The 1153433-nt window shown below is 45.2% G+C and overlaps 2 protein-coding genes and 1 pseudogene across 4 annotated transcripts; all 3 read right to left on the bottom strand.

Moving 5' to 3' along the window:
* Window positions 1-46806: 46806 nt before the first annotated feature.
* Window positions 46807-211828, bottom strand: LOC146856880 (carotenoid-cleaving dioxygenase, mitochondrial-like). The gene is made up of 12 exons (XM_085647337.1): window positions 211572-211828; window positions 174294-174495; window positions 173892-174103; window positions 171185-171300; window positions 154273-154375; window positions 145394-145522; window positions 107930-108090; window positions 103011-103178; window positions 96648-96785; window positions 77535-77717; window positions 64106-64216; window positions 46807-48883 (listed from the first exon to the last, which is right to left on the bottom strand). The coding sequence occupies exons 1-12, from the start codon at window positions 211603-211605 to the stop codon at window positions 48770-48772; spliced, it is 1671 nt and encodes a 556-aa protein (XP_085503463.1). The 5' UTR covers window positions 211606-211828; the 3' UTR covers window positions 46807-48769.
* Window positions 211829-387602: 175774 nt separating this feature from the next.
* Window positions 387603-916806, bottom strand: LOC146856881 (carotenoid-cleaving dioxygenase, mitochondrial-like). Of its 3 annotated transcripts, none has more exons than XM_085647341.1 (12): window positions 916680-916806; window positions 698850-699051; window positions 612557-612765; window positions 594933-595048; window positions 594125-594227; window positions 538206-538334; window positions 491110-491270; window positions 485334-485501; window positions 425941-426078; window positions 399498-399680; window positions 396522-396632; window positions 387603-393144 (listed from the first exon to the last, which is right to left on the bottom strand). In XM_085647341.1, exons 1-12 carry the CDS (start codon window positions 916765-916767, stop codon window positions 393019-393021), a joined length of 1734 nt encoding a protein of 577 aa, XP_085503467.1. In that variant the 5' UTR covers window positions 916768-916806; the 3' UTR covers window positions 387603-393018. The 3 variants fall into 3 exon arrangements, with proteins under 3 accessions (XP_085503467.1, XP_085503466.1, XP_085503464.1); XM_085647340.1 differs by lacking the exon at window positions 916680-916806 and adding an exon at window positions 890468-890595; XM_085647338.1 differs by lacking the exon at window positions 916680-916806 and adding an exon at window positions 865147-865307.
* Window positions 916807-1091586: 174780 nt separating this feature from the next.
* On the bottom strand, window positions 1091587-1130430 carry LOC146856882 (E3 SUMO-protein ligase KIAA1586-like; annotated as a pseudogene).
* Window positions 1130431-1153433: the final 23003 nt, after the last annotated feature.

Genomic DNA, 1153433 nt, shown 5'->3' on the forward strand with positions numbered 1-1153433 from the left:
TCACCCAATCATGGATTTCCCTGGGTGTCTTGTTTTGAAAAATGTATAGGATTGCTAGGCTTCTTTAGGTGCCGGCAGAGCTAGGGACCAAAAACTACAGCTAGGCACTTTGCAAAAAAAGGGTAATTTTTCATTGTGAAAATGTGGTGTGTTCACGTTGGGTTCTGAGCCATTTCCTGTCGTGGGCACTATGCCTACCCACACAAGTGAGGTACCATTTTTATCGGGAGACTTAGGGTAATTCAGATTTGTAAAGCAACTTTTATTACCTATTGACTTTCGATGCATTTCTGCCTTTCAAACGAAAGACATTGTGTAAAAAGGAAGTCATTTTGTAAAATGACCAATAATATTCAAGCTAGTATGAGTATTTCCAATTTCGAAAATGTGCAAATATCTACTGTTTCTAAACTCTATAATTTGTTCCCATTTCAGAAATACATAGGTGTCTTTCATACCGATTTTTCCATGTGTACATTTTCCCACAATAATTGCTATATACCCGGAACATAATAAAAAGCCATTGCAAATTGTTGCTCAGTTTTTGACTCTGAGTTCGTCGGGTTCTTGGTGAACCTACAAGTCCTATATATCCCCACAACCAGAAATGTCCAGCGGATGTAACGGTATATTGCTTTCAAAGAGCTGTCATATTTAGAAGAAGTTACAGGGGAAAACGTTGACACAAAAGGCTGTTTTTTTCAACTAAATTTAAATTTTTCTTATATTTAACTGTTAGTTTCTATAAAGAAACCTTGAAGGATCTACACAAATGACCCCTTGCTCAATTCAGAATTTTGTCTACTTTTCTAAAATGTATAGCTTTCCAGGATCCATTTTTGCTTTCATTCCCATTTCTACCATTAACTGGAAGGAGGTTGAAAGCACAAAAAATAGCAGAAATAGGCTATGTCCCAGAAAAATGCCAAAACTGTGTAAAACATATTGGTTTTCTGACAAAAGTCTGTCATTACCTAAAAGTTGGGAAACTGGTGATTTCAGCCCCACAAACCCTTTTTTGATACATTTTGCAGGGGAAAACCCAGACACTTTCATTTGCAGCCCTTTTTTCCAATGTTTCCCCCCAAAAACAAAATTTAGCTGTATTATGGCTAATTTCTGGAACCCCTCCACGGGAATTCACAAACCCTGGTTACCTTTAGGATCCCCATGATGTTGGAAGAAAAGGACGCATATTTGGCGTGGATACCTTATGTGGTCAAAAAGTTATAGGGGCCTAAGCGCACACTACCCCAAATAGCCAAACAGAGGCTTAGCACAGGGGGGAAAAGGCCTAGCAGCGAAGGGGTTAAGGAACTGCTCCCTCATAATCAAATTGTACAATCCTAAAAAGTAATGCACCTTGCTGCCATATATCCAACCTTCCAGAGCCTTAGTAGCACAATATACAAAGTCAACCCAGTCTTGAGTCTGTGCCTTTTGGGTATCTCTGAACTTAATCCTGTATTGTTCAGTGGTTAAGCCAAACCCATCAATCAGAGCACTCTTCAAGACTTTGTATTTATCAGCATCCTCTTCTCTAACAGTGAGGAGCTTGTATCTACCTTTGTCTGCTAAGGAGAGCCACAAGATTGCTGCCCACTGCTCCTGAGGGCCCCTCTGTACTTTACAGGCCCTCTCCAGTGCAGTTATCCATTTGTGTATGTCATCCCCACTCTGTTAGGGAGGGACAATCTTGTTCAGGTTCCTATGGTCATGAGTATGTTCTCTACCTCTAGGGACACTGTTGCTGCCACTATGGGGCTCTAGCCCCAAATTTTAGAAGCTCCCTGAAGCTCAAGGTATTCCCTATCTAAGGCCAATTGCTCTCTCTTGATCCTGAGCTTAGCTCTCTCAAACTCAAGCAGTTGACACTTCCTTTTATGAGAAGCAGAGGACCTATGAGAAACAGAGGTCCCTACAGAATTACCAGAATGATTAGATTCCTGAGAAGGAGATCTTGATCTTCTTGGTAATCTGTTAACCCTTCCAGGTGGGGTAAAGAAAGGGCCACTGAGGCCTTCTCCCTCACCTTCAGGAAGAATTGGATTGTCCAGGTTAGAATTATCTTGATCTTCCTGGCCAGCATCAGAGTCCAGGTCATAGGGGTTTTCACCTCCTGGACTTTCCTCTTCTGCTGTCCCACCCAACTTGCCTGCCTCATCAGATCCTGGGGTCTTTCTGAGGTCATCTAAAAGCAAAGCCTCTATGAGGCGTTTAGTGTTTGGGTTTTTCCCTGTCTTCAGCTTTCTAGATGCACTTATATTTCTCAATTCTTGAAATGAGAGATGGTCATACTTAGCTAGCAAGGAGCCACTGGCTTCTGGCCTAGAAGACATACTAGTGTTATGTGGTGTGGCACCTACCTAACCTAGTGGGAAAAACTAAAATCTCTTGAGTTGGAGAAAGGTTGTGCTAGACCCTTGACTTACCCAACTCTAAGTTCAGTAGAGCTTACTTTATTCTAGTCTTGTTTTATATGTACCGAAGCACCTTTAGTGGTTTTCAGTTAGTCACTCAATGAGATTATCTGGTAAAGCAATAGCAAGCTTGAATCCCAACTGCTGCACACCAATGTGAGAAGCTGGCCTGGTATATGCTGTTCACAAGTTATAGTGGGCATCTTGCACCAGTCCAAACAACACTTATTTATGATTAGGTTAAAGACAACCTTTATTGAAAGCTATCCTGGTGGTAGCTATGGAGAGCAGCCTTCAGGCTAAGTCTCGAGGAATGTAAAGCAGCTTGGTTTACCAGATTATAACCTCCTGAATGACCAAATGAAAGGAGAACCACACAAGGTTCATATAAAATATATGTATTTATTACTAAACACTCTCTACTAACCTCTTTATGAGATTAGAGAACAAGGTACACAATATTAAAACACTAGAACGACAGTAAATAGCACAATACACAGTGGGCTCCAGGGGGAGACCAAACCATATACTTAGAAAGTGGTATAACAACCACGACTTGACTAGACACACCTTCTTCGCATCATGCCATTGAAATCAACGATTGTTTCCGATACCACTTGACCCTTATTCACCCGGCTCTCCAGGGATAGGTAATATGGGTACCTCGGTAATCTCAAGGGTGCTGGCCTTAGAACCTTCTATGTTCCAAAGGGTTTGCTTAAAGTCCTCTCCTAAGTGTCCTTAATCTTTAAAATTCAAACCGCGACTTTCCCATAGAGTTATACAGAGCTCGCGCCTGTGTTCTCACACTGCACGCGTCCCCCGTGGGTCTCCTGTGTCACTACCTTGGGTGGTTCCTTGGGGTCCCAGCGATTCTACGTGCTCTAGGCACTGTGTCTATTTAAGTCGTGGTTCTTATACCACTTTCTTAATATATGGTTTGGTCCGCCCCTAGGGCCCATTGTATATTGTGCTATTTACTGTCGTTTTAGAACTGTATTAGTGTGTGCCTTGCTCTCTAACTTCATGAAGAGGTTAGTAGAGAGTGTTTAGAAAAAAATACATATATTTTATATATATACCTTGTGTGGTTCTCCTTTCATTTAGTAATTCAAGAGGTTATCATCTGGTAAACCAAGCTGCTTTACACTCCTTCAAGACTTAGCCTGAAGGCTGTGCTCCATAGCTACCACTAGGATAGCTTTCAATAAAGGTTGTCTTTCAACCTATCATCAATAAGGGTTGCTTAGACTGTTACAAGGTGCCCACTATAACTAGTGGACAGCATATGCCAGGCCAACTTCTCACATGTGGTATTGGTGGTGGTGATGGTAGTGGTATTGGTGGTGGTGGTATTGGTGGTGATATTGGGGGTGGGGGTATTGGTGGTGGTAATATTGGTGGTGGTATTGGTGGTGGTGGTATTGGTTATGATATTGGTCGTGGTGGTATTGGTTGTGGTGCTGTATTGGTGGTGGTGGTATTGGTGGTGGTGTTAGTGATGGTGGTTGTGGTAATGGTGGTGGTATTGGTGGTGATATTGGTGGTATTGGTGGTGGTAGTATTAGTGGTAGTGGTGGTATTGGTGGTGCTGGTATTGGTGGTGGTGGTATCACTGGTGGTATTGGTACTGGTGATGGTATTGGTGGTGATGGTGGTTTTGGTGGTGGTATTGTTGGTGATGGTATTGGTGGTGGTATTGGGGGTGATATTGTTGGTGGTGGTGGTATTGATGGTGGTATTAGTGGTGGTGGTTCTATTGGTGGTGCTGGTATTGGTATTGGTGGTGAAATTGGTACTGGTGGTGGTATGGGTGGTGGTGGTATTGCCTGTGTGGTATTGATGGCTGTATCAGTGGTGGAGGTATTGGTGGTGGTATTGGTGGTACTGTTGATGGTGATGGTTTTGTCTATGTTGGTTTGTGGTGGTATTGGTGGTGGCATTAGTGGTGATGGTGGTATTGGTGGTGGTATTGGTGATATTGGTGGTGGTGGTATTGGTGGTGGTATTGGCTGTGTGGTACTGGTGATGGCTGTATCGTTGGTGGTGGTGGTATTGGTGGTGGTGGTACTGTTGATTGTGATGGTATTGTCTGTGGTGGTATTGGTGGTCGTGGTACTAGTGGTGGTGGTAGTATTGGTGGTGGTGGTATTAGTATTGGTAATGGTGGTGGTGGTATAAGTGGTGGTGGTATTAGAGGTATTGTCATTGGCAGTGGTATTGGCAGTGGTGGTGGTATTGGTGGTAGTATTGGTGGTGGTGGTATTGGTGGTGGCAGTATTGGTGGTGGTGATGGTATTGGTGGTAGTATTGGTGATAGTGGTATTGGTGGTGGTGGTGGTATTGGTGGTTGTGGTATTGGTGATAGTGGTATTGGTGGTGGTGTTGGAGGTGGTGGTATTGGTGGTTGTGGTATTGGTGGTGGTGGTATTGGTGGTTGTGGTGGTATTGGTGGTGGTGGTAGTGGTTGTGATGGTACTAGTAATTGTGGTGTATTGGTGGTGGTGGTATTGGTGGTAGTTTTGGTGGTGGTGGTGGTAATAGCGGTGGAATTGATGGTGGTGGGGGTACTGGTGGTGGTGGTATTGGTGGTGGTGTTGGTGGTGGTGGTATTGGTGGCTGTGGTATTGGTGGCTGTAGTATTGGTGACTGTGATAGTGGTGGTGGTATTGGTGGTGGCATTGGTGGTGGTGGTATGGGTGATGGTGGTAGTGGTGGTATTGGTGGTGGTATTGGTGGTGGTATTGATGGTGGTATTGGTCGTGGTGGTATTGGTGGTGCTGGTATTTGTGTTGGTGGTATTGGTTGTGGTGGTATTGGTTGTGGTGGTATTGGTGGTGGTATTGGTCATGGTGGTATTGGTTGGGCTGGTGGTGGTGGTATTGGTGGTGCTTGTATTGGTGGTGGTGGTATTGGGGGTGGTGGTATTGGTGGTTGTGGTATTGGTGGTGGTGTTATTTGTGGTGGTATTGTTGGTGGTGGTATTGGTGGTGGTAATAGTGGTGGTATTGGTTGTGGTGGTGGTATTGGTGGTGGAGGTAGGGGTTGTGATGGTACTAGTAATTGTGGTGGTATTGGTGGTAGTTTTGGTGGTGGTGGTGGTAATAGTGGTGGAATTGATGGTGGTGGTGGTATTGGTGGTGGGGTACTGGTGGTATTGGTGTTGGTGGTATTGGTGGTGGTGGTGGTGGTGGTATTGGTGGTGGCGGTATTGGTGGTGATGGTATTGGTGTCTGTGGTATTGGTGACTGTGATATTGGTGGTGGCATTGGTGGTGGTGGTATGGGTGATGGTGGTAGTGGTGTTATTAGTGGTGGTATTGATGGTATTGGTGGTAGTGGTGTTGGTATTGATGGTGGTATTGGTGGTATTGGTAGTGGTATTGCTGGTGTTGGTGGTAGTATTGGTGGGGGTGGTTTTATTGGTGGTAGTGGTATTGGTTGTGGTGGTATTGGTGGTAGTATTGGTGGTGGTATTGGTGGTGGTGTTAGTGGTGGTAGAATTGGTGTTGGTGGTATTGGTGGTGGTGGTTTTGGTGGTGGTATTGGTGGTGCTGGTATTGGTGGTGGTGATCTATTGGTGGTGGGGGTGGTATTGGCGGTGGTGCTATTGCTGGTGGTGGTATTGGTGGTGGTGATATTGGTGGTTTTGGTGGTGGTGTTATTGGTGGTTGTGGTATTGGTGGTGGTGGTATTGGTGGTGGTAGTGGTATTGGTGGTAGTGGTATTTGTGGTAGTAGTATTGCTGGTGGTGGTATTGGTGGTGGTATTGTTGGTGGTATTTGTGGTGTTGTTGATGGTGGTGGTGGTATTGGTGGTGGTATTGTTGGTGATAGTGGTAGTATTGGGGTGGTGGTGGTATTGGTAGTTTTTGTATTGATGTTATTGTTGGTGGTGGTGGTGGTGTTATTGGTGATGGTAGTAGTGATGGTGGTGGTGGTGGTATTGGAGGTGGTATTGGTAGTGGTGTTCGGGTGGTATTGGTGGTCGTGTTCTTGGTGGTAGTTTTATTGGTGGTGGTGGTGGTATTGGTGGTTGTGGTGGTATTGGAAAATGGTGGTATTGGTGTTGGTGATCTTGGTGGTGGTATTGGTAGTGTGGTGGTATTGATGGTGGTGGCATTGGTGGTGGTGGTATTGGTGTTGTTGGTATTAGCGATGGTTCTATTGGTGGTGGCGGTATTGTTGATGGTTGTGGTATTGGTGGTGGGGATATTGGTGGTGTGGGTATAAGCAGTGGTATTGGTGGTAGTGGTACTGGTGGCAGTGGTACTGGTGGTGGTGTTGGTGGTGATGGTGGTATTGGTGGTGGTATTATTGGTGGTGGTGGTATTGGTGGTGGTGGTACTGGTGATGGTGGTGGTATTGGTGGTGGTGGTATTGGTGGTGGTGGTACTGGTGGTGGTAGAAGTGGTGGTGGTGGTATTGATATTGGTGGTGGTGGTAATGGTGGTGGTATTGGTGGTGGTATTGGTAGTGGTGATTGTTATGGTGGTAGTGGTATTGGTGATGATGGTATTAGTGGTGGTGGTATTGGTGGTGGTGATGTATTGGTGGTGGTGGTATTAGTTGTGGTATTGGTAGTGTATTGGTGGTGGTGGTAGTGGTTGTGGTATTGGTGGTGGTGGTATTGGTGGTGGTATTGATGCTGGTGATATTGGTGGTGGTGGTATTGGTGGTGTTGATGGTATTGGTGGTGGTGGAATTGTTATAGGAGGTGGTATTGCTGGTGGTGATATTGGTGGTGGTATTGCTTGTATTAGCGGTGTTGGTGGTGGTGGTGGTATTGGTGGTGGTATTGGTGGTTTTGGTGGGGTGGTTTTGGTGGTGGTGATCTGTTATTGGTAGTGGTGTTATTGGTGATAGTGGTATTGGTGGTGGTGGTATTGGTGGTGGAGGAGGTGGTGTTAGTGGTATTGGTGGTAGTGGTATTGGTGGTGGTGGTATTTGTGGTAGTAGTATTGGTGGTGGTGGTATTGCTGGTGGTATTTGTGGTGTTGATGGTGGTGGTGGTATTGGTGGTCGTATTGATGGTGGTGATAGTGGTAGTATTGGGGGGTGGTGGTATTGGTGGTGGTTGTATTGGTGTTACTGTTGGTGGTATTGTTGGTGTTGGTGTTGGTGGTGGTATTGGTGGTGGTGGTATTGGTGATGGTAGTAGTGATGGTGGTGGTGGTGGTATTGGAGGTGGTATTGGTAGTGGTGTTGGGGTGGTATTGGTGGTCGTGTTATTAGTAATGGTGTTATTGGTGGTAGTTTTATTGGTGGTCAGAGTGGTATTGGTGGTTGTGGTGGTATTGGCAAGTGGTTGTATTGGTGTTGGTGATATTGGTGGTGGTATTGGTGGTGGTGGTATTGGTGTTGTTGGTATTAGTGATGGTTCTATTGGTGGTGGCGGTATTGTTGGTGGTGGCATTGGTGGTGGGATATTAGCAGTGGTATTGGTGGTAGTGGTACTGGTGGCAGTGGTACTGGTGATGGTATTGGTGGTGTTGGTGGTGATGGTGGTGGTGGTGGTGGTACTGGTGATGGTGGTGGTACTGGTGATGGTGGTGGTATTGGTGGTGGTGGTATTGGTGGTGGTGGTACTGGTGGTGGTAGAAGTGGTGGTGGTGGTATTGATATTGGTGGTGGTATTGGTAGTGGTGATTGTATTGGTGGTAATGGTATTGGTGATGATGGTATTGGGGTGGTGGTATTGGTGGTGGTGGTATTGGTGGTGGTATTGGAGGTGGTGGTATTGGTTGTGGTGATGGTATTGGTGGTGGTCGTATTAGTTGTGGTATTGGTAGTGTATTGGTGGTGGTGGTATTTGTGGTGGTGGTATTGGTGGTGGTATTGATGCTGGTGATGGTGGTGGTGGTATTGGTGGTTTTGGTGGTATTGGTGGTGGTGGTATTGTTATTGGTGGTGGTATTGCTGGTGTTAGCGGTGTTGGTGGTATTGGTGGTGGTGATATTGCTAGTGGTGGTGGTGGTATTGGTGGTGGTATTGGTACTGATGGTGGTATTGGTGGTTTTGGTGGTGGTGTTATTGGTGGTTGGGGTATTGGTGGTGGTGATATTGCTGGTGGTGGTAGTATTGCTGGAGGTATTGGTGGTGTTGATGGTGGTGGTAGTATTGCTGGAGGTATTGGTGGTGTTGATGGTGGTGGTGGTATTGGTGGTGGCATTGATGGTGGTGATGGTGGTAGTTATTGTTTTATTTAATTTATTTAAGGAGTTTTATATAGCGCTGGCTAGACCTGGAGGTATCAGAGCACTTTACAAAGTTACATCAGTTACAAGTTACATCTGTTGCTAGAAAACATTTAAAGAGCATAAAAGACAAGATGAAAGGAGCGTAGAAGGGTAAGGTAACAGGGCAGGAGTGAGATACGGCGGTGATACGAAGGAAAGTCTGCCCAAAGGCCGGCTGGGTAGGTGACGGCCGAGGGGAAGTCCACAGCCCATCTCCTCTATAGCTATCAAGGTAGCTCCACCGGGCATCGGCCAAAATGCTAGGTCTCAACGGTCAGTGGTAGGTTCACAGATTCTATGTTTTGATGGGTGAGCCTGATGGGCGATATGCTCGAGGTCTGGTCGAGGTCCAATTTTTGTCCAAGAGTAGTAGCTCATCGAGGAAAAGGAGACCTGTAGCGGCCATCTTGGGGTCAGGCAAGAGATTCTGTCCCAGGGGTTCCATTTGGCCAATCCCCATTTTTTACTTTTCCCTTTGTATTCTCAGGGGCCCCTTAGGGTATTCGCGTTGCTTCATCAGGTGTTTCCTGGATTGCCTCACTCAGAGATTCCTCCTTAAAGCCTATTCAGCTGCTAATTTAGGGTCAGTGGTACAATTATGGTCTAGGGAAAGGGGAAGTGTCTTGTTGCCTATGTGGAAGAGTTACCTGAAGTGAATGCCCAGAGTTACCAAGAGGAAGTGCGTGCTCCGCAGGTGCCATTTTAAGGTCAGGCACCGCCGGATTCCTCAATCTCGTCAGGGTCTAGTGTTGAAGTTTAATAACATTTATCTGGCAGGTTTCGGGCATTGCTGCAGCTACATCAGCCTCGAGGCAGCCTTAACACGACTCTCCTAAAGAGGTTTGCTCCGTGTTGGATTCTCTCCTGGCTGGCCCCGCTAAATGTGCTTGCCGTCTCCCATACTCCTCCAGCATCAGGGCATGTCGAGATGCACATGGCACAGCCGGTGTCCTCGGGCAGCTATTGATGAACAAGGGAAGCCTGCGGTGAGAGACGGCCCGGTCCCAAAGAGCCCAGCCGCAGCCTCTGACCCGGAGTGACAGCAGATCGATAACGGAGCCCCAGACGCTCCTACCTGAAACTGGCTCGGCAAACAAGTTGGGGTCCCAGGCGAGATCAGGTACAGCTTGCCAAAGAAGCAACTGAGGATCAGGCAGATGAAGAGGTAGGTCACCTCAGAAGCCCCGCAACCACCTCCAAAAGTAGATCAGTTGCGGGCAGGCGAAGCCGGGCTGATGCAGGAATATTCCCAAAAATGTGATCCCGAGCCCCGGAGCTTGCGAGAAGCAGCTCCTACTTTGGTGGCCATTTAACAGTGGTAGTATTGGTGGTGGTGGTATTGGTGGTGGTGGTAGTTATGGTGGTGGTGGTATTGGTGGTGGTATAAGTGGTGGTATAATTGGTGTTGGTGGTATTAGTGGTATTGGTGGTGGTGGTATTGGTGGTGATATTGACATTGACAGTTGTAGTGGTGGTGGTGGTGGTATTGGTGGTAGTATTGTTGGTGGTGGTATTGGTGGTGATATTGGCATTGGCAGTTGTATTGGTGGTGGTATTGGAAGTGGTGATTGTATTGGTAATAGTGGTATTGGTGATGATGGTATTAGTGGTGATGGTATTGATGGTGGTATTGGTGGTGGTGATGGTATTGGTGGTGGTATTAGTGGTGGTATTGGTGGTGGTGGTTATGGTATTGGTGGTGGTATTTGTGGTGGTATTGATGCTGGTGATATTGGTGGTGGTGGTATTGGTGGTGGTGGTATTGCTGGTGGTGGTATTGTTGGTATTAGTGGGGTTGGTGGTATTGGTGCTGGTGGTATTGTTAGTGGTATTGGTGGTGGTATTGGTGGTGGTGGTATTGGTGGTGGTTTTAGTGGTGGTTTTAGTGGTGGTATTGGTGGTGGTGGTGGTATTGGTGGTGGTATTGGTACTGATGGTGGTATTGGTGGTGGAGGTGGTGATGGTATTGGTGGTGGTGGTATTGCTGGTGGTGGTAGTATTGCTGGAGGTATTGGTGGTATTGGTGGTGGTATTGATGGTGGTATTGATGGTGGTAGGTATTTTTTTATTTAATTTATTTAATGAGTTTTATATAGCGCTGGCTAGACCTGAATGTATCAGAGCGCTTTACATGAGGTTCCATATTGTTACAAAGTTACATCAGTTACAAGATACATCTGTTGCTAGAAAACATTTAAAGAGCATAGTAGACAAGATGAAAGGAGCGTAGAAGGATAAGGTAACAGAGCAGGAGGGAGATACGACAGTGAGACGAAGGAAAGTCTGCCCAAAGTTCGGCTGGGTAGGTGACAGCCGAGGGGGAAGTCCACAGCTCATCTCCTCTATAGCTATCAAGGTAGCTACACCGGGCATCGGCCAAAATGCTAGGTCTCATCGGTCGGTGGTAGGTTCACAGATTCTATGTTTTGATGGGTGAGCCGGATGGGGGATATGCTCGAGGTCTGGTCGAGGTCCATTTTTTGTCCAAGAGTAGTAGCTCATCGAGGAAAAGGAGCACTGTGGCGGCCATCTTGGGGTCAGGCAAGAGATTCTGCCCCAGAGGTTCCATTCGGCCAATCCCCATTTTTAACTTTTCTCTTTGTATTCTCAGGGGCCCCTAAGGTATTCGCATTGCTTCATCAGGTGTCTCCTGGATTGCCTCAGTCAGGGATTCCTCCTTAAAGGCTAATCAGCCACCAATTTAGGGTCAGTGGTACAATGGTGGTCTAGGGAAAGGGGAAGTGTCTCGTCGCTAATGTGGAAGAGTTACCTGAAGTGAAGGCCCAGAGTTACCACGAGGAAGTGCGTCCTCCGCAGGTGCTATTTTAAGGTCAGGTATCGCCGGATTCCTCAACCTCGTCAGGGTCTAGTGTTGGAGTTTAATAACATTTATCTGGCAGGTTTTGGGCATTGCTGCAGCTACATCAGCCACGAGGCAGCCTTAACACGACTCTCCTGAAGAGGTTTGCTCCGTGTTGGATTCTCTCCTGGTTGGCCCCGCTAAATGTGCTTGCCGTCTCCCATACTCCTCCAGCATCAGGGCATGTCGAGATGCACACGGCACAGCGGGTGTCCTCGGGCAGCTATTGATGAACAAGGGAAGCCTGCGGTGAGAGACGGCCCGGTCGCAAAGAGCCCAGCCGCAGCCTCTGACCCGGAGTGACAGCAGATCGATAACGGAGCCTCAGACGCTCCTACCTGACACTGGCTCGAGAAACAAGTTGGGGTCACAGGCGAGATCAGGTACAGCTCGCCAAAGAAGCATCTGAGGATCAGGCAGATGAAGAGGTAAGTCACAGCAGAAGCCCCACAACCACCTCCAAGAGTAGATCAGTTGCAGGCACGCGAAGCAGGGCTGATGCAGGAATATTCCAAAAAATGGGATCCCGAGCCCCAGAGTTTGCGAGAAGCACCTACTTCCTTTACGGCCATTTTACAGTGGTAGTATTGGTGGTGGTGGTCGTATTGGTGGTGGTGGTATTAGTGGTGGTATTGGTGGTGGTGGTGGTATTGGTGGTAGTATTGGTGGTAGTGGTGGTGGTATTGGTGGTGGTATAATTGGTGTTGGTGGTATTGGTGGTTGTGGTACTGGTGAGGATATTGGCAGTTGTATTGGTACTGGTGGTACTGGTGGTAGTATTGGTGGTAGTGGTATTGGTGGTGGTGATGGTATTAGAGATGGTGGTATTGGTGGTAGTATTGGTGGTGGTGGTATTGGTGGTGATATTGGCATTGGCAGTTGTATTGGTGGTGGTATTGGAAGTGGTGATTATATTGGTGGTAGTGGTATTGGTGATGATGGTATTAGTGGTGATGGTATTGATGGTGGTATTGGTGGTGGTGATGGTATTGGTGGTGGTATTAGTGGTGGTATTGGTGGTGGTGGTTATGGTATTGGTGGTGGTATTTGTGGTGGTATTGATGCTGGTGATATTGGTGGTGGTGGTATTGGTGGTGGTGGTATTGCTGGTGGTGGTATTGTTGGTATTAGTGGGGTTGGTGGTATTGGTGGTGGTGGTATTGGTGGTGGTATTGGTGGTGGTTTTAGTGGTGGTTTTAGTGGTGGTATTGGTGGTGGTGGTGGTATTGGTGGTGGTATTGGTACTGATGGTGGTATTGGGGGCGGTGGTGGTATTGGTGGCGGAGGCGGTGATGGTATTGGTGGTGGTGGTATTGCTGGTGGTGGTAGTATTGCTGGAGGTATTGGTGGTATTGGTGGTGGTATTGATGGTGGTATTGATGGTGGTAGGTATTTTTTTATTTAATTTATTTAATGAGTTTTATATAGCGCTGGCTAGACCTGAATGTATCAGAGCGCTTTACATGAGGTTCCATATTGTTACAAAGTTACATCAGTTACAAGATACATCTGTTGCTAGAAAACATTTAAAGAGCATAGTAGACAAGGTGAAAGGAGCGTAGAAGGATAAGGTAACAGAGCAGGAGGGAGATACGGCAGTGAGACGAAGGAAAGTCTGCCCAAAGTTCGGCTGGGTAGGTGACGGCCGAGGGGGAAGTCCACAGCTCATCTCCCCTATAGCTATCAAGGTAGCTACACCGGGCATCGGCCAAAATGCTAGGTCTCATCAGTCGGTGGTAGGTTCACAGATTCTATGTTTTGATGGGTGAGCCGGATGGGGGATATGCTCGAGGTCTGGTCGAGGTCCATTTTTTGTCCAAGAGTAGTAGCTCATCGAGGAAAAGGAGCACTGTGGCGGCCATCTTGGGGTCAGGCAAGAGATTCTGCCCCAGAGGTTCCATTCGGCCAATCCCCATTTTTAACTTTTCTCTTTGTATTCTCAGGGGCCCCTAAGGTATTCGCATTGCTTCGTCAGGTGTCTCCTGGATTGCCTCAGTCAGGGATTCCTCCTTAAAGGCTAATCAGCCACCAATTTAGGGTCAGTGGTACAATGGTGGTCTAGGGAAAGGGGAAGTGTCTCGTCGCTAATGTGGAAGAGTTACCTGAAGTGAAGGCCCAGAGTTACCACGAGGAAGTGCGTCCTCCGCAGGTGCCATTTTAAGGTCAGGTATCGCCGGATTCCTCAATCTCGTCAGGGTCTAGTGTTGGAGTTTAATAACATTTATCTGGCAGGTTTTGGGCATTGCTGCAGCTACATTAGCCACGAGGCAGCCATAACACGACTCTCCTGAAGAGGTTTGCTCCGTGTTGGATTCTCTCCTGGCTGGCCCTGCTAAATGTGCTTGCCGTCTCCCATACTCCTCCAGCATCAGGGCATGTCGAGATGCACACGGCACAGAGGGTGTCCTCGGGCAGCTATTGATGAACAAGGGAAGCCTGCGGTGAGAGACGGCCCGGTCGCAAAGAGCCCAGCCGCAGCCTCTGACCCGGAGTGACAGCAGATCGATAACGGAGCCTCAGACGCTCCTACCTGACACTGGCTCGAGAAACAAGTTGGGGTCTGTTCTGCTCGATTTTCCCGGCCTTCTTGTGAGGAAAAGATGATTAAATGTGACTTCAGTCTCTTACCATTCAAGTCTAAGGGTTAGAGTAGTGAATGGAGCCTATTTACTAGGCACTTCAACATGATCCTGTGCTCTTCCCCATAGATCAGGGCTTGCACACATAGCCTAGGGGATAGATTCGTTAGTATTAGCATGGAGCTGTGCTGAATTCAGGCCTGGTAGGCCTCAAACGGGAGAGACTCCATCTTTCTTTCTGCTCCGGCAGCTTGGGATGCTTCTGGGTCAAATGTAATGTTTTAGTTATGAGGTGTTATTCGCTTGGAGAGAACCGGTTCAGGCCGGCCCTTATCGAAGGATTGTATTTTTCTTCATGCCGAAGACACTACATCAGGCCGGCCGGCTGGGAACGTGTCCTTGGTACGGGGAGGTACAAGAATTTGGTGGGCGGCAGGTTACAGGCCGGAATTTTCCATGAGAAAACGCACCTCTATATTAGTGAAAGTCTGAGGCAGTTACATGTTCAGTCCGTAGGCGGCATCTAGCCGTTAGCAGTAAAGCTACTACTTATTCCAGGGAAGACAGACGCCATCTTGAAGGCGGAGAAGAACCGAGAGACAGATGCTTTCCTAGCAGAATAGCCAGAGAGGAGAGAGTAGCCGATAAGGAGGAGGTCCCAGTGACTCGGAGAAGGGTGATTCCAGGCGAGCCGAGACACAGACGAGAAGGGAACCTAGATGACCACTGAGTGCAGGCTACATACTACTAAGGTGATGTCGACCCTTTCTTATTAGAGTGTACAACTTAATCTTTCACTTTTCTTTGCAGGTTATGTGTTATATCGTAATGTTATGTGATTGTGTATGTAATGAGTAATAAAGTATCCAGTTTGTAGTGAACCAACATGTGCTGCGTGTTCTTGTATAAGAGGGTAGCCTATTCTTCTAGTCAGCTGCGGCTACATGAACAGATGTTAACCCTGATCAGGTAAGTGGTAACTGAATAAGGGAAAGAGGAGCCCCTCGAACCTGAGAACAGACTATGCTCGAACTGGCAATCCTTGTGTGATCTGATGAATAGTGAGACTGATTCCCTTTTTGTATGTTATGGTGATCATAGGATGAACTGTCGTATGAGACTGCCGTCTGGGTAGAGAGGTCTGGGTTCGTATGGGACCGCGAGGCCGCCACTTGTGATACTGTCGTATGGGCAGAGAGGTCTGGATCCGTATGGGATCGCGAGGCCGCCGATTGTGCTGAGACTGCCGTCTGGGTAGAGAGGTCTGGATTCGGATGGGATCGCGAGGCCGCCACTTGTGATACTGTCGTATGGGCAGAGAGGTCTGGATCTGTATGGGATCGCGAGGCCGCCGATTGTGCTGAGACTGCCGTCTGGGTAGAGAGGTCTGGATTCGGATGGGATCGCGAGGCCGCCACTTGTGATACTGTCGTATGGGCAGAGAGGTCTGGATCCGTATGGGATCGCGAGGCCGCCGATTGTGCTGAGACTGCCGTCTGGGTAGAGAGGTCTGGGTTCGTATGGGACCGCGAGGCCGCCACTTGTGATCTGAGACTGCCGTCTGGGTAGAGAGGTCTGGGTTCGTATGGGACCGCGAGGCCGCCACTTGTGATACTGTCGTATGGGCAGAGAGGTCTGGATCCGTATGGGATCGCGAGGCCGCCGATTGTGCTGAGACTGCCGTCTGGGTAGAGAGGTCTGGGTTCGTATGGGACCGCGAGGCCGCCACTTGTGATACTGTCGTATGGGCAGAGAGGTCTGGATCCGTATGGGATCGCGAGGCCGCCGATTGTGCTGAGACTGCCGTCTGGGTAGAGAGGTCTGGGTTCGTATGGAACCGCGAGGCCGCCACTTGTGATACTGTCGTATGGGCAGAGAGGTCTGGATTCATAGGGGATCGCGAGGCCGCCACTTGTGATACTGTCGCATGGGCAGAGAGGTCTGGATCCGTATGGGATCACGAGGCCGCCGATTATAAGAGGTCTTGGTATGCATAGTAGGAATCCCCTGTCCTTAGGTGGTAGATATATGTGGTTGCAGGATTGTAAATAGGCTCTAGGGAGGGGGTAACGTTCTGGCTGGGTTAGTGAGGCTCTGATGAGCGGGTTCTATCTGATCCGAAAACCCAAGCAGAACAGGGTCACAGGCGAGATCAGGTACAGCTCGCCAAAGAAGCATCTGAGGATCAGGCAGATGAAGAGGTAAGTCACCGCAGAAGCCCCACAACCACCTCCAAGAGTAGATCAGTTGCAGGCACGCGAAGCAGGGCTGATGCAGGAATATTCCAAAAAATGGGATCCCGAGCCCCAGAGTTTGCGAGAAGCACCTACTTCCTTTACGGCCATTTTACAGTGGTAGTATTGGTGGTGGTGGTCGTATTGGTGGTGGTGGTATTAGTGGTGGTATTGGTGGTGGTGGTGGTATTGGTGGTAGTATTGGTGGTAGTGGTGGTGGTATTGGTGGTGGTATAATTGGTGTTGGTGGTATTGGTGGTTGTGGTACTGGTGAGGATATTGGCAGTTGTATTGGCGGTGGTGGTACTGGTGGTAGTATTGGTGGTAGTGGTATTGGTGGTGGTGATGGTATTAGAGATGGTGGTATTGGTGGTAGTATTGGTGGTGGTGGTATTGGTGGTGATATTGGCATTGGCAGTTGTATTGGTGGTGGTATTGGAAGTGGTGATTGTATTGGTGGTAGTGGTATTGGTGATGATGGTATTAGTGGTGATGGTATTGATGGTGGTATTGGTGGTGGTGATGGTATTGGTGGTGGTATTAGTGGTGGTATTGGTGGTGGTGGTTATGGTATTGGTGGTGGTATTTGTGGTGGTATTGATGCTGGTGATATTGGTGGTGGTGGTATTGGTGGTGGTGGTATTGCTGGTGGTGGTATTGTTGGTATTAGTGGGGTTGGTGGTATTGGTGGTGGTGGTATTGGTGGTGGTATTGGTGGTGGTTTTAGTGGTGGTTTTAGTGGTGGTATTGGTGGTGGTATTGGTACTAATGGTGGTATTGGGGGCGGTGGTGGTATTGGTGGCGGAGGCGGTGATGGTATTGGTGGTGGTGGTATTGCTGGTGGTGGTAGTATTGCTGGAGGTATTGGTGGTATTGGTGGTGGTATTGATGGTGGTATTGATGGTGGTAGGTATTTTTTTATTTAATTTATTTAATGAGTTTTATATAGCGCTGGCTAGACCTGAATGTATCAGAGCGCTTTACATGAGGTTCCATATTGTTACAAAGTTACATCAGTTACAAGATACATCTGTTGCTAGAAAACATTTAAAGAGCATAGTAGACAAGGTGAAAGGAGCGTAGAAGGATAAGGTAACAGAGCAGGAGGGAGATACGGCAGTGAGACAAAGGAAAGTCTGCCCAAAGTTCGGCTGGGTAGGTGACGGCCGAGGGGGAAGTCCACAGCTCATCTCCCCTATAGCTATCAAGGTAGCTACACCGGGCATCGGCCAAAATGCTAGGTCTCATCGGTCGGTGGTAGGTTCACAGATTCTATGTTTTGATGGGTGAGCCGGATGGGGGATATGCTCGAGGTCTGGTCGAGGTCCATTTTTTGTCCAAGAGTAGTAGCTCATCGAGGAAAAGGAGCACTGTGGCGGCCATCTTGGGGTCAGGCAAGAGATTCTGCCCCAGAGGTTCCATTCGGCCAATCCCCATTTTTAACTTTTCTTTTTGTATTCTCAGGGGCCCCTAAGGTATTCGCATTGCTTCGTCAGGTGTCTCCTGGATTGCCTCAGTCAGGGATTGCTCCTTAAAGGCTAATCAGCCACCAATTTAGGGTCAGTGGTACAATGGTGGTCTAGGGAAAGGGGAAGTGTCTCGTCGCTAATGTGGAAGAGTTACCTGAAGTGAAGGCCCAGAGTTACCACGAGGAAGTGCGTCCTCCGCAGGTGCCATTTTAAGGTCAGGTATCGCCGGATTCCTCAATCTCGTCAGGGTCTAGTGTTGGAGTTTAATAACATTTATCTGGCAGGTTTTGGGCATTGCTGCAGCTACATTAGCCACGAGGCAGCCTTAACACGACTCTCCTGAAGAGGTTTGCTCCGTGTTGGATTCTCTCCTGGCTGGCCCTGCTAAATGTGCTTGCCGTCTCCCATACTCCTCCAGCATCAGGGCATGTCGAGATGCACACGGCACAGAGGGTGTCCTCGGGCAGCTATTGATGAACAAGGGAAGCCTGCGGTGAGAGACGGCCCGGTCGCAAAGAGCCCAGCCGCAGCCTCTGACCCGGAGTGACAGCAGATCGATAACGGAGCCTCAGACGCTGCTACCTGACACTGGCTCGAGAAACAAGTTGGGGTCACAGGCGAGATCAGGTACAGCTCGCCAAAGAAGTATCTGAGGATCAGGCAGATGAAGAGGTAAGTCACCGCAGAAGCCTCACAACCACCTCCAAGAGTAGATCAGTTGCAGCCACGCGAAGCAGGGCTGATGCAGGAATATTCCAAAAAATGGGATCCCGAGCCCCAGAGTTTGCGAGAAGCACCTCCTTCCTTTACGGCCATTTTACAGTGGTAGTATTGGTGGTGGTGGTGGTATTGGTGGTGGTGGTATTAGTGGTGGTATTGGTGGTGGTGGTAGTATTGGTGGTGGTATAATTGGTGTTGGTGGTATTGGTGGTTGTGGTACTGGTGGGGATATTGGCAGTTGTATTGGTGGTGGTGGTGGTACTGGTGGTAGTATTGGTGGTAGCGGTATTGGTGGTGGTGATGGTATTAGAGATGGTGGTATTGTTGGTGGTGTTGGTGGTTGTTGTATTGGTGGTGGTGAAAATGGTTGTATTGATGGTGGTGGTATTGGTTATGGTGGTATTGGTGGTGGTGGTAGTGGTATTGGTGGTTGTGGTATTGGGGTTATTGATGGTGGTGGTATTGGCGGTGGTATTTGCATTTGCAGTGGTATTGGTGGTGGTGGTATTAGTGGTGGTATTGGTGGTGGTATTAGTGGTGGTGGTATAAGTGGTGGTGCTATTAGTAGTGGTATTGGTGGTGGTGGTAGTGGTATTTCTGTTCATGGTGGTACTGGTGGTGGTGGTATTGGTGTTGTTGGTATTGGTGATGGTTTTATTGGTTGTGGTGGTATAGGTGGTGTTGGCGGTGGTGGAAGTACTGGTGGTGGTAGTAGTATTGGTGGTGGTATTGGTGGTGCTATTGGTTGCGTGGTATTGGTGATGGCTGTATTAGTGGTGGTGGTATTGGTGGTGATATTGGTGGTGGTACTGTGAATGGTGATGGTATTGGTGGTGGTGTTGGTGGTTGTTGTATTGGTGGTGAAAATGGTTGTATTGATGGTGGTGGTGGTATTGGTTGTGGTGGTAGTGGTATTGGTGGTTGTGGTATTGGTGGACACGACGTTTTGGAGAGGCACATATCCATTGCCCAATAGATGGGGCACGTCGACAGTAAAACACTGGTTGCACGCAAGTAAAGTAGGCAAAGCAAAAAGTTAATCCATAACTGACGCCAAGCGTGGCTAACGGCAAGCATCCAAAAACTTGTTGCATGTGATCACGGTACAGCTGCAACTTGTTGGTCTGTGCTTTACCACAAGATGAGCAGCCATTGCTCAGCAGGGACAGAAGAAGCAGGATTCCAGCACCTAACGCCAATACTAAGGGGAACCCTCCGAAGACGCTGCAAAAAATAGAATGAATAAAAGCCGGTATAACTCCAAATTTCATCTGAAAAGAAGTCACAAGGCCAGATCCCACACCTTTAAAAAAATGTGCAAGGCCTTTGGTGTCGAACGCATTAAATATTTGGTGTACGAGAAGTGTCTGGGTCTATGTCGTTCAAGGAAGAGCATGCAAATGCCCCAGGGCTATTCTTGTACCCCATAGGTAATCTTGTACATTTTTACTGATTCCCGACAGCAGTGAATGCTGCCAAGTCACGACTCTCAGGAGAAAGATTGTGACCGTAGAAACCATTAGAAATATTAAGTGTAGTTTTGTATTTTTTGCGAACAAGATTGTTCACCAGCGCAGAGCTGTGTGTGTTTTGCACTGCAAAAGTGCAACGATGACTATTCAAATTTTGGTAATCCAATACAATCAGATATGAACCATCAGGTTTTGATACCGTAAAGAGGGGATTATTCATCGGTGATATACATGATTCAATCACTTCTTGATACTCCAACTGTGATAGGATATCACAAATGGAAGCCTTTGCTTCACGTCTGATTGGATATTGCGGTTGTGGCATAGAGCATAAAGGTATTTCATGAGTTGGTGAATCAACATCCCAACCCACCTGATTACGATACACCGCCGGGGCAAGGGCCAAAGCCCACTCAGCTACGAAAGCCTTTGCATGCTCCTCAGGGACACAACGCGAAAAACTCGGAAGTATCACGTCTTCCCCTCTAGAAGCGGCTAACACAAAGGGTGGAGGCCAATCCGCCTCCGCTAACAAAATGTCATACGAGGAGGTTAGATTCTCTCAGAACACCACCTTGATTGGATGAGATATATCACCTTCAATTTGGAAAATAATGTCATTGAGCCTACCCGGGGGGGGGGGGCAACCCGGGTATCTGCAGTCTCTACTGTAATGAATGTTTCAATTGCTGTCGCCTCCAGACAGAGACGCAGAGCCTCCCGCACTATGGTAACCTCCGCTGCGCTGTCAAGGAGAGCCACTGCCCATGTCCAATCAAGGAGTATCGTTCTCACCGTCTGAGGCATATCTCGCTGTTAAAGCAGCAACTTTTTTCTACTGAAACGGGGGTCGAAAACGATGTAGATCCACTTGTTTTCCTTTGACTTCAAACTGTCGAGGCTGATCTCGTCCCTGTGGTGCAGGTTGACTTTTGCCACGATTTTGGCATTCCCCTCCACTAACTTGAGAGCCTGATGTGTCCTGTGAAGAACGAGGAGAGTGCTGATCAGGGACTTGAAATCTATCATGAGACTTAATTTTCATGCGGTCGCGCAAGTCATAAGTACGCTCAGAAGACTCGGGTGCCGTGAACCAGCACGCAAACCTTGCTTCTGCTGTTGCTGCCCCTGTTTTTTATTCTTCCAGTTCTTTTTTAGGAAAGAACGGATGCCCATCTTTATCAGTCTGGGCTTTTTGTTGAGGTTGAGATTGAGTTTGCGTTTGAGTAAAAGGCTTAACTCCCAGACTATTGCGGCCTATGGTCTTATAAGCTTTTGCAATAATCTTTGGTAATTTGTGTGGCTTGTCTGCATCTGGGACAGCCTCCAAGTGGTTTGCCACGTGAAAGCTTACCACATCCCCCTTAACGTTAGCAAGGATCATATCCGCAACCACGTCAAACACCCCCCACCAGTCTCATCCCCAACTCTACAGCCGTCTCGGCCCATGTTCATCTTGAACACGTTTTATAACGGAGGGGAGCACGGTCATGGAGGGAGTGCTGAAACATTTTGAATATACTGCTGCAAACACATTACTCCAGGTGTTACAATCAGCTAGCCCAGGAAGCAAGTCTTTAGGCAAACTAATAGTCAATATCCTGTGTTTCTTCACATGAGAACTATTTGGAAAAACATCCTCCAGCTGTCCAAATTTTTCAGCAAGCCAATAAGGTAACTCATCCTTATTGTGTGGATGCTTGCCCATCACTGAATTAACCATAACAGGACTGATAGTTACACCACCAGGTCCAGCAGGTTGCGCAGCACTACTAGGTGGTCCCACCTGGAAGCTTCGCGTGACGTACTGCATAACAGCTATATGTATGCGTATCAAAGACGTATGTAATATGCAATGGTCTGCTACTACAACAGTTAAATAACGTGGGTGTGGGGTGTACCCAGCCAAAATGGGCCACATGGCCCCATCTATCGATAAAGGGCCTAAGCGGACCGTTGATACTGGGTGAGGAAGGGCACCATTAAACCAGATTTGGTGTTGCCAAGCTGTGAGCGGAACCTCAAGGGCCCTATAAGGCTGATAAGCGTGAGGAAGGGCCGTGGCAGTGTATTCATGAAACAAATCATCTGTTCCATCCACCGCCAGAAAGGTGACCCAAGAATAAAACACATCGAAGTGGTAAGCCGGATTTGGTTCCACTAAAAAGATGAGCTCGACACCCACATCAGGCACTCCATATTGAGTCAAATATGCCTTGAGTGTGGCACGGCTATGAGGCAGAATACCAACCGCCATCCCTAAAAACAAAGAACAACAACCTAGAGCGCGGTAGCGCAATAACGTGCCAAGAACAAAGAGAAAAAACCTTTTAAAACTTCAAGCTTGAAAGAACCTATAAAACATCAATATAGGAGGTTACACCATCACAGCTGTCTCCAGAAACAGAAGTGAGGGTTTTGTGGACAAGCACTACTTAAGCGTCTCGCAGATAAGAACCAGACCAAACATTGGCGGCGCCATGTTGCAGGGATTCTGCACATACACAGAACTATGCGCAGGAAAACAGGACCTCAGTGTATAGCGGTGTACCAACCTACCACATTAGTACCCAAAATGACTAGTAATATTGTCTCATTCGTTCTCCTCCAAATATCACAAAGCTACAAATGATTAGACAATCCAGAACACAACACGCCCGACTCTCTCAGGAATCGCGGGAGCAAGACATACTCTTTCGCTCACTCACTCGTACTCGTCCACAATAAGAATTGTCAGAGTCACTGAAATAGTTCAAAATGTTTATTTTAACTACTGTGCTCTACAATACAGTATACTAGCCACTACCAGCAGCAAAATGCATAAACTCAGCACAGTTAGCATTGTTACAATTCCATAGAATACAAAGGGAGAAGTCATTATATAAAGACTGTGGAAAAAAATGAGCCCTCAGGCCTAACCACCCTCCCCTTGACTAGAAGTTTATTTTATATAAAGGAAGATCTCTGGGCTTTGACAGCAGACCCCATACCTTAAAGCCTGGATGTACGGTTTACATCATAGGAACAGCGAAGCTCTTCTCCATGGAACGGCTTTCTCCAAGTGTGTTAAAACAACATGCAACAACGTAATATCAAAGCACGAGTCTTCAGTACTGCATCTGTGTGTTGCATGTTATGTCTAGGTGCTAGGGACTGACCAGAACAGAATAACAAGGGGCATTGTTTATTGACCTTACACATCGTGTTCAGACTAAACTCCAGGAAAGGAAGAGAATGCGAAAAGCAGCCCGTTCTCATGTGAAAGGCACAAACAGATTCTTGCAAAAACAAAGTCATGTAGTAACGTGCGCAAAAGAAGCATCTTGGCAGCAAAGCTCATGCTAACTTAGCAATGTCGACAATGTTCCTAAGGGCCATATAACAGTTCCAATGTTGTTTAATCACTTTTTTGATGGGGTTACTTGAATTACAAAATGTAGTTATACAAACTATACAGTCCACTAGTTGGGTTGTGGTAAATAAAATATCACGCTCTCAGACTTTTAAATATTAACAATAGGATCATGCATAAAGCAAGAGGCTGAGTCTGTGGTATCAGATTCATAAAGGGCTTTATTCCAATAACTCGAGTCAAAGGGAGAATATCTCCATCACCAAAAAGGATCTGGACGGGGCTGAAAAGTATTCTCGATATTCTCAAAACATTATTCACAGAGTACAGTATATATACATTTCTCAATTGTACGTAAGCAAGAGAGCAAGAGAGAATGAGATAAGAGCATGTGGGCGTGTAAGTAGGCGTGAAGGTGGGCGTCCATGTGGGCGTCCACTTGATGATAAGGGGTAAATTGTCATGTGTGGGTGGATACCTGGAGATGATTTCGCAATGTCAGCAGAAATACTTGGCAGAGATGCGCGCTCAGCAGCATGACGTGTAATTGACGTGCAACTAGGGGGTGAAGGGGACTTGACATTTAGCTCTACATGTGGAGACAAAAGTCTGGGGTTATGTCAACCTAATCCCAAATCATATCTAATATCCTATGTTTAAAGAACTGTGTTATCCACAAGGGAAGGGCTCTCGGACAGAATCTATTCTATACTGACTGTGTGTGTGTGTACAAGCGTCTAAGTGTCTACACTGAATGCGAGGGGATGGGAATATTCCATGATGACAGGGCTATGAATTACTTGCATGAGGGCAGAGAAACCGGGCCTTTTGCTTGGTAACTGGAGGAATGTTTACTTAAGCTACTAGGCAGGAATGCATCGGCTGAGGGGGAAGCAGATAATTCGAAGGTGAAATACAGCTCTTGGCAGAGAATAGGCTGATGTCAGGCTTCGTGGGCCGCACAGAGAATGAGACAAAGTTCATGGTCACAGATGCAGGCTCAAGCTGAAGCTGTCAGAGGCAGAGAGCAGGGAAAGGCTTTGAGGACAGAATCGGGCCTACTTGCCTGAACTGTAAAAATGGAGTAACTTAGCCATATAAAGTCGGTGGCCTTTCATACTTAGGAATCGAATATCCAGCCCATTCATGGCGGATCTGACAGAGGACATGTTAACGGTGGACGCACATGTGTTTGCGTCTTCGAAACTGGAACTGGAGGGAACATACATGTACTTGTAACATGCACATAGAACCGTTGGGGTCCAAGATAGGGGACATAACTGATCAGGGAAATCCACATTTCCACAGGGTCCTAACTCTTGGGCTTAGCAGAGTCTCCCAGGGCAGACTCATGCTCTTTTTCTCGACTGTTTTACCAGTCCCTTAGGATATTCTCTTTCTAAAAATGTAATTATTGGTATCTGACTCCCTGAAGTAATCTGCTTTTTTAGCACCGTTTCTACATAACTTTAGGAAGTGCCCGAAAGGGAGATTATCTCTCAGGCTCCTGGGGTGGTGGCTGATACATAAGTAATGTGTTTCTTTCTGTTGGTTTTCTAAACAGAATAATTTGGAGTCTGCTGTCATAATGCTTAATAGTAACATCCAGGAATATGATTTAATTCTCAATGTATGTGATGTTGAATTGTAGATCTTGAGATGTATCGCTCAGGCACCTCAAAAAAAGACCCACTGTCATGACTTGTCCCTTACAAGATCATTATGACATCATCTATGTAATGCCTCCACATGGTGATGTTCAGTTAAAAAGGATTACTGGTCTTTAATTAATACTTGTGTTTATAGCGATTCATAAACAAATTTGTGACATTTGGTGCAAAGCCTGCTCCCCTGGATACACCATTGATTTGGTAAGAGAATGTGTCATCACAAGCTCCAAAAGTGAGAGAAACTCGGTAAGTATCATTACTGGAAGTTCCGACATATGGCATCTTGCATCCAGAACACAAGCAACCTAGGACCGTATTTACCCTGAAACGGGCTCATGAGCCATGTATAACTTGATTCCAGTGGTACAGTGAGCACAGGAACCACGTCAAGGCATACCCGTCATACTTATGGCCTCAAATGCAACAACAAGGTTATGGATGGAATGCTTTGAATTAATCTCAGCCACTGGCAATCCCTGAACACCATATCCCCGAACGAGGTGGCATAGTGAGCGATAGATTATGGATTGTGGAGCATTGTCAAGACTGATTTGCATATAGCTGTGTCCAAAGTGAGTTGGCATGGTGGACGAAAAATGATGGATTGGGATGCGACCCAAATTACTGCCAGTGCCTCTGATTAATTCAAGCATTCCATCCATCACCTTTTTGTAGTTGTAGTTGATGTCCTAAGTGAGAGTGGTATACCCAGACGTAGCTACCGTGCTCACTGTGCCACTGGAATCAAGCTATACCAGGCTGAGCCCTTATCATGGCAAAACTGGTCCTAGAATGCATGTATTCTGGTTCAGGGAGGACTTGGCTTGGCAGTTTGTGCTGGACTGTTCCGATGAGGAGCTGGGTCATGGTTGATTTGCATATGGCTAGATCCAAACTGAGGTCGCATGGTGGGTAAAAAAAAAAAAGGATTGGGATGCGGCCTAAGTAGCTGAGATTAATTCAAGTATTCCATCCATCAACTGGTTTATGTTGCATTCGATATTGGCAAGGCGAGTTGAACTCCACTCTTATCAGTGTGTCAAAGGTTAGACTGTCTAACGAATAGTAATTAAAAGAATCAAATGTGGAAAGTCCTGTTCAAAATTATTACACTTTATTATATATTAGTTCTCTTCAAGTACTATATCCAGGCCTTTGCAGAATCTTTAAATGTGACCAAATTGCTGATATTTGTCCCGAAGAAAGAAAGCAGCCTAGTTCCCAAATTTGTTTTCATGCGCTTGAACCTGTTATAGAGGAAATGAAACATGAGGAAATTACGCTACAGCAGACAGCAGTAGAAATAGATATAAAAGTATACATGGTGAAAGCGGAGTACAGGACCAAATCTCTTGCTGATGCAAGAGAGGTGAAGAGTTTACTAGAAAACAGAGTACATGAACGGCAAGGCACTAGTTAAAGGAAAATCTGCGTTTGTAAGCTTGTACAGAGACAGAACATCGAGTACAAATATTGAGTTGCACAAATATCGAGTAATTTATATCGTGGGTCAGAAATATAGACAGAAAGAATATAGTGATCAAGAACATCGATTTAAGGTAAGTAATAACGATTTTAAAAATATCTAAGTATTTAATATCGTTTGCAAGAAATTAGTTGTTAAAAATATCGTTTTTTATTATTGTTATGTATGTTAGTACACATTTTGGGGCCGAATCCGATCCTGTATTTTTTTTGTCCCGTACGACTCGTATCCGTATTTTTTTGCGTACGAATCGTACAAGTACCGTACAAACGGTGAAGTATGATTCGTACGGGAAAAATACATACAACTCGCCTTGGGAAAAGTCTACGAGACGTCCCCGGACAGTTTTACGTACGAGTCGTATAACTGAAGTCTGAGCGCACAAGTCCGATCCGTACCCGCGTTCTGAATACACAAGCGTATGGAAAACGTCCCGTACGGAGCGAACTGTGTACAACCCCTACCCCGGGTACACTTGTGCCCGGGGTATAAGTCGTACGGCCCTCCCACCCCAGCCCCGTAGGTACGCGCCGTACCCCCAGCACCGTATGTACGTACTGTACCCCCAGCCCTGTATGTACGTGCCGTACCCCCAGCCCCGTATGTATGTGCCGTACCCCCAGCCCCGTATGTATGTGCCGTACCCCCAGCCCCGTATGTACGTGCCGTACCCCCAGCCCCATATGTACATGCCGTACCCCCAGCCCCGTATGTACACACCATACCCCCAGCCCCGTATGTACACGCCGTACCCACAGCGCGTACGGCGTGTACATACGGGGCTGGGGGTACGGCGCGTACATACGTGGCTGGGGTGGGGGTACGGCACGTACATATGGGGCTGGGGGTACGGCGCGTACATACGGGGCTGGGGTGGGGGTACAGCGCGTACATACGGGGCTGGGGGTACAGCGAGTACATACTGGGCTGGGGGTACAGCGCGTACATACGGGGCTGGGGTGGGGGTACGGCGCATACAGACAGAGCTGGGGTACGGCGCGTACAGACGGGAGGGGTAGGGGGTAGGGTCCGTACATATGCAATGTTGGGGTACGCACCGTACATTATGACACGTATGATGTGGGTGATGGCATGTACATCGCGTAGCGGGCCCCCTTTTCCTCGTGCATCGCGGCGTACTTAGCTTTTCTGGCACTTTTTGGCTCCCGTAAAAATATAGCCGCGCGGAGTGCTGTGGGTACGAATCGTACTTGCTGGTCCGTAAAACGCTACCTGACTCCGTGCGGATGTCGCATACGCACTGTCCAGGATCGGAATTGTATGTATATTTTAGCCGTACAGTGTTTTTTACGTTTCGTACGGAAATGGTCTTTCTGTCCGAATCGTACTTGCTGGTTTGTACGGTGGAATTCCCGGGTACGAGTCGTATGGAGAAAACGCTCCGTACGAGCATTTGTACCCGGGTTTTACAGGATCGGAATCGCCACCCTAATGTATGTGATGTATGTTGTTTTTATAAGAATTGGTTGTATTTTGAATATATGTGTTACATTTTTAGTAGATTTTTTTTTCATTTGAATTTTGAGCTTTTAGTTCTGTAGCGGGTTGTGGGTTTATAGGGGAATTGGGTGGGAAGTAATTTAATTATATTACATTTATTAAATATTTTATTTGAATTTGGTGTTTTTAGTTCTGTAGCGGGTTGTGGGTTTATAGGGGAATAGGGTGGGAAGCAATTTAATTATATTAAATGTATTGATTTATTTTTGTTGATTAATATTTGTTTAATTGATATGTTATAGTGTTAAAAGTGTAAAGTAACTTATTAATAATTAATAATTGGATATTAATTAATTTTAATTAATTGGTGATTAACTATGGCAATTGTGTAATTAATTTTAGTTGTGTGTTGTGGTGTTTATAGGTGTAAAGGGTGGAAAGTAATTTATTTTTAATGTATGAATTAATAATTAGGTAATTTTAATTAATTAATTGGTTATTAATTTTGGTAAATTTGCAATTAAGTTTAAGTGTGTGTTGTGGTTCTTATAGGCGTAAAGGGTGGGAAGTAATGTCTGCTTAATTAATTATACTTAGTTGTTAATGTTAATTATGTGATATTTATTTTGGGTAATTGTTTATTTTTTTGTGTTTTTTTTACTTTTAAAGGGGTAAAGGGTGGGTATTAAATGAATTGTAATTATTTAATTATTAGTTGTTGATAATAATTTTTCTTTTCACAATAATATTTAATTGTGTTTTATTATTTTATAGTTTAATTTAAGTGTGTGTTGTGGATATTATAGTGTTAAAGCATGTGTACTCAATGAATGGAGATAAATGTAATTTAAAATGTTGAAGTGTTTTGTTATCGGTGTGGTGTTATAGGGTCGGAAATAAAATAAATACATTTATGTTTTAAATAATTTGTTTGTTAATATTTGCTACTTTTAAATAATTATTGTTTATAAATGATTTTATTCATTTATTTTATATTTTTATCTGTAGGTTTTTGTTATATCTAATTATTATATGTGTTGTATTTACATGTTAATATATGTAATTTTATATTATTGAAATATTGTTTATTTTTATGATTTATAAATGTTTGTAATATTTTTTGTTGTTTTTTATTTGTTTAAGCATTATTAGTAATTTTTGTTTCTCTACTATCCAACACTTTCCCTACTGTTGCACTCACTGGAGTGGGAATAGTAATTTTTACCCCTCCGCTATCCAACATTTTCCCTACTGTTGCATTCACTGGAGTTGGAATGGTACATTTAATTACTCCGCTATCCAACACTTACCCTAGTTTTGCACTCACTGCAGTGGGAATAGAAATTTGTGTCCCTCCGCTATCCAACACTTCCCCTACTGATGCACTCACTGGAGTGGGAATAGTAATTTTTACCCCTCCGCTATCCAACACTTTCCCTACTATTGCACTCTTTGGAGTGGGAATAGTAGTTTTTACCCTTTAGCTATCCAACACTTTCCCTAATGTTGCACTCTTTGGAGTGGCAATAGTAATTTTTCCCTTCTGCTATCCAACACTTTCTTACTGTTGCTATCACTGGAGTGAGAATAGTAATTTTTACCCCCTGGTATCCAACACTTTCCCTACTGTTGCACTCACTAGATTTGGAATAGTAAATTTAAATATTCCGCTATCCAACACTTTGCCTAGTGTTGCACTTATTGTATTGGTAAAGGTAAGTTTACATTTTTTATGTTTTAATTTATTATAGAATGTTTTATTTTTATTTTAAATTATTGATATATACATTTTTTTAATATAATTTTAAAGTTTAAAAATTAAATAAAGATAATAGTTAATACATTATTTTTAAGTAAATATATGTATATGTATAAATTATTCTGTTTGTGTGTTTATATTTTTTTAATTAATTTTATTTGTTATATTTAGTTAAATATGCATATTAAATTACATATATTTTGTTAAAAATAATATTAATATTTAATATATTTACTGTATATATTATTTTATATATTTTTTTTAAACGATATTTTTTACATCTATATTTTTCACCTCGATATTTTTGATTTGATATTTTTGTACTTACCTGTTATGGTATTGGAGTCGATATTTTGCAGTCATTTTTTTTCTTGTTATTTAAAACATCGATGTTTGTTACACCGATATTCTATCAGATAACCTACAAATTTATGGTCTCAGTACAAGCACATTTTCTGTTGGCCCAATACATTAAAAACATGATTGAAGAATAGGAGCAGAAGATTGACTTGGCCTACAGCACAAGGAATCTGATAAGAAGCCTTGGAAGCAGAATGATAAAGCACACATGCAAATACACATACATTCAAAAGAAGAAGAAAAATGAATATGAAGGAAATAAGTTAAGGGGTTAGGGACACAGGTGACGTGATGTTTTCTGTAGCCAATATATAATTTCTAAGTAATTCAATATTTGACCTTTTGTAACAAGCATAGTCTGACTAGGTACCTGTGAAGCAGCAAATTGAGACCTGCTATTTACCTGTGTGGAGACAGCTACTCTCACTGTCGCAACAGTAAAGAGCTGTATTTTGCCTTGCCAAGAAGTCTTGTCTTTTTTATTTATTTTAAGTTACCCCGCAACATTTGGCAAGCCTGCATAGGAGGCCCTTTTGCCCTCGAACGACTGCTACCGGAATACCACCTACCCCCACTCCATAGATCATTGCTTATCTTTGAAGAGGTAAGCAGACACTGAGTTGCCTGAAAGTCTGCCTATCCATGGGAGCGGGTAGGACCCGGCGATTTCGACAATGCATACTTTGTTCCATGTTTTATATATAATATGTTGATGTTGAATGCATGTGTGTGCACATGAATGGAAATGTGGTCACCGAATGATGTTGTATAATGCTGCATAATGTTAGTGTGCTCTATAATAAAAATATGACTGAAAAGACAAATTGACAGATTTCTTATTTACGAGGACTATTGTAAACATTTTAAAAGAAGTAATATTGAGAAGGAGGATAAGTTAAATTTCAAAAGATGGAATAAATAAATAAAGAATATAGAGATTCCCTTAGAGCACTTGCAAAAGAGCTTTGCAGGTGACCAGAAAGGTTATACAAATATTGCAAGGAGTGTTTTAAGGCTGCTCAGAAACACACATATCCCTGGCCAAAGGAGGGGACATTTGGTGACACAATATTAGAGCACATTGATACACAGCTAAAGAGTATATATACAAGAATTAAATTGCAGAATCAGAAATCCAACTTAGCTTTGTGGCACGTTTTTTGTGAAAAGTCTAAGGGCTCCTCAAATGTTGATACCCCTAGTACCCGTCCACTCTCCCACATCCCTGTGACTCAAAAAGTACTTACACTAAGGTACCGGGTATTTATCCACTGACACAGCTACAAGAAGCCACAGTGGGTTTTGAGAATCCTGAATTTGAGACCTCTTCACAATCCCCAAATAGATCCCCTAATATTGCCCCACAGATGTCAAAGCCAAGACACACGAGTACTCCCAGACAGCAAGTAAGGGTGGTAACTCTCAGTTTTCAGAACAAATAGATACACAGTTTACAATGCATTTAGATCCAGCCTAGGCACAGGAGGGTCGAGGTGAAGAGTAGTGTCTAGGAGACAGTGACAATCAGTCACATGTTTCATCAGAACCATCACATCTATTACAGAATAGAGATCTAAAGGAAGGGTAGTTAGGGAGCGAATGCCTACCCCACAATGGAGAGATGCAGATGACGGTAGGTGGAATGACTATGTAGACAGAGCTGTTAGTATGGTACGATGGCCTGTACCCCATGGAAGAGATGAGGATTTTAGAAGGACTGGAGATAATCTACCACCTTGGCAGAAGGAGAAGGGGAGTGTAATAGTTTCACCAGAAAGCTTTCAGAAATGGGTATTATGAAATGAGGACAGAATAAATGCGAGGAGAGAAGGATATCATGATAATATTTCAGGAGTGATTCAGGGAAGTTTTGGGAGGATGCCAAATAGAGTAGAGCCAATACATACCTGTGTAGATAACATGGGTGAAATACTTCGATCTCCAGAGGCTAGACGCACTGCTTATGACATTAACATTAAAAAAAAGCCCCCTAGTTTATCTTGGCCATACAAGGGAAGCACTGGGTTTGCCTAATTGCACCAACACTAGAGGAGAACAGGACATGTTCTCTAGAACTAGGAAGCCTAGAGTGACTGAGCATGACCGGTTATGGTTTCAGGGAACACATGGCCAGCCAGACCCCAGGATAGGATCTTGTGAAGCTATGGGAGGACTGACACTACATGATAGACGAATGCAGCAAATCAGAGTTAAATCAGTCGTTTGCAGCACTGATCTCACTCCTAGCGAGCTAGCCACTGAAGGAGAAAATAGTTGCTACAGTGTTGTAACTTATGTGGATGATTTGGCATGATGGATTGAAGGTTTAGCCCCATAGATGAGCCCAAGTCTACTGGGAAGGGTCATTTGATCCACGTGACATGGCAAATGCTGAGCATTGTATTCTTTATGGTGAGGGAGATCCAGACTGGGATTATCCCTACATGTGGAAATGTTTGTGCAAGTGGCAAAAATATGCCCGGCAGCACAAACCCCAACATTCTGTCACTCCCATATATCAGATGCCCCTGAAACGCAAGATTCTAAGTCAGCTGCCACATTTTATATTTGTGAGGTGATTCCTCGTAGGGGAGTTCCAGATGGGATAAGATCTGACATCGGCACATACAGTGGAGAAGTGTGGCTCAATGATTAGAGCGGCAGACCCTGATGCAGAGGTCTAGCCCGGGACCAGGGTTCAATTACTCGCCTCGGCGGGTCTTGGGCTCAAAATTCCATGGACCTGATAATTCTCGTCTCGGTGCCATTCCAATCATGGAGTCCCACTCTGCAACTCTGGGCAATAGCTTGCTTAATCTCCACAACGGCCCCCACAACGCTAAGGATGCCTGGCCTCCATCTTGGGGGTGCCCAGGAGTGAACGCCTCACAGGGAAAGCCAGGATGGGTACCACTGCGTCATTCGTACAAGCGCCTTGAGACCCTTGCGGGTGAGTAGTGCGCTATACAAGTATCAATTTTTTATACAAGTATCAGTTTACTTTGTTAATGTACTTTTCACATATCCTACAACAATGTTATATATAAAATATAAACTGTCTACTGTTTATCCCTTGACCCTGTCCACTGGCAGGTCGCTCCCCCACGCCGCACAGCACCACCTGTGTGCACGTGTCCCCTGCTCGCTGCCGCTCCTGTAACTCGAGGCCCCTCTGCCTCGTTCGCCAGGGAATTTTCCTTGTGCCTTGATTATTGTGCCCTTTGTGTTGTGATTTGCCATTTTTGCCTTCTGTGCCCTGTACTTTGCCCCTCTTGCCTTTTGTGTCCTTGTGCCTTGCCCCGTTTTCTGACTTTTGTGCCCCTTGTGCTTGCCCCTCTGCCTGCTCTCCGCCCGTTTTTCTTGCCGTTTCCCTGCCGCTGCATCCCCGCCCCCCTGCTCATCCATTCGCTGCCCGCTCCCGTCTCCCAGCTGCTCCTCCCTCCCACCTTCCCTTATATGGCGGCCACTGTGCGGCCACGCGCAGCGGGAATGCCGCTGGCGTGCCAAAGGTGCACCTAAGGCAAGCCCCTCTGTGACCGTCCACGTCTGGACCACGCCCAGCACCAGAACCCCTGGCCCCCGCGGACGCCACAACACCCGTCTCTGCTACGATGCCAGCACCCTCCACACACTCAACACCGGACGATCACACACCTGCTTTCTGGCTGCCCCAAAGTGCACCCACTGACCCTTCTGCTGCCGGAACTGCAGCTTCACCAGCATCCAATCCACCAACCCACACACTGTGAAAGAACACAACCACCTCAGATGTATCCTTCTCAACACCCGCTCCGCCTGCAAACACGCCGTTGAACTCTGAGACCTGCTCGACTCAACCGCCCCAGACGTCGCCTTCCTAATGGAGACCTGGATGAACGACTCCTCTGCATCCGACATCGCCATAGCCATCCCGGACGGCTACAAGATCACCAGCAAAGACCGCACCAACGGAGTAGGAGGTGGAATCGCCATCATCCACAAGAACGCACTCAAGGTCTCGACCAACTCCGACGACACACTCAGCAGCGCCGAACACCTACACTTCCGGATCTACACCGACCCCAACATCACCCTCAGAGAAACTCTCATCTACAGACCCTCCCGGACCCCGGCCTCAGTTCAGCGACTCCATCGCAGACTTCTTCAGCGCGCATGTCCTCACCTCCACGGACTACATCCTCCTCGAAGACCTGAACTTCCACCTTGAGAACAACAACAACACCAACTCCACCATCCTGATTGACAACTTTGCCAACCTCGGACATCTCGTCACAACGCCCACCCACTCCGCCAGCCACACGCTCGACCCCATCTTCTCCTCAAAGGTCCCACGTCTCCTTCAGCCACACTACCGAACTCCACTGGACCGACCATCGCTGCATGCACTTCACCTTCTGGAAACCCACCACGCACCACCGCACTCAACAGATCCCCCACCGCAGCTGGAACAAAATCACCGAAGACCAGCTAAACGCCGCCCTCGCCCGAAGCCCACCCACCGTCCCCACCGACCTCGACACCGCCGCCAGCGACCGACACTGGATCGACGACTGCACCAACACTCTCGCCCCGTTCAAGAAACCCTTCAAAAGACACACCAACAAGAATGCCAGCTGGTTCACCGCAGACCTCTAGACCTCCAAGCAAACCTGCCGAAAACTAGAGAAAAAATGGCAACGTGAATAGACGCTGGAGAACCACGCAGCCCACAAGAACGCCATCCGCCAACACCATCACCTCATCAGATCCGCCAAAAGGACCTCCTTCAAGGACCGCCTCGACAACAACACACACAACAGCAAACATCGTGAAGGAACTCTCCAACCCCAGCTACAACACCAACGACATCCCACCATCGCAAGACCTGTGCAACGCCCTGGCCACCTTCTTTTATCACAAGATCACTGACATCCAGGACAGCTTCGACAACCCCACCACCCCAACAGCCAACGGCACCTCAGACTCCACGGCCACCACCCACAATGACCCCCTGCTCACCTGCACCAACATCAACGACGAGGACACCATCAAAATCATGACCACCATCCACTCTGACTCCCCGTCAGACCCATGCCCTCACCACATCTTCAACAAAGCCAGCCACCACCATCGCACCCCATCTCCGAAAAGCCATCAACATCTCCTTCGAGACCGCGACCTTCCCGGAGAGCTGGAAGCACGCCGAGATCAACGCCCTGCTCAAGAAACCCAAGGCGGATCCAAGGGACCTCAAGAACTTCCGGCCCATCTCACTGCTCCCGTTCCCAGCGAAGGTCATAGAGAAAACCGTCAACAAACAGCTGACCCGCTACCTCGAGGAGAACAACATCCTGGACCCGTCCCAGTTCGGGTTCCGCAGCAACCACAGCACCTCCACAACGCAGGGATCTGAGACAAGGCTCTGGATTGGACCACCTCCTTCCTCTCCGGCAGAACCCAGAGCGTCCGCCTTCCCCCTTCCACTCCGAAGGCACCGAGATCATCTGCAGCATACCCCAAGGATCATCCCTCAGCCAGACACTGTTCAACATCTACATGGCCCCGCTCGCCCACGTCGCCAGACTGCACGACCTCAACATAATCTCCTATGCTGATGACACACAGCTGATCCTCTCCCTCACCAAGGACCCCCTCACCACCAAAACTAACTTACACGAAGGGATGAAAGCCATCGCCGAATGGATGAAGAGCAGCTGTCTGAAGCTGAACTCAGACAAGACGGAGGTCCTCATCCTCGGCTCCACCCCCTCAGCCTGGGACGACTCCTGGTGGCCGACCGCCCTGGGAACAGTACCGACACCCACCGACCACGCTCGCAATCTGGGGTTCATCCTCGACTCAACGCTCTCCATGACCAAGCAAGTCAATGCAGTCTCCTCTTCCTGCTTCAACACCCTCTGCATGCTCCGCAAGATTTACAGGTGTATCCCCACCAACACAAGAAGAACGGTCACCCAGGCCCTCGTCAGCAGCAGGCTGGACTATGGAAACACCCTCTACGCGGGAGCACCGGCCAAACTGCTGAAACGACTACAACGCATACAGAACGCCTCTGCCCGCCTGATCCTCGACACAGCCACATCACACCCCACCTGAGTGACCTGCACTGGCTCCCCATCAACAAGAGGATCACCTTCATGCTCCTCACCCACACGCACAAGGCACTCCACGACACAGGACCAGCATACTTCAACAGTTGACTCACCTTCTACACCCCGAACTGCCAGCTCCGTTCCGCCGATCTCGCTCTCGCCACCGTCCCCCGCATCCGAAGAACGACCTCCGGTGGCAGATCATTCTCCCACCTCACCGCCAAGACCTGGAACACCCTTCCCACCCTCCTATGGCAGACTCCGGACCTTCTAACCTTCAGGAGGCTACTCAAGGCCTGGCTATACCAGCAGTAGCAGCACCCCCCTTCTCCCCCCCCAGCGCCTTGAGACCCTCACGGGTGAGTAGTGCGCTTTATAAGTGCCATGAATGATTGATTGATTATCATGCCCAAAGCAATGCCATCGTTGAGCGTCTTAATGGCCTGCTGAAGAATAGGATCAGCAAGCTATGTGCCATGTTGCATAAAAAGTGGTTGTATTGCTTACCTTTGGCGCTCTTTTGCCTTAGGAACACACCAAGTTCTGATCATCATTTGACACCCCATCCAATAGTGACAGGAAGACCAATGAATGTGCAAATACCTGCCACTATAAGTAATGTACAAGGAGAAAGTAGAGCGGAAATATTGAATGATGAAATGCATACTTATCTTTTTGAATTAACCAAAGCTGCAAAGTTCACTTTTAAACAGGTAACAACATGGAAGGAGAAGCGTGCCACAGCTGAGGGCGATCTACCGAGTTGAGACAGTTTTTGTTTGAAATTTTGCCCAGAAATGGAGAAAGGCAAGTTCAACAAGCCTTTCACTGTGACAATGGTAACCCCCACCGCGCACACGAGACATTCAATTATACCCAGCATCACATCAAAAACCACCAGTGGAACAAGAAGGGGGTGGGGGGGAAAAGATTGTGACTGTAAAAATACCCCACTCCACCTCTGGGCAATTTTCTGCTTTTGGTCAATTTTCTGAAACAGCGAGCAGAAAGATATGTATTATTTTTTCTTTTTTGTCTCTTAACACTATCACTTCTACTTTTGTCCTTTTATAGGAATGTATATTCTAGCTCTACTACATTACATATCTGCGAAGAGAACTCTCAACTCATGTTAATGTATCTCATAGAATTTGTACCAGATTATTAGATAATATGTAGTATCAGCAGGTCAGACATAGGTTCGGAAAATACCAATGAATCATGTTTCATTTGCTGTTTAATTCCTCATGCCACAGGATCAGATAGACTACATTCAACTAAAGAAGTACCCCCAAACATAGCTCTGTGTCTTTTGCATCTTTACCTGTGTAGGATTAGGGCTGAATGTAGCCAACACATATTAGGGTAGTACAGTTTCTAGTTAATGCAGCAAAATATGACTCTTCAGCAGAACTTTTATATATTATTTCAGATACGCAGAACTTAAAAGATGGAACAGCACGAATGAAGAAAACTGATCGCCGTACAAGTGTACAATAGATACAAATGGTTATTGATTGAGGGATTTTAGGAGTAACACGGGCGCCTACGGAGTGTAGTAATTATTTAGTAAATACTTTACCCCCAGATTGTATTCGTAGACCAGAATTTAGAGCTACTGGATCAGTTTATGCCCAATGACATTCAGATATTTTTTTTTTTCTGTAGGGTCATGTCTTTATGGAAGGGTACTAATATGAGTCAGGATGCAGTAAAGAAGTGTTGCGTGTTACACTTGGATAGATAGTACAGAAAGTCCTCAGACAGATATGAGGTTAACATCTGTTTCTTTATGTTTCAGAGGAAATTGCACCGTTAATGTAGGCAGGAATATCAACTGCAGTGCCACAATAGATTACTCTGACATGCAGGGGGCCACCTCCAGCCTCATGGACTATTATTGGCAGTGTGAAGAACTACTGTAGGCTCAGTTGCCACTAAACTATGGAGGCCTCTACACATTGGTCACTTTGCATGCCCCTGTTTTAGTAATTCCTGGAGTTAATCTATCAATACGTCATGAACACCCCATGAGCCGTCCAACAACCTTGTTACATTACCATTGAAGGAGAATAACTGCAAAATATTAGGGCACTACCACTTGGAACGATTTTACCCAAGAGTGCTGGTTGTGTAATGATGCACAGTTCTTTGGAAGCAATCGGTCATTTGTTCAGGCTAAGGCAACTGCTCGATGGCTACAGATAACTCGATGGGAGTTGCTGAAGTGCATCAATAGTCTGAAGGATGGATTTAATGCCATAAAGGAAGAGTGATGCGCCATGAGAATGATGATAATGCAGCACTGTTATATACCTGACCTTATGACGGCCATGAAAAGAGGGGTAAGTGCCTAGATTGGGAGTGATGTATTGTCCCAGCAAATGATGCGGTAATGGAACTTTATCAGAGACTATACAAACTTTGCATAATCTACAAAAGCAAATGGTACATGATGGAGGTACCCCAGCTAAACGGCTTAGTGGCTGGTTTTTTTAACTACCATCCTGGATGTTGGGTCTGTTGGGACCCTTTTTGCCAGCTCTTGTGGGCTTGTTTTTGATATATTTAGGTATTCAATTAATTTTAACATGTTGTAGAAGGATTAGTACAAAGGCAGGAGGGTTGTTTCCAGTTAGGACACCAACACCATTAGTAGCTGCTCAGGGCAATACATATCAACGAGTGCAAAGTGCAGACCAAGGTTTAAAACCAGTAGCTGAAATATCAACTGGAGTGGGGAATGTTATAGAGGAAATGAAACAAATAAATTAGGCTACAGCAGACAGCAGTACAAAAAGATATAAAATTATACGTGGTGAAAGAGCAGTACAGAATCTCGTGCTGATGCAAGAGAGATGGAAGAGTTCACTAGAAAATAGAGTGCATGACCTGCAAGGCCCTAGTTAAAGGAAAACCTTTTTATAATCTTGAAGGAAATTATAGTCTCAGTACAAGCATGTATTCTGTTGTCCCAGTAAATTAAAAACGTGAATGAGGAATAGGAGCAGGAGATTGAATTAGCCAAGAGAATACAGAATCTGATAAGTCGTCTTGGGAGCAGAACGATAAAGCACACACGCAAATACACATGCATTCAAAAGAAGCTACTGAATGGGTTGTTAAGCATTGTTGGAATTACAATAAAGAATTTGTAGGAAATTGTTTAAGAGGTTAGGGACACAGGTGATGTGATGTTTTCTGTAACCAATATGTAAATTCTAAGTAACTCTTTATTTTACCTTTTGTAACAGGCATTGTCTGACTAAGTATAAAAGTGGCTCTCTGTGAAGCAGAAAATTGAGAACTGCTGCTTACCTGTGTGGAAATAGCTACTCTCCCTGTCGCGACAGAAAAGAGCTGTGTTTTGCCTTCCAAAGAATAGTCTTGTCTTTTATATTTTTATTTTAAGTTACCCTGCAACAAACCCCTGCTATATCACTTCTTTAAGTCAATTGAATGCAGGGTGTAGCTTCCATTGGCACAGCAGGCACATTTTTACTGGGTATTAGAGGCCGTAGTTGCAACTGAACCCTTATTATTGTTGTATTATATAATTCTAATGGCAGTCAGGAGGTCCATTTCCTTCTTTGTTCTATGCCAATGACACACTGGCTACAATATTCATTGAACACAGATTTAAGTTAATACTTGTATATTTTCCACACAAAAGCGATAAGCACAAGTATAATAAAGCTGAACTGCACAATCTTTGGCTGCATGTCATTAATCCGATGAGTACATGATGTATGCCCCTATGACTACATTGTTTCAATACAAAAATAATGTAAATTAATGTAGAAGCCTATTGAAAATTGTGTTCTGATATTTGATTTGACGAGAATCAAGTACTAATCTAGCATCAATAAGGTACACTTGTGGATTGGTGAGAGGAAGGATATATCATACTTAAGCAAGAGAAGGGAGTGGTTTATTGTGCATAAATTATGAAGTTCATGACAGCAAGACTTCTTTGTGATGTAAGGGCAGATAAGCACTTAGAATGCTAGCAATTTAATGGTTTCATGGACAGACAAGAAACTTTGTTTTTCAGCTCATCTAATGGGGGAATTGACTTTTTTTCGCAAAAAAATAAAACATTGTTATCTACTTTTGCTGGAATTTTCTTTCAAAAACTCCCATTCCCTTACTGTTATCTGTTTTGCAAGGGGCTTCCATTTTGTGACCTATTAAATGGAAATCAGAATTACAGAGCAGGTCTGCAGGGGGGAAATAAAGCTCAGGAGTAAAGTAATAGGCTGTCTAATTTAGCCATGTGATAAAGCAGGGGAGGAAGTGCATAAAACAAGTAGGGGAACTGTGCCTGATCTTGAGTGCAAGGAGTATGCAGTCAGTGAGTTTGGGGGAAGGGTCAAAGCCCAAAACAATATTCTGTAGCTGTTTTGTTGTTCTTTCGTCTTCAGATAATTGCATGTAAAATAATGCACACAACTTACATGAAAATTAAATGCAATTCAAACTAATCAGTGGAAAAGGCACTCTTACATTATGAAACCTGGTTGGCGCAGAGGGGAACAGTGACTTTTGTATTTATGAACTCCTGAGTCCTAACCTAAGACAGAAAGCACTGTGAATATGCGAAGCATCATTTAAAAATTGCATTACAAACAGCATAAGATAGCCTGATGCCAAATGTTTTTAAAAAATCCGTATATAAGAAAAAATAAGTACTTTCAAAATGTATATTTTAGTAATATACAATTAGACTGTAAGAAGCAAAAATGGTTTTGATGAACCCATAAAAAGGGCACACTCACAGAATAATTCTTTTACACCATGATGCTTCAAGTCACATCATAAATGAAAGCCTATACTGGCTCCCAAGCATTTCTTCAGGTAGCAGGACCCCTGGCGAGAAGGCTTGCGTTTTTTCTTAAGCTCTCTGTCCCGCCCTTGGCTTAACAGGACACCCTCCACCTTTACCTTTCAGGTCGCATTTGAAGGTCAACATCAACTGTCCTAAGGAAATTAGTTATTTATCATGAACATACAAGAATGTATTTTACAAAATGAACACAGTAGTACATGTTAATAATTAAATAAACAAGATGTATATATAGTTTATATAAGTGCAGGTTCAAAAATAAAACAGTTTAATTTGACTGATGGTATCTTAGTATTTATTCCCTATGCATTTTTAATTCCATTAATTTGGTATTTCAGCGTACCCTTTATATACTTTAAATTTATACTGTACATCTTTATACATCAACAAAACAAATAACTCAAAACTGATGAACTCACCAAAGAACCACAATATATTTCCACTACAGCGTTTCAGCTCTGCCATACTCCGGTAGTATAAGATTGTTTGTCAAGTTTCTTAATAATTAGTGCTGATTTTTGATTACTGAAAATGGTTAATTTGTCAGTTGAGGCTACAGTTTTAAACTGCATCGGTCAGGCTACAGTGGTACAATTCCATATGAAAACCGTATTAAGTTTAGCTTATAACTTAGGAGCTGTTCAACAATTCTACACAAAACTTTCCAAGCAAAGAGTTCATCTACCTCTGCTTCTTCCAGAAAGAGCTTTCACTAATCCATCTAGTAGGGACCAAGAAAAGGGGTGCCCCAAAACGTTGATTTCCCACGTTAATTCCCATAGGAAACTTAGCTCTCCGATACAGAAACACCAAATGAACTGTATTATTCCAAACTTGGCAAAAAGATTAAAATTTTCTGAGAAAGCATGCTTTTTGTGCCTTGGTGTAAATCACATTTGGTTTTTGTTTTAAAGTTTTGTGGGTACCACAGTACTTCAGCATTACCAATACTCAAGTCTCTCCTCCATGCAAGTCGAGTGCCATGCAAGCTTCCCTTAGGATGTTTGCATGGTACCACAGTACCATGGGGGTGATGCTTGATAGGCGGTACCCACAGGATACCTCAGTATCCCATGGAAGGGTGGGCTATATCCAGAAGGAGTACCGTGGTACCTGTGCATAAACTTTTTTTGGGACATTTTGTTCCCTTGGGGAGGCTGTGGGACACCCAACCCCCAATAAATTCAAGGCAGTCATGGTGTCCCTACCCAGCTTCTTCATCAAATTTTTACATCTGGAGGACACAAGGTCCAACTCCACGCAGCCTGCAATGGCCGCTCAACACTTTTCTTTTGGATGACGTCAGCCAGTGAGATTGCTCAGTTTAGCAAGACTGGTCTAACGGCACCAACATAGCTGACGGGAAAAAAGCTCCCTCAGCCAAACTGGGGGCCCAATTATTTAATTTTCAGTGCTTGGGTTTCTGACAGAATCCTGCCGGGACAACCATCCAGATATACCTATGGACAAATTTACATCAAATGGGCATGCTGAGTTAAATTGTAACTTTTGATCAAATTTGGTGTAATTCCATTCAAACATTTTTTCCAGCATCAGAAAACAAACTTTCCTCTGGGAATTGGGAAATTAATGTTTTGGACCCCCCCTTCTTTTTTTTGGTCCCCTCTTTTGGATACTTCGCAAAACTTTCTAGGAAGGAGCGGAGTTGGACACTTTTATTTTTGGGAAAGTTTCGTGCAGATTTCTAAAACAGTGTCAAAGTTAAGTTATTAAAAAAACAAAAAACTGTTTTCCTATGAAAACTCTGACCTAACTACAACTGGAGAGTGGCAAACTACAAGCGTCGGCTAAGAAGGGTTCCCCAATATTGATTTCCCATGTTAATACCCATAGGAAATTTTGCTTTCTGATACAGAAAAAAACGGATAAATGGAATAAAAACCAAATTTGGCAGAATGCCAGAAAGCCTGCTTTTTGGTCATGAAAGGGTGAAAAAGTTCAAAATATCAGGATGGTTAGTAACAAAGGAGTGCTGTAGTTGGGTAGGGTGGCTGTGGCGGTTGGGGGTAAGGTGTGTGAGCAACCCTATGCTGCACATTGCCCAAGGATGAAGGCCATACACTATGGGGATGTTGGGCAAATATGATTAAAAAACAAAAAGAAATTCACTGAAGAAAAGGTTAAAGTTGCATTATAATTAGGTATGACACTAACATTTTAGCTTACATTAAAAAACACAGAACTTTGCTGAAAACAACTGAGGTTAAAGTGGCATTATAGTTTAGGTATGGTAATAAGAGATCAGCTAACGTGTGTGCAAACATTTAGGAAATTCAATATAGAGTGGACCTTCAAAATTTCAATAACAATATGTCAACTCCCAGATGCTGTTCATTATCAAAAATGTTTATTAATACAATATATTTTTTTCTTTTTTGTTAAAAATTGATATAAATTAATTGTATTTATACACAGAAGCTCTTATTCAATTCATTCTATGCCACATGATTGATCTATTTCTGTATTGGTCCCCAATAAATATGAAGCGGTACAAAAGGGGGTGGTGATGGACGGAGCATCAGAAGAACCAATCAAACACTCACACAAAGTTTTTTGCATTTGTCACCCCGAGTGGGACGGGTATGCTCAGACGCGAGTACCGTGCTCTCCATGCCACTGGAATCAAGCTATCCTGGCTGAAGAGGGGTGAAACCCCGAAACCGGTCCTAGGTTGCTTGTTTCCAGTCCAGGGAGGACCTGGCTTGGCAGTTTGGGCTGGACTGTTCCCATGAGGCACAGGGTCAAGACTGATTTGCATATGGCTGGGTTCAAACTGGAATGGCATGGTGAGCAAAAAAACGATGGATTTAGGCCCAGATCTCTGTACTGGGGTGAATGTATGACATTGTTCTGCATTCTGTCCATCAACTGTTTTTTGCCCCAATAAATATATTCAGGCATACTCCCCCATTCATCCAATGCCTATCTCTTCATCGATATTGTGAGGATATAGTACAGAGATTATGTACAGATTTTAATTAGGGCAAAACATTAGTTGTCCATTAATTGTTCTTCCTTTCGCATTTATTGTAAATAGCCTCTAATCTTTATTATTTTATTTGAATATTTTTAGGCTTTCTTCATGTAAAATGTCTTATAATTCATTAGAAATATAATATCACAAATTGAGGTGTGACTACTGTTTCAGTAGAAAAGAGCATTAATATTTGCCATGGCTGGAGAAAAGTGTCCTACGCGCATTTCGGCGTTACGCCTTCATCAGGAAGCCATGTGTAATATAAGACCTAGGAAAATATGAAAAAATATCTGGGTTACCAATTAGTGGTCCTACTTAAACTAATATATACCTATAGAATGAGGACATTTAATTTATATGGTGTGTTACGGGAGAAGAGGAATATAGTATAGATTCCTCTACTAGAATTGACAAAGAAAATAGGATCCAATTATAGCCCAAGTTGTGCTCACCAAAAAGTTAAAAAAGATGTGTGGGTGAAAAAAGTATTTAAGTGCCGAAATCATGCAAAGACTATGCGTGCAATAAAATTTGTATAGGGATTTTTTTTTTTTTTTTTTAAAAAGAGTTCCGGAATAAAAAAAAACAGTGCTCCTAAAGTGTGTATAGCACATGCTACATAGTTCTTGCATGCTATTACCTTATCAATGTAGGTTGATCATATAGCCAGTTGGAAGATATTGGACTGGTTGATTTTCTTAAAGTTTATTTACAGCCTAACAAGAAAGAGATTTCTTTAGAAGGACTCCACAATAAACATCCTAGGGCAGTCAATTTGCAGCACTTCCATGAACCATGTGACAGCCTCAATGGCCCCTATTTGGGGGATGTTACTGTAGAGGGCTTCTATGTCCATGGTTACCATGGAATGTGTCACAGCATTGAAGGGTAGATGTTCCACTTTGTTGGTTATGTCACATCTATCCTGGATGTATGACTGCGTTTTAGGTACATGGGGTCTAAGCATGGCATCCACATATTTTGATAGGGGCTCTGTAACAGACCCAATGGTGGTAACTATGGGTCTGTAAGGTGGATCCGTACTGTGTTTATAAATCTTCAGGACGCCATAGAATGCTGCCATTTTAGGTTTGTCAACGTTAAGATATTCCGATTCCTTCTCACAGATATAGTTCTGTCTTAGCGCCTGTGTAGTTATATCCAGAACTGATTTTTGGACACGCTTGGTGGGATCGATTTTGATGGGTGTGTAGTGTTCTCTAATGTCTAACATATCCTTCATTTTAAGGACATATTGGTCAGTGTCCAGCAAGACTATCCAACACAGCTTTGGATAGTTAAGTTTTTGTTTTGGATTAACTCCTGTAGCACTGTATGTTCCTCACAGGATATATTATACACAGGTGCAGGTATTTCATTGCTGCTTTCATTTTTTGGAAAACTACATGTTCAAAGATTGCTATCTCTGGACCTATTTGCTCTAATGTAGGCCGAAAAGTCGATATCAGTGTAATCCCGACTTGTTGTTGGTAGTCAGTGTTAGGTCATTTTGGCCTTCGAAGAAAACTCAAAGCCTAATTTTCCTAAAGAAAGTCATTAGGTCTTGGAAGATTTCAAATTTGTTAGCTCTGGTATGAGGGACAAAGAATAAACCTTTGGTAAGAAGGGATTCGGTGAACAGATCTGTTGTTTGATTGCTGGGATTAAAGATGGGTATTTGGTTTAATCTCGCCAGTACTGGCCATGTCTGGTCACCAGATACTGGTTGTCGTTCTGGTACTGGTTCTGTCCTTGCTGGTATTGGTTCTGAGGTTGTTGGTAGTTCCCTCGGAACCTTGGCTGGCATCTCATTCGCCATCGGTTCCTTTGGTTCCCTCGCCTGGCTAAAAAAGAGGGGCGATCTCCCCTAGATCCTCCAGACATATTCCTACCTGGACCTTGATCATAATTATTGGTGTAACCTTCTCCTTCCGAGTCTGAGGTATCGGAGAAGGTAGTGATCTTTCTAGATGGTCTATTATATGTTGGCTTATGTTGTTCCTTGAAACTTTGCTCTTGTTGGTAATAATTATCTGCCAAATACGGATATATTTTCTCTTGGCTGGCAAATCTAACATCTTTTTCAAGTTTTTCTGTTTTCCTCTTCAGTAGGTAGTCATTATAGGAGGCCATGTCCTTCTCCACCTCCTCTAATTTCTTTTTGGCTTCATCAAGAGCCTGGCTATTTTTTATCTTTGTCTCAAGTTCTTGTACTTCCTCTAAGAGGGTATGAACTAGTTCCTTAGCTGTTTCGACGATTAAGATCATGAGATCTCGGGAACATCTGTTCGCAATCAGAGACCTGTGTTAGAGAAATTTCCGTATTTGTACAAACAGCCCCGGTATGTTTGTCACTTGGAGCCCTTGTGGGATTACTCCTGCTTTTAAGTATTTGAGCATAAAATGCCTGTGCAGCTCTATCCGCTTGATTTTTTTCCTAAGGGCTGTCAATTTTTGTATGTCTTCATTACCTATCATGGTGGTATTGGTTAAGTTTCCCCCTCCTACCAGGGAAGCAAAATCTTCGTCCAAAAATCCAAAGGTTTGTAGTTTGTCCATATTATTTTATTTATTCTAATAAGAGCTTAGCGAACAGTAAAACAAAAATCAGAAATTCACAGAAAAAACAAAAGTTAAAGTGACGTTATAGCTAAGTGTAGAAATGAGATAAAACTTATGTTCTAAACCAAAAGAACAATGAAATTCACCAGTTATAGTTTACTGGGCTAACAACAATTTGCATCTTTACCATGCTCTGCTTATGACCTCACATATTTCATCACTCATGACGTGTGACTTAAATATTTTTTTATTATCCTTTGCACTTTCCGCTTTCAAAGCATTACATCTTGATCTCTTAATAACAGATTTATACAAAGCAGTTAGATTACTTTCATGAACATTTTATCTGTACAATTGTAGTGCATTGAAATATAAAACTAACCTTAAACAATTTAAACCTGTACTGCTCACTCATGACATTTTTGCATTATTGATTATGTCATTTATGACATTTCAAATGACATTGTTAATGACTTTTTTTCAGACATGCAGAATCAACTGTATTGTTGGTTACCAATGAATGTCATTTAGCTTTTTCTGTAGCTACTCTATCTGCATGCTGGACATCATGTAGTGTTCTGCAAATATTTGGACCACCTCTCACATTCTGCTGGCAAGGTAAGCATAAAAACCGCAATAAATACAAATGATACCATACTGAGAATGTCTGCCATGAGCGAAAAGTTAAAATAAGTTTGAATCAGTTAATTTAAAAAATGTGAAAAAACCTAAATACAGGACAGGTTTTGTTTAGATGTATTACATACCATTTTATGGAATAACATCAGAACAATTTGGAATTATTTAATTACTGCGCACGTACAGTAAACTGAAACTTTTATTTGACAGGCCCTCTTACCTCTGCCCTATTTAAGCAAAGTTCTCAATCACATAAACTTTATAATAAAATGTTGGCACTGTCTTCTAGATAACATGAAACGAGATCATAAGAGAACATACAGGAAGAGGCAGAGAGCATACAATGACAGTGAGCTATAAAAGTGAAAGGATTAATTGTAGAATTTATGTGTTCTGTCAATCAAAAGTTTAGGTTTTATCAAACGATTACAATACAAAATTAACAGTACATACAATTATTTTAAACCAATATATGACTAGACTAAAAAACATACATAATGCCTCAATTAAAGAATTACATTTCAAATTGGCATGACAAATAATATATACACATTAATAGTAAAGTGACAGGTCGTATAGTCAGCTTGTATTATTTTTTTCAATTGTTGTGATAAATGAAGTGTTTTGGACATTTATTACCAGAATGTCTGTCTGATTTTTATGGGTCTGCTGTGATATTCAGAGTTTTAAACTCATTATTTAGCATCTGACAACATATAGGTCATATGAATTTATTTGACCAGTTATTGCTCAAGTTCATCAATTTAGGTGGGACTTTTTCACATCCAGCATTTAAAAATTTAAGTTGTCAATATTATTATACTGCATGTGCAAGAGTGGTACTTGTAAGAGAACTTTCAACTCTCTATAATGGTGGACCTGGTTTATAGTTTGGCTGATGGGTTAATTCACAAATATGACAGATATTCCATCCTCCTTAGTTCAATTGCAATTATATTCTATGAAAATTGTAATAAGACAGATGGGCTATCCATCATGTTTGTGACAAAGTAACCCATTTGCCAAACACTGAATTAGGCCCGTAGTCTTCAAATTTGGCAAGGTATTAACCAATGCTATTGGTCTAATGTACCACAAGTTCATGCTTTTTCACAACCTTACTATCCAAGTTCTCCTGTTCGCAGTCGCCAAGAACCCAACCTATCTTCAACCTACAGAACACCAGGAATTTCTGAATAGATGACACCCAACAACCCTGACCCCATTCTGGGCCTGCTGGCTACTCCCTTGGTTTTGTATGCCTATTGGTGGCCTGTATGAGTATGCTGTGTCTCCTCTGGTGACAGTAAGTCAGCGAGTTTAAGGATCCCTCTCTAAATTCTGCTAGGTGACCCCTGAAACCTGTCAGTCATAAGGCACAAATGTCAGCCAACAAAGGTCAGTGATATGATAAGAAGAATTTATTCCTCCAAGTCTGATAGCAAGAGCATCCTCTTCTCTACCAAACGCCATTGAAAGTGCATTTTTATGAAATAGCAGTATAAAAAATAGTGTTAAATGAATCCATATATCCACAGTAGCCAAAAAATCATTCAATTCGACACAAATACCCCATGGAAGCCACTTGGTATTTGCACTGGCACTTCAGCTCTTCCAATTTCAGTAAATGTCTTGGCATCCAGTAAGAGAAGAAATGTGTTTTTATCCTGTAGAAAAACATGATTTGAAATAATCAAAGTAAAATCAATTAAAAAAAATAAAACATGAAATAAAGAAACCATTGTAAATGTATATTTAAGCAATCTGTCGTAGTGAGCCTTTAGTAACAAAAACATTTTAAAAAACACTGAACCTCGCCCATGGATATTTATTAATGCACTACTAAAAAAAATGATATTAATAATTTTCTCTAACAAAACAGTGCGTTAGAACGAACAAATAATTTTTTGGGTAACATTATAGCCAGTCAGATTTTTTATTTTCAGTTGAAAGGTTAAAAATAGACAGAGGCTATAATTACTCAGTATGTCACATTTTATTCACTCTTAGACAAAAGGTGCCAATGTCAAATCAAACTATTTTATTACCGTCCCAGAAGACTTACAAATATATATTTGGGGCTAACATGAATAGAATGTACAGGTATCTTTTTTCCTATCACGGTAGTTGTCAACGAACAAGTGTTTTAAGGTTTTGAAATGCTTTTAAGTATTTTCCACTATAGATTTCTATTAAACTTGGTAATCTTTTCGGCATGCTTCTAAGTTTCTGGAATGTCCAGTGTGAGATTTTAATGAGCCAAGACCCTCATCTAATGAACAGTAACTACAAACCTGTTAGTTCTGATCAAGAGACTTCTGTTTTTATGTTCATGGACAAACAACGGTTATTCGTTAATTATAGACAAGGCCACTCCAATTTTGGTCAGCCTCCTTAAATTCGATCACACACTAGCTTGGGTTTAAAACTGGCCAGGCAGGGGAAGCTCAAGCTTCTATTCTAAGGTGCTCATAGAATAATGGTATCTTGGTTTGAACTACAGACAGCATTAGCTGACCAAATGATGCTTTAGCCTGCACTCCCCCCAGTACACAAACACCAAATACGGAAGTCAAACTAATTGGCATTCTCAAGGCTTTTGTAATCTATTCCTATTTCTGAGAAATGTCTTTATTTTTCTTACTTTATCTTACAGTACTATAACATTTATTGTTAGTTTAATTTGCTGCGCCTTGAAGCTGCGTTTTGATATTAATATGTTAAGAGGTAGGGCTAAAAGGTCATGTTAGCAGTCTGTGTCAACTGGGACAATCAAAGTAATAATTCTGGAAATAACACTAGGAATACAATTTCCGTGTTTGAAAAGAGCACGATGGACCAGGCCTGCAAGTAGGGAGTGAAAAAGAGGTGTGTGCTGTGGAGTCACCATGGAGTGGGCAGTAGTGATGGCCATAAAAGGGGATTTCATCTTTTTAAGTACGATGCTGTAGTATTCCGTATACTTTTCATGATCTCATATGTTGGAAAGCCCAGCTAGTTGCTAGGATGTATTTGTGTAAATGGAAATTCCATCTCAGTTGGCTGTTGAAGGTTACTGTGGCTGGCTGGGGTCTCGGTTCCCTGTATTCCCTGTATCCTATTAAAGAAGATAAACATTTCTCTACAAGTCTCTTCCGCTTTCTTCTGCAAAAGGGAACTTAGCATTGGCGACATGCTTTTGATGTGCAGAAAGCAAGGTGTTTCCCAGAACAGAAGGATTACTTATGGCCGATTTGCTTGAGACCTCACTGTAGGAGAGTAGGGTCTGCTATCCTATGGTCACCCCACATTTTTGCTTTTGCTTCACTGGTTTTATGACTTAGTGTGGCTGTGGGCTTGCTAATCAGACCCACAGCCCTGCTGTTCTCTCCCTAAAGTAATGCCAATGCACACTAGGTGCATTACCAATGAGAACTGGTTCACCTTATTAGACCCTGTAACAGTGCACCCCAGGTACCCAGGGCATAGGTGTATCCAAGGCCTACCAGGGGCTGCAGCATGTATTATGCCACCCCTGGCCTGGCCTCACTATTTGACACAACTGGCTGATCACTCAGCTGGGGTAAGTTGGTGTAATCACCTCTTACTTAGATATAGTATATCTATATCTAACATATATGGACACATGGTAACCTATAAGTCACTCCTATGGCAGGCCTTAACAATCCTGGAGGTAGAGTGCTTGGTTTCATGTGAGTTGGTGCTCTGGCATGAGCTGAGTCTGTCTGCAGCTTTCGGAACAACGTCCTTTAGTTGTTTTCATGATATTGCCATACCACATACTCTTAAGTGCATTATGAACCTCGCGGTCAAATGCTAACTCTGGTTTGGCTTTATCAAAACATGTCGAGTAAGGTGTCATACGATTTGGGATACTACCCCCTCGCCAATTCTGGCGACGGGGGTAGCATTCCACCCTTCTAGAGGGACACGACATGTACCTAAACTGAAACCCAGGTAAAGTTAGAAAGAGCCTCAGCATCACAAAATGGATGCTGCCACCACAGACCCAAGTCTGCCCTCCTGCTGCTGGGAGTCCTTCCAGCTTGGGAGGTTTGGACAAAGGGTTTCCTGTCAGGGGAGGTGCTTGCACCACCCCAGACAGGATTTTGTGTAGTGGGTTAGGTAGGGCTGAATAGATTGAGACATGCCTGGGGCACACAAGGTGTCCCTGTGCATATGCCAGTTCAAACCGGAGCTGGGGCTCTCCAGCCCCAGCCCTGGCGCAAAACTGAACAAAAGAGAGGGGGTGTAACCACCCCCCTTTCTGGTCCCACCCAGAGGAGGGACCTAGCAGGTGATCCAGCCCCTAGATTTGGAATAAGAGTAGGAGCTGTGTCCCAGGACTTTAGATCATCCTGAAACTCGACTTAGAGAAGAAGAATCACTGGACTTCGACGTTCTGCTGCACAGAAGACTGAAGAGAATCTCCCTTGTGGTCAAGGAGTGACCACCCTGTGAACACAGGCACCATCCAGCAACTCGACGACTGCTTTGCCGCCGCCTCCAGAGGGAGACCGAGCCCAGAGCCCGACAAGACCCAGACTCCCAGACATCTCAGAGCCCGATCCACAGTCCCTGCAAAGAAGAGACCCGTGGAGGCACCGAGAGACGTGGGACCGGCCATCTTGAAACGTCCACGACAAGCTGACTGCGCAGCACCCGAAGCATCCTCCTCGCTGTGCATAGGGCCCTGAGAAGCCCCAACACCGAGCAGCATTTGCACCAAAGTCCAGCCCTCCAGCATCCACGAGATCTGCGTGGGGCCCTTTTGCTTTTTGCCACTCGACGCGTCATCCCGGTTACTGGCCCGTTGGCTAGTGGCCATCTTGGCAACGAAATCTACAAACAACACTGCTGGTCTGGGTGCTCCAGACTGGCCCTTGCTCCTGTGAAAAGGAGCAGCCCCTCTGACCTTGCTGGTTAGAGCACCAAGCTTCCATCTACTCCTGCGTGGCTTGCATTAGCCAAGGCCTGTTTGCTCCAATCGAGAAGCCAACACCGCCATCAGCTAGAGCCTTCGTGGGACAGCTCGTGAGTGACTCCTGGACATCGTCGACATCTTCACTTCCACGTGGCTGCAGAGACAAGCTTCACTTTTTCACCTGTTGACACCCGACATCGCCTGGTTACTTCCTGGTTCCACGCCGGTCACTGGCTAGTGACTCTGAACATTGTCCCCTCTGCTTTCAGGTCTTCTACTCTTCAGATCCACCCTTGGATCCACCGGAACTCTTCTCGCCTGGCCGCCTGCAGCATCTTCATCTTCAGGCTCCATAGACTGCACGACGAAACCCGACGCACTTTGACACCTATGCACCCGCTTCCTGTGGGTGAGGTAAAGCTGGCACTCCGGTGCTCCTGTGTAGAGAAACATCTCTAGTGTCTAGGTTTCCAATTGTTAGGTTCTGGTCCATCCGGAAGACTCCCTTTGCTTTAACTTTGTGACTTTTACGCACCCATTGAATCCAATAGGTGCACGCGTGTAACTTTCAACACTGCACACGCATCCTGTGGGCCTCCTGGTCACTAACTACTGTTAGCTCCTTGTAGTCCCAGCAATTCTCAAGGCCCTAGGCCTTCTTACTTTTCTATACGTGGTTCTTATACCACTATTTTAGTATATGGTTTAGCGGGCCACCTGGGCCATCCATAATTGTGCAACTTTTGTATATTTAAACATTGCCTTGTTTTAACAAATGTGCTTCTGTGCTCATAAAGAGTATAGGGGATACTTTTAGTATATAAATACATATATATTTTGAATATATATTTGTGTGGTGTCCTTTCATTTGGTATTCAAGGAGGTTACATATGGTAAAACAGCTGGCTTCACATGCCCTCAAGAGTTTAGCCTGAAGACTGCACTGTCCACGCTACCACCTAGGATAGCTGGTCTATCTAGGTTGACTTCAACCACCACCATAAGGGTTGCTTGGCATGGTACAGGGTGATCACTAGAAATAGTGAGCAACATATACCAGGCCAACTTCTCACACTCACCACTACAGTTAATACAGTTAAACATTTTTGCAAGCAGATTCAAGCCAGCAAGAAGGCATTGAAAGCTCATGTTTTAGAAGTTCACCTACTGGGCTGGAGGTAATTTTGACTTTATTTGTGCTTGAAGACTGCACGCGAATAAACTTCTAATGAACGTCTATTTGTAGATGATGCTTCACGTGATCACGTTACTTGCCAACCACTGTAATTAAAAGTGTGTATTGAAGATGCTCCTCAGCACATGTGGTGTGTGCTCCTACGTGGTCACCTTGCAACAATAAAGCGCATCAAGCGACATGTGGTTGCATTCCTATGTAGTTACCAGGCAACAATGCGCTAGACTAAACAAAGGCCCGCCGCGTAACGTGACTGTCTGTGCTGTCTGGCAAACAATTCCAGATTTATCCAACGTAAGGATAAGCTTTCATATGTTGTTACTAGGAAACACCAGCATGTCTTCAAGAAGCTTGGAGCCTTGTGGTGGAGCGTCGGAGTCACGGAGTGAAGAGAGTGCGGTGTTCACAGAGTGCAATAAAAAAATGGCATGGAAGCGTTTCTCAGTTAATGCTTGATCTCTTGGGAATCTTTTCATCTAAGGTTTTTTCTTTCTTTTTTTTCCGAGAGTTTTGAATTTTGGATAACTCTAACTGCATTTATCAGACCTGGTGCTCAAAGGAAGGTGAGTGCTGTAAGACTTACAGACTTTGGAGTGCACTTACTCAGCAGCAGATCGATTTTCATTTACTGTTTTCATCTTTTTGCTTTACTACAAAGAGCATGGGAAACTGTTTTTCTGTTTAAAATATGGTAGTATGTGCTTCTTTATGATTTTTGCAGGTATCAACATCTCGGGTATTGGGGTCGAATGCCAGTATTTAATATCTATAGTCTCTGAGATGAAGTGCTCATAGTCCTAGACGTTCATAGACTTTGTATTTAAATAAGTAAGGTCAACATGCAAAATGTTATGGCATTGTCATTTCTTTTCAGGTCACCTGGTGATCTTCCCATGCAATGGCAAAAATGGTGCAAAGTTTTAAACCATTATGCTACAGTATGTGATACTTTTCTTAGTGTGGAACACAAAATGTCTTTATTGATGCACTGTCTTGGGCCTGAAGGTATTTGAACATCTACCTGACATATCTGACAATGATGCAGTCAATCTAAATGTGTTTAAAGAAACTTGAACTGCATTATCTTCCTCAGGTGAGCACGGTGTTGGAACGTTACCACTTTGGGAGGAAAATACAATGCCAAGGCGAATCTGTGGAACAATACATCACGGAATTACGTAGATTAGCTGCTTGTAGTGACTTAGTCCAGACGTGTAGAGGATCTTTAGATGTTTATTAGTAGTAAGTTACAGGTAATCCAGTTCAATCCAGTACAAGACAGTACAAGACAGTACAAGACAGTACAAGACCAACCATAGACCCCACCAGGAGCAGCCAGTGTGGTGCTCAGCCCTTTTTAACTGACATCTCTGACTCCCAACATTCTGTACTACATCATAGGATGAACATTCCACTGGCAAAACAAGAGATGCAATGCATAACAACAAAGCCAGGATATTACATATCCCCTTTTCTTCCATATAAAACAATGAAGAAAGAAAAGAGAACAAAAAGATAGAAGAAACACAAAGAGTAAATCGGAAACATCGCAAACCATTGAGAAAACAGAACACCCAAAAGGAGAAACGAAAACGTAAGTGAAGAAAACAGAGAAGAATGACAAAAGGTGACAATACCATCCCCTTTTCCTCACAACAACAATAACAAAAAGAGAAATTACAAAGCGACTACCTCAAGATATACCTACTGGCCAGGCATGCATAATAAGAGACAAGTCAAAGCACAACACAATGACCAACAAACAAAAGCAGACAGTAAAAAGAAACGGAGAAGAGAACCTCCAAAGAACAAAAGAACACCACAGTGAGAAAAAAAACAGAGAAGAACAAAGGAAAATAGAATCCAGAATTCACAGATGAAATCAATAAGAGATACCAAAAGGAACACTGGGCAGTAACAGGAAATAGTGAGAAAATAGAAATAAATCACTCACACTTCCCATTAGATTAAAATTTCAATATAAAGATGATGACGTTAAATACCAATTGAAAGCTGTAAACGAAACACATTAAATTTGAGGAAATCACCAATTGGTATTCAGACTAAGTACCATGTAAAGGTAATATAGAAATAAACAGGTTGTGAACAAGTGCACACTGTGCATTGAACTGATGAGATAAAACTCAATAAACACACCACATTATAATATTGTGCACTGCTGTGAAAGGTCTACACCCTAACAACACACCCTAAGTAGGGTAAAAATATAAAATTGTTGTGAACCATAGAGAAGGAAATACCCTGGAGGTCATTTCCTGTGCACTAAACAGATGGGACTGTCACCAATGTGACACCCATGTGGAGGCAGAAATGTTGTGCACCGTAGAAATGGGAATGAAACCCATGTGAGACACCACATATAGAGGCAAATAAGTTGTGCACCGTAGAGATGGGAATGTAACCCATGTGAGACACCCCATGTAGAGGCAAACATGTTGTGCACCGTAGAGATGGGAATATAACCCATGTGAGACACCTCATGTAGAGGTAAACACTTTGTGCACTGTAGAGATGGGAATGTAACCCATATGAGACACCTCAAGTAGAGGCAAATGTGTTGTGCAACGTAGAAGATGGGACTGTGACCCATGACACACCTTGAGTATAAGCAAAAAATGTAGTGCATCATAAAGGTGGAACCGAAACCCAAAAACCTGGAGACTGGAGTTGTGCACAAAATGGGAGAAAACCCCAAAGACACCCTATGTAAGGTAAAAACATACCCTTTGGACAGACACCCCTAAGGTCAAGTAATGTACAGTGCGCGAAAAAGCTAACAACCATCAAAAACATCGCAAGCACAAGATAATGTACTATAGGCTACACGCTGCAAAGAATAAAAGCAATAAATTAAAATAAATAAAGTAGTCACCGTAGTCTTTTGAATGAAGGGAGACACATGGAGTCTGCGTGCGTGTAGTTCTACGTCCAAAAGATGCATGAAACCACACAAACAGTACCTGTAATGCTTAGTTGACGAGGATGTGGAGGAAAACGCAGAAATAGTTCCACATGATGCATAATAGTAGCTTGTAGTAATAGAAATTTTGGGTAGACAATGTGGACAAACATGAAATTCTTCCGTTCTCATCATCATCTCTTATCACTTGTGAGCAATGACTCACCCGGATAGTAGATCCGAAGAAACTAAGAAAGTCATGGTGACTGCAGAGCAGTGTTCAAAGCCAGGATGCGAAATGTAGGGGAAAAAAAATGAAATGAATATTGAGTTTGAAGACAGAAAATGGAGAAAGTACCATTAATTCCTTGTTGCTGCTCCTCTTAGCAAAACGTTCCAGTAATGCTTCAAATTACAGGCAAGTTCGTTAAGAAAGTCTTGAATCACAAACAGAAACGTGGTTGACAAATGGAAGCGCAGAGAAGATCAAGGCATATTACATCGGCAGTGCAACCGCAAGATGGCGGCACGCACGGTGATGTTGTGCTGGGTGGCTCCCAGCACGTCTTGGCATGTAGCGGTGCAGGAGCAGCCATAGGCATCGGAGAGAAAAGAACATGCAGGAAACAATGGTGACATCGGAGAAGACTACGATGAAGGTAAGGCTGCGCGCCCTCTGTATGCCAGCTCGAGCCAGGTTTAAAAAGAGAGAAAGCGGTTTAACTGCCACAGGGAAGACACACAAAGGGGCAATGGGCAAAAGTAAAAAAAAAATGGAAAGTTCTCACACGAATGCCCAAAACGCTGGCAACAGTCTTCCGATCGCAGGCATATGTTCACCCGGTAAACGAAGCGCAAACAAAGGGGTGACCGTCAAAATCCTAGAGTGAGCGCTCTATTTCCTTTGTATATTTGAAGACAGTGTAAAAGCTGGTAATTGAGTACCACACGACACTAAGAAGGTGCAGAAATAATAGTCCTGTCCACATACGTCGGTAGAAAAATTATGACACGAAGGCACAAATAACACAAAGAAACACAGCAGGGTGATCAAGCCAGCTGCATCTCTGTGAGAATTGTAGCTGAAAAGACTGTAATCAGTGGATGCAGTAACTGGTAGACAGGATTGAAGAACAGTTCATACTGGCACACGCATGAGAAAACACCTTCTTCACCAGACAGCGTGTAGACGTAGGCTTACCCTGACAGAAGGCTCAGCACCACTAGAAGAAAGCTTTGTCTGAAACTTAGAGAAGCAGTCAGGAAAGTAGACAGCCTTTAGAAGATGATCAGCCCTTTAAGTTGAACAGACTGCTGCGTAGACTGGAACTGGCACTCTGTGTTGAGGGCGACCAATGGGAGGTCACTGGTGGGGTCAAGGATGCGAGTTGAGATAGGTGCCAGCTTGAGTTACTGATAAGTCTGTGGTAGAAGTTGATTGAAGTTTGAAGAGGTGGAAGTAGCAGGTTCTTTAAAAAATCGTCGCCAAAAATTGTAGTGACTTAGTCCAGACGTGTAGAGGATCTTTAGATGTTTATTAGTAGTAAGTTACAGGTAATCCAGTTCAATCCAGTACAAGACCAATCATAGACCCCACCAGGAGCAGCCAGTGTGGTGCTCAGCCCTTTTCAACTGACATCTCTGGCTCCCAACATTCTGTACTACATCATAGGATGAACATTCCACTGGCAAAGCAAGAGATGCAATGCATAACAACAAAGCCAGGATATTACACTGCTACCTGTGGTTTTAGCGCCTCTAATGAGGAATGTTTGAGGGATCAGTTCATGTTGGGGTGTGCGTTGAATAAGGTCAGAGAAAGCATGTGGCAAAAGGACAATCCATCCTTACAGGAGGTACTAACAATAGTCAAGACTCATGAGCATTCTAAGGCTTGTATAAATGTTATTCGCTTCTCTATCTGATAAAGGTGAAACTACAATAGTTAAGGTGGTTCAAGAGAATTCAGTCCATGAGAAGTCTTCCCTGAATTCAAAACATTTTAGCAACACAAAAACTTTTCTGGACAAATATTTTCATTGTGGTAATTTGTGGCACATGGCAAATAGCAAAGACTGTCCTGGCCAGAATATTAAATGCAAGAAATGTGGTCACAAGGTGTCACTTTGCCAAGTGTTGTAAATCAACCAAATATTTGAAGAAGAAAAGCTAGGTAGACTGTGATGATGAGGATGATGATGTTGAAGAGGTTAATAGTCTCCAGGTGAAAGAACGTACCTCAGAAGGTCCTTTGGAGGTAGTTCGGGCCAATGATGAACCTGTAAACATTTTGTTTTACTCTGGTGCCAAGGTAACACTAATAACAAAATATATTTATTATCAATATTTGAAAGGGAGGGTGAAATTGTGGTGATTTGACATAAAACCTAAGGGTTATGGAGGAGAACCTATAAAGTTACTTGGTTATTTTGGGGGCATCATTGAGTTCACTGATAGGATCATACCAGGGAAAATGTATGTCTCCATAAAAGGTGATTCTCTCATCAGTTAGTTCCACCATTGCGATTTAGATGTCTACTTGGACTTATATGTTTTATATGTCTCCATAAAAGGTAATTCTCTCGTCAGTTAGTTCCACCAATGAGACATATGTCTACTTGGACCCTAATGAGAATCCCTCTGTATCAGTTAAAGAAATGTCCTCAGTTAGGACTGTCTCAGGAGGTGGTTGTGAGTGGATGAAGGAATTCCCCAGGGTTTGGTAAACAAATTTGGGTGTCTTAAGGATTATCTACATTTAATAAGACTAAAGTCAGATGCGCAACCAAATGTAGCTTGGGTATGGAATGTTCCTTTACTGGTAAAGAATAATATGAAAATCTAACTAGATAAACTGATCTAGTGTGGCATAATAGAGGAAGTGGAGGCTACGGAGTGGCTTGCTCCGGTACTTGTGGCCAGGAAAGCCAACGGTGAAATTAGACTTTTTGTTGATTTAGGAGAACTCAACAAAGTTGTGGTGGTTGATCACTATCCCCTACCAAACATTAGTGAAATGCTGTGTTCGCTCAATAGGGCCAAACACTTCTCCCCTCTTGACCTGACATCAGATTACCATCAGGTAAAACCCCTCATCCTAAGAGCTGACGACTTTCATTACTCCCTTTGGCACTTTCAAGTTTGTGAGGATGCCCTTTTGGTTAATCTCTGCTACCTCCATTTGGGCATTTGGGCAATGGGCAATGGAGAGGATCCTGGAGGGCATGGATGGTGTCAAATTATACCAGGATGACGTGTTGGTATATGGGTCTAATCTGGATGAACAAAATAGCAGGTTACGTGAGGTGTTGTTAAGGTTGCAAAATAGTGGACTCAGTTTAAAGGTAGAAAAATGCAAATTCAATGTCACTGAAATTGAATATCTGGGTCACATGGTAACAACATCTGGCATTACACCAAAAGAGGATTGGTAAAGGCAGTCAAGAACCTGCATTCATATAAGAATAAGAAAGAACTGGTAAAGATTCTGGGGATGGCTGAATTATATAATAAATTTGTGCCCCAATTTGCTGAGAAGACTGCATGTATGAGAAGTTTGCTAAGAAAAGGGAACGAGTTCATAGGGTGCAAATTGTGTGAGGAAGAGTTTGAAAATGTTAAGGCTAATCTTGAAAAGGCAGAGGTTGGGAAGTGTTGAGACAATGTGGTGAGACTTGTTTGATGACTGATGCAAGTTCAAAAGGTCTTGGAGCTGTTTTGATGCAGAAATTCAAAGGAGATTTATATCAAGGGGATTGAGAGGAGCAGAACTTAATACTCTGAAATCGAGAAAGAAGCTTTAGCAGTTTTTTGACCTGTAAGAAAGTTTAAAAAATGTCTTTGGGGGGGCACATGTTTGTGATAAAAGCAGATCACAAACCCCTTATGGTGGTATTTTCCAAGAAACTTGTGGATTTGTATCTCACAGAATTCGCAAATGGGTGATTGCCCTCCAGGAGTTTGAATTTGACATGTCTATGTGCTGGGTACCAGTAATTTACTAGCGGATTGCTTCTCAAGGTTGGTGACACTGAAGGAAATCAAGAAAAAAATGATTTCTTTGGAGGGGAGGGATTTGAAGAAGAGGTGAAAGTTTATCATATCACTGATACTATTACACAGGAAGAAGGGTGGAGAAAGGAGTTAGTGGATGATCCAGTTCTTCAGAAAGTCATCAAGATTACTTCTGATGGTTGGGGAGACAAGAACAACTGTGAGGAAAGTATTAGAGGGTTTTGGCAGGTGTAGGATGAATTAAATATTGTAAATAGTTTTTTTGTTGAGAAGCAAACTCATACCTCCTCACAAGTTGAGAAAGAGGTTGGTGGAAAATGCCCATGCCAGTCATATGGAGATAGCCAAATCCAATGATTCTGGTGACCAGCAATGGACGTAATAATTGAAAGGCAGGTGAGGATCTGTGTAGAATTTGTATGCAGTGATAAGTTGTTGAAGTGAAGGACACAACCCATGGTCGTGAGACAATTGGCTTTGAGTCCTTGGGCAGACATAGCGGTGGACATTTTGGGTCCTGTAATGAAGATGTGACAGATATGTCATTGCATGTATTGATATGTATTCTCGTTGGCAGGATATAAAAGTAGTGAACTAAGCAGAGTCTGGCGTAATATTACCATTTTTGGAGGAATTATTTTGGGGGGAATATTCTCCTTCAACCCTTCTGACAGACAATGGGGTGCAATTCACATCTGGCGTGGTGGAGGAGTTTCTAAATGCAAGTGGCATAAAGCATAAAGAAGCCGAACGTTATTATCCTGAAAGTAACGGTGTGGTGGAATGGTTTATAAAAGTGCTAAAGGAGAGTTTGCAACAAGCAGTTGTGAGTGGAATGAACTGGGAGTGTGAGCTCAGGAAGAAGGTGCATGAATATTGTTTAGCTCAACACTCATCAACGGGAGTCACACTGTTTCAACTGTCTAAGGGCAGGCTTCCTAATAGTGAGGTGATCCCAGCTTGAGTGAATGATGAAAGAATGATGGTAGATGATCAATTAGGCAATGTGGAAGGGTGGAGAGAGAGAGAGAAGGTGAAGATGATGAGGAGGAATGGTTTGTATGATGTGCGGAAAGAAGTAAAGAGAACAATAGTGCTGGTTGGCAAACGGATTAAAATAAAATCTCCTTGGAAGGGGAAAAAGTGTCTAAGTTCAGTCATCCTGTGAAAGTTATCAAGGTGTTTAAAAATGCAGTGAAAGCAAGTGATCTTAAAATATGGAATCTGAAGAGGGTGGCTAAATTTCAATCAGCGAAGGGTGAGTCTGAGTCTCCGGCTTTAGTGTCTGGGTCTCCAGGTGCAAATGGTGCTGTGTTGGGTAATGCTCAATTAAAGGAGCATTCTGGGTTGAGATCACAATGGACCAAGAGGGCTTCTCTGCATCTGAAAGACTAGGTTTAAAACTCAAGGTTTGGGTATGTTATGCTATTATACGATATATGTTCCATTTGGTGTACATATATTTTATTGCGTTTGTATTTATAGTATTAGGAAACTCCCTTCCTTATATTTGACAATATTGGGAAGGGAGATGTGTGGTATTCTGTATACTTTTTATGATCTCTTATGTTGGAATGTCCACCTGGTTTCTAAGCTGTATTTGTTTGAGATTGCATCTCAGTTGACTGTTGAAGGTTGCTGTGGCAGGCTGGGATCTTTGTTCCTTTTATCTTATTAAAGATGATAAGCCAATCTCTATAAATCTCTGCCGTTTTCTTCTGGATTATGGCACACATTGGCCGGAGGTGCCGTTTGTGAAGTCAGCCAACATGGAAGAGGTGTTGACGTTTTTGCAGTCTTTGTTCAGCAGAGAAGAGGCCCTGGTTGAGTTTGTTATGGACAATGGGGTAAAATTTACGTCCAAGGAGTTTCAGAGGTCATGTGTCATTTGGGGGATAAAGCACATAACAGCTTCTCTTGATCATCCCTGCAGTAATGGCTTTGTGGAGCACTGCAACGGGGTCATCAAGGATAGCATTTAGTTATCTGTGGCTAATGGTTTGAATTAGGAGAAAGAACTTACTCTGAGAGCCACTACCAATGTTTCACCTAATGCCCTATTGAAAGGTAGGATGGCAACCACAAAACTAGTTAGACCCTGGGTGAATGATTTGAAAGTGTCAGGTGTCAAACTTTAGCAGGTGAAGGACAGTTGTGGGAAGGCTGAAGGAAAATATATAAGTAAGGAAGCTAAGAAGGAGGGACGTCAAACTATTTTAATAAAGGAGGTTGGGTAAAAGTCAGGTTACCAGGGATTGTGGCTTAGGGTCACTCGAAATTGTCTCAGCCAATGGAAATTGTGATGGTTAAGGGCAGAGTGATGAAACTAAGTGACGGGAAATGGTGGAACAAAGAGAAAACGTCCAAACCGAGAGGGGAAGGGAATGCTGCGAGTGAATAAAACGCAGATGGCCTGGGAGATTTCTTGGACCAGGAAGGTTGAGGTACAGTAAGATCTGTAAGATCGAAGAGAGTGCTTGCACGATTCAACAATTATTTGGGTCTTCATTTTTAACTGCGGGGGTTTTCTTCACTGTTTTTCTTGAGTGTTCTTACAGGTGCGGTGTTGTGTTCTTAAAAAATGCTTTTGTACAAGTTTAGTCTTAAAAGGGTATGACTTATTTATATCCAATATTAGTTTTTTGTACACCAGTGTGCCTATATATGTATGTAAACATTGGGCATGTGACATTCTTAGTTTGACAATGTATATGCAATATAGTGTTTAATAAGTGTTAGTCGTTTGATTATAAGGGTAAGGTGTGTTAGGTTCTGGGTTCAGAACCAGGGGCATGAACCACTTTGATAACCTGTCATGGTGGAATGTAGAGTGTTGGTAAGCTGACAGTTGCTCACTTGGCGTTTGCTGTGCTGGTCGCACCAGTACTTGCTCTAAATACATCTTGTAGACTTGTTAAATGTCTTTATTTTTCTTACTGCATCTTACAGTGTTATAGTAATTATTGTTAGTTTTATTTGTTGCGCCTTGAAGCTGCGTTTGGATGTTAATATGTTAAGATGTAGGGCTAATAGGTTATGGTGGAAAACCGTGCCAACTGGGTCAATCAAAGCAATAATTCTGGGAAATAAAGCCGGGAATACAACTTCTGTGATTAAACAACAGAATGAGGGAGCAGGCCAGCAAGTAGGGAGTCAAAAATAGGCGTTTGCTGTGGAGTCACTACTGAGCGAGCAGTAGGGATGGCCATAAAAGGGGATTTCATTATTCTGAGTAGGATGTCTTGAGAAGGTAAAAGGGGAAGACGCAATTAAAGCGGGTTGCTCTGGTTTTACTGGGCAGGTGGTTTGGGCGCTATTCTTGAGTTCATAACCCCTCCCGCGAGTCACCCGCCCACTTGATAACCGGGCTCCACAATGTTAGTCAATCCCTAACTCAAACACAGACATCAAATGGCACTGTAGAAGAAGGGGTTTCAACTGTATGTAGTTAGAAAAATTAACTATAATATCTATTCCGAGCGTCAGGCATAACAAGACAATATTATGAATGGCCGCTAGATGTCACTATCTGCCTTATTGTCTCCTAAACGCATGGAAGACTGAAACAAATATCATTGAGAACCCACAGAAGCATAATACATGAAAGGACTTAAAACACGTAAATAACCAACCTTCAGTCACATTATTGTGTGCATATATTTATGTCCTTAAGCCTGCCATACGGATTTACAGTTTGAAATCTACATGAGTTCATAATGCGGTGAACTCGACCAGTTGAACAAAGGCTAGCTTTTGTAGTTTCACCTTCAAAAGACTCCACTGAAGTATCCGGTGGCGAGAAAAAGACAAAAAGAGTTTTAGCTTAAAATGATTACCTTATTTGGAGAGACAACCACAGATAAAATAACTCCTTCATCCTCCACTTTGGATTCTGGCAGTGAGACGAAAACAGGCTCTGAAGGGTAGAGCCCCTCCTCCTTCCACACCTATAAGCGTTGCATCACAGTGTTAATAGCCCAGCAATGATCAAATGTACACCTTATCCACATTCACGTTTAAACTAGATAGAAGACTCCACCCAGACTCCAGCTGGATGCTGTTTATCCAGGAGTACATAATTAGTTTTAGATTTGTTTATGTAAGGATTTTTTTTTTACATTATCAAATTATTTACTTGACTTAATAAAAGTTCTACAAGAAATGGTAAATCTACTCTTGCTACAAAACATGTCTCACATACATTATACTCTTATGTAGAAACATATGTTTACAACATGCAAACAGAGTTAAATTATTCTGTCAGAGACGAATTACAATGTAATAGATAAACAAATTCTTGCCACTGAATGTCTACTAACAGCTATGAAGTAGCTACACTTATCATACAGATCATGGAAAATACTAGGCCTGGGCGAAGCACTACGCTACGCTCGCGTAGTTTGCGAAGTTCGCGCTACTTCGCGCTACGCGAACTGCACGTAGCACAGTGCGAACACGCGTAGCGTAGTGTTGCGTAGTGCTGCGGTCATTTTTTGCTTGCTCGCGGTCCTCAACGTCAAGTTGGCGACCGCGAGCAAGCAAAATGACATCCTGGCGAGACTTTTTCCTTGTTCGCGAGCATGGAAAATAAACCTCCCGGCGAGATTCCCAACGCGAGAAGGTCAGGTTTCTCATTGCGAGGGGTCGCGTATGCTCGCGACCGCTCGCGATGAGAAACTACCAGTTCGCGTTGAGAAAGCTGCAGCTCGAGTAAAAATCTACTCGAGCAGCAGAAAACTACAGCTCGCACTGTGCAAGATGCCATTTTCAATGATTGCACAGTGCCGGTTGCTTGTCCGCACTGTGCAATCATTGAAAACAACATCTTGCACAGTGCGAACATGTTACTTCGCAGTTCGCGAAGTGCTACGCGTAGCTCGCGTAGTGCGAACTTCACTTTGCGTAGCTTCGCGAAGTGCTACTTCGCGAACTACGCCCACCCTTAGAAAATACTTCCATGCGCTGGAAAAATTTGTCTTTCATTGTTCCTTTTATGTAAGTTATGGTCAATGAGGGCCAGCTGTGACATGTTGGGTAATCCAGCATCCTAATGTCAAATAGTAGGATGATTTCAATTTTTAAAATTTTCTGTGGACCCCCACTGAATCCTCACTTGAATCGGGGGCTCCAGGCCAACTGAGTCATTATTGGAAGTCTGGGAACCCTCGCCCCAAGCAATTTCTCTGATTTGAACTTCAAAACAATACACAAAAATATGTGTGCACTAAACAAATGCTCTAATATCTGAATATTTATTTCACAATCAAATATAGAACAAGTTTCCAAATTTCCAATTTAGATTTTTTATTTGTATACTTTATTTTTTGTATTATATTAATTTTCATATCATTTAATTTTGTAAAACAGTCACAGACCCCCCCCTGAATAAGCCTCTCAGACCCACAGGGTTTATCGTACCACAGATAAAGAACCAATGTTTACATGTTGAAAGTGCATTTTTCAATCAGCATGTCACAATGTTTTAATGAAATATAAGAGTAAGATATTTGAGAACTCACTTAAAACGTGTCATTTTTTTTTCTACAGCACTTACCATACATTCTATGAGAAGATGAACCCCCTCGTTTGGTTCCTTTCTAAATAATTATTTTTAAAGTTTTACCAGTTTGATTCAATCAAGATGGCTTCAGATGTGCCATACATTTGTCATAAGTAACACTGTTAGCGCTCTAGTTGTTCTTTAGAACACTCTGGGAGGCTGCAGTAGAACACAAGGGAATCAACTGACAGGCTGCTTCTGTTGGAAGTACATGTTTTACTGAGAATGTCAGACTTCATTCTCATATGGCTGACAAAAATAGTGTGAATTTACAGAAAATATGCTCTCATTTTAGCTTCTGGAGCACCTTCCATAACCTCCATAGGAAAATCATGAGAGAACAGTTTTCTCTCAAACATGATTTATGAACTCCCAGCTGAAGGCTTTTTCACAGGGTAAGATAACCTTAGAACACACCACAACTGCTAACAAAATTAGAATGGTACCATCAACAAATGATTTCTCTTATTTGTGATTCTCAAAACCTGTCATTCACTACGATGCAATTCAGTGGGGTGCTATCATGTATATTGGCCCCAAGATGGCTGCCAGCACGTCCTGGGTGAAGTGCTAACAGTTACCATGAGATCTGTGCTTAGGCTCCGCCCAGATATACAAATTTCTTTTTTCTTTAATTACTTAAAAACTACTGAACGGAATTACACCTACCTTTCTGCCAAATTTGGTGTGATTCTGTCCAGGGGTTCAAGCTCCAGGAGTGCCTAAAGACTCTAAGGAAATTAGCATGGGAAAACATTATTTTTATTCCTCACCCTTTTTTTTTGCAAATCCCGCTTGACAGATCACCCTGAAACTTTCCATGCACAACAATGTGCTGCTAATAACTTTGGCCCGGTTCAATGAATCTCCATGAAACCGTCCACAAAAGTGCTACTTTTTTGCTAGTTTGCGCATGGGAAGTTTCAGGGTGATCCTTCAAGTGTGGGGTTAGAAAAAGGGGGTCCAAAAAACACGTTTTCCTCATTTATTTTTCACCTAGGGAACGTTAAACACTGTTACAGCCCAAACCGCTGAATGGATGTACACCAAATTTGACAGAAAGCTAAATCTTAGTCCAGAAAGAGTGCTTTTTAGGTCTCACCTGAGACAGCGCTTTAGCGCTGCTCTGGCGAGACTTATAGTAAGCGAGTTTTGGAAGTGCAAACGAGTGCTTTCAGGCCTCCAAATACAGTGCATGTGTGCCGGGCGCGCGCACCATTTGGAGGCCTGAAAGCACTCGTTTTCTTTCACTTTCGCCTGTCACACAGCCGTGCTTTGAAGTGTGATCGCGATTGCGATCACTTACATTTCGCGGGCGCTTTGATGTTTTCAGTGAGCCGCGCGGCCACTGAGGACATCAAAGCGCCCGTGAACACCATTTGCCACCCCCTTCCTGCTTGTTTTAAAGTTTACAGACTCTCAATTTACTGCAAAAAACGAGAGCTGGGTGCACATGCCCACGTAAAGAATTCAAAGACAAATTTATCGCTCACTATTATCACTGGGTGCCAAATCCTCCTTCCACCCCAATAGCAGGCGGCAGCAGTACACCCTGGTCTGTCCAACCAAAAGGCACATGCAGACTCTACAGCCTATCAGCTTTACAGGACTGTGATGCGCTAATAGTGGCTGAATGTCTCCAATGCTCCAATCCCGAGCCACTTTACACATTAGCAGTACCGCCCCCTCCAGATTACCCTCAGAATCCGTTAAATCGTGAGATTGGTTGTTAAACGACCGGAAGTACCTACGTTACGAACCAATAGCATGCGTTAACGATCAGCTACGGACATGAGGCTTGATTCACGGATGGTCCCTGTAAGTAGCTGTATTGCTGCTAATTTTTATTTGCTTATGTGTGCCAATTTGCTCGGTTTTAATTTTTTATGAGTGACATTTCAGTACCGTGTATGAGAAAAGAACAAAGCAGTAATATAGAAACTGCCCCATACACGTCAGAAATGATTCCTTTTTGTGCACGGTAATAATCTAGAAACTTCCTTAAACAACCACAGCGTTCTGTAACTTCTTACAGAAGGTCGCAATTTTCCTTTTCCTTGTTATACAAACATCTGTGGTGCCATAATAAACAACATGCACTGCAATTTGGTATCTGGCTTTCAACAGAAGGCACGACAGCACGCATATAATGTCATTTGGTAAACATGTAGGTGAAGTTCTAAAAAACTACTTTAAAAAGAAACACACCCTGCTGACTTTTAAGGTTGAATTAAATCAAAACATCTATCCAAAGTGGAACAGTCGTTCCTTGCCATAACTATCCTTAACAAGCATTTGCAATGCATTAGGTCTCGCATTTACGCGAGTTTGAGCTATTGGCATTGTAAATGACAATGCCAATAGGCATTGTTATTTGCAATGTCAATAGCTCAAACTCGCGTAAATGCGAGACCTAATGCATTGCAAATGCTTGTTATATTTTGGTGTACATCCGTTCAGTAGTTTTGGAGAAATTAAGGCTAAAAAATGTGAATATTTAACTCTGAGGATGATCCGTGGAATCAACAGATCTCAAAGCGAGATCTGACTGGCTGGCTGCCACCACCTCAACCAGGAAGTGGTGGCAGGCATCTTAGGACTTGGGACTCAGTCCCGATGCCTAAAAAAGGTAGAAGACACAAGGGGGCAGGGTAGGAATACCCTGACCCCGTAGACCTGATAGTGGGTCCCAGAAAGACCCCGCCTGTAGGCAAAAAACATTTTTTCTAAATTTTACCCCAGATTTGCAAAGGGTATGTGACTCCATGGCAAAAAAAGAAAGAAATAAAGAAGCATGGTCTACCACACTTCACTTTTAACCCCCCAGGGTTAGGGTAGATGCTGCATGTTATTTTTTTTGGGGGGGGGGGATTCGCATGTGCCCACCACCAGTCCGTTTTCTGCCCCAATAACCCCATCCCCTTACGCCTTAAGAATGTTTAGGGGGGCACATGGACCCCTCTCACGGCCATTTTCGGCCCCGGGGAACCCATCCCCTGGGGATAGTAATATGTTTATGGGGAGGGGTGTACGCAGACCCCTTCCCTAAGCCAACTTTGGCCCCAGGGACCCTATCCCCCATGGCCCAAAATATTTCAATGGGGAGGAGGGCATGCAAGCCCCTAGGCTGTTTTTGGACCCGGGGACACCATCCCATGGGACCCACTGTATTTTTTTAAAGGGACAAGGGCCGCATGGAACACTTCCCTGAGCCTCTAAAGGCCCTGGGGACCCCATCCCCTGGGACCACTAAACTAATCAGAGATGCCATCAGGGATGTCATAGTACATGTCATGAGTAATGTCATATGGGAGGTTACAAGCAGTGACCGGTGGTGGTGCAAGTTATAGTTAGCTCTGCAACTATGACTGACGAATTTCTGTGTATTTATAGTACAAAATGTTAATGAGATCTTTTTATCACACCTAACTATAATGATACTTTAACTTTTTTTTTTTCCAGTGAATTTATAGTGTCTCTTTTATGTAAACGAATATTTAATTACAATAGGTAAATCCAACGCCCCACTATCCACAGCCATTGGTCCATGCACGATGGAGGGTAGGCTACAGGGCCTGACCTGAGGCCAATTCCCACATGCTGCCAACCTCTGTAAAGGCAGCTATAACCACACATTATGCAGGGACTTCGGTCATGCATGAAGGGGGGTTGGCTAAAAGGCCTGGCCTGTGGTCTGGCCCTGCGGGTAACCCCTCAGCTTGCAGTCACTCCCACCCTGCGCATGGTCTATGGCCTGCGGCCTGGCCAGGCCCTGTGACCAACCCCCCAAAGGCAGTCAACCCCACACTGCACATGGCCTTCTGCCGTGCACGGCGGGGGTCTGTCACAGGGCCTGGCCCTGGAGACCCAATCCTCCAGGGACTTTTTTTTAAGGGGGAGGTGTGAGAAAAAGGCATTCTGTTGCAGCACCCCTACACTTTTTGCCTGGTTTTTGATGCAACTTTGACTGTAGAGCACTGGATCCCTGCTGTCCAGGTTCCCAGTACCAGTGTTCTTTACCTAAAACTGTTCCACAATTGGGCCTTCAGGCACCCTGTAAGTCCCTACTAAATGGTACCTGGGTACCTAGGGCATTGTGACTAAAGAGGGTCCCCTAGGGATACTCACCTAGGCTAGGTAGACTGCCACTGCAGCATGCTTGGCCTGGTGCAGACAAAATGCCAGTGTGCCATACCAACTTGCGCTGCCTAAGTAAGGTAAGTAACCCGTCCAGCAGGCCTTACAGCGCTAAATCAGGGTGCACTATACCACAGGTGTGGGCATATCTTCACAAGCAGATGTGCCCCTACAATATCCATTCTTAGATATTGTAAATGCCAGAAAAGCCATAGAGAGTACAAGGATTGGAAACTCGTGCTCTCCAGCACCAGGATGACTTTTTTTAACCCAGGAGTGTTTGGTACCAAATTACTCCTCTCAATAAACTCAAACTCACGCTGATGCCAGTGTGGGATTTATTATACCATGTACTCTGAGGGCACCTCAGAGGTGCCCCTAGAAAACTACCAACCCTAGTGTGGTCACAGATTGGCTGTAGGCAGCCTGCCACCACCAGACATGTTTCTGGACCTATGGGTCGAGAGCCTCTGCTCTGTGGGACCAGAAACAATGCACATGCTGGGAGGAGGTGTCACACTTCCTCCCCCTGGATGGACAAAGTTCTTGAGAGGAATACTTCTAAAGCCATCTGCCTTTGTAATGCGACTGTGTTGGACTTCATCCCGGAACTTTTTGCCTTCTCCCTAGCCTTTTTTCTGACTTGGTGATGGTGGTTTTAGGACTCTGGGCACTTCAGCACTGCTGTTCAGTGTAAAGTGCATGTGCTCTCTGTGTTAAATAAGGTAAGATTAGTCTACAACTATTTGGCCTACATGATTTACCTGTCAGTCCCCAGTAATGTGATATCTAATGTACCTGGGGCCAGTAAATTAAATGCTACTGGTGGGCTGGCAGCGCTGATTACCCCAGCCACCAAAGTAGCCTCTCAAACCTATCTCAGGCCTCTGCCATTGCAGGGCCTGTGCGCGCAGTGCGACTGCTGCTGTGATGTGGCACTTAAAGTGTGTGTCATGTCCGTGACCCCCCTTTCACTGCATGTCAGTCACCCCTATGGGAGGCTCTAGCTAGCCCTATGGGCAGGGTGCATTGTAGGTGCATTGTAGGTGAAAGGTAGGACATGTACCTTAAGTGTGTGACATGTCCGGATAGTGACAAACAGCCATTTTGGTTTCTCACTACTGTGAGGCTGCCTTCCCATAGGAATGCATTGGGGATCTCCTGATAGGTGTTTCAGTGGTAATTCCTGATATGAGAGGAGCAGCCTGCTCAAGTTTGGTATATTTGGAATAGTGATAATAAATGCTACGCAATGGTGTGCGCAGATTTATTAAAACTATTTTAGAAATGCCACTTTTAGAAGTTGGCATTTCTGTGTGCTATGTGTCTGCCTGCCTGATGTGAATTGCATGTCTGGCCTTTGAGTGACAGGGGCTGGTGAGGTGTGTGTGGCTCCAGTGTGGGCAGGGTGGGTCAGCACTAGGCTGAATGGGGCATCTGCATTTGGAGTAGTGGGAGGAGAAGTGCCTGGTCTCTGAATAGGTCTGAGCCTAACCCGTACAATGCTATCTCCGCCCCCTGTGGTGTGTCTGATCACCGAGCCCCCACTTGACAAAGGGGAAGAGGAGTCTTGCAAACAAAGTGCTCCAATTCCCCCCGAACCAGTTGGGACTGGTTCCCCCAAAGCCCTGTACTGCAGACAAAGAAGAATATGTGTATAAGTACTGGGGCTGTGACCCCATGTTTGGTGGTGTTGTTCCTGTGCTTGAGGGGCTTGCTGTTGCTGGGCCTCAGGAGGAACCGCCACAAGGGACTGCCTCCCTGCTGGAGGGCCCTGTGTGCTGGCCTGCCTGGGCCCAGCTTTGCCTCCTTCCCCTCTAAGTACTTTGGGACTTTAGTGCCTTGAGAGCGCTCTGCTTTTCTTCTGCGGAGAAGAGCGTGGGCTTCGCAATGCAGAGCTGCCGCCTATTTGGAGGGAATCCCGACGTGGGGATTCCCCCGCATTCCTGCCAAGCGGAGCAGGAGCCCACCCCACTTTTTGCATATTTTTGATAGCGGGTGCCCACCCGCATTGCCGCTGTATTGGCGGGTGCCCTCCCGCTTATGGCTTTATTTTAAGGCGGGTGCCCACCCCGCATTGTGGCGCTGCAGAGGAAGTCACCGCCGCCGTCCGATCCAAAAAGCGGAAGCCAGGTACGTCCGCCTGACGGTGGGCGGGGCCGGCGACGTGTGCCGGAGCCTCGCGGGCTCCATTTCCGCCTCCCCCGTAGCTGAAGGAAGGAGGAGGCAACCCAGAAGCTGACTCCCGGCCATTCGGCCGATCGTGTTTACTGAAGAACGGGGCCCCCTTGTACTATTGGGAGCCCCGCGGGATGTCAATAGGCAGAAGAGCGCAGTCCCTGGCAGAGCCCTGGTGAGTGGGGGCTCTTCTGGTGCCTGCCGCCCGGGACCGGAGGAGTCCTGCCCAGAGCCCAGTGAGTGGGGCTCATGTGGGCACAGTGTTGGTGCCAAACAAAGGCACAGAGAAGAGCCCGGTGAACGGGGCTCCAGAGGCGCTGCCAGTGCCTCTTTGTTATACTCACAGCTGCGCTGCCGTAGTGGGCAGCTGCAACGTTTTGTCATATTTGTTTAGGTAGAGCCCCAGTGGGGGCCCAGAGGGCAATGTGAGTGCCAGTGTCTACCTTTATTCCCCAGCTGCACCGCACCAGCGCGGGCGGCTGCAACGTTGCAACGTTGGCCACATTTATTTTGCCAAGTCCCAGTGGGGACCAAGAGGGTACAGTGAGTGCCAGTGCCTACAGTTACTTTCACAGCTGCACCGCAATTAGGCCAGTTCATTTTTGGGAGTCCCAGTTGCGCACTTTGATTCTGCTGCATTGGCAGCCCAGCCCTGACATTTTGGACATAGGGCATTTTAGCCCCTAGAGAAGGCCAGTTGGCCTGGGGTCGGTGGTAGGTTGGTAGGGCGCAAGGCCCTAATGTGATTTATGTGATGATATGCCAAATGTGATTTATGCACCCTGATCTGCGCCGAATGTGTTTATGCTTGTGAGGATCATTGCATAATGTGTTTAGGCTTATGATGCTTATTGCATAGTGTGATTTATGTTGCAGGATATAATGCGGATTACAGTATATTGCATGTAGTTACTAGTTGTGTTCTACATGTACTATTTGTGCTTTGTGATGGTTCTGACAATGGCCCAATTGGCCCTGTCATGTGTATATAATCCACTGTGAATATTGCCTAGTGCCAGTTGGCACAGTGTAAATGTGTGATTAGGTTTCTAATGTGTTTATGATAATACAAAGGCTATGCTTTATATAACTTTGTGTGGAGTTTCTTTTGTAGTGTGCCTATTGTTTTGCTTCTGTGTGAGTGTGTTGCGCAAACGCATTACACATTGCCTCTGGGATAAGCCTGATTCCTCGTGCAAAGCTACCAAGGGGGTGAGCAGCGGTTATCTTTAGCGTGTAACTCCCTTGCCCTTACTAGAGTGGTGGTTTCTGCCTGGCTGCTGCTAGTAGCAGATGGCAGCCCCCAATTTACACCCCCACTTTGGGCGGGAATACCTAAGAGGAATAGGCGGTGTGCCCACCTCTGCCAACTCCACCCCTAAGGCGGGGGAGGCGAGGTGAAGCATGTCTTTCAGTCTCCAATCAAGGCTAGGACTATGCCCCCTCCCACAGGAGTGACGGTGCTCCTTTTCTGCCAACACGCCCACCCAATTGAAATGCGAGCAGAGCATCGTTTGGCCATGATGGTGACTGCTACATATTAGTTCGTCCAATTTGGACATATAGCCATATTTTTCTAGCCGTCACCGCCTGGCAAATCGTGGCAGTAAGGAACGGTATAAAACTGTAAAAAACACAAAATACCCCCTTCACCATGGGAGATGACGTCCATGGTGAGGGGGCATTGTCTTTTTTATTTTAAAAAGAAAATCCGGCTTCAGTATTTTCTTTTTGAAAATACAAAAAAAAAAAACTGTTTGGTGCAAGGCTCCATCATGTTGACGGAGACCTGCACCAAACTGCAACAAGCATTTGCACTGCAAGAGGTCTCGCATTTGTCAGAGTTAGAGCTATTGGCGTTGTAAATGACACTGTCTTTTATCTATGTGTTTTGGTTTGGACTGTAGTGGATGTATAAAAAGATACACAGCTGCAGCACTACCTAGAGGACTTAGAATGAGGAACTACCAATGGGACCAGAGAAGCAGCTGCAGCACTGTCTAGAGGAGTAAGAACGAGGAATTACCACTGGGAACAGAGAACTAGCTAGCAGCACTGGCCAGAGGACTAAGAATGAAGAATTATCAGTGGCGACAGAGATGCAGCTGCAGCACTGCCTAGGGGACGGAGAATGGGGAATTACCACTGGGAACAGAAACACAGCTTCAGCACTGCCTATAGGACTTAGAATGAAGGAGTTACCGACGCGCAAGTGGAGACAGCGTGCCAGACAAGTCGTCTCTCCGACACTAGACACTGATTGCAGTAGGCACAGCTTGTTCAAGTTACTCTGTTGCTTGCTTCTTCCGTTTTCTCCTTCACTGTCACCTTCTGTCAAAACCCTGTGCCCTTAATAGCTTAGTGGGCTAAGGCACTACTTGCAGAACTTGTATCACAGTAGTGTTTCTGCAACATAGGCTGTAACCCTCCAAGCTACCTGCATAAAATGCACATCTGTTTAGCACCTGGTTACAAGCTGTGCTTCACAGCAGGTACAATAGCCTTCTATTTGGTTTTGGGATCAGTCAAAGCTGTGATTAGGCAACTTACAGATCTCTCTTGAAAGAGATTGAAGCCCAGAGTTATCTCCTCTCTCTTATGCCACAGAACGCACTGATCTCAGTGATACTGCCTGCTCGTGCCCAGCCAATAACGAACGAGAGCCCTGCCTGGTTTTCAGGCTTGGCTGACTGAGGGCCTATAACGAGGCATAGGGCCGCTCCAGCCCTCCTCAGTAAAAGGAAATAAACATCTTACCATCAGTATCACGCGCCCTACCATCCCATTCCACTTCTTGCTATCTCTTTAGTATTCAAATAACCATTACGTGACTGCCTGTCATGGCGCCAGGTGAAGTTAAATACTCAGTGAGCCTGTAAATAATTCGCCATTGCCTTTTCTTTCTCCCGAGGTAAGCACTGCACTGAAGTCAGACTTCTACGGTTTTGACTTGCTTGACTCGACAGGTCACAAAGCTTAAAACAGTCTGACAAACAAACCGATTTCTGTGGTTTATTTTGAGGCTATTAAAGTGTGTGTGGTGACGCACTGGTCGTTCACATAGCTGGGTGAGTGAACGTTCACTGCTGATATCTCTCTTTTTCTCTCTCGTTTTCTCTGCCTGTGTTCCTGGTGTGTATGCTGGTAGGAAGTGGCAAGGAGCTGCATGATCGTCCGCTGCCGCTTTTCATCCTTCTCATACCGATAAGTTGGTTAATGCATATACCATACGGGAGACCTAAGTATGCACTCTGACGCTTAGGGGCTGGAACACTGTGTGGGCTGCCTGGAATTGAATTCCTTTTGAAGCTAGGCGACAATCAGAGGATGAGCGGAGGAGTCTGCGACCCGAGGGTGATGGAGACACTGCTAAACATAGTGTATATGGGCCCATGGGGTTATACGCAGACAAATTACCAGGCCGAGGAGCTGCTGGGAGGGGGGGCAAGCTGGGGCAGTGGCACACATTGTAGAGTCCTGTACCAATATTCAACATTTTTATAGGGAGCGTGTTTCAGTTACTGAGATCATAGGGTCACTTAAGGAAGATGCTAAGGGGGGGAGCAATCAATATGTTTTATTCTGTAATTGTTCACCGGAAAGCCAATTAAGATCATTGAAAGATAGCAGTATATGATAACCTTATAACCTAAAATGGTTATACTAAGAGAGAAAATCGCAAAGCTAAAACACGAGTGTTATCACCAAAAACTAGTAACCTAAGAGATATCTGGAGCTGTATATTCTAAAATGGAGCAAAACTTAAGTATGTGACCACCAAAAATGTAACACTCAAAGAAAATTCAGGATACCGAGATGAAAAGACTAAAAGGACACTTGGCACTATGCTAGTGATAACCAAAGTGAATAACGGACAAACTAAAATAAAATAAAAGAAGCAATGTGGTCCGTCGAGAAGGAGACAGGATGAAATGCTGAGCCTTGGCAGCGCTGCGCAGGAGCTCTCACCTTTACTGGACACGGAGGCCGAGCCCGCGCTGAGCTCCACCGGGGACCCTTGCAGAAGGAACACCAGGAGCAGCGTCATTCTGGACATCTTGGAACAGAGAGGGTGAGGTAACGGCTTGTAAGATGCAGTCTGCGATGGGACTCTCTTCTGGGAGCAACTTTCACCTGCGGTATCTGACTGTTCAGTTCCCTCAGTCACGTGCGAATTTGGCCCCAGTACAGTTTGACACTTTTGAATCCCGCTCCAGTACTGCCCTTTGAAACTGGCAGCTGCCAGTCGTAATTCAGACTCCCGTACCGACGAGAAGGAACTTGGTACCACAAACCATTGGCAACCGGAGATCCAGCACTGTGCGCTCCAGTACCGTATGCAGCCTGCCATGTGTGCCGTGTCAGGATGATGGATGTGCCAGGAGAGCGGTGTGCAGTGTGGCAGCGCCGCAGCTGTCCGGCGGAGGCCTGCTTTAATCACCAGAACTCCCCATAAACGAAGATTGGCACGCATGCCGGCCACAGGCGAAGGGTAACATGCAGCGATTTGGATGTAAAAGCTGCGTTATCAGAAGTGAGTGAGCGCGTTCATTAAAGAAAACAAAGCGTAGTGCTGTCCAGATTGGCCGGCAGGAAAGTGAAAGCGCGCGTTGTGCTGAAACGCTGCCGCGAGTCGTACACGTGCACATCGCCTGTCCGGACGCGTGCACAGCTCCTGTCCCCCTTCGGAAGCAAAATCGACAACAATGGTCTTGCCAAAACGAGCAGCGCATGCGCTGCGTCACTAGGCGAGGCCTGAAAAAGGATTGACAGGAACCACAGTGACAAAGGTTCCTAGCGATGCTTTAAGAAATTACTGCCTCAGCAGTTATCGGTAGTCATTTCTAAATCGAATGTGTTGAATTTCCATCTGGGCGAAAGAGCAATTTACTTCGTCACCCTGGCGGAGAAACGCGGGCCAATCCGTCAGAATATACATCTAGCCCTAAATCTAAATATGCATACTTCTCGCTGACATACTCATTCACAATCAATAGCGTAGGCTTAATTTCCTTTTTATCTCCGTCTTCAAGAGACTGGTCTTTAAGAGAGAGATGTCTGTATTGTCTAAAGAAGTCTTCAACTGCATCAATGTTTGGTTGGAATGATTTATTGCTGAGTCTATCCACATGTTCACTTTACCGTATATGCCTCTACATCAGCTATTGACATTTATGTAACTAGAAACATGATCTCTTGAAGACTAGAATAAAAACACATTTTGATCTATAGTATTGATTGTGGACTGTTGTCAACATACCTATACCACTGTTTTGGATCCTTACCTTTTCGGTGTGCTCCAGGCAAGATGTACTACCATGAATTCTGAAAATAGTGCCTAGAGTTATTCATTTTCATTTATGTGTTATTGATTCTATGATTGCTCTTACCTTCATCGCTTTGGTTTTCAAATCCATCTTTATTAAAGAATCTGCCACAATATGCCCAAAGCCACAGCCATAGAAGTAGTCATACTTTTTTGCGTTGTACTTGGAGTAGTTAATATGGGGAAACTCCACGCCACCCATTTTTTCCACTGTATCATCATGTAGGCTTTCATAAGTGCACCAAACCTGCAAGAGCAGTATGAAAACATAATAGCATACAGCAAATCTTGTTGTCTCACATGCTTTTCAATGGAGCATGACTGAGCTAGAATCTACAAATTTTGAGATTTCAAGTTGCTCCCTTCCAAATTGAACTGCTTATTGTTGCAAAAAGTTTGGCTCAGGTCGCAACTCAGAATAATTTCCACTTCTTTGTGTAAGTAGGATCTACACATCAATATTGGCTACATAAAGATCTCTAAACAGTAAAGTTTTTGAAATTACAATATGGTATCCTTTATTGGTAAATAAATTCTACTAGCATTAACGGTCAAAAACTTACACTAGTTATCTTATTTTTATATTTTTAGTGAAATGTCTTCAATCTATGAACCAGGAGATTACATCAGCATGAGACAAGAATAGTGGCGTTTACATATGCTATTGCAACAATGGTGAAAAAATAACATGTTGCATTAGGACGAGCTGATAATGTAGCCTTTACATCTTTAGACTGGCAATAGAATGACAGACTATTTCCTCCCCTGAAATGATTTCACGCCACGTTTCAGAGGTTGGCAAGTGATCATTAAATGGAGGAAAGCTCATGTAGAAATGCTTTAAAAAACTATAAGTCAGATAGATGGAAAATATGTGATTTCAAAATCCAACAAAAGATAAATTGTAAAAAGCGTACATACAGAAAAAAACAAATAGTATAAAGAATGGGAGAAACAGTGGATGCAGTGTCACAAACTCGTGTCCATGTCATGTGCAACAAAAAAAAAAATCAAGAATATCAAGATAATATTTACTGAATAAAATACTTCATCGCCACGCTCAACATTACTATCAAACAATGACGACATTAAGTCACTTCAGAGATTAACAGCAGATGTTACTGTACCAAGCTATATCAAAACATAATGTAAAAAAAGAAAAACTATTAAACTTGTTACCACCTTGCTAGTGTGCCTATTCTATAAATAAAATGAGTATATACCCGCTTAATGTGCCGCCTATGCGGAATGCTAGCTTTCAGGATCCTGCTGTAATAGGTGCTACTGTGGGAGCAAAGTAGGGAAAAGGTTATGGAGCACAGATGTTGCGTTATGTGTGGGTGCGATCAGCCCGGGCCGGAGGTGTGGGACAGTTATATCTGAATGTCGCACCCGCGTGTGTGTGGCCCCGCTCTCCAACCACTGGCGTGGCCTAGCGTGGGTGCTCAAGTTGTCCCAGTTACGTTGGTCAGGAGCAGCGACAGTGTTAGTGACATATCACCCATGGCCATTTGTGTCCCGAAGTCTTGTTTCTATAGTAGTTACATAGTGTTGCCAGTCCACAGCTTGCGTCCGAGCCGTTGGACGTGGGGGTTGAGCTGTCAATATGTCGTGTTCGGCCACTAGAGCACATCGGAGAGCAGGCAGCCAGTGGATGGGCCCATCGGGGACTTCCAGGCCATGGACAGAGAGCGTTTGGCCAGCGACAGTGCCAAGTCGATAAATTTGTTAAGGTTCTTACGTCGCGTGTTTCTTTTGGTAATGCCTAGCAGGTAATGCGCCCGTGAATTGGAATTATGGTTCCCGTTGCCACGGACAGTATGTCAGAGACCTTACCCCAGTATGTTATGATATGGGAACACGCTCAGACCAAATGTAAGAAATCAGCGCCCGTGTCATGGCAAGTGGGGCAAATATCTATGGAGGTCGGGTACATTCGCACTAGCCTGTGCGGGGATAAGTATGTGTGATACAGATAATTGAATTGTGGGACTTTCAGATGGGCATTCATTGAGATGGTTTTGGGGTTTCTGACGCATGGTTGCCATTGCTTATCTGTGATTTCTGTGGAGAGCGCTGCTGTCCAGTATTCGCGCAGTGGGGACAATGAGGGGGCTGTTTCCGTTCTAAGTGAATTATAGAGGGCCGTAATGGCTTTCCTCCCTGACCCGTGCATCAGTAGTGTCTGCAAGGCTTCAGAAGTTGGTGGTACCGTGCCTATGTCCCCCCAGATACATGTTGCCTGTTGTGTCAGTGTCGCATAGAAAATGAATGTTTCGAGTGCCACCCCATAGTCGTCCCTCAGAGTTTCAAAAACACACAAGGCAGAGTCTACGAATAAATCTCCCCATGTTGTCAGTCCAACTGCTTGCCATTCGACCAATTCCGTTCGCTTTAGGCGGGTGTATAATCCAGGTGACATCTCGATGGGGACGTCTGGGGCATATGACAGAGGGTGGCGTTTGGATATCACGTAATGTGACCAGGCGCTACCTCCATCCTCTGAAGCGGAGTTCTAGTACCTGATAGCAATTCAAGCAGGTCTGGTTGCGTTAACATCATTGCCCAGGTATCTAGTTCAGCTAGGTTCTTCTTTGCAAGCCAGTGCATGGGCCAGTGGAGCTGGGCGGCTGCATAGTATAGCTCGTAACTGGGCGCCCCCAATTCTCCCTCAGAAATAGGGAGATGCAGCTTTGAGAGTGCTACCCTCACCCTGGAGTTGTCCCATATCAGAGATACTAAGAGTGAACGTAAGTCATGGATCAATTTCTGAGGTGGTCTGTAGGGGAGAACAGCGAAATAGTATAGAAGCCTAGGGAGGAGGAGCATTTTGGATATGGTAATCCAGCCCATGGGGGATAAAGGGAGGGTAGTCCAAAACGGGAGACTCGCCCTGGCACTGGCGATCGCCTTTCCCAGGTTGCCGTCTATCAAATCAGACGGTGAGTGGTAGACCTGGACTCCAAGGCATTTAAATGAGTCATACCTGGACTCCAAGGCATTTAAATGAGTCATATGCTCTGGTAAGTGGGGCATGGGGCTGCCGCTGCCTTTGCTCGACTTGAATGGGTGACATTGGGAATAAGACAGATTTATCCCAATTAACTTTCAGACCCGACTGCTGCGCATGGGTGTCTAGGAGTTCAACTAGACCTCAGAGCGCCTCTCCCTGGTTAAGGAGATAGATCAGTGCATCTTCCCCATAGAGGGGCACCATGTGCCACTGCGTGTGCACCCGAATGGCCCAATCAATAACATGGCTGCTGAGCGCACAGGCCAGGGTCTCCATGGCCAAGGCAAACAGCATGGGGGGAGTGGGCAACCCTGCCTGGTACCGCGCTCAATATCAAAGGCTGGCGAGATAACGCTGCCTGTTTTCACCCGGGCACGTGGGTTGGTGTATAATATTTTCACCCAGCGTAGGAACTTAGGGCCTATACCAAATCGAGCCAGCACCGCCTGTAGGTAATACCACCCCAGGGTATCGAAGGCCTTTCTATGTCTAGGGCTGCTATCTAGTGTTGCTCGGGAGCCGTTTAGGCCCACTCTAGGAGTTTGAACAGGCGACGAAGCTTCAGCCCTGTGCTTCTGCCCGGGACAAACCTGTTTTAGGGGAGAACCTCCAGCAATCTGTTGGCCAGCAACTTACCCAGAATTTTGTAGTCCGATGTAAGTGAAGACAACGGTCGGTATGAGCTCATGAGAAGGGGCTCCCACCCAGGTTTTGGGAGGACTACGAACACAGCCTCGCAGAGAGAAGGGGGCAATGTGCCTCTATCAAAGGATTCTTGGAATATGGTGAGCAGGCGGGGAGCCAGCTGGGTAGAATAGGTAGCATAGAATTCCGTGGGCCAGCCATCCATACCGGGGGTTTTGCCTCTCGCTAGCTGCTTGATAGTGTCCGAGAGTTCAGTTACCGTGAGCGGAGCCTCTAGTTTCAGAGTATTGGTCCTGCGTTACTTGTGTGAGGGCATTGTTCTTGTGTATTAACTAGGGTACCATCCAAGGTGTATATTGCAGTGATAGGTGGTTGCGCAAGATTGCTCCTCAACAGCCACGCAAGCATCTTGCATGCTTTGTCACCCTCCGTGTGTCTTATAGCCAAGTACTGCTTATAATCTAAAGCACACAATGTATCTAGTGCTTCCTTATGTGCTAATCTGGTTTTGGAGAGTATTGGTAACATGTGAGAGTCTGTGGGGACTGTGTGTTCCTGGTGTAGTATGTCGGATTCTAGTTCTTGGATTTCTCTTGTTAGTGTCATGTGGGAACCGTACACTGCCTGTATGAGCTGCCCTCGTAGGACGACCTACAGGGCTTCCTATTCAATACTGGCATGTGTGGCTGTTCCTTCATTAGTCTCGAAGTATGTGGTAATGGGCTGCGAGATGGTGGCATTCAAAGCCGGGTCGCTAAGTGCTTCCAGAGGGAGTCGCCAAGTCGGTATGCTGGGTCTGGATGCACTCCAAGTCAGTTGGACCTGCAGGGGGCTATGGTCCGAGCTAAGTACTCAGCGTGAGCTACATGTGTTATCACCATTTCCGTACAGTAAATGGTGTCAATACGAGTGTACAGGTCATGGAGAGTGGAGTAGTGTGAGTATACCCGACCTGTAGGATGTTTTGCGCACCAACCATCGAACAATCGCATCTGCGTGGCCCAAGCCGTCATAGTGTATTAAAGCCCAACAGACTGTGTTCCGGGGAGGGCGGGAGCGGTCGAGAGTAAAGTCGGGTATGCCATTATAGTCGGCCCCCCCCAATAAGTGCGAACCGATGGATCCCTGAGGAGTGCCGGGGTTAGTGTCTGAAGGAATATGGATTGTCTTGAGTTGGGCGCATAGAGAGACCACAGACAGCGGGCAACCGTCTAGAGAGCCTTCCTGTACTGCATAACGGCCTTGAGGGTCAACGCGCATATACATTATCTGTATTGGAATACCTGCTGCCACGCAGATCAGGGCCCCCCTGGCGTAGCCTGTGTAAGTCGTGCCTATTACCGCGCCCATCCATCTTTTACTAAGTGACTGCAATGTTTGTTGCATTAAATGAGTCTCTTGAAGTAGAGCTATGGCAATCTTATGCCTACGTAAATACTGGTACACTTTATGTCTCTTAACACAACTAGCCAGGCCGCGCCCATTCCAAGTCAACAATAAGGTATTTATTCCCATGCATTTACATCAGTAAGAGCTAAGGCCCAGATGTACGACCATGGAAATAGCGCCTCGCAAATTGAGAGTTTTTTGCGACTCGCAATTAGCGAGGCGCTATTTCCAATGTACAAGAGTGTATTTCACACTGTTAGCGATTCCCAATGGGGTTGCAAATTGAGAGGCTCGTGAATATTAATGAGCCTCTCGCAATTTGCGACCCCATTAGGAATGGCAGGCCTTCCCAGGTATGGTGGCCTGCTGGGCTCAGCAGACCACCGTGTCTGGGACTGCTTTTAAATAAGGCAATTTTTTTTTTTTAAATGCAGCCCGTTTTCCTTAAGGAAAACGGGGTGCATTTAAAAAAAAATAATAATAAAATTGAAACGTTTTCGTTTCATTTTTTAAGGGCAGCCAGTGGTCCCTAGGACCACTGCCTACCCTTAAAAAATATTTCCCCCTGCATTTGCAAATGGGGAGGGTGGTAATTTGCGAGTATGTTGCACCCGCAATTGCGGACGCAAAACATTCTTACATAGGGTTGCGCTCGCTATTAGGAAGGGAATGCCCCTTCCTAATAGCGAGTCGCAAAACCCTATTTTGCGAGTCGCAAAAAATTAAGACTCGCAAAATAGGGTTTGTACATTCCCCATGCTGTTTTTGCATGCTCAAACGGGTTCGCAAACCTGTTTGCGCATGCAAAAATGGTCGTACATCTGGCCCTAAGTAAGGTAGATGTGCATTCCCCACATGCAACAGAGAGTTAAATAACCCGCATAAGGCAATTCTGCATTTTAGCATGGCACACAGATATATACTGTTAACTGGCATCTTGTGGTATACTGTAAACCAACCCCCCCCCCCCCCACCCCTGGCCGAATTGCCAATGGGCAAGAATCCATATGTACTTATATACAAACATAGAAAATTAGAAAAGTAAAGAAAAACAGTAAATTACACAACTCAAGATAGGTCTGTAACAGTCACTTATCGTGTGTGGGACCTGTGGATACTCGCTTGGTCTCGCCGTCGTCTTCTGACCACCATGGTAGAATGTTCATGAGCCAGCCACTCAATGAATGACAAAGACTTACAATCAGCAGTCGCCCCCTGCTTGTGTAGAATGTTACATTAGTCTGTTTTACACAGTTCCGGTGAGTCATAAAGTAGCTAAACCAGTTCATCGGAAGTCTGAGGTGTCACGTTGGGGCTGGCGCCCAGCATCAACTGTTGCTGTGAGTCTGATAAGGAGTATTCCTGTTCCCGGGAGGCCTCCATTTCCGAGTCTGGACAGAGAGGTGAAGTGGCGGCTCCATGCTTTTCGGCGTATTTGAGAGCTTGTTCCCTTTCTTGCGCTGCTTGGGCCTTGGTGGGGAGTGGCCCGCTAAGCTGCCCGCGGCGTCCGCGGTGTTTAACCTTCTTCCATTGTTGGGGTGGGCCTCCCTGTGGATTTTGGGGCTGCCGCCACTCCGTTCTGTTCCGCCCAGTTCGAGGCATCTTCAGGGCATTGACAGAAGACCGGGGTGCCTTTATGTTTTATCCTCGACGTGGCTGGGTATTGTAGGGTGTATTTTATCTTGTGCTCGCGGAGGTAGCGTTTAACGTCCATAAAGGATGCCCTGCGATGCTGTACAGCTAACGTGTAGTCCGGGTATATGTGCACTTCCGCGTTCTTGATTACCCACGGGCCCTTGTGACCTGTAGGATGTGGTCCCTTTCGCGGTAGTTGGAAGAGGCGTGGGAATACCGGCCTGGGAGGAGTGCCTGGTCGATGAGGGCCTCCCAGGCTCTATGTGCTCGCTCCATGGAGAAGAACTTGGAGTGCGTGCCCTGAAGAATGGTGACCGAGAACCAGGTTTCCAGGTATAGCTCCATGCTCTGTACCTCGACACGTTCCAGCAAGCCCACCAGGCGCACATTGTTCCGGCGCGATCTACCTTCCTGGTCGTCGACACGATCTCTGAGGTAGATCACCTCCTTTTGTAGTGTCTTGATTTGGGCTACCATGGAGGACACGAAGGGCTTCATGGTTGAAATTGTGGATTCCACAACTGCCACCCTGTCTTTCTGCTTTTTATGGTCATCGTGCAGGAAGCTGAACTCTGTGCATAGCGTGTCAATTTTAGGGACCAGGGTGGATTTGATGTCCCTCACCGCCGTCATGAGTTCATCGAGGCAGTGCGAGAGATCAGCCTGTGGCATTAGTTGAGTCGCTGATGACTGATCAGCCCCCACGGCACCGGACGATGGTCTCTGTAAATCAGTGGCCAGTGGTTGCTGCTTCTCCGGTTTTGTCTTGCCCATCCTGGTGGCGATGGTGCTCCATAAATTCCAGGGGGAGAGGGGGTAGAGGCGTGTTAGAGCCAATGCATGTGCCTTACTACTGGATTAGCCCGGGGCGAGGGGGGTAGTCGGCGATCCTCACCCCCCAATCTCGCAGGCACAGCACCCAGACCGGTACGTTGAGTAATGATGGTAATTGTGTTGTGCAGCCGGGCAAGAAGTTATCAGGCCCCACGTTCCGGCTAGCCAGGGGGTGCCAGCACCAGAGCAGTGTGTAGGTGCGTAGCCTGCATCGTGGATCTTGGTGAGCCAGGAAGATGCAGGGGCCGTTGCCGATCAAAGCAGGGCTAGAGTGCGCCCAGGTATGGTCCGGCCTTGTGGACCTCACTGCGCCTGCAGGGTGCACGATATCAAGAAGGAGGCCCCAGGCTACTGTAGCGCTAACAGGTGAGTACGTGCATGTGGGGGAGGGGAAAGCCCACTGGTAAATGTCAGGCCCCCAAACGTCACTGCCAGAGTGTACCACGAGGAACAGGGTATGCCCACGTAGAGCACGGGTGGCCTACCTGTGTCTCTGGCAGAGCCCGGCTCCGGTGTGTTGCAGTAGCACTCCCTCAGCGACAGAGGTTATGTAGGGCGATTGGCTGAGCAACGTTCTGTCGTGTCAGGCGACCACAGTAAGCAAATCTCAGGCCTCCCTATTGCCGTTTAATAGGTCCGTGAATATGGAGTGGGTCCAGCCCAGGGAGGAATACTGGGCGCGGGGCGACCCCGTTGGAGCGAACCACAAGGTTCGAGGCAGGCCCAGGGAGGATAGAGCACGGGCGGCCTAACTGCTTCCTTGGCCGAGCCCATCTCCAAGTGGCGCATTGGTGTTCCCCCGGCATGGGCTGCCACGCAGGGGGGCTCGATTGAGCTGCCCTCTGTCCCGACGAGCCTCTGCCTCAGCGGTGGGGTTCGCGGGTGCTGCGCACTGTTGAGGGGAAGTCCCCCGCGGGGGGACTAGGCTTTCACGTGCAGGCGTGCCTCCAGCGAGGGTCCGATGGGGAAAGGGCCGTGAGCGTGAATCCAAGTCTTCGCTTTGGTGCATGGCTTCCCCACGGTCCAAGTAACTGCAAACGGGCTTTAATGAAGTCGCATGACGCCCACGGTGCGCCCCGCAGTAGGTCCGAGGGACTTTGGGTCATTGGCGGTCAGAGTCAGGATAATTGGTGGTTGTGACGGAGCGAGCTGAAAACTCGTCCGCTCACGCCGCCATCTTGGACACGCCCCACGTAAGGTATTTGCAACTTGCGGCAGCCACAGATATGAGTTACAGTTGTCACTTAATAACATCATCGTTGAGGCCACATCTGTCAGTCTCTAAGCGGTATAGCCATCTTTGTTCATGACAGAGTAATGTTTTGCCTAGATTAACTGGGTTCCCCTTGATTTTGTACAACACTACCCATTTTAAATCATTTTTGGAATGGCCTACATATTGAAAGTGCCTTATAAGTTTTGAACTCTTTTTTTTTTTTTTTTTAATAAGAGCTTTTTATTTGTATTATTGCTATAAAGAAAGCGGTGTACAATCTTCAGACAGACAGCATAGCACCTGTATTACATTATGAGGAACTTCTAACAATAGCAACGCAGTGGAATCATCATACACTTATAGGATAGCCAGAATAGAGATGTTTCAGTTTTATGAGTAACCCACGAGCCCTCCCATCTCTTATGCTTTTGAGTGTTCCCTTGTGCCTGTTACACCATCTATTCAACTTTTGCACATAATTCAATACTACTCGCCCTTTCCAAGATTACAGGTACCTAAGCGTCTCTATGGAGCTGAGCTTGTTGCAGAGGTCCTGGGAGGGGATGATGTTCATGGTTTCGCTGGGGGGGTTTGGTGAATTCCTGGATAATGCTGAAGAGTTCCTTGGAGTTGCTGGAGTTGGCAAGCATCTTGTTCTGGATGAAGGTCCTTTTTGTGGATCTGATGCGTTGGTGGTATTCCGTCATGGCGTTCTTGTAGGTGGTGCGATTTTTCAGGGTTTCGCTGTTTCTCCAGTTCTTTTAGAGACATCTGCAGATGCGTCTGGATTCTTGGAGGTTGTCGGTGAACCAGGCGGCCTTCCTGGGGCGTTGTCTATCGAGTTGCGCAGGGGTGCGAGCTCGTCTACGCAGTTGGTGATCCTTCTGTGGAGTTCTTTGGCTGCAAGGTTGGTGTCTGTTGAGGTGGTCGGGGCATCGCGGTTGAGGGTGGAGTTGAGCTGCTCCTCTGTGATTTTGTTCCAGTTTCTTTGTGGAGGGCGGGCAGCAGGTTTGGGCGGTGTGGGTTTGTGGACAAGGAAGTGTCTGAAGTGGTGCTCTGTCCATGGGGGTTGCGTGGTTTGGCTGAAGCTGATGTTGTTCCCACTTGCAAAGATGGGGTTGAGGGCGTGTCCTGCCGTAGGGGTGGTGACGAGCTGTTTCAGTCTGATGTTGGTGAGATTGTCCAGGAGGGTGGCAGAGTTGGGGTTGCTGGGGTTGTCGAGGTGGAAGTTCAGGTCTCAGATTAGTATGTAGTCCATGGAGGCGATGGCGTAGGGTGCGATGAGGTCAGCAATGGTAGTGGCGAACGGGGCACGAAGGTGCCATGAAGTGTGTTACTAGGGCTGGTATGGATCTGGAAGTGAAGGTGTTCAGTGGTGGAAAAGGAGTCGGTGGAGGTGGAGAGTCAGAGGGAGCTCTAGCGTGCGGTGGCAAGTCCTCCTCCTGGGCGGTTGGGGCTGTCCATCCTCTGGATCTTGTATCCGTCAGGAATGGCGGTGGTGATGTCGGGGGCGGAGGAGGCATTGGTCCAGGTTTCTGTGAAGAAGGCAATGTCTGGAGAGAGGGTGTTGATGAGGTCCCAGATCTCTATGGAGTGTCTGTGCAGGGAGCACACGTTGAGGAGGATGCACTTCAGGGCTTCGGTGGTGTTGGCGTCTGACTTGGGGGAAGAGACCATGGGGGTGCGGAGGGTGGTGAAGGTCTGGTGGCAGTGACAGCAGGAGAACTGGCTGTGGATGGTTTTCGGCGTGGACAGCTGGCATCTATTGTTCCTTTCGGGGTTGAGTGCGAGGAGGGCAGTTGGGTCGTAGCGGTGGATGGTCGGAGATCCAGGGTCCCTGGCGCTGGTCGCGGCCCATACAGGCTTGCCTTTGTAGCGCCCGCGGCGCACCCACTGCACGCATCTGCTGTGCAGCCAGCATTAAATAGGGAAGGGGAGGGAAGCACAGCTGGGAGGTGGGAGCAGGAACCGGCAGAGGGGAGGGTCCGTGGAGGCAGCAGTGGTGGGCACGGGCACGGCACAAGAGAATAAGAAAAGGAAAATAGGCTGAAATACAACAGAAAAAGGCAAATTACAGGCACAAAAACGAAAAAAACGAAAGACAGACAGCAGAAAGAAAAATGGGCACAGACACAGGACAAACAGCATTGGACCAGCAGAAGAACAAGGCTCTCCCACTTGACCACCTGGGATGAGGCGCAGGCAGTAGCCTGCGGGTCGTGGAGGGCCTTGAACACCTACCAGCTATGGTGAACAGGGTCCAGCGGCGGCAGACACAACAGCGGAGCTACTGGGGGAGAGAACAGGTCTCTGACCAGGAGGTCACAGTTGTCACGGTCAATTTATGACATTCAATAGCTGGTATAAGTATGTAATCTATTCAGTAGGGTGTTGTGCATGCAGGAGAGTAGTGTCTGACGTGTAATGGTAGCACCAAGTATCCCTGACGCCCATTTAAGATATTCACTGTTTGAAGCGGGGTGTGCAATTTAATAGTGAGGGGGTTTGCTGGTGTACATTGCAGGATCGGCAACTGAATTACAATGCCCCCCCTATAATTGTCAGTTCGGTGGTCACCTGAGCAATGAGTTGTGTCAGCATATTTAGCGTGGTTTTGATCAGGTAGGAAGGGACATATACACTTGCAATAAACCGTGGGTAACCGTGAAACTGTCCTGCTATCCATAACGTTGCGACCTAGGTCATTTGTATAAACCAAACCTACAGCACTGTCAGAGAGAATGCCTTGCATAGCATAGATGTGCCTTTTGTGAAACCAGAATGGTAGACATGCGTGTACCCGTGTCTGTCTAAAAAAAACGCTGTGAGTGCCTAGCAAATAGGTCTCTTGTAGAAGATTAACTTCTGGTGTATGATGCTTTATATGACAAGATCCCCATTTAATTTTATTATTCAACCCATTGACATTCCAGGACATTACATGAATCCCTGTTACGCTAACTCCCCTGTGCTTGTCCACCATAATCGATAGTGACATGTGTCGAAGTCTGTGGTGCCACTGTCTAGTGTACAGTAACAAGAAAATCAACACAACTCAAACAAACCCAAAATACCAGCCACCCCAATAACCCCTCACCCTATACTTACGTCTCTGAACCACCTGTCTCCCTTATATAACCAGAACATTTCTATCCATTACCAAAACTAGATTAGGGTGAAAGGCATGGTGAGCTTTCATTCGTCGGAGACGACCCCTAACTGCTGGCATCCCTAGCATGATGAAGGCTAGAATAAAATAAACATATAAAGTGCTTGATAATCTTGAGCAGGGGAGGAGGGTTCTGTGTGTTGCTCCAGGGCCCACCATACCCTCGTGGTAAAGCACCGCGTGTCCTCCCCTCCTGCCTCCATCCACAAAGTCTTACATTCATCTGCAGGTGATCTCCTATTATTTCACTTTACCCCAGCCCCCATCTCGACTTTTGCGTTCTTCTCCAAATCATGATGTGCCACTGCAGAAGCCATGGCCCTCTGTCCCCTCCATGAGCTGTTCAGTCTTCCTAAACCTCTGCACCTGTGACCAGCATCTCATCTGTCTGATGTGTTCAATCGAGGGCGATGCAGGTCCTAAAAACCCAGTTCCTTAGATCGAGCCCCTAGGAAGTTCGGTGCGCTCCTCCATCCTGCCACACCTGCTCTGGTGACTTGAAGAAAAGGGTCTTGTCTTGGAACAAGACCTTCAATTTCACTGTGAAGAACAACGTGTATCACAGCTCCATCGCCCTTACCTTCTGTTTCACCTGATCACAGGATTGTTGTTGCCGCTACACAATTTGAGTGTAGTCAGGAAGATTAGGATACATTGGGCTTCGTGTCCAAGAGCGCCTGCTTTCCACGCTGACGCAGTACAGTGTCTCAGTCTCGTTAGTTGAGGAAATGGGCAATGATCATGCATGGCGACGCCCTGGGTGGGGGGCGCTTGGACCACAGTGCCTGATGCTCTTTCAATTAGGAAAAATGTAGAGACGTGCGCATTTGGGAGGTGTTGTTTCAGCCATCGTTCTAGGAAATGAGGTGGGTTGCCCCCCCCTCAGGGAAGCCCATAAAGTGCAAGTTATTGTGGCAAGAGCACCACTCCGCATCTTCCACTCACTCACCCAATTCCAAATGTCCAAATTTGTCTTTTTGAACTTCTGTACCATTGATTGCATTTTTATGTTCATACTCCAGAGTGGTGATGCGCTACTCTGCCTCTGCGACACAGTCTGTTGCTTCCCAGGGATCTTGCCATAACAGGGTTACGTTGCATCCCACCACACCTATCTGCGGTTCCAAGGCCTGTCTGGTGTCATCTTCGGCGGTGGTCCCTGTAGTAGTTATGTAGGTTTCAAATGCACTCACTGCTACCTTGATGAATATGTGACTACAGGAGCGTGCCTCCCTCCTGGCTTGCATGATTCCTGAATCAAACATACTTAGGGTTTTCTCCAAGAGGAGTTTTAACAGAAGGTGAGAGCCTTAGGCCTCATTTCTACACATGGAATGATTGAGTAGATAGGCAGGAATGCTAACAGCCCTGACAAAGGCCCCAGGCCCATAAGGGATTTAAATGTTGGCCAAAACATTTTGGCTTATATTGGGGCAATTGAGTCACTGATACTCAAATAGTCCCCTCAACAAGTTTTTAATCATATCTAGAGTACTCAAAGAATAAAGGAGATTCCTTTGGGTATATACCCTGAGACATTTTCATTGCTTTTTCTCTGGATCCCTGCTCCACATCCAGTAGCGATGTATAGAAGAATTCCCAACTTCCGATGAGTCCACCATGCTAGTATTATTCTAACAGGATGTGGATAGGTGCCGATGATGAAGCATGTCACTATACATAGTGGGTGAGGCATCTACCATAAAATCTTTGCATTTTCTCCAGGACCTCTCTGAGAAATCTAACCTGGTTGCCCATAGGTGTTTGATGATGGTGTCATCAAGTGCTTTTATGATCACAGCTGTGGATGCGTCAACCCCCGAGACCACTTTAATAGTAGAATGGTCTGTTATCTCCATATGCCCATTGGTGTTGCTGCCAGTGTATGGATCATTGCTTTAGCAAATTTGTCTAGTTTATTTTGTTTTGGTGGGGCATTATCTCTTGTTACTGCCAATGCCAGGCTGAAGGGAGATGCACTGTGTTGAGGGCTTCCACACATCTGCGCAGAGGGATTCACTCAGACATACCACCCAGCCCCAGCACCAGGTGGTACGTGCATCTGGCCATCTCCCCCTGTGCAGCGCTAGGAGTAAGCCCCAAAGGTCGGCAGGCAGTGTGGCTCAGGTCCAGGGGGCTGCCCCGGTCTCCAATTCTTCGGGCCAGTCTTAAAGTCTTCTGCCCTACGGTCCATCTTGCACACCAGCCTGGAGCGGCACGTGCAGCCCGGGAGCTGTTGTGTGGAGTAGAGCCGCACCCACACTGGGACCACTGGGGGACTGCCCTCCCAGGGTCGCCGGTGCTGGATTTTGGTCTCCGGGCGAGCCTCCCAGACTAAGTTTTCCCTCTCACCCGGCCCAACTTGCCCCCCGCCCCCCAGGTGCCCTGGTGGAGTTTGAGCCTGCCACCAATACAGAATCTTGAGGACGCCCCACTGGCAGTTGGGAGCGGCGGGCATGATTTGCGCCTTCGGGAGCAACTGTGCCAGCTCCCAATCATGACTACGGTGTTGACTCCATGAGGCGACGGCGCTCTAATGTACAAGTCCTGGCTGGCATGGGTGCAATTTTATTAAAACTCAAATTCAAGAGTGAAGCTAGATTTTTAATAAATATTTTGGAAAAGTGACTATTAGAAAGTTACTTTTTCCCTGCCTGAAGCTCCTGGAGGTAAATTTACATTAGCCTGTCAGCAACCTCGTCAATGCTTGATTTTAATGAGGTATGCAAACCTCTCCCAGAGCAGGACAAAGGTTTATTATAAGTGACAGGCGGGATAGGTGTGAGGCAAGTGATTCCTACCAGCTTAGGAAAGGCAACTGGGAAGGTACCAGTAACTCTATTAACTTGAAAGGGACAGAGGCAATGCCTGCCCATTCATGGTTTAGTTCAAAGGGAAGACTGAGGAAATGAAGCTTTTCACCGTTAGGCCCTCTGCAGCTGACTTGTCTCCAGCCTACTGGGAGGAGGAGCTGCTTCTAGAAGCAGTTTGGTATAGCTTAGGAGGAGGGGACTACTCATTTCCCTAAGCACTCCTTTTTTCCAGAAGTGCCCACTTGACCCAGTGCAATTAAATCTAGACTGAACCCAGCTGGTGACCTCTGCTGTATTAAGTTCTGACTCTTAAGTACTATCCCTGACATCTTCGGACCCTTGGCTGTGTCCAGATAGGCTTCTCCAACAGCCTCTGAAAAACTGGGACTTAGAAAAGTTTTGGACTTATAGACCTCCAAAGGATCAGGACCAACCATCCAAGTCAATCCGTCAATCAATCCAAGTCATGTAGGTGTGACATTGCAGGGCAACAAAATCAAGTTGGCCCAGTTTTGAGCTTTTTACTTCTTGAAAAACCAGTTCAGCAGACTCTCACAGAAAGGATATTTGACTTCAGTGCAACCTTCCTAGATACAACCCACAGTCTTGCTCCGCTGGAGGGCTTTGAACTCTGAAAAAGACCAAATGAAGAAATCTTGACGAGACAGAGGAGCAAAAAGCATCCGTCTGACAAGAGGACCTCTATGGGCATGAAATTTGAACTTTTTGCACTCTGAGGTTTTATCATCAAAACGAACTGCATCAGTTGGACTTTGCAATCTGCTATTGAGCTTTGAGGGGACTTCCTTGGATACATTGTGCAACCTTGGCCCACTGGAGGATTTCAACTTCCATCTCCTCTACGGTCAACCAATGTTAATCTAGCCACTATCTCAAATGTTAAGAGAGTAAGAGCGGGAGGCCACTCTTTTTGTGCCGCAACCCCTCCTCCTTGGAGCTAGCTCCCCCTTTCTATCAGGAACACCCTGAACCATTTTCAGTTCAGGAAACACTGAAGACCTGGATTTTCTCCAGTTAGGGTCCCCCTATTCACACCTCTGTTTTAAGCAGTTATTGCAGTCTGTTTCTTGCAGTGGCCTAGCACTGGGAAGCCCCGTTACTTGGGCAGCTATGTGCTTAACTCATTTTATAACACAACATGTCAGAGATGGACTAAGGGCCGAATTATGACATTGGAGGTGTGGGAGCAGGCCACCGCCCCGCTCCCACACTCCCAAATGACCACCGACTGCTGCCAGATTATGAGTTTTTTCCTGGTCTGGCAGGCGGTCCTTGGGCAGTCCTGCGGCATGGCTGTTGTAAGTGAGCCTTAGAAAGGCAGCACCAAGGGACTGCCAAAGCCCGTTCCTGCATGGCATAGACTGTGAAGTCCATGCCGTGCAGGAACAGGGGGTGCATGCACACCGGGGGGGCACACCACGTGCCCCCTGCATGCAACTCCAGTCCTTGAGGCAACAGGGGGGCCCTAGTGTTTCCTAACTGCCACACTTTTTATGGCGGGCTCATCGCCATGAAAACTGTGAGGGTGAGGAAACTCGTAATATGCTTGGCTGTGCTGCAGCGGCACCGCCAGCATATTGCGAGCAGACGCAGTGGCCAATGGACCGCCAGACTAGTAATCAGGCCCTAAGTCAGAAGGTAAAATCTTTGGCTGGGACAAGCCTGTTTAGTGTATTTGACCGGAGATCCAACTCTGTTGGCCTTAAATTGTGCCTAGGACTCATTTACACGCTAGCAATACCTTCTATTGGCGTTTTACTTTTTCTTGGTGCTTTTTTCCTTAGCTCATTTAAAATTCATAACTCTGGTAACCCTTATTGGATTTTAGCGTTTAGATATCATTTTAGTAACTGTGTTTCTTTTATAAACTGAAGTGGCATTTTCATTGTTTTGAGTCTTTGGCTTTTTAACTGGTTTGGTACTTCTAAACTCTTTGCACATTTTCACTAAGTTAAGCACGTCTGCTCTAAGCCCAGCTACCAGGGGGTGGGCATGGTTTATATTATTGAAGGTGTGCTCCATATTGACCTTTTATTATCAAGAGGCGCTAATGTATTGGCAGTTAACACCGCCCAGTTATTGAAAAAGTCCACCTAATTGGGAAGGTTGATTATTCGAAGCTGCACTGAAATTTTGGCTAATTATTTTTACACCATTATTGTACTTGAGTTGTGCAAGTTGGACTAAAATTTATTTGTCCATTATTCTAATCTTAATGCAAATGGGCAACATGGTCTGTCCATGTAAGGGGAAAGGTTGCTTTGCTTCGAATGAATTATGACTAACAAAAACTGCATCTAGAATGTGCCCTGCCCTATGTGTCGGATCCTTCATTATTTGTGTAAGGCCCAATGCTGACATGTTCAACAAAGAAGTTAATACATGATATGTTGTCACTTGGCGGCTATAATAGACATTACTAAAATTCACAGAGAACAGACTGCAGTTTGACATGTGATTTTTGGTGATCTATAATTTGAAATAATGTGGTATCTATTGAGCAAGGCCAGTTCATGTCTTAATTCACATTTAGGGCCACATGTGTAATGCCGATCGGGCCATTTGCAGCTGTAAAAATGCATTTTGTTATGTTTGAATTACAACTTCTAATTCGGTAAAATGTTACTGAATCGCAATTTGGAATTGCGAATACATACAGATTCGGTATCAGGAAGGGGTGTCACTTGTTTTGTGACCGAAATGCGACTGCAAAACATTCACATTTTACCACCTACAGTAATCCATTTACAAATCAGAAGGGGTCCCCAGGGGACCCCTCCCCTTTGTGAATGTATGCGAAAATGTTTATTCAGAGCAGCCGTGGTCCCTTGGTCTACTGTCTACTCTTTAGAAAAGAAAAGAATAATTTCCTTTAAGGAAAACGGGAAACATTTTTAAAAAACTGCTTTATTTAAAAGAAATCACAGACATGGTGGTCTGCTGACCCCAGCAGGCCACCATCGATCTGTTTTTGGCATTCCCTAATGGGTCGCAAATTGCCGCCTACCTCATGAATATTATTAAGGTAGGTTTATTTGCGACCCATTAGGAAACACTAAATGAAACTCATGGGAGTTTCATACATTCAAATAGGGATTCCCTAATTGCGATTCACAGAGAATCTCAATTAGGTAATAGCTATGTCTGATAATGATACATAGGGCCCTTAGATCGTAATTTCAGATTCAGAGGGTAGAATATTAGCATAATTAGTGGTCGTCATAATGCACAAGTGGCTGATGATAATGTTTAGTTTAGGTTTTTTGTTGTTTTCACAACCACATGTAGAAAACAAGTGAATTTCAAAACACATACACAGATAGCATTCTTGTTAATGAGCACGAACTATGACTCCATTGTACTAAAGCATTTTACAATCGCAAGTCCTCTGAGTCACAATTTTTAAGGGTTTGCAACAGCAAAATCATATTTTAAAATTTAGTAAACACTTTTTATGATACAGGAAAGGCTTTAAAAATCACAAATATGCTTTGTGATTCATTTTTTATCTCAATTAGGAAGGGGCATGAAAGGGGTGTACCATCCTAACTGCGATTCTTAACAAGATATATCACAGTTTGCTACTGCATTTGTGGTTGCAAACCACTGAATTGTTAAACACTTCTCAAAGAAGGTGGTGATCGGGAATCGTGCTGAATGTTTTGTGATGCAACATATTAGTACATTGCTTGCATCACAAAATTAAAGACTGGTTGTGCGAGGTTAGTGAGAAACTAGCAATCACTTTTTGTGACTAGATGTTAGTAAACCTGGTCCTTCGCTCACTAACACCAAAGCACTTCAGAACCTTGTTTCACACTCTGGTGCAGGTTTCAACCAAGTTCATATTTTATAAAGGAGTTCAATATCAAGTTGAATCTTCTGGGCAAACTGAAATTCATATTTGGTGGAATGAAGTGTGTGGCACAATTGTACCAAGGGGTTTGAAGCATGTTGGCTCTAAGGTAATTTATGCTGTTGAAATAGTTATCATTCATCCACACTCACCTCAATTAGCATGCAATGTATGCCCCAATTTTAAAGTTATTGAGCATGGAAAACAAGAAATATGACAAGGTGTGTAATTCTGGATAATTCATCTCATCTTCCAGTAATGCAGCACTTTCATCTCTATAATTTTAGAGTTCCTCCAAAATCAGTCGAAACGATAATAAAAATGTGCATTTTAATTTACCACCTTGGTAACTATGTGTAGAAAACAAATTTTCCAAACCAATTACCTAGACTCGACTTTCAATAAAGTCGAGAAAGACCATTTTAACGCTCACCAATATCTAAATTAACTATGCCTAAAATACCAAATTTCAACCTTAGATACTGGAGTTAAAGGAAATGTAATTAATAATATGATGTTGCATCATAAGGACATGTTAACCTCTTTGTATCCATATGCATAGGAGCAGCAAGGTGATAGTTCTTACCTTGCCATCAGTTGTTTTCACAGCAGTTGCAGAGGTGTAAGGCAAGTTGTTGAGATCTTTCTCAACAGGAGTCTTTGAATCAATGGCCATGGGAAAAATAAATCTACGAGGATAATTTTTTGACAGCATATTGTAGCTCTGCAAAAAATACATCTAATAAATGTTTGCACCATCCACAGGTACACAACTCGTTCACATGTAATACATTGTACATAAAACATTAGCTAACATGTATGATGAAGTTACATACCCCTAAGATATTTTTTAAAAATACATCAGCTATGAGGATGCGAAAATTCAAATGAAACATTTTTATATTGACAAAATATGTGTACTTACAAAAACTTTTATTGTGATAGGTCATGAACTAACATGATATGTTAAATATGACCTCACAAATGCAGTCACTCTTGACGTTACAGAACAATACATTTCACACATAGTAAGCATGGAATGTTGATGGATTGCATTTACATGTAAGACACTGTATTGGTCACTCAAAGACATTCAAGTGGGCCAAGAGTCTATATTAGTGAGCTGAAGGTAATTGACCGGTTCATAAAGGAGTAACATGGGAATCAGATGTTGTGTACAAAAATAATACTGACAGAGAAGTGATCAGAAAATCTGTGCTGAGAATTTGACAATGAACGCAGATGACAGCATGGCATGCATTCACCCAGAAATAAAGGCCCCAATTCAGAATGTGTCCACTTAACATGGCAGTAATGGCTTAGATGAGAAAACTGTGGAATAACTGCTAGTTATTTCAGCATCTCTCTTCCAATTTCTAACGGTAACCAGAGACATTCTTGAAAACTGCAGGTATTTGTGTGGTAATAGTGTGGTATGACTGCCACACCTCTATGTAATTTAAACATTTTTTATAAAGCTGGAGAGTGGATCAAATGGCCTGGTTACTGTATTCTGCAGCATAACTGGGAGTTCCAAAGGATCCCCTTAAGTGTGTCAGCAGTGCCTTAAGTGCAACAGCAGTGACTTTGTAAAGGTTTAATTCGGCGTTTCAGGGTAACTACATAATCTCCTATATAGCAACAGATAAAAGTGTAAAAACTAATGAGCTTGACAGAGATATAGTAGAGCATCCATGGATTGAGCAAGCAGGTAAGATCAATGGTCCATACGACTGAGCTTATTCACATTTGCTGAGCTTGGGATTTGCCCACTCAGAATCTGTGTATCCAAGTATGTAGTAGGAAGATGTTCTGAATATGCAGTTGGCTAGAGACAGCTCCAGTGACAAAGGAGAAGAACTAGGTCAGTAACTATGTACTGAATGTGGAGAACAGGATTACATAACATAAAATAAGTATTTGTAAAGCACACGTTCACCCCCAAAGGGGCATCTTGGCACTGAATAACAGATGTTTATTGTTACCCAATAGGAATCATTTTATTGACCTCAGAAAGAATGAGTGGACCTGCCAGGATTTGAACCTGTGGCAGTGAGTTTGAACACAGGCTCCTGAAGTGGATGCATTAGTCCACTAAGCCACCAGACCCGGCTTAATCGGAGCTTTGTAGATTTACTTGCCAGGGAGACTATAGATTGCTGTATCGGTGACCCTCTACAGTGTCTAAGTCTTCTTGTTTACACATTTTTTACCTTTTTCTAAATTGTTTTTGAAATGTTATCGTTTTGTGTTTTTCACTTCAATATTGTTTAGAAATGCTTGAACATAAGAAATATTTCTATGGGTAAATGCTTGCTGGCTGTGCAATAGCTATTTGGGTCTAAGTGGAGATTCTCCTTGAACTGCGTTGTTAGGTAACCAGATTGTGTTTACTAAATTGATGGTGGTACCCCTTCCCATACTGATTTTTTTTTTTTTTTAAACAGACTTTTATTGAATTGTGTAATGAAGAATCCGTTCTCACAGGAAGCTTAGTGTCAAAGGTTTATTTGACAGAACAGCCAGTTACACAGCACAGCACCAACGTTACTCCGTTGCTCTCTCTCCCACTGGAATGAGTGATCATCATCAAATATCTCACTCCATTCCATTACATGGAGAGCATTCCAATGTTCCAAACACAGATCACAACACATCCCCCTCCCAATAAACAACCACCAATACATTAGTAATAACATTCAAAATAAGAAAACAACAATAAAATAATTGCAGAAGATAACACTATGTAACAACATAATTAAAACAGTAAAAGTAAAAGTGAGCACAGGACAGCATAATAACTACATTAGGGCAGCTACACAAGGATGAAGACAACCTTAATGCAACACATAATCCCTCAATTTGACGGGCACTTTTCTGCACCTAGCAGAAGGAGTTCTGAATTCCCTACCACCAGAAACACTACTGTCATCAGAACATCTTGCCCCCGTCAACGCAGGTCTGGAAACTTCCGCATCATGGAACCCACCAGAATACCTGACCAACCTAGACATGCTCCACCAGCAATCTGTGTCAACTCTGACCACATTCTTCTTGATGGCCACAATGGTAAAAGGACCTAGAAAACCAGATCTATCTTTAAAAGTGTGTCTAGGATTCTTCACCAGCACTTGATCGCCAACACACCACTTCTTGTATTTTACATTCATCCTAGAATCATAACTTGATTTATATCTCGTCTGATAATCAGTAACCCTGGTGCGTCTCATGTCTGCAGACATACCACTGCCAACACTAGCAGGTAGCCAACTAGGATTCAACTTGGAAGAAGCTTTCCTCCCCCTCAAATCTTCAAAAGGAGACTTAAGTGTGATAACATTAGGTGTGGTGCGGTGAGCCCTCCAGGTGTCCCTCAAAACAGTATCAAAGGGTAACCTCAACTCCAGAGCCCGCTGAGCACAACTCTTAACCACCCTGTTCATCCTTTCAGCTAACCCATTAGCCTGGGGAGAGTACAAAGCTGTCTTCTGGTGAACAATGTTGAAATCTTTCAGAAAATTGCACATCTCATGGGAAACAAATTGTACCCCATTGTCTGTAACCAAAAACCTTGGAACTCCTTCTGACGCAAAAACATCCTTAAGGAAGTTTAACACCGTTTTAGTGCTAGCCACAGACACACACTTGGTGACTACCCACTTTGAAGTATAATCCACCAGTAAAATAACAAATCTTTCAAAAGAAGGTAACAGCTCAAATGGGCCCACTATATCTAAGCCCAACTTCGTCCAAACCTTCTCAGGAACCTCAACAGGAGACAAAGGAGCTTTGCTAGGGGTATGCGACTTATCATTAGCAGCACAAGACAAACAGTCCTTAACCACAGCCTCGATCATGTGATCCATACTAGGCCACCAATACTTCTCCCTCACCCGAGCTTTGGTTAAACTCCTGCCCAATTGACCTTCATAAGCAAGGTTAATTACTCTGTCCCTAAAAGCACTCGGAGGAATCACTCTGTCACCTCTCATAAGGTTGTCGTAACAAAAAGACAACTCCTCTCTCACACCCCAAAAAGGTCTCATTTCCAAATCCAAAGTCTTGTAATCAGGCCAACCATGACTTATCCACTCTTTAACCCCTTCGATGCTGCGCAGATTCCGCCGCTGTGCTGACGGAATCTTGCGCGGGCGTGGTCATGACGGAATGGTTCCGTCATGAGCACAGCTCAACCGTGGGTCATGACGGAACCGTTCCGTCATGAGCACCGAAGGGGTTAAAGAGAACAAAATCTCTGTCATTATTTACACCCTCCGCCCACTCCTTAGATGAAAAGGCAGATTCCGCCACCCACAGCACACCTTCCTCCACACTACAGTCTGAAACCTGTCCAACCGGTAAACGTGAAAGACAATCCGCAGATTTGTGACACAAACCCGGAATGTACCGAACCACAAAATTGAATTCCTGGAGTCCTTCACTCCAACGATTGAGTCTAGGTGTAACATTCTCATTAGGACGGCACGAGAAGACTTGAACCAAAGGCCGATGATCCGTCCGGACCAAAAAGGGAATTCCCCAGAGATAAAACTTAAAGTGTTGAATTGCCCAGAAGACACTCAACGCTTCTCTTTCAATACAAGAGTAATTAACCTCTGCATCTTTGAGGGCCCTAGAAGCAAACGCTATTGCTCTGTCTTCACCATCCACTACTTGGGAGAGCACCGCCCCCAAACCTTTCAGACTGGCATCCGTCGTCAAGACAGTCTTGCAATTCACATCAAAATGACCTAAAGTGGGCATCTTACCAATCTCAGCTTTTATGCACGCAAAGGCCTCCTGGCACTCCCCAGACCATGCAAACTGTGTCCTTTTTTTGAGTAGAGTCCTGATCGGTTCAGCTACACTAGCAAAACCTGGAATAAACTTGGAGTAAAACTCGGCGAGCCCTAAAAATGATCTCACCTGATCTTTATCCTGAGGGACAGGAGCTTTCACCACAGCTTCGGCTAGCTCCAACTTGGGTTGTATACCCTCCCCCGAGATTACATGCCCTAAGTATGTTACAGAATTCAATCCCACACGACATTTTTGTTTTTTAACTGTGAGTCCCGCATCCCTCAGTTTCTCCAACACAGTATAGAGAGTCGAACGATGTTCCTCTTCGTTTCCCCCATAGATCAAAATATCATCTTGGAAAAACATCACATTGGGTATTTTTCCAAGAACCATCTTCATGACCCTTTGAAAACAGGCCGCCGCCGACGACAACCCAAAAGGCATTCGTAGAAAGCGATAAGCTCCCAAAGGCATCCCGAAAGACGTAAGATGTCTTGAGTCTTTATGCAGCATGACTTGGTGGTAGGCCGAAGATAAATCTAGCACACTGAAAACCTTGGCCCCTCTTAACATACTAAGCGACTCAGAAATGTTGGGTAACGGTTGACGGTCAACCCAAATCCACTCATTCAGCCCTCTTAAGTCCACACACATCCTAACACTTGCTCCTCCATCCTTAGGAGCAAGAACAATGGGTGCAAGCCATTCTGAGGCTTCAATCTCTTCAATAATTCTCAATTCAAGCAACCTCTGCAGCTCAGCTCTTAGTGGCTCAACCATCATGTTCGGCACCCTTCTTACTTTGTGCACACATGGTACTGCTCTTTCTTTTAAAACAATGCGATGTTCAAACCCCTTAAGACAACCTAAAGCATCTGAAAAGACCTCCGGGAATTTGTCATAACATTCATCACTTACACTCAAAGAGTTCACCAACATGACTTGATCCCTGGGATCTTTTGCACAAGGGTTAAGCATTATACCCAGATCTCGCTGATGCCTCCATCCAAGCAAATTGTCCCCTCTTACAGCCATATAAACTTTCCCTACGGTATGCCTATCTTTAAATCTGATACTAGCTTGGACATAGCCGAGGACATCAATTTTGGCACCACCATAACTAACAGGGTTGATATCTGGTGCCAACAAGGTCATATTTTCAAGACCCACACGCTCATCCTATTGCTTATTACCAATCATGGTAAAAGGCGAACCAGAATCCGCTAGTACAGTAAAATCATACCCATCCACCATGATCTTACATTCCGGCATAATCACCCTGTCAGCATCTACCCCCCGCCATCAGCCTTCACATTCAAGAGAATGGTGCGTACAACTTCAGCATTTTTCTGCAAGTTGCGGTTCTTATCAAACCCCTTACACACCCTAGCGTACCCCATCCCACCCTCGTCGCCAGTGTAATGAAGAATCCGTTCTCACAGGAAGCTTAGTGTCAAAGGTTTATTTGACAGAACAGCCAGTTACACAGCACAGCACCAACGTTACTCCGTTGCTCTCTCTCCCACTGGAATGAGTGATCATCATCAAATACATCACTCCATTCCATTACATGGAGAGCATTCCAATGTTCCAAACACAGATCACAACAAATTGCAAACGATAATACATTCAATCCCCTTGCCCGCTACCCAGCCACCCAACTAAGCCAGGCTGTAGGATAACGACCAGCCCGCCAAACTGAGTACAACTACACACCTCTCTGCACAGAAGACATCTATGCTGTAATATAGTCCGCCCACAAAGGTGAGCCATTGCCACGGTGTGACGCAATCAAGAACCCCCCCATCCCTCTCCCCATCAACCTCCCCCACCAGAACCCCCCTCCCCAACCACCCTCCCAAGCATGTCGCCAGTAGCTTAGACAGTCAAGCGGGCAACTAAGATTCCCGTACCACCTGTCGGAGTCCCCTCCCACGGGGCACAGCAGAGAATGCATCAAGAGCACAGGAGGGAGCAGTTTAGGGTCTCAAGGGTCCCGGGTCACATCCCCTCCCCAGGATCCCCCTCGTCGTCTACAGCTGGTTGTTTGAACAATTCCAGGAGTGCCACCCATGCTACCCCTTCCCATACTGATAATCCAATTTATGACAAGACATTTCATGTTTAGAAAATTAAAGTACGAATTTACCTTCTCTAAATCTGTGCCCTCTTTGCGCAAATTCTGCAATTGGTAGGCTCCAAATGCTCCACCTTCATCTTGGCAACAAAGGTCAAGAATTATGCTCCCTTGGTCTTCAAAAGCATTGATTTGATGGAAAGTAACAAACGGCTTGCTGTAATACTTCACAGGGTATAGCTACGTGTGTAAAAAAAATTATATTTTTGTTTTCCAAAAAACACAAATGTTATGACAAAAATGTATATTCAAAAATTTAACAAGATAAGATAATGGCATCCTAATATTCTTGTTTCTCTGAAAGTCACTCTATAGACTATGTAGCCCAATTCAATACGGCCTTAGATTTAAATGGTAAACTGTGTAAGACAGAAGAGTTATTCCATGGACCAAATCATCGAAACATAAAACATAACACTCACATAGGTAACAAATGTTACCAGGCCAAGGAGCCATCCAACTTATTATGGGAAATTTGACAACTTCCAGTTACTGCATTGTGGCTCCTCATCTGAGCTGCAAAGATGACTAATGTTGTAATGATTAGAAAACACAAAATTCATAAGATATTTTTGTCTCAAAGACATTTTACCATGCAAAATAAAAGTACAATATGTTTTCAACAAAATCACGTACGTGGGTTAGGGCCTCTGGAATTCTAACTTTGTATACACAGTTCTTCTTGAATTTGAGAGTCAATTCCTGGGCTTAAATAAGTGGGTGGAATAACAATACGTCTTTGGTCCAACAACATTCTACATGCCGAGCTGAGTTTCTTCTATTTGGAGATGGAATACTGCCAGAAAGATGAACCTAACATCCATTTATTGATCGACTCGTGCCTTGGTCTTCCTAGAATCCGCTACATCTGTGTCTTCCTCACCTATGAGCTGCTCTGTGGAATTTTGAATAATGCACAGCTGAGGTGTGTTCTTTGGCTTGGTTTCAGCAGTATCACTTTTCAGACCACCTGCCTCTGGGCATCTTTGGTTTCTTACTTTTACTCCTTTAGGGTTAGTGCTGAATACCAGGTGCTAGGGTTTCACTGAGCCCTGATAATTCAGTGTACGCAAATAGGAATCCTTACACCATTAAGGTACATCAGAGGTGAGAGCATTCTCCTGAAAAAGTGCTTTACTTTTTTGGCACAAATATTGTGTTCGAAAGGATACTAACCTATCTACGTGCCTGTGCGGGCACTGAGGCCCTTGACGGTTGCTTGGCGGCCCTCTCTTCCACCCCTAACTATTTTCTCTACTGAGGAGGGAAGTTAACCCGAAACCCGAGCCATGTCTCGGGCGATATTTTAAAACCCGGGACATGTATCGGCTCTAGAGATTATCCGTTTAACAAGTACTTACTTGCACCCACTGGGGTGAACCACTCAAGAACTTCATGTACCAGCTTCCCATGGGGCAACCCGGAGGAGGAGCTAGCGGTGTGCGCTCCATTGCGGTTGTTTATATAAATGGCTCCCTTGAGCTTTGAGCTGACGAGCTCCTGGACGACGCACCTGCGTGCCTGTGCGGGCACTGAGGCCCTTGACGGTTGCTTGGCGGCCCTCTCTTCCACCCCTAACTATTTTCTCTACTGAGGAGGGAAGTTAACCCGAAACCCGAGCCATGTCTCGGGCGATATTTTAAAACCCGGGACATGTATCGGCTCTAGAGATTATCCGTTTAACAAGTACTTACTTGCACCCACTGGGGTGAACCACTCAAGAACTTCATGTACCAGCTTCCCATGGGGCAACCCGGAGGAGGAGCTAGCGGTGTGCGCTCCATTGCGGTTGTTTATATAAATGGCTCCCTTGAGCTTTGAGCTGACGAGCTCCTGGACGACGCACCTGCGTGCCTGTGCGGGCACTGAGGACCTTGACGGTTGCTTGGCGGCCCTCTCTTCCACCCCTAACTATTTTCTCTACTGAGGAGGGAAGTTAACCCGAAACCCGAGCCATGTCTCGGGCGATATTTTAAAACCCGGGACATGTATCGGCTCTAGAGATTATCCGTTTAACAAGTACTTACTTGCACCCACTGGGGTGAACCACTCAAGAACTTCATGTACCAGCTTCCCATGGGGCAACCCGGAGGAGGAGCTAGCGGTGTGCGCTCCATTGCGGTTGTTTATATAAATGGCTCCCTTGAGCTTTGAGCTGACGAGCTCCTGGACGACGCACCTGCGTGCCTGTGCGGGCACTGAGGCCCTTGACGGTTGCTTGGCGGCCCTCTCTTCCACCCCTAACTATTTTCTCTACTGAGGAGGGAAGTTAACCCGAAACCCGAGCCATGTCTCGGGCGATATTTTAAAACCCGGGACATGTATCGGCTCTAGAGATTATCCGTTTAACAAGTACTTACTTGCACCCACTGGGGTGAACCACTCAAGAACTTCATGTACCAGCTTCCCATGGGGCAACCCGGAGGAGGAGCTAGCGGTGTGCGCTCCATTGCGGTTGTTTATATAAATGGCTCCCTTGAGCTTTGAGCTGACGAGCTCCTGGACGACGCACCTGCGTGCCTGTGCGGGCACTGAGGACCTTGACGGTTGCTTGGCGGCCCTCTCTTCCACCCCTAACTATTTTCTCTACTGAGGAGGGAAGTTATCCCGAAACCCGAGCCATGTCTCGGGCGATATTTTAAAACCCGGGACATGTATCGGGTCTAGAGATTATCCGTTTAACAAGTACTTACTTGCACCCACTGGGGTGAACCACTCAAGAACTTCATGTACCAGCTTCCCATGGGGCAACCCGGAGGAGGAGCTAGCGGTGTGCGCTCCATTGCGGTTGTTTATATAAATGGCTCCCTTGAGCTTTGAGCTGACGAGCTCCTGGACGACGCACTTGCGTGCCTGTGCGGGCACTGAGGCCCTTGACGGTTGCTTGGCGGCCCTCTCTTCCACCCCTAACTATTTTCTCTACTGAGGAGGGAAGTTATCCCGAAACCCGAGCCATGTCTCGGGCGATATTTTAAAACCCGGGACATGTATCGGGTCTAGAGATTATCCGTTTAACAAGTACTTACTTGCACCCACTGGGGTGAACCACTCAAGAACTTCATGTACCAGCTTCCCATGGGGCAACCCGGAGGAGGAGCTAGCGGTGTGCGCTCCATTGCGGTTGTTTATATAAATGGCTCCCTTGAGCTTTGAGCTGACGAGCTCCTGGACAACGCACCTGCGTGCCTGTGCGGGCACTGAGGCCCTTGACGGTTGCTTGGCGGCCCTCTCTTCCACCCCTAACTATTTTCTCTACCGAGGAGGGAAGTTATCCCGAAACCCGAGCCATGTCTCGGGCGATATTTTAAAACCCGGGACATGTATCGGGTCTAGAGATTATCCGTTTAACAAGTACTTACTTGCACCCACTGGGGTGAACCACTCAAGAACTTCATGTACCAGCTTCCCATGGGGCAACCCGGAGGAGGAGCTAGCGGTGTGCGCTCCATTGCGGTTGTTTAACTAAATTTAAACCTGCCAATAGTTGTTCCCACATATCACAACCTGAAAACGTAGCTGTCCTGAGCTGAAAAGGGTTCCAACCCGAGAAACCATGAACTTGCAATCCAGTCCATTGACAAACCATGAATTAAATCTGGCCATGTAATATACCATTTTTTAGGAGAAAATAGCAACATAGGAGGCAGGAATTATAGAGGAAAACAGACATGACTAAGGGGGTCAATCAGAGTTTGGTGGAGCAATTTACAGGTGAAAGAACTACACAAGTTGTACCATCCTTCACCTGGGTTCCTGAATGGCAATGGGCCGTGAGGCATAGTGACAGTCTCCAGTTAACTATTTAAGACAGGGCAAATTTCACTCTAATATACTTGCCCTTGACCGCTATGCAAGGCATGAAAATCAATCAATGGTCCAGTGCACAAGGACATAAATCAAGCACACCAGGTCCATTTATTTTTTGGTTTTCAAAAAAGAATCCTGCATTGGGAGCTTTTTTTTAAAAAACAAACAGAAACTAGGTGCTACGCCAAAACAACATTACACCCACACAACATTTCCCTCAGCCTACAGGCAATGCGCAGCTCTACTGTAGGCTCAGCGACACCTACAATGTTAAACATATTTATCTTCTGGGATGTTTTAGTGCTACTGGGGGCTATTGTACTGTACTCCTGTTCTGCATTTAATTCTGGCCTTTAATAATTTGTTTAATAGTCAGTTAATGCACATTTAATTTATTTAGCATTTTCTATTTGTACTGTCCTGTTGCGGTATCCCTTCAAGGGTACATTGTTGGTCAGTAAGCAATTTACAAATAATAAAATGAACACAACTAATCTTGAAGCTGATGTTTCATCACTCATCCATCACAGATTGTTAAAAAGAACATTCCAAAACATTTCCTTTGGCAGGTCTTAACTAGAACACAGATCTGAAAATAAGACAAATTTCTCATTTAAAGATCACATTATGCTTTATCAACGCATTCCAATACATCACACTATTTAAATTCTTATATCAAGATTTTGCCTATGGGAGCCACAGATAATTTGAGAAGATTAAATCTTATATTTTTTCTTAATCAATTTAAATGAAGATCTAACAAATGTTATGTTATCAAGAGAGGGCACAGCATGCTTTGCCGGTCACCAAAGAGGTGTAGAATGAATGGAAAGAGTTTGATAGCTTTTTTATCTATGCAAATCTAAATATTTGTCCTCCTTCATTTTATTCCCAATTGTTTGATCTATTTTTCACTGTTACAGACTGCTTGACACAATCTTTAAAGGAGTTTGAAATAAAGGAGGTCTGTGTGAATAATTGTTATTTCCCTTTTTTTAAAAATAAAATCGAAGTTTTTTTTAATCCTGTCAAGGTATACAATTTAAAAAGACAGATATTACATAACATTCCTTTAAAAGAATTACCCATAGAAGCAATAGTGTAGGATGCTGCGTCAATCATACCTCTCCAGTATGTTTATTTACAATGTGGAAAACTGTATTTTCTTCTGGTGTCCACTTGATGGCCCCAGAAAACCCCTTTCCTCTGAGTTGTGCAGTAATGAGTCTCATCAAATCAATCTTCACTGGTTGCTCAATGAACACAACATAGTTCTCTGTCATTCCTGAAAGAGATAAAGGGAGAAAAAATAGCCAATGTTATGTATTTTTTAAATAATTACTCTTTTTGATTTCCACAGAGCCTTTGTGTACACCTCACTGAGCAATATAGTTCTCTGTCAATACTATTTTTTCTGTTGTGATATTACCTTGTATGTGATATTCAGTATATCCTGTTTAATCACCAAAAATCCCACTTCCCTGTATGCTGACTCACATGCTTTGTCTCTGGGCATTTTCTTACTCACATGTATCATCTGGTTTAATCTGAATACATCTATCCATTTCTCTCAAGTCAAAGTGTTTTACTTGAGGAGACAAATGCCTCCTCCAAACTGATCTCATGCTACCTGCAAGCAAGCATCACTTTACAGAAAATGCACACTTTTTGCGGTTGAGCTGCACTGAAATACCACCACTTACCTTCTGGTCCTCATTTTCATCTCCACCCTGAAAGCACAGGACCTGGAGATGCATATATTTCATGGATCCTCATTCCACCTAATGACATGGCAATAACCTTCACCAAGTAGTATTAGTAATACTAACAGTTAGAAGCTTGAAAATGATAAGCCAGTGTCCTATTTTCAGAAATGTTAAAAGGTGACCACATCTCGCTAAACAGGAGGCAAATCTGACAAACTACTGGTAAGGCTACACGTTAGGGTTACCATAAAACTAGGTATCGCCTTAACATACTTGTGAAAAAGCTCAAACAGAACAACAAAACAAACAAATGGTTTGCTCAAACTGTGCTACCAAAAATATAATCCTTATAACCTGTAGCAGCAATGGTATGAATCCAACTCTCTAAATTATAAATGTGCATCCCAAGAATAAATCAGCAAACCTCAAAAACTACAGGAAAAAGGAGAAGAGAAATAACTGAGAGCATATACAAACACTAAAAAAAAAAAAAAAATTATTACTAACTCTATAGTTAATTTGTAATTCAAGAGAAAGACATTCTTGTCTCAAACCAGACCCCTTAGCAATTACATACAAAAACAATTTATACAGACAAACAATGTATAAAGACTTCAGATAAGTTCACAAAGGGTGAAACTACATTACGTAGGCAAGGAAAACAGGTACAAACCTTTAATTACTTTTGGGAGAAAGCCCAATCAATTGTAAATCACACTTCATCAGCCCCTCTATGGTGCTATATCTCAACGTTGTTGTTCCCTTTATTCGTTTCTATAGACCCTCAGGAATAGGTGAGAGTTACAAATTATTAAACCAAGGAAATGGTAAAAAACTAAAACATATTATTTTCACAAAATATGTGTGTTCTCTGGTAGTCTTTTCACAATCTCCTATTGCTAATTACATTTAAAATATCTCAGTTTCAATATTGTATTTACTTTATATTTCAGGTACAGGTAAACTGCATTACTACATGTCAGTATTATCCTAGGTGCTCCTATATGCAAGTTGTGACCTTTCAAGTAGACAATATGGATCAATAGTTCTCAACAGTAATCTAATAAAATTCTTTCATCTTTTACAAACTCTGACAATTTATGTCTCCAAACTAAATATTATACATAACTCAAGACTTACAGCTAATCAACTTAACTTTTGAAATTAATATCTGCCAATATTCAACATTAACTAAATTCATTCTTATGTTGTTCAAACGTTCAAATTATACAAAGCATTATACCTCATTCAATGTCTGTTCAAACCCCCTATAATTGCCATGAAAAATGCACATCATGACAAAATTGTGCGTAATCATTTAATAACTGCAGCGTGTATAATGGGCCAATAGATGGTCTATAAGGGAAAAGCCCTTGTTATTGATATGGAGTATACTCAAATAAAGAAGCTAACATTTAAGGCAATAATTAAAAATGTCTGCATTATGTGACAAAGAAACATACTTTATAGAAACAAGCAGACATATATCCCTTCAGGATTAGTCATTCTAGGTCTGTTTATGCAGCAAGAATTCAGCCATTTATGTCTTACACAAGACGTACCTGTTATTACACTAGCGAATCCACACATCCTTAAACAAAAGTCTGCTCTGTTTTCTATCAATAGCAAGAATTCCAAGAAGCAATCAATGGATATTCAGTCTGAAACAAATGCAGCTTGTATTTCATATGAAACAGATGTAGCGAAACGGGGGACTATGTATCTCATCACAATCAATCATTGGACAACAATTTAAAGAGATGAATATTCAGACATTCAGGTCGCACTCAAGAAGTACCTGCTACTCCACTCAAAAATCCGAACATCTTTAAACAAACAGGACAATCCACAAATATCAATAAATATTCAATCTAAAACAAAGAAAGGGCAATCGTAATTCATATAGTTTACCAGTTCACAACATCCTTAAATCTAATGAAGCCACATAGGACCTAATATTTAAAACCTACAAAATACCTGCTTGCAATTAATATCCATAAAGGACAAGTCTATTGCTTTTAACCTCTGTCATCTGATCTCTGGGAGATTCCGGCATGTGTTGGCTCCAAATCTATAAACAATCAAAAAAGGACGACATAGAAAATTCAAAGAAAACCACAAAGGACCTCAATATGATGTCGACCGGAAAGCCATCTGACAGCTCATCGGAGGCTTTTTCGCCCGGCATCAGAGGTTTCCGTCCGACCGGCATATTACGGTACTGGCAGTTGGAGGGGAGCCCGCGGGGGAATTGCACTCTGCTTCCACCAGGCTCACGGAGCCCATCAGGGCGGCGGTCGGAAAAGTAATCCCCAAATAATAGTGGAGCCAGTCTTGGCTCCACAGTCGGGATTGCAATGTTGCTTTCCGCCTGCCTTCTTATGGCAGTCCAACCCCCATAAAAAGGCAGGCGGAAAGTGACTTTGGGGGTCCCTAGTAGGGCCCCCTCCCCCCTTTGGGCCTAGCGGGGCACCTGTGGTGTCCCTACAAACATCCATGCACCGTGCCACAGGCACCACATGGCACAAGGTGCATGGATGTTTGAAAACATAAATTTTTCTATTGCAACTTGTGCTGCGGCCCTTTTCCCGCCACCGCACAAGCTGCAATGGAAAATTGATGTTTCCGATCGCCCATCGGGCGGTTGCATCCTAATTCGGCAGGTGGAACTGCAGGACAAATAGTCGGGCGGATTCCATCCTGCTATGGTGTCGGGCAGACACTCGTCCGACCAACATCGTAACAGGCCCCAAAGTGCCTACCAAACAAAATCAGGAAGCGCCATCACTAAATCGCCAGATATCATTATTCTTATTTCTAAACATCTGCATACAATACAATTGCTGGCCTGTCCCACGCCGTGACAAATACCAAATCAAGGTAAAAGAGAGTACCCATGCACAAACAAGGATTTTAAAGGCCTGAGGGGCAAATTACACACAGCAGAGTGCAGTCCCACGAGAACGCTTGACTTCACATATCGTTACCTCGAAATCTAAAGCCTATCCAAACTAGCAGTGAAACAAATTCCCATACCTCTAACCCAAAACATTTCAGCCATAAACATTGCTGAAAAGCTGCAAAACAAATAATACAACTGTAACAACGATGACTTACACAAAAAGTGTTTACTCAAAAATGCAACTGGAAATTGAGTCTCTCAACTTACAGCATTCTGCATGGTTCCAAAGCTGGAATCACCTTAAATAACACAGACCAACAGCTGCCCTATTTAGAAAGATGAAAACAGCAACCTCAAGAAAAACGTTCTAATGTTGGTACATAAAATTTGTAAGGCTATACCATAAATAGACATTCAAGCACTGAATGAATCCATGTAAACATCAGAATCAAAATAAGCACCCCTACCCTCATCTACTCAATTATAACAGAATGTTGTATCTTTAAGTGCTCCATAAAAAAATAAAGTGTGGGAAACAGTTCCAGTTGTCAACTGAAAAAAGAAAGGTTGACTATTTCGGATGTATGACGATACATCGCGGACGATCCCATCGCGTGCGTTAACCACGCTGCCATTGCATCGCGCAATCCAACACATCAGCATGTTAAACTTCGTGCGCCGTTGCAACGCGAATGCCTATAGGCAAGTATGAAACATCGCCAACGGTAACATCGGACGTCGTACCATCGGACGTCATAACATCGCGTCATTGGTGACACTTAATTCATCTTACGAATCAATAGCCAATATGAGGGCGCCCGAATAAAGCACCGAGCTGCCTGCTGGTTATTAAGCAGCGCGGGCCCTCGCTGTGCATACCTATGCACCTGTTAGTGCGGTTTGGCACAAAATTTATAACTGCCAGCCAGCTCTGCGGCGCTAAGCACTTCGGCGGGGAGTGAAAGGAAGCGCGCTTCCCAAGCCCCGGGACTCTCGGCTTTGTAAAACAGGCCGAAGCGTGGGAGGAAGGCCAGCAAGAAAGAATCCCCGACTCCGCACATTCCTGCCTTTTCAGAGCCCGCGGGCCCGGTTGATTTAAAGTGCCGCGGAGCGCGCCCACCACTAGTTGCTTGCTTCTGTGGCTCGCCCGGGAAACGCGTGTGAAATGTGGATGGTTTGGGGGTATGGCTTCCCGACAGGATGATACTGCAGCACAGGGCTGGGGCTCCCGACCACGAGGGACGGATGCAATCTTCTGGGCTCCCTGCTAGCGCTCGGTTCGTTGTTATTCTTTCCGGGATCGGCCTGACTGGTTGCATTTGTTAGGGCCCGATTATGTGGCTAAAAGGAGTTTCGGCTTCTGCCGGGCGTTGCTGCTGATCCACAAGAGACCTCTGGGAGCTAGTAGTTGCGGCGTTTGGGCGGTTGTAGTTCGGAGCCCTCACAGAGGCCTAGGGAACGAACTTTCCGCCTGAGTGTTTCGGATGTTAGTTTGCGAACATTTTGAAACGACTACGAGAAATCATTGCTAAAAACAATACACAAACATACAAGATAAGTTTTAGGAAAATATCGGAGCATCCACAGAGTTATCGCACTGAAACTTTAGCAACTGACATCGAATACTGTTGTGATATGTAAACACTAACGTGTGACTAGACTACTACACGCTAGCAAGTCCTGTTTCAGGAAATTTCGCTGAATTTGTAATAAACGGAGCAGGCCCCTCGGCCTCAATGTGCATTAACCCCTGTGGTACCGTGCTGCTAGGGTCAATCTGTTGTGTGAACGCAAGTGCGTGAAGTCTGCGGCAGTGTGAAACCAGGAGTCGTCATCGGTGACAGTACATGTAAAATAAACTCACCGTGAAAGTAACTGCGTTTGTTGAGATTTGGGAAAACGTGTCTTATGAATTATTAATAAACAACAAAGTGTGTAAAAGTTTCTAACCCGAAGACACGCTGTTCGTAATGTAAAAACGAACGAACACTACAGGGGGAGCGTTTTCTCACGACTGCAACAGCCTTGTATGAAAAACATCCATGTGACAAGCGCCTCGGTGGGAAATGTGAGTTGAGGGGCCGTCGAGGCGCACTAGGCTCTCCTTCTGTTATACTGCGTGCGTTTATAGGGACATATGTAAACTTGTTAGGGTGATCCTGTGCGCGATGTGTCACACAGATGAGGGAAAGCTAGGAGTTTGGAAAACTTGCAGTTCTTGCACTAATCCCAGGACTGCAATCCTCCGCGCCCCCCCCCCCCTCACCTCAGTGCTTCATTCATGAAACTGTTGACTAAGTACTTTTTGAAAAGTTTAAACAGTGACGGCAAATGGCAAAAAAATGGGTCGCACTGAGAGACACTATCTATCGAGGCGACCTTTGGCTCGCAGGGCTATAACTCAGGGCTTAATGGACAATGGAGGGAGAGCCTTCCGGGGCCACAACCCTGCGTTTCCCGTTGCACTTGCGTGTTTTTTTTGGGGGGGGGGTCGTAAAAGCCTCCCCCTACTTTTGCCGATGTGCATGCGATCTACAAACATGCGGTGAGCACGAGTTTAAGCGTTTCCCGTTGCACTTGCTTGCGTTGTAAACGTTAGCGAAGTAAATGTGCAAGCGATCTAAAAACATGCGGTGTCAAGCCTCCTGCGATGTAAAAGCCGCGTTGCGATGGCAGCGCGTGAAAACAGAGTCGTTGTAATGGGTGTTTCCCACTATTTCTAACATAAGAGGCGAGGGCTTGCATCTGCAACAATCCTTAATGACAATTATTGGGTGGCACAATCCAGAACATATCCTAGACGTTATGTTCTTTTTCCAAAAACTCATCAACCAAAGGAGCTAACATAACCTTAGAAATGATCCTAGAATGATATTGGAGGATATGGGTTTTCACAAGTTGCCCAGTTTTTCCAACAAAGCGGAGGCCACAGGGGGATTGTATGCATATATTACATTTTTGTCTGACAAGTAGAAAAACCTTTTAATTCTCATACAAACTATTGATGTTGCCAGTTGATGGTGCACGCCACACAATGTGCGCATTTAAAGTGACCACACTTTTTTCATCCCCAGATTTCCAGCTACATCTAGTGGTCTAGGCAGTTTAACAAACACTTTCACTAATTTATCCCTCAGATTGGGAGGTGTCAAAGGTAAAGAGTGAAGGGGAAAGCTTGAAATTTCCACGTGAAAAGGTGTCAATTTTATTTAACAACGTGTTGTACATCTTTGCTTCGGTTACCAAATGTTGACACACATACAATTTCTGGTTGACTATTCCTATCTTTCATAGTAAGAAGACACTCCCTGTTATACCATTCATGTTTGATAGTCCTATGGACCATGCTTTGGGGGGTAGCCATGTCAGATTAATCGACCAGAGAGTTTCTCAGCTTCTCTGAAATAATCAGTTTCCTTTGAACAGTTCCTTCTAATATGAAGAAACTATCCAAAGAGGAGGTTATCCCGGAAGGTCCTAGGATGTGCACTCGTGTAGTGTAGGAGTGTATTCCTATCAGTTCTCTTCTTATAGAGGCTGCTGTATAGTGTGTGAGATTCTACTCTGATTTTTAGAACTAAAAAGTGAATCTCATCTTGGAAACAAGTCATGCTAAATTGAAGATCATTGCATAATGCGTTCAACCATTCATAAAATGATGTTAATGACTCATGGCTTCCTCCAAACCATCAGGATGTCATATATATATCGCAACCACTTTAGGATTTTTCGAGCATATGGACTGTTACTGTTATAAATATGAGCCTCTTCAAAATATGCCCCATAGATGATTGATGTATCGGGGGCACAAGTAGCCCCCATTGCAGTCACCTTAATCTGCTGCTAGAAAGTATTTTCTACCAGAAATAATTGACTGTAAGTGATATTTCTGCGCATTTTACAACAAATGATGTGGGGACATAATGTTTGTGTGACCTATTTTCCAAAAGAGTACCAATAGTCTCAAGAGCTTACAACTGCAGAATATTTCTGTAGAAACTCACGATATCCAAAGCTACCAAAAAATCTGTATCCGTATTGAAATCAAGACCTTCAATGGTTTGAAGGGCCATCATGCTGTCTCTTACATATAATTTTGTTGATTGTGAAAGAGATTTTAAGAAAACATCTACTTATCTTGATAATGGTTGAAGAATCAATCAGTCGCCCGCTACAGTCCCTGAATCTTGATTAATTGTATAGCTTTACAGATTTTATTTACCACCATTAGACTTTTTCCTTTTCTTCTTTTTTATATTTAACTAATAAGGTGGAGGGTTACTGTTTTCATCTTTCCAAATGGGTCAGTCATTGGCCTGTTTCTTTATGGCGTTTCAATCTTTTGACATTAGAACCATGCAAAATGTTGTAAATTGATAGACGTGATTTTCAGTTGTATTTCTGAGGAAACACTTTTTGTGTAAGCAATCATTGTTACGGTTGCCTTATTTGTTTCACAGCGTTTCAGCAATACTTAAGGCTGAATACTTTTGGGTTACTGGTTTAGGAATTTGTTCCAATGCTTGTTTGGCTAGGCGCTAGACTTTGAGTTTACGCCATATGAAGTCAAGCGTAATCATGGGATTACACTTACCAGTGTGTAATCTGCCACTCAAGCTCCTCTTTTCCTTCATTTAGCACTGCACGGGACGCACTAGTGGTTGAATTGTATGCACTCAATTTGAAGTAAGGATTATGATATTTGGCGATTTAATGACAGCTCTTCTTGTTTGTAGATTCTGTTAGGTAGAAACATTATGGTTGACCGGAGCTGCCGGAAACCCACCTGCCCCCAGCGTCTTATGACCCATACGGGTGAGTAGTACGCTCTACAAATCCCTGATTGATTGATTAATTGAATGATTGATTGATGGTTTTCTTAGAATTGAGTGTATCTTTCTTTTTTGATTGCAAGAGAATAAAAGCCAACATTTGTGGGAATCTCCTCGAGATCAGTAGACTAGGTTCAAAAACAATCGATTAGTCGTTTCCGGAAATTAATTTCAAGCATGTATTTTTTAGGTTTTAAATATTAGTTCCTTATAGCTTCATTAGATTTAGGATGTTTGGAGCTGCTTAACTCTATATATTACAAACGACCTTCCTTTGTTTTTATACTGAATACTTATTGATCGTTCTGTGCATTGCCCCTGACCTCTAGGAATGGGGCACACGGTTTGTTTAAAAATGGCTGGATTTTCGAGTGGAATAACACATACGCCTTCTGTACGATTTGAGTAGCTGATTATGTGTCTGTTTAAACTTTTTCCAATGATTGATCTTGATGGGACATATGGTCTCCCATTTCTACACATCCTTTTATATGGTTTGCAAACGACCTTTCTTTCTGACTGAATATCCATTGAAGGCTGATTTCAATGCTTGCAATTGCTAGAAAATGGGGTAGACTGGATAAGGATGTGCGGAATCACTATTGGAATAACTGGTTTGATTGGTGTACTACCACAATGACTGAACTCTGGGCTCACTTAACTGCAGTATAATTGGCAATCCTGAAGGGATATGTATTCTTGTTTCTATTAACTGTTTTTCTTTATCACACAATGCAGAAATTATAGGGGTGTTTGAAATGAAATTTATTGAGGTATGATGCTTTATATATTTTGATCGTTTAAATAACATGAAATAATTAATTTTGTTAATGTTGAATATGAGCTGAACGTCTATTAGTCTTGAGATATGTATACTATTTTGTTTGTAGATATAAAATGCCCGAGTTTGAAAGAATGAAACGGAATTTTATGAAATTACTGCGAAGAACAAATTATTCTTGTTCTTGTTGTTTAAAGAACACAATTTGCATATAGGAGATCTTAGGGTAATACTGATATAATAATGCAGTTTACCATTAAGTGAAATATATAGTAAATAAAATATTGGAACAGAGAATTGTCTTTGTAATTACTAATAGGAGATTGTGAAAAGACTACTTCAGAGCACGAATACTTAGTAAAAATAATTGAAAAATTGCATTTTGTTTTCAATAGTAGCCTTGTTTTGAATAATTTGTAACTGTCACTTGGTCTTGATGATCCCAATAAACTAATTGACGGGGAACGAAATCTACCACCATAGGGGCTGATCCAGTGTGATGAACAACTGTTTGGGCCTTCTCCCAAAAGCAGTTGGAGGATTGTGCTTGTTTTTTCTTGTCTACTCAATGCTGTTTCTTCCCTTTTTAGGTCTTGCCTGAGATAGTGCATGTACTGTCGCTTGCAGAAATCCTTTGTTATCTCATCTAAAAAAAAAAAAAATACTTAAAAAGTACATTAAGCTCACTTATTACTTACCATTTGTTGGCTTAATGGTCAACCTTATTTATTTATTTATTTATTTATTTATTTATGTTAAACTCTTTTTATTGAAAAATAGGCATGTAGACAATTAGGACACAGCATTCTTCAGGTAATCAGTAACACACATCACAATAAGATATCAAAAGCTCATTGTCACAGTACAATATGAATGTAATCAGGAGTTCCATACTATCAAACTTCAGCAACAGTATACTCTCGGCTCCCTGGTGGTTCACATATATCAACCGGAAATGTGTTCTAAGGCCCCCATATGTGCGACCACTTCTTCGGGCATCCCCTGGAGACATAAATGGGTAAGTCTGTCACCATACACCAGTCCATATCCCTGGCCCAATCAGCAATTCGAGGTGGGTTCGGAGCCCTCCACAGTAGTGCGATATTCCGCTTGGCCACCATGAAACCCAAAGTAACCCAAATTCTCTCCTTAGCATTGAGGTCAGTGGGGTCCCATACGATCAACAAAATCAATTTGATGTTGCATGTATCTGCTGTCCCAATACCTCCTCCATCATGAGCGCATTCCCAGAGTGTATGGATAAAGGTGCCCTCTTTCCCACAATGTTGTGTACAGCCACTATCTTGGGAATAGCCCATATGGACCAATATGGGTCCTGACAAGTACGCTCTATGGAGGATTTTTAGTTGGACCAATCGGAGTCTGGAGGAGATGGCAAACTCACGGGGAGAAGCCACTGCAGCCCGCCACTCCTCATCCTCTAAACCAGCTACATCGTGGTCCCAATTACCTCTCATGCGGATCAGAGGATCGGTCATGTTATTAATAAGCTTCTTATATATGAGAGATACAGCTTTTTCGGGCAAGTCGCCATCTAGGATCCTGCCCTCCAGAGGAGAGGAATCAGGGAGGACAGTACCTTTTGGGAGAACTGCGAGCAAGGCGTGCCTAATTTGGAGATACCGGAACTGTTCAGATTTGGCCATTTCGTAGTCTTGCTGTAATCGGGAAAAGGATATGACATCGCCCGATTTCCAAAGGTCCTTAATTCTGGAAATACCAAATATGTCCCATTTATCGAAACCCAAGGATCGCGACTGTCGATCCAGCTGGTCACAATGCCGGAGCGGCGTAGCTTGAGTGATCTTGCCCTGCCAACCGAGGCTTCTGGTAGCGTCCTTCCACACTTGCACGGCATGTTTGCTCGGGCCAGACAGGACAGGTTTCAGAGATTTCGTGCACAACGCACCCTCAAAACTACCCCCCGGGAGGTGCCAACGGTCAATCTGGAAAGCCGGGTCATCTTGCCGTCTATAACTGCATTGGTTAATGGCAGCGAGCTGTGAGGCCCAATAATATCTCTTCATGTCTGGGAGCCCAATGCCCCCATCAATCTACCCCAGTGTAAGTTTATGTGTAGCGATGCGGGGTGGTTTGCCCTCCCATAGCAGATCTCGCACGGTACTCTCAAGTTCCCGGAAGTACGCCGCCGCAAACAGAAGAGGTGTATTCTGTAGCGCATACAAAAGTCGAGGGAGGGACATCATCTTAAATAGGGCCGCACGTCCCAGGAGAGTTAAGGGGAGCGATTTCCAGTGCTGGACATCAGATTTGAGACGTGCTAGTGGTGGCCGAAGGTTAGTGTCATAGAATCGAGATAGGTCTTTGGATACCCAGATTCTCAGATACTTAAAGCCTTCCACGGCCTCAGTCAGCTGGCAACCCCGGGGAAGCCGAGGCAACGCCCACTAAGAACGTAGAGCACCGATTTGGACCAGTTGATCACATAGCCTGCGCACCTGCCAAAAATCTGGAATATGTCCATTACCACATTAAGAGACGCTGCCGGGGAGGCCAAATAAAGCAAGATGTCATCCGCATACAGTGAAATGCGGTCCTCCCATCCTTACGTCCATTTAAGGCCCTTAATGGCGGGGTCCTGACGGATCCATGCCACCAGAGGTTCCAAGGCTAAGGCGAAAAGGAGCGTTGCAGGGGGCAGCCTTGCCTGGTGCCCCTACCAAGAGAAAAGACAGGGGATTTCCAGTTATTGACGACCACCTGTGCCAATGGTTGACAATATAGGAGGCGCACCCATTTAATAAATTCCGGGCCAAATCCTAGTTTGTGAAGCACAGCAAACATGTATGGCCATTCAATATTGTCGAAAGCAGAAGCCGCGTCTAGGGATACCACCACGGCATCCTCTCTGATCGTATCCGTCCTGCAAAGTACTCCGTGTAGTCGACGAAGGTTAAGAGAAGTGTTTCTTGCCGGCATAAACCCGGACTGGTCTGGGTGTATAATAAGGTGGGTGAGAACTTGTAACAGACGAGTGGCAAGGACTTTCGCAAGGATCTTGGCTTCGCAATTAAGCAACGAGATTGGCCTATATGAAGAACACAGGTTAGTTGGCTTACCCGCTTTGTGGATGACAATGATGTTAGCCAGTCTATTATCCTAGGGAAGGATCCCTATCTCTTTACTTTCTTGATACATGTCTGTGAGAAAAGAGGCGGTCATGTTCGCTGTTAACTTAAATAATTCTATGGGGATCCCATTAGGGCCCGACGCTTCCCTCCCACGCAACTCATGGATGGCTTTCTCTACTTTAGTTACTGTGATGTCTCGATCCAGGTCGGAGCTCTCCTCCACGGTAAGAGCCGGCATCCGAATATCACGTAGGAGAGATGAAGCCTTCTCCTCTGAGTAGGTAGTGCGGGAGGTATACAGGAAGTGGTAGTATCTACCGAATGCATCCTCGATGTCTTGCAGAGCGGTAATATGGGAATGTGGGTCAGTAGCAATTTCAACCACGCGCCGTGCCCCATCTCTGCAATCTAGCCACGCCAGCAACTTGCCTGCTTTATCGCCAACGTCATAGATCCTACTAAGTGTGGCCCTATATTGTGCCTTAGCCGAGTCTGTGGCTAGGTCCGATAACCCTTTGGTCTTAATGCAGAGCCTTTGACGCACTTCCTCCGAGTCCTGCAATCGGACTGCACGTTCCAGATCTAGGATCTCGCACTCTAAACGTACCATATCAGCAATCCTCTCTTTGCGCTGTCCAGCAATTTGTCCCAACACAACCCCCCAAATAACAGTCTTATAGGCTTCCCAGAGTGAAACGGAGGAGCTGACCGATCCCAAGTTTTCTTGAAAATATAGGTCAGATTCACTTGGAACCTTCTCCCTGACGAAGAGGGTCATGATATACCATGAGTTAATTGGCGCCACACGGCTGATCGTGGGTTCCCCTACTTCCAACCGGCACTGAAAAGAAGAGTGATCCGAAATCTCCCTGGCCTAGTGTTGTATATCTTTGACAGTGTGGAGATGGTGTGTGAGTGTGAGCACATAGTCTATACGTGACATGCTACGATGGGGACCCGAAAGATGTGTGTATTGAAACTGCCTGGGGTGCAGACACCTCCAAACATCCACAAGGCCCATAGCACCCAGAAAACTATGGATTAATTTGCGAGAGAGCGGCAGGTCCTTCTGGGGCCAGCGGTCCAGGGAGTCAGAGACGATGGAGTTAAAATTGCCCCCGGTCAATAATCTCCCATCCGGCAGGCCCAGGAGAAGATCGCCGAGATCAATAAAGGCCTGTGTATGTAGGCCTGGAGGAATGTACACTGAGACCAAATTAAGGGTGGATACCTCCCAAATCCCAGACAGAGCCACAAATTTACCCAGTGGGTCCATACAGACCACGTTAACAGTCAAGGGGAAGGGCTTACTGACTAGGATGCCTACCCCCCGGGACCCAGAACCAAAAGCGGAGTCAGCCGCCAACTGGAATCCCCACCGTGACAGGGCCTTACAACCATTACCCAACAAGTGGGTCTCCTGTAGGAGAACGACATCTGGCGAGGGTCTTTTCAGGAATTGGAGAACCACCCTTCTCTTGATTTTGTCCCCCATTTACGTTCCAGGAGAGCAAATTGAGTTTCTGTCTATATGTAGTGCCCATCACTTGGTTTTAAAGATGTGTGGTGATCCAGAGAGAAGCATGTCAGGGGGCAGATGATGAGACACTCTGGTACATCCCCTAGCACTGCGATCAATGAGAACATCACGAACACCGAACCTGCTGTAACACGCATCTGAGACCAATCAAATATGTCATGCCTAAAAAAGAACAATGCCATAACACAAACACAATCCCCCCACCCACCCCACAGACCCGAAAAACATTCCCCCGACCCCCCTCCCTGCTCGGCGGTGACAAAACCTCCCGCCCCCAAACTAGCAGAGCGCCTATCGCCCACCCTCCCAAAGACTTACGGGTTCGTGAAGTCTAACCGAGCGCCCGTACCTGAATGGATATGCTAAGAGCAACAGCAAGGACTTAATATTCACCTAATACCGCACACATAAGTGGCAGGGGAACAAGCAAGTTACAAAAGAACCAATTCGACAAAGTTATCTATAAAAGTCTGACTCAAGACGAAAAAAGTCTGATGCATTTGAAGGGGTCGACACTATGCTCACAGCCCTCCGTCTATGAGGAATCCCTCTACACCCCGAAAGGGAAAACATACAGACCAGTTATCCGATGCCACCCGCCGCTTCATTCAAGTCTTGTGAGGGTGTGCCGCTAGCAGAGACCCGGGCGTCTCCATCCATCCTCACGCCCCGGGTATGGATGTTGCGGCGGCATGCCGTACGCCAACAGTCCAGCCAGTCCCAGGCATCCTCGGGGGTGGTAAAGAACCAAGATTTCCCCTCCGATTCCACCCTCAGTTTGGCCAGAAACATCATAGCATATTTCAATTCCCTGTCATAAAGCGCTTTTTTCACTTCTAGGAAACTGCGTTGTTGTCGCTGTACCTTGAGGGTGAAGTCCGGGAAGAAGGTGATGAGACTGCTCTGATATTCCCCCGGGCGGGGGCTTAGCGGGCACAGTGCAGGATAACATCCCTGTCACGGAAATTGAAGATCCTGGCATGAAGTGGTCGCGGGGGAGCTCCAGGTCTTGGTCGGCCTCCCGGCACCCGGTGCACTCGTTCCACTGAAAGGAAATTGGAGAGCCCCTTTGGTTTGAGGTAAGTGGTGATCAGATCTTCCACGAATAGGTCCGCCGATGGCCCTTCCGCTCGTTCCGGTACCCCAATTATTCGAACGTTATTGCGTCTGGAGCGCCCCTCGTAGTCATCCAACTGCGCTTCTAGTTTCGCGGCGTGTGTCTTCCATCTTCCTCTGTAGTGCGGACGTGTCCTCAACCAGAGAGGTCACCTTGATTTCGATGTCTTTCAATCGCGAATTCATCGAACGCCTATCTTCTCGAATAAGGGATACTTCTGTGGATACCGTGTCAATGCGCAAATCCAATGACGTGTGGACGGTAGTGATTGGCGCCAAGGATATCCTGCAGAGTCAGCTCCTGTTTCATGTGGCCAATCGTTCCTTGGGGCTCGTTCCGGGGCCCCACTCCCATGCGTATTTCGTCAATTTGGCCTGAAGGGCTGCTTTCGAGCTGCGCCCCCCTGCCATGAGGTATACGGGTCCCGCCGGTTAGGCTAGAAGGTTGGGCCCGAAGGGAGCCAGGTGGCAGCGTGTGTATCTCTCGTATTGGGGCCCGATATGAAGAGGTCACGCTGAAGCGCTGCCAGCCCAGCGCCAGCGGCAAGGTGTGGCCCCCACAGGCAGAAATAAAGGGCCTTAAAAGCCAGGCCACCGCCAAAGTACACAAACCACCCGGGCAGCGGGGCTAGCCTCACCCCAGCAGTGCAAGGTTGATATCTGCCTTGGTCGCAATATGGCCGCCAGGCGCCTCATGCACCACTCCCAGTCACCAGCAGGCCATGCTCAATCTGCACCGTAGGCCGCAGCCCACAGGCCCAGCTATGCGATCTCACAGTGGGCCCTTCGCAGCGGGCACAGTGTCACAATTGGTCTAGAGCTGTGGTGCAAAGCGGGCGCTGTGCTGGGGTTCAATACAGGCAGTGTAGGGCGGGGTTCCGGTCCCCCCTTCAGGCGCGGTATTCCACTCACAACAGGCCGCCTCCCTCGGTTCCAGGCCCCGTCTCTGCTGAGTCTCCTCACCTGCAGCCCAGATTGAAAAGGTGGAATGCAGGGCAAGCCTTTAGTCCCGCGCCTCGAAAGGTACATAATGCTGTTCCAAACGGCAAGTTCCCCTGATGGTGGGCCGGGCCGCGGGCGCCGGCCGCGATGCATGGAGGCCCAGGCTCCGGCGCGAGCAGGTGTCTCCGGCGTTAGGCATCGGCAGTCCGATCATCGGAACCGCCAGTCGGATCAGGCCGAAATCGGGCTCCCCCGCTCCCTGGGGATTGCGCTGTGCTCCGGCATGTATTTATGCCATCTTGCGGATAGTGGAGCGGCGGATGATTGCAGGAACGGAGCCGCCTCAAGAAGCGGCCATTACACTCGGCGCTTGGCCACGCCCCGCATTTATTTTATTTTCATTGTTCAGAGGCAGCTGGTTTCGTTTTGCCAGTCTCGCTCCAGAAGGCATAGGAGGATTTAGGAGACACACACACACGCATGTACACACACGCATGTACACACACACACACACACACACACACACACAATCAGCTGCATGTGTTTTACAAATCTCCAGGCCTCCTGCGTCTTTGCTTGCCCCTGCCCACCTCCAATATCTGTTGTGGCAGAGACATCGATTCGGATCGTTCCTGTTTTTTATGCCATCCTGGCCCTTGCAGTCCAGCAAATGGGATACTTAAACTTCAAGTAAGAAACCTGCACTGGTTTTTTGTGCACTCATTGAGTGCCTCTCCCGGAACAGTATGATGGGTTGTACATACAATTTGCTGTGCTAGTTTCATATTGGTTATCTGTTCCCAGTGCGCAGGCCTGTGTAATTAAGATTTGTTCTTAAAAAATAACTTTCTTTCAACTCCCCTTTTTTTAAGAACAGGTCTCCATTCACCACGAGGCAGCTTTCTTTCTTCCATTGAAGCGATCTAGTTTCATTTTTAGGTTTTGCCTAGAGAGCGCATGAGCTGTCAGCGAAATCTGCTGTACAAAAAAAAAAAGAAAATTCAAAGATGTCTTCGAGCCCACCCATTACTTACTTTTACTTACCATTGGCTGACTCCCACGTCACTGTTGTTAACTTCCTACCCGTTGGACAGCTGCTCCTCCTGGTGTCCAGCTTCCTCCTGAACTTCAGTCTTCGTCTCTGCTGTGGAGCATGGACCAAGTACAGCTTTCCGTGGCCAGTGTACTTCCACTGATTACAGGCTCCTGCAGGACATTTCTGCAGTCTCTCTCCTTCACCCCAATATCATCCCATTCTCCCCTTGCCTTGTCTTTCATTCTCATACCTTTTTTTCCTCTCTCTTTCTTTTTTCCACCTCTTTTCTTCCTTTCTGTGTCCTCTCTCTTTCCACGCTGCCTTTTACACCCCTGCCGTACACCCCCACCTTTCAGTCCTACTTTCCTCCATTGATTCCCCCTTCATTCTTTCCTGTATTTGTGAAAACTGGGGTCTTAATTAGGCATGAGTCTGGAGACAGATGGTGAATGTGTCATGCCCACTCTCGTGTTTTATTAGAGCGCTGATAATTATTTTTTAAGGAAAGTGAGGCTCAGAGGTCATGAGAGTAAACTGCTGATGCTCTTTGCAAGCAGAAGGGAAACTTGAAGTTACCTTGGGATAATGCCCTTTGTATGATGATGTGTGTATCCCATTGTGTGGCTTGCGAGTGTTTTTGTACAAGTATTGTATGTGTTGCCAGTGTATGAGCATATTTGTTTATAGGTGTATTCGCTGCATGTTTGTATTCTGTTGCAGAGTGTACGCATTTTGTTCTTTTTCATCTGAACGTCTCGAGGTTGGCTGTTCCTGTACTTGCCGTGCATGTGGCAGACACCCAAAGAATGGGTGCTATCCATAGTGGGGAACCGCTCTGGTTTATGTCGTAAAAAAAAAAAATGCATACAGATAACGAGAACTCAAAAGGTACACTATGCACATTACAGAAGAAATTGCTCACAGATACCATTCCATCTCAAGGAGCATTTCTGCCAAAACACCTCCTTTACTATCAAAACAAAACTTCTGAGTTTGTAATTTTATTTCAAATTGCACCTCATTTCCAATTTACATGTAAAAACGGGATTGCACACAGTGTTTAATTTGTAAAAAAAAATAAGTGTCATGGCCCTCGTCTGGAGGTCACTGCAACTTGTACCACACATTGCCCCTGCCAGTGCTGCCAATAAAAGTACCAACACAACTACTATCACACTCCTCCGAGAGTGACAGTTCAGACTAATCCAGCCCCCGAAAGCTATAAGAATGGCTTGGATGGCTGGTATAAGAAATGTTTATGTATATTGAATATAAACAACTGATGTTGTACTCATCTATAAATTAGACAAACAGCACTACCATGTGGCAGACGGTCATACGTGCCGGTGCCGAAAATGTAGTGCTGTGTCGAGTACCGGAAACCACCGACACAAATTAAGCCCTGATTGCACAGATCTCCCCTTTCAGTCCTCTGTACCCTCCTGGCTGCTGCAGCATCCAGTTCAGTAAGGCTGTAAATACCCTCTGCGGCTGTCTACCAGCCTACAGTGAAATTCTGTCTTTGTTGGATATTTCTCTTCTAAGCACTTTCCAACCCTCATGACTCACTTTAAAACACACTCTATTTTACCAAAGAAACCTCCATCCCAAGCTTTTCAGCTAGAACTGTTTCAACTGCAGCTCTTATTATGCAAACACTATACATAGTTTCAGTCGTTTCAAAAAGATTCTGGTGCCAGTACTTCTTGTTTTGAATGAGCAAACTCGTATTTTCTTTGTCTTGGACAATAAACAATATACAGTTCGGAGTGCCATTTTGTTTGAAGTGTTTGTCGATTGTTACACAGCAATAACAGTGTTTGGGTGGAATCGAGCCAGTATTTTGTTTTTTTGCAGTTTTATATAGCGCAAACTTTACCCGAGGGTATTGGAGCGCTTTACTTGAGCAGCAGTTACATTACACAAGCACACATTCATTTTTGCTAGGCACGTGGAGATTAATTCATGTGTCAAGGATCACAAGATGTTGAGTAGATGAGTTGAGTAGATGCCAGGACTCGAACCTGGTTCCTCAGTCAGCAGCTCTGGCCACAGTGCCACATCCTCCATCTCCTACCAGAAAGGGTCATGTTAGATATGTGCCTGTCATTTGCGTATGTTCACTACTCTAGTTACAAGAGCTTGTTTGATATTTAGGAAAAGGAGCAGGCTTGTTCAGAGAGCACTCAGGGACTGTGAAAATGGAGGCAGGCGCAGTGTGTTAAAGAGGCTCTTGTTAACAATTATTGGCAAAGCCAATAGGTTTCGCCTATGTAAGATCTATAAGTTTTGTCAATATGTTTTTAAAGATGTTGCAAAGCAACGTTAATCACGTCATGACACTTTTTTTGTTGACTTTAAGCCAATTTGCACAGCAGCCTGTGCCGCTTTGCAACATCTTCAAAAAACACTGACAACGCCAATAGGTCTCGCAAAACTATGCTTGTTTATTTCTTCTTGCGCCCATGTACCAACCAACACTTCACTAAAAGGGCTTCTTCAAGCAGTCTTATTTTTAATTTTAATACAGTTAACAGGTCAAAATACCAAACACGCTTTGCTTCTTGGAAACTCAGTCCATTTCAATCATCTTCTCTTGCAATATTCTTCACGTTTACAACCAGAGTGGGAAATTATTGATTTTAAGTACTCTTGTATACTCAGCTAACAAAGTAGTATTTTCCTACACAAGTTCCGTCTTGATCTGTGTACTGTACTTGACTTTAGCTGCATGATGTAGATTTATTTATACATTTGGGCAGGGGTGTTATGACTGTGCAGCCTTACTGTGCAATACACTAGTAACTGTCTTGTATCCAGTCAGGCTCATTTGTTATGTTAAACAAGCATTTGCAATGCAATAGGTCTCGCATTTGCGAGAGTTTGAGCAATTGGCATTGTAAATGACAATGCCTTTTATTTATGTGTTGTTTTTCAAAACTGATGAATGAGATGCATTGTCATTTACAATGCCAATTGCTTAAAGTCTTGCAAATGCGAAACCTATTGAATTGGAAATGCTTGATAATATATGGTAGCTTTTTTACAACCATCTACGCAGCCCTTTATAAATACATTTCTGAGGACGCTGTCAATCCTGCATAATGGCATTTAACTGCGCTACACCCATGCTCTTCAAGTGGTACACTGTAGAACCAGGGAACACAAGTACAAGCGCACCCTGGGGTCCCACCTTTAGGTTTTGAAGTTTTACTCAATTCATCAAACACGCACTGTGATTTACCACATACTTAATAAACGCCGGCACCCTCCTCTTTCCCCCCTGTGCATGCCTGCTCTCTTTAATGCAAGCCTTGTATCTGTCTGTATTGCAATTGGTGTCGACGTAAAGCGATCTGATACCTTCGGATAAAGTTTGCGCTATATAAAAGTGTAAACAAATAAATAAAGCCTACTTGTAGAACATCCGTTTTTATTCTGCAATGCCACTTGCCTTCGGGTCCCTGTACTGCAGAACTGCACCAGTCTGTGGGTGACCTCCGTGGCAGGAACAATGGGTTGTGGGTCAGATGTGGGGAAGGTAGCGATTGTCCTGTGGCCGCACCACAGGGTAACAGTGCGAGGGCAGCAAGGCAGGCAGTCAGTAGTGCTGTTCCATGGCAGTGTAGTCCTCCGTCCAGGCTGGGCATGGGGGTTGCTGTTGGCCGACGGGAAGTGATGAGGAGGTGCCGGTTCATTGTGCAAGCTTCCTGATACACTGATCTTAAGCAGGCCAAGGTAATTAACAAAAACACACAAAAAAGGGTGCCTGGCTAAAACATGCCTATTAAAGTAAAAAAAAAATAAAAGAGGGCACTGTGCTAAAACAAACAATGCGGCGCCCTAAAACACTGATCTTGGGCAGGCGTGGTTTGGCAAAGCGCTGGGGCCCTGTGGACCATATTGATGAAGTGCAGTACCGTCAGCAGGCAGAATGTGGCAGGGGGAGTCCAGTGTCACGCTGCAAAAGGGTCTGGATTCGTGCACGAAGATGAAGCAACTGCCATCACTGAGGGAGCTGCTAGATGACAGGCTGGCAGCACTGGCAGCGGCAGGGAGATAGCAATGGCAGGCCACACAAATAAAAAAAAACATACACAAAAGGGTGCCGGGCTAAAAGAAGAGGCGCGGCGCACATTCACAGTAAAGTTTTTAAAAAAAAAAATCACATATTAGGGCATCGTGCTAAAACATGAAGCGTGGCGCCCTTGCATATTAAAGTTTAAAAAAAACTTACAAAATAGGGCGCCGTGCTAAAACATATAGTGCGGTGCCCTAGAACAACAAGCATTAGCCGTGGGGCCAAAGCGAAAGTGATCGCGGGGGAAGCACGCGAGTGGTGCGCACGCAGCAGTAATCACGCCATATGGCGCATCTGCTCAAGCGAGCGCCCGCGCACATGCACTGCAAGCTGTGGCCGGCTGTAACATTTTTTGAAGCCCTTACTTAAAGTCTCGCCAGACCATCGCAAGCGCTGGGTCAGGCGAGACCTAAAAATGTATAAAGCGCCCGTCAATCCTAGGGTGTTTAGGCACTGCAAAACCTTAAGCTCAACCCTTCATAAGACATAAAGTCATACACACAACACAATTAAAGTTGACTCCAATTTATAAAATTAGATTATATTTTTATGGATTTTTGGAGACCAAGATGAGCAAAATCCATTACAGGGTCGTGGAAATACAGATTTTTAAAGAAAACTTAAACTAAAGATTAACTGAAAACAAGCACTGGTAACAGTAACGTTTGTACATTTTTTAAAAAGTTTGTACGAGTTGTTTGTGTTCGACTATTCTGGCCCAACTTGGGACAATAAATCCAATAGGATGGAGGTCTGGGAGGCAATTAGAAGTATATAGACAGTTACCTGGACACCAAATAGTTCCAATCTCTACAGCACAACCGCCAAACACTTCAATGGAGTGGTCTGATGCTGCGGATGCAAGAGATAAAAGATGGTCAAGAATGCTGTATGGTCGACAATGGTGCCTTCGTAGCTACTCCTTGGTCTATGGGTCAGGTGGGGCGACTTTGGCCGCAGAGGTCGGGTCCCGCTACTCTTTGGTCTATGGGTCAGGTGGGGCGACTTTGGCCGCAGAGGTCGGGTCCCCTCTAAGTCCTTTTTGAGACAACAGAAAGCCAGCTACGGCTGGGCTACTGGTCTCCGCCCACAGCGGTCCTAGCAATATCCCATGGTGGAGGCTGTTGTCCCTCTTGGGTGACCAATCTGGACTCAAATGATGCTCCAGGGCCCAGCTGACTCGGTGTAACTTTTGGCTGTCAAGGATGAGTCTCTTGGCGCACCCAGCGTCAGTCAGCTACAATTATTTTGGAGTGGCTACTGACTCGCTGGAGTGGGCTACTTTAACCTCGATGGCCCTATGGCTAGTTCAGGGGATCAGCTGACTGACCTTTGGAAACAATTCAGTGGTCTGGGGCTTGGAAGCAACTTTTCCCAAAGCCAGGAGCTACAGGCACAGTCCTCTATTTGCAGGCCCGAGGTGCGGCAGGTGCAGTCTATAAGATGGTACAGCCTCTCTTTGCCAGTCCAAGGGTCAGCAGGGCAGTCCTTCTTCTGTCCTCTTTCCAGGTCCAGCGTGATCTCAAGTTTAGGGTGCCAGGGGTGCCAAATCTATCCATAGAAAGTGCCCTGGGGGGATGATGCGGTTACTAGCCAATGAGCTACCAGGTTCTCTCCCTCTTGGTAATAACTACCCTGCTATGTGTGGCATCTAGCAATCCCAGAGTGCACTATTCTGCTCACTCTCAGGATGTCTGAACCCTTCCTTGGACGTTAGGAGCTTGGTAGCCCACTCTAGATGTGTGGGTACCTGTGGGCTACATGCCCATGGGAAAACTAGTTTGAGCACTGATCTCCCCTCTATGTTCCTGACACCAGCCTGTCTTCCTGAACAAAGGGCACCACTTCAGGAGTGTGATTGCCATTTGCCCTCCAAAGGTGGCTTCTCCTTTGAAGCTCGCCTTTTGAGCTAACCTCAAGTGGCTTCTTGTGAAGGGGATGTGACACCGCACCCAGTAGCAGGCGGCTATTGTTCCTAAGCCTGGAAGTTAGTCACACTACTCCCCAGGAGGGTGGAAAGCTGTCTGGTGGCAGAGACGGTGTGAGGCCACTGGCCAAACTGGGTCATAGAGTGGTAACTTTCTAAAAGTTAACTTTCTTTAACAGTGACTTTAAATTTGACTTTGACATCAAGTTCAGTTTAATGCCACCATAAATTTGCTAGCTTACAGTTCTCATCTAAGTAGTCTCATTCAGAAGTGAGCCCCAAATAGGTAGGGTCTCAGCTTCTTCAGGGACCAAATCATACCAAAGGCTTCCCTCCTAATGACACTCCAACGCTGCTCTCTGGGGAGGAGTCATCCGCTGGTAAAGGCAACTAGTTGGTCCTGACCCTGGTCATTCAGCTGTGACAGTACTGCCTCAATCCCATGTGCTGAAGCATCACATTGGACAACAAACTTCTTGCTAAAGTCAGCTGCCTTCAAGACAGGTGTGAAGCACACAGCTCAAGAGTATCAAAACCTTTTGACTTTCCATGGCTGCTTTTTGGAGGTTAACTCTGTCAAAGGTGCCACTATGGTACCATATCCTTTGACACATCTTCTGTCAAAGGATATGAGATCCAGCCAAGTAGTACTCTGACCTGAGTTTGTGTCTTAGGAGCTTCCCAGGCCAGACTAGTCTAGCTTCGGGCTGAAGAAGTTGTACATGGCTTCCACACACCTGGTGGACCATTAAGCAACAGACTTTTGCTCCCTCTGGCACTTACTTACCTTGATAGTCAGCCCTGCCTGCTTGAAGCAGTTCCCTTAGTGGACCAGTGGTTCTCCCAGGTGGGACTAAAGACCGCAATATCATCCAGATATACTGTGCCCAAGTCATCCAAACCTGAAAGTACTTCACCAACCTCTGGAAGGTGGCAGGTGCATTTTTCAATCCAGAGGGCATCACCTTAAATTCAAAGTGGCCTTCAGGAGTTGAAAAAGCAGACCTCTCCTTGACTTCTGGTGTGAGGGCTCTCTGCCAATAATCTATAGGTCAAAGGTGCTCAGATATTTTGCACCTCTAACTTGTCTATGAGCACATCTGCTCCTGGACTGGGGTGAGCAGCAGTCTATGTGACTGCATTCAAGCCTCCATAGTTCAGATAAATTATCATTTCTGTTTTTCATCCCTTGCAACTTGGCTTAGGCAACAGGGCTACTGGGCTAGCCCATGTACTACAAGATGGCCCAATCACCCTAACTCTAGCATCTTTGCAACCCCTGCTTTGATGCTAGCTTTGACCTGGTCTGACAATCTACATATCTTGCTATTGACAGGTAAACTGTCACCAGTGTCCACATCATGGGTAAACCATGTTGTCAAACCTGGAGTCAAGGAAAATAGATCAATAAATTGAATGAACAGGTTTTAACAGTCCTTTTGCTGCTGTTCTGTCAAAATGGAAGAGAGAACTACTCCCTCTACTGATCCATCCTGGAAATTAGTAGACAGTAGGTCAGGGAGAGGAGGTTCACTCTACTCTTCCTCCCATCTATCTGTTACTATGAGGATAGGGATGTTTGCTCTGTCGTGACAGAACTTGAGCCTATTCACATTCATCACCTTATGGGGATGTCTGGGGCTTCCAAATCTACCAGATATGTGACTTTACCCTTGTTATCTATGATAGGTTAAGGCCCAGTCCACGTATCTTGGAGGGCTCTCAACCATAGAGGACCTCTGGTCATAACAGTGCTTGACTAGCTCTTGGCTGGCCTCTAAGTTTTTGTTTGCCTTCTTTAGCGATTATGGAGTGAAGACCTGGTATTTAGTCCAGAATGTCTTGTTTGGGCTCCTTGAGAGTTCTCTCCCAATCCTTCTCTCACCAGTCTCAAAGGACCTTTTACAGGGTGTCTAAAGTTCAAATGTATTTGTATGGGAATTTATATAGCGCGTATATACCAGCAGGTCTCTTAGCGCTGACAGAAGGCGATTTACGTTCGACCCAGTATGGACAGTCCTGGTGACGGAGGAGTTAAAATGTGTCTCTGAACAACAGAGTTTTCAGCAACTTCCGAAAAGGGAGCAAACCTGGTTCTTTTCGTAAGGCATCCGGCAATTGGTTCCAAAGTCGGGGCAGAATGACAGAAATAGCTCGTCCACCCTTGGTAGCCAAATTGCTCCGAGGGCAGACTAGCTGAGAGGCATCTGTAGACCGGAGTGAGCGTCCTGGAACGTACTTGACCAGGCGTTCCCTAATATAGCTGGGGGCATGACCATAAAGAGTTTTATGAGCAATACATAGGCCGTGAATTTTACACGCTGTCTGACAGTGTAGCTTAAGCAGCAGGGGTGAGGCGTGGGTCCTCCTAGGAAGGCTAAAAATCAGCCTAGCGGCGTCGTTCTGTACCACTTGAAGTCGATTTGTGGGTTTCAGAGGAAGTCCTAGGTAGAGTGCATTCCCATAGTCAAGGCGTGATAAAATAGTAGCCGAGACTATGGATTTCATGGAGGAAACTGATAGGAGGAGAACCAATTTCCTCAGTTGTCTCAGGACGCCGGTGCAGGTGCCCACCACTGAGGAGACTTGATGACTCAAAGAGAGTTCTGCATCAATCTTGATTCCCAGGCTTTTCACAACTGGTGATGGACAAGGAGGGGCCCCAAGTTCTTTGGGCCAAAACAAGCCGTTCCAAGAGTTATTAATGGTTGGAATGACGAGAACCTCCGTTTTGTCAGGGTTAATTTGTAAGGAATTAACCGTCATCCAGTTAGTGTTGAATCATAAAATACTTTGAACCATCTCTTGAGCATGGGCCGAGTTGTCAATCCTCAAAATAAGCGGAGTATCATCAGCATAGTTAAAGACTCGGCAGTCCAATTTGGACAATGCAGTCACTAAGGGTTGTAAATATATATTAAAAAGTAAAGGGGACAGTGCAGAGCCCTGGGGCACGCCACATGGGATGTCACCTCTATTGGAAACACAATCGCCGAGCTGAACCCTTTGCGAGCATCCAGATAAAAAGGATTTTAACCAGTCATAGACCGAGCCCCTGAGTCCCAAGTCCATCAGTCGAGTCAGTAAGATAGAATGACTGACCGTGTCGAATGCTGCGGAGAGGTCTAAGAGCACTAATGCGCTCGGCTCTCTATTATCAGCATTTAGTCTTAGATCATCAAGGACAGACAACATAACAAGCGCCGTGCTATGATGGGCTCTAAAGCCAGCCTGACGTGGATGAAGGAGCTTGGATTTGTCAAGGAAGTCGGATAAAGTTTTCAAAACATGCTGCTCCATAACTTTGGCCAAGAAAGGGAGTTGCGAGATAGGCCTGTAGTTTTTCAGTTCAGCCTTGTCAGCCCCTGGCTTTTTCAACAGGGGGATAACTCTAGCCTCCTTCAGATTAGATGGCACCTGGCCAGTGGCCAGGGAGTTATTGAGCAGCATGAGAATCTGACAGTCCAAGACTGGGCAAGCCAGCTGAAAAATCCTGGGTGGGCAAGGATCAGCCGGTGACCCAGATTTGGTTTTATTTATCAGGGAGGCCAGAGCTTCTGCGTCCAGAAGGGGAAAATGTGTAAGAAGTTGAGCTGGTGAGGTGGAAAACAACGCAAGTCCCTGAGGGAGATCTATCGATCTCACAGAGAATATCCATCACTTTCTGCAGGAAAAAGGACTGCAAAGTGTTGACGTCAAAAGGTATTAAGGTTGAGTTGACATCGACCTTTCTGCTAAGTTCCTTTAAGATTTTGAAGGTTTCTTTGGACTGAAACCTACTCCTTTCTCAGGGACTTCCCTGTATGCAAACAGCAGACATGATAGGAGAGCATCCCATACCCTTCTGCGTTTCTCAAGTAAACTCATAATCATGCCTTTCATGGTCTTGCGGAACCTTTCTACGAGACCATTTCCTTAGGAATGGTAAGGGGTACCTGAACTTATAGGTCACTCCACACTCATCCCACATTGCTTTCAGATATGCAGACATAAAATGTGTGCCCCTATCTAAGATGACCTCCTTAGGGAACCCAACTCAGGGGAAGCTGCCAAGTAGGGCTCAAGGTACTTCAGGAGCAAGGAGCAGTGACTGTCCTAAGAATAGCCTCACAGTATGTGGTAGCATGTTTTTAGGTCTCGCCTACACAGTGCGCAAGCGCTGCTTAGGAGTGACCTCTTGGAATCACTCTGGACTTTTTCGGAAACTCGTGCATGTACTGCACTGTTTCCAATGAGCACTCGTGCACGTACAGCGTTTACCTTGCGGGAGCGAGCAGCGGCGCCATCTGTTTGTAATTATCGTGCCCGCGCTTTGGAAACAGATGGTGCTGCTGCTCGCTCCCGCTAGGTAAATGCTGTACATGGACTGAGCCTCGAAGCCACGCTCCCATTCCCCACCCTGCTGTCATTAGCTGCGAAGGTGCAGTTTCAGCGGGGCACAGTTTTGCCAGGAGCTCGCTGCCCTTAGTTTTACATCTCAACCAAGGCTTGCCGGGGAGGATTGTAGGGGGTCCCCTCTTCATTGCTCACTTTGAAGTCCATGGCGTCTTTGATGCACCACTGCTGGGAGCTTTAGTCTAACAAAGGCTACTCTATCCAACTGCATCGTGATCCAGTACATTTTGCCGGTGTGTGCCACTGACACGCTACTCTGGTGGGCCGGCTCTCACTACTACTGCCGCTCTGCACAAGGCTTATCTAAGGTCTACTTTCCACACACTGACGAGTGTGCATAGCAAAGGCTCTGTGCTGGCACCAGCGCCTACCGAGAGCGCCAGGAACCCAGGGATCCTGGAGGAGGACAAAGAACACAGGAGGTCAAGTGTTCAGTAATATATCTGCTGAGTCAGCACATGCCGCGGGTTCAGTTACCCTGGAAACCCGAGCACTCACGGTCACCCGAGGACTACAGGATGTCACGTACCCCATCATGGCCATGAAAAACAATACCGGGTGGAAAGGAACGGAATGCGTATTCATTACTAAAGGCCCGCTTTTCAAGCTCACGTATTTGTGCTCCAGATAAACAACAGTGAATGCATGCTATTGTTGAGTTGGATACTATACTCAGTATCACTTCACACACAGTTTGTACTTCACTAAGTTTCAAATGTCTTTTGCTTTACAAAGTGTAAATTCTGCAAAGCCCCTTAACTTCCATAGAACCTCCAGTTTCAACCGAACTCCCCTCTATCCAGGGGTACTTAACTTATTTCTAAGATGATCCCCATGCCCACAAAAAACCTACAATACTTTTTGAAACTCTCCTCTCATTGGTTGCCCTAGCGGGGGAGCATGTGCTGCACCTGTTCAAGGCAGGGCATCACCGGGGCACTGCTGGCGCTTCAACTAAGTCACAACAAACTTCTCCTGGAAGAGGGGTGGGCAGTGGACTGTTTTTTTCCCTTTCGCAGTTTCCCTTAATACATGCCCAGCTGATGCTACTCCCATTGTTCTAGCAAAGAACATGATTTTTTAGCCTGCCGGTTTTCTGAGGTGTGTTAATGTTAGCCAATTAACAGCAATTTGCGTTTGAATTGCTATTTCTGCCCTCACGCCCACTGGGGTGTTTAACTGTGATTACCCCCAAGAAAAAAAAGAAACTACATTTCATTTTGCATTTCACAACTTGCTCTAATTAAATCATGTGAAGAGATAAGGGAGGCTCTTGACTGTGGTGGGAAGGCTGTCTTGATAATGTTGGATTTGTCGGCAGCCTTTGACACGGTCCATCATAGTGTGCTGATGGATCAGCTGTCTGGGATTGGGGTTTGTGGGGTTGCTTGGAAACTCCTTCAATCCTTCCTAACCGATAGAATCCAGACTGTCGACCTGGATAACCATAAATCAAGGCTGTTTAGCCTCCCTTGTGGGGTCCTTCAGGGGTCCTCGCTGAGCCCCACCCTTTTTAATATTTATGTGATATCGTTAGCTGCACTGATTAGAGCTTTTGGTTTTCAGTTAACCTCATATGCTGACGATACACAGATCGTATTATCCATCCAAAACGGTCATGAAAACTAGGCTGGAGCTCGCTTCCATGACTGTATGGAAGCCATAGTAGGTTGGATGGCTTTAAATTGTCTAAAGCTGAATTCAAGTAAGACTGAGGTGATTGTATTCGGTAACAACCTTCATATTTGGACCCCGGATTGGTGGTCCTCAGAGTTGAGAAATCAGCCTACTCCAACTCTGAAAGTAAAAAACCTAGGGGTCATTGTGGACAATAGATTGACTTTCAATGATCATATAAATTGAGTATTTTCCTCCTGCTTTCTTATTTTGCGAATTCTGAGGAAAATTAAACCCTTTCTTTCTCAAATGGACCTTAGGACAGTAGTCACTGTTCTTGTTATGTCACGCCTCGACTACTGTAATGGCATTTATCTGAATACCCAAAACCAACATCATAATAGGCTTCAGATAGCCCAGAATGCAGCCGCCAGGCTTCTGACAGGCATACCGAAATTTGTTTCAGTAAAAAGAGAGTTAACTCGGCTACATTGGCTCCCGATGAAGCAAAGGGTTCGTTTTAAGGCCTCAAGCATAGCATTTAAGGCTCTCAACTGTATTGGCCCTAACCATTTGAGGCAAAAATTCAAATGGTATGTCCCTACCAGGACCCTGCGGTCTAAAGGAGCAAAAAATGTCCAGATCCCCACTGTTAGGAAAACCAGCTGGGGAGACAGAAGTTTTATCACCTGCGCGTCTTAAGGCTTGGAACGAGCTTCCGTTCTTTCTGAGAAATGCCGGAGACCTTCTCTACTTTAGAAAGGGTCTGAAAACCTGGCTCTTTACTCATTGAAGCCCCTCCGACTACCGCTTAAGCAGAACTCATCGCCAGGACACCCTAGGGTAATCGTGCACTTTTATAAATTGAATTAACATAACATAACAAGTATGCCAACTGGCACTATGACATATGACCAGGGCCACAGTAATTATGCGGCAAGGGATGGCCAAATAATTTGAGTAGAATGTGTGACAACAAAAGGCAGATTATGCGGCATAATGCAGCACATATTGAGATCAGATTATTTCATTTTTTTTTATTTTGCACATGGTAACAAAGTTTAGGAAACAATTTCACCGTATTAATACCCATTTAACACCCAAATGCACCAATACGCATCGCTGATTTATTCATCAGTTGGCTCATTTATTAAGCCTCAAGGATTTCATCACTCATGTCAGACTGCCTTGACATTACCCCGTCTCTCTCCCCATCACAAAGCAAAGGATGTTGAACAAGCTCATAAGCTGCTCATTCTTTGCGTGCCACATAAACCGAATGAGAAATGAAACAAGCATTGGCATAGCCAATAGGTCTCGCCGTAGGGACCTTATAAGTGTTTAGTTATCTAGCACAATATCCTTGGTGCAACAACATCAACTGTTGTATGGCTAAATGCTTATAAGGTCCCAAAGGCGAGACCTATTGGCTATGCCAATGCTTGTTTTTTTGGGGGGTGTTTTATATAGCGCAAACTCAACCCGAAGGTATAACAGTGCTTTACATGAGCACCAGTTGCGTTACAGAAGATGCATTCTTTTTGATAAGCACAGGGAGATTAAGTGATTAGCCCAGAATCAAAGGATATTGAGTGCCCCTGCTGAAACTCGAACCTGGCTCCCCAGGTTCCAGGTCAACGGCTCTAGCCGTTAGGCCACTACCACCAAGATGAATCTATTGCCAGAGGCAGGTTGGGGGGGGGGGGGTCTAGGGGACCAACAATGTTGATCCCTACCCTATCATAGGGAATCCCCACCACAGACAGTGGTATGAGGTGAGCCTTTGGCTACCTAACTGCCTTGCCACTGGCTTGACAGGTGACACAGGAGTAACAAAACTCCTTCACCTTTTCTGACTTCTGGGGCCAGGAGAAATAATTGATCAACCTTTCCCAGGTCTTAGTCTAAACCATGTGTTTAGCTAAGGGGATCTCATGGGCCAGGTTAAGGAGGAATTCTTTCAGGCTAAAGCAGATTTCCAATTTATCACAGATTAACGGAGGCGTATACCCCGTGTCGTACTTTTTGCTGGAAACAGATCTTGTTCTGGGCCTGCCTCCCGTTTACATGCTGTCTGACTTTATGGACTGGATAGTATAGACTGGAGTGAACGATATTCGAAGATTACGAAATCTCCATACTGTCCAGGGGATTAAGTCTCTAGATGGCGCGGGTTGGAAACAACAAGAACCCATTGGCGAAGAGGACATTGTATCTAATTTTCGTTTTTACATGATCCTTTGGAGGTATTGGCATTTCCAGCACCTGTATTATCTGGCTGTGTTTTTTCCTGGAGGCTGCTTACGCCCAGTTCCTACAGATTTTAATATTGTTATTGGGAATTATATTTGTTTTTCCTGAAGAAGGTGATGGCCATATATTAGTGCCCACAGAAACGCGTCGATGCACTAAGAAGAGAAGTCTACACTAAATCTGTGTGGGCAATTCTATCAGATATATAAAATAATGTTCTTAATGATGATAATTGATCTGCTTTTGATTTAGTAGTACTTCTCTGTGAATTGGAATTCTTTTTCCCTTTTGTGTTCCCAATTCTCTGTATTAATGTGACAAAGATCATTTGTGTTTTTATTGTTTCATGCAGTCCAGATAGGGATTGTCTAAATTTTATGAAAAAAAATATTTTTTTACATTATGTGATGATTGTGATTGTTAGATACTTGCAATTTTGTTATTGAATACATTTGTATCTTTTTAATTTTGGTATATATTTTTTGATTGCATTTTCCCTTTGTCCATTGTTGTCCTACTGGTGTTTAGAGGTTCCATGTTTAAGAGTGGTGTGTCTAGTGTGAATTAACCCAAAGGGGGTTTCCTTTTTGACTGAGGTCTTTGCTGGTACCCTTCTCCTTTGGTTTGTTGGGCCCCTCTCTCTTTTTTTTAGATAAAGCAGATTTCCTACATGCAGTGAGGCACTTTTCAATTATTATGCCTTCAGGGATGTTACACCCAGGACATATATGTATGGGATCAAGGGAAACAAGTTTTTATGTGTATTTTGTCCTTGGGACAAGTAGGCCCAACCCCCTACAGAACAAACCCTTTGGCTGCCAGTTTGCCATACCACATTATAGATCAGGGAAGGGCACTGTCAGCAGTTAAGGTAATATTTTTGTCCATATGTTAATGCTGTTCAAACTTGTATTTATGGTTCATTAATTGAAAGCCTTTATTATAAGGTAGAATGCGCTAAGTAAACGTAAACGTTGTAAGCTCTGACTACACTACTTACAGTGGTTTCAGTATAAAAATGTGTACACACGTTTTCAAAGTTTAGCAATATGCGGCTATCTATAATGCTCCCACAATGCTCTCCGATTTCATGCACATGTTTGCAGAAGCTTGAAAGCAAGAAAGATGATTCCTGGCTTTCAAAATAAAATGTTCATAAACAAAATTAATGCAAAAAGAACAATTGATGGACTGAATGCAGAACAATGTCTTACATTCACCCCAGTACAGAGATCTGGGCCTAAATCCATCCTTTTTTGCTCACCATGCCATTCCAGTTTGAACCCAGCCATGTGCAGGGTTTCCCCAGATCTCTTGACTGGGGGAGAATGTTTCAATCATTCAGCATTCCGTCCATCATTTGTTGCAGTTACACATAAAACAAATGAAAGCAGGAAAAATACATTTTGCTATACTACTGTAAAAGTTCAGGTACCATTTCTTTGCAGCATCATTTAGTAACATGTGTTGATGCATGCTAGTATTTCCCAAAAATATTCATAATGGAAAAACAGTGCAACCAGTTTTCAAAAAATTATGGGGGGGGGGGGGGGGGGATGAACAAGCATTGGCAAAGCCAGTAGGTCTAAAATTGGTGGTCAGCTTTTTAGTTTTGTCAATGTTTGACTTGTTTTGGCATGGTTTTTGTAAAAACCTATTGGAGTGGGAGCTGCCAGGCCCTCACCATTATAACAAGCATTGGCAAAAGCAAAAATTGTTTTTGGTCTCAAAAAGCACACACTGCCACAGTAGTTACTGGCACTAAGCAAAACTACTTTGTGTGCGGATATGCTCCTTGTGAAAGAGCAGAATGCTGTCACTCACAGTGAAGCCAGCCTATACAGAGAGAGAGAGAGACAGAATTTTAATAAACACAAAAGATCATTGTCAACACCAGACCAAATTAGGGGCCCAATTATTAAATAAAGTCTCAAAAGTGCACCCATGGTATATGTCCTTGCTTTAAGTGCAGCTATACGGCTTTCATGAATTCCCAAGAATTTACAGAAGTAGGACAAGAACCCTAGAAAATATTTGTGAACTGCATTTAGCATGAGCAAATATGCATGTGTCGATTTGCTCATGCAAACATCTGAGTATTTGCAAGTTCACTTTCCCTCCAACCACTTTTTTCTCAACTCTGGAAGAAACTTTACGTCTGCCATGTTAGGAGTAAATTTCTAACATTTCTCAGTATGGGAAAAGATTAGAGAAGAGTTAGTAAAAACCCTTAAAAGATGGAAGTTAGTAGGTTTGCACAGACTCAAAAGGGCATTCTAACCCTGGAACTATTGCTTACCACTACCTTCAGCCCCAGTATGTAGATCTGCAGAAACGTGGCAACATAAGGGGACCGCAAGTATTCAAACACTACTATGGTATGAGCGCTGGCATAATCAGGGAGGTTATTTCAGAGCTCTTATATGTCATTGCTGCCATAATTTGTCACTGCACTACATGGCACCAAAGGCACAAGTGGATTTTGTTACAGGACAAGTAGATTTATGAAGCAACCTGCCCCATGAAAAAGTAGATATTTTATTAAATTCCACCCCCCTGTGCCTTATTGAGTAGACGTACTGGCCCACATCAAGAGAACAGGGTGGGAGGTCTCCTGCACGATTATACAATGTCTACTCCCCGATAGAGCCAAGAAAAAGCTGAATAGACGGCTCATGGTATTGGGTCTTATAGTGACTAAGCGGCGTATTGTTAAGTGCTAGAACCCACTTGCTCAGAGATTGGAGGAAAGATCTGCTGGAATGGGCTGGAGCAGAGGAGGCACACATGCCGGGTCTGGTAGCTCAGTGGACTAATGCATTTACTGCAAGGGCCTGTGTTCGACCCTCATGGTCATCGGTTCAAATCCCGGCGGGACCACTCAGCCTTTCATCCATTTGAGGTCAATAAAATGAGTACCATTGAGTTGGGTAGCAATAAACATCTGTTATTCTGCGGCAAGATACATATGGGTGGACGTGCGCTTTACAAATGCACATGTTATATTATGCCTTTAACGGGTCGAGATAAGAGGGTAGTAGATCATTTACTTTCCAGGGATGTTATGATGCAGGCACTGACAGAACCTTTAAAAGAAAGTATGCCTGGTTGACTGCACTATGTCCCGTGCTGTGCGGACTGGAGCTTCAAATATGGTGTACTCAAGGACTGGGGAGGGTCTGCGGGTGTGGTTGTGATGCTTGACACCCAAAACTGGTACACTTGTGAATGACCTGTAGAAGTGCTAGGATATTCTCCTGCATGTATTGATCAGTTACTGAATGCAAGTTTGGGAGAAGAAACGGTTGAGGACGTATTTGAATTGCTAAATAGCTTATTATGTTACTGGTATGTACTATTTACTACTCCAATCCTCTGCCTGGTGTGTTGTAACTTATTGCCACTGCTTTGATTAGTTCTGGAGCCAGATGTTTTGAACTTGCATTCATTTTTGTCATACTGTACATGCTGCCAGGTTTGTTGAAATGACAATAAAAAAAATTACAAAAGAAAAACGAGGAATTCTCTGTACTGTTGGGGGACCACCACTCTCCTGGTTGCCCCTGGTTTGCCTCACTGTACAGGATTTCCTCCTCCCAATACACTTTATCGGGACCAGTGAGGCCCTCCATCTGTTTGACAGCCAGCTGTCTCAGGTCTTCAAGAGTGGGACATGCTTTTTCTCCAGGCTCAAGTCCTCTCTGGAAGGTCTACCTGTTCCTTGAAGCTCTGCCAGGCCAGATACATCTCCCAAGAAAGCAGCCTCCTGTTCAGACATCAGGCCCTTCCCCTGAGGGTTAGGCTCCTTCTGGGTCTGTGGACTTTGAGAGTTCTTCTTGGAACTAGAGCATTTTATGCCCACTAAGGGAGACCCAGCACTGCTGCAGGAGTCCTTCCCCCACCTCTACCCAGGCACACGTTTCAAGGTTGTTGCCCCGCAGACACTCAACTGGGATGGCAGGGGACACAGCTACTTTCTCTGGGCCAGTAACTCCTCCCCATTCAAAGTCTACCAAAGCTATGGGATGTGACTTTGTAACATTGCCAGAGTGTACTATCTGGTGCACCTCATCAGGAATGATCTGATCTGGGAAAACCAACTTGGCAATAAACATAGTGATACTGGCACCTGTCTCCCTCAAGGCCTGGACCTCAGTACCATTGATACTTGCCCACTGCCTGTACTTGACCATGCTGGCAGGCCCGAGTGACAAGGGTTCAACATCCTTCCCACCCATGGAGACTTAAGTGGCTTCAGTGTACCCTTTGCAATTCCCAGGGGCACCTTTCACCCCCATCCCAACACTGGTGGGTGACTTCTTGGTGCACGTAGGATCCCACCCATTGTCCTCTAGTTGTTTACAGTCATAGCACATCCCAGCCTTTGAAGGGTCAAAATTATTTTCCAGATAACTCCTCTACTTTAACCTGGATGTGGCCCTAGGTTCCACCCCTTCGGCAGGATTTGGGGAATCTTTAGGATTCACTTAATTTTTATGCTTGGCTTCATCTTTCCCCTTAAGTGGGGTCTGTCCTTTTTTGTGTTCACTACTTTGGGACTTTTTAAGGACCCTACTGCATAACCACTCAACTTCTCTGAGGTTCAATTTGTATGTATTGATGCTTTAGCACCAAATAGTAGAGCCAGTCATTGCAATCTATTTTATTACCCATTATCTAGCCTTCCAGTGACTTTACAGAGGCATCTACAAAGTCCACCCATGTCTGAGTTGAGCCCTTGGGTGTGTTCCTGAATTTTTGTCTTTACTCCTATGGGGTTAGATCAAATAGCTTGATGAGTGTCTGCTTCATGTAAGTGTATGACTCTGCCACCTCAACCTCCTGAGTCAGCAGCCTATCTCTCCCTACTGTTGGAATCAGCTCCCACAATAGCACCCCCAATGTTTGGTACCCACCCATCTCATCCTGAGAGCTCTCTAATAGGATGACAGCCATTTATCTATGTCACTCCCCTCAAATACTTTGGAACAATACCCTTGGGCAACCTGGGATCACAGGCACCCCCTGCATTCACCTCTGTTTTTTGTTGTTGCCACTATGTCCTTGGGGTTTCAAACTCAGCATTACCCTCTTCTCGTCTAGGGCCAATTTTCACTCTTCCAGAGTCAGCCTCCTCTTCTGGATCTCTAAGAGGCTGAGCTGAGCTACCAGGTTCTTTGGGTCTTCTTACAGAATTTGAACTCTTTTAACTTCCAGATGTGGTGTCATGCCTTGATCGAACTTTGGAAGTCATACTCTCATTGCCCTCATCTATGTCAAAAAGATCTCCACCACCTTCTTCATTCCAACTGTCAGGGGTGATCTCCTCTGCTATATAGGCTTAGGCTGTCGTTGTGTCCTCCCAGGCTTTGACAGCGTTCTTGAGGTTTTCTTTTCCAGCAGTGATCCCTGGGCTGATTTTTCTATACTTGCACTGCACCCTTAAATCATCGATCCTCAGTGTGGCCAAGTCATTACTTTTGCCGTGCCCCGCGGTTAACATCCATTGCCAGTAGTAAAACATCTATCACCCCACACAAAAGTGTGTCAAGCATAGGCGCAGCAAAGCATATGAAAGTAAAGTTTATAAGTCTTACCTAATCTCTATTAAGATCAGGTCCCTCAGGATTTGCAGGATCTTTGAAAATCACTAATTTATCGGTTCCTAAACAAGGTGATAATGATATCAGCAAATCAAAAAGCATACATAATCTGTAGCGATTCCATACCTGAATGCGATTGATGAGTACTAACGAATACGCCTGTGGACACTTCCAGGAACCTGTCGCATCTCCGTGATCCTGGAGATGCATATCACAAAAGGTACTCCTATCTCTACACAAATTTGGTGGTCACCAAATATGGCCACACTTTAATAATTGGATCATAGTCCTATTTTTTGCTTAAAACTTTTCATATTTCCACAGATGTTTAGTTCACTTGGGTACACTAGTGTTATTTATCTGGAGTGTAAACAGGAACAGAGTATTCTGTATCTTTTTGATAGTGTTAGGAAGTGTGTATGCTGTATGTTATTACTACTTGTCCCTTTATTTGTTGATAACTAATCATAACATTGCCAATTTTATGGATAGACCTCCAAGACGCACTCCAAATCTACAAAAAGGTAAGTAATCTGGAAGCTCTCTTAATTTCTGACCACTCCATCTCCCTCAAATCAGGGTGGTTAAGGGTGCAAAATACATACTGAACAAAACCCTGCCACTGCTTCAAACACTGCTTCACTGACTCGCCCAAAAGCCCTCAGATTCCATTGGCAAAAAATGAAAACCAGTACCTAGTCAAAAATTATTTCATATATTTATGGTGTGCAGGATTTTTCTTACCAAAACTGTGATAATATGAAGGCTTCTTTTTGTTCACTGGCGAAATAGAACAAATCACTTGAGCCCCTTGAAGCATCTCACTGCCTTTAGACTTCTGTGGAGGGACACGTATAATATTGTAGCTTGAACCTAGACAAGAGAAGAAATTTGGCTAAATGTCATATTATTTAAGAGTAATGCATTTTCAGTCCGCTCTACCTGGTTAATAGTAAATATTAGCCACAAATATTGACTAAGCAGAAAGCTAGCATGCAATTTTCAAAAATATGTTTAGAAATTCTTTAGACCTGCCTTCAGAACAGAAAAAAAGGTGGCATTGTGCTCTTACTGAGGTAGTGTCTGGTAGCCAAAGTGATCCCGCAGAGTAAACTAATAACCTGAAACTGAATATAATATTGGGCAGAGTAAACTTACCTTTAAACACAAAAAGATGATAGGATCCCTTCACCTGTGGACACGTGTGATCAAGATGAAACTGACATGTTGGATATGAACATTAAAACAATCCTTCTGGGTACGAAATCCAGCCAGCATGCACTAAACTGTAAGACTGATCATCTCACTGTATGAATGGACATAATGAACCCAGACTGAATTACCATGGCGATCAATCCGTTTAAAGTGGTGAACTGGTTATCCACACTGGAGCTTGATGCTCCAACATCACACGGCCCTTGCTGCATTTGGAACAAGAAATGGTCAAATTGGCAGTGAAGAATGAAGAACTTTAATCCAGATCAAGCAGGAACAATATTTGTATAATGGACCTTCCGGATACTTCCAAAATTGATAGGCAAGAGTCATTCGTTGAAAAGCTCCTCCCAGACCTCCTGGGTATGTTGAATTTCTCTAATTTACTGATTGTGAAATAACAATTATATCATTGGGATCCAGCCAGTCACCTGGAGCCCTACTCAGATCCGTTATCACTAGTTTATTGAACAATCACCACAGTGATGTAGTGCTAAGACTTGTCAGAAAAAAGGGCCCCTGTGCTTTGAGGGAATGGAGATCTCTCTACTTCTTGATTTCACAGTGGCAGTGCAGGAGGCCAGGACAGTGTTTGTTGATGTAAAGAAACCGCTACATGCCAAGGGCTTTAAATGCGCCCTCCCTTAAAATGCCAGATTACATATGCAATAAAAGGATTATTCGCACATATATCCTAATCCAAAGGAGGTTCTGAGGTTTGCCAAACCTGCTGCCACAGATAGAAGAGATGCTAACCCCGAGCCGGAGCTGCTGAAGGCCACTCTCTAGATAGGGACAATACATGAGGGTTGTGGGGCTATTCTGCTGGTTGGTGAGAATGACACCAGATATGCTTGCTGCTGTTGGAGCTGAGTTGTGAGTAGTAATTGATGTGCTACTGATTATGTTCATTGAGAAGCATTTCTCCGGTTAACCAACGGTTGCTGCGTCAGCCATGCTTGCGTCTTGTTTCATTTATAAGCTACCCTGTATTAAATGGTCATGAGATTGAGGACTGCCCTTACTATAAAAACTAAACTGGTTAAGGTTTCCACTGAGGTTTATGCATGAATATATATGCTTGGAGCATGGGCATGACCGTTGAATATTCTACCTCAAGCAAAGAGCATGTAAGATGTGTGTGTGGGATGTAATGTTGGATTATGCAGATTTGTAGCGGGCACTATCCCCTGCGAGGGTATTCTGGTGCTGAGCAGGTGAGAGTCTAGCCAATTTTAGGGCATAGGGGACTATTCGAAAAGTCAATTCTTCAGCTTATTAAGAAATTCAAGAAGTGAGGAGGATGCTTTCATGGATAGAGGCAGGTCATTCCACGCTTTAGGAGAAATGTAGGAAAAGGTTTGGCCCCGAATCTGGTTTTCTGTATATATTGTAGATGTAGAACTAGGAGCCCAGACAGGCAGAGGCATCTGGAAGGTTTGTGAAAGCAGATACGATCATTGAGCTACGCTGGGCCAGTGTTATGTAGTACCTTGAAAGTGTGTGTGCAGAGTTTGAATTGTGCTTGTTTGTTTATGAGTAGCCAGTTGAGTTCCTTGAGGTCTGATGTGATGGGAGTGCGGTATAGCACGTTGAGAGTGATTCTGGCTGCCAATGTCTGAATGATGAGCGGTCATCTGGCGTTTTTGTTGGTTGATCCTGGCACAGAGGGTGTTCCTGTTGTCCAGCTTGCTTGTGACCAGGAGCTATTTGAAAATATTCCTCAGCATATTCAAGGTATGGAAGCAGGAGGCGGTGATGGCGATGACCTGGGCGGTCATGTCGAGTTTACTGTTGATGACAATCCAGAGGTTCTTGGCGTTATTGCTCCTAGCTCTGTTGACCTCCACGTGGAGTTCCACAATGAAGTGCTCATCCTGAAGATAATGATTTTGTTATTGTCGGTGTTCAGTTTTAGACAATTAGTCTTCATCCAGTGGGAGATTTCAGTCATGCAAGCATTGAACTTGAATCAGGTACTGGGAGTCTTGTCCGTTAGGGAGAGAATAAGTTGCCTTTCACTGGCATACAAGAGGATTTTTATGTTGTGAGAATATATGATGATGGCTAGAAGGATTGTGCATGTGTTGAAGAGGGTCGGGCTCGGGGACAATGCTTGCATATGAGGTTGCAGGTGTCCGAGGTGTACGGTGCCAGGCTGACTGAATGGGTCTTACCATTCAGGAAGGAGCAGATCCATTGGTGTGTGTCCTTGGATTCCATTGTCATGTTCCCACTGGATGAGGATGGGGTGGGAGACCATGTCAAATGCTGTGAAGAGCTCCAGAAGGGTGAGGGCTGCCATGTCTTCTCTGTCCAGAGTCATGGGGATGTCATCCGCGGCAGCATTGAGGGCAGTCTTCATGCTGTGGTTGGGTGTGAATCCAGACTGAGTGGTGTAGAGGAGTTGATAGTTGTTGAGGTATGTGGTGAAGAATTGGTTCATGATTTTCTCAAAGATCTTGGTTGGGAATGGTAGCAGGGGGATTGGTCTGTAGTTAGCAAGCATTGAAGGGTCCGCAGAGATATTCTTCAGCAATGGGAGGACAATTGCGAATTTCCAAGTATCTGGGAGTGTCGCGGAAGAGGTGGAGGCATTCAGAATTGCTGAGAGTATGGTGCTGATTGGTTGCAGTCCTCTAGAGTAGGTGTGGTGGAGGCAGGGATCTGAAGGGACCCCTGAGTAGATGGACTTGATGGTGCCTTTGGTTTCTTCTAGGATGATGAGCAAAGCAACTGATTAAAGCCAGGACATGGAATGTGCGGGGTCTAAGCAACCTTAAGAAATGACGACTGATACTGTTGTCTATGAACAGACATGATATAGACATAGCAGCGTTACAGGAGACACATCTGAGAGGAGAGTATCCCTACTCTTTTGTCCATGCATGGGGACAGAATAATTACTTTGCATTGTATAACAATTATAATCATGCGTGGTCATGTTGATCACAAAATCTTTGTGTTTCAATCTATTATGCTAATACAGTGACCCTGAGGACAGGTATGATATGGTGGGAGGCGTATTGCATGACACTCCAGTTTAAAAAAATATATATCTGCCCCCAAAACTGATGGCCCCCCAATTCTTCAAAGAACTTATGGTGAGATGTTGGCAATAGAAAGAGAGCAACGTTGAATGCGTGTAGGGGATTTCAACCTGACCATGCAGCCAGATTTATACACTAGGAACCACTGTAGAACTGATCAGCCTCAAGCTGTGAAGGTCCTGAAGAAAATGCTGGATATGGATGAACTTCGAAATGTGTGGAGGTAGATTAAGAGGAGGAGAGAGCCTACTGCTCATCTGTTCATAACACACACTCCTGAATTGATTTTTTGCTCGTCTCCTTTGAAGTATTACAATGGGTAATGGACATCGTATATCTCCCAAGACCACTGCCTAACCATTCCTCAGTGGTCCTTTCACTTGAGCTCCCTATTGTGGGTCTGGTGCAGCAACCCTGGAGCTTCCTGGCAGGTACTCTTAGGGTTAGGGTTTTTAGGACTGATCTGCAAGCTGCTAATACCACATCTAGTTCAGTTACAAGATTCACTACAGTTTGGGGGGCGTTTAACCTATACATTAGAGGCTTTGAACTGGGGAAGCACTTAGGGGTACTCGGATCAATAGTACACAATTAGAAAATGTGACTGGCTAAACTAGAAAATAAATATAACTTGGACCACAATCTCCCAATGCTTTTAGGCATATATACAGCTCTGCAAGGTTACCGAGAACTAGCAGATTGGCAAAGCAGTTACTTATTCACAGATGCTCTAGCTAGTAGCTATGGTGAAGGTGAGAGGCCTGGCAGAACAATCTACTGGCTATTAGAGAAAGCGCACCAGTATAACACTCCATTTTTCCAACTTGCCACATATAAAGTGACAGAAAGGACGCAGCTATAGTTCAGAAATTCCAGACCTACTACACCAATCTATATTCCAGCAACACTGATACCTTAAGACCAGCAAAAAAAAATACTTAGAGGAATTACCTTCTCTTGAATTGAAGGAGCCCCCCGCACATATGTGCAGGATCCAACAGACACACAAGAGATTATCTTGTCTATCGAAGGATTGCCTGGGAGTATTGCCACTGGGATAGATGGACTAATTGCTGAGTTTTACAAGGCCTCTAAGACAACATTGATGCCAAGGCTAGCAGACCTTTACCAGGAAGCGGCAGACAGTGGAGAACTACCCCCTACCAATAGGGAAGCCTTCGCCACTGATTTTAAAATCGAGTAAGGATGTGCAGGAATATCAACCATACAGACCCCTATCCCAAGTGAATTATGATAAGAAAATTCTTGCCCGTATTATTGCGAATAGGCTCAACCCACGATGAATGCACTGGTGCTACACGAGCAATCCAGATTTATACTCCAGGTAGGGCCACATTTAACATTTTGCTAACCCTCTTGGCAGTAAAGCACCAAATGACTCCTGAAATAGAAACAATCTCGGTCACTTTGGATGCGGAGAAGGGATTCAAATCTCTTGAATTACCCATCTCGTTTCCAGTTCTGTGCAGACTTGTAATCCCCCAATATAATAGGTATTATACATTAACCCGATGACCAGGGTCAGATTCAATGGTTATCTTTCCACACCATTTCCAATATAGAGGGGCATCCGACAAGGATGTCCTCTTTCACCCCTTGTCTTTGCTGTTGCCATGGAGCTGTTGGCTTCTTGGGTACGAGTAAGACACCTGCACTGAGGTTTTGCATTCACAAACAAGTGCAGTCTTTTGTCATTATAACCTGACGGCATTATGTTATTTGTCAAGAATCTGGACTCAAATCTTCAACTAGCTATAGACGAAATTATGCGATTTGGGGAAATGTCAAGTATCAATAATATCTGGTCAACATGAGGGATGTTCCACCTGACAGATGCAGCCCAGAGACCAACAGTTAGATTTCTACTACAATGGGATAAGACCACGGTCAGGTACGTGGGAGTGCTGCTGAATAGGGACAAGCCATCAATGATACGGGGTAGTTATAACCTCATTCTGGACAAACTGAGGGTGTCTCTATCAATTTTTAGTATCGCCCTTGCGACACTAAAGGTTGCGCAATGCCGATGCAAAACCTAGAATAATATTTACCAAGCCACGAAAGGCCACCTTGCATGGCCCTGCATGGCTTGGTAAATCGGGATTAGCGAAAGGCAGTTCCATGGGTGGAGAGTGGGTGTTCCTACGCATTCACCAATGGCTATTGGCGCATGCCCAGATTTACCAAGACTAGTACAAATGGGAATGTGTCAAAATGCTACACCTTCCCTGAGGAGGCACAACGAGGAGAAATATCTTTATTTCTCCTAGTTTCTGCCTCTTCCTGCAGCACAGGTAGAAAGAGGAAAAAGCTTAAAATTATTGTTTTGTGCAGGAAGGTGTCCCTTCCTCCAAAATAAACAATCATGTCTGCAACACAGGCACCCTTGCACCTTGGTGCAAGGGTGCCTCCATAGGCACTAGGTAGCAGTTTGTGCGCTAGCGCAGGCAGAGAGCAGGAATGTGCCATATCTTGATGGATACAGTGTATTCCTGCCCTCTTCCTTTCATGCAGCGCAGGAAGGTGTCTTACTGTGTTGCGTGAAATAATGATAACTATGGCCCTAAGTGATCAAACTGAGAGCTGGATAGCACTGCCTTTGCCCATGGCCGGCACAATAGTGCTCCTTAACATGCTATTGCCTCCTATACTTCTCTATTTGTTCCATAATATCCCCATTCTGTTGAGTACAACTCACCTCCTTAAGCTGAGTGTCCAGAATGATGCAGGGAGAATATAATCTGTGGTTAAACTGCGAGACAATAACATTGAGGTGATTTGCTGTGCCCAGCCTAGAAAGATATTACCACGGTGCACAATCTCACTACACAGCATTGTGGTATCAGACAAGTGGCCATGTACCGCATCTCCCCATCGAGGTTGACCAGGTGGAGACGGGGCACTGAAGACCCGAACTGCGACTAAACTCTCTAAACTGATGCAGCGTATTCAAACGGCGCAATACACTAACCAGCCCTGGGGGTCGATTGCTCCCCGGTACTCCCTCCCTTGGGTAATCCTTGCTAACCTCTGACGCTGGGTATGGGGTATGAGCTGTAGACCGAGTGGGCTGGTTACACCAGGACAGACCAGCTGTTTGCTGGTGGCATGCTTATCTCATCAAACCGGTCTAAAGGGACCAGGGACCGCCTGTAGACATATTCCATTACCTCAGATTGTGCCATGCTTCCTCAACGGGTTTGCCCTACTTCCCTGATTAGCCGGAAGAGTTTGCCGCGCTAACCCTGTTAAGCATCAACCCTAATGCACAATAATGGGTTTCTAGACTCTAACCTTTATACCGAACGCTGCACCTCACCCACCCACAAAGCTTTAGAAAAATGGAAAACCAACTCGGAGCTGGACATTGGCCCAGAGAAATGGAAGCAATGCTGCAAACAGACCAAATTCATTTTCATTAACTACAAGCATCAATTGCTACATTTTAAATTCTTAAATAGGCTGTATTGCTCCACCAGCTACCTACACAATATTAACACATATGGTCCCACCGATCACAACACATGTATGTATGTACCAACAGGTGTTCTCTATTAAGCTTGGCAGTGCCAACCTGACTGGGCAGAGGTTGTACAATTATTGGGAGACCGTGGAGGGGGAATGTGTCCCAGTGGTTGTACTTATTTCTAAAGCTATTCGTAATGCAGAAGTCTATGCAGAACTAATAGTCACAAAAGCCCGTCCCCGGGATATATTTGCGCCTTTTAGGACCTTTTTGGCCCTGCATGATGACAATGTAGACATCTGGAAGAACACACCCTCCCAGAATAAACCTAATTTGAATGCCTTTACTTTTTTTTTGTTCTGTCCTGCGTAATACCCCCTTGGAGCGGATTTGCATACTGTATGCATCGTTGTAAAATGTAGCAATCTGCGCTGCCACAGATGACTGTGATGGCGTTCATCCACTCCTGTGGCACTATCAATACCACTAATGCGTTTATTTTATATGGAAGTTGTACTCTGTGAAAAAAACTGAAAAACACATACAATTGTACACAACCACAGAACAGAGCACAGGGTACCCCCAATTTCCGTTTTATGTCACCTGGTTTAATAAGTCTGGAATAATTTGTTTTGTGCTGTTTAGTAGGTACACGCCGAGGAATCCTTGCCATGAACTGTACTGCACGGTGATACCCAACACCGCCATGAATGTATTGGGACTTTTATGGTGAAAACAGCATCCATTTCTGTTCTCTGAAGCATAATCACATGTGACACGAACACAAAGCAAAGCTTTAACCTGTGGCGCTGGTTAATGGCATGGAAACAGGCCTGTATGAAAACCTTACAGGAGCTATACGCCGTGAATAAATAACACCGGTGCCCGCGTGGCGAAGCTACAATACAGGGTCGGACTGGCCTATAGGGCAGTCAGGGTGTGCCCGGCGGGCTAAACTGACAGGAGAGTGTGTGGGCCGATTTAAGGGCTGTGTGTACACCTTTTAATAGTCTCGTGGACGGTTTTTATTTTTACTGTTGATTATCCTGATATTAAAAACAAACATTGCCTTCAGCAAGCACACACGCATGCAGTTTCCCATACCTTGCAAAACACATATATAACGAGTCTTTACAAGATATAATATGCCCCAATTTGTAAACATGGGCCACGTTTTTAGCTAATTCACTAATGACTCAAATCAAGGAACGTCAACACAGCTGTCTAGCCTCAAGATGTCATCTCTGTCCAATTGACTTGAGAAACAGCGGTAGTTATCATGGAAATTGCTACAAAGGGGAAAAGCTAAGTCAAAAAATGCTGTTATGATTTTTATAATCATGGACATCATTTCCACTCACCTGCCACAAACAATCTTTGCCCGTTTTTACAGAACTGGCCTCAGACTACTGATTTCTGTTTCACTTCAGGGAGTTATGTCACTTTTCTAATACCATGATTCTCTATTTTTTTGCTACATTACAAAGGTTTCTGTTACTACTATACGGTTTTGTAATTTACTCCCAAATTTGACAGGGGTAAATTCAGGCCCTCTCTCAGCTTTCTCCATTTTTTGCATAATTTTCCACTCAGCCCATGTAGTACAACTTGAGTTCGCATTAAATGAAGCTTGGCAATCGCAAGTAACAATGTAGTTGAAAAATCTGCCCAATCAAAGCAGTGAGCAAATTGCTTTGACATTATCTGTGGAAAAAACGACTTATCGATACATTTATTGTGAATGTCCATAATGAATATGTTTTTCTGAGCACAAGAAAAAGACAAGCTTTGCATTTCGGGTGTGACAAAAAACATGTTTTAAATGCTGAAATGAGAGCATAATAGAAAGATATTAACTCATTAAATCCTACCGTGTTTCCCGTACGAATTTCCCATATTGTACGCTGTCCCATCTGGGTCATAGTGGGGATGTGCTGTTGCTCCATTAACTGCAACAAACTTGCTCCAGTCTACCTGTTTGTAAAGTCAAAAGCACTGATGTTATAATTGTTTATAATTAAGATTACCTCAGACAATTAATCAAAATCCACATGCTCTAGTGGGGTGTTACCTTCTTTTGAATCTAGAGTTACATTTGAATTTATGCAGTTAAATTTCAAGCTAATTTAAATTTTTGGCAGATCCAATAAACATTAAGGGCCCGATTACGATGCGGCTCAAAAAGGTCAGAGCCTTTACGGCTGCATCGTAATGGGACATTCAGTTTCCTTTCCAACCGCCTCAGGAAACCGACCGGTCATTCCGGCTGGCTTCCGATGTGCTCGGAGGGCCCGTCCACCAGTCAGAAGTCGGGTAGTATTCTCAAGGGCAGGCCATTACGCCCTTGAGATTACTATGACGGTTTCCGGCATAGTTTACATGGCGGCTTGTTCGACATGGGAACCATGTCGGAAAGCGTCTTTGGAGGCCCCCAGCAGGGCCGTGCTTGGGAGCACAGCCTATGGTTGTTGCCTTGTGACAGGCATCTTGAGATGCCTGCCACGGGGTGTAGGGATGAACCGTACCTCCCATTTCACTATAGGAGCATGCATTATGGCCGGTTTACGGCCATACTGCATGCTTCCATAGTGACATATAAGAATGCGACCGAACAGTGTTCGGTCGTATCCTAATGAGGCGGTTGGGACTGCCAACCGGGTGTAGGTTGGTCCCATGAACGAGTCTGTGTCGGGCGAAAGTGATTCCACCTGACATCGTAATGACCCCTTTATTCTGAAAATTAGTTCCACGTGGCTAATTTATAAAAGGGTGGCAAATTGATAGATGCTAAATACGTGATTCAATTCTAGAAACAACGCCCCATGAACAAAAAATGAAATACAGTTGTTCTGAATACAAAAATCAGTTCCATAAACAGATTCAATGATCAGAGTTTTCAATTTTATTACTACAATTCGAACAAAAATTTGAATTCCCCCGATGGAATAATTTCAAAAACCAAAGATCAAGAGAGCAAAAAAACAATGAACTGAAACAAACAATGAGCAGAAATACAATAATGCACAGAAAACTAGGTGTTAAAAACTGACAACAAAAACATATGGACATATTCAAGCAAGCAAACAGTGACCAACATTAAAATAACACTGTTCGGTCACTTCTTATTAAAAGCAAAACACTACTGCAACCAAAATAAAAATACTACAAAGCACAGTGTAATGGGCCAGAGTGTATGTCGACGACGTTTCGATCCCATAAAAATATGGGATCATCATCAGGACTGTCAATTTGGGATGGCAATCCAATAATTTTCCTTATACTGTTCAAATCAATCAGGTTGCTGCAACCTGCTTTTTTATAATCTGGTTTCTTCATAAAACCCTTAGAGTCCCACCTTCTCCCATCAAACTGTAATGCAAGCCCTTATATCTTTAGTCTTGTCTGCTGAAATCCGCTATATTTAATAATGTATATGTGCTTTATTATTACGTTTGTATTCACTTGGCCTTCTTCCTTTCGTCTAACTTAACAGCTTCTTCCTCTCCATCATTTCTATTTGATGTAGGCTCATGCATTCTTTGTTTGAGGTGCAAGCCCAAGCCGTGCCTCAACAGTGGCATCGTTTCTTTTGAAACCTGCAGTCTCACTGAACTTCTCTTCTCCAACTGTATTCAATGTAACAGTTATTTGACAGCTGATTGAAGATGTCATTGTCCGTCTGTACTTTTTGGCTTCTGCAAGATTGGGCTTCTACCATGGCAACCAATCAGTACCCCTGACTGCTGACCTTCCGAAACTGGGGCACTGATTATTATTATGTGATGACCATGTCAGCTGTAAGCCACCCTGCGCTCTCGTAAAAAAAAAGGCCACCATTTTAGTTTCATTGTGCATTTGTGGTCTTGATTGATCACTGTTAGCTGTGCTTGTTTTAAAACCTCATTTGACTGCTATAATTTTACTTTTCTTTAAAAAAAACCTGACTTTATTTATCATTTAACAACAGTAGAGTACACCTGTCATGACTGCAAGTACTTCATCCAACCTTATCTGCTGTTTCAGATTGCCCATCCTTGGACAGTTTTAAGAGCTTGTGTGTTTTTCCATTATTCAGCAATATGCTAATCCCCCAAATCCCTTATTATAAAATGTGGAGAGCAAAGTATACAAATGATGTTAATGGTCTGGGTTATATACCAAATTATAATAGCAATTAATGTCAACTTATTTATAGCTGTCAGCAAAACAGATTTTCACTCAATCTTATTGGAACAGAAGTACAATTATTTTTCAACCACTTGCCACTACTTAATCCACCCTTGTGGGGTGATGGGCAACATTGTGATGTATTTGTTGAAGATTTAGAAATATTAAATAGGCATTGAAAGGATGAATCAAGTGTTATTAGGGAGCATTTCAAATGTTATTCTTGCAACTAAATGGTTAATGAGCCCATTGAAATCTATATAGCAGTTTTGCATGTTTTGTCGCAAATTGTGAGTTTGGTTTTATTCCTGAGCAGTACATTAGAGATACGATCATACTGCATTGTTTCAATTAACAGATTCAGGAGCCTTTATTCAGACATAAGAAGTAAAAACCTAAAATCAATATGTTAATTACACTTAAAGAGTCTGTATTAAAGCAAGGTGTCCCAAGGAAAGTGTAACAGATGTGGAGAAAAGCATGCAACCAATCGAAACCGCCGCCCAGATTTGAACAAAGATGTCTTCAACCATTGAAAATATGGTCACCGTTTAGCTACATGCAAGTCTCATTGCAGTATTTATTCTGTCACTGAAATATCTGAAGACAGCAATGGGTCCAACCAAAACAAGGACAATTTTATTTTGGTTGGATACAGTAATAGTCCTGAAGTAGTGAAGGAAGAAAGGCTTCAGAACTCCATTGATCTTATTAACACTGTTGATATTGGCAATGTTGATAAGAATCCTTGCAGGTCAAATTATACAGGGTTGTTAGTGATAAATGTTGATGCTTGTTGATTCAAGATCTCCTTTCTCGTACATATCTCTTATTTTACAGGAAGCTTAGGAACAACAGACCATTAGAGACAGTTGATTTGTCTGTGTTTGAGTATAGAAAAAAATATCTATATCATTATGTTTTTCTGTGTGGCTATCCTCACGTTTGAAGTGTATTAATATTAGGAGAGGTATATGTGGCTCAAGATGGTCGATGCCAAGCCGCCTTTATGCACTTAAACGTGTCTTTTTATAATAGTTCGGTTCTAGCTGTCTAAGGAATAGCCCCTCTGCCTATTTACCGATAGCTAAATGATAGACAGTGGGTGGATCTAGGTCACCAGTTCTCAAACTATCTGTTACGAGCAGAGTACCCATCTGTTGTAGTGCAGCTGGCCAATAATAAAACAGCAGATTCGGGACAGCCCAGCCCGCCCCCCCTGTCTTGAGGGAGCGTCATAGTTTTCAAAGCCCGTCGGGTTTTTTGGTAGTTCCAAATAAAATTGGAGAACATTGTATTCATTTTTAGCATAGTTATATCCGCTAGTTCAAGGGGGATGAAACGAAACAAATACAGCACTTTAGGGAAGATTTTCATTATTAATACATTGGCCCTCCCTATTGTTGTCAGATGCAGCTTATCTAAGCGCTTAAATTCCGATCCTATACCATCGAGCACCGGATCTAAATCAATGGGCCATATTGCATCCATATTGGAGCTTACCCTAACCCCCAGGTACATGGCAGACTCTATCATACGTTGGTCTTGAATACTGCATTGCTGTGAGCACACTAATTGTGTCTTTGCTTTATTCAAGAGATTTACTACCAAATTCCGCGATACTTTCAACTTCCTTAATTTTTTCTCTGGGTCTGTTGTAATGACAGTTATATCGTCCGTATAAACCAAAATCATGGTCTCGTATCCAGTAGTTGTTACAGGTTTAATTGCAGGAATTTGTAGAATCTGATCAATAAAGGAGTCAATGTACATGGCGAAAAGAACTGGGGAGCAGGGACATCCCTATCTGGTCCCTCTGGTTACCTTGATTTTCTCTGATGTATTACCCCTCACCTGCAGCCGGGCATAGGGTTTATAATACATTGCCTGGATAGCAGTAATAAGTCGTGAGCCAAACCCTGTCTCCGATAAAACTCCCCAAAGATATTGCAATGCCACTGTGTCAAAAGCCTTTTCAGAGTCTAGGAGGACCACAGCCATATCGCCCCCTGTTACCTCAGGTATATTCAATAGAGAGATAACCCGCCTGACATGGTCAGTGGTCCCCCTACCTGGTACAAAGCCACGCTGCTACGGTGAGACAAGTTTTGCTATGATCCTCTGTAGCTGATTGGCTAAGACCTTTGAATACACATTGGCATCAGTTTATCAGAGAGATAGGGTGGTACGAGGCAGGTAGTTCCGGTGGGTTTCCCTTCTTGACAAAAGATCACCATATCTCTTCCCTATCTAGAGGAGGGTGGGATTCCCCAATGCTGCACATCTAGGAAGAGATCATGCATCATCGGGCCAGCTCATGTTGAAGCAACTTATATACCTCCAAAGGGATTTTATCTGGACCCACGGCCTTTCCAGAATACAAGGAGCCTAAAGCATCCACTACCTCTTCAAGTGCAAACTCTTCTTCCATCTCCAGATTTGCAGCCTCATTGATTCTTTTAAATGCCGGCTGTCTACCTTCTGCTCCCATTAGGCTGGATCTAGGAGGGTCTGCTTGATATAGTTCCTTATAGTATTGTTCAAAGACACACACGATCTCCGCGGGCCTCATTTCACACTGCCCTACACTGTTCTTGGTTTTGATTATGTTGTTTCTAACAGTTTTCTGCCTTGTGCGTAGGGCCAACAGCATTCCTTCTGATTCCCCATACTCATACATCTCTCTTATGTGTTTGATAAATTTGGGCCACTCTTACCTGAAAATAGCTATTGATTTCTGTCTTTGTTATAGCCAGTTTTGCTGTATACTCCCTCAATTACTCCTCTTGCCCCCCTTCACTAATCTATTTCAAGTGTTCCAACACCAATTGTTTCGACCGCACTATTAATGTATTGACCTCTACCCTCTTCTGCTTACGGCACTGACCCACATAACTAATGGCCTCTCCCCTCAGCTCATCTTTAAAGGAGTCCCACACTGCCCTGCGTGAGGCACTATATCTGTTCATATCTAAGAACTCCCTTACCCAATGTTTTATATAAGCGGAAAATTCTTCGTTAGCTAATAATTTCCTATCGAATGACCAGCTATGCTGTCTCACCTCTGCTCCTTGCCCTGATACTTCCCAAAGTACCGGATTATGGTCTGAAAAAAGTTGGGGAAGTTTTGTAATCTCTACCTCGTCAAGCATATTGGTCGGAGCCAAAAAATAGTTCAACCAAAAATACTTTTTGTGGGGGTGAGAGAAATGGGTATACCCGGGATCGGTGGAATACTTATATGCCCAGACATCAGTCAAACTATGATTATCCTTATAAGTAGTTAATGCTCTATATACTTGGGGGTTCCGCCCATTGTATTTTAGCAAGCCATCCTTAGTGATCCCAAGATGTATATTCAAGTCACTGCATATTATCAAAGGGGTCGGCCAGGAGGCTAACTCCACTTCCAAATCCTCCCAGATTTTGGGATCATTCTGATTCGACCCATATACTATCCCTACAGTCAACCCAGTGGTTAGTGATACTATTGCCCACCGCCCCACTTATCAGCTACTGTACGTTTTACTACCCCGGCTTTATGTTTAATAAATATGACTACCCCTCTTTTCACAGAAATTTGGGTAGAGCATACAGCCTGCTCATATCCCCTTATCTGAAGGGCATCCTTATTACACCATAGGATGTGTGTCTCTTGTAGACAAATTACTTCTGGGCTAATACATTTTAATATCTCGTATACTTTGGATCTTTTATTTTTGTTGATCAGCCCCCCCCCCACATTCACTAAACAGATCCTCAATTTAGCCATAATCATGTATGCCCACCTTCCATCTAAACCACACTACTCTAGTATTCTTTCCTCGATCACCATCTTTTGCTTTTCCCTTCTGTTTTTTCCCCCTTTTATTCTACTCCTTACCCTAACCCACTTCCCTCTGGCCTTCCCCTCCCTGCCCTTGGAAGCTTCCAGACCACTGGTCTGTTAGTGATGAAGCAGCACCACACCAAGACCCATGAGGCCCCCCATTCATTGGACCCATTTAATTTTAACCAAAAAAACCAAAGGCCAGATGCTCCCCCCCCCCCCCCCATGAAATAGTAGCATCATATTCCCTTTACCGTACTGCAAAGGGAATACAGATATAGAAGGAGAAAAAAACATGTGACCTCCTTACTGATCCCTTCTTCAACTATCCACTTCAATGCTAGTCTAATCTAATCTACATCCTAGCCATCCCGACAGTTGAGCAAATGTTTGCTCATGCTTTCGTGACTCCTATCCCCTGAGTTCCTCCAAAAGTTCCTTTGCTTTGATCTCGGATGTAAAGATGTGAGCCTTGTCGCCAACTACCACTTTTAGCTTTGTTGGGTTCATAAGATAGGCCTGAGCCCCCTTTGCCTGAATGGACTCATCATCTGCTGTAGCCACAAGCGCCTACCGACAGTTACGAAAGGGTCGGGCAAAGAACACAATATCATCCACCTTGCGCTTACTTTCCGGTTTGGCATTCTCATAAATATTCTGCCTAGGGAGATAATTCCCGTAGTAAACTAGAACAGACCTGGGCTTTGCATCAGGTCCAGCTGGCTGTTTCGAGGTTAGGCGAACCCGGTGGGCACGTTGGATCTCCTGAGCCCATTTCCCCCCCACCAAATCGGGAAATGCCCTTCTTATCAGATCTACCATATAGAGATGCATGTCCGTGCCTTCCTTGTTCTCAGGAATACCCAAAATCCACAGGTTGCTCCGGCGCTGACGGTTTTCCTGATCTTCCAATTTCCAGTGGATATCAACTAGTCTGGGCTCATGCAATTCAGTCTGGCTCTGGGCTGCTGGAACATCTGTCTCAAGGGTTCTGGTTCTGGGCTCCAGCTCTGTTAAACATTTGCAGATATTGCTACATACTTTGGCAACTTTCCGTACTGTTCCTGGCACCTTGCGGATAGCTGTCTGAGAGCGTCAGCTATCCTGCCTTGTTTATTCATGATGTGCCATAATAGAATGCACAATTGTATCTAATATCTTGGTACCGCTGCCCTCAGAGTCAGGTACTTTATCCCCAACATCCCCCATTAGTTAGTTAGTCAGAGAGTAATCCCAGTTCAGATCTTTTCCTTTTTTTTGGCTTGTCCCAGTTCAGATCTTTTCCTTTTTTTTGGCTTGTCCCAAGAGCCCTGATTTCCTTTTAACCTTGCGCATAGTTGAGGTGGTGTCCACCTCGCTGGTGTTCGCTCTCACTCATGTCCAATAGTGACACAGAGTTATCAACAGTGCTAGTGTTATCCGACAAAGAGTAAAAGTAATCCGTTGCCTCTACATCAGTGTCCTTCACACTTCCCCTGCCTTCCCTATCACATTTTGACATCTGTCGTCGTGATTTCCACAAAGTCCAATCAGGGATTTTCCTACTCTGTTGAGGGTTTCCAGAGGGCTCTTCAGAGGAATCTTCCTGCAACTCCCCTTCTCCTCCACTTGTAGCACTATTTATTACGCTTTCAGTTTGCTACTGAAGTGATTACAGGTATCCCGATTTTGTTCATCTTTCCCCTTATTTCCTCCCTCACCCCATCTGAGGCGTCTGCTTGAAGTGCTCAAAGTGTCTTAGCCCCCTCTCCCCTATTGCCAAGAATCTGTGCACTGCCAGGCTCTACCTGGCTGAGCATTATCTGTAAGTCATTTACCTGCAAGCTGGTCATTGTCTCTGATGTTACCTTGAGGGTACCTTTGGCCAGGCCCTCTCCCTCAAACATGGGTTTACTGCCTCTGCTCCCGTCTTGGGCTTCCAAAATCCTCGCTGCCCAAGGTCTAGATACAGGTCGAGGTCTGGAGCCTCCGAGTAGCTTTCTGGAGCATCATCCTTCCGGGTTGGGGTCTGTATACGGCGCCCTGGTTGCAGAGCCGCTGCCTCTGCTCCTGCACTTGTCTCAGTCGTGGATCGGGCAGATGCAGGAACTGTATCTACATTTACTATGTTTATTTATGAGTGTGTATAAGTGTTTTAAAGCTTTTCTACTACTAAAACACCCCCAATTGCATTATAATACAAATAAATGCACAAAGGGTTGAGTACAAGGATATATGGCATTTGCAAGTAAATTTGATTTATTTAGTTTGACACAATTTATTTTTGTGACTGGTACACAAATAATAGTTGTTTTGCATATATAAACTAATCGTTTATATTGGTTCCTGCGATCCCCATTTTCTCATGGTCAGTACATTAGCCCCAGAGCAGCCGAGATGAAAGGGCACCCCCCCCCCCCCCCTCTTTGAACAGTTCCACCTAGCATCAGCATTTTCTGTTTTCCAAAAACTGATGCTTATATTGTTTGGAAAACAAGAGGGGATTACAGCATTTCAAGACGATGGATTAGTTTATCCTGACACTATTGAAACACATAACTGTATAGTCAAAATGGTTCTCAACATTTCGCAACAGAGGAGAATGGCTTTGCAAATGCAAAACGTAAATTGATATCTCAAGAGGTTGACTATCCTTGTCATGTCATTAATGAAAATGATATTCAACCAAAAGTTTACTTATGACCAAAGAAAATTTGAAAACACCAAGCAATAAGGGTCAATTATTTGGGGTGTATTGGTAAGTACCACAAGTAATAAAGTCACTATCCTTATAGGTACAGTCAAAGGTTTCAATGATTTAAACCTGAGCTCAAGCCCTGGTAGCTGTGACATACAGCAGACAGGCTTAAGTTAGAGAAAATGTGCAAAGCATTAAGAAGTACCAAAACAGTTAAAAAGTCAAAAACACACTGCACTAAAAATCCCACACCAATTCATAAAAATAGAGAAATATTTAATAAGAAAAATGACAAGAATCCAATAATGGGGGACCAGAGATTTGAATTTTTAAATATTTAAGTGTAAGTAGAGGCAAAAACTGCAAAACTGCAATAGTAGCTAATGATTGTGGTAGACCAGAAACCAGGTGTAATTTGGACCATCTGAGATGGAATGTGGGTTGAATACCCCAAGTAGATCGGTCCTGCTAGAGCCTGGGAAGGAAGTTCAGAAACGTTTAGAAGTCCCACTCCGAAAAGGGACTTTGTTGTTTTCCTGAGTAAACATTCTTCTGCATATGGGACAAACTAGAAATTCAATCCAAAGCTATGGAAATGCCAGTTGTATACTTTTCACAGTTGGCACACTTGAAGCTCTGGAGCAAAAGTTTTGAAAATGTTACTAACTGTCGTTGACACTTCCAAGGCCACCAGGACCTTAGAATGAATACCTACAGACTTTCAGGGTGACAGGCAAAAGGCAACAACAAAGTCTAGTTGAGGTTCAGTTGCCACTGGGCAACTGTGAATCATCACAGTAAAGTCTTCTTCAGCTTTTTTTAATATTCCTTGAGCCACCCAAGGAACCATCTTCCTCAGGCCTTTCTAATAGGTCATAGACACCAAGAGCAGCAGGTTCAGTCCGCCTGGCTTCCTTTCTCAAGTTCAGCAGTGTTTTGAGTAACGCCTGTGAGGGTCTACCTTTGTAGGGATCACCAGCCTGTGTGTGGGGTATACCATAAGGCACTCCTAGTTCCTCTCTCACCAATGGGGTAATGTTCCCAGGCCCTAAATGCAATGTGTCAGGACAAACCCAAGAAAGCAAAGGTTTTTGCTCTGAGGCTGGGGTGTGAGTGGGGAGCATACTATGGTTATCCAAGTGTCTCACACATGGAACACAAAAATTCCAGTTTGAAGTAGACACTTTACCCACAACAAACTCAGAGACAGACGTCTGATAGTACAAAAGCATGACCCATCAGCAACCAGACGGGTGATATACCAGATTGGTCTTGACATCCTGTTTGCTCTCTTTGCAGGGTGCTATAATTTAAACATGCTTCAGACAGACCACTCATGCAGAATTTGACACCTGGGTATCAACAGGAAGGGCATTGCTCCCACCCTGAATATTTTATTGAACTAAGATGAGCCATCCCTGCCCATTCAGGTCAGCCTAATATATACACCTGGAAGGAATTTCACACCTCATGCAAAGTGGAGTACTGGATGGGAGTAGCTGGAAAGCAGGGCGTACTTTTGGTATGGGCGAGCTGCCCATGGTGCCACTGTTCAACAGGGCGTAAAAAAACTGTCTAAAGGTCTTGCAAAGAGCAGCGCTGCTCTACCCTGGCTCCAGTGGATTCCATTGAAGTGCTCTTAATCATGCTAAATCTACTGTTTTTAGCACTCCATCAGATCCCTGCATTATCCTCCAATCTATCTCGAACACCCTGCCAAAACGCATCAACACTCTCTCCCCAACCCAATACACCACTTGGAACCAGCCTGGCAGAGCTACGTTGTGGGAGAATCAGCAAAACTGAGGGAGATGAGGAGATGTGTATTCAGAGGCAAGTCGCTGCTCTGATATGGCCAGATAGGGATTGACCTGTGAAAAGGGGGTGCTGCCTCCTTTTATTTATCAGCACTAGCGAGGGCAGCACATTTATTTCCACCCAGGACACTATTGGAGCAATGCCTGGCTCTGCTGGAATGCTAATGCCAATCTGGCCCCAAGACATTTATGCATGGAAAGGGTAATTTTTTTAAAGTTGCTGTTCCTTAATATTTATCAAAAATACAACTTCACGAATGAATTGGACTTTTAACACCAATTAGAAATAGTTGTTTATTTATTTTTTTTTGCTGTTCCCATCCTCAAGATACAGTATTAGTATTTTAATATGTACTCTGATTTTCTTCCACACTGAAAATAGCATTTAGGACCTTGTCATTGTAGGGACATGTTAAAATTAATTTTTTACATGTCTCACTGTTAAATACCATGCTGTCCACGTTGAGGTTACAAGGCGTATATAGAGGTGACTTACTAATATTCAAAAGGGAGGTTTTTACCTGTCACAGGTAACACTGCAGGTTTAACCAGCAGCAGTCAGGCTACAATTGTAGGCCTGAAGTCATGATTTCCTCATCACACTAGTGAAAGGCACAATAAGTGCTGCATTCCACAGTTTTCATTTAAATTTACATGCTATGGGTAAAGTCTCTATACCATATATTATGGTCTTATATAAGGGTTAACAAAGTCAATCAGTTATTAGCTAATTTCTTCATGCTTTAGAGGTTAGGGCATATATACACTGGGCACTGGAAAACAGTGCCCCTCTGTGTAGATTTATAAAACCAGCAATTAAATTTAGCAAAAAATGGGGATGACCATGCAAAAAGGGAAGTGTTCTCACAGCTCATTTTTTGGGACTTGATGAATTTTGTTCGAGTTGTGTCCAACACTTTGCATAACAGGCTACATCTCTCGGATGTCTGTTAAAGAAAGGTGTACAATTTGTGTGGGTTGATGTTCATAAACTGGCACTTGACAAATTTTAAAAACTTTATTTTCTGTGCACCTCCTTTATTTCCATATTCAAATACAGGACACTGTATCTTAGCTGTAGGGGCCAATGGGGCAGATAAAGAGTCAGAGAACAGTTTTATATGGATTCAGATCAGTGTTGATGACAGAAAGGAATTATTTGGCCATTGAAAGGGAGGGTGTATCATGCATTTAGCCAGATGAATATTTTCCAAGTAATTTTTACTGGATTTTGCAAAATTTGTAGAAACAAAAATACAGTTCGGAATATCAAATACAATTGAAGATAGTGTTTGACGTTTGAATCTCACTTTTAGGTACGTCATTCATAAAGCACACTAGGAGTGGGTAGAGAAGGCAAGAACAGGGGAATAGTGTGTGCATACATTGAGAGTAATCATTGTACATATAGTAGGCATCCAATATACTAAGATTAGAATATCATATGAGGATTTATGGCAAACAATTAAGTAAGTAAACAATACATAAAATCCACAGTTGTCGTTTCGGAAATATCTTCATATTATTTTTATGCACAACCGAATAAACAGCCAATACTAGGACTGGTATTTGAGGCAGTGTTGCATGAGGAACAGAAGTAAATCAAGGGATGAGAAGCATGAGGAACAGATGTAAATCAAAAGGTGAGAAGCTATGGTTTTGATTTGTTACTGAGGTTCATGATTAGGAGACTTATGAAAGGGCTAACTTGAGGAAAAATAAGTTTGTCACATGTTGAAGGTGTACTTTTATGGAGAGTCAGAGTGACTAGTAGCGACATCTTGCGAGTTCCATATTGGTCTGTAAAATGGGCGGTCTGTCAAATAGACGCCATGGGGAGCACTGTAAAGAGATGTCTGCACCTCTTTAGGAATACAACCCATTCTTGCCACATGTAGAATGAGATATTTATGCCAAAGTTCTTACAGTTGGTGAGGATGAGCTTATAGGCAAGGATAAGCATTAGGTCTAGTAAGTCTACATCAGCTTCATTTTTCGGTCGAGCCTAGCATTGCAGCACATGCGTTGCTCGCTTTGCGAGGCATGCAGTATTCAGTATAGCATGGAAGCTTCGTGTAAGCTCCGCTCACTCTCCGCCCATCATTTTCATTGGCCTGTGTCTTAAATGCTACCTTCCGATTGGTTGTAAGCTTGTTTATTTGGGGGTCCAAAGGGCCCAGAAGGATTTAAGTAAATTCAGGTGTTGGGGAAATATGTAGAACATTTTTTATAAATGTAAAAATAGCTTTCCAGTAATTGTGGAGATGGGGCAATCAAAGAGCATATGTGCTAGGTCGCCCGTATGTTCATTACAGTGACAGCATATGGAATCTCATGTGAGATTACGTTTCTGGAGCTTTTCTGGAGTCCAATAGCGTCTATAGATAATCATGTATTTACTTTGAGAGAGAGATATGGGAAATCATGTTTGAGAAAGTGGATTTATAAATAAGGTATCAGTCAAATATTATATTGCTTTTTGAGGGATGTGCTTCCCATTTCTGTTCATTGTGAGTTTTGGATCTGTGTGATTTGGGCGAGAGAAGCTTTTACACTTTAGATACGATGTGCCCTGTTTTGTATAGAGCACTGATGAGGTTCGGGAGTGAGGGGCTATTTTTAAATGAAAGGCATTTTGATATCTGCACTCTTGGTCTCAAAAATGTATAAAAGTTCAAGTTATTCAATCTAAAGCGGGATTGTAGTACAGAGAAGGGAAGAGGGAGTTTGTTGTCAAAAATGTCTTTGACCGGGTTCATACCTTTTTTCCGACCAGTCGGGCCATAGTATCGTCTGACCATCGATCTTAATTTTGGGATTTATGCACATGCATGACAGGTGAGATTATGGATCATTTTTGAGAGGAAGTCCATCCTAAGGATGGCTCTCTTGGTGTTATTCATTATGTATCTGTAATGGGGCAGGTTGAGATTATGCTTTTTTTTGTAAGCACTAATGGGTCTGTTGTTTAGAACAGATTTTTCTAGGTTTACCCAAACAGGAGTGTAGTCTGCATCCTCAATAAACCAACTGGTAATATGTTTAAAAATAAATGCAGTCTGGGAGTTCTTAAAGTTAGGCAGGCCTATTCCACTGTGAATTTTACTGAGTATGTTTTTTAAGGGATATTCTTGGATATTACCTCGCCATAAGAATTTTTTGAAAATGTTGTCTATTTTGGCTAAAAAATCTACTGAGAGGGACATGGGGAGTATACTGATTAGGTCATTAACGAGATGGGTGATCATCAGCTTATGGGTTTCAGCCCTACCCCACAAGGAAAGAAATTTAGGTGACCATCAATATAGAAGGGTATTTATCTTAATTAGTGAGTATTCATAACATTTTAATGTAGTGATGAGGTCACTAGAGAACTCCACTCCCAGGTATTTGATGCATCTCAGTTGCCATGCGACTCCTGAATCACCTTAGATACCTTTATCACTTATGGTGTTAAGGAGTTTAACCTCTGATTTATACCTATTTAGGGTGTAGCCTGATATGTCCGCAAATTCTTGCATTGATGTCATCAGTGTGTTAATTGAGGAGGAGGAATCCTCAGAGGCAATTAAGACGTCGTCTGTGTATGCAGCCAATTTTATTGTTTGGTTACTGAATGAAACCTCAGATATACCTTTATTTTCACGGAGATGATGTAGAAAGGGTTCTAGAGCCAAGAGAGAGAGAGAGGAGGTGATAGAGGGCAGTCTTGTCCCTTGCTCTAGGGGAAATACAATTAACACAAAGCCTCCCCCTCTTACTCTAGTGGGATCGATCGTTGTCGACAGACGTGGCACCACCAATGGCGTGAGAGGTACCAGCTGCAGAAGGCCAGCAAGGGACGGAAGACCCAACGGAGCTGAGGACCTCCAGGAGAAAGGAGGGTGGCGTCTGCGAGATCCTGGGAAAGATGTTCTGGACAAGGTCGCAGTGGCTCTGGCTAAGAGCTGCAGTATCAGGCAAGTGACTTGCAGGGGTGTTTTGAGCGCTGTCTGGTGGGCGGGGGCATGGGGAAACTTGGTGGGGTGGTAGGGGCTAGGGTGGGGAGTACTGCGCACTACCTACCTAATATTCATACGGCTGCTAAAAGGCACTGAAGAGAGCACCACCCTGATTGAACTTATTGGTGCACAGGAAACAAGAGTGTTTTCTGAACCTGTGGTCGCGTACACATACATAGGTTGTGGAGACCCTACACCAGCAAGGAGTGAGTGCCTAGGGGTGTTAAAGAAGGGTTTTCACCCCTGGGTCTGACGTACAATACCCACGGTCCTACTTTGTATACACTGGTCCTTTTTCTGTGTTTCACTGAGGTGTTGGTGGCAGGATCCAAACTAAAGTCATTGATGGGTTACTAAGACCTCCTATTTTATTTTCCCCGAGGGTACCAAAAAGACACTCATGAAGGCATCTGAGAGAACCAAGAGGGATCAGGATTAGCCTAGATGACTCAAAGGGATACATTCGGATGAAACCGTATGCAGCGAGTTACTTATCTTGCTAATTCATATTAAACACCTATATACCAATCCAAGCTGGTCAGAGTCATACTTCACACCTCTTTACACCCTGTTTGCGCATGGGTGGGAATCTAAAGCCGGGAGTTATTCATCGCATCTGAGAATTATCAGGGGAGTTAAATAACTCAACCTTCATTAAATATGAGCAGGTCATACCTGCCGTAATTTAACATGGGAAATGTGTATGGTATTTACAGTACCATGCTGGTTTTGGTGTGTTAACACCAAAATCTGCCTGTTATTCCCTAATAAAACGTAATAGGCGTTATTTATCACACAGGCGAAGTAAGGTATACTGCGTTATTATTTATGAGGTGCAATAAATAGCACCTTCTTTTAACACAAACTCGTAATCCGGCCTTAGTGTATTCCAGTCAGCTGACATGTCAGTTGCTCTTTGGCTTCTCACAGAGGCACTGCATTTCTGGTGCTGAGGCGATTATGGCAAATGATCGAAGTTGTTAACATTTCTAGCATGAGGGCTATACTTTATTATACTTAGATGTCCCACAGCATCTCACAGAAAACTGTCAACTGATTCAGAGTGCAGCCACTCGCCTAGATTATTAATATCCCCATTAGCACCCCCCTTAAATGTCCTCACTGGATTCCAGTGCATTGCAGATTATGCTCTATCCCTTAGGCGAACAGTGCTGGCCCACTGTATATTCCTGTTATCAGATATACCTCTCCCACCTGTCTACTAAATTGGGGGACTCCCTTCCTTTGGAGCTAAAAAGCAATGCTAGGGACTTGCCCTTCAGAAAAATAAGAGTGGATCTTTCAACTAGTATAACTACTAGCACCCAGATACATTTTAAGGCATGGGCAAAGTGGGCTCTGGCCCAGGGCCCCAGCCTTTCAGGGGGGGTCCCTGATAGAGCCAGCTCTGTTCTGCTGAGAGTCGTGATGTTGTGGCCTTATTATTTCTTAAATAGATTCTTTTAAATGCCATTTTCCTTTCATTTATTTTTAATGTGCGTGGCGTGTGACAGTCGAATACTGATATTTTGCAGAAAAGTGTGTTTATGTTTCATGCAACATCCATAAAAATACAGGACCTCACATATTAGAAATGGGAGGGTGTCACAGAGATTATTTGCAGTAATATTAGGGCGCCCCTGTCGTCTTACAATATTGAAAACACAAGTCACTATCCATGAATAGTAGATGGAAATACATTTAGAATTTGGACAAGTGTACCTGTGCACGGTCAGTGACCTGGCCGAAGAGGGCATGAAAGATTTGAAACTGGATCCTAAAATCAAAGCTGTTCCAAACAGGGGACACCAAAAAACGTTTGTCCCAGGGCCCCCAAAATTCTTAAGATGTCCCTGCTATCAGCTAGATTCCCTTAGGAGTAGCGGCGGCACTTTATAAATCATACTTCATTCATTAATTCATTCGTTCGTTCCAGACTAGCAGGTGCTACCCGTGGCTTGCCCTGTGGTACACTTGGCACTGCTCTGCTCTGCTGGTCTCAGGAGCCACAAAAACAGCAGCAGGAACAGAAAGTGAAAACTGGCAATGGAAGCCATTATCACTATGTAGTCTGACACATTGACATCTCACTTGACACTCAACCGCAAATGGGAGCCATCACTATCTCATGGATGATCGAAGATTAAGTGACGTCAAGTCTGCTACCCCTTGTCCTTCTGGACAATCGTCCTTCATGCAACAAAGCAAACAATCATTTTATCACCATAAATTGTAAATGTACTCTCCACTGACACATGCATTCTCATTTCACAGTCAAAGAACGAGCTTTACCTTTTCTAACGTTTTAAGGTTGTTGGGGTCGATCCGACGCATGAAGTTGGTCTCTGTGCTGACGTAGTAGTCCCCTCTGTAGAAGACAAAGTTAACACTTGCATTGTCTGTAGATGCTGAAAGAGAAAAAAGGAGAAGTGTTCGTTTCCAAAAGAACTGTGTACATTTTAGGAAACACCTGATCAACTTATGTATTTCACTGGCTCCAGAGAGCCTCAAGCCAGGAAGGATGGGCTGATGTATGAAGGCTACTGTGATCAATACAATTGACTTTGTTTTATTTCAGGAAACAGAAAGAGGAACCCATCTAGCTTACCCTGTCTTAATCCACAAGCTGACTATGAGATCCTGGACCCACAACAGATTCATATGGATTGGATGAATCTCTTAGTCTAAACAAAGCGAGCAGCAGAGAAGTATGTGGAGCAACCCATACAGTGCTCTGCACCCACATGCGGCACTGGAGACACAACAACGTTTTTTTATTCAAAAACTCCAGACTAAGGGGAGCCTATATGGGTTGCATATACACAGGCTAAGCTCCTAACACAAAGCAGAGAAGACGGTGGATTGATATTACTCAATATTACCTTGCACTGCGTGGTGTCCCAATGGAGAGTAGCAGTGACGTGGTCCACGGCGAAATCTGAGAAGAATGGATGCACTCCATTGTCTGAAGGCCCCTGTCTCGCCTGGTCTCTCTGGATAAGGAACTCAGGCCACCAAATACATATATAACTCTCCACTCACTAGAACACTGTGGATCTGGGCACCTCTATAGAAGCTCGAGCCTTGTGTCTTATCCCTCACCCTATATTCCTATTCACTTTAGCAATGATTTCTCTTGAGCAGCAGAAGGACCCGCATTTCTGGGATGGAGAGAGGCAGGTGTAGGATGCTTTCGAGAATGTTCAAAGCCTCTGTACCCAAGAAATTCTTGCAATGTGAAAGAGAGCTTCACCTCTCCTATGGGGGAACGAATATGCGACGTGTTGCAAAAGAAACTGGTTCGCCAACACCACAATCCGACTTGCTGCACCCAAGGACAAAACTACATAGGAATCCCTATTTCCCAAGTTGGTGGGCACTAGAGGTACTAAATCTGACTTGGCACTTGAGGCTTCCTGTGCCTGGCTCCACAACAGGAAGTGGAAGCGGGCATTAAGGCAACAAATAACACAGAAATAGTGGGAATGTCTGGGGAGAGACATACATTCCACCTCAAAGTCAGTCTTAGTGAGGGAGATTCACTATAAAGAAAGGTATGGGTGGAACTACACTCCCTCCGGCTTGCATTGCATGTTTCAGAATGTTAATCTCAATTGATAGAGTGGATCCATGGCCAGAAGTTGACAGAATGCGCATTTGGTGGCAGTGCCCACAGGTCTGTGCTTTCTGAGAAGGTAGTTGCGGCTCTACCAAAGGAACTATCGGGGTATCCGAGACCCTTCGTCCCAGAAGACATGTTGCATGGTTTGAGACCCACTGACCTTGAAATTATGTCTAAAAATTATTGGCATTTGGTGCTGCAGTGTCTGGGAGCTGCAAAACGAACTATAGCCTTCCACTGTATGACAAAAGATACTCCACCACTTTGCCAATGGTACCACAAGCTGTGGACAATATTAGCCCTTGAACAATTGGCCAACAATACGAATGGTACCCTACTTCGCTTTGAAACCAAATGGAAGCCTGTGTATACGGTTGTGTGTAAGGACCTCCTGAGCATCATTATGACTCCCAGATGTCAGAGTACTGTAGCGGCCCTTCCACAGGAGGGAGAACGAACACCCAGGCGGATTTGGTTGGGCTGAGTAGAGATGGTCAGATCGATATTTTTTTATTCTTTCGCAAATTATACAACAGGTGGTAGAGTTACCTCACTTCCAGGGGCCTTAGCGGGAGAGGGTAGGAAGGAGAGGGTAAATGGTTTCTGTAGTAGTTGGGAAGGGGAGTTTACTCTCCTAGGTTTTCCTTTAACATCTGTTCTCTTTACTATCAAGCATTGAGCAACAGATGGAATACTGCCAGCATTGCTTTGTTTATGATATTGTGGAGACTCCCTTGTTATTCTGCTACAGTCCGGACAAGATGCAATGTTCTTTACTAATGAAAATTCTGAACAAAAATTGGTATACAAAAAAAGGAAGCATGAGGCATACTGGTGACCCCAGCAGGCAAATGAATAAGAAAATTAATTAAAGTGTTTGAAAGACTTACATTAACATGAATAGTACCATCAATGTGCTTATAAGTAGGTTTTCTGGAATTATACCGGTCGATACAAAGTTGTGGCCCGCCACCCACTCAGCAACACTTTCAGAACTGTCATCAGAGTTATACAACAACACACTTGGATTAGAAGCCTGCAGTTTCACTATTTTTAAGCCGGAGGGGGGCATAGACTAGCACATGACAAAGAGACACTGGAAGTTTAAGCAATCAGACCATTCGACTATCATAGTTTTTGTGATATTAGCAGACCCCTTCCAGCCAGCCAATACCAGTGCATGAAATAAGTTAAATATACCAGTGTAAAAAACAGAGCAATTCAGATTAGGTTACCTTTGCCCTTCAGATTTCGTGTTTTCCAGAATATGAGTAATTTTATATCAACATTTGTGCAATCAGGATAGGCACTCAATCTTGTGGAAATACTATCTCAAATATATACAATTTAGTGAGCTACTTAGATAACAGGACATACTTGGCATTTCAAATCTGGACATGAAACGTTCAAAAAGACTCTTGCAAGGATCTGGCATCGCTAATGTTCCAAATTCCGAGACCACAATTCTGTTCTTTTCCTTGTTAGACAAGTAGGAGTCGCTTTGCAGAAACTTGCTCATGTATGTCACAGTGCCATTTTCTATTTTAAACTGGTGCATTAGTGCCATGCCGTCAAACCAATGGTTAAACCTAGAAAAAAAGAGAAGAAAATTATGTAAAAAATATAAGAAGAGTTCAGTGATTGGACAACAAGCGCAGAATATTTACTGGTTCTCATAAATACCTTATGGAAGAGCTGGCGGGTCTTCTACTTGTATTCAAAATGGAAGAAAATCATGCTTGATCAAACAAAGATTGCAATAAAGAAGAATTTACTTACTTGTCGTTCCCGAACTCAAACTTCCCGGGTCCATTTCGGAGGAAACTTCCACAGATCCATTTTGGGATATTGCCCACGATCTTGGTTGGGATGGTTTCAGGGGTTTCATCCCCTGTACTGAACAAGGGCGCCAGGCTTTGTAGATGCCTCCTGTTCCGGCTGAACTCTTTTTTTGGAGATGTTCTCAGTATATGCTTCAGGACTGACAAGAACATGGAAAAATGGTAAGGAACTGTGTCTAACCAAATAAACTATTAAACACTAATCAGTTTTAATAGAGGCAAAAAAACCACCTACTTCATTATTCATTTTGCTAAAAATGGAGGATTTACAAATGAAGTGGTTTCAATAGTCATTCTAATCCTTCATACCAACCAAAGAGATTTGCTGTCTTGTAAATGCATCACCTATAGCCTTGCACTAGTGCAATATAGCTAACATCACTAATTCTAACACAGATTGTACTGGTCCTCTTTCGGTGCCAATTCTAACTCCATCACACATTCCGTAGAATTCAATTACCCTTTTCTATTTCGATTAGATTGTTTCCTTTTATCCAAAACTCCACGTTTGTAGGCCCGGGTGAAATCTGTGTCAGATGGGTATAAGCTCGTCTAATTTTAGGAATGTGATGTTGCGCTTGGAATGTAAAAATCCCCAAATTACGCCAACACACCATGTGGCATAATTAGGGTATGTTAGCTGCAAACATTTAGTGTTGGAGCTTGGAAATAACACGAATGATCAAAGACGAGTGGGTGTTGGTCGTAGTACTTGTGTTTCCTGTGCTAGTTTTTCTAACACTTATGGACGAATTACAATGTCAGGCGGACTCAAGTTCGCCTGACACCGTCTCAGTCACGGGACTGACTGACCTCTGGTCGGTGATCATGACCACCTCATTAGGATGAGGCCTAACACTGTTCGGTCGCATTTCTACATTTCCCTAGGGGAGCATGCATTGCGGCCGTAAATTGGCCGCAATACATGCTCCCATAGGGAAATGGGAGGTGCGGTTCATCCCTGCACCCTGTGGTGGACACCTATGGTGCCCTCTCAACCCCTAACCGTAGGCTGCGCACCAAAGGGGGTCCTGCTTGGGGCCCCCAAACACGTATTGCAGCATGGTTTCCATGTCGGACAGGCCAGTATGGAAACCATGCCAGAAACCGTGCATCGTAATTCCCTCTTCTATCCTTCTGCTATCCTTCCGAATCCAAATAACTGACGAACCTATCCACCACTTAAAATTGACTTGCATGTTTCACTATACTAATTCAACACTAATCCTCTATGGGTCCCGGAGTAGCGTGCTACTTGCCGAAAAAGCGCTTTGATGCCTAGTCAGGGGTAGTAAGCGCTATATAAATGCAATTACAATACAATACAATATAATACAGTACAACTGTAATATGTGTATTTATTCACGTTGAGGTTATGAGTTTCAGTAATGTTTTTTTTTTACGTAGTATCTTTCATGTGCTTTTCAGGACGTAGAAAGGCACATTTTATTTTATGTGTATTTATATGTGGTTAAAAGTACTGAGCTGGTATCGGGAATGTTGATATGTTTTTAGTTTAATTTATTTATTTATGTCTGAAGGCATATTTTTTTCCCGGACGGACTATGTTGGTATATTTTTTTTACATATATACTTGTACATTAGCTCTATTGTAATCATTTTGTTGCATTTGTGGGTGTATAATGTTTTGCAGTTTTCCTTTAGTGGAACATAGTTGTCTCCTTTTAAACGAACAGCAGAGTATTGAGCTGTTTTATGGCACGGTAGACGTAAACGGACTACAAAGATTTCAACTGACTTAGCCACTGTACATTTGTTGATTTGGTAAGTAAAATGTTCCTTTTGGTGGCTTGAAAAGGTTGAAAGCATATTTCTACGCCTTTAGGTTATGTTTGGTGCATAAGCATATTGTAATGGGATTACTTTTGACCTTTTTTTTTAAAAAAAATAATACGTCAAGGATGCGACCACGAGTCTGCAATCCTGTGAGAATGTTGAATAGATTTGTTCTTCTGGTGTGAAAGGAGATAGCTTCGCTATAAAAAAAAGTCCATTAGCATAACAGTTTAGACCGCAATCGGTGTTAACACAGGCATATGTGATTTCTTGGCACGTAAACATTGTGTGATCTTTGTGTCAACTGCCTGAAATCCCCCACTGTGATGCTTCCCACCAGGGCCGGACTGGGAACCAAAACCGGCCCTGGCAAAGTGCTCGGCCGCCCCCCCTCCCTCCGCTTGGATGGGCGCCGAGCCCAAAACCGGCCTTCACCCGTGCGGCCCACCGGGGATTGCCCGGTGCCCGCTACGGCCAGTCCGGCCCTGCTTCCCACAGAAACTGGAGTCTAGTTTCCAAGATGACTTGTTATTTGTTTAAGCTCTCAAGCATCATTGCAGTTTTTGTGGGATTAATAAAAGTTTATAAAGGCCTTATTCCTAATTACTTATTTTTGTTTTAGAAAGTGCTTAATTTAATTCATTTGAGGTGTTCTTATTTATGTTAAAAAAATGTCGCGTATTTGTATATTGCTTGTGGAATTAGCTCTTTACCGCTACATTGTAGCAGTTTTTTTTCTCCAAATTGCGTTGTTCCGTTCTACAAATGTATTTGGTTTCCTTAAAACTAGGTTCTTTGGTTTTTTTCCCTCCTGAATGGCTAGTGTTGGTATTTTTTTTAGATATATACTTGTTCGTTTGCTCTATTGTAATAATTTTGTTGCGTTTATCTGTTTATAATATGTTGCTGTTTGTGACAAAATGAAACATATTCAGCCAGAAAAAAAGAATTCTATCGAAAGCTACGCAACCTCCCTATGACAATTTGCTACATTCTATTATTTTTGCACTAATATATGATTTATTGTTTATGGTGCAAGATTGCACTAATGCCCATGGTTATTGTAATTATGCAGCGTAAACAGTATTAAAATGATGCAATGTTGAAAATCTTTGTGCTTACCGTGTCCTATAAGACAGACTAGAGTCAGCTACAAGTGGGAACCAGGTATCACTTACAGAAACAAGGTTCATTAATAGGAATTATTTTGTTCAGGCTTTGTGACCCCTCACACAGCTCACCTCAATGCGGTGACTTACCTTCCACCAGTTCCGCTGAAAGACTGGCATAGGACTGACTTTTCCCCATCCCCTGCAGGAGAGGGCATTTTCCTGTAAACTAGCCGCATCTATATATAGTTTTGCTGGTAAACAGCAATTCTTGCTTTCCCTCTCCCTAGCAGGAGAGGGCATGAACACATTTTCCTGTAAACTAGCTGCATCTATATATAGTTTTGCTGGTAAACAACAATTCTTGCTTTTCCCCATCCCCTGCAGGAGAGGGCATGAACCCATTTTCCTGTAAACTAGCCGCATCTATATATAGTTTTGCTGGTAAACAACAATTCTTGCTTTCCCCATCCCCTGCAGGAGAGGGCATGAACACATTTTCCTGTAAACTAGCCGCATCTATATATAGTTTTGCTGGTAAACAACAATTCTTGCTTTCCCCATCCCTTGCAGGAGAGGGCATGAACACATTTTCCTGTAAACTAGCCGCATCTATATATAGTTTTGCTGGTAAACAACAATTCTTGCTTTCCCCATCCCCTGCAGGAGAGGGCATGAACCCATTTTCCTGTAAACTAGCCGCATTAATATATAGTTTTGCTGGTAAACAACAATTCTTGCTTTCCCCATCCCTTGCAGGAGAGGGCATGAACACATTTTCCTGTAAACTAGCCGCATCTATATATAGTTTTGCTGGTAAACAACAATTCTTGCTTTTCCCCATCCCCTGCAGGAGAGGGCATGAACACATTTTCCTGTAAACTAGCCACATCTATATATAGTTTTGCTGGTAAACAACAATTCTTGCTTTTGCTTATCCAGTGTTTTGTTTAGACGTCTTGCATGTTGAGCCAATTACACTTGTATTGGTCCCCTGACTTTATTCACCTTCATTGAACAAAGAAAAATATTTCAGTATAGTTCAGAAAATAGACTTTGATGAAAGCTGTATGCTTCTGAAAGGAGGCGGCTTTCTAGTGCTACCATGTCTCCAGGAAACAATCCCAACGTGCACTGGGGCAAATTCCACTAACCGGGTGCATAAGAATGTAGGCAGTTTTTTCACCAGTGCACACTACGTTGTATAATCGCCCCCTGGTTGCATGTTTGCACTATAAAGTGCTCGGGCAGCCTCGCCTGCTTTTCCAACTGACCTACACTGCTCTGTTCGCCTTTCACCAACAAAGCGTCTGTAGGCGCTGCATTACAAATAGATAACTTATCAGAAATGTACCATATGTGCCCATTAAACACCCACTTCATTTTTTTTTAGACTTTTATAACATTATCTCTAGGCCAGAAGTTTGATGAAACATTTAACATTTCAGGCAACCTACAACACCTACAGTTCCTGGCAGAGCCACTATTTGTAAGGCGCTATCTTTAAACTGATACGCAGAGATTTAATGAACGAACATGCAGCTTTGACAAAGTTACCCTGCACTACATTAATCAAACTCGCAAGGTTTTCTGCACTCTTTCCATAGAATCCTTGTCCATCTCACTCGGACTCCTTTCTGTATCGTTCACTCACCAAGTTTTATACTCTGCCTTCTTTTCTCCCTTCTCTAACACTGCCTTTATCACCTTCTCTCCTTCACACTTTCACTTCCTCCTGTCTTTTCCCTCTCTAGTACGTTTTCAGGTAATTTTTCCAGCATTAACTTTACCACTCTGTCTTCCCTTGTTTCACTATTCTTTTTTTCATTTTCTCTCTTTTTCGGACACGCGCTAGCTCTCTGAATTCCCAGGTTTTCTCGGAAGAGCTCTGCTCCTGTTTGCACAACAGCTGCTTTTAGGGAATGCTGCACATATACAGGAAACGTTCAACTTTGCTTGATTTAGGGACTAAAAACATAAAACTTCTTTCAGCTCTTCCATGACGCCCTCACCATCAGGGTCCGACTGGTGCAGACTGGGGTACCTACTTCCTCAGCAGGAACTTAGTTACCCTATCAGTTATTATCACTCATCCAAATTTGTATCCAATTGTGATACATTATATACATAGCCATGCAACAAAAAGTATTGTTTTTAGGCACAAAATTTATTTTTTGGGTCATTGTTTAGCCAGTTGTGGCATTTTCAGTTGACCTCAGTGTTTACATAATTCATTAGAACAAAAGGAAGCAATACAAAGCAGCCAAGGTGACACATTTTGGGTACAAACCAAGGACAGTACACCTCTATAACCCATGGGAACAATGTACCAATATGGTCCATTTGGGATATTAAAAAACAGTACTAAACTGTAAAAAAAATAATTTATATAGAAAGCCCTGCTATGTTACCGTTACATTTTTCTAATTTTAAAGGAATATTTTCCCGTTGCTAAACGGTTTCATGTATGGAGGACTATATGAATCCAGTGCTGAGCTTTTCTTTGACGATTGTGCACTCTGGGACAGTGGTTAATTTGTAAAAAACATTAAGTGTAGGCCACTCATCAGGAGGCAGCTTCCATCAGCCCATTTCTCCTGTTGGCGCCGCCTGAAACAGAAACTACTGATAACCATGAATGTGGGGAGAGGATGTGCCAAGGTCGGAGCTAAGAGATCCAGGTTCGAGTCTCTGCGCCGGCTCAACATCCTGTGATTCTGGCCCAATCACTTACAGGCACATGCATCAAAAGAAAAACTGGTCGCAAACGGGCAGATTCTCAGAATCTGCCCCTTTGCGACTGGTATTTTTGCATATGTGATGCATCATCCCAAATGCAAAAATCGCAATTTAAGTAATCTCTAAATTGCGATTACATAAATTGCGATTGCATTTAAGGAATCGCAAATTGAGATTCCCTAAATGCAATGCATTAAAGTAAAAAAAATAGCAATTTTGCTAATAGGGGCGCAAATTACCATGAAGTTGAACTCCATGGTAATTTGCAAAACGTTTGAAAAGTGCAGTTTTGTGCATTTTTTAAAGATTCATGTTGCGCACACACATGCCCTTAGGGCATGTGTGTGCGCAACATATGTGCACAGATCAATTTCAGGGGTGCAACAGGGTGTCCTTTTGACACCCTTGCACTCGGAAATTGCATGCGCAATTTGCAAGGACCTATTGTTACTCGCAAATTGCGCATGCAATTTCCCATTCATTCTTATGGGCCTGTAGGAATGAATGGGAAGCCATTCCTTATTTGCGACTCGCAATTTGCGATTCGCAAATAAGGAATGTGTAGTAATCGCTATTTTTACAGCGATTCCTACATGCATAGGCTTTTGCGAGTCCTTAATTGCGATTCCTTAATTATCGCAATTAAGGACTCGCAAACTCCTACCTTGATGCATGTGCCTGTTAATCTCCCCGTGCCTACCAAAAAAGAATGTGTCCTTAACTGCTGCTTAAGAGCCAGTTTTGATGATTAAATGCCGATGAGCACCGAAAACTACCACCTCAAATTAAGCACAGATGTAGTCTTAGGCTACTTCAAGCACACTGGACAAACGCGTCCTCCCTCTAACAACGTCTTTTTGGCGAAAAAGCTAGGGTTTGAAAATAAGGAATCATGCAGCAATAAATGATGTTAGCATAAATGTCTGCTGCATCACATTTTGTGTGACAAGTATATGAGAGACTTCTTTTATATGCGTATTTCTAATGTCTTGCTGTGTTCTAAACGTTACTGGATTTTAGCAGGTTTATTTTACCATCTCAATTATTTTTTTAACATGCCAGAGGCATTATTAGTTTTTAACCTTCGCAATGGCAATGAAAAAGGTCTTGCATTTGCAAGAGTTTGAGCTATTGGCATTGAAAATAATAATGCCTTTAATTTATGTGCTTTGAAAACCTGCTAGCGGTATGTAAACACACACTTTGTACTTTGAAGGTTTCCTTAACACATAAATAAAAGGCATTGTTATTTACAATGCCAATAGCTCAAACTCTGGAAAATGCGAGACCTATTTCATTGCAAATGCTTGTTACCTTTGTTAGCAGATCCAAAAGATATAAAAGAGAGGATGACAAATGAAAATCCTTGGTACGGGCCAGATAAATCGTTAATGCCCGCTTCACATCAAGAGATGATGGAATACCTGAATCTGATTCAGAAAAGACTGAAGCACAAACTCCTGAGATAAATGAAAACAAGATTGTATTTTAGGACCAAATTTATGGTCCAGTCTAAAAACCACCCAAACAGAAAAAAATCGCAAATAAGTAAAAGGGATTACCAGAGCCCCTAGTTCTCCTATTCTCATAGCAGACGTGACTACCGCCAAAAATGCAGTCTTAGCAGACAGAAAAGTCAAATCTGACTGCTCCATAGGTTCAAAAGGTGAGAGTTGGAGACCCTCAAGGACAACAGATAGATCCCAAGTCGGTAGAGGACTCTTTATAACAGGTTGTTGCAAACAAAAACTCTTCAAAAGCCTGATCATCATTGAAGAAACCTTAGAACAATCTTCTCTTATTCTAAGAGCCTTAATAGCAGCCCATTGAGTTGCTAAAGTAGCAGGAACAAGACCTCTCATAAAACCCTCCTTTAAAACTTCTAAAATCATAAAGGGATCTATAGAAGATGCAACAAACCCCTTAGAAACATACCATTTATGAAAAGAGGACCAATGCTTCTTATAGGAGCGTAACATGGAAGGCTTCCTAGAAGCTTGGATGTCCAAAGCCAAAGCATCACCCACAGATCTATCTGATCAAGCACCAAGCCGTCAATCTCAGGCACATGGCTCGCAAACCTGGAAGCTGTGGCGACTGAAGAGGAGATGGGTGAGATAACAGCTGTAGAATTCGCCCCTTGGCCATGTTCAAGAAAAGGGCAAACCACGGCCTTCAAGGCCAAAATGGGACAATCAAAATCACTGTGCTCCTCTCCTCCCGAAACTTCTGAAGCACCCTCGGGAGGAGGGAAACAGGACAGAATGCATACAGGACCCTTGAGGCCAGGGAATTGAAAGAGCATCCACCACCCATGCAGGGGGCATGGGAGCTCTGAGCAGATCCTTGGCAGTATGGCATTGAGAGGGGACGCAAACATGTCTATCCAAGGGTTCCCAGAGACAGCACATATGCGATTGAACTCCAGAACTGACAGATGGTAAGACACTGATTAGGGAAGGTTTATTTATGTTATTTATTTATAGGTTTAATATAGCGCCTGAATCCCCCCCTAAGGGGTATCTCTGCGCTTCGGACTGTGCTGCTGGACAGGCTAATGGGCATTATTAAAATAGAGCAGTCTTAAGAAGCTTTCTGAATCGAAGATAGTCGGGACATTGTCTCAGATGAATGGGGAGCTGGTTGCAATAGAGGGGGGCGAGGTAGGAAAAAGTGTTCCCACCCAACCTTGATTTCCTGACCCGTGGGACCAAGAGAAGCGATTTGGTTTCCGACCGAAGGGTCCTTGATGGTTCCAACTCAATCTGTCTTCCTGAAAGTTTAATTGATCCTGAATGTACACTGCTCCCAGAGCTAGGAGGTGGGATTCTGCCCATGCAAAAATCAACTCCACCACCTGAGTGCGTTTCTGATTCTTGTGCCACGCTGCCAATTCAGATGGGAAACGGCCTGAACAACGAATTTTCAACAACGAGTGTCCTTAACAACGACTCCTAAACAACGACCTGGAACTGAACCACGACCTACTCAACAACTACTTTGTTAAACAACGAGTGGCCTTAACTATGACTCTGACCTATAAACAGTAAGAAAAATGCAATTAATGTAACCCCTTCGCTGCGGCGCGAATTCCGCCGCAGCGCTGGGGGGATTTGGGGGGTTTGCGGCGCCGCCATGCTCATGACGGAACCACGCCGTCATGAGTCACGGGCGAGTTGTGCTCATGACGGCGTGGTTCCGTCATGACTCCACCCACTTGCGCTAATCGCCCGCACAGGCGGGGAATCAGCGCCGCGTAGGAGGAGCGGCCGCCAACAGCCGCAGCATGACGTAACCACTCCATCATGAGCACACGGCGCCCGTGGCACATGACGGAGTGGTTCCGTCAGAAGCATGCAAGGGGTTAAAGATCACTTTGAAAACTAATTTTAATAAACGATCTTGGACAGAGAGACAGTTTTAATTTACCTTGTGAGGCCAATAGATGGCACTATAGGATTGTTTTCAACTGATGTTTTAATGCGGACGTGTTTTTTAAAATCGCTTTAAATAGTGCATTTGGATTTAATTTAGCGAATAATGTGCGTCCAAATAAGTAAGCATTCTAGTTAGGAACACTTTCACATCCCAGCTTCAAAGTGATATTCTGTATGATCTCTGGCATTTTGCAATTGTTTATTCAGATTAAATAACTCACTAATCAGAAATAGAGTAAGTTGATGTGGCCTGCTGCATCACGTAGCTATTGGAATATATATGATTTTAGGGACAGACCACCCGGCACTCTTTATTTAAATAATTCGAGCAGGTTCTTTTTCATCACAAGGATCACCCTTTTAGCGGGATTCCTTAATTACATTTCATCCATTCTTCTCTCTTTTCTGCCATTATTTCTGCAGCTCTAGGAAAATATTTCCGTAATCAAACGACAACACCAGGAAAAGTTTTATTTAATTAAAATCTGGAGATTAACGGTTAGTAGCATTGTAGAAAATGTCATTACAATCTGAGGTAAGCGTCTACGTGTAAATATCAGTAATGTTAAAAAAGAAAAACTATGTAAAGAGTGGCATTTTAAAAGATGTGAGGTTTTCATTTCCAAAAGTTTAAAAGTATGGTTTAATGAAAGCGAGCATACATAAATGGCATACTAAACAATAACAAGATTTCTCACATTTAGATTCGGTTTTTATGTCAATAGAATTTTTTTCGTAGTTAAGTAAATCGTGGTTCAAAACTTAGTGGTTAAGATTTGGTCGTTGTTTAGCCTTCGTGGTTTAGGCACTCGTGATTCAAGAGGTAGTTGTTTAATCATACAACCGTTCAAGATTGCGGCTTAGAGTCCATATTTCAATTCTAGGGAGGACACCCACAACGGTAGTCAGGGTTCCCAACAGAAGCAAGAGGTGAGAGATAAATTTAAGAATAAGGAATTCTCACAAAGCCCCCAAAAGAATTCCAGAGAGGATAGTGCTAATTAGTCCCAGCCTGATCCAAACAAAAGGAAATGTTTCTTTGACCATAAAACAGAGAGGTTTGTACCCCAATGTAGTGAGTACTACAAATATGGGCACAATAGGGGTGACTCTAAATGTTCCATGAGGGGCAAACACCAGGGATGGTGAGTATAGCGCTTGACAAGGAGTTAGTCCCAGTTAGTTTGGGGGAATAGACAGAGATGACATTAGTTTCCCTAGGTGATAGAGAAATGGTTCCCAGAGGCCAAAGCCCTTCCAATACTTCAAAGTATAAGCAGTGGGTCACCATTAACAGGCAACGGATAGAGGCTCAGCGTGACACAGGAGCCAGCAGGACAACTTTCAAGTGTCATCAGTTGTCAGTAGAGCAGGTACTTCCAAACACATTCTACAAAGTCATAGTAGCTGACAATTGTGAAAGTCATCTAACCAAGGTTCTGGTTCCCTTTAAGTGTGTGGGGGCGGGAGGAGTCTCCGGTTCTCTGAAAGTAGCTGTGAGTCCTGCCATGCCTGTAGATTGTCTGTTAGGCAATGAACTGGAGCATATTACTTGGAGGAAGGTGGAGCTCAGGTCTCTCTTGGAAATAATGGCCTTGTCCGAGTGGGTCTGATCGACCACCCGAGACATGGCTGCCCTAAAAGGGAGTACGGGTAGTCCGGAGCCTGGAACAATGGCCCAGACAACTGTTAAGGCGAGGAGCAAAGGATGCAGGAAACCTGTCCTTGAAGTTACCATTGGGGAGGTTGACGGGGTTCCAGGGGAGGAGGCCCCGAGTCAACTGGAGAGGACATTGCCACCCTAGGTAAACTACCTGAGCTTGCCAGCTGGCTGGTTGAGGGTGGGCCCACCAGGGAGATATTCTGGTAAGCGCGGAAAGTGTCCGACTCTTGGAGGCCTGAGGCGAGAAGCCTCAGCACATGCAGTAGGTGAGGCCTCTGGGAATCACCTGATCTACTGGCAGAACAATCAACTTTAAAGTGAACCTAAGGTTCCTGGAGCTGGAGCAGCAGGGGTGCTGGTGGTTCCCCAGTGTTACTGGGCCTTCCTATTGGGATTGGCTCACGACATACCCCTGGCAGCTCATTTGTGGCAAGACAAGACATTCATGAGGCTTGTCTCCCACTATTATTAGGTCTGGATGAAGACAATCTCAGATACATTCTGTAGGTCCTGTCCCACCTGCCAAGCCAGTGGGAAAGCAGGGTGAAAGCTCAAGGCTCACCTGATCCCACTCCTCATCACTCGCACCCTCTTTGAGAAGGTAGGCAACACTGTCATTTGATCTCTGGAATCCAAAACCGCCCTGGTCAACAGGTTTATCCTGGTCTTGGTGGACCTTGTCACCGCTACCTAGAGGCTATCCCTCTGAGGATGGTGACTGCAACCATGGTGGCCAGAGCTCTGATGGGGGTCTTTACCCATGTGGGGTTCCCTAAGGAGGTTGTGTCTGACAGAGGCACAAACTTCAGTTCATGTACATGAAGAACCTGTGGGAGGAGTGGGGAATGACTTACAAGTTCGCCACCAAACCAATGGTCTATTTGAGAGATTCTACAAGACTTTGAAAGACATGATTATGGGTATGCCTGAGTCCATGAGCTAAGTGGGACGTCCTCTTGCCATGCCTTCTCTTTCCCTACAGGGAGGTGCCACAGAAAAGAGTAGGGTTCAATTCTTTGAGCTCCTCTATGGATACCCTGTGAGAGACCTCTAAACCTTGTCAAGGAGGGGTGGGAGCAAGTTTCCAGGAAGCCCCCCAGGATGTGGTCAGCTACATGCTGGCCCTCCAGATCCAGATGCGCTTCTGGAAGCAAGTTAAAAGTAACCTCAAGGCTAGCCAAGAGGTAATGAAACTCTGGTACGACCAGAAGGCCACACTGGTGGAATTTCAACCTGCCTAAACAATATGGATAATGGAGTCCCTGGCCCATATGAAACCAAAGAGTGGAAGGGGGAGGCCACCTACCTGGTGAACCACAGGACCCCTAGCACCCCCCTTGAGGGTGCTCCATGTGAACATGCTGAAGCCTCATTTTGAGACTTCCAAGTGACAGATGAGAAAATGAAAGAGAGTCCACCACTCCCTGACCTCCTCTCTGCACATGAATATGATGGGTCAGTGGAGGGTGTCACTCTCTCTGCCTCTCTGACCAATGAGCTCATTGACCATTTGGGAGCTGCCAGGTTTCTCAGTAGTTTTGATTTGACGGCAGGGTACTGGCAGATCACCTTGGCTGAGTGGGCCACAGACAGGTCCGCATTCTCAAACTCAGAGGAATATTGCAAATTTTGGGTGATGCCCTTAGGATTGAATAATGCCCCTGCTACCTTCCAGCAGCTGGTTATCAGGGTGCTGGCTGGCAAGGAGGCATTCTGTGCCACCTACTTAGGCAACATCACCATTTACAGTTCCAGCTGAGAGGAACACCTGCACCACTGTCAGGCACTGCAATAGGCGGGCAATTAAGGCCAGTAAGTGCCGGAAGGGTCAGAGTTCCGAGGTATATTTGGGACACCTGGTGGGGGTCATGCCAAGATTGAAACCATCATGGCCTACAAATCACCTAAACCCGAAATGGAAGTGAGAGCCTTCCTGGGCCTCACTGGCTATTACCGCTGATCTATTAAACAATATGGCACCATTGTGGCCCCCTTTACTGAGCTGACTGCTAATACGCAGCCCAGGTTGGTGAACTGGACAGAGGCTTGTTAGAGAGCCTTTGATTCCCTCAAGGAAGCCATGTGCACAGTATCGATGCTCAGGGCCCCTGAAATCTCCAAGGAGTTCATCGTGCAGATGAACGCTTCAGAGCATGCCATGGGGACAGTCTTAGCACAGCTAAATGAGGAGGGCCTAGACAAATCAGTAGCCTTCCTTAGCAGAAGGCTACTTCCACTGGAACAGAGGTGGAGTGCCATTGAAAGAGAAGCTTTTGCTGTGGTCTGAACCCTGAACAAGTTGAGACCATACCTCTTTGGGACTCATTTCCTAGTTCAGACCAACCACATTACCCTAAGATGGCTCATGCAGATGAGGGGGGAGAATCCTAAACTCTTGAGGCGGTTTATCTACCTACAGGGAAATTACTTTATGGTGGAGCATCGCCTGGGGGCAGACCACGCCAATGCTGATGGTCTCTCCGGGTTCTTCTGCCTTAGAGAAGAGCACTCCCAATGGGTTGGGTAACTCACCCCACTTTCAGCTGGGGCGGACACATGTAAGACCCGACAGGCCCCCCCCCGCCTTTAATTGCCTGCCTCCCTCCAATTTCTATACCCATTTTCTGGCTCCAGAACTCTGCACAATTTAGAGCTGCAAATCAGTGTTATAGTGCTTGTGCTCTCCCCCCTAAAACATGGTAACATTGGATCGTACCAAATTGGCTTATTTAATTTACTCATAAGTCCCTAGTAATGTGCACTACAGGTGCCCAGGGCCTGTAAATTAAATGCTACTAGTGGGCTCTCAGCACTGATGTTATCGCCCACGTAAGTAGCCTAACAATGTCTCAGGACTGCCATGGCAGGGCCTGCACGTGCAGTTCACGGTCCTTGTGACGTGGCAAAAACTACTCGCCAAGCTCTGCGCGCTTCCTTTTATTACATATAAATCACCTCTAAGGACAGTCCTTGGCAACTGAGAGGGCGGGATGATATTTACACAAAGGGAAGGACATGTGCTTGTATGCTTTACATGGCCTGGTGGTGAAAAACAGCTTATTTTGTTTTTCACCACAGTGAGGTCTACTCCCCTCTTAGACTAGCATTGGGAATTCCCTTCGGTTCTTCTAAGTGGTAATTCCTGATTCTAGAGGAGTAGCTTTATCTTGTTTGGTATGGGTGGAATAGTAATAATGAATATACTTTGATGGTAAGTTTGGATTTTAAACTACTAGAGCAGAAATGCCACTTTCAGACAGTGGGCATTTTTCTACTCTTAACTTTGCACTATGTGACCTCCAGCCTGTCTAAAATACCGATCTAGATGGGGTGACAGATCCCATTTGTGCATTCCTGTCCCACAGCCATAAATCTAGGAAGGCCAGAGCTGGCTACACATCCCTCTTCATCAATCTGCATTCCGATGGCTGGCCTGTTCAGACGGGAGGAAAGGGGGCTCACACCAGGACATCAAGAAGTAATGACCTGACCCCTCACAAATTGCTGGGGATCCCCATAGACGACCTGGTAGACAGGGCTGGCTTGAAAGGGCTTCTCGTGCACTTCAAACCCTCTCTTTGAAGTTTCCTGCACTTCAAAGGCACATTTGGGTACAAGTCTGGGACCCTCCCAAATCAGACACTTCTGGACCTACACCGATTCTCTGTCAGAAGAACTGCTGTGCTGCTCAAAAGACTCAACTTGACTGCTTCTCTGGAAAGGCTGCTTTTCTGTTTGTTATCCTGCTGCCTGTTGCTATCTGACTTTGCTGGGAAGGAGAGCTGGACTCTGCCTTCCCACCGAAGTGATCTCCATGGGCTTGTTAGCTTGCCTCCTGTTTCTGAAGTCTCAGGCCACCAGCAAAAGTGTATCTTAGGCTCAGTCAGGCCCCCTCATGGGCACCCCACTCTGGCGGCTTTGATGGGGCTCTGACACTTTCCAGGCCTGGCCTCTATCTGCAGGGACACAAAAGGCTTCCTGCAGTTCTGCTGGTGCTCCTTGACTCTGCCTTCTGTGAGTCCTACCCTTGACTGAGGTGCCCACTCCAAGGTCTGGGCCTCAGGTGTGGGCCTCAGAAGTGGGTCTCTGAGTGTGTGTGGACACGTGCATGTGTGTTCACCAACAAGCAGGCACCTTAGGACTTCTTATACCTTTCGTCTTCCTTTTGCTACTGATGGTTGCTGAATGCTCAGCTTTACTGTAGACCAAAAACACAAAAAAAGAAATGAGTTGCCTAGAAACACAGTGAACACAAGGGGCTGTGAAGACTAAGCTGCATTGCTGTATGTTATTAAAAGACAGCAGCGTACTGACGCATGGTCAGCTGCACTACTGCATTCTCAGGTGAAAGTATCACACCTGTATATTCTGTTGCAGTCTGCGCTGCACGAGCGAAGTGCACATGAGTCTTGGATACACGTGGTGGTGCATTTGCTGCTTGTAAGTGGTTATGTGCTGCCTACTATTTTATCCTGAACTGCTACATGATGTTAATATTTCAGGTGAACCACTGTTGCAAGGTAATGCTTATGCTACACTGCTGCAATTAGCGTATGCTGCACCACACTTCATTTGTGTAAGTATGCTTTCGTTTTCAAAACTTTATTCGATTCAAAGCAAAGGAATCATAAAAGTCAAACAGTTTCATTTACAAACATTATTTCAGAATCAATTTTAAAGAGCATTCTTACAATTATAACACTAAACTGTTAGAGTTCATTAGCTAAAAAATAATCACAAATAAAACCCCAAAGCTATTACTTCCAATCAATTAAATGATTTCATTGGTTCTTCATGCCAGGGCATACATTAAAATGCCGATTAAAACAGATTAAAAAAAAAATCAGAAAATCACGATGCAATAATATACAATATAGTTAATCAAAAGTCGGCTTCATGGTGCCAGATTTAGCCGTAACGTTTCCTAATCAGAAGTGACACCCGTATAAAATTTAGCATTGCGCAGCAAACACCAGGTGAAGATAGAGATAGTAAATAATCATAGCCCTCTTCATAATGGCATGGTTGCTTTTCTTTAAGGATCGGCTTAATGAACCTGATTCTCGGGTCCTTATATAGAGGACAGAAAAGAACAATATGCATCGTGCTTTGGGTATCTTTGTCATTACAAGGACAGGGGGGCAGTCTCTCACACCAACCCCCCTGTTTAGGGAACGCAAAGAGAAAATGCAGGGTGTGTAACCTAAACCTTGTCAGGTAGAATCGCCATTGCACATGGTTTGTAAAGGATAAATAAAACTGGTGCAACAAAGTAGCCTTAGGAGCATAAGGGCTAACCAGGGAGTTTACAAACGGTGATTTCCAATAGGTTGTTTTAATTACAGCTTTGATATTTCCCTGTATGTTTTCGGGGTTGTCAAAAATATCACCCAGGCCTAACTTATGAAACATTTCATTAACATATGATAGCCAGGGGATCTGTTTCATGTTTGCCAATCTTAAACAATCCCGGAGGATATCTCTGGTAAGCTGTAAGTCCTCTGATTGCCATATTTTGCCCCATAACAATAAAGGAGAAAGGCGAATGGTGTCACTCACATAACTTAGACCTATTTCATTGTGAACAAATCTGTTTGAGGAGCCTGATGGAGTAGCCAATACACGCTTTAAAAATTTATTCTCCATAATCTGTAGTGAGTCAGGGCTTTCGATCCCCCAAACTCCTGCCCCATAAGTAGCCACCGACAAGCATTTAGCTTTATACAAAGTTTTTAAATGTATGACAGGTTTTTGTCCTAGTTTGCCACAGAAACGGAACAAACTCTCTATAGAGCGACTAGCACTTTGGACTCGGGTCTGCATTAGAGGGGCCCAACTTAGTTTGTTGTTAAAAAGGTTACCCAAATAATTAAAGTTTTCAACCTTTTCAATAGTAGAGTTGTTAACTACAAACTTTCTAGTTTTTGTGCCCTTTGGCCCACAGACCATGGCAAAAGATTTGGCAAAGTTTACCTTAAGGTCTAGGTCCAACATGAATTTGTGGAAGGCATCAAGACAGTGCGGCATACTGTTTCCTGTGAGTGTCATAAGTACCGTGTCGTCGGCGTAAGAGAGCATTGGAATGCTCCTGCCGTTGACCTTTGGAAAGTCATGACAGTTATCCAACAGGTATTTTTCCAGGCCATTGGTGTACACAAGAAATAGAAAAGGGGCTAAGATGCATCCTTGTCGAACGCCCTCAGTTGAGAGGATAGACTTAGTTTTCTCTCCCCCTGGCCCAAACCTTATGGCTACGGTGGTTGATTCATGAAGTCTACGGAGCAAGGTGACCAAGGGTTCCTCGAAACCCATGACCTCCATCATTTGCCACAACTTGCTCCGACACACAGTGTCAAATGCACTTGAAAGGTCCATGAAGGCAAGGTGGATGGAGGATTTCCTTGCCTTCATGTATTTGCCTATGATGAGGGCCAGGTTCAGGCACTGTTCTACAGTACCTTTACCTTTCCTGAACCCATATTGGGTGTCCACAATGAGGCCCACCGAATCTGCCCAAGTTTCCAATCTAGCTAAAATGACCCTACCCAGTATCTTACACGATGCATCAATTAGTGAGATCGGGCGATAGCATCGGGGATCTGATCTATCGCCCTTCTTAAAAATTGGCACCACTACTGCCTCCTTCCATGATGCCGGAATACGGCTAATAACGACTGCTCTAAAAACATTTAATAACAAGGGGGCCCAAACCTTAATATTATGTTTAAAAAAGTCCAAAGGCACTAGATCAGGGCCAGGTGCTTTTAATGGTGTGCCTTTCGACAGAGCATCTTCCACTTCCTGTAAAGTGAACGATGCACTCAGGGACAAGGAAGACTGAGAGACCACCAAATCCCTAATGTCTCCTAGTGATGGTTCATTGGGTAAAGTGCCATGTGGATTAAAAATCTTCCCAAAGTGTGATTCCCATGTTTCACATGCAATCTGCATCACAATGTTATCCTTGCCATTACCTGTAAAAAGGGGGCGATTAACAACTTCCCAAAAGAGCCTGCTGTCCTTCAATTCCGAGGCCTTCTCTAAATCTTCCCAAGCTTGGTTTTTTAAGTCCAGCTTCCTTGTTCTTATGGCATCTTTATATGCCAGTCTAGATGCTCTAACCGCTTCTATGTCCCTGGGTTTTTGTTTTAATGCTGCTTTCAGAGATCTGTGTGTTGCCGAGCATGCAGCATCAAACCATCTAGGACCAAGCATTTTGCTTTTACCATTCGGTTTTGTGAGACGTTCGGCTACATACCCACATAAAGATTCAAAATTCCCTATAACCTTTTCAGGTGTGGTTGTTGTTGTTAAGCATGCCTCGTACTCAGAGCTAAATCTATTTAGGATCTCAGCCTCAAGACCTACCGCGTCTATTTTACCCCATTTAAGTGTAATACCTTTGTTCCTACTATACTTTACAGGTTGCTCCCAAACAGAATATTTAGGTTTGACGGGACAAAGCAAGGATAAGTTTAGGGGATTGTGGTCACTAGCAGCATTAGCAATTACTTCCAACTTGTCAACATGATGGAGGTGTCCACTAGAGACAATTACAAAATCAATAAAACTCATCATACCTCTACTGCCCTGAAACGTCGGTATTGGAGCAGAATTTGGACCAACCCAGGGTTCCACTATACATAGATCATTTAAAATAATGATGTTGTTTAGAGCGTCCCCCTGGTGTGTATGTTTGAAGTGTAACAAGGGTTGGTCGTAGGAGTCACTTAAACCACACGCCTTCGAGTCCCCATGGGTGCATAATGAGCAGTTAAAATCTCCCACCCAGATGACAAATAATAGGGGTTGCTCGAGGCGTGCCCTGGCTATAACCTCCTCCAAATTCAACATTACGCTTGTCTCTTTATTGTCAAAAATATTGTAGTACCAATTAATCAGCAGCAATGGTTCAGGAAACAAATTGACCAACATTAACACTTGAAACCATGGGGAGTCAACTATCTTAGAAATTACAAGTTTGCATAATTTTAAAGATGTTGCCATCATTAGGCCCCCTTTTGCCCTACCCGCTTGTGAGGGTATCGCAAGGGTATTGAAGGCTTGGAAGCCCTCAATATTCTGAGCGGATCGGCTCCAAGTTTCCTGAAAGCACAGGATGTCATAGTTTCCCACAGAATCTAGCCAAGCCTCGTCCTCCAATCTTGAGGCGAGCCCAGCAATATTCCAGGAAATAAGGCGCATCCTTACCGCACTTTGGTTTTGTCTACCTAATTCAGTTAGTACTTCCGGATTGTGCCTTAAGATGATTGGACTTGATTCGCTTTCTTTAGTATGGCCAGCCTCAGGGACTTGGGGGTTGAATGTACAATCGTCATCAACAGAAACAATTTCCCGTGGGTTATCATCACAGCTTTCACCCTTCTCTCTCTGGCTCGGCTCTCCTGATATCAGGGCATTAGTGTCGCCGGGAGAATTCAATGGTAGTCAGTCTATCTCTTCCATCCCTGCAAGTGCATCAAAACGGTTTCTTAGCGGGATATTACTAGGAAACCGTCCTAGATAGTCTTCCCCTTGGAATTGTGGTCTTAAGTCATTATGCCGGGTTTGCAAGGAGTTGTTATTGTTATGAATTGATCCCCTAAAGAAACCGTCACACTGTTGCCGAGGGCCCCAGTAGTTTTGGATTGGCCAATCGGCTCTATTTCTCCGGGCCCACCCTGGGTGTGTTTCACTGTTTGATGTCTGCCCAGTGTTTTTATAAAGCAAAGTCGCGGGAGGAAAATACAAGTTTGGATAAAAATATTCTAGGCCTATACATTGAATATCCCCGGCTCTAGCAAATCTTGGTTTGCCACAGATGATGTCTTTTACCCAAGTATCACTGAAGTTGATCAGGATACAGTCCCCCTATAGGTCCTTATCACTTGGGCCCACCCAGGGGACTCTGCGTACGCTGAGTATTTTGGTTTTAGATTCAGGAGGAAGTGGTCTGTTATTATTGAGCCAGTATATTACTTTGTTCTTTAATTCCTGGTTCGATTCCATTTTATTAAACAAAACTGGGGGTACTCCTGTGAGTATTGCCATAAAAGGAGCTGAATCTGGGGGCAAATTTATAGGTGGTGGTTTCCTTTTATGTACTCTCTCGTTATCATTATATCCTGTAGGCCCCTGCAAAGGTGTTTGTTTTAACCCTTGGGAAGTTCCCTGTTTGGAAGTAAGAGCTTCTGATGTTAATACTGTGCTGCCCATATTTTGGTTAGGGGGCCCCACAATGCCCGCCACTGCAGGTTTGGTACGAGCTAAAAGAACAGGTTTTGTTCGTACTAAGGGGACCGATGCAGCCTTAGGGTCGACAGGTATAAGTGTTTCGGATGGTTTGCTGGCATTTTTATTCTCTCCCCCTTTCTTTGGATTACTATTATTGGCGATACTGTTTTTATTATAGTTATTAGTACCCCCCGCCTCAGGTGATTTATTTTTAGTTACTAGAGTTTCAAGGGAGTTAGCGTTAAGAGAGATAAGATGTTCCAATTGGTCTAATTTTAGTTTAACAGTTTGAATTTTCTCTAAAACAGGCAGCAAAAGCATCTGAACCGATTTCTCAATTACCCCCAAGAGACGATCATTATTATTGGTGTTAAATGAGAAAATTTTCTGTCCCGCGTCAACTGGGTGGGTGCCCTTTTGTTTGGTTAGATTTGTCGGGACTTTAGATGGTGCTGGCTTCGCTAACTTATTTCTAGTTCCTTTTCTATGGTTTCCCCCTCTTTTACGTTTGTTCAGATTGTTTGCTTCCCGCTCACAATCTACTACGTGATCTTGTATATGGATGGGCCTATTACTGCTCAAGTTGCCGTCTAAGGCGTTATCCCCCATAGTACCTGATGAAATAGGTATAAGAGTGGGTATAGATGCTTCAATTTGGGAATCCCCTGGGTCTACCGTCATAATTATCTGGGAGTCAAAAAGTGCCACTAGATTTGGACTGGCCTCTAGGTTGCTGTCTGCAGTCTCTGGATTTTTCTCGGGAGTGGGTGCCTTATTGGGTGTGATTTTAAAGGCAATATCTCCCAGGGAAGAGCGTTTGCCTGTTATTAGATCTAAGGACAGGCGCTTTTCGGTAAGGGTTATTTCTTTTTCCAAGATAACAGTAGCCCGAGTTATAAAATCGTCTAAAGTTCCAGTAGCTTTCCCATTGTTCGTTTTTACAGTAACCTGTCTACCCTTCCCTGAACGCAAAGACATCATGTGGATTCTAGGAAACAGCTAAATGAACAATAATACTATAACTTACAATCAAACAGTTTAAAATAGTTTAAAATGGTTTAAAATAAGAGATCTGGGATGAAGAGGGAGAACAGCCCAGATGGAACGGGCACGGGTACCTGGGACTCCTAAAGAATGAAGTCACAGCCCACTTGCTCGCAGCCCTCAGCCCCTGTTTTAACCCAAGAGCAGCTTTAGGCCAATGAGGAAGGTGCCCCTCTACTCAGCGGAATCCGAACTGCGGGTTCCGCGAGACGTGGGCGAAATTGCGTTAAACGACCTCAAGGAATCCAAGGTGGCAATAACAGGTTTGCTCGAGGGTCCCACAGAGTACGAGGTAAGCCAGTGTTTGCTCACCCGGTCTTGGGGACGGGGGTGGGGAAAGAGGGAGAGCAGCCCAGATGGAGCGGGCACGGGTTCCTGGGGCTCTTTAAAAAATGAGTCCCAGCCCTCTTGCTCGCAGCCCTCAGCCCTCAACCCCTGTTTTATCCCAGCAGAGATTTCGACCGAAGAAGAAAAGCGCCCCTCTATGAGGCGATGCCCACACAGCGTGAAGAAAGTTGGAAATAATGTCAGCAAACAAAAGAAGAAGGGAACAAAGGAGTGTAAAATGCTCCCACAATGAGAGGCAACAGAAAATAACAGAGTACCTTAGTCAACAGTCCTAGTGGAAGGGCAGAGTCCAAGAACATACAAATTAAGGGGGGTGGCCCTGCCCTGGCTCCAACTGGCGATGACGGGCAAGGACGGGCCCGCCCTTGGCCCGGGCTTCGCCCGGGCGCTGCCCGGGCGCGTCCCGCGCTGCGGTCTGCTCCCGCCCTTATGAGGGATTCCCCTCAGCTGTTCGTGATGTGCTGATGGCGCTAGGCCTTCTGGGGGTTGTAGTTTGTGGCTGCCAGCAGGCAGGTGCCGTTCCCCTCACGGCCGTTAAGACTCAGCTACAGGCGAGGCAGGGAAAAGATCAAGGGCACTACGAAGCAACCGTTCCCCTCACGGTAGGCAGAGTGATTTTCAAAGCGCGTCCCGCGCTGCGGTCTGCGTCCCGCCCTTATGAGGGATTCCCCTCAGCTGTTCGTGATGTGCTGATGGCGCTAGGCCTTCTGGGGGTTGTAGTTTGTGGCTGCCAGCAGGCAGGTGCCGTTCCCCTCACGGCCGTTAAGACTCAGCTACAGGCGAGGCAGGGAAAAGATCAAGGGCACTACGAAGCAACCGTTCCCCTCACGGTAGGCAGAGTGATTTTCAAAGCGCGTCCCGCGCTGCGGTCTGCGTCCCGCCCTTATGAGGGATTCCCCTCAGCTGTTCGTGATGTGCTGATGGCGCTAGGCCTTCTGGGGGTTGTAGTTCGTGGCTGCCAGCAGGCAGGTGCCGTTCCCCTCACGGCCGTTAAGACTCAGCTACAGGCGAGGCAGGGAAAAGATCAAGGGCACTACGAAGCAACCGTTCCCCTCACGGTAGGCAGAGTGATTTTCAAAGCGCGCCTTCAATGCGCATATGAGACATCATTGTGTCAAAGTTCATCCTGATACACAATGCTGTGCACTGGGAGTGCTACATAACTTTACATTGGTGCAAAATGCACTGCTGTGCAAAGGGCATGCACAGGTGACCTTCTAGAAAGTATGAATTTGGTGACTCGTGTTGAAATCCAACCTGATGTATACATGCCAAATAATTGCATGTTCGTCAACGGTCTGTAGTTCAATAGAGAAGAGTCTTGTGTAGTACTATACATTGTCCATGTAATATTTCATTAGTGCATGGCGGGTGCTAGGCAGTAGTCACTGCTGACTGCTGCACTGCTACGTAGTATGTTTATTTAGTGGCTGCTCTCTTAAAAAAATGCATTCTTTGTTCACTGAAGCACTATCTATGGGAACATGGTGTTATAATAATTGTGTTGATCAAGTTTCAATACTATACATTACTCACTGGTGCATACTGCATTGCTGGTCACTAATGTTTTCAGAGACTGTACTATTTTTTTTTTTCTTTCTTGAAACCTTTATTACAGAATGCAATAGATATACAAGTATGGGCCTACAACCTTCAGGCCGGCCGCTAGCAAACAGTGGGATCATAAAACACAGTTCTAAAACACAAGCGGCAAGTGGTAAAGGTCCCAGAAGTCGAAGGAAGCGTTTGCGGCCACACCGTCCAGACCCCCCAAATGGCGGTTCCATTTTTTAATGAAAAACTACAAACAAACCCACAAGGCAGCAAAAGTCTAAGCAGCATTATGTGCTCCCCTCGGGAGGACCCTACCGATCCACAGGAATAGGGGGGGGGGACGGGCCGGGACAGAAACAAAGTGGGCATGATGACACAGAATCAAGGTAACAAGCAGACTAGGGAGACTGGGCCGCTGCCAAGTCAGGCGTCAGTGGCGGGGTACAAATCCCGCCACAATAGGAGTTCCAGGGGCCCCACACTTTCACCCATTTCCCAGGCTTACCTCTCGCCACATACACTACCTTCTCCCGAAACATACACCAATCCATGTTGTCCTTACATACCGAAACCGTTGGTGACCTCTGGGAGCCCCACAATTGTGCTATGTCACGCTTGGCCACCATATATCCCAGTGTCACCCACCACGTTTGCGGCACCGTGTAATCAGTCGGTTCCCACACATTCAACAGACATCTCCTAGCCTCGGGAAACAGCGTCACATGCGTGACCGCTTGCAACACCGCATGTACACCACGTCAGAATCGCGCCACCTCCGGGCATTCCCACAAAGTATGGAAGAAGGTCCCTAACAAACCACACCCACGCTTACACATCCCATCCACGGCATATCCCATACGCATCAGACCCGGCCCCGTAACGTATACCCTGTGAAGTATTTTGAGCTGGACGAAACGAAGGCGGGCCGGTATGGCCACCTCTTTCCGGGAGGCCACCGCAGATACCCAGTCCTCGTCATCCAGCTCCAATCCATCGGCAACCCATGCCTCACGAAGGCCAGTCAGCAGTCCCGAGCGATTGTTGATGAGCTTTTTATAAATCAATGAGATAGAGTGCTAGACGGGCATGTACCGGATGGCACTATCTTCCAGAGGGGAGCACTCCGGGATGGACGCCACATCCGGGAATACAGAACACAGCGCGTGACGAACCTGTATATACCGGAAGTACTCCCTGTCCTGCAACTGGAATTCTGTCTGCAGCACATCAAACGTTTTAAATCCCCCCCTCGTCCAGAGATCGCCCACCCTGCTGATGCCAATCGTGTCCCACTTATCAAAGCCTTTCGTGGTCCACAAGCAGCCCAATCGCTCAGATGCATACAATGGCGTCGCCCGGGTCAACCGATCCTTCCACCCCATCGCCAAGTTTGCCGCGTGCCACACCCGTACCGCGACCCGTGTAGGACCCGTCAAACGTGCGTCGAGCGATCTAGAGTAGAGCGCACGATTGTAGTCGCCACCCGGCAACAACAATTTGTCCATTTCAAAAGCCGGGTTAAGGGCGGGCCCATAAAGCCCGTGGTTTATCGCAGCCAGCTGGGAGGCCCAGTAATACCGTTTGATGTCTGGGAGGGCGACCCCCCCGTCATACCACGGGAGCGTCAGCTTCGCGAGGGCGATACGCGGCCTCCCATCCCAAAACAGTTGGCGCTGCAGACCCTCCACCTCCCGAAAGTAGCGAGCCGGTACGACGTCCATTGTGTTTTGTAGAGCGTATAAGAAACATGGCAACAACATCATCTTAAACAGCGCCGCACGGCCGTGTGGCGAGAGCGGCAAGCGCCTCCAACGCGCCACATCCTCCTTCAGGAGCTGAAGGGGGGGAGTAGGTTCTGTTTATATCGGGCCGCAGAGTCCAGGGTAATAAAGATACCCAGATACTTAAATCCCTGCGGAGCAACCTGGATAGGACAACCCCGCGGAAGGATAGGAGCCTCCCCTGAGAGGACATATACACAGGATTTAGCCCAGTTGATGACTAGGCCGGAGTTGCGGCCAAATGAACACAATACATCCACTAACACAATCAACGATTCACGCGGGGAAGCAAGATACAAAAGAATATCGTCCGCGTAAAGGGAGACGCGATCCTCATACTCAGGAGTCCATCGGAGGCCACAAATCGAAGGGTGCCACCGCAGCCACTCCGCCAGGGGCTCCAAGGCGAGCGTAAAGAGGAGCGGCGACAGCGGGCAGCCCTGCCGCGTGCCCCTGCCCAATTCAAAAGGAGCCGATACTCTACCATTCACCACCACCTGCGCCAGCGGTCCGGAATACAACAATTTCACCCAGCCAATGAATCCCGGGCCAAACCCAAACTTCGCCACCGTCGCCCAGATATACGGCCACTCGAGCGTGTCGAACGCCATAGTGGCGTCCAAGGACGCCAAAATGGCTGGCTCACGTATGAACGGGACCCTCGCGAGCACCCCATGCAGACGCCGCAGGTTAAGCGCGGTGTTGCGATGAGGGATAAAGCCGGACTGGTCCTGATGGATCAGATCGCACACCACGCTGACGAGCCGATTAGCCAGCACCTTGGCCAGAATTTTCGGCTCCGCATTCAACAACGAAATGGGCCTGTAAGACGTGACCCGATCCCGCGGCCTCCCCTCCTTGTGAATAACCACAATAGTGGCAAGACGCTGGTCCAGCGGGAGGGAACCCGCCGAACGGGCCGCAAGGAACATATCACGGAGATGCGGAGCCAGTGTATCCGGCCGCAATTTGTACAATTCGATGGGAAGGCCATTAGGACCCATGGCCCTGCCAGAGGCGACCGAACGTATGGCGAGGGCAATCTCCTCAGATGTCGGAGCCGCGTCCATCAACAATTTATCCTCCTCCGAAAGGGAAGGCAGCGCAATATCTTTAAGCAGGTCGTGGGAATCCTCTTCCGAGCGGGAAGATACCGGGGAATACACCCCGCGAAAATACTCAGCGAAGCAATCAACAATTTCCTCCGGCTCAGTGACACACACACCATCCAGTCTCTCAACCGACGGGACAACTCGACTCGCTCTCTCCTTTTTATCCAGCCACGCAATCAGTTTACTAGCCTTATCACCCACATCATACAGTCGCCCCTGTTGCTCTCTACTCAGGCCCCTGGCCGCCTCTGTGACTAGGGCCTTGTAGTCCGCTTGTTTGAGTCTGAGAGCATGCAGTTTGTCGTCTGTGACACCACAATCCAGATCACCCTCCAACTCAGTTATCTCAGATTCGATACGGGTCACCTCCTCCCGCTCGCGCCTCCTGGAATGGGAAATGAGGGATAGGGCCTCCCCCCGGATTACCGTCTTGAACGCCTCCCACAGAGAAACAGCAGACGACACAGATCCCACATTATCTCCAAAATATTGCTCAAGGGATTTAACCAAATCTGCGCGAATTGTGGGGTTACGCAGGTACCAGGGGTTGATCGGGACCACCCTCCCCTCCCCCCTCGGGACAATATCGAAGTGCAACAAGAGCGGGGAGTGGTCGGAAATACCCCGAGCTAGATGCCGCACCTCCCCAACCCTCCCCGCCTGTGCTGCTGGCATCAGAACATAGTCAAGCCTCGAAAGACTACCATGAGCCCCGGAATGAAAGGTGTATTGTACCTGCGTAGGGTGTTTCAGCCGCCAACAATCCACCAGTCCCAGGGTATCCAAGAGGCCAGACAACCAAGCTTGGGCGCGGGGGAGATCCCTGGGTGGGTGACGATCCTCAGTTCCGGAAATTACAGCGTTAAAATCCCCCCCAACCACTAGAGTCCCCTCCGGCAGTCCAAGAAGAAGGCGCCCCAAATCAGCGAAAGTAGTCGTCTGGAAGCCCGGCGGGACATAAACAGAAACCAAAACAATCACTTTACCCTCCAATCTACCCACTAGAGCAGTATACCGTCCCCTATCATCATGGAGCACCTCATCAACCTCCAACGGGAGCGAGGTTTTAACCATAATGCCCACACCCCTCGAACCAGAGGTGAAGCCCGAATGGGCTACAAGGCGATAGCCCCGCCTGTTCATGGCACGAAAGGAATTGCCAATAAGGTGTGTTTCCTGCAGAAATACAATATCAGGTGAAATCCGTTTTAAGAACTGCAGGACCACCCCCCGTTTTATCCTGTCCCCCAGTCCATTAACATTCCAGGACAGAAGTCTCAGTCCCCTACCCCCCATCACAGCCAAAACCGATCAGTCTCCCCCCAGAGAGCACTTTAGATATAGCACAACAATACTTCTGCCTTGTGGTACAAATAAACAATACCCAACCCCAACCCAACATCCCAAACAAAAGTCCCCCCTCCCTGTACCCCTGCATGAGCCCAGACAGCCCCCCCAACTTGCAGTGTGCCTGTCGCCCCTGTGTGAACTAAACTACAAAGACCCCCTAGAGGAGGAAAGAGAACCCCCTCGAGACACAGCACAACCTCCAATGGAGGGGGAACGAGATACAACAGTCAAGAAACCCTGAGCTTGGCCGAAAAGTGGCATCATCAGGAATGAGCCCCAGTGTCAATACCTCATACCCGGTCCGGTGGGCACTCTCCTCCCGCTGCCCCCATCCCATCCCGATCATGTCCCCCAGACAAAGTGTCCAACCACTCCCCGGCCGTCTCAGGACGGTCAAAAAAGTGAGTGCGGCCATCAGACTCCACACGCAGCCTGGCCGGGAAAAGCATTGCGTATTTTAAGTTCATATCTCGAAGCCGCCGCTTGACGCCCATGAAACTCAGTCTCTGCTTCTGGACCGCCTGCGTGAAATCAGGATAAAAGTTCACCTCCATGTTCTCCAGCTTAAGCAGCCCCCGCAGTCTGGAAGCTTGTAAAATCGCATCCCTGTCCCGAAAGTTGAAGATACGGGCAATAAGAGGCCGCGGAGGAGCTCCGACCTTCGGCTTGCCGCCAGGAACTCTATGGGCCCTTTCCACCGCAAAGAATTTACTCAGTCCTCGAGGCTGGAGATGAGTAGAAATCAGATCCTCCACAAAGAGATCCGCCGCCGAATCCTCCAGTCCCTCAGGCACTCCGATAATGCGAACGTTATTCCTCCGGGCCCTGCTCTCGGAATCCTCCAGTCGCCGATCCGTGAGCGCACTGGCCTGCCGGAGCCGGCGCACCTCCGTCTGGAGGGCCGCCACCTCAGTCGTGAGGCCCGACGCGGTATGGGCCAAAGGGTCAACCCGGTCATTTGTCTTGGATAGATCTGCTCTAACAAGGTTGACATCGATGAGGACCGCGTCGAGTTTGTGCGCCAGGGTGTCGAATTGTTGACGCACCGAGGTCTTCATCTCAGCTATGGCGCCCATGACGTCCTGCAAAGTCAGATCCGTCTGCAAATCCGGGGCATCCGGAGGGCACTCGGAAGACTTATGCGACCCGCCGGGAGAAGCTTTTGGTAGGGTGTAGCGATCCATAATGTTGACTTGAAGTGCGGCGCCACGCCGGGTCGATTTGGCCTTCAGCCGATCTCCATCCTGCTTCGTGGCCATCGTCTTGTATCTCGCACCCCCACGAGTCATGCAGCGGAGAACAAGCAATCGAGGCCGAGGACCCCGGAGGTCACCTCAGGAAGGCGGAGCAGGTCCCCGCAGGCAGGCAGGATCCCCCAGCGAGGCAACCACCACACAAAGAAGCGCCGTGATCCCTCTCGCGATGACGGCAAGGGGACTCAAAAGCGAAAGTGAAAGTGTGGGGTACGCGGCTCGCCAGGCTCGTCCCGCCGTTGTTATTCACTTCTCCACTGGATCACCCCCAAACTCAAGTCCGGGGTCAGGAGAGGAGCAGGCCGCAGACTTCAGTCGATGCTCATCACGGCACCCGGGGTCCGATTCAAAAACGGAAAACGGGTACCACCTCGGCTCAGGTTCACCGACACAGTCCCCTCAACCGATTCAGGATGAAGACAGGATAAACGTAGGAGGTTGCGGAGGTCCTCGGGAGCCTCGCACCTACGCGGCCATCTTGGTTGCGCGCTAGGCTCCTCCTCCCGAGACTGTACTATTATGGTGCTGAGCACTTGTGTCATGTTTACTGTGCAGCATGATACTCTACTGTCTAGAGTGTGCTTGATTGTGAGTTGCACAGCAGTGTATTGGTCATTCTCCACTACTAGCCACAGATGCATGCGGCACCCCGTGATCTGATCACAAGTCCAAGCTGCACTTCTTTGTCCTGAGCACTAGTGAATTTTGTACTTCTGATGATCAGCCATTAATAAATGAAATACTGCTGTGCTCTGATGGATGTACGACATTACAACACATGTAATTTCCACGCATACCTCTATCAAACCTTTTTACAATGCATGCCTTTACCATGCATATCCCTTTACCACGCATATGCCTTTACCACGCAGGGAAGTATAAACAAGGAAAACAAAAAGTATATATACATACATGTATATATTAATCGCCAGTAGGTAGTTATTGTGAGGACCTAGTTTCCGTAGGAAAAGCATTTTTTGACTTGCCTATAACTTTGGCATTGTTTGACCAATATTCATAAATATTTCCCAAAAATGTGTCAAAGTAAGTTCTGTGTGTCATGGAAAGTTTGGGGGTGATCCGTGTAGTGGGGACCAAGACATAGGGGCACAAAATAAGGGTGCGTTTGTAATGATAATTCCCATGGGAACACGTTGTGGAACCTACAGCCGAACCACTGGACAGAATGACAGCAAATTTGGCAGGAAGGTAGATGTTGTTATGTAGATTGTGCTTTTTGCTATTTGGTGCAAATCCATTCAGTAGTTTTTGTGAAATTAAATCTGAACAATATAGTGATGTCTCTGGCCTTGGATATTTAGCTGCGGTTTCGGGGTTAAATCGCGCCGATTCCACTGTATATCATGAATGCGAGCACCAGGGGGAATACTGTGATTGACTGGACGCAACCTGAACAGAAAGTTATGGCTGCCATTTTATTGATCAGGAACGGTTCCCGGGGCTGAACATTTCTGTCAAAGCTAACATAAGGGGTCAGGGTGGAGGTACTTTGACCCCATGTTTGAGAAATTCGGGTGTTAGTGACACAAGTTATGTGTCCAAAACTGATTTATTTTATCACGTGCGATATTCGCGACTGCGATGCGACCGCCACCCCTGTGTACTGTCGCGAGGACTATGCAATGATCGCAGAGGCATCACAAATATTGGGGGAAATATAAAAAAATATATATCTTTGAACACACTCGCCGGTCACTGTCACAGACTCATGCAAGCACTCACAAACTCACTCAGACAGTTATACACCCATTCACATAACTACTCACACACGTATACATCCAGTCACATACCCACGCAGATACTCTTGCACACACTCACATTCCCCTTCAGATAATCATGCACCTACTTACAGATTCACTTGGAGAGTGACACACCCATGCACGTCCTACTCAGACTCACACACCTAGTTAGAGACCTACTCATAGATTTATCCACACAGTCTCGTACCCACTTAGAGACTCATACCCTCTCAGAGACCCACCTGGGCACTCATGCACCCACTCACGTATGTACTCACAGACCCACTAAGACACTCATACACCCATTGAAAAACCCACTGAGACACTCACTCATAGATCCACTCACACACCCATAGAGTCACTTACACACTCAATCACAGACCCTTTTAGAGACTTATGCACTCAGTTACTCACTCATACACACAGACTCACATACCCACTCAGACTCACTCAGATACACACACACACACTCACTCAAAGACTCATGCAACCACCCTCAGACCCACCTAGTCACCCTCCCAGTCCGAGACCCACCCAGATACTCATGCATGTACCCATTAACTCACCCACTCGCAGACCCATTGAAACACTCATACACCCATTTACAAATCCACTGAGACACTCATACACCCATACAGTCACTCACACACGCACTCACAGATCCACTGACTTATGCACCCAGTCACTGATGCACTCAGAGACTCACACATCCACTCACAGCCCCACTCAGAGACCCACACATCCACTCACAGAACCACTCAGACACTCCAGCTCCCACTCACTGACCCACTTATGCACTCACTCACAGACCCACTTAGACAGTCATGCACTTACTCATTAGACACTACTGTATCCACTCATAAATTCATTCAGACAGTCATATACTGACATACAAATGAACAAAAGCACTTATGCATCTACTCACGGATCGACTGAGAGACTCATGCAGCCATTACAGATCCATTGAGACACTGATGCACCCAGTCATAGATGCACTGAGACAGTTACGCAGTTTGTTACAGAACCATTGACAGACATATGCACCATCTCACAGATCCACAGAAATACTTATACAGTAAATGAGTGACTTATTGATACAGTGATGTATGCAGTCACAGGTTGCAGTGAAAGAGTTATAGACTGTGTTATAGAGATATTAAGGGAGTTATACATTTTATTATAGTTTCTTTTAGATAGTAATGTGTTTAGTGTATTGGCTATAATCCATTTTGTCGTTATAAGTTTTGTATGTGGTGGCTGTTGAATGTCTGCTTTAGTTTTGTCATTTTGCAATGTGTTTGCGGTGATCGCAGCAACCGATATCATTGCGGAGCCCCGGCATCATCGGGAAAACAGAAAATCGTTTTAAAGATGGTTTTTATACAAACTCCCTAGCAATATATGATTTAAATCAGTGAACTTATAAACCCCTAGTGTCTGAAATACTGTAAAATGTGTGCATATATGTGTTTTACACTTTTTAAAACGGCGCGTTCGTCGTGGTTACCCAAGTCATCGTGATTATCAGCGTCATCATGAAGATGGAAAATCGGTTTAAAACATTATTTTTATACAAACTCTTTATAAAAATATGACTTTGAATGGTGCAATAGTCAACCCCTAGTGTCTAAAATACTGTCAAATGTGTGCATATATGTGTTTTACACCTCTTAAAAAAGGCGCAATCATTGCGGTTACCAAAGTTATCATGACCCTCGGTGGAAAGTAGGATTCAAACAGTTTTTTGAAAAAATTACTAGAAAAATATGTGTACAAACGTTGTTAAGCAGTGATGTAGTTAGTAATGTGTTTATTGTAATACTTGGAATTTATTTTTTAGGTTAATATTTTTGCATGTGGTGCTTTTGTTTTGCGATTTTGGGACGTGATCATCACGACGTTGTCACGAATTTCTAAAATTCTAGATTTTTTTTTTTTTTAATATGAAAATGAACAACATTTTGGGCACTTGGGTGGCTCTAACAAGAGCCTTTGTGTTGAAAGTGTGTATAAGACAGCAACAGAGAAGACTGTATGCAGAGTTTCAGGTTGCTTAGAAGCACCCTGTTCCCTTTGTCTGTAAAGTGACCTTCCATGCATGTTAAAACACAGGTTGCTGTTGTAAATAGAGCCCATGTTATAATCGTTGAGGAAAGCAGAAACTGTTTTATTAACATGTTTCCTGGCTTTGTCAATCAGTGGACAGAATTGATTAGACCACTTCCATTTCTGCCTTTTTCATATGTTAGAGTACACCATGATGGTGTGAGGGAAAAGCATAATCAATTCAGCAAAGGTATCTTTCATTAGCATTTCTAGTCCTACTCCAGTTAATGTGCCTAAGTCATGGCCACCACAGTGCACAATCATGAGGTAAGGGGCTGGTGAACCCAAAATGCTTTTAAGCAAAGGCACTAATTGATGAAACTTCAACCCTCTCTGCCCAAACCAAGTAATGTCCACATTAGCCAAACCCACGTCCCTGTTAATACTTTTCTTTCTTGCAGTCTCAGCAGCCCAGTAGACATAGCTGTGAACCACAATCCATATTCTAAGCATTTTGTGGGAAGGTGGAGTAGCACACAAGACAGGTCTGCCGCTGAATATCACAGTTAGTACTATGAAAGACCGTGAAAATGCATGTGTGCTGGTGGTTTGAAAAAAACTAAAAATTAGATTGGATGGAGGGAATATACAAATATATGTATACAAAGGGGAAAGTTAAATCAATATCTTACTAAACACCTAGACTTAAACTTTAAATAAAACACATCTGTTTATGTGTTTTACACATTGTCAGAAGCATGCGGTATTCGTGACCACCGACGTCATCACAACTGTCCGGTATTGTCGCGAACAAGGAAAATGCATTTTAGATGTACTTTTTTCAACACACTGATGCAAATGGGAAAGTTGAATCAATATCTTACAAAACAGCTAGACTCAAACTTTATGCAAAATATGTATATACAGGTATTCGCTGTGTCATCGGCAATCGCAACGTCATCGCGAAAACCAAAAATATCTTGAAATAATGTTTAATGTACTTTTTAAATACCTAGATCACAAATACAATAATAAGTGGTGCACATGCATATGTAATGTTCAATATCTAATGATAGAAAAAAATACAAGGACTTTATAGTTATAAAACAGAATTTAAAAAACATAGAAATTAACGGAAAAAAACAAAAGTTAGAGGGACGTTATAGTTAGGAAATAGATTTTGAAAAACCATAGAAATTCACTGAACAAAACAAAAGGTTACAGGGATGTTATATTTAGGAAATAGAATTTTAAAAACCTTTGAAATTTACTGGGGGGGGAAAAAAAAAAGGTTACAGGGACGTTATAGTTAGGCTGACATTTCACTCGTACAAAACCAGGGAAATTCAGCAGTTATAGTTAGCTGAGCTAACTATGACTCGTGGCCCCGCAATGCACTGCTTATGACCTCACATATTACATCACTAATTACATGGTTAATGACATCACTCAGAGGTTGTCGGAGGCCACGTCCCCTTCTCCATCACTCTGCAAATTCGCCTCCTGGCACACTACTAGTAGGGCTATTGAGGGTCCTTGGGGGCTAACTACCCCTCCTGCTACCTCCACTAAGTCCCACACAGTGGTATGCTGAGAGGTTTTCAGTGGCCACGCGCCTTTTCTCCACCACTCTGCAAGCATGCCTCCTAGCCCACTATTGGTTGGGGGAAGAAGTCCACTTTAGTCCTGAGGCCCTCAAGAGCCATTTGCAGAGTGGTATAGAAAGGGGGCATCGCATCTGACAACCTCTTAGCAATATTGCTGTGAGGGACTTACTGTAGATAACAGGAGGGGTTAATCGCCTCCAAGGACCCTCTGGAGGCAAGGGGACTTCATCCCCCAACCAGCAGAGCGCCCGGAGGTTTGTTTGCAAAGTGGTGGAGAAAGGGGGGGGGGGGGGGCCTTTGGCGAGTTGCTGGGCTTTTTTTTGTTATGCGAGAAGGGCTACGTAGTTCTCCTTTCCTGGGCCGATTTTGGCCCCGGGACCCCATCCCCCGAGGTCAGGCATTTTTAGAATGGCTAATTTCAGCCCTGGGGACTCCAAACCCCGGGGCCAGGCCTCTACTGTGGGTGCCCTGGTCCCACCCAGGGCACCCACTCATCTGTTGAGGTCTACGAGGGGAACCTCAAGGCCCGTGCGGTCCCTGCTGGCTCCCCCCCATCCTGCGAGAGCCAGCATTGCTTTTGGACAGAGGGAGTTGCTAAACATGCAGCTCCCTCTATCCAAAAGAAATTCTGCTCTGCTTCGAGTAGGCGAGAGCATTTTACATGCTCTCGCTTACCCGAAGCGGAGCAGTGTTTGCTATGCCTTGGCAGGAACGGTGAAGCTCCTGCCAAGCCATCCAAACTGCAATGTCCCGGGTGTGGGCACCCCAGGACACTGCAGTTGCCGGACCTGGGGGATGGCGGTCCCCGGTGCCATTATTGGCTCCAGGAGAGGGGCTACACGGCACCCCTCCAATGTTAATTTAGCCTCGGGGAGGTGAGGTCCCTGGGGCTGCGTGGCGCCCCGTTTTTAATTTTAAAGAGTTGCCCCGGGCAGGTGGCGGTCCCTGGGCCTGCGGGGGAAAGCCGCGCTGGCTCCCCTGCATTAAGTTAAGATGTTGCACTGGGAGGTGGTAGTCCCCAGGGCATGGGGGGTTGTCAAACTAGCAACCCCCACCTTTCAAATAAAATAAGCCCCGAGGTGGTGGTGGTCCCTGGGGCATAAGCCCCAGGAGGAGGGGTTTGTGCATCCCTCCTTTATTTGTACACTGCCCCTGGACCTAGCCCACCCGCCTTTATCTAAACCAAAAAAGACTAAAACAACAAAAATCGACCATACATATGTCAAGATATCATACAAAAATAGGTTATTCACAAATATAAGGCTCGTAGCAACAAATAACTCTCCCTGGGGCTATTACGATGTTGTGACAGATGAAAATCTCAAAGCACGGCGCTGACCGCCCCGTGCGTAGGCCGGGCACGGAGTCGCACGGGCACTCAAGAACAGTACCTTGGCAACACGATGAAAACAAAGATGGCATCGGGGAGGTGATGTCTCATTGGTGCCTGGCGTCAGAGGGAGCTATTTGTTGCTACAAGCCTTATTTTTGTACATAACCTCCTTTTTATGATATCTTGACACGTTTGGTGGATTTTTTTTGTTTTGGTCTTGTTTGGTTTAGATAAAGATTTCCTATTTTTCTAAACTGGTGTGGTGTCCATTTGTAGTGTTTTCACTGTTACTGTATGTGTGCACAAATGCTTTACACACTGCCTCGGACATAAGCATGCCTGCTTGTGCCAAGCTACAAAGGGGGTGCGCAGTGGTTGTCTAAGGGCGTAACTCCCTTACCCTGACAAGAAGCAAGGGTCCCTACGTGGACAAAGGTGCAAACCATTGCCAACTAAAGACCCCAATCTCTAACAGCAAGCAATTAAAATGCTTCCCATTATCCTTAAATAACTTCCCCCAGAATATTGTATAGGTTACTGTGGTATCTCCATGTCTTTGCCATGCATTCTCCCCTTAGTTTTATGTCCCCTGCTGCTCAGCCAGAGTGAGTATGATGTAACAGAATGCTGATGTGCGCCTGGTTGAGTGAATGTCTGTTGGAGTGCGTAGACTGAGCAGCAAGGATGTTGTAGCCGGTGTGGCTTCCTTACTACCATCTTTACCTGTAACCTGAGACTCCTACCTTGAGAATAAACCTTATCCTATTTCACCTATACTACTGGCTACCCTGCATCTTCATTTACCACAGTTACCATGTGTGTACCAAACACTCTCCATGAACCGCTGGGCACTGCAGCTGGTGCCAATTAGTTGACATAATAATAATGGGGACAGACTGACTTCCCAACTATACAGCAGTTGAGAGTGTATGCAGTCGGCTGAGCCAATGAGTGTGACAGACATAGACTCACAGAGACACTTCTCAAGGACATCAGCAGATTTATTATTTTTCCCACCTAGGTGCAGCAGTGTAGTGTTGTGACTTTACTAGAGACAAGGTAAGTCATTATTCAATTAACGCTACTGCAGTGATTTCGCACAGGGGAGGGTTCAAACACCCCTGTTGAAAGAACTTGACTATACCAATGATGCATATTCCTAAAACTATCAGTTTACAATGGCACTAGATTAGTTCCCTAAAGCAAACACAAGATGATGGACGGAGCACTGAAACTTTTCAGACACTTACCCTCAGTCACAGATCTGGGTTGAATCCATTGTTGTACTTTAGCTCACTTCGCCACCCCAGTTCAGACCCAGCCATATGCAATTCAGTCTTGACCCTATTCCTCATGGGAATAGTCCAACCTGAACTGCAAATCCAGGTCTTCCCTGGACCGGAAACCAGCATCCTGGGACCGGTTTTGGGGTAATACCCCATATCAGCCAGGCTAGCTTGAATCCAATAGCAAAGTGAGCAAGGGACCCACGTCTGGGCATACCCTGCAAACTTAGGGCGAACAAAGCAAACACAAGGAGAAGATGGACAGAGCACTGAAACTTTTCAGACAGTCACCCCCAGTCACATATCTCGGTTGAATCCATCATGGTTCTTTAGCTCACTTCGTCACCCCAGTTCATACCCAGCTATATCGCACTAGGTTAGTGCCCTTCATTGTCTGGTGATTTGCAGCTGTTTTAAGATTTTCTTAGAGTTTCGTGTTGCTCAAATGGGTGTAACTTCTGATATTTATATATGTTTCTCTCGCCGTCACTGCTTGATTTTGCTCACGGGAGTGTCACTCATAGTGGTTGAAGTGTCACTAATAATTACACTGAATTATGATGAGGATGTCAGACATAGCAATCTGAACCCTTGGCAGTTATGCAGTTGCTGTTTCGCAACCTTCCAAAGTTGTATAACACCTGCTGTTCCACACCCCCTTCAGTAAGTGGGCAATGGGTGAGACCAGAACCGTTCTTCTCCCCCCCCCCCCCCCCCCAAGATCCTGCTTCCTTCCTCCCCCTGCGGCTCGTGCTCCTCTCACCTGCCTCCGCTCGCGCTGCTGTCAGAGCCCCCATCACAACGTACTACACGCAAACCCCTCTGCCTCGCGTCTTCGGAGCAATCCTCGTCTGACACTCTTTTCGCTCCACGGGTTGACTATCTCAGCATCCGTACCTTGTTAGGAGACCTGCCTACTCACACTGTGTCACATGTTATGAGTCTGTAACATGCATAATGTCTGCACCAATGGCCACCTCTCCTCCGAAATACTATCGAGGCTGGAGGGGAAATGGGCTCAAGGCTCCGCCCTCTCCCCAGACCCTCCCCTTTCCTTTTTGTCACATTGTGAGTTTTTCTTGGGAGGCTTTCGCCAGACAAAGAGAACTTTGCTCCTTCTGAAATAAAATAGATCGTTGTACACCTCAGATTAAGCTGATGCCAGAGGCAGCCGATACTCCCCTCGGTTTTTGATTGGCGGAGGCGGCGAAGGGGGTCCCTAGATCGAGGTAGATACTAGATATGGCATTATTCACTTTAGCTGATCTTTTTGGCCGATGCAGGTATTGAAGGACTGGGCAGTGCAAAACCTCAAGAAACTTTCCTGGAGCTGCGTTTGGTGTAGAAGGCGGGCCAGCGGGCGCAGGTTCCAGATAATCACTGATCGAGTTAGTGGCATTAATCAGCCGAGTCTGAGGAGGAATAGCAGATGACAGAAGTGTCCGTTTCCATATGTCGCTAATTTGATACAAAAAAATGAGAGCAGAGAAACGCCAGCGAGGGGGTTTGAATGACCGAACCTTAACATCGAAGATGACACCGGGAGACCGTGATTGGTCCAGCTTCGGGCTCCAAGGTTGGCAGGTTTAGAGGCTCTCGTGGCTGAGTCATGGGACAAGTCAAAAGCAGAAGGGTTCTCTCTCAAATATTTACTCAATCTTTTCCGCAGTTCTACTAAATCTAAATAGTACATTGTTTTTTATAACGCATAGCTGCATTTTATAATCCTTGGAATTGCACAATATAATTTACTTAATTGCAGATCTCAAAAGCATGGAAGAATAACATTGGCCCTTGATATTCTAACCCATAACCTACAAAACACCGCATCTTACTGCCATGCATTTAACTCACTGAGCCATTGGGCCAGAAATTAGTTTGTAATCTTTTATAAATGTGTATTTCCGCTAAAATCTCTGACAAAGGGAAACGATTTAATACTGAAACATAGGAATTATGGCAGGTACAATACAATAGCACAAGAAATCTGTAGTAGTGACAGACCGATCCGGGGCGGGTTACCAGCGGAAGTGTAGCCTCCAGTAACAGCCACGCCCACTGGTTACTGTGGTCTGGGAACTGCCTCGAGCGGCTAGCTCTCTTTTGTTTCTACCTTTGGCCGCTCCGGCCTCGTGCGCATGCGACACACGTCACTAGTGCAAATAGTGAACTGCCGATTTCAGGAACAGAACCGAAACCCAATGGTGCTGGAATTATTTTCAGTGTTGGTGCTGCCATCGCTGTTTCAGCTCTGAAGTTGTAGGGATTGTGAAAAACAAAGTGTCACACAACGAACAATTATATAATTGCATATTTATATAGCGCGAACTCGACCCGAAGGTATTGGAGCGTTTTACATAGCACTGTATTTACATTACACATTCAGATTAAGTGATTTGCCCAGAATGACAGGATGAGGACGCGACCTCGAGGCTCGAACCCTGGTTTCCTGCACCAGAGGTGGCAGCGCAGCCGACGGCCCACATCCTCTCCCCTTTCCCCTACACATCCTCTTTCCTACAATTGTAGCAAAGGTGTTCAGCCGGAGATATGCAAGGGTATAGTATGAAGCGCATAGTGCTTTTTGGAATACACAGTCGCAAACATATTTCTAAAGTATTATGTGGCAGGGCACTCGCATTTATATACAGCACATTTCCACTGATACGGTGGCTAAATTTGCGCAGGCATAGAGTTTTCCTAATAAAACTATATAGCGCTAGAGCACAAGTGATAATTTGTGAAAATTAGGTGAAAAGTAATGTGTCTTGATTGGTTTTGATCCTATTAACATCTTTGTTTTCATTAAACTTAGTTACGAAAAAACGTGAATAATTGGTGCTCTCTAACTCCTAATACATTCTGAAATATTTGTACAGTTCACCTGCATAAATTAAAATTGTATTGTGTTAGAAAAAAAGGCACCCTACAGCCTTTCCTTTACGCTCCATGTTCCCTGCAAGATTTTCATAGTTCACTTTACACAACTCTCTCACTTTCAGTCAGAGAAAGAAAAGTAAACAAAAATCTCCATGTGAATTAAGCAGCAATTTGTCAAAAGACATAGCTTTACATTTAACCTCTGTCTTTAAGCACAGTAAATGCCTCGAAGTTAACAAAATGTAAAGGCATCCTTATTGCTCACCTCATGAGACCCAGCATGGTTACTTTGTGGGTGCTGCACTTCCCCCTCCTCTACCCCTACCCCCCCCCCCGCCCCCCCCCCCGACCCTTACTTCCAGCTCCTATGCGAGAGATTGAGGCACCTAGACGAGAACACTGACTTCAAACCATTCAATGGGAGGTAGACTGTCAACAATCTACAGGGACTTGCACCGTAGACATGAACATATTGGCATAAAACAGTGCTAGGAAGTTATAATAAAAATTGCAGTTTTCTCAGTGCATAAATGTTTTTTTATTTTTTTAAGAGTTATTATTTTGGTGTCCACCAATCGTTTTCCTGGGGTGTTTTTAAAGCACAAAGCTCTAAGATATCAGTCTCATTAAGTAATGAAAGGTTAAGTGGTGGGCAATTGCCTAGCAGCTCTGTATTCCAAAGGTAACTAACTCCCTTGTCAGAATCAGTCTTTGAGACACGCAGGTACAGGGGATACTAAGTACCCCAGCAATCGAGAATGCCAGGCAGCACAGCAACCAGTGGTGCTCCTGGTAATGGAGCGCTGGAGTAAAGTTGCCCTGAAGAAGCCGTCCTGTGCATAACTGTGGCTGTGCAGTCAAGGCCTACCTCAAGGGAGATGCGTCATACAACGCAATTCTCACAGCAGTGAGATATGACTGTCCACTCAAAGCTGAGTGTTAGCACAACACTTGAGCAATATCTTTTTTTCATTATTGTCGTTTTTATTTCAAGTTTTCATGATAAAGACATATATAGTAATATCACGTCAACAGTATAACATTTCATTTCCCTACATATGCAATGCACGGTTCCTACTTTAGCAATATCTTAATATTTAAAACATAAAAATACTATAATTAGTACCTCAGAAAATTAGAAACAAAACGCAATACACAGTGAGCAATACTCAATTAATAGAGTTATGTAGCAGTGTATGTGTAAAATTAGGCCCCCTGGCTATACACCTATCTATAAAGGCGTAGCTCTAATGTTTGCCAACACCAAAACACACCCAGAATGGAAATTACAAAATGCCAATATCAATGAAGTATGACATGGTTAACTGGTGCTCACAAGAGGAAACATTCACATAAATCATGCCCACTCAGGACTTTGTAACGAGGAGAGCATACTGTATTCCAGTCACGGTGGTTGCTTTGTGGAAAGTCAGTATTGTTTACCGTTTTTGACCCTAGAGATTTGCAAACAGCCACAACAGCACAAAAAGTAAAAGCACTGGCACACAAGTTTCAACGTACATGGGGCGTGCAAAGGAAGAGTACACGCTCTCAGAATTGTATTGGGGCCAGAAAGATAGAACCAACTACTGGTTTAAGGCTAATGGAGTCTTCTCACCTAGAGCATCTGTAACTTGCTACCTTGGACATCCCATAGACTTCGGGACAGTAGCTGCAACAGCAAAAGCTGAGTGGCATGAGGGGCAGAGGAAGTGTAACCAGTGCTTAATCTGTCAAAAATAAGAGCCAGTGCCCAAAGTTTTGCTCAGAAGCCCGTAGCCAGTGTTATTGAATGTCAGGGCTGACAAATACCAAGGCTGTGTAGTCTTGATTCTATGTCAGGACCGGAGGCTCCGATTATGCTTCTCAATCTTTACTAGAAGCTCACAGCAGCCAATGAAAACACAGAAATAAACCATGTGACAACCATAGAGTCTCTGCTATATAAGGTCCCTGCCAGCCCATAGAGTCCTCTTTCTTTGCTGCTCCGCAGCCAGTTAAGTGCATTTTACCTTTTCTCTTCATGACTGTTGATCGCAAGTTGCCTTTATTGCTAAGCGTTGTTGTTAGCATTGTGCTGTCTTTACGCGCTATTGCGATCTGGACGTTCTCCTTTAGTGGGACTGTCATTCGTTTTCTGCGTGTCGCGCTGTACGCGCCTACCGGCTTCCCCTCTTCTCACTTTACATTGCCTTCGCGCGCGTGTGTGTCAGCGAGGTTTTTTCCCTCGCATCGCCGGTTATAGTGGAGCGGGAGGTTGAGGAGCGGGGATGCGCATCGGTTTGACGCGCAGTCCCCTTTCAGCTTCCTACGAGCCTCGGCCAGCGCGCATGCGCGGCGGCCATATTTGTCCGCATTGGGACTTCAATGAACGCCGGAGCAGCGTTTTTCCATGCTTCTGACCCGGGATTGTAGCGTTTTGGATCCTAAACGGCTCGTTTTTGCTCCTCTGACGCCCTTGATGTGTATTCTTCTCAGGGGCTGTAAAATTGTGCATAGGCTTTGCCTAGAGTGGGGTTTTGTTGCAAGCCCTCCCTCCCTCCCTCCACATTCTAAACTTATCCAGAAGTCACCTGTGGGTGTCTGATTAGGGCTTGCCTGGGGTTACCACTCCCCCTGACCTCATATTGGAATATCTAATAATTGGTGGTGAATAAAGCCACTCATTTCCTCCAGGGTCATTTACTGCACTCGTGCTGAAATCATGTCTGAGTACTATGAGGAGGAATACTATTACTATGATGAGGAACCCTCTGGGTCGATGGAATATGACCTCGTTGAGGCATTGGACGCGGGTGTCCAGCAGTCAGTAAACTCGGCTTTGGTGAGGGCGATTGCGCCCCTAAAACGCCACCTTTGCTCTTATGCACAGCAACAAGGTTGGCTGCCAGCGTCTGGCTCCCGCATTAAATCTGGGGGTAAAGGAAGGGCGAACCCACACGCCGCGGATTTCGCTAAATTGGCCAAGTCAATGGCGGAGCAAGAACGCTCAGCTTCTAGGGAAGCTACGATTACTGAAATTTCCCAGGAGGATGATGGCCACGATACTTCCCCGGACCCTACTTCTGACGAAGAAGAATTCCCTCGACCAACCAAAAAGGCACGGAAGGAAAAGCATGCCGGTCCGTCCACGTCACCCAAGGTTCTCACCTTTGAGCCGGCGGATATTATCCACCCTAATTCTACTTCCTGGTTGCCGTCACAGGAAGTGGCGGACTATGTCCAGTCTCATTTGCGCCAAGCATTTGATACCGATGTGCGAACTCGGCTGAGGTCGGAATGCCCTAGGCCAGACCTGGCGGACAAAGTGGCGGCTACCCCGGAAGTGGACCCGTCAATGTTGACATATTTGAAAAAATATTCCAAAGATCCCAAGAAAGGCCTAGATAGGTCCTGGAGGTCCTGCCAGGATAAACTGCTGGACGTCATTGGTCCCCTGACGAAGATTTTAGAGATGGGTTTTCGGGCCAAAGAGTCGGCCCTCTTGATTAATCCGGATGAGCTGATTGGCTGGGCACAGCGGGCAGTGTGCCAACTAGGCAAAGCTAATTGTGCGCTATCGACGGAGCGGCGCCGGTCCATCCTCCTGAAATTAGATCCCAGGTTAGCTGAATTGGCCACGTCCGAATCAGGTCCGCTGGCCCAAGGTCTTTTGTTTGGCCAACCTTTTTTAAAGGAACTCACAAAGTTTGTGGCCACCTTCAGTGGGCTGGACAAGGCCCAAGGTTCTTTGAAGCGGGCTTTCCGCCCGGTTTTCGGCAGGGCCGGACGCTTTCGTGGGCGCTCGTTCGGCCGGGGCTACAATCAAGGCGCCCAGCGAGGTCAGCAAAGAGGAGGTTACCAAGACAATTCTGCCAATACCTCCAATTTCTACCCTTCCCGCCGTTCAAGGAACAGATTCCGCAAAGGTGGCAGATTTGGAGGGAACTCCAACAACCAGCATGATGCCGCAAACTCAGGTGAGCCTGATTCCTTTTTCGGAGGTGCTTTTGGGGGGCAGAGTGGCATTTTTTCTAGACAAATGGCGCGAAATTTCGCAAGATGCATGGGTGTTGCAGACTGTACAGGGTTACAGGTTAGAGATGTACAACTCCCCTTCGCAAAAGTTCCGCCCGCCCCCGCTGTCTTTTTCCCAACAAGATCGCGCTTTCATCACGGAAGAAGTCAACTGCTTGTTACGGAAAGGCACGATTGCGCCTTCCGTGGTGCACCCGCATGGTTTCCTGAGCACAGTCTTTCTGGTAGACAAGAAAGGAGGCGGATCCAGGTTAGTGCTGAACCTCAAAGAGTTCAACTCCTGGATTGTTTACAGGCATTTCAAGATGGAAGGCATCCATCTATTACGCGATCTCCTTCAGGAAGGAGATTGGATGGTCCGGTTGGACCTCAAGGACGCGTATCTATCCATTCCCATTTCCCCCCCCCCCACAGGAGGTTTCTTCAGTTTATCTGGGAGACAGTTTGTTACGAGTACAAAGTCCTTCCATTCGGCCTCTCGTCAGCACCGTGGTGCTTCACGAAGCTTCTGAGACCGGTGGTGGAGTCTCTCAGGGCTCGAGGAGTCCGCCTCATAATATATCTGGACGACATAATAATTTTGGCGTCCTCCCCTCAGACGGTCCAAACACACCTCTACTGGGCGATACATCTGCTGCAGAGTTTGGGGTTCATCGTCAACCCACAAAAGTCGATGTTGGTTCCCTCGCAATCCATCGAGTTTCTAGGGTTCTTGATAAATTCTCTATCATGCCAGCTCTTGCTGCCAAAGACAAAGATAAAGTCAATCAAGAGGGAACTGCGAATTGTCCTTCGCAAGCAAACAACTTCCCTGAGATCGTTGGCCCGCGTGGTGGGCCTACTGTCTTCCTCCATCCAGGCGATCTTCCCGGGCCCCCTTCACTACCGGGCCCTCCAGCGGCTCAAGATCCGACATCTCCGAAAAGGTCTCAGCTACTCAGAACAGATCCCTCTCTCCGAAGAGGCGAGGCTGGAGATGGAATGGTGGTTAAATCACATGGAGGCCTGGAACGGCCGAGCGCTTTTTGGAGCGGCACCGGATGTGATAATCGAATCGGATGCCAGCCGATGGGGTTGGGGAGCCCGTTGCGACACATTGACCACGGGTGGTCGCTGGTCTTCGGAGGAATTGCGCTTACATATCAATTGCCTAGAACTATTAGCCGGTTCCTTTGCGATCAGATGCCTGTCGCCGCAGAAGGCAGATTGTTGTATCCTCCTCCGGATGGACAATATATCGGCGGTACGCTACGTCAACAAGTTGGGTGGTACCAAGTCGAAGATGTTGGCGGAGATCGCCAAGGATTTCTGGCATTTCTGTCTACAGAACAGAATTTCGGTGGTTGCAGAATACCTTCCCGGCTCCAGCAACCAGGTAGCAGATTGGAATTCCCGCCATCTGCAGGATTCCAGCGATTGGAGGTTGTTACCCACGGTGTTTCGACGCCTGACACAACTTTGGGGTCCTTGCCTGATAGACTTATTTGCATCTCGACTGAACAAGCAAGTTCCCCAATTCTTCAGTTGGAGGCCGGATCCAGAGGCGATAGCCACGGATGCCTTCCTACAGGAATGGCCGACAACTCTCTGCTATTCATTCCCTCCGTTTCTCATGATCCCCAGGGTCCTAGCGCGAGTCAGGACTTTTCGCGCGGAACTCATATTGATCACCCCTTTGTGGAGGGCTCAGGCATGGTTTCCGGTATTGTTAGCCATGAGTTGTGCGATTCCGATTCTTCTTCCACGGGTGCACAACCTATTGCTGGACCCTCTTCAGAATCCTCATCCCTTGGTGGCATCGGGCCAGCTCCCACTCGTTGCTTGGCGGGTTTCAGGGACAGATGGAGTGTCCCGGGCCTTTCACGCGAAGCTAGCAACTTCATCAAAGAGGCCTGGTCGGCCAACACCCATAAGAGATACTCCTCATCTTGGAGGAGATGGTGTGATTGGTGCGCTCAACGGGACGTGGATCCCGCTACGGCACATGTCTCTTTAGTGGTCAACTTCCTAGCCTCCTTGGCTTCCTCCGGTTTAGCGTACAGGACGGTCAACAACTTCCGGTCCGCGATATCGGCGGGACATCTACCTTTAGACGGTAAACCCATAGGGGAACATCCTCTGGTATGTAAATTGCTTAGAGGGGTCAGGATGGTGAAACCTCCTTGCCCAAAGTATTCTCATCTCTGGGATGTCTCGGTGGTCCTTAGATTTCTTGAAGCCTGGCCTTCCAACAGATTCTTATCTCGGAAGCAACTTTCGGCCAAGTTAACTATGCTCCTATGTTTGGTTTCTTGCAAACGGGTGTCTGATGTACGGGCACTGGATTTGGCGGGGCGTAGATTTACCCCGGACGGTGTGCATTTCATTCTATCCAGGAGAACCAAGTGCAACACCGCTTCAGTCACGTATCCAAGTTTTCCTACTAATCCTAAATTGTGCGTGGTGCAGTGTATTAAGGATTACGAGGTAAGTACTGAGGAATTTCGTACTAATATGCAAGGACAGTTGCTTATTGCTCTGCAGAAACCATTTCGCCCAGTGACTCCAGCTACTTTATCTAGATGGATGCGTTGGCTCATGGGCGAAGCGGGAATTGACATCTCCAAATTTGGAGCGCATTCTGCACGCGGAGCCATGGCTTCGAAAGCATATTCGTCAGGTGTCAGCCTGGTAGATATCATGAATACAGCTGACTGGTCTAATGAGAGTACCTTCAAAACATTTTACTATAAACCCATTGTGAATATTGCGTCAATGGTGGTGGATCAGCTTTGAACAAGCATAATCGGAGCCTCCGGTCCTGACATAGAATTAAAAATTTGCGAACATTCGTGACAAGAATTTTCAATTCTATTAAGGACTACGGAGGCGAGGATTATCCCACCCAGAGATATACATTGTTTGATGTAATGATTTTTTATTCATCATGCTTTGCACATGGTATGTTATGATGCTTATATTTCATCATGTGATGTTGTTGCTTATGCTATGGATTTGCATTTCTCTGTGTACTGTTTCCCCCCCCTTTTTCTCATACTGTGATGTGGCTTTACTGAGCACTCTGGAACAGCTTTTATGGGGTGTTTCCTTTCCCTTCTTTCAGGAACAGACAGCAAGTAAGCTGGACTATGGTTTATCGGTGACTGGATGACTACCGTTCGGTACTCCGCTCCCGTGCAAGTTTGTCTGGATCGGGATCCAGGAAGAAGTTCGGCCCCGTTGGGCTTACAGTTCCTTGGTTGGAGAAGGCCCTGGCTATCGGTGAACCTCGAGAGCAGGTCGTGCATGGACTTAACTACCGTTCCAAAGAAAGAGGACTCTATGGGCTGGCAGGGACCTTATATAGCAGAGACTCTATGGTTGTCACATGGTTTATTTCTGTGTTTTCATTGGCTGCTGTGAGCTTCTAGTAAAGATTGAGAAGCATAATCCTCGCCTCCGTAGTCCTTAATAGAATTGAAAATTCTTGTCACGAATGTTCGCAAATTTTGAATTCCTCCTCATACTTCTTTCATCCACCACCTGACACACTGCCCATTTATCCTACTCTTCCAGGTTCTTTTTTCTCAGTGCTTTCTTGTTCTTTCATTGTTTTTCCGTCTTTTTGTTCTCCTCCTTTCCCCTTTTGTTTTTTTTTCTCTCTCTTGCTCAGGATCAAAGCTTGATGATGAAAATGAGAACAGGTCCACAAAAATGAATGCTGATTGCACCATCTGCTGCCACTGGCTCAAATTAAGCTCTGAGTGTAAACCACAACGAGAGAGTACAAGACCATAAAATGTGCACTGTTCTAGAATGGCATACAGACATAAGGCCCATGCAGGGGTATTCAGTCGAGTTGGAAATGTCGACATACACTAATATCGAGTTTAAAATCTCGTGACACAGAAATATCGACAGCAAGAATATCGTGGAGAAGAATATTGACTTTAAGATAAGAAATATTGATTGAAAAAATATAGAAGTCAGTAATATCGTTTGAAAAAATATAGTTGTTTAAAATATCGATTTTTTAATTTGTGTTATGTATTTTAGTATTTATTTTAAATGTATGTTATGTATTGTTTGTATAAGTATTGTTTATGTTTTTAATATATGAGTTAAAGTTTTATTAGTTATTAATTTTATTTTAATAAAAGTTTTCATTTTTTAGTTTCGTAGCGGGTTTTGGGTTTATAGAGGAATAGGATGGGAATTCATTTAATTATAATAAATTAATGAATATTTCTTATTTAATAATATTTAATTGAAATGTTATAATGTTAATTGTGTTTTAATTTTTTTGGTACATTTTAGGTGAGGGTTGTGGGGGTTATAGGGGTAAAGGGTGGGAAGTAATTTATTTTTAATTAATAATTAGTTGTTAATTAATATTAATTAATTAATTATGATAATTGTGTATTTAATTTTAAGTGCAGGTTGTGGAGTTTATAGGGGTAAAGGATGGGATGTAATTTATTTTTAATTAATTAATAATTAGTTGTTATTAATTGACAAATATGGAAATTGTGTAATTAATTTTAGTTGTGAGTTGTGGGTTTTTTAGGGGTAAAGGGTGGGAAGTAATTTAATTTGAATCAATAAATATTTAGTTGATAATTAATATAAATTAATTGATGATTAGGGTAATTGTTTCATTTTTTGGTGTGTGGGTTTGGGTTTATAGGGGTGGGGAGTAAATTAATGTTACTTACGTTATAATTAGTTGTTAAATACTATTAGTTATTTAATTGATTTGATTTAATTGTGTTATTAATTCTTTTACAGTTTAATTTTAGATGTGGGTTGTGGGGATTATAGGTGCAAAGGCTGGAAAGTTAATTAAATTGTATGCGTTTTAATTTGTTTTCTAATTAATAATGTTTGTTTAATTGAAAATTAATTATATTAATTATGCAAATACATTACTTATATTTTCGATGTGAGTTGTGTGGTGTTATAGGGTAGAAAGTAAATAGTCTAAATCAATGTAATAACTAATATTTTTGTTAAATAATTCCAAAATAAAATTATATGTATTTGTTTGAAAATTATTTTTTAGTTTTATTTAATAAAATATTTGTAGGTATTTGTGATATGTATTTAACATTATATTATGTTTTATTTATTTATTTATTTTTTAAAATTGTTTTTATTGATTTCAGTGACAGTCATACATATATCAGTACATAGCAAATTTCCAAGTTATATATACCATTACTCATAATACAGGGGTCAGCATCACATATACGTTAATCAATCGCTTCTCTCTCCGTATTCGTATGCATTTCTAACTCCACCATCGGGGATATACATAGGTCTCCACGATATACATTCCATTTGGACCATTTCCTATCCCATTTTTTGGGGCATCCCCGGGCTATAAAGACTTCCGTCTCCGCAATCATGCACCTATCCAATTCTTTTATCCATGCAGAGGTAGTGGGTGGAGTCGCCCTCCCCATCCTCTCGCCAATTCCCGTTTGGCCAGTGTGTATCCCAGTGTCACTAACTGCTGTTCGATGTCAGTGAGGTCGGTTGCGGCCCAGATGTTCAGTAACCCCTGCTGCGGTGTCAGGACCACCTCCTTTCCCAGTGCTGTCTGTATGTGGTGTGTGGCTTCTTCCCATAGAGGACGAATAGCTGGGCACTCCCAGATAGTGTGATAAAAGGTGGCTTGTTGTCGGCAACCTCTCAAGCATAGGTCATCAGGTCTGGTGCCTATTTTAGCCAAGGTTTTCCCTGTCATATACGATCGGTGGAGGATTCTGAGCTGTATCAGTCTAAATCTGAGTGTGATGGCTTCCTCTCTTGGGGACATAAGGGCCAATCACTAGTCTTCATCATCGATCGAACCCAAGTCTCCTTGCCACTGCTCCAGTGACGGCCCGTGTAGGGCGTTTTACCGGGGCGGTGACGTGGCGCAGAGGAGGGGCAGGGTGGGGGGTTGCAAAATGCGGCAAACGGCCGATTTCAGGTAAGTTACGAAAAAAATTAATAAAACGAATTTCGTTGCGCGCGCTGCATCGCATTTGGCGATGCAGCGCGCGCCCCCCACCCAGCCCCTCCTCTACGCCACGTCACCGCCCCGGTAAAACGCCCTACACGGGCCGTCACTGCACTGCTCCCTAAGTTTACCAAAGGTATGAGGCAGATTATTGCTAAGTTTTTTATAAGTTAGAGATATAGCTTTGGAGTGTAGCGGCCCATCTAACAAGCGGTCCTCTAATGATGATGAGTCTGGTATATCTGTAAAGTTTGGAAAGGCCGCCTGCATTGCATGCCGTATTTGCAGGTATCTGAATATCTCCCCTTGAGTCATTTGGTGCTGTTTCTGGAGTTCCCCAAACGTAAGTATCAAGCCCTTCTTAACCAGATCCTTTACTTCTGAGATTCCTATCATATCCCATATATCGAACCCAGGTTGGTAACACAGCATGCCCAGTCTCTGGGAGTACCACAGTGGCGTCACCCCGGTGAGAGTGTCTGCCCAACCCATGCGAAAGTTTGCTTTGTACCAGATTCCCAGTGTGTGCAAGGTTATTTTTTATTTTTGATATTAAATATATTTATATATTTTTTATATACTTTAAAAAAAAGATTTTTATTTTGTTGATGATATTTTGTTTGTTTTTAATTTTGAACTGACTGGAGTGCGAATAGTAAATTTTACCCCTCCACAATCCAACACTTTCCCCATTGATGCATTTACTGGAGAGGTAATAGTAATTTTTACCCCTCCGCTATCCAACACTTCGCTACTGTTGCACTCATTTGAGTAGAAATAGTAATTTTTACCCCTCCACTATCCAACACTTTTCCTACTGTTGCACTGACTGGAGTGGGAATAGTACATTTTATCCATCCGCTATCCAACACTTTCCCTACTGTTGCACTCATTGGAGTGGAAATAGTAATTTTCCCCCCTCCGCTATCCAAGACTTTACCTACTGTTGCATTTACTGTAGTGGAAATAGTCATTTTTACCTATCCGCTATCCAACACTTTCCCTACTGTTGCACTCATTGGGGTGGGAAATTTAAGTTTAAAGATTTTTAAATAGTTTAATGTTTTAATTTATAATGGACTTTAAAAAAAATAGATTTTATGTTATTGATATATGTATATATATATTTATTTGTTAAATTACATGAATCTCAGGGCGGCGGTAGCCGCCCTGGATATTGAAAAAGCCTTTGATACCCTTAGGTGGGATTACCTCTCGGAAGTACTGCGGAGAATGGGGTTTGGAGATGAATACATAGCCTGGGTGAAACTCTTGTACCAGGTACCGATGGCCAGGGTGCAGACTGGGAGACACATGTCGGAAGCCATTAAGATCGGGAGGGGCACACGGCAGTGGTGCCCACTGTCTCCGTTGCTTTTCGCCCTGGCCATGGAGCCCTTGGCGATACGCTTGCGTAGAGACATGGAGCCATGGAGTGTGGACGTAAATAGTCGTACGCATGTGGTTTCCTTGTATGCTGATGAATCTGTTAGCCGGAAAGAGCGATTCCCGCGGTTCGGGAAATATTGAATTTATTTGGGACGTCTTCGGGCCTCCATATTAACGGCCAGAACACCATCCTGCTCCCTCGTGGCGTTGGCGCAAGGGGAAGGCATGGATTGGAAGTGCGATCGCTTCTGGTATCTTGGAATACAGATTGCACATAGGCCAGATGCCCAATATGACTTGAATATGGGACGGATCCTGGATGGCCTGCAGGTGTGAATAGCGTTCTGGAATAGGTTACCTCTGTCGTTATGGGGAGAGTAGCGGTAGGAAAAATGGTGCTGTTGCCTCATTGTCTCTGTGCTCCAGAACTCCTTTTGCAAGATCCCAAAGTCAACATTCGACACACTGAATAGCCTCCTGACATCCCTGGTCTGGGCTGAAAAACAAGGTTAAGCCAAATTGGATATACTAAAACTTGACGTGGATGGGGGCGGCCTAGGGTTGCCGGACCTACGACTATACTATATGGCTGGCCTGCTGCAATGCACAGCTCAGTGGTGCATGGGGGAGTGCACGGTTAAGACAGACTTACTGGGGAGCTGGAGTGAGGGGATGCAACTGCAGAATTACCTAATGATGGGCTCTAGGGTCCCACAAACGTGCCTGCATATAATCCGCCGGGGATTTTGAGGTCAGGGAGCAGGCAGTGACTTGGGTGGTCAGAAAGGCCCCGTATGCTAGTGCACTACTGCTACAATGGTTGCAGGGTTTCCAGAGGGTACAGGGTGTCATGGATCTCTCTAAATGATACGAGGGAGGTTATGAGACAACCGGGGATTTATACCTGAACGGCACGATCATGACTTTTCAGAATGCGCAGACCTGGTTTCAGGTGCCACCAGGACACCCCAAGATATCGCGTACTGTCCGGGAGATGTGGATAAAATTTACCGATGAACCGGAAGAGACCAGTACACTGGTAACTCTGCTGGACCCGGGTTCCAGTCGAGGGCTTATCTCTCACATTTATAAGGCGTTAAAGGCGGACCAGGGGTCAAACCCAGACAGGGTTAGGGTGAGCTGGGATGACGACCTCCCCACCCCTTTGAGGAGAGCACTGACACAGGTAGCCAAATCTACAAATAATACACGGTTCCAGCTAATCCAATTTTATTATCTTCACTGCACATACCTGACCCCACAGCGATGAGCTCGGTTCATTCCGGGATTGTCATCCGTGTGCCCGAGATGTGGCACAGATCCAGCCACATTTCTGCACATGGTCTGGAACTTTCCAGGTCTGCAGCGGTACTGGCATCAAGTAGTGCTGTCTCTTAGCACAGTGGCCGCGGTGCAAATAGATGTCTCCATATAGCACGGCCTTCTGGGAGTACTCCGATACCCAAGAAAGGAACAAAGATTTGCTATAGGTTTGCACTACTGGGACTGGTCCTGGCAAAATGACGGATAGCAATTCACTGGGTACAGTCAAATCCACCTGCATGGAAAAAATGGAGGGATGACTTACAGAATGGGGGGTAGCCGAGGAATGTCACCTTAGGATAGTGTGGACAGATGACAATGCGGAGAGCGATCTCCTGGTATGGGGGCAAATGTAAACCGAAATGACCACTACAACAAATGAGAATGAGACGGAGAGTGCGCATAGCAAGCAGACCACCAGGCCCACTCCAATACGTCCTGAAGCGCCACTGTTCCATACGCCCTCCCACACCATGAACGCACAATTCACGTACAAGCTGTGAGTGCACCGCCAGTTCTCTACTTAGGTTAACCATGTTTTGCCACCAGTCTGTCATGAGGGTGGGGGTAGGGGGTAGGGGTTGGATTGGGGGAGGGAATCAGATCTCTGGTTGTGATGATTATTGTTGTTCCTTTGTTACTTAGGATATTGGTCCTTTAATATAAAAATATAAACGGAACTTGCACTGTTATAATGGATGAGTAGTACCGCTCACAAAATAGTGAGCCTGTATGTGACCATGATACGTTATGTAGGCATCACTGACTGTATATTGCTGATAAGATCCTAAACTGTATATGTATGCCCTTTGTCCCTGATGCAGTGGACGCGGTTTTAATAAAAACAAGTTAAAAAAAAATATTTATTTGTTCGATTTTTATTTAATTTTAAAATTATAAAATGCATTAAAATTATTAGTTTCATAATTGTTTTTAAGTACATATACATATTAATTATTATATATGTGTGTTTAACTTTTTTAACTAAGTTTATTTGTATATATTTGTTAAACTGTATATTAAATCTAATTTATTTGTTTAAAATTAATTTGAGTCTGTAATATATTTGATGTTTACTAATTTATTTTATGTATATATACATACATATATATATATATATATATATATATCAAGCCGCAAAGAGTTCCCCTACGGAAGAGCCTGTCACACTGGTAAGTTGTGCTGATGGAATAGTTTAATGGAGGCTGCAAATGACGAACTTGATACACCACACAGCATGCTTCTAATCAAAAGCCTGACACGTTTCGTGCTTCGCACTTCTTCAAAGGCTGTCTCGTGAAAGGTGAATGCCACAACAGTCAGTGTACTTCATTTAAAACAGGAAATCCGTCCCCAGTGGGCGTGGCCGCTTTGCAGGGCATTCTGGACTCCGTAGTTGTAGTGTTGCTCGAGTGAGCCTGTTGTGCACTTTCCCAAAATAAAAGTTCAAATAAAACCAACAGTGGGTTTCTGTGCTGTGCTCAAAATTCACCTCTGCACCTCAGTGCCCCAATTTCCAGCTCCAGTCCCGACTTCTGCACACGCCGGTTGGCGTTGCCTCAGGTCCGCGTAAAGCAGCGGTGCTCCTCCACGGCTGGGTAAGCCGTAAACATCAAGCCGCAAAGAGTTCCCCTACGGAAGAGCCTGTCACACTGGTAAGTTGTGCTGATGGAATAGTTTAATGGAGGCTGCAAATGACGAACTTGATACACCACACAGCATGCTTCTAATCACAAGCCTGACGCGTTTCGTGCTTCGCACTTCTTCAAAGGCTGTCTCGTGAAAGGTGAATGCCACAACAGTCAGTGTACTTCATTTAAAACAGGAAATCCATCCCCAGTGGGCATTCTGCACTCCGTAGTTGGAAATGGGGGCACTGAGGTGCAGAGGTGAATTTTGAGCACAGCACAGAAACCCACTGTTGGTTTTATTTGAACTTTTATTTTGGGAAAGTGCACAACAGGCTCACTCGAGCAACACTACAACTACGGAGTCCAGAATGCCCTGCAAAGCGGCCACGCCCACTGGGGACGGATTTCCTGTTTTAAATGAAGTACACTGACTGTTGTGGCATTCACCTTTCACGAGACAGCCTTTGAAGAAGTGCGAAGCACGAAACGCAACAGGCTTGTGATTAGAAGCATGCTGTGTGGTGTATCAAGTTCGTCATTTGCAGCCTCCATTAAACTATTCCATCAGCACAACTTACCAGTGTGACAGGCTCTTCCGTAGGGGAACTCTTTGCGGCTTGATGTTTACGGCTTACCCAGCCGTGGAGGAGCACCGCTGCTTTACGCGGACCTGAGGCAACGCCAACCGGCGTGTGCAGAAGTCGAGACTGGAGCTGGAAATAGGGGCACTGAGGTGCAGAGGTGAATTTTGAGCACAGCACAGAAACCCACTGTTGGTTTTATTTTAACTTTTTTTTTGGGAAAGTGCACAACAGGCTCACTCGAGCAACACTACAACTACGGAGTCCAGAATGCCCTGCAAAGCGGCCACGCCCACTGGGGACGGATTTCCTGTTTTAAATGAAGTACACTGACTGTTGTGGCATTCACCTTTCACGAGACAGCCTTTGAAGAAGTGCGAAGCACGAAACGCGTCAGGCTTGTGATTAGAAGCATGCTGTGTGGTGTATCAAGTTCGTCATTTGCAGCCTCCATTAAACTATTCCATCAGCACAACTTACCAGTGTGACAGGCTCTTCCGTAGGGGAACTCTTTGCGGCTTGATGTTTACGGCTTACCCAGCCGTGGAGGAGCACCGCTGCTTTACGCGGACCTGAGGCAACGCCAACCGGCGTGTGCAGAAGTCGGGACTGGAGCTGGAAATGGGGGCACTGAGGTGCAGAGGTGAATTTTGAGCACAGCACAGAAACCCACTGTTGGTTTTATTTGAACTTTTATTTTGGGAAAGTGCACAACAGGCTCACTCGAGCAACACTACAACTACGTATTCCAGAATGCCCTGCAAAGTGGCCACGCCCACTGGGGACGGATTTCCTGTTTTAAATGAAGTACACTGACTGTTGTGGCATTCACCTTTTACGAGACAGCCTTTGAAGAAGTGCGAAGCACGAAACGCGTCAGGCTTGTGATTAGAAGCATGCTGTGTGGTGTATCAAGTTCGTCATTTGCAGCCTCCATTAAACTATTCCATCAGCACAACTTACCAGTGTGACAGGCTCTTCCGTAGGGGAACTCTTTGCGGCTTGATGTTTACGGCTTACCCAGCCGTGGAGGAGCACCGCTGCTTTACGCGGACCTGAGGCAACGCCAACCGGCGTGTGCAGAAGTCGGGACTGGAGCTGGAAATGGGGGCACTGAGGTGCAGAGGTGAATTTTGAGCACAGCACAGAAACCCACTGTTGGTTTTATTTGAACTTTTATTTTGGGAAAGTGCACAACAGGCTCACTCGAGCAACACTACAACTACGGAGTCCAGAATGCCCTGCAAAGCGGCCACGCTCACTGGGGACGGATTTCCTGTTTTAAATGAAGTACACTGACTGTTGTGGCATTCACCTTTCACAAGACAGCCTTTGAAGAAGTGCGAAGCACGAAACGCGTCAGGCTTGTGATTAGAAGCATGCTGTGTGGTGTATCAAGTTCGTCATTTGCAGCCTCCATTAAACTATTCCAGCAGCACAACTTACCAGTGTGACAGGCTCTTCCGTAGGGGAACTCTTTGCGGCTTGATGTTTACGGCTTACCCAGCCGTGGAGGAGCACCGCTGCTTTACGCGGACCTGAGGCAACGCCAACCGGCGTGTGCAGAAGTCGGGACTGGAGCTGGAAATGGGGGCACTGAGGTGCAGAGGTGAATTTTGAGCACAGCACAGAAACCCACTGTTGGTTTTATTTGAACTTTTATTTTGGGAAAGTGCACAACAGGCTCACTCGAGCAACACTACAACTACGGAGTCCAGAATGCCCTGCAAAGCGGCCACGCCCACTGGGGACGGATTTCCTGTTTTAAATGAAGTACACTGACTGTTGTGGCATTCACCTTTCACGAGACAGCCTTTGAAGAAGTGAGAAGCACGAAACGCGTCAGGCTTGTGATTCGAAGCATGCTGTGTGGTGTATCAAGTTCGTCATTTGCAGCCTCCATGAAACTATTCCATCAGCACAACTTACCAGTGTGACAGGCTCTTCCGTAGGGGAACTCTTTGCGGCTTGATATATATATATATATATATATATATATATATATATATATATATATATATATATATATATATATATACAGTTCCACAAGTTACCCACTGGGCAGGGCGCACTCACTGATCGACGCTTCATATGGGTGAGGAAGAGTCAGGCACATCCAGCGTCTGCAGTGACCTGACGCGTTTCGAGTAATCCACTCTTAATCATAGGTTTCTCTGCTGCACAAACAACTGCCAACAAAATGGTTTCCAGCGATCTCCCTTTATAAAACTCAGGTGAGTACAGCTTTGCATACTGGGACTGGAAGTCCATACAATAAAACCCAAGTGGGCTGAAGGCAGTTCTTGTGTAAATAAAAGTTCAATCATGGTTGCGCCAACACGAACACTTCCCAATCAAGCCATACCTCTGTATGTTCCGCTCCGCTGAAAACAAGTCCAGCAGCAGAGCCGCCTGCTTAGCGGCGGTGCGCCCCTCGACCGGGTCGGCCGAATTATATACAGTTCCACAAGTTACCCACTGGGCAGGGCGCACTCACTGATCGACGCTTCATATGGGCGAGGAAGAGTCAGGCACATCCAGCGTCTGCAGTGACCTGACGCGTTTCGAGTATTCCACTCTTAATCATAGGTTTCTCTGCTGCACAAACAACTGCCAACAAAATGGTTTCCAGCGATCTACCTTTATAAAACTCAGGTGAGTACAGCTTTGCATACTGGGACTGGAAGTCCATACAATAAAACCCAAGTGGGCTGAAGGCAGTTCTTGTGTAAATAAAAGTTCAATCATGGTTGCGCCAACACGAACACTTCCCAATCAAGCCATACGTCTGTATGTTCTGCTCCGCTGAAAACAAGTCCAGCAGCAGAGCCGCCTGCTTCGCGGCGGTGCGCCCCTCGACCGGGTCGGCCGAATTATATACAGTTCCACAAGTTACCCACTGGGCAGGGCGCACTCACTGATCGACGCTTCATATGGGTGAGGAAGAGTCAGGCACATCCAGCGTCTGCAGTGACCTGACGCGTTTCGAGTAATCCACTCTTAATCATAGGTTTCTCTGCTGCACAAACAACTGCCAACAAAATGGTTTCCAGCGATCTCCCTTTATAAAACTCAGGTGAGTACAGCTTTGCATACTGGGACTGGAAGTCCATACAATAAAACCCAAGTGGGCTGAAGGCAGTTCTTGTGTAAATAAAAGTTCAATCATGGTTGCGCCAACACGAACACTTCCCAATCAAGCCATACCTCTGTATGTTCCGCTCCGCTGAAAACAAGTCCAGCAGCAGAGCCGCCTGCTTAGCGGCGGTGCGCCCCTCGACCGGGTCGGCCGAATTATATACAGTTCCACAAGTTACCCACTGGGCAGGGCGCACTCACTGATCGACGCTTCATATGGGCGAGGAAGAGTCAGGCACATCCAGCGTCTGCAGTGACCTGACGCGTTTCGAGTATTCCACTCTTAATCATAGGTTTCTCTGCTGCACAAACAACTGCCAACAAAATGGTTTCCAGCGATCTCCCTTTATAAAACTCAGGTGAGTACAGCTTTGCATACTGGGACTGGAAGTCCATACAATAAAACCCAAGTGGGCTGAAGGCAGTTCTTGTGTAAATAAAAGTTCAATCATGGTTGCGCCAACACGAACACTTCCCAATCAAGCCATACGTCTGTATGTTCTGCTCCGCTGAAAACAAGTCCAGCAGCAGAGCCGCCTGCTTCGCGGCGGTGCGCCCCTCGACCGGGTCGGCCGAATTATATACAGTTCCACAAGTTACCCACTGGGCAGGGCGCACTCACTGATCGACGCTTCATATGGGCGAGGAAGAGTCAGGCACATCCAGCGTCTGCAGTGACCTGACGCGTTTCGAGTATTCCACTCTTAATCATAGGTTTCTCTGCTGCACAAACAACTGCCAACAAAATGGTTTCCAGCGATCTCCCTTTATAAAACTCAGGTGAGTACAGCTTTGCATACTGGGACTGGAAGTCCATACAATAAAACCCAAGTGGGCTGAAGGCAGTTCTTGTGTAAATAAAAGTTCAATCATGGTTGCGCCAACACGAACACTTCCCAATCAAGCCATACGTCTGTATGTTCCGCTCCGCTGAAAACAAGTCCAGCAGCAGAGCCGCCTGCTTCGCGGCGGTGCGCCCCTCGACCGGGTCGGCCGAAGTATATACAGTTCCACAAGTTACCCACTGGGCAGGGCGCACTCACTGATCGACGCTTCATATGGGCGAGGAAGAGTCAGGCACATCCAGCGTCTGCAGTGACCTGACGCGTTTCGAGTATTCCACTCTTAATCATAGGTTTCTCTGCTGCACAAACAACTGCCAACAAAATGGTTTCCAGCGATCTCCCTTTATAAAACTCAGGTGAGTACAGCTTTGCATACTGGGACTGGAAGTCCATACAATAAAACCCAAGTGGGCTGAAGGCAGTTCTTGTGTAAATAAAAGTTCAATCATGGTTGCGCCAACACGAACACTTCCCAATCAAGCCATACGTCTGTATGTTCCGCTCCGCTGAAAACAAGTCCAGCAGCAGAGCCGCCTGCTTCGCGGCGGTGCGCCCCTCGACCGGGTTGGCCGAATTATATACAGTTCCACAAGTTACCCACTGGGCAGGGCGCACTCACTGATCGACGCTTCATATGGGCGAGGAAGAGTCAGGCACAGCCAGCGTCTGCAGTGACCTGACGCGTTTCGAGTATTCCACTCTTAATCATAGGTTTCTCTGCTGCACAAACAACTGCCAACAAAATGGTTTCCAGCGATCTCCCTTTATAGATTTGGAGACATGAAACTGTAAATTCCAAATGTTAAGGTTTTAAGTACTGTTATTGGTTACCACTACAAGATGGATGCCAAAAAAACTGAGGTGGAAGTGGGTGCTCGTAATTAAGTGCCTTTTCTATGTTCTTTGTTGCTAAATACATGCCATGTAGCACTGTTAGAATCGTGTGATCAAGACACTCTTGGTGTCGAAACGCGTAGCGGTTTACTGAAATAAACCCCTGTGGTTGCAAATGGACTCCTGAGTGTGCGTCGTTACTCGAAGAAACTGAAATTATTATTGTACCGGCTTGGGCTTCTGCCGGCTGACGCATCACCTGGCAACGGGACTGATCCCGGAAGGACCCGTATCTTTTCTGATATATATATATTATCTACTGGCGGTCGCCAGTAGATAGTTATAGTTAGGACCGTGTTTCCATAGGAAATCCGCAACATTCTATTTGGAATAACTTTGGCGCCGGTTGACGAATCCTCGCACAATTTTCAAAATAAGTGGGGCACTCCGCTCCGCTCCTACCCTGAAAGTCTCGGGGGGATTCGTCAAGCGGGGGCTGAGAAAAAAGGGGGGTCCCAAAACACGTTTTTCCCATGCAATTTTCCATAGGGACCTTTAGTCCAAGGTACAGCCCGAACGGCTGAACAGAATTACTTGAAATTTGGCAGAGAGGTAGTCCTCAGGTCAAGGAAGTGCCTTTTGCAGGTCTGGTGTCAATCTGTTTAGTAGTTCCTGAGAAAATCAAAAGTAAAATCATATATATATGTGGGCGGAGCCTAACCACACATCTCATCCTGAGATCTGATTGGCTGTCAGCACATCATCCAAGAAGTGTTGGCAGCCATCTTGGGACCAATATACATGATAGCACCTAATTAAAAAGCATTGCAGTTAATAGAAGGTTTTAAGACTTTAGTTACATTATAAATCATTTGTTGATGGTACCATACTCATTTTAGGAATTGTGGTATGTTCTAAGGTGATTTCACCATGTGAAAAAGCCTTCTGCTGGGATATCATGATTGAGAGAAAAATATTTTCTCATGCCTCTCACTAAGTGATTTGACCAGAATCACAGAATGTCGAGCTGAAGCAGAAACTCCAACCTGGTTCCCCAGTTGCAAAGTCTGCAGTTCTGGAAGTAACACCACATCCTCTCCCCTAAGTGCAACATTTAATCAAGTGGTCAACTGGATAAAAAAACATAAAGATAACAAATAATTTAAAAGTGCTTTGTCGCTATTTGAAAACTCAGAAAATATGTCCTTATTTTAGTCTTTTAGAGCACTAACCATAATTTTGATGCCAATCTAGTTGTTCATTAGGATACTGTTGAGAGGCAGAGGCCAGGGGCACGGACTCTGAAAATTGAAGGCAGGTAGGAGGGTGCAAAGGCAACAATTTAACCACACTGAGCAGGCAGGAAGGGCCGTGGCAGCACAACAGACTATGGAGGGCAGTGGAAAGGGGGGCAGGGGCAACAAACCAACAATACAGGACTTGCAAGAGAGGCTGTGGCAATGTAATAGACCATTGTGGGCAGAAGGAAGAGGCAATGGAAGTACAACCATACATGCCAACAGACCTGATTCAGCCAGGAAACGTCCAATGTTTTTAAGCTCAAATGGGCTTTATTTGATCTGTCTCCTGTCTACAATCTCCTCTTTTTCAATATAACTCAAAGGGGAAAATCAATACCCCAGTTTTTTTCAAAATCTCCCTCTTACCAAGTTAAAAATGTTCGCAAGTATGGTACATTGGATCATGGAAGGAAATGGGGTAGGGACATGGACTTGGATAACAGAGGACAGGAGGGACATGGAGAGGTGCACCAAACTGACCCTGCAGGGCAGGCATCAGGGTTTGCAGCAGCACAATACACCACACAGGGCATGCGGGACGGGAGTGCAGCACAACAATCCATAGAAAGCAAGAGGGAGGGGACAGGACCATGCACAACAGAGAACAGAGGGGCAGTAGGCAATGATAGCTAGCTGACCATAATGGACAGACAGGCGAGAAAGCTGCAGCATAACAGACCAAAAAGGGCAGGAGGGACGGATCAGGGGCATTACAATGGAACAGACAAGCCAGGAGGGAGGGAGTAGGGGTCTGCACATGTAAACAGAGGGCTGGGGGCAAGGGGGCAGGGCAGGAGCAGCAACATAGCCATGGAGGTCAGGCAGGATGGGCACTAGTTAAGTGTATCATAGTGAATACCTGGCTTAGTGAGTAATGTTTAAATATGTAAATATCTGTATCAGTCTCTCACCTTGTGTATAAGTGGCTGCATGGGTTGGTGAGTAGCTACATGGGTGTCTATATAGGTTATTAGTTGGTTTTTTGAGTATCAGTATGAGTGTCTGTATGGTTCGGTGGGGGGTATTACGTAGTGCATAGGTGCATGAATGAGTGACTCACTGTTTGTATGTGTTGAAGACAGCATGTGTGCAGGACTGTATGGGTGGATGAGTGTGTGTATGGGTGTGTTAGTGAGTGAATTACTGTCTCAATAGTGTCTTTATGAGTAACTACATATGTTTTAAACTAGTATATGTGACTATTGGTGTATATAAGTGAGTATATGTGAGAGTGAGAGATTGAAAGAGTTCCTATATGAATAAGTATGTGTTTCTATAAGTGATTGTTTAAAAGACTAAGTATGTGTAAGTTTCCGTAGAAGTAAGTGTGGTGGTGTGTGTATAACTGTATATGCAAGTAAATGTATGTTTGATTCTTTATTAGCATGAGTGACTATGTGTGTGAGTAACTCTATGGATGAGTGGCATTGTGTAACAGGATGTATAGGTGTATGAGTACATATGATGAGTGAGTACATGTATGAGTGACTGTATAGGACTGTTGGTGAATGAGTGGATGTGTATGTGGATCTTAGAATTACTGAAGAGGTTGTTGTAACTGGTATTGGTATGTCCATTGTTTTGAAAAGTTTAGACTCTATTTTTGAATGTATGTATCAAAGGTTATATTAGGGTGAGAGGAGGTCTGCCACTCTATCACAAGGATGATGTCATCAGTGATGTCATCAGTGATGTCATTTGAGATGTCATCAGTGATGTCATGAGTGATGTCACTGACCATGTCATGAGGGATGTAATATGTGACGTCATCAGCAGTGCATTGCGGGCGCGCGAGTTATAGTTAGCTGAACTAACTATAACGGGGGAATTTCAATGGTTTTGTACAAGTGAAAAGTCCAGCTAACTATAACACCCCTGAAACCTATGGTTTTTTCAGTGAATTTCTGAGGTTTTTTAAATGCTAATTCCTAACTATAACGTGCCTGAAACCTATGGTTTTTTCTGTGAATTTCAAAGGTTTTTTAAATGCTAATTTCTAACTATGCCTACAGAGATAGGACATGTGAAGAAAGAAAAAAAAATGCACAGAAAGAAAAAAAAGAAGTGCAGAAAGAAGCCTTGTTGCAAAATTATCCTGTACCCTCAACTTTTTCAGACGGATACTGGTGGTAACTGAGTCTGACTAACCAGTCCTAGAGCCAGTGCTATGTTAAAAGACACTTAGAATACAGTGAAAACACCTACATACAACATTATGCGTTGGGGTCCCCCTGTGATTAGCATGACCTCCTCTGTAAGCCCCTAGTATATAATAGGGCAGGGGGATTAAAACTACCTCTTAAAACAGGCCACAGGGCGTTTTTGCACACGTTAACTCAGGCCCCGTCCCCTCCCTTCACCACTGTGTAAACACGCCCTGTGTCCGTTTTTTAGCTGGGAGATTAAGTTCATTTGAATCCTGAGGGTCCCTAGGGTCCAACTAGCCCACTAGGTACCTCCAGTAAGTGCCACAGAGCTGCGTTGCAGAGAGGTGTAAAAAGTGGCACGGCCTGGACCACCTCTCTGCAATGCAGCTCAGTGGCGCTTTGCTGGAAGCACTTGGTGGGCTAGTTAGCCCCCAGGGGCCCTCAGTATTGAAGGGAAATTATATCCCCAATTTAAAACGTGCCATAGTGCGTGTTTGCACACGTCACCTCAGGCCCCATCCCCTCCCTTCACCACTGTGTAAACGCGCCCTGTGGCTGTTCTAAGTTGAGAGATTAAGTCCCCTTGAATCCTAAGGGTCCCTAGGGTCAAACTAGACCACTAGGTACCTCCAGTAAGCGCCACAGAGCTGCGTTGCAGAGAGGTGTAAAAAGGGGCATGGCCTCAGAACACCTGTCTGCAGTGCAGCTCCCTGGCGCCTACTGGAGATGCCTGTTGGGCTAGTTGGCCCTCAGGGACCCTCAGTATTGAAGAGGAATTAATTCCCCAACTTACAAATCGCCAGGGGGCGCGTTTGCAGAGTGCTGCAAGGAGGGGGCGTGGCCTCCGGCACGATGCCAGTCTTTTATTTATTTTAATTTTTTAAGAAGGGGGGCTGTGTGGTTCCCCTTCTTATTCTAATTTATTGGCCCTGATGACCCCATCCCCCAGGGCCTGTCTCCTGATTATATTTTTTTGACCCCAATCCCCAGGGCCGGCCACTGTTTTTTATTATTTTTAAAAAATATCTATTTATAGACACACCTAGGACATGCTGGACAAACCGTACGTACCTATCACCATGACGATTTGCGTGATATTCATTAAAAGGCGACTATGCATACAATGAATCCACGTGGAATGTATTTACACCACTAGTGAAGCTCTGACATGTCTGATGCCCTACCGTGCCTAATCCCGGTAGACACCCTTGTCGTTTATTTATACAAACATGGGTAGCTATTGACGGGCACATTTAATACACATGCACACCAAGCCATTCAAAGGGGATTCGACAAAAATTTGACCAAAACTATGCAAGAAACCCCCCTCATGGTTAATAAAACACACATCCACTGCCGGATGTGTAATACTTTTTATTTTACTCTCTGGAAAGGGGACGAACATCACTTGAGAGTCACAGCGCGCTCCTGCAGAGCCCAATGCTGTGTTACACCCACCATTGCCTGTTGAGTGCCACACACCTCTGTGTTGTATTCCACTAGCTAGTGCGTATGCTATGACACTCTCTAGCCCATGTGCACTGTAACACCACCCCGTGAATATGTCATGCCACACTTGTCTTCGCACGGGTTATATTGCCCCATCTAACGTGCCTTCCTCGATGCCTATGTTATAACGCACAGTTCTATGCCATACATATTACAATCTGGGATCCATATCTTTGTCACAGTGCATATGCAACGTTACACTCCCCTGCACATATTTTATATTTCAACTTTAGAGGCTAGTTAGGTTACACAACACTGCCCTGTGCATATTACACTCCAAGGCGCATATCGCATAGCACGCGCTAGTGCCTGTGCTATCTCGCGCTCTCCAATGAATCTGTCATTGCGCACAATGTATTGCATATTATATTTCACGCCCGGTTCATCTTATATCACACTTTTTGGTGCATAGTTTATACCATACACTATATCTAGTTTTCATTTTCAATCGTGCTCTCAGGACTATGTTCTATATACCACTGTGTTCACCTACCCTTTTCACGGGCATTACATTTTGCGATAGGGGGTGGAGGGTCAGGGGGTGTTTCTGCCAAGTGAGCCCGGAGTCACAGTCACAAACGTCCTCTTCTTCCTGAATAAAAGTGAGATTATGCTGCATACTTGTTCATATTTTAAGTAGTTCGCACAGACACACGTTTTAAAAACAATAAAGTTCCTAATACCCGCCTTCTCTGAACAGTTAGTCTGCTGCCCCATCCCCCTCCTCCCTATCCTCTGTTGTGTGAATCCATGGACTAGCCTCCTCCCTCCTGCCATGCATGGTCTGATGTGCTGCCACTGCCCTCAATTTAGTATGATGTACCAGTCCACTCCTCCTGCCTTCCATTGCCCAATTCTATGCCCCATCATTGACCTCCTGCTTAAACTCTGTGCTTAGCTTGCTGCCCCTATTCTCCTTCCCCCTGCCCTCCGATGTCTTTGTGCATGCCCCTGCTCCATCCTTTTTGCCCACCATGTTCCATGGACCTGCCACTCCTATCTACTCTGAGTGTTCTGTTGAGCTGCCACTCCCCTCCCACCTGCCTAGCATTGTCAGATGACTGTAACCTGTCCCTGCCACCTCCACCCTGCCTGTCCACATGCCATGCCCCTATCCTCTTCCTCCTGTCCTACATGGTCCATTGTTCTGCCACACCCTTCTGCCCTCCCTGGTCTGTTGTGCCGCAACTGCTCCTCCTGCCTGTCCCGTGCGGTCTGTTGTGAGGCCCCTTCCCCTGAAATTTCTTGTCTGTGCACAGGTCCCGACCCTCCCTTCTATCCTCCATCGTCCTTTGTGCATGCCCCTGCACCCTCCTTCTTGCCCATTATAGCCATTGTGCTGCCACTAACCCTCCCACTTGCCATGCATGGTCTTCTGTGCTGCCATGGCCCCTCCCACCTTCCCTGTGTGGTCAGTTAGCTGCCCCTGACCCCCTCCCACCTTCCCTCCATGGTCTGTGTGTATGCCATCACAGTCTCACTGTTGCTCTTCATGGTGTGTCTTGCTTCTAGTGCCCATCCTGCCTGACCTCCATGGCTATCTTGCGGGCCCATGACATGCCCCCTTGCCCCCAGCCCTCTGTTTACATGTGCAGACCCCTACTCCCTCCCTCCTGGCTTGTCTGTTCCATTGTAATGCCCCTGATCCGTCCCTCCTGCCCTTTATGGTCTGTTATGCTGCAGCTTTCTCTCCTGTCTGTCCATTATGGTCAGATAGCTACCATTGCCTCTTGCCCCTCTGTTCTCTGTTGTCCATGTGCATGGTCCTGTCCCCTCCCTCTTGCTTTCTATGGATTGTTGTGCTGCACTCCCGTCCCGCATGCCCTGTGTGGTGTATTGTGCTGCTGCAAACCCTGATGCCTGCCCTGCAGGGTCAGTTTGGTGCACCTCTCCATGTCCCTCCTGTCCTCTGTTATCCAAATCCATGTCCCTACCCCATTTCCTTCCATGATCCAATGTACCATACTTGCGAACATTTTGATCTTGGTAAGAGGGAGATTTTGAAAAAGAACTGGGGTATTGATTTTCCCCTTTGAGTTACATTGAAAAAGAGGAGATTGTAGACAGGAGACAGATCAAATAAAGCTCATTTGAGCTTAAAAACATTGGACGCTTCCTGGCTGAATCAGGTCTGTTGGCATGTATGGTTGTACTACCATTGCCTCCTCCTTCTGCCCACAATGGTCTATTACATTGCCACAGCCTCTCTTGCAAGTCCTGTATTGTTGGTTTGTTGCCCCTGCCCCCCTTTCCACTGCCCTCCATAGTCTGTTGTGCTGCCACGGCCCTTCCTGCCTGCTCAGTGTGGTTAAATTGTTGCCTTTGCACCCTCCTACCTGCCTTCAATTTTCAGAGTCCGTGCCCCTGGCTTCTGCCTCTCAACAGTATCCTAATGAACAACTAGATTGCTAACATTCTATATTTATTACAAAAGTGTGGAACGCCTGACGTCATCTTGATGTAATCAAAACTGTAATACCTAGAGCATTTCCTTTAGAAATTACATATATGAGAGGGTCTTATTGGCATCAAAATTATGGTTAGTGCTCTAAAAGACTAAAATAAGGACATATTTCCTGAGTTTTCAAATAGCGACAAAGCACTTTTAAATTATTTGTTATCTTTATGTTTTTTTATCCAGTTTACCACTTGATTAAATGTTGCACTTAGGGGAGAGGATGTGGTGTTACTTCCAGAACTGCAGACTTTGCAACTGGGGAACCAGGTTGGAGTTTCTGCTTCAGCTCGACATTCTGTGATTCTGGTCAAATCACTTAGTCTCCCCATGTCTACAACCAAAATGAATTTGTTCTTGTGTGATGTAACCAATGCTCATGTAAAGCACTCCAATACCTGACAAGTCTGCACTATATAACACTGCAAAAACACAAAATAATAAGTGTTTTGCACACTTCTGTCATTGGGCTATATTTGGGCTACATCTGGGTGATTTTGGGCTACATTTGGGCTCTTTTGTCTCCGGTGGCCATCTTGGGAGATTTATTTGTTATGAAGTTTCCTAATTTCCTCATATACTGCAGTCTCCTCAGTAGGAAATGCTTTCAGTTTTTTACTTTGATTCCATCATGAAGGTATTCAGATATGTCACACATTTGCTGTAAATTCTGAATGTTAGCACTCTAGTTGCTCATTAGATCACTGTAGTAAAACTACTGTTCACCATGGAAGTCTGCTGCTGGTATTGAAAGTGCATGTTTCAGTCTGCATGTCAGAATTGTTTAATGAAATAGAAGAGGATTTGAGAAGTCACTCAAAATGTGCCCTCATTTTATTTCTTCAGCATTAATCATAATTTCTATGGCAAAATGAACCCCCTCATTGTGTTCCTTTTTAAATTAAATGTTTTAAGTGTTACCAGTTTATTCCAATCAAGATGGCTTCAGGTGTGCCATACTTTTGTCATAATGAAGACAGTAAGCGCTCTAGTTTTTTTTAAGAACACTCTGGGACATTCTGTCATTGGGCTATACTTGGGCTACATCTGGGTGATATTTGGGGTACATTTGGGCTCTTTTGTCTCTGGTGGCCATCTTGGGAGACTTATTTGTTATGAAGTTTCCTAATTTCCTCATTTACTGCAGTCTCCTCAGTAGGAAATACTTTCAGTTTTTTACTTTGATTCCATCAAGAAGGCATTCAGATGTGTCACACATTTGCCATAAATTCAGAATATTAGCACTCTTTTTGCTCATTAGATCACTGTAGTAAAGCTACTGCTCACCAGGGAAAACTGCTGCTGGTATTGAAAGTGCATGTTTCAGTCTGCATGTCAGAATTTTTTAATGAAATAGAAGAGGATTTGAGAAGTCACTCAAAATGTGCCCTCATTTTTCTGCAGCACTAATCATACTTTTTATGGAAAAATGAACCCCCTCATGTTGTTCCTTTTTAAATTAAATGTTTTAAGAGTTACCACTTTAATCCAAGCAAGATGGCTTCAGGTGTGCCATACGTTTATCATAAGTAGGACTGTTAGCGCTCTAGTTGTTCTTTGGAACACTCTGGGACGCTGCAGTAGAACACAAAGGAATCAACTGACAGTCTCTGCCCTTGTTGGATGTACATGTTTTACTGAGAATGTCCGACTTCATTCTCACATGACTGAGAAAGATAATGTGAATTTACAGAAAATAAGCTCTCAGTTTAGCTTATAGATCACCTTTCAAACCTCTGTGGGAAAAGCATGAGAAAATATTTTTCTCTCAATCATGATATCCCAGCAGAAGGCTTTTTCACATGGTGAAATCACCTTAGAACATACCACAATTCCTAAAATGAGTATGGTACCATCAACAAATGATTTATAATGTAACTAAAGTATTAAAACCTTCTATTAACTGCAATGCTTTTTAATGAGGTGCTATCATGTATATTGGTCCCAAGATGGCTGCCAATACTTCTTGGATGAAGTGCTGACAGCCAATCAGATCTCAGGATGAGATGTGTGGTTAGGCTCCGCCCAGATATATATATGATTTTACTTTTGATTTTCTCAGGAACTACTGAACAGATTGACACCAGACCTGCAAAAGGCACTTCACTGACCTGAGGACTACCTCTCTGCCAAATTTCAAGTAATTCTGTTCAGCCGTTCGGGCTGTACCTTGGACTAAAGGTCCCTATAGAAAATTGCATGGGGAAAACGCGTTTTGGGACCCCCCTTTTATCTCAGCCCCCGCTTGACGAATCCCCCCGAGACTTTCAGGGTAGGAGCGGAGCGCCCCACCTATTTTGAAAATTTCGCGAGGATTCGTCAACCGGCGCCAAAGTTATTCCAAACAGAATGTTGCGGATTTCCTATGGAAACACGGTCCTAACTATAACTATCTACTGGCGACCGCCAGTAGATAATATATATATATATATATATATATATATATATATATATATATATATATATATATATATATATATATATATATATACGATATTTTGTACAACTATATCTATGACATCTGTATTTTTTCGATATTTCTGTACTTAACATTATAAATATAGGATGTCAATATTTTTGACTCGATATTGTGGTATGGGGATATTTCAGTTGTCGATATTCTGTCAGTGAACCCCATGCAGGTTCAGGTAAAAAGAATGTTCAGTGAGTTTGAACTCCAGTTAGTGTTGAAATTTAAGGGTGGTGCGTAGCAGCCAGTCTGTACTTGCGATGTAAATACCCAGATAACGTTGCTGATGCATTGTTTACTTTCTCCAAGACGTATTTGGGAAGGTCCTGTTACCAGAATTAGGATAGCAGTGGTCTCTACTGAAGGGTAGCTGCCCTGTTCAGGGCAGAAAACTATGTGGATTTGAGCCAGATAAGCCCTAAAGCAAGGTCAGGAAAATAAGGTATGGGGGTGAGGTTGTCCTCATTCATTATCCTTTTCACAAATATCATTCTTACATAAAAGTAAATGTTCACAAATACTGCCGCAATCTATATCAAAAGGTGTACCGGTTATGGTAGCAAAGCTTTTGCTGTAAGCATTTGATCTATTGTTTGCCAAAGATCCTGCCACCCTCCTGCATATAATCTTTAGGAACATTAAATTTGACAAAAAAAAATAACAATAAATGGGGCCCCATCTGCTCCAAGCCTGTAGACGTAATTTAGATGTAGAAAGGCCCCCTGGGTGCAATTATACACCACAAGAACAGACTACGCTACCGCCCGTCAGCTGGTCTGCAGTTTCTAAAAGGTGCCCCCCCTTGAGACTACAATGTCACCAAAAGGGTGACATTGTGGAGCATCAATTTGCAGGTGAAGGTGTCCCTCAGTATCAGAGACCCCAAGGGACTGTCAAAAAGAAAAATGCAGTTAAAACCTCAGGGTCAGAGAAAGAAGTTGTGTGGGCGATACAGTTACACACATTCATCTCCCCGGGGGCCATTCTCAAAGATACATTGGAAGTTGCAGAGGGAGTGGATTTAAAAACTCCCTGAGACCACCTTATGAGACTATGTGACAGCCTTCCCTTTTTTTCTCCTAAAATAGTCTCAACAGGGGGACAGGAGATGGTGGCACAAACTCCTCCCGTCCTCCCTTAGCTCAGGGCAAGGGAAACGGGCATCACCTTTGTAAAATATGTTGGGGGTGAATCTGGCCTCTTGTAGCTACCCTCGACTTGCACCTTGATACAGGCCCTATGCCAAACATTGGATTATAGGCACATCACTCACCAAGACACAGCATCCATCCCCTCCCCCCAGCTAACCTCCCTGAGGGGCCATGCACATTTCATACACTGCACTTTACAGACACTACCAGACAAAACCAACAAAGAAAATTCCACATTTCTGTAAAATAATCTTAAAATCCTTAAGCATTCTTTACAAACGTAACACCTATTCGTCTGCAGAATGCGTTAGACGTCATCAATAAACAAAAAGAATATGAAAAACCACCGACTTCCGAGTAAATCTATGAAGTTACAATATTTGTAGTGAAATGATTTACTGCTTTCTGCAATAGCGTCTGCTTTATCTTGCTAGGAAAGATTATTTTCTGAGGCAGAGAACTATTAAGACGAATCATCTGGGAATAACGGACCCATCACCAGATCCTTGGTCTCAGGGATGTTAATTCTACATCTCCTGATTTGGCATTAATGACACATTGATCTATACAGAGATGGTTAAATAATTTATGGAACATGTATGTTATAATTGCTATCTCCACTCGCCCTGCCAAAAGTAATATAATTAAAGACTCTGGTGGCTGCACTGAAAGAAAATGAAACACAAAATGTGCATTGGCAGGCCAGTATTGTGGTCAATCACAGTACTTAATTTGTAAAAAAAATATGTGCCAGGCCCCTAATCAGAAGGTTACTTCTGCCTGCACTGCCCATTGCCCCTGTCTGCGCTGCCAAATTCAGTCACAACACAATGTAAGAAACTGGCTCTGTATATACTGCACCAAAGTGAGGTACAGTGTGCACAGAGTCCACGAGTCTCCAGAGTTGTTCTGTAGTCCCGCCACCCACCTTCTTGCCTAAGGAGCTCAGTTTACTTTTCATATACGTGAGTGCCTATGTTTTCCTTCTTTTAACTATTCGGTCATTAGTGCCTATTTTTTAGTGTGATTACACTGGTTTGGTAGCTTTATTTAATTTTGTAATGACTCGTTGGTCGAATGGTCCGATTGAGTATTTCCTAAACTAAGGTCTAAATCAACATTTACAATGCAAATGTCAGTCGTAGATTTTTCAAGCTAACTATGGAGTGACAGTACATTCTATTATGGTTATAGAATTATATGGACCTCCTAGCTCTGAGCCATATACTGCATTAAATCTGTTCCTGGTATGAAATAACACCCAAATGACAGTCATATGCTGATACAACACATGTGTGTTATTTATTTCCTTACAGATATCCTTTCGGAGTTGTGGAAGGCATCTAACGAAACCGTGAGTGTATCGGTTAACTGCACCTGAGGTCAGGATAAGCTTTAGTAAGCTTATACCGCCAAGGTGGATTTTTTGGTTAGGTCCTGAAGAAAGCTTTGTGAGTCACACATAACAAGCTGAAACATGTCGACCAATATGATTTCAATAGGATGTATCTGACCCACTTATAGTCAGTATTACACATCTTTCACTGTTTTTAAAGCGTTCAGGCTTCATCACAATTAAATTTATCTGTGGATGAATCTTGACTTTTTAACTTTTTCACTTTTCACTAGGAATCACTATACTCCTTTAGTCTAACTCTGCTGATCCGCCTTAACATAGCGTTGAAGCACACTGGAGGTACACAAGGTACCCCCAGGGGAACCCCATGATGAAGCAAGTCACTAACTATGTTGGTGAGTGAGGGTTCCATAGGAACATCAGATTGATTTGCAGTTTCATAATTCATTTATTTTAGGAACCACCTGTTTGGTTTACGCTATTTTCACACTCTTTTGTTGGTATTTTTGATAAATTCAGGGGGACTAAGAGTGTGGCTTAACCCTCTCTCTCTTGTTGTTCGAAATAATTTCCAGGCAGCGCACAGCTGTGAGAGTTTGATCAATCCAAGTGTTGAAAATCACTTTTTGGCACGACCATGGAAAACACAGGCCTTTCATATACAGATGCAGAGGTTGACGCTTTGCTCGCGGATTCCTCTCTTTTTGCTGACTCGTCGATAGCACAGACTATATCACAGACAAGCGAATGGGACAAATTAACTGAACAAAAGCGCAGTCGCATCCGTACAATTTTACATGGAACCATACTTACAGAGTATCTACGTAATAATGTGGCTCCTAAGGGCTTATTGGTCACCAATGCCCCTCGCATTTTTCTGGAGGATCCCACCTTCAGAAGAGATTGGGCCCAAATCGCGTGGCATTGCACGCGCGATTGGCTTGTTCTAATCATTAAAACAGCTTTGCGACTTTCTGAGGCACTTAGGGTGGAAATTCAACTGACGGAAACACATTTTCGTACTACCTTGACCGGTTATAAAAAGAAACTAGATGAGCTCAATAAGGAGATCAATGAGTATAAAGATACACTGACACAGTCTAAAGCTCAGAAGTTTCAGAAGGACCTCAAACGCTTCTCTTATGCCAAAATCTATCCATATGCTAGCCCTGATTATACACCTCCAGCCTTTAACAATGACCAAGCTGAGACTACAGATGATAACGATTCTTTCTCAAGCGGGTCAAGTACTGACAGTGCGAAGTCTAGACAGCGGGGCAGGGGTAGAAATAGACCTTACCAGTATCAACCATTTTGGCAACAACCCCCCTCCAATCAAGGGAATTTAGGTTATCATAACCACTTTCAACCACCTCAATTCCCAATGATGGGCTGGAACCCGGGCTTTGTCCCGCTACCTCCTTTTTCTCAGCCCTCATTCCGCCGTCCTTTTTTGGACAGAGGCCGACGTGGACGAGGGAGAAGAAGAGGGAACAATCAGGTCCATTGGGAACAAGAGGAGGGGATGGGGAACAACACACGCAGCAAGGGTGCAGTCAACAACCAAAGAGTTTAATTACTAACTTATCCTCAGTGATCCTTACTCAAAACGAGAGTGATGTTCTTGAAAGAGGATTAGGTTTTGTCCCTACTGCACGGTTTGACCGTTTTAAACTGCATTGTGAACTGTCTGAATTTTTCAGAAAATTAAAACTGAAGTCCTTCTTTGAGAAGAATCAATCTGATGTCCTTGTAGATCATCCAAGTGATACTGGTTTACGTTTGAAATCAACATTTACACCCCCACCACATTCGATACCAGCAGAGATAACTGCGTTTGAACAAGCAGTTTTTAATGATGTGGAATCCTTTCAAGATCGAGGGAGCTTTAAAAACATGAGTTCCGCAAACTTTCAGGCACTCCAATCATTACTATCGAATGCCCTTATCGTGATTAAAACAGCAGATAAGGGGGGTGGTATTGTTATTCAGAATAGCACTGATTATGACTTTGAATGTAAACGCCTTCTTGACAACCCTAACAATTACATCTCTCTGACCACAGACCCTTCTCCATCTTTGAGGGCAACCATATGCAATCTTGTGGAACATGCTGAGACTAGTGGGTATATTACTAAGCACGAAGCAGATTTCTTGACTAAGGGCAAAGGTATAGTACCGTACTTCTACACCTTACCTAAAACCCACAAAAACAAGTCACCCCTTCCAGGTCGCCCAATAGTATCGGGTATTGGCTCTCTTTTAGAGCCCTTGTCCATCTACTGTGATTATTTTTTTAAACCTATAATCCAGAATACCGCCACCTATTTGAGGGACACAAAGAGTTTTTTGGCATCCTTACAGGACTTAAAAGTTGATAATGACAATACCATTCTTGTATCATTAGATATTGAGAGTCTTTACACTAGTGTTCCCCAGGACGATACCATCAAGGTCATTGGGGAAGCTTTAGACTCGATAAACTGGATGTTTCAAACTCCTAAAAGCTTTGTCATTGATTGCGCTACTCTAGCACTTAAAAATAACTTTTTTGAATATCAGGGTACATTGTACCTTCAATGTACGGGTACTTCTATGGGCAGCACCTTTGCGCCGAGTGTGGCAGGACTGTATGTGTACGATTTTGAGCGCAAACACATTTTGGACCCTTCTAATCCTTTCTCTTCTTACCTTTCTTTTTGGAAGAGATACATAGATGATATTTTTATCATCTGGCAGGGTCCCGAGAGCATTCTATTAAATTTCCTGTCTTGGATTAACACACGTGACCCAAATTTGCTGTTTACTCATACGTTTGACAGCAATGAGATGGTTTTCCTGGATGTGGTTGTTTCTAAGGTGGATGGGTCTTTACTGACAAAAACATATTATAAACCCACAGCCAAAAATAACCTTCTGACTTTTTCAAGCTTTCACCCACGTCCATTACGGGAAAACTTACCGTATTGTCAATTTTTGCGGATTAGACGCAATTGCAGAAATCTGACTGATTTTCGCACGCAGTCTAAGGAACTTACAGAAAAACTGCGACAAAGGGGGTATCCTGAAAGGATTCTGACAATGAGCTGTAAGAGGGCTAGAAATCAACCCCGAGAAAGTCTATTACAAGACTATCCTAAACCACCCACAGAGATCCCACTTACATGCGTGACAACTTACAATGCTGCCTCCAACACCATTTCAAAATCCATCAGAAAGCACTGGCGGATCTTGGAGAGCAGTAACATCAAATGGGAAAAACCTCTATTTTCATACAGGAAGGCCACAAGCTTGAAGGACTCTCTTGTTCATACTAGACCACGCAACCTAAACACTCCCACTGAAAGATCTATCCTCAATGCGTGGGGTCTACCACCTGTTCTTGGTCATTATCCCTGTGGGTCATGTAGTGTTTGCTATCTCACTTCCACCACAAGAACTCTGGCTTTGGAAACAGGGAAAATCTGGACGCAACGGAGCCACACCAATTGTAACACTGCTGATGTAGTATACCTAATCACATGTCCTTGCGATCTGAGATATGTGGGGATGACCGCACGTAAGGTGAAGTTACGTATTGGTGAACATCGGAGTAATATCCGATGTAAGAAAAGCATGACTAAATTAACGGAACATTTTCTGCGTTTTAACCACACGGTGGATGATCTACATTGGACCATCATTGAACAGGTAAACCCAGCGTTTTTGTTCGAAAAGGAACAACGCTGGATTTACCGTCTATCCATATAAGGGAAAAGGTGAACACCGGGCACAGTGTCGGGTAAATACTAATTGCAAATTGACTCCCAATTAGACAAGGATGTCTCACATTCCACTAACAGTTAGCAAAATATGCCTAACACACATAAATCTTAAAATGGATAAACAAACAGGCTAATAAGTGTATGATATATCTCTTTAATTAATACAAAATATAAATATATATTTTTTTTGTTTTTCGTTTTTCAATATCTTTTTTTACAATGAATTATTTTCTTCGTCAACATATATATTTTTGGACAACAATGTATCAATACGTCATCATATTACTAATATATATACAAATTGATTCCTATATACAAAATGTAGGTTCTGATTAAACTGTGATTAGTTTTTCATAATAAGTGTCCATAGCCTGCTGATGTTATCATATTAATTTCTCATTTCTTTTACTATGATTGTTTTTCCTCACACATTCAATATACAGAAACAATATTCAAAAATCAGTGAAAACTTATTTTTATCAGATTTATACTCAATTGTTGTGAAATGAGCACATAGGCGGTCGATTGACACTCCAACATATATTGGCCATGTAGTTCGATACGTTTGATCTTTTTCCTAAGTGCTAAGAGTGATGTGACATCATCAGTTTTATCTGTACCTGTAAGAGTTTGGTGTCCAAAATTACTTGAACTGCCTACCATATTGGCAAACTGTTCATCTGTAAATCCAAATGTTTGGAGATTGGCCATATTTAGTTAGTTTTGTGTACTTTACGTAATGATCAATATCAAGGTGTATTAATCAGTCTAAGCCAAGAGACTAATGGATTAGGATCCTAAATTCAATATTATAAGTAATCTAAAAACTTCAAGTGATGACCGTCTATCCACACATCTGACCGGTCTGAATGATAATATTCCGTGGGGCACAGTCCTGAGGCGGAAATAACCATTATTATCAATTAATTGTGCCAATTCTTTTCTGGCGTACCAATTCAGACCATGCTGTTTATGAACTCAGTACTTTTGTGCCCTATGACAACATGATTATGAGATCGAGATCGTTTACATACCCTGTGTGTTTTCGACTCATACTTTTATTTGGCATTTTTAATCACACGCTATTGTGATTCACAATGGGAATGATGACGTTTTTCCCTGCATAACCTTTCATGTTATTAACATTAATGGTGTTTCACCTTGGGGAACCTGTCCTCTTTCTCCGAATTCCCCTTGATTATCAACCGTCCCAGTTCTGTGATATTGTCTGTCTACTCGACTATCGAGTAAAGCTTTAAATTACGTTTTGTGATTCAACGGTCTAGTCTTTCTCTAAACAACAAACAAAGCAGTCCTTTGTCTTTGTCTGTCATTGCCGGAACCTGGTTTCCGGTTAGTATGGAGGCTTCCCCTACTTTAACCAGCATGACTGACATGGCGCTGACTCCGGGCTCGGTGGTATCCGTAGGTCTAAGAACCAGGCAGTGGACTTGGAAGATGTGAGTACCGCATGTGGTTCTATTCCTATTTCTTCTTTTTACTGAATGCTGACATGGCGGAGCAACCGAGGGACTGATGGGTTAAAATGCGATCTTCCCGTTTTTTGTCCCCTCTGTAGTTTTTCTGTAGTCCCGCCACCCACCTTCTTGCCTAAGGAGCTCAGTTTACTTTTCATATACGTGAGTGCCTATGTTTTCCTTCTTTTAACTATTCGGTCATTAGTGCCTATTTTTTAGTGTGATTACACTGGTTTGGTAGCTTTATTTATTTTTGTTATGACTCTTTGGTCGAATGGTCCGATTGAGTATTTCCTAAACTAAGGTCTAAATCAACATTTACAATGCAAATGTCAGTCGTAGATTTTTCAAGCTAACTATGGAGTGACAGTACATTCTATTATGGTTATAGAATTATATGGACCTCCTAGCTCTGAGCCATATACTGCATTAAATCTGTTCCTGGTATGAAATAACACCCAAATGACAGTCATATGCTGATACAACACATGTGTGTTATTTATTTCCTTACAGATATCCTTTCGGAGTTGTGGAAGGCATCTAACGAAACCGTGAGTGTATCGGTTAACTGCACCTGAGGTCAGGATAAGCTTTAGTAAGCTTATACCGCCAAGGTGGATTTTTTGGTTAGGTCCTGAAGAAAGTTTTGTGAGTCACACATAACAAGCTGAAACATGTCGACCAATATGATTTCAATAGGATGTATCTGACCCACTTATAGTCAGTATTACACATCTTTCACTGTTTTTAAAGCGTTCAGGCTTCATCACAATTAAATTTATCTGTGGATGAATCTTGACTTTTTAACTTTTTCACTTTTCACTAGGAATCACTATACTCCTTTAGTCTAACTCTGCTGATCCGCCTTAACATAGCGTTGAAGCACACTGGAGGTACACAAGGTACCCCCAGGGGAACCCCATGATGAAGCAAGTCACTAACTATGTTGGTGAGTGAGGGTTCCATAGGAACATCAGATTGATTTGCAGTTTCATAATTCATTTATTTTAGGAACCACCTGTTTGGTTTACGCTATTTTCACACTCTTTTGTTGGTATTTTTGATAAATTCAGGGGGACTAAGAGTGTGGCTTAACCCTCTCTCTCTTGTTGTTCGAAATAATTTCCAGGCAGCGCACAGCTGTGAGAGTTTGATCAATCCAAGTGTTGAAAATCACTTTTTGGCACGACCATGGAAAACACAGGCCTTTCATATACAGATGCAGAGGTTGACGCTTTGCTCGCGGATTCCTCTCTTTTTGCTGACTCGTCGAAGCAAGTCACTAACTATGTTGGTGAGTGAGGGTTCCATAGGAACATCAGATTGATTTGCAGTTTCATAATTCATTTATTTTAGGAACCACCTGTTTGGTTTACACTATTTTCACACTCTTTTGTTGGTATTTTTGATAAAGTTGGATAGAACCTTACTCTCTAAAGTGGTAGCTTGGTCGAGCAGTAAGGCAGTATCAGAGGACAGTGTAAAGCATTTGTTGTACATACTCAGTCAGCAAATGGTCTCACACACTCAAGAACTGAACTCTAGGCCAATTGTTTTTGTATAAAAAATATACTGTTGTTTTATTTCTAGAACTAAGCAAGCCTGGTACAGGTAAGCATATACATACTTTGCAGTAGTAATTGACTTGTTTGAACACAGTTCAGAATTGCAGTATAACTTGTACTGGTTTTGGTTACAGTTTTAAGAAAGCAGTTTGCAACACATTGCAGGTATAGTACATCCAATTGAATGGGCTTTTTAAGTAAAATGCAGTTAATTACTTTTCAGATTACTTTTCTAACCACAGGACTGGATCCTAGATTCAGCCCTGGGACATTTCCTGAAAACAGGTGAGTAAATGCGTTTTGGTTAAAGGTATGATTTTTAAGGAATATTATTGTATTTCAAAAGTTGACACTAAGAAACTTTTTCACATAGAATCACCAATGTTATCCTATGGGAGGAAATTCACTTAGCAGGTAAGTTACTTTTGCGTTACTTTTGTAATCCAGTGCTGGACTCCTAGATTCAGCACTGGGACATCTACTTTAAACAGGTAAGTAATTAAGTTTTTGCAGTTTGTATGATTTTGAAAGAATTTTCTTGTATTTCAAAAGCTGACACACAAACTTTTTCACAAAGAACCCCCAACGTTATCCTACGGAAGGAAATTCAATTCACAGGTAAGTTACTTTTTAGTTACTTTTCTTACTCAGTGCTGGACACCTGGGTTCAGCACTGGGACCTTTCCTGCAAACAGTTGAGAAAATTCGTTTAGGTTATTTGTGCGATTTTTAAGGAATATTCGTAGTTTTCAAAAGTCGACACTTAGATACTTTTTGGGAGAAAAAGTGTCCATGTTATCCTATGAGGAAAAGTGAGTTATCGGTCTCAAGGTAAGTAATCGGTCTTTTGAGTTAGGGTTCTGGGGTTAGACTCAGGGGTCTCCCAGGGTCAGTGATGCACTGTTGTTGCACCTTCAGCGGCACTCGGGCGGCCAGGTGCAGAGTGTTGAGGCCCAATGTTATCCTTTGGGGTATAGGGGGACTCCGGCTGGTGGCTGCTGGCAAGCAGGCCACAGGGACCAAGTTAGCACCAAAGGGCCACCCTCAGCGGCGCTAAGGCAGCCGGGTGCAGGGTGCAGTTTTAAGGTCGGGTGCCCTGTTGAATTCAATGGAGATTCTCCAGAACAAAGAAACACTGCAGGCTCGGGGACGAAGATCTTCCCGGAGTGAACACCACTTCGAGGGGTAAGTTAGGATGTAGAGGGATGGTTAGGCACCACTGGGTTGGACACACAAGGCTGTGGGGCGTCGGGTGGAGGGGTGCCTTTGGACGTCGGATTTTCTTACCCGCTCTGGTTGCGGTAGGGGGGTCCTCTGGATTGAGGCTGCAGGTGTCGTCTGGAGACTTGAGGCAGGTCAGGGGTCGCCGGATCTCAGGTCAGGATCGTCAGGGGGACCTCCTCGTGGTGTTTGTTCACTCAAACACAGGCCGGGCTCGGCGGGTGCAGAGTGGGCTGGATTCGCGGTTTCTGGCTGGCACCAGAAGCTGCAGTTCAAACAAGTCTGGTGTTCACGGGAGAAACAGCTTGGAAGGTGAATGCAGGCAGGTCCTCCGGGGTTTTTGAGGTTGCTGGCCACTGGACACGCCGGGATTTCGCAAGAGCAGGTTCGAGGGGAGACAGGCCTATAGGGCTGGGGCCAAGTAAGTGGGCGTCGTCCTCTTGTTAGCTCTGCACGTCCTTCTCCTTCTTCTTTTCTTGTGGTTGCTGGATCTGAGGAAGGAAGGTTCAGGGTGCCCCTAAATACTAAATTTAGGGGCGTTTCAGGTAGGTAAAGGGCAGGGACCAAACACCCACTATTTTGCCACTCTCCAGTGGGAGGGTGGCAGGAGCCTGTCCCTGGTTGGCTGGGTCCCCCCATCTTCAAGATGGCGGGGACTCGAGGTTGTGCTTCACCTCGCCTCCCCCACCTTAGGGGCGGAGTTGGCAGAGGTGGGCACACCTCTCTTCCTCACTTGTTTTTCCCGCTGGTTCTTCCGCCCAAAGTGGGGGGTAGAACCAGTGGGGACGAGTTGCTGAAAGCAGCAAATGGTCTGCAGAGGCTCACAAAGGTGGCATGACTTTAAAGCTTCTCCTTCGTGAACCCTGCCCATCCTGGGGGAGGAGGCTTGGCACCTCGTCCCAGGATGTGCATTGTTTCAGGCCCCAGAGAGCAGCAGGCTCTCGATCCAGGGGTCCAGAAACATGTCTGGTGGTGGCAGCTTGCGCAGCCACTCAGTCAGGTCACTGGTAATTGGTCGGTTTTCAGGGGGCATCTCCAAGATGCCCTCTGTGGTGCATTTTACATTAAATCCCACACTGGCATCAGTGTGGGTTTAATGTGCTGAGAAGTTTGATACCAAACTTCCTAGCCTTCAGTGTAGCCATTATAGTGCTGTGGAGTTCGTAATGACAACCTACCAGCACCATATACTCTTAATGACAGCACTGCACTTACAGGGCCCAGGAATGGACCTGGGTACTGTAGGGGTACAGGGCTCATGCACCTCTACCCTCACCACTGGCATAGGGCACCCAGCTAGAGGGGTGACTGATGTATGCCAGGGCAGTGGTTTGTGGGCATGGCACACAGGGATGTGTGCCATGTCGACTCTTCGTTTGGTTCTGCACCTAGACACCCAGCCTGCAAAGGCAGTGTGTGTGTGTCAGGGTACAGGGCCTCTAAGGGTGGCACAATAAGTGCTGCAGTCCTTAGGGGCCTTCTCTGGTCACAGCGCCCTGGGTACCTATGGTACCATTTACCAGGGGCTGACATGTGGCCAGATATGCCAATTGGGTTTTGTTTTGGGGAAAGAACACAGGCCCTGGGGTCCTGATTGGCAGGGCCCCAGAGCACATCAAGTCAAAGAGCATCAGTAGTCTGGCAACTAAAAAAAGAGGGGGGGTTTACTGCAACAGAAACCCACTTTCTCACACACAACTACTAACCATCACGCTCCTACAGTTGTGACAATTCTGTATTCCGTGCCCCCAAACCTATTAGAACGATTTTGGCAGCAGGTATTAATCATTTTTAATAGATATTGAATTAATAAACAACTGTTTTTGGGCTCGTCTCTAAGTTAGACAATAAGTGCCACCATGTGGCAGACTCTTATAAGTGGCGGTGTTGACGATTAAGAGCTGGTGCCAAGCACTGGAAACCACTTGCTCAAATTAAGCACTGGTCAAACACATTCTCATCGCTTAGGGCCTGATTGACAAAGGGCATCCACACTCGTGGCTGAGGCCCCGCAGTTGCGGCAGCTATTATTTTAATATTGTAAAAAGGTTATTCAATGCAGATAATGACATGTCTCCACAACTCACTAGTCATGAAATATCAGCCACAGCAGTAAAAGTACTTTGGGGGCAAGTAACAAAAATCACCAATAAGGCTTCAGATATCATTATGAATTACTCCTCAAAGAGCAATTTTAAAAATACCCCATGAATACAATAACGTTGCCTGAAATAACTTCTTCCCGATTTCGGTTTCTAAAAATACAGATATTTCATCACAAATGCAATATTTTCATTTTGTATAATTTAGCTCGATTACCCCAAACAAGAGCTGGTCATTTTCATGGATAAAAATGCATTTATGACCCAGAATAACAACTTTCCATTTTGTTAAATAAATATATGTTTGGTTCTCAACCCCCATCTTTCAGTTTCCATATCCACCCATATGTACAACTGTCAGGCATTGATAGATTGCCCTTGCAAAGGAGACGATGGAGCAGAATGTGCATAGCATGTCCTTGCAAAGCAGACAATGGAGCTGATTGTGCATAGCATGCCTTTGCAAAGGAGATGATGGAGCAGATTGTGCATAGCATGCCCTTGCAAAGGAGACAATGGAGCATATTATGCATAGCATGCCCTTGGAAAGGAGACGATGGAGCAGATTCTGCATAGGATGTCCTTGCAAAGGAGACGATGGAGCAGATTGAGTATAGCATGCCCTTGCAAAGAAGGCAATGGAGCAGATTGTGCATAGCATGTATTTACAAAGGAGGCGATGGAGCAAATTGTGCATAGCATGCCCTTGCAAAGGAAAGGATGGAGCAGATTGTGCATGGCATACCCTTGCAAAGGTGACGATGGAGCATATTATGCATAGCATGCCCTTGGAAAGGAGACGATGGAGCAGATTCTGCATAGGATGTCCTTGCAAAGGAGACGATGGAGCAGATTGAGTATAGCATGCCCTTGCAAAGAAGGCAATGGAGCAGATTGTGCATAGCATGTATTTACAAAGGAGACAATGGAGCAGATTGTGCATATCATGCCCTTGCAAAGGAGACGATGGAGCAGATTGTGCATAGCATATCCTTGCAAAGGAAACAATAGAGCAGATTGTGCATGGCATGCCCTTGCAAAGGAGACGATGGAGCAGATTGTGCATAGCATGTCCTTGCAAACGAGACGATGGAGCAGATTGTGCATAGCATACCCTTGCAAAGGGGATGATGGAGCAGATTGTGCATAGCATGTCCTTGCAAAGGAGACGATGGAGCAGATTGTGAATCGCATGTCCTTGCAAAGGATACAATGGAGCAGATTGTGCATAGCATGTCCTTGGAAAATGGAAGACATTATTGGCCACGTAGGAAAAATTTACCAATTCCTCATTGTGTGAATATGCATCCCACATAGAGGTGAACTGCCCACGTTATCAAAACACCACATACACTAGAATATATACTGTAGGTGCACATGTGGAAATGTACCTTTTTAGAGGTACACTGGTGCAGGGTCACCATTTTGTCCATGGGTTCAAAGACCAACAAAATAGAGATCAGCACTGGAGTTGGGAAGAAATTATAAGTTTATTAATCACTCATGAGTGGGACCAAATCCACACAGCACTCTCAAGTGCAGTCACCCTTTTGTCCACAGGTTCAAATGTGGTGTCACCACTTCGCCACGGGTTCTTTTTTTTTTTTTTTTTTTTTTTTTTTAATTTTTATTTAACAATAAATCAGTTACAAGCATGGGCCTACAACCACCAGGGCCGGCCGCTAGATTCAGAAAGGATCGTACATTAGTTAAGGCCGTAGGCGACACCTGGGGCCCAGCCCCGTAAATGGCTCAGGATAGCTCGAAAGAAACAGGAGACATACATTTAACATAAATAACAACAAAAAACAAAAGGCGAGGCATAAGGGCAAAAAGCGTGGGTCAGGCTACATCCGGGGGACCTTACTCCAAACCTTCAATTAGCTATCAACAGGAGGGAGTACTGAAAGATCGGGGGGGGGGTAACGGGAGAGGAACATCTATATTCGATTATTACAATCAGTTGCAAGGAACCATCAAGGGTCAGGGGGACAAGGCAATATCGGTGTCCACTAGGGGGGGCGTACAGATACCCCCACGATACACGTTCCATTGCCCCCAAATTCTACCCCATGCCCCGGGTTTACCGCGGGCCACATATACAGTCTTCTCCCTGAACATACACCAGTCCATGTTCTCCTTCCATACTGACACGGTGGGCGGCCGCTGGGAGCCCCAGAGCTGCGCTATATCCCTCTTGGCTATCATGTAGCCCAGGGCCGCCCACCGCGTCTGCGCCGCGTTATAGTCATTGGGCTCCCACACATTCAAGACACATCGACGCACCTCCGGCAGCAGCGCCACCCCGGTGACTTGTCCCATGACCCCATGAACCCGACGCCAGTATTCCGCCACCTCCCGGCACTCCCAAAGGATATGGAGAAAGGTGGCACTAAGCCCACACCCCCGCTTGCAGAGCCCATCTTCCGAGAATCCCATCGCGACCAAACGGGGGCCCGTCACATACACCCGGTGGAGAATCTTTAGCTGGACCAGACGGAGACGGGCTGGAATGGCAACTTCCTTGGGGGACGATAGTGCGGACTGCCAGTCCTCGTCGTCTAATTCCACCCCGTCCCCCGTCCACGCCTCCCGAAGGCGCACCAATAGGTCCGCCCGATTATTAATGAGTTTTTTATAAATTAAGGAGATAGTACTGTCGGGGACATGACCATCAAGTATGCGGTCCTCGAGGGGCGAAGAGGCAGGGATCTTGGTCCCCTCCCCAAAGACAGAGAGCAGGGCGTGCCGAACCTGGGCGTATCGGAAGAACTCCTTTTCCGTGAGTTCGTATTCGCTCTGGAGCGCCGCGAAGGTCTTAACCGCGCCCTTCATCCATAAGTCTCCCACTCTACTGATGCCAATCGTGTCCCAACGGTCAAACCCCTTCGTTGTCCAGAGGCTTCCCAGTCGGTCGGAGGCAAATAAAGGAGTAGCGCATGTTAGTCGCTCACTCCAGCCCATGGCTACATTGGCCGCCTTCCAAATCCGTACCGCGATCTTAGTGGGGCCCGTCAGGGTCCGTCCAGCCGAGCGGGAGTAAAGCGCCCTGTTATAGTTACCGCCGGGAAGCAGGAATTTATCCATCTCGTACGCCGGGTTCAAGCCAGGCGCATACGTGGCATGGTTAATGGCTGATAGCTGTGAGGCCCAATAATACCTGCGAATGTCGGGAAGCGCGATGCCCCCGTCGTACCAGGGGAGAGTGAGTTTGGCCAGGGCGATACGTGCCCGTCCGTCCCACACCAGTCTCCTCTGCAGGCTCTCCACTTCCCGAAAGTAGGCCACTGGAATGGTGTCGAAGGAGTTCTGAAGTGCATATAGGAACCTGGGAAGGGACATCATTTTAAACAATGCGGCCCGACCCAGTGGGGACAGGGGCAGCCTACACCACCGAGCCGTGTCTTCCCTCAAACGCCGAAGTGGAAGCAGGAGATTATGCTCATAGCGAGCCACCGGGTCCAGCGAGATGTGTATCCCCAGGTATTTAAAGCCGGACAGAGATATTTGGATCGGAAGCCGAGGCGGCAGGAGAGGGGGGCCACCGGAGATAGGATAGACACAGGATTTAGACCAATTAATCGTGAGACCCGAATTTCTCCCGTAGGAAGTCAGAACATCGAAGAGAACGGTAAGCGACTGCCGCGGCGAGGTAAGATACAGGAGGATATCGTCAGCGTATAACGAGACCCGATCCTCAAAGCCCGGGGCCCACCGGATCCCCCTGATCGAGGGCTCCCAGCGGAGCCAGGCGGCGAGTGGCTCCAGGGCAAGAGCAAAGAGCAGAGGGGACAACGGGCACCCCTGCCTCGTACCCCTACCGAGAACGAAGGGCCGAGAGACCCGCCCATTAACCACCACCTGAGCCATGGGTCCCGTGTAGAGAAGCTTCACCCAGCCAAGAAATCCCTCCCCAAAGCCGAATTTGGTCAAGACAGCCCAGAGGAATGGCCACTCGATGGTGTCAAAGGCCATCGTGGCATCTAAAGAAACCAGCACGGCCGGTTCGGAGAGGTACTCTGCCCTGGCGAGGGCGCCATGGAGACGCCGCAAGTTGAGGGCGGTGTTGCGATGTGGGATGAAGCCGCATTGATCAGGATGAATCAGATCGCAGATGACGCTCAACAAACGATTGGCAAGGACTTTAGCCAGGATTTTAGGCTCTGCATTTAGCAGTGAGATAGGCCTGTAAGAGGCACAGCGGTCCCGTGGCTTACCTTCCTTGGGGATCACGACTATCGTGGCCAGTCGCTGGTCGACCGGAAGGGAACCGGCCTCAAGGGACTCCTGAAACATACGACGGAGGAAGGGCGCTAGTTTATCAGGGCGCAACTTATATAATTCGATAGGTAGACCGTTGGGGCCCATGGCCTTGCCCGAGCGAAGGGACCGAATCGCAGTCGCGATTTCATCTACCGACAAGGGAGCGTCCAGCTGCTCACGGTCCTCGGCAGAAAGGCCAGGCAAAGCAATGTCCCTCAGTAGAAGGCGAGAATCTTCCTCATCCCTATCAGTCACCGGGGAGTACACGGTCCGGAGGTGGTCGGCAAAACATTCCACTATCTCACCAGGCTCAGTCACACACACTCCATCCGAGACACGCAACTCCGGGACCACACGATTCACTCTCTCCTTCTTGTCCAACCACGCAATCAGCTTTCCCGCCTTGTCCCCGGCATCATACAACCGACCCTGCTGCTCCCTATACATAGTTTTGGCAGCGTCAGTGACAAGAGATCTGTATTCAAACTGTTTCAGGTTGAGGGCATGGAGCCCGTCCGGAGTGACACCCACCTCCAAGGCCGACTCCAGCCCCGAGATGTCAGTCTCCAGCTTCACCACCGCCTCACTCCTAAGCTTCTTAGCCACCACTATCTGGGAGAGGGCGTGTCCGCGGATTACGGTTTTAAAGGCTTCCCACAGGGACATTGCAGACAACACCGACCCCTCGTTTTCAAGAAAGTATTGGTCCATAGCCTTAACCAGACTCTCGCGAGTCGTAGGGTCTCGCAGGTACCACGGGTTAATGGGAGCGATCCGCCCGGCAGACCGCGACTCGGTGTCAAAGAGAAGCCACAGCGGGGAATGATCGGAGATACCCCTCGCCAGGTGCCTGACCTCTCGAATTCGACCCGTCTGCGCCGCGGGCATAAGGAAATAATCTAACCTAGAAAGACTCCCATGTGCCCCAGAGTGAAAGGTGTATTGACATTGGGTCGGATGCATTAATCGCCAACTATCCACCAGGCCGAAGGTCTCCAACAGACCACCTAGCCACGCCTGGGCAGCGGGGAGGGCCCTGGGTGGGTGACGATCCAGGTCACCCGAAACCACCGAATTAAAATCCCCGCCCATAAGCAGAAGGCCATCCGGAAGTTCAAGCAGCATTCGACCCAAGTCCGCGAAGGTGGAGTTCTGGAGGCCCGGGGGGACGTAAATTGAGACCAAGGCAAGGGGATGCCCCTCCCACCTCCCAGTCAGACAAACATAACGCCCTCTGTCATCTGAGACTACCCTCGTGATCTCCAACGGAAGTGAGGATCGCAGGAGAATGCCCACCCCCCTGGAGCCAGTTGTGAAACCAGAGTGAGCCACGAGGCGGTATCCCCCCCTGTTCATTGCATGGCAGACATTACCAACCAGATGCGTCTCCTGGATGAACACCACATCAGGAGTCAGACGACGCAAATACTGCAGAACTACACCCCGTTTGATACGGTCCCCCAACCCATTGACGTTCCATGACATCAGCTTCAACCCATCCCCCCCCATCCCCTCCAATAGATCAAAGGTCCCCCCGCAAGTAGCACAAGTCCCAAAGGTGGAAGAAAATCAATACCTCGCCCTGCAAACAAAAACCACACTACAAAACAACCCCTCCTTCCCCCCCACCCCCCCCAACACCCAACTCCCCCCACCCTGCACCCCTGCGGGCCAAAAAACCCCCCCAAATTGCAGTGTGCCTGTCGCCCAACTAACCCCAGTCTACAAAAAGACCCCGGAGGAGGAAAGGGACCCGTCCCCGCCCGCCCCCCATACTGGTCCTGGCAAAACACACTGAACCAAAGAAGTACAACCCAGCTGAGCAGTGCAAATTAGCAAAACCAAGGACCAAGAGTCACTCCAAAGGGGACCCGTCACCGTTGGCACCCGCAGAGGGCCCGGGACGGCCACCTCTGTCCGGCAACGAGTCCAACCAGTCACTCACGGCCACAGGAGAGTCAAAGAAGGCAGTCCGATCCTCATGTTCCACTCGAAGTTTGGCAGGGTAGAGCATAGAATACTTTAGGCCCAGCTCACGAAGACGGCGTTTCACCCCCTGGAATCCCATCCGCTGTTTCTGGACAAGTTGAGTAAAGTCCGGATAAAAGTTAATGGATGAGTTCTCATGTCGAACCGGGCCATGGGCCCGTGAGGCCTGCAGAATCGCATCCCGGTCTCTGTAGTAAAACAGTTTGGCCACGATAGGCCTCGGGGGGGCCCCCGGCCGTGGCCGCCCGCCCGGAACTCGATGAGCCCGTTCAACAGCAAAAAATTTACTCAAGCCCGCAGGGGTCAGCTGTTGGAGGATGAGTTCCTCGACCAGGAGGTCAACCGGGCGGTCGTCGGAGGACTCCGGTACGCCGATGACACGGATGTTGTTGCGTCGGGCCCGTCCCTCGAAGTCCTCCAGCCGCCGGGCCATCTGATCATTGACCACCTTGATGTCGCCAAGCGCGGCCTGCAGGTCCGACACATCCGCACCCAGGGTGGAGGTCCGCGCATTGAGAGTTTGAACCCTCTCATTTGTTTTGGAGAGGTCCGCCCGTATTAAGGTGACATCAATCGCCAAAGTATCGATCTTGCGGGCCAGGGCCTCGTATTGCGTGGCGATAGTCTCCCTGATGCCATCAATGGCGCCCATGATGTCCTGTAGGGAAAGTTCCGAAGAGACGGATGTGCCGCCACCGGCGGCGTCTGAGGGGGGACCGGCCGGTCCAGGAGAGCCTCTGCCCTGAGTGTAGCGGTCCATGTTGTTGGTCTGGACCGATCCTCCACGGAGGGAGGCCTTAGTTTTACGCCCCTCAGGGCCCCCCTTGCCCCCCATGCGGCCACGGACTCCGAGGGGGACCGCCGACCAAAAGTAGCCGGGATACCGGCCCTGGAAACCAGCGCCTCACCCGAAGCCACAATATGGCGGTGCGGGGGGACCCAAGGCGATAGGCACTCTAGTGGCAGGTGGGGACAAAGCCTTGTGCAGAGGTCCAGGAAACCCCCCGCCACCTCAATCGCTCCACCGGCCAGCCCCCTGAGGTCTGAAAGTGAAACCGAAAGTGGCCGAGCGGCCCCTGGCACCGCGCCGCAGCCGTTGTTGTTCAACTGCGACACGGCCCCACGGCTCACCTTCGCCCCGGGCACCTCCGTCGGGCGGGTCCCAAAAGTTCAAACAACGATAACTCAGGATTCCCGGGTCCAATTAAATTTCTGAAAAGAGATACGTGCTCAGCCGGTCGTCATCTCCCAGATTCCAGAAACCAAATCAGGATATTGTCAGGATAAATTCCGAGGAGCAGCGAGGGTCCGGGGAGCCCTGTGCTCACGCGACCATCTTGGATGCGCGCTAGGCTCCTCCTTCTCGCCACGGGTTCTTAACAAAGTGAGGAGGACTCAACACTGGAGCGAATTTCAAACCATAGGTCATTTATTAAGCATTTATGAATGGGTCTCCATCTGGCAAGTACCATAGAGATACTCAAGGAGAGAGCACACTGAACGATGGTTACATGGGTTTTTATAGCAAGAGATCACAAACAAGGGACGCCCAGAGGTAAAAAGAGCTTTGCGAAAAACACAAATGAGGTAACGGCAAGAATCGACAGCCTCGGATTCTTGTGCAATTTGTACATCATAAGGCTGAACAACAAGATATGCTATCTGAGTAGACTTTACATGAGGATTAACCATTGCCTGAAAAACCTTGAGCAGATTGCCAGTCTGTTTTTTTGCGCTGACTCTGCATGTTTACACAGCCTACAATGCCCCAACCTAGATTCTTTCCCAATGTTTATACAGATGCGGTGTCAAGGATAGAACCAGGCTGAAAGAAGGGCAGGGGTTAAAATGGATGAGGCACAGCTTAATTAAAAAACAAAAGAATCAGACTTTACATTTCCACAGTACTTCCTTTTCAGCTGTGCTGAATCTATTTTAGAAGATACATGTATTAATGTATACATTAATTTTCATTAGTTCATCAATTTCAAATTGTAACATCATTTCTCGATTCAGTTCATGAACATTGACTGGGGAAGGTTTAATACTATTGCACGTATTTATACAAGTGGTGCATATCATAGGGGCACATTGAATGCAGCAGCAGCAAGTGAGAAAGATGACTCCTATAATTACTATTCCCATTAATAAATTCCGGCCCCATGTAGGAAACATACCCCAAAACCTTTCTGACCAAGTCATGTTCCTTTTTCCTGGTGTATTTCTGCAGCTCTTTGGTGAAGACAAATACCTATTTCAGAAGAACACCTAACACTATTCCCTATATTGATCTTTTGTATTCAACCTGTATGTTTCTTAACCTTCCTTCCTCTTACTGTAGTATTTGTTGCTTGATTGCCAAGGTAACAAAGAGTAGCGTAACGATCAGCCAGAAACACAGCAATGTAATCTAAATTCTCTCAAAATTCCCTCACTACACTATCAGGGAGCATTAAGTCCCAAGTGTCTTTTGCTTCAAAGCCTCACTGGCAATCTTATGTACCAGTCCAGACGTTGGCAGTCTTGACCACTGGCATGGGTTGCTACCTCTCCAGAGATAGTTTCTTCAATCAAACTCTATAGTTCTTTTCGGCCCTTCGCCGCATTTTGTATCAGGGCTGAACAGTGTCAGGATGTTCAAACAGAATCTGTCCATCTGGGTCAGCCATGATGGCAGCAAGTTATTGTTCATATGACACCACTTCACCATGTTTCAAAAAGATCACCATCCTCAAAAGGCACTTACTGAGAGATCAGATCATATTAAAAATCAGGTATTCCTCCTGTATCCACTGATCATATGGCAAAGGGAGTGGCGCTTGCTTTCTCCACATCACTAGCATGGATCCAGTGTTTGTGCCCTGTGCACTTAACAGCAGTCTGAGTGGTGAAGAGAACTTGCAATGGACCCTTCTAGCATGGCTCAAGGCTGGACTTCCTCTGAAACTGTTGGGTAAAGACACAGTCTCTAGGCCTTAGCTTGTAACCTGGACCTTTAAGACTGGGAGAGAGACTGGCCTTCACCTGTGAATGGATCAAATGCAAATCTTTAGTCAACACAGTAATCAACAAGAAAGGTAAATTCAATGTCAGATTGTCCTTGATCTTGGCACACCCTATACATTTGCTGGCCTCCCCATAACCACCTCAACTGGTTGCAAGACCTTGAAGGGCAATCTGGGGGTGCAAAATATCCTGTTGAAACGGGGTACCTTTTCCTGTGCTATAAGTAAGGCACATCATGCACCTCTTGACATAGAACTCTGCCACCCTGGGAATCAGATTATTGAACCATACATGATCTGACGTGGCCACTATTCCTTTAGCACTCATGTGTGCTGAACTGTGGGCCATGGTAACAACAGCATTCACATAACAATTTGGAAGCATTCATCTTTGCTTTCCTGACAGATCTATCCAACATCCTGTCGCATCCTGACACCCATATCTTTTACACTGTTCCTTCTCTTCCTCCGTAGCTTCTTCCCGTCCTTCACTAATGCAATCTAGAGTCTGATTAAACATAGTCACTTCTGGTGTCCATCTAGTTGTCCCTACAATATACATTAAACCTTACTTTAAATAGCCGGGAATGGATTGCTCTCCCCTCGAGTATTAAACCACCTTTTCGGGCCAACTGACCCCGCGGCTTCTGTCCATGTATGAAGACGCGTTACAAAGAGGTGAACTTCCTGGCTCACTCAGGGAATCTACCCTGATAACATTCCTCAAACCACATAGAGATCCCACACTCCCATCCTCATACCGGCCCATGACCCTGCTTAACGCGGACTGTAAAATTTTGGGGAAAATTTTGGCGGATCGGTACATCCAAGTCCTCCCGCAATTGATCCACCCAAACCAAAGCGTTTTTCTCCCCAGGCGCAGCGTGTCACAGAATATACGTAGGCACTTCCATATACCGGATAGAGCGAAAGATCACTTCCCACAAGCCGCATGCCTAATTCTAGACCTCGAAAAGGCCTTCGATACACTGCTATGGCCATACCTATTCACAGTCCTCCTTAAGTACGCGTAGGCCCGACCCTGCTAGCATACACACGACTCCTCCATAGGGGCCTCACGGCTAGGGTGAGAGTGGGTAAGTACATTTCAACTCCATTCCCGGTGGAACGGGGGATGAGACAAGGATGCCCTTTGTCTCCCCTCCTATTCACCTTGGCAGTGGAACCCCTGGCCATTCGTCTGTGTCAGGGGGGCGAGGTCTGGGGCATTCCCATCACAGACACAGTACATTGCGTATCGTTATACGCCGATGATGTCCTGATCTATGTACGGGAAATCATAAGCGACCTTACACCGATATGGACAATATTACAAGGTTTCGCAGAGGTCTCCGGACTCAGTCAATTGGGAAAAATCAACGATCTTTCCACTGAGCCCCCACCTTTCTCCCACAGAAATAACAATTGGACCCCAAACACTAGGTTGGAATGCTGCAGCACCCCGGTACCTAGGAGTGAGACTGTATCACTCACCTGAGAGCCTCTATGAGGGGAACCACCGCAAGACATTGGCTGGGCTGTGCACGGCGGTTGCCTTCTGGAAGACCCTGCCCTTGGCCCCCATAGGGCGGGTAGGCCTAGCTAAGATGATTATGGTACCCAGACTGCTCTACTCCTTCGCTAATCTCCCAGTGACACCGCCTTGCTCCTTTTTTCAGGAACTAGACACACTACTCACAACATTGGTATGGGGAGGGGGCAGACATAGGGTGGCCTTACAGACCCTTTACTTACCAACAACACAGGGAGGTCTGAGAGCACCCTCCTTTGAAGCATATTTCCTAGCAGCTCAACTTCAATGGCTGTCCTATTGGACAGCAGTGTGCCACATAGAGGAGACATTCTCCAACGACGGCCGGATACCTCTCCCGGCCCTCCGAGACTACTGATGTCAGGTACCAAGCCTACGCGTACACACACCCTACAGGTATCGATAGCCCGCAAATGCATGATGCGTATACACCGTATGTCAAGGGGTCTGCCCCTCTACTCCCCATTGCTCCCATTGGTAGGATTTCCCCAACGGGAGAAATATTACACCTCAGGCGCCCTCCGGATATGGACTGAACACGAGGTGACAGAGGTTGAGTCCCTGTTCGAAGATGGGCAACTGAAAACATATGCTCAATTTAGGGAAGGCTACGTGCTCCCCCCGGGACAATTCCTGGTACATAGACAATTAGTAGATAGCGCCCGACACTACTGGGATCTCACTGAGGGGGAACCACCGACACATCCGGTGCTACACACAATTCTGCGTATGGGTGCGGGGAGACACTTAGGGCCTCATGTAGGTAGCCAAATACCGGTCGGTAACGGCCGATTTTCGGTAATTATACCGTTACCGACCGGTATTTTGGCTTTTGAGATGTAGGGGGAGAATTTCTGTATTCGGAATTTACCGAATCGGTAAAATTACCGAATCGGTAAAATTACCGATTCGGTAATTTTACCGATTCGGTAAATTCCGAATACAGAAATCAGATGTAGGGGGACTGTGTGGTGTGTGTGGGGATTCGTTATTTACCACCAACTAATAGTTGGTGGTAAATGACGAATATGTGTGTAAATGCATTATTTTGCCCGTAGATGTGTGCAATGTGGCAGACACACATGCCCTCAGGGCATGTATGTGTGCCACATGTGCACACATGGCCGAATCAGGGGCGCAACAGGGTGTCAATGTGACACCCTGCCACCCTCAATGGGAAGGTATGCCTCATTACCGATTCGGTAAATACCGATTCGGTAATTACCGAATTATTCCGAATCGGTAATATTTACCGACCAATTACCTACATAGCATTTACCACTTCATAAATACCGAATCGGTATGATTCGGTATTTATGAAGTGGTAAATGCCAGCCCACCTACATAAGGCCCTTAGTCACTTGGCACTACAAAGCGATCCGGGAAATTATCACAGTTCCTTTACAAGCCCTACGCCAGAAATGGAAGGACGAGATAGGACGAGTGCTCCATGATAAAGAAAGGGAAAAGGCACTAGAATACCCCAAAAAGGTTTCAGGAACGCACGTTTAAAAAACATTCAATTCAATATTTTACATCGTGCATACTTAACACCTCACCGGCTTCACCGTTTTTACTCTGATACACATTTCGCATACCCCAGATGCCAGGCACCCGAGGCGAACTTTAAACACATGTTCTGGGACTGTCCCACAATCCAACAGTACTGGGACAGAGTACATCAGACCCTAAGGGCAACAGTCAACCTCATGAACATTTCTACATGGGAGGCGTGCGCCCTCGGTGTCTTCCGCAGGCGGAGGACAGAAAAAGCGCAATGCAGGTTTGCATCCCTGGCTATGCTCTTAGCGAAACGTGGAATAGCCATGCATTGGAGGGCCCCAGCAGGACCCCCAGAAGCAGCTTGGATAGGCGCCGTAAAAAGTGGGGGACAGCAGAGGAAGAAACACTGAGAGATGAGGAGATGAAAGGGATACGTAAACATCCCATCTCCATGGAATGGGCGCAACTCCTGTTCCAATTTGTTCAAGAGGTAACACCAGAGGAATCACCTACGACCACAAAATCCCATTCCCAAACTCCGCCCCTGTCTCCCATAGTGCAAACAAACACCACCACATAGCAGCCATGCGATACGTAGGGTCGACTGAATACTAGGGCCTCACCAGACTTACACCCAGGTCCCCTGATGGGAGACGCAAACCACCCCCGGGTTCCTATTTCCTCCCGCTACTAACACCACAGCTCATTGATGCGCAAACCAGAATCAGCCACAAACTGGGCAATCCCCACGATCCAATCCGTAGGCTCCCCTCCCCCTCCCACCTCCCCCCATAGTTAACTGTTCTACGTTTTCCCCCAGACACCCATGTAGTCAGTTCATCCGTATTGGGAACATAATCAGGGACAATAGAGAAGGAGGTGTACAGGGATAGAGCTGGGGACTGAACATCAACCCACGCCTCGGGGAAACCCGCATACGCAGGCATCCAGCACCAGGTAACCTACCATTGCACGTAATAGCCCACCTGAAGTGTAATTTCCATTTCATTTCGCAATTTCTTATACGTGATTTAAAATGTAAGATGGGATGGTTGTCCCAGGATGCAATGATACCATTCAACTGCCTGCACACTCCTGTCATCATGTGGTAATAATGATGTGCAACTATGTACCATGAAATGTAAAACTCCCAATAAAGAAATTTAAACAAAAAAAAAAAACCTTACTTTAAATAGGCTGTTCGTTTAGCAGTTTCATTGGCAAAAGTATTTCCCTGTATTACCTCATTTATCATTTTCTTGTGGACAAAACATTTAACAATAGCAACTCTTTTTGGTAACATCAAGGTATCCAGTAACTTTACTATTCATTCCCCATACTGTATCTTATCACCATGCAAAGTCAAAAAGCCCCTTTGTTTCCAGAGTCATCCGAATGAGTGGGCAACTCCAAAGGTATATATATTGATATTTTTTTTTTTTGTTTTTTGTTTTTTTTGTTTGAAAAACCTTTATTGAACCATTGAAAGTGTACACTGCTGTTTAGCCAACAACCCGGAGGCAGGCAGCTTGTATTCGCGGCATCGCGCCGCAAGCTCGGATCAAAGTCATACACTTGAGCAAAATCTCGACAGCAGCGGTGTCTCGGCTTTCCACATTTTACCATACAAAAATAGAAACTGTATAAACTACAACAGCGGCTGCAATCTGAAAACGGAGGAGAGCCCCCTAGCACCTGCCCAAAATTTCCTTGCAGTGAACACCCAGCGATAATGCGGCCATATTCATACGCTGCTACATGAGACCCTGCACAGACTACCCCTCGTCGCAGTTTCACACCAATCCCGCAACAATGCCACACATCCAGCAGTCTCTTTCAGTCATCGTCAGTTGCCCCAGTCGCTGCCAGCCAGTCCACAAGCGGCTGCCAAATGTCCGCGGGTCTGGACCGCAGCGGCATCTGATCCCAGTAGGCGGTCAATTGCTCCTTGCAGTAAGTTGCTGACGCCACCCATCCCGAGACCCCCGGCGGTGACTTTTTCTTCCAATACAACGCTATTTGGCGCTTAGCAAGCAGTAGGAGAAGGGCAACCAGCTTGCGCGAGGCACATGGCACGCTCAGCACAAAACCCAGAAGGGCCACAAGAGGGTCCGGCGCGATAGTCAGACCCACCATCTTCCCTATGGCGGCAAAAACTGCCTCCCAAAACCCATAAATCGGACCGCACACCCAAACTAAGTGGTAGAATGTGGCCTCCCGTTCGCCACATCGCCAGCAATTCGCATCCACCTGTAATCCCATTTTAAAGAGTTGCACGGGTGTTCGATACGTCCTGTGAAGGAAGTTAAAGTGAATAAGTCTCAATCTATAGTTAGGCGACAAGTTTTCAAGCTGGGTGCAGCAGAACTCCCACTGCTTCTCTGTAATCTGAATACTCGCCTCCAACTCCCACAGGGACCGTGAGTCTGCATGGGCCACAGGCGAAGCACTTTGCGTAGCTCTATATATACGCGTTATCAGCTTGCGCGGGGATCTATTTGATAGTATGTCTTCTAGCGCTGCCACCGACGGTGGAGCCTTCGGAAACGTAGGATACCTATGCCTACACGCCGCCCTCAGCTGATAATATAGGAGAAGTTCAGAAGCCGACGGGTCCGGTGCCACGGCCATGTCCTGCACATTGAGGAACGTGTCGTCAGGGTAGAGGTCGCCCGCTAGTTTCAGGCCACAGCTACTAGCCCGCCGTGCCACCGCTGCATCAGTGAGCGGTCCTAGCAATGGGTTGCCCTCCAACGGCATACTCGGGGCATAGAGCTCAGTGACGCCCGCACGCTTCGCAATGTTCGACCAGGCCCAACGCACCATCTCCACTGTATTAATGTCGTCCTGGGACCGTCGATATCGCTGGTATGCCGCCGTCCTGAGGGGGCATGGCGCCGCCACATCCGTTTCTATGGCGACGTGGGGTTGATAGGGAATCGGATGATGCCAGAAATGTAAATATTGAGCTTGAGCGCTGTATGCATACAGCTCTATGTCCGGGGCAGCCAGGCCCCCCTGGCGGAAAGGGAGGGTGAGGAGGTTCCATGCCACTCTGGGCTGCCTGCCAACCCAAACCAGCTCTATCATAGCAGAACGCAGCCGGCTGAAGAACGCCTTAGTCATCGGAAGGGGGATGTTGACAAACAGATAGAGGAATTTGGGCACTACAACCATTTTGAGTATCGCGATGCGGCCCGTCAATGACAATGGCAGCGTTTTCCACCTCTTCACTTTACCCTCGAACCACTCCATAGCCACACCAAAGTTCGCCAGCCACAGTTCTTGGATAGAGCGGCTTATGTGTATACCCAAGTACTTGACCTCGTCTGTGACCCAGTCTATTGGGAATTCAGTGTGGCACGCGGTTGTGCCGTCCGTCAGTGGCAACATTACCGATTTAGACCAGTTAATATCTATGCCAGTGAGGCCGCTATAGCGCACCATTTCCCGCATCAGCGGGTCAAAGTTTTGGGATGGGTCTACCATGTAGATGGTGATGTCATCAGCGTACATGGAAATGAGCAGCCCGCGCGTCGTGAATCCAACGCCTCGCTGTGCATGGTGCTGTCGCATGCGGGCTGCCAGTGGTTCCGTCGCGATGGCAAATAGCAACGGTGACAGTGGACACCCCTGCCGTGTCCCTCTGGTTATGGGGATTGGTTCTGACATATGCCCATTTACCCTCACCCGGGCCGACGGCCCGTTGTAGAGTACGCCAATGCTCCTGGCAAAAAGCGGGCTGAATCCCATGCGGGTAAAGAGCCTGCGCAAGAATTTCCACTCCAGCGAGTCGAATGCCTTGGTCGCATCCAGCAGGGCAGCCGTGGCCTGCACCTTGGGGTCTAAGTAGTGGAGGAGCCCAAACAGCACTCGCAAATTATGTGACGTAGATCTACCCATCACAAATCCCGACTGGTCCGAGAGTGCTATCTGTGGCATCATGTACTTTAGTCGGTCTGCCAGCAACTTGGCATATATTTTGGCGTCGAGATTGATTAATGAAAGCGGGCGGTAGGAGTCGGGGTGAGCAGGGTCCTTCCCTGGTTTGAGCAGTGTAATTATCATAGCTTCCCGCAACGACGGAGGGAGGACACCCGTCTCAACGGCCTCCTCGTACACCCTGTGAAGGACGGGGACCAGGATGTCCGTGTATTCCTTATAGAAAGCCGCCGTCAGCCCATCGGGGCCCGGCGCCTTGCTAAGGGGCATACTCGCTATTACAGCACGTATGTCATCTTTCGTGAACGGTAAGTCCATGTACTGACGGGCTCTATCGTTAAACCAGGCTAAGGCTATGGTGTCCAGGTAGTCAGTTAACACCTGATCATCCGGCGTCACTCTAGTGGTGTAAAGGTCACGATAATAGTCAGTCATGGTTTGCAGTATGTCTTGCGGCTCCCTGGCCACCCCACCCTCTGAAGTTCTAAGTTCCAGAATATACTCTGCCCCTCTGGGTGCTCTCAGCATGGCCGCCAGCGTGCGACCGGCGCGGTCCCCCTCTCCGTAACGTCTGGCCTGACTGTCTTTAGATAGGTATGCCACTTCTCTGTCCGCCTCCTGTTGATATATATATATTGATATTTACTGTCAAATCTTTACTTAATTCACAAGCTCTAGTCAAAGCTGTCAGCTCCATAGATTGCTCTGACATTTGTTGTATTTTACACATCTCAACCATAGATTTCAAGGGAGTAACTGTATAGGCCGCTGTACTAGAGCTATCAGGTAGTTTGTAACATGAACCATCAACGGAACAGTTCCCCTAGTGGGTCAGATATAGGGGTATCTGTCAGGTCTACCCGTCCCTTAGTCTCCTTTTCAATAATAAATATGCAATCATGCTTCTATTCTTGTTGGGACTCAGAAAGGGGCAGTACAGTGGCTGGATTCAAAATGTTACAGTATTCAGAGTGATGTTTGGAGCAAAAAGTGTCAACTCATACATGTTAATATCGCACTGGTCAGGTGCTGGGACTGAATTTTTTTTTTTTTTAGATATCCACTAAATGTGGTACCATAACTGTCAAATTGTGACCTTAAATATACATTTATTTTTTCTTTATTGCAGTGGGTTCCAATGTGGAGGAGAAATATGCACATGACCTATTCCTTCCTACATGTGACCATGCCAATCTGCAACCATCTTTTGCATGCACAAATTTGTAATAATCAGGTTTTACCTAAAGCAGAAGTATTACATAAAGCATTTTTCAATTGCAAAAAGACAGCTTCACACTGATTAGTCCAAGGAAGCGGCATGCATACATGCTTTAATATTAGATCAAGCAGGGGTTTTGCAATTAGTTAAACATTTAGTAATAAATGCAGAGATATTAAATTGAGTCAGTGGTTTCTGCAAGTTCTGCGCCAATTATATCCTATGTTGGTGTAGCGTCTTACTCCCCTTCGACAGGAGGAGACCTAAATAGGCAACCTTCTGTTGATAATACTGTATTTAGAAAAGAGATACTTTGTCCCAAGGAGGCTAAGCGATGCAATAATTTCACTGTAGTCTGTTTGCAACATTCTGCTGCATTGCTATGTCTCCAATGAGTGACTCGTGAGCTACCAGTAGATCACCAGGTACCTGTGAGTAGCTCTCCTGTGTGCAGTCCAACCTGTATTTTAAAAATAAAACTCATGCATTCCATACAAAATTTCTTTTGTATTTTCACAACCCATAAACTAATGTCTACAGAAAAATAGTTGACATTTTGAAAATGTACTTACAGCTATTATTTCAGTTGTAGATATTTATTACTCATAATTATATCTTGGCGCAAGAGAGTATTGCAGCTATTGTTTGTATCTAGTACCCATGTAATATTTCAGTTCAAATTGTCAAAGCCTTTTTTCTCATTACTGCTGAAAACCCTGGCTAATGCACCAATATGATCACTACTGACACTCTTTGGATGGGGTGGTCACTTTTTCATCACTAGTGACTTTTGTTACAGACAATGTTGGAGATCCTTGTACTAACATTCAGTTGTTGTGAAATAGGGATTTGAATGTGGATGCCAGAAAATCCCACAGGTTTATTAACTTTACTTGAGCAACAACAGGATATTTAGGGACTACTATCTTGTTACTTTCTCCCAACTCTCAAAGTTTCCTCACAGTAAAGTAATAAGTTGCCATCTAACAAAATGTTCTAATTGTTTTTTTACCAGGCTTCCAATCAGCTTCAGCTGCTATTATTGCTGTCCGATCTCCTCCTAACTCAACAACATGATCCTGTTTCCGGGTGAGTCGCCACATATCCGGCAGTAAGATCATGCCGAAAAACATATCAATGTCAGCTAGCGTCATAACACAAGAATCTATAGCTGCCTGTACTTCATCATAATATCCTCTAGGATTTTTCAGTAAGTCTGGTAAGGAGGCTTTTAAAGTGAGTACATCCGTCCTTTTCCAGGGCGTATATATCCAATTATACAAAAAATGGGCTCTAGCATCAGGACTATTTGGGTCATCATTGTCTACATTCCCTCTTCCAGGAATGAACTGTGGCGCAGCTTCCCTCATAGGTCTTATTCGGGGAGAGGAAGAGAGTTCATTACGGTATCCAATTATCGTTGTTACAACAGTATTAACTCTACTCACAGGGAAGGCCTCTATCTGACACTGTTGATTAATAGCTCTAACATCATCTGGGCCATTCTGTCCTGTAGTCATCTCCCATTGAACCATAAGTTGATGAGAAAGCTTATTTATGAGACAAAGAAGCTCGCCCTCAGAAAAATCCTGTATCTGATCTATCATTTCTCCTACCTTCATTTCTAGATCACTCAACCAATTTAATACCATTAACCTTATCGCGTCCTGACGAAACTGAGGTACAGTAGAACGAAGAATTCGAGGGGTGGAGACAGATACTGGAAATACGGGATCATCAGTCATTTCAGGTGCAGTGGCCTGAGGTGGAGGTGCAGAGGCCTGGGTTGGGGGAGCAGTGGCCTGGGTTAGAGGGGGTAAGGAATGTACCGGTACTGGTGGAAAAATAGGGAGCTGGACAACCGAGGGCAAAGGAGGGGGAACCGGGGGTACAGGGGGAACAACCTTTGGTGGTGCATGGGGAAGGGGTGTTAAGGGTACATATGGGGGCGGGGGTCATTCGATCAGTAATCCATCAATATCTGAATCCACTTCTTCTTGGTGGAGCTGAACTGCTACTGTTGGTCTAACTATATATTCCTTAGATGTTAATAATCTATGCTCTCTATCTAAACATTCCTTTTTCTCCTGAACTTCCTTAACCTTCAATTCCTTATACTTCTGATACTCTGTCTTCCTTTCCTGTTTCCTTTGTACTTTCTCTGCCTTGAGCTGCCGCTCCTTCACTTCTTACCTCCACATACACAAACTATCAAACATAGCTGGCCTAACTGTCTTTAAAAATAATTGTTTCTCTAAATACTCGAGTTTGTGAGGGTCCATTGTTCCCTCTAATGGCCATTGCAACTGGGGATCCCCTTTTGTATATTTGTTCCACAATGCATTATACATAATGGAACAAATACCATATTTGATGTACATCTCAAAATTCGGCGTACTTTCTGGTGGCGCCGGCTAACTTGCTTCCAAAATGCTCTGCTTATCGCAGCAGCAACAACAAAACTTCCAAAGGGTGCTAATTACAGGCATGTTATATAAGATATAAAAAACTTATAAAAAGAGAGAATTAAAAAATATTCTCACATTACCTGTCAGACAAAATGTTAGCCAAATCAAATAGCAAGTTCCAAAACAGATTTCAAGCAGATACCAGACAAATACCAAACCAAGCAAATACTAAGCAAATCCTAACCAAATGGACCAGTTCAATACAGATTTACCTTGTGTGTAGTCTTCGACTCCCACCTGTCGATCCTCCCTGATCCAAAAATGACTGTCCAAAGGCCCCAGTCAAGGCAAGCAGCCGCCAGGAAGATCAGAGTTGTAAAGCTGAAAAATCACCTTGGACCATGAGCAACACTAGTCTCTTCAGGTGGGGCGCTCCTCAGCGAAGTTCGTCTTACCGACCCCATCTCCTCCCCCGGTCCAACTGCAAGCTCTTGATGGGCCCCACGTTGAGCGCAAATTTGCGGAGCAAATAATTAATAATCTGCTGGTGCAGGTTCACCACTTCGCCACGGGTTCTTAACAAAGTGAGGAGGACTCGACACTGGAGCGAATTTCAAACCATAGGTAATTTATTAAGCATTCATGAATGGGTCTCCATCCGACAAGTACCATAGAGATACTCAAGGAGAGAGCACACTGAATGATGGTTACATGGGTTTTTATAGCAAGAGATCACAAACAAGGGACACCCAGAGGTAAATAGAGCTTTGGAAAAAACACACAAATGAGGTAACGGCAAGAATCGATTGCCTCGGTGTCTTGTGCAATTGCTACATCCTAAGGCTAAACAACAAGATATGCCATCTGAGTAGACTTTACTTGAGGATTGACCATTGGCTGAAAACCATCAAGCAGATTGCCAGTCTGTTGTTTTGCGCTGACTCTGCATGTTTAAACAGCCTACAATGGCACAACCTAGATTCTTTACCAATGTTTATACAGATGCGGTGTCAAGGATAGAACCAGGCTGAAAGAAGGGCAGGGGTTAAAATGGATGTGGCACAGCTTAATTAAAAAACAAAAGAATGCGATTTTACATTTCCACACAAAGAGCAACAAAATAGAGATCAGCACAGGAGTTGGGAATAAAAAATAAGTTTATTATTCACTCATGAGTGGGACCACATCCACACAGCACCTTCAAGTGCTGCCTGAGGTAGTACACTGAATTCACAGAACACACATCTTATATACAGGTTTTGTGCATTGTAAGCATGTGAACAGAAATAGGAAGAACAAGTTTTAGAAATAGTTTTCAGCAAACATGGACAGATGAAAAACCACATGGTCAGCAAAGTTGGAGGGGGAGCAGGAGTGCTTATGGCAGCAGTAAATGATTGATAGTTAACATCTGAGACCAGGTGTTCTAGCAGCTACAAATCTCAGCACGTACATTGCTTTTAGCTGAGTCAAGAAGTCAACTGAAATAGTTACACACAGGCAGAAAAAGACGAGCAGCAGAGGACGGGAGAATTACGAAGGAAACAAAATGAACATCACAGCCAAAATGGCTGTTGCTTATGCCAAGTAAAATATTACACGTTTTCCACACGCAGCGAGTTTAACAACTGCATTGGCACATTGTCTTCAATTACCTCGAAAATAGTGTTTATTTTGTGACTACACTATTAATTTTAAAAAAATCGGTCAACACCATGCTTTAAACTTTGTATTCGGCTTGTAATTTTGCCCTAATCGTTTGAAGGTATCATAGAACGTCTCTATAAATGCTCGCATGATATGATAATGTTCAAACCTATACGTCTCGTTATAGAAAATACACTGGAAAACAGCAAGTAGTTCCTGTTCTATTAAATCAAAATAATAGTGATGGACAGATGTTAAAAATGCACTCCTTTATGAATTGCACACACCTTAAACTACTGCTTATCAGATACACACATGTAGATAAACAAACAGCACACATTACTCTGTACAGACATGCTTAAATATTTTTAGGGGTAATGTACATTATATAATCGTTACCTCCCTCTTCACTTCACCAAAAGTATTGTTATCATTAAAACTTACTGTAAAATTTCTGGTCAGTGCACTGAAAGAAAATGAAACACAAAATAGGCAGCGCCAGGCCGGTATTACAGGCACCCACATGTGCCTCGCTATTCTTCATGCCTTTGCAAATCACTGGGATTTCCTTCGCTCGACCTCGAAAATTATACTTAACTACAGATGATGCATATTAAAATATGTAAATTTGCACACACATAGATGTGAAAACAAGTTTGGACAAATATTCGCACTTTGCAGGATCCTCCGAGACTTTTTTTGATGAGTACTAGGAAGGTTTTTGTAAGAAATTGGAGTATTAGTTGAGGAGGGTGGTTCCCCATCTGAAGTAATAGCCAAAAACCTTGTATGGGGGAACCCTTCAGGTCACTAAATTAACCTGAGCTCAACCCCCTGGAAACTGAGGCACAGAGCAGACAGGCTTAACTTAGAAGACGTGTAAATTATGAATGCAGTACCAAATCAGTAGTAAAGTCAAACCAAAACACAAGAAAAATTAGAAACTAATTTTGAAAAAAAGTATAACATTTTGAATGACACCAAAGCGACAAAAATCCGATAAGGGAAACTGGAGTTATGAATTTTCAAAGTGTATATGTAAAAAATAGAGCAAAAAAGCAGTATGCACCAACCGTTCTCATCAGGTTGCGCTTGACCAATCCCTACACGCAAATCAAGGCCAACTGCGATTGTGCACGAGGCAGATACAGAAACCAGGTTCAACCAAGTCAGAAGTTTGACCTTTGGACTTAGTCTCTGAAATGGAAGTAAAAAATCCTCAGTGGGGCAAGATAGCAGCCTGTGTGGAATGATTTACATATGACTGGGTCCAAACTGAGGTGAAATGGTGTGCAAAATAACAATGGCTTGTTTTGCGGCCCTGAGTAATTACCAGTCGCTGAGATTAATTCAAGCATTCCATCCATCACTTTTTGTATGCTTTAGTGTATCACCCTAAGTGGGATAGGTATGCCCAGACATGGGTCCCATGCACATTACTAGTGACTGAGATTAATTCAAGCAATCCATCTATCACTTTTTGTATGTGTTTAAGCATGTCGCTCAAAGTGGGATCGGAATGCTTAGACCTATGTTCTCTGCACACCGTGTCACTGAAATCAAGCTATACCTGGCTGACGAGCCCTAACTAGGGCGAAACCAGTACTGGGTTGCTTCAGCGGCCCTTGCAGGTAAGAGCGGTGGGGCCGGGTGGGGGGGGGGGTGGATTTCGACAGTCGACAAGGGAAAATCATTTATTTATTTAATATTCCCTCGTAGTTGTCTGTCGAATCCCCCCTCCAACCTGGGCCCACTGCCCTACTGCTCTTACCTGCACGGGCCGCGGTTGGGTTGCTTGGGGTCTAGTTCAGGGAAGACCTGGCCTGACAGTTCGGTCTGGGCTGTTCCCATTGGAGCAGGGTCTAGACTGATTTGCATATGGCTGGGACCAAACTGAGGTAGCATGGTGTGCAAAATAATGATGAATTGGGATGCCGCCCAAGTAATTATTAGTGGCTGAGATTAATTCAATTATTCCATCATCACTTTTTGTAAACTTTCTAAAAAAAGCATTTAAACAATAGTAATGTAAAATCCACCTTCATCACTAAGTTGGATTTTACATTGCTATTAAAATGAATCCTTAAACCATTTAGTTATATAAAGTGACCCATTGCTTTTCTATGAGACAGTCAAGCTCACCACAGTGAAAAACGACTTTACATTTTTTTTTACTACCAGGGCATATAAAACATAAGTACACATGCCCTACCTTCTAAATATCATGTACATGCAGGGCCTACTTTATGGGTAACCTATAAGTATAAAAAAGAAGGTTTAGGCTTGGCAAAAGGTTTATTTTGTCAGGTGGAATTTTCAGCTTAAAAACTGCCTACCCAGGCTGCAGGGGCACGCCTGGAGACATGCTGTGCACTGCCACTAGGTGCACAGTATGTGATGCAGCCCACTAGTGCCATTTAACTTAGAGGCACTGGGTACACTTTTCTACCATATACTTAGTTCTTAAGTTGAGCTGGTGGCTGCAGGTGGAACCCGCCTGCACTCATTTTTGGGTAGCAGCACTTATTTTTCACCAATAGTCTTTGACCCAGAGCAAGAGAGAGAGAAAAAAATATAAGGAAGAAAAAGGAGGACAAGAAAAACAGAACAATAGTGATAAAAAGAGAATTAATGGATGACAATGTACCTTCAAGATTGAAATAAAGAGGCGGGTAGTGTCCAGTGATGAATTAAAGAGGCATGACTTGGAATCAGAACTACACAGCCTTGGTATTAGGCACTATGACCTTTGGGAGCCCTGGCCACAGGCTTGGGAGCAAAACCTAGAGACCCTTCACTCATTCTTTTACAAAAATAGCACTGCATATACTAGGGGCTCATAGGCAAGTCAAATATGCCGATCAGGAGTGTATCCAATTTTGACATATTTTAGGGGTCAGAGCACATGCACTAAAGTGTGGTTAGCAGTTCCCCAGTACAGGGAGTAAAAAACAAACAGCAGCATCAGTCCTGAAAAAATGGGGGTGACCAAACAAAATGAGGCATTTTCCTACAACATCTATTTCTTGTGTTTCCATTTTATTGAGTTATTTGAGGTGTTTCCCATATCCCCTTGTGGTCTCTTCCAAACAGTTTGCTGCATAAATTATCATGCATCATTATGTTGCTACATCTATCATACTACACGGTATCAGGTGGGGCTGCTACAAAATGTAACACCTCTTTCGTATATTACGTGTTCACTAATAATCTGGTCTCTTAGCGCTTTGGTGAGGAGCTTGTCTGTGGTTGTGGGTTTGCCTATGGACCAATGGGCTCCATGGGTATGCTTGTAGAAAGGGTATGTGTTTCCAGGAATGAGTAAATGTTTTGTGTGCGGATGGGGTCTGTTGGGTAAGTAGGTCTTGTGACCTGCTGGCCAAATCTGTTTGTAGTCGATGTATGCTTTGATTGTCTCTGTGAAGCGTGTAATAATAAGACGTGAGTCTGTTGGCTCTTTACCTAACCCAAGTCAGCTATGGAGTAAAGGCAGTCAACTCTACCCCTAAATGTACAATATTTCTGAGGCCTCACCATTATTAAATACTCTCATCACACAAAGACTAGCCTGTTTTTCTAGGAAGTTATTGTTGGTGAGCCAGGCGAATATTCATTGAGCTCCTAATATCGGTGTTGCAGAGAAATACTGTAAATTGATTAAACTAGTATACAATATGGGTTCAACTTGAAGAGCAGACTATCTGATTATTTTTGATTGGTCTGGGAATTTTATTAAATGGGAAAATTTGAGAAGAGTAGCCCTGCCACTTGGTTTTATGATCAACATTCTGTCAGTTGAATTGTTTCTTAGAGATGTTGGAAAGTGGGGATCCACCTACAAATTTTACACTTTGCGGTTTGGTTAAGATGTAAAATCCTCGTATCCGTTTGAACCATTGGTTTAAGAGTAGGACTCAGGCAGAACTGAGAATCAGTGATGTGCAGATTACTCCTGAATCCTGTACAGCCAGAGACTAGGTTATCCTTGAACTTTAACTATACATTAATTCCATAGTATGAGAACCCCCTACTCTCTAAATCTCATTCACTCCTCACCTGGCAGGATTCATGGTCCACTTCCCTCATCTTACAGTTGTTCTCTTTCTTTGATCCCAGCAACTGTTAGTACCCTCCATTTGGCCCCTCCACCCAAAGGATCTTGACATTCACACAAATGCCCCACTGCTTTGCCCAAGAGGATAATGCCTGGAATTGGGGGATGGGGGTGGACTTGGAGGAGCCTGGATGGCTTGGAATAGGGAGGACCAGGAGCAGCATAGCTCAGACCACCAAGAGCACTTCGCTGTCTAGAGCACCTTAGAGAAAGGGCAACGAGTGCTAAAGTCATTTAAAGACAACAGTAGACTTGGGTATTTGGAAGGCATTGGAAAGATCTAGGGAGAGAAACAAGAAAGCGCAAGAGGGAAGAGATAAAAATGGTTGCTAGAAATAACCAAGAACCATTTCATGGGTATCCGCCCTTGGACCCAAAAACGTGCAGTCCCTGTAGCCTCATCACCCCATTTTCCATCCTTCAACATATTCTTATTATGTCTAAATAAAGACAGGCTCACAAAAAGAAGGTGAAAATGTAAGTCATTTATCCGATGAGTACTGAAATCCTTCTTATAATTCTACTCTGATTTATCACTATGGTCAGTTTCCCTTGTATTCCGAGCTACCACTGATTTTCTCATACAAACAGCATAATGAGAAGTTGTCTCAGATTAGCTTTTAAGGGGAAAAATCATTACATCACATGCTATACATCACATTGCAACGACTTGCTGTAGGGGGCAGAAGGTGTTGGATTTAAAATCCAACACCTTCCCTACTGTTGCACAGACTGGAGTTGGAATAGTAAATTATACTATTCCAAAATCTAGCGCGTCCCCTACAGCAAGTCGTTGCAACGACGTGCGTTGTAATGGTATGCGATGTAACAACTCTGTCATTGTAACAACCACGTTGTAATGGCATGCGCTGTATCGCATGCGTTGTAACGTGGCGTATTCGCTTTTAAAGCCATAAAAATGAAATTTACAGTTTTGTGATAGCACTAAAAAAATGATTATGTTTAGAGTTATCATTGACAAGTTACGAGAATGAAAAGAAAAGAAATGTGAAGAGTATTCTATAGAGATATGGCCACTTCAATTTTTCACTATTGTACTGCAGGTTCACACGCCTTGCCTGTTAAATCACTGCACTCTGATTTCTTGATCTGTGTGAAATAAGCTGCAGCACAATTCCCAGTGAACTAAACAAAAGCAAAATCTTGTTAATCACCCTTAAGAACCATTAATAACACTTACTTACTAATGCCCACTACCCCTCCTGGGGTATAGGCCATCAACCAGGACACTCCGTTCATCTCTATCCTCTGCTTTTATCGGCTTTGTGGCTTCCAGGGTCACCACAAGGCATCATAGCTCTCCCTGAAGGAGATTTTCCCCTCCCCAAAGCTGAAATGTGTTTTGGTTGATGTATCTATAGCTAAGAATTTTTTGTTTATATAGTGGGGTAGCTAGCCCCATGCATAATCCTCCTATTTTCGCAGCTGGGCTTTGGACCGGCCATGGCGTAGTTCATTAATTACCATCTCAGGAGAATATCCATGGAACTAAATGAGTAAGGGGTCTACAATTTTGCACAAACCCAAAAGTGTACCTAGAAACATGAGAAAACACGTATGGATGTAGAGGGCTTCACAAGCCTAATTAGTAACTTGCTGGACACGAAATCAAAAACTTTGGTGAGTCACAAGTCTCATTGTACAAACCCCTGATCAAATGCAATATATTTTCTTTCCATTTCATTTGCTTTGGTATTTCATTACCGGAAAATGGAAATACAGAAACATAAGCTCTTTGTAAATGACAAGACCATAATGTAATGCATGTCTTCAATTTCCTTTGGCACTTGGCAGTTTTATGTTCTGCCATTGTGGATTTGTTCATGTAGGGTGTCGTTGGACGGACTGTGCTCAGTATACGGAGAGTGGCGTTGTGTTGGATGTTGGATACTCTTTGTGATTTTGTTCCTATTGGTACTGGGGTGTCATTTCTACATGCTACAAAACCACTGTGGGGGAGGCGTGCTTTTCGAGGGTGTATCTCTTCGGGTGTATCCAAGTGGGCTTGCGGGTTGCTGGACCGTCTGCTTAACAAATGTCAGTGGTGTCAGTGATTCTACCTATATGGGGTCCTGGTAGACACTGTAGACTTCATTGCAGTTCAATCTTTTCCTTAGTGCTTGTGGAGTGCTGGTATGAGTGGGTGTGTGGGGTTCAAGTGGTTGAATGAATTGGTCAAAGAATTCAAGTTGATTTTATTGCCTGGTTGCTTCTTTGAATATCTGTGTGATCCTAAAGTTTAGTTTTTTATTATAGCATTTAAAAAGCACTTTATATCGCTGATGTAGCCACAGCGGCTCCAATGTAAGGATAAAAGACCAGGAGATATATATGTCTGCATAGAGGACTGCGAAACTCGCTGGCAGCCCAATAGTGGATCCTCTTAAGCTTCCGTAGTGAAAACTGGTGTGTACAAAGGTATAGTTCACTGGCATAGTCACAATGGAAGAGTATTAAAGCAATGGGAGCTGAAACTTTTTGTGGGAGGCTGGGGCATGGGAAAATTCATCAGAGGAATCTCATCACATAGAAGCATCATTTTGCCGTTTGAGTTACTTGTGGTATAAGGGTTAGGATGGGGTTCATAATCCCCCAAGTGCCTCAGTTGAGTGTGAAGATGGGGGCCCTAGTTTCTAACTTCTAGGCTTCACTATGATTTGCACGTCATCACAGTAGTTACAGCAGTTTCGATTAAATGAGGAGAGAAAGCCAAGTAGTGTGCAGAGAGAGACGTTGAACAGTAGGGGAGCAATGGTTGAACCTTGTGGTAATCCAGATATGAAGATGAACAATTCGGAAGAGGTGGGGTAAGTGAGATGATAAAGAGTCTTTCATTATCCTAGATTATGAACTAGATAAGAGTTATCATTTTTTTCTATAGGTCAAAAGAAGTAGGGAGATCATTCTGTACATTCTATTTGCTCAGGGCTTCACATTTCTACCTATGTACCTTACCCTGTGCCCAATGCTCCCTTGTCTCCCTTTGCCTGTGTCTGTTTCTTGTTATTTAGGGTTGTATACCACAATATCGAAGGATAAAATATCATCCTGCAAAACTATTGACTTCATAATATCGGCTACCACTTTATAGTCAAGGTAAGTCTATAAAACTACACATTGATTTACTATTTATAAGTCCACATCTATTTCTTTTAAAGATATACACCATCAAGGTATGTAGATGTGGCTTTAAGAACATAAATCTATGTTTGCCTACATATATTTACCATGACGATATAGTGATAGTTAATTTTATGGAGTCAATATTTCTGAAGAGAGTTATTATAAAAACTATAGGATTTCCCAAACTTATTAATTCAATGTTGGTTTGGACGTTGCTCTTCCTAGTCAGTTGACTTCACATATAGACAAGGATTTTATGGCACAACACGGAGGCCAACATTATGCAATAAATCTTTTATTGCTACCACTCAGCAGCAACAAGATAGAAACCATGTTCTTAGAATAAAGAATACAGAACCTCTAGGAACGTTCCAAATATAACAAAACTCCTCTACATCATCTGTTCTCCCTTCTTTTATTGCTGCTGCTCAATGAGATAAGTATAATTTAAAGATTTGGAAAATTAATTATAGTGGTAATATTTAGAAGACTTGTGAAATGAATGAGGTTAGAATGAAAAATGAATGATGAGTAGTGAAACAGATATGAAAAATATGGAGAATAATAATATAATATAAGTTAGAAGGCATAAGATGAGTTATATTTTAGAATTAAAATGATAAAATATTAGAAGGAAGGGTTTTGCTAAAAATGTAAAATGTGTATAGATTGGGAACAGAAACATGACTTTATCGACATGTCTTTATCGTTGTCTATTACAATGAGGTACAGAGTGTGAGCATCGGTTAATGAGAAGTGAAAGAAGATCAGGCTGGGAAGTTTTTACATTAGGAAATATTTGATGATTTGGAGTTAAAATTGTATTTAAAAATCGGGCGAGCGATGTGCGCTGAATGCGACAGTTTTAAAATGGGCGTTGAGAGTTTTGAAATGCACAATATGCGCGAGGGAAAACAAAGTTGAAATAATCTCGAGCGGAGCTCGCGTGCTTACCGAGTGACGCAGGAGGAAGGGAATGTTGGAGACAGCGAGGTGTTCCCGTACAATACGTGTGACGAAGCACGTCTAGAATGAAGAGGGACTTTACGCTTTGAAATCTTTACGCGCAAGCTATTTTGAGACTAATTGTCTCTTTGGTGTCGCCGTATGAACGTTGGTTGCTAAGCAACTACGTTTGAGAGTCGGAATCGGCAAGATTGTATTTTTTTTAGTCAGCGTTGTGTGAGGAGATTAGAGAGGAGTGTTTAGGAGTGTTTTAGTAAGTTGAGGAAGAATAGTTTAAGGAAAAGAAGTTTGAATGGTATGTTATTAGATTAATTAGAGGATAAGATATCAAGAATAGTTTGAGATTATTTTGGTTGAAGAGGAATTGTTATTTAAATTAAAGTGAATATAAAGAGTTTGTTGGTATGGAGCAAGGTGAGGGGACAATAGAAGAAAGAATAATCATGGCAATAGATAAGATAACGACAGAAGTTACTATAAGAATGGAAAAGAAATTGGAATTGTTAGCAGCTTCAAAGTCTAGTAGACAGGAGGAGGAAAGATTTTGGTCAGCTCAAGAAAATGAAAATGTGCATTCAAGTAATAAAAAGGCTTCAAGGAAAAGGAAACATGTTTCCGCAAGTGAAAAACATGGAAAGAAGTCAAGATCTACGGTGGTAGAGCATATTTTCTGTCATGACAGGCAAGTAGAGGAGGCCACGGGCAATAAGGAAGGGCAAGTAAGAGGCCCAAGTGAAGAAGCCAGTAAGGGAATGCGCAAACATAAATACGTGGTATGTGATGATTCCTCTGAGAGTGCAGAGATAGAAATAAGTTGTAGTTCAGATTTTGAATCTGAAGAGGACATGATTGTGAAAAGAGGGAAAAAGGATGAAAATACAGGATCAGAAATAAAAAATATTAAAGATCCAATGGGTAATGATATGTTTGACCCATTACTTATAAAACATCCTTTTAGTCCAGAATGGACTCCATCTGATCATGTTGCTCAGTATTTAGAATACTGGATCAGAAGGGAAATTCCTAAGGAAGTTTGGGTTCATCTTAGATCAGAGTGCCCTCGACCTATAGTTGAAAATAAGGTGTTGATGACACCAGAGCTGGACTCTAAAATGATAGCTTTTATTGCTAAAGGAGGTCGTGACCTGAGGAATTAGATCGTGGGCTGAAATCATGCCAAGATAGATTATTAGATGTTGTTGGCCCAGTTTCAAAAATCTTTGACATGGCAGAGGAGGCCTATGTTAATAAGCAAAATATTGATGTACAAGAACTTAGAGAATGGGTTCAAAGGGTGATATGTTTATTGGGCAACGCAAATACGGCAATATCAATTGAGAGAAGAAAGAGTTTGTTATTAAAAATTGACCCAAAGTTGGTAGACCTCGCGAGTAAAGAAGAAGGACCTTTAGCTGAAGGCCTACTTTTCGGGGATGATTTTATTAAAGATTTATCAAGATATTCAGCAGCCTACAAAAGTCTCAAAGAGAGATAAAAAAAGTGTTTAGTGAGAGTGTTTTTGGTTCGGCCGGGAGAACACGGAGTCGGTTCCCCGGCCGAGGACAAGGAATCACAAGAGGCTCCTTTTCACGTGGATTCGGGTCCAGAGGCTACCAGGGTCAACAGTTTTATAGAGGAGGCGGATTTTTTCCGCAGCGTCAACGTGCAAGAGGAAGATATAATAGAGGAGAGAGACGAGGAAGAGGCTCAAGTGGTAAGTCAAGACCATACTGTTATCCAGTTAAAATTGGGCGGCAGACTTGCCCAATTCGCAGAGGTTTGGAGGTCAATAACAAAGGACAGTTGGGTGTTGGAAACGGTACAGGGTTACAAAATAGAATTATAGCAAACCCAATACAAAGTGTTGTTCCAAAACGTATGGTTTTCAGAAAAGATCAGATGAAGTGATAGACTTAGAGGTAGAAGATTTATTAAGGAAAGGTGCAATAGAAAGAGAGAGAGAGTTTGTAGAAGGATTTATAAGCAATATTTTTCTGGTGGAGAAGAAGGACAAAGGGGGCATGCGTCCCGTAATAAATTTTCGTCAGTTGAACTATTGGGTGATATATCATCATTTCAAAATGGAGGGGATACATCTATTGAAAGATGTGTTATTGAAAGGAGATTGGATGACAAGATTGGATTTGAAAGATGCTTATCTTACAATTCCAATATGGAGAGATCATCAGAGATATTTGAGGCTTGTGTGGAGAGACAGGATTTGGAAGTTTGTGTGTCTTCCTTTCGGCCTGTCATCCGCTCCGTGGTGTTTCACGAAGGTGCTTCGGGCGGTGGCGGCATTCATGAGAGAGAGGGGTATTCGTTTGATAATTTATTTGGACGATATATTACTAATAGATCAGGACAGGAATACGCTTTTTTCTCATACAAAGATAGCAATAGATTTGCTGGAGTCTCTGGGTTTTGTTGTGAACAGGAAAAAATCTCAATGTGTACCCAGTCAGGAAATACAGTTTTTAGGTTTTCTTGTAAACACGATGGAAGCTGTTCTGAAACTTCCAAAAGAAAAACTGAAGAGAATTCAGAAAGAACTGAGGCATGTATTAAAAATGAACAGCATCTCTTTAAGAATAATAAATTACACGGTAGTAATGTTAAGAAGGCGCACCTCAAAGAGGATTAATGTAATCAGATTATGTATTCAATAAAATTTATCAAAAAATGTGATTCAAAACAGCAGGAACAATTTACGGTGCTACTCGGGATAAGAAAGCACCCTACTACCTAGGTGCTAAGATACACAGCTCATGCAAAGCAATCCCCGTGATGAACAGAGTTTAGACAGAAATATCCCAGCACTCCAAAGTTACAATTATTATTCGTATTGGCTATTAGCCAGAAAGACAGAGAACAATGTATTATCAATGATACACTGGCTGCAGAACAAATTGAGATTCTCACAGTAATATATAATAAAGTATAATTTAATTAAACATATTTCCTGTGAAGGAAGATCGCAATTGTGAGAGAAAATCAGAGTTCCCTAACACATATGGTTCTAGTCAACAGTTCATAAAATAAAGACTCATAGTCTCAGAATCTTGATCCAAATGGATGACAGCCGACACGTGTTTTGTCACATTGAGTGACTTCCCCAGGGCTGTAAAGAGAATGTCATAAACTCTTTTAACTGAACAGGATGTACATAGTATTTGTATACTCTAATTTCTAAGATTTTTACAGTGATTAAAAGATTTGAGAATGACAAATACCTGATGAAAAAATGGAAAAAAGAGAGAAGATGCCATGTGGAAAGCAAGAGAAAGTCGTGCTAATTGATCAGACCAAAGAGGAGAAAGCAATGAAGAGGAATTTTGCATGTTTTGTACTCGATACTATTAATAATAGTATCCCATCACCATACCATGTGCCATAGAATAGATCATTGAACAAAAATGATCTAGAGATAGTCCAAAACCCAGAGTAGAGCAATAACACTGACCTTTTCTTTAAGTTGTATCACGATTTAGATATCCTTCGTGTGTTGGTATTTATGCCGATGATGTTTCGACTGTTTAATTTTCCAAAAGCGCACTCACAGATTCAAAGAATGCTGCGAGAAGATGTGAAAGAAAACAGAATTGTAGTGAACAATGATCAAGGATATTGAATTTACAAAAATCAGAGTAGTTTTGGGCGTTTGTAAATAGAGTATGTACCAGTATTCGTTATCCATGTAATTGTAGAAACGTGCTCTTTGTGCCATAAGAGATGGTCGTAGTATTAGCTCGGCTTGTGTTGAACAAAAATGTCTCCAGCAAGAAGTCTAATCACGTAAAAAACAGCAAAACACAGAAAAGACTCAATATCATTTGAGAAACACCTTCATTAGTTTGGAGGCATATAGAAAGGTCAATTACTATACCTAAGATTTGGACAGAAGTTGGCCGTATTACAAAATGTAAGTGGCCCAGGGTACTCGACTATAGTATCTCTAATAGTTGATCGTTGTGGTGATCTTCGTATTGTCTTCTAAATAGTAGTCACTAGACAGAGAGACAAATAATCATGTGGCCTTATGTTAGTTGATTACCTGGTTAAAGCAATAGTACTATATTGTTGAATATCATTGGGAGAAAGAGAAGAGGACGGAGCCCCCAAAACACATAATTTTGAATTAAATCAGATTTTAAGTCCTACTTACTGATTGTAGTCATTGGCTCCACCATGATAAGTGAAGTTAAAAGACCGGCTCTGTCATGCCCTAGAAAGTATTCCAAAGAGACATATGTTTTAAAGTTCGAAGAAAGGTAGTTGATCTTAAAGAGCCATATAGAAACAAAAGTAATTACATAACAGTTGTAAATAATCCTTCATTAGTTAGAAGGCAAGCGTAAAGGTCAATTATTATAGCCAAAGTTTAGACAAAAGATAGCCGTAATTTCAAAATGTCAGCGGCCCAGAGTATTTAGCGGTATTGTCACAGAAACGCATGTTATAGAGACCTGAAAAGAGTAGTAGGTCTTAAGAAAACAATCTTATTGCACTATGTCTATATGCGAGGGGAGAGAGCAAGTAACGATGTAGCCTCGTGAAGCGTAATATGAGGGGTAGATGTTAATCCTAAATTAGTTGATTCCCCTTAACTTAATTACTACACGAAGACATTTTAATCTATTTTGACTTCGTATGACAACATGAAGTTTTTCTAAAAGAGATTGACTAGCATGACAATATGCATTATATATCGCAACGTGTTCGTTTCACTGCAGAGACGATACTTTAGACTTGAAGAGGGAAACGGAAACGGCCGTTAATAAGCACTTACCGCATAGTATGGTTGAAAGTGCCCGAAATGTAAATCCCGTATTTTCTCCACAACGAAAGACAGTAACCGAAGGTGTGGTTGTCTATTTATGCTCACGAACATTGCGTAAAAAAATCCGGAAATGATTGGAGCCATTAGGCGATAGTCACCTTCTTTGTGTTTGGCCATTCTTAGTCAGAATACTGACGTTTAGCAAAACTGGCGAAAGCGAGGTAGCCATCTTTGAAGAGTAAAAGTGCCCTAGTATTCCAGATATGAGCAAGGACCTAGCCATAATACACTAGGTCAATGTGTTGGTGTTGTAGAGAATTGTCTTATACCGTATTTCCTCCACAACAAAAGACAGTAACTGAAGGTGTGGTTGTCAATTCATGCTCACGAACGTTGCGTGAGAAACCCAAAAATGATTGAGAATATTAGGCGATGGTCGCCTTCTTTGTGTTTGGCCAATCACATTCAGAATACTAACGTTTAGCTAAGCCGGAGAAATTAGACAGCCATCTTTGAAGAGTAAAGGTGCCCTAGTATCCCAGATGTGAGCAAGGAACTAGCCATACTACATTGTGTCAATGTGTTGGTGTTATAGAAAATTGTTTTTTAAGACTTTTGTCCTCTACAATTCAGGCGATTTTTCCAGGTCTGTTACATTACAGGGCTTTGCAGAGGCTAAAAACGTTGCATTTAAGGAATGGTTTGAAATACTCGGAGAGCATTTGTCTTTCACAGGAAGCAAGGAAGGAGATGATTTGGTGGCTAAGGCATATGGAAGCGTGGAATGGAAGAGCAATTTTTGGAGAGAATGCGGATCTAATTGTGGAGTCAGATGCAAGCTTGGATGGTTTGGGGTGCAAGATGTGGATTGTTAAGTACTGGCGGACGTTGGACGAATCAGGAAAGAGAATTGCATATAAATTGTTTAGAATAATCGGCAGGATCTTTTGCAATAAAATGTTTTGGGAAAGAGACGGCAAGATGTTCTGTGATTTTGAGGATGGACAATGTTTCTGCGGTAAAGTATGTCAACAGGATGGGAGGACCACGATCAAAAGGTTTGGCAGATTTAGCGAGAATTTTTTGGGAGTATTGTTTGGAGAGGAATATTTTTGTTTAAGCGGAGCATATTCCCGGGAATTCAAATTCTATGGCAGATTGGTATTCAAGGAACTTTTACGACTACAGCGACTGGATGTTAGACAAGTTGGTTTTTATGAGATTGAACCAATTTTGGGGTCCATTTCAGGTAGATCTATTTGCGAACAGAATAAACACTCAACTAGAGAGGTTTTTCAGTTGGCATCCGGATCCGGAAGCAATAGGGATAGATGCTTTTCTGCAGGATTGGAGAGGTCTACGTCCTTATGCTTTTCCTCCTTTTTCAATGATTAGCAGAGTGACTGGAATGATTCGGAAGTGGAAAGAAACAATAGTGATGAGCACTCCGTTTGGAGCTCACAAGCTTGGTACCCTATGTTGTTGGAGTTGAGTGTAGATCTGCCAATTCTTCTGCCTATGTTTCAAGGGATATTGCGGGGACCTCTGGGGGAGGTTCACACTCTGGTGGATTCAGGTCAACTTCATCTGCTGGCTTGGAGACTTTCAGGAGAGTCTGGTGTAAGCCAGGACTTTCATCAGAAGCTTCAAAGCTCATTGAGGAATCTTGGTCACATGGAACAAGGAAGGTATATAAGTCGGCATGGAATAAGTGGAATGGTTGGTGTGTGGAAAGGAATATGGATCCCGTATCAGCAGATGTAGTTCATGTTTTGAATTATTTAACTGATTTGCATAAAAGAGGTTTGGCATATAGGTCAGTGAATTTGCATAGGTCTGCAATCTCAGCAGGGCATATTTTGGTGAATGGAATTACAGTAGGACAAGATGTTATGGTGAAAAGATTGTTAAGAAGCAGCAGGTTGGCTAATCCACCGGGTCCCAGGTATTCTTCCCTATGGGATGTGTCTTTGGTCTTACATTTTCTTGAATCTTGGGACGATAATAGATTTTTGGACTTAAAAGATTTGTCCTATAAACTTACAATGTTGTTGTGTCTTTTGTCTTTTAGGAGAGTTTCTGATGTACGTGCATTAGAGATTTCAAGCAGGTGCTTTACTCCTGAGGGAATTTGTTTTTATATCAAACAAAGAACGAAAACTAATTCTACTTTGGTTTTTTATCCATACATGTTAGAGAAGGAAAAGCTTTGTGTGGCGCGTTGTATAAAGGAATATGAATGTAGAACAAGGCCTTTGAGGCCTGATGGAGTGGATCAATTACTCATTTCTTTCAGGCACCCATATAAAGCTGTTTCATCTACCACTTTGGCTAGATGGGTGAAATGTATAATGGAGAAAGCAGGTATTGATATAAGTAAGTTTGGTGCACACTCTGTGAGAGGTGCAGCTGCATCAAAAGCACATATTTTAGGAGGAAGTTTGCAAGATATTTTAAAATGTGCAGATTGGTCATCTGATTGTGTGTTTAGAAGATTTTATTTTAAACCTATTGAGAGTGCAGCTCAATGTATTGTTGATAAGCTTTAAACTTACATAATGTTGGCCTCCGTGTCGTGCCATAAAATGTAGATTTTCCACAACCTTGGTGGGCTGAAAATCTGGATTTTATTAAGGACACGGAGGCAAATATTATCCCTCCTCATCCCATCCCTGTTGTTGATTGTATTATATTTTTTGCAGGACAAAACTAAGATGAATAAATTTGGAATTTGGACGATTTCGGAAATATCGCATCTCTACGTTTGGGAAAGAAAGAAAGAAGAACTTGTTGTGTTGGATTTGGTTTTCAAGTTTTAAGACTGAAAATATGTAAAATGTTTTAAGTTTTATTATTATTTTGAATGAATGAATGAATTGAGTTTTATAGAGCGCACGTAGCTGCCCTGAGGCGTCCAAGCGCTAAGATTACCAACTGAGGCTTAGGTTGCTTGAGGGAAGGATATCTAACCCAACTACTTATTGATGAACAGAAGCGTTTTCAGCTGTTTGCGGAAGGAACTGAGGTCGGGGTTGGACCTTAGATGCTGGGGAAGAGCATTCCACAGCTTGGCCACATTAAAGGAAAAGGAGCGGCCTCCCAATCTTGATTTCTTTATTTTCGGCACAATGGCCAGATTGGCAGAGGTTGAGCGCAGCTGTCTGGCAGGATGCTAAGGTGTAGTAAGGGGGAGACCAGAAGGCCTGATGTGCAATGCAAAGTGATTTGAAATTGACTCTTTCCCTAACGGGAAGCCAGTGCAGTCTCCTTAGGCCGGACTTTACTGATGATCTGCGGGGGATTTGTAGAAGAGTCCGTGCGGCGCAATTCTGTATCAACTGCAGTTTGCGTTGAGTGAAGTCAGGAGCTCCCAGATATAAAGCATTCCCGAAATCGAACCGTGATTGGATCAGGCCCAGAACCACGGTCTTTCTTGCTTCGAAGGGGAGCAGAGGGAGGATCTTTCTGATGACTCTAAGGATGCCGAAACAGATGGCAGATAATCTTATTGCCTGCTGGTCAAATGACAGGGACCTATCCAGCCAGACACCAAGGCTCTTAATGGTATCTTTAGGTGCAGGGGCATGTCCTAAGCTGGGTGGCCAAAGAGTATCGATGGAAGATGGTGCGAGACGACCTAGGAGCATGAGCTCAGTCTTGTCTCCGTTGAGTTTGAGACAAGACTTGGTCATCCAGCTCTTAACCATCTCCAGGCAGCCTGCAAGATCCACACACGCTAAGGATCCCCCTTCCTGTGCCAGAGAGACCACCAGCTGAGTATCGTCCGCGTAGGTAATGATCTTAATACCATACGGATGGACGATCTCAGCTAGTGGCCTCATGTAGACGTTAAATAACGTCGGGCTCAACGATGATCCCTGCGGGACTCCACATCCCAGAGGCTTACTGGTGGAGGTAACATTGCCCTCATATACCTGGAAGGATCTATCATTCAGGTAGGACCTGAACCACTCCAGGGCCCTGTCAGATATTCCGGTGTCCAGGAGACGCTGCAAGAGGATATCGTGGTTAACGGTATCAAATGCAGCGCTCAGATCGAGGAGGATGACTGCCACCGGTCCTCCCCGATCTAAGATCCTCCTGGACTCCTCTGTCACAGCCAATAGTGCAGTCTCGGTCCCATGCTTGGGGTGAAAGCCTGTCTGGGAGGGATCGAGCAGCTGGTTTTGTTCGAGAAAAGTTGTTAATAGGCCGTTTATGTATTTCTCCAAGATTTTAGCTGCCCAAGGCAGCAAGGAGATCGGGCGAAAGTTGTTAAGATTCTTGGTGTCCAAATTGTTTTTTTTAACAAGGGCCCTCGCCATGGCCTGTTTCCAGGCCACTGGGACTGTGCTGGTGGAGATCGAGGTGTTAAGTACCGCTAACAGTGTAGGGAGAATGGTCTGAGTAGCAGAGACTAGAATATGTGGAGGTGCTGGGTCCCTAGGGGAGCCTGATTTCACCTGATGCATGAGGGAGGTGAGATGGTCCGCATCCATCTGGGGAAATTCCGCCAACACTGGAGGGCAGTTGGATATGTTTTCTTGTGGGGGACATAAAGGTGTCTCCTTCAAAGTAGTCTGCTCTGAGGATGGAAAGGAAGAGTAGATGAGATTAATTTTCTGGAAGAAGAAATTTTCACAGGCAATATAAGAAGGGAGAACAGATGATGTAGAGGAGTTTTGTTATATTTGGAATGTTTTTAGAGGTTCTGTATTCTTTGTTCTAAGAACATGGTTTCTATCTTGTTGCTGCTGAGTGGTAGCAATAAAGGATTTATTGCATAATATTTGCCTCCGTGTCCTTAATAAAATCCCGATTTTCAGCCCACCAAGGCTGTGGAAAATCTACATTTCATCTGCTTCCAAGGAAAAGCAGTCGTGAGAAATTGTGCTGTGTATGGTACATGAACATAGTGGACCATACCATCTGGAGTCCTCTGTCATGCCATGCAACAGTTTCGGTTCTCATTTGGTTGCCTGCATCAAAGGTTTGTTTTTCAGGCTATGTTCTCAACAATCCCACAGTATTTCCTGGGATGTCCCTAGCCAGAGATTTCCACTCATCTAAGCCCTTATGCAGAAATTCCTTACTCAAGGTGCATTACATGTAAACTTGATCCAGCCTTCAGTGGGAGCCAATGGTGTTCATTAAAGCAGGTTTCTTGCTATTAGGTTTCTTTAGTTTAATTTGTCAGGCCACAATGAGAGCAGAATTGCATGGGTCTGCATTCGTTGTACTCTGATATGAGTATCTTGCACAGGGCTATCTGTGCCAAGATAATAACTGTGTAACTTCTAATTTGTAGTTTATTTGGAACTTTCTGAAGAATAATATAGCTGAACGTTTGTCCCTTTAACTAGAATACCAAATATTGCCTGCAATGTATGTTGAAATGTGTGCTGTGGCAAAAAAAGAGAGGGAGTGAAATGGTACTGCTCAGCCACTTTTAGGGATCAGCTGCATTACAACATTGTAGAGAAACTATGAGACCTCACTCAATGTAAGTGGTAACCGCATTACTTCTGGTCAACCTTCATCTTCATTGCTAAAACCCTAACCATGATAGTAATGACTCATGGAAAAAATAGTAGTGATGACAGTTACTGATATATTTGTGTGGTGAAATGAAGTACTGGTCGAGACGGTAATTCGTGATGAAAGTACATCGAAGTTTATTCTCAAACATCCTGGCGTCAGTCCTTCCCGAGGTCACAGCAGCAACTGGCCTCAAAGGAATTCCCATCACCTCACAATCTAAAAAAGAACCTAGAAAAAGAACACATGCAAATACAGGAATGCAGTTGCATCATAAGGTTATGCAACTGCATCATAACAATTTGCCAATCAGGATTGGATTAGGGCCACAATTAAGCCCGGGCAGCCCCAAAAAAATGCCCCACATTGCAGATCGCAACTGTTAGAAATGAGGGTCTCTAGTTGGCAGAGGTAGGTACCTTAGTCCAAATAGGGAACCTTGCTACTAGTCAGGGTCAGGGGTATACACTTCTAAAATAACCCCTGCTCACCCCCTTGGTAGCTTGGCACAAGCAGACAGGTTTACCTCAGAGGCAGTGTGTAAAGCATTTGTCAACACATACAGTAATACAGTGAAAACACTACAAATGGACAACACACCAGTTTAGAAAAATAAGTAATCTTTATCTCAACCAAAACAAGAGCATACGACAAACAAATATACAATACAATAATAAAAATATGACTCTTAAAAGGTAGAAACAGTTCAGTTCCAAGAAAATGTGAGATGCAACACTTTTACACAAAGTAACTTGGATGTGTCGAAAAATTTAGGCAAAAAGGATCGCAGTGAAGGTAATGCATTGGTTCCTTACACTCAGGGAAGGTGATGCGTTGGTTCCTTGCTCCGGGGGAGTTGATGCGTCAGTTCCTTACTGCTGCACAGAGGAGTTGGTCCGTCAGTTCCTGCCCGGAGAGGAGGTGATGTGTCGGTTTCTTAATGTGTGGGGAGGTGATGCGTCGGTTACTTACTACGTCCCCCCAACAATGCAATAGATTTGGCGCTTTGATGCGTTGCGTGACGATCCTGTGTGATGTGCCGGTTCTTCTCCAACGGGGCCTGCGTCAGAATCGGTGCGGTAATCTCGGACGTCGGAGATTGGTGCACAGGATTCCTCGCACGGCAGACACTTCAGCAGCGGGCAGGCACTGCTTCAATTCTTTGGCTGCGGCGATGCAGCTGAAATCTTTCGCACCGCTGCGATGCGTTGGAAACAGGCGATGCATCGATTTTCAAAGTTGTTGCAGTTTCCAGTCCTAAAACAACCTCCAGAGGCCCAGAACATGCCTCTCAGCAGGTCAGAACTCCAAGCAAAGGAGTTTAGGGGGGACTGAGGGTGAAGTCTTTCTGTCCCTGAGACTTTAAAACAGGAAGCAAGTTCAATTTCAAGCCCTTGGCGATCTTCCTCAAGCAGGGGACACAGCAAACAGCAAAATCCTTCTCCTTTCCTTGGCAGCATATAGCCACTGCAGGCCAAACCCAGACAGCAAACAGCACAGGGGCAGTATTCCTCCTCAGCTTCTCCGGCTCTTCTCCTTGGCAAAGCTTCCTCTTGATTCCCAGAAGTGATCTAAAAGTCTGGAGTCTGGGCCCCTCTTTTCATAATACAAAATCCTTTGTTCTCTGTGGCAGAGAAGCTCTTTGCCCAGCCAAAACCAGTAATGTCCTCTCTGGTGCAGCTTCCTGGCAGGAGGTGGAGACAGCATTGTCCTTGGCAGACCAGGCCCATTCAGGTTTGAAAGAAATCTCCTCATCCTACTCTGAATGCAGCCCAGGTCTATTCAGCCCAGCCCTTACTCGCCCTGGAATGGCAGGACACACCTCAACCGCCCAAGTGGCTGTCTGCACAGAATGCACATCCCCAGACCCTGTCACTCCACAGCCAGACAGTGAATACACAACGTAGCAGAGGCACACTGGATGGTTAGTCAAGAAAATACCTACTTTCTAAAAGTGGTACTTTCAAACCCAGAATATTAAAATCACCCTCACTAAAAGAAGCATCTTAAAATTCTGAGTTTAGGCGTATCAAACTTTATTTTCAAATCTTGTTCCTATGGGCAGTTATGCTTATAAGATGTTATAAGCAAACTCCCCATTCTATCCTATGGGTACAGATAGCCTTACTATAGTGACAAACAACATTGGCAGTGTTTCACTATCAGGACATGCCATACACATCAGGGCATGTCCTACCTTTCAAAGACACTGTGCCCTGCCCACTGGGGTTCCTTGGGCCTACCTTAGGGGTGACTAACATGTAAGAAAAGGGAAGGTTAGGGCCTGGCAAGTGGGTGTACTTGCCAAGTCAACATGGCAGTACTAAACTGCACACAGACACTGCAGTGGCAGATCTGAGTTACATTTACAGGCTGCTTATGTGGGTGGCACAACCAGTGCTGCAGGCCCACTAGTAGCATTTGATTTACAGGCCCGGGCACGCACAGTGCACTGTACTAGGGACTGACTAGAAAACCAGATTTACCAATCATGGAAACACCAATCCATAGCAACAATTTACAAAGAGAGCACTTGCACTTTGGCACTGAACAGCAGTGGCAAAATGGCCAAAGCATCTAGACCAGCAAAATGAAGTCCAACACACAGCAAAAACACAGGAGGCAAAGGCAAAAATACTGGGGAAACCCACGTCAAGGCTGGCAGGTCTAACAGCAACCATTCCCATTCAGGGCTTGGGTAGGATCATGGAACTAAGTGTAGGCAAACATGTGAGGTAATAAAAGTATTCTAAGGCTTATAGGGTCAGTACTTATTGGAAAGTAACATTCCAATGGAAAAATATACGTTGGAAGTTCAGAATTATATAAAATACTAGAAACTCATGTTTAATTGTTTTTTTATACATAAGTTTGCTGTGGATGGTTTGATTAATGTCTCCTAGGAAACAGGAAATGGCACAGACCTAGATTGCCATTCACGCACCCTGGGCTATTTCGTTATTCAGACAGGTCCTCCAAGGCTCAGAGTTTGGTGAAAGGTACATCTGTTTTTTGTCTTACTTATTGCTACCATCACATGTAAGTTCCAAAAACAGGGAACGATGGAAATGTTTAAATGCAAAAAAAATGTAAAAAGCGTCACTTTCCTCAAAATACTTGCAGTTTAACATAGCACAGTATTGGCCCAGAGGCATTAGAGTGCTTTAAATGAGCACCAGATAACATTACAGACGGTCAGATTCATTTGTTGGCTGACGCAGGGACTCAAACCTATTTGTCCTTATATTTCACACATTGTATATGTGCTGAACTGTACCGCACAGATCTTATACGTGGAATATTTTTTTTAAAGTCTAGTTAGAGTATTATGTACTGGAAAGGTATCTTTCAAGTAGAAAACCTATGCTATACATCACATATACACCTCTGGAGCATAGGGCCAAGGTTTGTGTGAGGCACTATGCAGCCATTTTGTGCACCAGCACAGGGGAAAAGACCAGCAGCAAGCCATATTTAGTAAATAAGACTCTTAACGGGGCGTGGCTTAGCAAGCCAACATGGCGGACGTCTTCTAAGTAGGCTCCGTCCAGCCCTTCATTAATCCTTCCTTGATCCTGCTCCTCTGGGCACGATACCCCCCGCCTGCTGTGCCTGGAGGTGGGGAGACGCGGCAACACTTGTTGGCGGTGTTTGGGGGCCGGAGCTGCATCCTGCAGCGGCGGCGTGATAAGATCGAAGCTGAGGCCTGTGGGCGGTGCTGAGACCGCGGCCTCGAGTGCGGCCCAGCTGATGGATCCTGTAGCGGCGGAGCGGTTGCGGATGGGGTGGCCCCCCGCTGATGGCGCGGAGTGAGTCACCCTGCTGGCGGGGTTCCCTGTGTGGCGGAGCGCCCCCCCATTGATCGGCGGTTGGTCGGACCGAGGGGGAGAGTGTAGGAGACCAGGGAGGTGTTTTCTGCTGTGGCCGCCATTTTGGCCCCTGGCTGTGGAGCTCCCGGGACCCGTGCCTAGCCTGGTGGTGTTGGCGGTCGGCGGAGGCTCACCCTGCCTGGGGCTTTGCTTGTTTGGACATTGTGGAGCCGGGGCCTGGTGCATGGCCCCCGGGCTGCGGAGGTTGGCCCGTCCTTCGTGGTTCGTGGGTGGGCTCCCGCCCATCCGTTCTGGGCCTCCGGCGATTCCCGGCTTTCACAGAAGATCGCTCCTATTTGTTCGGCAGCCAGATCGGGCTGTGGGGAGGACCCGGGCGACATGGGGTGAGTGGTCGTATCCCCCGTTGGGCCCAGGGGTGTGCTGCGGTGGACCGGTGGTAGTGGCCTGCTCTCTACGGGTGGGCTTGGGTCCCTACCCTCCCCCTGTCTTCTCCAGGTCTGTGTGGGGGCTCGGCGGTGCTGTCAGATTGCGTGGGGGTGCAGGGTGGCAACCGCGGCCTGCAGAATTTACTGGGTGTCTTGGATGGCCCAGAGGCGCATCTGTCCGTTCCCGGGGGCCTTTCTGTGGCTCTGTGGGGGTACCATTGAGGACCCAGGCTCGGGGGCATACTGTGATATTGGGGCCCATGCTGTGATTTCTGTGACACCCTGGCGGAATCCACATCGCCCGCAGGGTCACTGTGGGACACTGACATTAACCCGCCGGGCGGCGTGGAGCGGTGCCACTTGGCGCAAAGGGATTAGGGACAATCGGCGAGGGCACCCTGACGGCCGCATCGGCAGTTGGATCGAGCTGCGTGGACCGCTGCCGGACAGTAGTGTCGCCCCTGTTCTACCTACGCTATCCTACTGGGGTGCACAGTGATAGCCCCTGCCTGTAGGGAAGGGGGATCACAAAGGTATACCCGGCCCACCATGGCGAGAGATCAAATCAGTAGAGGGTCCTCCAGGTAAAGTACGCTGGACAAATTTGCTGGCCCTGGGGGCTCCGTGGTGGTGGCGGGTGGGGCCCAGGGTAATGTTCAAGACAATGCCACCCACCTGGCGGCAATTACCCAATCCAGGGACGCCCTGGATGCCAAAATAGGGGCGGTGGGCTCAGACGTTATGTTGATGCGCCAGGACCTGCGAAATGCGGTGGCAGGCATCACTGAGACTGAGACGCGGATCTCTGGAGTGGAGGATGTGGTGACGACCCTGCAACAACGAGTGGCATCTCTGGAGACTGCTCAGCGGGGTTTGGCGTCCAGCGTGGAGGATGCGAAGGGCAGGGCGCGACGCAACATCCTCCGCTTTGTTGGTTTTCCGGAGGGGTGTGAGTCTGGAAACATGGAGAGGTTTATCACCCAGTGGCTGGAGAGCTGGCTACCCCCGACTCCTTATCTAAATGCTTTGTGATGGAGCGTGCACATAGAGCCCTGATGCAGAAGCCTCCCACGGGGGCTCGGCCGAGGCCAGTGATTGCGAAACTACTTATTTATCACGATCGGGATGTGATCCTGAAGCAAGCCAGGGCCCAAGAATCTTTGCAGTATAACAATGCCCGTATCCTGATATTCCCGGACTATACTAAACAGACCCAACAACAGTGGCAATCATTCCTCGCAGCTAAGGCCCGCCTGCGAGAACTCAAACTTCCATATGCATTGCTCTACCCGGCCCGGCTGCGGGTTGTCTATCGCTCCCACACGTTTTTTTTTTACTCTCTGGTGGAGGTATTCCGTTGGACGGATGAGACGGTGCGGCTGCGCCCTCACTCTCCGCCTGGGAGAGAATCTGACTCATCCTCGAGTGGAGTGGTCCGGAACGAGGGGGGGGGTCTCGCCGCTCCAGGTCCAGGAGGCGGTTCAAATCCGTCAATGTTCCGTCGCGTGTAGGATCTGCTTTGGATCAAGCGGCACCAGCTGACTGATTAATTTCTGTGCATGTGCATCTACGATTCTTAAAAATGTTAGTAGTGGTCAGAGGAGCCCGATGAGGGCCGGGATCTCTGTTGGTTATTCCAGACGGGGATAGGGGCTAGGGGACGATGGGCTGTAGTTTGGGGATCCATTGGCAAGTGAGGGATGGTACCCCCTGTTGGGGTCTGCCTGCTCTGCCTGCTGCGACAGGTACTTCACTGTTTTCGAGGTATAGGGTGGGGGTAGGGGGTTGGTTGGGTTGTTCAGGGGAATTGTTGTTGTTCTTTCATCGCACTGTCCAATTGCAGTTCGGGGTCGCGCTGTGTGACATGTCATGGGCCACCAGGGCTCTTCATGTTTCTGATGTTTTGGCATGGCCGCCATTGCGGGTAGATCGTTAGATTCCTTGGGGTCCCTGCGCATTTTGAGCTGAAATGTCAGAGGGGCGCTAGATAAGATTAAGCGTGGCGCTATCCTTAAGCAGGCTAAACGCGCCAGCGCTGATATCTTGATGCTACAAGAGACACAACTTATGGGGACTAAAGCACTCTGTTTTCAGCGCTTCGGATATATCCAAGTGTTTCATGCGGGCTTTGTGCGGGGTTCAAGGGGAGTGGCAGTCTTGATTCACAGACGAGTCCCTTATATTCACATTAGAACGTGGGGTGATGCGCAGGGCAGATATCTTTTCCTACAGGGTACGTTGAGGGGTGAGTCCATGATTTTCGGTAGCGTCTATGCCCCACCGCCGCTGTCCTGGGGTTTTGTAGAGAAACTTGTGACCGTGTGGACAGATATCCCAGAGGGACTGGCAGTGGTTGGTGGGGACTGGAACGATGTGCTAGATATGGCTCTTGACAGGTGGAGGCCCGACGGGGCCCGATGGTTCGCAATCCCACCAAGCTTCATTCCCTCGTAGTGGGCCAAGATTGGGATGACCCATGGCGTCGGTTGCATGGCGGGACTCCGGGGTCCACCTATCTCTCGGCGGTCCACGACTACTTCTCTCGTATTGATTATATCTTCGTGTCTCGGGGGGATGCTGGCAGGGTGGTGGAGGCCGACATTCTCCCTCGAGGGCTATCTGATCACTCGCCTGTGGCCATTACACTGCGTGCTGGCCTTGCACGAGGACCTTTCCGGTGGCGCCTCTCCACATGGAATCTCCAAAAAGCAGAGTATAGGGAACACATGGGAACGCCATAGACCACTATTTGTCGCACAATGTGGGAACGGTGTCGGCGGCGGCATCTCTGTGGGAGGCGATGAAGCCCACACTTCGTGGGGTGGACATCTCCTTCTGCGTGGCGGCCCGCAGGGAATCTCTTTTTCGGGCAGAGGCGAAGCTCTTGGACCTAGAAGCGCGCAGTGGAGACGAGGGGGGGCAGCTGGTCTGCCGCCAGTTGTCGCTAGCGCAACAGGATTACTCGTCCCTTTTGCTAGACGAAGCCTGCCAGGCATGGTTGGCAACCCGCAGCAGGATATATCAGTGGGGGGACAAGTCGAGCAAACTCTTACATAGATTGTGCCAAGGGGCGACGGGCTCCCTGGTCCTCCCGGGTATAGTTGGTTCCGTCGGCCATCGCAGAAAGTTCTCGCGGTCTACTATGCGGACCTCTATGCTCTCCGAGAATGCCTGTCGGCAGAGGTTATTGCCCGATTTTTGGATGATCTTCCACCCAGAACTCTGACCGACGAGGTAAGCACGGACCTTGACCGCCCATTCTCGGCAGATGAACTGAATTCTGCTCTCCAGGAGCTGCAGCCTGGTAAGGCGCCAGGTCCTAATGGTTTCCCGAATGAATTTTTTAAACAGTACTTCCAGCAGCTTGGTCCCCATTATTGCAGGGTCGTGGAAGAGGCTAGGGAGGTTGGTCGTTTGCCCAGAGACTGGCGGCATGCTGAGGTGGTGGTTTTCCACAAACTCAGCAGGCCTCTCGAACACCATGCATCTTACCGTCCCATCTCTCTTCTCAATGTCGAGGCTAAGGTTCTGGCCAAGGCGCTTGCTAATCGCCTCCGTCCCCATGTCTCATATTGTTCATCTGGACCAGGCCGGGTTTATGCCTCAGCGGGCGACCCGTCATAATATTCGTAGAGCTCATACAGCAATCGCGGCAGCCGAGAGCTTGGGGGTACGCGCGGCCTTATTGCTTGCTGATATGGATCGAGCTTTTGATTCGTTGAGCTGGGAGTATTTATTCGCCCTTCTACGCAGTTTGAATCTAGGACCTCGCTTTCTCTCCTATCTGACTTTACTTTACACGGACATAACAGCGTCTGTGCGTGTGGCGGGTTCTGTCTCGTCGGTCTTTCCCATTGGTCGAGGAACCAGGCAGGGGTGCCCCCTGTCACCCTATCTGTTCGCCCTGGCAATGGAGCCCCTGGCTGCATGGGTGCGTATTGATGCGCAGGTGTCAGGGCTTGAATGAGCCAACGGACTGTCGGATCGTATAGCCTTATATGCGGACGATGTGCTATTCTTTCTTACTCAGCTGGATAAGACTGGCCCGCGGTTGCTGCGTATCATGTAGGTGTTTGGGGAGACTACTGGCCTTTATATGAATGAGCGTAAGTCTACCCTGTGGGTCTTGGGTGGAGGGGCTGACCCTGGTGCCTGGGCCTCTGCGGTGCAGGTGGTGCGTGGGGGGCTGAAATATTTGGGTGTGTTCCTCTCGGACGCGCGGTCGATTTCCTGGGAAAGGAACTTGGTGCCAGTGTGGAACAGGGTGCGTGAAGATCTTAGAGTCTAGTCCCACATGCCCCTATCTATATATGGCCGCTCAGCCATTTTCAAGATGGTCTCTCTTCCTCGCTTGCTGTACCAGTTGCAAAACCATCCATATCCTATTTCCTCGGATTGGTTCCGCCAGGTCAATGCGACCTTGGGCCAGTTTCTCTGGGGCGGGGGTGTTGTTAGGGTGGCTCTCCGTACTTGCTTTAAATCCACGTACTGTGGGGGACTCGCTATTTCCGACATTCTTTCGTACTATATGGCCTCACACCTGTTGGTTCTTAACGAATGGTGGTATGGCGACAGGTTGGATCCGGCGTATACCCTAGAGCGCCGTTTGATGGGAGATCACTCACTACATACGCTCCTCTATTCTGCGCCCTTGCGGCGTTCTTTGCCGAGTGTGACACAGCTGGTGTTTCAGGTTTGGCGACAGGCGTTGCGGAGGATGGGCTGGTGGATCGCCTAACTCGAGAGACGCCGCTTTGGCAAAATGGATGTCTGCCGCAGTTGGCGGCCTTGCCCGGCTTCCAAGACTGGGATGCGATTGGGATCTCCACCCTGGGGGATGTCATGAGGGGACCCGTCCTGAAATCATTTCAGGACTTGCAGGAGGACTTTCAAATGTCGCGCACACAATTTTTTAAATATTTGCAATTCCGGCATGCTCTCTCTCCTAACTTGGTGGGCCTGGAGGAGCTGGCAGACTTCAGTCCGGTAGAGGCGAAAGTTTTCATGGGGGACCTGCGGGACCATAAGATATCAAAAATGTACCAGTCCCTGGTTACACACTGCTCCCCATCTCTGCAGCGTCTCCGCGAGGCATGGGAGGAGGATGTGGGCTTACTTGAGGAGGAGGACTGGACGGAGGCCCTGGCCTCCCCACGCGGGGGGGCTATTGCTATGAGCCTTCGACTCATCCAGTTTAAATACCTCCCTAGAGTATATTTTACTAGAGTCAGACTGTACAGGGCTGGTCTGGTGGCATCCCCGAAATGCCTTCGCTGCTTGCATGAAGAAGGTACTCTGCAGAATACTATATGGGATTGTTCTGCGCTAAATAGGTTTTGGCGGGGTATACTGGCATGCCTCTCAGAGGTTCTGGGCTGGGATCTCCCTCGGTCTCCTAAATTAGTGCTCCAGCATGTTATGGATGATATAGGGGGCAATGTCTACAAGCGCCACCTGATGCTCCTGGGCTTTACCCTTGCCAAGCGCGACATTGCGAGGGCTTGGAAGGCGTCGGCCGCACCCTCCGTCTCAGTGTGGAAGGCAGTGCTGGATTTCTGTATGGGCCTTGAGGCCCCCATTTTTATAGCACGGGGCTGCCCGCGTAAACATTATAAAATCTGGAAGCGCTGGGCGGATTACAGGGGATTGGAATTGGAGCCCATTCCAGTGTAGGGATGGTGTGGGTTGTAGTCTTTTCCTCCCTTGTCTTGGGGGGGCATCTAACATACGCATATTGGGCGGCATGGTGTCTTTTGGACATGTTTCATAGCGAGGGTAGAACTGTAGCTCCGATCATACTTGCTGATTTAGCTGGGTTGGCTGTGCGATGGGGTGTGGGGTGGGGGGTGTAATTTGTTTTTTTGTTTAATTTTGTTGTATTTTATATGCATGTCCCTTCTTTATTCCTCTTTTGTTATTACATGAGAAAATTGTCAAAGTCAGGATTTTGTTCATTGATGCTACGGAAGCCTCTGGGTTACAGAGCTCCGCTGAATGTGCATTTGACAAATAAAATTTGTTTACAACAAAAAAATAAGACTCTTAACTGCTTTCTTCCTTTTGCTGGTTGCTGTACTATGTTGTACTATAATTTAATAACTCTGCCCCAAGGTGTTGTAATCCAGCTTAAAGAGCAAACAGGGAAGGGACTGTTGAGCACCAGCAGCTGTGAGTGACAAAGTGCACACAGTTATACAATGATGAAGGGCACATTTGCTAATAATTTACACAATGCAGTCCAGCAATCAAAGTTTCTTCTTTGCGTGAGCGCGAGAGAGCAGGACAGCACCCTATCGTCCAAGGGATGGTGCTGTTGCTCTCTTTGAAAGTGCTGGTGCACTGTTTGACTGCCTAGCAGCACACACACACCTTTCAACACAGTTCATAGTTGTGTGCATGATATCTAGCATACAATTTGTACTTGAGGCATTGCTTTCCACACAAAATAGCATGCCCAGACATACTTTAAATCCTTTTCCACTTTGAAGTCTGACAGTGTACAGTGTACAGTGTATAGTGCAGCACACTTGCAAAGTTTCAAACATTTGGAAAAAAATCCTACTATAACACCTGCCTCAAGGAGGAGTAATTTTTTAGTGCAAAGTCCTACTCTTCCATTGCTAGTAGCATGGACGTCATTTAAGGGTTGGCAGGGGTTGAAGTTGCGAACCTGGCTTACCCATACCCCTCGCTTATTTGCATAGGCTCTGGGCACAAACACTCTATTTTTGCATGTTCACATTTAAAGTTGACATCTTTTAAACAGTGACCTTTGCAGCGCATTATGTTTACACATCAGCGTACTCCGAAAATAATTACTTACATGTACATTTCTTTGTAGTCACATTATCGTCTCTTAGAGCACTCTGTACAGGGTCCCCGGTAATCTGTGCAATCTGTGTTATGGATTGGTGTCTGTTAGGTGACAGCCATGGGTGGGTAGAATAAACAAGATACGGAAGGACCAGAGCTCAGGCACTGAATGCGCGGGTTTGTCTTGATATATAAACCGCATGTGCCTTTGCTTAGGATTGTAGTGGTCACTCTGTGCCTGAATTCTAGCCCAGCTGGATTCTATCCCTATCTTGAGAAGGACAGTGGCCTGCTCGACATCAGACCTAGCTGCTGGATGATACACACACACAGGTAAATGGGGAGTTAGAGCACTCAGGGGTATCTGGCAGATTAGCACACCTATGCTCATTAGGTTACGCAAAGTTAGGTAGGAGTGCAATTGTATGTATTCATATAACTGAATACACTTGTACAATGGTTGAATTATTCATCCTGTTTACTATTCTTGTCATGCTGGTGACAATGGTTTGCTTCATTCTATTAATAATTGCAGCACATCTTTACACAAGACTCCAGTTGCCTCAATAAATAATTGAAACGCCACTTGTGTATTTCTTGTGTACCTCTTTGAGCATGCCTGAGTTACAAATGAAACGGCAAGATTTGTTTCCACGATTTCCTTGGGGAAATTTGGGCTGTCATGTTCTGAGGTTGCATACACCATTGGGTGCACTGTCAATTTAGCGGTCGAGATGGCACACTGTGTGCTAACCAGGAATCAGGTCAACATTTTCTGATGGTATATGCAGACTCAGCCCCACATAGATTTGACGCTTATGTTGCCCAAACGCACAGTCTTACTGAGAAAGTAGGAACTGTACTACACAGTCACTGCCTTTGTGACCTCTGGCCTCAGAGGTGTCAAAACCAGTCCCAAGAACACAGGGGTGGCTCACGTTATCAGCGTCAGACTCCATCCTCTTTGTTTTTTTACTCATTTGGTATTACAATAATTACAATAATAGTGAATAATAGTCTATCAGTCACTATTAGTGTAATACAAATGGAGCAGCAGATTCTGGAAGAGGACCTTCACTGGCGACACAATTTGTGTGAGTGTATGTGTCCGCATGTATGTTTGTATGTGAGATTGTATGAGCGAGAAAATAAATGAATGAGAAAGTATAATTGAGTTAGAGTAAGAGTGAGCATGACAATGTGACTAAGCGAGTCACGGTAAGACTGAGTGAAAATGAGAGACTGCAGATGAGTGCGAAAGAGTGAGCGAGAGTGAGTGTAAGTGAGCATGAGAGAGAATGTATTGTTAGTCTGCAAGTCTTCTGTTGAACCTGCCATGCTTCTTGGTTTATAGAGGCACTGATTAAATAATCACAGCAAACTGTTGATCCTGGCATACTGGATGTAGCTCTTGGAGGCATGGGGCACCTGTGGAAAAAATGCTGGCACTGCCATATTGAAGGAAATTCTTGGCATAGGTGGCACCTGTGGCAAAATGCCGGCGCTAGCACATTGGATGAAATTCTTGGCATAAGGGATGACAACCGTGGCATATGTCACGGTAGGATTCATGACAAAAGGCTGTGCCTGACATACTAGATGTAACTTTTGACATAAAGGTTCGCAAATTGTACATGGACGGCAGTATTGGGAAAATTCTGACACTGGCATATCGTATGTAATGTACGAATCAACTAAATGTTCCCTTGGCATATCATGTTGGGGATGTTATTTATTGTGCTGTCATCGGGGTTAAGGTCATGTGACATCCCTTCCTGGGAAGAGTCAGGGTCGGAGGTCATATAATGTTACTTCCTGTGACAACATTATGGTCAAAGGGTGTATGTATGATGTCACTTTCACTACACCTAGTATTCTGGAGAAACAACGCCCATGATTAGTAGACAGGACTTGCCACACAACCCATGGATGGTAAGGTGGCAATGCCCTTGTATTGCTATTGGAGGATCCTGTGATGAAAAGTGCCATAAAGGAGCACAAAGGGCTACTTTGCTTTATTTAAGGGAACTTTCAAGTGCAAATTAAGTAATTGTGTTGGAAACTATGATCTAAATTATCACTTTGCACCATTTTGCATCACGTTTAGTGACTTTGCGTCACTGTAAAATCTTAGTAACTCGGCTCTGAAGTGCTTACAACATCTGCAGCACACCCAAAAAACAGGAATGTTGCAATCTGCTGCCCTACCTTTGAATGGAATCCCTGCTTGTCAGGAGGAGTTCTGAAAAGCTTCTTGGTGGACAAGTTTAGAGGCTGTCTGTGTTATGTATATTGTCATAACTGGAGATGTAGCTCGGTGAGAGATATGTATGTCACCGGGTTCAAATACTGGCAGTTCTTACTGAGTTTGGTCAGTGGCTACAATGTTGTTTTCAGCGAAATAAGATGCTCTGAATCCTGGTTCTCACTTTCTGTGGTCCTTGGCAAGTCATCTTATTTACCTGAGCCTCAGTACTGTAATTTGACAACAGTTGAGACACTGGCACCAAGGATAAAGGTAAGAATTGTGGTAAATAAAATATCACGCTGTCATAATTTTTCAGATATCAATAAGATCATGCATAAAGCAAGAGGCTGAGTCTGTGGTATCAGATTCATAAAGGGCTTTATTCCAATAACTCGAGTCAAAGGGAGAATATCTCCATCACCAAAAAGGATCTGGACGGGGCTGAAAAGTATTCTCAATATTCTCAAAACATTATTCACAGAGTACAGTATATATACATTTCTCAATTGTACGTAAGCAAGAGAGCAAGAGAGAATGAGATAAGAGCATGTGGGCGTGTAAGTAGGCGTGAAGGTGGGCGTCCATGTGGGCGTCCACTTGATGATAAGGGGTAAATTGTCATGTGTGGGTGGATACCTGGAGATGATTTCGCAATGTCAGCAGAAATACTTGGCAGAGATGCGCGCGCAGCAGCATGACGTGTGATTGACGCGCAACTAGAGGGTGAAGGGGACTTGACATTTAGCTCTACATGTGGAGACAAAAAGTCTGGGGTTATGTCAACCTAATCCCAAATCATATCTAATATCCTATGTTTAAAGAACTATGTTATCCACAAGGGAAGGGCTCTCGGACAGAATCTATTCTATACTGACTGTGTGTGCGTGTACAAGCGTCTAAGTGTCTACACTGAATGCGAGGGGATGGGAATATTCCATGGTGACAGGGCTATGAATTACTTGCATGAGGGCAGAGAAACCGGGCCTTTTGCTTGGTAGCTGGAAGAATGTTTACTTAAACTACTAGACAGGAATGCATCGGCTGAGGAGCAAAATAGATAATTCGAAGGTGAAATACAGCTTCTTGGCAGGCAGGCGAAAACTGGCCGAGGCAGGCACCGTTAGCTGCACAGGGAGTAGGACAAAGTTCATGGATACAGATGCGAGCTCAAACTGATGCTGTCAGAGGCAGAGAGCAGGGAAAGGCTTTGAGGACAGAATCGGGCCTACTCTGCCTGAACTGCAAAAATGGAGTAACTTAGCCATAAAAAGTCGGTGGCCTTTCATACTTAGGAATCGAATATCCAGCCCATTCATGGCGGATCTGACAGAGGACATGTTAACGGTGGACGCACATGTGTTTGCGTCTTCGAAACTGGAACTGGAGGGAACATACATGTACTTGTAACATGCATATAGAACCGTTGGGGTCCAAGATAGGGGACATAACTGGTCAGGAGAATCCACATTTCCACATTCCCTCCTTGTCCCCTACTTGCCCTTCAAGAGATATCAATCTTCATCAATCCATTGATCTGTTCATATAGCATCATTTGTTCTTCTTTCTTCTTCCGTGATCTTGAATGAAATCTTGGTGGTGGAATACACGATGTGGCACACAGACCACAGATCGCTGGTCCACATTGTAGACATAGACAGCAACTGAATAGTATGAGAAGGCCAATACCTAGGAAGGATAGGACCCTCCATCCAAAGGTAGATAATACACTCCAAAACCAACCGGACCAAGTCCAGGTGCCTGGATTCTGGTGTATCTGGCTTACAATCTTATGAAGGCGAGTTATGGCTTTATATACAGATGGCGAATTTTCTGGTATGAAAAATGCAATAGCTTGATCCGATGACCCTACAAGCTCCGCCCCTATCGGCCAGGATAACGTCAAGGACAAGAATATTTTGAAGCACAACAATCCGCATAGCAGACTGCTCTTCTGTTAAATTGCCTAAGGCGGGAATAGTTTCGTTCACTACTGCTTCAAGGGTTCTGGTTAATCTACGTATCAGCTTACTATTGGTAACTGTACCTATATAGGGAAAGAAACCTTTATTGAAATCTGTGTATTTTTCCCATGCTGTTTCAGTGTAATTGACAATTGGGAGATCTCTCTGCTGTCTATTGTGTACTAAATGAGTATTTCTATGAGAATCAGGAGGAGCTAGGAAAACAGGTGGTAGGAGGAATGCTATGTAACAGGTACCATCCCAATCTAGAGGTAAGCGTATATATGCGGTCTGGCCACATATAAAGTAGGAATGACGAGAAGCTCTAAATGTAGACTTGCCTTGATCACTGAATTTTATTACAGTGGTGCATTTACTATGGCCCATGTGTATGGAGCCATTCTTTCTTATACATAATTCCCCTTTTACTGGGAATACGGACATGGCGGGCAATATTGGTGTAGCTTCAGATTCAACGTTCAGGATCATGAGGTTAAGTGTAAAATTACCTAATCCATATACTTCATTTCTTAGATCAGTTCCTGTTCTTTTGGGAAGTCCCTCCTTGTTAGGGTAGCAGACTTTAAGCAAAACTAAGTTCAGGTTTCCCCATACCCAGTTGTCTTGATAAACTGCGGAATTCGAATCTAGGGAATTAATCAAACTAAACCATGCTCCACAGGAGCCATTGTGTGTGAACGGATAGAGAATAAAGGGGCAAAACTCCCTTATAGTTCTGATAGGGGGGGAGTCGGCCACAGACCCAGCAGTCTGTAGCATTGCTAGTCTGATGTGAATGGTGCAGCATCTGAATAAAGGTATTGTTGCGTAAGGCAAGTCGATATGATAGCTCATAGGATGGCAGATCACTAAATGTGTGCTTTATGGTGTGCTTTATGGTATCATTAGTGGAGGAGTATAAGAGTGAGGCAATAGGAGGAAAAATAGCATGTAGTATTAAGCTGATACATATTATCGTGATGCTCTTAAGATATTGAAAAATTACAGTCACTATACATCTATTTGCTTCTTATCTAGCTCTCTTATTTTTTTTGCTTTATGTTATTGTCCAAGATCTTATGCGAGCCAGAATACATGTTCAACCGCTTCACCACCTAGTGGACTTAATTGATCAAACGGGTTCTGACTTTTTGAATCAAGGTTTAGCTTTGTGGAAACTTCTGGGCATTCTCCTCTAGAAAATGTTGTTCAAAATCCAAGTTCAAAGTTTTTTTTTTTCCTTTGTAAAAGAGTGGTGAAGGTGCACTTTGACTTTAACGGCCGTCCCCGTGGTCCAGAGCACTGACTTTGGCGCCTGTCATCCAGGAGCGATGGAGTATTCTTTGACCTGGGTGTTGTCAGGGAAGGCGGCAGCAACCTGCGAACAACAAGAGAGTAGTGCAGACATCAAGGAAGCCAGGTAATCTGTCAGCATGTTACTGTCAACATAAGTAATCTTTTAGGCATTGTAGTGCCCACATATTTTGGTGGTCTACCAAAGACCACTTCATAGGGAGATAAGCCTGTTCTAGAATGAGCTACCATTCGCATGTAAAAGAGGGCAACCGGCAGGGCTACCATCCAGTCTATACCTTTGTCTGCGCAAAATTTTAATGTCTGATTATGTCTTTCTACAAGGCCTGCTGCTTCAGGATGTCGCACACAATGGAATTTCCAGGTATACCCTAACAGAAGGGACACCTGCTTCATTAGTACCAGGACATATTTGTAACCTCTACATCTGTTTATTTGGATATAATCCATTTGGAGCACTTCAAAAGGGTGGTCAGGTGGATGGAATCCACCTTGTTCCATCGGAATGCCTTTACCTGCATTGAATTGGCAACAGATCATACATGTTCTGACCTTTTGTTTCGCTGCTGCACGCAGGTGCTTGTTGAACCATATATTCTGTAAGCTATCTATCATTGCTTTCTCTCCTAAGTGTGCAGGACTATGTGCGGTATTTATAATCACTTGTACCATGGTATCAGGAAGAAACCATGTGGATTTGCCCTTATTCATCCAACCTTGATCAGTCAGTACCCCTCCTTGTTCCGATCATTTCTTTAATTCGTCTACAGTAGCATGTGTCTGTATGTCTTGTACATCCTTGGAAGGATCCCTAACTGTCATGGCTTTGGACACTTATTAAACCTGTAACTTTGTCATGTCTAGTGGGGTCTGGGCTGTCTGTTTAGCAGTTCGGTCTGCCAGATCATTGCCTTGGGAAATGGTATCTGTGGCTCTAGTATGTGCTTTACATTTTAGGATAGCTATGGCTGTTGGTAAATGTATTGCTTCCAGTAGGGCTTGAATAAGGGGGCCATGCTGTATCTTGGCCCCATGAGAGGTCAAGAAACCTCTTTCTCTCCACAAAATCGGTGTAAATGTTTACTCTCAGGTGCTTAGCTCTTATGCACGCTTGTGTCAGGGCGATGAGCTCTGCTGCTTGTGCTGACAATATGTCTATTCTTTTAGTCTCTATTATTACAGTATCAGCAGTCACTGCATATGCTGCCACTAATTCTCCCGCCCCTGTCCTCATGCATGAGCCGTCAACATATAGTGTTAGCTCGGGGTCTGGGAGTGCAACATCTGTCAAGTCTTGTCTTGGTTTAGTCACGGTATGTATTACTTCAACACAGTTGTGTGGTGAAACGCTTTCTGTACTGGAGGGCAAAAGGGTAGCGGGATTCAGTATGTTGCATCGTCTGATCTCTATGTGTGGTTGAAATAACGTCAGCTCATAATCCGTCAGTCTAGCTACAGTCAGGTGTTGTGTTTGTGTCCGGTTCAAGAGAACCTCTACTGCGTGTGGTACTTGTACTGTCAGAGGGTGGCCCAGCACTATCGAGTCACTTTGTCTTATGGCTAAGGCCGTTACTGCAACTGATTTAGGCACGCAGGCAAAGCCTGGGCTACTGGGTCTAATGTACTAGAAAAATAAGCACAGGGCTCGTGTTTTCCTGCATGATCTTGTGTTAGGACAGATAGTGCTGTTCCATCCCGCTCTGTCACAAAAAACATAAACGATTTGTTGTAATCAGGGTTTGCTAAAACTGGTGCTTGACATAAAGCTCTCTTTAATTCTTCAAATGCCACAGTGTGTTCTTGAGGACTTTAGTCTTTTTGTGTCTTGGGCTGTGAAAAACCAGAAATCAATTGAATACGTTCCGGTGCCCACAACTAATTCCCCTGAAAGATCACAATAAAACATGAGAAAAAGGGGAAAGCACCATACCTATTTCCTCGGCTTAATTTCTAAGGGGGCTAATTTCTAAGGGGCTTAATTTCTTAAGGGGCTAGCGGGAAGCGAACCTCCTCAGGGGCCAGCAGAAAGCCAATATTCTCCTCCTTCCCCCCCCTTTTTGACAGGAGGAAATCTGAAACAGATTTCACTGCTGTCAAACACTATCAAACCCTGTGTCTTGACAATACTATTAATCCCTGTGTGTAGCTACTGGGCGTAAGCAAAATTATAGGAGATACACAGCGTATGTGAAACGGCGAGAAATCCTTCAAATTAATGTACAAACCTCATTGTGTTAGCTCATAAGCTGGCCAAATGACATCTCATATGCAAATGTCCCTATTACATGAACCTACACCAACCTGAAGTCAATATTAATGCTAGGAGGCCCTAATAGGAATGCTAAATTACCTAAATATTCGGAAAACCAAGTTTAAGAACAGTTGTTAATGTTGATAATTAATAATTTATCTGCTAAAGAAATCAGTCAATGTGCAATAATTTCCACCTATACAATAAATAGCCTAATTCAAAAACAAGTCAACTTTTGGGGCCACCACTCACAAGAATGAGCTTACTAAAGCAAACTTTAAAAAGGAAATCCTGTCAGATATTTTCTCATTACCCTAAATACCGAGCCTTATTTGTCACTCTGTGGTGGCAGTCCTTATTTAAAACAGGCCTTTCAAGAGTTAAAATGCGAGTGCACAGATCATAATTGTTCCTTAATGTCCAATCTGGAAACATATGACCGAGGCTGCCTGTCTATAAGAGAAAGGCAGTTATGTGAAAAATATTTTAGTCTTGCATAGCCTTTTTCTTTTGTTTCATTCATCTCCAACACCAATTAGACATACACTGATAACGTGTTGTCTGCTATTTTGACAGCATGATAATGGTAATATCATGTCTGTGAAATTTAGTAATTGTGCCAAGCCATCAGTATACCGGGCACAGAAAGCATAGATAATTACACTAACATATATAAATGAGCAGCGATGCGTAATTACAGTACCTACAGCTCAGATGCGAACATTCTGGCCTGCTTAATTTGTCAGGCTTATAATCAATAACTTATTTACCTGCCCTATACAACCCCATCTGGCAGTGGGTCATCCCAATGATGACCGCGTCAAGTCTGACACACAGGATCAGCAACAATAATCAAAAAATGACGAACACACGAACCTGTCTCTTTTTTTTTTTTTTTTTTTTTTTTTATAAAAATGTGCTATGCTTCTTTGTACACAATGTACCCTCATGTCCTAGTCGAAGATGCATCTCACATCTTTCCTCACAGACCCGTAACCACTGGATCATTTATCCAATGCAACTGGTGGCAGCTTGTGGCCACAATTCAAAAATGTCTGAATTTGAAAATCGTTTTTATATAGGCACATAGCCCTTAAAATTCCAAGCAAGAGCAACATTTTACTTTCTGACCAGAAGCAATATAACAATTGCTAAAAAATAAAACAAATCTTCTCCATAGACATTTCCTCGGGGCACTTGTTTTGCACAGAATAGAACAAGGGAATCTTTCTCGACTTACATTTCTCAGCTGCCCTGTCTTATCAGAGAAGTTAAAAATAGCCCCTCAGCGCGGCCTGAGCCTGGGCTGCCAGCCATCATTTTTTTGTTTTTCCTACTCCTGGCCCCAAGGCTCTCCAGCTGCAGGCATTACACAGATGCGATGTCAGAGAAGCCTTCTAAGCAGTGCCCTGTTCTGCTCCTCTCATCGGCCCCCACCTACACTGGCTACAAGGTCAGAATCTGTCTCCGATTTCTGTATCACATTCTGCTCTACACGGCCCCCACCTTCTCCTCACTCTGAAGCTGTCAAAGACAAAAAGACTACTCAATTCCATAAAAACTGCAATAATTCGCTCAATTTGAAAAATTATTTTTACATACAATTTGCACTCAGGGGGTCATAATCTTACCGACTTGACCCAGCACATTGGCTCACTGGACCATCAAGAACACAAACCTGTATTCATGAAAAATTTGCAAATTCGAAATACCCACAATTCTTTTTCCAAGCTAAACTTGTCACTAATTATTTTTCGTTAACACTTTGTACATTAGGGGTGTCATCAAATCACAGGAGTTGCTCCTTCTCTAGCTGCACCCCTCTCAATTTCCTATTGACAATGTAGTCAAATGTTGGACCATGTAAACACCAGCTATGCGCTGTTCATTTGGTGGGGGGCTCAAGAACCTTTGGGCTACTATGTAATTAATATATGTATTATAACTGGTCTTTTTACTGGGGCCACTCTTGCTGGGTCCTCTGAAAGGACGGGATAAATACCAGCAACGTCAGTATTTCTTTTTCTGTCAGCCTGCGCTCATTTTACCAGCTCAAATTCCTCCTGTAACATCTCATCCTTGGCTTTTCCAGACTCCAGTCCACTCCTCTCTGCTTCGTGAAACACTTACTCTGTCCTTCTATGTCACTCCGTGCGCCAAAAACTCAATGGCATCCTTCCAAGCTGGTCTACATTTCCTCTTTCATAAGAGTGTTTCGTTGTCTGTCTACTTGTTCTGCTTTTACTCAGATACCTTCCTCAACTAACACGTTTTCTCGGGCTTTGTCTGAATCCTCCATACTTTTCTCTTCTTTTCTGAGCGCTTACTCTGTGCGTCTATGCTATTCTTTACGCCATAATTCAACAGCGTCTTTCTGTGACTGTCTAGCTTTCCTCTTCCACAACTCTTCTTCGACTTTCATGATACATTCGGCATCCCAGGTCCCAGCTACGGGCCATCTCTGACTTTCTGGTAACTCTTTGGTGTAGTCCACCCATAGATCAAGGAATAATATGGCGTCTAAGCCATGCTTGTGATAAATAAAATGTCCTGGAGTGTCCCTAGGAGGAATAGGAACTGCTTCTTCAAGCACCCCTTTTCTGGTAGTAAATCTGTCTTAACTTCGAGAAGAGCGGCATATTGACAACTGATCTGATACTTACTCTTGAACTCACTTAATACGAAAAAAACACAATAATGAACAGTGAACAATGAACAATCATTCATACCACAATATTTGAACACTTTAAACATTAAACATTAAACATTTTAACAACGACCGACAATGATGACAGTCTGCCTAACTAATCACCACGCTGAATTCTTGACAATAACTGAATACTTCGGAATACTTGATATACTGCTAAACAGTACATATACACTGCTAAACAGTGCAGACCGGATTTGTGTACCCAAATCCGTCTTGACCGGCACAACCTATGTGCGCGTCAACACGCCTCCCCGGCGATGGTACTCACCGAGTAGCTCCTTGAAACGGAAGGCCTCAGAGAATGGACTGGACTCGACGACTGCGGACATCGGACCCTCTGGACATCGGGACTTTGAAAACCTGGTGGGCCTCTATACCTCGGACGCAGCTCTCTCGCAGGTGGGCTCTGGGTAGACAATCTGCGTTCCTCACCGCCTCGTATGGATGCCTGGTCGCAGTCTGTCCCCTTCGGTGGCCTGAGGGAGTTGGCGGGAAAACCCGCGACGTGCACGCTTGAAGTCCATCACGGCTATGGAAGGGGGCAAAACAGGACCTTCATCTCCGGCGTGTGGGGAAAGAGATTAAACTGTTCGGGCGCCATTCTGTGGTAAATAAAATATCACGCTGTCATAATTTTTCAGATATCAATAAGATCATGCATAAAGCAAGAGGCTGAGTCTGTGGTATCAGATTCATAAAGGGCTTTATTCCAATAACTCGAGTCAAAGGGAGAATATCTCCATCACCAAAAAGGATCTGGACGGGGCTGAAAAGTATTCTCAATATTCTCAAAACATTATTCACAGAGTACAGTATATATACATTTCTCAATTGTACGTAAGCAAGAGAGCAAGAGAGAATGAGATAAGAGCATGTGGGCGTGTAAGTAGGCGTGAAGGTGGGCGTCCATGTGGGCGTCCACTTGATGATAAGGGGTAAATTGTCATGTGTGGGTGGATACCTGGAGATGATTTCGCAATGTCAGCAGAAATACTTGGCAGAGATGCGCGCGCAGCAGCATGACGTGTGATTGACGCGCAACTAGAGGGTGAAGGGGACTTGACATTTAGCTCTACATGTGGAGACAAAAAGTCTGGGGTTATGTCAACCTAATCCCAAATCATATCTAATATCCTATGTTTAAAGAACTATGTTATCCACAAGGGAAGGGCTCTCGGACAGAATCTATTCTATACTGACTGTGTGTGCGTGTACAAGCGTCTAAGTGTCTACACTGAATGCGAGGGGATGGGAATATTCCATGGTGACAGGGCTATGAATTACTTGCATGAGGGCAGAGAAACCGGGCCTTTTGCTTGGTAGCTGGAAGAATGTTTACTTAAACTACTAGACAGGAATGCATCGGCTGAGGAGCAAAATAGATAATTCGAAGGTGAAATACAGCTTCTTGGCAGGCAGGCGAAAACTGGCCGAGGCAGGCACCGTTAGCTGCACAGGGAGTAGGACAAAGTTCATGGATACAGATGCGAGCTCAAACTGATGCTGTCAGAGGCAGAGAGCAGGGAAAGGCTTTGAGGACAGAATCGGGCCTACTCTGCCTGAACTGCAAAAATGGAGTAACTTAGCCATAAAAAGTCGGTGGCCTTTCATACTTAGGAATCGAATATCCAGCCCATTCATGGCGGATCTGACAGAGGACATGTTAACGGTGGACGCACATGTGTTTGCGTCTTCGAAACTGGAACTGGAGGGAACATACATGTACTTGTAACATGCATATAGAACCGTTGGGGTCCAAGATAGGGGACATAACTGGTCAGGAGAATCCACATTTCCACATTGACCCCATATACATCATCCCCTTAATTAGCAGGGAATTTATGGATTCCCATTACACAGGAACTGACGGTAAAACGCACCCTAAAAAAATTCGAACTGGAAACATTTGGGGATCTTTTTCCCAATAACCATATTTACTCCCGTAGCGAAGACACCAGATTTAAAGAGGCAACATTCATGGAACAGTTCATATTATACCGATTGCAATGGGCATTGCAATTGCAAATGCCAAGCTATCCTATTGAGCTATCAGATTTCCTACCGCTGAACCGCTGACACTCCTCATTAAGGATATTAGTGGAGAACACCTAATGTCCAAAATGTATAGAGCTGCGATAGCGCTGCTTCCACCCTGGATGAGAAGGTACGACAAGCTTGGGAACAGGATCTGGGTCAGCCCCTCACGGACACAGAATGGCATTACTATTGCGAACAAACACACTGAATCTCCTTTAATCACAAGCATAAGATACTACATTTCAAGTTCTTGCGACGGGCATATCTTACCCTGGCCAGGGTCCACTGCATGGATCCAGCCCGACCACACACATACCCACGGTGTGGAATCTAGATGGCAGATTTCGCACATTTGGAAGCGGGTATTTGCGGAACTCTCACAAATGATTGACCAACTCACCCCCCATCCCCTGATGGCATTACTGGGATATGTCAAAGATCTCCCCAAATCCTCCAGACGCTTTTGCACAATAGCACTTCTACTCACCAAGAGGGATGTCGCAATACACTGGGGGAGTAAGCGCCCACAGACAATAAAGGGATGGATGTTTAGCTTGTCATATTGCAACACCAACAGCAAACTATATGCCCAACTCCAACCCCTAACATCTAGACTACTTGACATATGGCACCCTTTTAAATCCTACGTATTAGCACAGACTTCGGTGAGTTCACAAACCGAGCAAGAGCCTTTGCCAGAACATTGAAAGAGACAGGCAAAGGGGTATTCACATTCAATCTGTAATGGACACAGGGAAAGTGTTTGTATAATAAATATGTTTTTTGGCTACTATGTATATTGTGGGCCTAATTTGTTCTGTATGTTATTAAAGGAACAAAGGATATAAATAAAACATTAAGAAAAAAATTACTAGGGACTGATAGGTAGTTTGAATCCCCCTGCCCTATTATATACTAGGGCCTTATAGGGTAGGTCATGCCATTCACAAGGGTACTCCAACCCATAGTGTACCCTAGTATATATAGGTGTTTTCACTGTGTTCTAAATGTGTCTCTTTCAGCATAACAGTGGCCCTGGGCCTGGTTAGGCAGAGCCCAGGGTCAGTCAGAGTCAGTTACCACCAGTACCAGTCGGCAAAAGGTTGGGGGGTGTCCAGGGCACAGGATGACTTTTCAACAACTACGTTTACCCACAGTTTGATGTCACCAACAACCAGCATCCACCCTTCACCCCTTCTCCATCGTCCAACTACATTGTAATATGTCATTTTCATTTTGCAAAAGGTTGTCATCTCTCTTTATGTTGTTTCAGGATACTGTTGCCACTTTAAGCTTTTGCAGTCTTAGTCCATTTCCAGTGAACCCATTTGACCTTAATACCTGATAACAATGATTTGAAGGTGAAGACCCAGGATTGAGAATGGCATCCATAAGGGTGCATGAGATGGTTAACCTTAGAAGCCACTCTCTGATCAGCTGCCTTTACGTCATATCATTCCCTCTAATGTTCCTGCTATACTCACACCAGAGAACTTCACACCACATCTTATCTCTCACATACATTCTTTGACAACAAAACTTTCATGTAGCCCCAAAATATGTTTGACACATATAGTCAGATCTGTCTTTTTCTTTAGCAGTACCTTTACAAACTGAGATTTTGCTGAAAACGGACTACAAGTTCCAGAATACAAACTAATATCACCAAAAGCCGGGACTGGCTGAAGAAGGACCTCTTATTAGGAATGTAATTGGCCTAACTAACTACACAGCTTGCACTACCCTTTTCGAGATGTATGGTTGGTAGGGTTAGGGTGTGCATTGAAGTTTGGGCATATGCAGGTGTTGGGTGAGATGTGTGAGGGTCTTCCAGACAACAATTGTCTCCCAACTCCTCCAGTTCTCATTTTCCCCTCTCAAACTTAACTGGTTACATTTCAAGAAAGTGAGTCACTTAATTAATTAGCTTGTAGAGACAACATTGCTGATGAGCTGCTTGTGAAAGGCTAAAAGAACTAAAGCGAAGTACCGCAGTCCCAGCGTTTCAGAAGGAAGCAATGACTGTCTACAGCTACCGCCATTTAACACGAGATAAGCACACAAGAAGATATGACTCAGGAGGGCCAATGTATATGTTTGATAGGTAAGTAATTACACTGTTTATGTGCTGCACTTGGAAGAACTAGAACATAACTACCTTACTGTTTGTATGTGATGTGTTTTTTACTCATCAGCACAGGACAGCCGCAGCCCGTGCAGGTAAAAGTGGTGGAGCGGGTCGGTCGGGTGGGGGGTGATTTGACAGACGACGACAAGGGAACATGTATTATTTATTTAATTTTCCCTTGTGGTCCTCTGTCAATTCCGTGCCCCTCCCCCAACATGGCCCACCGCTCTTACCTGCACAGGCCGCTCCCGGCAATGGATTATTGAGTTGTATGAACAATTGCCAAGCCTTCCTAATGAGGAGGGTAACTGGCAATTTTTTCAACAAACTGATATTTCTTTCTTTTGCTTTTCACTCTTTGACTCTGGAAAACAATAGCAATGTTAAATTTAGTAGCAAATTTGGGAAATAAGCGCATAAAAATGTAAGAAGTATTAAAGGTGTAACTCTCCAGATTAGCCCTTTACAGCAAGCGGTCTCTTTATAGAATCCAGCTCTGACATAAAAGGAAAGTAAGCACATTCTCTGCCACAGATGGTGCTCTGATGGGCTTACAAAGGCTCCTGAGTCATATCTTCTTGTGTGCTTATCTCGTGTTAAATGGCGGTAGCTGTAGACAGTCATTGCTTCCTTCTGAAACGCTGGGACTGCGGTACTTCGCTTTAGTTCTTTTAGCCTTTCACAAGCAGCTCATCAGCAATGTTGTCTCTACAAGCTAATTAATTAAGTGACTCACTTTCTTGAAATGTAACCAGTTAAGTTTGAGAGGGGAAAATGAGAACTGGAGGAGTTGGGAGACAATTGTTGTCTGGAAGACCCTCACACATCTCACCCAACACCTGCATATGCCCAAACTTCAATGCACACCCTAACCCTACCAACCATACATCTCGAAAAGGGTAGTGCAAGCTGTGTAGTTAGTTAGGCCAATTACATTCCTAATAAGAGGTCCTTCTTCAGCCAGTCCCGGCTTTTGGTGATATTAGTTTGTATTCTGGAACTTGTAGTCCGTTTTCAGCAAAATCTCAGTTTGTAAAGGTACTGCTAAAGAAAAAGACAGATCTGACTATATGTGTCAAACATATTTTGGGGCTACATGAAAGTTTTGTTGTCAAAGAATGTATGTGAGAGATAAGATGTGGTGTGAAGTTCTCTGGTGTGAGTATAGCAGGAACATTAGAGGGAATGATATGACGTAAAGGCAGCTGATCAGAGAGTGGCTTCTAAGGTTAACCATCTCATGCACCCTTATGGATGCCATTCTCAATCCTGGGTCTTCACCTTCAAATCATTGTTATCAGGTATTAAGGTCAAATGGGTTCACTGGAAATGGACTAAGACTGCAAAAGCTTAAAGTGGCAACAGTATCCTGAAACAACATAAAGAGAGATGACAACCTTTTGCAAAATGAAAATGACATATTACAATGTAGTTGGACGATGGAGAAGGGGTGAAGGGTGGATGCTGGTTGTTGGTGACATCAAACTGTGGGTAAACGTAGTTGTTGAAAAGTCATCCTGTGCCCTGGACACCCCCCAACCTTTTGCCGACTGGTACTGGTGGTAACTGACTCTGACTGACCCTGGGCTCTGCCTAACCAGGCCCAGGGCCACTGTTATGCTGAAAGAGACACATTTAGAACACAGTGAAAACACCTATATATACTAGGGTACACTATGGGTTGGAGTACCCTTGTGAATGGCATGACCTACCCTATAAGGCCCTAGTATATAATAGGGCAGGGGGATTCAAACTACCTATCAGTCCCTAGTAATTTTTTTCTTAATGTTTTATTTATATCCTTTGTTCCTTTAATAACATACAGAACAAATTAGGCCCACAATATACATAGTAGCCAAAAAACATATTTATTATACAAACACTTTCCCTGTGTCCATTACAGATTGAATGTGAATACCCCTTTGCCTGTCTCTTTCAATGTTCTGGCAAAGGCTCTTGCTCGGTTTGTGAACTCACCGAAGTCTGTGCTAATACGTAGGATTTAAAAGGGTGCCATATGTCAAGTAGTCTAGATGTTAGGGGTTGGAGTTGGGCATATAGTTTGCTGTTGGTGTTGCAATATGACAAGCTAAACATCCATCCCTTTATTGTCTGTGGGCGCTTACTCCCCCAGTGTATTGCGACATCCCTCTTGGTGAGTAGAAGTGCTATTGTGCAAAAGCGTCTGGAGGATTTGGGGAGATCTTTGACATATCCCAGTAATGCCATCAGGGGATGGGGGGTGAGTTGGTCAATCATTTGTGAGAGTTCCGCAAATACCCGCTTCCAAATGTGCGAAATCTGCCATCTAGATTCCACACCGTGGGTATGTGTGTGGTCGGGCTGGATCCATGCAGTGGACCCTGGCCAGGGTAAGATATGCCCGTCGCAAGAACTTGAAATGTAGTATCTTATGCTTGTGATTAAAGGAGATTCAGTGTGTTTGTTCGCAATAGTAATGCCATTCTGTGTCCGTGAGGGGCTGACCCAGATCCTGTTCCCAAGCTTGTCGTACCTTCTCATCCAGGGTGGAAGCAGCGCTATCGCAGCTCTATACATTTTGGACATTAGGTGTTCTCCACTAATATCCTTAATGAGGAGTGTCAGCGGTTCAGCGGTAGGAAATCTGATAGCTCAATAGGATAGCTTGGCATTTGCAATTGCAATGCCCATTGCAATCGGTATAATATGAACTGTTCCATGAATGTTGCCTCTTTAAATCTGGTGTCTTCGCTACGGGAGTAAATATGGTTATTGGGAAAAAGATCCCCAAATGTTTCCAGTTCGAATTTTTTTAGGGTGCGTTTTACCGTCAGTTCCTGTGTAATGGGAATCCATAAATTCCCTGCTAATTAAGGGGATGATGAGTACAGTAGTTGAGCCCCGGTTGCCCGAGTCAGTTGTTTCCAGGCCCAACTGGTCGTGGATAGTGTTTGCAGGTCCTGCGGGTTGTGAACCATGCCCACCGGCAATAGAGCTGATAGCGGGGTGGGGTGTGCAAGATCAGCTTCGGGCCAGAGATTAGGAATGCGGGTGTCAAAGTGAAACCAGTTTTGTGAAAAACTACAATTGTGCTATTAAATAATAGAGTCAAAAATTGGGGATCCCGAACCCCCCTCTTTCAAAGGGTAATGTCAAGACGTCCCAGCTGACTCTGGGCTGTCCCCATACCAGTCGTATCAGCTGGGAGTGAAGAGTGGCAAAAAAGCTCCTATACAGTCGGATTGGGGTGTTCTGGAAAAGATATAGAAATCGCGGGAGAACGACCATTTTAATTAGGGCAATTCTCCCGGACATCGACACTGGTAGTTTCAGCCAACGGTCTATTTTATCGTTTAATTCTTTCATTGCTGGGCCATAATTAAGTTGAAGGATCTGTGACAGGTCTTTGTGAATGTGAATGCCTAAGTATTTGACGCAATCTTCACACCATTTAAGTGGGTTTTCCGTGCTACCTGTGGAGTGAGCCTCGGTCAGGGGAAAAATCTCAGACTTACTCCAATTTATGTGTAGTTCCGATAGGGCACTGTAGCGTGTGATCAATCCCTAGTATATAATAGGGCATGGCAGTTTAGAGACCAGTAGCCCTATCTACACTTTAATGTGTGCACTGCTGAAGCCTGAGGTCAGTTTAAAAGTAGCTCTGTGCTGCAGGACTGCTTTTAAAAAGTAAATTGTGCCCAAACTCGACTTTGGTATTTGGGGATCTTATAAATGGATAACTTACAATGTTTGGGCATATTAGGTACCCCCAGGGTCTCCTCTAGGTGTGCCAGGGGTGGGAATCAGGTATTTATCAGGAGGACCCTTATAAAATGAGTTCTATATGCCCTGGGTTAAGTGAAATTGCACATTTCACTCCCCACATTGTGATAAAGTGCTGCCCAAAATCGACTCTGGTGGTAGGAGCACTGTGGATGGGGGATCTGCAATATATTTACATATTCAGAACCCCTAAAGTCTCCCCTGAGTATTCCTGGGGTGGGGGTCCTGTAGATATATGTAGAGTACTTATAAAATATGTTTTTTATAAGCCTTGGTGATGGAAAAATGGCCCAAGACATTTTTCACATTGCAAATGCCCTGCCATGTAGGTTAACATGGCGGGAAGTTATTAACTAATAACTCTTGATATGAGAAGGCTAAAAGTACCATTCAAAGACTTCCCAGAATTAAGTTATTAACTAATAACTCTTGATAGCAGAAGGCTAAAAGTACCATTCATAGACTTCCCAGAATGGTATTTGTCGAATTTCTCCTAAAATGTACATACAAGAAGTTATAAGACTTTCTTGTTTGTAAGCCCAGATTCAGCCTTCCTGTGGTCTGTCCTGATTGGTCAGAGTTAAGTGGATTAGCCAGGCTGCTTTGAAGAGGTGATAAAGAGCCCCTGGGCTTGACCAGCTCTGCTGGGAGGCCAGTGTTCTGTTACACAGGAATGCCAGAGCAGGGGGAGGAGTCGTGAACAATGGACTTCAAAGGTAGGGGAAGACCCCAGTGTCATTTACAACTCTACTCTTTTGAACCCAGCCAGATACTAGGATTAAGTAAGGAATTAGTAGATGCAAGGTGGGGAGACAATGGAGATAAACTGACCTAGAGGTGTGTTTAGCCAGCTCTTCTCTCCCTGCTGGAAAATCAGCCATTATGAATTTGGAAGAATTGGTGCACTCTGGGACAAAATAGTGCCACACTCTGCAGGAAGTGGTCAGACCTTTGGGTAGTACGCCGCAGCCCATTGGACAGGAGTGACCTCCTGCTTGACCCAGAGAACTTGGTATAAGTATCTGAGAGTGGCAGAGGCTATAAGATCTGTTGCTTGAAAACTAAGAAAGCAAGACATGCCATGCTGAGAAGTTTGATGCGCATTTCTTACGGCCTGCACTCTGAGGATTGCACTTTCTGCACCATCTGAAACTGCAGCCTGTGGATTACCTTGCTGCAAAAGGACTAAAGAGTGGACTCCCTGAACGCTACAGGTTAACAGAGCTCACTTGGAACATCACCACCAAGGATCCTCAACCTGGAGAACTACCAGTGGATTTGTAAGGGTTTTGTCCAAGTGGATTGTGGGAACTGAAGTCCTCAACTCTCAAGGACCATCTTGAAGATTCCAGACCCTTGGAGCGAGTTTGGGACACTTTGGGACCCATTGGGGAACTTCAGGAAGAAGTTCCAGGAGTTTGGAGAACTTTGATGCAACTTTGGAAAAAAGCTCCATAAGGGGATCGACTCAACCTGGCCTTCAATTGTGAGCCGGCCTACCGTCCAGGTTCGTCCCGCTGAAAAGCTCCGTAGGTCCTACTTCTAGAGTTTGACCGGGAGTTGGCAAAATCCGAGGCCGGTGAACCCTCACTGAATCCGGCCTGGTGAAGAGCATCGAGGGACCCCGCGAAGAAAAGCTCCAGAAATGTTTCTAAGTCCAAAGGTAAAAACTGTGACCGAGACCTACAGCGAGGGGTAGCCGAGCAGGGCTCCATCGCAGTCGGCCTGAAACTTTGACTTTGACCCGGTCCATCGCTACCAGATGTCCTTATAAGGCGCTATAGGTTTCTATGTGCTAGTAATTGCTATATCTTTGAAAATTCATGTCTCCGGTTCACTACATTGGATTTTTGTTTTTTAGTGTAATTTCAAAGATAAAAATATTTCCTATTTTTATAACTTGCTGTTGGATATTTATTGTGCATTGTGTCTTAATTATTTACTGAAATGGTGTTTTTAAATGCTTTACATACCTGTCTTTGAAGTTAAGCCTGCCTGCTCGCAGCCAAGCTACCAAGGGTTGAGCATAGGAAAAAAAATGTAAGACCTATTCTGAGCACTATACTGTGTTAGTGGCCTTATTGCCAGTGGCAGATCTACATTTGCCCCAACCAATAATCCACTTTACAACAGTAGTTATGTGCCTGAAGTGTGGTTTTGATAAGGCGCCAACCGGGACTCGGGCAGGCTGCACTTATGGCAGTTGTGCCGGTCCTCAAAAACAACGAAGGGGCGGGTGGAGGGTAATGCGCATAAGTGACGCACCAACATCGCCCCGCCTCTCGCCCTGATTGGGCATCACGGGTTTAGCCCCCGGGAGCACTCATGTGCTCCCGGGGCACGAGGGGGTAAGTCCTGAAAGCCAGATACGGCCGATTTTCCTCCGGGAGGGGGGGGGTTAAAAGGGACTGTGGAGCGGCGGGATGGTCTTTTCTGTCACCGCTCTACAGCTGTTTTGTCCTGCACACAAGGCCGTCTACGCGACAGAGTTTTCCATCTTTTTTCCCCCCACCCACCATCCCTTGAAGCAGCAGAATTTGATGTGTGGCATGTTTTCTTGTGTTTTGTTTTCCATTGCAGGTTTTCCGAATTCTTTCTCTGCAAGTATGCTTTAGGTATGTTGGTAAATAATCTTTTCCTTACAGGGCGGCGTTATTGTCATATTTTATATGAAGTATCTTTGGTCTGCGGTAAGGTTATGATTAGTGGCCATTGTGTACGGTTCTTAGTAGGCATCACCATTGTCAATGGGAATGCCTGGGGGGACAGTGGTCTCTCCTGAACTTCAAGGAGAGGTTACAGCCGGTAGGCTGGAGGGTGCGGGGGGAGGGGAGGTTCCACTTCCGGTAGGCCGTTGGGCCAACCCCTGCCCAAGCACATGGGCACAAAGGTTGGCATAACAGCACAGCCCCTTGGAGATAAATATGGAGGGCGTAGGGAGTGCCCAGGGGATATAACCTTCTGGGGAATTGGGCCTCCTGCGCAAGGTCACTCAAGTAGGAGGGTGGGACCTAGCACGTTGTTGGACCAGTCATTTAAATAAATCTTTTTATTATTCCAACATAAAAGTCACATACAGTTTCAAGTTGACAGTTCCAGTGATTATACAGTGCTGCTGCGTCATAAGCGGGTAGAAAACAGTTACAAACATCATATCACATCATCACATTCATCCCTTCTTTGCATTTCTAGCTCCACCGTTGGGGATATATATAGGTTGCCCCGATAAGCATTCCATTTGCCCCATTTCCTATCCCACTTCTTCGGACACCCTCGCGATTTGAATACTACTGTTCCAGCAATCATGCATTTATCTAGTTCTTTCACCCACAGTCTAGAAGTAGGTGCAACCACCACCCCCCATCCCTTCGCAATCTCACGCTTAACAAGGGTGTAACCCAGTTTAGTTAGTTATTGTTCCACTTCCGTGAGGTCAGTCGGCTCCCATATAATAATAATACTTTATTGCTTAGTTAAAATAACCTTTGCAATCCACTTCATTATACAATAACATAAGCCCAAATAGATTGGCAACGTTTTTTGTGTAAAAAATTTTTTAAAAAAATGATTTCATTAAATACTTTAAGAGGTTGCGATATTATCGTAAGACTGTACTGATTCTTAAAATGACATTCTGTGCAATCAATAAAGTGCATTAAGTAACTAAAAGTGCAGCCTTTCAGGTTCGGAGTCCATTCTCCTTTCGCTCTTGCTAAAACATTTTCAAAATTCTATAAAAAATTATTTTTACAAAGTTTTAGTGTGGGGTGCTTTCAAGTTCATTTAACCTCGCCCCTCAAGGACAGCCACCCAGCTAAGTCCATGATGATGATTTCAATTTTTTGACCCTTTCGTTATTCTTTTGTCGGCCTGCTCCATGAACCTGACTAAGGCGTAATTTAGCTCCGGGTTATGTGAGTTGAAACTTGCTAAAACTGCGGCTCTGCAGGATCTGATTTCCATTTTGTTCCAAATTTTCCTTAGGAGGGACCTTCTATCCTGCATCAGGCATGTGCATAAACAGAGAATATGGATTATATCTTCTCTGTGTTTCCCACAAAGGCGACATAACTGCTGTGTTTGGTCTCTTTTCCACTTCGGCAGGTGACAAAGCAGGTTGAGTACTCCCAGTCTTAGTTTTAAGAAACGAAGTTTAGTATGTGCAGATAATGGTAAAGTTAGATACCCCTGAGAAGACAATTTGGAGTACGTGTTGAGGGTTAGCCATCCATGTGACCTTTTTGCGAGGCATGATTTGTCCTCTACTACAGAAAGTTTTTTCATGCTTATTTTTGCCAATCTTTTGAATTCGCCTTGGCTGATTTGCAAATCCCATGCTTCTGTTAGGTTCAAAGTTGCCAGGCCTTTGGGCCAGTATGCATGCCCCGACTGCCATTGGTTTGTATATATATTGGGCCAAAGATATTGTGCCAGACTCCCGGCTTTTGATAACCTTAGTTTATGGCAGTTTATTAAAAAACTCATTAGTCTCGCCAGAGTTTGATTGCTGATGCCAAATTCTAGCCTGATCTGTGCTGATGAGGTGTTTTTTGGAAGCTTAAACACTGTTCTAAAAATTTTTGCAATGATTGTGTTCAAGTTGCCACTGTCCCGCCCCTTTAAAACCTCGCTTCCATATGATAGGGTGGGGATGACTTTTGCCTGAGCTGCTGTAAAATTGGGGTGAATGTTGGTCCAAACAATTTCTTAAAGATGGAGCTGAGAGCAAAAGAAAGTGCTACTCCCTTTTTTTTCTGCTCTTCTAGCTGAGTTTTGTAGCCACCGCTGTTGTTAAAAAAGACACCTAAATATTTTTGACAAGGTGCTTCTTCAATTCTCACCATATTTAAGAACCAAGCTGTCTTCCGGGGCTTGCCAGGACGCACCGCCAAGATTTTTGTTTTTTTGTTATTTATCTGGAGCTCATTCCATATTGAATACTCAGCAGCTGCATCCATTAATCTTTGCAGACCTACTTTTGTGTTGCTTAAAAGGACCAAATCGTCTGCATATAAGAGGCTTGACAGGCGAAAGCTGGCAAGTTTAGGAGCATGGGAGTTTATTTTATTTAGTGCCTCAGGAAGGTCTGATAGAAAAAGATTAAAAAGGGTGGGGGCCAAGATACATCCTTGTTTTAGGCCTCTAGATGTTGTTATTTGACGAGACAGTCTTGATCCGTCCCCAATTTTGATCCTGACCCAGGTGTCATGGTGCAACATCTGTATGGCTCTTAATAGATCATTTGGTATGCCCAGACTGTAGAGTTTCTGCCAGAGCTTTGCCCTGTTGACATTGTCGAATGCGGCTTTATAATCAATAAATCCCATATAAAGAGATCCTTTGCTAGATTCTGCCTGATCTATCAAACAGGACAGTGACAAGAGGTTGACTGCTGTTCCTGTATCTTTCCTAAAGCCTGTTTGGTTTGGCGGAATTACTTGATTTTCCTACGCCCAAACCCGTAGTGAATTCAACAGTATCCCAGCGAAATACTTTGTTTCTTTGTCAATGAGTGCGACCAGTCTGTAGTTCGCAGGGGCTTGCTTGTTTCCTCCTTTAAAGATTGGCACTAGAATCGAGCCATGCCAAAGGGGTGGAATAATGTTCTTTTGTAAAAAAAAAGAGAACAAAGGAGCTAGCTTTGATGCCCAAAAAGCTGGATCCTCTTTATACAAAGCCGGGGGAATGCCTCCTGGGCCGGGGGCACCGTCTTGCCTGCCCTTTTTGATCAGTTTTACTATGTCCTCCTCCTGAATTGTTAGTATTTCAGTGCTGATTAAATGGGAGAGTCTTGGTGTTGTCCTGTTTGTTGGATGAGCGGGATCTGGATCGGTAAGAGGAGGGACTGTGATGTTGTTGTTGGCCAGCCCAATGGACGAGTGAACTTCATTTCTTATTGCGTCCACCATATTTTCTCGTCCCTGTTCATTGGGTACTACTGAATGGGCACAAAAATGGCAATGCAGAAAAGAGCTCCACTCCAACTCCAAGATGTTTGAAGCTGCCACTTTTGTGGTTTTCCCGCCAATGCCATTAATGGTACGCCAGAACCTGGCCGAGTTGTTCGCTTTGATATCTTGGTATAATTTGGCCCAGAACGAATTCCAGTTTTCCCTTTGAAGTTCTCTTTTGATTTTCTTGAGATGGTTGCGTGCTGTTCTCAGCTTTATTAATGTTTGTGAGTCCGATGGCCTTTTTTTGAGTTTCCTCCATAGTTGATTCACAGTTTTCTTTGCTGGTCGGAGTACTGTGCTTGAAATTGTTAAATTTTCCTTATCATGTGGTTTTCTTTGCCTGGTTTGTTTAGCAAACTTGGCTGTCAGTGCTGTTACAAACGTCGTCCAGTATGCTATTATATCCTTTGGGTCCCTACATCCTTGTTCGTAGGCTTGTTTGGCTGCGGTGGAGACCTCCTGTAAGTTTAGAGCCGTGCACTTTATACGTTTTAAATTCACTGTGTGGCTCTCGTAAATTTGTGCCCTTACTTCTTCATGTTGTTGTGAGCTGATGTTAATCAGAATTTCTTGGGGTCTATGATCGCTCCCCACGATGTTACTAAATCCAAAAATTGAAATGTGTTGTAAAAGACCGAGGTTAACAAAGGTATAATCAATCAAAGATGCCCCGGTTTTTGATAAGTATGAAGGGCTTGGAGGTTTGTCGGGATAGAATCGTCCATTTAGAGCCCTTAGCCCAAGATTTTCCAAGTTAATTTGTAAGGAACGACCCTTTAGATCTTCTTTTTGCCATGTGGGAGGGACTTGTGCTGGGATGGACCACCCATTTTCTTGAGCAAGGGTTACCTCATTAGCATGTGAATCTGACATAAGCCACATGTTAAAGTCGCCTGATAGGATAAAATCCGTGTTCTCCAGGCTTGACTTCATTCTCACTAAGGTCTCAATTAGTTCATCTGAAAAGGCTTGTCTAGCCGCCGAGTTTGGTCTAACATAGACATTTATTAAAGTTAATGCCCTAGGCTGCCCTTTGTTTGTTCTAAATGTAATTCCAACCATCTGCAGAGAAAGAGAATCATTTGCCAGGTCCCATGATATAATAGCATTCTTGATTGATATGAATATTGCTAAGCCACCGCTGCCTCTTCCAGTAGATTTCGTTTTCTGGGCTGGGATATGGTGGCTTTTGTAACCTTCAATTTCCTGCGGATCCGGTAGCCATGTTTCCTGTAGGAGTATGATATCAAACGTTTGTAAGTAGGCAATTATAGCTGAGTCCTCCATTTTCCTTGCTAGCCCGTTTATATTCCACGAGCAGATCCTTAACGGGCTGGTGTCATATCCCCGCTGGCGATGGTCTTGTCAGCGTAGTAGCCTGGTGGAGTTCAGAGCACCCGCAAGCCAGGACCATGAATCTGCATTGCTTACATCCCCTTTGAGTTCGATCTCTTCTCCTTGGTTTTTTGCGTTGTTTGCATCAGGCGGAGGAGTTTGGTTGCGGGCGCCCCTCAAGACGGAATATACCGCACTTTTTCCTATATTTGGGATTCCAAGGCCGTGTTGCTCCCACAAGGGATGTGGGTAGCCTGGATCTCTACCAGGTTGAATGAGAATACCCCATGAATTAAAGGCATCCGCTTGTTGCAGGATTTTGTCCGCTAACTCCTGCGGTCTCCAAATGACCTTTGTACTTTCGTTCGATTGTCCCGTGCTAGGAGCAATAAATTCTATAGAGATTATGTCCTGCGAAGTAATTGGATTTGATGGATCCAAGCCTTTCAGCAGTCGAATTATATTCCCTCGATTTAGTATGTCCCAGCTACCTTTTGATTTGTACTCCGGATAAAGGAGCGTGGCTGTGTTGTCACTGTAAGCCGAACCTGCTTGACTTTCTACTAGTCTCCCCTGACCAACAGCCGCGTAATGCAGGGCGTCTCCTATTGTTTTTAGTAGTGGGCAGCCCAATTTTGCTTTCTGGGCTGGCAGAGGAAATAGACTGGTTTGTACGCTGGGGCTACTTGAGTTTTTTCCCCTGGTTTTTGTCAGCTCTTCATTCTTGCACGGCTCCTCCAACTGGTAAGGGCCTGTACGGCCTTTACTTGAAGTGAATTGAGGAGCCTGGCTGTCTGAAGACTTTGAGCAGGGTAAGTCCTGAGGGACACTAGGACTTAAGGCTATTGTCCTTTTTTTTTCCTTTGAATTTAAAGAAAGCGTGCCTTTCAAGATGGTTAAGTCCTTTTGCTTGTTTCCCTCTATTGGGCCTGTGTTGACTTCATCGATCGTGGCTAGCTCCTTATTTTCAGCTCCATCCCATAAATCCGATTTGTTTTTTTGATCTCTTTCTGAGGTAGATAATTGAACCTCTGGTTTGTCACCGGGATCGTCGATACCCAGTTGATTATCAAGGACTGTGCTTGCTGGCCTTCTACAATTATTGAACAAGGGATAAAGACTCAGGCCCTTTCTCGCCCTGCTGATCTTGTTTCGACCCTTCCTTTTCCTTTGTCTTTTCCCATTGCCAGATTGATCTGCCATGGCCTGTTGTTGATGGGAAGGAGATGTGTTAGGAACTATAGAAACTTTGTCCTCCACTAGACTTTGTTGTTGTTTATTCTCTGGGCTCGCAATCGTGGCCTGTTGTGGATAGGAGGGAGAAGTATTGGAAGCTATAGAAACTTTGTCCTCCCCTAGACGTTGTTGTTGTTGTTTATTCTTTGGGCTCGCAATCGCTAAAGTAACCTTGGGTGGGAGAGAACTGTTTAGCGCGTCCCTGCTCCCTCCTTGGCTATTTGTTGCCATATCATTATTTACTTGTGTCAGGTCTTGTCTTTTGCAGCTCGGGGATGATACCTTAAGGTATGCAAATCCTTTTAAGTCTGCCAGTAAGTTCCCCATCGTTTCAGGAAGGGATCCTAATTTCTCTATTATTGGTGAGCAGCCACAGCCTTTTTGTTGGTACTCCCCATCTTCCTGTGCCCGTTTAATCAAGTTGTTCAAGTTCAGGATTCTCTCATCAATTTTGATTATATATGTAGCAAGTGTATCCAGAAGGCTGATCTGAATATCCATTTTATCAGCTTGGAAATTCATTGCATCCGCTGATCTTTGCAAGATTTCCAAAGCTGTTGTCCATGCTTTCTCTAGCCCAGGAGTTTCTTTTGGATCCTCTTTTGGGGGTAGCGGTGGTTGAGAATAAATAGGGAATTCCCTTGTGTGCGGAAACATTAGGTTGTCCCATTCATTGGTGTTGAAAAGAGAGAGATTGCGCTCCACCGCGCTAGCACTCTCCAAAGCTTGGCTGCTATGCAAGAAGGTTTGCCCACTCACATTTTGAGGAGAGCTATTTTCTGAAACTGTTTTTCCTTCCATCTCCAAAGCAGATTATGCTTGTAATGCTGGTAATATTGGAGTAAATATGTTTGTGTGTTTGCTCCCCTCCAAGCTAACACCTGATGTAGGGCTTAGGACAGATTCTGATGTTAGTTCAGGATAGTTGCAACCCAGAGAAGACTTGGAGTGAATAGGAGTTTTAATTAGTATATTGGTTCTTGAGGAGGAGCATTTTGTGCTTCCGACGAGTTCATCTGTATACTTCTTCGTAGGCTCTGACTGAGCTGATTGTGCTGATTCTACTGCTAATAAACCTGTGGGTTTAAAAAGGACTTTTCCCTGGGTAGGTCCAACAGGTGTCTCCAAATTTATCGACTCGGGATGGATAAGGCCTCCCTCTTCTGACGGGGCAGTGCTAGGGTGTTAGTGCATGATCCTTGGGTTAGATTTTCGCCACCGTTATTACATCCTCCAGTAGATCTCTTTATGATAGACACTATCGGGCTTAACGGAGCAGGGAGCCCCTTTAGTTTTATATTGCTTGAAAAAACAGCTGAGCCAGCGTCTTTCAAAAAGGCAAATTTGGACGTTATTTTCGGTTGTGAGTTTTTTGGAAAAGCTGCATCTAATCCTTCATCGCCCAAGGCCGCCATGCCTGAGTTACCGCCAGGAGTACTTGGCAGTGAAATTAGAGACCTTATTGGTTCTTGGCTCGCAAACTCTAGGCTTTCTCTCTGTTTCCTTTTCTTTTGCGGGACTAAAGATCTCTGTTTGCCTGATCTCATCCTTTGCCACTGACCAGTGGACCAACGGCCAGTTGCCTCGTTCTTCGTTCTGTTATTGTGAACTGGAGCCTACAGTCCGGACCTCAATCAGAGTGAAGAGTATAACTCTGAAAAATCCATAACTGAGTATCAAAAGCTGTTTGAACTCCAACTCCAACCTCCGACCTCTCCGTTTCCTTGGCTCCCTGCCGTTGCACGGAGGTCTTTTGCTTCTGGTGAAGGTGAGGGTCAGGGTAGGATTAAGGCTGTGATGGTAAGAGCGATGCCGGTGGTGGAGATAGCAGCAGTGGCAGCGTAGGGGTATTTATCGCTCTCTGCCGTTACCCAGAGGTCTTTACACAGAGATCTTCTGCTTCTGCTTCTAGTGCAGGTGAAGGTGAGGGTAAAGACGATGATGATAAAGGCGATGACTGTGGTGAAAATGACATCAATGGCAGCGTAGGTGTATTTGTCTGGGGGGAGTTACAGAGCAGTTTAACCCCCACTCCGGCTCAGGCAATGGCTCCTGCTCCACTGCTCTGCTCCTCAGCTCATGCGCGCGCTCGTGCTGCCAGTCATAAGATATCTTCGTGCTGTTGTCAAAAATGGGTATTGACTATGTTGGCTATTATCCAAATTGATGGTACTAATAGTGCTAATTTTTTATTTTGCTAATTTTACCAGCCTTAAAAATAATTGTTGTGACTCCAGCGAGAATTAAGCGTGACTCGGAGGTTGTACAGATCCCAGCAACAGGCGCAGCTCCAACCTAGTTGCCCTGTGAGCGCAGAGCAAGAAATATCGCCACAGCTCCGGCTCCAACCCCAACTCAGCCCGCACTCACAGTTTTTATCTCATCGGTAGAATCAGTAGAATCTCGTTGTTGGCAGGTATTTGGTGGGAGCGGAGCCGCATCGATCGAAGCACCCGCAGAAATCTGCAGCAATCCGGGAAACCAGCCGGGAAACCGGCCGCCAGCCGCTCCCGCTCCTCTCGCTGCTTGCTACTCCGCTCCGCTCAATCGGCGTGCACTCTGATCCGGAACCGGAACCGGAAAGAAGGAGCCACGTAAAAGAGAAAGCACCTAAAGAGTGCATTTATTAAGAAGACCCAGGCGCGGTGTGAGGGTAACTTCCTTACCTAATGCGTTCTGAATATGGGTCGTGGCTCCCTCCCATAAGCTCTGCACCTCTGGGCATTCCCAGATTGTGCGGCTGGCTGGAAGCGAGAGTAGGGGGGTTGCAGGAGGGGCTTTACAAAATGCAACCAAAAAAACCCCCACTACCATCCTTGCCACATTTTTCTTCTCAGTCGTCTCTCCGGCCGGAACCAGGCAGCACACAGCCTCCCTCCCCTAAACCAATCGCAATGCTGCAATGCACCGTTGTGATTGGTCTAAGCACCGAGGCTCGACACTCAAACGAGAAACTTTGAGTGTTACACGGTACCTGTTATTTAGACTGTGAGCACTATTTTCTTTAATGAGGTTCTGCTGCTGCCTTCTTTACTATCCCTCCCATCCACTGTCTGTGCCTTCTCTCCCCACTCCCTCCCTCCCGTTGTCTGTGATGACTACCATTCGCAATGCAATAGTTCTCGCCAGCCGCGGTCGGTAGTGGGAGTAGCTGCCGGGCGGTGACGTGGGGAGGGAGAGGGGCAGGGTGGGGGGTAGTAAACTATGGATTACGGAGGTTTACAGGTAAGTAAACATATAAATTAATAAAATGAATTTCGTTGCGTGCACTGCATCCCTAAATGCGAAGCAGTGCACGCAATGAAATTTGTTTTATGAATTTATATGTTAATTTACCTGTAAACCTCCGTAATCCATAGTTTACTACCCCCCACCCTGCCCCTCCCCCTCCCCACGTCACGGCCCGGCAGCTACTCCTACTACCGACCACGGCTGGTTCTCGCGTTAAAGCGAGACCTACTGCATTGCAAATGCTTGTTTTCTTTCGCTCTTCCCCAAGAGTAATGTCTCTGAGGGATTGGCAGAGTTGGCCCCCGCCAGGCCATGTATACTCAGAGGCGCAACTAGAGCCAAATTTGGGAGGGGGTGGGCTAAGAAACAATTTCGTGGAGTTGCAGGGGCTCTAAGAAAGGGTGAAAAAACAACAAAGCCTCATTAACAAACAAACGGTCTTTTAAAGACCTGTGAAGTACGGCGGCTGTGTGAGTGCCAGTGAAGCTGTCTCGACCCGGGCTGACACACAAGAGGGGGGGGGGGGGGGTTGTGGCTGTAGAAGCCCTTTCAGCCCAATGGGCGTTGCGTGCCTGTGTAGACCTCAACCATTACAAATGCCAACAATGGTGCACCCTGCATTTTCCAAACTCCACCTTTTAGCATTCTAAAATTGCGCACTTTTCTCCTTCCCCTGGAAAGACTGAATGTATACTTTTCCAGCCTCTCTATAACTCTATTTGTTTAGCTGTTGCATAAAGAGAGCCGTGCCGGACCCTCCCTCTCTGGCCTGCATTCAATTAAAATCAGGAATTCGGCCTTTTTCTGTCTCGGCGGAGTCGAAGAGCAGTCTCAAGCCACCAGGCCTGAGGCGGGCATCTGCTTTCAATCATGCCCCTTCCGCCCCCTCCGTTTTGTGACTCCGGCATCTTCGTGTATATCATCACCTGGCAGCAACTGTAACTTTCCTTTTCGTGTTGTAACTGAATAAGCCATGCTTGACTAACAAAGTTGCTATTCATTGAATTGCCCACAACAAGGAACAATGCGGATTTAGGAAGAGTCAATTAACGTTTCCAGAAATATTTTAGGCCTCTGCCAACTGGGATATTGGTTATCTTTTTATTTTCAAATCCACCACTTTTAATTGGCGCATGGGAAAAAACCTGAAGTTTTATTTTCAAGAGTTTTACTAAATCAATCTAATTTCCTTTTTTGCCACGGGGATGCTCCTGCTGTAAATCATGCATGATGATCTGGCCATTGTATGCAGTGGTGGCTTATGCTTTCACTTTATGCAAATGAAGGCTTCACCATTTGCCACAGGAACGATCACCTAACAGAAGCGATGCCAGGAATCAGTCCAGAGCTGTACAGTCTATAAACATGGTTGAATCGGGCCTGGCAGGCCTTGACAGGCTATAATAGTACTAGTGCTGGTTTCATTTGCATCTTTCCTCTCCTGACCGCCCCCTTCTCTATATTTCGCCTGATCTTGCCAGCCCATTTTTCTGCCCCCCTCACATTCTTTGCAATTCTGGGGCAGATTTACAAGCCCCTTGCGACACTTTTACGCCGCCGTTGCGTCACTTTTGTGATGCAGTGGCGGCATAAACCATGCACCACGTTGCGACTTATTTACAACGTGATGCATCTAGGCAGATGCGTCACGTTGTAAAGCCCTGCGCCACATGAAACCTGCGTCAGGTTTCATGTGGGTGTTCTGTCGCAGGGTGGGCATTCCTTCGCAGGAAAGCCCCTTAAAACTGACGCAGTGAAATCTACAAGATTTCACTGAGTCAGTTTTACGACGCTGCTGGGTCAAATCCTTACACCTGAAGCAGGCGTAAGGAGTGACGCACCACGTTAGGTATGGGCGGCCCCTGTGCATTGCAAGAGTTGCGTCGTGCTTGCAATGCGTCTCCAGCAATGCGCCACCCGTACGCCACAAGATGCGTCACGCATCTTCCCCTCCTTGCACCATGGTGCGCCGCATTGTAAATGCGAGGCATCCGTGGTGGCGCAAGAGGGGATTACGTGACGCATCTGTTCTGGCGCATCCCTGCTGACTTGCAGAGATGCGCCAGAAGTTGTAAATCTGCCCCTCAGTTCCTGCCACTGTTTGCTCCTTACCCTCCCCCTCTCTGTCGGTATTTGCTTTTTATGGCGGGTTTGAAGATTTTGCCCCCCCCGCACCCCTCACTGTGACACCAGTTCTCAGCTCCTCTGTCCTCTTCCCTCCTACTGTTCAACACTCTTCCCCTCCTCCCTCCACAGCCCCTCATCACCTCTGCCTACATGTTCTGAGCCAGGAGTAACACCGGGGAGCTGATGGCCTGCACTGCACACATGGCGCTAACTGCTCACCATTGCATATACTTGCAAAGTGGCATCTCACTGGGCTCTCAACCCACCAGACAGCATCCTCCCTATCCTTAAGAGTGGCCCTGGAGAGGGCATCTGTGGAGGTCTTAAATCCAAAGAGAAGTGGTCACTGTTGACCCATTTCATTGCTTAAATATGTGAGAACCTCAGACTTCTTTGCCTTGATAATAGTTATCATGGTGAGCAAGTTGACGCTACAAGCTCACGCACACTACAGTTGTGATTGATTGAGTGCCAGGATAATGTGCTGTGCTTCCAAGTTTTCTGGCCTGCCTACAACATAAATAGTAATGGATAACAAGCATTTACCATGCAATGGTCTCGGCATTGTTAAAGTTAGAGCTATTGACATTGCTCATGACATTATTTTTGTTTGTTTTTGTTTTTAAAACATTGAAAGAAACGGCATTGTTATTTACAATGTCAAAGGTCTCTCAAATGTGAGACCTATTGCATTTGCACCCCCACAGAGCCACCCACAAACACAGAGCCACCCACAAACACAGAGCCACCTACACAGAGCCACCTACACAGGGCTATTCACATAGAGCAACCCACACACAAATAGAGCCACCCACACAGAGCCACCTACACACAGTTACCCACACACAGACACAGCCACCCACACACAAACAGAGCCACCTACAAAAAAAGCTACCCACACAGAGGCACACACACAGAGGCACACACACAGAGGCACACACACAGAGGCACACACACACAGAGGCACACACACAGAGGCACACACACACAGAGACCTCTGCAGCAAACACATTAACACACTGAGCCGACGAACCAGGATTTGATTCTGTACCCTGTAGAATACACAGGGAACAACGCAGCAGGCTCACTATACTGTTTTAGAAGGAAAGGAAGCTGTGTATACACATTCGACTCTGCAGCAAAACGCCACTCATATGGGCCACACTAATTCTAAAACTCAGAGGACAGCAGCCAATTATGGTACATGCAGGCTGCATAACTCTACTAACCCCATTGACCGCCTCACACTGACATGCAACGTCTATGGTTCTTCTCCATGATACAGTACTGTACACAGCCAACGGACCTGGCATAAAATAACTGGAAAGATGCACCACATATTGCTGGCTAATCACCGGAAACTAATCTAGTCCACAACTGCAGGTCCCAACCAGCTAAATACTTGACATCTACTTAACATTCTACCAGACCCACCCCCCTTACAATATAGCTCTAAACATGCCTGCTCAGACCCATAAACCTTTTAACAACGTCTCAAATTGGACAACGCAGGGAGGGCAGCAACAGGCAAAGAAGGGGACCTGCAGTGCTGTTCAAAGTAGTCAGCTTACTGTAAGTAATCAACTGCGCTCTTACGTTTCACAATTCATCTCCCACACTAAGTGATGCATTCCTTAATCCAATAACCGCAAGTAGGTGGTCACCACGCACATGGGGACACTTCCCACAGAGGAACACCGAATACAAAACACCCTTACAAATTCATACCCAATACAGCAGTGAATCATGCAGCCAAGCGTTTCCGTGGCCCACACGGCGGTGGTAAGCGCTATATAAATGTTTCAATACAGTTAAAGCAGGAAACAATACTGCAACCCTTGCTGGAGGGTGGGAACTAGGCGAACAGTTGTAAGGTGCTGGCAATTGTCTGGCATGGGGCGAGCGTTTTCACAGGACCTATTCACAAAGCTGTGGGTTACACCTAAACATACAGATTCAGTTAATTAAGCACTATCTGTGGGTAGTTTTTTTAGGCATAAGACGCGAGTATGTTCTACGCCCAAAGATTCAAGATGACGTTATTTAAACCTGGAGTATGAGGACCTATCCCAAAAGGTTTAGTGAATCTTACCCAATAAATTGGTCAACTCACAAAACTTTAAACCCTAAGAATTAAGGCTGCGGTCTGGACAATATGGTCTAATTGACGGTTCACAAATATACTTCCCATCGAGAGGACGGCTTTCACCAGGGCCTGGTAGAAACCATATGATCTACATGGGATAGTACTAGCGATAACACGGTTGGTCTAAAATCTTGTGGGATAGTCGACGCCCGCCCCCCTTCCCCACACAACCTTCCTACAGTAGTCAAGTTTGGCACATGGAGTTTATAATTTGACAGAGCACGTACTTTTGATTTAACGACATTAATGTACGGCATCTCAGTCCCCAGAGCGTAATTGACAATCCGAGAAACAGCTTTAAATACACGATTTCTAAATTGTTTTCGTGAGACTGGATGTCTGGGCCATGGGGAAAGGCGACCCTGACAAGCGGGAAGGTGTGAGGACATGAGATCGTGAGAAGAGGCATTCTGTCCTTTTCTGGACCGCACTCATGGTCGCCTCATGTTAAGGAGGATCGTTACCCCTGCACGAGTCACCAGGGGGTCCCGGCTCTTAGCCTCGTATCTACTTAAGAAGTCACGAGTGGTTAGAATTGCTAGTTTACAACGATGCCCTTTATATCCCCCCTCTTCTCTCCAAGATCAGAACACTATACTACAAATGCAAGACCCTCTCGTCTCTTACCACCCTGCCCCCCCAAACAGGGATTGGGGAGTCTCTCCTCATCGTACTATTAACAGTTGTGAACCTCCCACAAAGATAATCCCACGGACCCATCCTACTAACTTCTAGTCCGCTATAAAACACGAAATCCCCTAGCCCAGTGAGCTCCTATGTAACACACCCGCCGCACTCGCCACTTTGGCGTTGCCGAGTAGTCACATGCTTCTCTTTCTGCTCCCTGCAGCCATTTCGGTACTCACTACTGCGAGCAGGAAATGGCTGCAGTTCCCCATGTGGTTAGGCTGCGAGCACTCGGTGAGACTCTTGAACCCTCCCCCCCCCTGCTGAAAGCGTGGGGGCGCTCACACGCATTCATCTGCTATCGCCGACCCCCCACTGACCACTGGACGTGCAAACCTGACATGCTTTCCTGTACCTGATACATCACACCATCACACGCACCCACTTTTGGTTCAACGGTCGGAGCTGAAGAAAAAAAAATGTTTTTTTCCTCTCCGTGGGTCTTTCGTTGTTTTCAGGGCCGTGTACATTCCCTTCGGTTACGATTTCTCTTCTGCCGTTTTCGCCAATGTTTAAGACAGCAGTTCTGTAGGATTTGGGCGTTTTTCCCTCGTTTTCTTAGAGCTTCTTTGTCCCCGTGGCTGCGAAGGGCCTTGCTGTTCTGTTGCAGCCGAGGTTACACAATGTTGCAAAGGCCCTGAAATGGCAGAGAGGAGGTAGGCACCACACCTTAAGTGCCTGACGAAGGAAGGAAGGGGCCCAGCTCAGCCCTACAGGATCCCAGCTCAGCAGATTGCAAAAGAGAAAGAGAGAGAATAAAATAGGAGTTTTTTTTTTACTCTTTAACTGGGCAAAGAAAAAGAACATGTGACAACTTTAAATAGAAGCCTCTCCCTGCCTGGTAAATGTGGCCGGTTTTTCAAGGGAAGCAGATTGCACACAGGAAAAAACAAGCACACCACTGCCTTTCTCTGAGGTGAAGCAGAAATGCATCGGAGAAAGGCAGCGGCGTTTTCGGATTCGGGGGCGTGTTTTCGGATTCGGGGGCGTTTAAACACGCCCAGCGAAAGTAATGAAAAAACACGCCCCCGAATCCGAAAAGGACGGGGCTTGTTTTGCGAGACAAGCCTCTTCTCAAACTTTTTCGGCTTCGAGGGCGTGTTCCTGCTGTTCTAAAAAGGGCGTGGCTAAAAAGTGGAAAGAACAGCACGGAACACGCCCCCGAATCTGAAAAAGACGGAGCCTATTTGGAGGGACGGCTCTCTCCTCCAATGGCTGGCCTCCGTTTAGGAAGCCAGCCATTGGAGGAGAGGCAAAAAGAGAGGCGGGCTAAATAGCCACTCTAAGCATCATAAGATCTCCGGACTTCTGGTTCTGCCTTCGGCAGACCGGACGGTACCTCGACCTAAAAAGAGTTGGCAGTAAGCAAGGTAAGAAGTGACACTGGCATGAAGATAAGGGGGTTGAATTAGTGACATCTTAAGGCTTTTTGGTGCCCCAGGTGAGACAAATTTTGGTGTCTCTTGTTTGGACCAACCTTTGAATTTGTTACCCATTTTATTTAAGTCAGCCCTTCAGCATGGCACACAATATTGAATTATACATTAAGGGGCTTATTTAGGAGCCCTTGCGTCACTTTTGCGCCGCCAGTGCGTAACTTTTTGTGATGCACCAGCTGCATAAAAAGTGAGCCTTGTTGCACCATATTTACAAAGTGACGTATCTAGGTAGATGCGTCACTTTGTAAACCCCTGTGCCACATTATACCTGCGCCAGGTATAATGTATGCAGGGTGGGCGTTCCGATGCAAGAAAGGGTCGTAGAAGTGACACAGTGTAATCTATAAGATTTCACTGCGCCACTTCTAAGACGCAAATATCTTACGCCTGCCTTATGGCAGGCGTAAGACTGATGCAGGCACAGTTCACATGGGACTTGCCCATGTGTAATAACCCATTGCTGGAGTTGTGTCACTTTTGTGACACACTCCTGCAATGCGTCATTTTTGCGCCTACAGATACGTCAGAAATACTGACGTATCTGTAACTCCTTGCAACATGATGCGTCATACTGTAAATATGACGCATCATTGATGTCGCAAGGAGGGCGCAATGAAAAGTGACGCATCGCTGTTTTCTCGCAGCGATGCGTCACTTTTCATAAATGAGGCCCTAAACTTTCAGAAACAGGGAGCAGAAAAATCAGCCACCAGCTAAAGCTGCCCATCCTCCACTAGCCAGGTAATACTGATCAATACCTGATAAAGCCATTTCTTTTCCTCCTCAGCTTCTATTTTTACCTCTGGACTTGTCACCTGTTGCTAACGCCATCATCCCCTTTGGTATCGCATTATCAAATATCTCAGTGTCTATTGACTTGTTGCTGAGCCCACCCATCAATGTCTCAGTGGACTGTGTGTGTTTATCTAAGTCACTGCAAAGCGTAGACCACATTTTGTCATACATCTTGTCCTTATTGGAAAAATCCATGGATAGCTCCGATCACATTCTAGATATTTTAACTGTAATACTTAAAGAATTACCCTTAAAACCAGCCAACAAGTGTAATGTGATCAGTGCAAAACACACGGTATCTAGTTTTAGGGAGGCCAGTGTTCAAGTGGGGGGTCCCAGGTTTAAGACTCAAGTGTTGGTAAAAAGACGTGACCTGTCAGTAGTGTTATCTCACCTGGAAGATCTTTTCAAAGAAGAAGATCTTGTAGTCGCAGAGGTGATAAACAATGGGACGGAATTCCCCTGTCATGCTCCCAAACCAGGAAAAAGTAGTGAAGTGTTTCCATTCTTTAAAAACCATAAAATAGAAAAAAAGGCCGCCACTTATCAGGAATCTGAATCTAAGCCTTGCAAAAGAAAGGGAAGAAGAAAGGTTACAAGGGAATAAGAAGGATAAACAAGAACAGTTTAAGACGGGTTAAATTCCCTGGGACAGTTCTGCATCCTGAGGTGCCTGCTGCCCAATTTACAATAACCACTGGTCAGTGGTATTGGTGCATTTTATTCCAGGATTGTAGCAAACATGAATTCTCTGGATGAGTTACGGCGGTCTGGCTTTGACATATACGATACATTTACTCAACAGCCTATATATACTAGCAAGTTACCACTTAATGATATAGCTCTTGAGGAGCGTAGAGGGCCACAACTTACCCAGTACAACTTCGATCCCCCAGCAGGGGTTAATGGGGGGTCACGAGGTGGATGGGTCTGAAAGGACCTTCATTGTTAAACAGAGAAGGGGGGGAAATCTTTACTAACCAGGAAGAACTATTAGATAAGAATGATAACACCTGGAATTGGAGTGTTGGAACAATGAATTTAAAAAAGATGATGTCAAAACCACAATCTTGTAGATCCTGATGAAGTCGGGGTTAACTTTCTGTCCTGGGGGGCGCTAGCGAGCCCGCAGCAAGATGGCCGCACACTAGTGCAGCTCTGCTGGTCAGGGCAGAAATCCAATAAATATCCTGTATCTCTCGGTGGAATCCAGTACTGAAATGCAGCGCAATCCTGGACAGCTGCTTGCTGTGTGGAAAACGACTGTCTGATCGCCCTTCAAGCTGTTTACTGGAGGGATCGTGCCCGGGTCTCTGGGCAGGAATGGCGTCGCACGCCTTGTGATCGCAGCGGGAATGCGGACGGTGGAGTAGTGCTTCTCCGATTGGCAGCGCAAAGGACTTTGATGAACGTGAGGATCAGTGGTGCGCGGCCGCGAAGCACGGAGCGGTTGACGGCACTAGCTCTACCGACGTGGCCTGCATTGCCCGGGTGAGTGCGCGGCGGCGCGGCTCTAGTGCCGGAGAACCCTGCTGCTGCTGCCAGTGCTGGATGTTGTGTTGCCGCGAGGCCCCGGCTGTGGTGAGGTGGCGCCTTTCATCGGCGCTGCTTGTCGGAGGTGCTCCTTTGTGGATCGCCATAGAACTCTTGCCCTGTGCGTTGTGGGGAGGCACAGACCTGTGCTGAGATGCGGAATGGGCCTCCTGCATATGATGAACACTGCACTGTTTAGAGCCCACCATTTTAAAGCACCGGGCCGCGAGTGGAGCCTGCTGTCTGGCTTTCAGGCTGTACTCCTGTACAACTGCTGTGAGGTGAGCACTGCTCTGCAGTCCTGTTTGTGGGATGCGTGCTGTCTGCTGGGGGTGCTCTGCTTGAGGCCTGACCTGGGCTATTGATACACTGGCCACCATCTTGATTCCAGGGGCATTTCTGTGCAGAGTGGAAGCCACCCGCGGTCGACTACCAGTATGGAGGTGGACTCAGGAGCTATAGTGGAAAGGGGCTCAGTCTTCCTTTGACCGTTGGGGACCACGACACCTTGGATATCTACTGTATGTGAGTCAGCCTGACTTGCTCAGTTCCCAATACAAGCAGCGCCTCCACATATGCCATCTCCTTCATGCTGCTCTGCGTAACAGGTCAGAGGCTCTGATATCACACATAGACGCGGACACCAATCGTCACCAACTACCTGTACTGCATCCACTAGCACAATGGGCAAGCTAGATAAGCAGGTGCAATCCAAGTTGTCATTTGACTCGAAACGTCTTAAAAAGTCAACCGCACAGGCCACGTCGGACACAGAGACTGATGTTGAGGCCAATGGCATCAGTAAACTCGAACGGATTATGTTTGCAATGCAGCAAAGTTTTCATACCATTGATAGTAAAATAGATACGCTCAACTTCGCATGGACAACATTGCATCCAAACTGGATAAGCATGGGGCGTGCCTAACTGAAGCGGAACAGCACATTTCAAACACCGAGGACAAGGTTGAAGACATTACCTAATCCTGTGCGCAGATGGAGAAGCTAATTTCGGTGATTAATGTGAAGAATGAGGACTTGGAAGCCAGGTCCAGACGCAACAATCTGCGTATTATTGGGGTATCTGAGTCCACGAACATAGTGAAAATGGAGCTGTACATTGAGGACATGCTTAAGACGCTGTTTGGTGCGGGGAGCTTCTTCAACATGCTGGTGGTTGAGAGGGCACACCGATCCCTTGCGCCGCGCCCAGTACCGGGGGCTCCCCCACGTCCGATAATCGCTAAACTCCTAAATTATAGAGATCACGATGTGGCACTCAGGATGGCAAGGGAAATAGGCACTACAAAATATCACGGTACAGAGGTTCAGCTATTTCCGGATTTCACGACAGCGGCACAGCAAGCCAGGCGTGAGTTCCAGCCAGTAAAAAAGAGACTGCAAGCGCTGAAAGTTCAGTATGCGATGCTCTACCCAGCCCGGCTAAAGATTCAGCATTGCAGCAAACATAGAATCTTTACGACTCCAAAGGACGCTATGCTCTTCGTCAAACAACTAGAGCGCAAAGCCACAGTGATGGCAGAGGGTGGCGACGCGGACAATGAGGATTGAAGCGGCTATAAGTGGTTTGTGGACTGCCTCTGTTGCTGTTGTCTACAGTATTCTGGAGTAAGAGTTGGCGAATGCATTATACACAATGTCATGATATTATGTGTTTTTTGACGTATGGCAGGGGTTTGGGCCTGCACTATGTAGTGACCACTGTCTTAAGGGTTTGTGCCATGTTTTTTTGAGACCTTTATTGACCCAGCATCACTGGCTGCTCGTGCACTAGCCCTGTTGGGGACCCCTATGTATGCAAGGGGATGAACGTAAGGTTCGAGAGCAAGTATTTACTGGAATTGTGTTGCGATATAAATTGTGCAGTCGGTAACTTGATGCACGAGCTTATATTACCCTCACGTTGCTGCATCTGATATATGACTTGATGGTTCTCCCTAATAGACGTTTGGAGGCTGACGCACCCAGGGCAGAGGGAGGGCACATGTCATTCTTACACGCATCAGTCCTGGTCGCGACTCGACATTTACCCAGAACACTCTCCGATCACTCCCCGTCCTTGTTTCAAATGATTATTCCTACATACATGCCGCCCCAATTCCAATCGAGGCTGCAGGCCACAGCCCTGCAGGATCAGGTGTTCCGGGAGGGGGTAAGGGATGCCATTGTAAATTACTTTGATGAAAACACTGGCTCAGTCGACAAATTGAGTATCCTATGGGAAGCATTCAAAGTTACAATCCGAGGTGTGTGTATAGGATTGCAAGCAGGGGTACTGAAATCGCTACGGGGATCTATGAAGCGACTAGAACAAGACCTGACAGAACTAGAAAGTCAGTATGAAGAGACATTTGATAACCAGATCTTGGCGTCAATTAGAGCTAAAGTAACTGAATATAATGACTTAGCGGACTCGGAGGTCAAACATTTGTTACGCTGCTGGGAGGCCAGATACTATGGTGAAGGCGGAAGGTCGGGTAAGGCTCTAGCAAGCAAACTCAAAGGGCCTTGGGCAAAAAACAGTATGGTACACGCTATTGAGGACGGGGATAATAGGCATTGCAACAGTGCGAGCATCCTTACAACCTTTGTACAGTATTACACAGATATATATAAAGCTAGGTAGACGGCGGATGAAGACGAAATAGCACAGTATCTGGAGGATATTGCCCTGGTGTGGTTGTCAAAAAGGCAGCAAGATTTTTTTATACACCCTATAACGCCTGGCGAACTCCGTGATGCGATCCTTGCTTTACCCAATGGCAAAGCTACAGGCAAGGATGGGCTCCCCGCAGAGTTTTATAAGGAATATGTTGATATACTGGTGCCGCAACTGCATGCTATGTTTGAGGATGCCTATGAACAGCAGACTCTACCAGACACACTGCGTGAGGCACTGATTATAACCTTATTGAAACCTGGGAAGGAATCTGACAAATGTGAGTCCTATTGTCCACTGTCCTTAATGACTACGGACGTTAAAATACTCGGAAAGGTTCTAGCCACGAGGTTGTAGTTATTATTGCCTGTCATGGTGCTGCCGGACCAGTTGGGTTTTGACCCTGTGCGATCCACAGCCCACAACTCGCGAACGCTCTTTGCAGTCTTACATCTTCTGGAACCCACATTGCCTGCTGCGGCGGTCCTATTAGACACCGCAAAGGCATTTGATTCCATCTCCTGGAGGTATATGATAGCGGTGTTGCATCGTATGGGGGTACCCTACATTTACACTAACTGGAATAAGTTGTTGTATGACAATTCTGCGGCCCGAGTGAGAGTGAATGGTAGGACATCCAAACCGTTTCCAATTCGGCGTGGAACGAGGCAGGGCTCTCCACTGTCACCTATACTTTTTGCGATAGTGCTGGAACCTTTGGCTTGTATACTGCTACAGCGTCACGCCAAGGCGGCATTGCGCTTTCATCAGAGGCCATTGGCAGTTTCCATGTACGCCGAATGACATGGTTTTATATGTGCGAGAACCGGCAGTGTACCTAGAACAACTCATTAGGGAATATATAAGGTTTGAATGGCAAGCCGGTTTGGGGATAAATTAGAATACATCGGTGGTGTTCTCTCTGACGACATCCACACAGCGATTTGAGCTAGGATTCCCTTTGATGTGGAGGGAGGACCCCGTTAAATATTTATGAGTGTGGGTTCACAGGGACCCGCAATGCGTTCTTAGCGAAAACTATGGCACTGCAATTACCCGGCTTGAGGAACAGGTCACTCGATGGATACGTCTACCATTGATGTTCGCGGACCGCGTGGCCCTGATTGAAATGATAGTTGTACCTAAATTTGTATACCTATTCGCCACCATACCCATAATATTGAAGTCACATTTTTTTAACACACTCCGCGGCTTATTGACTACGCTGGTTTGGGGAGGGAAAAAACCGCGCGTTAGATGGGAGGTTCTGACAAGACCTTATGAAATGGGAGGCATTAGAGTGCCTGATATGCATTTATATTACCTATGTGCCCAAGCGCAATGTACAACGCATGCTTGGAAAGAACTTGGGAAATGTGCTGCGAGATTGCTATTGTATGCACCGTCCATGCCACTTTTGCACCATGAGGAGATATCAGTGTCTAGTGAGCCGGGCTCACTCACAGTTTTGCACAGAGCAGGAATATACACTATGGGTGATGTTTACCTTGCTGGCAAATTTCTTGACCTTCAGACATTTGTGGGGGAAGAATCTAGGCCTGCTATGGCGACATTTGTATATAGTCGATTGAGAGCTGCGGCTCGGGCATTGTACCCTGGGTTTCCAGATGAGCCCCCTACTCTGACAGCGTTACAGATACTGTACACCTCGCAACTTAGAACTAAATTAATCACCAGGTTGTACAACGCCTCGCAGGCTGATGAGACGACTGTTGCTATGGGGCCAATGGGACGATGGAATGATGTATTAACACAGCCACTGACAGAAGAGGAATGGGAGTTATGTTGTAGGCTAACGGGTCAATATGCATCCACTGGACACTTGCGGTTAATTCATTATAGATATCTCCATCAAATGTATTATAAAACCAGTGCAGCTCCATAAATAGGGGCTCAGGGACTCGCCCTGCTGTCGGCGTTGTGGGGCGGATAATGCTGACTTCTGTCACCTAGCCTGGAGCTGTCCGAAGGTGTCAGACTTCTGGGATAAGGTTACGAGGTTCTCTGGGGGAAATGATTGGTGAGCCTGTGGCCTGTGATATGACATTATGCCTCCTGGGAAACGTGCTAAAGCTTAAATCCTGTAATCGTAAGCTGGCTGCAATGGGGCTGCTGTTGGCAAGACGTAGGGTTTCAATTCACTGGAATGGTAGACCTGCACTGCAGATGACACAATGGCTTAAAGATGTCGCATATTGTTGTGATCAATTGGTATGCTATGGGGAGGAGTTGCCACAAGCCTCCAGACCTTGAGACATTTGGGGTCCTTTTACTGCTTATGTATTAACGCACCCACCTGCTAAATAATGTTTCTAAATGCCCTCCTGATATTGATGTATGATTTGCTATTCCACTGTGAGTTGCTGGACTATAACTGAATTTGATACTGTTGTCATGCATTGCTGCTATGTATTCTGTACTATGTACCAAAGGATGAATATGTGTTCTTGCTGTTCTTAATTGAAAATTTCTATAAATAAAAAAAAAACCCAAAAAAACCTTTCTGTCCTGGAATATTGTCGATCTGAAAAGGAATCTTGAATCTCTTTTGTCTGATAAGAATGTTAGGATTATGGCTTTGCAAGAAACATGGGAATTGGAGTATGTGCTTTTGAGCGATTATAGGGGCATATCAGCAAGCAGGCGTTAAAAAATTATCGCCGCCTTTGCGTCCGTTTTCAGACGAAAAGCAGCGTTAATTTTATAGCCTTATCTGCAAGGTCACGCTATCGCGTGAAACATTGCCTTATCTCCATTTCCCTTAACGCCCATCTTTGCATCTCTAATGGGATGCAAAGTGGGCGTTCCTCCCCAGGATAACGGGAGAAATGTCGCTAAGCGACATTTCTCCTATTATCAAGCCTCACGCAAAGCAGCATAGCGACAGGAAAAGTAGCGATAACCTCTGTTATCGCTACTTTCCTTACGCCTGCTTTCAAATTGACTTAGCCAGGATATCCTATGGAAGGTGGATATCATGGCTCAGTCTGTGAGGCCCTATCAGCAAGCTATCGCCAAACTTTGTGGGAATATCGCTGGGTTTCCAGCGATAATCATACGTTTGGCAGTTAGCGCTAGGATTTTTATCGCTTTTGAGATAAGCGTTGCTAATAGCACGCTATCTCAGCGATTAAAATCCACGCTAGCTGGCGATAATTATCCTAGCGCTAAGTGAGTTTAGCGATAATTATCGCCGGTTGTTGCTGATATGCCCCATAGAGTTTTTTTTGTGAAAGCTGCCAAAGGCCAATTGTGTTGCCCTGTGGGGAGCCTAGTGGTCCTGGTGTCTGTAAAATATGAAATAGTGGGGATCATTTTGTTCAAGGAGTTTACTAACTTTTTGACTGTGTCAGTTTCCGGTCCACCATTAAAACATGAGAATAAAATGAGAGAAAATGGTTGCCCAGATTTAACATTAATGAATACGTACCTTCCACCGAAAAGCCAGGAACATCGATTAAAAGAGCTTGCAGTTTTAATGGAAAAGGTTCACCTGTACTCCCCTAATGTGCCACTCTTATTGGTTGGTGACATTAATGCAACAATACCACTTAACTCCTCAAATGATGAGTTGCAAATAAAGAAAGAAAATGCTTTGGGGGTTCCATGTCAGGTTTTGGTGAGTGGGGTAAGGGGGAATGGTCGACAACTAGTCACACTGTTAGACAATCTAAATATGTCTATTATTGATGGCAGATGTGTATGGGATCAGCTGGCTCAGTTGACTTTTGAGAATGGGAGGGGGGCCACATTGATCGACCATGTAATAATCTCATCCTAAAATGTTGGTATAGTAAAGTAAAGGATCTAGTACTAGGTGATTTAGCAGGCAGCGATCACACACCTCTGGTGCTCTTGCTGTATAGTGGTGCTTACTTAAGAGACCATTGGCAGAATAGTCAGCCAATCTACTGCTGGGATGAACGTAGATTAGTATGGTCAGGAAAACTAAAACTTCATACTATAAATGGAATGATGGAGCTGTTGAAAGTTCAGACTAGTTTATCACCTCAGCACAAAGTGCAGGATTTTGAGAACTTAATTGCCTCCTTGAGAGACGTGGCTATTTTGGGCTCAAATAGTGTCCGGGCAGGAAGGGCACATCTGGCTCTGTTAAGGTGTGGGTTAAAGTTACATTAAATAAGAAGTAAGGGAGGCCTATAAAACAGGGGGAGCTAATAGGGAGTGCCTAATTAAACTACAAAGGAAAACCAGTAGGAAAGAGATAAGATGAATAGTGTAGGAAGAAAAAGAGAATGTTTGGAAGAAAGCAATTGTCTCCCTTCGAATCGAAAGCCATAAGGGCTTCTGGAACATAGTTAACAGTGTGTTTAGGTTGTCTAAAAAAACTGTTGCAGTACCAGTTCCCGAAGAAGTATGGGTGAGGTATATAGCAGAGTTGTACAAATTGAAAGAAGCAAATACAGGAGTAGTGGGGAGCATGCATGCTGGTCTCTCAGAAACAGGGCTGGGGGACAGCTACTTGGTTCCCTCAGTACGTAGCATCAAAGCGATAATAAAATGTTTGAAAAGCTCTAGGGCTCAAGGCCCTGATGACCTATCTTCTGATATATTCAAACTTAACCCTAGTTTGTGGGCTCAAGTGCTTGCTACGGTGTTTGGAGCGAAAATTAGTGAACTTGACTTACCAAAAGCCTGGAAAGGAATTATTAGGGTACCACTGTCCAAAAAAGGTGAACAGGACCTGCCCTCGAATTACTATATGACTACCCTGTTGGACATCCCTAGCAAGATTTATGCAACACTTCTGCTGGGGTTATTGGAGGATTGTATAAGTGATGCAAAAATGTTACCTGAGGTCCAAATGGGTTTTCCTCAAAGGGTATTCAACAACGGATGGCTGCTTAATGCAAAATCTTTTAGCTGAAGAATATGCCCTCAAAAAGTAACAGCCCTTCCATGTTTCATACATTGATTTGTTAACAGCATTTGATACTATAAATAGGGCATTACTCTGGGAAAAGATGCGTAAATTGAAGTTTCCAGCGTGCCTATTACAGCTGATAATTCAATTACATGAAGACTCATGGACAAGGGTTGAATTAGGGGGCAACAGAGATCTGTCCAGAAAAATAGCCACTCCTAATGGACTTAGACAGGAATGCATATCGGCTCCACTCCTGTTTTCTATATAAATTGCGGATGTTATTGTAGTATTAAATCAGGTTCGGTCTTTTCCACCAAAATTAGGACCTGAGGCCATTTCAGTACTGTTTATGCAGATGATACTGTGTTATTGGACCTTAAAGCAAAAGGATGTCTTCGCTAAATATTGTAAATCCAATGGTCTGAAAATAAATACGGCTAAAACAAAAGTTATGGTCTTTTCAAAATGAAGAGTGCAGACCATTAGGTTCAAGTGATGGTTAAGTGGCGTTCAAGTGGAGGTGGTTAAAGAATATAGGGGCATATTATCAAGACACAGCGTTAAAATTATCGCCGCTTTAGCGGTAGAAAACTGCTGCTAAAGCGGCGATAATGGGCTTGATAATATGCCCTTGAGATTTCCCATAGAAGCCCATGTTCTGTTGTCAACATGGGCTTCTATTGGAATTCTCTGCGGCATATTATCAAGCCCATTTTCGCCGCTTTGGCGGCAGTTTTCTGCCGCTAAAGCAGCGATAATTTGAACGCCGTGCTTGATAATATGCCCCATAGATATTTAGGGATTCTCTTAACATATAACCTAAACTTTAAACCTCATAAAGATCTTCAGGAAGCTCGCTCTAAAGCTATTGTAGGTGCTTTACGTAGGTTGGACAGACATATAATTTAAAAATTATAAATTTTATATTGTGCAGCTGTGAGTTTATGCCAGTAAAGTATATGAAGAGTTTGCAGACTATCGAAACTAATACCTGGAAAAAATGGCTTGGTCTGCCCAGAGAATCTGTGAACAGTGCCCTGAGATTAGAACTGGGACTTATTAACATATTATTAAATTACAAACAGCGGATCCTTAATTAATTGGGCTTGTCTCCTGAATTTGGAGGAGAGCTCCTTAAGGCAAATAATAAAATCTTGCCTGCAGGAGAAGTATGTAGGCCTGGGGATTGTTAATCCCCAAGATATCAAGGCCTCGCTAGATATTCCAGTTGGGTACGAATTGCTAAATATGTCTGTAGTCCAGCAGAAACCAATTTTAAAACACCTGATAAATGAGTGCTCCAGGAAAGGCAACATAGTTTAAGTGTACAATAGAAATAACCTGCATCATTTAATGGAGTCATAATACGGTGGGCATACACAGCCTTACCTGCGGGACATAAAAAGTTGCTATATTAGGAAGTGGGCCTTGAAGGTCAGACTGGGGCAGGTCCCAGCCTTCATTATATGGAAGTCGGTCAGAAAGGCTGGGGTGGTAAGTGGTGAAAGAAGTGACCCAATGTTGGCCACCTGGGTCACTCGCGAACACCTCTCAGCCTTCCACACAAATGAAGAGTCGATCAGACAGCAGAGAATACAAACCAGGTATATTTTATTCAGGTACCCTCAAGCGGAGTCCAGTCTGATCAGCCTCCAAGGGTTGCTGCAGAAGGACTAACTTCAGCAAGCATGGTGATACATTATGTACAACTCAGAACCCCTAACGACACACTCAGATGGGAAATTTTCAGTCGGGGCCATCTAGACAAAGAAGGTACAGAAGATGAGTTTTTCGATCCTAAGACCGGGCACATACTATATAATTGCAAAGGTCAGTCTGTCTGTCCCTGCCGCTCTAAGGGTGGGAGCAGACCTATCTAGTGAGAAAGGTATGCGCTAACAAGACAGAGTATTTATTAGTACAACATGGTCCAACCTTACAATACACTATCGCAGCTGCTTTCAGCATGGGCAGAGAGAAATTAGTTTCAATCATGGCACAAAATGGCGGCCACACATGAAAATGGTGCCGCAAATGCTAACTTAACATAGAGCGATACATGCAAAACATTTTATTCCAACAAACCCCCCTTTTAGCATTTGCTAAATCATATTGCAGCGATGAGAAACAACACCATAAGCGAATGTACACAGTCAACATTAGAAAATACCTTCGTCAATTTTCATTATGTTGTCTACTTGTTGCTGAAGCATTATTGCAGTATTGGAGTCATGAACGGATAGCTTTTGTTTGGGAGCCAGAGCACGTATACAGCAAATACAAGAAGCCGGAAGGCAATGTATGCAGAGGCAACATGTAAAGATAATACCAGCAATTGCAATAAAAAAGATAAGGATCTTCCAACCCCATTTGTTGAGCATGTTCCAGAACAACCCTCATAATGTCCAAGTACCCGTCTCTTGGCATATGTCAGACGAAAGTCTATGCAATATTTGTATAGCTGTATACACACTGGGGGCATGGTCAGGTACGTAAACACAGCAGCTGCTGCCAATGATGCGACAAGCCCCTCCCTGATCAGCAAGGATGACATCTAACAACATCCTGTTCTGTAAGGTAACAAATCTCGAAGCCTGGAGCTCAGCAGGTATGTTAGTCAATACCCCAGCTGTTGTATTAATAACCCCTTCCACAACTCTTGTTAGCTGTCAAAACTGGAGGCTATTAGCCATGGGGCCCCTGAAGGGTAAAATACCCCTTGCAGCATCGTCAAACTGCTGCCAGGCAGTATCTGTCTGATCTATATCCTCTGTGTTAACAACCCTTCTGACACAGGGCAAATGCACACTTCTTCATTGCAACCAATGATCCTAATGGTAATTGGACGGGGTAATATATACAGGGGGAAGAAAAAAAGAGCGATAACATCTGCCAGACCACCCCCTGGGAAGCAAGACATAAGCTTGGGATCCACAGACAAAATAGACATTAGGGGGTGGAATTAAGGACGGACTATCTGCCGTTCTCAATCTGTATGTTGTGAGTTGCATCTACTCTCTTGCATCTACTCTCCCCCACCGGTACCTTCCCTGTCCTCTGGACACAGAAACTAGCTGTTGTGTTGACCACTGACACTGGTATTGGCTCGTCCTCAGTAACATTTTCTTTACCCTTTTGTATGCGGCCATACAGGTCTTTAAAAACAATTTACCGAACATCTCTTGCCCTGTCTGTCCTTCGGGAGGAACCCTGTGATGGAGATGGACATTCTGTACCATAGTGCGAGAATTAACAGGTGTCCTATCCAGAGTAGAGGATTGGGGATTGTGATGCACCATACTGAGCAACTCAAACCAACCCTCGCAACTACTTATATATGACAGTGGCATAGGCAACAAATTATCACTTTTATGAGTCACTGAGGGAAGCAATCCACAAACCCAGCAATCCGTTGTGTTGGACACATTATGGGATTGATGTAGCATTTGTATAAAAACATTTTCAGGATAGGACAACCTATGCGTTGCCTTGTGTGGAGCCGAAGGGACAAAAACATGCTCAGGCGGAGAGGACGTTGTGCCAACCAAAGAATGTACAGGATACTTCTCATCTAAAAATCATGTTATTCCAAGGGCTGTTATTATCATAATCACAACAATCAATGGGAAAACTATTTTGCTTTTTGCCCCATTCGCATCCCCTGCTCTAGCCGCGGGGATGCGAATGGCTGCTCCTCCTCCTCACTCGGCAGACCAAACGGATACATTATGAAACAAGGAAAAGGGGGAATGCAATGAAACTGGTGGCAAGGGCAAATGTTCCCATTGTCCGTCAGAGCATCACAGGTAGACTCCTATAGTTCATCAACATTGGCGCTCTTGAGCACCAGCGGTGGAGCTGCTCAGTCCTAGCTTGCAATGAATCCCACATTGTCCAGGATAATGCACCCCCCAAAGCAAGAGCGCATTCAAACTATCCTGTCTAATGTCAGAACAGTGCTCCAATCTTGCCTCACCCTTAACTAACACCATTGGTACTACAGCAAAGTACACCCTAACTTGCACAGTCCATCCCTGACTAGTCTGACTTCTCCTTTTGTGCACTATTCTTCAACTGAGGGCGCAAATTTTACCTGGTGGCTCCAGGTTCAAAGGGGTCAACGAAGAGGGGCTCAGGCACAGAGGGTTCATTTGAAAGGGGCTCCTAAATGTCTCGGATCTCCGGGGGAACTGCCGCATTTAGCACTGCATTATTTTCTGCATCAGTTTGGGTCCACGTTTAGAATCGCTTCGCTGAAAAGGATGAAATGCAGCACCTTTTCCTGCTCAGAGTCCCCAATGCTCTCCTTTACCCACTGATCATAGGGCAAGGGCAGGGGTACTCTACGACAATGACTGGAATGGATCCAATGCTATCAGCCGGCGATCGTCACGGCTGTGCGAGTAGCAATGAGGAACTGGCCAGGTCCCTCCCAGCGGGGCTCCAGACTCTTTTCACGCTGAAAGTTCTTCACCAGAACATAGTCTCCGGGCGGAATATCATGTCGGCCACTCAGGTACAGGTGGAAGGGACTCGTATATCTGTTGGTGAGTAGAATGCAAATCTTTAGTTACCTGGTACAGGCAATCAGTCAGTATAGGATACTCAATCTCAGAAAATTTACGAGGCCACGGGATGCCCCAGACGTTCGCCAGGTGTCCGAACATGACCTCGTAAAGTGACAACCCTGTCCTAGAATGTGCTGATGTTCTTGTGGACAAAAGAGCTTATCGCAAAGCATCTGGACACTGTAACCCTGTTGTCTCTTGAATCTTTGCTAATTTCAGTTTGAGAGTACCATTGCACTTCTCAACCAAACCTGCTGACTGGGGGTGATTCGCAGCATGAAACCTCTGTCAATGTGTAGTCCTTCGCAAACTAGCTGGAGAACCTTGGCATTGAAATCCCTCCAGATCAAACGGGGCAAGCCGAAGCGAGGAAAGAACTCCTTCAGGACTATCTTTGCAGTCGCAATGGCTGTATTTTCCTTAGTGGTGTAGGTCTCAACCCATTTACTGAATGCACAGACAACCACCGTCACATACTTCAAATGTTGACCCTGTCCATTTCAAAAAAGTCTATTTGGAGGACCTCAAAAGGTAAAGTGGGAGGTGCTAAATTACCGGGTGGTTAAGGGGTACCTTTGCCAGGATTGTGCATCATGCACACCATGCAATATTTCACTAGCCGTGTAGCTGTGTTGGAGATGTTGTCATTTTGCCATACGGGGTCTAACCATACAGGGTCTAACAGCTTGCAAATACCCTTAGCACTGATATGGGCTGGGCCGTGGGCCATTGTCACTACAGGAAGAACATATGCATCTGGCAACATCCATGTATGCTTCCCTGACTTGTCAATCCAAAATCCCTCGTTATTCAAGCTTGCTGTACGTTCTTGCCACACTGCTAACTCCTCCATCGTGGCCTCACTCCTTCACATTTTCTAGAGTGTCCTCAAACATAGTGACCTCGGACACCCACCTAGCGGGACCTGCTACGAACATTCTTTTCATCTTAGTTCGGGCTCTCCTTAGCTGTCTGCCCACATTGTCAGTAATCTTTCTATGAGCACTGCACTTCATAATGGCCAATTTCTTAGGAAGTGTCAAAGCGGACAAAAGCCTATATAAAAGAGGACCATGCTAAATGCGTGTTCCATGGGAAGTAAGAAACCCTCTCTCTGCCCAGAGCTGCCCAAAATGATGGACGACCCCGAAGGCATATTGGCTGTCATTATAAATATTAACAACCCGTCCTTCGCTCAATTCACAAGCTCGAATAAGGGCAACTAACTCAGCTGCCTGGGCGGACTGATAAGGAACTTGTGATGTGTCAACTACTATGCGCAGCGTAGTAATTGCATATGCTGCAGTGGTGGTGCCATCTGGTAATTTGAAACAAGAGCCATCGACATATAGTTCCCCTTGGGGGTCAGATAAGGGAACATTATTCAGGTCTACCCGTCCTTTTGTCTCTTCTTCCGTTTGGAAGATACAATCAGGTACATCAATCTCTTCATCCTCAGAAGGGAGTGGTAGTAATGTGGCTGGATTCAGACTGGCACAGCGTTTGATCGTAACGTGCTTTTGAAAGAACGTTAGATCGGAACCGGTCAGACGTGCACTGGTAAGGTGCTGCGTCTTCGTCTTATTCAAAAGTGTATCCACAGCATGGGGTACAATAACTGTGAGGTCAGTATCGAGTACGAGTCCCGACAATTGTCTTATTGAGACAGCCACAGCCACAACCGCTCTTAGACAACTCAGGAGGGCTTGAGCGACTGGGTCAAGTACAGCAGAGAAATATGCACACCGCTGTTGCTTATCCCTGAATTTTTATGTTAAAACAGAACACGCACAACCACCCATCTCATGGACATGCAATACAAAGCCTTTGCAATAATTAGGGGTACCAAGCACCGGAGCCGAGCAATGCCAGGTTTTCAATTGCTCAAAAGACTGCTGACACTCAGGCGTCTAAGGCAGGGGTTCATGCTCATCTTTTAGTGTAAGCGCAAGTAGGGGCTTAACAAGCAGCGAGTAGCCAGGTATCCACTGCCTGCAATGGAAAGTGATACGTATAAAAACGCGCTCATCTTTTTGAGTTTGCAGATTAGGCATTTTAACAACTGTACTGATGCTCTCAGGTGTTAATCTCCTACCTTTCTTTGACAGTAGGTGACCTAAATAGGTGACCTACTGTCAACAATACTGAAATTTGGAAAGGGATACCTTATGACCATGGTCAGCTAAGTGGAGCAACAATTTAACCGTACTGTCTCTGAAACCCTGTTCTGTGTCCTAGGCAATAAGCAGGTCATCAACATATTGGGGCAATACATTACCTGAGGGGAGCGATAAGGAATCCAGCAGACCTTTCAATGCTTGACTATAAATACTCGGACTTTCTGTATAGCCTTGAGGAACGCAACAGAATCTAAAACTTCTGCTAGCTAGGGTGAACCCGAACAGATACCTGCTGTCAGGATGAATTGGGATACTAAATAATGCATTTTTCAAGTCAATGGCAGAAAAGAATTTAGCAGAAGAAGGAATCATTGTCAAGAGTATTGTGATGTCAGGGACCACCGGAAACTCGGAAATCACTATCTTGTTAACTTCACGCAGGTCAATCACCACACAATAAACATCTTGTTGGTCACCGGAGGAACCCGAAAGTGTCCTTTTGAGGATGAGAAGAATAGGGATATTACTAATATTAGCAGTCGTCTCCTCAACCACTCCGTTCTCAATCAAATTCTGCACAATTTGCATCAAAGCACGCTCACCTGCCTGTGGTATTTTATACTGGGGAATACGGGGTTAAATAGCACCTTCTTTGACACGTATCAAAAATGCAATATCTGCAACAGACCCACGCCCGTGTCGTCCGCCGCCCACAGTGTGTGTGGCACATACGTAAACTCAGCAGGAAGGGGGGCATCTTTACACAGACACTGTGTAGCGCGCACACCATTAGGACCCTTTGTCATGTAGACACACTCCGGGGAGCAGTATATTGTAGCGTGCAATTTCTTCAATAAATCCAAATCCATCAAATTTTCTTCACAATTAGATGTCAACAAAAATGGCAAATCTACAGTAAAAGGACCAATCATCAGTGCAAAGGGTTTGTAAATGCGGCATACAACCGGTACACCAGAAAAGCCTACCGAAACATTATTATGGCCAGACAGAGCCGCCCCAGGGACCTAAGAACGAGAAATAGAACTATTTGTTGGACCTGTATCCACCAAAAACTCTTTAGCCGAACCATGCATGTCCGCACTAACATACAGACCACGCTGATCTACAGGTATCTGGACTGGTACCTCACTCTGTCCCTGGCTGTCCTAGCTGTAAGATATTCCTGTCACCTCATCCGTGTCATAGTCATCAGGGTAATACTGCCCACCCCGAGTGTCACCAGAATGTTTCTGATCAGAACGACCGTGCAATGTCACAGCATTCTGAGCCCTGTCCTGCCCACCTGTTCCACGACCCTGTCCATGAGAACCTCGTCCTCTAGGTGCCGCCACCTTTTGCAAAAGTACCAGACACTCGCTACGCCAGTGTCTCTCCTCTTTACAGTATGTGCACTGATTCGCCCCCAAGGGCTCTGCATTGCCGGACCTGCCAGTGTGTGGTAGCTGTCTGGCCAAACCGCCACGTCCCCTATCATTCCCTCTAGAAGCCTGCTGTAACAACACTTTTGTCTTCAAATCTTTATGCTTCTTTTCCGTCTTTTCTTTCTCTTCATTGTCCCTGTGCTCATAATACTGTGCCATATTCAAGATAACGGAAGGGGAAGAGGTGGTCCAAGTGCTCTCAGAAGCCTGCAATCAAGTCGAAATCTCAGGAAGCAAATTGGAAACAAATCTATTGACTAACAGCCGTGCACCATCTTCAATCGACAAATCCTGTCCACTATAGTCCAAGAACACACCATCAAATTGAGTGAAAAAGTCTGACACACTCTCATTCTTCTTCTGGTGGCAAGCCGACAGCTTGTCTCAATCAACCTTCCTCGGAGGGATAATAGAATGCATATACGTGATTATGCGGCCAGGCAAAGCAAGTATCTCCCCCTAGGCTTATCACCTGGTTCCCGCTCCTAATCCCAAGCTTTAATTTGATCCCAGGTACTACCCAACTCTGCAACATGGTCTTGTGTGTGTACTTGTCTCCACATATCAACCAGAACTAGTAAATCAAAAATATCAATATCAGCAAGTGTCATCACTGATGAAGAGGCAGCTTGAGTCATCTCCTTATAATAAGCGGTTTGATTTTTCCTAGGGTCAAGCAACTGAGTCTTAAGAGGCAAGACTTCACTCCTTTTGCAGGAAGTATCAACCCATTGTTCTTGGAAACAGGCCTTTGCTCTGTGCTGAATAACATTGTTTTGCTGATCCCTTCAGCACTTTACTCTCAGTGGTAGTGATAGCGAGCAGTCACAGGCTTTTTAGGGCAGTAGCGTACCTGCACTCAAGCTCAAAGCTCAGTCATCACACACCAAAACAATACATTTCTGGTCAACCCAGTGCTAATCTTTTCAAGACAAAGAAGTATTTTAATGAGCTTAGAGTGGAATACCACACACTATAAAAAGATGCAATTTACTGTCCTTGCAGTTATCAGGCAGTGCTGTGCCTCAATCCGCTATTCCCCCTCAATGTTCCCACTTGACGCAGAGTATATTTTTCTTGGGTCTAGGTGGCTCCCAGAAATATGGGGTACAAGGAAGTAGTGTGATGTTGGCTCAACAGCAGCTATGATGCAGGACAAAGGTGGTGAGATGAACTCCAGTGTAATCCAATTTTATTTTTCGTTTTTCATGTTTCTATTTCTTTATTTCGCCTTGTGAAGGCGTGCATACTTGTTAGCGCCCCACCCAATTGCGCTGCAATTATAAAGCCGAACATAAAGGAGCCACATGGTTCCATTCCAAGCTGCGCTGTCTAACGAATCCAATGAATCAAATGTATATTTCACTCCTTAGTTAATCCACGTTTCACATCCTTTTTATTCTTCTTTTTCACCCTTAATTTATTCAATCCATTTTACTCATTTTCTTCACCATTCACGATTTTTTACAAAATACACAGGAGCATCGGATGTTCCACATGCCACGATTTATTAAAAATACCCAATGCATTTCGGGACAACCCTTCATCGTAACCCTGTATTCAACAGCAGCTATATCACTCCGGAAATCAATACACTCAGTTTTCCGTTCTCAACCTTATAATACATGCATATGCCTGGCTTGCAGTGTGCTAATACCCTCTCTTCTGAGAGGTTGTGTGCTAGCTGGCTTTATTGTTCATGAGTTCCCCTTCATCTGCTGGGCCTGCACTCATGTTGTTCACCTGGCAGAAGCAGATGCAGCAGTCCTGTGTCGTCTCAGTCTCGTTTGACTACTATGCATGTCAGAGCAGTTGGGATCTTCTCGACAGGTGCAGCATATTGTGGCTAGTCATGATGACAGCGGATGCAGCCATGCATGGCTCAGCACTTGCCACCACGCACAGGCTGATCACTCTGGGCCGTTGCAGCTACACACAGGCCTATCACTCTGGGGAGTTGTAGCCACACAAAGAGTGATCACTGTGGGCAATTGTGGTCACAAACAGCTGATTGGTTTTGGACTTTTCTGACATGTAAAGGCAGTTCATTCTGGGCAGTTGTGGCCACCCACAGACTTGTCACTGCAACACACAATCACTGCCCAACCTGGGCTCAGCAATCACGGTCACAATGTTCGTGGCTCCTGTCAGGAACCAGCATGGAAAGACTGCAGGCCCAAACACAGCGGGTCTTCAAATCACTCTCTTTAGTTTCTGTCTTCTGGATGGACATGTGGGACACACTGCACCTCGTTCCTCCCGGACAGAACAGACATTTCTTCTGCATGTTCCTTCTCCCTCTTTCTGCAGGCAGACAGGATTTTAGGCATTTCAAGGCAGTTATGCAGCTTTTCCTGCAAGAGACTCAGACTCAGGTGACATCCCCTCACCTCTGGGAAGATGGCTGTCTGGCAAACATTGGCTCAGGGTGTACAGAGGTCTCCAGAGTACTCTACATAGCACTCACTTTAATGGTCATAGAGGGCTTGGGATTGAAACTACAAGTGGAATAGTGAGGTCCCCACTTTATACACCAAACAAGAAGTCCAATTTGTTATAAAAAAAAAAGCACTGAAATATGGCGCTCCCAGGCTTAATGTAGTAGCTCAGGCCATATATAAGCAAAACTCTCCATCTTGGGGTGGGTGGGCTTAGCAAACCGCAGATGGAGGAGGCAGCTCTGTGCTCCTGCGGGACATAATCCCGATGCGGCTCCATCCTGCTTAAAATGCTGACCTAAACGTCAACATTGAGAAGGGACAGAGGTGAGCACTGCTGGGTGCCCTGAAATCACCTCCCTGGACCCGAGATCAGCCCTGAATGTGCGGCGAGGCAGACTCCACAAAATGGCGGCTAGAGTCTTGCGGAGCAAGTAAGGTGAAAGCCTGGGGGTAGCACGGACCTGATGACCCCTGAGAGTGGGGAAAATAGCTGGCTGGAGTGATGGAACCCCACCTCTGAGCTGTGCTGCTATCCCCAGTGCCTGCGGAGACCCGTGTGGGCTGACATACCGGCGACCGTGAAGAGGGCAGCTGATGAAAGTGGTGAGGACCCCCCTGGCTGCGGTGTGCTGTCATTCCTGATGTGCGTGAGCGCCATGCTATCATCCCCTTGAGCGCAGTGGTGACAAGCTGCTGCACCGAGACTTGCAGTGAACACAATGACGAGATAAGCCTTATGTAATGGCAGCCGCGACTGTGGAACTGGGCCGTCTTGAGCAACATTAGTAAGCAGTACGCCAAACTGCTACACTGACCTGGCAGCCTCTACGAGAGTGGAGAGTGGTTGGCTGGAGTGGGGGTGATCCCCGACTGCACTGTGTTGAAGCGCCCAGAAGCTGTTGAGACCCAAGAAGACATCGCAGGAGGTGAGGAGTGGCCTTGAAGTGGAGGTACCTGGAGGCGAGCACCGGAACTGACTTCAGTGACTGGACGCCTGACAGCTGTAGAAGAAAGAGTCAAACTACTAGAGGCCATGTAGAAGATGCTGAAAATAGATCAAGCCGCAACAATATACGAATTGTAGGGCTCCCAGAAAGAACAGAGGGCAAAACCATGATGGAATACCTGGAGAGGTGGCTTCGGGAAGAGGTTGCGCCAGAAGGTTTGTCCCAGTTCTTTGCCTTAAAAAGAGCACACAGAGTCCTGGCACGCCTCCCACTCCCAGGGCTCCGCATCACCCGGTGGTGGCCAGACTACATGACAATTTACAGGCGGAAATTAGTGCAGTCTGAATTTTCCCAGACTTCGCTAGAGAGGTGCTGAGATGCCGGTCCAGGTCTGGGAAGCCAATGCCAGACTCCGCCAGATTAAAGTACCATACGCACTGGTGTCACTACTGTATTACCGTTAATACCCCCACTTTGAAATAAAAACTCTAATTAGACACAAAGCAAGTGACTCGACCCCTCCTTAGAAGAGCTCCCCCATTTCTTTAATCCAAGTATTTATCTATTCATCCTCACCTGTCTATCCACCTATTCAATCACTCATTCATCCATCTACCCAAAAATTAATCCACCCACCCATTGATCCAACCACTAATTCATCCTCTTATCTCATTCAACCACACACTCATTCATAAATCCTTCCCTCATTCCTTCCACTCAGTATTGATTCCTTCTTTCTCTTTTCTGTTTACTCATCTTTCGTTCTTCCTTGCTCCTTCTTGCTCTTCTTTTGATGCTGTATTCCTTCATAGTCTTAATTATGAGATTTTGTCTGCCCAACCCATAAAGAGCCCCACACCCGCTGTAGCTGCCATAGCCGTGGGTACACGACTCCCCTGCAGATCACCACTACCATGTTCCATGCAGGCTAAGTAGGCAAACATGCACAACATACACTCAGTATTTCAGTGGTAGAAACTGGACAGAACACAGAAGTGGAATTTTACCCGAGTGGGTCAGTAGACAACCTTTACAATTACATTGAAAAAAAATGTCTAGTTACATCTGTGGATTGACAAAACATATCAGGATGTCACCACTGCCATATGTGCTAACTCCACAGCAGGGACAGTAGTCCTCTTTCAGAGAATGAGGGTGTATTTGGTGCACACCTCCACGTTACAGGACGAGTTCAGGTACTTACTCACCTAAAGGGAAATGACACCAGAGCCTAAATCAAACACCAATACCAGATACACTCAGTCAGGCACTCAGGACAGGGAAACACAACTGTGCACCATGAGGGAAACGTGTCCATCCCAACAGTTCAGTATAGTGTTTTTAGCTGGCTTTGCTATTTTTTCTGCACATCAGGAAGGAGCGAACGATGAAACATAAAGGCCAAACTCAAACAGTTGAGAAGCAAGTACCATCGGGCTGCTCTGCTGCAGTAATCTCTGTGACCTGAGCATTGTTTATAAAGGCATAGACAAGCATTGGCAGAGTCAAGAGGTCTGGCTTTGGCAGGCTGCTGCAATGGTTATTATCATGTTTTTTTAATTGCAAGAACAAGCCACCAAAATACCAAGGGAAAAAAAACATGACACCACCTAAACATGGCTTCCATATTCTTGCAATAAAAACTTCGCAAATAAAATTGAGTGATGTAACTCATTTAATAGTGATATCTTTTAAATACCAGCTTCCAGGTGCTCCATGCATTTTGTTAGTAGTATTGTTTGTGAACGAGAGGAAAATGAATCACAACCTGACCAAGGATCCAAGTCGCAGGCAACTACAGGGTTGCATTGTAACTTAAACACTTTGGGCCACATTTACAATATTTTGATGCACTGCAGCACTGCAGCCTTCCTTCCAAACAACTCCGCCACTATTGCACTCTGCACCCCTCCACTGTACTTAAAACCAATTGACTGTATGCCACTGCACTCTATGTCAATCTACTCTGCACCACTGCACTGTACGCCACTATATTCTACTCATTGCCACTGCACTCTATGCCACTGTTCTTTACACAATTGCATGCAACATCACTTTACTCTGCACCACTGTACACCACTGCACTCTACATCACTCTACTCTAAACAACTGCATCTGACACTACTCTGCAGCACTGCACTCTCTTCCACTGAACTGTCTGCCACTGGACTCTGCACCTCTCTACTCTGCACCACTTTACTCTATGTCGCTGCATTCTACTCTGCACCACTCTACACCACTCGTCTGCACTCTGCGCCAATACACTCGACGCCACTTTAACCTACTGTGCACCACTGCACTCTACGCCAATTCACTCTACGCCTCTCTACTCTGCACCACTCTACTCTATGCCAGTTAATTCTACCCCACTCTACAATGCACTACTGCACTCTTCACCACTGCGGTCTACACCACACCACTCCACAACACTGCCTTCTATGCCGCTACTACCCTATACCACTCCACTCTACCATGAACCACTCCACTCTATTCTGAAACAATTTACTCTACGCCACTGCACTTTATACCACTCTACTCCACTCTACTCTATGCCACTGCAATCAATGCTGTGCCACTCTTCTCTACGCCACTGCGCTCTACACCACTACTATATGCCACTGCCCTGTACCCTACACCACTCCCCTCCACTTTACTCTGAAACAATCTACTCTATGCCACTGCACTGTATGCCACTGCACTCTACGCCACTCTGCGCCATTCCACTCTATGCCACTGCACTTGACGCTGTGCAACTTTATGCCACTGCACTCTACGCTACGCCACTCTACTCTAAACCACTGCACTCTACGCCAATTCACTCTTTACCACTTTACTCAAAACCAGTGCATCCTACGCCACTGCACCCATGCTAAGTACTGTACACCACTGCACTACCACACTACGTCACACAATTTTATGCTGCTGCACTCTATGCCATTGCTATACTAATACTTTCTACATCATTTTGCTCAAAATCAATACACTCTATGCCACTGCACTCTATACCAATATACGCTGCACCACTGCACAGTACGCCGCTATACTCTACTGTGACACTGCACTCTACTCATTGCACTCTGTCACTATACTCTGCAGCACTCAACACCACTGCACTCTACACCAATGCACTCTACGGGACTCTACACCACTGCACTCTATGACAACCTTCTGTGCAGCACTGCACTCTCTGCCACTGCACTCTATGCTACTATACTCTCACCTCTTTATGCCACTGCACTCTACTCTGTGCCACTCTACTGCACTCTACACCAATGCACTCTGCACCACTCTAATCTACTGTGCACCACTGCACGCTATGCCACTGCACTCTACACGACTCCAGTCTAGGCCACTCCATTCTGCACCACAACCCTCCACTCTACAACACTGCACTCTGCGTCACTACTCTGTACCACTCCACTCTATCCTGCACCACTCCACTCTACACCACTTCACTCTACTCTGAAACAATCTACTCTATATCGCTCTACTCCACTTTGGGCCACTCCACTCTATGCCACTGCAATCAATGCTGTGCCACTCTACACCACTCTACTCTATGCCACTACGTTCTACCCTGCACCACTATACTCTACCCCGCACCACTCCAGTCTACTCTGAAACAATCTACTCTATGCCACTGCACTCTATGTCACTCTATGCCACTGCGGTCTGCTCTATGCCACTGTACTCTAGACCACTGCACTCTACGCCAATGCACTCTACATCACTTTACTCAAAACCAACGCACTCTATGCCACTTCATCTATGCCAACTACTTTGCACCACTGCACTTTATGCCACCGTACTCTACAACAGTCTACTTTATGCCCCCACTGCATGCTACGACAATCTACACCACTGCACTCTATGCCACTCTAGTTTGCTCTGCACCACTATTCTCTAAGTCACTGCTCTCTGCACCACTCTATTCTGCACCACTCTACGACCCTGCACTCTGACACTATACTTTGCCTGACTGCAGTCTTTTCCACTGCACTACTCTGCACCACTCACCTCTATGCCACTATACACCACTACACTCTGCGCCACTGCACTCTATGCCACTCTACTCTATACCTCAGCACCACTACCACTGCAATCTACTCTGCACTGCTCTACTCTGTGCCACTGTACTCTACGTCACTGCAGTCTACACCACTTTACTCAAAACCAAGGCACTCTACGCCAATCTACTCTGCACCATTGTACTTTACACTACTTCACACTACAACACTCCACAACACTCCACTCTGCTCTATAGCACACTACTTCATTCTACAACACTACTCCACTATACAACGCTCTGCGCAACTCCCTCTATGCTACTCCATGCCACTTTAATCCACTCTATTCTTTGACACACTACTCCACTCTACTGCACTACACTCTATACCACTCTATTGTGGCAATCTACTCAACTCTAACAGTGTGCTTCACTCTAAGTCAATCAACTCTCCACCCTTCCACTCTGTGACACTCTACTCCCTCCACGTCACTCCACAACACTGACGCGACTTCATGACACTCCACTTCACTTGGTGTACAACATTGCTAAAACATATTGGCAAAGCCAATAGCTTTTGCAGAGGCGAGACTTATTGGCTTTGCCAATGCTTGTCTATTTAACTCTGACTGGTCTGCTGCTCATTCATTTAAGATAAGCGAGGTGCTGGTCCTATATTGAAGCGCAGCGCTGGTTCGGTACAGAGCCGAGCGCCTGTTTCTTTACCTTTGTGGTATCTAAAGTTCATGGAAGCCATGCCCAAAAGCAGCAAATTATAATGAAAACTAATTACTGTGGAAACCGCTGCCAGAGTCTGACGTCAGTGCTTCTGCCGCAGTTTAACCCGGAATACGAGAAACACTCGCAAAGATTGCTTGACTGATGCGTCCCCCTTTCAGCACACTCCAGGGCGTTTATTTCCAGTTCTTCGTCATATAATAGCAAAGTTCCTCTGAGTTTATGTATGGAATGCAGACAGCACAAGTGGGAAACAGTAAGCAGATGTCCTCTCTGTTTCCGACTTGTTTTGTCTAAAGTTCATAGGAATAAATGACTTAATATTTTTATTTAGCTCCTACCGAAGAGGGAAGCCATTGTCGGTGCTGCCTCATCAGAGTTACAGCCTAATTTACAGAATGTTTTCTACCTTCCCTCAATAACAGGTCAACATCGGGGCAGTACTCGTGTTAGCAGAGACAGCATGGAGCATTTGTGACAAAGTCATGTCATGTCGGGGTGAGATGCTGCACTGTGAGAAACTGACGTGTAGCCCGCTCCCGGCATCCGGCTGGTTCCTGTGTAAGGTACAGGAAAAACCGCACCGTCGGTTTATCAGCGTGCAGCTGGGCTGACCAGGCTGATAATGGGGTCGGAGCTGTGAAAGCGCTCTCGGGCAGCGTGCGACGACCAGACCTCGATAGAGTAGTCTCAGCAGACGTGTACACCTTTGAGGTTACAAAACAACCTAAGGGCTCTTTAGAGATAGATAAGATATGCGACACAGAGAAAGAGTGCGTGATTTGCCCAAGATCACACAATTCAGTCAAACGGAGACACCGGGACTCCAAAGTATGTTACCTGTTGCTTAGAAACAGACAACGTTACCGCTGCTCAATCTCTTCAAGATAGTGGCTATCATTAGCGCAGCAGAGCAGTGGCACCAAGGCCCAGGGGGTTATGGCTATCTTTTAATAACCAACCTGGAGGCTGATAAGGTTCCACTAAATTCCTCTCCCTGAGAAGACACCACACGTGGTAAAGGATTAAGACTAGAGATGCCGATAACTCTTTGACCTTCAATTTTTGTCTGAAAAGTTGACAGGTATGAGAGCAGCACAGTGGTATGGAAAAACACACGGGCAGATTTACTGAGATTTTGTGTCGAGATTGTGTCACTTTTGTGGCACCGCCCTAATGCAAAATCAGTTTTGGTATTTGTTAAGCCCTGCAAAGCCACTTTGCGTAGTTTACTAAATACAAAGTAATCATAGCGCTGCCTTGCTTTACCTTGCGTTGGGAAGGCGTTCCATGGGTGGAGCATGGGCATTCCCACGCATCCCCCCAGAGTTTTGGCACATACCCAGATTTAAAAAAGCTAGTAAACCTGGGAAAGGTCAAAATGCTACGCCTCCCAAGTGAGGCGTTACAAGGAGAAATATATTTATTTCTCCTCGTTATTTCCTCTTTCCAGGTGTGCTGCAAGGTATCCTTTCGTGCACAAAAACAACTCTGTCAGTAACACAGGCAGCCTTGCACCATGTTGGAAGGGGGCCTGCGTTGGCGCAAGGATGTCTCAAATACACCAGGGCAGGAAGAGTGCTGAAGAGGGCCGTATCTTAGATATGGGACTCTCTCTCAATCACGCAACAGCGCAGCAACTTGCCTTGCTGCACTCAGATGCGTGAATTCCAAGTAAGTCTGCAACATTGTTTCTCTGGGTTCGATGCCAAAGCCAGCACTGTCGAAGCCTGATACTCACAGTAGTTAGTTGGCGGGTCTGCAACGTCTGTTTAAAGAAAGAGGAAGACATCATGAAAGCAACGGTGGGGGGGAGGGGGGTTCACGTAGGAATGCCGTTTAGAAGCAACACGTTTTTTATCCTGCATAGACCAGTTTTCCAAGCATTTTCCGTTAATGTTTCTTCGACAAATGCAGTCCTCTTTTTGTAAGAAGCTTTCTGAGGAGATTACTTTGCAAGTATGAGTTGGATACCTAAGTAAGTGCTTTGCCACCTGAAAACTTGACCCTTTGTGGTGCACGAGAATTACCACTGTGTGTTCTATAGCTTTCTGCAAATATAAATAGCTGAACTTCAGTCTTTAAGTCAGTGGCGGCTGCCTCAGAACGGGGGTGGTAAGGCAGTGAAGGGGGATGAAATAAAAAATGTTTAAAAAAAGAAACATACCTTCTCTGCTGCGTCACCGCACTCCTCTCCCGCCCCCGTACGCCTCTCCTCCCTCCTCAGTCTGCTGGGAGCACCCAGGCTTCCAGACTCTTCCAGCCAATCCCGAAGCTGCAGGAGAAAAGTTGTGATTGGTCTGAGCGTCCTGTTTGGACGCTCAGGCAGTGCCTGGGCATGTTCTCCAGGGGGCTGTGCAGTCCCTAAAGGGCCGGCCAAATCATCATGTGCACTTAGAGGAGTGCAAACCACTCCTCCCCGTCTCTGGCGTCACAGAGTCCAGCCCGCCCCAAATCCCGCATAGAAAAATGAAACAATAATGTCCTGTTATTATCATTTTCTTTTTCGCACTGTTGAAATAGAGGAAACATCCATTACAATGCAGTCATTACAACGACCTACCTTTACAACGCAACTCTTACAACGCAACTGCCTTTACATCGCATGCCATTACAATGCACGCCATTACAACGCATGTCACTACAACACATGCCATTACAACACATACCATTGCAGCACATGCCATTACAACGCATTATAAGGTAAGTAATGGAGATTTTTTGGGGTACTTGGAAATAGTAATTTTTACCTCTACACTATCTAACACTTTCTCTACTGTTGCATTGACTGGAGTGGGAATAGTAATTTTTACCCCTACACTTTCCACACTTACCCTACTGTTGCACTCACTGGAGTGGGAATAGTAATTTTTACCCCTTCACTATCCAACACGTACCGTACTGTTGCCCTAAAAGTATTATGCGTTGTAATGGTATGTGTTGTAATGGAATGCGTTGTAATGGTAATATTTAGAATGCGTTGTAATGGCATGCATTGTAAAATCATGCAATGTAATGGTAGTTGCGATGTAAAGACTGTGTTGTAAAAGCATGCATTGTAATTGCATGCGTTGTAATGTCATATATTCTTGAAATAGCAGTGGGGCGAGACTCCTCTGCCATAGCAGAGGAGCTGCCACTGCTTTAAGTGCTGCAGTAAGTTCATACGGAAAACCTGGAATTAGTAAAATCGAACCTCATGAACGTATCGCTAAGAAATGATATTCTGGTCAAAGTGTTTTATGGTGTGAAGTACGGCACAAGTACTGCCTATATAAGACTGGTCAAACAGAACTTTAACTATTGCTGAGGGTGTGGGAGTGCTAATAGGCAGCTAGAAAGACGTTTTAGTTTAGCTAGGTAAAGCACAAATGCATGTGAACTGCACGAGAACCGTGACCAGTGGCACAGACAATATTGTCCCCATGAGCAAGCAGTGGCGTTTGGTGACATATAAAAATGGCGGGATGAGCGAAGTGAATATTTTGACAGGCACTGTGAGACACCAGCAGTGTCTTTAGGATAACATCAAAGCTCACAATCGTGGATTGTTAAATGGTTTGTTTATAATGGATCCAACTCAGAGCTCTGGAGTTAAGGCTGGAGGCAGTGCAGGTTTCTCACAGTGCGCAAGTCAAAAATGAAAACACTGTGCGTTCAAAGTATGCACTATACAAGCAGATTATTTTTAATACTGCGCGCTGTACAAACTCATCCCAAAGGTATCAGAGCACTTAAATAGAGCACCAGTTACACTACACAGGTTCACCTTAATTTTTATAGGCACAGGGAATTTAAGTGATTTGCTCAGAATCAAAGGATGTTGATCTGGCACCAAGACTCGAACCACCTGATTCCCCAGCTCCAAAGTCGGCCAGGGGCGGTTCCTCCGCAATGGTGGAGGAGCGTTGCCCCATTGGCTCAGAGAGACCAGATGAAAAATAAAACAATATATATATTTATTTTTTTGTAGCTGCTGACTGAGCCAGCGTGTGAAGGGAGGGGATGGGCCGGGCCATGAGTGGGAGGAGGAACGAAGTGCTATGTGCACCTCTAAGCGCACATGTCTGTTTAGCCGGCTGTTTCAAGCTTCAAACAGACATGTGCATTTAGGTTTCTCCACCCAGCTGTATTCTACAGCCAGGTGAAAAAATGGCCCAGACTCCCTGTGCCTCATCAGAGCATCAAACCAGTCCGCCCAGGCCAACCCCGGCGCTGCGCTCATAGCATGAGAGCAGCATCTGGATTAGATGGGGAGTCTGTCCCAGGGACTGCCGGGAGAAGTGGAAGAAAAAAGAGGAGCGCCCGAACGCAAGACGGCTGCAGGATCAGGTACGTTTTAAAAATGTTTTCTTTTTTTAATTCAACTCTACCTTCCCCCACTGCCGCTGCCCTGCCGCCTTCCCATGCAATTGTATACTGGTAGGAGCTGCAACTGAAGTCGGCAGTCTAGCTGTTACGCCACACCATCTTACCTATAAGGGAATTAATAACCCTCGCCAGAACAACATGCTGAAAATACCTAACCCCTCGACAGAACAACATGCTGAAAATACCTAACAGCCAAGATGAATTAAAAGGCACAAAATAAATTAACTAAATCGCTGACATGGCGTGCATTACATTAACGTCGTATCATAATAAAAACAAGCATTTGCAATGCAATAGGTCTCGCATTTACGTGAGTTTAAACTGTTGGCATTGTTAATGACAATGCCTTTTATTTATGTTTTAAAGACGAAAACAAAAATAAAAGGCATTGTTATTTGCAATGTCAATAACTGAAACTTGCGTAAGTGCAAGACCTATTGCATTGCAAATGCTTGTAGCTCAGTGGGCTATGGCGCCTGCTGTAGAAATCCGCACTTAACCTCAAGGCCACACCTCTTGAAGTCATTTAAATGAGTTCCATTGTTAACGTCAGAAAACTCAGACCTCTCTCTTGCACCTGAAAAGTACCACACTGCCAGGGTTGCCACCTTCACAAGGGAAACATACAAGTCAGGTGTTGTTGTGTTAAGAGTCTGTGAAAGGCCCGGGCATGATACTAAATGTGACTTTAAACAAAATCGTATATATTCATTAATAGCATCACTTTACTGTCTCTGTTTTCTTTAATTATTAGCCCGGGACCGTTAGCGGCTCCCTCGAACACATCAAAAAAAGTGCTTTCTACTCATGTTTGCTGTTTGAAGTATGTACAGGCAATGGGGAAAATACCGGCTTTCGGTTATTTTATTATTTTTGTACCTTCCAAGGCGTTAAACTACTGTCGGTGCCAATAGAAAACTGAACATGGGCAGCCCTACACGCTGCCCGCTTTGATCAGGTGAGGGCGGCTCCATAGTCCGTGTCAGAACCACTCTGTATGTCTTAGGCTGTCCTCGAAGCTATCGCCGCTGGAATAAGTAATATCAAACCCTGGCTTAATATGTGGGAAAAGGGCAGCATTGAGGTTCGGGAGGACAATTTCTTACTGCGAGTGAAACGGCGGGCCCCCAAATATAGAATCACAATTAACGGCTAAAACTTCGAAGATGAAAACAAGTAAACCGCGTGTATGGTTTTTTAATTTTTACTTTTGAGTTTGTTCGCGTTTCACTTTTCTAGTTATTTTTTATTTTTACAGATTATTATAGAATTCTTTTAATGTTCCTCTGGTCTATCTCGAACACGCGACATCGAGAGGTAAGGAGGGGGTGAGGGCAGGAAAGCAAGGGAGTGAGTGGAAAGGGACTGTTTAGGGTGGGAGAGCAATCGAGACGAGAGTGAGTAGGTTAATGAGAGCGGTGCGGGAGAGACAGAGAGAGGTGAAGAGACAATGTGGGTGACAACGGAAGGGAGAAAGAGTAATAGACAGAGAGGCACAGAAAGGACCCAGGAGAGGATGCGAGGATCACAGGAATAAGAAAGATCATTATGGTGTGTGTGCGAGAGAGTTGAGACCGAAAGATGCAGGAAGAGAGAGAGCGGAACACACAGATGTTGAGAGACTGAGGGGTGACAACGAAAGAGTGCGTGAGAGACCGAAAGAGGAAACGTGAGGATGAGAGAGAGTCTAGAGAAAGAGAATGGGAGAAAGAATCAAGGGGGTAAGAATCCAATGAGATAGAGAAAAAGAGAAGCGAATCAAGCAGAGAGGCGACTGAGGGAGAATGAGCGATAGACAGATAGAGAGAAGACAGTGAGGGGGGAGGAGAGAGAGGAGGGAGAAGTGGGCAGAAAAAGAAAGGGAAACAAGCGGCCGTGCGACCGTGAAAGGGAGGCGCGCGTGCCCGCGCACATGCACTGTAGCTCTAGGCTGACCTGGTAGCACTTTTTGGAGCCCTCTCAAAATGTCTCGCCAGATCAGCGCATGCGCTGGGTCAGGCGAGACCTAAAAATAATTGTTTACTTACCTATTTGCTTCAGCATGCCCTCGATGTTCTCAAGCCTATGGCTCCGAGCGAGGTCCAATCCCACAGCCTACTCCCTTAAACAATCCAGAAGCTGCTCTCATGCTGCTAATAATGTTAAGTTGCATGAGAGAAGTGTCAGGATGGGTTAGAGCAGGTTGGCTCGATGCAGCCTCGGGCACTGTGAGCCTGTGCCTGTTCTCCACCCAGCTGTCTAAGATAGCTCTGGTTGGAGAGGTTTGTATTGCGAATGTCGGGCTGGCCATCACAAGACAGTAAGCCACACCAACATGCACAATTCAAACTGAAGTTGCCACTACACCTCCCTGCCAATCATCAGCAATGGTCTATTGGCCTGCCCCACCCTCACACTCGGCTCGGGCTACAGAGTAAAAAATAAAATGGTATTAAAAACATTCTATTACCATTTGATTTTTCACTCTTTGGAGGCAGGGGGGCCACGCTCCTCTAACTTTATGGAGGAACCGCAAGCAGACATGACTTTCCAAATTCAACTTTATTTTCTTTTGAATTATTTACTGAATATGAACAGCTATGACATGAAGGAAAACCCGTAAAAGTTGAAAGAAAAGTCCAATCAAAGTATAATATTTCAAAGTGTGCTCGACAACAGGAAATCCTCTGCAATAGTTAGAAATGAAATATACAGTCTTAGGATTATAGTCATACATTTGTAAGAGATATTTCTAATTAATAAGCAATATTTGTTTAATGTCTTTAATGTTCACACTAAATGATTACACCACACTTCATATAATCATGTTTCCTAAAGTTGGCCAGACGAGGCTAAATTAGGCCAGACCCCATTTTGATTTTCAAAAATGACTGCAGCAAAATGTGCACAAAGGAAATGCATTTGAAATGATTTGTTGTTCCAGGAGACCTCAGAGGAAGCCTTCCATCAAAATATAACTGCCTGTATTTCAGAGGGCCTATTATTTCCATGAGTTTGTTATTGTTACGTGTTTAACCAGATTTGTACTCTCACATCTGATGAGATTATACTTAAAAGGGGACTTATTAATATTCACTTAGGGTGTGGTGCTAGGATGGTGTTAGATTATGTCCTGCATTATGATTTGCTGAACCTATGCAACATTTTATTCACCTCATGCTGACTGTAATTTTTACTATGTATTTTCTTATAAAAAGAGCTTCATTCTGGAGGTGGTCAAGACTTAGACTTTCTTGTCCAGACTTAGGGAGCTTGTATTGTTGGGCTAGAATTACTTGCCTAATTCTTTAAGAGAAGACCTATGTCAGCCTGTCTCATGCTTAGGACTTAAAAAAATTGTCAGACATTAAGCTTCATTTGACTGAGCTTTATGGTAATTCCCTATATTGATAAACTAACTGTATTGTTGCCAGTACTTAATTTGTAAAATATGAATTGCAGGTGCTCAAATGTTTGTCGGAGGCCACACCTACTTTTCCCCAGCTCCACCCACTTTCTCCACTCGCTTACTCTATTGACTCCACCCACATCCTCAACTGGCACTAGTAAAATTCAGATGTAATACCAAATCTGAATTTCAGCAAGTGAGCCTTCCTCATAGTAAGGTTTTGATTGGAAGTTCCAAACATACACATTTGAAAAAGAAACTTCAATGTAATGAATTTAGGGTTTAAGAATCGGAGGCCTAAAGTATTATAGATATTTTGGACTCAGGGTTTGTTGCAAGTCACACTAGAGAAGTATTTTTGCTCCGGAGCAAAATAGAGTACATTTTAAGCATAACCTTGTCCTAAAAATTACAAACATCGCTCAAAGGTGTTGAACAATCATGGACGTGCAACGCCCTGTTTGGGTTCATAATGCAGCGGATGCTTTAACCCCTTCTGTGCCCATGACGAGCTGGACTCGTCATGGGCCGCGGTTGCGCTGTGCCCATGACGAGTCCAGCTCGTCATGAACCCCGCCCGCTAATGCAACGGCCGGCACAGGGCGGGGAAAGGGCGTGGCACACAAGGGGTTAATAAAGGGTGATGATTCAGCTCAAAACGTATGAGTCAGACAATCTCAATGCACAAATGGGTGCAATGTCTGATATTTTTATATCATCTTCATTGCTTGATTTTGCTCCCCAGAAAGTGTTCAAGTCGTTGAAATGTCATTCATAATTACACTGAAATAACTGAAATTATGAAAATGGCACTCATAGGAATCTGCAACCTTGGCAGGTATGCGGTAGGTGTCAGTGTCACTGGGCGAAGGGTGCACTGCAAGGAGAGCAGAAGGACATCACTACCTGGCAAATGAAACTCTCCACTGTGAACCCTGCTGCCAAGAGAAGAGCACTTCCTTCCAGGCCTGGCTGTTCCATAAGAAAAGACATTAGGAGAGGGGCTTTTGTGTTCGGAACGCACAGAGATCAATGTTGAAAAAAAATGGGGCACTGTGGGGTTTTGGCAAAAACTGCCAATGGAAGGGGGCACAGTGAAGGGATTGCCATGGGCTGCCAATGAAAAAGAGGGCAGTCTGTGGCTTTCATACAGACTGCCAATTGAATGGAGGCTCCTGATGTTAAATAGTCTGAGAATGAGATACGGCACAGAGGGCTGGGCAGAAAGTGGTTAATCAGAACAGAAGGTGTTCTCTGCAACCATCAGGCCCTCGCTAGCCACAGAGAAGGCATCGCTCCCAGAAACCCCCGCATTTCACATACACTGACCAGCGTGCCTTCAGCTGGCCACTTTATATCCACCTGGGGGCACAAAATGGTCCCACCCCCCTCACCGTGCCACCCCTTCGATCTGCCACCAGTATTTTAAACTACCCTGCTGCCCTCGACCCTCACTGGCTGGCAGGCAGTCCTCGCTCCTGCATTTATTCCCCACTACACCCAAGCCCCTGTAATCTAGCGCCAGTACCACCCAGTGCTTTGCAGCCCTTTCTCTCGGAAGTGCCCACGTCCGTTTCCCTTTTTCTTTACCAGTACTGCCCACTGCCCTTCAGCCCTCTACTACCAGTGCAGTGCCAGACATTCATTTCCGCCTGCATTCCCCATTGCTAGGGCCCCTTCTTACCTGTTAGCATTTCCAAATATCAACCATTGACTTCCAGGGCTTTACCTCGGAACTGCCCACACCCCTGTTCTCCCCACTCCTTCTGATGTCATGCCATGCTCACAGACAGGGGTTAAAATAAATTAAGCAAAAGCAGGGCAAGGCTATGACCGTCTGGCAACCGTAGAGCATTGCACTACACACGCTGCCCCGCCCGACGCCAGTGGCATGATTGCTGGGGCCTCTGAGGCTCTGACTGAGTTCTGGTGACCGTCAACACGCGCCAGTAAAAGCAGCATTTTCTTTTATTACTCACTGCTTGGTGGCACTGCCAGGACTGCCTTAATAAGAGGCCTACTGCTGCGTCACGTCATGCTAACTGGTGCTGCCGTGCTGGTGACTCGTGCGCAAGTGCGTGTGTGCTGAGGACGGGTGTGGTCCACCGTCCCTGGAATAAAAAAAGGTTACTCACAGCACGCTGCCACAGCCCCCGCTCTCCATAGTAGAACCAATTACAGCCCAATTTTCGGCCCGCCCACCAGCAACACTGCGAGTCTGCGAGCAAATTGATTCACAACCTCATCATTGAGATAGATTTATTATCGGGCTGATGGGCTCTCTCTCTCAACACTGCACAGAACACTCTTCTTCACCGACGGACTCACTCCGGAGACTGACTGTCAGAGTGTGAAGTGAACACTGCAGTAAGGCAAATATATATAATTTATTCTTTGACACATGACGTATAGAGTGCAGTGCAGTTGTAGACCCGGCCCTGATAAAAAGGTGCCGATGCTAAGCACCGGAAAGCACCGGCACAAATTAAGCACTGATTGTTGCATCTGTAATAAATGTTGAATCTTTGAATAAATATGAATTGTTTCTAACCATTCTGTCTCAAAAAGGCTTATTTAATTGACTATGCTGATTAATAGAGGGCAGCAAGCAGCAGGCCAGTACAGCAGGCAGCAGTCATTCAGGGCAGCAGTCCAGCAGAGTGGCAATCCTCTCAGCAGCACAACAGTCCTTCTTCCTGGTGGAGTCTTCCACAGGTGCAGAAGTGTGCTGAAGAGTTGGTGTTTGAGGTCCAATATTTATGCCAGGTTTCTCCTTTGAAGCGGGATAAACTTCTAGAGGTTTTCCTTTGAAGTGCACAGGTTTCATGCCTTCTCCTGCCCTAGCTCCAGACTAACTACATGGGGTGTGGAACCATTTGTGAGGAGGCAGGACCCAGACTATTCAAGTGCAAATTAGGTCTGTGTCCAGCTCTGCCCTCCCATCCTGCCAGTAATGACCCATCCAGCCACACCTAAGCTTTCTATTGTGTGTGACTGTCTAGTGGGAATACACAAAGCCAATCTTCCAGCTACATCCAGTCATGTGACCCAGAGTAAGGCTGCAGGTACTAAATAGCTAAGGCAGGAAATGCAAACTTTCTAAAAGTGGCATTTTTAAACTTGTAATTGAAAATTACTTTATCATACGAGAGGATTTTTCATTATAATTCCAAAGACACCAAGCATAAACTGGTTACCTGTTCCCACTTGGAACTTACAGCTTATTACATGTAACAAAGCAACTCCAATGTTATTGTATAGTAGTGGAAAAAAATGTAAGAGTTCTTCACTAACAGGACAGGTAAAACTTAAAAAGTACATGTCCAACCTTTTAAATACACTGCACCCTGTCCTCTGAGCTGTGCAGGGCCTAACCTAGGAGTGATTTATATGTATTAGAAAGGAAGGTTTGACCCTGGCAGAAGGTTTATTTTGCCAGGTTAAATTGGCAGCTTAAAACTTCTACACACACGGGCTGCAATGGCAGGCCTGCAACATGTTTAAAGGGCTACTTAAGTGAGTGGCACAATACAGAGCTGCAGGCCCTCTAATAAGATTTAATTTTCAGGACCTGGGTACATGTAGTACCATTACTAAGTAAATTATAAATGCCAATTGGAGACAAGCCTATGTTACCATAATTTAGGGAATAAGCACACAAACCTTAGCACTGGTTAGCAGTGGTAAAATTCACAGAGTCCTAAGAGACCAGCAAAAACGGAGGAGGAAGGCAAAACGTTGTGGGAAAGATCACACTAAGACTGACAGGTCTAACATGTAGCCTTTGCAAACAATTTGGAGCAACAACTATCCAATGTGATTGCTTCTCAACCGGGATAGGATTAGTGGATTCTACCTCCCACCAGGTCGCGGTGACCCTATAAGGGTACACTAAAGATGTTTGGAAGGTGTGGCTGCGGTGAGGTGGACAGGGGGGCACGCTAACCTTGGCTGTGGGCACCACGGCCTCTCCTGAAAAACTGCTGGGTTACCTGTTGGGGAGATAGGCTTGAGATAGAGAATGCTTTGGCCGAAGCCATGATAGTAATGTTGAAAGTGTTGCTGGCGAGGTTGGATGAAAAGGCCCAAAGAGCGATTGGTGGACCCACTCTCTTTAAAACATTAATTGGCAGAATCATCATTGTCTCTGAATATTGGAGTTCTATCGAATGGCATGTCCTTAAGGGAGGACTGGACATTGCCCAAGAAGAACCCAGTGGAATAGAGCAATGCAAAGTGAAGAATGGCAACACTGGTGTCGATAGCTCGTCCAATGGAGTTGGTGGTGTCCAAGCCACAACAAATTGTGAATTTGACAGCATCGCGACCATCCTGAATTGACTGTGACAGAACAGGGTGAAGATCTTCAGGAACACCTGGGAGGACTTGTGCCATTGAGGCCCAAAGGGAATGAGTGAAAGGGCCTAGTAAGCAAGATGCATCATGGACTGTAGGGTTAAACCAGCAGAGAGCATCTCCACATGCATCAACCCTCTGTCACGGACAGTGGTAGAAACATTTTTTTGGGGTTGGTCCAGCTGATGGAGACCTGCATTATGAGGCTCTCAGGAAACGTGTGCTGTGATAAAAAGGCTGGGACGCCATGAGCAGAGCAACTGCATCTCACAATCTGCTGGTACACCGGAGGGGCAGTCCAAGGCTTAGATTAAGCTGCTAGTAGAGTATCTAAAAGTAAGAAGAAAAAAATGTCAAGGAGGAAAAGATATATTTATATTTACTTACATAGGGAACTTCATATTACCCTATTAACAGTACATAGTCCTGTCATTCATTTATATTCCTTATTCCAAACAACAAATCACATACCAAAGACACATTTTTACATAGTTTTAATTTATCGCAGTATTGATTTTGATCATCTTAATTTTTGAAATTATCTTATCAAACATACAAACATATATATACACAACAAATATATCCAAATCACAAAACAACACAATTCATGGATTCCTTCAACCCACTTGATAGAAAAAACAGTGTTCACCTATTCAATAAAGGGAGTTCACTCAGACGGAAGTCCTCATCCTTGGACCTTCTCCCTCTGCCCGGGACGACTCCTGGTGGCCCCCTGCCCTGGGCAGCGCACCCAAACCAACGGACCACGCTCACAACCTGGGCTTCATCCTGGACTCCTCCCTCTCGATGACCAGACAAGTCAACGCCGTCTCATCATCATGCTTCAACATCCTACGCATGCTCCGAAAGATCTTCCGATGGATCCCCACCGAAACCAGGAAGAAGGTCACCCAGGCACTCGTCACCAGCCGTATGGACTACGGTAACACCCTCTACACCGGAACCACAGCCAAACTACAGAAAAGACTCCAACACATCCAGAACGCCTCCGCACGACTCATCCTGGACATCCCCCGACACAGCCACATCTCCGGACACCTGAAAGACCTGCACTGGCTCCCCGTCAGCAAGAGAATCACGTTCCGACTCCTCACCCACGCACACAAAGCCCTCCACGACCTGGGCCCCAGGCACCTCAACAACCGCCTGACCTTCTACACTCCCACCCGCCAGCTACGATCGTTCAGCCACGCCCTTGCCGCCGTTCCACGCATTCGAAGAGCCACCATGGGAGGAAGATCCTTCTCCTACCTGGCAGCCAAGACATGGAACGCCCTCCCCATCCACCTCCATCTTACCCAAGACCACCTCTCCTTCAGGAAGCATCTCAAGACCTGGCTGTTCGAGCAGTAGCGGACCCCCCTTCCCCTAGCGCCTTGAGACCCCCGGGTGAGTAGCGCGCTTTACAAATATCCTGATTGATTGATTGATTGAGGTCGTCTTATATGCACACAAGTTCATTACTCCTCTAAAGACCTTAATTTCACAAATGTGCATACAGTCGCAGAAGTAATTAATTATAGTTGGACTCCTCTTGTTAAAACCTGTTGACGCAGACGCGTTTCGGCCTTCATATACGTCTTGGCCTCCTCAGGACAAGGGTAAGGAAACAAACTTGATTGAAAAAATCCAGATGCTTTATGGTCAGAACCCAATATGAGTCCTGCGTCAATATTCAAGGTGTATCACTTTAACCGATTTGCAGCGCCCAGTGCCGATAGTACGGAAGGAAATTCATGCCTACAGACGTATTGAAGTAGTGAGAGCGGGGAACTTTGTAGAGGCCCCGGAGAGGGTATCAAGAACAGAAATTGGCATCCCATCAGTGAAGTTTTGACACAACAGCAAGTATTAAAGTGATACACCTTGAATATTGACGCAGGACTCATATTGGGTTCTGACCGTAAGGCATCTGGATTTTGTCCATCAAGTTTGTTTCCTTACCCTTGTCCTGAGGAGGCCAAAACGTATATGAAGGCCGAAACGCGTCTGCGTCGACATTGTTTTGACAAGAGGAGTCCAACTATAATTAATTAACTCTGTGACGACTGTATGCACATTTGTGAAATTAAGGTCTTTAGAGGAGTAATAACCTCGTGTGCATATAAGACGACCTCTAAGTGTATTCCCTTTATTGAATGGGTGAACGCTGTTTTTTCTATCAAGTTGCTAGAAGGAATCCATGAATTGTGTTGTTTTGTGATTTGTATATATTTGTTATGTTATGTTATGTTAAAAGAAATTTGTAACGCGCACTATCACCATAGGTTTCTTGGCGCTCAAATGACCAGTAGCGTGATTCAGGAGAGAGGGTTAATCATATGCAGAACGAAAAAGCAGAGTTTTTAAAAGTCTGCGAAAGGAATCATACTGAGGACAGAGGCGGAGTGAAAGTGGCAGGGAGTTCCAGGTAGAGGAAGCCTGGACTGAGAAACTCAAGCCACCGTGCTTCTTCCTTTTAAATTTGGGGACCTCAAGGAGATTGAGAGAAGCTGAGCGAAGGGCCCTAGAGGGAGTATAGCGAGTCAGGCATGAGGAGATGAACGCAGGGGCTGCATTCGAGAGGGCCTTGAAGGTGGAACATGCCAGTTTGTAGATGCAGCGCTTAGAGATGGGGAGCCAATGCAGACTAAAGAGGAGGGGAGTAACATGCTGATATTTGGGCTGGTGGAAGATCAGGCGGGCAGCTTGATTCTGGACCAGCTGAAGTCGATGAAGGAGACCGGCTGGGATACCCGCATACAGCGTATTGGCATAGTCAAGCCTTGAGGTGATAAGTGCAATAACAACTTGGGTCAAAGCATCTTTGGTAAGAAACCTGCTGATCTTACGGATCCGCCTGAGATGGAAAAAACAGGCTGAGGTGACCGAGTTGATTTGCGGTTTCATTGAAAGATCTTCTGAAATGATCACCCCGAGGCTTTTGACTGAGCGCACGGGAGTCGGTGCGGCCCCCAGGGATGTTGGCCAGTAGGTGGAATTCCATGGGTAGTTAGGGCCACCTACCAAGACAAGCTCGGTCTTGGTAGGGTTCAGTTTTAAGTGGCTGTGATACATCCACTCTGCAATAGTCAGCATAGTAGTCTGAAAATTAACACGGGAGGAGGGAAGAGGGTCAATAGGAAAAATTAACTGGAGGTCGTCCGCATAATTAAAGATTGTGGCTGGGGAGTTTCGGAGGGAGGCTAATAAGGGTTGGAGATACAAGTTAAAAAGAAGCGGGGATAGTGCCGAGCCCTGTGGGACTCCGCAAGGGAGGGAAGCAAAAGGCGCAGACAAAGTGGAGAGATGGACGGACTGTGATCGCTGATGGAGAAAAGATCTGAGCCAGTCGAGGACCACTCCCTGGATGCCGGCATTGTGGACACGGTCGATCAGGATGGTATGATCGACCGTGTCGAACGCCGCTGAGAGATCTAGTAGGACAAGGGCCTGAGATATATTATTGTCAGCGCCCTTCCTGAGGGTGTCCAGGACTGCTACTGTGACCGCCTCGGTGGAATGGAGGGGTCTGAATCCCGCTTGTTGAGGATCCAAATAAGAGGAATTCTCTATAAAAGAGCTCAAACAGCGGGTAACATAGGTCTCCAGAATTTTTCCTAAGTAAGGGAGGAGAGAGATCGGTCTATAATTGCTAAGTATAGTGGGGTCAGCGTTAGACTTCTTCAAGATGGGTAGGATGGCGGCTTGCTTGAAAGAGAGAGGGACCTCCCCCTTTGCAAGAGAGTTGTTTAATAAAGCAAGAGGGGGGCCCGGACAAGCAAGAAAGGCCTCTCTCAAAATCTGCGGGGGGCAGCAATCGTTAGGGGAACCTGACTTAACTTTGAGAAGGAGTGAGGTGAATTCCTGAAGGGAGATAGGTGGAAATTCCGACAAGATACTGATGTTTCTGGGAGGAAGAGGGGGGGGACAGGAGATGCCGGGTTAGGGATATTGTTCCTAATGGTTGTTATTTTCTCTATGAAGTAAGAGTTTAGTGCGTTACAAAGGGTTTGGGTCGGCTGGGGCTGAGGGGTAACCCTGTCCGGCAAGGAAAGCTCATTTACTATCGAGAAGATGTCTTTCGATTTGTTGTTAGAGTCCAAGATTAATTGGGAGAAGTATGCCGTCTTGGCTGTTAAGATCGCTTGTTTATAGGTTTTTAGAGCCCCAATATAGACAAGTTTTAACTGTGGGTCATAGTGGTGACGCCAACGGCGTTCAGCTTGCCGCAAGGCAAGTTTATCTGCTTTGAGTTGGTCCGTAAACCATCGTTGCGCGTCATGGGGGCGCTTAGTTTTGATCTTGTTTAGAGCGGCTACTTTGTCACTAGCCTGACGTATCCATTCTTCAAGATTAGCTGCCTGAGCCTCAAGAGAGGTCAGAGATATGGGAGCAGAAGAAGCGAGAATGTCATGGAATTCGGACAGGTTAGCTCTTTTCCAGTTACGGGCCATGAGATTCTTGATGCGGGGGGGAGGACACGGGATGTGCAGATGAAGATAGAAAGAGATAAAATAGTGGTCCGACCAGGGGCAAGGGAAGACTAAAGGGGATGAGATATCAAGATCCGATGTCCAGACTTGGTCAAGGATATGACCCTTTAAATGAGTGGGGGTGTGGATGTGCTGAGAAAGATTCATGCCTTTCAAAAGGTCAGAAAACTCGACCGATAATTGACTTTCATGGGCATCTGAAGGCCAGTAATTAAAGTCGCCAATCACCACAAGGTTAGCGTGGTCTATTGCTAGTTGGGCAATGGAGTCGCTGAAGAGTTTGGGGAAAAGAGGCATATAGTCAGGGGGTCGATATACAAGAACACAAATGAAAGATGATTTAGGGGAAATGAATTTCAGTGCCAGGAGATCTGATTTGGGGATAGAAGTTGCCGTAACCTCGGAGAAGGTGTGTGTCGAGCGGATGATGGCCGCCACTCCACCACCAGTCTTCCCCGCAGGCCGGTTAGTGTGTATAATATAGTATCCCGAAGGGATTGCTGCAAGAATATCCGGAGCTGAATCTTCAGTGATCCAGGTTTCTGCTAAAAGAAGGATATCTATGGTGCTTTGATGCAGTAGTTGGAAAATCTCAAGCTGATGGCAAATGAGGGAGCGGGTATTGAGATAGTAGATCAGCAAAGAGGCAGAGATCTGCGGTGGCACAGGGGAAGGGTCATACACAGAGTCCGGTGCCGAGAGGTCAGAGGGAATGTGTATGCCACATGCTTGGGCCGCTCTGACAGCACGGGCAGGAATGGGACCTGAGGATTTAAGTCTCATAAGCTCGGTGGAGGAATAAGAATAGAATTGGGCATTACGGCAGGGCCCTGGGCCAGGTCGGCCGCGGACGGGCGCAGACGGGCTTGACTTGTGCGCGACTTCGGCGCGAAGTCGGCGCTCCCGCTGCGCTCGTCCGCTGCGCTTCCTCCAGATGGCCATTAAGTTTGTATGTTTGATAAGATAATTTCAAAAATTAAGATGATCAAAATCAATACTACGATAAATTAAAATGACGTAAAAATGTGTCTTTGGTATGTGATTTTTTGTTTGGAATAAGGAATATAAACAAATGACAGGCCTGTGTACTGTTAATAGGGTAATATGAAGTTCCCTATGTAAGTAAATATAAATATATCTTTTCCTCCTTGCCATTTTTTTCTTCTTACTTTTGTATTGTATTTTTGCCCAGGTATAGGAATGCAATTTGGGTAAACCCCTACATATTTTTTGAGCTAGTAGAGTATCTGTCAAGGCCTCATTAAAAGTGATAAGAGTCTCAGAAGCAGCATGGCTAGCATGCAGGCTTCGTCAGGATTTTGCTTTTTACCTCCGTAGTGGGAAGCTGGAAGTCAAGAACCATAACCATGGCGCAGGATGCAGATTCTTCCATGGCTGGGCCAGGAGGCGAAAAAAGAGCTGACTTCAGGGAGGTGTATAGCTCACTGGAATCTTGCAAGTCCTCATACCAATTTTCATTGGTATAGGGTTGATCAAACTCATCACCCCGATCAGGATCGTTGTCGGAGTCTGTGGCAAAAAGAGAATGAAAAGAGTAATGCCTGTCTGGTGGCACAGCTGGAGCAGAAACTTTGGTCGGATTAAGTTGGGAAGTCAGTAGAATTCGGACCGATGTCTAGTCACCATCAGAAAGGACAATCTGGCCCATCTCTTCAGGGGGCGATTTCAGCAGTGGCATCAACGTGACTGGGCCAGTATTGGCTAAGGGCACTGAGGGAGGCGGCCATACTAGAGCTGAGATCAGAAGCAGCACAAAGGGTCCAGCTTGCTCCAAGCTAAAGCCTGCATGCAGTAATCCAGGTGGTAGGCTCCTCAGCTCCGTGGGGCCTGAAGGTGCACCAGGGGAAGTCGGTAGGGAACCGTAGAGCAGGAGCATTGTTGAGCAAAACGCTTTGATTTGGCATGGCATGGCTGATGACCCTGGAACGCGAAGTGTGTTGGAACCACCAGCGGAGAAGGCTCTAAATCTGGTTACTTCAGGAATGGGACCGTTGGAGCCACCCACATGCTTCATCAGGGGAGTGGGAATGGGGTAAAGGAGTGGAACTCTGCCTCGAGTTCTTATTTTTCCTATGCTTACCAAAGGATTTGGAGAGCGACAAAGATTGGCCATGAGAGAAACTGTTGACTACGGGAAAAATAGCGGGATCAGGAAAGTGTTTTCGACTTGGAGCGGGACTTGGAGTGGTCCCCTTGTTTCGTCTTCTTTTGCTTGTTGACGTAAAGTTTTGCCTCGCGCTCCCTAATGGCCTTTAGTTTCATCGATGTGCAGTCCACACATGTCTTGGAATTGAGGCCCAAGCACCACAGGCAAACCAGGTGGGGATCTGTCACAGACATCTGTTTCTGAAAGGCTTAAAACCCGTTGTCTTAGGGGTTGACACCCCTTACTCACTTTGAACATTTGGAGAAATAGTGACAAAAAGCAGTCTCTGAGAGATGAGAGAAGTTTCAAATCCGCATCTATAAGCGCAGAAAGAATGGAACTGACATCAGGATGGGGAAGTAGCACTTTTATAGGCCCTGCATGTCATTTAAGGAGCAGAACGGCGTCAGTGTGGAGCTGCATGGTGCCACCTTCTGGCACACAGAGGTACAATAAAAAAGTGTTCAGATCTAGCTCCAAAAGGCGAGGCGTCTGCGGCCAGAAGCCGCTATCAGAAATATTCAAGCATAGCATAACGATTCGAGATCTGGAAGGGTCATCTGAAAACGCCCCATCCAGATACCTTTCACAACATTTTCTGACTTTTAAAATAGGATTAGTACATTTGAAAAAGCATTTTTGCAGTTGCAACCATAACAAGCATTTACAATGCAATAGGTCTCGCACTGACATTATTTTGAGCTATTGACATTGTAAATGGCATTTTTGTTTATTTTGTAAAATATAAATAAAATGCATTATAATTTATTATGGCAATTGCTAAAAAAAGTTTAAATACGAATCTATTGCATTTACACTAGTGTACTCACAGTGCTTTGTCTGCCATAACCCCGGTGCATATCTTTTCTTGGGAGGTGAAATAGCTCAGCGGGTTACTGCGCCTGCTGCAGCAGCCTAGCTGTCCGCAGTTGTAAATCTAGGCTTTGGATGACCCGCTTTCAGGGACAGGTTGGCGGAAGTGACTGGGTTAAATATGATGTATCCGAAATGATCAGCAAAATGCTCTGCAGGTTGCCAAGGCAGTTCACAAAAGAATGGTGTTTGAAAACGTGTAGGAGAGAAGGACACAGTATTCCAGTGAATTATGGACCCGGTGCTGGCCTAAATGCATACCGGGTGGTGGGCTTCCTGATCACGGCGCTTTGTATGATTCCTCTGAAAGGAGGGGGCGTGGGAGGGGCCGGTATGCGGGTGGGAAAGCGTTTTCCTGGAAAGCGTATCCTGCTCCTGAGGACTTTGCGCTGCGATTTTCAGGAACAGCCAAATCTAAACACAGCTGTGATTCCTAGAGCAAGGCATCCCTAGGGACGGGGAGGGCGCCGGAACGAGGCTGGCAGGGGAGGGGGCGAGAGGCAAGAAGGATGGATGAAAGGAGGGAGTGGTTAAGGGAGAGTGATTCGAGAACAAAGAACGAGAAGGGGATCGTCGGGTGGGGAGAGGGGAGCGGTGACAGAGGCCAGTCGGGTAATGGAGGGTGAGGAGGCTTGAAGGGATGGGGGGTGGGGTGTGGGTGGAGAGAGGAGGCTGTGAGAGGAAAAGAGAATGGAGCTGGTGAAAGAGGTGAATTTGGAGACAGAGGGGAGGGTACAAAGGAGGGGCATAACCGAAGCCCCTTCAGTGCAGGTCCTTCAGGGGACCCCCAACCCTTAAGGGTGGGCATTAAACTGTGAGATATAGTGGACTCAGCAGCCCTTCTTCACATGCTGCGGGGGAAGGGTGGTGGATTTCATTTTCTTGTTGCGCCAATGGGCCAAAGGCAATGGATTTAGAGGAATTAGGGGTACGTGGGTGCTGTAGCATCCCCAAATGTTCTGATGGTGAACAGCATTAAAGATGATTGTACATTTTGTCTTTACAATGTCGCGTTTGCTGTGCATCAACGACAGAGATCAAATGTCAGTCTAGGCTTCTGACAAACTATTCTTTTGACATCAAGACTGATGTTTGCTTTTTAGGTCTTGTTTCTTTGCACTGACTGTCCTGGAGCTGCAGAACTACGCATGAGATTTAGTGAACTCCGGGCTTTGGCATGGAATGCGCTGAGGTTTTGGGTAAAAATATGCAACACAATCTAATTATTCCGTGGTTTTAAAACAGTTAGCACCCTTCGCCTATTAGTAATGGGACCCCCAGACCCACAAAGCTTCCTTTGAATGTTGTTGGTGCGAGGGTCGGTGGTCGCTCCTTTGTGCACCCAAGCAAAACACTGACCAGTTTTAATGCGGAATGGGTGCTCTGGGGTATCTGGAGGGAGAGCGCGTTTTAAAGGCGGAATTGCACGTACTTTTGAAGCTGCATCTCTGAGGGAGGCAGGAAGGACTCCTCCGAGGAGCGAAAGAGGGTGTCAGACTTCTGACCCCTTTCTATCGAGTTCTGGAGTTTACAGACTGGGGTCACTAGCCACTCCAGTCAGCAGAGGCATCAGCTAGGAGTCAACGTAGCTGTCACATTCCTGTAAATAGAAGCAAACTGGTTTTGTATAGCGCCTAGAGAGCGTTTTCGTAGTTTTATGTGAAGTAAAAAACAATTAACGTATCTCCTCTGATACCGCAGGTGAAATAACACAACCCCCAAAGTGCATTTCAAACCCCCAGATAAGGTGCTTAGCTCAGTGCCCTGCTGGGCTTTTCAGTATGGAACATTTAGGCCGGTGGTTTAGGGGGCGGGGCCTGTTCAGATCAAGTACAAAAAAAGGAATGGGAGGTTGGGCGCCCGAATAAAATACAGCTACCCCAACAACAAAAAATAACAAGAAAACACCAGTGGAAAGAGGTCCCCAGTAACCACTAGGTCTGCGATTAGCTAAGACAACACATCTGCTTTCCCGGTGTTGGCATAGTTGGGTGTTGAAACAAAGGAGGAGGTTAATGTGCGGGGTGGTATTGTTATTAAACCTGGGTCGGTGCTCGTCACATGCACAGCTGACCGTGAACATACATGGGAGAAAGAGGTGCATGGTCTTTTAAGCCAAAGACGCCAGCCTCCACCCCACCCCCCCTCCTCAGCACTATTTTTCCACCGAATCGTCTCCCCCTGGTGGAGAGGGGGAGGGGGCATCGCAGGGCGAGTTAGCAGCAATCTGAATCAAGTTTGCGCCGTGCTAATTTCAGTTGACAGAGCGTGTGTTGAGACTGAACTATATAATGTGCACTTCACTCTGTTTATTAGGGTTGGACAGCTAACTAATGAGCTCTGCCCTCGCACAGTGGCTTCATACATTCTCTGTAGTGATCTCTGCGTAACATGCACATGACAGCGTGTGTTGCCGAACAGCTCAGGCGGTTAACGTACCTGCAGCAAAGATTGGTTTATAAGCAGCAAAGCCCTCACAGAAAAAGTGCTCATGGGGAGAATGAGCTTGCTGCAGAAATCTGTATATGCTGGAGTATATACATTCTAACACAGGGAAAATAGTTCGGGGGCACATGTGCCTGCTATGAAGATCGGGAGCAAAGAAAAAACGCCAGTCAAAGGAGCAATTGAAAACCCTACTTTCCATCCAACCCCTCTCTCTCATTTTCTCCTTTTGCGCACGCAGACTCGGACTGCTCTTCCGAAGAAAAGCAACACTGTCTGTGGTTCGGGCACGCAAGTGCCGAGGAGTGATAAATAATAAGCTGCCGCACTGCCTACCCAAAACAAGCGTTACACGGACGCGAAAAAATAGATGGCCCCTGCTCGCGCAGACTCAGACGCGAAACGAAACCCAGACAAGTTACCTGATACTGCTAATTAGAAACAGATGACTCCCCTAAAGATAAGAAGTTGTTTCGCGACAGCCGCAAAGCAGATAATCCTGTCCGGATGGGCCAGACGAAAAGGGGAAAGGGCGGCAACAAAAAAACTTAATTTCCAATGGCAGCCAGCCAATGAAAAAGAGGGACGGGGCTTCAAGTCCCCTTCTGAAATCTCCTCACTAACAATATGTCTCGCCGAGCGTTCAACGCAAGCGTGCTGCAATGCTAGGCGAGACCTAAAAATGATTATATCAGGGCAAACTACTGGTCAACAGTAGAGAAAGACATGAGATTTCTCAAAACAGTTGGTGCATTGGTGGTAGTGGATTGATGGTGTCTCTAGTTGTTTTTGACACACAACTGGATCAGTACACTTGCCCCAAATCCTAATGTTTCAATGATTCTTTTCCTAATTTTTACATTATACTGATGATTTGTATAGTGCTTTATGTCACTAAAAGCACAGGAGTGTACAGATATCTTCCAGCCAGTACTAACTTTCTTAGCAAATAAATAAAACATGATATTCATAAAGGAGAGGAAAGTAGGCACTTATTTTTCTTTAAAAAAAATATTCTCTACTTTTAGGTTTCCATATAATAAATATTGCATATGATATGTATATAATACATATTTCAACCACTTTTCAAGATATTCTGTCAAATGCTGCAAAAACTCCATGGAAGCCACAGGGTATCTGCACTGCCACTTCTGCTCGGCCTATTTCAGAGAAGGTCTTGGCATCCAGCAAGAGAAGAAAGGTGCGATTAGTCTGAAATAAAAAAAAGAAAACATAAATAGTATCTGAGTACTCATAAGCTACTTGCTGGTGGAGTTTAAGTTCATCTCTGAAACACCCATATGTAGATTAATAAATGGTAAATCGTGCCTTTGTACAAGGAAGGCGCTCTAATATTTAAGCACCCAGGATAGAATTGGGCCAGTTGCCCCAACGAGCACTCTGAAAGCAGGGAACTGCAAATACAGGCAATACTTAATTGAAGACAGGACAAAGAGGTTTTGGAGTTTAAAGCGACTAAAATAAATATTCCAGTGACACAGAAGGCTATATGGATCAGGCATATGGTCTTTAAGATATCTCTATGCCAGGGCCCCAAGAAATGCCCCTACATCCATCAACGAAGGAATGCTCATAAGTTATGAAGCCCTCAGAACAGGATGCCATTTTCCTGCAGACTGTGAGCCTCATTTACAATAAAACTGTGCCGCGGGAGAGCCCTACTTTTGCAATGCTCTGGTGGCATAGCGGCCTGCTCCATATTTACCAGATCATCACTAAGCAACTTTGCGTGGTAAATATCCTTCCCTTTAACACAGTTTTCTGCGTTAAAGGGGGTGCAATGGGTGTTGCTGTGGGCTTTCCCAGCAACACCCATGTCTTTTTGACACTGCACCAGATTTACTAGGAAGCGTAACTCTGAGGCAGTGCAAAACACGTACGCCTCCCCAAGGGGAGGCGCAATAAGGAGAAATACCTTTATTTGCCCTTGTTTTTCCTTTTTCTATGTGGGCTATAGAGCACACAGAAAGAGGAAAAAGCCTCTTGGGACGCAGGCACCCTTGCACCATGGCGCAAAGGTGCCTGCATTGGGGCATGGCAGCCCATTGTGCGTCAGTGCATGGGAAAAGGACAGAAATGCACCGTATCTGATAGATACAGTGCATTCCTGCTATTTTCTTTTGCTGTAGTTCTGTGCAGCAGGAAGGCCTGCAGCGCTGCCCTATGGCAAAATCTTCTAAATAAGGCTCTGCACATGCTCTGACTATCATTGGCTGCTGACAGAGCATGCACTAGGCCATAAGCATGTGCAGGAATTAGAAGAACTAATAACGAGGTTACTCCCTATTCTCAAGTCACTACTGTGATCATCAGAATCTGGAAAGCTATTGCTGTTAATGCATGGAGATCCTTCACTTCTGAAATTAATGTTTCTTGTTGTCTCGTCTCCTTCCTAGTCTTGCCTTTCATTGATCTTCCTGGGAGCCTAAATTTTCTTTTCCTGACTTATTTCTGTTTTCTTTGTATATTGGGAATGCCTGACATCATTGGCGGCACCTCCGTAATGGCAGAGGAGCATCGCGCCACTGCCAGAAGATGATAAATAAAACGATAATAACACGTTATTATCGTTGTATTTATCTCTGTCGGAGTTATGTACATTTGACAGGAGGGGCGGGACTGGGCCAGGTCAGGGAGGAGTATTCTGCACTTTTAAGTGCACATATGTGTTTGGCCTGCCATCTCAGGCCAGCCAAACACACCTGCTTATATTTTTCCAACCCAGCTGTATTGTACAACCGAGTTGGAGAAACCCCACAGCCTCCCAGGCACCGCCTGAGCAGCATACAAGACTGCTCAAACTAATCCTGGAGCTGCTCCCGTGCTAGAGAGCAGCATCTGGATTGGGTGGGGAGCCTGTGCCCTTAGGCCCATGCACTGCGGGGGGGGGGGGCAGCAGCGGAAGCAGAGCGGAGCGGCAGATAAGTGTTTTTTTTATTTTCCAACTTCTCCTCTCCAAACACCCTCCCCCTTGCCCCCTCCCACCCCCCCCACACTGCCCTCCCGGTTTTAATTGGCGGCAACCGCAACTGCCTGTGTTTACCACAGAAAGCTGCTCCTCGTGAAACGTGACCCTACTACAGTTATAAAACCATTGTGAGTGAGGGCATCTCACAAAAAGTGACGGACTGGTCTCACACACCACCTGGTGTCATGCTTCATCATCGGCCAGTCCTCGCCCTCTAAAACCTTCGTTTGATAGAGGTTGGGCATACACCTGGAGGCAGGGATGCACTTCTAAACTAAAGAGTGGGGGCCCGTGAAAAGGAATGTGGGGTTAAAAATCATTATAGTTACCAGAAATTCAGTTTTAATGTGGCTAATAACTATATGAAACTAAAAACATAGGGCGGTGAGTGGGGTGTTTAGTGTCCCCTAACCGTCTCGTGAATGGTCAACATGTTTCTGCCATGTAGGCCCAAGTGGGTCCAGGGCATTCATCAGGACCTAAGTGTAAACAGGGGGGCTCCGTTCTTACCAACTGGTGGCAAGAAAGTACCACTGTGCGGGTGTGGCAAAGGCCGCACTCCGCTTCCTAAATGGCTTCCAAACGTCAAGCCCTAGTTGAGAAAACTACTTGCCACATGGGGGGAGGGGAGGGGAAACTCCTGTTCATTTGTCTCAGGAAAGAATCCCTCGCCGTCACCGTCCTATGTTTTTAGTATCATATAGTTATTAGCCACATTAAAACTGAATTTCTGGTAACTATAATGATTTTTAACCCCACATTCCTTTTCACGGGCCCCCACTCTTTAGTTTAGAAGTGCATCCCTGCCTCCAGGTGTATGCCCGCCCTCTATCAAACGAAGGTTTTAGAGGGCGAGGACTGGCTGATGATGAAGCATGACACCAGGTGGTGTGTGAGACCAGTCCGTCACTTTTTGTGAGATGCCCTCACTCACAATGGTTTTATAACTGTAGTAGGGTCACGTTTCACTAGGAGCAGCTTTCTGTGGTAAACATTTAGCAATTGAAGGCCGCTAGCTCCAAGAACCCCACACCTCTTGTTCCCTCCTCCACACACTGTGGAGCCCCTTTGTGATTACAACCGCAACTGCCTGCCATAAAACCATATACCTTCTGCTAGCCAGCCAATCATCCATACTACTGAGCTTCACTATCAACAATGCTTCAAGTCCTCTAAGCTCAACTTATCTTTATTATATCACCTCTCTGCCGACAACACAGTAATGTGTTGCATCCTGATTCTTCTGTGCACTGGCAGTACTTGCCCGAGTTCTCAGAAATGCTATCAGTTTACCTTTACACAGACATTATCTTATAGCAATTTTCATGGATACTACCGCTGACTAAAGTTAACGACAGCTGCAAGAAGCTAATCCATGATAAAAAAGAAAAGAAATAAAATCATTGTAATTTTGTATGGATTATTTCATAGATAAATAACTTTCATTTTGGGTAGATGTGCAGAACGAACTCTAATTCTGATTAAAAAAATTAAATTCAGGTATTATTAAAACATAATTATATATGTGAAGCACATTTATATTATTTTTTTAATTGTACAATATGCAGCACTAGGTGAAAATAAAAAATATTCTTGTCACCTGGTTCGGTGTAATAACGACAGACAGAATAACTCCTTCATCCTCTTCTGTAGCATCTGGTAGTGGCACGAAAACAGGCTCTGATGGGTAGAATCCAGTCTGTCGCCAGACCTAACAAATAAAATATTTGTCAAAGCACAAAGCATCACCAAAAGCACAGAAACTCTGAATTATAAAGTATTCTGAAGAAGTTATTCAGATCTCAATGTATCCAATGCACAAGGTTTTGTGTGACCAAGTTTCAATTAGGTGCATTAAAAAGTACCATATAGGAACAGACATGGAGTCTCTGATTCACAAAATGAGTTTATGTGAACATTAAGAACTGCAAGTTATCTGAACTTTCAGATAGTCCCATTTCACAGGTACACTAATTTTTAATAACAGCATAGGTTTCAGCATACACTGTTGCAATTATGATATATTTGGATAATTGACACGTTGGAAAGATAAACACCTCTAAAGGTCATCTCCTGTTATCAGATGCCAATTCAAGGAGAGTGACATAGAATGCCTTACTGACTAATTCTATTCAAAGGGACTCTTGCCACTTGTTAAAGTGCAATACCTAGTCAAGCAGGATGGACTTTGGACTGTGCACTTCTGCAGCGATGCAGCGAATCTTATTTGCAGGGAGTGTGTTACAGATACTTGGAGTCTTGACACAGAAGGCATGTCCAACCTTAGGACTTAGGGTGTAACACAGGATGTCCTCTTAGCAATACCAAAACTCCAGCTGTGAGTATAGTTAGACATTTTGGGGATAAGGTGTGAATTTGATAAGTACTAAAGGCACTTAAAAGTCAAAAGTGTTGAACTAAATATGTTATCCTACTTATAGGTGGTAAAGAGAACTTCATTAGGATGGGACAGGGTCTTGTCTCCTTGGGCCCGAAATTGCTCAAGAGCAGCAATTTAAGCCATCTAAGGTCTTTAAAGGTATTTGTTTGGTGGTCCGCAATAGAGAGCATTGTAGAAGTCCAAACGCAATTAACACTGTGCTCCAAACATGGTGCAATGGGCTTTAGATAAGAAAAATACAATAGGATCTGAGCTTGCGTATCTGGAAAACGCAGGTGACAACCTCTGCCTCGGACTTAAGTGACAACGTTGTCTTAGAGTCAAAATCACTCCTTTATATTTCACTATGGCTGCCTCAGCAGAATGAAGATCAATAAAGTCCAGTAGGTTTAAAAACTTTTTATTTAGGTGTGCCTTTACTTTCTAGGCTCCCTAAAATGAAGACCTCAGTTTTTGAGCCATTGAGCCTTGGGGAGTTACCAGTCAGCTATGGCTCGAATTTAGTCAGGGCAGATTCTATATCTTTATATGAGGATAAGTCGTCTGACAATTAAAGATACACTAGCAGGGCATCCACGTAAGATTGTGGCGATATTTAGGTCACTCTTAAACACACTGAAGAGATGAGCAAGGTAAATGTTATAATAAGGTGAGGCGATTGAAACGCCATAGGGACTCCATGGGAAGAGGCACTTATATTATGATAAAGAGGCCCATCTCCATATGGGGTCCTTCCCTCCACAAAGGAAGCGACACCTACATTCGCAAACAAGGCCAACTAGAGATTATTGTCATTTCGAGTAACAGCACATTTTTAAAGGGAGTTAGTAAGGTGAAATATACAGATATTTGGCACCAATTTCTGACTTTGATTGGATTCACAAATTATCTCAATTGTATGTAACAAAAATTACGAGAGTTATACATTTTTGAGTACTATCAAGCAAAATATTCTCGGATCCTAAATGTTCACCTGGTGAAAAATGATGCATAGATAAATCTGATACAAATAAACATTTGCCGATTCAACTCATTTTAATTCTCCTGGGAGAAGATATGTTTTTCCTTTGCAGAAACCCCCTCCCCTAAATCCCAATTTAATATGGGGGCAATCTCTCTCCATTCCCACCTAGTAAACAGTAGCAGCCGGAAATAAAAAATAAAACAATTAAAACCTACCTTTCAGCCAGCCCGGTTCCCACGTCTTCACTGCTCCTGCTCTCCTGCCTCCGACAGGAACAGGAAGCAGGCAGCCTCTCTCCCCTACCCTAAGCCAATCACAATGCTCCTGTGGAGCGTTGTGATTGGTCGGGACGCTGCCCAGCCATGGGCTAGTAGGGGATGGCATGTTCTCCATGTAGGCTGCAATGCAGCCTTGCTGGAGAAGTGCAGAGTACGCATGACTGGTTTGGGTGGCCCGAGAAGCCCGACCAAAGAGTCTTTGCACACTCAGGAGTGGGCAAACCACTGTTGCCCTGCCCAGGCAGCTCCATCCACCCGCCCGCAATGCGCAAAGAAACATAAGATGGTAATAACCAAAAGTTATTACCATTATGTTCTGGCTTTCTCACACTGCGAGAAAGCAGTGGCGTAACGGTCCTCTGCACTAGTGGAGCAGCCGCCCCTGCTAGTAAAGACACGTTTTCCTACCTTTAAATGGAATACATTTCAGAGAGTTTTTAGGGTGGGCAGCTACGCACTAGAGGTACATGAATAACTAGAAAGGTACATGTATGTGGGTCTTTACCTACCTTGGGTGTTGGGCACACCCAGAAATGCCTACAAAGACTATCTGCAACCTTGGAAATTTCACAACAATGGTAACATTTCTGCATTAAGAAATGTAATCTGGGCATGTAAAATGCCAGCAATCTTAATTCTGTGACTCAAGATTGGGAATCAAAAAGTGGTCCTTATAAATATTTAAGTTCAAGTTTGGGGCACAAATATTTTATGAATCAGGCCGATAGTAGATAAGAACACTCTCTGGGAAATACTTCAAGTGGATGAAAGCAATTAAATACAACAGAATTTAGACAATCACCGGGGAATTTACTAACCAACACCACCACAAAGATAAAAATCCAGTCATCAGTCTTCGCAAAGAATGCGGTCACTAAGAATGCCCATTTGTCTCAGATCTGCTACTTTGAAGATGACGGAGAGGTTTTGTACCTTGGTCACCTTTGTCTCGACGTCCATCTTTATAAGTGAATCTCCTACAAGGTGTCCAGTACCAAAGCCGTAGAAGAAACGGTATTTCTTTGTGTTGTATCTGGCATAGTTAATGCATGGGAAGTCAAAGCCGCCCAATTCTTCCAGCGACTCGTCATGAAGATCTTCATGAGTGCACCACACCTAGCAGAATGGTAACAAGTAAGGTATTAGAGAACAATGACATCAGTAACTCACTTTCACTGTAGTAGTCAGAATGGAGAGCCCACCTATGCTATGGCTGTGAAGTGCTTCAAAGGATGGGAACAACGACCGTCGACATATAAGTTACAAAAATATTGAGGGCCTCATTTATAGTAACATTCCATGGCGCAGGAGCCTGCTCCATATTTACGAGGCAGCACCAAGCCACTTTTTTTGGGCTTAATTCTGCCTCATCAATATGGTTCCCTTTAACGCAGGTTTCTGCATCAATGGGGCGTGCAATGGGTGTTACTGGGGGCGTTCCCAGCAATATCCATGGCTTTTTGACATTGCCGCAGATTTGCGAGAAATCGTAAATCTGAGGCAGCACCAAAAACGTACACCTCCCCAGGGGAGGCGTAAGAGGCATAAGGGAGGCACAACAAGGAGTAATATATTTATTTCTCCTAGTTTTCCTTTTTCTATGTGTGCTGCATTCTGCAGCACTCATAGAAAGGGGAAAAAGCCTTTTGTGATTGTTTTTGTGCAGGAAGGTTTCCCTCTCTGCACAAAAATAATCATCCCCGCAACGCATCCCCCCTTGCACCATGGTGCAAAGGTGCGTGTGTTGGTGCACGGCAGCTCATTGTGCCCCGGCGCACGGGGGAAAGTAAAAGAATGCGCCGTATTTAATAGATGCTGCACATTCCTGCCCTTTTCTTTTGCGGTAGGGCAGCGCCGCAGGAAAAGCTCTACAGCAAAACCTCATAAATGAGGCCCTGAACATTTTATTCCATGTCCCAAGATTTGCCTCACTGGCCCAAGTCAGTCTGGAGCTTGTGATTATCAAGCAAACCACAGCAAGACAAGGAGCGTTCTTAAAATATTGTTTTAAACTTAGAGCCACGCAAGATCAGTCTATAAATAAACTTCCATGGGCCGAATTCAGTAGCGGTGACGTAAAATTTCCAGCACAACAATATATGGATGAAGGCCCTGACAAATCTTCAAGTAAAAGAACCTTGGAAAGCACCAGCCGCTTTTCAGGTTTCTAAAAAAACTCTTCAATAAAAGCATGCGTAAATTGTAGAGTTGCAAGGATAGGCAGGTACTGTCAAAACGATCGCATGCCTGGATGGTTTTAAACAGTTGCATTTCTTTGCACTCTCAATGTTATTTTTTCGTGAGATACCAAAGCTTCTTACAGTACAAATATTATGTTTTATCGCTTTGGCCTCCTGCCATCTCATGATCGTGCACCGACACGGGGCAGGGCAAGAGGAAGTAACATGTGCAGACTTTGTAATCAAGTGGCAGCAACCTTAATACACGTGGTCTGCATATGTCCGGCCCTAGTGGTCGAACGAAAGAAACATCTTTAAAATGTGTTCAACTTCAGACATATAAAAGTTTGTTGCCAGGCTGCCAATAGCTGCTTAAATCCTAACGATCCAACTTGATACATAAACTTTGTAAAATTTCTCTCCTAATTAGAAAGGAAGTCAAGGTAATTAGGGGCAAATTTACAAGGGTATTGTGACACCAGAAAAACACTTTTTCTGACGTTCCGGTGGCACAATGCCTTGCACTATATTTACAAAGGGCGTTAATTCACTTTTTGTGGCTTAATGCCACTTTATAAATATGGCACCCTACACACAGTTTTGTGAGTTAAAGAGGCTTTCAATGGGTGTTGCTGTGGGTGTTCCACCGCCACACCCATTGCTTTTTGACGCTGCCCCAAATTTACAAAGATCTGTAAATCTGTACCAAAAACTTGTGCAAAGCAAAAGCAGGCATTAGATTGGTGCAACGAGCAGAAATACTTTTATTCCTCCATGTTTTTGCAGAATGCAGCACACATAGAATGAGCAAAAAGCAATTAATGGTTGTTTTTGTGCAGGAAGGTGTCCCTTCCTGCATGGAAAAAATCATTAGATGATGGTGATTTGCTACTTCTGTGTGTGCTGCAAAATCACCATTATTTATTGTTTATGTGTAGGAAGGGACACCTTCCTGCACATGCACATAAACAATCATTGCTGCAATGCAAGTACCCTTGCACTATGGCGCAAGGGTGTCTGTGTTAGCAGGTATTTTTTGCGCCAGCGCAAGGTAAAACAAAGAGGTGCATCGTATTCATGTAAATACGCTGCATCAATGCATTTTTTAAATGGGGCGGTGCTGAAAAATATGCTGCATCGCTGCGCCATTTCCTCGTAAATATGCTGCTTAGTGACAAGCCTGTTGAAAGGGAGTAATTCCCTTTTTTACTTATTTTGTGCTATTATTTTTCTCACTATTATTTTAATTCAATAGTATTTAGTTCCTCACACGGGAGCCTGTGAGGGTCTGATGCGTTGCTGGACCCTGGTTTCTGCACAGTTTTTAGCCCCCCCCCCCAATTTTGGTGACCGCGCTACACAGAATTGGCATTTCAACATGCCCCCCTCACATTGAGGAATATTTAAATCCTGCCACAGCGCGTGCGCACCGACAGATAGCACCAAATGCCAGGACCCCTGCACAATCTGTCTCCCACCCTGTTACTAGAATCACCTACAAATGCCAGGACCCCTGCACAATCTGACTCCCACCCTGTTGCTAGAATAAGCTACACTGGTAAGGAAATTCAAGCACTTAATTCCTCAGTCTCCCCCACTGGCTGTGCATGCTTCAATTGTGCCTTGCTCTCCCTATGACAATCTGTGACTGCCATAAGTGCAACTTCCACATAGCAGCCCCTGTCTTGCTCACTCCTGCCACGTCACTTAGTAATCAGCTAACTCTTCCTTCATCCTGCGTGAATGAGCTGACCTCCGAAATTGCGCTGTGCGCTTATACATGCGCGCTACCTCTCTATGCGTAAATCAGAACTGGCTGACTTTATAGACAGTCCTTACTAAAACATGGGTAGGCGCTGAATCCAGCCCTGACTTCACTGTAATATTACCCATAGGATTCTCAATACACAGGCTGGGCAAACCTCTTAAAAGCGGTGGTGGACATGCACTGATTTACTGAGATTCCTTTACAGCCATATTTAAAACAGTCCCATAATACACTTTTGCAGATCAAAGCGGGAAGTGGGTACTTAACAAACTATCAAAAGCTGGCAAAGAGTTTTACATGTTGAACATTTATGCTCCCAATGTAAATGGCATGAGTTTCTGTAAACTCATCGATGAACTGATCGCAGGACTCCCTAATGACACTCGACTTATCATAGGGGGCGACTGTAAACTCCCACTGGATGCCACCGTTGATCGTAGCTTGAGATCGAAATTTAGACCATTTTCATCCCATAAATTACCTCACAAAATATGCTCTAAATATTTCCTTTCTGACTCCTGGTGCCTTCAACACCCAGACACCAGGGACTACACTTTTTACTCCTCCCCCCACTAATCATTCTTCAGAATGACTAAATTGTGTTTTACAGCTATGGGGCCAGAACAATCTCTGACTCTCCCATTGATCCCAGATTGATCTTGGATCACTCTGCCATATCGGTTTTACAGGACTGGTCCACCTCTACCTCACTGACGAATCCTACAGACTCAACCCAGACATATTACAAGATCCTACCCATATAGAGACAATCTGTTTAGCCTAAACCATTTCTTTCAAGACAACTGACCGGGCGACTGTTCCCCCAAGTATTTTAGGATTCCTTTAAGGCCACTTTTAGAGCCAAACAATTAGAAATTAGGCATCACTCTGAGGAGGGTACTCTCTTGTTGGACACCCTAAATAGAAAAAAATATGAATTTTACAAAATTCTGAGTTCCAGGGCTGGTCAATGGGTAACTAAATTCAATTCAATAAAATTAAGTACTGGCAAAACCGTCGGGAAAGTCATAGCTCATTACCTAAAATACAAACAAAATTGTCTCCAAATGGCCCCTGCCAGAGATAAGGAGGAGCAACTCCACCTAGACCCTCACAAAATCTCCCGAGTTTGTTTAGACTTCTACAAAAATTCATGATGAAAGCCTCAATGTTAACTCCACTGACTAGCATATTTAAGAAAACACAACCTGCTTGAACTAGATGCCCAATGCCAACTTCGCCTAAACCAGGTTATCACTGCCTCAGAACTTCAAACAGCCATCAAATCCCTCAAAGTGTCGAAAGCTCCCAGTCCGGACGGACTCATTGCCCACTTCTACAAACTATTCACAGAGGAATTATGCTGACCCCTTCTTGATCTATTTTACAACAATGCAGAGTCTGGGGGTATCCGGGATACTACAGCTGAAAAAATAATAGCACTCAACCCCAGGGAAGGGAAGGACCATACTTATACTAAAAACTACAGGATGATATTGCTCATCAATTTATACACCATAATCCTAGCTAAATGCCCTCGCTGACCGGCCCTTACCAAGCTGACTTTCTCAAAGCGATACTTTCCTATGACAATATTAGACTACTGGGGCACACCTTCAATTAGCAAAGACCAAAACCTCCCCTGTGGCAGAGATAAAACTCGATGCTGAAATAGCATTCAATAAAGTCACCTGTCCATTCCTGAAAACTGCCATGTTATGCTTCAATCTTGTTGAGCCCTTTATAAAGATGACTATAGCCCTATCCGACTCGTTTCCACTTAAACAAGGCACCAGACAGGGATGTCCTGTGTCCCCATCTTTTTTCCTCCTAGCAATAGAACTACTTTTATTGTATCTCAACAAGAGCAGTAATGCAATCGGTATAAGCGTAGATAGCTAATATTTCAAAATGGCAGCCTATGCACACGACATTTAGATAGTGACAATCACGACGATATAGTCATACCTGAAATTATGACCAAAACTGAAGACTATTCATTAATATTGGGTTAACAGGGTTAATTGGGTTATTGGACTCAACAAATTCATTTGGAACCTCAAAAAAACCCACATCTCCCGGAAAAAACGCAGTTTGGCTACAACCTAACTGACCTTAAGAAATACCAATTTGCCTTCTTGGCAGCCCATGATGCGAAATGATTTGATAATGCTGTAGAATATATACCCCCATGGCTATGCCAACAAGGTCGCTCATCTATTCCTGCCATCTCTTTAAACTATATCTAAGGATCACTATATACTTAACAACCCTATTTTGAATCATACTAGTATGTCCTCTTACATCTGGACTCCTACTTCTCTGAGGTGAAATTTAGGCACTCCTTAGGGGCTTTCATTTGGTATAATAAGGACATTAACATAAAATGTAATCTTCGCATAGGACACCCTCGGTGAGCAGAGGTCATCTCCGCTGTTGGTGACCTTGGCTCTAAACGACGCACACTCATTCTCCGACATCAAACAAAAATATGACATCAGCCCCATCGACTTTTACGATCTTCTTAAACTAAAAGCAGCCATTGCCAAGCACAAGGATACCCCATTTGAAGATGTCTTACTGCCTAAGCTCCTCACAGTGATTAAGAAAGGTGGTCATGTTGCTTCCAAAATATATGCTAAACCTAGAGCCCTCTGCCCATCAGAGGTGAAGTTCAGATTGGACTGAAGACGGACACCCAACTTGCCATCTTCAACTGGGAAGATTGTTGACATCCCCATTTCTTAAGAAGATAACACCCAATCTTACTTAAACGTATTTGCATATCCTGCACAGAACATTCTGGATCCCACACCATTTGGCCTCCCTGGGTCTTATGGAAAAAAGTAACTGTTCGAGTTGTAACTACGAAAATGCTGACCTAAGCCATATGCTATATGAATGCACCTCACTTTGTACATTCTGGACTAACATGCATGACGTTATTGACATCTTTCACGCTAAACCTGCTAGGAACTTCTTGTTCTCCATTTTGGCCCCTTTAGTCCCCTACATACAAAAGGCATTCAGAGAGATGAATGTATGTGTCCGGACCTAATGTTTACTCTGGCCCATAAAACGATCTGATTATCCTGGAAATAACTAGGCAATGCCTGGAGTAATGCCTGGTGGGAATGGCTGCGATATATCAGGGGTGCTCATTCAATTTTGCCAACCCAATACCCCTTGATCTCGGACAACGAAGCTCCGTGGAATAACCTGGACCGCTACTTAGAGTTAGTCAACCCCCCATAGTGCCATCACACCTATGGTGTCTTCCAATAAAATCCAAGATAATCTGGACTGTGTGGCATCTACCAAGACTATAACTGATACCCCATCTGTCAATGGATACTTGCTATTCTACTTTGTTTTGGCTTACATATGCCTTAATTGTTCACTACGATAACCCCTCTCTCTCTCCCCTACCCCCTCTCTCTTTCCTTTTGTTTCACACCTTAGCGGTTTGGTCAATGCAAGACGTATTTGCCTCATTGGGCACTTTGTTGCCTGTCTACTTTTGCCTTTATAATTGCATTGAAATGCTTGTTTAAGAGTTACCACTGGTAACACTCTTACCTCATGCATGTTTGCCAACTGCTTGTTTTGGTATTCAAATTACAATAAAAACTTTTGGGGAAAAAAAACTGCTTTTAGCATGAGTGCACATGTTTTACAGGCTAATTAAATAATTAAAGAAGCCAACCTAAACAACAGCGCTGTCATACATTTTTGTCCTAGATTTCCGTTCACCACTGGACCGGAAGGTGACAGTGGCAGTTGCGCTGCCCTATTTAGGTCAAGGTGACCATCAGTGATGGATCAGCCATACGATGCATGGTGAGGTTGGGCACAGGAAACAAACTAGTTTCCAAAACCAAGGAGAACCCCCTTCCCGCATTACAGGGTCATTGTTTAAACTAGATAAACTCCCAACTTGGTAGTTGCAATCAACCAAATAAGCATTGACAAAGCCAGAATGTCTCGAATTGCTAATGTCATTTAGCCATTTTGCACAGCAGCGTGGCTGTTGTGTAGCAAGGCTAAAAGCAGGCGAGGCCGGTACAGGTAAGACCGGTGGGGTGGGGGGGGGGGGGGCAGAGTTGATATACTACAGGATAGGAAAAATAAAATCAATAAATAAAACCACCTACCTCTCACTCGCCTTATCTCCGGGCAAGCGCAAGGTAAGTAGTTTTATTTCTTAATTTATTTTTTTCCCTATCCTGGTGTATGTTGACTTCCCCCCCACCTCACCGCTCTTACCTGTACCGGCTGCGCCTGGCTAAAAGTTAGTGGTTGGCATAGAGTAGAGTGGCATTGAGGAGAGTGACATAAAGGAGAGTGGGGTAGACCAGCGTAGACTGGAGTGGTGTAGAGTAGCGTGGGGTAGAGTAGCATAGAGTAGAGTGGCGTAGGGTGGAGTGGCGTAGAATAAGTGGAGTAGTTTACAGTAGAGTACATAGAGTGGAGTAGAGTACAGTGTCTTAGAGTAGAGTGGTGTAGAGTGAAGCAGCGTAGAGGAGAGTGGTGTAAAGTAGAGTAGAATGCAGTAGAGTGGCGCAGATTAGAGTAGTGTAGAGTAGAGTGGAATAGAGTAGAGCGGAATGGAGTGGAGTGGCATAGAGTGGAATTGTGTGGAGTAGCGTACAGTAGAGTTGTGTGTAGTGGAGTGGCATAGAGTGGAGTTGCGTAGCATACTTTTGCATGGCATAGACTGGCGTACAGTGGCATAGAGTAGATAGTATAGAGTTGAATGACAGAGTGGAGTGGCGTACAGTAGAGTGGCATAAAGTGGTGTTGAGTGAAGTAGAGTGGCGTGGACTAGAGGGGTGTGCAGTGGTGTAGAGTGGCATAGAGTGGAGTGGCTTAGAGTAGAGTGATGAATATTAGAGTGCCATATAGTAGAGTTAAGAAGAGTGAAGTGGAGTGTCAAAGAAGGGAGTGGCGCAGAGTGGAGTGGGGTAGAAAAGTGTAGCATACAGTGGCACAGAGTGGGATGCAGTAGAGTGGCGTGCAGTAGAGTGGCATAGAGTGGAGTAGCATAGAGCAGAGTGGCTGAGTGGGATAGAGCAGAGTGGAGTGGAGTGGCATAGATTGAGTGGCATGTAGTAGAGTGGCGTAGAGTGGCATTGTGTGGGATGGAGTGGCATAATGTAGAGTGGAGTGGTGTAGAGTCAATGGTGTGGAGTGGAGTGGCATAGAGTAGAGTGGAGCGGCATAGAATGGAGTGGAGCGGCATAGAATATAGTGGAGCGGCGTATAATAGGGTAGAGTAGAGCAGCATAGAGTAGTGTGATGAAGAGTAATACAGTTATGGGTGTAAGTTACTAAAGTGTCAATAGAGACGGCAGATAGGGTGAGAACAACACAAATAAGAAGCTGTACACCTGTATTCAAAGCAGGCAAGCAACCTGCATATCCAGTATTAATACTGGCATGCTTATAAAATAAAAAAAACACTTCATTTAAAAATAGTGCTTTGCAAAAAGACGAGGAAGAACAAAGATGTGGAGCACACATGTACTTGGTCCATGATACAGGGAGGAGCTAGCACAAGAAATGACGGAAAGCGTTCGGGAGTTAAGCAATCGAAAGATGGTAAATAGGAATGACAACGAAAACAGCTAATGGGATGCTGTGGGTGGGTTGTAAGCCCACTGAATTCTAAACAAAACATCTTGCAGCACAGCGCATGCGCTGTGTATGTGAGGCATACAAATGAATGCTGTGTGGGCAAAAACAAAAATAGAACCGTCTCGGCATTCAGCTCTGGTTTCACTGCACCTGCTGAATCGGGCAGACGGGGATTTCTAAATGAAGCCAGATGCCTGTTCTGCTTAGGTTTTCGGATCAGATAGAACCCGCTCATCAGAGCCTCACTAACCCAGCCAGAACGTTACCCCCTCCCTCTCCCTAGGGCCTATCTACAATAGGTAACCACATATATCTTACCACCTAAGGACAGGGAATTCCTACTCATATATATACCAAGACCTCTTACAATCGGCGGCCTCGCGATCCCATACGGATCCAGACCTCTCTGCCCATACGACAGTATCACAAGTGGCGGCCTCGCGATCCCATACGAATCCAGACCTCTCTGCCCATACGACAGTATCACAAGTGGCGGCCTCGCGATCCCATACGAATCCAGACCTCTCTGCCCATACGACAGTATCACAAGTGGCGGCCTCGCGATCCCATACGAATCCAGACCTCTCTACCCAGACGGCAGTATCACAAGTGGCGGCCTCGCGATCCCATACGAATCCAGACCTCTCTACCCAGACGGCAGTCTCAGCACAATCGGCGGCCTCGCGATCCCATACGAATCCAGACCTCTCTGCCCATACGACAGTATCACAAGTGGCGGCCTCGCGATCCCATACGAATCCAGACCTCTCTACCCAGACGGCAGTATCACAAGTGGCGGCCTCGCGATCCTATACGAATCCAGACCTCTCTGCCCATACGACAGTTCATCCTATGATCACCATAACATACAAAAAGGGAATCAGTCTCACTATTCATCAGATCACACAAAAACTGCCAGTTCGAGCATAGCCTGTTCTCCGGTTCGAGGGGCTCCTCTTTCCCTTATTCAGTTACCACTTACCTGATCAGGGTTAACATCTGTTCATGTAGCCGCAGCTGACTAGAAGAATAGGCTACCCTCTCATACAAGAACACGCAGCACATGTTGGTTCACTACAAACTGGGTACTTTATTACTCATTACATACGCAATCACATAACATTACAATATAACACATAACCTGCAAAGAAAAGTGAAAGATTAAGTTGTACACTCTAATAAGAAAGGGTCGACATCACCTTAGTAGTATGTAGCCTGCACTCAGTGGTCATCTAGGTTCCCTTCTCGTCTGTGCCTCGGCTCGCCTGGAAGTCACACCTCCGCAGTCACGGATCACCCTTCTCCGAGTCACTGGGACCTCTTCCTTATCGGCTACTCTCTCCTCTCTGGCTATTCTGCTAGGAGAGTATCTGTCTCTCGGTTCTTCTCCGCCTTCAAGATGGCGTCTGTCTTCCCTGGAATAAGTAGTAGCTTTACTGCTAACGGCTAGATGCCGCCTACGGACTGAACATGTAACTGCCTCAGACTTTCACTAATATAGAGGTGCGTTTCCTCATGGAAAATTCCGGCCTGTAACCTGCCGCCCACCAAATTCTTGTACCTCCCCGTACCAAGGACACGTTCCCAGCCGGCCGGCCTGATGTAGTGTCTTCGGCATGAAGAAAAATACAATCCTTCGATAAGGGCCGGCCTGAACCGGTTCTCTCCAAGCGAATAACACCTCATAACTAAAACATTACATTTGACCTAGAAGCATCCCAAGCTGCCGGAGCAGAAAGAAAGATGGAGTCTCTCCCGTTTGAGGCCTACCAGGCCTGAATTCAGCACGGCTCCATGAAATACCCTCACTACAGGACGGGTTATCCCTAATACTAACGAATCTATCCCCTAGGCTATGTGTGCAAGCCCTGATCTATGGGGAAGAGCACAGAATCATGTCGAAGTGCCTAGTAAATAGGCTCCATTCACTACTCTAACCCTTAGACTTGAATGATAAGAGACTGAAGTCACATTCAATCATTGTTCCTCACAAGAAGGCCGGGAAAATCGAGCAGAACATTTCACCCTTGACTTCAGTCTATTATACATTCATTAAACAGAACTAATATCTGTGGAAGAATAATATGAAACAAGACTAACTGATCTATGTCTAGTACCAGGTGTGCAGAATTGAAGTAGTGAAGGAATACACTGAATAAAGCAACAGATAGAAATCAAAATGCCGATAGTAATCAGAATACCTCCTAATATCTGACGTAACATATGCAAATCAGGTAACCAATTAAAGAGCCAGTCAAACCAGCCCTGGTCAATGTGTTTTCTAACTTCTTCTGTCAAGTCATGTAGTTTATCAATGTGAGCTTGAATGGATTTTGTATGATCCGACAAGTTAAAACAACAAAGACCCTCAAAATCAGAACAATCGTGTCCATGTTTAAGCAAAAGATAATCAATGGCCGCTCGATTTTGCAAGATAGCCCTACGTTCACCCTGGGCGTCTAATAGCATGTCAGACAGGACTGTAGAAGTATGATTGATGGATTTTACCATCCAGCAGGCCATTTTCCCAATAGATTTGGCATTATAAACTGCCAGAGCAGGAACACCAACAATTGAAATAGCCAGGCTAAGGTATTCAGACTTGGAATATAAATGCAAAGATGAGTCACAATCCTCCTGTAACCTCACTGTATCTCAAATCACACGAGAGTTGGCATTCGGATGTGATGAAAACATTAACAAGCTCAGTCTAGTAATGGCACAAGGGCCTCCAGAAATATTTGCGGGAATATATGGCCAGGAAGTATTACCACATGAGAAAAGCCATCCGGCAGGTAGTAACATCGTGCGATAATGACTGGGGGTAACTACCAAACTCTTGCAAGTCATGTTATTCTGAACAGAAGTACATGTTTTTGGTGTCCTTCGAAGGCACAAAGTTCGTTCATGAGCGGTGAATGAAGTGGCACCTTTCAATCTTAAACGCATACATTCAGAAATCGCACTAGGATCACAAGTAAGGAAAAAACACAAATCACCCTGTGTGATATTATAGGTAACTATTTGGGACTGGATGGGGGGTATCGGGTCTGACAGTACAGTACACAAGGGGCAATACTCATGGGTGGCAAAATCGCCCAGAAGAACATTGGGGCGAGCATTCGATATATTAAAAATATGAGTCGGGGGGAGGAGCCTAGCGCGCAACAAAGATGGCCGCGTAGGTGCGAGGCTCCCGAGGACCTCCGTGACCTCCTACATAAATCCTGAAAATATCCTGTCCTAGATGAGGGGACTGTGTTGGTGAGCCCGAGCTGAGGTGTCACCCGTTTTCTGTTTCCAAATTGGACCTCGGACACCGGCGGGAGCACCGATTGAGGTTTGCGGCCTTCTCCACGCCGGCCCCCCGGATTGGAGTTGCGGGGCGATCCGGAGACAAAGTGATCAACAGCGGCGGGCAGGGCTGGGCGACTCGCGTACCCCGCACTTTCACTTTCGCTTTTGCACCCTCCTTGCTGCTCGGGCGAGGTTGGGTTGCGGGGCGGTGTGCGGTGGTGTGGCCTTGTTGGGGTGCCCTGCTGGCCCGCCGGCTGTGATCCGTCCTGCGGACCTGTGGTGGCCCCCCCCCCGGAGCCCGTGAACTGGTTTGTTGGCCTTTTCCGAGGTGATTGGCACGATTTGGGGACTGAAACCATGTCCACAAAGCAAGATGGCGACCAGGCAAAGGTGAAATCGACCCGCCGTGGCGCGGCCCATCAGTCCAACAACATGGACCGCTACACCCTCCAGAAGGGATCTCCCGAGGTGCCGCATAGGTCCCCTGGGGGCCCGACTGATGCTCCTACGCTGCCCGCGGATCTGACCCTGCGAGATGTTATGGGCGCTATCGCCGAGATGAAGGCCTCGGTGGACCAGCGCTTTGACACACTGGCGCAAAAGATTGACTCGGTCCACGTGGATGTTGGCCTGGTGAGGGCCGACTTATCCAAGACCAATGACCGGGTCGATTCTTTGGCCCACACCACTTCGGGCCTTACGGCGGACGTGGCGGCCCTCCAAAAGGAATTCGCCGGCTCGGCCAGGCGAGCGCCCTGATGGATCGTCGACTGGAGGATTCCGAGGGTCGGGCCCGGAGGAACAATGTCCGCATTGTCGGGGTGCCGGAGGGACGTGAGGAGGCGGCGGCGGACCTGTTTGTGGAGGACCTGATTCTCACCCATCTCCAGCCCCGGGGGCTGAGTAAATTCTTTGCGGTGGAACGTGCCCACAGGGTTCCCGGAGGAAGACCTAAGGCCGGAGCCCCTCCGAGGCCTCTCATTGCCTGGATTTTCAACTTTCGGGACAGAGACGCTATCCTTCAGACTTCTAGGCAACAAGGACCGGTCAGACTTGACAATATGGATGTGAACTTCTATCCTGATTTCACCCCAGCGGTCCAGAAGCAGAGACTGAGCTTTCTCGGAGTCAAACGTCGTCTACGGGACCTGAACCTCAAGTATGCGATGCTTTTTCCAGCTAAGTTGCGGGTGGAGGTGGATGGCCGCACGCACTTTTTTGATCGTCCCAAGGCAGCCGGGGACTGGTTGGACTGCTTGCCCGGGGATCGGGGCCGGGGGGGTGGGGGGGCGCGGTTGGAGGGGAGGGCTCGCCGGATCAGGACTGAGGGACTAATAGTAGGCCTTGCTCTGGACAACATTGTCGTCATTTTTGACTGTTCGTTAAGTCTCCCTCCTGTGGAGGTGGTACGGGGTCTCTTGGGGGCTCTCCCTCCTCCTCTGGGGGACTAGTTAGTTTAATCATTCATGGGGCGACAGGCACACTGCACTTTGGGGGGGCTGTTTGGGCTCATGCAGGGGTGCAGGGAGGGGGGAGTTCTGTTGGGATGGGTGGGTTGGGTGGGTTGGGGTGGGGTGTTGTTTGTTTTTACCGCAAGGCAAACCCTTTATTGTATTTGTGTTTTTAAGGTGCTCTCCGGGGGACGAATGATGGCTTCTGTATGTGATGGGGGGTAGGGACCTGACTTTATTGTCCTGGAACGTTAACGGACTGGGGGATAGGATTAAGCGAGGTGTGGTCCTGCAGTATTTGAAACGACTTTCGCCAGATGTGGTCTTTCTGCAGGAGACACACCTTATTGGTAATTCCTTTTGTGCCATGAATCGGCGTGGCTATCGTTTGGTGGCCCACTCGGGCTTCACGTCGGGCTCACGGGGGGTGGGCATCATGGTGAAGAACTCACTCCCGTTGGAAATAGACGAGGTGCGCCATGATGAGAGGGGACGCTACACTGTCTTAGTGGGGAGAATGGAGGGTAAAGTAGTTGTCTTCGTATCAGTGTACGTCCCACCGTTACAGTCCACAACTTTTGCAGACCTAGGGCGCCTCCTCCTTGACCTTCCGGGGGGGCTTCTGGTGGTTGGGGGGGACTTCAATGCGGTGGTTTCTGGGACCGTGGATCGTCACCCCCCTAGGGACCTCCCCCGGGCGCAGGCGTGGCTGTCCGGCTTCTTAGATACACTGGGATTGGTGGACTGCTGGCGCTTAAAACATCCCACGCAGCTGCAGTACACTTTCCACTCGGGTGCCCATGGTAGCCTCTCACGGCTTGATTATGTCCTTGTCCCTGCGGCCTATGTTGGGAGGGTAGGAGAGGTGCGCCATTTGGCGCGGGGTATTTCAGATCACTCCCCGCTCCTGTTGCACGTTGATGTCTTCCCGAGGGGGGAGGGCAGAGTAGCTCCAATCAATGCCTGGTACCTGCGCGACCCCACCATTCGCGCTGATTTGATTAAATCCTTGCAGCGGTATTTCGATGAGAATGTGGGGTCCGTCCCTTCGGCTATCTCCCTGTGGGAAGCTTTCAAAACAGTTCTTAGAGGGGAGGCCCTCTCCTTTATTTCCCATGCCCGGAGGCGCGAGCAGGAGGAGGTGACCCGGGTGGAGGCCGAAATCGCTGAACTGGAGGGTGATCTAGAGGGTGGGGTGACGGATGCTGCACTACACGTCCTACAACTTAAGCAGGCGGCCTACAGGGCCCTCGTCACGGAGGCGGCCAGGGGCCTCTATAGAGAGCAACAGGGGCGACTGTATGATGTGGGTGATAAGGCTGGTAAACTGCTTGCATGGTTGGATAAAAAGGAGAGAGCGAGTCGTGTGGTCCCGCTGATTGAAAGGATGGATGGTGTGCGTGTCACCGAGCCAGAAGACATTGTCTCTTGTTTCGCGGATTATTTTCGCGAGGTGTATTCCCCGGTTTCTCCCTGCTCGGAGGAGGATTCCCATGCCCTGCTTCGGGATATCGCGCTGCCTTCCCTTTCGGTGGCGGATAGGGTGTCGTTAGATGCCGCTCCTACCGCCGACGAAATTGCCCTCGCCATACGCTCGGTCGCATCCGGCAAGGCCATGGGCCCGAACGGCATTCCTATCGAGTTGTATAAGCTGCGACCGGATGTACTGGCACCCCACCTCCGTGCGATGTTCCTGGCGGCCCACTCGCTGGGCTCCCTCCCGCTGGACCAACGTCTGGCTACAATCGTGGTGATCCACAAGGAGGGGAGACCTCGAGACCGGGTTACATCCTACCGGCCTATCTCGCTCTTGAATGCGGAGCCCAAAATCCTCGCCAAGGTGCTAGCCAACCGGCTGGTCGGCGTGGTGGGCGACCTGGTCCACCAAGACCAGTCCGGCTTTATTCCCCATCGCAACACGGCCCTTAATCTGCGGCGCTTGCACGGGGTGCTCGCGCGTGTCCCGTTTGTGCGGGAGCCGGCCATATTGGCGTCCTTAGACACCACCATGGCGTTTGACACGCTCGAGTGGCCATACATCTGGGCCATGCTGGCGAAGTTTGGATTTGGCCCGGGGTTCATCAGCTGGGTCAAATTGTTGTATTCGGGCCCATTGGCGCAGGTGGTGGTGAATGGAAGAGTATCGGTCCCATTCGAACTGGGACGGGGCACACGACAGGGCTGTCCCTTGTCGCCGCTCCTGTTCGCGCTGGCCTTGGAACCCCTGGCGGAGTGGCTGCGGTGGCACCCTTCCATCCGTGGTCTCCGTTGGACCCCCGAATATGAGGACCGCGTGTCCCTATACGCTGACGATATCCTTTTGTACCTAGCCTCCCCGCGTAAATCACTGATTGTCCTGGTTGATGTTTTGCGCTCATTCGGCCGCAACTCAGGCCTTGTCATCAACTGGGCTAAATCATGTGTGTATGTGCTTTCCGGGGAGGCTCCCGTCCTCCCGCGGGGCTGTCCGATCCAGATTGCCTCGCAGGGGTTTCGGTACCTGGGGGTTTACATTACTCTGGACCCGGAGGCCCGCTACGAGCGGAATTTGCTTCCCCCCCTCCAGCGCTTGAAGGAGGACGTCGCGCGCTGGCGGCGCCTGCCGCTTTCGCCGCTCGGCCGGGCGGCATTGTTTAAGATGATGTTGTTGCCACGCTTCCTGTACGCTCTCCAGAATACTATGGATTTAGTCCCGGCGCGCTACTTCCGTGAGGTGGAGAGTCTACAGCGCCGCCTGTTCTGGGACGGGAGGCCGCGTATTGCCCTGGCGAAGTTGACGCTCCCATGGTACGACGGGGGGATTGCCCTCCCGGATATTAAACGGTATTACTGGGCCTCCCAGCTAGCTGCAATTAATCATGGCCTTTACGGGCTCGCCTTAAACCCGGCATTTGAAATGGACAAGATGCTCCTGCCTGGTGGCGACTATAATCGAGCGCTCTACTCTGGCGCGCCCGGACCCCGCCTGACGGGACCTACGCGTGTCATGGTACGAGTATGGCACGCGGCTAACGCAGCTATGGGGTGGAAGGACCGTCTGACCCGGGCATCACCGTTGTACGCGTCTGAGAGATTGGGCTCCCTGTGGACCTCGAAGGGCTTCGAGAAGTGGGACACGATCGGCATCAGTAAAGTGGGGGACCTCTGGACGAGGGGGGGATTTAAAACATTCGAGACGCTGCAGACGGAGTTTCAGCTGCAGGGCAGTGAATACTTTCGGTACTTGCAGGTCCGTCACGCGCTGGGCTCAGTCTTCCCAGACGTCGCCTCCATCCCGGAGTCTTCCCCCCTGGAGGATAGAGTGCTGGATGGCCATGTTCCGGACAGCACGATCTCCCTCATCTACAAAAAATTGATTAATGATCGCTCGGGCTTGCTGACTGGCCTCCGCGAGGCTTGGGTTGCCAACGGGCTGGAGTTGGACGACGAAGACTGGATTTCCGCGGTGGCCTCTCCGAAGGAGGTGGCCATACCGGCTCGCCTTCGCTTCGTCCAGCTTAAGATACTCCATCGGGTTTACATGACGGGGCCAAGGCTTCTGCGTATGGGCTATGCTGAGGATGGGTTGTGTAAGCGTGGGTGTGGTGCTTTGGCGACTTTTTTGCATATTTTGTGGGAATGCCCGAAGGTGGAGCGATTCTGGCGTGGTGTGCATGAGGTCCTGCGAGTGGTTACGCATGTCGCGCTGCTGCCTGAAGCGAGGAGATGCCTGCTGAATGTGTGGGAACCAACTGACTACTCGGTTCCGCAGACGCGATGGGTGACTCTGGGATATATGATAGCTAAGCATGACATTGCCCAACTGTGGGGATCCCAGAGGCCCCCGGCGGTGTCGGCCTGGAAAGAACACATGGATTGGTGCATGTTCCGAGAAAAGGTGGTGTATGTGGCGAGGGGTAAGCCTGGGGCATGGGTGAAAGTATGGGGCCCATGGAACGCCTACCGCGGGGGTATCTGCGCGCCACCACTGCTGCCTGCGGTCTCACCAGCCCCGTCCCCTTAGCTGACTCCTTTCCTAGCCCCGAGCATGGAATTCCCCCAGTCCTCGATCTGTTCCCCTTCCCCTCTTTAGACTCCTGTGGATGGCTGGGGTCCCCCATTTGGGGAGCATGTGCTGCTACTGTCGATTGCAGGTTGCCTTGCGGGTGTGGTTTTTGTGTTGTTTGTGTAAAATGAAACCGTATTGTGGGGTCGGAGTGATGTGGCCCACGACGCTGATACCTCCTGATTTTGCTCCTCTGCAACGCCAAGTGTTATTGTATGTATGTCATATGCTCCTGTCATTCTAGCGGCCGGCCGGAAGGTTGTGGGCCCATACCTGTATATTCTTGAGATTGTAATAAACGGTTTCAAAAAAAAAATAAATAAATAAAAAAAAAAAAATATGAGTCAAAGTCTCCAATGAAGCAGGAACAGCAACTAAACAAGTCGCTAGAATATCAGTCACCGATCTCATCGGTGTCAAGCAAAAATGAGGGGCTTTAGTCACCCGTTTTGCTAACGTAGTCCAAAAGTTCGACGACGAATCCCACGCAGCGAAGGAACGCGACACTCGGGTTCTCAACTCAGCCCGGGTTGATGGGATCCCTCCTCTCTCGTCGTACCAGCCCAAAAGGAGTCCAACGCCGACACATCCTGCAGCAACAGTCCAAAGAATGATCTGAAAGAGAATCAAATACAAGCATTATTCATTCTCGTAAGTAACATTTGTCAGCCGGGACTGCTTCCCAGCTATCTTTCCCTGGTCTCATAACTAAAATGGTGTTGTCTTGACCGGTTGCAATGACTTCTGCTTGTTCAGGGGGATTCTTAGGCGACTGCACCCAAACTCTGGCCCCAGGATTATCTGTGGAGCCAAAACCTTTCTGGCCTCGTACAGTTAGCAACGTTGGGGCAGTGCCTTTTGTGATCTCACCACTGAAAACAGGCATTATTAGCAATTGAGCCACTCGGTCAGTTTGATGTATCAGTAAGTCAACCTCACTGCTATTCAGCAGGAGCACCTTAATCTCTCCCTGATAATCACTATCAATGATTCCTCCAAGCACCTGAATGCCTTTTACAGCCAGCCCCGATCTAGGGGCGATTAATCCGAAATTTCCAGTTGGTATATGAACACCAACACCAGTTTCAATGATGACTCGATCCTTACTTTTTATAACGGTGTCATCCATGGCATGCAAGTCTAAACCTGCCGACCCTGGGGTCGCTCTACATGGAGCCAAAGCTCCAGGAGTAATTTCCCAGTACATCACAGTCTCTCTGATTTCATTGGGCTTAGCATCAACATTCGGAGGAAACAAACGCATAAGTGGGGATTCAGCATTTAGAAAAGGACGGTTATTCAAAATCAATAACGCTTGAGGCAAAAAGTCTCGCCAATTCTTATACTTGTCATCTGTTAATTTACGTAATTGATCTTTCAGCAGGCCATTCAACCTCTCCACAAGACCCGAGGCCTGTGGATAATATGGTATATGAAACACCCATTCAATATTGTTTTCCACACAGAATTCCTGTACCAATCTTCCACGAAAATGGGATGCATTATCAGATTGAATTTGGAATGGCACACCATAATACATCATAATCAATTCCAATGTTTTAATAGTATTCAATTGGGTAGCTTGCTTACAGGGAAGGGCCACCAACAGGCCACTGTATGTATCAACAATAGTGCAAACATATTGACAATTCCTACTCATAGGAAGTGGACCGATGTAATCAATCTGCCAAATTTGAGCGGGCAATTTCCCGCGATGTAAATGACCTTTAACAGTTTGGGGCACTTTGCGCTGCCTGATATGCTGACAAATGGGACAATGTAGAATAACATTTTTGATTAAATCTAGGGAAATATAAATTCCTCGATCAGCAGCCCACCTGCTAGTGGCTTTCTCTCCAAAGTGTCCTGCTTTCTGGTGGGCCCATTTCGCCAATCCCGCAATATCAGAATCTTGCCTGTCCACCACTGCCTCAGCAATTTTAGATTTCTCATCTGCAATGTTATGAAAGAATTTGTCAAGAGAGTCTATCGGGGTATGAGCATCCACATGGAAGATTGTAACAGTACTCTGTGGGAGCATTTCCCAAATCTCCTGCCATAATTCTTTTCCCCACAGTTCTTTTGAATGGATTCTCCAACTATGGGAATGCCAAGTCGGTAACCAAACTGCCAGCCCATTGGCAGTAGACCAAGAATTGGTGAAAATATGACATGTGCCAGGTAACTCTTGTTTCAGAACTTGATAAACAGCATAGAGTTCAGCAAATTGACTGCTCTTACCCTCACCAGTTGTACTCAGCAATTTTTGTGTGATCGGATTATAGGACACCGCCTTCCAATGCCGTTTCGTCCCTATGAACCTTGCTGAACCATCCGTAAACCAGACATGGTTTCTGTCCTCTGCGGACAAATCATCAAAAGGTCTACCCCACTTAACAGGAGACTCCTGTACTAAAGGTACGGAACATTCACTCTCAGTCTCAGTTGATGGCGCCCGTGCCACCTGCTCATGCAAAGATGCAACTCCTTTTTGTCCCACACGTGCCCTGTCTTGTATATACCATTTCCATTTAATCACACTCACCTCTTGAGCGTGTCCAATTCGGTGAGTTTTCGGCGAACTCATAACCCACTGCATGATAGGAATTTCAGGTCGCAAAACCATATCATGTCCCAAAGTCAATTGCTCGGTATCCACCAGAGCCCAATAACATGCAAGTAACTGTTTCTCAAAAGGTGTATAACGCTCACCAGCATCAGGTAACTTTTTAGTCCAGAAACCTAACGGTACTCTACTCTTGCCTTGTTTCTGCCACAAACTCCAATTCGCATAAAGGCCTTGTACAGACACATTCAAATCCACATCACCATCACATACAGGCCATAAATCCAGAGCATGCTGAATTGCTTCTTTTGCCAGACTGAACGCATCTTGCTGTGGTTTATCCCATTCAAATGCATTCTTTTTACGAGTGACCTGGTACAAAGGGGCCAATATTTGACTCAAATGAGGAATATGCTGGCGCCAAAAACCAAACAAACCAATGAAGCTTTGGGCTTCTTTCCTATTCCTCGGAACTGCAAAATCAAGAATTTTCTGTTTAACCTGAGGGATCACTTCTCGGTGCCCCTCATGCCAATTAATACCCAAAAATTTCACAGCCTGGGACGGACCTTGTAACTTATCCGGGTTTATTTCCCAACCTTTCTCACGCAGGCACTCAATGACTCTGTCCAATTGGGTCTGAACTTCCTCTTGTGTTTCGCCTTGGATCAAAATATCATCAATATAGTGACATATCTGAATTTGCGGATGAACCGGTACCTCAGCCAAATGCTCTGCCACCAGCCGGTGACATATCGTAGGACTATGCACATAGCCCTGGGGAAGACTTCTAAACGTCATCTGACGCCCGTTCCACGTAAAACTGAATTGTTCCTGACACTCAGGGGCAATAGGAATCGAAAAGAAAGCATTAGCAATATCAAAGGACGCATACCATGTACCTGGATGTTTTTGTATTCTTTCAATTAGGGTAATAACATCCGGTACTGCAACAGTCAAAGAGGGTGTGTGTCTATTCAATTCTCGATAATCAACAGTCATGCGCCAAGAATTATCACTCTTACGTACAGGCCAAACAGGATTATTCCAAGCAGAAGTAACTGGGGTTATAACTCCTGCATCCACCAACTCCTGAATAGTGGTACTAATCTCTTCATGACCACCTGGAATACGATACTGCTTCTGACGAACCACTTTTGTCGCCTGGGGAACTTTTATGGGGGGCATTCTTAAACGACCAACCCGTACAGGCCTGGACGATATATAATGTTTAGTTCCAAATTGGTAACATCCATCATCTAAGTGCAAAGTCATTCCTTTCAAAATATCAATTCCAATTATGAATTAGAGTGGTACCACTAATACAGAGTATTCTTTTCTAGGAATTCTACCTATTCTCATTTCAAGTAAAGTTTGAACTGCGGGAGTTTCCTTTCCACCTAATCCGGTAATTGTAAAAGGCTGACCTTTAAACTTCTTTGATTTTCCATGAATAAGAGTGGCCTCCGCTCCTGTATCTACCAATGCTCGGGCCCTTTGGACATTACGATGTCTCCAATAAATATCAATATCTACATAGGGTCTATTATCTCTGTGAGCCCATCTGTGTACTGGAGCTTGACCTATTTCCTAGTCATTTTTACTGCGTTCTGTGTACCAGGATAAATCAGGATAAAGACTCTCACGTTTCCCAGGTATCGATACCTCCTGTTCATATCCATCTCCATTACGAAATGGATTCCTGTTCTCTGCATTGTACTGCGGGTTTCGATCGGCCAGTCTGTGTCGATCCTCTCTCCTTCTCAACTCAGGGGATTGATCCCTATCATCTCTACGTCTGCTGTTAACATAATCATCTCTCCCCCTCTCTCTTTCCCCCTCTCTCTCCCTGTCTCTCTCACGACAGGGGGACAAATCACGTACATAACGTCGATCATCACGACGATCAGAGCGCCCACGGCGGTCGTCATCACCGCTACCGTCAGAAAAACCACGATCACACTCAGTCGTCCGAACACGCCGGGCACCCTCCTTTCGATCCAAGCCACGTTTGCGAAACATTTCCCACAAACGAGAAGTAGTCTCACCGTCAATGTCCTCCTTCCGCACACCATCGGCCATAAGACCAAAAAACATATCACGTCTAGTAAGTTTATTGTCACCAGGAGTACGAGTGTCAGGCCGGGATTGCCGTTCAGGTTTAAACCACTCACCCAACTCACCGAGTTGGCGTACCGATTCCAGCACCATAGACAATACGTTACCAGTCTGATTAATCAATAAAGTCATCATGACCTGCTTATAAGCAACAGGGGAAGAACGAATAATACGATTCCGCACAGAAGATGTCAACAAACCATCAAGCAACCTGTCAGCAGTATTCAGAAAAATTGCCGTTTTCATCACCTCCTCTTTGAGACGTTGTGCAGCATCGCGCAAAGTATACCACGGTTTGTCATTCACAGGCCAGTCAGACTCAGTAGGATATTTCTGATTACAACCCTCAGTCGCCAATTGAAGCAAAGAAATTTGACCACCAACATTAAAGTTACGAAAATGATCCTGTACAGTAGAATCCGAACTCAAGGAACAAAACTTCAAACAATCGCCAGCATCCAACATAATGCCAGCAGCGCCCAGTTCATAAAGGCGCCCCATCCATGTGAGTAAGCTCTCACCAGCTCGCTGCCGAAATCGCTGCAAAATATCACTAATTTCTTGTTGAGTAAAATCCTCCAAAGAGTCTAAAGCAATACCATTCGGAGCACCGGGAGCCTGCTGCAACTTCCGCCGAAAAACTGGATGCACCGAGACCGCGGGACGAGCATCACAAGGAGCTCGACCAGTACACGTAGAGGAACAATCAGTGTAAGAAGCATCGACCCCACTCGAAGGACGAGCGCAATCACGGGGTGCACCATCAGAGGCGCAAGAAGCAGACTTACAATCACGGCCGGAGCGAGAGGACTCACGCTTGGCAGACTCCTCACCCGAGGAAGGAGAATCACTCGAGTTCCAGATATTACCATCCCATTCATCAGGATTCCAATCCAGTCCGGCTTTCGCCACGACCAGACGCACCTTTCGCGTCGAAACCCGACCACGCCGATTCTTGTATTTATAACGAGCAATTCGCACAGCCGCCCTCTCGGCAATAGTTTGGTACGTGTCAAGTTTGTCAGCAAGCAACTTATTTTGACACCGTAACAAAGTATGAGCATTCTGAATCTCGACAAAGTTCGCTTCCACATCCTTATGCGATTTCTGTAACTTCAACAACCTCTCATGCAGAATCCTGTACGCCGACAGAACAATCCAACCTCTGCGCCCCAAAACGGGAAGCTCATCACCCTTAGATACCGGCGCCTTCTGTAAACAAGTAATCACATTAGCCGGCTCCGCCAGCTCCAAAAAAGAATTCCAATTCTCACTCAAACCAGTAGAGAATCAGCCCACTCACGGGCTAAGGCTTCATAAGGCGTTGAATCCCAGCCGGGAATATCAACGGGCAATTTAAAAGTAGATTTCGACTTTCTAGAAAACATCTCGGAAAAGAAAGAAAAAGAGAAAGAAGAAAAAAAAGGAAAAAAAAACTACACACACAATTATATACAAATAATATACAAACGAAACCACGCACGCGCCGAAAGCAAACACGATACAACCACAACGCACACAGGTTTCGTAAACGGTTCGTGACGCCAAATGTTCTGCTTGGGTTTTCGGATCAGATAGAACCCGCTCATCAGAGCCTCACTAACCCAGCCAGAACGTTACCCCCTCCCTCTCCCTAGGGCCTATCTACAATAGGTAACCACATATATCTTACCACCTAAGGACAGGGAATTCCTACTCATATATATACCAAGACCTCTTACAATCGGCGGCCTCGCGATCCCATACGGATCCAGACCTCTCTGCCCATACGACAGTATCACAAGTGGCGGCCTCGCGATCCCATACGAATCCAGACCTCTCTGCCCATACGACAGTATCACAAGTGGCGGCCTCGCGATCCCATACGAATCCAGACCTCTCTGCCCATACGACAGTATCACAAGTGGCGGCCTCGCGATCCCATACGAATCCAGACCTCTCTACCCAGATGGCAGTATCACAAGTGGCGGCCTCGCGATCCCATACGAATCCAGACCTCTCTACCCAGACGGCAGTCTCAGCACAATCGGCGGCCTCGCGATCCCATACGAATCCAGACCTCTCTGCCGATACGACAGTATCACAAGTGGCGGCCTCGCGATCCCATACGAATCCAGACCTCTCTACCCAGACGGCAGTATCACAAGTGGCGGCCTCGCGATCCCATACGAATCCAGACCTCTCTACCCAGACGGCAGTCTCAGCACAATCGGCGGCCTCGCGATCCCATACGAATCCAGACCTCTCTGCCCATACGACAGTATCACAAGTGGCGGCCTCGCGATCCCATACGAATCCAGACCTCTCTACCCAGACGGCAGTATCACAAGTGGCGGCCTCGCGATCCTATACGAATCCAGACCTCTCTGCCCATACGACAGTTCATCCTATGATCACCATAACATACAAAAAGGGAATCAGTCTCACTATTCATCAGATCACACAAAAACTGCCAGTTCGAGCATAGCCTGTTCTCCGGTTCGAGGGGCTCCTCTTTCCCTTATTCAGTTACCACTTACCTGATCAGGGTTAACATCTGTTCATGTAGCCGCAGCTGACTAGAAGAATAGGCTACCCTCTCATACAAGAACACGCAGCACATGTTGGTTCACTACAAACTGGGTACTTTATTACTCATTACATACGCAATCACATAACATTACAATATAACACATAACCTGCAAAGAAAAGTGAAAGATTAAGTTGTACACTCTAATAAGAAAGGGTCGACATCACCTTAGTAGTATGTAGCCTGCACTCAGTGGTCATCTAGGTTCCCTTCTCGTCTGTGCCTCGGCTCGCCTGGAAGTCACACCTCCGCAGTCACGGATCACCCTTCTCCGAGTCACTGGGACCTCTTCCTTATCGGCTACTCTCTCCTCTCTGGCTATTCTGCTAGGAGAGTATCTGTCTCTCGGTTCTTCTCCGCCTTCAAGATGGCGTCTGTCTTCCCTGGAATAAGTAGTAGCTTTACTGCTAGCGGCTAGATGCCGCCTACGGACTGAACATGTAACTGCCTCAGACTTTCACTAATATAGAGGTGCGTTTCCTCATGGAAAATTCCGGCCTGTAACCTGCCGCCCACCAAATTCTTGTACCTCCCCGTACCAAGGACACGTTCCCAGCCGGCCGGCCTGATGTAGTGTCTTCGGCATGAAGAAAAATACAATCCTTCGATAAGGGCCGGCCTGAACCGGTTCTCTCCAAGCGAATAACACCTCATAACTAAAACATTACATTTGACCTAGAAGCATCCCAAGCTGCCGGAGCAGAAAGAAAGATGGAGTCTCTCCCGTTTGAGGCCTACCAGGTCTGAATTCAGCACGGCTCCATGAAATACCCTCACTACAGGACGGGTTATCCCTAATACTAACGAATCTATCCCCTAGGCTATGTGTGCAAGCCCTGATCTATGGGGAAGAGCACAGAATCATGTCGAAGTGCCTAGTAAATAGGCTCCATTCACTACTCTAACCCTTAGACTTGAATGATAAGAGACTGAAGTCACATTCAATCATTGTTCCTCACAAGAAGGCCGGGAAAATCGAGCAGAACAATGCCCAACTCTCGAAAGAGCTGGCACGCCTCCAGCCACATGTTAAATGGGCTACTAATCTACTTACATGTACCTACTGATCTCCAGTGACGGCACCTGTCAACTAGTAACACAATTGAATCATATGTGATACCTACAATCTGCGTACATTAACTCATCTTTTGCGAGTCACAAAAACGCAGATATCACTGCAAATGTATGCATTCTCTTTTTTTCTTCATGTGCAAAATGTTCACCAGTTTTAAAACAAAAAAATTACATGAAAGCTGGGATTGCTTAGAGCACTTTAGCACACGCCTTACATCTCTATAGACTGAAAAGTGCAAAACGTTTAGGACAAAAGCATTGCAAATGTTTGTGATTACCCAAAAAGTCACAATTTTGTGGGTGGTCACCACAGTGGAAATCCTACCACCCATAGGGAACAGCAACATCTCGCTCCACCCACCCTCTATGATGCTGGTAGAAATCTGGCTGACCTTTTCACGTGTAAACTGTCATATATGAACAGAGAATCTGCAATTACTGGTTATGTAAACCAGGGTCTGTGAGTTGTTTAAGTTAGGCTTGTCTGATGTGGGCCCTCGCTGGATGGACAGTTTCACAGCCTCTGTTTTTTCATTGATACCATGAGGCGTTCTGTAACTTAAGTTGCCTGTAAACAGCTGCAGGTAAGTCACCTGTCAATACGGAATGCATTAGAAATACATCATTGGACATTTTCAATAAAATAAATACGCAGTAAGGTACGCTCTTACCGTGCCATCTTCTTTTCTCACAGCCGTCGCCGTAGTGTAGGGCAAGGGATTGAGATCTGTTCCTGCTGGAGTGGTCACATCCACGGCCAGTGGCAGGACAAACCGGCGAGGAAAGCTTTTAGCCAGCACGTTATAAGTCTGAAAAACCAATAAAGATTGAGAGACATGGTGTATCATCCCACTTCATGACCATTGCTAAGTCCTAAACGCCACAGACAAGCTGAAACTTAAAGAGGTCTCACATTTTCGGGAGTTTAAGCTATAGGCATTGTAAATGACAATGCCTTTTATTTATCTGTTTTTAAAAGCAACACATATGTAAAAGGCATTGTCATTTCTAATGCCAATAGCTCAAACTCTCGCAAATGTGAGACCACTTTAAGTGTGGCCGCGCCACTTTCTTTAGACTCTGCACGCCGTGTTCAGGTTACAGTGAGCAGCGTCTCAAGAAAGGACCGCGGTCAACATTAATTGAAGCAAAAGACACACAATTGATGGAAGAAATGCAGAACTGATCAAAACATTCACCCCCAGTCAAGAGATCTGGGTTTAATCCATCATCATTCTTTAGCTCACTCCGCCACTCCAGTTTAGACCTGGCCATATGCAAATCAGTCTTGACCCTGTGCCTCATGGGAACAGTCCAGCCCGAACTGCCAAGCCAGGTCCTCACTGGACCGGAAACAAGCATCCTAGGATTGGTTCGGGGTTTCACCCCTCTTCAGCCAGGATAGCTTGATTCCAGTGGCACAGTGAGCCCAGGACCCACGTCTGGGCATACCTGGTGCACTTAGGGCAAGAAAGCAAACATTAATTGGGGTGCTTTCACTCAAAAATAAATTAATCGAGAAAGGTTCTGTAGCGCGGCCGCTAAAGTGAAAGCGGACTGCGCTGTAAATTAAATAAATAAATAAGCGCGGCCACTAAAGTGAAAGCGGACCACGCTATTAAATTAAATAAACGCAGCCTCTAAAGTGAAAGCGGACCGCGCCGTAAATTAAATAAATAAATAAGCGCGGCTGCTATAGTTAAAGCAGGCCGCACTGTAAATTAAATAAATACATTACTACAATATAAAAGCGGGTGGCATACTGCGACGTCATGGGTGGAATATGGGAAGATCATTAAAGAAAATAGTGCTCACCGACTACATAAAGCAGACCGTGTAACAACACAAGTAAAAAGTCCAGTCCTTATGGGAGGTTACAAATGCAGACTAGGCGTTACCAAGGAGGGACTACTAATCCTATTCATGAATGAAAAGCAACAATTTTGAAAGGACAGTAACAGGAGCCAATTGAAAAGATGGGCAAGAAATGGGCGGAGCTTCTAATCCATAACTCAATACAGCATGCCTCGAAAAGCAGCGTATGCGCTGCCCAGGCTCGACCTAAAAACACATCTGTGGATTGGAATGTGGCCTGGATAATTACTGGTGGCTGAAATTAATGATAGCATTCAATTCTTCACTTTTTGTGCTTGTTGAAGTCACTTTAACTAAGAGGGCTGGCCCGAGGTGTTGGCACTGACCTTGCTGCAAACTTGAAATCAAGTAGGCCAGGAAAGTATTATATGATCAAGGGCACCAGAGACATATGCAGGGCAGATTGGAACCCGTGCAGACCTGCAGCTAATTGTGGGCGCATTGTTTGAATTTTCACAGGCTTCCCACAGGATGCAATCATTGGTTGCCTGTGGGCCAGAGGGTGGTCACCTGGGTGGTCGTCAGGAGCTGCAGGTCAGGTTAAAAACACAAGTTGCAAACTTTTGGTAATGCGTTTTTTGGTAGAGACTCTATCTAGCTGCAGACTCCTCACCTTTTTAATATTCTTCACACATCAGACTGGATTCGGAAACTTTTCAGCATATCTCTGTGTGCCAGGCTGTGCAGCTCCGCACTGACTTTGTTAAAGTCCGTACAAGACATTTGGAGTATATATAGGCACCACTCTTGTGCGTGTAGGTCACTTACTTTCCACAGTGTCCATGGCCCTAGATGCAGAGCCCTAAAACAAACTGGTGTGACCAATGTGCAGATCTAGAGTGTAGACCTCGAATCTTATTAATGGATAAGAGTCCAACCACAGAATGTGGAGGATCAGTTAGGACTCTGCGGTTTAATAGAGTCTCTACCAGAAAGAGCGTTTCCGAAGGTAAGTAACTTTGTCTTCTGATAGAGACTTCTAGCCACAGATTCCTCACCTTCTGAATAGATACCAAAGCAATACCTGTTTGTAGGTGAGTCTGTGGATGGATGCAAAGTAGAAAGTCCTACAGGACAGAGTGGGCAAAATGGCCTACGTGTGCTAAAGCGGTGGTAGCAGCTTTTGCTCTGGTAGAATGAGCACATAGTCCTACTGGATGCTGCTCTGTAGCCAATATGTAGCAGATTTTAATTTAGAGCATGATCCAGCTGGAGATGGTTGTCTTCTGCGCAAAGTTTCCATTTTTCACTTCACAGAACCCCACAAAGAACTGATAGCCCACCTGGTGTTCTTTGGTACAATATATGTAAAGCCTAAGCACTCTCTAAGGGTCCAAGTGATTGAGTCTCACCTCCTCCTTAGAAGGGTGAGGCAAAGCAGAGAACACCAGCAAGGTGATGCTTTGACCAATATGGGATGGAGTCACAGCTTTAAGCTGGAAGGATGCCCGTCCCTGCAATACCAACTTGTCAGGGAAGAAGGTGGTATACTGTGGTTTGTCATTCAGGGCTGATCCGGCAATCGCAAAAAGCTGAAAGAGCCGAAAGGTACCCTTTAACTGTGCACTGAGCAAAGCCTTGCTGGGCAAGGGACAAAATAAATAACAAAATGTCAGATAACTTTGCCTGGAGGGGTTCTATTGGCTGTGCACTGTACCAAGACAAAATATGTCCCAATGACGTGTATATAGATTTTTTTCAAGGGATGCCTGGCTGCCAAGATGACAGCAATAACCTCCAGAGAAAGGTCGAAGGTGTTTAGTTGCTGCCGGTCAATCTCCAAGCATGAAGGTGGAGACTGTGAAGGCCCAGGAGCAGAATGCTGCCCACTTGCTGCAACAGCAGAATGGCCTGGAAGGGCAGCCTGATGGGAAGACAGATGCTCAAGCCCAGGAGTTCTGATACCATACTCTCTCTGCTCAATCCGGAGGCACTAAGATGACTTTGGCCTGGTCGGTCTTGATTGTCATGCGAACTTGAGGCAGGAGTGGTATCAGTGGAAAGGCATGAGTCCTGAGGTCCACTTGAGGCAGAACACATCTCTAAGCGAGAGACACCTTGGAAACTCCAATGTGCAAAAGTGCTGACATTGCACATTTTCAGCACTGGCAAACAGATCGAGCCAAGATTCTCCACAGTTGTGGAAGAGAACTTGTGTCATCTTTTGTAACTGACAGCTGATCTTGTCTGCCTGGCATTCAGCTATCCCTCCTCGCACAGGGTACGTGACCCACCATCCTGTTTGCTGCAGTACCACATAGCAGTGTTCTTATTCTTGAGCACCTGTACCAGCCACCCTTGACGGATCGGTGGAAAACTTACAATGCCATGAGGATGGCCTTCAGCTGCAGGAGTTTGATATGGAGCCAGGATTCTGCTGGAGCTCCGAGGCCGCTGATCTCCACCTTCCCAGATGGCCCCCCAACCCAAAAGTGATGCATTGGTCACCACTGTCAGCGCTGAATGGTGAAAGGAGATGAGTTTGCCACTGATCTAATCACAGTCTAGTAACAACCACTGCCGATCCTTTATTGTCTACTCCGAAATCTGAACGTGGTCAGAAAGGTACTCGCGTAATTGGAGCCCCTGAGACTTCAGATCCCTCTGTGGAGCCCGCATATGCCACCTGGAGTGCTTCACCAACAGGATGCAGGTAGCTATCAGTTCCATCAACCTCAGAGTCGACCTCTCTAAAATTCAGACCTAAGGCTAAAGGATAAGGATCACAGGCAGAAAGTCCTGGACTCTCTCTCCCGATAAAAGGCAGCAACCTGAATGGCCCCGATTAAAAGGAGCATCTGGGAAGGAGTCAGGTGTGACTTTGGCATGCTGATAGTGAACTCCAAAGATTGCAGGAGGTCCTCCATAGTCTGGCAAAGGTTGACGGTTGGTTGGGTTGAGCCCATCTTCAATAGCTATTCATTAAGATAGGAGAAGTTTGGCACCCCAAACTCTGAAGGCGTGTCATCACACCCGAGGGGTAATGGTGAGACCAGAGGGAAGCACAGCAAACTGAAAGTGCTTCTGTCCCACCACGAAGTACAGGTAGTGCCATTGGGCTGCAGGAAGGATATATGCAAATAGAGATCCTGCAAGTACAGCACCACAATCCAGTTTCCAGAGTTGAGTGCAGAATTTTTCCTTATGGAGGAAGGCATTGAGAGGGCACAGGTCTAAGATAGGATGAAGGTGTGAGAAGTTGGCCTGATGTATGATGTCACTAGTTCTAGTGTACACCTTATAGCAGTCCAAACAACCCTTATGGTGATTGGTTGTAAAGTCAACCTTATAGACCAGCTATCCTAGTGGTAGCATGGACAAGAGCAGTCTTAGGCTAAACTCTGAATGGCATGTGAAGCCAGCTGTGATACCATATATAATCCCTTGAATACCAAATGAAAGGACACCACAACAGATATATATATAAAATAAAGTGTATTTATTCTAGTCAAACCCTCAGCACTCTTTATGAGATTAGAGGTAAGTACAACACAGTCTTATTCAAGCATACATTAAGTCACACAGGTAAGTAATACAGTTAGGCCCTAGGGGCCACGCAAACCATATACTAAGTAAGTGGTATAAGGACCACTGTCACGGAAATAGGATAGGCCTAGGCCTAGGGAATCGCTGGGGCTACACTACACTAGCAACAGTTAGGAAGTGGGAGGCCCACGGGATTCAGGTGCAGAGTGGAAACACTCACGCGTAATGCGTAAAAGTCGATAGAAATAGTAGTTATTAGCAATTAACAGTTTAAGGACACTTCTGAAGCAGCTAGAGAGTCGAGACTCGGAAACTAGACCCTAGGATAGTCACTACCCTTGTGAGCACCGAAGTACCCAAGTTACCTAGCCCACGGACTGCGGGTGCATAGGTGTGAACTTGCGTCGGGTTTCGTCGTGGACTTCTATGGATGCCTGAAGGAAAGTTGCTAACAGGCAGTCAGTGAAGAGTGTCCGGTGGATCCCAAAGCTGGAATCAAGAAGAGAGGAGACCTGCAAGCAGAAGGGACAGAGTCAAGGTCACTAGCCAGTGACCACGTGGAACCAGGAAGGAACCAGGCGATGTCGTGAAGATTGCAGGTGAAGGTGAAGCTTGTCGCTGCAGCCACGAGGACCAGGGAATGTCGATGTAACGCCCTGAACGTCTCAGGATCGTTTAACAGACACGACAATGAGGACGCAACCACTTGTGAAGGGTTAGTTCTTTTAATGAAGGCAAATAAAATACAAAGAACAAACAAAAGTTATAGTCACTGGAATCCTCCAGGCTAAGTACGTTACCAGCCCACAGCACGGATGGTCCTAACCGTCCTCTGCATATACGCCGATCCCGGCGTATGCCAACAGAGGGCAGAAATGAAATGGCCGACAATGCCAATCGGTAGGCTGTGAGGGGCACGAAGAGTGTTGGGGAGAATCGAGGAGTCAGGGAAACACCCAGCCGGGGTCTCTACCTGAAGGGAGCAGCCGCTCAACCTCTTCCTCAGACTGCACCGGGACGCGGAGTCACCTCCTGGTGATGCGTCACCGATACCCCAATCACAAGCAAGAAGACTGAACCGAGAGCAGCCGCTCGATCGATCCTGTGGACTTCCGAGTCTGTAACGCGGCAAACACCTCCTGGTGTGCGTTACAGCTGGCAGTCCCTGTGTCTCTGGTCGGGCTGGGAGTTACGACTCCAACCAGCAAAAGCGCCACTGCGCTTGGACTCAGCCGAGTCAAAAAGCGAAGCTCAATGGTTGACCGGTAGAGCTTCCGGGTCCTTCACAGGTGACGATGGGGCAAGACACGGCCCAGGGAGTAACGACTCGACCTACCTCCGTTCTTGCCTTACTGGAGCACCACTCCGGAACACTGCTCTTCACGAAGCAGGTACGTCGGTGTAAACACAATATCCGACAGCCTTGTACCTCCCGGTTCCTCCCTTTATAGGGCGTGTTTTCCTTGAGTTATGTAACAGCTCTCCTGTTTACATAAGGGCGTGTTTCCCTTGAGTTATGTAACAGCTCTCCTGTTTACATAAGGGCGTGTTTCCCTTGAGTTATGTAACAGCTCTCCTGTTTACATAAGGGCGTGTTTCCCTTGAGTTATGTAACAGCTCTCCTGTTTACATAACCTCTCAACCGCTAAGCATCCTGGGAGATGTAGTCCGTTTTCGCTGGTTACCGTTTTCCTCCCCTCGTATGACAGGAATTCTTGACAGTCGAGGACGACCAGGACCAGTTGGCAAACTGTCCCACGAAGGCTCTTGCTGTCGGCGGCGTCGAAGTTGGACTAGGACTCACCAAGCCTTGGCAAGCGGAACCCACGAAGAACGGAGGACTTGCTTCTGGTGCAGACCAGGAAGGTCTGGGGTGCTTCTCTTTTGCAAGGAAGCGGGAGCCAGTCTGGAGGAGCCAAACCAGCAGTGAAGATTTCTGGATGCGTCGTCACAAAGGCCACTAGCCAACGGGCAAGCAACCGGACAGGCGAGGCAAGCAGGAAAATGCAGAAGGGCCCCACGCAGGACTCGTGGAGTGTGGGGGGCTGATCTTCGGTGCAGATGGTGCTTGGGGTTGGGGCTTCTCAATCCCCGGTGCACAACTTCGAGGGTACCTCAGAAGCTGCGCTGGAAGATACTCACCACTTTTCCCAGGTAGCCGGTCCCACGTCTCTCGTCGCCTCCATGGATCTCAGCTCGGCTGTGGATGTGGATCAGGGTCGGAGAAGTCTGGAAGTCAAGGCTCTGGTCGGGCTCTGCAGTCGGTCCCTCGTAGAACTTTAGCAAAGCAAAGGGTAGTCTCTTGATGGTGCCTGTTTGCACAGGGTAGCCACTCCTTGGCCACAAGGGAGATTCTTCAGTCTTCTTCTTTCGTCGAATGTCGAAGGTCCAGAGTTTCTGTTCAAGTTGCAGGTTCAGGATAATCTAATCTCCTGGGGCCCAGCTTCCACTCTTATCCAAATCTGGGGGGCTGGGTTACCTGCTAGGTCACGCCTTATGGGTGGGACCTGGGAGGGGGTGGTTACACCCCCTTCCCTTTGTCCAGTTTTGCGCCAGGACTGGGGCTGGAGAGCCCCAGCACCGGTTTGAACTGGACTATGCACGGGACACCTTGTGTGCCCCAGGCATGTCTCATTCTTTTCATCCCTCCCTGCACCAAAACACTAAGGCCTGTCTGGGGTGGTGCTCGCACCTCCCAACGCAGGAAACCTATTGTCCAAGCCTCCCTTGCCGGGATCACTCCCAGCAGCAGGAGGTCAGACTCGTGTCTGTGGCAGCAGCATCCATTTTGTGATGCTGGGGCTCTGGTTAACTTTAACCGGGTAAGTAGGTTACAACATGTCTTCTCCCTCTAGAAGGGAGGGATAATATCCTCATCCCCAGAAATGGGATGGGGGTATTATTCCAAAGTGTTAGACACCTTACACGACATGTTTTGATAAAGCCAAACCATAGTTACCATAACCGTTTAAGATTATAAGGCACTTTAAGAGTATATGGTAGGCTATATCATAGAACAGCTATAAGGACATGGTTCCGAAAGCTGCAGACAGGCTCAGCTCATGCTAGAGCACCATCTCACATGTTACCAAGCACTCTGCCTCCAGGATTGTTAAGGCCTGCCATAGGAGTGACTGATAGGTACACATGTGTCTATATGTAAGTTAGGTATAGGAATACTACACCTAAGCAAGGGGTGATTACACGACCTTGCCCCAGCTGAGTGATCAGCCAGTTGTGTCATAATGGAAGGCCAGGCCAGGGGTGGCATAATACATGCTGCAGCCCCTGGTAGGCCTAGGGTACACCTATGCCCTGGGTACCTAAGGTACACTGTACAGGGGCCAATAAGGTGATCCTATCCAAATGGGTTATGCACCTAAAGTACATAGTATTAATTTAGAGAGAAAACAGCAGGGCTGTGGGTCTGATTAGCAGGCCCACAGCCACATCTAAGTCGAAAACCAGTAAAGCAAAAGCAAAAAGTGGGGGTGAACATAGGAAGCAGACCCTACTCTCCTACACAACCCCCCCCCCAAACTTAGGGACATTAAACTAACCTTGACCAGTTGAGTCTTCATGTTCTAAGTGGAAATATCTGGAGAGTCCATCTGCATTGGCATGGTCAGTCCCAGTTCTATGTTCCACTGTGAAGTCCATCCCCTGTAGGGAAATGGACCACCTAAGAAGTTTGGGATTTTCACCCTTCATCTGATTTAGCCACAAGAGGGGCTTATGGTCTGTCTGAATCTTGAAGTGAGTGCCAAACAAGTATGGCCTCAGCTTCTTCAGGGCCCAAACCACAGCAAAGGCCTCCCTCTCAATAGCTGACCAACGTTTCTCTCTAGGGGTCAGCCTTCTACTTATAAAAGCAATGGGCTGGTCTTGACCATCTACATTCAGTTGTGAAAGAACAGCTCCCACACCTAACTCAGAAGCATCTGTCTGGACAATGAACTCTTTGGAGTAGTCTGGACTTTTCAGAATAGGTGCACTGCACATGGCCTGCTTCAGGTCATCAAATGCTTTTTGACAGCTTACTGTCCACTGAACTTTCTTTGGCATTTTCTTGGAGGTCAAGTCATTAAGTGGTGTCACAATGGACCCATAGTTCTTAACAAACTTTCTGTAGTACCCAGTCAGGCCCAAGAAAGCTCTGACCTGAGTCTGGGTAGTTGGAGGAGTCCAGTCCTTTATGGTCTGGATCGTGCTCTCCAGTGGTTGAACCTGACCCCCACCAACTAGGTGGCCCAGGTATACAACCTTGCTCTGCCCTATCTGGCACTTAGTGGCCTTGATAGTGAGGCCTGCCTTTTGCAGGGCCTCCAAAACATTCCTCAGGTGGACCAGGTGATCCTCCCAGGTGGAGCTAAAGACAGCAATATCATCAAGATAAGCTGCACAATAATCATCCAACCCAGTAAGGACTTGATTCACCAACCTTTGGAAAGTGGCAGGTGCATTCTTCAAACCAAAGGGCATTACCACAAATTGATAATGTCCTCCTGGGGTCGAGAAAGTAGTTTTGGCCTTTGCATTCTCAGCTAGTCTTATCTGCCAGTAGCCTGCTGTCAGGTCAAATGTGCTCAAAAACTTAGCAGCTGCCAGTCTGTCAATGAGCTCATCTGCCCTAGGTATTGGGTGGGCATCTGTCCTAGTGACAGCATTGAGACCTCTGTAGTCCACGCAAAACCTCATCTCTCTCTTACCATCTTGGGTGTGAGGTTTTGGCACAAGAACTACAGGACTAGCCCAAGGGCTCTCTGAAGGTTCAATGACTCCCAGCTCCAACATCTTTTGTACCTCAACTTTTATGCAGTCCCTGACATGGTCAGGTTGCCTGTAGATTTTACTCTTCACAGGCAGACTGTCACCAGTGTCCACCTCATGGGTGCACCAGTTTGTCTGACTTGGGGTCAGAGAGAACATATGTCTGTAGGATTGCAGAACCTGTCTGCAGTCCTGTTGCTGATGGACAGTGAGGCTGTCAGAAAAGACCACACCATCAACTGAGCCATCATCAGGGTTCTGAGTCAACAGGTCTGGGAGAGGGTCACTCTCTTCCTCCTGCCCCTCATCTGCAGCCATGAGTAAGCCCATGTCTGCCCTGTCAACATATGCCTTCAATCTGTTGACATGAAGCACCCTGTGGGGGCTTCTGGGAGTCCCAAGGTCCACCAAGTAGGTGACTTCTCCCTTTTTCTCAACAATAGTGTGGGGTCCAGACCATTTGTCTTGGAGTGCTGCTGGGGCCACTGGCTCCAACACCCACACGTTCTGCCCTGGCTGGTAAACAGTCAGCACAGCCTTTTGGTCATGCCAAGCTTTTTGGAGTTCTTGGCTTACCTCAAGGTTTTTAGAAGCCTTCTTCATATACTCTGCCATCCTGGAGCGGAGACCAAGTACATAATCCACTATATCAAGTTTGGGTTGTCTGAGAGGTCTCTCCCATCCTTCCCTTACTAAACATAGGGGTCCTCTTACAGGATGCCCAAACAAAAGCTCAAAAGGGCTGTAGCCAACCCCCTTTTGTGGGACCTCTCTGTAAGCAAACAGAAGGCAGGGTAAAAGGATGTCCCATCTTCGCCTAAGCTTGTCTGGTAAACATTTTATCATTCCCTTTAGGGTCTTGTTGAATCTCTCCACAAGCCCATTGCACTGTGGGTGATAGGGTGTGGTGAACTTGTAGTTCACACCACACTCCTTCCACATTGCAGTCAAGTATCCTGACATGAAGTTGGCACCTCTGTCAGAAATGACCTCCTTTGGAAAGCCCACTCTGGAGAATACTCCAAGCAGGGCCCTTGCCACAACAGGAGCTGTTGTGGTCCTCAGGGGAATAGCTTCTGGATACCTGGTGGCATGGTCCACTATCACCAGTATAAATCTGTGCCCAGATGCTGTTTGTGGGTCCATTGGTCCTACAATATCTATGCCCACTCTTTCAAAGGGAACCCCCACCACAGGTAGTGGTATGAGGGGGGCCTTTGTGGTGCCACCTGATTTGCCACTGGCTTGGCAGGTGACACAGGAGCGACAAAACTCCTTGGTATCTTATGACATATGGGGCCAGTGAAAGTGAGGGACAAGCCTGCCCCAAGTCTTGTTCTGGCCTAAATGTCCTGCAAGGGGAATATCATGGGCCAAGGTAAGAAGGAAGCCTCTGAACTTCAGTGGTATGACCAACCTCCTGGATGCACCAGGCTTGGGGTCTCTAGCCTCTGAGTACAGTAGCCCTTCATCCCAATACACTCTATGGTGAGGTATTCAAGGCACTACGATATGATTAGCGCAGTATATCTAATGATAGTTTGACTAGTTATGGTGTATTAAACGGTTCGAAATCCCCGATTATGTTTAGCACGACAAAAAGGGCCGAGAACCGAACCGCCTCCATCTTGGATTGCGGCTCTCTCTCACTTGGGAATCACGTGGTCTTTTCCGCACACCCTCTGTTTCCCCCTTTCCTTGCATTTAATTAGGAGACAGGCTGAGTTGCTGAGAAGCAAGGTCACATCTGCTAAAAGGGAGTATCAGGCAAATTCCTCTAGACCTGGGACGAGAAGGGAGTCACCCTTTCGACCTTCTCTGTAAAGATAGTAACCCTTTGTATGTGTAACCGAAACTAGAAATAGGCATGAGCTCATTAGGGGCGCCAGGACTAACTGGTACTTTTCCACATATAAGGTTTTGTATGCTGTACTGATAATGTATAAAAGTGTGTTACTGTCAAGGAGCCAGCAGTCTTCCTCGGCGCACCTGATGGGTGAGGATCGACGAGGCTCCTCTATATAGAGTTCTGTGGTAGCTAATAAACGTTTGAACCTTCCACGTTGCCAACTGCTCCTTATTTTGCATAATATTGCGGGCCAGTGGTAAGTGTGGCCCTTGGAATAATTATTTGGACACAACAGTTGGCAACCACGAAGGGACCCCGTGAAAGGGTCTTCCCCCCCGTATTCGGGTGGTGGGATTGGGGGCATCCTGACCGGTTGGCGGGAGAGGAGCCTGAGGATTTCTCCCACCCTGCGCGACTTTTCGGTACGTCCCCTGCTGCTAGTTACCCTTCGCCGGGGTCCTACGGGCTTAACCCAGAAACTGGACTGATTTGGTCGGGAGGAGTTGGCAGCGGAGAATGAACATTCATATCTGGGTGCACCCGGTGAGTATTGATTTGATTTGACGCACGCGTTATAAACGGTGCATTATTGGTTAAGGCACGCATTGAAGACGGTGTGCTATTTGATTGATTTGAGAGCATTCGTTGAGAACGATGCATTTTTGATTTTGAACACGGATTGCATTTGTTTGAAGCTCGCGCTGGACAGCGGTGCATTGATTTGAAGGCACGCACCGGAGGGTGGTGTCCTGCTTGATCGGGTTAGCATTACCGTGGTTTGGCTCGAAGTACGTACAGGTTGTATTTGATTTGAGTAAAAACGGCGCGCCGAAGGATTATAAACGGATTGCACGTGGAAGGACCCGCGACCTAGACTGGGTAGCCACAGGGCATACTCCTGACGAGGCAAGTCCTCGTTGGGGGCTGGTCTTAGTGGTGAGCCAGGAGGGTGGCCGGAATCCCGCATGCAGTTTGGTGTTTGGACTGTGAACCAGAGTCGACGGGCTTGGTTCTCTGATACCGATTGTATGTTGTGTATGATTCGTGTTGATTGTTGTTTGTGTATATCTGTCTGAAAACTAACCAAAATGTCCTGTTTTAGTAAATTGAATTGTTTTGGCTGCTGCTGTCGAACAAGTGACTCCAGACTAGCTGAGAGCCAACCCGCCCCGCCGGAGGGCAGTCCTAGCCATTTTATGTATGTCAAACATGGGATCTCTCCGTTGTTGTTCTGCACTCTGTGGCATAAGTATACCAAGGGAAATGAGGAGTTATGATGGCCCAAAACGGGTTCGTTTGATGAGAAGAAAATTGCGTTCCTACAGGAACAGCTGTTTTCTAGGCGAAGTAGGCAGGCCATGTTTGATGCTCTAATTGCATGGCAGAAGGAGGCCAAGCAACGGCGAATAAGGGAAGAGAAAGTAGCCAGAGCCAAGGCAGGACAGAATGTTACTCAGAAAGCTATGGCCTATGACCGAGAAAGAGTAGAAAAGGGATTGGATTGCATGAATCGCGAATTTAGATTAAAGGTTGATAAGAGCTATGTGACCCGCCCGAATGCAGAAGATGAAATAGAGGATTTATTGGACACCAGGCCACCACCCCCTTATGTACCGCAGAGGATATATCCGGAGGTATCAGGAGCCTCGGCCCCGGCCCCAAATATGTCCCTGGGGGCCTCGGCTTCGGCTCCCCCGGCCACTTCTACCCCTCCCTCCCTGCCGAACCTCTCCCGGTTACCGACATCTGTGTCTGAAGTTATGGCCATGCTGCCTAATTTATTGACGGCAGCTGCAGCCGGGACCCCTCAGCTGCTGCCGGGGTCAATGCCTTCCCCTTCTGTTCTGCCCTCCTCCTCCGCCAGTACCACGCCGGTAACAGCAGTGACTACTCCAATACGTCCGGGCAGTCTAACGGAGTGTAGGAAGTTGTTCACTCGTTCGGCCTTGGGAACGGAAGAAAGGGAAACTATTGCTACACAAGCATCCCAGTGGATGCAACATCCCATTTATACTCTTGCTGATATTTGGAGTACCATGAGAGACTATGAACCGGTGATGCAACAGCATGCCCTGGAGCATATGGCCAATCGTCTTATTTCGGTGTGGGAACAGGTACACCAGGAAGGGAAGGCTCCGGCTATATTATATGATATTCTTGATCAGGTCCACAAATCTCAGTTGACACCGGAAGAAGTGTATGGGAAGGTGCAGACTTTGGTCTCTTATAGAACTCGTTTGCAGTCTGCCACTCCCGCCGGATTCTCCCAGTTCCCTATGCGAGAAGTGCACCCTATCTTCCATCCAGAAGTTGCCGCAGTAGTGGATGCCCACGGTGTCGTTACCCGCCCGGGAATAGACGCCCGGTTCCAGGAACAATGGGTCTATACCCCCTGGAAGCGGAGTGAGGTACTATCCCTAAAAAGCCAGTTGCCAGATCCTAGAAAAAACCCCACCCCATATTACAAGGAACTGACTGAGGCCGCCTCGTCAGCAGTAATGACGTTGGCAGATATTGAATTATTCTTTGCCTTATTAGTACCGGTGGACATTTGGCGCCAGGTACATGACCAGGACCATGTTACGGAATTTGGTGGGACATGGGATCAACTGAGAAACTGGGATAGAGATCGTAAACCAGGGAACAAGCCCCGACCTGAGATACTGACCTTGCCTGAGAAAATAATAACTTATATGCATTCGTTGATCCCACCCAGGAAAGTAGATTGGGACAAGCTGACGGCCTGTAAGCAAAAGAAGGACGAGAGTGTATCTGATTTTTTCACGAGGTTTGAGGGAGTGTTCATTGACTTCAGCGGACAGGACTTGGCAACAGAGGGGGGTGTACGTTTATTTGTTAATAGATTTGTAACCAATTTGCTACCTGAGGTATCGGCCCGGTTACAGGCAGCTGAGAGTACCTGGACGACCACCACGCCCTCCACGATACTAAGCATGGCTCAGTATTATGAGCATCGGGAGAATGAGAGCAAGGATAAGACAGAAAGAAAGTCGAAAGAGTTGAAAACACGAGTGTTACTGCAGCAAGTGGAGAGGGGTAGAGGAAGAGGACGAGGGTTGCAGAATTTCGCTCCAAGAGGGGCGGGACCGACGCAAACAGCTGGGCGAACAGATCTAGGCATAAATAAATGTGCTTTTTGTAAAGAGGAGGGGCATTGGAGAGCACAGTGCCCGTTGCTGTATGAACAGAATACTGCTTCAAGGGGTCGTGGACGAGGAAGGATGAGTGGGCATCGAGGTGGATACACGAGACAAGAACAGGCAGCCCGAGGTGAGAACAGTCAGAATTATTTCGACCAAAGCCAAGGTAGACAGTACTACAATGACGGACGTGTAACGGACGAAGACACCGGGTATACTCAAGCATAGGACAGCCAAGGGCAGAGTAAGGGGCATGTGTCAATCCCGATAGATCAAGCTGGACCTTATGTCCAAGCACGATTGTTGGATGCATCAGGTAAGTTTTTGGTTGACACAGAGGCTATGAACAGTTCTGTTTCACGTGCCCTGGTCCCGGGGGCCGCTGTGTCTGGCCAGACTAATGTGTCCGTGGGGTTCTCTGGAACTCCGGTGGTGAGCCCCATTTCTAAGCCACTTTCCCTTACTCTGGGACCGGTTACGATAGAATCGCCTTTCCTCCTCACCTCCCAGTGTGGGGAAAATCTCCTGGGTATGGATATATTAAAAAGATTGCATGCCCGCATCTATTGCTCCCCCGATGGAGTTTATCTGACCATTCGGAATACCTCTATCCCCTCCATCCAATGTTTTTCAAAAATGGACTCCCTACCCCCTGAGCTTGCAAAACTCCCGAGGGATCTTTGGGCCCTGGGGGACACTGACGTAGGGTTCCTACAAATTCCCCCGGTGTCCATCACCCTGAAACAGAATGCCAAATTGCCGAGGATCCCACAGTACAAAATAGCCCCTGCGGGAGAGCGCGCTTTACTGGCCATTATTTCTGATTTGATTAGAACAGGGGTGGTGGAGGAAACAACTTCCAATGTCTGCAACAGCCCAATTCTTCCGATTCTTAAACGAGCCCCCGTACCCCAGTCCCCTGATTATGCTGATACCTACCGATTTGTGATTGATTTGCGAGAGATTAACAAGATTGTGGTACCCCAATATCCGGTGGTACCAGACATTAATTCCATTCTGACCATGATTCCTCCCACTGCAACATTTTTCTCGGTGATTGATTTGAAGAATGCCTTCTTTAGTATTCCCATACATCCAGATAGCAGACATTTGTTTGGTTTCTCATTGGGGGGCCGCAGCTTTAGATTCTGTCGCGCCCCCCAGGGGTATACCGAAAGCCCTAGTATCTACAGCCAAGCCCTAAAAAGAGTATTGGATTCTTTACAATTGCCGCCAGGTAATGTCCTATTGCAGTATGTTGACGACCTCCTTGTGGCCTCTGATACAGAACATGGTTGCCACAATGCCACGGTTACCCTGCTACGGCATTTGGCCACTCATGGTAACAAGGTGTCGCTCTCTAAATTTCAATATTGTCGACCGGAGGTGACCTATCTCGGTCATCTCCTGTCGAAGGAGGGAAGACGGTTGACTTCTGAGCGCATCGCAACCATAACTAACATGCCTGTTCCTCGCACGCAACTTGATGTCCGCGCTTTGCTTGGTATAACCTCCTACTGTCGCCAATGGATTGCTAACTATTCTCTCTTGACTAAACCTTTCCTGTACCTGATTACGAAGGATGTGCATGAGCCTTTACCTTGGACCGATGAAGGCCAGACTGCCTTTTCCGCTCTGAAAACTGCTCTTTGCTCTGCTCCTGTGCTTGGCACCCCTGACTACCGGAAACCTTTTGTGCTCTACGTGCATGAGGTGGACGGTTGTTCTCTTTCAGTATTGACACAAGACTTTGGCGGTAAGCAAAGGCCTTGTGCATATTTCTCGGCGGTTTTGGACAATGTCGCCAGAGCACTTCCCAGTTGTCTGAGGGCTGCAGCGGCAGTGGCTGTAGCAATCAGACAATCGGAAGGGCTAGTCCTGAATACGGATCTGACAGTAATGGTGCCTCATGCTGTGGACGTATTATTAAACAGGACGCAGACGCAGCACTTAACTAGTGCGCGTCTTACAGGGTACGAATTGACCCTGTTTGCACCTCATATAACGATCAAACGATGTGTTAATTTGAACCCTGCCACGTTGTTACCCCTCCCTTCGGGAGATGGTGGACAAGACATGCATGATTGTATCTTTCGAACTGAAGAAGAGACCAAGGGCCGGATAGATCTAACTGACACCCCACTATCTGATGCCCAAGGAGAATTGTATGTTGACGGGTCTTGTTTTAGATTACCGGATGGCACGACAGCTGCGGCTTATGCGATCACTACCCTGCAAACGGTAGTCGAGGCAGCAAAGATACCATACCGGTCGGCCCAGGCGGCCGAATTGATTGCATTATTCAGGGCCTGCGAGTTGGGGAAAGGTTTAAGGCTAAATGTCTACACCGATAGCCAGTATGCGTTCGGTGTAGCACATAGCTTCGGGAGGTTATGGGCGGAAAGAGGATTCTTGACATCTCATGGCGAAAAGATAAAGAATGGACCATTAGTGGACCGACTACTGGCTGCATTAACATTGCCTAAAACCTTGGCCATAGTCAAATGCAGTGCACACAAGGTTATAGTTGATTATGTAGGGAGGGGAAATTTCTTTGCGGATAGAATCGCCAAAGAAACAGCCCAGTCTGACACCACTTCCATGTTTGTAGTGACAAGAATGATAGAAGCAGGGGTTTTTAACAACACCATAGACAGTGTGAGAGAGCTACAAAAGGAGGTGACCCCGGAAGAATTGACATACTGGCAAGAACAGGTGGGGAGGCTTGATGAGAATGGATGTTGGACTGACTTGTCAGAGAGGTGTAGATGGTTACTGCCGAACGCATTTGTAAATGCGGTAGTAACTATGGCACACGGACCTTCGCATGTAGGGGTTCAGGGCATATGTGTCACATTGGATCCTGTCTGGTATAATGTTAATATCCATAAGACAGCTAGGAACTTGGTTCAGCATTGCATGATTTGTCTCCAGCATAATCCGGGGGTTAGCATTCCTGTCTTGGCGGGTAATTTTGCGCCTCCCACCCTGCCTTTTGAAGTACTCCAAATGGATTACATACAGCTAGAGCGAGTTAACAATCTGAAATACGTGCTGGTGGTGATTTGTACTTTTAGTAAATGGGTGGAGGCGTATCCCACAAAAGAAAATACTGCCCTGGCAACCGCGAAAGCTCTGGTAAAAGAGTTTTTCCCTCGATATGGGTTGCCACGGGTGATTTGGAGTGACAACGGGACACATTTTAATGCTGACTTAGTTAAGTATGTATGCAAGGGTCTGTCCATCCAGCAGAAGTTTCACGCAGCCCGACATCCTCAGTCAGCGGGTCTGGTTGAGAAATATAATGGGATTCTGAAATTGAAACTGGCAAAACTTCAGGACACGACGGGATTAAAATGGCCCGATCTCCTGCCCCTGGCCCTGTTGTCCGCGAGAACTACTCCCCATTCCCGGAGCGGTATCTCCCCTTATGAAGTAATTTTTGGCAGACCTGCCAACGTGTGGGGAGTACCCCGGCCCAAATCCTTCAGGGACATCGACCATCCTATGTTGACTGATTATTTGTATGCTTTGACTAAAGATCTCCATTCCATTCATCAACAGATATCTGCCGTACTGCAGCCCCTGCCGGAGGGTCCTGGACACAGCGTGGAACCTGGACAGTGGGTCTTGGTTCGAAACTACCAACGGAAATCGAGTTTGGATCCGCGCTGGTCCCGACCGTACCAGGTGCTCCTGGCTACGCGAACGGCGGTGAAAGTCGAGGGGAAGCAGCACTGGATCCATATCTCCCATCTTAAGCGAGTTCCCCTCCCGTTGCCCAGGGAGCAGCTTGACCAGGAGGAAGGCCTGCCAACTCAGGGCGAACCCAGCACTAGAGAACCACTTTCCCTGGACACCCGCAGAGAGGTTGACGGGCGAGGGGAGAGTGCTGTGAGCCTGGAAACACCTTTTTGTGGCCGCCCAACTGCTAAAAGCGAGGCATCTGGTCGGGGGCCCAGCTCCTCGTCTGACCCCACTGTGCCCGTTTTGTTTGTGAATCCTGAAACCCCTGGTCGGGATCGATATCACCTGCGGCCCCGAAAATAGGGAATCCCAGGTCTAGCCTTGGCGAGTGAAGTCGGAGGCCTCGGCAAAAGACCTGAGGATTGGTAGAACACCGGACTGAACTCGTTGAGAGCATGGAACTTTCAGTAAAGCTCTGTTCAGAACGAAGATAGAGACATTGGTCGGTTGGTGGGGGCCCAGGTGGAGTTTCCTTTCAACAAGGGTTGCGTCAAGTGCGACCCCAACGCGAGAAGTTTTTATCTTTTACCTTTTTTTTGGTCTCTCTGAACAATAGGAGTCTGCCTGTGAGGCTCTATACGGACACAGGAAAGAAGCACCCTCCGGCAGGTCGGACTGCTAGTAGCCTTTTTCTCCCAAGATTATATTGGACTTTTAGTGAGAAAATGTACCCTTTTGGTCGTTTTGTCCCTGAAGAAGGGCGCCCCATAGTACCCCGTACCACTCCCCCGCACTTGCCAATGTTCTCCTCATGGAGCTTGCGTGTTAAAATTGTTTTTATTTCTATATTGATTGTATCATTTGTACTATGCTCAGGTTTGTTTATATACCTAGAGTTCCGCCATCCTGTACACACCTTGATAGTGTCTACCCCTGCCCCTAAGGAACATCATTTCCAGACTTTTGCCCCTCATAAGGAACGACACCGACAGACATATGTACATAATGCCTTCATTGAGATGCTACATCAGACTCATAGTTCCACAAATGTTACCGATTGTTGGGTCTGTGGTCTTCTCCCGTCAGTGATGCATAAGCAAGATTTGTTCATATCAATGCCCTTGTCTTATCTAGGTAGTTGCGAAGCATGGTTCAAAATGTTATCCATGCTATATGAACACTACACTATAGATGAACGTCGATTCTCAGAGAAGGATTATGCTTTGATTCTAGCCTATATAGAGAAACACCAAGGTTTTACTCCTAATGCTGAGGGGACGGATGGTACCCTTGATCCTACCGCCTGTATGAACGTATACACTGATCACGAAAATGATACCTGGTTGAGGGATGAAGTATTGGATTTCATGACTTTTAACTTTACTGAGTATTTCAAGTATTTCCAGGAGCGAAATGTCTCAGATGAGAAAATCATTCCGGTCCCGGTATTGAATACGTCCTCCTCCTTCTGCGTGCAGGGTACTGGACATTTATCCGTCGGTTATAGTAGATGTAATTACACTTATAAACTGCAGACTTTCAGTAGTCCCCCAACACTCACCCCTCCCAATGTTTATTTTGTGTGCGGTGAAAACGCATACACTTGGTTACCCAGAGGATGGGCAGGTCGATGTTACTTATCCTTTCTTTACCCACCGGTCTACATAGCTCCTTCTGATTATCACAAATCTCATTCCTTAAATCGGCGGAGCCTAAAGGCTGAAGCCACCAGTAATGATGCCACTGACCAGACTGACACTCCAGCCCAACACTTCGTTGATATCATAAAAGGGGCGTTGCCCATATGGGGACCCATCCTCAATAGTAAAGAAGTTAGGAGGCTATCTAGAGTGGTGGAAGGGGTGGTTAATACTACTGCAGGAATATTAACTAATATTACAGTGGAGCTCCAGGCGACCCGGCTTGTGACCCTTCAAAACCGTCTTGTTTTAGACGTTATCCTAGCTGATCGCGGAGGAGCTTGTAGAGTCATCGGCAGTTCCTGTTGTGTATATATACCTGACTCCGCCCCTTCTGTCCATTTAGCCATTCAGAAACTGCATCGGCTAGCCTCTGAAATTCACACCGAGACTGGTACTTGGTCTTTGTCCGGGTGGTTTTGGGATTTGGTGACCACCTGGGGATGGAAGTTATTTATGATTCTTCTGGGAATAGTGGGGTTCATTTTCACCTGCTGTCTTTGTCTACAGTGCGGGCCTGCTTGCTGTGCATATTGTGCTACTCAAGTTCGCCGATCCATCCCTAGGCCCAAGCCCGTCCAAACCAGAATAGATACCCAGCGGGCTCAGAAGGAGACGCATGACTTAATGCAGATCGATGAGGGTATTTTCGAAGACTGACCCCGTTATTAGCTATGCTGCGCTAAAAGGGCCGTTCTGAGGTATTCAAGGCACTACGATATGATTAGCGCAGTATATCTAATGATAGTTTGACTAGTTATGGTGTATTAAACGGTTCGAAATCCCCTATTATGTTTAGCACGACAAAAAGGGCCGAGAACCGAACCGCCTGCATCTTGGATTGCGGCTCTCTCTCACTTGGGAATCACGTGGTCTTTTCCGCACACCCTCTGTTTCCCCCTTTCCTTGCATTTAATTAGGAGACAGGCTGAGTTGCTGAGAAGCAAGGTCACATCTGCTAAAAGGGAGTATCAGGCAAATTCCTCTAGACCTGGGACGAGAAGGGAGTCACCCTTTCGACCTTCTCTGTAAAGATAGTAACCCTTTGTATGTGTAACCGAAACTAGAAATAGGCATGAGCTCATTAGGGGCGCCAGGACTAACTGGTACTTTTCCACATATAAGGTTTTGTATGCTGTACTGATAATGTATAAAAGTGTGTTACTGTCAAGGAGCCAGCAGTCTTCCTCGGCGCACCTGATGGGTGAGGATCGACGAGGCTCCTCTATATAGAGTTCTGTGGTAGCTAATAAACGTTTGAACCTTCCACGTTGCCAACTGCTCCTTATTTTGCATAATATTGCGGGCCAGTGGTAAGTGTGGCCCTTGGAATAATTATTTGGACACAACAGTGGGTACCTTGAGCATTCCCTGCAGCCTCAGCAGCAGCCAGCTGTCTGAGGGGTTCAAGAGAGGGGCAGTCTAATTGAGCCTGCCTCAGATCTGCCCTTGAAGGTCCCCCTGTCCCAAGAAACTCAACCTGATCAGGTTCAAGTTCTTCTAGGACAGTTCCTTCAGGGCTCTCAGAATCATCCTCCTGGGAGGGCTAATCCACCACCTGAGGCAGGGGGGAAGGCACAGCCTTAACCCTACTGCTCTTTCTCTTGGGTTGTGACTGGTCCATAGTTTCAGGATCCAGCACTTGTTCAGTGGTGCACTTTTTGGCCTGTGACCTGGTCACAGCAAGGACATGTGCATCTATCCCCAGCATTTCTGCATGGGTCCTATACTCCACTTCAGACCAAACTGAAGTTTCAAGATCATTGCCCAGTAAACACTCTACAGGAAGGTCTGACCTAACAACAACTTTCTTGAGGCCAGTTACCCCTCCCCAGGAGAAGTTAACAATAGCCACACTATGGGAGGTAGTGGCATTGCTAGCGTTGGTCACTAGGTAATTCTCACCTAGTATGATCTGTCCAGGGTCCACAAAGGCAGGTGTCACCATTGTGACACTAGCCCCAGTGTCCCTGTAGGCCTGAGCCATTCTTTGGTTGATAAAAGGAGTCTGTCTGTACTTGCCCAGGTTACTGGGGCCTACAGTAGAGGACAAAGCTAAGTCCCCATCACAAATCAGAACAGCCTGAGTAGGTATTCTGACTAGGCCAGAATCCTCCTCAGTTCCCAGGGTTAACCCTACTACACCCTTTTGCTGGGAACCACCACTTACAGCTGGACTAGGGGGTACAGTTGCCTTAGGGGCAATGGTGGCTGGGGGCTTATCCTTTTTGGTGCACTCACTAAACCAATGTGAGTTGGACTTACAATAGTTGCACCATGGTTTCTTTTGGCCATCTTTCTTTTTATCCTTTTTGGGACCACCCTCCCCCTGAGCCTTTTGGGGGCTGGTGAAGACTTCTGGTCTTTTTGTTTCTGATCATTACCCTTCCGGTCTGCCTTTTTCTGATCACCGCCCTGGTTCTGGTTTTTCTGCTTAACTCTAGTCCTGAGCCATCTATCTGCCTTCTTTCCCAATTCTTGGGGAGAAGTCAGATCAGAATCAATCAGGTGTTGATGCAGTAGCTGGTTTTGACAGTTGTTAAGGATTTGTTCTCTCATGATCAAATTATACAATCCTGTATAGTCCTTAACCTTACTTCCCACTAGCCAGCCTTCCAGAGCCTTAGTGGCACAATCTACAAAGTCAGTCCAGTCCTGAGTCTGTGTCTTCTGGGTATCCCTGAACAACAACCTGTATTGTTCAGTGGTTAGGCCAAACCCATCAATCAGAGCACTCTTCAGGGCAGTGTAATTGTCTGCATCCTCATCACTAACTGTGAGGAGCTTGTCTCTACCTTTCTCAGAGAAGGAGAGCCACAAGATAGCTGCCCACTGACTTTGGGGTACCTGCTGTACTTTGCAAGCTCTCTCCAAAGCAGTTATCCATGTGTGGATGTCATCCCCACACTTGTAGGGAGGAACAATCTTGCCCAGGTTTCTATTATCATTGTGCCTGTCTCTATCCTTAGGGATATTGCTGCCACCAGTGGGTTCTGACGCACTTAACTTTTGCTCTCTAGCCAGAGCAAGCTTCTCCTTGGCAAGGGCAAATTCTTCCCTCTGAATCCTCAGATTAGCTTCCCTCATTCTGGCTTCATGCTCCTTTCTCTCAGGGGAAGCCATTCCCCTGTGAGAGGAAGCATTAGAGATGCTAGAGACATGGGAGTGGATGGATTCCCTTGAAGGGGATCTGTCCCTCCTGCTTCTCTGTGTAAGCCCACTTGGGGGTCTGTATGGGGGGACCCCATGCAAACTCCCATGTAAGCTTAGGTTAGCCTGGCTAAGTCTTCCTATTTGGCCCTGGCTGTCTACCTCTTCATCTGAAGTCCCATCTGACTCATCTGTGGTGGGTAGACCCTCCTTTGTACCTAGGGTACTGGCCTGTGAGGCTCTAAGAGCATCATACTCCTCTAGGAGTTGTACTAGCTGAAGGAGGGTAGGGTTTGCACCCTGTTTTAACTTTCTGGAGGTACACAATTGTCTCATCTCCTGAAAAGTTAGGGTATCATATCTAGAGGGGGTCTTCTGCAGACCTGCCCCTCCTGAGAGAGCATCTTCTTGATCTCTTCCCAGAGACATGATCTAGTGAGGGTGTGGTGTGTGCACCTACCTACACTAGTTGTTTCTACTACACCTCTCTGGTAGTTGTAGTCAGGGTGTGTTACTCCCTTCAACCTACAACCACTAAGTCCAGTAGGACTTAAGTATTATAATCTATGTTATATGTACCTAGACAATATCTGTGTGATCTTTCAATTTAGTATCTCAAGATTACAATGGTACTACAACAGCAAGCTCAGATCCCAACCGCTGCTCACCAATGTGAGAAGTTGGCCTGATGTATGATGTCACTAGTTCTAGTGTACACCTTATATCAGTCCAAACAACCCTTATGGTGATTGGTTGTAAAGTCAACCTTATAGACCAGCTATCCTAGTGGTAGCATGGACAAGAGCAGTCTTAGGCTAAACTCTGAATGGCATGTGAAGCCAGCTGTGATACCATATATAATCCCTTGAATACCAAATGAAAGGACACCACAACAGATATATATATAAAATAAAGTGTATTTATTCTAGTCAAACCCTCAGCACTCTTTATGAGATTAGAGGTAAGTACAACACAGTCTTATTCAAGCATACATTGAGTCACACAGGTAAGTAATACAGTTAGGCCCTAGGGGCCACGCAAACCATATACTAAGTAAGTGGTATAAGGACCACTGTCACGGAAATAGGATAGGCCTAGGCCTAGGGAATCGCTGGGGCTACACTACACTAGCAACAGTTAGGAAGTGGGAGGCCCACGGGATTCAGGTGCAGAGTGGAAACACTCATGCGTAATGCGTAAAAGTCGATAGAAATAGTAGTTGTTAGCAATTAACAGTTTAAGGACACTTCTGAAGCAGCTAGAGAGTCGAGACTCGGAAACTAGACCCTAGGATAGTCACTACCCTCGTGAGCACCGAAGTACCCAAGTTACCTAGCCCACAGACTGCGGGTGCATAGGTGTGAACTTGCGTCGGGTTTCGTCGTGGACTTCTATGGATGCCTGAAGGAAAGTTGCTGACAGGCAGTCAGTGAAGAGTGTCCGGTGGATCCCAAGGCTGGGATCAAGAAGAGAGGAGACCTGCAAGCAGAAGGGACAGAGTCAAGGTCACTAGCCAGTGACCACGTGGAACCAGGAAGGAACCAGGCGATGTTGTGAAGATTGCAGGTGAAGGTGAAGCTTGTCGCTGCAGCCACGAGGACCAGGGAACGTCAAGGACGACCAGGACCAGGAGGCGAGCTGTCCCACGAAGGCTCTTGCTGTCGGCGGTGTCGAAGTTGGACTAGGACTCACCAAGCCTTGGCAAGCGGAACCCACGAAGAACGAAGGACTTGCTTCTGGTGCAGACCAGGAAGGTCTGGGGTGCTTCTCTTTTGCAAGGAAGCGGGAGCCAGTCTGGAGGAGCCAAACCAGCAGTGAAGATTTCTGGATGCGTCGTCACAAAGGCCACTAGCCAACGGGCAAGCAACCGGACAGGCGCGGCAAGCAGGAAAATGCAGAAGGGCCCCACGCAGGACTCGTGGAGTGTGGGGGGCTGATCTTCGGTGCAGATGGTGCTTGGGGTTGGGGCTTCTCAATCCCCGGTGCACAACTTCGAGGGTACCTCAGAAGCTGCGCTGGAAGATACTAGCCACTTTTTCCAGGTAGCCGGTCCCATGTCTCTCGTCGCCTCCACGGATCTCAGCTCGGCTGTGGATGTGGATCAGGGTCGGAGAAGTCTGGAAGTCAAGGCTCTGGTCGGGCTCTGCAGTCGGTCCCTCATAGAACTTTAGCAAAGCAAAGGGTAGTCTCTTGATGGTGCCTGTTTGCACAGGGTAGCCACTCCTTGGCCACAAGGGAGATTCTTCAGTCTTCTTCTTTCGTCGAATGTCGAAGGTCCAGAGTTTCTGTTCAAGTTGCAGGTTCAGGATAATCTAATCTCCTGGGGCCCAGCTTCCACTCTTATCCAAATCTGGGGGGCTGGGTTACCTGCTAGGTCACGCCTTATGGGTGGGACCTGGAAGGGGGTGGTTACACCCCCTTCCCTTTGTCCAGTTTCGCGCCAGGACTGGGGCTGGAGAGCCCCAGCATCGGTTTGAACTGGACTATGCACGGGACACCTTGTGTGCCCCAGGCATGTCTCATTCTTTTCATCCCTCCCTGCCCCAATACACTAAGGCCTGTCTGGGGTGGTGCTCGCACCTCCCAAGGCAGGAAACCTATTGTCCAAGCCTCCCTTGCCGGGATCACTCCCAGCAGCAGGAGGTCAGACTCGTGTCTGGGCAGCAGCATCCATTTTGTGATGCGGGGCTCTGGTTAACTTTAACCGGGTAAGTAGGTTACAACATGTCTTCTCCCTCTAGAAGGGAGGGATAATATCCTCATCCCCAGAAATGGGATGGGGGTATTATTCCAAAGTGTTAGACACCTTACACGACATGTTTTGATAAAGCCAAACCATAGTTACCATAACTTTAAGAGTATATGGTAGGCTATATCATAGAACAGCTATAAGGACATGGTTCCGAAAGCTGCAGACAGGCTCAGCTCATGCTAGAGCACCATCTCACATGTTACCAAGCACTCTGCCTCCAGGATTGTTAAGGCCTGCCATAGGAGTGGCTGATAGGTACACATGTGTCTATATGTAAGTTAGGTATAGGAATACTACACCTAAGCAAGGGGTGATTACACGACCTTGCCCCAGCTGAGTGATCAGCCAGTTGTGTCATAATGGAAGGCCAGGCCAGGGGTGGCATAATACATGCTGCGGCCCCTGGTAGGCCTAGGGTACACCTATGCCCTGGGTACCTAAGGTACACTGTACAGGGGCCAATAAGGTGATCCTATCCAAATGGGTTATGCACCTAAAGTACATAGTATTAATTTAGAGAGAGAACAGCAGGGCTGTGGGTCTGATTAGCAGGCCCACAGCCACATCTAAGTCGAAAACCAGTAAAGCAAAAGCAAAAAGTGGGCGTGAACATAGAAAGCAGACCCTACTCTCCTACAGAAGGCCACCGTCCTTCTTGGACACTAGAAAGTAGCAGGGATCACAACCATGACCTAATTCTGGCATGGGCACCCTCACGATAGCTCCTTTGGCCAAAAAGGCTTGTACTTCCTGACTCAAAATGGAAAGAGAGTCCTACAATAGCCACTGGGTGGACAGTGACTGGCGGCGTTAGAATGAAAGGCAGGGCATACCCTAGCTGAACAATTTGCCTGACTCACCTGTCTGATGTTATGGCATGCCAACTAGACAAGAATCATTGGATCCTATCTCCCCCGGGTGGCTGTGCTCCAATAAGGGCGTTCTAAAGAAGCTAGCAGGTAGGGCTGCGGGGAAGGGCAGTGTACTGGGCGCCTGTTGACCTTGATAGTGGGGTTGGTGAGCACCACTGCCTCAACCGTGAAACTGCTTGGTGCCTTGTGGAGGCTATATTGGCTGGTGGCATGGGGTACCTCTGCTGAAGCCACAAAAGTCAGGGAAGACAAGCCCTGGGAGCATGCCTTGGCCCTGGTCTCATTGAACCACTCAAGAGCAGAATCCACTTTTCCCCCAAACAGGTGAGTTTTTCCAAATGGCATGTCTATGATGGATGATTAAATATCACCCCCAAAAAAGGTGGACTGCAGAAAAACATGGCATTGAATGGCAACACTGGGGCCAATGGCTGATCCAAAGGAATCAGTGGTGTCCAAACCACAGCGAATTGTGAATTTGGCCGAGTCATGACCGTCCTGTATGGCATTGGCACAGACAGGTTGGAGATCTTCAGGGACCCCTGGTAGGACTAGAGCCACTAAATCCCAAAAGATGTGGGAAGAGCACCCTAGATGGAAAACTGGAATTCTCAGATTGAAGCGCCAAGCTGGTGGATGAGAAGACTTGTTTCCCACACATTTCCACCCTTTTCGACTCTAGATGAGAGAGAGTAGTCGGGAATGTGTTAGGGTTAGTTCTACTGGCAGATGCCTGCACCACTAAGCGTTCAGGGGAGGGGTGCTGAGATACAATCGCAGGGTGGGCCGGACAGTGGAGTTGTGCAATCTGACGGTTGACCAGGCATGGGTGGGGGGCAGAGCAAGATTTGGCCCATGCCCCCAATAAAGTATCCGCAAGGGCCTCGTTAAAAGGCAAAAAGGTTCAGAGGATCTTTGCCCCGGCTGAATGACTTCGGTGAGAACAATGGTATTGACCTCCAAGGTAGGGAGCTAGAGGCAGAGTTGAGACTGGAGTCGGAGGCAACCCTGTAGGGGGCTCCGTGGATCCAGCTGGTGCTGTGGGCGAACCTGCCATCAGTAATCCAGGTGGAGAAATACTCAGCTCTGTGTGGACCACTGGTGTGCCAGAAGGAGTATGCAAGGATCGTGTGAATCTGAAAATAGCCTCGCAGAACGCTTTGATCTGTTTCGGAGTATCGGATGGATCCCTGGGGACCTGGGGTAGTAGCATAACAAGTTGCAGGATCGGCTCCAAAGTCGAACAATTTCGAGATGTGTGGCATCGCCCATGTGACTTCTCAGTGGAGTGTGAGTGGAGGTATGGTCCCAATTGGGTTTCTTGTGTTTTAACTTTGACTTATTCGAAGACGTAGATTGAGATGAAGACCAACCCCTGAAACGACTCCTGCGACTTCTGGATCTCAAACAGGATTAGGACCGTACTTTCAACTTGGACCGATCTCACCACAGAGTATTCCAGTACTTGGCGATGTAGAATTTCACCTTGAGGTCTCAGACGGCCTTCGACTTTATTTACACTGAGTCACTTTAGGCTCTAGAGTCATGGATTGACCCCAGGCACCACAAGCAAATCTGATGAATATCTATCACAGACATTTGTTTACAACAGTCCTTGCAGGACTTAAAACCTATTGTTTTGGTAAGTGACTTGTCCCTTGTACACTGTAAAACAACTTTTTGATCGAGCTATGGGTCTCAAAGAAATGAGTGGCAGCTCTGGCTCCACATATGGTGGCACTGATGTCAGTGTGCTGGAAAGGTGCCTATATAGGCCATGCATGTCATTTCCAAAGCAGAACCGTGTCAGAGGGGAGTCACATGACACCAACTACCGGAGTGCGGAGGCACTGCTGAAAGGTTTCTGGATCCGGTCTAACACCTGAGAATTTTCAAAAGGTGAGGAATCTGCGACTAAAAGTCTCTACCAGAAAAGGGCAACCTTACCATAAAAACCACCTTGCCACCTGGCTGCCCCCAATGAACGCTGACGAGCCGTGTTTAGATTCTAGTCAAGGGTTACTTTTCCTAGAAGCCCTTGTTGCTTGGTCTGCCACCTTCTCTGCCCTGGGATCACTCTTGCCCTCTAGAGTGTCCTCCCATCAACTTGCAGGAGGACTACCTCACCTGGTGCTCCAGTGGCAGTGGTGGTAGCCCCCATAGTTTTTAAGTTGAGCCTACGCAGCACGCATACGCTGTCTTCAATACATGGTGTATTAAATCTATGGGCTTTTAACATGCCCAGCGCTTTTGGTTGGTTGTTTGGTCTGCCTTTTGAAATTCCTTTGCTTTGGTTGGTGAATAGTGTACATCTGTCCTGCCTTTTGGCTGCTTTGTTCCCGCCCTGGAGACTGCCCCTGCTATATGGATCCTTTTACTATCTGCCATATGTTACGTTTCGGCGCACTACTTTTTCTTTTTGCTCTCTTCTCACCGCTCGCATAATGCATATTTGCACTTGTAGTTTTCTCTTAATTAGCGCAGCATGCTGTGCTTTATCCCTTTATCAGCGCGGACCAGAGACTACTGGGAGCAAAAGTCCAGGGTATGAAAAGCACATTTCTAAGCAATCTAGCTGTGTACGAATCCCAGACATCAAGGGGCATATCAAGAACAACCGGCGATAATTATCTCTAAGCGCACTTAGCGCTAGGATAATTATCGCTGGCTAGCGTGACTTTTTATCGCTGAGATAGCGTGCTATTAGCAACGCTTATCTCAATAGCGATAAAAATCCTCACGCTAACAGGCTAACGTGAGATTATCGCTGGAAACCCAGCGATCATCTCACGTTACCTTGTTGATAGGGACAGGCAAACTTAGCCATGATATCCTCCTTCCATAGGATATCATGGCTAAGTCAGAAAAATACCAGACGTAAAAAAGCAGCGTTAACCACGGTTAGCGCTGCTTTTTTTGTCTCTAACAGGGTTAGCGACATTCTTGATAATAGGAGAAATGTCGCTTAGCGACGTTTCTCCTATTATTTTACTCTGGAACGCCCCCTTTGCATCTCATTAGAGATGCAAGGGGAAGCGTAGAGTAAAAGGGTGCTAACATGCAAATTTGCATGTTAGCACCCTGTTGTTGATAGGGCGCTAGTTTTATCTCTCCTTTTTTGGCGTTTAAAGCCAAAAAAGCAGAGATAAAGCCCTTGTTGATATGCCCCCAAATTCCTATCTCAGCTGGACCCCAGTCTCTGTAGTCATGGGTCACTGCTGGCCATGCACCAAGGCTTGAAAACACAAAAACTCTGCTCTCGTACTCTTCAGACATCCCTGACTGCCACCGGACTGAGCACCGTTTACTATAAACTGTGGCACTCAGCCCTCGAGACACCATGTGATTTGTGCGTAGCTTCACAATGAAAAGAGAGATGAGAGGGCTGCCATTAAGCCTCCCCTGTAATCTCGACTTTTCTTGTTTTACAGCCCAGGACCCTTTTCCCAGATGCCTTCTGGTTACCTACTCCCACCTGCGACTGGCGTTGTTGTTGGCGCCATGTTATTACTGGCGCCATGTTATTACTGGCGCCACGGCACAGGATCACATAGGAGGCGACTGCGGTGCAGGAGCAGCAGCAGGCACCAGAGTAACACGGGCTCGGCTGACCCTCGCACACCCCGCACACCAGCACTGAATCCACATTGAGTTATGCAGGGAGAGTACCTCCCTCTCTGTACTCATCCAACCCTGATTTTTTAGATCACATCTTTCTGAGTTATTTCACGTGAACCGGCACGAAGTGTTAAAAGCATTCCATTTAACTTATAAAAGGTGCCTCTCGTTCCGACATCTTCGGTTGACGATACAGGAAGACGTCTTCATCGCAAATTTAACAAGCAAAAAACACATGGTAATGCTCGCTGTCTCTCCCCGCTTCACCTCTTTGTCACTATGTCTCCTTTAAATACATCTCTTTGCACTAAACTTTACCAATGCTTCTTTACACAATCCCCCAATGTCCGAACTCTTGTCTTTCCCCGTTCAGAGAGCCTACAATCTTGCTCCCACTGCCCTTCACACTCTCTGTGTCCCTCCCGACCCTTCTGCCCGCTGCCACCTCTCTCCTTGCTCTGTGTCTGCTACCTGCCTGTTCCCATCTTACCCTTGTTTAATAGGTATGTGCATAGAGGACAACCAGTAGTTTCTTCTATGCACAATTGCTTCAGGATATGCGGGTCCTTGCTTTGCATGCATTTGGTATTTGAGATCGCACGTGTAATTTGAGTGTATCTGGGGGTGCTTGTGTTTGTATGTGCATGTGTGTGATTTGAGACTGTATATCTGTGGTGCTTATGTTTGTATGTGCACACGTGTGATTTGAGAATATATCTATGGTGCTCGTGATTGCATGTGCACACGTGTGATTTGAGAGTGTGTATATCTGCGGTGCTTGTGTCTGTATGAGCACAAGTGTGATACCGTGTGTATATGTGGGGTGTTTGTATACGCACAAGTGTGATTTTTTAGTGTGTATTTCTCTGGTGTTTGTGTGTGTATGTGCACAAGAGTGATTTGTTAGTGTTTTTTATCTGTGGAACTTGTCTTCTTTCTACCAATGTCTGGTCATCTCGGACAGGGCCCCATCTTCATAAACCATCTTTGCCCCCCACATCTTGGCCCCTCCCTATTTGTGTCTACTTCTGCTCGAGCACTTCCAAGCCCCCCCCCCCCTCAACTCAAAGACGTACAGAGCATTTGTTGTGCACTCGCAGAAAATATCTTCTGATAGCACAAACTCCCCTTTGGAAATACCCAGCAACCTTAAGGGATCAGGCCTGGTGCAGAGTCGCTTTTCTCTGTTCTTCAACCCCAGATGCCACGACTTCCCCTTCGAGTGAATAAAAGTGGTCCCCTGCACCTGCAGCCAATTCGGGGGGAACAGTGGCACTTGGCAGACACTTGGTGATTCCTCAGGAGGAGAAACAGAGTGTTTCACTCGAAGGACACAGATTTCAGGCATGGAGCAGGAAGCAGGAAGCTGGGCTCGCCCTGCTGCTGGACTGTGCTGGTGAGTCCGCCATGCACTGGTGTTCTTGTGTGGTGCTACCTGATGGCTGTATAGTGCACGTCTGCAACGTGATAGCAGCCTATCATAGCGCTTAAAATGCTCATAGTCCTATTCGAGGTGCTGAGGGGGGTAGAGAAGGGATGAAACTATACTGTTTGTTATGGTATTTCGTTTTTGCATAACGGACTCCGGCCACTGGGGTGATCTCACATTTTATCCTGACTTGATATCATTGTTATTATGTTTGTGTAGCACTTAGAATGCTGATAGTACTAAGGGAGTAGAGCAGGGGTGAACGTGCACTGCTTGCTACGTTACTCAGTTTGTGCATAACATTAAATTAATTAAGAAATTAATGCAATCCTGAACTAAAGTGAAGTCACTGAGAATCCAGTCCGGACTTTCCAGTCTTCTGAACGCCGACGCTGACACTGAGCGAGCTGAAGCGCGAGCGTGAGTGAGTGAGCGGGCGGGTGCTGTTCCGCTGTCCCGCTACTGCTGCCGCTCTCACCCGCTCTCGCCCTGTTCTAACCATTGGGGTGGGGGCCCATCTCGGGTCCTTCTCGGGTCCTTCTCGGCTGTTTGTTAGCTCGGCTCGCTTGGAGACGCGAGGACGCGAGGACGCCGGTTGCTCCCGGCGAAGGGGAGCGAGGCAACAAGGCAGCAGGGGAGCAGGCGCAGAGGTAGAACTGGCAGAGCGGAGCAGAGGCTGCATGACGGACACAGAGTTTTGGAATACAGCGGCGACCGTGAGTTGGTGAGTTGCTGTCGCATCGCATTTCGCTGTGACCTCTGTGCCTCTCGCCCCCTTTGCCCTCCTTGTCCCCCTTTCGCTCCCTTATTGAGATTGCAACTACCTACTAAAAACTTTGCTGTTTGGAGCACCCTCTCGCTGTGAAGCTACCTGTGGCCAAAGAACCCTGCTATTCTCCGCTGACACTGCTAACCCCGCTGGTCGAGTCCCTCCCGCCGCCGCAGTTTACAGCTCCTCGCGGCCGCAGTGGGGAGGGACGCTGGAACTACAACTCCCAGCATTCCCAGGGGCGGAAGTGACATCGTCGAGCAGTGCGTCTGGAGGCGCATAAATTAAAGCATAGCCCCAGCTCTGCGGGACGCGAGCGGGACGCCGGGCGAAGCCCGGGCAAAGGGCGGGCCCTCTGTGACCGAGGTAGGCCGGGCTGGGCCCGGTCCCTTATTTCTCATTTGCATACATTGGAATTACTTGTCTGCATTCGTGCCCACTTGAGTAGAAGGGTAACTTGATGCAAGTACTGTGATAGCTATACTGCACCCTGGTCCTACCTGCTTTGCCAGGGACTGACTTAATTCCAGACTTTTATACGTTTTATATTGCTACATTTCTTTTTATTACTGTGGAAAATGTCTAAAACTTTACGATCAGGAAGGGTAGTGGGAGAAAAACCTGCCCGGAAATTAACTACCATCCGCACAAGAAACAAGTCAGTAAACAACCCACCTTTGAAAGGACAATGTCAGTTATCTGAACTCTGGGATCTATCTGGTATAAAAAAAACTAAATGTGCGACTCTACATAATCCAGATACTAAAGCCCTGGAAGTACACGTACCAACTACCTCTGTGCCCCGATTTCCCCAGGTCCAGCAGGGGGCCCCCCAAACTATGGTAGGAGGGTCTCCCTTTCGGGACCCTACAGACGGGAAGCTGACGATTATAAGTGAGCCAGTGCACATACCATCGATCCCTCAGTTACCCATGAATGACAGGCCGGGGGATGACCTGTCTGTACTATCCATTGATTTGGAATTATGGGGACGCTACGTAAGCCCTGCTAAAGTGGAATCTCTGGAGCAATTTAAAGTTCAGAGGGGAGCCACCCCATCAGGGTTAATGCTGTATAGTAGCACCCCGTCGCTAAATAGACATGAAATATCTGACTTGCTAAACTCCTCCAAGAGCCCCGACCTCAATCTCCTTGATAATATTTGCACTGCGGAAGCACGAGAAAAGCCGATCTCTGAGTCCATGATCGCGCTGGAACAACTCCTTGCTTCAATTTTGCTGCTTCTAGGGAAATTTGTAGGCAGCTCGGACTGTATCCTTGAATCAGTTACCCAGATCCTAAAGTTATTGCTGCAGAAAGTGCCGGATGCGAGTAAGGCCTCTCCCCCTAAGTCTGAACAATTTGTATCTGAGGGGAAATCCAAAGCCATTAGAAGCGAACTAGTTAGGAAAAATGAAGAGTCTTCTATGGTCCCTCATAAGGAGATGCCTTATACTGCAGCCTCTAACTGTATCAAGAATATAGTCCTGGAGATAGAGGAGGAGGATAAAGTCTTGCCAGGCCCCAAAACTGTTCAGGAATTATTTCCTATCTTTGTCCCGGATGGTGGAAAAGACCTCCTGGCCGACAAATCTGAGGTCAATGAAGAAAAGAGAAAATATGTTAAACAAAAAAGTACCAAAGCCAGTAAGAGGAAACCAATTCGAAAGTATAGAAAGAAGAAGCAACGGAGGATCATTTTCCAAAAATGCACAGAGACAAGGGAGAATGAAATAAGGAATGGGGAATCCTTATCCACTTCCTTAAAAGTGGACATGGATGTGAACTTAACCACTTCAACCTCAGTGGAGGAGGAAAATGAACAAGGCAGCCTGCCTTCCCAGGAAGATTTTCCACAAATTGGGGGCTCTCTCCCAGACTCTCCTTCTCGGAGTGCACTTGGAGGACCAACTTCTTATCCATCCGGGTTTTTAAACCCTTTGGCCCCCCCCTTTGTGGTAACAATTGACTCTGAAAATTCTCGTCCTCCGGCCCGGCCTGTAAGTACGTCAAAGGCCCCTGTGGATGTGCGTGTACTAGATTTTGTTCCATTATTTGATACTGACCTCTTATTAAATAGAGCCTGGCTTCTCAAGCGTTTCAGTGAGGTTGAATGTCTCTACCACATTCAGTCCAGAGACATTGAACTGGTGACTCTGTTGGGTGGAAGTCGGGTTTTGAGTATTCGGGTGAAATTTTATTCCCCTATCATAACAAATTTGATACTAGAACAGGCTGAAAATTTTCAACGCTTAGGTATTGATATTCTACCTATCTCTACCCCAGGCAAGCCAAACTCTTTCGATAAGCAGGGGTTGAGGGGTGGTGAGCAAAACGGGGTAACCTCTCCTCTGAGAGACCTGAAAATTTGGGTTTCCAGGGGAAAACGCTCAGTATCGCACGTGAAGCCTCTCCCACTAGTTGAGAATTCCACACTCAATGATGACAATAACCGGTGGAATTGGCTCCATAGTGCATTATCAACAAAAAATAAGGATAACCCCAAATTGTTCCACCATCTTTAACCCAGCCTTAAACATAATCTCTTGGAACGCGGCCGGATTCCATAGCAGCCCGGAGAAAATGACCTTTTTATCCACTCTGGAGGCTGATATATTGTGCATCCAGGAAACATGGTGCATAGATAGGTTAACGCCTTTAAAAGATTTTTATGTTTTGGAAGTTCCGGCTGCGCCCTCTAAGAAAGGGCATGCTAGGGGGGGGCTCGCCTGTTTACTGTCAAATAAGTTTCAATGGAGATTTTCCCATTATATTGACTCCAGTAGACTTTTCCACGCAATAACATTAGAAAATATGTTCCATGACAATGTAAAATACCCCATGGTAATTTTCAATGTGTATATTCCGCCTGAGGAATGTTTTAATGATAAAGTGCAGCGGGTTCTCCAGTATATGGATAAAATAAAAAATTCACCTCCTTTTCCTGTAATTTTGCTTATCGGTGATTTGAATTGTAAAGTTTCAAATGCTAGTCTAAAACTCTTCAGGGATAAAGCTAAGGAGGAAGCACATTGCATCCCCCAGACGCTCTTCCCTGAAAACTTAAGGACAAATAAAAGGGGGAAGATCTTGTTAAAAGAACTAGCGATCGGGGATGGTATTATCTTAAATGGAAGATTTCCATCTGACGTCCCCGCAAATTATACCCACAAATCCCCCTTTGGGTCATCAATTTTGGACTATGCTATCGCCAGCTACAGTCTGTTTCCCCAGATTCTTGACTTAAAGATCACACCCACGACTCTGAGCGACCACAGTATATTGTTACTATCAATTTCCCTAAATTCTATGAATACAGCATCCTGGTCGCTAAATGGCAGGGAGGCTACCTTCCACTCGACATCTGGAAGATGCTTCTGGAATAATGCTGCCATTAATGGGGTGCAGGAGCTACTGACCGATACCCTTAGGGAAATAGAAGAGTGGAACGGAAATGAAATAGTTTGTTTTGAGGAATTCATGGTAAAGATTCTATTGAATGCTAAAAAAACTGTCCCCCCTAGGAAAAAAGGAGAGGTAGTTCCTCTGACTCTCCGTAATCTGAATAGGGAATTAAACAAACTAATCCGTGCACAGTACGTTGAAAGGGTACCGGAACGTGGGAAAGATATCGCTAGGTTAAAAAGAAAGAGAAGCAGACTCAAGCTAAAAATTAAAAGGGACAGGGAGGATGAAGTATGGATTAAATTAAGGGAATCTGCTGCGTATGGCAACATTAAAGATTTTTGGGCAATAATCGGGAAAGGATGTGGTACACGCCACTCCCCTACTCCCATAGCTATACCAGAAGATCTATGGTCCTCTCATATCCGAGAACTATATGCAGGGAACGGGACCACAGGTGTGGATAACTTCATGTACGCTGCCCCTGATGACTCGGTCTTCTTTCCCTCTGAGAAGGAAATCGAGTTGGCTATAAAAAATATGCGATCCTCTGGGGCCATGGGACCGGATGAGCTTCCGATGACGGTCCTAAAACAAGACCCTTTAACCTGGAGTAAAATTTTGTACCCCCTGTTTAGGGCATGCCATCTTTCCAAACGTGTCCCTGCATCGTGGAGAGGAAGCATTCTGGTCCCTATCTTCAAAAAGGGAGCAAGGGACAGCCCCAGTAACTATCGCATGATTGCGCTCCTCGACTCCATCGGAAAAGTCTTTGCGAAATGCCTCCTGAGATCTCTTTCTGATTGGGTCGAGGAGCGCAACATCTTGCCGTTGGAACAGACTGGCTTCCGAAGGGAACATGGCACTCTGGACAACCTGACTGCCCTTCAGGTTATTACTGATAAATATGTCCAGGTGAGAGGGGGTGTTGTATACGCCGCCTTCATTGATTTCTCCACAGCGTTCGATAAAGTAGATCGGGGAACGCTGTGGAGAAAATTGGCGACGCTGGCTGTCCCTACTCCCCTGCTGGAATTGGTGCGGGCTCTGCACACTGAGACCTGGTGCAGGGTCTTAATGGGGGGCGAAAGGGGGCTGTCGGCCAAAATACCATCTCAGAATGGCCTTAAACAGGGCTGCTTATTGGCGCCCTTGTTGTTTTCCTTATACACAACTGACCTCCCTGCTGCTGTGTCCCATAGTGAGGGGATCGCACCGTTGATAGGAGGGGTGCCAATAGCCTGTCTGATGTATGCCGATGACGTGTTATTGCTTGACTTAACTCCCGTGGGTCTGGCAAATCGGCTTCAGGCTCTTCAGGACTTTGCAGGGGAGCATCATATGAAGATCAATATTAATAAAAGTAAAGTGATGTGTATTGCTGGTAGGAAGAAATGCCGCTCGACAAATTTTGGTTGGGCTATTGGAGGGCTTAGATTGGAGGTCGTAACTTGTTATACCTTCTTAGGGAAAATATTCTCGGCCAATATGAGCGAGAATCTTCATATAGAGCATTGCTCTCGCAAAGCTCTTGCCCATGGCAATGGGTTAAAGTCCCTATACCTGGCAACGGGGAAAAGACATTTTTCTAGCCTTCTAGAAGTATTTAGAGCTAAAATCCCCGCAACCATCTTGTATGGTATAGGAATAATAGAGATAAAATATTGGGACTTTTGCCACAAGACTGAGGGAAAACTCCTAAGATCCCTCTCGACTCTTAACAAAGCCTGTCCACTGGCTGCCTGCAGGCTGGATTTCGGACTCAGGAGTGCCTGGGTTCAGGGGCTGTGCGCCTTAATAAGGTGGGTAGCCAGCTTAGCCAGAGCGAGAGAAGGAACCCTGCGAGTTTTACTCAAAAATGAACTTTTGGGCAATTTTAAGGAGTTCTCTAAACTTGTTAGTAATTTTAGAGGGGCTGTGAAAATCCTTAGACTGAATGAAAGCGCTCTTTTCTCCTACTCTCCCACGCAGTTAAAGCAGGTCCTTAAGGAGGCTTCGTGGGAGTATTGTTTTCTATCCGACAAAAAAACAGTTGGAGATAAAAGGAATGTGGAGCCGCTGATCTCCTCCTATAGGTTGAAACAGCCCCAACCGTATGCCCTGTGGAACTTGCCACATGGGATACGTAGGTTTTGGTTTTTATTACGTTATGACTTAATCCCTCTTAACGTGTTGCTGTCTAAATGGCATGGCACTTCACCGTTGTGCAATCTATGTAAATTAAATAACCAGGACTGTATGCATGTACTTTTGATTTGTCCATTGTTGCGTAGCTTGCGCAAGCGATGGCTTAAAGTAATCTGTCTACGCCTCAGCATTGTCACTTTACAAGATTTTCTTCATGCACTTTATTGCCCACCAAATGAAATGTTCTGTGCTTACGTTTTTAACTTTTTTAAAGGATTTTTAGCTATTTATTAAATTCTCTGGAAGATTGTGCCGGCCCGGCCTTGTGGGACTGATGGCTTGCAGTGTACCTATCACGGTTCGAATACTATGTTTTTATAATTCTTGTACTTTTGATGACTGTGTTGCTTTGTCTGTACATGTTTATGTGGCCCTCTTTGAGAGCCAAAACATAATAAATAAATTTGAAAAAAAAAATTGAAATTTGAAAATTTGTGCATAACACACTTCTGTGACTGTTATGGCCTTGTAGCGCTAGTAACTACTGGCACTTGTTTTATACTGATGTTATTATCTCATATTGGTAGGATAGTGCTTGGATAACTCATGTGCCTTTTGAAAATACCAGGGGGGAGACAAGGGTCCTTAAGAGTTATGTTATTTGCCTGTACCCTACTGCAGCCATTTCTATAGCTCCAAAGTACCCTCAAAATCTGGCATTTGTTCATTGTCCCCTAATATCCGTCCGCTACTCCTATATAATGCACATACTATTTCCCAACCTCTACCCTCCCATTGCTTATATCTACCATCCACCCAAAACAGCAACAACTTAAAAAATGTAACAACCAACCAATAGAGCAGACAGGAGAAAGTTGCCAACATTCCCCCCCCCCCCAAAAAAAAATACGAACTAAACCTTTTTTATATTCTATTTTAAGTAAGGTCTTTCATACATACTATCATCTTAAGTATAGATAAAGTAACACAAATGCTTATAATATTTTTTTATTAGAACTTTGCAACATGCTGCACACAAGCCACACTACTCTACTACATAGCTTAAACACCTTAGCAAAGCCAATAGCTCTGGCTAAACACTTAGATAGTCCCAAAGGGAGACCTGTTTGCTATGCCAATGCTTGTTTCATTGGACCCGTATGCACTGTCATTCCTGTTGTTCGATTACTCGGGATAGGAGAAGCCCATGCGGGGAGACCAGGTAAGGGGAGCGCCGTCTGGAGGCGCAGATCTCTCGGGTTTGATGGGCGGAAAGTTCCCAGAGGTGGCATGTCAAAGGTGCCGTTTCATTGGTTTTTATCCGCAACGCGCGGCCGAGTTCAAAATAATTGCCAGGATTACCGTTGTTACTGTTCGCTGAAGTTTACGCATTAGGGCAGCAGGTGGCACCCTACTTCAATCATACTGAGTACATTGCATATTTTTTTATTGTTGTTGCAGTTTTATATAGCGCAAACCCGATCCGAAGATAATGGAGCGCTTTGAATGAGCGTCAGTTACATTACACAAGGACACATTCGTTTCTTTTGTAGGCACGGGAAGATTAAGGGGCATATTATCGCCGGTCCGCTAAAGCGTCGATAATGGGCTTGATAATATGCCCTTGTGAATTCCCATAGAAGCCCATGTTCTGGTGTGAACATGGGCTTCCATTGGAATTCTCAAAGCCCATTATCGCTGCTTTAGCGTCAGTTTTCTGCGCTAAACCGGCCATAATTGTACCACCGTCCTTGCTAATATGCCCCTAGTGATTTTCCCAGAATCACAGGCTGTTGAGCCGAGCCTGGAATCTTATAATTTTTCAGTGCTTGTGTTGATTTGCGGGCTTATAAATTAGGACATTGCTCATTTGGGTATTTGCTGTTTTTGTCATTTTAAGACTGTGGGGGACTCCTTCGAATGCAGACTGACCTTGGTCACTTGAGTTGTGTCATTAGTGGTACAGCATATGATTTGCCTCTGTAGTAGAAGGAGCGCTATACCTAGAGCAACAGTCATTGGTTGGGCGGCCAAGAAAAGGAACAGCAAAAGGGGCAGGGGTAAGTGTTGCAGTGCGAGCATCTTTAGTAGTGTCACCCACACCTGGTTAATGTCAAACAACTTTGGCAGCGGAAAAAAACAAGTGGGAGAACCACACCTGAACAGCAACAATAGTGCACTTCACTCCTGCCCAGCCACTAGTGGCAGTGGTTGCGCCAACCAGGACAACCACATAAGCCTCCCCAACCGCAGCTTTGGCAGGGGCATCCACTGCAGCTGATGCAGCTGCAACAGAAAATAAAGGTGGGAAGATAGCAAAAACTAGTGGGGGTGGGTCAGATGCTTTCTGCCAGGGACCAGTTAGACCTTCATCCATCAGCAAAATAAAGAAAGATGCACACGTTGAAGTGTTTGAGCTATACACATACATTTTAGAAACTAAAAGCTGAGGAAACAATAATGAATTGGATTCAATGTTTTACTATTTATACTATATGAACAAAATAGTGGGTGCCTAAGAAAAGTTTGGCAGCTCTTGTTGGAAAAAGTACGATATGACATATAGGTTAAACAAAGCCATGAATCCAGGGTTTCTAGGATAAAAAGGACATCAATGCATGATTACGTTTTGTGATGTTGAAGAAGCCTGAGCGGAAAGGGCAGTTGCCCTATCACTCAGCACAATTGTTCCTTTTGCAGAACCACAGGGCACCCAGAGTTTAAATGCTTTAAGAAAAAGTGGGCAGAAATGAGGGCGTTCCATTACTAGTGTTCGATAATCCATCACCAGTATCATTACTTGTCTTTAACCTTTGGCTAAATATCTACCCTTAGAACAAAGCAGCTGGTCGATTGTGCTATGGTTTCCGCTATGTTGTCAGGATACCTGCATTAGGTGTTCTGGGACCCACATTTTGCAAAAATCAACAATCTTTAGAGCTAGATCTGAAGGAGACTAAAAAAAGATCAAAAAAGAACAGAAACTGGGAAGGGTAGAGGGACAATTTGAGAGTCCTACAGTAGCTGATTGCATCTGCTCTACCCTAGGACTGGTTCCCATGAAAGACCCAGAGAATTTAGGCTATTTCACAATCTATTAGCTCCTCGAGTGGCTTCTGTTAATGATTCTATCAACCCATTACATTGATCGATAAAATATGCGTCCTTGGATGGAGCCCTTGAATGTGTTGTTTTCCGTTAATTAAACGAATTACTCAAATTACAATCAACAATAAAACTATGAAAAAAGGATAGGTCTTTCCAGGGGCAGGTGGGAAAAGTCCTCTTCCTCAGAGGTTTGAAAAGAATGTCTGAATGTGAAAGCATCCATGGAGTCCTTTGAAGAGGCAAGGCTGGTTGTGTTCACCATTTGCCCAATATTGAGACAAGTTTCTACACTGATTGCGGACTTGGGGAACTCTTCACAGGGTTCAACAATTGGTGCCATCTGAAGGTATAAGGCAGCGCTTGGAACATCCTGGATGCAGTCCAAATTGGGGCTCTCCTCTGAACTGTAGGCAAAGTCAGTGATGTGCTGTACTGTTCCCATGGGGAGCAGGGTCAAGACTCATTTGTATATGACTGAGTCTAAACTTGAATGGCGTGGCGTGCAAAAAAAAAACATGGATTTAACCCAGATCTGTGACTGGGGGTGAATGTTTGATTGGCTCAGTATTTCGTCCATCATCCGTTCTTTTTGCATGGATCCTTTGGCAGACACAGCTTTCAGTTCACTCACATCTTCGGTTCATTCTCTCATTGAACATCCCACTGGAGGGCCTGGGTGTACACCTTCCACCTAGCAGCTTGCGCAGCTTTTTGCCTGCTTCATGCTCACGCAGTTTGGCCTTGACTGCCTGAGAGTGCCACACCGCTGTCTGAAGGCAGCCGCATGACCTCAGCGTGTGAAGCTCCCTTCTCAGCTGTATTCGGGGGGCTGCTACGTCTCTCAGCTCTCAGAGCCCTGTGAGTACTCCGGAACCCCACAATTAGACTGGTATATGGGGCCTTGACAAAGACAATTCGTAACAATTTTTGCATTCAGTAGCTGGATCAAAGCGCAAACCCTATCCACCACTACATTTAGGGTTGTTCTTTCATTGACTGTCCTCCCCACAGGCCATGAATCCACCACGTACTGGGGTCTGACCCTCAGGATATTCAACAACACAGTGGCCTCCAGCATGACCACTGTCCTGTGTCACCTCTTCTACTTGGACCGTGTAGGCTGATTGAGCCACACTTTGAAGCTACCCTTCTGGCCTCGCCTCTGCATCATTGGACTGCGGACCCATGGAGTGACTGAGGCTGGGCTCACGAGTCCACGACAGCCCCATCGGCCACAACAGTCTCCTTGAGGGCTGTATAACTTTATCTATTTAGTCCCCACTGCATCATTCCAAGGGGCCCTCTCTGGAACTTTCTGGACCCGGGATCTTCAACGCTCGGCCTCCCTCACCTTCTTTGCCCTTGTCGCCAGGGTGCTGCCTGTGGTGGGGGTGACCCTCTTACCTTGAAGCACATATGGACGGATCTGGGGCACGCCCCCTCACTTGAGCAACAACGCCTCAGCGACTAACCAATTGATAGACCACATTTTGAGGCATCCTACAGGGTGTCCAAATGTTTTCTCTTCTATGCTACCCTTCTGGGTGATGCTCTCTGGCAAACCCTTTCGTCAGTGGCTTATCATGAGGCAGTCTCTCACTATAGCCGCTCCTCTGGAAAGGTCTACTGCCTCACCCTCTGCGGCCTCACCCCCCTGTTCGCAGCCAGACACCACGATGGATCACATCTTGCAGCGGGTCACTGCAGTCGGTCGCCTCATGGAAGACATGGACTCCAAAATATCAGACCTCACTACCAAGACAAAATCCATCCGAGCCGACATTGCAGGCTTTCAGGACAGGGTGGAGGGGATGGAAGTTCATCTCACAGTTGTGAAGATTGTTTCTACTGTATACCGGATAGGGACCAGGAACTCTTACACCCACGGATCAAACTCACAGACCTGGAAGATAGAAGCCGGAGGGACAATGGCCGATTTTTCGACCTGGAACGTGTTGAGGGCACAGTTGTTAGGGGCTTTCACAAGGACATTCTTTCCAGACTCAAGGGGCTACCCTTCTCTCCCCTCTGGAGATACAACAAGCTCACTGTGATGGCCCCCCCTCTAGATACATCGGAAAGGGCGTGTTCCCTCATTGCCTGTTTCCTTCACCATGAGCAGGTGTGGCAAATCCTGCTGCTGCCTACTCTCAAGGCCTGTATGTCTTTGAGGGGAATGAGATCCACATATGCGCCGACTTCTCCCTGGAGACCAGAGACAGACAAAAGGCCTTCCTGGCTCTCTGACCCCAGTTGTGGAAACTGGGCATTAAGTGCGGACTGTTCGAACCTGCCAGCATGTGGATTACAACGGATAGCCAGTCCAAAGACTTCTTCGACCCGGAGTCCCTACGCTCCTTTCTGGGTGGACTCACCGACCATGAATGAACCTTGTACCCCCGGACTCACCTGCTGTACTTTGCCCATCGTCTACCACCTCTGGCAGCCACTGGAACTCCGGTTGGGGGTCGCAGTCGGCGCAGAGAATTGGACTGACTCATCTCAGGATGGCAAGGACATGTCCCTCAAAGCATTTGTAGCCCTTACTCAGGATCAGGGCCCGACAAATCCCGCTCCCCCACTGAAACCTACCCAGCCTGAGAGCTGAGACTACCCTCTTCTTGCCATGACTGCTACTCACCTGCCCCAGCAGCAGCACGACGAGGCCCATGGCATCCTCCAGGCATATGGATGAGTATAATACTCCTGACAGCATGTCTCTCTTCTGCTCTGTTTAATTGCCATGTCAAATGATGTTTACTTCTGTCCAGGTGTATCTTTATTTTATTTCACAGTGCTCTGGTCTGCATTGTTATGCTTCATGGTGTTATACAATATTCCTTCTTGCCGTACAGTTTGTTGATGTTGAGATCATCACTGTCTTGCTCTTTACAGCTATTATGCCACTGTTTTGTCCTTGGTGTAGCCCCCTGGTTTATGGTCTATGACTGAAGGGTCCAGCATAAGAACACCCCCCTCTCTGAACCCCCAGCTCACCGGAGCCACCACTCTCCCCCACACCTCCCTCTTCAATATCACAGATATTGCTGCTGCCTACCCTCGCCTTACCCAAGGGGAGGACCTTTGGGTCAGCTGACCCTCGTTGCCCACCCTTCATCTTACCACCCCCATGGCTATATTATTGACCTGGTTCATAACCCCATGCTGTTTCCTGCCCCTTCCTGTGGGACCCCCGGTGCGCCGGACTCGCAGGCTTAGTCACTGGCTCCCTCTGAGGGGTCCAGCCTTGATTCAATGCCGGATTGTTTTTCCCCTTTTCTTTTCTTCCACTCTTCTTTTTCATCGTTCTTGTTTCGGGCTACCTACTGCCGTCCCATGTCCGAAGAGTCTCTCCACTTACTTCTCTTTTTTTTTTTTCTAATCCTCTCCTTTTCTTTTCCTCTTTTTTCTCCCTCTTTCGTTCTTTCCTCTTATATTTCACTCCGCACTCTCTCCTCCTCCTTCCCAGTGCATCAGCATATCTCTGCCGCCACCACTTCCTGCTGTGATGGGCGCTAATGCCTGCCCACTCTCCACCCGCTTGCGAGCAGTCTCATGGAATGTTAATGGCCTAATACACTTAATCAAAGGCAAGAAGGTGGTGTCCTAACTGCAGTCTAAACATGGATGTGGCCCTACTACAGAAAACCCACCTCTCTCATCCGGAGTCTGAAAAATTGAGTTGCGACTGGGTTGGGTGGGTGATCTACAGCAGTTGTCTGAGGACACCGGCAGCCGGCCTCGGGCCCCCAGGAAGTGTGGTGTTGCAATTCTTTTACATATGTCCCTGCCTTTCACTACCCTTAAGACATGGACAGATCCTGATGTCGTTATGCCTTTGCTTTGTGTCAACTTGGTCTATGCACCTACGGGCTCCAAGCGCAACTTCTTTTTCCAGCTCAACCGTCTCCCTGCAAAAATCGGGGCCTCCCACTACCTCATTGAAGGGGACTGGAACCTGGCACGGGATGTGGTACCGGGCCCCTCTAGACATTTGGATGTGGGCAATAATACAGACCGGGCCCTTCTAGGGTATGTAATTTCTGACCATGGCTTCTAGATTATTGGTGACTTTCGCACCCAAAGGACCGGGAACGTACTTTTATCTGGCCGGTACATGGTAACCAATCCAGACTGGATTACTTCCTGGTTTCCCAGTCAGTAGTCGCCCTCTCACGGGAATCCCAGATCCTGGAGGGCACGCTCTCCGACTGCTTTCCGATCCTACTATCCCTAAACTTAGGTTTTCCTTCCGTAAACCGTGGCGTTTGAACATATTGCACTCTGTACTTCCCAGGGAAATCCCAGCTCTGAACCCACGTCTCTACTTACTTTGAACATATTAGGGGTCTGTCTCGTAGAACCGAGTCTTGTGGGTAGCCACTTAAGCAGCTATCACAGCCAGCTCATGCAAGACGCCTCTGTTGCCAATGCTCATAAGGCCTGCCAGCAGAGGGTCTGGAGGACAAGATTGCGTCTCTCACGTGCCTCTACCCTGCCAATCTTTAATCCCCTCTACGCCGCAGCTTGGAAAAGGCCTGCATGGACCTCAACACCCTGTTCACCTCTAAGGCCGAATATGCACTACAGTGGCTTAAGGGTTGCCACTATGAGCAAGGCGAGAAGGTGGGGCGGCTACTGGCGGCCCAATTGCACCAACTGGAGGCAGCGCTTGCAATCCCGGCCATTCAATCTGCGGGTGGTACTATTCTCACACGCCCACAGGACATTGTCAATAAATTCTAAGAATTCTACCAAGATCTGTACACCCCGGCAGTGACGAGCGACTCTGCCCACTTAGAGACCTTATTTGATGGTGTGCTCTTCCCAAGTCTCAATAAGTCCGGCAGGGACCTGATCAAGGGGTAAATTAGCAAGGCGAGATGGCTTAGGCCATCTCCAAGCTTCCCTACCACAAGGACCCCAGGGAAGACTGTTTCCCTGCGAAGTTCTATAAGTGGGTGGGCGAGAACGTGGTGGACTCCGTCTATGAAGCCTTCCGTGAGGCAGATCAAACAGGCTGCCTTGGCTCCATCTCTAATTGGGCATTAATAGTGGTCCTTCCCAAGCCAGGGAAAGATCCCCTACTCTGTGGAAACTGTAGACACATTTCTCTCCTCGATGAGGACATGTAGAGACTTGCTGGTGTCCTTGCAGCTCGTTTCCGAAAGGTGATCCCGTCCTTTATCCACCATACGCAGGTGGGGTTCGTTACTGGTGGTTCCTCCAGGAATTACCTCAGTACCCTCGCCCATGCCCTATGGTCGGCCAAGGACCTACAGGACGAGGCCCTCATCCTCTCACTTGATGCTGAATAGCCGTTCAATAGAATTGAGGGGGTACCATTCTGCGGCCCTCTAACGGATTGGCCTGGGGGAGGGATTTATAACCAAAGTCTGCTGGCTTAATGACTCACTTACTGCCCAAGTTAATTGTGAAGGGTTTCTCTTGCACCCATCCCCAATCCAGAGGGGGACCCGGCAGGGCTGCCCACTCTGGCCCCGTTGCTCCTTCTTGCCATGGAACCCCTTGCAGCCTCTCTTTGTCAATCCCCGCACCATATCGGCATCCCATCCCAGGTGGGACGTCCGCCGTCTATCTTTACTCAGATTATGTATTGCTTACCTTCTTGGATCTCCCTCACTCCCTCCAGGCCCTCATGGACATATTCTCTGGCTCTGCAGCGCTCTTGGGCTGACGGTTCAACTGGGACAAAAGTAAGGCGCTGCCCATGTCATGGGGGACCACCAGTGTGGCAGGGTCCGCCTACGACCTTCAATAGAAGTCCTCGCACCTTAAGTATCTGTAGGTCTATGTAAACAGAGGCTTGGACCAAATAGTGGCAGACAACCTCGATCAGTAGTAAACAACAAAAGGAGGGACTAGGAGCTCATAAAGTCCAGCATACACGCTCCTGTGACTTAACTATTACAACAGGTATGCAGTTTCTATCAAGAAACATATTGATCCTAATCTAGTTCAAATAATTGCCAATTACTGTTAAAAAAGATCACAGCAATTCGTCAGGACCGGGACCTAATTTAGAGGGCATCCGGATGCATTAGATCAATGAGTATATATAAAAAATTATCCAGACGCAATCACAAAGTTGTGTACTGATACTTTATTCAAGGAAGCCGACCTGAAATACGAAGAGACATATAAACTTGACTCCAGCATTCAATATTCCCTGCCAAAAGCATCGAGGCACACAGAATTTGTGCCCAGCTAGTGCAACCCATTATGTATGTAGGTTAAGTGCCATCTTAAGAATAGTCGACACCCAAAACATGCGTGGGGTTCAACTTGAATACTATAATCCCTGCTGAAATATCACTGCGCATAATAGTTATGCTGGATTAAAATCAAATCAGAAGACAAGACACACATAAATATGTAAAACCACTCCGTGCAGTATGCCCACATGGCACAACAACAGGGAACAAAATTATCACAGACAAGTAACTTACCCTACTTCGGTAAGCTACATATTAGATCAGGTATGGCAGAGACCATGCCTATTAGCACTTTTTGAGCCTGTAGGAAAAAAAGTAAATTTTTTCCGTTACCGAAGGAATCCCAATCAAAAATTGAAGGGGACCCTCTAAACATAGCTGTACTCATGGATACTGAGGCCCACTCACTATCCACGACCTACCCTGCCACCGAGGGAGTGGGTGGCTAGATCAGGTGTGATCTATTTAAGTAGTAAGTGCCTCTTTGTTCAGGTACTCTCTAAAAGTCTCAACAACTTTGCAAAGGTCCGGCACTTTCTTTTCAAGATTAAACAAATACGTGAAAACATTCAGACTGAAATAATACCTACACCCAACAACCTTTCTTTAAGATCTTTCCACCTGTACCTCCTTTGCACCTGTTCAGGCAACCAACCTTGATACCGTACCTCCTGTGCACCTGTTGATGCAACCAACCTTAATATCGTACCACCTTTGCACCTGTTGATGCAACCAACCTTGATACCGTACCTCCTGTGCACCTGTTGATGCAACCAACCTTAATATCGTACCACCTTTGCACCTGTTGATGCAACCAACCTTGATATCGTACCTCCTGTGCACCTGTTGATGCAACCAACCTTGATGCTGCCCTTGCAGGCTGCGCCCACAGGACTAGCTTCAGATTCTGCCTGGAGAAGCTAAAGGAGCTCTGTTTCTGCTTCTCAAGACACCCTTGTTGGAATTGTTGAGTCTTCCTTTAGGACAAGGCTCCTTCCTCACTGCCTGGAAAAATGCCGTTGTGAAACCCCTCCTAAAAAAGGTTTGCTGCACCCTCGGGATATTGATAACTTCAGTCCAATCTCTCTCACCATTCTGGGTCAGTTAATAGAAACATTACTTTTCCAAGATCTTCAAACATTCGCGGGAGAAAACAATATTTATACCTTTCTCAACTGGATTTGCAGTTTTGCTGGAAATACTTGAGAGTTCCTGGAAAGCTCCACAGCCCCCTGCAAAGCATGGCCCAGAAGTTAGATCTATCACTAGAGGCAGACGGCAGGACCCAGATCTCAGCCCTGCGGCCTGTGTGAAGCCCTTGGCTGGATTACTGTCTCCTGTGTGGAACAAGCTGCGCCTGCCTGCCCCTGCCTATCCCTGTCAGATTCTGACTGCACCTGTCTGCCCCTGCCCACACCTGCCTGCTCCTGTGAGTTCCTGACTGCTCCTGTGTGCTCCTGCCTGCCCCGCCTGCTCCTGTCAGACCCTACCTGTGCCGCCTGCTGCTGTCTGCCCCTGCCTGCCCTGCCTGCTCCTGTCAGACCCTGCCTGTCCTGCCTGCTCCTGTCTGCCCCTGCCTGCTCTTGTTAGGCCCTGCCTGCTACTGTCTGCCCCTGCCTGCTCCTGTCAGACCCTGCTAGCCCATGCCTGCTCCTGTCAGATCCTGACTGCTCCTGTCTGCCCCTGCCTACTCCTATCTGGCCCTTCCTGCTCATGTCAGACCCTGCCTTCCCCGCCTGCTCCTGTCTGCCCTTGCCTGCTCTTGTTAGGCCCCGCATGCTACTATCTGCCCCTGCCTGCTCCTGTCTGCCCCTGCTCCTGTCAGGTCCTGCCTGCTCCTGTCAGGCCCTGCCTGCTCCTGTCAGGCCCTGCCTACTCCTGTCAGACCTGGCCTGCTCCTGTCAGATCATGACTGCTCCTGTCTGCCCCTGCCTGCTCTTGTCAGGTCCTGAATGCTCCCATCTGTCCCTGCCTCTGTCTGCCTGTCCGTGTCTGACCTTGTCAGACCATGCCTGCTCTGCTCATGTCTGCCCCTGCCTGCTTCAAACAGACCTTGCCTGCCCCAGCCTGCTCCTGTCTGCCCCTGCATCCTCCTGTCAGGTCCTGCCTGCTCCCGTCTGTCCCTGCCTGCCTGGCCATGTCTGACCTTGTCAGACCATGCCTGTGCCTACCTGCTCCTGTCAGACCCTGCCTGCCCCTGCCTGTTCCTGACTGCCCCTGCCTGCTCCTGTCTGCCCCTGCCAGCATCTGTGAAGCCCTGCCTGCGCCTGTCTGCCCCTGCCTGCACCTGCCTGCTACTGTCTTCCCCTGCCTTCTCCTGACAGTCCCTGCCTGCTCCTGTCTACCTCTGCCTGCTCCTGCCAGGTCCTGAAAGTGCTCCTGCTCCAGTCAGATCCTGAAACTGCCCCTCGACTTTTTGGCCTCAGCTTTGTATCAAGTGGAATCTGGGCCAGTCCTGCAATCGTGTGAATCTTTACCTCTGACCTCAGGAGGAACTGAACATTTATTCCTTCTCATGTTGTGAACCCCAGGCCTCCTTTGATCAGTTCCTTTCACTTGCATTATGCTTCTTTCTCTAAGGCCTTTGCTCCTTTACTGTTGGATACTTCTCCCCTCCCAGCTCCACTTCTCTCTACATCATTCTTGAGAGCTCTTCTTGGACGTCTTCGGTGCGAGCACAACCCACCCTGCTACCTTCCCAGGTTCTTAACTAAGCAAAGCTGCTCTGCTACTAAACCCTGCTACCTTCCCAGGTTCTTAACTAAGCGAAGCTGCTTTGCTACTAAACGAAACGCTGCTAAAAGCCCCTTTTTCAGTCACTCATTTCCAACCAGGCTAGTAATCGGCATGGATTGTTCTCATCAATGAATCTTTTCCTTCTTCCTCCACTTCTTGAAGCTTAGATTTATTTACCATTTAGAGCTCATGATTTCCGCTCTCTTTTGCTACTAAAATGAACAACAGATCAATTCTTTCTCTTCTCAATAAACTCTTATATTCTTATCCTGTAAGAGCTTTCTGCAGTGCTTGGCCCATGGGTCGCCCACTAAAATACCTCACTACTATCGATCACCATAACATTATCATTCACCAGCAAATACAGTACTACCTCTCAGAATATCACATTTACTCCAGCACATCTTCACCCGCAAAGCATTGCACTACCATCACATACAACTGAAATGTCACTACTCACACTGACACTGTCAAACACACAATGTCAATATTACCATGCAACCACTGTACAGCGCCCAAACAATACCACACATCCAGGCACCACATTCTCCTGCTAGCACCATACGACAAGAAATAGCAGCATGCTATAAACCCCACCATGGGATTGCCATCCTTCAAACACATATCCCAGTACCATGAGTTCACCCATCACCTTTACACTACCACACTCCATAGTTGTACTATGAACCCAATAATCTATTACCACTTAACAGAACCACTGTACTTCTCACCATCGCCAACCTAACAAACCCCACTACCATGCTACCACTTCCCTCAATTGCCCTCCCACCCACCATGAAGGTACTTTCACCTAAGCCATTTTATCAACTCCCTTAAACTAACCGCACCCACAACCACTACACTACCAATGCAGTAAACAGTCATAGTACCACACAATCGCCACCATTGCTCTACTACCTCTAAAAGTCACACTGTAACCCCACAATGTACTTCTTACCCACACTGCAGATGGATCACAGTGGAGGCACAGCAATGACTACATTCAACAACAATATCACATTATAGACCACAAGATTATAATAACACAGTAGAACAACATATCGTCATAAACAAAAAATATTAACAACACATTCATTACAACATTAGAACAACACTACTTAGAAACCAAAGGTAACACAGAAAAAACCACAACAACCATAGCACAAAAACACACAAGTAACACACAACAATAGCACACAGACACTAAACCAACAAAATACCAAAAACACTAAATAGTGCTATAACAGCAACACAGTATATCAAAAAACTTGATATAGCAACTCAGCACAGTACTACAAAACTAAAACAAAAGCTAAACAATAACATAAGAGTCATACAACAAAGTAAAAGTCATCAGTAATTTGTATTGTTATTCTGTTATGTTTGTGATGTTTTGGTATATTGACCTTGTGGTGTGCTGTTGTTTTGCTGTGCTGTTTTATTGCAGTGGTGTTGTATTATGTTGTGGCATCAGCTGAGATTATGTAACCATTCTAAAAGGCATACTAAATCATGGTCTCTGTGTTGTATCAAATCACCATGAGCCTCTAAGTTTGCTATGAAAAAAGGGCATTGGCAAATGAGTGTGCATTTGCTCCTTATAGAAAATTCACTTTGTAGTTTATATTTTTGATAAGGTAAACATCATTCTTTGCCTGTATGTGTAGCTGAAAGTGATGGGCAAAAGGACTATAGGCTATGTACTATAGGTGTAATGTTGGCATTCAAAGCATGATGGAAGCCACCCGTAGCATAATGCAGGCCGTAGCTTTATAGTAACAGTTCTTTGTATATACTGTGGTCACAATGACATGATGGTATCCACTTTAGTATATTTCTGTCTCTGGCATTATGGTGGCAATTCTTGTCATAATGATGGCAATTTTGACAGAATGTGGAAATCACTGATATGTTCATACCCACCTCAAACACAATGGGCCCAATTCACAAAGGCAAAGTTAGACTTTTGGTCTAAGTTTAGACCAAAAGTCCAACTTTACTACTTTTCTGTGTGCAAAAAGGTAAGTTGCGAGTAAAATCTTTATGATTGCAGAGACTCTGCACTCCTAGCAGAGTCACTGCACTGGGAGTGGAATCTCCGCACTTGGGGCAAAGGTCCACCCGAGTGCGGAAACTCCTCAGTCATAAAGATACTACTCGTAAATTATCTTTGTAAATACCAAAAAGTAGTAAAGTTAGACTTTTGTTCTAAACTTAGACCAAAAGCCTAACTTTACCTTTGCCCAATGCTGGCTATAGCCTTAGGGCTGCAATTCTTTGGAACAGCTTTGACTCCCATGGCATGATACTGCTCACTCCTATGAGATGACTGAAAGGGCATATTGCAGGTTATTCTTTATATATTGTGGACATTGTTGGTATAATGGTGCCCATACTTGGCGTAATGCTTGCACTGGCATAATATTGGCAATCTTTAGCATTTTAATAACATTATCACTTCTGCCATTGATTGGTTTAACCTCTCTGCACCCATCCTTGCCATCACACATTTAGCCATATTCTATTTTTTGACTGTTCTTTCAAGCAATTATCCATTCAAATATCCATACATGCATTCATTCACTTACCCATCAATTATCCATTCATTGAAACATTCATTTATCCATTCATGTACACACCCATTCAACGTTTTGCACATTCTCAGATTCACCAATGAAGCCACTAAAACACAGCACAAACTCGGCAATAAAGAAGCACTGCCAGTGAAGCATATATCCAGACATATTTTGTTTTGCTGTGGCAAATACCATTCTATTGATTTAGTTTGATCCTGAGAGCTAGCTTCCAAGTGTGAATATTTTAACACTCATTTACCATAGTTTCGGTGATGGGGGAATGCTAGGTAGAACGGCAGATAGGAAATGCTAGTTGCATGAGCATGGCATTTGCGTTTTTCTTACCCAATAAATGGGAGTATTTTCTTAAAAACTTGGACACATGCATATTGTGCTCGCTGTAGTTTTCTTTTCGGTTCGATTACATCAACAATAGGTTGTGAGGGCGCCCCCACTCCGGATTTCAGCCAGAGCTCTCGGGCCTCAGTTAGTACTGTGCTGAGGGGGGCCCCTGCAGCTCGGGGGCCCCCCTGCAGCTTGGGGGCCCCCCTGGAGCTCGGGGGCACCCCACACCGCAGGGGTGCGGGGGCCTGTGTTACGCCCCTGCCTCGTCACATTGTGGGAAAGAACGTATAAGCGTGCTGGAGTTTGCCGGCACTGAGCACAAAAACATTACTGTCTAGTGTATAAGTCCTATCGTGGCACCATCTTGAAATAGGGCCAGTCCATATCGGAATGAAGTAAACTGCCTTCTCAGTGAGGGAGTACAATTAATGCCTCTGTGTCTAATGAAACGGGAAGAACAGAGAGAGAAATTTCAACCACCAAATAATAAAAACCAGGGGCGGTGATGAAAAACCAGCAACGATGTTGAAACAGGGTGCTGCACCATCAACAAAGGTTTGGCTGCCATTTGTAACCAGGCGTTGAGCCAACTTACTCTCCAAACCCTGAAAAACACTACCCCTGAATTATAATGACAGGGAGGGCGATGAAAACCAGCACTTGTTGCACCGTCAAAAAAAGTTGCGACTGCCATTTTTAAATGTGTCATGAGCCAACATACTCTCTGGCCCCTGAAATGCACCACGTGGGCAAGACATAAAACAAATAGTGAGAGGTCAATAAATATACAATATGTGGCCCAAGGTGGAATTTATTTACAGATGATCTTCTTTTCCACAGTAACTAAGGGGGAATCCCTAAACTTGATCTCTTTGTATGAATTCTGTGGTGTGTTAATAGCTTAATCTCCCAACTTGACTGAACACAGCCCTCTGTAAGTCAAGTGAAAGTACAGACTGGTTAAGTTATCAACACATTCCACAGGATATCGTCATTAAGACCTATCCTATGTGTTGCCAAATGAAAAATCTAGTACTTTTCTCTTTTAAACCGGGAGTCCTTGTTATTCTGAGATGTGCCTCTAGGACTGTCCAATGTACGTCATTGGCAGTGTGGTGCACATTCAGATAGCGGGTACTCAATATTGTGGTCAGTTTGTTTACACCGTATGCCACTCCGATGTTGCATGTTCCTTGTTTTTACCACCTGAGTGGTCATTCCAATGTATCTTCTTTTACATGGGCAGGTGATCATGTATATTTGCAACTTTTGGAGTTGCAATCAGAGTGGGACTTCTATGTCCAAGTGAATGAAGGATCAAACTCACTTTTTCTTTTAATTTCAAGAAACGTACACACCCCACATGATCCACACAGAAAATGAACAGGTGGTAGGTCCCATAGAGAATGTTGTATCTGGTGGTTGTCACATGTGGCCTAGTATACACTATTATATTTTTTATGTTACTTGTGCGTTTATAGGCAAAGCGTGGGGTGGGAAAGGTCAAGGAACCTGTCTGTAGCAAAGACCAATGTTTTCTTATGCCCTTTTGTATTTTGTTGGATTTTGGTGTAAAAGTAGTGGCACGTGTCAGGATGTCTTCCTCTGTGCGGGTATGTGGTTCTAAGAGGGCAGTCCTATTATCGTTTTGTGCCCTTTTAATTGCCATTTTGATGCAATAGGAAGGGTAGTGTCGGGCTTCCAGATTGGATGCAAGGTTATGAGCTTTCAGTTCAGCTGTCCCTCAGGGCCTTCGGATGATGACTATCATATTGGAGCAGACTGGTACAATCTGTTTTCTTTTTTAATAGATTGTCATATGCAGCTGTCCCTCTCTAAGGGAAATCACAAGGTCGAGAAAAAGGAGGGCCTCAGCTGAGACATTCTTGGTAAACTTCAGGAATGGGTTCAAGGTATTAATCCATTCACAAAAAGTAGTAAAGGAGTCCTCATTCCCCAGCCAGAAAATCAGTATATCATAGATATAGCGACGACACACTAGGATATGTCTGGAAAAGGGGTTATCGCTGCAGAGAATGTTCTCTTTTTCAAAATCAGCCCTGTATAAACAGGCCATACTCAGTGCAAATGTACTGCTCATAGTTGTTCCTTGGTTCTGGTGATAGATACAACTGGTCCCTGTGCTTAAAGAAATTTTCCTTGAGTGCTATTGTGGCATTTCCTCGATGCCCTGCTGGCATGTATGAAGCTGGATTTTGAGAAGTGGGCCCACCTCGGACTCATGTTTTGGGGGAGGGTACAATGGGTGAGAAGGGTGATGCTGCCAAGCTATACCTACATCATCGGTATGCTGCCTTTATTGGTAGGGCACGAGTCGGAGGTACATGCGGGTGGACGGCGTCCACCCACTTTTTTCACAGCATGAACGCCGTCCACCCCGCCAAGAATTTGGGCCCCGCTGAATAATGTGCTGAACTCGTCTCGGTGTAATTTCCAAACACCGGGACACTTTCAGCAGCACCTGCACATTGTCTGCTTTCCATCAGCAACAAGCAACAACATGCAGGCGGGGACAGGTCTTTCTTATTTAAGACTTCCGCTGGACCCATAACAAAGGCCAAATTTGAGGGTTTATCAGGCCTCCTTTTGTTCGAGTCTCTTGGCTGGGAGCAGTCAGGAGCCTCACACCTGCAAATAAAGTGTAGGGGAAACAAAGGCTCGCACCTTGGTAGCACTTCACACATACTTAAGAGAGGCAGCTTTTCACTTTGTTCAGTCCCTGTTTAGGAGATATGCATGCACGGTAAGAATATCAGATGTGTTGGTCTTTCCCTGTATTTACAAATTGCAAATTGCATTTATATAGAGCTTACTTCCCCTGAAAAGGCGTTGAAATAATTTAAGTACCACTATTTTTTCTTGTATTGCCCTACTCAGTCCAATGCAGGGTGTCAAGTGCTTTACATAAACATGTGCATATTACATGTATAATACATTATATAAGTTTGTAAATTAATGTACAGGATGTGTTACATTAAACTGGGGGATTTCAAGGTGTAGAAGTCACATATCATCTTCCATAGCTCACTGTGCTGTTATCCTTGCAATGCGCTCAAACAGATACATGATAGACCTGCTAAACATATATGTGAGGGCTTTAGATCTGATGTCACTTCTTGTGATGCCGCTTCCTGTAAAGTCGTTGCTTGTGATACCACTTTCTATGATGTCAATTCCTGTGATGCCATGTGTGAAGTTGTGTGCTGTGATGTCGCGCGCCATGATGTCACTTGCATACTGCCTAACTAAGCTAGTCCCCCCACTTCTTTTTTTAGGACTTGTGCCCTGCTTATTGGTCCCTCACTCCTTACTGCGCTGCCTGGATCGGAGTATACGGTCTTTCGTCTGGGGGGCCTCCCACCCCTGCTTAGCCAGCACCAAACTCCTCGCTCACCGCTCATGTGGGGGTTGGGTTTCATTCGGTTGAGCAGTACTCCTTAGCCCTTCACTTACCACAACTTGCTTACATGCTACCCGGGACTCTGGACCCGATGCAGTGGGTGTTAGAGGAGCCCGCACTGCAGAATAGTCTGCAGGGATTGCACGCACTCTACAACGGTGGCTTGCGCATGTCGGGCTCCACCAACCCGATGTTGCAAGCCACAGTAAAATCATGGCGACGGGACCACCGCATCTTTGGGGTGGAGCCCCTTCTTCATGACCACGCACCACTGTGGGGCAACTCTAGCCTACGCATAGGTGGTGAGATTTTGAACTGGAAGACTTGGCACTCAGCGGGCATCAGCAGTCCCCATTAGATCCTCGACCAGGGTCCCCTCAAATTCTTTGTGAAGCTCCAAGAGGAATTTTGCCTTTCACCCCATCACTCCTGGTGATACCTGCAGCTACGGCTTTGCCTCAATCGCTGCCTGGGTACGTGACCCTCGGCCCTCCAATCCTCTCCTTTGGTCTCATATCTTAGGACGAGGGGACACTTTCGCGGGGTGATGTCCGGCTTCTATAGCCTCTTAAGCCACCATCTTTTCTGGCTGCCCCTCCTCAATAGGCTCTGCACCAGATGGCAAACCAGACGGAATATGAACCGGAGGATTGGGCTGAACCCCAAAAAGGCACTCTATCGCGGGACACGAGAACATGATTAAAGTTTTGCCTTTTTAAATCACTGCATGACAGGCACTGGACTCCCGTAAAGTTACGAGCAGCAGGCCTGTTACCTCATGCAAATTGCTAGTCCAGACTTTATGGCCTCTGTGATCTGCTACACATCCTCTGTGACTGATGTTTAATACGTTCTTTTTGGGAGTCGGTTGGCATTACACTGAGTGAGACTCTTCCGGTCGTGACTCTTCTGTCTTGCCCCCTTATCCTTCTACATGACCTCGCGGACTCCCCAGACCTCTCCAATGTACAGGACTATCTCTTGCATAAGGCACTCACCATGGCTAGGTGTTCCCCTAGCCCCATTCTCCTGATGAATGGCTCTCATCAACGTACCAGACGGCCTCCTATGAGTGGGTCATCTACAACCTCCAGGACAGGACGAAGGCCTTTCTTCACACCGGGGCGCCCTTCCTCCAGGACACTACCCACCAGTACTTAACTGCATGTAGGTGTGGATGCGAGTAAGAACTTCCTGCTTGTTTTTTCTTCTCCCCTTTGTTCCCCTCTGTCATGTTTTCATCTTCCTTATGGTCCCCATCCCACTGATTATTTTGTATGCAATTGTGGATAAACAAGCCCTCATTGGTGTTGCCATTCCTTGCCCTTCTAGGGTCCTTGTTCCGTGGGAAATCTGCATGTCATATGGTCAGTATTTTGTTTCATTTTGTATTATATTCTTTCCTGCTTTGTTATTGTCTCACAATTGGCATCTCATGTTTCCTGTCCCCTCCCCTTTTTTTATTGTTTGCTCTGATTTCCCAATAAAAAATTGAGAACAAAAAGAACTACATCACAATCCCATCTCATATCTTAGGTGTGTCCTTCTTCTTCCTCAATGCAAAAGTGAAGTTTGCATTCCGTCTCTCTCTTTCTCTTTTCCTCTCCATTCCTTGACATGGAACCACTCATCACTGGACGAAATGAAGCTAACTCTCTACCCAAACCAGCATATGACCCTTTGAGCCCTCTGTTGTGTGCCACCACCTGGCCCGATATGGCAGATTTATGCTACACCTGGGTATATACCTGCAAATGCCTCAGGAAAATTCACTTTGCAGTGTGTTCTTTACAAGTTCGATACATTTTATTTAAAAAAAAATGCAATTTTAAATGATGCATCAACAGGTAATACTTAGCAAAAATCTAGACTTCAAATGAGTGTAAAGGTTTCAGTTCAAAAGTAAACCATATAGCATTCAATATTAGGAACAGATGTCCTAAAAGACTTGGTTACGTTATGAGTAATAATATCACATACAAATGTATTTTTAAAATACTGCTGAGATCACTGATAAGATCCTAACATCTGACAATACAGTTATTTAAAGGCCAAAGGGAGGTTTAAATCAAAATCGAAGATCATTTGTACGTTGCATGACGCTATCAAATATTCTAGTGTGTTGCTTTTAAGCCCTCTGATTGGAGAATCATCTCTTTCCCTCTGGGCCTGTGTTCCAATAAGGCCACTGCAGGCACCTGTCTTAACGTGCCACCACAGCTGACCACAAAAGGGTTGGATTCAGACTGCAACAAATGGCTACAAATGGTCTGGTAAGCAAGGAAAAAGGGACACCAAACAACAACACGCAATTATGCCTTGTGGTCATAAAATCCTTGCACCAGAAATGTTACCCCTTTATGACAATTTTAAGGTGAGAAAGGAGGGCAACACTAATTTTCAACATAGGGGTTTGTTTAAGTCCGTTTCAAGATCAGAAAGTGCCACATTTGGTTACCAAGGGTTTTCAGAGTTTTTATAAACTGTGCCAGACCATTGGGTATTAACATGAATGCAACTTGATTTACATTTAGCATGAAGGTTATAGACATTTCTAAATGGAAGCGCCATGATGCCATATAGGCCCATTATTGCAGAGCAAAACATAAGGTGGAAGAAATGACTTCTAAATCCATTTCTGTTCTACAATTGCTAAGGTACAAAGACGCCAGACCATGAGTAAAACAGAATACCTGTTTTACACAGGAGATCAATTCACTGGAAAATCCATAAACATCTACCCCAATTTGATATTTTTCAATTCCACAGAAAATAATTATTATTCCATTGTCCGAAATTACTATCAGTCCATTTGGTGGCATGGAGTAATCCATCATTGTTATTTTGCCAAAAGACAACTGGTTTTTTTTGGCATAATATAATTTCCACGCCAAAATATAAATCAATGCCTGAGACAAGTTTGCCTTTTGCCAACAATGGCTATGCTGCAAAAGACTTGATGGTATAGATGAAGACATACAGAACAGCTTACCTCATCTAAGCCTTCTCCTTGTTTCCTCAGGTTTTGCAGTGTGTAGATCTTAACATTGTCACCGCTATCTTGGCAGCAGAGGTCGAAAACGATGCATCCCTGATCCTCGAAGGCATTGATCTGGTGAAAGGTTGCAAATGCCTTTGCCAAGTACTTGACAGGAAGAAGCTGAAAAAGCCAGACAAACGCCATGTTGTTTTCTGATTGTATGATCATGCATGCAGTGGTCAATGAAGAATTTTTGCAGACCTCCCATCTCCATGGAGGACGAGGTGGTAGGAATGCCAATCTTAAGGACATAGGCAGTTAGCTCGGTTTCTGTACTGCTGACACTGTGGGGCATATTTACTAGTAAAGTGGCAAAGCGTGTCGTTAAGCCAAGAATGCTAACGCAATGCTCCGTCAGTTCAGAAACGCATTGCTGCACCATATTTACAAGAATGTGGTGCAGTGCTGTGTTTCCCCCTGCGCTGGTGCTAAATTTAGCTGCCTAGCGCCAATGCAGGCCCCCTTGCACCAAGGTGCCTTCCTTCCTGAACATCAACAATCTTTAAATGGTGTTTTGTAGCTTCTATGTGCTCAATGCAGCACACATAGAAGTTGCAAAACGTCATTTTTATTAAAAAAGATTGTTTATGTGCAGGAAGGGACCTTCCTGCACATAAACAATTATTGGCGTTTATGCTTATTCCATGTGTGCTGCACAACCAGCACAAATGGAAACAGCAAAAACGAAGAGAAATTAAACATTTCTCCTTGTTTCGCCTGTTTAAGACCAGGTTTTCCCTGGTCTTAATTTTGGCGCTGCCCCATATTTACACTACCCTTGCAATTATATGGGGCAGCGTCAAAATCAATCGGTGCTGTGATGGAACGCCCACACCAACACCCATTGCCCTCCACTTTAACGCCAATTATAGCGTGAAAGGGTGCCTTATTCACAAGGCAGCATTAAGGCTTAACGCTGCCTTGTAAATAAGGCGAAACCCCTATCGCCACCACAACGTCCTGAAAAGTGACGTTGTTGTGGTGATAGGGGCTTGTAAATATCCCCCCTGAGTTAAACTCCTTTTAAATGTACATTTATGGTTTGTTTTATGTTTTCATGCTATGCACGGTCTTTAGAGTGCTGGAAAGTGTTGCCTTCTCCGGCACTTCTAGTTTCCTAACATTGCTCACTGCTGCATCAAACCCGCCTAGATGGGGAAAAGATACCTTGGAACCCATGCTCATTCAATAATTGGCCTCTCTACCGATCATGCAAATAAAAGTCAGTTTTATTTAATGTAAATGAAGACTTTGTGTTGCAGGCCAGGGGGCATCTACCAACTGCGATAGTGACCCCCGCCACCAGATGACTTCCCATAAGATGCCCTGGACATGCAACACGGGGAAAACCTCAATACTACTGCCCAAAAACAGATGCAAATTTTACTTAAATGTGAATGTTTCTGTAACACAGGGCATAGCCAACGAGCCACCCTATGCACTGGAAAGAAATCCCCTAGTTCCTTCGAAATTTACCATTTTGGGAGATGTAAATTATTCTACATGAATTTTATGGCGGAGGAAGGCATCTCTGGGTGTTCATTCATCGTATCTTTGCCAGTCCCTTGACTCCGTGTGGCAACCTCCCAAGGCTGGCAGCACACTCGGACACCATTAGTAATGTAACAGTAAAAGCGATAAATAATACTATGACTAGTGGCAGTAATAGTAAGAACTAACATTGCTATTACTATAATCAACCATTATTGTTAGTGTTGCAATTGTTGTTATTAATATGTTTCTGTATTTTTATAATTTCGCTATTATTACTATTAACCCCTTCCCCACTCATGACGGAACCACTCCGTCATGAGCCACGGTCGCCGTGTGGTCATGACGGAGTGGTTCCGTCATGCTGCGGCCGTTGGCGGCCGCGCCGCCCACGCGGCGCTAATTCCCCGCCTGTGCGGGCGATTAGCGCAGTGGGCGGAGTCATGACGGAACCACTCCGTCATGAGCACAGCTCAACCGCGGCTCATGACGGAGTGGTTCCGTCATGAGCACCGCGCCAACGCGCTGCCCCCAAACCCCCCCCAGCGCTGCGGCGGAATTCCCGCCGCAGCGAAAGGGTTAATAACAACAACAATAATGATAATATTGTAATTTGTTGTTTTTTGACAATAATAATAATAATCACCATCGTATAAATATGTTAGTGTACAGTTGTATCATTACTGTATATATTATGAATAATATTTAATATAATTATTTTATACATATTAGTTATATATAATTGATTTTATTTTTTCTTACAATGGTAATTTAATCAGCATTTGGGACTCGCTTATAAGTTGCACAACTGCAGGGGTGTTGTGTTCGAATGTTCTGTTCCAGTGTGAATTGAACCCCTGCCCCGTGCATTTAGAAGTTGTCCACAGAAGATGCAGACCCCGAATTACGGGGTTCTTTTTTTGCATCGATATACCCCATTCCAAAGACAATTTGGCAGGGAAACTATTCAGGCTGTTGGGTGGAGCAGAGGGTAGGGAAGCCGAAGTATAGAGAGGCGGGGCAGGCTGTGGGCGGGGAGACGCCCTGCTTCCTCGGGCCATAGGAAGAGGTTGGGAAGGGTCTGTTCACACTTGTGTCGGCAGCCCCTGGCAGTGGTGTAACGGAACATGAGGGGGCCTCTCTGCAAAGTACATGAAGGGGCCCCCCTCCGGACTCACTCAGGAGCTCTCAGGCTAGGGTACTGTGCTGAGGTGGCCCCCTGGAGCTCGTGCCCCCCCACCCCCCCGCAATGCGGGGGCATTTGTTAAGCCACTGGCCCCCGGCAAATCCACACTCGATTTTACAGGCTGGCTTTTCCTGCCCATTCATTTGTGCTTGGTGGTTTTGAACGTAGTGCATCTGGGTGATCACGCAGAGCAGTATTGCTCCCAAGGATACTGCGCGGCACTCCCTGTAATCGGGCCCTAAGAATTCTTGCCCTCGCACAGGGTGTTAACTTAAAACAAGTTTTTTTTTTAAGGATTTTAATGCGGCTGCTTGCATGCAACACAATTGTGGGCAAAAGCCAAAGGAAGGGATGCATAATAAGGGGAAAGGGCAATTAATAGCTGTTAACACCAAACCATAAGTGGGTACTAATGTTGTTGGCACCTGTCTCACTTTTCTCACCTAATCCAGGAGGATGCGCGGTCACTATCCACTTGTTCCTTTCTAAAGATCTCACTGATTTGAGTATGTAGGCGAACTACACAAATTCAACACACAAAGTAGGTGCATTCCATCAAACAATCCTTAATAACTGTCTGCTCTATTTCGTAGCTTTTCTGCCTTTTCTGGTAATCCACGGCATTTTCGAGCTATTCTAATCTGCCCTTTCATAGTCTCACACAGCGCTTGGTTTAATAGTCCGTTTACTGCAGGCTCAATGCATTATCATGTGTAATCGTCATATGGTCACACATTCCCTCAAACTTTGCTTCACTGCAACGTCTTACTGCCAGTGGGATATCTCCTCACATGCTTAAATGCAACTCCTGATGTGTATTTCGCTCTTTTGTACATCTTCAGAAGAGTGTGGCAATTTAAACGTAGTTCGTTTTCACCACATAATGCCTCGGTTCTGTCCAGTAATCATCTTTTCTGCAAGAGAACGTTTCCCCTAGTTAAGCACCTGCCTCTACGAAGATCAGTTGAAATCCAAATCCCACAGGGGCGCATTTATGAAACTTTCACGTAGCCGAATGCAGCAAGCCACCTTGCTGCTCTGTTCTGCGTTAGAGGGAAAGGGCAGGAATGCACTGTATTTAATATTATACAGCAAGTTGCTGTCCTTTTCTTGCACTGGCGCAAAATGTGCTGCCTAGCGCCAACTCAGGCACCCTTGCACTATAGTGCAAGGGTGCCTGCATTTGTAAGCAGGTTTGTTTTTGTGGAGGACACCTTCCTGCACTGAAAAAAAAAACCCGAGGCATTTTCCTCTTTTAATGTGTGTTGCAGAATGCAGCAAACAAAGAAAGAGGAAAAGATGAGGAGAAATAAAAATATTTGTACTTGTTAGGCCTCACCTGGGGAGGCATAGCATTTGGATACTTTCCTAGGTCTACCACTAATGGTAAATCTGGGAATCCACCAACATCCACAGGTGGATGCGTGGCAACACCCAAGCTCCACCCATGGAACGCCTTCCTGGGGCAAAGTAACACAATGCAGAGATTTGCTCTGCGTTACTCTAGATTTATCAAGTCATGCAGGGCCACGCATGGTGGCCTTGCATGGCTTGATAAATCTGACTTAGTTGTTGCATTGTCCTTGGGTGGCGCAAGGGCGATGCAACTCAATGATAACTATGCCCCATATTGTGGGGGCACTAAATTGCCTCTGTCTGTTTTTTTTGTGTGTGTTTTAAATTATAATGGGGTGTTTCGAAGACTAAGGACATTTTGGCTTGGTGCAGTCTCAGTAAGTTCCTTTTCTGTAAGCATAAATTCACTGCATTGCGTTGTTGTTGCACATTTGAGATTGTAAAATTATATCACGAGAAGTATGGGGTAGCATCATTCCTTAATTATGAGCCGGTGGTTGCAGATCGGGCTCTCTAGCACTCTTGCTGGGGACCGGGATTTATTTTTCGGCAACAGAGCAAGAGAGATAGAAAAACATAAAAGAAAGAAAGAAGGAAGAAGAGAATAATGGAAAAACAGCAACAAAGGGAGAAAGCATTGATGAAAAAGAAACTCCAAAGAGTGAGTTGAAGAGGCAGGGAGTGTCTGGTGATGGATTAAAGAGGCATGGGGTGGAATGGAAGCTATGCAGCCAAGGTACCCCGCACCCACGTGATTTAGTAATGATTTTGCTATTGTCAAAATATGAATAAGTGCATCAACATTAATGGTACAGTGACAATTCTGGAGGAGAATTTAAACATTAAGGGAAATATTCACATGAAAATGTCAGAGCAGGGGCCTGCACCAAATTTGGCAGCGCCACACTCCCACATTTTCAAAATGCAGAGATGCTCCATATTCATAAGAATATGGCGTGCCAGCACTAAATTTAGCTGCCTTGCGCCAACGCAAGCACCCTTGCACTATACTGCATGTCCCTTCCTGCACATAAACAATCACTAATGGCGATTTGTTACTTCTGTGTTGCAGATTCAGCACACATAAAAGTAACAAATCGTCATTATTTAATGATTATTTATGTGTGGGAAGGGATACCTTCCTGCACATAAACAATAATTAATGGTATTTTGCTCTCTCTATGTGTGTGCAGAATGCAGCACACATACAAAAAGCAAAAACGAGGAGAAATAAAAGTATTTCTCCTCGTTTTGCCATTGTAACGTCTGTTCTTGCATGGAGTTAGTTTTCGGTGCTGTCTCAGATTTACAGATACTCGTAAATCTGGGGCAGCGTCAAAAACAATGGGCGTTGTGGTGGAACGCCCACAGCAGCACCCATTGCATGCCCCTTTCACGCTAAGTGATGTGTGTAAAGGGGCCATATTTACAAGGTGGTGTTTAGCCACAAAAGGTGGCTTAACTCTGCTTTGTAAATATGGAGAAGGGCATATTGCCAACTGAACATCGTGAAAAGTGATGTTCTGGTGGTGATATCCCCTTGTAAATATGCCCCACAATTGTAAGGGTTTACCTTTAATATATGACTACAATTTGGAGCTGTGCTAAAAGTGTGCCCTGACCTCTTACATTGCCCACATACTGATATTAAGTCCTATAAATATATCGAGTACAAGTTTAAGTTTAACATAATACCTCCCCAGACACTTTATTGGCAATGTGGAAGCGCGTGTGCTCATCCGGTTCCCATTTCATGGCGTCCGCCACAGACTTTCCGGACATTTTATTGGTGATGATTTTCATTAAATCCGTCTTAATCGGCTGTTCAACAAAGATAACATAGTTTTCTGTCATGCCTGAAATTAAAGAAGAGCAAAAATAACCCAGTGCACAACACTAACCTTGAAGTGGCTTAAGTAGGTCACATAAATTGAATTATACATTTAGTAGGAATGTGATTTAAATTAAATTTCCAAGGAAACTCAAAACTTGTAACAACTGTTTAATTTGTTTTTTCTAAAGCATCTAGTGGCAGCTGGTGAACTTTGAAAGTGCTGGAGAGGGATACCTTTCTTCAATTGGACTGAAGTGAGTGAGCGTAGCAGTTTGGAGGGGGTACACCACAGTGAAAATTTGAAAAAAATAAGGATCAAATAGTGCATTGTACAACACAATTTTGACATACCTCAGATAAAATCCAAATGTTCTGAAAGGGCACTATTAAAACATCCCAATACCTTTGAGGTGTGCAAGGCAAACCCTAATCTGGTAGCCTATTCATTGCCAATCAGGGCCTTGAGCTTCTAGACGAGTTAAACAGCTTAAGGGAAGAAAGTCTCTCTGTGACTCGCTTTTACAATAAAGAAAAGAAGGACTCCACGTTTCAGAGCCTCTAATGAGGTGGCATATTGTAATGGCTTTGGGCTGATGCTTCAGTACTTCTGCTTGGATTAATACAGGTAGCTTTCTTCACTGCCCTCTTTGTCGACACCTGGTCTACATAGCCACTACACCCTCGCTGAAAGCACTCTCGCATATGCGACAACTCCTTTTGTATCTGACACTTGTCTGAAGACTCTCAGTAGGATTATCTATTCATTTAAAATCAGGGTACCTTTGTTATTATGGAGCCAAACAACCTAAGGCCTAGTGATAGTTTGATGGCACTGATGGGCTGTAATGCGTTCAAGATTAATTACGCCCACAATCTATCTAAGAACGCTGCCAATTGTTTAAAAAATAATCTTCTCAAACGGAGCTCTAAAACGCTCATATCTGATTATCTGATGCCTACTACTGTGCTAATAAAGGAGTGGTGGTTCCTGATTTCAACACCTATCTGATGCTGACATCCCCTACCTTCTGCTATCATATACCAATACACATAAGGACACCTCACCCTCATCGGTCACTATCCAGACTATTTCCCCCAACCCTCTCAAAAGAACTATCTCAACTACAGATCCATGAACAAGAACAGTCTTCTTCAAGTCCCCCTTACACGCCATGAAACATTAGTTACCAAATTGCATCTCAGGTCTATGCTCCTTGACTGCAGGTTGGCTGTAAGACACGCTGCTGACATCACTGATCTCATGCTTGCACACGACCTTGACCTCCTTTTCTTAACTTAAACATGGCTCAGTGATTCCTCTCCACCCATTCTGGACATTCTAGTACCACCCAACTATGACATCATCAGACTGGATAGATCCGGAGGAGCTGGAGGTGGCATAGCATGCATTTATCGCTCCACGCTCACCTTAAAACACTCACAAACTGTTCCAATGCTCTCTTGTGAATATCTAGATATTGAAATATGGAGCAAATACAAGCTTGTGTGCAAACTACACATAATATACCACCCCGGGTAATAATCTACCTCTCATCGAACAAATAATGGGGACCATTTCCTCTAACTTAGACTAATACACAAACCAGATCTTCCTTGAGGATTTCAACTACCATCAGAATGGCTTCAATGACCCCATTCTGAATACCTTCAAGACCTTTCATATGGACTTCAACCTCACCCAGTCCTGCAATGGCCCAACACACAACAGAGGATCCACTCAAGATCTAATCATTGCAAAAGATAATGCTATACAACTTGAATCCATAACCCCCTGCGGCTGGTCAGACCACTATCTAATCTCTTTCCTTATCCTGGAAAGGGTGCTTTCCAGAAAAGGCCAACTTCTTAAACCCTGACAATGGTCTAGAGACCTAAGAAATATTAATCCCACCGATCTAACCTCTATCAGTAACAACATCCTCCCTCCTCCTACAAACATGATGACTGTGAACGATCTTACTGATCATTACTTGCAATCCACTTGAGACATACTGGACATGATTGTTTCAAAGGAGCTTAAGAGAATAACCAGTAGACAGTCCAAACCCTGGTTCAAGGGCAACCTAAATGATGAAGGGTGCAATTTAAGGCTTATTGAGAGATCATGGAGAATCTCTCCATCGAGCTCCCACCTCAAGCAATTGAAATTTGCTAAGAAGCGACTACAACAAACATATCCGTAGATCAAAAGCAGAATACTTTAGGGCACAACTAGACAATGCCAAAAACAGACCCAAAAAACGATTAAAATTTACATATCCGTAGATCAAAAGCAGAATACTTTAGGGCACAACTAGACAATGCCAAAAACAGACCCAAAAAACGATTAAAATGTATCAAGCAACTTGCCATTCTAACCACCACTTGGAAGACACTGGAATTTTACCAAACGGCGATGAGTTCTCCACCCATTTCATTGATAAGACAAAGAGGATAAAATCAGATCTGCAACTTTCCTCTCAGCTTCTGCTCAGTCAAGACCAACTCAGTCTCCTTCCAGTGCGGCTCCTGGACAGTTCCAATCGTACTGGATATTCTACAAAAATATAAGGCTACCCGGTCTTCCTTCAAAGTCCCAGATGAAATCAAGATACTCATAATAATGACATCAATAAAACACTCTAATCACTTTAATGATCCTCTGCCCACTAAGACCGTAAAACAGCTTAGGTCTTCCTTACTCCTACGATAGACAAAGATTGTTAATGCATCTCTCTCTCAGGGCATGGTTTCCGATTGCCTAAAGACAGGACGGGTCACCCAAAAAAAAAAAAAAGAAATGCAGGCCAGTCAGACCTCAACAATTTCAGTCCAATATCTAACATCCTGACTCTAAGAATGTTACTTGCGAAATGTGTATACCTGCAACCACATTGAACAATTCCAACTCCTAGACCACTGCTCATCTGGATTCAAAAATTGACATAGCACTGAAATGGCTCTGACACACATTGTTGAATATACCCTGACATTGCTTGAGCAGAAATAACCCTGTCTACTTATATTTCTTGATCTCTCCTCTGCGTTTGATATGGTCAAACATGAGAGCCTGATTGACCTCGTCGAAAATCGGATAGGGCTATCTGGTCCCGTTTTAAACTGGTCTGCTTCGTTTCTTCATAACAGAACTTAGAGAATCAAAGTTGATCTAGCCCTATCTGATATTACAATGGTCACAATGGAGTACCTCAAGGCTCCATGCTCTAACCCATGCTATTCAACTTGTTCATGAAACCCCTTACCGAAATTCTAAAGCTCTCAAACATTCCTTACCACATGTATGCCGATCACACACAATTGTATTTGAAAATCTCCTCACCTGAAGATATCTAATCGCTCAACTGCACCCTACTGAAAACCTCATGCTTAACACCCTCAAAACACAGCTTCAGCCGCTGCAGGTAAGAGCGGTGGGGCCGGCTAGGGGGATTTCGAGAAAGGACCACGATGGAAAATTAATTATTAATTTAATTGTCCCTCGTGGCCGTTTCTCGAAATCCCCCTAGCCGCCCCCACCGCTCCACCGCTTTTACCTGCAGTGGCAATGGCTGTCAAAGCAGAATTCCTTTTGATCGTCACTCACAATCACTCTGTCTCTATAGAACACTGGCTCAAACAACTCACAGCTCTCAACTGCTCTGCTAACATTATTTACCCTATTGGATCGTTAGGTATGACGTCGGGCAAATGGCGAAATATGCACAATCATATCAGTGCAACCATCAAGGGACCCGCCTACCAAATGAACATGCTGAGGAAAATCCACCTCTTTCCGCCCGTGAGGATTTTCAGTGCTACTCTTGCTGGCCTACCAAAGTAAAGCTCGCTGCGTTAAAGGACACACTGAACTCAGCTGTTAGGCTCATAACTGGATCCAGAAAAATCAACCATATTACTCCAGACCTAAAACATCTAAAATGACTCCCGTTTGAAGCACAAACCCAATTGAAGATTGCCTGCATGACGCACTTCACCATAACACTCCTGTCTACCTGGCCAAAAAACTCAAACTATCCGGGGGTAGTCGTTCCTTAAGAAGCGCTAACTCCCTATTGTTGCAACCACAGAAGTTCAACAAATAGAAAACTTACAACCGCTGGAACGCATTTGGAATGCATTACCTTCTGAAACCAGGACAAACCTCATCTACCTCCTTCAAAAAAGAAGAAAAAAAGCTTCTGATGCACAAATCCCTTCACCAGGAGTCCAGAACCTTTTCAGCTGTCTATTTTGTGGCAGATCTGGGATCTGCAATGCTGAATGATATACTGTATTAGCTTTGCTTCCTGCTTATGCCTTCTTTGATTGTTATTTGCTTTTTTCTTCATCCAGTATGCATGTATTGATTTCTATGTGTACAGCGCTCTGATACCCATGCCAGATAAATCAAAACTGGACTGAGAAGTTCCGCTACTCAATGGGTCGACATCAAAGGTTCATACAAAAGACTTTCGTATGAACCTTCGATGTCGACCTACTGGCATGTTTTGAAATATTGTGATATACGCAACTCTGTATTGCGGACACTTTGTGCCATCTCTTAATCGGAAATATCGTTTCAAGCCTCATCTCAACATGTAGACTGAATATCACTAAAGTTGCTGTTTTTATCCTCCTTTACATATCTCACCTTGGGCTCCAACCTGGATTATAGCTTGACCGGTTCTAGAGCCTCCCCACTAAAACAACAAGCTAATTGACAGCATTCCATTTGTCCAGTACATGTATGATATACATTTCTTGACCACCATCTTTGTGGTCCTGGCATATGATTTATCGTGGCTTTCCTGATAAAGATCCATTATTAATTCAAAAAGCCACTCAATTGCACCTTCAAATTTATTGTATCTTTGAGTTTTCATTTGTCTAATATTATCTTTACAAAACTGTATATAGTTCACTTTATGATTGATTTTATAATTTTCCTTATATGGACCATATGTATAGGACATACCGCTTTGTCTGTTGTATGCGGTATATGGCCAACATTTATCATTGTCATTATTCTTGTTTATGATATGATGTTATTGTCCCATATATATTTTCCCAAGGAGTAATACAGAACTTACAATAGTCTTTTAAAAATAATTTGTATGAATAAAAAGATTATTTACTGATAATTGTTGTACACTGAGTCTTTACACATCATGTGGTAATAATAGTCTTGTATACTTAGTAGACCAATAGTTGCTTAGGGAATTTTTCTTCAATAATCCTTAATCCACCTCACCCGCACTTCGCATTTTCTTCACGTCTCTCTCTCCCTCTCCTTGTTCTTCTGTCAGTTGCACTCTTTTACTCTCTTTGCAGTTAATTTAAATTTCCTGTTTTTTTCTTTCCCTTTTTTTACTTGTTCTTTGTTTCAATGTACTTATGAGTGACATTCAATGACCAAATGTGTGACACGTAGAGTGACATTTTCTAGTGAGCACAACCAAGCAATGAAGTATATGGAAAAAGGTAAATACCAGAACTTACACCTCTTTATGCAATGAGAAACTCTAAAACAATCTTAAAACTGTTGCAAAGCACCTGAGATTGTAAGTACCTAATGTACTGCCCCTAAACGAGGACTGACACAGGTTATGCTATCTTCCTTCTTCCCAGGGCAGCCTAATATGCAGTGACGTGTGATGTATTACAAGGACAACCCTTTACGCTAGGCCTGGGCAGTGAACTCAGCTCAGTTTGTGGAATTTTTAGCACTCCGCGCTGAGTAGAGCACATGGAGTTCCAAAAAACTAGATGCTGGAACTTTCCAGTGAGATTTCTCAATGCAGGCGGATGCAGATGGAAGTGACCGCTTGCGTTGAGAAACCATCTGTTTGTGTTGAGGAAGCTGCTGCTCAAGTAGAAAATCTACTTAAGCGTCAGAAAGAAGCAGTGCCCGCTTGCACTGCACATGGTGCCATATGCGCTGATTTTCCAGTGCGGGACAAACAGCCGGCGCTAAACATCAGTGCAAATGGCGTGACCTAAAGCACTCCACCTATTGCCGAACTCCACGTACCACGGCGGAATATTTTTGTCATTTCGTGGAGAACCGCCCAGCGGAACTATTCAAAGTCTGCACAGGCTTACTGTACACCCTCAGGGACCAGGGTACATCTTTATACATGTATACAAAGTGCCGTGGGCATCATTTGGTAGGTGGGAATCACACTATAAGTTAGTGAGTCCAGCAATAAATGTAATAACTACGACACTATAGAGAAATTTCTCAGTTCAAAACAAACAAACAGATAGTCTGACAAGGGTTTCATTGATGATGTGTATTATCGAAATCCTCTGCAATCATCAGTATAACATTATATACAATGTGCAAACGACACAGTGCTCTGGTGAATGTGTAAGTATATAAAACATAAACATAAGACACTCTATGCCACTGGTCCAACAAGTAATTTCAACAGATAGCATATCATCGCATATCCATAATAATCACACTGGATATATATACCATAGGGAAGATGTTGATATTTCGACACAAACTGAATGAACAGGTCTCCTCAGGACTACGTCATTTGGCTTAGAACCTGCAAGCCATGGATATAGAAACCCAAAAACCATGTGTCAGCACTGGAGATTCCCCACCTGGGAATTACATAGGCAACAAGCCTCAACATATTACACTACTCACCATTGAGATTGTAAACTGCCTAGTGCGTGCATCACTTTGTGCTCATATCAAGAAACCTGGCCAAGGACTGGTCCAGGTAGGGCCTGCAGAAGTCCACCCTGCGACGGGATCGTCGCACAATCCTGCTTCAATGTATCAACTTATGTGACCCAAAGGATGTCACAACCTATTGAAGAGGCAAACAAGGTCCCTAAGTAAGTATAAAACACTCAGATGTGCTTTGGTGGTTTATAATATCCATCTGGGTCTACATTTGCCAAGGGTAGATGCCAGATCAAGCAGCGGCGGTTGGTGACAAATCACAATGGAGAGGCGCAAAAAATATACACATAACAAAAACACATAATAATATACACATAAATATAAATATATACATCAAAAAAATTAGTTAGCTCGATGTTCGGCAATACGTCCTCGTTGTTCTGCAGCACGTCCTCCGAGCTCGAAGCCCACAGCCAACTCTCTCATCCAATCAAGAAGCTGTTCTCATGCTGTAAGCAGCATGAATAAAGAATCTTGATCGGCTAAACCAGGCTGGCTCCACGCTCCAAAAGGCACTGTAGGGCCTGTGGGAGCTCTCCAACCCAGCTGTCTTGGAGAGGTTTGAACTACGCATGTCAGTTTGACTGTAGAAAGGTAGCCAGCCAAACCAACATGCGCACTTCAAACTTAAGTGGCCACTCCTCACAGCTGCAAATCACTGGCAGCGGTGACTCTCGGGCCTCACCCTGGCCTCGTACTCTGTTCGCTGGCAGAAAGCGTCAAAAATACAATGGTAATAACATCATTTTATTACCATTTTATTTTTGACGCTTTCTGCCCAGCAGTTTGAAGGGCCCTCCTAACACTCCCATGGGGGAAAAGCCGATGAGATCAGTGTGCCAAATGTGATAAAATACTTCTTCGCATCCCAGACCATTTAAAAGTGTGAAATAATTTTAAACTCGGTCATAGTGAGCAATAAAAAACCTGAAGTGGTGTGCATGGGATGCAAAAACCTACCCCATCAGTACTGATGTCATACTTCTGTCACAATTACAGTAATCACTAAACATTGTGCACGAATACAGACAAGAACAGAAGTGAATTGCGTAAGTCGCAATCACCAGACCAAATAAAAAAAAAACAAAAGTTAGCGTAGATGACAACCATATGTTACATCTATAAGAAAAACAACATTTAACAGAGTGCAAACAGAAAGATGGAAAGCAGCAAAGAAAATTAAACAAGAATATTTAGAAGGGCAGAAAGGTATACACATGAAATGAAAAAGGTGTGAACAAAACGAAAGGAAGATAAAAAGAAGTAATGATGAGAATAGAAATGGAGTAAAGAAAGAAATAGAAGGTAGGAGAGAAAGATACAGAGAAACAAAGAATGAATGAAAGAAATCAATATTGGTAAGTGTGCATTTTGCCATATGTTTTTAAAATCATGCTGGAAATGCATAATTGTAAAGCATTGTACTAAGGGGAACAAATCCCACGGGCTCTTTAATAGAAAGAGTCGGCATCTCTCACTTTGGTAGGATATTTTGTTCCATGTCGCTCAAAGTGGGAGGTATTTCTATTTTCCTGGCTACCTCCTTGCGCAGAAGGCCTCCGCTCGCTCCAAGCAGTGGCTGGCACCAATAATAGATAGCCCTTTAAGGTTAAATCAACAGTACAGCCGAGCTGCTGCACTGTTTACTTAACGCTAATAAACTATTAAAAAAGTGGCAGATCCAAACACCCATATGGAGAAATTACCACTTAATTCAAAATATTTACTTTCAACGAGAAACGATTTCTTAATAATTTAAGTTGCTTACGATGCTTTTAATGTACAGAATTTAAAATTGAATCAGGTTTACTTCGAAAGAGCGCAGAGAGCAATCTGAATTGAAAAAAGACAAATGGGTCGGTGGCCTCATTAGTGCAAGGGTTGTTAACAACTTGGTCAATCAAATTCATGTTTAACACACAAGTTATTTGGCATATAGTACACAAACCACAAAGAAAAGTCATACATTTACACCTTTTGATGTACTCCTATAATAGGTGTAAAAGTACAATGTTTAGGAATTCAGAAACATTCCCAATAATACACCTGAAAGATTCACCAGCCTCAGTTTTCTAGACTTACCACTGGTAATTCTATGTGACTTCTAGTATTTCCCCAACCTCGCACTGAGGAAATTTAACCCAAGGTGCAAAAGTGTCTCTTTTGATTCGATTTTTAAAATCTCTACTTGAAAAACACCATGTGGAGAAACCGCTTCACCTACAATACAAGAAAATGTGGGGGAGATCTCCTTACAAGCCTGGAAGCTAGTTGCTCCAGTCCTTCTGATGGAGTAAACCTCCACTATGTCCAAGGTGGGAAGGGTGAGCGAGTTTGTGGACATTCACAAACTGCCGCCCAGTCCTTGTGTGGGGTTGAGTGGAGTGCAGTATGGTGTAGCAAAACCATTTATGCCTGCCAAGCAACATTTTTGGGATTCCAGACGAGCGTAAATGTAGCCATTTTTAGCAGTGATCAAAAAATTGCACACGTAAATGGCATTGTGAATTAGGCCCTAAATATATATCTACAACAAACAAATGATGGACGGAATGCTGACAATGCATACATTCTCCCCCAGTCAAGAGATCTGGGTTAAATCCATCGTTCTTTTGCCCACTACACCACCCCAGTTCAGACATGGCCATATGCAAATCAGTCTTGACCCTGTGCCTCATGGGAACAGTCCAGCCCGAACTGCCAAGCCATGTCTTCCCTGGACCGGAATCAAGCATCCTAGGACCGGTTTCTGGCTATCAGCCGTCATCAGCCAGGATAGCTTGACTCCAGTGGCGTAGTGAGCACGGGTCCCACGTCTGGGAATACCCATCCCACTTAGGGCGAAAAGCGTTACAACAAACAAATGATGGACGGAATGCTGACAATGCATACATTCTCCCCCAGTCAAGAGATCTGGGTTAAATCCATCGTTCTTTTGCCCACTACACCACCCCAGTTCAGACATGGCCATATGCAAATCAGTCTTGACCTGTGCCTCATGGGAACAGTCCAGCCCGAACTGCCAAGCCATGTCTTCCCTGGACCGGAATCAAGCATCCTAGGACCGGTTTCTGGCTATCAGCCGTCATCAGCCAGGATAGCTTGACTCCAGTGGCGTAGTGAGCACGGGTCCCACGTCTGGGAATACCCATCCCACTTAGGGCGAAAAGCGTTACAACAAACAAATGATGGACGGAATGCTGACAATGCATACCTTCTCCCCCAGTCAAGAGATCTGGGTTAAATCCATCGTTCTTTTGCCCACTACACCACCCCAGTTCAGACATGGCCATATGCAAATCAGTCTTGACCCTGTGCCTCATGGGAACAGTCCAGCCCGAACTGCCAAGCCATGTCTTCCCTGGACCGGAATCAAGCATCCTAGGACCGGTTTCTGGCTATCAGCCGTCATCAGCCAGGATAGCTTGACTCCAGTGGCGTAGTGAGCACGGGTCCCACGTCTGGGAATACCCATCCCACTTAGGGCGAAAAGCGTTACAACAAACAAATGATGGACGGAATGCTGACAATGCATACATTCTCCCCCAGTCAAGAGATCTGGGTTAAATCCATCGTTCTTTTGCCCACTACACCACCCCAGTGGGATCCCTAAGTGGCATGGGTATTCCCAGACGTGGGACCCGTGCTCACTACGCCACTGGAGTCAAGCTATCCTGGCTGATGACGGCTGATAGCCAGAAACCGGTCCTAGGATGCTTGATTCCGGTCCAGGGAAGACATGGCTTGGCAGTTCGGGCTGGACTGTTCCCATGAGGCACAGGGTCAAGACTGATTTGCATATGGCCATGTCTAAACTGGGGTGGTGTAGTGGGCAAAAGAACGATGGATTTAACCCAGATCTCTTGACTGGGGGAGAATGTTTGCATTGTCAGCATTCCGTCCATCAATTGTTTGTTGTAACGCTTTTCGCCCTAAGTGGGATGGGTATTCCCAGACGTGGGACCCGTGCTCACTACGCCACTGGAGTCAAGCTATCCTGGCTGATGACGGCTGATAGCCAGAAACCGGTCCTAGGATGCTTGATTCCGGTCCAGGGAAGACATGGCTTGGCAGTTCGGGCTGGACTGTTCCCATGAGGCACAGGGTCAAGACTGATTGGCATATGGCCATGTCTAAACTGGGGTGGTGTAGTGGGCAAAAGAACGATGGATTTAACCCAGATCTCTTGACTGGGGGAGAATGTTTGCATTGTCAGCATTCCGACCATCAATTGTTTGTTGTAACGCTTTTCGCCCTAAGTGGGATGGGTATTCCCAGACGTGGGACCCGTGCTCACTACGCCACTGGAGTCAAGCTATCCTGGCTGATGACGGCTGATAGCCAGAAACCGGTCCTAGGATGCTTGATTCCGGTCCAGGGAAGACATGGCTTGGCAGTTCAGGCTGGACTGTTCCCATGAGGCACAGGGTCAAGACTGATTTGCATATGGCCATGTCTAAACTGGGGTGGTGTAGTGGGCAAAAGAACGATGGATTTAACCCAGATCTCTTGACTGGGGGAGAATGTTTGCATTGTCAGCATTCCGTCCATCAATTGTTTGTTGTAACGCTTTTCGCCCTAAGTGGGATGGGTATTCCCAGACGTGGGACCCGTGCTCACTACGCCACTGGAGTCAAGCTATCCTGGCTGATGACGGCTGATAGCCAGAAACCGGTCCTAGGATGCTTGATTCCGGTCCAGGGAAGACATGGCTTGGCAGTTCGGGCTGGACTGTTCCCATGAGGCACAGGGTCAAGACTGATTTGCATATGGCCATGTCTAAACTGGGGTGGTGTAGTGGGCAAAAGAACGATGGATTTAACCCAGATCTCTTGACTGGGGGAGAATGTTTGCATTGTCAGCATTCCGTCCATCAATTGTTTGTTGTAACGCTTTTCGCCCTAAGTGGGATGGGTATTCCCAGACGTGGGACCCGTGCTCACTACGCCACTGGAGTCAAGCTATCCTGGCTGATGACGGCTAATAGCCAGAAACCGGTCCTAGGATGCTTGATTCCGGTCCAGGGAAGACATGGCTTGGCAGTTCGGGCTGGACTGTTCCCATGAGGCACAGGGTCAAGACTGATTTGCATATGGCCATGTCTAAACTGGGGTGGTGTAGTGGGCAAAAGAACGATGGATTTAACCCAGATCTCTTGACTGGGGGAGAATGTTTGCATTGTCAGCATTCCGTCCATCAATTGTTTGTTGTAACGCTTTTCGCCCTAAGTGGGATGGGTATTCCCAGACGTGGGACCCGTGCTCACTACGCCACTGGAGTCAAGCTATCCTGGCTGATGACGGCTGATAGCCAGAAACCGGTCCTAGGATGCTTGATTCCGGTCCAGGGAAGACATGGCTTGGCAGTTCGGGCTGGACTGTTCCCATGAGGCACAGGGTCAAGACTGATTTGCATATGGCCATGTCTAAACTGGGGTGGTGTAGTGGGCAAAAGAACGATGGATTTAACCCAGATCTCTTGACTGGGGGAGAATGTTTGCATTGTCAGCATTCCGTCCATCAATTGTTTGTTGTAACGCTTTTCGCCCTAAGTGGGATGGGTATTCCCAGACGTGGGACCCGTGCTCACTACTCCACTGGAGTCAAGCTATCCTGGCTGATGACGGCTGATAGCCAGAAACCGGTCCTAGGATGCTTGATTCCGGTCCAGGGAAGACATGGCTTGGCAGTTTGGGCTGGACTGTTCCCCTGAGGCACAGGGTCAAGACTGATTTGCATATGGCCATGTCTAAACTGGGGTGGTGTAGTGGGCAAAAGAACGATGGATTTAACCCAGATCTCTTGACTGGGGGAGAATGTTTGCATTGTCAGCATTCCGTCCATCAATTGTTTGTTGTAACGCTTTTCGCCCTAAGTGGGATGGGTATTCCCAGACGTGGGACCCGTGCTCACTACGCCACTGGAGTCAAGCTATCCTGGCTGATGACGGCTGATAGCCAGAAACCGGTCCTAGGATGCTTGATTCCGGTCCAGGGAAGACATGGCTTGGCAGTTCGGGCTGGACTGTTCCCATGAGGCACAGGGTCAAGACTGATTTGCATATGGCCATGTCTAAACTGGGGTGGTGTAGTGGGCAAAAGAACGATGGATTTAACCCAGATCTCTTGACTGGGGGAGAATGTTTGCATTGTCAGCATTCCGTCCATCAATTGTTTGTTGTAACGCTTTTCGCCCTAAGTGGGATGGGTATTCCCAGACGTGGGACCCGTGCTCACTACGCCACTGGAGTCAAGCTATCCTGGCTGATGACGGCTGATAGCCAGAAACCGGTCCTAGGATGCTTGATTCCGGTCCAGGGAAGACATGGCTTGGCAGTTCGGGCTGGACTGTTCCCATGAGGCACAGGGTCAAGACTGATTTGCATATGGCCATGTCTAAACTTGGGTGGTGTAGTGGGCAAAAGAACGATGGATTTAACCCAGATCTCTTGACTGGGGGAGAATGTTTGCATTGTCAGCATTCCGTCCATCAATTGTTTGTTGTAACGCTAAATATATATCTAAACGTAAGCATATTGACGGGAGGAGTGGGGGGGATGTGGAGTTGCCCAAAATGGCTGCATCTCTAGGGAGCTCTTGAAATCCTCTTCCTACTCCTGCCTACTAGGCTGATAGAGGACTACCAGGAACCAGTTGGAGCATGGCAAAGGGCAGTCGTTACGTGATGTCCACCCAGGGTCAAATTTGGGGGGCAGCCTACCCAGAATACAGTCAGTTACCTCTTCCCTCTGCCCATACCCAGTACCCGGAGGAAGTGTGACCATTGCCACTGACAAGTGCTAGTCAGAAAGGTGGTGCGCAAGGCGGTGCGCAATCTGGCGCCCAATGAGAGGCTGCAACGGTTGTCAGCTCAGCTGTATGAACAACAAGCCTGTATATTGGGTAGCCTAATGACCTCGGACTGTGCTTTATGTTTTTCTCTTCGAACCTTGACCCACTCAGTAGCCATGCAGAACTGCAGGAAGTGTAAAGAGAATTTATTTCGAGCAAAGTGGGAGCAGCACGACGAAAGACCTCTGTAATCATTTCTTGGATGGATCATATTTAACAGAATTGCTCTCAAACCTGGCTGAAATAGCAAACTCTGAAGTCAAGTTTCACGGAGTTAGCGGTTCAACCAAGTTTGTGTGTTTGTCCTCTTTCATACAGTAAATTGTAAATCCAAGTATTAGTGGTGCAATATTGCATATAGTTTGATTGAAACAAAAGGTAGTGGTTCCAAACATTGAACCAAGTAGTGTAGAGAGTAACAGCCAACTCGTGTTTCGCCCTCGTCTCGGGACGCAGGCCTGGGGCTTACTCAAGGAGGCGAGTATGTCTGTCCTAATCAAATTGTAGTGGAATCTGTATATATGTCGTAAGGAATTCTATGCTGTCTCAAATGTTGACACGCCTATTGTGGTCCTGATCTGCGAAGTCCATTATAAGGGGGAGATAAAGGCCTCACTCTCATTTAAGGGAGGCAAGTAGAGAAGGAAAAGGGCCAATTGTAGATGAACCCTCAGGGGCAGAAGTCCTATTAAAGAATGACCAACTTCACAAAGAACTAGTGCACTTTAAGAATATGGCAATGGAGAAGTATTAAGGTGTGCCTTCACAGCGCCTAAAGACTTTGGAGATGCTTTCTTACTGAGGTTTGGCAAGCTGGTTTATCCTGTGACACCGCAGCCACAGACAGTGCTCGAACTGGCAAACAGAATCCCCACAGTTTAAGCCCTCACTGAAATATCTAAAAGAGCTTCATCATACAGCAACACTTTTACATAGCCAATGATCATTCCAATACACCACACACCTTCCTCCTCAACAACCGTCAAACATCAACACACAAAACAATGACAAAAGTTGAACCTTCAAATACCCAAACTAAAATCGCTTAAAAATGAAAGGAACAATGAGGGAAAATACCTTAAAAATGTTTGTCTTCTAAGCAACCCTTTAAAAAGTATAATGTATTAAAAATAAGCAATAAATAATCTGGATCTTTCCTGAATACTCATTTCGGAGTTACTCTGAAGGGAGCACTGAAGTTTAATGTCCTGTAATCTGCACTGCCTACCCTTTTTGACGAGTATCCTTCTTCACAGTTTTTCTCGCCATCTGCGTCTTTCTCACCAATATTCCTCCTCCAGACCACTACCCAATCAAGATTGCAGATGTTTCCATTGCAAGTCTTAACTGCATTGTAACAAGCATTTACAATGCAATGGTCTCGGCATTGTTAAAGTTAGAGCTGTTGGCATTGCTCATGACATTATTCTTGTTTATGTTTTTGTTTTTAAAACATTTAAAGAAACGGCATTGTTATTTACAATGTCAATAGCTTAATCACTCTCCAATGCGAGACCTATTGCATTTGCACCCACACACAGAGCCAAACACACAAAGCCACCCACACACAGAGCCACCCACACATACAGAGCCACTCACATAGAGCAACCCACACACAAATAGAGCCTCCCACAGAGCCACCTACACACACACACACAGAGTTACCCACACACACACAGAGCCACCACGCATAGAGCCACACACGCACAGCCACACACACAGAGCCACCCACACACACATAGAGCCTCCCACACACACACAGAGCCTCCCACACACACACAGAGCCTCCCACACACACACAGAGCCTCCCACACACACACACAGCCTCCCACCCACACACAGAGCCACACACACACAGAGAGCCACACACACACAGCCACACACACACAGCCACACACACATACACAGAGCCACATACACACACAGTGGCTTCCACAAACCTTCCAGCACCTGTGACGAGATTAGCAATAAATCATCATTTAACAGTGTTTAAGGCACGAGAAACGAAGGAGTTAAATGCCAACATCAGAAAGAAATAAAAAGAGACTGGGCCGACAACCAAGACAAATCACCCACACTGCGAGCATTCACATAATTACAAAACAAATGCTGTCAGAAGCAACCGAGCTGTCAGAGCCTATGACCATTAGGATGAGTTCTCTGATGAGCACCCGGCCCCGCTGGAGCAGCCGCTGAGCTGCTTGCTTCTCATGGCGTGCTGTCTGGTGGGCCTCGGGACCTAAGAGGGGAAGTGAAGGCATTGAACACAGCGCACTCTGGCAGCAGATGCCAGGGAGCACCTCCCGTCAAGACTCCAGGCCATTAGAGAGGCAGAGTTAAACGGAGGGCAGAGGGCTGAGAGCTGCAGACAGAGGGAGTGAGGCAACAGCTGGACTTGGTAACCATGTTTCTCCGAGGTCAAGCAGAAATGCCTCGGAGAAACGCAGCAAATTTTCAGATTCAGGGGCGTGTTTTTCTTTCTCTCCTCTTGCCATTGGCTGGAATGTTTACATTCCAGAGGAGAGAAAGAAAGTAAAAAACACGCCCCCGAATCCGAAAAAGACGGGGCTTAAATGGACAGACGCCCCTCTACTTTGTGGTACAACAAGTTGTCTTTTACTGAGCACTTATCCCAATGCGCCATTTCTGTATATGATCGGAGGCTTGAGGGGGTGGATGATGATGGAATTGGGGTGGTGGTGTTTCTGTTACATTAAGAGTTTTGCAGATCAGCAGTTGCATGGGGGACTGCTAACAACGGCGAGAACACCATTCAACACAGAGCAGGGAACTAAAGTGTTTGTAGTACTTCCTTGTTTGGCACTTTTATCCTCCATAGTCAACCTTTCTTGATGCAATGCCTTTATTGACTACTGTATTGAATGTCGCCTTGTCATTGACACTTTTAAAATAAACACATTTAAAAAAAAAAAGTGATAGAGGGTCCGCTGTTGTCTTCATAGCACAAACGTTCACTTATATTTCTGTAATTGGTGCAGCAATGTTCCAAGGTTGAGGGTCATCTCATCAACAACATTTCAGCCTGTCAGTCAGGATGCTTCCCAGGAAGCAAACAACTGTGCCTCAACAGATGAAGAAACACAAGGGCCTGTAGAAGAGGGAAGAGACTCCCAGTTGTTGAATTAAGTCCTGGGTAAGAGCGTGTCCAGCTGGCGGTGGAAACAAATGTTCAATTTTGCTTCCATCATGTAACTTAGATTCATCGTAGCATGGTAGATGGGAATGTCTTTCTCTCTGTTTGTTTCTAGCAACTAGTACGTCAAGCATGAGTCCTGTGAGGAAGATATAGATTACCATTGATGAATATCCTTTGAAAAATCAACACAGTGGTCTCTCTTCCTACCTTATGATGTAATTTGTGCTAGCGGGAGCATCATAAGCAGGTGTCAGTCATTATACCCATCAGTGCCTTTGTAAATTGCTGTGCGTGCTATATTGCTATCGGTACACAATGTTATCAGTCCCCATGCTGTGATGTAAATGCACACCATACGTACCTGTTTTCCTGTATGTAATATCAACACCACTGGATACTGCAATGACGTATAATATAATTAACGCCACGGGCTGTGCTTGGCTTATCCATTTTGCGATCATTTTCGTGGGTGTGACTTCCAGGCTACAGACACATTGCAATGTGGTCCGTCGGCTGCGCTGCCGACTTTGGTGCAGGAAACCAGGGTTCGAGCCTCGAGGTCGCATCCACATCCTGTGATTCTGGGCAAATCACTTAATCTCCCCGTGCCTGAATATGTAATGTAAATACGGTGCTCATGTACAGTGCTCCAATACCTTCGGGTCGAGTTCGCGCTATATAAAAGATGCAAAAAAATAAATAAAAATGTGTTAGTCAGAGGAGCACAGTCCGTGAAGTAGTGTACTCGAGGCTCCCTCTGCTGGACTCACGGCAGCCCAACCTAAACAGGACTCTTCTGCAGAGAGATTGCAGCGCTGGCGCCAACTTGTAGGCTAAATACAAACCTAAACTGGTACAACGCATATTGCACAGAACAAGTGGGGCAGAAATGTTATACTTCCGTGTTTGTAGGGTTCAAGGTACACTGCTCCGTGAAACAAGCAGCCAACCTTCTTAAATATTCGTCTTCCAGTTTCTTCTCCTGTGGTTTTGTGCTACCATGTGTTTACAATGATAAACTTTTACAAATGTAAAGAACATACAGACAAGTGTGTTTTTAGGGCATCTAGTGGGCCACATCAATACTGTCAATATTTCCTTAGGTGGCGTTTTTGTTGCGTATGATTTAATGGGGTGTTTACTTGATGGCAGGCGATCTGTTAGCTTGCTCGGCGCTTGTTTAGTGGAATTTGGGACATGCGGTACTGAAAGCTCGCCGAATACCGTGCCTTCATCTGCAAACCGTGCTGGACAAAAGCGCGTGCTATTGGCTTGACTCGGAGCCGACTGCCAGAGCATGCATTCCACCCTCCCGGCACGGGCTTTTGCTTTCATAACACTGACTCAAGTGCCCAACGGCTGTAGGGTCGAGTTGCGTAATTGTGTGTCCTTAACAAGCCTAGAAACAGCCTGGTTACTGAGTTCAACTGCTGCGGAATTTGTTTGCAGCGATTAAGATAGTGAACTTAACCCTGAGCCACAGCAAATCATTTACCGTTTACTGCGCTTGAAAAACAAATCGTGCCCCACAGACAGCAGCATGGCTGACACCGACCCCAGGACCCCGAAGGAGCTCGCCGACTTGGTAACCATGTCTCTCCGAGGTCAAGCAGAAATGCCTCGGGGAAACGCAGCAAATTTTCGGATTCGGGGGCGTGTTTTTCTTTCTCTCCTCTTGCCATTAGCTGGAATGTTTACATTCCAGAGGAGAGAAAGAAAGTAAAAAACACTCCCCCGAATCCAAAAAAGACGGGGCTTAAATGGACAGACGCCCCTCTCCTCCAATGTCTGGCCTCCGTTTAGGAAGCCAGCCAATGGAGGAGAGGGGCGGGTTCAAGCCCCGTACTAAAAAACGTTAAATCTCGCTGAGCGAGACTGCGCAAGCGTAGCCTTCGCTAGCCGAGACCTAAAAAGGGGAAAAAACGTAATGGATTTAAAATATATTTTGTGTATTTAGACCACTCTCCAGTTCCAGTGGCCATCCTGATCTTCACTGGATCTCCCACTGTCACCTTTACACCCCACACACACCTCCTTTTATATTACTCACACTTTCTGGCAAATAGGACATTTCTTTTTTCAACAACCCATAAACAATGGTTAGAAGATATGTACAAAACTGCAGGCTTTGAAAGAGTAATTTATCGACTTAATGATAATTTACAAAACTTTGAAGAGATTTTGGGGCACCTTCTTGTCTTACTGATCTGTTCAAGAGGAGGAGGGCATGCGGACTGGGGTGAAGAATGCGTGGGGGACAATACATTCACATTCAACTGGGTGGGAAGGGCGCAGGAGGTGTGATGGACACCGGCGATTTGTGGGATGGCCGATTCCTAGGTTATGATACTAGACAGGACTAATGTGTAAGCTCTATATGTTACGTACAATATCTTAAGATGTACTGTAATGAGACTGTTTTTGAAACTCAATAAACAAGTTTTATAAAAAAAAAAAAAAAAGGAACGTTCCAGTAATCATCACACCATCTTTTGCAGCTCATCCAGCCAGGAACCCATTTGCTATCAGGCCTTTTTGTCCCCTAGATAGTTCAAAAGGGATTTTACCCGTGGTCTGATGAACTGGAAACTTTGGCTTTAATAATTCTATTGAACTTCTCTACTACACGGTTTGTTTACAGATGGTTTAAACATGCACGTCCTTTGGGAGTAGTCAGTGGTCACAGCTGTGACTTCTAGGTTGCTCCCTGCTACTCCGTGCACTTCGTTTGCAACCCCTGGCCTCAGAGGAGGCAAATGTTTTGCCCCCTCTGAGGCAAGGGGTCGAAAAGGAAGTGCCAGGAGTAGCATGGAGCAAGCTAGAGGTCACAGCTGCGACTGCTGACTACCCCCAAATTATGTCCATGGGTTTAAGGCCTATTTCTTATGTTTTGGTCCACATATTTTCAAAACCTCTTCCATTTCTGGAGAACACAGCTACGTACCATTGTTGGTCAGCAATTTTCAAGGAAAACCTTAACTGTTAAAAGTGACCTTCCAAACCGTCATGATGCTACTAGAGGTAATGTCACTCACCCTTTGAATATAAGCCACTGTGAATACAAATCAACCATAACCAGCAAATATGGAGTGAGCTGTTCACGTTTTAAAGGATCTTCTATTTTTAAAGCTACTTCTTGCTAGGGTTGCTCCACTGACGTTTGTAAACACATGGGAGGCACTCCTCTCCGAAGCACCTTACAACACTTAAAACACTCTCTGACAGACCTTTCCACTACCAAATCAAGAGTAGGGCACAAAATATCTGCACAGATTCTTTCTTTCATCTTGAAAACACCAAGATCACCTTCATGTGTCAACTCAAACACACTCCTGAATAAATTGCTACTCATCTGTTGCTCTTAACAACAAATCCTCTTGCAAAGAAAGCTCATCTAATAACAAACCATGTAGTCTTAAATCATCTTTAAAAAGTCTCTTCTGTTCTTGACCCAGGCTAACCTTCTGATAACTTCAGAGAGTACTGGGTCATCAAGCTTCAGCAGCTCGCCACTTCCTTTCCTAAATGGTGTCATAGGTAATTGCACAAACACATACCCAGATGTCATCTTCCCCCTCCTCTGACTAGGTTAAAACAGTTCCTCCAGGCACCAATCTGGATAAACAATAACCACAGAGTTTGATACATCCAGCAAATATTCAATATCAAAAGTGAATTCCTGTAAACTTATCACCCATTTTCCAATGCTAGCCGATACTATCTACAGACCCATTGTTTTGAAAATTCCACACGGAGGGTTGTGATCTGTTATAACTTTAAAAGGTTCACCCAACACAAACAGCTTAAATCTTTCTATCGCCTCCTTGTCAATAACTGACTAATTTATTTCTGCCCCTCTTAAGCTATGCAAGGCAAAAGCAATGGTTCTTTCCTCTCTGTCCACAATTTGAAACATAATGACACTAAGTCCCATCCAGCAAGCAAAAATGACCAATACACAGTCTCCTTCTAGCATGAAAGCTTTCAAACAGGTGCCCCATCCATATCATCCTGCATGCTATAAAATTCTCGAGCACACTCCATGTTTCATAGGAAAGCCCTTAGTGGCCAAAGATTTGGATAAAAACTTTTTACAAAATGTAAATCTGCTTAGTAATTCACCATACCTTGGAAGGGGAGAAGTTTCTCTGTATACTGTGGTTGCTCAAGACACTTAATCATATCCACCAATTGCTTCTTAGATACATCCTATCACTGTTGATTTCATGACTCTAATAAGACAACTCTTCAAGGCCACAATAACATTTACTTGCACTTAACATGAGAGCATGTTCTTCAGAAAACACTGAACATCGCTTCTACCCATTCATTGTGCTCTTCCCAAAATGCGCCAAACATCAAAACATTATATTGATTAAATAACACCCCTTGGAGTTTACCTAAGGGAGAAGACATCACCCTTTGAAATACTATGACTGCAGTGACCAATCCAAAAGGCATGTGTCTGAACTTGTATACCCCCACAGGAAGGCAGAGAGCTCTTGTGAACCTTCATGCAACTTTATCTGGTGCTAGGTTGAGACCAAGTCAAGTGCGGTTCAAAGCTTCTCCCCACCCGACAACATGAACCTCTCAGTGATGGTTAGTAAAGGAAATTGATCAAATACCGGAAAAATAATTTACCACACAGTCTGAACCACGCAGTGCCTTTACAACGCGGGCATGACAACAACTGCGACGGTACCACGCGTTCCTTCAGCACGCTAGTTGTTACAAAGACTTGCTTTAGGGAACGCAGTGTTCGACTGGTGTTGGATTTTAAGTCCAGGACCTTCCCTACTGATATACAAATTGTAGTTGGAATAGTAAATAGTACATTATACTATTCCAGAGTCCAACGCTTCCCTGTAATGACTTGCGTGCTAAAAGGACGCGAGGTAACGACATTAAGGCACATGTTGTTCAGGCATGTGCGGTTCTGCCATACAACCTCAAATATCACCTTCTAAAGGTATGTCTCCATTGGCATGTTTTGCCACAACAGCAGCCACCAACCACTCATTCGCTTCTACTGGCTCAGTCACCACTGATTTACACAATATTTCAAATTTCACCTTAACCTCATCATGTACTGAGATAGGTAGTCATCTGACTTTAGGTGAATAAAAACGTAATCTGTCACTGAAGACATTAGAAAGCACGAGACTGAAATTCATCCCAACACCTATCCATTATTTTGATTTGAGCCTGTAGACTACTGTTTGAATCCAAACAAACACCAACATCATTTGATTGGTGATTTCAAAATCACCTGACATTTTATAGGCTGTCTTCTTCAATCTTTTTCAACACACAAGAACTGGCACCAAGTAGCAAAAATGTATGTAATCTGGAATGAGTGGAAGAAAGAATGCTTTATCAAAAACCTCCAGTACTCATTGAATCATATAGTATAACCCCATCCAGTGTGCTACAAGTATTTAAAAAATTTTGTAAAAACAACAGACAAGGGAAAAGCAAGAAGGTGTAAAGTCAGTCCACAGGTTACTTAAACAACTTAATTCGCTCTACACACACCCTCAGTAATGGAAAAAAGTAGGTGAAAAAATGTGTAAAGACAGAGAAAGTACCTCACGTGCGCACCACCAGAGGAGCTACTGGTTGGTTCTCACCAGCTTGCCCACGTCTATTTCATCATTGGTAACTTTCTCTTAGGAAAAATGTGCAGTGTCCAGTGCAAAGAAAAACACACACATAACAAAAAAATATGTATTGTGAAGACAAGAACACAAAAGATGTGCCAACAAAGACAGAGAAGGGGGTAGACTCTCAAATGTACTTTTTATTCTTGTTAGGAGTCTATCCCGCTGTTTAAAAACACAGCATGTTGAATACCTTGTTAATGACGGCCAACATGTTTCATTGCCAATTATTTTGTGGCAAATTCATCAGGACGAAAAGAGGTCAAAGATCACCTCCCTGGACACATACCAATAAAAAGGACTGACAAACACAAAGAAACAACATACAGCATAGTTAGTTCAACAGGAGGTATATTCACAGTTAATCACGGAAAAAATTCCACGATTATGAACTCAGGTCTATTACCTAGTTGGAGCTATGGGCCCACATACCAGCCACCAACCAGTCACAGGGGCGTTTAACCTGTTTGCTTTCGCCTCCCTGTTCAACAAAGCACGACCGTTGCTAGTGCCTGCATCTGTGAAAAGAGTATGAAATTCATATAAAACTGACGGGGATCAGTCCCTGATATTTACGTCATCACACTCCATCTTATGAAGCAGAGATGTTCCACCTGTGTCACAACCGAAATCAACACAGGGTTGCGCAGAAAACGAGCACGTCAACAGCCCTTATGAATAGCCACTGATCTTCACATAGTCACTGCTGGTTTTCCTCAGATCTCGGCCACCATGCAGCAGCCCAAGTGAATGCCTGCACATTCGAGCCCTGTCAACGTTGTTATCACATTATTCCAAAGCTAAGGCTCCTATGCATTTCAAATATGCTCACCCACAGGAATGTAGACTAAACGGAAAACAAGTTATAATCGCCATGGTAACGAGTCACACAACGGTCCTCTGACTGCAAAAGACCTGCAGGTCTGCTGATGCTCTTATGCCCTAAAACAGCCTCAAACCACTGAACACAGCTCGTGCCACGCTCACGATAACCTAAGATTCTGCACACTGTAACAGCCGTGCAGCGCTCGATATGCGAGCAAGAGCCTCACAGCGTCTCTTGGGCCCCCTGCTTACCGTATATCTTTACACACGGGCGGTAACTCAACACTGGAACGAGTTGCCGCCCACACACGTATGCTTACAAACACTCAAAACTCGCGTCTCGCGAGACTCCAAAGTATTCAATCTCGAGTCTGAGCAGTGTGGGGAGTGCGGCGGCCATCTTAGCACTGTGTCTAGTCCTATTAAATAATACATATGGACCCCGTTTTAGGGTTTTAAAAGTCCATAGAACCGACAGTCTTTGCCATTCTAAATCAAAATCAACACCTAGATTAAAAACTCTAGCGATCTAGGTGTGTTTTTTAAGACAATGCGCTACCTCACTGTGGGGGGATGTGGCGGCCATCTTAGCACTGTGTTTAGTCCCAATGACGAATACAGATGGATCCAATTTCGGACATTCAAAGTCCATAAATCCGCCAATCATATCACTCTAAATCAAACTCAACAACTTGGCACAGGCTAAGACGATATCTAGGCGAGTTAAAAGACAATGAGCTGCCTCAAGATAGACATCACCGCCTCCATAGTAACCAAGGGAAGGGGAAGACCCCTGATATGATAGGTAATGATCCCCAAGCTAATCTCGTCGGCTGATTAGGTTAAACCTGCTCCATTTAATTCAAGTCTAGGGCACGTTGTGTGTTATGCAGAAAACGGTCCACCCCACGTAGACAGACGGGGTCAACACAGGCAGTTTGATCATGTTCACTTGGTATTATAATGGAATTACAGTGGGCCACCTATCTACTCACTTTATTCCACTCAATTTGGTCATTCAGACCAACAGTGTCCCCCTTCTCTGAGTAGATCCAGCGAGCTTCCTTCACTGCCAATCTCTTGTCTATGTCACCGGCATCACCAAAAACCTTTTCCAGAATAACCCACTTTAATGATTTAAAGTGGTGTTGATGATCATGGTAATGTTGTACCAGGCGTGTAGTGAGTTATCTGCCCTAATCGTGCTTAGATGCTCTTGTATGCGTACCTTGACCTTTCTAGATGTTAGACCAATATAGTGTAACCCACAAGGGCATGTAAGTCTGTATATTACATGACACGTGTTACAATTAGTGAACTGACGAAGGAACCAGGTTCTCCCACTACCTAGTGTAATTTCAGTTGTTTTCTCCGTCAGCCCACACACCGAACATCCGCCACAGGGATGGTGTCCTGGGGGAAGGCTCACACTCTTTTTGTCATGAACAGGTCTCGTGTGCACTAGTCTGTCCTTCAAGTTCTGCGTCCTTTTAAACGCAAATCTGGGCTGTGGCATCTGGAAGTTGCTGGTTGACAGCAGTGACCAGTGTTTCTTTATTATCTGTCTGATCTTGCTGACTGGGGGTCAAACGTCAAGACTATGGGCAGACTCTCTTTTGATTCCTTTTGACTTCTCTCAAGCAGAGCTTCCCTAGGTGTATTGTGGGCCCTCTTACGTGCTCTGGTGATAACTTTCTTAGGATAAGCGCGTTGAGCCAATTTCTCACTCAAAACTTCCGATTGCCGCAGGTAGTCAGATGTGGAAGAACAATTCCTGCGGTATCTCAGAAATTGGCCCACCGGAAGGTTATCCCTTAGAGCTCTAGGATGGAACGACTGATAGTGCAACAAGGAATTTTTGTCAGTAGGCTTATGATGGACACTAGTGCTGAGTTTATCATTAACCACAGTGATGTCAAGATCAAGGTACGTAGCCGTCTCCCTGCTTATCTGCCAGGTAAAATTTAGACAGGTGTCTAGCGAGTTCAACCAATCCAAAAATTCACAAAGGCGTTGCTGAGTGCCCGACCAGATACATAGCACATCATCTATATATCTCCTCCAGAGGCAAATATGCCCCTGGAAGGGATTGGAGGGTTGGTCCAAATGATGTTCCTCAAATTGGCCGACATAGATACATGCCAGGCCCGGCGCAAAGGTCGCTCCCATAGATGTCCCCGAAGTTTGTAAATACAGGTCATCTTTGTAGCGGAAATAGTTGCCGGTGAGGGCCAACTCCACACATTGCATGACAAAAGACTGGGGGTATCGTAGAACCACTCCTGGGCCCCAAGAGCGCGAGCTGCTGCCACCAGCGTCGCGTCCTGGGGTATGCTAGTGTACAAGGACTCGATGTCAATAGTCACGAGCAACTGCTGAGAAGGGTCGAAGTCCATATCATTTATAATGTTCAGGACATCAGTCATATCCTGAACATATGACCGCTGGTTGATTACAGATTCCCTAAGGAAGAAATCAGCGAATTGTGAAAGGGGCTCGAGTACCAAAGAGATCCCGGATACTATTGGACGTCCAGGGGGAGGACGCTGGGCCTTATGAATCTTCGGCAGAATATAGAATGCCGGTATCCTGGGGTTGACATTAACAAGGAAATCAGCCTCTTTAACAGTGATCCACTTCTTCTCACGCGCCTGTGCCACAATGGTAGTAATCATTTGTAGCAATTCGGCCGTGGGATCACGTACAAGAGGACGATAATTCCTCCTGTCACTCAGCAACCTCAGAACCTCAGCCTCATAGTCGCTGGTATTCATAAGGACCACAGCGCCCCCCTTGTCAGCAGATTTAATAGTCAACGCAGTGTTATCCTGTAAAGATTTCACTGCATCCCAATCCAATTTGCTCATGTTATTAAAGGCATTGGTATGCTGGGATTCCTCGAGCAACCTGATCTCATTCAATACCTTGTTTTCAAAAACTGCGACCTCAGGGCCCACCGTGGATAGTGGTGGACAAAAATGGGAAGGGCGGTGTAGATCCGTTGAAAAAACCGAAGGCAAAATCGGTTCTTTGTTTGCGAAGAATTTTTTGATCTTGATCTTCCTCATCACTTCATGGACTTCAGTCCGGCATTTAAAAGAATCATGATTGGGGGTAGGAACATAACCAAACCCACGATTCAGGACCTTCAACTGGCCTGTTGTTAACTCATAAACAGAGAGGTTTACAACGATGTTATTTACATCGGGGTTCTGCCTCGACTGCGAGTTTGGCGTGGAGAAAACATTTGCCAGTTCTGGGATTGGTTCTGTCTGGCTCTGCCACGTCCCCTGTGACCTCCCCCTCTGTTGCCTTGTTGGGCCTGGCCCAAAAAAGAACGGATCAAGGATCCAAGTTCTTGATTGGACTGTGGTTCAAGATTAAACCTGACCTTCCCCTGGGCTGTAGGTAGAGAGGCCTCGTCATCCTCACTGGAGGTGTTATCAAAAGTCCAGTTACCAGGTGTTCTCCTAGGCTGTTGACGCCCCCCTCACTGATATCTTACTGGAGGAATATGCTCACTGCTAGCTTGGTAATACTTGTCGTCAACATAAGGGAATGCCCATTCATGTGTGTATCTCTCCAAGTTCCTTTTGAGTCCCTTAATTTTTTGATTGACCATATAGTTTTTATATTCAGTCAAATCGTCTTGTATTCTCTGTAGATGATCTTTAGTGTCAGTGAGAGTTGTATCATTTTTTATCACTTCTTCTAAGTCAACAATTTCCTTCAGTAAGGCATCACTCAGCCTTTTAGCCGTCTGAACAATTAAGATAAGCCAATCCCGGGTGCATTTATTTGAGATGAAACTCCAATCAACCCGGAATTGCTTATCTTCTAGGAAGATTCTCGGTTCAATCCTGACCAATAAACTCGCAGGAGCAGCCCCTGCCCGGTAGTATTCGGTCATGAGAGCCCCGTGTAGTGCCACCCTCACCTGCCGCTTCTTTAAGCCACTTAACTTCTCCCATTCTTCTCTAGCAGAGAGTGTACTAGACAGAGATGAATCAGGAAAGAGTGATGGACCTGACAGAATGGCCGCAATCTGATCATCTGTAAATGCTAGGCAATTTCTGTCCATTTTTCCAATCACTCCTCTACCACAAGTAACAGTCTAGAAAGAGTGGGGCAGTCTGGAGAAGAAAACAGTTTTTCACAGATGTAAGCACCACCTAAGACAATCAGTGAATATACATTAAGGTCTAAAAAGACAAATGCCCACAAAAGGTGGGACACTCCCAAAAACAAATAAGCTGTTGTTGCAGAAAATATTTAAAAACCACATAGAGTGTAAGCTCTCACGGCTGAGCCGCCGTTCTACGTATTGAATCAAAAAAAGGGAGCTACAGAGGGAAGACGTGCCAGAACACCCTCCAATCAACTACAGTTTCAACACACAAGAACTGGCACCAAGTAGCAAAAATTTATGTAATCTGGAATGAGTGGAAGAAAGAATGCTTTATCAAAAACCTCCAGAACTCATTGAATCATATAGTATAACCCCATCCAGTGTGCTACAAGTATTTAAAAAAAATTGTAAAAACAACAGACAAGGGAAAAGCAAGAAGGTGTAAAGTTAGTCCACAGGTTACTTAAACAACTTAATTCGCTCTACACACACCCTCAGTAATGGAAAAAAGTAGGTGAAAAAATGTGTAAAGACAGAGAAAGTACCTCACGTGCGCACCACCAGAGGAGCTGCTGGTTGGTTCTCACCAGCTTGCCCACGTCTATTTCATCATTGGTAACTTTCTCTTAGGAAAAATGTGCAGAGTCCAGTGCAAAGAAAAACACACACATAACAAAAAAATGTGTATTGTGAAGACAAGAACACAAAAGATGTGCCAACAAAGACAGAGAAGGGGGTAGACTCTCAAATGTACTTTTTATTCTTGTTAGGAGTCTATCCCGCTGTTTAAAAACACAGCATGTTGAATACCTTGTTAATGACGGCCAACATGTTTCATTGCCAATTATTTTGTGGCAAATTCATCAGGACGAAAAGAGGTCAAAGATCACCTCCCTGGACACATACCAATAAAAAGGACTGACAAACACAAAGAAACAACATACAGCATAGTTAGTTCAACAGGAGGTATATTCACAGTTAATCACGGAAAAAATTCCACGATTATGAACTCAGGTCTATTACCCAGTTGGAGCTATGGGCCCACATACCAGCCACCAACCAGTCACAGGGGCGTTTAACCTGTTTGCTTTCGCCTCCCTGTTCAACAAAGCACGACCGTTGCTAGTGCCTGCATCTGTGAAAAGAGTATGAAATTCATATAAAACTGACGGGGATCAGTCCCTGATATTTACGTCATCACACTCCATCTTATGAAGCAGAGATGTTCCACCTGTGTCACAACCGAAATCCCCAGGTGTCACATCCACGAGCTTGAAGGTCACAGACTTAAATATATTCTCCAAAATAATCAATAACGTTGAACAATTACTTGAGTTAAACATCATAGACGCCTTCTTGTCATTAAAGATGATTCAATCCTCGTGATATCACATGCTTTTCTTTTACTCTCCATCTGTAGTATGCCCTCCTCACACACTTCTTTGACCTCATGAGTTTTTTTCCTTGGACTCCATCCCCCTTTGCAACATTTAGTAAAATGCCCCTTCTTTGAACATTTGTTGCATATGACTGCAAGATAGTCTTTGCTACTGGACACGTGACCTGTCATGCCACACCCTGAAACATGACCTTTGAACTTACTATAATGTCCCTTCTTTCTTTCCTCTTTCAGAACTGTGACTCCACTACTAATCTCAAGTGTGTTCTCTTTCTTCTTGAACTCACTCATATACTTCACCATATGCTCAACCTTCATGAGTGGAAGCTCATCCTTGAGCTGACATACTCCTCTGCCGTTTCATGGTCTGCTTACTTGTGCCTCCCAAAATTGTATCTTTGCACAATGGCCCACTGAGTAGCTGTGTGGCTGGGAAGAGCTGGCACTTCAGCTGTGGTGAAGAGAGGGAGCAAAACGGAAGGTGCTAGGAGCGCTGAGAAGGACGAGACGCTGTAGCAGCACCAATAGGTCAGCCTCTGAATCCTCCTGTGTGTCGGTGGTTGTAGGTTCGGCAGAGAGCAGACAGCCAACAGGCGTGTTCCAAGCAGCAAGAGGAAGGCAGTTTTTCCAGTGACAAAGGTGGAGGAAGAAGGGGTAATCCAAGTCTGCAGAGTTCAAGGTAGGAAGGCGGCTGGGGTCTGGCAGATGAGGGGGCAATCCTAGAAGCCAAACAGATACCCGCTGAGAAGTATAGTAGGTGTAGGTAGGGAGCCTGACAAACTCTGGGATCAAGCCTCCTTGGCAAGGTCAAGCCAGTGGTTGATCCTATAAAAGTGCAAGTAAAAAATAGCACAGAACCGGCTAAGGAAGTACGGTTGGCTCCCTTAAGTCAAAAAGGCTCACCTGACCAAGATCCACAGTGGAAGTCTTCTAAGGTAATTTAGATCTCCCGTAATAAACCATTTAAGATTACTGCATTCCTTAGATCTTATTTCAGAGTCGGGAGAGGTACATCTAGCTCCTGATTCTCTCCTGGAACTGTCTGAGAGGAATCCTGCTTTGAGGTCAGGGTCCATAACTCCCATAATTGATAAGAGGACCAATGTTGAATCAAAAGGGCAATATCAAGAGAGCAGTGAGGCTGAAGTGGTAAAGTTCCAAATACCTTTGGGGCCAAACCGGTATCAGTGTTTAGCTGAAGTGCGAGAACTAGCAGCAGGCGTAGGATCAAGGAAGGATGGGGGTACTGAGGTCCATACACCACCAGCTCCAGTGACTTCTTATGTGTTGGTTGGCCCAGGCAACGGGTACGGCGGCAGTGATGAAAACCCGGGCTAGCTTTATGGCCGCTGTATAGGGGGGAGTGGTCCCTCACAACGGGCAGCTAATTCCGAAAACTTCTCACCACAGACAAACTCGCTGGAGCAGTTATTGAAGTCTCTTTCAGAAGAGGTCATAAGTGGTTTTCTGATATCCCAAGCAAACCAAAAGGACAGACGGGGGTTGTGAGAGGTTTGCTGAGAAATTGGAATCTCTGTCTTAAAGAACGTAAGCTCTGAAGAACTCAGTGGCAGAGTTAAAAGAAAACATCGCCCGCGATAGACAAGTGATTGATAAGTTGAAAATAAATGCCAGGATAAACTAGAATAACTGTAAATTAATGATGCAAGGAGAAATATTATCAGGTTGATGAATGAGCCAGAAGGGAGTGAGGGAGAGGATATCAAGGCCCTCATAGTAGAATTATTGGTGGGCAGTGGTGCATGGGATGGCCCAGACGAGAACTTGGCTAAGGACATTTAAAGGGTTCATCAGGACACTTTTCAGAAAACTGCGAATAAAGTCAGACCACGCAGAATCCTGGTGAACTTTTTTACATACTCCATCTGAGCATGTCTTTAAAAACAAGTTCCCTAACCATGAAAGGCTTTTTCTTTGAAATCAGATCGAATATTTCTCATGCTACTCTGAATAGGCAGTGGGAACTAAGAAAAAGGACGGATGAGTTCAAGACATTGGGAGGGGTCAGCTCAGCAGAGATTTCCCACTACCTTAAGGTGATATTCAAAAATAAAATGTACAACTTGAAGGATCACGAAGAAGCGGAAGGGGTGCTCGAAAAGTTTAGTTACAATCAAGTTTGTTAGTGGAGCCGAAGGAAGAGATCATTTGGGCCCAGGGACATATTCAACCTTAGTTTATCCGCAAACAATTTATTTTTATTTTTAGTTACATTAGGTACACATATTGCCTCCACTAGTTTTTTCGGTGTTCTTTCTTTAGAAGTAGGTAGTGCCCCTCTGTACTCCTGGTTGTGTTTTCAAAATATGGCTATCATAGCCAAGCAGAGTCAGAAGAAGGTTCTCCGGGCAGGGTGCTGTGTAGAGAAGCACAGGGTGGGGGAGCATAGAGGGAGAAAATGAAATAAAAATCTGTCCTCCAACTCCACGGGATCTCCAAGAAAGGGTTATGTTTAGTTCTAAGCCCAGAGGTAGAATTGGAGATGTGGGTAGACAGTAAAGGAATACAAATTCTATCTTGGAATGTCAATGGACTGTGAGTTAGCAGCAGAAGAGAAAATAATCTTTCATTACTTGAGAGACACTCCAGCCCAAATAATTGTTTTACAAGAATCCCATCTGACCAAATCTAAGTGTCTAGATATTTTCAAGACTCAGAGATGGGTTAAACAGATTGTGTGCATGGACCAAAGAAGTCATACTAAAGGAGTGATTATTCTGATTAAAAAACAGTCAAGGGCCTCTATACTGGATTATAAGGTTGATAAAAAGGGTAGATGGGTCATCACAAGTGTAAAAATATACAATAAAATATACAGGCTAGTGGGATACTAAGGTCTAAATGTAAACGATGCAGAACTCCTGCAAAATGTATGCTTAGAGCTGGTAGATATTCCCCACCCAATAATAATGTCAGGGGATTTCAACGTTGTGATGGATAACTTCTTGGATAGGTCAAGCAGTAATAGATCACAAATTTGCTCTAAGACACAAGTATATATTAAATCCCTGATGAAACAGCTTGGTGTATGTGACATTTGGAGAGAGAGGAGAGGTGTAGATAGGGGAAATACGCATCACAATAAGAAGTACAAATACTGGTTTAGGATAGATTATTTCTCTGTAGATCAGTCAACCAAGGCAGATATTCAAAATGTGCAACATTTGGCTGCTCATTTATCTGGCCACGTGGCAGTGGTTTTAGATCTGAATATAGTCTAGTAAAGGTACAAGAAGGTGGCCTTTAGACCGCTTGCTATTAAAAGATCAGGAAATTATAAAGATTTTAAGAGCAAGGGCAGTAGAATGTTTTGAGACAAATATCATTTCCACCCCTCTACACGTAGTATAGGACTCCTTTAAGACTTTTATAAGGGGCTTTCTGATTTGCCTTTCTGCTCAGAAGATTAAAGAACGCAGGAAAGTGGTTGTGGAGTTAGAGCAGGAGATTGTCTTCCTTGAAAGAAAACTTTGGGATCAGCAGGACCCAGAGGCGTCAAATGAGATCTTGGTGAAGGAGATTCAGAATCGGAAGGCCAGCTTGTCTGCTGCCATAGAAGCTAGGGTAAGGGCTTGTTGGGAGGCTAGTAACTTAGCGCATTTTGAATATAGTGAAAATGCAGGGAAACTCTTGGCCTGGAAAATCAAGGCAGAGTCAGTGAGAAATGAGGCGAGGGAGGTCAAATGCAGGACCACGGGGAAAAGGTTAGTGAATACTGAGGAGGTGGAGCACGTCTGCTTGGATTTCTTTGGTGCCCTGTACACAGAGGATTTAAATACATCAGAGACTCAAGTTAAAGACTGGCTAGCGGGTCTGGCAGTTGCAGAGCTCTCTGAGGAGAATGAGTGCCCAGTATTACCAAGTTGGTCACATCTGCCTCTAACGTTGTTTGGGAGAACAAATCTGATAAAAATGTCTATTCTCCTGAAATTTACCTTCCTTTTTAATACGATCTCCTTGCACTTTAAGATCACCTGGTTACAAAAGCTACATGGAAGAGTAGACTTGTTTAAATGGACCTCAGAGGGTGCTAGAACTGCAAGAAGGAAATACAACAAAGAGGGTATCGCACTGACAGATTTCCAGTTATACGCCTGGGCCTTTCAACTAAAAATCGTCAGGTCCTTGTTATCTGACAGGGAGTGAGTCAGGGGCGATCAATTAAGGGAAGCCTTGCTAAACAAGGTGGAAGGTGCAGGGTCTACATTTATGTGCAAATTTGGTGACTTGAGATACTTCAAAAAGGCGAGGCTTAAAGTCCTGCAGGCGGCAGCCCGATTGTGGATTCAGATCAGGTGAGTAACAAAACTCTCATATTACAGTAAATATGCACCTGTTTAGGACTCTCAGAAGCACCCCGATTGCCTGAAAGATAGGAGAGCTGTAGACATAAGAGAAGTAGGTATTACAGAGTGGAGTGAGATCCTTAAAGGTAGGAAACTCTGCTTGTGGGAGGAGTTTCAGATATGACAATGGAGGTGGTATCAAAGTTCAAATTTTACCAATCACAAAGTTGGGCCCCGGCCCTGGGAGAGGAGAAGAATGACACCAATGTGTTGGAGGAGCTTTTAATTAATGGGGCCTATCGGAACAAGGAGGTGGCGGCTTGGTATGTGCTAATTTTGGACATCTCAGATGGAGACTTGGGTCTGGACACTTCCTTGTGGGAAGACATTCTGCCTAATACAAGGATAAACCAGCTATGGCAAGTATCTTTTCGTTTTCAAGGTTAAGCCTGCATATCTTAGAAGAAATCATCTATTTTCCCTCCACAGAGCTTTCTGGTCACCAAAAACTGAGGGGGTCAGAAGAGGCGTGCTGCAAGAAGTGCAATCTACGGAACGCTGATTACTTTCATATGTCCATGCACTGCCCTAGTATTCAGGAGTTTTGAGGAGAGGACAGTAAGGTTCTAAATGCCATATTTCATACCCACCTGGAGGTAAGCGTGGAACTAATTATTTTTGGGCAGTCGCCGGAAGTGGGAGGCCCCCAGGGCTACGGCAGCAAACTGTAGTACTATTTAATTCTACTCGGGAGAAGAGAAATTTGTAAGCAGTGGATATCCCATGTGGGTCCCTCCAAAGCCGAATAGATGAACTCAGCAATATATGTCTGTGAGATGGACTTGAGTCGCTCCTAATCTGAAAAAGTAGGTAACATGTGGTCCCCCGTGACAACGTGGCTGGACGGAGAAGACAGAGACTAACCCCAAGGGCACAGAGGAGGCACCCCAAATGTGTTGGGCTCTTGAGTTGGTCCAATGATTACAGCCGTTTGGAGACATGACATGACGGCAGGTACTTTTAACCTGTAAAAGTCAGAACCCTCTTCCCTAGCTGAGAATCCTAGTATTCCTCAAGGGCGGATCACTTTGGTAGAGGAAGTGCTTGGGGGTCAGTTGGGAGAAAGTAAGGCAAATGAGGAAAAAAATCAAACAAAACGCACAGCTCCTACTGAGAGGTAGAAGCTGTATGCCAGTAACTAAATGCAAATCCTCCATTTGATCTCTTGGTCAACAGAATGAGTACAAGATAATGACTTCAAATCAAAATGTGTCCTAATGACTAAACATGTAAATGTGTCTAATTAAATACCTCTAGCAAAAGTTCTGCAGACTTCAAAATTCTGATCAACTCTAAAATTGACTGCTTCAAATTAAATATTGACAGACAAAAAATCTGAAGTTTTCCCCTTTTTACAAATCTGCCACACCCACATCGCCAAATATCCTTTGTCAAGCATGCTCATCACTAACAGGCTAGTTAATCTGACATCAGTAGCCCTTTTAAAGATTCAAAGCTTACTGCTTCAACACCGTTGACCCTCAGAAAGCTTCCACCCAAACTCAGCAGTAATTAAAAATCTCCCTACAGGAGGAAAACAAAGTCCTATTTTTTCATAGTGGTACTCAATAGCTTAGAATGAGGCAGGCTTCGAAAACGGAGAAAACAGAGCCCAATGTCCGTTTCTAAAAGGGTCTTGGACATTCTAAAAATCTAGTTACTGAAAATGTAATCCCTTTTTCACCTCTGGGATTGCCTGGGCTAAACACCTTCTTCGTTTTCTGCTGCAACGTAACACTTACTCCATGCATTCCTCCTTCTTAAACATGTTATGTTATGTTATGTTATGTTAAAATATTTATACCGCGCACTTTCACCATCGGTTTCTTGGCGCTGAATGACAGGTAACAATGAGCCAGGATGAGAGAGTTAGTCGTATGCAGATTGGAAAAGCAGGGTCTTTAGAAGTCTGCGAAAGCAGTCGTACTTAGGGCAAATACGAAGTGAGGATGGCAGAGAGTTCCAGGTGGGGGGAGCCAGGACAGAGAAGGATAGGCCACCGTGTTTTTTCCTTTTATACTTAGGGGTCTCAAGGAGATTGAGAGAAGCAGATCGGAGAGCTCTAGGAGGAATGTAACGGGACAGGCTTGAGGAAATAAAGACCGGGGCTGCGTCTGAAAGGGCCTTGAAGGTAGAGCATGCCAATTTGAAAATGCAACGTTTGGAGATGGGAAGCCAATGCAGACTGTGAAGAAGGGGAGTGACGTGCCGATATTTGGGCTGGTGGAAGATCAGGCGGGCAGCCTGATTCTGCACCAGCTGTAATCGGTGAAGGTGACAAGCAGGGATGCCCGCGTACAGCATGTTGGCGTAGTCGAGCCTGGAGGTGATGAGTGCCATAACAACAAGGGTCAGGGCTTCTTTAGTGAGAAGCCTACTGATCTTACGAATCCGCCTGAGATGGAAAAAACAGGCTGAGGTGACCGAGTTGATATGAGGCTTCATCGAAAGGTCATCCGAAATGATCACCCCCAGGCTTTTGACTGAGCGCACAGGAGCGGGTGCAGTCCCCAAAGATGAAGGCCAGAATGAGGAGTTCCATGGGTGATTGGAGCCACCTACCAAGACAAGCTCAGTCTTGGTAGGGTTCAACTTCAAGTGACCATGATACATCCATTCCGCGATGGACATCATAGTAGACTGGAAATTAAGACGGGAAGAAGGGGAAGAATCTATAGAAAAGATTAACTGAAGGTCGTCAGCATAGTTAAAAATTGTGACTGGGGAGTTGCGGAGGGAGGCTAGGAGGGGTTGGAGGTACAAGTTAAAAAGAAGAGGGGATAATGCAGAGCCCTGTGGGACGCCGCAAGGGAGGGAAGTATAAGGTGCAGAAAAAGAAGAGAGATGGACGGACTGTGATCGCATGTGAAGGAAGGATCTGAGCCAGTCAAGGGCCACTCCCTGGATTCCGGCATTATGGACACGGTCGATCAAGATGGTATGATCGACCGTGTCGAAAGCCGCCGAGAGATCCAGAAGGACAAGGGCCTGAGAGGTGTTATTGTCGGCACCCCTCCTAAGGGTGTCCATCACTGCTACTACACTGGAGTGGAGGGGTCTGAAACCCGCCTGCTGAGAGTCCAAGAAGGAAGATTCCTCTATGAATGTGCTCAGGCAGCGGGTGACATAGGTCTCTAGGATTTTTCCCAGGTAAGGGAGGAGGGAAATAGGTCTGTAGTTACTAAGTGTTAAAGGATCGGTGTTAGGTTTTTTTAAGATAGGAACGATGGCTGCTTGCTTAAAGGAGAGAGGGACCTCCCCCGTGGCAAGAGAGTTGTTGAGAAGAGCAAGGGGGGGGGCCTGGACATGTAAGAAAGGCTTCTCTCAGGATCTGCGGGGGGCAGCAGTCATTAGGGGAACCCGATTTAACTTTAAGGAGGAGTGAGGCGAATTCTTGTGGCGAAATGGGGGGAAACTTTGACAAGGTACTGGTGTTTTTAGGGGGAAGGGGAGGGGGAATGGGAGATGCCGGGGTCGGGATATTGTCCTTTATTGTAACAATTTTCTCAGTGAAATAAGAGTTAAGTGAATCACAGAGGGATTGAGTCGGCAGGGGCTGGGGGGTAACCCTATCCGGCAGGGATAACTCATTTACGATAGAAAAGATGGTTTTCGAATTGTTGTTAGAGTCCAAAATTAATTTAGAAAAATATGCCGTTTTGGCTGCCAGGATCGATAGTTTGTAGGATTTCAGAGCCTCAGTATAGACTAGTTTAAGCTGAGGGTCGTAGCGGCAGCGCCAGCGGCGTTCAGTTTGCCGCAGGGCGAGTTTGTCCCCTTTAAGTTGGTCCGTGAACCAGCGTTGAGCGTCATGAGGGCGCTTAGCTTTGATCTTCTTAAAAGGGGCTACTTTGTCACTAGCCTGGCGTAACCAGTTATCGAGATTATTGGCCTGAACCTGAAGTGTGGTCGAAGAGGTGGGTACGGTAGAGGCTAGTGAGACGTGAAATTCAGACAAATTCGCTCTTTTCCAGTTTCGGGCCATGAGATTCTTAATACGGGGGGGGGGACACAGGGTGTGCAGGTGAAGGAAAAAGGAGATAAAGTAATGGTCAGACCAAGAGCAAGGAGAGACTGACGGAGGTGAGATGTGAAGGTCGGACGTCCAGACCTGGTCAAGAATGTGACCTTTCTGGTGGGTGGGAGTGTGAATGTGTTGGGAAAGGTTGATGCCTTTTAAGAGGTCTGTGAATTCCAGCGATAGTTGGCTTTCATGGATATCCGAAGGCCAATAGTTGAAATCGCCAATTACCATGATGTTAGCATGGCTGATTGCTAATTGGGCGATAGAGTCGCTGAAAAGTTTAGGAAATAGGGGCATATGGTCGGGAGGTCTATAAACAAGAATGCAAATAAAAGACGACTTAGGGGAAGAAAATTTTAGAACTAAATAGTCCGTTTTGGGGATCAGGGTTGCCGAAATCTCGGTGAAGATGTGAACCGAACGGATAATCGCCGCCACTCCACCACCGGTCTTCCCTGCAGGCCGGTTGGCGTGTATGATATAGTATCCCGTAGGGATTGCTGCAAGAATATCAGGGGCCGAAGTTTCTGAGATCCAGGTTTCTGCTAGGAGTAGGATATCAATAGAGCTCTGATGCAGTAGCTGGAAGATCTCAAGCTGGTTACGAATGAGTGACCGGGTATTAAGGTAGTAAATCAGTAAAGAGGTGGAGGTTTGCTGTGTAGGGGGTGAGGGGTTGAGGGGAGGATCAAGTGTCGGACAGCTGGAGGGAACAAAAATGTCACATGCCTGGGCCGCTCTAGCCGCGCGTGCAGGAATGGGTCCTAAGGTTTTGAGTCTCAGGAGATCAGAGGACGAATATGAATAAAAATGGGCATTAGGGCAGGGCCCTGGGCCTGGTCGGCCGCGGACGGGCGCAGACGGGCTTGACTTGTGCGCGACTTCGGCGCGAAGTCGGCGCTCCCGCTGCGCTCGTCCGCTGCGCTTCCTCCATACTGCCATTTTATGCTAAGAGCGAGGGAGCACTAGACCGCTAACCTGCGAAGGTTTCGTGCAGGGCGGAAGTGGTGTCGCGAACAGGAAGTGACGCTCCTCGAGCTGACCCTCCGCACAAACGGCACAAGCCGGGGCGGAACGGGGTCACGAGGGGGCGGAAATACAGGTCAGTGCAATTTGTAGTTTAAAAATGCTTTTTAGCGTGCTCATTAAAAACAGCAGCAAAAGGCAATGAAATGAAATACAGCATCCACACAACACACGAACACGCAGCCTAGCTCGCCGCGTTTGTCAATGGGTCTGGGAGCTGGAATCGCACTCTATATAGTCCGAGGGCTCAGCAACACTAGACCGCTAACCTGCGAAGGTTTCGTGCAGGGCGGAAGTGGTGTCGCGAACAGGAAGTGACGCTCCTCGAGCTGACCCTCCGCACAAACGGCACAAGCCGGGGCGGAACGGGGTCACGAGGGGGCGGAAATACAGGTCAGTGCAATTTGTAGTTTAAAAATGCTTTTTAGCGTGCTCATTAAATACAGCATCCACACAACACACGAACACGCAGCCTAGCTCGCCGCGTTTGTCAATGGGTCTGGGAGCTGGAATCGCACTCTATATAGTCCGAGGGCTCAGCAACACTAGACCGCTAACCTGCGAAGGTTTCGTGCAGGGCGGAAGTGGTGTCGCGAACAGGAAGTGACGCTCCTCGAGCTGACCCTCCGCACAAACGGCACAAGCCGGGGCGGAACGGGGTCACGAGGGGGCGGAAATACAGGTCAGTGCAATTTGTAGTTTAAAAAATGCTTTTTAGCGTGCTCATTAAAAACAGCAGCAAAAGGCAATGAAATGAAATACAGCATCCACACAACACACGAACACGCAGCCTAGCTCGCCGCGTTTGTCAATGGGTCTGGGAGCTGGAATCGCACTCTATATAGTCCGAGGGCTCAGCAACACTAGACCGCTAACCTGCGAAGGTTTCGTGCAGGGCGGAAGTGGTGTCGCGAACAGGAAGTGACGCTCCTCGAGCTGACCCTCCGCACAAACGGCACAAGCCGGGGCGGAACGGGGTCACGAGGGGGCGGAAATACAGGTCAGTGCAATTTGTAGTTTAAAAATGCTTTTTAGCGTGCTCATTAAAAACAGCAGCAAAAGGCAATGAAATGAAATACAGCATCCACACAACACACGAACACGCAGCCTAGCTCGCCGCGTTTGTCAATGGGTCTGGGAGCTGGAATCGCACTCTATATAGTCCGAGGGCTCAGCAACACTAGACCGCTAACCTGCGAAGGTTTCGTGCAGGGCGGAAGTGGTGTCGCGAACAGGAAGTGACGCTCCTCGAGCTGACCCTCCGCACAAACGGCACAAGCCGGGGCGGAACGGGGTCACGAGGGGGCGGAAATACAGGTCAGTGCAATTTGTAGTTTAAAAATGCTTTTTAGCGTGCTCATTAAAAACAGCAGCAAAAGGCAATGAAATGAAATACAGCATCCACACAGCACACGAACACGCAGCCTAGCTCGCCGCGTTTGTCATGGAATCTAGGACCACAACGTTAGAGGTGTCTCCCTCATTAGAAATCCTATTGTTAGAATGCAAATTACATAACCTGTGTTTCATTCATGAAATTTTGGATCAAAAAATAACTTTTAATAATAAGAGGCTGTAAAATGCAGCATCTTTGACATGATTGCCAATCCTGACCTTCTGGCAAGAAACATCATCTTGTTCTACAGCCCAGCGACATTACAGTCTCTTGATTACTTATTTGCTTACTCTACTGATTTCAAACACCAAATCCTTACATTGAGTGTCTTCAAAGCCACAGGGAACATTCGCCATCAGTGTGAAGGCGTTCCCTCGTTGTACCTAAAGACATCTTGACGAGGCTTGGCAAACTGGTTTATTCTAAGACACCCCATCCACAGCCAGTGCTCCAACTGGCAAGCAGAATCCTCCAGTCAAACCCATCCATCAACGATCTATAAGAGAATCGTCACACAGCGATATTCCTTTATAGCTAAGTGTCATTCCATTACACGACATAACTTCCTCCTCAGCAAATAACACACATCAACAAGCAAAACAAATGACAAAATTTGAACCTTTAAACAAACTCACTAAAATCACTTAACAGTGAAGGGAACAGTAAAGGTAAATCTTTTAAACCCTATAGACTTCTAAGCAACCTAATAAAAAGTACTGCCACAAGGGGATCTATAAACTTGCAGTTGATATCATACAGTAGCAATTCGTTCTCATAGTTCAGTAGGTTCCTGCAAGTATTCCAGCTGCAGCATTGTCAGAGGAAATGTGTGAAGTGCAGAGGGAGCTATTACACGCTGTGAAAGATATTGGTCACTTTTGACAGTGAAGGTTTTCTGGGATAAATGCTGACTGACAATGGTACACAGCTGTGTTCTCCAAGAAAGGAAGAGGTTTTAATATCAGCAGGGCAGTGCTTCTTCAGTCGCCTCTTCAATAGAGACGTGATCTGAGGTCTGGGTGCTGAGGGGATCACTTTTATGCCCAGTTTGTGCTCTCGAAGCATGCAGTGACTACTAGCCAAAGGGGCACCAGGTCCCCTCCTGCCTAGTGATGGTTTCCTGTAAAGTGTGGAATCCAGCTAGCCCAGAATGCACTATTCTGCCCACTCTAAACATGGCAGAACCCTTCTATTTGTGTGTGGAGCGCTCTAGTCCATCTGAGGGGTGTGGCTACCTAGTGACTAAAGACAGAAAAACAGTTTGGTCACGGCTTCGCCCTCTCTGTCCCCGATGCCAGCCTGTCTGAAAGAACAAAAGGGCAGCTCCTCTCGTGTGTATTCGCTGTTTGCCCTTCAAAGGCTGCTTCCCCATTGAAGCTTACCTTTTTGGCACTCACCATGTTTAGTCTTCCTGCCATGCAGAGGTCACACCTCTTCCAACAACAGACCCTTTTGTCTTCCTTTCTGCGAGTCATTCACACCGTTCTCCAGGAGGGTAGAAGACTGTCTCGTGGCCAGTAATCGTAAAAGATCACTGGAAGATGTTGGGTAACAAAGTTGCTACTTACTAAAGTTGCTTTTGTACAACATTCATATTAATTCAATTTGAGCATTAAGTCAAGATAATGCAACACTTCTTTTGAAACCATGAAATATCATATTTAGTGGTCCCATTCATAAGTTAGAACTGCTGAGTTGTCAGCATGTACCCCTGTACACATCAATGGGGTTTCTGGCCTTTCCACAGTAAAAATGACAATAAAGAGTTTTTGCTGTTTGGACATGTAAAGTTAGGAACCACATGTTCTACTTTTTAAATATAATCAAACCTGCCTTTTGGGCTTAGTAGGCCTTACGACTACTTTAAATGGCAAAGTCAAGTTAGCAGTCAAAAAGTGCTCTGCTGCCCGGCAATGGCGGGCTGGGACAAGCACAGTGCTTTGTCACACTTGGGACAAATAAGTGCTGCAATCCAAGAGGGACACTTTAACTCACAGGCCCATAGGTACCCCTGGTACCATATACTTGAGACTAGTTAACTTATGCCAATTGTGGGTGAACCATTCAGACATATATTTATTAAGGGTCAGACCAATGGCACTGAGGTCTGTTTAGCAGGTCTCAGTTCACCTTTGCAGTCGAAAAACTAGCAGCATCAGTCCAAAACATGGGTTGATAATGCAAAAAGAGGCCTTTCTTTACAGCGTTACTTTATCTGATGCTTTTTACTTCCTTTCCTTCCTTTCCCCTTCACTGGTAAGTTAGCATATACGGGGGGACACTTAGAGAATGTTTAATGTTTTCTGTAAAATATTTGTCTCCAGGCGGTGCTTATGAACAGTGGCGTAGCAAGGGGGTGGGCGGTCCGTCCTGGGCAGCACGAGTTTTGGGGGCGGCGATATCCTGCCCACAGTGGTTAATGCATTCAATTTTTTTTTTTTTTTTTAACATGTTTTTTATTGCAACATTTTCAGCAACATAACCATCGGGGCAACCGGCACCCCCTACAATCTCCGGTCATATTCCTCGGTTTAGCAACGCACACAGCCATTCAGCCCACATCCCGGAGGCCGGGCGGCATAGATGGATAGTTAAGCAATGGAACACAACTATCGCCTCACAGCGGTGCCTGGTGCATGCCCCATGGGAGCCTCTGCTTTTCTGTCCCACCAGCTACATTCTTCACCCAACTCAGTGTAGCATTACCCTCCCACCGCAGGAACTCCCCCCCCTCCCATCCCGCCCCCCCCAACTGCTGGTGGTTAATGCATTCAATGTCTTAGTCTGCGATTAACAAGTCTGTGATTAACAAGTCTGTAAATAAATCCAACTAGTAGGAGAATTTGGCCATAAATTCTTCACCTCTGTCAACGAAGAGCATTCAAACAAGATGTTAAGTTGTTTGCTATGTGTTTTATCTCCATGTAATTTGAATTAGAAACTAATATTGTCTTATAAGTAAATGGTCTATAAAAGAGGGTACATCATGGAGACCCACAGGAATGATCTTCGCTACAGACTTGTTAATCCAAATCCTTTAACTGCCTACTACTAATTATTGACACAAATGTATTATGTGAATATCCCAATTTCTGTAACACCCCCACACTGAGTCTGGTTTAAATATTTCCATGCCGTTCAGTTGACCACTATGGTTTCTAATTAACCCCAATCACTTTTATGTATGGATCCTTCATATTCTATACAGTTTTATGATAAAGAGATTAGCCTTATTTTTCATCTCCATCATAAATGGTTCCAAGTGGAGAAATCTTTACCCCCTCAAAATATGTGAGGTGTTTGGTTTTTTGCACCAATAGGTCATTCTTGCTACATCTTTATTTGGCACTGAAAATTGGGTTTTAAATCCCTTTCAACGGCTTGCTATGCCTCATAAAGCTCTAAATTTGTGGATGTTTACCAACTTCCCAAATGCCAACCCGTCCTTCTCCCAGAAACACGAATCTTGGGAAGTGTAAGTCTACAGGCATAACCGCAGAACCTGCATACTGTCCAAATCTGTAATTTATAGAAATCTGCAGATTATGGATGAGAATTTGTCATTTATGTTCACTTACAACATTATCTGCACACACGTTAAACAGAGGTTCACTAAAGGTTTTGCACCAGCCTCTAAAACGTTAAACTTTGTCTATGCAGTAACCAGCAAGTGAACACCGCATAAGGGTGTGGTTCACAAAGTGAACGGAGGAAAAGATGGCAACCCACCGCACCACCCATGAAACACCTCCCGGGCGCAGAATAAGGCGATGCAGCGATAAGCGCTGCACCACCTTACTCATGATTGATGAGGCCACTCATAACCCTATTGTTCTAGTATTACTACTTTCCTCTCAGGAACATGTACAAAAAAGGCCATGGTCATTTCAAAGAAATCTATTGTTAGATCAGGACTATTTAGCTCATATGGCTCTGATAATTAAGGATTTTTTTTTTAACAATAATAATACGGCCTCGATTCAAATTGTCTGGGACACTTTTAAATCGACTATAAGGGGTGAGACCTTGAGTTATTCGAATTATCGTTTAAAAAAAAAACAAGTTGCATTTAAGGCTACTTTAGACCAAATAATTCAGGCAGAATTGAAACTAGCTTCTTGTGTCAGACTGGGTTCCGGTGTACAGGAAGCTCAAAAAGCCTTGGCTTCTGAGCGGTCGGTTGTTTATTCTTTTTTGGCTGAGCAGGTAGCTGCGAAGTATAAATTATTTAAAAAAGAATGCTATGAATTAAGCGAGCAAACTGGCAGAGTACTAGCCCAAAAATTGAGGCAGAAAGCTGCCGCTACGGAAATAGTTAAAATTACTGATTTAGATGGTATATGCCAAGAATCTAGGTCAGGTGTATTAAAGGCATTTCGAGATTTTTATCAGTCATTGTACAATCAATCAAATGATGGTACTAGTCAGAGAAACGATGCGTCCAATTATCTCTTAAATTTAGATCGTTCTGCTTCTCTTATTGAAGATCAAAAAGCAATGTTATCTGTCCCCATCACTTGGGAGGAGATAGAAGGTGCTATTCTTGGTTTGGCTTCTGGTAAAGCAGTCGGGCCTGATAATATCCCTTTGGAATTTTATCGAATGTTCCGCAAAATCTTGAAACCAGAGCTGTTAAAAAAATTTCAAGAAGTATTTCATGGTCGGCCCCCTCCCTCATGGTCATTAGCTACTATTGTTGTATTTAAAAAAAAAAGGAAAAGAATCTATGGATCTTGGGTCATATCGACCAATTTCTTTAATAACTTCTGACAGTAAGATCTTTTCTAAAATTTTAGCAAATAGGCTAAATGATTTGATGCCTAAATTAGTAGCTAAAGTTCAACATGGTTTTATTTAAAAGAGAAATACAACGGATCATGTCAGAAGAATTATCGCTCTTTTAGATTGGGCGCAGGCCTCGGGATCCCCAGTCGGAGTAGCCCTACTGGACGCCGAGAAGGCGTTCGATAGGGTCGACTGGGGGTTCCTTTGGCAAGTTTTGGCCTGGAAAAAATTTCCCGTAGAATTCATAACTGCTTTAAAAGCTTTATATAATAAGCCTCAGGCTGTAATACGAATAGCTTCTGATATTTCTACTATATTATCAATAACGAGGGGGACCAGGCAAGGATGTCCTTGCTCCCCCCTATTATTTGTGCTCTATATAGAACCATATTTGCAAAAACTTATAAATCAGGAAAGTATTCCCCCGGTTATAATCTATCAAACAGAATATAAAATTTTTGTTTACGCTGATGACGTTGCGATTGTTACCTCGATATCAATTTAGCTTTCTCTAAGATTATAGAGGCAGCTCGGGAATTTGACTTATACTCTGGATATAAATTAAATATAGCCAAAACACAGATAATTCATTCTGCTGTCGGCTCACCAACTGATTTGACATATTCCACTACAGCCTCTTATTTAGGTGTGAAATTGTCTGCTAAGGTTGAAGATATAGTAGGGATTAATCTCGATCCATTACTTGCTTCTACTAATAGATCTCTCGAAAGGTTAAATAATCTCCATCTCTCTCTTTATGGTCGCACTAATGTTATTAAGATGCTTTTTTTCCCCAAATTTCTTTACTTTTTTCGTACCATACCTTTACTGTTTCCCTCTAGTCTATTTACTAAAATAGATAGAATAATTTCAAGATTTTTATGGGGATATAAAAGAGTTAGGCGGTCTCTCAATTGGTGTTCTTTACCTATACGCAGAGGAGGCTGGGGACTGCCGAATTTTCGTCTATATTATCTGGCGGTATCGCTTAAGTTTATGAATGTCCTAATTTTCCAAGAAACATCATTGGAGGATTCTACATATCCATCAATTTATGTAATGATTCTTGGTGCTCAGGCACGACAATGTCTCGTACGTTTTTCAGAGCCAAGTTACTATAAAAAAACAAGATTCAAAATTATATTGACAGCTTACCAAATATGGAAACAATTTAAGAAAAGATTTTGTTTAAATAGTAATTTTAGCTTTTACACACCATTATTCGACAATCTGATGCTGCCATTAATATTTACAGATCAAACTATGCAGCACTGGCAAAGGTTTAATATATCTCGGTTAGGTGATTTTTATCAAGAAGAACAATTTGTTTCATTTTTGTATTTACAGGAACAATATAATTTACCTAAAGCAGACTTTTTTAAATATTTGCAAATACGCAGTTTTCTAATCACAAAAAATTTATTAAATACTAATAAAATCAAGAAAATTGATATACTTGAAAGCTGTTGGAAACAAAATAGAATTGGTGTGATTTATCAGACCATGTTAACCCGATTAGAAGATAATCTTGAGTCATTTAATATAAAATGGCAAAGTGATTTGGGTATAGAGAATGTTAATGTATCTGATGCTTTAGTTTTGTCCGATTTAGTTTTATTTAATGGATCTTTAAAAAGTCAATTTTTCATGAGTATATTTGATTTATATTATACCCCTGCTAAATTATTGAAATGGAAAGTTAACAGAGGAGATACATGCAGTCGATGTAATCTTTCTGGTGCAAATTCTGCTCATATGTTTTATTTTTGTCCTAGTTTAATCCAATTTATTTCTGAAGTTCAAAAGTTCCTAAATAATATCATGAATTCACCTGTAACACTCTCTGCTGAACTTGTTATTCTTGGTGCTCAATCAAATCCTGATAGGCTGCGGACATTTGCTGAAGACGGCTTTCTATTCATATCTATGTCTATCTTTAGATATTGTATAACTTCTCATTGGCTTGATGTTGATCCTCCTTCTTTTTTTCAATGGCAATCGAAATTGCTAAACATTTATCAACTAGAGCAATCGGTGTATTGTTTAAAGGGGAGGAAAAAGAAAGCTTTCGGTTTAAATATCTGGGCCTCTATTCGTAATTGGATTCAATCTTAAAAGGTCAAATTGTTTATTTACTTAAATGTTATTGAAGTGAAGTTTAGTTTGATCTAATTACTTATCTCAACTTTCTGTATGATTTGTAATGCTCGATCAATTATTTTTCTGCTGCTATAAAACTCAATAAAGATATTTAAAAAAAAAAAAAGATGAGGCCACTCAAATCCACGCAGGGTGGCTTTGCGTGGCTTCACCAATCTTTACGAGAGCCCTGCATCAAGCAAGTATCACTTTACGTGGCGCAAAAGTGACACAGAGCTCTCATAAATAAACCCCTAAGAGTTCAATCTATTATGTTTCTGCTTAAACACTGTGTTATTAATGATAAATAGCAACTGAGTTCAAGATATTATTAATCTTGTGTGCTCAAAATGACAATAAAGTAAAAAAAAACAACAAAAAAAACATTATGTTATTTAAGAGTTATCGATATTTCTGCAAAACAACCTTGCTGTTTAAGTCCAGTATGATAGCAGACACTCTAGCAAAAATAATGTAAGAATATTTTTTTTTACCAAAGCTGTGATAGTAGGAAGGTCTCATCTTTTCTTTTGGTGCAATGGAGCAAACTACTTGTGCCCCTTCTAGGGTATCACTGGTGTCCAACTTCCGTGGGGGAACTCGGATAATGTTGTAACTTGTACCTAAGGAAAGAAATTGTTTTAGATTAGCAAAAAGAGCACAGATAGGTTGCAGGATGGCATAGCAAGTATGATATCTACAATCACATAAAAAACTGCAAGCACTCATCTCCAACGCAAGGCTGTTCAGAGCTCCAGACAAAATGGCTGCCAGGCGTGGTTCACTGGGTTAGTAATGAGACGGACTACGGGGCTGTTTTAAATAGGATCTCTAACAAACAAGGTACTCCCTCCACAACAGTATTTAGGTGTCCTTGACTCTCTGGTAGAAATGAGTGAGCAGTCCAAGACGTGATGCAAAAGACAGAGGTTTGGCAGGTCTAGGTAGCGCATCACTATTACCGCATTCTCAAGAAAGTGTAAGTATTCGTGTACATGGTTGTGTGTTGTGTGGATCACAAAGGAGATAGTTTAAAAAAAATACCACAATAAGCTAAAAAAAGATCTCGATGAACTTATTGCATGCATGTTTTAGTTACCTACACGTTCTGTTAAGCTGCAATGACAGGTAGGAGAACCTTATGCCTCCTTGTTCGTGACACTCTTTTAGTGTAAGGGGTAGGTAGGCAGGGAGTCATTGGCCCCTGAAGAAAGCCAAGTGACCCGTATGGGCAGTCAGTCTTCGGCTGAAACATGTAGGCGATAGAACTTTTTGGGTCCAGAAACCATTATTATTACTTTTAATTATGAAATGTGTACCCGTTAAATAAAGAGATATCTGGGGATTACCGATTGTCATTTTTAACTGGAACCCTGCACTTGTCCAGAGAAATATTTGATCTCAAGCTCCCAGAAATTCCAGTTTGGTTGAGCCCACTCGGGTGGTATTCACCTACAAGAGTGTGAGGAGGCACCCAAGATGACGCATTCTGGCAGGTGAGCTGTCTCCTCTAATATCTAACAGATATTGCTGTAGGATGTTGTGTGAGGTCCTAAATTGAGGGCCCGCCAATTTTCAGTCCTTCAAACGTTTTGAGGTGTGCGTTTGATTTTGTCCGGGAGAGCGTGTGAAGGTCAATTCTCTCATTCTTTCCTTGTGTGAAAGTGTGTGCTGCACAACACCTTTAATGATATATCATATATACATCAAATCCATGGAAAGCACAATATAAAACAGAATAGACCAATTTAACACGGAAGCAGGACAATGATTTGTCAATCTCGCAATGAGAATCACAATCTCATTTCGTCACTGGGCTTCAGTTAAGGAGATTCTGAAACACCACACAGAAGGCAAACCCGGTCCTCTGACTAGCACCACCTGATGTCTGTGAACATCAAATGGATCATTTATGAACATTACGCACACGTGCTTGCGTTGTACAAAGGGAAGCAAAATATTGCATACATTCATTTACCATTAAGAAATCCTGACGGCAAAGACCAAAGGAGCTTATTTACGAACCTGGAGCCGCTGGTACATCACTTTTAATGTGGGAAAAAGTGACATGCCGGTGGCGCAAGAGGTTTGTAAATACGACCCAAAATGTGCAGCGCCACAGGAGCGCCTCTGGAACAGTTAGTAAACTCTGGTCGCAGAGTTAGCGTTACTCGGAAGCCATGCAGAGAGGTTAAACATGAAACCTGTTCAATGCCGTCTGATGCAGGTAATCACAGCACGTAATATTCACAAACATTAAAGAGAAACCATATCAATAAAGAAGGATCATTGGCCAAAGAAAAGGGATCTTTTTAGCAATATATAATTATTAAGGTTCTCAATCCTAGAGGTTTACAAACATCTGTATAACGCAAAAGAAAGAAACCACATAGGCTATGCATAATGCAACGTCTGAGGTATCTTGGTAGAAAGGGGCATTATCTCAAAGCTTGTGTGTTCGGAGAAAGGCACCAAGAAGGTACACCAGTTTTAGGGTGTCCGTGAACTAAATGCCTTACAAGCTCTAAAGCACACAGGATTCACAATTGAGGACGAAGGTCAATTGATGAAGATGAGGTGCTGACCCACTGCACATAACAAGGTCAAAAAGGGAGCAAGTTCAAAAAAGATTTAAAAAAATAATAATTTTTATAGAGAGTGGCGTACTCTCAAGACTTTGTCACTATTGTCTCAACAGTGCTTGCTGTTGGATCTGGCAGGCAGGCGATCATTGTCACTGATGCAGAGTGTGCAGGGTCAGCCGATGCTCGTGAACGTCTAGTGCCATTGGGTTGAATCTTTAGCAGCCTACCTCCTCCTCCTTCTGAAGGGTCGAACAGGCTCTTTTGGCCAATACAGGTCTTCTCACTTTGGCCGTGGGCCTCCACAAAGGGCAGTGTCAGCAGGAGGATGGACAAGCAAAGATTTCGCTGGGCTCCAAGCTTAGTGCTAGCCCAGCAGAACTAGGCAGCATTCTGCCTCAACATTTTGGAATTTACCTTCAGCAAGTGGTCTATAAAGGTTCTCAGTCCAAACAATTTTCAGTGAGCAGATGGGCAGCACTAGCTATTCACACAGCAGGAGCGTGGCAGAAGCCCACAGCGAATTAGAGTCCATGTTTCCTTACCAATTTAAAGGTCCAACCAATCATGCTGAATGACAGTTTCCTCCTCAGAGTGGATTCCTTGATAGTGAGTCTCTGACCAAAGGCAGGGGCTTAGGTAAATGCTATAATAGCTTCTCTAATAAGTGAGCATTTGGATTTTAACAGATCAATATTAAGAGATTATTTGAATTTGAATTTTAGCTTGCGTATACCATGGTTGAGCTATATAAAAACTACCCTGTCAAATCTGGGCTATTACATATTTTTAATTCGCCAGAGAAAATAACCAATTCAGTCATTGCAGGAATCAAGAAAGCATTTTATGAGTATACCCAAGAAGTTAGAATGCAAGACTCACAGCGTAAATGCTGCTGCATACATTCTGTTATGGTAAAATCTATTGATCAAATAGAATTTTATCTAACAAAGGATTTGCTGGTGAACCATAGAAGATTTTTCATATATTTTCGACTGAATATGTTACTGCAGCTTGTAGCAGGATGGCGTAGGCCACAAGACCCTCCTGCATGTTCTTGTGATGAGTTCTTTGCACAGGACACTTTACACATCATACTAATTTGCCCTAAATGGGCTTATCTGCGTCCAAAGTATTTTCGCCCATTATTTGCACATCTGAATTTCAAGCGAGACCCGCCCTTTTATAGCTACAAATTTTAGATAATTTTACTATGTGTTCATATGTATCGAGATTTTTAATAGCTGTGTATTATGCTTATGCTTGAGACTGAATCGTATAAAACATGATATTAACTGATATTTTTAATATTTTTGTTCAATCATTTTTATTGCTGGAGGAAAACATGGCGGCCGGCTAGAGGGCGGGTCACGGGGGAGCTCGAGTGCGTCTCGGAAATTCAAATTACCAGACTATAGAAAGTGAATAATGAAAACCTGATAAACTACACTGGACTACAGTAATCCAGCCATTTGCGAGTGAACCGGTGCCCCTGAGCTATCGCCATCGCTGTGGAGCTCGACAACACGGCAGAACAGCTGTGGGGGAGGGTGGCGCTGGAGCTGCAGGGGGGCCGGCGTGCTGATGTGAGGTTTCTCTTCCGGGGCAGAGGAGGAGGAACCAGGGACAGTGCTGTCGGGTTTGGAGCCGGAATCGAAGAGCGTCACGAGGGAGCCATCAGCAAAGAAGCAGGTGGAATGCAGACAGGAGAGCAGGGATGGCGCTGAGTTTTGAGCTACAGGTGAAGAGCGTCAGGAAGGAGACCCTGAGAGAGACGGCAAGAGAGGGGAGGCGAGTACAAACAAAAGTGGAAAAAAAGAGAAAGCCCTGCAGGGGGTGCAGGCATAACAGGATCGAGGAGAGTATCAAGATATACTCTTAGGAGCACAAGGAAAGGCAGAGGTGGGGGAGTCTTTGAGCTGTTGAAAACTGTGTTGGAAACTGGGGATGGTGAAGCAACAAGGAAAAAGGAGGTTAAGGTCAAAGAAGTAAGCAGGACTGGATCGTTCAAAGAGATATCAGGTAGAGAGACTATATCTCACAAAAAGATTTTAAAGAAGTCCATCCCTGACCAGAAGATTAAGGTTACTCCCTCCTCCAAGACGTATTTTAAGGTCTTGCCAAAAACTCCTATTTTAGGCAAAGCTAAGGGGGGTTTGGAAGAAGTGAGCAAGAGTCTAGAAGAAGTAAGTGGAAGGATAGAGCAGTCAAATATGGGTGATTGGTCTAGACACTTAAGTCCAAATCGCTATCAGGTTTTGGCGCCTGGACAGATGTTATGACAGAAATGACAGATTTGGTAGTCTCAGGCACTAGTGAGAAAGTAGTTGGGGGAGAAGCTGAAGGGGGCCCTGGTAATGTGGAGAGGGGGATCTTCCTGACCTGTCTGTCAGCGTACTTCTTACTACTCTCACGCTTGAAATAAAGAGTAGATTCGAAACCTCAGAGGCCAATCAGAAAGAGATCAGAGCTGCTTGTGAGATTCTGGAAAAGAAAATTGACGATTTAAGCAACAGAACATTAACATTAGAAGGTGAGGTTAAAGGCCTCAAAGAGACAGGAAAGGTTAATATGGTTGAAATTGAGAGTCTCAAAACAAGGGAGAAAGAACAGCAGGTGAGGGTTGAAAGGTTAGAGAATTTCCAAAGGAGGAATAATTTAAAGATCTTAAAAATTCCAGAGGGCAAAGAAGGAGAAGACATTAAAACCTTTACAGTGCAGTTGATTAAAAGGGAATTGCAGCTCGAGGAAACTGAGGAAGAGATTGCAAGAGACATTCAAAGGATTCACAGGGACCCTTACAGACTTAATGCGAATCGGACTAAGCCAAGGAGAATTTTAGTTCATTTTCGAACTTATACTCTTAAGGAGAAGATCTTGGCCAAGGCGCTGAGAAAAAAAACGATGGATGTGGACGGGGCCAGGTTTGAAATCAGATCTGACCTGTCTAGCGTCACCTCCAACAGACAGTGGGAATAAGGGAAAAGAATTGAGCCTGTAAAAAAGTTGGGGGCATCGGTGCAGCTGATGTTCCCTGCTTTTCTGAAAGTGATGTATAGCAATAAAATGTACACCTTTCGTTTTGTTGAGGAGGTGGACAAGTTCATTGAAACACTTCAGCCTGGGGGCTAGCAGGATGATATGAAATATGGGGTTACTATAGTGTTAAGATTAAGATATAAGATAAAGGATAATTGAGTTCTATTAAGTATAAGTATTTTTTTTTTCTGAGGCGCACTTAGGGGGACACCCACAGGGCTTTGGCCATAAAGAGTTGGGTAGGGTTTTTCAATGGGGGTGGGAGGGGGTATAGGGTGCACAGGGTGGGAAGCATAAGGGAATTTTTTTTTAAAAAGTTCTCGGAAGTCTCGTTGATATTGTACCAATGTTTGAAGTTTGATTTTAGAGATCATGGTCGAGAAAGGAACAAAGGAGCTAAATGTTCTTTCATGAAATGTGAATAGGCTTCGGGTGAAAGGCAGGTGGGAGAGGATACTACAATATTTAAGGGATTGCCCCGCACAAATAGTTTTTTTACAAGAGATGCACCTAACGGAGGAAGAATGCAGAGAGATATTTAAAACCAGGAGATGGGGTGCACAGGTTCTCCACACAAAACAGACTGCAGTTACAAAAGGGGTGGCTATTTTGGTTAACCAAGGGATGAACATCTTCCGTGGAGGGTAGCATCTCAAATATAGCAGGTAGATGGTTGGTGGTTAAAGTAAACATTTTTGGACAGAAATATACACTAGTAGGGTATTATGGTCCGAATCAGGATGATACTGGCCCATTAGAAGAACTATTTACTGAGCTTTTAAATTTTCCAGATCCAATCATTATGGCAGAAGATTTTAATGCGGTACTAGACCATAAAACAGACAGGTCTTCAAATAGTAGAGCAGTAGCTAACCCCAAGATGTCCAATTTGATACGATTAATTATGGTCCAAATGGGGCATTGTGATATTTGGCGTCTTAGGGCAGGAACCCAAGAAGGCTTCACATTCTATAACAAGAAATATAGACACCAATCACATATTGACTATTTTTTAGTAGATGATAAATTAAAGGATCAGGTTCTAGATGTGAAACATGTAGCTGTGCGCCTGTCCGACCACTCAGCAATACCATTACATATGAAGGTAGCTGAGGGGGTTGTTCAGTCAAGGTGGGCATTAGATCGAACAATATTACTAGAAGAAGGGGTTTTAGAAATCCTAAAAGAAGAAACAAATGAGTTTTTCTATAATAATCAGGGTTCATCTGCGATAGGGGTAGTATGGGACACATATAAGGCCTTTCTAAGAGGTAGACTGGGTTCTCTTGCCGCAGCAAAAAGTCGGGCATACCATAAAAAGGTGTTAGAGCTAGAGGAGCAAGTTTGGATTTTAGAAAAGAACTTGATTTCTTCAAGAACTCAGGTAGATCAGCAACAGATCCTACGTGAGATAACGAATATAAAAATAATTTGACCAGAATTTAGCAGGATAGGGTTAGGAAGAAATGGGAGTCCAGTCGATTAGCTCATTTTGAGTATGGCGAAGGCTGTGGTAAGCTGCTAGCTTGGAAGGCTAAGAATGACCAATTTAGGAATACGATTAAAGGAATTAGATGTGAGCAATCGGGAAACCTTATTGAAGACAGTCAAGGTATTGGATCGGCTTTCTTTAGGTATTTTAAGAAAGTGTATCAGGAAGATCTGAATGTGACGGAGGCAGAAGTACTGACTTGGTTAGGTCAAGAGCATTTTGACCCCCTACCAGATGAGAAGAGGGAACTGTTGAATGATGCGATACGTTGTAGAGAGTTGGAAGAGGCAATTGGGGGAGGCAAGAAAGGGAGAGCCCCAGGACCAGATGGGCTTCCTCATGAAGTGTATAAAGCCTTGGCCAGTGTATTGAGTCCTATACTAGGTGATCTTTTTAACGCAATATTTCTGACGGATGCGGTAATGCCGGAATCCTGGAAAGAGGTCATTATAACTTTCATCCAAAATTGTATGGTCTACTGGATCAAAAGCACTGCTCAGGTCAGCAAAGCAGAGATATAATCTTCCACCTTTGGCACGTGTATACTTCCCTATAAGTAGATCCAGATTCAAACATTGCTCAAGGGTCCCCACACCTTTCCTGAAGCTAAACTGTGCCGTGAAAGTATTGAGCACTCCCAGGCCCATTCTTTTAGTCTCTTGAGCATGACTTTGCTCATCACTTTTGCCGAAGAATTTAACAATGAGATTGGTCGATAGTTCTTAGGGTCTAATTTATTACCCTTCATGAAAATGGAGACTATAATAGACGTACCCCATGAATGCAGGAACGATGTCTTCGCAGCCATGTTAAAAACTCTAGCTAGGATTGGGGTCCATAGGTCAATGGCTATCTTGAAAACAACAACAGGGTCCCCATTTGGGCCTGGGACCTTGCCCCCTTTACTTCCCTTCAGGGCCCATGGCACTTCTTGGCTCGTAATATCCATAGGTAAAGGGGGCCAAATCAGCTGTTCCTTGGTTGAAACGGTAGCTGTTTCAGCCATTGGGGAGTTAAATATTCCCAAAAAATGAGCAACCCAAGCATCACAGGTGACATGGGACAACTATTCCGGGAAGGAATCATCCTTTAGAAAAGGGGAATTAACAGTGTCCCAAAATAATTTGCTATCTCATAAGTAAGCAGCGCATGACAGTTTAGACCGTGCCACATCTTGTAGTTCCTTTATTCTAGCTGAGAGCACCTCTTTGTATTTAAATCTAAGTGATTTAATCAGTGAATTATCTCTGGGTCGTTCACAAAGGGCCAATTTCAGGTCCCTGGAGGCAGTAGTACATGCATGGTTAAACCAACCTCTCAGTTTAACGGGGCCTGTCGTAAATGGGCGAGTCAGAAGGTCGTTTATTAACTTGGTGATACCAATAAAGTAACTGGTTAGGAGTAACCACATCATCTAAGCAGAGAATAATATCATTAGAATCCTTAGAGCAAATATCGTGTAAAACTTCAGTCGGGTCCATCCCATCCCATATAATGCAAACCCATTAGGTCTTATTGGGGCAATGTCGGTACCGTGACTGGAAGTTGTGCCACTGACGTTGCCCCAGAAAAAACTGACAATATAATACAGTTATGGTCGCTCAGGCCTGAACAGGCAACCCATGGTATGGTACACCACTTACATGCATTAGCGGGTATTAGGATATGGTCAATAACGGAAGCAGAACTCCTCCCTATTAAGGTTGGAATAGGGTCCCCATTACTATCGCATTTACATTGTAATAAATGTAAGTCGAACTTGGTAATTAAGGAATTCAATTGGTCGCCATAGTGTGAATAACCAATCCCAGTCTCATCAGTGACCTTGCATACCCGTGTAGCAGAGAGTCTGCATAGAAGTGTGTTAAAATATCCGGCCTAAACTATTATGAAGTTATTGGTAATCAACTGTAGTAGAGACTCCAGTCCCCCTTCAAGGGCTAAAACCACCTTACCCCAGGTGTTGTTAAAAACATTGCTATAAAAGTTGACCAAAACTGCATCCCAGCCTCCCCTAAAAGTCATCCATAAGATTAATGAATGTGGGCCTACTTTTATTTTCCTCTTTATGATTACCGGGAGCCTATTCGATATAAGGACCATAAGCCCCCCTTTTGCCCTCCCTGCTGTTGATCGCTCGGCCTCCAGCCAGTGTGTTGAGAAACCCTCAAAATAGACAGGCTCAGTGCACCAGATTTCTTGGATGCATATTACATCCAGATCACTTATAAACTCCATCCACCGTGGTGTGCCCTGTTTTTTTGCTAACCCTCCTACATTCCAGGTGGCAATTTTGTAACCGCTGTCCATCCCTAAGCCACTACTGTTTGAAGGTCTCAGGATAGGTAAAGCGGCTGCTGGGAGTGTATGATCTGCTATATCATCAGAAATTGATGATGGAGCGGCTGCTGGAGGTGTATGGACCGCTGTGTCATCAGAAAGTGACAGTGGAGCAACAAATAAAGTGACAATATTATCATGATTGCCCTTGAGAGAAATGTTTATATCCTCTTCTCTCCTTTCATAGAATGGAGGTTAATCCCCCATGTGTTGCCCTATCTCATGTCAGTCAATATCCTGGAGGTCACTCAGTAGCCAATATCTGTTAGTAACCGCCAGTGGTTGGTATGAGGGGAATACTGGGGCAGTGTAGTTGGCTGTTGATCCTATTCTACTCAATTGAGGCATGGAATGCCGGAAGTGCCTATAGAAAAAACCCAAGGGCTGTAGTGACATAGTCTGTTCTGGATGGAAATTACATGCCCCCCTCCTTATAACTCCCTTTGCCTACCTTGGTTCCCTTAAATTAATTATAATGCAATCCCCCATACAGTGTTTTCTCAGGGGGCCAATCCAGTTCACTCTCCTTGTAAACAGAATTTGGTGGGCTTCCTCAACTGGGTAACGGCAGTTTATATTGAGCCAATGAACCACTCTGTTCTTTAGTGAGTCATGGGATTCTGTTTGGCCCGGGAGCAAGGGGGAGCATTAACTTTAACTGCCACATAAGGGCAGCATTCTAGAGGTAAGTTGATGGTGACCTGGGCTTCTATTTCACTGGCATCTATTACATCAGCATTACATTCCCCTGTGAGTTTAGGAATTTGTGGTATTATCTCTAAATGTTAAATGCGTATTGTTTGCATTAGGTAGCTTGGGCTGGCACTGTACTAGGGGTATAGAGGCAAGCGGTAGTTCATGCTCCCTGGGAATGGCTTCAGTCGTGGTACCCACGGCCTGTGACTTTTCAATGTTAAAGCTTGATGTCACTATACTAGCCCTCGATAAATTGGTAATTGAAGTTTTGCTGGAGCTGGTGCCCTATCAGACACCTCCTTAAATTGCCCCATAGATGATGTGAACCTATGAAATTTTTAATTTACTTCTCCTTTTGGGAATAGGGAGGTGGTCGGGTGTTGTACTACGAGTGGATAGTGTAGCCTCCTCATTAATTTGAAATTACTAAGGCCATAGGTTGCCCTAGTCAGGCTCTCAGTTACTGATGGTGTAATTGTGCCATCAAAAGGGGAAACCAGTAGTCCCCCACCCATTACCTCCCCCGGTTAACAGCGGTGTTCTACTACATCGATCTCTTGGGAAATCACGTTAACCGCCCGCACTAGAAACAAATCAATAGTTGATCTAGTATCACCAGGTGCTGGCCTGATGTTTGTTTCTTTACATTTTAACCATAATCACCTGTACACCCACTTGGAAAGGTAGGAAAAAGAAAGAAAAAGAGAGGAATAGCATACAAAAATGGAGCACTTTGGTAAGTGTGTCACCAGCACAGAGAATAAAATGTACGCATGAGCTAACCAATTGTTAGTATAAGTGGGCAATATGGCATAGGGAATTGCTGCTCAACAGCAGATACATCACTCAGAGTTCTGTTGTGACGTTGGCAGCTCTATCAATTTCCTATAGAAAGCCTGGGACGGGCCAACAAACCACATAAGAAGTAATCAAAGTCAGTACATTTCAGTAGATTTAAGCCTCAAATGTCAGAGGCAGGGGCCCAGCCTGGCCTTCTCCGGTCAGTGACGCGCTGCGAGAGTGTGAAGCGCTTAAGATGCATTGAAAGCGGCTCCACCTGCGCTGGCTGTTAGGGATTATGGGATTTGAAGTCCCCACCGGTGGCGGTCTCACCCGTGACAGCTCTCCCTGCGCTGGTAGAGTCCAGAGAGCACCTCCTCACAGGTTTAGGGCAAGATGGACCGGATACTTCACCCTGCGTTAATGGCAAGCTTCCCAGAAATCAGCAGTTACTCTCTCGATGGTCAATCAGACAATCAGTAGCCCTCATCAGAATCAACAAATCAGTATCAGCAAGAGAAGAAAAGACGCAGCAACAGCACAACAGTAGCAACCACAACTAACCACTTACCTCCTTCCCCTGGTCTTGCTGTAGCCACCGCCTTCCACCCACACAAGGCTGTCGCAGAATGATAGTAATGGTAATAATAGCTGCAAGATGAAATGCTCAAGGCAGCGAATAAGCTGTGCATCGTCGACGTATGAGACAATGCTGATGTTGTGTGATCTGAGAATGTCTGAGAGGGTTTAGGATTGGGTAAGGTTATAGGGTGGTAAAGGTAATTTTAAGGTTTAGGGGTGGGGGAGTTTAGGGGTCAGGGATTGATAACTGAATAGGTTAGTAAAGTAAAAAATAATTGGAGTGTTTGGAGAAGTCTCCCCCAATTAAGAGAATATTAAAATGTATAATTTAAAAAAATGGGGGTGGGTGTGTGGGCAGTGTCCCACCAATTAAAGTAGAAACCTCTACTAAAAAAAACTAACACTAACCCACAAGAGTTCCAGAACTACCGGCCCATCTCCCTGTGCCCGTTCCCAGCTAAAGTCCTGGAGAAAGCAATAAACAGCCAACTCTCCAACCACCTAGAGATCAACAACCACCTGGATCCATCCCAATCGGGATTCCGTGCTAATCACAGCATAGAAATTTCTCTAATCGCAGACACAGATAACATCAGATCCCTCCTTGAATAGGGAGATACCGCAGCCCTGATCCTCCTCGACCTCTCCGCAGGCTTTGACACTGTGTCAAACTACACCCTCCTACACAGATTCCATCAGATGGGAATCCAAGGAAATGCCCTAAAATGGATCGCTTCCTTCTTCACCGAAAGAACACAGAGTGTCCGCCTCCTGCCTTACACCTCCGGCCCAAAGAACATCATCTGTGGAGTTCCCCAAGGGTCCTCACTGAGTCCAAACCTGTTCAATACATACATGGCACCCCTGGCCACACTGGTTAAATCTTACGTTATGAAAATCATATTGTATGCTGATGACACTCATCGTCTCCCTATTCTCAAACCCCACCAACAACAAAACCAAATTCCACAGGTGCCTGAACAGTATAGCCAGCTGGACGAAAAACAAGTGCCTATAACTCAAGACCGATAAAACAGAGGTACTCATCTTTGGGAGCAAAACCTCCCTATGGGATGACTCGTGGTGGCCAGCGGAACTGGGCCCCTCGCCCACTCCCACAGACCACGCAAGAAACCTTGGCATCATACTCTACAACAAGCTCACCATGACGTAACAGATAAATGCTGTCTCCTCGGCCTGCTTACTCACCCTTCGCATGCTTCGAAAAATATTCGAATGGCTCTTCATCAACAAAAGACGCACTGTCATCACCCAAGCCCTCATCACCAGTTGCCTGGACTACTGAAATTCCCTCTACGTGGACAAAACTACTGAGCATACTTTAAACCATCAAAAATGTTGCAACCATGCTCATCCTCAACCTCCTGAGAAGAGCCCACATAACCCCCCACCTCAGAGTGCTCCACTGGCTCCCCTTCAAAAATTGTGCCAGTTCAAACTGCTGACCCACGCCTATAAGGCCCTGCACAACAAAGGAATAGCCTACTTCAACCACAGACTGAACTTCCATTAACTTGGCAGACAACTACACTCCCCCTGCCTCTCCCTCGCCCACATGCCCCGCTTGCTCAAAAGCAGAAGTGGTGGCCACACCTTCTCCTACCTGGCCACCAAGAACTGGAATGGCCTCCCACTCCACCTTCAAACTGCACCCACCCTACGGAAGTTCAGAGATTGCATAAAAACCTGGATGTTCGACTGACAACTCCCAGCAGCAGCTTCCCCCCAGCACTTGGATACCCTCACGGGTTGTAAGCAGCACTCTACAAATCGGTGATTGATTAATATAAAAATAGGGGTTACACTTACCTGATTATACTTACCATTATTTTGTAAAGGCATGCATGTTAAAGGCATATGCATTCTAATGGCACTGCGTGGTAAATGCATCACGTGGCAAAGGATGCGTGATAAAGGTATGAGTGGTAAAGGCATTCATTGTAATATCATGCAACCATGCCACACATGTTTGAGTTAACAGGGGTATCTGAGTACTTCTTGTAGCAGGAGATCTTGTGCACCAGCCTGTGCAGTCAGGGCAAAAGTATATTCACTTTAGATCGAGTTGCATTAGGGTCTATAGAGGAAGAAATATTTTAAGGATCTTCACAATTAACGGTTACCCATTCAAGACCAGAAATGTGGGAGCATATTTGTGAGTGGGGATGCGAGACAACCTCCTGTACCAGACAGACCAGATTGTTGCTACTTCCAAGGCCTTGCAGCTGTGTGCTTCTTTGTTTGGTGATGGGTACCTGGGCAATTTACCTGCTCCCAGAAGATGCTGTACCCTGATTGGTCAAACCAGATGTAGTTGATGGGACGGTGCTATACCCTGATTGGTCAAACCAGAGGTAGTTGATGGGACGAAGCCTCCAGAAACTTCTACTGTGTATTAATGTGTGTCTGTTAGTATAGTTGAGCAGATCCTGACCTAACTCTGCTGACTGTCCCTACTTGCGGTGTTGAGCTTCATGCTGGAACACCTGTGCCTAGTTCCTCTGAACCTTAATTTGGTTCAACAGATGCTGACACCTTCTTCTTTAAATGCCTTATTTACATTAGGGAAGTTCCTATATTGAACTAATTAATTTTCTATTTTATATATATATGATGAATTGATTTACCGATTAACTTATACTACTGACTAAAGTTGTTAATAAACATTCATGGTTTGGACAAAACCTCTCTGCCGTTTTTTTCAGAGCCAAATTGGTTTCGCTGAAATGGAAAGATTGTGTTGATGCTACCCCCTTTCATATTTTTTTAATCGACAATGAGTGGTCCACATGACCAGTGCGCAATCTGATAGCTGACTATGCAAGAGTATTGAGGGCCAAAACACAAAGGCAAGCTGTCTTCCATCCCTTGCAGAACACGTGTACAGCATGTCTTTACCAGTTCAAAACTGGCCCAATTTGCAAAACATAGGCCTCTGGGTAAGCTATCTATTTCACTCATGGGTGCCACTTTTATTTTGGTGTCTGAAACTATTTTCTGTCCCAGTTCAACCCTGATAGTCTTGATTCAAAACAATGAATTTCTTTGGTAGAAGAGAGACATGTTAAAAGGCAAACACAATGCAGACTTCCAAGTAATACAGGCATGTCTTACTATGTTTTACATACCACATTTTATTTTCTTGTGGGTACAGTGTTCAGCTCGGAAAAGCGGTAAGGAAGTATAATTTGTCAGGAGCATTCACTACCCACCTAATGAAACTTTTTCGTGGGAAGTCAGTCACAAACAGAAATTGAGACTATAAATATTTATGGTCAAATGTGTCCACTTTTTTATTTCGTTCGATACCAGCAACATTGGTGAATGAAAATACAGCTGGGAAAACGTATATTTGAAATGGAGTGAATTGAAGGCACGTGTACAGCAGATATACTTTCGCAGCCATTTACTCACTACAGGGAATATGTATTCAATTTTTAGAACAGAAGTGGAGATGCCACAGAACTAGGAACAGGTTGACAAAAATGGTAGAAGCCATGACGAAGAGGTGTGGCGCCGCGGCCAGGGCGACTGACTCCGGAATCTGGGGATCACGGTTCAATCCCCGGCGCCGGCAGCAGATTCGCCCAGCACCATGTGACTCTGGGCAATAGCTTGCTTAATCTTCCCGACGGCACCCAGCGCCTAGAGACCCTTACGGGTGATTGTTCGCGCTTAATAAATGTGGATTATTATGACAACAAAGATGTAGTGTCCTGAGAGATAGGGCACTAGGACCTCGGAGAGGGCAGAGGGCAGAGGGCAGGACAGGTCACCGGACACCAGTTCCGGTCAGGGGAAGCGAGGGGAGAACACAGGAAGCAGGGAACGATATAGGACGTGCAGCGTGCTGGCTGCAGATGATGTACAATAAAGAAATACCGACTAACCTGGTGTTGTGGTGATCCTTGCACCAGAAGTGACGCGACAACTGGCGACGAAGGTGGGATCGAAATCCACGCATCGCGGCGACTGTCGGAGCCCACCCGGTTGCGGAAATAAAGTCGGAGCCAGGAGCCCACCCTGGTCCGAAGTGCCCAGCAGAAAAGAACATCGTTGCGGGAGCCCACCCCGGCGCTGCTAACGCAAGTAAGAGCAGCGCGAAACTAAAATTGACGAGGCAGCCGAGAAAAAGATTAAAATCCCTCCCGCGCGTGAGTTTCAACGAACTCTCGCGAGAGGAGGCGGCCATTTTAAAGTCAGGCAAATTGGTCCAAGATAGACGGCGGCCATTTTGAAGGGTCAGGCAAAGTCCCGAACAACGCGAAATCGCGCGAGAGTGCGGCAGCCATCTTGGAGTCAGGCAAATTGGGCCAATAGCAGCACAGGAAAGCCGGGAGGCCATTTTAAAGTCAGGCAAAAAGGGAAAATAGACTAAAAGGGTCTAAATTAAAGGAGAAACAAAAGGAAAAGGTGCCAAAGAAAGAAAATAGCACCAGAGGAACAAGGAAGAAGAGGAAAATAAATAAATAAATAAATAAATAAAACAAAATAAAGGAAGAATGGGTGACGAAGAGACAAGGAGCACACAAGCTGTGTTCCGCAGGCCACTGCCATTTAATATATCGGAACCGCAAGCAGGCATCAGATGGGAGAGATGGCTACGACAATTTGAACGCTACATGCGCGCAACGGACTTCGTAGAGAGCAAACAACTAGATCTGCTGGATTACCTTGCGGGAGATGAGATAGAAGACTTAATGATGACACTCCCGAGTGAAAAAACGGCGGATTACAAAGGCGCGAAAGCGTGCCTCACGGAGAAATTCGACCCCCAACGCAACATCGATTTTGAAAGGTACACGTTCCACACAGCATGCCAACAACCAGAAGAGAGCATGGATGACTTCGCGACAAGATTACGGAAGCTGGTGACATACTGCGAATTCAATAAATTTGACAATGAAGAAGCAATACGAACGCATCTCATCGTAGGGTGTCTGTCAGTAGAGTTCAGAGCACGCATCCTAAAAGAACCAACAACACTTGAAAAAATACTGACGATGGCCCGCACAGAAGCACGGGCCACGGAACATGCCAAACAAATACAAATAGGCAAAGAAAAAGGAACAGCAATGGCACATCGGATGACGGAAAATTTCAAAAGGAACGACAACAGGGAGCAACAACATCCCAGGAAACAAGCGGTCACATGCTACAGATGCGGCCTTGATTTCCCACACATTGGCACCTGCCCAGCAATGGGCCAGAAATGCAGAAAATGCAACAGGGACAACCATTTCGCAAGCACCTGCATGAGCCGGCAATTCAGGAACGAGAGGGGACGAACAGCCAGACCAAGGACGACAGGCACAAGACACGCCCGACACATGGAGACAGCAGAGAGAGGCTCGTCTGAAGAGTCGGATGAACAGACGACGGCTGGGAGAGAAGCACAACTATACCTCATGTCCGACACACCAAAAGAAGGAAGACAGCAGGAACTCATCCAGCTGGTGGAGAAACAGCAAATAAAAAAAACGGCCACAGTAGACAAGTAGACAAGGCCACAGTAGACAAGGCCAGACATTTGTCTGGTCTCAACAATGCAGTGAATCGTTCGAAGAGATCAGGAAGGCCGTGATGACTGTAGAACACCTCGCATACTTCGACCCTCTGCTCTGCACCGAGCTGACGGTCGATGCCAGCCCAGTGGGACTAGGTGCGATATTAGCACAACACTTGCCAGGAAAGGAGTCACCAAGGAAGATTGTCTCATACGCCAGCAAAAGCCTGACAGACATTGAGAAGGCGTACTCCCAGCCGGAGAAAGAAAGTTTGGCGGTGGTATGGGCATGCGAGCATTATCACATGTTTGTGTACGGGAAGCCGTTCACCATCATCACAGACCACCAAGCACTAGTAACAATCTACGGCAACCCAGCAGCAAAGATGCCGCCCCGCATTGAGCGCTGGGGCATCAGACTAATGGATTACGATTTCAAAATTGTCCACAAACCAGGGAAAGAACATAATCCAGCAGACTACATGTCACGGCATCCACTACCGCATGCTGAAACAAAGGCCTCAATGGCAGAAGAATACTTAAACTTCGTGTTAAAGCAAAGCACGCCTGCACCAGTAACTCTAACAGAAATAGAGAGAGAAACGGGAAAAGATGACACTCTCCGATCGGCCAGAGAAACGATGAGACAGCAAAGGTGGAGACATATAAACAACAACTGCACATGGAAGGGAGGAGTAAACAAGGAGGAGATGCTGGCTCTACAGAAAATAAGCGAGGAGCTCTCGGAGACAAATAGTGGAATTGTAATGCGGGGCACCAGGATAGTCATTCCAAGCTCACTACGACGCCAAGTGGTCAGCATTGCACACGAGTCACACAGGGGCATTGTGGCGACAAAGAAGCTGCTGAGAAAAAAGGTGTGGTTCCCCGGGTTAGACCGTCTAGTCGAAGATACGATTGCGGCCTGTCACCTCTGTCAAACGACAGGTCCACCTGCAAGACAAGAACCACTACACATGTCGGAACTGCCAAGGGCTGTATGGACAACAATGGCTGCCGATTTCTTTGGACCTCTAGACGCGGGAACTTACCTGCTGGTCATAATAGATGAATACTCCAGATTCCCCATTGTGAGATCAGCCTCCTCAACGTCAGCAGCCGCGACATTACCTGTTCTGGACGACATATTCGCAGCCTGGGGCTCGCCAGAGACATTGAAAACTGATAATGGTCCTCCGTTCTCAGGAGAGGAATTCCGAAGGTTCATGGCCTACCTCGGAATACAGCACGGAAAGATAACACCACTATGGCCGCAAGCAAACGGCATGGTCGAAAGGTTCATGGGAAACATCAAGAAGGCAGTTCAGAGGGCGAAGCTGTCACAAATTTCCCTGGGCCAAGCACTATGCCAAATACTGAGAGACTACAGAAACACGCCTCATGGGTCTACAGGGAAATGCCCGGCGGAGCTAGTACTAGGGAGGACAAGCAGAACGAGGCTGCCGCAGGTAGAAGGAATGACCGCACGAGAGCGTGGCAGCCAAAGATGAGGCGGCTAAGAGAAAAATGAAAGAATATGCTGACGGAAGACGACATGCCATCAAATCACACCTCCATGAAGGAGATACTGTAGTAGTACGACAGAGACAACAACGGAAGTCGGACAGTCCATTCGCCCAAGACCCGTTGACGATAACACAAGTAAAAGGAACAAGGATAACAGCAGAATCAGACAGCCGACGAATAACAAGGAACAGCTCACATTTCAAAGGCCTAAAAGAAGAAAAGGACGAAGAGCAAGTGACAGGCATCGAAGAGACAACAAAAAGGGAGTGCAACGGAGCAGGTGCAGCAGAAGCCACCAGGCCAAAGGAGGGCCAAGGACTTGTGACGAGGCCGAGAAGAGACATTGTGAAACCAAAGAGACTAATAGAAGAAATGTGAGATGCCGCTCTAGGCAGCATCTCACGGGTCACATCCATCGACACTTTCACATCTTGCAATAGACTATACAAAAGAAACTGTTCCATTTGAGTACTAACTAATGCTACTGTCGTAACGTCTTTGTGACAAAGGGGGGAGATGTAGTGTCCTGAGAGATAGGGCACTAGGACCTCGGAGAGGGCAGAGGGCAGGACAGGTCACCGGACACCAGTTCCGGTCAGGGGAAGCGAGGGGAGAACACAGGAAGCAGGGAACGAGATAGGACGTGCAGCGTGCTGGCTGCAGATTATGTACAATAAAGAAATACCGACTAACCTGGTGTTGTGGTGATCCTTGCAGCAGAAGCGACGCAACAAAAAGTGACCTTTATTACATTCCTTAAGTTACCATACATTTGAAAGGTCAGTTTTTGTGAGTCTTTTACTGAAAGTTCTTATATTTTTTTTTCAATGGGTGGGGAACTAGAATTTCCGGTATATCCCCTTATATTTAGCATGAATTGCATCGCTGTGTCGTTTCTTTATTATTTTTGAAGCAATATTTGTTTCGATTTTCAATACTACTTTCGCTACAACTATGTAGTGGAAAACGCAATGGCATACAGGAATTTCAAAATATATCTATAATAAGAGAAAGATTACATATGGCCTTCTGGGTCAGCTCAAGGTCAGAAAGATAGAAATCAAATAGAGAAAGCAAACATTACATTGTGAAAACAGTACAATACGGCAAACCGGTTATTACACAGGCCACAGCCAGCTCACACAAAAGGCTATCTCCTGTGAACAGAAATAAGCATGCCAGACGCATCCACTAAGGAAATTGAAATCGAGCAAGAACCAAAGCAATGAAAAACCCCATATGTGCATTGAATAAACACACTTAGATTCCCCCTGCCTGAAAAATGAAGAATGCCCTAAAGCAGTTTCAACAAATGCACCTAAAACACAAACATCAATAGAGCTTGTTCACAATGAAAAATCGGAGAAAAGCCAAAAAAGCAAATGAAAAGAAAGCATTTATTAATAGTAAAGTACATACGAAAAGCAAGCAAAGATAAATAAACACTGCTAAGAAGTGACCACAAGAATCAAGGAAGTATCATTTCTCTAAATGAACCCCATCACAACCATTACCATTGCTAATTAAGTGAAACAATGTTTGACACCTGCGACTCCAAAAAGTAAAAACACATGAGTACTAGTTGCGACATAAACATTTATGTTACGGAAAATGCTACACTACATTCACCCTGACGATCTACAAGTAAAGCTCAACTTCCTGTTATGCAATTCCAGCTGCCTCAAATGCTTGTTGCATTGTATTGTTAAATAGCCGGTACTACCCTTAAGTGGGCACTGCAGCGCTTGCCTACATTGGCAACACGCTACACTATGTAAGGTGTATGGTTGGAAGGATGTCATATTTTTTTTGATCCTATGTAGGAATTGTTTAAATGTGATGCTGGGATTTACTTTGTTAATATCATCCAATATCGGATTGTCATTGTGAGATGTCAAGAACTGGTTGTAGTATGTAGCTAGTTAGGATCTGTAGTGGTGGATTAAATTAGAATCCTCCAGTGGCCTGCAGCATGTGGCAGATTTCTTCAGTTAGTCAATACATTTCAGTTAGTGAAGGGTGGTTTATTTACTGTGGGATGGGTGATGAACATGCCTGTTAGCAGTTTTGCGTAATATGAATGTAGGAGGATCAAGCAAAAAAGGGAACTTTTAAGCAGCCTGTATCAACTACAATCAAATGTCCAATCGCTGAGGGTTACGATATTACTATTAGTGTGAGTTATATATTGTACTTGCATTGTAATATAGTCTTCAAGCCTGCTGCCGAGGGCTATACCGGTTGTTAAAGAGCCTGAACCCACAACAATAAGGAAGGAAAGGGACTTATTACAATCAGAATACATGTGGCAGAAGGGCTATGAGGCCATTAGAACATAACACCCGCTAAGGGTAGAAAATTCTAAATTAAAAAGGGAAAACCATCAAATCAAGCATTGGAATGCTGGAGCAGAAGGCTTATGCCTGTCATTATACACCCAGAGCTCCTCCATTGCCTTCAAAACAGTTCCCACCATTCCAATGTGCTAATTGCACTTATGTACTACTCACTACCGCATAGGAGAAGGGCCGTAGCTTGGGGGGAGGGGGTTAGGGTGTTACACCCCCCTAAAAAATGTATTCTGTAGTAAACAGTTGAGTTTAACTGATTTCAGTTGGGTTTGATAAAGTGTCTGTCGGATTTCACCTGTGATTTTTACATGCCCACACTGACAAAAACCCACACACGCACTCTCTCTCTCTCGCATCTCTGTTTTGAAGTCCATGAAAATGTTGATTACTTTGAAATACTTCGTTTTAAGTGCCCCTAACAAACCAACCTCTTCTCTCTTTCCACTGCCCCTTTCGCCCCCCCCCCCCCCTTATTGTCATGCTTCTCATTTAATGTGTTTTATGAAGATATCCCAGGGTGATTGTTGGGAAATCTGAAGCTCACATCCACCCAATCTTATTGACCAAGTACGCCCCTGCCTACGAGGGGTTATAGCAATTTATGCCGGGCAGTGCGTTGCTTTGGATCCCAGGGTTAAAAGGTTTTTAGTTATTTCTGGGTATTGCGATTAGTATTGCTCTCTTAATAAAAGCATGCCATGCTTTCACTCCAGATTCTATATGGTATGTTAAATGAATAGGAGTTAGGTGTGATCTTTAGTGAGGGGGTGGGGCATCTGATCTTTTGTGAGGGGGTGGGGTATGTGAATTCACGCATTGGTTGGCGGTGTTATGAGATGAGCCACAGAAAATTAGGTATTGCTAGAATGCTTTTAAAGCAGAGTTTGGGAGCTTTGAAATGAGGTGTGGGTAATATACACACATACTATTATAGGCAAAAGGCACAACAAATATGCGGCTTAGAGTAGACATGCTCAGACGCAGAAGGCATGCAGAGGATGGACAGGAAAGGAAGATTTGTTTGAAATAAAGGTGAGTCCACAATCAGAAATTTTAAATCAAGGTCAGATTTCATGCAGGGTTTTTAGGAATATTGCGGAGATGAGATAGCACGCCAAACTGTAGAAGGTAACAACATTATTTGCATGCGTTACAATACCATCGTTCACCATAGGAACTGAAGCATGCACGCTCACTTGTCACCACCCACGGGTAAATACAGTTTGACTATGGTTTCATTTTCCCATAAAATCTGCTGGAGGACACCATTGAAACAGGAATGTTGTATTTTAGATGTCAGTGCTAAAGATGCGCCTCCCCTTTTCCTCGGATGATCAGGCAGGATGAAGAAGAACTGAGTCGATTTAAATAAGTTAAGTAATGCTCCCAGGGCAGGTAGCACAGGGCCCGCTTCAAACCTGGAGCACCCCTAACTCGAGCGCAACATAGAGCAAGATGTTGCATATAGCTGCCATTTAGCATCCCTGTGGCCGCTATCAGGCACAGAAAGGGAAGTCTCACCCTCACATGTCCCATCCACCTCACCTCAAGAAACACAATAAATCAGCAGCCCCTTCCTAACAGACTCTCATTGCATGTCTAATGGAGATTTGTCTCCATGGTCCCTTACTTCACACTGGTCTCCGCCCTCAAGCCACAGAATGCAGGTGATACACCTCCACTGCCTGGGGGGACATCACCGCCCCATCCCATGCTGAGCGCTGTCAAAGTTTACTTACGTTACTGAAAACATCACAATGTGAAAGCAAACAACCATAAATGGGGCTGCCTGGGAATTTGAGAAGAAGCAAGCTAATTTAAATTAGAACACACTGACAATTAGTTTGGTTAAACTGGGCAGCTCTCACACACTGGGCACATCTACACATTTTAAAAGAGCTATTTCTAAGGCTTGTCCTAGGGAACAGATTTTCGAAACAGCCCTTGGTGAATAATGATTCCCCTCTTTTCTTTGTTTGCTTGACAAAAGCCGTAATGTAATCACAGACAGTCAAGATGTTTACTCTAAGATTACAAAACTGTCAGCTAAATAGAGTACACAAGCACAGAACAAGGAAGCACCAAAGGATATGCAAAATTCTCTTCAAACATAATAAAAGTAGCTTACTTTTCCCTTCTCTGCCCTTATATATTTGCTATTTTTTCCTTTTAAAAGCGTTAACATAAAATAAAAAAACACTTTGGGTAATTAATGCAGTTGCGGTCTTGGTAGATCCAAACCCCTCCAAAAATAAATCTGAAACATCTGCACTTGATTTCAATCATATCTGAGCCTTCACAGTATAACTTTGATGTCCTTTGTGTGATGGTGTGGGGTTGGTATTTCCCATAAATGGGTGTGCCAATCACAGTAACGTTTAAATATTTTCTTTTATGATTAGTAAGAAAATATACAAAACCAATGTTTTCTTTCTTTCTGGTGAATGGTGGAGGGGTCCCAGCCCCGTAACAAATAAGAGGGAACGCTGGTTCTTGCAAGGCATTATGGGGGCCTGACAGCGACCGCATTTAGAATGCCATTAGGAGACAAGGGTGAAGATACTTGACACAGTCACTATGGGGAAGAAGGCCAAATATTGTAGAAAAGGCGCTACAATGTGAGGACGTTTTTGATGAAAAATGAGAGCAAAGGAAGGATTAGAACACACACACACACACCACTCATATATATCAGAAACACTCAAAGCACAAAATACACACGGGCCGATTCACAGAACTAATCTGAGACAAAATCCTAAACTTACTATTTTTGGTATTCACAGAAGGCATTTAGTAGTAGTAAAGTTAGTATTTTGTCTTAAATTAGTAGTTTGTCTTAAGTTAGGATTTTGTCTTAAATTAGGATTTTGTCTCAAAATAGTATTTTGTCTTAAATTAGTATTTTGTCTTAAGTTAGTATTTTGTCTCAAGTAAGTATTTTGTCTTAAGTTAGTATTTTTTCTTAAGTTTTGGTCTTATGACAAAATCCTAATTTAAGACAAAATCCTACCTTAAGACAAAATCCTAATTTAAGACAAAATAGTAATTTAAGACAAAATACTAACTTTACTACTAATAAATGCCTTCTGTGAATACCAAAAGTAGTACATTTCGGATTTTGTCCAACCTATGCAGCCACACACAGCTTGGAGACATACCACCTTCCAGAAGACACACAACAAAATGATGTCAAAAGTCTCACTGAATTCTCAGAAAACATGCCTCTGCATTTAAAAAAAATTGTTTTTGTTTTTTTCCAACCTGTGTACACTGATATTACAGCATTTCATCTCTATGCAACAAGTAAAAGTGGTAATACCCTAAGGGCAATTGACGGCGACAAACAGTATCTTGCACATTGTGTACTAGAGATTTCCACAGTCAGGCTGTGTCTGCTTGATGGTCAGCAAATCGCTGTGTAGCTGACTAGAAAATGATGATGATGAGCAAGGATTTATAAAGCGCGACAGATGCTCCGAAGAGTGTCCCGGCACTGAGAATAAACATTTTGAGCTAATAAAAAAATTTAAAAAACATTCATATGAACAGAGTAACTGCTACATTAACAGCAGGTCACATAGTGAATTACTTTGTGGTCTAAGTTCCGGTACAAACGCAAGTCTGTGTTGTTGGAAATAAACTGTAGCATTTCACATGTTAGACATTTGCAGTCACATAACGCGTCAGCTTAAGCACTAATTAACGATCGCTGGGACCTAAGCAGAAGGTGGGAAAGAAAAACAAGCATCGGCAAAGCCAATATGTTTCCACATTCCGAGAGTTATGGATGCTGTCAATGTCTTTTAGCCATGTTGTATAGCAGCACGGCTGCTGATCAGCGGGGCTATGCCGTGGCCAGCAAAAATGATGAAAAAAGTACAGCGTGAGGAATTCTAGCAAAGCTATGTAAACAGGAGCAAACAAAACAGAATTGGTTGTACGTGGTGTGTCCGGTTGAGTAAGTGATAAACACATTAATATTAATTGGCGGTAGGATAGTGTACGCCAAACAATGGTCGAGTGACTGAAGAGAAAGGCAGCAAGCAGAGTCACGTAAAAGATTGTGAAGATGGTATCTGCTGCTGAGCAGGGATCGGAGCAAAACAGCAGCCCATAATAATCTAAAAAAGCCAACGTGTTTAATGTGGTGATAAGACCATATGCAAATATTGAAACGTTCTGTCTTGCAGCGGATGCAGAGAGGTACTTACTCGGAACTGCAAGCAGACGCTATACGGTACGGCTATAAGATAGGGCTATCTGCTGACCCCGAGCGAGCCCTCTAAAACCAGACGTGCGCCTCGGTGTGTGTAGGCTGTTGTAGTAGCAGAGCTTACGCAGGTGTGTGTTTAGCAGCTAACGATCAACTCACTGAGCCCTCCTGCCAGGTATAAAAAAGCCAATGGACTGAACACAGCTTTTTCGTGGGAAGGAAGGAGCTCTAGTGTTATCACACAAAGAAATGGAAAATACGACTGTATGAAATCCGTATTTCCTTTCATAAGGTGCATGTGTTATAGGACCTGAAGTTTGGCACTAAAGCGGTGACTTAGGCACTACAGTGTTAATTTCTGCTTCCCAACTGGGCAAAATTGTGTGATACTCAGGAAATCACTTTATCAACCCGAGCTTCAACGCCATGTTTTGCGAACAATGGGAATGCTAGGGCAACACGTGGAACAGAGTAATGCCCTATATTTAAAAAAAGGCAAATTATTATGATATAGATGTTCAGTCTATATCAGGTGGGACGACACATAAAAGAACGACTGACTACTTTTAAAGTGTGCAAGAGGCTGCTTTAATATAACAGGTGTACAAAAAACACAAAGCTTGGCTCTACAGCCTTAAATACTTAGGGGCAGATTTATAACGGACTTGCGCCACTTTTACGCCGCCGTTGCATCACTTTTGTGACGCAGCGGCGGCGTAAACCCTGCGCCATGTTGCGCCCCATTTACAACTTGACGCATCTAGGGAGATGCGTCACGTTGTAAAGCCTGCGCCACATGTGGGCGTACCTGCACAGGGGGGGGGCGTTCCGGTGCAGGAACGCCTCCGAAAAGTGGCTGAGTGAAATCTACAAGATTTCACTCAGTCACTTTTCCGGCCATGCTGCGTCAAAACCCTGCGCCTGCTTGAAGCAGGCATAAGGATTGACGCAGCATTGTAACGATAGGGCACCCCGAGCCTTGCTGGAGCTGCGTCGTGCTTGCGACGCAACTCCAGCAATGCGCCAACCTTCCGCCATCAGATGCGTCACGCATCTGTTTATGCTTGCGCCACGATGCGCTGCATTGTAAATGCGGCGCATCTATTGTGGCGCAAGGGTAAACTTTCGTGATGCATCTTCCCTGGCGCATCCATGCTGATTTGCAGGGATGCGCCAGGGAACATAAATCTGCCCCTAAGCATTCTGGCCGGACTATACATGTTGTAGCTATCCTAAAACCCTACCTCCCTCCTCCCCTAAACAACCCTTCACAAAGCAGACCAACCAAATACAATCACAACTCTCGTTATTCAACTCTCTGCATTCCAACCGCATGCCTACCCCCCTGTTGTCATCTTGTCCCATTCTTGCAAATTCCCTTCCCACTGCTCCCTCCCCGAAATCTGAACTAGGTTCGAACGTGACCAACATTTTGTTGCCAGAAATTAAAAACTTATCTAAACCTTCCACCAGAAAAAACACTGAGTTCTTCTGTCCTCCCCAGTAGGGCTTACATTACTGTTGGTAAGTGTAGCAGCCCTGCCAACATGCTCTGCAACTGCATAAGGTATAGTTCCACATCATAAATGGACAGATGCACCCCATCCTCAGGAAAGAATTCCACTGCTTTGTGCCGTATGTCAGAGAGTTCCATGAAATTGCGCAAAATTTACGCAACTCCCTATTCCCCTTCCGCCAAGCTCTGTCAATAGCACCTGGGTTTATAGCCCTCGCCAAAATCTCCTGGACATGAATTCGTTGAGAATCACAGCAGTACCTGCCCAATAGGCTTTGATCTCTAACAAATCATTTCTTACATTTTTTATCAAAGCCAAACATTTCAATTGGACCAAGTCATTTTTTCCCAGATCAATATATCCGAGCAAGGGAGACCACGCACCAGAACATTTTATTTGGGCAGCAGTTTGTACAACTTCAAGCTACATTTGCCAAACCGTTTTATTCGAACAATGGTGTCAATCTCAGTTGCTGTTGTCTGCAGCCTCACTGCCCACTGCACGAACGAGTGCCCACGAATCCAAACCTCAATATTACCCCTTGCTAGACCCGTAATGCAACCTAGGAGAGAAGACTTCTCTTACTGGACATAATTGAAAACCCAACCCAAACACAGATAGCGCTGATAGCAGTCGGATTTCCAAAGTCCCACTCTCCCATACACAGTCGCCGTCCAACGAATGTGTCCCAAAATCCAGCACTTCATAGCCAAAAACACAGAGGGTCTTCCACAAAACCCCCAAGACCTGCGACACAGAAAAACGCCCAGTCTGCGTGTAAACAAATCTCTCCAAACCTCTCCCCCTGCTGATCCAGTTATTACCACCATTACCAAGGACAAACCCTGGGTAGGACTAATTTTCACACGTGCCCAACCGGACTGGTCCGTTTTGAAACTAGGAAGCCACACTTGAATCATCCAAGGCCCTGGCCGTCAATAGGTATGACCTGCTAGCCTCTTGTAGTATCAGCAGCGTCTGGAGGACCTCTTCATTAATGACCTACACTGGTTATTCAGATTAACAAAAAAACAAAAAACCTCATAAACTGTCCCTTTCAGCGGAGGTGCCCCTAAATATAATATGGCACCTGGCAACCGTTATGTCAATCCCTAACTAAACCCTGCCCACGCGCAGCCAATCAACCGGGGGTGCCCCTCATCCCTGAACCCTGCAGGCGGACCGAAGGTCCCAGGGGAGTAGGGCGTTCTGCTCACACCCTCAAAACCCCCACTGCCACTTTAATCTTATTTTGATGTTAGTCACTATTCAGAGAATAATTTCATCAGCTTTGTTTGTTCTTTTACAGTAGATTGCTATCAGTGTTTACTAAGCTGGAACCCAAGAGCAGCTCTTCCCCAGTCCCATTGTTCTTACGTCCCAAAGGGGGTTGTGTGCGAATGGACACGTCCAATCATGGGTCAGTGAGAGATGCTAATCTCGTCAGAAAGCATCATGGCAGGCATTCCATCCTATGACGCAACACCCACATGACAGCCCTGCGATGTAATAATAGAAGCAGCCCATGCTGACAGTGAATTTAAGTATTGATCCTTGTGTGTGCTAGGAATTAATATCTATGGCGGTTTAAAAAGTTGATTTCTGGATAAATCGATGAACCAACATCCTTTTCACTTCCAAAAGAAAAAGAACTGTTAATAAGATGCACAGAACAGTAAATGGAATGACGCCCGATTTGAATGACATTGTTGCATTGTTTAAAGTGAAATGAAATGAAATACCAGCATTTGCAAAGCGCAGAGCTACCTACGGAGAGGCGTCCCGGCGTTGGGCGCCGTCGGGAAGATTACGCGAGCTATTATCCAGAGTCACATGGTGCTGGGCTAACCTGCCGCCGGCGATTGAACGGTGAACCTCGTGGTCCGGAGTCAGGCACCCTGGCTGCTGCGCCACACCTCTTTAAATGCTCAGCAAATGTGAGGAGCACCCTGAGCGTCAATTTCATGTTTTGTAAACAATGGGACTGTTAGGGCAACATGAGGAACAGATTAATGCTCTACATATAAAACAAGCTCAGAGTGAATGAAAACAGTAGTGCTTCGAGGAGGGCTCGTAGATTAATAAAATGCGGGAAGAAGTGATAAGGCGCTTGGAGCAAATGAAAAGTGGGATGAGATAAGACATACAAAAACCTCGTTATAAAAATAGTTATTGACTTGTCAGGTGTAGTAAGCACTATGCAAATAAGATTTACAATTACATCACATTGCTATATTTCAAATCCCATCCAGTACTGCCATGATGTGAAGTACAGAGTTTCTGATATAAATGCTTGATTCTTTATTAAATAAGAATGTGCTACCTAAAGATGGTATTGACTGCTTTCACTTTCGTCTGCCTGACTTGAAATTGTCATTGTTTGGACACAGGTTCATTCATGATCCTGTCCATGTACAAGCCTTGTGCGGTGAAAAAGCTCCAGTTAGTGCAGAACATGGCAGATGAAGTGTTTTAGCCATGTTGTGTAATATAATCCCTTCACACTCCGGCTCTACAACCAGTAGTGGCTCCCTGGGAGTCTGTGGTCACTGAGAAGACAGCCCTGGTGACATAACACAGGTTACTTGGGTGCAAAGGTAAACTCTAAAACAGCATTTGCCGATCCGCAGAGACTAACAGTAAAGCACATCGGGAGCTCAGAAATGGGAGTGGGAAAAATACAAGCCTCAGCATCACATGCAACCGAAAATAAAGGCAGGCACGTTGATGGGTTCAAACATGTATACGCACATGCAAACACACTCTGCACAGACATACATTCATGCAAACATATTTTAGTGGAGCTGACTGTAGAAACAAGAGTATTCTTTAGGACGTTATCGTAGAAAAGCACATGGCAAGCAGCCACAGGGGCGCGGGTTGGGATAAGAAAAATAAAACGACAATCAGAGTGAATGGAAACACCAGCACTTCTGAGGAGGGTTCGTAAACCAAGGTAAAATAAGTCCCTATAATGGTCATAAAAGGAGAGCAGTGGAGGTATAGTATACTTGGTCCCTGGTCTCGAGAAGGGGTAAACACAGGAAGAGGCATGACAAATGCATGCCATGGACAAATGGGGAGAAAGAATAGGATAGCGACGATGGAGCCAGAAAATGGGAAGCCTATAGGTGGGCTGAAGCCCACAAAGTACATACAGCATGTCTCTTCAAGACAGCACACGCACTTTCTGCAGCCGAGACCTAAAAAGAGAAGAGGAGGGCGAATGCCTTGCTATTTGCGAACGTCACTCCTATGGGTCAGTTTGCAATATATGGGGGAGGATGCAAAGGGGAAGCGGAAGTGTGTTGTCTTCACCAGTTAGTGCAACGTGTGGAATAGTGATACTGCAGGTTGGGGCCAGATGTCAGAAGTGTCCACCAGCACCAGTGGCGGTGTAGACCATCGAGGAAAGGAGAGAGATATTCCTGCGACCTGCCTGAAATGCGAAGCAATAGCATGTCTCTTTGCATAGATATAAGGTGCTTCCGAAGGCCTCTACTGTCCACAGTTTGCAGGTACATACCCTCCGCTGTTGCCCGTGCGATTAGCAACTACTGCCATGCTTCTATTGCTGGAGGGAGGGGAACCCTGCACCATGATTCATGTTGAGGAACCAAACTGTGGTCTTGTTTTGCTTAGTGCACAGGGACATTCCTAGAGTGCAGACCTCCCAGCTAGGTGCAATGATCATTTCCACAGAGTGCACTAGTAGGGCAATGATCTCAAACCTATAATGGGACAACAAAGGATATGACCATATAATGGTGCACATATAAGTACCAACGAGGGAGAAGCATGGGAAGGAAGCGTGTGCCTGGGGGAAACTCATTAACTTTAGCCAGGGACATGTAATCCCTGTGAAGCACAAAATACTGTTTTGGTTTAAACCTCACATTTTGAGCGAGCATAACTGAATACGCCAGTATTCTTTACCTATTTTTGTCAGTGAGGATCTGGCCTAGCTCCGTCTCCAATTTATTGCCAAGGTGAGTAAGAGAGTCTGTGTATGTTCTCCAATTGCCTTCGCAAGCCAGTATATTAAGTGTCAACACATGCCTATCTCAAGTAGGTACTGCATCACAGTGTGTTGGCAGCACAGTTACAGCAGCGTGCCATCAGGTATTCAAGGCATGAGTCAGCATGAGGTATGTTAAAAACTGTCCTCGGTCAATGTTATGTTTGTCTACTAAATGTCAAAGGGTATTAATACACTGTCTTGGTAAAAGCCACCCAGGGTAGTGAATACTGCCTCATGCCTGTGTTGCAACATGGGCCAGCTTAGAGATCCTCTATTGTATGGTGAACCTATGAGAGGGATAGCGGGGGAATATATGACGTTACAACACATGCAATTACAATGCATGCTTTTACAACACAGTCTTTACTTCGCAACTGCCATTGCATTGCATGATTTTACAACGCATGCCATTACAACACATTTTTTAAAACTACCATTACAACACAATCCATTACAACGAATACCATTACAACGCATAATACTTTTAGGGCAAACAGTAGGGTAAGTGTTGAATAGTGTAGGGGTAAAAATTACTATTCCTACTCCAGTGAGTGCAACAGTAGGGAAAGTGTTGGATAGTGTAGGGGGAAAAATTACTATTCCCATGTACCCCAACACCCATACCCACCCTAATACAAAAATATTCTCCATTACTTACCTTATAATATGTTGTAATGGTATGCATTGTAATGGTATGCGTTGTAGTGACATGCGTTGCAGTGACATGCGTTGTAATGGCATGCATTGTAATAGCATGCAATGTAAAGGCATTTGCGTTGTAACAGTTGCATTGTAATGACTGCGTTGTAATGGATGTTTCCCATAGTGGGGGCATATATGGTGGTTAAGGCAATAATACACAGACTGCGTCTTAAGCAGTAGTGGGCCATCTGAAGTAGGTGTCGTGGTGGTAAGGTACTGACACGTACTGGGAGAAAAAGCTGAAGGAGGTGCTCCAAGTTCAAGTGAGGTCGTAGAGAGGCTGAATCATCAAGGTGGCACACAGTGAACCAGTGGCTGACCTACAAATAGTAGTGCTCAAAGTTAGGAATGCCTGGCCCGCCCCTGTCTACAAGCAAATACAAGTTAGACAGTGCCACCCTACGGCGCCCATTGCTCCAGATTAAACGTCCCAACAGTGCATCTAATTTGTGGAAGAAGTAGAAAACGTGAACCTATATAGAGAAAAACACCACTCAATCAATAAACCTTACCTTATCTAAGTGTTTCACTAAATCACCAATACCCCCCCCCCCCCAGGTTGAACATACCAATCACTGAAAACACTGCTCATAAAGTTAAAAAAACTAACACCACATAACATGCCACATTCTGATACATCAGGCATATTCACACACTGAAACAGGTAACACAACTATGCCCCCTCACTTATGCTTTAATGCTCACAAACTATAGATACTCCAGTTACCTGGACCTCACTATATACAGAAACTCCATGTACAACACACCCGTGAATAAAGCACTCCATAGAATGCAAACCTCACAAATACTTCATAAGTCACTAGAACACAAAACAACATAAGAACACATCAGAAAACACTCTAACTATACAGCAACACCCTCTAAAAACCGGTACACCTAGTACACCACATAGTCACCAATGCCAGACAAACACCACTTCACATAACACCTCTACATATAGCTTTCACAAGGCACTCAGACAAACATTTAACCTATCCCACATCACTCCCCTGAAAAGAATGCCAAAAAGTGCCTTCGATCTGTAACTCAAAGAGATTACTCCCTTCGCACACCACCTCACATGCTGGCATAGTTCTACAATGTCTACTTTCCTCCCACGGGTGACACAGGTGAACTTTGTTCAGTGCACGAGCGCTGAATGTGAAAGACATGTTATTGTAGTCCCATAGGGCCCCACTCAATACTTAGTTGAAGTGAAGCTTTTGCTTTAGGGTTACTAACAATTCCTGGAAAGGGATCAGGGACACCATGGTAACCGTAAGCCTGTTTCGCTCTTCACATTATCACACACACACACAGCACTAAGAAGAACAAACACAACGAAAAGTATTCATGACAACAGGGCAAACCTGTTTCTTAGTACATCTAAAATAATCATACAGGATATCACAAAAACAGCACGAAGGCACGTTGTAAACGAGAATAAAATGAACATTTCTAACATGGTTAAAATGTCGTCTAAAAGCCTAACACCCTAAAACCTACAGCTATAAGCTACCCTAGGACAGAATGTAGTAGAGTAACTTTCAGTCTAGTTTTTCCTTTTTAACATTTTTTTTTTTTATTAGAACATATCCAGAAAAACACAGATACAAATTCATTCAAATTCAGAAAAACAAGAAAAAGAAACCCAGAGCAGCAAAAGGTCCAACTTGCAAATTACAGAAACAGCTCCTAAACCAAAAGGAAAAAGACAAAGACCAAAAAAAACCAAAAAAAAACAAAACATTTTTTTAAATTAAGAGGATCAAAAGAGCAACAAAGATTTCATTGCAACATCTTCAAAATAATATTCCCTACCTTCGTTACCCGCCCTTATCCCCCCTCTACTCCATCCTTACTTCTCTGCTCCATTCTGCCAAGTGTGCCCAAATCTTCCTCCCCCGGGCTCTAGCCTGTCTACCTCGGCATGAATATAGGGATAGCTCTTGTTTATATATTCCTAAGATTCTAGCAAGCCATATATGGAAGCTTGGTGGCTCGGCATCTTTCCATCTTGTGGCTAGTAGTATCCTAAATACCGCTGCCCCCAAAAACAAAGCGTATTCTTGTTCAGTACTAAGAGCCAACGAACTATCATAGCCGAGAACCAGCAGGGTTGGGGTTATTTCCAGCCTACAACCGAACAACGCTTCCCAAAAGCACCGCAGCCCTTCTTTCAATGGGGCCAGCTTCTCACATTCAAACAACATATGTAGCAGGGTAGCAGGTCCTAAACCACATCTAGGACACTTATCATCTGCCCTTTTTCCCCATAGAAACAATTTAGCAGGGGTAAAATAAAGGTTAAATAGTGTTTTATATAATTGTGCTTTTAGGCTCGAGGATACCAACATTTTTGAGGATAAGGAAAGGCACATATAAATATCCACATCTGGATTTCCCAGTTTATTAGCCCAGGATGCCTCTGTTTTTTCCAAGTCGTCGGGGCTTTTATCGAGAAGTATTTTATAAAAATCTCTAATTCTACAGGTGTCCCTTGCTGCTACTTCCAAGAGCGGTACCTTATCTAATATGATTTTGGGGCGCCATAAAGTAAGAATGTTCTTAATCTGAATACATTTGAAGTATTGATTGTCTAAGATTCCAAACATCAGTTGTAGCCTAGAAAATTGAAAGTCTTGTCCTCCCCCACAAAAATCCCCTATTGATCTTACCCCATCGTTTTCCCATATCATCATTAGCCAAACGGGGCAGTAATTGTGAGCGCCAAAGGGGGGTGTATCTGGAGATTCTCGGAATTGCCATAAATTTAGAAACCTGCTTCCAAACTTTCCATGAGCTAAAGATTACTTTAAACTGCACCTTTTTATAGTAGCTAGGTTCCAATTGCCTCAATAACAACCCAGGGGCTTCCTTCCCCATGGAGAGCTCATAAATTGTCGGTATTTTTAATCCCTGCGCTAGCTCCCTGGTGTTATTTACCGATAATAGTGGGGTCATCTGATGTAGAAACGCTGCCCAGTAGTATAGGGTAATATTAGGAACTGCATGTCCACCCCTATCTTGGGGTAATGCTACATATTTTAAAGCTCTTCTGACCTTCCCATATTGCCATAAAAAGCTGGAAAAAGTAGATTCCAGCGCCCTTAATAGATTATCCTCTACTGCCAAGGGAATTGCCCGAAACAGATATAATATTTTTGGCAAAATGGTCATTTTTAGAAAGTTCCCTCGTCCAATAATTGACAAATGTAGCCCATTGACCCTCCTTAATTCGTTTCCTATATTTTTAATCAAAGGTTCAAAATTAATTCTAGTAATTTGTTCCACTTCTGCACTAATTCGAACCCCCAGGTAAACTGCTGAAGTTGCTCGTTTGGAATCATTAAAAACAATATTGTCCGTGCATAACACTGTAGTTTTCCCCGCATTCAGGACATACCCGGAGAGAAGGCCAAAGCCTGCTGCAATCCGATTAATTTCTTTAATCGCCTCAGCAGGATTCACTGTTAACACCGCAATATCGTCCGCGTAGGCCAATACTTTAGTCTCAAACCCACTGGTAATTATTGGCTCAATTTTCGAGCTCTGCAGCAGCATAGCCGCAAGGGGGTTAAATGCAAATAAAATAGGGGAGCAGGGACAGCCCTGCCTAGTCCCCCTTGATATATTAATATTGTCGGACTCTCCCCCCATTAATTGCAGTCTTGCTTTAGGCTGGCAGTACATTGCCTTAATAGCCTTTATGAACTTAGGGCCGAAACCATAAAATTCCAGTATCTGCCAAAGGTACTCCCAGGACACCCGATCAAAGGCTTTTTCGGCGTCAAGGAGGATCATAGCCATCCGGTCTCCCACCCTGGCCACAGTATCAAAAAGTGAAACAACTCTTCGAGTATGGTCCGTTGTTCCTTTGCCAGGGATGAACCCGTGTTGCCATGGGGAAACCAGATGTTCTATGACCCTCCTCAGTCGATTAGCCAAGATCTTAGAGTACATTTTTGTATCGGAGTTGATCAGAGAAATCGGCCGATACGAAGATGGATTATCCACCGGTTTCCCTTTTTTAGGGAAGATTATGATGGCTGTCTCTATCCAGGACTCGGGGGGGGGGGGGTTCCATTATATTGTACACCTTTAAATAAATCTAGGAGCAGAGGTGTAGTAACTATGCCTAAGATTTTATATAGTTCAAGGGGGATCCGGTCAGGACCAGCTGCTTTCCCTGATGCCATTCCTAACACTGCAAGCTCTACCTCTTCGAGTGAGATTTCTGCCTCTAACTCCTCTCTAGTTAGCCCATCCAGCCCCTCGCCAATATTGGTATCGGCGACCAGCCCTGCCAAACTCTGAGAGACCTCTTCCCGGCTTTTATTAATATCGTCTTGATACAGGTCCTGGTAGTAATTTTGAAACCCCCTAGTTATCTACTGAGGAGCGGTATAGACATGCCAGTTTATTTTAATCGTAGATATAGCATTAAGAGTGATCTTCTGCCTGGTACAGAGGGCTAGCCTCCTACTGACTTGTTCTCAAGTTTCATAAACACTGTTCCGGTGAGATTGATACTCCTCAGCAGATTTCTTTGTTAGCCAGTTTGTTAACTCCACTCGCAGTGCAATTATTCGCAACTGTGTTTGATCTCCCACCTGTCCCTGTGCTATCTGTAAAATGTGGTGCTCTTCCGCCCTGGCCAAATCCTCCATTAATTGATGATTCTTCTGTTCCTGAAGCTTCCAAGCCCTGTTAACAAAAGAAATAGTCTCCCCTCGAAGGGCGGCTTTAAAAGAGTCCCACACCGCCCCCCTGCTGGCACTAAACCTGTTTAAATCAAAAAATTCCTGTGCCCACCTTTTCATATAGTCAACGTATTCAAGGTTGACAAGAAGTTTCCTATCGAATGTCCATTTGCTTCGTGATCTTTTAAAATTAGCAAGTTCCAATTCTAAAATCAGGGGGTTATGATCGGAAATTATTTTGGGGAGTTTCTTAATCCCAGCCTGCCCTACTAAATCCTTTGTGCAAAAAAAGTAGTCAATCCTGACGTATTTTTTATGGGGATAGGAAAAGAATGTGAAGCCAGGGTTAGCCGAGTTCTTCGTGGCCCAAATATCCACCAGACCATGGCTAACTTTTAGAGAGTTAAATGCCCTATAGACTCGTGGCTTTCTACCCACATAGCCCCCCCCCCGGGCCCCAATTACCAGTATTATGGTCCAGAGAAATGTTGAGGTCTCCACAGAGAATCAAAGGGGTTGGCCAAGTAGCAAGTTCAACCTCCAGAGCCTCCAATATCTGGGGGTCATCTTGATTAGATCCATAAATTGCACAAACAGTACCGCCCATAGGAAGCTCTACAATCACCCATCTGCCCAAGGCATCCACTAGCTTACGCTTAGTGGCACCCAAAGAGGTCTTTGCTAGGACGGCCACACCACGGATATTGGATGTCTGGGTTGTACATGCCAGTAGGCTATAGCCTGCTATTCGTAATAGTTCTCTTCTACCCCAAGGGATGTGCGTCTCCTGTAGGCATATTACATCAGTGCGGCTAAGCCTTATCAATTCAGCATATCTAGCCCTCTTTACCCTATCATTCAACCCAGCGATGTTCCATGAACATATAGTTATCTTCCCCATCTTAACTTGGACTCAAATTCCCAAATTCCTCCCTGAAACCTACTCAAACTCTTTCCCCCATTGGATTCTTGTTTCTCTTGCTGCTCTCTATTTACCTTCTTTGACTGTTTCATTACTTTCTTATATTCTCTAGATATGTTATTTCCCCTCCAGCATTTCATCATCCCCCTTCCCCTCTCCTTCCCACTCCCTTCACACCCACTATACTGCCCACCCACCCCTCGAAATTCCCCACCTCCCCACATGAGGCATGCAGACTCAATCATGAGTCTGGTCACAATGGATGTGCAGCACGTGGCGAGGCTGAGAGCCCTAATTCTATGAGCTAATGTATTCCCAAACTATGCTGCATCCTTAAGCCGTGCTCCCCACCTTAATTAACACCTCACTTGTTATATGCTCTAAAATGAAAAAGAAACATCCAGTAAACCCCCCTTAGTGCCCCACACTTATGCCCGAGCTATATACTACCTGTATGAATTAGAATTGAGCCTACTCCTAACTGGGTAGCCCGTCCAGATATTCTTTAGCTTTTATTTCTGAGATAAAGAATTTTGTTCGCCCCTCAAAAATCACTTTTAGGGATGCAGGGTTATTAAGAAAGGCCTGCGCCTTTTTATCCTGAAATATTTTAATGAGTTGCCGCAAACGCCACCGCCTTTCAACGGTGGAATGACAAAAGTCAGGACGAACAAAATATGATATCCCATTTCTAGACCTTTTTGCGTCGGGCCTTGCTTTTTCAAAAACTGCCTGACGTAACAAAAAATTACCAAAATAAACCAAAATAGCTCTGGGGAGACCCCCCGCCTTTACTGGCTGTTTTTGGACAAATGGGACCCGATGGGCCCGCTGAATCTCCAGTGTCCAGCTCCATCCGGTAATTTCAGGCAAGGAATCTTGCAAGAGTTCGACAATGAATGAGCGTATATCGGCCTTCTCGACCCCCTCCGGGACCCCAAGAACCCGCAGATTGTTCCTCCGTTGACGGTTCTCGAACTCCTCCAGCTTCCATCTTACATCAACCAGTTGTGCCTCACGTGAATCCACCAATGCATGGTTTGAGGCGAGATCAGACTCTGTAATGACTGTTCTGGACTCAAGTTCTGTTAAGCGCTCCCTATATGAACTACACGTTTTAGATAGCTTCCGCACAACCCCCTGCATTTTACGCATGGCGAGCTGGGCCTTGCGACTATCCTGCCGGGTTTCCTCACGATGCATAGAAATAGCTTGGAGGATAGCCCCCAGGGTTGGGGAAGATGGTGCAGCTGGTGCAGCTGGCTCAGGGGGGCCGGTAACTGATTGGGAGGTGGACAAAGAGTTAGAGAGTTGGTTTGTCGGAGTATAATCCCAAGCCAGGTCTTTCCCACCCTGCCTCTTCTTCTTTTTCCTCTGCACCGTTTTACATTTAGCACCCCCTGCCTCCTCATAGTCACCATAGCTCAGGTCAGTGCTGTCTGCTGATGACCCCTCTGACCAATCCGCGTCATCCCCATCCGATACTGAAAAAAAAAAGTTGCTAGGATCCTTATCCGGCTCAGCTTGGCCGCCATTGTCCAAAATCCTGCTGGAATAATCTCCTTGTGGGTGAGTCGCGCAAACAGGGTTGAAATCACCCTTTAGTGGTTGCATGGCCAAAGTATGCTGTTCAGCAGCTTGTGTGTCAGCCCCCCCTCTAACCATTGTTGTCTTTAATATGTTTTCTAGGGACACCGAGGACCCCTCAGCCATTATCCCGATTACCGTATTAGACAGTGAGTCTTGTGCACCCCCGTCAAAATCTGCGGTAGAGATGGGGTCCTACCATCAATGTTAGCATTTCCATTATTGTGCCCATTCTCCACCTCTGGCCCCAGCTCGATTACTTCTGTTGAGTCCTGTAGGGGAGGCTCTCCTCCGTCCTGTAGAATACTTCCAGCAACGCTTACCACGGGGTCCGGGCGAGTCTTGTTCCTGTAATTCCCATCGCAACCCGGAACTAACCCAGCAGCGGGGCCTCTCAACAGGTCTACCACTGTGGGGCCAGCCAGGCGTCCCCGCTGAGTCGCTCCGCCTCTTCCCTTCCTTTCCGGGTCCGGGTCGGCCGTCCCTTAGCGACCGCGACGCGAAGTTTGAGCCGGAGTCCGCATTGGTGCCGGCATGAGCTCCGCGGCAACGATTCCCGGCGTCGCCGGAGGTTCCAGCGCTCCGACGGCCCTTGCTTTGGCAGCACCCGCCACGGTCTTGAGACCCATCCCTGCAGTCTCGACCTTCTCTCCGACCTCAAAATCGCCCGCGGACGTCCCAGACAGGTAAGAGCTTTCTTTAGTGCTGCCTGTAGAGAACTTTAGCAGATGCCGTAAAACCGAGAGACCAATAATATTTCCCAGAATCCGCAAGTACTCATTGCCTGCTTTGGGAGGGCTAAGTGGGTCTAAATTGGCCAGTGCAGCATTCATTATCCCGATCTAGCGGAGGCAGCATTCATAATATCCTTGGCTCTCAGCGCTCAGTGTGCACCTACGGTCTCAAGCGACCGCCATCTTGCAGCAGTCTAGTTTTTCCAAGGGAGAAGCGGTGCTCTGCATACATTGTGGACAGCTCACATTGTTATCAGAAGAGCTGTGGAGGAAGCGTTCCCTGCGAAAGGCAAACATGCTACAGTAGCAGCTTTCCTCTGAAACTCGGCTCTCAACAGTGTAGGCAAGATGCATCTTCTTCTCTGAGTGCTCACAATAACCAAGATCATCTTCAGATGGAACCTTGCAGGGTAATCTGGGGCACAGGATCCTTTACCTAAAGGGCCGAGTGGTGGTCCTTAAATACTACACTTTATCAGGGATGAAAAACCTCTGACATAATTTCTGTAATGTGGTACATAGATTTAAGGGACTTAAACTTATCTTTAAGAAGATTAGGGAACGTCAATTTGAACAACACCTCTTTGGTGAATTATCTAGGGATGTTTCTGGATGGCTCTGACATCAATCAATCAAATCAATCAATTAGTGAGGGAATTGCGAAGCGCACTACTCACCCACAAGGGTCTCAAGGCGCTGGGGGGCGGAGGGAGGGTATGCAGCTCCGATCAGTCGAAGAACCAATTCTTGAGGGTCCTCCTGAAGATGTGAAGAGTGGAGGCGCGCCTGATGGATGCTGATCGGGATATTGATATGGGAACACTTGTTCTAGACTGGGTGTCGCATCAGGTGTTATATCTGAATCATTATCGGCATGACCTGACACTCTCAGTTCTCCGAATGATAAGGGCGGAGGACATTTATGTTATTATTGTTTAGAACAGAAAGAATTCGGGAGGAGTATTTGTTGTCAGAGATGAATTTGGGGTCCAGACCAGAATGGAGTCGGACCTTAGAGACTTTACATCAGTGGATCACGTCAGATCACAGTATTTGCACAGCACCGCGTTTACAGCATTTAAATATACTGTTAAAAACTCATTTTCTTTCCCTGTGTGGGGATGCCTCACCGCAAGTGTCGTAGCAAGGGTGCCAAAGGCTAGTGCCCCAGGCCAAGCAAGGAGAATGGGCCCCCCGTTTGCTGCTTCAGTAATGAAATACAGCAACAGTCAGGGGTCTGTGGGCCCCTCAGGCTTCTGGGCCCCAGTGCAACTGTACCAGTGGGAGCCAACACCTCTTCTCCTTCCCTCCCTATTCCTATTTCACACTCCTATCAAAGTATTTCAGCCTTAGACATTCACAGACATAGTAGAAGAAAGGTGCACCCTGCACTGCTACAAAGAAGGGAGAAATACCCTGCAGGAAGCAGTTTACTAACTGCCTGGATGTACCTTACTTGACCCATGTACCCTTCCATGAACACCCAGGATCCACCGTGTAGGCACTGCCAGCTCCCTCGGACCCACCCCCGGCTGCTGTAGCTCCATTCGCATACATGCCAACATTTAGAAGCAAGAAAGAGGGAAATAAGGATAAGAAAATCGGGGAATTTGCAATGATTAACATTGGAACTAAGGCAATTGTAGGTGGGAGAAAGCTAAAATAAAGTCGTTTTATTCTTTAAATATCACGAGTCTCCCATGTGAGCCTGGATCAGGACCGTTGGCATGTATACATCTGATACACTTGTGACCCTGCGTTGCGTCTCATAACTCTTCAGTAAGCACCGACATCTTATTGCAGTTGCTCCGACACACTGCATGCCTGGCTCTGCAGACTTGCAAGCCCCATTACCCCATGACCCCATAACCCCCACCTCTCTGACTCCTGTACCTAAGCTCCCTTTTTTTCTACCCAAGTGCAGACCCATTTCTTACTACCCTCTTAGGCCACATGTTGCCCCACCCTTCTGCCCTGTGCATCCACTAGTCACTGGCCTCATGTTGTTGTTGCTCCAGTATCCTAAGGACCAGACTGGGAACCCAAAGCAGCCCCCGCAAATTTTGTCAGTTAAGTCCCCTATACGTTGCGTAGCGAATGAGTGCAATGAACAAGCTGGACCACTACAAGGGGGCTTTGGAGGGGTCTCCCCCCAAGAAAATCTGGGACAAATGGCAAAAATTGTGCATTCTACAACTCATTTATTCCTTATATTTTCAATTGAATTCGTTTTTAAAGTATTGGAAATGATCACCTTACAGTGCACCAGGATGCTTCAATCACAGTAGGGGCACTTCAATGATTCCCTCACAATCTCCCTCCAACAATGCTCTTCATCAATACATAGCCCCTCTCTCACATGTATTTGATTTGTTTTATTGCACATCCCATACCAGTACAGGGTGTCGGAGCACTTTACAACACACACACATGCAGAAAGAATTAATCATTCGAGTGTAAATCAGTGTATAGAAATTCTTGCGTAAGACAAAGGGGACCACATGATGTAGGATTCGCATCATCTATGCTGGTAGGCAGTTTTTAAGAGAGCTTGGTCTGGTGAAGCATAAATTCATGATTCAAAGGGTAACTCAATGGCTGGGGTTGGCTTTACTAATAAGAATTTTTTGCTACCCAAGCAAACCATATTTAGCAACGGATCTCTGTGGCAAAAGCAGTAACCCACTGAGCTATGCACATAATATACTGTTCTGTGATCTGCATGTTACCCGTTCTTTGCAGCAGGCAAATTAACCTCCTGTGCTACCTTTGATAAACCAAATTGCCATTAGATACAACTCGGATTCTCCAGAAGGAAGATTAATCACCAGAGATAGCTTGACACTTTTATTGCTGCCTCAAAAGTGCTGGATAAACAAGGAACTCTGAAGTAGGCCTGGGCGGTAAACTCTGTTCCGATTGCGGAATTTGGGTAATATTGCGTTCCGCGGAGAACGTGGAATTGGCCAAAATTCTGCGATCCACGGCTTTGCGGAATTTTTTGCTTGTTCGCGTTCTCAAAATGCGTGTTCGTGAGATATTTCCCCTCGAGCATGCAAACAGCGATTGCGAACAGGAAAAAAGCATCGCAAACAAGCAATTCCGCGTGTTCGCGGACTTTCTGCGTGTTCGCGAATATTTTTTACCATTTCGCGGAGCTTTGCGTAGTGCGACTACACAAATTCCGCCCACCCCTAGCGGGTGCTTTTAAAATTATAACATATTTCAAAACACATTGCCTGCCCAAGCTCAGCGCTCGGTGCGATGAGGTGACACCAGTCACATTGCCCTAAAGCCGGCCCTGGGCAAGGCAGCCAGGGCCACATGATGTACTAGGCTGATAGTGTCTCTCTGTGTAGCAGGACTAAGGCCATGCAGGCCACGAGAAAGCAAGGAAGAATGGTGGGTGCATACAGTCCTCCCTCCAAGGGACAACCACATTGCAGCAAAGGTCAGAACTGGGAACCAAAAGTAGCATTGCATTTAGCTCTTTGATGGTAGTTGATGGCTTATTGTTCTAGATCATGAATGTAACTTATGAACTGTACAGTAACAAAAGGATCTCTGTGACAAAAGCAGTAACCCATTGAGCTCTGCATATAATGTACAGTTCTGTGGTCTGCACAGTACATGTTCTTTGCAGCAGTCATGTAAACCCTCTAGTGGCACATTTGACTCATCAAATATTAGTGCAGACAAAACTCTGATCTCTGGCCAGCAGGAAGATTAATCACCAGAGACATCTTGACAATGTTATTGTTACCACCAGCCAGTGGGCCACCGGCACGCGGCTCCATCAGCATAAATTTAAAACTGAAACTGGGCGAACAAGAACCCAGTGAGCACTTATCACTGGTAGGTGCCTGTCTTTGTTGGTTGTTGAGACTCGTGGGTGGTGGTGGCTAGCCCGGTATTGGCTGCTAGCCTGGGTCTCACAGGTTGTCTGCAGGAGTGCACTGACTCTGTGCGAGCACCATCATGAGGTACGAGGAGAGGCTGTATGTAACGAGGTTAGGGAGGAATAAGTGGGCAGAGAGCTTGGGGGCAGGACAAAATAATTCTAACAGGGTCCCCATTGAGTGTCGCAGCATATACTTAGGCCTTCTGGTTAAGGATGATAAAATAAACGACACACACACAGGCTGGAAAGTTGTGTGGAAAGATCGAGCGGTCTTCACCCATTTATTTTATAACCTAGGGTCACGCCTGGACCGAGGGTGGTGCATGACAGCATTCAGCGTGCCTGCCGGTAAAACGACAGGACCGCTGACCTTCCACATCTCATCCCAACTCAGTCTTTTGCTACCATTCAGGCGGCACGCAAAGTCTTTGAGCCATATGCTCGGTTGAAGGTTTGGCCTTAGGCAGTATCGTGGATGGTGATCGCGGCTGGTAGATTCTATTTGGGTTGCTGAGGGTAGAGCACTGGTAGCCTGAGTGTCTGTTAGTATCGTTGCAGGTCTGCTAGTTGGTTCTGAGTCGAGAGTTGATTCTTCACCCCCTTCCGGACAATCCCCTTACTCAGTTCCTTCCTCCTCCAATGTTTGGCATTGCGGGGCAACTCCACCTTCTTGAACCACTGGGCTAGTGTCCACTAGCAGTTCAGTGCGCTTGTACGGGTCAAAGTATACTAGCGTGGTGTTGTTGAGGAGGGCATCTTTGATGTGTTGGAATGCTGCCTCTTCTCAAGGGCTCCACTCCTATTTCGTGTCTGTCTGGGTTAGAGTCCTCAGTGGGTACGCAATGGTGGCCAAGTCAGGGATGAATCGGCCGCAGTACATGACCATCCCAAGGAAACATCACACCTCGGACACAGTCTTGGGTGGTGGTGCTTGCTTTATCGCTTGGGATTTCCGGGGATCTGCCTGTATACCATTTTGGTTAAATATGTATCCGAAGAATTCTATTTCCTGCTGGAAGAACAGGCACTTGTCACAATGTAGCATGATGCCATAGTCTTGAAGACGTTTCAAGGTGTCCCAGAGGTGCTTGTAGAGTGCTGCCGTGGTGGAGTGTATGAGGATGTCATCGCTGATGTTTAGGGTACCTGCAGTCCTGTTAGGATCTCATGCACAGAATTCTGGAATACTTCGACTGATGAGAAGATCCTGAAGTTGAGTGTCATAACCCCAGGTGTGTGCTGATGGTAGTTATATATCTGCTTTCTTCCACCATGGCTAGTTGATGGCATCTGGTGTTCAGATCCAGTTTGGAGAACCACCGAGAGCCGTTGACTTCAGCTACAATTTCATCCATGGTCGCGGTTATATGGCGCTCCCTCTGAATTGCTTTATTTGGGCGCTGCATGTCTATGCACAGTCTTATCTTCCCCGGTTGTTTCGGCTTCTCAGCTATGACCATTGGGGAGACCTAGGGGGTTGGTCCTGACACCTTTTCTATGACCCCTTGTTCTTCTAGTTTTTGTAGTTCGTGCTCCACTAGTGGTTGGAGGTGGAACGGGATCCGTCGGTGCCAAAGAGCTGTTGGCGCTATCATAGGGTCGATGTGCAGTTTAACGAGTGGGTGCTTGCTGCACCCCAGTCCTTTGTAAAGGTTGTCTGTTTGATTTGACCTCACGCTACATGCGATTTACACTAAGCCTAGGTCTTCTGCGGAGTGGCTGCTGATGAGCGTGTCTGCTTCTAGGTTGATGACGTGGATCGTTGTCAGGATTTGGTTGCCTTCTGATTTAATGGGTACTGTCATCCATCTGCGGAGGGGCAAGGGCGACTTGCTACCACATGCATATATCTTGGTGTTTGACTGCACTAGCTGCGGCCTGGGCCATAGGGGATTATACTGCTGTAGTCCCATGACGTTCACAGAAGCCCCTGTATCGATAACAGCTTTCACTTCAGACCCTTCTATGCTGATTGTGCATGTGGGTTGTGGTCTGCGACGCCTCTTCAGCTCTTTTGTGAACAAGATGAGGAATGTTTCCTCTTCTTCATCCTCTTCTGGCTAAGAATCTTCCACTCGATAGGTCGGCTGAGAGCCACTCTTTGAGTCGCTAGTGTGTGTGAGGGTGGCTCTCGACAGCTGGTGTACCATTTTCTCAGTGGCTTGCTATCTCAGGGGTCTCTGCCTTGGGCCTTCTTTCGGCATACTGAGGTGAAGGGGTTGGGAATTCCACAGTGGGAGCATGTTCAGCCTTGGGCAGGACCATTTCCTCTTTCCTTTGTCCTCACTGCATCTGCTTGCTCCATCCTGATGACGATGGTCTTGTCCGATGTCCACATTAGTGCTAGGTGTGAGAAAGTGCCATCTTTCTTGCATGGTATGCCCCCACTTTTTGCTGAATTGCTGAAAGTACTTTGACTGTGTGTGCCCTGGACTCCTGCCAATCAAGTGCCCAGGGCCTATGCTCCTTCCCTAAAACCTAAAACCTAAATTGGCAAACCCTGGCCACATGTCAGCCCCTGGTAAATGGTACCCTAGTTACCCAGGGCCTTGTGACCAGGGAAGGGCTCTAAGGGCTGCAGCACTTATTGTGCCACCCTTAGAGGCCCTGTACCCTAACACAAACACACTGCCCTTGCAGGCTGAGTGTCTGGGTACAAGACAAAACAGAGTCGACATGGCACACATCCCTCTGTGCCATGCCCACAACCTACACTGCCCTGGCATACATTAGCCACCCCTCTAGCTGGGTGTCCTATGCCAGTGGTGTGGGCACAGGAGCATGAGCCCTGTGCCCCTACAGTACCCAGGTCCATTCCAGGGCACTGTAAGTGCAGTGCTGCCATTTAAGAGTATATGGTGCTGGGAGCTCGTCAAACACAAACTCCACAGCACCATGATGGCAACACTGAAGACTGAGAAGTTTGGTATCAAACTTCTCAGCACATTAAACCCGCACTGATGCCAGTGTGGGATTTAATGTACAATGCACGACAGAGGGCATCTTAGAGATGCCCCCTGAACCTAACCTACAATCCACGTCTTTTCTGAGGGGCTGCCTAGGCTGCCACACAGCAGACATGTTGCTGGACCCCTGGGTAGAGAGCCATCCGCTCTCCTGGGCCTGCAACAATGCACATCCTGGGCGAGGTGCTAGGTCTCCTCCCCCAGGATGGACAGGTGAAGCTTCAAAGGCATGCCGCCTTTGTGAGCTTCTCCAGGCCACTTGATGTACTCAGCAACTGGCCCCTACCGGTTCTAAACCCCCACTCTGGCGGGAAGACTGTCCGGAAACTTCAAGTAAGGACAGGGGATGTGCCAGCCCTGCCAACCCCACCCCTCAGGTGGGGGAGGCGAGGTGAAGCACATCTCCGGGCCCTCGCCATCTTGAAGATGAGGAGCCCTACCCAATCAGGACTAGGTCACTGCACCCCTCCCACAGGAGAGTGGCAGGATAGGGGGTGTACCCACCCCAGGACAGGGACCCAGTGGTCCCTGCCCTTACCTACCTGTAACGCCCCTAAATGTAGTATTTAGGGGCACCCTGAACCTTCCTTCCTCAGATTCCAGGTGCTAAAACAGCAAAGAAGATCAAGAAGAAAGAAGACCTGCCGTGCAGCTGCTAAGAAGAGGAAGACACCAACTGCTTTGGCCCCAGCCCTACCGGCCTATCGACCCTTGAACCTGCTCATGCTAAATCCCGGCACCTCCTGTGGCCAGCAACCTCACAAACCCCGAAGGACTTGGCTACCTTGTGACTCTGAGCACCTGGGACTCCAACGAAAAGTGGCTCTGCTCAAAGCAAATATCTAACCCCTGGCACCAGCCCTGAACCGCAAACCCTGCACACTCTGCTCCCACCAAGCCTGGCCTGTGCTGGAGTGGACAAAGACCACGAGGACGTGCCCCTGGCGACTGTGACCCTGAATCCGGCACCCAAGGACCCACCTCGACGCTCCTGATGACGCCTGCAGCCTCAGAACCAGGGAACCCCCCTACTGTGATCAACAGAGGGTAAGATTTCCCGACACCAAAAGGCGCCCCCTGTGCCCGAATCCTGGGTACCTACCTGTTCTCCAACTACCCAACTTACCTCTCGAAGTGTTGGGCACACCTGAAGAATCTTCATCCCCGAGCTTGCAGCCTTTGTTCGTCCTTGAAAACTTTTCCATTGCAATACATTGAGCGCCCGAATGCTCAAAAGCACCCTGCACCCAGCCGCCCGAGTGGCCCTGGCAGTGCAACTTCTACTCCTACCTACTTCCCCATTTGCCCTGAGCAAGTGACCAGGAGCCCAGCTCCCACTGCCGCGTGGCCTGCTAGTCAGCAGCCACCAACCAAGGGCCCCCTGCCTCCCACAGGATAACATTGGGCATAACTCACCCTGCACCCGGCTGCCCCTGTGCCGCTGAGGGTGTAACAACTGTACTTACCTAACCCTGGGAGACCCCTGAGTCTATGCCCAGAACCTTAACTCTGCCAGTCGAGTACTTACCCAAAAGCCGATAACTCACTTTTCTTCCATATTTCTTTTAAGTGTGGAGTTTCTAAACTTTAAAATATTCACCTAAAATCAACTGAGTAACGAAAACGGAAATACTCACCTGCTATTAGGAGAGATCCCAGTGCTGGATCTTGGTGCCCAGCACTGACCCTGAAAAGTACTTACGACCGTACTTACCACTAACTCAATTTTCTCCCATAGGAAACCATTGACTGTTTTTCTGTGAAATGTCTTCTAAGTTTCGATTTTTGCAAACTACAAATATTCTTTAAAAATCGTACCACCTGTGAAAACGTAATTACTTACCTGTTTTAGATAGATGTCCCAGTACTGAGCCTAGGAGCCCAGTACTGGATTACAAAAGTAACGAGAACATACTTTACCCGTAACTCGAATTTTCTTCCATAGGAAACCATTGACTGTTTTTCTGTGAAATTTGCTTAAATATCGCCTGTATAACTTAAACGCAGTTTCTCAACTGCTTACAGGTGGTACACTAGTGCTGGATCCAGGATCCAACACGGACCTAGAAAAAGAAACCATAACCCCACTTACCTGTTAAGTGAATTTCCTTCCATAGGATACCATTGGTAATTTGATCAGAAAACGTTTTTAAGTGTCAACTTTTAGCCCCTTCGGTGCTCATGACGGAACGGTTCCGTCATGAGCCACGGTTGAGCTGTGCTCATGACGGAACCGTTCCGTCATGACCACGCCCGCGCAAGATTCCGTCAGCACAGCGGCGGAATCTGCGCAGCATGGAAGGGGTTAAAATAGCAAAATATTGCTTACAAATCACAACAGTAACTAAAACATATTTACTCACTTGTTTCCAAGAACTGTCCCAGGACTGAATCTAGGATCCAGTCCTGGAGTTAGAATAGTAATCCTGAAAGTAATCAATTGCATATAACTTAAGATTCCCATTGAGCTCAATGTATTATTGTGTTTGAAATTGTGTTGCCTATTGCAACAAACTGTAACTATTGTATTTCAAGTCAATTGACTCTTGCAAAGTATTTAACTAAAGCATCTCCTTCTGAGAAAGTATATTTTGATACCTATTGTTGGTTCTAAAACAAAACAACCATATATTTTTATATACAAACCATTGGCCTAGAGTTCAGTTCTTGAGTGTGTGAGACCATTTTCTGACTGAGTGTGTACAACAAATGCTTTACACTGTCCTCTGATACTGCCTTACTGCTCGACCAAGCTACCACTTTAGAAAGTAAGGTTATATCTAACTTTAGCCTCTGCCAAACCTCTGGGGACTGTGGACTCTGTAGACACTGTACCTATTTGGGAACAGTATATACAGAGCCACTTTCCTACATTGCTAGGTCCATCTCATCGGCTCTTGCGACGGATAGGCCATGTCACCTTGCGAGGATCAAGATGTTGTCTAGGCTTATATTAGGTTGCCTTAGGATTGGGCCGCCCAACGTCTTGTTGCAGCACCCCTGGATTAGCCGGGCACAGATCTCTTTGGGTTGTTCATCGGCTGTGCAGGTGTTCGCTAACTACCAAAGCCTGGCATAGAAGGTGTCGATTGATTTCCCTTCTCATTGCCTAGCGCAGTTTAGACCTCTCAAAATCCAGGATAAGTTGCAGATCCAAGTGAGCGTTGAGTGCTCTTACAGCGGCGGCGTAGTCGATGGGAGGGCCTATGTTCGGTAGGTGTTTGAACAAGAGGTATATTTCCTCTCTCACGTAGTGTAGGAGCAGTGACCGTTTAACTGCACCATCCGTTTCCCATATGGCCACAAAGTAGTTATCCGGACGCCCTACCCATGTCTTTCATCTGGGGGAGGCAGCTGCGGGATAGGCCAGTTCACTGAATGGGGGTAGTACCCCTGTGATGGCATGTTCCGTGACGACGTGACCAGGATGTTGTGCAGCATTTAGTTCATCCCCCATTCTGAATGTTTGGTGTGAGACTTTTCTCTATCAGCTGGGGATTCGTGTTGTCTTTGCTTTATTTGTTATTTTTTGTTTTTTTCAGTTTGCCCTGTATGCTTATGCCCTTTTGTGTGCTGTTTACCTGTTATGCAGGCCTTTCCAAATCTCTGTATCTGTTTGCTCTGAGTGGTTATGCCTGGAAAATGTATTGTCTTTGCCAATGCTTGTTGGTGGCTCTGTGGGGAGGCACACAATGGTGAGGGGCCATGCTCCTCTCGTAGCTCCTTGGGCGCTGATGCACGTGCATGCCTGCAGGCTCTTGGCAGGGAGAGACGCTTACTTGCACTCAACGTCTAGCGTTATATATTTAAATCTTTTTTATTTTCTCACTCGCTCCCTGTACCTTGCTGCTGCTGGTCGCGAGGCATCTCTGTATTCAGGGCAGGCAGGGACAGCTTGCTGAGTTGTTGCGAGCAGGGGCGTGGTCGGAGTCGTGCTGCAGGCTTGCAGGACCGCTCGGCTCCGAACACGTTGATCACCGCGGGGAGCGGACGCCGCTTTGATGCGGTGGTGGATCAACTCTTTTGTGCAGGCGGGATTGCCTCCACCCTCGACGCCAGGGTTGTGACCTGTGCCGGAAGGTGAGTGTTGAGGTGCGTACTTAGGCCCTGGTTGAGGGTTCATAAAATGAAAGACACACACACAGGTTGGCAGGTGGGGTAGAAAGACCTCGAGCGGTCTTCACCCATTTATTTTATAACCTTGGGCCACGCCTGACCCGAGTGCAATGCATGGCAGCATTCGGCATGCCTGTCGGTAGAACTACAGGACAGCTGATCTTCCACAATTAGTAGCGCTTTTGAGCACTACTACAGATTGACCACCCTGTGAGCAGGAGATGTTCACCCATCCCTTTTCATTTTGCATCTTTTTTTTCAACAAAAACTAAACAGTTGAGTGCATCAGTGGAGAAGTGTGGCTCACTGGTTAGAGCAGGCATACCCTGAAGTAGAGGTCAGACCCGGGACCAGGGTTCAATTCCCGACGCGGCAGGGTCTGACCCCAAGTGTCCACGGACTCGATCACTTCGGTGCCTACTCGAATCATGGGTTCACACTCTGCAACTCTGGGCAATAGCTTGCTTAATCTCCACTACGGCCCTCCCCCGCGGCGGGATGCCTGGCTTTCACCTTGGGGATGCCCAGTACGGGTTATATCACAGGGAAAAACCAGGACGGGTTCCCAATGCAAGTGCCGAGATGCTCAAGGGTAAGTCGAGCGCTATATAAGAACATACATACATCTGTGAAGCCTGGCTGGTCCCAGGATGCTGAAAACGAACGTTAGTGCTGAGTGGATTATGCTGGCCTGCTGAATATTTTCGCTGGGGGCCGATATTGCTGCACTGCTGCAAAACCAGCCCTCAGTAACAACCCATAACCTAAATCTTCTGGGGAAAGGCCTGATGCCCAGTTTGGCCAGCCTGGTCTTGAGTACACTGCACACCCCTTTTTTGTTGCAATTTTATATACAGTGAACTCGACCCAACGGTATTGGAGCACCTTACATAACACCAGTTTCAATACGCAAGGACACATTCATTATAATTTTTTAATGCACTTAAAGATTCAGTCATTTGCCCAGAATCACAGGATGTTTAGCCGAAACCAAGACCCAAACCTGGTTAGCCAAAGTCGGCTGCTCGGGCCATTATGGCACATCCTCTTCCCTCCTAAACTCCTCCAGGACCAGGGACACCAAGAGTAGCCCTCCCGTATGGGGTCCAGAGACATGATGGTGGTGGGGGTGAAAGGTCCCTTCTGGGTAGGATCCGCAGCACCAGGCCCGAGGATATTCTTGTAACCTGTAGTTAAAAAACCTATTGTCCAGAATCTTTTTAAAAACCCTTATTAAAAGTGCAAGCCCCATGCATGCTTCTTAATAGCACTCAGGAGCCACAACGCATTCCAACAGCACTCGCCCAAGGACTCTCTCACCAGGACTCTTAATCCTGTCCCATGGGCAGCAGCCTCTATGTGTCCGTAGGAGTCTGGCGTGCTCTCCACTCTTGGGTCGTCCAAAAGGAGATCCTTCTTTGCCCTGTCACTCTTATGCCAGGCACCAGGAATTCAAAACTGTACACTGAAATCGTGGCTCATGGAGCAGACAACACTTGAGGATTAAACAACCAGGAATGCCCACAAAGATTCCTACAGACCAAGGACATATTCTACCACCTGCTTTGTCTGGGAAGGCTCCCCATCACCCTCATCCTCAAAAAGTGACAGCCATTTTAATCAAGGTGCAGCTGGTTTGCTTGCTACTATACCAGTCAGATGGTTTACTCTGGAGAGTCATACGTCACACGAGATGCTAATAGAACATCACAACTACCATCAGCAAAGACCTACTGAAGGTCACACATGCAGGCAAATCACAAGTCAAGGCATTGTCACCATTCCCTGATTACCACTAACAGCACAAAAGGACTTCCCGGTCACTATTGGGGCTCGTGATTGCCCACACCTCACAATGACAAAGACCAACCAATATACCTTTATCTTCTACAAACACCAAAAATTAAACAGCTTCAACATCCAGTTGGTACATGGCACACAACTACTCTTTGCTGCATATTTCAAATAGTTCCCTGCTACCCGGCTTGCTATAGCTATCTGAATGCTATTTGAATCGCTACACATTTGCAATTTAACAGGACCTTTGCCTCTCCTTCAATGATACTGCAATGCATTTTAAGATTAATGCTTTAGGCGAAGTTTCTGTTTTAACATTTTAAGTACTTGTGAGTCAGTTTTAGAATTGTATTTTTTACTTTTGATATGATTATCCTTTATACACTTTATATCCTATCCCGCTGTAGTGAAACAAAGTTCCTTTCCTGATTGATTGACAACCAGGTTGGCAGGAGTGCATGGCGGACCCATAGTTGAGGTTTCTGCCCTCCTCCCTTTCCTCTTGCTCCCAACTTTAATACGTAACATCGTCATTTGAATGTCAAAGATGGGGGTATTTCAAGGTATGACAGTGCTCTAAATGAACAGTTTTTATGATGTATTGTAAAAAACCAGTTTGATAATAATTGCATTTTTATGTACTTTTTATTGTACTTTTATGGTCTATTTATTTAGATCGTATAAAGTTGATTCTGATTGACTAGAACAGTGACACAGTGACATTCAACCAACACCCATTAATGCTTGCCCAAATGCTCTACACTGCAATCCACCACAGTTAACAGCAGACGCCCCTTTGCAGACAAAACAAATTTAACAGGGAACATAAATCAAGTTCTAGCACAATACACCACTGAGTGGTTCATTGGGAACTTCAAACAGTAATTCCTATGCTACTGGTCTGCCTCATGCTATATAACATGGTTACCAACAAACAACTACCAATGCATGATGGTCATGTGCAGTTCTTTTAAGGAGAAATGCCACAACTACTGTGGCATGGTTAGGAAACAGGAAAAACAGCAACATACTGGAGAGGCTGCCATGCTGAAGAGGTTGGGGCAAGTCACGGGTGTTTTGTGACATATGCACAAGCAATAACCATACATGCTCATATGTCTTACGGGACAACAGGGAATATGGGAACTTCCTGGTTACTGCAATCAGATATACAACAAAATTGACATCTCCTCACACAAACTTTAGATTACACAGCTTTCTCACTAAACTCACTCACACATAGCAACATCCTGACATAGAATGACCGAAAGTATTAGGGTACATGCAGGGGACAAAGTACCAATTACACCCAAAGAAACGGGCTGTCAAAAGTGCTGATGATGCAGGAGGTGCTCTATGACCTGCAAACTTACTTTATGTATATTACCGGAGTGGTTCTCTTAAACAGACTCAAAGGGGTCAAGACAGATGCACGAACAGACTGGCCATGAGTTGAGACCTCCTCATCACTTTCCTGGAAATATGCATCACTGTAAATGGACCTCCACCTCACATGACCTGCCTTCCTTAGGGTGCAGAAGCATCACATCACACACTTTCCACAATACCACAAGACTTTTCAGGTTACAAGAAGAATACAGTGTCCCTCACCCACAAATGGACCCTCACGTCTTGAGTGCCTTGCTGATTTCCCTTTCTATGGTGTACATAGACTTATGTAATGCTTCACACTCATGTTGCTGTTTGGTCAAATGCCTACTTATCTGATTCATCATTTAGGACATGGTGCTGGTGTGCAGTCTTACTGAGCACCGTAACTGTGACATTATAGTTGGCCTCTGTCTGACTCCCCCTCACAGTTGCTCTCTTTTGTATTTTCCAGACATCTTTGCCAGTTTCCTTATCTACAGCCTGCTTGACTGTGGAAGTCACCCTTGCACCATGTGCACTATCAATCAATCAATCAATCAATCAATCAATCAATCAATCAATCAATCAATCAATCAATCAATCAATCAATCGATCAATCAGGGGTTTGTATAGCGTGGCTACTCACCTGTTAGGGTCTCAAGGCGCTGGTACAATAATCCTTACAGACTCATCTTTGGCTTGTGCTCTTTTCATCCTCAGCCCATTTTAGAAACTAGATGGCATGACAATGTGCATCTTATCTGATTTGTCCAACTCCATGAAATCCTGATCACCCCAACTACATACTCACTCCCAAATTCCTAATTTTGTGATGACTGAATTATCTTCATCACAGTTATCAGCAATGGCAGCCGGCATGGCTCGCGGGTGGGGGCGGTCGCAGGGCGGCTCAGGGGTTGCGGGGGTGGATTGTGCGCTTTACGATTGCAGGAGGGAGTGAGCATAATTAAAAAGAAAAAATTAAAATAATAACTTACCTTGACAGCCCGGCTCCCTTCCCTAAGCCAATCACAATGCTGCAATGCAGCGTTGTGATTGGTCTGAGAACCGTGACCCAGCGCTCAGCCCGTGACTGGAGGGGTGGGCATGTTCTCTATGCAGGTTGTAATGCAGCCTGCATGAAGAATGGGGAAAGTGCGCATGACTGGTTTGGGTGGCCTGAGAGGGCCTACAAAACAGTAATTGCGCACTTAGGAGTGGGCAATCCACTCCTCCCCTGTCCTGCTCCGAGAGCAGAGCAGTCCCTCCCTCCCACAAAGCAGCACAAACATAAAATGATAATAACTGAAAGTTATTATTATTTTATGTTTTTGCTTCTCGCACTGCTTGAAAGCAGTGGGGCGACTCTCCTCCGCCATAGTGGAGGACCTGCCACTGGTTATCAGGCAACTAAATTATGCAAGCCCTGGTAGCAAACCTTTTAACAAGACTCCATTCTTGAATCAAGTCAAGAGATTTGTGATGAACAGAGCATGTTGTGCACATGAACATTGAAGTGAGTACATTTTTAACATTTATTCTTCGAGTCAGGGGACTCTGCTTACGTGAATGCCATTTGTGTGAGACTGTAGAAATGTTCATGAGCTTTGGCCAGCTCCTGGAATTGGAAAAAATGTATTCAGGGAACCCATAAATTCGGGGTCAACGTGTGGCAAATGAAAGAGGATGGAGAAATGGACAACAAGGACATATGTGACATTGAATCTGTTCTAGATTACTTAATATGTAACATATTGAATACATTTAAAACTATTTTACATGTTTAAAGCATCTGCTGCAGAGATCATTGTGTGCCCAGTCAATTTGAGGGGATTATATTACTGGTAAAACAACTCCAGTGGTTAACACAGTTCTGTGAGAGTTCTGTGTTTTGTCCAGTCACAGTTTTGACTCATAAAGTAACAAATAGGGTTAATGTGCCTGCACATCGTGTAACATGCAGATTTACAGATTACAGTATTTTACGTAGAAAGGTAAGTGGGCAACTGCCTTTGACGCTGAGATAATTTTGTCACTTTCAGTTCATAAGCTGCAAACCTTCTAATATAGCAAAATGATCTATTTACTGGCATCAAGGAGCTGCATGCAAACTGTAAGTAATGGGGCTAGAAACTTAAAGTTTGTTTGTCTCAATCTGTTGTTATTCTAAGATTTAAAAGAAGGGTTCCTTTGGGAAGAAATAAACTCTAGTTAGTACAGACAAACACAATCACTGACTTTGTGTTCCTCCCGACCATTCACTTTTAACATATAATATCTACAAGAATGAATGATATGTGATTCCTACACCTTATAACCCTCATTCTCTTATTTAACATTTCCTGTACATTGATTTACACACTTGTATGATATATTGTTCCTCTGTGTGTGATGTAAAGCACTCTGACACCCTACACTGGGATGAGTAGCGTTTTAAAAGCAGTAAATAAAAAAATGAGTAGGTGCCATTTAGATGAATATTTGTGTACTTGCGCATACAGACAGATACATCTTGTATTCTTATCGTGCAAGTAGATCTCTTACATAGGCAGTTGAAAAAAGGTTTAAAACTTGCCTCCAATAGTTTCTCTCAAGTAATTGTGACGAGGTAACAAGCTGTGCGCCTTTGGTTCCTTCCATTGCATTGGCATCTAGGTGTTAGGCTCCAGATGGCTCCCAGTCAGGATGATACGAGCAAAAGGATGTCTTATGGGGCCTAGCTGAAATCTAAAATCTGAAAGCCATCTTGATGCCTGCACACTGCTGCTCAGAGCGTAATGCAGACAATGTGCGAGCGCTGCTGAATGTTTCAAGGTGTCACACAAATGACAACAGTAAAAATTCGCCCTGTTTCCCTTTGTTGGCCAGGTCCCGGAAATAGCTGACGGAACCAGGATCCGGTGCGATCCCCCTACTTTCCAGCACCTTGTACAACACAAAGGCCTACCGTGCTTTCCATACGAGTTGCCCATATTGAATACAGTCCCATCTGGATCATAATGTGGATGTGCTGTAGCCCCGTTCACAGCAATAAATTGGCTCCAGTCCACCTGCAAGTAAATATATATTATGGTAAAAAAAAAGTTTAACCTGATATGACAATTGGGTGAATTTTCTAACATGGCATCTGTTTACTTTCTTCACATATTCAATTAAAGAAAATGATTACTCACCTGAAGAGTTTTTTACATGTGGCTAAAGCACTGTCAGAGCTTCAATTAACCTATTTCCAGAGGTAGTAATAACATTCTATGCCTAACATTTTGGATGTCATTTCATATTTCTGGAAGTTGAGATACATTCCTTTGAAAGAGTCACAATCTGGACACAGCAAGTTGAACGAGGGACTCCAGGGAGACATGGAAAAGAATTGGACACACGCCTCTAAATAAGAACACCATAATTTAGGTACATTGCAGTCTAGAGTGGTCATTCACTTTCTGGGCAGCATCATTCTTTTTTTGTTTTTTTATGGGTGTAAAAATGACCAAAAAGGGCATATTCAACTATTAAGGTTCAAATCAAGAATGATCAGATTGTTCCTTTTATAGATGTGACTATACTTAAATAAAATTACCTATTACTGGCACTGACACTTGAAGAACATTATTTCCAATGTGTGGTTCTCAGTACCTCTCTTTTCTGCACTATCAGCAGAGATAAAACAGAAATTCTGTTGTGAGGCAACAGTATAACCAAATTAACATCACAGTAAATTTTTAATTTAGTAATTACAAGAAGCAAATATTTAATACCTTATCCTTGGTTTCCAGTGTCTTAGGATCCACTCTAAACATAAAGTTGGTCTCAGTGCTAACATAGTAGTCGCCTTTGTAAGATGTGTAATTTACATTGGCATTGTCTGTGGATTCTGAAATAAATGAAAATCATATTTACAGTTCAGCATTGTGGAGGAAAAAGACTAGTCAATGAATACCAAAAGAACAAAATTGCTGTAATCCTAGCTAATCAATTAACTAGCTAAATCTACTGTATAAATCAATTTCAGTTTTCTGAAACTTTTCATTGTTAGAACATTTTTTCAATTACAAGTTCTATGTTTTCTTGAGTAGGCATTTGTAGTCAAATATTCCTAAGCGATCATTTTATTGGAATACTTTAAATTCAATGATAGACTTAAGCACAATATTGATATTTCCATTAAAAGTTAATAATACAAGGAACTTTTATTTTCACTTGAAAAAAACACAATTCCCAAGGAAATGAACAGACTTCAACAATGTTCAAGAAACCTGTGTTCATTTCAGCATGTACGATGGTAGGGATTGGCAAAATATACATTTGGCCATAAAGAGGAGCAAAATTCAAATGAGAGAGATTAGATTAATTGCATAAATAATTCAAAGCATTATACACATTTTTTTAATGTGACAGTTGGTTTACTGAACCTAGCAGTTGTACAACAATTAAATGGCATAGTAAATCAGGTAAGCAGATTTAGCCTAAAACTCATTTGCAGTCAAGCTTTTGATACACAAATTGATCACAAAGCAACATCATTAATAAGAAGTCACAGCTGATTTTTTCAAATCTCTAAACAATAACAGATACACAGTCACTTGTCTATAGCTGTATCTTAATATACATTAGGTTTAGCTCTTTGAGCCTTTTACCGGCTGCTAAAAAGTAGCTTACACTCTGGAAAAACATTTGGGATATCACAGTTGCAACACTGCCCAATTTCTTTTGGCAGGTTTGAATAAAAGCTTTTAAAAATAAGGGCCCAAGCCAAAACTGACATTCACTTTCAATTTCTTTACAAAGAAGGGGCAGTTTCAGTGATAGGTCATCTGCATTTATATTGTTCTTCTTTAAAAGTAAAGTTAATTCTCCTAAATACTAGGATTGTAATCTGGAGAAATCTTAGGCATGTTATTTTATGACTCATGGCGCAGCCTATTACTTCTCCAAATAACACTTGCTGCACTATAATGTAACAAGAGGAAATATTATAAAGGAACAATTTATTTTTTGCATAGTCATCATACAAGATTTCTGACTTTATTATCAGTTGATCAGAAATGAATGTCTTAAATTGTATCAAAGATTATTATTTAGGCAAAGATTAAAAAGTTCGAGCTAGGGGTCGTGGCCAGGACGCAAATGGAGTGAGACATCTATCGCTGTGTCTCCGCACCACCGCAGCCTGTTAAAGCTTACAGATCCAGCCACCGGACACGCCGACCACCACTGAATGTCTAGCCCGTCACCGGATTAGCGGAGGGTGCTCTTACCTCCTTGGTGGATGCTCTGCGACCATTGCAGGAGCTGTGGACTGGTGCCTAGGGAAGCTGCTGCCAGGTGCTCCGCTGGCATCTTGTTCTGGGAGCGGCGGTGAAGTCTCTCTCCCCCGCCTTTGATCATGGGCCTACCTGCTTGTTGCTTTGCCTGGAGGGATTTCTGTGGGTGTTCGGAGCTCCGGAGCGATCCCGAGCCTCTGGACACTGGTTTCGGAGCCCAGCACTCCTGCGGAGGCGAGAGTAGGGAGAGCAGTCAGAGCCAACTGTGGAACTGCCCTTGGGGGGCAGGACTCTGTGACTGGGTGCACCGCCTCCTGGAGGTTGCGATTCAGCCCCCCGGGACGACATACATAAGTGATCTCTCTCTACGGAGACCTACTCCGCCTTGGGCGTATCGGAGGGATCGCGGCCTGCTGCCAAGGGGGATCACAGCTCAGCACGTCGCTGCCCTGTGGTCATCGGGGCGTAGGACTCAGCTCCCCGGCTTTGTTGGTGGCCACCCTGCTTCAGCCATGTACCCCAGGGAGCCCACGGGGGTCTGCACAGCGAGACGATCTTTGCCCCTCAGGCCCTAATTCCTGGGCTCTTCACTCTTGCAACAGAGCTTGTTGCCGGGAACATCTGGGCCTCTCACTGCCCCAAGTGTAGGAGCCTAGAAGGGCGCGATGTGCACGCTGCACAGTGCATAGTGCAGTGGCCCCACTGATGGTCCTCTGCACCCTCGAAGACGCCCAAGTGCTGGCGATGTGCTTTCTGCCCCCTGCTGCTACAGAGCAGAGTAACTGAAAGGTCTGGAGGGAGTCCTATTGGCAGATTAACCGTGAGGCTCCCTGGTGGGCCTGGTGATACTTGAAGCTCTGGCTTACCTGCTACTGGCTGGTGGGGGCTCCCCCATGCTCATATATTGGGGGGGGGGGCGGTATTGGACAGTCCTGGAGAGGTCCCCAACCCCAGTGGAGATTCATTCATAACGATGAATCTGTGGTTCTTCTCTTCTGAGCCCTAGGTGGAGCGGGCTGATGGGATTTGGGCACTGGGGCCCCCCTACACCCCCGGTCTTCTGCTGCTTGTCTGCTGGGGCCCTGCTGCTGATCCTTCTTTTAGCCTAGGACGCCATCCGCACTAACCTACCCCTGCCTCACCTGCTGGACTGAGACTACCCTGGAGCTCTTACTTGAGCCAGGAGTGAGATATTACACCCTGTTGGTGGCTTCGGCAGCCTGTACCTGCTGACTGAGGGGATTGCGAGGTGTCCTGGATTTGGGGTCCTGCCCTGAAGACACACTTACACTCCTCCCCCACCGCTTATGGACGTTCACAGGGGCAAGTCTGCATAGCCTGGATCACAGCTCAATTCAACCCTTAATTGGCTACCTCAGTTTTACGCTGAAGCACTGCCCCACTCAGAGTTGACGAGGCGTCGCCAAACAGTAATATTCAGCTATGCCTCCCAAGAACAAAACAAACAAGGAGTCAGAGCCCACCTCGACTAGAGACAATCTGGTGACCTCCCTGTGGTCAAAATCAAATACGCAGTCGCAGCCTGCAACCGTTTCCCCGGAAACTGCGACGGAAAAGGAGCAAGCCGTTACACCAATTACACAGGCCTTTATGAACACTTTCCTCCAAGATATTAAGGCAGAGATAGGGTCACTTACACAAGAATTCAAGTCTGGACTGCAGGATATCCGGAGGGATGTTGCAGCAATCGGTGAACGTGTGGATGATCTTGAGCGAACCATGGATGCCAGGACGGAGGACCATAAGAACCTGTGTGCCGGACGGCAGAACTGGAAGACCAAAACATTAGCCAACAACTCAAGCAGGAGGAAATGGAGAATTGAAGCAGGCGTAATAACCTGCGCTTTAGAGGGGTCCCTCATGGAGCAGAAGGCAACAATATCATGGCTTTCACTGCGGACCTCCTCCAGGCAATATGTGAGAATGAAGAGGCCTCCCCACCAGCCATGGACAGAGCCCACGGTGTCCCCGGACCCAGAAGGCACCCAGACTTCAACCCAGACATCCTTACAAGGGTTTATTTCTTCGTCAAAAAGGAAGCCATCCTGAAAAAGATCCAGGGAGCCAGGTCCTAATCCTATAATGGCTATTCGATTCAAATCTTTCAAGACCCCTGCCACCCTCCAGAGGCAAAAAGACTTTAAGCCAGTCACAAACAAGCTTCGCAAACTCAATAATATCTAATACCAATGGGGCCATCCATTTGCGCTGATATTCACCTGGGAGGGCAAGCGGCGAGCCCTCCGCTCACTAAGTGAAGCAAAGCAACTCCTTCATCTCCTGCTAGATCCTGAAGATGGGGGTCCTCCCTCTCCACATGGACGATCTGGAAAACCACCCCCATCTGGAGTGGGCCACTGTCCCGCGGCCTACGCCTCCGGGATCAAGCCTCCTCCCAGGCTAAGCAGGATAATATCAACCATATTCGGACTCTGAGTGACTCTTCTTCGCAGCCTTGATCCCCTGAACAAAAGGAATATTCCAAACAGGAAACGCCCAGGCCTTAAAGCCTCCAACAAGCAACACAGTTCCCTAGAAACTGGATGAGATAGAGGGAAAATACCTAGATACATTACACCTGGCCACCTAGACTTGCTGGGATGGAGTGGGCTCCTCGAAACAGATGCACAGACTGGGTTGGCATTGATTTGAGACTTTTGACCTCTTACCAGACTACTTTACCACCAGCTATTGGCCTTTCCTAAGGCGTTCCGGCAGCGGTTGATGCCTGAGCGCCATCCTGCAGTGGGTCGTTGGAAGCAGAGACCAAAAGACCTACCTGCGCCTGCCACTTCCCCCACATCTACAGTGTCCCTTTGAAGAGTGACTTCTTCTGAATGGCCCGTCCTTTGGACAGTGGGCTGTTCTATGTAGACATTGACTTTGTTTGGCCGTGTTGGCCACCCACTGTTGTTGTCTTTTACCCCCCACTCCTCTTCTTCCCTCCCTGTCATTATCCCTTGGATGTGTTGATTCTCTGGGAGATTTGGTTGGATGCTCCCAGCCCTGGAAGTCTGGCCGTCGTACAGGGTCATATTGTCGTTCCAGCTGCCTTCCACGTGTCGCTATTCAATTTCCCATACCAGAGTCTCTTCAGGTGGGAGATTGGGCCCTCATAGTCACTTGTGAGGAGCTTGCCACGGGGGCCATCCCACTGGGTCGACGATGACTAATCTCTTTAAACTCCTCTCGCTAAACGTTAGGGGACCTAACTCCCCTAATAAAAGACGCCTGATTTGGTGGTATCTTCTTCTCAAGGACCCTGACATTATATTCCTTCAAGAGACCCACCACTCACAATAAGCAGCAGCTAGCCACGCTCCAAGGCCAGCTCCGCTTACAGTGCACTAATAACGCAGAACGCCTACTGCTCGCTCTCAAACAAAAGTTTTACACAGGGCTAGACAAGGTCGGTTCCTGCCTAGTGTGGCATCTACGAACCCAAACCACGCGAGCACACATGTCCAAATTTCTGCAAGCAGACGGTACCTGGGCTATATTGGAACCCGACAAGAGCTTAACTAGTTTAGACTCCTACAGAGACTTGTACGCGGACGAACCCTGTCCCCAGAGGCAATCACTGCCTTTCTCGACTCCTGCCCCTGGGGACCTATCAGTTCCCATCACATGAACCTCCTAGATGAACCAATCGTGCAAGAGGAAATAACTAAGGCCCTGAAACAGTTTCCAACAGGTGAAACTCCCGGCCCTGACGGTTTTCCTGATATCTTTTATTGTACTTTCTACCCACAGCTACAAGACCATCTTCTTCACCTTTTTAATAATTTTTCAGACGATATGTGTCTTACCCCTACTATGTCGGAAGCTGAGATAGTGCTTGTCCCTAAGCCAGGAAAGGATCCTTTACTCTGTACTTCGTACCGCCCCCATCGCCCTTCTAAACACAAATGCAAAGAATATTTTCAAAGATTCTTGCAAACCGCTTGGAAACCTAATTGCCAGGTATCATAGACCCTGATCAGGTTGGGTTTATCCAGCATCGTCAGGGAGCAGATAACATCCGCCGCATAGCCTATCTCATCGAAAAAATCCATTATAGAGACATACCCGCATGCCTGGTGTCACTAGATGCTGAGAAAGCCTTTGACCAGGTAGACTGGTGCTTTCTTAGGGAAGTCTTGAGATGAATAGGGCTAGGCCCTATCATGATCTCCAGGCTGATGTCCCCTTACACGCAGCCGACCACACGCATCCATATTAATGTCCGTCTTACTTCCCCCATCCCCATATATCATGGCACCAGGCAAGGATGCCCGTTATCTCCACTCCTATTTGCCTTAGTTGTGGAACCTCTGGCAATCCCAATTCGCCGTTTGCCCGCCATTTCGGGCATTCCCCTTGGATGACACAAACATAAGATTTATTTGTTTGCGGAAGACTTCAGTCTCTCCTCAACTACCCCGTCCTCATCTATCCCAGCATTAACTTCACTCCTGCACTCTTTTGAAGGCGCCTCAGGTTTTAAGATCAACTTATCTAAATCTTATGCCCTGAATCTCACCCCACGGACCTCGGAGATATGAGACCTACGAAATCTAATCTCTGTTAAATGGTCTGAGAAGTCTATATGCTATTTGGAGCTCAACTTGACCCCTTCGCTTTCCTCTGGGACTCAAGCCAACTGGCAGAGTTATAGATCTGCCAAACTAAAGGGGATCCGCAGATGGCATAACCTCCCCATCTCCTGGTTGGGACGTATTTACACGGTCAAAATGTCACAGTTTCCAAAGATATTGTACCTATTCCAAACCCTCCCTACCCCAATCCCACAAATTGATATTCTGTCACTCCAGAGTAACTTAACCAACTTTATCTGAGGCAAGTCTTGTCCACACTTTTCCAACAAGGTTCTGATGCTGCCCCGAGATCGGGGAGGGCTAGCATGCCCTAACCTTCTTGAATAATATTGGGCTGTCCATCTTCGATACATCTCGGAATGGGTGGTTCTGGAAAGCGAAAAGCATTAGTTCCACATGGACCGTAAGCCACATGTAAGCCTCTTTGGGATCTAGCCTGGCTTCCTCGTGGGGCTCACCCCTACAGTGCATACATAGCCATTCGCACAAGAATGGTCTTAGGCATATGGGACAAATTGGTGATATCTCGAGGCTTGACCTCCTTCACCTCCCCTAACATCCCCATAGCACGCAACCCCATCTTTCCTCCTGCTTTGCAACCCCGAGCCTTTAGCTCCTGGACGGATGGCGAGTGCAGCATAATACAGGATCTCTTCCAGGGTGACAAATTTATCACTTTCGACCAGTGCAAAAAGTAATTCCACCTTACCAACAGGGCGCAGATGCAATATTACCAACTTCGACACTGGCTACTCTCCCCCGCATATACACAAAGAACGATTAGGCAACTTACTGCCTTCAAGACTATAGTTCGCAACTTTGAGGGCTCGAGGAGATTGATCTCTCACACTTATAAAGTTCTGCAACACTTGCTGCAGCCTCAAACCCACATGTATCAAAAACAATGGAACATAGATCTTGCCGAAGAGATTCCCTTAGATAGCTGGGACCACCTGTGGCGTGATATTCCAAAAAGCTACAAAAGCATTCCACAGCGAGAGTCAGCTTACAAACTCATGACGCGATGGTACTTTACTCCTGCTCGTATTCAGCAGATGATACCAGGTTTCTCCCCAAACTGTTGGAGATGTCAGGGAGACAGAGGCGACCTCATTCACATCTGGTGGTCCTGCCCTAGTCTGACGCTATTTTGGGAAGAAGTCCATAGTCATACCAAAGACACGGTGGGATTCCCTATTCCTAGCTCCCCGATAGTGATCCTATTAGGCATCAGGCCTTCTACATTGGAAGCCATGACACACTCTGATTAGCGCCTAATTACACAAATGCCAAGAGCAGCCCTACAGTCCACAGCTCTACATTGGAAGACACCTATCCCCCCACCTATCGCCGCATAGTTCCTCCGCTTATGGCACGTCCTGGCCCTGGAAATACTTACAGCCCGTATCAACCATACAGACACTAAACTCACTTACACCTGGCAGCCATTAATTCAGCACTTCTCCCAAACAGAGCTTTCCCATCTGGTCCCTCCTCGACTGAGAGCTTTACAGGTCTTTGACAACCCCCTACTTCCCTATTCCAGAGGTGACGGTTGGCTTCTCATTCTCTATTGGACCCGTAAGAGGGTATCCTTCTTCCCCCTAGGGGGGCTCTAGCCATTCTTCCTAACGACGGCCTGAGCACATCCCCCCCTTCCTGTCCCCCCATTTGGGGTTCATTTACCCCCTACCTGTTTGTTGGTTGAATTATGCAGCCACTATTCCAAAAATCTCTGAACAACAACGTGCAGTGGTGAATACCCGAACAAAACACTACATAGACAAGCATGAACCTCACTCTCCTCTTCCCTTCCTTCAGGTTGGGTCCATGAGACCCCCACAAAATGGTGCTTTATTGATTGTAGACTCTCCTTTTACAACCAATGCTTATTTGCAACTCAAGCTAAGGAAACAATACACTATTCCCTTCCCTTTATCTCACAGCTCTCATACTCTGCCTTGGTTTATAGTATAATGTCTGCCTCCTGCATTGCTCTGTTTGTGTATTATGTTAACCAGGATGTACATTGCCCTATATTTTCTTACGTTTTTTCCTCTTCAAATTATAATTAATAAACAGATCTGAAATAAATGGTTTGAGCTAACAAGCACAAGCTCTCGATATGTTGCCCAGCAGGTGAGAGCTGCAGTTCTGGGTATAATTCCACACTATGCTCTTTAGGGACCAGAAAGGGGGTTGGGAGCACACGGACTAACATCCCAGCACAGTTCGCCCCTTTGCATCCTGGTAAATGCAGTACAAAATTGGTGCTTACTTGAAATTTAGCTGTAGATTTTCACCAAAGTTGGTGCAGACATTGCTGTATATCTCTAGACACGTGTTTCTGGGTTCAGCCCTTCTTCAGTAGAGAGCAGCAGTAGTAGAAAGCAAAAGAAAAGTCATTTGGGGTTGCGGGAAATGCTGCCAAATTCCTCTCAGGTCACAGTACCACTCACAGGCACACAGGTGCATCTCCAAAGCTCGTCAGCTTGCTGGCTCAAAGGAGCCTTTTGAACAGAATGGGGGTTGGGAGCACACTGCCTCACATTCCAGCACAGTTCGCCCCTTTGCATCCTGGCAAATGCAGCACAAAATGAGTGCTTACTTGAAATTTAGTTGTAGTTTTTCACCAAAGTTGGTGCATACATTGCTGTATATCACTAGACACATGTTTCTGGGTTCAGCCTTCTTTAGTTGACAGCAGTAGTAATAGAAAGCAAAAGAAAAGTCATCTGGGGTTGCTGGAAAGGCTGCCAAATTCCTCTCAGGTCACAGTACCACTCACAGGTGCATCTCCAAAGCTCGTCAGCTTGATGCTCAAGGGAGTCTTTTGAACAGAAAGGGGGTTGGGAGCACACGGCCTCACATCCCAGCACAGTTCGCTCCTTTGCATCCTGGTAAATGCAATACAAAATTAGTGCTTACTTGAAATTTAGCTGTAGTTTTTCACCAAAGTTGGTGCAGACATTGTTGTATATCTCTAGACACGTGTTTCTGGGTTCAGCCCTTCTTCAGTAGAGAGCAGCAGAGGTAGAAAGCAAAAGAAAAGTCAGCTGGGGTTGCGGGAAATGCTGCCAAATTCCTCTCAGGTCACAGTACCACTCACAGGCACACAGGTGCATCTCCAAAGCTCGTCAGCTTGCTGGCTCAAAGGAGCCTTTTGAACAGAATGGGGGTTGGGAGCACACTTCTTTACATCCCAGCAGTTTGCCCCTTTGCATCCTGGTAAATGCAGTACAAAATGAATGCTTACTTGAAATTTAGCTGTAATTTTTCACCAAAGGTGGTGCAGACATTGCTGTATATCTCTAGACATGTGTTTCTGGGTTCAGCCCTTCTTCAGTAGGACGCAGTAGTAATAGAAAGCAAATAAAAGTCATCTGGGGTTGCTGGAAATGCTGGCAAATTCCTCTCATGTCACAGTACCACTCACAGGTGCACCTCCAAAGCTTGTCATCTTGCTGGTTCAAGAGAGTCTTTTGAACAGAAAGGGGGTTGGGAGCACACTGCCTCACATCCCTCAGCTGACCAGAGACAGAGGCATAGCTGTATATATAAAGCCATAGTGGCTAAATCATGTTGTCTCTGTAGAACAAAATCCAATCTGAGGTGGCAAGATTGGTGAAATATAGAAGGTTAAAATCTTTCCATAAAGGTTGCACGAAGTAAACGGTTGCACGAAGTAAAGGAAGACATTACGTCCCCTCTGTTTACTTTCTGACCACCTAATCACAATCTAGGCGGTTGGAAACTAAACTGGCCGGTCATTCTGGCTGGCTTCCAACGGGCTTCAGGAGCCCGTCAGACATTTGGAAGCCGGCCTGTAATCTCAAGGGCGGGCCATTCCGCCCTTGAGATTACGATGCACGGTTTCCGGCACGGCCTGTCCGACATGGAAACCATGTCGGAAAGCATGTTTGGGGGCCTCCAGCCGGGCCCCCGAGGGTGCAAGGCCTCCGGTTGGGGAACGAAGGGGCACCTATGGTGCCCTCGTTGATCCCGTCATCCTGTGGCACAGGATGCAGGGATGTACAACACCTCCCATTTCTCAATGGGAGCTTGTGTTACGGCCAATTTACGGCCATAACACGAGCTTCCATTGAGAAATGGGAATATGGGACTGAACAGTGTTCGGTCGCATTGTAATAAGGTGGTCGGAACTGCTGACCTGAGGTCGGTCGGTCCTAGGACCGAGACGGTGTCGGGCGGACTTCAGTCTGCCCGACATCAAAATAAGCCCCCTTTTCTTAACTACTTTCAATGTAGTTTGAGTTGAGGCACTTTCCGGTCAACCATATACTTTATAGAGAGCACAAGTAAGGGATGAACACCTCAATTTAAGCTTAGCTAGATGATATCAGATCTGTTAGCCATATTCCCAAGTAATTATATGTGAAAGTGGAATTTTGTATTTTACTGCCGATCGTTCAGGTACCCCAGATTCACATTTCTTAGAAAATATTAAAATCTTAGATGTACTTGTGTTAAATACCATCTTATTAGCATTATTCAAGGCATCAGGCATATTTAAGGTCCCATGTAGACCAATTTACATGCAGTCAAGTACTGCAGTATCATCTGCATATTGCAGTACCTGTGGGTATTTGCTAGCAATTTTGGGGGGAAAGGATTAGATTTCATGAGCCAAGGGCCCGGGTCTGTGGTGTTGAGGCTAAAATGAGGGTGCAAAAAGATACCTATTATAGTCCCCTATTTGTACAAATGTGATCGAAGAGGAAAGAGCCAATACGACTTTTTATTTTTTATCCATTTTTTGCTGTAATGAATCTGCAGAGCTATCTGCATGTTCTGGTCAATGACACACGCCTGCAGCTTGCTGCACAACAGTCCTCGGTGTATAGCATCCAAAGTCTTGCTATGGTGTTCAAAAAGAGAGCTTGGTCCCTATGGCCTGGGTGCAATAATAGGCTAGTGTGGGGACAGTAAATGCATTATCTATAGTGCTGCAGTTTGAAAGATAGACGGTCTGATTAAATGGGAGCAGTCTCTTTAATTTGCAACCATTCTTCAAGATTAACCATAAGAAGTTTGGCATATGACTTTGAATCAACATTAAAAGGGTTAATAATCTGTTATCACTTGGTCCTTCACTTTGCCTTTCTTGGACATGGAACAATACTGAAATTACACTAATATGCTGTGGTAACATAATTACATGCCGTTTGCGTTAAAATATTTGGATGGAACATTGCATCCGAATGGGTTCAAAATTGATGTGAGGACTAATTCCAAACAAAAATCTAGCACCAAATTCCAGTTTGCATTTCACATCATTTTTACATAATTTAACATAATAATGCAAATGAAAATGACTTAAATGTCATATACAGCTAGAGGAAAGGTATACAGCAGCCCCATCTCGGATTTATCCAACTGCAATTTATATTATTCTATAGCTTTCTTATTGGGTGTCTTGGTGTTTTATGTATGTCTTACTTTATGGTGACTATATTATTTGAGGTATACTGTGAGAGGATATGCCGATACATGCTCTCTACACCAAAAACAAAAGAGGGTTTAGGTATTGTTGTGAAATAATCTGTTATTATAGGGTCATTCCAAGTGATAGTGTATGTTGGCATAGGGGGGTCCGAGGTGCATGTTTCAATGATTTAATTCCTTCCTGCATTAACAACCAGACCGAGTTTACAGAGGTGATATTTGTACAATTTGGAAGGGGCACTTTAGTTGCAGTAATTTGAATGGCGTGATTGCCCTCCGTTCTCAATGTGGTTTGAACCATGTGGTGGGGTGTACCGGGTCTGATAAATATGCCAGGTCACCCCGACAAATATGTTGATGTGTGGACCTGTCCGAGGTCAGGTGGTGCTGTTTATAAAGGTTAGGACCCTGCCCAAGGGCAAACTCAGGTACGTGCCACACTAGTGGTGTCAGTGTGGTTACTGTTGGCTAAGGTATAGGCTTCAATACAATTGGAGGCGGAGAACCCGTCCCTCTCTGGGGCCTGGGCTATTATTCCATATTGGTCGCAAACCTGTCTGTACTATTAGTCCAGCGCCTATGAAAAGCCCTGTTTGGTCAGGTGTGATGTTCTGGTCCAAGACCCAGCTGACAGTGTGCGGCAGCCAAGCTCCTGTCACCAGTCTGATGCCAGCCCAGGTAGGCGGTGGACAGTGCTCATCACAAGGGGGTGCGTGGACTGCACTGTGGCCCGTGCTTCAAATAAAAAGGACGGTACAATGGCAAGCGTGCTCACTAGGGGATTCACAAGTGGATTTCTCACTCTATAGCTTGCACAGAGCATGAGCGCTGAGGTTGCAGTCTTGCTGCAGTGCCCCCACAACTGAGACGCCGGTTCCCTGTGCATAGGGGTTTTTCTTCTTGTTTTCTCTGGAGGCAGTAGAACACTGTCATCAAACAGAAAATAAATTAAAGGGCACTGATGAGTTGCTCAGCCCCTGCACTTACAAGGATCAGCCTGTATTGTGAATTATTATCATTAAACACTGAAAAACGCACAGGGTCTCAAGAACAAAGGATCATAACAGTATTGATCCGTGCACATCTAAGAAAGGACTGTGGGCACGAGACTGACTAGCAGGATGGCCACCATCTTTGTGAATAAAACATTTGTACTCTCAGGGTCATTCCATGTGGAAACTATAGGTGGGGAGGTTGGAGATATATTTGCAGCTATGGTGGTGAAAGATAACAGGAAGTGCCCTCTGGTAATGCATTTGGCAGGTGAAGAGGTATATAAATTGTCATGTTCATTGCCAGAATCCGGTCCCAAGTTCACATTTGCCACCATCACCACACCAGCACAAACCTCTTTGAACTAATGGCTAACCTAGACTACAAAACATTCCTCTTTCTGGTAGGCATGGCAAGAACCAGAAGAATCTGTAGACACTTTCCACACCCGGCTTACAGAATTGGTAAGCACCTGCTTTTTTTCAGGACAAAATAGAGGATATCAGAGCCCAGATCATTCCTCATTACAGAAATCGACAAAAATGAGAGAGCAAATACTTCAAAAGCAAGGGAAACCTACACAACATACTGATATTGTGGTGATCATAAGAACTGTCAAAGACTCATGCCTCCCATATCAAGGCCATGCTGCACAAGGCTGTGAAAACTGAGCTGGTCAATCAAATCACAAAATCTAAGCCCACTAAGAGAAAGAAAGAACCGTCGCCCAGCCGGACGCCCGGTGGGTATTTTCGGTGTCCATCTAACCATCAAAGCGACTTCACAGTTAGTGGGAAAAGTGTACGTTGAGAGGAAACATGAACCAGTTTGCAAGAGTCTGCCGTTCCACCTGCAAGACAATGACAGTGAAGAAGGTAAATCTGGTCATCAGCTCCCCGGATATGGCTCAGCAGGTGCACATGGATGATGATGAAGTAGAGGGTATGTCCCTTACAGTGTTTGCAAACAACAACTTCCGATCAAATCAATGACCATCCCCAAAATGGCAAGAATGCTCTAGTTACAAGCCAGTTACCGCCATCATCAATAAAAGGAGAGTCCAATAATGTGATGGTCAGGAAAACCTCTGATACACTCAGCACCCAACCAGCCCTAAAATGGGGGAAAGTCAGGGTATACACCTGTGGCCGTCCTAAACCACTGCCACTGGCTGGTAATAAACATCACTCACAACAAAGTTACCGTTCCAGCTAAAATCTATGTCACCCAGGGAGGGTGGGAATGCTTCTGAACTGCTAGAGAGTGGAGAATACCCAGTTTGTGTAGTTCCCCTTCCACGTCCAATAGGGTGCCTAAAAGAAAAACTGAAAGTTACATATTGAACACTCCATGCAGCCTTTCACCCTGTGGCACCCAGGTGTGGCATTTTAACTTTGCCTAAAGATTGAGGCTGAACTAAAGAAACTAGAGGAGGCATACATCATTGGCAAGGTGGAAAGGCCTACCTCATGAGTGTCTCCAATTGTGATGACTCAAAAACCCAAATTGCCAGGGCGGATGAGCCTGTGTGTTGACTTGCGCCTCCCAAATCTTGAGATCAAGAAATAAAGACAACTTACCCCCACAAACAACAACACTGTGCGTGAGATGCGTGGGGCTGACTAGTTCTCAGAAATAGCTCTCTGGTTGGGGTATCACCATCCCATGCTAGACCCAAAGTCCTGATATAGAACAACTTTCTTAATGTATCTGTGCCTCCAACACTATAAGCGTCTGAACCTTGGAATATCTAGTGCATCAGAGGTGATCCAAAATGCAGGAGGAAGCTAATGATAGGCTCTAGAAAGTACTACAGAGGTTGAGAGACTGTGACCTCATGTTACACACTGATAACTGTGAATTCTTACAGATACAGATTAGTTTCTTTGGATACTGTTTTTCAGCAAAAGGGGTGACTGCGGACCCTGCCGAAGAGAGTGAGATCAAGTCAGCTACATCTCCAACATTTAATATAGAAGTGTGGAGGTTCTTGGGGTGGTTAACTATTGCAGACTTTTCATTAAAGACTGGACATCCCTAACCACTCCATTACAATGCCTTTAGGCAAGACACTGGTTGCTTCCACAGCCATTCAAATGGCAATAGCGGCTGTTAAGACAGAGAATTGGCCCATGCTGGAGTCTTATTTCCTTCATAGGACAAGAGTAGCCCAGCAAGTATTAGACTCCCTGTTCAATGTTCAACATGACCTGGACATAGCACCAGAGGGATGTCATTTGAGGGGCGACTGATTAGTGATATCAAGGAGTCTTGCTATGCAATTGCTTCATCTCGCCCAAGGGGAACTTCGAGGGGTGGTGAAAACCGAGTCAAAAACAAAGTTGGGTTCCCTCAGAAGGAAGAACTAGTTGAAACAGTAGTGAGAATGTGTAAGATGTGTGAGATGGCTGGAAATCCTGATCTTCCAGCTCCCATCATCTCAGAGGCAAATCTTAGTGGATCCTGGATGTGTGTCAGCACAGACTTTGGCAGCCTTCTAGTTGGAAGACGCATGCTGGAAGTAATAGATGATTACTCTACATATTAGTTTACAAATAGTATTGACTATGTCAGCTAACAAAGTTGAACCATGCTTGAAAAGGTGATAGAGGTTTATGGGCTGCAGCAAGAACCCAGAAGGTGTAATGGTTCCCTGCTCCACAGCCAAGAGATATCCGACTATTTTAAATTCCACACTGCAAAATAACTCATTGATGGCCACAAGTCAATAGGAAGGTGGAACCTTTAATGCACACCATCACCAAAGTTATCCACATCACTCATGCTAACCATCAGCTGCTGGAGGTGCAATATATTATTTAGTTAGAAATTAGAGACAGACCAATCTTGTGATTATCAAACCGTCCCACAACCAAGCGTGTTTGCGTTGAGTGGTCATTGACATTATTCTTCACGACCTGAGCTGGTTACTTCTCCTTTAGACATTGACAAGTGTCAAGGAATCGTCAAAGAAGCAACAATGCAGCCAGTTTTCGAAGGAGAACTGAGGTATCAGACCTGACAGTAAGGGATGTATTGATGGTTCATAATCGCCATCCAGACAGACATTTTCTACTAGTATTCAAACCCTCTCAAGGGTGAGCAGTACGCTCACTGGTGACTGATCATTGTGAGGGTGAAGAGATCACAAGGAATTTCGTGCCTGGAGAATGGGTAAACAGGTGGAGAAGAGAGAGGTAAGACACCGGTCCCAATAGTTGAGACAGTATTTCCAGGACAAACCAGTCCAGTTAATGGTAAGGAGAGCAGCTTGATCCCAGAGAGTCAATGACTTAACGGGATTTCATTAGGAATGGGTCCCGATTAACCCTGGGCGTAGGACTACGCTACGCTCGCGTAGTTTGCGCAACTACACACTACGCGAATTGCACGTAGCACAGTGGAAAAACACGTAGCGTAGCGGGCATTTTTTGCTTGCTCGCGGTCCTCAACATCAAGTTGGCGACCGCGAGCGAGCAAAATAACATCCCGGCGAGACTTTTTCCTTGTTCGCGATCAGCAACATCAAGTTGCCGATCACGAGCGTGGAAAATAAACCTCCCGGCGAGATTCTCAACGCGGGGAGGTCAGGTTTCTCATTGCGAGTGGTCTCGTATGCCCGCGACCGCTCGCGATGACAAACTACCAGTCCGCGTTGAGAAAGCTGCCGCTCGAGTACAAATCTACTCGAGCGGCAGAAAACGACCGCTTGCACTGTGCAAGATGCGGTTTGCAATGATTGCACAGTGCGGACATGCATCCAGCACTGTGCAATCAGTCCGAACAGTGCACTAAGCAGTTCGCGTAGCTACGCATAGATCGCGTAGTGCGAAGTGCACTTTGCGTAGCTACGCGTAGCGCTACTACGCAAACTACGCCCAGGGTTAGTCCCGATCTGCTATGCCAGGGAGTGCTATGACTCCTGAGGTTAATACATAGGGTTCTGTGAGGGGTTCCCGAAGAGATCACCCTTGGTACAGTATGAGAGATAATCAGTTACCTTCTACTTGCTACTGGTACCTTAAACTAGACATGTGTGCACACAAGTAAAGAAATGTTTCTTTGCTTAGGTAATTTTGTTGGTTTTGAACATTTTATATTTTGGGAGGAATGCAATTTTGTGGTTTGAAACATTTGACAGGGTACTATGGCCAGGTCATACCCGCAGACATGTTGCTATGCGGACCTGTTTAACTGAGTCGATTTCTAGTGGTAGCTTGAACTGTCAGTGTCAAATGTTGTAGCGGAGAAAAGTGCATCTTGCTGATAAAGTAAATCCAAAAGGCAGTAGCAAAATTAATGTTATTTTTTCCGTACAAGCACCGGGCAACGTTTCTCCTCATAAAATTCTGTTTAGCCTAAGAAGTGAAAACACAGTTTCATTTATGTTACTTTAAAAAATGGCACCATGGCAATTTGAAGTTTGAAATTTTCTCACAAAACTCCATGAAGTAGAGTTCCACATCTCTGTGCACTTCTACTAGGAACCCAGAGAGTACATGTATATATTACACATAATGTGAGAGAAACAATCATAAGGCTGATTATGCTCAACTATATGATTAAATGATAAAAGTTCCAAATTATTACAAAAAACAGCAGGTAGCATGACAATCAAAAGGAAATATAAAATCAACAACCCACCCCTGGTGGCCAGGAAACTGCACCAGGTAATAGCGCAGCATGAACCAGACTGACTGAGTACATTTGACCTGAAGCCAGTCCTTTATGTGACATTTAAATTTATGTTACTAAGTTTATGCATGACTTGGGTAAACTGATAGGATTGCTTCACTTACACACAGGTTCCAACATAGCATTTTGAGCAGTAAAATATCTCTCAGCTAAATTATTTCATTGACCTTGAAACATATACAAAGATATCTGGCAACAAATCAAAAAGGCACATTTTCACTGGATGAGCACTGATAACTAACTCTAACAGCCATCTACATTCTGTGATTCCTCCAAGTGTGTTTGCACTGCATAGATGAATGCATGTTAAAATTCACTAAATAATTATATATGCTACATACATACTCAACTGAAATATCGACATGAAACGCTCAAACATGCTCTTGCATGGATCCGGCAAGGCTATAGTTCCAAATTCTGACAACACAATGCGGTTGTAGGCTTGGTTTGTCGTATAAGAATCACTCTGCAGAAACTTGCTCATGTAAGTGACAGCGCCATCTTCAATTCGAAACTGATGCATCATAGCCATGCCGTCGAACCAGTGGTTGTACCTAAACAAAAGAAAGAAGAAACAATTATTTTAAAAGTTTACAATTAGAGGCTGGTTAGAATTCTCTTTAGCGTTCCAGGCTATAAGACAAACTATACAATGCTTTTTGGACAAAACATTATTTTATTGGTGCAACTACTGCAAAGATATCTTCTGAGACTCATGCTACAGAGTAAAAAACGAAGTGACAGATGTATCAATATTGCATTTTGCGACTCTATAATATCGAATTTTACCGATTCGCTCTTATAGAATCGCTAAATGCAATACATGTAGGTTTCGTAAATGAAATAGCGATTCCTACATATTCCTTTATAGCAAATCGCAAATTGCATTTTGCTATTAAGGAATGCCTTCCCATTCATTCCTATGGGCGTAGTGGCCCATAGGAATGAATGGGAAGGTATTGACAATTTGCGATTACCAAATCGGTAAATCGCAAATTGCGAATGCAATTCCAAGGGTGATAGGTGGCCAAAAGTCCATCTTGATGCACCCCCAAAAATGTCACGTGTGCACATGTGGCCGCCACATGGCACTTGGAAAAATGCAAGGTCACAATTTTTACATGCTTCCTGCATTGCATTTAGGGAATCGCAAATTGCGATTCCCTAAATGTATTTGCAAAATAGGTAATCGGAAAAATTAAGATTCCCTATTTTGCGAATGCTTTTTGGGATGATACATCCCAAAAAGCTTTTTACCCTTCGGAAACAGGCTGATTCTGCGAATCGGCCTGTTGGCGACCGGTAAAAGGCTTAATACATCTGGCCCTAAATATTTTTGCAATATGTTTGACAAAATTGCTTGAAAAAAATATTATGTTCCTCACTGAGGCAAACATGAATCCCAGAACACCAACCTAGGTGATTTTACAGTGAACAGACTAAGGGGCTGATTACGAGTTTGGCGATCCATCAGACTGCCAACCTCACAGTTGTGTGGCGGGAACTGCCACACAGCCAGTCTGACCGCCGCATTACAAGTGTGGCGATCTCACGCCATAGGACCACCGCACCTGCCAAGGCGGTCTTGGGCTCACTATGCTGGCGGTGCCACTGCAGCACTGCCAAGCATATTATGACTTTCCACACCTCCACACTTTCATGGCGGTGAGACCGCCATGAAAAGTGTGGTGGTCAGGAAAGTAATGAGGTCCTACGAGGCCCCCTGGTGCCCCTGTACATAGGGGTGCATGCAGGGGGCCACATGTTGTGCCCCCGTGTCTGTATGCACCCTTGTACCTGCATGGCATGGACTGCACAGTCCATGCCATGTAGGAACGGGCTTTGGCGCTCCCTCGGCGCTGCAGTTCTAAGGCTCACATATGAGCCTTAGAACTGCACCACCCTGGGAACTCCAAAGCACCGCCCACCAGACCACAAGGAAACTCGTAATCTGGCGGGCGGTGTGCAGAGGGCTTTGGCGGTGTGAGAGCGGGCACTGGCGTGGCGGCCCGCTTCCACTCCGCCAAAGTCATATTCAGGCACTATGTTTCATAGTACTCTATCAGATTAATTTTGTTAATGGTTATAGTCTTTGAAAGAGTGAGTACTAAATAATGGCAGGCTGCACATGGCTTTCCTGTTCCCTTCTGATTATTAGTTTTGTTGCTGTAGAGGGCACGAGGGCAGAAGGGACGACAGAATGAAGGATGTAGCTATCAGGTTCTTGATGTGCAGACCCACTGAAAGTCTTGAATTGCTTTACGAACAATCAATGGGGGAGTTACCCACTCGTGGTGGAGATCCAAAAATGGATGAGGAAGGGAAAGAGAGCGAAACACTGACCGGGACTTCACTCTCAGGTTGGAACCTGCATGGGTCGAGATTCACTGCGCCAGTTGTAATGAAGCGGGAAACCACATGCGAGAATAGAAAATGGTTTGTCTGAATATAACAGTAGTTCAACCAATACTCACGCTCACAAGTTTAAGTTGCTAATGTTGCTGTGATTAATCCTCTACAAACAAAGATACTAGAAGAATCCCTCAATGTAAATTCATACCAGACAAGACAGGAGCTAAGGAAGTTAATGGAGCGAAGGAACCGGGCACAAGAGAGGATAGCTAGAGGTCTCATGGATAACCATGTAGGAACCAGTAGGGAAGAGGACAAGAACCTCGGGATGTAATGGAACTGAAAAGGGAAAAAACAATAAATGTGAAAGACATAATTACAAGTATGTAGTGGTACGACACAGTGACCCACAACAACTAACAAGATGTGCCAGCTGGTGTTTTTATCTTTGTTAGTCCCTTAAATAATGGCTCTACCACTTCTGCCTAGAAAGTGACTAAAGCCAGAAAGTTATCTGATATCACAATGTGAAACCAAATCTTGACAGTACTTTCCATCCTTAAGAATCCCCTCCACCCGAAACAAAGGTCTAGTTCTGTTTTTTAGCTGTACTGACTATTGAATTTCTTCACCAATCTCTAGAAATGTAAAAAATGTGCAGGTTCCCAACATCTTTTGGCTACTTTATACCCCTTCCAGCATTTCAGATTCTGTAACAGACCCCTATGTATTCATGAATTTATACCAGCAGCTATCGCATACTCTGGACAACCATCCACCAGGCTGGAGGTGGAGTACTACCTGTTCTAGAGATTGCAGGCTTAACCCAAGAAATATGAAACACAAGGTAAATGTGTCCGTGAGAAGGAGAAGCAACCATACTCCATCCATGTGATTGTGACCAATCCCAGTTATTAGAGAAGCACCCACAAAAAGAGATGTAACCTTTGATAGTGACTCTGGGTGTTGGGACGGAAAAGTCCTCTGAATGGTAACGGACGAGCACCTTAGCCCAGAGTTACCCAGCTGCAGGTAGTTCTGGAACGCCAGTAACAAAGTTGGTCATGAGACATGCACGGATCATGCGTGATTGCCGTGACCTAGGCCTACCTTGAAGGACTGTAGTCCATCATAGACCAGGAGGGGCGCCATAAGCTCTTCCCTCACCTAGAGTTACGGAATAAGAGCACATTGGTGGTTACATACCCGTTTAGTGAACAGTAGAAGGACAAGGCTGTATCCCTTGTCAAAGGAGTGGCTCAGTGTAAGTTCTGCAGCTGTATTCGCAACTCGCTTGTCTTACATGCAAGGAATGTGACGCTGTGAAGCGTGCGCATGTTCATGTCTGCTAGAGACTTCATGTATTTGTGTCTGTGGGAGTGCATAACAAGGAGGCCCATGGGTTACATTTTGAAAATTCTAGGGTCCAGAAAACTCCAAGATTGAGGTGTGCCCTGCAGAACCTGCTGTAGATGTAGATTGCTGACAGTCCTCGGGCTGGGGGGGAATAGCTTCACTGGGAGGGAGAACAGCATCCCCTGTGCAGATGAAATATATCTAATGATTCTGGAAGGGTGCTGGACAGGGAGCCCAGAGCACAGTAGTTATGGCAAGTGTTGGGACTGATATATACACTATAAGAACACAGAATCATAAAATATGCGAGGCATCATCTTTTGAACCTTTGAGAGGCACATGTTACTGGAGGCTGGCACCCAGATATAACCCCTTTACTGCATCCATGACATGAGTTATGGTTCCATCAGCTCTGGTGCCATCCCTGCTGGGGCAGGCCCCTGGGCAAAGAACAGAACTGAGGAGTGGGTTCTTCAAAGAGCCTGACACCCAAAATACGAATTTCAAAGGGCTCTACATTAAATCATATTTGTTTCTGGAGAGACTGTTTAAGTGAAAGTTAAAAACCCACTTGTTGTTCAAAGCAGTGACAAGATCATCACAACTTGACCTACTGGAAACAGGGCCAGGGTTTGAGGTCTGCTGGGCTCTCAGCTAGGCGGGGGGACACTGCCCTGGACGTCAAGAACCCTTGCCTGAGCCTGGAGCAATTGCCTGCCTGCCAAGACCAGTGTGCTTCTTTGAGGAGGAGGAGACAAAGAGGGAGCAAAGCCCAGTGGAAATCTGGAGACAAGGATGCTAGTGCAGTGAGCGAGGTGTAATGCCAAAGTTCCATCTGGCCCAACTTTTCCTGTGGGACCACCGTAATGCACAAACTGTGTTGTTGACTGTCGCTCAGGGACATTGTTAGAGGCCCTTGTCCTTTAGGATCGATTTGGGGCTATTGCCGCTGGATGGTCAGATCATCACCCAAGTGCATCGTCCAGCCGTTATCGAAGGAATCAAGCCAACTCATAGGAACCCCTCACCTGCTAGGAGAGGGGGTCCCCTTGATGTTGGCAACCCGTGTGTGCATCAGCAAGCCCAAGGAGCCCCGGAGATGCTTACCTGCTATTGACTGCCAAAACAGCCTTCTGCAGAGGATCCTGCTAGAGCAGAAGTCTCCCGCCTTCCTGCCAGACCGCTCACTCCTGCTGTAGGGGTCTTCCATGGCCAAAGAAGTTTCCAGGCCACATCACTACAGCCCCACGGCTGAAATCACCAGAATACACACCGGAGCATAGAAGGGATTATTATGTTGTAGCAACTGCCTGGTTAAGACACCTCAAGCAGGGACTAAGCACGATGAGCCTTATGTGAGAACTGTATAAGAGACTTGCAGCACCTGGAGCGCTAGAAGTGGCTCTGCAAGGGATTGTGTTGATAATTTCACTGAAGTCGATTTGCACAGTTGTGTGTAATAAATCCTTGTTTTTCCATAAACCTGGTATTCGGCTGGACCGGATTTACTGGGGTTGCTGGTAGGAGTGTTAAGTTATGTGTTTACACCTGCACAGACACTTTACCTTCCCCTTGAAAGCCATGGACTGCTCAACCCGCACTACCACTGGGAGTCAAATGCACATGGGAGAGTACTTGGCCCAGTTGCGCAGAGCTCATAGTAGGCTGAGCCCCAGGACAGCAGGAGTTAAAGGTTACTGCCACCATGGTGGGGCCCAGTAACCGCTGCTTGCCCTGTGGACCTGACTGTGGTTTTCATATGTTTAGTAGACGACCAAACTATATTTCCCTCTTTGAGCACTCTTTGTGCTCCTATGGTGATCTGAAAAGCACTTAATTTGTCTTTTACTGCAAAAGGTGTTGGAACTGTGGAAGCTGAGATCTTGGCAAGTCACATTTGTGGATGAAAGTCCGAGGACTAATAAAAGGAAATCTACTCAGTGATATACCCAGTGACAAATGCAGGGAGTTATTATATATGCATTCTTCCATTACACTCCATAAATAACATACTAACACAAGCATGTCCTACAGCTGAAGGTGTTTCTAAGTGGTATGAAATGCTCCATCTCCGTGCAATAATCCACCACCACCAGTAATGCAGTATTACGATTTGATAGAAGCAACTCCGCAACGAAGTACATCGAGATCATACTCCAGCATTGATTTGGTGTAGGTATACTGTACGAAAGTGTGTTATTAATTGGGATGGATGATAATCAACCACAAGTGATAAGGTCACTTATCTATTACATCTAGTCAAAGGTTCTAGCACTTTAAAGGAAAGCTGAGCTCCTGGTAGCTATGCACAGAGCAGACAGGCTTAACTTGGAGAAAATATGTAAAACATTTGGAAGTACCAAAAACATTTACAAAGTCAACAAGAAAACACAATTAAAACCCCACTCCAAATTATGAAAAATAGAGAAATATTTAATAAGCAAAACAAAAGGAAAACAACAAAAATCCAATAAGCGCAACCAAAGATTTGAATTTTAAAAGATTTCAGATAAAAGCACAAAGAAAAAGTAAAGCGCCAATAAGTGATCACTGTTCACGGGTGACTTAGACCAAAGTGCGATTTCAGACTGACCACAAGAAACTGCAGATCAGATTTGCCAAGCAGGTTCATCTCAGTAAAAGATTTTACCCTAGGACTAAGGGCCCCATGTACGAACATTCAAAATAAGAATTCTTCTTATTTGGAATATACATAATTTGCACACAGACTTCTACTGAATGTATTGGTATTTCGCAAATTGACCTTTGTACTAATAGGTTTGTTATCAAAATAACAAATTGTAATGGGTCACAATTCAACCTACATCACGCATATGCATGAGGTAGGTCACAAATTGCGATCCACTACAATTAGCCACAATCACAGAGATGATGGCATGCTGGGTTTCGTATTCAGACAAAATAATGAGTCAAAAATATTGAGTTGCACAAATATCGAATTTTTAATATTGACACAGAAAAATCGAGTGCAAAAATATCGTTGACAAGAATATCGATTTTTTAAGGTAAGAAATATATTTTTATGTTTCTGTATGTGTTTATATAATTTAAATGTATTTAGATATATATTAAAAGTGCGCTGCTAGGTATGTGGGACTATAGTGTGGTAATTTATTGAAATCATTATTAAATAAAAGAATTCTTATATCAAATATTTAAAAAATGTATCTTTATTTTAATTCTTTTTTAATGAATATATTTAATGTTAAATTAATAGTTTTATAATTTTATGAAATGGATATTCATATTAAAATAAGGTATGTGCTGTGAAGTACTGTTGCTCAGACTAGAGTGGGAATAGTACATTTGACCCCTTCTGAGTCCAACACTTTCCCTACTGTTGTACAGGCTGGAGTGGGAATATTAAATTGTACCTTTCCCAAGTCCAACACTTTCCCTACTGTTGCACCGACTGGTGTCGTTTAGTTCCTATGAACCTATATAGGATCTGCGCGTTTAGACACTATAGACTATAGGATTGGTGTCCAGACTGATTCCAGACACCCCCACTGGGTATGTTTGCCTGTATACCAGCTAGCTCACAGTGCCTCTAGAAACCCCTCTTACCAAGGAGAGAATAGTTCTTGGCAACTATCGAACATGACAACCTTGTCCCATCAGAGATCGTGAAAACAGTGCAATACTATTTGCTCAGTCACTAGTGCTCACTTTGTCTCGGAGAGATACACAGAATAAACGGTGGGGACGTTTTCAATAAGCATTTATTGAACCAGCGTCTTTCTAGTGTAAAATAGGTGTGCTGAAACAACCATAAGACAGAAACAGATGTGAATGATTATAAGCACCAACAGAGTAAAAGGATGGTAGATTTCTACCATAGTGCTAAAACAATGAATGCAGGCAGGTATAAAAAAACATGACAGTAATAATGCGTACTCCTACGATGTGACCCTAACTAGATGTACCTAAGTGTACCTAGCATGCATGTAGGGGTAGAGCCAAGAATCCCTCTAGGATAAAGTCAACCCCATTACCTGAAGTGAGAGACTTTGGAACCTCTTCTTGGTCTCGAGATGGACACGCCTCGAGGGATGTCAGACCACTGCGAGCTGGAACCTTAGCGCCTTGCTAAGTGTGTCAGCATGGAAGTCCTTTTCTCCTCTCCTTGCCTCAGCAAAGATATGGTGTTTATATACCCAAAGTGGTACCTCCAAGGGATCTACCTTGCTGTGTCATGTCGGACTTAGGATGACGGAATAAATTACCCTTATACATAGTTATTATGCAGGAGATGGTATTTCTGCTGAGTTTCCAAGAATCCTCATGCATAATGAATGAGGCTAGTTTTCAGGGAAAACCCCAATTCCTGTAAGTAGTACCGTAACTAGGTAAATGGTCAGTCCCAAGAACCGTTATGTAGCGTAATGGCAGGGGAAAATATAGTTGAGAGGTTAGGTTGCTAACTGACCCTATATTGGGGAACCTATATGAAAAATAACACTGGAGTGGGTATAATAAATCGTACCCCCCCCCCCACCCCCGAGTCCAACACTTTCCCTACTGTTGCCGAGACTGGAGTGGGAATAGCATATGTATTATTTCTAGAATGCTATAGTTTTGTTTATATTGTTTAAAATGATATTATTATTATGTTTCTATGTATTTAAAATAATATGTTTTTAATTAGTAATGTTTGTAATATAAGATATATTTTTAGTAAAATGTATTTTTTTATATTGCTTACCTTTTTATGTGCAATTAAATTTGTATATTTATTTTACATGTTTTACAATTTTGTGTTGCGGTTTTCAATTTATTGTGCACATGTGTAAATATATATATACATATATATGTAATTATATATATATATATATATATAATATTTGCATACGTTTTATGTGTGAATAAACATACACATACATAAGTATATATTTTTATATTATTTAAATATATTTAATTTACATTAAATTATTGTTACATGTTAATATATTTAATGTTTAATATTTAACTATATATGTATATATATTAAAGGACAATATTTTAGTATATATTTGAGGATATTAGTGTACAACGATATTTATTTTTATATTTTTGTCATTTACATTATAAGTATAGGAAAACTATATTTTTGTGCTCAATATTTTTGACACAATATTTTAACCATGATATGTTGGGTTTGAATATTTTTTCAGTGAACCCTGGAATTATCACATCAGTATGTCAGTGATTGCTGTTAAATTGAAGTTACAAAAACCTTTTTTAGGAGTAGGCAGCGGTTTAATCGACCACTGCCTACTCCCCCAATTTTTTTAAATCAATATTCGCAAAGGTAAATGCGTACTGTGGGAACCCCTTTCCTTTTCAACTTTCCTTGAGTTGGTGGGAAATAAAGCATGTTTTGTGACCACATTTTTTCGCAAAACATTAATACATACCATACAGAATCAGTATTTTGACGGTACTCCCTAAACACCTCTTCCCCTACTCATTTCTTTTTGGTTGCTTAACCCATTAAACAATTCAGAAAATCTTTTCTGAATTTTTAACTGAGATTGGTAGATTCCAAAAGGTGTTTTACCGGTCACAAACCGTCAGCTTGACCAAATCAGAGGGTATGCAATGCTTAAAACACTTTGTATATGAGACCATTGGTTTCTGAAATGGAAGTCAAAATCCTTCAGGGGGCAAGGTGGCAGACCATATTGAGGAAACCCTCTCGAAGCCAGATGGCCATTGGACAAGATCCCAATGAAGCTGCTGATTTTGGCAGGGTAAGCGCTGGGGGGAAAAGTGCAAATTACACACCTGAGAACCTTTCATTGTGATGGCTCCACCCGACGACCCATTGAGGTAATGGACTCGGTTGTTAAACTAAGAGTTGGTGTGCTGATACAGAGGAGCAGGGGAAGGCATACTCCAAGAAAGAACAGGCACAAACAGGGTGAGGGACAGGAACAGGACAGAGAAGAAAAGGTAAACCTAATGTGTACATACAGTGGAAGAAATCAATGATACACAAGCACACTTGGGTACCTCAAGACTTGTACACAGGTCAGCCTGTGTAGAGCCTTCCATAGCAGTAGGGAAAGTTAACATCTCTGTGTGGATTTCTCTTACAGTCACCCGGAAAGCTTCATAGAGAGAAGGCTGGAGACGTTATTCTGTATCTGGATCCTAGTGCACAAACAAGGATTGTACTTACATGCACGAGATTCCGGCTGGAGGCACAGTGGAAATTCCAATGAAAATAGCAGTATCACACTGTCACAATTAAGGCGCATAAGACTACATGTAGCACAAGACAAACAACAACCCTTGTACTAAAAGAATACACTTGTACAAAGCAGAGGACAAAATAGTACACAAAGAGAGCAGGAGCGCAAACACCAACAAGCATAGGCATAGCCAATAGGTCTCGCTTTTGGGACCTTATAAGTATTTAGTTATGCAGCACAATATCCTTGGTGCAACAACATCAACTGTTGCATGGTTAAACACTTATAAGGTCCCAATGGTGAGACCTATTGGCTATGCCAATGCTTGTTCTTGTATAGCGCTGCTCATCCCAAAGCAGAGTGTCAGAGCGCTTACATCACACCTACTTATTGTGATGCCACTTCCTGTAAAATTGTGGCTTGTGATGCCACTTCCTATGATGTCAATTCCTATGATGCCACATACGCCGTGATGTCATGTGCCGTGATGTCACGCGTTGTGATGTCGCGCGCCGTGATGTCACTTGCATACTGCCTAACTTGGTGAGTCCCCCCACTTCTTTTTTAGGACTTGTGCCCTGACTGTGTTTTTGGGAACACAGGTCAGGTGCGGTCTATCTGGACCGCTGCCTCTGTTTATATGATTGCCAACATGCAACAACATACATAGTGTGAAAAATGGATGGCGTTTATAAGGTTAAATTTAGATTGATGTACAAAGTGCGTTTCTAGCAGAATATTTTTAAAGGGTGGTTGGTGTTTCTCTTATTTTAACGGTGGCCACCGCTCGCCACTTAAATCTTTATCATTTAAACTTCTACCGTGTTTATTTCATAATCCTGTCCTACCCTGGACCCCAAGCCCGTATCCTTTGGATACTTGTTATTCCTTTTTGCGATGCCATAGATGTGTATAAGTACTGACCTTTTGCAACTGTTCCTCAAAACTTTTATTATTTTATTATCAAATGGTAAAAAAGAAATATCTCTCATTAGTTCTCTTTCGACGTTTTGGGGTTTTCTCTTTGGGGGCGGGGGGTTCTCTGATTAAACTGCTCTAAAACAAAATAAGCATGGGATGTGAAAGAATACAAGAACCAGGAGTAACGCCGCACATGAAAGCACCACTAAGCGAAGCATATCACGTTTGTGCACTTCACACGTGCAAACAACCGACTCACTTTGAGGGGCGCTGACCTGTGGATAACATCTTGGCACTTGCCTGCCGTAGGCTGAGCTGACAGTGTTCGCGTGAGATGCGTCCTGCGTCGCCACCCTCTGGGCTACATATTAGGGGGCAGGTTTAGCTTGCACTCTTGAAATCAACGCAGCCGTCGATTCTGGAAGAAGGGCTGCAGGCTTCACTCTCTTCCAAGGAACTGCTCTGCACCCGGAGGCTCTGCTCCTGGCCATTCTTGCGGTTACATTTTGTTCGCTGTTGGTGGTGGATAATGGGGGAGGAGCAGGTGTCCATGAGAGAGGCCGCGTGACGGACACTTTGACCCGAGGCAGCTGCTGTTCAAGGCTAAAGTTACTGCTGCCCATGACTCGTGCTTCGATAGCCGTCCCACAGCCGAAATGGGCATAGTCGGAGCCGCTGCCGGGCTTGGATTACCTTCTTAGCACCCAGACTCCGGCTGCCGCAGACAGGCTGAGCAGGCCCGGGCCGCTGCTTCGGTCGAGTCTGATGCTCGCGCCTGGGTGTTAGAGGGATGCGGGGTGACCTGCGCGCGTGAACAGGGGACCTCAACCCCCAAGGAGCATCGACAGCATGCTGGGCTTCCTCACGGAGCTTCTAGTCAGCTTGGTCCTGCTGGGCTTCTTCCTGGTCAGCTGCCAGAATGTGCTGCACATCATCAAGAGCTCGGTGCGCTTCGTGCTCAAGCACATGCACCAGGAGATGGACAAAGAGCTCGTCGAGAGCGAGGGTGCGACCGATGACGAGGACACCATGACGACGAGGGTGGTCTGGCACCGGGTAATTGTCAAGGTACGAAGGCGGGACCCGAGGCTGGGGGAGAGCGGAGACTCCAAGAATGAAGATACCCCTCTGACAAGTTGGGCACTGATAACAAGCGTGGCCCCGCGGCAGCAATTAACGAATAAGCAAAGCGGCAGCCATCTTCAAAGGAGCGGCTTCCAGGCTCAGTCCATCTACAGTGTTTACCTTACTAGAGCGAACAGCATAGGGGGCGATAATTGCTAACAGATTGTGCCGCTGCTCGCTCCCACAAGGGAAACGCTGTACATGCACGGATACTAATAAGAAACAGTGCAGAACATGAATTAGTTTCAACATTTTCCAAGAGGTCACTCCAAAGCAGCGCTTGCGCGCTGCGTAGGCGAGGCCTAAAAATGACGCAGCTCAAACTAAACATGCCGACTTATACAAAAGCCTTATGCATCATGACAAGCTATTAGCTAAACAGACGTAAGAACACACTGTAAAAGCTGCCAAGCGCTGAATGTTAGACTGAGCCTCTATCTTTTAAATCCTACAAAAGATTTGCGTGAACCTAAAAGCAAACGTTCAAGAGTATTTTGGGAATTAACATGAACTAATCCTAAAACCAGATTAAAAGATGTTATCTTCAAACCAACAAAGAAAAATAGATTTGCGAAGAAAAGATCAATATGTGTGCTCTCAGATCATCTTTTAAAACTCTTCACAACTCATGCCAGCAGATTACCAAACGCCTGCGTCCCATTGTTGATTACTACATATTTTTATAAATCAAAAACAAAATTGACACAACTTCCTGCTTGACTAAGGTATTGAACCGGAGCTTTGACACAAATACTAGTAGACACAAATATGTAGTAGACACAAACTAGTAGGCACAAGACATGCCTTTTGGTGGTTGTAGGAAGCTGGCTCTGTATATGGTATGCCACTAGGTGGTTATACCTTGTACAGAGTCCAGGGGTACCCCAAAAGTGTACAGGGCTCAGTGTAAAACCAAAAGTGCTCTATTAGTGGTAGTGTGGGCGAGCAGCCTTAGGTCTATCACAGAGGAGTGAAAGACATTTATTGCACAACACTGACCAATAATCAACACACAACTCAAAAAGGAGATCCACAAAAATTTTATATAAATAAGCTTGGTTTACGTTTTATTTCAAGACCAAGATCTTCGCAATAAGGTAAGTACGTTTGTAAATAAAAATACTTTTCACTTTCAAAAGTCAACTGTACAATTTCTGAACAGTTCAATCTTATACTATAGAGGAAAACAATAATGCGGTTATACTGGTAAGTACGCAACTTACTGTTCCAATCTTTGGGACCAGAGGTCAGCTAGGGGCAAGGGTCAGGTGAGTACCAAAATGGCACCACCAGCAGCACAGGGGAGGCAAGATGCAGAGGTCAAAATCGGAGTTCGGCCAAATGTGTTTCAATGGAGACTGCGGGTGCTCAGAGCAACACTGCTTGCAGGTAGGTATAGTGGTTGCAGGGGTCAAGCTTTGGGGGTTAGAGCAAGCATAGGGGGGGCAACAAAGCAGCACCAAACATAAACCATCAGCGGCTCAGTAATGATTAAGTGCCGGTTAAAATAAATCAAAAGGTTAAGAACCAATGATCTATACTAGAACGTGTTAACCATTCTACACACAGTTATCGGGTTTCAATATTCCTCTTTTAATGAATTTGGGCAAGCAAAATACACCCCACCAGCCTTAGGTTATTAGAAGTTGAAAGGCAGTTCACTTCAGGTGTCACCCACAAAACCTAAGTAATACAGCGTACAATTATGCATAAAGTATGGCTCATATGAAAGGGAGCATCTGCAAAAAAGTTCGGTGTGACTTCGGCAAGTTGAAAGTGAGCCCCAATGATGTCAGGAGTTTCGCAGTCCTCTCAGATGGTGGACGATTGCCTAGAGCAGCCAGATGTTGAAGAAGGGGAAGACTGGTAAACCCCCTCCCTAACTACTGTAGATCCAGTGAAACCACCACCATCACTTTTGTGAACACTTGAGGGGCACTGGTGAGCCCAAAGTGGCCCTTTTGGCCCAAAAGAGCCTCAACATCCTTATGCAAACTAGACAGATGATACTCTGTTGCTCGCCCTGAAGGTGGTAGAAGGTGTGAAGGAATAGAAAGAAAGGGAAGGGCATAGTCCCAGTGGACAATTTGTAGGGCCCATTTTTCTGTTGCGATGGCCTGCCACCCCAGAGGAAATATTGGTTCCTGCCTTTTACAGGGTGGCTGTTGCCAGCAAGGACAAACTCAAGAGGTTGTGAGGTTGCAGCTGCAGTAGGGGCAGGGGACTGAGCCGCATGCTGTCCCAGCTGTCCTCATGGTAGGGACCACAGCCTCAGCAACAAATGGCTGAAAAGCCTTGCATGCTGAAGGAGGGATTTGGCATTGACAGATGGGAAAATCTCGATTTTAGCGACCAAGAGGTTGGAGTTGCTGGTGGACTTGCCTTGTGGGAGCAGAGAGGCCTACGGAATGTGTTGTGGCTCTGCTCTATTTACAGTGGTCCTCAAAAAGACAACATCCGTCAAAAGGTGTGTCCATTAAGGATGCCAGGACATCCCCGGAGAAACCTGTGAATCTCATCCAGGCATGGCAACGGAGAGCCACAGTAGTGCACATGGCATGTTATAGGCAATCACTTGTGTCCATTTCTGAAATATATTACAAAATTCACCACATTGCGACTGTCCTGAATAGTCTGCATGAGGGGCGCCCAAAGGTCATCTCGAACAGCCAGTAAAACCGGAGACACCATAGTCCAAATGGAATGAGATTAACAGCCAAGACCTACCTTAGTGTAAAGCTCATGCAGTAAAAAATTATTTTGCAAACTGCAAAAAATTTTTAATCGTTTAAACTCCAAGTCAGGAGGAGTGGTAGGGAAAGCATTTAGATTGTCCTTGCTCGTGGACCCCTGAACCACCAGGCTCTACGGAGTGGAACATTGTGCTAGGAAGACAGGGTTGCCAAATGCAAGGTGATGGCCAACGTGTCTAACAAAAGGGTTTCAAGTAAGGGCCTTGCTAAATGGTAGAAGTGGCTCAGTGGGAGCCTGGTCAGGTTGCAAACACATTGGTTTTCACTTTCATGATTGGCACTTGTAGGTCCAATACTTCAGCTGCCCTTTCCATCATAAAAAAAGTACACATCAGAAATAAATACCCAAAAGGCGTCAAGCCAAACATTGTTAACACAAGAGTGAGAGATGTGGGCTACATGACCAGAGCAGTCGACCATGGAAGTGGGAAACTAGGTTCGAGTCCTGATGTCAGCTCAACTCCCTGTGATTCTGGGCAAATCCCATAATCTCCCCGTGCCTAAAAAATGTAAGTGTAATGGCATCTGGTGCTCATGTAAAGCGCTCTATTGCTCTGGGACCAAGTTTGCACTACATAAAAGTGCACATAAATAAATGCTATCACAGGCTTCTTAGTAAGCTGTTAAATTAATTATTCAATAAAAGTAATGGCAAGCACACCAGCGGATTCCTTTTTTGTCACACACTACCACAAGGTCATTTTGGCAATCCACAATTTGCAGCTCTATATAGGTATACCATTATTATCAAACATCAACTACGTGTTTTGGCCTATCTGGTCGTAGCACAAATGAACCCCACCAACAAGAACCAAGGAACATTCTGCGTGGCAGGAGCAAACCATTGTTTCACATTAACTGTCACTTTCTACAAGTGCAAGTGAGATGGAACAGAGGCGAAGGTGTTGGTGAAGGTCAGAAGGAAACAGGAACAAGGAACTGTTTACCTCCAGGCCGGCCGATTATTTTAACTGCACTGGTGGAAACTTGTTTGCAGGGAGACCACGTGACTACGCCTGTCACAAGATGCGTATTGGCACTGAAACCAACCATTCTTGGAGTGCTACTACTGCCCAGAGCACGCGGCTTCATTTACAGCGCGCCCTGAGTCCCATTTTTTAAGGGCTACTACTGCTCGGAGCACGCGGCTTCATTTACAGCGCGCACTACAGTGCACGTTTGGAGTGCTACTACTGCCCGGAACACGCAGCTACGTTTACATCGCACGCTGCGGCGCATGTTTAGAGTGCTACTACTGCCCAGAGCACGTGGGTACATTTACAGCGCGTGCTGCGGCGCATGTTTGGAGTGCTACTACTGCCCTGAGCACGCGGCTACGTTTACATCGCGTGCTGCAGCGCATGTATGAAGTGCTACTATTGCCCAACGCGCGCTGAGGTGTATGTTTTAACTCAAACCCAGAATATATAGAAATCACACTGGATTTGTGGCAGGCCTGTACATCATGAACGGCAGCGCTTAAGTTTGTATTTACACTGAGCTCCTGGGCTACACCCCTCTCTTGACTATGCTGATGGGAACCCAAAACAAGTGGAATAAAAGGTAGCACCACTTCTCAGAATGGCAGCGAACTCACACCGCACTATCTTTCCGCACCTATGACTGTGGTCTACCTTATGCCAGCCACAAAACACGGACTCTAGATTAAAGGTGACGAGTGCTGCTGGCCAGGAAGCAATTTCAAACCCAGCGCAGGAATTCACCCGCCTTCAGCTAGAACTAGTAGGAGTTTATTATTCTTCAACAAAACATTTGACCTACAGATTATTGTGCAACTGTAAGGTTAACGCTCCATACATTTCGCATGAGGCGAAGCGTAAGCACTGGAGCTAAGAATTTTAGTTCTGTGTATTATTATAACGTGTCCCTGGTTGGGTCAACGTGCATTAATTACACAATATTTTCCTTTGAGGGAGTCACTTATTCGGTGATCATTTGCTCTAGCTCAGAGATGAAACAGCAGTTCTATTATCTGTTAGGTGTTTTTTTAGGCATTCATTGATCCTCTGTGTTATACTAGCGTGTGTTGCCTAGTTTGACTTCAATGGGTCTTACTACCACCACAGCTGACATTCAATTTTCTCAATTTTCTTCTTCTGTACACCAAAGGTAGTATCTTTTGTGGTAATGCAAGTTCAGTGAACATCCTTTCAATTTCAGTCCTTAAGAAAGAGGATATGAACTAGAATCGACGAACACTGAGGCAGTATACGAACTCAACCAATGAAGGAGTATGCTCACAACAACATAAACACACTTGAGCAGACCTAAAACCATCAAAGACTAAAAAGCAGCTCTCAAACATAAATGGTAAACATGTTACAGAGACAAGTGCGACTACAAGCACATTTCTGGTTATGCCCCAACACAAACGTTTTGGCAGAGGAATAACGTCTGGAATTAAACATACAGAACAAAGGAAAAAAAAAGGTTTACATGGGAAGAATAAGTGAGACCTCTAAAAACAAATCTTTGAAAATAAATTCTAATACGTAAATTATAAAGGAAAAAAAACATCCTCTGCACCTAAAAATGGCAACAATACTTAAATCAAAAAGTGGCTCCTTGCAGGGAGTAAATAAGTACCCAATCGAGAACAGATTTCCATGTTAAACAAGCATTGGCCGCGCGGAATACATAGATGGGGGCTGCAGCGGGAGAGAGAGGCGGAGGGAGTTGTGTGCGCGCGCGCTGCGCGCGAAAGCACTTAATGAGCCATGACACCTCGTAACTGTAAATAATAAGATAAGAATGGCAGATGGCGGCTGCGCGCGTTCACGCGCACATACACGCAAGCTTTAGGCCAGGAAAAGCTTGTGGGTAGCACTTTGAAAACCCCCTTACTAAAAGTCGAGCAAGCAGCGCATGCGCTGCTGTAGGCTCGACCTAAAAAGGAACTTAAGATCTGTACCAAATATTCAAGAGCAAAGCATTCCAGGTAAAACAAGAGAACAGAGCAGGACAAGCACAGGATACAAGGAACCGTAGCAAGCAATAGACTGGAACTGGAAAGGAATGAGAGTCTGCAAGACAAACACAGAGAAGTGCATATAAACAAGGGACAAAGCCTAAGGAACTGGGAAGAAAATAAAAGAGCTATGACAAAAATTTTAGGAAATAATAGCAGGAATAGAAGAAATAAGCTAAGAGCAATCAGAAAGTGACTAGTTCAGTGCCAGAACCTACCTGTAGACAAAAGGCAGACAAGGGAGTAAAGTAAAAGCACAATAGGGGTGGGAGAAATCAGACGGGTACAACACTGTGTGGAATTTCATCTTCACAACCACATTATCAAAGGTATCTATATTCCATCCTTTCAATGCTGCTTTGAAGACAGCACAAATATTGTGTGCAGCAACGGAGTACCTTTATAGAGTGTTATTTAAAAAAAAAAATAATGTGAACCCAATAGAACTATGTGACCGTGCATTTCACTATTCAAAAAAACTTTTGACTATGAAAACCTCGACTCTATTGTACTGAGCTGTAGTAGCATTTATATAGCGCTCCCTGTGCTGCATCAATTTGACCCGGACTTTAAAGCTGCTGCGGTGATGCTAGATGCGGCCAAAGCATTTGACTCTATTAAATGGGGGCACATGTTCGACACGCTAAGAAGGATGGGACTATCTTTCGCTTTCATACACTGGATAGAGATTCTATATACCTGCCCAGTGGCGAGTGTGCAGATCAGTAACTGCCATTCTAAACCTATAAGAAAAATGTAAAGGAACTAGGCAGGGTTGCCCACTCTTCCCGCTCCTATTTGCCATTGTGATGCAGCCGTTAGCATGCATGGTGTGGCAGAGACATGCGATTGCTGCATTACAGTTCAGACAGCGTCCATTTATAATCTCCATGTATGCGGACGATATGGTATTATATATACGCAACCCAGAGGAAGAACTGCATTCATTAATCTGTGAATATTTTAAATATGAGCGTCTGTCAGTGCTCAGAATTAATTAGGGAAAGTCAGCTGTTTTCCCGTTAACCACCAGCACAAGGCAATTCACATTGGAGTGCCCGCTGGAATGGACAGTGGAACCTGTCAAATATCTAGGGGTGTGGGTGCACCATGATCCAGAGATAGTGGTGAAGGAAAACTTTGGTAGAGCGTTGATCTACACAAAAGAGAAGGTGAATAGATGGATTAAATTACCCTTATCTTTGGCTGATAGAATCGCAGTGATAAAGATGGTCATTCTCCCTAGTTTTCTGTATCTCTTCACTAATGTTCCTATTAAATTATAGGGGTTCTTTTTCGCCAGGCTACGTTCAGTGCTAATTCTTTGGTCTGGGAAGGCAGGCAACCCAGGTGCAGCTGGAGAACTCTTACAAGACCATACTCGCAAGGGAGGTTTGCTGCTCCAGATTTTTACACGTATTATCTGTGCGCACAGGCTCATTTTGCAAACTATTGGTTTTATCCCTCTCCTTTACTTCCGCATGTAACGGTGGAGGCAGATGAAATGTTTCAGGATCAACTAGTGGCATTGTTATCAAAGGCACGTACAAACTATCCCTCAAAGGAAATGTGCACTTCGGACTGCACGGCACAGGCATGGCGTGTAATGGCGAGACGGGTGGGCAGACATCCTATATATGCACCAGCGCTCCCATTGGCACATCATCCTGGCATTTCTGTTGCGCAAGACAAACGAGCATTGGAAACACTAGAGGGAATGGGTATAGTTACAATGGGTCATGCATACCCAGAAGGCATCTTTGTCACGATGGCTGCCATACACGATCGACACCACAGTTCACGAATGACAATATTCACATATTACAGGCTACGGGAGGCACTTAAGGCTTTTAATGATAACCACCCTGCAGCGCTCATAGCACTGAGCCCACTACAATCTCTATTGGCAGGCCTCTCGCAGGTTAAATTAGTCACTAGGCTGTACAATGCTATGCAAGCGGAAACTGCACCTACTTCTAGTAAAGCATGGGGCAGTGGGAAACAACATTGAGGATCACGCTTACAGACGAGGACTGAGAATTCAGTTGTTCTGTGACAAGACGGATGACTGCCAACTGTAATTTCCCCATAATACACTTTAAATATGTACAACAATCGTATTATACTCCTCTACAGTTACAAAAATATGGTCTGAGAGAGACGGCTAGATGTAAAAGGTGCCAGGCACAGGAGGCAGACTTCATTAATTTAGTTTGGTTGTGCGACAGGATGCATGGGTGGGGTGTTGGTCACACAGGCTCTGACTGAAACGGTCCTGGAGGAAGTGGGCCGCACACCACAGATGTGTTTTCTGGGGCTTGTGAAGCATCTGAAGCCAGTGAATAAACGTCTGGTGCTGATCGCATTGTTACTGGCAAAGAGAAAGGTTTGGTTAAAGGACGTTGTGTTCTGTACAGATCAGCTGTCGTTCTATGCCGAGGAACTACCTATATCATCTAGGCCCAAGGACATCTGGGCCCCACTCACAGCAAATCTGCTGTCTACGGCCAATAATGTCACTGTCGACACAGGAACGGCTTAGATGTAATAGTCTCAAAATGTAAAATGACTTGTAACATTGCACTGCATATGTATATCTTCTTGTATCTTGCAAAAGCTGAATGTATTATGATGTCACGCGTACTTTTATGTGTCTGTTGTATGTTTTGAAAAAGCATAAAATAAAATTAAAAAAATATAGCGCTCCATGGAAAAGGAACTATAAATAGACCTTGACTTATCCCTACAAAACCCCAATCCAGAGATGCCTCAAATCATGGTTGTCCAAGAAAATATACACGGCAACAGCCGAATAAATAACAAATCCCACCCAGGATGTCAACGTCCAGACTGGAAATACCATAAATCATCCTGCTATACAACTGCTTTAAAGCAAAAGACACACAATTGATGGACGGAATGCAGAACAAATCATAACATTCACCCCCAGTCAAAAGATCTGGGTTAAATTCATCATTCTTTTGCTCACCATGCCACCCCAGTTTAGACCTGGCCATATGCAAATCAGTCTTGACCCTGTGCCTCATGGGAACAGTCCAGCCCGAACTGCCAAGCCACGTCCTCCCTGGACCGGAAACATGAATTCTAGCACCGGTTTCGGGGTTTCACCCCTCTTCAGCCAGGATAGCTTGATTCCAGTGGCACAGTGAGCCCATTACCCACCTCTGGGCATACCTGAAGCACTAAGGCCGAGAAAGCAAAAGACACACAATTGATGGACAGAATGCAGAACAAATCATAACATTAACCCCTATGTCAAGAGATCTGGGTTAAATCCATCATTCTTTTGCTCACCATGCCACCCCAGTTTAGACTAGGCCTGGGCCAAAATTCCGTTCCGTTCGCGGAAATTGCGATAATTTGGCATTTTCGCGTTCCGCGGAAAGCACGAAAATGTCAAAATTTCCGCAATCCGCAGCTTAGCGATAATTTCTTTCTTGCTCGCGCTGTAAAAAAATACATTCTCGCGTGCGCGCGATCGCCTTAACGGAATCCGACAAGCTAACAAGTTTTCTCGACCCGGTCGCGTTCTCCACGAGATATTGGATAGTTGGTAGTCATTTTGTGCTGTCTCGGAACAGTTCGCGCTCGCATTATTGTCACTTGTCGCGCGATCACGTCATTTGTCGCGCGATCACTTCATTCTTCTCGTGATCATGCACCGCGCGAGTATGAAAAGATTGAGATCTCGAACACGTCATTCTCCACCGTGAGTGAGTGAGGACGCAGGCACGTCTAATCGAACGCGAAAAGGAGAAAGAGACCCCGAACACGTCATATCCAACGCGACAGGGAGCGAGAGAACGCGATCAAGTCATTTTGGACACGCCATCGACATCCGGCGGAAGTATTGTGAAGCTTGAGAACTCGAACATGTACAATTTTCAATTTGGAGAAGAATATCAGCTCTAGCAGCATGAAACCTTCTGCAAATGATGATTTTGGATGAAAACAACTCCTCAGATTGACATTTGGATGTCCTTTTTTGTGCAAGGCGTCCTTTTTAGGTCTCGGCTAGCGAAGGCTGCGCTTGCGCAGTCTCGCTAGCGAGATTTAATGACTTGGAGAAGAGGGGCTTGCACCCGCCCCTCTTCTCCCCTGTTCTCCATTGGCTGGCCTCTTGAATGCTGGCCAGCCATTGGAGAAGAGGTCAGTCATTCCGATTAGGCCCCGTCCTTTTCGGATCGGGGGGCGTGTTTTTTGCAGAAAGTCTAATTATCTCCTCCAGCCAATGGCAAGAGGAGATAACAGCAAAACACGCCCCCGAATCCGAAAAGGACACTGCGTTTCTCCAAGGCATTTCTGCTCTGCCTCGGAGAAAGGCAGTGGTGTGCCTTTTGCTCTGCCTTGGTTTTTTTTAAGATCGACAAGAAACTGAGCAAGCCCTGGATCGGATTCGAAACTGGTTCACTATATTGGATGTACCACAACTGAGGCCGCTAGGCCGCAAAGAACTCCCATTCTGGACCCCACGTTCCAAGAGGCTCTCGAGCTGAGACAGACTTCAGGCTCGAGCCTGGCTCGAGCTTTCCGCGGCTCGCCCACCTCTGACCGCACCCATTTTAAGGAGCGCCTCTCTTACCTCACCCCTCTCACGGCCCTCCGTTTTCTATCCGTCCAACTTCCAAGGCCTATCCCAGGGTCTCCTCAGGCCCCAGACTCCATGCTAATGAGCGCTGGAGCAGGGAGTACGTAGGGCTCCGTCGCGGACGTATCCCGAGCTTTGTCTTCTGCCGTTAACGAGAGCTGACAGGGGCGCTGCGGCAATTTCTTTTCTAATTAGCACACTTCCAGCTCGAGCGGAGCCAGAGGCCGGAGAAAAGCGATCGGACAACCGTGCCGAGGCGGACAAAGAGGGCCCCGCAGCCCGTAATTAGGTGAGACAATCCTTCAGTCTGTTCTCTGTTGGAGATAGCTGGTAAAACTCCCTGTTTTGGTAAGCCGGCCTTGACGGGACCCTAATAAGCTGTAATTGTCTTCCGCACGGCTGGTACCAGGGCCCTGACTTCGGGCCCTTCGGCTAACAAGCAGCTCCAGAGGACTCTGAGGGCAGGACGCATGCGACGAGGAGGCCACCGTGGCTGCTGTAATTTGTAATTTTATTTATATCGCGCTTATTACCCATGACGAGGCGTCGAAGCGCATTTTGGCGAGTCGCAGGGAGCTTTGTGGAGCTACCGTTGGCATCCTTGACTCGGTTCTTGTGACAGGAGCATCCCAGCGTTGGGTATTTAACATTTGTTTTCAATCTGGCGAATAAGAGCAGTGTTTGGGAATTGTAGATGCTTCATAAGTTTTCAAATCTTGGGATGAAAATAATGGCAAGGTTTTGGAAGTTGGATGAGCCGGCCCCCGCTTGATCCTTAGTTTTTGTGGAGGTGCAGACAGTACTGGACTCCGAGGCTTTGCTTGAGAGTGTCTGTCACATGTTACCTCCAGTCCTGAGTTTGTGGAAGTAGGGAGTCGGGCGTCCTAGATTTTACTGGCCCCTGAGGCTTTGCTCGAGTGTCTGTCACATGTTACCTCCAGTCCTGAGTTTGTGGAAGTAGGGAGTCAGGCGTCCTAGATTTTACTGGCCCCTGAGGCTTTGCTCGAGTGTCTGTCACATGTTACCTCCAGTCCTGAGTTTGTGGAAGTAGGGAGTCGGGCGTCCTAGATTTTACTGGGCCCTGAGGCTTTGCTCGAGTGTCTGTCACATGTTACCTCCAGTCCTGAGTTTGTGGAAGTAGGGAGTCGGTCGTCCTAGATTTTACTGGGCCCTGAGGCTTTGCTCGAGTGTCTGTCACATGTTACCTCCAGTCCTGAGTTTGTGGAAGTAGGGAGTCGGGCGTCCTAGATTTGCTGGGACTGTTACGATTTTACACCATTTATCTGTGAAAAACAGAATAAACGGAAAGAGGAAGCCTTAATCACAATGCCCCTAAGCCCTCCATTGACTGCTGTATCACACAAGACTATTTCACAAGAACAATTACTTCCTGCTTCCCAGCTGCGGTTTCTGCCCTCAGGCCCTTCAGTTCTTGCATTGGGCAACAGAAGGGTTTGTAAATAGAGCGGCCTCGCCCAAGATCACACCTCTCAGTGGCAGGGGGAGCCAGGACTTTCCACTGGGCATTTCCCATTTGACATCCCAAATTCAGAGAGGGGCTGCAGGGGCTCTTAAAGGGGTGAAACAACAGCGAGGCCTCATTAACATGAAAATGGTCTTTTAAAGGCCTGTGAAGTGCTTGGGTGCGGCTGTGTGTGCCCAGGAAGCTGTCTCATCCCGGCTGCCACAGAGGGGGGGCGAAGCCCTTTGAGTCCAATGGGTGTTGCGCGCCTGTAGCCCATCTTTTAAAAAGAACAAGCATTTACAATGCAACGGTCTTGGCATTGTTAAAGTTAGAGCTATTGGAATTGCTCATGACATTATTTTTGTTTATGTTTTTAAAACATGTAAAGAAACGGCATTGTTATTTACAATGTCAATAGCTTAATCTGTGTGTGGGTGCAAATGCAATAGGTCTCGCATTGGAGAGTGATTAAGCTATTGACATTGTAAATAACAATGGCGTTTCTTTAAATGTTTTAAAAACAAAAACATAAACAAAAATAATGTCACGAGCAATGCCAATAGCTCTAACTTTACCAATGCCGAGACCTTTGCATTGTAAATGCTTGTTTAAAAAGGTGGGGCGAGGGAGGAAGTGACACAGAATCTCCAACTTCCTGTTCCTGTCCAGCAGGCTCCTCCCAGTGCTTTGTCCATCTCCTGCTCATTCTGCCTTTGGATTTTGAGCTGGAAAGATCACTCTTTTTGTCTGCTGCATCATTGCAATTGGATTTGAGGATTTTTTGATTTGGATATTTTACAAGTAAGTGGTTGTTGTGTCTGTTTGATTGTGGGCATTGCAGTTGTTGTAACTACAATTTATTTTTGGTAACTATCATCATTCCTTTTTTTTAAAAAATGTTGTGGGTAGTAGTAGTAGTAGTAGGCCCGAGCTAGTCATGGGCGTGGCCTCATGGGTGTGTGCATGATGAAGCAACTGTTCCTTTGGTGTTTTTTTAATGTATTTCGTTTTCAAGCATCATTTAGGGCATGGATGGCATTCGATTGAGTGGGGGAAGTGTGTTTTTTTGGGGTGGCCTTTCTGATGTTGTTGGGCCTGGCCATGTGGCTGGTGGCCATTTTGAAGCCTAGGCCTGCAAGCTTGCCTGGCCTTGTCTGCCAAAAGGCCTGCTTTCATCCACTAGGATCAGAGCAGGTAGCCACAGCTTTATTAATCAAGTGTTTTCTGTGTGTTCTGTTGAATTTAGACATCATTTAGGGCATGGATGGCATTGGATTGAGTTGGGGAAGTGTGTTTTTTTGGGGTGGCCTTTCTGATGTTGTTGGGCCTGGCCATGTGGCTGGTAGCCATTTTGAAGCCTAGGCCTGCAAGCTTGCCTGGCCTTGTTTGCCAACAGGCCGGCTTTTTCATCCACTAGGATCAGAGCAGGTAGCCACAGCTTTATTAATCAAGTGTTTTCTGTGTGGTCTGTTGAATTTTTAGACATCATTTAGGGCATGGATGGCATTGGATTGAGTTGGGGAAGTGTGTTTTTTTGGGGTGGGCTTTCTGATGTTGTTGGGCCTGGCCATGTGGCTGGTGGCCATTTTGAAGCCCAGGCCTGCAAGCTTGCCTGGCCTTGTCTGCCAACAGGCCTGCTTGTTCACCACTAGGAACAGAGCAAGTAGCCACAGCTTTATTAATCAAGTGATTTTTGTGTGGCCTGTTGAATTTTTAGACATCATTTAGGGCATGGATGGCATTGGATTGAGTTGGGGAAGTGTGTTTTTTGGGGGTGGGCTTTCTGATGTTGTTGGGCCTGGCCATGTGGCTGGTGGCCATTTTGAAGCCTAGGCCTGCAAGCTTGCCTGGCCTTGTCTGCCAACAGGCCTGATTTCATCCAGTAGGATCAGAGCAGGTAGCCACAGCTTTATTAATCAAGTGTTTTCTGTGTGGTCTGTTGAATTTTTAGACATCATTTAGGGCATGGATGGCATTGGATTGAGTTGGGGAAGTGTGTTTTTTGGGGGTGGCCTTTCTGATGTTGTTGGGCCTGGCCATGTGGCTGGTGGCCATTTTGAAGCCTAGGCCTGCAAGCTTGCCTGGCCTTGTCTGCCAACAGGCCTGCTTTTTCATCCACTAGGATCAGAGCAGGTAGCCACAGCTTTATTAATCAAGTGTTTTCTGTGTGATCTGTTGAATTTAGACATCATTTAGGGAATGGATGGCATTGGATTGAGTTGGGGAAGTGTGTTTTTTTGGGGTGGCCTTTCTGATGTTGTTGGGCCTGGCCATATGGCTGGTGGCCATTTTGAAGCCTAGGCCTGCAAGCTTGCCTGGCCTTGTCTGCCAACAGGCCTGCTTTTTCATCCACTAGGACCTGAGCAGGTAGCCACAGCTTTATTAATCAAGTGTTTTCTGTGTGGTCTGTTGAATTTTTAGACATCATTTAGGGCATGGATGGTATTGGATTGAGTTGGGAAAGTGTTTTTTTTGGGGGTGGCCTTTCTGATGTTGTTGGGCCTGGCCATGTGGCTGGTGGCCATTTTGAAGCCTAGGCCTGCAAGCTTGCCTGGCCTTGTCTGCTAACAGGCCTGCTTTCATCCAGTAGGATCAGAGCAGGTAGCCACAGCTTTATTAATCAAGTGTTTTCTGTGTGGTCTGTTGAATTTTTAGACATCATTTAGGGCATGGATGGCATTGGATTGAGTTGGGGAAGTGTGTTTTTTGGGGGTGGCCTTTCTGATGTTGTTGGGCCTGGCCATGTGGCTGGTGGCCATTTTGAAGCCTAGGCCTGCAAGCTTGCCTGGCCTTGTCTGCTAACAGGCCTGCTTTCATCCAGTAGGATCAGAGCAGGTAGCCACAGCTTTATTAATCAAGTGTTTTCTGTGTGGTCTGTTGTATTTAGACATCATTTAGGGCATGGATGGCATTGGATTGAGTTGGGGAAGTGTGTTTGTTTGGGGTGGGCTTTCTGATGTTGTTGGGCCTGGCCATGTGGCTGGTGGCCATTTTGAAGCCTAGGCCTGCAAGCTTGCCTGGCCTTGTCTGCCAACAGGCCTTCTTTCATCCAGTAGGATCAGAGCAGGTAGCCACAGCTTTATTAATCAAGTGTTTTCTGTGTGGTCTGTTGAATTTAGACATCATTTAGAGCATGGATGGCATTGGATTGAGTTGGGGAAGTGTGTTTTTTTGGGGTGGCCTTTCTGATGTTGTTGGGCCTGGCCATGTGGCTGGTGGCCATTTTGAAGCCTAGGCCTGCAAGCTTGCCTGGCCTTGTCTGCCAACAGGCCTGCTTTTTCATCCACTAGGATCAGAGCAGGTAGCCACAGCTTTATTAATCAAGTGTTTTCTGTGTGGTCTGTTGAATTTTTAGACATCATTTACGGCATGGATGGCATTGGATTGAGTTGGGGAAGTGTGTTTTTTTGGGGTGGGCTTTCTGATGTTGTTGGGCCTGGCCATGTGGCTGGTGGCCATTTTGAAGCATAGGCCTGCAAGCTTGCCTGGCCTTGTCTGCCAACAGGCCTGCTTTCATCCAGTAGGATCAGAACAGGTAGCCACAGCTTTATTAATCAAGTTTTTTCTGTGTGGTCTGTTGAATTTAGACATCATTTAGGGCATGGATGGCATTGGATTGATTGGGGAAGTGTGTTTTTTTGGGGTGGGCTTTCTGATGTTGTTGGGCCTGGCCATGTGGCTTTTGGCCATTTTGAAGCCTAGGCCTGCAAGTTTGCCTGGCCTTGTCTGCTAACAGGCCTGCTTTCATCCAGTAGGATCAGAGCAGGTAGCCACAGCTTTATTAATCAAGTGTTTTCGTGTGGCCTGTTGAATTTAGACATCATTTAGGGCATGGATGGCATTGGATTGAGTTGGGGAAGTGTGTTTTTTTGGGGTGGCCTTTCTGATGTTGTTGGGCCTGGCCATGTGGCTGGTGGCCATTTTGAAGCCTAGGCCTGCAAGCTTGTCTGCCAACAGGCTGGCTTTTTCATCCACTAGGATCAGAGCAGGTAGCCACAGCTTTATTAATCAAGTGTTTTCTGTGTGGTCTGTTGAATTTAGACATCATTTAGGGCATGGATGGCATTGGATTGGGTTGGGGAAGTGTGTTTTTTTGGGGTGGCCTTTCTGATGTTGTTGGGCCTGGCCATGTGGCTGGTGGCCATTTTGAAGCCTAGGCCTGCAAGCTTGCCTGGCCTTGTCTGCCAACAGGCCTGCTTTTTCATCCACTAGGATCAGAGCAGGTAGCCACAGCTTTATTAACCCCTTCCCCACTCATGACGGAACCACTCCGTCATGAGCCACGGTCGCCGTGTGCTCATGACGGAGTGGTTCCGTCATGCTGCGGCCGTTGGCGGCCGCGCCGCACACGCGGCGCTAATTCTCCGCCTGTGCGGGCGATTAGCGCAGTGGGCGGAGTCATGACGGAACCACTCCGTCATGAGCACAGCTCAACTGCGGCTCATGACGGAGTGGTTCCGTCATGAGCACCGCGCCACCGCGCTGCCCCCAAACCCCCCCCAGCGCTGCGGCGGAATTCGCGCCGCAGCGAAAGGGTTAATCAAGTGTTTTCTGTGTGGTCTGTTGAATTTAGACATCATTTAGGGCATGGATGGCATTGGATTGAGTTGGGGAAGTGTGTTTTTTTGGGGTGGCCTTTCTGATGTTGTTGGGCCTGGCCATGTGGCTGGTGGCCATTATGAAGCCTTGGCCTGCAAGCTTGCCTGGCCTTGTCTGCCAACAGGCCTGCTTTTTCATCCACTAGGATCAGAGCAGGTAGCCACAGCTTTATTAATCAAGTGTTTTCTGTGTGGTCTGTTGAATTTTTACACATCATTTAGGGCATGGATGGCATTGGATTGAGTTGGGGAAGTGTGTTTTTTTGGGGTGGCATTTCTGATGTTGTTGGGCCTGGCCATGTGGCTGGTGGCCATTTTGAAGCCTAGGCCTGCAAGCTTGCCTGGCCTTGTCTGCCAACAGGCCTGCTTTTTCATCCACTAGGATCAGAGCAGGTAGCCACAGCTTTATTAATCAAGTGTTTTCTGTGTGGTGTGGTCTGTTGAATTTTTAGACATCATTTAGGGCATGGATGGCATTGGATTGAGTTGGGGAAGTGTGTTTTTTTAGGGTGGCCTTTCTGATGTTGTTGGGCCTGGCCATGTGGCTGGTGGCCATTTTGAAGCCTAGGCCTGCAAGCTTGCCTGGCCTTGTCTGCCAACAGGCCTGCTTTTTCATCCACTAGGATCAGAGCCGGTAGCCACAGCTTTATTAATCAAGTGTTTTCTGTATGGTCTGTTGAAATTTTAGACATCATTTAGGGCATGGATGGCATTGGATTGAGTTGGGGAAGTGTGATTTTGGGGGTGGGCTTTCTGATGTTGTTGGGCCTGGCCATGTGGCTGGTGGCCATTTTGAAGCCTAGGCCTGCAAGTTTGCCTGGCCTTGTCTGCTAACAGGCCTGCTTTCATCCAGTAGGATCAGAGCAGGTAGCCACAGCTTTATTAATCAAGTGTTTTCTGTGTGGTCTGTTGAATTTAGACATCATTTAGGGCATGGATGGCATTGGATTGAGTTTGGGAAGTGTGTTTTTTTGGGGTGGCCTTTCTGATGTTGTTGGGTGTGGCCATGTGGCTGGTGGCCATTTTGAAGCCTAGGCCTGTAAGCTTGCCTGGCCTTGTCTGCCAACAGGCCTGCTTTTTCATCCACTAGGATCAGAGCAGGTAGCCACAGCTTTATTAATCAAGTGTTTTCTGTGTGGTCTGTTGAATTTAGACATCATTTAGGGCATGGATGGCATTGGATTGAGTTGGGGAGGTGTGTTTTTTTGGGGTGGCGTTTCTGATGTTGTTGGGCCTGGCCATGTGGCTGGTGGCCATTTTGAAGCCTAGGCCTGCAAGCTTGCCTGGCCTTGTCTGCCAACAGGCCTGCTTTTTCATCCACTAGGATCAGAGCAGGTAGCCACAGCTTTATTAATCAAGTGTTTTCTGTGTGGTCTGTTTAATTTAGACATCATTTAGGGCATGGATGGCATTGGATTGAGTTGGGGAAGTGTGTTTTTTTGGGGTGGCCTTTCTGATGTTGTTGGGCCTGGCCATGTGGCTGGTGGCCATTTTGAAACCTAGGCCTGCAAGCGTGTCTGGCCTTGTCTGCCAACAGGCCTGCTTTTTCATCCACTAGGAGCAGAGCAGGTAGCCACAGCTTTATTAATAAAGTGTTTTCTGTGTGGTCTGTTGAATTTAGACATCATTTAGGGCATGGATGGCATTGGATTGAGTTGGGGAAGTGTGTTTTTTTGGGGTGGCCTTTCTGATGTTGTTGGGCCTGGCCATGTGGCTGGTGGCCATTTTGAAGCCTTGGCCTGCAAGCTTGCCTGGCCTTGTCTGCCAACAGGCCTGCTTTTTCATCCACTAGGATCAGAGCAGGTAGCCATAGCTTTATTAATCAAGTGTTTTCTGTGTGGTCTGTTTAATTTAGACATCATTTAGGGCATGGATGGCATTGGATTGAGTTGGGGAGGTGTGTTTTTTTGGGGTGGCGTTTCTGATGTTGTTGGGCCTGGCCATGTGGCTGGTGGCCATTTTGAAGCCTAGGCCTGCAAGCTTGCCTGGCCTTGTCTGCCAACAGGCCTGCTTTTTCATCCACTAGGATCAGAGCAGGTAGCCACAGCTTTATTAATCAAGTGTTTTCTGTGTGGTCTGTTTAATTTAGACATCATTTAGGGCATGGATGGCATTGGATTGAGTTGGGGAAGTGTGTTTTTTTGGGGTGGCCTTTCTGATGTTGTTGGGCCTGGCCATGTGGCTGGTGGCCATTTTGAAACCTAGGCCTGCAAGCGTGTCTGGCCTTGTCTGCCAACAGGCCTGCTTTTTCATCCACTAGGAGCAGAGCAGGTAGCCACAGCTTTATTAATCAAGTGTTTTCTGTGTGGTCTGTTGAATTTAGACATCATTTAGGGCATGGATGGCATTGGATTGAGTTGGGGAAGTGTGTTTTTTTGGGGTGGCCTTTCTGATGTTGTTGGGCCTGGCCATGTGGCTGGTGGCCATTTTGAAGCCTTGGCCTGCAAGCTTGCCTGGCCTTGTCTGCCAACAGGCCTGCTTTTTCATCCACTAGGATCAGAGCAGGTAGCCATAGCTTTATTAATCAAGTGTTTTCTGTGTGGTCTGTTTAATTTAGACATCATTTAGGGCATGGATGGCATTGGATTGAGTTGGGGAAGTGTGTTTTTTTGGGGTGGCCTTTCTGATGTTGTTGGGCCTGGCCATGTGGCTGGTGGCCATTTTGAAACCTAGGCCTGCAAGCTTGTCTGGCCTTGTCTACCAACAGGCCTGCTTTTTCATCCACTAGGAGCAGAGCAGTTAGCCACAGCTTTATTAATCAAGTGTTTTCTGTGTGGTCTGTTGAAATTTTAGACATCATTTAGGGCATGGATGGCATTGGATTGAGTTGGGGAAGTGTGATTTTGGGGGTGGGCTTTCTGATGTTGTTGGGTCTGGCCATGTGGCTGGTGGCCATTTTGAAGCCTAGGCCTGCAAGCTTGCCTGGCCTTGTCTGCCAACAGGCCTGCTTTTTCATCCACTAGGATCAGAGCAGGTAGCCACAGCTTTATTAAACAAGTGTTTTCTGTGTGGTCTGTTGAATTTTTACACATCATTTAGGGCATGGATGGCATTGGATTGAGTTGGGGAAGTGTGTTTTGTTTTGGGGTGGCCTTTCTGATGTTGTTGGGCCTGGCCATGTGGCTGGTGGCCATTTTGAAGCCTAGGCCTGCAAGCTTGCCTGGCCTTCTCTGCCAACAGGCCTGCTTTTTCATCCACTAGGATCAGAGCAGGTAGCCACAGCTTTATTAATCAAGTGTTTTCTGTGTGGTCTGTTGAATTTAGACATCATTTAGGGCATGGATGGCATTGGATTGAGTTGGGGAAGTGTGTTTTTTTGGGGTGGCCTTTCTGATGTTGTTGGGCCTGGCCATGTGGCTGGTGGCCATTTTGAAGCCTAGGCCTGCAAGCTTGCCTGGCCTTGTCTGCCAACAGGCCTGCTTTTTCATCCACTAGGATCAGAGCAGGTAGCCACAGCTTTATTAATCAAGTGTTTTCTGTGTGGTGTGGTCTGTTGAATTTTTAGACATCATTTAGGGCATGGATGGCATTGGATTGAGTTGGGGAAGTGTGTTTTTTTAGGGTGGCCTTTCTGATGTTGTTGGGCCTGGCCATGTGGCTGGTGGCCATTTTGAAGCCTAGGCCTGCAAGCTTGCCTGGCCTTGTCTGCCAACAGGCCTGCTTTTTCATCCACTAGGATCAGAGCAGGTAGCCACAGCTTTATTAATCAAGTGTTTTCTGTGTGGTCTGTTGAAATTTTAGACATCATTTAGGGCATGGATGGCATTGGATTGAGTTGGGGAAGTGTGATTTTGGGGGTGGGCTTTCTGATGTTGTTGGGCCTGGCCATGTGGCTGGTGGCCATTTTGAAGCCTAGGCCTGCAAGTTTGCCTGGCCTTGTCTGCTAACAGGCCTGCTTTCATCCAGTAGGATCAGAGCAGGTAGCCACAGCTTTATTAATCAAGTGTTTTCTGTGTGGTCTGTTGAATTTAGACATCATTTAGGGCATGGATGGCATTGGATTGAGTTTGGGAAGTGTGTTTTTTTGGGGTGGCCTTTCTGATGTTGTTGGGCGTGGCCATGTGGCTGGTGGCCATTTTGAAGCCTAGGCCTGTAAGCCTGCCTGGCCTTGTCTGCCAACAGGCCTGCTTTTTCATCCACTAGGATCAGAGCAGGTAGCCACAGCTTTATTAATCAAGTGTTTTCTGTGTGGTCTGTTGAATTTAGACATCATTTAGGGCATGGATGGCATTGGATTGAGTTGGGGAGGTGTGTTTTTTTGGGGTGGCCTTTCTGATGTTGTTGGGCCTGGCCATGTGGCTGGTGGCCATTTTGAGGCCTAGGCCTGCAAGCTTGCCTGGCCTTGTCTGCCAACAGGCCTGCTTTTTCATCCACTAGGATCAGAGCAGGTAGCCACAGCTTTTTTAATCAAGTGTTTTCTGTGTGGTCTGTTTAATGTAGACATCATTTAGGGCATGGATGGCATTGGATTGAGTTGGGGAAGTGTGTTTTTTTTGGGGTGGCCTTTCTGATGTTGTTGGGCCTGGCCATGTGGCTGGTGGCCATTTTGAAACCTAGGCCTGCAAGCTTGTCTGGCCTTGTCTGCCAACAGGCCTGCTTTTTCATCCACTAGGAGCAGAGCAGGTAGCCACAGCTTTATTAATCAAGTGTTTTCTGTGTGGTCTGTTGAATTTAGACATCATTTAGGGCATGGATGGCATTGGATTGAGTTGGGGAAGTGTGTTTTTTTGGGGTGGCCTTTCTGATGTTGTTGGGTCTGGCCATGTGGCTGGTGGCCATTTTGAAGCCTAGGCCTGCAAGCTTGCCTGGCCTTGTCTGCCAACAGGCCTGCTTTTTCATCCACTGGGATCAGAGCAGGTAGCCACAGCTTTATTAAACAAGTGTTTTCTGTGTGGTCTGTTGAATTTTTACACATCATTTAGGGCATGGATGGCATTGGATTGAGTTGGGGAAGTGTGTTTTGTTTTGGGGTGGCCTTTCTGATGTTGTTGGGCCTGGCCATGTGGCTGGTGGCCATTTTGAAGCCTGGGCCTGCAAGCTTGCCTGGCCTTCTCTGCCAACAGGCCTGCTTTTTCATCCACTAGGATCAGAGCAGGTAGCCACAGCTTTATTAATCAAGTGTTTTCTGTGTGGTCTGTTGAATTTTTAGACATCATTTAGGGCATGGATGGCATTGGATTGAGTTGGGGAAGTGTGTTTTTTTGGGGTGCCCTTTCTGATGTTGTCGGGCCTGGCCATGTGGCTGGTGGCCATTTTGAAGTCTATGCCCGCAAGCTTGCCTGGTCTTGTCTGCCAACAGGCCTGCTTTTTCATCCACTAGGATCAGAGCAGGTAGCTACAGCTTTATTAATCAAGTGTTTTCTGTGTGGTCTGGTAAATTTAGACATCATTTAGGGCATGGATGGCATTGGATTGAGTTTGGGAAGTGTGTTTTTTTGGGGTGGCCTTTCTGATGTTGGTTGTTTTAAAGACATGCTTTTGTTGTATGTGCCTGGTGTGTTGGTGTGCAATGCATGCACCCTGCTGACCTTTTTGGGGCCTGTGAATGTTTGTATTTCCATTTTGTTGCATTAAAAAGGCAGAGCGGTGTGCTTTAGCATGCATCCTTTACCTGGCTTTTATAGGCCTTTTGTCAGCTCCTGGTGTTTCCCAGGCCCCCTGCTTGTTTGTGATTTGTGAGTGTCCATGTGGCTGGTGGCCTTTTTTTGTATATGGACTGGGAGTTATTAGTTTTGCTTTTGCCATAGGCCTGCATGGTTTTCCTATTGGCTATTTGGCTTACTGCTTCCATCCATCCACCCCCTTTGCCAGCAGCAGCTCCATGGATGCTGAGATGCTCAAATAATTTAATGGCAAATAGGGTCCACCCCACTTCCATTACATTTTTATTTTGGTGGTTATTATTAACTTTCCTATCCTTCCTGAGAGTGTAGTGTGTGACTGTACACAGTAGTATAACATAGCCCTATGTTAGTCATAAATGGCTGGACTATATCTTTTATTTGCACTAGTACAGTACTAAGTAACTGAACCACAACAACAAATGCAACATTTCACTGATGTCTCTCTCCTGGTCTATTTGCTTTTAGGTGCACAAAAGGAGGAGGAGGTGTCATCAGCATCACCCAGCCACCCGTTGTACTGCCAGCCAGACAGAAGTCCTGCTGCACATCACGTCCACTTGTGACCAGAACTTGTTGTGCATCTGCATTCTGCCTGACATCTGAAGAAGATGGCCCCAAAGAAAGGTACCAGGTCCAGTACCAAGAAAGTTGCCGGTGAGAAGAACAAACAGAAAAAGGAAGTGCTATTAACCACGACTGGTGGTGTGCCGGCCAATGTTTTTTCTGGCACCAATAAAGTTACGCCTGCAGCAGCGTTGTCTGGGAACCAAGCTGGGAGCAGCACAGCGGTCCAACCCCACCAACCTAGGCCCAAGGGCTTTAGTGTCGCACAGGTAGCCAGTCTACTAACGAGCAGCGATGTTGAAGAAATGTCATTACCGCAAAGTAGTACACAATCAAGTTCAACGCAGGCGCAAACTCAGTAGATAAGTGTGCAGCCGCAACAAGAACAGCAGCAGCCGCAACAAGAACAGCAGCAGCCGCAACAAGAACAAGAAGTGGGTCCGATTAGACGCTTAAATCGCCATCTCTCCAAATAGTAAGTATTACGGAGTTCTGAATGTAGATCCCTTAAACTAAGACTACCAATATATTTGAGTTGGACACGTCATATTAATTTCCCCCGTTCTGCTTCTTTTGTAGTCCGTTGGAATTGCTTGAGATGCTTCATAGAGACGCTTCACTCGTCTCATCTGTCCTCATTTTTCAATAAGAATTATACAATTGGAATTAAAAGCTGACATTACTATAAATAACGGACACAAGTGGACAAGATTCATTACCAAGTGAGTGACATTCTGAGATGGTTTAATCTGCATTGGTAATCCCCACAATCACCACCGGCTAGAGTTTTCTAGCCCTTTGATATATCCGTGTCCTGCCCCAATAAAATATTTAACGACATAACACTGAGGCAAGTAATAATCTCTCATTGTGGTGTCCCTTATTCTAATAGTGCCCGACTTTATGATAGCGGTGACTTGTATCCTGATAGACTATCAGGTTTTCTTTATATACTGCAATTGACGAAAGAGGCTGGCCACGTTTATAGATTAACCGATAGCTGTTTAGATACAGCACCTTACACTGTGGATCACCATCCTTTTATCATATTCCTCTATAATTCGAAGACAAAACCATGATATAGATCGTTTTTACTCCATAGATAGGGTTGCATATCGGTTATGCACTAAAAGGTTGCCTATAATTATTTCTTTCAATATAGGCTCCATTGGATTTGATTTAGTGCATCAGTTGCCCTGACTCGATTGTTTTCGTTAACAAGGAGATACAAGATTACTAATAGGTAAGCCAATTAGCACCTGGAGTTTTTTGCAACCAATAACTAGTGGTTTCATTCGTTCACCGGCACTTACAATTCCCCTATTTCAAGTCCCCAGATAATTGTCCTGAAGAGAGCCCCCATCCAGAGTGGGTTGAAACGTCGTCGACACCAACCAAGAGAGAGAAAAAAAGATTCGTCATATTGTTAAATGCCTCTCACTGTTGTTTTCAAGACAAAACCATGATATAGATCGTTTTTACTCCATAGATAGGGTTGCATATCGGTTATGCACTAAAAGGTTGCCTATAATTATTTCTTTCAATATAGGCTCCATTGGATTTGACTTAGTGCATCAGTTGCCCTGACTCGATTGTTTTCGTTAACAAGGAGATACAAGATTACTAATAGGTAAGCCAATTAGCACCTGGAGTTTTTTGCAACCAATAACTAGTGGTTTCATTCGTTCACCGGCACTTACAATTCCCCTATTTCAAGTCCCCAGATAATTGTCCTGAAGAGACCCCCCATCCAGAGTGGGTTGAAACGTCGTCGACACCAACCAAGAGAGAGCAAAAAAGATTCGTCATATTGTTAAATGCCTCTCACTGTTGTTTTTAAGACCTTTTTGATCAATATTTTCACCTTATAGGCTATGATCACTTAACTGGGCTTACTTGTTCACTTTTTCACCCCTTCCACCTGTGCTTGTAGTAAATAAAAAATTGTCTGTGATATAACTGTGATTTATGAAATAAATTATATTTACTTCGGCTGAAGTAAATAAATTCTCCAGGCTACTTAAGTAATCACGTTTATTGAATTTCCTATTGTCAATTTAAATAATCCTTTTTATGTTCTTTTTTTGATTCAATCGGCTATGAGTATAATTTTTACTCCGTATTGCCAAATGTGGTAAATCAAATAAGTTCCTTGTGGACATTTTTCTTGTTTAAAGCAACAAGAACAGCAGCGGCCGCAACAAGAACAGCAGCGGCCGCAACAAGAACAGCAGCTGCCGGCCGCAACAGCCCACCATAGTAGTTGTTTCTCCTGACATAGGGGCATTTCAGGAAATCGAGCTTCCTGCAGACAAAGTGGAGCAAAGTCAAACCGCTGTTTCAGAAGATCTATTGTCTTCCAGACCACCAGCAAGGAAAAGGAGGCTTAGTCCATCATCTTCTTCTTCAAGCCCCACTTCTGATGATCGTGATGCCACTTGGCTCCCACCAGCTCAGTCTGAGAGTGATATACGCCACAAGACAATGCTTCTGAAAAGGAAGGTCCCAGAAAAACTTAGAGTTATGGAGGTAGATGTAGAAGAGGGGGGTGATGATGTTGATGAAGACGACGCACATTACTCCCGCCCCAAAGGGATTGGAGACCAACATTCTCACCCTATCCAGAAAGGCTGCTACTGAGCGGAATTGTAGCACGGATATCACCAACACAGGTTACACCACCACTACCTCCAGCTGCCATATTTTCCAAGGCCCGGCAGGGACCTACATCCAGCTCAACCATCTCAGTAGGTAGTGGTAGTAAAAGTCACAGTCTAGGTGCACAGGGTCACATTTCAAGCACACTCTCCAGTTCATCTGGTATTGAAAGTGGCACATCCAGCAGTGCCAGAAAGTTCTCCTCCCCAGTTTGGGACTTCTTTTCTGTTAGCGCCAAGGAGGAGAACGTTGCTATATGCTCAATTTGTCGGCAAGGTGTTCGACGTGGTAAGCTTGGTACAAACTATGGTACCGGAGGACAAGCAAGTCATCTCAGAATACACCACACTATCGTGTGGGAGGATCACCTACTTAAGTTAAAAGAAAGTAGAAAAACTCAACCCATTGAAGTTGGTCAGGATGAATCAGGGAGCGATATTATTGCGGTGGAAGGTGAAGAAGAGGGAGGCATTTCTAGCCCTGTCCCCAGTAGTGCAGTGGTAACGCCCACATCCTCCTCAGTAACATCAGAGTGGCACCGCAGTAAGAGCCATACTCTGAGTCAGGCTGAGAGTGAGACACCAAGGCGACCGAGTACCGCAATGAGACAATCTGTGTCGTTGAGCATTAGTGGGTTAGTGAAAACAGCACCACAAAGGAAAGTAATCCAGCCTACCATTGAGAGCATGTTTAGGTTGGAGGGGCAGTTCCAACGCAACCACCCAACGGCACGATTGTACAATGCGAAGCTGGCTATAATGTTAGCGCTGGACCTTCTTCCTTTTTCATTTGTGGAAGGGGTGGGTTTCCTTGAATTTGTGTCTGCCATCTGCCCTAAATGGAAGGTTCCCAGCCGGTCCTATTTCGCAAGAGTTGCTGTTCCGGCACTACATCATGATGTGCTGGAATTGGTTGGACAAGCTTTGCAGCAGAGTGCTGTTCACAATATCCACCTGACAACAGACATGTGGACCAGTTGCCAAGCCACAGATTACATGTGCATCACTGCACACTGGATCTCTTTTGTGGGGGTTAGAGATAAGCTATTTGCACGAGGTGCTGTTGACACAGCTACAATTTTTGAAGGTACTCGGAAACATGCAACTGTAGTCATGTTCGCCATGGAGAAATCTCATACGGCTGAAAACATTTTACACGAGTTTCGCAGCAAGGTTTTGGAATGGCTGCGGCCAAGAGGGCTTGGTATTGGTTTTGTTGCCACAGACAATGGCAGTAATGTACTTAAGACCATGGAACTTGGTTCCTATTTCAGGGTTCTGTGTTTGGCGCACTGCATAAACATTATAGGTCAAGACTTTCTGAAAAAAGAACCCATAGTCAGCAATTTACTGGCCATCTGCCGAAGAATATGCACTCATTTCAGCCATTCTTTTAAAGCTCGGAAGCAGCTGAGGATAATCCAACGTGAACATAGGATGCCAGTCAAGGCACTCATTCAGGAGGTGGCAACACGTTGGAACTCAACGTATTACATGCTTGATCGTCTGTATGAGCAGTACAGGTCCCTCCATGAATATGCCTGGAAAAGAATAGGGGATGCTACTGTTAAAGGCATGAACCTTGAGATGGAGCAATGGAGCCTAATTAAATGCCTGACTGAGATGCTTTGTCCTTTTGAGGTCTTCACACGTGAAGTCAGCAAGGAGGACTGTACAATGGGCCATGCTATCCCAATATTGCAAATGCTAGAGCATCAGCTGAATAATGTGTCTGAATCATACAAAGGTGTAGAGGACAAAAGGCAAGCCCATGACTTGGTGGAGAGCTTATCCCGGCGCTTAGCTGAAAATGTAAGGATACAAAATAAAATTTTGTCACAAGAACATTACATTTGTGCCACAATTCTGGATCCACGTGCAAAATTTGGACTGAAGACATTCTTTGCTTTTTCCGAGATTGATGTTGCCCGCTACAAAACTTGTATAGCTGAGGCAGCCAGTAAGTTGCAAAATGAACGGCTGCTAATTAAAAGCCCGCAAGATCAACCCACAAGAAGTACTGCAGCAGGCCATGCAGGATCAAGTGCAACTTCGTCCGCTGAGGGCAGTGCGTTTGGATCTCAACACTCACCATCACTATCGACCACAGAAACAATAACTGGATCATTAGGCCGAGTACAATCATTACCCGATTGGTATGTAAAGTTAGGCATTAATAAGCACAGTGCTTATGCACAGAGAAAAGAGCACGAAAGCTTACCAGCAGCAACCCTGAAAATTGAGCAGATGGTCCAGGCCTATCTGGACGACCCAACAGAGGTGTACATTGATCAAAACCCATTGCAGTATTGGTATAGGAAAAGGTCTGAATGGCCACAGCTCAGCAGGCTGGCGATAAGCTATCTGGCTTGCCCTTTCGCTAGTGTTTCTTCCGAACGTGTTTTCAGTGTTGCTGGTTCCATTGTAACATTGAGAAGGACCAGTCTCTCGCCCAAAAACTTGGAGAGGTTAACAATGATCAAAATGAATCAGCACTTCATACCACTGAGTTACACAATACATGAAGCAATGGAGGAAGATGAGTACAGCGGCTCAGGTGACGGAAGTAGTGTGTCACATGATGATTACCTACTACTGGCTGATCCCCCCAGAGTTTGAGGACGAGCTATACTTCCCTGACAATTAGGCTTGCACTTACTGTCTTCCTCCCTTTATTTGTGTGTCTGTCGTTCCGGTTACAAACTTGTGAATCACAACAAATCCATTACCACGTCTTCTACTCTTCTTATTTAATATATAATTTTCAGGTGTCTGCAATTTGACAGTACAGTCCTCCGAATCCAGCTCCTCCGCTCCATCATACTGAATCTCCCACCCAAATCCATTGCCCTCATGAATGATGATTGGATGATGGTAAAATAATACAAGAAAAAATTCAAACTTTCCTAGTCCTGCCAAAAGAAGTGGAGCATGAATCAGATGACTACTATAGCTATCCTCCTTTCAGAGCCGAGAGAGACTGGCCATTAACTGAAAATAAGATGGACAGGTAATGATTGATGCCATGCATTGGACGCAGAGTCGCAGACTGAATGATTTTGTTGTGTTTGTTGTGCATGAATTTATGTAATTGTGCACTGCCACTAATCAACTTTCTACAGAACACACTAAACTTAACTCAAGGTGAATTCAATTTTCCCCTTCTTGCAAATAAGAAATTTGTACTTCTCCTGCAGCTTGGTGATACATTGCTTTTAATTCAATACAGGAAGGGGACTCACTATATCTGCGCAATGAGTATGATGACACAACAGCACCGTCCATTATGATGATGGCGAAATAGACGGCCCGTTAACTTAAGATGAGAAGGAACAGGTAATGACAATTAATGGCATGCATTGGACACCTGACTCTGAGCGATTGGTCTTTGTGTTTTCGTTGTTTGTTGTGCACAAAGTGAAGTCAAAGTGTACTAGTAATCTATCTTTCTGTACACACTAAAGACTGACTCAAGTCAATAATATTTCTACTCTTGTTGTGTAATAACAATTTTACTCCAACTGCAGGCCGATCTTCACAGTCAGTCAGTAAAAGTATCGGAGATGATGATGAAGTCAGGAGGACGTTTCATGAGTGGCATAAACTTAAAAGCCTAAAGGTAAACACGTCAACAACAACCACAGCAGACCCAAATGTCTGTAGAAGTGGAATAGAGTGTAGCAGTGGGATGACTGCGGTGCATTGATTTACTAACTTAAACTGTAAAATGCTATGTTTGGAATGGATAATGTGCTTTGCCTTTGTCCAACTCTTTAAAAAAAAAAAAAAAAGTACTCTAAAGTCTTAACGTAGGATGTGCTACTGCTAAGCACTGTGGGCCTGCTCTCTCCTGTTATTGTTGAAGGTCAATGCTGGAAACAGACTAGAGTAGAGATGATGCATACATGCCACCTTGGAAAGTGTTCTTGTTGCACTACACCATAACTTGTGCATTTGTTTCAACTTTGTTTCTCAATATCCCCTTTGGTTTTCCATCTAAAATTACAGGCCGGCCCTTGCCCTATACTTTGGAAAACACCTTACCAATAAATCAACATTTTTTTTCCAGCCGGGCAGTGGCGAGTGGTGAAGGGACACACCCAAGATTGATGGACGAGAGGATCCAAGAGGAATGCCGAGATGCAAATCAAGTCCACATTTTTTACCAGGATAACACAGTAACAGTATCCACTTTTATCTTCTTTTAAATAATTTGATTAATATTTTGTATACAATCTTTACAACAGTGTGCTCTTGGAGTTGTTATTATCCTCATTAGGTTTGCTCTCTGTTTACGATTCTTCCCTACCAATATTTAAAATTTCTATTTGCTATCTGTAAAAGTATTAATGCCGGAACAACAGAACAAGAACTAGAAGTGTATGTAATCCGGGTCTCTCATCATCATGCATGCATTTCCTTTTTCTCCCTTAACATATGGATATGGTAGTCTTCAATGATAGTTGTTTGTTTGTCCATGCATACTGTTTTTCTATGTCAAAACTTTCCCAAAAACCCCCTTCCCATCCATTCAACAAACCCTAACCCTCTTCCCCCGGGCTGTGTGACTTATTGTCGAGGTGTGACTAAATTAAATGTACACCAATACTTAATCACACACTTGCTGGGGCGGATGTGGCAAAAGCAACTGTACTTAAATTTCAAGGCAGAGCGATGATCTTCTTTTGCTTGCCCACCCATGAGTAGGATATTTTAGAGGTTATTTTATTTAACAAAGGAACATCTACCTCAGCATTAATTGCCGGCATTGATTGGATTTGTTTGTTGTCATTCCTCATATACAGCACTAACTGTTAGGCTGTAGGCCTAGTCAAGTGACTCGACACAACTGTAGTTTGTAACTCTGTCTAGTAGGCTATCCCAACCACCATTATGTTTTGTTGTAAAATATTTTAGCATATTATTGTTGCTCGGTAAGTTCTGTACTGTACTTCATTCTACTACTCCTCTAACAGTCTCTCAAAGGCGATTGACTGTCTCCTTTTCTTTTTTTGCAAATGCTGCCGCCCTGCCAGTGTCTACTACTACTACTATACTACCAGCACCACCACCCCAATCATGGCATGTTAGAAAAAGGAAACCATCTTCACCATGCAGCCATTGCTGTGCCAAAGTTTAACATAAACATCAAGCACAGGTAAGAGAGAAGTTTGGGGAGGCAGAATTAATAATGGACATGTTGTCAATGATTTCAATTTCACACACCAGTCCAGATAAAGAATGCATAGACTAGAGGACAGACTGAAAGTACTAGAAGGACAAGTCAATCAGTGAGGTGTGTCGCATCTATCTGTTTGTGTCTTACACAGTCAGCCAATTATTTAAATCAAACACAGGCTATGGGCGGCCCTGCACCAGCAAGGAAACAGTGTGATGTAAAACAGTTACCCCACCTACAAAACATTAACAACATTGCATGTAACATAGAAAAATATATTTAATTTACCCTAACAAAAATAAACTAAACCCACAAAAGCTGACCCACCCCCCTCCCTAACCCCAACCAATGTCCATAGGAAAGTCCAGGAGAAAAAGTCCGTAAAGCAAAAACCCAAACCCAACGCCCAAACCAGTTCCCACCCACCCAAACAAGAATTAAAAAAGGGGTAGAACTTGATGACAGGGACTAAGGTGTGGGGCGGGACTCAAGGAGGACACGCATCTGCTCCTCTAAACAGGCGACGCGGCGTGTGAGGGCGCGGCAGTTGCAGCCACAGTGGGGGGGGCACAAGAGATGGCACTACGGTGGCGGCAGGCAGCCGCCAGACGGTGGTGCTGTACCGCTGGAGGGCGGTGGCTGGGGCCCGGGACACTGGAGGAGGCTTCAATTGCTGCTGCAGTCTCCTCCTCCTCCTCTGCTAAGACCACCAGCCGCCGCTATTCCCGCTGGATTGCCTCCAGCTTCCGGCGCCGTGCCGTGGCAGCCAACTCCTTCCGGTTGTGTTTAGGAGTAGCTGTGTATCAAAAAGAAAAAAACAAGACAATTGTAATATATACTCTTAGAAAAACAGTAAGACAAGTTAATTATTTACACACATAGTGGCATGATAGAGTAGCACTATAAAGCACAGTAGTACATAACATTTTAAATCTCGCCCGTCCTTCTTCCTTCCACCCGTCTTTCCCTTTTTAGTTGAACAGTGCACCAGGTTCTCCATAAAACTTTCAAAGCGGAGTTGAAATCAGATAGATGAGGCCATTGGTTACTCAATACTCCCGTTCCTATGCCAATTAAAGGGATTCTAGTCTTCTAGTTCACTCTTCAAACGTTCCCAACAACTCATACTTACTTACGACTTCGGATGGCGGGCGGACAAAAGTCCGCCCGCCATCCTCACGCTAAATAGGGTGGGGGTCCCGTGGGGACAATTAATTAGGATGATGCACCCAGCACAGTGGCAGGCTCATCCTGTTTCTTTTACATTCTGGTTGGCGGTGCCGAAAGCAATGCTAAAAATACATGTTGCGCTGCTTTTCCAAGCACAACATGATGGGCCCCGCATGGAGCCTGTCACGTTTTGCTTTGAAAGGCAGGGGGGTACCATAGCATAGGTAGGTAGTACCCTCCATGGGGGACCCCAAGCATACTCTGCAATGTCTGCATGCCTTTCCGTGGAGGACGGCAATGCCGCCACGCAAAGGCATTCCAAAATGCAGATTATATGGCTGGCGGTGTGTTCAGAGAGACACCACCACCATATTGAACCCTTTTCCGCCTGGTCGACATGTGGGGGTCTGACTCTTTTCTACAGGGATGGCGGGAGGTTTGCCCCTGCGGTGTCGGCGGGGCCCTAAGTCTCAACAGTACAGCATACATATACATACAGTACACCCTTGCAGTGAGTGTACTGTCAAGTTCAACAATAGTTAAGGATTATGAATCTAACTTACCACCGCCCGCCACTGGTGCTGCCACTCCCCCTACCGCTCCGTTGGTATCTGCTGCAACTGCCGAATCTTCTCCCTCCGCGCCGCCTTCGCTGGCCCCGGCAATGGTGGTCGGTAGGGCGCCTAGAAAACATTACACATTTATTTGGCGTCATATACACCTCCCCCCTATTGATCAGTAGCAAGGTTGAAAAATGAGTTAATACTAACATACATCACTAGTACAAATCGGGTAGTAGTAGAGTAGACACTAATAGTTATATATGGTCATTCTAGCCTTTGCTTAGTTAGCCTGAGCCATGAAACCATTTTACCTTTGTCTCTTTTATTTTTGCACATGTGACGTTACCTTGCAGCTTTTGTATAAGACACCTTTGAGCCCACATGACCTGCCTCACACTGCTACTGTCTAGTCTACGCGCTGCATACAAGCGGTGAACAAAAACATTAACAAGCCACTTTTTTAGAAGTACTGGTGTACTGTTAGTCCATATTGCTTATCAATAAATACTACACTTTTTGGCACGGCTGAGAAATGCTTGCAAGTTGCAATATACTAACGCGCACCATTTCATTTTTCGCATTACAGACGGAAGATTCCCTTCTACGAACCAGAGCTTTGCAGAGCTTCTGAATGATGCAACAACTACCAGTACTAGGTTCTTCTAAGGTGAGGGGTCCCTTCACTCACAACTTCATTTATACATTTATATCAACTAAATTCCTAGGGGATGGTGGAGCTGCTGCCTTCTACCACTGTTCAGTTATCATGATTTAATTCCCAACTGTAAGTAAGTGTAACAATGTTTATTGTTTTAATGTTATTGATTTTCCGGTTGGTGCTGCATTTTATAATACAACAATGTACAGAGCTTTTCAATTCAAAATAAACATTTTGAACGTACATAGACTTGGTGGTATTTGGTGTGGAGTAACTTACACGAGTGAGCAAATTAAAGTAAGGGTGTGCATGTGCATTGCTTCCACGACTGAGAGGTTGGGTGTGTTATGTTCTGGGTTGTGTACTTGTTGGGTATCTTGGGGGGAGGGTTCGGAGACCTAATAGTTATGACAAGACAGTACTATAGTCGAGCAGGGGATTGTGGTGGGTTCTGAATTTCTGATTGAGGTGTGTGAGGAAGGTCCAACCTACCATCACCAACATCCTATTTTCTTGTGCAAAGGTCTGTGTATGTGCAAGTTCCCTACAACAGTAGTAGTATGTCCTATAGGCTATCCTATCAAAATAGTAATAAATCTGGTTGGGCTTTTGTTGCTGTGAATTTTCAAAGCCTCAAGATTAACAAAGACTCAAGATCAATAAGACTAGAAGTAGTACAAGAGGACGACCCAAAGGATTGGACTCAATGGCAAGAGCTACTGGTGAATATGAGTTTTATATTACAACCTTTCACATAAAGAGTGGCACTGGCCAACTGGTCAAGCTTAGCTACTACAGTACAGACAGACTGATAGTAGTAGTAGTACTGAGAGTCATCATAGCAGAGGCAGGGATAAGATTTTTAAAACCGTACAGATCGAAGGATAATTGTTGGTTAAAAAAATAGCATTTGGAAACAAACAATAGTTTGTGAAAAATATGGTGCAGTAAAAGTTATGGAATACGAAATATTATTAAAAACAAGAAGACTTACTGGGGCCAGCAGAGGAGCCCTCATTGGTGTCCTCCTGGTGGTGCTGTTCGGACTGTTGTCCCGCCGACTCCCCACTCCCTGTCTGTCTGTCCCTGGGTGCTGATGAACAGGAAAGATATAAGAAAGAGACAAACATTGATCTATGGTTTCAAAAAACATACAATATTTTTCAACAACGGTCAAAAAACACTTATGTAAACAACAATTGCAATAACTAAATTGACCGATCTCATCTGGTCAACAAGTAGTATCGGGGGATTCGCGATCGACTACTTAAGTTACTATTTATCAACAGTAATCCAATCTTCTATTCTGATTCCAGAATACTAAGTTACAATCAACTAAGCCTAAGTATGACGTACCACCCAACCTAGCCCACCTATTCCAGGCATGCCAATTGTACATTAGGTATGCATTTCCACTTCTTTTATTCCTCAACAATGCATATGGTCAAATGGAGGACACATGACCACATTTTTTGTATACACCAAATTTTGGGTTGATTGATTGATGCTGATGGTCTGCTAGTGCTAAGCCAATTACCACCACTCATTGAACAAACTAGAAAAGGTTCTAATAAAGACTGCCGTACTAGCAGCACGTCACGTAACTGAGGGGGCATCACGCATACCACTAACAAATTAGAAACTCATAAAAAGTACCTAAACCTAAGTATCAATCCGCCCCTATCTATTAGTGACAGGACAAAGTAAGGAGTGGGCTAGAGTCTCTGTAGCATTACGTAACTTAATGTCTCTAAAATAAACTCGTACAGAATGAATCACGCTAAGCGAGCGCAAACGCAAAGCTGCAAACAAGTAAGATTAGTAGTAGCGCAGAAGAGCACCTGTGTCATAATCACAGAAGACTTTTAAACGTAATTAACCTGGAATGTAAGCAGCAACATTCTAGCTGGTTGGAAGAAAAAAAGATATTCGCAATATATAACACAGAGCAGAAGAACAGACACAAAGTAGTAATAATTAAATAGTTACTCACCAAGCCCCGGGACCTCCACTCCTAGCAGGTCCAGCAGGTCCTGCTCACGGTCCAGGATGTCGAGCCACCGGAGCGTCAGCTGCGCCTGGGTGCGCTGGACCCCAGAGAAGCGCGACACTGCCCGGCGCACCTTCCCCCACCGCTGCCGACGCTCCCGGGGCCGTACCCGGACCCAGGCCTGCCACTTGCTGCCAGGGTTGAGGGGAGGTGGCGCTGCACAAAGAAAATCAGTGCAGCCAACTCCACCTCCACAAATAAGGCCCGTGCCTGCACCCCTTGTGGGCGCCGCCTTCCGCAAGGAAGGCGGTCGCGGCTCTGGCTGCGACGGTGACCAGCCCTACCCTTAGACATGGTTCTGGGGTAAGAAAAGGTAATAAAATTAAAGAAGTAAAGGAAATAAATAATAGCAGGCAATAGAAAGAGAAAAAGTAGCTAAAAAAACAAAAAAAAAAGGAGACAAAAACCAAAAATATAAAAGCGGGAAAATAGTTAGATAAATAATAAATAAGAAAGATAAAAAAAAAAGTGGGTTTAAACAAAGGATTGAAAAGATGTAGGGAGGATTCAAAATCAGGCCCCGAACCATGCAATAGAGTGAAAAACAAGATGGCCGCGCCCATTGCGACCACGTGCGCAAGTTCGCGCGATATTTTCTCCCCGAGCAAGCAAAAAGCAACGCTATCAAGTAAAAGCGGTCGCGAACAGGAAATATCTACCGCGAACGGGCGCGAACATGCATTGCGCGACCCGGAACAGGAAGTAAGCATCGCGAGAGGGCGGGACAAGTGAAAACAAGATGGCCGCGCCCGTGAGCAACCGCATGGGTAAGTTGGCGACCCACGATCACGCAAAAATTACCGCGAACAGGCGGGGAAAAAACTTCCGCGTCTTCGTGATATTTCCGACGTGTTTGCGGAGATTTTTAGCATTTTCGCGATAATTTGCGAAAGTTAATTTCGAAAATTCCGCACACCCCTACTTTAGACCTGGCCATATGCAAATCAGTCTTGACCCTGTGCCTCATGGGAACAGTCCAGCCCAAACTGTCAAGCCACGTCCTCCCTGGACCGGAAACAAGCATCCTAGGACTGGTTTCAGGGTTTCACCCCTCTTTAGCCAGGATAGCTTGATTCCAGTGGCACAGTGAGCCCATTACCCACGTCTGGGCATACCTGGCGCACTTGGGGCGAGAAAGCAAAAGACACACAATTGATGGACAGAATGCAGAACAAATCATAACATTCACCCCCAGTCAAGAGATCTGGGATAAATCCATCATTCTTTTGCTCACCATACCACCCCAGTTTAGATCTGTCCATATGCAAATCGGTCTTGACCCTGTACCTCATGGGAACAGTCCAGCCCGAACTGCCAAGCCGCGTCCTCCCTGGACCGGAATCAAGCATCCTAGGACCGGTTTCGGGGTTTCACCCCTCTTCAACCAGGATAGCTTGATTCCAGTGGCACAGTGAGCCCAGGACCCATGTCTGGGCATACCTGGCGCACTTAGGGCGAGAAAGCAAAAGACACACAATTGATGGAGGGAATGCAGAACAAATCATAACATTCGCCCCCAGTCAAGAGATCTGGGTTAAGTCCATCATTCTTTTGCTCACCATGCCACCCCAGTTTAGACCTGGCCATATGCAAATCAGTCTTGACCCTGTGCCTCATGGGAACAGTCCAACCCGAACTGCCAAGCCACGTCCTCCCTGGACCAGAAACAAGCATCCTAGGACCGGTTTCGGGGTTTCACCCCTCTTCAGCCAGGATAGCTTGATTCCAGTGGCACAGTGAACCCAGGACCCACGTCTGGGCATACATGGCGCACTTAGGGCGAGAAAGCAAAAGACACACAATTGATGGAGGGAATACAGAACAAATCATAACATTCGCCCCCGGTCAAGAGGTCTGGGTTAAGTCCATCATTATTTTGCTCACCATGCCACCCCAGTTTAGACCTGGCCATACGCAAATCAGTCTTGACCCTGTGCCTCATGGGAACAGTCCAGCCCGAACTGCCAAGCCACATCCTCCCTGGACTGGAAACAAGCATCCTAGGACCGGTTTCAGGGTTTCACCCCTCTTCAGCCAGGATAGCTCGATTCCAGTGGCACAGTGAGCCCAGGACCCACGTCTGGGCATACCTGGCACACTTAGGGCGAGAAAGCAAAAGACACACAATTGATGGACGGAATGCAGAACAAATCATAACATTCACCCCCAGTCAAGAGATCTGGGTAAAATCAGTTAGGGCAGTTTGGGCTGGACTGTTCCCATGAGGCACAGGGTCAAGACTGATTTGCATATGGCTGGGTTCAAACTGGAACGGCATGGTGAGCATAAAAACGATGGATTTAGGTCCAGATCTCTGTACTGGGGTGAATGTATGACATTGTTCTGCATTCTGTCCATCAACTGTTGTTTTTGCATTTGTCACCCCGAGTGGGAAGGGTATGCCCAGACGTGGGTCCCTTGCTCTCCATGCCACTGGAATCAAGCTATCCTGGCTGAAGAGGGGTGAAACCACGAAACCGGTCCTAGGATGCTTGTTTCCAGTCCAGGGAGGACCTGGCTTGGCAGTTCAGGCTGGACTGTTCCCATGAGGCACAGGGTCAATACTGATTTACAAATGGCTTGGTTCAAACTGGAAAGGCATGGTGAGCAAAAAATCGATGGATTTAGGCCCAGATCTCTGTACTGGTGTGAATGTATGACATTGTTCTGCATTCCGTCCCTCAACTGTTGTTTTTGCATACAACTGCTCTAAGGCATTAACCAAACAGCAACATACAAAAAAACCAAACAAACACAAACACAAACAAAATAATTCACCCAATGGTCCAGCACACACAGAATTACAATCATTATAGGCATTTTACTGACAATCCAGCAAATGAAATGGTGCGTAATGTTGTACTTAAAGCAAATCTAGAAAGAGTGAAAATCAACATATAATCACTGCAATTGACAACAGAAGTTATAGTACAAATATTCTTTATTCAAACAAAATAATAGTAAACGCACAAACTCAATCCAAACCAGTTTAGAACTTTAAATATTCTCCAAGCAAAGCAGCCCTCTTGTTTATGTTTACTGTTACTGGTAGCAAGCAGTAAGAGAACACATGGATGCACTACAGAGAACACAGGATAATACAGATCAAATCACTATCACTGTGATTCAATACTTAGCGAGGTTGATGGTAAAAACCCACAACACAACAACAGTTTACAAGTTTTTTTTAAAACATAGTTTTTTATTGAGTTTCCAGATGCATTAATACACACTCATTCAATATATGATAAACCAACGACATTTGGGCAGCCATGTCCTTCACGGAGCAAAAATATGCAGAGCGTTAGTCTACTTGGCTATTCCAGCAGGAAAGAGAACTCATACTTTTCTGTTGAGCTAAACATTACATCGCTGATAAGAAAAGAACCAAAAATAAGAAGAAAACAAGCAATGGTACCCACCTCCCTCCTGGTTCGATGGCCCACAACGCGTATTATAAATCAAGAAAAAATTGCGTTCACTGGTCTGGCTGTATGAAAATACAAAACATATATAATAGTACACACAAATATATACATCCCTAGGCATCAACAGCAGAACGTAGCATGATGTTACTCAGTTTTGGGGAGGTTGTCTGCGGGAGATATGGGAGTCGTGAGTGACACAGGTCCAGCTGGTGACACGGGGGGGGGGGGGTGAGTGAGTCAAGGGCTTTGAATGTTTCCAACATTTGGTCCCATTCCATGGACATAGGAGTCTTGCGGTGGCCTCGAAATTCTTCCTGTCTAATGATTGCACTCTCTGCCGTGCCTCACCTGATCATTTCCGTCTGCCAGGCCAGTGCTGCAGGGGGGTGGGCGGATTTCCACCTCATGGTGATGGCCCATTTCCCCACAAGCACAGCCAGATCTGCAAACTTATACTGTACTTTCTGTTTCTTGGGGCGTTTGTGCAGGCCTAGTAGACAGCTATCCACAGCCAACCAGTCAGACGAACCAGTGACCTCCTGGATTCTATAACCAATTGTTTGCCAGCAAGCTCGTAAGCGGGGGCAATTCCACAGTATGTGAAGCAGGTCCGCGTCAGCCTCCTGACACCTGGGTCAAGAGAGCTGAGCATCTGGGTAGATACAGTTCAATCGGTGTGGGGTAAGATAGGCCCTGTGCAGGATCATGTATTTAAATGTAGCATTTCGGGAGACTTTCTTGGGAAATTCTAGTATAGATGTCCATCCCCTGTCTGTTAGCTCCCGCCCCAAACCCAGCGACCATTTAGCCCGAAGTAGAGTCAGCGATGTTCCTGAGTGTGTGCGAATCCCCTTGTAGAGCCACCGGGTGAGATGACGACCGGTACCCATCAGATGCGTAGCATATACAAGTTCATGCTTTGGGGGTTCTATCCCATTGGGGGACCAATGGCGCTTGACATAATGGATGATGGTAACATGAAGAAGAAACAGTGTCGGGGGGACCCCCTGCGCGCGGGTGAAATTGACGTGGTCCGCTAGTGTACCCTCTATGTACAGTGTCCCAACAGTGGATGCCCCCTGCCGTTCCCAGGGGGATACGACCCTTCTCAAAATTAACCCGTGTGCAACATGGATCCCAAGGAAGGGAATATTGGGTGAGTACGGATGGGCTTTCTGTGTGTATTAAAGAGCCTTCTTCCAGTACATCAATGCTGTCCTAAGCAAGGGGGGAACCTTAGGTGGGAGTTTAGCCCGTGGTAAAAGTAAAGCGTGAAGAGTACCCTGACCAAGAAGTCGGGCAGTATACCCAATTTCCTGGCTGTGTCTACCCGCCAGCCGGTAGGACAGCCATTGTAATTGACTGGCCATACAATATGCCCGAATGTCCGTTACTCCTAGACCGCCCTCCTCAGGTCGGAGCTGTAGTTTTGCCAGGCCCACTCTTCTACGTCCCTTTCCCCATACAAGGTCCAACAGCAGAGTGTCCAACGTCTTAAAAATTTGATACGGGATCATAACCGGTAGATTGGCGAAAAAATAGAGGAGGCGGGGGAGCATCACCATTTTTGAGATGGCTATCCTGCCCATCACAGACAATGGCAATGATGACCAAAATGAGACCTGTTTCCGGAGGGACCAAATCACCTTCTGCCGATTACCATCAATCAAGTCCTGGGGAGTTCTATAGATCTGTATACCCAAGTACTTAAAAGTATCTGGGGCGGTCGTCAGTAGTAGGTCTCCGAAAGCTATTGGGTCTGGGCCGTCCCTATGTCGCATAAAGAAGGCATGAGACTTTTGGGCGTTAATGACCAGGCTCGATATCCGCCCAAAGCATTTAAATATAGACAGAATGGGTTCTAGGCTTGCTGTGAGGTCCTTTAAATAAAGAAAAATGTAATCGGCATATGCAGATGCTACATGTGTTGCATTGGTCGCTGGTATCCCCAAGTCCATGGCCTCCTTACGAAGCTTGAGAAGTAGGGGCTCCAGTGCAAAGACAAACAGTGTTAGCGACAGGGGGCAGCCCTGCCGGGTACCCCTGGCTACGGAGTATGCAGCCGATATATATATGTGCCCGTCCTGGCCCAAGCCGTGGGGGAGGTACATTTTACAAGTTATCGAAGACCTGCTAATAGACATTCTGTCTAACAAAAACATAGTGGTTTTGTTGGACTATGTCATAAGTTGACTATGGAAACAGAGGTATATCTGATGCATTCATCTTAAGTACTGCAATGCTGCACTGTCATGCTTTCCAAACACAACACAAGAAGGTAAATATATGAGCGAGGATAGCTCTATCAGCATTGGCCCACTACCACACAAGCATTCAGTTAACCATCAGCACTCAGCCATGCCAGATGTGCTCTATGAAAGTGTCACAAGGTAACCCTGATTGAAGGTATGGTGCACATGTGAGGAAATGTTTTGTGCATTTAAAAATGTGTGCATTATTAATAACAGAATAGTAACTTAGACTTCAATTTACATGTGTACAATTATCTGATGTTACTGCCTTTGAAACGAATTTGCTAAGACCTTTTAAAGTTCCTTTTCTTGGCTTATGCTGTGTAGGCCTCAGCTGGGCCTGAACACCATCTTGTTCAAAATGGATGTTTCACCCTGCACATTTACTTCTAATTTCTGCTACGTACCGTCAAGCAAAGTAATGCTTAGCTCCTATTGACACTGTTCTCGAAAAAAGCTCTCTAGCATGGGCTTGGTAATGTAATTTCATCAAGGTTTCTTACACCAGTTTGCTGTACTGCATTTATTCACACTAGTCCACTGTTGTTTTGTAACTAGTCTGTTCTGCTATCTCCAGGTGATATTATCAAAGAGGGGTCTGAGCTAAAATTCATGTAGTGCTTAGGGGAAAAGGTTATGTGACACTGTGTGAGAATTGCAATTCTTTTGCTCACAAATTACTGCACATTTTTTTTATTCTACATGATTGAAATCACAATTAACTGTGTAAAGAGTGAAGTGTGTTTTAAATAAACAGGGTGCAGCTACATGTAATTTAAGATGTAAAACGTGATTAAGGAAAGGTAACCAAACTATTGGCCCTCGTATTTCACATGCAATGACCACATCAATAATCAAATTAGATAATTGCCTACTGTGTGTTCCTTGTAAAAGCTTTACATGTTTTTTTCCATGATTTAGATCCCTCAGAAATACGGAAGAACTTCATTTTTTCAGGTAACAACCTTAGGCCTCATTTATACGCATGCAGTACATGCTTGAATAGGCAGGGACATTTATTTATTGTCCTGAAAAAGGTCCCATCCCCATCCAGGCTCATTGTGGGGGCTGAAACCTGTCAACAATAAATCAGGGGTGATTAATAGAATAACACTCTATCAAAACCCTATATTCGTAAATTTTAATAAGCCCACACTACCTTAAAATAAAGTAGTTCTGATAAGATATACTTAGAGGTTTTTTTTTAATCTTTCAGTTCAACTGGATCCCTTCTTTGTCCAGAGAGATATTTTTTATAAGAACTCCCAGTCATTGTTGAGTCCGCCCTGGTGGATAGGCACAGATGATGAAGCATGCCACTTTTTAGTGTGTGAGGCGTCTAGTCCAAAATCTTTGGATTTCCCAGTAAGTTTTTAAGTGGTTCTTGTAACTTTGTTATTTCCACAAAAAAACAGTTGCCCTTTGTATGTAGATATTGTATTGGGAGAACACAACTAGGTTGGTTGTCTCTTGATCTCCCCATGTGAAGCAAACATTGGAAAACTAAACCCAGCTACAACCAGAACAGCGGAACAAAAGTACACCAGATTTGCCAGAAAGCTAGATCTTGGTCCAAATTGTGCTTTTTGTGAGTTGGTGTAAATCTGTTCAGTCGTTTTTGAGAAATTAAGGTTCCAAATTTATGTATAGAGTTTGAGGATCCGTGGACCCACCCAATCAATAGATGAGATCTGACTGGCTGCCATTTCATCAACAAAGATGCAGAGACATTAATTTTAGGACTCAGTACCCTATCTTACAAAAAGATTTTTCAAAAACATATTGGGGGAATGGTAAGGATACCCTGCCCCCTAAGGTTTGGTTGGGGGTAAGCAATAAAACGGGAAAAGTAATAATAATGAGAGGCTCCTTGTCTTTTCGATTTCATGCCACCCAGTGTGGGCCTGAGCCCAAGGGGTCGTCGGCGCAAGATTTTCTTTTTGGGAGAGGGCATGCAGCCTCTCCTTTCCAAGCAATTTTTAGGCACCTTATCCCCTTTGGCCAATGCTAATTTTAATGGGGAGTTGGGCATGTGGCCACAACTGCTCCAAGGCTTCTAAAGCCTCCGAAGACCCCTTCTATCAGGGATGACTTCTTTATTTTTGGAAGGGGGGCATGGGGCTCCCCTTACCAAGACATAGTCCCGCTCCAGGACCCCATTCCCCTACACAAATTTCTCTTTTTTAGGAGGATGGCTTGGGGCCCCGTCCCCAAGCAATTGTATGGCCACCAGGGAGCCCCACCCAGTTCTCCCTATAATGCCCATCCATAGCAAATTTGTATATTTTTTCCTATTGTGTGGTGCTCCAATCTGGGGGCATCACCATGTTGTTCGAAAAGTATAGTGCGGTGCTGTAGGGAGTACAGCACTGCCCAATAAATATTACAAAAATAACCCTTCGTTTACTGGGGTCTACAGAATGTGACTCCAGGAAAACGTAATGATATTTCAAGCATTCCTAGAGCTAGAGGTTTTGTTCTTCAGCTTAGGAAGGCAGAAACCCCTTTTGGTTGCTGTTATTGCTGAATTATGTGTCCTGAGAAGTGTAAAAGAAAGTCTCTAACACCTTTTCAATGTTGTTTTGACTACAAATGTTGTATTTAAATATTTTTTTTTACAGATTGCAATGACACAAGACAAAATTAATATGTTTGCCTTTTATACACTGAGTGACTTATATATTTTTTTTAAACTAGGCGTGGCCCAGATGGCGGATGGCTAGGACGCGTTTTCATATCGTTCCGAGCTGCATCTTTACAAAGCATTTCATCAGCGCCCGCTAATCCACGTTTGGTGCCCCCCCTGGAGCTTCTAAAGGCACCTGAGGGAGGGAGGCACAATCGTCTGGGGCCCTGGGGCATGCCGACTGAAGACTCGAGGTGAGCAGCGGAGCAGAGGGACGGCATATAGCGGACTCACAGGAGGCCGCTGACTGTGTGGTGTGGGATGGACTTTCCCCCACATGGCACGCCCCCCTCCCCCTCGGCCTGAAAACACAGCAGGTGGTCCCTGAGCAAAGGGTAGCAGCAGGGACCCGGTGCCTGATCCTGGGCCCGGACCCCGGGGAGACCGAGCGGGCTGTTAGAGACTGAAGAGTCGATCCATAGCAGCAGGCCGTGGCCTGCAGCTGGCAGCCGCCCTCGAATCAGGTGGCGAGGAACACATGGCACATAGCGGACTCACAGGGGGCCACTGGCTGCGTGGTGCAAGACTGACATTCCCCCATGTGGCGTGCCCCCCCTTTGGCCTTCATTGAAAGGGTGCCTGAGGCCTGAAAACACTGCCCCAAGAAATCAAGTGCGCGCACAAACAAGGGGGCCCGGAGCTCCGGCCTGCATTGCGGGGTCCCTTCCAGGCAATGAGGTGTCTCTCCTGGCGGCTGCGCGGGATCGCCGCGAGCGCAAAGCAAACGGCGATGGACATAGGCCCAGCTGATCTTTTATACCTTTAACACAGGCCCTACATCAATCAATTTGCCATATTTGCTGCGGAGGGGGGGGGGGGCTGGGGCCGCCCACGACTCTAGATCCGAGCGCTTCCAGAGAAGCAGAGGGCTTTTGCGGCACTTAAGAGCCCATTCATACACCTGATCTCAGGAGCTACAGGCAAGACACAGATGAATGAATGCTGGTCAGGGCGATACCTGCCCTGAGAGAGTCTCTCAGCAACAGAGGTAGGGACTAGAGGGACGGCGGGGCTAGAAATACAGTTAGTGACCCTAGCACAACTTAATCTAGAAAAGGGCCCAGACGGAAAGCACTGCCGCCTCCTGCCACATATCAATCAGAAGCTCAGCAGGGTGCCCACCCCCGCTGAGGAGTACACTCCGAGAAGAGACAGCACTCACGTGGGGACCTTGGGACTCGCTCAAACGGCCGAATGGCGTGGGAGCCTCGATTGGCGCACCCAGTGACACCCACAAGTTCAGATCTGGACATTATGGCCGGGAATAGGGCAAATAAGGAGCGGTCCCTCAAGGAAATGTTTGGGAAAGCCGGAATCTCAGGGACAGAAGACAAACTTGTGGCCCAGGGAGTGGAGGCCCTACTGGACTCTGATGATGGTGAGGGTCAAATCATCAAAGCATATCTAGAATCTTTATTCTCCTCCTTGCGCACAGACTTGCAGGCATTGAAAGTGGAACTTGCCTCCGACCTCCGAGAGGTCCGACGAGATGTGGACGAGGTGGGTGAGAGAATAGCAGAGCTTGAAGACAAGGAATCCAGCCGGGTGGAGGAAGTAGCGTGGTTCCAACAAGAGGTCCTGAGGCTGAAAGATCAACAGTTGAACCTCCAGGCACACAACGAGGATCTGGAAAACAGATCAAGGAGGAACAATATTCGAGGTGTGCCATCAAAAGCAGAGAACTCTGACCTGCGCAAATACAACACGGACCTCCTAAGGCATGTCTTTGGCCTCCCAGAGACCTCATCACTTCAACTTTACCGAGTGCACAGAGTGGGCCCTGAGAGATGTGGGAAAGGACTCCCAGCCGACATACTTGGGTGTGTTCATGGTTTCCAGATCAAAGAAGAGATCCTCTGAAAAGCCAGAGACTCTTACCCAATCTACTTCAAGGGTTATTCACCGACCTTTTTCCAGGACCTCTCTAGGATCACCCTCTAGAACCGCAGGGACTTCCGTCCCATCACGGAGCACCTACGGAAAGCCAAGATACCCTACATCTGGGGTCATCCATTCTGCATCATCTTCAGACTGGAAGGAGAGCTGCACCACATCAGATCCCTTAAAGAGGCCGGGGCTCTCCTACACATCACTATGCAGGAGGACCCATAGGAGCCACCCGCCTCTCCTGGGTGTTTGCAATCTGCTTGGCAGAAGGTGGCAAATAACCGTCACAGGCCTAGACCTGACCCAGACACTTTCACCAAAGAGTCCACCCTCTTGACGGCATCTTGAGATGATAATGATCCTGCCCGTGGGGCACAGAGTGGGTCTGGCGAGGCCTTAAAGAGAGGCGGCTGGAGAGCAGATGGACAGTCGACTCTCGAGACGTCTCGCCCTTCACGCGTTCACCGGTTAACCCTGGGTCCCCTGGAGGGGGCTTCTCTAGAACAGTCCTCTCTTGGCCGAACACGCCTCATCCCGACTCGTCGGACCTGACGGACTCTGGTCTCCTGTTGGTGATTATCTTTTTGTTTACAGTCTCCTTTACGTTATTTTCAGGGGTCTTTCTGTCTTCTTTCTTTTCTTCTCCTCCACACCAACCAAGCCTGGGTATGGGTAGTACGGGTACAGAGCATCGTGCATTGGGGCACTCCACACTACGGCTCGGCCACTGAGACAGGGGCATAGCGGCCAAGCAGCGTGGCACACTTCAATTGTTAAGATGCATAACATACGCCTGCTGAGTCTCAATGTACAGGGTCTCAATAGCCCAGTGAAGCGCAAAGCAATCTTATCCTATCTTGAGCATTCTGGAGGGGACATATGTTTATTGCAGAAAACTCACCTGCTGGCTATGGATGTCCACCGCATGCGCTCTCCCAGGTTCCCTAGGCAGTTCTGGTCCTCGGACTCAATTAAAAAGAATGGGGTGGCCATTTTACTTGCACAGAGCTTTAACAGAAAGGTCTCCAAGCTCATAGCTGAGCACAAGGGCAGGGCTATTGGGCTTAGACTACAATGGGGCCATGCACAGTTCACAGTAGCCTCCTTGTATGCTCCAAACGAGCACCAAGACGCTTCTTGCTTACCTACCTACCGCAGCTGCTGGCCACTCTGGACCGAAGGGTGATGATTGGTGGGGACCTGAACCTAGTAATGAACACAAACTTAGATCGCCCCAGACAATGCACCACACAAACTGGGACTCTCTCACAGATCGGATATCAGTGGCTCATGAACAGCTCCCTCAATGACATATGGAGGCAGTTGCACCCCTTGACCAGGGACTATACACACTTTTCCGCAGCCCACAAAACCTACGCCTCGTTCACTCTCTGATCATGCCATGATCACATTATCACTGAACTTGGACACCTCCCAGCACTGCCTCTCACGATGGCGTCTCAGTGATGCAATGCTACACTCAGACCTGATAACACAAGCAATCCACAAGTCCCTCACAGATTACCTTGCCGATAACGACCGAGGGAGGTTCGCCCAGCCTCCCTGTGGGAAACTTTAAAACTAGTCATCCGGGGAGAATTTATAGCTGTCTCAGCGGGCGAAAATAGTCTTCGCAAAGAGTACAGAGGGGAGATAGAGTCAAAGGTAGCAGAGCTAGAATCCAAACACAAATGTACGGGAGCCCCCTGTAAATGGAGGGAGCTAGAAAAGAAAGACTCATCCTTAGCAGGTTAGAACTGGATAGAGCAGAATATGCCATACTACAACTGCGGCACAAATTCTTCCTCAGTGGAAATCGCTCATGCCGCATTCTAGCCCATATACTACGACAGCGGGAGGTCTCTGGATCGAAAGCTGCGGTTAGAGCCCCCAATGGGACAGTAGTGCATGCAGACTCAGACACTGCGGAGGCTTTCTGCGCATTCTATGCTAGACTCCATGCGGAGGGTGATTCTCCCTACAGTGACTTAACTGCTTATCTCCAAGGTGCACAGCTAACCACTCTGCCAACTGACATAACAGCTCACATCAACTGCCCCATCCAAGTAGACGAGGTAGTCAAAGTGATAGCCCGCCTCAAAAGTGCTAAGTCACCAGGCCGAGACGGCTTAACTCCCTTGTTTTATCCAAAATTTTGCCAGGTCTTGGCTCTTATATTGACACAGCTTTTTAACTAATTTCTTGACACTGGTTCCTGGGTACACTGGCCATTCCTGGTGGAGACACTCCGCCGCTTCGGGGAGAAATTTCTTGGCTGGATAGGTTGTATATATAAAACACCCAGGGCATCAGTCAGGGCATCGTCAGGGTCAATGGATACTCCTACAGACTCTTCACTATAAGCAGAGGAACTCGACACGGGTGTCCACTCTCCCCCTTACTATTCACTCTTTAAATAGAGCCAATCGCCCAGAAAGTTAAAGATAATGCACTGATGTCCGGGATTCACTTGGGGGCCGACACACATATTATCAGTCTATACGCTGATGATGTGATTCTGTCCCTGTCGAACCACGCAACCTCACACTCGGCCTTGGTGGGTGAGTTCTCCCACTTCAGTGAGATGTCTGGATTCAAGGTAAACCTGCACAAGTCGCAAATATTAAACCTTTCCACTAGCCCTCCTACCATGGAGGCCCTAGCTGGGCAATTCCTATTCTCATGGGCTTCCAATCATATAACATACCTGGGGATTTTCTTAGCGTGAACGCCAGCTAAAACACTGAAAGCTAATTATGATCCACTTCTAGAGCAGGCTAACAAAACTCTAGCTACTTGGACATGGGCGGGTCTTTCTTGGGCAGGTCGTATTGCTGCAGTCAAGATGACAATCTTACCGCGTATACTGTACATCTTCCAAACTATTCCCCTAACCCCACCCCTGGCCACATTAGACAATCTTCAGCGTGCGATCAATCGCTTCATTTGGGGTGGGAAACAACTGCGACTTAGCTTCACACAAATAACTAAATCTAAAACTGCGGGGGGACTGGGGGTCCCGGTTATCTCACGATACTTTCAGGCATCACAATTGTGCTTTGTACTGGAATAGAATTGTCCCCTCTTGGAGAAACACTGGTCGTTTATGGACCAAACTTTTGCAGGACTAAACATCTGGCAAGAGATTTGGCTCCCGCGCAAGCATAGGGCATGGGCACTATACTCCTCCCCCATCACAGCGACAACTCTGAGGGTCTGGGATGCAACGGAGACTCGCTTTGGTCTCACATCCTTCCCCTCACCAATATCCCCTCTAGTCGATAATCCAGATTTCCCTCCGGGGTGTAAATCGCAGCTGCTGCAACGGTGGCGTGAGCAGGGCAGCAAAAGGGTGGGCTCCCTATTTGATCAGAATGGAATAATTTTTTCGATCTGCTAAGGAAAGACTACGAAATCCCAGCCTCTGATTACTACTTATACAATCAAATACGGCATTGGGTAACCTCATCAGAGATGAAAGCAGGGGCTTCCCGCAACCTAACCTAGTTCGAAAAGTGCCTCATTACTAAAGATGACAACAAACACCTTATAACAGAAATGTACGCTTTCCTCTCGGTGGATTCTTCTCCCACGAAAACTAAAAAGCAACTTAGGTGGGAGGTGGAATTGGGCAGAACCCTCACAGACAACGAGTGGCAGGACATATACTTCAGGTCACATCATACAGCACACAACATTCCGGACATGGAGGCAGCATCCTAGGTAGCTACATACTGGTATTTAACACCGGCCAGATTAAACCAATGGAACAAAGACTGCGCGGCCTATTGTTGGCAAGGATGTGGACAAACAGGCTCACTAGTGCATCTTCTATGGCACTGTCCCAAATTAGTGAGATATTGGGACAAGATACTCCAAGACATAAATGACGCTTTCAACACAGATATCCCCCGCTTTCCTGCCTACACTCTCTTTGGGCTTCCCAACTCTCTAACATTTCCATTGCGCTCTCCAACAGGAAGGCAGATAGCTTTAGCCCTGAACGCCACGCGAATGGAGCTGCTGGCCCACTGGGGCACAGAAAAAAGTCCCAGATCCCACAGCATAGCTGAGGCGACTGTGGTCGGTACTGGGTATGGAGCGTCTATCCATGATAGCGGAGAAAAAGCAGATGCGTACCCTGACTTGTGGGAGCCATTTATCACTATACTCCGCAAAGAGTTTAGAGAAGTAACCTACCCCAAGCTCTTGCAAATCTTGCGCCTTACAGTCACCACCCATCACAGTGGCACCCAATAAAGGTAATAACGAACAAACTGGAGTCCCTACAGAAGGCGCGTTAGGGGAACATTACAATGGTGCGGAGTAGTTAGGTGGGGGTGGGAGTGGCGGTAGGGAGGGTTTCTTTTTAGTGGACTTTTTCTACCCTTTCATTTTTCAAGTTCTTTGATTCTTTGATATTCGACTGATGTTCTTTCTTCCTCACGTTTCACAAGACTTGGCTCAAAGAGACTGAGATATCAATGCATACTCTGGAGAAATAGCCTTTTATTGCTTACTGTTCTCGCTGCCAGTCCCCGGGTTGTAGGCATTCAGCTGTATCTATCATATACAACTGCTAAATTTCCCTTGACTATTGTAGACAGTACTAATATGATATCTTGCCAATGCGAACCGTGTAAACCCAAATAAAAAGAGTTACTCCATTTTAAAAAACTAGAAATTCATTGAAATAAAACAAAGATTAAAGTGACAGTTATATTTAGGTATTCAAAAACTTCACTGAAAAATACAGGTTAAAGTGAGGTTATAGTTAGATGACAATGTATGTTGAAACATGCATTTTTAAAGTTAAAAAAACACTGAAATTCACCAGTTATAGTTATCTCAAGTAACTATAAGTCGTGCCATAAACTATAACTTGCACTCTTGCATTGCACTATTAATTACCTCGCATATTACAGCAGCTATGATGTATTCAATGGGCCCGATTCACAGAACTAACTTAAGACAAAATCTTAAACTTACTACCATTTTGTTATTCACAGAAGGCACTTACTCATTTTGGTATTCACAGAAGGCACTTACTCATTTCGGTATTCACAGAAGTTAGTAGTCCTAACTTTAGAACTCCTAAATGCCTTCCGTGAATACCGAAAGTCTTAAATGTAGGATTTTTCTCAGTTTAGGAGTAGTAAAGTTAGGAGTCCTAACTTTACTACTCCTAAACTGAGAAAAATCCTAACTTTAAGACTTTCGGTATTCACTGAAGGCATTTAGGAGTCCTAAAGTTAGGAGTCCTAACTTTACTACTCCTAAACTGAGAAAAATCCTAACTTTAAGACTTTTGGTATTCACAGAAGGCATTGAGGAGTCCTAAAGTTAGGACTACTAACTTCTATGAATACCAAAATGAGTAAGTGCCTTCTGTGAATACCAAAATGGTAGTAAGTTTAGGATTTTGTCTTAAGTTAGTTCTGTGAATCGGGCCCTATGACATCATTGATAACATCACTGCAACATCTAAAATGCCATCATTAATTGCAACACTGTGCATGATGGGGATGCATATGGCATATATCCCTTACATTCATTAATACATTTCACATACTGATCACCTTTATAGTGCCTTATAAGTAATGAAGCACTGTTAAGGTGATCGATATGTGAAATGAATTAATTGAAAGAGTATATGCTGTTTGAATTACGCGTGTGACAATGACCTGGCTGGAAAATTATAATCTATGAATTTGGTTACGTAATGTGATTTCTAGAATATAATGCACTTTCAAGATGGTGCTCATCATCATAACAAGTCTACACTGGTAGCTGAAACACGTAGAGCTCAGTGATGGTGAAAGAGGAATAAACACTTAAAGCACTTTATGGGAGTGTGCCAGCGCCTCTTTGTGAAAGAATGAGTAGAACTTGTGATTATACATAAGGCTCCCTTTTTCTGTTTTTACTGATTTTTACCGGTAAATAGTGACAGAAAAACATATTTTTCCTGTCAGTATTTATTTTTAAATGTGGATAAAAAAGGAAATTAGGATGTTTTTGAGTGATTCTAAATGCTGTCAATCATGACTGCCAGGCCAATAGCTGTGCAGATAGACAGGCAAGGTGATTAAAAAAATTGAGGAATTTCATTGAAGAGCCTTAAACAGCAGTAGATTTGCACAACCTTGACACTAAAATGTGCATGTTTTCTTATAAGTGCATATTTTATGATCGGAGTGTCTACATATCATTGAAACCTGTCAGTTGTTCAGGCACAAGTGTACATTAACTGGTTAAATAAATGCAGAAATAAACACATTTCAGCATCATTTTTTCAGAAAAGCTAAAATAAATATTGATAAATACAGGTAAAATGAGCAAAAAATAAATATGGATAAATTCAGATGCAAATGACAAAAAAAAATATAAATACCATAAAAACGGGAGCCCTAATTATTAATAACGAGGAGAGCGAACCTCAGAGCTGTCATGCCCCGGAATGAAGAAACGGTTGACAAAACTGGATGATACTATTGAAGTTTCAAATGTTCGGAAGGGACAGGCGAGATAATGAACAGGGACAGATTTATAAATTTACCCAAAAATTTGATACAGTAAGAAGGCAACGAATAATGGAGTACAATATGAGTCGCCAGGACAGTACAATTGATTTGAGCTCGGACGTTAGCCTTGAAGTGAAAAATAACAGGGGCTGCATTAGTACAGCAGAACCCGCAAGTGTTTTGTTTTTTTATTGCAGATTTAAATAGCTGGAACTCGACCCAAAGGTATTGGAGCATTTTACACGAGCACCAGTTATGTTACACAAGGACATATTCATTTTTCTTGGTAGGCACGGGGAGATTAAGTGATTTGCCCAGAATCACAGGATGTGGAGTCAACTCCAAGGCTCGAACCTTGGTCTCCCACCTCAAAAGTTGACAGTCTAGCTGTGAGATCACATCCTCTCTTTTGGATGAGTTCCATTTTTTATGAATTGACAGAAAGGCACAGTAGGGGACCAACGAAAACACAGAGGAGGAGGAAGAGCCGTTACAGAGTGGAAAAGACAAAGAGGAGACAAAATTAAGCAGAGTGGGTTGAAAAGGTCAAGGAACAGCAATAAACAATGATCTAACAATCGGTAACGAATTTAACTAATTAACAATTATCTGTTGCTGAAATCCATATCTTGTCCTTGAGACTGTCATTTTGGCCTAAAACGTTATTTAATTACTCACAGGAAAGAGTAGATGTATATAAGTTCATAAAAAACTAAAATTGTTAAAGTTTATTTGAATTGAGAAAAAACAAATATACGAACATGGGTCCGAAAACCCAAATGTAGTAAAACTGACAACTTGCAAATTGATGATGTTTGCCTACTAGGCATTATACTTGACCATGAAACAAATGTTGCTATCTCTGATTACACCTTGGACAAACAGCAATTATTAGTAACTTCAGAATTGAATGTTAGCCATGACAGAAGTAGTTCTTTTAGGCCACCTTCGAAATTCGCCCTGTAGATCCCTTATGATGCTATAGATGGTTTCTCACAATGTGTAACCAATGATTTGATACAACTGAGTGTTCCTAGTACTAAAAAACAGGGCTTAGAGGCAACCATTTCAGAGAGTATAATAGGGTAATCAAAACCCTCTCTGACAGAAAAAAAGTGCATCATTAAAACATCTAATAAAAAGGCAATATTGTGCTGTGGCCTAAAGACATGTATCTGAAGGAAGTGTATAGTCAGCAAAATGACAAAATATCCTATGATAACTTGTCTAAAAATGAGCATCTAACTGTAATAGCTAATTAACACAAGACATGAATGAAATGCTGGGAAAGGGGTTTATTCAGTCATAAGGAATATTTTTTTTGAGATTATAACATCCAAAGGTACCTGTTTTATAGCTAATTCCCAAAATACATAAAAATAAAATCAATCCCCCATCCAGGCCCATTATATCCGGTCAGGGAAGATTGATGAAGACTACTGCCATGTGCATAGATAGCTTCTTAAGACTGCATGTACACTGCTTGGCTTCCTATTTATAGGATACTTCTGATTTTTTAAAACATATATTAGATATCTTGTGAGAATTTTTTTTTTACTGCTGTGTATGGAGGTATCATCCCTAAATACTAATATAAAGACACCAAGATAGTTTAAGAACCTCTAGACATTATTTGAGATCACGTCCCCTGAAATTCTACAGCCATACATTGATGCTATTAGAAATTATGGAATTTTGCCAACAAGAAAATATATCAGTGTTAAATAATGAATGGTTCAAACAGAAATTTTGGATTGCTATGGGCACCTGTTTGGACCCAATTTATACACATTTGCAGATGGGCTGGTGGGAGAAACAGGTGATCCATATCACGGAAACAGAGCAGTGACCAATAATCAGTGGTTTGTGGCTGAGGTTTACTGACAATCTGTTTTTTGTGTGGAGGAAAAGGCCCAAGCATAGGAATTTGTAACCACGATTAATGTAAATGACCTCGATTCACATATCACAAGCACTATCAATGATAGGTCAGTGGTATTCTTGATTGCAGAGTTAACAATTATTGACAAAAGAATATGCACAAATGTATTAACGAAACCTATGACAGGAAATAGCCCTCTGCATGCAAATAGTTTCCATCCCATTGCCCTCAAAGTGTGTATTGCATGTGGAGAATTCCTGCTCATTCAGAGATATTGTAGTACTGAAGCCGCTTATGTCAAAGCAAGGGATGATGCAATCCAAAGGCTCAGAGACAGTACAGGGATATACACTTAATAAAGCAGCAATAAGAAACAGCAAAACAGGGACATATTATTTAAGACATCCTCTAAGTCTCAGAAAACAGATAGTGAAAGTCACAGATTCATCACCGATTTTAGTACTCAGCATATCTCTGGAAGAAAAATGTTACACAAATATTAGACATTACTTAAGAATAGTCCAATCATATATAGTAAGATCAGCAACTGACCGAAAGTGACCTTTAGATTACCTATGCCGATGCATGATAAGCAGGCCCAGAGTAAAATTTAAAAAAAGGAAAGTCTAACTAGCTTAAGAAAGGAGATTGTTGCTTTAAATGCTCCAAATGTAAAGCATGTAACATGAGTAAAGAACTCAAACAGTATTACACTTGGTGTGCATGTTAACCTGCCCATACCCTAAAAGGTGTACAGGTAGCACCAAACTACCTGTGCACAAAAGGATATTACAACATCTGAGAGCTTTGGAAAGCAATGACAGTTCGTATCCCAAGGCTAGACACTTTGGCAACACCATGAGGGGAAGATTACACTACTGAAGTATACTGTGATATTCTGAATACTAGAGATAATGTGAAGTGGCACCATAGATGATGCACTACGAAGATTAGAATATAAATACATACTCGATCAGGATACAAAAGAGCCTACAGATTTGAATAAAGATGAGGAAATATGTGTTCAATTTGAAATTTGCACTTTGAAATGTGTCAAAATTAACTCATACTGGACTATAGTGGATGGAAGTGAAAGGTGCTTGTTTTAAGTTTTTCCACGTTTTCTATAGTTCCAGAATATTATGAAGTTCGGGTCGTAACAGTGAAGTTGAGTGAAGTGGTTCTTTATTAAGTATTATAATAGATATTAAGTTAAGACAACTGATTTAGCTTAATTGTCCGAGAAAACTTACATATGTTATCTTTCTTTTGATATGATGGGAGTTATTTTTTAAGCAAAGCATTTACCATTGTATATAGGAACCACAACTCTAACATGATCAATTACTTTTGCTATAGACTACTTGGATTAAGTTGGACTCTGGTTCTTGGCTATGTGGCTTGGGCATGGTGTGCGATGGTGCACCAGATAGTTATGAATACATTCACATGCTACTGGGGCAGATATAAGCCGAGCCTGCGCACAATGTTTTGCCTTTGAACATCATAAATCATTGCCAACTATGGTTAAAACAATGGAGTGCATTTTACCACAAATTTTCACAATATATACTACTTTCCCGTGTGGACAGTCTGCACCCTAGCATTTAGGATTAAAATAACAGCAAAGTATTACTTCGGAGGCCACTTGGGAACACTGAATTGATATCAGCGAGAGTCATCTTTATGGCAGTTAAACAACGATTAATCACTCGAGGAGAACTGTTTACTTTTCTTTTATGCATATGTTAAGACTTATGAAAAACACACAAAAATATTTGTTGCACATGTATTAACAAATATGGCTCATTGTTGATATGTTTTGAAGATGGTTTGGAGGAGTTTTAATTAAATTGGGTTTTATTCTCACAGTGCATTTACAGTTAATCATGTTGGGATCTGTACAATTAGCAGAATGTATTAATTTTATGTTATAGCATGGTGCACACGGTATCTTTCAACTTTGGGGTTTACGTATTTCTTCCATACGTATTCTTTGGCATTGCCTATGGTCACGTCGTTAAATTTGAATCTGATAGCTTGTTATAAATGATTGGCTTCACTTGTGGTGTTCAAGAAGGGTTCGTTCACGGCTAGTACGTCTGGTGCTCAATTCAGTGTCATGGAAGACAAATTGGATATACATGTTGCTGGTTATGTTGTGGTAACGTTGGCAGATTCCAATCACATTTCTTTTGAACACAGTGAGTATATTGTTGGGTAATGTTTAGATTATTCTGATTTGGTTTTCACATTGTTTTCAGATGGTATTGCTCAGCATGGGGTTTATTTTTAATGACAGAGTAGTAGTGGAAACTTTTAGTATTTTTTTGTCAGTCTGCTTTTTCTAAGACAAACCTTTTGTTATTTAATTTAGCACAACAAATTCAGTGTTGCAAATGCTAACAGTGTGTAATATGTGAGGTCATAAGCAGTGCATTGAGGGGGCGTAAGTTATAGTTAGCTCAGGTAACTATAACTGTTGAATTTCTATGTTTTTGTGCATGTATAATCTGAGCCTAACTATAATGTCCATGTAACCTTTGGTTTTCTCAGAGAATTTCAATGTTTTTTTAAATTCTATTTCCTAACTATAATATCCCTGTAACCTTTGTGTTTTTCAGTGAATTGCAAAAAAAAATGTAAGTTCTATTTTCAAAGTATTATGTCCCTGTATTGTTTTTTTTTTTTAGTTAATTTCTAAGGTTTATTTTTTAATACTAAATATACTACAATTTATTTTGCTTTTCAATTTAGTTATATATATTTTTTGAAACTGTAGATACTTTAAACCCATTTTAAAAAGTAACAATATACTTAATGTAAAAAGTATAATGTTTTTGTAAATGTAATTGAGCAAGCTTTATTTTTGTAAATTATTCTTTGGCATCGCGGTACCTCCGCGAGTCTGAAACAACAGACAGGAGTACAAATACTCTATGGTTATTGATTCCAATCACATGATCGCAACAAATCAGTGAACTGCAATTCGTAAATGTTTTACAATTATTTTAAATATGTGCATCCTTCTAATTTCTTTCAAGACATCAGTGTGAACATATTTATAGGTCTATGTATATGGCACCCTATATCTGTTTTTCAAGAAAGTTACTCGTTTTACAAGCTTCGCGACTTTGCGCATTTACAGACTGGAATCAAGAATTCACTCAATGACACACCCAAACCTTGCCTTATGATTGAGTACATTAGGGCCCCACTCATTTACATGTAAAACCACACCCAAAACCAGGTATGTGTCCAGTGAACTCTGTAGAAAGAGGATTCAGAAGCAGTGGTGTTCAGTTTTTGTTCACTTTTGCGAATAGTTTAATAGATTGGCTGAAGCTTCAATTTCTTTCCAGGATGAATATCCATAACCTGTTGACGATGAGGAGGAAGATACACCACCTGCAAGAAAACAAAGTGATGTCTGGAAGCATTTCACAATACCCTCAGGGGAATAAAAAGATGCAGCTAAATATGTGCAGTGTAGTATTTGCGGCCAGCAGTTATCCAGGGGCACTGCAAAGAAGTATTCACATGGGATAAGTTTGATGTAGAAATGTTTAACAACAATTCATTAATTAATCTGCAACTGCTGCAGTAGAACACAAAGGGACTCTGGGAAGCTGCAGTAGTACACAAAGGCATCAACTGACAGGCTGCTCCTGTTGAAATATAACGGGAAGATATTTGAGATCACACTTGAAACATGTCCTAATTTTTATTTCTACAGCACTAACCATAATTTCTATGACAAAATAAATCCCATCATTGTGTTCCTTTTTAAATTAAATGTTTTAAGTGTTACCAGTTTATTCCAATCAAGATGGCTTCAGGTGTGCCATACTTTTGTCATAAGTAAGGGTGTTAGTACTCTAGTTGTTTTTTAGAACACTCTGGGAAGCTGCAGTAGAACACAAAGGAATGAACTGACAGTCTCTGCTGCCCTTGTTGGATGTACATGATGTACTGAGAATGACAGACTTCATTCTCACATGACTGAGAAAGATAATCAGAATTTACAGAAAATATGTTCTCATTTTAGCTTCATTTTCTCTCAAACATGATATCCCAGCAGAAGGTTTTTCACAGGGTAAAATCAACTTAGAACACACCACAATTCCTGAAATTAGTATGGTACCATCAACAAATGAATTCTAATGTAACTAAAGTCTGTTAACATCCTTTATAGTTCTCCTTTTGGTAACCCTCAAAATCTTCGATTCACTACAATGCATTTCAATGGGATACTATCATGTATATTGGTCCCAAGATAACTGCCAGCAATTCCAGGATGAACTGCTGACAGCCAATCAGATCTCACGATGAGATGTGTCGTTAGGCTCCGCCCAGATATTGAAACTTTTTCTTTTTCTAATTTCTCATGAACCACTGAACGGATTTACACCATTTAACAAAAAGGGATCTTTCTGAACCAAGGGCTACCTTTTCACCAAATTTGGTGTATTTCCGTTCAGCAGTTTGGGCTGTAGCCGTGTCTAAAGTTTCCTATGGGAATTAACATGGAGAAAACACGTTTTGGGACCCCCCTTTTTTCTAGGCCCCCGCTTGCCGAATCACCCCGAAACTTTCAAGATTGGCGCTGACCGGGGCCCCCACGAGTTTTGACAATTTCGCGAAGATTTGTCAACCGACGCCAAGGTTATTGGGAAAAGAATGTTACGATTTTCTTATGGATAATAATAGGCCCTAACTATAACTACCTACTGTCGACCGCCAGTAGGTAATATATATATATATATATATATATATATATATATATATATATATATATATATATATACACTCACATATACATTGCTAAATATACATATTCCCTTATTGACCCCGACCCTTAAATACACCCACTCCTAAAACCAAAAAATACCAATGCCATCAAATACCTTGAGCGAGCCTGAGTGGGTGTATAAGTTATTGAGTGAGTCTGTGAGTTGGTGTCTGTCTGGGTGTGTGAGTGATTTTGTGGGTGTGTGAGTAGATGTGTGAGTGTCTGTGTGGGTCTGTGAGTGGGTGTGTGAGTGCCTGAGTGGGTCTGTAATTGGGGCATCAGTTCCCATGTGGGCCTTTGAGTGGATGAGTGCCTGTGAGGATCTGGGAGTGGGTGTGTGAGTTCCTGTGTGGGTCTGTTACTGGGTGTGTGTTTGCTTAAGTTAGTCTGTGAATGGGTATGTGAGTGTCTGGGTGGGTCTGTGAGTGGGGTGTGAGTGTTTGATTGGGTCTGTGAATGGGTGTCTGAGTGTCTGTGTGGGTCTGTGAGTGGGTGTTTGAATGTTTGTGTTGGTCTGTGAGTAGGTGTGTAAGTGTCTTTGTGGGTCTGTCAGTGGGTGAGTGTGTGCCTACGTGGGTATGTGAGTGGGGCTGTGAGTGCCTGAATGGATCTGTGAGAGTGTGTATCAATGCCTGCACAGGTCTCTAACAGGTGGTGTGAATGACTGCATAGGTCTGTGAGTGGGAGTGGGACTGCCTGTGTGGGTCTGTACATGGGTGTGAGAGTACCTGTGTGGGTGTCTGAGTGGGTCTGAAAGTGTTTTTTCCCCAAAATGCATCAAGATTTGCGGATCTGTCACAGATTTACATGGGGGCCAACCTGAGCATCACGGGGGGATATGCGGGTTCCTGAAGTGGAAAAACAAACCAATATAACGCAATTTTGTACCCAACATAGGTCTCTTTTACACTCCTCTAACACAGAGATGGGTTCAGGGTACCTCTACCCTAACCCCTTTAGTAATTTTACAGAAAAACTTTAAGTCCCAGGGACCCTTTCCCAATTCTTAAAATAGCGACCTTAACCTCCCAGTCAGCTTGTGGTCAGTCAATCACAGAATTGTTGGTGGCATGTGACTTCGTGGATCTAACGTGGGGTATTTGCGGATGGTCCGTGTAACTAGATATACAATTTTGCCTTTCCTTTATTGAACTGCACAACCACTGAACGGATTTACACCAAATCACAAAAAGGGTTCTTTCTGGACCAAGTGCTACGTCTCTGCCAAAATTGGTGTAATTCTGTCCAGAAGTTCGGGCTGTAGTCGTGTTCTAAATCCCTATGCGAAACTGAATGGAAAATGCAAATTTTTTTAACCCCATCCTTTTTCTCAGCCTCCGCGTGCGGGTTAACGCTGAAACTTTCCATACAGAACTAGACATGCCATGCCACCTTCTCTGGAAAATTTCATGAAGATTTGTCAAACGTTTGTCAAAGTTATGAACAAGTCAAAAGACACTTTTCCTGGAAAACTAGGTCAGAAATCTAACTACCAACTGTTGGCCGTCAGGTATATATATATATATATATATATATATATATATATATATATATATATATAAATGTGCCACATTACATATTTGAAATAGGTCCTTTTTGCAGTGACTGAAAGCCTACAAGCTTAGATTTTCCATAAATAGCCCTAGGTATGATTAAAATATATATGTCACATCTCAGTGTGAATCCCTAAATGATCCAGGTATGCCCTCACACTGCACCTCACTGACAAAATGTAACTAGGTAAAAACATATCTGGGTTTGCTAGCTTTCTCGTTCAGAGGGGAAATGGCCTGGGTGTTCTAACTCAAATGTTCTCATTGAAGCAGGACCATGCTCACTTGCATATGCCTGGTTCCTCTCTGAGGAGGTTTGTGGTTAAAAAAAACAATGGGCTGGGTTGTTGCGATAATTACAAGTGGCTGAGATTAACTCAAGCATTCCACCCATATCTATTTTTTCTTTTCTTCATCGTCAGTGAAAAGTTGCCTGGCATAACTACCCAGGAAGGCTGCTTTCCTGAATATGATATTGTTAGTACTGCTTAAACGTAAAACATACTTCTCTGGTGAGTGCCTCCTGTCTACGCCGTGCTCTTTGGGGTAGAGCAGAGAGTCTCTGTGTCTTACTTTGAGACATAACTAGGATGCGTTTTTCAAATTGGTAAGGGCTCCAAATTGATAAATCGCTTTCTGACATGTTGGTTAGCAGTGAACTAGGAATTTGTCCAGCAGTTACTACTCAATTTTAAAAGGTACGGATTAAAAATCCCATTCCACATTTAGAGGCAAACACATTTTTGAGTTTTAATTGCTAAGACACTTCCTTGGTTGACTTTTTAATTATTATATTTTTTTCTTTTTTCATTTGTTTAATCACATTTTTACAACTCGATTTTTTTGTTGGATTGGGGAGATGGATCTGTTAGGTGTCATAGGCAAAAAAAGGAAGTTCAGAGTGGTCGAAAGAAGCCAGGAGTCCAGGAAGTGAAATATGAGAAAGTGCAGAGGGCATGGAAAGAAACCCACCAAGCAGAGATCATCTCAGAAGAAAATGAGTATGAAGTTGATGAGGCACTAGTACAAGAGGAGGATTGTCCGTGGAGAGCAACTATGTTGTCCACAGCTAGTAGCAGAGTTCTCCCCGACATTGCCCTCATCAGAGCTGGAGGCTCACCAGGCTGAAGCTGGATGAGAGAAAGGATGAGAGGTACTCTGAAAATGACCTTTTACTAAACTTAAAATGGCCACCCTCGTCCTGGAGGTAAAAAAGGCTGGCGTGGCTGCTGATGAGAAAAGGCTGACTTGACTGCTGGGGAGAAAAGTGTTGCCACGCCTGCTGCTGCCCTGGCTCCTTAACAGAAAAAAACAGACCTTGCTCTGAAAGAAATTAGGCAGCTAAGAAGGCATTTGAGACATTGACTGAAGATGATAAACAGACAGTAGACACACCTGAACTTGAGGGATATATTTCCCTTGTAGGAGCAGAGGGTTATGCTGCCTCATGAACAGGACCAGTGCAGCAGGGACTTGACGGCCAGGAGGGCTCATTAAAGCTTTCTACTAATAAAGATCTTGTTGTTAGAAATGAGGTTGGAGATGACATAGACTAGTTGTCAATAATGTGACTACCATGCAAATGCCTATAATAAAAAAGGAAGAGAGGTACACCTTACTGAACGTGAAAGAGGCAGAACAGGTTCTTTAAGATCCCTTGAAAGAAGCCCTCATTCTGATAGTCAAGCCCCATGAAAACCACAACCAGAAGTTTAAGGACATCACAAAACATCCACAGCAGTCTTGTGAAGATTTTGTGGATGTATTGTTAATGTCAGTGGGCAATTTGGGAGAAGGGAAGCAAAGTAAATGACTATGATGGGCTGTGTAATTTGTGTGTCCCAGAGTACAGTTTGAGTCACCATTTAACAGACCTGAGACAGCACAAGATTAATTCAAAGCTCACTGATCCCAGGGAGCTTAGAAAAGAAGCTGACCTGTGGCACAGCAGTCAACGAAGGTACCTGCTGGTCAGATAAGGTAAGGGTCAACGTTAAGGGAAAAGCCACTAAAATGCTGGAACTTTGGGGTGACTGAATTCTCCAGCAGGCCTTGGTCCATTTCAGTGATTTTGGTACCCCAGATCACTCTGCAGAAAGACACTCCAGAGCTATGGTTATGTGAGGAGGGCTACAGTGGTCTCAATGCAGTTATCAAGATTGATGTCCAGGGAGCAGATGAGCTAAATTGATTGGGAAGCAGCTAGGGAGTTTTTGAGTACTTTTGACATCACTTCATGGAACTTGGCTTATTGCCTAACTAAGGGGGTCATTACGATGGCGGTGAACCTGCCAACTGCAGCATGCAGGTGGCGGGTTCACCGCTATCGTGCGGCCATTTTCCGCCCACCAGGTAAGGATGGTGGGCGGTGTGCTGGCAGACAGAAAGCCCGTCTGCCACGGGTCAGACACAGGCAATCATTAGGATTGCCTGTCAGACCCGGCCAGCATACCCAGAATGGTGGCAGTACCTAGCAGGCACTGTCCGCCACATTAGGATGCAGCATCCCTGCCAGTATTTGAATGGCTGTTCAACCGCCATTCAAAGGCTGGGGGAATGTACTTTGGGGGCCCGTTGCGGGCCCCCCTGTGCAGAGCAAATGTAATTGTGCACTTGGGGTGCCCCCCTACAGTTCCCTGTACCAGTTGGCAGGCACCGCGTGATGCCTGCTACGTAGTACAGGGAAATGCACAACCTGCATTTTTAACATTGTGGTGGGTGCTGCAGCCAGCAGCACCTGCCGCAATGTTAAAAATGCCTTTTGCGGCCGCCACTGTGTTGGTCTCATTGTAATTTGATGTGTGGGACCACTGCCACATGGCCGGGCGTCCCCGATTCCCAGGATGATGGTGACGGACTTAAGTCCGCCCGCCAAGCCCTAAAGAGTACAAAGGAGTGTTCAGCATTCTTAAACCCAGAGAGCCACACACACATTTGAAGTGACGCATTTTGGGCTGAAAAATTGCCCTGCAACAAAGTTCTGTCTGTCTGGAAGTCTTCAGCACCACCTACCTGGATGAAACTGCAGGCATCAGCTCAAGTTGGGAAGCCCGCCTAAAGAAGGTGCTTGATGCTCTACAACAGGCAAGTCTGACTATCAAGGCCAGTAAGTGCCAGATAGGGAAGGTGCTGTGTTGTATTTTGGCCACTAAGTTGGCGGGGGAAATACATAGATCCTCTGAAGCCCATGATTCTGACCATTATGGTCTGTTAAGGTCTCGAGACCTAGACTCATGTGAGAGCCCTTTTGAGCCTCAGCAAACATACCCACAGATTTCTTAAGAGGTGTGCGAACATTGTTGAACCCCTATGCAACCAAAAAGGCAACCTGGACAGAAAGCTTTTCACAACCTGAAAAAGATACTATGCTCTGCACAAGCCTTCACGGCACATAAGCTTAAACAGGTAATTTGTGATGCAGCTGCTTCAGAGTATGTCATGGGGGAGTGATAAAAAAATGAACAACTGATAGCATTCATTAACAGACAGCTACTACCCAAAAAACAAAGCTGAAGTGCCATGGACAGTGAGTACTTTATAGTAGTATGGATCCTGAAGAAACGGATCGCACCTGTTTGGAACTCATTTTTTAGTTCAGACAGACCCAGACTACAGACTGCTCCAATGGCTAATGTAGAAGCAGGTGTCCTTACATAACTATGTAAGGGGACCACTGTGTATGCACTGGAATGGATACCACTCAATGCTCTAATTTACTTATGTAAGGGCACCGAGGGGTATGTGATGCACTACAATGCAACTCATACTCCTCGGTGCCCTTACATACATATGTTAGGGCACAGAGGTTTATTCACTCCAGTGCATACCCTTCGGTGCTCTTACATACTTAAGTAAGAGCACCGAGGGGTATGTGATGCACTCCAGTGCAGTGCATACCTCTTGGTGCCTGTACATAAGTATGTAAGGGCACAGGGGGGGTATCCATTCCAGTGCATACCCCTCGGTGCCCCTACATACTTACAAAAGAGCACCGAGGCATATATGCCTTGCAGCCATACTTAGACAGGGCTGAAAGAGAGAGCAGTTCCTCTATGTTTAAAAATCACTGCAGATTAAAGTTTCATCTGCAGTGGTTTTTAAAAGGAGAGGGTATGCTCACTCTCAGCCCTGTGTAAGTACTATTACAGCACTGATTTATTCCTCCCAACTCTGGTTTAAATGTACTGCAGTAAATACTTTGCCACATAAGAAAACTTGTTTTTCTATTTTAACTAACACACTCCATGATGGCGCCCAAAGTTATCACACCTTAGTTATACTAACACACTTCAAAATGGCCCCCAAAGTTATCACACCTTAGTCCTTTTACCATGTCACCCATACAAACGATCCCCAACAAAAAGATGGCCTCCGAGTTGCATTACACTGGCATCCAAAATTTCCTACAACGGAGTACCGAACGGACTAATCTATTTACGGTATGTAACGGTACAAACTTTATTCTTACTCATCCGTGCGCACCGCACGGATATTTACTTCAACTTTTTTCGGCTTCTAAACGGCACAGCGCGATAACTTCCCAGCACCTTAACAGCCACCCGTTTCATCTCATAAAATAACGTACGTTAAACCAGCATGATACTAACTATCATTTAAACCAATTCACCTCTAACATTTTTTCACATTTATCACGAACCCGTCACCCGCTGACTTTTAATCGCTAAGCACAACAAAAAAAATTCTGGACACATACTTGTGGTCACCAAATACCGTTCACCTGATGGAATCACACGTTAAGAAAATTTTATCGGCACAACATTTTCTTACCACGAACCTTGTTTCTTAATCTGAGCACGTTTTTTAACACAATTCGCACAAAGCGGTAAAGCACTAATACGGATCGTACTTAAAACAAAAATGAGGTTCATAATCTTAATGATACACTTTAGTCGCTACTTCTCATGCAATTCCCATTGTAATCTAAAAACGATGTTATGGTTATATTGTTCAAATCCGATTACCAATGTATACCAGCTAAATGAGAGAGAACCAACAGAATATTTAATATAAAATATACTACTGTGCACAGTTGTTCATGATACTTACATTCTCACTGCAGGACTAATCCCTGACGAAGGGTACCTATACCCGAAATGCATTGGAGAAAAAAGTCCATAAAATAGAACTACAAAGATTATCAACTTAGAGATATTCACAATGTATGAATAAAATACATGAACTGAAATCCAATCTACAACGAGTCGCCTCAAATATTTTAAAAGATCGATCTGATCTAAGCTGTGCCCACGGGGACACATCTATGAACGAAGTGCAACAATTAAAACAAGTTCTGCCTTGCATCCCACCTCAACGGGCCAATACACATTCTAGAGTGGAGTTAATGACTTTGCCTGCCTAAGTACAATGTCATGTAGGTCTAGGAAGGTGGTGTTTTTGTCAACAGCTGACCACTTTGTAGGGATAAGCCATCTGGATAAGCTACAATACAGCTTGAAGAACAACAGACTTGACACTCCTTCTTTTGACATGCTGTTCTTAGATGGGACTGACAGGATCTGCTCTCATTCCTTCCCCGAGCCCTCCTAGATCATTTGGCTTCAACCCCAGAAGGAAGAAGAACCAGTTTGGTCCCTGATAGCAGGGAGCTAATCTCATCTAAACTGGGGAGTGTCTGCGGTCCTGCCTGGATCTCTTCTAGAGGGAAGAAACATTTTACTATCATGATTTTAGGGTTTCTGAGAAGTTTTGGAGTAGAAACAAGAGGAAGTGATTCAAGAGGGTGTGGACATTGGGTGAGAAAAGATTGTACTGGAGAAATTACCCTATCACTAACTAGTGCACTAGATAACATTGGACTCACCACCACTCCTCAGATAATTCTGGGACCTGGGAAGAACACTCCTGAAAAAGAAGGCCCTGCTAGAAGAAAGAAGACTTCTGACTGATGACTTCTGCCTGGCACCCAGGGTACTCTCCATGGGTGAGGTGGCTGACCTCTTGCTTATCTACTACAGGCCCCAAATCAGGACTTGTGACTCTGAAAATACTCAGCTGACCACAGAGAACATCATGGTTGGAGACAGACTTGATGCCTGGAAGCTAGTCCACAAGACCTGTGGGCCCAAGGTATACCGGAAGGGCCTTTCCCAACAATTAGAGAAAAGCGGGACTAAAACACTTTTCAACCTCAAAGAGACTGAGGCAATCTGCACCTTCTTGCCCAGTGAGGTTGTAAACAAAGCAGGTAAAAAAACAGGGTTACCCACTTCAGAGCTTCATGCCACGCAGAAATCAAGATTGAAGGGACCTCAAATTAAAAGTATCCAGCCTCATGGAGCTCTTTCCAGCTACAACTTCCAGCCTTGCCACACTGGAGGATTTTGAGAATCAAAAAAGTGGTTAAGCCCAAAAGTACAACTGTGAACCAGGGTGAAGCAGCAAATTAACCACAGCAACTAAGTATTCATGGTGACTACAACACCTAGCTTTATCTTCCTTGCATATTTTAGCACCAAAACTAAAAGCTTCTGCAAGAGCCTAACGATGATGATGTATGCGACTTCATGGGAGGTTCACTGGCCTCAGCTTTGGACCTTGCCTTGGTGAGGGAGATTGACTTCCACTTCAGACATTATGCCCTAAGTTAAAACATTTGACAGAGACAACCTGGTTGGTCTATCCAACCTCAACTCCATTGCAGGCAGCCTGAAATCATGCCTGGGTCCTGTTCAATTGTGAACTGTTCTTTTTCAATAGCACTTACATTTTTCTAGCCACTTTGTGATTTAAAACTTTAAAAGATCAAATCTCTGGTTCTCGTGATCCTATTTCTATGATTTTTGTGTCTTTCTGCTCTTAAACATTTTCTCTATTTTACTAAATTGATTTGTATTGTTTTCTTTGAAATTGTTAGTACTGATTATACTTCAGATGCATTTCTCTGGGGAATGGCATGTGTCACAGGCTCAAAGCCACCAGCAATTGAGTAGATTTTCTCTGAAACTTGAGTTGAGACCTAACGAGTGGTGTGTGTTTATTAAGTTTGTATGGGCTCACTCTTTTCAAATTATTTAACCCACTTTCAGACACCTCCCTTCTCTCACTTTTTCATTTTTTAAGCTTCTCTCGCCATTTCTCATCCTTCTCAAGTCTTTCGCCTACATTAAAAATTCCAAACTCCTCCCCCCCTTTCACTCACAAGCTACCTCTGTAACTCCAGATCCTACCTGTTTAAATGGGAGAAATTCCAAGCATATCACTGCATTGCCTGTCGAGAACTGTCAGGGACCGGCTGGAAACAAAAATCAACCGAGACACAAATATTCAAACCAGTCTCCTACTACAGAAGGCTTTCAAGTAGAATCCGGCTTGAAGCTGTTGTAAGGACGAGACAGCCCATCCTTCTATGAGAGTAGAATCCAAGCATGCCACCGACCAGGAAAATGCCAGACTGGCCAGTACTCCTTGAGAACATTGTACACATAGTTAACTATGCTGACACCTGACAGAACAGCAACTGACAATACCACGGAATGGAAAACCATTAAAAACTCTGCTCTTTCATTCTGTGAAATGACCACCAATGTACTATCATACTTGTTTAATGATTTATTGTAACTAAATAACTATGTGATCCTTGTGTACACATGACAGCAAATTGTTCTTCCTGTATGCTTTTCTCCTACTCCTACTCATCAGCAGAACATTCAACAGAACATGCTGGATTGAGCACACATATGCCTTACAATCAGCTTCAATCACAGTCCCAACAACTTACTAATCAAACACCACACCATCTGCAGGATAGAGCACTTCGCATACATCCAACACAATTCTTCTTGTGTCATGTAATCGCATGTCACACAACTCCCAAAAGCACTTACTAGACTGCAATGTCTCTCATTCAGTCCTCTCTAGACACAGTCAGATTACAACCTACGATAAAAGAATACATCAAACACACTCTATGAAGTCTTATGTTCACATCATTGCAACAGAGCCATATAGATTGCAAAGGTGTACCTTCTCAACAATACATTCTTGATGTTTTAACAACCTGCATATCAGATGGATTCGGAATATGTTTAACCATACCACACCCAGGCACACATAACATTACCTTTAAAGCACATGCTTTATCAAAAAATTACTATAGCCAGAGCAGTGTCCTCAGGTTAGGAAATGGACTACCATTCAAGGTTAAACGGGGAATTAAAAACAACCTTGCAGTAAAACAAAGAGACAGCGCTAGGATTACATCCTTGAGGAAAGCTTATAAAAATACTCTGAAAGAAAGGAAATCGGAGATCCATGAGGAGGCCTGGCAAAAGCTAACACAGGCTGCCGAGACACGAGATGCAGGCCTTTTCTGGAAAAGAATCGATCATCCCTTTTTTAAGGAGAATACTGCTGTGAAAATTAATACCTTTGTCCCTCCAGAAGATTGGATATTGCATTTCAAGAGTATTTTTAACCCCAATGCCGTCAAAGCAACTAAGGGAATAATGGAAATTATATACTAGTGGAGCCTGTAAAATTATCCCCAATAAGGCCAGAGGAAATCCTAACTGCCTTACAAAAAAAGTTCTAATGACAAAGCTGCAGGACCTGATGGGGTACCCATTGATGTTTTTAAATATAACACTGATTTTTGGATCCCAATTTTATTAAATGTTTATAATACAACATTAGGGCAGAGTGCTGCCTGTATCCTGGGTGGAAAGTGTCATTGTACCAATTTTTCAAAAGGGGGACAGAGGGAAGGCCAATTGCTACCATCCCATATCCCTTCTCGACTCCTCCTCCAAACTGATGGGGAGAATAATGTTGGAGAGGTTAGAAAATTTGCCCACTGAGAATAACATCTTAACAGAGGCCCAATATGGTTTTAGAAGGGGTATTGGGACGGTGGAACAATGTTAAATCTGGAATTATTGATAGGGAAGTACACATTAGCCAAGGAAGGGGTTTTACATCTTTGTTTTGTTGACCTCACTAGCGCCGTCGATCTCGTGAATCATGCCAAATTATGGCAGACATTGAAAGGGCTAGGTGCTCCTATTGATATAATTATATATTTATCTCAGATTTACAATTTTTCAACTTCTAGAGTCCAGTTTGGTGCATTAGGGGAATGCACCCCGGACTTCAGAGAAAAAGCTTGGAATCCGACAAGGCTGCACTTTAGCGCCTCTTTTATTTTCCCTATATATTAATAATGTAGACACTTTTTAAAAAAAACAAGCCGCTGATGCCACCATACTTTTATATGCAGATGACGCTGTCCTGTTATCAAGGACAGTGAACGGTCTGCAATGCCTAATAGATAACTTCATCCTGTATATGTCTGGAAAAGATCTTCAATTAAATCTTTAAAAAACTTTTGTTATGACATGCGGGAGCAATAGGCTGAAGAATAGACAACACTATGTGGGAGGGGTAGTCATAAATAGAGTTTTAACTTTTTCATACTTGGGTCTGATTTTTAATAGGAGCGGCGCTTGGAACACACCCTTAAAATCTTGCAACTTAAAATTTTTAAGGTTCACTGAAGGTATTAATAGATTTTCAGCAAAAATAGGAAATAAACCCATACGGAAAATTCTCGCCCTATATCAAAGCAAGTGTGTTACAGGTGTTTGTTATGGGGCTGCCATATGGGGGAGAGCCAATACTGCTTCCCTACAAATCCAAGAAAATAAATTCCTGCAAAGACTGTTGGCAGTCCCTAGTACTACAGCGAATTATATAGTACACAAAGAATTATCCGTACCATACTTAAGTGATTTAATAAATATAGCAGGGATCATTTTTTGGCAAGGGATATGGGCCAAAGATGAGACCAAATTTACAAGGGATTTAATCCTGGACTGCCTGGCCCTCGACCACAGCAGAAAAATCCCCTGGTTAGAGCATATTTATACCCTTTTAACATGCTGTAAGGTAGACACTGATAGAAAGAACCCCGCTTCTATCCAGGACTACAGCAAAAGTGACCTGAAGTTAAGATATATTAATGCTAGGGAATGCGTAAGAGAGGTTGAAGTTAGTCAAAAACACAGAGTTGTCTCTTACTGTGAATACCCATCTGTAAGGGGCACACAAATATATTTAACACAGGTAAGAAAGATTCGACACAGATTTTATTTAACGAGGTTTAGGTTTGCCACACTTCACTTTATTATAGCATTATCTAAAACGGAAAAGTGGTTTTATAAACTCCCAAATTGCCCGTGTGATGGAAAGTCCCCCCAATCCACGCTGCATTTTATACTTTTTTGTAGCTTTTATAGGGATATCCGAAAATCAGTTTTAAAACCTCTATTTTTATTTAATATGCTTTTTCATTATAAACATGCTTTTAGTTTGGTATGTGGTCTGGAAAATAAGAAAATTAGGAACGCTGTCATCTCGTTTATATTATTGGCAATAAGAAGAAGAAAGATTTATTCACATTTGGATGCACTGTTATATGAAAAGCCCGACAAGTGTATGTAGTTAAGTCATGTATCGTTTACTGGGACATACAATAGCACTGTGCACTTTATGTATCTATATGATATAGGTCACCTTGCTCATTTTGTACTGTGTACTATACCAGGACATACAATAGCACTTTGCACTTTTTGTATCTATCTGACACAGGTCATCTTGCTTATTTGCAAAATGTATTGTGCAAATGTGTACTGTATCTTGATGTATTGATTGAGCATGAAGTTTTTCTGTTTTTAACCCCTTCAGAGCGGCGCGGATTACCGCGCTGTGCTGAAGGTTCCGTGCGCGGGCGGGGCCATGACGGAGCGGTTCCGTCATGCGCACAGCGCGACCGACGCGCATGACGGAACCGCTCCGTCATACGCATCGAAGGGGTTAAATTTGATTGTATACTCTTATTTTAAAAAATGTTAACCGTCCCCTCTGATTAGAATGCTTTTATGGTGGTATATTTTGCACCGAATAAAGCTTCCTTGATATGATTTGATTTGACTACCATTCACTCTGGTTGAATAAAATAGATGGAAATGTTGTTAAGTAGACACATCCACACAAATAGTATTCTTTCAATCTCTGACAGGATTGGATACATCTTATTCACTTGACTAATACATGCACACTATTATTACACAACATATTGAACAGGCAGAGTTTCATTCAGCAGCTCCAGTCCAGTATCCCAGAATGGTGAGAGACACCCACAATATGAAAAGTTCTATACTTATGTGTCCTACAGTTCATACTTCTTCAGTAAAACTGTGTGTTTGTTGGACAACATAAAAGTCAAAATTGTGCCTGACTGATTCTACACACACCATCAGCTTATGCTGGCCTGAGTCCGAGACAGCTCATGGTGCTCCATCTGTAACCTTAACCTAGCACGGTAACAGGTGGGATGTGCCACCTTAGAACATGACAACCCTGGATCCCCAAGGAAATTGTTGAAACACATCTAAACCCTTTAGTTTGGTACTCATTCATGCCCAAAGATAGACAAAGGAAATACCTGAACTGGTATTTCATTATTTATTGAAGCAATTAGATTCTTTTGTAAAATATGTGCGCTGCAATAATTAATAGAAGGAAACAAAACAGAGTAATTAACATCAAGAGAGTGGTAAAGAAGATAAACAATTAAACCATCGTGCTGTTACATATAAAATATGCTTGCATATAAGTATAGTGATGGTCATGCTCCTACCTAGGGCTCCCTATCCTAGTTCCTAGGGAGGGTGAATCTGCCAGAATCCATGTAAGGAGACCTAACTCCCCAGTTACCTGTGGATATGTTTCATCTGGGAGCCCATCTTGGTGTAGAACTGGGCACCAATCTTTAGGTTTCAGCTGGGCTGGAAATCCAGCATCGGGCGACCTCGACAGTGTCAGCGAAATACACCTCTAACTAAACAAAGGAGTGATTTCATTTTCATAATAAACTTTAGCCATGTTGTCATGCCAAAGTCCAAGTCAGGCTGTCATTATTGAATCCATCCTGACAAAGCTGTCGCTGAGTGCACAATAAAAAACAACATTTTGCACTGTGAACTTTAGCATTCATACAGAATGTTCAAGTCTCTGATAATATGCCTACGAAGATATGCATATGTAAGCAAAGTTATTTCATGGAACATTATTTGTACAAGCACGTAAACAAATATGTGTCAAATGTCAACTTTCAAGAAAAGATGTTAACTTTAAAACATGAACGTGTAAAATGGTGGTGTTTCTGCCTTGGTCTAATGTGACCACATGACAAATGCTGGGTGCATAAGGTAAGAGACTGTAAAGTGTGGGGGCAAATAGAAAGACTGTGGTTGGCATATAGGCAGGTAGTTGAAGTTTTAGGCAGAATATTGGACTGTGGACGTCTCGCATTATCATATCTAACAGTTAGCCGGTGGACCCCAAAGTCGCCTACATTTCAAGTAAGACACAAAAACTAGATTCTGGTGTAAAATGAGACACAAAGACAAAGTGCAATGTACTCTTGGACCTGAGGTGGACTACCCAGTAATACAGCAAGGGTAACAGACATGACATTCACAACCGGTCCGAGGATGCTTGTTTCCGGTACAGGGAAGACATGGCTTGGCAGTTCGGGCTGGACTGTTCCCATGAGGCACAGGGTCAGACTGATTTGCATATGGCCATGTCTGAACTGGGGTGGCGGAGTGAGCTAAAGAATTATGATGGATTAAACCCAGATCAGTTGACTGGGGGTGAGTGCTTGCAATGTTCCCCACTCCGTCCATCATCCCCTTTGGTTTTGCTTTGTTCGCACTAAGCTGGCAGGGTATGCCCAGACGTGGGTCCCTTGCTCACTTTGCCACTGGATTCAAGCTAGCCTGGCGGATGACGGCTGATTAGCCAGAAACCGCTCCCAGGATGCTTGTTTCTGGTCCAGGGAAGACATGGCTTGGCAGTTTGGGCTGGACTGTTCCCATGAGGCACAGGGTCAGACTGATTTGCATATGTCCATGTCTGAACTGGGGTGGCGGAGTAAGCTAAAGAATGATGATGGATTAAACCCAGATCAGTTGACTGGGGGTGAGTGCTTGCAATGTTCACCACTCCGTCCATCATCCCCTTTGGTTTTGCTTTGTTCACCCTAAGTTGGCAGGGTATGCCCAGGCATGGGTCCCTTGCTTACTTTGCCACTGGATTCAAGCTAGCCTGGCTGATGATGGCTGATTAGCCAGAAACCGGTCCCAGGATGCTTGTTTCTGGTCCAGGGAAGACATGGCTTGGCAGTTCAGGCTGGACTGTTCCCATGAGGCACAGGGTCAGACTGATTTGCATATGTCCATGTCTGAACTGGGGTGGCGGAGTGAGCTAAAGAATAATGATGGATTAAACCCAGATCAGTTGACTGAGGGTGAGTGCTTGCAATGTTCACCACTCCGTCCATCATCCCCTTTGGTTTTGCTATGTTCGCCCTAAGTTGGCAGGGTATGCCCAGACATGGGTCCCTTGCTCACTTTGCCACTGGATTCAAACTAGCCTGGCTGATGACGGCTGATTAGCCTGAAACCGGTCCCAGGATGCTTGTTTCCGGTCCAGGGAAGACATGACTTGGCAGTTCGGGCTGGTCTGTTCCCATGAGGCACATGGTCAGACTGATTTGCATATGGCCATGTCTGAACTGGACTGGTGGAGTGAGCTAAAGAATGATGATGGATAAAACACAGATCAGTTGACTGGGGGTGAGTGCTTTCAATGTTCACCACTCCGTCCATCATCCCCTTTGGTTTTGCTTTGTTCACCCTAAGTTGGCAGGGTATGCCCAGACGTGGGTCCCTTGCTCACTTTGCCACTGGATTCAAGCTAGCCTGGCTGATGATGGCTGATTAGCCAGAAACCAGACCCAGGATGCTTGTTTCCGGTCCTGGGAAGACATGGCTTGGCAGTTCGGGCTGGCCTGTTCCCATGAGGCACAGGGTCAGACTGATTTGCATATGGCCATGTCTGAACTGGGGTGGCGGAGTGAGCTAAAGAATGATGATGGATTAAACCCAGATCAGTTGACTGAGGGTGAGTGCTTGCAATGTTCACCACTCCTTCCATCATCCCCTTTGGTTTTGCTTTATTTACAAATTAAGGAAATATAACAGAAATACTTGAACAATGAGAATCTTGAGGCACATGGATAACAAGTTTGTCAGGAGCTCATTGCTGGTGGGCAGTACGTTAGGAGATTGTACGCGGATAATTGTAGTTACTTCTTCTCTCAATTTATAATCATTTAGATGTTATAAAAGCAACATACTTTGGCTCACATTAAGAGTGGCCCATTAAATGTGATGAGGCCAGTGAAAGCAGCTACCAGCCTCATCGTCATTATTTGTTTTTAGCGTCGAGATTATTGCTACTGAGAACAACCAAATTACTGGTGGAGTCACATTCAGGATTACTGATTCCCCCAGTAATTCATTATTTCTCTGGGGACTTTCAGAGTCCAACTCATAAAAGGAAGGATTTTCACCACTGCCGGGGTTACCACTACCTCTGGAACCGTAACACCAGGAATGGGAAATGTACAGGCCATTTTGCAAGCCACTCATAAAGATGGCCCCAAATGTGATTTAGCTGACAGTATGCTCTATTCTAAACCTTTCCATAAAAGTGTGTATCCTTTTGTACAACTTGACAGTCGTAGGTCTGAATAAATCAATCATTTGGCGCAATAACTTCGATCATGAGTGGGAACTTCCATTGTTCCCTTTAATGTATGTGATACAGAGCCTCAACAAAAGTAACTATTCTTCTTGCATTTTCTCCTCAAATTAACAACTATAACATTTGTGGTGGTTTGGAAACAAAATGCCTACTTGTCATTTCCAAACTCAAACTTTCCCGGCCCATTTCGGAGCAGACTTCCATTGATCCACTTTGGGACATCCCCGGTAATCTTTGTAGGGATGGGCTCTGGGGTCTCCTCCACACTCTGAAAGAGGGGCGAGATGCACTCCAATCCTTTCTTGTCCGTAAAGAACAACTTCTTCTGGTCTCTGGTTATAATGTTCTTCAAAACTGGGAAAAAACAGAGATAGATGATTAGCACATGCACAGTCAGTATTCAGCATGCAGGAGATACATCAACCCATTGTGCACTGAACTAAATAATGGACCTTATTTATGCAGGCAGGAAAACAGACTCTGAAGTCCTTACAGAAGATGCCCTGTACTCCCACCATTATGATTATTAATAATACCAATAATAATACTTATAAAATGTATAGCTACTTCTTGCAAAGTGTCCCAGCACTAGGATTCTGACTCCCAAAAAAGAGACTGCCCACCATGCTGAATCGGTTCTCAATCAGACCCAAAACACCAGGTTTTCATATTTTTCCTGAAAAGAGTCTCAGATGAACCCTGCATGAGAGTTCCCTATTTTTGGTTTGAGGTAGCTAAACAAGCTGCCTCCAATTCTGACTCTAACATTTTGGAATTAAAGCCTGTTTCATTTCGGCCAATCTCAGGTTTCTGGATGGAGGTTTGGCCATCGCGTGAAGATAACATGGACCTTGAGAGGAAAGAGCCTGTAGGAAACTACGATCTGCTTACATTGTCACACCCACTTTTTGCTGGTGTAATTATGTTTTACTGACTAGTCTGACTGGGAACCTGCTAATAAGGACCCCATTATCTGTGCTTCTTCCCTAAAGTGGACATGATGAGTACTAAGGTACACTCCAGATTGTTTACTGGTGAAACCTTATAAGTCCCTAGTATATGGTACTAAGGTACCTAGGGACTAGGTACACCGGGATCTCCCATGGGCTGAAGCATGTATTATGCCACCCATGAGAGACCACTCATATTGTGACTACAGGCCTGCCATTGCAGCCTGTGTAAGCTGGTGCTAGCACCACTTATGGCAGATATAAGTTTTTTTATATTTGAGGCCACTGCACTTAAAACCTATAAGTCACCCCTAAGGCAGGCCTTTCAATTCCTGAAGGCAGGGTGCGAGGTTATTAGTGTGAGGGTGCCCCTGCATGAGCAGGACACTCCTACAACCCACGGAGTCTATTCTACCGGGTTGTAAGTGCTTCAGCCATTATGATACACAGAGTGGCCATGCGTCATTACGCGATGGGTATCTCTAACCTGGCTGTGACGAACCCTGTCGTGTTTGGTATCAAACATGTTGGAATCATACCCCCACAAAAATGGTGTGAAAGGTATGATTCCATGCACTGTAAAGCTACTCCGGGAGGCCCTCAGTCCTCCTGCTACCAGTCTTCTAGACCCGGACAGCAAACTATGGCTGCTGCCGACCAGAGACACGATTCTGCCCTCCTGCTGCTGACCCCTCCGCAATCCAACACTTTCCCTACTGTTGCACTGATTGGAGTGGGAATAGTACATTTTATCCCGCCGCTATCCAACACTTTCCCTACTGATGCACTCACTGGAGTGGGAATAGTAATTTTTACCCCTCCGCTATCCAATACTTTCCCTACTGTTGCACTGACTGGTGTGGAAATAGTAATTTTTACCCCTTAGCTATCCAACACTTTCCCTACCGTTACACTCACTGGAGTGGGAATAGTAATTTTTACCCCTCCGCTATCCAACACTTTCCCTACTGTTGCACTCACTGGAGTGGGAATAGTAATTTTTACCCCTCCGCTATTCAACACTTTTCCTACTGTTGCACTCACATGACTGGGAATAGTAATTTTTACCCCTCTGCTATCAAACCATTTACCTACTGTTGCACTCACTGGAGTGGGAATAGTAATTTTTATCCATCCGCTTTTCAACACTTTCCTTACTGTTGCACTCACTGAAGTGGGAATAGTAATTTTACCCCTCCACTATCAAACAATTTCCCTACTGTTGCACTCACTGGAGTGGGAATAGTCATTGTTACCCCTCCGCTATCCAACACTTTCCCTACTGTTTCACTCACTAGAGTGGGATTAGTCATTTTTACCCCTCCACTATTCAATACTTTACCTACTGTTGCACTCACTGGATTGGGAATAGTAATTGTTACCCCTCCGCTAGCCAACACTTTCCCTGCTGTGGCACTCACTGGAGTGGGGATAGTAATTTTACCCCTCCGCTATCCAAGACGTTCCCTACTGTTATACTCACTGGAGTGGGAATAGTAATTTTTAACCCTCCGCTATCCAACACTTTCTCTACTGTGACACTAACTGGAGTGGGAATAGTAATTTTTACCACTCCACTGTCCAACACTTTGCCTACTGTTGCAATGACTGGAGTGGAAAATTGAAGTTTGAAGATTTTTAAATAGTTAAATGTTTAAATTTATATTAGACTTTTTTGTATTAGATTTTTTGTTATTGTTACATATATTTATATATATGTTAATGTGTATGTAATTTTAAAATGATAAAATAAATTAATAGTTTATTAATTGTTTTAAAATAAATATATATATTAATTAATATGTGTGTGTTAACTTTTTCAAAGTTTATTTTTTTAATGTATATTTAATCTACATTATTTTTTAGATTAATTTTATTATTTAACATATTTAATATTTACTCTTTTATTTTATGCATGTATATATATAAAATTGATATTTTGTAAAGCTATATTTTTCCATCGATATTTTTCCCCCGATATTTTTGTACTTACCTGTTTAAGTATAGGAAGTTCATATTTTTTTACTTCTATATTTTTTCATTAATATTTTTTACTTCTATAATTTTTACATCGATATTCTATCAGTGAACCGCAGCCATCATGGAGCTAGGAAACTCTTAATGACAAGTATCCAGACCACGCACTCTCTATGGCTTCCCCGTGCACTTATAATATTCAAGAATGGACTGATATTCCAGGGTCATATCAGCTCATGCAGCTATGTCCTCACATGGGATATAGTGCACCAAGCCTCTTCAGTTTTCTCTGCACCAAGCCATGCAGCCTACAATGGCAGAGTGCATGATTTTGGTGAGGGGTCCTTAGGGTGGCACAATTCATGCTGCAGCCCTAAAGGACCCTCTTCAGTACCCATGCCCTAGGTACCAGGGGTACCATTTTCTAGGTACTCATAGAGGTGACTGATGTGGTTTCAATCGTGGTACAGTTTTGGAAAAAAAGATTTGGCACAAGGAGCCTGATTAGCTTACAGTTTGAAATTAAATCAGGCAAAAAATGGGGTCTATCCATGTCTAAAAGAGGCACTTTCCTACAGGTGATAAATGCTGTGCAAGACAAAGTTTAATTCCCGCCTATTAAGCTAATCTGTTATGGTGCAATTAATGTTATTATAAATGTAAGTCATATTAGCAGTCATCCATTTCCTTTCTCCTGATGTAGATCCTTCATTGTTGTACAAATGCACAATAAGCAGATTTTAAATAAAGATAAATACAGCAGTGTAATGCACACTTTTCTGATTAAATATAAAATGAATGAAAAAAAAACACTTTTTAGGTCGAAGCCTACCAGAAAGCTTGCTAAAGAAATGTTGAGGACATTCAGAAAGCTGATCTAGGAATGCATTCATCCCACTCTTTACCATGGGCTTTGTGGTTTGTAACTCACAGTTTCTGGCTTTCTATTTGCTAGCTTTATTTCCTTTAGGCTGTCCAGCTTAAGTGTGTCCCTCCCGTTTCCCAAACCTTGTTTACTGTATTCTTCTACAAACTCGCTTTCTGTACACAGGCCTTTTAATCTTGTTCTGATCTTGTCACTTTTGCTGTGTATTCAAAGACAGAGGTCAAATTTCTAGCTCGCTCTTCTGAGGAAGCTTGGCATTACTTTTATTTCTCTAACTTCAAAGTGAAAGAATGTATGTGCCATTCATGCTAAATACCCATATTATAGGAGAGGGTGTAGGATTTCTTTTTCTAGCACACACAAAAAAAGAACTGTGCTGATGTTTCAGAATATATTAGAATTAGTTCAAATTAAGCACTTTTTTTGTAATTCTGAATTGTGGTAGAAACAAATATTTGAATACGATCACAATACATCAAAACACCAGGTGATAACATTTGCACACATAACCGTTTGTGTACAGTAAAACCCTATTTCCGTGCAAATGTAATCGTCATTTTATTTGAAAATGTATTGTCTGTAATGGCAGTGTGCTACAACCACATATACACTCCACACTATGCCACTCCACTCTATGCCACAACACTTCATTATAAGACACTACATTATGCTTTACGACATGCCACTCAACTGTACGCCCCTACACTCTGAGACACTTTATGAGACACTACGCCACTCAACTCCATTCCAGTCCAATCTCCGTCACTCACTCCACGGCCAAACACCCCCCCCACTCCACTCTATGCCCCTTCACTCTGCTCCACACCACTTATCCCACTTCACTCGATGTACTCCAATGTACCCCACTCTACTCCAAATCATCCCACTCCACACCAATGTACCCCAATCTACCCCTCTTCACTCAATTTTGCTACAATATACTCCACTTCATTCTATACCATACTTCAATACACCCAATCTATCCCACTCCAATCTACTCCACTTAAATCTACCCCAATCCACTCCAGTACAATCTAATCTACCCCACTCCACTACAATCTACCCCACTTCCTTCCACGCTAGCCCAATCTCCCCACTCCACTCCACTCAATCTAACCCAATCAACCCCACCTATTCCAATCCACCCCACTCCACCCTAATATACTGCACTCCACTCAAATCTACCCCCACTCTGCTCCAATCTACCCCAGGCTACCCCGCACAACCTCCAATTCACTCCAGTCTACCCCAATCCAACCCACTCCACTCTAATCTGCCAACACCACTCCAGTCTACTCCACTCCAATCCAACCCAGTCCAATTTACCCAACTCCATTCTAATTTACTCCACTCCAAAATCCACTGCAATCTAACCAACTCCTCTAAATTCTAATTGGCCCAATTCAACAACAATCTATCCCACTCCAATCTACCACAATATACCCCACTTCAATCTACCTCACTCCAGTCTACCATAATATATACCACACTCCAATCCTCCTAATCTACCCCACTCCACTCTAATCTTCTAATCTACCTTACTCCACTCTACCACACTCCACTCTATCCAAATCAACCCAACTCCACTTCACTTGAATCTACCACAATCGACCCCACTCCGCTCCAATCTATCATACTCTGCTCCATCTAATCTACCCCATTCCACTCCACTCCAATCCAACCCACTTCATCCCAATCCACCACACACCAGTCTACCCCACCCCAATGTAGCCCTATCTAATCCACTCAAATCTACTCCATTCCACTCCAGTCTCCACATTCTGCCCCACTCCTCCCCACCCCACTGCCATGTACCCCACCCCACTTCAATCTGCCCCACTCCACACCAATCGACCCCACTCCAATCATCCCTCTTCAATCTACCCCACTCCAATCCAATCCAATCTACCCTACTCTAATCCACTGAATCTATCCCACTTCAATCCACCTAATCTACCCCGCTATATTACCCTCCACTCTTTCCCAATCTATCTCAATCCACTCCAATCTATCCAACTCTACTCTTCCCAATTCCACTCCTATCTACCCCAACCTACCCTGTTCCAATCTACTCCACTCTAATCCAACCAAACTACCTCACTACACTAATCTCCCACACTCCATTCCACTCTAACCAATCTACCACACTCCACTTCACTCCAATCTACCACATGCTACCCAAGTCTACCCCATTATAGCCCAATCTAACCCACTTCACCCCACCTCACTCCAATCTACCCTACTCCAACCTACCCCATCCATTTGCCACATTCCAATCTACACCAATCTACTCCACTCCAATCTACCCCACTCCACCCTAAACTACCTCAATTCAATCTACCCCACCTCAGTCTACTATGCTTATCTATCCAACTCCCCCACTCCAATCCACCCCAATCCATCCCACTCTATACTACCCCACTCTAGCTCCGCTCTATGCCAACCTACCCCAATCCACTCTACCCCAATCTACCCCAATCCACCCCACCCCACTACACTCCACTAATGTTTAGTCACGCTGAACAGCAGCTACACTGGCATACATAATGGCTAAAACACATTGACATAGCCAATAGCTCTCACGTAGGCACAACCTATTGGCTTTGCCAATGCTTTTTAAAAAAGCTAGTGCCATGTTTCATTTTTTGGAGCACAAGCAAAATATGTTTGAAGAAAACCTTCACCTCTGTGTTTCGCTTGAGTGATAGAGCTCGCAAATGAGCATGAATCAAAACATATTGAAAATAAGGAATAATTAAAACTAATAACATAGTTCATGTTATATACATATGGCCTATATCAATTATTATATGAGGACACAACTACTATTGTGTTTGCTGTCTTTTTTCCCCTCTCCCTAAGATTAATCTATACATTCCTTTTTGTGGTATACACTAGAGGAACTATTAAGTCATGACAGTTGGTGGTATAAATAATTTAGGTTCCCAGTGCTGTTCTGTGTTTTCTGTCACTATACTGTCTCAAAACAAACACATCATTTCCCATGCATATCGTGTCAGGACCCTACTGTAGATGGCATCTAAAATAGACATTCTTCTATGTTGTGTTGCTACATTATTCATCCAGTTTCTATGGAACTTTTGCGATGGTAATCACTGTGATGTCATCAGGGTTATGGTTTTGTGCCACACTTCCCAGGAAAATTCATGGTAAAGGGCCGTATGATACCACACCCAGTGATGTTATTAATGTCAAAGAGTGTGTTTTGTCACATCCGCTACCCTGGAATTTTGGTGCATCTACATGCATGTATGCCCAGACAGGGGAAGAAGCCACCATAAATGCAAGGACAAGTGAGTGTAGACACAAGTGGGTGAAGGAGTCGTAAGCATGGAGAGCAGCAGAGCAGCCGACCTAGGAAATGACACGAGTGAACGGACAACCATTTAGGGGTGCAGGAGATATGCCTGTAAAATGGAAAAGATTTCAAATCTAAAATACACTAACTTATTTGTGGCTTTATTATTACATATTTTTCTATTTTACATAGATGATTAAGGCAGTCATGACTTTCTATTTCAACATTATAACCTCAGCATTTTTTTTCTCAACTTAAAAATATGGGACTATTTTGGAATAATGCCACGTCGGTGTACCGTTCGCTAGTCATTTTTAAACAGCTTATTTTGTTTTGTGCAATAGCTGTATTTTTTGGGCGCAATGAAAACTTCTAAACTGAAGAAAGTCAAATATTTTTGGTGCATCTTTTGTTATTTCGTGATATTACGCTCATCACGTCATAACCCTAAATAGGCCACTCCGTAACACTTTCTCACACACAACGCAACAAATGACTCACCTAAATAGTACCATGACATTGGAAATACATTCTGACATAATTGTATATACATTTGGATGAAACAATGTGCAGTGAAGCAGCAGTAATCCCCTGCTGCGGTCAAATTAAATTCTCCGATTTCAAAATGATTCTTTATTCAGGAATGTCTGTGTGCAGGATTTGATGGACTTTACATAATCTTCTGCTCGCTCACAGATGTAGACATGAAAAGGTGCACTTCACAACTGTCATTCCAGTGGAGCCTGGATAATCTCACCAGAACTGGAATTTGCCCGGTAAGCACATCTGAACATTGGTTACAAACACAAACGGCACGCAAAAGCTCAAGAAGTTCAAAGTATCCGCAAGTGTTTCTAGGAAATTGTTGCAGACTAGGTTCGAGACGGTCCCCTGAAACCCACCCCAAACTTCGGTAATTGTGTTTCGTTAAGTTTCCTACATTTTACTCTTCAATCAGACTTGCTCCATTGGTTAAATGGTATGGCCTTTCTTTTTCCATATTTTCTCTCCGAGACTGAAGTAGTCCACGCAAGCTTTTGAGTCTTAGTACAGAGTTTTCTATGTTGGGTTTTTTCCGGCCTGAGCTTTACGTTCATCTTCACTTATTTTTTTATAGTTAATGGCTGGAGACCAAATGCCACGCACCCTAATTAATATCCTTGTCATTACCCCAACAGCAGCAAGGAAATACAGTGGAGGAAGGCCCAGATTAGCTCTGCTTCCGCCTGTCTTTAGACTCTCCTCAGTGAAGTTCTAGGAAGATTCACCAAACCGCCTTTACTTCTTCAGCAGGGAGTAACTTTTCTCTTTCTATGCTTACAATCAAAATGTATACTCTCTTTAGGTGGCTCTTATTAACATGTTATATTACATTAACAGTGTTAGTTTGTGTTGAAATTCGATGTAACCTTTTCTTGTCTCCCAATTCTGAGACTGGATGAATGATGTCAATCTATGTTTTTCTCAGAAAATCTTATAAGGGATGAAAAAGTTCTGATTTTAATTTGAAAACTGGAATATAAAAAATAATGCACCTGTATCTGTTTAAATTATAGTATCTGCAAGAATTAGGAGAAGCTCTCAATAGAAAATCTGTGCAACTTTCGCACACCTTAAATTAAGCAAGCATTGGCAAAGCGATATGTCTCACCTTTGGGCAAGCTATTGGCGTTGTCAGTTGGGCGGACGGTGAATGGGATGGCGGGTGGAGAGCAGGATGGTAAAGCTAATGTGAAACTATCACAGTTACTAAGAAAGTGGCCTGATAAGTGTTACTATTGTAGACAGCCCATGATTACTAGTAAAGGTAAACTCAGAATAATCACTTTCTTTAGAATTGCAATGATTTCTCAAAAAGAAGCCAATGTATGTACATTTTCTAAGAAATTCTCTCAAAAGCTGCACGCAGTTAACCAAATAAATATTTGTTTATGTATAGCAAGTACTGCAGGAAATAAGCATCATTCCTTTGAAAAAAGATACTAGAGCAAGGGTAAGTATTTACTTTGGGAATGCTGGCACGCCTTCCCTTGAACTCTTTCCTATTGTCCTAAGCACTTATACTTTTTTTTTATATATTCCATGAAGAATCCAATTCTTGGACCCGCATTGTGTGTTCACATCAAAGTGGAAAAGAAAAACAAATGCGCGTCCTGGTGAGTCGTGTCCATCAGAAAGGTGGGCTACTACAGTGTACTTTCGTAGTTTAAAGCAACATGCTCATTTGTTTTGCTTGCAGCACGTTGCCAGCTGAATTTTCTGAGCACCTCTCATGCCTTTGTTCAGATGTTCGTGCTTTTGCCTGGAGAAGATTTAAAGAAGGAACGTGCTTGTGGAGTGCTATATCATAGTACTCTGTGAATGGCTGCAATGCCTCATGTTCTTGTTCCACTGAAACTGGAAGAACAGCACTCCCCAAAAAAACACAAAATAACTGAGATGCAGGGGGAGGTGGTGCTGGGCATGCAGCAACACAGGAGGAGGTGGAAGGGGCGGGCAAGTACCGACAGGGGAGAAAAAAGCAACAATGATTTAAAAAAAGTTATTTTGATGCACAGTGGATCAAAACTAGGTTGAAATGTAAGGGACAATGATGCAAACAAATGGTAAGCAATGGCTGGCTGCAAGCCCCTTACTGTATAAAATATCTCTTGCAAACGTGAGTGCATGCCCTAGCAGCGTAACTGCTGTTGCATGCAAGATCTAAAAAGAACACTTGTAAGTCCCACACAAGGCATGTGCAGTGGGCTAAACAATGCAGTTAGAGGTATAGTCACAAGAACCTGAGATAACTACCTCAAGAGTAGCGTAACACAACTTTCAATATCGCAGCCCATCGCGGGAAAATAACCCTGTGACAATGTGGGATTCACAACAAGGCAGTAGCATGCGATAGTCTGCCGAAACTGCGGACAATGTCTGCGATAAAACCACCTCGATGGACATAAAAACACAAACCACAACACCAACAAGCATTTGCAATGTAATAGGTCTCGCATTTTCCAGAGTTTGAGCTATTGGCATTGTAAATGACAATGCCTCTTATTTATGTGTTTTGAAACGTGCAAGCGGTGTGTAAACACGCACTTTGTACTTATAGTCGTTGCGTACGAGAAGCAAGGCTGACAGTAAATGAGGTGCAGTTACTGACATCCTTGCTTCTCATAAACAATGACTATAAGTTCAAAGTGGGTGTTTACGCACTGCTTGCAGGTTTTCAAAACACATAAATAAAAGGCATTGTCGTTTACAATGCCAATATCTCAAACTCTCGCAAATGTGAGTCCTATTGCATTGCAAATGCTTCTTTTCATATGCAATGTAGGAGCTTGGAGAACTCTAACACCCACTTTGCTTCTTTGACTTGTATTTGAATCCAAAATAGATGTATGCTGTATGCATCTTGCATTAAGATGGAGAACACTATCTCGCTATAGATGTGTTTACTTTAATGTCAGAACTCGTCTGTAATAAGAAAATTGTACCACATATGATAGTTTATCACAATCCAATATTGACGTAAATATGCGTGTCTGTCTTCTAATCAGGCACCGATGGTTAAAATATGTCTCCTACTCGCACCATTCATGACTTCATTTCTAGGATGAGGGAACCCTGTACGGCCATCTATCTCCACAAATCACATGCTGACTTGTGCTAGCCACGCCTCTGGGTGCCTTTATTAGTGAAAGAAGAGGCTACAGAGTTATTGAACATATGCTTAAAGAGCTGAAGTGAGCAATGGCTGTGCCCCACTGCAGCCTGCCTAGGGCTGCTTCTTTAGTTGCCTGTGCAGATAATTGTGAGCAGCATGAGCCTTGGTTGCTAACAAGACAGAGGAGCTGTCACACACATAACAGGCTAAATTCACACCACCTTTACTTCATAGGTGGAACAAACTCATACTCATCCCTAAGGTGCTTACACAAGCTTGTTATGATTTCACCAAACCTTTACAACCCAACAACACAAGGTCTGTGGGTGAACCGTGGACCAAATGAACACAGGGAGGGAGGTTCACTGAATAAAGTTTATTTGCGACAAGTATAGGACAAGGTCTGGAGGCCTAGTGTATTATTGCATCCACCACATTGTCACAGGTTCAAATTCCGGCAGCTTCACGCAGCCTTTTATCTTTTTATCTTTTTGAGGTCAATAACATGACTTTGTTTTTTTTTTTTTTAAAGACCTTTATTTAAACTTTACGGTACACAGCAGAGAGCCTACAACTCTGCGGGCCGGCAGCGGAGGACACATTTGCAATTATGTCGGATCACACAGCCCTGTGCCGTCAACCCGGAGGTACGGCGGCGTTGAGGAATGCAAGCGTACCGAGAGGTAGAGAAGAATGTTGCAGGTCTCAGTTTCACACCGAACAACCACAAATTAAAGTCATGATGCCCTAGGAGGCATAAGGTGCCGAACAGTCCAACTCCCCCCCCAATAACATGACTTTGTTGAGTTAAATAACAATAGACATCATGGCCAGATTTCCTAAGAAGTGACGCTGCATACCACAGTAACTAAATATGCTGCTCTTTTAGCCCCTCTCTTGCACTCTGCTTGTCTTGTAATGCATTTTATTATATGCCAGTGTCATTGTTGGGAAATCTGATCACCCCCCCTCCCCCCGATCTTACAAACCATGCTACTCCCCTGCAGCCACCCTACAGTTATGTAGCTGGTGTTATGAACTGTTAGCATGAAATGTACTGGATTGAAAGTGCATTACCATGGTTTGGGGAGGACCTGTTTGGAAAGTTAACCTGCCTTGTGAAATCACTGCGATGTCATACCAGTAGCAGATGTGAGGTAAAAAACATAATACTGCTAACAACATGCTTGAACATAGATTGACATTCGGTTGCTAATGACACCTCTTATTTTCATAATTCCAAAAGAACAGAAAGTGTAGTAGCGAGTGCTGTATGAAAACACAAATTATTATAATTATAAGTATATCTTAGTGAATCTAGTTTACAATCTCTTTTTACCTTGTGTCATACTAGTTGCCTCATTGCATGTGAATTATAAACCTGGCCCCTTTTGCCTAATTTTTACAGAGATAAATCTCTGTAGAAACATTTTTACAAGCAAGTAAGTAATATGTTTTAGTTATTAAAATCTAGCAGCCTTTGTTAATTTTCCCAGAGGCTCAATTTTTGCATAAGTTCCTGGAAACATTTGTAGTATGGTGAAAGTTAATGTTTTCATTACAAATTATAATACACTGTGAAAGACGTTTGAGCACGGAAGAGAAAATGTTAATGTCAGTTTTTGGATACTATGAAAGTACGTCTCCAGTACTAAATAATAGCCAGACTGATGTCCACCTCCTTTTAAATTAGATTTTTTTTTAATGTTAACTGGTACCTCTACCTTTCCATATCTGAATACACAATTTAAAAAAGTAACGATAACACAGTACACCTGATAAGTTTAACAATAGTCACAGATAGCAATGGCCCTCAAGAGCATTGTTTTGTTATTTTTATTAATATGATATTCACAAATAAAATGTGGTGTCCTCTTCTCTCGTCCTGCTAAGAAAATGTAATTTGTTTCTTCAATTTAAAAGTTGGTATCGTTTAAATTAGCAGCTTTTCAATAAAATAGATTGCACATTGTTTTTACAATGATAATGGCAGCATACTAAAGCATAACTTTAACGCGCTTTCAAAAATAAATCACCCACCTGCTATTCACAAAAGTAGAAAAAATAACAACACAAAGTGAGGTGGGTTTACTAATGTTTGTGTGGGCATTCGTGCGACACAACACAATTTTTGTGCACTAGGGATATATTTTGCCGCTCCATCCAAATGCCCGCAAACAGAACAAGCATTGGCAAGGTCAGCAAGTCAAGCGGGTGCCTGTGGAAATATTAAACATGGCTCCTGTGTTGCTGCTACTGCTGAAAGTGCGGGGGGGGGGGTAAGGAGGTAGCCGGTGAGTGGTGTATAGCACAAATCTCAAGATGTGAAATGCTAAGCGCTCAATCAGGGCGATGTCATAAATAAAATGAATCACCGGTAGTAAATGTTCCAAAAATAACGTGAATACTTTTCCCAGTGTAGCCAAGAAAAGCACGCACTTAGTAATCAGGGAATAGAAAACGTACAGTAGAACCGAGGCGTTCAGACAAAGCATCGTGGCTGATTAACAAAAATACAATCTGGTGAATTGTTACACTGCAGCTTGTGGGGTACCTAATCCGTTCCAAAATGAGTTTGTAAATGGAGCCCGAGGGTTTTCGCACAGGATCCTCCTCGTGTTTGTGCGGCTCCCAGCTCCATGGATACAGTAGTGCACATGCACACCCGTATCCGCCTGCTGGTGCAAGAAAGTGAAAGTATATAGAAGCGACCTCAGGTTTGGCAGTTGTGATAGGACCTTTGGTGAATCCTAAAGATCTCACATAAAATGAATGCAGGAGAAACTTTTTTAACGCATTAAGATGACATTTCTCTTCCGGTTTTTAGCCTAAAACCAGCTCATGTACCAGATTTAGCATGTACAGACATTACTATTTTATTGATTATAGACAGTTTTGCAGCCATTGTTTGGAAAACATAAAATAATTTTTCTGTTGATAAAATCCACTTTTGCGTCATGCTCTATTAGTTTGTTTAAACAGTTACGAGAGCATTAATACTTTAGCGCAGATTAACTGCAATTGAGACAAGCATTGGCCGCGCGCGAAAGTGAAAGCAGCGTGACGCGGCGGGGAAGGGGAGGTGCGGAGGAGCGTTGAGAAAGCAATCAAGTGAGAGGAAAGACAGATAAAGCTGGCGGTTGGGCGCGTGCATGCGCGCGTGAAGGGAAGCGCTAGGCCAGCCAAAGCAGCTTGTGGTAGCACTTCTTAAAGCCCCTACTAAATGTCTCTCCGAGCAACGCATGCGCTGGCTCAGGCGAGACCTAAAAAACCTGCGATGGGCCAAAGCGCGATGAGGAAATCAGCAATAAGCAGCGCCAGGCCTGCAATACACACCTGGCAGGTGGGAAAAATCCTCATAAAAGCAGAAAAAACACCCACACACAAACTGACCTACACCCAAACACCATGGAGGCAGCTGGAGGAGGCACAGAGGACGAGCGCAACCCCACAAGCCCCCCGGACGACCAGCCTAGGACCACAGGGACAGGGAAGGGCAAGGACAAAAAGACGAGGAAGACGAAGTTCAGTCCGCAGGCGAACAGGATCATAGTGACGGAGGTGATGGAACACCATCAACATCTCTTTGTCACCTCCAATGTGTCACTGGGCACCAAAACTGCAATATGGCGGGACATCGCCGACAAGGTGAATGCCGTCAGAGAGCACAAGCGGACAATGGACGCGGTCAAGAGGCGATGGAATGACATCATGCGGAGGACCAAGGAGAAACTCTCCGCCAACCAGAAGGCAGGAATGCAGACTGGAGGTGGGGGCCCAGCGCCACAGCTGGAGCTGGATGACATGGAGGAGCTGGTATCGACAGTCATCAGCATGGAGACTGTGGCTGGAGTCGGGGGACCGGACACAGCTCGACAGGACACAACACAACCGCAACAGGGTGAGTGACCACAAGGTACTGGGGGGACAGGTGGAGATGGGCACAATGGCACACATGCACAATCAAGCACAGCACGGTGCACACCCACAATGACTATGGGTCATCGCCCAGATCTACGGACTGTCACAATGTACAATGCCATGCTGTCTGAATGTCAACCTGTACCATGCGTCTACACACATGTGGACACATAGTAATACACCATCTCCCCTTCACATCGCAGGGGCACCGTCAACGCCTCCTGCAGAGCAGTCCCAGCGTCTCTTCATGGATGACGAGGATGACAACACAAGCATTGACACCCAAACCATCCAAGACATCATTGACCTCATCCGCCACTCACCTCCAGGCTCAGGGCAGCCCAGCTACATCGAAGAGACCGCACCCACCACCCAAATCACCCAGCAGGAGGCACCCACAGCCTTGGCACCCTCCCAAGACCTCCAGGAACAACACATGGCCTTCCAACGCTGTGTATTGGAAGGCCAGATGGAGATGGCTGAGCATGTGCAGGTGGGCTTCGGCATCATGGCTGCCAAACTGGACGCCATCCTTGGGTGACTATGTCTGCCCCATGGTCTCCGACGAGCCCTGTCTGACATCGCTGGAGTCATGACGCGGAGGGTAGAACAGCTGTCCACTCAGAGTGGCTCCAACGATACCAGCTGTGAGCTGGCACACATACAGAGGCTCATGGAGGACATGGTGCAGATGGAGGCGGAAAGGATGGCAGCCACCGCTGCACATCATAGAAATGTAGCTGGGATCTATCATGCCCTACTGACCTCCACCATGGCATTGCCGCCACAAGGCGTGGTGCCAATGAATGCTGCTGCCCCCACACCATCCATATATCTGCCCCCTGGTGTGTCAGTGCCTCCCAGTGCGGCAGCCAGATCCACTCAGGCCCCTGATGTGTCAGTGGCACACAGTGTGGCAGGCGTATCCACTCAGGCGTTTTTTTGTTTAACCACAAAGACCCCAGATAAGACCTAGGGAAGGGAACTAGAGGCACAGGGCACTAGGAGCAGGCAGCCTCCAATCAATAATGTTTAACACAAAAAAAGAGCCGCTCCCAGTATGGTGACCTGAGTGCTACAGTGTTATTTTGGGAGTGCAGGCATCTCACAAAAAGTAAGATTGGTCTCACACACCACCTGGTGTCATGCTTCATCATTGACCAGTCCTCGCCCTCTAAAAACTTGGTTTGATAGAGGGCGGGCATACACCTGATGACAGGGATGCACTTCTAAAGCTAAGAGGGGGCCCTTTACAAAAAAAAGAGTGAGGTTTAAAAAGCCGTTACAGATGTCAAACATTTTTAATGTAACTGGCATCTGTATGGTGGTTAAAATAAATGATCGGTGTGTTGGGGATTCTATTGTCCCACCACCGTGATGTAAGTGGTCGACATGTTTCTGCCTATTGGCCCAGAAGGGTCTGTGGCATTCATCAGGACCTATGTTACTAAATCGGGCTCCACCCTTACCGTGCTATGTTGGCAGGGTTCCACTGAGTGGGGTGATCACTATCACACTCCAGCGATGTGCGGCTAATTAATTTAAGCCTGTATGGAAAGAAAACAGAGTGAAATCCAAAAAGTAGCAACAGGTTCACAGGTATTTTGAAGATCATCCAGTCAGCCACATACCCATGCAAAATATAGTGAGTGGCTATAAGCGCAACAGACTGTGTCATTCATCTGTGCACTTAATATTTAGTGGGGAATGAAATCCTCCATGCTTACCCTATCAAATGGGACCTACTAGCCCCATAGGAGGGTGACGGAGAGAGACCCCTTTGGTCAAGCGCTGTATTTGAGGAGAAAAAGGGAAAAAAGGGGAAAAAATCCAGGAGACTCAATTGATGTCGCCAAGTATCCTGGGTAAAGCTGTGAACTTTAAACAAAATGGGGTATAACATGGAAAATTCCAAGAATACACGACCATTATGGACAAACACACTCATCCACTGCATAACACTCATACTCTTACTGTTTGAGGGAAATCTCCTGCCTCTGCACCTACGTCCATGTTCCTCACCTCTTCGCTGGTAAAGGAGTGGAGTGAATCTGTGCTATTTATAGTGTTCGTGTTCTGTCTCTAGTGCTAATTAGCTAGTTAATTGAAGCTGATTAGCGGTGATCTGGTGTCCTGGTCGAGCGCTGGTTAATGATTGCCTGTCCTGCCTGATTGTTGTAAGAAGCGTGACCAGGCCTAAATAGGAGTTTCCCGTGTCGCGCGCCCGGGATTTGTTAGTGTGATGCTGGGGGAGGAGTTGGTTCCTAGTGAGAGTGGGGAGCCTGCTCTGATGACCCTTATCTCCTAGAGGGATGTTCCGGGAAACCTGCCTGCCGGATAACACTAAAACATACCTGCTGTGGGTGACCATCAATGGGAGGAGGGTGGGAGCTCTGAGAGACACAAGAGCCAGTGTGACATCTGTCAGGTGTCAATGGGTGTCTGAGGAGCAGGTCATCCCTAGTGTACTTCACCCAGTAGTTGCTTCAGACAACTCTGAGGGCCTGTGTAAGGTGGCAAAGGTTCCCTTTGAGTGGGGGGGCGGGGGTTCTCAGGTCCTCTGAAGGTCGTTGTGAGTTCATCCATGCCTGTTAACCGTCTGCTTGGCGATGACCTGGAGAGTTCCCCTTGGAAGGAGGTGGAACGCCTGGCGTATTTGGAGATGCTGGGTCTGCTTGTAACCACTCAGACGATGGCAGCCAGTAGGGGTAATCAAGAGGACCTGGAGCCTGAAATAGTGGCCCAGGAACGTGCCAGGAAGAGGAGGGGCAGGGGGCACGAGAAACCCACCCCAGAAGTTCCAACAGTCTAGGAGGAGGCAGACCTTGAGGGGGATGCCCTGGAACCTACAGAGGACCAAGTGGCCAAACTGCGAGACCTGCCTGAGCTGGCCCACTGGCAGCAGGAAGGAGGTCCCTCCAGGGAGAAATTCTACCAGGCGCAGATGGGGTGCCCTACTCTGGAGGGTTTGGGTAGCAGGCTGCAAACCAGGCAGCAGATGATCAGACCGGATCACATTGGATTTATTGGGAGAATGGTCTCCTGTACTATGAGTTAAAGTTTGCTGATCGGGGGTCAGCCCGTATGCTGTTGGTACCCCAGTGCTCCAGACCCTTACTACTGGGTCTGGCTCATAACCTGCCTTTGGCAGGACATTTGGGGAGCAACAAGATCTTTAACAGACTTGTCACCCACTTCTTTTGGCCCCAAATGCGGAAGAGCACTGACAGACATTGTAGGAATGTCTGACTTGCCAGGCAGGTGGCAAGAGTGGAGGTAAGTGTAAGGCTTCCCTCCAACCCTTTCCAGTGTTGAGCACCCCTTTCGAGCGGTTGGGCATTGATATTGTGGAGTCCCTGGAACCCAAGACAGCCTCCGGCAACAATTATATCATTGTCTTGATAGACCATGCCAGAAGCTGTCCCTCTCAGGACAATCACGGCCCCTGTGGTGGTGAGCCGTGCATTGATGGGGATCTTTAGCATGTGGGGTTCCCCCGAGAGGTGGTCTCTGACTGTGCTACAACTTCATATCTAGGTATATGACGTCATTTTGGGAGGAGTGCAGTGTAATGTACAAATTCACCACTCCTTACCATCCCCAAGGGAATGAGTTGTTTGAGAGATTCAACCGAACCCTGAAAGGCATGATAAAGGGTCTTACAGAATCCATGAGGCATAAGTGGGACGTCTTCTTACCATACCTGTTGTTTGCCTACATTGACGTATCGCAGAAATCCTTAGGGTTCAGTCCCTTTTAATTGCTGTATGGGTACCCTGTGAGAGGGCCTCTCTGTCTGGTGAAGGAGGGCTGGAAGAAAACTCCTGTTAAGACCCCCCACAATGTGTTCAGCTATCTGCTGGCCTTCAGGAACCAGACTCAGCGCTTTGGGAAAATCTCTCGGCGAACCTGGAAGCCACCCAGGAGGATATGAAACAATTTCACGACCAGAATGCCACTCTGATTGAGTTTCAGCCTGGCCAAAAAGTGTGAGTGATGGCACCAGTGGAGCCTTGTGCGCTCCGAGACAAATGGACTGGTCCATTTGAGGTGGTGGAGCGCAAGAGTGAACTTGCAAACTCATGGGAAGCCTTTGAGGGTCCTGCACATGAACCGCCTCAAACCTCACTTTGAGAGGTCTGCAGTGACAATGCTCTTGGCTATGGTTGATGGAATGGAAGAGGAGAGTGAGCCTCTTCCTGACCTCTTGTCTGCCAAAGAACGTGATGGGTCAGTGGATGGTGTGAACCGCTCTCTCACTCTGACCCCAGAGCAGCAGAGGGACTGTCACCAGGTTGTGGGACAGTTTTCCTCCCTGTTCTCCCTGACTCCATGAATCACCAATTGGTGTGATCATGATGTGGACACTGGGGACAGTTTACTTGTAGAACACAAAATGTACAGAGTAACTGACAAATTCAGGGTCAGCATTAAGGAAGAGATTACCAAGATGTTGGTGTTAGGGGTGATAGAGGCCTCCAGCAACCCCTGGGCTAGCCCAGTGGTCTTGGTTTCGAAAGCTGCTGCACCCGGTGCCACTCCTTAACTCCAGGTCTGTGTGGACTACCGTGGGCTCAATGCCGTCAACAGGGCTGACTTGCACCCCATCCCCAGGGCTGATGAGCAGCTTGGTTGGGAGCTGCCAGGTACCTTAGTACGTTTGATCTAATGCCTGGGTACTGGCAGATTGCCTTAACTGATGGCGCAAGAGAGACATCAGCATTTTCAATGTCAGAGGTGCACTACCAGGTCTGTGTCATGCCCTTTGGGTTGATGAACACCACCGCCACATTCCAGAGACTTGTCAACCAGGTACTGTCCGGGCTCAAGGAATTCAGCGCCGCCTACCTGGATGACATTGCTGTGTTCATCTCCAGATTTTAGGGGACACTTGCAACACCTCTACAAAGTGTTGAAGGCTCTGCTGAAGGCAGGCATCGCTATCAAGGCCAGTAAGTGCCAGATAGGGCAGGGATCTGTGGGGTGCCCAGGGTACCAAGTAGGAAGCGGCCGGGTGACACCTGTACAACCTAAGATCAACACCATTCTGCTTGGGAGCCCCCCAAGACCCAGACAGAGGTGAGAGCCTTCTTATGTCACAGCATGCACTACAAATGGTTTGTCAAGGGGTATAACACCATTGTTGCCCCCTTGACAGAGCTGACTTCAAGGGAGCCGCCAAGGAAAGTGATCTGGACCGATGCCTGTCAGACCGCTTTTGATGCCCTGAAATCTGCCATGTGCACGGCGCCTGTGCTCAAGGCACCCAACTTCTCCCAAGAACTTGTTGTCCAGACAGATGCTTCAAAGCATGGGGTGGGAGCAGTACTCTCACAGCTGAATGACGACATCTTGAACCAACCCGTAACTTTTATTAGTAGGAGGCTACTTCCCAGGGAACAGAGGTGGAGTCAAATTGAAAGAGAAGCGTTTGCTGTGGTCTGGGCACTGAAGAAGCTAAGGCCCTACTTGTTTGGGACTCACTTCCGGGTTGAGACAGATCACTAGCCCCTCAGATGGTTGATGCAAATGAGGGGTGAGAATCCAAAACTGTTGATGTGGTCTATCTCCCTACATGGAATTGATTTTACGGTGGAACACCGACCTGGTCTGTCCAGATTCTTCTGCCTTAGTGATGAGAACTTCAAAGAGGGTGGGTAGTTCTCCCCACTTTTCAGCTGGAGGGGACATGTGTTAGACTTGGCATCTTTGGCGTGGTATCCCCTGACTTTTTGCCTGTATCTCCTGTATTTTTTATGCTGTGCTGGATTTTGTTTTTGCTGACTTAGATGCTTTGGGCACTTTGCCACTGATGATCAGTGTCAAAGTGCAAGTGCTCCCTGTGTAAATTGAAATTACAATTGGTTCTCCCTGATTGGCATATCTGATTTACTGGTAAGTCCCTAGTAATGTGCACGGAGTGTGCCAGGGCCTGTAAATCTAATTCTACTAGTGGGCCTGCAGCACTGATTGTGCCACCCACATGAGTAGCCCTGAAAATGTATCTCAGACCTGCCACTGCAGTGTCTGTGCAAAGTTTTAAACTGCCATGTCTACCTGGCAAGTGCATCCACTTACCAGTCCCTAACCTCCCCTTTTCTTACATGTAAGATACCCCTCAGGTAGGCCCAAGGTACCCCCATGGGCAGGGTGCAGTGTATGTAAAAGGTAGGACATGTACTGGTGTGTATGACACGTCCTGATAGTGAAATACTGCCCATTTTGTTTTTCACTACTTAAAGGCTATCTGTCCCACAGGATAGCATGGAGATACTTTGTAACATCTTACAAGTATAACTTAAAATTGGGACAAAATGGAGAAATAAAGTTTAGGCTCTCTGAACGCAGAATTTAATAACACATCTTTTAGTTAAGATGGTTTTTGAATTGTGTGTTGGAAAATGCCACTTTTAGAAAGTAGGCATTTTCTTGTTTAACCATTCTGTGTGCCTCAGCCTGTTTGTGGATTGACTGTGGTTTTGGAGTGGCAAAGACTGGGGATGTGCATTCACTGTAGAAAGCCACTGATGGGGGTTGAGGTTTGCCTGGCCCTTCCTGGATGACTTTTAGCTGAGCTGAATGGGGCTTGGCTGCATTTAGAGTAGTCGGAGTATCCGTTGCACCTGAATGGGGCCTGTCTCCCTTGCACAATTCTGTCTCTACCCCCTTTGGTCATACTGCACCAGTGAGGACACAACTGGTTTGGCCTGGGCTCAGAGACCCTTGAACAAAGAAGAACAAAAACAAAATGGGGTATAAGTAGTGGACCTTAAACCACAGAACTTTAGATCACTTCTGGACTCCAGAGGAACCTTTGCCAGGGAGAAGAGCTGGAGAGCTGTGAGGAGGAGTACTGCCCCTTTGCTGTGTGGAGTTGGCCTGCAGTTGCAACTTCTACCAAGGAAAGGAAAAAGACTGGAACTTTGCTGAGAAACCTGCTTTGAGAAGAATCTCCAAGGGCTTGTGTGTGCTAGCTCCAGCTCTGAAGTCTCAGGGACACAAAGGCGTCACCCCAGCATCCCTGAATTCTATTGTTGAGACTTCTGACCTTAACTCGAAAAGGCATCCTTCCTTCCAAGTAGCAATGATTAAGGAGAGAGAGAAAAAAAAAACTATTAACCGCACTTAGCGGTGAGAAGAGGAGAAAACCTCTTTTTATATATAACCTTCAACCACTCAAGTAGTTGTATGCCTCATTATCAGTTTCACCCTAACTCCTAAAGGTCAGGGTGGGCTCAACCATGTTCCAGGGAACTCTATAAATAATATATTATCCTGGTTGCCCCTTCCTATAGCTCTTAATCTTCCCCGCTCACCCCATCAATAACGGGATACCTTTGGAGAGCTCTCTGGAACATGGTTGAGCCCCTCCTGATCTTCAAAAGTTAGAGGTGAACCCGATGATGAAGCTTTCCACTACTAGAGTGGGTGAGGGTTGTATATACCATTGAGGTTTTCTCCTCTTCCCACCTCTGAGTGCGGTGGAGTATAGGTTTTCTTTGTCTCTCTCTCTCCTTAATCATTGCTACTCGAAAGCGGGGATACTTTTTGGTGTTAAGATTGTTGCAGTGGGATTATGTATTCCCTTTCCTTTCAGTTTTGAAAGAATCCTTCCACCCTTTTTTGGGTCTCCAGAGTATCCATCCACACCAAATTTGTTACAGGAGGGTTCTGACCTGCAAGGAGGTGCCTATTCCAGTTTTGGGCCTATGGGGGTTGTTCTTGCTGTTGGGAGCTGGAAGCAACTTGAAAGAAGCAAGAAATGCAATCTCCGACACCATCAGCGACGCTGACGTGACCTGCACTAAGGCCAGGGGTATCACTTGTGAAGTGTAAGAAGCATCACCTGGCCTGCACCGCAGCCCCAACGCCTGCCGACACCTGCAGCTATTGGCATTCCTGACGCCAGCGCTCGCACCGACTCTGTCACCGCCAGCACCTGTATCCTGATATAGCAATGCCGATAACCACCGAGGGTGACTCCACGAACTCGCTGACTTTCCATTACGTCACCGGAACGGACACCTCACCGCCAACGCAACCGTCTCCCCCTGTCCTGGACCCGACAAGTCGCCTTCTCGCAGACGCAATGCCTCGCCTCCCCGGTGGCAGACAGGGAGCCAGCCCTGACCTGTGCACTGACGCCTCACATCCTCACATAGACTTCGTTATCCAAAGGTACTGTTTGTTTGTGGGTTCGCGTGACTTCGTGTCCGAAGACTCACCCCTTGTAGTCGGAGCCATACTTATGATTTATTGCTGTCACGAGATCGCAATAGCCCCAGGTGGAGCTGTTTGTTTTCTACAAACTTCATTTTGGAAATAACTGTGTTGAAGTGCTATTTCATTACATGTACGCTGGAGTTTTGTCATTTTGGTCTTATTGAGTTTAGATAAAGATTCTTTATTTTTCTAAATTGGTGTGGTGTACATTTGTGGTGTTATCACTGTATTACTGTGTCTTTTTTAGTACAAATACTTTACACATTGCCGTTGGGATAAGCCCATCTGCTCCTGTCAAGATACCAAGAGGGTGAGCAGAGGTTATCTAAAGCGTGTATCCCCCTTACCCTGACTAGAAGCGTGGATCCCTATTGTGACAAAGGTGCCTACCTCTGCCAACAAAAGGTCCCCAGTTCCAACAAAATCACATAAATCTATTGTACATTGGTAAATAACACACTCAACCCTATGAAGGGGTTGAGGGAACAATGAGAATAAGACATGGGTGAGCTAGAAGAAGAGGACTGGGTAGAGGCAGAAATGTCACCAAGAATGCTTATCTCCATGCAAATGTAGCTCATATGACTAAATTATCTACAAAGAGTGTACTATAGCCCCACATGACTACAGAAGATGGATCAGGGACTTGATCTCCACTGCTCAAGATGCAAAATAGGGACAGGCACGATCTTTCACACGTTCTGGGAATGTCCGGTAATCCAACATTACTGGCAAGGCATTTGCACTATATTAACACAAGTGACCGGAAGAGGTATCACCCCAGAACCCAAACTGATATTCCTAGGGATAATAGACGAAGGGGGTGTGGCCTAGACTCCTAGTAGCCATGGGCTTTCTGGTGGCCAAGAGGGACTTTTCACACCACTGGAGATTGGAGAAGGCTTCCTCCCAGCAGAAGAATGGGGCAGGGGTATGGACTATTGCTACATTGCAGAACAATACATATATGAATCGAGGGGATACCCCTGAGTAACACAAGAAAGTATGGGGCCCACTGTTGGAGCACTCAGGGAAATAGATGATAGACTGCGCTGTTTTAGGATAGTAAACAACATTTTTCATATGCTTATTTGGGAGAGCCCAATAAGTTAAATGCTCAGATTGACAATTAGTTTTGAATTGTGCTTATATAAACTAAAACCAATAAATAAAGTTTAAAAACTGTAAATCTATTGCCATTTTATTTTCCATTGCAGCCTCGGATCAGAAAGAGGAGTAAACATCTGGAAAAAATTATAATGGCCGCAGAAGTTGCATGATCTCATGTGTTTTTGATGGTTTTAGATGCTTTGGGCACTGTGCCACTGCTATTCAGTGCCACAGTGCACGTGCTCCATATGGTAAATTGAGGTATGGATTAGTGACTCCATGATTGGCTGGTTTGGTTTACCTGTCAGACCCTAGTACAGTGCACTGAGTGTGCCCAGGGCTGGTAAGCCAAATGCTGCCTGTGGGCTTGCAGCACTGGTTGTGCCACCCACAGAAGCAGCCTGTAAAGTGTGTCTCAGGTCTGCCATTTCAGAGCCTGTGTGCAGTCTGGTACTGCCATGTTGACTGGACAAGTGCACCGACTTGCCAGTCCCTAAACCTTCCTTTTTCCTTCATATCAGACACCCCTATGGTAGGCCCAAGGGCAGGGTGCATTGTAAGTATAAGGTAGGACATGCCCTGGTGTGTGTGGCATGTCTTGATAGTGAATTACAGCCATTTTTGTTTTTCACTATTGCAAGGCTACCTGTTCCCCAAAGGCCAGAATGGGCAGTTTGATTATAATATAATATCCCAGGGAACATGGTAGAAATTCGAGTTTAGTATGCCTGAACTGAGAATGATAAAATACATCTTTTAGTGAAGTTGGTTTTATCATTCTGTGTTTGAAAGTATCACTTTTAGAAAGTAGGTATTTTCTTGCCTAACTATCCAAGCCTGCCTCTGCTAGGTTGTGTATTCCTTGTGTAGAGTTTGAGTGACAGGGGCTGGGGGATTCCAGGAGACAGAGTGAGTCAGGAAAGGGCTGAATAGAGAGATCTGCATGTAGACGGGTGGGAGGAGTTGCACCTGGGACCTCAATAGGTCTGTGCCTTCCCTCCACAATGCTGGCTCCACCTCCTGTGGTGCGTCTGATGTCCCTGGTCTACACTGTGAAAGGAAAGAAGGAGTCTTGTCAACAAAGTGCTCCAGGACTGACCAGAACTGGTTTGGACTAGGCAAAGGCCTCTCTGCCTTCAAAGAACAAAGAGAAAATGAGTATAAAAAGGGGGACCCAGACCCCAAAACTTTAGATCACTTTGGGAAACAAGAAGAACTTTTGCTGAGGAGAGGAACCAGAGAAACTGAGGAAGAGACTATTCCTAGCTGACTGCTGTTTGGGGGATTGGCCTGCAGTGTTTGCCTGAGTGCCAAAAAAAGGAGAAAGGAACTTTGTGCTTTTCAAATCAACTTGTGAAGGATCTCCAGGGGCTTGAGATAGAGCTTTCCTCTTGCTGAAGTCTCAGAGACAACAGACTTCACCATCCAGCTCCCCTGACTTCCCTTGATAGGAATTGAAGTGCCAGTGCCTACTGTTGAGATGGGCCTTCTGAGAGACTGTGTGTTGCTGGGAGCTGGAAGCGCAACTCAAGACGAAGAAGCGTGTCGCCGCCACAGCCGTTGTCGCATCAAATGAGAAGAGTGTCGCCGTCGCAGCAGACGCCGTCGCATCATGTCGTTGCATCGCTGAGAAAGCGTCCCGTCGCTGCCGCAGTCGCATCGCATCACCGAAGCACCCTGCATCCCTGGAGAAGAGTGTCGCCGTCGCAGCAGACGCTGTCGCATCACCAGAGAAGCGAGTCGCAGGGCCTGTCACGGCTCAGAAGATTCATTGAGTCGCCGCACGACCGTCGGGTGTGCACGCATCGTTGTCGCACCAAGACGCGATTTTGTTTCATTGCGCCGGATCTTCATCGCATCACTGCATTGCTGGTCGCACCGCCACGGACGTGCAGTAAGAAACCGACGCACCACCTCCCCATGCAGAGAAGAACCGACGCATCACCATCCCCTACGCAGCGGTAAGGAACCGACGCATCACCTTCCCTGCAACACTTTCGTTGTATAGCGTTATGCATCCAAAGGTACATTGAACTTAAAGTGTCGCATTTACCATCTTAAGAGAACTAAGCTATTTCTACAATTTTTTTAAGTACAGTATTGTGGATTTTTGTCCGTTGTGGTCTTGTGATAAGTCTATATAAAGAATACTTATTTTTTATATAAGACCTGTGTGGTGTCCTTCTGTAGTGTTGTCACTGGATCACTGTATGTGTTCACAAATGCTTTACACACTGCCTCTGAGATAAGCCTGTCTGCTCGTGGCAAGCTACCAAGGGGGTGAGCAGTGGTTATTTTAGGAGTGCACCCCCTTACCCTGACTAGAAGCAAGGGTCCCTATTTGGTCAAAGGTACCTACCTCTGGCAACTAGAGACCCGCAGTTCTAACAGCAGTCATGACTTTCTACTTCAACATTATGACCTCTGAATTTTTTCCCTAACTTAAATATATTGGACTATTTTGTAATAGTGCCTGTCGGTGTACCGTTCGCAATTCATTTTCAAACAGCTTATTTTGTATTGTGCAATAGCTGTATTTTTTTGTGCACTGTAGGATTCTAAACTGAAGAAAGTTAATTTTTTTAGGGTGCTTCTTTAGTTATTTCGTGATATTGCGCTCATCACTACAGAACTCTAAATAGTTCACTCCTAAACACTTTTTGACACAACGCAACTAATGACCCACCTAAATTGTAACGTGACATTGAACACACTTTCTGACATAATTGCATATACATTTGGATGAAAAAAAGTGCAGTGAAGCAGCAGTAATCCCCTGCTGGAGTCAAATTACATTCTCTGATTTCAAAATGATTCTTTATTCAGGAATGTCTGTGTGCAGGATTTGATGGACTTGACATAATCTTCTGCTCGCTCACAGATGTAGACATGAAAAGGTGCACTTCACAACTGTCATTCCAATGGGGACTGGATAATCTCACCAGAACTGGAATTTGCCCGGTAGGCACATCTAACATTGGTCCTCGTGGGAGCCTTACAAACACAAACGGCACGCAAAAACTCAAGAAGTTCAACGTATCCGCAAGTGTTCCAAGCAATCTGGAGCAGTCTAGTTTTGAGACAGTCCTCTGACCCCCTCCCAAACTTCGGTAATTGTGTTTCTCTAAGTTTCTTACATTTCAATCAGACTTGCTCCTGCCTTGTTTAAATGGTATGGCCTTTTTAAAAAAAATAAATGTTACTTCTGAGACTGAAGTAGTCCACGCAAGCTTTTAGTCTGTTTTACTGCAGTTTATCTGTGTTGTGTTTTTACTGGCCTGAGCTTTAAGTTCAACTTCACTTATTTTTTTCAGTTAACGTCTGAAGACCAAGTGCCACGCACCCCAATTAATATCCTTTTGGTGCCTTCAACAGCACCAAGGAAATACAGTGGAGGAAGGCCCAGATTAGCTCTGCTTCCGCCTGTCTTTAGCCTCTCCTCGGTGAAGTTCTAGGAAGATTCACCAAACCAACTTTAGTTTTAAAAAATATTTTTGTAGTTTTATATAGCACGAACTCGACCGAAGGTAGCCGAGCACTTTACATGAGCACCATTTGCATTACAGACGGACACATTCATTCATAGGCACCGGGAAATTAAGGGGCATATTATCAAGACAAGGCATTAAAATTATCGCCGCTTTAGCGGCAGAAAACTGCCGCTAAAGCGGCGATAATGGGCTTGATAATATGCCCTTGAGAATTCCCATAGAAGCCCATGTTCTGGTGTCAACATGGGCTTCTATTGGAATTCTCTGCGGCATATTATCAAGCCCATTATTGCCGCTTTAGCAGCAGTTTTCTGCCGCTAAAGCGGCGGTAATTTGAACGCCGTGCTTGATAATATGCCCCAAAGTGATTTGCCCAGAATCACAGGCTGTTTGAGCCTCCCCCCAGACTCGAACCTGGCTCCCTGGCTGCAAAGTCAGCCGCTTTAGCCCTTAAACCACATGCTCTTCAGCAGCCAGTAACTTTTATCTTTCTATTCTCACAATCGTAATTTAAACTTTCTATAGGGAGCGCTATTAATATTTTATACTTCACCAACAGTGTTAGTTTGTGTTGAAATTCGATGTATCTTTTTCTTGTCTCACAATTCTGAAACTGGATGACAAAATGCCAATCTATGTTTTTTCTCTTTTCATCCTTATAGGGGATGCAAAAGTCCTGATTTTAAAGTGAATGCTGAGATGTAAAAAATAATGCAATGGTATCGGTATAATAGCATTTGCAAGAATTATTAACTAAGAAATACAAGTAACTTTGCAACCCCCCTCAGATTAAACAAGCATTGGCAAATCCAATAGGTCTCGCATTTGGGCAAGCAATTGGCTTTTTCAGTGGGGTGGGTGCTGAACGGGACGGCGGGTGGAGAGCAGGATGGTACAGCTAATGTGTAGCTATCATGGTTATCAAGAATAGTTTGTTCACTATTCGAAGAAAGTAAACTACGCAGTATGTACAAAAATGGTCTGATAAGTGATACTATTTAGACAACCCATGATTATTAGTAAAGGTAAACTTAGAATAATCACTTTCTTTAGAATCACAAGTTCTTGAAAAAAAACGCAAATGTGTGTACATTTTCTAAGAAACAAGATGTGGCATAACTGCCAGAGCTACCGACTTTGGAGCTGGGGAACCAGGTTCGAGTCTTGGTGTTAGTTCAACATCCTGTGACTCTGGCAAATTTCCTAATCTCCCTATGCCACCAGAAATAAATGTGTCCTTCTGTAACGTAACATGCTCCAATGCCTTCGGGTCGTGTTTGTGCAATATAAAACTGCAAAAATAAAATTGTGACTCAGTTAACCAAATTAATATTTGTTTATGTATAACGACTACTGCATAATTTCTTTTAAAAACGATACTTTAAGTATTTATTTCGGGAATGTCATCACACCTTCCTTTGGACACTTCCCTAATGCCCATTGCACTTATACTTATTTTTGTAACCTATTCCATGAAGAATCTGATTCTTGGACCCGTAATGTGTGTTCACATCAACACTCAGGCGTGAGTGGAAAAGAAAAACAAGCATTTGCAATGCAATCTGTCTCGCCTTTGGGACCTTATATGTATTTACCTATGCAGCACATTAGTCTGGATGCTGAAACATCTACTGATCTTTAACATGGAGGGAAAGTAAGCACCAAACTGCGTGACATGCCAGGTATGGGAACACATGGAGGGAAATATTGCCTTTCAGCGGTAAATGGTATGGTCCAAGGCTCTGTCTTTAAAATAAAATCAGGGCCTTCGGTGGTCATATCACTGAAAATACAAGATTGAAAAAAATATTATTGTCTATGGGTGCTCGTGGAAGACAATTTCTAAGGACTGGAAGATAGAGAATGCTAAAGCAATTCTGGTATTTTTCAGACCTCTACTGGTGGTTTTCTATCAAGAAAGTTAAATGGAGCCAATTGCCAGAAAAATGAAAAAATAAAGCCCCTCAGCAGAAAGCAATTCTGGTATTTCACTGACCTCTACTGGTCGTTTTCTATCAAGACCATTAAATAAAGGCAGTTGAACAGAAAAACAAAGTCCCCAAGCGGATTCAGACAAGTCCTATGGCTGATCTCCAGAGCCCACAAAGTACATACACATATAAGTATATACTGAAGTATATACAAGAGGTCTCGAAAGCTCGACCTAACAAATGTGCTTCTTGGAGAGTCCTGTCCAACAGAAAGGAGGGTTACTACACTGTACTTTAGCAGTTTAAGGCAACATAGTCATTTGTTTTCCGTGCAGCCCATTGCCAGCAGAATGTTCTGAGCACCTCTCGTGCCTCTGTCCATATGCTTGTGGTTATTGCCTGGAGAAGATTTCAAGAAGGGAAGTGCTTGTGGAGAGCATATCATAGTGCTATTTGAATGGGTGCAATGCCTCACGCTCTTGTTCTACAGAAACCTGGCTGAATAGCATTCCCGAAAAGAAAAAAAAACAGCAATGCTAGGGGAAGTGAGGAGTGAGGGCGGGCATGCAGCAACATGGGAGGAGGTTAGATGGAAGGGCAAGTACTGACAGGGGAGGAAAAAGCAACAATGAATTTTAAAAAAAAGTTATTTTTATGCACAGTCAATTGAAACTAGGTTTCAACGCTTCATAAATTATCTGTTTCTTGTTGACACGCAACCAACATATTTAAAACAATCAGCGACGGGGGAGAGGGACAGAGCAAGTAGCGATGCGCAGAAGTTGGGGCAGGCAAGCAGTGACCTGGGAGGGGTGGTGAGGGCAGGTAAGCAGAGATGTGGGAAGGGATTGGGGAGATGGGCAAGCACCAATGGGGGCAGAAGTAAGCTAAAATGAAGGCAAAGAAAATAAAAAGTACCTTAATCCGACGAGGATGAGCGGAAGGAAACTGAATTAATCAGTATTTGGTCCATGCTCAAGACAAGAGACAAACACGCACTTTCCTCTTCAATTTGGCCTTAGAACCCTTCCTCTCAAAGCTCCGCCAAAATCCCAATATACACGGTTTCCATTTTTCTCAGACAAACATTAAACTTGCTGCCTATGCAGATGATATCCTTCTTTTTATTTCCAACCCTGTCATTTCCATTCCTGCATTCCTTACTGAAGTTCACAAGTACTCCCAAATCTCCGGGTATAAGCTCAATAACGACAAGTGTGAAATCTTACCCCTCACAAAATTTACCTTCAAACCTGATTTTGCTGCGTCCAATTTCACTTGGAGTTCCTCACATATCAAATATCTTGGTCTGGACGTTACCCCTTCCCTTTCAGATACTGTCTCGCTATGCCTTAGCAAGTGTACTCAGAGACTGTCTGACCTCACTTCCAGGTGGCACCCGTTTTACCTTTCCTGGTGGGGCCGCCTTGACACGATTAAAATGATGCTCTCTCCAATAGTTCTTTACACTATTTCTAATATACCAGTTCCTATTCCAGCTAAATTTTTTAGGAAAATCAATACTATCCTTTCTTCTTTCCTTTGGTCTGGTTAAAGAGCCCGTATGTCCTTGCTCAGACTACAACTCCCCAAACCAGAAGGTGGGGTCAATTTTCCAGATTTTCCCTCTTATCACACAGCTTTCCTTCTACGGCAAGCTTCCCTTTGGTTACGAGATCCCGCTGAATCTCCACCTCTATGGCTTGTTATTGAGCGTCTCTCTTTATCACCCTTTACTTTTGCTGAATATCTCTCATTTTCTCGTAAACCCCAGCTCACTCTTACTCCCATCCATAAGTTCACTGCCAAGCTTCTTCTTTCCACTTCCCCAAGCCCTCCTTCTTCTGTAGCTGAATTTCTCAATACCACCATTTGGCACAATAATAGCATCCTCATTAATCATAAGCCCTTTTACTGGAAATCTTGGAGACAAAAAGGATTGATCTGGGTTTCCCACCTTTTCTCTGGCCCTGATTTTCTACCTTTCTCCGTTCTTTGCCGTAATTTCCATCTCCCCTCCTCCTTTGCCCGTAAATATCTCCTGCTCAAGGAGGCAGTCATGTCCACCTATACTCAACTCTCTAACTCTCCCGCCCAACCAGTTTCCTCCAACTCTACTCTGCGCCTTCATTCCCTGCTCCGTACTCACAATACTGCCTCCTTTATTTACCATTCATTTCACAAGACCCTCACCCCCAGGCCAAAATCCAAGGTAGAGGAACAATGGGAATCTGACTTTGATGTCTCTTGGCCCACTTCTCTATGGGATAAGGTGTGGACCAAACTCCGCAAATCTTCCAGGGCTGCCTCCCTCACGCAAACCCTTTTCTTTATCTATAACAGACTTCTTTTTTCACCCCATATGCTTAATAAGAAGTTTCCTCTAATCCCTGACCATTGTTGGTCCTGCTCAACGCCCAAGGCTACTCTTTTTCATATGCTTTTCTCATGTACTGCTGTGCACAACTTTTGGAAACAAGTTTGGGCTCAGATTAATGCCATATTTCACACTGCATTTCCCTTCTCCCTTGTTAATGTTTTTCTAGGAAGCCTCTCTTCCTGCTGGGCCGATGTTGATTTTAATGCTCAGATTGTTGACCTGTTGTTAGCTGTCGCATTCCAACAAATTACTGTAAATTGGAAATTTTTTGCTAATATCTCTTTCAGAGCATGGTGGTACAACGTATGCCATAACCACAGGTTAGATACCGTTTTTATTTATCCCCTTAATCTGGCTAAAAAACGACATGATCTTTGGCTACCTGTGACTTTGTACCTCGATTTTTGTGCTAAGCGCTCTTCTCATTTGCCTCCCTCTCAACAAGAGGTTTTCAAGCCTCCCTGATAGACCTTTTTGTTCCTTTGTATTTTTTGTAACTCATTTTTATTACATATTGTTTCCAGTATTGCTTTTGTCATATAGCCTCAATCATTTATTATTTCTCAATTTTATGTGTATTTTTTTACAGATATGTTTATTGTATCTATTATACTGCTGTGATATTTTAGTCTTCTTTCCTCATGTTTTTGACACCTCTATTCCTCCAATAAAGATCTTTTGAACTTAAAAAAAAAAAAAGAGACAAACACGCAAACAGGAAGTTAAGCATGCACAAAGTGACCAATGTAAGTCAAGGAAATAAGAGGGACGATGGCGCAATGGGCAGGCGGCAAGTCCCTTACAGTATACAATATCTTTCGTAATCCTGGGCGAATGCGCTAACAGCACATATGCTGAAGCAGGCGAGACTTAAAAAGAACACTAGTAAATCCCACGCAAGGCATGCACAGTGGGCTCAACAATGCAGTTAGTCTTCTATGTCTTTACACACCAACAAACTACGTTCGTGGGCATTCGCAAAGATAAAGGTGACCCTAGAAAAAGTTGGATATTTATACCAGCCAAGCGCTAGAATTACTCCCTTTACAGAAGGGGAACGGACCACCCCCTTGTTTGGCCGATGTACATTTGAGGGCTTTCTCTGCGAGGAAAAAAAGAGAAAAGATTCTGCTTTTGCAAATTTTGCTGTACTTTCTACTATGCAGAATTTACAATATTCCATAGGCGAAATAGGCAGACTGAAAACAGTCACATAACAGGTGCAATTGTATGCCTCAAACCGGTGCTTTGTTTGGGTTTCAAGGTGTGCGAATTGGGAAAAAGTGTACAATTTAATTCGGACTAAGTTGCAGAATTCCACCAGAACATTTACACTTGTCTTTTTGAATTGGGCACAATGAGTTATAACGTTTATGAGGTAGAATATTGAGAACTGAGGGTTTAGTACTCCGTTTGCCCTACAATATACACATTACACCAAATTACTTTTAGTGTTTTTCATGGCAAGTTGAATCACCATCTGTGCATTCTGGGTATGATTTCCAGCGAAATGACCACTTCTATGCATCCCATAATCATCTATGCACCTTGCATGGATGTAGTATCTTTTGGGGGATGCAGAAATGGCCAAGGAGAAGATCGCACAATCAACATTTTTTTAGGCTCTAGTAGTACTTCTGCAGATTGTCCATCAGTAAACAATTTTCTTCCACAACTTTTCTCCTCATGGGGAAATATTTTTCCCTGTGGAGGAATATCCTGTGTATGTGTGATTTACCATCTATCACAACTAATCGTTCAGTACAAGCACACCATTGAGATTGGAAAATCTATTGGAAAAGTTTGTGGATACCGTCAACCAGCAGGCATTCTGTGGATTTTCCTCAGTAAGGTGTTCCACCAAGACATACACTTATCTACCAATCTTTATTCACAGAATCGTAGTCTGTCACCTAGAAGGCACTTTTTGACAAAATGTTTACTTTGGTGCACCGAAAGTTCAACGAATTGAGCCCAATGAACCAATGTGTTCAGAGTTTTAAAATAAGAGTAAACATTCTGGTTTCTTGTGAAGACTAAAGTAACTAAGCACGTCTCGCACGTCTCAACTCATTTCAAACGAAAAGGAAGCACATGGAAGAGGTTCATTACGTTTAAAGGCTAAACCCCGTTTTGAAATCAAAGCCCTTTAACTAAAGCCTTGCATGATGTTCGTGCAACACAAAGTAGCTAAATCCTGCAAAGTCCCACAAACGTCAGCTTTCATCAGCCTTAGTAGCTAAATCCTGCAAAGTCCCACAAACGTCAGCTTTCATCAGCCTTAGTAGCTAAATCCTGCAAAGTCCCACAAACGTCAGCTTTCATCAGCCTTAGTAGCTAAATCCTGCAAAGTCCCACAAACGTCAGCTTTCATCAGCCTTAGTAGCTAAATCCTGCAAAGTCCCACAAACGTCAGCTTTCATCAGCCTTTATTACAAATCCCACATCAGACGCCACTGACTCACCACTGCACCACAGCAAAATACTGGTTATAAGACAAACCAGGCTATTTTTGTTTTGTGTGCTGCCGATGAGTTCATGGATGCGAGAACCTTTGTCGGTCTTGTGCGCTGCAGTTTTAACACAGCTGCAATGCAGTGCCGCAACTTTTCATGCACCGCTCTGTTGCATAAAGGATAGTAAGTCATGCATAAAAGTATTCAATCAGGCAAACTTGAGCCCTGATTCTATGTGAACTCATGTTGGCTTTGTGGTACATTTGGATTCAAGGGGGCTTTTTTCATGGGGAATACACTATGCCCAGGAATATTTTGAGTAACCTCAGCATTATGAAACACATCTTCAGTAATTTGACGTTACTTGAAATTTCTGAAAATACGCTATTACAACATGTTATATAATTACGCGCCATTTGCGGCAACATTTTATCGGGAAAGAACACAAACGCGAACAACAGAACACGAGTTGCTGCTGTTCGCAGTGCTTGTGATTTTTTTGTGCTATTTATTTAGGATGAAATATGTTTTTCAAGGCCAAATTGAATCTCACAATACTTGTGAATTACACCGTACCCTGTACTCAGGTGAAGAGGGCTCCAACTGCGTTTAGACCAGTTTATATGAGTTCCATGGGTGCTGGAGGTCTATATTGTGATAACTATTAATACGCCAGGAAAGCTCCAGATGAATAATCACATTATTACAGTTGTCCTGCATATATCTTGCCAAGCGAAAGTGGTATCTCAGCCACTTTTTGGGAGTGGTAGTGTTAAGACTATTCATTTTAGAATAGCAGTCTTAATCCTCATGTATACAGTAGCTAAATGTATCAATGTATCAATGTAGTCAATATTGTTAAGGCCACAAATATTTAATTGGTCTTTGGATGGATTACCAGGGGTGGCTCCTCCATTAGGGGGGAGGAGCGACGCCCCACTGCTTTCTCGCAGTTTGAAAAGCAGAAACATAAAATGGTAAAACTACCATTTTATGTTTCTGCTTCTAGCACAGAGAGAAATCAGAAGGGTTTAGTTGGTGGGCGGTTTTCTGCTCTAGGGCAGAGGAGGAGTGGTGTGCCCACTGCTAAGGGTGTTGACTGTTTGGTCATGCACACTCTGCCTTTTCTCATGAAGGCTGCATGCAGCCTACATGGAGAAAATTTCCTCCCCATAGGCGCCTGGCAGGTCAGTGTCCCAACTAATCATAACGCTGCCACTGCAGCATTGTGATTGGCTTAGGGAAGGGGAGGGAGGCTGCTTGCTTTCTGTTCCTGCTGGAGGCAGGAGAGCCGGAAAACAAGGGACCCGGCCGGCGGACAGGTACGTTTTAAAATTGTATTAACACCCCCTCCCTGCGCGAACTCCCCCCATCCGCATTTAATGCAAGACGCGACTGCGGATGACATGTGTTTAAACTAGTTGTACTGCAAATATATGTCAGAACCAGAGGCTAAAACTATGCTTACATTTTCTTTTAACTGACATTAACACCAGCCAATAAAAAGAAATAATACAAAACTACAAATCCAATGAACAACTATGACACATCACCTCTCGCACTAATCCACAATGGCCCTTAAAACTGAGACGGCATCTTGCTGCCTCTTTCTTTGCTGCTCAATAGTGCTCTTTCTGTTCCCATGCGACCGGTGCATTAGTGAACATACTTGAATGTCCGTGAAATTATAAACACTAGACGAAGCACCTCACCTAGCTTAAAAAATAGTAGCTTGGGACATAGTGATTTACCACTGGCATAACTCTGCAGTATAGAGCTTAAATACCAGGCTCTGAAGTGACAGCACCCGACCGATGCCCCCTCTTGCAGAGTCGTTAGGGGGCTGCAACAATCTGAGTACAGGCTTCGCCTAAGGCGCATCTGTTCCTTCTCAGAGGGACTTGGTAAATACACAGATATTTCCACAGTAGCAGACTTTAAGCCTTTCAAGGCTGTTGAGTATGGACTCTGTAATCCAGAGGTATCAGAATAATATTTAGAGGCTAGATTGGTGGAAACCCTTGTACACTCTGTGCAGATGTCCGTTAACAAGATGTCGCTTAACAAAACATTAGCGGTTTGTTGAATCTCCAACAAAACAACTCCAACAATATGCAAAAAGACAGGAAGGTGGCAAAACTTCGAGCTCCGGGGCTGACATCAGTAGATAAACCGTAACAGAAGGTTAAAGCCAAGTCTAACCAGTGCCCTCACACAACGGTAATGGGAAAGATTTCCAGAAGTTATTTGAATCATCATGGTTATAATGCGCCCACTGGCAAAGGCAACCAACAAGCTAAAGGCACCAATCCAGACACCAACTCAGATCAACAGGACCTTTCAGATCTCTCTAAAGTGAAAAGCCATAAGGGGAATTGGTCAACTAAACCGGGTTCCATCCCTGGGTCAATTTGGCAAGGAGGTGAGAAATCACTTAAGAGCGGAATGCCCTAGACCAAACCTAGCTGGGAAGGTCACAGAAGGCCTGGACATCGATCCAAGCATGCGAACTCTTCTTAAAAAGTGCACTAAAGGCCCGAAAAAAGGAACAGATCGGGCATGGCAAATATGTAAGAATAAATTGCTGGACTTTTCAGGTACTCTAACCAAAATCCTGGAAATGCGCCAGATGCAGTGATTTCTCCATTGGTGGACAATAGTCTCAAGACAAATCAGACCTTGACATCAATTGTTTAGAATTTCTGTCTATGTATTTTGTCATAAAGACTAATTCGCCCAAGAAGAACAACTGTTGTATATTATTGAAGATGAAAAAATCTCACCAATAACATAAAATAGGTTGGTGGACCAGGTCCAAGATGTTAGCAGAAATAGCCAAAGATTTGTGGCATTTTTGTTTGAAACTCAGGATATCCGTGGTAGCAGAATATATCCCAGGTCAGAGCAATGTGATAGCAGATTTGTACTTCAGATTCCTGACAGATGCGAACGGTTGGCAACTACATTCTAAAGGTTTTTTATCAGTACAGCAGAGGGTATGACCATGTAAAATAGAACTTTCTGCATCCAGACTGAACAGACAATTGGAGTAATATTTCAGTTGGAGGCCAGACCCCATGGCAAAAAAACCCATGCATTCCTCCAAGATTGTGTGACGGGACTGAACTCTGCATTTACCCTGTTAGTCATGATTGTACAAGCAGCAGTACAAGTGAGGAGGCAGACGGCAGATCTGTTAGTAGTGACTCCGATTTGGAAAATGCAGCCATGGTTCCCAATACTCTAGAGATGGTTTGAGATTATCCTCTGGAATTTCTATCCTTCTCAGAAATATTGAGGGATCTGATGGGGGTGTTTTATTCTCTCGTGATGCAGAATCAAATGCCACTGATGGCATGGAAAATTTCAGGAGACAATGGCAAATGCCAAGAATTTCAAACCAAACTAACTTCTATATCAAACAAGCATGGGCAGTTTCCACAAGTAGGCAGTATTCCTCAACATGGACAAGATGGATTGGTTGGTTCGCTGGACTGGGTGTGGATACCGTTGAGGCGGATTAGATGGTGGCCATTAAGGTCATTAAGGCAGCAAACAGACTAGCTTACATATCGGTAAATAATTTCAATCTACCATCTCTGCCAGCAAGTACCGATAGATGGTAAACCAGTGGGTGTGCAATACCTGATATGCAAGTTGATTAAAGGAGTAAAAATACCTTGCTTTTCCAAATAATTATAAGATTTGTGTGGTTAAAGGTTTGAAGGCTTAGAAGGATTGTTTTACAGAGTTTCCAACTAACCACAAGGGGCAATTACCGATTGCTCTACAGAAACCATTCAAGCCTGTGTCGTCTGCAACATTGGTTAGATAGGTTAGATGGATTATGGCTGAAGCAGACACTAATGTTCAAAACTTTGTAGCACACTCGGTCAGGGGAGTAATGGTTTCCAAATCATTCACATTGGGTTCCAGTTTGGGGATCTCATGAGGGGTGGATTGGTCTTTTGATTTCATGTCGATTATAACCCAATTGTAAATGTGGCTTCGTTGGTAACAGATAAACTTTGAACAAGCATAATCTAAGCCTCCGGTCCTGTTATAGAATAAAACATTTTCTAGCTGTTACAACAAGGATTTTCAATTCTTTTAAAGACACGGAGGCAAGGATTATCCCACTCTGGTTTGCATTTGGATAATTGCTCAGGATTATTTAATACTTGCAATTTAAAGCGTGGTTTTTGTTCAGGTGTTCATTGAGATAGCTGAAACATTCTTTCTGATAGAGATTTTGAACTGTTAATTGACATGTTTGATCAGATCTTGTTTCTCTTCCCTTTTTGTATAAGTTAGATTATGAACTTTCAATATTACCATTTTTGGGAGGCGTGGCTGGCCGTTCATAATGGCAGTCGCAACTTAACCTACCTCCACTGAAGAGACCTGATCCACAGCTGTATGGCCAACCCAGCCAAAGCCACCCAATCTAATGGAGCCAGCCAGTCTAGCAGCACCCCTGAGATCCTCAAGGAGCTGTTTGAGGAGCACTGCGTCCAGCAGAAGGAAAACAGGCACACCCCGGGCGGGAGGCAGGGAAAGGCCTACAGGCAAATTGGGATGGAGCCACGACACAAGCCGGGGCTGCACGGAGCAGCGGTGCCAGCCGAGAGCCCTCCCCCTTCCCCACTGCTTAGCAGAACATGGACAGAAAGTATACCCAGGACCCAGATGTCCTAACCATGACTAAAGAGCAGGGCAGCGACCTGAAGAAGGCTCCTGCAACCGTGGGGCCTACTAGCATCCTGTAGCCTACAGGCAACTTTAAGACCCATGAGGGAGAGCACCCGCACCCCTAGGACCGACAAGCAGAGCGGAGCCACCTTACAAGCCGGACAACCCCTGTGGGAGTGTTGGTTGCGGGCAGAGAGTCCGCCCAGAATTCAGGGATCCCCCTGGAACCTTTAATACAAGTGGGAAGAAGAGGCAGTGTCTCCCACCTTCTCTCCTGCTGTCACTCATGACACCCACTGTGGCCGCAGAGAACGCCGGACCAGTGCCCGGGGTTCGAGAGCAAGACCTAAGTAGAGGGAAGAACAGATCTGGGCACTGCAGCACAGAGCACAGCATAATCATATTGGCTACACCTGCCCCACACAGGCAGAAATACGTCGCTCCAGCAGCAGACAGGCAATCAACCCCCAAGACCAGTGTGACTTCCCCATTCCACCAATGATAACATAGCACAATCAGAAGCAGAGATCCCAATTGGCACACAATCTTCAGGGGCAGAGGTGTAGCTGTCACTGCACAGGGTTCCCCTCGCTAACCACACAATCTGGAAAACGCAGGAAACAACAACCACCCAACAAACCAAGATAGATAAATATTCAACCACAACTTCGAAAGCACCTCTGGAGGCGGACTCGCCGACTGTCACTGCTCCATCGCAATTCATCCCTAATGCACATCCTACAAGCTATCTGTGAGATTCGCACAATCTTGGTAGGGCGAATTGGGATTGCTGGACTAAAACTGGAACTGCTTCGTCAGGACTTGTGTAAAGTTGCTGACAGGATACCAGATGTAGAACAGCAAATATCCATGGCAGAGGACACGGTCAACATGATTTCTACAGATGTCACTCTCCTCAAAGAAAAAGTGCGCTATGTCAAAAACAGAGTGGAAGATGCTGATGGGTTCTCGGGAAGGAACAACCTGTGCACGGTCAGCAAACCGGAAGGCACGGAATGCACGAACCCAGAGGTATTCCTTGGAACATGGCTCAAGACATGGAGGCCCACAGCTGCTCTCTCAGCATGTTTCATCAACGAGAGGGTGCATAGATCACTAGCAGCATGGCCGCCTCCAGGTGTCACCCCTGTGGCGGATGATCACTAGATTTCTGAACTATGCCGACCGTGACTCTATCAAACAAGCCAGACTCCAGACCCCTTTAACACTCGTGTCAGCAACAGATAGCATATACCCAGACTGTACACTGCAGGTCCAAAACCAATGCAAATTATTTTCTGAAGTCAAGCGAAAATTGAGAAACATGCAGCTGACATGCATGCTATTGTTTCCTGCCATGCTAAAAAATCATACACAATGGAAATACTCACTTCTCTGGTTCACTGCAAGCGGTATGGGACTGGCTCGACATCTGGGCCCCGGGACAAGGGACCACCAAGCTGAGTCCCAACACCCCAGACCATCAAGTGTAACACTTACCTCTCTGTGGCAAACGCCGAATCAGACCAGAAGGCCTGCGTAGCCAGCCTCGGTGCTCTATGAGAAGGGACGTAGCTGTCAATCGCACCCGTCCCTGGAACAGCCATCTATTGAAGACTTGATGACAATTGCTTAAACTCTCTATATCCTTTTTTCTCTTAGATGATTCTGCTGCATATAAAGTCTGGGGTTGGCTAGGTGGGTGTATGGACTGGTCACACTGGACCACCATGAGACAAATCGGACACTTGGTTCAGTCAGCCGCACTATCACTTATCATAATCCACATGGTGGACCGTTCAATGCAAGAATCAAGCCACATACCTCGAGATACACATTCCTAAAGCTTGGAAGGGGAGATGGATATTTCATGTTGAGGAGTGTAGGGTGGGAGAGAGTTGGAATGTTTAGCAGTTCTATTAGTTTAGCTTTGTTATGTTTGAATTCACAACAACCACACTGCCAAGCGAACACTCTCCCATTGGCAACATGCTCTATAAACACAATATGGCCACAACGCTCGATACTGATCAAATTATTTCATGGAATGTGAACAAACTTAATAATATAAAAAGAGGTGCGGTATTCCAATACCTTAAACAGTATCGCCCATAAGTGGTACTATTTCACTAAACCCGTTTATAAGGCAATTGCTGCCCCTTCCTGTCCCAAGGTGGTTATACAAGAATATATCACACCAGCTACACCACAATGTCTAGAGGTGCTGCCATACTGCATAAGCACATCCCTATGCAAATCACAAATACAACACATGACACCCGCTGCAGATTTACCCAAATGGATGGCCATATAGGAGATGCACGCTGGACTGCCCCTACATATAGACTACCCCTAAAGAAGGCCCGAAATAGCCCTTAGAGCAGGGTGCATTGTACTTAAAAAGGAGGACATGTCCTGGCATAGAAAATCCCTACATTTGTTGTTCACTACTGCAAATCCTACAGTTCTCTTAGGTTACCCTTGTTATAGTCAATAGGTGCTAATGTTTGATTTTTGATTGGGAACAGGTAGAAATGTCATGTTTGGAATCAAATCAATTATTATGTAAAATCCTCTTCAGTGGTAAAGTTAGGGTTTTGATTCCAATTTAGAAAATTTCACTTTTAGAAATGTGGCAATTTCCTGCCTTAAACTTTCTGATGCCTTCTAGGAGTTTCCAACTGCCTGGGCCTGTTAATTGCCTCCCCATCAGAAACGCAGATTGGGCCCAGACAATGAACAATAGGACCTCAGTGTAGCGGGAAGAGGGCCATCCTAGTAGGCTGGGAGGGGTAGAGTTGTTCCCTGCTCTCTTTACATTTCTAGGCTGCCTCCAGCGCACTCACAAAGAACTTGATGCCAGTCTATTGAAACCCAGACCCCTCGAAACCTGGACAGGGGAAAGAAGGAAATAGCGAACCCTCCAAAATAGCGACCACTTGTCAAACACTCATTGGAACATGTAGTAACACTTCCTACAAGAGTTCTAGTGTCTCTAAGTAGGATATTACGCTACCTTCCATCAAACTAACTAAAAAGTGACAGTTATTCAACCCCAGGTGTGAAGTTGCTTCTGTGGCCAGGGCTTCTGGACTCCTGGGGGCCCACCACGGATCTGACGTTATATTCAGGTCACATGAGCGTGTTGGTCATGTGAACTGTGGGCTGATCACATGGGATGTGACATCACCTTGGTCAGGTGACCGGCGGGGGGGTCACATGGGGTGTAATCTCTACTTAACCATGTGGCTGGTCACGTGACTAATGGGGTGTGACATCCCATTAGTCTGGCTACTGATCATGTGACAGCAGTGATGTCACTAGTGAACCCTGACCCAGAAGAGGATGTGACCGTGGTTGTGACGTCACCTTAGTCATCTGACCAGTCATGTGGCCCCAGGGGTGTAGCAACCACCAGCTGTAAAGCAACGTATGCAATGTACAGCCCCATAGGGGTTATTCTTATGTGGTTTTATATCAGCCTTATATGACCAGGTGTGGCATAATGTTGGTGTAGGGAACTGTAGGCAGAAAATTCACCTTGAGGCCTAGAGCAACACACAATGCTGGAACACTATCAGGGTCCGTACAGTGAACACCTCAGGGGTCTCTATTACAACCCTACTGAGCATCAGTGCAACAAGCCCGGGCATGTTCAGACACAAACCTGAGAAACCCTGCTCCTTGCAGGTTTGTGTCTGAACATGCCAGGGCTGTGCTGCTCATGATACACCCTTTTATTATGCAGAGTCTTGGTAGGTGAGGCTTTTTTCAGCAGGAACAAACTGATGCCTGATTCTTTTGTAAATATATGCGTACTTCTTATATGACTGGAAAAGTTGGGAGATGTCTGGAGAGGAGGAGCATATATAGAATTTGACACCCTACAGAGAGACTATGAGATGGGAAAGGGAGAATGGCTAAGATACATTCAGCTGGGACATGCAGTACGGAAATACATGAGGGAAGGGAAAGCGTTGAACAAAGCCTCACCATTATAAGACAGTGTACTGACTGAACAGATCAGGGACAAAGCCAAATCGATTTTTTACAAACCCCACCATAGCACTCCGTTCGGAATGGGAGCAAGATGTAGGTACATTAGAAGATGAACAGTGGATGGAAATGTCCACGAGAGGTGGCGATATGAGCAAGGTTCTGCTTGGTACAACAGAAAATACTCCACAGAGTGTATTACACTAGGTCAGCCTTAATCCAAATGGGAAGTAGTGAAAATACGAGATGTCAGAGGGGATGTGGGGGGGAAGACTCTGTCATTCACTTGCTCTGGGAATGGTTAGACCTCCATGTATACTGGACAAGAATAGCCCAAAGAATGGCGGAGGTAGTGGGTATGGAGGGGCTGGTTGACCCCAAATGGCTCCTGTTGGTAACCGGGGCGAATGAAGACTGGCCACGACATACAAAACAATGGCTGTCTCCAGCCGCGGTGGTGGCGAAGCGGAATATAGCAAAAGCGTGAGGTGTGATCACTCTGGACTGGTGCTGGCAAGCGGAACTAACAATCTATAAGGGAAGAGACTGCCCCAAGAAAGGGGAGAAAATTTGGGGGTCATGGCAGACGTATTGGGGTCTATAAGGAGGAAAATAAAAGCTGAGAATAGGGGGGACCACTCTGTTCAATTCCATAAATGAATGTATTATGTGTAGAAGATGGTGTTGTGAAGGATGGAAAAAGAAAAACACAACTGTGATTGTACTATTAAGGCTCTTTGTTGTACAGATTTTGTATGTTTCAATAAAAAAGATTTAAAAAAATATATATATATGCACACTCAGGTGCCTCAGCTTATTTAGGATGAGCTACAGAGACGGAGAGAGAGGTAGAGAGAGAGAGAGAGAAAGAGAGAGACAGAGACATAATAAAACCTCATATTGTTGAAAATAATGAATCCTTCTTTTTGAAAAAAGAAGCTCAAATTAAATCATTGTGTGTCAAAGAAATACCTCCATTATTGAAAAAATAAGCATAAATGAGCAGTTTGGGTCCCATGGTTCCTGGCGACGGAACCCCCATTCTTTTGTCGAAACAGTACACTTAATTAAGACCTTGCAGTATAAATCACCCCCGTGAAAGATCCCACTCAATCTTGCCTGCAGCTGGAAGAGACACATTTTTGGAAACAACTGGCATGTGGACCCAAGAGAGTAGCCAGAAAAATAAAATACTCCCCGATTTAAACAAAAGCTCTTATGGCACCAACCAAGCTAAATAAGTAATTTGGACCCTCTCCAGATGACTTACATGCAGTAATCCATCCTTGCACTTATCCCTCCCCCTTTCATCCATTCATTCATTCATTCATCCATCCATCTATCCTTTTAGTCATCCATCAATATTTTCACTCATTCATCCATCTACCCTTCCTTTCGCTCACCCATCCCCCTTTGATCCATCCATCCACTCATCCATCCATTCACCCTTTCACTCACCCATCCGTCCACCCTTTCATCCAGCCATCCATCTCCCCTCCCTTTTACTCATCAATCCATCCATACATCCATTTATTCATCCACCCTTTCACTCAGTCCATCCACTCATCGATCTATCCATTTACACTTTTACTCATCTATCCTTTGACTCACTCATTCATCCAACCTTTTTCTCATCATCCTGTGGAAATGTACCTTTTTAGGGGTACACTGGTGCAGGGTCACCCTTTTGTCCACGGGTTCAGAGACCAACAAAATAGAGATCGGCACTGAAGTTGGAAATAAATAACAAGTTTATTAATCACTCATGAGTGCTGCCTGGAGGTAGTACATTGAATTCACAGAACACAGGTCTTATATAAAGGTTTTGTGCAGTGTAAGCATGTGAACAGAAATAGGAAGAACATGCTTTGGAAATAGTTATCAGCAAACAAGGACAGATGAAAAACTAACCTGGTCAGCAAAATGGGCCGGGGAGCAGAAATGCTTATGGCAGCAGTAAGGGATTGACAGTCAACATCTATGCTACAAGCACGTACATTGTTTTTAGCGGAGTCAGGAAGTCAACTAAAATAGATAGCACAGGCAGAAAAAAGACTAGCAGCAGAGGACGGGAGAATTACGAAGGAAACTTAAATGGACACCGTAGCCAAAACGGCTGTCGCTTATGCCAAGTAAAATATTACACGTTTTTCACAGGTGGCACTTTTGGCATAAGCTAATTAATTTTCTTATGCTTCTAAAGAGGTACAATAAATGTCATGTATATCAATTAGAATTATCTCGTTGACTTCTCGGTCTATTGCTAAATGGGAATTTACATTTTGGACATTCATTTTAGATGGTAGACAAGTAGTACGAGTGGAAATACAGAGGGAACAAAGCATTGGCCCACATTGGATATATAAACAACAAGAGAAGAGAATTGTAATAAATATGAACAAGGCAGATTTTTAATGTTAAACCCCATACAGAAAATACACTCCAGAACCATCCAGCCCAAGTCCATGTTCCTGAATCTTGATGTATCTCAGTGGCTATTTTGTGTAGTTTGGAGATGACCGCATATACAGAAGGTGAATTTTCCGGAGTGAAGACACAACAGCTGGATCCGATGATACAGGATGTTCCACCTCGATCAGCCAGAATAACATTTAGAACAAGTCTTTTCTGCTAAGCACCCATGCGGATCGATGCTTGTTCTGTCAAGTTCCCTAAGGATGCAGCTGTCTGATTGATCACTGCTTCCATTGTACGGGTGAGGCGACGGACCAGCTTACTGTTCTGTACTGGGTCAACAAAGAAGAAGAATCCTCTGTTAAAGTCTATATTGTTCCCATGTGGTCTCTGTCTGGTCGACTACAGAGACATCGATTGCACATTTTCCCCTACTACCAGCATGGTGATCGAACAATTGCAAATCTTGATGGTAAGTTGGGGGAGCTAAAAACACAGGTAGTAGAAGGAAGGCTATGTAACAGGTACCAGACCAGCCTGGATGTAGGAAGTAGTATGTCTTAGTTCCACAAACAAAATAAGTGTGACGTGATGCAAGGAAGCTGCTTCGGCCTCTCGTAGACATCTGCAACACTGTAGTAGAGTTACTGTGGCCCACTGGCACATCGCCTGTACTGTGTACACAAAGGGGGCCAGTGGTCATGGCAACAGAGATAACAAGGGTTCCATTTCCTTTAGTCGACCTAGAATTTGGATACACATAGTTTGTTGCTGCACTTCTTTTACTATATTCTTCCATTTCTGAAGCAGTCCCTTTTGCTTGTGGGTCCCCATCTTCGTTGGGGTAACAGACTTTGTTCATTAGAAGCATATAGAAGTTTGAACCAAGCTGGGCATGAGCCATTGTGAGAGAATGGCAGCGGTGACAATGGCAGCGGTGACAACGGGATTCCTTTTATGTTCTGATGAGGAGGAATCTTGCCACAAACCCAACATTTAGTAGCATTGCTTAGCAGGTGTGTCTGATGCACCATTTGAAGAAATGAATTATTTCTCAGATTTTGTCAGTATCCCTGTTCATGTTGCGGCAAATCAAAACGATGGTGCTCTTTTGTAGCAAGTGATGTAACAGTAATGTTAGGTAAGGAGGCTCCAGGCATAACTTCCTACGCTACCCACATTACAGTAGCGATGATGGCAGCAGTCAAAGTCAGACCAAGGATGCAGATTGTACAGCTGTTGCACGTTGTCTCAGCGATCTCCTTCTTCTTAGGTGAGCTCATTTTGATTGGCAAACAACAAAATAGATGATGCCCTAAGGTCCTGGGCAGGCGTTGGTTTCTTCACTAACGTTGAGATGAGTAGTCACTAAAAGGCTACCCCTCTTTGTAGTCAGTCTTTAACCACCCAGGACAGTGGCTCAAACAGTCTCTTTCTGTGATGAAATGTCTTTCTTCCTGGATCGAAGCAGATATCTAGATGTACCAGGGATCGTGTGGTCCGGGAAGACTTCCTCAGATCTTTCAGGTGACACAGCTCGTCCTTTCTCGGTGACCAGGATGTCACGGTGGTCTGTCAACACAGCAGGGCTCACGAAGGAAGAGCTTCCTGCACCTGCTGATAAATAGAAGACAAGCTGTCAATTAACTGGGACAAATAGACACTCATCAACATGTCTGGGGTCCCTAATACTGGTGCAGAGCAAAGAGCTTGGCGTAACTGTTGGAAGGCATTCTGACATTCAGTAGTCCATGGGAGAGGCATAGGAGTGTCTTTAGTCAAAAGCGCCAACAGAGTTTAAATAATGTGCGAAAAACTGCCTGCAAAAAGAAGTGAGGCAAATCAGTGCAAGGACATCCTTTTTTTGTACGGGGCACAGGAGTATCTAAAATAGTCTGAATGCGGTCTGGTGTAAGTGCACATCCCTCCTTAGACAGGAGGTGACCTAAATAGGTAACCTGCTGTCTACAAAATTACAATTTCTTCCGCAAGACTTTGTGATGATGGGAGGCAAGAAATGATAACAATAACAATGTTCCTTCTTCACACTAGGTAAGGATGCCAGAGCGGCATCCTCATTGATAGGACAGGATCTCTCAACCATTGGATAATTGTTATTTAAAATAACACACCCACCTTCCGGAGAACAACTTATTGTGGCACGAAAATATTTAAGCATATCGATACCCACAATGTTGTCCAGTGTGGTAGGGGAAAGCAAAAATGGACATGCTGCAGTGAATTTATCAAGCCTGAATTCAAGTGGCTGTGAAAGTGGGCTAGGGGTAGGTGTCCCATCGAATCCTATCGATGTTATAAGTGTGCCGGACAGGGGAGCCCTACGAACCAATCTTTTAGAAAGAGCACTACGGGTAGCCCCTATATCAACCAAAAACCGATCAGTAGATCCCAAGATGCTTGCATCAACATAAGGACCCATTTGATCTACTGGCACCTCAACTGGTCCCTTACCCCATCCTAGGCATCCTTATGCATAATCCAAATCTGCAAGAACATCAGCAGAATAATCAGACATTTGATATTGATTTCGTCTAACAAAAGTATTAGAGTTATTTTGTTCCTTGTTCAACTGCTATCAACCCACGTCTGGGCATACCCGTCCCACTCGGGGTGACAAATGCAAAAACAACAGTTGATGGACAGAATGCAGAACAATGTCCTACATTTACCCCAGTACAGAGATCTGGGCACAAATCCATCGTGTTTTTGCTCACCATGCCATTCCAGTTTGAACCCAGCCATATGCAAATCAATCTTGAACCTGTGCCTCATGGGAACAGTGCAGCCCGAACTGCCAAGCCAGGTCCTCCATGGACTGGACACAAGCATCGTAGGACCGGTTTCAGGGTTTCACCCCTCTTCAGCCTGGATAGCTTGATTCCAGTGGCATGGAGAGCACGGGACCCAGGTCTGGGCATAACCGTCCCACTCGGGGTGACAAATGCAAAAACAACAATTGATGGACAGAATGCAGAACAATGTCATACATTCACCCCAGTACAGAGATCTGGGCCTAAATCCATCGTTTTTTTGCTCACCATGCCATTCCAGTTTGAACCCAGCGATATGCAAATCAGTCTTGACCCTGTGCATCATGGGAACAGTTCAGCCCGAACTGCCAAGCCAGGTCCTCCATGGACTGGAAACAAGCATCCTAGGACCGGTTTCGGGGTTTCACACCTCTTCAGCCAGGATAGCTTGATTCCAGTGGCATGGCGAGCACGGGACTCACATCTGGGCATACCCGTCCCACTCGGGGTGACAAATGCAAAAACAACAGTTGATGGACAGAATGCAGAACAATGTCATACATTTACCCCAGTACAGAGATCTGGGCCTAAATCCATTGTTTTTTTGCTCACCATGCCATTCCAGTTTGAACCCAGCCATATGCAAATCAGTCCTGACCCTGTGCCTCATGGGAACAGTCCAGCCCGAACTGCCAAGCCAGGTCCTCCATGGACTGGAAACAAGCATCCTAGGACCGGTTTCGGGGTTTCGTCCCTCTTCAGCCAGGATAGCTTGATTCCAGCATATGGAGAGCACGGGACCCACGTCTGGGCATACCCGTCCCACTTGGGGTGATAAATGCAAAAACAACAGTTGATGGACAGAATGCAGAACAATGTCATACATTCGCTCCAGTACAGAGATCTGGGCCTAAATACATCGTTTCTTTGCACACCATGCCATTCCAGTTTGAACCCAGCCATATGCAAATGAGTCTTGACCCGGTGCCTCATGGGAACAGTTCAGCCCGAACTGCCAAGCCAGGTCCTCCATGGACTGGAAACAAGCATCCTAGGACCGGTTTCGGCGTTTCATCCCTCTTCAGCCAGGATAGCTTGACTCCAGTGGCATTGAGAGCACGGGACACACATCTGGGTATAGCCGTCCCACTCGGGGTGACAAATGCAAAAACAACAGTTGATGGACAGAATGCAGAACAATGTCATACATTTACCCCAGTACAGAGATCTGGGCATAAATCCATCGTGTTTTTGCTCACCATGCCATTCCAGTTTGAACCCAGCCATATGCAAATCAGTCTTGAACCTGAGCCTCATGGGAACAGTCCAGCCCGAACTGCCAAGCCAGGTTCTCCATGGACTGGAAACAAGCATCCTAGGACTGGTTTCGGGGTTTCACACCTCTTCAGCCAGGATAGCTTGATTCCAGTGGCATGGAGAGCACAGGACTCACGTCTGGGCATACCCGTCCCACTTGGGGTGATAAATGCAAAAACAACAGTTGATGGACAGAATGCAGAACAATGTCATACATTCGCTCCAGTACAGAGATCTGGGCCTAAATCCATCGTTTCTTTGCACACCATGACATTCCAGTTTGAACCCAGCCATATGCAAATGAGTCTTGACCCGGTGCCTCATGGGAACAGTTCAGCCCGAACTGCCAAGCCAGGTCCTCCATGGACTGGAAACAAGCATCCTAGGACCGGTTTCGGGGTTTCATCCCTCTTCAGCCAGGATAGCTTGATTCCAGTGGCATTGAGAGCACGGGACACACATCTGGGCATAGCCGTCCCACTCAGGGTGACAAATGCTAAAACAACAGTTGATGGACAGAATGCAGAACAATATCATACATTCACCCCAGTACAGAGATCTGGGCCTAAATCCATTGTTTTTCTGCTCACCATGCCATTCCAGTTTGAACCCAGCCATATGCAAATCAGTCTTGAACCTGAGCCTCATGGGAACAGTCCAGCCCGAACTGCCAAGCCAGGTTCTCCATGGACTGGAAACAAGCATCCTAGGACTGGTTTCGGGGTTTCACACCTCTTCAGCCAGGATAGCTTGATTCCAGTGGCATGGAGAGCACAGGACTCACGTCTGGGCATACCCGTCCCACTTGGGGTGATAAATGCAAAAACAACAGTTGATGGACAGAATGCAGAACAATGTCATACATTCGCTCCAGTACAGAGATCTGGGCCTAAATCCATCGTTTCTTTGCACACCATGACATTCCAGTTTGAACCCAGCCATATGCAAATGAGTCTTGACCCGGTGCCTCATGGGAACAGTTCAGCCCGAACTGCCAAGCCAGGTCCTTCCTGGACTGGAAACAAGCATCGTAGGACCGGTTTTGGGGTTTCACACCTCTTCAGCCAGGATAGCTTGATTCCAGTGGCATGGAGAGCACCTGACCCTCGTCTGGGCATATCCGTCCCACTCGGGGTGGCAAATGCAAAAACAACTGTTGATGGACAGAATGCAGAACAATGTCACACATTCACCCCAGTACAGAGATCTGGGCCTAAATCCATTGTTTTTTTGCTCACCATGCCATTCCAGTTTTAACCCAGTCATATGCAAATCAGTCTTGACCCTGTGCCTCATGGGAACAGTCCAGCCCGAACTGCCAAGTCAGGTCCTCCATGGACTGGAAACAAGCATCCTAGGACCGGTTTCGGGGTATCGTCCCTCTTCAGCCAGGAAAGCTTGATTCCAGAGCATGGAGAGCACGGGACCCACTTCTGGGCATACCCGTCCCACTCTGGGTGACAAATGCAAAAACAACAGTTGATGGACAGAATGCAGAACAATGTCAAACATTCGCCCCAGTACAAAGATCTGGGCCTATATCCATCGTTTTTTTGGCTCACCATGCCATTCCAGTTTGAACCCAGCCACATGCAAATCAGTCTTGACCCTGTGCCTCATAGGAACAGTCCAGCCCGAACTGCCAAGTTAGGTCCTCCATGGACTGGAAACAAGCATCCTAGGACCGCTTTCGGGGTTTCATCCCTCTTCAGCCAAGATAGCTTGATTCCAGCGCATGGAGAGCACGGGACCCACGTCTGGGCATACCCGTCCCACTCTGGGTGACAAATGCAAAAACAACAGTTGATGGACAGAATGCAGAACAATGTCATACATTCGCCCCAGTACAGAGATCTGGGCCTAAATCCATCGTTTTTTTGCTCACCATGCCATTCCAGTTTGAACCCAGCTACATGCAAATCAGTCTTGACCCTGTGCCTCATGGGAACAGTCCAGCCCGAACTGCCAAGCCAGGTCCTCCCTGGACTGGAAACAAGCATCCTGGGACCGGTTTCAGGGTATGTCACCCCTCTTCTGCCAGGATAGCTTGATTCCAGTGGCATGGAGAGCATGGGACCCAGATCTTTTGACTGGGGGAGAATGTTTGCATTGTCAGCATTCCATCCATCATTTGCTTGCTGTAACACATTTCGCCCTAAGTGGGATGGGTATGCCCAGACGTGGGTCCCTTGCTCACTATGCCACTGGATTCAAGCTAGCCTGGCTGAAGAAGGGTGGCATACCCTGAAACCGGTCCCAGGAGGCTTATTTCCGGTCCAGGGAGGACCTGGCCTGGCAGTTCGATCTGGACTGTTCCCATGGGGCAGAGGGTCAAGACTGATTTGCATATGGCTGGGTCTAAACTGTGGTGGCGTAGTGGGAAAAAGAACGATGGATTTAACCCAGATCTTTTGACTGGGGGAGAAAGTTTGCATTGTCAGCATTCCGTCCATCATTTGTTTGCTGTAACACTTTTCGCCCTAAGTGGGATGGGTATGCCCAGACGTGGGTCCCTTGCTCACTGTGCCAGTGGATTCAAGCTAGCCTGGCTGAAGAAGGGTGCCATACCTTGAAACCGGTCCCAGGATGCTTGTTTCCGGTCTAGGGAGGACCTGGCCTGGCAGTTCGGTCTGGACTGTTCCCATGGGGCCCAGGGTCAAGACTGATTTGCATATGGCTGGGCCCAAAGTGGGGTGGCGTAGTGGGCAAAAGGAAAATGGATTTAACCTAGATCTTTTGACTGGAGGAGAATGTTTGCATTGTCAGCATTCCGTCCATCATTTGTTTGCTGTAACACTTTTCGCCCTAAGTGGGACGGGTATGCCCAGACGTGGGTCCGTTGCTCACTGTGCCACTGGATTCAAGCTAGCCTGGCTGAAGAAGGGTGACATACCCTGAAACCGGTCCCAGGATGCTTGTTTCCTGTCTAGGGAGGACCTGGCCTGGCAGTTCGGTCTGGACTCTTCCCATGGGGCCCAGGGTCAAGACTGATTTGCATATGGCTGGGTCCAAACTGGGGTGGCGTAGTGGGCAAAAGAAAATGGATTTAACCCAGATCTTTTGACTGGGGAAGAATGTTTGCATTGTCAGCATTCCGTCCATCATTTGTTTGCTGTAACACTTTTCGCCTTAAGTGGGATGAGTATGCCCAGACGTGGGTCCCTTGCTCACTGTGCCGCTGAATTCAAGCTAGCCTGGCTGAAGAAGGGTGGCATACCCTGAAACTGGTCCCAGGATGCTTGTTTCCGGTCCAGGGAGGACCTGGCCTGGCAGTTTGGTCTGGACTGTTCCCATGGGGCACAGGGTCAAGACTGATTTGCATATGGCTGGGTCCAAACTGGGGTGGCGTAGTGGGCAAAAGAACAATGGATTTAACCCAGATCTTTTGACTGGGGGGAGAATGTTTGCATTGTCAGCATTTCGTCCATCATTTGTTTGCTGTAACACTTTTCGCCCAAAGTGGGATGGGTCTGCCCATACGTGGGTCCCTTGCTCACTGTGCCACTGGATTCAAGCTAGCCTGGCTGAAGAAGGGTGACATACACTTAAACCGGTCCCGGGATGCTTGTTTCCTGTCCAGGGAGGACCTGGCCTGGCAGTTCGGTCTGGACTCTTCCCATGGGGCACAGGATCAAGACTGATTTGCATATGGCTAGGTCCAAACTGGGGTGGCGTAGTGGGCAAAAGAACCATGGATATTACCCAGATCTTTTGACTGGGGGAGAAAGTTTGCATTGTCAGCATTCCGTCCATCATTTGTTTGCTGTGACACTTTCCACCCTAAGTGGGATGGGTATGCCCAGACGTGGGCCCCTTGCTCACTGTGCCACTGGATTCAAGCTAGCCTGGCTGAAGAAGGGTGGCATACCCTGAAACCGGTCCCAGGATGCTTGTTTCCGGTCCAGGGAGGACCTGGCCTGGCACTTCGGTCTGGACTGTTCCCATGGGGCACAGGGTCAAGACTGATTTGCATATGGCTGGTTCCAAACTGGGGTGGCGTAGTGGGAAAAATAACGATGGATTTAACCTAGATCTTTTGACTGGGGGAGAATGTTTGCATGTCAGCATTCCGTCCATCATTTGTTTGCTGTAACACTTTTCGCCCTAAGTTGGATGGGTATGCCCAGACGTGGTTCCCTTGCTCACTGTGCCACTGGATTCAAGCTAGCCTGGCTGAAAAAGGGTGGCATACCCTGAAATAGGTCCCAGGATGCTTGTTTCCGGTCCAGGGAGGACCTGGCCTGGCAGTTTGGTCTGGACTGTTCCCATGGGGCACAGGGTCAAGACTGATTTGCATATGGCTGGTTCCAAACTGGGGTGGCATAGTGGGCAAAAGAACGATGGATTTTTTGACTAGGGCGCTTAATAGGGTACTGTCCATTTACCTCTAATCAACGTTCCATATCTTCTTTTTCAAATTTTTTCCTTCTTTTCTTTCTTTTAATTTCTTTTTATTCTAGCGCTTTTTTTATATATTGTTTTTAATTTTGTTCTTTTTCTGCTATAACTTCTGCTCTCTTCACTCTCTCTCGTACTTCTTTCTCCCACATACGCACACAATCAAACATATCCTGTCTATTTTTTCTTTCAAATAAACACTACTCTCCATATTGAAACTTTTTAAATCAAATGACCCATTCACAGGCCATTGTAGATCAGAATCTTTCTTTGTGTATTTGTTCCACAGTGTACTGTACATTATGGAAGAAATACCATATTTGACATATATGTCTTTATTAGGTGTCCCCTCTGGGGCAGCAGGCTGGCTTTTTTTTTCAATCTTAATTTGATACCACCAGAGCAGCAACACCACCTACGGAGTGTGCTGAGAACAGGCATGTTTCACCAAAAATGTGTAAAATATTATCACTTCAAATACTTCAAAAGGAGAAAAATCTTCACATTACCTGCCTTCAATTTTTGCGAAAAGTGAATGACACATCCAAACCAAAAGACCTAGGCCAAACAAATCAAGAGTGCCGCTTCAGGGACCTTACTAAACAGACGTTTCCAACCTCCACCTGCCGATCCCTGGTTGACCTAATGGTCACTGCAAAATTACGCCGAAGAAAACCCCTTTCGAGACCGGCACCAACTTGAGGGTCAAATCGGGAAAACCGGAAAAGTCACATCAGTCTGCAAAGACAAAGGTCTCCTCGTGCATGGCGCTTCCTCAGTGAAATTTCGATCTTCCGTCAAGACCACTTCTTCGGGCGGCCGCGTCTCCGATGGGGTCCCACGACGGGCGCCAACTGTGGAAACGTACCTTTTTAGGGGTACACTGGTGCAGGGTCACACCTTTGTCCACGGGTCCAGAGAGCAACAAAATAGAGATCGGCACTGAAGTTGGAAATAAATAACAAGTTTATTAATCACTCATGAGTGGGACCACGTCCACACAACACTCTCAAGTGCTGTCTGGAGGTAGTACATTGAATTCACAGAACACAGGTCTTATATACAGATTTTGTGCAGTGTAAGCATGTGAACAGAAATAGGAAGAACAAGTTTTAGAAATAGTTATTAGCAAACAAGAACAGATGAAAAACCAAATGGTCAGCAAAGTGGGAGGGGGAGCAGAAATGCTTATGTCAGCAGTAAATGATTGACAGTCAACATCTATGACCAGGTGCACTGGCAGCTACAAGCACGTACATTGCTTTTAGCTGAGTCAGGAAGTCAACTAAAATAGATAGCACAGGCAGAAAAAGATGAGCAGCAGAAGACGGGAGAATTACGAACAAAACTTAAATGGACACCACAGCCAAAATGGCTGTTGCTTATGCCAAGTAAAATATTACACATTTTCCACAATCCTTCCATCCATCCACCCAGCCGTCCATTAATCTTTTCACTCATCTATCCTTCCATTCACCCTTTTACTCATCCATCCATCCATCCTTTTCATTCAGTTATCCTTACATCCATCCTTTCACTCTTTCCTCCATGCATGTATCCAACTATATTTTCATTCACTATGAATCATCATTTCACTCACTCACACATCCATACATTCATCCATTTACCTTTTCACTCATCCATTAATACTTTCACACACTCATCCTTCCAGCCATTCACTCTTTTACTTGTTCATCTGCCCACCCTTTCATCCAGCCATCCGTCATCCTCCCTTTCACATATTCATACATTCTTTTACTCATCCATCTGTCCATCCATCCATTCACCCTTTCAACCCATCTATCCATCCACCCATCCAGCCTTTCACTCCATCCATCCATCCACCATCCATTTACTTTCACTCATAAGCGATATTGTAGAATCTAGACATGAGAGCCTAGTGACGGAGACACGTAATCAACTTTTCTGGATGGAAAAAAGATTTATATTTTATATCTTTATAACAAGTTCAAAGGTTAGCTGTATTGAGCTGAAACATGTCTGTGTTAGGCAGAACAGCTTGTCTGAAAAGCTACTAGACCCCGGAAAGTTGAACATGTGTGTATTATAGTCATGATTTAATGTAAAAAATGTGTAATTGTTTTATATGTGTATGTGGTTCAATCTAAAAGGAAAAAAATTGCTATTGGGATTTCATGACAAACTGTAGAATAAACTGATTTTATTATAGGCGTTTACTGCATTTATTACAATGAGTTGGGTATAGTGGAGTAGTGGTCAATGTATTCAAAGTATGGGGTGTTGTTTGTTTGAAGTGATTCAAGTGTCTTTGGCTATGCTGGCTCCGAAAGACTGCCTTTTATTATTGTCTGACTATTTAGATGTTAAAAGGCCTTCTGTTTATAGTTTAAATCTTTTATTGGCATTTCAAAAATACACAAAAAGGCTCCAACCAAGGAAAATAACGACACCTTGCTCAGTCCCCAGGTGGTGGGTAAATCTCACATTTCCCCGCTATAGACTAAGTTAAACGGCGACCAACTTGGAGACGCCATATTAATCCCAATAAGGTGTCATGGAGCAAATAATAAATCTAAGAACCCCCCTGCCCTTACCCTAACCCCCTCCCTCCCCGCGTTCCACGTCCATCTGTCCTCCGTCCCCCGCATTCTCAGCCGCGTCCAATCCCTACCCCTCTTTCTGTCCCTCGGATAGTCGCAGCAAACGTAGATAACGGGGACAAGTGACTTCCCTAAATTTGGTGGCCAACAATGTCAAAAAGGACCTCCACAACTCCACATATTTGGAGCCCTCCCCAGTTAGTGTTAATGTGAGATTTTCCATGCCCAAGACATGCCACAGTCGGTACAACCAGCCTGTAAAAGTTGGTCTGGTGGGGGAACGCCAATGAGTAAGTATGTTCTGCATCGCTGAGCCCAACGCTATGGCCATCTGTCTGCCCCTACGCGACTTAAGCGGGTATGTCAAAGGATTTGGGAGACCCAACAGTACATACGCCGGGAAGTGCGGTATCGAAGTGTCGAAATGCTTGTCCACTTCATCGAGCACCTGAGTCCAGTATGTCTGAACACCCTCACAATCCCAAAGCAAATGCGTCAAGGTACCTATCCGCCCACAGCCCCTCCAACAGTACGCATCCCTCTTCTTGTCTATCGCGTTTAAGCGCTCTGGAGTATAATACCAATAGGTCGCAATCTTTGTGAGCGTTATTAACCATCGCTCATACTGGGAGAGCCACCTGTCTGCCAACGGGCGGACCCGTCCATCCAGCGCCTAATGTCGGATCTGGAGATAGCGAATCCGTTCCGTCTCTGGTAACCCATAGTCCTGCATGAATTGCTGAAACGAGCGCATTCCATCCGCATCGTACATATGATAAAGAAAACGGCAGCCCGCCGGTTTCCACCTGTGGAAGGCTACCGAGTCCATTCCGGGAGTGAAATCCAGATTGTCGAACAGGGGTGTAAGCGGGGAGGGAAAGGTGGTGAGATCATGAAAGGCATTAGTGCGATCCCAGATTTCCAGGGGAACGCGGGTGATGTGGGAAGCGTAGAGATTGGGGGGCCTGTGCTGTTTCTGCAGGAAAGGGATTTCCTGTAAAGGCCTGGCTGCTACCGCTTGGTCTTGAAACAGCCAGTGTTTTTCCGACTCCCAGCGACTCCACTCCACCAGATACAGGCCTTCTGTTTAAAGATTAGTTTGTTGCTACAAGTTTCGGTGTGTTTTAAACATGGTTTAAAGGATAGTGATTCTGTGCAGCATACAAAGCGCAAAATGTGATGAATAAAATGACTCTGGAGTAGTTTTTGCATGCTGTAAATTGCACATATAAACTGGGTTGACAAAAGCTGAGTTAATAGAATTAGCGCACTCAGTGAGGTGTAAGGATGCTTCTTAAGAGAGGGGAGAAATCTTACCTTTATTTACGTATTTATTCACATATTTATATTCTATTTTTTAACAAATAGTACTTATCACCTATGTATATTTCTGCTTATAATGTATTCATTTCTCTACTTTGAATTGTTACATGTTGAATGCTATTATCATTATTGTTACTGTGATGAATTTTTACAAAAATGCGAATAAAAAATTACAAAACAAAAAAAAAAGAGTGGGGAGAAAGCTGTCTGGAGGGAGCGGAGGTCCATTATGTCAGGGGCTGCCAGGGCCTGTCAGCTATTGTATGACATTTATATTTAACAATGTAAAATCAATATGTTTTGGAATCCGGATGTATCTATTTTTGCTGGAGTCCAGTAGGGGCGCATGCCATCAGAATTCGGGTTCTGAGTTGAAAGTCATTGATTTAAATCCCGGGGGGAGGGGGGCGGGAAACAGACCTTCAGCCTTCCTAGCACTATCACATTAAGCTTCTGGTGTGTCACTGTTTTTTTAAAGGTGTTTCAGAAAAAATGTGGCGCCGTAGGTTTATTATTATTATGTATGTATGCATTATGAGTAAACATTGAAGAGGAGTGATTATTTTCTCTTGAGTTTTAAATTTTAAATTCACATGTGATAAAATGCTTTGTTCATACGATGGTCTCAAAGAATGAAATGAATCTATTTGTGCATAGGAAGGTTGATGTGTAAATACAGATGTGTAATATTCTTGGATAATGAAAGAATTAATGAAAAAGCTGAAAAAAAGAAAATAACATTGTGTATATTTGAATAAACAGACATTTAATTTAAGGGAGAATAATACTTTTCTTGCAAAAAAACATTATATAGGGGCATAGTTGTATTGTGTGTGTATAGAAAATTTTCTAAAAGTGATTCACAGGTTTCCCGCGTTGGATACGGCTGGACTGACTCCTATTATTGTCCGACTATTTAGGTGTTACAAGGCCTTTTGTTTAAAGAGTAGTTTGACTCTAAACACCTACAATAATGCTGCGGTGTGATTTAAACGTGTTTTAGAGGAGACTGCTTGTGTGCAGCTTTCAAACAGATGTGAACCGTGTTAAAAAAGCTGCGTGGTCTGAAGGCCTCCGTTGTTAACAACAGGGCATGGCGGCAATCTCTACAAAGGGCTTGTCAGTGAGGCTCCTGCTGCCTGAGGCACTGGGTCTGCTTATGGCTTTGATCATGAACTGTGTGCCTGTGGGTGATTGTACTGCTTTTTTTGGGTTTATCATTTTTTTGAAACATTCAAATTGAATATGTATGGAATCCTGATTTTGTTTTGTACTGTGAAGGGGGTGGGGGCTCTAGAGGTCTAAGCTGGCAGGCGGTAGGTAGGTGCGTTCCAGGTTCAAATTTCCAAGGGGCCTCAAAAACCTTCATCCGTCCCAGCATGATAAAAGCCTTCTGGTGTAGCATGTTCTGAAAGGGGCCTGTGGCTGATGGCACTGCTTTTGCGGGTTGATCATTTATGATAAACAATGCAAATGGAATATGCTGCGAAATCGTGATATTGTTGTGTATGCTGTGAAGGGGCTGTGGTTTATAGGGGTCTAGCCGGCATGGGACTGAGAGCTTGAGCTAGAAGACCCAGGTCCAAATTGCCAAGGGGCCTATCAAAACGTCATCCTTTCCAGCTCGATAACAGGCTTCTGGTGCATCACCTTTTGAAAGGGGAGGGGCTTAAGAAAAAGAAAAAGCGGCGTTGTAAGTGTAGATGATTGCTGTGGCATCTTTTTATCAAACCTGCTTGTTGTTTTGGGTGCAGCCTGTACAACCGTCAGAGTGGGACACAGAGGAACGGTTTCCCTACACAAAAGGTACACATGCATGTTTAGTTTTGTGTAGCTCTGATTCCTCTAGAAGCCTTATTCTTGCACCATCCTGCATGCCCGACTATGTGTCTAGCTGTTGCATGCTACCTTTCAAGCCTTATTCTCGTGCCATTCAACACGCCCCCACTGTCTATCTAGCTCTTGCATGCTATCTTTGAACCCTTCTGCGCCAAACATCACACTAACATTGGGGCATATTATCAAGAAACGGCGTTACAATTATCGCCGCTTTAGCATGTTCTGGTGTCAACATGGGCTTCTATGGGAATTCTCTGAGGCATATTATCAAGCCTGTAATCGCCGCTTTAGCGCCAGTTTTCTGCCGCTAAAGTGGCGATACTTGTAACACAGTGCTTGATAATATGCCCCATTGTTTCCACATCCTACGGTGCCACTTGTTTAATAGAGTATATGCTTGCAGCATGTTCTAAAGTAAAATGAACAAGTTACATTAGATCTAGAAAAATGAAAGTGTATCACAGATTTCAAAAAGCGCTCTTTTGCGTCCACGTGTTTTTACAGGCAAGGATCCACACTTTGATGCACAAGTTGAGGCACTATTCAAAGTCTTTACCTCAGAGTAGGAGGGACATGCATTTCACGGTTTAAATGGTGTTCTATGTAACCCAACGCATAGAGGTAAATAACATAGGTCTTGTTACCTGAAGCTGTGTAAAGACACTCTTGTGTCTCTGCCTACCTACACCCAGTATCCTCTAACCCCAAAAGAGACTCACTAAACTAGCACTTATTATTGGAAATGTAATGTTGGTTCCTTGCTTCACAGCCGACCGATTGCGCTGGAATCCCACAACTAAGGTGCACCAGTTAATAACAAAGTCCCAAGCATCAGTATTGTGACCCCCAAGAGCTCACAGAGGATTGAGACTGTTCAAAAAAGGAAACCTCAGGATCCTGTGGCCAGTCCATCCACAAAGAAAGCCGCTCCTCAAAAGGATAAATCAGGTGTGTATTATGAACCATAGCACAAAACACATCCTAACATATGCATTATTTTTGTTCTTAAACAGCGCATTTCTCCATCAGCTGTAAGGGTTTGTGAAAATGTAAAGAGTTATTTAGTCTGCTTGTTATAACCGTACAGCTACAAAGGCATGAAACATATTTTATTAGCGCATATTTTTTTTGGTCTTTTAATCCCTAGATCAATTGTGCAAGACCTGCGTGGGTAAAACTGTACCAGGCCTTGAAAAATCATTAACATGTTACTAGATCTGCAGGTTTAGCAACTTGAATAAACTACTTGGCCTACAGGTAATGTACTTGACCCGTAATCTGGTCTCAAATTGCTTGATCCTAGGCAAATATTTTATTTTACAGAGCCGCCTTTTTTTGCATTATCACATTTTAGAGCATTTTCAAATATGTGAGTTAATCATTTCTGCTGTACAAAGAACCCCTCTTTTGTTTGATTAAATAGACTAAATTTTGCTTCAAGATGTTATGTTATAGCATATTTATATAGCCTACGCACACCAAAAAGGATTTCATGGCGCTGAAAGCACTGTGGCAAAAAGGACTCTGGTCTTAACCATACGCCTGTCTGAAAAGCCAGGTTTTTAATCGAGACCTACAACTCATATAGGAGGTTGTGGCAAGTACGGAAAACATAGATACAACCAGTCTCTTCCTGTTGAACTTACGTACCTCTAATAGATATTGGAGCACAGACCTCAGATTGAATTTGGGGCATAATTCCGGATTCTGGAGGTCATGAAAGATGGGCTTTTGCCATTTTGAGATTTTAAAATAATACACCCGGTTTTAAAGAGGGTTCTCTGGGCGACTGGAAGCCAGTGTAATTTTACCAGCAGAAACGAGGTGTGACAAAATCTAGGCTGAAACAGACCAATCTAGCCATTTCGTTTTGAACCAGCTGGAGCTTTTGTTTTAAGCCCTTGGGAAGGCCGAGTTAGAGAGAATTTGCATGATCAATTTGTGACATGACAAGGGCAATTATTATGTGCATGATGGCCTCCAAAGAAAATAATTTCCTAATTTATTTCACTTTTCGAAGCAGAAAAATACAGGACGGGGTCACTGCACCTATCTGGGGCTTCCGTGAAAGGTCTTCGTCGACTAAGATCCAAAGGTTCTTGACTGCATTATTTGGGGTAGAAGGAGCACCTATCTCCAATGGCCAGATGGAGGGATTCATACTATGCAATATATTTGTGTCCATCACAATCTCTGATTTTTCTGAGTTCAGCTTCGGCTGATGACAGTTCATCCAGCCAGAGATGTAGAGCATAGTGCTCTGAAAATATTCCTTAGATTACGGTGAGTCGTCAACATTGAAGAGTATCAGTGTAGTTATATATTTTCACTGTTCGCTTCTGCAGAGTGTGAACCAATGGGGGGATGTAGAGATTGAATAGCAAGAGAGACAAAGAAGAGCCCTGCAGTACTCTACTCTCGAGTCTGACTTTGGCAAAGCAGAAGGGAAAAAGGTGTACCAACTGGTGCCCATCTGAGAGAAAGGATGTCAGCCAATCTATTGCTAATCTGTGCAAACTAGGGTCCTTGATACAGTCAATTAAAATATCATGATCCACTGTGTTAAAGGCCACAGGTAAGTCCAAAAGAACTAAGCCCATCATTTGTCTGCTTCCTCCCTCTTGTCATCAATAACGGATAGTAAGCTTCCTTAGAATGGGCAGGTCGAAAACCCACCTGATGGGAGTCCAGAAAAGACCACTCTTCTCGGAAAGAGCACAAATGATGGGCAATGTGGGCCTTCAATATCTTAGCTAAATAAAGAAGTAAGGAGATGGGGCAATAATTCTTTAAAACAGATGGATCTTCCCTAGCGTTTTTTAGTAATGGAACAACCACTGCTTCCCTAAACATATGGGGGACCATGCCCTGACTTAAGCATAGACTCAACAGAGAGATTGCTGGGTCAGGAAGCTAAGATAAGATACTTTTATGGCTGCAGGGGGGACAAATATCATTAGGTGAACCAGATTTGATCTTTGTCATCAGCTTCAAGAGATCATCTTTGGTGATTGCTGGAAATGCTGTAAGTTTTATTGGGTTTATATCTTCCAAGGGGACAGCACTGGTGAGAGTGTTGAGGGGATGCTATCTTTTATAATCTGAATTTTTCAATGAAGAGTAGGTTCAATTCATCACACAATTTTTGAGTGGGGACCACCCGGGCGTTTAAGTGGTCTAGGTTGGAGAGTTCAGTAACTGTGTCGAATATTGCTTTGGTTTTGTTTTCAGACATTTAGATTTTATTAGAGAAGCAGGTAAGTTTAGCCTCCCATTTCAGTTTCTCACAAGCTTTAAGTTGCAAAGAAAAGCAATCTTTTTTATCCTGCAAGCATGCTATCCGCCATTTACGCTCTGACTGGTGTAACTCAAGTTTTGCTTTCTTTAAGTTGCCAGTATACCAACTAGATGCTTCAGAACGGCAGATTGATTTTATTTTACGAGTTGGAGCATGCATATCACTGGCTTCTCCGAGCCAGTTAAAAATTGCCCCATCAAGATTGTTAAAAACTCTTGCTGTCAGAAGTTTGAGACTATTCCAGAATAAGAATCTAGCCCACATATAGAGTACACATGATCCCTGACTTGCCTCTTAGTTTACTAATAGCACTGCCATCAGGGCAGGGGCATGTGTGTTTCTCAATCCATGTTTAAAAACTTACTTTTAATAAATATATTACTTAAGCATGATGTGGGAGTGCACTGTCATTTACAGACAGTATATTTCCCACTGAAATGGCCTCAAATGTTACCCTTAACATGCAGTTTTACTGATAAAACTATCCAGTGTATAAACAATAATCTGTGAAAATTGGGTTGTAGCAAACATTTTTATCATTTGCACATCACCAAGTTAAGTGTTCTGATTTATTTTCATCATATTAAAATATTTTTTCAATTACAAAAATGGGCTTTCTTAACTACTGAAATATATTTCGAAATGTGTGTACAGTTCACTTATTAGCTATTTGAATGTTGTGTGTTAGACAATTCACTTTACAAAATCCTGAAACTTTGCAGTAACAGAAAGAAATGTAATTCTAAGTAGACGTTAACTGACTTCTGGCCTCCGTTTCTGAAAACAGAGAAAATGTGACAAGCTAAAAATAAGATTTAAAGGCATCTTTATTGCTCCTTCACTTTGAGTGAACAGAACACATGTTCTTTGTCAATTCCACAGAAGGGGCAAGCAAGCCCTAAATCTAGGTTGCCCTGATGAAAATGGACTCCTACAGAAGTGGGCTAGTAGATTTCTCGAGGACTGTGTACATATACAGGGTCAATGGCCACAGGTTCATCTAAAGGACAGAACAGCATGCTGCCTCCCCAGAATCAACACCTACAACAGTTGCAACTGTATATTAACGTGGTCAAAGGACTGTGGTGCCATAAAAGGCCAGGACGACAGCACTCCCCAGGAGTAATCAACACCTACAACCAGTGTGAGACGCCTCCAGGCATCAAAACAGTTCAAGTACTGACTTTTAAACAGAATGCCTTAGAGACACTAGATGCTCGAACTCCTGCAGTGCCTCCCCTGGTACAGCCAATGGAATTGCGCTTCTGACTAGGGATGTAGCCCCGATCCACGCACACCCCCCAACTAGTTCTGCATCAGTTGTAAACTCTGCCACTCCCACCTCTTCTAGCCACAACACTAGTACAGATTGGTCCTGGGGTATTAATCGCAGCTTTGAACCAGAGCACTTACAGCGGACGATTATCACTTGTTGTCTTCAGAGGGTGGTTTGCATTTTCTTGAGCAGGCGTTGGCAGGACAACAGGACGGTGCTAGGGGTGGTGAGAAGAGAGCAGTACTCGGGGAGATTAAGGGCAATATACACCCAACCCTGCTCACGACATGTAACGCCCACAATACGGGGTTTTGAACCTAAAAAATGAGTTGGGGGCCTGTATTAAAGAGATGCATACCAGTCTCAGAAAACTAAAATCAAACTGTAACGCTAAAGCTGTTAATCTGAGGAAAAAGCAGGCCCACAGGGGTAATGAAAAACACAGGTAGTGACAGACTTTGTGAGATGACCCGTGTATTGTAATACAAGGATCTCAATTCCAGTGAAACAGCCTGGTCAGCCTTGAACAATATTACAATATTTCATATTGACGCTTAAGAAACCGTACCCTATTGAGCAGGAGTACTGTTTAGGTTAACGGGCCCAGACAAACAGCACAATATATAAAGACGCAGGAGATCGTTTCTAAAGCTTAGAGGTTCCTAGGTGCAGTCTTGTCCAATAAGACAGTACCAAATGCCCACACACACTAGAATGCTGCGGCTGAAAACCTGAAAAACTAGTTTAGGAGGCGTCTACAGATGCTCCAAATGTTTTAAGAGCTGGTTGTGCAAAGCAAAAAGAGCTGGAAATGCCCAAAGAACTGTGGGCTTCAAGGTAAAGGATTGAGACACGGCGATAGCGGGGATTACGAGCAATACTGCTGAGACGATACAAACCGGTACAGGGGCAGAGTCTAAAAGGAGTGGGCTAGCAAAATAAAAAGACATATTGGACTACCAGCACCAAGCAGTGTAGGCTGTTAATCAATAAATTAAAGAAAACCCAAATTCTTGTCACTAGGCAGATTGAAAAGGCTGCTCATCAGAACCAGATTAAGCCTTCCCAAAATGATTCGGTAGAGATTGTGGTCTCCCATTCAGAACCCCAATATCAGGATTCAGAGACAGTGTTTTTAGAGAGCATAAGAAGATACCAGATAAATGTAGAGAGATGTCAAGCAACGGAGTATTATGAAGAGTTCTGCTTTGTTAACTCAGAACACATCAGAACCGCGGATCACAGTTTTTAGCTATTCACCAAGCCATGCAAACTCTTTACAGTGTTTGCTGCAAGGCCTATGGCCAAATATTTTTTTCTAGCTGTTTCCACAGTCAGGGTCTTGAGAGTCCTTTGTTCACAAGACCTTCCTGAGTAACGTATTTGACGCTGTGGAATTTTTAGAAAACCTTGCTAAACCTCTGCAAAGTAAAGCAGAAATCACAGTCCTCTGCACCTTTAGAATAGTTACCCTTTTTGTCTGGAGGCGAGGGGGGTGTGTACAGAACCTTAAAAAGTACCCTTTTCTCCAAACGCATCGAAAACAACTAGCGGTGGTTACTGAACTTTAATCGCAGCAAGACCAACGCGTGTCTTGCTGTGAGTATCGCAGGTTACTCACGGACCATAGTACGGCTGTCGCCATCGTACGGGAGCAGAGCAAGCAGACGGCAATTTTTAAATACTGCCTGATAGACAGGTTGGTTTTGGTGAATTGGGTCCATTTGAAAATTACTTTAATGTGACCGTAAAAGTTCTGTACCACAGCGACTCTTGGAAGTATTTCAACTCCAGAGAGCCTTTCAGAAGTAAGACTGTTTACATTCTACATCAAGATTTTTTCTTTTTACGGGATCTTGAATCTGAAGGTTTTTTTAGGCGCTAACTATGTGTGCACACTGCGACTACATTTACAGCAACAAGTCAGCCCGTCAGTGTGAAATCCACTGTAATATGTGTCAGAGGGAGGGGTAAACCTCAGACCAGTGTGCAAAAGTGAGATGCTGTTGCTGTTATCTATTCTGTCATGAACAAAACTATCTGATCATACACCAATAAATGCGAGAGCTGGTGTGGTTCAGTTCACCGCCAAAGCTGACTAATCAGGATGCGGCTGCTGCATCTCAGTTGACAATGACTATGGCTGTGAGAAATGTCCCCATTGTAAAGAGCATTTTTCTCCTGGAATTACATGACCAAAGGCCACCCGAGACCAAAACAGAAAACTATGTTGTGTTATAGAATATACTCCAGAAAATGTTGTACACAAGCCCAACTACATATTTGCCTAGCATCTAACTTCAGATGACGCCTGGGAATTTGCAGGACCTTCATGCATGAACAATTTCCATAACACTTTCAAACAAAATTCAAGGGGTACGGGCTGATGGCCATAACCCTAAAGCTTATGACTCATTCTTCATTTTACAAAATATGATTAACAAAAAGGTTTCTGTACATCTCATCATGCAGGGTTCCAAACTGATGCTGCTCACAGCGGTCCCTTTAGATATAAGATTCAAAGATACAGTCAATGTTCTGCTGGTGAAATTGAGTAAGTTGCCAAAAGCCTTTGGTTTCCAGTGTCTAAAGTTTATTTCCCACACCTTCTTAACACCTGGGCAAATCAAAATTTCGTGAGATCTATGCCACCGCCCAACAGCTATGGCATAGAGTATATGATGCTTGATGAAAATGAGAGCTTTTTAAAATGGTATCATGAAAACAAAGAAAAAAACTTTGATTTTAAAAGCCAAGTTGAAAGCTTACTGTCAGGAAGATGTTTTAATCTTGAGAAAAGCTTGCAACCTTTCCATAGACGGTGTTGTAAAGATGACGATGCAAGAAAAGGCTTTGAACCCTGACACCCCAGAGATGACGAAATGCGTTGAGCACATCGACCCTTTCCAACATGTGACACTTGCTTTCATGTGCATGGCTATCTACGAGCACGTTTTTACAGCCTGAAAGCGTAGTGTGGGTGGCCCTAGACCTCGATAATAGTAAACAAAAGTGTTATTCTTCACCCTCTATTCAGTGGCTCATATAAATCTCTGAAAAGAAAAACATATTTATTCAACACAATTTTCACGGTGGTGAACATCGCGTGGGGCCATTTGAATACAACGGTTGTTTTTACCACAGTTGTTCGCAATGATACAAACCCTATGAGTTTAACACTGTTGGTTACCCGTTTTGAGCACCAGCACAGGCGCACTTTGTTAAAGCTGTAATATGTTGAGAATGGCAGATTTATTTTGCAATCACTTAGGAAGACGAGTGGTTAGATATGTTAAATCAGATGTTGAACTGTGCTCCTTCATTAAGATCACCACCCTATTTGGCGGGGCAAACTACAGCTATACAGCTGTACCAGCACGAGGTCAAAGGAGAGAAAATTCATTACTATAATGTTACCAGACTGTATTCGTACGTCAGCAAGAAGAAACTGTACCCCCTAGAGCATGCATCATATATAGGTACTTTAAAGACATCAACTAGTACTTTCAGTTGACTAAATGCTGAGTCTACCCTCCCTGGAGGCTTGATTTCCCTGTAGTGCTGCATAGTCGAGAGTAAATGTTTTCCCAGTGTTCAACGTACGTTGAAAATAAACAGACTACCGTGTGCAAACACTTTTATGAAGAAAGCAAAACTATGCATACCTGGTGTAGGGTAGAGTTGCAAGCTGCTCTGAAGAAAGGACTTGAAAAAAATTCACAACATGTGGCACTTTGAGCAGACTTCAAGCAATTTCTGAGTATATTAACTTTCAGAGATAAGCAAGAAGTGTCTGGCTTTACAGAATGATGTATTAACGAGGCCACAAAACAAAAATATATTGACTATTACTACACTCACAAGGGCACACTACTGACACCAGAACACATTGAAGTCAACCTCGCCCGACGGCAGTTAGCTAAACTCGGCCTCAGTTCTCTACGGGGAAAATTCATCCAGCGAACACACTTGTCAAACACCACGATCATCACACATCCTGACAAACTGTAAAAATATATTTTTGGCTTATGTTATGAGGTGTCCAGCTGCAAATTTATTGACGATGAAAACACTTCTTTGTGCTGGAAGTACACAAAAGAGTATACAACTTGTAACAATATCAACACTTTTATAGCACGTTTCACAATAAAGCATGCTCGCTTGGAGCTTTACAACATCCTGGTTAAGCTTCAAGACAGATGATTGTATTGTATCACGATACAGACTCAATTATTTTTGAGAGCGAACCCGGGGATGATGATCTTCATCTCGGAGATTAGTTGGGCAATTTGACCAGCGAGCTGGATTCTAATGAACACATAGTAAAGTATGTTTTTCCGGTACAAAGACATATGCGTTGCGGACATCTAAAAGTGCCATCTGTATGAAAGTCAATTATATCATCCTAAATGTTAACATTACCATCACAATCAATTTTGACAGTCTAAAGGATCTGGTGAATGAATACTCCGCAGAAGGTGATCCCCCAAAATTATAAAACTGTTATGGACAGTCAGCCTAGCATCATCAGTGGGCAATTACACCCACTTCTGTGCATACAATCTTATGTGTTGCTTTTGATAGGAGGGTACTGACTGACGACTATAAAATACTGCCCTATGGGTATTGAGAGGCATAAACTTTTAGATTATGCAATGGACACCAGGCTGCAGCACCCGTTCACATGCGTATTAGCCTTCCCCTCAAGTTGTGATAAAAGTTATTTTATAAATGAGCTTTTAGAAAATTTTCCCAGTGTTTTAACCCGTACCCCAACCAAAATTGTATGACTGTATATTCATGTTGGCAAAATCTTTATATAGAACTATCTTGAAAGTTAAATTTATAGAAGGCATATCAGATAGTCTCAACGACGACCCTTTGCTACGCCCAAGCCATGTCAACATGGTAATTGTAGATAATCTCATTAGTGAGGGCTGGGATCACCCTTAAATGGAGAAAGCCTTCACTCAATTTTCTCACCATCATAATCTAAGCATATGTTACAAAGTGCAGAGTTTACTTTACAAGGTAAGAGAAGCTGTTCTATAGCTCTCAGCGCCTCCTATCTGGTTTTATTTAACCCCCCTGAGACAAACAGCAGTTATCTGTTATAGCCAAACAAATGTACCTAAGAAACAAAGGTTTCTTAAAAGCCTTTAACAATGCTACTGAAAAGTCCCAAGGTTACCTACTGGTAGAAGACTAAGGACTGCATACAGGTCTTTTTCTATCCACTCTCCCCATAACTTTTATGCTCAAAACCAAACCAAAAACCTATAAAAAGAATCGTTAAAGAGACCCCGAAAGATTTCCAGTCTAGAACTTATAGAAAAAGGTGCCAACAATTTTGGTGCGTCCACGATTAAAACTGACTGTTCGAAAAATGCTAGTCGCAGCCTAATTGTTTTCCTCTGTAAGCGGCAGTGTAAGATCTCTGCGCTGCAGACAATGCTATGTGCGCCATGAACAAGACCACGCATGTGGGTGCAGCGACAAATAGTGCAAAAATCACTCCAAACTTTTACTTAAAAAGTGCAAATATGGTGCATTTCCACACATACAGTACCACATGATGGGTCTTAAGGTAGGTTTGCAATTTACATACACAAACCATGACATTAATTGGTTACACAGGCAACTACACTTCAGCTTTAGAAAAGCACAGAACTCCAACTGTGGTACCAACGGTGGTACCAATATAAGATTTCACTAAAGATTCTCAGCTAGAGCTCTGTTCAAAGGATGGGGAAATGTTGGGAGCCTATACAAGATTGCATACCTGGGGATACATGCAGTGGGGCACACGTTATGCCTGAATCTGTGCATGCACCCACAGTTCGTGCAGGGCAAGGATGTGGCAGTCCATGCCTTGCAGGAATTTGCTTTGGTGTTCCCATTTCGGTGCCTTTTTATAGGCACCACCGAGGGACAGCCTGCACTTTGAGAACTGCATGGTGCACATTCTTTGCAGCAGGCATATTAACCCTCTGCGCTACCTTAAAACTTCCACTAGAGAAAACTCTGAGAGTTATCTTGACATACTTATTATTACATGAAAATTGCTGGAGGCAAGGAATGTCGCAGCAGGTACTTTTGAAACAATAATATACCTGCAAACACGGCGTCCCCACCTGAAGTCAGCACCCAATACAGTGGCACCGGTCACACAGCCCTAGAGCCGGCCCTGGCCCCACAGCTGAGCCCTATTAACCAAAGAAATGCAGCACGTCTACCAGAGACATCTTAAGGATTTTGGGGGCCCTGGGCCAAATCAATTTTGGGGGCCCCTGTTCAGAACAGGTTTCAATTTATGATTTCAATTTAGCTCTTTCATGCCCTCTTAGGCCAGGTCACTCACAATATACAGGCACAATTGTCCGAATTCTAAATGTGTTCACACCTAATGTTCAGGGTTACTGATGTGTGTTAACAATATTGTGACACATCAGCAGTTCACTAATATTACTGCACATAATATCTGTGACACACTCCCATTTCTCATATGTTTGGTCCTATTGCGATCTAAAAGAAACATTTTTATGGATGTTGCATGAAAAATAAACATTTCTATGCAAAATGGCTATAATAGACTCACACATCACCCACCTTATAAATTAAATTAAGGGATAATGGTATTCAAAACAATCAGTTTAGTAATTATTCAAGGTCAAAATGGCAAGACTATCAGGAGGCTCCCCTGAAAAGCTGGGGCTCTGGGCCAGAGCCCACTTTGGCCAGGCCTTAAATCATTTCTGAAGTCTCAGCCCTGCCAAGTACCACGCATCAGGCCTTAGACTAACGCATTTCAGTGTGGTGGTCAGCATCACTGCACTGAAATGCAAAGTCACGCATAATTGCAGGTCCTCAGGAGCGCTATTAATCATGCACTAATACTGACTGATTGGTTTTCACTTACTAACTTTAACTCCTGTGCTTATTTTAACTGACTGACTTTAACTCCAGTGCGCTTATTTCAGTTTTCTACTGACTGCTCCCTCCAAGCAAAACAAAGCTGAGTCAGAATCGTAACTTTAACTAGATGCGGGCGGGGCTAGGTGCTGGGTGTGCATTCACGTTAGCACGGCAAGAGGGGTCAGAGCCATAGTGGCTGAAGGCTGGAATAGGCACGTCGACGCCCTGACCAAGCGGTGCGGAAGCAGTGATGGCCCAAGCTGTCAAAGGCAACGTGGTGAGCTCTCCCTAGTGAGGGTAACTGGGGCTGCGAGCTGCGTGTTACCTAAAGTGGTGACAATTTCCCTATCTGCTACGATCTTGATTGTATTTTAAAACGCTTTTACATTGTTATGTTTGCATCTTTGGGGGGGCTTTTAATAGCGTTAAGGGGAATTTATAAGCCAGGCACACTGACACTCTTACCATCTTTCCACCTTCTTCCACCTTGTTTAGCCGCTTTTCAGCCGATACTCGGCGGCGGTGGGCGCCATCTTTGGTGAGGCTGGGGGAGCGCTCTAGTCGCGCCGTCCTCACGTCCTCCTCGAATATTTAAAAGGGTTTGCCAGTGATTTCGGTGCCTTACGGAGCTCTCCCTAGTGAGGGTAACTGGGGCTGCGAGCTGCGTGTTACCTAAAGTGGTGACAATTTCCCTATCTACTACGATCTTGATTGTATTTTAAAACGCTTTTACATTGTTATGTTTGCATCTTTGGGGGGCTTTTAATAGCGTTAAGGGGAATTTGTAAGCCAGGCACACTGACACTCTTACCATCTTTGCACCTTCTTCCACCTTGTTTAGCCGCTTTTCAGCCGATACTCGGCGGCGGTGGGCGCCATCTTTGGTGAGGCTGGGGGAGCGCTCTAGTCGCGCCGTCCTCACGTCCTCCTGGAATATTTAATAGGGTTTGCCAGTGATTTCGGTGCCTTACGGAGCTCTCCCTAGTGAGGGTAACTGGGGCTGCGAGCTGCGTGTTACCTAAAGTGGTGACAATTTCCCTATCTGCTACGATCTTGATTGTATTTTAAAACGCTTTTACATTGTTATGTTTGCATCTTTGGGGGGCTTTTAATAGCGTTAAGGGGAATTTGTAAGCCAGGCACACTGACACTCTTACCATCTTTCCACCTTCTTCCACCTTGTTTAGCCGCTTTTCAGCCGATACTCGGCGGCGGTGGGCGCTATCTTTGGTGAGGCTGGGGGAGCGCTCTAGTCGCGCCGTCCTCACGTCCTCCTGGAATATTTAATAGGGTTTGCCAGTGATTTCGGTGCCTTACGGAGCTCTCCCTAGTGAGGGTAACTGGGGCTGCGAGCTGCGTGTTACCTAAAGTGGTGACAATTTCCCTATCTGCTACGATCTTGATTGTATTTTAAAACGCTTTTACATTGTTATGTTTGCATCTTTGGGGGGCTTTTAATAGCGTTAAGGGGAATTTGTAAGCCAGGCACACTGACACTCTTACCATCTTTCCACCTTCTTCCACCTTGTTTAGCCGCTTTTCAGCCGATACTCGGCGGCGGTGGGCGCTATCTTTGGTGAGGCTGGGGGAGCGCTCTAGTCGCGCCGTCCTCACGTCCTCCTGGAATATTTAATAGGGTTTGCCAGTGATTTCGGTGCCTTACGGAGCTCTCCCTAGTGAGGGTAACTGGGGCTGCGAGCTGCGTGTTACCTAAAGTGGTGACAATTTCCCTATCTGCTACGATCTTGATTGTATTTTAAAACGCTTTTACATTGTTATGTTTGCATCTTTGGGGGGCTTTTAATAGCGTTAAGGGGAATTTGTAAGCCAGGCACACTGACACTCTTACCATCTTTCCACCTTCTTTCACCTTGTTTAGCCGCTTTTCAGCCGATACTAGGCGGCGGTGGGCGCCATCTTTGGTGAGGCTGGGGGAGCGCTCTAGTCGCGCCGTCCTCACGTCCTCCTTTCTCCCTATATAATGTGCAAACCGGCCAGACGGCGCAGCGGGCTGGCGCAGCGGGCGCGCCGGACGCGCGCCGAAGCCGCGCCTAAGCCAAGCCCGTCTGCGCCCGTCCGCGCCAGGACTGCGCCAGCTGCAGGATATGCCAGGCAACAGACACACACCATCAGGTATGACAATAAGGCCCTATTAGCATTACGCCCTAAGACGGATGCCCTGTGTAAGAGTTGTCCACCTACTGACTATCTCCGGGGCCCTTTCTCATGTTCTCATTGTAAATGGACTCCTCCCGCGATGCCTTTAGAAATGCTAAAAATTCCCGTGCCCTCTATGCAAGGAGGCAACAACTTTAAGGGAGGTCTTATTAATGCCCGCTCGTTGTGTGGCCTCAGCCAGGACATACACGATTTAATAATGTGTTATAGTCTTGACGCCCTTTTCATAACTGAAACATGGCTCAACGAATCATCCAATCCTGATTTGGCTATTGCCCTTCCCCCGGATTTTACCATCTTTAGGCGGGACAGACAAATCGGGCGAGGAGGGGGGGTTGCAATCATTGTCAAAAGGTCATTTTCGTGTCATACATTTGATCTGGGACACCTCAAAGGAGGTGAGAGTATTGGCTTTTCGATCAGACTAAATGCCTCTACCTCCTTTTCGGGAGGTCTAATCTATCGCCCCCCAGGCAATGCTACTCCCTTTCTAGACTCCCTAGATGAAGTGCTCGGGTCACTTATGTTACGCTACCCACACTTTACTCTACTAGGAGATATGAATTTGTACCTGGAATCAGGTACAGACCCTTATGCTATGTGCTTCCACCATACCTTAAATATTTTTGGACTGGCCCAATTAGTGACTGCACCCACCCACCTAGCGGGCCACACTCTTGATGGTATTTGTTCCAACTTAAGTACCATGACTATGTCTCCCCCCATTCCGCAAATTTGGACCGACCACAGTTTCATTCCCTTTGACATCAAGAAACAAGTTCTAGCTCCATCAACAACAAAGCACCCTCAATCTTCCCTCTCGGTAAATTGGAGAAAAGTGATTGATCGTATCAAACTGGATACCCAGTTATTGGCTCAGGCCCCTGAATTGAGAGGAGACGTCACGGCTGACTCTCGTAACTTTCACGTTTGGATGGATCAGATTATTTTAGAAAACTCTGACCCTAAAGGCGACCGCCGGAACTGTCCTAAAAGGAAGTTAAGTGCCCCATGGTACACCCAGGCCTTAACTGAGAGCCATCTACTTTGTAGAACAAGAGAAAGGAAGTGGAGGAAAACATATGATGAGGTCTCAAGAGCCCTTTATGTTCAACAGAGGAAATTATACCTCTCTAGCATAAAGACTGCCAAAAAGGTTTATTACACTAAAGCTATCAACGATGCACATCAGAAACAAAAAACTGTTTTTTCCATAGTTAAATCCTTTACTCGCCCCAAAGCCCTCCAGCCCGAAATCCCGCCCTCTGAGAGTTTGTGCAACCAAATTGCAGATTTCTTTGAGGAAAAAATTGTAAACATCCAAAAGGATTTCCCGCCTCCTTTGATTTCTCCTGCTTTAGGCCCCCAAAAACATGTAGCCGAAAATAGCCATTCCCTTGGTAGTTTCCAACCGGTCTCCCTCCAACAGACCCGCAAGGCGATCTTGGCTTGCAAATCTGGAGCACCTACTGACTCCTGTCCCCCCTGCATTCTACATCATCTAGTTGAGGTAGTGAATCCAACCATCAATGCCATCATAAACACATCCTTAAAATTAGGGATTGTGCCTAATGAATGGAAAAAGGCTATCGTAAAACCTCTTATGAAAAAGCAGAATAAATCGCCAACGGATCTGACCAATATGCGCCCCATTTCACTCCTGCCTGTTCTAGGAAAGATCACTGAACGGATGGTGCATTCGGAGCTAAAAGCATTTGTGGAGAACCACAACATCTTGCATCCCCAACAATCTGGGTTTCGCTCCGGCCACTCCACTGAAACGGCTCTGGTAGAACTCTCTGACTCCATCAAGTTCCTGCAGGATGAGGGAAAGCAGGCCGTCCTCATCCTGCTCGATCTAACAGCAGCTTTTGACACCATCTCTCATGTCATCTTGAATGACAGGCTGCGAGAGACTGGTGTGACAGATACAGCTTTGGCATGGGTCAAATCTTTCCTGTCCAATAGGTCCCAGTCTGTATCTTTGGGTCACTACCTATCCAGCGAAAAAACTATTACATCCGGAGTACCGCAGGGATCCATATTAAGTCCACTTCTTTTTAACATCTATATGGCACCCCTCCTCGCTGTGATAGAGTCACACGGGATCCTTGTTACGTCATATGCCGACGACACTCAATTGGTCGTCTCCATAGACAAAAACCGCACGGATACAGAATTGCGTTTTCGGAATTGTCTCACTGAGGTATTTCAGTGGTTAAACAAAAACCACTTGAAGTGCAACAGTGGGAAAACCGAAATTATACCATTGGGTCAGGACCTACCTTTCTGCCCGAGGGATTGGTGGCCTAAAGACTCTGAGGCCCCGCCCAGTGCTGTGTCTTCTGCTCGCAACCTAGGCGTGCAATTTGATGCCACCTTATCATTTGATGATCATGTTAGGATCACGGCTGGCTGCTGCTTTGGCCTTATCAAATCTTTAAAGACATTTTTTGACTTCCTCCCCATTGCCTCCAGGAAATCGGTCGTGGTTGCACTAATACTCTCCCGACTCGATTATTGCAATGGGTTGATGGCAGGGGTCAAAAAGTCCACTTTGAAGAAGTTGCAAAGTGTACAGCACGCGGCGGCACGGTTAGTGTTAAAACTCCCTAGGAAATCTTCAGCCTCAACTGCATTAAATTCTCTGCACTGGTTGCCACTGCATAAGAGAATTCTTTTCAAACTCTTGCTCACAGCTTTTAAATCTTTGAAAAATATAGGTCCCAAATACCTTGTTAAACGTTTTATTCGCTATGATCCTGTACGATGTCTGCGATCCTCAGGGGCCAATCTTGCTAAGATCCCGAGGCATAAATACAAAACTAGGGGCGGAAAAACGTTTACAGTCCTAGCAGCAAGAGCTTGGAATAACCTACCTGTAAATCTTAGACTGATCGAGTCTGAATGCCCCTTTAGGAAACAACTGAAGACCTGGGTCTATCAGCAATCAGATACCTATGTGCTAGCAGCCATCTAGATCTTTTCACCGCTTATCTCCTATACGCAGGCTCAGCGCCAAGATGCTCCTTCCGGAGCGAATGTTGCGCTTTATAAATATCCAAATAACAATAACAATAACAAATAACAATAACAATAAGTTCTGAGTGATTGAGGGGTAATCATGGGAAATGAGACGGGATCGTGTTCATGCACACTGGGCAAGTATGACTTGATAGCATGGTGGAGCGCCTATCGCTGTGGAGTCAAGTGTGCGACAGATGGGTTGAATATGTGACTGCTAACCGCGTGCCTCCTTCGCCTGTTTCACACCGCATCTGCTAGGCCTCTTGCGGATTAGAATATTTGCTTTCTACGAGAGGGCAAGTCGGCATATAATTGACAGAGCCGAGCCGGACATCCTGGTTGGGTGTATGGTTTCCACATTGAGAAACATACCGGCCGTTTGTACAGTTTTCTTGAAAGGCCAAAGTTTGCCCATGTGCAGCTGCTACTGAGCCATAGAATCATGCTCGGCCGGCGTTTATGAAGGGGTTTATTACTGTGAAGCGGCTCGTACCAATTGCTGCCCCTCGAGAGTCACCTCGCAAACTAAGTAGTGCCTCAGTGAGGCATTTCTCTCACTGCTTCAAAATGTACTTTAAATTACTAATAGCACCAGTGTACCGCCCCCTGGTACCCCTCCAATTAATTTCAGCGCCAACGATTTAAGTCAGCAAAGACATCGGCCTGGTCAGTGCAAGTGGTGTGTTGTTCTGTTTCAGCCTAGGCTGCAGGGCTGTATTGGTTACATATTTTTTTTAACAGTACGATCAGGTTAGCTAGGTTAGTGCCCTTCCAATTTTGGAGGCTTGCTCAGGGGCGCAACTAGACCCGAACTTCGGGGGGTGCTAACACATCCAGCCTGTGCTGGCGCTAGCACTGGTTGCACGCAACAGCCTTTCTTGGTGCCCTCTCCCCTGTTTCCTCCTTCTCCGTGAATTCCCTCACTACCACTCACCAACAATGCACCTCATCTCTCTATAGCACCTTTCTGACAAACATTATTTTTTTTTACAGCGCTTGTCATAGGTTACTCACACTCAGTTCTGTGATCTGCATGGTACACGTTCTTTGTGACAGGCACATTAACCCACAGCGTTGTGTGGGTGGCAGGAGTGCCCATGTGAGTTCATGGTGAGTGATGCAACAGTGTGACAGTAGGGTAAGAGGAATGACTGCAGGGTGAGTGAGGTGCCCATATGAATTTGGGTGCGGAAGTAAGCGCAGAGTAGGACAAGTGAATGCATGGTTAGTGATGGGCTTGTTTAAGTGAGATTGCAGATTTAGCCATGAGGGGTACAGGTGCGTGAAGTGTCACATGAGTACAGAGAGGAGTAGTGTGCTCATGTGACTGCAGGGCAGCTGCGGACGCTGCAGGTAAGAGCGGTGGGGCTAGGTGAGGGGGGATTTCGAGAGACGAACACAAGGAGAAATTAAATAAATAATTATTTTCCCCCGTGGTCGTGTCTCAAAATCCCCCCTCACCTGGGCCCCCGCCCCACCCCTTTTACCTGCAGCGGCAGCAGCTGATGCAGGGTGAGGTACAAGGGGAACAGCACAAGTGTATTGTTAGTGCAGAGTGATCACTATGAGTGCAGGGTGAGTGGTTGAATGGTGTGAGTGCACGGTGATCAGTGTGAGTGCATTGTGATCACTGTGAGTGCAGGGTGAGCATGAAAGTGAAGGGTGAGACTGAGGAGTGAGTTGTCTGAATACATGGTGCATTCCCAGACACTTGGAGTAACTCAGCATGTTATTGACAATGGCATAGGGTTTCAGATATAAGGTAAACTATTGCTATTATGGCATTAATCAAGGATCGAGGGTGGAGAAAATAATGTGCTGATCCTGCAACAAACTTCCAGTCTTATGATTACGGTTGCCAGGTCATTATTTTGAAGTCCAGACTGTACAACAATAAACAGTCACCTAAAGCCATATTTTCAGCACTTATCTGCGCAAACAGCAAATATAAATAGAGAGCACTTTTAATTGTGTTCTAGGGCTGCCTGAATGATCCATGACTGATAACTAAAGGGAACAAAGACAGAAAAGTCACATTACAAATGAATACATACTTTTTTATGTATAACCCTATTTAGTTTCAATACGAGCTCTTTGCAGGCTCTTCAAACAACACATGGCTGGCATTTATCCATTTTTCTTTTGGCAACCCTACTTTATATTTCTTTTCATTAATTATATTCTCACACTACCACACTAAATGTAAAATACAAATGTAAAGGAATAGGCAGAGTGGGGGCCCAGGGGGTACTGGAACCAGAAAAAAAACTAAGCCTTGGTATCCAGTTTACAAATGCATGTAAATATGCAAATGGGTTTTAAAGACCTGTGAAAAACCTGGGCGTGCCGACAATAAGACTCCAGACACTGCCCAGCCGAGCCCAGAACACAATCTGCCCCTCTCTATTAACAAGAGAAATGTAGCAAGTGTACAAGCATGACGTGTGCTTGCAGAATCAACTGAAAGCACTCGGCATGCTTGTAGACTTTTCTGCCTTTCATTTGTTGATAGGGCACAGCTGTGGTGCAGATTGTGTGCTTTTGTTAAAGTAATCATGTTAATTGCAGCGCATGACAGCCGCAGCTATTAACATATTTACTTTAAAAAAGGCAAGCAATCTGACCGTTTTCGCGCCGCATGCAGCAGCGGCATGACAGGATTCAGCTGCCAGGGCGTGCTTTACATTTTACAACGCAGGCTCTGGGAAACATAGGTGCACGTGTGCACACCTTACAGGGAACAGTGGTTACAGCCAACCCACAACAAAGAAAGGCTATCCTGTGTTCGGCTTCAGATGATTTTGTGGCTACAATTTCAGAGATCGCACTAAACACTGTAAAAGGCAAATTCCCTATATCAGAGCATCAGTTCCAAGTTAAAAAACAAAAAAGCGTAGAAACACGATCAAGAAGCTCAGTAATGAAAGCACTTCCCTAATTTCTAAAAACAAATTGGGGAACAGTCAGGAGGGTTTACAGGCTTGTTGCTGGGCATAACGATTCCTTTAATCACCAGCCTATTGAACTCAAACTAACTGATGAAGTCCACCCAAAAGATGTACTTGGTACCCAAGCTGGGGGCACCTGCAAATGCCGAATGAAACATTAGGAAAAATTAAATACAGCTCCTGGATGCCGAGATTGAAGACATTTTGAATCACACCAACTTAAAACCTCCTGACAATGGAGGGCGTGGCCTGGCAGCCAAGATGGCGGACGTGTGCTAGGTGAGCTCCGTCCAGCCTAGACACTTATTCTTAAATTATCCTGTCCTCCGATCCTTTTCCTGCACTCGGACCATGTTCCTAGTGGGGCGCGAGTGGGGGCTGCGATCTGTGCCCGTTTTAACCCCGCATCTCAGCGTGGCAAGCCGCGGTGGCGGCATCAGGGGTGCGGCCCAGGATTAGCGGATCTGCGCCGTAGCCTGGAGCGGTGGCTGGCACACGAAGAGCGACGCATATGGGGCTCCAGATGGTCTCCTGAGCTGGTCGCCGCGTGCATGCAGAGGCTGCTCATAGGGTGAGAATGTCGGGCAACATCGGCTGTGGGGGGGCAACAAACTGAGCTGTCGGCGGTCTTATCAGTCCGCGGGGGGATGCTGAGAGGAGGGGGTGCTGCGGACAGTGTCTGGCGATCGCCTTGCTGCCCTGGGGCCTACGTTGGGTCCGAGCACCCTGAGTCATCAGACGTCTGGAGGGCCACCCTCTGCCTCGCTCTAAATTGGTCGCGCGAGTCGGCGGCGACATGGGCGGCTTGTGGGACCGCTGGAGTTCTTGGCAGTCCTGGGTCATTGCCGAATATCCCAGAGGTAGGAGATGACACTTAAGGAGGCCCTGTGGAGAGTGTTGGTGACCCCCTGGCTCCCAGACCTTGAGCCCAGTTGGAAGCAGCCATAACTGTTTCTGAGACGGTGGGGGGGCCTGGATGCAGTAGGGCGGCCCCTCTACAGTGGGCGGTTGACCTTGATTCCAGTCTACCTGATTTTGGTCATCCCTTGGGGCCCCCTCTGCTCGCCGTTTCTTCATCGTAGCCTGCTGGTGTTCCTGTGCTCGGCGGCCAGGTCGGATCGCTCAGGACCCGGATCTACGGCCCCCCTCTGTCTTGCTTATCCTTGCACCTGGGGGGTCGTGTCAGCCTACTACGTACACAGGAGTGTGTCGCTCTTTCCTATACGCTGACGGGACTGTGGTCCGCGAACGCAGCGGCCTGGAGGTCTGGTGACGTGTGGCCTGGGAATCGGAGGGCTCAGTGGATGCCATGACGAGGGACAAGACGAGTGGGGGCTCGGCCAAACAGAGCACCCTCGACAAATATACAGGCCCTGGGGCCGCCGTTGCGGCGCTTGGAGGGGCACAGGGGGCTGTACCGGACAATGTTGCACTCATGGTCGCAATCACGCAGTCCAGAGATGTCCTTGATGCTGAAATCGGGGCAGTCGGCTCTGATGTCATGCTCCTCTGACAAGACCTGCGGAACGCTGTGGCCCACATCATGGAGACTGGAGTGGAGGACGAAGTTGCCACTCTGCAGAAGCGGGTGGCCACCCTCAAGACAACCCAGCGGGGCCTTGCGGCACGCGTGGAGGATGCAGAGCGACGTGCTAGGCGTAACAACCTCCGCTTTGTGGGTTTCCCAGAGGGGTGCAAGGGGGGAGATATGGAACAGTTCCTTACTCGGTGGCTGGAGAGCTGGCTTCCCCCGGGGCCCTTATGCAGAAGACTCCACCTGGAGCCCGCCCGAGGCCAGTCATCGCAAAGTTGCTGAACTATCATGACCGAGATGCCATTCTTAAACAGGCCAGGGCCAATGAACCTCTGCTATTAGATAACGCACGCATATTGATCTTTCCTGACTACACAAAGCTGGTCCAGCAACGCCCACAGTCCAATTGGGCGGCCAAGGCTCGACTTCGCGATCTTAAACATCCATACGCTCTGCTGTATCCTGCCAGGTTGCAGATGGTGTATCGATCCCAGACCCCTTTTTTTTGACTCGCTGGAGGAAGCGTTTCAGTGGATAGATGAGACAGTACAATTGCGTGCCCATACACCACCTTGGCGGGAATCCGACTCTTCATCCAGTGAGGCAGCTTGTATGCAGCCTCAATCGAAGCTTAAAGATTGCAGACGCTCCAGATCCAGCCGTTGATCCCGCTCCTGCAGTGCATCCTCCCAGGATGGATCGGCCTCCCGGTAGACTACATCGGCCTCCTAATTGGAGGGGGAGATCGCAGTCCTGTGTAACTTTGACATTGTTGCTTTGATCGGAGGAGTCCAAGTGAGGACCGGCTTCCAACAGAGAGGGTGCCTGCTGATGTTGGGCTGTAAATTGGGGATCCATTGGTCGAGGTGTGCCGGGACTCCCCGTTGGGGTCCGTTGGCAGCACCCGCCGCAACAGATGCTTCCTCGTTATTGAAGTATAGGGTGGGGGGGTTGTTTATGTTTCTGTCAACAAGTCACACTTTGCTACAGTATTGTTAGGCCTTTATGCACACACCACATACTTTCTTTTGCACCAGCATATCTCATCAGGGTCTTTCATGGCCGACCCACCTAATGGCGCCCGGGTATCTCCTGGGACTCTCAAAATAGTGAGCTGGAATGTTAAGGAGGTACTAGATAAAATCAAGTGAGGGACTATTCTCCAGCAGGCTAAGAGGGCCCATGCCGACATACTCATGCTAAAAGAAACACATCTTATGGGCTCGAAGGCGCTCTGCCTCCAGCAGTATGGTTACGCTCAGGTGTTCCATTCGGGGTTTGTGCGGGGGACCGGGGGGGTGGTGATTTTGATTCACCGCTGAGTTCTATACACACAAGTTAAGACGTGGGCATACGCCCATGGGCGATACCTGGTCCTGCAGGGCATGGTCAGGGAGGAACCAGTAGTACTGGGCTGTGTCTATGCACCTCCTCCACTTTCATGGGGCCTAGTAGAGCGGCTTATGTCATTTTGGGCGGATATGCTGGATGGCCTGTCCATGATCGGGGGCCACTGGAACAATGTGCTGGATGTGTCCTGGGATCGTTGGAGGCCTGGGGAGAGTGTGGCTGCTCGCCAAGTCACGAAACGTTCCTCGTTAGTGTCTGGGCTCGATTGAGTGGAACATTGGCACCGGATGCACAGAAATGCTCGGGGTTACACATATCTCTCCACGGTCCACAATGCCTACTCTCGCCTCGACTATTTGTTTGTCCCTCGGGCGGTAGCTGGTAGGGTGGTGGAGGCGGATATCCTTCGAGGGGTCTCTCCGCTCATTCGCCGATTACTCTTACGGTACAGATGGGCTGGGCAAAACAGCCCTTCCGCTGGCACCTCTCTATGTGGATCCTCCAGAAGTCAGACTACAGGGAGTGTCTGGAGAGCGCCCTCGATTAATACTTGACGCTTAATGTGAGATCGGTTTCTTGGGCCGAACCTCTGTGGGAGGCACTGAAGCCCACCTTACGGGCGTTGATATCTCTTTTTGCGCTGCAGCCCGCAGGACTCGGAGGGAGGCTCTGCTATAAGCAGAGGCTAATATTGCAGACCTTGACCATTGCAGTAGAGGTGTCGGGGGTCAACAAGTACGGCAACAGTTGTTGCTGGCGCAACAGAACTATGCAGCTCTTCTTATGGATGAGGCCCACCTTACTTGGCTGGCAACGCTCAGTAGGGTCTACCAATGGGGGGAAAAATCTAGCAAGATGCTTCATTGGTTGTGTCAGGGGATGTTCTATTCCCAGCCCCTCCCCGGTATAGTAGGCCCGAATGGAAGGCCCCGCACAGACTCCTTTGACATTGCTAAAAGCTTCTCTACGAATGTCTCAGCGAAGACGTGATAGACAGTTTTTTGGACGACCTCCTGCCTAGGGCTCTGTCCGATGAGGCGAGTGTGGAGCTTGATCTCCCGCTCACGGAGGAGGAATTGGGTGCAGCCCTGGGAGACCTTAACTCGGGTAAGGGACCGGGGCCAAACGGGTTTCCCTGTGAATTCTTTAAGAAATACTTTCTGCAGCTTGGACCCCATTACCTTAGAGTAGTGGAGGAGTCCCGCAAGCGGGGGTGTCTTTCTTCGGGATTGGCGACATGCAGAGGTTGTGGTGTTCCATAAACCCAACAGACCCCCGGACCAGCATGCTTCATATCGTCCCATTTCGCTCTTGAACGTAGAAGCAAAAATATTGGCCAAGGCACTGGCCAACCGCTTGCGGTTCCACATTACTACCTTGGTACACCCAGATCAAGCCAGGTTTATGCCCCAGAGGGCGACCCAACATAATATTCGCCGGGCACAGGTAGCTGTTGCGGCCATGGGGGCTAGGTGAACTGGCGGCGCTCTTGCTGGCAGATATGGACAGGGCATTTGATTCCCTTAGTTGGGTGTGTCTATTCGCACTGTTACGCAGGTAAAATCTTGGACCACGCTTTTTGTCCTACCTGTCCCTACTTTACAATGATCTTACTGCGTCGGTACGTGTTGCTGGCCCTACCTCCTCCACATTTTCTCTTAGACGGTGTACCCGGCAAGGCTGCCCGCTGTCTCCATACTTGTTTGTACTGGCGGTTGAACCTTTGGCCGCCTGGGTAGGCATGGAAGAGCAGGTGACCGGCTTCGAATGGGCGCACGGATTGTCGGATCGCATTGCATTATATGCCGGTGACGTTTTATTTTTTCTCACGGACGTAAATCGGACGGGGATGTGGCTGCTTCGTATTATGTAGATTTTTGGGGAATCATCGGGTCTCTACTTGAACCCCAGCAAGTCTACCTTGTGGCTTCTTGGGGACACATTGGGTCTGGGCACCTGGGCCTCGTCGGTTCAGGTTGTTACCAGCGGGATGAAGTATCTCGGGGTATTTTTATCGGACTCACCCACTGTGGCATGGGAAAGGAATTTGGTTCCGGTCTGGGAATGTGTCCGGGAGGATCTTAAGATATGGTATCGTATGCCGTTGTCTATATATGGTCGATCGACCATCTTCAAGATGGTCTCTCTCCCCCTTTACTGTATCAATTGCAGAATCAGGGGAGCGGTAAGAGTCGCCCTACGGACATGTTTCCTCTCCACGTATTGTGGAGGACAGGCAACCTTTGATATACTATTATATTACATGGCCTCACATTTACTTGTCTTAAACGAGTGGTGGTATGGGGGTAGAGACGACCCTGCCTGTGCTGTAGAGCGGCGTCTTATGGGGGACCTCTCCCTACACACGATTCTGTACTCAACATCGGTACGTAGATCCCTGCCGTCAGCGACCCATGTAGTTTTCCAAATTTGGCGACAGGCCTTGCGGAGGATGGGGTGGTGGAACACACTGACACGGGAAACCCCCTTATGGAATAATGGCCGCCTGTCACAACTAGCTACTCTGTCACGGTTTCGTGGTTGGGACAACATTGGTATCTCTACCCTGGTGGATGTCATGCGGGGGCCGATCCTGAAGTCCTTTCAAGACTTACAAAAAGATTTTCAAAAGCCGAAAACACAATTTTACAAATACCTCCAGTTTCGACACGCCCTCTCCCCTAGTCTGGAGGGCTTCATTTGTGGAGGCGGATTATTGAAAACCCACTGGCGCAGGGTCACCCTTAGTCCACGGGTTCTTATCAAGTAAGGAGGAAGCGACACTGGAGCGAAGAACAACCAAGGGTCATTTATTAGCATTCATGAATGGGGGCTCATCCGACAAGCACCAGAGATACTCTAGGAGGAAGCACACCGAACGATGGTTACATGGGTTTTTATAGCAAAAGATCACAAACAAGGGATGCCCAGAGGTAAATAGAGCTTTGGGAAGAACACACAAATGAGGTAACGGTAAGAATCGACAGCCTTGGTGTCTTGTGCAATTGTCGCGTCCTAAGGCTGCACAACAAGATATGCTATCTAAGTCAACTTTACTTGAGGCTTTACCATTGTCTGAAACACCCCGAGCAGATGGCAGATGCTCTTTTGCGCTGACTCTGCATGTATACACAGCCTTCAATGCCCCAGTCTAGATTTCTTTACTCATGTTTATACAGATGCGGTGTCAAGGATAGAGCCAGGCTGGAAGTAGGGCAGGGGTGAAAAATGGATGAGGCATAGCTTAATCAAAAAACGAGAGAATCAGATTTTACATTTCAACAGTCCTTCCTTTTCAGCCTATGCTGAATCCATTTTATAAGTACGTATATTAATCTCGTATATCAATGTTCATAAGTTCGTAAATTTCAGTTTGCATCATCATTTCTCAATTCAATTGATGAACATTAATCGGGGAGGTTTAATATTGTTACAAGTGGCTATACAAGTTGCACATATCGTAGGGGCACATTGAATGCAGCAACATCAGGTGAGAAAGAGGATTCCTATGGTTGCTATTCCCATTAACAATTTCCAGCCCCAAGTAGAAATGATTCCCCATAACCACTCAGACCAAGTCCATGTTCCTTGGTCTTGGTGTATTTCCGCAGCTATTTTATGCAATTTGGAAATGGCGTCAAAACAGATGGGGCGTGGTCAGGGATAAACACACAGCAGCTACTCCCGATAATGCGACATGCTCCACCACGATCAGCTAAGACTACATCTAACACCATCCTGTTTTGTAAAGTTACAATTCTTGTAATTTGGAGCTCTTCTGTAATATTTCCCAGAGCCATCTCTGTTAGATTAGTTACTGCTTCTACCACTCGGGTCAGGTGTCTAATCATTCTACTATTTAGAGCTGCACAAACAAAGAAGAAGAATCCCAAATTAAAGTCAACATATTGCTTTAATGCAGTATCAGTTTGATCTACTTCATCATTAGTTATAGTTCTTTTGAATCAGTTCAAGGAAACGTCATTAACCAATTTTGGGTCTGGTCTTTGTGATAAGATACAGGTGCTAAGAACACGGGAGGAAGCAAAAAGGACATATAACATATTCCGGACCATCCGACTGGTAGATGATAATAACCTTTGTTTTCACAAATGAAGTAAGTGTTATGGGAAGATAGAAAACTACTATTGTCCGTTCCAGTGATATTCAATATTGTAGTACAGTCACTTTTTCCCACAGGAATACTGCCAACACTGCTTGCACAGAGATTTGCTCGGGCTCTAGTAACAGCGATGACAGGAGGTCCATTACCTTTGGCTGTTCGAGTGTTAGGAAAAACATATCTTGTGGAGGAATTTCCTCTGCGATACTCCTCCATTTACCATACAGTTCCTTTGGCCTGTGGGAGGCCTTCATCATCGGGGTAACAGACCTGATTTAGCTGTGTATTGAGTCTTCCTACATCCGGTGGAGCAATATTATCAACAGCAGAGGCCCACAACAGTGCGAACCAGGCTCCACAAGAGCCATTATGTGAAAATAGTGTAACCGTAAGGGAACAGACCCAATATACCCTTGAGGGCTTGGGCAGGTTTAAACAAAAAGGTAATGTGCCAACAAGGGATTTCGTTTGAATAAATTATATCTTTTTTGATTTTAGAAAATTCATTTGGAAATGAGTTCAAAACAGATACTCAACAATATATTAATTAGCTGAATTAATCAAATATGAAAAACACACACACGGGGTAGCTATTTCGTGAAAAAATCACAGATCTTTTTATATATTCAATCAATAAAAAGGAGTACAAGTATACAATTAAATGTGCAGTGTAACATGAAAAGAGACAGAAGTGAATGTTATTCACATTTCATGACACAAAACATCAAATCCAAAAGAGAGTACAGAGATCTATCTCGTGTTAAGAGAGCAGTCAACTGTACATAAATGTTATGGATATAGATGATAAAGTCGACGTTTCGGTCTGTGGTGGTGTCAATCCATCAGACCATCTTCAGGACAGTAGAGATTTCTCAAAAAGACTCCTGTACAAACATGGTATCAATTAGTTACAACAAAGTAAACATAATTGTTCTCTTCTTGCTAATACAAAGAGAGAAAGAAGATAGCCCGTGTGTGAAGAGCACTCATTTTAACTTTTTATCGTGAGGAAATACCCCAGGAACCAACAATATCTACAGCATACAGATGTCTGCATAATTGAGGTAAAGGAGTGAGAGCATGCTATAGTAAAAATAGCTGGCTAAAGTCTGACGTTTAATACGTTGCTTACTTAAGACTTATTGAACTCAGTCAAAGAAGAAGCAATTTCTTCTCCTTGTCGAATGGTTTATGCTGGTTCTATAAAATCAATAGAGAATTGCAGCATATGAAAGATTCAAATGGTGAAAAATTATAATGTAGTAACTTATAAATGAATCTCTTATCCAAACCTACCCGATCCTAGTTGGATGAAGATAATCCTTCCTAGTGTCTATGGAGGGATATAGCAACACGGCGGGGCAGCACCATGAGTGAAGTACTCATGTGTGTCAAAAGGAGGAAACTATCCTTCCTGATTTGCGGGTCTTTATTTGGAACTCTGCAGTGACACTAAAAAACAACATCGTATCAATTTATGTTGTCAAAGCTAAGAGTGGTTATCATAGTGTCAGGAATGGCTGATTACATATGATTTTAGCGAAACATTGGCATGATGTAGTTAGAGTAGTTCGACACTGTAACAGGGAGAGGCAGGACAATAATTTTGATCGTAACTCGATGTCACCTGTTATTGTTTGAACATTGAACCGATCTTACATATGATCAGAAGGGGAATTGCTTAACACAATATCGTTCGACACTGTAGCAGAGAGAGGCAGGACAATAATTTTGATCGTAACTCAATGTCACCTGTTATTGTTTGAACATTGAACCGATCTTGCATATGATCAGAAGGGGAATTGCTTAACACAATATCTGTATTCAGTCCAGTCAATAGTTAAAAAATATCGAGCAATCAAGGTTCTGAGACAAACTTAATCAATCCTACCAAATTTAAATTGCAAACGAAGAAGGGGAGCAACTAAATTAATCCCAGCGTACAACTAACAGTCCTCCATGATGATGGGAGAGTTGTCTGTACCCCGGGGGGGGGAAGAAAGGGCGTAAGCAGCTTGTCGAAAGATTATTTAAAACCACAAAGACCCGTTGCGTGAAATAAAACACGTGGAGTCTGAGTTTTACTTACATTTCTGTCCAAGAGTAAGGGAAATTCAGCAACCGTCCGCAAGCAGGAACCCGAACATAAGTGCGAGGTTCGCGACATTTATTTAAAGGGCAGTGTCAAACTGCGTGTCAGGTGTTTGCAATTAGGAAAAACGGTCATAGCGAAGTTTTGCTACAACATAGCAGCCATCTTGGAAAGTCTACATTTAAAGGTAAACTTACATGATCCGAAAAAGTCGTGTGATGTGCAACTGATGAACACGTTAAGATTTGTGCCCATAATACATCAATAATGTTTCACCACTCGATTCTGTGATAATCGGTGTAGAATTGTTAGGTGCAGAGATTTTGTCTGCAGCGTAGCGGCCATATTGGAATGGTCCAGTACAAGACAGTCGTACTCAGTACATTGATGGTCAAATTAATTACTTAGCTAAACGAGATGGAATAAGATTATGGTAACATTACAGAAATCGGTTGAATACTGTTTCATATCTTTTGCGCAAAAACTGGTTTTCTTCTATTGTATACCTGCAAATGACTAAAGTGGTGACCTTGGTTCGTATCATTACAGAAGACAGTTACATGATGTAAGTGAACAAAGACAAAGTTGACAATCATCCGAGTGTCAGGTCATATTAGCTTCACTTACTGGTACATACAACGCTTGCAGTTTAGAATTGTCGTTATACAATGTAGTTTCAAAAAGCACTTCAACATTTTAGAATCACATTATAATAATTTGAGTCAACTTCTAACTAGTTCAAAAAAGGGATTTTTAAACATCGATTATCTTCATCCAACTAGGATCGGGTAGGTTTTGATAAGAGATTCATTTATAAGTTACTACATTATAATTTTTCACCATTTGAATCTTTCATATGCTGCAATTCTCTATTGATTTTATAGAACCAGCATAAACCATTCGACAAGGAGAAGAAATTGCTTCTTCTTTGACTGAGTTCAATAAGTCTTAAGTAAGCAACGTATTAAACGTCAGACTTTAGCCAGCTATTTTTACTATAGCATGCTCTCACTCCTTTACCTCAATTATGCAGACATCTGTATGCTGTAGATATTGTTGGTTCCTGGGGTATTTCCTCATGATAAAAAGTTAAAATGAGTGCTCTTCACACACGGGCTATCTTCTTTCTCTCTTTGTATTAGCAAGAAGAGAACAATTATGTTTACTTTGTTGTAACTAATTGATACTATGTTTGTACAGGAGTCTTTTTTAGAAATCTCTACTGTCCTGAAGATGGTCTGACGGATTGACACCACCACAGACCGAAACGTCGACTTTATCATCTATATCCATAACATTTATGTACAGTTGACTGCTCTCTTAACACGAGATAGATCTCTGTACTCTCTTTTGGATTTGATGCTTTGTGTCATGAAATGTGGATAACATTCACTTCTGTCTCTTTTCATGTTACACTGCACATTTAATTGTCTACTTGTACTCCTTTTTATTGATTGAATATATAAAAAGATCTGTGATTTTTTCACGAAATAGCTACCCCGTGTGTGTGTTTTTCATATTTGATTAATTCAGCTAATTAATATATTGTTGAGTATCTGTTTTGAACTCATTTCCAAATGAATTTTCTAAAATCATAAAAGATATAATTTATTCAAACGAAATCCCTTGTTGGCACATTACCTCATTATGTGAAAATGGCAGGGGAATGAGAGGCGTTCCTCCCTTCTGATGGGCCGGCAACATTCCACATACCCAGCAGTTAGTAGTATTAGTAGCATTAGGAGTATGATGTAACATTTGTATGAAAGTGTTATTGAGGTATGACATTCAATGTTTTTTCATGGTAGGGAAGGGTGAAGTAATAATGCTCCATGGGGACAGGTGTAGTAGCGGGCAATACGTTTCGAGCCGGAATCACTTTCTCCATTGTCCAAAAAACTGCCGCCAATATTATCAATAATATGATCAGAGTCACCATACACAGAGTCTTGTCATTGCTTCGCAATTTCTGCATTTCTCCTTCTCGGTATCAATACAACCTCAGGTTGGAGAGAGACCCAGGCACCACTGAACACGTATCACAACCCAAACTGAACCTAGTTCAGCCGATTCTGTGATCCTACCGTGTCCCGGCCAAACCGTCCCACTAATTGAAACTGGTCCTCTGGTATCTCTATCTGCTCCTTTCCTTCCTTCCTTGGTTGTAAATTGTACCTGGTTGCTGAAGGCGTAGTTTGATCAGGAAACAAAGCCTCTTCTTTCAGAGGAGCAACACTCTTCTGAGTTTGTAAGATGTCTTTCAGATAGTTTCTGCCTTCTGGTTGGAGAACAGTTGCTGGGATTCGTTTACAGTGTACAGAGTTGATCCAATTGCGTCTGTTGGTGACACGGACGGCAGTTCGGGTTGCCACCAGAACTTGTTCTGTGTTCTTCCAACAAGGTTCCAGATTCTTAGAACATTGAAAATTCTTTATCAGGACAAATTCACAGGGTTGGAGACCATGAGCCGGACCCTCTGATTTGTCGGGTATAGCTTCATGCACCTGCTGGTAAATCAGAGACAACTTTTCAGTCACATTTTACAGGTAATCACTCAAAATAGGGTACAGTATTTCCTTTATCACATTTGGCCTTGGGGGTCCCCATACATTCATAGGCCTGCCAAAAACTATTTTGTAGGGTGAAAGTCCAATTTTTCTATGTGGATGGAACCAACAGATAACGCTAAGGGCAAAGCATCTGGCCAATTAAGGCCCATTGTTGCCTGTATCTTTGCTAGTTTCAACTTCAATGTGGCATTGTACCTCTCTACTAGACCCGCTGCCTGGGGATAATTAGCAGCATGAAACTTCTGTTTGACCCCTAAACCCTTCATTAGGTACTCTATTATCTGGCCAGTAAAGTGGAGGCCATTGTCACTCCATAGGACTCTACAAAACCCAAAACAGGGGAAGAACCCCTTTAACAGAATTTTAGCTGTTGTCAAGACTGTGTTGTCTTTGGTTGGATAAGCCTCCACCCACTTATTAAAGGAACAAACCACTACTAATACATATTTCAAATTATTGCAGCGCTCTAACTGAATATAATCCATTTGAAGGGAGCCTGGGGTGGAGAAAATCCACCGATAGGGATTGATACTCCCTTCCCGGGATTGTGCTGTACACATATCATGCAATGCTTAACCAAATGCTTTGCTATTTTCCAAATGTGCCGATTATCCCAAACCTGTTCTAGTTGAGGGATGGTGTTTTTGGCACTAACATGAGCAGGTCCATGAGCCATGGTTACAAAGGGCAGTAAAGAGGCATAGAGCAACTTCCATTTCATCATATCTTTGGACCTCCAACATCCCTCATCATCTAACTCTCCTTCCTTTTTCCTTTCTGCCTTTTCTTGTTCCGAAGCTAACTGCTGTATTTCTTTGATCTCCGTGTACACATTTTCCCATCTTTCAGCTTGGGATCGTAGTACATACATCCTACTCATGTGTATACTTGCAGTATTTCTTGCAACTTCATCTGCGAAGGCATTTCCTTGTCCCACTTTGACTATGATTTTCTTGTGGGCACTACATTTGATAATGGCTACACTTTTTGGCAATGAGAAGACTATTTACAAATTCACTGTGCTGTATTTTTGAACCATAGGAGGTTAGGAATCCCCTTTCCTTGCAAAGCTTGCCAAAATTGTGTGCCATACCAAATGCATACTGTCTGCGTAAATGCTCATAGATAATCCTTCACTAAGTTCATAGGCCCTTAAAAGCGCAATGAGTTCAGCTGCTTGGGCAGATTTTTGCGGAATATGGGCTGTTTCTACCATGGTTGATAATTTGGTTATGGCATAGGATGTAGAGGTGGTGCGATCAGGTAATCTCAAACAGGATCCATCCACCCATAATTCCCCCTCAGGATCTAACAAAGGTGTATCTTTAAGATCTATTCTTCTCTTAGTTTGTTCTTTTGTCAGAAAAATACAGTTGTGCAAATCATGAGTTTGTTCAGCTGGCAAAGGTAACAATGTAGCTGGGTTCAATGTCAAACATCTCTTGAGTGTGATATGGGGTGCCAAGAGCGTAAGTTCATATCCTTGTGAGTCTAGCACTATTCAGGTGTTGTGTCTTGGTCTGATTAAGGAGTGCATCTACGGAATGTGGTACCATAAGCTTGTTACTCAACACTATCCCCTCAGATTGTCATAAAGAGATGGCTGTGACGGCAACCACTCTAAGACAGCCTGGAAGTCCTCTGGCCACTGGGTCTAATACAGTCGAAAATTAAGCACATGAATGATGCTTAACTACCATACGGTTGAGTCAAAACTGACAATGCACATCCTTCTCTCTCGTGTACATATAATATGAAAGGCTTAGCATAGTCTGGGGTGCCTAATACTGGAGCTGAAAAAAGGGATGCACAAAGCTGCTGATATGCTTGTTGACATTCACATGTCCATGGTAGAGGAAAGGGAGTGTCTTTAGTAACAAGGGACAACAAGCATTTGCAATGTAATAGGTCTCGCATTTACGCGAGTTTGAGCTATTGACATTGCAAATGACAATGGCTTTTATTTTTGTTTTCGTTTTAAAAACATAACTAAAAGGCATTGTCATTTACAATGCCAATAGCTTAAACTCGTGTAAATGCGAGACCTATTGCATTGCAAATGCTTGTTTACTATGTCTTGCCAAAGCCCTTAAAAAATTGATCTTCAACCAATTCCAATTCCTCAAAGCCATCAATTTTCTCCATTGTCCACAAGCTAGATTTAGAGCAGGTCATAGCACACAGTTTGCGGTAACATTGGTTTTTGACGATCTCAGGCGGAGCTTGGACTGAAAAGGATGCCCTGGTTTTATTTGATCTAAGAGCTGCGTTCAACACAATTGCTTGTGCCATCCTACTTTTCTGACTTAAGAACAGAGATTTGAATCAATGGTCTCTTGATCACTCGGAATCCTTTCTTACATGTCTCTTTCAAACTGTCTTTCTTCCCTTCCTCCTTTACATCAGAGGCAAGATAGCCTGCTTTTGAGTACGACAGAGTTGTGTACTATTTTGTTCTCTCCCTCGGCCCGTCCCCCTTCTTCTAACAACAATGCCAATAGCGAACTAAGCGCAAGTCTGTTCTTATGTGCACTCATTGGGTAGCCTGAATTTATATTATACATGAACAGCATTATGTTTTATTCAATCAAACACAACGGAGAAGGTTTTGTACAGCATACATCCTGAAGTGGTGTATTTTAGATACTCATATGTGATAATGAAAAAAGGAGAGAAAGTGAAATAAAAATAATTGCCTAGGATCACACAATTTAGTTAAGTGGAGAATTCGGGGTTAATGCCACGTTTTTGGTTCCACATTGCGCATTCAGACACTAGGTGTATATGCTTCACTTCCCCTACACCCACCTTATTGCCAACCCCTCTCCCACACCACCATCCTGCTGGCCTCAATGCGGCCCTCCGTCACTTCACAGACCAAACTTTTTGGCCCCTGGGTACCCAGGCCCTTTACCATCCTGCCTTTTCACTCTAAACTAGATAATCCCCTCCTCTAAACTAGAGGAGGGGATGAAATTCTATCTCTCTCCCCCCTTTCTTTAAAAGTGCCTTGAAGTTTTGAGTCAATGTAAAGTGTGTGCACTTTACCCCCCACACACACCTTCCTATCACCTCACCAGTTATTAAACACTGTGATCCAAGACACAATAAGAGCACCTATCTGGCTGGTCACTCACGCACAACAAGGATGGGATGTGATGTAAGGGCCAGAGCTGCCAACTTTGGAGCAGGTGGAACCAGGTTCCAGTCTCGGGTCAACAGCCTGTGATTCTGGGTAAATCCCTTAATGTACCCACGCCCAAAAAATAATAATAAAGATGTTGTTTCGTATTGTAACTAGTGCCCATGTAAAGTGCTCCAATAACTTTGCGTCGAATTCGCGCTATATGAAACTACAAAGAAACACACACTAACCACTCCGGTTCCCATCAACACACAACCTCTTCCAACCACTCACCCCTCACAGTGTAACTTGCGACCTAGGTGGGCAAGGACCACCCAAGGCCCTCCGGGCGCGAATCAAACACCTGAATGGACAGGTGACCGCTGTCTGTTGCCATGGCAGCCTGATCTAATTACATGATTTATCATGGCGGGAGTAAGTGTGCTGGAAATCTACAACGCTGCCATGTATCGACAAGATGAAAAGGAAGGGGCGAGAGCGGAGTGAGTGAGAGGGCTCGGGGGGGACATATCAGCCTTGGAGTTACATACACTGAATCGACTGCCGCCTTGAGTGCCACGGACAGCCGTAAGACGCTCTCAGGTGGAGGACGCTAGTGCCTAGGGGCATACACTTCACAGCAGAGAGAGGTCTCAATTATTTCACTATTTACAATAGCAGCTTCTGTATAGAGTGCATCAAAAACAAAATGTGTGACATGTTGGCACTATGCAAATACCATATTATTATCATGAGTGCTACTGCGCCCTCTGCCTCTCGAGCCATCACCCTGAGCCCTCTGCTTACAGCGCCCGCCGAAAACTGAAATGCTTCTTGGAGTCAGGGTTGGCACCTTTCTCAGGGCAGCATCTGCGGCGTAACACAAAATGACAACCCTCCTCTCCCCTACAGAATGTGACGAGGTCATAGGTTTTCACATATCTCAAAGATATTTATTCGGGTTGAGCTGAAAGAAGTCCCTCTGAAGTACTGGTGGGGCCCCCTGAAAGGTTGAGACTAGGTGGCTCGCCTGTTTTATCTGCGGCCCCTTGTGTGCTCCTCACCCATAAAAACCACATGTAGAGGCCCCTCTGTCTACCCTCCTGAGCCATCACTGCTGAACGTGCTCATTTTTATGCCTGTTGTTTACAGCGGTCAGAAACGAGAGCGTGGAATGAAGCACTACATACAAACAAGTTATGTAAAGGACCCATTCTAGGTGCGTCAGTGGGGCAGGTCCCAAGCGCCGTGGTGGGTAGCAGCCGCGAGACACGTTGACATTCTCCCCGAGGCATTCTAAAGACTGTGCATGCTCCTGGCAACCACAGTCGGGCTGCACAGGTCATATATGGTTGTCGTCATACCTTTGGGCGCTGTTAGAGGTCAGGTGCACAGAGCCGACGGTGCGGTTTGCGGAGCGCCGATGGGCGGCGTATCTGCTTTTCAGGTTCTGTTGCTGAAACCTATACATAGTGGAAATTGCCGGTATGCAGGCATCTATATGCTTGTCGCCTGTACTGTGGGTGACAGGACTAAGGTCACAGGTTCGAATCCCACCGTGGCTGAATTAAACTTTCCTAGATAAATGAGTTAGGCAATTTTTTTGTTGGAATTACTACTTTAAATTTCATGTACTTGCCGCTCAGGCTTGGCAGATTGTGTTTAAAAAAATGCTGGATACTTTATTATGAATAATTACGTATTTATTTTATCACAGCTATCCTTCATATTTTCAATTACTCGAGTTTGCATTTTTTTAAAGCGCAAGAAGTCCATTTTACATAATTGACCTGGCGTGTCCGTCCCTGTATGTAAACTTTTACGTGCCACTGTGTATCTGCAGAGGCCGGACCCCCCTGCGCACACCAACGCGCGCCTCGGTGCGTGAGGTGTGAAGCTGCTGGCTTGTTTTTAGGTCTTGCGTGGCGAGCACAATGGAGCCGGAACAGGCGGAGGAGGGGCCGGCGGGAGGCTGGAAATAAATAAAACAAGCGCTGGAAATAAACAAGCGCTGCAAATAAGGCTCAATAACAAGCACTGTGAATAAACAAGGCCGCTGCAAATAACTAAAAAAAACAAGCACGGTCCGGCCGCAAAAGTGAAAACGGCCCGACTGGCAAATTCCATGGCAAATTAATTAACTAAACAAGCGCGGTCCCGAAGTGAAAGAGGACCGCGCTGCAGCCGGAGCATGAGGATCTCTTGTCTTTATGGCCATGTGTTTCTAATTAGAAACACGTGGCCCCATAAACATAAGAAAGTGCTTTGCGACAGCAGCAAAGCAGGCTAATGGGCTTGGAGGCAAAAGGGCATGAACCAAAAACCCTCATTCCCAATGGCAGGCCACCATTTAGCATAAACTGTGATGCCAGCCAATGGAAATGAGGGGCGGTGCTTAAAGCCCTCTTCTGAAAGTCCTCCTTAGCAATAAATCTCGCCGAGCGAGTAGCGCATGCGCATGCGCTGCCACGCTAGGCGAGACCTAAAAAAGTTTTCATGATAAGTGAAAAGTTGGGGATCCACTGTCTGCAATAGGAAGTAATACCGATAAGTGCCCTGACTTATTTTTGAGTACTTGGAATGGGACTTTTTAGGATGGTTTGAATCCTGTCTTTAGTCAGAGTGCGGTCTTCCTTAGACAAGAGGTGACCCAAATAAGTGACCTCAGACTGACCATATTGCAACTTATTCTTAGAGACCATATGTTCCTTAACAGCAAGATGATGTAATAGGGAGAGAGTGGCCTCTTTACAATGCTCAACTGTATTTACTGCTAGCAAAATGTCATCGACATATTGCACAAGTGTAACTCCAGGTGGCAAAAGAAGTTCATCCAATTGTTGTTTAAGTGCCTAACTGTAAATGCTAGTACTTTCTGTATAACCTTGTGCAGCTCTACAAAATCTAAATGAGCGGCTCCTTAATGAGAATCCAAACAAATATCTACTATCCTTGGTATAGGAATAGAGAAAAAAGCATTTTTGAGATCTATAACCGAAAATACAGTGGCTGTAGGTGGGAATAATGTCAATAGGGTCGTAATATCAGAGATGACAGGATATTGAGGAACCACTATTTTGTTTATTTCTCTTAAGTCAATCACAAATCGGTAAACCTTGTCTTGTGTTCCATCGCCCCTTTTAAGGATAGGAAGAATAGGGCTGTTATAAACATTAGAGAAAACCTCCTCAATGACTCCTGTACGTATCATGTTGTCAATGATAGATATTAGCGCATCTTCACCTTCTTTCGATATTTTACATTGCGGAACCCTTGGTAAGGAAGCACGCTCCCGAACCTGTATGTGTACTGGGAAAATATGTCCATTCTTCCCACATCTGTGTCAGCAGTAGCCCAAACACATGGAGGAACACAATCAAGATCTGAACATAAAGAGAAATTATATTGTTTAGGCAATGTCTTTTTCCCAAAAATGACACGTACTCCAGACGGGGAACAATGTATAGAAGCATGGAAATATTTTCAAAAGATAAAATCCCATCAAATTATCAGGAGCGGTTAGGGGAAGTAAAAAGGGGGCTAGAGTGATGACATTCTCAACCTGCAAATGTAGTCTTCGGGACACAGGGCTAGGAGTTGGTGTTCCATCAAACCCTATCGATGTGATTACTTGGCCAGAGAAGGGTGTCCCAGGGACCAGTTTTTTAGATATCGCACTGCATGTCGCCCCTGTATCCACTAAAAATTTCTGATCCTGCCCAAGTATGGTGGCTGTTATATAGGGTCCAGACTGGTCTACAGGTATCTCAACTGGTCCTCCTTGTCCTACGCTGTCCTAGGCAAAGTGCGTTCCTACAGTTTCCTCTGACTCCCAATCCTCCATAGAATATTGATTATTTTGTTGATCCAAATAATTTTCTGACCTATATTTCTCTGGAGCTTGTTGTAGCTGCTGCTGGGGAACTGGAGTCCCCCGGCTACCATTCACTTGTACCCTTCCTCTCCCTCCAGCAGCTAAAACAGGACATTCGGAACGCCAATGTCCTTTCTCCTTACAATAAGCACATTGTTCCGGTCCTAGTGGAGTTTGTCTACGTGTTGGCCCTACTGGAGGTGCTTATCTGAAATTCTGACCATAGGTTTGAAAATGACCTCGACCTTGGGGTCCATAGGCCTGTACGATCATTACCTTAGTTTTCAATTCTTTTAGTTTTCCTTCTTTCCGTTCTTGCTCAGTGGTCACCCGATTCTGATAATACTTAATTACAAGAAGAATGAGCAACACAATTTAAATACAATAATGTCTATACTAGAATCAAATCTTCAAAACGAAAGAAGTCATTAGGCAGATAGTTCATAATGTAGATCCATTCTTCTTTATTGTAATTCGAATCAAGTTTTTTTCTTAGAAATGGTCATTCGATTTTTTCAAATTAAAGACTTGCAGCTTTGTTGTATGAATCGGATCATTCTTTGTTGTGATACTTAATTCAGCCAATGCATTTCGTCTTAAAAAGACGTCATCAGGGTTGAAATAATAGAAAAAACAAATATAACTATTCAATTGAAACTTTCAAAAAATATGATCTTAATAAAAGTATAACTCTGCCTATATCCATTCTAATGTTGTGTCAGTATCAGATGGAGGTACTGTATTTCAAACAATGTCGTTTTGGATTATTTCCAATGTATTAATCATCTTTACACCACTAATAGTTCATCACCTAGACACATTTCTATATTCGTAATATAATAGAGATAGGCCTATATCCAATGATAATGCATTCCTATACAGTTGACACAAATCCCAATTTCCATAAATTAGAATGGCATTATATATCTAATCAATTATGGCAATCGAATAAGTCTTCATTTTAAGGTCAACAGGGGTTTAAGAACCGATAATCACTTTTAAATTAGAACTAAATTCGTACCTTAGTAATTTAAGGTGAATCTCCTCGTTAAAAAGTTCAAATGCACCGCATGAATCTAATTTTGAGTGTGCTAGTACTCTTAGAGGACTTTCATCTAAGATGAAAGGGGGAAAAAGAAGAAAACATAGAACATTTTAAGACTTTGGTCAAGTTAGACCAATTTGGTTGCATTTGATAATCTAAATTAAATAATTCTTACCTAATTAATCTCTGTTATTTTTGCGCGTCTATTTTTCAAGCAAGCAATCTTATTCAAATCTTTCTATGATGTGAAATTCTTAAAAATAAACATATATAGCATTTTAGTGGTAATATTTCTGAATAGTAATAGATTATTCAAAACTGTACGTTAACTTATAACTAAATTTGAGTGCAATTCAAAAGATGGTTATTCTATTCCTCATTTAAATAAACTGTTCCCTCTCTGCATAAGCCAGTAGCTGTAAAACCCATTGCTATTGGCTAGATAATGCCCTCTGACAAAAGGCCTCAATCCCAATGGTTGTCCCTTAAACCAATGGTGGTCATTGATATTTATCAGCAACAAATTAAGGCAAACAACACATCAGGCTGTTAACATGATCCGAGTTAGTCCATCGGTTAAAGCACCCTATTCAGTAACCAAAAATCATCAACCTCCCGGGTTTGATTCTGCTACCCGGAAGGAACAGCAAAAACACATCAACCCTAAATATCCCCTTTTATAATGCAAAAAATATATATATATAAAAAGAAGAAATACATTGTGGTGAAAGGAAGATTATAAGTTGGAAAAGGTTATTGAAAAAAGGGGCGTATATTTAAAAGAAAAAATATGTATTTAAGGGAGAGGAAATTTATAGTTGGGAGGAGTAAAATAGCTGAATACAGCCTGGAAAATCACTGCAGGCACCCAAACAAAATTTGCCACAATATACGAGGCAAAGTCGCCTCGTAGACCCCCATTTGTGCTAGCACTCATAGTAGTAGTAGTAGTAGTATGTAGTAGTATGTTGTAGTAGTAGTAGTAGTAGTAGTAGTAGTAGTAGTAGTAGTAGTAGTAGTAGTAGTTAACCATCATCGTGGCCCGATAAATCCCGCTGCAACTGTGCGGTCAAAGCTAACATCTTAAATACCTCCCATTGTCCAATCCCTGTTTTAATGCAAAATATATGGTAGCCAATCGAAAATATGGTTATTCTATTCCTCATTTAAATAAACTGTCCTCTCTCTGGTCCGTGAAGTATATGGTAGCCAATCGAAAAGATGGTTATTCTATTCCTCATTTAAATAAACTGTTCCCTCTCTGCAAAAGCCAGTAGCTGTAAAACTCGTTGCTATTGGCTAGAAAATGCCATCTGACAAAAAGCCTGACTCCCACTGGTTGTCCCTTAAGCCAATGGTGGTCACTGATATTTATCAGCATCAAGTTGAGGCAAACAACACATCATGCTGTTAACATGATCCTAGTTAGTCCATCAGTTAAAGCGCCTTATTCAATAACCCAGAATCATTAACCCCACGGGTTTGATTCTGCTACCTGGAAGGAACAGCAAAAACACACCAACTCTCAATATCCCCTTTTATAATGTAAAAAAAAAGAAGAAATATAATGTGGTGAAAGTAAGATTATAAGTTGGAAAAGTTTATTGAAAAAAGGGGCGTCTATTTAAAAGAAAAAATATGTACTTAAGGGAGAGGAGATTTATAGTTGGGAGGAGTCAAAGAAGAGAACACGTCTATTATCAACGTACTAGTTAGAATTAGTCCATGAACACATTCCATTACTGTTGTAAACCCAATTAGCCCAAGGGAGAGATGCCCAGCTGATTAACCCGAGCAATCCCAATACCACGTGTTCAAACCTGCTACTGAGAAAAGCAGGCAAACCATTTAAAGTCCTAATTCTTAGTTTGTTAATTCATAACGGTGCCTTTGAATCGAAATACAAGAATATAATAAAACTAATTGTATATATCATGTAACAAGAACAATCTATTTGTGAGACAATTCAAAAACAATGTACAATACAATACATTTTTGTAACACAATATCACAAAATGCTCATACTACACAAGAATATTATTCTGTTACATTTTGATATTGAATACATTTTCTTAATAATTAACTTCTGCTACGTAAGAGAAAATTAATTCAATTTCCTATATTTCCATAACAATAATTCAAAAATATGCGATTTCTCAATACATTGTTACCAACCTATGATTGCATGCAAATACTGTAAGTGAATTTATTTTGTCATAATGATTACTGACAACTATAAAAAATAATGTAATTCGTTGTCACTGTTAAGGCCAAGGATCGTGGCCCTACATCTACTAATCCATTTTGCCTCTTGGTGTCACAGTTCTAGTTCCCAATCCCCTCCTCTCATTTTAGGTGTGATTTTATGTAAACCATGAAACTTAAAACTACCACTATGTTCGTGATCCTGCTTCACATGTTGATACAAGGGTGAATATGTATCTCTGTTTAATATAGCTCTTCTATGCTCTTGTATTCTGAGTTTCCAGATACGTTTAGTGCTTCCTATATATATTTCAGTGCACTCACATATTAAAACATATATTACATCCGCACTATTACAATTGATGAATTCATTTATATGATAACATTTCTTAGTGTTATAGCTAAATGTTTTAATACGATTAATGCCTAAATCACATATGTTACAATTGCCACATGTAAAGAAACCATTAGCTTGGCTTGTCAGCCAATTAGTACCTTCTGACCTGATAGGTTCCACATAGTTTCTAGTAACAAGATTTCCAATAGTAGCACTTCTTCAATATGTCATTTTAGGTTTGTCAGAAATCACACCGAGCAAGCTCAGTACCTCCTTCAGCAAATTCCAATTCTTATTTAAGATCTTAAAAATCTGATTTTGGTGTGCATTATATCTGGTAATAAATGCCACACATTCTGTATTCTGATGTCTCGTTTTTTGAATCAATGTATCTTCCCTTTTTAACCTTTTCAATTCAATGTCTTGCCTGTACAAGGCTACTTATAGGGTAGCCTCTATTTTCCAATCTACATTGTAATGCATCTAATTCTAATTTAAATTCTGTGTCTCTGCTGCAGTTTCTCCGAATATGAATCATTTACCCATAGGGGATACCTTTCACTACTGAGGCGGGGTGGGAGCTGTCCGCTCTTAAAATATAATTAGTTGCTGGGTTTTTTCTGAATAATTGACTGTGAACCTGATATTCGACTATGAACAGCTCAATATCTAAAAACTCAATGATGGCTCATTGTTAGTGTTACATTAAAATCATTATTGTTCAAAAACTGGTGGTAGTCTCTCAATTCTGCATCTAAACCTTTCCAGATGACCAAAACGTCATCAATAAAACGTCCCCAGAAAACTATTTGATCCATCCATAAGGCCGCTCTTCTGCTCGAGGCATGCTACCTCTCGAACCAACCCATAAATAGGTTGGCATAAGAGGGAGCAAACCTGGAGCCCATAGCCGTGCCTCTTATTTGTTGAAACCATTCTCCTTCAAAGATGAAAAAATTATTCTGTAAAATTAATGAACTTATATCTATCAACATTTTGGAGTGGTCTCTTAAGCTTGCACTTCTTTGTCCTAAATAGTGGTTTAATGCTTGCTGACCTTTTTGATTCGTAATGCACGTGTACAGCCCTACGACATCAAAAGTCACAAAACTTAAACTTTCATCCCAAACTAGATCTTGCAATCTATTAAGTACATCCATTGTGTCTCGTAGATATGCTGGTAGATTCGTAACTAAAGGTTTCAGAAACAAATCCACAAATTCCAAAAGATGTTCCGTTAAACTCCCTATACCGGAGACTATAGGTCAACCCGGAGGAATTTGTATAGATTTATGTATCTATGGTAAGATATAAATAAAGGGTGCAACAGGATTAGCAACTTGCAGATATCTAAACTCTTTCTCTTCAAGCAACCCCTGCTCTTTCCATGAGTACAACCTTTCATTAATTAGGCTGCTAGCTTCTTTCAGTGGGTTAGTAGTAAGCTTAAGATAAGTTTCTGTGTCATTCAGTTGTCGTATAATCACATTACAATATTCTTGCCTATTCATTATGACAATGTTGCCGCCCTTGTCGGCCTCCCGAAATACTATACTGATGACATTTTTTAAACTGTTGATGGCCATCCATTTATCCTTGCTTAAGTTATTAACATGTCTACTCTTATTCTTACCAGATGGCTTACTAGATAAAACTGAGCTTATCTAATATAGCTTTTGGGGTTACCGAAGACCAGGTACTCTCAGACTTTTTTAAGCAAACAGTTACCTCGGGAAGTAAATTTCCTACAAATCGATCAACAAATAAATGAGCACCTGTAGGTGTAGAAGTATCTTGCCCACTTAAATCGTGGAACACTTCCTCAAAGCAAGTAAAGAAATCAGGAACGGCCTCTCCCTGTTTTTGTTTACAAGCAGTGAGAAGTGCCCAATCTATTTTCCTTGCCGGAACCATCGTTTTTATATAAGTAAGTATGTTACCAGAAAGATCCAGTTTGAGCTGACTAGGTTTCTGACAAGGTTTCCTATCCCTGTCGGCTGCTATGATGGCAGTCCAGTCTCCTCCTAAATCAGCAGCATGATCCTGTTTCTGAGTAAGTCGCCACATATCCGGTGGCAGGATCATACCAAAAATCATATCAATATCAGCTAAGGTCATGACACAGGAATCAATGGCTGCCTGTACAGCATCATAAAATCCTCTAGGGTTTTTCCGTATGTCTGGTAAGGAGTCTTTTAAAGTGAGTACATCCGTCTTTTTCCAGGGCGTATATATCCAATTGTACAAAAAATGGGCTCTAGCATTGACACTATTAGGGTCATCATTATCTGCATTCCCTCTTCCAGGAATGAAATTTGGTGCGGCTTCCCTCATGGGTCTTATTTGAAGAGAGGAAGAAAGATCATTACGATAGCCAATTATTGTTGCTATGGCTGTGTTAACTCTACTTACAGAGAAGGCTCCTATCTGACACTGTCGATTAATAGCTCTAACTTCATCGGGACCATTGTGTCCTGTAGTCATCTCCCATTGAACTATAAGTTGATGAGAAAGCTTATTTACCAGACGAAAAAGCTCGCCCTCTAAAAAATCCAGTATCGGATCTATCATTTCTTCTACCTCCATTTCTTAATTACTTAACCATTTTAATACTATCAATCTTATTGTGTCCTGACGCAACAGAGGTACAGTAGAACGAAGAATTCGAGTTGTCGAGACAGATACAGAAAGTACGGGATCATCAGCCATTTCAGGTGCAGTGGCCTGGGATGGGGGCGCAGTGGCCTGGGATGTAGGGGGTAAGGGATGTACTGGTACTGGTTGGAAATTAGGGAGCTGGACAAACGTGGGCAAAGGAGGTGGAACCGGAGGTACAGGGGGAACGACATTTGGTGGTCCAGGGGGAAGAGGTGTTAAAGGTACATATGGGGGTGAGGGTCAGTCAATCGATAATCCATCAATAGCTGAATCCACATCTGGTGGATTTGTGCCGTTACTGTCGGTTCCTTATTTATTCCTTAGATATTAGCAATCTATGCTCTCGATCTAAACATTCCTTCTTCTCCTGAACTTCCTTATCCTTCAATTCCTTATACTTCTGATACTCTGTCTTCCTTTCTTATTTCCTTTGTACTTTCTCCGCCTTGAGCTGCCACTCCTTTACTTCTTTCCTCCACATACGCAAACTGTCAAACATAGCTGGCTTAACTTTCTTTATAAACGATCGTTTCTCTAAATACTCAAGTTTGTGAGGGTCTATTGTTCTCTCTAATGGCCATTGGGGATCCCCTTTTGTATATTTGTTCCACAATGCATTATACATGATGGGACAAATACCATATTTAATGTACATCTCAAAATTCGGCGTACCTTCTGGTGGCGCCGGCTGACTTGCTTCCAAAATGCTCTGCTTATCGCAGCAGCAGCAACAAACCTTCCAAAGTGTGCTAAATACAGGCATGTTATATAAGATATAAAAAAACTTATAAACAGAGAGAAATGAAAAAAATATTCTCACATTACCTGTAAGAAAAAATGTTAATCAATATGGCAAGTTCCAGAGAAGGTTCAAAACAAATTCTAAACAAATTCCAAACAGATTTCAAGCAGAATTCCGAACAAAATCCAGACAAATTCCAAGTAACAAAAAGAACCGGCTCAATACAAACCTACCTTATTCGTAGTCTTCAACTCCCACCTGTCGATCCTCCCTGATCCAAAAAAATGACAATCCGAGGGCCCCAGTCAAGGTTAGCAGCCGCCAGGAAGATCAGAGTCGGAGAGCTGAAAAATCACCTTAAACAGAAGAACTAGTCTCTTCAGGTGGTGCGCTCCTCGGTGAAGTTCGTCTTACCGACACGATCTCCTTCCCCGGTCCGACTGCAAGCCTTGGATGGGGCCCAACGTTGGGCGCCAATTTGTGGAGGCAGATTATTGAAAACCCACTGCTGCAAGGTCACCCTTAGTCCATAGGTTCTTATCAAGTAAGGAGGAAGCGACACTGGAGTGAAGTACAAACCAAGGGTCATTTATTAGCATTCATGAATGAGGGCTCATCTGACAAGCACCATAGAGATACACTAGGAGAAAGCACACCGAATGATGGTTACATGGGTTTTTATAGCAAAAGATCACAAACAAGGGACGCCCAGAGGTAAATAGAGTTTTGGGAAGAACACACAAATGAGGTAACGGTAAGAATCAACAGCCTTGGTGTCTTGTGCAATTGTCGCTTCCTAAGGCTGCACAACAAGATATGCTATCTGAGTTAACTTTACTTGAGGCTTTACCATTGTCTGAAAAACCCAGAGCAGACGCCAGCTGTTCTTTTGCGCTGATTCTGCATCTATACACAGCCTTCAATGCCCCAGTCTAGATTTCTTTACTCATGTTTATACAGATACGGTGTCAAGAATAGAGCCAGGCTGGAAGTAAGGCAGGGGTGAAAAATGGATGAGGCATAGCTTCATCAAAAAACGAGAGAATTAGATTTTACATTTCAACATTGGAGTCACTGGCGGAGTTCAGCCCAATAGAAGCGAAGGTATTTATGGGGGACCTTCAGGATGATAAAATATCTAAGATCTACCAGTCCCTGGTGACTCACAGCTCCCCCACACTGCAGAAGCTTAGAGGGGCCTGAGAGGGAGATGTAGGTCCACTTAATGAGGAGGACTGGACGGAGGCCCTGGCCTCCCTGTGGGGGGCGACAATAGCGATACGTCTGCACCTTGTCCAGTTTAAATATCTTCATCGGGTCTACTAAACGCTGGTTTGATTATGCAGGGCATGACTGGTGGCCTCCCCTGTATGTCTTAGATGCGAGCGAGAGGAAGGGACCCTGATACACACGATTTGGCACTGTTTCTACTTGTCACGGTTCTGGAGGGGGGGTTGTGACCTGCCTCTCTGAGGTGTTGGGCTGGGACCTGCCCCAATCGCCGAAATTGGTGCTTTTGCATGTCATTGATGGGATTAGGGGTAATATTTATAAACACCATCTTATGTTGCTAGGGTTTACTCTGGCGAAGAGAGACATTGCTAGAGCATGGAAGGCACCGGCGCCACCCTCAGTGTCGGCATGGAAGAAGGGACTGGACTTCTGTATGGGCTTGGAACTTCCTATTTTCACTGCAAGAGGGTGCCCGCAGAAGCATTATAAAGTTTGGAAGCAGTGGGCAGACTATCCGGGCTTGCTGCTGGAGCCGGTCGCTGCAACAGGGCCCCTCCACCCAGTTTAATATTACCCTGCTGGTGCAAGCTGTGGTTTCTTGCATTTACGTTTATTGTAGCGATCGGTTGTGGTGCAAAATGCACAGCTAGTCTGTTTCTGGGAGGCTGTTAGAGCGACCGGAGGGGAGGGGGTTGTTGGGTGGGAGTTTGCATATGGTTTATTTCATCTGTATTGCTCTCTATTTCTCCTTGATCTCATTATTGAAAAGTCAAAGTCAGGAAGCTTTATACTTCTTGTGCAGATGTCTCTGGGTTACAGAGCCCTGCTTCATATGTGTCATTTGATGAATAAAATTTGTTTAAAAAAAAAAAAAACTCCTGACAATGGCAACCTGTACTAAAACGCTTTTAAAAACGTTTAAAATATTACCGGAATGGTCTGCATGAAAGAAACAGGTTGATTCTATACACCCATGAATCCTACCGCCACCAGAGCCTCAAGAACCACACCTAACTGCAGTCCCATTTGTAGAAGATCTTTAAAAAATATATAACTTAAGGGATAGAGGCGCCATAATGATGCTATGCAAAATTACTGCCTCTAAAGATATTACTTCCTGGAACGAGAAAGGATAATTACTCTACTTAGGTCTCCTGGTTGTTGGGTCCCACATGTACAATCTAGTCAAAGGCCTCACCCACCCCAAAACACTATTGCGGCGGAAAGCGCCTCAAGGATGGAAGCAGTTATGGCATGTCTCATCAAAACTCAACATTTCTTCTACGCTTCTAGGTAATGCTGAACACTACGCAAAAACTTGAAAGCTTAAACAATCCAGCGTATTCATTTCAACGGACCTCGCTACCTGTTGTTTTTCACCCCCGCTCTAAGACACCCATGTCGCCTTTCTTTCCTCAGCTGTCTCCTAAAAGGAGAGACAAGGCTCAACCTCTGGAACCTAAAAAGACTATTCAGAAAGAAGATGTGGCTACCTGTCTACTATGACTCTGAATCCAGTTTTGCATAGCCGTTTATTGAACATGCATGTATATGTTTGTGTAGATATATTACTTACCATTTGTTTTTTATTTCTGTAATAAATATTAAGGGCCCTTATAGTACAAAAACTGGTTGGAAATAAAAAGCTTTTTGACTTTTTCCTTGGTATCTTTTAAAACATGTTTTAAAAGTTTAAATAAGTAAGTTTAAATGAAAGTAAATGAGCTGTATCAGGTTTTCAGATTTAACATTTTATTATTTTATTTTACATATATAAGATTACACAAAAGGGCGCCACACATGTGCTTACACTTTTAACAAACTGTGAAAGCTGATTTAGCAGCGCTTGTTGTGGACCTTGAGTTTTCCTTCACATATTTCATACCAAGAACAAGATGATTGTTGTTAGCAAGGTAGCTCAAATATAGATTGTAACATTTTTAAACGTGATTCCCTCTAATATTTTACCCAAACAATATATACAATACTAACTGCAGGTAATGGAGAGAGTATTCCGTACCTGTATTTTATTATAATAGACTCTTTTAGCATCTTTTTTAAAATATGTGTATATAGGTTTGATACAGATGCGGTGCATGGGGAACTCCTCGCTGCTGTCAAAAGCCATAACATCCTCTTTATCTAAATACAGAGCTGCCCAATTAGTTCCTTCCTTATAGTGTGGATCTGTGTTAAACACAAGAGAGATAAGACGTTGAATCCTAATTTCAGCCGGTTATGAATCAATTGAAAATACCCCAAAAAAGTATTTCTGGGCACATTTATGTTTGCTTGAGAAATCATGAATCTGAAAAGTGTTCGTTTTACAACATTTTAACAATGATCAAATAAAATCTGGTGGGCGTGATTTATTTGGATGACACTGTCGAACATGGAGAATACAATCATATTCACATTCGCACACCAGGGGTTGCTTAAAACGTACTTCAGCTTTTTGATTTCCATTCTTGATCAGGTTGTAGTGGTCGCCGTCTTCCATATCAGGGCTCAAATCAAATGCAAACCACATGAACCCTGCCCATACCTTCTCTCAACATGATGACTCCAGAGTCCCTCCAGAGTCCCTGTTATAGAAACCAGCCATAAATATTCCCAAACAAAATTTTTGTCTTCAAAGCTGGGTGTGTATGGTTTTGCAGGAATCACAACCACCTCGTGGAACAGCACCACATTGGTGATATCATAGTTTTTTTAATTGAAAGGGTTTGTGGTGTATGGCCGCTAAAAGCTGTGTTATGGCCAAACCCTATGATAATGAGTTTTGGTAGTTGTTCCAAAAATAAATTTTGTTGTTGGATTAACCTTGTCCCTTTGATATTCTGAATATCTTCAAAGCTACTCTTTCGTACTGAACATTCGATAGTTTTAAAACTTTGGCATATGCCTATCTCACACTGGGTGACACTGACTCTCTTTACAAATAAACTAGCAGTGAGTGTGACAAGTTTATACCGCTCCACATCGCCACTCATGAGATAGAGCGAGTTTTTGTTTGTTGCGTTTAAGTTTCATCTTAAGAGGTTGATGTTTTTTGAGGATTTCTTATGGCTTGGAGACCTTCATTTGTGAGAGGCTTTAGAAGCATGTCTTTTTTTATAGGCAGCGGGTGGGCCCCTCCACCTTGATGCTTTTTTATTCCCTTTAGCACCAGTGTTATGCATGTCCACAAGCTCAGCTCCTTCCTGGTGTTGACTGTTAATTTGCTTGGCTACTGCCGACGTCACAGACCCTACCATATCCTGGGCTATGTTTGTGGAGGCAGCTTTAACCTGGGATTTAGCAATTTCATAACGTCTTTTCAAGAAAGGCATACCTTTCTAAATACACCACGGAAATAACCTCCAAGCCCCGAGCCCTACATAACCGGTGCACCTCATTAGAATTGAGGTCCACAGTATCCGGCCTGGTGTCTGTAATAGTCCCTATACAGAGTGGGTCACTGTATGAATTCATGAACCCCATGATGACTTTAATATTCACTATAGGGTCACAGCCTTAAATGAAGTGTGACAATCCCTTTCCTGTACTTAAAGAACACCGGTTCAGACTGGTCGTTGAATATCATGATGGAGATCGTGTCAAGGTGGTTTTTAGAAATCGGTACGTAGTTGGGAGTGATACATTGAAAACTTGCCAGTGTGTTGTTTTCACGCTGAACCTCTACCCGGATTAACAAGTGGGTGTTAGACCTGACAGCCGTAGGATTGTAATCCCCAAAGCTTTGCCTGCCTCCCTCCATTTTTCGATACTCATTTATGCTGGTTTTAGGACTCTGAGCACTTTACCACTGCTAACCAGTGCTAAAGTGCATGTGCTATCTCCCATAAACATGTCATGATTGACTTACACCTGTCTGTTATATTTTATTTACCTATAAGTCCCTTATCAAGTGGTATACCATATATGGTAAATTAAATGCACTAGTGGGTCTGCAGCACTGATTGTGCCACTCCCACAAGTAGCCTTTCAAACCTGTCTGAGGCCTGCCATTGCAGGCCCTGTGTGGGCAGTTTACTGCCACTTCGACTTGGCATTTAAAACTACTTGCCAAATCCTTTAACTCCCCTTTTATTATATATAAGGCCCTTGGTAACCAAAAGGGCAGGGTGCTATGTAAGTAAAAGGTAGGACATGTACTTTTATGGGTTACATAAACTGGTAGTGACAGACTATTTAGTGTTTCACTACTTTGACGCCTACTCCTGTCATAGACTAACATTAAGAATTCCTTAATACACTTTTAATCTGCAAGTCCTGATCAGAGAGGAATAGCTTGGTCATGTTTCATATGTTTGGAATGGTCTTGATAAATCCTCTTTAATATTGAAGTTGGATTTAACATTACAGTTTTAGAAATGCCACTTTTAGAAAGTGGTTAATAACAATGGGGTAACCCAGTTACACACAGAACCTGGGGATAGACACGTTAAATGGACAGTGGTTCTGCCACGAAAAAAGCTTCCAACCTGTTTCAAGTTTGGTCCCCCCATGACGGGTAGGACTGCAATTAATGGCATGAAAAGCCACCTCAGTGTTTTACAAAACAAACCACTAAAACCCAATGAAATGCGGTTCGGATTTATATGATAAAATCATATATCTTTGGGACACAACCAGGACATATACACAAAAAGAAACAATCATGGGTTTACACAATCGTGAAACAAAGGGAAGTGAGTACAATGGGTTTTTACATATACATCACAATACAATTTCCGCATCAACAATAATGCACAGATAACAGGTTTGATAAATCCAGCGTTTGTTAGGTCAGTACATAAATCCTAATCAGACCTAGATACTATTCTCTCTATATCAAAGTCTGGTGGGCAAAAACGCTTAGTAGTATGTATGTCGTCGTTTCGACCCCTTGAGCAAGCGTGCATATCCAACCATCGGTATGGGGTCTTCTTGGGTTGTGGAGAAGTGTGGCTCAATGGTTAGAGCGGCAGACCCTGATGCAGAGATCTGGCCCGGGACCAGGGTTCAATTCTCGCCTCGGCGGGTCTTGGGCTCAATTTCCTCGGAATTGATAATTCTCGCCTCGGTGCCTACTCTAATCATGGGTCCCACTCTGCAACTCTGGGCAATAGCTTGCTTAATCTCCACAGCGGCCCCAACAGCGCTGGGGATGCCTGGCTTCCCCTTGGGGGTGCCCAGGAGTGAACATTTCACAGGGAAAGCCAGGAAGGGTTCCACAGCGGTATGAGTACAAGCGCCAGGACGCCCCATTGCTGGGGCAGCAGTGCACTATACAAGTACAAATTTCATTTCTTCAGGATTATGGACAATGTTTGTGTATAGCCTGTCTAGAAACTAAAAATGAATGTGTTTTAAGGTACAGTACGTGACAAAAAAAGGGGAACGAAAGATCTAGGGGCATGTCTGGAGTTTCAGAGTACATGCTCACCTTTCTGAATAATCAAAATCAGTAGCCCTCACCATCAGTGAGAGGTCCACCGCCTTGTGGCTGACTTGCCAAACTTAAACTGAAAAAGTGCTCCTATCGAGGAAAAGGAAATAGTGTTGAACATCTATTTCAGATGTGTCTGGGGTTCAACTGAGTATAAATATTCAAGGAACAATGGACAAGGTACTATACCTTGTGAGCATCTATAATATGAAAAGGTTCTTGTGTCCAATTTCATTTATTACTCATATCCACAAATCTGAGGGGCACAGCGCGCTTCCTTAGGCATCTAGGAAAAGGAAAAAGAACCTCGCATCCATTGTAATTGAATGACAATGAGGCAAGGGTGCCACTGTGGAGGGCAATCATTGCGCTAAAACTCACCTCCAGCATCAGGCACTCGGGGTATGTTGATCATATGTATTAATGCGCTTCATCCGACTCCGAGCGTGAATGCCAGAGATAATTTCTACGAACTCTTTAGGGAATTATAACTTTCGTAACACCACCAGAATTAATATAACGCAGTTCCCCCCTTTTTTAAATCTCGCTTACGCAGTGCGCATGCACTGCATAGGAGACCTTTAGCCGTCGTTCAGCTCTTTTTCAAAGCACATACTCGTGCTTGTGGCGTCATACAGCTTGCGGGAGAGCACAGCGGCGCGCCACAAGCACGAGTATGTGCTTTGAAAAAGATCTCTCCCCAGCGCGCGCGCTCCACTCTCGGGTGCACCCCTCCACCGCGATCACTTTCACTTTCACGGCCGCGTCACTTTCTGATCTTCTCTTCCTGTGTTCTTCTCATTCCTTACTTTATCGCTGCTGAGACGACCTTCCCGGCTCACCTTTAATTACCCCCTGGACTTCGTCGGGCGCCAGAACACTATTCACGGTCTCCTCTGGATTACTGCTACTGTATCCCTTCTTAAGGGGTAAGCGCTATTGTACTCGCTCTTTTTTTTCTGCCGTCTGCTGTTCTATGTATTTCTCTATAGCGAAAGCTAGAGCGCATCTGCTATCTTAGCCTCGCTTTGATCCATTCTGTTCTCAGTGACAGACCTTCATCCCGACCTTTCTGTTTCCTTGCAGCGAAGGTTGGAGCACATCCGCTCTCCAAGCCTCGCTCCCGATTGCCCTTTACGCACATGCGTGTAACCCTTTGTCAGTGCCGACCCTTCCGGCCCACCTTTAATTACCCCCTGGACTTAGTCGGGCGCCAGAACACTATTCACGGTCTGCTCTGGATTACTGCTACTGTCTCCCTTCTTAAGGGGTAAGCGCTATAGTACTCGCTCTTAGGGCGCCCTCCGATTTAGATATACCAGCCTGATTAACTCCGACCCTATGTAGTTGATATTCCTGCCAAGGCTGGAAATACGGTGGGTGCGGTGATTAGCACTGCTGAACTGGTCGGAGTAGAATTATTACAACCCTCCATGAATTGCATCTAGGACAGCCTGCCTATTTCGATTACATGTTGCTGTACGTCAACTCTCTGTGCGGGAACCTGCATCATCGGCAATGAGTGTGCACCGCAGCGGGGTGTTATGTATCGTAAAGGGAGCCGCTCTCAGTGCCTGAGTGGCCGCAAGGGGACTGGACATCGTGTTCACCCTCTGCTTTCAACTGAGGCATCCGGTCACTCATCCTGAATCTTCACCAATACAAGTTTGAGCAAGTGGGCGAGCTTGAAGTCTTTTGATTACTTCATCCTCCCAGGCATGACCGCCAAATAATTAAAATAAACTCTGCAGCCATAAAAACAACGGCGCTCTCTACCTAGCCCACCCTGCTGCTCTCCTCAGTAGGGCTCGAGCCTCGAACACTGGTAGCATTGGTATTCCAAGAGCTTCACCTGCTGTGGGCATAAAGGGACCACACTTCTCCAAGACTGGTGACACATGGTACAGCGATGAAGCCAGCCAGGTCGCCGCCCGTCTGGCATAGTAGCCAACCAATCAACTTGGGAAAAGGCGTGTGTGCGAGTTTGCTGCTGGCATCAGTTGCAGGGTGCAGTGTGTGTGTAATTAAAGCTGAGATTCAATCTGCCTTTCTTTAAAAAAGTTACCTGTCTCTGCAATCCTAGCCCAGGCCACATCCCCAATATTGAGCCTTACTTCCTGTCTTAGTGCTGACACAGTCTGGTGCTGGAAGAGGCACTTGCCCTGAAGGGGAGGCTTCGTGGCTCTTGTCACACTGGCTCGATTCACATTCACTCACCCCAAAGCGGGATGCCCTCAGTCAAAAGCTGTGGGCCATGCTTAAACTACTATACATATGCATGAGAAATAGTATGCAGCTCTAATCTTTGGACTGTGTTTGTGGCGTCAGAGTGGTACTCACGTTGGGCAGAGATAGCCAGTTTCAAAAGAGTGTGTCACATACCTGCATGTAATACAGTCCACAAGCTTGAGGTATGCAAGGGATGTAGTAGGGTTTGATATAGTATTTCATTACAAAGCTGTTTATTTTCATGAAAATAACATTTTCGCGGAGATGCTTTATATATGAAGTATTATGGTGCAGTCCCTTTTATGCATTGCACACAAGCAGCCCATCTCTTCTTTGGCACTGTCCTTTTCAGTTTTTACAGTTCCTGTCAAGAATAATCAGAAGGAAGGTGCCACACACCTGAATTACTTGTACCACCACAGTAGCAGCTGAATATTGGAAGCCCTGGACTCAAAGTCGAGGACTATTTTCCCAGCTCCCCTGCCTCACTACAGCGAATTAAATTCACTTCCAGCAAGACGGGGGAAAGGGGAATTGGAATTGACAAGAGAGACTCCAATGTTATGCCTGCTTCTCCTGGATTCTTGTGAGGATCGCTCTGGCATCTGTAAATACAAATTAAAAACGGTTACAAAAACTGGTTCCCTCCCACAGTTCTCCTAGCTACCCTCTCCCTCACTAACTACATCTTTACCTGAATTTTACAGTGGAATAGCCTCTCTCCATTTATGTTGCTGCTTATACTGAGGACTAAGCTGAGCTGAAGAACTGATGTAGCTTATTTTTTAGGCAGGTTGTAGAAGGTTGGAGGTAAGCATAATATATATATATATATATATATATATATATATATATATATATATATATATATATATATATATATATATATATATATATATATATATATATATATATTTCTACATACTGACATCTGACATAAGTAGTTCAGTCTCTGCCTAGTGGTTCTTTGTAGTCTTCCTGCGCAGCAATAACTCAAGGTAAATTGGAAGACTGCTCTGTCCTTTTAGTAGCTGTCAGTCACAAAATCCGAAAGTTCAAATTTGCCTATTTATTGAACTGAACTGAGTCTTTATCTGTGACTGAAAGGTTGCAAGAGAATTAGGTAACTTCTCTTGAGGAGCGCTGCAGTAATTACTTGTCCTTTCTTCAGAAGCCTCAAAACTCGCTGCTAGCTCCTTATGCGCTGTCTTCTCCTGACAAGGCGCGCACAAGTAAATAATTGACTCACCAGAAGAAATCCACAAGCTTTGGACACACGACAAACTGGAGAGATACAGCCCAATAAAGTTCACGAGGCAAGTCTCTGCTGAACTCTGAAGGCTGCCGAGCTCTTCAAAACCGGAGAATGTCAGGCAACGAAAATTAACTGGACCACTCGCCCCTGAGAATTACTTAATTTCTGTGAGTGGAGAAAATGACACAACCTCCTCACAGGAAATAACAGTTGAAGTGCGTCGCGGTCAGAGAACGCGCGCACGATCTTGAAGGCAATTTGCTGAACACTAGACCGCTAACCAACTAGATCGCTCCGTGGACGAGCGCCATGTTGGAAGAGGTGTTTGAGTAAACTGATCTTCTTTTGGAACGTCTCTGGGAAGGGAAATGATGCAGCCGGCTTCAAGGGTAACAAAGTTGTTTTCTTTTGCGGTCGATCAACGGGGAATCAGTGAACGCACATAAATTACCGTTCCTCACAGTACCCCCACCAAGAATTTCCCCCCTCTCTCTTTTGGTTTATTAGGATGTGTCTTATGAAATTTGCGAACCAGTCTGGGGGCATGAACATTAGAACTGGGTTCCCAAGAATGATCCTCTGGGCCCTTTCCAGTCAATTAAATAAAAGATCTTCCCTTTCTTCAATTTAGAGTCAAGGTTCCTTTTCACTTCAAATTCTTCTCCAGACTGACCTTGGATAGGATCTGGAGGCAACTCCATTCTCATACCTACAGGGTTCCGTTTAACGAATGATACATGAAATACTGGATTTATCTTAAGGCTGGAAGGAAGCTTGATCTTAACGCTAACTGGGTTTACCATTCTTTCTACCTCATAAGGACCTACAAATCTAGGCTGGAACTTCCGATTTCCCTTGAGGCTCATATATCGTGTGGATAACCAAATCTTATCCCCTGACTCAAAAACAGGATTCTTCCTCCTTTTCTTGTCTACCTGAAACTTGTGTGCAGCCTTAGCCTTGACCAAGTTCTGAGTTGCTATCTTATAGGTCTCTTGTAGCTTTCCACCTTCTCTTCTACTGCTGGTACTAAACTGTCTGACCTATTCACTAAGGTATTGGGATGCCTGCCAGAATTTAAAAAGAAAGGGGAAAACCCTGTGGATGAGTGTAAAGCATTATTGTATGCAAATTTGGCTGCCTAAATTAACTCTGGCCAATCTCCCTCATGGTCCATCAAGTAGAGGCGCAGATATTGCTCCAGCTCTTAATTGACTCTCTCCGTTTGCCCGTCAGTCTGTGGGTGAAAACTGGTGGACAAATGAGAGTCTACCCCCAGTCTGCTTAAGAAAGCTCTCCAGAACTGTGAAATAAATTGGGTCCCCTATCTGAGATGATCACCTTGGGAATCCCATGTGCCTCAACTATATGTTGAGTGAACAAAGTGGCGAGTTGAGTTGAATTGGGAAGTGATTTCAGTGGAACAAAATGAGCCATTTTGGAGAAATGCTCTACCACGACTCAAATGGTGGATAACCCGCGACTAGAAGGAAGGTCCACAATGAAATCCATTGAGATTGTGTGCCAGGGGGATGGTGCTATGGGCAAGGGTTGGAGCAAACCTTGCGGGGTCTGTCTTAAAGCTTTTCCCTTAACACAAATTGCGCAAGATGCCACATACTGTCTCACCTGAGCTTCCAGATCGGACCACCAAAAATCACATTTAATCAATTCAATGGTCTTAGTTACTCCTTTGTGACCCACTAGGGGGTCATCATGACAATGCTGTATTACTTTTCTTTGTAACCTTGCACTAGGGACGAACAAAATCCCATGATGATAAGGTTTCCCTTCTCTAATTTCTCTTCCCGGATCATCTTTTATCCATCTTGTTAATTCTTCATTTGTCATAGAATTCCTGATCTCTTTTTCAAATTCCGAATAATGTATGGTACCTATTATCTTTTCCTCAGGAATTATATAAACTTCTCTGGAAGTTTCTTTGTGTTCACTTGAATTTAGCCGAGACAAGGCATCTGCCTTCCCATTGGCTGTTCCAGGTTTATATGTCAAAACAAAATTGTAGTCTGCAAAAAACAAAGACCACCTCAGTTGTCGTGGCGAGAGAGTTCGAGCTAACTTAAAAACTGTAAATTTCGGTGGTCAGTAAGGACTGTCACTTCATGCTTGGCTTCCAACAGGTAATGCCGCCAATCCTGGACGACATCCTTCACCGCCAACAGCTCCTTATCTGCTATGGAATAGTTGATTTCAGCTGCTGTTAGTTTTCGTGACCTGTAAGCAACTGGATAGATTTGGCCAGTATCTCGATGTCTTTGAGACACGATTCCTCCAATGGCCTGATCGGAAGCGTCAGCCTCCACAAAGAAAGGTTCATCAATATTCGGATGTAACAGGATCGGAGCTGAAGTAAAAGCTTCTTTCAAGGACTGAAAAGCTTCCTCGGTTTCTTGTTTCCACACAAAAGGTTATTTTTTCTTCAAAAGGCGAGTAATTGGGCGAACCTTCTCTGAGAAGTTTGAGATAAATCGTCTGTAGAAATTAGCAAATACAATGAACCTTTATATCTCCTTGACATTATGCGGAGAGGGCCATTCTCTTATTGCTTTCACTTTCGAATCATCCATCGCCACTCCATCTGGAGACATGATGAATCCCAAAAATTCCACTTCAGTGGTGTGAAAAATGCACTTCTCCAACTTGACAAAAAGCTGATGATCGAGCAACTTCTTCAAAATGGCGCGCACATGTTGTACATGCTCTTCAAGGTTGGCCGAGAAAACGAGGATATCATCAATATACACCACTGCAAAACGGTCAAGAAATTCTCGAAGGTTATCATTAACAAAATGCTGAAAAGCAGCTGGGGCATTACACAGGCCAAAAGGCATTACCTGGTACTCAAAGAGACCAAACCGAGTTCGGAAGGCGGTCTTCCACTCATGCCCCTCAGCCATCCTCACCAAATGATAGGCCCCACGAACATCCAGTTTGGTGTACACACGAGCATCCTTCACCGGATCCAATAGTTCTGAGATCAAAGGCAGCGGGTATCTATTCTTCTTTGTCACCTGGTTCAATGCGAGATAGTCAATGCACGTTCGAAGTTTTCCGTCCTTCTTAGGAATGAAAAATAAAGGAGAGGAAGCTGGAGACTGGGAAGGCCGGATGAAACCATTGGCTAAGTATTGATCCAGATACTCCTTTAGATGAACATTCTCAGCTTCAGAGAGGGCATACATTCTGCTGCACGGCAAAAGCGCCCCAGGTTCCAGTTCAATCGTACAATCGTACTCCCTATGAGGGGGTAATTTGTTGGCTGCCTGCTCATCAAATACAACTCTCAAATCCTGATATTCACTTGGAATCGCTGGAACTTCCAAAGCACAGACCACTAAGGATGGTTCCGCCAATAAGGTAGAATGGGAAGGTTGAAGATTAGATTCCTCTACATGAAAGCAATGTTCATTACAATAGTCTGAATTCATTTCCATCGATCTTTGAGCCCAGTCAATCCTTGGGTTGTTTTCGGTAAGCCATGGAAGACCCAAGATCAGCTGAAACTGAGGGGCATCAATTAAGGCAAACTTCAATAAGCTTCTATGCCGCCCAAATGAGGAGCTGCAGACTGAAGAGTATTAGCAATCAATTGAGGATCTGGAGTCGACTTATCACCTGCACCCACCAGAGCAACTCCTCCTACTGGTGGGCCCTGTCTTTTGCCCCAGTACCGGTCTTAGGCTTTCGTGGACACTCCTTGACAAAATGCCCAGCAGTTCCACAGTACATACACAATTTCCCATTACGTCTTCCTTTCCTCCTTGGTTAACGGGCCCTTTACTGACGCAATTTGCATTGGTTCTTCCACTGAAGTAGACTCGAGAGACTTAACCGGATTTGACCTAGCTCTATCGAATCACAGTGGGAGGGGCTGAACCTCCTTGCGACGCTCACTTCTTCTTTCATTTTGTCTCAAATCGATGTGGAGTACAAGATCCATTAACTCCGAAACATCTGTGGGCCTCTTAGGAATTTGTGCTAACCCATCCTTCAATTCATCTTTTAGTCCTCGATAACAAATTGCCGCACTCTTTTCCTTAGGCCACTTTGTTTACACTATCAGTTTGTTAAATTGTGCAATGTAAGCAACTAATTTCCCATTCCCTTGTTTCAGATCCAAGAGTTCGTTGTCGGTCATTTGAGATACAGCGATCAAAAATTCGAAGGAATTCTTCCTTGAACTCCTCAAAATTATACACAATTGGATCATTGCAACTTACTAGTGGCATAGACCATGCCGTCGCATCTCTGCTCAGGTAAGACAGTTCAAAGGCCACCTTAGATTGATCTTCCTTAAAAACTATGGGCTTACAAAGGAAGTGCAAAGAGCATTGGGTGAGAAAAATGTGGGCCTTGTGCAGGTCCCCAGTAAATCTTTCTAGAGCTGCCAAAGGTATTGTGGGGGACATGACATGTATAACTTGGGTGGTTAATTCTGATGTGGAAGGAGAGGGCGTGAATTGGAATGGTTTGGGGGCCTTAAGCTCTGCACGAGCACCTGTAACGAATTCTTCAAATCTCTGTCTAAGGAAACACGCTTCCTGACTGGACTTCCTAACCTCCTCGCTAAGCGTCTTATTAGCCTCCATGGTAATATCTAACTGTTCCTGAATTCCTTCTAACACTACAGCCAGCGCCTTGACATCCAGTCCCTCCGCCATACTGCCTGGGTGGAATTTTAGCAAATGGCACTTCAATCTGTCAAGAATAATCAGAAGGAATTACTTGTACCACCACAGGAGCAGCTTAATATTGGAAGGCCTGGACTCAAATGCGAAGACTATTTTCTCAGCTCCCCTGCCTCACTACAGCAAATTAAATTCACTTCCAGCAAGATGGGGGAAAGGGGAATTGGGATTGACAAGAGAAACTCAACTGCTATGCGTGCTTCTCCTGGATTCTTGTGAGGATCGCTCTGGCATCTGTAAATACAAATTAAAAACGGTTACAAAAACTGGTTCCCTCCCACAGTTCTCCTAGCTACCCTCTCCCCCACTAAATACATCTTTACCTGAATTTAACAGTGGAATAGGTCTCGCATTTACCAGAGTTTCGTAAATGCGACACCTATTGCATCTTCAATATCTAGACTGAGATACACCCTTAAACAGCATGAAGAGGATTCTCGGAATTGACAGCTCTATTCTCTTGAGTCACTGCCCACTGAGCAACGACCTAACGGGGCAATCTGTTAATAGAGAACCAATACACGTACCCTCATAAATGGATTCCGTTTTTCAAACTGATATAGGATATTTACCGGTGAAACTAAAGAATTGAATTAAGTAGAAAGGGCTTCATATACTGGTAGAATAATTGCCAAACAAAAAAACTTAGTTTTAACATAGCTGACTAGTAGCTGTGTCAAATTACGCCAACAACAGCAAAAGATAAAACCTGAAACAAGCAATCTAAAAAAAATAAAAACACAGGGAAACTTTAAGATAAAATCGCGATGTTAAAAGGTATACAGAACACTTTAGATTAGTCTTCGCCTTCTGACCACGAAAACATGGGTACACAGGAAAACATGGCTACACACAAACATGTATTGTAGGAGGAGGGCAGGGCAAGGTTGTGCACAAAAATACGTTTTCCCCCCATTTTCATTTTACAAGCTTTGCAATTCTAATCTTTGACGCCAGGTGGCTCTGTTCCCACTAGTTCAGAAAAGCATATACGCAACATGTAGGTCAGTTGTTCCCCACACGTTGTCTGACACAGTTTCACAAGATCACATCGGCTATTTTCATGAACACCTGGTTCATGGATGCTGCTTGCGTAATCAAAAATGATCCCCACACAGACATAAAAATAGTATTGCTGCATTTAAAAATAAAAGAAATCTGTTTTATATTTCATTCCACTTTTAACATGTTCCTAGTAATAGTACAAATGCCCCCCTCTATCAATGCATCTGCCTTCATCCAGAAGCATATTGTAGTACAAGCTTTTGTTACGGATAGTCGATTGCATGATCGGGTATCTTTTCCGAACTTTCTAAAACTCGGAAGGCTGTCGAGCTCTTCAAAACCGGAGAATGTCAAGGGTAACAAAGCTGTTTTCTTTTGCGGTCGATCAACAGGGAATCAGTGGAAGCACATAAATTACCGTTCCTGACAGTTCCTATCTTGAGTCTATACTTTACATATCTAAATCTGTGCCTTTCTGACTACTATTCAATATACATTTATATGCTATCTGGTCGTGTTGAAATGCATGCGCCATGTCACCGAGACATGCCCATAGCTATAAATTCAAACTGTTTGTTATGTTCGTCTGTCTCGCGCCTGCCACTGTGGCGCTATATTCTTCTTTGCTATTACGACAAACAAGCGAGCATTGCCTCAATTTATCTTGTTGGATTCATTTCCTCACATATTCCCTGTAGACCCGATGTGGCCCAATGTAAATAAGAACCTTGATTGCAGTGGTGCCTGCGCAGTGAGTCCGACTCTTCCGCACTGAACAGGCAACACTCAAGCACAGGTGACCGAAACAAGACCATCACTGTTGAGGCTTAGAGACCGCTACAGCTGAGGCCCATGTTGTTCATGTCGGGGTCTCACATCCTTCTGTTGTAGGCCAGGTCCCACGTGGGACAGAGAGGCGGTGGAAGCCACACTGATGCTCTGCCTCCTGATCTGATTGATTGATTGCCAGCGGTGAGGAGGAACCAGGGGGGCCAGTGTGGGAAAAGACTGGCTAAGGCATCTGTGTTTTAGTACTTCAGCTAACTTGCTATGACTGCTATTAATAAATAACATTATTCCTTCAATCACTCTGAGCTTCCTGCGACCCCCCTCCCCGCCCCCATCGGCCTCCAGTGGACTGAGTCTGAGAACTGTGCAGTCACGCAGTCTGACTCTGCTCAGTTTTCAGCTGCCTGCTGCTAGCGCACTTTAGTTCAGTGACTTCTTAGTTTCTCTTTGCTCAAATGGGTGTAATTTCTGATATTATTTATGTTTCCCTCATCTTCATTGCTTGCTGCTCTCGTGAGAAAGTGTCACTCATAGTCATTGAATGTCACTCATAATTACACTGAAATTATGAAAATGTCACACATAGCAATCTGAAGCCTTGGCAGCTATGTGAGTGATACCTATTTCACCTCTACCCTGGCTCTTGTGCTTTCAGGTCTTGCAGGTTAATTGCGACCAGACCATTTTCTAGAGTCTTCCTCTTGTGTAGGATAGATTTGGTGTAGGTACTTGAGTTTTATTAATTGATACCTGGTACCTAGCAGAAATGATTCCCTCTCTGGAGCTCAGCAGTTCTTCTGCTCACTCCTCAGGCATTCCAACATCCATTTCCTTCTTTCTGCCTAACTTCTAGACTATGTCTGGCCCATCTATGACGAATGTTCGGTATATCTCTAAGATATCAGTTTTGTTTCTAGTTGGCCAGTCAGTAGCCAGTTTTCCAGTGGACTCGTGTTGTATATGACAATAAGCCCCTGAAGTACGGCCCGTATAAAAAATTACAGAATTGCAGTTTATGTAAGCAAAGTTCTTGATAGAGCATGCTTCTGAGGTTAGTGGGTGTAATGAGTCACATTTTTTAACCCCTCCTATTTTCTTACAGGTTTTCTTTAACAGGGGGGCATTTAGAGGGGTTGTTCACGAATCTCTCAACCATTCCAGTCCTACTATTTATTTGCTTTTTAGGGCTCGCGCCTAGCAGCGATGCAGTGCGTAGCACTGCTCGCGCAAGCGAGAGCCCTTTTGTGGAGGGTTCAAAAACGGACCCTGGAATCGCACACGCTTGTGCGATTCCTTTTGGGCAACGATATTGCCGTTTGCGGTTGTCTTTTTTAGAAAGACAGCATGCAATAGGCCAAAGGCGGTTGTGTGGCTCCACCCATGGCCTATTGGTGTCTGTTACCTGCACGCCGACATCTGTTTTCAATTATCGTGCCCAAACACGGGCGCGATAATTGAAAACAGATCGCTCGCTGTGGTGCGCATGCACGCACCACTTGTTTCCTTAGCGCCTGTCTTTTGAAATGAAATATGATAAAAACTGGAAAGGCAGAAGTATTTCCCCAAATAGTAGAAACTAAAAAGCAAGTGATAGTATACACAGACATTTTTTTTCCCAAAAATGACATTGCCTACATTTTCATACAGATGTCACACACCACAATTTGAGTCCTCAGAAATATTAAGTTACTTCGACCTTTACTGAGCACACACATATCAGTTACAGTTACAACATAAGGCATATTGATGCCATGGTATAATAAAACATTAAACCAACTTCAGAAATATAATACAATATTTTAGCAGCTTTATTTCTCTGATACCTGAGAAGGATTCTGGATGTTTCTCATACTTTAATAAAGGGCACATTTTGCTGTCACGGATCAATTCTTTCGTTGAAATATTGCATTTCTTTAAAATTCAGCACATTTGATACCATACAGAATCTGGCTTTTAGAAAGTTCTGAAAAGATATAAGAACATGCAATCGACTATCCGTAACAAAAGCTTGTACTACAATATGCTTCTGGGTGAAGGCAGATGCATTGATAGATGGGGGGCATTTGTACTATTACTAGGAACATGTTAAAAGTGGAATGAAATATAAAACAGATTTCTTTTATTTTTAAATGCAGCAATACTATTTTTATGTCTGTGTGGGGTTCATTTTTGATTACGCAAGCAGCATCCATGAACCAGGAGTTCATGAAAATAGCCGATGTGATCTTGTGAAACTGTGTCAGACAACGTGTGGGGAACAACTGACCTACATGTTGCGTATTTGCTTTTCTGAACTAGTGGGAACAGAGCCACCTGGCGTCAAAGATTAGAATTGCAAAGCTTGTAAAATGAAAACGGGGGGAAAACGCATTTTTGTGCCAAGGCACAACCTTGCCCTGCCCTCCTCCTACAATACATGTTTGTGTGTGGCCATGTTTTCCTGTGTAGCCATGTTTTCGTGGTCAGAAGGCGAAGACTAATCTAAAGTGTTCTGTATACCTTTTAACATCGCGATTTTATCTTAAAGTTTCCCTGTGTTTTTATTTTTTTTAGGTTGCTTGTATCAGGTTTTATCTTTTGCTGTTATTGGCGTAATTTGACACAGCTACTAGTCAGCTATGTTAAAACAAAGTTTTTTTGTTTGGCAATTATTCTACCAGTATATGAAGCCCTTTCTACTTAATTCAATGCTTTAGTTTCACCGGTAAATATCCTATATCAGTTTGAAAAATGGAATCCATTTATGAGGGTACGTGTATTGGTTCTCTAATAACAGATTGCCCCGTTAGGTCGTTGCTCAGTGGGCAGTGACTCAAGAGAATAGCGCTGTCAATTCCCAGAATCCTCTTCATGCTGTTTAAAGGTGAATCTCAGCCTACATATTGAAGATGCAATAGGTGTCGCATTTAAACTCTGGTAAATGCGAGACCTATTGCATTGCAAATGCTTGTTCTGTAATGTAATAGCACTAGTGTCGCTGGTGGCACTCTATGTGGGTGTATCTCATTTCCATGGAATGCACAAAGTGTAATGGAATGTGTTGTAATGGTAGTTTCTAAAAGTACATTGTAATGGCATGCGCTGTAAAACCATGCAACGTAATGGTAGTTGCGATGTAAAGACTGTGTTGTAAAAGCATGTGTTGTAATTGCATGAGTTGTAATGTCATATATTCGGTGGAGTTACAAGGTATATTATCAATCATATACCGTAAAGTGGTGTACAAAATAACGGGTCACAGAGTCACACAGGACTAATGAGAGACATATACAATAAAAACAAGCATTTGCAATGCAATAGGTCTCACCTTTGTGACCTTATAAGTGTTTAGCCATGCAACAGTTGACGTTGTTGCACCAAGGATATTGTGCTGGATAACTAAACACTTATAAGGTCCCAAAGGCAAGACCTATTGGCTATGCCAATGCTTGTTTACACAGCTTTCAAGGTAGGAGAACTGCACCAAATTTAAGGGATTGCAAATACACAAAGGCAGCCGGCCCCGTTTTTTAGACGCCAAAGATTTGGAGCGCACTAATAAATATGATCAACACACCCCGAGCGCCTGACGCGGGAGGTGAGTTTTAGTGCAATGATTGCCTTCCAAAGTAGCACCCTTGCCTCATTTTCATTCAATTACAATCGATGCAGGTTCTTTGTCTTTTTCCCAGATGCCTAAGGGAGCACGTTGTACCCCTCAGATTTGTCGATATGAGTAATAAATGAAATTGGACCTTTTCAGATTATAGACGCCCACAAGGTATAGTACCTTGTCCATTGTTCCTTGAATGTTTGTAATCAGTTGAACCCCAGACACATCAGTAATAGAGGCTCAACACTATTTCCTTTTCCTTGATAGGAGCACTTTTTCAGTTTAAGTTTGGCAAGCCAGCCGCCAGGTGGTAGACCTCTCACTGACTGCGAGGGCTACTGATTTTGATTATTCAGAAAGGTGAGCATGTACTCTGAAACTTCAGACAGGCCCCTAGATCTCTTGTTCCCCTTTTTTGTCACATACTGTACCTTAAAACACATTGATTTTTATTTTCTATACAGGCTATACACAAACATTGTCCGTAGTCCTGAAGAAGACCCCATACCGATGGTTGAATATGTACACTTGCTTAAGGGGTCGAAACGTCGACGTACATACTACTAAACGTTTTTGCCTACCAGACTTTGAAATGGAGAGAATAGTATCTAGGTCTGATTAGTCTTTATATATTGATCTAACAAACGCTGGATTTATCAAACCTGTTATATGTGCATTATTGTTGATGTAGAAATTGTATTGTGATGTATATGTAAAAACCCATTGTACTCACTTCCCTTTGTTTCACGATTGTGTAAACCCCTGATTGCTTCTTTTTGTGTATATGTCCTGGTTGTGTCCCAAAGATATATGATTTTTTCATATAAATTCGAACCGCATTTCATTGGGTGTTAGTGGTTTGGTTAGTAGAAAAAACAGTGCGGTTAATTTTCATACCATTAATTGCAGTCCTACCTGTCATGGGGGGACAAAACTTGAAACAGGTTGGAAACTTTTAGAAGTGGACATATCTCTGTTCTTAGCTGTTCTGTGCCCAACAGCCAGTCTCCAATACACGTCTGGGTTGGATGACAACTACATTTTGTGCATTCCCTCCAGACAGCTACAAACACAGTAAGGTGAGGCTCATCTGCATTCTGAATGGTCTTCCTGGGCAGGGAGGAATGTGAGGGGCTGACACAATTCAACAGGTAGTGTCCTGTCCGCACACAAAGCACTGATTTGCCCCCCATAGTTAGCCTGACAGACAGGACTGGGCTGAAAGGGATTGTGTGCACTTCAGAGACCAGCCTTTGATGTCACATCCACTTCAAAGGCTCTTTTGCGTATAAGTACTTGGCCCCAGACCCACACAAATCAGACACTTCTGGATCTTGAACCAAACCTCTGTCAGAAAGACTGATGTGCTGTTCAGAGGAATCAACTGGGCTGCTTTTCTGGAAGGACTGTTTTCCTACTTGTTGCCCTGCTGCCTGCTGCTCCCTGACTGCTGAAGGAGAGCTGGAGTTTGCCTTCCCTCCATGTGATCTCCACAGGCTTGCTGGCTTGCCTCCTGTTTTCTGAAGTCTAGGGACACAAAAGACGTCCTGCAATTCTGCTGGTGCTACTGGGCTTTGCATTCTATGAGTCCCACCCTTGCCTGAGGTGCCCCTCTAAGTTGTGGGCCTCAGAAGTGTGTACTGCAGCTGCTTTGCTACAAAACTGATGCAACGTCACCACTGCACCAATTGTAACCGACGCAGTGCCCTTCAAAGCTGATGCAGTGCCGATCCAGGTCAGCCCTGCGCGGCTGAACGGCGACGTGGAATCCGACAGCGAGGCTCGACTTCGGTGCATCGACCCATCTGCATGGGTCGGAACCGATGCATAGCCTTCAATGCATGGAGAAGATCAACGCATTTCATTGTTTGCGACCAGGAAAGGCACTCTGTTCACCAAGGCCTGTGTGGGTCCAGTAGCTGGACTGTGCTTCCACGAGGTCACCCCGAACTTTGACTTTACCCCCGTCCAGCACGACCTAAAGTAACCTTTCTAGCACTGCTTGCTTCTAAGCGCTTTACTGCATTTAGTCCTTTAAAAGTCAATATCTCACCTTCCACTGGCTGGAGTTTTGTCCTTTTGGTCTTATTTTACTCAGATAAATATTCTAAGCCCTCTCCAAGGAGAATGATGGATTATAGGAGCCTGAGATAGGCTCTTCTGAGGAGCTACCTGCAGCAGTTGAGGGGGAAATCCCTGGAAGCAGTGTCTCTTCCAATGGCCTATATCCAGAGGAGCTGGCTGGGAGGAGGGAGGAGACAGAATTCAAGCTGCAGCTCACAAAATTAAAGATGGAAGCTGAGGAGAGGAAGGCTGAGGCTGACTGAGTCTTAGCAGAGAAGAAATGTGAGTTGGCTCATGAACTGAGTCTGAAAGAGCTGGAGATCAAGACTACCTCAGTCTTTCTCATGGTAGATGTGTCCATTTTCTCTTTCAATTTATATACTACCACCAGTCACACCAACATTGAAGAATTTGAATTAAAGGAGTTATTACGCTTCACGGAGTGCAACGTTTTCCATATATATCCAACCAAAAGCGGCACTCCTTTACGGTCTACCCATGCTGCGGCACAAACAAATGGACGGAATCCAAAATTCTTCGAGAAACTTAATTAGCTGTATTTTCACACTTTTTTCTTCTTTTTAAATGAACGACACAGATTTGAGTGGCATCACAACAATTACTCAAACAACCAACTTGTTTCCGCAACCGCCTTCAACTGGCTCCTACGGTCATGATGGTAAACAACAGTCGCCAGTAGGTAGTTATAGGTAGGAGCTATGTTCCATTGGAAAAGAGTTTTTGACTTGGCTATATCTTTGGTGCCGTTTGACAATTCTTCATGAAATGTTCTAAAAAATGTGTGCTGGTGGGTCTTATTGTGCAGTGAAGGTTTCAGGGTGATCTGTCAAGCAGGGGCTGAGGAAAAGGGGGGGGGTAAAATAAATGTGTTTCTCATGTTAATTTCCATAGGGATTTTGAATACAACAACAACCCGAACCGCTGGACCGAATTACACCAACTTTGGTAGAAAGGTAGCTCTTGGTCCAGAAAACACACTTTTTGTTATTTGGTCCAAATCCGTTCAGTAGTTTTCCAGATATTAAAGGAAATTCAAAATTGTATGTCTAGGGTCATGACTAATTCAGGAATATTGCCAATCTCATGCAGAGATCTGATGGCCTCCAACATTCCAACCAGGAAGTGCTGGCAGCCATCTTGGGACTTGGCCTCAGTTGAGTTATTAAGAAAACATAAAAATAAAGAAAATGGAGCTGGGTAGGAATACCCTGATCCCCTAGCCCTGGTGTTGGGATCCCCCAGGGACCCTACCATGTCAAAAAAGCATTTTTCCCAAAAGACATTTTGCAGCGAAATTGCAAATATCCACAAATCTGCAGCAAAAATGTTTAAAAAAATAAGCGTGGTCTTCTGCCCTTGTTGCTTTTTTAAGCCCAGGTGGGCCAGGTTGTGGGGGCATTCATTTTATTAACAAATGGGAAGGGGGTGCGTGTGGCCTCCCTCCTCAAGTCCAGTTTGAACCCCAGGGACAGCTACCTGGGGCTTTATTTACTAAGTAGGAGGTGTGTTGTGCAGCTCTCCTCCTCAGGCCTTCAAAGGCCTCGGGGACCACCACCTCCCTGGATATTTTAAATTATTAAAGAGGTGGGCCATGCAGACTTCCCTCCTCCTTCATAATTGCCCCAGAGACCACCACCTCTCTAGGGTACAAAAGTAGTGCAGAAAAGGGAGGGGGCCGTATGATCCCCCTCCCGGACCGTATTTGGCCCCAGGAGTTCCTGGGGCATGAGTCCAAGCAAAGGGACAGGGGAGCCGCTGTATGGCCCCAGGGACCACCACCTCTTTGGGACCAGCCTGTGAAAACTGAAGGGGGGGCAGCGTGAACCCCCCATCCTGGAGACATTAATGGTCCAGGGGACCGCCACCCCCCAGGGCTGGCTCCTGCTATCTGTTATCTCACGAGGTGTCCACCCTTGGGAGTTAGCATCTTGCTCTCACTTGGCAGGAGCATTGACAGCTCACGCCAAGCAAGAACAAACAGTAACTCCACTCCCAGCGGTTGGGAGAAGGAAAAATACTCCCGCTTGCTGAGAGCGGACTTTTCTTCTGTTTCCCTGCCCACTGTCAAGCGGGCAGGAAAATAGATGACAGAATTCTTCTCACATGCAGCATGGGAGCAATGCTGGCTCCCGCTGGAGGCAGGGAGCCATCAGGGACCACATGGGCATTCAAGCTCCCCCGTGGTCCCAAATTACACTGGGTGCCCTGCTTGGGCCCCAAGGCACTGAGGATTAAGAGGCCGGACCACGGGTGATGAGGTCCCCTTGGCTGAAATCGGCCAGGGAAGATGGGCCACATCTCCCTCCCCATGAATGGATGAGTGAGTTTCTTGTCCCACTTCACCCCCAAATGAGCAGTGCGCCAGGGGGCGCATTTGCAGAGTGGTGGGAAAAGGGGGCAGAATCTACGACAAGGTCTCAGCGGTCACGCTGTGTGTGACTTACTGATGGTAACCAGAGGGGTTCTTGGGTCCCAACAACCCCCAGCAGCCTAGGGAAATTTATCCTCCATGAGTAGTGCACCAGGAGGGCATTTGCAAAGAAGTTGAGAAAGGGGGCGTGGCCTCCAATAAGCATCCAGTAATCCTGCTGTGTGGGACTTACAGATGGTAACAGTAGGGGTTCTTGGCTTGCAGCGACCCTCAGCATCCAAGGAGACTTCATCCCTAAACAAGTAGTGCACCAGGAGAAGCATTTGCAGAGTGGTGGCGAAAGAGGGGCCTCCGATGAGCTCTCAGCAATTCCGCTGTGAGGGACTTACTAGTGGTAACAATAGGGGTTCTTTGCCCTCCAATGACCCTCAGCAGCCGAGGGGACTCCATCCCCCAAAAAGTTGTGCACCAGGAGGCCTGTTTGCAGAGTGGTTGAGATAGGGGGCGGAGCCTCTGACAAGCATTCAGCAATCCTGCTGTATGCAACTTACTGGTGCTAACAATAGGGGGTCTTGGCCTCCAACAACCCTCTGCAGCCAAGGAGACTTCATCCCTTAACCGGTAGTGCACCAGTAGGCCTGTTTGCAGACTAGTGGAGTAAAGGGGCGGGGCCTTCAAGGAGCTCTCAGCAATCCCATTGTGTGGGACATACTGGTTAACAGGAGGGGTTCTTAGCCCCCCAAGACCGTCCAACTCCAAGGGGTCTTCATCCTCCAAGTAGTGCGCCAGGAGGCACGATTGCAGAGAGGTTAGGAAAAAGGGGCAGGACCTCCTATGATCTCTCAGCAATCCAGCTGTGTGGGACTTACAGGTGGTAATAATAGGGGTTTGTGCCCCCCAACCACCCACAACAGCCAAGGGGTCTTCATCCCCCAACCAGGACTCTGCCAAGAGGCCTGTTTGCAGAGTGGCTAAGAAAGGGGATGGGGCCTTCGATGAGCTCTCAGCCATGCCGCTTTGTGGCACTTACTAGGGGTAACAAGAGGGGTTCTTGGCCCCAAACGACACATCCAAGGGGACTTCATCCCTCAACGAGTAGTGCGCCAGGAGAAGTGTCTGTAGAGTGGTGGAGAAAGGGGGCAAAGCCTTCGATGACCCCTCAGCAATCCCGCTGTGTGGGACTTACTGGTAAATACAGGAGGAGTTCTTCTCCCCATACTACTCTTAGCCTCCAAGGGGACTTCATTAGGGGTAGCCAAGCAATACTCTGCCCACTTGCGGAGTTTTTCAGAAACTCAGATGTAACTACGAGTATGCAAATGTCCAAATCACCTGGAAACTCTGCCCGTTTGGCCCCGCCCTATTCACCTTAGTAGTATGCAAAGGTCTTCCCACATTTTGCCAGGATGAAGGACAGCTTATCAAAAGTTTCCAAGTGTGTTTCCCGACGATTTTGGCAACATGTTGTTGATGCTGAGGAATATGAGGACATCTCCAACAAAGAAGCAAATATTTTGTATAGTTAGGAGGAAGGAACCTTGTGTGGTGGGGATTTACCTCTTTGTAATCTTGTTGTTTTCTGGATAGAAGGATTCATATCACAGATTTCTGTATAAAGATGCAGGAGGAACAATCACATGGCCGAAGCGCACACAACTTCCCTGGAGACATTTCCTTGTGGTCCATTATGCAGAGGTACTGTAGAATGCGCACTAGACATTTACCCAGTGAGGTAGCACTTACTAATTAACCAGTAGAAAGCGCTCCAGTCGGGTAGATATTTTGTGAAAAACTGTGAACTCTTGTTGGATAAACGACAGGTGAGACTCCCTTCTGGCCCTGATGCTCATTTCAAATCAAATAAAATCAGTCTTTATTTCGATCATGCAGATCATAAAAGACTCAGATAATATTTACATTGTCATAATAAAAGCTAAAAAATAGAAAAGTGGTTATATACTAGCACTAGGATACAGCGACTGTGATGGGTACTGGACAGTATGACTTTTGGTATTTACAGTGCGTAATAGTAGAAAAATCTCAAAACTTAAGGACAGTCTTGATAAAACATTAAAAGGATTACAAACAATTGTTACACATCAGTCAAACTGCTGTGCCTGCATACCTTTAAGTGCATTTACTACCATTTCATCATAATGCTAAAAACATTCTTAAAATAAAACATGTTCCTAATCACTGGAAGGGCGGAATCCCTCTAAGCAAAGTGCGTTGAGGTGCAAAGGCCATAATCATAATTGTACACAAACATTATTACCAGTCAATGACTCTTGCTTCTTCAAAATATTTGCTCAAATTCCCCACATCCAGCCCAAGTATTTGGCCATGGCTGTCACTATAGGCTCATGTGTGTTGGTCTTTAATATTCGAAGGGCGGTAGCATATGACCTGGTACCCATATTAGTGTATATTGGCGTAAGCCAGTTGTCCCTAGGAGACTTATAAGAGGGACATACAAATAGGATGTGGGGAACAGTCTTATCCTGCTCAGGGCAGGATACACATTTGCTGTCCAGTGAATTGAGCCACTTTTGTGTGAAGGATTTGATGGGGAGTGTGCCTACCCTAAATTGATGGAAGAATTTCCTATCGCTGGGTTTAGATATGAAGTCCCAATAATCTTCGTACAAGGAGTCAAGCTTATGCTAAAAAAAAATACCGGTCAATGAGGTGTTCTTAGTTAGTCGCAAGCTTTGTGCTTTGACTAAAGACCAGTACGCTTCCTTAAAAACTTTTTTTGACGAAAATAGGTTACCAGCTGGGTCCTCCCACAAGTGGCTCAAACCCATGTTCACCAAGTTACACTTAATCTTATGTAACCAAGAAATCTTACAAGATGAATCAGCGTCTCTAACATCTTTTAACGCTAGCGCATACTGTGACAACTCTGGGGTAGACCATATTCTTCTCCAGAATGCTAGTTGTCTATATCGGGCTTCCTCCTCCAAGGTACAACATCCCAAGTCGGAATAAAGGGGCTTAAGTGGAGTACTCATTTCACAGAAATTAAACCTCATCAGGAAGCATTTACAAATATACACATAGCAGGTGCTCCAGTTGAAGCTCCACTCTTGTAAAGGACAAGTGATCCTAATGTCTTGGGCTAGACGAAGACAAGTATGTTTCCACTTGTATTCCATGTTGAAAAACTATATGATATCCTAAATGAAGGTGAATTCATCATTGATCTATTGCAGCACAATCTGATGTGTAGTGACTCTGACGAGTGGCTTCTTTCTTGTTGTCTCCTGGTGAGAGCAGAGTCCATTGTTCTCCCTTTTAAATACCCTAAGTAAGCAAATGCCTATAATCAATAGCACCACTCACTCACACACTCACTCACAGACATACAGTTACTCATACACCTACTCACAAACCCACACAGGCAGTCACAGACCCACTCACAAACTCACACACCCACTCACAGATCCAGACAGGCACTCACACACCCACTCACACAGGCACTAACAGACCCACTCACAGACCCAGACAGGCACTCACACACCCACTCACAGACATACTCACACACCCACTAAGATACTCACAGACCCATACAGCCGCTCATACACCCAGTCACTGTCCCATCCAGTCACTCACATACCCATACAGCTAGTTACACATCCACTCACAGACCCACCGGCTATTGGACGGTAAGGGTGTTTTAGGGTTTAGAAGTGAGTAAGGGTATAGGTTGGTGAGGATGATTTTAGACTTTAGGGGTCGGTACAGGTATTTTGTTGTAGGAATGTTTATATGGATTTGGGGTGGTTGAGGATATTGGGTGATAAAGGTGTTTTTAGGGATTTGGGCTGTGGCTGGATGGGTGAGGGGGTGCATGAGAGGCTCAATGGATGAGTGAATGGGTGTGCAGCTGGTTGTATGGGTGTGTGAGTGGATGTATGAGTGGTTGTGATGGTCTGTGAGTGGTTCTGTGGATGATGTCATCAGTGACATTTGAGTGCGGCCCCATACTTTGTTCCTTAGGGCAATTCACAAGGAGGTGGTGATCCCTGGGGTCAAAAATGTGTATGCCCCAAGGAGGCAATGCTCCTCAGGGCTTAATATGGCCACCCCTACAAAAGGTTTTTCTGGCCCTGGGGAGGTAGTGGTCTCCAGGGCCCTCCATAAGAATGGAGGGAGTCTATGCCCCCCCAATTTGTGGAATAAAGCCCAAGGGAGGAGTTGGTCCCTGGGGCTCTTGGGAGCTTAGGAGGGTGGCCGCGTGCCCCATCCCAATTATACATTGAATCGACCTGCCCCTGGGTTCAACCTGGCCTTGGGGAAGAGGGCCTGCATGCTACCCCCCCACCCCAATATTTATATTAGGCTGAGGTCAAGCCCCAAGATGGTTGCCTACACTTCCTGGTTGAAGTGTTGGCAGCCAATCAGACTTCTGCATGAGACTGTCAATATTCGCGGAGGCTTCGCACCTCTAGATATGCAATTTTTTTATGTAATACCCTGAAAACTACTGAACAGATTTACACCAAATAACGAAAAGGGCTCTTCTGGACCAAAAGCCATCTTTCTGCCAAATTTGGTGTCATTTCGTCCAGCGGTTCAGGCTGTAGTCGTGTTCAAAATATCGATGGAAATTAAAATATGAAACACAATTTTTTTTACCTCCCTTTTTTCTCGTCCCCGCTTGACAGATCACCCTGAAACTTTCCATGCACTCTAGACCCAGCGGCACACTTATTTTGGAAAATTTTGTGAAATTCGTCAACCGGCGAAAAAGATATGTGCTAAAGAGAAGGCACTTTTCCTATTTAAATTAGGTATTACTACCTACCATCAGTAGGTAATTATATATATATTCACACATATATATTACCTGCTGGCAGTAGGTAGTTACAGTTAGGTCTACTTTTCCATAGACAGAGCATTTTATGGTTTGCTAATAACTTTGGCCCTGTTGGAAGAATTTTCATGAAACATTAAAAACAAAAAACCTCCTCCACCTCAGCTTCATGGAACGTTTTGGGGCGATCCATCCAGTAGAGCCAAGAAAAAAGGGGGGTGGCAAAATCCAGAAGGCTCAGGCATTTTCCATAAACTTGATTCTAAAGAAAATACCACAGCACACAAACATGAAATGTAAACAATGAAAAAGTTCTAAAAAATTGGAGTTGTGTTTCATGTGATTTATTCTTTCCACAGTTATTCACATTCTTTGGTGAACACGTAATATCCAGTACAGACAGGCACCCAACACGTGTTTTGTCATAGAGACCTTTTCAAGGCTGAGAAGTTTGGCAAAAGAGTGACCCTAGTGATAACGTCTCACTTAGGCGCATCTGTGTAGCATCCAAGGAAAGTATGCGGTTGAAATGGCCAATACAGAGCAGTGCCTTGATAAGCCTGGAAGGGTGGCAGGGACTCTCGGGTGTGTTGCTGGAACAAAGCAAAGGCTTACTTCATTCCGGCAACACACTGTCTTTTGTCAACTATATAATCAACAGGCCTGAGCATAGTTTGCGGAGTTTCCCTATGCGGAAATCCGCGAAATGACAAAAAAAACTCTGGATTTCCACATGTGGCGGAGTGCAGTGCGAACTGCCGTTCATGTAAATCTTCCTGCTGCTATCGGGAGCTCGCCGGAGTCAACTTACCGTTGGAGAGCGCGAGCAGGAAAAAACTCAGCTGCACTATGCGGAGCGGAGTTTTCTGCACTCCGCAAGCTACGCGGAGCACAGAAAACTCCGTAAACTCCGCGAACGGAACGAAGTTTACCACCCAGGCCTAATAATCAATGGAATAAATCAAATAAATGTTACAAACATAATGAGCCTATGTAATCTGTTACTTTGTTCAGGATTACAGGAAAATACTGTTCTTAAATTAATCCCAAATGTATGATCTCGTGAGAGGGTCGTGAGAGCCGACCAGGAAGTACATCCCTCTTGGAGTCGATGCAGGGGATTGTGAGTTCGACTCCTGCGAGAGTCTCACGAGAGTCAACACATCCAAAAAAAAATTCAAAATGAATATTACAACCATATTTTAATGACTCTTTTGGGGGTACACCACCCTATTCGACCTTCAGAATGAGGAAATCAAGTTTGGGAGACTGCTTTTATCCGTACCACAGGGTACCCCCTCCTTCACAGTACTTGAGGAGCTTGGTATGACATAAATCACTGACCTGATAGCATATCGCTAAGTGTCTCTTTGATGAAAATTTGGGTTGATAAGGGGATAACTTTAAACAAGGTGATCTTAACGGATTGCCATGCCCTCGATCATCCCTCCAGGGTGCCATGGCTCAAATATATTGAGAGAAGCTTAACGAGCCTGGGCAGAAGAGATCTTTTACTAACCCTGATCAGATTAATAAGAGGGATTTGAACCTTGTAACGGTCGCCTTCTGGGCGCAACAGACAATGGCAAAGGAAGAGAAGGAACTCTTGAAGCCCAGTGTACAGTGCTTCATTATGCTAAAAACCACTTTGACGGTTGAGCCGTACTTACTCGGGTTTATAAACACATTTGATAGATTTTTACTGACCAGGTTTCGGTTTGATTTTTTTCATCTTCTCGCACATCCTAGGGGCCAGCTTAAGGGCCAAAGCTGCCGTCCTTCTTGTTCCTGCGATGGTCAATCTCCTCAGGATATGGTCCATTTTACGATGTTTTGTAGTTTTTATATTACCCCCAGAACGTCCTTTTTAATTCCGATTTTGAAAAAGGCGAATTTCAGGCAAGTGCATCCTGCTATTATATTCTTACAAATGCTTAAGGGAAGCACTGTTTTTTACGTGCTGAACTTTTTTAAATCTGCAATAAGGCTTAGGTCTAGCTATGATTAACCAGCCTGTCTTCTTTTTATACCTTTTATGGCACCTTGCACTTTATATAACGTCATGCCTAAATTAGTTTGATTATTTTATATTGCATGGGTTGTGATTAATGGTGCTAATTTTGTGCGATTCTTTTATCTGGCATCGTCTGTGTGTTATCGGGGCCCCTGTCTCTATGGCTCTTCGCTTGGTTGAAGTCATGTTTTGCTTGGTTTGTTCTCATGATGACTATCCTATTATATTTTATTTTTCTATTATATGCTATTGTATGCTTTTATTGTTTTAAAGCTTGAAACCGAATAAAGAGTACTTTAACTTTGACTCTCTTTTTCAAGATTTATAGTAAATAATAACTGAACACATGAAAAAGAACTCTAAACAGTAGATTAAAACAAAATATACTCTAGTGAGTAATCACACACTTAAAAAATACATTTATAGAATTAAACCTAATATTATACCAGTGCTCGGAAAATCCACTCAAAATAGCGAGTTAGATCTAATCACAACAAGCTATTTTTAGGGCCTACTCACCCATTCTGGCAGCTGCCAACATGTGTTCTGCTTGCTAACAAAGTGAATGAGCAATTAGGATGCCTTTAAATCTTATCTTGTCACATTTATCTGCTTTCAGAGACAGAGGTCAAAAGTCAGTTTGTATTTCTACATATACACTTCTTTCCATGACTGAAGTTAGAGGATTTTGGAGAATGACCTTTCTGCCAATCTGAGTAAGACCAGTTCACAGGTCACTACATTACTGTAAAGTCCAGTAGTGTATTTAAGTTACCAGCCCTGTATACTATATAAAAAAATCTGGATGCTCTTTCTCAATTAGAATTTCCACTTTAATGTAAAGGTTATGAAAAGTATACTATTACAATATTTTATGAAATTGCGAGGAAAATGTCTCTATATGAGAGTCAAAAGGTGTGTTAAAAAAATCTGTTTTCATTTTTTTTTAATGTAGAAAATCTCTTATCAAACCAAAGCTTAAAATAACGGCATAGTTAGGTAAATATGTCAGTGGTAACAGTAATGCTTTGAACTGAAAAAAACACAGAAATTCACCAGTTATAGGTCCCTGCTGTGCACTGCTTATGACCTCACATATGACATCACTCATGACATGTTTTATGACATAACTAATGTAATCTTAAATTATATAACTGATGATATCACAAACTATTATCCAAAAAAGGAGGTAAATCAGAAATGGAAAGATAAAACGGCAATGGAGCCAAGAGAAAGCCCAGTTTCAGGCCATTTTTAGTGTCAATTACAGATGATAACTCTTTATCTCCCCCCATTAACACTTGGCATCATGTGGCAGATGGTAATGCAATAATTAAACACAACTGAGACATCGTAATACCAAGATCATATAACTTTCTCCATAACATGGGATGTTCAATGTTATCGAACACCGTTGAGAAATCAATAAAGGCTGCAAATAGTCGACCACCTATAATTTTCACAGATTTATTGGTTAGGAGTTGAAAGGCTGTGATATTATCTAATGTTGAGCGTTTTTTTCAAAACAAGATTGCTATAACGGAATCATCTTTTCAGTTTCCACACAAGAAAGCATTAATTCCAAGACACTTTTCTCAAAGATTTTGCCTACCAAATCTACGAGGGCAATTTGTCTACATTTATTTAGTATGTTACAGCTCCCCTTTTTAATTAATGGAATTATAAGGCTTCCCAACCATGATGGAGGAACTGCAGCTAATGTGCAAAAACAGTAGCCATGAAATTTCCCCAGATTTTGAGTTCTCTTTCTTATAACTGAGATTGGTATTTCATCCGGGCCTATTGCACCTGAATTTCTCATAGATCAAACAAAGACCTCAATCTGCTCGGCTAAAGATGTGTGTCTGTGTGTGTGTGTGGAGGGGAGCTTAGTCCATGAATCACCAAATCACACCAAATCAACTTCTGAACTATAAATGGCCTCTTGAATATCTGGGACCCTCCTGTAATTTGCAGCATTTAACCCAGAGATATATCTGCTGCACTACCCTACCCTTATAGGAATGGGGCGAAAACTTACTTTCATCTCACAGCAATCAGAAATAATTTCCCAATCTTTTCTTATATCCTTAAGGCAGGCTGCCTCTCTTGAGTTCAATGCATTTATGGTCAAACTCCGTTATTCTCATAATTTCTATTAATCGTCTTCTTTTCTTCTTTAGAAAAGTTATTAATTTCTCTCTTTCCACTGAGCAAGAGGAAAATTAAATTCAAAGTAATCTATTTATTTCTTTATTTAAAGCTAGAATTGGCTACTGTGGGGCTTTGGCCCGGGCGGGATCTCTCTTTTACCAGCCTGACTTACAATCTGTCTCATGGTCTCAGTACACAGAAAAAGTACATCAGCATCCCAGGACTTTCTGTTGATCATAGTATTTTCCAATAGCCCTTATACACTATTAATCAACCCTGGCCTCAAATGGGTTTTACCTGATGATTTCCCCAAATGTGTTATATTCCTGTTAAGCTTCCATGAACCTACCGCTAGAGGCCAGATTTCTACCAAAAAGAAATTGCTTTATGATCAGTACAAGAGTCATTAACAATAGATATTTCCAGAATCAATTTATATACTGAATATGAGGCTATAAGATAGTCAATTATAGACCACTCGGTTGCTGACTTAAAAAAAATATATGTTATTAAGGTTTTACAGTATATCGCATATACGCGGCAATATAATCATCTTGGACACAGCCACGCAGCCATTTACAAATAAGAGCAATGTAAACCATAAGGCAATGGAGCAACACAGACGGCCGTCAAACATCCTAAGTTCCCCTCATAGAGCAAATCTGAGGAGCAGTAAACAGCCACACTTAAGTACCGAACCGTATCGTGCTCCCATCTCAACATCAGGCTGTTGTGAGAGGACCACGCACAGGGACATCCCCCCTCAAAGGATAAACTCATGACTTAGACCAGTTGACCTCAAGCCAAAAGTGATCTCCGAGGTCCGATAATGCCGCTACCGCCTCAAGAAGATCTATGTACCTCCTCCTAAGATACAATAACAGGTCATCTGCATACAGAAAGAGGTAAGTACAGTTATAAGTGAGGTTCAGGCCCTGATAGTGCAATCCCCAGAGGACCATGCAGATGAAAAGCTCCATGGCCAATGCAAAGTGCAGAGGGCTCAACCCTGTCGAGTACACCCCTCCACAGGGAAGGCCTCAGAAATCAAGGGCTCAGTATAAATCCTGATCAATGGGTCAGTGTAGAGATGTCTCGTCCACCTGACAAAGGTAGGCCCAAGCCAAGCATAGCAACATATAGAAACTCCCAACGGAGCGAGTCAAATGACTTTCTAATGTCCACCGAGATAACCAGTGCTCTGGCGTTGTTCATGATTGGCTAAGATCAGAAACAACTGCTGAATTCTAGGCTTGGTACTAAGCGTAGGAATGAAGTCTGTCTGATCAAGATGAACGAGAGTGCACATTTGAGGAAGTAACCAATCTTATTCAATATCTTATAGTCTGCATTTAGCATGGAAGGGGGGCGATAAGAATCAAGAAGTAGATGCTTATCTTTTTTGGGGAGAGATACAATGGCAACCTCCCTCATCAAGGGTGGGAGCCGCCCATGCTGCTGGGAATCATTGAAAAGTGCCACTAGTCTGGGAACAAGCTCCAACGCGAAGGCCACAAAGACATCTATCGGAAACCCATCAAGGGCAGACACCTTAATCACTCCAGCACCTCTTGTTCGGCAATATACCCACCCAGTTGATCCACCACCACCGATTCAAGGGATACTGGCGCAGTATCTGCAATATAGTTCAACAGTTCGCTCTCACTACTCATCCCCACTTAGGAATAAAGTTTGCGACAATGCTGCAGGAAGACCTTATAAATCTCCTCCTGGGTGAAAACATCAGACCCTCAAGGGCCACGTACCTGAAGTATAATATGCCCTGTTCTGGCATCCCATAAAAGCCATGCTGACATCCTGCCCGACTTATCCTGCTCCAAATGAGTCCTAGCCGTATACGCCTTATAATCAAAGTCTCAAAGGATTTTCCACTATTTCAAACAGCTTCTCCCGCTCCTCCAGCAGGTGTCACCTGCCATCTGGGGTCCCTTCCAACGCATCCAAAGCTGCCTCCTGCTATTGAATATCTGAGAGGAGCTAAGTACGAACCCCCACTCTACTAGAGGTGCAATACCCCTGAAGCACCACCTTTATAGCTTCCTACTCCATCCCTTCAGTCGAGGCAAAACCAGTATTATCCCTCCGCTACTGATAAATATACTCTCCCTATACGCCCTGAAAGGCTTGTTCATCTAGTAGTGCTTGATCAAAGAGCCAGGTAGGCACACAAGACCTAGGGGAGGACCACTGGAACGTGCCCAGCACAGGAGCATGATCAGGATACGTTTTTGCTTACTATTCCAGCTCCATCACTCGGCCATAAGGTGCCCCAAACGTATACAGTCTGCCAAGGCGAACCTCAATATCATGCAATCAAGAGCAGTAGGAGTACACACAAGCCTCGGCGGAACAAACCCGCCAACAATCTATTAAATCCGACTGGTCAGACCACAAGCGGGCTGCCACTGCCAGCCGACCCGTGAGCACACCTTGTAGGGACAGATGGGACTGATCTAGCCTTAAGTTCTTGACGCAGGTAAAATCACCCCCTACCACTCTCCAATAAGGGACCATAAGAGAAAGCAGGGGCGCTAAGCTGGTAAAGAATGATGCCTACTCCGCATTTGGTGCATAAATATTTAAGAAGGCAACTTCTCTGCCATCCAGGCTCCCCAACACTTGGACATATCAGCCCTCGAGGTTTGTAACCTCCCTGTGCAAGCGGAAAAGAACCCCAGGGCTAATCCAAATAAGGGCACACTGCGAAAAGCTGAATAACAAGTAGCTTAGAGCCGGCTCAGCCATCACCCCAAAGGGTGCAGTTCTTAGTCTCCATATTGTGAGTCTCCCAGAGGAACGCAACATGGACCCCCTGACGTTTCAAGTAAGACAACACATTATATATATAACACCTAGAGGGAAAGAAAGGCCTCCTACATTCTACGTAAGTAACTTAATTTGTGTACCAAATCACTGTGCTACAGCCCCATACGTACCACCGCCAGCAAATAAACAAATACATACCAAAAACAAAAAACAATACCCCAACGGTTCACCCTACCCCCATCAAGGACTGAGACATACAATCATCCTGTCCAGACAACCCCACACAAGGGTTGCAAAGAGGAGACAAGTAAAGGCCAAAAGCCAACTAGATTCATGACGCAAAATAGCATGTGGGAAAGGAGTCACCTACAAGAGGTGGAAAACCGACACTCAAAAGAGACAACAGTGTAAAAGAATACCACAAGCACCGCCCCCTCCCCCCCCCCACACAGCCGGACCCCCCAAACACTTCAGGAACGACTAAAGAAAAGATACAATAATAAACAGCTAGGAAACCAATACGCCTCAAAAACAATGTATATATGAACAAGGCAAAACACTCATAAGAAGCCCAGTGAAGTGCTTCAAACCAGTTCACCCACAGACCCCGGGGTGACCCCAGGCAGAATGCCCAAAGACCAGGAGTTGTGGAGTACTCAATCTGAAGTGGAAGAATGGCACTCTGGAGGTGTGGGTTGCAAGGAGTCCCCGGCAGAACCCATAGTGGCATCAACCACGACTGCCCACGACTGTTCCAGTGCAACCTGTGTCTTGGAAGTGCAGGTCGCACCTTGCCGAGAACATTGGCGCTTGAGGCGCAAAAAGCGAGGTTGTCCAGACATTTCAGGACACACCGTGTCTGAGCTAAGCGTTTTTAACCTGGTTTACATTAAACTGATTGTAGCATTGTTTGCAACTAATTACTGTGTTTGATGTGTAATTTCGTACAACAGATTCTTTTTTCTTCATGTCTGCAACCATAATTTTAAATTTAAATTGCCGCAAATTTTAAATTATGGTTGCAGAAATGAAGAAAAAAGAATCTGTTGTACGAAATTACACATCAAACACAGTAATTTGTTGCAAACAATACTACAATCAGTTTAATGTAAATCAGATTAAAAATGTTTAGCTCAGAATGTGTAGAAACACGTAGAGATTCTATCTTCCATGTAATGACATAAAACGTGCAAGAACAAAAATGTTGCCATACATATCTAATTTCTGCTCTTCGACGTTCATTTTTGAAAAACAGATCAGAAGAATGAAAATACTCTTCTCGTTATATTGTTTTAACTGCAGCTGTAGTTATGCTCTGAGGCCTGCCCTTCACCTTGCTCCCTAGTTCAGGCAGGAGGCTTTATGACGTCATAGCTCAACTGTATTAAGTTGTTACGGTTAAGCAGCTATATCATTTTCTTATTACAGGTGATGAGGGATGTCACAGTTTGACTTTAGTAAGGAAATTAGAGACATGCTTTTACACAGGAATTGCAGGATCGCAAGTGTTATATTATTTATTACATTGTTCCACTGGAAAGGACAACCTACTGGCAATAATGCTACTCCTGACAGGTGCCCCAAGATTTTTCGATCTGATCTCTGTAGTACTGTATCTTGATAGTTGACTACTGTATTTTTATAAGGCAATTATTTTCCTGTTAGGAGTTCTCCTAACCTACTATCCCCATACATTTTAATATTAACGTAAACTGGGCATTTGTTTTATTCAGTGCAACGATGCCAGTTTCAGGACTTGCCCATACTATATAAACACCGCAAACTAAGAATGAAGTATCATTAATAAAAGATAAAAGTCGAACATTCATGTATTTAAGCTCACAAACTCATCAAGTAATTCAAGAACTCTAAATGTTGTGCAAGGAATTTGGCTCTGGCTATGAGATAAGCCTTACACAATCCATAAACACCTATTAAGTTACTTATCTTTATTTTGAAGAAACGCAATTACATATACAAATACAATATTTATCAATACTGCTAAATTAAAACCTTGAAAAACAGAGTTTACTTGATATTTGAATGGCGTTTAAATTATATGTACTTTAAACTTAGATTATGTGTCACTTACGTGAATTGCTTAACAAATCATATTCCATTTGTGTTGAAATTATGTAGCATTTATGTTCATATACCTTTACGACAATGCACTATTCATATTACAGAGCTCAAATATTTATACATATTTCAACGTATGGTGACTGTGGAGAAGGAAACATCAATTAAAGGGGATAGGATTAGCTGGGTATCTTATGTGATCTGGTTTTATCAAACAACACAATTTGACAAAATACTTTTAGATAATAACCGCACACAACGAACATTGCTAGGGTCAAAGTAATTTAATTATCACGTTGTTGGAAAAAAAGAAACTCAAAAACAGATTCTTCAAAGCTCATAGTTTTCTAGTCCATGTCCCTACACCGTTGACCAACGATGTTACAATCCAACATACCATTTGTTTGCATCCATTTCATTGCCATGCTATTTCCGTGTGAGAATGTCCCTGTGGACTACAATTTCATCGTAGACCAACTCAACATTTGTCATTTTCTTGTAAGAAACATAATAAGAATACAAGAGTAACATCTGGCTAATATTTTCAGGATGGTGTTGGGCTGAGGGTAAGGGGTAAAATATTAAATGCAAGGGGTTATGGATAAGGGGTTACATTGAAAAGTAAGGGGCAGGAATAGGGGGTTAAGAGAGTGGAGTAAGGAGGTGCTGGGAGTTACTCATGTAGGGATAAGAAGATAGGGAGATGGGTAAAACTGCTAAGTACGGGGATTAGGGTATCCAGTTAGAGGTAAGTGGCTAAGGGTATCCAGTTAGAGGTAAGTGGCTAAAGGAGGTGTTATGTTATGTGAATTTGTAGAGCACAGCTAATCACCTGTGAGGGTATTGAGGCTCTAATTTGGACCGACCTGAGGGGGGAGGAGTAGATCATGCCTGTTTAGTCAGGAACAGCTATGTCTTGAGGTATCTTCGACAGACACGGGGGGTTGCTGATGTGTTTTAGGAGGGTGTTCAAGATCTTGGCTGCGAGGTCTGAAGAAGAGCATCCTCTGCTTCTTGTCTTCTTGATGCGAGGGAGGTGTGCTCTTGCCTGGGAAATCAATCAGGTGTTTGTTAAGCGCGACTACTTACCCGTAAGGGTCTCAAGGCGCTGGGGGGTGACGGGAGGTCACAGGTTCCAGTCCATCAAGGAGGGGGTCTGTCGAAGAGCCAGGTTTTGAGGTTTCTTGCGAAGATGGGGAGCGATGTTGTCTGTCTCAGGTGGAGCGGAAGGTTGTTCCAGGCTCTGGCCGAGCAGAAGGAGCGGCCTCTCGATCTGGTCTTTCTGGTGTGGGGGACCACGGCGTAGGAGAGCTGGGCTGATCGTAGGGTCCTTTGGAATGCGTGGAATTTGAGTCGGCTGTTCAGGTATGCTGGTCCGGTGTCGTGGAGGGCCTTGTGAGCGTGGGTTAGCATCTTGAAGGTGACTCTAGCTTTGATGGGGAGCCAGTGAAGTGTGAGCAGGTGCTGGGAGATGTGGCAGTGTCTTGGCAGGTTGAGGACCAGTCTTGCGGCGGTGTTTTGGATGTTCTGTAGCTTGCGGGTGAGGGTTTTGTTTATTCTGGCAAAGAGTGCGTTGCCGTAGTCGAACCTGCTGGTGACCAGGGCATGAGTGACGGTCTTTCTGTGTTTGAGGGGGATCCATTTGAAGGTCTTACGTAGGAGGTGGAGAGTGTGGAAGCAGGAGGACGAGACAGAGTTGGTCTGGCGGTCCAGTTTGAGCTCTGAGTCCCGGATGATTCCTTGTTTGCGTGCGTGGTCTTGGGGGTGGGTGGGCTTCCGAGGGCGGGGGGCCACCAGGTGTCGTTCCAGAGGTTGGGGGTTGGACCCATGATGAGTACTTTCGTTTTGTTGGTGTTTAGTTGTAGGCAGCTATTTTTCAACCATTTGGCGATGGTTTCCATGCCTTCTCGAAAGTTGTGTCTGGCAGTGTTGGGTTCGTTGGATAGGGAGAGGATGAGTTGGGTGTCGTCTGCGTATGACACAATGTTGAGTCCGTAGGTTCTGACAATGGCGCGAGCGGAGCCATGTAGACGTTGAAGAGCGTAGGGCTGAGGGAGGACCCCTGGGGGACTCCTCAGGTGGTAAGTGCAGGGTCCGAGCAGAAAAGGGGGAGTCTGACCCACTGCGTTCTGCCGGAGAGGAAGGAGCGGATCCAGCCGAGGACCTTGTCTTGGATCCCTGCGTCGTGGAGTCTGCGTATTAGGGTGCTGTGAGAGACTGTGTCGAACACCGCTGAGAGGTCGAGGAGGATGAGGGCTGCTGTTTCTCCTTTGTCCAGTACAGTGCAGATGTCGTCTGTTGCGGCGAGGATGGCGGTTTCCGTACTGTGGTTTTTTCTGAAGCCGGATTGGGAGGAGTCAAGGATGTTGTGCTCTTCGATGAATGTGGCGAGTTGGCTGTTAATGGCTTTCTCTATGACTTTAGCTAGGAACTGGAGCAGGGAGATGGGTCTGTAGTTTTTGAGGTCGGTGGGGTCCGCCGAGGGTTTCTTCAGGAGGGGGTTGATCTCAGCAAATCGAAGGTGTCTGGTGGGTTGGTAGAAGTTGAAGCGGTGGTTGAGGTAAGCTGGGCTGGTGTTGCGGAGAGATTTGTATGCGAGGACTTACATGTAAGCTTGAACGTACATCTTTCCTCGACTGGAAGCCCGCTGAGATTGTTGAGGTGTGGAGAGATGTGGTTATTTCATGGGATGTTGAGGATGAGTCTGGCGGCGTTCTTGGTGTTTTGGAGTCGGCGCAGGACATGGGATGGGATTCCGATGTAGAGGACGTTTCTGTAATCAAGACTAATTGTGAAAGGGCCTGGGTGACTATTCGTCTGGATTTCAGTAAGATCCACTTTACAATCTTGCATACAATTTGCAGGATGTGGACGCATGATGAGAAGATGGCATTGATCTGTCTGCTCATGGAGAGGTTGGTGTCCAGGAATGATCCTGAGTTCTTGGCATGGTCAGCTGGGGTTGGTTGGGGACCATGTTTGGAGGGCCACCAAGTGCCGTCCCAGGAGGAGGTGAAGAGATAAACAGATTTGTGGGAAGGGTAAAATGGTAAGGGTTGGGGTAAGGAAGTAAGAGTAAGGAGTTAAGGATGTAAATATAAGGGTAAGAATAAGGATATAATGTTTTAAAGGTAAGATGGTAAGGGGCAAACGTAAGGGGTAAGAGTATAAAGGTAAGGATTAAAGGTAAAGAGCAAGATTAGAATTAGGGGTTAAGTGTCAGGGGTTAAGGGTAAGAGGTGAGGGATTAAGAGTCGAGAGGGTAAGAGAATATGGGTTTAAAGGTATAGGTTCTGGGTAAACTACAAGATTGAAGGTAAGTAAATTAAGGGAAATGGACTAGGGCTAAGGATAAGGGGTTAGGCTTGTAAAGGTGTTGGATTAAGGATAAAGGGGTAAATTTAAGGGTAAGGAGTTACGGAAAAGTCATTAAAGGTATGAGGTGATGGATAAGGGGTTATGGGTGAGTAATTATGTATAAGAATAAGGGTACAGGTCTAAGGGTAAAGTGGAAAGGGCAAGAGGTTAAGGGTGTAAATGTAAAGGGTTAGTGAATGGGTTATGAGTAAGGGGTTGTAAGTAAAGGGTTATGGGTAAGGGGTGAGACGTTATGGGTGCAAAGGTAAGGGGTAATGGGCTAAGGATTCTACAGGGTTATTTATTTATTAAAGTGGGGTAAGATAAACTTCACCAGGTACATAAGCAAATAATTAGATGTTTTGGATAAAAATGATAAAAAAGGGCTTACCTACAGAATGAGAAGGAAATGGCAAACAATGAAAAACAAAAATAAAACCACCACATTTTGCACTAAAATGTATTGATGTACAAACCACTGCCATGACTGTAATACACTGGTACAGGCTACTGAGCCAAGGACTAGCCATAATGAGATGTGCAAAATGCACTGTATTATAAATAACTATAGGGCCCATAATTGAAAGCAAGACTTGCGAGAAATGGCACGTGAAATTGATTACTCCGGGTTTGATGCTATGATGTATGATGCTTGATGTATGATGTGTTGTCTTCTGTTAAACATTACTAAGGCCTATCGTATGTTATAATTCCTTCTTGCATGATTTGAGAATTCTTTTCCCAAACATCTTACCTTTTTTATTTTTATATTATTATTTGTCTCATTTTCTGGGATTATACAAAGTGAGTATTTATTTACATAAAGTTCATTCATTTTACATTCAAATCTGACCAAATCGGATTGTTTACATATTCTATGTAAATCAAACCTTATGAACCTGAGTAGCAAATTTGGGGGCATATCAGCAAGAACCGGAGATAATTATCTCTCAGCGCGCTTAGCGCGAGGATAATTATCGCTGGCTAACGCTGATTTTTATCGCTGAGGTAGCATGCTATCAGCAAGGCTCATCTCAACAGCGATAGAAATCAAGGCGCAAACTGCCAAATGTGCGATTATCGCTGGAAATCCAGCGATAATCGCACAACGTATGGCGAATGCTTGTTGATAGGGCAGGGACAGACTTAGCCATGATATCCACCTTCCATAGGATATCATGGCTAAGTCAGATGAAAAGCAGGCGCAAGGAAAGTAGCAATAACCGAGGTTAGCGCTACTTTTCTTATCGCTCTGCAGTTTAGCGTGAGGCTTGATAATAGGAGAAATGTCGCTTAGCGACGTTTCTCCCGTTATTCTGGGAAGGAACGCCCACTTTGCATCTCATTAGAGAAGCAAAGCTGGGCGTTAAGGGAAAGGGCGCTGAGGCAAGGATTCACGCGATAGCGTGACCTTGCTAATAGGGCGATACAATTATCGCTGCTTTCCGGCTGAAAACGGCCGCTAAAGCGGCGATAATTGTCTTGCTGATATGCCCCTTGGACTTTCATTTCCAGATGTAACAACCCTGACATTACTCTAACGTGAGTACTCACATTACTGCTTAATAAAGTAAATCGTTCGACATTAAACCAAACATCTTGCCACTGAATCACTGGCAAGCGGTGCCAAGCAGATTCCAATGAAACATTACTGTGACAGCAAATATAATTAGGCAGTGTCTTCGTTGTTAACAACCAACGGGAACCTCTGTTCAGTGACAATCTTACAGCAGAGTAGTAATACAGGCTGACACAGTAAGGGTCGGATGCACTCACACGCAAAATATGACCAAACGTTTCCCACTGATAAGAAAAACTGATAGCCATGAACATGACTCTTTTGCCATTAACAGAACTGCCCTTTGCCCAGGCTTCCTCTTCCACTCCGCAGGAATGTACATGACAAACATCACATACAGGCGTGTTAAGCAGGTGTTATTGACTAGAGGGTGTAGCTAGTGGGGTGTGTTTGACATTTTGTATGTGCCCTTAAAAGTACCCGATAACATTGACATTCGTCATTGGTCAAGAAAACACAGTGAATTGTGTCCTCTAAAGGGTACACACCTTGCTCACTGCCTTCACGAAGACCCTCAAAATATATCCTTTTGACAATTTCAAACTAGCCCCCAGCATATTACATTCTAAACCACACATATTGTATCCTATTGCTTCTTGTTTTCATGGTAGAGGCGTGCTAAATCAAAATATACCAGATAGCCACATAAAAACAAAAATGTAGAGCTTGGTGACAAATATCACAAAGAGGCACAACAGGATCAATCTGCATGGGAAACAATACAGGTGTAAAACAAGTAATAGACAAGGCAGAAAAGATTTACGCCACTATTACTAGTGCTCTGAGAAAATTCCAATACCCAAAGTGAAAAGTATGGTTTGCAAAGTTGTTACTATTATGAGTAACTTGGATTTTTCCCAGGCAAATTTAGGCAGGTCAATGCGGCTGAAAATTACCAGATGAAAAAGTCCAGTAAATACAGCGCCAAGACGAATTTTGTTTATTAAGCACCAAAATCAGCATTTTATTTCCCATTATTAGGGTAAAACTCATAATTGACATTATTTATTGAATCAGGTAAATGGCAAACACTTTGGTATTGTTATTTATGAGGTGCGATAAATAATGATGGATTTGCGACAAACTCATAATTGAGGCTTCATTGGAGAGGGCTATACCGGTTGTAAAAGGCCCTGAACCCGACTTATAGGCTCGAGCAGCAGGCAAGGGCCTATATCAAGGGTGAGGGCCTTTAACAACCAGTATAGTCTGAGGCACAAGGGTTATAAGGCTGTTAGAACATTCCACCCACTAAACGTAGACTGTTCTAAATTAAAAAGGGAGAAACATGAAAAAAAACATTGGAATGTTGAAGTTCTGGGCTTATACCAGCCATGATAAGCCTGGAACACTCCACTGTCTTCAATGGAGCTATCAACATACCAATGTTCTAATATAGCCTTATAGCCCGCCGTAGCGGGCTATACCGGCTATTAAAGGTCCGCTGCAGCGTTAAAGGCCCGAGCCGAAGGCGAGGGACTTTAACAAAAGCAGCGGGACTTTAATAGCGGTATAGCCCTGCTACGAAGGGCTATAAGGCTATTAGAACATTCTGCCACTAGAGGGCAGAATGTTCTAACAAATTAAACAAAGGCTTCTCGAAGCTCGAGGGGATTTAAATCCCCTCGAGCTTCCAGAGGCTTTTGTAAAACATTGGAATGTTGCTCTGCGGGACTTTACCGGCCCGTAGAAGCACGGAGCACTCCAATTGTCTACAATGGAGTGCTCCACATTCCAATGTTCTAATGTCATTTAAATTCTGGATTTATTTTACTGGCACACATTATGGGTCACTGCACCCATACTGTGAATAGGGAATACCTATTTTAGTGCGCGTGTTGGCAAATGGCAGACACACGCAATACCTCCCCAGTACATCTGTCGGTCATTGGCAGACACAAAGGAGGCATATGAAGGCCCCAGTGGTGCAGAGAAGTCGATCCCTGCTTGGGGGCCGCTATAGGAGAGCAATCCCCAAACAGGGGTTCTGGGGAAGTGGCCCTAAGGGGAAAGGACTTGTACCCTCCCTCCCACCCCCATACCAATACCAGCTCGCTTTTCTGCCCCCTCTGGGGTGGCAGATGGGGGTTAACTCCCTATCTGCCCCGCTGGAGGGCAGAAAGCCCACTAGACCCCTGGGTCGATTTTTTAAAATAATTATAGGGGTGGGGACTGTTCATCGGCATGGCCATGCCCTCATCCCCAAATTTAAAAAATGGGCAGTCTTTCTGCCCCTTGGAGCGCTGATGGGGGTGATTACTCTTAATCTGCACTGCGTGGGGGGGGGGGGGGAGGCCACTAGACACCAGATTTTTTTTTAAAGAGGAATCAAGGTGTGTGTCCATGCCCCGACCCCAACAAGAAGAAAGACATTCATTCTGCCCCCCCAACTGACGGGCGGATGGGGTTTTTTACCCTTGATTTGCCCTTTGGGGATAGAAAGCCCATTATACACCAGGGTCAATCTTTAAAATAACTACAGGCGAGGGAGCCACAATAAGAAGAGAGACAGTCTTTCTGCCCCCTTGGGAGGCAGATGGGAGTAATTTCCCCGATCTGCCACTCCAGGTGGTAGAAAGCCTACTAGACACCAGAATTTTTTAAAGAAAAATATAGGGGTGTAGGCTGCCCACCATGGGGATGGCCATGCCCCAACCCCAACAAGAAGAAAGGCAGTCTTTCTGCCCCCTTTTTGGTGGGGAAAATGGGGGTTATTAACCCTGATCTGCCCCTAGGGGAGTGTATTAAGCCCACTAGACACCGGGGTCGATCTTTAAAATAACTATAGAGGAGGGGGCTGCCATGCCACCACCCCCGAAAAACTGACAATTTTTCTGCCACCATTGAGGGCAGATGGGGGTGATTACCCCAATCTGCCTCTCAGAGAGCTGAAAAACCACTCCAGGCAATTTAAACAAGCATTTGCAATGCAATTGGTCTCGCATTAGGAAAGTTTGAGCTATTGGTATTGTAAATGCCAAATTTTGTATTTATGTGTTGGTTTTGAAAATAGCTAAATTAATAGCTTTGTCATTTACAATTCCAATAGTTTTAACTTTCGCAAATGTGACACCTATAGCATTTGTAAGGCAATATGTGTTGTACTTAACGTGACTTAGATGTATTTATGTTACAAATACCAATGGCTTTTAATTTTTTTAAATAATTAATACTTAAATAAAAGTTATTGTAATTTATAATGGCAATAGCTTAAACTTTTGTAAATAACTTTTGTGAAGATTATGTTTAGTGTATTTTATTGTGACGAAAATCCAAGAACAGAAGTGAAATATTAACATAATTTTGTGACATTTGTAATAAAGCTTGAAACATTGAGAGAACATATTTGAACCAGTTGTTGTTGAATGGTTGTTGAATGGTTGCACAGATTGATGCTGTGGTGGCGCTGAGTGATGTTGTGGTGGCGACGAGTGATGCTGTGGCGTTCAGTGATGCTGTGGTAGCGCATAGTGATGTTGTTGTGCCCCTGAGTGATGCTGTGGTGGTGCTGAGTGATGGTGTGGTGATGCGATAGATAGAGTGAGTGCGATAGATAGAGGGAGGGCGATAGATAGATAGAGGGAGGGAGATAGATAGGTAGAGGGAGGGCGATAGAGGGAGGGCGAAAGATAGAGGGAGGGTGATAGATAGAGGGAGGGAGGGCGATAGATAGAGTGAGGGAGGGTGATAGAGTGAGGGCGATAGATAGATAGAGGGGGGGCGATAGATAGATAGAGGGAGGGCGATAGATAGAGTGAGGGAGGGCGATAGAGTGAGTGAGGGCGATAGATAGAGTGAGTGAGGGCGATAGAGAGATAGATAGAGTGAGGGTGATAGATAGCTAGAGGGTGATAGATAGATAGAGTGAGGGCAATAGATAGATAGATAGATAGATAGATAGATAGATAGATAGATAGATAGATATATAGAAAGATAGAGTGAGGTTGATATCTAAATAGAGAAATAGAGTGAGTGTGATAGATAGATAGATAGATAGATAGATAGATAGATAGATAGATAGATAGATAGATAGATAGATAGATAGATAGATAGATAGATAGATAGATAGATAGATAGATAGATAGATAGATAGATAGATAGAATAGATAGATAGATAGATAGATAGATAGATAGATAGATAGATAGATAGATAGATAGATAGATAGAGTGATGGCGATAGATATATAGAGTGAGTTTGATAGATAGAGTGAGGGCGATAGATAGATATACAGATAGAGTGAGTCCTATAGATATATAGATAGCTAGATTGATCGACCGAGAGTGTAAGGGCGATAGATATATAGATAGAGTGAGGGCAATTGATAGATAGATAGAGTGAGTGCGATCGATAGATAGAGTGAGGGCGATAGATAGATATAAGAGTGAGTGCGAGAGATAGATAGAGTGAGGGCGATAGATAGAGTGAGGGGTATAGATAGTTAGATAGCTAGAGTCTCTGCAATAGATAGATAGAGTGAGGGTGATAGATAGATAGATAGATTGAGGGCGATAGATAGAGTGTGTGCGATAGTTAGATAGATAGATAGAGTGAGGCCGATAGATACATAGCTAGATTGATAGATAGATATAGAGTGAGTGCGATATATAGATAGATAGAGTGAGGGCAATAGATATATATATAGAGTTATGGCGATAGATAGAGTGAGGGAGCTAGATTTATAGATAGTGTGATGGTGATAGATAGATATAGTGAGGGTGATCGATAGATAGAGTGAGTGCGACAGATAGATAGATAGAGTGATGGAGATAGATAGATAGATAGATAGATAGATAGATAGATAGATAGATAGATAGATAGATAGATAGATAGATAGATAGATAGAGTGAGTGCGATAGATAGATAGATGTGTGTGTTTGTGTGTGTGGTTATGTGTGAGTGTGGTTGTGTGTGTGTGGTTGTGTGTGTGTTTATGTGTGTGTGGTTGTGTGTGTGTGGTTGTGTGTGTGTACAGGATAAGAGAACAGGTATTTAAAGAAGGAGGTGGGGTGTAAGAGAGCAGCAGATCAGCACAGGAGAAGAGATGAGAACATGTGCTTTGAGAAGTAGGCAGGGTGGAAAAGAGCAGCAGATTAGCAGGATAGAAGATAAGAGAACAGGGAGTTTGATAAGGAGGTGGGTGGAAGATATGAATAGATTAGCACTGCATATTAGAACAGGTAGTTAAAGAATAAGGTGCTTTGGAAGGTATCATCTGATCAGCACAGGAGTAGACAATAGAATAGTGTGTTTGAGGGGGGGGGGTGCAGAGTGTGAGGGGGTGCAGAGTGTGAGGGGGTGCAGAGTGTGGGGGGTGCAGAGTGTGAGGGGGTACAGAGTGTGAGAGGTGCAGAGTGTGGGGGTGCAGAGTGTGAGGGGGGTGCAGAATGTGAGGGGGCAGTGTGTGTGGTCTGTGTGAGAGTGGGGCAGTATGTGTGGTCTGTGTGAGAGGGGGTCAGTGTGTGTGGTCTGTGTGAGAGGGGGCAGTGTGTGTGGTCTGTGTGAGAGGGGGCAGTGTGTGGGCTGTGTGCGAGGGGGGCAATGTGTGTGGTCTCTGTGCTAGGGGCCAGTGTATGTAAAGGACCAGTTGCAGGCGATTTGTGAGGGCAGACCTCAACACACAGAAAGGCGCAACAGAATAAAAGTGCTGTTAGTGGAGAGAGTGATCTTCATCAGAATGTAAGCAGGAAAGCAAAGAATGAAAGTCATTCAAAAGCATACGTGTTTGGGTGCGTAAAGTAAAATAATGAAACACACATTCAAAAGTAAATAAATATAAGAGATGAATGCAAAGCACAGAGGCAGGAGGTGAAGTAGTAAGTCACACAGAGCCGAGATTCCGGAAAAGTTGCGAGAAAGAGAAGGCGGGGCGGAACTACACGGAAGGGGAGAGACGCGTGGGCGGAGAGGAGCCTGTGAGAACGCGCTGCGGATATCAAAGAAAAGGTTTGCGACCATATGGAGAGTGAGGGGATGTGCTGCCTGGTGAGCTGAATGCGTGTGGCAACAGAGGGAGAGCGCGGCTCGAGCGCGCCACAACATTTTCAGACCGCAACATCCATGTGAACTTTGTTCATTTGTTAAATAAAGTTAAACAATAATTCTAATTTAAGCACAAAACACCTAGCACCAATAGACATTAACCGACGAAACAACCAAAAATCTACTGATGCGTTTTAGAAACGCTTTGATCCTGTAACATTTTTGTTAAAAATTGGTGTAAGGGTGCAGTGTGTGTGACCTAAAGTTCTGTGAGTGGGTAATGTGTGAGAGCAGTGTATGTGGGAGCAGTGTGTCAAGGGGTCAGTGTGTGAGGAGGGGTCAGTGTGTGTGGTTTGTGTGAGAGGGGGGCAGTGTGTGTAGTCTGTGTGAGAGGGGGCAGTGTGTGTAGTCTGTGTCAGGGGGCAGTGTGTGTGGTCTGTGTGAGGGGGCAGTGTGTGTGGTCTGTGTGAGGGGGGCAGTGTGTGTAGTCTGTGTGAGGGGGAAGTGTGTGTGGTATGTGTGGAGGGGTAAGTGTGAGTGGTATGTGTGAGGGGGGCAGTGTTTGTGGTCTGTGTGAGAGGGGGGCAGTGTGAACTTTGTTCATTTGTTAAACAAAGTTAAACAATAATTCTAATTTAAGCACAAAACACCTAGCACCAATAGACATTAACCGACGAAAAAAAACAACAAGCATTTACAATGCAATAGGTCTCGCATTTACGCGAGTTTGAGCTATTCACATTGCAAATAACAATGCCTTTTATTTGTGTTCGTTTTTCAAACATAAATAAAAGGCATCATCATTTACAATGCCAATAGCTTAAACTCGCGTAAATGCGAGACCTATTGCATTGCAAATGCTTGTTGTTCCTTTCACTGTAGCAGTGACCTGGTTTGGTTTTAAAAAAATAAGACCTTTGGCGTCACGCTGTTTTTTCATTTGCATCTCACTGATGCTGGGAACAAAGAGATTGCAATCTTTACTGCCGATCTTAAAGCACTTAATTATCTTGTCCTGGTTTCGTTTCTCAGCTGGCGCAAACAAGCTGACACTTCACACTGTACCAGACTTTCTGTCTCTCTTTTTCACATCCTATTCCCAATTAAAGGACAATGCGAAGTGGCTGCTTGGGTGTTGTATGGACGCGGGTAGAAAACACTAGTGTTATGGTGTACATAGGTGCAGCGCTTTATGCAGTTTTACAGTTCTTCCCTGTCTCTTCATAAATTTATAACAAATGGCACGCCATGTCCTGACTTTGTAACGATAGCAGGGTGATTTATTGTCTGAATTAAGTCCTGTAAATATACAATCACATTTGATGTCATAAGCAAGCGTGAAACTTGCTTCAGTTTTATAATTGCATGTTCACTCACTATCAATGGTATGCTATGTATTGAGTGCGTAAGGATAGTAGGGTGAGTTCTTGTTAGTATTGAGTGTTGTAAATATACCATCCCGCTCGATGTCAGCAGCGAGCGTGAAACTCGCTTTAGTTTTATAATTGCACGTTCACTCATTATCAATGACATGCTATGTACGGAGTGCGTAAGGATAGTAGGGTGAGTTCTTGTTAGTATTGAGTCTTGTAAATATATCACCACTTGATGTCAGCAGCGAGCGTGAAACTCGCTTTAGTTTTATAATTACAGGTTCACTCATTATCAATGGTATGCTATGTACGGAGTGCGTAAGGATAGTTGGGTGAGTTCTTGTTAGTATTGAGTCCTGTAAACGTACCGTCCCACTTGATGTCAGCAGCGAGCGTGAAACTCGCTTTAGTTTTATAATTGCGCGTTCACTCACTCTGAATGGTATGCTATGTACCGAGTGCGTATGGATAGCAGGGTGAGTTAATGTTTGTATTGAGTCTTGTAAATATACCGTCCCACTTGATGTCAGCAGCGGGCGTGAAACTTATTTCAGTTTTATAATTCCACGTTCACTCACTATCAATGGTATGCTATGTACCGACTGTGTAAGCATAGCAGTGTGAGTTGATGTCCTTATTAAGTGCGCTAAATATACCTTAACATCTAATGTAAGCAGCGAGCGTGAAACTCGCTTCAGTTTTATAATTGCACGTTCACTCACTCTCAATGGTATGCTATGTACTGAGTGCGTAAGGATAGCAGGGTGAGTGCTTGTTAGAATTGAGTCCTGTAAATATACCATCCTACTTGATGTGAGCAGTGAGCGTGAAACTCGCTTCAGTTTCAAATTGCACAGGCATATGCATAACACGAAACATTATTTTAAGCTATGCGTGTACTACACTAAATATGGGTCAGCCCTTTAAGCTGTTTTTTGCATCTGCACAAAACAAAGCATTATTTGTTAAAGCTTTGCTTATGTTATACTGAATATGGGCTCAGCGCTTTCAGTTGTAATCTAGTTTTGACCTCTGGTTTTAGGAATTCTTTATAAATGCTCTGTCATGTACTGACTGCGTAGGGTTTGCAGAGCTAATGTTAGAAATATGTGCCGTAATATACCATCGCACTTGATGTCAGCAGCGAGCGTGAAACTCGCTTTCGTTTTGTAATTGCACGTTCACTCATTACCAATGGTATGCTATGTATTGAGTGCGTAAGGATAATAGGGTGAGTTCTTGTTAGTATTGAGTCTTGTAAATATATCACCACTTGATGTCAGCAGCGAGCGTGAAACTCGCTTTAGTTTTATAATTACAGGTTCACTCATTATCAATGGTATGCTATGTACGGAGTGCGTAAGGATAGTTGGGTGAGTTCTTGTTAGTATTGAGTCTTGTAAATGTACCATCCCACTTGATGTCAGCAGCGAGTGTGAAACTCGCTTTAGTTTTATAATTGCACGTTCACTCACTCTGAATGGTATGCTATGTACCGAGTGCGTAAGGATAGTAGGGTGAGTTCTCGTTAGTATTGAGTCTTGTAAATATACCGTCCCACTTGATGTCAGCAGTGAGCGTGAAACTCGCTTTAGTTTTATAATCGCAATAAATGGCAGATACTCAAAACACTAAAACAAAAGTTACGTTACATGAGGCAGTGGTGGCCGTTGTGCATGTATCAAAAGCACACAAAATACTGTGTTGCTGAAATAAACTGTGTTGCTGAAATAAACAAGCGCCCGCCGCAAAAATGAAAGTAAATTTGTAACGCGGCGGAGTGGCGCGCACGCTAGGCGGGGGCGGGGGACTGCATTACAGGCAGGGGAGCGGACAGTTTGAAGTTTAATGCTGAGGGCACCACAGATGGTGGCAATAGTGAGGCAGGAGGACCAGAAGGGGCATACCGAAGCCTACAGCACCCGCGCCAAGTTCCATTTGGGAGAGGGGACAAGAAAAGAAAAATTGACTAGCAGATGTCTGGTTAAGCAAATGATTTTGCAATGTAAAAGCAGATCTTACAAGCTTTGTAGGTGGGTTAGGTATTGATGTATCTCCCTGCTAATGGGGTGCTCCATTGGCTGTTTCGACCGCACGAGGTTTGTTTTTGTGGGGAAAAAAATAATCATGGCTAGCATCAGTATCAGAATTTAACAGCGAGCACAGTGGAATTTCACATGATTGTAGTGGAAAGAAGTGACTCAGGCAACCTTCACAGTGGCGCTGTTATTCTGCGTTCCATTGTACTTGAATAACCTGCTTTTGGTACAACCTGACAACCCAAGCTGCAAAGACCCTTTTCAGAAAGGGTCACCGAGGCAGCCACTGGGGATATTGCAAAAGATGTTCCTGAGTTTGCTCTCATAGTAGTCTGGCCCCCTACTGTCTTTCACAATTGGTTCCACATTCCTAAATGAGTATACTGTGCATCCAGCGGTGGGATGGAGATACGAGATAGGATAGGGAAGGGACGCCCGGCGGGAAACTGGCACAAGCTGTTTATTTATTTATTTAATTAATTAATGCGTTTTTATATAGCGCGGAATTTACCCGAAGGTGTCAGAGCGCTTCACAATAGGAGCAGTAATGATACATAAGGAGAAAAATTACAAGTGAGCATGTTACAAAATGAAACGGTACGTTACATGAGGCAATAGTGACAATTGTGCAAGTATCAAGAGCAAACAAAATACAAGAGGTAGCAAACGATACGTTACAAAAGGAAAAAGTGACGTGTGCAGGTTAAAAGAGCATATAGGGTACACGTAGAGGTAAAAAAATTTCAATAAATGGCAGATACTCAAAACACTAAAACAAAAGTTACGTTACATGAGGCAGTGGTGGCCGTTGTGCATGTATCAAAAGCACACAAAATACTGAGTTGCTGAAATAAACTGTGTTGCTGAAATAAACGAGCGCCCGCCGCAAAAGTGAAAGTAAATTTGTGACGCGGCGGAGTGGCGCGCGCGCTTTGCGGGGGCGGGGGACAGCATTACAGGCGGAGGAGTGGACCCTTTGAAGTTTGATGCCGAGGGCGCCAGTGGGCTGAAGCGCTTCCCAAAAGCCGATTGCATGGCGGCACGATGCGCGTGATTGTGCGCGTGCTCGCCATGCAATCCGCTTTTCGGAGCCCTTTTTGGTGCCCCTTACTATAGTCTCGCCTCGCAATCGCTTACGCGATAGCAAGGCGAGACCTAAAAATCTACTGATGCGTTTTAGAAACGCTTTGATCCTGTAACGTTTGTGTTTTTGTTAAACTTAGAAAAGGAACCTACTGACATCGTACGAACTAGGGGGCAGTGTGTAAGAGGGCAGTGTGTGAGGGGGAATTGTATGAGGGCACAGTGTGAGTGTGTAAGGGTGCAGGCTGTGTGTGTGTGTGGGGTGTAAGGGTGCAGTGTGTGTGACCTAAAGTACAGTGAGTGGGTAATGAGTGAGAGCAGTGTATGTGGGGGCAGTGTGTCAAGTGGTCAGTGTGTGAGGAGGGGTCAGTGTGTGTGGTTTTTGTGAGAGGGGGGCAGTGTGTGTAGTCTGTGTGAGGGGGCAGTGTGTGTGGTCTGTGTGAGGGGGCAGTGTGTGTGGTCTGTGTGAGGAAGGGCAGTGTGTGTGGTCTGTGTGGAGGGGTAAGTGTGAGTGGTCTGTGTGATGGGGTAAGTGTGAGTGGTATGTGTGAGGGGGGCAGTGTTTGTGGTCTGTGTGAGAGGGGGCAGTGTGAACTTTGTTCATTTGTTAAATAAAGTTAAACAATAATTCTAATTTAAGCACAAAACACCTAGCACCAATAGACATTAACCAACGAAAAAAACCAAAAATCTACTGATGCGTTTTAGAAATGCTTTGATCCTGTAACGTTTGTGTTTTTGTTAAACTTAGAAAAGGCACCTACTGACATCATACAAACTAGGGGGCAGTGTGTAAGAAGAGGGCAGTGTGTGAGGGGGAATTGTATGAGGGCACAGTGTGAGTGTGTAAGGGTGCGGTCTGTGTGTGTGTACGGGGTGTAAGGGTGCAGTGTGTGTGACCTAAAGTACTGTGAGTGGGTAATGTGTGAGAGCAGTGTATGTGGGGGCGGGGAACAACCTTTACAACGCAACTTTTACAACGCACTACACTTACAACGCATTTTTTACAACGCAACATCCACTACAACGCATTCCATTACATAGCATGACACTACAACGCATTTTTAAAAACTACCTTTACAACGCATTCCATTACATCGCATACTACCTTTACAACGCATACCATTACAACGCATTATATTACACTACACTATCCAACACTTACCCTACTGTTGCACCCCCTGGAGTTAGAATAGTAATTTTTACCCCTATACTATCCAACACTTACCCTACTGTTGCACCCCCTGGAGTTAGAATAGTAATTTTTACCCCTATACTATCCAACACTTACCCTACTGTTGCACCCCCTGGAATTAGAATAGTAATTTTTACCCCTATACTATCCAACACTTACCCTACTGTTGCACCCCCTGGAGTTAGAATAGTAATTTTTACCCCTATACTATCCAACACTTTCCCTACTGTTGCACCCCCTGGAGTTAGAATAGTAATTTTTACCCCTATACTATCCAACACTTTCCCTACTGTTGCACCCCCTGGAGTTAGAATAGTAATTTTTACCCCTACACTATCCAACACTTACCCTACTGTTGCACCCCCTGGAGTTAGAATAGCAATTTTTACCCCTATACTATCCAACACTTTCCCTACTGTTGCACCCCCTGGAGTTAGAATAGTAATTTTTACCCCTACACTATCCAACACTTACCCTACTGTTGCACCCCCTGGAGTTAGAATAGCAATTTTTACCCCTATACTATCCAACACTTACCCTACTGTTGCACCCCCTGGAGTTAGAATAGTAATTTTTACCCCTATACTATCCAACACTTACCCTACTGTTGCACCCCCTGGAGTTAATATAGTAATTTTTACCCCTATACTATCTAATACTTACCTTAAATGCAATTTAATATTATGCGTTGTAATGGTATGCGTTGTAAAGGTAGTATGCGATGTAATGGAATGCGTTGTAAAGGTAGTTTTTGAAAATGCGTTGTAGTGTCATGCTATGTAAAGGAATGCGTTGTAGTGGATGTTGCGTTGTAAAAAATGCGTTGTAAGTGCATGCGTTGTAAAAGTGTGCGTTGTAACGACATACATCCGTGGGGGCAGTGTGTCAAGGGGTCAGTGTATGTGGTTTGTGTGAGAGGGGCAGTGTGTGTAGTCTGTGTGAGAGGGGGGCAGTGTGTGTAGTCTGTGTGAGGGGGCAGTGTGTGTGGTCTGTGTGAGGGGGCAGTGTGTGTGGTCTGTGTGAGGGGGCAGTGTGTGTAGTCTGTGTGAGGGGGGCAGTGTGTGTGTTCTGTGTGGAGGGGTAAGTGTGAGGGGTCTGTGTGGAGGGGTAAGTGTGAGTGGTATGTGTGAGGGGGCAGTGTTTGTGGTCTGTGTGAGAGGGGGCAGTGTGTGGTCTGTGTGAGAGGGGGGCAGTGTGTGTGGTCTGTGTGAGAGGGGGGCAGTGTTGGTTAGTGACTTGTCAGTAAACTGTATTTCTATTTTCTTTAAAGGCTGTATTAGTATTGAAAAAAATACACAATCTGACACTCGCTCACTTAAATGACTGCAGGGCCTTGGAAGTAAACTGTATTCCTATTTATTTGAGGGTGAGGGGGTGCAGAATTTGAGGGGGCTAATGTGTGTAAGGCAGTGTGTGAGTTGCCATTTTGTGGGGTCTAATGTGTGTAGGGTAGTGTGTGAGGTGGCAGTTTGGGGGGTCTAATGTGTGTAGGGCAGTGTGTGAGGTGGCATTTTGTGTGGTCTACTGTGTGTAGGGCATTGTGTGAGGCAAAACAGAATAAAAGGATAAAAGTGCTGTTTGTAGAGAGAGTGATTTTTTGTTTGTTTTGCATTAGAATATAATAGACGCATGCAAAACTCATAGGCACAAGGTCAAGTAGTCAGTCGCACAAAGCCGAAAATCAGAAAAAGATGAAAGAAAGAAGAGGCGGAGGGGAACTACATGGAAGAGGAGAGACGCGTGGGCGGTTAAAAAACAAACATTCAAAGTAAATAAATATAATAGACGCATGCAAAACTCATAGGCACGAGGTCAAGCAGGCAGTCACACAAAGGCCAAAAAAAATGCGAGAAAGAAAAGGCGGGGCGGAACTATACGGAAGGGGAGAGACGCGTGGACGGAGAGGAGCCTGTGAGAACACGCGGCGGAGATCAAAGAAAAGGCGTACGGCCATATGGAGAGTGAGGGGGTGTGCAGCCTGGTGAGCTGAATGCGTGTGGCAACAGAGGGAGAGCGCGGCGCGTGCGCACGAAGTGTCTTGTAGAAAATGGAAGCTGTAAAGAATGCGCGTGGTTGTGGCAGTTGTTGACAATGCGCCTGATTGTGTTCACATGAACTGTACACGATCCGCAGCTAGGTAGACTTTTCGGACTGCTTACTATAGTCTCACCTATCCATCCCTGCGAGATAAAATAGGCGAGACCTAAAAATATATAGGGGTGGGCTGCCCCTCATGGGAATGGCCATACCCCACCCCAATAAGAAGAGAGACAGTCTTTCTGCCCCCTTGGGAGGCAGATGGGGGTAATTACCCCTCTTCTACCCCCCGATACCAGGTTCGAGTTTTAAAATCACTGTAGGGGAGAAGGCTGCCCACTATGGGCATAGCCATGCACCCACCCCTCAAAAAATATGGTGACCATCTTTGTGCTCCCCATGGAGGGCAGATGGGCTGATTAGTCCCAATCTGCCCTCGCCCCCAGAGGGGCGGCATGAAGCCAAATGGACACCAGGGATGTTTTTTTTTTTAAGAGAGTAGAGGGGTGGGGACTGCCTACCATGGAGATGGCCATGTCCTACCCCAACAGGAAGCCAATCTTACAGTCTCCCTCATGGGGCAGTTTGGAGCAAATATACAAATTTGCCCTCCTTGGGGTCCAAAAGCACACTAGACACCAGGGACTACATTTATGCAGCATTTCTTTTAGTGGGGGGGGGCTGGGCATGGGCCACGCTCTCTCCCACCCTGCACCGCATTAGAATTTCCACCCTGCTTGGGGTGGATGCGGTATTCACCCCCAAACTGCCCTGGGGGCATAAAACCCACTAAACACCAGGCATTTCAAAAAAGAGCAAACACAAACAAAGGAGGGTGTGGCCTTCCCTGGCATCAAGCCATACCACTCCCTAGAAGAGACACAAGTTTATTTCTGACCCCCAGGGGGCAGGTGGAAGGTTTGTCCCAATTTGGGAGATTGTTCCAAATATGCTCACTGGGGAGGGGTAGAAAGTCCACCTGATACCAGGGATTTTTTGCTTTTGTGGCAAAAGAAAGTGGTGCAGGTGGTGCACTCTGACACTGCAACACCCCCACTCCCTAAAACAGAACAAACCGGTCTTTTTGCCCCTCTCCGCAACCAGGAAACAGAAGGTTTGCCCCAATTTGCCCCTGGAGACCAGAGAGCCCACTGTATGGCAGGAATATATTTTTTTCAATACAAAAATAGGGTGGGTCTGGCCATCCTATCATCCGCTCCACACTCACCCCTTAAGCCCCAACCGTTTTTCTGCTCCCCTGCAGACTAAGACATCCCATCCCAATGGCAAATGAGAGGGCATCTGATTCCTTTCAGTATTTGTATACATATGGGCCCAGGATAGTGTGGCTAACTTCCAATATTGGCCCACTTGTAATGGTGAATGGCTGCACTTGTTGGGTTTGGGTAGGCTGCCACCTTGGAAAACCTACCAGACCCAGACAGTTATGAAATCTAGATATCCGGTAGAGTCCAGGATGGTGTGGTTTGCATGGATCCCACAACATTTTCTTACCCACAATGCCACGCAAACTGCAAACTATGGCTAAAAACACACACTTTTTTCACACGTCTGTGAGGAAAACTTCTGGAATCTGCGGAGAGCCACAAACTTCCTACCAGGACACAGTGGGTAAGAAAACCTCATGGGATCCACGCAAGGCACACCACGCTGAAATCCCCTGGTTGACTAGTTTTAAAAAATCTTTGAGGTTTGCATGGGTGACACCATAGCACGGCCCCAAATACCACAGCTACCCTGACTGCTTATAATCAATGTAGTTCTGTAGGGCCTTTTGACTCAATGTCTCTTGACCCACCCATAAAAGTGAGGTACTATTGTTATCGGAAGACTTTGAGGAATGCTGAGTGGTAGAAAATGTGGTGTTCTCTGCAGATTCCAGATGTTTTCTTCACATAAATGCGAAGAAAGTGTGTTTTTAGTCAAGGTTTTCAGTTTACAAGGCATTGTGGGTACAAAAATGTTGTTGGATCCATGCAAAGCACACCACCCTGGACTCCGCCAGAGTGTAAGAAGGAAGACACTGTGAAAAAATACCCTCTAAATCATAAGCTAGAACAGGTAACCACAAATTCGGAGACATACAAATAATCACTGCTCATAAACTCCATATCATGTGCCCATTTCAGAAATAGATAGGTTTCCTGGATACCCATGTTTTACTTTACATATGTGGCCGTATGAATTGGCCTATACTCGGTACACAATGAAAAAACATTATACGGTGCAGCTCAGTTGTTGGCTCTGAGTACCCTGGGTTCTTGTATATTCCCGCAACCAGAAGGGTCTAGTGGACGTAATGGTATATTGCTTTTATAAATCGGCCATTGCGACAAAACGTTACAGATGAAAACATTTTCACCAATGTCCATTTCTTCCTACTCATTTCTGAAATTTCTTTATTACAAAATGGGAAAACCTTGAGGGATCTACACATATAATCCTTGCTGAATTTGGAATATTGTCTTCTTTTCAGAAATCTTTAGCTTTTTTTGATCACCCGTGGGTTTTACACTGGTTTCCACCAGAAACTGGAAGTAGGTTGAGAGCACAAAAAATAGGAAAAATGGGGTACCTCTGAACTGTGGGGAAAAAAACTTATTATTCTGCTTTTCGTGTTCCTGAAAGCTGGGAAGATGGTGACTTTAGTACAGTAAACCGTTCATTGATGCTCCTTTTAGGAGAAAAAAAAAACCAGACACTTTTATCCAAAGGACTTTTCACCTAATGTTCCCATAAAACTCAAAATGTAGCTATATTTTGCCTATTTTCTTGATCTCCTCCAGGGGAATCCACAACCCCACTTTCACAATCGTGAGGATGTTTGAAACAAGCATTTGCAATGCAATCAGTCTGGCCTTTGGGAACTTATATGTATTTAGCTATTCAGCACATTAGCCTGGGTGCTGAAACATCTACTGTTCTTTAACTTGGAGGGAAAGTAAGCACCAGACTGCATGACACGCCAGGTATGGGAACACATGGAGAGAAATATTGCCTTTCAGCGGAAAATGGTATAGTCCAAAGCTCTGTTTTTAATATAAAATAAGGGCCTTCGTTGGTCATATCACTGAAAATACAAGATTTAAAAAAAATATTATTGTCTACAGGTGCTTGTGGAAGACAATTTTTATGAACTGGAATCTAGACAATGCTAAAGTGATTCTGGTTTTTATGGACCTCTTCTGGTCGTTTTCTATCAAGAAAGTTAAATAGAGGCAGTTGCCATAAAAATAAATAAAAGTCGCTCCCTCAGCAGAAAGCAATTCTGGTATTTTACTGAACTCTGCTGGTCATTTTCCATCAAGACAGTTAAATAGAGGCAGTTGAACAGATAGAAAGGCCCTAAGCAGAAGCAGACAAGTCCTAGGGCTGATCTCCAGAGCCCACAAAGTACATACACATATAAGTATAGTATATACTAAAGTATATATAAGAGGTCTCGAATGCTCGACCTAAAAAGGACACAACATTTTGGAGCTCTAAGTGCAAACTACTACAAATCGCCAAAAAAGGGTTCCTTACTGGGAGGAGAAGGGGGCACAGCAGTTAAGGGGTTAATATAGACGTGAATCAATTCATATACAGTAATGCGCAGCTGTTTCTAAAGCACAAACCGCACAGTAAACAGCCTGTTGGGGCCAATCCAGCATGATGAAAGACCATGGCAACCCAAACTGACACTGGCGGAGGGGGGGGGGGGGGGGTTCATTTATATATGTCAATCAGTAAAATGTAATTCTCGATCGGAATTATTTAAATATAAACGCCATTAAATAAATGGAGAAGTAGTTCGAATTAAGGCTTAACTTGCATTGTTGAAATAACGTCACTGAAATGCACTTCAACGGTATACATGATTTTTTTTGTTTAAAATACAATATCCAGAAGAACGTTAATTATATTTCTAGCTGCACAGAGTAATAGAAGAAAGCCTGCTGTGCTGGTCAAACCACATGCTGTACACTAAGCACAAGTAAAGTGAAAAAATAATTCAGGAGACCATGTGGTGACGTCAAAAGTATTCACTCAGAACAGACCTCCTTTCATTTATTTCAATCCTTGTCTTCTAGTACCAAAACTTTAAATTGAGGTGCGGTGCGTATATGTGTGACAACATTACGTAACGTAAAGCTAGCCGTTTTTAAACCGAGCCAACACACGCCAACCCGTCCAGATTAACTAGATACAATGTTTCCGTACATGCATGCGGAGTTTTTATACGAACGAACGGTAACTTAATAACAGCCTGAGAGCTCGGTGTACCGTAAATAATGCAAAAGGAAGGTCGTTTTTCCTCACCTGGTATATTCTGAATTAAGGGTGATATAAAATCCATCGTTATCCATGCAAAGATGTCGAGGGTGGCCAGAAAGATTCGTAACAGCATCGAGAACGGTGCACGACAAACTGGCACGCGCTCGGTTATGAAACTCGGTGCAGGCTGTTAATTCTAAGGATGGTGCAGTGAAGTGGACGGGAGCCGGGTTTCCAGTATAGCTGGCTCAGTACCCTTTCATAATAAAAGTCCCTAGGATGAAAGCTGCTGAGCAACGTCAGGGCGGCGAGGGATGAGCAAGGGGCGTGGTTGGTGTTTATTCATGCAAGTGCAAGCACATCCATGGCACTAAAACGGTTATTTGTGTGTCCTCACAGATTACACACACTCGACTACCCTCCTCTGTAATTAGACCATATGCACGCAGCAGCTGTCACAAAACTATCCTTGGTTGCAGCGCACGTTCTCTCAGCTGCCAAGGTTACAGATTGCTTATGTGTGACATTTTCTTAATTTCAGTGTGCTCATGAGTGACATTCAACGATGACTATGAGTGACACTTTAACGCAAGCAAAATCCAACTATGAAGATGAGGGAAACCTATAAATATCAGAAAGGACACCCATTCGAGCAACGAGAAAGTCTATGAAGATCCTAAAACTGTTGCAAGCACCGGAAATGGAATGGCACTAACTGCATAGGAGGGCCTGGTATTGATGTATGAATGCCAAATTGCCATAAGATTTAACCGGTTTATTGAAGTAAAATAGCTTGTGAAGAAGTGCACCACAGCTGCAGACCTCGGATCCCAACTAATGAACAGACAAAATTCTAGACTGCTCAGCACAGTCAGTACAGGAGTGTGAGCAGAGCTGCAACTTGACTAAATAATATAAAATTAGGTTATAAGTACTTTGGCTCTTGTGTGAGTGACAGAGCGAGCATCACCACAGTACGAGGACTCCCGACATACTCTACACTTTACATGCAGCTGAAGTCTTTGATATCAGTTTTAAACTCACTGGATAGATTAGGATTTTTTGGAGTAGGCGCAGGACATGGGATGGGATTCCGATGTAGAGGACGTTTCCGTAATCAAGACTAATTGTGATAGGGCCTGGGTGACTATTCGTCTGGATTTCAGTAAGATCCACTTTACAATCTTGCATACAATTTGCAGGATGTGGACGCATGATGAGAAGATGGCATTGATCTGTCTGCTCATGGAGAGGTTGGTGTCCAGGATGATCCCGAGTTCTTGGCATGGTCGGCTGGGGTTGGTTGGGGAACACGTTCGGAGGGCCACCAAGTGCCGTCCCAGGACGAGGTGAAGAGATCAGCAGATTTGTGGGAAGGGTAAAATGGTAAGGGTTGGGGTAAGGAAGTAAGAGTAAGGAGTTAAGGATGTAAATATAAGGGTAAGAATAAGGATATAATGTTTTAAAGGTAAGATGGTAAGGGGCAAACGTAAGGGGTAAGAGTGTAAAGGTAAGGATTAAAGGTAAAGAGCGAGATTAGGATTAGTGGTTAAGTGTCAGGGCATAAAGGTAAGAGGTCAGGGATTAAGAGTTTAAGAGTGTAAGATATTATGGGTTTAAAGGTATAGGTTCTGGGTAAACTACAAGATTGAAGGTAAGTAAATTAAGGGAAATGTAGTAGGGCTAAGGATAAGGGGTTAGGTTTGTAAAGGTGTTGGATTAAGGATAAAGGAGTAAAGTTAAGGGAAAGGAGTTACGGACAAGACATTAAAGGTATGAGGTGATGGATAAGGGGTTATGGGTGAGTAATTATGTATAAGAGTAAGGGTACAGGTCTAAGAGTAAAGTAGAAAGGGCAAGAGGTTAAGGGTGTAAATGTAAAGGGTTAGTGAATGGGTTATGAGTAAGGGGCTGTAAGTAAAGCGTTATGGGTAAGGGGTGAGATGTTATGGGTGCAAAGGTAAGGGGTAATGGGCTAAGGATTCTACAGGGTTATTTATTTATTAAAGTGGGGTAAGATAAACTTCACCAGGTACATAAGAAAATAATTAGATGCTTTGGATAAAAATGATAAAAAAGGGCTTACCTACAGAATGAGAAGGAAATGGCAAACAATGAAAAACGAAAATAAAACCACCACATTTTGCACTAAAATGTATTGATGTACAAACCACTGCAATGACTGTAATACACTGGTACAGGCTACTGAGCCAAGGACTAGCCATAGTGAGATGTGCAAAATGCCCTGTATTATAAATAACTATAGGGCCCATAATTGAAAGCAAGACTTGCGAGAAATGGCACGTGAAATTGATTACTCCGGGTTTGATGCTGTGCCACCATATGATGTGTTGTCTTCTGTTAAACATTACTAAAGACTATCGTATGTTATAATTCCTTCTTGCATGATTTGAGAAATATTTTCCCAAACATCTTACCTTTTTTATTTTTGTATTATTATTTGTCGCATTTTCTGGGATTATACAAAGTGAGTATTTATTTACATAAAGTTCATTCATTTTACATTCAAATCTGACCAAATCGGATTGTTAACGTATTCTATGTAAATCAAACATTATGAACCTGAGTAGCAAATTTGGACTTTCATTTCCAGATGTAATAACCCTGACATTACTCTAACGTGAGTACTCACATTACTGCTTAATAAAGTAAATCGTTCGACATTAAACCAAACATCTTGCCACTGAATCACTGGCAAGCGGTGCCAAGCAGATTCCAATGAAACATTACTGTGACAGCAAATGTAATTAGGCAGTGTCTTCGTTGTTAACAACCAACGGGAACCTCTGTTCAGTGACAATCTTACAGCAGAGTAGTAATACAGGCTGACACAGTAAGGGTCGGATGCACTCACACGCAAAATATGACCAAACGTTTCCCACTGATAAGAAAAACTGATAGCCATGAACATGACTCTTTTGCCATTAACAGAACTGCCCTTTGCCCAGGCTTCCTCTTCCACTCCTCAGGAGTGTACATGACAAACATCACATACAGGCGTGTTAAGCAGGTGTTATTGACTAGAGGGTGTAGCTAGTGGGGGGGTGTTTGACATTTTGTATGTGCCCTTAAAAGTACCCGATAACATTGACATTCGTCATTGGTCAAGAAAACACAGTGAATTGTGTCCTCTAAAGGGCACACACCTTGCTCACTGCCTTCACGAAGACCCTCAAAATCAGTGGTGGCTGGTGACATTTGAAAGTGGTGGGCGTAAAAAAAGGGTCTAAATGTGTTTTGTGTCATAGCGAGCCTGATTGACTAAAGGGGAACTACAGGACCCTCACGCCAAGGAAATTTTGAAGAACAAAAAAAAAAGGCCCAAAGGATGCAGGTTAAACCACATTTCAGAAAGCAAGAATATTTATAAAAGTAGGTAGGATATGTAGACTTGAAATAATTAAACACATTTAAAACTGTCCCATATCGTGCTTCATTCCTGCTTGCACCCGTGCCATCCATTTAGCCTGACTGCATTATTTTAAAAGAATAGGGAACATTGGCGTTAGCCGCCTGACCTTATTGCCAAAGAAAGATGAACTATATGTCACCTCAGGTCTCCATTAGGGCCAAAGATTGGGTGGCGAAAACAGTGACCAAGTCTCCATAACCACACTCTCTCAGATGCATTGAATTAGTTATATAGCGCCACTCATACCAGTGCAGGGTGTCTGAGCACTTTGCATCACACGCATATTACACACAGACATTCAATCATACATGTGTAAATCACTGTGTAGGAAATGTTACGTAAGCCAAAGGACTAAAAGTGTAGGAGTCACATGTCATCCATACTGGTAGGCAGCATAGTTTAAGAGTGCTTGGTGTGGAGAAGCACAAACTCAGAGTCGAAAAAGAAACAGCATAGTTGGGAGTTTTCTTTAATATTAAGAATCGATTTCTAGCCAAATTAACCCTTTTTGCAACATTGATCAATGTTCTGTACTTTGCAGCGTGTATGCAGTTCTAGGATGAAAGTTAATACCTCACTATTCTTTATTAGGACTAAGGACTTTAAATTATACATTGCAAGTAACCTGCTGATCTGTTTACATCTGTAATCTACATGGTACACGTTCTCTGCAGCAGGCATATTAACCCTCTGCACTAACTTCACCTAAGTCAAAACCACAACTATACAAAATGCTGATCTCTCTCTCCAGGAAGATAATTAATCACACGAGTTATCTTGACATTTATGTGAGGCCTGGTAATTGCGGGGTGAAAGAAACGCTGCAGCAGGTGCTTCAAAGGCATAATAAACTTTCAAACACGGCGCCCCCAGGATTCCAGCACCCGGTGCGGTGGCACCGATCGCACCGCCCTAAAGCCGGCCCTGACTGGCATTGATACGGCACCGGAGGGTCTAAAATAGTAATGAATGTACATAACTATTTTAGGCCTAAGGAGGGCCTAAAATAGTTTTGTACATTCATAACTTCACAGTAACGGCCGGCATGATGGGGGTGGGGGTCGTCACGGGGGGGTGGAGGCGGGTGGGTAAATGAAAGAATATTATAAAACTTACCATCCTCGTCCTGCAACATCTTCTGGATGCGTTCCAACTCCTGCTCCGTCCTGCAACACCGCAGCTTCTGGATGCGTCCAAACTGCCGCTCCCGCCGTCCTGAAGCTCTCGTCGTCATGTCGTCATGAATGAAAGGCAGCCTCCCTCCCTCCGCTCTGCCAATCACAACGCTGAGGCGCAGTAGAGAGCGCCCCAGCCGGGACCATTTTCGCTATGTAGAGTGGGCGCCATGGGCGGTGCTGCTCGAGGGCATGGGGGGAGTGGCTTGCCCAGTGTTGTGCATACGGACTGTTTGATCGGCCCCAGGGCCGGCCAAACAGTCCCTATGCACAACACTGGGCAAGCCACTCCCCCCTGCCCTCAAGCAGGACCGCCCACCCCCGATCAGGCACTTCTGCTTTCTCGCAGTGCGAGAAGGCAGAAACATAAATGGTAGTTATTACCATTTATGTTTCTGCCTTCTCGCACTGCGAGAAAGCAGGGGGGCGGCGCCCAAACGCCCGTATGCAGGAGCCGCCACTGCTCAAAATATATCCTTTTGACAATTTCAAACTAGCCCCCAGCATATTACATTCTAAACCACACATATTGTATCCTACTGCTTCTTGTTTTCATGGTAGAGGCGTGCTAAATCAAAATATACCAGATAGCCACATAAAAACAAAAATGTAGAGCTTGGTGACAAATATCACAAAGAGGCACAACAGGATCAATCTGCATGGGAAACAATACAGGTGTAAAACAAGTAATAGACAAGGCAGAAAAGATTTACGCCACTGTTACAAGTGCTCTGAGAAAATTCCAATACCCAAAGTGAAAAGTATGGTTTGCAAAGTTGTTTCTATTATGAGTAACTTGGATTTTTCCCAGGCAAACTTAGGCAGGTCAATCCTGCTGAAAATTACCAGATGAAAAATTTCCAGTAAATACAGCGCCAAGACGAATTTGGTTTATTAAGCACCAAATTCAGCATTTTATTTCCCGTTTTTAGGGTAAAACTCATAATTGACATTATTTATTGCATCAGGTAAATGACAAACACCTTGGTATTGTTATTTATGAGGTGCGATAAATAATGATGGTTTTACCCCAACCTCATAATTGAGGCTTCATTGGAGAGGGCTATACCGGTTGTTTTAAAGGCTCTGAACCCGACTTATAGGCTCGAGTAGCAGGCAAGGGCCTATATCAAGGGTAAGGGCCTTTAACAACCAGTATAGTCTGAGGCACAAGGGTTATACGGCTATTAGAATATTCCACCCACTAAACATAGACTGTTCTAAATTAAAAAGGGAGAAACATGAAAACAAACATTGGAATGTTGAAGCTCTGGGTTTATACCAGCCATGATAAGCCTGGAGCACTCCATTGTCTTCAATGGAGCTATCAACATACCAATGTTCTAATATAGCCTTATAGCCCGCCGTAGCGGGCTATACCGGCTATTAAAGGCCCGCTGCAGCGTTAAAGGCCCGAGCCGAAGGCGAGGGACTTTAACAAAAGCAGCGGGACTTTAATAGCGGTATAGCCCTGCTACGAAGGGCTATAAGGCTATTAGAACATTCTGCCACTAGAGGGCAGAATGTTCTAACAAATTAAACAAAGGCTTCTCGAAGCTCGAGGGGATTTAAATCCCCTCGAGCTTCCAGAGGCTTTTGTAAAACATTGGAATGTTGCTCTGCGGGACTTTACCGGCCCGTAGAAGCACGGAGCACTCCATTGTCTACAATGGAGTGCTCCACATTCCAATGTTCTAATGTCATTTAAATTCTGGATTTATTTTACTGGCACACATTATGGGTCACTGCACCCATACTGTGAATAGGGAATACCCATTTTAGTGCGCGTGTTGGCAAATGGCCGACACACCCAATACCTCCCCAGTGCATCTGTCGGTTACTGCAGACACAAAGGAGGCATATGAAGGCCCCAGTGGTGCAGAGAAGTCGATTCCTGCTTGGGGGTCGCTATATGAGAGCAATCCCCAAGCAGGGTTTCTGGGGAAGTGGCCCCATGGGAAAGGGCTGGTACCCTCCCTCCCACCCCCATACCAATACCAGCTCGCCTTTCTGCCCCCTCCTGGGTTGCAGATGGGAGTAATTACTCCCTATCTGCCCCGCTGGAGGGCAGAAAGCCCACTAGACACCTGGGTCAATTTTTTAAAATAATGATAGGGGTGTGGACTGTTCATGGGCATGGCCATGGCCTCATCCCCAAATAAAAAAAGGGGCAGTCTTTCTGCCCCCTGGAGAGCTGATGGGGGTGATTACTCTTAATCTGCACTGCGGAGAGGAGGGGGGGGGAGCCCACTAGACACCTGAATTTTTTCAAAAGAGAAATCAAGGTGTGTGTCCATGCCCCGACCCCAACAAGAAGAAAGACATTCATTCTGCCCCCCCATCCATTTGGGGGGAGGATGTGGTTAATAACCCATTATTTGTCCTTTGGGGATAGAAAGCCCATTAGACACCAGGGTCAATCTTTAAAATAACTACGGGTGAGGGAGCCACAATAAGAAGACAGTCATTCTGCCCCCTTGGGAGGCAGATGGGGGTAATTTCCCCGATCTGCCACTCCAGGTGGTAGAACGCCCACTAGACACCAGAATAGTTTTAAAGAAAAATATAGGGGTGTAGGCTGCCCACCATGGGCATGGCCATGCCCAAACACCAACAAGAAGAAAGGCAGTCTTTCTGTCCAATGCTTGGTGGGGGAAAAGTGAGTTATTACCCCTGTTCTGCCCCTAGGGGAGTGTAGTAAGCCCACTAGACACCAGGGTCGATCTTTAAAAGAACTATAGAGGAGGGGGCTGCCTTGCCACCACCCCTGAAAAACTATAGTGAACATTTTTCTGCTACCATTGAGGGCAGATGGGGTGATTGCCCCAATCTGCCTCTCAGGGGGCTGAAAAACCACTCCACTCCAGGCAATTAAAAAAATATATAGGGGTGGGCTGCCCCTCATGGGAATGGCCATACCCCATCCCAATAAGAAGAGAGACAGTCTTTCTGCCCCCTTGGGATGCAGATGGGGGTAATTACCCTGATCTACCACCCGCAGGAGGGGGGTAGAAAACCCACTAGACGCCAGGTTCAAGTGTTAAAATCACTGTAGGGGTTAAGGCTGCCCACTATGGGCATAGCCATTCCCCCACTCCTCAAAATATATGGTGACCATCATTGTGCTCCCCATGGAGGGCAGATGGGCTGATTAGTCCCAATCTGCCCTCGCCCCCAGAGGGGAAGCATGAAGCCAAATGGACACCAGGGATGTTTTTTTTTAAAGAGTATAGGGGTGGGGACTGCCTACCATGGAGATGGCCATGTCCTACCCCAACAGGAAGCCAATCTTACAGTCTCCCTCATGGGGCGGTTTGGAGCATTTATACAAATTTGCCCCCCTTGGGGTCCAAAAGCACAGTAGACACCAGGGACTACATTTATGCAGCATTTCTTTTGGTGGGGGGGGGGGGTGGCTGGGCATGGGCCATGCTCTGTCCCACCCTGCATCGCATTAGAATTTCCACACTGCTCGAGGTGGATGCGGTATTCACCCCCAAAGTGCTCTGGCGGCATAAAACCAACTAAACACCAGGCATTTAAAAAAAGTGGAAAAACAAACAAAAGGAGGGTGTGGCCTTCCCTGGCAACAAGCCATACCACTCCCCAGAAGAGGCAGTAGTTTATTTCTGCCCCCCAGGGGGCAGGTGGGAGGTTTGTCCCCATTTGGGAGATTGTCCCAAATATGCTCCCTGGGGAGGGGTAGAAAGTTCACCTGACACCAGGGATTTTGCTTTTGTGGCAAAAGAAAGTGGTGCAGGTGTTGCACTCTGACATTGCCACACCCCCACTCCCTAAAACAGAACAAACCAATCTTTTTACCCCTCTCCCCAACGGGCAAACAGAAGGTTTGCCCCAATTTGTCCTTGGAAACCAGGGAGCCCACTGTATGGCAGGAATATTTTTTTTTCAATAAAAAAATAGGGTGGGTATGGCCTTCCTAACATTCGCTCCACCCTCGCGCCTAAAGCCTCAACCGTTTTTCTGCTCCCCTGCAGACTAAGACATCCCATCCCAATGGCAAATGAGAGGGCATCTGATTCCTTTCAGTATTTGTTTACATATGGGCCCAGGATAGTGTGCCTAACTTCCAATATTGGCCCCTTGCAATGGCGAATGGCTGCACTTGTTGGGTTTGGGTAGGCTGCCCCCTTGGAAAACCTACCAGACCCAGACAGTTATGAAAACAAGCATTTGCAATGCAATCCGTCTCACATCTACGCAAGTTTAAGCTATTGGCATTGTAAATGAGAATGCCTTTTCTTCATGTTTTAAAAACGAAAACAAAAATAAAACGCATTGTTATTTGCAATGTCAATAGCTCAAACTTGCATAAATGCGAGACCTATTGCACTGCAAATGCTTGTTACTAAAATATAATCTTATTCCCGCTGTCCTCCCTTCTTCAGCGCCGAGACACCTCTGGGTATTTGTTGCACTTTCTAAACTCATATGAAAACCAAGCACCAACCTGCATACCGTGGTAAGGCATCCATACTCTCCACCAGCGCATGTACTCACCACCATAACGGTGCTCCTCTACTCTGTGTCCACGGCCAGTTAATGTACACATCGCATGCGGGTGTTCAAAGAGCGGACTTGTGAACTAGGCAGTAAACTGCAGCTGCCTGCAGAACCCGCTCCAGTCTGTGTAACACCACCACTGTACCACGAGCTAGTCTGTGTACCACTGCCTGGGTTCCACGAGCTGGTCTGTGTACCACCGCCACGGCACCACGAGCTGGTCTGTGTACCACCGCCATGGTACAACGATCTGGACTGTGGAGTACACCCTGCTCTAACGTGTGTACATACGCTCTGTATGCAGAGCCGGCCTATATACCCATCCTCAACATGTTTACAGTGTACCCTCGCCTGGGCAGCCAATGGCAGCCTCACCATGCTGTCAGTCATTTCTCAATGTACATCAGTGTGTCGAAGCACTCGCTGCTGAACCTTGCGGCGGCGCTGAGTCTTCTTGCCTGGAGAACCCTCCACACCAGAAGGCAGAGTCTAGCTTCCAGTTCCAGTGGCATAACACCAGGGCTCGAGTCGGGGTACCACGCGGGTGGACGGCGTCCCCCCACTTATTTTACCAGGTTTTTCCGGATGGACGCCGTCCCCCCTGCCCAAAAGCTGGACAGCATTGTGTGAGCAGAGAGCCCGGGTGGGAGGGAAGTTTCCCGTAAATTACCAAAGATATGCTAATATTTGTAATTGGAGACTTTAAGAGGCACCGGTGGTGTGTGCAGGCTGGAGTGATTGGGAGGCGGAGCGAGCAGGCGTTGGCGGTTAACGCTTGGAATGTGTGTCCTTCTGTATCTTGTGCACTTTTGAGCACTTCGTTGTGCAACTGGGGCACCCCCTCGGGGGAGTGGGGGGGAGGGGGGGTTGCAAAGGACATCGAGGAACAGACCAGGGGTAGCAGTGCTGTGAAATGCCCCGTCATCTAAAGGCATATGAATACTCATGAGATTCCTGTTGTGACGTCACTTCCGGTGACAGCGTCCCCCCACTTCTTTTCATGAGATTCCTGTTGTGACGTCACTTCCGGTGACAGCGTCCCCCCACTTCTTTTTTTAGGACTTGTGCCCTGCATAACACAAGATGCTTCGCCCCACACCACAGGGGCTGCAGAGGCCTGTGTTATGGCCCTGTCCAGTTTTAATTAAATGCTGCTCTTTTCCCACACACCGGTGCCGGAGGAATCCCAGGCCTTGGCCAGGTTTCCAGCTCTGCGCGGATGGCCCCTGTTGACATGGGAGTGTTTGATGCTGCTGCCATGACAGCGGCAGAGGACGAGCCTGCGCTGCCAGAGCCCTTCTTCCAAGGGGATATTTTAAATAACTACGGAGCCAGGAATGGCCTGATGTGCAAGGGCTGGAGGGAGGGGTGCAGGAATCCGAGCCTTCATCACGTTCACCCCGCGCTGCCACTCGGGACCCCTCGATATCTCTATGCGCATCATAATACAACACCCTCGCTCCGCTGTACAGCAGCCAGCCCTGTAGCACCCCTATCTCTTTCACACAGCACCGTCACCGAGCATCCCATGACCCTGGCACTCTGTGCACTTAAACTCCCTCCTCTCGCACCCATGGCTCAGGGTAAGCACCCCACTCTCCAGCACTTCAATCTGTCACACAGCACCCCTGTGTGCCCCCGCCTCTGGCCCCTTCATACTTGTCACACAGCACCATTCACTGGCATAACCGCTCCCCCCTCTCCAGCCCCCAGCAGCGGCCCAGGGCACCAGGCTCCCGTCACCACAGACTCCCTGCTGGGCCTTTTCTTCGGGTCCAGAGGCGGTCGGAGGAGATCCTGCATGGGCTTCCTTGTTTACCACTGTGTGCCAGGGCTGTGAGTACATCTGCGCTCCAGCTGGACCCCCCCCCCTACCCTCCAAAGGCCAGATGCCCAACGGAATGAAGTTGCGCAGACCGGGTTTGCCCTAGGGCAGGGTGACCGGCGTCCTGGATTTACCAGGACAGTCCCGGGAGTTCAGCAGCTGTCCCAGTGCAAATTTCAGAAAAATGTGGCTCATGGCCCGGCTTTTAAACAGGGTCGACTGAAAACCGAGGGAGGGACGTTTTTATATGGTACAAACAGGACTAGTTATCAGCTGTTCTCAGAAAGCAATTAAATTAACGGGGTGATAGTGGGTTTAAAAATCAGTTACTTCCTCAGTGCCTCGTCTGGTTTTCTAGGTTGATATGCCCTATCATTCTGTGCCCCTTGGCTGATGAAAAATTTAAAAGCTTATATTATTTTAGTGAAATGTCACTTTTATGTGTTTTTTTTTTTACATCTGGTCACCCTACAGTGGGAAAACTGACGGCACCAAAATGCTACAGAATTAACTCAATATCCGACCAGTGTTACAGCCTTAAAGACAACCATACCTACTATATGCTGTGAATAAGAGGCACTTGAACTTAGGACAGTGATGCCGCGAACTACAGTAGGTGTCGCCAGCTTGTGATCTGCAGATCGCTGCATATGTTCAACAAGCGCTCGCCAGGCATCCGCTGTTTATTTTTGCATCGCGCTTTCACTTTAAAGTGAAAGCGAGATGCATAAATAAACACGCAGGCATCCGCTGTTTATTTTTGCATCGCGCTTTCCTAAAGTGAAAGCGAGATGCAAAAATAAACACACGGCGTCATGACTCCTTTTTTGTCAAGCCCAATCAGAGAGCCAGACTGGCGCGTGCAAGGCAGCGTGACGAAGCTTCTGATAAGAAACTTCGACATGACAGCCGTAATGCAGGCGAGCCAGTCTGGGTGGGCCGGAACTAAAAGCCAAATGGAGGCACCTCAGAAAGCTCATTTCCAATGGCAGGCCACCGTTTACCATAAACGGTGACGCCAGCCAATGGAAATGAGGGGCGGGGCTTAAAACCCTTTTCTGAAAATCCTCTCCTACAAAATCTCTCGCGGAGGCAGAGCAGCGCTTTGCGCTGCAACGCACGTGAGACCTAACTAGATACCCGGTAGAGTCCAGGGTCCAGGGTGGTGTGGTTCGCATGGATTCCACAACATTTTCTTACCCACAATGCCACACAAACTGCAAACTATGACTAAAAACACACACTTTTTTCAAACGGCTGTGAGGAAAACTTCTGGAATCTCCGGAGAGCCACAAATTTCCTACCAGGACACAGTGGGTAAGAAAACCTCATAGGATCCACACAAGGCACACCACCCTAAAATCCCCTGGTTGACTAGTTTAAAAAAAATGTGAGGATTTCATGGGTGGCACCATAGCACGGCTCCAAATACCACAGCTAACCTGACTGCTTATATCTCAATGTAGTGCTGCAGGGCCTTTTGTGTCGATGTCTGTTGGCCCACCCATACAAGTGAGGTACTATTGTTATCAGAAGACTTTTAGGAATGCTGGGTGGTAGAAAATGTGGTGCTCCCTGCAGATTCCAGATGTTTTCTTCACATAAATGTGAAGAAAGTGTGTTTTTAGTAAAGGTTTTCAGTTTACAAGGCATTGTGGGTACAAAAATGTTGTTAGATCCATGCAAAGCACACCACCCTGGACTCCCCCAGAGTGTAAGAAGGAAGACACTGCGAAAAATACCCTCTAAATCATAAGCTAGTACAGGTAACCACAAGTTCGGAGACATACAAGTAACCACTGCTCATAAACTCCATATTGTGTGCCCATTTCAGAAATAAATAGGTTTCCTTGATACCCATTTTTCACTTTGCATATTTGGCCGTATGACTTAGCCTATACTCGGTACACAATGAAAAAACATTGTACGGTGCAGCTCGGTTGTTGGGTCTGAGTACCCTGGGTTCTTGTATATTCCTGCAACCAGAAGGGTCTAGTGGACGTAATGGCAGATTGCTTTTATAAATCGGCCATTGTGACAAAAAGGTACAGATGAAAACATTGTCACTAATGGCCATTTCTTCCTACTAATTTTTGAAATTTCTTTATTTCAAAATGGGAAAACCTTGAGGGATCTACACATATGAATCCTTGCTGAATTTGGAATATTGTCTTCTTTTCAGAAATCTTCAGCTTTTTTGGATCACCCATGGGTTTTACACTGGTTTCCACTACAAACTCAAAGTAGGTTAAGAGCACAAAAAAGAGGAACAAGCATTGAAAATGCAATAGGTCCGCCCTTGTTTAAGTTAAAGCAGTCCTGTTTGTAATTAGGCGGCTTTTTAGCTTCGCTTTTATTAGTGTTTTTAAAACTTTCATGTACATAACATGCATATGTATGCATATATGTATATGTATATGTATGCATGCATATATTTGTATTTTTGAGAGGTAGAGGTAGAGAGGTAGAGAGTAGACAGTAGTAGAGAGAGGTAGAGAGTGAGTAGTAGAGAGTGAGTAGTATAGAGTAATAGAGAGTGAGTAGCAGAGAGTGAGTAGTATAGAGTAATAGAGAGTGAGTAGCAGAGAGTGAGTAGTAGAGAGTGAGTAGTAGAGAGCAGTAGGTAGTGAGTAGTAGAGAGTAGTAGATTGTAGTAGAGTGAGTAGTAGAGAGTAGTAGAGAGTAAGTAGTAGATTGTAGTAGAGTGAGTAGTAGAGAGCAGTAGAGAGTGAGTAGTAGAGAGTGAGTAGCAGAGAGTGAGTAGAGAGTGAGTAGTAGAGTAGTAGAGAGAGATTAGTAGAGAGTGAGCAGTAGAGAGTGATTAGTAGAGAGTAGTAGAGAGTGAGTAGTAGAAAGTAGTGGAGAGTGAGTAGAGAGTAGAGGGTAGTAGAGAGTGAGTAGCAGAGAGTGAGTAGCAGAGAGTGAGTAGTAGAGAGTGAGTAGTAGAGAGTGAGTAGTACAGTGATAGAGAGTGAGTAGCAGAGTGAGTAGTAGAGCGTAGTAGACAGTGAGTAGTAGAGAGTGAGTAGTAGATTGTAGTAGAGTGAGTAGTAGAGAGTAGTAGAGAGTGAGTAGTAGAGAGTGAGTCGTAGAGAGTAGAGAGAAGTAGAAACTGAGTAGTAGAGAGTGAGTAGAGAGTAGTAGAGAGTGAGTAGCAGAGTGAGTAGCAGAGCGAGTAGTAGAGAGTGAGTAGCATAGAGAAATAGTGAGTGAGTAGTAGAGGAGAGTAGTAGAGAGTGAGTAGTAGAGAGTGAGTAGAGAGTGAGCAGCAGAGAGTGAGTAGCAGAGTGAGTACAAGAGAGTAGTAGAGAGTGAGTAGCAGAGAGTAGTAGTAGAGTGAGTAGTAGATTGTAGTAAAGTGAGTAGTAGAGAGTGAGTCGTAGAGAGTAGAGTAGTAGAGAATAGTATAAAGTTATTGGAGAGTAGTAGAGAGTAGTAGAGAGTGAGTAGAGAGTAGAGAGTAGTAGAGAGTGAGTAGCAGAGAGTGAGTAGCAGAGTGTGAGTATAGAGAGTGAGTAGTAGAGAGTAGTAGAAAGTGAGTAGTAGAGAGTAGTAGAGAGTGTGTAGAGAGTAGTAGAGAGTGAGTAGTAAAAAAGAGTAGTAAAGAGTGAGTAGTAGAGAGTGAGTAGTAGAGAGTGAGTAGAGAGTCAGTAGCAGAGAGTGACTAGTAGAGAGTGAGTAGTAGAGTAGTAGAGAGAGTAGTAGAGAGTGAGTAGCAGAGAGTAGTAGAGAGTGAGTAGTAGAAAGTAGTGGAGAGTGAGTAGAGAGTAAAGGGTAGTAGAGAGTGAGTAGCAGAGAGTGAGTAGTAGAGAGTGAGTAGTAGAGTGAGTAGTACAGAGTGATAGAGACTGAGTAGCAGAATGAGTAGTAGAGCGTAGTAGACAGTGAGTAGTAGAAAGTGAGTAGTAGATTGTAGTAGAGTGAGTAGTAGAGAGTGAGTAGTAGAGAGTGAGTCGTAGAGAAGAGAGTAGTAGAAACTGAGTAGTAGAGAGTAGTAGAGAGTGAGTAGAGAGTAGAGAGTAGTAGAGTGAGTAGCAGAGAGTGAGTAGCAGAGTGAGTAGTAAAGAGTGAGTAGTAGAGAGTAAGTAGTATAGAGTAATAGTGAGTGAGTAGTAGAGGGTAGTAGAGCATGAGTAGTAGAGGAGAGTAGTAGAGAGTGAGTAGTAGAGAGTGAGCAGTAGAGAGTGAGTAGAGAGTGAGTAGTAGAGAGTGAGTAGTAGAGTGAGTACAAGAGAGTAGTAGAAAGTGAGTCGTAGAGAGTAGAGTGGTAGAGAATAATATAAAGTGAGTAGAGAGTAGTAGAGAGTGAGTGGAGAGTAGAGAGTAGTTGAGAGTGAGTAGCAGAGAGTGAGTAGCAGAGTGTGAGTAGTAGAGAGTGAGTTGTAGAGAGGCAGTAGTATAGAGTAATAGAGAGTGAGTAGTAGAGAGTAGTAGAAAGCGAGTAGTAGAGAGTGAGTAGAGAGCAGAGAGTAGAGAGAAGTAGAGAGTGAGTAGTATAGAGTAATGGAGAGTGAGCAGTAGAGAGTAGTAGAGTGAGTATTAGAATGAGTAGTAGAGAGTAGTAGAGAGTGAGTAGTAGAAAATAGTAGTAAAGAGTGAGTAGTAGAGAGTGAGTAGTAGAGAGTGAGTCGAGAGTGAGTAGTAGAGTGAGTAATAGAGAGTAGTAGAGTCAGTAGTAGAGAGTGAGTAGTAGAGGGTGAGTAGAGAGTAGCAGAGTGAGTAGCAGAGAGATAGTAGTAGAGAGCGAGTAGTAGAGAGTGAGTAGTAAATTGTTGTAGAGTGAGTAGTAGAGAGTAGTAGAGAGTGAGTAGTAGAGAGGGAGTAGTAGAGTAGAGAGTAGTAGAGAGTGAGTAGAGTAGTAGAGAGTGAGTAGTAGAGAGTGGGTAGTGGAGAGTGAGTAGTATAGAGTAATAGAGAGTGAGTTGTAGAGTGATTAGTAGAGAGTAGTAGCGAGTGAGTAGTAGAGGAGAGTAGTAAAGAGTGAGTAGTAGAGAGTGAGTAGAGAGTGAGTAGTAGAGAGTGAGTAGCAGAGAGTGAGTAGTAGAGAGTAGTAGAGAGTGAGTAGTAGAGTGCGTAGTAGAGAGTGAGTAGTAGAGAGTGAGTAGTTGAGAGTAGAGAGTGAGTCGAGAGTAGAGAGCAGTAGAGAGCAGCAGAGAGCTGCTACCGGGCAAAATGTCTTGTATGAGGCTAATATATAGGGTTGCAACAGCATTGTTAATTTAGCACTATCTGATTCAAAACAAATATACAGGGTCACCTCAGCGCTCTCTGCTGTCGAACAAATGACTTTGTATGACCCAAATATGCAAGGTCACCCCGGTGCCTTCTGCTACCGCACAAAACGGCTTCTATGAGGCAAATATACGGGGTCACCTCAGCAGAATAGAGCAGAATGCATTCTAATGCCGGTCTCTCAATCGAGCAAAATACATTGTAACTTCAGAAGTATGTTGTCCAGATCTAAATAGTGTCACTTCAACGAGCTCTACTACCGAACTGAAAATATGGGCTGTCCTCAACACTCTGTGCCACGGTGCGTTATTTATTTAATTTTTTAATGATATCTTGCGTTCATTTATAGGGCGCGCTTACTTTAACTAATAAGGTACACGTTGTAATTTTGACTTTGTACGATACAAAATAAAAATAGGGCTTTCCTTCAGCCACTACCACGCAAAAAACACAGGTGACCTCTACATTCTTTGAATAAACTACACTGTAGTAAATTGTAGAAGAGTGAGTAGTAGAGAGTAGTAGAGAGTGAGTAGTAGAGAGTGAGTAGTAGAGAGTAGTAGAGAGTAGTAGAGAATGAGTAGAGAGTAGTAGAGAGTGAGTAGTAGAGAGTGAGTAGTGGAGAGAGTAGTATAGAGCAATAGAGAGTGAGTTGTAGAGTGAGTAGTAGGGTGAGTAGTAGGGTGAGTAGTAGAGAGTAGTAGTGAGTGAGTAGTCGAGGAGAGTAGTAAAGAGTAGTAGAGAGTGAGTAGAGAGTGAGTAGTAGAGAGTGAGTAGGAGAGAGTGAGAAGTTGAGAGTAGAGAGTGAGTAGTGAGTAGAGACAGTAGAGAGTAGTAGAGCTGCTACCGGGCAAAATGTCTTGTATGAGACTAATATATAGGGTTGCCGCAGCACCAGTATTGTTAATTTAGCATTATCTGATTCAAAACAAATATACAGGGTCACCTCAGCGCTCTCTGCTGTCGAACAAATGACTTTGTATGACCCAAATATGCAAGGTCACCCCGGTGCTTTCTGCTACCGCACAAAACGGCTTCTATGAGGCAAATATACGGGGTCACCTCAGCACTCTGTGCTCCCGAGTAAACAGCACTGTGACTTCAACATTGTCTGATGTAAAATAAATGTACAGCGTTGCCTCGACGCTTTCTGCTACCAGAAAATACAATGTAAATCTTCTGAATGAATATATATATATATATATATACAACACTCTCTGCTATTGATCAAAATATAATGCAACGTCAACAGTTTCTCATACCAAATAGATATACAGGGCCACTTCGACATCCTCGGCTATCGAGTAAAATAGATTATAACATCATCTGAAATAGTGCAGAATGCATTCTAATGCCGGTCTCTTAATCGAGTAAAATACATTGTAACTTCAGAAGTATGTTGTCCAGATCTAAATAGTGTCACTTCAACGAGCTCTACTACCGAACTGAAAATATGGGCTGTCCTCAACTCTCTGTGCCACGGTGCGTTATTTATTTAATTTTTTTATGTTATCTTGCGTGCATTTGTTGGGCGCGCTTACTTTAACCATTAAGGTACATGTTGTAATTTCGACTTTGTACAATACAAAATAAAAATAGGGCTTTCCTTCAGCCACTACCACGCAAAAAACACAGGTGACCTCAACATTCTTTGAATAAACTATACTGTGGTAGATTGTAGTAGAGTGAGTAGTAGAGAGTAGTAGAGAGTGAGTAGTAGAGAGCGAGTAGTAGAGAGTAGTAGAGAGTGAGTAGAGAGTAATAGAGAGTGAGTAGTAGAGAGTGAGTAGTGGAGAGTGAGTATAGAGTAATAGAGAGTGAGTTGTAGAGTGAGTAGTAGAGCGTGTAGTAGAGAGTAGTAGCGAGTGAGCAATAGCGGAGAGTAGTAAAGAGTAAGTAGTAGAGAGTGAGTAGTAGAGAGTGAGTAGTAGAGAGGGAGTAATAGAGAGTGAGTAATAGAGAGTAGTAGAGAGTGAGTAGTAGAGTGTGAGTAGTACAGAGTAGTAGAGGGTGAGTGGAGAGTAGCAGAGAGTGAGTAGCAGAGAGTGAGTAGTAGAGAGTAGTAGAGAGTGAGTAGTAGAGTGAGTAGTAGAGAGTGTGTAGGAGAGAGTGAGTAGTTGAGAGTAGAGAGTGAGTAGTGAGTAGAGAGCAGTAGAGAGTAGTATAGAGCTGCTACCGGGCAAAATGTCTTGTATGAGGCTAATATATAGGGTCGCCTCAGCACCAGCATTGTTAATTTAGCATTATCTGATTTAAAACAAATATACAGGGTCACCTCAGCGCTCTCTGCTGTCGAACAAATGACTTTGTATGACCCAAATATGCAAGGTCACCCCGGTGTCTTCTGCTACCGCAGAAAACGGCTTCTATGAGGCAAATATACGGGGTCACCTCAGCACTCTGTGCTCCCGAGCAAACAGCACTGTGACTTCAACATTGTCTGATCTAAAATAAATGTACAGCGTCGCCTCGACGCTTTCTGCTCCCAGAAAATACAATGTAAATCTTCTGAATTAATATATATATATATATATTAGGGGTGGGCAGAATTTGCGAAATCCACTTTCGCAAATTATCGCGAAAATGTTAAAAATTATCGCAAACACGCGGAAATATCGCGAAGATGCGGAAGTTTTTTTCCCGCATGTTCGCGAGATTTTCTGCATGGTTGCGGCTCGCCAACTTACCCATGTGGTTGCTCGCGGGCGCGGCCATCTTGTTTTCAGTTGTCTCGCGGTGCATGATCGCGAGAAGAAAGACGTGATCGCGCGATGCATGACGTCACTGCGGGCGCGAACTGTCGCGAGACAGCGCAAATGGCTAAAAACAATACAACATCTCATGGAGAACACGACCGGATCAAGAAAACTTGTCGGCGAACGCAGGGATTCAGGTAAGGCGATCGCGCGCGCGCGAGAATGTATTATTTTACAGCGCAAGCAAGAAACAAATTATCGCCAAGCTGCGGAATGCGGAAGTTTTGACATTTTCGCGCTCTCCGCGGAACGCGAAAATGTCGAATTATCGCAATTTCCGCGAACGGAACGAAATTTTCGCCTAGGCCTAATATATATACAACACTCTCTGCTATTGATCAAAATATAATGCAACGTCAACAGTTTCTGATACCAAATAGATATACAGGGCCACTTCGACATCCTCGGCTATCGAGTAAAATAGATTATAACATTATCTGAAATAGAGCAGAATGCATTCTAGTGCCGGTCTCTCAATCGAGCAAAATACATTGTAACTTCAGAAGTATGTTGTCCAGATCTAAATAGTGTCACTTCAACAAGCTCTACTACCAAACTGAAAATATGGGCTGCCCTCAACACTGCCTGCTTCAGCCACTACCACGACTTCAACGTTCTTTGAATAAACTACACTGTCATTTCATCGTTGTGCCATAGAACAAGATGCACAGTCACTTGACCATTAACAAGACGCACTTCACTGCTAGTTAACAACAGGCAGTGTGACGTCATCGCTGTGTCACACGGAGAGGACGCAGCGTCTCTTCACTGCTACTTAACAACACGCAGTGTGAGGTCACAGTTATCCCAGCCCGAGAGAACGCAGTGTCGCTTCACTGCTACTGCCTACGCATAGTGTGACGTCACATCGCTGGTGTGGCAGAACATAGTGCAGTTTACGTTCTGTGCTGTCTTAAGGAACAAAATGCAACGTCGATTCAGCACCCACTTCCAAAGAACAGAACAGAGGGTCCATTCAGCATTCGGCTGTAGTTCGAAGTACAAACTCACATCAGCACTTTTTGAATCAATATAATAGAGATAACCGTCCAGGCTATGGTACAGAACAACAGTGGTAAGCAGCTGTGTCTCAGAGAGACAGACAGAAGGGGAAACAAATAGTGCTTCCCCAGTAAATAAAGGCACTAGTGTAACGCCGCGGGTAAAAGATCCAATCCCGCAGGGCGTAGATAAAAGGAGACAGGGTGGCAACAATAAGGGAGTATTTAAACAAAAACAAGGGGACCCAATTTAGGAAATATTGGGAACTATTGTGTCACTATTCTTAATTCTGTATGAGCACCACTAGTACACATCTGAGTCTTTCCTCCTTATTACCTTTTCTTCATTACCCTTAATTGCCTCCTGTCCCAAGGGTGACCGCTAACATTAGTTCTACACACACACCATCAATTCTATTACCAGGAAGTAAATTGGCATTTTTCGTAATTGTGATCACGAGTGCACCTTAACTCACCTAAGATGGCCACCTCGGTTTGCGCACTAGTCTGACCTCTGTATACACGCTAGAGGTCCCGCTCGATTTTAACATCACGGGTTTAAAACGCCCGCCCCAAACCGGCTCATTACGAGAGTCATTGAGCTCCAAGGAACGGTTTATCGGAATTATCCCGACGTGTTCACAGTCCTTAAGGTAAGCGGCAGCTATCCCTCTGTGGCCTTGGTTCCCATGCTCACCCCCCTACCCGACCACCCGTAATTCAATTTTATACCCTTCTGGTTTCAGGTTGTTTCACTACTATCGGTGTAAACTCAACTGCCTGAATAATCCGCCTGAACCTCCCTTGTCGTATCCACCAACACGGTTCCATGGCTGAGGGCCTTATCTAAGGTAGGCTATCTTCCTACACACGCGACCCCGGTCCAATCGATTCTACTCCTTACCACCCTGTTACCTCTCCCTTACAGGTCCCGGCACTTGTCGTTCCTTAATTAATATCGGGGCTGCAACCACAGACCCCTCTCCTCCAACGATCCTATCTGGGCCCAAGGTATGCATCAGTCCCCTCACCACCAGTGCTTAATCTGGCTATCCTCTCACGACATTCACCCACTTTCATCTCTTTCATAGGAATCAGTCCGAATGTATTTTACGTGCTCCGTGTTCACACTGATATCTCGGTTGCATCACATTGCCACAGCACTTCAGGCAACCCTTCCTTTAACTCTTTACAATGCTTGATCCCTAGTGGCACTGTTCAGTTGCTTCTTTCACGATTAATTCTACTGTCTACCGCTAGCCATCCATATTGATCTTTAATTTAACTTAATTGGTAGCTTAATTATTCTGACCCTTTGGCCTTGCCAAGAACACTGTGCACCTAATTTAATAAGCGTTTTTGGTCATGCTGAAGCAACTCTAATTCTCAATTGTTTTTCTCGCTTCCTTCCCTCATTTATTGTCACCTTTTTGTTCTATTACATGTAAATCCTTAGGCAACATTGTTAGTCCTGATGATGATCCCTCTAATTCTGCAAACGGGATCGAAACATCATCGACCTTTGTAAACTACGTGTACACTGACTAAATCTGCTCATATCAGTGCCACGTTTGTGTTCAATATCATGCTTGTTTCATTCTTTATAATTATTGAAAGTAAGTGGGGCGACGTTACACCCCACATCGGACGCACAGCCATCATTCATGCATAAAAATGCAACGTTTGTTCCAATTTCAACCAAGGAAGTTTTCATTTTCATTTCTTCATTATTTATTTGTTTGATGAACATCTTTTAAACCAGTCACTCAATGGACACATATGTTTCCACAATCCTTAATGCTGAAGACATGCCTACTGGCTTTGCTCCGCAGCATGGCGTTTTGCATATATATTCCTCATTACGTTGTTTTCAATACCCAATGCATTTCGGCCCTACTTGTGCCCTTCGTCAGGGGTTATCTATAAATGTTAAAAAACATAGTTATAAACTGTGTTTGCTAAATGGATCATATTAGTCACATTGCGCACACTATAAAAATGAAAAACGTATATGAGTCTAACCAAAGTGACTCCCTAATCAATGTGATGCCTGCTGAATTCACTAAAAGTGTACCCGATCGTTTCTGTACATGCGTTAAAGTACATCAGACCCCTCTGAATTCTCATTGCGTTAATCCCTCACAAATAAGTAAGTATACACCCCCCACATAATCCAGATCTTAACCTTTGTTTTACAAATTCTATTACAAAAGCAAGCCCATACCTTTCTCGTTTTGATGACTGCTTGTTTGTTTGTCTGAAACCATTCCAACTGCCTAGCTTGCTCGTTCTATTTAAGACACCTGTGTCGTGTCCACGCCCAATCTAATCTCTCCATTTGTCATCCGCTAGTTCACGCGAACTACAAAACCCATCATACACTATCCCTGTTACTCTCGTCCTTTTAAGGGAGCTGCTCTAATGCTCACACTACCAAGTACTGCCCTCATAAACTCTTTTCACATAAAGTTAAGTTGAAAAATTTAAAGAGTGTTTGCTACACTTTATAACTGAGGTCCGCTTTTCTTAATCTGATAGTGGTATGGGCGTAGATGTAAAGGTCGTCATAAATATTTCTTCTAAATCTTTCTTCTAAATCTTTACACGAATCTAACTAGTTATGCAACGTGCAGGTGTATTCCCTAAATGTTGGCCTCTCTAACATATGTACGTTCATCGTTGGTATTTCGAGCACCCACTTCAATAAAAACAATATATGCCCCGCCCACCCACTGGTTTCATTATCTACATTGATTACGACGTATATCAATACTGTGCTCATAGGAATCAGTCCGAATGTATTTTACGTGCTCCGTGTTCACACTGATATCTCGGTTGCATCACATTGCCACAGCACTTCAGGCAACCCTTCCTTTAACTCTTTACAATGCTTGATCCCTAGTGGCACTGTTCAGTTGCTTCTTTCACGATTAATTCTACTGTCTACCGCTAGCCATCCATATTGATCTTTAATTTAACTTAATTGGTAGCTTAATTATTCTGACCCTTTGGCCTTGCCAAGAACACTGTGCGCCTAATTTAATAAGCGTTTTTGGTCATGCTGAACCAACTCATTTCTCAATTGTTTTTCTCGCTTCCTTCCCTCATTTATTGTCACCTTTTTGTTCTATTACATGTAAATCCTTAGGCAACATTGTTAGTCCTGATGATGATCCCTCTAATTCTGCAAACGGGATCGAAACATCATCGACCTTTGTAAACTACGTGTACACTGACTAAATCTGCCCATATCAGTGCCACGTTTGTGTTCACTATCATGCTTGTTTCATTCTTTATAATTATAACAAGCGTTTTTGTTTTGGTTTGCCTTAAATGTTTTTGTTTTCTGTGTCCTAATGTTACTCATTACCTCACCTTTACGTTTTTCGGTACAGGACTGTACCCCACTTTGTTAAAATTGTGCTTTGCTAATTTGGAATAAATTGGATTAATTCCCTATCCGGCTGGATAGTTGAAATATAGATTTGATTGTATTCTATATTTATTTAACTTGCATTAACTTTCACAAGGACCACTGTCCTCGTTAATAACAATAAGGGAATGACATGCCTTCAGTGAAATCATTGCACTGCCTTTGGCATAATTCGTGACGCAAAACAACGCGCACGAATCAAAAGCTAAGGCAGAGCTGGGACGAGGCTTCTGGAATCGTATCGATTCCAAGAAGCCTCGTATGACGAGGCATCGCATGCGCTGCCTACGTCAGGCCGAGACCTAAAAATGGGGTATCTCTAAACTGTGGGGGAAAAAAAAACTAATATTCTGCTTTTCATGTTCCTGAAAGCTGGGAAGATGGTGACTTTAGTACACTAAACTGTTCATTGATGCCCCTTAATTTTCAAAATGTAGCTATATTTTGCCTATTTTCTTGCTCTCCTCCAGGGGAATCCACAAGCCCACTTTCACAATCCCCAGGATGTTTGAAACAAGCATTTGCCATGCAATCAGTCTGGCCTTTGGGAATTTATATGTATTTAGCAATGCAGCACATTAGCCTGGGTGCCGAAACATCTACTGTTCTTTAACTTGGAGGGAATGTAAGCACCAAACTGCATGACACGCCGGGTATGGGAACACATGGAGAGAAATATTGCCTTCCAGCGGAAAATGGTATAGCCCAAAGCTCTGATTTTAATATAAAATCAGGGCCTACGTTGGTCATATCACTGAAAATACAAGATTTTAAAAAAAATATTATTGTCTACAGGTGCTCGTGGAAGACAATTTTTATGAACTGGAATCTAGAGAATGCTAAAGTGATTCTGGTATTTTATGGACCTCTTCTGGTCGTTTTCTATCAAGAAAGTTGAACAGAGGTAGTTGCCAGAAAAATAAATTAAAGACTTTCCCTCAGCAGAAAGCAATTCTGGTATTTTACTTAACTCTGCTGGTCATCTTCTATCAAGACAGTTAAATAGAGGCATTTGAACAGAAAGAAAGACCCTAAGCGGAAGCAGACAAGTCCTAGGGCTGATATCCAGAGCCCACAAAGAACATACACATATAAGTATAGTATATACTAAAGTATATATAAGAGGTCTCGAATGCTCGACCTAAAAAGGACACAAACTTTTGGAGCTCTAAAGTGCAAACTAGTACAAATCGCCAAAAAAAGGTTCCTTGCTGGGAGGAGGGGAGCACAGCAGTTTAAGGGGGTAATATAGACATGAATCATTTCATATACAGTAATGCGCGTCTGTTTCTAAAACACACACTGAGCAGTAAACAGCCTGTTGGGGCCAATCCAGCATGATGAAAGACCATGGCAACCCAAACTGACGCTGGCGGAGGGGGGGGGTTCATTTATATATGTCAATTTGTAAAATGTAATTCTCGATCGGAATTATTTAAATATAAACGCCATTAAATAAATGGAGAAGTAGTTCGAATTAAGGCTTAACTTGCATTGTTGAAATAACGTCACTGAAATGCACTTCAACGGTATACATGATTTTTTTTGTTTAAAATACAATATCCAGAAGAACGTTAATTACATTTCTAGCTGCATACAGTAATAGAAGAAAGCCTGCTGTGCTGGTCAAACCACATGATGTACACTAAGCAGTAAGCACAAGTAAAGTGAAAAAATAATTCAGGAGACCATGTGGTGACGTCAAAAGTATTCACTCAGAACAGACCTCCTTTCATTTATTTAATTCCTTGTCTTCTAGTACCAAAACTTTAAATTGAGGTGCGGTGCGTATATGTGTGACAACATTACGTAACGTAAAGCTAGCCGGTTTTAAACCAACCAACACACGCCAACCCGTCCAGATTAACTAGATACAATGTTTCCGTACATGCATGCGGAGTTTTTATACGAACGAACGGTAACTTAATAACAGCCTGAGAGCTCGGTGTACCGTAAATAATGCAAAAGGAAGGTCGTTTTTCCTCACCTGGTATATTCTGAATTAAGGATGATATAAAATCCATCGTTATCCATGCAAAGATGTCGAGGGTGGCCAGAAAGATTCGTAACAGCATCGAGAACGGTGCACGACAAACTGGCACGCGTTCGGTTATGAAACTCGGTGCAGGCTGTTAATTCTAAGGATGGTGCAGTGAAGTGGAGGGGAGCCGGGTTTCCAGTATAGCTGGCTCAGTACCCTTTCATAATAAAAGTCCCTAGGATGAAAGCTGCTGAGCAACGTCAGGGCGGCGAGGGATGAGCAAGGGGCGTGGTTGGTGTTTATTCATGCACGTGCAAGCACATCCATGGCACTAAAACGGTTATTTGTGTGTCCTCACAGATTACACACACTCGACTACCCTCCTCTGTAATTAGACCATATGCACGCAGCAGCTGTCACAAAACCATCGTTGGTTGCAGCGCACGTTCTCTCAGCTGCCACGGTTACAGATTGCTTATGTGTGACATTTTCTTAATTTCAGTGTGCTCATGAGTGACATTCAACGATGACTATGAGTGACACTTTAACGCAAGCAAAATCCAACCAAGAAGATGAGGGAAACCTATAAATATCAGAAAGGACACCCATTCGAGCAACGAGAAAGTCTATGAAGATCCTAAAACTGTTGCAAGCACCGGAAATGGAATGGCACTAACTGCATAGGAGGGCCTGGTATTGATGTATGAATGCCAAATTGCCATAAGATTTAACCGGTTTATTGAAGTAAAATAGCTTGTGAAGAAGTGCACCACAGCTGCAGACCTCGGATCCCAACTAATGAACAGACAAAATTCTAGACTGCTCAGCACAGTCAGTACAGGAGTGTGCGCAGAGCTGCAACTTGACTAAATAAAATAAAATTAGGTTATAAGTACTTTGGCTCTTGTGTGAGTGACAGAGCGAGCATCACCACAGTACGAGGACTCCCGACATACTCTACACTTTACATGCAGCTGAAGTCTTTGATATCAGTTTTAAACTCACTGGATAGATTAGGATTTTTTGGAGTAGGCGCAGGACATGGGATGGGATTCCGATGTAGAGGACGTTTCCGTAATCAAGACTAATTGTGATAGGGCCTGCGTGACTATTCGTCTGGATTTCAGTAAGATCCACTTTACAATCTTGCATACAATTTGCAGGATGTGGACGCATGATGAGAAGATGGCATTGATCTGTCTGCTCATGGAGAGGTTGGTGTCCAGGATGATCCCGAGTTCTTGGCATGGTCGGCTGGGGTTGGTTGGGGAACACGTTCGGAGGGCCACCAAGTGCCGTCCCAGGACGAGGTGAAGAGATCAGCAGATTTGTGGGAAGGGTAAAATGGTAAGGGTTGGGGTAAGGAAGTAAGAGTAAGGAGTTAAGGATTATTATTAAGGGGCATTTATAGAGCGCCTGGTTACGCAGAATGCGTGTCCCCGCGCTGAACTGAAGCACTCTGAAAGAGAAGTAGGGGAGGAGCCCACTATTTTGAGAAGAGGTAAGTTTTTAATTTCCTCCGGAAACTAGATTCGGAGGGGTCCAGTCGGAGGTTGAGAGGTAATAAGGGTAAGAATAAGGATATAATGTTTTAAAGGTAAGATGGTAAGGGGCAAACATAAGGGGTAAGAGTGTAAAGGTAAGGATTAAAGGTAAAGAGCGAGATTAGGATTAGTGGTTAAGTGTCAGGGCATAAAGGTAAGAGGTCAGGGATTAAGAGTCAAGAGGGTAAGATATTATGGGTTTAAAGGTATAGGTTCTGGGTAAACTACAAGATTGAAGGTAAGTAAATTAAGGGAAATGTAGTAGGGCTAAGGATAAGGGGTTAGGTTTGTAAAGGTATTGGATTAAGGATAATGGAGTAAAGTTAAGGGAAAGGAGTTACGGACAAGACATTAAAGGTATGAGGTGATGGATAAGGGGTTATGGGTGAGTAATTATGTATAAGAGTAAGGGTACAGGTCTAAGAGTAAAGTAGAAAGGGCAAGAGGTTAAGGGTGTAAATGTAAAGGGTTAGTGAATGGGTTATGAGTAAGGGGCTGTAAGTAAAGCGTTATGGGTAAGGGGTGAGATGTTATGGGTGCAAAGGTAAGGGGTAATGGGCTAAGGATTCTACAGGGTTATTTATTTATTAAAGTGGGGTAAGATAAACTTCACCAGGTACATAAGAAAATAATTAGATGCTTTGGATAAAAATGATAAAAAAGGGCTTACCTACAGAATGAGAAGGAAATGGCAAACAATGAAAAACGAAAATAAAACCACCACATTTTGCACTAAAATGTATTGATGTACAAACCACTGCAATGACTGTAATACACTGGTACAGGCTACTGAGCCAAGGACTAGCCATAGTGAGATGTGCAAAATGCACTGTATTATAAATAACTCTAGGGCCCATAATTGAAAGCAAGACTTGCGAGAAATGGCACGTGAAATTGATTACTCCGGGTTTGATGCTGTGCCACCATATGATGTGTTGTCTTCTGTTAAACATTACTAAGGACTATCGAATGTTATAATTCCTACTTGCATGATTTGAGAATTATTTTCCCAAACATCTTACCTTTTTTATTTTTGTATTATTATTTGTCTCATTTTCTGGGATTATACAAAGTGAGTATTTATTTACATAAAGTTCATTCATTTTACATTCAAATCTGACCGCATCGGATTGTTTACGTATTCTATGTAAATCAAACATTATGAACCTGAGTAGCAAATTTGGACTTTCATTTCCAGATGTAGTAACCCTGACATTACTCTAACGTGAGTACTCACATTACGGCTTAATAAAGTACATCGTTCGACATTAGACCAAACATCTTGCCACTGAATCACTGGCAAGCGGTGCCAAGCAGATTCCAATGAAACATTACTGTGACAGCAAATGTAATTAGGCAGCGTCTTCGTTGTTAACAACCAACGGGAACCTCTGTTCAGTGACAATCTTACAGCAGAGTAGTAATACAGGCTGACACAGTAAGGGTCGGATGCACTCACACACAAAATATGACCAAACGTTTCCCACTGATAAGAAAAACTGATAGCCATGAACATGACTCTTTTGCCATTAACAGAACTGCCCTTTGCCCAGGCTTCCTCTTCCACTCCTCAGGAGTGTACATGACAAACATCACATACAGGCGTGTTAAGCAGGTGTTATTGACTAGAGGGTGTAGCTTGTGGGGGATGTGTTTGACATTTTGTACGTGCCCTTAAAAGTACTCGATAACATTGACATTCATTATTGGTCAAGAAAACACAGTGAATTGTGTCCTCTAAAGGGCACACACCTTGCTCACTGCCTTCACGAAGACCCTCAAAATATATCCTTTTGACAATTTCAAACTAGCCCCCAGCATATTACATTCTAAACCACACATATTGTATCCTATTGTTTCTTGTTTACATGGTAGAGGCGTGCTACATCAAAAAATACCAGATTGCCACATAAATACAAAAATGTAGAGCTTGGTGACAAATATCACAAAGAGGCACAACAGGATCAATCTGCATGGGAAACAATACAGGTGTAAAACAAGTAATAGACAAGGCAGAAAAGATTGACGCCACTGTTACTAGTGCTCTGAGAAAATTCCAATACCCAAAGTGAAAAGTATGGTTTGCAAAGTTGTTACTATTATGAGTAACTTGGATTTTTCCCAGGCAAACTTAGGCAGGTCAATCCTGTTGAAATTACCAGATGAAAAAGGTCCAGTAAATCAGTCAGTCAGTCAGTCATATTAGCTTTATTTCGATAAAAACTTATCTTAAAAGCTGTCGGACACAAGTTAAAAAGCTATATTATAAAAAGTACAAAACATTTTATCAAGTAATAAATGTACCCTAAGTGACTAAATAATATAATTCATCAAAAAATCCTTGTGGTGGAATAATTGACAGTAACATTAAAAATAGTATTTACAAGATAAAATATATAAAAAATACAATTCACTGGGTGCAGGTAGCTCATAACAGCGACAATACTTAGAGATTGGCTTTCAGGGTTCTCGATCTGATGTTTCATGCCCAACTCAGGAATTTGGCCAAACCACACGCATGTAGGGCTCGTGCATCAGATCTTAGGATGCGCAACGCCACTAAGTGGCTACGAGTACCCAACTCCCTGCAGAGTGGTTTAAGCCATCGTTCCCGTGGCGCTTTATAGGCTGGGCACATGAACATGACATGAGCTATTGACTCAAGGTTGGCTTTGCAATTCGGGCAGGAGGCTGATGTCTGATGGGGAGCCTTCCATCGAGCGGTCATTTCACGGGTGAGGAGCGAACCATCCCTGAACTCAAAAAACAGAGCTCTGTCATAAGGTTTTTGTATGACATCTAGGTATGGTTCATAGTAAGTGATATGTTTATGTTGCATGAACTCCTCTGATAACCTGCCTAGTTTAGGATCAAGAAAACCCTTATTGCGGACCCAGGACCAATAAGCTTTCTTAAGTTCTGCCTTTGGTGGAGCAGTTCTATTTATCCACGCCTCTTTAAGGTCAAGGTCATACAGCAATGTTTTTAGGTCCTTAAGCCATTTGATTTTATGCCATCCATCCATGTTCATTATTTCGCTTAACCCCACTGCATACTTTCCTAATTCTGGGGTCCGCCACAAGCGGGCCCACAACAGAAGGGGGCGAAGTCTGGCCAGATCTCTAAATGAGTGGCACCCTAGATCTTGCAGTAGGGGCCTAGTGGGGGTCCTCAAGGGCAGCATCACAAGATCTTTTAAAAATTTATTTTCTGACCTCACAATTTGATCTAAGTTAGAAAAACCACAGAGTTCAGCACCATAAAGGGCTGAACTCACTCCTCTGGCCTTATATATATCAATTGCGGGAGCAATAGGTTTGCTTGTTGAAGTATGATGCTCTTTGAGTATTGCCCCACTACCCTTTTGTGGTTCAAAAGCATTTTTTGTATGTGGGTACTCCAGAGCATGGAGTTAGAGATGCGGATACCCAGGTAGTCAAACGTGGTGACCCTCTCTAACGGGACATCATTTAATACAGGTGGAGTTCTAAGATTCTTAGGGGGATTCAGCACCAAGTACTTGGTTTTCTCAGAGTTAATGATCAACCCTCTATTTGTGCAGAATGACTGGAAGCTGTCCAACAAACTCTGCAAGCCCCTCGGGGTCTTGGAGATAAGAAGGGTGTCGTCGGCGAACAGGAGGGTGGGGATTTTTTCGTCCGCCAGGGCTGGTGCGTCAGATGGTATTCGCTGCAGGTGCTCCACCACCCCATTCACATACAAAGAGAATAGGGTGGGAGCTAAAACACAGCCCTGGCGGACACCCCTGTTCACCGGTATTCTGTCTGACTTCTGCCCCTGGGAGCCCCATCTGACCTGGGCGTAGTTACCTTCGTGGAGACGCACCAAGAGATTTAAAATATACTTGGGAACCCCCTGGTCAGCTAGGACCTTCCACAGGCGCCCTCGAGGGACTAGGTCAAAGGCAGTCTTTAGATCTATAAATGCAAGGTAAATACTGCCTTTGCCTATCTTGACCACCTTCCAGTAGAGAAGAATTAACCTAAACACCTGCTCAATTGTCCCTGTACCTGCCCTAAAGCCTGCTTGGTAGTCGGAGAGGATACTATTTTCATCTGCCCATTCCAAGATTCTCTCCAGCACCACCCTCCCAATAACCTTTTGCACTGAATCAATTAGGCTTATTGGGCGATAATTAGCAGGGTCGTCCCTAGCACCCATTTTATAAATAGGGACCACCTCTGCTCCTTTCCAGGAATCTGGTATCGGAGAGCCGGTATCAATGGCATTAATAAGAGTGGTAATGAATTTCGCCCATTTAACGGGATCTGCCCGAAGAAGATCTCCAGGAATGCCATCTGGGCCTGCTGCCTTAGCTGGGACTATACGCCGAATGGCGGTTTCCACTTCCAGTTCGGAAAAAGGATAGCTGTTTAAATCCCCCGAACCTATTCTGGGATCTGTTGATGTGTCTTCCAATGAGAGATCCTCAGAATTAGAATAAAGTTTCAGAAAGTGGTCGTACCAGATACGACTTGAGATGTTACAAGTGATTGATTCGCTATCAGGCCGTGTCTTGATTCTAATGAGATTCCAAAACCGGCTAGCGTCCTTCTCCAGACTGGCTGTTTTTAAATCTTGCCAGTGCTGCTCTTCCCACTCTTTTTTGGCACTGGACACTGCCTCCTTATAGTCCCTTCTTGCTAGCTGGATCGTAGGGAGCAATTTACTTTTAACTGCCAAAACCAGGGCGTTTTTTTTCCGTCTACAAGTTTTTGTGTACCACGTGTTATTTCTATTGGGCTTCTCGCACATTGGACGGTGACCTGCTCTAGTAGTTGAACAAAAGAAATTCCGAAGAGTACTAATTGTTTTTTCATAAATTTTAGGGATTTTCTCAGTAACATCAGGGTCCATAGAAACCCCTCTCAGTTCGTCTAGAGCCTCTGCCACAGTTTCTCTAATACCACATAATTTCTTGTTGTCCAGAAGAACTCTATGCCATTTCAAATACCTATTACAGTTACTTCCCTTGTTGGCATTGGTTATTCTAGACCAAAATAGCCAGAATTAGGCAACCATGAAGATTTTAAAATTAGAGATAGTGGATTGTGGTCGCTGTCAACTGTCGATGTTGTCACCATATCTATTAGGTGCTGCCACAATTTATAATTCAGTAAGATGTAATCGTTTCCTGAACCTACCCTGTTATAGGTATGTGCCCCTTTTACATCAGATAGTGACCTGCCATTGGTTGCCCTTAGCCCATGTTCTACGGCTAAAGAATTCAGCTGGACAGCCAACTCGGTCCATCTTTTTATCGGCGGGATACTCAGCAAGGGAATTCCCCGCTTTGCATCATCCTCTTCAATGCCTAGCACATCCTCGGCAGCGAGAAGCTCAAAAGTGCAATTGAAGTCTCCCGCTACCAGGATGTGCGAGTCATGGGGGCAGTTGGAGAGCTCAGCTTCCAAAGATGTAACTATGGGAGATTCTGCTCCTCCCTTTGTTCCCCGGACATAGATATTAAAAATGTCCAGAGATCTACCTCCTTGGTTCTCCCGGATGGTTAATCTTAAGAGATCAGGAGAGATACATTGGATCTGTTTAATTGAGCAATCCAGGGATATGCTGATCCATACCAGTAGCTCACCCGATGGACGCCCCTTCCCTGTTTGCGCCGGTACCGCTGGGACATAGTAAGACACAAAGCCTACTTTATGGTGAGCAATCTGGCTCCACGTCTCTTGGAATATGCAAATGTTATAGCCTTCAATAAACCTGTTCCAATCTGGAAAGGTAGTTTCCTAGAAAGGCCGGCTATATTGAAGGAGAGGATCTTCAAGCTTGCGCTATCCACTTTTAGGGGCCCCTGCTCACTAGGTAGTTGGGTATGGGCACAATTAAATTCCAGAGAGGAAGTTATGATGCTGGGGCTTATTGCTACCTGCCCGGGGTCAGGGTTTTTTTGGGGGGTGTAGGATGGTTCGGATTGAGGTAATCCAACCTGGTTATGTATGCTCTGTGGAACAGTAGTGGTGATAGGGACACTATACATGAGCGGTGGTGCAGGGTCGCATATATAGGAGATTGATGGTTGGGAGATTCCTGTCAGTCAATCGTTATTAAAATGCGACCCTCTAGAAAGCTCAATGGCTTCATCCCTCATAATTGCATTGCCTGCCAGTGGAGAACATCTAAGTTGAATATCCGAGGTAGCGGGAGGGCAGGTCCTATACTCTAAAGCCAAGAGTCCCTCTGCTAAGTGAGGGGATATCAGGGTAAGCTCAATAGGGTCTAATCGTTGAGCTGGATGTGAATGTCTAGTAGCCTTCACAATATCCTCTCTTATCAGTGAGTAGCAGCCCCTAACATATCTAATCCAGTGTGTAACCTTGTTAATTAACAAATTCCCGTGTTAACGACCCACCGCCTTAGGAACATTAACCATAAAAACTGTCCGCTTTGAAGGTATAGGGCAAGGAAAGCGTCCAGCAGAGGGTACACCTGGCGCTAATCTGTTATATGTGTTTACCTGGGGTGTAGGAAGAACTAAAGCAGGTAGAGCGCTAGTTTGCTTTCTACACTGTGTTATCACCACAGACTCGCTGGGCGGCCCTACCTTATGGTTTGGGATAATGCACGCTGGTTGATTAGATGCGGAGCGTATCCTACCAATTTGTTTGGGGTTTTTTGGTAATAAATTTGGGGACTGAAGGGCGGCTAAATGTTTTTGTGAAGTATGGTGTGATGCTAATATTTCCAGAGAGGCTTTTAAATCTATGACTAAGGCTTTTAGATCCCTCACCTCTGCTGTTAATGAGTTAATGGTCGATATCAAAGCCGAAGTCCCACTACTTATATCCAATCCACCCTCTATTCGGACACCATTAGAGGCTTCCACTGGGCCATAAGTTGTCAAATTGTCTAGGGGAGCTGATTCATCGGCCAAGGCCGCAAACCTATTGGAGCACACTAAAACAGTAGGCTTCAAATGGCTCGGCCTCTGCTGTACCAAAGACTGAGCTGGTGTCTGGGGGGGTGAAGTAATTTCTGGAGGAGGAATATTCTGTTTACTGCTTGGACCAGGGAGTTTGCGGAACATCTCCGGTATATGTATACGGGCTAACTTGGAGGATTTACACTGTTCGTCCTTCTGTGATATATTTGTTTCCAAATCTACAGCTGAATCTCCTAGCAGTATACTTTCACAATCCTCAACAAGAGTGTCTATCTGGTCCATCACATCAGTTTTAGGCATCTTCTTACTACTTTTCTTTGCTTTCTTTGCTTTCCTAGGGCCCTGCATTATATTCGTTCCTGGGCCCCCCCTGCCCCCTTCATGGCTTTCCTTTTACCCATAGAGATACAACCGGAGAAACAATATAGCAGATCCAAAGTCCTTCTGAATTTACGAAAGAGTACCTTTAAACACAATCACAGTTTGTTTGTTGCAGTCCTCGAATCGATCCCCCCGATAGCTAATGGCGGACAAGACGTAAAGGGGGTGGCCCTGCCCTGGCTCTTCTTGGCTGTGACGGGTTTGGACGTGCCCGCCCTCGGCCCGGGCTGCGCCCGGCGCCCGCCCGCGCGCTTCCCGCAATGCGGGAATCGACAGATGGTTAAATACCTCTAGTGATGATAGGGGAGGGCCTGCCGGTCCTGTCACGGCCCCCGCTGGCTCCTGGGGCTTCGAGTCCTGCCCCCAACTGCTTGGTGTGTGGCCGTGGCAGAACGCCGCGTCTCCTGCAAAGCGGGAGGCGCAAGGAGTTGAAATAGCCCCCGGTAGTGAGAGGGGAGGGTCTGCCGGTCCTTTCAGGGCCCCCGCTGGCTCCTGGGGCTTCGAGTCCTGCCCCCAACTGCTTGGTGTGTGGCCGTCGCAGAACACTGCGTCTCCCAGTAAATACAGCGCCAAGACGAATTTGGTTTATTAAGCACCAAAATCAGCATTTTATTTCCCATTTTTAGGGTAAAACTCATAATTGACATTATTTATTGCATCAGGTAAATGACAAGCACCTTGGTATTGTTATTTATGAGGTGAGATAAATAATGATGGATTTACCCCAACCTCATAATTGAGGCTTCATTGGAGAGGGCTATACCGGTTGTTTTAAAGGCCCTGAACCCGACTTATAGGCTCGAGCAGCAGGCAAGGGCCTATATCAAGGGTGAGGGCCTTTAACAACCAGTATAGTCTGAGGCACAAGGGTTATACGGCTATTAGAACATTCCACCCAGGAGGAACATGAAAACAGACATTGGAATGTTGAAGCTCAGGGCTTATACCAGCCATGATAAGCCTGGAGCACTCCATTGTCTTCAATGGAGCTATCAACATACCAATGTTCTAATGTCATTTAAATTCTGGATTTATTTTACTGACACACAATATGGATCATTGCACCCATACTGTGAATAGGGAATACCTATTTTAGTGCGCGTATTGGCAAATGGCCGACACCCGCAATACCTCCCCAGTGCATCTGTCGGTCATTGGCAGACACAAAGGAGGCATATGAAGGCCCCAGTGGTGCAGAGAAGTCGATTCCTGCTTGGGGGTCGCTATATGAGAGCAATCCCCAAGCAGGGTTTCTGGGGAAGTGGCCCCATGTGAAAGGGCTGGTACCCTCCCTCCCACCCCCATACCAATACCAGATCGCCTTTCTGCCCCCTCCTGGGTGGCAGATGGGGGTAATTACTCCCTATCTACCCCGCTGGAGGGCAGAAAGCCCACTAGACACCTGGGTCAATTTTTTAAAATAATGATAGAGGTGGGGACTGTTCATGGGCATGGCCATGGCCTCATCCCCAAATAAAAAAAGGGGCAGTCTTTCTGCCCCCTGGAGCGCTGATGGGGGTGATTACTCTTAATCTGCACTGCGGAGAGGGGGGGGAAGCCCACTAGACACCTGAGAAATCAAGGTGTGTGTCCATTCCCCGACCCCAACAAGAAGAAAGACATTCATTCTGCCCCCCATCCAATTGGGGGGCAGATGGGGTTAATTACCCATGATTTGCCCTTTGGGGATAGAAAGCCCATTAGACACCAGGGTCAATCTTTAAAATAACTACAGGTGAGGGAGCCACAATAGGAAGACAGTCTTTCTGCCCCCTTGGGAGGCAGATGGGGGTAATTTCCCCGATCTGCCAATCCAGGTGGTAGAAAGCCCACTAGACACCAGAATTTTTTTAAAGAAAAATATAGGGGTGTAGGCTGCACACCATGGGCATGGCCATGCCCAAACACCAACAAGAAGAAAGGCAGTCTTTCTGCTCCCTGCTTGGTGGGGGAAAAGGGGGTTATTACCCCTGTTCTGCCCCTAGGGGAGTGTAGAAAGCCCACTAGACACCAGGGTCGATCTTAAAAAGAACCATATAGGAGGGGGCTGCCATGCCACCACCCCCTGAAAAACTATAGTGACAATTTTTCTGCTACCATTGAGGGCAGATAGGGGTGATTGCCCCAATCTGCCTCTCAGGGGGCTGAAAAACCACTCCACTCCAGGCAATTTAAAAAATATATAGGGTTGGGCTGCCCCTCATGGGAATGGCCATACCCCACCCCAATAAGAAGAGAGACAGTCTTTCTGCCCCCTTGGGAGTCAGATGGGGGTAATTACCCTGATCTACCACCCCGGGGGGGGGGGGGGGGGTAGAAATCCCACTAGACACCAGAGTCGAGTTTTAAAATCACTGTAGGGGTGAAGGCTGCCCACTATGGGCATAGCCATGCCCCCACTCCTCAAAATATATGGTGACCGTCTTTGTGCTCCCCATGGAGGGCAGATGGGCTGATTAGTCCCAATCTGCCCTCGCCTGAAGCCAAATGGACACCAGGGATGTTTTTTTTTAAAAAGAGTATAGGGGTGGGGACTGCCTACCATGGAGATGGCCATGTCCTACCCCAACAGGAAGCCAATCTTACAGTCTCCCTCATTGGGCTGTTTGGAGCAATTATACAAATGTGCCCCCCTTGGGGTCCAAAAGCACACTAGACACCAGGGACTGCATTTATGCAGCATTTCTTTTGGTGGGGGGGGGGGGGGCTGGGCATGGGCCATGCTCTCCCCCACCCTGCACCGCATAAGAATTTCCACCCTGCTCGAGGTGGATGCGGTATTCACCCCCAAAGTGCTCTGACGGCATAAAACCCACTAAACACCAGGCATTTCAAAAAAGTGGAAAAACAAACAAAAGGAGGGTGTGGCCTTCCCTGGCAACAAGCCATACTACTCCCCAGAAGAGGCAGTAGTTTACTTCTGCCCCCCAGGGGGCAGGTGGGAGGTTTGTCCCCATTTGGTAGATTGTCCCAAATATGCTCCCTGGGGAGGGGTAGAAAGTTCACCTGACGCCAGGGATTTTTCTTTTGTGGCAAAAGACAGTGGTGCAGGTGTTGCACTCTGACATTGCCACACCCCCACTCCCTAAAACAGAACAAACCGGTCTTTTCACCCCTCTCCCCAACGGGCAAACAGAAGGTTTGCCCCAATTTGCCCCTGGAGACCAGGGAGCCCACTGTATGGCAGGAATATATTTTTTTCAATAAAAAAATAGGGTGGGTATGGCCATCCTAACATTCGCTCCACCCTCGCCCCTAAAGCCTCAACCGTTTTTCTGCTCCCCTGCAGACTAAGACATCCCATCCCAATGGCAAATGAGAGGGCATCTGATTCCTTTCAGTATTTGTTTACATATGGGCCCAGGATAGTGTGGCTAACTTCCAATATTGGCCCCTTGCAATGGCGAATGGCTGCACTTGTTGGGTTTGGGTAGGCTGCCACCTTGGAAAACCTACCAGACCCAGACAGTTATGAAAACAAGCATTTGCAATGCAATCGGTCTCGTATTTACGCAAGTTTAAGCTATTGGCATTGTAAATGACAATGCCTTTTCTTTATGTTTTAAAAACGAAAACAAATATAAAAGGCATTGTTATTTGCAATGTCAATAGCTCAAACTTGCATAAATGCGAGGCCTATTGCACTGCAAATGCTTGTTACTAAAATGTAATCTTATTCCCGCTGTCCTCTCTTCTTCAGCGCCGAGAGACCTCTGGGTATTTGTTGCACTTTCTAAACTCATATGAAAACCAAGCACCAACCTGCATACCGTGGTAAGGCATCCATACTCCCCACCAGTGCGTGTACTCACCACCATAACGGTGCCCCTCTACTCTGTGTCCACAGCCAGTTAATGTACACATCGCATGCGGGTGTTCAAAGAGCGGACTTGTGAACTAGGCAGCAAACTGCAGCTGCCTGCAGAACCCGCTCCAGTCTGTGTACCACCACCACGGTACCACAAGCTAGTCTGTGTACCACTGCCTGGGTACCACGAGCTGGTCTGTGTACCACCCCCACGGCACCACGAGCTGGTCTGTGTACCAGCGCCATGGTACCACGAGCTGGACTGTGGAGTACACCCTGCTCTAACATGTGTACATACGCTGTGTATGCAGAGCCGGCCTATATACCCATCCTCAACATGTATATAGTGTACCCTCGCCTGGGCAGCCAATGCCAGCCTCACCATGCTGTCAGTCATTTCTCAATGTACATCAGTGTGTCGAAGCACTCGCCGCTGAAACATGCGGCGGTGCTGAGTCTTCTTGCCTGGAGAACTCTCCACACCAGAAGGCAGAGTCTAGCTTCCAGTTCCAGTGGCATAACACAAGATGCTTCGCCCCACCCAACAGGGGCTGCAGAGGCCTGTGTTATGGCCCTGTCCAGTTTTAATTAAATGCTGCTCTTTTCCCACACGCCGGTGCCGGAGGAATCACAGGCCTTGGCCAGGTTTCCAGCTCTGCGCGGATGGCCCCTGTTGACATGGGAGTGTTTGATGCTGTTGCCATGACAGCGGCAGAGGACGAGCCTGCGCTGCCAGAGCCCTTCTTCCAAGGGGATATTTTAAATAACTACGGAGTCGGGAATGGCCTGATGTGCAAGGTCTGGAGGGAGGGGTGCAGGAATGCGAGCCTTCATCACATTCACCCCACGCTGCCACTTGGGACCCCTCAATATCTCTATGCGCACCATAATACAACACCCTCGCTCCGCCGTACAGCAGCCAGCCCTGTAGCACCCCTATCTCTTTCACACAGCACCGTCACCGAGCATCCCATGACCCTAGCACTCTGTGCACTTAAACTCCCTCCTCACGCACCCCTGGCTCAGGGTAAGCACCCCACTCTCCAGCACTTCGATCTGTTACACAGCACCTCCGTGTGCCCCCGCCTCTGGCCCCTTCATACTTGTCACACAGCACCATTCACTGTCATAACCGCTCCCTCCTCTCCAGCCCCCAGCAGCTGCCCAGGGCACCAGGCTCCCGTCACCACAGACTCCCTGCTGGGCCTGTTCTTGGGGTCCAGAGGCGGTCGGAGGGGATCCTGCGTGGGCTTCCTTGTTTACCACTGTGTGTCAGGGCTGTGAGTACATCTGCGCTCCAGCTGGACCCCCCCCACCCCCCAAAGGCCAGATGCCCGATGGAATGAAGTTGCACAGACCGGGTTTGCACCTAGGGCAGGGTGACCGGCGTCCTGGATTTACCCGGAAAGTCCCGGGAGTTCAGCCGCTGTCCCAGTGCAGATTTCAGAAAAATGTGGCTCATGGCCCGGCTTTTAAACAGGGTCGACTGAAAACCGAGGGAGGGACGTTTTTATATGGTACAAACAGGACTAGTTAGCAGCTGTTCTCAGAAAGCAATTAACTTAACGGGGTGATAGTGGGTTTAAAAATCAGTTACTTTCTCAGTGCCTCATCTGGTTTTCTAGGTTGATATGCCCTATCATTCTGTGCCCCTTGGCTGATGAAAAATGTAAAAGTTTCTATTATTTTAGTGAAATGTCACTTTTTGTGTTTTTTTTTATATCTCGTCACCCTACCGTGGGAAAACTGACGGCACCAAAATGCTACAGAATTAACTCAATATCCGACCAGTGTTACAGCTTCAAAGACAACCATACCGACTATATGCTGCGAATAAGAGGCACTTGAACTTAGGACAGTGATGCCGCGAACAGCAGCAGGTGTCGCCAGCTTGTGATCTGCAGAGCGCTGCATATGTTCAACAAGCGCTCACCAGGCATCCGCTGCACGCAGGCATCCGCTGTTTATTTTTGCATCGCGCTTTCCTAAAGTGAAAGCGAGATGCAAAAATAAACACACGGCGCCATGACTCCTTTTTTGTCAAGCCCAATCAGAGAGCCAGCCTGGCGCATGCAAGGCAGCGTGACGAAGCTTCTGATAAGAAACTTCGACACGACAGCCGTAATGCAGGCGAGCCAGTCCGGGTGGGCCGGAACTAAAAGCCACAAGGAGGCACCCCAAAAAGCTAATTTCCAATGGCAGGCCACCGTTTACCATAAACGGTGACGCCAGCCAATGGAAATGAGGGGCGGGGCTTAAATCCCTTTTCTGAAAATCCTCTCCTACAAAATCTCTCGCGGAGGCGGAGCAGCGCTTTGCGCTGCAACGCTCGCGAGACCTAACTAGACACCCGGTAGAGTCCAGGGTGGTGTGGTTCGCATGGATTCCACAACATTTTCTTACCCACAATGCCACACAAACTGCAAACTATGACTAAAAACACACACTTTTTTCACACGGCTGTGAGGAAAACTTCTGGAATCTGCGGAAAGCCACAAATTTCCTACCAGGACACAGTGGGTAAGAAAACCTCATGGGATCCACGCAAGGCACACCACCCTGAAATCCACTGGTTGACTAGTTTTAAAAAAATGTGTGGATTTCATGGGTGGACCATAGCACGGCTCCAAATACCACAGCTACCCTGACTTATATCTCAATGTAGTACTGCAGGGCCTTTTGTGTCAATGTCTCTTGGCCCACCCATACAAGTGAGGTACTATTGTTATCGGAAGACTTTGAGGAATGCTGGGTGGTAGAAAATGTGATGCTCCCTGCAGATTCCAGATGTTTCCTTCACATAAATGCAGTGGCGGTGCGTCCATTGGGGGCGTTGCCCCACTAAGCACATGGACGACCGTCACAGTCATGCTAACATTTTGAAAAACAATATTTTGAAAATCGATCGCACTGACTCACACTCTAGACTGGTGTCAACGGCACGCTCTAGCTCCCAGGACAAGCCCGACTCAATCTGGACGGCGCTGAGGGTGTGGGGGCGGGGCTGCTGCAGTGAGTGACACAGCGCGAAAATAGCGCAGCAGGCCAGCAGCAGCAGTGTGCGCATGTCAATTTTTGGGCTAGTCATTTTTATGACTGGCCCGAACATGCGCACACGCACACAATACCTTGACCTTCCCTCCCCCCTAGCGACTCAGACAGTGGCGAGGCGAGGGACCCGAGGGTGCTTCTTCATACCGCAGCCCCCGGGTCTCATTATGGGCAGGGAGTAACCCTGCTCTTAGCCAATCCTGTTGCAGTGGCGCTGCTAATACAGCGCCAGGATTGGCTAAGACACCGCAGCCTGCATGGTGCCGCGCGTGGGTGGTGGCAACTGCCCAGTGCCGCACTTGTATGGCCAATCACACTGTGGCTGGCTTATGTGAAGCCAAGCCATGCAGTAGTGATTGGCCATTGATTTCCCGACCTCTACGCTGATACGCTCGCTGTCGACACGTGTCGTCCCCGCGCCAGTGCTGCCACATGAGTCACTCACGGAGTCAGTCACGAGTCGTCGTCATCGTACCACGGTAGACAGACCTCATGCTGCCGGTGTGTCTATATTTGTCCAGTGCTGCTAGTGGTAAGTGGCCGAATGTGAATGGGGACTGGGGAGAGGATGTGGTCCGTCGGCTACGCTGCTGACTTTGGTGCGGTTTCACTTTCCAGAGTTCGAGCCTCGAGGTCGCGTCCACAATCATGGCTGATCCAGATAAACTTATGTAGGCGACGGCGTAAGCATCTGGCAAGATCTGGATGCATAGATTTACAATATTGCATTGTGACTCGGGCCCTAGAACGACAACGATACGTGCCTCAATGCAATTCCAGCTAGGTGAACTTTACATTAAAATTGTTCTGGTTCGTCCCAAATGTATATTCTAGCTACAAATATCTTTGCGTGTATGATGTGATAATAGTACGTGAGCTTTTCCCTTATATTGTGATTGACGTGACGATAATACTGGTGGTCAGCTTTTTTGCCATTCTGCCTTGATGCGTTATGCAATGGGCAAAAAGCAAATTATTTGCAATGTAAAACGTGATAATAATAGAGAAAATTCGAGTGTGTATTTCAAGATCTCCTTGAATATATAATTATGGGTCCATTCCAGCTTTAATTGTGTAAACGTTGGAGGCACTTTCAACTTTGCAACACGTAAACTAAAGAAACAGCCTACTCCGTCATTAAATGTCCCGCAGCCTCGTGCCACGCTCGCTTGGCCAGCTTCCCTCTGTCACATTAATAAGGGCCCGGTGCCCCCTCATTTTCAGAAAAATGACTTCCTTCCCGCTGCTTGATTATCACAATCAATCTTACAAAACTAAATGTCCCATTTGAATGAAACTTCTGTTTAAAGTCCAGGGGTTCTCAAAGTATGGCCCGGGCAGCAGCGATACTAATAAACTCCAAGGCCGCCATTTCTGCTGGGTAAATAAATATCCAGTCGCTGCCTGCTGCCTATCTGTCTCGCTTCCGGATGGGGGGAGCTGAGAGCGCCTCTTCTACGAGGCTCTGATATACACGGAAAACTCTCCTCTGCATAATGTCATCTAATGGATGCTCACATGGTGCCTCATGCGACAATAATGGCAAGGATGAAGTACAGCTTTTGCACCGCCAAGCTCCCCTGTCCACTGCCAGATGTTCAATTCCTGATCCACATCCATTCACCATGTAATGACTATGAGTGCCGGCCTCACAAGTGATGAGCATTCAGAGGCTGCGCAGAAGTGCCTTTTTCTGGAAACGCGAGCATCCATCACTCAGTGGAGCTCCTCGACGTGGTGCTCCGAGGTGACATCACTTAGTAGTACTGTTCTTTAACTTGGGTTTTTTTACTGCACGACAGACCTGCGACATTCAAGGCCGCCGTGCTGTCGAATAAATGTGAATGGGGAGAGGATGTGGTCCGTCGGCTACGCTGCACATTTTTTTTTTTTTTTTTTTGCATATTTATATAGCGCGAACACGACCCGAAGGTATTGGAGCGCTTTACATAGCACCGTATTTACATTACACATTCAGGCACGGGGAGATTAAGTGATTTGCCCAGAATCACATCATGTGGACGCGACCTCGGGGCTCGAATCCTGGTTTCCTGCACCAGAGGCGGCAGCGCAGCCGACGGAATTGCTCTTGTGTCTCTCTCTTGAAACTAATAAAAATAAACGTGATGGCTGGTGACTTTTGAATGCTTTCTCCGTTTCCAAGTAAGGTGTTTGCTCTTTGTTTGAATTGTTGGCATGAGACATTTGGGGGTGTTTCATGTCTTCGTCAGAGTAGACAACGATGGGGGAATGATGTAGCTCTTATTCCCATTTATGGAGTTGCAAGTATGGCGGTAAAAAATCAAACGTACGTGTGATAGACTTTTTCCCTGTCCTTTATATTTATTTTGAGCTCTCTTTGGAATCCCTTTATGCCCTGCATCTAGAACTAACTGTGCATGACCCCCCGGTGTCATGACATTGACAAGCGGGCGATAGTGCCATTGAGCTGTGCGCAGGGCATGGTCAAATGAAATCAATGCTTTATGCTTAGAGAGTTACAGACACAGATGAAGGCCATATCTAATGAGCTATTGGTTCAATGCTCTGTTTGGGTGCACATATTTTGCTGGGTATGGTCAAAGTTCATGCTCCATGGATACGAGAACATCGAGGACTGGGCCCCGGGCAAAAAGATACAAAAAGTAAACATATGTATGTTCAATGCTGCCAGTTTCCGACCACCTGTTTAGTTGTTTGTTAAATAAAAAACACCTGTGAGGTACTCAGAAATGCATTATATCTCAAAGTCTGTTATGAAGCTCTGTGGTTATACTGAATAAGCAGCTACCTATGTTATATGACATGATCTCTTTATTACTGTAATAACTGCACTTTCTTCATTGCTTTATTAACCTTTCTGCTTTCTCAAATTTGCTTGCAAATGCACCATTTTTCCACTCTTTTTTCAAAATTTTCTCGGGGGGAGAACCCCCCCGAACCCTCCTTAGGTTGTTCGGGCTCGCCCGCTACGCTCGCTACGCTCGCTCGCTATGCTGAAGTATGCCAAACATTTTACGCCTCACCACTTTCAAATGTCACCGTCCGCCACTGCATAAATGCGAAGAAAGTGTGCTTTTAGTAAAAGTTTTCAGTTTACAAGGCATTGTGGGTAAAAAAATCTTGTTGGATCCATGCAAAGCACACCACCCTGGACTCCCCCAGTGTGTAAGAAGGAAGACACTGCGAAAAATACCCTCTAAATCATAGCCTAGTACAGGTAACCACAAGTTCGGAGACATACAAATAACCACTGCTCATAAACTTCATATCGTGTGCCCATTTCAGAAATAAATAGGTTTCCTTGATACCTATTTTTCACTTTACATATTTGGCCGTATGACTTAGCCTATACTCGGTACACAATGAAAAAACATTGTACGGTGCAGCTCAGTTGTTGGGTCTGAGGACCATGGGTTCTTGTATATTCCTGCTACCAGAAGGGTCTTGTGGACGTAATGGCATATTGCTTTTATAAATCGGCCATTGTGACAAAAAGTTACAGATGAAAACCAATGGCCATTTCTTCCTACTAATTTTCGAAATTTCTTTATTTCAAAATGGGAAAACCTTGAGGGATCTACACATATGAATCCTTGCTGAATTTGGAATATTGTCTTCTTTTCAGAAATCTTCAGCTTTTTTTGATCACCCATGGGTTTTACACTGGTTTCTACTACAAACTTGAAGTAGGTGGAGAGCACAAAAAATAGGAACAAGCATTGAAAATGCAATAGGTCTGCCGTTGTTTAAGTTAAAGCAGTCCTGTTTGTAATTAGGCGGCTTTTTAGCTTCGCTTTTATTAGTGTTTTTCAAACTTTCATGAACATAACATGCAAATGTATGCATATATGTATATGTATATGTATGCATGCATATATTTGTATTTATGAGAAGAGGTAGAGGTAGAGAGGTAGAGAGTAGACAGTAGTAGAGAGAGGTAGAGAGGTAGAGAGTAGAGAGTGAGTAGTATAGAGAGAGCAGTAGAGAGTGAGTAGTAGTGAGTAGTAGAGTGTGAATAGTAGAGAGCAGTAGAGTGGTTAGTAGAGAGTGAGTAGTAGAGAGTGATTAGTAGAGAGTGAGTAGAATAGAGTAATAGAGAGTGAGTAGCAGAGAGTGAGTAGTATAGAGTAATAGAGAGTGAGTAGCAGAGAGTGAGTAGAAGAGAGTGAGTAGTAGAGAGCAGTAGGTAGTGAGTAGTAGAGAGTAGTAGATTGTAGTAGAGTGAGTAGTAGAGAGTAGTAGACAGTGAGTAGTAGATTGTAGTAGAATGAGTAGTAGAGAGTAGAAGAGAGTGAGTAGCAGAGAGTGAGTAGTAGAGAGTGAGTAGTAGAGAGCAGTAGGTAGTGAGTAGTAGAGAGTAGTAGATTGTAGTAGAGTGAGTAGTTGAGAGTAGTAGGGAGTGAGTAGTAGATTGTAGTAGAGTGAGTAGTAGAGAGTAGTAGAGAGTGAGTAGTAGAGTGAGTAGAGAGTGAGTAACAGAGAGTGAGTAGTAGAGAGTGAGTAGTAGAGTAGTAGAGAGAGAGTAGTAGAGAGTGAGTAGTAGAGAGTGAGTAGTAGCGAGTAGTAGAGAGTGTGTAGTAGAAAGTAGTGGAGAGTGAGTAGAGAGTTGAGGGTAGTAAAGAGTGAGTAGCAGAGAGTGAGCAGCAGAGAGTGAGTAGTAGAGAGTGAGTAGTACAGAGTGATAGAGAGTGAGTAGCAGAGTGAGTAGTAGAGCGTAGTAGACAGAGAGTAGTAGAGAGTGAGTAGTAGATTGTAGTAGAGTGAGTAGTAGAGAGTAGTATAGAGTGAGTAGTAGAGAGTGAGTCGTAGAGAGTAGAGAGTAGTAGAAACTGAGTAGTAGAGAGTAGTAGAGTGAGTAGATAGTAGAGAGTAGTAGAGAGTGAGTAGCAGAGAGTGAGTAGCAGAGCGAGTAGTAGAGAGTGAGTAGTATAGAGTAATAGTGAGTGAGTAGTAGAGAGTAGTAGAGAGTAGTAGAGAGTGAGTAGTAGAGTGAGTACAAGAGAGTAGTAGAGAGTGAGTAGTAGAGAGTAGTAGAGAGTGAGTAGAGTAGCAGAGTAGCAGAGAATGAGTAGTAGAGAGTAGTAGAGAGTGAGTAGTAGAGTGAGTAGTAGATTGTACTAGAGTGAGTAGTAGAGAGTGAGTCATAGAGAGTAGAGTAGTAGAGAATAGTATAAAGTGAGTGGAGAGTAGTAGAGAGTAGTAGAGAGTGAGTAGAGAGTAGAGAGTAGTAGAGAGTGAGTAGCAGAGAGTGAGTAGCAGAGTGTGAGTAGTAGAGAGTGAGTAGTAGAGAGTGAGTAGTATAGAGTAATAGAGTGAGTAGTAGAGAGTAGTAGAAAGTGAGTAAAAGAGAGTAGTAGAGAGTGCGTAGAGAGTAGTAGAGAGTGAGTAGTAGAAAAGAGTAGTAAAGAGTGAGTAGTAGAGAGTGAGTAGTAGAGAGTGAGTAGAGAGTGAGTAGCAGAGAGTGAGTAGTAGAGAGTGAGTAGTAGAGAGAGTAGTAGAGAGCGAGTAGTAGAGAGTGAGTAGTAGAGAGTAGTAGAGAATGAGTAGTAGAAAGTAGTGGAGAGAGAGTAGAGAGTAGAGGGTAGTAGAGAGTGAGTAGCAGAGAGTGAGTAGCAGAGAGTGAGTAGTAGAGAGTGAGTAGTACAGAGTGAGTAGTACAGAGTGATAGAGACTGAGTAGCAGAGTGAGTAGTAGAGCATAGTAGACAGTGAGTAGTAGAGAGTGAGTAGGAGATTGTAGTAGAGTGAGTAGTAGAGAGTGAGTAGTAGAGAGTGAGTCGTAGAGAGTAGAGAGTAGTAGAAACTGAGTAGTAGAGAATAGTAGAGAGTGAGTAGAGTAGAGAGTAGTAGAGAGTGAGTAGCAGAGAGTGAGTAGCAGAGTGAGTAGTAGAGAGTGAGTAGAGTAGCAGAGTAGCAGAGAATGAGTAGTAGGGAGTAGTAGAGAGTGAGTATTAGAGTGAGTAGTAGATTGTACTAGAGTGAGTAGTAGAGAGTGAGTCATAGAGAGTAGAGTAGTAGAGAATAGTATAAAGTGAGTGGAGAGTAGTAGAGAGTGAGTAGAGAGTAGAGAGTTGTAGAGAGTGAGTAGCAGAGAGTGAGTAGCAGAGTGTGAGTAGTAGAGAGTGAGTAGTAGAGAGTGAGTAGTATAGAGTAATAGAGTGAGTAGTAGAGAGTAGTAGAAAGTGAGTAAAAGAGAGTAGTAGAGAGTGCGTAGAGAGTAGTAGAGAGTGAGTAGTAGAAAAGAGTAGTAAAGAGTGAGTAGTAGAGAGTGAGTAGTAGAGAGTGAGTAGAGAGTGAGTAGCAGAGAGTGAGTAGTAGAGAGTGAGTAGTAGAGTAGTAGAGAGAGAGTAGTAGAGAGCGAGTAGTAGAGAGTGAGTAGTAGAGAGTAGTAGAGAATGAGTAGTAGAAAGTAGTGGAGAGAGAGTAGAGAGTAGAGGGTAGTAGAGAGTGAGTAGCAGAGAGTGAGTAGCAGAGAGTGAGTAGTAGAGAGTGAGTAGTACAGAGTGAGTAGTACAGAGTGATAGAGACTGAGTAGCAGAGTGAGTAGTAGAGCGTAGTAGACAGTGAGTAGTAGAGAGTGAGTAGGAGATTGTAGTAGAGTGAGTAGTAGAGAGTGAGTAGTAGAGAGTGAGTCGTAGAGAGTAGAGAGTAGTAGAAACTGAGTAGTAGAGAGTAGTAGAGAGTGAGTAGAGTAGAGAGTAGTAGAGAGTGAGTAGCAGAGAGTGAGTAGCAGAGTGAGTAGTAGAGAGTGGGTAGTAGAGAGTGAGTAGTATAGAGTAATAGTGAGTGAGTAGTAGAGAGTAGTAGAGAGTAGTAGAGAGTGAGTAGTAGAGGAGAGTAGTAGAGAGTGAGTAGTAGAGAGTGAGCAGTAGAGAGTGAGTAGAGAGTAAGTAGTACAGAGTGAGTAGTAGAGTGAGTACAAGAGAGTAGTAGAGAGTGAGTAGCAGAGAGTGAGTAGCAGAGAATGAGTAGTAGAGAGTGAGTAGTAGAGTGAGTAGTAGATTGTAGTAGAGTGAGTAGTAAAAAAGTGAGTCGTAGAGAGTAGAGTGGTAGAGAATAGAATAGAGAGTAGTAGAGAGTGAGTGGAGACTAGAGAGTAGTTGAGAGTGAGTAGCAGAGAGTGAGTAGCAGAGTGTGAGTAGTAGAGAGTGAGTAGTAGAGTGAGTAGTATAGAGTAATAGAGAGTGAGTAGTAGAGAGTAGTAGAGTGAGTAGTAGAGTGAGTAGTAGAGAGTAGTAGAGAGTGAGTAGTAGAAAATAGTAGTAAAGAGTGAGTAGTAGAGAGTGAGTAGTAGAGAGTAAGTCGAGAGTGAGTAGTAGAGTGAGTAATAGAGAGTAGTAGAGTGAGTAGTAGAGAGTGAGTAGTAGAGAGTAGTAGAGAGTGAGTAGAGAGTAGCAGAGAGTGAGTAGCAGAGAGAGAGTAGTAGAGAGCGAGTAGTAGAGAGTGAGTAGTAGATTGTAGTAGAGTGAGTAGTAGAGAGTAGTAGAGAGTGAGTAGTAGAGAGTGAGTAGTAGAGTAGAGAGTAGTAGACAGTAGCAGAGAGCTGCTACCGGGCAAAATGTCTTGTATGAGGCTAATATATAGGGTTGCAACAGCATTGTTAATTTAGCACTATCTGATTCAAAACAAATATACAGGGTCACCTCAGCGCTCTCTGCTGTCGAACAAATGACTTTGTATGACCCAAATATGCAAGGTCACCCCGGTGCCTTCTGCTACCGCACAAAACGGCTGCTATGAGGCAAATATACGGGGTCACCTCAGCAGATTAGAGCAGAATGCATTCTAATGCCGGTCTCTCAATCGAGCAAAATACATTGTAACTTCAGAAGTATGTTGTCCAGATCTAAATAGTGTCACTTCAACGAGCTCTACTACCGAACTGAAATTATGGGCTGTCCTCAACACTCTGTGCCACGGTACGTTATTTATTTAATTTTTTTATGTTATCTTGCGTGCATTTGTAGGGCGCGCTTACTTTAACTAATAAAGTACACGTTGTAATTTCGACTTTGTACGATACAAAATAAAAATAGGGCTTTGCTTCAGCCACTACCACGCAAAAAACACAGGTGACCTAAACGTTACACTGTCATTTCATGGTTGTGCCATAGAACAAGATGCACTGTCACTTGACCATTAACAACACGCACTTCACTGCTAGTTAGCAACAGGCAGTGTGATGTCATCGCTGTGTCACACGGAGAGGACACATCGTCGCTTCACTGCTACTTAACAACACACAGTGGGAGGTCACAGTTATCTCAGCCCGAGAGAACGCGGTGTCGCTTCACTGCTACTACTTACACATAGTGAGACGTCACATCGCTGGTGTGGCAGAACATAGTGCAGTTTACGTTCTGTGCTGTCTTAAGGAACAAAATGCAACGTCGATTCAGCACCCACTTCCAAAGAACAGGACAGAGGGTCCATTCAGCATTCGGCTGTAGTTCGAAGTACAAACTCACATCAGCACTTTTTGAATCAATATAATAGAGATAACCGTCCAGGCTATGGTACAGAACAACAGTGGTAAGCAGCTGTGTCTCAGAGAGACAGACAGAAGGGGAAACAAATAGTGCTTCCCCAGTAAATAAAGGCACTAGTGTAACGCCGCGGGTAAAAGATCCGATCCCGCAGGGCGTAGATAAAAGGAGACAGGGTGGCAACAATAAGGGAGTGACATGCCTTTGGCATAATTCGGGACACAAAACAACGCTCACGAATCAAAAGCTAAGGCGGAGCTGGGACGAGGCTTCTGGAATCGTATCGATTCTAAGAAGCTTCGTATGACGAGGCAACGCATGCGCTGCCTACGTCAGGCCGAGACCTAAAAATGGGGTATCTCTAAACTGTGGGGGAAAAAAAACTATTATTCTGCTTTTCATGTTCCTGAAAGCTGGGAAGATGATGACGCCCCTTTTAGGAGAAAAAAACCCAGACACTTTTATCCAAAGCAATTTTAACCTAATTTTCCCATAATTCTCAAAATGTAGCTATAATTTGCCTATTTTCTTGATCTCCTCCAGGGGAATCCACAAGCCCACTTTTACAATCCCCAGGATGTTTGAAACAAGCATTTGCCATGCAATCAGTCTGGCCTTTGGGAACTTATAGGAATTTAACTATGCACCACATTAGCCTGGATGCTGAAACATCTACTGTTCTTTAACTTGGAGGGACTGTAAGCACCAAACTGCATGACACGCCGGGTATGGGAACACATGGAGAGAAATATTGCCTTTCAGCGGAAAATGGTATAGTCCAAAGCTCTGATTTTAATATAAAATCAGGGCCTTCGTTGGTCATATCACTGAAAATACAAGATTTAAAAAAAAATATTATTGTCTACAGGTGCTCGTGGAAGACAATTTTTATGAACTGGAATCTAGAGAATGCTAAAGTGATTCTGGTATTTTATGGACCTCTTCTGGTCGTTTTCTATCAAGCAAGTTAAACAGAGGCAGTTGCCAGAAAAATAAATTAAAGACTTTCCTTCAGCAGAAAGCAATTCTGGTATTTCATTGACCTCTCCTGGTCGTTTTCTATCAAAACAGTTAAATAGAGGCAGCTGAACAGGGAAAAAAGTCCCTCAGCAGAAGAAGACAAGTCCTAGGGCTGATATCCAGAGCCCACAAAGTACATACACATATAAGTATAGTATATACTAAAGTATATATAAGAGGTCTCGAATGCTCGACCTAAAAAGGACACAACATTTTGGAGCTCTAAGTGCAAACTACTACAAATCGCCAAGAAGGGTTCCTTACTCGGAGGAGGAGGGAGCACAACAGTTAAGGGGTTAATATAGACGTGAATCAATTCATATACAGTAATGCGCAGCTGTTTCTAAAGCACACACCGCACAGTAAACAGCCTGTTGGGGCCAATCCAGCATGATGAAAGACCATGGCAACCCAAACTGAAGCTATATATATGTCAATTTGTAAAATGTAATTTGCGATAGGAATTATTTAAATATAAACGCCATTAAATTAATGGAGAAGAAGTTCGAATTAAGGCTTAACTTGCATTGTTGAAATAACGTCACTGAAATGCACTTCAACAGTATACATGATTTTTTTGTTTAAAATAAAATATCGAGAAGAACGTTAATTACATTTCCAGCTGCATACAGTAATAGAAGTAAGGCTGCTGTGCTGGTCAAACCACATGCTGTACACTGTAAAGTGAAAAAATAATTCAGGAGACCATGTGGTGACATCAAAAGTATTCACTCAGAACAGAGCTCCTTTCATTTATTTCAATCCTTGTCTTCTAGTACCAAAACTTTAAATTGAGGTGCGGTGCGTATATGTGTGACAACATTACGTAACGTAAAGCTAGCCGGTTTTAAACCAACCAACACACGCCAACCCGTCCAGATTAACTAGATACAATGTTTCCGCACATGCGTGCGGATTCTTTATACGAACGAACGGTAACTTAATAACAGCCTGAGAGCTCGGTGTACCGTAAATAATGCAAATGGAAGGTCGTTTTTCCTCACCTGGTATATTCTGAATTAAGGATGATATAAAATCCATCGTTGTCCATGCAAAGATGTCGAGGGTGGCCAGAAAGATTCGTAACAACATCGAGAACGGTGCACGACAAACTGGCACGCGCACGGTTATGAAACTCGGTGCAGGCTGTTAATTCTAAGGATGGTGCAGTGAAGTGGAGGGGAGCCGGGTTTCCAGTATAGCTGGCTCAGTACCCTTTCATAATAAAAGTCCCTAGGATGAAAGCTGCTGAGCAACGTCAGGGCGGCGAGGGATGAGCAAGGGGCGTGGTTGGTGTTTATTCATGCAAGTGCAAGCACATCCATGGCACTAAAACGGTTATTTGTGTGTCCTCACAGATCACACACACTCGACTACCCTCCTCTGTAATTAGACCATATGCACGCAGCAGCTGTCACAAAACTATCCTTGGTTGCAGCGCACGTTCTCTCAGCTGCCACGGTTACTGATTGCTTATGTGTGACATTTTCTTAATTTCAGTGTGCTCATGAGTGACATTCAACGATGACTATGAGTGACACTTTAACGCAAGCAAAATCCAACTATGAAGATGAGGGAAACCTATAAATATCAGAAAGGACACCCATTCGAGAAAGTCTATGAAGATCCTAAAACTGTTGCAAGCACCGGAAATGGAATGGCACTAACTGCATAGGAGGGCTTCGTATTGATTTTTTGTTGCATATTTATATAGCGCGAACGCGACCCGAAGGTATTGGAGCGCTTTACAACATTTAACAGGTTTATTGAAGTAAAATAGCTTGTGAAGAAGTGCAACACAGCTGCAGACCTCGGATCCCAACTAATGAACAGACACAATTCTAGACTGCTCAGCACAGTCAGTACAGGAGTGTGAGCAGAGCTGTAATTGACTAAATTAAATAAAATGAGGATATAAGTACTTTGGCTCTTGTGTGAGTGACAGAGCGAGCATCACCACAGTACGAGGACTCCCGACATACTCTACACTTTACATGCAGCTGAAGTCTTTGATAACAGTTTTAAATGTATTAATTGCAAGTAACAAAACAATCTCTGTGCCAAAAGCAGTAACCCCTGAGCTACGCACATAAAATACTGTTTTGTGATATGCAGAATACAGGTTCTTTGCAGTAGGCACATAAACCCTCTCTATGTGCTACTGGTGAATCAAAAGTTGCACGAGACAACTCTGATTTCTCTACAGCAGGAACATTATTAATCACCACGTTATCTTTCACTTACCTACAGAGTCACTGAGCCCCGGGTAAATAATTCCTTCTGCTCAGCCTGGTCCCTGTACCTGGAGTCTGGGGTCACTCACTGCAGACCGGGGATCTGCCTGATAGTGATTGATGTGCTGGAGACAAGAGAAGAATGGCCCGTCTGCAGCTGTAGATTGTAGTGAGGGTTATAGGTCATGGTGTGCTTTGCCCTGTGCTTAGACAGACGGCGCCCGCTCTTAGTCTCAGCATGACTGCCAGTGGCATAGCCACCAAAGAATCCGCACGACCAGGAGAGAGTAGCACTGTTGAGGAGGCCATTGAATTATAAATCAGGCAGCAGCGGAATCTGGCGCCCAACGCCCTTAGGGCGCGTAAGCATCCCCCCCTCTTCTGTGTGCTGGCTGGTCTGGCATGTTATCGCAGCCCAGCGGCTCCCGTGTATTTCACCAACCTATTTGTGATGACAAACCTAAACACTGGACCAGAAATATCAAAGCAATCCCTTTATCCGAACTCGAATCCAGGATTCATGCCCATCTTCAACTCCAACCCTCATCATCGACGGCCGATGACCTCACTACACACTTTAACTCAAAAATGACAGAGGTTCTAGACCAAGTAGCTCCTCTCAAACTCAAACAATTGAGGCGAACCAAATCTAAACCCTGGTTTAACGTGGATCTGAATGAGGAAAGGCGTCAACTCAGACAAACGGAAAGATCTTGGAGAAACCCTTCGACCTTACACCTAGCGCAACTTAGATCTGCTCGGCAAGCATACAAAAAACACATTTTCAGTGAAAAGGCGTCTTTCTTCCGCAGCCAACTAGATCTGGCAAAAAACAGACCGAGAGAACTCTTCAACATTGTCAAAAGCCAAACTAACTTCACTCCCTTTCAAGAAATCAAAGTCATCAATGAGCGTTGTGAAGAAATTGCCACCTTCTTCACTAATAAAGTTTCGAAAATTGATCAATCCTTCATCCAAACCTCTAACCCTCCTTCCCTCTTAACCTGCCTCACTCTAACCACCCCTGATCATTCAGAAAGAGTTCTTACCAAGGACAATCAGGTCTGCCTCCAGCTAAAAAACAATGCGCATTGGTCCGACTTTGAGCTAATGTCGGAAAATGAGGTTTTCAGTATAATTTCTAACCTAAAACCTTCCTCCCACAATATGGACCCCATCCCATCCACAATCATAAAAGAACTTAACCACACCATTTCCCCTTTCTGGACAAAAATCATCAACGCCTCTCTCACCTCAGGCTGTGTCCCAGACTCCCTTCAACTTGGACAAATCACAGCCACTCTCAAAAAACCAGGGGCCGACCCGAATGATCTCAACAACCTCAGACCTATCTCTAACCTCCCATTCCTTGCAAAAACATTGGAGAAATGCGTTCTCCACCAACTCAACAAACACATTGATGAGTTCAACCTCCTCGACACCTTTCAATCAGGATTCAGTAAAGGCTGTAGCACGGAAACAGCTATGCTCAACGTCTCTAAAGATATTCACAAGGCTTTAGATGAAGGTGATGCCTGCCTACTCATCCTTATTGACCTATCTGCGGCATTCGACACAGTAAATCATCCAGCGCTTCTGGAGACCATGTCGAAGCGCTCCGGCATCAATGGCACAGTACTAAAATGGTTCACCTCCTTCCTTCAACACCGCTCGCAACAAATTAAAATCAACTCCTGTCTCTCGAAGCCAACAAAAGTCACACTTGGGGTACCGCAAGGCTCGATCCTCTCCCCGGCCCTCTTCAATCTTTTCATGGAGCCCCTCACAATCATCTTGAAAAAAGCTGGAGTGAATTACCACCTTTACGCTGATGACACCCAAATCTATTTCAAAATCAAGTCTCCCAGCGAGATCCAACACCTCAATGCCACTCTAACCGAGATCCAAACTTGGTTCAACGCTAACCACTTAAAACTCAATCCAGATAAAACAGAACTAATCCTATTCTCTCCAAAAAGCAACCATCGTCCAATCCAAGAGTGGCTCAAGAATCTGGTCGCCCTAAACTGCCCCATCGTCCTATCCGACTCAGTTAAGTCTCTAGGCATCACCCTTGACAAGAACTTATCTTTGGAGGCCCACATCAAAAACTCTGCAAAAAGTGCTCTTTTCTCTCTAAAACACCTCAAGAAATTGAAACCTTTTCTTCCCCATGATGACCTCAAGACAGTAGTCCAATCCCTAGTTCTCTCTAAAATCGACTACAGGAACGCCATCCTAACAGGGACTCCAAAAGCTCACCTAGCCCCTCTAAGGGACGTGTTGAACATGGCCACTCGACTCGTATCTGGAGTAAAAAGATTTGATCACATCACTCCAGCTCTCAACTCCCTCAACTGGCTTCCCATGGAAGGGAGGTGTATTTACAAACTGGCCTGCATCACACACAAAACCCTTCCTTCACTCTCTGGCCCCTAACTACCTGAACAACAAACTGATAAGAGCAGGTCAATCCAGATCGCTGAGAAGCTCCAACTCACTCCTTCTTATTCCTCCGAAACTGAAAAACAAAACCACACAATACCGATCGTTCTCTGGCAACGCTCCCAGGATATGGAATGCTCTCCCTAGAGTCCTCAGATGCAACCCCTCCTTCTCCTGTTTCAAAAGGGACCTGAAAATCCATCTCCTTAACAAATACTCTCCTGACCAACGTCAACTAACCCAGACTTTAATATCCGAGTTTACTCCTCTCTCTTGACATTCAAGGATAGTTGGTGACCGGACTATGTTAACCACCTCATCTTCCATGCTGTATTTTTTTTTTATCCCTGGTTTTGCTTCCTTACTGCCTGCCTACTATGTAATGCAATTTCCGTCTGTTTTTCTTTACAGTATGTATGTAAAGCGCTCTGATACCTACGGGTCAAGCGAGCGCAATATAAAACTTTTAAAATAAATAAAAAAATAAAGAGGCTTTGTTGTTGTTACAGCCCTTTCTAGAGCCCCTGCATCTCCACTCTGTCGACTCCTTAAAGTTGCAAATTACTTTTACTGCCACAGTGTGAGAATGCATTTCTTGAAAAACAACCTTAGGCTTTGTGTTTTTTGCAGTTTAATAGGGCTCGAAATCCACCCAAAGGTATTGTTTTGCCTGAGCACCACTTACATTACACACGGACACAATGCTGGAAGTATTAGCAAATTCCCCCATCACCAACCTCTCCCCCGTGTTCCCCCTCCCCAAAAAGCACCACATAGCCCCCCTCCCACAACACTCCCTCCCCCCCCCCCCCGCACACACCGCTCCACGAAATTTGGCTCTAGTCACGCCCTTGGGCAGAAGCAATTCTTGGTCGTGGTAGGAAGTTGAATTTAAAACATCACGCTGCCGCTCAGCCTGCAATGGCCAGAAGCGTCTCAGTGGCAGTGAAGCGGCCGCCGAAGTTCAGGATGGACCTTTATCTGTTGGAGTTGCGGGAGCTCCTAGCGCGGTTGCTAGGGGTTTACAGGCGTTAAGTGTAGCAGGCGTCTCCGCAGGGTTTTTTGGGGGAGGGGGGGCAGAAAAAAGGGAGGAAGAGGCGTATCCGCCGACACTTCCCCCTTTTGTCTGGATGGCGGGGTGGTTGACAGTTGGCCGGGATTGGCTAGAGTTTGTTGTTATAGGTTTGGTAGTTTGGGTCCAGGAACAGGGAAAGGGTAACCAGTTTGGATAAGTTTAGATTAGAGGTTGGATAGTTACAGTTGCACAGAAGGCAGGTAGGGGTTACGGTCAGGGGAGTTTGGGAGTTGGAAAGGCTACATGGTGTAGGATTGGGTTATATGTTGGTTATGGAATGTTATGTTGTATTATGAGGGAACTGATGTGGGGATCGTTGGGGTGGGGGGAAAGACCAAGGGGTCAGGAAGTTATTGTATAGCGAGGCGTTAGTTTTGTAAGGCAATGGCCAAGGAGTTAAAATTGTGATATGCACCTGTTTCAATAAAGCGGCCTTTTTCACACACAGTAAGTGGTCTGGTGTCGGCTTGCCCCTCCTCCCCCCTTAATCTCCCAATGGGAGCTTGGGGGGCCGACGAGCACAGCGAGGTCCGCTCCCCGGGCAGATTGGGAGGGGGAAGGAGGGGGCGTGGCCGAAGCGGCCATTTTGTAAGTTTTGGGCTACATTTGGGAATAGCCCAAATGTAGCCCAATTTTCGTAAAAATAGCCCAAAGGTATATATGTCAGTTACGCGCTTTCCCAGCCACCATTTTAGGTTTGGTGACCTGGTGGCTGGGAGCGCTAGTAGCGGGATCAAAAAATTTCCCCTCCCGCCCACCCTAATTTTAGGGGTGGAAGGGGTGTTAGGTCCTTGGGGTGGGGTTATAAAGGGGGAAATCTGGCAGGCAGCATTTGTTGGAACAGGTACATAGGGGAAGTTGATGTATTGTCGCTTGGAACAGGTGCAGGCGGGGTGGTTGACAGTTGGCCGGGATTGGCTAGAGTTTGTTGTTATAGGTTTGGTAGTTTGGGTCCAGGAACAGGGAAAGGGTAACCAGTTTGGATAAGTTTAGATTAGAGGTTGGATAGTTACAGTTGCACAGAAGGCAGGTAGGGGTTACGGTCAGGGGAGTTTGGGAGTTGGAAAGGCTACATGGTGTAGGATTGGGTTATATGTTGGTTATGGAATGTTATGTTGTATTTTGGGGGATGGGGGAACTGATGTGGGGATCGTAGGGGTGGGGGGAAAGACCAAGGGGTCAGGAAGTTATTGTATAGCGAGGCGTTAGTTTTGTAAGGCAGTGGCCAAGGAGTTAAAATTGTGATATGCACCTGTTTCAATAAAGCGGCCTTTTTCACACACAGTAAGTGGTCTGGTGTCGGCTTGCCCCTCCTCCCCCCTTAATCTCCCAAGCGTCTCAGTGGCAGTGAAGCGGCCGCCGAAGTTGCAGTAGGGCTGGAGGACATGAGTGTCCCTCCTGTAGAGTGCAGTTCTGTCTCCCCCGACGCGCTAACAGGACTCCTGTCACAGGAGCGCAAACTCACCAGCCGGCGCCAGCCACTACAGAGCAGCAGGGCTGGTGAAACCATGACACCCGGGGGCTGGCGCTACAATTAACGTGACAGAGATTAAATCTGATCAGCACGCGCTGGGGCCCAGGCTGCAATCGGCAAACTTGAAGCGCTTGAAAACGTGCGGGCACGTACCCGTGCAACGTGGTCTTAAACCTTATAACCAACTGAAAGCACGCCGCAAGTAAAGCATGTTTGCAGTGCACCATATATGCGTCTCTCACTGAGGGATAGTTATCCTTTAAAAGGTAGGGAAATTTTCTGCTTGGAGTGCTAGGCAGTTTGTTTAACATGTCTTCCAATCACAGCACACTGTGTGTAGTTTCACATCTGGAAATGGTGGCGGCACAGTGACGTCAGAGACGAAAGACAGGACTTATTCCTCACACTTTTTTGCTGCAGGTCATTGAATTAATCACACTGTTCTAAAATGTCACTTGAAGTATGTCACGTTCCCCGAACGGGAATGAACAGCAATTGCTTCGTTACTCCGATCCAGGCCCTGCACTGGCCAGTCCCCTGAAGAATAACCACTCTTACTCGGCTTGTCGGTTACTGAACCCTAGCTCCGGTTCACGTACCTTTTATTTTCTTTGGCCCCTCCTCACGCTTGCTGCGACCACAAAGTGGGTGCCGACCGTGACACACCCCTACAATCCTAGAAGGGTGGAATGAACCATTAAAACACAACAATGTAACACTATGTGGCACAACAAAATTATTTGTGGCGCCCGGGTCAATCATGATTTTTGAACTTACTGCACTTCAGCAACCTCACAGTTTTTATTTCATTTTATTTAATGCATTTTTATATAGCGCGGACTTTACCCAAAGATGTCAGGGGCATATTATCAATAAACGGCGTTAAAATTATCGGCGATAATGGGCTTCATAATATGCCCTTGAGAATTCCAATAGAAGCCCATGTTCTGGTGTCAACATGGGCTCCTATTGGAATTCTCTGAGGCATATTATCAAGCCCATTATCGCCGCTTTAGCGGCAGTTTTCTGCCTCTAAAGCGGCGATAATTTTAACGCCGTGCTTGATAATATGCCCCTCAGAGCGCTTCACAATAGAACCAAGTACGTTACATGAGGAGAATTTTACATATTTACACGTTACAGATACAAACGAGAAAAAGTAAAATAAAACAATAGATGGCAGTCCCGCAAAAAACACATTAGGACGAGGATCCTACAGGCATAGATTACAAATAAGAACTTCCTTGAGGGACATGAAAAGGGATGTATTAGTTCCGGAAGTGTCTTTGGAAGAGACGAGATTTGAGGTCAGGTTTGAAGGTCCGGGTAGAGGTGGTGGTACGGAGTAGTGGAGGAAGCGAGTTCCAGATTCTAACTGCATTGCCTGAGAAGGATTGAGCCATTGATCTCTCCCTTTTGAAGGTGGGGAGCTCAAGCAGTACATTTTCCGCATTACGAGAAGGTCTAGAGCCTCCAGAGATTTTAAGTTTATTTGCCAGGTATCGAGGGGAGAAAGTGTGCAAGGTTTTGTGGGTGATACGGGCAGTCTTTTAGATTGATCTTGCCTCAATGGGAAGCCATCGAAGAGAAGACAAAATGGGTGTGATGTGGTCACTTCTTTTGGCCCCACAGACAAAACGAGCCACTGAATGGAGAACAGATTTAAGAGGGGAAAGGTGGGATTTGGGGAGGCCAGCAAGAAGAGATTGGACCAAGGTTTTCAGGTCTCAAGGGTTCTCAAATGGAAAAAAGAGCTACAAACCGCAGGAGCTAATTCTATTACAGGACCGGAGGCTTCATATTCTTGCTTCTCTTACTTTGCTGTCAAATCACAGCAGCAAATGAAAAAACGTTTCATAATAAACATAAACTACATTTCCGATGGTGCTCTCTCCACCAATCATGTCCCATCAGACCCTATAAGAGTCACCATCTCCTTCCCATGAGCCTGTTTCTTTGCTGCTCATGGCTTAAGTGCTTTATTTGATTTACACTAAGTTTGTATAGCATAATTACGGTCAGCTGTTTCTCATAAGTGTGCGCTCTTGTCGGACCGAGCTGCCAGTGTAGTGTATATATTTACATGTATTACGTCAAATCGTTTTCATTAAATATATACGCTTTAACGTGCTTGTGCATAGCTTTCTGCTGCGCGCTTGCAAACGCGAGGTGTATTAGCCCGGATCGGGCAGATTTGACTGTGCGCGGTTCCCGGCAGGGAGCGTGAGGGTACACTGAGGTAAACGGTGTAATTTATGCAGTTTTCAGTCTGCACTGATGGATGGAAGCCTTCCCTAGTAACAGGCCCAAAACAGGAGAACCTACGCACCCGACGTGTGTAGCCCAATTGGGCTACTTTTTGGGCGGATTTGGGCTATGCCCGGCAAGCGTTGCCCCCTGTTCGCACTGAGGCTCAAAATAGCCCGGTTTACACTGCATGCAACACCGTTGTGAAACGCCTGACCGACTGCAAGAACAGTCGGCCCTAGGAGTGAGTGCACATTCCAGCAAGTGTATTTTGGCTCTTGACGCCCTGAGACTGCGGCCAGAATAATTAGTGAACACAGCTTTGCTGAGGAGCTAAGTACTTGTTAATCTTTAGTGCAAGTGGGTTGGATCCCCCTGACTCCTGCAATACTCACTTTGCCTTCAAATCTAAATATTAATATTGTCAAAAGTGACATACGTGAATTTTCAATGGAAGAGTGGGTTAGATACGAGGTTGAGCAGGATGAACCCTTTTATGATGGACAGCAGGAGACTGTATTGGAAGATAATATTGTTGACGCCCTAGATGCATTGGTCCAGCAGTCTGTCAACAGGGCAATTGACAGTATGGTCCCTAACACTGTACAACAAGCCTTGGCAGCAGCTTTAAAGCCCATTATCAAGCGACTGGAAAGCTTCGCAAAGCACCACGGTTTCCAAAACCCACTGGATTCCCAGGAGGACGCCCCTGCAGGCAAGAGTAAATTGAAGTCAGGGTCATTGCCCCATGCACGTGCATTAGCTAGTTCGCCACAGGCGACTACAGTTGAACGTGGTTATGCCACACTATTCGACCACTGAAGGTGGAAAAGTGAAACACAAGCAGAAAATATACATAGACACCAACACTACTGACACTGACTCCACGGACAATGAGGGACCCCCTAAAAATAAGGCAGTCCTCATAGTGCCCAATATCATACCTCAAAACCCTAATAACCCTTTTACCTTCAATCTGGCGGACATTGTTCACCCCGTTCCTCAGATTGAGCCCCGGTCCCTGAGGTGGCAGACTACTTCCACGACAATCTTAGAAAAGGTTTTGACAAAGAAGTATGCAACAGGTTGTGATCCGAGTGCCCTCGACCAGACATCCCAGACAAGGTCGCAGAGACACCTGATATTGATGCCAGCCTATTGACCTTCCTTAAGAAATTCACATAGGACCACAAAAAGGGTATCAACTGGGCCTGGCAGGGCTGCCAGGACAAACTCTTGGATGTGGCAGGACCCTTAGCCAAAATTCTGGAGATGGCCCTTGTGACAAAAGAGTCAGCCGGTCCCGTGGATCCAGACATTCTGGTGGGCTGGACACAGAGAGCGATATGCCTCTTATGCAATGCAAATCTCTACCAGAGATGTTAATCACTTCTGATGAGGATGGACTTGAACCGAGAGTTAGCCTTAGCCGAACCAGGTCCCCTTACAGAGGGAAATCTCTTTGGTGAGAGATTTGTTAAGGATGTCTCAAAGTACGTAGGTACTTTTACGTCACTAGACAAGGCTCAATCAGGGATCAATTGAGTGTTTCAGGCTGGCCTTTTTAACAGGGCCGGGTGAGTCAGAGGATGCTCGCCAGGCCGTCAGTATTAGCAAGGTCATCCCAGAGGAGACTATGGACGCGGTAGAGGTGACTGGGACGCTACTAGAGGTGGAACCTTGTACTCTACATGACAAAGGTTCAACAAGCGTCAATTCAACATAGGTGGCCGTATAGCAGGATTTCAGGCCCAAAACCCTACATGTAAGAGTAACAGAACAGTCTCATTTACCCTTGGGGGGTTGTACTCAGATCTTCATCCACAATTGGAGAGTGTTGTCACAGGATGAATGGATTATACAGACTATTCAGGTTTTCACCTAGAATTTCACCTAGAATTCTATTAAACCCCATTCCAGGACAGATATCCAAGACAGCTCAGTTTTTACCAACAAGACTGTGCTTTTATAGACACAGAAATAGAAGAATTGCTGCAGAAGCGTGCAATTGCATATTGTGACTATGGGGCTTGTGGTTTCTGCAGCAATGTCTTCCTGGTGCAGGAAAAGGGTGGTGGTCACAGGTTGGTGTTAAATCTGAGAGAATTCAACCACTTCATGGTTTACAAATATTTCAAGTTGGAGGGTATCGATATATTAGCAGATCTACTAAAAAAGGGAGATTGGATGGTCCCGCTGGACCTAAAGGATGCTTACCTGATGATTCCTACGATTCCTATATTCCCTCCCCATCAGCATTTCCTGCAGTTTCAATAAAGGAACCAGTGGTTGGAATACTTGGCCCTTCCTTTTGGGCTTTCCTCGGCTCCATGGTGTTTCACCAAAGTAATGAAGCCGGTGATAGCCCATCTCAGAGAACAGGGAATTCACAGGATAGTGTATCTAGACAATATACGTATCATGGCTCAGACTCAATCCCTAGCCAGTTTTCATTTACAGATGACAATATCCCTTTTGCATAATTTGGGATTTGTAATCAACGAACCCAAATCGGCCTTATGTCCCTCTTAGACGATGGACTTCCTAGGTTTTGTCATAGACTCACAGACAGCTCAGCTTAGTCTTCCCAGGTCCAAACTACAGGATCTCAAGAAAGAGCTCAGATCAGTTTTAACCAAACAGATGGTCACTCCCAGGACAATTGCCAGAATTGTGGGGTCACTGGCACCCTCAATACAAGCTATTTTCCCGGGCCCTCTTTACTACCGGGCCCTTCAGAGACTAAAAATTCAACCCCTGCAAAAGAGTCTGTCATATACGGACCGGGTCCGTCTGACACAGGAAATGAGGGAAGAGATGCAATGGTGGTTGGGCCACGTAGAGGTGTGGTACGGCAGAGCTATCTTTGTCTCTCAAACAGAATCAGATGCCAGCCATTGGGCTCGGGGAAAACACTGCGGGGATATCTCCACAGGAGTTTGATGGTCTCTTCAAGAACTATCCCTCCACATCAATTGTCTGGAGTTGTTAGCAGGGTCATTTGCAATATGAACGCTCTCCCCCAAACAGGACTCTTGTTGCATTCTTCTCAGGATGGACAATATCTCGGCAGTGACATATGTCAACAAGTTGGGAGGTACGAGGTCGTCCCTGCTAATGGAAATAGCGAAAGATTTTGGGCATTATTGCCTGAATCACCTGATATCGGTGATAATGGAATACATTCTGGGACAGTCGAACATTGTCACGGACTGGAATTCCAGGTATCTAAAAGATCACAGCGACTGGCAACTCCAACCTCAACTGTTCCAATGGCTACAGACAGTGTGGGGCCCTTGCAAGACATATCTCTTTGCATCCAGACTGAATCGTTAACTGCAGACGTTCTTCAGCTCTAGACTGGACCCTTTAGCCAGAGCGACAGACGCATTCTTCCAGCATTGGTCAATGAATCTGAAATATGCCTTTCCCCGTTTCATCCTAATCCCCAGAGTGACGACCCAGATAGCCCGACAGCAAGCAGAGGTGATTTTGGTGACCACCCTGTGGAAGTCGCAGCCCTGGCTTCCGATATTATTGGAGATGATTTGCGATTTCCCCAGGATGCTCCCTTGGTCCCAGACGATGCTTCAGGGCCCTCACGGAGAACTGCACCCGATGGTGACATCGGGGCAGTTGTCCCTGATGGCATGGAAGCTTTCCGGCAACAATGGGAAATGCCAGGAATTTCAGACAAGTCTTCCGAATTCATTAAGCAAGCCTGGGCCCCTTCCACACGGAAGAGATATTCCTCTGCTTGGAAATGCTGGGTACGTTGGTGTGTGGAATGGCACCTGGATCCCATGGGGACAGAGTTATCCCATATTGTAAATTTCCTGTCCGATAAAGCTTCAGAAGGTTTAGCATATCAATCAGTAAATAATTTCTGATCAGCCATATCCACAGGACATACACAGGTGGACGGGAAACCAGTAGGTATTCACCCAGTGGTGTGTAAATTACTTAATGGAATTAGAGTGGCTAATCCTCCAAAACCGAAATATTCATGTTTGTGGGATGCATCACTGGTCATAACTCTTTTTGATAAATGGCTGGGTAATGCTTTGTTATCCAGGAAGCAGCTATCAGCTAAATTAGCTATGCTTTTGTGTTTATCTGCCTGCAGACGCTCTTCAGACGTGAAAGCTCTGGACATTACAGGTAGAGTATTCATGCCAGAAGGAGTTTATTTTAACATTACTGGCAGGACAAAAACATTGTCCCATAGCATTGATTATAATGCTTTCCCCAGTAATGATAAGTTGTGCATAGTGCATTGCCTTAAAGCGTTTGAAGAATGTACATGGTCCTTGCGACCAGAGGTTTCAACACAACTATTGATTGCTTTGCAAAAAACGTTCAAGCCTGTATCTGCAGCTACAATAGCCAGATGGTTAAAGTCAGTTATGAAAGAAGCTGGTATTGATACCCAGGTATTTGTGGCGCATTCTGTACGTGGTGCCATGGCATCCAAAACTTTTATGTTGGGTTCAACTATTCATTATGAAACCGGCGGTTTATGAACCCTGCGGATTGGTAATCTGAGTCTACGTTTAAATAATTTAATTATAAACCGGTAGGTGGTATAACTACTGTGGTGTTTGATAAGTGTTAAACGAGCAATAATCCGAAGCCTTCAGTCCTGTAATATAATTTAAAAAATTGCTAGCGTTCGCACCAAGAATTTTCAGTTCTATTAAGGACAGATAGGCGAGGATTATCCCACCCGGTTGTATTTCAATGTTTTTCATACAATGTGTATCCACCGGTATGTAGTTGTATTCTGTTCAACAGAGATTACGGGTTGGTTTCATTTATTCCAGGTTCAGAAAAGAAAGCAGAATAATCATTCTTCTGGTTGAAGAGATTGGATTGAGTCCCAGTTCTTGGTTAAAGTTCTTCCATGTTGGAGGATAAATAGTGGATTTTCGAATTAATGTTCGCACTTCGACCAATGGACTTGAGCCAAGAAAGAGGCTCATGGGAAGGAGATGGTGACTCTTATAGAGTCTGATGGGAAATGATTGATGGAAAGAGCACCATGGGAAATGTAGTTTATGTTTATTATGAAACGTTTTTTAATTGGCTGCTGTGATTTGACAGTAATGAAAGAGAAGCAATAATCCTCGCCTCCGTGTCCTTAATATAATTGAAAACTCTTGGCGCGAATGCTAGCAAATTGTTTATTCAATGAGGAATTTCCCAAACTAGACCATGTACAATTTGTGCATCCAAATTATATACAATTACCTCATATCAGAAACAAAACAGGCAAATTAATTTAGCATTTTTATGCTATTTCTGTAATAGTGTGTATAGTAAATATTGTGCCCTACCTCGTTTTACAGAAATACTTTCACATCTGAGTGCAAATGGAGGAAATAGTTTGCTGAAACATTGTTGAACATATATAACACATGCATTAATTAGTATTTATTTTATGAGTGTAACAGAGTGTTTAGTGAAAAAATCCCCGCTCATAGATAACTTTAAAAAAAAGAGTAAAGGGACTTTGCAATTGTGTTTATATATAATAATGCATCATGGTTTAAACTGATTTTGTCTCAACTTTAGTATCATACATCATATTTGAGAAGGGTCTAAAATATTTTTGTTCCACTTCCTATTTAAATGCATACAGCATTGCAAATCCATTTACAGAGTGCTTCATACTTATGACGAGGCACTGAACTGCTTTAGGTGAACAAGTAATTCGCTGTTTTATAAATTGTGCTTTGTTGGAGGGGTGTGGCAAGAGTTTTGGTATGGGCAGAGAGCTACTCTTATTACATACAGCTGCGCCTTTGTGTGGAGTGGAAAGAAGAGGAGTATTTTATTGTATAGTAATTGCATTTATATAGTGCTTACTACCCCTGACGAGGGGAACCCGTAAAGGATTAGTGGTGAATTAGTATAGTGAAATATGAAAGTAATTTGAGTGGTGGATATGTTAGTTAGTTATTTGGATTGAGAAGGATAGTGGAGGGATAGAAGAGGGAAAAAGGTTTGCATTTATATAGCGCTTGCTACTCCTGTTAAGATGTTGAAGTGCTTTTTCGGCAAGTAGCACTCTACTCCGGAACCCATAAAGAATTAGTAGTAAATTAGTATAGTAAAATTATGAAAGTAATTTGAGTGGTGGATATGTTAGTCAGTTACTTGGATTGAGAAGGATAGTGGAGGGATAGAGGAAAAAGGTTTGCCTTTATATAGCGCTTACTATCCCTGACAAGGCGTCAAATCGCTTTTTCTGGGAGTAGTACGCTACTCCAGAACCCATAATGGATTAGTAATGAATTAGTATGGTGAAAATATGAAAGTAATTTGAGTGGTGGATATGTGATACACAAGCAGACATAGTTCATCTTATATGGTTGGAGAGGTGTGGGTCCCTAGTTTGGCTTATTTGTGAAGTGTTTTGGTGTCATTTGGCAGCTTATATTGTCTCACTGTGAATGTGTAGTATTACTTATGTATTGGTGAAGTGATGTCAAAGATAGCTGAGCAATAATCTTCAATAATCTGTTAAAAAAAGATCCAGGTTTTTATCATCTTTCTAAATTCTAGGCGATCCTGAATTTTCTTGACTTTGCAGGGAGAAAATTCCATATGTTTGTTTCTTGTATGGAGAAGAAGATTCAACTGAAGCATGATATCTTGTTGGGCTAATATGTCAAGAGGGATTGTCAATTTTGAGACAAGATTTATTTTCTGTGATTAATTCAAACATTTTACTTGAATGAATATGGTTCATTGCCACATATGGCCTTCTGGAGTACTCAAAGTGCTGTAAAAGAGACAGGTCTGGTGAAGGATAGTCAATAAAGTGACTGAAAGGCAGGAGGGATATAGTTTCCTAGATGTAGGTGTAGCAGCTGTATGACTATTTGGTGTCAGATTGTTGCAATGGAGAAACAATCAACATGAAGTAGCTTTTGGTTACCTCAAAGCTGTAGTGGCATGAGCTCATGTGAAAGAAAGAACTGAGATGATGCTAAATGTGTGGGAGATGTAGGAAGAGATGCAGTCTAAATGGCTCCCTGTAAGCCAAAATCATCCAGCATCATTTGGAGGAAAGCGTGTTGTACTGTGTCAAAGGCAGTGAACATAGGGCCTATATGCCCTTGACACACACACACACCATGACATACCTATTATTATGAGGACCTGCTATTGACCGTAATGCAGTGTGCATTTACTATTCTAACTCCACACCCGCTTTTATCGTAAGGTAGGATATAAAGCAGACCAAGGCAAATATGACTGCACTTTTTGTTTTTTGATACACTCGCTCGAAAGCACCTAAACACAATTTGGGGACCGGTTCTCCTAATGCACCAGTCCTCACAATGATAGTGTTTGTCTGGTTCTGTCAGGATTTACCCATGCTATAACATGCACACACACACACACACAAGTGAATACATTCAAATGGAGTAACAATTAACAGCAATAAATTACACCACACCAGTTGTGCAGCAAAATGGGTTCTGCCCATTAAGTCCACCCAGATGTTTTGCTTTTTGATCACCCAATCTTTTGACATTTACTGAGGGTGAGTCTCACTACTTTTAGGCGCACTCACAGTTTTCACATGGTTATTGAACTGTGCTTGTTTACTGCCAGGGCCAACTTTTCAAGATAACACATTTGCGATGCAGCTAGGCTAAGGAGCACTGGGCTGGTTATATGTCAACATGTGCATACATGCATGTGCACACATGAGCAGGCTGCATGTGTTCAACTGCCATCGTATGCAGCCTGGTAATTGCGTGCAGTTGGTTGGTGCAGAAGGGACTCTTCAGAGGTAGATGTTGATCTGGAGTAGGTCTTATAAGTGGACACTCATAGGTAGGCCAGTAGGGTTTACTGGATTAGCTGTTGTGTCACTATATTATATACACAGGGGTAATATGCCTTAAATTGCAGTTTTGCTCCACTTAAGTCAACTCAGTCAAAAGAGATATCAATCTGGGGTGTAACATGAATGCCTAGTTTGAGTATGCAGGCAGGTCTCAAGAACATACATATACACCTTATGGGATGTTAAGAATTGATATATTTTTCTGGCTCAGTTCAAAATCAGATTCCAGGGCTTTTGTCACCCTGATGGGTCAGCTATTTACTCCACTCCCCAGTAGAGAGAACAAAGGCCGCCCCACACAAAAGGAGTAATTCTCAGTGCTTCATTCAACTCCTGGAGGGTTGTGGAGAAAAATCTGCATCTGGTAATTAGCTGTCACACTGCACCATGGCTTTAGACAGCCAAGGCCCTCTGAAGGAAGGAGGACACCCAGAAATAACAGAGGAAGGGCTCCCTTTTGAAGATTTGGTGGGAAAGTCCATAGCAGTGATCCCAGCTAGGGGTGGAGCGGAGGACCTCAGAGGAGATGTGTATGAAGACCACTTGACTGCACTATATTGGATTGTCCCAGAATGCAGTGCAGGAAGATTTGGAGAGGGGTACAGGGGTGATGTGGAATCTTAGGATAAGGCAAGGAGTGACTGTCATGTGGCACTCTCCACCCACACTTGTAAACTCTTGCACAAGGGAAGGATACAGAGCTAGACCCTAGACTTGGACAGCGAACGCAGCAATGCCATGAACAGCTGGAAGGTTAAGCCCCGTGATGCCCTGATGGATGAAATTCAGTCTGAAGCTGACCCCAGGACTAGTTGGTCTCTCATGGGTCCCTCCATGGTCCATAATGCCTTACAACCCCTGAGGACAGGTTGGGGGAAGACCTGAACTTCTGTGCCCCAGTAGGAGTAGAGGAGTATCATAGACCAAGCAAAAGAGAAAAGATGGCACAGGGAGCCAGGGAAGGCAACTCCTGGCAAAGTACGTCTTTTGAAGTCCAGGAGGTCTGTTGCAACTGCTCCTGGTGACTAGTGCTCATCACCAGGAGTACAACGAGCCCAAGAAAGTGGTCAAATGGGACATGAGATATTTACCTTCAAAGTTTGCCCATTTTGACTTGCCCAAAATTGGGCTGACAAGTGTGTGGCACTCCACTGTTGATTCAGAGATTCCCACCCAAGGAAGGCCAAGTCTCTGGGGGGTGACGCAACCCTTGTGGCTACAAATGGTAGGGAAAACGGGCTTGCAATGGGCCTCCTTCTCTGTGTTCGGATTGCCCATGGGGGCCCTATCTCCTCGGGGTCCAACACAAGCAAAAGCAGAGGTCTGGGACACCATCCCTGGGCCCAGATATGAGGAGAGAAAGATGCGGAGCCCAGCTGCATCCTGCACAGTGGCCTCCATGCTCGTGTCTGGGGGGTGCAGGGAGGCAGTTGCAAGTCAAACTTCTTGCCTGCACTGACCTGGCAGGGAGAAGAGGAAGCCGGTTCCCGCCTCATGAACCAGCAGTACCTATCAGGTGGACAACTAGCTGGGCAGCGCAGGAGTGGACTTCCCGTTCTGTCTCAAAGAAATTTGCATTCTTAATAGACAGTGGTATAGTTATAGGTTATACAGCGCCTTAGGAACAATCGCACATATATCAGCTCAGGATAGTATGGAGTTATGGTGCTGTAAGGTGAGGAGAACCACCAACCTCCCCCTGGAGCTATGATAATATGGGTGTTTGCATTAAAGCTAGGTAAAAATATTGATTCATAGCCTGAATTGGTCATCACAATCTAACAGAACCACAAATCACGTCTAATAGACTGATACATCATCAGACGGCGCCATTGACTAGAATGTTCATGAAAATACGCATTGCTAACTAACCAAACAAATGCGTGTTAAAACAGTAGCTGCTGTGAGAGCTTACGAATAAAAAACGCTCATCGTGAATGAAACCTTCCCTATTCCAGACATGCAAATCCTAAAATCGACGGGCTGAAGAGTAAAGCCTCCCAATCGCAAATCCTACAACCTCATTGGAGCTATGTTCAAAATAGATTGTGTTTCTCCATGTCCTGTTCTATATGTTGGAAGTTTGACTTTTTAATATCACTAAAGAATTAATTTTTGATTTGTGGACGCTTCGGATTTCATTGTAGCTATGCGATTCACAAATTGTGGCAATCTGGTTCTGTTATTCGTATCCAGGATGTGATTAGTTTAAGCACGACTGTGGTTAGCCTGAAATGACTTATTATCTATATGGTATTGACATTTTCACACTACAAGATGGCTGCCATGTTTAGGCAGAGTTAGTCTTCTTTCTATTTTCATAGCTCCAGGCATATAAGAGCGGGAAACTCTCATTGCCGGCTCTCGTACTCGAGGACCGGACAGACTGATCTAGTTGCGGCTGTACTACGGCACAGAGCGGTAAGTTTGTGGGCTTGCGACCAGAGTTTAAACAGTGCGGTAATGTGTTTTGTATTAGGGGATCTATTATTTGTGGGTCTCGCTCGAGCGCCATACAGTTACTAATGATTTTGGAAAGTGTATCAAAGTGAGCACTTATCGTCAGGGAAATCGGTCACATCTGAGCTTTTTCCTTCTCATTACAGGGGTGCTTTTACTGAAAATTTCGGATTTGCTCACTTCGAAGCAAGATTACTAGACTCAATATATTTGATTAAGAGGATCAATTTTGACTGGCTCTTAACTGTACTTTTTTGTTTACTGCCGCATAGGTTGCTACCAATGACATTGAAGGTACGCCCTTTAGTAGAAATATCACAATGGTGATGTATGTAGATGGCTAGATAAGTGAGATAGTGATCACCCCTTTTTGGTCTTTGAGGGCTTTATTTATGTACTGACGGTAATGCGAGAAGGGTATGAGATACATGGCCCAGGTGTCTATTTATGGTTTCGGTCCTGTGTATTTGTGGCTTGGTCTAGTTGCCCTTATACAGTTTGGGGCTTTGGGAGCTTTCTAATCATTATATTTTTCTCCATCACCTTGATTTAGAGCTCTTAAATATGAAATATTCTTGCACGGTTAGTTTATTTTATCTTCACAAATTGATGCTCACAAAGTCACTATCATTGACTATAGGTCCACCATGTGCATGCCTTTGCACTTGCACATTATGTCACGTTTACATCTGAACTGAGCTTGTTCACACCAGTTTTGTGTATGGTGTCACAATGGCCATTGTTTATTTTATTTTTTGTTTACTAAGTTTTGAGAAAGTCGCGGGACAATTTCCCAGTTTTTGTGCGACGAAACACATGTTGGCTGATCAGAAAGAAAAGAATAAAAGAAAGAAGATTTCTGAAACTGTGTTAATAATTTGTGTATACTTGCATTGGTATTTAATATTACACTACAGACGTGTGCTGAGGTTTTGTGAATTTCAAAGAAATGTGCATTGGGGTTTCCCAGATGGAACTGGGTGCCTCAAGACAAGAAAGAAACAAAAGGACAAAAAGCTATGGCTGCATTTTATGTGGTACAAAGTGGTACAAGAAAGACTCAGACACAGTTGTGTGATGATTTTAAATGTTTTATTTTAAATGTATTGTTGACAGCGATTTTTGTGAACATTGCAATTCTTTTTACTAACAATAATAAATGAATTTAAACATGTTTACTGATTCCAGTGACAGAATAATGAATCCTAACATGATTATGGATAGTTTTTGTATTGACTCATGACAAAGCCATCTGGCTTGCCCAGATATTAGTGTGGTGACATACTCCTGGGCTTTTGACAATGAAACCCGTTTAAAATGGAATATTCTATCTGGCATGTGAGGGGAGCAGTGTGATTGTGGGAGTTATCACCCACAAGTGGTCAAATGCGATCTCAGAATGCCACCAAAGGTATATATTTATAAATCAGTGCATAGTATTTAGTAGTGTGTGTGCGCAATAAATGTGCTTTTTGTTTTGTTAAAGAATAGCACAGACTGGACAATTGCTGTTACTGTGTGCCAGTGAATGGTGATTACTAGCCCACACCACCTTCCATGAGTAGCACTTGAACTGCTCCGCTTCGCTACTCTGAGAGAGTCAATCAATACAATGGGGTGTTTGACTCCTAGTGAGGAGACAATTGTAGACCTATTACTTGCACAGGCCTCACATCCTGTTAAACTAATAAGTCAATTTAATATATTTGCATACAAACGGAGTAACGATAAAGCCAATAATTAACACTACACCAGTTGGGATTGGAGAAAGTTTGCTGCAGTGTACTTGTCAGTAAGTAGCTAAGACAAAGGGTTAACTGATGGGCGAACCAAGTGGCAGCCAGCAACAATAGGAGCTATGCTGTCAACCGGCATTCTTAGCCAAAGAGAACTTGGACTACACCCCATCAAGCACTACATATTTTGGTTCACCCCCTTTTGGACCACTTAATCCAGGAATCAAAATTCACATGCAGGTCAGAGTGTTACAGGGCAAGTTCCTTGTTGCTCAGGTGTTTTAACTGGCCGTGGACTAACAAGGTACTGTTGCTTTCATCCCAGGTCCTGCCATAAGGACTTCTAGGGAATCGGCATGAAATGCGCTAATGGGCTCCTTGAAGGGGTTGCTATCGTGCACCAAATCCTTCAGATCCAGCAAAACCAAACAGGGGAACAAAATATTGCATGAATTAATATACGCCCAGCCTTGGTCATGTCATAAAAGAAATAGAGAGTGGATTTGCCTTGAAAAATAGCCAAGAGGAAGAGGACAGGATGCCACCAGTATATATGCTCCTTCAAGCTCCAATGCCCACACCAGAGGTGACTTCATTGCATTTCTCTTGCCGCTGCTCCCACCTCAGCTGGTCTGCTAGGTCTATTGGTCAGGTGAGGTCGTGGCACAGGGGTGCAATGTTTGGCTGGGGATTGTGGCGCAGAGCCCTACCCACCAAAGTGTTATGCTGATCATGACAAGGGCAGCCACATAGCATAATAATGAACTTGCCACACACACAAACTCACACAAATACAGTTGAGTGAATGCATGTAAATTGAGTAATGATAAAGCCAATAGGTTACACCACACCAGTTTGTACTGGAGAAAAATTGCTACAGGTTTATTGTCAGTAAGTAGCCAAGGAATTGTTTAACGTGCGGACGATCCAAAAATGCAACCAGCAATGATACAACGTATGCTGGCCACACACTTGATTAGCCAAACAGCACCAGGATTATATGCCATCAAGTGCTATACATTTTGGGGTTCATCTCCTTTTCAAAACCCTTAATCCAGGAATCAAAACTCACATGGGGGTGCACCACTATAGGGCAAGCTTCCAGTTGCTCAGACTAGCAACTGCCCGTGGATCTAAAAGCGTGCCTATGCTTTCATCCCGGAGCTTGCCAAAAGGACTCCTGGGGAATCGGCATGAAGCGTCCCTATGAGCTCCTGGAAGGGGTTACTTGTAACGCCACCGAGCCACAAACACAGCCATTGTCAGATCCCTACATTGCCTCAGCTCTTTGATGTGGACCCTAATTACAACCTGCTTGTTCAAGATCCTCTTGCAAGTCCAAGAGAAATGGAAAAGTGCCCAAACTCAGATTGGTGGTCCCGCCATCCATGAAATATCCATTTGTAATTTGAGATGAGCTCTTCACTACCTAGTGAGACACTAAAGCCTGGTGTTTCATCCCTAAGATTGTTATATTCTCTATAAACATCATTATTGCTTTGTGCGTTGCGGTCGATGCACTATGGAGGATGCCACACATTGAGACAGCATAGTACTGCTTTTTATTTTCACCTCCATATCTTGCTTGACTTGTTTTTTAAAATACTTTTCCAGTTAATTTCTAGGTGCCATGCCAAGTCTGCATGGTGAGTTGGGGAGTATACCTTTATTCAGCCAGGATAAGCAACCTTGTATATCTATGAGTTGTAGGGATCAATTGTGTGCAATGTTCACTTACCATTTACACTGTGTCACATATTTGATCATATTTATTGCATATATACTGCATGTATGTATTACATATGTTTTATGCATCTCTCTTACACCATATAATTATATCACCTGTAGAGCTCCACAAACAGGAGTTGTATTCACTAGTTCATTACATTGGGATAAGCAGAGAGGAACAGGTCGTGGCAAATGACAGTGCACCTCTTTGATGAGAGCATTCTTGGAAGGAACCCAAAATATGTTGATTGCTCTCTCCAGGTGAAATGTATCTCTGTTTCCTTTTTAGGTCTTGCCTGAGCCAGCGCATGCGCTGTCTGGCGAGACGATTAGTGAGTGGGCTTTAAAAAGCCTACCACAGCTATTTGTCTGGCATACTGCGTGCGGTTACGCGCACAGGCTCGAGCAGAGGCACCATCTGGCTTTCCTCTCGCTCTCTAAAGTGCGCGCTCCTCGCCCCGTCTCTCTGTCTTGCTCGCCCCTCCCAATCACAGAGCGAGTCTCGCGGCCGCGCGTCTAGTGCTTGAATTTTTTTGACTGGTTTGGCTTGTCCTAGACTTCACTCTTCGTTTTAGAATATTGGTATCCTTCTGCTGCCTACCCGGGGCTAAATGATGAGCCCTCGGTCCCTGACTCCTCACCACCCTTTAATGAGAATTTTTTCCCCCAGCTCTGGAGATCACAACAAGTTCTTTAACCCAGTACATCCATTGATAACTCTTTCCTTTTCCCCTAAGCTGTTCACCCGCTAGACCGTCATCTGACATCAAAATCTTGTTTCCGAGCATATCCGCTCCTTTCGTCGGCAACATTGTATCTACGGACGAGGTTTGTACGAGCCCCGCCCGTAACTTCCTTCTGCGCAGGTGCTGAGGAAGCATTCTCCAACTTAGACTCACCAGAGGCAGCCTTCGTTCCTACGGCAACTGACGAGAAAGTTCCCACTATTCGTGGCTGCTTAGAGCTGCCAGGATCGGTGCTGGTTCTCCGATGTTTCCCCTGAGTTTCTCTCTCCGCTTCCTTCTCTGCTGTAGCAGTGGCTTCCTCCTGCTTCTTGGCTGAGGCACCTCGGTGGGGTTGGCTCCAGGTCCGTCCCGCTACTGCTCCAGCTGCGTCCTTCACAGTCTTGTTGCTTTTCGGAGCCATTTCCATTAGGAGAAGCCCAAGCCTCCTCCGCAGGGTGCTGACCACCGACTTGATCACCCACAGAGCTGCGACAATCGCGCTACGTGTTCCTCGAGATTGGACACCACTGCAGAGCAAAGAAGGGTCAGCGATATATGTATCTTCCAGCATACTAATACATCATTTCTGTTTTCTTAGGGCCAAAGCGCTAGAGCGCCTCTCGCAGTGCGCCATCTTGCTCCTCAAAAAGTTCCCTCCCACTTCTGTTGTAGTAGGCACCTATATGCAGTAAATTCTAACATTTTCACTTCATTTACTGCTTTTAGAACTTCATATATAGTGATCTACTTTCTTATTGAGGTTCAGCTGCAAATATCTTACAGACATTCCCTTATGTTGTTCAGGTGATCTTAGTGTATTCAGAAAGGAGATCATCAGTAGAGAGAGGAGACGTGCTAAATCAATGTGAGCAATAAAATGGCCATGAAATGATTTCATTGCCAGTATATTTTTTAAAAGGCACGCCGCAGTCATCAGCCTGCCCTGGAGCCAGCAGAAATGTGGGGCGTGCCCTCTGCTGCATGGAGGACTAGAGCAGTGGCTGGCCAGACACTGTAAAGTGCATACGTCAGTTTAGCCAGCTGTCTTGCGTCGGCCAAACTGACATGTGCACTTTGAAGCTCTCCACCCAACTATCTTAGACAGCTGGGTGGAGAAGAACAGGCCATCCAATTATGGTGCTACTCTCATGCTGATTAACAGCATGGGAGCAGTGTCTGGATTGCTTAGGGAAGTTACTTTTCCCACTTGTGCCCGTTGGAGCCACAGACTGCAAAGGGCACAGAAGACGCAATAACATTTATTTTATTTATAATACAAGTGTAACGCATTCCAGTGATTTACATTTCTATCTTTGGCATGTTTGTTTTATTTATGTCTTTTGGAAAGCGCTGGTGCACTTCGTTCACCCCAACACTTTCATATATTATCAGCCACCCCTGGTGTAGGACCCGTGACCTTCTCAATAATTCCTGCCTTATGCAGTTCTGCTTCAACCTTAAGCCATACGTGGAAGACTATCCGTCAGAGGCCCAGCACCACTGGTTGCATAGATTTTACAATGTGTAGCCGGATGACTTTGTCCTTCATGAACTCCTAATGCAATCCTATTCCAATCAAATGGGTTCAAGAACTTGGTTAGAAAGTGGTCTAGTTCCTCTATAAGGATGCCGAACACGAACTGGACCAGTATTAGGGATTCTGCCATGCTACTGCTCAGGAGCATGTCCTGCCGTCCTTGGACGACATACACGATGGTGTCTACCTGGGCATGGGAGATGTGGTTCTTGAATCTCCCCAGTATGGGTAAAGGTTTGTCTTGCCCATATGCAAACACCCAGTAATTGGTCTTGGACAGTGGAGAGGGAGTTTGAGGGTGCTGCACAGGTTCACAGACATGATGTTGATAGAGGTGCATATGTCGATGGTTGTTGTGACTGTGCCGGTTCCTACTTGTAGGCAGCACTGATGGAGTGGGTGACGTGTGGCGCTGATGTTACCGACTGTGAACACCAAGTGTAGTGTGTGTTCCTTAGTATCGTCATCCATGTCTTCTGACTCCATTTCCCCTTCTCAGCTGGTGTTTACAGTCTCTTTGACCATCCTCACTTTTGATGACCAAAGTGATTGCATTTTCCTCAAGCGGTGCACTTTTTCCCTCTACACATCTTGAGGGCTTCTGGTGTCCTTTTGGGCTTCTCTGGTGATTTCTTCGGTTAGACCGAGTTCAAGGGTTCTGTTTTGACTTTTCTGTGTAGGGCTACTCCATGTGCAATTCTCTTACCTTCGAGAGTTCTTTCGACCTACCCTTTGTGAGAATGTCATTTAGGGACTTTCCAGATTCTTGAAAGATGTTCTCCTGTAGCTTTGTCGATGCACACCCTTGGATGAGCTGTCCCCTGATTTCTTCCTGCTCATCCGTGAATCGACAGGTGCTGGCTAGTTCACTTAGCCTGCTATAGAAGCTATGCAGGGATTCATTCACTTCTTGGCATTCTTGTCAGAATATGAACCTGTCATAGTCTTGGTTAGCCATGGGTTCAAAATGCGCATTAAGGACCGCGACCAGGATGTTACTGGTTTTTGGCTTTTCTCCTCTGTCAGTATCTTGTATATCTTGTGGATTCCATTCCATTTTAGGTGGAGAAGGAGCGCTCTTTTTCTTTCCGCCGGAACTACAGTAGCCTTAAAGTAGAGTCAGAGGTCTTCGACCCAGTACCTCCACTTGGGTTCCTGTGTGGACAGCTCACCCTCGATGATAAATGGTTCACTTGCTGGTATGCCCAACATGGCGAGGTGTGAGTGACCTTGTGAACTGATGGCACGTCCAGCACCTAGTTTTGTTACATCATTGCCTTGTTGTGGTGGGCAGCTGGCCTCCTGGGCCATTACACTTGTGGCACCGGAGGTCGGTGTCTGAGACTGGGCTATCTCTGTCAAGTGTAGCTTGCACCTAGCTGCAGCACATGCAGGCTGCCTGTGGTGAACGCTGGAGCCTCCTGTGAGCGTTTAACTGACAGGCGCGACACAAGTATTGCAGACATGCAGAGATTGCAGTGCAGCCACCGTGCCTGTAGCAGAGACACTGACTGGGGCGTAACTTGCCTGGGCCTTGCTGCAGCACGAACACCGCCGGCTCTAACAAAGCCGGGCGGCTGCTGTAGACAGTCAGGCTGAATGCCGATGGTTGCACTGCCGAGGGCCTCGTGTCTGCCATCTGCTCGGCCCTCTCATGGCATGAGCACTGCCGGCGATGAACGAAGACCAGCAGCCACCACCTTTAGGGTCAGTGTGATAGCACTCAGGGACCCAGCGAGTGTGCAGGTTGTCACCACCTTCGTCGCCAGTGTGGAATTGGTGTGGTGCCTAACTCCTTCTTGAGACCGGCCCACACACCACTAAAAAGGAAGTTACATGGACACACATAGTGCAGTTATGCAGCCGGGCCTGGAACCGATGTTCCCAGCCACGCCCTGCAGTTTTATTATAATGGCCCATGTCATGGGAGGGTTGAGCCCTGAACATGTTAAGGACGGGGTTTCTTTACATGCACTACCCATGCAGGTGGTACCGCTCTGAGCAACATGTCTCCCACTCCAAGGGACATTATAGCTACCTATCCTGGGCGGTTCTGCCAAGCCATTGACTGCCTTGCTTTAAATGCACAGCTTGAGTGCACACAGTGCCACTGCAGCTGGTCTGTAAAAAGTGAAACTGGAATGGACCTTGTAGGAGAGTAGGATCTGCACTTATGTTGCCCCCACTTTTTTTCTGATGTATACACTCGTTTCTGGCCATAGTCTGGCTGGGTCCCTGCTAATCAGGGCCCCAGTCTCTCTCTGTTCTCTCTATATGACTTGGTGTGCATATTAGATGCACTAGTGATTGGATACTGTGGTATCTTATGACCCCCTAGTATATGGTACCTTAGGTATCTAGGGCATAGGCACTTCACAGGCCTACCAGGGGCTGCAGCATGTGTTATGCCACCCCTGGGAAGCAGACTCAATCTGACACCACAGGCCTGCTACAGCAGCCTGGGTGAGGTATTGTTAGCACTCCTCACTGAGGTATAGGTTTCTATATCTCACCATACACACACATATAAACCTATCAGCCACCCCTATGGCAGGCCCTATCAATCCTGAGGGCAGGGTGCTTGGTTTCCATGTGAGGGGGTGCCTCTGCCTGAGCAAGGTCCCTCTGTAGCTCTCAGGGTCTATTCTCTGTGGCTGTTTGTGGATGCGGTTAGACCATATACTCTTAAGTGCATTATAATGCTAACTTTGGAGTGACTGCATCAAAACATGTCATGTTTGGTGTCAAACAACTTGGAATCATACCCCCACATCAGTCCATGATGTGGGAGCATGATCTCAACCTTCTAGAGGGGACGACATGTACCCACTGTAGTAAAACGACAGAAATCTAAAAGAGCCCTGGCATCACAAAATGGATGCCACCAGCACTGACCCTGGGCTGCCCTCCTGCTGCTGACTGAAACTCGCAGTGGAGGAGGCCCAACAATAGGCATCCTGTCACAGGGAGGTGTGACCACCTTCCAGACAGGATTTAGTGTATTGGGGCTGGGTGGGTGCACTCTTAGAGTGCTTTGAAGTCCTGCACTGGGGGAGCAGTAGGCTCCTCTGTGCATATGCCAGCTCAAACCGGTTCAGGGGCTACCCACCCCTGCTCTGGTGTGAAACTGGACAAAGGGAAGTGGGTGTAACCACCCCTACCCTGACCCTCCCAGAGGAGTGGTCATAGAGCTAGTCCCTCCCCTATCTTCAGTATAAGATGGGAAACCTTGCCATTGCAAAACAGATAACCCTGGATGATGCTCTACAAAGAAGAATCCTGGCCCTTCGACGTTCCACTACCTTTGGAAGACAGAAGAATCTCCCTTGGAGTCAAGGAGTGACTCCCCTGCTTGGCAGGCACCAAAACTCTAATCAACGGTCGCAAACTTTCCCGCTCCCGCCAGAGTTTGAAGTCCCTGCAGCCCCAGAAGTAGATTTCCTGACTTCTCGATAGCCATTGTGAGTCCCCAGCAGAGCTGAGGCAAGTGGACCCCATGAGTGATGAGGAACTGCAATACCTGTGAACTGTGCACTATTGTCAAGTGCAACCCCTTCACGAAGATCTATGAACTTGTGCTTTGGACCATTTGTGGCCCAAGCCTTCAGCAGGTTGTGCAGCAAAAATCAGAGGCCTACCCTGTCTCGAGTGACCGTGGGTTCCTGTGAAGCATTTCCTCAAGAGGCGTCTTTGCAATCCATTGCCCGTTGGCTGGTGGGTCCCCCGCAGACTTTCTTATTGATTCAAAGGGCTCCCCTGGTTCCTCCAGGCCTGCCCTCACTCACCTTTGCTGGGTGAGTCCCTCAGACCTTGCTGGTCTGCACCGCTGACTTTCTTCAGCTTCCACAAGACTTGCTGTTGCCAAAGCTTGTTGGCTCCAATCCGGTTGCTGACACCTCAGTAAGCTGCAGACGTTGTGGAACACTCCGAATCCAGCTGCTGGTCATCGTCGATCCTTCTTGGACCTCGTGAGCAAAGAGTCAAAACACCCTTGATCACCTGAAATCACCCGACTTCCGTGGGCAACCAGCTTCCTGGCCCCCGGTCACTGGCAAGTGACTGTGAACACTGTCCCTTCAATTTTCAGGTCATCTGCATCTCAAATCCACCCTTGGATTCCACCGGACACTTCTTCAGTCGACGCAAGCAGCAAGTCTTCTTTGGTCTCCATAGAAAACAGCGACGCGACGCGACGCGACCCGACACCAAAAGAACCTATGCACCCGGCTTCCCTGGGTGAGTTAACTCGTGCACTCCGGTGCCCTAGTGTGTGTTGGCCCTTGAATTACTTACCTTGTAAGTGGCTTGCTTGTAGACTTCCTCGAAGTACCCTAAAACTTTAAAGATCAAACCACGACTTGCTCCATTATAATCAATAGGGAACCCGCGGCAGTGTTCTCACACTGCAAGCGTCTCCCGTGGATCGATTACTTACCTGCTTCCACTGCAGTGGTGAAGCCCCAGCGATTCTCCAGGCCCTAGGCCTTGTCATTTTGCAAGTCAACTTTCCTAAACCTCTTTTTTAGTATATGGTCTGGTACGCCCCTAGGGCCCCAGCCATATTTGTACTTAACTTATTGTGAAACGTTGATATTTGTGAATTTCCTTGACTTCTAATCTCATAAAGGGATTAGTAGAGTGTGTCTAGAAATAAATACATATATATTTGATATATATACCTTTGTGGTGTCCTTTCATTTGGTAATTCAAGAGATTATAAGGTAAAACAAGCTGCTTTACATTCCTCTGAGACTTAGCCTGAAGGCTGCTCTCCACAGCTACCACAAGGATAGCTTTCTTTAAAAAGGTTGTCTTAAACCTATCTACCATAAGAGTCGAATTGGACTGGTGCAAGGTGGCCACTATAACTGGTGACCAGCATATGCCAGGCCAACTTCTCACATTGGTGGGCAGCGTGTGGGATTCCAGCTTGCCATTGTTTTACCAGAAAATCTCTATTTGAATTACTAACTGAAAACCACTAAAGGTACTCAAGGTACATATAAAAGTCAAGCTTAGTATCAATAAGTTCTACTGAACTTAGAGTTGTTTGTGAAGGGATAGCACACCCTTGCTACAGCTCAAGCTAGGATCAGTAGGCCACAAACTAGTGTAGGTAGTGCAACACTGCATAACACTAGAATGTGCTCAAGGGATGGAGCCAGTGGGTCCACCCAACCCCAGGACATGACCTTCTTTGACTTGAAGGCCATGTGTGTTGCAAGACACCTGGGATTAGGACAGAGTCCCTCCACACAACACCTGATAAATCTACTAGTAGCAGATGATCTTAGACTGGCTCTAGAAGCTGGTGGATCTGGATCGGGGGTGGGTCAGCCATAGTCTCTGGGTCTGATGATGAAAATCAAGATGACCTGGAGTCTGTGATTGAAGGGCCAGACCCAGAAAGGTCTGAAAAGGACAGAGGAATTCTCCCTAAGAGAGTTGACAGAGTGGAAGAGAGGCCTACGTCCCCTTCAAGGGAATCTAACCACTCATTTCACTCTGACAAGGATTCTGTCCATCAGAGGAACTCATACTTTCACAGAGAGACCTCCTCTGAAAGAAGGTACAAGATGCTCCAGTATGAGGACGCTAGGCTTACCCTCAGAACCAAGCAATTGGCCTTAGATAGAGAAGCCTTTGAGCTCCAGAGAGCTTCTAGAAAAGAGGGGTTAGAACCCCCTGGTGGCAGCAACAGTGTCCCTAGAGGCAGAGATTACATTCCAGACCATAGGAACCTGTCCAAGGTTGTTCCTCCCTACCAGAGTGGGGATGATATCCACAAATGGATAACTGCTATGGAGAGGGCCTGTAAAGTTCAACAGGTCCCCCAGAAACAGTGGGAAGCAATCTTGTGGCTCTCCTTTTCTGATAAAGGTAGAGACAAGCTCCTCGCTGTTAGAGAAGAGGATTCTAATGACTATGAAGCCCTGATGAGTGGGTTTGGCTTAACCACTGAACAGTACAGGTTGAAGTTTAGAGATATCCAGAAAGCACAGACTCAGGATTGGACTGACTTTGTTGATTGTGCAACCAAGGCTCTGGAAGGTTGGCTGGTTGGTAGTAGAGTTACTGATTTTAAGGGATTGTATAATCTTATCATAAGAGAACAGATCCTTAATAATTGCCAAAACCAGTTATTGCATCAGTACCTGGTGGACTCTGATCTGACCTCTCCCCAAGAATTGGGAAAGAAGGCAGACAAATGGGTCAGAACCAGGGTGAGGCGGAAAACCCAGAACCAAGGGGGTGACACCAAGAAGCAAGATCCTAAAGGCTCAGATAAAGGTGGGGATAAGGCAAAAGACCAGAAATCTTCACAAGGGCCCCAAAAATCTGCATCTGGTGGGAATTCACAGTCTACAAAGGGAAAAGGCCAAAAGAAGCCCTGGTGCAAATTCTGTAAACAGAAAGGGCACTGGACTTCTGATTGTACCAAGTCCAAAGATCAAACCACCACCACTCCAGCCCCTAAGGCAACTGTTCCCCCTAGTGCAGTCATTTGTGGAGGTGGAAGCCAGAATAAGGGTGTAGTAGGGTTGACCCTGGGTTCTGATGTGGACTCTGGCCTAGTCAGAGTACCAACACAGGCATTGCTAGTTTGTGTGGGAGACCTTGATATGTCCTTCCTAGTGAGCCCCAGTAATCTGGGCAAGTACAAACAGCAGCCTATAATAAATGGCAGACAGGCTTTGGCATTCAGGGACACAGGTGCTAGTGTCACCATGGTGGCAGAGGATCTAGTGGACCCTGCAAAGATCATCCTGGGTGAAATGTACCAGGTTACCAATGCAAGCAATGTCAGGACCAACCATAGTCTGGCAGTTGTGAATTTCTCCTGGGGAGGGGTAACTGGCCTCAAACAGGTAGTAGTCAGTGCAGACCTCCCTGTCGAATGTTTGTTGGGCAATGATTTGGAGACCTCAGCCTGGTCTGAGGTGGAGTTTTGGACTAATGCTGAGATGTTGGGCATACCTGCTGAGGTATTTGCTGTGACCAGGTCACATGCCAAAATGCATAAAACTGAACCAGCTCTGGATCCTGAAACTATGGACCAGATGCTACCCAAGAGGAGGAACAGTAGAGTTAAGGCAGTGCCTTCCCCTCTGTCTCAGATCTCAGATTCCCCTCCTGAGGGAGGAGAAGCAGATCCTGAAGAAGGAACTGCCCCAGGGGAACTTGAGCCTGGTCAGGTTGAGTTCTTGGGGGCAGGGGGACCTTCCAGGGAAGATCTGAGTAAGGAGCAACAGTGCAGCCCCTCTCTTGAACCCCTCAGACAGCAAGCTGCTGCTGAGGCTGCTGGGAGTGCTAGTGGGTCCCATAAGGTTTATTGGGATGAGGGACTCCTATATTCTGAGGCAAGAGATCCTGCCCCTGGAGACACCAGGAGGTTGGTAATACCTCAGAAGTTTAGGGTGTTCCTCTTGACCCTAGCACATGATATCCCATTGGCAGGACACTTGGGCCAAAACAAGACCTGGGACAGGCCAATCAATCAATCAATCAAGGCATTTATAAAGCGCACTACTCATCCAGAGGGTCTCAAGGCGCTAGGGGAGGGGGGTCTGCTACTGTTCGAACAGCCAGGTCTTGAGTTGTTTCCTGAAGGCGAGGTGGTCCTGGGTCAGGCGGAGGTGGGTCGGGAGGGAGTTCCATGTCTTGGCGGCGAGGTAGGAGAAGGACCGTCCCCCTGTGGTGGCTCTTCGGATGCGGGGGACGGTGGCGAGGGCGTGGCCGGTCGATCGAAGCTGGCGTTTGGGAGCGTAGAAGTTGAGGAGGCTGTTGAGGTATCCTGGGCCTTGGTTGTGTAGGGCTTTGTGTGCGTGGGTGAGGAGACGGAAGGTGATTCTCTTGTTGACCGGGAGCCAGTGCAGGTCTCTCAGGTGTCCGGAGATGTGGCTGTGACGGGGGATGTCCAGGATGAGTCGTGCTGAGGCGTTCTGGATCCGCTGGAGTCTCTTCTGGAGCTTGGCGGTGGTTCCGGCGTAAAGGGAGTTGCCGTAGTCCAGACGGCTGGTGACGAGGGCCTGGGTGACCGTCTTCCTGGTCTCGGTGGGGATCCACCGGAAGATCTTACGTAGCATGCGCAGGATGTTGAAGCACGACGAGGAGACTGCGTTGACTTGTCTGGTCATGGAGAGGGAGGAGTCCAGGATGAAGCCCAGGTTGCGTGCATGGTCTGTTGGTTGGGGTGCGCTGCCTAGGACGGGGGGCCACCAGGAGTCATCCCAGGCGGAGGGTGAGGATCCCAGGATGAGGACTTCCGTCTTGTCCGAGTTCAGTTTCAGGCGACTGTTCTTCATCCATTCGGCTACCTCTTTCATCCCTTCGTGTAGGTTGGCTCTGGCGGTGGCGGGGTCGTTGGTGAGGGAGAGGATCAGCTGGGTATCGTCGGCGTAGGAGATGATGTTGAGGTTGTGCTGGCGTGCGATGTCTGCGAGGGGGCTCATGTAGACGTTGAAGAGGGTTGGACTGAACGAGGACCCTTGAGGAACGCCGCAGATGACTTTGGTGGCTTCAGATCTGAACGGGGGGAGGCGGACTCTCTGTGTCCTTCCGGCGAGGAAGGAGATGATCCATTCCAGTGCCTTCTCCTGGATTCCGACGTTGCTGAGTCGCTGCACTAGTGTACGGTGGCAGACAGTGTCGAAGGCCGCGGAGAGGTCTAGGAGGATGAGGGTCGCTGTTTCTCCGTTGTCAAGCAGTGCTCGGATGTCATCGGTGGCTGCGATCAGGGCGGTCTCGGTGCTGTGGTTGGCTCGGAAGCCAGACTGCGAGAGGTCGAGGGATCCGTTTGTCTCGAGGAAGGCGGCCAGCTGCTTGTTGACGGTCTTCTCGATGACTTTTGCAGGGAACGAGAGCAGCGAGATGGGGCGGTAGTTCTTGAGGTCGGTGGGGTCGGCTGATGGCTTCTTTAGTAGAGCGCTGAGTTCGGCGTGCTTCCAGCTCTCCGGGAAGGTCGCGGTGTCGAAGGAGGTGTTGATGATGTCCCGCAGGTGGGGTGCGATGACAGCGTCGGCCTTGTTGAAGACATGGTGAGGGCAGGGGTCGGTCGGAGATCCGGAGTGGATGGAGTTCATCGTGCGGACAGTATCTTCGGCGCTTATCGGGGTCCAGGCGCGGAGGGTGGTGGTGGGGGGTGGTGGTTCGGTCGTGGCGTGCGTCGGTTGAGTGCTGAAGCTGTTGTGTATGTCCGCGATCTTGTTGGGGAAGTAGGAGGCGAGGGAGTTGCAGAGGTCTTGCGAAGGGGTGATGTCGTTGTTTCCGGCGTTGGAGAGCTCTTTGACGATGTTGAAGAGTTCCTTGCTGTTGTGTGCGTTTTTGTCCAGTCGTTCCTTGAATGCAGTTTTCTTGGTTGCGTGGATGAGTTGGTGGTGTTTTCGGGTGGCGAGCTTGAGGGCAGTCATGTTGTCCGGTGTTGGGTCTCTGCGCCAGGTTCTCTCGAGGGCTTGGCAGTCCTTCTTGGAGCTCTTGAGTTCGTCGGTGAACCATGGGGCTTTCTTGCTGCCGGGTCTGCTAGGTGGGGTCCTCAGGGGGGCGAGGTCGTCTGCACAGTCGCTGATCCATTTCGTGAGGTTGGTGGCCGCTTGGCTGGGGTTCGTTGCGCTGGTGGGTGGGTTCTTGCTCAGGGAAGTCGCGAGCTGGTCAGCTGTGATCTTGTTCCAGCTTCTGCGTGCAACCTGTTGCTGTTGGTAGTGGATCGTGGTCCTTTTGAAGCTGAAGTGGACGCAGCTGTGGTCCGTCCAGTGGAGTCCGGTGGCGTGGCTGAAGGCGATGTTCTTGCTGGATGAGAAGACTGGGTCGAGTGTGTGTCCGGCGTAGTGGGTGGGGGTGGTCACCAGCTGCTTGAGTCCGAGGTTTGCGAGGTTGTCCAGCAGGGTGGTGGTGTTGCGGTCGTTGTTGTTCTCCAGGTGGAAGTTGAGGTCCCCGAGGAGGATGTAGTCAGCGGAGGGGAGGGCGTGCGGGCTGATGAAGTCGGCGATGTCTTCGCTGAATTGTGTGCGTGGTCCCGGGGGTCTGTAGATGAGGGTGCCTCTGAGGGTGGTCTTGGGGTTGATGTGGACCTGGAAGTGCAGGTGCTCGGCGGGTGCGAGGGTGTCGTCGGTGTTGGTCGTGATACGGATGGTGTTCCTGTGGATGATGGCGATGCCTCCTCCGGTCTGGTTGATGCGGTCCCTTCGGATGATCTTATAGCCGTCTGGGATGGCGATGGCGATGTCGGGCGCTTAAGAGGCGTTCATCCAGGTTTCCGTGAGGAAGGCGACGTCTGATGAAGTAGTGTCGAGCAGGTTCCAGAGCTCGATGACGTGTCTGTGGACGGAGCGGGTGTTGAGTAGGATGCACTTTAGGTGGCTGCTGCTGTTGCTCGTCTTGGTCTTGGTCGGTGCAGGAGTAGTGCAGGTCCGGATGCAGGTGAACTTGCAGGAGTGGCAGCAGAAGGGTCTGTGGGTGCGTCTCGGGGTGGCTCGGTAGCAACCCGGGGTTCGGCCGGCGTTGAGTGCGTAGAGTTCGGTGGCATCGTAGGTCCGGCGGGAGGGCTGGAGTCTGCGGGGGCCAGGGGTCCTGGCACTGGGCGCGGTCCAGGCGCGGACGGGCGCATGCGGGCTTACCTTTGGCGCACCTTCGGCGCTCAGTCGGTGCTCCCGCTGCGCGCGTCCGCTTCGCGGTCGCTGAGGGGGCGTCATAAGAAGGGAGCCGGGAGGGCGGGTCAGCTGGGAGGCGGGATCGTGGTAGCCAATCGTCTGGCGTGGGGGCGGGGCCGCAGGCAGGCAGCGGCGGGAAAAAACGGGTTCAGGCTAAGCGTGCGGCCCAGCGGCGGCTGGGGCGTTGCAATCGGCGTCGGCTCGCAGCGGCGATGTGCTCAGGCAGCAGGAGGCTCAGGAGCAGGAGAGGTGAGGAGCATGGGGGCGACCAGGCCGAAGGCGCAGTGGTCCCGCGTTTTCATTGGCCACACATATCAGAGGACACCAAGGAGTTTTGTCGCTCCTGTGTCACTTGCCAAGCCAGTGGCAAGTCAGGTGGCACAACAAAAGCCCCCCTGATACCACTACCTGTGGTGGGGGTTCCCTTTGAAAGGGTAGGGATTGACATTGTTGGTCCCCTTGACCCTCAAACAGCATCTGGGCACAGGTTTATGCTGGTGGTTGTGGATCATGCCACCAGGTACCAAGAAGCAATTCCCCTCAGGACCACCACAGCCCCTGTGGTGTCAAGAGCCCTCATTGGAGTCTTCTCCAGAGTGGGTTTCCCTAAGGAGGTTATATCTGACAGAGGTACAAACTTCATGTCAGGGTATCTAAAAGCAATGTGGAAGGAGTGTGGTGTCAACTACAAGTTCACTACCCCCTATCACCCACAATGCAATGGGTTAGTTGAAAGGTTCAACAAAACCCTAAGGGTAATGATTAAAGGCCTCCCAGAAAAGCTTAGGCGAAAATGGGACCTTTTACTTCCCTGCCTTCTGTTTGCATACAGGGAGGTCCCACAGAAGGGGGTTGGCTACAGCCCTTTTTAACTTCTGTTTGGGCACCCTGTCAGAGGCTCATTATGTTTGGTGAAGAAGGGCTGGGAGTTACCTCTCAAACCTCCCAAACAGGATGTGATGGACTATGTACTTGGTCTCCGCTCCCGGATGGCAGAGTACATGAAGAAGGCAACAAAAAACCTTGAGGCTAGCAAAGAATTAAAAAAATCTTGGCTGTCCTGACTGTTTACCAGCCAGGCCAGAAAGTGTGGGTGTTGGAGCCTGTGGCCTCAGCAGCTCTCCAGGACAAATGGAGTGGCCCCCATACAATTGTTGAGAAAAAGGGAGAAGTCACCTACTTGGTGGATCTTGGAACTCCCAGGAGCCCCCTTAGGGTGCTCCATGTCAACAGATTAAAACCATATGTGGACAGGGCTGACATGGGCTTGCTCATGTCAACTGATGAGGACAAGGAGGAGGAAAGTGACCCTCTCCCTGACCTGCTTTCTCAGAACCCTGATGATGGGTCAGTTGATGGTGTTGCTTTGGCAAGCAGCCTCACTGATCATCAGCAAACTGAATGCAGACAAGTTCTGCAGCAGTTCAGACATTTGTTTAGCCTGAACCCAAGTCAGACTTCCTGGTGCACCCATGAGGTGGACACTGGAGACAGTCTCCCTGTAAAGAGTAAAAGCTACAGGCAACCTGACCATGTCAGGGACTGTATCAGGACTGAAGTCCAGAAAATGTTGGCACTAGGTGTGATTGAGCCTTCAGATTGCCATTGGGCTAGTCCAGTAGTCCTTGTGCCTAAACCTCATACACAAGGTGGTAAGAAAGAGATGAGGTTTTGTGTTGACTACAGAGGCCTCAATGCAGTCACCAGGACTGATGCCTATCCAATACCAAGGGTAGATAAACTAATAGATACTTTGGCCTCAGCCAAGTACGTCAGTACATTTGACCTAACAGCTGGCTGCTGGCAAATCAAGTTAGCTGATCATGCCAAGGCTAAAACAGCATTTTCAACCCCTGGTGGGCACTATCACTTTGTGGTAATGCCCTTTGGTTTGAAAAATGCACCTGCCACTTTTCAGAGGTTGGTGAATAAAGTTCTGACTGGTATGGAAACTTATTGCTCAGCTTATTTAGATTATATTGCTGTCTTTAGTTCCACCTGGCAGGATCACCTGGTCCACCTCAGAAACGTTTTGGAGTCCCTGCAAAAAGCAGGCCTCACTATCAAGGCCACTAAGTGCTAGATAGGGCAGAGTCAGATTGTGTATCTGGGCCACCTTGTAGGTGGAGGCCAGGTTCAACCATTGCAGAGCAAAATCCAGACCATAATGGAATGGGTAGCTCCAACAACCCAGACACAGGTTAGAGCCTTTTTAGGCCTGACTGGGTACTATAGGAGGTTTGTTAAGGGATGTGGATCTATAGTGACCCCCTTAAATGATCTGACCTCTAAGAAAATGCCAAAAAGGTTCAGTGGACGGCTAGCTGTCAAAAGGCATTTGATGACCTCAAGCAGGCAATGTGCACTGCCCACATCTTGCAGAGTCCAGACTACAAAAAGAAGTTTATTGTCCAAACCGGTGCTTCAGAGCTGGTTGTGGGAGCTGTACTGTCTCAACTTAATGATGAAGGTCAAGACCAGCCAGTAGCTTTCATAAGCAGAAGGCTGACCCCTAGAGAGAAACGTTGGTCAGCTATAGAGAGGAAGGCCATTGCTGTGGTGTGGGCCCTGAAGAAGCCGAGGCCATACTTGTTTGGCACTCACTTCATAGTTCAGACTGACCACAAGCCCCACCTATGGCTCAAACAGATGAAAGGTGAAAATCCTAAACTGCTCAGGTGGTCCATTTCCCTACAGGGGATGGACTATACAGTGGAACATAGACCTGGTACCCAACATGCCAATGCAGATGGACTCTCAAGTTATTGCCACTTAGAACATGAAGACTCAACTGGTCAAGGTTAGTTTAGTGCCCCTGCGTGGGGGGGGGGGGTCTGTGTAGGAGAGTAGGATCTGCACTTATGTTGCCCCCACTTTTTTCCTGAAATATACACTGGTTTCTGGCCATAGTTTGGCTGGGTCCCTGCTAATCAGGGTGCAGTCTCTCTGTTCTCTCTAAACGACTTGGTGTGCATATTAGATGCACTAGTGATTGGATACTGTGGTACCTTATGAGCCCCTAGTATATGGTACCTTAGGTACTTAGGGCATAGGCACTTCACAGGCCTACCAGGGGCTGCAGCATGTATTATGCCACCCCTGGGATGCAGACTCAATCTGACACCACAGGCCTGCTACAGCAGCCTGGGCAAGGTAGTGTTAGCACTCCTCACTGAGGTATAGGTTTCTATATCTCACCATACACACACATATAAACCTATCAGCCACCCCTATGGCAGGCCCTATCTATCCTGAGGGCAGGGTGCTTGGTTTCCATGTAGGGGGTGCCTCTGCCTGAGCAGGGCCCCTCTGCAGCTCTCAGGGTCTATTCTCTGTGGCTGTTTGTGGATGCGGTTAGACCATATACTCTTAAGTGCATTATAATGCTAACTTTGGAATGACTGCATCAAAACATGTCGTGTTTGGTGTCTAACAACTTGAAATCATACCCCCACATCAGTCCATGATGTGAGAGCATGAGCCCACCCTTCTAGAGGGGACGACATGTACCCACTGTAGTAAAATGACAGAAATCTAAAAGAGCCCTGGCATCACAAAATGGATGCCACCAGCACTGACCCTGGGCTGCCCTCCTGCTGCTGACTGAAACTCGCAGTGGAGGAGGCCCAACAATAGGCATCCTGTCACAGGGAGGTGTGACCACCTTCCAGACAGGATTTAGTGTATTGGGGCTGGGTGGGTGCACTCTTAGAGTGCTTTGAAGTCCTGCACTGGGGGAGCAGTAGGTTTCTCTGTGCATATGCCAGCTCAAACCAGTTCAGGGGCTACCTGCCTCTGCTCTGGTGTGAAACTGGACAAAGGGAAGTGCTTGGCAGGCACAAAAACTCTAATCAACGGTCGCAAACTTTCCCGCTCCCGCCGGAGTTCGAAGCCCCTGCAGCCCTGGAAGTGGATTTCCCGACTTCTCGGTGGCCATTGTGAGTCCCCAGCAGAGCTGAGGTGAGTGGACCCCACGAGTGACGAGGAACTGCAACACCTGTGAACTGTGCACTATTGTCAAGTGCAACCCCTTCACGAAGTTCTACGAACTTGTGCTTTGGACCATTCGTGGCCCAAGCCTCCAGCAGGTTGTGCAGCGAAAATCAGAGGCCTACCCTGTCCCGAGTGACTGTGAGCTCCTGTGAAGCATTTCCTCAAGAGGCGTCTTTGCAATCCCTTGCTCATTGGCTGATGGGTCCCCCGAAGACTTTCTTATCAACTCAAAGGACTCCCCTGGTTGCTCCAGCCCTGCTCTCACTCACCCTTGATGGGTGAGTCCCTCAGACCTTGCTGATCTGCACTGCTGACTTTCTTCAACTTCCACGAGTCTTGCTGTTGCCAAGGCTTTTTGGCTCCAATCCGGTTGCCAACACCTCAATAAGCTGCAGACGTCATGGGACACTCTGAATTCAGCTGCTGGTCATCGTCAATCCTTCCTGGTCCTCGTGAGCAAAGAGTCAAAACACCCTTGATCACCTGAAATCACCCGACTTCCATGGGCAACCAGCTTCCTGGCCCCCGGTCACTGGCAAGTGACTGTGAACACTGTCCCTTCAATTTTCAGGTCATCTGCATCTCGAATCCCTACTTGGAATCCACCGGACACTTCTTCAGTCAACGCAAGCAGCAAGTCTTCTTTGCTCTCCATAGAGAACAGCGACCCGACCCGACACCAAAAGACACCTATGCACCCGGCTTCCCTGGGTGAGGTAACTCATGCACTCCAGTGCCCTAGTGTGTGTTGGCCCTTGAATTACTTACCTTGTAAGTGGCTTGCTTGTAGACTTCCTCGAAGTACCCTAAAACTTTAAAGATCAAACCGCGACTTGCTCCATTATAATCAATAGGGAACCCGCGGCTGTGTTCTCACACTGCATGCGTCTCCCGGGGGTCGATTGCTTACCTGCTTTCACTGCAGTGGTGAAGCCCCAGCGATTCTACAGGCCCTAGGCCTTGTCATTCTGCAAGTCGACCTTCCTAAACCTCTTTTTTAGAAAATAGTCTGGTACGCCCCTAGGGCCCCAGCTATATTTGTGCTTAACTTATTGTGAAACGTTGATATTTGAATGTGTTCCTGATTTCTAATCTCATAAAGAGATTAGTAGAGTGTGTCTAGAAATAAATACATATATATTTGATATATATACCTGTGTGGTGTCCTTTCATTTGGTAATTCAAGAGATTATAAGGTAAAACAAGCTGCTTTACATTCCTCTGAGACTTAGCCTGAAGGCTGCTCTCCACAGCTACCACTAGGATAGCTTTCTTTAACCCCTTGCATGCCCGCCCCTTTCCCCGCCCAGTGCCGCGCCTTCCATTAGCGGGCGGAGTTCATGACGAGCTGGACTCGTCATGGGCACAGCGCCACCGCAGCCCATGACGAGTCCAGCTCGTCATGGGCACTGAAGGGGTTAAAAAGGTTGTCTTCAACCTATCTACCATAAGAGTCGAATTGGACTGGTGCAAGGTGGCCACTATAAATAGTGACCAGCATATGCCAGGCCAACTTCTCACAGACCTGAATCTCTTTTTTAGGTCAAGCCTAGCGGCAGTATGCGTGCACTACTCGCTCTGCGAGGCATGCTCTAATAGAGCATGCAGTGTAAGTCCCGCCCACTCTCTGCCCATATTTGTCATTGGCATATGTCATTGTCTATTGTAAACACTGGCTTACGATTCATTATGAGGCTTGTTAGTCCCGCCTTGGTACCCCCTTGTCTCCATTTGTTACCGCCCATAACGACTGGACCTTTTACTTGGCTCGTTACACGGTCTGCTTTATGTAGTGGATATATAGCCGGCTTTAACACTGGTGGAACCCTGTGCGACATTGTTTGTTGGTCCCCCCCAATGACCACCCCTGCCACGGATTCCCTCACTACCACCCTTTAACAGTGATCTTCTAGTCTCCATAACCACAGTCTCTGAGATTAATTTAGTTTTATAGCACCACTCATACCACTGTAAGGTGTCAGAGCACTTTACATCATACACACATTGCACAGAGACAATCATACGTGTGCAGATCAGTATATAGGGAATGTTACATCAGACAGGACTACAAGGTATAGGAGTCACATGTCATCCATCAGTGTAGGCAGTATAGTTTAAGAGTCCTAATTCTGGGAAAGCACAAATTCAGAATTTAAAACGTAACACCATTGTTAGGGGTTCTCTTTAATAATAATTGATATCTACCCAAATGAAACATTTTTGCCAGATTAGCATACTGAAAGACTGGGGAGAAAAAACATATTGCTCTAATATATAACTTGCAATTTGCATGCAGCTCTTTGATTACAGGTAATAGCTCACTGTTCTATGTTAAGATTTTAACTTCCAAACTGCAAGAAACAAAAGGATCTCTCTGACAGAAGCAGTAACACACTGACCTATTTTATATCATATACAATTTTTGATCTGCATGGTAAATATTATTTGCAGCTAGCGTATTAGCCTTCTGTACTACCTTACAAGCAGTCAAAACTTCCCCTAGATGAAACTCCGGTCCCGCTCCAGGAAGACGATTTAATCACTTGAGCTATCTTGACAATTTAATTGATGCCTGAATATTGCTGGAGGCCAGGAACGCGACAGCAGGTGCTTTTAAAACAAACACGAATATTATCGCAAACTGACGCCTCTAACCCAAGTCAGCGCCCGGTGCGGTGGCACCGAACGCACCGCACTAAAGTCGGCCCTGAGTGGATAAGCACTATTTTGTTCATTGACACTAATAGGGACACCGGCGGCTACTTTTTATTTATGTTGTATGTGCATGCTGAGCGTGGCTCCCGCTTCAGGAACACCGCGCTCAGTGTAAATTGTATTTTAAAAGTTTGACTTTGTGCGCGGCGCCCGCTTCAGGGGCACAGCGCTCTGTTTTTTTTTGTTTTGTTTACTTTAATTGGGGCATATCAACAACAACCGGCGATAATTATCGCTCAGCGCTCTTAGCGTGAGGATAATTATCGCCGGCTAGCGTGAATTTTTATCGCTGAGATAGCGTGCTATTAGCAACGCTTATCTCAATAGCGATAAAAATCTACACGCTAACAGGCTAACGTGAGATTATCGCTGGAAACCCAGCGATAATCACACGTTACCTTGTTGATAGGGACAGGCAAACTTAGCCATGATATCCTCCTTCCATAGGATATCATGGCTAAGTCTGAAAATTAGCAGATGTAAAAAAGCAGCGTTAACTGCGGTTAGCGCTGCTTTTTTTGTCTCTAACAGGGCTATCGACATTCTTGATAATAGGAGAAATGTCGCTTAGCGACATTTCTCCTATTATTTTACTCTGGAACGCCCCCTTTGCATCTCATTAGAGATGCAAGGGGAAGCGTAGAGTAAAAGGGTGCTAACATGCAAATTTGCGTGTTAGCACCCTGTTGTTGATAGGGCGCTAATTTTATCTCTGCTTTTTTGGCTTTTAAAGCCAAAAAAGCAGAGATAAAGCTCTTGTTGATATGCCCCATAGTAAGCGCGACGCCCGCTTAACGGACACCGCGCTGTGCAATAGGTTTGGCTTTTGCAAAATCAAGAGATTGCAAAACCTGTTGCATTGTAAATGATTTCCATAACCTGCACCGAATTCCATCAGAAATATGCAGTTGTTGACAGAGACAGAAGCACATCTCGGTTTCACAGGATATAACTTGTTTTACAGTTCCCTGGAAAAGACTCTGCTGTCCTCGAAAGCGGCGAGAAGTCATAAATTCATGTTTCAAAAACAGCGCTCTGTTTGCTGCTCTTGGAGAGAAAGTGCTTGCTTTGTTGGTCGGAGTCATCCAAGAATGAGAAATATTTCATTGTGTTTTGGGATTCACGAGATTCTTTTTCCAGCTAGGTGTAAGACATTCTTCTGGCAAATCCTGGCAATTCCCACCGTAGATCTGTGTTGCTGTAGCATTTGGCCTCAGTGTCTACGTGGGTGGGACACTTAAATACTCCATACGTAGGGCGTCACTAGGAGTCGACCAGTAAAACGAGGCGGTAGTACTGGGTGTGGTATTACCGCTGAAAACAAGGTAGCGAGACCACTCTGCACCACTTGTAATGCGGGCCACTGTGCTGCGCTCCAAGCCTTCAAGCTCTTGCTGCACAAGTTCGATTACCAGCCTCGGAAGATGAATGACATCACCACTACATGTTATGAGTAGGGCTGCCAGTTTTCCATTTTTACAGATAAATGCAGACAGAAAACCATTTAATTTCTTGTCTGTATTTATTTTTAAATGTGGATAAAAACGGAAATTGGGTGCTTATTGAGTGATTCTAAATACACTTTGGCATGACTGCCAGGCCAATAACTGTGTGGAATGATAGGTAAGGGGGTTAAAAATAAAAGGAATTTTAGTAAAGAGGCTTAAACAGCAGTAGATATGCACTAGGCTGATATTGAAATGTTCATATTTTCATATAAGTGCATTAATTTATCTCTGTAGGTGTTCATATCCTTGAAACCTGTCAGGCATTCAAACGTGATTGCATATTTATTGGTTAAATAAATGCGGAAATATACCAGTTTCAGCTTTATTTTTTTCACCAAACCCATTAATAAATATGGATAAATACAGATAAAGTTGACCAAAAATAAATATGGATAAATACAGACGGAAATGTGAAAAAAATAAATACCATAAAACCGGGAGCCCTAGTTATGAGTCTGCCGTTACTGATGGGATTCGCATTTTGCCTTTGTACACGCCCGGCACAAACAGTCACCCACAACTCACCACTTTGCAGAACATAAGATGTAGGCCTCAGTTGGGGGGCTAAAAGCGATGCTCGTGTTTTAAAATGAATGCTCATATCTCTCTCATAAAATAGTGACCATTTCAGTTGACCAGTAACACACGTTTCCTTGCTGTAGCAAATACATTTTGACATTCAATGAAATGCTTTGAAGACAATTCCAGCTGATTCCAGTTAATTCTTGACGTTTTTTAAATCACTCAAGGTTGTACAGCATACTCACTCAGCCCAAGCATACACATCACTACATCGGTTTCATACCCATTTTTTATCAGTTGACTTTCCCCTGTTTTTTCAGTTGGATACATACAGAACAGTGTTCATTCTGTGATCCTTATATAGCACAGACCTATCCGAAAGACAGCAGAGAGATCTGCACGGTCAACAGAAGTGGACTGTTACTGCATCGTGATGTGTTCTTTAAAGGGCCCGCCATGTTCCACGCCACACCCATCTACTGAGTGATGTCACAACAATAGATCCCAAATTCCAAGCAGATATCATCAAACAAAGCAATACCATGGGATGCCTATTGTCAGGGATTGTTAGAGATGCAAGACTGAGTAAAGAGACTTCGTTTTTAGGTCGAGCCTGGGCAGCGAACGCGCTGCTCTGTGAGGCATGCTGTATTCATGTAGGGACTTGAAGCTCCGCCCACTCTCCCCCATATTTTTCATTGGCTTGTGTCATTGTCCACTTTAAACTGTGGCTGTTCATTGGCTTAGTACCCCCTCCTTAATACAGCATTGTCTCATTTTGTAACCTCCCATGGCGACATTCCCTGTTACCTGTGTTATTACTCGGTAGCCTTTAATTACAGCCTCTGAGCACTATTTTCTCAAATAGCTTTATCCTGCCTGCTGTTGCAAGCTTTTTATATCATAGGCACCGAACGCATTTGCAATTCAATAGGTCTCGCATTTGCGGTAGTTTAAGCTATTGGCATTGTAAATGGCAATGCCTTTTATTTATGTTTTAAAAACAAGACATTAATAAAAGGCATTGTCATTTACTATGATAGTAGCTCAAACTCTCATAAATGCGAGACCTATTGCATTGCAAAGGCTTGTTCTTTGAAGCTGGATGGAAACAAACTACTGATTTTCTGAACCGGGCCAGGCGTAGGTGCTAATCACAGGAGGAGGCAGATTGCTCCTCGGCCCCAGCTTCCATGCCTATAAGCAAGAGAGACAAGCACGGGGAGGAGTCAGTAATTCTCTTCAGTTCTCAAGTAGTGCAGCCAGAAATGCCTCATGAAACCACTAGGGCCCATGATACACACTGCTGCTTGTGATCCACTGTGTTATTCCATTCAAAGTCTGCCAAAATGGATTGAACAAAATCGTACCCTTTGTGGCTTGACACTGCACGTTTCTGTATGCAGCTCATAAAGGCTGGAAAGTGGGGGTCAACAAGTGTCTGCTTGCCCCTATCCATGTCTTCTGCCTAAAAGTTATTTAAAGGAGGCCATGGGAAGTTGGGAAACTTCTTATGCAGGTGAGCAGTGGGTTGGGGAAGATAGAAACTCATTTTTTACACACTATTTTGTTGGTAGTTTCTTCTCTCTCGATCTTTCTTCATACATTGTCTTCAACATTGGTCGATGTGGGGAGAAAAAAGTAGGGGTACTGTGGGAGTAGAATCAGAGGGCAGCAAGAACCAGAGGATTGGGTCAGTGGGTGGAGCCAGAGGTGTGGCCAGAAAAAGCAAAGCATCTCATATTTTAGTATTTGTTTGACATTTGGCTGGCCAGTTACAACTTATTACGTTATCTAATTTAACCAATGGGTACACATGTTTATTTAAGGTTTAATATAAGTTATTGACATTGAAATACATTCACAAGGTGGGATACGTTTCCAATCACAGAATGTCCCAAATATACTTAAAAGTGGAAGCACAAGCCAAAATATCCTAGTTTGCAAATGTTTCACACATAATTATGTCTCTGCCATATTTGCCACATAATAGATCATCTGCTGCACAATCTGATGATTTTGACAAAAAAATGTGTTTATAGCTCATACAGATCAAAAGTTACAGAAAAGTGTGACTTGTGTTGCTGCGAAGTGGAGGGCCCTTTGCAAAAGTTACACAGGTCAGAGGCTTTCCGACTGCCATCGTAATAAGCCCCATCATGTCATCTAGATTAAATTTGTTTTCATTATTTCTTTACACACATTATTATTGCGAAAGTGCAATTAGAAAAATCTTAGACTATGTGAATTCATCACTTAACATCTGTTACGTTTTGACAAGATACAATACTAGTAAATAGAGTATAATCTATGTTATTCAAATGACTATTTTACATCTAATTAACTCTCATCTTCATGCTTTTACGATGCAGTTACTGAGACTTCCCAAGATTTTTCTTATTTTCTTCAAGGCATAGTTAGCACAATTGATGCATGTTTCATCATTTGTCACTCAAAGGTGTCATAACCGGTTTTGTGTGTCAGTTACAACTTCAGCAGCATATCTGCTTTATCACTACGTGTCAACCAGGTATTGCAGTGCTTAATTTGTGCCGGTGCTTTCCGGTGCTTAGCACCGGCACTTATTTATCAGGGCCGGGTCTACATAATACCACGCGTCTGCAACTATGACTCTGCACGACATGTCATATGTCAGGCAATGTAAATGTGGGTAGACATTCAGTATCTAAAACTAATTTACCTCTGGCTCAGACTCGCGCGCGCAGACCGCCCGACTCATTTTATTTATTTCAATGACGATCATGCGATGCGCATTTCAAATGTGTTTTAGGCGGCAGGCGGCGGGTGGCGGGCTGCAGCCGTAGGCGTTGCTGCCAATGGGAGGTCTGGGAGGAGACACTCATTGGGCAGGGGGCTGTATTGCGAGTGGAGAGCTGTGCGTGCGTAGATTTTTTTCAAAGTGCCCCGCCCCAGGCGCACACGCACGCACCGTCCCCACCGGCGAGTTTAATTTTTTTGCATATTTATATAGCGCGAACTCGCCCCGAAGGTATTGGAGCGCTGTACTACATGAGCACCGTATTTACATTACATATTCAGGCACGGGGAGATGAAGTGATTTGGCCCGAATCACAGGATGTGGACGTGACCCCGAGGCTCGAACCCTGGTTTCCTGCACCCAGGATGTCGACGCGACCCCGAAGCTCGAACCCTGGTTTCCTGCACCAGAGGCGGCAGCTCTAGCCGACGGACCACAGCCTCTCCCCAGTCGAGTGCAGGCAGTAGCAGGCCTAGGCCGCCTATTGACTAAAGGCTGGCAGGCCAGTGCCCGGCTGCCCACCACCACCAGCAGTATCTGTAAGTAGCAACGCTGCTTTTTTGGGGGTGAGAGCGTGAAGGGTGGTGTCACACTGTCTGCAAAGGTCAGGTGGTAGGCTAGCTCCGGCTCGGCAATGAAGTCCGGTGTAATGGGGTTAATCTTTAGGACATAAGACCATGGCGGAAGGCGACAAATCCTTTCTTTGACAAAGGTAACCTTTGCCTACTGTCCTGCTGCGTGGATATTTCTTTTTCTATGCAGCGCAGGAGAAAATAAGTTTGTTTTTTCCTATTCACCTTTCCAGGCCCCTGCAGCTGCTTATCACATCAGGCTGTGACACAAAGTTTGACTCATTGAGTAGGTAAGAGAGTGTGTTACTAGTTGTTTTTTCTTTTTAATATCTGCACAGGCCCAGCAGAACACATACTTCGTGGGCGCTTCATTTAAACAGTAACAGTTTTTATCATTATCGTGGCCGATGCAGGACAACAATAAGACAATACAAAATGCCCAGATAACGCTGGTGATTAATGATCCTGCTGGAGAGCAATCATTTGTCTGTTGGTAGTTTTTAAATGCAGATGAACTGTATTTTATGTGGAAGCTCAGTGGGTTACTGCTTTTGTTACAGAGATCCTTGTGTTACTTGCAGTTCAGAAGTTACAATCCTAACATAGTACAGTGACCAATGAATTGTCACCAAAGAGCTGCAAACAAACATGAATGGGATGGTAACAACTTCGCTTTTTGTGTTTTGTGATATAGTTAGAACTTCCCCAGTCTTTCATTATTCTAATGTTGCTAAAAAGAGTATGTTTGAGCAGATATACAATTTTATCAGTAAAGCTGACCCCCATGGAATACTCTTTAAATCCTAAGGTTGTGTTTCCCCAGACCAAACCCTCTTAAAATATCCGGCTCAGCAGTATGGATGACATGTGATTCATACACCTTGTAATCCTCAATGGCTTATGTGACATTCCCTGTAGACAGATTTACATACTTGTATGATTCATTGTCTCTGTATAAAGTGTGCATGGTGTAAAGTACTGACACACACTACACTGATATGAGTAACGCTATACAACAAATTAAATGCATATGAGGAAGGGGCTACGTAAAGATGAGGGGCGCTGGTGGAGGGTGGCAGTGAGGGAATCCGAGGAGGTCAATGTCGGGGCACTGTTGGAAGGTGTTAGTAAAGGTTATTGGTGTGGCGCCAAAAAAGACTTTCGCATCAGCGCAGAAGCCGGCCGTATCATGGCCTTTCTGTTTTTGTTTATTTAATTAGCAGTCGGGTCATAAGGGCTACTGTGGAACATACTTTAAAGTGCATGCTAATTATATTTACTGCTATATTCAATGTTTTAAGTTTGAAGGTGATTTTACTAATGTTTTTACCGGGAAAAATGAAAGTGAAGCCTGATGGTGCCTGATATGGGGCTGGGGCCCAAGGTCAGCTGTGAGATAAGGTGCACTGGAAAGGAGTTGTGGATAATCAAGCCTGTAAGGGAGTGTGTTGCAGAGTCAAGGGTCAGGTGGAGGTAGCAATGAAGAGGGATTCTCACTGAAGGCTCGCACAGAGGGAGCCCGAGAAGTGTCACTTGCCCGATACACCTCAGAAACCTCCTCTTCCCATCAAAGGGACATTACATGGAAAAAACACTTTTTGAGAGTGATAACATTGAGAAAGAGACTTGGAAAAGAGTGCGTTTTACTGGGCCTTGTAAGACTAAGAAGAGATAATGGAGGGCCCTGAAGCAAGCCTGCCCAGACATATATGCGACAAATCGAGCCTACAGTGGCCCACCCAAATGCACCCTTGGCCCACCCAAATTAAAATTCCTGGAGCTGGGCCTGTTGCCCTTCATCCAGCTTTCTCCTGTCCTGGGCCGGGCAGTGGCAGACTACGTTAAGGTTTAATAGTTTTTCTGACTCCGCACTTGCATTTACTTTGTCACGCTGTTTGCACCTTCTTGCATACACAAGAGTGATTATCACTCTGTCAGCAACTTAATTCTTAGAATCTGTGCAGCAACCTCCGACCCATCGGCCGCACATGCGCAAGCACCTTGGCTCGTGGGCACTTAGTTCCTCGTGGGGGCTGCTCACACAAAGTCCAATTTGTGATTGAGAGGACAAAAGGTGACAGAATGTGGTGGTGCCCCAGGCCCACACATATAGGAAATTCTCCCTTGATAATTCTAGTTTCGCTGTGCCCTAGTTTGTGATGTCTGGGAAAAAAAAGTGAAACTGGCTTGATAGGTTTATTGAAGCTGGAAGAGACCGCTTTACTCAGTGGCCCAGGGGCTTCCAAAACATCGCCACAAGCCCTATGCCTTTGACAGCGTCCCCTTAAGCAGGGTGCTATTTTAACACCAGGCCATGTGCGTGTTTCTCAGACAGAAACTTACTTATTATTCCGGGGTCTCAAGAGATGGATAAATTGGGTGGGGGGGCTCACTGAAAGCTTGTAAAAGTTTATTACACTTCCTCTTGGAAACAGAACAAAAATAAATATATAGAGATGAAGAGGCCAAAGTTCACACAGGAGAGGCTGAGCTTTGCAAAAGGGGAGGGAGCACCTTTTCACAGGCTCCCTTTCCAATGTGTCACGTTTGTTAGAAAATGCTAATGCCATCATGCAAGAAGGGGTTAGAGAAGCATGCCCTCGTGAGAAGATGCAGTGATCACATTCTTTCCCTGATCATTTCACTTCCTAAGATTCAGGGACAAAAAAAACACACAACTGTTATCTGTAGCACTGTTTTAGTTTGGATTTTTAGAAAAGACAGGGTCAGCTGCTGTGCAACTTAAGCAGGCTGTGTGCCTCTGACCTTTGTATGTTCATGGATCTTTGTGGGAAAATGTAGGATTTTAAACTGTTTTGCACCTGGCAAATATGTTTTAACTTAGCAGTATTTTGTTACTGTTTATGATTTACTACCTTTAAAGCACACAAAATCAACCAAGTGAAAAAAGATCTATGAATCAAATACACTAAGTTTAAAAAAAATGGCATGGTTAGGACAAAAATGTAATTTGCATGACTGCCCATGTGCCCTGCCAGACCTGCATGCCCGACCTGCATTCCTGGGTTTCTGACTTTTGTCATGACACACACTAATCCCATGTGTGTAAATTGCCTGAGGAACAATATTTTGACAATAATAGGTTCTGGACCCGGTCCTGAACCGGGAGGGGAGCACCAAGCATACTGTCTCTAGCGTGGGTTTACTAGTTTCATGCCTCAAGCGAGTGCGGGAATGACAGCATACCATGATTGGTGAATTACAGTAGCAGGTCTGTACCGGTGAGGGGTGAATACACACTTGAAGCTCAGTCGTGTGAAGTTCTGCTGTTCACGATGACTCTGGAGTCCTGAAAACAACATTCTATGCTTTGTGCATGTTTGTATATGTGTGTGGGTTGTTGTGCATCTGTTGTTTTCAATGTTATAGGATGCCATGCACAAGTGATACAAGACCACAAGTTAGGGTGCCCAGAGCATCGAGACACGCTTCTTGCACTCTCAATGTTATTTATGGCCCTGGAGAGCCCTACTGGGTGTATGTCGATTCGCGCTCACGCTGTCCCGATGCCTTAAAAGTATACACCTCAGCTCGATCAGACCGCTGACGTGCGTTCTGTCACTGAAAAATCCAAAAAACAGACCAGTTTGTAGGCACAACATTAACATAAAGCAAAGCTAGACGGATAAGCACAAATATGAACAGTACGTCTGCAGGATAAGTTAACTAAGTGACTCTTATGTCTCATCTGTGCTCTGCTGGGGCAAGAAAGTGGAGTATCGATGAGAGACAAGGACAATTATGGCACATTATGTGTTCTGATTGGTTGAAACTGTGTTTGACTTCAATTCCTGGTGGTTCATGGGAAAGATAGTTTTCTGTTAAATTTTGAAGCTGCTGTAGTCAAAATAAAGATAAGCACAATCCTCGCCTCCAGTCCTGACATAAGATTGGCTGGGAGCAGCTATATGATGGTTTACATACACAGACAGCAACGGATATATATGATCTCAGCTCATGGCTAGTATAGGAGTCCTCTCAGTCAATGAGATGCATGACGTGGAATGTGAGATGCCTTAGCAATCCTGAGATGATCATACTGGTTCTGACACACCTGGACAGGCACAGACATTACTCTCACTTCTCGTGAGTAATGCAGTGCTTGACGGTAAAGCCCCCTAATGATCGCAGGAAGTGATGACAGACCGCGTAAACAGCTTGTGCATGACATCCTGAGAAAAGAAAGGCGAGAGAGCGGGAGACTCTGACCCTTTGCTCAGCAGCTCAGGAGTTGAGTAAATGGAGTGAGGCAGTTGTGAATGAAAGCCTGAGTTTCATTCATCCCATATGCCCATATGTACCTGGGAAGAGAAAGGGCGAGAAGAACAGAGAGCTGAACAGGTTATTTTGGTGTCTTACGGCCTCAATCCTGAGGTGCTGAGGTGCATTCTACAGTAGTGGCTTCTGGTCATGTCATCAGGTCCAATTCCTGCCCATTGGGCATCACTGTTTTCATTTCACAGCATCTCCCTGTCTTGCGCATTTTCCCCTGTGGCACACTGGGCATTCTCCGTCCGGTGTTAGATGTGATAATCCAGACATCCAATAAAATCCGACCGCGAGGTGTTCGAATTTATCGGAGGTGAAAATTATCACCTATGCTAGTAAACTGACTTTTGCGGGAACATGTAAATGTTGGTGCTTGCTTAGTTACTGCACGAGCACCAACGTTTCCCATAGACTCAGTCCCAGTAAACACCAGACCTTTTATGAAAGGTACTATCTTTATTGCACATGGTAATGTAGGTTGTCAGGAAGGCAGAGCAGCAGTGCAGCAAGCAATGATTTATTTAACAGCAACTGACTGTTGCTAACTTTCTTCCCTCTTGTCAAAAGAATGAAAGGAATCTCTTAAAAGTCAGATAATATTTTGACATGGTAATGATGGAGTGCCAGCATCACTATTGTTACGAAAAGGCTATCTTTAGCCAACCAACACACTTACAAAGATGGTGTCTTGAATTTGTTGCGGTGAAAGATAACTGGTGGACCAAAGTGTAGGGATGGTTGTCTGTGTGATACAGAACTACATTTGGAAACGCCAGTTAACCCCTTCCCCGCTCATGACGGACCCATTCTGTCATGAGCCACGGTTGCGCTGTGCTCATGACGGAGTGGTTCCGTCATGCTACGGCCGTTGGCGGCCGCTCTGCCCACGCGACGCTAATTCCCCGCCTGTGCGGGCGATTAGCGCAGTGGGCGGAGACGTGACGGAACCACTCCGCCATGAGCACAGCTCAACCGTGGCTCGTGACGGAGTGGTTCTGTCACGAGCACAGCGCCACCGCACCTGCCCCCAAACCCCCCCAGCGCCGCGGTGGAATTCCTGCCGCGGCGAAGGGGTTAAGGTCCATGTGTTTTTACTATTTTGAATTTCTAATAAATGCACATATATTTCTCCAGGGGAGTAAGTTATAATAACAAGCCCAATTGGTAATCATCTTTATTGACTTGTTTCTCTAAAATTGTTTACTTTAACGGAATACTCTATCATTTATGAATCAAACCCCCTTCGGCCACTGGAAGTGACAAAGTGGCTCATTCAAGTGTATTGCATGTTTTTATTCAATTTTTCTGTTTAGAGTGTTTTCAGAACATTTTGATTTATTTTGACGCATAAGATATGTAATAGTTGTATCTTCGAACTCATGATACAATTAGTCTCTGTTAAAAATGGCATATCCCAGTATTGTTCTTTCCCCAAATCGGCACATAGAGCACTAGAATTTTTCAAGTGTCTCTTTCCAATAAATTAGTCGTTTTAGCTAATTTATTCCAAAATTGTGCTTTAAATGCACTTTTGATTTAATCTTTTTCAAAATGTTCAGAGGGCAGGGGACCCTCCTATCAAATCCTTACTTGCGTGGTGGCTCCCTTGCTTAAATTCAGATCGGGTATTACATCTGACTTTCAGCAGTGCCAGTTGAGGATGTGGGCGGAGCCGATAGTTTTTGGGTGGAGCCAGTAGAGAAAGTGGGTGGAGCCAGGGAGGAAGTGGGTGTGGCCTCCCGAAAAATTTTGAGCAGCTGGACTTCATATTTTACAAATTAAGCACTGAGTACCTCCAAGAATGGTGCACTTACCCACCAGGGGAAAACAACGCTGTTCAAAGAAAGATGAGAAAATGAAAGTAGCTCTTCACTGGCAAACTCTGTAAAGTGGGCTTAATGTGTTTGGGTGTGAATAAAACCAATCTGGCCACTTGCGGCCACTCTGTCTTGCTTTATTTAGTTATTTATTTATTTTTTGTATTTTTAAACTTTTTTTTCTCCGTCCCGAGGCTGCACTTTGGAACAGAAAAATGTCAGAAAAAGACGACATTTCCATCAAAAGTGTTTCTCCTTTTTTTGGATCCATTTCACAGGGGAACCTATGAAAGAAAGAAGAGGAAAGAGTGCGTTGCAAAAGATTTTGCACAGTAAAAAATGCGGGGTAATGGCACGAGTTGTAAAAGCGTGCGGGGTAAAGTGTCACTTTGGACAGTGTCAGCCGCAGGAAGTCTATATTATGGCCTGACCGTCAATAGTAGTTAGTTCAGATTAGGCACACAAACACCATGCACAACTCTAATTTCAGTTGGACTTTACACCTGCATCAGGGAGAGAGGCAGTCAAAGAGAGCTTGATTTAGAAAGAACAAGTTTGTAACACTTTAGTGAAACATGAGTGTCACATTTAAGTTCCATTGCTTACACACTGAACCGCGATTTTCAATGAAAACCATGGTCAGAAAGTTGATAATTAATAAATAGGTGTTTATTGTGCAGTCTATGGAATAATGCATGGCCACTGTAACTTTCAAAATACTTTCTTCTCGGACTACTGTTGGATTGCCCATTCCTGAAAGTTCCTTAGAATGGGAGAACATGTCTGCAGATGAAGGACACTGCTTGGCACATTCAAACAGAGGTAGTTAGGAACCTAGAGACTGGAGCCTCTGACTGTGAGTAATTACATGCATGGTGGTTTCTGCTGGCTGCAAGCACCCCTTGCTCTCCTGCTCAGCCGCAATTTACCTGCCAAGAGCTCCACATCCTTTCACTGCCAGCTCAAGTGACGCCTCAGTTCCTTCCCATCCTGCACCCTGTAGTCTGGTGACATGAATGAGCCACCACAAAATAACAACCCTCCGGCTGCTGCACGAGCGGACCCAGCCCTGCATGCCCAATCCTCTGTGAAGCCATTGTTGCCATTCAGTGAACTGTCCGATCCTGCCACGACAATGCTAAGATGGCGTTCCTGGATTGGGCACCTACAGCATTATTTCTGCAATATCATGCAACGGTAGTGATGGTTTCAGACAGTCGCACATCACATTCTATAGTTTACATCGTTTTTGTTGCTTTTGGTATATCATTTGTTTAGATTACGGTGCCCTTCAAGGTAACATGGACATCCCACTACCTAGAATGTTGAGTAAACAGGTGTTTCTAGATAACCTGTTGTTGCATATGTTAAAAAAAAACTGTTGTACCTCGGCACTCTAACAGTTAACATAAAGTATTTTTTGTAAGAAAGTGATTGAGTATAAACAGATGGCCTATTCAAACGATCCTACATCAATGATTCCTTTTTTGTCTCATGAGTAAGAGAACATGGAAAATGTATACATCATTTAGAGAGAAGAGAACATCAAATAAGAGTATTTTTTAATATATGATTTAATATTGTTTGACCCAAGATTTTTTCTTTTTTTGAAAATACTATACACAGTTCAGAGCACAATACATATGGTTTCAAACACAACAAAGCACATTATATGTGATTCCAAAAACAGTACATAGTTTGAATGTTGTATTGGAAGATTCTTCACTGAGAGCACTATAAACAAATATATAAACCAAAATGGAGGTGCTAATCCTAGAGCCATCCAGATGTTGGCGGTTGGAAAACAGTCAAAGACAGCCCAGTTAGGAAGTAGCCAAAGACAGCCAACACGTGTTTTGTTACTTTGCGTAACTTTATCAAGGCTGTAAGCAAAATGGCAAGAAAATAGTGCTTGTTACATATTCTATCTGGTGTGTGTATCCCAATAAAAACATTCCGCAATTCATATGTGACTAATATGTGTTTCAGAGACAATCCGTCTAATGATGTTCTCAATCCAATGATATATAAGACGGTGATTAGCCAGTCATTCCTGTGAAAGCCAGTGGGCAAGCAGAAGGTTTAAAAAGCTATGTTAGTTAAAGACGTGACTACAACGAAGAGAAAGCCAAAAAGTGACTGACAAGAAAAGAGTCCGATGGACTTCGCAATTTAACAAAAAGAGCCACTCCCCAAGAACATAGTGGCCCAAGAGTGGTGGGTTTAAAAGTTATAGAAAGCTAAAATAAAACGACAAGTACATTATTTTCCGTATTGGTAATCTGTCACAGTGAAAAAAGGTTTTAATTCAATTTCCCAAGCGTTTTGTGAAGGTATTTAGTTGGTCCTGTAAAAATAAACAAAACGAAGCATATAGTGACGTCCCTGTTTAAGTATCCTGTCACTTAGGGCCTGAGGTCTGTAAAATACAGACACTAAGAGTACACAATAAGTACCTTAATTTTTTTATATATTGTATTTCAAACCGCTAGGAAGAGTGGTTTCCGAAACTAAGTCAAGCGACAGGTCTGAATTATATAGACCTGTAAGAAATACCAGAGCAAAAGAGAAGCAAATGTTAGCTTCCTAATATAAGAAAAACATAATGTAACGAGTATTGGCTTCCTAATGTAAGTTATCTTTATATTTTATTTGGTAAAAAGCAAAGAATCGCTAAAAGTGAGATTTATTACATTTTCAAAGAGAGAACAAAGGTTATTGCGACATGAGGTCAAGTTTGAGGGTAGGCCAGATAGCTCAAAGAGAATAACAAGATTCTTATGCATGTAATCAGTTGTACGGATGTAATAAGTACTCCGTATTGGTGTTGGTAAAGATATTATCGATACCTGAAAGAGTGCGGTGGTTCCATTCGCCCCTTCAAGGTTCCAAGCCCGTCCATACAGTAGTCGGTTAGTCCATATAGGAGTAATTCATAAAAGAACATATATAAAAAATCTCTGTAGACGAGATAGAAGAAAAAGCGAGTTGTGTATCTAAAAAACATATTTCTTAGAAAATAAAGTAAAAACCAAAGTCAGAAAATTCCTATTAAGTCTATTAAATAGATTTATTCAAAGGGCAAGTTTAAAGTCATATGCCACCCATTTCTATGGTAAGTAAACTTTACTCATAAGGAACAATTCCTAGCATGTGAAAGAGGCTATTGGTATTCCTCCATGGGAGAAAAGGGAAAGGAGAGCAGTGCAATTGGGCCCTCTATCGAAAAAGGAAATAATTGTTATCTGACTAGGTATAGAGTGCATAATGTTTACTTACAGAAAACAAATAGACTGTGGTGCAACAAGGGCTCTGTTATGTCCCTGTAATGCAAAATGTTAGAAAAGGCAAGTTAAAAAACAATTTGAAAAGATTTCCTAGGTATCCAGTGTAGGAGAGTAGGGTCTGCAATCCTATGATCACCCAGATTTTTTGCTTTTGCTTCATTGGTTTACGACTTTCTCCGGCTGTGGGCCTGCCAATCAGACCCACAGCCTAGCTGTTCTCTCTCGAAATTAACACACCTGTACGTTAGGTGCATCCACTAATTGGAACTGGGCCGCCTTGTCAGTCCCTGTCTCAGCATACCACAGGTATCCAGGGCATCGGTGTACCCAGGGCCTACCAGGGGCTGAAGCATGTATTATGCCACCCCTGGAATGGCCGCCCAAATCTGACACAACTGGCTGCACGACAGCTGGGGCCACGTGGTGTAATCACCCGTTGCTGTAGGTGTAGTATTCCTACACCTAAACCCTAAAATGGACACATGGATTCCTATCAGTCACTCCTATAGCAGGCCTTATCAATCCTGAAGGCAGAGTGCAGGGGATCATGTGGGACGGTGCTCTGGCGCGAGCTGAGCCCGTCGACGGCTTGCGGAACCAAGTCCTAATAGCCGTTCCATGGTGACGCGGGCCAACTACTTTTAATGCAATTGCTAACTTTGGCCTCACCTCACCTATACATGTCGAGTAAGGTGTCATACGGATGGGAATACGAACCCCTCGCCAGTCCTGGTGACGGGGTTAGCATTCCCCCCTTTTAGAGGGACACGACATGGAAGTAACCTTGAACCCCGGTTAAAGTTGACTCAAGCCTCAGCATCACAAAATGGATGCTGCCACCAGACACAAGTCTGACCTCCTGCTGCTGGGGGACCTTCCAGCAAGGGGAGCTTGGACAAAGGGTTTCCTGTCGAGGGCGGTGTTAGCACCGTCCCAGACAGGGTTTGTGTATCCCAGGTAGGCAGGGCTGAAAGGAAGGTGATTGCAAGTGGCACCCCGGTGCTCACTGTGCATAGCCCGGCTCAAACCAGTTTCGGGGGCACACCAGCCCCTGAGCTGGCGCGAAGCCGGACAAAGGTTAGGGGTGTAACCACCCCCCTCCTGGCTCCACCCATAGGTAGAACCTAGTCCCGGGCCAGCCCCTTTTCTTAGGATAAAGGTAGGAGCGAGTCCCCTTCCCAAATTGGATAATCAGATAATCGGATAACTCCGAATCACGAACCACTTTCCACGAAAGGAACTCTTGACTATTTCTGAAGACTCTCCCTTGTGGCTAAGGAGTAGCCACCCTGCACCAGCAGGCACCACCTAAGCGCTTGCGGTTTGCTGTAAGTCTCTCCTACGGATCAAGACTGCCCAGCTCGACGAGACCCGAGTACCCTGCCATCTCTGACCTTTTACCTACCTCATCAGCCCGGCTGAGAGACGTAGGTGTGACGAGACCTGCGGGACCGGCTATCTTCAGAACCTGCACAACGCTTATCTAGCACGCCCACCGAGGGACCCTCGAGTGAGTGCACCTAGGGTTTGAGAAGCCCTAACCCTGAGCAGCTCCAGCATCGAAGTCTGCCTCCCCAGCATCCCCGAGATCTGCGTGGGGGCCCTTCCGCTCCTTGTTGTTCACCGCGTTGTTCGACCACTTGCCGACCGGCTTGTGGCCCTCTTCACGACGCACCACGATTGTTTCATCACTAGTCTGGTTGCTCCAGACTGGCTCTTGCTCCCCCTCAACAGAGGAGTACCACGGACCCTCCTGGTCCACTCCCGACGCCATCTTGACTCCCCCGCTTGGGTTGCCACTGCCAAGATCCGCTGCCCCTGCCTGGGCCCAGCATCATCGACAGCAGACACCTTCGTGGGACAGCTCGCCCTCCATTCTGGTCGCCGCCGCGCCTCCTGGCCCGAGGAACAGCCGAGTCCGACGTCACCCACTCACCTGGTCGAGGTGACTTCAGCCGGTACCCTCCTGGTACCCACACGATCGCTGGCTAGCGGTTGAGAACTGAGTCCCCTCTGCTTTCAGGTTTCCTTCATCACCGATCCAGGCTTGGATCGCTCTGAACATCGTCACTGGTCGCCTGCCAGCAACTTCTTCTTTCAGGCTCCTGAGACTACACGAGGACTCCCGACATCTTGCCGAACTTCACGCAGCCGCAGCCTCCGGGCTAGGTAACTCGAGCATCTCGGTGCTCCATCGCAGGTTCGCTCTACAAGTGTCCAGTTCCTTTTTTTCGTTTAGTCCCACTGATCGGATCACTCCGGAATCAGTACCTCCAGACTCTAACCATTCGCATTTCACTGTTAGTGTAGATGGTTTCTCGTGCCCCTCGGGCATTTGTGTAAATTGTGCAACTGAAGTATTTTCCTAAGAGTTTTGTAGTGTGCTTAGCTCCCTGACTCATAAAGAGCCAGGGTAGTCTTGTTATAAATAAATATCCTTTTATTTTTATAACAACTTGTGTGGTGTCCTTTCACTTGGTGTTCAAGGGGTATATGTGATGGTAAACAGCTGGCTTAACACGCCCTCTAGAGTTTAGCCTAAAGACTGCTCGTATCCACGCTACTAGGATAGCTGGTCTAAAAGGTTGACTTACAACCAATCATCAATAAGGGTCGTTTGGAATGATACACAGTGATCACTAGAATAGTGAGCACTACATATCAGGCCAACTTCTCACATTGGTGAGCAGCGGTTGGGATTTGAGCTTGCTGTTGTTTTACCACACACGTATCCTAAGAATATCGCAGTGAAAGATCACATAAGTACCCAGGTACATATAACTTAACTTAGAATACTCCGAGTTCTACTGAACCGGCTGTTGTAGTGTAACAGGGCTTAGCACACCCTGACTACAACTCTTAGCAAGGGATCAGTAGGTAAACCCATAGTGTAGGTAGGTGCAACACTTACACCTCACTAGAAAAGCATGTCGATCCACGGAGAGTCTTCGCAGACTCCCTTAGTGGTCAGTGACCCTCCACAGGTCGTGTCACGATATGCAACTCTTAGCTTCAAGGAGATGCGACAACTGTGTGCCTCCAGGAAGCTAAACCAGGGTTCTAACCCTACCATCGCAATTCTGATAGGTCTCTTAGAGGCGTACGATGCTAGGAGGTCCTCTAACACAGGTCCCCCCAGTGCAGATGGGAACATGCCGCCCTTAGAGGGAACCCTCGGTGACCCAGACCTCGACCTCCGCACAGAGGACGAGGACGAGTTGTCGGGAGACGAGGCAGACAAAGGTCCAGTGGTAGTCGGCAGGCTTACAAGGACCAACTTAAGCAGGCATGAGAATGGAGCTGGGGGAGCCCCGGGCCCACGCTCAAGCAGGCTTAACCTTGGGAACGGACGAGCTAGGTCTCTCTCCAGAGGCTCTGGCAGATCGGTTCATACACATGTCTCTCAGGCATCTTCTCAGAGAGGAATGACTTCCCCTCAGAGGAGGGAGCATGAAGCGAAGATGCGGGAGGTCAATCTGAGGATCGAGCGGGAAGAACTTGCCCTCGCCAAAGAAAGACTTGCCTTGGCCCGAGAGCAGAAATTAAGTGGGTTAGATCCCGCTGGTGGCAGCATTCTCAATAGAGAGAAAGACAGGGGTATAGACACTAGACACCTGAGTAAAATAGTGCCCCCCTTTAAACAAGGGGACGACATCCACAAGTGGATAACTGCCTTGGAGAGGGCCTGCACTGTCCAGTGCGTCCCCCCAAGTCAGTGGGCAGCTATACTGTGGCTTTCCTTTGAAGGTAAAGGAAGGGACAAGCTCCTCACTACAAGAGCTGAGGATGCTAACAACTACCAAGTCCTGAAGAACACACTGATTGATGGGTTCGGCTTAACCACGGAACAGTACCGGGTGCTGTTCCGGGACACCCAGAAAATTCAGTCTCAGGATTGGGCTGACTTTGTCGATTGTGCCACTAAGGCTTTGGAAGGCTGGTTGCTGGGTAGCAAGGTTACTGATTACACAGGATTGTACAATCTTATCATGCGAGAACAGATTTTAAATAACTGTCAGAACCAATTGTTGCATCAGCACCTTGTCGACTCGGATCTGACCTCTCCCCAAGAATTGGGAAAGAAGGCGGACAGATGGGTCAGAACAAGGGTCAAGCAGAACCAGAATCAGAACCAGGGTGGTCAGAAGAAAGCAGACCAAAAGGGTAACAAGAACGAACAAAATGACCAGAAGTCTTCGACAGGTCCCCAACAAACCAAAGAGGGTGGGGGTCAGGCTTCACAGAAGAAGAAGACTCAAGAAGGCCAGTCAAAAAGGTGGTGCCAATACTGTAAGAGTAAGACTCACTGGTTTAGTGAGTGCACCAAGAAAGGAGGGCAAACTCCTGCCACTGCAGCCCCTAAGGCACCTGCGCCCCCTAGTACAGTCAGCAGTGGTAGTGCGCCTCCCAAGGCATTAGTTGGGTTAACCTTGGGAACCGAGGGGAGTGACGACTTAGTCGGCACGCTCACTCAGGCCGTCCTTGTCTGTACAGGGGATATGGATATGTCCCCTGATGCCAGTCCCAATACTTTGGGCAAATACAGGCAGACACCTTTGATAAATGGAAGAGTGGCTCAGGCCTACAGGGACACGTGTGCCAGTGTCACCATGGTGACGCCTAACTTCGTGGACCCTGGACAGATCATGCTAGGTACCAGTTACCTAGTGACCAATGCCAGCAACGTCACTACCAATCACAGTATGGCAGTTGTTGATTTCTCCTGGGGGGGGGTAAGTGGCCCGAAAAAGGTTGTGGTTAGTTCAGACCTCCCCGTAGAATGTCTGTTGGGCAATGATTTGGAAACGTCACAATGGTCAGAAGTGGAGCAGAGGACTCACATGGAAATGTTAGGTTTGCCAGCACATGTCCTTGCTGTGACCAGGTCACAGGCCAAAAGATGCCCCACTGAACAGGTGCTGGATCCTGGAAGAACGGACCAGACACCTTCCAAGAAAAGGAGCAGTAAGGGTAAGGCTTCGCCTTCCCCCTTGCCCCAGGTCGTGGATCAAGTCTCCGAGGAGGCTGACCTTAAAGAACTGAGGGAAACTGAGCCGCAAGAGCTTGAACCTGGTCAGGTTGAGTTTCTGGGCTCAGGGGGACCCTCCAGGGAAGACCTGGGGAAGGCACAGTTAGACTGCCCCTCACTTGAACCCCTCAGACAGCAGGCCGCTGCTGAGGCTGCAGGGAACGCCACAGGTACCCACAGAGTGTACTGGGACGATGGACTCCTGTACTCTGAGGCAAGAGACCCCAAACCTGGTGCGACCAGGAGGCTGGTCATCCCCTTGTCTCTGAGAGGTTTCCTTCTCACCTTGGCCCACGAGATTCCCCTTGCAGGTCACTTAGGCCAGAATAAGACTTGGGACAGAATTGTTCCACACTTTCACTGGCCCCACATGTCCGAAGATACGAAGGAGTTTTGCCGCTCCTGTGTCACTTGCCAAGCCAGTGGTAAGTCAGGTGGCACGACAAAGGCCCCCCTCATACCACTACCAGTGGTGGGGGTACCCTTTGAACGAGTGGGGATCGACATTGTCGGACCAATGGAACCCCAGACAGCATCAGGGCACAAGTTTATACTGGTGGTGGTGGACCACGCCACCAGGTATCCTGAAGCTATTCCCCTTAGGACCACTACGGCACCTGTGGTGGCACGGGCCCTACTTGGAGTGTTCTCCAGAGTGGGCTTCCCTAAGGAGGTCGTCTCAGACAGAGGTGCAAACTTCATGTCGGGATATCTGACTGCTATGTGGAAGGAATGTGGTGTCAACTACAAGTTCACCACACCCTATCACCCACAATGCAATGGGCTTGTTGAGAGATTCAACAGGACCCTAAAAGGGATGATTCACGGACTACCTGAAAAGCTTCGGCGGAGATGGGATGTCCTGATACCCTGCCTCTTGTTCGCCTACAGAGAGGTCCCGCAGAAGGGGGTTGGCTACAGCCCTTTCGAGCTTCTGTTCGGACATCCTGTAAGGGGACCCCTTTGTTTGGTAAAGGAAGGATGGGAGAGACCTCTCAGAAAGCCGGCATCAAACATTGTGGACTATGTGCTCGGTCTCCGCTCGCGGATGGCGGAGTACATGGAAAAGGCGTCTAAAAACCTGGAGGCGAGCCAAGAATTACAGAAATCTTGGCACGACCAAAAGGCTGTCCTGACTGTGTACCAGCCTGGACAGAAGGTGTGGGTGCTGGAGCCAGTGGCCCCAGCAGCACTCAAAGACAAATGGTCTGGGCCCCACACGATCATTGAGCAAAAGGGAGAGGTCACCTACTTGGTAGACCTGGGAACTCCCCGGAGCCCCCACAGGGTGCTCCATGTAAACAGGCTCAAGGCATATGTCGACAGGGAGGGCATGGGCTTGCTCATGGCCACAGATGAGGGACAGGAGGAGGAGAGTGACCCTCTCCCAGACCTGCTCTCTCAGAACCCTGACGATGGATCAGTAGATGGTGTTGTCTTTTGTGGCAGCCTCTCTGGACATCAACAAGAGGATTGTAAACAGGTTCTTCAATCCTTTCGACATATGTTCTCTCTGACACCCAGTCAGACCAAGTGGTGTACCCACGAGGTCGACACTGGGGACAGTCTGCCCGTAAAGAGTAAAATCTATCGGCAACCTGATCATGTCAGAGACTGCATCAAGACAGAGGTGCAGAAAATGTTGGAGCTGGGAGTCATTGAACCCTCGGACAGCCCCTGGGCTAGTCCCGTAGTGCTCGTGCCGAAACCTCACACCCCGGGCGGTAAGAAAGAGATGAGGTTTTGCGTGGACTACAGAGGTCTCAATGCGGTCACTAAGACCGACGCCCACCCGATACCAAGAGCAGACGAACTTATCGACCGGTTGGCCTCGGCCAACTACTTAAGTACGTTTGACCTGACAGCTGGGTATTGGCAAATCAGGTTAGCTGAGGAGGCCAAGCCCAAAACAGCATTTTCTACCCCGGGTGGGCATTATCAGTTCGTGGTAATGCCCTTTGGTTTGAAAAATGCACCTGCCACCTTCCAAAGGCTGGTGAATCGAGTTCTCACTGGGTTGGACGACTTCTGTGCGGCGTATCTGGACGATATCGCTGTCTTTAGCTCCACCTGGGAGGATCACCTGGTCCACCTGAGGAAAGTGTTAGAGGCCCTGCAGAAGGCAGGCCTCACTATCAAGGCCACCAAGTGCCAGATAGGGCAGACACAGGTTGTATACCTGGGCCACCTTGTAGGTGGAGGCCAGGTTCAACCATTGGAGAGCAAAATACAGGCCATCCAGGACTGGGCTCCTCCAACCACCCAGACTCAGGTTCGAGCTTTCTTGGGCCTGACTGGTTATTACCGGAAATTTGTCAGAAATTATGGATCCATTGTGACCCCGCTAAACGACCTGACAAGTAAAAAGATGCCAAAAAAAGTTCAGTGGACAGCAAGCTGTCAGAAGGCATTCGATGACCTAAAGCAGGCCATGTGCACAGCACCTATCCTAAAGAGTCCAGACTACTCCAAACCATTCATTGTCCAAACAGACGCTTCGGAGCTGGGTGTGGGAGCTGTTCTATCGCAACTGAATTTTGATGGTCATGACCAGCCCATAGCTTTTATTAGCAGGAGGCTGACCCCCAGAGAGAAGAATTGGTCAGCTATTGAGAGGGAGGCCTTTGCTGTGGTTTGGGCCCTGAAGAAGTTGAGGCCATACTTGTTTGGCACTCACTTCAAGATTCAGACCGACCATAAGCCCCTCTTGTGGCTAAATCAAATGAAGGGTGAAAACCCCAAACTACTTAGGTGGTCCATTTCCCTACAGGGGATGGACTTCACAGTGGAGCATAGACCTGGCACTGATCATGGCAATGCAGATGGGCTCTCCAGGTATTTCCACTTAGAGCAAGAAGACTCACCTGGTCAAGGTTAGCTTATTGTCCCGAAGTTTGGGGGGGGGTCATGTAGGAGAGTAGGGTCTGCAATCCTATGATCACCCAGATTTTTTGCTTTTGCTTCATTGGTTTACGACTTTCTCCGGCTGTGGGCCTGCCAATCAGACCCACAGCCTAGCTGTTCTCTCTCGAAATTAACACACCTGTACGTTAGGTGCATCCACTAATTGGAACTGGGCCGCCTTGTCAGTCCCTGTCTCAGCATACCACAGGTATCCAGGGCATCGGTGTACCCAGGGCCTACCAGGGGCTGAAGCATGTATTATGCCACCCCTGGAATGGCCGCCCAAATCTGACACAACTGGCTGCACGACAGCTGGGGCCACGTGGTGTAATCACCCGTTGCTGTAGGTGTAGTATTCCTACACCTAAACCCTAAAATGGACACATGGATTCCTATCAGTCACTCCTATAGCAGGCCTTATCAATCCTGAAGGCAGAGTGCAGGGGATCATGTGGGACGGTGCTCTGGCGCGAGCTGAGCCCGTCGACGGCTTGCGGAACCAAGTCCTAATAGCCGTTCCATGGTGACGCGGGCCAACTACTTTTAATGCAATTGCTAACTTTGGCCTCACCTCACCTATACATGTTGAGTAAGGTGTCATACGAATGGGAATACGAACCCCTCGCCAGTCCTGGTGACGGGGTTAGCATTCCCCCCTTTTAGAGGGACACGACATGGAAGTAACCTTGAACCCCGGTTAAAGTTGACTCAAGCCTCAGCATCACAAAATGGATGCTGCCACCAGACACAAGTCTGACCTCCTGCTGCTGGGGGACCTTCCAGCAAGGGGAGCTTGGACAAAGGGTTTCCTGTCGAGGGCGGTGTTAGCACCGTCCCAGACAGGGTTTGTGTATCCCAGGTAGGCAGGGCTGAAAGGAAGGTGATTGCAAGTGGCACCCCGGTGCTCACTGTGCATAGCCCGGCTCAAACCAGTTTCGGGGGCACACCAGCCCCTGAGCTGGCGCGAAGCCGGACAAAGGTTAGGGGTGTAACCACCCCCCTCCTGGCTCCACCCATAGGTAGAACCTAGTCCCGGGCCAGCCCCTTTTCTTAGGATAAAGGTAGGAGCGAGTCCCCTTCCCAAATTGGATAATCAGATAATCGGATAACTCCGAATCACGAGCCACTTTCCACGAAAGGAACTCTTGACTATTTCTGAAGACTCCCCCTTGTGGCTAAGGAGTAGCCACCCTGCACCAGCAGGCACCACCTAAGCGCTTGCGGTTTGCTGTAAGTCTCTCCTACGGATCAAGACTGCCCAGCTCGACGAGACCCGAGTACCCTGCCATCTCTGACCTTTTACCTACCTCATCAGCCCAGCTGAGAGACGTAGGTGTGACGAGACCTGCGGGACCGGCTATCTTCAGAACCTGCACGGCGCTTATCTAGCACGCCCACCGAGGGACCCTCGAGTGAGTGCACCTAGGGTTTGAGAAGCCCTAACCCTGAGCAGCTCCAGCATCGAAGTCTGCCTCCCCAGCATCCCCGAGATCTGCGTGGGGGCCCTTCCGCTCCTTGTTGTTCACCGCGTTGTTCGACCACTTGCCGACCGGCTTGTGGCCCTCTTCACGACGCACCACGATTGTTTCATCACTAGTCTGGTTGCTCCAGACTGGCTCTTGCTCCCCCTCAACAGAGGAGTACCACGGACCCTCCTGGTCCACTCCCGACGCCATCTTGACTCCCCCGCTTGGGTTGCCACTGCCAAGATCCGCTGCCCCTGCCTGGGCCCAGCATCATCGACAGCAGACACCTTCGTGGGACAGCTCGCCCTCCATTCTGGTCGCCGCCGCGCCTCCTGGCCCGAGGAACAGCCGAGTCCGACGTCACCCACTCACCTGGTCGAGGTGACTTCAGCCGATACCCTCCTGGTACCCACACGATCGCTGGCTAGCGGTTGAGAACTGAGTCCCCTCTGCTTTCAGGTTTCCTTCATCACCGATCCAGGCTTGGATCGCTCTGAACATCGTCACTGGTCGCCTGCCAGCAACTTCTTCTTTCAGGCTCCTGAGACTACACGAGGACTCCCGACATCTTGACGAACTTCACGCAGCCGCAGCCTCCGGGCTAGGTAACTCGAGCATCTCGGTGCTCCATCGCAGGTTCGCTCTACAAGTGTCCAGTTCCTTTTTTTCGTTTAGTCCCACTGATCGGATCACTCCGGAATCAGTACCTCCAGACTCTAACCATTCGCATTTCACTGTTAGTGTAGATGGTTTCTCGTGCCCCTCGGGCATTTGTGTAAATTGTGCAACTGAAGTATTTTCCTAAGAGTTTTGTAGTGTGCTTAGCTCCCTGACTCATAAAGAGCCAGGGTAGTCTTGTTATAAATAAATATCCTTTTATTTTTATAACAACTTGTGTGGTGTCCTTTCACTTGGTGTTCAAGGGGTATATGTGATGGTAAACAGCTGGCTTAACACGCCCTCTAGAGTTTAGCCTAAAGACTGCTCGTATCCACGCTACTAGGATAGCTGGTCTAAAAGGTTGACTTACAACCAATCATCAATAAGGGTCGTTTGGAATGATACACAGTGATCACTAGAATAGTGAGCACTACATATCAGGCCAACTTCTCACATCCAGCTGCTATGGATGTGTCGCGTATTCCTATCGTATGGCACTTACTTCTAGAAAAGTGGCGTGGTTGAAAGATTCAAAGTAATCCGGTTGCGTACGTGAAGACAGCCATTGTCGGCTCCTTCCTCTTTTAAAGTGTTGGAATCATGGAGATAGAAAAAGGACAATCTATGCAAACATATTTCTTAGAAAATAAAGTAAAAACCAAAGTCAGAAAATTCCTATTAAGTCTATTAAATAGATTTATTCAAAGGGCAAGTTTAAAGTCATATGCCACCCATTACTATGGTAAGTAAACTTTACTCATAAGGAACAATTCCTAGCATGTGAAAGAGGCTATTGGTATTCCTGCATGGGAAAAAAGGGAAAAGAGAGCAGTGCAATTGGGCCCTCTATCGAAAAAGGAAATAATTGTTATCTGACTAGGTATAGAGTGCATAATGATTACTTACAGAAAACAAATAGACTGTGGTGCAACAAGGGCTCTGTTATGTCCCTGTAATGAAAATGTTAGAAAAGGCAAGTTAAAAAAACTATTTGAAAAGATTTCCTAGGTATCCAGCTGCTATGGATGTGTCGCGTATTCCTATCGTATGGCACTTACTTCTAGTAAAGTGGCGTGGTTGAAACATTCGAAGTAATCCGGTTGCGTACGTGAAGACAGCCATTGTCGGCTCCTTCTTCTTTTAAAGTGTTGGAATCATGGAGATAGAAAAAGGACAGTCTATTTCCTGCAATGGCCCTACCTAGTAAATGAAATAGAAAAAGGACTAGGATTCTTCTGGTTATTGTCGTCCGCCATATTTGAAAGATAAAAAGTACATATTTGAAAGTACGATCGATATGGGAATTGGGCACGCGACTCAAATAATTAATGATGGTACTATAGTGACGTATGTGATTGCATCCAGCGAAGGTGTCGACCTATTCATTAATCAATGTTCATGAATATTCACTTATCGTCAAAGCCATTATGTGTCCCGCAAGAGTGTCAACCTATTCAAATTTCAAAGGTCACGCACATTCGAATGTTGTCTAAGCTACTATTTAGGTCTTATTAGTGAGACATCCTCAGTAAAAGAGTGAGGGAATAAAGGGCGAATTCCACACTTTATCATTACCAATATTTAGATCTTGCTAATTGAAGGGTCCTCCGTGAGAGAGAGAAATAGCAGAGAGGTGATGTGAGAAGGATTACCCCAACAAGAGGTGTAGTTTATAAATCAGGGATGCCAAACATAAGTTGCATTATTTCTGCGCAAAGCGGGAAACAGATGGGGTTGTGAAGGGATCTCTACTTCGACATTTTGGAGATGCAGTTATATGACCTCTTTGAGACTCTACCAATTACAGCGAGTGACACCGATTTTATCACAGCTGTGATGGCGCTCAATCATCATTTTATCCCTCCATCTTGATTACGAAAGTTTCAAAATGCACCAGGCCCTAGAACGGGGCATTGAGTTAGTGGATATATTTTATGCTTGATTGAGGAAGTTTGCAAGCACATGCACCAACATAAACCAGCATGAAGAGATCCGAGCGCAAATTATACAGGGGTGTCGGATATCCTTATTCTGGCCCGCTCACATGAACTATCGAATGTCCAGGCAGATGAGATGGAAGCAGCCTTAGGCAAGGCAATGTCCCACTCCATCTCTCACAAGGCTCCCACCATTAATGTTGAGTGGCCCAATGCCATTCAACAGCGACCGTGGACAACACATCAGGCACCATCCCCAAACTCAGGGAGTGGATGTGGAAACTGTGGCCTAAAACATAAAGTGGATGGAACATGCCCTGCAAGCGGGAAGGCATGCTCGTAGTGTGGGAAGGCTAGCCACTTTGCAAAGGTGTGTCACAGAGGAAGACCCTATGTGATGTCCAAACAGCACCGACGCCATTAGCTGCTCTGCATCAGGTCTTGCTGGATGAAACCACTGCGGCGTCGGAGCCTGGTAGCCATGGACCGAACACTCCTCTTGATGAGGATGAAGATGATGTCTTTGTTGTGTCTTTTGCAGACCATGGAGGGCGGTAGAGGCGGCTGCCTCCCATGTATAATCCACATCTGCAGCATTTCAGTTAATGCTTTCGTTGACACAGGAGCATCACTGACTATGATGCACTCTAAACAATATGAACAGTTAACACCACATCCCCCACTAGCTCCCAGGTGGGCGAAGATCTACATATATGGAGAGATGGGTCTCTGCCACTCTGGGGAGCGATAGACATTAATATAACAAGTGATGGGCACTCCACAAAGGCAACATTTTACGTAACCTGAGGTGAGAAGGGAACGCTGCATGGATGTCTTACCTCTGAGGATCTTGAGTTGGTGTTCTTTGCAAAGCAAGTGCAAGAGTCATATGCCAATACCCTCCTTGCCAAGTTCCTGCAACTGTTCCATGGCTAAGGGAAGTTGAAAAGAAAGCCAGTTAGGCTGCACACCAACAAATCCATCAAGCCGACAGCACTGAGACACCAAAGTGTTCTTTTCCATCTACAGCCGTAGGTAGAATGTAAGCTCAAGACATTGGAAGAACTTGGGGTCATTGAAAAGGTTTCTGGTTCTATTCACTGGTTGTTGCCACTGGTCATCGCGCCAAAGCCAAAACAGCTGGGTGCAATACACTTCTGCGTCAACATGAGGCTCCCAAATCAAACAATCAGGAGGAATCATCACATAACACGGATGATGGACAACATCATAGCCGACCTCAATGGGGCAAAATGGTTCTCGAAGCTGTGCTTAAACTCTGGTTACCACCAACTAGTACCGGCCCCTGAGAGTCACTATATCACAACATTTTCCCTGCATGTCAGTCTTCAACGCTACAAGCGTTGAGCTTCGGCATTTCATCAGTGACAGAGGTGTTTCCAGGGGCGGCCCCTTCGCAATGGCAGAGGTGTGTCGCCTCACTGGCTCTCAGCCAGCAGGTGAAAAATAAAACAATATACTATATTTGTTTTATTTTTTAATTGCTGGCTCTGAGCTAACGTGTGCATGGAGGAGTGGGGCCGGGGCCATGGGAGAATGGAGGAGGGTTGTTTTATGCACTTATAAGTGTGCATGTGGGTTTTGCCGGCTGTCTCAGGCCAGCCAAACACACATGCGCACTTAGGTTTCTCCAACCGGGCTGTATTGAACAGCCGGGTTAAAGAAACAGCACAGACTCTCTGTCCTGAGCAGAGCTTCAACTAACCCGCTCAGGCCAATCTCCATGCCGCTCTCATAGCATCAGAGCAGAGCGGGGATTGCACAGGGAGTCTCCGCTGCCCTCTTAGTGTGTGCTGGGACCAGGAAGCAGCAGAACACTGAGGCGTGAGGAGTGATGCGGCTGACAATTTCAGGTAAGTGTTTTTTAATTATTAACCCTCGCACACCCCCCACGCTGCCTCGCACTCCCTCCACCCGCCCACCACCTCTTCATTGTGTCGACGGCCACTGGGTGTTTCAGAATGCCATCAAGGACACCCTCTCTGGACTACAAGGTGTCATCAATGTGATCGATGACATCCTCATTTATTCAGAAAGTCTGGAGGAACACCACATTCTTTTGAGGGAGACCCTTCAACAGCTCGCTGACAACAGCATGACACTGCATAAAAGTAAATGTTCCTTCTATCAAAACTCAGTAGACTCAGAAGACCACAGAAGTAAGCTGTTTCCTAGGAATGGCAACATACTGCGGGAGATTCATTCTGAATCTCGGGACAATGTCAGAAGCACTCAGAGGAAGACAGAGCTGATAGTGGATGCCAGTCCTGTTGGTTTGGGTGCCGTCCTTATGCAGGAAGGGTTTGACCGAGAGTGGTCCCAGTGGCCTATGCCAGCCGGGTATTGTCTGCGATGGAAACCTACTATGGAAAAACTGAGTGCAAAGCTCTGGCCTTTAAGTGGGCATGTCATCACTTTCAATTATACCTTTGCAGCCATGAGCCTCACACCGGACGAGAGAGCATCACAGCAGCCAATATGGAGATTGAGGAGTAAACTCAGCGAAAGTCAGTATGCCCAACTGTTGTGAGGACAGTTGATTGTGATGCCCAAGAGTCTCTGGGCCCATTAGATTGACTCGGAACACCAGGGACGCCAAGGGACAGCGAAAATAAAAGCCAAAAGCCCACCTCTGCAGCAAGATATGGTTTCTGGGCATGGATGCGACAAAGTACGCAGCTTTCATTCGTGCAAAATCATGTGCAGAGACCCCTCACCCTACACCAGTCCGGATGGAAGAGCCCATTCTTCAGCCCTGGTCAAAGATCAGCATGTATTTTGGGAGCCTCCCAGGTGGTCTGGTCACTGTAGTGGTTATCGATTCATACTCCAAGTTCCTGGTGGTGGAGGTAGTGCCGTCAACAGCATTCTCCCACGTCAAGCCCGTCCTAGATAAGACGTTTGTAATGATGAGCCTTCCTGATGAAGTGAAGTTGGACAACAGACCACCATTCCAGGTGTGTGAATTCCAGGAATGCTTGGAGACTCTGCCCATTGGTCATCAGAAGATCACTCCCCAGTGGCCCTAGGCAAATGGGGAGGTGGAAAGATTTATGCGAACACTCAACCGAGCCTTGAGGATTGGCATTGACCTTGGAGAGAATGCAGAATGCTGTTTACATAAATTCCTGCATTCCTACAGGCAAATCACACACAGCACTACTAATTGTACTCCAGCAAACCTACTATTTCAGAGACCAACACAAGATAGTATCCCGGCTGAGACTAAATGGCATTCCGCTAACATAGATGTTGAAGCCACTCAGCTGCAGAGAAGAACCATCAATGTTAAAGCCAGCCAGCATCATCTGGCGCAGGAGCCCACTCTGACAGTTGGAGGACCCGTCATCATGAAGGATAGACACTCCAGGTGGAAGTTTCGGACACCATATGAGACTGAAATCGGAAGGTAGTTAAGATAGATGGGACAACCGTCACGATGCAATGAGGCGAATGACAGGTGACCAAAAATGACTTCTGTTCAAGGTAGTGTCAGCAGTGATGGATCTCTCAAAAAGACTGGCGGACGATAATACTGCTGAGGATAAAGAGTACTCCATGGTCCCCACCTCTCCGCCAATAGGCGAAAAACACAAGCATCGAAAAGGGCGCCTACAAGTGATATCCCAGTTTCGACATCTCATGAGCAACGGCCTACAGAAAGTGCCCCAGCTGTGGGTTCAGTGGATGTCAGGCGAGAGGAGCAATCGACTGATAACATCTCCTGGAGCCAGAAGTAATGTCTTCGGCCAAATCCGGCCCATAACCAGAGACTAAGAGACTTTTTCTGTTCGGCTCAAGTAGCCTAATTTTCATTTTACTGCAAAGACATTAAAAAATAATGGAGAGATGTAGAGTGCCACCTGGCGTCTACAATAGAAAGTATCCACTATTGCACGTTGAGGGCCAGGCCTGATTGGGCGCTATAAATAAATGGGCAAACGGTCGCCAGGGCCGGACTGGGAACTGAAACCAGCCCCGGCAAACTGCTCGGCCAGGCCCCCCCTGGGGGGGAGGGGGTGCAGCCGAGCTGTTTACTAAGGCCGGTTTTGGCCCATTTTGTTACCAGGGGCGACATTGCTGGCTCCGGTATCAAAAACGTCCCCCAGGGACCCAAAACTGGCCCCTACCCCAACAGCCCACCGGAGAAACGCCCAGTGCCCGCTACGGCCAGTCCAGCACTGACGGTCGTCGTGGCCATTGCTGATAGCTGCCATTACTGTGTGTGTGTGCGTCAGTTCAGGGGGCTTGGGGTGCAAGGCCTAACCATGCGGCCCACTACGCTCTTGAAGGAGTCTGTTGTTGAGCATTTACCATTAAAGCAGAAATTGGCGTCAATGGTGAAAGTGGGCTGTGCTCGGGGAAAAGTGAGAGGTGGAACCAAAGAAATATTTTGGTCACCTGCTCCTATTTTTTTTTAATGTATTTTGTTTTCCCAAATTAACCACCTGTCCCTTTGAGATGGACTATGCCGGCAATGTAGGTAGGCCCCATGTTGCAATTAAAGTACCCCTACCTGCTTGTCACATGGAGTAAGTGTTATAAATTGCAAAAGAAAAGCAAGTGAGAGCTGTGTTAGGAACTTTGTTTGGGAAATTGCTGTCTGCCTTCCTGCTAGGGAATCAGGGGAAATGACATAAATTGGCTCAGGAGCTATCTAAATGACTGAACTTCGATGGTCCAAATTGGTACCTTTGTCTCTCAAAGTTGGAAGGTGGATAAGGGAGTCCCCCAGGGATCTATCCTGAGCCCCACGCTTTTTAATTTGTATGTGGCACCCCTGACAAGGGTGATTAGATCCCACGGGTTCGACACAGTGTTGTGTGCAGATGACATGCAACTATTGATCACTCTGGATGCAGATCCATCCGAAACTAAACTCAGATTCACAAACTGCATGGTACATATCAGAACCTGGATGCAAACCAACCATCTCCAGCTTAACGCCAGTAAAACAGAGATCACCCACTTCGGGAATGAATACTGGTCTAGTGACTGGTGGCCTCAGAATCTTGGCACTTGTCCGTCCCCCAAACTTGTAGTTCGCCACCTAGGAATGATGATCGACAACAAACTGTCCATGAAAGACCATGTTAACCATGTAGAAGGAATGTGCTATGGATTAATGTGAAGCCTGCGCAAGGTCTTCCAATGGATCCCACTTGAGTCAATAAAACCGCTTGTGCAGGGCCTAATCATCAGCCGGCTTGACAATGGGAACACCCTTATGGCTTCCATTAACGAAGAGCTTCTCACTAAACTTCAGGTGCTACAAAATACGGACACCAGACTAGTACTAAATCTACCATCACAGTCCCTGTCAGCTCCAAATTTGAGAGCCCTTCACTGGCTTCCCATCAGGAAACAAATCAGTTTTAAGATCATCAGTCTGGTACATAAAACCATCCTCAGGAATGCCTAGTTACTTGGCAAAAAAAACTTAACTGTACCTGCCTAACAGAACCCTTAGATCAGGAACCAAGTATCTCCTTACTCCCCTTAGGCTACATACCGCCAGGAACGGTGGTAGATCGTTCTCACATCTCGCACCTACTTTGTAGAACGCACTCTCCTTGCAGTTACGCATGGTCACTGACCATAGCCAGTTTCGGAAAAGGCTAACAACCTGGCTCTTCTGATCACTTTTTCCTCTTCTGCTGTCATTTCCACTTCCCTTCTATGGTTTTAGCTAGCGCTTTGAGACCCTTGTGTGATATGTGCGCTTAATAAAATCCTGTGACTATAACTATGACTGCTGAACCTTAACAACCTGAAGCAGCCCATTATCATAAACATAAGATATATACGCATGACAGTTGCCTCCCTGGCTGTGTTCTGCACCTGTGCCTCTCGAGCTCCAGAACCCAGTGCTTTGCTGGCCCCGTCCATCCAGGTCAGGCTGCCCTTCATCCTGCTTTACTATCCTTACAATGCTCCCCTTTTTACTACCTTGCCACCATGGCCTTGTGACCCCTGCCTCAACATTGCCCCACTACATCTACTCTCACCCATTGTGCCTCCCCTTAGCCTCTATCTCGCTGTCCTCTTACCACAACCAATACTTAATTTGAGCCGGTGTTTGTAGGTGGGGCCCACCAGCACTCATTTTTGAGGACCAACACTTATTTTTCTTCATCAGACTTTGACCCAAAACAAGAGGTAAAAACACAAAAAGGGGGAATAAAGAAGGAAGAGAGAGATTGAAGAGTGACAAAGAGAGAAAGCAGGGATAAAAAAGATCCTGCAAGAGTGAGATAAAGCGGCAGGGAATGTCTGATGTTGGATGAAATAGGCAAGAGATGGAATCATGGCTGCACAGCCTTGGTATTAGACATATCTGCCATTCAACAGTGCCAGTAATAGACATCTGAGAAAATCTCTGGTCCCCGGCATTTATCCTCTTATAAATTAATCATTGACTCCAACCCAACTTCACATTTGTATCATCATTATCACTAAGAAGTCTCCTCACTCAAGGGCTGATGAGTTTGTTGCATCTGTTCTCATTGCTCACATTGCTACTGCTCATGTGATACCCACACTGTGCGTCTAACGTATTATTACATTTTATCATAAAAGTAAATATTATAATTCAGGTAAATACAACTCCTGTATTCACTCACACTGAAAAACATCTCCTGGAGTTGTCAACAACAATTTCTGTATCTTCCCTCCGCGGCTACAGCGTTGTCACCGTTCAATTCTAAGTGAGGGCATATTTTAAAAGACCTACCGCCTTAGAAGCTTCTTCTGCAGCATCAGGGACCAAATCAGGGAAAATAAGGGTGTTAGTCTCTCAGACTGAAAACCATCAGACTATAAATCTCCTTTTTTTCTTCATTGTGTTGGCAGCCTTTTCTGGTCTAAGTCACCATTGACGTTCAACAGGAGACTGGCGCCACTTTCTTTTCTTGCGTCGAGTCTTTTCAACATAGAGTCATCAGGAACTCTCTGAAGGATTAGAAATTACAAATTTGTCCACGAAATGAGCAAGGAAAAATTACGCTATATCATTATAAGTAAATGGTTTTGCATTTTTAAAATATATGTGGTATAGTGAAGGTCCGAAAAAGCATATCGTAGGGGCTCCCTTTGTGTACTTTGCAGGGGTCCTTCTAGGTTTCATTACGCCACTGACGCCAGGCCACGCATCCCCTTGAGCCTGAGGGCAAATACTTAATTGTAAACAAGCTCTACACAAAAGATCTCGAGGGAAACTGGGAAAAATGGCAGGGAGGGGAAAACACTAGTATGGCTCTGAAGGCTTTGGAGGACACCAACACTCTTTTTTTTCCCTCTTTTTTGTGTGCATTTTTATATAGTGCGAACTTGACCAGAAGGTATTGGAGCGCTTTACATGAGCACTGGTTACATTACACAAGGACACATTCATTTTTGGTAGGCACGGGGATTAAGTGATTTGCCCAGAATCACAGGATGTTGAACCGACTCCGAGACTCAAACTTGATTATCCAGCATCAAAGTGGGCAGCTCTGGCCATTACGCCACATCTTTCTGTACTCAACCGCCACCTATGGCGAGACACAGAGATATTAGATAGATAGATATTAGGATAGCCAGAGTACTTATTATGTTGCGCTGCCTGTTATACTCACTACTATAGGTTGCAGGTGAGGTGTCACCCACTGTGAGTAAACTCCTGTTGCAAACTTAAAGGAGTTAGAGAGGAGCACATGCCAGGTACTTGTGAGCAGGATTGGTAGGGCCAGGTTACTGCAGTGCAGTTGCAGAAAGGCAAGCAGATATCAAAGGGAACAGAAAGGGAACAACAACAAAAAATAAATGTGCATGGGGAACAGGTGTGAACTGGTACAACAGGAGAAACGCAACAAAAAACACAGTTGCCATTAGATAATCCCGATCTAATGTTTCCAATGACTTTGTTATTCAGATTTACACGCTGAAGCTTTGAAATGAGTAACATTTTCGAAATGAGTTAGAAAGTACCCTACAAAACACAGAAAGCAGGGCAAAGTATTGCTTTGCGTTATGTCGCACAAAGAGGCATTACATGGGCATCACTATGCAATCACCCATGCCTTTTAATGCCAAACCCTATCTACAAACAATTGCAGATAAGGTTTAGTGCCAAAAGCTAGCACCACCTTAAGGGGATGTGAAGAGGAGAAATGTGTTAATTTCTCCTTTCTTTTCCTTCTTTGCATGCATGCTGCACTGTGCAGCACACATACAAAGTAGAGAATGTGTTTGAACTTGGCTAGGCATGGTATTTTGTACAGGAAGGGTACCCTTCCTGTACAAAAACTATGCTACACTCAGGCACGCACCTTAGTGCTATGGCACTTAGATGTGTGCCTGGCACACGACAGTTGAAGTCATTACCAGTGCTAGGGAAAGAGGAAGTGAGAGCCATATCTATGTAGATATGGCGCTCTGCTGCTCCCTCCCTGTCATGCAGCGCTGCCTCTTTGGGGGATGCGCTGTGTTGCGTGCCTTTTTAAAAAATCTGGGGGCATATTATCAAGGACGGCGTTAAAATTATTGCCGATTTAGCGGCAGAAAACTACCGCTAAAGCGGCGATAATGGGTTTGATAATATGCCCTGGAGAATTCCAATAGAAGCCCATGTTCACCCAGAACATGGACTTCTGATGGAATTCTCAAGGGCATATTATCAAGCCCATTATCGCCGCTTTAGCGGCAGTTTTCTGCCGCTAAACCAGCGATAATTTTTAACGCCGTCCTTGATAATATGCCCCCAGGTCTCTAATTTCTTATTAAAAATGCAACCTTGAGCACCTATATAAAATGCTAAGGGGCATATCAGCAACAACCAGCGATAATTATCGCTAAGCGCACTTAGCGTTAGGATAATTATTGCCGGCTAACATGGATTTTTATCGCTGAGATAGCGTGCTATTAGCAACGCTTATCTCAAAAGCGATAAAAATCCTAGCGCTAACTGCCAAACGTGAGATTATCGCTGGAAACCCAGCGATAATCCCACGAAGTTTAGCGATAGCTTGCTGATAGGGTCTCACATACTTAGCCATGATATCCACCTTCCATAGGATATCATGGCTAAGTCAGTTTTAAAGCAGTCAGTTTCAAAGCAGGCGTAAGGAAAGTAGCGATAACAGAGGTTATCGCTACTTTTCATGTCGCTATGCTGCTTTGCGTGAGGCTTGATAATAGGAAAAATGTCGCTTAGCGACATTTCTCCCGTTATCCTGGGGAGGAACGCACACTGTGCATCTCATTAGAGATGCAAAGATGGGCGTTAGGAATTGAGGTGCTAAGGCAAGGTTTCACGCGATAGCGTGACCTTGCTAATATAGCGATAAAATTATCTCCGCTTTTCGGCCAAAAATGGCCGCAAAAGCGGCGATAATTTTATATCTCCGCCTTGTAGATATGCCCCTAAATACCTTCAATGTTATTACATGGAGTAGCATCCCTACTTTCAAATATAATGGGCAAAATTTTACCTCTCTGAAAACACCATATCACCCTTACCCCTGGCGAAAATTAGATTACCCTGGTGTAATTCCCGTAATTTCGGGAATTCATGTTATGCTTGTTACTAGGCCTGGGCAAAAATCTTGTTCCGTTCGCGAAAATTGCGATAATTTGACATTTTCGCGTTCCGCGGAGAGCGAGAAAATGTCAAAATTTCCGCTTTCCGCAGCTTGGCGATAATTTGTTTCTTGCTCGCGCTGTAAAATAATACATTCTCGCGCGCGCGCGATCGCCTTGCCTGAATCCCTGCGTTCGCCGACAAGTTTTCTTGATCCGGTCGCGTTCTCCATGAGATGTTGGATTGTTTTTAGCCATTTGCGCTGTCTCGCGACAGTCCGCGCCCGCGAGCAACCACATGGGTAAGTTGGCGACCCGCAACCATGCAGAAAATCTCGCGAACATGCGGGGAAAAAAAATTCCGCATCTTCGCAATATTTCCGCTTGTTTGCGATAATTTTAAACATTTTCGCGATAATTTGCGAAAGTGGATTTCGCAAATTCCGCCCACCCCTACTTGAAATTCCCACAATTACACCTCTAGTGTAATTAATTATAATACTGCCGTTCATGGCACAGGTATAGCGCGGAGTGCAGGACCAACCAGAACAATCAAAATGTGAGTGGCTGTTGTTTGTGGAACTTTTGTTTTACATGATTTTTTTGAGCGCAAAATGTACCCTCTCATCAAAAATTGACACGAGGATGCATTTTGCACTAATATACAATGCTAGATGACAGATTTGGCATTTTGCATATTTACACGTAATTTCACATATTTTTTAAATACATTTTGTGTATTAATGCAAAAGCAAACTTTCGAATATCACACACCCCTCGAGGCAATTTGCCTGAAATTCGACCCAATACCACTCCCTTTTTACCATGAAGATAGGTGAACGCTGACAAGCCTCTGAGTACATTCAAATCTTCGAAATTTAAATTCCCATCCTGGATGTGACTGGAGATTTGCGCCTGTTAAAGAAAGGTATACAGTTATGTTTTCACTATGGGGACAGGACATTAATATCTCCAAAATTGGTCAGGGTGTACTGGAATGTGTTTCTCCTCGAGAAATCTATTTCCCCCTGCAGAAAAAGTTAGCATGCGCGTGAGTGCTCATAGAAAGATGTGACTGCTGCAGTTTTCCATCGCCCCAGGCGTACACCTTTTTTGACACTTCAATATATTCAACGCGACAAACTTGAATTTGCCTCGTAAATTAATGTTTGTGGTACCTGATTACCAATTAGGTGGCCCAAATAACTCTTTATCTATTAGCCACTTAACTGACATTTACATGAATTGTGTTCCGGCAATTAATGTATTTTTATTTTTTATGATACACTAGTGCCTTTTACTGAACATGGCAGTGACCATCAGGGTGAAGAAAATCTCAACTCTGCAGCAGTATCATCTTCACTGCCTGTGATGTAACGTCCAAGAGACTAGGTCGTTATAGTACTTTCACAGTCTCATAATTTCAGAACTGAAGCATTTTCAATACTATATATACAACAAAGCCATAGTTGTTGCTTATTCCTCTTCTGCAACTAACAACCAGTGAAAAAGCCTTTAGTCCTGGCTTGTTATAGGTGTAATGTCACTTGTTGTATTATATATCTATCTGAATGCAATGACAGAAGCAGCAAAATACCAGTCGGGCGGCACACTATGCTAAGCACAGATTTCTAGCTTACGTGTTTTTAAGCCACACCCTTAATTACATCAGCAACGCCCATTTTTAAGACCCCCCAGTTTTTTCATCCCACTTAAAGCCCAGAGCATAATCATGGCTGATAGTCGGGCACACCAGGTATGGAGGTAGGAAGCTATAAGTTGTAAGCCAGAGGTTACAACCACCACTCAAGAAAGACAAAGATCACGGCCCTCCTGCGACCAGCACGATTGGAGGCAGCAAGCTGACTTTTGGGCTGGTGTTACCACAACGAAATGTAAATGCCCACACCACAACATCAACACACATACAGCCATAAAAAATAAAAATAAAACTCACTTAAGCAAGCACAAACAAACGACTTAACCATATGTCACTTATAAAAGCAATATTTCCAGATGCAGCATGCCAAATGATTCAGACAAACTAGATGACTCCATGTCAGTGAAAATACAATTTTCCAGGGCTTTCTGGATTTTGTAGTTCTGCGTCATTTCAACATAACATAACACACGTGAAAACAAGGTTTAGCAAAAGGAAAGCCTAGGGCTGAAACCTGCTGTCTCTGATGCGTTATCAAACGAAGAATGCATTATGATACATTAATTCCTTTATTTACCACAATCCTTGATGTTGTATGTCATCCGTGGAAGTCTATATTTTCCATGAAGAATATTTTAGCATGTCAACTTGACAATGTGTGCCATTGGATGGTGATTCATCTGTCGGATTTACATGAAACAAGCAGATGCATTGTGGGTGTTTGATTCTTTAACATAGATCTACTCCATTCACACCCAGATGACAATTTGCTACCTTGTAGCAGCCCAAGGGCTGTGTTATGGTAAGTGTCCCGGGGCACTTTGGATGTGTGTGTCCACTTTCTGTGCCCACAGGGACATTTTTTACTGGAAGGACCGCATATGCATGTGTGGCCACTTCTGTAGTGCAGATCGCACATATAGCGACATTGGCGAAGAACAAAAATATACCCATTGCCAGAGAAAATACACAAATGTCCATATTAAAGAAACATGCCTACAACCATATAAATTATAAAACATAGCCTATCCCCCAAAAAGTTTCACACATCAAAATAAGTTCCAAAGTTACTAAGAATGTATGTACAGTTCTGATGTTGCCAGCCTGCTGACTCACTACCATCACCATCATCACCCAAGAACTGATGCCACCCATGACGTCCTCGATGGTGGAGGTACATTCCTTTGGACATGCATGCCCACATTCCTCAGGAAGCGATGGGGTTGGTGTAGCGTCCTCCAGAGCCCCGTGAGCATGCAAAGGAATATGCCAAACACGGAGCTCTGGATTGTTTGTCTTTATTCCTCAAAATACATGCACACACTGCCCTCTCATTACGTCATAACCGTTAATAACCCCACCTTAACACCTCCTGGCAGATTACAGAATTCCATGTTGAGTCTGCCCAGAACCACAAGGGTCCTAGTGCACATATTCTCACGACACTACATCTCCCCCTTTGTTCAATAAAAAGTACAAACAATAGTCATATCATATTTCTTCAATATGTCATCTAGGGGCTCTTATTTGTCAGCCAGATCGGGTGATATGAGATGGTTGAAATGCACCGATGGATCAGGTTCTGGTGCTTGACCTGGACTGTCTGGAGGAGTTGTATCATTCATGATTGCAGGATCTGATGACCTTCAAGGTAGCTACTTAAAGTGCTATGAGTCCTGTATGATGGACTTTCTAAAATGATGTGCCGTCACCATATGTCGTTTGCACTTCACAACCCTCAAAGGATCAATATCAAATGGAGTGTCTGTCAAAGTAAGTTTATTGTTTAGTTCATTAAAACCTTAACAATATTACAAAATAAAATACCATATAAAACAATCAATAAAGTTACATTTTTTAAAACATAGCATCAGTTTGTTGCTGCTCAATATATTAAAACACTATTGATTAAACATTCTAGCATTGTTACCCATAATTCCAGTCTATTTACATCGATGGAATCCCAACCATTTTAGCTGTTCACGGTTCAGTATGCAGACCTTGTTCTGTGGTTCAAAATTTAAATCACTTGACTGGAGATGGCATCAAATTAGACGATGAAAGCTGGCAAACGGCGATCTCCTCCCCCAAAACCGTTACGATCCCGGCGCGTCTTCGCCTAGTGCAACTAAAGATCCTGCACAGAATTTATATAACAGTTCTCCAACTGGTGCACATGGGTGGGCTGACAGACGGGTCTTGTGGACGAGGGTGCACCCAGATGGGCACATTCATGCACATTATTTGGCATTGTGAACCAATCTAGGAATACTGGCGTAAAATCCACACAGTTATGAGCAAAACATTGGAGGTCGAAGTTAAGCCAGAAGCGCCCAGGTGCCTCCTTAACATCTGGGAACCGACCAACCTCAACACACACACCACACAGTGGGTCACACTCAGCTATATGATCGCCAAGAGGAACATAGCACAGCTTTGGGGGGCCTCACATGCACCCACGATTACTGATTGGGAAAAAGATCTTGATTGGTGAATGCTAAGAGAAAAGACTGTCTATATGGCCCGGGGCTGCCCCCGGAAATGGTCCAAGCTAAGGGCCCCCTGGAATGCATACCGTGGTGACATCTGTACTCCTCCCCGCGACCTGGACAGTGATGACCTCCCCTCCCAGTGATTTCCAACGCACTATCCTGTTGTATTTATATGCATAATTGAATTCGCTGTACACTCTTTATTTACCTTTGTGGCACTGTACCTGCTGTCGAGTCTGTTTAATAAAAAGATTGATAAAATAAATAAATAAATAAATCACTGGCATAACATATGAGGAGACATGATTACCACCTTTTAGCTGGATATTTTTGAGTCAGTTTTCAGGGCCTGTTCAAAGGAGTTAAGGAATTTGATCAATTTGCAATTCAATTGAGGATCAGAGGGATCTAGCCCTGTAATTATTGCAGCTCTACAGGCCCTGATACCTCTAGCATTTAGAGCTTTTCTAAGTAAAGTGACTCATGCCTTGTGAAGTTTGGGGCATGTGCAAATTATATGGATAAAATCCTCTTTGTTGTTACCGCAAAGTCGGCATGATAAAGTTCCTTTGTGCACCCAGGCTGGCTGGTCCACAATTGACGGCAGTTTCCCAAAGCGTATAGCCATCAATTGTCTCTTTAAATAGATTGAGAATGTAATGCTCAAGTAAGGTGCCGGTGCAAGGGTCTTGTAGTTATTAATCACCATCCAGGCATGCCACCTTGAGCTGAAGATGTTTTTATCAAATAGCAATGAATGGAATTTTGCTGATTTGGTTATTACTTGCTTGAAGGACTGATATGGCAGGTTATTGTTCCACAGCTCGGTCGTGGAGGTAGTTTGCAGGGATTTATAAAGATATTGGTTATATGGTGATTTTTTTTATCCTCATCCACTTCTGTCCACAGGGCTTTGTTAATTGGAGAGTTTACCATGTTCTGTTTCAATCGGTACCAAATCTTTATTGTAGTGTACATTCTCCCTATTGTTTCGTTTAAAAGACCAAATTCAAGTCGAATCTGGGCCGGCGAAGCAGACTAATATATCTGGAAGACATTTTTATAGGTTGAAACTAATAGTTTGTTTAAAAGATCAGAGTCTTTGCCATGTAGAGTGGCACTGGCATACGTTAGTGCTGGAAGCCTTTTGGCTGCCATCACCGCAAGCAGAGGTTTGTATGACGGCCCCTTCAATTTTTTTACCAGCATCCTAAAGGCAAATGTTAGTGTAGTGGTTCTCTGTGACATATAGATATATCTGTTATCTATATAGAACCCCAGATATTTATAACTTGTTACTTCCTCCATGTGGTTGCCCTCCAGCGAGATATTGGATATAATGGCGTGTCTGTTTTTCGCTTTCGTTTCTGCTTGACTAGGACACAGTCACCTTCATCAAAGGCTGTTTCCTGAGCTTATCGACAGCGTTCAGCATAGACTTTCCTCTGGCACTTTTGAGAAGTGTCTGTGATACGAACCTTAATAGTATTCAAGAATTGGCATACTTTCTACTGTGGCAGTTTGGTTCTGATGGCTCTCCCAAATAACAAGGTTGCAGGACTCTCACCTGTTGTGGAGTGAGGAGTTGAACGATAGGCATGGAGGGTTTGACACCGGGGCTGGTTTAACTTGATTCCCTCCATCGATGCTCATTGAATTTCTCGTTTGAGGTTAATCATGAATCGTTCCACAACACCATTAGCTTGGGGCGACAAAGGTGTGCTCTTTCGATGCTCACCATTTAGTCTGACCAGAAATTCCTTGAATTCTTTACTTTTGAGAATGGTGGGGATACCCCACGCTGCAAAGATGTTATCCAGCCACTCGATGACCTTGTAATGAGTAGCTGACAATAGCTCCTCTACCAAAGGAAAATTTGAATACTCATCAATGATTATCATGAAATTATGTCAGTTGTCTAAAGGTCCAAAGAAATAAACTGCAATTCTTTCCCACACATGTGCAGGAAGGTCAGACATTGTTAAAGTGGGCTGCGCCACAGTGAGAGACAGACAGTTGCAAAGATGACACTCCTTTAGTTTCCTCTCCACTCCCTCATCTAGGCACAGAAACGACATTCGGTCTCTTAGCGCCCCTTTAGTAGCTACAATGCCACGATGTCCTTCATGAGCTAGTTTCTCATTGACTTTTTAAGTAGCTAATCCTTTGCTGGGCAATATGATTTACTTTTATTTTTGGAGACCTTACTTAGAAGGAAGCGAGGCAAATCTTGCACCCCCCCATTAGTGTGTAACTGTCAGGAGAAATATTCATTTCTGCCCAAGACTGCTGGCATGTTCTAGATCTTTCTCCCCATGTATAGTGATTTTAGCCCAAGTTATATGTTTGTACAGCATTCTGGGTATGAAAAAGTAGTGGGTAGTCAAACCACCCTCAATTCTAGTTTTGTCAGGTTTGGGAAGTTTTCCTGGGTAAAGCTATGCCCGTGCCAACATTCTGCAGCTACCAACATTGCTAGACTAGGAACAAGTGGCAGCTGGTAATTTGAGCAGGCTGGGGTGAGGGCCGTCAACACATGCACACACATACATACTCACACTCACTCATCTACATGCACACTCACTCACACCTATACATTAATAGGTACGCACACATACACACAAGGACATACACACGCACACACCCATTCACAGCACACACACACTAATACATTTACATTCATTTATGCACACACACACACAGGCACCAAACTTCAAAAATAGAAAGAATTACCAGGCCACAGCTGTGATCGTGGGTGACAGGAAGCTTCCAAGGTTCCTAGAGGGTTGGGATTACTGCCTTCTCTCATTGGCTGACCCTTGATCAGCCGAGATGAGGCAGCTGTCACTAACTCATCACAGAGTGGAATGGGGTCAGTGATACTTAGAGACCCCTGTGGTTATAACGCGCCATATAAATTAAATAAATAAATAAATAAATAAATAAATACTTCTCTACTTCCCCTCTCTGTGATGATGTGTTACCGATGGACACTCGGCCCTGGGCACTTCAGGATTTAAAACTGAAGTGCCCAGGTCCGAGTCTATCAGTGACGCATCTTCTCATCATGAGGGCAAGGACATCAAAGCATTTTTCCAGGTTGAGGAGGTCACACCCACAGGGCTGTGAAATCCTCAGCCCAGCAAATGTCTGCTCAGGCAGTCAGGCGCCTGCGCATTTAGCGCAAGTATTGCGCCTGGCTGCCTGACCTGAACATGAAGGGTGTATTTCAAGCTGACCTTTGCTCAGCCTGACAGAAAATCTTCATGTCTTCCTAAAGGTGGGAGGACAGAACCCATCTTATCTAAAGGACAGGCTGTGCCTGTTGAGAACAGAGGATAGTAAAACATTTGCTTTTATCTGTTGGATTTCTCTATTCATTTTTTGCTTCCAAATATAACCCAGTGTGCAAGAAGAAAACATTTTGCAACACACCCTCTTAATTACATATTAGTACTGGCAACTGCAAATTCAGAGCTGTACAAATTATTACTATTTCCAAACACCATATATTGGCCTCATTTAAAAAAAAAAAAGCATAGAGTTCCTTCAGTCCCCTTGGATCATTTGCTACTTTTTACCATATAGATTGCTGTATGGCTGGGGCACAATGAATAATCCTTATAAGCTGCAGCTCAGTTGCTGGCTCCGGGTACTGCATGTTTTTGAACAACCAACAAGCACTATATATTCCTATTTTAACAAAATGATCAGCACCCACTATCTTTTCTATTACAAAAAATTATTGTGCAATACAAGGAACATATATCAAATAATGCACAAACTCCATTCAAATTTGTTTAGAAAAAATCTTTCTTCTTAGTCCTTTATTCATATTGTTCTTTTGTCATATGTTATCCATCCAATGAAGCCAATTTTTCAAAGGCTTTGAAACTGATCTCTGACACACTTCTCAAAAGACAAGGAACAGTGACTGAGATTCCTTTGACAACATGGGCACGAAATATATATATAGGAGATAGATGTAATTGCACAAATATTTGGAACGCCGAGTATACATACTAAGATCACAACTGTACTAAACAAGTCCATCCCAGTATGAAAAAATTGATCTATAAACACGCGGTGAGAATATCCAAAATAATCACTGAAGAAATCTTTAGGAAGAGACGAAAGGGTTGGGTACATTAGATGGATAACATATGACAAAAGAACAATATGAATAAAGTGACTAGGGGATTTATATCCTCACATGGGAGATTAGAGACTGGCCCTCCAGATCAGAGCACCACTTGTTGACACTATGTTAGTGCAAGGTGTGGTGAGAGAGGCCTCAGCCTCAATTTGTAAATCATTTACTTTATATTCCCATGACTGCAAGAGATGGACAAATGTAATGGTATATTACTTATGTAAACCAGTCATTAGGCCCAATCATTTTTGTATTTATATTCATTATTTTTTTATTTCAATGGTTGAGAGGAACAGATTCAATATTCTAACCCCAGTCTAACAAACGTTGCCGAAAATGCATACATTTTAGTGGTGTAATATTAACTATTCTAACTTAATTTTAGCAGACATGGTTTAGGTCAGATTTACTATTCTAACGTCAGTTTAACAAACATTGTGAAAAGTGCATACGTTGGAAAGTTGTCAGATTTACGTTTTTAACTACAATCTAACACACATTGGAGAAAGAGCATACATGGGTAGGTTGGTGTTATAACTTAGTCTAATAAACATTGGTCACAAGAATGTATACATTAGGGTGGGGCTCTCCTACCATTTCTGCAATAAGAGCTACTTAAGGAAAACAAAAATCATCCTGAGCCACTAATATTATTAGTGTTTTAAAAGTGCAAACAAGATTGGTTGAAAATCTAAATATCAAAGACTAAACTGTTTTAGGGCCAAAATATCCTGGCAAACATACTGAAAATCGAAATATTGGTAAGGTGGGTGCATATAGGTAAATATTAATTTATTATTCCTAACTCCACATGTGTACCTCGACAATACCCCCCTGCAACCTCATGGTCATCCCCTTCTGGACTAAGATAATTAATGAATCGCTTGCCCAAGGATCAATTCCAGACTGCCTAAAAACAGGCCAGGTTATCCCTCTTCTAACGAAACCTACAGAGAACCCATCGGACCCAAACAACTTTCGTCCAGTAACAACCATTCCACTACAAGCCAAAGTACTAGAAAAATGTGCTCACAATCAATTAAGTCAAAACATTACTGAATTTGATCTACTAAATGACTGCCAATCAGGGTTCAGACCAAACCACAGTACGGAGACAGCAATCCTACACATAGTAGATGATGCTCTGCTAGCCCTCGCCCGTAATGAAACCTGTCTCCTGATCCTTCTGGACCTATCATCTGCATTTGACACAGTAAACCACCCCAAATTACTATAACGACTGGAAAATAGGATGGACTTATCAGGTACTGTACTGAAATGGTTCTACGCCTTCCTAGAGAACAGATCGCAAAGATTCCTGGTGGACCACAAGGTATCCCCACCATCTCCGATCCAAATTGGGGTGCCACAAGGATCCACCCAATCCCCATCACTATTTAACCTCTACATTGAACCATTAACTGAAGTACTGTATAAAGCTAACATTTCCTTTCACATGTATGCTGACGACACCCAGCTGTATATGAAGATATCATCTCCAGAAGAGATCAACACTATGAACCAAACTCTCAAGAAAACCGTTGAATGGCTAGCTGGCAATCATCTTAAGCTAAACTCACAAAAACCGAATTCCTTCTGATCTCCCCTCCTAAAAGTTCAGCCAAGACTAAAGAATGGACCAAGATGATCACAGCACTAAACAGTACCCCAACAATAGTTGACTCAACCAAATCACTGGGTATCACACTGGATAAAGAGCTAAACATGCAAGCACACATCAACAAAATGGCAAAAATGTTTTGCTTTCATCTGAATTACCTCAGAAGAATGAAGCTACTCATCGATCCAATGGATCGGAAACTGGCAGTACAGGCACTGGTCACATCAAGAATTGAATATGGATGCGCAACGCTATCAGAACTCCCTAAGATATCAACAGCTTCCCTAAAAGCCTGTCTCAATGCAGCAACTAGACTTATAACGGGAAGCAAAAATATGACCACACTTGCCACATCTGAAAGCTCTCATCTGGCTACCATACGAGGCAAGAATAGAGCTAAAAATTGCATGTATTACACACAAGGCAATACATCACAAAACTCCTCACTACCTAGCCCATAAAGTTATGCTGTCCGGAGGCACGAAACCCTCGAGGGGATTGGAGGATTTTCTACTGAAACCAGCATTCTTCCATAAGAAAAAGACTTACGATAGAGCGTTCACAGGAGCTGCACCAAGGATCTGGAATTCGCTCCCATCGAACATCAGAAGAATCAACTATGCTCCATGATTCAAAAAGGAGACCAAGTCCTTTCTGATGAGTATATTTCTCCCATAACGAACAATGTGGTGAACATAACAATGCTATAACCAGCTTGGATATAAAAGTACTCAAGAATGGTCTTATCTTAAATCTAATGTACGACACGCCAATCTGACTGTAATCAATTGACTTATTTTACTCCTCATTAAAATTGTTTTATGTATGGATAAATATATGCCAATGTTAGTGGAATACATAGACGTGCTCTTGATGTGAAAAAATTGATATCTGCTGATTTAGAAGGTATTTGAAATGTAAAGCGCTCTGACACCCAAACCCTGGGTCTGGTTCGCGCTATAGAAAACACCGAATAAATAAAATAAATAAATAAATAATACATATGTATATATATATATATTGTTAAAGTACATACATGTAGTGTTAAGCAAAGTAAACTTATGATTACCTATATAACTTTACCTTCTCAGTATTTTGGTCCTTGATATATGTGTCACAATATTTTGGATTCGCCACGGTGGAATACCCACAAGATTACATCAGAGGCCAGCCAGCAGTAAAATGCCTTAGCACCAAAATAATATTATTAGTAATAGGTGTCTCCAATGCTGCATGATTTATCATTCAAATATCAGCTTTAGGTTTATATTGTGGAAATTCAGCAATTGTTCTCCAAGCATCAGTTTATGTGTTCTGGAAATAAAAAGCATTTTCGTCTTGAATACATTCTTTATAATTTTGGTGTGCATGTAATATTTCAACCACACAAAAGTTACACATTTAGTAGGCAGGAGAGCTACTTTGAGTTGCTGGAGAGCTACCAGTAACTTGTGAGCTATTTGTTGGAGAAGCCTGGGAAACCTTCCATAAAAGACACAAACAAGTTGAGGACAGTTTTAAGGCCCATGGTGGTTTGAGGGAGGAGGACCGCTTCATCTGCGTAGAGAAGAGCTAGTATGGGTCTTTTCCCTATGAGGGAGCAATCTGCTCCTGATGTTAATCAACTGTTCTCTAGAACTCTATAAATAAAAATAGAGCAAGGATACATCCTTGGTGAACACCTCTATCAATAATGGATAGCAGCAAACATAATGAACTGTGGCAGAAGTAGTGTTATGGAGGCCCCTCAAAAAAAGGCACAATGTCCAGGTCCACCCCTATTGCAGAGAGAACGCTCCACAGTTTTCAGTGGTTGACTCTCTCGAAAGCCTAGGTAAGGTCCATACCAGCCATATAGGTCGAACCCCACCTGGCCACTGTATGTGTCAACAATTAAATATAGTTTCAGGAACTCGACATTTGTTGCCCTCCCAGACCTAAAACCGTATTGCAAATTGGATAAAATTGTGATTGTCGTCAGCCCAAACTAACAGTCAATCAGGTGCCATCAGCCCAATCATCTTTACGACGAATCAATGAGAGATTTGGGTCTGTACCATTGGGGGTTGTCTTTATCTCCCTTCTTAACCACTGGAACAATAATTGAGGTGGACCATGAATATAGAGGTCCTCCTTTAACAGCGGCATTCAAGATCGGGTGAGCAGAGGAGCCCAGAACTCCAGTTCTTCAATATACAGCTCAACAGGATCCTATCAGGGCCGGTGCCTTACTTCTAGCAGGTCTCAAAATCCCCTCCTTGACTTTGTTGAGAGTAAAACCTATGTTGGACACCTCATCTCCATACCCCACCTTGTCTGGGGTTATGTCTGCAGCCTGACTGCTATACATCCAACAAAAATGCAACACCCACCTCTCTGAGGTGATGTGGTGACAGAGAGAGCCATTATCATTAGGAGCAAAGAGGAGGCAAGTAACAATCCCCCAAAATGCAGAGCTATTCTTCAAACAATATAATTAGAAAAGGCGACCCCCCCTAGAGTTATCCTTTAAGATGTTTTTCCTTCTTTTAACTGAAGCCTTATAGCTATTCTGGCAGGCTATAATCGGATTCTTGTCCTTAGGTTTGGTCTACAGGTCAACTTTAAATTCCTATGGCCCCTGGGACAGTCTTGATCAAACAAACTGTTTGGTGTGCTCGATTTCTGTTGAGATTGAATGGACAAAAGATCACTGGCTTTGAAAGCAATGTTATTAAACGCACTATCTATCTCGCTGTGCGATGAATTTCCATTTAAACAAATTGCTAAGTCTGTGGCACTAGCAGAGAATATTTCTTATGAAGATTATCAGACTTTATCTGTGATCACTTTAATCCTCTTCCTTGGTCAGAAGGGACCATATTTTTGCACAGATTCCTAATCGTAAACATTTGATTCTCATTTGGACCCAAGGAAAAACATTTGGGGTTATGGTCACTGAAACTGTTCGAAGGGTGTCTGATATTCTACAGATGACTTCTAAGAGAAGCAGATACAAAAATAAAATAAGTTACAGAGAACCACCCTTGACCGGTAAAACTGAAATGAATAGAAACAGAAAGTAGGAGTAGAAACAAAATTATCGCGGAAAAAGACAAAATTGAATTTACTTAGAAAAGTGTTCAAAAAAATCTCCTGGTCTGGTGTACTCCATGTGCAGCTGCAATTTCATTATACATGGGGAGGAAGATCTAGAACATGCCTGCAGTCTTGAGCACAAATGAATATTGAAATCTCCCGACAGTAACACACTAATGTGGGAGGGAGTATTTGCCTCGATCCCTTCTAAGTAAGATCTGAAAAAACATACATTTTTCATATTGCGCAGAGAAGGATTTGCATTGTAAAAATTCAACAAGAAAACTTTAGGTGCTTCGGGCAAATGATCATTAAGGCTTGAAGTTTGAGAGAGACACTGTGAACTTACATTTCAATGTAGTAGAAGTAAATATCGATAGGCCCCTCCTTTGCATGACTTAGGCAATAGCAGGTAAAAAAAACGACTGGTATCCGCCTATATACAAATTATTGGAAATGTTAAAAATTTCTTGCAAATTAAATTAAAACCTTAACCTTTGATATAAATACTCCATGTCTCATCTTTACCTTTACCAGATAACCCTGCCACATTCCAAATTATGAGTCTAAAAACTGAAACTGCCCTGGGGCAGAAGGAACGAAAACAGGTCCTTTATCATGATCTAAAAGCTCTGGTTAAAATCCTCATCAAGTCAATCACAATTCTCCACGGAGTTCAGGGGCTTGAATCTGTTGGAGGTCCTAACTGCAAAACTATCAGGTACCTGACTCACCAGGATATTCAAAATAGGGGCGTATTCCCTAGTATTGGACTATGTCATTTTTTGCCTATAAAAAAAAAATCTAAAGCCAGCGCCAGAAGGGAAAAGGCAGGGTCAAATTTAACAAACGATATCTGAGCCAGCAAATGATCTGCCATCCGAACCATGTTAAAATTCATAATAACACAATCCCCTTCGAAACATTTCTTATCCTTCCCAATCCAACTGACCCTTCTTACCATATTGATCCATAGAAAAATTCTTGTGCCATCAACCACATGCCTCCCCATCCAGTAAGACACTTTGCCCCCAAAGGCATTCTCTGCATGCTTTTCTGAAAGGCATGCCCCACACATCCATCCTAATATGGATGGCGGTGCCTGCAAGGCACCGCTACCATATTGTGGGTCTTTTCCGCCCGGCAGGCAATCGTGACGATTGCCTGCCGGCGGAAAAGCGGTGGATGGTCTTTCCGTCCGCCGCGGTTCCCCTCGCCATGCTAATGTGGCGGGGTTAAATGGCCGCCGAGCGGGGAGTTATGGTGGGTGGATAGCCACTGCCGGTCGGGTAGTGGCGATCCACCCACGATCATAATAGGCCCCTTTGTTCTTAAAGTGCTTGAAATTTTGACTGAAGACATATAATAATGGAGGAATGTTACCTAAAACAACAAAATAGGGGGTGGCCCCAATGGTAGGTTGATAAGCACCACTATATTGAGAAGCAAAGGACCCCTGAGACACTGTGAGGAGCAGTAGTGGCCCGTGCAGGTAAGAGCGGCGGGCCGTGTTGGGGGTAATCGACAGACAACAACGAGGGAAAATTAAATAAGTAATTAATTTTCCCTTGTCATCTGTCAAAATCGTCCCCCCCCATCCTGGCCCCACCACCCTACCGCTCTTATCTGCACGGGCTGCTGCTGGCGATGAGCCGATCCATCCTGACCATTTGGAGAGGTGTGGATTAGACCTCTGAAAGGAGGGACCAGGACTTGGTTAACTGAATGGACTGGGAAGTGGGCAGGTTGGAGAGGGTTCATTAGAGAGAGATGACGGACCCTTGTAACCCTGAGCCCCCATTGTTTGCATCGTGTGCCCGCTGGTGACCTCTGGCACAGTCGAAAATGGATGTCCACCAGCCTTTTCCTTACCCTTTTCCTTATCCTCCCTCCATACCACAACGCACTGATTCATCATCAGATATCTCAGTTACCTTTTTAGTGATAGAGAGCCTTTTATTAACTCAAGATGTTTAAGGCTAAACCTAAGGGAATCTTGAAACCGCACTTCTATTTTACAGAACAACATGTGCAGTAACAAGTCTAATGGAGCCACTTCCGTGGTGCTTTGAGATTAGTTAAGTTTCACACTCTCGCAGCACTTTCCCTTTCCAAATCACTCCTCTTTTATCTTTCTCTTTCTGTCTTGTCAGGAAAAACTGTAGGATCTATTAGGCTGGAGCACATCAGCTTGCCCTGTCCTAAGTCCAGAGCCTTTTGGGGACCTTTCCTCAATGAAGAAGATTGCCAAACTATCCTGGGGTGTAGGAGTGTGTCCTGCTCCAGTGCATTGTGGGCAAGGACTCTACCATAGCCCCAACACACACAAACACCATCCATTTCCTTGTGCTTCAGGGGATTGAACAGGTGCTGTCAGGGCCAGCTTTAGCTCTGTTGGTGCTGGGTGCGACAATCAATTTTTGTGCCCCCCTCATGACATCCTCCTCGAATTCCCTCACTACCACCAGGCAAAAGTGTCCCACAGCTCTCTATAGCCCCTCCCTCACATACATTTCATTTGTTTTAAAGCACTGGTAAAGGCTGACTTACTAATAAGAAAGTATATCTACTCCCCAAAAGCTTTTCAGCAACATTAGGCATAGATAATGAAAGACTGGGGGGGGGGGAGGGGGGAAACGTAACGTCCTAACCAAGTAATTTATGCAGTTTGCATTTAGCTCTTTGGTGACGGTTCGTAATAGCCAGTGTTCTATATTAGAGATTTATCTTATGAACTGTGGTAACAAAAGGATCTCTGTAACAAAAGCAGTAATCCACTCAGCTATCCACAAAAATACAGATCTGTGATCTGCACGGCAGGCGTTCTTTTCAGAGGGCATACTAACCCTCTGCCCTATAGCAGCCGACACACAAATTGTGGTGTCGATATCATCTGAACATGAAGGGGTGGCTAAAAAGTTATGCAACAGCATGGCTCACATTGTGAGCTGTATGCAAAGAAACTGTCTGAAATTAAACTCAGAAAAAAGGGAGGTACTACTCTTTGGGAACGACTCCACCTTCTGGAACTCTTCATGGTGGACGTCTAATCTTGGTTCTCCTCCCTCCCCAGTCCAAAAGGCAAAAATCTCGGAGTGATATTTGACTCCAAACTATGTTTTTCAGACCAATAAGATCAACCCCCAATTGGTTCTTCCTGCTTTGGACTCCAAAGAAGATCTTTCCTTTCATACCTTTCGAATTACAAAAAACGGTAATTACAAAGAACACCCACAGCAACACCCCTGGGGCCTCATTTACGCGGCTCTAGTGGCACTCTTGCACCAGCGGAGCTGCAATTCTTTGACACTCAGGTGGCGCAATGTGCTGCAGCATATTTACAAGGCTAAGCAAAGTACCTTTGCCTGGCTTTTCAAGGCCTTGTAAATATGTGCCCCTTAGGGCGTTCCATGGGTGTTCATGTGGATATTTCCACGTAACTCCCATGGAATCTGACGCATTCCCAAATTTGCTAAGAATGCATCAGAATCCTACTTCTCCCCAGGATAGGCATAGGAGTGGCTCAACGAGGAGAATTACTTTTATGTCTCTTTGTTTTTTCTCTTTATATGCGTGCTGCATTATTCAGCAAACAGAAAGAGGAAAATACCATCAATGATTGTTTTTGTGCAGGAAGGTGTCCCTTCCTGTACAAAGCAATCATCCCCGCAATGGAGGCACCCTAAAGGGTATCTGCATTGGCGCATGGTTGCTGTTTGTGCGCGGGCACAGGGAAGAAGGACAGGAATGCGTTGTATCTCGTTGATACAGCACATTCCTGCCCTTTTCTTGTGATGCACAACAGCGCAGCAGGAAGGCCTGCTGGGCTGGAGTGCGTCAAAAGTTTGTTAATGAGGCTCACGGAACGCCCCTTTCACGCAGTGTTCTGCATGAAAGGGGCACATATTTACAAGGCCATGAAAAGCTATGTAAAATGGCCTTGTAAACATGTTGTGGCACAATGCGCCATCAGAGCGTTAAAAAAGTGACGCACCGCAGTGCAAAAATGCCGTTAGGACCTCGTAAATGAGGCCCCAAATATGCAAGAAGACAGGACGCCATTACTCTCCACTGTCTGTAGGGTAGATGAGCTTCAGTGGTTTGAAACTATGGTGGGCTCTCTATACATGTGAGTTAAAATGGTTGCTGTATGTCCTTGAGATCCGATTAATCCGTGTATTTCACACACTGATTGTTTTGTGGCACAAACGTTCTCCTTAATAACTGGTATGTAGACGAGCAATGCCATCCAAATCACACCGAAGGATCGAGGGCACATACCTGCATTAAATAATAAATAATACAAAAATAGGAATTTACTTATAAATGCAGGTAACCTGAAACACAAAGGTGATCACCATAAGCGGAATGAGGGGATAACTGTTGTATCTTATATGTTACATCTTAGGTGTAGGAATTCCTCCTCCCCTTGTTCCTCTAACGTTTAAAGTTAATTTAAAGCACACCATTATTTCCTACTTTTATCAAAATCACTCGTAAAGCATTCGAGAAAATTCTCATTTGCATTTCCCCTCTGGTCGCTAACAAATTACTGAGTTAGTGGTAGTTTTTCGTTACCTTGCTCCTTCGCCCAAGCAATTCCTCAATTAAAAAAAGGTGAAATATCATGGGGCAGATTTACAATAACTGGCGCATCCCGGCATATCGGCAGGGATGCGCCAATTATTTTGCGTCACGGCAGACACCTCTTGCACCACCATGGATGCGCCGCATTTACAATGCGGCGCACCATGGTGCAAGAATAGACAGATGCGTGACGCATCTGCTGCCGTGAAGGTGACTTATTGCTGGAGTCACGTCCAAGCGCGACGCAACTCCAGCAAGGCTCGGCGTGCCCCTATGACTAACATGCTGCGTTAATCCTTACGCCTGCTTCAAGCAGGCGCAGGGTTTTGACGCAGCATGGCCGTAAAGTGATCTTGTATATTTCAGTCAGCCACTTTTAGGAGGCGTTCCTTCGCCGGAACGCCCCCCCCTGCGCCGGAACACCCACATGTGGCGCAGGGCTTTACAACGTGACACATCACCCTATGAGGCGTCAGGTTGTAAACACCCCGCAGCATGGCGCTGGCTTTGCGCTGCTGCTGCGTCACAAAAGTGATGCAACGGCGGCGCACATCTGGCGTACGGGGCTTGTAAATCTCCCCCATGTTTGCCTTTTCTATCGCAGACCACTCTTTTGTACCGCAGACGACCAGCAATGTCCCATAGGTCCCACCCACTCGCTCCTATGCACTCCTTGCTTGTACTACAGCCACTGAATCCATGTATTGGTACACTACTGGGGACATTAGCAAGAGTTAGGAAACCCTTTCCTGCCACGCTGCAGGCGCATGAATGGAGCTAGTTTTAGCCTTTTCTCGCTGCTCTGGACCAGGCCTTGTGCAATCTCAGCCCTAGAGGCCCCACTCGTATGGCAGGTGGTGCGCAAATGCCCTAACGACAGGTGCAGAAAAATGTCTCCACACTAAACGTTTGTTCTTTAACAGCACCTGTTCTGCTTGCGCCCCTGGGGGATTCACGTTCTCAGCTGGTTGCATAACCTGACACACCCACACAGCAACAAGCTTAAGTGCACTATAAAACTTCACGACATCAATTTCTTTAATCGAATCTTGAGGGCACTTTTGACAGGATGCCTTTTTCAGAAAGAACGGAACATAAAGGTGATTAATGGGTGATGAGTAGTCCTAAAGTGTAGAAGCCAAACGCATGTGTGTGATTCATAGTCGTTCTTATGTTATCATCAAATCATTGCCTCTAAAACTACCAGCAGCACGTTTTATTTGCGGTCAGTGAAGACCAGGGGGCATATTATCAAGGACAGCGTGAAAATTATCGCCGCTTTAGCGGCAGGAAACTGCCGCCAAATCGGCGATATTGGGCTTGATAATATGCCATGGAGAATTCCAATAGAAGCCCATGTTCTGGTGTCAACATGGGCTTCTATGGGAATTCTCGAGGGCATATTATCAAGCCCATTATCGCCGCTTTAGCGGCAGAAAACCGCTTCTTGATAATATGCCCCTTTATGATTTAAATGTACTAACCAATGTAGATTCTTGTTGCTTTAAAATGTTTTTTCTTTGAGTGATGTACGAACACGATTGTACAAGAGATAAATGTGATTCAGAATAAGTGGAAATAAATAATTGTTGAGTTCTTCATTTTTAATCGTGACAATCCCTAATCTACTAAATTGGAAGGATGCTACAAAACTATAACAATAACATAAAATTATCACACATCTCATTTAATGTTTCAACGTGATAAATTTGAAAAATACATGTTAACTGTTTATGCGGTTCATACCTTCTTAATGTGATCCATCAATTCCTTGATTTGTGTGTGGTGGTTATCTTATTTCCTGTGATATATTTACTTTGAAAGGGCCTACAAGTATCTTGGCAAATATGCACCTACAAGCTATGGTGCTACTTAAATGTTCAATGGATATGTAAAACTCCCTACTCCCTACTATAGCATCTTTATTAAAGTTGATCCTGGCAGATGGAGAGTTAATAATTCATAATTGAAATATCCTCTATTTTATACTATGTTCCCAAACAAATGTAGAAGTTCGATACCACCACATATACAATCTAAAAGTATGTTGGATATTATTATTTTATTGGAGCATATTAGATCATATATTTTCTACAGCACAAAATCCCAACTTCATAGGAAGATTTAATGTCATCTAAGGTACAGTTCTATAATATTACAACAGAAAGTGCTTGTGGTTTTCTTCTTAGAATAGATGCAAGGTGTTATGCAGGTAGGAACGTATTAATAGAATCTAAGGTAGTTCTGGTGGCTGTGAGGGGAATGTGTAACTCAACGTATAGTGTGTTAAATCAGTTAGGAACAGGGAGATTACCGAATGGGAAAACAAATATTAATATATGGAGGTGGCAGCAAGACAGCGAGACATGGTATGAAGCAACCATCTTGCGCACTTGATTCAATCTCAGAGAAAATAGACTGACAAACTATTTGACTATCACAAATCATAGTGAGACAGCACAGTGAGGGTAAATGATCTGGCAAAATGTTTTATACAGTGGTTATGCCGTTCCTCATTAACAGGAAAGTGCAGAGTCAAGGTAGATAATAATCCCACAAGGCCCAAGAACTGGGATCAATGTAGGGGATCCATAGATCGGATAATAATGCCCTCACACACCCTTGCAGGTGTCATGCTTCATCATCTGGGCTGCTCCTCGTCGGGTCGGCAGTGCAATACCCGACGGGCTCCCTATAGTAGGGGCTCTTTGTCGGAGATCTTTTTATCCGAATGCCGTGTGGTGAAGTGCGGGTGAGGGGGCCAGCTAGTGTAGATAAGATGCAGTGAGTTTAAAATAGGGTTAGGAATACCGAGGGAAAACAAGTATTTATTCTGGGGGTCTCCTACCCTAAATAAAAACAAGAACCAAGGTATGAGTATGAGTGTAATGTCTCATGTCGTGTCATACCTTGTGTTATTAAGTGTTGGTCAACATGTTTCTCGCTATTGGAATAATCTCCTCGCGATTCTTCAGGACCTAGAAAAGTGATAACTATCTACACCTAAAAAGAAGGAGGTGGTAGGTTTTCTACTCACGGTAGTTGTGTCATATTGTTTAAAGTACCTGGCTTTTACCCTATTCAGTAAAACCCCAGGCTTCAACAGTACCCGGTGGGGTAAGCCTAGCGCATGGCTCCTATATTTGTAGGAAGTTATGGCGCGTAATGCAGGAATGACGACCTGCCCTGTCCACTGATCTGGCAGTCTTTTAGCCCGGTTGATAAAAGAAATGTCCTTTCACCCCTCTCACATGGTGGTGTCTGTGCGATTTGGCGGGGAACGCGATACCTCTCAAGCCCACATTAATGATTCATTGTTTTGCTATTATAAACAGCTGTACACCCACTTGTGTGCAGCCCCCACCATTACTTTCAACAGATCAAGCTGAAAAGACTAAACCAAGTGAACGTTGAGGAAGGTGAAGAACTGCTTGTCCTACTCAAACTTTAGAATCTAATCAAGTCAATGGTTAGTAGTAGAACACGAGGAAGGTTTTTTTATCATCTGATTTTTTATGCCACATTTCAAGATTATTAGCACACTGTGTGCTAGATATGTATAGAGCCACTTGATAGATAAATTGTCTTTCTCTTACCAGAAAATAAGCCATTGTGGTTGCACTCCTACAAACGTAAGAAAGACCCATTGGGTGTGAGGGCCTACCACCCTCTACCCTTTAACACATAAGCAGAGAGGTGGAAGGTAGACCACCCTACATCCCCCTGAAGTATTAATGTAATCACAAAAATGAGTACGGCAGGGCAAGCAATGAAAAAACAGAGATAGAAGATAGACTGTTCTTTAATCTTACACAAACAATCAAAAGTCCAAAGTTTGGATGTCACAGGACGTTTGCCAAGCTTTTGAGGAAAGTCATCCTTTATCGAAGATGAAACCTCACACACATAAAAGTGGCATGCTTCATCATTGGCATATTCTCCCCACCCTGGTAGGTCAGTGCCACCAGGGCGGATTCAACCTCCTCGAAGATTTTAAGGAAGGAGGGCATTCTTAGATAAAAACTACTGGGCAAGGCAGGATCCAGTTACACTAAAAATACCTTGGAGTTCCTTGGTGTTTCACCTTTATTGGTGAGGACCCAAGGTATATCGAAAAAGAAAGACGCTCGTCCCATGATGCAGTTGATGAAGCATTGCACTATTATGTGTGCAAGGTTTCCTCTTCTATAAAGGCAGACTTCCTCAAAAGCTTAGCCAGTGGCGTAGCTAGGGGCTGGCGGGGAAGGGTGGCACTTTTTTGAGACCGGTGGCAACCACAAGGTAAGTTTACTTTTTTTTCATTTTATTATCCCTCATCGTCGTCTGTCACCTCCCCCGCTCGTCGTCTGTTGCCTCCACCCCTCCCACTCGTCATCGTCTGTCGCCTCCACCCCCTCCCAATCTTACCTGCACCGGCCATCACTGGGCGGCACACTCAGGGATTGCTACGCCACTGAGCTTGACAGAAGTCCTGTGATGTCCAAACTCTGGAATTTCGATTCTTTCTGTAAGATTAAGAAACAGCATATGTTCTATCTCTGTTTTTTCATACTATCCTTTATCCATGCTCAACCTAGATTATAAAATGCTCAGTAAATTGCTGGCAAACAGATTCTCTGGAAAACTTCTATAAATTAGAATTTGTCCCATGTAGAAGCACAATACCAAATATTAGAGGATTCATTAAATTACATAATAACTCACAGAGGTCAGTAGCCTCTCCAGCTGTGGCTTTCTTTAACATAGAGAAAGCACTTTACACTGTGACTGCTTATTTACAGTGTTGAGAAAATGGGATTTGGTGAACAAAAACCACATTGCATTATACTCCTGTATACTTTCTTCACTGTGTGTGTTAGAAGTGAACATAATAGCTCTGATTCCTGGACAGTACACAGTCATACCTGAGAGGGATGCCTTTTTTCACCCCACTGCTCACTTTAGAGATGGAGCCTTTAACTGTATGGTTTCATGAAAAGGGACTCCCCAGGCATATATGTTGCTTGACCACATACATGCTTTCTTACTATGTTAAAGTGTGAAGCTGATTCATCCTAAAGATGCAATATCTACGTCCAACTCAAGTAATATCAGAATTTGATTATTTCGGTTTATTATCCATGCTAAAAGTAAACACACGCACATCCTGCCAGTTCTCACTTCAATCACCAGCCTCCCTAAACTCTAAAGATACCCAGACGCTTTCTCTTTCATGGTAGACTTCCACCATTAAATATTTAGGTATTCAAATATACCACGATATCACCACGGTTATAGATGGGAATATAATAAAGACATTGACAGCATCAAAACAATTTATCTTGTTTTGGAAGTAATTCCCTTTCTCTGTACTAGGCTGAGCAGCACTCTGTAAGATGGTAGCCCTACTCCTTTGCTTATATTTTTACACAAATATCATTGGAATACTGCTTAAGCAAATCCTTAAAACCCTTACCTCAGTATTGTTCAATTGATATGGGCAGGATCCATATGGTTTTAAATCACCTCTGTGTCATTGTTTTGGGTCCACTGGGTAACCTTTTATTGGCTTTGCGTGTGTACAAAGCATAGAAACCTGCCAGCATAGTGGCCTTGTCGCCCAAGTGGTTTAGCCAAAGGCTTTTGTTTTCATGGTTCTCACCTCACACCTGTGTTCACCTAAATTACAATGGACTTTTAGATTTGTTCCTATGGATATTTTTATTCTTTGTCTTAGCCTACTGTGTTTTTTAACTTCCAATTGGTTATCAATGTATTAACGTTCTTTGTACCGTACTTCATGTCGTGTACTCTTCCATTTGGTTCCCAATGTATAGGTTTGGTTTTAATAATTCTTTGTATGTTGTATTTTGCACTTGCACTTTTATGGTCTATGACCGAAATAAAGTTGAATGGTGATAATTGCCCTACGCCTTTGCTTATATTATTACACAAATATCACTGGAATACTGCTTAAACCCAGACCCTAGTATTGTTAAACTTGATATGGGCAGGAACTCAGCACAGGGTTGCACTATGGGATCTACAACTTCCGACAACTGATGGTGGACTGAATGCCCAAGATCGTGAACTTTAATACTTAGCATTATAATTACAGTGGTTTCTGTGTGGCTTGGAGACTTGCTACAGAAGGGACAAAATATCTAAAACAAGCTATGTCAAGCACATCCCTTCAACAGGTTTTATTTGATACAGGGAGAACTGCCCACCCACACACCACACAGATACCCATAGCAAGACACAGTTATCTGTCATGTTTAACGATAACAAGGATCAAGATGGTCTATGCACCACATCTGCTGATCTGGTGCTGTCTTTGGCTCAAAGAGCTGAGAAAAAACAGTTGCCATACGTAACCTGACTGATGCAAGGTAAATGTTTGTGGGTGATGGTTTAAAAAATGTGAAGATTCTCAGCTTCCAGAACCTCAGTCAAATGTTCCCCATTTCTCTTGGACAACAGCTAGCACACACTTCTGCAGTAACTGCAATTAGGAGCACCTGGGGAGGAGAACTAAATAAACCAGAAACACATACAGGCCCCAGTGATAGCTTACACTTGGTAGAGTGAGGAAAGTCATCACAATGCTCTTCAAGCAATGTCTGGTGTGGGAGGAGATCCACACAGGGGATCATGGAGTAGAACATTGAGCAGAGATCCTAGAGATAGAAAGTGTCCTGGATTCTGTTATGATTTGTATCTAACATGGGAAACAACCTTTACAATGCGGTCATTACACCGAGATACCTTTACAATGCGGTTGTTACTTCGACCACGTTGTTACAATGCAGTACCATTACAACGCAAGTCGTGACAACAACTTGCTCTAGATGGTGCTCTAAACTAAGGAATAGTATAATTTACTATTCCAACACCTTCCCTACTGTTGCACACACTGGAGTTGGAATAGTAAATTATACTATTTGTAAGTCCAGCGCACCATCTAGAGCAAGTCACTGTAACGACTTGCGTTGTAATGATACTGCGTTGTAACAACGCGGTTGTTGTAACGACCGCGTTGTAAAAGCACGGGATGTAATGACTCGCATTTTAAAGAGATATTCATTTAGCACACGTCATGCCACACAAGTTGCATCCTAAAGCTTTGGATTCATGTCCCAGATCAAACGCCACTGAGGCCAACTTTATGCATTTCTGGGGGAAGAGATTCTATTCTGCCCCATTGGGGGCCAGCAGGGGCTGACCTGCATCTCCCGGGAGACTCTGCTGCCAGGAGGTGGGGAGATCTTTGTGCATAAAGGCGCCCTTGTTTCCTGCAGCACGGGCACTATTCTGTTCTGCTCCAACAGCAATCAGCAGGGGCCTGATACTGTTTCTCATTTTGGTGTCACAGTGGAAAACAGATGTGTAGCATTAGCCCATTGCGAAGCCTGTGATTGACAGTTAAGCTCGACCATCCCTTCTGTTTTTTAACAATAGCATCATTGCTGGGGATACACCTCAGAGGATTGATACCTCAAGGATGGCCTTGCATATGATTGGCTCACCCCTTTTTGTATCTGATGTTTCTGATTTGATGTCGGCACCTTATACCGCTGGTCTCACCATCAACAGGGGCACTAGGAGTTTTGGATGTAATTGTATATTTAAATTTACATCCTGGAACATTTGAGGCATAGGCCCTAAATTGGACAATCCTGACTGGTTACACCTTATAAATGTATTTGACGTTATTTGTTGTCAGCAAGCATGGGTTTTACAGACACAATAAATAGATGGATTCAGTTTGTTCTTTACACCTGCAATCCCTTCATGAACTGACAGAGCAAAGTTTAGTATTTTAACCCTAGTCTCTGTACAGATGCTGTGGTAGTTAAATGGTCTTATCTTGGCTCTCCCCAGTTTTTTTATTTTGTAGTTAATTTTTAGTTCAATCTTTTGTTTATTAATTAATTTCGATAATAATAATTTTGACACACACAATACGGACATAGTGACTGCACTCACAAATGAACCGGGGGATTCAGTGATATCCAGACAGAGCCTGTAGCTTTATTCTGGATGGGTGATTCCGAATTCAGACTTTGCCCACTCTCGCTTGTGGGTTGGTGGACCATTCTGAAGTGGTATAACCCCATTTCTGTCACTCACATTATGGGGACACACTTAACCTGCCCCTTTCTAATTATAGTTTGTATTTTAGCCTATATACATTGGCAGGGACTAGATTAATCAACTACATTTTATTTTTCTCAGATATAACAACCTTTTTTTCAAACTATATAGTAATCAAAACCACATTTAGTGATCACTGTTTTCTCTCAGTGTCATGTCTTGGGAGGCGGGTGACAGCTGAGGTTGGCATATCAGGTCCAGCTCTTACCCATGATAAGAACAAGGGAGTCGTGCAGTAGTGGGAAAATATAGGCAAAGTACAATTGACTTCCACTCTGATCACTCAGAATATGACCAAGGTTTTAATTGGTTTAGATGAGGAAGCCAATGCTAATGTTAATATTGCTAGTTCTTATGAACATTGTGCATCTGTTTAATAGATGCTAACGATTTCCTGCAAGCTGCAGAAGGCTAAGACCACATGTTGGTTCGATGCCAACTGCTCATAGGCACACAGGAATCTGGTGTTGGCCTTGAAATCAACCCTAGGATTCAGGAGGATGTTCTGATATGTCCAACTGCCTATAAAAAAGCTGTGCAACCAAGAAAAACAAATAAGAGAGGAGGCCTGTGAAACCCTTGTAAAAGGCATGCTCAGATCAGGATAGTAAATGGTTCTGGCAAGTGATTACTCATTCGTTCTTTAATGATTTAACAAATGTAGAACTGGATGTTATTATTTCTCCTGATGATTGGCTTATCCATTTTCTAGGGGTCTAGAATGGCGACACAAGTTCTCATACACCTTTTAGGACAGTTTGCATTAGAGTTTGCGGATGTCCTAAAAGCCATTAAGAGAAGTCCTGTGGGCAAGGCAAGGCTCCTGGCCTGGATGGTCCTGTTCACATAGTAAACTTTTGCCAATTTTCAGGTGATGAAGCCGACCCAAAATGTTACTATCCTATTTCTATGAATATTTTCAGTGCCAAGGTGATGGGAAGGATCTTATTGAATCGTTTGGAATCTTGGTCAAAGGATAATGAGATTATTTCTGATCTACAATACGTCTTCAGGTCAGGTGTGGGCACAATAGAGCATCATTTAAATTTTTATCTTTTAAACAATAAATATTCGGTATCATCTGTATATATTGCATTAATGGATCTTAGATCAGCCTTTGATCATGTGAATCAAAACAAACTTTGTGCTATCTTGGCTTATTTGGGTGTTGAGGCTGACATTATTATTTTTTTAAGTCAACTCTATAATGAGGTGACAGCTAGTGTTAGATCTGGCACAAACGGGCAGATGACTAAGCCTTTTCAAATCATTAATGGAGTCAGGAAGGGCTGTAACCTAGCTCCCTTTTTGTTTATCTTATACAATAAACGCCTGAAAAAACATATTCATTCTCCCTTCGATCTACCCTATGTTGGCACCTGCTCTAGTCCTGCATTTCTATATGTGGATGAGTTCATCCTCATGGCTCGAACCCTGCTTGGACTTCAGAGGCTGCTGGATAGATTTGCAAATTTATGACAAATATTGATGTTTTCATACATCAGGCAAAAACAAATATAATGGTCTTTGGGCTCATAATGTTTAAGTATAAGTCATTTATCGTTAACCATACCAAGGTTTGCCCTGTCCATAACCTTTCCTTACTTGGGGATCATCTTCCATGACTCTTGTGGTTGATCTACTGTATGCCACAGTAGGGCGGACATGTTTGGAAGAAGCATAGAGGTGCTATTAAATTTGCTTCAAAGTTGGGTAACAAACCGTTTAGAGAACTTGTCATGGTGTCTGAATCGAAGTGCCTTTCTGTTACCACATATAGCATAGGGTTATGGGGTTTGCTGGAGTATGATATCATTCAGAAAGTGGAGAATAGATTTTTGAGATACCTACTCTCCTTCCCCAAGAGTACTTCTACCTTTTTGTATCATATTTAATTGAGATTGGATTATATCAGTGATATTATTAGACTTTGCCCGGCTACTGTTATGGTTGTCAATTTGGTCAAATACCCAAAATACCCTCTCAAGGGACAGATATTGGAAAACTGTTTACACTTAGACATGGCGAAAAAAAATCCATGGTTGGCATATATTGAGAAATTAAGCCATAGTCTGGGTATCCCTGAACTGTTTGACAAACCTAGCGGTTTGCCAGTTTATTTTAAACATGATTTTAAGGCGAGTAGTTTGACTTGCGCCGATCTCTGAGAATGCATAAATAAGGAAAATATCTGTGAGTAATTACACTGTGCACTCTACCAGCCCATCAACAGATTCATATCTTGCTTGGGTTCCCTCTAGATATCATAGGTATTTATCAACGAGTCTTAGATTCAACACTGTTCAGTTTATGGTGACTTTTCCTATTCCTGTTTGATATCATGTGGATTTATCACGCTGTCTTTATGATCATCAGTCTATTCAATCGACATTGCATTTTCTATTTTTTTGCAAATGTTATGCATTTTTTAGGCACTGCTTCCTGTTGCCCATGTTGAGACACACTAATATTAGGCAATGCAAGGAAGGTCCTTTTTTTTATACAAACCTTACCATCAATGCACATCTGTTGGACTGTGGCAATATTCTGCAGTGTGCTACTATTATAAGGAAAACATTGAGGTAACTCTTTGCTTATTCATTGTGAGCGGAGTGCATGTAAAATGATTCATGAGCGACCACCTAGTCTTTGGAATACTATTCACTTGCATTCTGTTTTCTTCAAATGCACTTCATGACTGTGATGCTATTGATTGATGAGTTAGGTTCTCACATAGTATTGTTGAGAATGAATTGTTTGCTAGAATGATGACAGAGCTATTAATTGGTGCCTGATATCTTATTCATTATTTTACTATTTACTTAATATTTGTTCTTTTTTTTAAATTTATTTTATTTTAGTTTCCTAATTGATGAACTTGTTTTAATGTACTTTTATGGCTGCTTTATATACCTGAATAAAGAAATTCTTGACTTGGCATGTGTGTTGGTTTTGTCTTTCTATACAAGGATACTGGGGGACCAGCACTGATAAAACGCGCAGCTTGCAGGCAAATCAAGTCATCTGCAGATATAATCATTGCCTCCTTGGCTTGATACCAATGCCTAACACACAGAAGGCTGATGTAGATTTACAGGCCTAGCTTTCCTATTGATAAAATAAATATTGCAATGCAGTGAAAGTCTCTAAACTCCAAGATCTCCACTAGGCACAAATAATTAGCAAAGGGGACAAAAGCTGAAAGTTGGACGCCGCCACCCCCACTGTCTTCGAAATAGGAGTGGCTTAAATGTGTTGATGCAGGTTTATTAATTACAAGTCTAATGTTAATTTTGTGTGTTTAAGAAAGTTATCATATTCAGACCCCAAAAACAAATCTACTAGGCCTTTCACGTTTTGAATTTACAGCTGAAGGCCATGCTGCCTTTAAAGGTTCAATGTGTGCATGTTTTTCTCTCTACAATGCCTTTATTTTCATCCATGTGTAATTCTAAATGACAATAGAAGAATATGAGCCAATTTTAGATGTATGGAATCAATGTGCCAATTTCCTCTTGCAGTACCTGCAGTAGTTTAAAGATTATAGCAATGGATTCTATTGTATTGTAATTGCATTTATATAACGGGTACTACCCGTGATGAGGCATTGAAGCATTTTATGACTCTGTAGCCCAAAGTTAGTGGTTAATAGAGTGCTTATTAAGCATTGTTGAAGATTTATTAGTTATCACAGTAGTCGTATGCTCTATGAAAACTAAAGAATTTCCTCTTTGAATACGTGGTGTTGTATCAGCAAATAGGAGTTAGGTGTAATTTTGTAGTGTGTTAATGTAAGTGGAACAGAGGTGAGGATGTAGGGTCGAGAAGGTTGATTATTGTGATATAGTAAGGAGAAAAGGCATTCCGATTTATGACAGCAGATGAGTTAATGGATTAGAAAGGCTAGGTCTTGCTGGAATGATTACTCAGAAGGAGAGTTTATGATTTGTAGGCAGGAGTTTAATTAGTATACTGAAGTTTAGTGGAGAGTAAGCCGACAGACATGTGAAACGTTATGGGAAAACTGAGAGGGACTAAGGCTGGCCAAGTATGGCATGTAAAGAAAGAATCATTTAAATAGAAATACAGGAGAGATTAGAAGCAATAGCTAAAAATCTGGTTATTTTCATCCGGGGTTTGAAATATTCAGGTATGATGCAATCTGCAACCAGTCTAAAGAGATGTCAGAAAGGTTGTAAGTTGATTACCTGTGGGCATTTGATATAAGTTGTTCCATCTTAGGTTTTTCAGTTTATTTGCTGATGGTGCTGAAACTGTATTTTCTTTTTACATAGATAGTGAACATTTTTGAAGTTCTTTGACTTTGGCTTGTTTTTTTCATTTAGGACACTGAGTTATTTCGTAAGTCTAGATAGTGCTTTGTTAGGAATTTATGTTGAGATTTCGAGGAGTGAATAATCAATGGTGTTTGCATTGACCCTACTGTTATGCGGTTTTTTTTTTTTAGAAAGTCGCATAGCTGTTGATTTGCAAGGGAGATGTGGTTCACCCTGTTAATAGGGGTTGTTTGTTAAGGGATTCTTTTGATGTAGCACTCCCTTGATCTCATCGAGTCCTGGAGAATATCTGCCTGTGTGCAGTGGATGTAAATATGTGGATTCTATGTTAGATAACACTAACCAGGTCTTAACCTTCTGAATTCTAAGGGCCTGATTATGAGTCTGGAGGTCTTGCACTGCCAGACTTGTGGTGACATAGGAGTGGGGGTCCACAGTTTTGTCGATTACAACTTTGTAAGTCATATCGGCAGTGGACCGCAAGCTGCAACAGGGAACAGTTGTTCCCTGGCAGTGGTGCAGGAGTGCCACAACCCATTAGGCTGACCAGGAACCGGTGCATATTTTGAGTTCCTGGACAGCCAGCCTTTTCATGAAAGAGCCCCGAATGAAAAAGCTGGCGGTGCAGGAAGAAAGGAGGCTCTACAGGGCCCCCAGGACCCCCACCATGTGGATACATTCAGGGGGAACAACATGTGCCCCTCTGTCTGTAATTCCCCCAGTTCCAGCATGACATGGATGTCACTGTCCATGCCTTGCTGGAACTTTTTCGCCGTTCCCATTGGGGGTGCTGTTTTCAAGGCACCGCCATTGCAGAGGCCAAAGGACAACTGACTGTATTACAAGTTGTACTTTTACAGCTCATAATACAGCCGGTGGTCCATGCATGGGGTTTGGTACAGTGGAGCCGTCGTTGAGCCGGGCACCGGTTTCACCAAACTCATAATCGGGACCTAAGTGTCTTTCTAAATGGCTCTAATCTTAGTGCAGAGGGCATTCCAACGTTTTGCCACTGGCACACAAAATATAGTGCCACAAATGATTTTTTTTCCTATAAGCAGGAATTGAGCGCAGTGCCAGTCTGGAATGTAAGTTTCTGCCTCAGATATATTTTGCGATTTTTACTTGAATTAATTTTGGTCCTTTGCTATTAATTGCTCTGTGAGTGATGCACAGTAGTTTGAAATAGAAAATTCTTCCTCTTGGGAGCCAGTGTAGAGCTTGAGAAATTTGGGTTAGTATATTTACATTTAGAGGTAGTACTTGCCGCTGAGCTTTGGATTCTTTGTAGCTTTCTGATAGTTCAGAGGAGAGTACAGTGCTATAGTCCATTAGTATAGTCTAGTTTTTAGAGGACGAGTAATGTTGTTGCTTGTATCTTTTAACCTCTTAAGTGCAGCCATCGACCAAAGGCTTACGGCTGCACTACCTCCCCCGTGCGTCTGTCGGCCATTGGCTGACACTGCAGAGGGCTGGTAAGGCCCCTCTGGTGCTCTGCATCAGAGGGAGTCCTTTATTTATTTGTTCATTGGTCTGCTTAGGAATAGCTCCCTGAGCAGCCTGATTGTTTTTTTATTTTATTTACTGCAGTGACAATCAGCGTGCAGGGCGCTATGACATAATTGCAGTAAAAGTGAAAGTAAAACGAGCCTTTGGGCTAGTTTTACTGTCACTTAATCTGTGCTCAGGTGCATTACTCAGCGCCTGAGCACTGATTCCTATGCGAGGTGTATCATGGGAAAGGGGAGAATCTCCCCTTTCTCTTGTTCCTCTACCCAGTGAATCCCTGCTTGGAGATTGCCACAGGAGAGAGATCACCCCAAACAGAGATCTACCCACTAGCTACCAGGGATAGGAGTGTTTCCTCTTGGGCAAGTGCTTGTGGTCCCTTGAGGCAATTATTATAATTCATACTTTCTGCACCTGCTGGGAGCAGATAGAGGCAGTTACTCCCGATCTGCCCCCCTGGAGGCAGAAAGCAACTAGACATCAGGGATTAAAAAAAAAAATAATGGGCTAGGGACTGCCCAACATGGGCATCGCCATACCCCCACCGCTAGTAAACAAAGCAACAGTCTTTCACCCTCCCTGGGGGGCAGATGATGTAATTACTCCCATTTGCTCCCAGGGCAGGAGAAAAGCCCACTAGACACCAGAGAACGTTTAAGAAAAAAACATATATATAGGGGTGGGGGTTGCTGACCATGGGCATGGCAATGGCCCCACGCCGACTAAATGAGGCAACAGTTTTTCTGCCCCCTGGTGGCGGGCATATCAAGGTAGTTTTCCCCGATGTGTTACCCCAGAGGGTAGAAAGCCCACTAGACACCATTGAGTTTGTTTTCATACAAATATAGGTGTGGGCGTCGCCAGCAGGGGCATGCCATGCCCCCACCCCAAGTAAATTGAGCAACAGCTCTTCTGCCCCCTTGGTGCTAGATGTGGTAATGCCTCTGCCATCTGCCCCCCGGGGGGACAGAAAGGCTAAATGAGGTAACAGTCTTTCTGCCCCCCTGGTGGCAAATAGGGTAATTACCCCCTTCTGCCCACCCAGGGGAGGGGGGCAGAAAATCCACTAGACACCAGGGATTTTGTTTGCATGAAAATACAGATGTGGGGGCTGCTAATCATGGGCATGGCTATGCCCCCACCCCAAGTGAATGGGGCAATAGTCTTTCTGCTTCCCAGGTACAGATTATGTAATCACCCCATATCAGACTCCCTGGGGAGGTAGAAAGCCCCTAGAAGCCAGGTAAAGAGGATGTGGGCTGCCCACCATGGACATGGCTAAACCCCCACCACAACCTACTGGGGCAACAGTCTTTATCACTCCTGATAAGCAGATGGGGGTAATTACCCCCGAACTGCCCTCCCTGGTGGGGACAGAAAGCCCACTAGACACTAGGGATTTTGCTTTTATGAAAATATAGGGGTGGGGGCTGCCCAGCATGGGCATGGGCATGCCCATGCCTCCACCCCAACTAGATGGAGAAAAAGTCTTTCTGCCCCCCCCTTGGGGGCATATGGGATTAATTACCACTGATCTGCCCCCCAGGGGCAGAAAGTCCACTAGACATTAGGGAAAGTCAATGGGAAAGTCAATGTGAACCTGGAAAAGTCAATGGGAGTAAGGGCTCTCATTGACCTTGATTTGATCCGTTACTGTCATGGGTATTATGTGTAGCCACACAAGTCGTGCAGCATTTTTATTGGCACAAGTGGGGTAAGGCTTGGTTGTAAGAATTATGTGGATTCTGCAGATTCCAGATGTTTCCATCACAAAAATGTAGGGAAATTTGTGATGACAGGCACAGTTTGAGGTTTGCAGGGCATTGTGGGTGAGAACATCTCCTGGGATCCATGCAAGGCACCCTTGACTCCCCTAGTTGTCTAGTTTTAAAACATTTGCAGGTGTGTTAGCTTTCCTAGGTGCTGCCTAAGATAGGGATCTAAATCCACAGCCACCCACATTGGAAGAAAATGGTCAGTTGTAAGTGGAAAAAATGTGATGTGTCCACAATGCGTTTTGGCCCATTTCTTGTCACAGGCTCTATGCCTACCCACCCAAGAGAGGTACCATTTTTATTGGAAGACTTATGGGAATGCTGGGAGGGAAGGACGTTAGTGGCTCCCTACTGATTCCAGAACTTTTGAACACAGAAATGTGGGGAAAATGTGTCTTTAAAGTCAAAATTTTAAGCCTACAAGGGGTTTGGGTAAAACAAACTGATGAGAGTCACACAAGTAACCCTAGCCTTCCCCCAGGTGTCTAGTTTTAAAACATTTGCAAGTATGCTAGATTTCCCGAAGTGTTGCCTGCTTTAGGGATCAAAATACATAGCTACACACACACAAAAAAGGTCAGTTTTGAGTGGAAAAATGTGATGTATCCATGTCACGTTTTGGCCATTTCCTTCCACGGGCCCTAGGCCTACTTACACACATTGAGCACCATTTTTAATGGAAATCTTAGTTAGGGGAATGCTGGATGCCGGGTGGAAGGAAGCTTTTGGCTCCACAGATTCCAGAACTATCCGTCACAGAAAGATGAGGAAAATCAGTTTTTTTAGTCAAAGTGTGACATTTGCAAGGGATTCTGGGTAAAATAACCTGGTGAGAGCCATGCAAGTCACCCCATACTAGATTGCGCTAGTTGTTTAGTTTTAAAAACATGTTTTCCCGTGCTGCCTGAGTTAGGGCTCAAAATCCAGAGCAACCCACTTTACATGTGATGTATCCTTGAAGCATTTTGGGCTGTTTCCTGTCATAGGCACTATGCCTAGCCACACAAGTGAGTTACCCTTTTCATTGGAAGACTTAGGGGAATGCTGGGTGGAAGTCACAGAAATGTGAGAAAATTAATTTTTTATTCAAAGTTCGACATTTGCAAGCGATTCTGTATAAAACAACTGAGTGAGAGCCACACAATTCACCTCATCCTGGATTCTCCTAGATGGCTAGTTTAAAAATATATACCGGTTTGCTGGGTTTCCCCAGGTGCCCAAAATCCACAGCTACCCACTATGCAAAACAAAAGAGGCATATTTTAGTGGGAAAATGTGATGTGTCCATGTTGTGTTTTGGGCCATTTCCTGACACAGGCACTAGGCCTACCCACACAAGTGAGGTACCATGTATATCGGAAGACATTAGAAGCGTAAAATAAAATATTTGTTATTACTAATTTAATTTTGTGTCATTTGTGCCTTCCAAATGTCAGCCAGTGCGTAAGAAAGAAGACATTTTGAAAAAATTCCCTCAAAATCGTATACTCATATGGGTACCCATAAATTCAGAGATGTACAAGAAACCACTGCTCCTACGCTGCTTTTCTTGTGCCATTTAAAAAATCGTAGAATTGGTCTACAGTCAATAAAAAATTAAAAACCATTGCACGGTGCAGCTAAGTTGTTGGCTCTGGGTACCTCGGATTCTTGGGGAACCTACAAACGCAATATATATCCCGCATCCAAAAGGGTCTAGCAAACAAAACGTTAATTTGCTCTTGTAAATCAGCCATCATGACAAAAAAATTACAGATGAAAACATTGTTACAAATCTAGTTTTTTTCCTACTAATTTTTCAATATTTCTTTATTGCAATAATTAGTTTCTTTGGAAAAACTTAGAGGGATCTACACATATGATCCCTTGCTCAATTTGAGACTTTGTCTGGTTCTCAGAAATATATTTCTGGCTCACCCATGGGTTTTACACTGGTTTCCATCACAAACTGGAAGGTTGAAAGCACAGTAGCCAAACTATAGCTACAGTGTGACTTTTTATATTATGATATTATAATTAACTCTCCAAAACTGTTGATAAGAAATAGTATTGATTTCAAGTATCTGTTAAAGAGTAGAGGTGCGATGATAGATCCTTTAGGAACTTCTGTTTTTATGCAGCAATGCAGACGACACGTTATAATATTGTGAAATTAACTCATGTTCAATGGTTCCAAAAATTGAAATACTGACCTTGGGTGATTAGAAAAAACTGTGACCCAATATCTTTCTGGCCAGATAAACTCAGGGCCCCACCAAAAATAACCACAATTGGTAATGCATAAAACAACGAAAAGTGGGCTACCTCTTTAAAAAATGCAAAAACTGTGGTAACAAATTAAGTTGTATGATTCAGCTATGCATGTTCCTGAAAGTTGGGAAGTCGGAAGATTGTGACTTTAGCACAGCAAACTGTTCATTGATGCCATTTTTAGAAACAAAACAGAACTTTTATCCAGAGCACTTTTTACATAAATTATTACGGCTATGAGGCAAATGTTAAGTTTTGCTGTTTCTAGGTCCTTATGAATTTCCAGTTTGAGAATTGTTAATGGTGTCTCTTGTTGGACTAGAGAGCTACTGCATATAGCAAGCGGTGTCCTTGAGCAAGTCTTACATTACAAGCTGCCTAGTATAGCAGGATACATTAGTTTATTGGTGATCATTCTATTTCTGCAAATATTATTCAGGCCTTGTCATCAATTCATATCACAAAATGTTACCAAGACAAGATTGATTGCACATAAAACACGGTCCCACAGACTATCAGGATCGTAGGCTGCCTGAAATACAAAAACATGTAGCCAACTGGGCCAAACCACCCCAATCAACCCACCCAAAGCCCCCTCCCCACACTTCCACCCATGAAGCATCTGTCACCCCAATGACGTCAACCACATACATTTTGAAACCAACTTTGGACGAGCCTAACCACTTCCCTCCACCAGAAAGAACTCAGTAAAAGGTTATGGGATTCAATTTGTTTAAGTCCGGTAGGCAACCTTAATGGCACTGCAGGCCCATGCTCAGCCTTACTCGCCCACATGGGAAAGGCCTATGTCTACAGGTTCTCTTTCAGGAGGGGGTCGCCGGGGCCCAATGCCACCCATGCTTGCAGAACAAGATACTTCCTTGAAGAGGTGGGGGACCCTCCAGCCCATGCCCGCCACCTACAGGCCCCGCCACCTGCTGCGGTTCAGCAGGTGAAGATTGCCTCCTGCATCCTCATCAAGGGACTGCCCCACCCCCTATGACGTCTTACTGGTATCAAGAAAGGAGAAGTGGTGGTATGAATAAACTGCTGTTGGGCTGGGAGGAGGAGCATCCAATGTAGGTTTATTGTCTGCAGTTTTTGTTTGACTGCCTCAAAGGATTAACGTTGCTTCTGCACCAACCTGTTGTAGTCCAACATGAGGATCCTAGAGGAGTGAAAACACATAGAAGCCTTCTCTTGAGCAGTATGGAGGATGATGTCTGTCTTTATAGTTAAGGATCTTAACGATCAGTGGCCGTGGAGGTGCCCCCAGCAGAGTGTTCACTGCCAGCAATCTATGTGCCCTTTCCATGATGAAACAGGGATACAGTTGCCATTCTGAAACCCATGGCAAGATCCACTGTTCCAAAAAGCTTTCAGGGGATGGACCCCCAGCTCCCTTGGGGAAAGCCCTAAAGCGCAAGTTATTCCATCTTTTGCTTGGTTCTCCAGGGTAAGAAAGGCTGAGGACAGGCGAGGCACTTTAGCCCTGAGGATAGTTATAGAGTCATCGAATTCTGAGATGCACCTCTTTGTCCCAGCCACTTGGTCTGCAATGCCTCAGAGGTCTGGACGCAGCAACATGACATCCACTCCGACCTCCCCAATCCTTGTCTCCAGGGCCATTCATGAACAAGGAGGACATCTGTGGCATTGGGTTGGTCAGCTTGTAAGGAGGGAACAGAGTCAGCTGCGTCATTTTTGGGGCTGTGGTTTGAGGGGGCATGTATTTATCACTTTTAGTTTGCATAAAAGCAGGGGTTTGGCCCTGTGCCCCATTGCGGCCACAGATTATGCAAGTCTCTGCCTCCCAAAGTGAGTGCTTTGCCTGGAGACGTCACACCATGAGCTTAAGCAGGTCACAGGCAGCAGAAGGGTCGAACGGAGAGGGGAGCGGGGAGACTCACCAACCTGCTTGCACAGAAGTACATTCAAGCCCCCCACAACACAAACAGTTGGGCCCCCACCTCCATTGTCCAGTCCTAGGGCATGAATCAGGAAGTACCAGAACCAGGGGGTCAGGTCCACAGGCCCCGCAACACTACAGTAAACAATAGGCATGCAGGGGGTGGAAGAAAGAAGTCCAGGTCCACGATTCGGCACAGGGCTGCAGCAGGGACAAAATCCACAGTCTGCAGCAGGGGCAAGAGCAGCGTGAGGGCACTCTGACCTAACTTAACCCATCCTCCCACTCTCACCCAGCAGTGGCAGTTCAAGGGATGCCAATAGTTCTTGCAAAGAGAGGAGCGTCCACAGCTATAGAAGGGCAGAACAGCGGCTTTAGGCCCGCTGCAGTGAGCGCTCACTTCCTGTGCTGACCGTGTGGGCGTGAGGAGACCGCTTAAGCTCTGGGGTCCGCTGGGGGGTTCTCTGCTGCTGCACCTCTGGCATTAACAGCACTCCCCAAGTCAGCCGCAGGTGCCCAGCGTAGGGCCCCTTTGCATGTCGCCACATCAGGGTTCATGTTGCAGATGCTGGTGCCACAACACCAATTCCTTGTCCCGGCAGAGAGGTGGCCAGGGGATGACAGCAAACACAGATCTACCCCCAGGCAGGAAGCAGAAGACACCAGCAACCAGGATGATCGACTGTAGAGCTGGGTGCTCCCGGAGGGACAACTGCCATCTTGGTCGACCTGGCCACTCTGAATTTTGGATTCTCTTAAAGTAGTATCCAGAGATTTTATCATTCAATTAGGCTCCCAATGGGTATGTCCATATGTGGGTCCCTTGCTAGCTGTGCCACTGGATTCAAGCTAGCCTGGCTGATGAGGGTGATACCCCGAAACTGGTCTCAGGATGCTTGTCCAGGGAAGACCCAGCTTGGCAGTTCAGGCTGGACGATTCCCATGGGGAGCAGGGTCAAGACTGATTTGCATATGGCTGGGTCCAAACTGGGGTGGCGTAGTGAGCAAAGAAACAATGGATTTAACCCAGATCTCTTGACTGGGGGTGAATGTTTAATTTATTCAGCATTCCGTCCTTCATTTTTTGCCACAGTATTTCTCTTACATGATTTGGCTTTAGCCCTAAGATTCAACAATTAACATAATTTTTATTCTCAGCTCTCAAGGCAGTTCTTTTTGTTAACGGATCTTCATCAGCATCCTTTCAATTAGGCAGCAGTGTTAGACACGGCTATCCATTATCTCCTCTTTTATTTATTCTAGCCTTGAACCTTTTTTGACAAAAATGCGCCAAAATATAGAAATACAAGGATTTTCTAACAGAGATGTACAATTAAAATTGTCACTTTACGTGTGTGACATTGTTCTGTTTATTTCAAACCCTGAATCCTCACTCCGTCCTTTTCTCATGGAAGTTAACTCATTTGTTACTGTTTCAGGTTATAAACTGACTTCAGACATTTCTGAAATACATTTTGCTTGAAGTATATGTTTAATGTTTCACATTTTTTTTGGGATCCTAACAAAATGAAATATTTAGGTTTACAGTTTGCAACTTCTATTAACAACTATTAACTTTGAGGCATTCTCTAATAGAGTTGATCTCTGATTTCTAGAAGGAAACCACTCTTTCTCTATCTCTTATGTTGGAGAAGACTAGACTCAATAACAATTATGTTGGTTCTTAATATTTTATATATCTTTATCATGACTCTCCAGATTAAAACATTCCACAGATGAAAAAGGTGTTAATTTTCCAGATTTTAATTTATGTCATCAAGCCTTTCACCTTAAACAATAAGCTCTTTGGTTCTCAGCGACCCATACTCCTTTTTATCCTCTATGGGTGGATATTGAAAAATCATTTATGAACCAATCCACCTTTAAATGTTTTTTGCAAATTACTAAACCATTATTTACCTTATCATCATCTATTTTAAAACACACTTCTTGTGTACTCCAGCCCCTGTTTTCCTCTGCTCAAAATGAAAAAGCCACTTTTTTAAATTCTACTGTTTGGTACAATACACTAATTAAAATTAAACAAAAACCTGTATATTCCTTTCATGGAGACATTAAGGTCTTACATGGGTTGATCACATTTTTTAAAAGATAAGCAAATCCATTTTTTTTCTAAGCTCAAATATTATTGCTTTTCCTTCTCATTATAAAACAAATAATAATTATTATCACATGCCCTATTAGATACATTACACTAATATAACAACTTAAATGCTCTCTCTTCACCCATTAACCAGCTCTCGGGAATTATCCTTGCCTTTCCAAAAGCCTCTTTAATCTACAAAGTATAGCAATCCTCGTCTCTTGTGGAAAGACCAACATCTAATATAGAGCTCTTATGAGAACAAGAATTCAAAATCTCTTGACCTATCCTGTTGTGGAATAAAATCTGGAGAGAACTCCATAAATCATCTAGCACTGCTAATGCTTCTCAAACCCCTATTTTATATATAATAGATTATTATTGACACCTGATCGATAACAGAAAATAAATTCCAATTTGCTTAGTAATTGTTGGTCTGGTAATGCACTTCATGCAGACATAAAATATTTGCTGTTTGAGTTGCAAGATTAGCTTCGAATGTTATCATTACGCTTAGAATAACTGTAGCGGTAGTAAAGTCCCTTACTCTGGTTAAATATATAACCATAAAGATATAAAACAGATTAACTGTATATTTCAAACTATTATGCCATTTAATGTCATAAATCTGTTTCACGGACGTTTATCAGACAAAAATAATTTTTATTTGTTTAGTGTTCAAATTCTTGATCGTCTTATAGCTGTACCTTTTTAACAGCTTACAAAACATTGGAAAGGTATTTCTGTTTCTTTTTAAGCATGGTGGTATGAAGTTTGTTTTAATTATAGATGACATAGAGCATTGTCAATCAATGACTTTTTTTTATCTAAGTGAGAAGGACTGTGGTTTTCAATCACTACCTTTTTATCCTAGGTTTCAGCTGAATCCAATTTGCTTTCCCCATGTATTGAGAAAGCATCAAACCGACCTTGATCTTTTATACTTTAAATATTTTATAGGAAATGTTATTGCATTTTATACTAATTTATGATTTTGTATTTACAGTTTCATATTATATATTAGGTTATATATTATACATTATCTGAAATGACAGTTTGAATTTTAGAATTTGATCTATACTTTCTCCATTTGCCCTTCCTTCTCTTCCCAATGTCATGCATTGTATCTACGTATTTCCTATTCACTATTATTCCTAATTGCATTTATAGCACCATTTATAATATACTTCATTGTTATTATGAATATTTATTGTATTCTAACATAATGTCTATACATTTTCTTTAAATCGAAAAAAATAAAGACAGAAAGTGTTAGGAAGAGGTTGTACTAGGTAGAGAAAGTGAGTTTTAAAGAAAAGTAAGGAAAAGTGAGGTAGAGTGGTTGAAAGAGCTTGAGACAGGTAAAGGGAAATGCATTGAGGGGGAGAGAGGTGGGGGTACACGGAGGGGAGAGGTTGAGAGAGATTATGAATAAGTAGAGAAAGGGGTGGGGTAGAAAAGGTAAGTTAAATTGAAATGGAGGTGCAGAGAAATGAGAGGTGCTAGAAAGAGAAGGTAATGATAGATAAAAAGAGGTAAAGCTAGAGAAAGCGGTAGCAAGAAATTACTACGGTTTTGTTGGGGCCAGGGGTGAGGTACAGTGAATAGAATCAAAGAGAAAGGAGATGTAGGGGTGATGTACCAATGAATGGTGAGGTAAATTGAGAAGTTGGGTAGAGAGATGACATAGTGAGAAAAATATATGAGAGAGAATGGTGAGTTGGAAAGTGGTGAGAGAGACTGAAAAGCAAGCTAAAGGTAAAGAAAGGTGAGTTATGGAAAGAGAGATGTGGTAGAGAGAGGAGTTTGAGAGGAGGTAGTAGATGAAAGGGAAATATAGGGAGGTGAGAAGGAAAAGGAACAATGAGGTGAAGAGAAGGGTGGAATAATGAGATGGGGTTGAGAGGCTGATATAGTCCCAGAGCGTGGCAGAGAACACTAAGACCATGAATGAAATAGAGAGAGGTGGGGTAGTGGTTGACGTACTGAGAGAGGAAATGTAGACATTGGAGTGGTAGAGAGAGCACAGATAGAGATACTGGTGGTGATGACCTGGTGAAGAATAGTGAGAGGAATGACACAAAAAGAAATGAGGCAGAGAAGAAGAGGCAGAGGTCTATAGAGATAGAGACTATGGAGGTCAGAGATAGACGCTAGAGAGAGAATTAAGACAGAGAGAAGGGCAGGAATGTTTGATTGTCAGGCAGAGAGATGAGGTACAAGAAGAGGGAGAAGTAGAAAAAAAGTAGTGACATTGAAAAACTGGATGTAGAGAAAGAGGGATGAGGTAAAGAGAGTAAGGTGACTAGATCAAAATATTATTGTAATAAAAGCTGGCATAGTCTTTTCCACTTGGTGGTGTCAGAGACTCTCCTGTGCCAGACTGAGGACGTAGTTTTCCCCCTCCAGCTTTCCCCTTAGTGGCATGTCTCCTTAGATGGTAAACCCATACTTATGTTCCCGCTGTAAGATAACAACAAGATCAAGGTGCAGTGCAATAGGGCACAACAAGCAGCAGCAGGTAGAAGGCATGACAATAAAAAAATGCAGGTCTCAGAAATGGGATTTATTTCTGTTTGTATTTCCTGTTTTCATTGATTCCATCTTGGTTTACTTTTTATTTAGCTTTTTCCTTCATCTGTCTTTCTTTCTTTATTCCTCTCATCATTCTTCCATCTTCATATTCTTCATATTTTTTAGTTTCTTTCTTTACAGCTTTTTTATGGTTCCCTCTTTTTTCATATTCCTTTTTCTCCCATGTTCTTTTCTTTTTTGTCTTTCTCTTTTTTTTATCCTGTCACATTTTCATTTCTTCCTTTTATTGCACAGTCACAAAGGTAACTTAAATTTCTGAGTAATTTACATGTGTAATTTACACATACACATTTGAGTAATTTTGCTACATTTGGCTATTCCCAAAATCAGATTGTAACATGATTTGAAAGTATGTGTCAATTGAACTTGTAGATTACTCAGAGATGTAACTTACATTTCCGAATTGCCCCTGCAGTATGTTCATTGCCCCAGTCCCTTCAATTTGGTGGAAACATGCAGGTTACACTTTTGAAGTAAATTTAGGACCTGATTTAGATCTTGGCAGATGGGTTACTTTGTCACAACAGTGAAGGATATCCCATCCACTGAAATATAAATCCCATTATATCCTATGGGAATTTATATTTTGGTGGACAGGATATCCATCACTGTTGTGACCGGTAAACCCTTCGGCCGAGATCTAAATCAGGCCCTTTGTCTCTGGTTTTCTGAATAGACAAAAATAGTAGCCGGCTAACCCAAAAGTGTAAATTACTAAAATGTGTAAAAGGAACTTATTTCTGTGAATCAGGCTCAGAGGTTTTGTTTGGGTCTACTGTTTAGACAAACTCCAGATTTCAATTACAAAATCATGACACATGGTATTAAGATGTACACTAGCTAATGAATTGTAGTAATTCAATGAATGCTATAGAAATGCAATTCAGTAATGTAAAAAAAAAAAAATTCTCTTGAACAAGTACATTATTCAATTTAGCTGTCATGAAGTATGTTTATCTAATGTCTTAAGATGCATAAATTATGGGGTTAAGTGATCTTCTCTGCCTGAAGCAAGTGCTGTACTGTAAGCGTTACTGAAGGTGAGGAGAACCTCATGTTTGTACACGAGCAGAGATTCACCTGTTCAGACTCTTTGAGGACAGTCTGTCATTACACAGCACGCGCACACACCTAGAATTTACTAAACCATCAATTAAATCTGTCTGGTGTTTATGTATGTTGCACTCTTCCATCCACTGTGGTTAAAACGCAAAAGTTGAAAAATATATATGAAAACTATAAAATTGTCGCAATTTTTACTTATACAAGGTAATCGTGAGTCATAGATTTGCTTTTGTTTCATTTGTTCAAACAGGTTTCTGGCTTTCTGTGTTGTGGTGTGATGAGGGTATATGTAGCATTTTTCCTTACAGGTGTACAATGCTGGGTGCCTGTGCGGTGTTACCAATCTTCACTGCGTGACTTCTGAACTATATGTAATATACATAAATACATTCAGCAGGTATCTCTCGAGAGTTTAGTTGGCGATGGCATTACTCTCATGCAAGGTTCCACACAGACATCTACTTAAATGTATTTCACACAATAGCCATTACTGTTGGGAAAATTGTGTGCCTCATATATGGAATAAAATGGCAAGGTCAGCCATCCTTATATAAAATCCTCCACAAACATGACCTAGAAACTCCTGTCGGCACCTAAAGGCACAAAACAATTCAACAATTTAAAAAATATTAAGCGGGTTAATTCAAAGAACAAATACATTTTTAATGATGTAGGCTGAGCATGTCGAGGCGTGCACAATGTACGGTACATAATCAAAAATGAAGGTCCATTCCACCTGACCTGGTATGTTTCGCCTAATGGATGAGATGAAGTCCATGGCTATGTTTGCAAAAGGTTCCCAGAATGATAGGAAACAACATCTCGAATGTCAGCGTGAAGAGCGCTCTGTGGCCAGGAAGAGGCTGGTAATTCTGAGGAATCGCTGTGCTCTTCACAATATCAGGGCGCCTGGTTTGCCGGAGGAGGAGCCAATGAGAACCAAACAAGGGTTAGTATTAGTTCACGCAAGGTTATTCCAGCATGCACCCAAATTAACTTAAATTGATTCCCTTCTTCTCTAGTCAAAGCCTGTCAAATAGCAAGCAGCAGTGGATTAACACAAAATGGCTCCCTGACGCAGAATGTGAAGAAGGGTCCTAAGTCCCCGTATCTCACAGATATTTCTTGGTCTTGGGATGAATGCGGTGAGAGGATGTAGCCTAACGGCTAAGGCGGTCGATCTCAAATATAGGGAACCAGGTTCGAGTCTCTGCAATGACGCTCAACATCCTGTGATTCTGGGCAAATCACTTAATCTCCCCAGCCTAATAAAAAATAATGTGTCCTTGTGTAATGCAACTGTGCTCATGTAAAGCTCTCTGATACCTGTATGTTCAGGCCAAGTTCGCGCAATATAAAACTACGGGGGAATGAGGGCCCACTGAAGAGTTAGGGGAGCATCTAAAGCTGTGGTCTTCAATCTTTTTAATGCCCCCCCCATAGAAAAAAGAAATCCTCTGACCCACTCACCTAAAATTTAACACAATTCTTATACTAAGCTGCCAATGTTTAAATATGTCTAGACTTATTTTAATGTTGCAGTTCTGTTACCGTTATAAAAATACAATCAAATACATGTTTGCCAAACTTACTATACTGGTCAGGCAGGTAACATGTAGATGTATCCACTGTTTGATTATTAGAAATGGGGGATTGGGCTTTGAAGAATATTTTGAGTACCTTCCCTTTTGACACCTTCACCCAGCCATGATATAAATGGCAAAAGATGTAAGTGGTGGCCCATTACAGAGCGGCTTACTGCTGCTATCTTTTCGCTGCTGATGATAAAGCACTGTTATAGAATAATGCTTTTTTTTCTAGAGCCTGGCTCCCAGATGTGCCCCTCCGTCCCAGCCACTCTTACTGCAATGCTGCAGAGGTCTTGGCGCAGTAACCCAACATCCACTTAGACTGCCCCATTCCTGTTCTCCAGGGCCATCCAATAGGCCTAAATAGCAAGAAGGATAAATGTGGAATTGGGCTGGTCTGTTTTTGAGAAGGGAACAGAGTCAGCTGCATCATTTTTAGAGGCAGCGGTCTAGGGGGCCATGTATTTATCAATTTTAGTCTGCGTATGAGCATGGGCATGGCCTTGTGCCCCACGATTGCCACAGGCATCTCCAGTCCATGCACCCTCAAAGTTGAGTGCTTTGCCTGGAGACTTCACACCATGGGCTTATGTAGGCTCCAGGCAGCACAAGGGCAGAACCGAGTGGGGAATTGGGAGACTCACCAACCTGCTTGCATGCAGGCCCATCCGTGCCCCCTGTAGCACAAGCAGTCGAGTCCCCACCTCGCTTGACCAGTCCCAGGCTGTGGATCAGTAAGTACCAGAAACAGGGGGTCAGGTCCTCAGGCCCGCAACACTTCAGTAAATAATAGGTGTGCAGGGGGAATAAGAAAGAAGTCCAGGCCTGCGATTAAGTTCAGGGCTGCAGCGGGGAGAAGAACCACAGTTGCAGCGGGGGAAAAGAGCAGCGAGACGGGCACTCAGACCCGCCTGCACTCGCCCTCCCTCTCTTGCCCAGAAGTGGCAGTTCAAGGGGCGCCAAGGCTGCCGCACAGATGGTTCTTGCAAATAGAGGAGCTCCCACAGCTGTAGAAGGCCAGAGCAGCAGCTGTGAGACCTGCTGTAGCGAACACTCACCTCCTGTGCTGACTGTGTGGGCATGAAGAGAGCAGCCCAAGCTCTAGGGTCCACTGGGGGGACTCTGCTGCCACACCTCCAGATCAGCGGCACTCCCCAAGTCTGCCGCAGGTGCCCCGCGTAGGACCCCCTTAGACACTCCCCAACCAGAGCTCATGCCACGGATTCCAGTGCCACAATATCAACTCTGTCACTGAGGATAGACAGAGGCCACCGCATGGGCCAGTGGATGACAACAAGCAGTGTCCCCCCATCGGGAGAGACACAGAAGATGCCAGCAGCCAGGATGGTAGCGGAGTATCGACTGGAGAGCTGGGAGCTCACAGAGGGACAGCCACCATCTTGGCTGACCTGGCCACTCTGAATTTGGAATTCTTTTAAAGAAGCATCCAGCGATTTTATCATGCAATCTGTACCTGGATGGGTATGTCCAGACGTGGGTCCCTTGCTCGCTGTGACACTGGATTCAAGCTAGCCTGTCTGATGAGAGGTGATACCCTGAAAATGGTCCCAGGATGCTTGTTTCCGGTCCAAGCTTGGCAGTTTGGGATGGCCTGTTCCCATGAGGAGAAGAGTCAAGACTGATTTGCATATGGCTGGGTCCAAACTGGGGAGACATAGTAAGCAAAAGAACAATGGATTTAACCCAGATCTCTTGACTAGGGATGAATGTTTGATTTGTTCAACATTCCAGCCATCATTTGATGCTGCAGCAGTTTTTGCCCTATGTTGGATGGGTATGCCCAGACGCTGGTCCCTTTAAACTAGCCTGGCTGATGATGGGTGATACCCTGAAACCGGTCCCAGGATGCTTGTTTCCGGTCCAGAGAGGACCCGGCTTGGCAGTTCGTGCTTGACTGTTCCCATGAGGAGCAGAGTCAAGATTGATTCGCATGTGGCTGGATCCTAATTGGGGTGGCATAGGGAGAAAAAGAACAGTGGATCCGACTCATATCTCTTGACTGGGGGCAACTGTTTGATTTTTTCAGCATTGCGCCCTTCATTTGTTGCTGAAGCATTTCTCTTAAATGACTCTGCTTTTCCCCTAACATTCAACAATTAATATCATTATTATTCTCAGTTCAAAAAGCATTTCTTTTTGTTAATATTTACTGTATTCTAACATAATGTCTATACATTTAAATTTACACCAAAAAAATAAAGACACAAAGTGTTAGAGAATGGGGTAGGTCGGGAATGCGATTTCTAGAGAAAAGTAAGGAAAACTGAGGTAGAGTGGTGGAGAGAGCTTGAGATAGGGAAAGGGAAATGCATCGAGAGGGAGAGAGGTGGGGTACACTGAGGGGTGAGGTTGGGAAAGAGTGAACAAGTAGAGAAAGAGGTGAGGTAGAAAGGGTAAGTGAAATTGTCAAGAAGCTGTAAATAAATGATAGAGAGATGTTAGAAAGAGGAGGTAATGATAGATAAAAAGAGGTAAAGATAGAGGAAGAGGTAGCAAGAAATGACAAAGGTTTTCTGAGATCAGGGGTGAGGTACAGTGAATAGAAACAAAGAGAAAGGAGATGGAGGGGATGTACCAATGAATGGTGATGTAAATTGAGAAGTTGGGCAGAGAAATGACATAGTGAGAGAAATATATGAGAGAGAAAAGTGAATTGGAAAGTAGTGAGAGAGCCTGGAAAGCAAGACAAAGGTGTAGAGAGGTGAGATATAGAAAGATGGAGAAAGAGCTGAGGTAGATAGAGGAGAAAGAGAGAGAGGTAGTAGATGGAGGAGAGATAAAGGGAGGTAAGAAGTCCCAGATATGGTCCCAGAGCATGGCAGAGTGAACTGAGACCATGACAAAGAGAGAAGTGGGGTAGAGGTTGAAGTACTGAGAGAGAGAGGAAAAGTAGACATAGTAGTGGTAGAGAGAGCAGTGATAGAGAGACTGGTGGTGAGGACCTGGTGAAGAATAGTGAGGAATGACACAGAAAGAGAGTTGAGGCAGATAAAAAGAGGAAGAGGGTTTTAAAGTGATAGACGATAGAGGTAGTCAGAGATAGAAGCTAGATCGAGAATTGAGGTGGAGAGAAGGGAAGGAATTAGTCATTGTCAGGCAGAGAGATGATGTTCAAGAAGATGGAGATGTAAAAAAAAAATAATGAATTACAAAAACTGGATGTAGAAAAAGAGGGATGAGGTCAAGAGAGTAAGGTGACGAGAACATAATATTTTTGTAATAAAAGCTGGCATGGTCTTTTTTCACATGGTCGTGTCAGAGACTCTCCTGAGCAACAATCACACATGTCAAAGGAAATAATATCTTACCAAAAATGGTACTACCTATCTTAGCAATAAAATTCTTAACAGCAATCATCTTATTAGCCATTTTAGTCCAGATACTTTCAGCTTCCAGTGGTACTAATTCTTCATGCAAATCAGTAATATTTTTGATATAGACTTTTAGATCTTTGCTTTCATCAGGAATGTAAGTGCAACAATGTTGAACTTTCAGCATTCCACAGACTCCACCCTCTTTTGCCAATAGAATATCAAGGGCAAGTCGATTTTGCATAGACATGGCGCGTAAAGCAACCATCTCTGTATTTACCAATAGAAACCCTCCAGCGGTGCTTGTCGATAAACGATCCACCACTGTTGACAACTTCCGAATTCCATATGCATTTAATGAAATTCCCACTGCTGGTATCAAAGCTCCGAAAATATCTCCTACAATTTCTGTCCAAGTTTCTCTTTTAAAACGTGTTAGTAAATTAATTTGTTCTGCATCTTCTATTCGATCCATATAAAAAAATTTTGGAAAGACCAGGCCAACATAACATGTGCCATACCAATGGTCAGGCAACCTGTAATAAGCCTTATTCCCACAAATATAATACACTCCTGGGAAAACTGGATCTTCTCCTCCTTTGAATCCCCATCCTGTTGCAATAAAATATGTATCATGGCACTCACTAGTCCCAACAAAATAATAATCATATTGGGATTTCCTTCTGGTAATGCATAGTTTACCCTTCTGTGGTGCATCTAAAGCCAAAGTTGGACTGGCCCCATTCTTCAACTCCTTTCCCATCTCAATGTCCCACATTGTCTCACTCATTTTATATCCTCCTGCCTTTTCATGCATACCCATTCTCCTTTTCTCTACCATGTCTAGAAAAACTTCTTCTTCTTCCTTCAAACTACAAGTTAAATTGTTTCTAAAAATGTAATCTAGTGTTAATTCTTCTGTTTCAATAAAAATTTCACCTAAAATGTTAGCTTCTTTAGCAGGATTCAGTTTTTTATTCATAGGCAATTGCCCAAAAATGTTATCCTTATTAGACATATCATAATCTATTTTCCATAATTAATAAAAAATACTAATCAACACACTACATGAAATTCCATACGTAGCTGGAAGATGATGATAAGTAACTCCCTCTGAAACGGATGCAGGTAATTGCATACAGACGTAGCAATCCCTTACCTCCATTGTCTTTACGTATTCATACAACAATTTTGAAAAAACATTGCTAGAAAAATCATTAATTGACCTATCCTTGTGTATGTATATATTGCTAATTCTAGTTGGTACTACTTTTTGCGAACTTTTCCCTATGTTAGTCATATTCTCAGTATGTATTCCCAAAGTGTCTACTGTAACTCTAAAAGTAACTAATAAAGCAAGCACACTCCATAGTAGCATTAATAGTCCTGTACAGCAGCAGCACATTTTGCACCATCTTTTCAGGAAGGTACATCTACTTTGATTATTTTCTGAGTTAGCCATCTTATTACTTTGACTATGTCTTTTGACTTAGCCTCTACTACTCCACTACTGAATATCTAGGACAGATCGTTACAATCTGCTAATTTTTGTTTTAGATTTCTTTTCCTTCACTCTTCTCCAAGTGACTCCTTTAGTTCAATCAATTTGGATTTTCATCACTTTTCACTCCTTCTTCATCAACATCAAATTGTATCAGATCCTGAACATCTGTCTCCTCTCCAATGTCAGACAAGATAACTTTCAGGATTCCAACAGTTTTCTCCTCCTCAACCACTTTCAGTAAGGTCCCCTCTGGATTTCCTTGACTCTCTGCCTCTTCTTCTTCTTCAGGCAGTGCCACATACGTCCATTCTGGTGACCTATACTTCTGGTTGGGCTTTCTGATTCTCTTGATCGCCTCTGATTCCTTTGGTTCTTTTGATTCTTCTTCTTTCGCTTGATTTTGGCTTGACACCTCGTTCACCTGTTCAGCTTTTGATGAGTTCACTCGTGTTAGTCGATATCTCAGCCTCTTTATCTTGTTAGGCCAAAGATCTCCTTTTACATTTCTTTTCTGTTTTACTTCTCTATTGTTCCTTTCTCCAATCCAAGTTCTCTTTCTCAGAACTCGACCCTCTGGTATCTCATTCTCACTCTCATCCGATTCTGTCTCATTTGCCTCCTTTTCTTCAACAATTCTCTCTTTTTCCACAGTCTTCTTCTCCACCAATTGAGATTTCCCTGCTACTGTCCCTCCTCGGGTCTCCGACACGCAATCTTCCTGCTGTCTACTTGTCCCTTCACCTAGCTTATCATGAATGTTCCCTACACCTCCTCGGGGGTCTTCCGCAATCTGTCCCTCTCTATCTCCTTCTGACCCTACTTCTTCAAAAGTTATCTCAGATGGATTCCTCTCAACTTCCTCATTTGATTCAGATATAGTTTCTGTGGAATTGCTCTTTTCTTTTCTTTCTTTCTCTTTATTTTCTCCACTGCTAGTTAGAACTTCAGGCACTTTTCCAGAATCTGAGCTCTCTTCTGAGGTTCGCAATGTTCCTCTTGAAACTCTTGAAACTTCTTCTGGTAAGAAAAAAGAATCACCTGACTCTCTTTCTGACTCTCTTTCCCCCCTTTCAGGATTCTTTTTTCTTCTCACTGTTTCAGTGTCTGCATCATCACTGGAATCCGACTCTTCAAAGTACTCTTTCCCAGTCCCATCCTTTGGATTTGGAACTCTCAGAGTATGGCTTGCATGAATCCAGTTCTTCACTCCAGCACACTTTACAGCAGTCGTCGTAGTCAGAATGACTTGTCTTGGCCTTCCCCACCTTGGAACCAAGCAATTTCTTCTTCTGTGCACTTTTATTCTCACCCAGTCCCCTGGGCTCAGATCATGGGCTGCCTTCTTTTCAAGTGTGGTGGCGTCTTCTCCAACCTGGTGAAACACAGAATGAACTGCGTCAGCCAGGCCTTTAAAGTAATCCAAAATCATGTCATCAGTAATAGTCATCAGCTTATTAACGGGCACGAATGCATGTCTCATTGCTCGTCCCATTATTATTTCATGTGGACTCAACCCCGTAGTTCTGTCTGGAGTAGATCTAATAGTCATCAGCAGTAGAGGCAAGACATCAGGCCATTTCATTCCAGTGGCTAAACACATCTTGCCAATTCTGTTTTTGATTGTACCGTTCATCTGCTCAACAACGCCAGAAGCCTCTGGCCTGTATGCACAATGTAGCTTCTGCTGTATACTCAATGCTTCACAAATTAAACTCATGAGTTCATTATAGAAGTGTCCTCCTCTGTCTGACTCAATTGTCACTGGGAACCCGTACCTAGGAATCAACTCTCTTAACAGTAACTTGGCCACTGTTATTCCATCATTTCTCCTAGTTGGATATGCTTCCACCCACCTTGAGAACAAACAGACTACCACTAGAACATACCTCAATCTATTGACTTGGGGCATTTCAATGAAATCTATTTGCATTCTGGTAAAGGGACCTCCTTCTCTGCCTATTGTTCCTAGGCTCACCACTGTCTTCTTTCCAGTATTGTATCGCCTCAATAAATTTCCCAATCACTTCAGCATTCTTTATAGGAGTCCCACTCGAAGTCAGGAAACCTCTCTGTAGCCAAAGTTGGCCAAAATCATGAACAACTCCGAATCCGTACTGACTATCAGTCATTACAGTCACTCTCACATTTCTTCCAATCTTGCAAGCTTTTGTCAATGCCACAAATTCCGCTACCTGAGCAGATTTAACTCCTTTCAAAGGTGAAGCTTCCATAACTTCTGAAACTTTACACACCGCATATGCAGCACTCAGCACACCTTCTTCTGTTCTCAGACATGATCCATCCACAAACAACACATGATCACTCTCAGGTAGTGGCAGATCTCTTATGTCTGGTCTCAGTTTTGTACAGTAATCAAGCACATCCAAACAATCATGATCAACATCATCTCTCACACTCACATTTTCAGCATCTGGCAACAGTGTTGCTGGATTCACATTCACACATCTCTCAAGAGTCACATTTGATGCTCCCAGAATGATTTTCTCATATTTAGTCAGCCGACTATGTGACATATATGGAGTTCTGCTTCTTGTCAAAAGAATTGCCACATCATGAGGTACGAACACCCTTACAGGCTATCCCATTATTATATCCTCACTTTGTTCCAAGCTTCTGCATGTAGCAGCTACTGCTTTCAGGCAACCTGGTAAACCCACAGCTACTGGGTCAAGTGTTGATGAGAAGTACGCAATTGGCCTCCTCAGACGTCCATGTTTCTGGATTAACACTGAAAGTGCACATCCATTCCTCTCACTACAGTACAGCTCAAACTCCTTCTCATAGTCTGGCATTCCCAGAGCAGGAGCTTCACATAATCTGTTCTTCAATTCTTCGAATGCTGCCATTTGTTCTGCATTCAATTCCAATGGGTCTTTTATTTCACTTTTGGTCAATTTAATCAGTGGCTTTGCTATCAGGGAAAAGTTACTTATCCACTGACGACAATACACTTCTCTCTGGGTCATTGGGGCTCTCATTCCTCTGATAATTTTGATCCTGTCAATGGTCACTTCTCTTAGACCTTTTTCAATATTGTGTCCAAGATAATGTACTTCTTTCTTGCAAAATTGCAATTTGGCTGGAGATACCTTTAATCCTCCATCAGCCAGATGATTCAATAAAGCTATGGTATCTACTTCACATGCTTCACGTGTCTTCGATGCCACAAGTAGGTCATCGATATATTGTACTAGTACTGAGCTTTCAGGCATAGTCAGACTTTCCAAAGATTTCTTCAGCAACTGATTGAATATTGAAGGGCTCTCTTTATACCCCTGTGGGATTCGGCACCATGCTAAAATACGCTGTCCAAACCGAATTGCAAAAATCGGCTGGCTGTCATGATGCAATGGAATTGAAAAGAAAGCATGGCACAAATCAATTACTGTGTACCATTCAGCATCATGGGGAATCTGATACAAAATCACTGATGGATTTGGCACAATGGGACAACATGATACCACAATTTTGTTAACCTTTCTCAAATCTTGTACTATTCTGAACTTCCCATTAGGTTTCTTCAGTCCCATTATAGGTGAATTACATGGGTTACTCAGTAACTCTCTCAAGACACCTTGCTGAATCATTTTGTCAATTATAGGTGTTATTCCTTCAATTATTTCTGGTGTCAATCTGTATTGTGGGATATTGGGATAAGAGATTCCCTCTTTCACTGTAATCTTTACTGGATCTACATTATTCATCAATCCCACATCCTCTCCAGTAAAATCCCAAACTTCTGCTTTTCCTGTATGTCTCAATTCTTGAGGCAAGTCATCTGGATTAAATACAGCATATGTTCCAACAATCTCATTTTCTCTATTATCTAGAGTTACTCTGTATAAGACATCCTCATCTGGTGTCTCAAAGGCTATTCCATCCGGAGTACAAAAAATTGTGCAATTCATTTTACACAACAAATCCCTACCTAACAAGTTTACTGGACTAGTGTCACACACTACAAACCTGTGCATGTCCGAAAATTTCCCTATCCTTACCCTTACTGGTTCAGTAAGACGAGTCTTAATCTGTGTATTAGACACACCAATCACTTGGATTGCTTCGTCCGAGAGAGGAAGATTTCTTATATCTGCTGACCTGACAGTTGATCTTGTCGCTCCTGTGTCTACTAAAAAAGTAACACTTTCTCCATTTATTTTCCCATCTACAAATGGTCCTGCCTGGTCTATTTCTAGAGTTGCTCCAAGTATGCACTCTTCGGCACCATCAGAAGTCCCCTTCAGACTCACTCCCCTCATTCTCTAGCCAGTATTGTTGTACTGGATTCGTACGTCTCGGTTTGTTTACCTGTTCCTCATTGTAGAATCCCGAGTCTTGATTGTATTTCTGGGACCCTCTGTTCTGTGGCAAAGGCGGTTTTGGCTCTTGATTCTACTGCTTGACAACCTTCTGCTGTTGCTGCTGATGATTACACCCCTCGTTCTGCACCTGTTGATTCAAGGATTGATTGTCATTATTCACTAATGGTGGATTCGTACACTCGGATCTCCAGTGCCCTAATTTTCCGCAGTTGTGGCACGGAAATTTTTTCTTCGCCTCTTCAATGTTCCCCTTTCCTTTTCCTGTACCATATCTGGGCCTATTTCCTGGATTATTTGCTTGTTCAACCAGCTGTGCTTCTTGTCTTTCTGCAACCTTCACCTGTGCCCACATCGCTTTCTCCTTCAGCTTTCTTTGTTTTGCCTCAATTTCATCCCTGAAGTACTTCGCATGTCTCAAGATCTCATCAATCTTCTTACTCTGCCAATCAACTGTGTGCTCACGTATCATTTCACTGATTTCGGGTCGCAAGCCATATACAAATCTGTATACAAAATGACTCAAATCCTTATCACCCAGATGTTCATCTCCACTGAACTGTTTAAAAGCCAGTATTAATCTTTCATAAAAGGCATGAACTGATTCTTTTACTTCCTGATGTGTTCGATCTATCTTAACCCAATCTGTCTCTTTAGGAGGTACCTTATTCTTCAGGAACACTATGACCTGTTCATATTTTTTCATAACCTCCGGGTCTGGAGCTCCTGTTCTTTGATCTCTCGGGTATTCTTTAGCAGGCCAATCTATGACTATTTTACACTCTGCTCACAAATCTGCTGGAACAATTATATCAAACAGACTATTCAGGTCAATCCACAGCACTTTTGACAATTTCACAAACCTATCAACCTGCCTATACCACTCGACAGGCTTTTCTCTCAGTCGAGGGAAATCATTTGTAAATGACAAAATATCCTGCCTAGTCCATGGGACATGTACATATCCTCCTCCAGGAATCTCTCTCATAGGATAAGCATCCACTGTTTTTTCCTTTTCTCTCATGGGGAATGCTGAGTAAGTCCTGTCCACTGTATCTTCTCTTTTCTTATACGACCTATCCTTCCACTTTTCCACATCACCCCATTTTCGCAATAATCCAATCATTTCCTTAATCTGCCCTGTTCGGCCAACATCATTTAGATTCTCAATATCCTTATCCATAAAATCCACTCGGTAAGGCTTCTGTAAAGCTTTCACTTTATCCATGTCAATTCCCATTTCACTCGCTATTCCTTTTAACCTGTCATGTGTATTCCTAGCCCTCCATGTGATGCTCTTGCACATGAATAACAACTCTCCATCATGATGATTTTTTAACGTTTCTGTAGGAATTGTTCCCGCTATAAGCTCCTCCAGTTCTATATGCAACCTGGCTACATCAATTGCCTGAGAATCTTTGTCCTTCCTTTGGAGAACTTTCAACCAATCATTCAAATCCTCAGCCGTTATTTCTGTAGATTTTTTCCCTGTACTCACTTGTTCTGCCATCCTCTGTGGTTCCAAAATTGATCCTCCCATCATAACATTTCTTTCCACACAACCAGTATTCAATCCTGAATTAGGCTGTACATTTAACTCTCCACCACATGTGGCATGTCTCAACTGTCTCAACTGATTCTCTCCCGTCCTCATTCCTGACTGTTCTGGAGAACTAACTAGTCCATTTCCTACATATGGAACTGTTAAACCACTTTCACCCATTCTTTGCTTATCAAAAATAAGCATAACCGGACCTATGGTTACAGGCACTGTAACAGCTTCTAGATTCTTGGTTAATTCCCTTATTTTCTCTGTCAACTCAGATGTGGTTCTTGCTAATTCTTTTGTTTTTTCATCCTCGATTTCATTCTCTCTTTCTCTCTCTCGCTCTCTCTCTCTCTCCCTTTCCACGAAAGAGCTACCACTTTTCAGATCAGGTGTCACAACTTCTGTTTTTATGATTTGCAAAGTATCTCTCATTGGGGTAGCAACTGGTGTTCTCACTTCCGGTTCTTGTCTATATGGAGGTGGTCTTTTGTAAATCATGCCATCAAGACTTCATCCTCATATTCATTAGCCCCATACCTTCTCAATTCTGCATCATGTACCTTTTCCGTACCTTTCCTCCCTTCTGCTTCCTCAACAGTTCTCACAGGATATAGTCCCTCAGTCATACTAGCATCTCGCCATCTCCTCATTCGATCATGATGAGTTTCACGATCATATTTCCTTCCAAAAATATACCTATAATTACCTCCACTCCTCTGTGTTTCTCGCTCATGCACCTCATCTTCCCATTCTACCAATGCCTCGAACTGTGTCGGCCTTGGTCTGGGTTCTAGACTCATCATTCTCTCCCGTAAATTTCTCAGCACAGCCATATTAAATGAACCATGTTCCGGGAATGCTAAAACACCATCTTCTCTAGTATATTTAGCCCAATTGTCTAACCAAATACAGGTATGATACCCATATTTCGCAACCATGAAGGATGCAGGGGTTCTTGTCGGAGGTAGTAACTCACCTTCTCTAGTTACTATATCCTTATCCTTGTCAAACCATTTTTTAATTTTACTGAACAAGGATTTCTTTTTCTTTTCCTCTGTTTGGTAATACATTTTTGCGTTTACCACAACCCTCTAATCCTTTCTTCAACTGTACGATCTTTTGTCCAATAACAGCGCGACTCACACTAACGCACCAATCCCGGAGCGTCTACGTCACCCTGTACTTCTTCCAATCCCTGCGCGGCTCACACCAACACACCAATCACAGTGAAAGCACTGTTCTAACCCACTGTCCAATCACAGCGCGGTCTTTTCTGACGTCAGCAGTCGCTTCAGTCGCTTCTGCTCCTGTCTCCTGTCACTCGTCTACCCCTCCTTTACAAAACCTTCTCGGTAGACTTTGTTTCAGATTCTACAAATCTATTAGTTACAACATATAAACATCTCCATTGTCTGCTCCGCTAACCACAGAATAGTAAAGACCTTTCCCACGAGAATCCCGCTTCTCTCTAGAACAGCGCTTACCTCTGCTCTACCACAGAATTATTACTTTCGTTGAACCAGTAGCACGTCCCTCTACTCTGCCCTTCTAACATGCATCCATTAACTGTTTCTTCCCGGAATGTTCCTAAGAGTTTCACAATCAACTAAATGCCCATACATTCACGCACTTTCACACCAGGAAAGGTAGCACATTTACACAGAATCCTGTCTTTCCCGAGAACAGCGAACAATCTGCCCTACTACAGAATCATAACATACGTTAACCAAGCAGCGCTTACCTCTGCTCTGTCCTTCAAACAAGCTCAGAGAATACCTATTACCTTCCCAGTGATAAGCGTTAACGGCAATCCCAAAAGGATCCCTGATACCTAAGACCAGAACTTCACAGATAACCTTCGCAACCATACACACTTCTCTTATACAGAAAATATGTCTCTAGTAGTAACACACGACGATGTCACTGAATCGAACCCAGACAATGTGACGCGCAACTTCAATTGTCACATGCTTTTCCCTGCATTCGTACAGGGCCAACAATCCCGCCTTTCCCGAGAGCAGCACTCACTTCCCTCTGCCCTACTACGGAACTGTCACCGACTCCTTACGTCCCAGAAGCCGTACACACTACCTATAACTCAATACGACGACTTCAACATTTAGTGTTAGTACATGTATCAACATCAATCAATAAATCCAATAGCCTATGTACAAGCAATCTATCAGATCAAGATAATAATCAAAACCATCATACTGCTACCAGGAAACTGCTGCAGATCAGAGCTTATAAATTCTCCCTACTTCCACGGACAGAGTAATTTCACAGTCATGCGCACATATACTCATCATACGCTGGTGGGGCCCATTACACCAACATTCATTCTATTACTCTATCCACACTGAATATAAGAAAGAACTCTTTAATCAATCTGCACCTAATTTGAGGTCAATGCAACCTAATTGAATTATCTTGAGTCTTGATAAAAACAATTTAAACACATTTGAGATCTCAATAACATGACAAAGAAATAACCACCTGACACTGTGATTCAAACAGGAATTATTTATCTAAATTAGTTTAAATGAAAAGCCATTCAATTGCAAGATCATTATTCTCATATTTACCTATTCTGGCTAAATGTCGTACTCTAAGTCAGGACAGGTCTCTCAGTAAAGAATCAAAGTCTCTCGAGTCGCCGTCCTCCCAGTCAGCATCGGTCTTTTGAGCATAAGTTCAGGAAGAAGTGGCCTTAGACCCTCTCTAGTCTAGTAATATTTATACTAAAATTTACATACTAAAAGTTACAAACAAGCTCTAAAACGTCCATTGAGCAGAGCAGGAAAGGATGTTAGCTTGCAACATTAGAAAAAATCTCCGCTCTCAGATATCTCAAAATTCAAAACAAGGAAATAGGAAGTCCAAAACTAATTTGTAACATCCATGGATGCTCTTCTCCGGAATTGTATCACTCGCAGTGAAGCCACCACAAGTTTATCAAAATGTTCATTTGTGACAAATGTTCTCTACCAAGGATAACTGGCGGTCATCCCAGAGTTGTCATCTTTTTTTCATAACTTTTAGTTCAGGCAGAGGCCGAGGTCACAATCAGCGAGGCCTCTCTTCATATTTCATCTACTCAAATGCAGGCTGTAGATGTCGGCCATTTTCTTAGCAGGCCAAAATGGACAACTTAATTAAAAAGAAACATAAAACAACGTTACTACATTGTATTGATTATACAGTGTTAATTCCCACTAATACCCTTATGTGTATGTATTTATCTAGCCATTTGCGACATAAAGAAGCATTAAAGCATATTATTTTAAAGCGCAATCACATAACAAATATCACATAAGCAACACTTATTTAATTAATTTGCTCACCAACTTAGTTCACTTATTAATTTAGCCATGCAATTGCATTCCCACGTATAGTTCTTTTATTAATAAGGTTGGTTAATAAAAAACTCGACAAAACTTAGTACTTAATAATTAATCATTACATTTTAATTATAACATACAAAAATATAAACTGATGTTTGGGTTTTAGTAGAAAACCCTGCTCCAGCAGTGGCCACCGGTGAGACATTCATTTTTGGCGCCCCAAAACCCCATGACCGCGTCCCCGGATTCTCTCACTATCACTGGGCAAAAGTGCCCCTCATCTCCCCAATCATAAGTTATTGCTAAACACAGCGCTCCCCCTGTGGTCAGTGCCCAGTGCGACTGCACCAGACACACTGCCCTAAAGCCAGCCCTGAACTATATTCAATATACATAAAAACGTTCAGCAGGTATCTCCTGAGATTTTAGTTCACAATGGCATTACTCTCATGCTAGGTTTCACACAGACAGCTAATTAATTGTATTTCATGCAAAAGACATTATTGTTGTGAAAATTGTGTGCCTTATGTATGGATTAAAATGACAAGGGTAGTCATCCCTATATATAATCCTCGACAAACATGACCTAGACACTCCTGAGGGCACCTAAATGCACCAAACAAATTGCACTATATTACAAATATTAAGCAGATTAATTCAATGAACAAATACATATTTAATGATGTAGGCTGAGCATGTCGAGGCATGCACAATGTACGGTACATAATTAAAAATGAAGGTCCATTCCACCTGACCTGGTATGTTTCGCCTAATGGATGAGATGAAGACCATGGCTCTGTTTGCAAAAGGTTCCCAGAATGATAGGAAACAATATCTCGAATATCAGCGTGAAGAGCGCTTTGTGGCCAGGAAGAGGCTGTTAATTGTAAGGATGGTGCAGTTCTCTTCACAATATCAGTGTGACTGGTTTGCCGGAGGAGGAGCCGATGAGAACTAAACAAGGGTTAGTATTAGTTCACACAAAAAGGAATATATATTGTTAAAGTGGTTATTCAAGCATGCAAAATTAAATTGATTACCTTCTTCTCTAGTCAAAGCCTATCAAATAGGTAACAACAATGGATTAATGAAAAATCCCACCCCCAAACCTCAGAATGTGAAGAGGGGCCTTAAGTCCCCCATATCTCACAGATATTCCTTGGTCTTGGGATGAACGAGGGACCACTGGAGGGTCACGGGAGCATCTAAAACCGAGGCCTTTGTCATGTCGCCAGTTTGCCTGTCCCGATTTTGTGCCCGGGTCAGGCATGGCTGAAAGGGAAGGAGCCGCGGGGAGGAAGCGGCAGTTCAGTGCGAAGGGGATTAGAGATATAAAAATTAAAATAAAGATGGGTTCTCCTACCGCTCTCCGTGTCCGTGTATTTCCTGGGGCACGGGGAATGCGAAAGCCTTCAAACCTTTTAATACCGCGCCCCATCAGTGGAAATATTTTTTTACCTGGCCACGCACTCAAAATGTAACACAATAATTATATTAAGTTGGCAATGTTTAAATATGTCTAGACTTATCTTAAGGTTGCAGTTAAGTTCTGTTATCATTTTAAAAATGCAATAAAATACGTTTGCCAAACATACTATTCTGGTCAGGTAGGCCTTACTAACGTGTAAAAGTATCCACATTGTGATTATTAGAAACGGGAGTAGGGAATTAAAAAAATATTTGGAGTCCCTTCCCTTTTTGACACCTTCTCCCAGCCTGGATATAAATGACAAAAGATGTCAGTGATGGCCCATTACAGAGTGGCTTACCGCTGCTATTTTTTCTCTGCTGATAAAGCACTGGTATCGGCATAATGCTTCTTTTTTCAAGAGCCTGGCGCCCGGATGCGCTCCTCCTTCCCAGCCACTCGGTCTGCAATGCTGCAGAGGTCTTGGTGCAGTAACACAACATCCACTTTGACCTCCCAAATCCTGGTCTCCAGGGCCATCCATGAGGACTGAATAGCAAGGAGGATATCTGTAGCATTGGGTTGGTCAGTTTTTGAGGAAAGAACAGAGTAGGTCAGTTGCGTCCTTTTTGGAGGCCGCGGTCAGGGGAATCATGCATTTATCAATTTTAGTCTGCGTATGAGCAGAGGTATGGCCATATGCCCCACAATGGCCACTGGCAGCGCCAGTCGTGCACCCACGAAGTTGAGTGCTTTGCCTGGAGACTTCACACTATGGGCTAATGTAGGCTCCAGGTAGCACAAGGTCAGAACTGAGAGGGAAGGGAGGAGACTCACCAATCAGCTTACATGCAGGCCCATCCGTGCCCCCAGCAGCACGAGCTCTCGGATCACAAACTTTCTTGTCCAGCCCAGGCCATGGATGGGGAAGTACCAGGTCCTCAGGCCCACAACACTCCAGTAAATGATAGGCGTGCAGGGGGTGGAAGAAAGAAGTCCAAGCCTGTGATTGAGCTCAGGGTTGCAGCGGGGAGAAGAACCACAGTCCGCAGCGGGGGCAAGAGCAGCGAGAAGGGTACTCAGTCCCGCCTGCACTCACCCCCCCACTCTCGCCCAGCAGTGGCAGTTCAAGAGGTGCCAAGGCTAGTTCATACATGGTTCTGCAAAGAGAGGAGCTCCCACAGCCGTAGAAGGCCAGAGCAGCGGCTGTGGGGCCTGCTGTAGCGAATGCTCACCTCCTGTGCTGGCTGTGTGGGCTTGGCAGCACTCTCCAAGTCCACCGCAGGTGCCGGGCATGGGGGCACTTGGACACTGCCACACCAGGGCTCATGCCGCGGATGCCGGTGCCACAACACCAACTCTTTGTCACTGCGGAGAGGTGGAGGTCAATGCGAGCGTCAGGGGATGACAGCAAGCAGTGTCGCCACCTCAGTGAGAAATAAGAAGATGCCAGCAGCCAGGATGGTAGTGGAGTATCAACTGGAGAGCTGGGAGCTAACGGAGGGACAGCCGCCGTCTTTTCCGACGTGGCCACTCCGAATTTGGGATTCTTTTAATGCAGCATCCATAGATTTTATCAAGCAATTTTTGCTGGTTGGGTATGTCCAGACGTGGGTCCCTTGCTTGCTGTGACACTGAATTGAAGCTAGCCTGACTGATGAGGGATGATAACCTGAAACCAATCCCAGGATGCTTTTTTGGGCAATTTGGGCTGCACTGTTCCCATGAGGAGCAGGGCCAAGACTGATTTGCATATGGCTGGGTCCAAACCTGGGTGGCGCAGTGAGCAAAAGAACAAAGGATTTAACACAGATCTCTTGACTGGGGATGAATGTTTGATTTGTTCAGCATTCCGTCCATCATTTGTTGCCACAGCATTTTTGCCCTAGGTGGGACAAAATGATTGACTGATTGACAAGACCACTTTTTAAAATTCTACTGTTTGGTACAATACACTATAGCCTTATAGCCCGCCGTAGCGGGCTATACCGGCTATTAAAGGCCCGCTGCAGCGTTAAAGGCCCGAGCCGAAGGCGAGGGACTTTAACAAAAGCATCGGGACTTTAATAGCGGTATAGCCCTGCTACGAAGGGCTATAAGGCTATTAGAACATTCTGCCACTAGAGGGCAGAATGTGCTAACAAATTAAACAAAGGCTTCTCGAAGCTCGAGGAGATTTAAATCCCCTCGAGCTTCGAGAGGCTTTTGTAAAACATTGGAATGTTGCTCTGCGGGCCTTTACCGGCCCGTAGAAGCACGGAGCACTCCATTGTCTACAATGGAGTGCTCCACATTCCAATGTTCTAATAATGAAAATTAAACAAAAACGTGCATATTGTCCTTCTAGGAGACATTAAGGCCTTACATGAGTTGACCAAATTGTTTTAATTGATAAGATAATCAGTTTTTCTCTGCTCAAAAATTATCTGCTTTCCTTCTCATTATAAAGACAAATATAAGTTATTATCACATGCTCTATTGGATACTTCACTAATATAACACCTTAAATGCCCTCTCTTCACCCTATAACCGGCACCTACAAATTATCCTTGCCTTTCCAAAAGCCTCTTTAATCTACAAAGTATAGCAATCATCCTCTCTTGTGGAAAGACCAAAATCGAATATAGAGCTTCTATGAGAAGAAGACTTCAAAATCTCTTGACCTACCGTGTTGTGGAATAAAATCTGGCGGAAACTACATAAATTATCTTGCACTGCTAATGCTACATAAACTTCTATTTTCTATACAATAGATTATTGTTGACACCTGATCGATTACATGAAAAGGAATTCCAATTTGCTTAGTAATTATTGGTCTTGTAATGCACCTCATTCAGACTTGAGACATTTACTTTTTGGTTGCAAGAATGTCTAAGGATTTCTCATTAAGCTTGGTGGCAGATTAACTGTAGTAGTAGTAAAGTCTCTTTATCTGGTCAAATAAATAACTATAAAAGATATAAAGCAGATTAACTGTATATTTTAAACTAATATGCCATTTAATGTCATTGATCAGTTTCTAGGAAGTTTATCAGACAAATGGAATTTTTATTTGTTTAACTTTCAAATTCTAGATCTTCTTATAGCTGTAAATTTTCGACACATTACAAAACATTTTAAAGATAATTCTGTTTCTTTTCAAGCAAGGTGGTATGGAGTTCTTTTTAATTATAGATTAGATAGAGCATTGTCGAATCAATGACTTTTTTGATCTAAACGAGAATTACTTTGGTTTTTAATCACTACCTTTTTATCCAAGCGGTCAGCTGAATCCAATTTGCTTTCCCCATGTACTGAGAAAGTAACAAAGTGACCTTGAGCTGTTATACTTTCATAGGAACGTTAATTGCCATTTATTCTAATCTATGCTTTTTTGTATTTAGAGTTGCATAATATATATTTGCTTTTATTTCATACATTCTCTGAAACGACAGTTTGAATTTTAATTTTTGTTTAATAATTTTTCCATTTGCCCTACCTTCTCTTCCCAATGCCATGTATTGTATCTCTGTTTTTCCTATTCACAATTCTTCATAAATGTATTCATAACAACATTTATAATGTACTTTAATGTTATTATTAATATTTATTGTATTCTAACATAATGTCTATACATTTTCTTTAAACTAAAAATAATAAAGACACAAAGAGTTAGAGGATGGGGTAGGTAGAGAAAGCGAGTTCTAGAGAAAAGTAAGGAAAAGTGAGATAGAGTGGTGGAGAGAGCTTGAGATAGGGAAAGGGAAATGTATCGAGAGGGAGAGAGGTGGAGTACACTGAGGGGTGAGGTTGAGAGAGAGTGAATAAGTAGAGAAAGAGGTGAGGTAGAAAAGGTAAGTTAAATGGATAAGGAGGTGCAGAGAAATGATAGAGAGATATTAGAAAGATGGGGCAATGATAAATAAAAAGAGGTAAAGATAGAGAAAGAGGTAGAAAGAAATAACTAAGATGTTGTTGGGGTCAGGGTTGAGATACAGTGAATAGAAACAAAGAGAAAGGAGATGGAGGGGTGAGGTACCAATGAATGGTGAGTTAAATTGTGAAGTTAGGTAGAGAGATGACATAGTGAGAGAAATATATGAGAGAGAAAGGTGAGTTGGAATGTGGTGAGGGAGACTGAAAAGCAAGACAAAGGTAAAGAGAGGTGAGATATAGAAAGATGGAGAAAGAGACAGAGAGATGTGGGAGACAGCAGAGTTTTGAGAAAGGGGTAGTAGATAGATGAGAGTTAAAGGGAGGTGAAAACGAAAGGGAGCAGTTAGGTGAAGTGAAGGGTGAAATAATGAGATAATACAGGGGTGGGAGTAAAGGAGGATATAGTCCCAGAGTGTGGCAGAGAGAACTGAGACCAGGACAGAGAGAGAGGTGGGATAGTGGTTGATGTACTGGGAGTGAGAGGAAATGTAGACATAGGAGTGGTAGAGAGAGCAGAGATAGACAGACTGGTAGTGAGGACCTGGTGAAAAGTAATGAGAAGAATGACACAGAAAGAGAGATGAGGCAGATACAAAGAGGCAGAGGGTCATAGAGAGAGAGACGATAGAGGTAGACAGAGTTAGAAGCTAGATAGAGAGTTGAGGTAGAGCGAAGGGCAGGAATTAGTGATTATCAGGCAGAAAGATGAGGTACAAGAAGATGGAGAAGTAGAAATAAAGTAGTACATTTGAAAAACTGGATGTAGAGAAAGGGTTGAGGTAAAGAGAGTATGGTGATGAGATCAAAATATTTTTGTAATAATAGCTGTCATGGGCTTTTCCACTTGGTGGTGTCAGAGACTCCTCTGTACCAGATTGAGGAAGTAGTACTCCTCTTCAACCTTCCCTTAATGGCATGTCTCCTTTGATGGTAAACCCACACTTATATTCCTGCTCCAAGATGAAAACAAGTTCAGGGTGCGGTGCAATAGGGAACAACAACCAGCAGCAGGTAGAAGGCATGACAAGAAAAAATGCTGGCCTCAGAAATTGGAGTTTTATTGCTATATGTATCTGCTTTTTTCATTGATTTTATCTCGGTTTATAATTTATTTAGATATTTCCTTCATGTTAGAATCCGGGTTCTCTGGTTGGTACAGGTAGGTACTTGTGACAAGCAGGGAACCTTTCCTCTAGTCAGGGTAAGGGGGTACTGTTGTATTCTGGTCTTCTCCTTCTCCCTTCTGCTCAGCCTGTGTGTGTGATGTCATCGGAATGTTCGTGGATGCATGGTTTGAAGTGTGGTCAGTTTGAGTGAGATGGGCTGAGCAGCTGGATGCTGCTCCCGGTGGGGCCTTCTTTACCATCCTACTTGTACGAGAGTAGGGTCTGCTTTCTATGTTCAACCCCACTTTTTGCTTTTGCTTTACTGGTTTTCGACTTAGATGTGGCTGTGGGCCTGCTAATCAGACCCACAGCCCTGCTGTTCTCTCTCTAAATTGATACTATGTACTTTAGTAACAATGAACTGGGGTAGTAATGTATCAGAGGATGCACATCTTAGCAATTATCAACATCAAATTAGGTGTATAGTAATACTTGCCGGGGAAACAGTAAAATCGGTGACAAATTGGATAAATGGTGCCGCTCGGGATTAGAAAGCACCCTACTACCTAAGTGCTGAATTGTACGTATCATGCGATGCAATCCCCGTAGTTAACAGATTTTATACATAAATTAATCCCGGCACTCTAAAGTCATCTGATATTCTTAATGGTTATTAGCCAAAAGAAGAGTAGAACACAATGGCAATAATGAGAAACTGGCTACGGAACATACTAGGTCCTCACGAAATTATATGTCAGAAAGTAATTTAATACACAGTTTTTACAGAAATAAAATACACATTCAAAGGCAATTCTGAATCTTGATACAGATGGATGACAGCCGACACGTGTTTCGTCACGTATAGTGACTTCCTCAGGGCTATAAAAAAAGTCTGTGGATGCCTTTTAGGTCAAGTATGAATTAAACTTCAGTTGATGTTTCGTGTTGAATGCTGAAAATTTCGGACGCGGATTCTTACGTACAGTATAATTCCAAGGATTTTAGAACCTGGTGAGGTTCGAAGAAACAGGTTGTTGTCGCAAAAAAGTCTTCTGCTAAATGTGTAGTTGTCTGTAAGAGGTAACGGTTCTTCCCCAGTAATTTCTACTATTACTATAGAGATGATAGACTACGAGTTGAAAAATTTTTATCTCAAACTTCTGATTCAAGTAACATCAGACGGAAGTAGTTCAAGTCTCAATGAAAGTTATTGATGGATTACAGCTTGTATGGAAGGGAGCGAGTCTCAACCAAGGTTTCCAATAATAAGGGTTGTTGCACCGTGATTTAAAATAGATTTGTGAGACAGAATTAGTGGGACGGTCTTCGTGTAGTCGTCTATATGGTAGTTTTTGCTAAGTAGTTTGTTGGCTTCAACATATTTAGTGAAGTGCAGGATAGGCCCTGGTAAGCCCTCCGAGTGAATGTTTTCCCGGATTTTGACTCCCGTCCCTTCGTATCCGCAATCGACGATTGCGGATACGAAGGGACGGGTGCAACAACCCTTATTATTGGAAACCTTGGTTGAGACTCGCTCCCTTCCATACAAGCTGTAATCCATCAATAACTTTCATTGAGACTTGAACTACTTCCGTCTGATGTTACTTGAATCAGAAGTTTGAGATAAAAAAATTTCAACTCGTAGTCTATCATCTCTATAGTAATAGTAGAAATTACTGGGGAAGAACCGTTACCTCTTACAGACAACTACACATTTAGCAGAAGACTTTTTTGCGACAACAACCTGTTTCTTCGAACCTCACCAGGTTCTAAAATCCTTGGAATTATACTGTACGTAAGAATCCGCGTCCGAAATTTTCAGCATTCAACACGAAACATCAACTGAAGTTTAATTCATACTTGACCTAAAAGGCATCCACAGACTTTTTTTATAGCCCTGAGGAAGTCACTATACGTGACGAAACACGTGTCGGCTGTCATCCATCTGTATCAAGATTCAGAATTGCCTTTGAATGTGTATTTTATTTCTGTAAAAACTGTGTATTAAATTACTTTCTGACATATAATTTCGTGAGGACCTAGTATGTTCCGTAGCCAGTTTCTCATTATTGCCATTGTGTTCTACTCTTCTTTTGGCTAATAACCATTAAGAATATCAGATGACTTTAGAGTGCCGGGATTAATTTATGTATAAAAACTATGTACTTTAGGTGCATAACCCATTTGGATAGGATCACCTTATTGGCCCCTGTACAGTGTACCTTAGGTACCCAGGGCATAGGTGTACCCTAGGCCTACCAGGGGCTGCAGCATGTATTATGCCACCCCTGGCCTGGCCTTCCATTATGACACAACTGGCTGATCACTCAGCTGGGGCAAGGTCGTGTAATCACCCCTTGCTTAGGTGTAGTATTCCTATATCTAGCTTACATATAGACACATGTGTACCTATCAGCCACTCCTATGGCAGGCCTTAACAATCCTGGAGGCAGAGTGCTTGGTAACATGTGAGATGGTTCTCTAGCATGAGCTGAGCCTGTCTGCAGCTTTCGGATCCATGTCCTTATAGCTGTTCTATGATAGAGCCTACCATATACTCTTAAAGTGCCTTATAATCTTAAACGGTTATGGTAACTATGGTTTGGCTTTATCAAAACATGTCGTGTAAGGTGTCTAACACTTTGGAATAATACCCCCATCCCATTTCTGGAGATGAGGATATTATCCCTCCCTTCTAGAGGGAGAAGACATGTTGTAACCTACTCACCCGGTTAAAGTTAACCAGAGCCCCAGCATCACAAAATGGATGCTGCTGCCACAGACACGAGTCTGACCTCCTGCTGCTGGGAGTGATCCCAGCAAGGGAGGCTTGGACAATAGGTTTCCTGCCTTGGGAGGTGCGAGCACCACCCCAGACAGGCCTTAGTGTATTGGGGCAGGTAGGGATGAAAAGAATGAGACATGCCTGGGGCACACAAGGTGTCCCGTGCATAGTCCAGTTCAAACCGGTGCTGGGGCTCTCCAGCCCCAGTCCTGGCGCGAAACTGGACAAAGGGAAGGGGGTGTAACCACCCCCCTCCCAGGTCCCACCCATAAGGCGTGACCTAGCAGGTAACCCAGCCCCCCAGATTTGGATAAGAGTGGTAGCTGGGCCCCAGGAGATTAAATTATCCTGAACCTGCAACTTGAACAGAAACTCTGGACCTTCGACATTCGACGAAAGAAGAAGACTGAAGAATCTCCCTTGTGGCCAAGGAGTGGCTACCCTGTGCAAACAGGCACCATCAAGAGACTACCCTTTGCTTTGCTAAAGTTCTACGAGGGACCGACTGCAGAGCTCGACCAGAGCCTTGACTTCCAGACTTCTCCGACCCTGATCCACATCCACAGCCGAGCTGAGATCCGTGGAGGCGACGAGAGACGTGGGACCGGCTACCTGGGAAAAGTGGCGAGTATCTTCCAGCGCAGCTTTTGAGGTACCCTCGAAGTTGTGCACCGGGGATTGAGAAGCCCCAACCCGAAGCACCATCCGCACCGAAGTTCAGCCCCCCACACTCCACGAGTCCTGCGTTGGGCCCTTCTGCATTTTCCTGCTTGCCGCGCCTGTCCGGTTGCTTGCCGTTGGCTAGTGGCCTTTGTGACGACGCATCCAGAAATCTTCACTGCTGGTTTGGCTCCTCCAGACTGGCTCCCGCTTCCTTGCAAAAGGGAAGCACCCCAGACCTTCCTGGTCTGCACCAGAAGCAAGTCCTCCGTTCTTCGTGGGTTCCGCTTGCCAAGGCTTGGTGAGTCCTAGTCCAACTTCGACAGCAAGAGCCTTCGTGGGACAGCTCGCCTCCTGGTCCTGGTCGTCCTCGACGTTCCCTGGTCCTCGTGGCTGCAGCGACAAGCTTCACCTTCACCTGCAATCTTCACGACATCACCTGGTTCCTTCCTGGTTCCACGTGGTCACTGGCTAGTGACCTTGACTCTGTCCCTTCTGCTTGCAGGTCTCCTCTCTTCCTGATCCCAGCCTTGGGATCCACCGGACACTCTTCACTGACTGCCTGTCAGCAACTTTCCTTCAGGCATCCATAGAAGTCCACGACGAAACCCGACGCAAGTTCACACCTATGCACCCGCAGTCCGCGAGCTAGGTAACTTGGGTACTTCGGTGCTCACAAGGGTAGTGACTATCCTAGGGTCTAGTTTCCGAGTCTCGACTCTCTAGCTGCTTCAGAAGTGTCCTTAAACTGTTTATTTCAGAACTGTACTATTTCTATCGACTTTTACGCATTACGCGTGAGTGTTTCCACTCTGCACCTGAATCCCGTGGGCCTCCCACTTCCTAACTGTTGCTAGTGTAGTGTAGCCCCAGCGATTCCCTAGGCCTAGGCCTATCCTATTTCCGTGACAGTGGTCCTTATACCACTTACTGAGTATATGGTTTGCGTGGCCCCTAGGGCCTAACTGTATTACTTACCTGTGTGACTTAATGTATGCTTAAATAAGACTGTGTTGTACTTACCTCTAATCTCATAAAGAGTGCTGAGGGTTTGACTAGAATAAATACACTTTATTTTATATATATATCTGTTGTGGTGTCCTTTCATTTGGTATTCAAGGGATTATATATGGTATCACAGCTGGCTTCACATGTCATTCAGAGTTTAGCCTAAGACTGCTCTTGTCCATGCTACCATTAGGATAGCTGGTCTATAAGGTTGACTTTTCAACCAATCACCATAAGGGTTGTTTGGACTGATATAAGGTGTACACTAGAACTAGTGACATCATACATCAGGCCAACTTCTCACATTGGTGAGCAGCGGTTGGGATCTGAGCTTGCTGTTGTAATACCATTGTAATCTTGAGATACTAAATTGAAAGATCACACAGATATTGTCTAGGTACATATAACATAGATTATAATACTTAAGTCCTACTGGACTTAGTGGTTGTAGGTTGAAGGGAGTAACACACCCTGGCTACAACTACCAGAGAGGTTTAGTAGAAACAACTAGTGTAGGTAGGTGCACACACCACACCCTCACTAGATCATGTCTCTGGGAAGAGATCAAGAAGATGCTCTCTCAGGAGGGGCAGGTCTGCAGAAGACCCCCCTCTAGATATGATACCCTAACTTTTCAGGAGATGAGACAATTGTGTACCTCCAGAAAGATAAAACAGGGTGCAAACCCTACCCTCCTTCAGCTAGTACAACTCCTAGAGGAGTATGATGCTCTTAGAGCCTCACAGGCCAGTACCCTAGGTACAAAGGAGGGTCTACCCACCACAGATGAGTCAGATGGGACTTCAGATGAAGAGGTAGACAGCCAGGGCCAAGTAGGAAGACTTAGCCAGGCTAACCTAAGCTTACATGGGAGTTTGCATGGGGTCCCCCCATACAGACCCCCAAGTGGGCTTACACAGTGAAGCAGGAGGGACAGATTCCCTTCAAGGGAATCCATCCACTCCCATGTCTCTAGCATCTCTAATGCTTCCTCTCACAGGGGAATGACTTCCCCTGAGAGAAAGGAGCATGAAGCCAGAATGAGGGAAGCTAATCTGAGGATTCAGAGGGAAGAACTTGCCCTTGCCAAGGAGAAGCTTGCTCTGGCTAGAGAGCAAAAGTTAAGTGGGTCAGAACCCACTGGTGGCAGCAATATCCCTAAGGATAGAGACAGGCACTATGATAATAGAAACCTGAGCAACATTGTCCCTCCCTACAAGTGTGGGGATGACATCCACAAATGGATAACTGCTTTGGAGAGAGCTTGCAAAGTACAGCAGGTACCCCAAAGTCAGTGGGCAGCTATCTTGTGGCTCTCCTTCTCTGAGAAAGGTAGAGACAAGCTCCTCACAGTTAGTGATGAGGATGCAGACAATTACACTGTCCTGAAGAGTGCTCTGATTGATGGGTTTGGCCTAACCACTGAACAATACAGGTTGTTGTTCAGGGATACCCAGAAGACACAGACTCAGGACTGGACTGACTTTGTAGATTGTGCCACTAAGGCTCTGGAAGGCTGGCTAGTGGGAAGTAAGGTTAAGGACTATACAGGATTGTATAATTTGATCATGAGAGAACAAATCCTTAACAACTGTCAAAACCAGCCACTGCATCAACACCTGATTGATTCTGATCTGACTTCTCCCCAAGAATTGGGAAAGAAGGCAGATAGATGGGTCAGGACTAGAGTTAAGCAGAAAAACCAGAACCAGGGCGGTGATCAGAAAAAGGCAGACCAGAAGGGTAATGATCAGAAACAAAAAGACCAGAAGTCTTCACCAGGCCCCCAAAAGGCTCAGGGGGAGAGTGGTCCCAAAAAGGATAAAAAGAGAGATGGCCAAAAGAAACCATGGTGCAACTATTGTAAGTCCAACTCACATTGGTTTAGTGAGTGCACCAAAAAGGATAAGCCCCCAGCCACCATTGCCCCTAAGGCAACTGTACCCCCTAGTCCAGCTGTAAGTGGTGATTCCCAGCAAAAGGGTGTAGTAGGGTTAACCCTGGGAACTGAGGAGGATTCTGGCCTAGTCAGAATACCTACTCAGGCTGTTCTGATCTGTGATGGGGACTTAGCTTTGTCCTCTACTGTAGGCCCCAGTAACCTGGGCAAGTACAGACAGACTCCTTTTATCAACCAAAGAATGGCTCAGGCCTACAGGGACACTGGGGCTAGTGTCACAATGGTGACACCTGCCTTTGTGGACCCTGGACAGATCATACTAGGTGAGAATTACCTAGTGACCAACGCTAGCAATGCCACTACCTCCCATAGTGTGGCTATTGTTAACTTCTCCTGGGGAGGGGTAACTGGCCTCAAGAAAGTTGTTGTTAGTTCAGACCTTCCTGTAGAGTGATTACTAGGCAATGATCTTGAAACTTCAGTTTGGTCTGAAGTGGAGTATAGGACCCATGCAGAAATGCTGGGGATAGATGCACATGTCCTTGCTGTGACCAGGTCACAGGCCAAAAAGTGTACTACTGAACAAGTTCTGGATCCTGAAACTATGGACCAGTCACAACCCAAGAGAAAGAGCAGTAGGGTTAAGGCTGTGCCTTCCCCCCTGCCTCAGGTGGTGGATCAGCCCTCCCAGGAGGATGATTCTGAGAGCCCTGAAGGAACTGTCCTAGAAGAACTTGAACCTGATCAGGTTGAGTTTCTTTGGACAGGGGGACCTTCAAGGGCAGATCTGAGGCAGGCTCAATTAGACTGCCGCTCTCTTGAACCCCTCAGACAGCTGGCTGCTGCTGAGGCTGCAGGGAATGCTCAAGGTACCCATAGAGTGTATTGGGATGAAGGGCTACTGTACTCAGAGGCTAGAGACCCCAAGCCTGGTGCATCCAGGAGCTTGGTCATACCACTGAAGTTCAGAGGCTTCCTTCTTACCTTGGCCCATGATATTCCCCTTGCAGGACATTTAGGCCAGAACAAGACTTGGGACAGGCTTGTCCCTCACTTTCACTGGCCCCATATGTCAGAAGATACCAAGGAGTTTTGTCGCTCCTGTGTCACCTGCCAAGCCAGTGGCAAATCAGGTGGCACCACAAAGGCCCCCCTCATACCACTACCTGTGGTGGGGGTTCCCTTTAAAAGAGTGGGCATAGATATTGTAGGACCAATGGACCCACAAACAGCATCTGGGCACAGATTTATACTGGTGATAGTGGACCATGCCACCAGGTATCCAGAAGCTATTCCCCTGAGGACCACAACAGCTCCTGTTGTGGCAAGGGCCCTGCTTGGAGTATTCTCCAGAGTGGGCTTTCCAAAGGAGGTCATTTCTGACAGAGGTGCCAACTTCATGTCAGGATAGATGACTGCAATGTGGAAGGAGTGTGGTGTGAACTACAAGTTCACCACACCCTATCACCCACAGTGCAATGGGCTTGTTGAGAGATTCAACAAGACCCTAAAGGGAATGATAAAAGGTTTACCAGACAAGCTTAGGCGAAGATGGGACATCCTTTTACCCTGCCTTCTGTTTGCTTACAGAGAGGTCCCACAAAAGGGGGTTGGCTACAGCCCTTTTGAGCTATTGTTTGGGCATCCTGTAAGAGGACCCCTATGTTTAGTAAAGGAAGGATGGGAGAGACCTCTCAGACAACCCAAACTTGACATAGTGGATTATGTACTTGGTCTCCGCTCCAGGATGGCAGAGTATATGAAGAAGGCTTCTAAAAACCTTGAGGCAAGCCAAGAACTCCAAAAAGCTTGGCATGACCAAAAGGCTGTGCTGACTGTTTACCAGCCAGGGCAGAAAGTGTGGGTGTTGGAGCCAGTGGCCCCAGCAGCACTCCAAGACAAATGGTCTGGACCCCACACTATTGTTGAGAAAAAGGGAGAAGTCACCTACTTGGTGGACCTTGGGACTCCCAGAAGCCCCCACAGGGTGCTTCATGTCAACAGATTGAAGGCATATGTTGACAGGGCAGACATGGGCTTACTCATGGCTACAGATGAGGGGCAGGAGGAAGAGTGTGACCCTCTCCCAGACCTGTTGACTCAGAACCCTGATGATGGCTCAGTTGATGGTGTGGTCTTTTCTGACAGCCTCACTGTCCATCAGCAACAGGACTGCAGACAGGTTCTGCAATCCTACAGACATATGTTCTCTCTGACCCCAAGTCAGACAAACTGGTGCACCCATGAGGTGAACACTGGTGACAGTCTGCCTGTGAAGAGTAAAATCTACAGGCAACCTGACCATGTCAGGGACTGCATAAAAGTTGAGGTACAAAAGATGTTGGAGCTGGGAGTCATTGAACCTTCAGAGAGCCCTTGGGCTAGTCCTGTAGTTCTTGTGCCAAAACCTCACACCCAAGATGGTAAGAGAGAGATGAGGTTTTGCGTGGACTACAGAGGTCTCAATGCTGTCACTAGGACAGATGCCCACCCAATACCTAGGGCAGATGAGCTCATTGACAGACTGGCAGCTGCTAAGTTTTTGAGCACATTTGACCTGACAGCAGGCTACTGGCAGATCAGACTAGCTGAGAATGCAAAGGCCAAAACTGCTTTCTCGACCCCAGGAGGACATTATCAATTTGTGGTAATGCCCTTTGGTTTGAAGAATGCACCTGCCACTTTCCAAAGGTTGGTGAATCAAGTCCTTACTGGGTTGGATGATTATTGTGCAGCTTATCTTGATGATATTGCTGTCTTTAGCTCCACCTGGGAGGATCACCTGGTCCACCTGAGGAATGTTTTAGAGGCCCTGCAAAAGGCAGGCCTCACTATCAAGGCCACTAAGTGCCAGATAGGGCAGAGCAAGGTTGTATACCTGGGCCACCTAGTTGGTGGGGGTCAGGTTCAACCACTGGAGAGCAAGATCCAGACCATAAAGGACTGGACTCCTCCAACTACCCAGACTCAGGTCAGAGCTTTCTTGGGCCTGACTGGGTACTACAGAAAGTTTGTTAAGAACTATGGGTCCATTGTGACACCACTTAATGACTTGACCTCCAAGAAAATGCCAAAGAAAGTTCAGTGGACAGTAAGCTGTCAAAAAGCATTTGATGACCTGAAGCAGGCCATGTGCAGTGCACCTATTCTGAAAAGTCCAGACTACTCCAAAGAGTTCATTGTCCAGACAGATGCTTCTGAGTTAGGTGTGGGAGCTGTTCTTTCACAACTGAATGTAGATGGTCAAGACCAGCCCATTGCTTTTATAAGTAGAAGGCTGACCCCTAGAGAGAAACGTTGGTCAGCTATTGAGAGGGAGGCCTTTGCTGTGGTTTGGGCCCTGAAGAAGCTGAGGCCATACTTGTTTGGCACTCACTTCAAGATTCAGACAGACCATAAGCCCCTCTTGTGGCTAAATCAGATGAAGGGTGAAAATCCCAAACTTCTTAGGTGGTCCATTTCCCTACAGGGGATGGACTTCACAGTGGAACATAGACCTGGGACTGACCATGCCAATGCAGATGGACTCTCCAGATATTTCCACTTAGAACATGAAGACTCAACTGGTCAAGGTTAGTTTAATGTCCCTAAGTTTGGGGGGGGGGAGTTGTGTAGGAGAGTAGGGTCTGCTTTCTATGTTCACCCCCACTTTTTGCTTTTGCTTTACTGGTTTTCGACTTAGATGTGGCTGTGGGCCTGCTAATCAGACCCACAGCCCTGCTGTTCTCTCTCTAAATTGATACTATGTACTTTAGGTGCATAACCCATTTGGATAGGATCACCTTATTGGCCCCTGTACAGTGTACCTTAGGTACCCAGGGCATAGGTGTACCCTAGGCCTACCAGGGGCTGCAGCATGTATTATGCCACCCCTGGCCTGGCCTTCCATTATGACACAACTGGCTGATCACTCAGCTGGGGCAAGGTCGTGTAATCACCCCTTGCTTAGGTGTAGTATTCCTATACCTAGCTTACATATAGTCACATGTGTACCTATCAGCCACTCCTATGGCAGGCCTTAACAATCCTGGAGGCAGAGTGCTTGGTAACATGTGAGATGGTGCTCTAGCATGAGCTGAGCCTGTCTGCAGCTTTCCGAACCATGTCCTTATAGCTGTTCTATGATAGAGCCTACCATATACTCTTAAAGTGCCTTATAATCTTAAACGGTTATGGTAACTATGGTTTGGCTTTATCAAAACATGTTGTGTAAGGTGTCTAACACTTTGGAATAATACCCCCATCCCATTTCTGGGGATGAGGATATTATCCCTCCCTTCTAGAGGGAGAAGACATGTTGTAACCTACTCACCCGGTTAAAGTTAACCAGAGCCCCAGCATCACAAAATGGATGCTGCTGCCACAGACACGAGTCTGACCTCCTGCTGCTGGGAGTGATCCCGGCAAGGGAGGCTTGGACAATAGGTTTCCTGCCTTGGGAGGTGCGAGCACCACCCCAGACAGGCCTTAGTGTATTGGGGCAGGGAGGGATGAAAAGAATGAGACATGCCTGGGGCACACAAGGTGTCCCGTGCATAGTCCAGTTCAAACCGGTGCTGGGGCTCTCCAGCCCCAGTCCTGGCGCGAAACTGGACAAAGGAAAGGGGGTGTAACCACCCCCCTCCCAGTTCCCACCCATAAGGCGTGACCTAGCAGGTAACCCAGCCCCCCAGATTTGGATAAGAGTGTTAGCTGGGCCCCAGGAGATTAGATTATCCTGAACCTGCAACTTGAAAAGAAACTCTGGACCTTCGACATTCGACGAAAGAAGAAGACTGAAGAATCTCCCTTGTGGCCAAGGAGTGGCTACCCTGTGCAAACAGGCACAATCAAGAGAATACCCTTTGCTTTGCTAAAGTTCTACGAGGGACCGACTGCAGAGCTCGACCAGAGCCTTGACTTCCAGACTTCTCCGACCCTGATCCACATCCACAGCCGAGCTGAGATCCGTGGAGGCGACGAGAGACGTGGGACCGGCTACCTGGGAAAAGTGGCGAGTATCTTCCAGCGCAGCTTCTGAGGTACCCTCGAAGTTGTGCACCGGGGATTGAGAAGCCCCAACCCCAAGCACCATCTGCACCGAAGATTAGCCCCCCACACTCCACGAGTCCTGCGTGGGGCCCTTCTTCATTTTCCTGTTTGCCGCGCCTGTCCGGTTGCTTGCCGTTGGCTAGTGGCCTTTGTGACGACGCATCCAGAAATCTTCACTGCTGGTTTGGCTCCTCCAGACTGGCTCCTGCTTCCTTGCAAAAGGAAAGCACCCCAGACCTTCCTGGTCTGCACCAGAAGCAAGTCCTCCGTTCTTCGTGGGTTCCGCTTGCCAAGGCTTGGTGAGTCCTAGTCCAACTTCGACGACGCCGACAGCAAGAGCCTTCGTGGGACAGCTCGCCTCCTGGTCCTGGTCGTCCTCGACGTTCCCTGGTCCTCGTGGCTGCAGCGACAAGCTTCACCTTCACCTGCAATCTTCACGACATCACCTGGTTCCTTCCTGGTTCCACGTGGTCACTGGCTAGTGACCTTGACTCTGTCCCTTCTGCTTGCAGGTCTCCTCTCTTCCTGATCCCAGCCTTGGGATCCACCGGACACTCTTCACTGACTGCCTGTCAGCAACTTTCCTTCAGGCATCCATAGAAGTCCACGACGAAACCCGACGCAAGTTCACACCTATGCACCCGCAGTCCGTGGGCTAGGTAACTTGGGTACTTCGGTGCTCACAAGGGTAGTGACTATCCTAGGGTCTAGTTTCTGAGTCTCGACTCTCTAGCTGCTTCAGAAGTGTCCTTAAACTGTTTATTTCAGAACTGTACTATTTCTATCGACTTTTACGCATTACGCGTGAGTGTTTCCACTCTGCACCTGAATCCCGTGGGCCTCCCACTTCCTAACTGTTGCTAGTGTAGTGTAGCCCCAGCGATTCCCTAGGCCTAGGCCTATCCTATTTCCGTGACAGTGGTCCTTATACCACTTACTGAGTATATGGTTTGCGTGGCCCCTAGGGCCTAACTGTATTACTTACCTGTGTGACTTAGTGTATGCTTAAATAAGACTGTGTTGTACTTACCTCTAATCTCATAAAGAGTGCTGAGGGTTTGACTAGAATAAATACACTTTATTTTATATATATATCTGTTGTGGTGTCCTTTCATTTGGTATTCAAGGGATTATATATGGTATCACAGCTGGCTTCACATGCCATTCAGAGTTTAGCCTAAGACTGCTCTTGTCCATGCTACCATTAGGATAGCTGGTCTATAAGGTTGACTTTACAACCAATCACCATAAGGGTTGTTTGGACTGATATAAGGTGTACACTAGAACTAGTGACATCATACATCAGGCCAACTTCTCACACTACTTACAATGAATAAACCTACTTAACTACACCTACGGCTCCTGGATTACATCACCTGCCAGAGTACTTTCATCAATGTAACACTCCTAAAATAACCCCTGCTCACCCTCTAGGTAGATTGGCGCGAGCAGACAAGACTTATCTCAGAGTGTTATAGGTTAAGCATTTGTGAACACATACAGTAACCAAGTGACAACACTACAAATGGACACCACACAGGTTTTTATATTAAAAATAAGGATTCTTTATATAGAGTTACCACAAGACCATTAAACGACAAAAATACACAATACTGTTACTTTAGATGGTAGAAGGTTGCTTAGTTCTCTTAAGTTCTTAAATGCGACACTTTAAGTCAATGTACCTTTTAGATGCGACACGCAGGGCAATGAAAGTGTTGCAACGATGTTGATGCGATGAAGTTTTTGGTGCAAAGAAATAAAGACGTGAAGATCTTGCAGATGCTTTACGCTTCTCTGATGTTGCGAGAAGACTCGACTCGATGCGTCAGCTACAGCGGCATCACCCTTTACGCGATGCGAAGACAGGGGCCTTGGCAGCGGAACTCTTCTTCGACGTTTGCGAGACGCTTCCGCTCGATGCGATGTTGCAGCGGCGACACCCCTTTACGCGATGCGACCATAGCAGCTCCGACGGCGGCACGCTTCTCCGTGGATGCGAGGCGCTTGTCTTGATGCGGTGCAATGCGACAGCTACGATGGCTGCGATGGCGACACGCTTCTTCTTCAATGCGAGACTCTTCTCTTGATGCAGTGCGATGCGTCAGCTACGATGGCTTCGATGGCGACACGCTTCTTCGGCGTTGCGAGACACTTCTTGGATGATGCGAGACGCTTCCGCTCGATGAACAAGTTACTTACCTTCGGTAACGATGTATCTCTAAGAAACATTAGTTAGTTAGATTCCTCACCTTAGAATATCCCCAGGCGTCAGACTGGATCCGGAAGATTTTTGTAGCAATACCCCTTGCGCGTCGCTAGGCGTCGTCTGCTGCTCCGCGTCCGTCGTTGGCGTCGTGCGCCGGAATGACGTCGTCGGAGTACTTAGACGCCGCCCTCGCACGCTGACGTCAGTTCTTGTACATAGCTTTGCACGCCAGGAACGCAGAGCCATGCAAGAGACCGACACTGGTGTCAAAAAATCTAGGGCCCTGAAAAGGATAGCCTTAACCCTAGTTGTCAATTCGCAGAACGGGGAGGATGGGTGGGTCGGTGAGGAATCTAACTAACTAATGTTTCTTACAGATACATCGTTACCGAAGGTAAGTAACTTGTTCATCTGAAAGAAACACGTTAGTTAGATTCCTCACCTTAGAATAGATACCCAAGCAATACCAACCCCGGTGGTGGGTCTGCGAACCAAGATCACACCAGAAAGTCCTGGAGGACAGAACGGCCAAAGAAGCCATCCCTCCGGACCTGGCTGTCTAGGCAATAATGCCTGGCAAACGTGTGCAGCGAAGCCCACGTCGCTGCCTGACAGATGTCCAGCAAAGGAACTCCCCGTCCCAAAGCAGTAGTAGCCGCTGTGGCCCGAGTAGAATGGGCTCGCAGCCCAACAGGAGGTCCTTTTTTGCGAAGGAATAACAGATTTTCATACACAAAACGACCCACCGGGAGATGGTCCGTTTGTGCTCAGCTTTCCCCTTCTTAGCACCCACGTAGCCAACGAAAAGCTGGTCGTCCACCCGGAACTGTTTCGTGCGGTCCAAATAAAAGGAGAGCGCACGTTTTGGGTCCAGACGCTGGAGCCGCTCTTCCTCTTTGGAAGGATGCGGAGGCGGAAAGAAGGTGGGCAAGGTGACAGATTGCCCAAGATGAAAGGGGGTCAACACTTTCGGTAGAAAGGAAGGACGAGGCCGAAGGACAACCTTGTCCGGATGAACAGATAGCAAAGGAGGCGTGGACGATAGAGCCTGGACCTCACTCACCCGTCTAGCCGAGGTGATGGCAACCAGAGGACAATTGTGAAGAGGCTCAAAGGGAGCGCACATCAGAAATGTTAAGACAAGATTCAAGTCCCACTGAGGCATTACGAAAGGGACAGGAGGGAACGTGTGAGTAATGCCTTTAAGAAAGCGTGAAACGACAGGGGACTTGAAAAGAGAAGGCTGATCAGGAAGCCGTAAGAAGGCAGAAATGGCAGCAAGATAACCTTTCAAGGTGCCCAAGGCAGAGCCCTGCTGGGCCAAAGAAAGAAGAAAGAGGAGAACCTCAGAAAGAGGGGCGGAAAGGGGATCCACAGCCTTTGCTGTGCACCATGCCACAAATTTGTTCCACCGGCAGGAGTACACCGTCTTTGTGGAGGGACGCCTGGCTGCCAGAATGATATCAAAGACTTCAGGAGGCAAGTCAAATGGCATCAACTGCCGCCGCTCAATCTCCACGCATGGAGGTGGAGGCTGGACAGGTTCGGGTGGAGGACCGTCCCCTGCTGCTGCGACAGAAGATCCTCCCGAAGGGGCAGACGTATCGGAGGATCGGTCAACATACTGAGTAGCTCGGGATACCAGTACCTTCGTGCCCAATCCAGAGCCACCAAGATGACTTGGGCCCGGTCGTGCCTGATCTTCTTCAGCACTCTGGGCAGAAGTGGTATAGGCGGAAAGGCGTACAACAGACCGCAACTCCACTCGCGACGAAAAGCGTCGCCGAGCGAGTGCTGCCTTGGAAATTCCAACGCGCAGAACTGCTGACATTGCGCGTTCTCGTCGGTGGCGAATAGATCTAACCAAGGCTCTCCCCACTGCTGAAAGAGACCTTCTGCCACCTCGGAGTTCAGACGCCATTCGTGATCCATCATGCACCAGCGGCTGAGTTCGTCTGCTCTGGCGTTCAGAGAGCCCGCCAGATGTTGAACCACTAGGGTGACGCCCTGGCGTTCCAGCCATGTCCAGAGGCGCAGAGCCTCCTGACAAAGGGTCCAAGACCCCACCCCGCCCTGTTTGTTGCAATACTACATGGCGGTGGTGTTGTCCATGAACACCTGCACGACACTTCCCCGGACAGAGGGAAGGAAGGCTTTCAGTGCAAGTTGGATCGCTCTCAGCTCCAACAAGTTGATGTGGAGGTGAGACTCCGCCGGAGACCAGAGGCCTCTGATCTCCGCCTCTCCCATATGGCCACCCCATCCCAGGAGGGACGCATCTGTCACTACGACATGCTCCGGTAGGGGTAGGGAGAGGCTCTTGCCCGTGACCGAATCGCGGTCCGTGAGCCACCACTGCAACTGCCGTGCACTGCCCTCCGAGATCAAGACATGGTCGGACAGGTTGCCGTGATGCTGGGCCCACTGAAACTTCAGGTCCCACTGCAGAGCCCGCATGCGCCGCCTGGCGTGATGCACTAGTAGGATGCAGGAGGCCATGAGCCCAAGAAGCCGCAACACTAGCCTGACCGAAACCCAGGATAGAGGCCGAAAGATGGGAATCAGGGCCTGTATATCCCGGACCCGCTGTTCCGGTGGATAAACCCGGAACTGCGCCGAATCGATAACCGCTCCGATGAAGAGGAGCTTCTGAGAGGGGCTCAGGTGTGACTTCAGCACGTTGATGGAAAACCCCAGCAAATGCAGGAGATCTGCCGTAGTCTGGAGGTGGGAGACGACTGCCTGGGGCGAGCCGGCCTTCAACAACCAGTCGTCGAGATAGGGGAAGACCGGACCCCCTGATCTGCGCAGATGAGCTGCGACCACCGCCATCACTTTCGTGAACACCCGAGGGGCACTGGTAAGGCCGAAGGGGAGCACGGTGAACTGAAAGTGCTCCTGACCCACCGTGAACCGCAGGTAACACCGGTGGGCCGGCAGGACGGGGATGTGGAAATATGCGTCCTGCAAGTCCAACGCTACCATCCAGTCTCCAGGGTCTAGGGCAGCTAGAACCTGAGCCAAAGTCAACATTTTGAACCGTTCCTTCCGGAGGAAGGCATTGACGTTCCTGAGATCCAAGATAGGGCGTAGGCCCCCTTTGCCCTTCTTGGGAACCAGAAAGTAGTGGGAATAACAACCACGACCTACTTCTGGGCTCGGAACGCGCTCGCCGGCCTCTTTGGCCAAGAGGGCCGAAACTTCCCCTTGCAGAAGATTCAAATGATCCTCCGAGATACGGTGGTGCTGCGGTGGCATGGCTGGAGGGGTCATCTCGAAGGGGAGGGAGTAGCCCCATCGGACGATTTGCAGCACCCACCTGTACGAAGTGATGGTACGCCAGTGGAGCAGGTGATGGCGAACCCTGCCTCCCACTGGCGAGGAATGGGCCTGAAAGCTCGGACTAGGAAGGCTTTGAGGCGGATGCTGCCGGGGTGGATGTGGACTGACCACGTTGTCCTCCAGTACCGCCTCGGCGGAAACCACGTCCGTGACCGCGTGCAGGCTGGTTCTGCGGCCGGTGGCTAGGCGGACGTGAGGTGGTGCCCCTTCCTTGGCCACAAAAGGAGCAAAAAGCGGAAGTTTGTGGCCGCGGGGCCGAGAGGCCCAAGGACTTGGCCGTAGCCCGGGAGTCCTTGAAGCGAGCCAGCGCACTGTCCGCTTTCTCACCAAAAAGGCGAGTGCCATCAAAAGGCATGTCCATGAGAGTGCTCTGGACATCCCCTGAAAAGGACGTGGACCGCAGCCAGGCGTGACGTCGAAGCGCCACCGTGGTAGAAATCGCCCTACCCAGCGAGTCCGTAGTGTCGAGTCCACATCGGATTGCATGGCGCGCTCCATCTCTCCCATCGGCCAGAGCTGAGGAAAGTTGTGCCCGGGCCTCCTCCGGGCAAAGGGGCAGCACGTCCTCCACCGTATCCCACAGAGAGTGGGAATAACGGTCCAAGAGACGGCGGTGTTCAAAGACCGCAGGCCCAAACTGAGCGAGGAGAACAGCTTCTTGCCGAACTGTTCCAGTCTCTTGGAATCCCGGTCCGGAGGAGCGGACGGGAAGGAGGATTGGGAGGTAGAGGCCTGGATAACCAGATTCTCGGGGGTGGGGTATTGGGACAGAAAACTGGGGTCGCCCGGAGCAGGGCGGCGGCGCCTGGCAACAATCCTATCCACAGGAGGGACTGTGGAGGGCTTGGACCAGGTGCCCTGCAGAACGTCAATGAGGACCTCATTGAATTGCAGCAGAGGCTCAGTGGAGCTTGCTGCAGACTGAAGCACCTCAGTGAGGATGTTAGTCCTCACAGCCACGGCAAGCAGCTCAAGCCCAAGGGTCACGTCCGCCTTGGGCAGCACCACAGAAAAAGCTGCACCCTCCTCCGAAGCCACAGTCGGAGGAGAGATGAATCCAGTGTCCGGTGAGGTATCCAAACCACTGGCCTCCCCCAGTTCATTTGTCCAGTCCTGCGAAAGTTGGCCCTGAATGGCCAGAGGGTCCACGGACCCCTCCCAGTCGCCCCCGTCATCCGATTCCTGGTAAACAGGAGGAATGATCGGAGCCGGACGATAGACAAAATGTGTCTCTAGCGGCGTCGGATGCGGCGTCGAGCGGCGCCGCACCGGCGTCTGGTCCGGACAGGGGCTGAACCGGGGATCGACGTCGACCGGAGTCGGCGTCGGAAGAGGCACCGGTGTCGACGCCGGCAGAGGAGGCGTGACCAGGTTGACCGGCGTCGACGGGGGCCCAGGCCTGAGCCCCTCGGGGACCTGCGGCGTCGGGGCCGGAGCCTCCAACGGCGCCGGGGCCGGAGCCGCCGGCGCGCAAGGTCGCCCAGTCGAGTCCGCGGGGCACGAAGGCGCGCCAGCGGGCGTCGACGGCGGGGCCAGGCTCCTCATGGCCGAGAGGAAGGCACTGACCTCCACCGGTGTCGCGTCAGACCCAGGGACCTGCGGGTATGGGGACGGGCGCGGCGCCTGTGGCTCCGACGGAGCCGCGGGGGTGGGACCACCCTGACCCTCGGCCGAGTCGCGCGACTGGCGAGGGGAGTCTGAAGAGCGGTGTCGCCTCTTGGACTTCTTGGAGCGCTTTGACTTACCCGAAGACTTCGAGCCAGATGAGCGATGATGTTGACTGCGGCTCCGCGACCGATCCTTGGACCTCCTCCTGGACCGGGATCAAGAGGGGCGCGGAGCCAAGTGGCGAAGCTCGAGAAGCTTACGGGACCGCTCCCGCCGAGCTTTCGAGGTCAGGGCCATACAATCGGAACACGACTCCGCGTCGTGGTCGGGCCCCAAACAGTACAGGCACCGGCGGTGATGATCGGTCACCGACATCAGTCGGTGACAGGCGTCGCAGGCCTTGAAACCAGGCATCCTACCGGCACCAGAGTCGATAAAGTGACCAAAAAGAGTCAAAATATTTAGTCAAAAAATGACTAAAAGGGGTAGCTCTCCTGGATCGGCGCTTACTGGCGCGGAAAAAAGAAGAACAAGAACTGACGTCAGCGCGTGAGGGCGGCATCTAAGTACTCTGACGACGTCATTCCGGCGCACGACGCCAACGAAGGACGCGGAGCCGCAGACGACGCCTAGCGACACGCAAGGGGTATTGCTACAAAAATCTTCCGGATTCAGTCTGATGCCTGGGGATATTCTAAGGTGAGGAATCTAACTAACGTGTTTCTTTCAGACGCGATGCTGCAGCGGCGACACACTTTACGAGATGCGACGACAACAGCTCCGACGGCGGCACGCTTCTCCTCCTTGAGTCGCGCTTCCAGCTCCTTGCGACACACAGTCCCTTAGAAGGCCTCACAACAGCAGCAGGCACTTCCAAAGAACTTTGGGGAGCTGGGGGGTGAAATTTGTTGTTCCTGAGACTTCAGCAGGAGGCAAGCTCTATTCCAAGCTCTTGGAGATCTTTTTAAGCACAAGTTGAAATAAAGTCTTTGTAGTCTTTCTACTCTCCTTGAGCAGCAAGGCAACCACTTCAGGCCAATCCCCCAGGTCAGGGACAGTACTCCTCCTTACAGCTTTCCCAGTTCCTTCTCCTCAGGCAGAGGTACTTCTTGTCAAGCAGGATCTAATTTCTTGGGAGCAGGGTCCCAATACTTATACCCCTAATTCCTTTGTTCCTCTGGGGTAGAGGGGCCTTTGCCCAGTCCAAACCAGTTCCTGAGCGCTTTGTTGACATGACTCTGACTTTCTATTCAGGGTTCAGGGCAGAGACATCAGCCGCTCCACAGGAGGTGGAGCCAGCATTGTGGTGGCAGAGCACAGCCCTATTCAGAGTCCAGGTGCACTCCTCCCACCCATCTGGATGTCAATCTCTCTATTCACCAGCAGGCTACCTAGCCCTGCCCCTCTGGCTTTCCCCAGCCCTGTCACTCACAAAAACCAGACAGGCAGATACACATCATAGCAGAGGCGGGCTGAAATGGTTAGGCAAGCAAATACCAACTTTCTAAAAGTGGTATTTGCAAACACAGAATATTAAAATTAACTTTACTAAAAGATGTATTTTATTATTCTGAGTTCAGGCATACTAAACTCGAATTTCTACCATGTTCCCTGGGTCTGTTAGGATCATAGGATGTAACAATTCTAACAGCCCATTCTGGCCTATGGGAACAGGTAGCCTTGCGGTAGTGAAAAACGAAAATGGCTGTAATTCACTATTAAGACAGGCCACACACATCAGGGCTTGTCCTACCTTATGCTTACAATGCACCCTGCCCTTGGGCCTACCATAGGGGTGACTAATATGAAGTTAAGGGAAGGTTTAGGGACTGGGAAGTGGGTGCACTTTCCCAGTCAGCATGACAGTACCAGACTGCACGCAGGTTCTGCAATGGCAGACCTTAGACACATTTTACTAGGCCGCTTCCGTGGGTGGCACAACCAGTGCTGCAAGCCCACCAGCAGCATTTGTATTTACAAGCCCTGGGCACTCCTGGTGCACTTTACTGGGGTCTGACAGTAAGCCAAATAAGCCAATCATGGAATCCAACCAACATATACATTTTAAATAGGGAGCACTTGCACTGTGGCACTGGTTGGCAGTGGCACAGTGCTCTGAGCAGCTAACACCAGCAAAGCACATGAGGCACAGCGACAAAAAGTGGAAGGGAGACTCACGCCAAGGTGCCAGGTCTAACATGTGTCCCCTCCAGCTGAAGAGTGGTGAGAACTACCCTACCCCAGGGAGTTCCTCATCACTAAGGCGGAAAAATCTGGACAGACCGTCAGCATTGGCGTGATCTGTACCAGGGCGATGTTCCACCGTGAAATCCATACCCTATAGGGAAATGGACCACCTCATCAGCTTTGGATTCTCACCCCTCATATGCATCAACCATCTGAGGGACCTGTGGTCTGTCTGAACCCGGAAGTGAGACCCAAACAGGTAGGGTCTTAGCTTCTTCAGCGCCCAGACCACAGTAAATGCCTCACGCTCAATAGCACTACATCTCTGTTCCCATGGAAGTAACCTCCTGCTAAGGAAGGCTACAGGTTGATCTAGGCCCTCTTCATTAATCTGTGAAAGAACAGTCCCCACACCATGCTCTGAAGTGTCTGTCTGAACGATAAACTCTTTGGAGAAGTTGGGAGCCAAGTGCACGGACGCCGTGCACATAGCAGCTTTCAGGGCCTCAAAAGCTTTCTGACAGGTGTCAGTCCAAATCACTTTCCTGGGCTGCTTCCTAGAAGTCAGCGCCGTCAAGGGGGCAACAATGTTGCCATACTCCTTGACACACCTCCTGTAGTACCCGGTGAGACCTAGGAAGGCTCTCACCTCTGTCTGGGTTTTGGGCGACTCCCAATTCAGGATGGTTTCTATCTTGGGTTGAAGGGGCGCCACCTGGCCGCTCCAAACCTGGTGCCGCAAGTACACCACGGAACCCTGCCCGATCTGGCACTTACTCTCCTTGATCGTGAGGCCTGCCCTCCGCAGCACCATCAACACTTCCCAGAGGTGGCGCAGGTGTTCTTTCCAAGTGGAGCTGAACACTGCGATGTCATCCAGGTAGGCTGCACTGAACGAGTCCAGTCCAACCAACACCTGGTTGACCAACCTCTGGAAGGTGGCCGGGGCATTCTTCATCCCAAAGGCCATAACCCGGAACTGGTAGTGCCCATCTGGGGTGGAAAATGCTGACCTCTCTTTGGCCCCCTCGGTCAAGGCGATCTGCCAGTACCCAGACGTTAAATCAAACATTCTGAGGTAGTTGGCAGCCCCTAGCCGATCTATGAGCTCATCAGCTCTGGGGATGGGGTGTGCGTCAGTCCTGGTGACTGAATTGAGTCCTCTGTAGTCCACACAGAACCGGAGTTCGGGTGTGGCTCCCGGCGCTGCAGCCTTTGGGACCAAGACCACTGGGCTGGCCCAAGGACTGCTGGAGGACTCAATTACCCCGAGTGCAAACATCTTGGAGACCTCCTCCTTGATGCAGGCCCTCACCCTGTCAGTCACCCTGTAGGCCTTGTGCTTCACAGGTGTACTATCCCCAGTGTCCACATCATGGACGCACCAATCAGTGACACCGGGAACCAGGGAAAACAGATCAGAAAATTGTCCCAGCAGCTGGCGACAATCATTCTGTTGCTCAGGGGTCAGGGCGGAAGAGAGGATGACACCATCCACTGACCCATCTTGCTCCTGGGCTGACAGGAGGTCAGGAAGAGGCTCGGTCTCCTCTTCCATCCCAGCATCTGTTGCCAAGAGCATGCCCACTTGGGACCTCTCCAAGTGGGGCTTGAGGCGGTTGACCCGAAGGACCCTTAAGGGGTTCCTTGGAGACCGCAAGTCCACCAAATAGGTAACTGGACTCTTGCTCTCCACAACCTCAAAGGGACCGGTCCACTTATCCTGGAGCACACAAGGCTCCACGGGGGCCAAGACCCACACCTTTTGTCCAGGCTGAAGCTCTACCAGAGTGGCATTCTGGTCGTACCACCGCTTCATCTCCTCCTGGCTGGCTTCCAGATTTGCCTCAGCAAGTTGCCTGAATCGCCTAGTCTGATTTCTGAAGGCCAGCATGTAGCTATATACATTGTGGGGAGGTTTCCTGGGAGATTGCTCTCAGCCTTCCTTGACCAGACTTAGAGGTTCTCTCACTGGGTGGCCATACAGGAGCTCAAAGGGGCTGAACCCTAGAGACTTCTGTGGCACCTCACGGTACGCAAAGAGAAGGCATGGCAAGAGGACGTCCCACTTACGCCTCATGGGTTCTTCCAGACCCATTATCATGCCCTTGAGGGTACGGTTGAATCTCTCAACCAACCCGTTTCCTTGGGGGTGGTAAGGTGTGGTGAGCTTGTAGGTTACACCACACTCTTGCCAAAGGGATTTCATATACTTGGATATGAAATTGGTACCCCGGTCAGACACCACCTCTAGAGGGAATCCCACTTTGGAGAAAATTCCCATCAGTGCACGTCCCACCATGGGGGCCGTCACTGTCCTCAGAGGGATGGCTTCCGGGTACCGGGTGGCATGGTCCTCCAGGACCAGGATAAATCTGTTGCCCATGGCTGTCCAGGGGTCCAGTGGCCCCACAATGTTAATCCCCACTCGCTGGAATGGGGTACCGACCACAGGGAATGGCTGGAGTGGAGCCTTCTGCTTCCTTCCACTCTTTCCACTTGCCTGGCAAGTCTGACAGGTCCTGCAGTGAGTGTCTGAACTCCTGCGCATTTGAGGCCAATAAAAGTGGGTGACAAGCCTTTCAAAGGTCTTGTCCTGCCCCAAATGTCCTGCCAATGGCACATCGTGAGCCAGCCCCAGTAGGAAGGCTCTGAAGTCCTGGGGTACCACCAGCGCACGGGCTGACCCAGGCTCAGCAACCTAAGGCTCTGTATATAGGAGGTCGTTCTCCCAGTAAATGAAATGTGACCCAGACTGATCACCTGCGGCCTGGTCTGCAGCCTGCTGCCGCATACCCACGAGAGAAGGGCATTCTTTCTGTGCCTTACAAAAGTCCTCTCTGGATGGGCCTCCTTCCTGCTGCCAATGGGTCAGCTCAGGCAGGTCCCCCAGTTCAGCTATCTGTTCCCCGTTAGGCTTCAGGGCATCCCCCTCAAGATCTGCTTCCTCCTGGGCCGTGGGAACTTCAGGGGCCGGTTTCCCGCGCACCCTGCCTCTCCTCTCTAGGGCCGGTCCCTGGGCCTCCCTCTCAGGCTCCATGACCTCTTGAGCACCTCTACTTGCTGCCATGGACCGTGTGGTGACACACGCCCAATCCGGCATACCCAACATCTCCAGGTGAGCACTCCGCTCCACCTTAGCCCAAGGTGAGCTCTCCAAGTCGTTCCCTAACAGACAGTCTACAGGCATGGCGGGCCTCACTGCTACCTGAAGAGTACCAGAGACCCACCCCCCCCGCTCAAAGGGAACCTGAGCAACCTTGCAGTGACTCTCTGTGTTGTCAGCAGCAACAACTGGATAGAATGCTCCTGGGACAACCTGCTCTTGAGACACCAGGTGACACTTGACAGCTGTCACACTGGCTCCCGTATCTCTGAGAGCTTCTACCCTACGGCCATTGATGGTCACCCACTGCCTGTATTTCTTAGTGTTATCAGGCAGCTGGGTTTGGGGGACCATCTCACAGTCTCCTAATGAGACAAGGGACATCTCCGCGGGACCCCACCCACCTTGGACTGCCATCTCCTCCCCCAAGGCTACACTAGCTATCTGCCGGGGCGGTGCACCAGTGGGTGCTGGTTTACCATACAAAGGACACTTTAAATCAGAGGCAAAATGCCCCATGTTACCATACTTGTAACATTTTATGGGCCCCTTTTGAACAGGTGGACCTGTCGGGGCCCCGGTCGGTTTCTGGGGTGGGGGAGGCTGAGAACCTTTCCCTTGGTTCCCTTGGGGATTACTTTGGGGCCTTCTTGGGAACTCCCTCTGTTTACCCTTGTCCCCCCCCCACTCTTCTGCTGGGGACCCTGCCCACCTTTAGCGGAGTCTCCCACTGGACCCTTGCGGACCCTGGTACTGACCCAGCGGTCCGCCTCCTCAGCAAGCTTCCTAGGGTTAGTCAGCCTACTATCAATCAGGTGCTGGCGTAGCTCAGGAAAACAATTACTGGACAAGTGCTCTCAGGCCATTAAATCAAGAAGCCCTTGAAAATCATTAACCTTGCTACCCTTCACCCAACCATCCAGTGCTCTGCAAAAAAAAGTCACATACTCAACATACGTACTGTTTGGAATCTTGGTGCAACCCCTGAACCTTTGCCTATACAACTCAGGGGTCAACCCATACCTAGCCATCAAAGCTGCCTTCATATGGGGATAAGAATTATAATCATCTGAAGGCAAGTCTAGCAGTATGTCCCGCCCCTTACTAAGGAACCGTCCCCACAACCCCGCTCCCCAATCCTTCTCAGGGACCCGGTGGGAAGACATGGCTACTTCATAGACTTTGAACCACTGCCCTATGTCAGCATTTAAAAAAAATTCTTTTGCCACATCTTTGGGTATGTACACCCTTGATTCTATCTGCACTGACGGTGTGCTGCCACCAGAGGAAGCAATTTCTAATCTCTGGGCTTTCAGCTCCAACTCCCTCAAAACCTTTTCATGTTCATACTGTAGCTTTTTTTCTTCTAGGGCTAATTTTCTACTTTGCATTTCAAATTCTAACTGCCCACTTAACTTGAGCTTGGTCAGCTCCAATTCATGCATCCTACACTCTTTTCTATCTGCCAGCTCCTCTGGAGATAGACTTTTACTGGAAACACTGCTACCGGCAGGGGAAGGGGTTCTCCTTCCTCTTGGACCCACTGGCCCATCCAGCTGCTCCTCTGCATTATCATTATCAGTGGCATTCCTTGCTTCTACCCAGGCCCTCAGCGCCTTGTAGAACTCTGCCTTGTTTTTACATCCGGTAGTAGAAACCTTGAATTTCTTGCAGAAGAACTTTAGCTGTCTTACTGGGTAGCTGTCCAGTTTCTCTTCTTCCCATTCAAATTCAGTATCAACAGAGACTATGGATGCTGCTTTCTCCACCATGGTTAAGCTTGGCAGTACTCAAAAATAGAAAGTCCCAAAAAGAATCTACCAACAAGTATTGGTTGCGTTAAGGTCTGCACTCACTAAGTAGTGTTCACCAATTACTGTACATGAGTCACAAATGCAAGTCCAGAATCCTCACCGCTGCCCACCAATGTTAGAATCCGGGTTCTCTGGTTGGCACAGGTAGGTACTTGTGACAAGCAGGGAACCTTTCCTCTAGTCAGGGTAAGGGGGTACCCTCCTAAAATAACCCCTGCTCACCCTCTAGGTAGCTTGGCGCGAGCAGACAAGGCTTATCTCAGAGCGTTATAGGTTAAGCATTTGTGAACACATACAGTACCCAAGTGACAACACTACAAATGGACACCACGCAGGTTTTTATATTAAAAATAAGGATTCTTTATATAGAGTTACCACAAGACCATTAAACAACAAAAATGCACAATACTGTTACTTTAGATGGTAGAAGGTTGCTTAGTTCTCTTAAGTTCTTAAATGTGACACTTAAAGTCAATGTACCTTTTAGATGTGACACGCAGGGCAACGAAAGTGTTGCAACGAATTTGATGCGATTAAGTTTTTGGTGCAAAGAAATAAAGACGTGAAAATCTTCCAGATGCGTTACGCTTCTCCGATGTTGCGAGAAGACTCGACTCGATGCGTCAGCTACAGCGGCGTCACCCTTTCCGCGATGCGACGACAGAAGCCTTGGCAGCTGCACTCTTCTCCGACGTTTGCGAGACGCTTCTGCTCAATGCGATGTTGCAGCGGCGACACCCCTTTACGCGATGTGACGACAGCAGCTCCGACAACGGCACGCTTCTCCGTGGATGCGAGGCGCTTGTCTTGATGCGGTGCAATGCGACAGCTACGATGGCTGCGATGGCGACACGCTTCTTCCTCGATGCAAGACTCTTCTCTTGATGCGGTGCGATGCGTCAGCTACGATGGCTGCGATGGCGACATGCTTCTTCGGCGTTGCGAGACACTTCTTGGATGATGCGAGACGCTTCCGCTCGATGCGATGCTGCAGCAGCGACACACTTTACGAGATGCGACGACGACAGCTCTGGCGGCGGCACGCTTCTCCTCCTTGAGTCGCGCTTCTAGCTTCTTGCGACACGCAGTCCCTCAGAAGGCCCCACAACAGCAGCAGGCACTTCCAAAGAACTTTGGGGAGCTGGGGGGTGAAGTCTGTTGTTCCTGAGACTTCAGCAGGAGGCAAGCTTCATTCCAAGCCCTTGGGGATCTTTTTAAGCACAAGTTGAAATAAAGTGGTTGTAGTCTTTCTCCTCTCCTTCAGCAGCAAGGCAACCACTGCAGGCTAATCCCCCAGGTCAGGGACAGTACTCCTCATTACAGCTTTCCCAGTTCCTTCTCCTCAGGCAGAGGTTCTTCTTGTCAAGCAGGATCTAATTTCTTGGGAGCAGGGTCCCAATACTTATACCCCTAATTCCTTTGTTCCTCTGGGTTAGAGGGGCCTTTGCCCAGTCCAAACCAGTTCCTGAGCACTTTGTTGACATGACTCTGACTTTCTATTCAGGGTGCAGGGCAGAGACATCAGCCGCTCCACAGGAGGTGGAGCCAGCATTGTGGTGGCAGAGCACAGCCCTATTCAGAGTTCAGGTGCACTCCTCCCACCCATCTGGATGTCAATCTCTCTATTCACCACCAGGCTACCTAGCCCTGCCCCATTCGGTTTCCCCAGCCCTGTCACTCACACAAACCAGACAAGCAGATACACATCATAGCAGAGGCGGGCTGAAATGGTTAGGCAAGCAAAAACCAACTTTCTAAAAGTGGTATTTGCAAACACAGAATATTAAAATAAGCTTTACTAAAATATATATTTTATTATTCTGAGTTCAGGCATACTAAACTCGAATTTCTACCATGTTCCCTGGGTCTGTTAGGATCATAGGATGTAACAATTCTAACAGCCCATTCTGGCCTATGGGAACAGGTAGCCTTGCAATAGTGAAAAACGAAAATGGCTGTAATTCACTATTAGGACAGGCCACACACATCAGGGCTTGTCCTATCTTATGCTTACAATGCACCCTGCCCTTAGGCCTACCATAGGGGTGACTAATATGAAGTTAAGGGAAGGTTTAGGGACTGGAAAGTGGGTGCACTTTCCCAGTCAGCATGACAGTACCAGACTGCACGCAGGTTCTGCAATGGCAGATCTTAGACACATTTTACTAGGCCGCTTCCGTGTGTGGCACAACCAGTGCTGCAAGCCCACCAGCAGCATTTGTATTTACAAGCCCTGGGCACACCTGGTGCACTTTACTGGGGTCTGACAGTAAACCAAATAAGCCAATCATGGAATCCAACCAACATATACATTTTAAATAGGGAGCACTTGCACTGTGGCACTGGTTGGCAGTGGCACAGTGCTCTGAGCAGCTAACACCAGCAAAACACATGAGGCACAGCGACAAAAAGTGGAAGGGAGACTCACGCCAAGGTGCCAGGTCTAACACTTCATGTTTCTTTCTTTCCTTGTCCTTTAATCATTCTTCCATCTTTACATTCTTCATTCTTTTTAGTATGTTTCTTTGCAGCTTTTTTTAAATAGTTTTTTCATGTTCCTTCTTTTTTCTTTTTGATCTTTGGTTCCTTTTTTGTCTTTCTCTCTTTTCTATCCTTTCACACTTACATTTCCTCTTTTTATTACACAGTCTCAAAGGTAACTTACATTTCTGAGTAATTTACATGTGCAATTTACTCTTACACATTTGACTAATAGTACTACTTTTGGCTATTTCCAAAATGTGATTGTGTTAATAACCCTTGTAGATTACTCAGATACATAAGTTACATTTGTGAGTAGCCCCCGCAGTATGTTAATTGCCTCAGTCCCTTCAATTTGGTGAAAACATGCAGGTCACACTTTTGAAGTAAATTTAGGGTCCTATTAAGATCTTGGAAGACAGGTTACTCCGTCACAACAGTGATGGATATTCCATCCGCCAAAATATAAATCCCATTATTTCCTATGGGATTTATATTTTGGCGGACTGGATATCCATCATCATTGTGAGGGACATGGAAGTTTATATTTTGGCACCGTTGTGACCGACTAACCCATCCACTGAGATCTAAATCAGGTCATTAGTCTCGGATTTTGGGAATAGCACAAAATAGTAGTAAGCTTACCCAAAAGTGTAAATTACTTAAACGTGTAAGTGCAACTTATTTTTATGAATCAGGCTCAGAGTTTTTTGGGTCTAGTGTTTAGACAAACTCTAGATTTCTCTTACAAAATAGTGACACATGTTATTAAGATGTACTCTATCTAATCAATTGTAGTAATTAAATGAATGCTATAGAAAAGCAATTCAGTAATGTAAAAAGGTTGTTTTCTCTCAAATGTCTATATAATTCAATTGAGCTGTCATGAAATATGTTTATTTAATTTCTAGAGATGCATAAATGATAAAATTAAGTGAGCTGCTCTGCCTAAAGCAAGTGCTGTACTGCAAGTGTTACTGAAGTGAAGATGAACTCATGTTAGTACATGAACAGATATTCACCTAATCAGACTCTTTGATGACACAGTCTGTCATTACACAGTTCGAGCACACACCTAGGATTTAACTAACTATAAATGACATATTTCTGCTATTTATGTTGCTCTCTTCCATCTCCTCTGGTAAAAATGCAAAAGTAGAAAAATAAATATGAAAATCATAAAATTGCCGCAATTTTTACTTATGCAATTTATCGTTAGTCATAGATCTGCTTTTGTTTCATTTGTTTAAACAGGTTTCTGGCTTTCCATGTTGTGGTGTGATGAGGGTATATGTAGCATCTTTCCTTACAGGTGTGCAGTGGGCGCCTGCATAGTGCTAGCAATCTTCACTGCGTGACTTCTGAACTATATGTAATATACATAAATAGATTCAGCAGGTATCTCTCAATCTTTTAGTTCGCGATGGCATTACTCTCATGCAAGGTTGCACTCAGACAGCTACTCAATTGTATTTCATACAATAGCCTGTATTGTTGTGAAAATGGTGTGCCTCATGTATGGAATAAAATGGCAAGGTCAGCAATCCCTATATATAATCCTCGACAAACATGACCTAGACACTCCTGTGGTCACACTAAATGCACACAAAAATTGCACTATTTAAAAAAATATTTTTTGAACAAATACATATTTAATGATGTAGGCTGAGCATGTCGAACTGTGCACAATGTACGGTACATAATTAAAAATGAAGGTCCATTTCACCTTACCTGGTATGTTTCGCCTAATGGATGAGATGAAGTCCATGGCTATGTTTGCAAAAGATTCCCAGAATTAAATGAAACAGCGGGCATATTTACTAGAAAATATCGGAGCGCGGAGCAATACCAAATTTGGCATCGCCGCACTCTGACATTTTCAAAACGCAAGCATGCTCCGTATTTACTACAATAAGGCACACCCCTATGTTTTCCTTAGCACTGACGCTAAAATTATCTGCCTAGGGCCAACGCAGGCACTCTTGCACCATAGAGCAAGGGTGCCTGCGTTGCAGGGAATGGCTTTTTGCTTTTTCTACGTGTGCTGCACAATGCAGCACAAATAAAAAAAATAGTAACAAGGAGAAATAAAACCATTTCCCCCATGCACCATTCAAACTCCTGCTCTTGCATGGCATTCGTTTTTGATGCTGCCACAAATTTACACCTCCTTGTAAATCTGGGGCAGCGTCAAAAGGCAATGAGTGTTGCGGTGGAACACCCACAGCAACACCCATTACACGCCCCTTTGCCGCAGAGGACTGCGAAGGAAAGTGGCATTATTAGAAGGGGGCGTTAAACCATGCTAAGTGGCTTAGCACCACCTTGTAAATATTAAAAATGGCGCTATGCTACCGGAGCGTTAAAAAAACTTGATGGTCTGTGGTGATAGGGGCTTGTAAATATGCCCCAACATCTCGAATGTCACTGCGAAGAGGGCTCTATTTCCTAGAAGAGGTTTTTAATTTTAAGTATGGTGCAGTGCTCTTTCACAATATCAGTGTGCCTGGTTTGCTGGAGGAGGAGCAGATGAGAACTAAAGAAGTGTTAACATTAGCACACTTAAAAAGGAATATATCAAATTAAAGTGGTTATGCCAGCATGCACCCAAATTAACTTAAATTGATTACATTTATCTCTCGTCAAAGCCTTTCAAATACCAAACAACAGTAGATAAATGCAAAATGCCCCTCCTGCAGAATGTGATGAGGGGGTCTGACTCCCCCGTATCTCACAGATATTCCTTGGTCTTGGGATGACTGAGGACCCCTGAAGGGTTAGGGGAGCATCTAAAGAAGTGGTCTTCAAACTTTGTAATGCCTGCCACCCTCAGTGGAAAAAAAAAATCACTGGGCTCACCGACTGAACATTTAACACAATTATTAAATTGAGCTGGCAATGTTTAAATATGTCTCGATATAAATGTTGCACTTAGTTCTGTACCATTTTAAAAATGCAATCAAATCAGTGGTCGAAGTGGGGAAAAAAGAAGGGGAAACTGTGGGCAGAGAATCAGGGGGCGGGAATAAACCGAGGATTGGATCAATGGGCGGAGTCAGAGGTGTGTCTAGAAATAGCAAAACATACCAATTTTTTGTACGTTTGGCATTTCACTGAACAGTTACAGCTTATAACTTTATTTAATTTAAACGATGGACAAACATGTTTATTTGATGTTAACTATATAAGTTGTTTACATTTGATACATTTACAATGTGGGACATGTTTCCAATCACAGAAGGTTCCAAATACGCTTATAAGTGGAATCATAAGCCATTTGTCTCTGAGCCATGCAGTTTCTTTCATCGGCACTTCTCCTCCCTTTTTCTCACCTTTTCTGAACATAAAATTCAGGTTTAAATTCTATGACAGGAAGCCCTACGATCTTTATGAACATTATAGAAGACAGACGATTGATTGATATTCTGTTCCGCAGTTTTGTGAGCAGTGGTGACTCGCATAGGGCGTGCTGCAGGGCGGTGAGGTGGGGCGGGGGGTAGAAAACTCGGACATACGACGGAACGGAGGAACTTAATAATTACTTTCCTCCGTTCCGTAGTATGTTCGTGTTTGCTACCCCCCCCGCCCACCACCCCGCAGCACACCCTATACGAGCCGCCACTGGGTGTGAGCACATCATTCATTACACTAAATCCCCGTTCACATTCAGCAGTGGAGGTACAAAAGGTGTCTATAATGTGCACTAATTGTCTCAGGCCTTCAGGGATGCAATTTTTATTTTGTTTGTACTCTCTGAAACCAAGGATGTACTGCCTAGTATCAAATACATGCAACCTGATACAAAGGTTTTGTAATTCTCCCTCACCATATGAGATGTCTACTGGATCTGGCCAATAAACTGGTTGTAGGAGTTTAATTCTATGTACAAACTCTTTGCATTCTATTTCGTCATTGTTGGTGGTTGTGCATCTAGAAACATTTGATGCATTAGTCAGGTTATTTGCTAAGCTCCTAAAGAACTGTGCCCTATTAATGCTAACACAGCCTTTGTTCTGTTGCAGTCCTACACCAGCAAACTGCATCCGTTCAGCAGCATTTAATGCAGTTGTAGCAAAGGGCCCAGGTGAATGAGCCATTTATTTAAACACTAAAATCTGCATCTGTATTGAACAATTGGCCTCATATATGGTCATAACACGCCGCTGCAGCCTTCTGTATAGGTCACCCAGTTCTGTGAGAGCATCCTATAATATGCCCATATTTTTAGCAAACACCAAGAAGGTTAATAAACGGTTTAAACCAGCATATTTCTTCTGCTCAATTTCACTCCTCGTTGAGTCTTTGGAAGATTCCATGAAACGTTTTCTAAGTGCTTTGTAGTTATTCCAAACTGCTCTCACAGATCTATCACTTGAGGACACCCAATGTACATCTAGCACCTTTCCAATTGCCAGAAGTCTTACTTCCACCTCCAAAGCACATACCCCAAGCCCTCTCTGATTTTTCGGAGAGGCATGGTAGGTGGTATATAGTTTACCCAAAAAAACTTTGAGCTGATTAATGCCTGTGACTTCTTTACTAACATCACCCACGACAAGCTCCAGCTTGTGGTTAGCACAGTGCCATACACTCAACTGTAGATATTTCAGTTTCAGAAGAGTTGCCACACCGGCTTTCCTACCTATCATGTTGGAAGCATCATCTGTTACAAGCTGAACCAAATGCCTTTTTAGATACTCATCAGTAAAACGTGTTTCTGTATGCATGCAAGTAAGGTATATAAGTTGGGTGCGGATTCTTATAGCCTCTGCCCTCTCTCTTTGTGTTGTCAAGGTATATAAGATTATATCTGCTGCTGTGCTTGGCAGCTCAACAAGGTCTAAGAAAAAGGTCAGTGGCTCATCGTGTTTATAAATACATGCTCTTACACAGATAACTTGTGTAGTCAATTTTCTAACTGTGGTAGATTCATCTATCATAGGCTTATTTTTTATTCATTCTACAAGATACAATGAATCGGCCTTGACCTCATTGTAGCAGCAATATGGGCAATGATGTCAGCGCACCTGTGGTCTGAATGCAAGACTCTGCCCAAGTCTGCACCATTCATCTTTTGAACATCAATATCCAACGGCATCCAACGGCATATCAGAAAAAGGGTGCTCATGTTTGCCTATTTTGTATACAGTTCTGAATACACGGCATGTCTCTTCCTGTGCTTTCATTTGCATTTTCAAATTGTACTGTGGAATACTTTCACGGGCCCTCTGTTCTAAGATAGCTAGTGCCTTAAGATGACAGGAGCTATTCTTATGATGAAATATTTTTTTCCGCAGAGAAATTTGGTGCTTGTCTTTAGAAGGGCCATATGGGATGACCAAGAAATCTACCCATTCCATGGAAAAATGCACATCTTGACTTGTTTCTGTTTTAAGATTTACCTTCCTGCACACTTTACATCCAACCTTGCCATTGAAATAAGAACCATGGATACTCTTTACGTTTCATTTCAAGTTGTTTCCAAGACCAGCAGGCTGGGTGATCAATTTGATACACACTCTCCACCACATTTCCTTGGAGGAGTATGTGACTGTCGTTGGTGCCACAGCCATCTAACAATACTTCGTCTTCAGAATCGACTCTTCTCCTCTTCTCGGGCATCCTGCCACTTTCACTTGTTTGCCTTTCAAAACCCTGATTTGCATTTGCCATTGGTCCTTCCGATCTCGAGCCTGGGGACTTGAGTGTTTCGCCAGATGTGGCTGGAGCATTTTTCTTCTGCAGCCACTCAAGCATCTACATAAATAATTGTGTAAATACATACATTTTAAAATAAGCACTGTACCAAACCTCATGATTTATTTTAAATGCTGGCTGTCAATACGAATTGGGACTTTCCACAAGACAATTTAAGAAAGAGCACATGTAATTTTTTAATACCACGGTAAACACTATCTTGAATATTAGCCTTTTGACAATGATAACTAAGGTGTAAATGAATATGTGCCAGCCCACACTTAAGGCATTTACTTGAAAAGTATTTTTACATGCATTTATGCAATGTAATAATGGGGGAATTAAATGCTACATTGTTTGTATGAATGAGTAGGTCACAATAAATGTGAGGGAATACATTGGATAGTCTCAGAACCTGGCTGAACATAAAATATTGCTCTTTGATATGCATGGTACACATTTTTCGCAGCAGGCGTATTAACCCTCGGTGCTACCTTAGATGAGTCAAAACAGCCATTAGACAAAACTCCCCTTCCATCTCACTCCAGCAGGTACATTTATCACCAGAGTTATCTTGGCACTTTTATTGTTGCCCGAAACCTGCTGAATATACAAAGAACTTTGCAGTGTTTTTAAGACTCCTGCACCGCTACAAAACCGGCCACCACAAACTAAACCGGCCCCCTACCGTTCCAGTCGCCCTGGGAAACGCCTGATGCCTGGAACGGCAAGTCCGGCCTAGTTACTGTAAAGACTTTTTCAATGCAATACTGCAGATATGTATGCTTATTTGATATAAACGTCACGGATCACTGTTAGTGTGAGACACAGATTTTTCCTGAATATCCGTTAAATTGGGTTCCTGCCTGAATGATACACATAGGCAGTTTGGTACACAAAGGAAGGCCTCTGGGTAGACCTCTGAGGTAAGCACATTAATGTTATTCCTAAGGATCCTGACATAGGACCCCTTGCCTTTTTGACCTTCCTGTACAACTCCTGCCTGTGCTTTACTATGCGAAATCTTTTTGGCAGATGTTTTAAAGTTCGCACCTTTAACATAAACTTTCTAACAAGCAATATGATAATGTTTTTTTTAACTTCTAGACAATTTTGATTTTTTTTTAGGGCCATGCCGTACAGAATAGAAATAAATGCAGAATGCAATCATCTGTCTGCAGTTCTGTGACTTTGCCATAATACTATCGCAATTTCTACCAGTCATCTCTCATATGCAAAGGGGCCAATTGTTGACCAAACTAACCTGCAGTTTAGCTATTGATTCCAATTCTGGTTGGCACTTGACATTTTAGAAGCAAAAATTGAGAAGCAATGGTAACTTTATCTTTATGCATTAAATAATATGAAGTTTCTAAATATATTGCGTATTTCACAGAAACAAACAACGTTTTTTTAGAGGTCCCTATAAAATCTGAGCTTAATCAATTGAGAGCTGCAAACTACTGTTCCAGTTTTACCATTGCCCATTCTTTAATTAGAACTTTGGAACATTAAATACATTTCTGCCATCTGTACGGTGCACGTTCTTTGCAGCAGGCATATTAACCCTGTGCGCTAAATTAGATAAGTAAAAACTCAAAACTGCCAACAAACAAACTCCAATCTCTCTCCAGCAGGAAGATAAACAATCTTAAGACTTTTATTGTTACAGAAAAATGATTGATATTACAAGGAACTCTGCAGTGATTTGTGTGTTTTTAAAAGTGAGTCATTATGCTGCACAAATAATGTCCCTCAGATCTCAGCGGTGAGTGTTTAATTCATGGAAACACCCTGCTGAATATCCACACGTGCAACCACTGGCTCAAATTAACCACTGGCTGCAGGCTTCATCATTAACTGAGCAGGGACAGCGCAGTCACTTTACTGGCTGTCTTGAGTGCAGAGGCTCAGGTGCGAAACACTATGGACCAGGCCTCGTGATCTATGCAAGTGGCATGTAGTTTTGTTGGGATGCTGGGAATTGTTGTACCAATATTTAGACCCTCCGACTGGTAGAAAAATAAAGTTTTATGTTTAGCTGATTCATCAGTGCAAATTTGGATTTGTAACTGATCGTCAGTGCAACTATCACTGTAAAATGTTGTCAAAACCTGTACAAAATTGTCCAGCAGGTTAATTACACATGATTTGGCACTTGACCTGGTTCTCAATAAGGCTCCACCCCTGTGCCCCTCTCTACCTGAGTAAATGCACTCTTCTGTATTTGTGCAACCCTTGTGGTAGGGTGTACCACATATTTTTCCACCTTGTAACCAACACAAAGCGCAATGAAACAGCTAGCAGGCACTATGGACAGTATTTCTAAGGTGCCAACATACCTCAGTGAATTAATACTCGTCATTGACATCTCATGTGTATGGATCACGCATACAAAACCAATTAATCCTTCCCAGGTTGGATAGTTTGACTATCGCTAAATTGGATACATAATGCTTAGAAACTGCAGAAGTGGTATAAAGCGCAACTAATATTGACGTGTACACAAGTCACGTTGAACTGATGTTGCAATTTACCAACGAACCACAGGCTGGTGCTGCAACGTTGGCTTTGCAATAGCACAGTTCACATTCTTAGAAACTGATTATTTTTCGTATTTACAATATTTTGTCAGCCCTTCTCTGTCTGACTTCTACCTTGCTTCAGAATGAACGAGGCTGCTACTGAGGGGCAACTCTAGAAGTAGCCATAATCAACATATGTCAGAGCCCTACCAGACTGAAGCTGGGGAACCAGGTTCAGGCCTGGCAGGAGGCTCAAGCATCCTTTGTTTCTGGGCAAATCACTTAGTCTCCTCGTGCCTAAAAAAGCAAGTATTTGCAATGCAATAGGCCTCACATTACTGAAAGTTTGAGCTTTTGATGTTGCATTATTATTTGCAACAAAAGGGGGTGGTGATGGACGGAGCACCAGAACCAATCAAACACTCACACCCAGTCAACAGATCTGGGTTTGATCCATCACCGTTCTTTAGCCCACTCTGCCACCCCAGTTCAGACATGGCCATATGCAAATCAGTCTGACTCTGTGCCTCATGGGAACAGTCCAGCCCGAACTGCCAAGCCATGCCTTCCCTGGACTGGAAACAAGCTTCCTAAGACCGGTTTCTGGCATTTCAGCCGTCTTCAGCCAGGCTTGCTTGAATCCAGTGGCAAAGTGAGCAAGGGACTCACGTATGAGCATACCCTGCCAACTTATGGCGAACACAGCGGTACAAAAGGGGGTTGTGATGGACAGAGCATCAGAACCAATCAAACACTCACACCCAGTCAACAGATCAGGGTTTGATCCATCACCGTTCTTTAGCCCACTCTGCCACCCCAGTTCAGACATGGCCATATGCAAATCAGTCTGACCCTGTGCCTCATGGGAACAGTCCAGCCCGAACTGCCAAGCCATGCCTTCCCTGGACCGGAAACAAGCTTCCTAGGACCGGTTTCTGGCATTTCAGCCGTCTTCGGCCAGGCTTGCTTGAATCCAGTGGCAAAGTGAGCAAGGGACTCACGTCTGAGCATACCCTGCCAACTTATGGCGAACAAAGCGGTACAAAAGGGGGTGGTAATGGACGGAGCATCAGAACCAATAAAACACTCACACCCAGTCAACGGATCTGGGTTTGATCCATCACCGTCCTTTAGCCCACTCTGCCACCCCAGTTCAGACATGGCCATATGCAAATCAGTCTGACCCTGTGCCTCATGGGAACAGTCAGCTCGAACTGCCAAGCCATGCCTTCCCTGGACCGGAAACAATCTTCCTAGGACCGGTTTCCGGCATTAGGATGCTTGTTTCCAGTCCAGGGAGGACCTGGCTTGGCAGTTCGGGCTGGACTGTACCCATGAGGCACAGGGTCAAGACTGATTTGCATATGGTTGGGTTCAAACTGGAACGGCATAGTGAGCAAAAAAACGATGGATTTAGGCCCAGATCTCTGTACTGGGGTGAATGTATGACATTGTTCTGCATTCTGTCCATCAACTGTTGTTTTTGCATTTGTCACCCCGAGTGGGAAGGGTATGCCCAGACGTGGGTCCCGTGCTCTCCATGCCACTGGAATCAAGCTATCCTGGCTGAAGAGGGGTGAAACCCCGAAACCGGTCCTAGGATGCTTGTTTCCAGTCCAGGGAGGACCTGGCTTTTCAGTTCGGGCTGGACTGTACCCATGAGGCACAGGGTCAAGACTGATTTGCATATGGTTGGGTTCAAACTGCAACGGCATGGTGAGCAAACAAACGATGGATTTAGGCCCAGATCTCTGTACTGGGGTGAATGTATGACATTGTTCTGCATTCTGTCCATCAACTGTTGTTTTTGCATTTGTCACCGAGTGGGAAGGGTATGCCCAGACGTGGGTCCTCTGCTCTCCATGCCACTGGAATCAAGCTATCGTGGCTGAAGAGGGGTGAAACCCCGAAACCGGTCCTAGGATGCTTGTTTCCAGTCCAGGGAGGACCTGGCTTGGCAGTTCGAGCTGGACTGTACCCATGAGGCACAGGGTCAAGACTGATTTGCATATGGTTGGGTTCAAACTGGAACGGCATGGTGAGCAAAACAACAATGGATTTAGTCCCAGATCTCCTTACTGGGGTGAATGTATGACATTGTTCTGCATTCTGTCCATCAACTGTTGTTTTTGCATTTGTCACCCAGAGTGGGAAGGGTATGCCCAGACGTGGGTCCCGTCCTCTCCATGCCACTGGAATCAAGCTATCCTGGCTGAAGAGGGGTGAAACCCCGAAACTGTTCCTAGGATGCTTGTTTCCAGTCCAGGGAGGACCTGGCTTGGCAGTTCGGGCTGGACTGTACCCATGAGGCACAGGGTCAAGACTGATTTGCATATGGTTGGGTTCAAACTGGAACGGCATGGTGAGCAAAAAAACGATGGATTTAGGCCCAGATTTCTGTACTGGGGTGAATGTATCACATTGTTCTGCATTCTGTCCATCAACTGTTGTTTTTGCATTTGTCACCCCGAGTGGGAAGGGTATGCCCAGACGTGGGTCCCGTGCTCTCCTTGCCACTGGAATCAAGCTATCCTGGCTGAAGAGAGGTGAAACCCCAAAACCGGTCCTAGGATGCTTGTTTCCAGTCCAGGGAGGACCTGGCTTGGCAGTTCGGGCTGGACTGTAACCATGAGGCACAGGCTCAAGACTGATTTGCATATGGTTGGGTTCAAACTGGAACGGCATGGTGAGCAAAAAAACTAGGGATTTAGGCCCAGATCTCTGTACTGGGGTGAATGTATGTGTTGTATCTTAATTCCCTCAAATGCATCCTCCCCTTAGCTGCTCAGCCAGGATGTATATGATGTCTGCGTGGAATGTTGGAACGCTTGATGAGAGGGAGTGGAATGTTGGTGGGCCTCCTTGTGTGGTGAGAGTGGCAGTTGGAGAGAGTGGGCTGAGCAGCAAAGATGCTGCTCCTGGTGGGACCTGCAATATACTTCTACTGAACCAACCAATAAACCTTCTACTTGCAATATACTTCCTGGCTACCTTTTGTCATCATTGGATCCAACCTAGCATCTTTGCAACATTGGCGACGATCTGGAAAGAAACCCTGCGTGCTTTGGCCAAAAGACTACGGCAGGTGAGGAAACTTACAATTTTACAGAACTTCATATTTTCAAGAAACTACTTAAAGCAAAGCAAATTTAAAACTAAGGAAAGTACGCCCTCCCGAGTCCCACCAGTGTTCTCCACCATCTGGACAGCCTGCCCAGGGCGTTTCATGTTCATAACATCAATAGTTCTCGACTTCAAGAAGAATTTCACTTTCAAGATTAAAATACTGATCCATCTGCACCGGATGTTTGTTTTCAACAGGCTACAGCAATGTATTTAAAAATGCGGAGTTAACTTTGAAAGTCAACATGATTTATGACCCTTGACGACAGTTTGCCATGAGATCGAGGGGCGAATCTAGGGAAGATTGCTCCATGTACTTGGCAAAGGGACTTTGTGAGCTCCAAGTGGGTGTTTACTTTAGAACCGTTCCTTCGTTTATCATACTGCTGTATTTTGGTGGTTTTTTTTTAACTATTATATGTAGTCTGCAGTTACACTCAGGAGCATTCGAATGGGTGCCGCGAGACACAGCACTTCAGTGGCTCACCTTGTTGTTCGGTGTTGTCCTGGCAACTTTGCGATGTTTCGTCCTTCGCGTCATTGCCTCCGCGTCTCTCAAGTCTGCTGCTTGCTGACGCCTACATGCATGGACGTGATGGGAGCCACCCGGTTCTCCGTCGTGCTGCGTGCCTCCATTTTGGATCTGCACCGTGAACCAACTTTTGCCAACCACATTTACCTATTACAATGGATTCGGAACATTTGCCAGCCGTTTGTTTTGTATGCATGCTCAGAACAACGGAGCTTCGGGCGAGCCTCGCCGCACCAAGACAAGTGAAGTGATTTCATTGGTCATCCTCGATGCCTACTACCAACTTTATGAAATGGTGCTACAGTTTTGGGGTAATCATACTACTACTGCAACAACTGACGCTGTTCCTGACTCTTTCGGTAGTTGTTTTAATGGAACAAAAAGACTGTTTAACTGGCCTCTGACTCATACATGTTTCCATTTACGTTACTCACAGTATTTCTTTATGCCATCATACATGTTGAGTCATCATGCCCTGTAACTTGTTACCTTTCGCTGAGTAAGTTGTTTGGAGTTCTAGTCATGGTCTTGTTCTAATTGATTGATTTTGTTGCTAAATATGTTATCTCTTATGGGAGACGTTTCTACCTTAATAGCTGTGCTCCATTTTTAGAAGATTGCTTTTCAGAACATGTTCGAATTTAAAGAAAGTTGATGTGTTATCATTTAAGCACTCTACTCTACTCTACTGTTTTACTATCACCTCATTGAGATTCATGCTTCGCCTTATTGGCTTTAGTGGTTTAAGAGTTATTTATGTTACTCACACATTTGCGCTATTGGGAGTATATATTATTTACTGCTGCCACAGTTACTTTCAGGTTATTAGACTTCATCTTTAGGGTATTTATTGTATGGAGCTGGCCTCCATACATTTGTGTTTATCTTTCAGTGAGGGTAGTGCACACCCTTTACACTGATTTTTACCCTATACAGCCTTTTGTGTGCCCAGCATTTGTGTTATTATCACTATCATTTACATTTTTATCTAGCTGTGTGGATAGTCGTTCACCTCCCGCCTTCTTTCATTTTTTTGTTTTGCATAGATTGAAAGCTGTAATGGGCAGTGTACCCATCTTTAGTTTTAATGCGCGATGGGCTGTGCACCCATCTTTTGGTTTTGATGCGCAATGGGCAGTATACCCATACTTTATATAGAGATGTGTAATGGGCAATGTACCCGTCTTTAGTTTTAATGCGCGATGGGCTGTGTACCCATCTTTTGTTTTAATGCGCAATGGGCAGTGTACCCATACTTTAATTAGAAATGTGTAATGGGCAGTGTACCCATCTTTAGTTTTAAGGCGCAATGGGCAGTGTACCCATCTTAAGTTTTAATGCGCAAGGGGCAGTGTACCCATCTTAAGTTTTAATGCGCAATGGGCAGTGTACCCATCATTAGTTTCAATGCGCAATGGACAGTGTATCCATACTTTATTTTGAAATCCATAATGGGCAGTGTACCCATCTCTAGTTTTATGCACAATGGGCACTGCACCATACTCATGTTGGGCAGTGAACCCTATACGTTCAATATTTGATGATGTTTCCTTATTTCGCCTTGCACCTTTTTCTCACATTAATTTTTCTGCTTTCTCTTACCTACACACTTATTATACCTTTATATTCAGTTCTCTTCTCTTTACTTTTGTGATGCTATAATCAAATGTTTTTACACGCAATGTTTTACATGCAATGTTTGTATTATTTCTATTAATTGTTTTTCCCAAGGGAAGGGGATGTGCATCGTGAAGCTTTTCACACTGTTTCACCCTCCCTTCATTCTAGTCACTTTCTACTACTTATTCACATCTTTCTTACCTGTCACTGGATTTTCATTCTTCCTCATACTTCATCTGATATTTATTGTGTGCAACGATGCAAGTACCATCATTCATACTTTCTTGCTGCAAGGTTGCAAATCATTGTTGTTTATTGTTGTCCAAGGAAAGGGGATATGTTGTATCTTAATTCCCTCAAATGCATCCTCCCCTTAGCTGCTCAGCCAGGATGTATGTGATGTCTGCGTGGAATGTTGGAACGCTTGATGAGAGAGAGTGGAATGTTGGTGGGCATCCTTGTGTGGTGAGAGTGGCAGTTGGAGAGAGTGGGCTGAGCAGCAAAGATGCTGCTCCTGGTGGGACCTGCAATATACTTCTTCTGAACCAACCAATAAACCTTCTACTTGCAATATACTTCCTGGCTACCTTTTGTCATCATTGGATCCAACCTAGCATCTTTGCAACAGTATGACATTGTTCTGCATTCTATGAATCAACTGTTGTTTTTGCATTTGTCACCCCGAGTGGGAAGGGTATGCCCAGACGTGGGTCCCGTGCTCTCCATGCCACTGGAATCAGGCTATCCTGGCTGAAGAGGGGTGAAACCCCGAAACCGGTCCTAGGATGCTTGTTTCCAGTCCAGGGAGGACCTGGCTTGGCAGTTCGGGCTGGACTGTACCCATGAGGCACAGGGTCAAGACTGATTTGCATATGGTTGGGTTCAAACTGGAACGGCATGGTGAGCAAAAAAACAATGGATTTAGTCCCAGATCTCCTTACTGGGGTGAATGTATGACATTGTTCTGCATTCTGTCCATCAACTGTTGTTTTTGCATTTGTCACCCACAGTGGGAAGGGTATGCCCAGACGTGGGTCCCGTCCTCTCCATGCCACTGGAATCAAGCTATCCTGGCTGAAGAGGGGTGAAACCCCGAAACTGTTCCTAGGATGATTGTTTCCAGTCCAGGGAGGACCTGGCTTGGCAGTTCGGGCTGGACTGTACCCATGGGGCACAGGGTCAAAACTGATTTGCATATGGTTGGGTTCAAACTGGAATGGCATGGTGAGCAAAAAAACGATGGATTTAGGCCCAGATCTCTGTACTGGGGTGAATGTATGACATTGTTCTGCATTCTGTGAATCAACTGTTGTTTTTGCATTTGTCACCCAAGTGGGAAGGGTATGCCCAGACGTGGGTTCCGTGCTCTCCATGCCACTGGAATCAAGCTATCCTGGCTGAAGAGGGGTGAAACCCTGAAACCGGTGCTAGGATGCTTGTTTCCAGTCCAGGGAGGACCTGGCTTGGAAGTTCGGGCTGGACTGTACCCATGAGGTACAGGGTCAAGACTGATTTGCATATGGTTGGGTTCAAACTGGAACGGCATGGTGAGCAAAAAAACTATGGATTTAGGCCCAGATCTCTGTACTGGGATGAATGTATGACATTGTTCTGCATTCTGTCCATCAACAGTTGTTTTTGCATTTGTCACCCCGAGTGGGAAGGGTATGCCCAGACGTGGGTCCCGTGCTCTCCATGCCACTGGAATCAAGCTATCCTGGCTGAAGAGGCGTGAAACCCCGAAACCAGTCCTAGGATTCTTGTTTCCAGTCCAGGGAGGACCTGGCTTGGCAGTTCGGGCTGGACTGTACCCATGAGGCACAGGGTCAAGACTGATTTGCATATGGCTGGGTTCAAACTGGAACGGCATGGTGAGCAAAAAAACGATGGATTTCGGCCCAGATCTCTGTACTGGGGTGAATATATGACATTGTTCTGCATTCTGTCCATCAACTGTTGTTTTTGCATTTGTCACCGAGTGGGAAGGGTATGCCCAGACGTGGGTCCTCTGCTCTCCATGCCACTGGAATCAAGCTATCCTGGCTGAAGAGGGGTGAAACCCCGAAACCGGTCCTAGGATGCTTGTTTCCAGTCCAGGGAGGACCTGGCTTTGCAGTTCGGGCTGGACTGTACCCATGAGGCACAGGGTCAAGACTGATTTGCATATGGTTGGGTTCAAACTGGAACGGCATGGTGAGCAAAAAAACAATGGATTTAGTCCCAGATCTCCTTACTGGGGTGAATCTATGACATTGTTCTGCATTCTGTCCATCAACTGTTGTTTTTGCATTTGTCACCCACAGTGGGAAGGGTATGCCCAGACGTGGGTCCCGTCCTCTCCATGCCACTGGAATCAAGCTATCCTGGCTGAAGAGGGGTGAAACCCCGAAACTGTTCCTAGGATGATTGTTTCCAGTCCAGGGAGGACCTGGCTTGGCAGTTCGGGCTGGACTGTACCCATGGGGCACAGGGTCAAGACTGATTTGCATATGGTTGGGTTCAAACTGGAATGGCATGGTGAGCAAAAAAACGATGGATTTAGGCCCAGATCTCTGTACTGGGGTGAATGTATGACATTGTTCTGCATTCTGTGAATCAACTGTTGTTTTTGCATTTGTCACCCAAGTGGGAAGGGTATGCCCAGACGTGGGTTCCGTGCTCTCCATGCCACTGGAATCAAGCTATCCTGGCTGAAGAGGGGTGAAACCCTGAAACCGGTGCTAGGATGCTTGTTTCCAGTCCAGGGAGGACCTGGCTTGGAAGTTCGGGCTGGACTGTACCCATGAGGTACAGGGTCAAGACTGATTTGCATATGGTTGGGTTCAAACTGGAACGGCATGGTGAGCAAAAAAACTATGGATTTAGGCCCAGATCTCTGTACTGGGATGAATGTATGACATTGTTCTGCATTCGGTCCATCAACAGTTGTTTTTTCATTTGTCACCCCGAGTGGGAAGGGTATGCCCAGACGTGGGTCCCGTGCTCTCCATGCCACTGGAATCAAGCTATCCTGGCTGAAGAGGGGTGAAACCCCGAAACCAGTCCTAGGATTCTTGTTTCCAGTCCAGGGAGGACCTGGCTTGGCAGTTCGGGCTGGACTGTACCCATGAGGCACAGGGTCAAGACTGATTTGCATATGGCTGGGTTCAAACTGGAACGGCATGGTGAGCAAAAAAACGATGGATTTCGGCCCAGATCTCTGTACTGGGGTGAATATATGACATTGTTCTGCATTCTGTCCATCAACTGTTGTTTTTGCATTTGTCACCGAGTGGGAAGGGTATGCCCAGACGTGGGTCCTCTGCTCTCCATGCCACTGGAATCAAGCTATCCTGGCTGAAGAGGGGTGAAACCCCGAAACCGGTCCTAGGATGCTTGTTTCCAGTCCAGGGAGGACCTGGCTTGGCAGTTCGGGCTGGACTGTACCCATGAGGCACAGGATCAAGACTGATTTGCATATGGTTGGGTTCAAACTGGAACGGCATGGTGAGCAAAAAAACGATGGACTTAGGCCCAGATCTCTGTACTGGGGTGAATGTATGACATTATTCTGCATTCTGTCCATCAACTGTTGTTTTTGCATTTGTCACCCCGAGTGGGAAGGGTATGCCCAGACGTGGGTCCCGTGCTCTCCATGCCATTGGAATCAGGCTATCCTGGCTGAAGAGGGGTGAAACCCTGACACCGGTCCTAGGATGCTTGTTTCCAGTCCAGGGAGGACCTGGCTTGGCAGTTCGGGCTGGACTGTACCCATGAGGCACAGGGTCAAGACTGATTTGCATATGGTTGTGTTCAAACTGGAACGGCATGGTGAGCAAAAAAACGATGGATTTAGGCCCAGGTCTCTGTACTGGGGTGAATGTATGACATTGTTCTGCATTCTGTCCATCAACTGTTGTTTTTGCATTTGTCACCCCGAGTGCGAAGGGTATGCCCAGACGTGGGTCCCGTGCTCTCCATGCCACTGGAATCAAGCTATCCTGGCTGAAGAGGGGTGAAACCCCGAAACCGGTCCTAGGATGCTTGTTTCCAGTCCAGAGAGGACCTGGCTTGTCAGTTCGGGCTGGACTGTACCCATGAGGCACAGGGTCAAGACTGATTTGCATATGGTTGGGTTCAAACTGGAACGGCATGGTGAGCAAACAAACGATGGATTTAGGCCCAGATCTCTGTACTGGGGTGAATGAATGACATTGTTCTGCATTCTGTCCATCAACTGTTGTTTTTGCATTTGTCACCCCGAGTGGGAAGGGTATGCCCAGACGTGGGTCCCGTGCTCTCCATGCCACTGGAATCAGGCTATTCTGGCTGAAGAGGGGTGAAACCCCGAAACCGGTCCTAGGATGCTTGTTTCCAGTCCAGGGAGGACCTGGCTTGGCAGTTCGGGCTGGACTGTACCCATGAGGCACAGGGTCAAGACTGATTTGCATATGGTTGGGTTCAAACTGGAACGGCATGGTGAGCAAAAAAACAATGGATTTAGTCCCAGATCTCCTTACTGGGGTGAATGTATGACATTGTTCTGCATTCTGTCCATCAACTGTTGTTTTTGCATTTGTCACCCCGAGTGGGAAGGGTATGCCCAGACGTGGGTCCCGTGCTCTCCATGCCACTGGAATCAAGCTATCCTGGCTGAAGAGGGGTGAAACCCCGAAACCGGTCCTAGGATGCTTGTTTCCAGTCCAGGGAGGACCTGGCTTGGCAGTTCGGGCTGGACTGTACCCATGAGGCACAGGGTCAAGACTGATTTGCTTACGGTTGGGTTCAAACTGGAACGGCATGGTGAGCAAAAAAACGATGGATTTAGGCCCAGATCTCTGTACTGGGGTGAATGTATGACATTGTTCTGCATTCTATAAATCAACTGTTGTTTTTGCATTTGTCACCCCGAGTGGGAAGGGTATGCCCAGACGTGGGTCCCGTGCTCTCCATGCCACTGGAATCAAGCTATCCTGGCTGAAGAGGGGTGAAACCCCAAAACCGGTCCTAGGATGCTTGTTTCCAGTCCAGGGAGGACCTGGCTTGGAAGTTTGGGCTGGACTGTACCCATGAGGCACAGGGTCAAGACTGATTTGCATATGGTTGGGTTGAAACTGGAACGACATGGTGAGCAAAAAAACAATGGATTTAGGCCCAGATCTCTGTACTGGGGTGAATGTATGACATTGTTCTGCATTCTGTCCATCAACAGTTGTTTTTGCATTTGTCACCCCGAGTGGGAAGGGTATGCCCAGACGTGGGTCCCGTGCTCTCCATGCCACTGGAATCAAGCTATCCTGGCTGAAGAGGGGTGAAACCCCGAAACCAGTCCTAGGATTCTTGTTTCCAGTCCAGGGAGGACCTGGCTTGGCAGTTCGGGCTGGACTGTACCCATGAGGCACAGGGTCAAGACTGATTTGCATATGGTTGGGTTCAAACTGGAACGGCATGGTGAGCAAAAAAACGATGGATTTAGGCCCAGATCTCTGTACTGGGGTGAATGTATGACATTGTTCTGCATTCTGTCCATCAACTGTTGTTTTTGCATTTGTCACCCCGAGTGGGAAGGGTATGCCCAGACGTGGGTCCCGTGCTCTCCATGCCACTGGAATCAGGCTATTCTGGCTGAAGAGGGGTGAAACCCCGAAACCGGTCCTAGGATGCTTGTTTCCAGTCCAGGGAGGACCTGGCTTGGCAGTTCGGGCTGGACTGTACCCATGAGGCACAGGGTCAAGACTGATTTGCATATGGTTGGGTTCAAACTGGAACGGCATGGTGAGCAAAAAAACAATGGATTTAGTCCCAGATCTCCTTACTGGGGTGAATGTATGACATTGTTCTGCATTCTGTCCATCAACTGTTGTTTTTGCATTTGTCACCCACAGTGGGAAGGGTATGCCCAGACGTGGGTCCCGTCCTCTCCATGCCACTGGAATCAAGCTATCCTGGCTGAAGAGGGGTGAAACCCCAAAACTGTTCCTAGGATGCTTGTTTCCAGTCCAGGGAAGACCTGGCTTGGCAGTTCGGGCTGGACTGTACCCATGGGGCACAGGGTCAAGACTGATTTGCATATGGTTGGGTTCAAACTGGAATGGCATGGTGAGCAAAAAAACGATGGATTTAGGCCCAGATCTCTGTACTGGGGTGAATGTATGACATTGTTCTGCATTCTGTGAATCAACTGTTGTTTTTGCATTTGTCACCCGAGTGGGAAGGGTATGCCCAGACGTGGGTTCCGTGCTCTCCATGCCACTGGAATCAAGCTATCCTGGCTGAAGAGGGGTGAAACCCTGAAACCGGTGCTAGGATGCTTGTTTCCAGTCCAGGGAGGACCTGGCTTGGAAGTTCGGGCTGGACTGTACCCATGAGGTACAGGGTCAAGACTGATTTGCATATGGTTGGGTTCAAACTGGAACGGCATGGTGAGCAAAAAAACTATGGATTTAGGCCCAGATCTCTGTACTGGGATGAATGTATGACATTGTTCTGCATTCTGTCCATCAACAGTTGTTTTTGCATTTGTCACCCCGAGTGGGAAGGGTATGCCCAGACGTGGGTCCCGTGCTCTCCATGCCACTGGAATCAAGCTATCCTGGCTGAAGAGGGGTGAAACCCCGAAACCAGTCCTAGGATTCTTGTTTCCAGTCCAGGGAGGACCTGGCTTGGCAGTTCGGGCTGGACTGTACCCATGAGGCACAGGGTCAAGACTGATTTGCATATGGCTGGGTTCAAACTGGAACGGCATGGTGAGCAAAAAAACGATGGATTTAGGCCCAGATCTCTGTACTGGGGTGAATGTATGATATTGTTCTGCATTCTGTCCATCAACTGTTGTTTTTGCATTATTATTTGCAACGCCAATAGGTCAAACTTTCAGTAATGCGAGACCTATTGCATTGCAAAGGCTTGTTTTAAAAGACCACATCCCTAAACACAGACAAAGCAGTGGTACACATTTAAAAAAATAACATTAAAAAACAGCAGATAAGACATTCAAAATTTTCCAGTTATTTAAAAAAAATGCACCAGGAATTTCATTTTCCCAACTTAGTTGATGTTTGTGCAGTTCAGAGGCAGTCCAGGCTCCTCTTGCATGCCCCGATGCAGTAAAAAGAGCAGAGCTGTAAAGGAGGGGCTGGGGACCTCTGGGCATGCACAAAGAACAATTTCCAGGAGAGACTGGTGGGGCTGGGTCAGCTGAGGGCCCCTTCTACAGCAGCCGCGGTCCTCCTATTTGTCAGTTCTGGCTGGGCGGAGAGCAGATTTACAGCAAGCCACAAAGTCCTCAGTGAAGACTTTTTCTTCTTTTCCAGGTGGCGTCCGTCAGTCTGCGTGAGCCTGAAAATAAAGGGCAGAGGAGGTCAAGGGCGGGGGTACCAAAGTATCCTGATGTGACCATTGTATTGGTCACAGTGGGCGCAGGCAAGTAGCGTCCTCACTAAATGAGATGTGAATCACGGGCTCATAGCAGCAGCAGGGCCATCAGAGGTAGCCGTTTTCGCGCTATCCTAGACTGATGGCTTTTTCAGTGTTGCTTTGCAGGCATCTAGATACAGAGGGGGAGGAGGTCGTGGGCACTGCAGAGGCCTTCCTCGATGTGCACCACACAGGCTGAAAGATAAAGTTGTAATTTTAAAGTAGCGCTATTCCTGCAGTCCCAGGATGCTTTTTTAAAACAAAGAAGTAGGAAAACGGACTGAAATACTTTTTTTAAAGTAGGGGCACGTCGTGCCCTTCCGATCCCACTCACGTCTAACACTGAATCAAATATATGTTTGCCAAACATACTATTCTGGTCAGGCAGGTCTTACTAACGCGTAAAAGTATTGATTATTAGAAATTGGGGTGGGGGCGTTGAAGAATATTTGGATATTTGGAGTCCCTTCCCTTTGACACCTTTTCCCAGCCAGGATATAAATGACAAAAGATGTTACAGAGTGGGTTATGGCCAATATTTTGTCTCTGCTGAAAACAAAGAACTGTTATCAGCATAATGCTTCTTTTTGCCAGAGCCTGGTGCCTAGATGTGCCCCTCCATTCCAGCCTTTCTGTCTGCAATGCTGCAGAGGTCTTGGCGCAGTAACACAACATCCACACCAACCTCCCCAATCCTGGTCTCCAGGGCCATCTATAAAGCCTAAATAGCAAGGAGGATATCTGTGGTATTGTGCTGGTTAGCTTGTGTGGGGGAAATAGAGTCAGCTGTGTCATTTTTGAAGGCCGCTGTCTGGGCGGCAGTATATTTATCAATTTTAGTCTGCAAGGAAGGGCCAGCGTGTGGCCATGATGGCCACACGCTGTATCAGTCCGTGCCCCCACAAAGTTAAGTGCTTTGCCTGGAGACTTCACATCATGGGCTCCAGGCAGCACAAGGTCAGGACTGGGTAGGGAGTGGGGAGACTCGCCAACCTGCTTGCACGCAGGCCCATCCGTGCCCCCGACAGCACAAGCAGTCGGGTCCATGATGGCCACACGCTGTGTCAGTCCGTGCCCCTGCAAAGTTGAGTTCTTTGCCTGGAGACGTCACACCATGGGCTAATGTAGGCCACAGGCAGCACAGTGGCAGAACTGCAAGAGTTGGGGGGAGACTCTCCAACCCGCGTGCACGCAGGCCCATTCGTGCCCCCAGCAGCATGAGCAGTCGGGCCCCCACCTCCCTTGTCCAGTCCCAGGGCATGGATCAGGAAGTATCAGAAACAGCGGCAGGTCCTCAGGCCCCTGGAACACTCCAGTAAACAGTAGGCATGCAGGGGTGGAAGAAAGAAGTACAGGTTAGTGTTTGAGCTCAGGTCTGCAGCGCGGAGAAGAATCACAGTCTGCAGTGGGGACAAGAGTAGCGCAACAGGCACTCAGACCCACCTGCACCCGCCCTCCCACTCTTGTCCAAAAGTGGCAGCTCAAGGGCACCAAGGCTGGCGCAGAGATGGTTCTTGCAAAGAGAGTAACTCCCACACCTGTAGAAGGCCAGATCAGTGGCCACGGGGCCCTCTGTAGTGAGCGTTCACCTTCTGTGCTGTCCATGTGGGCGTGAAGAGGACAACTCGAGTTTGCTCACTGCTATGGGATGGTGGCACTCCCTGCATCGCCTTAACAAAACTTTTACCCAGTTGGTACGATGGCGGTATTGCACTCCCTGCAATCAAAACTTATTACTGGGCCTCGCAATTGGTGGCCCTTAATCACTGGGAGGGCCCAAGAATTTACCATTATTTCCACCCACTTCTAGCACGGCCTCACTCTGGCATACGTTGGAAGGATAAAATCTCGCAAGCCACTCCGTTGCTGGAATCCTGTCATCTGGGGATGCTGTCGAGTCTACCCGGTTTTGATAAATGCGATTTGATTGGCATTTGAGCGGTTGGGGACATGTGGGTGAAGGGTGCGGTGGTTCCATTCAATGACTTAAGGGCGAAATATGAATTGCATGAAGGGGAGACATTCCGTTATTTACAAGCATGCAGTGCGCTAAATAGAGCCATTCCCAAGGGCTCCGATCTGCCTGTTTCATCACCTTTAGTGGACCGACTCCTTGACGATTATCTCCCGGACAAGGCCATTTTCCTAACTTACAGCGAGATTATTAACAACTTACCGGAACCACTTGACAAACTCCGCATGAAGTGGGTGGACGATCTAGGGGACATACCAGACGAGGACTGGAGGGCGGCCTTGGCATCCCCCTGGGAGGTAGCAATCCAATCCCGCTTTAAGCTTATACAACTTAAAGTCCTTCATAGGTCGTATTACACCTCCACGGTGCTAGTCAAAATGGGTTTAATTACCTCCCCTCTCTTTTCACGCGGGTGCGGCCCCTAGGGTCTGTCTCCTAAACATTTGGGATGCCACCGATCTTAATCGTGCAGAACAACTATGGGTCGCCTTGGGCTGTATTGTTGCAAAACGGAATACTGCCAGAACATGGAAGGGGGAAGCAACACCAAAACGTTCAGACTGGGCGGGGGACATGGACTGGTGCATGCAGGCCGAAAGGGTGATATACGAAAGTAGATGCTGCCCAGGTAAATGGACAAAGGTTGGGGCCCTTGGAATGAGGACAGAGGATTTCTATGTACCCCTTTTGCTGCTGACGCCACCTACAATGTGGCCAGGGAGTCACCTTAAAGATTATCGTCATTGTTTGCTCATATTGTCATTGTTGTTATTTTCTTTTCATTTTTTGTTATATCTGAGAGATGTTTATCCTAGATGATGTGCTAATCCGGGAGACTGCTTGTTTTTGATTTGTTTTTTTGATGTAGAGTTGTCTTATGTTTTCTTAATAAAAAAAAGATTTTTTTAAAAAAAAGAAGAGGACAACTGAAACTCCGGGGTCCAATTGGGAGCCACTGCTGTTGAACCTCCTGCTTGGCAGCGCTCCCCAATTCTGCCGCAGGTGCCTGGTGTAGGACCTCCTTGGACGCTGCCCCACCAGGGCTCATATCGGCAATGCCATTATCACAACACCAACTTATCACTCTCAGGCCCAGGGGATAACAGCAGGCAGTATCCCCCCTCAGGGAGGAAGATGCCAGCAGCCAGGATGGTAGCGTATTATCGACTGCAGAGCTGGGAGCTCAAGGAGGGACGACCGCAATCTTGACTGACCTGACCACTTTGAATTTAGTATTCTTTTAAAGCAGCATGCAGAGATTTCATCATTCAATTTGTCTCTGGATGGGCATGTCCAGACGTGTGTCCCTTGCTCTCTGTGCCACTGGATACAAGCTAGCCTGGCTGATGATGGGTGCTACCCGGATCCTGGTCCCAGGATACTTGAATACGGTACAGGGAGAACCCGGTTTGGCAGTTCAGGCTGGACTGTTTCCATGAGGAGCACGGTCAAGACTGATTTGCATATTGCTGGATCCAAACAGGGGTGGCGTAGTGAGCAAAAGAACAATGGATATAACCCAGATCTCTTTAGTGGGGGTGAATGTTGTATTTATTCAGCATTTCGTCCTTCATTTGTTTCCACAACATTTCTCTTAAGTGTTTTGGCTTTTTCCCTAAGATTCAACAAATTATATTATTATTCTCAGCTCCGAAAGCATTTCTTTGTATTAACGGACCTTCATCCGCTTCCTTTCAATTACACAGAGGTGTTAGGCAGGGCTATCTATTATCCCCTCTTTTATTTATGCTGGCGCTGCACCTTTTTTGACAAAATAATTTAAAATATAGAATTACAAGGATTTCCTAACAGAGATATACAATTAAAATGTTCAGTTTATGCGGTGATATTGCTCTGATAATTTCATAACCTGAATCCTCAATTCCCCCTTTTCTCACTGAAGTTAACTAATTCGCTACTGTTTCAGATTATACACTCAATTCAGATGACTCTGAAGTCTTGCCATTAAATGCCTTTTGTTTTAAACATATATTTAATGTTTCACATTTTTCTTGGAGGCCTAACAAGATAAAATATTTAGGTTTATGGTTTGCCACTTCTATTAGGGACGCAATTAAACTTAACTTTGAGGCATCCTCCAAAAAAGTTGATGCTCTGATTTCTAGATGGAACCCACTCTTTTCTCTCATGGTAGGGCAGACTAGACTCAATATAAATGATGTTGGTTCCGATTATTTTATATATCCTTCCTATGACTACAATTTCCGATTTCTTATATAAAAAAGTATGAATCCCAACTTGTTAATTTCTTATGGAAAAATAAAAAAGTACGCATCTTCCTCTCCAGTTTTCAAAATTCCAAAGACGAAGGAGGTGTTAATTTTCCAGATTTTAATTTATATCATCAAGCCTTTTGCCGTAAACCATCAGCATATTGGCTCTTAGCTACTAATACTCTTTTTTCTCTTTTATCGGTGGATATTCAAAAATCATTTATGGCCTCATCCAACTTTAAGAAATTTCTGCAAAATTTCTAACCCATTTCCTACCTTATCTTCATCCATTTTAAAACATACTTCACTAGTCCAACCCCTATTCTCCTTTGCGCAGGATGACCAGGTCACTTTTTTTAAAATTCTACTGTTTGGTTCAATACACTCATTAAAATTAAACAAAAACCTGTATTGGTTAAATACACTGTTAGATTTGGGGGTCTCCAGTTGGCACAGGTAGGTACTTGTGACAAATAGGAACCCTTGCCTCTAGTCAGGGTAAGGAGGTACACTCCTAAAATAACCCCTGCTCACCCCCTTGGTAGCTTGGCACGAGCAGACAGGCTTATCTCAGAGGCAGTGTGTAAAGCATTTGTGACCACATACAGTAATCCAGTGACAACACTACAAATGGACACCGCACAGGTTTTTTTTTTTTTTTTTTTTTAAAAACCTTTATTTACACATCAAATATTCACAGTCATGGGCCTACAGCCGCCAGGGCCGGCCGCTAACATAGAAGAAGGAGGACAACAATAATACAGCAGTCATGAGAGCAGGAGCAAACTGCACGTGTAACGGCTGCAGACGCCCACAACTTAACCCAACACTACAAAAAGGTTTCTTATGAACTTTTTTCTTAAAAAAGACAACAAAAAGAAACTTAGACCAGGCATAGGAACTCCATTAGCAGGAAATTGCTCTCTCATGAGCGGGGGACAACAGCGACAATGCAGCACACTATACATCAACTCGTATTAAGAAAGGCAGGGGGGGGGCAGGGAAGAGATCAGTCATCAATCTTGCAATGCGAAAGGGAGAAAGACCAGGAACATCAAAGTCAAGGGGACATCGTTACGTCTGGTGCGACCACCAAGGGGGGAGTGCATATATCCCCACGGTAGGAATTCCACGGACCCCACATCTTACTCCATTTCTTAGGTGTGCCTCTGGCCACGTAAACAGTCTTCTCTCGGAACATGCACCAATCCATATTCTCTTTCCACTTCGAAACTGTGGGAGGCCTACCGGAACCCCAAAGTTGTGCAATGTCTCTTTTAGCGATCATGTTGCCCAAAGTCACCCAGCGCTCTTGTGCCGCATTGCAGTCAGTCGGTTCCCACACATTCAACACACATCGCAGAGACTCAGGGAGCAGAGCCACACCCGTTACCTCCTCCATCACTGCATGCACACCAGTCCAGAAACGTAGCACCATCGGACACTCCCACAGAATATGAAGAAATGTACCAAGCAGGCCACAACCACGCCGACATAAACCATCACTTGTGTAACCCATGTGAAGCAAGCGGGGACCGGTGACATAGACCCTGTGTAATATCTTTAACTGCACAAATCGAAGGCGAGCCGGTGTGGCAACCTCCCTCGGTGAGGCTATGGCCGCGACCCAGTCCTCATCATCCAATTCTAGGCCATCGGCGACCCAGACCTCTCGCAAATGTGTGAGGAGGTCCGCGCGAGTATTGATTAGTTTTTTGTAGATCAGGGAAATAGTACTATCCGGCAGGTAGCCATCAAGTAAACGATCTTCCAACGGGGAGACTTCAGGGATATCTGCAGGATTCGGGAAAGCGGAAAGTAGCGCATGGCGAATCTGCGCATAGCGAAAGAACTCCCTATCGCTCAGCTCATATTCCGTCCGTAGAGTTTCAAACGTTTTAAAAGCGCCTTTCGCCCAGAGATCCCCCACACGACTAATTCCAATCAAATCCCATTTCTCAAAGCCCTTAGTACGCCATAAACCACCCAAAGCATCAGACGCATACAGTGGAGTCGCACGAGACAGACGGCCCGTCCAACCCGTAGCAGCGGTGGCGCAGTGCCAGGCACGTACTGCATTTTTCGTAGGGCCTGTCAATTTAGTGCCTCCCTTCGTAGAATAAAGCGCTCTATTGAAATCTCTGCCCGGCAACAGTAGCTTATCCATCTCGTACGCGGGGTTCACCGCCGGGCCAAATGTCCCATGGTTCACCGCCACCAACTGGGACGCCCAATAATACCTTCTAATATCAGGAAGAGCTATGCCACCGTCATACCACGGAAGGGTCAATTTAGCGAGAGCAATACGCGATCTCCCATCCCAAACTAGTTGCCTCTGTAGGCTCTCCACCTCACTAAAATACCGGGCGGGCACCACGTCCAGCGTATTCTGCAATGCATACAAAAAGCGTGGAAGAGACATCATTTTGAATAAGGCTGCCCGGCCAAGCGGCGATAGCGGGAGCTTCCGCCAACGAGCGACATCGGCCCGAAGCCGCTGGAGCGGGGGCAGCAGATTCAGAGCATAACGGACCGCCGGATTCAGGGACACGTGGATACCTAAGTATTTAAATCCAGAATGTGAAATCTGAATCGGACAGCCACGGGGGAGAAGAGGGGGGTCGCCAACCAGCACATAAACACAGGATTTCACCCAATTAATGACAAGCCCGGAATTGCGACCGAAGGAGTTTAATACATCAAATAACACTATCAACGATTTCCGCGGGGAGGTGAGATAGAGCAAAATATCATCTGCGTAGAGTGACACGCGATCCTCAAACGTCGGTGTCCACCGAATACCCGTCATGGAGGGTTCCCACCGCAGCCACGCCGCCAGGGGCTCCAACGCGAGAGCAAAAAGAAGCGGGGACAGGGGGCAACCCTGCCGTGTGCCCCTTCCAAGCCCAAAGGGGGTAGACACTCTACCATTCACCACCACCTGCGCCAGCGGTTCCACGTATAACAACTTCACCCATCCACTGAATCCGGGTCCAAAACCAAACTTAGCCAGCGCCGCCCAGAGACACGACCATTCCAACGTGTCGAACGCCATCGTGGCGTCTAAGGACGCCAAAATGGTGGGCTCCTGAATAGAATCAACTCTCGCGAGGACTCCGTGGAGGCGCCGCAGGTTCAGCGCGGTGTTGCGATGCGGAATAAAACCAGACTGGTCCGGATGAACCAGGTCACCAATGACTTTAATCAGACGATTAGCGAGCACTTTAGCGAGAATCTTAGGTTCAGCATTCAGGAGTGAGATAGGCCTATAATACGCACAGCAATCACACGGCTTGCCCTCTTTATGGATCACCACAATAGTTGCAAGACGTTGATCACGCGGAAGGGAGCAATAAACATCTCGCGGAGATAAGGCGCCAGCCTATCTGGACGAAGCTTGTAAAGCTCGATCGGAAGACCATTAGGGCCGAGAGCCTTTCCTGAACGGACCGAGCGAATCGCCGATGCTATCTCATCGTTCGTCAACGCCGCATCCATCAATTCTTTATCGTCGACAGAGAGGCACGGCAATGCAATATCTCGTAGCAGTTGGCGAGAGTCGTCTTCTGGCCTCTCTGAGACCGGAGAGTAGACGTCACGCAAATGATCCTCAAAACAGTTCACAATCTCCCCCGGATCCGTAACACTCACACCATCAGCACGCACAATCACCGGGACCACACGACTCGCTCGCTCTCTCCTCTCCAGCCATGCAATCAACTTTCCAGCCTTGTCACCAACGTCATACAAGCGCCCCTGTAGTTCCCGACTAGTGAGCTTGGCCGCATCCGTAACCAACGCCCTATAATCCGACTGTTTAAGGCAAAGGGCATGGAGTTTATCCCGTGTGACCCCCCGCCCGAGATCCTCTTCCAAGTCAGTTATGTCAGACTCCAGGCGTACCACCTCCTCGTTTTTACGTCTCTTAGCAAGGGAGATCAAAGATAGGGCCTGCCCACGGATGACCACCTTGAAAGCCTCCCACAATGTTACGGCCGATGAGACTGAGCCCTGATTTTCTACAAAGTAACGGTCAAGAGACTTCACCAAAAGGGCACGAGTTGTGGGGTCATGCAAATACCAGGGATTAATCGGTGCCACCCTCCCCCCTGCCCCCAAGGCAACATCTAAGTGTAGCAGCACCGGGGAATGATCAGAAATGCCACGAGCCAGATGCCTGACTTCCCCGATCATTTGAGCTTGGGCGGCCGGCATCAGCACATAGTCCAATCTAGATAAGGAGCCGTGGGCGCCAGAGTGAAACGTAAACTGGGCAAGCCCCGGATGCATCGATCTCCAACAGTCCACAAGCCCCATAGTGTCGATAAAGCCACCCAGCCAAGAGTGCGCACCGGGGAGGTCTCTGGGAGGGTGCCGATCCTCTCTACCCGATACCACAGAATTGAAGTCGCCACCCACCAGCAGGAGGCCCTCCGGGAGCCCAAGCAGCAACCCTCCCAAATCCGCAAAGGTGGTGGTTTGCAACCCAGGGGGGACATAAACTGAAACCAGACACAAAGTCTGTCCTTCCCACCGGCCAACCAACACCACGTAACGCCCCCGGTCGTCGTGCATCACCTCATCAATTTCCAGCGGGAGAGAGGCTCGAACCAAAATGCCTACCCCTCTGGATCCGGTAGTGAAACCAGAGTGGGCCACCAAACGGTAGCCCCTTCTATTCATAGCATGGCATGAGTGTCCCACCAAATGCGTCTCCTGCAGCAAAACTACATCAGGAGAGAGACGTTTCACATATTGTAGCACCACCCCTCGCTTCAATCGGTCCCCCAAACCATTGACATTCCATGTTAAAATGCGCAATCCCCTACCCCCCATTCCCACCACAACGGTCACCCCGCCCACGCTGAGAGCAAAAAACAGAACACTGGTTGCCTGGTACAAAACAAACGCCACCCAGAAACAACTCCCCTACCGCCACCCCCCCAACTCCCGTTACACACCCCCCCACCCTGCACCCCTGCACAAGACCATCTAGCCACCCCAACTCGCAGTGTGCCTGTCGCCCCAACATGAACCTACTCTACGGAAAGAAAGAAAACCCCCCGAGGAGGAAGAGTCTCACCAGATACCCCGCAGCCTCCCAATGATGAAGGAAGGGTGATACAATCCTAGAAGAAAAATAAAAACACATCAAACCCAAGTCGGAGGTGAACGCAAGGTTGTCTAGGAACCACCAGTCATTCGTTCACAATTGATCCGCTGATCCACCACCCTCATCCTCGGCTCGTTCCTCCCCGCCACGCCGACGGTGCAAGGTGTCAAGCCAGTCCTCAACCGCCTCGGGCCGGTCGAAAAAGTAAGTCCGTTCCTCCAGTTCAATACGTAGCTTGGCCGGAAAAAGCATAGAGTACTTCAAGCCCCTGTCTCTCAGCCGCCGCTTGACAGTCATAAATCCCATTTGCTGTTTTTGAACCGATTGTGTAAAATCAGGATAGAAACTGATGTCCACATTTTCATACTTCATCGGGCCATTCACACGGGAGGCCTGCAGGATTGCGTCACGGTCCCTGAAGTTGAAGATCCTGGCAATGATAGGTCGCGATGGGGCCCCCGGCCTCAGCCGGCCCCCCGGGACTCTGTGTGCCCGCTCCACCATAAAGTATTTGCTGAGGCCTTTCGGCACTAGTTTGTTCAGGATCAGATCTTCCACAAAGAGATCGACCGACCCATCCGCCGACTTCGGCACACCGATGATGCGCACGTTATTCCGCCGAGCCCTGCTTTCAAAATCCTCCAGTCTCTTAACAGAGAGGTCGTTGAGGGCCCGCAAACTGCGGATCTCCGTCTGTAGTTCAGAGACATCTGTCTTGAGGCCCGAAGTCGTGAGATCGAGTGATTTGACCTTTTCACTGGTTTTCGACAGGTCCGCCCTAAGTAAGTTGACATCGATCAACACAGTGTCCAGCTTGTGGGCCAGCGAGTCGAATTGCTGGCCGACCGAAGCCTTCATGGCGTCGATGGCACCCATGTCATCTTGCAGTGTCAATTCCGTCGAGGGTGACGGGCCCTCCTTGACCACATCCGAAAGCCCACCCGAACCGGGAGATCCCTTCTTCTGGGCATAACGGTCCATGTTGTTCGTCTGCACGTAGCCACCTCTCCGGGTAGCTCTAGACTTTTGCTTGTCACCGTCCAGCCGGCCCGCCATTACACAGCAGGGAGAACAGATCCAGTATACCTGTGAGGCGTATCGATCTCCCCGGGGAGTCCACCTCAAGCAGTGATGGACAGCCCCCTTTGACAATGCCACTCGACAGCCACAGATCAGTCCAACTGTAGAGCCACTGCGAGCGCCCGCCGCCAGACTCGTAGAGGAAAGTCAAAAACGAAAGTGAAACCGGGGGGGCGGGCCCGCCCGAGACTCTGGAACCGTTGTTGTTCGATTGGAGCTCGGGGACAGTGCCAACCCGAGTCCGGGGTGGCGCAGCGGGGTAGGCCTCTTTCTTGAGGGCAGAATAAGTCGAGTTCCCAAAGTCCGATTTAAGTTCCGAAAACAGGAATCACCTCAGCTTCGGTTCACCCGTAACATTCCTTCAAGATAGCAGGATTATAGCCAGGATAGACGTGGGAGGCTGCGAGGGTCTCGGGAGCCCTGTGCCTACGCGTCCATCTTGGTTGCGCGCTAGGCTCCTCCTCCGACCGCACAGGTTTTATAGCAAAAATGCGTATACTTAATACAGATTTACCACAAGACCATAAACGACAAAAATACACAATACTATTACTTGAAGATGGTAGTTTTAGCTTAGTTCAGTTCAGTTCTTAAGATGCGACACTTTGAGTCAATGTACCTTACGATGCGTTGCGCTTCCACGACAAGCAATGTCGCAGCGATGGAAATGCGGCAAAGTTCTGGTGCAAAGAAATAAAGACGTGAAGATCTTCCAGATGCGGCACGCTTCTCCGGAGATGCGAGAAGTTCTCGGTTCGATGCGTGGACTGCAGCGGCGACACCCTTGTTCAGAAGTGCGACGGCAACAGCTCCAACTGCGACACTCTTCTCCCACGATGCGTGAAGCTTCCACACGATGCGACAACTACAGCGGCGACATCCTTGTTCAGAAATGCGATGGCAGCAGCTCCGACGGGGGCGAGCTTCTCGGGGATGCGAGGCGCTTTCTCTGATGCGGTGCAATGCGACAGTTCCAGCGGCAACACCCTTGTTCAGAAGTGCGACGGCAGCAACAGCAACGGCGACACGCTTCTTCCTAGTTGCGAGACTCTTCTCTCGATGCGGTGCAGTGCGACAACTCCAGCGGTGACACCCTTGTTCAGAAGTGCGACGGCAGCAGCAGCGACGGCGACACGCTTCGGCTTCGTTGAGTCGCGCTTCCAGCTCCTTGAGTCACGCAGTCCCTCAGAAGGCCCAAAAACAGCAGCAGGCGCTTCCAAAGAACTCTGGGGAGCTGGGGGTTGAAGTCTGTTGTCCCTGAGACTTCAGCAGGAGGCAAGCTCTGTTCCAAGCCCTTGGAGATCCTTACAAGTTGAAATAAGCACACAAAGTATCTTCTCCTTCCTTTGGCAGTCAGGCAAACCACTGCAGGCCAATCTCCCAAGCAGCACTTCAGCTTAGGGATAGTCTCTCCTCAGTTTCTTCAGGTTCCGCTCCTCAGTAAAGGTTTCTTCTTGTTCCAAAAGTGATCTAAATTCTTGGGATCAGGGTCCCACTACTTATACCCAAAAATCCTTTGTTCTCTGAGGGGAGAGGGGCCTTTGCCCAGTCCAAAACAGTTCCTGAGCACTCTGTTTACCAGACTTCTCCTTTCCTTTCACAGTGCAGGGCAGAAACATCAGACGCCCCACAGGAGGTGGAGCCACCATTGTGGAAGTCAAGTACAGCCCTGGAGCACTTTGTTGACAGGGTTCTTTCTCTTCATTCACTGTGCAGGGCAGAGACATCAGCTGCTCCCCAGGAGGTGGAGCCACCATTGTGTAAGGCAGGCACAGCCCTATTCAGGTCCCAGGTGCAACTCCTCCCACCCATCTGGATGCAGATCTCTCTATTCACCACTGGGACACCTCACCCTGTCTCCTGGAATTCCCCAGCCCTGTCACACAAACTCCAGACAAAGGAATACACACAGCCTAGCAGAGGCAGGTTTGAATGGTTAGACAAGAAAATACCTACTTTCTAAAAGTGGTATTTTCAAACACAGAATGTTAAAACCACCTTCACTAAAAGATGTATTTTATCATTCTGAGTTCGGGCATACTAAACTCGAATTTCTACCATGTTCCCTGAGTCAGTTAAGATTATAAACATGTAATAATCTAACAGCCCATTCTGGCCTATGGAGAACAGGTAGCCTTGCAATAGTGAAAAATACGAAAATGGCTGTAATTCACTATGAGGACATGCCACACACTCCAGGGCATGTTCTACCTTATACTCACAATGCACCCTGCCCTTGGGCCTACCATAGGGGTTTCTGATATGAAGAAAAGGGAAGGTTTAGGGACTGGCAAGTGGGTGCACTTGCCCAGTCAGCATGCCAGTACCAGACTGCCCGCAGGCTCTGCAATGGCAGACCTTAGACACCTTTTACAAGGCCGCTTCTGTGGGTGGCACAACCAGTGCTGCAAGCCCACCAGCAGCATTTGGATTTACAAGCCCTGGGCACACTCAGTGCACTATACTAGCGTCTGACAAGTAAACCAAATCACTCAATCATGGAATCACTAATCAATACATTAATTTACAGTAGGGAGTACTTGCAGTGTGGCACTGGACAGCAGTGGCACAGTGCCCAAAGCATCTAACACCAACAAAAACACATGAGGCTACAGAAAACATGGAAGGGAGACCCACGCCAATGGTGCCAGGTCTAACACGTGTCCCCTCCAGCTGAAATGTGGGGAGAACTACCCTACCTCCTGGGAGTTCTCATCACTATGGAAAAATCTGGACAGGCCATCAGCGTTGGCGTGTCCTGTACCAGGGCGGTGTTCCACCGTAAAGTCCATACCCTGTAGGGAATTGGACCACCTCAACAGCTTTGGATTCTCACCCCTCATCTGCATTAACCATCTGAGGGGCCTGTGGTCGGTCTGAACCCGGAAGTGAGTCCCAAACAGGTAGGGTCTCAGCTTCTTCAGTGCCCAGACCACAGCAAATGCCTCACGCTGAATAGCACTCCACCTCTGTTCCTGTGGAAGTAACCTCCTACTGATGAAGGCTACATGTTGATCTAGGCCCTCCTCATTCATCTGTGACAAAACAGCCTCCACACCATGCTCTGAAGTGTCTGTCTGAAAGATAAACTCTTTGGAGAAGTTGGGAGCCAGGAGCACGGGCGCGTGCACATGGCAGCTTTCAGGGCCTTAAAAGCTTTCTGACAGGTGTCAGTCCAAATCACTATCTTGGGCTGCTTCCTGGAAGACAGCTCTGTCAAGGGTGCAACAATGTTGCCATGCCCCTTGACAAACCTTCTGTAGTACCCGGTGAGTCCTAAAAAGGCTCTCACCTCTGTCTGGGTTTTGGGGGGTTCCCAAGCCAGGATGGTTTCAATCTTGGGCTGTAGGGGCGCCACCTGGCCGCTCCCAACTTGGTGTCCCAAGTACACCACGGAACCCTGCCCGATCTGGCACTTACTCACCTTGATCGTGAGGCCTGCCTTCCGCAGCGCCAACAACACTTCCCAGAGGTGGTGCAGATGTTCTTCCCAACTGGCGCTGAACACTGCGATGTCATCCAAATCGATTTTATCCACACTCAGTGTGGGAGGGTATGCTCAGACATGAGTCCCTTGCTCATTGCACCATCAGGATTCAGGCAAGCCGGGCCGACGAAGGCTGTGATGCCAGAAACCGGTCCCCGGAAGCTTGTTTCCTTCCCAGTATAAGAATTGGCTTGGTAGTTTGGTTTGCCCTGTTCCCATCATGCACTGGGACAGGTACAGACTAATTTGCATGTAGCCAGGTTCTGAGCTGGGATGGTGCAGTGAGCTAAAAAACGGTGATGGATTAAAACCATGATCTCTTGACTTGGTAAGAGTATTCTGCATCATTCAGAAACTCTGTCTATCACCACCCCCTTTTTCCCAAATCGATTTTATCCACACTCAGTGTGGGAGGGTATGCTCAGACGTGAGTCCCTTGCTCATTGCACCATCAGGATTCAGGCAAGCCGGGCCGACGAAGGCTGTGATGCCAGAAACCGGTCCCCGGAAGCTTGTTTCCTTCCCAGTATAAGAATTGGCTTGGTAGTTTGGTTTGCCCTGTTCCCATCATGCACTGGGACAGGTACAGACTAATTTGCATGTAGCCAGGTTCTGAGCTGGGATGGTGCAGTGAGCTAAAAAACGGTGATGGATTAAAACCATGATCTCTTGACTTGGTAAGAGTATTCTGCATCATTCAGAAACTCTGTCTATCACCACCCCCTTTTTCCCAAAAAAGTCATCCAGGTAGGCGGCACTGAACTCATCCAGTCCAACCAAAACCTGGTTCACCAACCTCTGGAAGGTGGCAGGGGCATTCTTGATCCCAAAGGGCATAACCCGGAACTGGAAATGCCCATCTGGTGTGGAGAATGCTGACCTCTCCTTTGCCCCATCAGTCAAGGCGATCTGCCAGTACCCAGTTGTTAAATCAAACGTGCTGAGGTACCGTGCAGCCCCTAGCCGATCAATGAGCTCATCAACTCTGGGGATGGGGTGCGCGTCAGTCTTTGTGACCGAATTGAGCCCTCGGTAGTCCACACAGAACCGGAGTTCTGGTGTGGCACCCGGCGCTGCAGCCTTTGGGACCAAGACCACTGGGCTGGGCTGGCCCAAGGACTGCTAGAGGACTCAATCACCCCTAGCGCAAGCATGTTTGAGACCTCCTCTTTGATGCAAGCCCTCACCCTGTCAGTTACCCTGTACGTTTTGTGCTTCACAGGTAAGCTGTCTCCTGTATCTACATCATGGACACACCAATCTGTGATACCTGGAACCAGGGAGAACAGGTCAGAAAACTGTCCCAGCAACTGGCGGCAGTCATTCTGTTGCTCAGGGGTCAGGGTGGAAGAGAGGTTTACTCCATCCACTGACCCATCTTGCTCTGTTGTAGACAGGAGGTCAGGAAGAGGCTCAGTCTCCTCGTTCATTCCAGCATCTGTTGCTAAGAGCATGCCCACTTCGGATCTCTCCAAATGGGGCTTAAGGCGGTTGACATGCAGGACCCTCAATAGGTTCCTCGGAGACCGCAAGTCCACCAAGTAGGTAACTGGACTCTTGCGCTCCACAACCTCAAATGGTCCGGTCCACTTATCTTGGAGCACGCAGGGCTCCACTGGGGCCATGACCCACACGTTCTGACCAGGCTGAAGCTCTACCAGAGTGGCATTCTGGTCATACCATCGCTTCATCTCCTCCTGGCTGGCTTCCAGATTCGCCTCAGCGAGTTGCCTGAAATGCCGAGTCTGGTTCCTGAAGGCCAGCATGTAGCTATATACATCCTGGGGACGTTTCCTGGGAGATTGCTCCCAGCATTCCTTGACCAGACTCAGAGGTCCTCTGACTGGGTGTCCATAGAGAAGCTCAAAGGGACTGAACCCTAGAGATTTCTGTGGCACCTCACGGTATGCAAAGAGTAGGCATGGAAAGAGGACGTCCCACTTATGCCTCATGGGTTCCTCAAGACCCATTATCATGCCTTTCAGGGTTCAGTTAAACCTTTCAACCAACCCGTTTCCTTGGGGGTGGTAAGGAGTGGTGAACTTGTAAGTTACCCCACACTCCTGCCACAGGGACTTCATATACTTAGAGATGAAGTTGGTTTCCCGGTCAGACACTACCTCGCGAGGGAATCCCACTCAGGAGAAAATGCTCATCAGCGCTCGTCCCACCACGGGGGCCGTCACTGTCCTCAGAGGTATGTCTTCCGGGTACCGGGTGGCATGGTCCACCAAGACCAGGATGAACCTGTTGCCCATGGCTGTCTTGGGGTCCAGTGGCCCCACAATGTCAATCCCCACCCGTTCAAAGGGGGTACTGACCACAGGGAATGGCTGGAGTGGAGCCTTCTGCTTCCTCCCACTCTTTCCACTTGCCTGGCAAGTCTGACAAGTCCTGCAATGGGTGTCTGAATGCTTGCGCATTTGGGGCCAATGAAAGTGGGTGACAAGCCTTTCAAAGGTCTTGTCCTCCCCCAAATGTCCTGCTAACAGCACATCATGAGCCAGCCCCAGTAGGAAGGCTCTGAAACTTTGGGTTACCACCAGCACACAGGCTGACCCAGGTTCAGCAACCTTGAGGCCCTTCTTGAGGATAAGATTAGAAATTCGGACACCAGTATTACTTGTGTCACTACGTACACCCCCCACTCTAATCAATTGAGGAAAATCATCAGAAAAAACTGGGGTATTCTCAATACTGGGTCATTGACTTTTCCCATACCCCGTTTTGCATTTAAACGTACCAACAATATCAAAGATCTATTGATACATACCAGACCTAGAAAAAATCAACCCCGACCACAGAATACACTTTGGGACCTTCCACCAGTACAAGGCCACTACCCCTGCGGATCTTGTTCCGCGTGCCCGCAGACAAAGGTGTCGAAAGTTCTGAACCTCCCTAAAGATATTTGTTGGCGTTTAATGAAACACACTAATTGCAACACTACCAATTGTATTTATTTGGTTAAATGTACCTGCAACCTTTTTTACATAGGGATGACTACCAGACAAATAAAAACACGCATAATGGAACATAGAAGCACTTTTAGATGTGCAAAAACAAATACTAGAATGACGACACATTTTCATGAAAGACAACATCCCCCTGAGTCCTTTGAGTGGTACGTCTTAGAGGCACATCCGGGTATGTCCAAGAACGCTTTATTTCGCCTCGAACAGCGATGGGTTCTTAAACTATCATGTGACAAAATTGGCCTGAATGAGGACATACCCTGGAATCTCTTGACATAGTTATTGCATCAAGATCACCATTACCACCATTGGTACCTTCAATTGATGGGCAAAAAAAACCAGTACTGTCTTTGTAAGACTATGTACGCACCAAATACCAACTTGTTACACTACATACGCTCAATGCCTTCACTTCGTACATTCTCTACACAAGGCTCTACCCAATTGAGTTGTTTTAACATATGAACCATGTTAACAGCTGTACACACTGTCACCATTGACAGAGTTTACTGTGGCTTTTACATTTAATTCTATTTTCATGTTTTTGTCTACAACGTCCCTGCTAGGTCTGGTCCACACTGACCTCCTGAGTTATTTCAACATTTACTGCACTCGGGTGCCTACTTCTTAGTCTTCATAGAACTTTATATGCTGTCTGTATTTTCACGCAACTGGCCGTCATTCAGATCGTCTGTCTCGTTATTACCCTGACAACGACCACACAGCGGGAAAACCACGATTGGCTGCATTAACGATCACATGACTATCCCGTTGCCAGGTGACCGCCACTCCCATGACGCGTTACTCGTGTTTCCTGCTTGCTCACCTTGTTCGCACCATCCCATTGGCCAATTCTGGTGATTTTCCCCACGCCCTCCGTGCATATCCCTGACGGTGGTTGAGTCCATCGTACAGCGCGCACGGACCGGTGACGCTGCTCGGGTAGGATCTCAGTTGACTTCCACCAAGGAAACCGTGAGTACCTACCCGTCCACTTTGTGATTTATTTCGCTAGCATCAGCCCGCCACATTAGTGGTACACAAGCACCCCGTTGCCATGAAGGTTTATGGCTCTATGTCTACCTTATGGGGCAGCTGACATGCGGTTGATTTTTAATTACGTGTTACTACTAAAGCACTCGCGTTTCTGCTTTAACATTTGAGTTCGCTTTTGGTAAATGATCCCTGTTGTAACGCACCTTTTGACCAGCACCTCCTAAACTTTGGATTGCTTGTCAGACCTCTGTGTAAGATAAGATGGATGGTCTGCACCTCATACGACCCTTACAAGCGTATAGATTTCTTCCTACTTGTAATTCTATTCATTCGAATTTTTAACTCACAAGACCAATTTCGGTCAGTTCTTTCAACCTCATGGGGTTCACTGTATATTTGTGCTCCCCCTGTGTCTGCTGTTTATATTTCTCACTAACATACCTTTATTAAATCAGGGCACTAGAATTGAGTGTTCGCAGCGATCGGTACCGACTTGGCCCAGATCATTAGAGACAAGGGTAAGGACGCAGTTCTTATTCACAAATACTTTTAATAATTTTTTACTTGCTTTCTATCAATCTCATTGCGATTGCCTGACTGTCCTATATCACCTGAGCATCTCCTAATATGTTGATATGTTTTTTATGTAGCATGTCACAGCCTACGAGCTTTACACGCGTGTGATTCTCTACCACTTGTTATAATCAATCATGGTGGTTTGTGTGAAGAGGTATGATAATGTTTTTATCTCTGACTTTTCTAACTGTTTTTATTTCCACAGGTTTCATTTATATTTGTTTATACCAGAGGTACCCTCACACTTTTTTTAGGGTGCTGTAAGGGTGGCCACTCCTCACTTCGTGTGTTTTGTGTCCGCCACCAAAAAATGTGTGTAGGTCGGATTACTGGTTAGGTCCTGAAGAATTGCCATCTACTTGATTAGATAGGCATGAAACATGTTGACCACATAAACTAGCGTATAAAAACACAACATAGTGTGTACATACGCGAATTTTTCACATTTTTTAACTAGGGGAAGAACCATGTACATTAAAATAGTTTTGTTTGGATTTATTCCCCTATTTTAAATCACTTCACATACTCACCCATTCACCTACACAAAGACCCTCACTTACATCTCACCTAACGGCCTTTGGAAAAAGATCTCCGACAAGTAGGCCCCATCACGGGTGCCTGATCGGGCATTGCAGCGCCGGCCCGAGTAGGAGCAGGGCCCGATGATGAAGCAAGACACCTTCTTGTCAGGTGTGTGAGGGCTCTATTCCAAAAAAAGGAGATCACTCTCCTGTCATTTACTGGTATTCCTGATTACAGTTAGAAATTTGTCTTTATTTATATTTTTTTGCCTCTCTAGTTAGGAACTGCATACTTTGTTGCTTATTCTTTAGTACTGGGGTACGTATGCTGGACCTGAATATATAGAATATATATTAAAAACCCTAGATTCCTAATCCCCTCCCCCTTGAATTCAATATCAGCAACCTTAGGCTCACTATACAGGAGACCATTCTCCCAGTAAATCCAATGTGATCCTGACTGATCACCTGCTGCCTGGCTTGCAGCCTGTCGCCGCAAACCCTCAAGAGAAGGGCATTCTCTCTGCTCCCTGCAGAATTCTTCCCTGGAGGGGCTTCCTTCTTGCTGCCAATGGGTCAGCTCAGGCAGGTCCCCCAGTTCAGCTACTTGCTCCCCGGTAGGCTCCAGGGCATCCCCCTCAGTGTCTACCTCCTCCTGGGCCGTGGGAACTTCAGGGGCCGGTTTCCCGCGCCCCGGCCTCTTCTCTTTAAGGCAGTTTCCTGGGCCTCCCTCTCAGGCTCCAGGTCCTCTCGAGCACCCCTACTGGCTACCATTGACCGGGTGGTCACACACGCCCAGTCAGGCAGACCCAACATCTCCAGGTGAGTACTCTTTTCCCCTTTCCCCAAGGTGAGCTCTCCAAATCGTTCCCCAACAAACAGTCAACAGGCATGGCGGGCTTCACAGCTACCTGAAGAGTACCAGAGACCCCACCACTCAAAGGGAACCTGAGCCATTGGACAATGGCTCTCCGTGTTGTCGGCGGCAACAACTCGGCAAAATGCATGAGGGACAATCTGCTCTTGACACCAGGTGACACTTGACAGCTGTCACACTGGCTCCTGTATCTCTAAGAGCATCCACCTTGTGGCCATTGATGGTCACCCACTGTCCATATTTCTTAGTGTTCCTGGGCAGTTGGGTCCCTGGGACCACCTCACAGTCTCCTAAAGAGACGAGGGACATCTCTGCGGGACCCCACCCACCTTGGACATTAATCTCCTCCCCCAAGGCAACACTAGCCATCTGCCGGGGCGGAGCTCCAGTGGGTGCTGTCTTTCCAAATAGGCGGCACCTGGTATAATTCGCCTTATGACCCAGGTCCCCACATTTGTAAGATTTCAGGGGCCCCTGTGGAGCAGGACTACCTGTCGGGACCCCCTGCTTTCTCTCAGGGGGAGGCTGGGAACCTTTCCCTTGGTTCCCTTGGGGATTACTTTGGGGCCCTTTACGGAACTCCTTCTGTTTACCCTTGTCCCCCCACTCTTCTGCTGGGGACCCTGCCCACCTTTGGCAGAGTCTCCCATCTGACCCTTGTGGACCCTTGTGCTAACCCAGCGTTCCGCCTCCTAAGCAAGCTTCCTATGGTTAGTCAGCTTGCTCTCTATCAGATGCTGGCGCAGCTCTGGAAAACAATTATCAGACAAGTGCTCCCATGCAATCAAGTCAAAGAGACCTTGAAAATCATTAACCTTGCTGCCCTTCACCCAACCATCCAATGCTCTGCAAAAGAAAGTGACATATTCTACCCAGGTACTGTTTTCTAACTTTTTGCATTTCCTGAACCTCTGTCTATAGAGTTCAGGGGTCAAACCATACCTAGACATTAATGCATCCTTCATGTGGCTGTATGAATTGTGGATGTCTGAAGGCAAGTCTAATAGTGTGTCCCGCCCCGCACTAAGGAACCTTCCCCACAACCCCACTCCCCAATCTCTCTCAGGGACCCGGTGGGAAGACATTGCTACCTCATAGGCTCTGAACCACTGCCCAATATCATCATTTTTTATCAAATTCTTTCACCACATCCTTGGGAATGTACACTCTAGCTTCCACGGGCACTGACTGTATGCTGCCACCAGAGGGAGTAACCTCTAAACTCTTGGTTTTAAACTCCAACTCCCTCAAAACCTTGTCATGCTCAAACTGTAACCTTTTTTCCTCTATGTCTAATATCCTATTTTCTAACTCCAGTTGCCTGTTCACCTTGAACTTGGTCATCTCCATTTCGTGCCTCCCTTATCTCTCTCTGTCCTCTAACTCCTCTAGAGACAGACTCTTGCCAGAAGCACTGCTACCTGCGGGGGAAGGTGCCTTCCTTCCTCCTCGGCCCACTGGCCCTCCCAGCTGTACATCTGCAGGGTCATCCCCCTCCTCAATTTCAGGGGTTTTCCTTGCTTCCACCCAGGCCCTTAGCGCCTTGTAGAATTCTTCTTTCACTTTGAATCCAGAGGTGGAAACATTGAATTTCTTGCAGAAGTACTTCAGATGCCTTACTTTGTAGCTTTCTAGTTTCTCTTCTTCCCAAACATAATCAATAGAGGCTATGGATTCTGTATCTCTCATGACAACTGAATCTGGCATCTTTCAAAAATAGAACATTCAAAAAGGAATCTACCAAAATGGTTGCGTTATGGTCTGCACTCACTAAGTAGTGTTCACCAATCACTGTACATAAGTCACAAATGCAAGTCCAGAATCCTCACCGCTGACCATCAATGTTAGATTTGGGGGTCTCTAGTTGGCACAGGTAGGCACTTGTGACAAATAGGGACCCTTGCCTCTAGTCAGGGTAAGGGGGTACACTCCTAAAATAACCCCTGCTCACCCCCTTGGTAGCTTGGCACGAGCAGATAGGCTTATCTCAGAGGCAGTGTGTAAAGCATTTGTGACCACATACAGTAATCCAGTGACAACACTTCAAATGGACACCACAAAGGTTTTATATCAAAAATGCGTATACTTTATATAGATTTGCCACAAGACCATAAACGACAAAAATACACAATACTATTACTTTAAGATGGTAGTTTTAGCTTAGTTGAGTTCAGTTCTTAAGATGCGACACTTTGAGTCAATGTACCTTACGATGAGTTGCGCTTCCACGACAAGCAATGTTGCAGCAATGGAAATGCGGCAAAGTTCTGGTGCAAAGAAATAAAGACGTGAAGATCTTCCAGATGCGGCACGCTTCTCCGGGGATGCGAGAAGTTCTTGGTTTGATACGTGGACTGCAGCGGCGATACCCTTGTTCAGAAGTGCGACGGCAACAGCTCCAACTGCGACACTCTTCTCCCACGATACGTGAAGCTTCCGCACGATGCGACAACTACAGCAGTGACATCCTTGTTCAGAAATGCGACGGCAGCAGCTCCGACGGTGGCGCACTTCTCGGGGATGCGAGGCGCTTTCTCCGATGCGGTGCAATGCGACAGTTCCAGCGGTGACACTCTTGTTCAGAAGTGCGATGGCAGCAACAGCGACGGCGACACGCTTCTTCCTCGTTGCAAGACTTTTCTCTCGATGCGGTGCAGTAGGACAACTCCAGCGGCGACACCGTTGTTCAGAAGTGCGACGGCAGGCAGCAGCGACGGCGACACGCTTCCTCTTCGTTGCGAGACACTTCTCTCGATGCGGTGCAGTGCGACAACTCCAGCGGTGACACCCTTGTTCAGAAGTGCGATGGCAGTAGCAGCGACGGCGACACGCTTTCGCTTCGTTGAGTCGCGCTTCCAGCTCCTTGCGACATGCAGTCCCTCAGAAGGCAATAAAACAGCAGCAGGCACTTCCAAAGAACTCTGGGGAGCTGGGGGTTGAAGTCTGTTGTCCCTGAGACTTCAGCAGGAGGCAAGCTCTGTTCCAAGCCGTTGGAGATCCTTACAAGTTGAAATAAGCACACAAAGTCTCTTCTCCTTCCTTTGGCAGTCAGGCAAACCACTGCAGGCCAATCCCCCAAGCAGCACTTCAGCTTAGGGATAGCCACTCCTCAGTTTCTTCAGGTTCCGCTCCTCAGTAAAGGTTTCTTCTTATTCCAAAAGTGATCTAAATTCTTGGGATCAGGGTCCCACTACTTATACCCAAAAATCCTTTGTTCCCTGAGGGCAGAGGTGCCTTTGCCCTGTCCAAACCCGTTCCTGAGCACTCTGTTTACCAGACTTCTCCTTTCCTTTCACCGTGCAGGGCAGAAACATCAGGCACCCCACAGGAGGTGGAGCCAGCATTGTGGAAGGCAAGTACAGCCCTGGAGCACTTTGTTGACAGAGTTCCTTCTCTTCATTCACTGTGCAGGGCAGAGACATCAGCCGCTCCCCAGGAGGTGGAGCCAGTATTGTGGAAGGCAGGCACAGCCCTATTCAGGTCCCAGGTGCAACTCCTCCCACCCATCTGGATGCAGATCTCTCTATTCACTACTGGGCCACCTCACCCTGTCTCCTGGAATTCCCCAGCCCTGTCACTCAAACTCCAGACAAAGGAATACACACAGCCTAACAGAGGCAGGTTTGAATGGTTAGACAAGAAAATACCTACTTTCTAAAAGTGGTATTTTCGAACACAGAATGTTAAAACCACCTTCACTAAAAGATATATTTTATCATTCTGAGTTCGGGCATACTAAACTCGAATTTCTACCATGTTCCCTGAGTCAGTTAAAATTATAATCATGTAATAATCTAACAGCCCATTCTGGCCTATGGAGAACAGGTAGCCTTGCAATAGTGAAAAACGAAAATGGCTGTAATTCACTATTAGGACATGCCACACACACCAGGGCATGTTCTACCTTATACATACAATGCACCCTGCCCTTAGGCCTACCATAGGGGTGTCTGATATGAAGAAAAGGGAAGGTTTAGGGACTGGCAAGTGGGTGCACTTGCCCAGTCAGCATGCCAGTACCAGACTGCACGCAGGCTCTGCAATGGCAGACCTAAGACACCTTTTACAAGGCCGCTTCTGTGGGTGGCACAACCAGTGCTGCAAGCCCACCAGCAGCATTTGGACTTACAAGCCCTGGGCACACTCAGTGCACTATACTAGGGTCTGACAAGTAAACGAAATCAGTCAATCATGGAATCTCTAATCAATACATCATTTACAGTAGGGAGCACTTGCACTGTGGCACTGGACAGCAGTGGCACAGTGCCCAAAGCATCTAACACCAGCAAAAACACATGAGGCAACAGAAAAAATGGAAGGGAGACCCACGCCAATGGTGCCAGGTCTAACATACACTAATTAAAATTAAACAAATACCTGTATATTGTCCTTCTTGGAGACATTAAGGTCCTAAATGGGTTGATCAAATTGTTTTAAATGATAAAATAATCCCTTTTTCTATGCTCAAACATTATTTGCTTTTTGTTCTCATTATAAAAACAGATAGAAATTATTATCACACGCTCTATTGGATACTTTACCCTAATATAACAACTTAAATGCTCTCTCTTCACCTAATAATCATCTCCTACAAATTATCCTTGCCTTTCCAAAAGCCTCTTTAATCTACAAAGTATAGCAATCCGCCTCTCTTGTGGATAGAGCCAAATCTGATATAGAGCTTCTATGGGAAGAAGAGTTAAAAAATTCTCGACCTAACCTGTTGAGGAATTAAATCTTGAGAAAATTGCATTAATCATCTTATACTGGTAATACTACACAACCCCCTATTTTCTATATAATCGATCATTAGTGACTCCTGATCGATTACATGAAATGAATTATAATTTGCTCAGTAATTGTTTTCCTGTAATGAACCTCATGTAGACTTAAAACATTTGCTTTTTGATTGCAAGAATGTCTGTCATAAAGTTTGGTGGCAGATTAACTGTAGTAGTAGTTGCAGTAAAGTTTTTTTTCTGGCCAACTAAATAGCCAATATTATATAACTCAGATTAACTGTATATTTCAAACCAATATGCCATTTAATGTCATTGATCAGTTTCTAGTAAATTTGTCAGACAAAAAGAATTTTTGTTTGTTTGGTAATCAAATTATTGATCTTCATTTAGCTGTACCTTTTCAACAGATTATAAAACATTGCACATATATTTCTGTTTCTTTTTAAGCTTGGTGGTATGGAGTTTGTTTTAATTATAGATTAGATTGTCACATCGATTATTTTGTTATCCAAATGAGAATTACTTTGGTTTTCAATAACTACCTGTTTATTCAAGGTTTCATCTGAATCCAATTTGGTTTCCCCATGTATTGAGAAATTATCCAAGCGACCTTGACCTGTTATACTTTTAATATTTTATAGGAAAGTTTATTGCCTTTTATACTTTTTGCTTTTATGCTTTTATGCTTTTATATTTATCATAATATATATTTTTCATTATATTACACATTCTCTGAAATGACAGTTTGAATTTTAGATTTTGTTTCATAATTTCTCCATTTGCCCTTCCTTCTCTTCCCAATCCCATGCAGTGTATATATGTTTTTCCTATTCCCTATTATTCATAATTGTATTTATAACAACATTTATAAAGTACTTTAATATTAGTGTTAATATTTATTGTCTTCTAACATAATGTCTATACATTTTCTTTAAATCAAGAACAAGAAAGACACAGAGTGCTAGAACGAGAATGGGGTAGGTAAGGAAAGCGAGTTCTAGAGAAAAGAAGGTTTGAGGGTGAGGTAAAGTAGTGGAAAGAGATTGAGATAGGGAAAGGGAAATGCATGGAGAGGGAGAGAGTTGATGTACACGGAGGGCTGAGGTTAAGAGAGAGGGAATAAGTAGAGAAAGAGGTGAGGTACAAATGTAAGTTAAATTGATAAGGAGTTGCAGAGAAATGATAGAGAGATGTTAGAAAGTGGAGGTAATGATAGATAAAAAGTGGTAAAGATAGAGAAAGCGGTAGTAAGAAATATCTTAGGTGCTGTTCGGGTCAGGGGTGAGATACAGTGAATAGAAACAAAGAGCAAGGATATGGAGGGGTGATGTACCAATTGTGAGGTAAATTGTGAAGTTAAGTAGAGATGACATAGTGAGAGAAATATATGAGAGAGAAAGGTGAGTTGGAAAGTGGTGAGGGAGACTGAAAAGTAAGACAATGGTAGAGAGAGGTGAGATATGCAAAGATGGAGAAAGAGACAGAGATATGGTAGAGAGAGGAGTTTGAGAGAGGGGTAGCAGATGGAAGAGAGATAAACAGAGGTGAGTAGGAAAGGGAGCACTGAGGTGAAGATAAGTGTGAAATAATGAGATAAGACAGGGGAGAGGCAGATATAGTTCCAGAGTGCGGCAGAGAGACAATGACAGAGAGAGAGGTGGGGTAGTGGTTGACATACTGAGAGAGAGAGGAAAAGTAGATGTAGGAGTGATAGAGAGAGCAGCGATAGAAAGAGACTGATGGTATAGACCTGGTGAAGAATAGTGAGAGGAATGACACAGAGAGAGAAAAAGGAGGCAGAGGGCCATAGAGAGATGATGAGGTAGTCAGAGATAGAAGCTAGAGAATTGAGGCAGAGAGAAGGGCAGGAATTAGTGTTGTCATGCATAGAGATGAGGTCAAAGGAGACGGAGAAGTAGAAAGAAAGAAGTGAATTAGGAAACCTGGATGTAGAGAAAGAGGGATGAGGTAGAGAGAGTAAGGTGATGAGATCAAAATATTGTTGTAATAAAAACTGGCATGGTCTTTTCCACTTGGTGCTGTCAGAGACTCTCCTGTGCCAGATTGAGGACATAGTATTCCCCTCCAGATCCTTCTAGTGGCATGTCTCTTTTGATGGTAAACCATACTTATATTCCCGCTCCATGATAACAGCATATTCAGGGTGTGTTGCAAAAGGCAGTGGCGGCCGGCACAGGTAAGAACGGTGTACGGGCAGGGATCGGGTAAGTCGACATACCACGGGAGAAGTAAAATTAAATAAAATAAAAAACACTTACCTTCTGCTTGCTGCATTGCCGAATTGGCGTAAAAAGGAACATACAGAATTAAAGTGGTTATTCCAGCATGCATTCAATTTAACTCAAATGTATTAACTTCTTCTCTGGTCAAAGCCTATCAAATAGCAAACAACAGCGCATTAACGCAAAATGCCCCCCACCCCCGCATAATGGGAATTGGAGCCCTGACTTTCCCTGTATCTCACAGATATTCCTGGGTCTTGGGATGAATGAGGGTACCCTGAAAGGATAGGGAAGCCTCTAAAGGAGTGGTCTTCAAACTTTTTAATGCCATGCCCGCAGTGGGAAAGAAAAATCCCTAGAGGGGCCCACCCCCCAGTTTGAAGACACCTGCTCTAAAGCATTTCCACCCCACCCTTAAATTGCAGTGGCGGCACAGGCCTGTGTCACACCCCCTCTGCAACCAACCTAAACCTTAGTTTAGACAAGAGCTAACAAAATTGGATGCTAATTTACACCCCACTATGTTCCTGAAAGGAAGTAACAGAAATTCTGCAACTAAAACATTGCAGTTGCAACATTTAAGTTCAGTAGTAATGTTGCAGTATTTGAGAAACTAGAACTTGGTGGGTGAGCTTCACAAAGATAAATAAAAATCTGCGCTGCAAGTTTGCATTTTTATATAGATTTACAAATTTTATGAACTCAGAAATCTTTCTAAGAGTACTTATGGAACCCTTTCACAGGTGCAGATTTCTAGGATTATGCCTAAAAATGTTTGGAGAATTTGAAACTACGTCAATGAGGAAAGCCTTCTAAATGTACGATTTTACCCAGTGTGCACCTGGAGAAATGCCATACCATTTGCATAATTTGTCTTGTTTTTCTAGTTTTTTATCCTTGCCAGGATTAAACCCAGACAGTTTTCAGAGATGCAATGGGTGAAAAAATGACTGCCAGCTCACATGGTGCCACCGTGTGACACACGATATCGGCTCCTATCACACGGTCTCCCAGTGAGGAGCCGATATCACACAGTGGCAGGGAAAATGAGCTCAAAACCTCTGTAAATAGGGGGGCCTCATTTATGAGAAGTGGCGCATCACTGCGTGAAAGCAGCGATGCCCCACTTCTCAGTGCGCCCTCCTTGCGTCACCAATGATGCGCCATATTTACAATATGACTCATCATGTCACAAGGAAGGACAGATACGTCAGTATCCCTGACGTATCTGTCGGCGCAAAATGTGGCGCATTGCTGGAGTTGTGTCGGAAGCCTGACGCAACTCCAGCAATGTTCCTTTCACATGGGGCAAGTCCCATGTGAAAGGGCCTGCGTCACCCTTACGCCTGCCATGAGGCAGGCGTAAGGTTGTGATGCGTTGGCGTCCTAGAAGTGGCGCAGCGAAATCTCATAGATTTCACTGCGCCACTTCGACAACCCATTCTTGCGGGGGAACACCCACCCTGCATACATAATACATGGCGCAGGTATAATGTAGCGCAGCGGTTTACAAAGTGACGCATCTACCTAGATGCGTCACTTTGTAAATATGGCGCAACATGGCACATGTTTTACGCCACGGGTGCGTCACAAAAAGTGACGCACCGGTGGCGCAAAAGTGACGCAGGGGCTCATAAATGAGCCCCGTGATTTCCAGTTCGTTTTCGTTGGCTTTGAACTGCTGATCTCCATTTAAGGGTGAGAAAACACCCCAGGACATCAGCACCAGCAAGCTTTTTTTAGTGGGAGGTGGGGGTTTGGGATTGGGTTCAAAAGTGCATTGCAGGTACTTCTTGGCAGGAGGCCCTGTCCCCTCCTTACATGGTGAGATCATTCTTCAAGTTGGAAGGTATGAGACTATGGGCCTGATTACGATGTGGCACTGTGGCGGAAACAGAACTGCCCGACTAGCATTCAGTGGTCCTGCTGCCCTGATTACGATGTGACCACCTTCACGGGAGTCGCAATGTGTATATTTTCTATTGAAGCATGTGCTGTGGGCTGCACCACACGCCCCAATAGAAATTAAACACATTTAAAACACCACTGCACTATGTGGCAGGCTCCATGAGTGGCCTGCCACATAGTGCAGGGGGCCCGCTGGCCCCACAGCAGAGGGCCAGGGGGGCCCGCTAGGGCCCCCAACTTACTTTCCACCTGCCTTTTCAGGACGGAAGAACCGCCATGAAAGGGCGGTGGCAAGGGACATTTGTAGTATCCGGCATCTGTAATGTAATGTATTTTACACCTCCTGCTCAGCCAGTGGTTCTGCTCTGTGCTCAATAGAAAGTTCCTCATGTAACTTTCACAATAAAGCTTTCTGAAATACATCTTACGTGCGTGGACCTCCTCACTACAACATTGTAATCCCGACGTTGGTGCCTGAGGAGGCACTGCCCTCATTGTAGGGATGACTGATCCTCTGATGCATCGACTGGCTCCCTAAGCCCGTTGGGAGCGTGGCAGACCAGATGCCTCCGCTTGCTGCATCGTAATGCAGTGGCTGGACTGCATTGGCCGATGTCGGTGGGTACGCCACGAACCGTCGGTGTCGGACTCACCAACATCGTAATCAGGGCCTATGTTAGGGAATCCCCAAAATGCACCTGACTACACACTCTTAGCCTCTGGAGTAGGATGTTTCTGTGTGTAATATGCACCTGTTGTGAATTCCTTGTAAATCATGCCACTTGTTTGTGTAAAATGAATTATCATGCACAAAAGGATTTGTGATTTAGGTCTAAGATGTTTGTGCACTAGGCTTGTAGGTAATACACTTTGTGGCACCGTAGCCCAGTGGCATAACAAAACGAGTGCCCCCCTGCAAAGTACATGGAGGCCCCCACTTGGGCCCAGTCAGGGGCTCTCAGGCCAGGTGCCTGTTGCCTGTGGACAGGGCCGGAGGGGCCCCCCCTGGAGCTCGTCCCCTCCAACCGTACCACAGGGGCTACGGGGGCTAATGTTCACCACTGCCGTAGCCTACAGTGAACGGTGGTGTTTGACTGCCATAAATATCCCTGCAATGTAGCAATGTTACTACCATTCCTATTCTAGTGGCTCTGGAATTAGCTGGTTTTGCATTGTGTTGTGAAGGCAGCACAGGATGCTCATACAGAAAGAAAGTAAACTGGCAACATTGTTAACTTATTGTTGCTGGTAGAGAGGGCCAAGCAAAACGTCATCTCAGTGTCTCTAGCTGTCCCTGGGAACTGTCAGGGTAGAGGGAGATAAGGCCCAGAGAGGCAACCAAAGAGACCAGAAGAGAGGAAGAAGACACTTCAGTCAGTCTGGTGAGGCACAGACAGACAAAGATTTGTGAGCAAGAGAAAAGGTGAGATAGAGATTAAGAGAGAAAGAGATATAAATAAACAGTTCAGATAGAAAGATGAGGCGATAGATGTTGGAAAACAGGTGAGAGTCGGGGGAGTGTTAAAAGGAAGTATGCCACGTACACAGGTCATTTAGAAATAGGTTATAGATTTATTCTTCAAGTTACAGCTTCAGTTTCAGGTTACAGGAAGATGGGAATTTCCATGTTCCCCACCAGGAGCAACCTCCTTGCTGCTGAGCCCATACACTCCAATTTTCTCGCCTAATTCAAGCGCAAACACTGCAGCATTCTAATGACCTCACCTCTGGCTGAGCAGCAAGGCAGAGAACAACAATGGGGAGAATGCATTATCCTAGCAAGTAGATTAATACACATCTCCCCCTTATAAAGATTATAGAAAATCATGTGAACGCAAGATGACAAAATACACAAACAACACGTCCAATATAAGTCATCAGAACTACATGCCCTACTACTTTAGGAAAAATACAAAATAAAAGTTCCAACCCATAAAACAGTGGGTGCTCACCTAATACTCAAAGCACAACTACACATAGGGCATCTCCACAACCCCTAAACAGTGGGTAATAACCCCTCCTGACCTCACACACAAGGCACAACCACCCAGGGTGGTATATTCAACCCCCTTAACAGTACACTACATTCAGGGTAACTCTTACTCCTCAAACAGTGGATAAAACCACACCTCGCCCCACATCCGGACACAACATACCAGTACCTTACAATCCTTGAATAGTGGTATTGTCAACATAACCCAGTTCGCCTCACATCAACACAATACACACATACAGGGTACATCTCACCCCATGAACATGACTAGCGACTACAAATCCTCACTGTACTTTGCAAACACTTGAGATATTTTACCCCTCCCTACTTTACCAGGGATAAATGCAAAACAAGAACAATAAACAGAATAAGATTATTAAAAAAACCATAATGATCTTCCCTCTGGTAAGCGACCTCTCAACCGACATCATCATCACTCCACGCACCAGTTCACGCACTAACAACCACTTCGCTTTGCTGTTAACCACACTTGCAGATGACAGTACGAGTGACTGCAGTGCTTGTTCTTTTCTTTTCCTCCTCACATATCCTCCAATATCAATACACATTGCACCCTCAGGCAGGAATGTCCATTAGCCTTACATTGCACATTCCAGCCTGCAAATATTTACTTAAAACAGCTGCTTGCCATGAATCCACGTACACGGAGAAGAGCCGGTACCTGCTGTCCTGTGTACGTTCTATTTTTTATCCTTCTCATTTATTTCCCCATAACACAATCATGTCATCATAATCCATTGTGCCTGCTCCCGCACACGCACAAAGAATGTAGAACAACTCCTGCCGCTTGCTGTCCGTCGCTCGTTGCATCTTGCTGTCCTGCTCGTGGTTCATATGCATCCGGGAGAACAAAGGAGGCCTGTTCAAGTGCTGACTACACCACCTCGAGAACACACCAGCTCTGCCATGCGGTATCTCTAATAACAGTTGCATTACCAGGCACATGAGTAGAAGCACGCCCATGTGGTTGCCTTTTTCTTTACTTCTTTTTTTTTTTAAATGTCGCATTAAGCACCAGGGCAAAAAACAGCATACATTCAAGGGTAAGCACTCACTTACCAAACTTGTGGCCTTTCACCAGTCCATAAATACCTACTCAATATCCTTATGCAGGTTACATGGACTCGCTGTGTTGTCAGCTTGCTTAAACCGTTAGCTTGCTGTCACCGTTAATCATGCTCCATGACCCAGCGGACCAAAATTGAACTGCTAGAGCTAAGTGCAGTCCTCTGCGCACTTCACAATCCACTATGAGATCTTAGAACATCCATTGAGGCAGTTTTATATTTTGCACAAAAATACTCATATTCATAAATAGAGAGTTTTCTACTTCTGTTCCAACCTGTGAAGATGTCCTGGACTGTAGGCTGACTTCCGAAATAGATACTGGTGGGGCTACCAGGCTCCAATGCTGTTTACAGGCTACAACATCCTTTACTCTTTGTTTCTTTCTGTGATACTTCAAATCTTTTCTGGTCCTGCATTAGACTTCCCTTCACGCTTGGGTATTCTCCGCTCGTCGCCATTGTTTGCCACATAGACAGGTCGTGTAGAAATAGGTCATATAGATTTATTCTTCAAGTTACAGCTTCAGTTTCAGGTTACAGGTTACAGGAAGATGGTAGGTTCCATGTAGTGAACCACCAGGAGCAGCCTCCTTGCTGCTCAGCCCATACACTTCAATTGACTCACCTACTTGAAGCACAAACACTCCGGGATACTAATGACCTCACCACTGACTGAGCAACAAGGCAGAGAACAACAGTGGGGAGAATGAATTTTCCTAGCAAGTAGATTACAACAGGGAGGCAGATAAGAGAGAGGCGATGAAGAGAGCGAGACAGGTGATAAAGAGATTGCAGAGAGCCAGAAAGGAAAGCCAGTTAAGGAATGTGACAAGTAAAGAAATAGGAAAGACACATGGTATATTTTATATCGGTACCCTACTATAGGTCCAGGGAACATCGTACACTTTCCCCACATCAGCGCCCGGTATTTCATATGAACGACCCTTATAAGGACATAACTCCAAATAGGGACAGAATGCCTTGTATGGACTAAACCTTTCACCTAGTTCCCTGCAGAGGGTGGGTTTTTCCCAATCGATATTGCTAAGACGTCATCCTTAGCGCATATGAATAATTGATTAGTACACTCTCCAGGAGGTACACTTCACCTCTCCCATCGATGCACAAGGTTTAATCCCCAACGTCATCCTCATACTGAACAATGGGTAACACACATACATAGACTATAAATACAGCACCTCTTGCTAACAGAAGGCAGGAGGAACCCAAGACTTCGAGGCCGACACACTGACCAGAGATGCTGTAGCTCCGGCATGCCATCGCTCCAGCTGACAGTGGTCTGACTATCCCTTGCGGGGTGTCTAGCTCAAGTCCAGAACGAAGTCCCACACTTTCACTATTCAGGTAATAGGGTTCGACTAGGTACACTTAGGTACATCTAGTCAGGCATCTTAGGAGTTCGCACTGTATTTTATAAATGCATTCTATATTCATGTATCTGTTCATGACTATTACACAATGGTAGAACAATACTATTTATTTTTATTCACTGTACTGCTGTTTCTGCTACTGTATTAAAGTTATAGCAGCGCATATATCTTACATGAGAAGAACAAAGGTACAATAAACTCTTATTGTGAAAACGCCCTAACTGTTTCTTCTGTGTATCTCTCCGAGAGCAAAACAAGCAAGCACGAGTGACTGGGTGAAAGGTAATATATTGTTTCCATGAGTCTGAGGTTATTGTGTTCTGAGGTTGCCAAAAACTAATCTCTCTGATAGCAGGAGAGTCTAGTGGCACTGCGAGCTAGCTAATGCAAACCATAGACTAACATATGCGGCGGGGGTGTACGGAGTTAATCTGCCACCAGACCCACAGTATATGTTATCCGTAAACGTCGTAGGTCCTGCATGACAGGGTACTTTTGGGACTACACTACATGGCGCCCAACGTGGTATAATAAAGGCGCACTTACTCAACAGTAGAATCTGAGTTGCTCAGTCGTGCTTGGTCTTATCCTCAGAGACCCTACTTACAAAACCCAGAGACGTCTGGAGTAAGTGGGAAAAAACTCTGCCACAGCTGAGTAGGCGAGAGATCCTATGTATTGGCTGTTGGTTGATCAAGCTTGAAAGAAAAATTCCCCAAAAATAAAGCATAAAACATTTGCATAAATCCTTTAATTAACTTCCTTAGACAGTTGGTCTGGGTTCACAACACAATGGTTGAAGGGGGAGATTTAGACGCAGTAAACCAGGGACTTAATGAGAATAATGAGGAAGATGCAAATGCAATACATATTGCACCCAAAGTAAGACAAAGTTTGACAGTTAAACTACTCAAACATGGGTTATCACCCAGAGGAGGTGTAGTAATATTCGTGATAGAGGCACACAAAGATTTCAAAACAGAGGTATGCTACTCATGGGTTACATTCCCAGCAGCAGATGCTGTAACAAAAACTTTTAATTATTACTTACATGATGACATTCCAGCGGTCTACACTCCTTTTGAGGAGACTCAAATTCCACTTACTTTCCAGGAACATATTTTCTGGTTTAATGGCGCCCTACCCCACATAAGAACAAGAGCAAGGCTTGGTCCTTTAGGGATTCCAGGAGCAACATGGCTGATATTAGCGACTTATGCACCTCATCCAGACATTGACACACTGCCACAGGATGAACTACTTGTTCAACACAAAGAGTTGATAAAACTCTACAGAAACATGACAAACTTTGTCTTGAGGACACTTGCCGTTCAATCCACAGTAATTACAACTACAGCAGCTTCTCCACAGAGCTCAGGGACTAAAAATACTTCACAAACTTTACACACGGTTATGGGCAAGGTGCACACAAAACGTGAACAAATTCCTTTCTGGGTAGCTCAGAAAATAACCCAGTTAGAAGCAGTATTTCCAAATACAACTCCATTTGAAAAACACAGAATGTTAACAATCTGTTTGCCCATGGGGATAACACCACAGTTAGAGGACTGCACCTCTTGGGGTACAGTCTTTGCTGCCATATATACCAGGACACATGGTATTCCTTCACTAGCAGTAGTGCCAGATGTATTAAGACAAATACAAAACGACTATGGAGCAGAACCTGCCCTAAACTTAGGGATGAAGTTATTAAATAACTATGACCAGGTATCAGCCATTATACTAGCTAACATTAAATGGGAAGCAGCATCAGTGGCAATCCGCCAACGTCTAAGGGAGTTCACTCCATTAGAACAGGAGAATGAACTACTCAAAATAATAGAAACTGCATATGCAGAATTAGGCAGAGATAGTTTGGGGGAAAAGCTTTAAAACCTCAACTATAGGGCAGTCCTGAAAAGGACACTTTTCAACAAACACCAAATTCTTCAAAAAAGAAGTGGGATGATAAAAAAGAACATTTTAAGGACAAGAGATCTCAATCCAGAGGTAAGTCTCCCTAAAAGGAGCCCTCTGAAAAGAGGTACAACCTTAGGAATAGGGATAATATTAAGAAACCTGACAGGTATCTCGATACTGATACACTTTCCTCTTGTTCCTTTCAGGGTTCGAAGAAAGGCTCCGAAAGAGAACAGTCAGAACACGGAGGAGAGCGCACACAGTCCAGAGACAAGCAGTGCGCTCAAGACCTTACTTCTAAAAAAGAAAAGAAACAAAATCCAAAACCTCAATGAAGAAAAAGAAAGTTGCTGGTCTGAAAATCAGACATGCCCAGAATTCTAAGGACACAACTTCTGAACGGGGAATGGGCTCTGGCGATGCTAGACAGTGTGGCAGAAGTAACAATAGCTCACCTGAACCTGAAGGAATTTCTGGTGACAGCAGAGTTGAATGATTACATCACGGTATAAACACCAGACACCAGGGTGTGCGGCCCACATAAGTTACATGAAGTAACACTCCGACTGGAGGGGGACAAGCCCAGGAAAGTAAAAAGTCTTTTTTTGGGAAGAAGCTAACGTCTGGTTATGACATCCTGTTAGCAGAACAAAATTGGCCACCTGCATTCGTAATAGAGTGCCCCAGGAGAGAAGAAATAATTTTTCCTGCTTTTTCCGACTTTGTACTAGTTCACTTAAAACATGCTTATGCACAGGAGTGAGTCCAATTAGTGGCACGGCAAAGTCTGTGTCACTAAGGAGTTGCACAGCAGTATGCACATCAGTGAACGAATATTCACAAGTATACCACGATTTAACCAAGTTTGTCCAGATTTTTGTGATTTTATTCCAGAGTTAAGTCAGTTTTTCAACCATCACGTCAGAGACATAAAGTTTCTATGTTTCATGCATTTTTATACACTGAGATCGCCAATCCAGGCTTATTCACAGGCAAATTCTGAAACTTCATAATTTCCAGCCATTTGATTCTACCCAATGCATTTCGGTCCTCACGACCTTCTTCGGGGGTATCTATGATGTTAAAAAAATATTTCAATGAGTGTACCCACTAACAGTTCATATACACGTTGATTTTACACTAAGCATTTGGCCCATACACCCCTTTGTGCCCATCAAAAATATGATTTATGTGGCTCTTAAACACAATGTTCACAATGTTCACAACCCCATGCTGCAATTGTTACACTTCCCTGTTGAATTTACCCCAGTTCTCATAACACATCATTTGATATGCCCCTCTGGTGAACAACGCGCTCAATACCCTTTTTAAATCAATACTAAACTCAATAGTCAATGCTACTATATCCAGTTTAAGTGTTAACCCCTGCTCCCCAACAAACCTCCTGTTTAAACTTCACCCGCACTAAAAAACAAACATTAAATCCCTGTGCATACCTGCTAAAAACGTCCTGATTTTAAACCCACGTAACCTCCTTATCTTCCTCCACCAGGTTGTCTGATCGTGCTACTTCTAGCGTAACGGTTCTTAAACCTCGTACTCCCACCTGTGTTCCAAGGCTGTCACGTGCTATCTACGCCTCACGTTTCTTCTTAAAGTGCACCAGACCATTAAATCCCTCAATCAGTAAAAACAAACCCAGAGTGCCATGAACATCTCACCCCCCTCAATAATCATGAAAAGAACAGTGTAAATGACCTCATCTCCCACCTCATCCGTAAAGAATTATTCAACAAACCCTACTGCTAAAACGTGATATGAACAAAAATGAATGTGAATAAAATATAAATATAAATGTAAACCAAGGTCATAGATCATTGCAAAATCATCCATAGTTAGTGCTCCTTCAAATTCTGTGGAAAAAGTCTCTGACACAGGAGTAGGCAGTAGCCCAAGCTCCTGCACTGTACAAAAATCACGCAGGGTGGGATGAGATCTCAACCTACCATGTGATCCCGTTAAAAGTTTCCCCTACTGCTCTGTGGCAATACCCGATAAAGCAAGAAGCTAAAAAACAGGTCAGGGAGATCTTAGATCAACTTGAGCTCCAGGGGGTAATTGAAAAATGTACCTCACCAATGTACAATCCTTTGTTTCCCGTCTCTAAACCTGACAACACATATTGTTTCGTTTTAGATTACAGACATTTAAACTCATGCAAGAAGACATTTGCTGTCCAAAATGCACACAGTGCCGCTTTAATGAATAACATTGTGGGCAAAAAATACAAAACCACACTTGATATCTCAAATGGATTTTTCTGCCAAAATATAGCACCTGAAAGCAGGTATCTGACCGCCTTCAGTGTGTTGGGGTCCCAGCGATAATTCTGTCATTTAGCACAAGGTTAATAAAATAGCCCTGTTGTATTTTCAGCAAGAGTAATAGAGTTACTTCAAAATTTTGATGAAGTAGCGATGTCCTATGTGGATGATATTTATCTGACTGACGACGACTTAATGAGACACTTGACCAGGGTAAGCACCATTATTATTGGATTTGCCGTAGAGGGCTATAAGTTCAAAAATAGCCCACCTCAACGTCCTATTTTTGGGATGTGAGCTGTCAAGTGAAGGCAAAAGTCTGGCAGCTAAACTTTTAGAGAAGTGTGCGCTGCTCCAACCTCCAAAATCATTACAAAAATCTACAATCATACTGGGATTCCTAAATTTCGGCAGGACATACATTTTAGATTACGCACAAAGGGTAAAACCTTTCTATGAATTAATAAAACCTGACTTTTCAGCCAGGGACTGGACAAAAGAACATACCAATATTCTTCGCTTACTCCAGGAAGACATGATGGCTTCCAAACACTTCCAAACACGCGTAAACGTACGCCACTTAGTGATCAGAATCATAGCGTGTCAATGCGGGTACACATATTTAACCTTTAATGAGGGGTAAACTGTACCAATTGCATACAAATCACACCTGTACACAAATGCAGAAATGTGTTTCACTTCAACAGAAAAACTTGACAGCAGTTCAGACTGCCGTGGTTAGAGAAAGAGCACTGGCTCAGGGGAAACACATTATTGTCGTAACCTCAGTACCAGCTTTAGAAGCTGTCATAAAGGCCAGCATCCCAAATGTGAAAGCGTTACATCTGAGGCGGATACAATGGGCTAATTCTCTTACTGCAACAGATGTTGAGTGCTGATTTGATCAGAGTTTAAAAACTCAAGCATTCCTGCAATATGAACAAGAATATCCTCTGCCAAATGAAATCTTGCCTCTTGATCAATATGAATATATTATCTATACTGTCGAATCTGCGCAACCAGCCATAGGGAGTAAGCAGCAATATTTTTCAGCGTGTGCAATTGTTAAAGGTCGCATGCTTGATGCCAAGTTCCATCCTAGCTCCACAAAGACGCAATCTCTAGGAGACTGCACGGCTCAGTTGGCAGAATTAAAAGCACTAATACTTGCACTGAAAAATACGGATCACGAATTCCCCACACTTATCGTGTGTGATTCTTTTTACTGTGTAGAGTTGTACGAGTACTTACAACATTGGGAACAAAACGGGTTTAAAGATGCAAAAGGTGGCACAATTAAGCATAAACTGCTATGTGAACTGGTAGCGGAATTGAAAACCGATCTAGCAAGGACTCACGTGATACATACACTGAGTCATCAACGTGATGGCGTTCACGCTGAAGGGAATTCATTGGCTGATGAAGCCGCAAAGGGGGCTGTTTGCTCAGCTTCCGTGTCTGTGCTGACTTGTTCACAAACGAGAATAGATGGAGAAATAATGGTAGCTGTCATTGCATCATGCAAAGGCAGCACAGCAGTACCTAGAACATTTCCACTCAAATACGCCTACAAGTTAGATGCACAAAACATTCCATATGCTCAGATTCCTGGAGTGGGGGACAGAGTAATATCAAATATGGATCGTAGGCAAGGTTTAATACTAGCTGCACACAAGGGTTTGGGCTCTGCGCACAGAGGCATTACAGCGACCATTTCTTTACTGAAAACAGAGCTATTGGCGGCCAGGGTTAGCTAATCAAACTAAAGACTATGTCTTGAAATCCGACATCTGCCATCAGATGAAAGGCTCCACTATTTCACGCCCAGCACAGACGCCATTAATGAAGTGAGACAAGCCTCTCGCATGTGTGTACTTGGACCACTGCGGCCCCTTACAAACGGATGGGGCTTACAAGTACATCATGGTTGCAGTGGATTCCTGCTCGAGAGTCCTATGGGTTTGGCCTCAGCGTTCTGCTGACGCTCGAACTGTTATAAAGGAATTGCGAGTCTTTATCGGGACATACGCAGTTAGCATGTTACACTCTGACCCCGTCCCTACGTTTAGCTCTCGGGCTTACAAAGAGGCCATGGAAGGAATGGGCGTTGCATTGCGGTTCTCATCTCTGTATCATCCTGAGGGAAATTCTGTTGTGGAGAGAAAAAACTGGGACTTAAAGCAATCTTTAACAGCAAGGGTATTAGGCAAGGGCGGTAGTTGGGTCACACACCTGTATGGGCTTCAGTGGGCATTAAATAACCAGCCAAGAGCTCACTAGGGGGAGTCACTCCATATGAGGCCCTCTTTGGGACACGAATGTGGGTACCTGATCTTAATTGTGAAGGCGCAGTGGCGGATGAAAAACCATTTGACATCCATGATCGTTTGGCTGTTTTACAGGATCTGAAAGAATCCAGGGCTAAACAAAGCAATGTCCATCTAAAGCAGACCGCCACTGAGGAAGTCAAGGTAGTCACGGCAACACCTGTCTGGATCCCAAAAGTCAGGGATCTGGTCAGAGAGAAAATTGCGGATAAAAAGGAATTTGGACCTTCTTACAGAAAACCTGTACCAGTCCTTGCAGTGCACCGAACAAGAACTGTGCTACTCCCGCCTCTTGCCGGAAAAAAGGAGAAAAGATTTGTCTCAATTGACTTAATCAAACCACACTATGTTGCCAATACTGAACAGTAGGCCTAGTGGACTCTGATGTAGCAGACGTCCTCCTCCAGCTACAATCCAAGAAGTTCAAACAGCGAGACTCATCACGTTTGAAGAGCCACCTGTAAGGAATGAAGGACTAAGCAACAACTCTATGGAACTTATTCCACTTGAAGCAAATATTCAGATTCAAAATAATTCACAAGTTGCAATTCAACCAAATACAGACATCTACATCAACTTGCCTCATCAAGAGAAACATAACATTTAAACTAATCCCGATGAAATTCCAACAATTGATCGAACAGCTTCTGGCTATTTCATGAACTTTGATACGTTTACACTGGATCCAAACGAGCCGGAAACGACGCCAGCCAAAACACTGTTCAAGCTACAAGTAAAGAACTTTCTTCTCTTTCTTCAAAAGACATACCTGATATCAACTTGTATTGAACTCTGGGTAATTTCTGGGATAATGTTTTTTCTTTTATGGCTAGGTTTAGTATTGACTTTTAGTATGCTTATTAATGGACGTTATCTTCAACAAGATTCCACAGCCCAAAAGGTCAACGTAATCCTGAAGCCACATACTTCGTCACATCGTGAACAGAAAGACTTGTCATCAGTGAACATCATGGCTGTTCCTATACCGGATGGTATAGTATGGGACAAGGTTGATTTCAACATATTCGGACCGACTGAACTTAAAAAAATTAATCATGTATTTAAAATCTCATTAAGTGATTTCATTACCGCCAGTACATGTTCTGATGATTGGGACACTGAAACAGTTAATAACATATTATCTGACTTAGAGAAAACTGCTGCATTTTCTAAAAATGAAATGTTAGGTGGTTCATCAGATTATGATAAATTGTACTGCTATCAACATTATGGCCAGCACTTCCTACACAAGTCCATTTCACCTAGGAATGTATTTGAGTTCCAACAGTGGGAACATTGCCCAACACCACCGAAGAGTAGCTCACAAGCATTTGCACAAAAATGTGCATACTTTTCAGGGTTTAACATCACAGATCCAGCCTCATTTTATTATCAGGTTGCACCAGAATCAGCACTGAAAATTATGCTAACCAACACTAAACAGATTTACTCTGCTTCCTTTTTGGCCCAATTGTCGGAAAATGGTTACGACCTATGGCAAGGCGAAATTCACACAGAATCGATTTGGGGTTCAAAGGACTGGCAAGTCCAGGGTACAGAGGCACTATTTAGAGCTTGCCTCATTCCACAGCAGATAATCTTTTTAAATGACACTGTGCAACAAACATCCTGTCTAGGAATAGCCAAGATGAAGGAACTGAACACTCCAAAGCTTCCAACACCTCACAATGGTGGGCAGAATTCTTCTGAAAGGGAAGGGGCAACACTTGATGACATACTGAGGTACAATAGAACAGATCCCAACTGGATGGAGTGGGTAGTTTGGGCCTTAGACACAAACACGTCATAAAAGGTTCCTGCACATCACCAAGGGACTCAATATGCATAGGCCAGATCCACGTTATGTACAGAGAGAACATCCAGGGGTAGTGACATCGTATAGTGTTGGGAAGTTGTGCCTACAATGGCTAGAGACCTCAACACTTGCAGAAGTGAAACAACACTTAACTTTACTCACACAAGACAAGGATCTTAGGGACTTGTTACTAGGACCTAGGAAACAACGTCAAAAACGTTTCATATATGCAGGCATTTATGCTACCTATAATGAAATCTGGAAGATTTCTTAACAAGAAGCCGCAGAGAGAATACGGGAAATAAACCGTATTAACTTAGAAAAAGCTTTTGCTGTGGTGGATAATGGGTTAACAAGTTTGACCTCCAGAGTATATTCATTGGGCAACATTGTGTCTTCTGCTATTGGCATACTGGAACAGGATTTAGCCATTTGACAACACGGCCAATCTCCGTTACATTCTATTATGTTATTGAGCTGGATGCTACAATCCTTGCGTGCAGGCCTTGTGTCTTGGCGTTTTATAAACAGTACGTCTCTGGTTTCAGAATACAATCTAACTGATACACAGATTGAGATGGCACAAAGGGGAGCTAAATCTACAATGCTGCAAATTGAAAAACTGGACAGGCTTCCATTTATAGTAGCTGGATTTCCATCAACTGAGTGGCTTATCCATGGCCAAATCACTCTCCTGGTCATTACATTTCAGTTTCACTATTGCCTTGAACAGAGGCAGGCAGGCACATATGAAAGGCTGGGTGAAGAATACATTAAGAAATCCTGGGATTTAACATATAAGTTCCGATGCCGGAGTGGGGATCGAGAAGTATTTCTTAGTGGTACCAACTGCAAGAACGCTTTAAGCAGTTCTCTCATGTGCCAAGATATTGTTTTGCACGAAGCCTGTAATGGTTCAGTTTCGAATCTATCTTGCCACATGAAAGCAATACCAGCTGCCGTGATAACGCCAGTGTTCGAGTTACTTTCAAATGGAGTTACTTGATGCTGAACAATCTAGGTTGTTGTGGCATGCTTCTAGGCATTGCATATCTGGTCACAGTGAACACCAGGGTTACTTGCTGTATGCAAGTATTGTTTCCTCCGACAAATACAGCCATGGAGGCGCTAGTATGGCCTTTACTGAATGTTTCGTTGATACAGTTTGATACTTTGAGCAAAATGAAAGCCATGCTTTTACAGAAAACCGTGTTGCTGACCTCTGCTTGAGAAACCTTTGAACTTCAGGTTGCAAGGACCTTGAATGAGATACAGGCGCTAATTCGAACTAATTGCCCCCTACATTTCGTAGAAATGGTGGGTCGTATCTTTAACATGTCTGATACGAGTGGCATTATTCACCGTTGTAAGACCATAGGGTCCGGATTCCTTAGCACATTCCAGACTATCCTCGGAGTTTCCCTAACTTCATACACTCGGTGTTTGGAAGCATTTTCGAGGGTCTACCTCTGATCCTGCTCGCTGTAGCTGGAATCCTGATTATCGTCTACCTGCTGCGCAATGGACGGACCATCAGCCAGCGAGATTGCGAAAGCTCTCCTGGAAAGACATTACAGTGAGCGCATGATATGGCATCTCGGTGCACCTCGCCTAAGGGAACTAAGTGCTTCTTGGTTCTTATCCTTCAGACCAGTCTTTGAGGACTGCATCGTACCTGTCTTCAGATGCCTGTTTTGCAGAAGCGAATGACAGTTGGACCTCCGTCTGATCCCTCTGACGGAGACGCCAGCAGACTTAGAGTCCAGGCTGGAGCCCTTGTGGTCCCATGCTCGACCTTGTCCCCAGCATATTCCCATCTTGATGCATGCCTTCCTTGAGGAGCCGCAAGTGCCTTTCACAACTGAATTAAATTTCATTTCCAGCATTGACACCGAGGTTTCGAATCCGGTACCGGAAGCGTACACACCAGCAACTGAAAAGGAGGAGTTACATCTATGCACACTTGACGTGCTATGCGAGGTACCTCAATGTTTGTTCCCTGCTGTAGCAGGCAGTGATAATGTTATGTCTTCCAGCCAGGGCTTCTAATCTGAATCTGGCTCACCGTGTGCTGGGAACAACTATGGAACTTTTTCCTTCCTGTTCTATTTTCAAAATAAGTTTTGCAAATTGACACTTTCCGAAGCATGGCCTTCTAAAAATGCTTACAGTAGTTCAACTTGTGTGATCAAACTCGTTTAGAACTGTGATTTGTGGAATTTTACATAATTTTGCAAACATTACCAGAGAACATTTTTCATCGTTTTTAAGTGACTTTTAACGTTTTAAATGACTGACTGATAATCATATGCACTGACACTGTTATACCTGTGTGTTTCAAGAAACGTGTATTATTATTGTTAAGTATAAGGTGGAGTGGGTGTTATATTTCATATCGGTACCCTACTATAGGTCCAGGGAACATCGTACACTTTCCCTACATCAGTGCCCGTTATTTCATATGAATGAACCTCATAAGGACATAACTCCAAATAAGGACAGAATGCCTTGTATGGACATAACGCTTTATAAGAACTGTAGCCTTTTATGGACTAAACCTTTCACCTAGTTCCATGCAGAGGGTGGGTTTTTCCCAATTGATATTGCTAAGACGTCATCCTTAGCGCATATGAATAATTG

The sequence above is a fragment of the Triturus cristatus genome, chromosome 3_2, assembly GCF_964204655.1.
Source record: "Triturus cristatus chromosome 3_2, aTriCri1.1, whole genome shotgun sequence".
Taxonomy (NCBI): Eukaryota; Metazoa; Chordata; class Amphibia; order Caudata; family Salamandridae; genus Triturus; species Triturus cristatus.

Bases quoted from the DNA above. Each gene is read 5' to 3' on its own strand.
- LOC146856880 (XM_085647337.1), bottom strand. From the start codon at position 211,605: ATGGGGGCTCTGACAGCAGCGCGAGCGGAGGCAG. The intron at 103,179-107,929 runs GTATGATTGACG...TTACACACGTAG, and splicing joins TAAATAAACATACTGGAGAG to CTATACCCTGTGAAGTATTA. The intron at 77,718-96,647 runs GTAAGAACTATC...CTGCTCTTGCAG, and splicing joins TGAAAACAACTGATGGCAAG to GTTTGGTGCACTTATGAAAG.
- LOC146856881 (XM_085647341.1), bottom strand. From the start codon at position 916,767: ATGTTGTTACGAATCTTTCTGGCCACCCTCGACATCTTTGCATGGACA. The intron at 485,502-491,109 runs GTATTATGTTAA...TGGCTTTTTCAG, and splicing joins CCAATAAAGTGTCTGGGGAG to CTTCTTCCTGTCAAGTACTT. The intron at 396,633-399,497 runs GTACAAAACCTC...TTTATTTGTTAG, and splicing joins TCGAGACAAAGGTGACCAAG to GTCTGGCGACAGACTGGATT.